Source organism: Meles meles, chromosome 9, assembly GCF_922984935.1.
Source record: "Meles meles chromosome 9, mMelMel3.1 paternal haplotype, whole genome shotgun sequence".
Taxonomy (NCBI): domain Eukaryota; kingdom Metazoa; phylum Chordata; class Mammalia; order Carnivora; family Mustelidae; genus Meles; species Meles meles.
Window position 1 is genome coordinate 55583541 of NC_060074.1, and position 1130067 is coordinate 56713607.

The 1130067-nt window shown below is 39.7% G+C and overlaps 4 protein-coding genes, 1 non-coding gene and 2 pseudogenes across 18 annotated transcripts; 3 read left to right on the top strand and 4 right to left on the bottom strand.

Annotated features, from left to right (window-relative positions):
- Positions 1-116813: 116813 nt before the first annotated feature.
- Positions 116814-246606, bottom strand: ACVR1 (activin A receptor type 1). 4 transcript variants are annotated; one of them, XM_046018563.1, is made up of 11 exons: positions 246065-246606; positions 194430-194610; positions 176729-176802; positions 158146-158409; positions 155713-155924; positions 151982-152081; positions 148209-148355; positions 141664-141939; positions 137281-137478; positions 118960-119090; positions 116814-118040 (listed from the first exon to the last, which is right to left on the bottom strand). In XM_046018563.1, exons 2-11 carry the CDS (start codon positions 194504-194506, stop codon positions 117906-117908), a joined length of 1614 nt encoding a protein of 537 aa, XP_045874519.1. In that variant the 5' UTR covers positions 194507-194610; positions 246065-246606; the 3' UTR covers positions 116814-117905. The 4 variants fall into 4 exon arrangements, with proteins under 4 accessions (XP_045874519.1, XP_045874521.1, XP_045874520.1 ...); XM_046018565.1 differs by lacking the exon at positions 246065-246606 and adding an exon at positions 231489-231507; XM_046018564.1 differs by lacking the exon at positions 246065-246606 and adding an exon at positions 206791-206879.
- An 86903-nt stretch (positions 246607-333509) lies between these two features.
- LOC123951257 lies at positions 333510-333617 on the bottom strand. The gene has a single exon (XR_006820404.1). It is a non-coding gene; the product is annotated as a U6 spliceosomal RNA (small nuclear RNA).
- A 152684-nt stretch (positions 333618-486301) lies between these two features.
- On the bottom strand, positions 486302-733571 carry CCDC148 (coiled-coil domain containing 148). The gene is made up of 15 exons (XM_046018376.1): positions 733443-733571; positions 658833-658895; positions 657745-657866; positions 649772-649875; positions 642128-642210; positions 641721-641872; positions 639990-640085; positions 639729-639910; positions 621213-621351; positions 618822-619028; positions 575715-575855; positions 547299-547417; positions 493144-493261; positions 490585-490725; positions 486302-486448 (listed from the first exon to the last, which is right to left on the bottom strand). The coding sequence occupies exons 1-15, from the start codon at positions 733465-733467 to the stop codon at positions 486302-486304; spliced, it is 1839 nt and encodes a 612-aa protein (XP_045874332.1). The 5' UTR covers positions 733468-733571.
- On the bottom strand, positions 525156-544987 carry LOC123950863 (annotated as a pseudogene).
- Positions 733572-734085: 514 nt separating the features above from the next.
- Positions 734086-974494, top strand: PKP4 (plakophilin 4). 8 transcript variants are annotated; one of them, XM_046018367.1, is made up of 22 exons: positions 734086-734222; positions 811278-811414; positions 870149-870261; positions 897597-897631; positions 915456-915587; positions 915697-915887; positions 919359-919911; positions 925155-925343; positions 927339-927558; positions 935299-935431; positions 936540-936753; positions 948596-948779; positions 951826-951943; positions 953470-953661; positions 953861-954034; positions 958052-958202; positions 961471-961666; positions 966344-966428; positions 966552-966669; positions 969583-969711; positions 971447-971520; positions 973484-974494. In XM_046018367.1, exons 2-22 carry the CDS (start codon positions 811283-811285, stop codon positions 973730-973732), a joined length of 3582 nt encoding a protein of 1193 aa, XP_045874323.1. In that variant the 5' UTR covers positions 734086-734222; positions 811278-811282; the 3' UTR covers positions 973733-974494. The 8 variants fall into 8 exon arrangements, with proteins under 8 accessions (XP_045874323.1, XP_045874325.1, XP_045874326.1 ...); XM_046018369.1 differs by having other exon boundaries at positions 927342-927558; XM_046018370.1 differs by having other exon boundaries at positions 915456-915581.
- A 113004-nt stretch (positions 974495-1087498) lies between these two features.
- Positions 1087499-1123382, top strand: DAPL1 (death associated protein like 1). 4 transcript variants are annotated; one of them, XR_006820220.1, is made up of 5 exons: positions 1087515-1087833; positions 1096550-1096637; positions 1099586-1099646; positions 1111443-1111658; positions 1123323-1123382. XR_006820220.1 is itself a non-coding variant. In XM_046018061.1 (4 exons), exons 1-4 carry the CDS (start codon positions 1087602-1087604, stop codon positions 1100395-1100397), a joined length of 399 nt encoding a protein of 132 aa, XP_045874017.1. In that variant the 5' UTR covers positions 1087499-1087601; the 3' UTR covers positions 1100398-1100604. The 4 variants fall into 4 exon arrangements, 3 of the variants coding, with proteins under 3 accessions (XP_045874017.1, XP_045874016.1, XP_045874015.1); XM_046018061.1 differs by lacking the exons at positions 1111443-1111658; positions 1123323-1123382 and adding an exon at positions 1100380-1100604 and having other exon boundaries at positions 1087499-1087833; XM_046018060.1 differs by lacking the exons at positions 1111443-1111658; positions 1123323-1123382 and adding an exon at positions 1100314-1100408 and having other exon boundaries at positions 1087499-1087833.
- Positions 1116784-1117993, top strand: LOC123950305 (annotated as a pseudogene).
- Positions 1123383-1130067: the final 6685 nt, after the last annotated feature.

Genomic DNA, 1130067 nt, shown 5'->3' on the forward strand with positions numbered 1-1130067 from the left:
CTACAGTAACATTGTTAGTGTATAGGAAAGCAACCGATTTCTGTTCATTGATGTTATATCCTGCCACATTACTAAATTGCTGGTATGAATTCTAGTAATTTGGGGGTGGAGTCTTTTGGGTTTTCCACATAAAAATTCATGTCATCTGTGAAGAGAGAGAGTTTGACTTCTTCTTTGGCAATTTGAATACATTTTATTTCTTTTTGTTGTCTGATTGCTGTTGCTAGGACTTCTTATGTTGAATAATAGTGGCGAAAGTGAGTGTCCTTGTCATGTTCCTGATCTTAAGGGGAATGCTCTCAGCTTTTTCCCATTGAGAATGATATTCACTGTGGGCTTTTCCTAGTTTTTTTAAATGAAATTGAGGAATATTCCCTCTATCCCCTACACTCTGAAGAGTTTTAATCAGGAAAAGATGATGTATTTTTGTCAAATGCTTTTTCTGCACCAGTTGAGAGGACCATATGGTTCTTGTCACTTCTCTTAATAATATATTCTATCACACTGATTGATTTGCGAATGCTGAAGCACCCTTGCATCCCAGGGATACATCCCACTTGTTCGTGATAGATAATCCTTTTAATGTACTGTTGGATCCTCTTAGCTAGGTTTTGTTTGAGAATTTTGTCATCCATATTCACCAGGGACATTGGGCTGTAATTCTCCTTTTTGATAGGGTTTTTGCCTGGTTTGGGGATCAAGGTAATGCTGGCCTCATAAATGAGTTTGGAAGTTTTCCTTCTGTTTCTATTTTTTTAAAGAGCTTCAGGAGAATAGCTATTATTTCTTCTTTGAATGTTTTGTAGAATTCCCCCAGGGGATCCATCAGGCTCTGGACTCTTTTTATTTCGGGAAGGGGGGGTGATCACTGCTTTAATCTCATTACAGGTGATTGGTCTATTCAGGTTATTAGTTTCTTCCTGTTTCAGTCTTGGTAGTTTATAGGTTTCCAGGAAAGCATCCATTTCTTCCAGGTTGCTTAATCTATTGGCATACAGTTGTTGATAATAATCTTTAATAATTATTTCTATTTCCTTAGCATTAGTCATGATTTCTCCCCTTTTATTCATAATTCTATTAATTTGGGTCCTTTCTTTTTTCTTTTAGATAAGTCTGGCCAGTGGTTTATCAATCTTATTCTTTCAAAGAAACAGCTTCCCGTTTCATTGATTTGCTCTACTTTATTTCTGGTTTCTAATTCATTGATTTCTGCTCTAATCTTAGTTATTTCTCTTCTCATGCATGGTTTAGGCTTTATTGGTTGTTCTTTCTTCAGTTCTTTAAGATACAAAATTAATTTGTTATATATTATATATTATGTAATATATTTTATATATACACATATATATGATATAAAGTTAATTTTTTTTGAGGCTAGGCTGACTATGTATTTCCCCCTTAGGGCCATCTTTGCTATATCCCATAGGTTTTGGACCATGTGTTTTCATTCTCATTGGTTTCCATGAATTGTCTAAGTTCTTTGACATTCTTAAGCAGGATGGTCTTCAGCTTCCAAGTGTTTGAATTTCTTCCAAAATTTTTCTTGTGATTGAGTTCCAGTTTCAAAGCGTTGTGGTCTGAAAACATGCAAGGAGTAATCTCAATATTTTGGTATCAGCTGAGACCTGATTTGTGATTCAGTATGTAATCTATTCTGGAGAGAGTTCCATGTGCGTTCAAGAAGACTGAGTGTTCTGTTGTTTTAGGGTGGAATGTTCTGTATATATCTATGAGGTCCATCTGGTCCAGTGTGTCATTCAAAGCTCTTGTGTCTTTGTTTATTTCCTGCTTAGATGACTTGTCTCTTGCTGAGAGTGGAGTGTTGAGGTCTCTTACTATTAAGGTCTTATTATCAATATGTCTCTTTATTTTGGTTAACAGTTGGCTTATGTAGTTGGCTGCTCCCGTGTTGGGGCACAGATATTTACAATTGTTAGACCCTCTTGTTGGATAGACCCTTTAAGAATGATATAGTGTCCTTCTATATCTGTAACTAGAGTCTTTAGCATAAAATCTGATTTGTCTGATAGGACCCTTAAGAATGATACAGTGTCCTTCTGTATCTCTAACTAGAGTCTTTAGCATAAAATCTAATTTGTCTGATATGAGAATTGCTACCCCAGCTTTCTTTTGAGGTCCACTGGTATGAAAATTGTTCTCCATCCCTTTACTTATCAGTCCAGATGTATCTTTAGGTTCAGAATGATCTCTCATAGACAGCATATGGATGGGTGATGTCTTTTTATCCAATCTGCAACTCAGTGTTATTTTATGGGAGCATATTGAAGTTATGATTTTATTGTCATCATGTTGCCTGTGAAGTCCTTGTTTCTACAGATTTTCTCTGTAAATTTCTCTGTAAATTTCTGTTCTATATCACTCTTGGGATCTTTCTCCTTTTATAGAAGCCCCCTTCTATTTCTTGCAGGGCTGGCTTGGTGGTCACATATTCTTTCAGTTTCTGCTGGTCTTGGAAAATGTCTTTCCATCCATTCTGATTGACAGCCTTGCTGGATAAAGTATCTTTGGCTGCATGTTCCTCTCGTTTAGTACCCTGAATATGTTTCGCGAGCCCTTTCTGGTTTGCCAGTTCTCTGTGGACAGGTCTGATGTTATTCTGATATTCCTCCTTCTGTACATAAGAAATCTCTTCCCCGGGGTGCCTGGGTGGCTCAGTGGGTTAAGCCTATGCCTTCAGCTCAGATCATGATCAGGGTCCTGGGATCTAGCCCTGCATCAGGCTCTCTGCTTGGCACCTCTCTCTCTCTGCCTGCCTCTCTGCCTACTTGTGATCTCTGTCATCAAATAAATAAGTAAATAAAATCCTAAAGAAAAAAAAAGAAAACTCTTCTCCCTCGCCACTTTCAAGATTGTTTCCTTGGATATAAGATTTGCAAGTTCTATTATTATGTCATGATATCAGTCTGTCCTCATCGATCTTGATCTTGAGAGGGTCCACTCTGCTTCTTGGATATGAATGCTTGTTTCCTTCCCCAGATTAGGGAAGTTGTCAGCTATGATTTGCTCAAATATATCTTCTAGACCTCTCACCCCCTCAGAGATCCCAATAATTCTGATATTAGAATGTTTCTTTTTTTTTTTTAAAGATTTTATTTATTTATTTGACAGAGAGAGAGATCACAAGTAGGCAGAGAGGCAGGCAGAGAGAGAGGAGGAAGCAGGCTCCCTGCCGAGCAGATAGCCCAATGCGGGGCTCAATCTCAGGACCCTGAGATCATGACCTGAGCCGAAGGCAGCGGCTTAATCCACTGAGCCACCCAGGCGCCCCTGATATTAGAATGTTTCATTGGGTCACTAATCTCTCTCAGTTTGATTCCTTGGGTTTTAATTTGTTTTTTCCATGTTGCTTCAGTTTCCTTCTTTTCTATCATCTTATCCTCTAGCTCACTATTCATTCTTTTGTCTTGCTTATTCTGGCAGTCAGAGTATCCAGTTTAGACTGCATTTCATTCATAGCATTTTTTAAGTTTGGCCTGATTAGGTCTCATTTCTGACCTTAGAGATTCTATATTGTCATTAATATTTTTCACAAACCTAGATTTTGCTTTGATAATTATTACTCCAAAGCCTATTTCTGACATCTTGGCTATTTTCATATCCATTTGTTCTGTGACAGAGGCCACATTCTCTGGTTCTTTCTTGTTGGGGGTTCTTCCTCTTAGTCATTCTGTTGAGGGGTGGTTGAGGAAATGTGCAGAGCCCAAATTATTGACCACAACCCAAGCAAGATGCACCTGTTTTATAGGGACCTTAGGGTTGTCAGCCTCTTGTTCTTCCAGCCTGTCTTCTGGGGGAGGATACTGCCATGCTGTTACTTAGGTAACCCTGTTTGGGCAGATTTGCCCTGCCCCCTGAGGGAGGGGGATGGGCTCAGTGAAAACCGGTTTTATGGGGGCTCTTTTCTCTGGCAGCTTTCTCTGGCAGCTTTCCACATCTCTTCCAAGGGTCAAAGCAGAAGTGGCCATATCCAAATTTCTGTCTCAAAACAGAGAGATCACAGTCTGCTCTTCACTGAGCTCTCCCGGCCACACTGCCTCCATTTCTGTCTGTGCTGCTAAAAACCACAGCATCCTGGGGTGTGTGCCTCACAGCAACACTCCCAGGGCCAGGCAGGTCTCTGCCCTTTGTGCTTCTAAAACCGCAAGCTGCCCCCAGTTCACACCTGCACCCCACTAGCTCCAGTGTTTAGTCTGGGGAGGCTGCCCTAAAGTCCTTTCCCCACCGCTACTGGTCTGCAATTCTGTGGCTGGTCTCTAGCCTGGGTAGTTTTTGCACTGACATGGGGCAGAATCCTGGAGACTTCCTCCCCCTTCTGTTAATCTTCCAATATCTGCCCTCAGTATCACAGCTCCCTACTTCATACCTCGAGACCAACTGTTGGAGATATTCTCTATTGAGATCCACTCCAAGACAAGATGATGGTTTCCTCTTCTGTACTCCTCTTCTGCTGGGGAACCACTCCTCCTCACCAGACCTGATAAGGTGGGCTCCCACTACCTAGGAATGCAACTCTCAGGTGTCTCCCAGCACAGACCTGGACAGTGCCTGGGTGCAGAGGACATGCTCAGAAGCTTCCCAAAGGCACACACATTGTTCAAGCCCTCGCAGCCAGCGGAGGGGCTTCAGGCCAAGCTCCCACCCCCTGCAGCCTGGCAGTGAGTGATGAGCTAGCATGGTGTGGACAGTGTGCAGGCTAGGATTCCCTGGGCCGAAGGTGTCCTCTGCCCCGACTTAGCAACGGTCCCCTGTGCATCCAGGAGAATGTCAAACTCTGCCCTGTGAGGGGATCCAGTATGTTATCTGGCTGGAGCCCCGCTCAGTGGGACAAACCTGTGGGGGCCCCCTGGGAACAGGGTCCAATCAAACTGTTTAAAATAACAAACTGGGTTCTCCTTCTGGCACTTCCACTAAGACTGTTATTTTGAGGGTAAATTACTTAATTTATTATGACAACTAACATTATTTAATCTTTGCAACATGATAAGAATTTTATCAAGCCCTGAAAGTAGGTTTTCTCATTGAACCAACGTATTATCCCTATAAGGTAGCTAATATTATTGGCCTCATCATATTCACATCAGAATCTGAAGCTTAGAATTTATATCTAAGTGCACATGGCTAGGAAGTGGCAGAGTGAGAATTTGAACCCAGACAGTCTGATTCTTGAAACCTCTTAGACGTAATTACATGAAAAACATATTGATAAGATAATTTCTAAGGGACTTTTATGCTTTAACATTTTTTTAACATCCGTATTTCCAGATACCTTGTCCTTAAACAAAATTCAGCAAGAAGTGTCTTCAATGCAAATATATATACTACAGGGCTATACATATAATACAAATGGCAAAGTTCAATTTAATAAATATTAATTGAGCACTGCAAATGTGCCATATGTAGTTTAGATATACAATTGATAATACTCTGTGAAATCACACATGTATGAGGATATTCAAGATGAGAAAGCTTCCAGTTTAGGGAGGAAATGGCAAATGTAAATGGATCTTTTCTTCTTTTCTTTCTTTTTTTTTAAAGATTTTATTTATTTATTTGACAGAGATCACAAGTAGGCAGAGAGGCAGGCAGAGAGAGAGGAAGGGAAGCAGGCTCCCCACTGAGCAGAGAGCCCAATGCGGTGCTCGACCCCAGGACCCTGAGATCATGACCTGAGCCGAAGGCAGAGGCTTTAACCCACTGAGCAACCCAGGTGCCCCAAAACTGATCATTTTAATAATATGAGGCACATACTATGATGGAGATAGTCTTAGGATGCTTTTAAGAAGAAGCACAAGTCACTTAATCCATTCTGAAATGAAAGAAGAGATTGAAAAAATCCACCTCTGGAAGGTAGATGTCCAAGCTGAGCCCTAAACAGAGAACAGGAGTCAGCCAGAAAGGGAAAGGTGGGTGAGGGAATCCACAAAACCAAAGCCACAGGGAAGTAAAAGTATGTTGCTGGAACCTCACGTAAGAGGCAGGATATAGTGCATGATGAAACTAGAGAAGAAGGTGGGGTCACATCATGGAGGAATTTAAATATTTTAGAAACCATAACTCCTACCCCATGGGTCATGGTTAGCAAAGAAATTGCACATGTTCTCATTTCCCTCCCCTGTGCCCAAAGGAGGCATCACTAAAAGATCACCCATCCTTTCCCATGGCACCTGGACATAATGTGGTAGTCCTCCTCCAATCCCTGCCCTAAACCGTGGACCATTAAGGGATTGGATTTGCATTCAATATGGATCCCATCTGTCATTCCAGTTATAGCTGATGAGCCACTAGTCAGAAGGTCTTACTGGGCTAGCTGTCTACAGTAGACAAGGGAGATTGTTAAAAACTAGTTTCAAATCTGGTACACTGAGTGAGGCCTGCTATCTGTATTTTTTTGTAACTTCCACAGGTAATCCTTACACACTGCCTTGTTTGGAAACCGGTGATGAAACACATTCAGAACACGGAACAACATATATCCAAAATGGCAGAGCGGCAGCCCATAAGCTAAATTTGGCTTTCATATGTCTTATGGCTAAATGATTTTTATATGTTATGTCTTATATTTCTATTTTTTACTTCTCAATATTTAAAAATTGGTAAAAATCACATATCATTAGGATTTTTTTTTTTTTTTTTTTTGCTTCTCTTTGACAATAAGAACATCTGAAGCTCTGAATTTCTATTCCAACACGGTAACTACCAGTGGGAGCCGAATGGAGCTTCCCCCCTGGGATGGGGCACACATACACTTACTATTCCGTCCCAGCCCTCCTCTTGCCTTGACACTTCCTGCCGCTGCAGAGAAACACCACTGTTTACCGCCGTGTTTTCATTTTTATTTTGCTTCTACGCCTAGTGTGAACAGAGAAGAGGAAAGTGAAATATTTTTTGGACTCCAGTCTTAGTGAAAAGCAGGAAAACAAAGGACAGACCAAAGAGGTCAGTCTTAGAGGCAGAACACTGAGGGATATTAGGGCATCAATCTCTTTCTCATGAAATTTCAAGAAAGATTAACGACGTCCTTGTGCAACGACTTTGCCAAACAACGGGTTGAAGTCCGTTTCACAATTTTAATAATACCAGGGAAGTTTCATTCTGCACTGTTTTTCTCATATGTTAAGGAGCAAAAGTTCAGTAGAGCGCAGCAGAGAAGAAAGGTCCATCTCAGAGTATCACACTCCTTGCTGCAGTATGACATTCAGTGTGACAGGGCTGGACGTGGTGTGTCCGCAAAACCACCTCGACCCAACCGGCTCCTGCTCTAATGAGGCCCTTGGCATTAACTTAAAATATGTACTATGCCGCAGCCAGTCCTGAATTTAGTGCTTTATGAATCACCCTGCTACACGTCCCGATTATTTGTGATCTTGTATTTGAATTTCCAATTGTATTGTGAAAATATAAATTACCTTGGGTGAAATTTTGGAAGTACTCATTCCAGTAAACTTCATAGCAAGCAGGACTGTCTAAGGATAACATTGATGTGGGGTGTTTTGTTTTGTTTTGTTTTTGTTTTTGTTTTAGTTATACAAGTACACGTGAATATATTCTAGTCATAACCCATTTAAATAGAGAAGGGGGCTCCTGGGTGGCTGAGTCCGCTGAGCACCTGATTCTTGGTTTCTGCTGGGGTTGTAATCTCCTGAGGTGGTAGAATCCAGCCTACCATATGGGGCTCTGTGCTCAGTGGGGAGTCCACTGGAGGATTCTTTCCCTCTGCCCCTCCCCCAACTCGTGCAGTTCTCTCTCTGAAATAAATAAATAAATCTTAAAAAAAAAATAATAAACAAGAGAGAGAGGTGTAGAGAATAAAAGTGTAACTCTCTCTTACTTTCTGCTGCTCCCCCCACCATGGACCCTACTCTCATTATCAGAAGCACTCCATTTCCATTTTAGGTGTGCTTTTTTTCCAGACATTTTTCTATATAGTTAGATATATGATATATACTTTTGTCTGAAGGATTTCTTATCATTTATGGAATCACACTTGGAATTCTGCAACTTGCTTATAATATTGTTAAATATATATTATTATTGTATAATAACATGTTTGAGAAACCTTTCATCGGGACTTAACCACATGATTTTTAACCATTCTATAATGCTCCATATCAACCATTCTTCTATCAATAGATATTTAGATTTTTTCTACTTTTTCTTTCTGATGTGGTCTTATTAATTATTAATTAGTCTTAGTGCACACCTATGTATGTGAAAAAGATATCCGGAAGTGGCATTTGTCTGTTCAAAGTGTATGTACAGTATAATTTTTTTGGTACTCCCAAATTACATTTCTACGTGGAATGTACCCATCCTCTTGACTTATAAATATTCTAAGGGTTTGTCTTCTGAAAGGCAAAAATATGGCTCCGTTTGAATTTGCATTTGAACATTTTTAACATGTTTATTAACCACTTATACTTTATAAGATTTGTATTAGGTTGTTTTTTTCCTTCTTAATTTGCATGAAACCTTAGATACCAAGGCTGTTATCTTTTTGTGTATACATGTAGCAAAAATTTTTGTCAGGTTGACAATTGTTTTTTAACTCTGTTTTTGATGTCTATTGAACACAAATTCTCCACTTTTAAATATATAAATCAGTTGATGAATTCCTTCCTAATTTATGAATTTTGTGAATCCCCAGGAAGGTTTTACCCTCTGGAGGGTCATAAATATACTCTCCTTTATTTTCCTGTATGTGTTACTCACCAGGCCTACTGACCTGGGTTTGAATCTCATAATTAGGGAAATGTGGCAAGACACTGAGCATAAGCAAGACTCTTCAGGGCGCAGGTGGCAATGTGCAATAGAAACAGGCCCTTTCCCTCCCTTTTAACATAATCCAGCACCAAAATATTGTAACTTTGGGAGCATGGCGTGTCCACAGACAGCCTCTGCGATAATGCCATTCCCACTCTATACACCTTTGTCATCACTCAGGCTCCTTTCCAGACCAGCAAGGGCAGCTATCTCAATGGAACTGTGCCTACCAAACTGATTTTAATGGTCATAATATTAATAACAACAAAATCATTAATTATTAATAGCTATGTCAATAGTGATGATGATGATTTTCATGGTTAACATTGCCAAGCACTTACGGTGTAGCAGGCATGACATTTGTCATCTCATTTAACACTCTCAGAGACCTTATGATGTAGGCATTACTGCTACTATGACCATTAGCATTACTCACATTTTCTGAAAGTGCCACAACTAGTAACTATAAGAGCCAGAATTTAAATGAATCTGCCTGACTCCAGAAGCTCTGATAATAGCCAAGGAATTATCTCGCCTCATACTTAAGATGATTCATGAAATGAGCCCTTAAGTATATCCAAAAGACAACTGAGGGAGACTAATGAAGTTGCTGAGGTCCTCAAACCTAGTAAGTAGGGATTTGTGTCATCTAAGTTGAGTGTTTAATCTATAAAAGTGGAATGAAGAGTTGATAGAGAAAAAGAAATAGAATAATTTCCAGATGGAAAGACCTAAATGTGATAAAAAATTAATTCATAGAATTAAATAATTCATAGAATACTAAAAAAGATCAAGTGATTTTTCAAATAATTTGGAAGAGGAAATAAACGTTCTAAATATCAAACAAAACTCAGAAACCACTAAAAATACATGTTAGATTCTCCTACGTAAAAATAAGACTTTCTGCGTTGCAAAAATGACCAAAACTCAAATGACAAATGATAACTTTGGGGAAAGAGGGGGTAGGAATTTGCAACCAATGTCACTAATAAAAGAACAAAAGCCTTGAACTTATGTAACTCAGTAAGAAAAGTCCAAGAACCAAATTGAAAAAAACAGAAGTCAAACATTAATAGAAAATATTTTTTAAAAATTGGTTCTTAGACACACGAACTATTGTTTGGCTTCACTGATAATTTTTAAAAAATAGTAAACAGAATTATGATGAGGTTTCATTTCCATTTACCAGTTTGGCCATGATAAGAGAGAGAGAGAGAAAAAAATGGGTGGGGGGATTATGTTTGGCAGAATTGAAGGGAAAATGCATTAGGTAAAATAAATTATGAAAATGGGTATTTCTTACACATTGTTGGTTGAAAACCATATTAGCATATCACTCTACAGAAGAAGCTTAAAACTTTTAATTTTTCAAAAATAAAATTGCACATACTCTTTGATCCAACAATTCCACACTTACGTATGGTGCTACAGATACATGAACACCTATGAAAATGGTATGCATATAAAGATATTCACTATATTGTAATAGCAAAGATGGAAAACAACTTAATAACAGACTATTTAATATTTAATAGGATGAATAAATTGTGCTATCTCCATATAAGGAAATTCTTCAGAATCAGTAAAAAGAAATAACCAGATTAAACAGACAACTCTATTATTAAATTAAAAACCAAAATACACAGGAGTATATAGATTATGGTAATATTTGTGGGGGGAAATTTTGTATACATTTCCCCCTTCCCTGACACACACACACATAAACACACACACACACACACAAACACACACACACACACACACACAGAAAATCTCTGAAAGGATTCAGAGGAACGGGAAGAAAACTGAATGCTTGGGAAATAGAGGAGCTAGAGTGAAAATTCTTTTTCACCATATGCTCGTGTGCATCTTTTGAATTTTGAATCAAGTATAAATGAAACCTATTAAGATTGAAATGATGAATGTTATTGGGAAATTCACAAGGACGTCTTCATCAGGAAGCATTTCTTACAGAAAAAAAGGTATCAAAGATGACCTTGATATCTAACAACAAGAAAATAATTTTATAAGTGGTAATGGAATAGTGTGCAGCTGTGAAAACATTAATTTATTCTTTATAAATGTTCACTTTTAATATTAGAAAAACACATACAATCAGTGTAATCTGATCCCAATATTTATAAGACAAAAACCAGACATATGTATGTGTATGCACACATCTAGGTGTGTTTGTGAAAGAGGGTCTAGGCTTTTACATTTTTTAAATACTGGGAAAATAAGGGGTGGCAGTGGGTAATTGCTCTAATTTTTTATTCACTTCTGTGTTGTTTGAATTGTACAAAGCTATGTGTTCCATTTATTGTTAAATATAGAGAGTCTTACAAATCAATTCATTGAGAGCTTATTTGTAAAAGGAGGATAGAGAAGTCAAGGACCTGATGGTTATATGATACTAAGTTATTTTATTATTTTCCTCTGAGTTTCCCAGACACATATAGTTTCTACTTTATCTACTCGATATACTCAAATATTGAGAAATATATATAAATGAGAAATATGTACTTGTTTACAATATGTTAAGATTTATATGCTGAAATTAACCTATAGTCAACATCTGAGAGCTCAAAAAAAAGATGTGTTTGGTATTGTGTAAGACTGAAGAATCACAGACCTGTGCCCCAATACAAATAATATATTATGTGTTAATTTAAAAAAAGAAGTATTTGATAAAAAGCTAGAAAGGTACTTGATTGGGTTAAAAAAAAAAAACCAGAAAGTGAGGTTTCAAATTAAGTAAAGAAAACAACCTCAATTTAACTCTGAATTTCTTATTATGTATTTATTCTTTTGAAGCCCTGTGTCAGGCCAATTTACAGATGGTCTGGTAAGCCACAGGAAAATAACCTCACTTAGCTCATGAATCATAAGCAGTTACTCTAAATAGTTATTAATTCAACTTCTCAAGGCATCTGCCTTACCTCAAGGGAACGTTTTACCCATAAGTTTGAATCTTGCTCAAAGTAAAATGGGTAGATTGATGCCCTGCTTATAAGTGAAGCTACCTCCTAATGAAGTCCTTTGGGTACTTTATAATCTAAATTTCCCATCACAAAGAAGGATTAAAATGAGTTCAATTTCATACAGAAGTTCTGTTCTGTAATTAACAAAGTTTATAAGAAGGCCCATGTTCAACAGATTTCACAATTAAAACCACTGGCACTCTAAAACGCTGGAATACGCTCCCTTTCAGATTTTTTTAGAATGCCAGCTATTAATGCACAGAAAGCACGTTTTCCACGTGTTCTTTAGTGTACTTGAATCTTTAACTGTATTTAACAGATATTAACCAACAATGAGTTTTCCATTTTCAAAAAAAGTCACTTATCTTCCATACGCCTAAAGAACTAGTCCTGGCTGGGAATTAAACCCTCCAAGGACTCAACGAGGCAAATCAAGTTCTGTCCAGAGTTTCTCAAGTACTGTTCCACTTTGTTCCAGGGATGTGGATATTTAACTTTATTGTTTTAGATAGGAAGAATGCATACTATATATGTTTTTGCAACATAACTCAACATGACTCATTTACAAATGACAGCAAAGAAAATGGGTGTAGGGGCGCCTTGGTGGCTCAGCCAGTTAAGCAAACAACTTTTGGTTTCAGCTCAGGTCATGATCTCAGGTTTGTGAGATGAGCCCCATGTCAGTCTCCATGCTCAACACAGAGTCTGCTTGAGGTTCTCTCCCTCCCTTTCCCTCTGCCCCTCCTCCCTCCATTGTCTCTCTCTCTCTCTGTCTCTCATTTTTTTTCTCTCTCTCAAATAAACAAATAAATCTTTAAAAGAGAGAGAGAGAGAATGGGTTTAAGAATACTGAGCTACTACCCTGCATTATTAAGTACATTGGTGACAAAAAGGCTTTCCTAAGAGACAAAAAGATCAATGATATTCTATGCCATACATGAAATATCCAGGACTTCATTGTAAGCAATGAATGTAAAAATACTCCCAGAACTCTGTTTTGATCAACAGCCTGAGTCTCCATCTCTAGCAAATATTTTGTTGATAGAAGAATGGAGAGTTTCAGTTTCTTTCTCTTTATCCTATGAAATGGACATTCTGGTGAAGATTATACCACCTAGAAAACAGGAGAAAATTATAATATTAGAAAGAGCACAGTACTAGAAATCAGGGAATGTGAGTTCTAGTCAAATCTCTCTCAAGAACAGGCTGAGCACCAAAGGAAAGTCAGTTCTTCTCTATGGTCCTTAGTTTCCTCATTTCGCAAAATAAAGGGTTAACATTAAACTTTCCTTAAGGTCTCACCAGGTCTAAGGCAATATAGAATAATGTTTAAAAGACTGCCCTCAGTGATATGTATGGGTTGTGTAAGTCTGAGCAAATTATTAACTTTTTGTGTTTCAGTTCCTTATCCGGAAAACAAGGATAATAATGTACACCGCATTGGATTATTGGTAGTTATCCATGAGTTAATATGTGTCAAGAACCAAACCCGCTCCCAATAATCATGATGGCAAAGATTAAGATGAGAATGATGGTGTTGCTGCTGGTGATGATGATGATTTATGGACTGAGCATTAAGAGAGAAGGTAAGGTACAAATATTTGGGTCAGCTACAAGTTTTATAAAATCCCAGAAAATACAATATATGATGATATACATTAGTCAAAGGAGAAATTCAGTTGAGAAACTTTGTTATATGAATATCACATATATTCATCATTTTTTAAGGCAACTTGTGCCTTAGATACTTAATCATTGGGTAGATAAATCCCCGATTCTACTAATTTCTTCAAATACCAAACTACATTAAACCTAAATATTTGATTTCAAGTATAGAGACTCAAAAACAGTCAAATGTAAGTTTCCTATTAGACATAGAGACTCACTGAGAGTGAGCCAAGTCTATTATTCCTTGTCTTGTTTTCATCCAGTGGTATCCATCAGACCATGCTTGTCTCACCATCCTTGCCAACAGATGTTTGTTTCTCAGTCATCTGGTCATGAGATGTTAATCTGTGCAGAAGGGCCAACTCATCCAAATGAGTTAGAAAAACATGAGACTAGCATGCAGAACATATGCATGCAAAACAAGAGATCAACAGTGTCTTTCTTGTTCTTTCCATTTTGTCTTGCTCTGTCAAGATTCTAAATTGTTCAGTGTCCACAGATGACATTCTTAAAAGTTATAAGAACACAAAACATCCTTTTTCTACATCATTCAAAGAAAAACAAGAATTTATACCTGGTATTTCATCTTGCGATTCTAAGATCCACTTTTTCTTAGGTAACTAACATACTAGAGTTCTTTGAAATGTGAAAATGAAGTGTTCCTGGTACCCTTTTCCATTTCCTTTTTTTTCTCTCTTAAGAACAGAGTCACCATTCCAAGCCACCAGCCGTTTATAAAGCACTCTCAGAAACATTTAGTCCCATGCTGCTATAGAAAAAGACTCTTGACACGTGAATAAATTAATCCTTGTACCACCTGGAATTGGAAATTCTTAATACCTAAATCCATAATCCTTCTGCCCGGATGGCTAGCAGTTTCACTCCTGAATTTAGCTGGTCCATTGTTCTCTTCTGATTCATGGGCTCATTTCTCATCAGTGCAGCCATAGCCTGGAGAAGCCTCGTCTAGTGACTGACAACATGCGGCCCCTTAGGCAGGCCTCCAGGAAGTTCCGCTTTGCCAAAAGATGGTGAAACTAGCTTGATGTTTTCTACCTCCAGTCCATGTCCCTGTGAAACTGGGGGTGAGGCAGGGCTTGTAAGGTTGAAAACTATTCTCTTTTGGTTTACAGAAACACTGTAGTTAGCACCTGACTGGAGCTATTAGCAATGTTCTAGAGCCATGTCAGTGGCCCCCAACCAGTGAGAGATGATAGATGGAGCAACACGGTTAAGGATGCAGTTATTTTCAAGAAAAACTACAGTGGTTTTAAAAACAAACTGTTAAAGTCAATCACACTCAGTGGGAAAGTCCAACCAAGTGTGTTTGTGTTGTTTAAATACATTTTCTATAGTATCTCCCAGTGCAGGGGGACAAAGTCAGCCCTCAGCAAAATTATAATAAGTTTTTTGGGGGTAATCTAATCTCTTCTTTTGTCCTTCCAATGCCCAAGGATACACAAGTTCCTTTTTAAATTTACTGTAAACTGCAAACATATCCAATCATGTTAAAATTTTGTACAAGATTAGAGGAAATTGGCTCAAAGTGAGGGCCTGAATTGTTTTCCCGCAAATAAAGTACATGAGCTTAGTAAATAGACTCAGTGACTTCTATTTTGGGTACTTAGAAGTTCATTTTTACTTACTGATGGATGTTATTTTTCTAAATTTGAGATTCTTAGATTAGTGAGCTGGTGTCCCTAATGAGCACATGTATCATTGCCTTAGAGTCACTTAGTCATCTCCGTGTCGATTATTTCTGTCATGAAGTAGAAACACTGAAAGAGCAAAGGCTCTGCCGAAGCCACTCCACACAGGTCTTACTAGGCATGGGCCATATAGCAAGTACAGTCCTAATGCCAAGTAAAAGCAACAAAAAGAGATTTAAAAAACAACAGCAACTCAAACTGGTAATGAAAAATAAAATCCTTATCTTCCAGCTTGGCATGGAGCCTTATAGGGCAAAAATAGTGACTCGTTTACCTTTTTACCCCCGACACTGAGTACAGTGTCTGGCATGTTATATAGTAGTTGCCTTAATCATTACTTGTTCGTAATGAATGGATAAAGGAGGTCTTTTTAACCGACACATAACACAATGCAACACGGTGTAATGTTTAGAATATCTACCCATCGTGAGTCTCTTTTCTCATCTGTAAATTGAGTCTTATAATATAATCAAGAGGGTAATTGCAGGACCCATGCTGACACAGGACCTGGCCTAGAGCAGGTACTATTTGCTGAACTGGAATCTTAGATACTTTAAAATAAGTTAATAGGCAAAGAGAGAGGATCATTCACCCATTAAGAGAGTTCGTTTAGATCAGAACAACTTGTTACAAAAAGGGGAGGTGGACTTTCCCTCAATGTGGGGAACATTTGTAGGTAGTCTCCATTCCCTATTTATGGACACTGTATTTAGTGACAGCAAAGGATTTGGTAAGAACAACTTGCAACAGACCAGAATCCTAAGTCTGTATAATTGTTCCCTGAGCTACGGGGCATAGCGTCATCAGAAGTACTAAGGGCACAATTGAAATTTCGATCTGTAAGCCCCCTTGGGCAAGCAACCCCAACCCAGCTCAGCTAAGAGATGACTTTGATGAATCTGTACAACCAGTTTCATTTTTAAGGGCTTAAATATCCATTTCAGAGTATTCATGTCTCTCTTGTTTCTCTTTTTTTCTATTAGGCACAATTTTGATTTTAACTGACTCATTTGCAACTGCATCAAGAAAATAGTAAGGTTAGATAAAGAAAATTATATCAAAATCCATCACACTTATTATTTAATAGCTATAGTAATGGGTTTAGTGTGGGCAGGGAAAGGAGACATCAAAACAGTGGTTTCTAAAGCAAGTCTGTCCCCTATTATGGTGGTGAATTGAAAGTGGCTAGGACTACTTTATTCAGGTTTCACAAAAGTCAAAGTATGTTTTTATCCAATTAATAAACCAATAAATTTAGAGTGTATAAAGTGTTCCTCCTTTATAAAGGACTCTAGCCCAAGGTGAGTGAAATAAACATCTTAGCGTAGGAGCAGCAACAAAAACAGAGAAACTAACTTTTTATATGTTTCTCACTGTGACAAAAGGTTACAGTGATAGATTGAATTTCCCAGGATGACACACTGGAGCCACTCATTTACCACAACAAGAGAGCACTCTGTGTCCTCCAGACTTTATTTTGGACTGTTGGGGAGGGTAAACACCTCTTCTGCCCTAAAGAGGAACACCATGTGCTGTTGGAGACATTCATTGTTTCCCTACCTAAATAATTTCGAAAATACTCTACAGGTCTTACTGGTATCCACATAGAAGCACTCTTTGATAGTAATCAACTGTTTTGTGTGTTGGAACAGTCTCTATCATGCTGTCGCACTGTTCAGTATAATTCTTGCAGGGTTCCAGGAATTGTGCCCAGTGTGATGTCTCAAGAGCAATAGAAAAATAGTCTTGTTTTACATGACTCTTTTTTTCCATTTTATGGCCACTGAAACAAATAAGTACTTTTTTTTTTTTTTTAATTTACCAAACGTCTCTCCATCAAAGCTATTAGAACCAACTGCAGTCATGGCGGGAAATAAATCAGAAAGGGTGAGGAGGACAAAGAGAGACTGGGTATTTTTGTCATTGCAACCAATGAACCACTGAGGCATGTAATAAAGCAGCAACTGCTTTTGACCAGAATCACTAATCCCTCATAGCTACTCTCAGATTCAAAACCTACTCAGGGTTGGCCTCCTCCTTGACAGTCAAACTATGTAGCTGCCTAATGGTATCATTTGAGGAGTACTTGGAGTCTCTCTGGCCCCTAAATACTTACCTTGTTAATTTCTTTAGTCCTTAGATTCCATTGTTAAGGTTTTATTCCTTGGGGTTAAGACCTTTTGTTTGTTAGCATAGTAATACTCTTGAAACCCATAAAAAGTAGCTCACCAACCAAACTTTCTGTACACTTCAGAGGCAATGCCTTCTCAAGAATGACTTCCTTTGGGGTTCTCCTCACTCTCCCAAGGCAACTAGATCACTGAACTCCAACTTTAATGAATACACAAATTACCTTGAGATCTTATAATAAGTTTCTGATTCTGTAGGTCTAGGGTTGGGCCCAGGATTTTCTGTATTTATAATACATCCCTGGACACAGTTACTGCTGACCTGTAGACCCCACTTGGAGTAGCAAGTTCCTAGACTTTTCTCAAGGTCTCCTAGATTGGGACATAAGAGCAGGGGTCAGCAATACTTTATTGTAAAGGGACTGATAGTAAATATTTTAGGTTCTGTGAACTACAGGCTCTTCACAGCAACCATTCAACTTGGCCATTACAACAAGAAAGTATCCATAACCTGTATGTAAGTAAGTAGGCACGGCTATTAATAAAGTATTTGAAAAACACCTTATTTACAAAAACAGACAGCAGGACAGATTTGGCCCACAGGCCATGGTTTGTGGACCCCTACTCTACTCATGCCTAATTAAGGCAAAGAAAAATAATTTAGAATGAGAACAAGAGAGCAACCAGGAAGCAAAACCGTGTGTTTTAATATCCTCATAGAAAACTTGGAATCACCTTCAGAAGCCTAGCCTAGTGCTCTAAACAGACAGGACATGAGAAATGGAGATACAAGTGTACCAAACCACTTACCACTTCACAAGTTAATGTGTAACTTGCTTCATGCTCATTTTGGGTTTTCCCTAGCAGAATAAGAGGACCTAAGAGTAGGAAAGAGACAAAGTAATCTTATACCCTGTGAGCTCATACTCCTACCACCAGCCTTTTGTTGATACAGGTAAAATCACATTTAAAAAAATCTTTTTTGGCAGCCAGGAGGAGAAAAGATATTGCCAATATGCTGTAAGTTCACTGTACAAGCAACACAGATGGCCTTCCTCTCTGTCTTGTTGACTCTTGTACTTACCCACTCCACACCTGAAGACCTAGATGTGTTGACACTCTAGTAGGCATGGTCATATGCCCAAATTCATTCACTCTTCAAACATTAACAGAGCATCAATTTTGTAACTCGGATAATCAGTAATCCTGAAGAAAACATGGACAAGGAAGACCTAACCCTTACCCTCAGTGTTAATGGTGTAGTGGTAGCTTCAGACAAATATATATGTAATTAAGCTTCACTGTGATAAGAACTAAGAGGGCAGGAATTCTGGTGCTGTGAGCAATAATAGGACAGACATATAGTTAAACTGTGACCTGAAGAATGAGCAGCTGTTAGCAAGAGTTGAAAGAAGATGCAAGGAGGCTCAGGAGGAGAGTAATGTATGGAAGCAAAAGAAGCCATGTATGTCAGAAGAAATGAAAGGCATTTAGTAAGACAAACAGAGTATAAATAGGAGTTAGTGAGAGACAAGATGAAAAAGTATGCAAAACCCAAATAATAAAAAGTCTTATAAGTAGGGTGACCTTATAATCTATCAATCAAAGCAGAACACATTTGTGAGTGAAAGGAAGGACTGTGAATTATGTTGAAATAACAAGCATAAACTGAGACTATTCCAGGAAAGTGGATATCTGGTCAGCTTACTTATCAACCATATGAAGGAAAAAATAAAATAAATATTAATAAACCATATGAAGGAGATAGGTTTGTATCCAAGTGCAATAGGAAATTGTTAAATATTTAGAACAAATGGGGATATGGCCATATTGGTGTCTCAAAAGAATTATTCCAGCCACATTATACCAAAATTGGAAGCAGGACAATCATGAGGCAACTACTACAATATCCATGTGAGGGATAATGATATCCTCAACTAGAGTCATGACATCAGAAAGAAGTGAATGGAGGGAAGAGCTACTGGGGACTGAGAATCTGCAGGACTCAGAATTGATTAGTTTGGCCACTGGGGGGAGGTAGCAAGAAGAAAGAGGAAAGGGAGAGTAAAGGATGAACTCTTGGTCTCCACTGTATGCAAATATATTCATAGTAGTAACATTCAACATTAGGAAGCATAGAAGTCATTATAGACCTGTGGGGTAATTATTTTTTTTTAAAGATTCTATTTATTTATTTGACAGAGAGATAGAGAGAGCAGAAGTAGGCAGAACAGCAGGCAAAAGGAGAGGGAGAAGCAGACTCCCCACTGAGCAGGGAGCCGGACACAGGTCTTGGTCTCAGGACTCTGGGATCATGACCTGAGCCAAAGGCGTCTGTTTAACTGACTGAGCCACACAGGCGCCCCTGGTGGGATAATTATGAATGAAGTTTTTGTATATACTAAGCTTGAGAGGTTGTGGACTATCCTAATGGAAATGTCCAGTAGACAATTGGCTACATATTTGGGTATGAAACACATGAGAAAAGATCAGGCTGGAGATATGATTGGATGGTCATCACCTTTAAGTAGTAACTGAAATAATAAATTTCCATGTAGAATTTGCAGTATGAGAAAAGAAAGGCCTAAGACTGAGCAGATACGAATTTTATAGGCCCCAGATTAAAGCATGAAAAAATATTAACTTCCTTTATTTTGGGAAACATTGTATTACATTTTATTCCCACTGAGATAAGCGACCTTGGTTGAGTAAATTCCTTTATAAATAGTTGCCATTTATTAAGTGCATGTTCTATAAAACGCACTGGCCTACCCCCACACTTAGCAGTCTTCTTACTATATCTCATACCAGCAGACACCAGATCAAGTATGATTCTTCGCAATGGACCCAACCACACTTAACCTAGAACTTCTACTAACAGAGATAGTGATAAAATGGTCATTTTTACAGAAATGAGACAAAGAGTGTGACCTCTGAGATTGTCAGGACAAAATCAGGAATTTTTCTCCCTCTTAACAGTCTGTATTGGAGATCCCCCTCTTATCCGTTTCCAGAACACAAATGTAATTCCATACCAGCACTTGCCACTCTGTACCGTATCATCTATTTCCTTGCCATCTTCCCCATGAACTGAAAATCTTCAATGGCAGGAACTGCAACTCATTCACTGCTGTGGCCCAAGGCCAAGTATAGTGCCAGATAGGTAATAAGATTTCTTCAATATTTGTTGCACAAAGGGAGAATGGGTGAACAGAAGGATGTTTATGTTACCTTCTTCTTTATTGTTCTTCCTGCTATGTTTTTGCTAACCTTGTCCTTGTACTTGTAGGAAAGAACAAAAGTTAAAGAAGCCTTTGGTTTCAGAGCGTTGTGCCAATTCCTGGCATACATCATAGCATATGGTATCAGGATGGACATCCTATGATTGGATAGAAAAAAAAACCAACTATGTAGAAGAGAAACCCAGTGGACACTAAATATTACATGCTGCTGAGAAAAATACACCTCAAACAACAAAATTGTCCCTGTGAATCTCATAAGCAGGGACTTGCAGGCTCATTTCTAGCTTGTGACCTTGACAAGCTGAATATCATATCAGTGTTTCAATTTCCTTAATTATAAAATGAGGGATGGGGAAAAAAGAGAGAGAGGGAAGCATAACCATAACACATTCTCAACTATAGAGAACAAAGTCAAGGATTGATAGAGGGAGGTAGACGGGATGGGCTAAATGGGTGATGGGGATTAAGGAGAGCACTTGTTGTGAGGAGCACTGGGTATTATATGTAAATGATGAATCACAAATTCTACACCTGAAACCAATTTTACCATACATGTTAACTAACAAGAATTTAAGTTAAAAAAACTGAAATAAAAAATTAAAAATATCTTCAAGCTGAACATTTAAGAGCTGTGCATTTTGCTATATGTTAATTAGACCTCAATTTTTTTAGAAAAAGAATTGTTCTTGGTTGTCAGAGAAAGCATTTGGTGGGAGAAATAAAAAGTTTAAATTACATTTTATTGACAAGATAAGCAAATCTCATCACCCGTGATACCTCATGTGCCCCTACCCCCCACCCCACACACACTCATGTCTCATACCTGATTAACCAGAAGCCTAAAGTTACAAGAATCTGGAAATTTATCACATCTGAAAAAAATAAAGTCTGAATAATGATATTAATACAGTTTAGTTCTTGGTCCTCAAAAAAATAATAGTGCTAGTTAACATTTACTGAGTGCTTACCATGTGGTGAGGAATACAGGACTTAGCATGCATTAAGTCATTTAATCTTTACAATAACCCTGGAATATAGGTACTATTATTATTCCATATTACAGATGAAAAAAGTTGAGACACAGGACCTTGTCTAAGGTATAGTCTATCTAGGTAGATTGGCTCGAGCACTGTGCTTTTTACCACTTTACTACATAGTCTCTCAACAAAAACGTCCATTTCCAAAGAAATCCAAATTTACTTAAGAAATATAATATTATCTTTTTATTGAAAAACATTGGATTTACTTCTTCCACACTCAGGTCTTCATTTGGTTTCCAGATTGTAGTTCCTAAATATGCAGTCAGTATTTGGCAATTTAACTAAAGCACACACAGGACATGACACCAAAAGCACAAGCAACAAAAGCAAAAATAGACAAGTGGGACTACATCAAACTGAAAAACTTCTGTACAGCAAAGGAAATAGTCAGCAGAGTGAAAGATAACATACAGAATGGGAGAAAATATTTGCAAATCGTATTTTGGATAAGGAATTAATGTCCAAAATATATAAGGCGGTCCTAAAACTCAATAGCAAAAGAACAACTGCAACAACAACAAAAATATCCCAATAAAAAAATGGGCAAAGGACTTGAATAGACATTTCTCCAAAGAAGACATACATATGACTAACAGGAATATGAAAAGATACTCAGCATTACTAATCAATGGGGAAATGCAAATAAGAACCACAAGAAGATATCACCACACACTTACTAGGATTGTTATTATTAAAAAAAATTAATAAGTATTGGTGATGATGTGGAGAAATTGAAAGCCTTGCACACATTGGTGGGAAAGGAAAATAGCTCAGCTGCTAAGGAAAACAGTATGAAGGTTTCTCAAGTTAAAAATAGAACTATTATACAACCCAGCAGGTCCATTTCTGGATATATATTTAAAAGAATTGAATTCTGCACTTCCATGTTCATTGTACAATTATTCACAATATCCAGGCTACAGAAACAACTTAAATGTTTATTGATGAATGAATAGATAAAGAAAATGTGGTATATCCATACAATAGAATACTATCCAGCCTATAAAAAGAAGGCAATCCTGCCATATGCAATAGCATGGATGAACCTAGAGGATATTATGCTAAGTGAAATAAGTCAGTCACCAAAAGACAGCTATTGCATGATTCCATTTATATGAGGTATCTAAAATAGTAAAACCCTTTGAACCAGAGAGTAGAATAATGTTGTCAGGATCTGCAGGGAATGGGAAAGGAAGAGTTGCCATACGGATAAAGGTTGAGTTACTCAAAATGAGTAATTTCTAGAGATCTGCTGTACAACTTTGTGTTTATAGTTTACAAAGTGTGTATTGTGCACTTAAAATGTGTTAAGAGAATAGATTTCATGTTCAGTGTTCTTACCACAATAGTAAAAAAAGAGAAAGAAGCTGTCATCACACAACATATAATTAGATAATTCCATTTACTCAAAGCTTTGTCTCATCCTTTGATGTTCAGTAATCTGCTAAACTACAATAAGCAAATTCTTTTTTATCTCATTATTCCTTTGTTTAACTCCTCATCATACTTTATCTATAAAGAAGCTCAGAATTAAAGCAATTATGAAAAAATAATGTTAAAGCCCACAGGTGAATTGGGAGAAATTATGGAACCAACAGCATTTAGTCAATCCTTAAAAGCCTGTCTCAAAAAAAAAAAAAAAAAAAAAAAAAAAAAAAAGCCTGTCTCAAATGTCACTTCCTTTACAAAGTATTCCCTAAATCCCAAAGCTGGATGGATCTCTGCTTCCTCTGTTCTTACAGTTCTGTGGTTATGAGTTATGTCAGCATTTATTACACTGAAATATTATATTTCTAAGCCTACATAAGGGGAAATGCGTCATAACTAGCCTTGTATCCTGTAGCTTAGCATACCTGGCATACAGTGGGTGCTAAATTCATATTTGATTGCTGAAGGAATAAAAACACTTTTAGAGGTGCTTGGAAATTTTGTGTTATTTTGTATATAAAGTAGCATCCTTAAGTTGATTGTGTAGAAACTGAAATTGACAAGTACATCAAGATTAGGCAATGGCTGGTTGCTAAGAAGCAGTCTGCTATAACAGCCCTTGCATTTGTCTGGTTACCAGGCACAAATTCTTTTAGAAAAACAAGTGATTTTTTAAGTCATTGACATAATTTTTTCAATATAATCCTCCATAGGTTCTTGCAAACCCCAGTCCCATCAATAATCTTGTGGAAACTATTAGTATGTCTCTCATTTTAATTTCTACAGTACTTGACAGATTAAAATATTTTATAATTCTGATTTCCTATTCCATGCAGCAATCCAAATATTTGTGTTTAGCGCTTTTTAAAAGTTTGTTTTTTAAATTCTAACATAATCACCCTACAGTGTCATATTTGTTTCAGGTGTACAATGTGGTGATTCAACAATTCTATCCATTACTCAGTGCTCATCACAATAAGTGTGCTCTTAATCCCTTCCATAGATTTCACCCATCACTCCATCCACCTCCCCTCTAGTAATCACCATTTTCTTCTCCATATTTAAGAGTCTGTTTTGTTGTTGTTGTTGTTTGTCCCTATTTTTCTTTGTCCATTTGTTTCTTAAATTCCACACATGAGGGAAATCATATGGTATTTGTCTTTCTCTGACTGACTTATTTCACTTAACGTTATACCCTGTAGGTCCATCCATGTTGTTGCAAATGGCAAGGTTTCATTCTTTTATGACTAATGTGCCATTGTATATATACCACATCTTCTTTATCCGTTCATCTATGGATGGACACGGTCACTTCCATATCTTGTCTATTGTAAATAACATTGTAATTTGAGTTCTAGATGTTTCCTTAGACCATTCTACCAAATGTCTTTGAGGAAATTCTTAGGGCTATACGTCTCCTACTATACTCAGCCCCTGGCAGATCTTTTTGAACTAATTATAGCTCTCTTCCTTGCACCTTCTGAGACTTCAACACATTCTCAAGACAGTTGTTACTAAATAACCAGATGAGCCTAAGCAGCATTTATTTTTTTTTAAGATTTTATTTATTTATTTGAGAGAGAGACAGAGTGAGAGAGAGCATGAGATGGTAGGTCAGAGGGAGAAGCCGACTCCCCAGGCAGTCACTTCACCAACTGAGCCACCCAGGCACCCCCTAAGCAGCATTTCTAATGATCAAGATTTAATTGGCCGTACCATTGGTCTGCCTTCCAAGCTGTTTTCCCAGTCATTGCCCCACTCACTCATACAAACCTGAACCACCTAATGAATCTGAATCTGAAAAGCTACAATAGTTGTGAAGGTCTTCCTTGGCCCCAGGCCTTGAAGTTTCCCCTGTGCTTTGAGTTCTTGTATGTCTCAAAGTCTTTTCTCTAGTCTGAACTCTGAGCCTCTTGAATTCCTCTCTTCATGAGTATTTTTTCTTCTCATGACATGGTATTCAGAATATTTGATTCTTCACCTCAAGCTACCAAGGTCTTACCACTGCACTTCAGTATCTTCAGGCAAAAAAAAAAAAAAAAAAAAAAAAGAGTCTAAATGCTCGTGCCGTGAAGCATGAACAAAAAAAATCCCAGAAAGAATTCTGAGTTTCTACTGAATTACTGAATTTACTGTTCACCCTTTTCATTACCATTTTATCCTTGTGAGTGCCAAATTTTCTAATGGTCACGGTAGGGGCTGAGTCCCAAAGGAATAACATATCTCAAGAGTGGGTTCTTTGATGATGGTAAATACCTAAAAGATGTGATAATTCATATCTAAGATGCATACTATCCCCAACTGCAACGTCCATTCTTTCACTCATGTCTAGTAGTGCAAATCTAAAACTTATTATACACAACCTGAAATTCAAGAAACAGCCATATTTGTTTATTGGCATAAATTAATACCAAATGAGTCATTTCAGGTCTGTAACAACACTTCTTGACTCTTCCTTCCCAGGGCACCTTTTCACTAAAAAACTGTTCTTCCTTTAGCCCATGTAATTAAAAGTGAGATTCTCTAAATGGTCAAGTGGTCTAAGGCACCAGACTCAAGCCCTGCTTCCCCGTGTGATTAAGACTCAGCCAGTCACCGTCTGTTCATCATGACTGGTCCACAAATTAAGAACATGGAGTCCTTCCCAGACACATCTTATGTCTAGGTACTAATAATGAAATTTCTCTAATCTGAAATAGAAAGCTGTGCCAGCCACATGAGACCCAAGTTAATGACTATAACTCCTACAGAAAGAAACAAACGCCTGATGACATTATCTGAGCTTTCTAAATCCATGCATACCTGATCCATTCTATCCCTGACATTGTCAGTCACATTAGTCAATAGAATATTGTTGGGTTTTTTTGCTTAAAATAGTTTCAGATGGATCTTTGTGACCAGAAAGAACCTATTATATACAACATATATTTAATATATATTATTTATATGGCCTATGATCTCCTTAAAATTTGAGAAGCTCAAATTTTATACATTAAAATATATATTATATTTTATTGAAATATATTTCACAAAAATTATTTATATAAAAATGTTTCTGTAAATATAAATATATCATATATCATATAAATATATAAAATATATATTATATAAATATAAGAAATATTTATATAAAATTATTTTATATAAATATATTAAAATATGCTCATTGGAGCCGCCACTATCTTCCAACTTGCTGTATCTAAACTACTCGCCTGGGTTCCTACTACCTAAGACCTAATATAAGCTAAGAAACAAAAAAGCAAGAACCATCTTAATTAATTCCTCCTCTGGTCTGGTGTCTTCACCTACCTCTTGAATGAAGTTTTCCTATCTCTGTTATATTACCCCTGAAGCCACTAACATCGCTATCATTACATGGCATGTAGTCTCCTACTTCACATTTGTATATAATGTCTTTCTCTTTGACTAAATTGTAAGATTCTTAAGGACAAGGACTCTGTTTCACACTACTTTGAGTCCCCCAGAGAACCTCAGGGATGAAGGTCTGTCTCAAAATTGTTTTCTTGGGATTTTTAAAATTGTCATATAAAGTATTAATTTTCCATAGAAAATTGCTTTAGTTATTTATTGTGATTCTGGAAGTTTCATTAGAAGCAGCAATTGCAAAGTGATTACTAAAACAGAATCTGAGTGAAAAATAGTTTGGTGCTATTGATGTGGGCTCAAGCTTACAATTCTGTAGACTCAGCTTCTTCCAACTAAGAACACTCCTTAGTTAAATATTCTGGACAATTGTCCATTTATTTTCTTCTGTGCCATAAAGCTAGAATAACTTTGCAGAATCAAACATTCCGATGAATGACTTACAGTCAGCCTGAAATCTCTTCATGCTCCACTCTCATCATTAAAAGCTTTTCTGAACTGTCTAAAGGTTCCACCTTATAAAGATAGAACATAATTTTTATCTGAAAGAAAATACTATGATGTCTTAAGGTTATCACTTGGAACATCAATTCTCTTTGTCATTTAGAAAAAAAAAAGTGTAGAGTGTGGGCCCATTCTCTATAAGAATGTTTATTTTTATTTTAACTAAATTTCTGATAGGGTTGTTATATTTGACTTTGTTTCTCTCACCTAGAAGTTAAGTGTAGAGCAAAACAATCAAATCGATGGAAGGATTTGGAGATCTAATATACTCTGGATGGAGTACAAATTCATGAATGAGGTCTCATTTCATATACTGTACTAAGTGTACAACCTCTTATAATGACTCAGTAAGCCAGAGTTGATACATGAAACACAAATTCTATTGTGCTACAAATACGTTGTGAAGACATAAATTTTCCAAGATATAATGAACAGTAAAATTACCTCTAGACTTAATTTGGACAAAGTTTCTATTTGTCATGGTGGGAGGAAGAGTAGACTTTCAGGGGTACATTTACTTTCCTTGAGAAAGAGATTTGGAAAAGAATACCACAAAGATAACAGGAGAGGAGAGTCCACCCACAAATTTGTAGAAGGTGGAAAACAGGTGGATGACCTAGTGGGCCCAAGATGCTAAGTCTTAAACTGGTAGTGAGGAGAGCAGAGAAGTAACTTGTTTCAAACTGCAGCATCCCCAAAGACTCGGGGACTTCCCACTGGGTACCTCTAGAGATAGTGTGCAGGTGGGGTTAAAATCAGAATGGTTGGTTCCTGTTCTGTTCAAGAAATAATTTACTTCCAAGATCCCCTCTCCCTCTTGTCAGAAGATAAGAGTTTATTCTCTGGAGAAGGTTAAAGAGGAAGTCTAGATAGGGGACTCTGGACACAGTTGAAAATGGGTGTCTTAACCTGAAAAAGGAAAAAAACAGATGTGTAAAAGATTGCATATTAAATGTTGTGACTCTTAGCCTTTTGTACCATTTGGATTCCCGAGTATTGGCAGCCTGTCATACCCCCTCCAGGTCAAAGATTATAAGAGTTTTCTCTAAGGAATCTGACCAGCCAGAAAGAAAAGTCATCAAGATAATGACATTGGGAGCTGTTTAATTAAATGGTTCACCCCCTACACAGAGAAGTTTCAATTGGTTTCTCAGAATTCCACTCTTACATATAATCAGCAAACACCTGGAAAACTATTCTAATATGAATATAGAGGTCAAAACTAACAAGAAAAAGTAAAACATAGAGGAAACAAGGGATTCATTTTCATGAAAAGAAAACAATACATGAGCTATAGTTAATATCCAGAGAATTCAAAGACAAATGCTGCGACCATTGAATATGACTGGGAGCATGTGTGTGCACATGTGTGTATATGTGTATGTGCATATACATATACATACATATATTCAGAAACAACGATTCAAGTTCTTTGGAAATTTAAATGACAGAAGAAATTAAAAAGTTCAAAGAGTCAAAAGGTAGAGTTGAGAAATTTTCTCCAAAAGTCAAGCAATATGACATAATATGGAAATAGGGAGAAAACAAGATTTCAGGGAGAAGCCAGATGGTCCAAAATCTGATTAACAGGTGTTCCAGAAAGGGAATACAAAACAAACAAGCCATAAAAAAAGAGAAGAGATAGCTATGAAAAAATAATTTGAGGAACATTTCCAAAACTGAACAACATAATTTTCCAGACTAAATGGGCTCATGAAAAACTCAGCATGATGGAAGCAAAAAGACCTACACTCTATCAGACATCTCTTAGGTAATACATCAAATCTTCCTGGTCTCCCTTGTCTCTTATTTCAGTCACTGCTATAACAACCAGATTCTGCCAGGCCCCCACAAGCTTCACATATGTTTCACCTCAAGCCAGCACTGTATGCTTCTTGACTCCTGCCCTGAGGCTTTCCACTGGCATTAAAGAGTGAGATGCCCCAAACTCTATCTGACATGCACGCATATACTTATTTTGAAGCTCAGAGCAAGATTTTCACCAGTAAAAAATGGGACCTCATGGAAAATTTCTTTCCTTTCCCTTACCTGAAATGGATGATCCTGAGATGCATTCAATCCAAGAGGATAGTTCCATGATATTAAACCATTAGTAGTTCATTTTCATATTGGCCATATTTCTTTTCTCCTTCACTCCTCTTGTCTCTCACCATGATTTCTAGACTTGTAATACCAGTAAAATAACTGCAAATAAGCATTTGCTTCAAGTTCACATTCTGGGAAACCAATATAAAACATACTAAGATATATCATCATGAAATTTTAAAACCCTAGAAATAAAAAAAGTCCTAAAGACTTCTGGAAAGAAAAAAAAATAGGTCATATGCAAAGGATCAATATAACAACAAAAAACAGAAGAAAGCTAGAAGAGAGGCAAAGCTTTCCAAGTTCTGAGAAAATAATTTTCCAATATTTAAATCTATAAACAGAGCCCAAAATTCATTTGATTAAATTCAACATCCATTTATGAAAAAAAACTTAGCAAACAAGGAAAAGAGGAAATATTATTAACCAAATAAAAATATTTATAAAAATAGGGGCACTTGGGTGGCTCAATCAGTTAAGCATCTGCCTTCAGCTTAGGTCATGATCCCAGGGTCCTGAAATTCAGCCCCACATCTGCCTCTCTCTCTCTGCCCCTGCTTGTGCTCTCTCTCTCTCTCTCTCATTCACTTTCTCTCAAACAAATAAGATATATTAAAAATATATTTATAAAAATATAATATAATTATAATATATAAATACATATGATATAAAATATAATTTTCAAAACTATCAATCAAAGACAAACAACTTTACAAAAAGCAAGTAAATAATAAAACAAGACTACCTCTCGTGTATCCTTTCTCAGGTAATTACAAGAGAATTTGCTCCACCAAAAAATGAAATGGTAAACGAAGAAAAAAGAAAACATGGGATGCAGGAAACAGGGAACCTAATCTAAGAGACAGGTAAAGGTAACCCTAAGATGATGATTAAAGAGGAAGAAGGTTGCACGCAGACCTCAGATGGTAACAAAACCAGATTAGATCCTCTAGGCTCTAGAAACTTCTTCAATAAGATGGTAGAGATAGAACACCTCAAGTGCTCAAACATAACAAAAAGAGAAATACTTAACTAGAGGTTATTTTGGAGATGAAAAAAAAAAGGCAAGGTAGTTGTGAACTCCAAGAAAACTAAAAAAATGCATGCAATAAATAATAATAGCATATTATATGGTGCAGCAAAAAATATTAACATACTCGGATATTATTGAATATTTACTCAATGAAAATTACGGTATGATGATATTGGAAAGATGGAATATGGGAAAATTTTATGCATAGAGTAAGGGTTGAGAATAAATAGAAAGCCAAATTGCTGTACTCTCTCATGCAAAGTCAATGTTTAAAATATAAAGACTTGGGAAATAGCAAAATAAGCAAAATAGAAGTAAATATGAACAATTAACAGCAAGATCGAAAGTAATTTCCTTTGGAAGCAAACAACTGGGTCAAGAACAGGGAACTGGCATTGCTTTGTTTTGCTTTATAAAAGCACGGGAACATTTTTTGGCTTTTTCAACTGTGCATGTATAACTGTGGGTAAAAATTAAAATGCAGATTTCTGCTCCCATACATAAGGAATAAACAAAGTTTAGACTTACTGTCAGTTCATAATCAACTAGAAAACTGTGAAAAATATATAAAACAACAATCTCAGACACTGAACAAAAGGTAGCACAGGCCTGTGAGGGCTGAGTGATAGGGAACTAATAAGGTGTATCCTGTGAGTGCCTAGGAGTTATGCCTAGAGGTAATTTCCAAAACTCAGTGCAAAAGAAGGAACCCCTCATTCTCATCGGGTAACGGAAACAGAGTTCTGAGTTCAAGGAGGCTGAGGGAGTTAGCATGTGCAGGAAAGAGTAACAAAGAGAAAGAAAGAGCATCAGAAATATTCAGAGGGTCCCCTTTAGTATTTTGCTAAATATCAGTCTGGACAAGCATAGGGTGAAATTCTACAAGTCTGTGCAAAGAACCGCTTCTAAGAGGAGAATAATAGCCAGAGAGCTGCAAACAGTTCCAGAGTTTACACATAACTGGGAATATTTTGAGTTCACAATAGAAAATGAAAAGAAAAAGATAGTGGACTTAAAGACAATGCAATATGAATTTGCCAAAATGAAGTATGAAGAGAATGAAAATTAAAGGAGGAGGAGGAAGAAGATCCTCAGTGACATATAGAATAACATCAAGGAATCTAACATGACATATATGTGACTGGAATTCCAGGAAGAAAAAAGAAACAAAAGAGAGGGAGGGAAGACTTATGAAAATACAGTGGCCAACAATTTTTCCAGAATTAAAAAGACTATAAATCATATTCCTGGGTGGCTCAGTCAGTTAAGTGTCTGACCCTTGATTTTGGCTCAGGTCATAATCTCAGTGTCATGAGATTGAGCCCCATGTCATCAGACTCTGTAGTGGGTGTGGAGCCTGCTCAAGATTCTCTCTGTCTCCCTCTCCCTCTGGCCCTCCCACTTTCCAATCACTTTCTTTCTCTATCTCTAAACCAAGACTCAAGAAGCTTAATAATCCTCAAGCAGACAAGCATAAGGAAAACCACAACACATCATAATAAAAGTGTTTAAAAAATAGTGATAAAGTTGAAAATATTATAGGCAGCCAGAGGAAAAGGAAAGACAATTATAAAAAAATGGAACAAAGAAAAATTACAGCAAGTTTCTCATCAAAAACCATGAAATCCAGAAGTTAATATAATACTATATTTAAGGGGGCACCTGGGTGGCTCAGTGGGTTAAGCCTCTGCCTTTGGCTCAGGTCATGGTCTCAGGGTCCTGGGATCAAGCCCCGAATCAAGCTCTCTGCTCAGCGGGGAGCGGGGAGCCTGTCTCTTTCACTCCGCCTGTTTCTCTCTCTGCCTGCCTCTCTGCCTACTTATGATCTCTCTCTCTCTGTGTCAATAAATAAATAAAATCTTAAAAAAATATATATTTAAGTTCTGGGGGAAATTTTCAATCTAAACTTTTATAACCAGAAAAATTTATCTTTCAAAAATGAAAGCACTTACATATAAGTGAAAGCTGTGTGAATGCATTGCCAACAGAACAAAAAAATTACACAGAAGACAACTTAAATAAATAGAACTAGAAATGGTAAATGAGTAGATAAATAGAAAACATATTGTTTTCTCATTAAAATTTTTTCAACAGCTATTTAAAATAATAATGAAAACAATGTATTTGGAGTCTTATGATATATGTAGAAGTAAAAATGTATGACAATGATGCCACAAATGAGAAGAGAGGAAATGAGTTATACCATTGTGAAGTCATTAATTATATGTGACGGCTTTTTTTTTAAGAGTTATTTATTTATTTTAGAGAGAAAGAAAGATAAAGCATGCACACATGAGCTGGGGAAGGGGCAGAGAAAGAGGGAGAGAAAGAGAATCCTCAAGCAGAATCCCTGCTGAGCACAGAGTCCAACTCAGGGCTTGATCCCAGGACTCTGAGATCAGGATCTGAACCCGCCACTCAACTGACTGAGCCACCCAGGTATCCCACATTATCTGTGAAGTTTTGTTGTGTAATTTGAAGACAGACTGTATTAAGTTTAAAATGTATACTGTAAAGCTTAGAAAACACTTTAAAAGATGAAGCAGAAATACAGCTAATAAGTCACTAGTGAAAATAAAATGGAAGAACAAGAATAACGAATTCTAAAAGAAGACAGGAAAAGAAACAACAGGATAGAAAAAAACAAGTTAAGTTGCAAATTGTTAGATTTAACTTCAAATTTATCATTAAATACACTAAGTATAGATATTTTAAACTCTACAGTTAAAAGTCAGAGATTGTTGGACTGGATAAAAAGGCAAGATTCAATGATAAGCTATCTTCAGCAAATTTCCCCTTCATATAAAGACACTACTAGGTTAAATGCTATTAAATTAGAACTCAATAATAAAAACACCCAAATTTGGAAATTACACAATACATTTATAAGTAGCCTATGAATTTAAGAAGAAATCACAGAGAAATTAGAAAATACTTTGAACTAAATGAAAATGAAAATATTTATCAACATCTGTGAGATATGGTGATGTATAGAGATGTGCTGTCCAATACAGTGGCCACCAGCCACATGTAACTATTTACATTTTAATTTTAACTATTTAGAATTAATCAAAAATTCATTTCCTGAATTACAATAGCCATATTTTTAAAACTCAATAACCTTTTGAGGCTAATGGCCACCTTATTGAACAGTACATAGAACATTTCTGTCATCACAAAAAGATCTATTGCCCAGCACTGTCTTAAAGGAAATGATCAATCATTAAATAATTATTTTGGAGAACAAAATGTCCAAAATCAATTATCTGAAAGTATTCTTTAAGAAACTAGGAAAAACCCCAGCAAATTAATCCCAAACTAAGTTGAAGAAAGGAAATAATAAAAGTTAAAGCAGAAATCAATGAACTAGGAAACAAGGAAAAGTCAATGAAACCAAAAGCTGGTCATTTAAAATGATCTAGTAAATTGATAAACTCCTAGATAAACCAAACAAGTAAAAAGAGAGCAGATACAACTTACCAACATCAGAAATGAAAGGGGACTTTATTATAGATCATGCAGACATTAAAAGAATAATAAGGGAATATTATGAAAAACATATGCCAATAGATTTGATAAACTTGTGGAAATTAAGAGGTTTTTTTTTTTTTTAGATTTTATTTATGAATCTGACAGATAGAGATCCAAGTAGGCAGAGAGGCAGGCAGAGAGAGAGAGGAGGAAGCAGTCTCCCTGCCGAGCAGAGAGCCCAATGTGGGGCTCGATCCCAGGACCCTGGGATCATGACCTGAGCCGAAGGCAGAGGCTTTAACCCACTGAGCCACCCAGGCACCCCAACTTGTGGAAATTAAGAAAAATCCTTGAGGGGCACCTGTGGTTCAGTCAGTTAAGAATCTGACTCTTGACTTTGGCTCAGATTGTGATCTCAGGGTCCTAAGATTGAGCCTGTGTGCAACTCTGTGCTGGGCATGGAACCTGCTGAAGATTCTTTCTCTCTCAGAGTCAAATATCATATGGTTTCACTTATTTATGGAGCATAACAAAGAACATGGAGGACATGGGGAGATGGAGAGGAGAAGGGAGTTGAGGGAAAGTGGAAGGGGAGATGAACCATGAGAGACTATGGGACTCTGAAAAACAACCTGAGGGTTTTGAAGGGGTGGGGGGTGGGAGGTTGGGGAACCAGGTGTTGGGTAATAGGGAGGGCATGTGTTGCATGGAGCACTGAGTGTGGTGCAAAAACAATGAATACTGTTACACTGAAAATAAATAAATTAAAAAAAAAAAAGATTCTTTCTCTCCTTCTCCATTTTTCCCTTCCCTCTCCCGTTCTAATAAATAAATAATAAAATGTTTTAAAAATTTTTTAAAACTTTCTTGAAAGGCACAAATTACCAAAACCAACTCAAGAAGAAATTTTTAAAAACTAGCCTTGTATCAGTTAAAAAATTGAATTCAAATTTAAAACCTCTCTAAACAGAAAATATTATTAAATTGAACCAAGCAATATGTAAACAGGATAATGCACCATGACTGAGTGGTATTATTACACAAATTTACTTCAAAAATGCAGAACATTTGACACAAGTAACTGTATTAATAGAATAAAGTAAACAAACATACAATCTTGTCACTAGATATGAAAACAAACATTTGATAAATCTTAATAACCATTCACAGTAAAAAATCAGCAATCTAAAATAGAAAAGAGTTTTTGAGCTAAATAAAAGGCATTTGCAAACAATCTACAGCTAACTTAATGTTAATATCATTCTTACCAATTCTGCTCAATTATTACACTAGAGGTCCTAGCCAGTGCAGTAAGGCAAGAAAAATAAATAAAAGCATATGTATTAGAAAAGAAAAAGTAAAACTGTCTTTATTTGCACACGATAGTATTATCTATGTATATATTAAAAGAATGGTAATAAAAATCTCCCGCATGTAATAAATAAATTTAGCAACATCTCAGGAAACATTATTAATGCACAAAAGTCAATTATATTTCTATATTCCAGCAATAAACAATTAGGATGTAAAATCCCTTAAAAAAATATCATCTAAAACATTTAGGAGAAAATTTTTCAGGAGTTATGCATGATATCTATACTAAAAACTCAATTATATCTCTAAAAGAAATTAATAAGATCCAGATAAATGAAGAGATATAGCATGCTTAGGTAGAAAGATTCAATATTTTTAAGATGCCAATTTTCCCCAAATAGATTCAATGTAATCCCAATGAAAATCACAGCAGGCATTTTTTGTTTTTAGAAATTGGCAAGCAGATTGTAAAATTCATATGGAAATGCAATGGACCTAAAGTAGCCAGAAGACTATATTGGGGGAAAAAAACCAAAAAGTTTGAAGGCTGACATACACCTGACTTTAAGACTTACTATAAAGCCACAATAATCAAGAGAGTTTGCTATTGGTGTAAGAGTTTGCTATTGGATAATGGAATAGAGATAGAACACACATATATATGGTCAGATGATTTTTGACCAAGGTGCTAAAGTAATTCAGTGGAGAGAAAGAAAGACTTTTCGACAGATGGTACTAGAACTGGGTATCTCTATGGATAAAAATGAGACTTGCACCACACATCACGTGAAAAAATTAATTTGAAATGGACTATAGGCCTAAATGCAAAAACTAAAAGTATACTACTTCTTAGGAAAAATATATGAGAATCTTTGTAATATTGGAGTAGGCAAGGATTTCTTAGATAGGACACAAAGAGCATGATAAAAGAAAAAGTAATAAATTAATCTTCATAAATATTTAAAACTTCTCCTTGAAAAATGAACTAAAGAAAATATAAAGCAAGCCACAAATTGGGAGAAAATTCACATATCTAAGAAAGACATTACATCCAAAATACATACCAAACTTACTCAACTCTGTAATAAGAAAACAAAGTGGGCAAAATATTTTAACAAAATCCATAGGGAAAAAATACACAAAAGGTCCTTAAAGCATGAAACAATGTTAACATCATTAGTCATCAAGGAAATGCAAATTAAATCACAATGAAATACTTTCATTTCACACCTACTAGGATAGCTAAAATAAAAGACTGACAATGCAGAGTGTTGGAAAGAATGTGGGCAACTGAAACTTGCATACTTTTTAGATGGAATACAATGTGCTATTCGCATGTTCTTATGAAGTTAAACATAAACTTAACATTTGACTCAACAATTCTACTGCAGCAGAAATAAAGACATATATCCACATAAAGACTTGTACATAAATGTTCATAGCAGACTGATTTATAATAGCCCAAATTTGGAAACAACCAGATGTCTAACAAGTGGTAAATGGATAAAGAATTTGTAATACATTCATGCAATAAGATATTGCATAGCAATAAAAAGGAAAAACCTACTGGTGCTCACAACAACACGGACAATCTCAAGAAACAAATACACTAGGATTACATTCACATGAAGCTTTAGAAAAGACAAATCCAATCTATGGGAATAGAAAACAGTTCAATGGCTTGGATTGCAGGTCAGGATTGACTGGAAAAAGGTACAAGGCTATTTTTTGTGATTATGGAAATGCTCTATATTGTGAATGTGGTGTGAATTCACATGTGTATGCATATTTCAAAACTCATCACTTCCATAGTTAACATGTGTGTATTTTATTGTATGTAAATTATACCTCAACATTGTTTATAAGACTAAACTAACATTTTAAAAGGGTGACAAATGGAGAGACAGAAAAGAAGAGGAAAAGAAACGTGTGAAATAAGAGGCAAAAAAGTTATGACCAAGTTAGGGAAAAGAAAATTGAAGAAAACAAGAGAGTAACATGGAGGGTGCTTCAAATTAACTCTTACAGGACTCACTGCTATGGGCTTGGTACCTTTCTATTTCCTTGAATTCTTTTTTTTTTTAAGATTTTATTTATTTATTTGACAGACAGAGATCACGAGTAGGCAGAGAGACAGGCAGAGAGAGAGCACTCCCATACTGAGCAGGGAGCTTGATGCAGGGCTCGATTCTAGGACCCTGAGACCATGACCTGAGTGAAGGCAGAGGCTCAACCCACTAAGCCACCCATTCACCCCTATTTCCTTGAATTCTTGTGACATTCTGCAAGTTACAGTTAACTACCTTCATTTTTTTTGATATGGAAACTGAGAGAGATATGGAAATCTTGAGAGATTATGTGCTTTTCCAATTTTTCATGTGTTGTTAGTGCTCCTAAACTCTATCATAGGTTACTAACATCTTTCAGAAATCAGTTTTTGTAGGGTTAGCTCTCCAGCTGCTGATTTGGAGTTTATGTGCAGAGTAGTTATTGAGGATCAATTTCTGTGGGAGAGAGAAAAAGTAGGATTAGGCAGAATGAGAAGTCAAACTAGAACGCAGGTCCAACAATGTCTCTGCTAATGCTGGGCCCCGGGCAGGAGCAGAGCTGAAGAGTGTATGGATCCTCAGAGTGTCCCATGTGGCATCTGCTGTCCTGCAAGTCTTGGGGGGAGGGGGGCAGTCCTCTCCTAGAGATCACTCACCTTTACTGAAGTGATTTCAAAACAATAAAGGAAGGGAAAAGGAATGTTATCAATAACTATAGTAACAAAAACACTTGATATTATGTTTTATGTGCACCATACATGTTTTAATTTCATTTAAAATTCAAAACAGCCCTTTAAGGTAGATACCACTTTTTTCCTTTTATTTATTTTTTTATTATGTTCCATTAGCCAGCATAGAGTACATAATTAGTTTTTTTTTGTTTTTTTTTTTTTAAGATTTATTTATTTATTAGACAGAGATCACAAGTAGTTAGAGAGGCAGGCAGAGAGAGGAGGAAGCAGGCTCCCTGCTGAGCAGAGAGCCCAAATGCGGGGCTCAATCCCAGGACCCTGGGATCATGACCTGAGCCGAAGGCAGAGGCTTTAACCCACTGAGCCACCCAGGCGCCCCCATAATTAGTTTTTGATATAGTGCTCAGTGATTCATTGGTTGTGTATAACACTCAATGCTCATCACAACACGTGCCCTCCTTAATACCTGTCACCCTGTTACCCCATCTCCTCATCTCCCTCCCCTCTGAAACCCTAGTTTGTTTCCTGGGGTCCATAGTCTCTCATGGTTTGTCTCCCTCTCTGATTTCTCCCCCTTCAGTTTTCCCTCCTTTCTCCTTTGGTCCTCCATGCTATTGCTTATGTTCCACATATGAGTCAAATCATATGATAATTGTCTTTCTCTGCTTGACTCACCTCACCTAGCATAATCCCCTCCAGTTCCTCCACGTCAGTGCAAATGGTGGGTATTCATCCTTTCTGATGGCTGAATAATATTCCATTGTGTGTATGAACCACATCTTCTTCATTCATTCTTCTGCTGAAGGGCATCTCAACTCCTACAGTTTGGCTATTGTGGACAATTGCACTGCTGGGTGTTTACCCCAAAGATACAGATGTAGTGAAAAGAAGGAGCACACGCACCCCAATGGAAACTGAGGCAGATAGCAATTTAACTTCTGGCCTAAGGCCGCATAGCTAGTAACTGGAAATAGTAGGACAGGATCCCACAGTCTGGCTCCAGGCTGTGCTTCCCCAGCTTCAAAAAGACTGCTAGCCCTTTTTAGTGGCATACTGTAGATATACTTGATCAAGTGCCACCTGGAGTCTCATAGCTCCTTCTCAAAAAGAAGCCACCCACTGAATCTTCAGGTTGCTCTTCCATTTAAAACAAGAACTGTCTGTTGAATATATCTTTCTCCTTAGGCAATTGGTTCTGACATACTTGGCCTCGAAGCCAATAGCTTTGCATTTAGAAGCTTTAAATGGTAGCTCTAAGCTATGAGGAAAAAAGTTTAAGCAAAGAACCACCTTGAGGGAAACTAGAGTGAATTTACTTTGAATTTGAAAAAAAAGGAGGGGGGGTTGGGTGCTAATACCCTGCCTCCACCAAATTCAGATTGGTCTGTAACACAATCTGACTCTTGAATACTTAAAAATAGAGATAATTGAACACCCCACGCTGTGATGTGGGGCCTTGAAACTCAGTTGAATTCGGTGGTGGGAGTGCTGATTTGCATTAACTTAGTCATGCCCACCTCATCAACTTAGATAACTGATGTTAGGTCCCTAGAGTTTCCTAGGAACCTAAGTGTTCCTAGGAACACATTAAACTAGGAATCAGACTGGGATTTTTTTTTTTAAGATTTTTATTTATTTATTTGACAGAGAGAGATCACAAATAGGCAGAGAGGCAGGCAGAGAGAGAGAGGGGGAAGCAGGCTCCCTGCTGAGCAGAGATCCCAGGACCCTGAGATCATGACCTGAGCCGAAGGCAGAGGTTTAACCCACTGAGCCACCCAGGTGCCCCCAGACCGGGATTTTATTCCGTGTTCTGCATTTAACTAGTTCATCAACATTAGACAATTTACCCAGTTTCTCTGGGCTTCAGCGCCTTCCTTGGTAGGCTTTGGAGCTTGGATCAGCTAAGGTCCTTTAAACAGCTAATTCTGCCACTCAAAATAAGCAAAAAATATAATATATCAGATGATGATAGGTGCCAGAAGGCTAGAATAACTAGGAAAGATTCTTTGTTAAGGTGAATTTTGAACAGAGATAGAAGTAAAGGAGGGAGTCAGCTATAAGAAGGAAGAGTGTTCCAAATAAGAGGAACAGAAAAAAGCAAAGATCCCAAGATGAGAACATGCTTAGAATATTCATAGGACAGCAGAGAAACCTGTGTACTTGGAGTCAAATCAGCAAGAGGAAGAGTAGAACCTGGGATTAGATCTTAGAAGGAGCAGGTTATAGGGTTTTGAAGCTAAAGTAAAGATTTTGACTTTGACTCTGAATGGGATGGTAAGACCCTGGATCATAAAAATAAGGTGACCTGACTTACATTTTAGAAAGATCACCTCTGTATGCTCTGTGGACATAGACTGTAAGAGAGGGTAAGGGTGGAAAGAGAGAGAACAGTTGGGAATCTGTAGTAATAACCCAGGTAAAAAGTGATGGTGACTTGGATGAGGGTGGTAGTGAACTGGCAAGAACTGGTCAGATTCTGGATACATTTCAAAGCTAGAAACTGCATGATGCCTAGATGAATTGGATAAAAGGGGATAGAGAAAGAGAAAGAGTCAAGGAGACTCCAAGGCCCTGACCTGAACCACAGGTTGGATGAAGTTGCCATTCGCTGAACAAGAGGAGGCCACTAAAGTAGTTTAATTTGAGGAGGAGAGGCGAGCATGATCACATTTGTTTGTCCAAAAGATCACTCTGTCTGCAATATAGAGAATAGGTTGGAGATGGACTAGGGGGGTATTAGGTGCCTAGTTAGTAAACTAAGTAAGTAGTCCAGACAAGAGATCCATTAGTGGATCATCCAGGAACTTTTTTCAATTTAAACAGCTTTGTTTAGTTACTATACATTTATATTAATAAATAATATTAGAAAAAATAAAACACCAACCCTCTGACTTCAGGAAAGTGTTTAGGAAGCAAGGTAATGTGGTACCTTAAATTTGATGTAAGAAATATAGTTGGGAAATAATGAGATATTTGGAACTCAGAAATGGGGAAAAATGTGATGATGGTACATAGATATTAAAGTTTGGAGAAGGTACTCTACTATACTGCCTCTTTGATCCTTTGAGTAAGTCATATTTTCGGGTATACCCCCAGTCCACAAGCTAAATTATCACTCTCTATTCTAGGAAACTTCCTTTACTTGAACTGTTGCCGTGTCTGTCTGACGTGACCCAGGCACTGGGCATGGCAAATGGGACAGGCAGAAACAAATCAGACACTCTTTTCTGGAACTGAGATTTTGGACAGTGGCAGCAAACTAACTTGTATGGATGGACTGAATGATAGTCCATAAACGCAGGAGCTGGGGGTGGTCTTTGTCTGTTCTGTGGTTTGGAGAAACAGGAAGCTGGCTGCCGTGAGAGAGCAGAAAGAAGCAGATACGTGGGGAGGTGCCAGATAACACAGAGGACAGACAGCTTATCAGCATCTAGTTCTGGTTCTTTCCTGAGATCCAGTGGCCTTTCTGCGTTGGATCCTAAGACATTCTTCTACAGTGATAATAAATACAACTTTTTAATTTAGCTCTTTCAATAGCTTTTCCTACTTGCTAAAAAAGGGTCATACCTAATGGCTACTTGAAAAGCTTAACTGCTATTTTAAAAGATTAAAAGCTGTATTTTTCTTTATGACTATCTGAGGGACTTTTAAACTTTCTATATCCAAACTCATCACTGCACAAAAAAAAATCTAAATTGTCTAGTTTGGGGACAGAGGGTTCATATGGCTTTAGACTAGCTCACAGAAGCAGTGAAAAGAGGGATTCTAATGGATGAAAGTAAGCCAACATTGGTTGAGAGAAAAATTAACAGAAGATGCAAGAATGAGAGACCCCCTAGAAAGAAATCAATGATAAGGAATTATTTTAAATGAGAAACTTGGTCAAAGTATGTTTTATAATTAATTTAAAAATCAGAAGACTTCACATAACCATCAGTATTTGAATTTCCACATTGTATGAAAGTAAGGGACATCGCATCAAATTGGGAAATCTATTTTCACGGAAAGCAGTGTTTTGATGTTTTTACTTTTAAAAAGTTGGCTAATCAAATTTAAATTAAAAAAATCATAGGTATGGTGTACTAGATTCCTTCACCTCATCCCTGATCCTACCTACCCCCCTTAGCCTTGATGATTTTCTTTCTTCTACCATACAAATCTCAGAGGGAAAAAATATTTAACTGACAGAAATATTACAATATGTGAATCTGCTCACAGTTTGTGAAATGTAAAACAGTAATCTATTTCTCTACTATAGATAAAACATATGATTTTCTTTTGTTTGTTTGTTTAGTAAGATGAAACAATGGAATGAGGGAGAAACAATGAGCCACGTTGCTTGATTGACATAAGGGGATTTAACAGATTATGCAGAATTTTTAAGTTTTTCTACTTTTTAAAATAACCCATTTGAGAAATACTAACCAAAACAAAATTTCAGTCAAATATACTTTCTAACCTAAATTGAACTTTGGGAGAGATTCACAACTGTATCCAGTTTTACAAGCAATTTTGGAAATTTGTATATTTATGAAGTATCTTTCCATTTTAAAATATTACTGAACCTGGGTGGTTCAGTCAGTTAAGCATTGGACTCTTGTTTCAGCTCAGGTCATGGTCTCAGGGTTGTGAGATCGAGCCCTGCATTGGGTTCACACTGGGCATGGAGCCTTCTTAAGATTCTCTTTCTCCCATTCCCTGTGCCCTTCCCCCACCATTCACACACATGCATTCTCTCTCTCTCTCCAAAACATGTATACACACACACACACACACACACACACACACATACATATATACATGCATATATACATACATACATATATATCATGTTGCATATATGATATATATTACATATATTATATGTGTGTGTGTATATATACATATATATATACTACGACTCACTTTTTAAATGCTGACAACCATCTAAAACACATCTGTGAACCACCAGCCTGTGTCCGTCAGGTGGCCATTCTTCCCTGAAGTGCAATAAAGAAGTCTACATCAGAAACTCTATGATATTTCAGCAGGCCTACCATGGTTCCATTTCTAGAAATGCTGGTGTAGAAGTCAAATTGTAGATTTCCAAGGTCCAATCTGGCTTCATCGATTTTACATTTACCAAGTACTCACTGCACACAAAGCTCTGAGCTAGGCACTGCGAAAAGGGTGGATATACAAATGGGACAAAACCACACTCCTGCCTTTGAGGAGGTGACAATCAACCACATCTTTGATGTTAGTGACAAATGAGTAGAGTTTGTGTTCAGCTACCTTGTTTCCCAATTCCAATATTGTCTTTTCTCTTACGGAGCCTCCCAAATATTCCAGCATTCTTTTAATTTTCTTACTCAGGTGCTCTTCTCCTAATGCTTTGCTCCTACTTCTATTTCTTCTTCTTCTTCTCCTACCCCTCCCCCTTCCTCATCTTCCTATTCTCCTTCTTCTTCTTCTCCTCTTCCCCTTTCCCTCCTCCTCCTCCTCCTTCTTCTCCTCTTTCTTCTTCTTCCCTTCTTCCCTTTCTCCCTCTTCCTCTATTACTACTACTACAACCACCACTATTAGTGTAAGAAATATGTATTTGGGCTTTATCATCATTCCTGGAACAATGCTCCTAAGATCCTCAGAATTTCCTATAATGAGAGGAATAAAAGTGACTTTTAGAAAGCATCTAAGGAGAGGGCTTGTTGGCAGAAGAGCCAACCACATGATTAGAGGGTTAGAACTCTCAGTCCCAGTCTCAGGTAGAACTGCCACCCTCATACACACACCTCTCAGGAGCTGAGAGGGGCCTGGAAGTCTTGATCACTAACAGCCAATAATTTAGTCAATGTGCCTATGTAATACAAACTCAGAAGTACCGATTCAGAGAGCTTCTTGTTTAGAGAACATGTAGAGATGCAGGAGTGGAACCTCAGAGGAGGTGTGGAAGCTCTATGCTTCTTTTCTTTCTGACTGTTCTGTTTTATATTCTTTTATAATAAACCAGTAATCTAGGAAGTGAAATATTTCTTTATTCTGTGAGCCACTCCAGCAAGTTAATCAATGCCAAGAGGGGATTGTTGGAACCACCCATCTATGGTTGGTAGGTCAGAAGCTCAGGTGCATCTGAAGTGGGTGGAGGGTACTCTTATAGGACTGAGCCCTTAATCTGTGGGATCTGATGACATCTCAGGAAGCTGGTGTCAAAATTTAGTTGAATTATAGGACACCTAGCTGGCATTGGAAAGTTAGCTTGGTGGTGGGGAAAAAGCTTCACACATCAGAATTTAATTGATGAACACATACTGTAGTTAGTAATTAGCAAAAATGAGACTGAAATGCAAAACCATTGGAAACTTTACATGATGCTGCTTTAGATAACATCTACTGTCCTACCAAAACTTTCCATCTCATGGCCCATTCACTTAGGATCAACCTGCCCTTTGGGTTATAAACAAATCAATTAGGTTTATTTGGTAGAATGTTACAAACTAATTCTTGTTATTATTTTTCCCTAAATAATGTTTTAAATAAGACCTTTCATGTCTTAATTTCCAAAAGTGATTAAGGAAAGGAATTCTAGTCATTCCTGTTTTGTGGTATTGTTTTGCATCTGTAACACTTCTAAGTCATGCCAAGTTTGTGGTTATATACACTACTGGCATCAGAATTAATCTGTTGGTAGGTGGAACATGGAATCTGGAGGTGGGGTCAGCAGATTTTTTTTCTGTAAAGGACCAGATTTTTCTCTGAAGTGTGGAGCTTTTGTATTGGCTTTGTGGACCATACAGTCCTTGTCAAAATTTTTCTGTCATAATTAATCAACTGCTGTTGTAAGGTGACAATAACCACAGACAAAAGTATACAATTTGGAGTAGCTGTGTTCCAATAAAACTTTATATACAGTGAGCCATATTTGGCCTGAAGTCTATATTGTGCCCTTATCTAAGTTTGGCCTCATACCAGCTCTGTCACCATGGCGGAGGGAGTCACCTGAACTTTATTAACCCTGCTTTCTTCATCAGCAAATATGATGATACTACCATTTCAGCTAACTTGAAAATATGAAAAGGAGGAATCAACTTCGATAAATTAGATAATTTATATAAAATCACCTTGTAAACTCCCTAGTGCCAGAGTTATTGTTTAATAATTAATACACAAACATTGAGGCTTACCCAACTAATAGTGGACCTCCTGACAAACTATCACCTTTTGTTTCTATCTCCCCACCCAGTTGCCTACTTTTGTCACTGTTCATAGTCCCTCCTACACACACACACACACACACACACACACACACACACGTGCCTGTGCAAACCATGTCGCTAGAACTGTATTCCAACCTACTCCGGCTGTACCCCAGAGCCCTCTTTTCCCGTCCATACCCATCAGGCTTGATTTTTGAATGCTCTCTCTCAGCTGTCCCTTTTCAGATTAAGCCACTAAGGGAGAACAAAGATCATAACTGAGCCAACACACTTTCTAAAAGGAATGGTTTATAGATAAATGACTTGTTCCAAGATGCCCTTGGAGCATCTCGCAAGAAATGTCTAGAAATTCAAGTGGAGGGTCTGATTCTTTGTAGAGTACATTTAATTACTTCTGAGAAACTCATTCATTGCCCAAAAGAGTAACTCAGCTCTAGGAAACTGGAAGTTCAGGGCTAAAGGATGCATGTGAAGCAACTTGCACACACAGAGTCGCGTTTACAGACTGGGAGCTGCTGGCAGCGTGCAAAGACAGGTGGATGAGGGGAAAGGGCTGAATCTGGACCCAGCATACCACCTACCAGTTGCCGAAATGAACAAATTAAAAGAAACAGTGGATTCGTGGCACTTACATGCTGGTAAACTGGGAAAGCAGGAAAGCAGGCCAGCTCTGTTTGTAGCATTTAATCAATTTCCGTGATGTAAATACTCCCACCACAGATGGTATCGAGCTACCAGTGATTTAAGAACTAGCTCACAAAATTGCTGAGTATTTCACCATAACTTGTTCCTGCCAGCTCTGGCATATCACTGGCTCCATGGCTTAACTATTGAGCAGGCAAGATAAATAGTTTAGCTCGAATACTCCCTAGAAGAGTGAAAGTCCCACAATTTTCTGACACAAACCAGTTCAGTTCAGAGGCAAAGCTTTTTGTCCATTTCTTGATCTTTGATCCCAAGAAAATATGTAGATAAGCTCTTTTTCTAAATGACGTGGCACAACTAGTTAATGAACTATTTCATTTACAGAGACACACACATCCCTTCGTATTTTCTTCATGGCTACTTTCTCCCCTAAATTATGTACTCCATGTGTTCCTTTGTACATGTTAGGATAATTTTTGCCAGAAATCCCACTTGTTGCTCTTCAGAGTGTGGTCCTCAGATAAGCACACCACATTACCTGTAGGTATATTAGAAAGCAGAATTTCAGATGGCATCCTAATGAAGCAAAATCTGCATTTTAACCAGATTTGTATATGCATAGTTTGGAAAATTCTGCTGTATGCCCCATTCAATTTACACCTAGAAACAGATAAAAACGCTGATGAAATTTGCTGTTTATCATACAACAAAAACAAATAATCAGCCTTGCCCTTTTGTAGTGATGATTTGAAAGATGCTGTATATACATTTTTTTCACTCAGATATAAAAATATTCCAGAATTAATCTGATGTAAAAGCATGAAAGCAAACTGCCCTTTGCAGAGTCAAAACTCTTAGGTAACCACCAAAAAATAAGGCAAATTAGAGAGATGTTCTTGTCTTGGTTCCAACCTTCCTCTTCAACCTTACGTCCAACATTTAATTACATGTTGATAGAAAGAATAGTACCCCTCCCCCAGATGGCCACATTCTAATCCCCAAAACCTGTGAAATGTAACCTCCTATGGCAAAAGGGACTTTACAGGTGGAATTAATTGAGGATTTTGCGACGAGAAGGAGAGTCTCCAGGTACGCCCGATATAATCACAAGCTTCTAAAAGGGGGAGGAGGAGAAAGCAGGAGAGTCAGGGGTGTGATCATGGAAGCAGCGGGAGGAGCGTGACAGAAGTGCAAACCACAAACAGGTCACTAGAAGCTGAAAAATGGTAAAGCACTTCCCTCCTCCAGCCTCCAAAAAGAACATGATCCTGCCAACACCTCGATTTCAGTGCGGTGAAACCCACTTTAGACTTCTGACCTCCAGAGCTGTAAGGTATCAAATTTGTGTTGTTTTAAGCCCTAGGTATACGGTAACTTGTTACAGAAGCCATAGGAAACTAATACAAAGAAATGCCTTTCTCCTCAATTAGACTGTGAGCGTTTCAAGGGCATGACTATATGCTCTGTATTTTGACTACAGAGTCTAACCAGACGGTTCTTCGTACAGGTTTGGAGAAGAAATGAGTAAATGCGAGAGTAATGCATTCTCATACATTCCAGCTAAATCTGACCTCATTCTCTCCCTACTTAAAACAAACCAGTGGTTTTCCATTAATCTGAAACCCTTGTCCTGATCACAAGGGCTGCATGCCAGACCTGTCCCCTTTGGCCGAGCCTTGCCTCCAGCACTCCCAGCTGTCAGCTATTTTTGTTTGAATATCTCCCCTCCTCTTCCAGCCCCTCTCTATTTGGTTAACTTCCATTTCTTTCTTCACATCTCTCTCAGGCATTACTTCCTGTGGAGAGCTCATCCTTCTTTGCTTAACAGATTTCTTTTATAGCACTTTCTTTTATAGCACTCACTTGCATTTGTAAATATAAAAAGTTCTCTCTCTAAACTGGATTCTAGCTCTGTGGGATCAGAGGCCATGTCCATAGTGTATTCCAGAACCTGGCATAAAGCAGGGACCCCGTAGGTGTTTGTTGAATGAAAAATAATTGTTGAATAAAAAGTATAAAGAGCATGTATAAAAGAGAAAGTGCTTTAGTGATTTGAGCCTCTAACTCATAAAGAATTATGTGTTAGAAAAACAATTTTAAAAAAAGAATTTTGCAAGTCTCTGTAGTACACAGTATTGTTTTTACATTTGTGTTGCTGACCCCAATTTAGAATCCTCTACACTGAGCTACTGCACGTGTTTAATGAGAGATAATATATGTCTGTGAAGAAGCTGTTAAGTGACTCTCCAAATTGGTTAGGGTCCTTTACTCAACACTCCCTTCTAGGGTTGTTCATGGAGCTAGTCATGTGCTAGAGTCACTTGTATGTGTTTCTTCCTCATTTTGTGTTCAGTTATTTTTACTTTGGGAGCCTGAAATCTGCCTTGGTGACCATATTTATTCACACCACAGAAATGAGCGAGTTCTGCAGATTGCGACTCTTTTGATCTCTTCTCTCTGCCCTCCACCTCCCCCCACCTCACCACCACCGGTTGTTAAGTGTGTGCCTAGATACCACTTGCCTGGGGTCTTTTCTTTCAGAGGCTTATCATGGTGCAGAGCCTGACGTATGAAGCCTTGAGATATTATGGGGAAATTCTACTATGGGGCACCAACTCTGAATTAACTCTCAGGTCAGGCACGGAGAAAAGTCCTCTTCCCTCACACCTCATTCTACCAAGGAACTCCAGCCTTTCCATAGTCAAAGTCAGCTGTGTTTGTGTGGCCTTTGGTTCCCCTTAATAGTAAGTGTTCTTCAAATTCGAATATAGCACTTTTCCTTGATGAAACTGGGTGTCAGGTCCTCCTGGGCTGTGTCAGGAGGAAGAAAGGAAATAACAAATCCCAAAGACTTACTTTACATTCACAATTTGTATATTTCCATCATTGAATATTACAGGAATGCATGAATATGAACTCAGAGGATTTAGAACATATAATAAAAACTGTGCTTAAGTATCCCAGCCCATATCTCTTAATGCCTTCTGGTATTGGTCAAGCAAAAACCAAGTAATTGGCCTGTCCCATAAAGGTCTTGCACGCTCACAGGGATGTAGACAGGACCCCCACATTAACAACCAGCTATGCCATAGCTTTAAATAGTTACCTTCTCTTAAGGTGAGAAGGCTCATGTAAGTGGTTTCCAAGGCTTTAGTTTACTAAAGATTCTGATGTCATTTAGTAAATGTTTAATAGGGTAATAAAGTGTACAGTTTCTTTAAAGCCTAACAGTATTCTACACATAGTAGGGTTTTACTAAATGATGGAGAGTGGTCTGTAACAAATTTCTTATATGTATATTAGTATCCATTAATATAATTATAACTACAGTTTTTTTTTTTTGTTGTGTTTTACAATTCCTACCTGGTTGAAAAACTTACTCTTCTAGCCAAGATATTTTGAATAGGAGCTGCTTTAGCTCTTAGCAATGGTTTAGATATAGAAAAGAGAATTTCATTGTGAATGAATTCAGTGCATGGTGAGAACATTGCATTAGTATGCATTAGTATGAAGTTAATCAGTAAAGATAGGTTATAAAGATGTCTTTTTTTTAAAAGATTTTATTTATTTGAGAGAATGAGTGAGAGAGCATGAGAGAGGTGAAGGTCAGAGGGAGAAGCAGACTCCCCAGGGAGCTGGGAGCCCGATGTGGTACTCGATCCTGGAAGTCTGGGATCATGACCTGAGCCGAAGGCAGTCACTCAACCAACTGAGTCACTCAGCGCCCAAGATGTGTTCTTTTATCTTTAGAAAAGAAACCATATGGATAAAATTAAAATAAAAAAACGTCACTAGTCTCACACTTGAGTTAATTCCACCACTTAAAAAGTGGAAACCCAGATATTTCTAAATAGTTAGAACAAGAAATGATGTATAAATAATACCTACAAATCATATATTCAGTGTTCCAAGACTGGGATCTTGAACTTGAAGCTACAAAGAAGCTGTTGGGGGCGCCTGGGTTAAAGCCTCTGCCTTTGGCTCAGGTCATGGTCTCAGGGTCCTGGGATCGAGCCCCACATCAGGCTCTCTGCTCAGCAGGGAAACTGCTTCCTCCTCTCTCTCTCTGCCTGCCTCTCTGACTACTTGTAATCTCTGTCTATCAAATAAATAAATAAAATCTTAAAAAAAAAAAAAGAAAGAAAGAAGCTGTTGATGTGGCTCCTTAGTTTTCCCTAACTAACCTAGCTATAAACAAAGGAGAGCTTTCTCAAAGTAAGTTGAGCAACAGAAAGAGAAAAAATGAACTTGCTTATGCATCATTCTATTTTAAAGTAACTTTTTAAAAATGCTTTTGATAAATGTGTACTTGGCAAGATATTGAGGGGCTATTTGTTAGTAAATATTAGAATTTAAAATTTCATTTCTAAAAATTCTGAATTACAGTAATATATAAAAATATGTAGATGTGTTCTAAAACCTTGTAATTATAAAACATGAATGGCTTAACTGTCCATTAATCGGAAATCTGTTAAGTAAACGATAGTGTCATCATCAGCTATTTGAAGAGATATTGACTGGTAATATCCATGTTACATTATGCTGTGATAAAGGCAGTTGTGTAACAATTTTTATTGTTTTATATAATGCTTAATTATGCATCGAAAAGTCCAGGATGATGTGACATACTATTAATACTGAATATATCAAAAGAATAGGATGGGAAAAAGAGGCAATATTTTTGACTTTCTATTTTATATACTTCTTTATCCTTCAGGTTTTATTTTTAATTTTTTAATGTAAAAGTCTCTTACTCTATTTGTGTGTGGGCATAGGTTTTCATTTCTTTGGGGGAAAATACCTAAGAGTGAAATCAGTTGGTTGATACAATCCCATCAGCAATAATCAAGTCTGATAATATTTGATGCCATTGTTCATGGTATTGTTTCTTAATTTCCATTTCTAGTTGTTTCCAGCTGCTATGTAGCAATGCAATTGATTATTGTAAATTGATCTTGCTAGCCTCATAAATTTTAGTTGCTGTTTAGTCCTATTCCTTGGAATTTCATATCTACATTTATTTCAAAACAACATGATCATGTATTTTTTTTAAGGCAAACATTTCAAAATTCTTTAACTTTTTGTTTAAATTCCACTTAGTTGATATACAGCGCTAATACTGGTTTCAGGTGTACAACACAGTGATTCAACACTTCCGTACAACACCCAGTGCTCATCACCTATTTCACCCATCCCCCCACCCACCTCCCCTCTGGTAACCATCAATGTGTTCTCTGTAGTCTTGGTTTGCCTCCTTTTTTTCTCCCTCTGCTCATGTGCTTCTTAAAGTCCACATATACATGAAATCATATGGTATTTGTTTCTAACTGACTTATTTGCTTAGCATAATACTCTCTATCTCCATCCATGTCCTTGCAAATGACAAGATTTCATTCCTTTTATGGCTGAGTAATAGTCCATTCTATATATATACACAATATATATATATTGTGAGAGACTGATAAGTGTATTGTGTGTATATATAGAGACTGATGAGTGCTATTTTTTATATTTTTATATATATAAAATATAAAATTACCACTCATCAGTCCATAGACATAGGCTGTCTCCATAGTTTAGAGGAGTTGTAGACAATACTGCTATAAACATCAGGAAGCATGCATTTCTTTGAATTAGTATTTTGTATTCTTTGGGAAATTGCCAGTCGTGCAATTGCTGGATTGTAGGTAGTTCTATGTTTAACTTTTTGAGGAGCCTCCATACTGCCTTCCAGAGTAGCTGTATCACTTTGCATTTCCACTAACAGTGCAAGAGGGTTCCCCTTTCTCCACATCCTCACTCACACTTGTTTCTTGTGGTACTGATTTTTAGCCATTCTGTCAGGTATGAGGGGATATCTCACTGTAGTTTTAATTTGTGTTTCCCTGATGAGTGATGTTGAGCAAGTTTTCATGTGTCTGTTGGTCTCCTTCATGTCTTCTTTGGAAAAATGTCTATTCTTCTCATTTTTAATTGGATTATTCATTGTTGGGGTATTGAGTTTTTATAAGTTCTTTATGTATTTTGTGTACTAACCCTTTATTGAACAGGTCATTTGCAAATCTCTTCCACTAATTCATAGGTGGCCTTTTAGATTTGTTGATTGTTTCCTTTGTGCAGAAGTTTTTATTTTGATGAAGTACCATTATTCTTGCTTTTATTTCCCTTGCCTCAGGAGACCTCTCTAGAAAAAAATTGCTAGGGCTAATATCAAAAATGTTACTGCTGTGCTCTCCTCTAGGATTCTGATGGTTTCAGGTCTCAGATTTAGGTCTTTAATCCATTTTGAATTTATTGTATTTGCTGTAAGAATGTGGCCCAGTTTCATTCTTTTGCATGTTGCTGTCCGGTTTTTCCAATACCATTTGTTGAAGAGACCCTTTTTCCTATTGAATATTTTTTCATTTTTGTCAAAGATTAATTGAGCATATATTTCTGGTTCATTTCTGGGTTTTCTATTCTGTTCCATTGACCTGTGCATCTATTTGTGTGCCAGTACCATACTGTTTTGATCACACAGCTTTGTAATATAACTTGAAATCTGGAATTATGACGCCTCTAGCTTTGGTTTTCTTTTTCAATATTACTTTGGCTATTTGAGATCTTCTGTGGTTCCATAAAAATCTCAGGATGGAGATAGCTTTGTAATACAGTTTGAAATCAAGAAGTATAATGCCCCCAGCTTTTTTCTTTTTTCAAGAAAACTTTGTGAGATTAAGAGTCATTTATGGTTTGTCTCCCTCCCAATCCCATCTTGTTTCATTTATTCTTCTCCTATCCCCCTAACCCCCCATGTTGCTTCTCCATGTCCTCATATCAGGGAGATCATATGATAGTTGTCTTTCTCCGATTGACTTATTTCACTAAGCATGATACGTTCTAGTTCCATCCACGTTGTCGCAAATGGCAAGATTTCATTTCTTTTGATGGCTGCATAGTATTCCATTGTGTATATATACCACATCTTCTTTATCCATTCATCTGTTGATGGACATCTAGGGGGTTGCTGGGGGGAGGTGGGATTGGGAGAGGGGGAGGGGGCTATGGACATTGGGGAGGGGAGGCGAACCATAAGAGACTATGGACTCTGAAAATCAAACTGAGGGTTTTGAAGGGTCAGGGGTGGGAGGTTGGGGCAACCTGAGGGTTTTGATGGGTCAGGGGTGGGAGGTTGGGTGAACAGGTGGTGGGTAATGGGGAGGGCACGTTTTGCATGGAGCACTGGGTGTTGTGCAAAAAGAATGAATACTGTTACGCTGAAAAAATAAATAAAATGGGGAAAAAGAAAAAGAAAACTTTGGCTATTCAAGATCTTCTATAAGTCCATAAAATTTTAAAATTCTTTATTCTATTTCTGTGAGAAATGCCATTGATAATCTGAGATAAACCTGTGGACTGGGGCGCCTGGGTGGCTCAGTGGGTTAAAGTCTCTGCCTTCGGCTCAGGTCATGATCCCAGGGTCCTGGGATAGAGCCCAGCATCGGGCTCTCTGCTCGGCAAGGAGCCTGCTTCCTTCTCTCTCTCTGCCTGCCTCTCTGCCTAGTTGTGATTTCTCTCTGTCAAATAAATAAAGTATTAAAAAAAAACCCTGTAGATTGCTTTGGGCAGTATGGATATTTTAATAATAGTCTTTCAATCCATTAATTTGTCTCCTTTGTTAAATTTATTAAGTATTCTTTTTTTTGCCATTGTAAATGGATTGTTTCCTTAATTTCTGAGTTTCATTGTTAGTGTATAAAAATGCAACTTATGTTTTTGTACATTGATTTTTGGATTCCACATCTTAAGTGAATTCATTGATTAGTTCTCTTTTGTTCATGTGTGTGCAAATTCTCTAGGGTTTCTTATATGTAATATCCTATCATTTGCCAATAGTGGTGGTTTTACTTCTTCCTCTCCGAACTGGATGTCAACCATAAAGTTTGGGTTCCCAGATAGTACCCCACTTTTTATATATGGCTGGTTTTAATTCTTGGATCTATTTCCATGAGGAAATTTTTGTTTATGTTGCTAATGTTTTTGATTATGATATCAGAATAATTTAGCCTTATAAACTATATGGACAGTATTTTTTAAAGAGTTATCGTAGAATTGGCATTAATTCTTTAAATATTTGATAACTTCACCATTGATAACATATGGACCTGAATTTTCTTCATAGTAATGATTCAAAATATACATTCAATTTATCTAATTCATATAAGGTTCACTAGGTTTTATATTACTTAAATCAACTCATAATTTGTGTTTCAAGAAATTTGTCTATGTTGATTGTCAAATTTATTGGCATAAATGTGTTCATCTTTCTTATCCTTTATGTCTGGAGAATCTCTAGTGTTATTCTATGTTCTTATTCTGAAAATTTGTGTCTTTTATGTTTTAACCTTTTGACCAATTTTTATACATTTTCTTATGCTTTTTAAAAGACATAGATTTTTCACTTATTTATTCACTTTTGATTTTACATATTTCTCTTTCATATTTCTCATCTTTTTATTTTGAATTTAACTGCTTTTCTTAACTTCTTAAGGAAGCTTAGATCATTTGAGTTATTTTTTCCTCAAATAAGCTTTTAATGCCATGATTTTTTCTCTAACCACTATTTCAGCTCTCACAAATCTTGATACTTTATTTGTATTCTCTTCGAAGTATTTTTTTAATTATCTTATGATCTCTTCTTTGATCCATTGGTTACTTCAGTCTCTAATTCCTAATTTGGGAAATACTCTAATTTTCTTTAAATCTGTGGATGGGCACAAAAAAATATAATCTATATTCCCTCAGTTATTTTTTTTCTCTCAGTTATTTTTTAATCTACTGAGACTTCTTTTGTGACCCAGCATATAGTCTCTTTTGATGAATGTTCTATGTGCACTTCAAAGGAATGCATATTTTACTGATGAGTAAAGAGTTCTATATATGAAAGTTGGGTCAAGTTTGTTTATTAAAATTATTTAAATCTTCACTTATTTTTGCAGCTACTAAGAATATTGAACTCTCCAGCTACAATCATAAATCTGTGATGTTTGAGTTTTTCAACTTCTGTTAAGTCCACACATACTTATATTTTCCTTTTTTAAATATTTGCTATCTTTTTAATCTCCTTTTCCTCTTTAACTCTGGATATAGTCTTCCTGATCACTTTGATGTTGATAAAGTAATACCAGATATCTTCTAATTGGGATTTGGATCATATCTATGCTTTTATTATTTTTATTTAATCTGATCTTTATATTTAAAGTGGGTTTCTTATAAGCAGAATGGAATTGGGTAATAAGGATTAGTGCAGCAATCAATGATCTAGAAATCAAAAAAAATAGAAGAGAACAACAAAACTAGGAGTTGTTCTTTGAAAGAATTACTAAGATTGATAAACCCCTAGACAGACTTATCAAAAAGAAAAGAAAAAAAGACCCAAATCATGAATGAGATAGGAGATCATAACCAAAACCACAGAAATACAAATAATCATAAGAGAATATTATGAACAATTTTATGCCAACAAATTAGGCAATCTGGAAGAAGTGGATAAATTCCTAGAAACATATAAACTACAAAAACTGAAACAGGGAGAAAGAGAAAACTGAAGGGACTCATAACCAGCAAAGAAATTGAATCAGTATTCAAAAATCTCCCCCCAAAAATGAGAGTCCAGAGCTGGTTGGTGTCTCAGGGGAATCCTGCCAAACATTTAAAGAATTAATATATATTCTTCTGAAGCAATTCTGAAAAATAGAAATAGATGAAAATTTCCAAACTCATTCTATGAGGCCATCATCACCTTGATCATAAAACCAGCCAAAGACCCCACTAAAAAGGAGAATTACAGACAAAAACCCCTGATTCTCAGTAAGATACTAGCAAATCAAATGCAACCTTAAAATGATTTTTCACCATGATCAAGTGGAATTTATTCCTGAGATGCAGGGGTGGTTCAACATCCACAAATCAATGTGATATACTATGTGATCCAAGGCCAAGAACCATATGAACCTCTCAACAGACCCAGAAAAAGCATTTGACAAAATACAGCATCCCTTCCTGATAAAGATCCCCCACCATATAGAGACAGAGGGACATGCCTCAATGTCACAAAAGCCATTTATGAAAGACCCACAGCAAATATCATCCTCAATGGGGAAAAACAGAGAACTTTTCCCCCAAGGTCAGGAACATGACGGGGATGTCCACTTTTACCACTGGTGTTCAATATAGTATTAGAAGCCCTAGCCTCAACAATCAGATTTTAAAAAAAGAAATAAAGACATCCAAATCTGCAAGGAAATATCAAGCTTTCACTCTCTGCAGACAATATGATACTCTATGTAGAAAACCAAAAAGGTTCTGACAAAAAGGTGCTGAATTCCTCTATCAGTTCTAGCAACGTCGCAGAATATAAAATCAATGCGTAGTATTCAGTTGCATTTCTTTACACCAATAATGAAGCAGAAGTGAGAGAAATCAAGGAATCAATCCCATTTATAATGCACCGCAAACCATAAGATATCTAGGAATAAACCTAACCAAAGAGGTAGAGGATCCATATGCTGAAAACTATAGAACACTTATGAAAGAAATTGAGAAAGACACAAAGAAATAGAAAAACATTCCATGCTCATGGACTGGAAGAAAAAATATTGTTAAAATGTCTGTACTATGCAAAGCAGTCTACATATTCTGTTCAATCCCTATCAAACTACCATCAGCATTTTTTACAGAGCTATAAAAAACAAGCCTAAAATTTGTATGGAATCAGAAAAGACTCCAAATAGCCAAAGTAATGTTGAAAAAGAAAACTAAAGCTGGAGGCATCACAATTCTAGACTTCAAGCTGTGTTACAAAGCTATAATCATCAAGGCAGTGTGGTACTGGCACAAAAAGACACATAGATCAGTGAAATAGAATACAGAACCTAGAAATGGACCCTCAACTCTGTGGCCAACTAATCTTTGACAAAGCGGGAAAGAATACCAATGGAAAAAAAGACCACCTCTTCAACAAACGGATTGGAAAAACTGGACCACTTTCTTACACCATACATAAAAAATAAATTCAAAATGGATTAAAGATCTAAATGTGAGACAGGAATCCAACAAAATCCTAGAAAAAGCAGGAAGCAACCTCTTTGACCTTGGCACAGGAACTTCTTACTAGACATTTCTCCAAAGACAAGGGAAACAAAAGCAAAAATAAACTATTGGGACTTCATCAGGATAAAAAGCTTTTGCACAGCAAAGGAAACAATCAACAAAGGCAGCCTATGGAATGGCAGAAGATATTCAAAATGACCTATCAGATAAAGGGTTAGTATCCAAAGGTCTACAAAGAATTTATTGAACTCAACAGCCACCTTAAAAAAAAAAAAAAAAAATCCAGTCAAGAAATGGGCAGAAGACAAACAAATGGGTGGAACTAGAGGGTATTATGTTAAGCAAAATAAGTCGGTCAAAGAAACACAAATACTATATGATTTCACTCATGGAATTTAAGAAACAAAGTGGATGAACATAAGGGAAGGGAAGGAAAAATGAGATGAAAACAGGGAAGCAAACCATAAAATTCTCTTAAATATAGGAAACAAACTGAGGTTAGCTGGTGGGCAGGTGAAAGGGTGAAGGGGTAATTGGGTGATGGACACTAAGAAGGGCATCTGATATAATTAGCCCTGGGTGTTATATGCGACTGATGAATCACTAAATTCTACCCATGAAATGAATAATACTCTATGTGTTAACTAAACTGAACTTAAATAAAATATTGAAAAATAGTTTCCTGAATTATAAAAAAAAAAATCTTTCAGTTTTTGTTTCTTAAAAAGCTTTATTCAACTTCATTTTTGAAGGACATTTTCACCAGCTTCTGATTCTAGATTAACATAAATTTGCAACACTTTAGAAGTGTCATTCCAGTGACTTCCAACTTGCATAGCTTTTAATGAAAAGTTTACAAGTTGTTTCTCTGTACATATTGTGGACTTTCTTAAAATCCACACTACTATATTTTTCACTGATTTTTAGCAATTTGATTCTGCCACATTTTGGTGTCATTTTTGTAGTTTTTCCTAAGTTTGGGGCTTATTTGGTATCTTTTGTGGGATTTCACTCATCTCTTTAGATCTGTGTAGGTAGCATTCATCATATTTGGTAAATTTTTAGACATCATTCCTTCAAATATTTTCTATCTCTTCACTTTCTGAGACTTCAATACATATATGTTAGACCTCTTGATATTGTCCCCAAATAACTGAAGCACTTTTTTTTCCATTTCCCTTTGTTAATTTTTATTTCTATGTCTTCCAAGTTTGCTTTTTTTTCCTTTCAAGACTGTATTTAAATTCAAGTTAGTTAATATACAGTGTGGTATTAGTTTCAGAGATAGAATTTAGTGATTGAGCACTAGTATATAACACCCTGTGCTCATTACAACAAGCTTACTGACCTTTTAATCTTTTTTGTCTCATCTGCTGGTATCCTAGCAGCAGATTTCCATTTCCAAAAACATTTCCATTTTGTTTATTGTCATTTTCTCCTCTAGTATTTCAATTTGGTGGGTTCATATTTTAAGTCTGACCATATTAACCATATTTAGCTGTTTTAAATATCTTTGCTTCCATTTCTATCACCTAGATCTGTATTGTCTTTTGTTGTTTTTGTTTAGTTTGTTATGTATGTATTACATTTTCCTTCTTTGTATGTGCAATAATTGCATGCCAGATTTGTGCATTTTCATTGTTGAACAAATTTAGATTTCTTTAAAGAGTTTTGGACTTTGATCTGGAAAGTATTTAAATAATTTGTGAATGAGTTTGAAAATTATAATTGATGGGGTTTTTTGTTTGAATTTTGTTTTTTAATAGGCCTGTGAGAGATATTATTCTAAGGTTAATCTGACGCTGCTACTAAGGCATAGCCTTTCTGAAGTCTCTACAGAATATTTTATGTATTCAACAAGGATTCTTTACTCTGGTTATTGTGAACAATTTCTATCCCAATTTAAGCTTGGGGAATTTTTAACTCTGAGGCTCTCCTATGATTATTTATTCCTTAGGGTAGATCATGAAGCTAGATGATAAAAACTTCTAAGCATGTACAAATTGTTACTCAACCAGAGATTTGAGCACGCCCCCATAAATATTCTTAATGTTCTTTTTCTGTGGGACAGAGTAGTGGAGAAGAGGGAGTTATACAAATTCCAGCCACCTTGGTTTCTCCAATCTGCTCAACCTGGTAATATTGCAAGGCTTATTTCTTGTTCTTGCTCCCCCATCTCTACATCCTCTCTTCCTCATTTTTAGGACTTACCTCATTTGGCTTTCAGCTCTTTGCAGCTGAAATCAAGTATCATTATAAAGCTTACCTCAATTGTCTTCCATCTCCTGGTTGTCACAGTCCAGTGTTGTCCATTGTGCTGCCTCATGAAGATGTTTTATGTATTGTATCCAGTTTTCTAATTATTTATGCTAAAAAGGTATTACTGCATATTACCTTTCTTGTACTCCGAGTCACAAGTGGAAGTCTGGACTATGTTTTAAGTAAATTTTTAAAAAATATTTAAAACATTTAAAAACAAGGGGTGCCTGGCTGGCTCATTTGGAAGAGCATACAACTTGATCTCGGGGTCATGAGTTCAAGCCCTACATTGGGTGTATAAGTTAAATTTTTTAATGATTTTAAATCTATTTTAAGCTTATAACTCATTCATATTAAAGTGTATTAGTTTCCTAGTTCCTGCCATAACAAATTATTACAAACTCATCGGCTCAAAACAACACAAATATATTATTTTACAGTTCTATAAGTCAGAAAAGCAAGACTGGTCTCATTGGGCAAAAAAATAGTTTTTCATAGGATTGCAATTCTTCCTGAAAGATGTTTTCTTGTCTTTGCAGTATCTAGTATCTAGTGGCCCCTTCCTTCATCTTCAAAACCAGCAGCATTGCATCTGTTAGACCATTTTTCCAGTCACATCTCCCCTAACTCCTCTCTTCTTCCAACGTCTTCTACATTTGAAAACCTCTGTGATTACATTAGGTTCACCTGAATAATCCAGAACAATCTCCCTCTTTTAAGTACACCTGCTTAGTAAACTTAATTCCATCTATACCCTTATTTCCCCTTTTCTATGTAACCTATTTATAACTCTAGGGATTAGGAGAACATCCTTACAGTACTGTTAATCTACCTACAACAAGGACAAATACACAATCCATCATAGCATCTTTCCAATTTTAATACTGGATTTGGCTTAAGACCTAAATCTAAAAATGTAATTTCTTATATAACATTAAACCCTACTGTTTATGGTCTTAAGAATACCATTGGCAACAGGATTTTAAAAGCATAAAGTTAATTTCCATTTATATTTTTGTAAACTAGAATGTAAATGAGAAAATGAAAAATTCTGATTTATAGATTTCTAAATAGTTACTTTTTTTCCTTTTAAGTTGTAACTTGCACAAGTTATAAATAGATGTAGATAGGGAGTTACAGAGGTACATCTCATTTATAGTAGTTGCAAATTTTACTATCAAGCCATGTGCTTATATGAATAAACAGCTCCTTTTCTAAGATGTGGGATCTTCAAGATTTTCTTCTCCAGTTATATTCAATACAACTGATATACAGTGCTCATATGTTTAAGGTGATATGACTTGACTTAGTGATTTGACTTCTATTATGAAATGATTACCAAAATAACTTTGTTAACATCCACCAACTCCTGCAGATACAAAAAGGACAAAGAATTTTTCTTTTTACTTTGTGGTGAGAACACTTGGGATTTGGTCTCTTAACAACTTTTAAATCAACCATACAACAGGGTCAACTATAGGGATATGTTGCACATCATATCCCGAATACATATTTATCTTATAAATAGCAGTTTATACCTTTTTAACCACCTTCTTCTACCTTAATTTTATGTCCTCTACTGACACATAAATTCCCCCTCCACCAATGTGCCTCTGGTAACCACAAATCTGCTCTTTTACTATAAGCTTGGGAGAGTGGTGGTGGTCTTGTTTTTTGTTTTTAGATTTCCACATGTGAGATCACACTACATTTGTCTTTTTTGTCTGACTTATTTTACCTAGTATGATGCCTTCAAGTTCCATCCATATTGTCACAAATGGCAGAATTTCCTTCTTAATGATTGAATAATATTCCACATATATGTGTATATGCAACATGTATGTACAAATAACGTATATATGGTGATGTCTGTGGTTTGCATACATGCATACATATGTATCCATATACATGAACACATGCATGCACCCATTTCTTTATTCATTTTCTGTCTATGGAAACCTACTTTGTCTCCATGTTTTGGCTATGGTAAATGATGTTGCTAAGAACATGGGGGTGCATTTTGACATGGTAATTTTGTTTTCCTCAGATACATTCCCAAAAGTAGAATTGCTAGATCATATGGCAATTCTACTTTTAATTTTTTGAAAAACCTAATATTTTTTCCATAATAGCTGTACCAGTTTGCACTGCATTTCTACCATTCCTTTTTTTCCACATTTTCAGCAGCACTTTTCCTCATTCATTCATTAATTCACTCATTCATTCATTCTAGAGAGGGGGGAGGAGAGGCAGAGGCAGAAAGGGAAAGAGAAAATCTTAAGCAGACTCCATACTCAGCATGAAGCCCAACGTGAGTCTTGATCTCACAACCCTGATATCATGACCTGAGCTGAAATCAAGAGTTTGACACTTGACTGAGTCACCGAGGCACCCTACTTTTCTTTTTTTTATGACAACCATTCTAATAGATGGGAGATAATATATCATTATTGTTTAGAATACAGAATCTATGAACATGGGTACCTTTCCATTTATTTGTGTCCTCTTCAATTTCTTTCATCAATATCTTCTAGTTATCAGTATAGAGCTCTTTTACCTCCTTGGTTAAATTAATCTGTAAGTGTTTTATTGTTGATGCTTTTGTAAATGGGACTACTTTCTTGATTTCTATTTCAGATAAACCATTGTTAGTGTATAGAAATGCCACTGGTTTTTGTTTGTCTTGTTTTTTTTTTTTAATTTAAATTCAAGTTACTTAACATATGGTGTATAATTAGGCTTAGGGTAGAGTTTAGTGATGTATCAGTTGCATATAACACTCAATGCTCATTACATCAAGTGCCTACCTTAATGCCCATCACCCAATTACCCCATTCCCCTACCCACTCTCCCTCCATCAACCCTCTCACTTCATTCCAAATAGTTAAGAGTCTCTTGGGGTGCCTGGGTGGCTCAGTCATTAAGCATCTGGCTTCAGCTCAGGTCATGATCCTGGGGTCCTGGAATCAAGCCCCGCAATGGGCTCCCAGCTCAGAGGGAAGCCTGCTTCTTCCTCCCCCTGCTTGTGTTCCCTCTCTCACTGTGTCTCTCTGTCAAATAAATAAATAAATATCTTTTTTTTTTAAAAGTCTCTTATGGTTTGCCTCTCTTTCTGTTTTTATCTTATTTTTTCCTTCTCTTCCTATATATCCATCTGTTTGGTTTCTTAAATCCCACATTTGAGTGAAATCATATGCTATTTGTCTTCTTCTGACTAATTTATTTTGCTTAACCTAATATCCTCTAGTTCCATCCATGTCCTTGCAAATAGCAAAATATCATTTTTTGTTGGCTGAGTAATATTCTACTTTATGTAATACCACCACATCTTTATCCATTCATCCACGGATGAACATTTGAGTTCTTTCCGTATTTTGGCAATTGTGGGAATTGCTGCTATAAACATGATGGTGCATGTCCCTCTTCAAATCACTATTTTTGTATCCTTTGAATAAATACCTAGATGCAATTTCTGGGTCATTGGGTAGTTTCATTTTTAACTTTGTGAGGAACCTCCATAGTGTTTTCCAGAGTGGCTGCCCTAGTTTGCATTCTCACCAACAGTGTAAGAGGGTTTCCTTTTCTCTGCATCCTTACCAACATCTGTTGTTTCCTGAATTGTTCATTTGAGCCATTCTGACAGGTATGAGATGGTATCTCATTGTGGTTTTGATTTGTATTTCCCTGATGCCAGTTTTGTATCCTGCACCTTCATTAAAATCATTTACTACACCTAAAAATTGTTTGGTGGAGTCTTTAGGAATTTCTATAAAATTATTTCATTGGCAGATAAAGAAAATTTTGCTTCTTCCTTTCTAATTCTGATGTTTTTATTTCTTTTTCTTACCTGATTGCTCTGGCTAAGACTTCCAGTACCAATCTGAATAGAAATGAGAGTGGGCATCCTTGTCTTGTTCCTGAACTTAAAGAAAAAGCTTTCACTTTTTCAACACTGACTAAGATGGTAGCTGTAGACTTGTCATATATGGTCTTTATCATGTTGGGGAATGTTCCTCCTTTAGCTCATTTAAGAGTTTTTCTTATGAACAGATGTTGAATTTTGTCAAATACTTTTTCTGCACCTATTAAGGTTACCAAATGTTTTTTATCTCATTCTACTAATGTGATATACTGTTTGAGTATGTTGAAACATCCTTACTACATCCCAAGGATAAAGCCCACCTGATCATGGTGAATGGATCCTTCTAATGTGCTGTCAAGTTCAGTTGACTAGTATTGTATTGGGAATTGTTGTCTCTATATTCATCAGGATAATGACTGTGGGTTTCTCAGGTCCTTTTCTGGGCTTTAGAATCAAGATACTGCTGATCTTGTAAAATAAGTTTGGTACTGTTCCCTTTTTGTATTGGGTCATGGGCAAGGAGAAAGAGTTTAGGGAATATTAGTATTAGTTTTCCTTTAAATTTTGGGTAAAATTTATCAGTGAAGCCATCAAGTACTGGGCGTTTGTTTTGGGGAGTTAGTTCATTACTGATTCAGTCTCCTTACTAGTGATTTGTCTGTCCAGATTTTCATTCTGATTTCATCTTGACAATTTGTACTAATAAGTTACTAGGTCTTCCAGTTTGTTGGTATATAATTGCTCATAGTATTGTCCTATGATCTTCATATCTCTGGAATATCAGTTCTAATATCACTTTTTTGATATATAATGTTATGGGTCCTCTTTATCCTTGCTTAGAATAGTAGAAGATTTTCAGTTTTGTATTTGCCTTTTCAAAGAAAAACTCTTAGTTTGGTTAATCTTTTCTCTTGTTTTCTTGTTATTTCATTTACTTCTGCTTCAGTCTTTATTTCCTTCCTTTTAAGGTAATTTTGAGCTTCATCTGTTCCTTTTTTAGCTCCTTGCTCCTAGGTTGTTTGAGAGCTATTATTTAGATATTCAATGCTATAAACTTCTCTCTTAGGACTGTTTTTGCTCTGTACCATAAGCTTTATGTTGTATTTTCATGTTCATTTGTTTCAGATTTTTTTTAAATTTCCCCTTAACTTCTTTTTTTCATGGACTATTCAGAAGAGTGTTTTCAGTTTCCATGTATTCATGAGCTTTTCAGTTTACCTTCTGCTATTGATTCCTAGTTATATATCACTGTGGTCAAAGAAGATATTTGGCATGACCAACTTTCTCAAATTTTCTAAGACTTGTTTTGTGGCCTAACATATGGTCTATCATAGAAAATATTCCATGTGTGCTTAAGAATGTATATTCTGTTGTCAAAGACAATGTTATGTATATATCTGTTAGATCTATTTGGTCTATATTGTTCAAATTGGTTTTCCCTAATTCATTTGTCTGGATGATCTATCTGTTCTTGAGAGAAAAGTATTAAATCCCCTAATTATTATTGTATTAATGTTTCTATTTCCTTTAACTATTTGGGCGTTCTGATGTTTTGTGCATAAATATTTACAATTGTTATATCTTCTTGATGAATTGACAACTTCCTTATATTAAAACTTTATTTTTATTATTTTTAGATTAAATTCTATTGTCTGTATAAATATAGCTACCTGTGGTTTATTTTTATTACAATTTGATTGAAATATATTTTCCTTTCCCTTCATCCTCAGTCTATGTGTCTTTAAGGCTAAAGTGAGTTTTACAGACAGCACTTCATGAGATCCTGTTTTATTTTGTTATTGTTGTTTTTTAACCCATTCAGCCAGACCATGTCTTTTGATTGGAGAATTTAGTTCATTAACACTTAAAGCAATTATTGATTGGTAAAGACTTACTACTGCCACTTTGTTCATTGTTTCTGGCTGTTTGTAGAGCCATTTTTCCTTATTTCTTATCCTGTAGTGTTTTGTTATGTTTTGATATCAAATGGTATCAGTATGGCTACAACTTTATCATGTATTTTTTGTATAATTTCTTTTTTTTAACTATTTAAAATTTTTATATAACTTCCACAGTTTTTTTCTTTATGGTTACCATGAGGCTTACATGATAATTTCTAACACCCTATTTTCAACAGATACAAATTAACTTCAATAGTATTCCTAAACTTTACACTTTTACTTTCTCCCCTCACAGTTTAGTTTATTGAGTTTATTGAGGTTACAGTTTACATATTTCATATTGTTTATTCAGTAACAGTCTATTATGGTTTTTTTTATCCTGTTTCAACTTTTATACAACTAGAGTTGTAAATGAATTACACACTATTATATCACAGACTCTACCTCTGACTATATATTTACCATTGTCAGTGAGTTCTTTTCTAATTATGTTTTATAATAATTCACATCCTTTTATTCCCACTCAAGGAACTTCCTTTAGCATTTTTTATAAGTCAAGTCTGATGGTGTTTCTTTGGGAAAGAGTTTATTTCTCCAACTCTGAAGGACAATTTTGCCTGATATAGGCTTCTTGGTTGACAATCTTTTCTTACCATATTTTGAATATATGCACCCATTCTCTCCTGGCCTGAAATGTTTGTTGAGAAATATTCTGATAGTTTTACAGAGGGTTTCTTATATATAACTTCCTGCTTTCTTGGTGTATTAAAAAAATTTTGTCTTTGATTGTTGACAATTTAATTATAATATGTTTGTGCAAGCCTGTTTGGTTTCAATCTATTTGGAGTCATTTGGGGCCTCATGGATCTAGATATCCCATTCTCCAAGTCTGAGAGGTTTATCCTTTTTGCTTAAAATATATTTTCTATCTCTGGTTTTTTTTCTTTTGATTGTGTCTTATAAATCCCATAGGCTTTACTCTACTCACTTTCTTTCATTGTTTTTTTTTTTTTCTTTATGATGCTCTAACAGGATAATTTCAAATATCTTCTCTTTTAGGTCATTGATTGCCATCCCAAACCTCCCCCCACAACACACACACACACCTTTTCCTGCTTGGTCAACTTACTTTTGAAAGTCTACAATGTTCTTCAGCTTGGTTATATTTTTCAGCTCTAGGAGTTCCGTTTGTTTTTTTGATGGTTTCTATTTCTTTGAACTTCTCTTCGTATTTTTTTTCACACATTGTTCTCCTACTTTGATTTAGTTGTCTCTGTGTTCTTGTTCACTAAACTTAAGAGAATTACACTGAACTCTCTGGAGTTCATAGATCTCTGTTTCTTTAGTTATTGAAGGTTTATTCATTTCCTTTGGTGTCATGTTTACATGATTTTTTTCATGATCCTTGATTTCTTACACTGGTATTCACACATTTGATTGCATGATCTTCTCTTCCAGTACTTAGCTTTACTTTTCAGAAAGCATTCTTTAGCAGTCAGTTCAGGTTGGAAACATGTCCACTGTTAACATCCCAGGGTGGATGGTATTTGCTATTAGGGTCTCTTTTGGGCAAAGCCACTGCCTGAGCTCAGAACTTGGGAGAATTGGATTGGCTCAGTTTCCTGCCCAGGTGAGGCTGTAAGTAGAGCTCCATGGTTTCCTAGGCTTTCTACTCAGGTTTACTAGATGGTCAGGATGAGGTGCTATACTCAGTAGTTGGTGGCTATGAATTAGCTTCCCTTCCCTGGTGGGACAGCAAGACAGATCCCAAGGCCTGCATGGCTTATTGTTTGGGGACCTGAATTTAAGCAAAACTGTGCACTGAATTCCCTGGCCAGCAAGTTACACGTTTTTGCTCTACAGATGGGTAAAATCACAACCTATGCTTTCTGTCCAGTAGCCCTTATAAACAGGGCCATTGGATGGTCATTTTCACTGGGTTTCCTAATCAGGCAAACTAAAGGTGGTATTCAGTAATGAATGGGGCTCTGAATTCATTTCCTAGCTTGTCTAGAGCAGTAGAACCAGCTGCAAGTCCAACAAGGCCTTTTTCTTATTATTTGTTGTTCTGACATGAGCTAACCAATGTTCTCTAGACAAATAGGGCCAACTGTCCTTTCTCTGTGAATTATCAGTTCTGCCTACTGTAGTCAGCTCAAGCATTGCTGGGCTATGCAGCTTCTAGGTATTCCGGCCAGCTTTTCTGGTTACATGGGGCAAAAAGCTATTCACAGCAGTGAAATGGGCTTATAACTAAGATCCCCAGCCTTAGTAGGGGCAGAGTAGGCTCCAGGGATGGCAAAACTTTGTTTGAAGACCCAAATCAGGAAGACCTAATCTTGCCAAATTCCCTGATCAGACTGTACTACCAATTTGATTCTGCAGATGAGCCAAGCCACTGCCTAGGACTAATACTTGGTCATTGCAGATAGAAATATGGTCTGCCAAAATTTGAGTGCTGGTTATTGCAGTTCTCTCCCCATTCAGCAACATAATCAGATTCCCAGTAATAGAGCTCATAGATTTCCGTGTAATTCCTGTGGGGTGAGACATGCTCTAGGAGACATGCTCTAGGAGCTGGATGTTCACCCTATGCTCTCTTTTCCCACGGGAGGAACCATGGGCTCAAGGGAGACCTCTAGCTACGGTCCTACCCTTGCCTGAACGAGGTGCAATGCAATCAGCATATATCCATTTTTCTTAGCCTATCTTGGTTTCTGTAGAACAAAGAGGTTCTTCAACCTCATTCCTGTGTTCTAGGATTTTCTCAATGGTGTCTTGTCCAAGAACAGTTTTTAGTTGTTCTTGTTGTGAAGAAAGATAGGAATTAGGAGCTATGTCACTATCTTGCTGATGTCACTCTAGCTTTTATTTGGTTATTTATAATAATTCATCTTTTACATAGGTCAACTTCTAATCTTCTGATCTTTGGCACAATATTCACTTCAGAACACATTCTGAGGTTTATGTTCTTCAGAGGCCATCTTAAGTTTTTGCAGTAATTGGCAGAAGCTAATAATGCCTAGACCTAGTTGAGCCTTTCTTTTAAAGAAGAAAAGAAATCTGACTTTGTTTTTGCAATATTAGATTGCAAGAGTACAAAAGAAAATAATAAGCCTTTCTGTGTGAGGAGATATTGGCAGAGCAACTCTCAGTCAAAAGTCAGAATGCTTTTTAACTTCTCTGATATCTCTCCCCTCTTTCTTCATATTTTGCAACTTCCCTATACATACTCCTCTATGGCTGGCTCAGTTTTTTTCCCAAGCCAATGATAATTTTCTGAAAATATAGACATGACAGCTTTTACTTCATGTTACCTATTTTTCCTCAGTGAATGTTGCTTATAACCACTCCTGGTACACAAAGGTATTGAAGAAACATTCATAAAAGTTAACAAATGCTTCTCAATCCCCTGAAGATGGTGCCATCTTCCAAGAAATTCTTAACACATTCCATGTGAACTTAGGGTATTCTCAAAATTGTGTGTGTGTGTGTGCTCGCTTCGGCAGCACAGATACTAAAAAGTGTGTGTGTGTGTGTGTGTGTGTGTGTGTGTGTGTGTGTGTGTGTGTGAAAAGTATCTTTTTAGACCTTGTGTTATGGGTCTTGCTCAAAACAAACAATGATTATGAGTATGATTGCAGTCAAAGGGAGTTTCCAGGAAACACTTCCACAAATCAGCAGGTTCCCCAGCAAGCAACCCAACAAAAACATTCCCCTGAACTCCAAAAAACAAAGCAAGTTCCATCCTGTCACATTGATGCTATAATGATAAATCATCACAACTTCTTAGCTATATCCTATGAACTGCCACGTCCTTGAGAGAACAGAGTTTTTAAAAGCTCTATTTAGTCCAGTGATTAGCTTTTCTCCACTTCCCCTTTACCCTAGTGTTGTTCTCATTAGTCTTTATTTTTCTTCACCTTTGTTCTCTCTTTTTGAAATCCTTGTCTCCTCTACTAGCTTAATGATGGCTTCATTTGATCTGGCTCTGTTATGGATATCCTCATAAACTACAATTTTTCGGTGCTCATATGTGTGTCTGTGTCTCTGCATGCTAACCAAATCATCTAAAAATTTTCAAGTTTTTATAAAAGTAAAACATATAGAACTCAAAAATTTTGAACCTCAGATTTTCTTGCTATGGCAGCTTTGTTCTTTAGTGGCAAATTTTATATAACAATATAAATTTCTGACTTATCTTGAAAAACTGAAAAATCTGGCATCATGGGGTTATCATTCTTGTATGGCAGAAAATGACTGAAAGTAAATAACAGTTGCCTCCATTGATTAAACCCGTACTTTCTAGTATGTCTCAGTCCCTACCACTCCTTTTTCTATTACCTTTAGCCCACCTGATCTTTTTTAAATGTGAGAGCCTTAGGCTAGACAGAACTGCCAGGTAAGACAAGTACTGTAGGAAGGTACAGGAGGATTTATGACACCTCCAGTATCTACAATAAAGGGAAGAAAAAAATCTTATGTATCAGGTATGTGCCAAGTGATCCTTGCTAGTAAATAGCTTACATTCTATTAGGAAAGAAAGCCAAATAAACAACCCAGGTATAATAAGACACCAAGACCCAGGTAAGAAGCAGCTTCTTTCTTGTTTGTGATCAGCATTCCTCTAGGCAGGCACTGACAGAGTAATTTCAGCAGCAACTATAAACTCAGACATTGGAATCTGCATTTAGGACAGAATTCCAAAACCTAAAGGAGACTGTCAATGCAAGGCAGGAATGAGGATTATCTAAGTTATCCATACATCAGTTTCCGCTTCTATAAATGGAGATAATATCTTCTCCTTAGATTGTAGAAGTTAAATGAGTTGACATAGTAGATGAGCTAATGTTAAGCCATTAGAGTGACTTAGAACAAACTAATTTATAAATACTAATTTTAATAAAACCTTTATAATAAATTTTAAGACAGGCTTCTAAGGTAGGAACTTGATTATGGTGACAGTGGTGAGGGGAAGGAGTGTGCGGACGAGAAACCAGGACAGACTTGATTATAGGGAATATGTGGAGAGCTCAGAAACTATACCTAAACAAAAGATACTATAAGGACCTTGCAGCAATAAAGAGCTTCTGGCTCAAGATTCCCATTACTATGAGAGTACACATTGCATTTTTGCACACCTTTCTTCTTCGAAGGCAAGATAGAACTTCTTGTTTGTTTCCTAGTACCTGCTACAAGCTTGCCTCTTTAGTAGGTCATTGATAAAAGTTTATCAAAACAAGCATATGAAAGAAGTATATTATCAATTCAAGTCCTCAATTGTTATCAGAGCTTTAGGAATGACAGGGCTAAGGCTAGAGGTGAGTAAAGGAGCCCCATCTGGGGAACTGAAGGCCTCTATGGGCAAAGAATGTGATAACAATTTAAACAATTCCTGAGTGCTCAAATTTTGTGGGTGATTGTATCAACTGTGTATATTATCCTGCCATTTGCAAAAATCAGTTCTCAGATTAGGGTCTATTTAAGAAGAGGCTGATTATTTAAATATGAATAAATTTTCCCTTTGGCAAAGAAGAGATAAAACACTTCCAGAAACCAAGAGAGCAGTCACTTTTGTCTCCTCTTTTGTCCCTTGTCCCATTCTTGACTAGCAGAGAGGGGGGACGCATTATGTGGCTAAGAGAGACAATAAGAAGCTAGAGCAAGGCCTTCAGGACAAACAAATCTGCCCGTCTGGGAATCTGACCCACTGCTGTTGAAAGCCTATTTTTTCTCAAGATAAATGCTTTTTGCCCAACATTGTTGCAACTCCTTTTCAATGCATGCTGCCCTGTGGCATGAACTCTCCCCCTTTTTTAAATGCTGCCAACTTCCTCTCTGGAGCCAATAGCCTGTTTACCCAACATGACATTAGGGATCAAGAAATCCCAAAAGCTGGGGCTATGGTCCCTGAGCATGGTCCCTTAGCTCATTGGCCTTGAAAGCCTTATGTGCATAATAGGATTAGTAACCACCAGCTCCCAACTCTGTACAACCTTCTCATTTCCTAAACTCCCTCGGCTTTCAGGAAAGAGAAAATTTGGAAAGAGTATTCCTAATCAAGAAACTTTCCAAGAAGAAAGACTGTTTCCTACTTCGAATATTCTCTACAGCTTGAGTAACCTCTGTCATACTCAATTCTCTGACTGATTAGAACAAACCTGTATGCAGATGAGTTTGGTACCTGCCTGATTCTGAGGACTCAAGGGCACTGGAAATGTTCCCTAGGATTCCTTCCCTATATAAACTTTTTTTTATTTTAACTTTGGCATGTATCAGAATTATCTGCAGGGCTTGTTAAAACACAGATTGCTGGCTCTATACGATGCCTCCCCATCCAGTTTCTAAGTCTACTGTAGGTCTGAGGGACAGCCTAACTTACATTTCTAATAAGTTGCCAGGTGATGCTAATACCATTGATTTAAGAACCACACTTAGCCACTGTCCTAAGGTATCAACTCAAAACCCAAACTTAATTTTTAAGGATTAGAGAAAACCCATGCTATGTATTATATGTGTGAAAGAGTAAAAAGATTTCAAATGAGGTCATCTGGAGGTAAAGGCCCATGTTGTATGAAGAATATTCAGGCGGTTACTGATAGTGTGTAAGAAACAACCCAAAGCTGGAGAAAGAGTAACCTGAACGGATTAGAGGCAACTGTCTTTGGTTTCCACACATGACCAGGAATAATGTCTGTTTTTGCTTTTGTTTTAATAATGCCTATTTCTTTCTTTTTTTTTTTAAGATTTTATTTATTTATTTGACAGAGATCACAAGCAGGCAGAGAGGCAGGCAGAGAGAGGAGGAAGCAGACTCCCTGCTGAGCAGAGAGCCCAATGCGGGGCTCAATTCCAGAACCCTGGGATCATGACCGAGCCAAAGGCAGCGGCTTAACCCACTGAGCCACCCAGGAACCCCAATAATGCCTATTTCTACTAAGTTTGAAAAATTCATGATTTATGGGCATTGGGCAAAGTACATAGAAGAATCTTGCCTCAGTAGAGGGAATAACTGTCCCTAGTTTGAGCACTGCTCAGGCCCACTTAATAAATCTTAAGAGCAAGAACCAAAACAACTAAACTGCTTTTAAGTAGCTTGAACCAAGAACAAAATTTAGAAATATTTAAAAGAATGGGAAAATATCTGGCACTGAGTAAGGTAAAATTCACAATGTCTGACATCCAGTAAAAGACTAGCAGCATTGTAAAGAAGCAACAAAGTATGGCCTGTAATGAGAAGAAAAATCAATGAATTGAAACTGTCCCAGGATTGACATGGATGTTAAAATTAGAAGACATGCTCATGAATCAGTTATTAGAATTGTATCCCATATAGATAAAACTTTAGTGACATGAAAATATTTTTAAAACATATAGATTGAAAAAAAAAACACTCAGATTGAACTAGAATTCTAGAAGTAAAAAACTACAATAAGATGAAAAACACTTAGATAATATCAAATTGGACATTGCAGAAGAAAAGATTGATGAACTTAAAGACAGAGTAATAGAAACGCTAAAATAAAACCTAGAAAGAAAACTATTAAAAAAATAGCATCAGTGAACTATGTAACAACTTTAGGTGGCCTAATATACAATTAAAATCCCCAAAGGGTAGGAGAAGAGAATGGGGAACTGAAAAAAATATTATTTGAAGAGCTATATTTTCCAAACTTAATAAATGATATATTCAGATCCAAGGAACTCGAAAAATGCCAAGAAAAACAAAACACAATAAACAAAAAGAAACCACTATGGCACATCATATTTAAATGCTAAAAAAAAAATGATTAAAGACCTATTAAAAGCAATCAGTAGGGTAAAAAACTTTATAAATGAGAAAGGAAAAAGGAAAATGATACCAGAAGAATGTGTGGCTCTGTACAATAAAACAGCAGTGAAAACAGTAAGGACATGGGAAAGTATAAAACGTTTTTTCAGCTGTTGATTAAATTGTTGAATTCGGCAGCCAGGTTTATCTGGGTAACTAGGAATTGTCTAGATGAGTTGTTTTTCTTCAGTTTCTCCCACCAATCTGGAAAAAGTAAGTGAGAAATGAGAGCTTAGGGAAGATTCATGGGGAAGCAACATGAAGGCAAAATGTCGTAGTCTTCAAAATGAAACAGGAAAAATTTTAGAATAGAGTCTTAATTAACTGAATAAGCAAGAGTTATATTTAAGGAGATCGATCAATCATATGGTCAGTTTTTAACTTAAGTTTTAGGAAGCTACCCACTTTTAAGAAGACTTCAGTTTGCTTTGTTACTCATCTGGGGAAATTTTTTCTTTCTGCTCTGCTTTTTTTTTTTTTTTTTATTTGACAGAGCGATCACAAGTAGGCAGAGAGGCAGGCAGAGAGAGAGGGGGAAGCAGGCTCCCGCCCAGCAGAGAGATGATGCAGGGCTAGTCCCAGGACTCCAAGATCATAACCTGAGCTGAAGGCAGAAGTTTAACCCACTGAGCCACCCAGGCACCCCCTGCTCAGCTTCTTATCTTAGATTTATTATCATATCATCCTTAGGCATTCATATTTCAAAAAGCTGGTCTTTCCATCATCCACATCCAAATCTAATTTTATGAACAAAAATTATTAGCCTCTTGTAAAACAACAAACTACAGAAAATTTGAAATTCTTAAATGCAGGGTGTTTTCATGGAAAAGGAAAAATCCATGAGAATTCCTGAGGATTTCTTTGGGTATCCCCTTCCCCAGAAAAACCTGAATTGCATTAACCATTCATTATAATTAGGAATAATCCTAGTCTTCTGGATGCAAGGAATATCCTTCAGTCTAACTCCTGATTCTTTATAGCTCCCTTCAGACTTGCCCACCCTATCCTGAGTTCTACAAAATGACTACGGCAATCATCCTTTAATAGAGAGTAAACAGCATTTTTTTAAAGATTTTATGTATGTATGTATGTATGCATGTATGTATTTATTTGAAAGAGTGAGCATAAACAGGGGGAGCAGCAGGAAGAGGGAGAAACAGGCTCCCTGCTGAGCAAGGAGCCCAGTGAGGTATTCAATCCCAGGACTCTGGGATCATGATGTGAGCCAAAGGCTGAAGCTTAACTGACTGAGCCACCCTGGTGTCCCTAAAGTGCACAAGCTTTGAGGTCAAATGGATCCAAGTCATAACTATTACTGCTCTCCTGCCAAACAATAACCAACCTCCCAATTTTTGTATATGTATTCTTTATTTTGGGCCTAACCAAGGCCATACATGATCATATCTGGCAAGTCAGAATTTCAATACTTCTATATTATACCTCATAAGAGACACTGATACTATGCACCATTAAGAAAGCAACTTCAGAAAAAAAATTAAGAGTAGGTTAAATAATATGTATATTCTAAAAATACAGAGTATTGTTTATAGTGCCAAAATGTGGAGGGAACCCAAGTATACATCAATTCTACTGATGAATGTTTGTTTATTGATTATTACAACTTTGTAATATAACTTGAAGTCAGTAATTGTAATACTTCGAGTTTTGTTTTTTTCTTTCAAGATCACTTTGACTATTTGGGGTCTTCTGTGGTTCTATACAAGTTTTAGGATTGTTTGTCCTAGTTCTGTGAAAAATGTTGGTATTTTGTTAGGGACTGCATTAAATGTATAGACTACTTTGCATAATATAGATGTTTTAACAATGTTCATTCTTCATATCCGTGAGTATGGGATGTCTTTCCATCTCTTTGTGTCATTTTCAATTTCTTTCTTCAGTGTTTTATAGTTTAAAGAGTACAGGTCTTTAACCTCCTTGGGTAAGTTTAATTCCATGTATTTTATTTTTGGTGCAGTTGTAAATGGGATTATTTTCTTAATTTCTCTTTCTGCTGCTTCGTTATTAATGTGTAGAAATGCAACATATTTCTGTACATTGATTTTTGTATCCTCCAACTTTACTGAACTTATTTCACTCCTAATAAATTTTTAGTAGAGTCTTTAGGGTTTCTAAACATAGTATCATAGCATCTGCAACTGTGAATTTTACTTCTTCCTTACCAATTTAGAAGCCTTTCATTTCCTTTGTTGTCTGATTGCTGTGGTTAGGACTTCCAGTACTATGTTGAATAAAAGTGGTGAGAGAGGTCACCTTTGTCTTATTCCTGACCTTTGGAAAAAATTCTGTTTTTCCCATTGAGTATGCTGCTACCTATGGTGTTTTTCATATAAAGCCTTTTTATGTTGAGGTATGTTCCCTCCAAACCTACTTTTTGAGAATTTTTATCATGAATCAGGACCTTGTACTTTCTCATTTTATTTATTTATTTATTTGCATCTATTGAAATGACCTTATGGTTTTTATCCTCTCATTGATATGTATCATGTTGATTGATATGCAAAAACCGAACCACCCTTGCATCCTGGGAATAAATCCCACTTGATTGCTGTAAATGATCTTTATAATGTATTGTTGAATTTGGTTTGTTAATATTTTGTTAAGGATTTTTGCAGCTTTGTTTATCAGCAATATTGGCCTGTAGTTCTCTTTTATGTTATGGCTTTATCTGGTCTTGGTATCAGGGTAAGGGATGTCCTCATACAATGAATTTGGAAGTTTTCCTTCTTCTATTTTTTGGAAAAAGTTTAAGAATATATGTTAATTCTTCTTTAAATGTTTGGTAGAATTCACCTTTGAAGCCATCTCATCTTGGATTTTTGTTTGTTGGAACTTTTTTGTCATGGCCTGAAAACAGACACATAAATCAGTGGAAAAAAACAGAAAGTCCAGAAATAAGCCCACAATTATATGGTCAATCTTCAACAAAAGAGACAAGAATATGCAATGGGAAGAAGACAGTCTCTTCAACAAATGGTGTTGGAAAAACTGGACACCAACATGCAAAAGAATGAAACTGGACCACTTTCTTACACATATACAAACATAAATTCAAAATGGATTAAAGACCTAAATGTGATACCTGAAACCATAAAAATCCTAGAAAGCACAGGCAGCAATTTCTCTGACAGTGGTCATAGCAACATCCTTCTATATATGTCTCTTGAGGCAAAGGATACAAAAGCAGTAATAAACTATTGGGACTACTTCAAAATAAAATCTTCTGCATAGCAAATGGAATGACCAAAAAACTAAGAAAACATACTGAATGGAAGAAGATATTTGCAAATAACATATCCAAAAAAGGGTTAGTATCCAAAATAAATAAAAACTGATACAATTAAATATCAAAAAAATTAAATGATCCAATTAAAAAACAGTTCTCCAAAGAAACATACAGATTGCCAACAAATACATGAAAAGAAGCTCAACATCACTCCTCAGGAAAATGCAAATCAAAACTACAATGAGCTTCTACCTCACAGCCGTGAGAATGGCTAAAATCGGGGGTACCTGAGTGACTCAGTAGGTTAAGCATCTACCTTTGGCTCAGGTCATGATTGCAGGGTCCTGGGATCCAGCTCCGCATCAGGCTCTCTATGCGGCAGGAAGTCTGCTTCTCCCTTTCCCTTTCACCTGCTCATGCATTCCTTCTCTCTCTCTCTCTCTTTCTCTCTCAAATAAATTTTTAAAAAATTATTTAAAAAAAAAAAAGAGTGGCTAAAATCACACAAAAAATAACAGATGTTGGTTAGGCCATGGAGAAAGGAGAACCCTCTTGCACTGTTGCTGGGAATCCAAACTGACGCAGCCGCTGTGGAAAACAGCAGGGATGCTCCTTAAAAAATTAAAAATAGAACTACCCTATGACCCACTAATTGTACTACTAGGTATTTACCCAAATAATATGAAAACACTAGTTCTAAGGGATATATAAACACTTATGTTTATTGCAGCATTATTTAAAATAGCCACACTATGGGCAGCCCAAGTATCCATCAATAGATGAATAGATAAAGAAGGTGTGTGTTGTGTGTGTGTGTGTGTGTGTGTGTGTGTGTATACATACACACACAGTGGACTATTATTCAGCCATAAAATAGAATGAAATCTTGCCATTTGCAACAATAAGGATGGATCTAGAGAGTATAAAGCTATGCAAAATAGTCTGATAAAGACAAATACCATATGACTTCATGCATATGTGGAACTTAAGAAACAAATGAACAAAGGAAGAAAATGATACACGAAGAAACAGACACCTAACTACAGAGAACAAACAGATAGTCACCAGACAGAAGGTTGGTGGGAAGATGGGTGAAATAGGTTAAAGGTATTAAGAAATGCACTTGTGTTGCTGAGCACTGAATAATGTATGGAAATGTTGGATCTCTATATTGTACACCTAAAGCTAATATAGCACTGTTTGTTGTTACACCAGATTTAAAAATCTTAAAGACATTTTTTTAAATGTTTAAATGTGGTATGCTTTAAATACTGTCTTTAAGAGGAAGGAAATTGATTTAAGAAATTAGATCTCAGACACATGCATTTATTGATATAATATTTCTTAAAACTGCTTTTGCTGCAACCCACAAGACTTGGTATGTTGTATTTTCATATTTGTTTGAGGTAAAATGTTATTTGTTTTGATTTCTTCTTTGCCTCCTCTGTTGTTTAGAGGTACACAGTTTCCACATATTTGTAGATCTTCTCATTTGTTAATTTCTAGCTCCATATCACTGTGGTCAAAAGAGATAGTTGGTATGATTTCAATGTTCTTAAGTTTGCTAAGATTTGTGTTTTTGTACTATCATATGACCTATTCTGCAGAATATTCCATGTGCATTTGAAGAATATATATTCTGCTGCTATTAAATGTCCTGTATATGTCTATTGAATCCATTTATTCTAAGGCATATGGTTTTTTTTTTTTGTTTTGGCTTTTTGTTTTGTTTGTTTTTCTTTTTTATAATCTAAAGGAATTTTTAAAAAGATTTTATTTATTTGAGAGAAAGAGAGAGCGTGAGAAGGGGGAGGGTCAGAGGGAGAAGCAGACTCCTTGCTGATCAGGAAGTCTGATGCAGGAATTGATCCCAGGACTCCATCCTAGGACTCCAGGATCATGATCTGAGCCAAAGGCAATCACTTAACCAACTGAGCCACCCAGGTGCCCATATTCTAAGGTATAGTTTAATTTCAACATTCTGTTGTTGATTTTTCTGTCTGAATGATCTATTGTATTGTTGTCTTTTCTCCTTTAAGATCTGTTAGTATATTAAGCAAATACTCACTCGTGTGTTGAGAGCATATATATTTACATTTGTTGGATGATTTTGATGACTTGACTTCTTAATCATTGTGTAATGTCCTTCTTTGCCTCTTTTTACCATTTTGGCTTGAAGTCTATTTTTAAGTAGATTTGAAGATAAGCTTAGTTATGTTATACTCTTGGTTTCTTCTTCATCCCTTCACTTTGAACCTATGTGTACCTTTGGAGCTGAAATGAATCTTCTGTAAGCAACATATAGTTGGGTCTTATTTTAGTCCATCTAGGGGGAAAAAGCCAGAGGTATTATACTTTCTGGTTTTAAAGTATACTACAAAGCCATAATAATAAAAACAATATGGTACTTGCAAAAAAAAATGTCCTATTGCTCTATGTGTTTAGGATTCCAGAATTAACTGTCAGCATATATGGTTAATTCAAATTTGACAGCGTAGTTAAAAACACTAAATGGGAAAAGGCCTGACTCTTCCACAAATGGTGCTGGGAAAACACACCATGAGAAATACATGGGAAACAATGAAATTGACTTCTATCTCACACCACTTACAAAAATTAATTTGAAATAGATCAAGGCCTTAAACATATGACCTGTGCCATAAAAATCCTGAAAGAAAACATAAGAAACAAGATCCTCTACATTGGTCTTGGCAATGATTTTTTGGGCATGACACGAAAAGCACAAATAACACAAGCAAAAGTCAACAGCTGTGACCACATCAAACTCAAAAGCTCCTGCATAGCAAATGAAAAAATTGACAAAATAAACAAACTGGAAGAACAGCAAATCTGGAAAAATGTCTACTGTATGTAGACAAATGTCTACCTATTTTAAGTAGGAATTATAATGGCCAATACATACCTGAAAGGATGCTCAACATCACTAATCATCAGGGAAATGCAAATCACAACAGCAATGAATTGTCACCTCACATGTGGTAGAATGGCTGTTATCAAGAAGATAGACAAAAGGTGCTCGTGAGAATGTGGTGAAAAGGAAACCCTTGTATACTGTCAGTGGAAATATAAATTGCTCTAACCATTATGGAAAACAATGTGAATTTTCCTCAAAAAATTAAAAATAACACCACGTAATAAAGCCATTCCACTTCTGGTTATATACCTAAAGGAAATGAAAACAGGATTTTGAGATATAAGCACTCCCATCTTTATCACAGCATTCACAATAGCTAAGATACGGAAACAACCTAAATGTCCACCAGCAGATAAATGGATAAAAGATGTGGTATACATACACAATGGAATATTATTCAACCAAAAGAAAGGATATCCTGCCATGTGTGACAACACAGATGAATCTTGAGTACATTACCCTAAGTGAGGTAAGTCCAAGAAAGACAATTGTTGTATGTATCACCTACATGGAATTTAAGAGCACCAAACTCAAAAACAAACACACACATAGGTTTTGGACCAACGTATCTTCGTTCTCATTGGTTTCCATGAATTAAGTTCTTCTTTGATTTCCTGGTTGACTCAAACATTCTTAAGCAAGGTGGTCTTTAGCTTCCAAGTGTTTGAATTCCTTCCAAAGAGTTTCTTGTGGTTGAGTTCCAGTTTCAAAGCCTTGTGGTCTGAGAATACATAGGGAATAATCTCAATCTTTTGGTATTGGTTGAGCCCTGATTTGTGACCCAGTATGTGGTCTATTCTGGAGAAAGAATATGTACACTCAGGAAGAATGAGTATTTTGTTGTTTTAGGGTGAGTATTTAAATGAGTATTTTGTTGTTTGTTTAGGATGAGTACTTAAAATAAGTATTTTGCTGTTTTAGGGTGGAATGTTTTGTATATATCTATGAGGTCCATCTGGTCCAATGTGTCAATTCAATGTTCTTGTTTCTTTATTAATTTTCTGCTTGGATGACCTATTACTGAGGTTGGCATGTTAAGATCCCCTACTATTAATGTATTCATATCAGTATGACTCCTTATCTTGATTAACTGTTGTCTTATGTAGTTGGCTTCTCCTGTATTGGGGGCATAAATATTTACAGTTGGTAGATCTTATTGATGGATAGACCCTTTAAGAATGATGTCATGTCCTTCTTTATCTCTGACTACAGTCTTTAGTTTAAAATCTAATTTATCTGATATGAGAATCACTATCCCAGATTTCTTTTGAGGCCCACTGCCATGAAAAAAATGCTTCTTCATCCCTTCACTTTCAGTCTGGATGTATCCTTAGGTTCAAAATGGGTCTCTTGTAGACAACATATGGATGGGTCCTGTTGTTTAATCCAATTTGCAGCCCTATGCCATTTTATGGGAGCATTTAGGCTGTTCATGTTGAGAGTGATTATTGAAAAATATGTTTTTATTGACATCATGTTGCCTGTGAAGTCCCTGTTTCTATAGATTGTCTCTGTAAATTTCTGTTCTTAACACTCTTGGGTTCTTTCTTCTTTAATAGAACCCTCACCCCCTTAATATTTCTTGTAGTATTGCCTAGGTGGTCCCATACTCTTTGAAACCTTGCTGGGCTTGGAAGCTCTTTATCTCTCCATCCATTTTGAATGTCAGCCTTGCTGGATAAAGTATTCTTCACTGATGTTCTTCTCATTTTGTGCCCTGAATATTTTTTGCCAGCCCTTTCTGGCTTGCCAGCTTTCTTTGGACAGGTCTCACATTGTTCTGATGGACCTTCCTCTGTACATAAGGAATCTCTTCCCCCTAGCTGCTCTCAAGAGCTCCTGTCTAAAATTATGATTCATCAATTTCACAATGAGGTGTCTTGAGGTCTTTCTAGATTCTATGATCTTGGGGGGAGATCTTTCTGCCTCTAGGACACGAATGCTTGTTCCAATTTCCAGATTGGGAAAATTTTCATAGAGAATTTGTTCAACTATATCTTCTAGTCTTCTTTCTTTCTCCTCCCCCTCAGAGATCCCAATAATTCTAATGTCGGAATATTTCATGGTGTCATTAATTCCCTAAATCTGTTTTCATGGCTTCTAAGATGGAGAGGAGAAATGAGTTGGGGGAAATTGGAGGGAGAGACAAACCATGAGAGACTGTGGACTCTGAAAAACAAATTGAGGGTTTTGGAGGGAAGGGGTGAGGGTTGGGTGAGCTTGGTGGTGGGTATTATGGAGGGCATGTATTGCATGGAGCACTGGGTGTGGTGCATAAACAATGAATGCTGGAACACTGAAAAGAAGTAAACTAAAATAAAATGAAAAAAAAAATTAAAAAGCAGGTGATTTCATGAGTCCTAATATTCCTCAAAGAGTACATTTTCCTCTTTATACTGGCTAATAAAGAATATCTAATCAGACCAAATGGGTAGTTACAAAGATGTATTAGATCTGGTTTCATGATGGTTTGATTTTTCTTTTTTTTAATCTATGATTGAAAGGCATGACAATAGTTAAGGGTTCCTTAGACTTAAAATGTCCATATGTCAGAAAAAAGATGTCCATATGTCAGACTTATGTATTTTTACAGGCCCCCTCCTACACATGAAGCCTCAAAAATGGTTTTTGTGGAATCTAGCTGCCTCTTCTGCTGCATCAGGTTCCAAACCAAATTTAAAAGGTACTATATTAAAAAAAATACTGTATCAATACCCAGTTATATATGATTTTTCCCTGAAGTTCTTGAGCTTATTTTGAGTCATTAAGCATAAGCTCCCTGCCATTGATGATGGGGTTCTTGCTAACTCCACCTCATCTGCATTCTAAACTCACTGTAGCTATCCTTCTGTTTCTGTTCCTCTAATAAGCCTAATAAGATACCTCTATATGTATTTGTTTTTACCTCTGTTCTTTAGATTGTTCCATGAGGTAGTTCATTCAGGGTACCGTTCAAATGTCACTTCTTGTCCTGTCATTGTCAATGGATGCTTTTGTATTGAGATAAAAAAGAAACATTTGTTGATAGAGATTTTTTAAAATCTACCATTGGGTGATTAAAGATTGATGTCAGTAATTTCAATTTGGGTTCAATTCCTGACTAAATCAACACATTGGTTAACTCCTGAGGCTTATTTTCTCTGAACCTCAATTTTTAAGTTTCTATAAGGGGATCACTTGCTGCTTCAAACATCTTAAAATACAGAAATGTTAATGTCAATTTCTGAAGAATTTTCAACCCATTTGGGGGTGGGGGGAGACACTTCCTGCCCTGTGGGCGATTAATGGAATGTTAACACTGAGAAAGACTTTAAAGTAGATCATTTCTCATCCAACCTTTTCATTTTACTGAACAGAGACATGATAAGAAGTCAAGTGCCTTAGCCAGATAACTAGTGTGGAAGTGAGGTACTTGAACTTGGATGTCCTGACTCACTGTCCAGTACTATCTTCCTCTCAGTCACCCCAAAATGAACATTAATGGCAACTATCTCTGAATCACTAAGGTAATGTGAAAAATGACAAACTGCTGGGCTCTATTCAGAATGACCTATCAGGTCTTACAATCAAAGAATCAATACTTTTTGGTTCCTTACCACCAAAAAAGCCCTGTTATGAAGTTAAGTTTCCTATTACTGCCTCCTCCTAGCTGCCTGGGATCTGAGTTAGTTAGCTCAGTGATGAGAATGAGAAAAATTAATCTCCAAAAGAAGAGATTCAAGGCTCCATACATCACAGAGGTGTCTAGCATGATGCACTGGGGTGTGGGAAGAAATTTCATGTGTATATATACTCACATGACCTCTAGAGAAAAGATGTTAAGCGTTATGAGTAATAAACCAAGGGTGGCACTGGCAGCATTGCTGGTGTTACAAATCAGAGTGGAAAATGCCCGGTGTAGATGAGCCAACAGAGCACCCCTCCCCCAAGATTTTGTTTGCTTTCAATGTATTGAAATGAATTTTTTTAAACTCAAAGTTAGTTAACATATAGTGTAGCATTGATTTCAGAATTATAATTTAGTGATTCATCACTTACATATAATACCCACTGTTCATTTAAACAAATGCCCTTTTTAATACCCATCACCCACTGAGTCCAATACTCTACCACTTCCCCTCCAGTAACCCTCAGTTTGTTATCTTCACTACAGAGTCTCTTATGACTTGCCTTCCTCTCTGTTTTGATCTTACTTTTTTTCTTCCCTTCCTCTATTTTCATCTGTTTTATTTCTTAAATTCCACATATGAATCAAATCATATGGTATTTTTCTTTAATCTGACTTATTTCACTTAACATAATACACTCCAGTTCCATCCATGTTGTTGCAATGGCAAGATTTCATTCTTTCTGATGACCGAGTAATATTCCATTGTGTGTACATACCATCACTTCTTTATCCAGTCATCAGTCGATGAATGAACATTTGGGTTCTTTCCATAATCTGGCTATTGCTGATAGTGCTGTTATAAACATTGGGATTCATGTGCCCCTTCAAATCAACACTTCTGTATTCTTTGATAAATACCTAGTAGTGCAATTTCTTGGTTGTAGATAGTTCTATTTTTAACTTTTTGAGGAAACTCAATACTGTTTTCCAGAGTGGCTATACTAGTTTACATTCCCACCAACCAGGCAAAAGTGTTCCCCTTTCTCTATATCCTCACCAACATCTGTTGTTTTCTCAGTTATTAATTTTAGCCATTCTGAGAGGTGTGAGGTGGTATCTCATTGTGGTTTTGATTTGTATTTCACTGATGAGAGATGTTGCGCATTTTTTCATGTGTCTGTTAGCCATTTGTAAATCTTCTTTGGAGAAATGTCTGTTCATATCTCCTGCCCATTTCTTAACTGAATTATTTTTGGGGTGTTGATTTTGATAAGATCTTTATAGATTCTGGATAGTAGGCCTTTATCCAATATCTCATTAGCAAATATCCTCTCCCATTGGTTGCCTTTTAGTTTTGTTGATTGTTTACTTTGTTGTGCAGAATTTTATCTTGATGAGGTCCCAATAGTTTGTTTGCTTTTGTTTCCCTTGCCTTTGGAGACATGTCTAGTAAGAAGTTGCTGTGGCTGAGGTCAAAGAGATTGCTGCTCATGTTCTCCTCTAGGATTTAGATGGTTTCCTGTTTTACATATAACCCTTCATCCATTTTGAATTTATTTTTGTGTATGGTATTAGAAAGTGGTCCAGTTTTCCCAACACCATTTGTTGAAGAGACTGTCTTTGAAATGAGCTGTTCTTAAGGTTAAGTGAGCTTTTGAATTATGTATCTACTTCAAGCCAAACTAACTCCTAGAAAATGACAATTTAAAGGAAACTTCTGGTTAAATGTTATAATGAAACCAAAAGCAAACAACAACAACAACAAAAAACAGCAAATATTACTCATCTTATTCTTAATGTAGCTAATTCATAACTCATACCATCAGGTAAAAGCATGATTATCAATTAATGTTTTGACTGACTTGTTTAATCTTAAGAAGACTCAAATATGGATTCACACATACTATTGTTAATAATGAACAATAATAATTACAAAAATTGATATGATTAAAATAATAAACTTTCTTAATTGGATTTCTAATGTCTTACTCTTGAATATGAATAGCCAGCCAAGGATCTTCAGACAATTAGGGATTGCTCTAATGGAAAATGAAAAAACTTGAGTAAGAATTAGGAAGAAGCAGAAATGAGGGAGTTAAAGAAAACTTTATAACATTCTCCAAAGGATAGGAGAATTTTACCTCCTGAATGAAGAAGAGTCTTTAAAAAGGTGCTTTCACAACTTATGGAAATTAAAATATTGTGAACAAATGAAATATGGAATATGTCTTATGAAATCTATAATAAAAATATTAAGAAAAGAAAACTGAATAAATATTGGAAGGTAAAACTGCTAGGGCTGAAATATTAAGAAATATTAATAACTATTATTTGAGAGTTTACCTATAGCAGGCACTGTTCTAAGTACTTTCTAAGCCCTGTCCTAAGTACCATTTCTAAGTTACTGTTCTAAGTACTAACTCTTAATCTAGGCATTAATTTAACCCTCACAACAAGCCTGTAAGATAGGTACTACTATCTTCATTTTATAGATGAAGAAACTAACGCACCAAGAAATAAAGTGACTTGGTCAAAATTAGACAGCTACTAAATAATAGGACTAAGTAGGATTAAGGTTGAGGCAGATCTGCATAGAGTCATTTTTCATATCTTCATCCTAAAGCAAGTACAACAATCTGGAAAACAGAAAAGTATTTTTAATGAGAAGATTAGCTAAGAAGATCCAACATTCAAATAGCTTCAGATAGAAATGTACAGATAAAGATAAGATGCTAGAAATTCTGAGAAAAAAATTCTGATTACCATAGAGACTGGTAATCAATACATGAGACTTGCAACATCAACAGGAAAAGCTGGATGATGTCATAATACCCTTAAATTAAAAAAAAAAAAACATTGAATTCCATACCAAGGCAAAGTCTTAATTACGTGATGCAGTAGAATAGACATTTCCAGACCTGAAAACTCTCAAAACATTTGCTAAACACACTCTCAGAAATTTATTGAAAGATGTACTTCAACAGAACAAAGGAATGAGTGATGAAGATACTAAGAACCAAGATTCCTACAAAAGAAGAGCTAGAGGAAATTCATAAGGTAATTGCAATGGGAGATCCCAGGAGGACTGTTGTAGCAGATTTAGACAGCAAGCAGTTGGATTGGCACAGAGGGACAGAGGACTCCAGGGGGCTTATCTTTGAGAGAAAATATTATTTCATGTGAATGAACTGAGAGGATGTTAACACTGTGGTAGCATGTTTGGTCAGGAATTATAGTACATTGAAAACTAAGCAGAGGGCCATCAAAATCCATCTAGGTTGTCACAAATGGAAGAATTTCCTTTTAGTGACTGCATAATATTCTATTGTGTGATGTATGTATACAGCTATACATACATATGTAAATGTATACATATATATGTGTATGTATATAATTTTCTCCATTCATCTGTTCAGGGACATGTAGGTGGTTTCTTTCTCTTGGCTTTGTAAACAGTGCTGCTTTGAAATAGCAGTGCAACTCACTCTTTGACACAATGTTTATATGCAGAGATATTTGTTGAACTAGAATTGAAAAATTATATGGTATTCTACTCCTTTAATTTTTGGAGAAACTTCAATACTGCTTTTTTTTTTTTTTTTTAACAGACAAAGATCACAAGTAGGCAGAGAAGCAGGCAGAGACAGAGAGAAGGAAGCAGGCTCCCCACTAAGCAGAGAGCCTGATGTGGGGCTTGATCTCAGGACCCCAAGATCATGACCTGAGCTGAAGGCAGAGGCTTTATCCACTGAGCCACCCAGGCGCCCCATCAATACTGCTTTTTAAAGCAGTTGTACAACTTTGTTTCTACCAACAGTGCATAAGGCATTCTTTTTTCCACAGCTGCCCTGTATTTGTTATCTCTTCTCTCTTTAATACCAATGATTCTGTTAGTATAAGGTTGTATTTCATTGTGGTTTTGATTTGAATACCCCTAGTGATTAGCAATATTGAGCATCATTTCACATACCTATTAGCCATTCATGTATCTCCTTTATAAAAGTACATATCCAGGTCCTGTGCATAATTTTAAAATGAAACTATAGTTGATATATATATATCCACACATACACATATACACACACACATACATACACACACATATATGTATATATGTTCCTATATTACTTTTGGGTGTACTGTATAGTTATTTGAAAATTACATGTTATGCTCACCTAAAGTGTAGCTACAATCTAGCACAATACAAAATTATTTAAATACCATTGACTATACTACCTGTGTTGTACCTTTCATCCTCATGACACATTCATTCCATAACTGAAAGCCTCTATCACTCATTCTCCATCACTCATTATGCCCATCTCCTAAACCCTCAATGCTGGCAAATATTAGCTTGTTTTCTGTTTTTATGCATCTGTGCAGCTTTTTGTTTCTTAGTTTATTCATTTGATTGTGGAATTTTACATTTAAATGAAATAATATGATACTGGACATTTTCCTTCTAACCCATTTCACTTAGCATAATACCTTATCCATCCATTTTCTTGCAAATGACAAGATTCCATTCTTCATTTTATGGCTGAGAAATAATCCATTTGTGTGCATATCCCATTTTCTTATCCATTTGTCTATTGACGGACACTTGAGTTCCTTCCATATCTTGCTTGGCTCTTATAAAGAATGCTGCAATAAGCATGGGATGGCATTTATAGATTTTTTTGATTTTGTATATTTGCCTTCTTTGGGTATTGCCCAGTAGTGAAATTACAGGATCATATATTATTTCTATTTTTAATTTTTTAAAGAAACTCCATACAGTTTTCTACTGTGGTTGCACCAATATACATTCCCACCAATAGTTCAGGAGTGTTCCCTATTCTCCACATCCTTGCTAATACTTGTTATTTCTTGTCTTTTTTTGATACTCTCCATTCTGACTGGTGTGAGGTGATAGCTCATTTTGGTTTTGATTCACATCTTCCCAAGGATTAGTGAGTTTGAACATCTTTTCATGTGTCTGTTAGACTTCTGTATGACTGTTGGGGAAAAACTTCTCCTCTGGCCCTCCGCCTAATTTTTAACCAGATTATTCTTCCAGAATTGAGTTGTGCAAGTTCTTTAGGTGTCTTAAATATTAGCCCCTCAGCAGATATTTCATTTGCAAATAATGTCCCACATTCATTGAGTTGATGTTGTGTTTGGTTGATGGTTGCCCTTACCATGCAAAACTTTCAATTTTGGTGTAGCCACCATAGTTCATTTTTGCTTCTGATTCCCTTGCCTAAAGGGGCATATCCATAAATATGCTGCTAATGATGATGGCCAAGAGATTACTCCTTCTATTCCTTTTAGGAGTTTTACTGCTTCAGGTATCACATTAAGATCTTTAATCCACCTTGAGTTTATTTTTAGGTATGGCATAACAAAGAGGTCAAGTTTTGTTTCTTTTGCATGTAGCTCACCAGTTTTCTCAGTAGCATTTATTAGGAGGTAAAAAGTCTTTTTGCCATTGTATATTCTTGCCTTCTTTGTCATAGATTAATGGACTATGTAAGAGTAGGTTGATTTCTGGGCTCTCTATTCTGTTCCCCTGATCTATGTGTCTGTTTTTGTGCCAGTAGCATACTGTTTGACTATGACAGGTTTAAAGTATATCATGAAATTTGGGATTACAATACCTCCAGCTTTGTTCTTTCTGAATATTGATTTGGCTATTTGTGGTCTTTTGTGATTCCATTCAAATTTGAGAATGATATGATTTAGTTCTGTGAAAAATGCTATCAGTATTTTGATAGGGATTGTATTGATTCTGTAGATTGCTTTGGGAGGTAGACATATTAATGATTTTAATTCTTCTAACCCATGAGCATGGCATACTTTTCCATTTGCTTTTGGATGTCTTCAATATCTCTCATCAGTGTTTTATAGTTTTCAGAATATAGTTCTTTCACTTCCTGGTTAAGTTTATTCCTAGATATTTTATTCCTTTTTGGTACTACTGTAAATGGAGTTTTCTTAACTGCTCTTTCTACTACATTATTAGTGTATAGAAATGCAACTATTTTCCATATGTTAATTTTGTATCTTGCAACTTTACTGAATTCATCTATCTATTCTAATCATTTTTGAGTGTGTGCAGTGTCTTTAGGATTTCCTAGGTGTGTCATGCTGTCTGTAAATAGTGACAGTGCTCAGAGTGGACATCCTTGTCTTGTTCCTGATCTTAGAGGAGTAGCTGTCAGTTTTCACCAGTAAATATGATGATACCTGTGGGATTTTTCTATATGGCCTTCATTATCTTCAGGTAAATTCCCTTTAAACCCATCTTGTTGAGAGTTTTTATCATGAATGAACGTTGCTTTTGTCAAATACTTCTGTTATTGAGATAACCATATGGTTTTTATCCTTTCCCTTATTAATGTTATGTATCACATTGATTGATTTGCAAATATTGGATCATCCTTGCATCCCTGGAATAAATTTCACTTAATTACCATGAATGATTTTTCAAATATTGTTGAATTCAATTTGCTAATATTTAATTGGGGATTTTCACCTCTATGTTCATCAGAGATATTAGCCAGTAGTTCTCTTTTTTTGTACAGTCTATTTTTCTGGTTTTGGTATCAGGATAACTCTGGCCCCATAGAATGAATCTGGAAGGTTTCCTTCTTCTATTTTTTTGAATCATTTGAAAAGAATAGGTATTAATCTTTTTTTTTTTTTTTTAATGATTGGTAGAATTCACCTACAAAGCCATCTGGTCTTGGTTTTTTGTGGGGAATTTTTTGATTACTGGTTCAATTTCATTGTTACTAATTGCTCTCTTCAGACTTTCTATTTCTACCTGATTCAGTTTTAGAAGGTTATATGTTTCTAGGAATATGTTCAAATCTTCTAGGTTGTCCTATTGGTTGGCATTTAATATTCATAATGTTCTCTAATAATCCTTTGTGTTTCTGTGGTATCTGATTTTGTTTATCTAAGTGCTCTCCCTCTCTTCCCACCCACTCCTCTCTCCTTCCCTTTCCTTTTTTTTTCTTTGATGATTCTGGTTGAAGTTTTATCAATTTTGGTTATCCTTTCAAAGAACCATTGATCTCATTGATTTGAACTCATTGATTTCATTGATCTGTTCTATCATACTTTTAATCTCAATTTCATTTGTTTCTGCTCTAATTTTTATTTTCTTCCTTCTTCTGGATTGGGCTTTGCTTGTTCTTCTCTTTTTAGTTATTTATGTAAGGTTAGGATGTATATTTGAGATTTCTCTTGTTTTTGAGATAGGTCTGTATTGCTATAAACTTCCCTCTTGTAACTGCTCTTGCTGCTTTCCAGAGATTGGGGGGCCACTGTGTTTTCATTTTAACTTGTCTCCATGTATATACATTTTGATTTCTTTGTTGGCCCATTCGTTCTTTGGGAGCATGTTGTATAGTCTCCATGTATGTGTGTTCTCACCGTATCTATTCTTGCAATTGATTTCTAATTTCATACCATTGTTCTTGAACAAAAGATATTTGATACAATTTCAATCTTCTTAACTTTATTGAGACTTGTTGACTTGTTTCATGGCCTAACATATGACCTGTCCTGGAGAATGTTCCAGGTGCATTGGAAAAAGAATGTGTATTCTCTTGTTTTGGGCTGGAATGTTCTGCATATAGGTTAGGTTCACCTGTTCTAATATATTGCTCAAAGCCACTGTTGATTTTTCTACCTGGATGATCTATTCTCAATTGTAAGTGGGGTAGCTAAAGTCACCAGACATTGTATTACTTTCAATCTCTCCCCTTATGTCTGTTAATATTTGCTCTATGTATTTAGATGCTCCAGTTTGGGTGCATAGGTATTTATAATTGTTACATGCCCTTGTTGAATTGACCCCTTTCTCATTGTGTTATGTAGCACCCTTCTTTGTCTCCTGTTTCTGTCTTTGTTTTAAAGTCTGTTTTGTGTGATAAAAATATTGCTACCCCAGCTCATTTTACACTACAATTTGCCTGGAATATCTTTTTCCAGCCCTTTTCTTTAGCGTGGAATATCTTTAGGGTGGAAGTGAATCTCTTATAAACAGCATATAAATGGGACTTGCTTTTTCATCTATTTGATGACCCTATGTCTTTTGACTGAAATATTTAGACCATTTACATTTAAAGTGATTGTTGATAGGTGTGTACTCCCTTGTCATTTGTCATTTCATTCATTGTTTCTGGTCGTATTGTAGTTCTCTGTTCCTTTCTTTTTCTCTTGCTCTCTTTCCTTGTGACTGATGACATTTAGTGTTCTACTTGGCTTCCTTTTTATTTTGTATGTGTCCATTACAGGTTTTTGGTTTGTGGTTACCATGAGGCTCATATACAGCATCTTAAGTATACAGCAGTCTATTTTAAGTTGATGGTCACTTAAGTTCAAACACATTCTAAAAGAACTTCATAAAGAGCAAAATTCTCCTCCACATTTTCTGTGTAGGTATTACATCTTTATTTTGTGAGCCCCCATCACCAATCTTTTAGATATAACTGATTTTACTATTTTTGTCTATTTATCTTCATACTAGCTTTAGAATGATTATTTTATACCTCTACAGTGTGCTTGCTTTTCCTCATGACTTTTTTCCTTCCATAATTTTCTTCCTTGTAATTATGGTCTTTTTTTTTTTTTCATTAAAGAAGACATTTTAACATTTTTTGGAAGGTCAGTAGGGTGTCAGTGGACTCCTTAAACTTTTATTTTTCTAGGGAATGAATTATTTTTCCCCTCAATTCTGAATGACAGCCTTGCTGGGTAGAACATTTTTTTAATTAACATATAATGTACTATTAGCCCCAGGGGTACAGGTCTGTGAATCGCCAGGTTTATACACTTCACGGCACTCACCATAGCACATACCCTCCCCAATGTGGATAACCCCACCATGCTTGCCCTACCCACCCCCCCACCCCGGCAACCCTCAGTTTGTTTTGTGAGATTAAGAGTCTCTTATGGTTTGTCTCCCTCCTGATCCCATCTTGTTTCATTTATTCTTTTCCTACCCCCACATCCCCCACATTGCATCTCCCCTTCTTCACATCAGGGAGATCATATAATAGTTGTCTTTCTGCAGTTGACTTATTTCACTAAGCATAATACCCACTAGTTCCATCCATGTTGTCACAAATGGCAAGATTTAATTTCTTTGGGTGGATCCATAGTATTCCATTGTATATATATACAACATCTTCTTTATCCATTCATCTGTTGATGGACATCTAGGTTCTTTCCATAGTTTGGCTGTTGTTGACTTTGCTGCTGTAAACATTCAGGTGCACGTGCCCCTTCAGATCACTACATTTGCATCTTTAGGGTAAATACCCTAAAGGTATTGAGGGTTGCTGGGGGGAAGGGGGTAGGGAGAGCATGGTGGGGTTATCCATATTGGGGAGGGTATGTGCAATTCCTGGGTCATAGGGTAGCTCTATTTTCAACTTTCTGAGGAATCTCCATGCTTTTTTCCAGAGTGGTTTCACCAGCTTGCATTCCTACCAACGGTGTAGGAGGGTTCCCTTTTCTCTGCATCCTCACCAGCATGTCATTTCCTGACTTGTTAATTTTGGCCATTCTGACTGGTGTGAGGTGGTATCTCACTATGGTTTTGATTTGTATTTCCCTGATGCCAAGTGATGTGGAGCATTTTTTCATGTGTTTGTTGGCCATCTGGATGTCTTCTTTGCAGAAATATCTGTTCATGTCTTCTGCCCATTTCTTGATTAGATTATTTGTTCTTTGGGTATTGAGTTTGATAAGCTTTTTATAGATTTGGGATATGAGCCCTTTATCTGATATGCTGTTTGCAAATATCTTCTCCCATTCTGTCAGTTGTCTTTTGGTTTTGTTAACTGTTTCCTTTGCTGTGCAAAAGCTTTTGATCTTGATGAAGTTCCAATAGTTCATTTTTGCCCTTGCTTCCCTTGCATTTGGTGATGTTCCTAGGAAGAAGTTCCTGCAGCTGAGGTTGAAGAGGTTGTTGCCTGTGTTCTCCTCAAGGATTTTGATGGATTCCTTTCTCACATTGAAGTTCTTCATCCATTTTGACTCTATTTTCATGTGTGGTGTAAGGAAATGTTCCAGTTTCATTTCTCTGTATGTGGCTGTCAATTTTCCCAACACGATTTTTTGAAGAGACTCTCTTTTTTCCATTGGACATTCTTTCCTGCTTTGTCAAAGATTAGTTGACCATAGAGCTGAGGGTTTATTTCTGGGCTCTCTATTCTGTTCCATTGACCTATGTGTCTATTTTTGTGCCAGTACCATACTGTCTTGATGATGACAGCTTTGTAATAGAGCTTGAAGTCCGGAATTGTGATGCCACCAACTTTGGCTTTCTTTTTCAATATTCCTTTAGCTATTTGAGGTTTTTTTCTAGTTCCGTATAAATTTTAGGATTATTTGTTCCATTTCTTTGAAAAAAATGGATGGAACTTTGATAAGGATTGCATTAAATGTGTAGATTGCTTTAGGTAGCATAGACATTTTCACATTATTTGTTCTTCCAATCTAGGAGCATGGAACATTTTTCCATTTCTTTGTGTCTTCCCCAATTTCATTCATGAGTACTTTATAGTTTTCTGAGTTTAGATTCTCTGCCTCTTTGGTTAGGTTTGCTCCGAGGTATCTTATGGTTTTGGGTGCAATTGTAAATGGGATTGACTCCTTTCTCTTTCTTCTGTCTTGTTGTTGGTATAAAGAAATGCAACTGATTCCTGTGCATTGATTTTATATCCTGACACTTTACTGAATTCTTCTACAAGTTCTAGCAGATTCGGAGTGGAATCTTTTGGGTTTTCCACACAGAGTATCATATCATCTGTGAAGAGTGATAGCTTGACTTTTTTGCCAACTTGGATGCCTTTAATTTCTTTTTGTTGTCTGATTGCTGAGGCTAGGACTTCAAGTACTATGTTGAATAGCAGTGGTGATAATGGACATCCCTGCCATGTTCCTGAACTTAGCGGAAAAGTTCTCAGTTTTTCTCCATGGAGAATGATATGTGTGGTGGATTTTTCATAGGTTTTGATGATATTGAGGTATGTACCCTCTATCCCTACACTTTGAAGAGTTTTGATCAGGAAGGGGTGCTGTACTTTGTCAAATGCTTTTTCAGCCTCTATTAAGAGTATCATATGGTTCTTGTTCTTTCTTTTATTAATGTGTTGTATCACATTGATTGATTTACAGATGTTGAACCAACCTTGCAGCCCTGGAATAAATCCCACTTGGTCGTGGTGAATAATCCTTTTAATGTACTGTTGAATCCTATAGGCTAGTATTTTAGTGAGAATTTTCACATCTGTGTTCATCAAGGATATTGGTCTGTAGTTCTCTTTTTTGCTGGGGTCCTTGTCTGGTTTTGGGATCAGGGTGATGCTGGCCCCATAAAATGAGTTTGGAAGTTTTCCTTCCATTTCTATTTTCTGGAACAGTTTCAGGAGAATAGGAATTAGTTCTTCTTTAATGGACTGAGCCACCCAGGCGCCCCCAATTAGCTCTTCTTTAAATGTTTGGTAGAATTCCCCTGGGAAACCATCTGGCCCTGGGCTTTTGTTTGTTTGGAGATTTTTGATGACTGTTTCAATCTCCTTACTGGTTATGGATCTGTTCAGGTTTTCTATTTCTTTCTGGTTCAGTTGTGGTAGTTTATATGTCTCTAGGAATGCATCCATTTCTTCCAGATTGTCAAATTTGTTGGTGTAGAGTTGCTCATAGTATGTTCTTATAATTGTCTGTATTTCTTTGGTGTTAGTTGTGATCTCTCCTCTTTCATTCATGATTTTATTTATTTGGGTCCTTTCTCCTTTCTTTTTGATAAGTCTGGCCAGGGGGTTATCAATCTTATTAATTCTTTCAAAGAACCAGCTCCTAGTTTTGTTGATTTGTTCTATTGTTTTCTTGTTTGTTTGTTTGTATTTCATTGATTTGTGCTCTAATCTTTATGATTTCTCTTCTCCTGCTGGGTTTAGGCTTTCTTTCTTGTTCTTTCTCCAACTCCTTTAGGTTTAGGGTTAGGTTGTGTATTTGAGACCTTTCTTGTTTCTTGAGAAAGGTTTGTATCGCTATATATTTTCCTCTCAGGACTGCCTTTGCTGTGTCCCACAGATTCTGAGCCGTTGTGTTTTCATTATCATTTGTTTCCATGAATTTTTTCAATTCTTCTTTAATTTCCTGGGTGACCCATTCATTCTTTAGTAGGATGCTGTTTAGTCTCCATGTATTTGGGTTCTTTCCAAATTTCCTCTTGTGATTGAGTTCTAGCTTCAGAGCATTGTGATCTGAAGATATGCAGGCAGTGATCCCAATCTTTTGATACCAGTTGAGACCTGATTTATGACCCAGGATGTGATCTATTCTGGAGAATGTTCCATGTGCACTAGAGAAGAATGTGTATTCTGTTGCTTTGGGATGGAATGTTCTGTATATATCTGTGATGTCCATCTGGTCCAGTGTGTCATTTAAGGCCTTTATTTCCTTGTTGATCTTTTGCTTGGATGATCTGTCCATTTCAGTGAGGGGAGTGTTAAAGTCCCCTACTCTTATTGTATTATTGTCAATATGTTTCTTTGATTTTGTTATTAATTGGTTCATATAGTTGGCTGCTCCCATGTTAGGGGCATAGATATTTAAAATTGTTAGATCTTCTTGTTAGACCCTTTGAGCATGAAATAGTGTCCTTCCTCATCTCTTATTATAGTCTTTGGCTTAAATTCTAATTGATTTGATATAAGGATTGCCACCCCAGCTTTCTTTTGACATCCATTAGCATGGTAAATTGTTTCCCACCCCCTCACTTTAAATCTGGAGGTGTCTTTGGGTCTAAAATGAGTTTCTTGTAGACAGCATATTGATGGGGTTTGTTTTTTTATCCATTCTGATATCCTGTGTCTTTTGACTGGGGCATTTAGCCCATTTACATTCGGGTTAACTATTGAGAGATATGAACTTAATATCATTGTATTGCCTGTAAGGTGACTATTACTGTATATTGTCTCTGTTCCTTTCTGATCTACTACTTTAAGGCTCTCTCTTTGCTTAGAGGACCTCTTTCAATATTTCCTGTAGAGCTGGTTTGGTGTTTACAAATTCTTTTAGTTTTTGTTTGTCCTGGAAGCTTTTTATCTCTCCTATTTTCAGTGATAGCCTAGCTGGCTATAGTATTCTTGGTTGCATGTTTTTCTTGTTTAGTTTTTTCTTGTTTAGATTTATGAATATATCATACCAGTTCTTTCTGGCCTGCCAGGTCTCTGTGGATAAGTCTGCTGCCAATCTAATATTTTTACCATTGTATATTACAGACTTCTTATCCTGGGCAGCTTTCAGGATTTTCTCTTTGTCACTAAGACTTGTAAATTATTACTACTAGATGATGGGGTGTGGACCTATTCTTATTGATTTTGAGGGGGTTCTCTGCACCTCCTGGATTTTGGTACTTGTTCCTTTTGCCATATTAGGGAAATTCTTTACAATAATTCTCTCAAATATACCTTCTGCTCCCCTCTTTCTTTCTTCTTCTTCTGGAATGCCAATTATTCTAATATTGTTTCATCTTATGGTATCACTTATCTCTCAAATTCTCCCCTCGTGGTCCAGTAGTTGTTTGTCTCTCTTTTGCTCAGCTTCTTTATTCTCTGTCATTTGGTCTTCTATATCACTTTCTCTCTTCTGCCTCATTTATCCTAGCAGAAAGAGCCTCCATTTTTTATTGCACCTCATTAATAGTTTTTGTTTTTTTGTTTGTTTCAACTTAGTTAGATTTTAGTTCTTTTATTTCTCCAGAAAGGGCTTTTATTTCTCCAGACAGGGTTTCTCTAATATATTCTATGCCTTTTTCGAGCCCAGATAGCATCTTGAGAATTGTCATTCTGAACTCTAGATCTGACGTATTACCAATGTCCATATTGATTATGTCCCTAGTCTTCGGTGCTGCCTCTTGTTCTTTTTTTTTGTGGTGAGTCTTTCCGCCTTGTCATTTTATTCAGATAAGAATATATGAAGGAGTGAATAAAATACTAAAAGGCTGGAAACGACCCTGGGAAAATGTGCTTTAACCAAAACAGAAGAGACCCCATATTGTGGTGGGAAGAAAGGGGGTAAAAAGTTCAGAAAAAAAATTTAAATAAAGGAAATATATATATATATATATATATAAAATAAAAATATAAAAAATAAAATATATATATTAGATATATATAAAATATATATATTATATATTTTATATATATCTAATATATATTAATAATATATATAATAATATAATATATATTTTTTATATATATCTAATATATATATATTAGACTGGTGAATAGAACAGGGTCACCCACTTAATTTTGGGAGTATTTTGGTCTCTTAGAAAAAACCCCAACAATTCTAAAGAATGAAAAACATGTATAAGGGTGAACACAATGAACGGATGGAATAAAAAGATGAAAAAAAATTTTTTAATTTCTTTAAAGATGAAAAAAAATTTTTTTTAATTTCTAAAAACAGAGTTGATAAGCTGGTTTTGAGAATAAAAAAAGAAAGTGGAGAGAATTTGCTCAGGATGGAGACTAGAACAAAGCCCTGTGTTAGATTTAGGGTATATTTTTATCTATTAGAAGAAGTTGTATCCCAAATTTTTTTAGAAGAAAAAACCCTATGTGTATACAAAAAATAAAGTTAGATACAATGAAGGATAAAATATGACTATAATAATGAAGGTTCAAAAAAGATTTTTTTAATGAAAGATACTGTTAAGATAAACTAGTTTAAAATGTTATAGGAAAGGGTAAATGTTAAAAAAAATTTAGCAGAAGAAAAAAAATTTAAAAATAATTAATTAACTTTGCAAGACTAAAGAATCATGGCGAGAAAGCCATGAATTCCATGCTTTGCTTTCTCCTCCTCTGGAATTGTGCCGTTCTCCTTGGTAAATGAACTTAGTCTTGGCTGGATTTCTTGCTGATCTCCTGGGGGAGGGGCCTGTTGTAGTGATTCTCAAGTTTCTTTTCCAGAGGTGGAACTGCACCACCCTTACCAGGGGCCAGGCTAAGTAATCCGCTCAGGTTTGCTTTCGGGAGCTTTTGTTCCCTGAATGCTTTCCATAGAGTTCTAGAGGATGGGAATGAAAATGGCAGCCTCCCAGTCTCCGGCCTGGAGGAGTCAAGAGCTCAGGGCCCCACTCCTCAGTGAGCCCTTGGAGAAAAGCTCTCAATCACTCCCGTCTCCCTGGCCTCCGGCCACGCTCCAAGCTCCCAGCCTGTGACCAAGTGTCTCTGTCTCTGGTACACAGCCCTGCCTGGAGTCTCCAAACCCCACAGATCCTTGCACTCTTACAGGGGGAGGGTCTCTCCGGATCTTGTGGGGTCTCTTCTCACAGAGCAGTGGCCTGTGCCATGAATCATGGTTCAAGGTAACCCCGAGTTGAGAGCTCTCTCCTCAGCTCCATCTCTGTAGCCAGCTTCCCTGCTTTAATACCTGTGACCTCTGTGCACTCAGGCACCCCCGATCCTTCTGTGACCCCGTGGGACCTGAGGCCACGATGTCTTCGCATGGGCTTCACCCTGGCTTAGCCTCTGGAGCTATGTCTCCCAGTGGAGCAGACTTTTAAAAGTCCTGATTTTGTGCTCCGTTGCTCCGCCACTTGCCGGGAGCCTGCCCCTCCCCCCACAGTCTATCTTCCTGTCACATTGGATTCACTTTCCACCCGTCCTACTTTTCAGAAAGTGGCCGATTTTCTGTTTCTAGAATTGGTGCTCTTCTTCTCTTCGATCTCCTGTTCGATTTGTAGGTGTTTGGAATGGTCTGATTAGCTATCTAGTTGATTTCCTGCTACCTGATGTCGTCTCAGCCTGCTACTTCTCTGCCATCTTGACTCTCCTGGGTAGAACATTCTTGCTTATAGAATTCTTTTGGTTCAGCACTTTGAATATATCATGTCATATCTTTTTGACTTGCAAAATTTCCATTAAAAATTATTTGATAGCTTTTCTCTTGTATGTTACTTTTTTCTCATTGCTTATTAAATTCTGTCTATATGTTTAAAGTTTGTTGTTATCATAACATGGCTTGGTTTTCTTTTCAGCTCAAGTTGTTATCAGCTTTCTGTTCTTTCTCTCCCTGAATGTCTTTTTTCTCTGCAGATTATGGAAGTTTTCATCTGTTACTTCTTCATATAAGTTTTCTGTCCTTTTCTCTTTCTATTCTTTTTTAAGAATCCCTGTAATGCAAATGTTGTTATGGTTGTTGATGTTGCTGAGTTATTTTACCCTGTTCTTATTTTTTTATTATTCTTTTTTTATTTTCTCTTTTTAAGTTCTCATTGAGTTATCCATTCTTTTCTCAAGTCTAGAATATGTCTTTATGACCATTATTTTGAATTCTTATCAACCATATTTATCTCCTTTTCATTTTGCTCTTTTCCTCTGATTTTTTTCTTTGTCATTCATTTGGACATATTTCTTTGTTTCTTCACATGTCTAACTCTTTGTCTCTTAATATTTTAGAGATCAGTTATACAGGAGAGTGTTAATTTCCATGATTTCTTTTAGTTAGAAATCAAGCTATCGTTGATTTCCGGTTTTATACCATGGGGCTAATGAAGATGTGTAGTATGATTAACCTGTTTTTATTTGCTAAGACTTATTTTGCGGCCTAACATATGTCCCATTCTAGAATATGTTTCATGTGCACCTGAGAAGAATGTATATTTTGCCATTGTTGTATTGTGTGGATATGTTATTTTTGGATATTAGATTTATGTTCTGTATATGCCTGATTAAGTCTATTTGGTCTATAGCATTGATCAAATCTGCTGTTTCCTTGTTAATTGTTATATGCATTGTTAAGAGTAGAATTTAACATCCCCACTATTATTATATTGCTGTTTACTTCTCTTTTCTTTGTTAGTCTTTGCTTTAGATATTTGGTGCTCTGATGTTGACTGTATAAGTATTTATAATAGTTATATCTTTTTGATGGATTGGCCCCTTATATAAATGACATTTTTACCATTTTTTAAAGATATTTTTTATTTGAGAGAGAGAGCATGAGCAGGGGGAGGAACAGAGACAGAGGGGGAAGCAAATTCCTGCTGAGTGGGGAAACCAACTGAATCCCTGGCCAGACAAGGCCACTAATTTGCTGTACAAATGGGGAATGCCACAGGCTGTTTTCTGTTTAAGTGCCACTGTGAGCAGGACTGTTGAATGAGATATCAGCTTTCCGTGGCTCTGTTTAGCTTCCCTGGTTGGATAGGCTGAAAGATGTATTCAGCAATGGGCAAGGCTATGAGTAAGTTTCCATACTTGGATATAGTGGGAGAACCTGCTCCAAGGCCACTAAGGCTCTTTATTTGTGGTTTTGACTCAAGACAACACTCTCCCATCACCCAAACTCCTGGCTAAACAGACCCCTTTGCATTGCTCTTTAGATTATTAGCTCTGCCTGCATACTCTCTGCTTGAGAATATGGGCTGTGCAAGTTCCAGATGTTCTAGCCAGCCTTTCTGGTAAGGCAAGATCAAAGGCTACATTCAGCAATGGGCTAGATTATGACTCCACTCTCCTCTGATCGAGTCAGACTAGGCTCCAGCTACTTGCCAGCTACCCTCTTTGAGTACCTGAATCAGTCAGACTTGTAAATCACCACTTCTCTGGTTAGACTGTGTCACCAGCTTCATTCTGCAGATGATAAAAACCAATGGTAGGGACCATTACTTAGGCATTGCACGAAGGAATACAGTCTGCCATGATCCGAGTGCTGATTTTTTTTAAAGATTTATTTATTTGACAGATAGAGATCACAAGTAGGCAGAGAGGCAGGCAGAGAGAGAAGAGGAAGCAGACTCCCTGCAGAGCAGAGAGCCTGATGCAGGGCTCAATCCCAGGACCCTGGGACCATGACCCGAGCCAAAGGCAGAGGCTTTAACCCACTGAGCCATCCAGGCGCCCCTGAGTGCTGAGTGTTGCAAGACCTTCCCCATCTCGTCATAATTAGATTCCCAGTGATCAGGCCATAGATCTTCCTGAAATTTCCATGGGGTGAACCAAAGTGGGGACTCTAAAGAAAAGTAATCCATAATGCTGCAGGAGCTAGACACCCATGCTGAGCCCTCTTCTCCGCCAATGGAACGGTAGGTTCAGAGAAGACCTTTCTGTGTTGTGCTGTGCCAGCCGGAGGTGGGGGCAGTATAGTCATCATGTAGCCATTCCTCTTACCCTCTTAATTCACTCTGTCTTGGTATCTGTGGTGGAGGAAGTATTGCAGCCTCCCCTTTGTGTTCTAGAATTCTCTGAGAGGTGTCCAGTCCATGAATAGCTTTTAGTTGTTTTTATGAGGGAGAACATCAGGAACATCTATGGCATCATCTTGATGTTATTCCCAGTTGCTACTTTTTGTTATAAACCTTATAGAACCATTAACCTTTTTATATAATGACATGTATAACTTAGGAAAAAAATAAAATTATAAGTTCACTAAAATAATTATTAGTTACCCATTAAGTCTCATTAATTAGCAGACAAACCAGACTCCTCAAATCAACACAAAATTGTCATTTCTCTAACATTCTATAATACATTCTCATTATAGAAAGATGGAAAATATGAAAATAATGAAGAAATAAACTTAGAGTAGCATTGCTCAGAGGTAATAGCATTAAATATTTTTGTATAATCTGACTTTTTCCTAGGTATTCCTTCAAGAACTTAGTTCATACCTGCTTTGTAAATTTGTGTCCCATAGTCATTTCTAAAAACATTAGAACTAAACAAGAGGAAAAAATCATTTGGGGAGAAAAAAAAATGCCAACCTCTCACTACTCATAATATGGCAATTCAGTATGTATATTCAACTGAAAAGAAAATCAATGACGTCATTTTCACACCAAAAAGAAGACAGAAAAAATGAGTAATTTCTTCTAACAAGCAGCAGTACATAGTATATTAAGAGCACAAGTGTTGGCATCAGTTTGCCTGGGTTTAAATCCTGCTTTAGTGGTTTCTGGTTGTGGGATAGACACAGTCACCCTGCCCTGAGAATTAGTTTCTCTGTCAAGTAAAAATTAGAATAATGTCTGCCTGCTATTCTTGCTATGAGTACCTATAAAACAGCACAGCACCAAGCACCCAGTAGTGAATGCTCAGTAAATGTTAACTATTATTATTGAACTTATTATGAATAATAACAATCTAGAGGGTGAATCTCACAGTGCAATACAAACACACACACACACACACACACACACATGCCAAGCAGGATCAACAAAGAGCTATTACAAAAACACACACAACAGGTTCAGTGTGGGAGGAAGGGCAGGAGGGAAACCTCTGTTCCCTGGAGAGAGACATTGAGTAGACACTCAATGTTTATTTTTTAAATGAATTGTGGACACACTTTTTAAAAAGATCTTATTTATTTGACAGAGCAAGAGAAAGAGCACAAGCCAGGAAGCAGTAGGCAGAGGGAGAAGTAGGCTCCCCACTGAATAGGGACCCCGATGCAGGACACAATCCCTGGGATCCTGACCTGAGCCAAAGGCAGATGCTTAACCAAATGAGCCACCAAGGTGTCCCTTGTGGACACACTTTAAAGGCAAATCTTGGCACTTCCGGAGTGACTTGACAACATTATGACTTCAAGATTAAGAAAAGTTAACAGCTATTGAGGGTGAGTCAGCTGGAGGACACTATCAAAATCAGAATGCAGGAGTAAATTCAAAGTTTAAGGCTTGCATGGCAGCACATCTCCTGAAATATGTGAATTAATTCTGTTTTGAAAAACTGTGTATTGGGTGTCTGACAGAGGGAGAATATGAGGCAGGAGGTTTTGGAAAGAAAGCTTGGGAGTCATAGAAGTGTTTGGGAATCATAGAAGTAAGTGAGAAAATCATTAAAAGCATTCCAATTTAATTGGAGATATTGTCATTTATTGAGGAATAGGGGCAGAAACCAGAACAGCTCCTTTGTACAGAATGGAATATTCTATGGAGAAAAAAGAGACTAGGTTAAGACATGTGTCATTGAATCTTCCTATAGAATTCAAACACAGTGAGAAATAAAACTGCAAATACAAGGCCTAATGACCTTCCTTTTCTTAGTGTTTCTCCTTGGGAGAGATATAAACTGGGGGGGTAAGGGTAGGGATAGGCTTGAAGGAGTCACAAGGTAACAGAACTCTGGCCTCAAAATTTAAGAATCCAATTTTAGTTCTGCTACTAACTAGTTGAACAGTCACGCTTTACTTATTGCCTCAGTTTTCTGATCTATAAATTGAGGTTGTAACATCTCTACCTCAAAAACTTTCATTCGGTCAGGGGACAGAGACTATATCAGATTTATGTTCTTCAGTGGAGAGAATAATTAACTAGGTATAACAAATTATTAATGGGGTAACTAAAAAGGCCTAAAAGACACATTAAGATATGACCAAGAATAAAAGACCTCAACGTGAGACAGGAATCCATCAGAATCCTAGAGGAGAACATAGGCAGTAACCTCTTCGATATCAGCCACAGCAACTTCTTTCAAGATATGTCTCCAAAAGCAAAGGAAACAAAAGCGAAAATAAACTTCTGGGACTTCATCAAGATCAAAAGCTTCTGCACAGCAAAGGAAACAGTCAACAAAACAAAGAGGCAACCCACAGAATGGGAGAAGATATTTGCAAATTACAGTACAGACAAAAGGTTGATATCCAGGATCTATAAAGAACCCCTCAAACTCAACACACATGAAACAGATAATCATATCAAAAAATGGGCAGAAGATATGAACAGACACTTCTCCAACGAAGACATACAAATGGTTATCAGACACATGAAAAAATGTTCATCATCACTAGCCATCATCGAGATTCAAATTAAAACCACATTGAGATACCACCTTACACCAGTTAGAATGGCCAAAATTAGCAAGACAGGAAGCAACGTGTGTTGGAGAGGATGTGGAGAAAGGGGAACCCTCTTACACTGTTGGTGGGAATGCAAGTTGGTGCAGCCACTTTGGAGAACAGTGTGGAGATTCCTGAAGAAAGTAAAAATAGAGCTTCCCTATGACCCTGCAATTGCACTGCTGGGTATTTACCCCAAAGATACAGAAGTAGTGAAAAGAAGGGCCATCTGACCCCGATGTTTATAGCAGCAATGGCCACGGTCACCAAACTGTGGAAAGAACCAAGATGCCCTTCAACGGACGAATGGATAAGGAAGATGTGGTCCATATACACTATGGAGTATTATGCCTCCATCAGAAAAGATGAATACCCAACTTTTGTAGCAACATGGACGGGACTGGAAGAGATTATGCTGAGCAAAATAAGTCAAGCAGAGAGAGTCAAGTATCATATGGTTTCACTTATTTGTGGAGCATAACAAAGAACATGGAGGACATGGGGAGATGGAGAGGAGAAGGGAGTTGAGGGAAATTGGAAGGTGAGGTGAGCCATGAGAGACTATGGATGCTGAAAAACAACCTGAGGGTCTAGAAGGGGAGGGGGTGGAGGTTGGGGGAACAAGGTGGTGGGTATTAGTGAGGGCACGTGTTGCATGGAGCACTGGGTGTGGTGCAAAAACAATGAACATCGTTATGCTGAAAAGAAAAAAAATAGAGGCAGCATGTAAACCACTTAGGACAAAAAACGGAAGTTACAATGTCTCATTTAAATATCCCAAAAAATAAAAAAATAATAAAATGATACAAGTAGTGACAGGATGGTGAATTTGATCTGCACTCTTAGCCATCCTAGCAGTAAGTCATGAGATAATTTTTACAGGTAAATAACACAGACCATGTTATTCAGTGATACGGAGGTAACAGATTTGTGAGAAGCAGTACTGGGCTGGGCTAGGACTCTGGCTTTCAGTTATGATCCTCATTTTTTTGTCCATGCATATACCCGTTGTATATTAAATATATATATAAAAAAAAAGATATGGCCGAGAAAACAACTATCAGAGGAGCTACACCCCAAAGAGTAACAAAGGGAAGAGGGCAGAATTAGTAGAACTAATTAGCGGATGTAGCTAATTAGCGGAAGTAGCGGATGCTGGTGGTGTTACATTCAGAGGTGGGCCCCATGTGGCCGGGACTCTACTCTCTGAGAAGTGAACACTTGAGGGTTAGTACTCAGATCTCGAGGTGGGGGGTGCAGTGAAGCTACTTCTGCAGATACTAGAACCACGGCAAACCATTTTACTCGATTACTACTAGAAGGTCCTACGCCTGCTGGAGCGATGTTGACAGAGTAAGAAGCACGATGGAAGGGCCAAGTCCCCTCTTTCACCTCCTGCCTTTTCAGTCTCGCTCTGATGCCTCTCCTTCCCAGGAGCCAAGCCAGTGTGCTCAGAGCCCCCACCAGTTTTCAGCTGGGAGGTAACAGCTTCACATGATGTACAATGCCCATAAGAGAAAGAATAACACCTTCCTGTTATCTTTTCTTACAGGACTTTGGAATAGGACATCTCTGTGATATTAGAAGACAGTTGGGTAGGGGTACTTTAAGGAAGTGAGCAAGTCAAATATGCCTTCACCCAGAGCTTTCAATAATGGCTGTGCAGCTTGGAGAATGTGATTCCATGCCCATGAAGGTAGGAGAGTCTCCTTTGGAGGACTGCAGCATAGCCTGAGAAATTTTATGGTGGTCTTGGAGTCAAAAGTTCTACTCCTGACCCACCAGCAGAACTCTTTGGACCTCAGTTTACTTACTGGATACCCAGGTAGTATGAGTGTGTGTAAATCTGGCATTTTAGAGGATCTAGTGTGTTTTATTGTCTTCTTACTTCACCCATTCCCTGACCTCTTCACATACATAAATTTTTTTTTTTTTTAGATTTTATTTATTTATTTGACAGAGAGAGACCACAAGTAGATAGAGAGGCAGGCAGAGAGAGAGAGGGAAGCAGGCTCACCACTGAGCAGAAAGCCCGATGCGGGACTCGATCCCAGGATCCTGAGATCATGACCTGAGCTGAAGGCAGCGGCTTAACCCACTGAGCCACCCAGGTGCCCCCACATACATAAATTTTGAATTGTGATTAGGTTTCAAGACCAGCAAATAAGGGGAGAAGTCATATGTGGTCAAACTTGCTCAGAAATACACCATTTGGGGGCACCTGGGTGGTTCAGTCAGTTGTGTCTGCGTTCGGCTCAGGTCATGATCTCAGGGTCTTGGGATCGAGTCCCACATCGGGCTCCCTGCTCAGCAGAGTCTGCTTCTTCCTCTCCCTTTGCCCCTCCCCTGACTCTGTCTCTCTCTTTCTCTCAAATAAATAAATAAATAAAGTTTTTAAAAATATATGGCATCTTGAAACCCCCATATAACCCCTCATCTACACAGCCAGATTATCCTCCAGAGTGGGAACAACTTTTTCAAAAGATGAGTACCAGATGAAGTTGTTAGATTGTTAAAGGCTCATGTTGTGTAAAAAATAACATGGATCACAAAATGCTAGACTCCAAGTCCGCCAGCACGTGGGAACTGAAATCTATATATACATCTTAGAACTCGTTCTCACATGTGTTCTACAGTCACTGAGAATGGCAAGAGCTATTTAAACAGTAGCATTTACTCCACCCTTTCTTTTGTTTTGTTTTGTTTTTTGAAATACATGTACAACACCCATCAGAATGACTAAAATGAAAAAAAAAAATTAAGTACTACTAAAGTTTCAGGACATCCAGAACACTCAAACATGACTGGTAGGAACTTAAATTGAACAATCCCTTTTTGGAAAATGGTTTATGTTTACAAAACTTAAATCTGTCCCAAACCTTATGACCTTATGATCTAGTGATTCCCTCTTGCATACACACCTACCAGCATTCATACTGAATGATTTTAGAAGTTCAGTAAGTGACTATAATCTATGCTATTAGGAGTCAGGATAGTAGTTACTCCGTGGGGCTGATGAGGGAGACAGGAGCCAAAGGGAGGCTTCTAGGGTGCTGCTTACGTTTTGCTTTTTTAATTGACATATATTTGACATATACATTGAATAAATTTATTGTGAACATGTGATACTATTACATTTGTATAGTGTAATATGATTGCCACCTCTATCACATTACATGATTGATTATCTTTTTAGTGGTTGGAATAATTAAATTCTAGTCTCTTAGCAAGTTTGTTGCTTATAATGCAGTATGGTTGTCTATATTCATTATACTGTGCATTACATCTCCAGGGCTTATTTACTACTACTAAGTTTTCACCTTTAAACATCTGCCTTATCCCTCCATTCCTCATTCCTCATTCCTCATTCCTCCAGACAGACCATTTTACTCTGTCTTTATAAGTGTGGTTTTTCTTAGATTCTTTATAGAAGAGATATCATACAATACTTGTTTTTCTCTGACTTGTCTCACTGAGAATGCTTTGCTCAAGGATAATTCGTGTCAAAAATGGCAAAATGTCCTTTCTAGTGGCTGAATAATATTCATTGTGTATTCAGGAATTTATATACATAATCTTTTTTAGTCATTCATCTCTTGATGAGCACTTAGGTTGTGTCTACATCTTGTCTATTGTGAATAATGCTGAAATAAACATGGGAGTATCTCTTCAAAATCCTGTTTTCATTTGCTTTCAATATTACTTGCAAGTGAAACCGCTAGATCATATGGTGGACCTATCTTTAAATTTTTGAGGAGACCCCATATTGTTTTCCATAGTGGTTGAACCAATTTGTATTCCCAACAGCCTTATAGCATTCCCTTTTCTCCACATCCTGGCCAGCACTTGTTATCACTTTTCTTCTTGATACTAGTCATTCTAATAGGTGTGAGTATCTCATTGTGCTTTTCATTTGCATTTTCCTAATGATTAGAGATGCTGAGCATCTTTTCATGTACCTATTGGCCATTTGGCTGTGTTCTTTGGAGAAAAAAAAATGTCTATTTAGTTCTGCCCATTTTATAATTGGACCTTTTGTTGATATCAATTTGTATGTTTTTAAAATATATTTTGGATCACTATTAACCCATTGTCCAATATATGGCTTGCAAAAATGTTTTCTCATTCTATATGTTGCCTTTTCATTTTTTAAATTGTTCAGCCTGTACAGAAACTTTTTAAGTTTGATTTAGTCCCACTTAATTTTTACTTTTATTGTTTCTGCTTTTGTGTCATATCCAAAAAATCACTGCCAAGACTAATGTCAAGGAGTTTCTTCCCTATGTTTTCTTTTAGAAACTTTATAGGATCAGGTCTTATGATTAAGTCTTTGGTTCACTTTGAATTAATTTTAGTGAATAGTGTAGTATAGGGGTCCAATGTCATTGTCCTGCATGTTTTTCCTAACACCATTTGTTGAATAAACTATCCATTCCCCACTGAATATTCTTGGCTCTATTCTTGTCTAATGTAAGTTGACCAGATATGCAGAGGTTTAATTCTGAGTTATTTTTTTAAGATTTTATTTATTTATTTGACACACACACAGAGAGTGGGTGTGTGTGTGTGTGTGTGTGTGCACAAATGGGAGCTGCAGGCAGAGGCAGAGGGAAAAGCAGGACCCTTGCCGAGTGAGGAGCCCAATGCGGGACTTGATCCCAGGAACCTGGGATCATAACCTGAGCCAGAAGCAGAGGCTTAACTGAGCCATGCAGGCTTCCCTAATTCTGAACTATTTTATTCTGTTGGTCTATGTGTCTACTTTTTGCCAGTATCATACTGTTTTTATGATGATAGCTTTGTAGTATAGTTTGAAGAGATTAAGTGTGATACTTCCACATTCATTATTTTTCCTCAGAATTGCTTTAACTATTAGGGTCTTTTGTAGTTCCTTAAAAATTTTAGAATTTTTTTTTTTTTATTTCTGTAAAGAAAGTCATAGTTATTTGGTGGGGATTCTGTTAAATCTCTAAATGGCTTTTAGTATGGACACTTAAACAGTAATAATTCTTCTGGTCCATAAACATGGGATGACTTTCCATTTGTGTCATCTTTGATTCCTTTCAGCAAAGTCTTGTAGTTTTTATTGAATATATCTTTTACTTTCTTGGTTAAGTCTGTTCCTAAATACTTTATTGGTTTTTTTTTTTTTTTAAAGATTTTATTTATTTAATTGACAGAGAGAGAGATCACAAGTAGGCAGAGAGGCAGGCAGAGAGAGTGAGAGGGAGGCAGGCTCCCTGCCGAGCAGAGAGCCCGATGTGGGACTCAATCCAAGAACCCGGAGATCATGACCTGAGCCGAAGGCAGCAGCTTAAACCACTGAGCCACCCAGGTGCCCCAATACTTTATTGTTTTTGAAGCTATTGTAAATGGGATCATTTTCTTTAATGAGAGAACATCTGAAAAAGAAATAGTGTGTAGAAATGCAACTGGGGCATCTAGGTGGCTCAGTCAGTGAAATGTCTGTCTTTGGCTCAGGTCATAGTCCCATGGCCCTGGAATCAAGCCCTTGTATCAGGCTTCCTGATCAGTGGGGAGCCTGCTTCTCCCTCTCCCTCTGCCTGCCACTCCCTCTGCTTGTACTCTTTGTCAAATAAAAAGAAAGAAAGAAAGGAAGAAAGAAAGAAAGAAAGAAAGAAAGAAAGAAAGAAAGAAAGAAAGAAACTGATTTTTGTATGTTGATTTTGTTTCCTGCAGCTTTACTGAAATTGTTAATTAGTTCCAACAGTCTTTTGGTTGAGTCTTCAGATTTTCTGTATTTAAAATTACATCATCTGGAAATAGCATCAGTTTAACTTTTTCCTTCTAATTTGAATTCCTTTTATTTCTTTCTTGGTCTTGCCTAATTGCTGTTGCAAAGATTACCAGTGCTATACTGAATAAAAGTGGTGAGAGTGGGCACCCTTGAAAGGAAAAGCTTTCAGTTTTTCTCCATTGAGTATAATGTTACTTCAGGCTTGTTGTATGGCCTTTATTATGGTGAGCTATGTTCCATTCTGTTGAAAGTTTTTATCATGAGAGTATGTTATATTTTGTTGTATGCTTTTTCTGCCCCTATTCAGATGATCATGTATTTTTTATCTTCCATTTAAGTGGTGTATTGCATTTCTTGATTTGCCTATGTTGAACCATCCTTGTGTCTGAGGGATAAATCCTACTTGGTCATGATATATAAACCTTTTAACGTGTTCTTGAATTTGGTTTGCTAACATTTGGTTGAGAATTTCACATCTATATTTATTAGAAATAGTGATCTATAGTTTTCTTGTGGTGTCTTTATTTGGCTTTGGTATCAGGGTCACACTGGCTTAGAGTTAATTTAGAAGTATTCCCTTCTCAAATTTTTGGAGGTGTTGAGGAGGATTAATGTAAATTTTTCTTTAAATGTCTGGTAGAATTCACAAGCAAAGCTGTGAGGGCTGGGCTTTTCTGTGTTAAGGCTTTTTGAGTAATGATTCAATCTCTTTACTTCTTAGTTAATGATCTATTCAGATTTTCTGTTTCTTCATGGTTCATTAAGATTATTATTTCTTCAAGGTTACCTTTGTCGGCATATAATTTTTCAAATGTCTCTTGTGATCCTGTGTATTTCTGTAGTATCTGTTGTAATGTCTCCTCTTTCACTTCTAATTTTATTCATCTTATCTTTTTCTTTCTCTATTTCATTTATTTCTACTCTGATCCTTATTATTTTCTTCCTGCTAACTTTAGGCACAGTTTGTTCTCCCCTCCCCCAACAGTTGCTTGAAATATAAAGTTAGGTTGTTTGAAACATTTCTGATTTCTTCATATATGAACTTATCACTGTAAACTTTCTGCTCAGAACTGTTTTTACTGCATCACATTAAGATTGATATGTTGTATTTCCATTTTCATTTGTTTTGAATAACTTTTTATATTCCGTTTGGTTTCTTTCTGACCCACTGGTTGCTCAGTAGTGTGTTGTTTACAAATATGTTTCCCACATATTTGTAGATTTTCTTTCCTCTTTAGTGCTAGTTGATACCACTGAAATCATACCTACTATCTTTTCTGGCCACAATTTTCTTAAATTTATTAGGATTTGTTTTGTGTTTTATCATATGATTCACCATGGAGATCATTCTGTGCACATTTGAGAAGAAAGTATACTTGGCTGCTAATGGACAGAATGTTCTATAAATGTGTCTTAAGTTCCAACATTACCTTATTGATTTTCTGCCTGGGTGACCTATCCATTGCCAAAAGTGGCATATGGGACTGTACTTGAGAACAAATGAACTTGAATCTCCTATATTATTGTATTGTCATCTATTTCTCTTTTTAGATCTAAATTTGCTTTATATATTTTCATGCTCCAGTGTTGGGTGTGTGTATATTTCTGGTTACTATATATTCTTCATGTATTGACCCTATTATCATTATATAATGACTTTGTTACCATGAGTCTTACATAAAACATCTTGCAGATAAAATAGCTTTAAAAAAAAAAAACTTTTTTTTTAAGGTTTTATTATTTGAGAGAGGGTAAGTGAGAGAGAGAGAGAGAGAGAGAAAGAGAGAGAGAGCACAGGTTGGGAGAGAAGCAGAGGGAGAAGGAGAAGCAGGCTCCCGCTGAGCAGGGAGCCCAATGTGGGGCTTGATCCCAGGATTCTGGGATCATGAGTCAAAGGCAGACACTTAACTGACTGAGCCACCCAAGCATCCCAAAATAGCTCATTTTAAGCTGATAGTAACTTATCTTCATTCACCTATAAATTTTCCCACTTTTGTTTCTCCCCTTTTATATTTTTGATGTCACAATTATATAAAGGTCAAAAGAAGAAGGGTTAGTTAACAAATTCACAGCATAAAAAGAAGTAAATTAAGTGGTTAGCACATTAATGTAGTTTTCTAGTTCTAATTTTTACATTTACCAGGATATTATATATTTATTTTTTGTGTCACTAATTAGCATCCTTTCATTTTCTTCTTGCTAGGCAAGTCTAGTGGTGGTGAACTCCCCCAGCTTCTATTTATCTAGAAGAGTTGTCCTTGAGATATGAAGGAGGCTTTCCCAAAGTGTTCTTTGCTGGCACTTTATATCTTTCATCTCTTGGAATATTTCACTCCACTCTCTCCTGGCCTGTAGAGTTTCTGCTGAAAAATCTATGGATAACCTAAGAAGGAACATTTGTTAGTCTACTTCCCCACCCCCACCCCCTAAGACATCTTTTTGCATTGAGATAATAGGGTGTTCTACAAGTGTTGTGAGCCTGTATGTACAATTCCTTCCCCAGGTTTAGGAAGTTCTCAGCTATTCTTAAATAAACTCTGTCCCCCTTCTCTTTCTCTTCTCCTTAAGGTACAGCAGTTCCTCTTCTTTTCCTCTTCTTCTTTTTTGAAAAATAGCATTTTTATTTACAACTGTATTTAATTAATCATCTGAACTCCTACAACAGTTTTATTTCCCTATACTTTTTGGGTGTGTATTCTCTGACCATCTTTTCATATGACAACAATTTTACAATATTTTCCCTATAGAATGTAGGAATGATAATTCAGTTCTTTCTTTACAGGTCGGTTGAAACACATTAGTACTGTAATTTTATACTGTAATTTTGTTTTTTATATCTTCTAAGTTTTACTTTTATGTCAGTACTATACTGCTTCAATTGCTACAGCTTTGTAATATGACTTGAAGTCTGGAATTGTGATGTTTCCAGCTTTGCTTTTCTTTCTCAAGTTTGCTTTGGTTATTCAGGATCTTTTGTTCCATACAAGTTTTAGGACTATTTATTCTAGCTCCGTGAAAAGTGCTATTGATATTTTGATGGGGATTGCATTAAATGTATAGATTGCTTTCAGTAGTATAGACATTTTAATGATATCTGTTCTTCCAATCCATGAGCATGAAATGTTTTTCTATTTCTTTGTATCATCTTCAATTTCTTTAATCAGTGTTTTACCATTTCCATAGTACAGATCTTTCACATCTTTGGTTAGGTATTCCTAAGTACACTGTTTTTGGTTCAATTGTAAATGGGATTGAGTACTTAATTCTCTTTCTACTGCTTCATAATTGGTATATAGAAATGCAACAGATTTCTGTATGTTGATTTTATACCCTGCAACTTCACTGAATTTGTGTATCAGTTCTATTTTTTGGTGGAGTCATTTGGGTTTTCTATATAGAGTATTATGTCATCAGCAAATAGTGAAAGTTTGTCTTCTTCCTTGCCAATTTGGATGCCTTTTATTTCCTTTTGTTGTCTGATGCTGTGGCCAGGACTTCCAGTACTATATTAAATAACAGGGATGTCCATTCTCACCACTGTGTTGTTTCTGACTTTAGAGGAAAAGCAAAAGCTGTCTCTTTTCCTCCATTGATGATGATATCAGCATGGCCTTTATTATCTTGAGGTATGTTTCCTCTAAACCTACTTTAAGGGTTTTTATCATAAATGGATGTTATACTTTGTCAGATGCTTTCTCTGCATCTATCAAAATGATCATATGGTTCTATCCTTTTATTAATGTGGTGTATCACATTGATTCATGAATACTGAACCACCCTGGCAACCCAGGAATAAATCTCTTGATTGTGGTGAACGATTCTTTTAAAGCATTGTTGCTAGTTTATTGAGAATTTTTGCATCCATGTTCATCAGTGTATTGGCCTGTAGTTCTCTTTTTTAGTCACCTTTATCTGGTTTTGGTGTCAGGCTAATGCTGGCCTCATAGAATACATTTGGAAGTCTTCCTTCCTTTTCTATTTTTTTGGAGTAATTTCAGAATAACTGGTATTAACTCTTCTTTAAATGTTTGGTACAATTCACCTATGAAGCCATCTGGCCATGGACATTTGTTTGCTGGGAATTTTTTGACTACTAATTTAGTTTCTTTGCGGGTTATTGGTCTGTTCAAGTTTTCTAGTTCAAGTTTTCTATTTCTTCCTGTTTGTTTTAGCTGATTGTATGTTTCAAGGAATTTATCCATTTCTTCCAGGATGTCCAATTTGCTAGCATGTAGTTTTTCACAGTATTCTCTTATACTTGTATTTCTGTAGTGTGGGTTGTTATTTCTCCTCTCTCATTAGTGATTTTATTTGGGGGTCCTCTTTTCTTTTAAGTTTCACTAGAGGTTTGTCAATTTTATTGGTATGTTTCAAAGAACCAACTCTTGGTTTCATTGATTTGTTTTATTGTCCATTTTTTTTTTAAAGATTTTATTTATTTGACAGAGAGAGATCACAAGTAGACAGAGAGGCAGGCAGAGAGAGAGAGAGGGAAGCAGGCTCCCCGCTGAGCAGAGAGCCCGATGTGGGACTCGATCCCATGACCCTGAGATCATGACCTGAGCCGAAGGCAGCAGCTTAACCCACTGAGCCACCCAGGCGCCCCTATTGTCCATTTTTTTAAAGTTTCTATATCATTTATTTTTGCTCTAATCTTTATTTCCTTCCTTCTGCTGGCTTTAGGTTTTGTTTGTTCCTTATTTGAGATCTTTCTTGCTTCTTGATGTAGACCTGTATTGCTATATGCTTACCTTTTAGGACTACTTTTGCTGCATCCCAAAAGTTTTTGACCATTGTGTTTTCATTTTCATTTGTTTCCACGTATTTCTGTAATTTGATGGTTGACCTATTCATTCAGCATGTTGTTTAACCTCCATATATTTGTGGTCTTTCCAAATTTTTCTTGTGGATGACTTCTAGTTTCATAGCATTGTGGTCAGAAAAAAGTGCATGGTAGGATTTCAATTTATTTCTTGAGGCTTGTTTTTGTGACTTAATATGTGATCTATTCTGAAGAGTGTTCCATGTACGCTTGAAAAGAACGTGTATTCTGCTGTTTTAGGATGAAATCTAAAAATATCTGTTAAGTCCATTTGATTTTCCTTATTGAGTCTGATACCTCTCATGGGATTTCTCCACCCTCAAAAAATAGTTATTTCCAAGTCACTTGTTCTTTCTTTCATCTGGTCTATCCTGTTACCTACACTCTCTAATGCAGTCTTCATCCCATTCATTGAATTCTTCAGCTCCAGAATTTGTTTGAAATTCTAAAAAAAGAACTAATTTCTTTGATAATGATTTCTGTTTATTAAATTTATTCCCGAGTTCATTGAATTGCCTTTCTGAGTTTTCTTGTAGCTTGTTGAATTTCTTCATAATGGCTATTTTGAATTCTTTATCAGATCACAATATTCTATGTCTTTGAGTTTGGTTGCTGAAGAATCAGCATTTTTTGGTAATATCATATTTCCTTATTTTGTTGTTGTTTCATACTTCAAATGCAAAAGAAGAGGTACATATCCTTTCTTTAATGAAGAATTTGTTCACTCTGGTTGTTATAGTTCAAGACGCTGACAATTGGAAATCTTGTGTCCCAGAGGTAGTGCTATAATTCAAGTTTTTGGTTTCTTCTATCAGGGCTGGAGACTGCACTCAGCAACACATAGAAAGAGCTAGCAGAAGGGTCAGAGGAGGGATGGACTTAGCAGCTGGGGCTATGGAGGTGCCCATGACCGAGAGGGAGATTTTCCAGTGCGGGACTCCAAGAGGTCCATAGGTGGACCTCCTGCCAAGATCCAGAAACAGAAGGAAACACGTTTCTTCAATATGCTTTGGTATTCTTGTTGACCTCTTTTCCTTTTCTTTCTTTCATCTCAGTAATGGAGATCCCACCTCAGAAGTTTAGGGTTCTACTGGAGAGAAATGGATCACTTCAGCCACAACCCCTACAGGTGGGCAACCACATTTGCTTTCTATTTCCTCTAGCAGAGAGGTAGCCGCTGCTGCTGACAAAAACCCAGTATGTTGCCACATTGCTGGAGAGAGGTAGCATGGTGGGTTCCTGTGTAACTGCAACCCAGCAAACTCTAAGCCAAGGATGGATAATGGTCCTGGAAGAGCAAAGAAATGACCAGGAGATAGTGAGACAGAGGTTTATTGGAGGAACTTACAGGGAACCCAGGAAAGGCTGACTAGACAAAGCACCTACTGCTAGAATCTGCACAAAGCAAGTTTTTATAGTATAACAACTAGCCTAGGAACTACCTGTAGCCATTCCCCTCCTAGCACGGCCAGTGTTTTAAGGAGATCAAGGTCTGCCACCCAGGTATTCTTTCATTACAGAGATATTCCAGCTTAGCCATTCCCAGAGCCCCTGACCTTGAATGCTAAACAACACATTCTTCTATATCTTCTGCTTGATGGGAATATAGGAGGATGGGATCTGTATATTCTCAAGATAGTGATTAATGGGGATATTTGGGATGCTTGTATAAACCAAACATCCAGCATATATCATGCAGTTCCTCTCTCTCTGCCTCCAAACTCCTCCCTATCCCAATGGGATGACCTGCTAGGATCTTCCATCAGGTTGGCTTAGACCACTACAAATATGTCTCCTGTGCATGTCTACCCAGTTTTGTACTCTCCAGGTTCACCTTTTCCCCAATCATAGAAGGGGAGGGTGGGGCAGGCTCACTGACTTCCTTGGGTCCACAGTCTCTTCCAAGGTCCTATCCATCCACTTTCAGAGGCATAGGTGCATAGAAATTGCTTAGGTGTCCTGGTGTAATGTGCAAAGGCACTTTTGTTTGATTTACAACTAACCGGACATCAATAGCAAAGGGTAAGAGGAAAAAGGATTCATGCCACCATGATGCTAACTTCACTCTAGAGAATTCAATGTTGTGCTTCTTGATCTGGGTATTGTTTCCATGAAAATAACCAATTAATAAAAATTTGTAAACAACAAAAAATTTAAACATGCATCAAGCTATACAGTTGGATGCATATGTATATATATGCATACTTCAATATAAGTTAAATGTGATTCTATTCTTCTTTAGGGTATATAGCCAAAAGAAATGAAAGCAAGAAATCAGATACACACCCATGTGGATGGCAGCAACCCAATTCTCCATCAAGAGATGAACAGGTAAACAAAATGCTGTATATATGTAACACTGGAATATTATCAGCCATGAAAAGAAGGAAATTCTGGTACATGCTATAATAAGGGTGAATCTTAAGGACATTAGTTAAGTAAAATAAGCGAGTCTCGCAAATACTGTATAATCCCACTCATATGAGGTAGTTAGAGTAGTCAAATTGTAGAGAAGGAAAGTAAAATGATGGTTGCCAAGGACTGTGGGCAGTAAGGAATAGCAAACTATTGCTTAATAAGTAGAGCATTTCAGTTTTGTGACAGGAACCAAGTTCTGTGGATGGACAGTAGAGACATCAGCAAAACACTGTGAAATGTACTTAACCACTTGTAAATGGACAACAGTGGTATTAAGATGGTAAACAATTTTGTGTACTTTACCACAATTTTTTTAAGTTAATATATACCCGTCTAAGTAGATGCATCTTAATGATGTTATCAACTTACCTCTGGTGAACATCCCAAAAATTCACCCCTCATCTCTTATTTGGGTGATTTTAAACCTTACCTTTTCAATCCTGTTGAACACAAGAAGTGAAGAGAACCAGCAGCGGACTCTCTCCAAGCAGCAAGGTGAGAGATTTAAGACCACTTTCCACTCACACAGGACCGCATACTAAAAAAATGTTTGGATATCATCCCTCCTATTTATACTCACAACCCTCAAGCAAAGAAAACAGATCAAAAGGCTCTATCACCCTCACATCACAACTGGGAGCACAGACCAAGAAAAAATAATCACAACCAAAAAAAGAAAGAAAATTCAAATTTTCTGACATCACATTCAAGCTGGATGTCACCCTCATAAGACCCTCAAGATTGTCAAGAGACTTGAAAAGCAAATTTGATTTACAAATTCATTTTGTGCTTCTATTGTTCCTATAATAAAATGCATTCTAGAATATAGATCTTATATGGCAAAAAAAGTTCACTTTTTGACTTGAAAACCTTTTATTTAATTTATACAAATAACTACTAAATACAAAAAGTAGATTAAAACAAAATAGTTATTTTTTTTCTGGCAGAGTTTAAATGCACATAATGGATAATTCCGAAGAAAATGCATTTTCCCCACAGCGTTCAGGACTAAAATTCTACTGAAATCTTTGCTTCTAAATCGGTAATATATTCGGTGGTGTCACATGGGTAATGGCTAAATACATTTCTGCATATGAACTGAAAAAAGTTACAGTCTACACACATACAAATGTGAAGCACTTAAAATGTGAATTTAACTGATAATAAAAGAAAATGTCCATTTCAGAGTATAGTGTTAAAAACATTTCAGTAATAAAATCATAAGACCACATAAAAATAAGCTTTAACATATGCACGAAGCAGTTTTGTAAAAACTGCTAAGGGCACAAGTAATAAATAATTTGCAAAGTTGTGTATAAACAATTCCTAATGTTTCAGCATCATTGTAAACATCAGCACATGTGTAAAATGCAGCAAAATCTGACATTACATTTTGTTTTGCCAAATTGAATTCCTATTATCCAAAGACAGACCAGTGGAGTACGCAGCCAACGTTTTGGCAAGTTGGGTCTTTAAAATTAAGAGTAACAGTGCAAGTAAGGAATGCAAAGAATTCCTAGTGCAATAAAGAAGAGAAGCACAGGCAATATTGCTGATAAAAATTCACCACCTCCTTGAGTTTCCCATGGGGAGAGTCTAGGAGACCTGTGAAAGATATGCAAAGCCACTGTCTTAATGCCCAGATCTCTTTTAGGATTTCTCTGTGTTCCTCCAGTTCCCCTACCTTTGCAACAGTGTCTGTCCGACATGAGTCTCTGTGGTGTGAACAGTTTGTGAAATGCCCAGTTCACAGTCATTGAGCGAGGTTAGGGTGGTTTTGGTGTCTCCCCAACACATGGCTGGGTAGAATGTCTGCCTTGTCAAAGCAGCCACTTGTGGAGGGAGACAGCTGGATTCTGTTCTGACAACCAGTCAGGCCAGCATTAGGTCCCAGCTGGACAATGACAACGTCAACTCTTCCTTCTTGACACCATGAAAATGTCAACAGTCAGTTTTCAATTTGTCTAGGGAATTATCAATTTTGGTCAAAGTCTTTTTGATACGCAGGGCTGTGAGTCTTGCGGATGGATTTTGATACCAGCATTCTTTCATCAGCTTAGCCAGAGAGGTTAATGTCTGAGGAGAGAAAGAACAAATACCAGGGTGAAAAAGTGGCTTTTTCATGACCCAGAAAGTTGGCCAATGTTGTGTCAAGAGATTTTGCAGAACTCTGCAGGTCCTGGTAGGTCACAATGATGTTAATGCTGTCGTCTTTATCAAATAATCTAAGCCTTGACCCCTGATAAAAGAGTCCCTCTTGAGTTTTCATGAGTTCTGTCCTTTGGACTCCAAATGCTACCAGCTGACTTTATGAGGATCGGCTGGACCCCCTGATGTTTTATGCACGCTAAAAGAGATACTGCTACCCCAGAGTTAACAATGAAATCTGCAAATGGCATCTTATCTCGATGTTTCAGACTTGTTGCTATTGAAGAGAAGCAATAAGAATCTTCAGGGATGCCTGGGTGGCTCAGTGGGTTAGGCCTCTGCCTTCAGCTTAGGTCATGATCCCAGGGTTCTGGGATCCAGCCCCACATCAGGCCCTCTGCTTGGCGGGGAGCCTGCTTCCCTTCCTCTCTCTCTGCCTGCCTCTCTGCCCACTTGTAATCTCTGTCTGTCAAATAAATAAAATCCTTAAAAAAAAAAAAAAAAAAAAAAACTTCAGCTGAACAGCTCAGTTTGGAATTTCAGATATGCAGAGATGGAAAGAGGTTAGTCTCACGTTTTACTTGTGAGCGGTGGAGTAGTGAGTCTCCTAACTCCTGGAGCTAGTCAATAGTAGAAACTCCTGTCACTTACTAGCAAGATCAGAGAATTTCGCTCTTTCAATGATACCATTTTGTGAACTGACTAAACTAGGTCCAAGACCCTTCTACATAACATAGAGAGCAACAGACAGGGCGATCATTCAGGAACTATACTACTGGCTTACTCTTGAGTTTCACCTAGTAAAAAGGTGAAGGTTGTTCTAAAACTGAGAAACTGGCACTCTTACCGGATCTGAGAACCATCTATTGGGTATGTTTGGCCTCTGTTGATCCACACAGACCACCTTTCTCATATCTTCAAAACTTGGATCATTGGGAACCACGTCGTAAAATGGTGGCTTATAATCCTCCACGATACCTGCACACATGGACGAGAATGGTGTCAGTTAGCAAGAGGACGGAGGATCCCCCCCCAGGGATTTATTAATTGGTACCACAGGTTGTAACATGATCGGAGAAAAACTGAACATCTTCCTCACTTCAAGGTGATTCTGAAAGCTACAAAATAAGTGGAGAACAAGGTAATAATTCTTCCTCCATATTTCTGCAGGAATTACATTAGAAGAAAATGTGGCTACTACTCACGTAACTACATTTGTTGACAAATGAGGACAAAATTTCTTTCGTAATCACAAAGTGACAACATTCCAGTACCTGAACATCTCTCCGTCATGGATACCCCAAATCTACACCCACTTATACAGCCGTTCCTCCTGAAGATAGAACTGAGGGCTGAATGAACTGCTTCTGTACAACAAAAGACCACAGAGAGAATGGCAGAGAGATGGAGGCATGGAAATGAAGGGAGCCCATACCCCCAACACTGTGGCACTGTAGCAGGGAGAGCTAGTATCAGGGGACCATGGACAGGTTTATCTACCTGGGGCACAGAAAAAATGCTACAGTTTAAAACATCAACTAGAATATAAAAGAGCCATCCCTATAATTCCACCACATGCCAGGGAATCTGCTGGAACGCTCTCGGTCAGGCCCGGTGAACGCCACTGCTAGGTATCCCCCTCCCTGCCCTGCCCCCAGCCCTTAGCGCAGACAAGAGAAGGGTCTGCAAACCACAGCTGGCTGACTGTTTCAGTGAGCTCCAGGCCCACATCCCACATCAGCCCTAGCCATCCACCAAGGCAGCCAAGTGCAGCACACACTAAGACCCTCCTGGTCAGTGCTCACGATAGCTCCAGCCATCCTGTCAAGGTGACACGGGTACAAACTACCCAGGAACACTCCAGACCCCTAACACTTCAGTTCCAGACAGCCTGGCAAGGCACCACCTCTGTACACTGCACCTGCTTCAGCTCAGGCTAATCCAACAGGATCCCCCTTCATGGAGCACCTCCATTTACCCTGGCCTGTGCAACACTTCAGCTCCACTTGCCCTGCCAGGATTCCCTCCACACAGAGTACCCTGGGATAACCTGACCTGCAGCCACTTTGGCTGTCCTGCAAGGATGCCTTCTATGTAGACAGCCACAGATCCAGCCAGCCAAGCAAAGTCACCAGGCATTGTCTTACGGGGAAAGACTATAAAACAGACCATCCCTTCGCTATTCTGCCTAATCCACAGAAACACTGAAAGCCAGACAAAATGAAGAGACAGAGGAATATGCTCCAAAAGAAAGAACAAGACAACAGCTCAGGGAAGGAAGTAAATAAAATGGAAATAAGCAATCTACTTCATAATGAGTTCAAAGAGGTGGTCATAAAGATGCTACCAGACTGGAGAAGACAAGGGATAAACTCAGGAAGAATTTCAATTAATTAAAAAACAGAACCAATTGGAATTGAAGACACAATAACTGAAACGAAGTATTTACTAGAGGGAATCAACTGTAGATTAGAGGATGCAGGAGAATGGATCAATGATATATTGGTAAGCAATCTAAGGTAATGGAAAGCATTCAAAAACTTTAAAAATAAGGACACACTAAGGGATTGCTTCAACATAAACAAAAAAAGATCTGCATTCTATGGGTCTCAGAAGGAAGATAGAAAGGGGGTAAAAAAAACTTACTTGAAGAAATAATAGCTGAAAACTTTCCTAATCTGGCTGGGGGATGTGGGGGGTGGGACAGACTTCTAGGTACAGAAGCACCAAAAGTCCTGAACAAGGTGGAAACCAAGGAAGTCCACACCATGACACATAATAATTAAAATGTCAAAGAAAAGGATAAAAGCAAATAGTCAAATACAAGGGAAACCCCAAAAGGCTATCAGCTAATTATTCAGGAGAAACTTTGAATATATCATGTCATTCCTTTCTGTCCTACAAAATGCTGAAGGCAAAAAATAACAAAAACAAACAACCCCTAAGACCAAGAATATTTCCTTAAATTCTGAATGATAACTTTTCTGGGTAAAAGGTTCCCCTAATATGCAAAAGTTAAAGGAGTTCATCACCACTACTAAATAGATTTTATAAGAAATGTTAACAGCACTTCTTTAAGTAGAAAAGGAAAAGACCAAAAGTAGAAGAAAATGATGAAAGAAAATAAAATTCATGTGTTGAAAGCAAACGCAGTAAAGCAATCACTTATAAAGCAAATATGAAGATTAAAAGACAAAAGTAGTAAAATCAATTGTAGGTGACAGGTCTTCACAAAATAAAAATGTAAAATATGACAACAAATAAAACGAGGAAAATAAAGTTCTTTTAGAATAATATGTTCAAATTTAAATTACCATCAACTGAATACAGACTGCTGTATACTTAAGATGTTATAAATAAATCTCATGATAAACACAAAACAAAAACTTGTTGTTTGGGGGTGGGGGAAGCAAACTACCAGCTGAGCAAGGATCCCGATGTGGGACTTGATCCCGGAACCCTAGGATCATGACCTGAGCTGAAGGCACTTACCCAAAATGGAGCCACCCAAACATCCCAAGAGATTCACTTCTGACCCAAAGACATAGAGTGAAAGTAAAGGGATGGAAAGAGACATTACGTATAAATGAAAGCTGAAAAAAAGCTGGGGAAGCAATACTTAGATCAGACTAAATGGATTAAAGCAAAGACTGTCACAACAAAGAAGAGCATTACATAATGATACAGGGTTCAATCCAAAAAGAGTATTATAACAATAGTAGATATCTATGCACCCAACATTGGAGTATCTAAATACATAAAGCAAATATCAACAGACAGAAGGGAGAATTTGATGGTAATGCGCTAATAGTACAGGACTTAACATCCCACTACATCAACAGATCATCCAGGAAGAAATCAACAAGGAAACAGTGGCTTTGACACACTAGAGCAGACAGACTTAACAGGTATATACAGAATACTCCATCCAAACACAGCAGAGTACACATACTTTTCAAGTGCACATGGAACATTCTCCAGGATACAATGTCTGTCCACAAGTCTCAATAAATTTAAGTAGACTGAAATCCTACCAAGCATCTCTTCCGAACACAACAGGATAAAACTAAAAACCAATCACCAAAAACAAACAAACAAACCTGGAAAAGACAAAAACGACATATACTACTAAAGAACAAACAGACCAACAAAGACATGAAAGAGGAAATACAAAAAACACAGACAAATAAATATGAAAACACAAGGGTCCCATATCTTTGGGACGCAGCAAAAGCTGTTCCAGAGGGAAGTTTACAGCAATACAGGCCTACCTCAGGAAACAAGAAAAATCTCAATCTAACCATACACCTAAAGGAACTAGAAAAAGAATAAACCCAGACTTAGCGGAAAGAAGTAAATAGTGGCGATCAAGACAGAAACAGAAAATTGAAAACACAGAGAAGAAAAGAAAAAGAAAAGGTCAATAGAACCAAGAGCTGGTTCTTTGAAATATCAAAAAATTAATAACCCATTAGCCAGACTCATCAAGAAAAAGAAAAAAGCCCCCCAAAAGATCAGAAGTGAAAGTAGAGAAGTAAAAACCGAACACAGAAATAATCCCGTCCATTGGTAGAATGCAAATAATATGAAATAGTCATTTCTTCTTTCTGTGGGCAATGAGTAACCTCAGACTGCCAGACACAGTTGCTTGCTTGATGGCTCTATTATTTACTTTCAGACTGAAGGCATGAAATAAAATGTAGAGAGAGACGGTCATTTGGGAAGACAGAAGAATGGCTGAAAAGCATGAACTCGCTCCTTACCCCAAGCAAACATGAAAGAGGTTAATTTCAGCTGAGCATGGCTTCCAATGCCTTAGAAACCCTTTTTCCCCAGAAAAATTACTCTTCTTTGTGAAAGAAATTGATGTAATTCTACAAAGAGAGAAATTTTAAGCTTCATCACTTAGAATTAGAAAATTGATTTTTCTCCTTAAAGAGAAGAAACCAAGAAATTCATTTTTCTTCTACCATCAAAGGCTTCAGCAATGAGGCCAGGGGACTACTTGGTTGACTGTTCTCTTTTTCTTTCTCCATGTAACTTTCTTCTATTCCTAAATACCTAACAGGTTGTTTGGGGAAAAGAAAGAAAAATTGAATTTTAACTTTTATCACAGCCTTCTAATTCCTACGGGTCACCTGAAAAGCTTCAATCCCTTTGTCACTGATCAAAGAAATTAAGTTACTTAACTGCAAGAATCCATTTTACAAATCCTGTATAAATACACATCGTTTATGCAAAAGACCAGTCATAATAAGGAACGTGCTTAAGATCTATGCAATTTCTTTAACTTAATTGATTTGACTAATTTAATTGATAACTACATTTCATGTCTCCAGTAAGGAAAAAAGTTTCTAGTTGAGACGGTAAATAACTTACCCACATTGTATAACTGTAATCACAAAGGATATTAGTCAATGGATTAAACCTTTTCTGGCAAAACATAAACCACTGCTTTCAGAAGATTTGTGACCGCTCATCTCAAGGGCCTTATCTCCTCCTGTGAGGAGCCCATGAAACTTTTTTTTTTTTTAAGATTTTATTTATTTGACAGACAGCACAAGTAGGCAGGGAGGCGGGTAGAGAGAGAGGAGGAAGCAGGCTCCCTGCTGAGCAGAGAGCCCAATGTGGGGCTCAATCATCAGGACCTAAGCCAAAGGCAGAGGCTTTAACCCACTGAGCCACCCAGGCGCCCCCCATGAAACTTCTAAACAAAAATATTTCCTTCTAGTACTAAGACATACCACACAAAATATAACTAGACATGGATGCATAAGGCCATTTATACCTTATTTAAGGGCCACATGAATTTATAGGAAATATAGTGAGAGATGTGCCCTTCACTGTGTCTTAATTCCTCTAAAAGAGACGACATTTAGTAGCCTACTTAAAAAAAAAAAATTAAAGTTAGCATAATAGCATTGCCTGTTCACACTCACTTAGCCAGTGACTACCTGGGGAATAATCTGCCTGGGCGAAGTGGAGTTTTTATTACAAATATGCCAAAGAAGAGGGCATGGGTGGATTTTTAAAACACAAAATCTAGTGATCCCGAATAACACATTTCACTATAAAAATCTGGTTTTCCCTTGTGTTTATATTTCCCATACTTATTTTTTTTAAGGTTGTATTTATTTGACAGAGAGAGATCACAAGTAAGCAGAGAGGCAGGCGGAGAGGAAGGGGGAAGCAGGCTCCCCGCTGAGCAGAAAGCCCAATGTGGGGCTCAATCCCAGGACCCTGAGATCATGACCTGAGCCGAAGGCAGAGGCTTAACCCACTGAGCCACCCAGGTGCCCCTATATTTCCCATACTTTAATCTCATTATCTGCCCCATGTTTTAACAAAAGGAATCAAATTTAAAAAGAAAGACCATTTAATGGATTATGCCTGGGATTTAGTCACACTTCTCTTCCTTCAACTACTGGTCAGTTGCGGATCGTCTCCATCTTATTCTGGAGAAAACATGACCAGTGCCAAATAAATCTGGGATTAAACTCTTAACAGTCAGGTGGAACTCCCTCTGGCCAAAGAAAGCAGTGATTTTATTTCAGTCAATATAAAGTACATTATGTGTCTACGAGGTGTGGAGCACCATATTAAACCTTAAGGATGATGAAAGTGGAAGACATGCTCTTGTTTGTCAAAGTTCTGGAAATCTGTGGATGAGGACAAACCCTTCTTACTTTAGACAATGGAAATCTTATAAAAACAAAAGAACCTCAAAAATGGTTTTGACCCCACGACTATCTATCTTTGCCTTTCAAAATATATTTTTATGTGCTCGTTCCTAAATTGGCATACACAGTTTACGGGATCAGAATGGTTACTGAGTCAGAGGTTGTGTTTGGCACTGGGGATACAAGCATAAAAAGAGACGCAGTGCTGGCAATAAGACCCAGAACAAGAGGCAAAGGGAAACAGGACAAATTACAGATAGGCCTTAGAGGAAAGAGCAGGGAGAATGTGCAGGGATAGGACACTCTGCAAGTCTTAGAGAAAAAAACCAGCTGTGTGGTTTAAGTACCAGACATAACTGGGTGTCATGGAAGCCTAAGTAAGCTTTCTGGGAGCTAGGGCTTAGGAACACATAGAAAGATACGGAGTTTACAAGGCAGAGAAGAGGTTGGGGATGAGAAACAGCAAAAAGGGACATTTATGGGGGGAGGGGGGCCAAGGACAAAGACACGGGTTACAGATGACCCTCACTTGTTGTAAAGTGGGAGGAGAATGCCCTGTGGCTGAAACCGGGTGCACAAGAGGGCAGGGAGAGTGAGAGGTCAAGGACGATGGAAACAGTATGTTGTCAGGGTAGGAAGTTACTTCTAACTGTTCCTCATTTCTGCCAGAAATTGGGGGAGTCAGGCAAAAGAGCGAACTCTTACGTCCTCTGAAGACAGCACTCAATGAACAACTGCCAAATTATGAGCCAGCAGAGAAGACAGCAGGGAAAGTGACTAAAAATGCAAAGTACTTGGAGTGCCAGATGAGGGGTGCATACAGCAAAGGGTGTGGGAACGCAGGGGAGGCAGAGCCCTTACCCAGTAGTCGGGGAAGGACCGAGGGAGCCAGGCCCTGCTTTTCCATGAAAGGTGGCTGGCGTGACTCAAAGGGCACAAGAAAGGAATCAGAAATTATTCATAAGCTACTCCCCCACAACTCTTGGCATATGTATCTGATTTCTACAAAAATGTTTTTCCTGGGCATATGTCTGTTTGGACCTCTTCTATTCTCTGCTGCAAATACATCTTTACCAACCAGTATCCCTCCCCTGGATCTGCTGCACAGTCCTGAGTAAAGCCCTTAATTGCCAGGCCTTAGTTCCAACACCTTGAAGTTCATGCCACAAAGCGGATACACGGACCAAAAAGAATGCCCTCTACAATGTTCCAAAAAGCATGAGATGCCAGCCTAGTGTTTTAGACCACTCTCTGGAAAGGCAGTCTTCTTTGCAATCCTCCCCACCAAAGCCTTAGATCGGGGTACCACTTCTCCCTGCTGTGACAGCTGTGTCTGGGACCGACAGGTATGTCTGCTTCAAATCCCCTCCCCCACACTAGCCACTCACCATATCCCCACCCCCTTTTCACCTTTGGGAGAAAAACTGAGGAGAAAGCTCATTATGTCTGCATGGCCTCAGGCTCATTCCCCCCAGCACGCTGCCCCACATACCTGGGCATCAGCCACACTAGAGTGACTTGCGCTTCTAGACATAGGGCACCTGTATCACGCCCCACAGTGCTTCCTTTTGCCCAGGATACCAACTGTCATCCTCATCGGACTGTATTTCTCATTCCCATTTACATGTCTGCCCAGGCCAGTCCACCTGACTGGCTCCTTTCATCTCACGACTCAGTTCATGCTTTCTATCTCAAAGAAGAACCCTCCCCCTCCTTCCTCACTCCCACAATTCCCAAATTCCCTGGACAAAGTTCCATGTCCTCCCTACACTCTGTGACTCCCCCGTACACCTCAACCATAGTCGCTTCATCTAGTGAATATTAAAGAGATAAACTAGGATTTTTTTTTTGCTCAACTGCTTCCCATGGCCTAAAGGAATACCTAGTATATGCATATGTATTACTTGAGTGAATGTTGATTATATCTACGTCCACAATCCTTTATATAATACCCTTGAGGTTAGATGTGTTTGAGAAATTTGGAGGTTTTTTTACACTTTACAAAGGTAATAAGAGGCACATACCCTACTTATATGACACCCTCGCAGAGTCTGAGGGATACCCCACAACCAAACACATTTCTGTAGTGAAATGGATGAACAGTTCACTAAATGGGATAAATAAAAGCTATAAATAGACTTATGTCAATTCGGGTCAAGTCTGATTGCTCAATGAGTTCAGGTGTTCTGCCAAGTAAGTTATGAAAGACTTGGATTCTTTTTTTTTTTTTTTTTAACTTATTCGACAGAGAGAGAGATCACAAGTAGGCAGAGAGGCAGGCAGAGAGAGAGGGGGAAGCAGGCTCCTGGCTGAGCAGGGAGCCCGATGTGGGGCTCGATCCCAGGACCCTGAGATCATGACCTGAGCCGAAGGCAGAGGCTTAACCTACTGAGCCACCCAGGTGCCCCGAAAGGCTTGGATTCTAAAGTTGATGAATTTCTCAATCACAGATAAGAGACTATTAACCTGGTTATATTTTGAATAATCTGAAGGTAAGGTGAAGAGACATCATGGGATGTCAGAATCGTGTCCATTACATCGCAGTCTTCTTCCTTCGCAAGAAAAAAACTGAGGACTACACAGGAAAACTTACTTTGTCCAAGTTCCCAGGTAATTAACAGTAAAGCTAAACTAGCATCCAATGCCTTGTTTATATTCTAGAATTTTCCCCAACAAGCTGACAGTGACATAATGAATTACACTCCTCTCTGCATTAATCTCATGTCGCAAGCTGCTCACTTCACTGTCTCTCTCCACTGTCCTCCAACGTGGGCAGTCACCGTGATATCCAGGGAACAGGCGAGGGGAGAACATCATCCCTCACACCTACATCCACACCGAGAGCTGCTGTAAACTCCTAGAGAAATTCTGAAATCCTTCAGAGACTAGAACTTTCCAAGTAAAGCCATTTTAGTAAGAATTAGAACGATTTATGTTTGGCTTCTGAGAGAACTGGAAGATAAAACACTGTTTCCTTCAAGAGTAGCATATGAGAAAATCTGAAGTGGTCATGGACAAAACCCTTTCATCTTCACACACAATATCATACTCAATGGGAAAAAGCCGAGAGATTTTCCTCTAAGATCTGAAGTAAGACCAGGATGCACTCTTGCCACTTCTACTCATCATAGCACTGAAAGTTCTAGCCACAGCAGTCAGACAAAAACACGAGAAAAGAAATAAAAGGCACCCAAATAGCTAAGAGAGTAATAAAACTGTCGCTATTTTTAGGTGACCTACCACTATACATAGAAAGCACTAGACTCCACCAAAAAACTAGTTGACTGAAAGAATTCAGTACAGTTGCAGGATACAGAATTAATACACAGAAATCTGTTGCATTTCTATGCACGAATCATGAAGTAATAGCAAGAAATTAAGAAAACAATCCAATTTATAATCACATCAAAACAAATAAAATACCTAGGGATAAACTTACCCAAGGAGGTGAAAGATTTGTCCTCTGAAAACTATAAACACTGATGAAAGGAACTGAAGATGTCACAAGGAAACGGAAAGCCATACCACAGACTGGAAGAATTAATTCTGTGGAAATGTCCACATTACCCAAAGTGATCTACAGATTCCATATGATCCTCATCAAAGTAACAATGGCATTTTTCACAGAACTAGAACAAATAATCCTAAAACTTTTGTGGAACTACAAAAGACTCTAAAGAGCCAAAGTAATCGTGAGAAAGAAAAAGCTGAAGGTATCACAATCCCAGATTTCAAGACATATTACAAAGCTGTTATCATCCGGATGCCTAGGTGGCTCAGCTGGTTATGTGTCTGCCTTCAGCTCAGGTCATGATCCCAAGGTCCTGGGGTCGAGACCCTGTTGGGCTCCCTGCTGAGCGGGAGTCTGCTTCTCTCCCTCTTGCTCCCACTGTTTGTGTGTTCTCTCTTGACGGCTCTCTCAAATACATAAAATCTTAGGGGCACCTGGGTGGCTCAGTGGGTTAAGCCTCTGCCTTTGGCTCAGGTCATGATCTCAGGGTCCTGGGATCCAGCCCCGCATCGGGCTCTCTGCTCAACAGGGAGCCTGCTTCTGCTCCCCCCACCCCCGCCTGCCTCTCTGCCTACTTGTGATCTCTCTCTCTCTGTCACATAAATAAATAAAATCTTTTAAAAAAAATACATAAAATCTTAAAAAAAAAAGCTGTGATAACCAAAGCACTATGATATCAGCGTAAAGAGCAGACACATAGATACATGAAATGGAACAGAGAGCCAGAAAGAAAAACATACACTTACATGGTTAATTAACCAATGACAGAGGAGGCAAGGATATACCATAGGGAAAAGACATTCTCTTCAATAAATGGTGCTGGGAAATCTGGACCACTTTCTCACACCATAGACAAAAATAAACTCAAAATGGATTCACGATGTAAACATGGCACCCGAAATTATAGAACTCCTAGAATGTAATATCGGCAGTAATCTGGTCATCAACCATAAAAACATTTTTCTAGATACGTCATCAGGCAACAAAAACAAAAGGAAAAATAAACCATTGGGACTATTCCAAAATAAAAAGCTTTGCAGAGTGAAGAAAATCATCCATAAAATGAAAAGGGAACCCAATGAATGAGAGAAGATATCTGCAAATGATATATCCAGTAAGGGGTCAATATCCAAAATATAAAGAATTTAGACAACTGGACACCAAAAAATAAATAATCTGACTAAAAGTGGGCAGAAGATCTGAATAGACATTTCTCCAAAGAAGACATCCAGATGGCCAACAGACACATGACAAGATGCTCAATATAACTCATCATCAGGGAAATGCAAATCAAAACCACAACAAGGTATCACCTGACACCTGTCAGAATGGCTAGTATGAAAAGGACAAGAAACCAATGCTGGTGAGGATGTAAAGAAAAACCCTCATGTAGGAATATAAATTGGTAAAACCACTGTGGAAAACAGTAGGGATGGTCCTCAAAAAAATTTAAGAAAGAAATACCATCCAATACAGTAATTCCACTACTGGGTATTTACCCAAAGACAATGAAAATACTAGTTCAAAAAGATATATGCACACCTGCATTTATTGCAGCATTATTTACAATGGAAGCAATCCACATTCCCATCAATAGACGAATGGATAAAGACAATGTGGTGTGTGTATCTATACACATACACACATGCACGCACAAACATAGGTACCGAGTGGAATATTACTCGGCCATAAAAAAGAATAAGATTTCACCATTTGCCACAACAGGAATGGACTTAGAGGGTATCATGCTAAATGAAATAATTCCAACAGAAAAAGACAAACACCGTATCGATTTACTTACTACAGAATCTTAAAAAACAAAACAAATGGAAAAACAAAAAGCAGAACTGGACCCATCAATACAAAGAACAAACTGATGGTTACCAGAGGGAGGGGGTGGGGAGATGGGTAAAATGGGTGAAGGAGAAGTACAAGCTTCCAATTATGGAATGAGTAAGTCACAGGCATGAAAGGTACCAGCATAGGGAACAGAGTCAGTGGTACTATAATAATGAATGGTGACAGTCACTGCAATCGTGTGAAGACAGCATAACGTACAGACTTGTTGAATCACTCTGTCGTACACCTGAAACTAACGTAACATCATCAACTAGGCCTCGAAAAATGAAGTTCGAAAAAAGCCAAGTTAAAGAAAAAAATTAATAAAGGTACGAATTTGGATATGGGAAAAAATCGCAAAGGTAGTATGTGTATAAATGAATGCCTGCGAACTCTGTTCTTCAAGATCCATAAAGGTTATTTCCAATAGTTGTGTTATTTCATTTTTTTTTAAAGTTTTTTTTTTTTAAGATTTTATTTATTTATTTGACAGACAGATCACAAGGAGGCAGAGAGGCAGGCAGAGAGAGAGAAGGAAGCAGGCTCCCTACTGAGCAGAGAGCCCGATGCGGGGCTCGATCTCAGGACCCTGGGATCATGACCTGAGCCAAAGGCAGAGGCTTTAACCCCCTGAGCCACCCAGGTGCCCCTAGTTGTGTTATTTCGATTAACATTCCTAACAGGAAGCCTTCAGACATTTTTTGTGCTGTGTCCCACATCAAACATTGCTAATAGGTGAATGGATGAGGCTGCTCAGAGCAGAGCGGAAGACAGTGCAGGAGGTTCTGGGCCCCCTGGGTCCTGGCTCACTGCTGGAGATTTAAGAGAATCAGTATCTGGAGGCCTTTCTGTAATCTAACACAACACACTTGGCAGGAAGCCCTGCCTTACCCCATGGCAAATACTCCTTTCTGTAACAGGAAGGGAGCTGGAGGAGCAGCTCTGTCTGTCCCCTGCTAGGCAGAGAACACGCGTGGCATGTCCTCATACCTCTGCCCCTACTGAAATCCACAGGCATATGGAACCATGCCCATCACTCAAGCGAAAACTGACTCTGTTCTCAGACATCTGTGTCAAAATTACACAAGTAATTTCTATTATCGAGATTCTCATCAATGTAACATAGCAAATGGTTTACAGATCACTGTGTAGTCGGACCCTCCTAAAAAGTATACATTAATGTCACAGTTAGTTGTCAGAGGAGAGGACAAAAAGCCTAGGAGAGGTACACAGCCATGCTCTGAGTTAAGCTATGAACAAGATGTCTCAGATCTGGCCTAGGGTCAACACCTAGAGGGAGAGAGAGAGAGGCTCCATGAGAGTCCCAAACAGTTGGCAGCCTCCGGGGTCTCCCAGGATAGGGAGAATGTTTCACTGAATGTTGGGCTGTTACAAGGTTTAAGACCGTGATACCTGAACAGCACCCAGTAAAGTTCTGCCAGGCTCAGGTTATTTGGTCATGAGATCAGTTGATGGCCCTCCTCTGGTCTGGATCTCTAAATCAGGCACATAAGATTCTGGGAATCAGTGGGAAAGTATCCTTCTTTCCTCCCTCCACCTCCATACTCCTGTCTCCAGCCACTTAACGAAAGGCTCAATAAAACAAAACAAAACAAAAAGCACCTGAAAGAAATCTGTCTAATATTGAATATGAAAAACATTCCCTAACATGAGGATTCTTCCCTTTGTTCAAATCTTTAAAAAAAAAAAATATTTATTTATTTGACAGATAGAGAGAGAACAAGTAGGCAGAGCAGGGGAAGCAGGCTCTTGGCTAAGGAAAGAGACTGATTCGGGGCTCGATCCCAGGACCCTGAGATCATGACCCGAGCCGAAGGCAAAGGCTTAACCCACTGAGCCACCCAGGCGCCCCTCTTTGTTCAAATCTTGATATATACAAGTGGAAGAAAATCATGAGACATGGCGGATATTAAGTTGCCAAAGACAAGTTGTCATGGTTTCCATACACAAGCCCATCGAGCTTAGGAACAGATGTGCATGCAGGTCCCTGGCAAGCGCAGGTATTACTAAATCCATGTTCGACACACATGCCTGAAGAACCTATTCTAACAAATATTTCCTATTTCCTAGTCATCACCCCATAGCGGATGCAGCAAGGACTTTTCAACGAGACACATTTTAACATGAATCCATCACAAAATAAGCAGAGCCAGTAGCAGTGAAACAAGAGTGTGTCCACCCAGTCCTGGGGTGGGGCGTCAAGAGGGAAACACAGGTGGCGTCCGAGCGAAGGGCCAGCATAAGGAGAGGTGAAGGTCGGCCAGTGGAGAATCCCATGCATGGCCTCCGTCCTCATTTCCAGGGAACAGCAAATACCCATGGCCGGGTTACTGAACACTGACCACATGCCGGACACACATGGGGTGCTCTACACACACGAGCTCAGTCATCATCAGAACACGTTCAAGTAAATACTATTACCAGCAATATTTGCTGGACGATGACACTGATGTACGTGATCAAGGCAGAGTATGACTGAGAGCCTGACATGTTAAGGCTTACACTGTACCTCCTCAGAAGGGCCCGTGGGCCACAGCGCACAGCTGCACAGAGGACACCCTTCCCAGCAGCTTCCCTGCGCGGAGCTCTGGGCCTGAGGAAAGCCAAAGTGAGGGAAGAGAGAAACATGGCACAACAAGGTACTTAGCAACCAAACATAACGAAGGAACGGGATCTATCCCATCATCGAAATGTGCTTGCCTATACAATCTGGGCACACTGCCTTTTCAACATTCCAGTGCATTAATCCTGAAGTGTGCCTGTCACAGAAACAATAATGTTATATGACATGAAACTGCCATGAAATATACAGCTGACTAGGAGCTGCGTGGAGGTGAACAGAGGCTCAAGCTGCTCAGACCATGCTACTCAAAGATGTGCTGGAAGACGGATGATGAAGATTATCTTACTTGGTTTTTAAGTCCTTGAGCAGATGACCACAGTATTAGAACAACACACCTCCCGAGTTTTTGCATATAGAGATCCAAACAAAGTATGACACTGAAAGCTGAGGCTCCAGAGAAAGGGCTTCTCTCCTGGGGAGGGAACATACTACTGGGGATGCTTAGAAGGGTGACTCAAGGTCTTCTATCAGACCAAAGCTAAATGGCACAAGTCCACAGTAACGATGTATCTATTTACCTATGCAATCCCCATGTAAGGTTCTGTCCTCACAGGACACAGAACTCAGGTAACCAGACACAAATCTAGCCACAGAACTTTGTATCAAAGGAGGAAAAGAAGAATACTGTCAGACAAGTAGCAAAAACCTAGAAAGAAAGGCCACGGGCTAGATCCAAGACTCTTAAAGAAGAAATGAACCCCTCTTAAACTTGCAAGAGAGAGCAGGTGTCCCCTAAAGTATCAGAAACAAATCACAGGCATCCCGCTCGGAGAGACTGTCAGCATCCCGGACGCCGTCTATTTCCCAGCCTGGGAAGATGGATCCCGTATTAACGTGAGCTCTCAAGAGCATGGTCCCTGACCCAACAGTAGTGTGGGGATCACCTGCAGCCCTGTTAGAAAGGGAGATTCTCCATCCAAACCTCCGAAGTCAGAAACCCTGGGGCGGCAGGCCCAGCATTCTGTTTCTAGACAAATCTGACGCACACTCAGTTTAAGAACTATCAATCCAGGCAAACCCCTGCCTTAAGCGGACACCCAAAATTCACACAGGAAGGGTAAGAAACCATTTTCCTTCCCACCGACTGCAAATTCAGTGTCAGACGAAACATAATAAGTATAAAAGACACTAGTGAGAAGTTTTCAGATATGCACATGGACTTAATTCTCATTTCCTGTATAGAAACAGCATGAAGTTTATTATTAGCAGCAAATAAATGTAACATTCCAATGAAAATACAAAATGCAACATATTTTTATACTCATGGTTCACTTGAGGATCCTATTGCTCCAGGAGAACTATCTGGTCATCAATTTTTATCATGGACTCAGAAACTCAAAGGACGCATAATTATAACGACCTTCCTAAGATAAGACATTCATATATTCAAATGAGCTACATTTTATATGCAATAATTTCAAAAATATATATTCTTTTAATGACAGTTCCTAAAGCTAGTAAGAAAGTGAAATAGGTACATCACACCCTGGGGTGAGCGGGAGATTGGAAATTAGCACAACTCTTACGAAAAGCAATTTGGCAGTATGTGTCAAGCCATAAAACCTCCATACGTTTTGACCTATTAGGTCGACTCGTTTCCAGATTAAGAATTAATTCCCTGAATGAAAAAGTTATATGAACAAAAGGTACCTAATATAGGACCCAAATGGAGGAGACGGGATGGCTGCAACATGAACATGGCTAATAAAATATCACATGACCACATGAAATAAACACAGACTAACGTTAAAAGACACACTTGAATGAAAAAGATGATACAGAACTGTGTCTATATTACGACACTAACAAAGTCAAAAACATACAAGGGTGCATAGAGAAGTGGAAAGCACAGGATGTTAGAACCTAAGGGTAAATTTTTTCTTATTTTTCTTTCTACTCATCTTCGTTTTGGTATAGTAATAACTAAAATATTAATAATAAACCTAGAAGTGTTCAATCCCACATGCAAACCTATTTTGAGTCCAGATAAAGTGATTTCCATCTGTGCGCGTGCGCACGCCTGTGAACATTCATGGGAGGAGTGGGGGGGTACTAAAAAGAGAAGGGGAAAATATCAAATTAGTCACTGCCAAGGGACAGTAACTGATTTAAAAGGAGACACAACATACCCTTACCTCCCACTAAAAATCCAACCACACCACAGAAGAGAAGCTCAACCCACAGAATTTTAGGAACCAGAGAGCCACCTAAATGATGATGTAACAGGAAGTCAATCAATCAAACAACCAAAATAGTCTCTCTTCCTCTACTCTCCATGATCTTTTTCGGCAAAATAACATTAAACACAGAACAGATGATGCAAACTACCATTTGCTGAGCTCAGTTTTAAACTGACAACTCTAATTTCAAATGAACTCCTATTAAGAACAAGTGATCTTTAAGAGCCACTTGGGTTGATGCCGGTGACACAGGGAACACGTTTGCAACATGAATTCTTACAAAGCCCAAATCCCGCATTTCTGCCAAGCTCAGCTTTCATCATGCAGGCCTGCTTGGAGGTGCTCCAGCCCAGTGGCCGCTGGCCGGCTACCATCCTGGCCTCAGGATATTAGTTTCCTCTTCACTGGGGGCAAGTTCCCCAGTGCATGGTTTATTATGACGCCAATCCTTCTCTAAATTGTGTGCTAAAATAAACAAATTAAAATTAGATTTTCAGTTCCAAGATGCTCAAGGATTATTGGGGAGAGGGTGAGCAAATGAAGTCGATGTGTAATTCCAGGCAAAGTTCACAGCTTCATAAATCAGCAAAACAATCTCCCTGTGGCAGATAATTCTCAAGGCCCTTGATGGCCCAAAATGCTAGTCGGTAAACTCCCAACGATTGAGAAATAATTACCAAGAAGATGTTCATGACTCCATCAGAAGAAAGAAAAGAAAAAGAAAATTAAAAGAACGGTCAGGTAGCAATGCATGTACGTTTATGTTTAATCTGAAACACTGCTTTTAACAGACACTCTCAAGGGTCTCAAAGCCAGACACACTCTGCTGTTAAGAGAAAAAAAAAAGAAAAGAAAAAGCAGCAGCAGCAGCTACCTTGAAGGCATGCCAATTTGAATTACTGCACACGAAAGCTAGGGTAAATTACCCCAATGCCACTTTCCTCAAAGAACTTCCTATTCTCTGGTTATGTTGTTCAGGAAAATTATGATTGCCTCAAGAATCTCAGTCCTTCGGGTGCCTGGGTGGCTCAGTGGGTTAAAGCCTCTGCCTTTCACTCAGGTCATGATCCCAGGGTCCTGGGATCGAGCCCTGCATCAGGCTCTCTGCTTGGCAGGGAGCCTGCTTCCTCCTCTCTCTCTCTGCCTGCCTCTCTCCCTACTTGTGATCTCTATCTGTCAAATAAATAAATAAAATCTTTAAAGAATCTCAGTCCTTGAGAATTCACACATTATTTCCTTCATACTTCAAAACCAGGATTCCAAGGACTCCTAGGAGGGGAAAGTATCTTTTGAAAATAAATATTAATCTAAACAAATGGCATTTTCCTGTTTTTCTGGAACAATTTCAGACCTGTCCTCTGAAAGAAGACTTCCAGCTGAGAAGACAGAAGTTTATTTAGGTGACTCAAGAGAGTCTGCCATAGAAATCCACTTTCTGGGTAGCTGGGGCAGGTGCAATTTAAAACAGTCCACTTGGTCCTTTCAGAATACAGTGCACTTCCAGTAAAGTTCAACAATGTATTTGCGGTTGATTTGCATACAGGAAAGACCAGAATAAGCTAAGAGTTGATTGTAGGGGTCACAGGTTGAAAATGACTGACACATGCTTCTGTATCCACGAAGACGACACCATTTCACAAAACTTACTCATAAGAGGACCAGCATTCGCCACCTACTCAGGGCTTCCTGAATTTGAATTCCACGAATTCAGAACATACAGCCTGCTTCTTACAAGGAGGTGAATTCTGAGTGTACAACCTGAACCTTTTCTCAATAACCCACATTTAAGAAGTAAAAATACCTAAAACAGCAGAATTCACTTGTAGATTTACTGGAGCATTCTTCTCATGTTAAAATCCACTTGTGGGAAGAACAAAGGAGGAGAGTAGGTGGGAAGAAAGGCAGAATAGGAAGCTGGAGAAAGGAAGGAATGAAATATGGACCAAACAAAAGAAGAGCCAAAGACTAACTAGTCTTTTCCAGAGATATTCTTTTTTTTTTTTAAGAGTCAGGCAGTGTTTATTGGGGGCTTACACTCAACCACCAGGGAGGCAGCGCCAGGACCAGATGTCCCAGCCCGAAATATTCTTCTTTTTCAACCCTCATTTCCTCTTGTGTAGCTAAAATATAATGCCATTACATTCCACCTACTAGCCATAAATCAAATATAGATGCTGATAGCTTGATGTATGATTCAAAGAATAAGTATGATTCATGGAACAATGTGGACTTAAATATTTCCTTTGCCCTTTTATAGACAGCAGAATCAAGAGGACTCAGGGAAGGACATTACTACATTCGATCAGGTACTTACCATTGCTCACCATACGTCTGGCCACTTCCCACAAGACAAGTCCAAAGGCCCAAATATCAACTCTCTTGTAAGAATCGAAACAATCCACCTGGATGGTTTCATCTAGAACTTCAGGGGCCATGTAGCGTTTGGTGCCCACACGGGGGTTGTTCCCCACATCGAGCTGATTGGTACTCTGGGAATGCATGACTGCCAGACCTGAAGGGAAGAAAACAGGGTGGGTCAGTTTACTTCCTTTCTCCCAGAGGGCTGCTGAAGGATTTTCAAACAGACCCCCATCAGGAGCGCCCTCTGGTGGTACTCCTGGTCACTGTGGCACCATACCCAGGGTAATTAATCTCTGGAACATCCTGGAGAGGACTTCTGTGACAACAGAAAAAAGAAATGCCAGAAACAGTCGGAAGCTCTTAGGTTAACACCTGAACCTCTGAAACAAAAAGATCTGGATGAATAATAAACCAATGCACCAAACCAATAGGAGGCCAGTATTTCAAGTCCACAGGAAAATAGTTTCACAGGCTAAGTGGGAACCTCCAAGGGTCTTCGGAGAAGTAAAGCTCTCACGTTCCACCACAGCTCCCAATAGTGGGCAAACACAGAGGTGATGTATCACTACTTAAAGGGCAGGCTGCTGCAGGCACGGCTCCATCCCTTTCAGAAGAGCTGCTTGTCTGAGAAATAGTGACGCTGACCACAGGCCTTTCTCTACAGTCATGCCTACACCCAGCATCAAGCTAGAGCTCGATTCAAAGCTCAACTCTCATGCTAAATGGCTTTGAAGCACTTTCTCAAACCATGACTCATTTCAGAATTCTTCAATTAGAGAGCCCTGGCATTCCTCGCCGACCAGGAGGGTTCGGCAGATACATGCATGATTCATTTGAGAATGAAATTACTTTTTGAGGTAGATGCTGACCAACTCAAAATGATTCCTTTAACACTCAAAATAATGAGAAGCACCAAATTGGAACAAGCGGCCTCTGAAAACCTCTGCAGTCCAACGATCCCTTGGGGATCCCTCAAGCTTTCTGTGGAGAATGTTTCTCCCCGCAACTCCATGGCTTTGAATGTGTGGGATGAGGACTCCTTCTCATGCCAAGGAGATGGCACATGGTATCGCACCCTTAATAATTACAGAGAAATCAGCAACTGCATTCACTATACTAGATTGGTTCCTTTTCCTGATTCTTCTACTCAACCCCAAGATTCTGGGGCCGTGGTGAACGTCTCCCGAAACATATACACTTCTCTACCATTTCCAGAACCAAAGAGTCAAAATAATAGAATATGAAAAGGTGTAGTGTAAATAGATCACAGCAATACTAGCTGTGGTGGTTTAAAAATATGTCCTCAAGTTCTTTGAAACGTCTCCCTTCTGGAGGTGAAACTCAATTCCCCATGCCGAGTGTGGGCTGGACAGTCACGCAGACCACGGCAGAAGTGAGTGGAGATCTTCAAAATTAGGACATAAATGGCACCATGGCTTCCTCTCTGCTCTCTGCTCTCTCTCAGTTCTCTTGTGTTATGAGGACACTCATGCAGCCCTGTGGAGAGGTCCCTCAGACCAGGGACTGAAGCTTCCTGCCACCAGCCATGTGACTAGAACCATCCTGGGAGTTCCTTCAGCCCTAACGAAGCCTTCAGACGCTTGCAGCTCTAATCACCAGCTTGAGTGTATAACCCCTACAAGAGATCTGGAGCCAGAACCAGAGGGCATAGTCATCCCAAGATTACTGATCCTCAGATGACAACATAGGATAACAGATTTGTGTTAGTTTAAGCTGCTAAGTTTTAGAGGTAATGTGTTACCCAGTAATAGATAATTATCACACTACCTAAAGAGGTAAAACAACCAAATGCAATGTGTAAGCCTTGGCTGAATTCTTGTTTGAGAAAATCCTGAAAATGGACATTAAATGCTATTAAAGAATTATCAATAATTATCAATAATTGTAGGTGCTATAAACTGTGATTATGCAGAAGGCATATTTTGAAGTATTTAGGAGTAAAGTGTTGTGATGTCTGTAACTTATTTTCAAATGTATGAGTAAAGACAGATGTACGCCTACATATAAAGCAAATATAGCAAAATTTTAACAATTGTTGAATCTAGGTGTTGTGCATATGATCATTATACTTACTACTCTTCAGTCATTTTGTTTGAATTTTTTATAATAAAAAGTTAGAAAAATAAATAGAATACTGGTATTTCTGCAGTATCAATAACAGAACATGATTTCTAATGAGGGATCCTTAATTTCTGGGTATAAAGTGACACACAAATGATGTGTCATCGGAGCTGTCTTCGGTACCAAGAAACTACCCCCTGAATAGTACCACCTTAACACAGATTTTTGTATAAATCCATATGTCTAATTGGAAGGCTACAGGCCAAAAGAAAGAAAAATGAATAACTAATTAGTTGGACTTACTGAAAAACACCTCTGACTCCCTATCAAGTCCTACAACCAAAGCCAACAACTTTCTCAATTTTCCATCTCCCCTAGACCTCTCGACTATAATAGCAGTGACCATCTGATGCTTACTATTTGCCAAGCAAGTATAATAATTTCTGAATTTTACAGGAACCATGTGAGTTACATAATGATTGATTTTTGAGTAACATGAATAATATTTGGGCACGTTATGAACATTTGAAACAATACTTGAGTACACAGTGTCAAATGCTAAAGTGTTCCTTGCTAAGCCCCCAATCGAGTAGAAGCAGTCCTGCACTCTGGGCAGGTAAACAGATTAAAATATCTGCGGAGATATATGGGGTGATACCTGGGAAAGCCAGGATTCAAGTCCAAATCACCTTGCTCCAAAAGCCAGGGCATGGCCAGAAAAGTCCTCTACATCACAACTAAAACTACTCACAAAAAACTTTAGAGCCATACCCTTTCAATGCTATCCTAAATATTTTTCTCCTCACACTTGCAAAATACAATAAAATAATTCTCAGCATGAACGCAAAGACTTTAAAGAATTTCAAAAGAAATACATCTTCTAGATGTGTCAAATCGTTTGTCTAAAAAATAACAATAAATTTCATCATGTACATATAAGAACTAATACTGTCCAAATCTTTTCAGCCTCACAATAACTGCAATGATATGAATATAATATAAACCATGTTTTAATCAAATAGAGTGAGGACTCTCCATAGTCCACTGAAATGAATAACTAATATTACAATTCAGTTCTCATTAGTGTAATTATTCAGCCAATATCCAAGTTGACTATGGTTTTATATACAGTGTCACTATAAATGAAAATAATCTTATTTATAATGCAATTAAAGCTACACTGAGCATTACCCTCACACCATAGGAATGAGATATCCCAGCAGGGCAAACTGAATTTGTTCCAGAATATTTTTCCTCTTTCTTGACTGATAATTTTGCCATGGTTACAGAAAAACAACTTTAGAAGCCATTTTTAAGATGAACTCATTCCAGAGGGGTTTTGTTGGTTTTTTTTTTTTTTAAGATTTTATATATTTATTTATTTGGGAGGAGAGAGAAACTGGCGGGAGAGGGAGAGAGAATCTCAAGCAGGCTCCACACTGCCCATGGAGGGCTCAATCTCACGACCCTGAAATCATGACCTGAGCCAAAACCAAGAGTCGACACTTAAGCGACTGAGCCACCCAGAGGCCCCTCATTCTATAGGCTATTTAATTGTGTACCTACTTTGTGTAAATGCTACAGACTACTGGTTGCTGCTGAGGGTGGGCCGGTCAGGAACCGACTAAAGGAGCAATTTACTTGGAAGTGACTTTCCAAGATCATGCGAGAGTCTGAATTTCAAAAGAGATTTGGATTTTACAGCATTTGTCAGAACTCTGAGAATGTATTACTTCAGATTTGTTTATTTTGCATGAAATTGAAATTTTACCTAGAGGGAAAAAGTCAACAAACAGACTCCAGTGCACGACACCGTGGTATACCTGCTCAAGTCTTGAAAAGAAAGGGCTCTTTCCTCTGTCATTCACTTGGGGACGTATCAATGATTAAAGACGGATTGATGAATGGGGAGGCATGGATATGGGACAAAGCTTGAGTACAGTAAAATGCTGATGGGAGAATCTAGGTAGTGGGTATAACCACTGGGAAGTTCTTTCAATTTGCCTGCATGCTTGAAAGTCTTCATAACAGGATGTTAGGGGACTGAATGTGACCTAGCTAACCAACGGAATAACAACAAACATAAAAACTGTAATAAAAAAAATTTTTTTTAAATTTTACCCAAATCTGCTATGCAACACTGTCCATTCTTCTTAACCAGGATGTTTTTGCTGGCATGAATGTGACCTAGCTAACCAACGGAATAACAACAAACATAAAAACTGTAATAAAAAAAATATTTTTAAAATTTTACCCAAATCTGCTATGCAACACTGTCCATTCTTCTTAACCAGGATGTTTTTGCTCTTTAAATCTCGATGAGCAATGGCTGGCTTCCCTTGGGTCCCAAATATCTCTATGTGCAAATGCGCGAGACCACTAGCTATAGACAGCACTATTCGCAGGCAGCTAACAGTATCCAGAGTAGTGAGCTGAAGATAGTCGTACAACGATCCCATTTCATGATAATGTGTGATTAACCACAACTGGGTACTGGAGTGTCTTGATGTCATGTCTGAAGCAATAAAACCTGGAGAGAGCAAGAACAAAATTAGCAGACACGTAAGAATTTCACATAACTCTTAGTATAAGGAGATAGTGACCCACACAACAGATGCCACCTGTAACAAAAAATAACTAAACTAACCAACTGCCATGAAAGGTTTAGCGGCGTCAACAGAAAAACACAGTACTCTTCCTACTTCCATAAAAAGGTACTTCTAATGAGCAGGAAATGTCCATATTCATTTTCATTATAAATAATCCTTTAAAAAGATTTTACATTGTGTTATAATTCAGATAGGAATAATATCTTTGTGTTTATCTGTAATGATGGTATCAAACTCTTTATCATGTTCATTTTCCAAGGTCAGATTATTCATCAGCCACCCAAAAAGAATAAAAAACATAAAATCTAAAACCTGTGTTCCAGTATTGACTTTGCCTGTGATTTGCTGTATAATACTGGGCAACTTATTTAGGTTCTCTGGGTTATCTCTGTTCAGATGTAAGATAAAGGGATAAGTTCATATTACATGATTGACTACTCATCAAATAAAAAAGAAACCAAATATAATAAGCATCTGTGATGCTCTTTGTCAGTCACACAAGAAAACTGAGATGACAATGTCTGTTGGCGAGAAAAGAAGACAGATACAAAAAGCAAAAATTACAATATCATGTAATGAATACGATGAAAAGTACTGTTAGATCTGCAAAGGGCACCATGTGTCCAGAATAGGGAATCCTAATAATTCAGATGAGATGTTCCAACAGGCTTCCATCAAGAAGCGATAACTGAAGCGGTCTTGAAAAGAAGTGAGGTATGACAGATGCCAATAAGGAGGTAGGAAGAGATTTTTCTAGACATTCTGAGGGGACCCTTGAGCAAACTGAATGAACTTTAGAACTTCCCAACCCACGAAATAAACTGTGATGTATGTGCTTGCCTCTCCTGCTGCAGACATGCTTTCAACCTGCTCACTCGTGCATTCTCTCTCACTCTCTCTATGTATATATAGTATATGTTATGTGTATAATATACATTGTATATACTCTATGTTGATACATGTATATAAAATATACACACCTAATGGACATACTTACAAGTAGTGACATGTGGGACTTATAAATAAAAGAATATTTAAAAAAAAAAAAACAGACAGACACGGCTTGAGGCAGGATTAAAAGCCTTGTGTGAGGATCCAGGAAAACCGAAACAGGCAGAACATCCCTCACACTTGCACAGCGTGTGATATAAAGTTTGTGCTGCTCTCATATATATTTTCTCATAAGAATTTTCTCAATACACCAGGAATACAGGTATCATTATTCTCAGTTTATAAGTAATGAAAGTGCTGCTAGGAAATGCCAAATCACGTGTCTATTAAGTTGTCACTGATCCCAAGTTTGGTGCTAGCCATGTGGACACACCACAGCTCGTACAGGAAACTCTGGCAACAAAGAAGAGGTCCCCTATTTGACTGTCGTCATCAACAACAGAAGCAACTAGTACTTACTGGGACTAACAAAGTGCCAGGCACAATTCTTCTAGACACTCTGCATGTAATCCTCCAAAACTCACACGGGAAGGAAGCAGAGGACAGCACTGACATTAAGGCGAGTAATGGTCCCCGGCAGCCCAGCTCCAGAACCCATACTCTTAGCCACTATGCCATATCGCCCCCAACAGGGGGCTCTGACTTCTACTCAGAGAAAGACAATGTGACACCTGTATCCACTGGACATCTGTGAAGTGAACAAAGTAATGTTTCCACACCTTGATCCCTACTTCTCTCTTTCTTGCCCTCCAAGCCAGTTCTCACGGGCAGCCTCAGACTCGTGCTCCTTCCCTCTCTCCAATATGTCTCTGTGGCCCCACAGCGACTTCTCTTGGGGCCCTTTGCTGCCGTAACACGAATGATCAAAATGTGTACTCAGATATTAGTTATTCTTACTAGAAAAGATGGGTCTACTTTATCATTTTAAACCAAATGGTATTAATCATTAATGAGACTTTCAAAAATAAATATCCTAAACTCTAAGTACCACTCAAAAGAAATTAAATTACTGCTGTGTATTACGTAGCCTCTACTGATTTCTCTGCCCAAGGGAGAGCAGCCTCTGATTAAATAAATAGATAAATAACAAATAAATATTTATTCTCTCACCTTCCCTAAGCCCCTTAGGTCTTAGAGAAGGATTCTGTCTGTCCCGTTAATTACACTCTAGACCTTCCGGAAAAATGACTTTTTAATAGGCAGGACTTTTTTTTTTAACTGTTTATCTCCTAAGTGTGAATTACAGAACTACGTTTCTTTCAGAATGCGAGGGCATTTTTACGGAATTTTTGCATTTTCCATCAAAGCACTCTCCTGTTAGAGAAGGCTGAACAGGTACTCTACGTTGGAACACTGGCACAGCCACTGGATGTGATCACAATGGGGAGAGAAAGTGTTTAGAGTAAAACCTCTTACTTACAGCCCAGGTCATCCTCCCAGGCTCCTCAGGAAGGAAAATAAAACCCAAACTCGGCAGTGAGGTCATCCGTAGCCCTTGTGAGCCTCTCCGTGGCGACTCTCCCAGGAACCAGGCAGCTAGGACAGCTGAGGACTGAGGCCACCACAGTGGGGCATGGGGGCTGCAGAGCGCTGGGCCCCAGAGCTGGACCACTTGGTGCCAAGACGGGCTCCACCATTCCCGAGCTGGGTGATCTCACACAAGTCATATAAAATCTCCACCCTGGTTTCCTCATTTGTAAGATAAAGATAACGTCAGCAGCACCTCAAATGGGTACGGTGAGAACGGAAGAATTAATTATAGGTACAGCGCTTCATACGATGCCTAACACGGGACGTATCGAATAACTTTCTCTATTATGTTTCTCTATTACATTTCTAGAATAGCTCAGGGGTCGGTGAAAACCACAACAACCCTGCAACGTAATATCTTTTGCGGGTAACTTCCTTTACTTCCACTTGGTCTCAGGAAAGTCCGATTAAATGCTCAGGCACTATCTCTGCAGAGGACAGAGCAGTTCCAGAGATGGAGGGTGGCAGTGGCCGCACAGTTTGACTGTCCATGTATCACTGAACTCCATTTCATACGACCAAAACAGTAAGCTGCATTATTTTACAATCATTTCTTAAAAAGCATGCAAGATGAGACTTTGGAGTAAAATTCTCACATTAACTCGACTCCCTTGGTCTTAGTAATGAGGGAAAGAATGCTCAGAAACGTATAACTTTGGCCCAGAGTCACACAGCGGGCCTGTTGGAGGTGTTGAGAGTAGAAACCAGCGTCTCCAATCCCCTGACCACTGCTCCTGCCACAAACCAGCACAGCCTCCTGTTACCCCTTTGGCTGTTGACTTCTATACCAGACAGAGCAGAAGAGTTGAAAGCCAAGTCTAGTCATTTGAAAGATATTGTTGTAGGGGGATAAACAACGAGGGCCCAGAGTGTTCTATGTATGCATATTTGTATAAAGGTGTGTATGTGTGTCACTGATTGATTTTGAGGGGCTAGAGTTGGTAATACTCCAGGGTGGGAGGGAAATCATGATCCAATATTCGACATAAGATGCTCCTTTGATAGAAAAGGAAAAAGGTCACAAAAAACCTTAAAGTCGGGGCGCCTGGGTGGCTCAGTGGATTAAGCCGCTGCCTTCGGCTCAGGTCATGATCTCAGGGTCCTGGGATCGAGCCCCGCATCAGGCTCTCTGCTCTGCAGGGAGCCTGCTTCCTCCTCTCTCTCTGCCTGCCTCTCTGCCTACTTGTGACCTCTCTCTCTGTCAAATAAATAAATAAAATCTTTAAAAAAAAACAAAAACAAAAAACCTTAAAGTCTCTAAATACAGAAAACTGGCAAAGCAAGGAAAGAACTGTGACCAAGTTTAGTCCCCCCAAACCAAACCAATCAAAACAGACAAACAAAAAACTGGTGCATTTCTATGAGCTTTCTTAAAGTCAAAAGAACTACACAGTGAAATCAGTCCATACAGCTGGAAGTATGATGAGGGTAAAAAGACCTCAGAGATACAGAATTTCCTAGGATCATCAGTTAATAAGAAATGAACAGTGTTTTGCCCTAGGTGGTCTCACTAAGGGAACCTCACCTCTCACGTGAATCATGTTGTGAAGGTGACTTTTCAAATTTCTCTCATGATTAAATCCAATTTAATAAATATTTACTGAGCACCTAGCATGTGCAAGGTACTGTCCTCAGTACTGCATGTGGTGGCAAAAGCAATGGAAGTGATTCTTGTCCTCAGTGACAGTGGAAGGGTATCACGGTTCATTTAAGTCAAGGGCACTGATAAAGTGACTATTTGCACGGCCCTGTAGTATCTAGCATGTTTTGCTCAATGAAGCTGTGAGCCCATGAGAATAAGAAGGGGTGCCTGAACATGCCCTTCCTTTAATGAATCCCAGATCCCCCATACTTCTTCGAGTATGGGCACTTGCACAGTACGAGTCATTCCACTGTTTAATGAGAAGTACTCCCTGTACATCACGGCTTCGAGCGCAACTGACGCTTTCTCTGTGGCTCACCCTGCCTGTCCCAGGGTCAGAGGGAAAAGTGGGGCATTTGGGGTTAATTCTGACTCTGGACGAATGCTCACCTCGTGCTCTCATCATCGAATCCCAACTAGTTAACTACCACATAAAGTACAGAACTGTGGTTAAGAGACACAGTGCCCAGTGTGACTCTCAGCTCCATGGTGTGACCTGATGGGTTAACTCACCAGTTACAACCAGAAAAACAAGAGTACCTACGCCCTTATGGCTGCGAAGCTGAAAGGAGAAAACGCACATGACGCACTTGAAGCAGTGCTTACCGCACGGTAATGGTCACTGCTGTTCTACATGTGCATCTAGCTGTGACATAAGCTTGTGCGATCAGAGTCACAGCACAGCTGCAACCTGGGGGCTGGGGGGGGCAGAAAAGCACAAATAAATCCACTGGGAGAAACTGGAAGGGAACTGAGACTTTGTCATGGAGGGATGGGTGGCTGGAGTGTGGGGTGGGGATCATGCGTGATCAAAACCACGAACAAAGGCACAGACACCTTAATGTTCATGGCGATCCCAAGTAATGGCAGATATCCAAAGTGACTGCCATCTGGAGATATTCTTAGAGAAAATCTGAGACTCCCTGGGACCCCAACAAATAAGGAGTCAATGTCAGGCAATGGAGGAGTCGTCGAAAAGCACTTTGAGGAGTATCTTGGCTGTGCGCAGTGAAACATAACTCAGGGCAGCAAGATGGACTGGAGATGGGAGGCCAGCATGGACTGGAGATCGGAGACCACAGCAATGATAGGAGCAAGGAGGACTGGGGGACAGCTTGGCCCCCACAGGTAAGACAAGGGGAAAAGACAAGGGGAGAAGACAATAGCAGAAACACACAATTCAAAGATGGAACACATCACCACACTGTTAAAGAGAAACTTTAGACAACTGTCAAACCATTCTTGGCAGACAACCTGACTCAGGTTTAACACTAAATTGACAGTAACGGGATAGAAATAAATTCTGGCAATGGCCTTCTGATGAACCAAATCTCATCCAATAGCCATGAAGTGGCCAGCACTATCCTACAGAGTCAATTTCTCTGTAAACCTTCTATCCACTATTGAAGAGGCACTCTGGGCAGCATTCGCCATACATGTATTAGCACAAAAACCCTGAGAAAACGCTCCAAAACCAGAGAAGTCAAAGGGAACAAGGACACTCTCATCCCTTATACCTCCACAGCAGTATTGCAGCGGGCTCTTCACAGATTTCACAAATGGTTCTAAGCTTTAGTTTCCAAATTAAAATGGATGCTAAATCCCTCTGTAAATCTGGGCTTTGAAAACCATGCCTAGTTTGAGGGAACGTGCATTTAATTACGATGTCCCTGGGAGCTGTGAATCTCTAGGAAATCGTCCAAAGAGCTTTCTTAGTTTGATTCAATAAATATTCAAAAAGGGTGCGGTAAGTAGAACAACGGATGAAGCCTTGAAGTGAACAATATGGGGTAAATTCTTGTTGCTTAAATAACAACCTACAGAATAAGAATTAGCAATAATGATTTCATTTTCACCATCCAGAGAATCTTCAAACTCAGCTTCTTTGCAGATTTAAACAAGAAATTAGTGTTAAAAGAAAATTGAACATGATATAAATGCTGATGATTCCTATTATCACTTTTCAGGGGAGACTTGCAAATTCACACACACCAAATCGGAGAGGGCAAAGGTAGGCAATTATTTCTTTCTAGATAAAATTAATGAGGGGATTATCTTTGTACTTACCCAAAATATTTTCATGCCTCAGCATCACAGTGTTGTACAATTCTGTTTCCCTGAACCATGACTTCTCATCCCGGGAGGAGAAGATCTTCACGGCGACGTTCTCCCCTTGCCAGCTGCCCCTCCACACCTCACCATACCTGCCTTTCCCTGGGGAGAGCAACACAGAGGTGACACAGGAGGGAGCCAAAATGTTTCTTGCCCACAACTCTGGCCCCCTCCCTTTGTGTACTTGAAAAAACTTAATCTGGGGCTCTCAATCCCACAACCTTTCACCTGTGAAGACATACAAAAGTAAGGTGGAACCCGCCCCTCCAGCCACCCATTGTCACAGTAAATTCAACACCCTCAGTATCTACATTGTACAATAACCTGCTAATTAAAAGGTTTACAGCTAAATTCCTCTATTAAAAGGTATGAAACATGTATGGTTCTCAAAAGCACATGGTTAGTAAAACAAAATGGTACAGAGTATTAGATTCCAATGGGCTGAAAGCCAAAAAGGAAAAAAAAAAAAAAAAAAGCACACGTAGATAAACTGAGTAGCTGACTGGATTCTTTTCCTTCTACGAGATCAACACGGACATTTTCCTGCAAGTCCGAATTTGCAAATTTACATACACATTTGTGTTTTTCATAAGGGAGACAATTAAGTTGGAAATATGTATTCTGAAGGATCAAAAAAAATACACACACACACACACACAGACACACACACACAGACACAAAACAATGCTGTGGAGGAGACCAACAAGCAACCACTACCTTCCCTAAAGGATTTCTTGGCAGAGGATATATTTCAAAAGAGGATTTGCAGAGTTTTAAAGACATAATCCCAGAACAGTTCTGATTCCTGACATTGGTCATGGGTATTTGCTTGTTAGACAGCCCCTGGGATGCCAGAAGTGGGCCACACCGAAGGGGCCCCTTGGAGAAAGCATTTCCTAAAATGCAAGGACCCTAGTTTGTGATCCGCTCTGCAGGGTACGTGCCCCCTCCTGCACCAGCAACACGGCTGTCAGCCTGTCGGTGACATGCTCCCTCCTCCGTTCTTCTCTTTCGTTAAGGTAGGGGTGAGGAGGGAGGCTGGGAAGAGCAGGTAAGTACTGCGAGACCATGGGGGGGCTCAAAACGGGGTATAATGAGGGTAAAGACGCATGCGGCGCCTAGACAATGATGCAGCGGGAGACCCACCTCACAGGGCAGCAGGGCTCTCCCCCAGGCAAGGGGCTGCTGGGAGTCACGGCTTGTAATCAGCAGCTGTAGCAGCACCTGCACACCCAGGAATACAGCTCTTTGCTCCAAAGCGAAGCCATGAGAACCCAAACATGGAGAGAGAAAGCACGTCTATCCAGGGGATTAGGTCTTGACACAAAATCAAAGCCACTCAGTCTGGACTCCGTTCTGACAAACAATGTCCCTGTGAAATACCAATGACTAATGCAAAAGGAGGTTAAATGTGGCCAGTAAGTCATCACTGTGGGCTGCTGTCAGGTCGCAAAAATAGTATTTAGAGCAGGACTAATTTTAATACAGTCATAGCAAGTGCCTGGCATTTGTAGTTCAAGACGAAGGCCAGTGCTAAGACACTACAAAACAGGCTGCCGGAAAACAGTATGCTGATCTTTTCCTGCCTCTGGTTACATTCTGTCTCTTTATTTGCCCTTTGTCCTCACAGTCTCATTAGGAAGGAGAGAAAAAATATTCCAGAGAATTGTATACATTACTGTAAAGTTGCCTTAAATCTTTTTTTTTTTTTTTTTTTTAAGAAAACAGAGATGGATGTCAGGATAAGTAGACAGATTGAAAATAGAAACCTACTTCAATGGTTTTCAAATGCTTTTAAGTTGTCAAATGCTTTTTAGAAATGCAACCCTATTCAGGAGTTCCTAAAACCAGAAGCAGAACTGCCCAAACGTACAGGGCACGGAGCCCCCCCATGGGAATCCATACAGTATCTGAAACTTGGGGGGGTTCACGAATCACTATCTGGTAACAACTGGTCTAGTCCAATTTTGAACCCCAAATGCTAACACACTATCCAAGCAGTTCATCACACACATTTTTATTCAAGGCTACACCACATGAACACTAACTAGAAGCTACTGAAATGGCATTGCTTTGATGAAAGTCTTTAGCACTGAACCAACAAAATGCTATAATTGAATTTACACTATTTCCAAAAATGCTCAAGAATATCTACACTACCAGAAACAGTATGTGTTTTTAAAGGTACAACACTATTTTGCCCTTTGCACTCTGGGGTTGGGCTCTGAAAACTGATATGGAGATTGGCTGCCCTGTGAATGGCAAGTGGCCATGGGGGTGGGAGGGCAGGAGGGCAGGGGTAAGCAAGATAGGTAAACAGCCCGTCACTGCCTTCTCACTCCTACCCAAACACCCTTGTTCATAAGCAAACTGGATGTTAGGCAGTATAAGAGGACAACCCTGGCTGTATATGATGGGTACATTGGGGGCGTTTCCATGTGTGTTTGTTCCGCCCGCAGTCCACTGAGGAAGAGAAACGTGAGGTGTGGCTCAGAGGCCCAGGGGCCACAGACCCAGAGCAAAGGCAACAGGCTCCTGCGGGTAACCTGTGTGCCTACAGGTGACACCTGCTGCTCATGCTACACTGCCTAGCCCCCTTCCCACTGTCAGGTTTGGGGATGTCCTGATTTCCAAAAAATCAGAAAGAAAGGTGGGAGGACAGCAGCCCAGTGGTAAAGGCAGGTTATGACGTCCAGCTACCTCCCAAAAGCAAAAGAGGGAATGACTGGAGTTGCCCAAGAAAAGAAACCAGGAGAACCAGAAAGAGTGTAGAGACGCTGCCAACCTATCACCACCCCTCTGGCTGTCCCTATGTGTTGCCCAAAAAGAAATGAATGACAACTATCACATGACTTGAAAATACCCACCACATACAAGTAAAAACCAATAAAACTGAGGACCTCCCCCTCTGAAAAGGCATTCTGTACCCTCTTCCTAGAGGGCAATCAGCAATTTATAAACAAGCCATAAAAAGGTCACAAAGTTTGACCCAGGGACCCCAACGCCTGGGAATTTATTCTGAGTACTCAAAAGAAAGGTACAATACATGCAAAAGCTTTCTCGAGTAGTACTATTACATACAATTCAATGATCATTCAAAAGACCCTCGTTACACAATCTCTTAAAATATTTGTGATGTGTACAGATATATGGAAATGTCTGTGAGCTTAAAATGGAAAGAACGAACACAAATTGTACACCCATTATGATTGCATCTCTATATAAACATGTTCCTAGATGGGGAAAAGATGAGAGGCCATAGAGAAATGGATATTGCTCTTGTTTAACAAAGCAATTATGAAGGTAGCTTTGGTAAATTTATCTCATTATTTTTAAAGGCAGTGGGAGAGTGAGAGGGCTTGGAGAACTGCCATAGGCAAGTGCGTTGTCCAAACGCCTACTCCCCTCAGATCGCTCAATGCCTCCAGTCAGGAGCAGCCATGCTAATTCATTTCTCATGCCTTCCCGTCATCTCAAAAGGTCTACTTGCAACTAAAAGCTTTTGACTAGCCATTCATCATACTAACTAGCGACAGATTCCTTTGACGAGAATTCCAACAAGTTGAGGAGTTCTGACACAAGGCACGGAGACCAGATACAGAGCCGCACCATCTCCTGTCATTTCAGGAGCAACAGGCAACATGGGACAGATTTTCCAAGTTCTATGCTGCTTCTAGAGCCACAGTTAACATTGCATACAACCCACAAAGAAGAGAAAAAAGAATTACCGACACACTCCAACAGCGTGATCTGACGAGCCACTGTTCTTTGTACCAAAAAAGGGAGACCAGAGCCGCTTCCTGATGTGCATGAATGATCCAATAAATCCTGTGGTTCAAGACAAGGAGAAAAAGAAACTACTGAGAAACAGTTCCCAGCTTAAAGTACAAGCATGCATATCACTGTGACTCACATGGAGATGCCAATCCTGGACATGCGGCCCATGGGTGTGCATGGACCACTGGAGAAAGAATGGGTTTTCTTAGGAAAACCAGAAGTTGGTCCCTTTTATGATAGGTTTTCCTGAGGGGTAAGTAGTCTTTTCTTGCATCCAGAGTTTTAGAATTAAAAAATATATATTAAAAAAAAAAAAAAGCCTGAGTGGACAAGGTCAAAGATGCAAACTAGAAATTCCAGGAAGCAGGTCCGAACACAAGGGGAAACAGCGGAAAGAGGAGCACAGAGAGCAAAAAGAAGGGAAGGGCCTTCAAGTCCAAGGCCAGGGCATAACTAATCATGTTCTGCTCTGTTCATAGTTATCTGTGAAAGGATTCACTTTTATTGACGTGCCAACTAAGGAACTCTAACACAGAACAAACAAATCAGGAATAAGGTACAAATAACTCTAATGCTGTTTCTACTGCAAAAACTCCGTGGCCACGTGGTCCTCTGGCTGGTACACTGAAGCAGAGGGGTCACCTGGAAGCATTACCCTTTAGGCGGATGAGGAACAAAAACATCACAAAACTTAACCTTCAGTGTCATTTTTAGGTCTGAATTATCCACAGACCAGAGAGGGTGAAAAAACCCAGAACTTTCATTTAAAACATAAAACCATGCCCAAATCTACTTCTAAATATCAACATGTGAAAAAAATTTCCAATTAATTCATTCATAGGTTTTCCCTTTTGATTCTCAGTGCAAGCCAAGGAGTAGACGTCTCTTTGCATAAGGAATGGATTGTTTGGAATCCACGGTATTGTACCCATGGTGATGGTGGTAAGGTTATAACAGTGTTGAGCTTATATTCCCCAAAGTTCATTCTTTCCCAGACATCTTAGCTGGCCTGCTAAAGCAATACATTGATTTGTCTGAATTTCATCTTCTTTTACTTACTCTGAGCACCACTGTGAAGTACTGTTGATCAGCAAAATTACAAAATCTGAACATCCAAAGGAAGATATTTAGAATCCTTAAAAACCACAAAATGGATAATCAACAAGAAATTGAATGTTAGATGTAGTTTCACATCTCCCTAACCATCTCTTTTGCTGTTCTTTCTTCCCTTTATTCATTCAATTTTTTTGAGAGAATAATTCTGAAAATTAAACAAATGTGGGTTGTTGTTTTTTTTTCATAATATAGAATCATGGTTTTAAATCTAGCTCATAGACTTAAGGCAGGCGGTTGCCATCAGCCGAAGACTGACAAACATCTACTTCAACTCCTGGACCCAAGGCTTCTTTTTCAATGTAGGAGGCTGTTCAGTGAGATAGGCTTTGCTGAATAACATAAATAAGCATATCACTTAAATAAGCAAGTATACATACCAAAAATGACAACTTGTTTTAAACAGTGTTCTTTGCTATTATTGTTATCGCGATATACTGTCCTCTAACATGATTGAGTGGAGAAGACGATTTTGGTATACACTCCCATTCCTCCTCCAAACTTACAGAAGCTATTTAAAGAGTGATTGACACTAGATATTCCTATCATAGCCATGGAGATTAGCAGTTCTGGGGAAACGGAGTTCTGACTGATCAACTATAGAACCTCAAGATTCAGCCTCATATCTTGCTCTAACCCAATAAACTCATCAAATTTTCCTTAACATGGGAAGGAAACGTCTAAGTACATTTCAAATGGAAAAGCTGTATTTCTCGGGGTGCCTGGGTGGTTCAGTGGGTTAAAGCATCTGCCTTCAGCTCAGGTCATGATCTCAGGGTCCTGGGATGGAGCCCTGCATTGGGCTCTCTGCTCAGTGGGGAGCCTCCTTCCCTCTCTCTTTTTGCCTGCCTCTCTACCTACTTGTGATCTCTCTCTCTCTCTCTCTCTCTCTCTCTCTCTGTCAAATAAATAAATAAAATCTGGGGGGGGGGGGGAGGAGCTGTATTTCTCTACTTTGGGAAACAGAGCGTCCTCATTTCCTCTCTTCCCCAGTTCTGCCAAACCACGATCTAAATAGGTAGGTAAACGGGAAAAAAAACAAGGTTCCTTCCTGGTTTTTATAAAAAAATTTATGCTTGACTGGTGGCCCAAGGATAGGGAAGGCAGGAGGATGGGCTATTTCTCAGCCTGTATCAGCCACCACCAAATGTTTTAACAACTCGCCAAGATTGGTCCAAGAATAGCAACTGAGCTACAGAGATCGGCGAGGGTGAGCCTTCTCCAGTGGAGAAGAAGCTGGAAAGCAGGCTCACCTGCAGAACTTCCACATACTCATAACCTTGTCATCTAGCAGAACATGACTTAATAGGAGATGATCTTAGCTGATGCATGACCATGACATCAACTAATGCTGGATCCCATTAGAAAGTTATTACCTGGATGGTCCTCCATCAATATGACAAGGAGAGTCTTGACTGGGTATCAGCATGTCTTTAACACCTAACACTCCCTAATCTTCACCATTTTCAGAGGCGGCCTCAGACTCAGCCTAGGATAGTTTCAGAATGCTATTACCACTTCTCTCTTTTGCATATTATTGTAACTTTTATAGCAAGTGGTTCCCTTTTCTCACTTAAAGCTTAAGTTTCTTCCACATTAACACTTGACAATTTTTTAAAAGTTAAAAAAAGGAAGACACTTTTCCATGTGATTTCACCATTGAACAATAGGCAAAAGAATAACTTTAAAAAACATATAAATCCAATGATGTCTGACCCTGAGCTGTCCGTGAGGGTAGCTACTAGTCACGGGTTGACTTTTAGCAAGTGAAATGTGGTCAGTCTGAGCTGATACATGCTCCATATTTTAAAAACTTCGTTCAAAAAAAAAAAAAAAAGAAAAAGAATGTAAAATAGCACATTTACAATTCTTTCTGATTGATGATTACATGCTGAAATGGTAACTATATACATTAGGTCAAATATGTTGTTAAAATTAATATCACCTACAGTGGGGGTTTTTTTAAACTTTTTTTTAAGTGGCCACCAGGAAATTTAAAATTACAGATGTGGCACACCTATTTCTATTGGACAGCACCGATTTACCCAAATGACTACCTCCACAAGGGGGCAGCACAGGAGCGTGCAAAGTTTAATAGCAGCTTTTTTGGATGTCAAATTTTAAAGTCTTAAATTACAGGGTGTTAAAATAATCTAGAAGGGAAAGTGATTTTAATATTAAGCAAAGGTGCTTTTTTTGAAAGCACTTTTATTGCTAAAAATAGAGTAACTGAGTTACTCCAAGCCCCATCCCATCCCTCTGCCCCCCATGATTATAGGCAACCATTCTCTGCACCTTTTCCCTTACTCCCAAAAGAAAAACAACTACCAAGAATCTACTAAAAAAAAAATCCCCTCCCTCACTGAACATAAATGTCTGTCTAAAAAATGTTCTCACATATGGGAGACTAAACACGGGCCAACATAGGCTTGCCTAGGACACAAGTGACCAGTGGTACGTGTGCACACTGTCCAGTCCCTGCTACTGTTAGCATTTCACGATGGAAAGAAGAAAGCATGTTTCACCATCTTTGTTACGCTTGGGATATTCCCTGGGGTCTCAAACTCACTGCTAAAGTGCTGTCTCCAACATTGGTGGTGATGAGCCCTTCGATGGTGCCGTACTCCACATCTCTGGGATTGAGGCGTTCTTGGTTGCGCCTTTTAAATTTTCGGAGAGCGACTCCCAGGAGGCAAGCTAGAAGGCATACTGCAAATACTACGGACAGAATAATGAGGCCGACCTCCAAGTGGAAATTCTGTGTTCCAGGAAAGGATTTCCCTGGAGATGGGGGAGAAAAGGAATGCAATTGGCTGTAAGGATCATGGTTTACTTATTATTTAGCATAACTGATACCTAACAAGTAGCTCCTGGGCCTCACCACCCAGTCTCCTAAGTCACGAACTATTTAAAAACTAAAATATTTCCTAATACCCAGCCAACGGCCTGGTCATTTGAACCATTATTCATTCAGGCACAACCGGAGTTTGAAAAAATCTGCCGAGAACCAACCCTATTAGTGCACGTAGGTGGAAGTACGTTTATGACACGAAGTACTTCCCAAGTCCCTGGTACTACCCCTCTTAACACAGATCCAATGGTATGAATGTTTCATCCTGAGCCTTTACAGACAGAGATGATGCTATGATACTCCTATGAAAAAGTGCTGAGTTAAAAACGAATTACCCAATCTGTGGTCTCTCTCCTCAGTGTATCTTGGATGTCTACCACTGAATTCTCATTGATCTTTCCACATCACGATTTCTGCCTGGGAACCGATTCATTCATCTGTTCTTTACTCACTTATTCAATATTCACTTGCTCAAAACATTCATTCACTGATTCACTCGCTTGCCTAATCACTCATTCACCCCCTTGCTCGGCATTATCACGTTACCCATTCAAATATCCGTGCGTTCACTCCAACACTCACACACCACTCGGGCAAATACACACAAAGACTTTCTACTTGCCTAGGGAGTTAAACAAAAAAATTTCTTGGTTGGATAGTGATGGTCCATAATTAAAAGGTCCCCAACCAATAACCATCTCTGAGTGTCAGACTCCTTAAGACACGGTGTCACCAAAAGCCCCATCCTTCCCCACACAGGACTTTTCCACGTCTCTGCCGCCTTCCGCAATCCACAATCCTTCCAAAAGCCTGACAGCCTTTATACATTTCTTTTAACTTTCCAAATCCAAATTAATCAACGACTTGGCACAAAATACCCCATGGTACATGTCATTTGTACGATAAAGTGTAAAACTAATTATATACAACATTAAATTATAAATATGGTGCCTCCCTAATTGAATTAGAAATTCCTTAAGTCAAGAAAATAAATTTTCTCTTACAACTCCAAGTCCTGCAGAGCGTTCTACAGATTAGGAATTTTCCGTACTGTTGGTACAACTCCTGCGTCAGTGCAGATAATTCTTCACGGCCATCCACTCCATTAATTACAACTTAATTCACAAAGGTTAAGAGTAAAGTTTATTCCATCAAGTACCCTTTTAGTTTTAGCCATTTAAAATACTTAATCTCTCTTTTAAAAATCTTCTTGTATTATTCAACCCCATTTGCATATCAGAATCAACATTTTCTATATGCCTTCCGATCATCACCATAACTGAAATACTGCACAGCATAACCTTGTACCGGTTTTTTTATTTTTTCTGTCTCTTCCCCTGCTAGCTGACATTTCTGGCCATGGGTGATCCTAGGAACCTCTCCCAGTCCACTTTTTTGGTTTGTTTCTTCTTTTCTGAAGTACTTATGCCAATTAAAAATGTGCAATAGGTTAAGACAATCAACCGGCTTGGAATGAGTCTACAAAGTCTAAGGAACATTAATATTTGCAGGGACTTTGAGATGCCAAATTGGGGCTGATTTTATGGGGTAACCGTTCCAGAGCAAGACTGAATTTCCCTGGATAACGAATCCATATGAATACAACATAAAGAGTATGCCACATAAACTACAAGGTTCATGTGAAATCTGACCTGGCTTCAAGCCTCAGTGACGGTTCACTGGGAAATCAGATATGGGAGCAAAGGTTAGTGAGGCTTTGTCTCTTTCCTCGTAAAGAAGGAAACCTATTCCATTCAGCCACCAGAGTCTTATGTTCCATTTTCCTTCCTACATGCTTAACATAGAGACATTTACCAAGCCGAACTGTTTCAGAAATCATGACATCATGGCTCTGAAAAGAGAAAGGAGCCGTTCACCTGCACATGACGACCAAGAGAGATCCAGTCAGCCAAACCCTCCCCAAGATGGCCATTACCTTGCTCCCTTGCCCAAAGATATCTATACTCCCTTTAGATTCCAAAAGGCCATACCTTTCCCTTCCTCACCTAGAGCTACCTTTCTTGTCACTCACGGCCTCTAGTTTAAAGAGTAGGAGGAAAGCCTTGTGGCTACTTCCGTCTTTAACCCACATAGAATCAGAACAACACCAACGGAAACCCTTGATCTAGAAATAGAAAAGTCCATGGGAACCTTTAGTGGGCAGCTGGGCCGTGATGTTCCTGTTACACCAGTCCCCTTGGCAGCACTCCACAGCTTGGCCAGGTGATGGCGGAGTCTTACAGGTCATCTTCCCCTGCTCGTAGACTTGGAAGCAGCCTTTCTGGTAGACATGGAAGCCGTCATTTATGCTCAGTGAGGAAAAGCACTGCTGGCCTTCACAGTGGTCCTCACTCCCGCAGGAGAGGCCTTCACACACACACATGTAACGTTTGGGGTTCACCTTGGGCTTCTCATCTGCAAAGGAGCACGAACAAGGAAAAGAAAATCACTACACGGGCTTTATTCCCATTAGGCGAACAAGATCGTTTCTCCAAGACCATTACAACACATTTACCCACAGAGAGTTGAGCCAAGCATCATCGTTGGCCGTTATGTCCACATTCTGTTATCTTGTACCTCTCACTTGACCAACCACCAAAGAACAATCACCTCTCAATACGAGTGCATTTATCTGAGCTGGGTACTCTTTTAGATCATACCAGGCCGAAGAATGGTTATCATGTACCCGCAGGCTTCTGACAATGAACTTCCCCACTGTGACTTTCACGTTATCTTCGGCCTGATGGGCTCTCACATCCCAATTCTCTCGCATCAAAATAAAATGTTCTGGGGCACCTGGGTGGCTCAGTTGGTTAAGTGTCTGCCTTGGACTCAGGTCATGATCCCAGGGTCCCGGGATTGAACTCCATATGGGGCTCCCTGCTCAGTCAGGAGCCTGCTTCTCCCTCTGTCTGCTGCTCCCCCTGCTTGTGCTCTCTCTGACAAATATATAAGTAAATAAATATCTTTTAAAAATAAAAAAAAATAGTAAAATATTCTTCCAGAACATAATGCTTATCACCTTTATTTTATGTTTTAAAAAAAAAAGTCTCCTAAATATATGGCAATTATTAATATCAGTTTCTGGTAACTCTGTACTAATCCATCAACCAGTAATAGAAGGAATCCTGGTGTTCCCAACAACGTTATCTGTAATTTACCAGTATAATCGAGAGTTTCCAAGGATGCAGCCTCTAATTACAAATACCTCTTACCAATATTTGCAGCCAGATGCCTAGACTAATTTTTCAGTACTAGTAACACTGAAGTTTTCATGTTCATTACAATGGAAATTCATAGCTGCTTCCACATTTTGGACTGGCAGAAAAAAACTGGCACCGATTATTGAAGATGAGGGTGCGAGGAGTCGAGGGCACAGAACAATGTTTTAACAGTAAGGAAACAGGCGGGACCATAGGAGCAGTCCACACTGGTGGGTCCAAGGTGCGGTGGAAAGAGGCAACAATGTATCATCCATCAGTGAAGCACACCTGATCAGACCCCCTAATTATTTTCTTCAGGAAAACACTCATTTGCAGTCTCATTCTTCAGACCATTCTTTCTTTTCCCTTCCAGGTCAGTTCAGACTTGCTGGTCCCAACAGTTTGCACTAGTCAGGAAGGAAAGTGCGGACAGGATGTAAACAGCCAGACCTGCTGTTCTTCAGAACCTAGAGGTTCTGAAGCAGCGTTCATATAACGAAATGCAGCTTGCGGAAGCTCGCTCCAACGGCCTATGGCACAGATTGACTGCCTTCTAATTCTTGAACCCCCTGCAGCAGGTCTGGGAGATAACTGCTTCTTTCTTAAAATAACAGGTCGGGTGGCTGTGCTTTCAAGAGGAGACCTTAAGGTAAGGTCTTTGAAAATGTCAAGTTCATTTACCCAGATTTGTGTGGGTGTGTGTAGAGACGTGGGTTATCTCAAAAAGAGAAAAGTGTTCTTAATCTTTCTTCTTCCCTCTTCAAAGAAGTGAAAAATAGTTCACTACCCACTGTAATGTGGGTGCCTCATCCCACAGAGTAAGTGCATACAGACACACAGACACAAGCCTTCTATTTATAATTGACTTGCTAGTTCTTTTGAAAACCACAAGGGGCTCATCCAAGAGCAAAGACATGCCTGAAAGCAGAAAATCCAGAATAGCCACTGACAGCGTGTGTATGTCACCAGTCTCACCCCCGAGAATCAAGAGCCTCAGACATTTTTAATGAGAAAAAATTTTAATGAGCCAAAAGATAGCCGTTATTTTCCCTGCCTAGAGAAATTCCAGTACCAATCTATTTCTATGAGGATGAAAAACATATATATCTGTTGACATAATCCAGCAAAAAGTTTACACTTGCCAAAAGTGAGTTGAAAGATAATATTTCTAGGGAGTCTAGACATGCTTGCCACTCTTGAATGGCACAGAGCTGGGCTGAGGGCTGCCAACTATGCTGCCCAACAGGCGATGATACTTTGGAAGGAAATGGATAGGCAGGATAAGGGGGAGAGTTAATGGTGTCATGTTGATTTGTTTGTGATCTACAGCAGGGAATTGAAATACTGTATTTTAAAGCCATGCAATAATGCATTCATGAAAATTTGAAACACGAACACGTATTTTAAAATCCTAAATATTAAAACACTGAAGAGGTTGTGTCTTTTGACACTGGGATGGGACTGAAGGGTCAGCATTAGGACAAAGGGGTAAAAGGAAAAAAATGTAAGACAGTAGCTGTTCACGGATTCATAATGGACTAAGGAGTATGGGTTACTCAATTTGCTACACCTGTGATCCAGGAGGAGCAACCACGAACAGGTAATGCTAGACAACAGAGACCTCACTCACCATCCATCCTATGGAAATGGATGTTCAGGTACAAAACAATTAATGACATCTTGTGCTTATAATAAAAAATGTCAGATTTTTAAAAAATAGATAAAAATAACAATTTCTCTCACGAGCTCTCAGACTGAACTCTGCTTTTAAAATCAGAGCCCTTGGGGTGCCTGGCTGGCTCAGTTGGTGGACCATGCAACTCTTGATCTCAGGGTTGCGAGTTCAGGCCCCAAGCCCCCCCAAGTTGGAGGTAGCACCTACTTAAAAAATAAAATAAAATAAAATATAACTAAAATTAGAACCCAAACTGAATTCTAGCTCCAAAGACATAAGATGTGAACTGCCCTTCCAAGGTCCCTATCTTTTGACAGAATTTGGGGAATGATCTGACAGATGTCTGGACTGTAACCTAAAGAATTTTGCCAGAATTGAGGAGTCTCAGGTAAATCTTCAGTAAATTCAACTCACTATACCCAACTATGCAGTGAACACAGGCATCACGGGTTATCAACTGTAATCAGATCTTATCCTGTAGGGATCATAAACTAAGTCAAAGGGATTCATTCATTTATTAAACACTCTCCTTGAATCTTTATATCCCTCCACTAACTGTACACAAGTGGCCTGGGGTTAACTGCCTTTAAATAGGTCATTCTTCTTAAGGTGTCAAAAACTATAGAGTTTTCATTGCCTCACCTCCACAATCCAGAAAGAGAAAAAAGGGGAAGAAAGATGGTCGTTAATGATACGTGATAATTAACTTAATCTCTGCTAGGAAGAACCATGAGCTCAGTCCAGCAGTGAGCTAATGGGAAAAGTACAAAGCCTGCACCAGCTTCACTTCCAATTGTGCTTCTCACCAACATTTAATCTTCTTAATTTGTATATTTCCATATAACTAATTAGCAGAGCCCTTCCTGAATCTATTTTTTCTATACCACCCAGGATAAATGAAGACCCTGAATTCCTAAGTCTATAAGAATGGCCACAAGTTCCACCCACATGCCTGCACGCACACACACATTAGTTAAATGCTACTTTGGCAGTTTCATCCAACAGAGTGGATTAGTCGAAGAGATGCCAAAAAGCTTCCTGAGCTAGGATTACTGATTCAACAAAGAAGGTTAAAAACAAGGTAGTAGCATTTTCATATCTTAATATCCACAATTCTAAGAACACAGCAGGCCCCACAATGCCCATGAGTCACTGTTCAGTCTCGTCAAAATTTAGGAATAACCGTAACATGTGTGGACCTGTGATATTTCATTTGGAGTGGTTTGGGGGTGGGGGGTGGCACCTAGGATGCGAGAGTGATCACAAAATCCCTCGTAGGGCCACAAGCAAGAGTCTGTGGGCCTTACACATCGAGGCACACCAAGGCATGGACAGTCATCTTCTGTGACTGGTTTTCAACAGGACAGACAGGAAGCGCCACATCTAATATGAAGTATTTTACACTTGCCTGTGCAAATAACTAGGAAGTGCCCTGGCAGAAGGCAGCCAGTCTACTCCACCTAATTGACATTCATTTAAATAATTCAGTAATTTAAATGTCAAGCCAAAGGTATTCCCTGTCTGCGAAGCTCCCCCACATTGTTTGTTCAAAAAGGCTCCTCCCAGCATTACTCAGTGTTATGGCTGGCACCGTGTGCCCTTTGTATCACCAGAACAAGGTCCCTATGAACACACGTGCAGCCCAGCCCTGACTGGGGGCTGCAGCCGGTCATGGGAGGGTTGGGGGCCAGCTCCACAACTAGGGGCCCAGGCTCAGAATCCCAAATCTTTTCAAAGATCTTTTTTGCTCTGGGGCACCTGGGTGGCTCAGTGGGTTAGGGCCTCTGCCTTTGGCTCAGGTCATGGTCCCAGGGTCCTGGGATTGAGCCCCACATCGGGCTCCCTGCTCGGCAGGGAGCCTGCTTCCTCCTCTCTTTCTCCCTGCCTCTCTGCCTACTTGTGATCTCTGTCTGCCAAATAAATAAATAAATCTTTAAAAAAAAAAAAAAAAAAGATCTTTCTTGCTCTGGAAGATACTCAGCTCATCCTCTGGACACAGCTACTCTTGCAGCCTAACCATAGACTGTCACAGGAAGAGGCCGAGCAAAGAGCACTGTGGACTCTTTAAGACTGTCCACAGTTTGGCATAATCTTGTACCCCAGAGAAAAAGTATTCACATTTACATTTTATTTGTTTTTTTTTTTTTTTAAGATTTTATTTATTTATTTATTTATTTTGGACAGAGACAGAGAGCACCGAAGCTGACTCCCTGCTCAGCAGGGAGCCCGATGCGGAGCTTGATCCCAGGATCAGGACATGAGCCGAGGGCAGACAGACACTTAACTAACTGATCCACCCAGGCGCCCCTCGCGTTTATGTTTTAAGTGGGACTTGACAAATCGAAGCACAACACTACGGGCTTATCCTCAGTGTTCTCAGTCATGCACTCCCTAATACTTAAAGCATTTAAACTGATTATCATTCTAAATGATGCACAAAACCTCATCTTTCCCACTAAAGTCTGACACAAAAGACAAATGAGAAAAGGCTATAAGTAGACCAGCCTGCAGCTATGACCCCAGAGGTCAGCAAAAGAAACAGACTGAATTTCTTAGAGACTCACCTCAAAGTTGCACAAATAACAATGTGGTGATTAGACTATTCTCATAAAAGTCACATAGCTCAAAATTTTATAGGCTAAAAAAAGGAACCCCAAACATCCTGGATTCCTTCCAACAGCATAAATGATTCATTCATTTGAAATGACAGCTTATATTAAGCTTATAGATACGGGAGTCCTTCCATGGCCTCCTAATCCAAGAGTGCAGCTTGGCACTTCTCCAGAATCGGAAAGCATCTGAGATCTCTGGCATTAAACAAAGGCTCAGTGACGGATTTGGCAATGCCAGGTATCACTGCCAGAAGCCTGCTCTTAAGACAGAAACACAAAGGTCAGTCCGGAACGCCTTGTGAAGGGCAACTGATGGTCTGGCAAGAAGGCAAGCTATATGCTCGGGAATACAATGCATCAAGACCCTAAGTGCTCACATTATAAAAAACCCCCACTTAGGGAACCCAAATCACTTTTTTTTTTCCTGATCAGAGAAACCAATACTTGGCCAAGTTGTAAAGCCAAGAAGAAAACATATTCCAGGAGTTAAGAAAGATCAAATAGTTTCACGTATATATTAGAATAAAAACCAAAAATGATTTCAGGATTCCCAAGATTTTGAACTGACGATGGCTACAAATGTGCCCTTCCTCCAGCATTCTGGAACTGAACAAAGGGCATCCCCATTCAGATATAGTCCTCTCTGCCTGCCATGGCTGCTGAAATAGAGACAGGGTGGTTCATGTGGCCACAAGTCCTGGTGGAGCTCATCTCCACCTCTGTAGGCTCCCCTCCATTTCTGGAAGGCCTCTCTTGCTCTAGAACGTCAGGTCCTTTAGGTATGGAATTCCCCTTGAAGGTAAGACTTCATTCCCTCCCTTCCGACACCCCATTTTCCTAGTTAGCATCCGCCTTCCCTCCGGGGAAACCCTTGTTCATACCCTCAGATTTAAAGTAGGAACCACCTGCATACGCTCCCATGCACGTGTCTGTTTGGCGACTGAATGTGCAAGTCTTTCCTCTAGACTAGAAGCACCGTGAGGGTAGGAACCGAGCCTACTCTGCTCACTGTTTTATACCCCCACCTGCCTTGGTAACAGAAAGGAGTACACGCCTGATGAGTATTTGCTTCAGAATGAATTTTCTCCTCACAAACAGGATTTAGAGGGGGGAAGAGACATGATGCCGGTTTTCAGAGCAGACTGAGCCTATAAAGTCTTTAAATGTCAGCAGAGATCTTGAGGCAAGGCTTAGTCACTGAGCCAGCATGTCTGTGCAAACCACTTCTTCTCAGAGGAGCTCGTCGGCGCATCACATCTGTTCACCTACTCCAGCTTACAAGTGTAGAAAATGAATACTTGTGGTGAGGTCCGGTAGGTGTTCTGTTTGCCTGTTTGTCCGTTCAGAGAAGGAGGTAAAACACAAGTGTCCCTAAAACAAGGAATTATTTAGTACATTAACAGAACAGCAGGGCTCTTAATGATGCTCCTTCCCTGGATGGCTGACGTGAGGTCTTTGGGCTACTATGACGCGAAGGTGACCAGAAGGCATCCTAAGCACCCTGACTCCAGCCACGTGAAGGGCGTCTTGCAGGACTTGCCTGCTCTGCAGTGAGGAAGATGCCCCCTGGTATCTGCTGCCATTTTTCTCCTCTCAGTGAAAGTAATGGCGTTTTCAGCAGGGAGTGGGGAAGAGTGAATTACATCATTTTCCCCTTCTTGCTCTGCTGAAGGTGATAAGGATTCCCAAGTCATCCTGCATTTGAACTGCTGACGCCGAGAGTGGGGGGAAAAAAAAAGTGCCATCTGTTTATTTTGTGTCTGGGCTGACTCCTTGTCTCTGAAATAATCCCTATAAAATAAGCCTTATTGCAGCAGCCACACCTTCGATTTCAAAGCCAAAAACTTGGTCTGTGTTTAAGTGACTAACAAGAACATCGTGGGGTACTGACCTAAGACAATATTGGTCTGTCTTTTCCGTGCTTTTTATGATTCCCAGAATGTAGCAAAGACACAGCTTTCCGACTTGCACCATGTTGATGAAGCAACTCTTTAACGGGGGAAAATAATGACCCCTTTTGAAGTTTGCTTCAAACTTCTTGATTCTCCGCTTCAGAGAAATACATGATTACAAGGCCTAATGGAAACTACCTACTAAGGAATTCCTTTGAAGACCAGAAAATATCCCCACCATGTATATTGACAATGCCCAGGTCTGAGGGAAGCTCTACTTACAGGAAGAGTAAGAGAGAGGACCACAGCCTGAGGGTGAAGAGAAAAGGACCTGGTGAATTATAACAAACATTTCAGGGAAGCCATTCCTGGTTTAGGTTTGAAGAGAACCGGCGATGGAGTCCCGCCCCATCCAGTGTTGAGGCTAGAAGCTCTGTTCACAGTGTGGGAAGAGGTGTGCCTGACTCATGTGGGTTGTCTCTCAACACTCCACAGGCTAACAAGGCAGTGCATGGCTTGCTCCAGTGAGGGGTTCCTAGCCAGGTTCTGTATGGAAAATTCTGGTGTTAGGAAACTCCAAACAGGGGCTCTACATGGGATAGGACAGTGGAGAAGGAACTACAGGGCGGCTTCAGAGCAAGGCTCCCCCCTCTATCTGCCCCTCTGTACCCTACCAGTAATGGGGTCTTCAAGATTGCCCATCTTGGCTCTATTTACCAGCAGCAAACCACCATCACACCCCACAGCCTTTCTGGAAGCTTTCCAACCATAGAGATAAATCCTTCAGAAGACATGTAGGGCTACAATTTGTTGGACAACAGTCTTAGAATGCCAGCCTCTAGGCATTTGGCATCTTTGGCACTTTTTAGCCAAAGGTAAAAAAAATTTTTTTTTTTTTTAATGTCCAGAATTAGTTAAATACTCCTCTCTAGCTCCCTACTCTACCCCACTCCAGAAAAAAAGCACAGAGGGAACAAGGTGCTTTCTAGGCTATTTGCTCCCAGCCTGGATGAAGACCATGAGATTAAGATATCTAAGAATAAAAAACGAGGGCAATGATCAAGCCTCAGATACTGCTACTTCCCTATCCCCTAATTTCCTAGTTCATGTCCTAAGGCCCCACCAGGCCCAGAACACCAGACAAGGTTAATTATGAGAAGAATCCCATGCCTTCGATCCCATGAATATAGGCCTTGAGCATCTGTATTCCAGCCTTTAACTTGACCTCTGCTCTGTAAATCTTCTTTCCCCTATCAGTCTAATTAATATGGTCCACAAGAATTCACTAATTCCCAAATTCAACACTTAAGAAGACTGGCTTATTAGTCATAGACTAAAGGGTCCTACAGTCACCATGACACAGTTGAGTCTGGGTCATTTTGAGCTTATTCCTTTTTAACCCCTGAGCCCACAGAAAGGCTCCGGGTGCCTACACTCAAGGTAGAAACCAAAAGCATTTTTTGAGAGTGCTGTGAACCAGAACTGGCTTTTCTTTTTTTTTTTTTTTTTTTAAAGATTTATTTATTTGACAGATAGAGATTACAAGTAGGCAGAGAGGCAGGCAGAGAGAGAGAGAGGAGGAAGCAGGCTCCCCGCTAAGCAGAGAGCCCGATGCGGGGCTCGATCCCAGGACCCTGGGATCATGACCTGAGCTGAAGGCAGAGGCTTTAACCCGCTGAGCCACCCAGGCGCCCCCAGAACTGGCTTTTCAAACACTCGTTCCCTCTCCCACCCCACCCCAGTCTCTGTGGCACAGCACACCCTTCCCAGCTTCCACAATCATCTCGGACCTTGGCAGAAGAAAGGCAGCTAAATCTGAGATGTGTCACGAGGCCACTGGCTGGGGAGCGAGAATATCTAAACACCAACGAAGGCAAAAGCAACAGACCAGAGTTTCCACAGACTCCCACTGGCTCCCATAGCTGCAGAGCCGTGACAGCCTAAAGATAACCCAAATATCTACGAAGGGTCACTTTTAAATAGTAGCTTTAATACCACCAGTCATTTCAGGAAGCATTTCCTTCCAGAGCCCGCTTCCATCCACACTGGCATGCCAACCGTGCCCAACAATGGCAAGCCTGCTGAAGAGATGAAAGCCCAGAAGGCAGTGGAAGGAGCCCCAAAGGAGGACAGACAGCCCCTTCACCTGCTGGAATTCTATCCTATGCCCACATCTGGACTGCTGAGAAAGAAGAAGCTGGCAAGGAGACCCCTTGTAGAAGTGATCTACTGACAATCATGGGGGATTCGAGAACAGGTAAAAAAAAAAAAAAAAAAAAATCAAACAAAATAGTTTAAGCCAAATGCCTCCCCGTCCTAAAGGCATTTAGGACTCTACTGAGTCTACTGAGGCAGTAGAAACCATGGATGGCTACCTTCTGGGAGTTCTTCAGGGAAGCTGCTACCTCCAAGAGAAAACGTATACCCTCAGTCTACTGGACCACGGTCTGGCCGAGCAGAAAGAACTGTATGGAGTCTTCGGCACATACTGTTATGTACGCAGCCACCGTGACCACCTGCTAAGTCCCCAAGTGCCAAAGGGACCTGCTCCGAAGAGGCTGCCTTTTGATTGTCCATTTAAGCCAGGCCCAAAGGCTCCCAAGATCTTCCTAAGAACCAATAAAATCCAGCAGTCCCTCACCTATGCACCAAGCTGAGTCCCCACTGTCCTCAATGGCAGTCGGCCAGGGCTGGTGTACAAGGGACAGGTGCTCAGTGGGCTATTTTCAGTTGCTATCAGCTCTATCGGGAGCTGCACATGCTCAGTAGGCAGGCAAGTCTGGGTTGCATTTCAAACTCCAGGCAGCCAAGAGACCTACACCTTTCACGGCTGCCAGGGCCACCAGCTGCCCTGTGCTCCTCCCAAGACGGGAGCAATGAAAACAGTATAACCTGGCCAGCCAGCATGCCAGCGAGCAGGCTGCACCTCGCATGTCACTGCCTGGGTTATTCTGAGCCGGGTTATTGACACTCCATGGCAACACAGGAACAAAGGGCCGGCGAGAGGGATTTAAATGTCCTGCAAAAGTTGCTAGAAAAGTCAGCAGCTCAGGCTTCTGTTTTCATAATGAAAGTAGTGGAATATTATTATTAGCTTATTGTGTATCTCTCCGGTGACTGTTATTTGCAAATAGTAACAACAAAGTTCTCCTCTGTGAACTAAGGTTCTGTTTTTGTTTTGCTCGCCACCATGAAATTGTTATAGTTGGGATACCTCCCAAAATACAGCATGTGGGCCTGCCCCCGACCTCATCACCACGGGACTGGTTTTCCTCAACCATTTACCTCTCACGCCACCATACCCTGAGCCCCCCCCCCACTCCCTTCCACTCCCCCCCCCACCCCCGTAACCTTTCAACAGCTCTCACTGTCCTCCGGATAGGAGACAACCCACTCATGACCCCAGGCCCTGCCAGGCCAGTAGGACCTGTGCTCCCAAGCCAGATCCCTTCTCAGGACTGCCCTGGCCATTGTGGACTGGCCGTCCATTCCTCAGCCCCACAGTTCTCGGGGTGAGGCCCTTCCTGGGCAAGAAGTCCTTCTGCATCCTCCCTTTACTGCTCTAGGGCCTGTGGAGCCTGCCAAAGTCCAGCTCCCAGAACTGCTGTCTCCAATCCCAGCCCTGTGAGATACAGAGGCCCTTCCTGTGGCTATCCCCAGTGCTGGGCTGTAACCTTTGCCTTCTGCAACTAGACTGGACTCCTTGCCAGCAGCAACCACTTCTGCTTACGCTGACATCATCTGTGCCTACCGGCATACTCACACTGACTTATCAAAGCTTGTAAGATTGTGCTGTAACTGATTCTCTTTTCCCAAACTCAGAATAAATTCTTTGAAAGACATGCTCTTTCCATAGTCTGGCTATTGTAGACATTGCTGCTATAAACATTCGGGTACACGTGCCCCTTCGGATCACTATGTTTGTATCTTTAGGGTAAATACCCAGTAGTGCAATTGCTGGGTCATAGGGTAGTTCTATTTTCAACATTTTGAGGAACCTCCATGCTGTTTTCCAGAGTGGTTGGACCAGCTTGCATTCCCACCAACAGTGGAGGAGGGGAAAGAACCTAGATGTCCATCAACAGATGAATGGATCAAGAAGATGTGGTATATATACACAATGGAATACTATGCAGCCATCAAAAGAAATGAAATCTTGCCATTTGCGACGACGTGGATGGAACTAGAGCGTATCATGCTTAGTGAAATAAGTCAATCGGAGAAAGACAACTATCATATGATCTCCCTGATATGAGGACATGGAGAAGCAACATGGGGGGGGTAGGGGGATAGGAGAAGAATAAATGAAACAAGGTGGGATTGGGAGGGAGACAAACCATAAATGACTCTTAATCTCACAAAACAAACTGGGGGTTGCTGGGGGGAGGTGGGATTGGGGGAGGGGGAGCGGGCTATGGACATTGGGGAGGGGAGGCGAACCATAAGAGACTATGGACTCTGAAAAACAACCTGAGGGTTTTGAAGGGTCAGGGGTGGGAGGTTGGGGGAACAGGTGGTGGGTGATGGGGAGGGCACGTTTTGCATGGAGCACTGGGTGTTGTGCAAAAAGAATGAATACTGTTACGCTGAAAAAATAAATAAAAAGGGAAAAAAAAAAAAAGTTCAACAACTTGACCTCTAAAACTATAAAAAAAAAAAAAAAAAAAAAAAAGAAAGACATGCTCTTATAATCTCCTCGGCCCAGACCGGTCCCTCTTATATATTTTTATTTTTATATTATAATAACCATTATTATAGCCAACATGATTTATTCATTCATTTGTCAAATATTCATTGAGCATCAACTACATACCAGGTGCTGTTTGTTGTAGACACTGGGGGTAAAATGAATACCGCCAAGTCCAGGCAGGCCTCCTCCACTCCGGGCCTCACTTTGCGCGTTTTTCCCCACAAACTCACAACCACCCTATTGTTGTCTCCTTCGTGCAGCTGCAGGAACGGCCCCTGACAGATGAGGTAACACATGCACAAGGACACATGGGAAAGAGGACGAAGATGGCTCATGACAGCGTTTGCCTTTGTCTCTCTCCTGAGAAAAGCCTGATTCCAATGCATGGCCCAGAGGTTCCATTCAGAAGACACTCTTCAACTAGCAACATCATTTACTTACCAAAACTCTCCCCAACACTCTGCAAAACTGACACGGTGAAGCCTACAAAGTAGGACACGGTGTTAAAGAGAAGTCATGACCATGTGACTCCACCTGGCAACGGGCAGTATGATACATACGGCACAGGAGTCTGACTCCCTGCCGGACTGTGGGTATCTTTGTCCACCCCCACGCCCCGCCATTATTCTTTACAGCTTTCCTGAATGGATCCATCCAAACCGGCTTGGTGCAGGTACCGGCATTGAGAAGAGGAAATAAATGCAGCAAAATAAACAATAAATAAATAAATAAATAAGGCCACTCCCATTCCAAATCACCATTCCATTACAGGCAGAGGTGGGGATTCTGTCTGTTTTGTTCTATTTCAGGTGATTTTCACTACCTCCTTCACCAAGAGAGATTTCCTTCTTCCTCCTATTCCTTCTCGCCTTCCCATATCCTTCCCACATCCTCCCAGTGTCATATCCTCAGAACGTGCGGGCTCTGCTCTAACCCATAACAAGGAATTAGATGCCGCACTTCCGCGTGGATCTAGGAAAACCCGCGGTCTGCAGAGCTCGGATTCAGCTGATTAGAAGCAGGCAGCAGCTGTCCCGGTGTTGGGACTGAGGCTGAAGAGGCACAAATGTAAACTTCCCTCTTCCTGTCAAACCACTGGCTCAGGGAGAGAGGATGATCAGGCTTCGTGGACGTGTGAAAGAAAAAAAGGCCCCAGGCCGGCTCTGCTACAGAACACACACAGCACTTGTCAGAACATTCAGCAGCAGGGATTTCCGGGCAGTGAGCTCTTGGAAGCAGACTGGAGTCACCTTTCTTAAACCTTAGGTCAAGACCCGTTCCTGGATAGGGAAATCGATTGAGGGGTTCAAGATAAGGTCTCTTTCTTTCTTTTCAAATAAAATAGAGCCGAAGAGAATGGAAAAAAAGAAAAACGAGAAAGAAGAAATGAAAGTACATTAAACATAGTAAGAGTTACTGCTGTTTTCTTCATGAATTTTTTTGTTTCAGATGCATGTGGGTCCTACCCGAAAATGTTTCTAAATGTAGATGCATTGGGTCCAACTGTAAAATGTTTCTTACTGTGAGTCACAGTGAAGTTTGAAAGTCACTCCGCCCTGGGTCTTACAGAATCTTAGAACTGACATGAGTTCTGAGTAATTATGACTATCCCGTATAATCATTATCTGTGGAAGCTTGCCTGAGGTCATGCTGGACTGCAGAAGGAAGTTCCGAGGCTGGTTAATAGTGTCTGGGAAGTTACAAAGTAATTCTTTATTGTGTCTTGTTTTCCTCGGTGTTTATTTCTTTCCAAGAGCAAAAGTCACATATATAGCACACCTACAAATTGGCTTCACTAGCTTTTCCACAAAGAGGTGATAGCAATCATCTTCTCGTTCTTGAGACCTGTCTGCATAAAAGAGAAGCCTAGAAGCCATAGCACTGCCCTCTCACTGTTGACCACAAGGAAATCATTTAACAAGCTTGGGTCTTAGATTTGTTTTCACATCTATTCAATATTTAACTTAGACTGAATTTTTAGTCTCCTCCACACCCAACTGCTACTACCCTCCACTCATAACTGCACTGAATGTGAATGTTTTTAAATGTCCATTGGAAAAAAAATTGGATGGGGCTTTAGTTTAACTGCCCACAACCGAAACAAACATTTCCCAACAAGTAAAAGCTCAAAGGAAGCTTTGTCATAGTTCACCTTACATCCACTAAGACATCATCATTCTGTTAGATAAGAAAATCTGACAACAAAGAAGCAGTATCTTAATAGTGTGTAGCTCAATCAGACATTTACAGTTTAGGTCCTAGGAATGAGTGGCAAATAGCTCACTGTATCTCCTCTCTCTCCCCAAAAAAGTCTCTCATTTGATGATGAGTCTGTGAAAAAGATTTTATTCTCAACAAACATGATAAATTATAGTAATGAGAAAAGAGAGCAACAAATTTAATAGAAACATTTCTCGTACATTCATTCACCCCCTTCAAGAACTTCCTGAATCTTCAATAATGAGAAATTCAAAGAAAGGCTTATTCTATTCTTCTCCCACAGTGGCAAAGAGGGGCACCTTTGTGGACCCTAACAAAAAGTCTATTGACATTATCCCCTTCCTTCCCTCATTGGGTAATTGGGCTGGAAAGTCTGAGTGGTGATGGCTTTGGAAACAGTAAAATCAAGTCAGCCCACAAAATAATTTAGAACTTAGAAATCTTCTCTAGGACAGGCCAAAATCTCTTGCAACAAAACTCCGCAAAAGTCCAGCCCTTGTTGCTATAATAAAATCTAACTATGGCTCGCAAATTTGATAAAATGTGGGTCATCTTAGCTTAGAAATATTTCTGAAGCAATATTCCATTTTAAGTATTTGTGTCATGGACGTCACCTGCAAATGCTCTCAGGGACAAAGGGAAAGCCAAACATGGAGGTTCTGGAACAAAAATGGACTTATCCCCAGTGGCATAAGAGCAGTATTAGAGCATGATTAGTTTTATTAATGGGAAAGGAAAGGAAGGATATACGGATAATTAGGACTCAAGTGCTCTTCTCAGTAAGAGCAAATAAAACTCTTCCTGCAGCTAGAGTTGTATATATAATGAACATGAAAAATGAATATTGGAATGAGAAAGAAAGAACACAAACCCAGGTGAAGGAGCCTGATCATTCGCTCTTACTAGCTCTCATCTCGGCTCTCAAACAGGCTGGACTGAGCTGGATTCTAGCATGCACCAGATACAATGTGCATGTGGATGTAGCTAATTTAAGGGACCAAAAAAAAAAAAAAGGGCCAAAATCTGAAGAAGATGGATAATGACTGAAACTCTTGAACACCACTCCTTAAAGTACATTATACCTTTTGTTGGCTGTGTAACTTTAAGCAAGAGGTTTCAACAATTCAAAGGCACATCCCCCCAAAACCTATCTCATGAGGGTAATCATGAGGATTATGGGAAATAACACATATAAAGCAGGTCAACATTTGGCACATATTAGCCACGCAATAAATATTACCTAAAATCATCAAAGAGGTACTTATAGTAAGCAATATTTTCTTTTTTACCCTGGAGGATTTAAGATTCCATACAACTTGAGAAATGTTCTAAACCACACTCATACTAATCAAACCCTATCAAAATCAATGTTTGGGACCTATTATATGAAGTGCTAACATTATTTTTAACTAATATTTGAGACAACACTTAGGAATAATTTGGGAGACAAAGGGGAAGAATTTCTGCTTGGGTTTTTCCCCCCGCCTCAATGAAAAAGAGTACATTACCCAAAAAAAGATACTGGAACAAAATCTCTATAGTTTTCTTATTATGCCCTAGTAATGCCATCTAGCTTCACTGAAGCACAATCAATAAGGTGTTTGCAAACATCAAACATGGGTCTATTTCTTTTTAAACTTGGTCTAAAGGTCTGCACTGGACAATGTATGGGGCTAGTGTCAAGATTTTAGTTAACTGCCCTATTATTTACCTCTTTTGGTTAACTATTTTAAACTTAACATTTGTTTTATGACTAATGTTGAATATATTAGAGTGAATTACAATCAGGGGTTCTCAGTGTGTTTTTTCAATTCCTAGTAAATATACAAAAACAAAGAGTCTTTTCACAGAATATGCTATTGACAGTTAACGAGGAGTTGAGTCATGGAGGGAAGACGGAGACTAGGGCAACTGTTATTATGATTAGAGCACTCCAGGCTGTAGCACTCACTGGATATTGCCGGCTGAAGAGAAAAAAAGCTATTGCAACTAAAGGATGATGTGCCCTTTTCCTTCCTTGAAAACATCCTTGTGGCGGTGGTATATTAAATAGCTAAACTTTAGTGGCCATCCATTTCCACTTCAGCCAGACGGACCTGTTTCATTATGTATCTTTACTGTGACATGAGAGGGTCATTTGCTGGATTCTTTGGGCAGCTGAAGAGCTAAAAGCAGGAAAAAACAACCAATGCCCCAGTTGCTGATATTGATTCATAAACGCCCTCTTCCCCTTCTCTCTTCTCCATTCTTTTTTAACTTCTCCGTCTCTATTCACACATTGCCACCCCAATTTGTCTTCCACTCTCTTTCTTTTCAATCATGCCCACAACCAGAGTTCCATCCATGATATCAAATGAAACCAAAAGGAACTGCTTAACACCATGCAGAACTGATACTATACCTAGGGAAGGGAATGGAATTTGGAGGGACTTTATTCTACCACATTCTGTAGTTTTTTTCCCCCTAGTTATCATAGTATTTAGCAATTATACAGTGGAGGAAAAATCCTAGAAAATTGCCTGTTATGTCCCAGATACTGTCAAATACTCCTTGGGGAGGAACATAACCCCCAGGTAAGAGGCAGTAATCCATCAAATTTTTCCAACTCAATTCTTATTAATTCCTACAACTTAGGACCTCTCCTCTGGTTTAAACACTTCTACTTCTTTTAAACTTACCGCACAGAACCCTTATTTTATATCTTCCTGGATATAAAATATCTTCCTAAAGACTGAAGCATTTTGAAATGTTTTTAACATACTGCTTAGAGCAGAATCTAGACTGTAGATACCCAAGTTGGTCACAACAGCACTGTCCAATAAAAACTTAATGTAAGGCCCATTATGTAATATTACATCATATAATATTATTAGAGAGCATAGAAGAAAACCCAGATGACCTTGGGTACAGCAGTAAGCAACTTTTTAGATGTACAATCTGTGAGAGAAATAATTAATAAGCTGGACTTCATTAAAATTAAAAACTTCTGGGGAGCCTGGGTCGCTCAGTGGGTTAAGCCTCTGCCTTTGGCTCAGGTCGTGATCCCAGGATCCTGGGATCGAGCCCCACATCAGGCTCTCTGCTCAGCGGGGAGCCCGCTTCCTCTCTCTCTGCCTGGCTCTCTGCCTACTTGTGATCTCTCTCTCTGTCAAATAAATAAACAAAATCTTTAAAAAAAAAAATTAAAAACTTCTGCTCTTTGAAAGACAATGGGAGAGAATGCAAAGGCAAGTCACAGAATGGGAGAAAGTATGTGCAAAAGACTCATATGACAAAGGACTGTTATTCAAAGTACACAAAGAACTCTTAAAACTCAAAAATAAGCAAACGCAATGACCTGATTTAAAAAATGGGCCAAAGATCTTCACAGACACCTCACCAAAGAAGACACACAGCTGGCAAATAAGCCCATGAAAAGATGTTCCCCCATCAGATGTCATCAGGAGAATGCAAAATAAAACAACAAGGAGACACGACCACACATCTATTAGAGGGGCCAACACCCAGAACACCGACAACAGCACACACTGGTGAGGATGTAGAGCAACAGGAGTTCTCATTCACTGTTGGCGGGAACGCAAATGGTACAGCCGCTTTGGAAGACAACTGAGAGGCTTCTTTCAAAACTGAACATACTTCACCATAAAATCCAGTAATCACAAGTCTTAGTGTTTACCCAAAGGAGCTGAAAACTTACATCCACACACAACCTGCGCATGGATGTTTATAGCAATTTTATTCATCACTGCCAAAACCTGGAAGCATCCAGTATGTCCCGTCAGTAGGTCAATGCATAAATTGTGGTCCATCCAGACAATGAAGTATCATTCAGTGCTAAAAGAAATGAGCCATTAACCCATGAGAAGACATGGAGAAACCTTAAGTGCCTATTAAAGCCAATCCAAAAAGACTCCATACTGCGTGATTCCAACTACATGTCTTTTTAGGAAACACAAAACTATGGAGGCAATAGAAAGATCAGTGGTTGCTAGTGGTAAGGAAGATGGAGGAAAGGGAGGAACAGGTGGAGTACAGAGGATTTTTAGGACAAGAGATACTCTGTATGATACTATAAGGGTAGATACATGTCATTATACATCTGTCGAAACCAACAGAATGCATAAGATGAAGAGTGAACCCTTAAGCAAATTATGCACTCGGGTGATAATGATGTTGTCAGTGTAGGTCCAGCAATCTTAACAAATGCACCGCTTCGGTGGGGGATGTTGGTAATCAGTGTGGGGGCAAGGGGCATGAGAACTCTCTATCTCCTCCTCGCAATTTTGGCGTGAACCAGAAACACTGCTTTAAAAAATAAAGTCTTAACAAAGGGGGAGAACGGAGGAGTATTAAGTATGATAGGATTAAGAACAAACTAGTTTACAGAGAGCCAAATGATACCCGGAAACTTACCCTATTCCAAACAGCTGTGAGCCACTTACCTTCCATACTCGGGGAAGGGAAAGCAATCATCATTAGCACAGGAAGGATCATCACTCCATCTACCATTGTACAACTGTGGAGGAAAAATAAGAGATAAAAGTGAAACAAAAAATTTAACTGTAGGATGACAAATTAAATTAAGCATATATCTTCAAACTGCCATTCAAGGCCTTTCTTACAAATCCCCTCACATATGTCGCCTTATTTCTTGCTTAATTTAAACATATACCCTTTACGTAGATCTGAGCAAATCATCTTAAGGAGTTCATCAGATTTACCTCGTACTGGCGGCCACTCTAAGGTAACTACCCTCTTATAGAGAATTCAGTAGGGACAGGAAAAATTCTCAGCTATAAGGCTAACCATTCTCAAAGAATTTTATGTTCGAATTTTATCTTAGCCTATGAAATGCAAAAATGGCACTAAATTTAAAAACTCTGAGAAGCATGAATAAACTGTTATAACATGATGTTAAAGATTAAGTGACTGAATAATTCAAGCCAAATTACTCTGTTTGAACCTTACTCCTCCTTTGAAAGAATCGGATGTGGAGGACCACCACACACCCCAAAACAGGACCAACAATAACAACAACCACCAAAACCAAAACCAAAATACCTACAACTTATCCCTCATCTATCGCAAAGCAATGCATTCTTACACAAACTCCAAATTTAACAAAGAATACATATAACCAAGACAGGAAGAAATCTTCTAAGTTTATAATATATCAAATCATGCAAATGAGAGAAATTAAGTTACCTGATATAAATTTCAGGTTGATATTGCTGTGAAACTATATTAACAAAATTTCAATTCTTCTAAGTCAAAAGACTACAACAAAGAACTTATCCATTTAAATAATTCCTATAAAAATTTTAGGAAGGGGCGCCTGGGTGGCTCAGTGGGTTAAGACTCTGCCTTTGGCTCAGGTCATGGTCTCAGGGTCCTGGGATCAAGCCCCGCATCAGGCTCTCTGCTCAGCGGGGAGCCTGCTTCGCCCTCTCTCTCTGCCTGTCTCTCTACCTACTTGTGATCTCTCTCTCTGTGTGTCAAATAAATAAATTAAAAAATCTTTAAAAAAAATTTAAGAATATGATGAGTTTGGGTACACTAATTCTTTAGTAATACAAGAAATAATTTTAGTAAACAAGAAATAATTTATACAAATTAAAACTTTGATTAGCTGTGATTTTCTGGATGGTAAAGAAGAAAACTGGTAAAGTTCTTTAATGCACAGGTTCGTGTGCTATTTTACACCCATAGCTCAAAGTAAAAAACAAAAGCCAGTTGCTATCTAGTTTGTTTGGAGTGGACATCATTTTTGAGAGCACTGGGAGGGGCAGAGGAAAAGGGAGAAAGAGAGGATCTGAAGCAGGCACTGCACCTGCACCCAGCGCTGAGCACAACAAAGGGCTGATATCATGACCCTGAGATCATGACCTGAGCTGAAATCATGTCAGAAACTTAATTGACTGAGCCACCCCAGCTCCCCTGGAGTGGACACCTTCTGATTGATCTTAAAATCAAAATTTTTGGTTGGGGGTCAGACTGTTCATTCTCCACACCCCCGCCTTATCTTACCACCCTCATTTCAATTTAGCCACAATTAAGTTTCGGTCTATCCCTTTTCTAATAGCAACATGAAGAAGAGAGGTAAAGGACAGTTTTATGTACCTTCCTTTTATATTTTTTAAAGCATATGAAACTCAAGTGACCCCTTTTACAGTTGTTATTATATGACTATGTCCATGTTCACACAGATCTTTCTACAGCAGCCCCTGATCTGTGGCGTGCCAGGCCACCACAGCCAGACACTGACTCCTCCATCACCATCTTGTCTCCATGACTTCGAACATAAGCACACTGCTGGTTCCCTCTGCCTCAAATGCCCTAAGCCTCTTCTTCCACCCCTCTCCCACCCACTCCCCTCCTCCTGTCATTCATGACCTCCCCGAAGAGGCAAACACTTGGTGAAACAACTCCCAATCAGCAAGCCTTCATTTCAAGCCTGCAGCACTGGTCTGCCGCCACTTGACATCAATTACTTGTCAATGTGTCCTGAGCACTAGCCCACCTACCTCTAAAAGAGGTACAGGCACCCTAGCGTCATGCAAGAAAATTCACTGACTTACAGGATGAAAACACAAATCTTCCTCTACTTGTGATGGGGGTCACATCCTGATAAACCCATCATAAGTTGAAAATATCATATGTTGAAAATACATTTAATACACCTAACCTACCAAACGTCATAGCCCAGCCTAGCCTACCTTAAATGTGCTCAGAACATTTACATTAGCCTACAGCTGGGCAAAATCATCTAACCCAAAGACTATTTCATCATAAAGTGTTGAAAATCTCATGTTAATTGAATATTGTACTGAGAGTGAAACACAGAACGGCTGTCTGGGGAGAGAATGGTAGTCAGTGCATCAGCTGTTCACCCTCATGACCATGGCTGACTGGGAGACGCAGCTCGCTGCCACTGCCCAGTGTCATGAGAGAGAACCGTACCACATATTGCTAACCCAGGAAAGGATCCAAAGATCCAAAGATCAAAATCTGAAGTACAGTTTCTATTGAACATTTATCACTTGCACACCATGGTAAAGTCAAAAAAATCATTAAGTCGGACCACTGTAAGTCAGTGACTGTATGTACCGAAATTTGCATCTTACAAAAAAAGTTTTAAGCTAGTAGAGAGATAAATAACTTGAGCCTTCATTTGGTGTGTCTCAGTTCCGATGACAGTCTAGTTCAAGAATTCTTCCAGAAAGAGTAGGAGTTACTAAAAAGGGGTAGACATGGTTTGATTAGAGTACAGTCATGTACCATAATTTTGAGGGTCAATTTAAGAATGTTATGAAACAAGCCCTTCCCAAGTTGCAAGTGTTCTAAAACCATTAAAGAAACTACAGATCGAATATATTATTAATGAAAGCACCAGAAGGAATAAGAAAATGGTGAGGCTGGTATCTCTATTCCTAGTGGTTCTTTGTCAATCACCTTATTGGGAGCGGGGGGTGGGGGGTGGTTGGCGGCAGGGAAAGCAGTTAACATTTACTTCCATCTGACAGAACGCAGGGTCCCCAAACTCAAAATTGAAAAATACTTGAGGGGCACCTGACTGGCTGGTTGGCTGAAGAGCCAACTCGTGATTACAGCTCAGGTCATGATCTCGTGGGTTGTGGGATCAAGCCTCTCAATGGGTTCTGAGCTTGGCACAGAGTCTGCTAGAGAGTCTCTCTCTCCCTTTCCCTCTGCCCCTCCCCCGATCTCTCTCTCTGTCTCAAATATATAAGTAAATTTAAAAATAAAAATACTGGGGCGCCTGGGTGGCTCCATTGGTTAAATGTCTGCCTTCTGCTCAGGTCACGATCTCAAGGTGCTAGGATCAAGCCCCGCAGCAGGCTCCTTGCTCAGCGGGGAGTCAGCTTCTCTCTCTCCCTTTACCCCTCCCCTGCTCATGCTCTCTTATTCCCTCTCTCAAATAAATAAATAAAATCTTTTAAAAAAATGGAACTTAAAATAATAAAGATACACAAACACTGTGGTCCTTACTATCCTGGACCTTATCATAATTAATAATTACTCATACCTGTTGTGCTTTTGAACATGTGTCTCCTCAGTAGATTATAGATTCCATGCTAGCCAATTCTATAGTCTATTCGATTAATCATTACCAAGTAGATGCACATTTAATATTGTTAAATTCAGATTTCCCTGAATTAATCAGCTCAATTTAAGTTTAAATTCTAAATAAATTAGCAATTACTTCCACTCCCCAACACACAAAATATACACACCTGCAAAGAAACTGTAGGATTAAAATATTTATCATCTCTGTAACTTTAATCTCTACAATTTAGTTCAGGTACTAATAAAAGTCAGCAGTTAAGAAGCTTCAAGCTTTAAAACGAAGAATCCTTTCACTATTGGGGAAAAAAAAAAAAACCCTAAAAACTAAAAGACAATCACCACTGACATTTTTTCCTGTCACAAAGCCAATAAAAGCCCATGCCCCAAAAGACATTTTCACAGATTATCATGCAAGCAAAATTAAAACATTGATTTAGGCTCATAAATGGAAAACAGGAAAAGAAAAAAAAAGAGTTGGAAATTCAGTCCCCCCAAGTAGTCTGTTTATAGGATAACTCAAATCTGCCAAAAAAAAATCTTTGGAAAAATATGTCAGCATCACTACTGGTTGCCATTTTGTTCAGTTGGCAGACTCTCCGCTGACCAGTTAATTCAGCTATTAAAAATGGAACTTCCAAAAGGAAAGGGGAAAAAGAGCATAGAAAGGAGAATGTTCTGGAATAAAATTCCTGATCAGACTTTAATTATAAAAAGATCAAGATGCTAAAGTCCCAATTTGAAGCCCCAAGGATCTATTCCCAATTTTAAAATACACGAAAAAGAAAATACTGTTTTACATTTTCAACTGTTCTGCTCCCAAATATTTTTGGTTAAGAAGTTCCAGATACAGATTGGCAAAGAAAGAGGGACTGGTAGTGGCAAAAGAGAGTAGCAATAAATCAATAGTTCAGGGATCCCTTACTCCAGTGGTTTTCACACTTTTTGGTCTCAGAATAACTATACAGTCTTAAAAAGTACTGAGGACTCTAAGCAGGCTGTCAATGCGGGCCATATCTATCAATATTTACTCTATTACAAATTAAAACTGGAGAATTCTTTCATATTGCATTTATTTTAAAACAACAATAAACATACTACCCTGTGTTCTATAAATTAAAAAAAAAAAGATAATTTTCTCCAAAAAATGTAGTAAGAAAAGCGGCATTATTTCCCGTTTTTATAAACCTCTGTATGTTTAACTTAGTAGAAAGCAACTAAATTCTCATATATGATTCTGCTGACTTCTGTCACATTGTGTTGCACTGGTTAAAGTATATATGGAAAATACAGTCTCATACACACATGTCATTGGAAGAAGGACCTCGTGAACTGCTGAGAAAGTCACGGAGAGTCCACGGGATTCTGGATATTTTGAAAATTACTGCCTTATTCTTTAAATGATCACTCCTTCTATCATGCCATGCCAGATAACCAGAGGGCACCTGGTAGTTTAGGATACACATTTATACATGACAAAAATGTTACTGTTCCATGTGTTTAGAAATCTCATTAACTTCTCTAACACCAAAGAAGTCAACAAGTCTAATGGTCAAGTAAGAAGGCATAAGACATTTTGAATGTAGGAATAATACTTTATGTACACAACTAAATATTTCTTAAATGAAACATCAACCTATGATAAAAAGGTTCTCAACTGTTCATCCTACTTGAGGTTGAACCAAAATCCTTATGTAATGTTTTAAGGTCAAAATGCTTAACTGAAAAATCATAAGCTACTGGGGATTACAGTCTATTATCTGAAGGGCTCAGAGTCTAAATTCTTGCTCTCTCTCTCTATATATATATATACCTTCTCCTCTCTGGTCTTGGATAAGGACTTCTATCCCTAGTAATTGATCTGTCTTTCCTTCAGACACAAAGAAATCAGCTATTCAGAAAAAGGGGTTATGGACCTCCCATCTTATCTAAGGCACCCTCTTTAAATCAATACCATGTCTTATAATGTCTCAGGACTACTCTCTTGGGAGACTGAACAGTCCCATGATATTCTACTATAAAAAGGTATATCACCAGGGCAGAATGGAACTGCTTTCCAAATCCCATGGTACTTTTTAAACTCCATCTACAGACCACACTGACTTCCAGTTAAAGAGCTATGGTTTAGCTCAGTTTCTAACATGTGTGTGCTTGAGACCAAGTTTGACACTCATTTTGCTCATCACAATTTTACAGCTGAACAAAAACCATAGATACATTGTAATACATTACCCCCCCCAAACATCAGAAAACATTTTGATATTGGTCACAGAATAATCAAGAGTATAATATACTTCTATATTCAATTTTTGGAACTCCTATTAAACAATCTAGTTGATAATCCACAATTAGAATAAAGGATATTTCTAAAACCTAGACTTAAGAATAGATAACAACTTGTTATCTATACTGTTGGGGATAAAGGAAAAGTTGTAAGATGAATTAAGATTCTTTCCCATCAGAAAATTCTACAAAATGTTCATTGTCTAGAGAGCCTAAACTGATTTGCTTTATTTAGCTCAACACATAATTTACTGAGTACTTATTCCATAGAAATTTCCTTGATGCTCTCCTCAATTCAACTTCTGACAATCTCCAAGTTAGAAAGAATCATAAAAGACCAGGTTGGAGGCACCCAGGTGGCTCAGTCAGTTGAGCATCCAGCTCTTGATTTCATCTGAGGTCATGATCTCATGGTCCTGAGACTAAGGCCTGCATCGGACTCCACGCTCAGTAGGGAGTCTGCTTGGGATTCTCTCTCTCACTCTCCTTCTGCCCCTCCCCCTGCTCATGCACAGTCTCTAACATAAATAAATAAAACTTAAAAAAAAAAAAAAAACAGGTTGTACAGTCACCCCTCCCAATTTTAAATGATTTTTATACCATCTACATGTGGGCTGTCCCTACTTTTCCACAGTTTTCTTTATATCTCTATATGGTCTATGTTATGCCTTCTAGGAAAACAAATTCATTCTCTTTAATATAAAAGGTAAAGGCAAAGGAAGGAAAAGGATGGAGTAATTCTGTTCCTCTTAGTTTTCTGTCAACATGACATCATTATCACCCAGCAGTAACAGCACATACTAACCAGCCAGACATTGTGCTTAGAGATCATATGTGTCATCTCATTCAATCTCTCCCCAGAACACTCTAAATAATACTCACATTAATCCCATTTTACATAAAAGAAAATGGGCAGGTAGAAGTAACTTGCTGCTCAAGGACAGAAGGTGAATGAAGCTCAAGACCATCTGACCTCAGTTCAGGTGTTACTCAACCACCAATCACAACCTTTGTTAAACCAGCCAGCCACGGCTTAGCAACCCGCTTTTGTCATCCTTAACATTTTATCCAAGTGTCAGTGCATTCTGTACTTTAACCATCTTGATTTTCCTCTTAGAAAATAATCTTTACTCATGGTTATTTGAACCACCTTTCAACATGCCCTCTTTCCATCTTTGTAACCTCAAAACTAATTTCATATGCTCTGCAACCTCAGATTATCTCCCCCACCCCTGAAAAAAAGATCTTGATGTGAAAGGAAAACCAAGCCACTCTGATATTGTTCATCAAGTCGTTTCTACCTCCCAACCCCGATCCCACTCTCCAGTCCTCTTGTAGCTCATATTTTGAAATAAAAAGAGAAACTGGTGTGAGTCGGGCACATTTGGGACAAAGTTAGAACCAGTAAGACAAATTCTGACTTAAAACTTTGAGGGAAGGTATACTTAAAAAAACCACCTCCAAGTAGGAGAAAAATCATCCATTGTGTACCAACAATTCTGTCTCCTCTATGCTCACCTAGGCAGAGAGATAACCCAGGGGCAGCTTGCTCCAAACTACCTGGCCCTGTGGAAGAGCTGAAAAGAGACATGGGCTGTCAGTTACAGCTGGAAAAAAAAAAAAAAAAAAAAAAAAGCTAAACCGAAGCCATCATACCATGTAAGTCAGGGTCTTTTTCCCAGTTCACAAATGACCTGTGAAATATTTTTAACACCACACTGTGTCTGAACTGGCGGTGTGTAAGTTGCCAGGGTTTGGTTTTATATAGACTTCACTGCTGCTGAAGGGTTTCTGGTGGGGTGTTACTTTCAGGATATTAGCATGTAATTTGATCTTCCGCGATAGATGAATACAAATAGTTTCTTGGACAAGTCCTATAGAACTGAAACCCAGCCCCTGGATCAGTTCATCCTGTAGTTAGAGGAAATAATTACAGATTATTTCGGGAAAGAAAGGGTTTCGACTGAAAGAGTTACACTACAAACATTCCAGCTGTGACAGATGAACCCAAGATAAGGCTTGGAAAGGAGAGGAAAAGAACAATATAATCTGTGAGGGGTGGAAGTGGAGGGGAGATGAGGCTTAACTGAATGAAAACAAGTGAAAGGTTTAAGTTAGGCCCCACAAGTAAGAACCAAAGAGTCGCCAGTAAATTCATTTTAACTGCTGTATACAGGATGAAACTGACTGCCGCACCCCTGCTCGATCTACAGATGACAACCGAGCAAAGCTTCTGAGATTCTGGTGTGATCACCCGCTGTATGCCTTACTGGTATCTAAAGACACGGCTTTATTTTGACACGCTCGACTAGATGGAAACTGTCCCTCATTTTCCACTTCATTCCCTCTGTAGCAAATAGCGGTGGCTCTCCTGATTTGTTTCAACTGATAGGACCCCATCATCCCCCAGCTGTTTTGTTATATTCTCCTGGGCAGCGCCAGACTCATGCCTCTCCCTCCGGGTCACAAACTGTGACTAGAACAGGTTTTTTTTGTTGTTTGTTTTTTCACCTAGTGGTAGGAAGGACCCTGGTATTCCCCACCCCCACAACTCATGGATGCCCAACTATGGAGACCACCTAAAATCCACTTCCTCCCTAAGTCCTCAGTCAGATGCTGCCTTGGCCCCGTTTTCTCATTTCTAACTATGCCTGAAGCTTCCCCTTTCACCTAATAGTGCAGACCTTCCTACCCCCCGCCCCCAATACCAGAAAAAATGGTGTTTCAGGCACCTACCATCTGACAAAACTGTCCCAATTTTAAGACTAATATGATTACCCTATAATAATTTAAAGGCAGGTGGGTGGGCGGCGGGGGGGGGGGGGGGTTGTTAAATAAAATAGATGTCAGCACCAGGAAGGTATCTCTCTCTCCTTCTTCTTCTTCTTTTTTTTTAATAGGAGACACTACAGCATATTTCTGTGGAGGTATTAAAAACAAAAACAAAAATCACCCTTTATACACTAGCTTGACCAAAGCCTTCCTTTTCATCCACACTACCTACACACTCAAGCCCATTCCTGCCTCAGACCTTCCCACCCCCACCCCTACATTATATTACCCTGCCATTATCTTCTTGATAGCACATAACACTGTGAAATCTGCTGCTGATTTATTAGTTCATTGATTTTTATTATGTTTCTCCTCACCCCCCACTCCTTCCCCACACAGCAAAATGTAAGTAGCATGAGAGTAAAAATTCTACCTAGCTCATGGCTACATCGCCATTCCTGGCACATACAACGCATTCCATATAAATGAACACATTAACTTTAACTTTTTAGTCTATGCTACACTTGGATTTAGGTGGGGAGAGGGAAGTGAGGTTTAAGGAACTCTATACAGACTGGCAAAGAAATGACGGGGGGTGGAGAGTGTACCTTATCATCAATTTCATAAAGCAGCAACCAGATATTTGAGATAAATTAAAAGATATCATTTGTAACTTGGATTTCAGTTTTCAAGGGTGTCATCCAAGAGAAGTAGCCAAACCAAAAGATGGCTGGCAGACTCCGGGTATACCAGACAACTCCCTGGTGGACAATATCCCATTTGGAAAGGCTTGCATGGATCTCTAGTTGCAGACACCAGCTGATCTGCCCAGAGCCATCCCCAGTGACCTCTGAGACAGCTTCTGTAGCTTGGAAATACATCTTCTCAAGTCAGAAATTGACATATTATCTCCTCCTCCCACCCCCAGTCTTCTAACAGTTATTGATGCTATTTGGAAAGCCATGCTTCCATGCCTATTAATAACCTTCAGAAAGAACCCCAAGGAAGTGTCAAGAGAAAAACAGATCTGGCTGGTGGAAGCCAAAGACTCAATCAGAGTTACAATTAGCAATTAATATATTTGAACAAAAAGAAAGTTGTAACATCTTCTGTATCATATGTTATCTGTCCAGGAAGCTTAAAACAAAATACTTTGCCAATGGATTCAAGAAATGTTTAATCAAGAACACTGGTCTTTACAGAGAAGAACACTTTTAGAAGATCCCTTTATCTACTTAAATAGACCAGCACTAGCTACTAACTTTATCTACGCATCAGTGATGCCAAGGAATTTTGCCTTCAAGGCTAATATCCTTAAACCTTTATAGTTATTTACATCTTTATAAAGTTTCTTCAGGTGACACCTCCAACAGCAACTACCTCACTCTACTCTAAAATAATGGAATAACTCATTAACAATCTTTCAAAAGACTTTTCTTAGTGGTCAGTCTTTCTCTCCCCCCCCCCCAACTAGAATGTGATTAATGGAATTCTCTCACAACTTCGTTTGAAATAGGCTTTTGCCAGTCGAGCAGCTAATTGTGGTATGACTCAACAAATGCACAGCTGTTCATTTAAATATATCCATCAAAAGTATAAATACGATCATGAGAAAGAAAATGAACTGTGTACACAGGGTCAGTGTACAAGTGAATGGGTTAGCCCTGAAGTAACCACAACAGAAAACAAGCAGAAGGGGAGATGGGGCCGAGAGAGATTCTGCATACCAGCTAGAAAGAGATCAGAAAACTGATGTAACTGAAAAACCACCGGCCCAACCCAAACTCTCAACTGGTCTAAATAAGAAATTAATGGCAAGTTAAAAGTAAAAACAAATGTGCTCTACTATGCGGAGAACAAAAGGAAATCTGGGAAATTTTTAGCTGATGCCCCCAGTACTCTGAGGTAGAAAGCCTACGGGCCAGAAATGAGGAACCCAATCTGTTATTAAAAACAAAACACAGACCCTAAGGCAGAGGAAAACAGGAGGAACAGGATTCTTGCCTCGGTCCTCTCCCCACAACGTACCAAGACTGATTATGAAATCATGAAATGTAGGTCTCCCTCCAATCGTCCCAAAGCAAATGATTGAAAAATACCACACGATACCAGGCAACATTTGTAAGAGGCCCTATTGTACACGAGGGTGCCCCCTGAACACAAGGGAAAGGAAACCAAGAGAAGGAAAACAGAATGTGAAGAGGGGCCAAGGGAGTGCTGAATAAGAGAAAAAAGTGCCTAATCAGCCCCACAGACCCTATTCCTTCCTTGTTCCTTGGGGATGGCCTGGAGACCCGTGAGAAGATGAGAAGCAAAGGCACTGAAAAGACATGGGAGCCTCTTCTCTTTTAATATGTAATTGAAAATAATAACAAACAAAATGAGTATGTAATCCATGATGATTTCCAAGCTTTCCCTGAACTATCAATACCAAGTTCTTGCCAAAAAATTATCTCTCTGGTAGTGGGGGGCTCTCGCTTAGCCTGACCACTCAGTCATCTTGCCAGGAAACCATTCACGTTCTCCATATTTAGAGGCAAACCTCTCACATTATTATAAGTGACAGCTATTTCAACAACTACCACCAGCCGAACCCCTAGTCCTCCCACGTCTACCTTCTTCACCCTTCATAAAAAACTTCCTAGAAAAACCAATCTACACAGCTTTTTCCACATCTTCCCTCTCCTCTACCCAGTCCATCACCAAAGCAGCTCATTGGATCTATAATGGAGCTTCTTCAAAACGTGGACTCTCGAGCCTCAACCCAAGATTTTGAGTCGACTGACCTGAGATGGGGCCTAGGAACTCCCAAACCCACAGCGACTCAGGTGGTTCTGAGAATGCTGACGGTGGGCTCACTTGCCCATTCTGCAGCATCGCGGTGCTGATGGCCCTCTTCTGCCCCGGGTTCCTCCCTGGTTGGGAGTCAAAAGCTCCACTCTCTCTGGATCTTCGCTTTTATGGTTTGGACCTTCTCAGTTTCCTTGGAGTTTTCCTCTTATCCCTTAAATCTTAGCTTCCCACAGAGGCTCACATCTCAGCTCACTCTTCATTCGAGGTGGTACCCAATTCCCGAGCTTCAAGACCACTGTGCTGAGCCTGAACCACCTGGCAGAGCATGGAATCGCCTGTTCTTTACTCATATCCGCACCTCCCACCCCATCGAATCCTTTTGACTTTCTTCTCTACCATACGTCCTTGTTTTTTCACTGTTTATTAAATTAATTTTTAAAACCAGGGGCGCCTGGGTGGCTCAGTGGGTTAAAGCCTCTGCCTTCGACTCAGGTCATTATCCCAGGGTCCTGGGATCGAGCCCCGCATCGGACTCTCTGCTCAGCAGGGAGCCTGCTTCCCTTCCTCTCTCTGCCTGCCTCTCTGTCTACTTGTGATCTCTGTCTGTCAAATAAATAAATAAATATTAAAAAAAAAAAAAAGAAGAAGAAGTTCTTTTCAGTTACTGTAACGAGTGGCTCAGTGTTAGTATTGTGGCAGTATTGAGAATACTCTGTATATAATATGGCAGAAAGCTAACAAGTTACTGTGGCACATTTGAATTCTGTCATCTCCTGCTGGTTCAGAGAACCAGAATTCTCCATGTGAAATACAGGTAGTAACAGAGAAAGTTAAGTAAGAACCTTAGCACCTGATTTTTGAATTGGAAGTATCAGTATGAACTCACAAAATATTTTATGTGTCGCTGTCCTCTGTCCACTAAAAGGCCTAGAAACAATGACCTACCCAGTAGCAGTAAGCATGACTGGTGCCCAGAGAATGGTGTTAAAACACTACTTCCCACTAAAAAAACAAAAACAAACAAAAAAAAAAAAAACAAGTTGAATTGAACTATGAGGTTGCAATCACCAAATCCAGCCAGTAGGAAATTAGAGGTCAAATGGATGGATTCTTCAACAGACAGACTGTAAGGAAAGGGCCGCCAGGGGAATTTGATGTTTAAGAGACTTAATAAGACATTAAAAAAAACTAAAGTACAGTGGCTAAATATGCATACACAGGTGATAAAACCATAAAGAAAGGCAACAGAGCAATTACTACCCAAGTCAAGAAAGCAGTGACTAACTTCTGGAAGGGGAGAGGGGCCATGTCTGGCATGGGACACACCAGGGGAGGGGAGACTGCTAATATTCTGTCTCCTGATCTGTGTGGTGGTCACTAAAATACTCACCTTATAATAAATTAAAAAATAAAAAATAATAATAATATAAACAAATAAATATAAATAATAAATGAAAATACCTTATAATAATTAACTAAGCTATGTAGGTGTTGTATGGATGTCTGTGTCTTATTTTACAATAAAAAGATAAAAAGAAGATAAAAACAGAATGTGTGCTATTAAAAACAAAAGGTGCAGACTAACAGACACACATACACTGAGGAAGTAACAGCACTGTATATCATGTATACATAAAAATATGCCCAGATTTGTGTCATAAATAAGTTTTTGTAATAAACTTCTGAAATATCAACTATTTTTTTAAAGATTTATTTATTTATTTTTCAGAGAGCAAGAGAGAGCACATGCAGGGATAGCCGCAGGCAGAGCGAGAAGCAGGCTCCCCGCTGAGCAAGGAGCCTAATCCAGGACTCGATCCCAGGCCCCTGAGACCATGACCAGAGCCGAAGGCAGACGTTGAACTGACTGAGCCACCCAGGCATCCGATGAAATATCGACTATTTTTTATCTTCAAATAGGAAAACTGTTTTCTCAAGGTCCAAGTTTATTCATTTGTAATGAATACCTAGTCATAACCAGAAGTCAAGTATTAAATAAAATTAACACAATAGCTTATGATAAATTGGTCATTCCCCTCTCTTCCTTCATTTATACGCTTCATGGGTCGAGGATATAGAAAGACTGTAGATTCCAAATCAATGTTTCCCAAATACTGTGCAACAGTATCCTCCAACAAAAAAACCTGACATCAAAAAGATGTGAGCCCTTCGCAAAGTATCTATATGTATAACACAACCCCATTCATAGCATTAGCAGGTTTTCTTCTCAGAGGGGAGGAGTGGTGAATAGATAAGATTATTTTAAAGTTCTTTGTTTTTTAAAAAAAAACCTCACACATAAAAATAGACATGAATATTCTGTAAAATAGAACTTTAAAATTCTGTCAAAGGAAACTTAAAATAAATATGAAAATTTTGCAAAATGGAACAACCCCCATCACAAGGTAAAACACATCTAAGCTCCAAGAGTTCAAAAACTGTGATCCTGGTACACGTATGGGCAGAGAGATCAATGAAACTAAATGGATATCCCCAAAAGAGACCAAAGTGTACAGGAGAACGTATAATACAAAAGAAATAAAAGAGGAAAAGTTGGAACTATTCAGTAAAACTGGAAAAACTAACCACTGTGACAAAAACCACTGATTTTCCATTAAAATTCCTTCTTGGCTGCTTCTTGGGTCCATGCTGACCTAGAGAGACCACACTCCCCACTCTCCCATGCAGCTACGTGTGCCCCAAGACTAAGTTCTCACCAACGGAAATAGAAGTGGTGTGTGTCCAGCTTCTGATCACTTGCCCTGGACTTTCTCCTTTGTCCTTCACATGGAGGGAGCCCAGATATGGTGCAAGCCATCTATGAGCATGCACATAACTACAGTGACAACTGCACAGAAGGAACATGAGTCTCAATGATTACTGGCTATGGGAGGTTCTGCTGACCTGGTTTGCTCACACAGGACTGTTTAGTGAGAAAAAAATCAACTTCTGCATTGTTTGAACCATAGCATAGCCCTTGGTTACAGCAACTCAGCCTTAGCCTAAAATATAGAGCATCTAGAGAAAAATTCAGTTGGATTCATACCTAACATTCCAGATGTATCAAAGATTTAAACCTGAAAACGTAGCCACAACACAACATCCAAGGAACCATGAGATAGGTTTTTAGCCACAGAAAGTTTATCTGTTTAGCTCTACAAGTCACTGTGAACATCTGCTACTGATGTCTCTTCCACTACAATGTAAGTGCCATGGAACAAGAATTGGGATTGGTTTTCTTCAGTGTTCTATATACTGCTGCCTAGAACAAGTGCCTAATACCTACGAGGCATTCCATAAGCAGCTGTCAAATGAATAAATTGATAAATATAAGTGTACTAATTTTTAAATAATCTGCACAGCAAAATAATTCTTATTTTTGTACAAATGACAATATATAAATATCACTTACCACACGTTATTTTGTTAATGCACAGGAGTTCCTTTAAACTAATAATAGATCAGTAACCCAATGGAAAACAGACTAAGGACACAAACACGGGGGAACACAATAGGAAATACAAATGGTCTTTAAAATTACAAAAAGATGCTCAATATCAATGAAAATAAAAATACAAATTAAAATCACATTAAACTATCATTTTTCACCTATCCATTTGACAAAGTAAAATATCTTTGACAATCATACTGTGATCAGCAGAGTCTGAGGAAACACCCATTACTGCTGAAATCTAAAACTGGGGTGCCTGGGTGGCTCAGTCAGTTAAGTGTCTGCCTTCAGCACAGGTCATGTTCCCGGGGTCCTGGGATCAAGACCCATTTCAGGCTCTCTGCTCAGCAGGGAGACTGCTTCTCCCTCACCGCCCCCCACTCATGCTCTCTGTCTCGCTCTCCCTCTCTCAAATAAATAAATAAAATCTTTAAAAAAAAAAAAAAAAGAAGGAAATATAAAACTTCGCAAGCAAGCTCAATGAACAGAGTAACCTGGCAATAAATTTCTACCAAATTTAAAATGTTTGTAACTTTTGACACAGCAATTCTACTACTAGAAATGGATCCTACGGATATACTCATAAACATGTTTGAAATGCTACCTGTACAAGGTTATATTCCGTAGAGCCCTGTTCATATAATAAACAATAGACTAGAAGTCATCCAGGTGGCCATCGACATAGCACTGGTTAAATAAATTATAGCACATGTCCACAGTGGAATACTAGGCATCCATTAAAAAAGAATGCAGTATTAATATAGAAGATCTTCCAAGAAATATCATCACAGTAAAAAAGGGCACAAAACAGCATATATTGTTACCATCGGAGTTTAAACACACACACACACACACACACACACACACACACACACACACACACACACAGGGGCGCCTGGGTGGCTAAGTTCATTAAGCATCTGCCTTCAGCTCAGGTCATGATCCCAGGGTCCTTGGATGGAGCCCAGCCGCTCACAGGCTCCCTGCTCAGCAGGGAGTCTCTTTCTCCCTCTAACCCTTCCCTTGGTTGTATTCTCTTGCACTCTCTCTGTCAAATAAATAAATAAAATCTTTAAACACACACAAATAAAACCCTGCAATAATCTAAGGTTTATGTGCCAGTATATTATATATGCCTTGAAATCTCCAAAAGAATACACAAAGAATTGGTAACAATGACTGATTCTAGGAAGAACAACTGGACGCCTGGGAGATGGGGAGTGAAACTTGTATTTCTTCACTCTTTTGTGTCTTTTTAATCTTATAAACAGTGATTATATCACTTTCCTAAAAATAAGTGTTTCATAAAGAAACAAAAATAAAATATTCATCCCCAACCCCAGATAGCTGAAAACTTCTCTGGCGATTTTCACTGTCAAACACACTAGGGAACTACTGAGCTGAACCATCTTAACCCTGTTTCATAATTAAGAATCAAAGGGTTAGCAATTAACAAACCACCATCTCTTCCTCCGTCACATAAATGCATATATGAAATAAAGTCAATCTCTTAATTCCATCCCTGTTATTTATTACTTCCACTTAAAACTAATTCAACCTCACACCACCTTAAATGGGCATGAAAATCTCTCAAAATGCTCCAAGGATAGTAGCCAGAACCAACAACTATACAAATATATTAACGCAGACTAGTGCCAAAGTTCCTTCCAAGCATCCAGAAGATGAAAATCGGACATAACGGACACTTCAGCAACAGCCCAAAGCTGTGCATCACGGGCCTTGGGAAACAAAAACTCACATGAAAGACTAAAAAGTCTAATGTCAACAGCCACGGCTTTTGTTTTCTCCCTCATGTGAAAGGTCTCCCCCCCATCCCCCTTTAAATTACAGGCTAACCCCTCATTGGAGGACTGGTTATTATGTTACAGCCTTATAAGGAACACTAAGCAGTCATTTAGACTGAGATTCTGCTTAAAAGGGAAAATGTCCACAGCTTATGGAGTGGAAGGAAAAAGCAAGTTGTAAAACAAAATGTGGGGACATGTTCGTCAATTCTGAAACATAATTAATATGCAGATTTTATATGTAATACGGTAAGATTTGTGTGTGGAAAGTATGTGTTCCAAATTAGTGGCTATGGGTAAAAGAGGATGGCAGGGAGGAAATTTTACCTATGTATATATCTGTACTTAATACTGTTTTGTACTATTTGAAATTAAATAATCAAGGGGCGCCTGGGTGGTTCATTCGGTTCAGCGGTAGGCTTTGCCTAGGATGGTGATCTTGGGGTCCTGGGACTGAGCCCCATGGGGCTCTCTGCTCAGCAGGGAATCTGTTTCTCCCTCTGCCTCTGCCCATCCCCCTGCTCCTGCTCTCTGTCTCTCTCAAATAAATAAATAAACTCTTTGAAGAGCAGGGGAAAAAAAAAAAAAAAAAGAAAAGTGGCCCTCTAAGAGGAAAAGAATGGCAGAAGTATTTTATATTTACTGATAGTTTTTTAATAAAGCGGCCAATGGTAAAGAATAACTAAGCAGCTCCACCCAAAAAGGAAAAAAAGAGAGAGAGAGAAAGAGAAGCCCACCTTCCAGGCAATGCAAGAACTAAGAAGAGTTAGGCTAGAGCCCTACCCTTTTAATACCGGATTCATTTAAACCAACAAAATCATCACTGTGGCTAAGAATTTACCGTGTTAGATTTGATCTCTGCCAAAGAGCATTAAAAGAGGTGATTTGTTGAAATGGCTCTAGGGCTGGCTCTGGCAACGCTGCTCGGAGAGCTCCTGGGGAAGCTGACTCAGCTACCTTAGAGCCCGCGCCCCGTCATGTCTTCCCACAGTTCCGCAGGCGGTGTGCTCCGGCCCCGGGCTGGGCTCACTCATTCACCGTTCACCGGAGACTAAGGCAGCAGCACGTGCTCCTGGAGTCGTGAGAAGTTCTCTAGTAGTTCTGCTCTGGTGATGTGAGGATCCCAAGTGGCTCAGGGCTGCAGAGGGGAAGAAGGAAAACAAGCTGAGCAGAAGAAAATTCAGCAGTTGTGAATGTGCTGGCTGAAGGAAGTGCACACTTGACAAGCCTTTCCATGGGGACTGTGAAACTAAGGACAATTTACAACTGAAGCAAATAAGGAAAGGAGTTGAAAAACAATGACATGCAGTATGTCGAGGTCACAGATCCATGCTGGTCTTTAAATATTTTTCTAAATGACACAAAACTCAGTAAGATCCGCAGTTGGTAAATTTCAAAATCGAGTTCCTTTAAAGCCTTATACCATGGACTCTAGCCAATTACAAAAACAAACGGAAAGCAATGGCTTCGCATATATTAATTATATATACTTGGTTAAAAACAAGACATTTGAACAGTACACAAGTATAGAAGGAAAAGTCTCTCTCCAGAAGCCCGCTCCTCATAGAGACACCCCATTACACCAAAGGAACCAGTTTCTTATGTGTCCCACCCAGAAAGGATCTGGTTTGGGTTCACTTTCAACCACCATTCTCAGTTGTAGACAGAACTAGTTCAAAGGCTCAGAAAACAATGGTGGGGAGGGAGCACCAAGCGGAAGGGAAGGGGCTCTAGATAACTGAAAAACAAAAAGCCACCCAAGCTCCCCTTTCCTTTAGGAAGACTTTAAAAACATCAACATTTGCCAAAGGAAGAGGAAATTTTTATTAACCAAACTTTTCCATTCAAATAAGTCACACAAAACACTGAAGAATTTACTCCTTTCAAAAAACAGCACTTTTTTTTTAAACCTCGAGGAATATTTTGCCAAGAAAATGTTCATGTAAATAAATTTAAACGGAAAACAAACCCCAAATACAACATTCCTCAATAATTATTTAAAAGGAAAATCACAACCCTGAAATTAAAGGGAAATTTTTATAAGTAATATCAAACCTTTCCTTGCTTCAGTTTAAAGTAAGGCTCATAATCAATTTGAAAAGATAGTCTAGACATGTAAAAGGCACACGAAAAATAAGACAACAATAATATCCCCCCAAAATAGAAAGGTCAACCAGAAATTTCACATTTGCAGCTATCATTAAGTGAAGTTACAGAGTAAAAATCCGTTTCTAGAGTGGACACCCTTAAAAACAAACTCATTAACTAAGCAGAAGACACAACCTCCACTTTCAGAACACAAACTGCTAAAATCCTGGTATTTTCTGAGGGGGGGAGGGGGCAGAGAAATTTGGCGGACTGACACTGAGGTTGCTTTCCCCTGTGCCAAATCTATGTAGGGGGCCATTGCTAAACTGCCCTGCCTAGGGCTTACCAAGTTAAAGGTACAGTCTGGTGTGGGCCGGGGGCGGGGGGGGGGGGGGGGGGGGGCACTTTAGAGAGCAAGAAAATAAGGAAACACTGGTGCATATTTCTTCGATTCTTTAAAAAAAAAATCATCAGAAAAACTGTCAAAGTTTAACTTTTTAATTACAAAGGTGCTTCTATTTCCTTTCCAACTTCCAGCCCTACCTATTACCTTCATTGCATGGAATTCCTTCAAGACCATGCTCTCCCGCCTCTGTTCAGCCTTCTTTAATGATTCTTATATTTTCCAGATCTTTCCATTCTGACTCCTCTGGCATTTAGATTCTATATGACTCAACTTGGCACTTAATCCTCTGCCTTGAACTGGGTTTGTCTCAAAACCAATTTAAAACTAGGGAAGAATCACGTATTATCCTTCTACTATATTATTTCTTTCCCAATACCTAATAGATAGCTGGTGCTCAAGAGTTGCTAGATAAAACTCAAGTCTTCAAATTAAACATAATTTAATATTTGTTTTAGAATGCATCAGGTTCTCAAGTAACTGTGGACTGAAGTCAAAACTGTGGTGTATTGTAAGGAGGAACAGGTTGGTAAAAAGGGAGCCAAAGAATCTGGAGCAAATTCCAGGTATTTAACTCTTAAATGTTCTACACAGGCCCCATCTCCACACAAATACACTTCATGCCAAGAAGCAAGCTTGGCAGATCCTGAAAGGCAGTGGGAAGCAGTTATGTTCAAAACCCCAAGAATGGTTAATAAAAACAAAAACAAACCAAAACAAAAGAGATGTGCACCAATTAAAATCAGTGCTATAAAGTAAGTATCGATGTAGCGAACTCCAACAACTTGTCACAGAACTTCCACTGAGCCGAGTTTTTCCTAAAACCATAACCAACTCCTTTGTTTGGTTCACCGAGGTTTAACTATTGGCCGCTAATCACATTGTACGAAAATCTGACCCTTTATAAAGGTCAGAGGCACATTCCTCTCCAGTGGTGGAGAGTAAGGGGAAGGAAGGGGGAAAAAGAGAAGAAAAGTTCTTACTCCAAGTGTGGGTTTAACATAGCAGTTATTTTTCTTTAATGCAATTTAAAAGAACATGCATAGTTTCTTAAAAGTTATTGTATTATGATGGGACCTGAGTAACAGGAAAGCATAAAAGGTACTTAAAATCAAACAAGTTCTTGGCAGTCAACAAAGCAGCTAAGCAACAGGAAGAAAAAAAATTCAGGGCAGGTTTTCTCAGCTATTTAATTATAACTGCATCCTTGGCCTCTAGAAATTGTAGCTTCCAAATACTGCAGACTTCAAGACAGCACTCCTTGTGCGGCGATGGATGTTAATTACACTTATTATAGTGATCATTTTACAACATACACAAATATCAAATCATTGCGTTGTATACCTGAAACTAAGATATTGTTATTTAACAATTATACTTCAATTTTTAAGAAAAAAAATAAAAAGTCATCATCCCATATCTTCCCTGTTTATCCACCCAGCCACATAACCCAAATAAACCATGGTGGATCTTGCTGTCAAATTACTCTTAACTGCAATTACTTTAAGAAGCAGCATATGGTTGCAAGAACATGGACTAAGGAAAGAGCCAAACCCAGTTTTCCAACCTACTTAATGTGATCTTCCCCCAAATCACTGAACCTCTGTCAGTTTGTTTTCCTTCCCATGAAACAAAGTAAATGCCTTCCGTCTTTAACAGTTACTAATAATGCCAGCTATCATTTAATGAGCCCTTAGTTCCAGAATTTTGCCAACCACAACTTGCATCATCTGATTTAATCCTAACAGCCTAAAAATTGAGATGAAGGTATTAGTTTTCCCATTTGAAAGATAAAACAATGTTAGGTTAAGTAAAACAGACCAAGATCACACTTTTTAAAAAAAGATTTTATGTATGTATGTATGTATTTGAGAGAGAGCACGGGGAGGGGCAGAGGGAGAGCAGCAGGCTCCTTGTTAAGCAGGGAGCCCACTGTGATGCAGGGCCTCGATCCCACGACCCTGAGACCATGACCTGAGCTGAAGGCAGACCCTTAACAGACGGAGCCACGCAGGCACCCCATCACATTTTTGTAACAAGTGGAAAAAACCCAAGAATCAATTCAAGTTTAGCTGACTCCAAAATCTATCTATGTTCTTAATTGCCAATAAGTAAAACTACATCTTGACAGTTTGTAAGAACTGCACTCAATGCTCATAGTAAATACTCTTAGTCCCCTTTCCTGTTTTCTACTCCTTAGAATAACAGGAGTGTGAAAGCACGGTGGTAGGAAAAGCAAAAAGCACACCAATCCCAAACAATAACACAAATCATCTACAAATCACACGACAAATGTCCTCTTGTTCTGGCTCTAAAATAATATTGCTACCACCAAGCATATAGATGTCAAGTACCCTTGAAGAATTACCTATTCCAGACACTTTAATATGTGAGAAAGACAGGTATGATCACTTAGTAATTCTGGAGAAAGGCAATGGGGATATCAGCCGGTTCCCAAGATCCCCAGTCCCCCAGTGGAACAAAACTAGGCCACATGCCCAAGACAACTGACAAACTCAGGGGACACTGCGGAGCAGAGAGAACAGGGAAAGCCACAAGAAGCTGAGAAAAAGATAAACCGGCAACTGAATCAGGAAGTAGGGAGGAACATGGAGATACAGCAGATCCCCTTCTCCGGGGGTTTCCAAATTCTCAACAGATCTTCATCTTTGGGATTTAGGGATGAGAAATGTGCATTTCCAGGAATTTCTCCAGAAATACTCTCCCAATTATAGTTCTTCTTAAAATACTTCCAAATATTCTTCAGCCACTATTACAGATTATCTTTTAAAAAATGTCACGTAAGTAAGAAATAATGGTATTTACAAAAAACTGTAGCCTGTAACAAATACTCAGATGCTAGAAAATGCCAGTGAACATTATTGGGTAGTATTCCAAGAGCTGGCCAAATCCAGCCCGCAGTCTGTTTTGGTAAATAAATGTTTTATTGGAACACAGCCCCACTTGTTCATTTGACGTATAGTCCATGGCTGCTTTCATGCTCAAACAGCAGAGCTGATAGTTCTGACAGAGTCCATATGCCTTGCAAAGCCTAAAATATTTGCTATCTGGCCCTTCAGAGAAAAAGTTGCTTGACCCCCACAATGACCTGCAGTTTGAATCTATGCAGAAGGTTAACAGCATTGCACAGAATCACATGTTGAAATTGCCATTTTAAAGACTTCTTCTGCTTCAGAAATGTATTTCTTGGAATACCACGCACAGAATTTGTATACAATATGCTATGTATATAAACTTATTTTATTTGCAAGGATGACTCACCAGTAGCAGCAGACAGGGCCACAAACACATATTTATAACCTAACAACAGCTACACGCAATCACGACTGATTCTCTCCTCTGGGCTCCTACCCTGTCCTGGCTGTGAGAAACGTCAATCTTATCCTTCCCTCCCTCCGCAGGCTCGTGTTCAACTTGACATCAGCAGGTTCCTTCGATCTACCACTGCCTCTATGTTCATTGTTTAATTCTCACAAGAGAATTGCCACGCTTCTTCCCATCTACCTGATTTCTTAGCTGAGTGTTTGGGCCATCTGGAAAGACACAAACTTCCCAAGAAATCCTGCGAAGGAACTCTGCCATGGAAATAACAATTCTTTTCAGGTATATGGAGACTAAGTGGAGATCGAACCCCCTAGACTTGTAAGGGATAGAAGAAAAAGAGTTGAGCACAGGAGGCAGAAGGAGGAAAAACAAAGTTCAGGATGTTTTAAGGAAAAGACTGAGGTCTGTCCCAATGCCTAGAGAGAAGAGCAACCTAAGCAGAGAAAAGAAGATGAAATTTCCTCATGCTGTGGCCCCAGTGATAGATTTAAGACCCAAATATCACAGCATCTTTCTCCTTCTAGAATTTCAGTTATAATTTGGCTGAGAGGAAAGATATTCACTGTGAATTATGACAGAAGTAAGTGTCATTAAGCACAAAACTATTCCTGAAGATAACCTGCTTACAGTTCATAATCTCCAACACCTTCATCTAAAGTAGCTGGGGGTGGAAGGGGTCCACCAAAATCCCATTTACCCATCTGTCCAACCAAAGATGCATTTATTTGTGCCAGAAGTACAAAGCACAAGAACCAAGGGTGAAACACGAGGGAAAAAAGGCATTGGGATATAGCGGCACCAAACGGATTCCAGGCTTGAATCAAAGAGTCCCAGGCTAAATCCCAGCCCTGCCAATCATGTAATCTTGGGCCAACTATCTGGGCCTCAGTCTTTCCCAGGCAAAATGGGCATCATGACTTCCTCACAGAGTTGCCACATGTGAAGTCCACGGCCTACAGGGGGTTCTAATGAATGGTAGCTATTATTGTAAACACAGAATTTAAAGAGCAGGTGTAAGCAGGAGAGACTGACAGAGAATCACAAGGGTTGACATTACATTGAGTCATTTGAAAATGCTGTCATTTGACCATTCTGCCTCATAAAAATAAGCAATTTTAAAATATATATTATAAAGGGCTCTGTAGGGAAGCCTGAAAGGAGACAGCATGAAAGACTAATACCCCATCCTCATTCCCCAACTGGTGGCAGCTCAGAAGAAATCCAGACACCAGATGGGAAGGCTGCAGACTAAAATAGAATACCCCTTAGTCAACTCCTCACTAGAGAGGAGGTGTGACTTCAGGGAAGAGAAGATTCAACAAAAGACAGACAAACACACACACCTCACTCCTAGGTAGCCTACGTAACTTGCTCCTTCTCTCTTTCCTTTTCCATTCCTGTCCTGTCATTTCTTTTCGTTACTTCTGTCCCTAGGTAAAGCCCCATGGTGTCTTGTTAACCAGTTGGGGAAAGAAATAGCATTTCTGCTCAGCTGATGTTACCAATTGCCCAGCAAGCCTATGGTAGGCCTTGTAGCACAGCTGGTGGCTGGTAAAGAAATCCGGTGGGTCTGGGGTTGTCTGGCTGGCTCAGTCAGTTAAATGCCCAACTCTTGATCTTGCCTCAGGTCCTGATCGCACAGTCACAAAATCGAGCCCCATGCTGGGAACAGAGCCTACTTTAAAAAAAAAAAAAAAAAAAAAGGGAAAGAAGGAAGGAAGGAAAGGGAAAAGAAATCCAGTGGTTCCATTGCATTTTCCCTGTTATTTTTCTTCTTCCCTTCATACTGTAGGTGTTAATTTTTTCAAGTCCTCTTAGCCCTCCCCCAGCTAATGGGTCTGTGGTTGATTCATGGCGTCATGTCAGTTCCTAGATATGATCTGAGTTTCAAGACACCCCACTAGCCCAAACCCAACTAGCTCCATTCCAGCTATCTCTCATCTCAGAAAGGTTCTAAGTGAGAAATTACAACACCTTGTGTACAGAGGGATGAATTACAGGTAGAGGTAAGAATGGAGGAACACGTCAGTTCTTCCCTTCTCCCAACCCATAGTCTCAAAACAGAATTAGACTTCCCTAATTAGATTGCTCTCCTCAGTCTGTTGGGTCAGCTTTCACGAACGTAAATCCAATTTCTGCAGCACCACCGCAATCCCCATTACCGTGTTTCATCTGTTGTCTCAAAGTAATGTGGCAATCCTTGATGATTACCCTCACACACAAAACTATGGAGGCTTTCATCAGCTGATGATCTCAAAGCATTTTTATAAGAGTTCGCAGGGATGCCTCCCACGTGGGCCAGAACCAGACTTTCTGGTTTTCTGATGGGGTGTCTGGCGTTTTGTTTCTCCTAAGCTTTACTCTAGAGTTCTTGTGTTTATATCCTCACTAGATAGACGTTAGCAAAGCTTCAACAGGGAAGCTTCTTGGAAGTAAGGACTCTGTGTATCCAATATCCCGCTGTAACCTCCATAACCTGGTCTAGCATCACACCAGACCTACTTAAATATTTGTGGAATGAATGAAGCTTAAAATTATAGAAACATCCAAAGCATTAATAATTTCAATGTCATAAACTTGGTAACCTAAAGCTTCTCTATCACTAAATGGCTAAGCCTCTACCCTAGACTTAAATTTCAAAACAGTGCACAATGTACTAAAAACTCTTACTTGAGTGGGACAGGCTAACATAAAGGAACATGTTTAAAAATTGTAGAAAAAATTCTATTTCATAAAAGCAGTCCTTACTTTAGAATGGTAGTAAGTTTTCTTAATACATTTACTAATGAAACATCTCCAAAACGAGGTTTAGTTTTTCAAAATTGTATCTATAGAAATTTACGGAAACACTGATAGGGCTCCTGCAAAACAGGAGAAGAGAGAACTGAAGCTTTTAAAAAGCATTCTTCCAATCTCTTCTTGAAAATATTTATGTCATCTACCAAGCTAAATAAAATTTTCACTAGATCCCTCTCCCTAATTAAGGTTCACTGAGAATAAACTGAATAAAAGGCAATCAACATTCTTTTTCTAATTGTTTGGCTTAATGTATTATTTGCCCACAGGCACATAGACATTTCCAAGTCTAGGCGGGGCAACTGCTTGCCCCCCCCACCCCCTGCCATGCGGAGAGAACAAGGTAACAAACAAAAAATAAAGCCAGTAAAGTCAAAAAAAAAAAAAATTAAAATAAAAGTGGACGATATTTTGATGACTTTCTTTTCTTATTGTTACTGTTTTGTGTGCACGTGTATATATTACATATCCGTAATTATGTCAGACAAGCCATGCATTTTATAAGTAGTTGCCAGTCCTGCAATGAGTTATCTGAAAAAGTAACCTGCAACTTCTTAAGGAGAAAAACAGCCTCTTATATATCTTTAAGTTTTATAATAATTGGGGGCGCATCCCTTCCTTACTAGTCAACAAATACTTGCTGACTGATGAACAGTGAGATTAGTTTAAGATTAAAGTCGAGAATCCGGGTGAGTGGGTCTACCGGAGATTGAGCAGCCTTGAACATCACAGTTCTTCCAACTTTGCTCCATCATGTTGATGGGAGGAGTGCAGGGAGTCATCAAGGTATGGTGGAGAAAACACCAATATGAGGAGCTAGACGTGTCCCTACACCACCAGTTGTGTGACATGGGGAAGTCTCTTATCCTCTCCGGCATCCATTTTCCCTAATTATAAATTGAGAGTGGTGGCCCAAGTTGCTAAGTTTCCCTCCAGCTCAAAAATTCTGTTTATATATTTCTTTTACAATCACTAGAAGGAGTCCTCAAGAATTATGCCAACAAGAAAGGGTACGTCTTTAATAAAAATGGTTTTCCAGTCTACTCCTGTACTGAGATGGCATACAACCTACTCATTAAAAAAAAAAAAAGGTAAAAATAACACTTTTCATTTAATTCAGCCATTGAGTTCCTAACTCATAGAGGTTTGCTTTTAATTTAATTCGCTTACCAATAATCTGTTTGCCAACTAAAGGATGACTGAGTAAGAAACTGCACAAAAAGAAGTAGAACAGTGTTGGGGGGAGGGGAGGAGGTCATTCAAGAACAGTCTCTCAAGGGGCATGAGAAAATGCCCAGTTCCCAAGACAAAAAATCTAGATTAACAAAACTAAAGTCAGCATGTCCACATCAGTCACCACCCCAAATCTGCCAGTCTTCCTTTATGTCCTATCTCATGTAATGGAACCACCAGTGAACCATGACAAAGTTGGAAGCCAAGGGGTTCACCTTACAAACCCCCTCACTGCCTTTGTTTCAACTCGTATGGTCTCCCACCTGCAATATTCCCAACTGCCTCCTTGGTGAGCTCCTCCAGGTACCTGCCAACAGTGCAGTCAACACTCATGAGCCTCTCCTCTGCTTAACCATCAATAGCTCCCCTCAGCATGAGCAGATGCCTGATCTCCGTGACCAGGCCTGAGATCTCTCCAACCCCATCCAATTATCACCCTACAGGTGCTTTGATGCTAACTGCACCATACAGCACCCTGACACCACAATCTTATTCACCTCCTGCCTTTACCCTTGTCCCCCCAAGATGTCTTTTTCCCTCTGTCAAGTCCCTATGCTTCAAGATCAGCTCACAAATCACTCCCAGATAGAGGCTTTCCCTGCCCCCATGCCTGCACCCTGTCTGGGGTACACACAACCTCATCTGTTGTTCCCAAACTTAATGACCATGGCACCTCAAAGGTGTTTTGTTTTTGTTTTTTTTTTTTAATTTTACTGCCTTGTGAGTCTGTGATTCCTTGAAGATAAGGAGTATTTTTTCATCTCTGAAACATCAGGGAGACTCTTATAAATAATAGGTCCTTAATAAATGTTGATAGATGAATGGGTGAACCCTGATAATGGATTCAAAGCATAAGAGGGGTTCTCCAAAGGAAATATGAACAATAAAAATTGAGAAATAATTACGCTAATGGGGGAAAAAAAACAGAGGTAGGCCTACGAGCATCCACTTTTAGTGTTGTCATGGTTTTTAATTCAAGGCAAAAAAAAAAAAAAAGAAAAAAAAATCCCCAAATTCTAAATTATAGAAACTAAGAGAGAACTAAAGTGTTTCTTATTTCACACAAAAAGACAATGTGTAAACTAAATGTATACACTAAACCATAGTTTCCTACTGACTTGCATATATACACAGGGGAAGTATTCCCTACTCTAATACTTTAGAACATAATCTTTTTCTAAATTATATATATAGAAAAGTAACTTGAGAACAGCAGTTGAATACCACGCTAACACTGTAATATTACTGGAAACTAAGATGCTGTCAGTAAAATGTAAGAAGGAAGATGCCTCATTTTATAAGAAAAACATTCTTTTTTTTTTTTTCCCAGAAAATTATTTCCAAGACAGTCCCCTTAGAACCAGGCCCCCGTACAGTCCTCAAGGCTAGGCTCTCACTCCCTGGCCTCCTTGCAGATGCCTTCAGTCAAGCTGCTGGGGCCAGAGTGGGCAAAGGATGAGTCCTTCTCACCACGACCATGCTATCTTCTTAATGCTTATTCCCCGCCCCACCACCCATTTTCCCAGCCCCAACCTTTTTATACCACACAGCAGTAAGAAAAGAACACAGACACCAATTGTTATAAAATGTAACTGAGCTTAATTTAATAAGCATAAAGAAGGTAAGAGAAAGGAGGAAAGAGTCAAAGCTGAATATTAAGGAAAGGAGAAGGAAGATCCACGGAATAAACGTATCTGTAAGTAGTACTCACTGGCTGGGATCACTTTAAGTTTACACATGAAATTGCTTAATGCATGAGTCATTTTAAATCATGACTGTATTGATTCACTGAGTATGTTCAAGCAAACCTGCAATAAAGATGACCTAGAGTCTGGAGATGCAGATGATTCTCCAATCAAAAGAATGGGGGCGACAGATATATTTTAGAAAAATGAAAGGCATAAATAAGTATGTGTTTGGAAATAACATTTTTAAAATTTTTTATTTATTTATTTATTCATTTCAGAGAGAGGGAGAGCACGGGCTCGAGCAAGAGCAGGAGAGTGGGGGAGGGTCTGAGGCAGACAGAGCAGCAGACTCTCCTGAGCAGGGAGCCCCACGCAGGGCTCAGGGCTAGATCCCAGGGCTGGGTCATGACCCAGCACGAAGGCAGATGCTTAACCAACTGAACCACCCAGGCACCCCTGCAAAAACACTTAAATCCTGTCATTTTCTTATTGCAAATGGGCAGAAGAATGTGAGATAGTTTATAAAAATTGGGCACGGGTTTAAAAAAAAAATGGGTTTAGAATTTACTGTTCTGAAGGCTTCTGTGACACAGTCAACAAACACTGGTGCCCGACTTGGGGAACGGGTCCAGGAGCTTGGCTTCTACCCTCACCCAGTGCACGGGATGACTGGGAGGCTGACCTTCAGCTTCTACTTTAATGCTCTTAGCTCTAACATCAGTCTTACATGCTGATGGTTTCTTTTTGGGGTGATGAAATGGCCTAACATTGGATAAGTGACAGTTGCACAATGCTGTGGCTTTACTCAAAGCCATGGGCCGCACACCATGAAAGGGGGGATGTTACAGTATATGAACTAACTCGAGAAAATGGTCTTGAAAAGAAAAATCAGTCTGAAAGCTCTTCGGCCTTTTCCTGTACAGCTTCAGACCCTGAGTGTATGCTGTGCTGTTAATTACACAGGCATACTGGGTCTCCCATCTCATTTTTATTGAAAGAGCTGAAGCTTTGGAATCACACCATTCAGTCTGGGAACTGAACCTAGGTCTGTCATTTCCTAGGCTCTGGAATCTTGAGCATGCTACCGTCTGAGCCCCCGTCCCCACCTACCTATCAGATGAGCAGAACGAGTCTGCTCAGACTGATGGTAAACAGCAAAAAATTTAAAATGGAAGGGGCTCTCAGATAGGACATGCCATCTGGTGGGAGAAAACCAAAGGGAAGACGTGGAAGCAGGAGGACGGGGCAAGCGAGGATTAGGGACCGAGGCCAGCCCACCTAGAATCAGGGCAAATCTCTCTGGAACCCTCTTTTGGGTTCCAATGATGCGTTGAGGTCAGAGTGATGTGAGGTGGGAGGGTGCGGTAGGCCTGCTCCCAGAAGCCTGTACAATTAGCCGACTACATTATCTACGACACCTAAATTTCTGGGTTCCTTCCCCAAGTCATTTTATATGAGTAACCACAAAACAGAGACATTTTCTATACTTTTAATCACCTCAAGAGTCATTAAGCATTCAGTCCACTAATGAAATTACAGTCTCTTGACTTGGACTGCTATTAATTAGAACACATAGTTTTGCACCAGGATTCATTTTTTATGGATTAATTCTATATAATAAAACATGCCTGAAGTTGATTGTGTTAGCAGACTTTTCATCGCAAGCCTCAAGATTCCACACCTGTGATTTAATTTACATCAGCGCAAGTTGAAACATCAGCTTTTCGATCATTTGTGATATTGCAACTCTTAAGAAACAACCTACCTGACAATGAATCCAAACAATCTGTATTTACCATCAATAACCCAAACTCCCAGCTGGGTTAGAATAATTCTTCATAGTGGTTTTAAGAACACCATTCTCACTTAAAAAAAAAAAAAAAGAAATGTGTTCTAGTTGATCAAGTAACTGACCCCTTCAATATTATGTACTGTATATGTGTGTATTTATGTATGTGTATATCTATATACACAGACACACACACTTAAAAATTTATCAACTTCATGCCACACAGGTTTCTACCCCGTAAAAACAATTCAAGAAGAGCTAAAAAGACTAGCGAGTTGTCAGCTCTGCCCTCCCCCAGGTAGAAGCTACACTAGAGCCAACTCAATTCCCACAGTCAAAGATCCTTGAGAGACCAACAGGTTAACAAAGGAGCCTTCCTCCACTGCACATGAAAGCACCCGAGGATGGCTCTCTGGTGGAACTGGAGAGTTAGCTGAGTATCACCGAGCTGGGATTCTTTCAATGAGATGACAGGACCCCGAAAGCACAACACAGGATTAAAAAGAAACAAAACATGAGCAAATGCTTCTGTTTACCATTCGCACTGTCAACAATTCTGAGAAAAATCCTGCTGAGTTTCAGGTCACTAAACCCTCGTCCATTTTATAAATATTTTTCTCCCTGATTTTGCTTTCTTACTTTTTTAGATCCCAGAGGGAAATGATCATGTTATCTAAGTTTCAGGATGGCTAATTTTCTAAAATTGGCAGGAAGGAAAAAGCTAGCTTTGGCTAGCTCTAATTTTGAACGCATTAGGTCTTGAGGTAGGGAACTCTTAGGTAATAATTTTTTTTTTTTAATAAAATGTTAGTTGTTTCGTGAGCCGCATTTTTGTTGTTTCTACCAGCATTGTGGTGCAGTCCGGTTTATTTTAAGACAACACACTCTAGCATATATTCCACTAAGTCTCCCAGAACTTACAACCAAATTTAGACTGATTTAACAAAACCACGAGGTGTCCTTCTATCTTACTTGACTTTGGACAAATGAAGAGTAGGTCAAATACATGTTTAAAAGCTATTTTAAATATAATCTTGTATGACCTTTCCTAGCACGCACATGCACACACACACACACAATGCTTTCATTTCTACTTTAGGGTTATACTCAATTCCTAATGCCTTTGGCAAAGACAAGATCCAATATGTAAGGTAATTAAGGGAAAAACAGGCAAATAAATATGAATATTCCACAGAAGTAATATGCCAAGTGTGGAAAAGGCTTTCGAAACTTCTTATATGAATATGCTCTCTCTCAAGGGAGAGAATGGTTCTCAACTATATGGTTATTTTGTATATCAAACATCAAGCATGGTAAGAAAACCAAGTATTTCACACCCACATCTGTCATTTCTCAAATACAGAATGATTTATGGATACATATTGTATGACTATATATTTAATCCATATATATTAAAAATGCAACTACAACCTTTAATGCAGGCCCTAATTATGTCTCCTCGGAAATTACCAGCATGCCACACACTACCCCCGCCATATCTTCTTCCTCCCCTAAATGTAGCTAAAACTCAGAACCGAGTCCAGACAGCCTAAGTTAGAACCCAGGCCCTGCAAATTCACTGTCTTTTCAGCCTTGGAGGCATAACTTACGGGCCTCATTTCCCTGAGCTGCAGAATTAAGATTTAAAAAAAAAAAAAAAATTGCGCCTGCCTCACAGAGTTATTATAAGGGTTAAGACTGAATATACGTAAAGCACTCAGAACACAAACCTGACATATACGCACCACGGAAGGGTAATCCATTACTGCGGATGCTGGTGTTCCTATTACAACCATCATCTTAACTGGTGTGAGATTCATTTCCTTCCTTTTCCTTTTCTTAATAGCTCTTACCTTTTAACAACTGAAAACTAGTTACTTTGGCTTGTCTTTGAATTCCGTTCTTTTCTCACTCTGGAAGACATCACAGAAGGCATAGGGGAGTGTGGTACTGAATCAGCTCTAAAGTATGTCAAAACTTCCGTACCTCAATAATAAATAATAAATGACTTGTGATACAACAGACTGCCATCTAGCTCTGTCCCATGGTGGAACTAAAAAGCCTATGTGCAAGGATCCCTTAACCAGCAGGGTTTATTGATAGACTCAAGGGAAAACTTCACACTGATACCAACTTTGCAGATTCCATCCTTCAAGGGTTATCTAGGAGCAGAAAACTGAATGCAAGTCACCACCAATCAACCAGCCAACGACACCTCTAATTTAATATATGGTGCTATTCTTTGTCAAGAAGGATGCAAATAGGAATACCTATCAAAAACACAACGGAGCCATTTATGCTATAAATTCTAAAAATGAAAACTAAAGAGTCACATCTGGAACTCACCCAAGTCCTTTAAAGACGTAAAATTAACACAGTGCTCGTCTGACATTTAGAAAAAGACAAGGTGGGGGCGCCTGGGTGGCTCAGTGGATTAAGCTGCTGCCTTGGTCATGATCTCAGGGTCCTGGGATCGAGCCCCGCATTGGGCTCTCTGCTCTGCAGGGAGCCTGCTTCCTCCTCTCTCTCTGCCTGCCTCTCTGCTTACTTGTGACCTCTCTCTCTGTCAAATAAATAAATAAAACCTTTAAAAAAAAAAAAAAGAAAAAGACAAGGTGGCACAATAGTGTAAACATGCCACGTTCGAAGCCATTCTTTACCTCATATCAATCACTGAGGAATCCTATTTCCTCAGAAGAGTATCTCTAGTCTGCCATCTAAATAAAAATTGTACTAGGAAAGGCCATATACTTTTTTTAAAAAATGCCTATCATAAAGGTTTTATATAAAACAGTTTGCCCGGGGCGCCTGGGTGGCTCAGTGGGTTAAAGCCTCTGCCTTCGGCTCAGGTCATGATCCCAGGGTCCTGGGATCGAGCCCCACATTGGGCTCTCTGCTCTGCAGGAAGCCTGCTTCCTCCTCTCTCTCTGCCTGCCTCTCTGCCTACTTGTGATTTCTGTCTGTCAAGTAAATAAAATATTAAAAAAAAAAAAAAAGGAAGCATTTTAAAAATAAATAAATAAAATAAAACAGTTTGCCCACGAACCTTCCTTTGCCATCTTGAGTCATAAGAGAGAAGAGACCATGCTTGAGATAGCATGACCACCGGCCCATTGGTGTGGCCTGGAAGTGGCTGGGGAGGGAGACATGTGCAGCCAGGATCCTTGAGACCTATAACCCACATGGAGTTTCCAAAAGGGAAACACAGGTTGCGCCTAAAATCAGATCTGCCTCTCCTGGCCCTGGCATAGTGCCTGACACAGGGCAGCACTCAAGGGAGTGTGACTGTCTCTCCTCTGCCACAGAGCCTTCCGGGTACCCCCAGCCCCCGCACCACCATCACCAGCATTCTGGCGCGTCTGGCGGGTCTAGATAGAGAACGCCCCACACTCGAATATCTGTTGCCTCCATGTCACGTCACACACCAGAAATCAAAAAGTCAAAGTAACTTGGAATATAAAGTCACAGGAAACAGAGACCGTACTAGGTCATCGGATCACCTCTCTTTTGAATTCCCAGAACTACTTTTCTACATCACTCAAATAGCATTTCTTTCCTTCCCTTCTCTGGAGACCATCTGGGCTTATGGGGCCTCAAGCCTCGAGCTACTAAGTTCCTAAAGTGAGGTCTCCTGCATGCAGCCTCACCTGCCTGGCTGGTGCAGGAACAGGGGAGAGGCTTTACTCAGAGAATGGGCTCAGAAAGCACACAGAGAATGAATGTGACTAAACCAAGCCTCTGCCGCTCTCCAAAATGAGATATGTTGGGGGGAAGAAATAATTTTTTTGCCACTAATTTTAAGCATGGAAATGCAAAGCTGTTTGGGGGGAAACTACAGCATTACCTCAGTGACAAGTGACTATTCTCCTGGCTCCTCAGCAGAACTATCAAACTTTAAGGCTCGTAACCCTTGGATACACTTTATATAAATTAACAATTTCTCTTGTCAAAAACTTCAACTAACCCAGACAAACAGGCTTGGAAACTACCAGCCAACTTCATTCTGTGAGTAACCATTAAGTTTTAATCAGATGTGGTTCAGTTTCTGGAACAGCGAGCATTAAGAAGGGCTCATCAAGGAAAATGGGCAAAAGTGGGGGCAGAAGGAGGAGGAGGCGGCGGCGGGGGGAGGAGGAGGAGGAGGAGAACAAAAGAACCGCCCCTGAAGCCAGTCATGTAACACAGACTCTTGACGGAATACTTCTGCCCCTCTTTGCAGCTGTTGTCTCCTGCAGTTGGCACGAAGCACTGCCAGTCTGGGACCGGCTTCCAGTGAGGACAGCATTGTTTCACTGGCTACTTAGGCAGTGCACACACCATTAATGGAGTTTTTATCTCTCCATTTTCCTGTCAGTACAGAACCAGCCAGTCTGACTCTGTTATTATCATTAAGAAAGCTTTTTTCCTCCCCCCTCCCCACACACATCTTTAATCCAAACAACATCTGGGAACTTCAGCCTCTATCATATAAAAGGGAAACAGATTTAGAGGTGGGGGGTGGGGGGGGAGGGAGACAGTTCCATCCACACTGAACAACAACCAAATTCCAACAGCCAAACTGATCTAGAGCCACTCAATAGCTCTAAAATGCTGTATGCTTCAAAAAGGCAAGTTATTTCCTACTGTATTGCTTTAAACCTCCTCTGGACCTTTGCTATATGAAAATAATACCATTTTGACATGTAGCGTTTTCTTATTAAAAAAAAGGGGGGGATCTACTACTGCTTTCTTAGGTGGCAAGTTCCGTTGTAAAATCAGAGTCAAGTATACTATTTATAAGATGATTTTTAGAAGAATGTATTTTTTTTCCAAAAAGGAAAAAAATAAAGACCCATTACGACACCTAACAAGCAATACATCTCCAGTGTACAAACTAATAAGAAAAAAAAAAAATGGCGCCATTAAACCCAGAAAATATGTCCTCCCGTAACAGACAGCTGTCTCCTCTGTAGTTTAAATGTGCTTTTTGCTTAGATCACTCCGTGAGTCATGGAATCAATACAGGAAAACGCACAGAGCCAGCCACACTGCTGATTCCCACGGCAGAGCCACACAGTTCCTCCGTCCTCTGTCCCGTCTCTGTCTCCAACACATGCGGGGGGGGGGGGATGTGTAGTGGGGGATGTACACCCACTTTCTACTTCATGCTTGAACCTGCCTCACAGGGTCCTCACTGCCGGTCTTCTCATCAAATTCCTTCTCTACCAGTAGAAACTAAAAGTTACAGACCTCACATACGCAGTTGTCAAGCAATCCCTTATGCTCTGCACCCCTGTCCTTTCTGAGTTTTCTAGAAAGCACCAATAACAGCCATACTTAGGCACTTAGGTTAGACGGGATTTACTTCCCCAGAAATGCTCACCAAAGCGAAGACACAATCAGAACCGAACATTTCGGAAAAGCCAAAATCGGAGTCAGCAACGGTTAATAGTTTATTTTTAATTTATCTTTCCGTTCCATTCAGCAAAAATAGAGGGAAATCACTAACTGTCTGCACCGCGGGCTCCTGCTCCCCGGAAGCTCTGCCTTCCAGCCCCTCACAGTCTGTTGTTAATGACGGTCTCAGTAACCTGATCCTCCCCCAGTGGGAGACTTGAGTAAGCACTGGCCTCTCTCTGCTCTCGCCTTTCCATTGTCCCACCCCGCAGGGCCAGCTGTTTCTGACAGCCAAATTGCTGCGTGCTAAGCAATGAATGCTGTCAGAGAAGGAATTTTCATTTCTATAATGCATAGGCTTCCGTGGACAAATTATCCAGCTTATGGTGCTGGCTGCAGGATACTGCTCCAGGCTTGAAGTGCTGCCAAAATGCAGCCTTTCCTCCCCTCTCCCTAGCCCCTGGCTGACGAGACAGTCACTCAAAATGAATCTGAATGGCCAGAGAGAACAGAACACGTGCTTTCAGGGACAAACAAAACATATGTCAGGAATAGCTGTCCAGCTACAATCTTTGATGCAATGGCATAAGGAGCAAAAGCTAATTGAGCTGCTGTCACACCACAGAGCTACCTTGCATGGCATCCATTAAGACCTACCGTAATTTGATACCCTGCAGTGTGCATCCCTGGGGCATTAGCAAAATCATTGGCCCTTCGCTTCCAAGGGACACCAGACTTAGCTGAAAACACACACGAACTTACTGCTTCCTGAAAACCAAGGTGGTAACCACCAATCAACAATCCATGAGGTCCCGAAACATTACTCCTTCATGGTTAACTAAGGCTCCTGATACGTGATTTATAGAATTATTCTGTAGGAACTGTTTGCCTCTCCAACGCCACCCCCACTCCCAGCAACAACCCCTGACTTGGGTTGGGGCTATGCCCCTTCCTTTCCAGAGTGAATGTTAGGGGAAGAGGGACTAGGCCAATCAACACACAGCATTCACTGTGGGGTGGGATGTGACCTTGGCTGGTCCAATCAGAGTGACTCTTGGGATTTTGCTGGAACTGCGAGAAAAGAAAGTTTGATCTTCTCATTTTACTCAAATCTGGGAGAATATGCCACAGCCATTTTACTCTCACGAAGGAAGAACGTGACTGAGATTGGAGTGGCAAAGAAAGATGAATTAGGGGGAAAACAACAGGGTCCCAGGGACATCCCCTTGAGTCCTGGGTCAACCCAGATCTAAAACCTGCCCTACTCTAGACTCCCCAGTATAGTAACCATCAGATTCTCATCTTACTGAGGCCAGTCTGGGTTTTCTGTCACTTGCAAATGCAAATTAACAGATGAACCATCATTCCATCCTAAGAACACCCACCGGTTAACACAAACACATATGTTATACCTTACCATGTAAGTAAGAAAAAGGTTTTGTATTTTTGGTTGTTTCCTGTGAGAACTCACTCTTTCACTTGTCCCTTCCAGTTCTCATACCCTAACGGGAGTTAAAATACACAAAGCATCACCAGATTTTGCCCCTTCTGCAAGGTGTCTGAATCTCCAAACAGAGAAGAGGAAGCCAAAAATTCATGACCTGCATTTTCTTTTGGTGTCATAGATCTTAACACAACCCAGCCCGTGCGGCACAGAGAAAGTGGACTCTGGTTAGCAAGTAGTGGTCCATCAGCACTATGTCAATGAAGCCAATGGAGAGAAAGGCCAGGAAATCATCATAACCCTGACCAGGGGAGGGAGGGGGACACCTACTCTTCTGCTAGGGGTTCGGGTCGGCCAAAGCACAAGCACCTGCAGTCTGCAAGCTGCCAAGGCCATCACGCGCCCCACATCCTGCAGCTGCCCTCTTTATCATTAACTACTGTCTGGCCAACAAGGGCAAGGCTCCGTTCAAGAACACCGGGAACTTTAAGGCAGGAGGCATATCCAGAACCATGGTGGGCTCACAGCCACTCGCTACAACTATAAATATCCCTCTGGCCGCCAGCCCAATAACAACCACAATTCCTGCTCCCTGGTTGGTAAAAGAACTGCAGGTCTCTTTCCCCCAAGAAATTCAGCACTACCAGGGATGGCAAAAACCGGGAAGTGTGTGTATAGGTTTACTCAATCCCCAGGCAAGCCTCGTTTCCCACCCTCCTCTCATCCGTACCTGGCCTCTGAGCCCCAAAGACCAAAATGAGGAGACTTCAAAGTTGAAACTCAAATGAATACGATCTCAGTTTGGTGCTTAAGAAAAACTGGAGGACACAGGGTCAACATTTCGAAAGAAGGGAGAAAGGGAGGAAGGGAACAAGATCAACCCACTCTCAACGCCTCTGCATCGTGACGATCACTATTAGGTTTGGATCCCGGACCCAGAGAGTCATTCTTTTACTGGAAGAAATGAGGGAGCAGGGTGCCCTGACTCCTCACCTGCAGAGAGCAGAAAGCAGTACAGGAAGTCCACGAAAACAGCTTAGACAGGGAAATAAACGACACACTTGTTCAGCTGCCTCTCAAGGACAGTTTTAAAAAAAATCTCAAGACGGACTTCAGCTCAGTGGTTGAAGATCCACCTAAAACCTGAAGCAGAGTTCTCCTTAGTACTTTAGGAGGGTCATTTTAGGGAAATACCTTGTGTCACACCCACTGTGGAAACACAGAAGCCACAATAACCCCAAACACGGAGGAAGACCCTGGATAAGATCTTTTGTACCATTTCCTCTCCAGCACCCGGCACAACAGAGTGCCATGCCCCAGCATGGATGGATCTCTCTTCCAAACAACTTCCTGACCCTTAGGACAGGCCAGTCCAGAAAAAAAGAAAAAGAAGAAAAAAACAGCAGAGAGTACAGAGGGTATTGTGAACCCTACCAAGTTCACTGCCTTTCCTCCCTGTGGTCATTCATGCACTTGACCAATCAGTCCTGAGCACCGACGAGGAGCCAGGAACCATTTTAAACTCTGGAGGTGTACAAGCAAATGTGACCAAGTTCTTACCCTCGTGCCGGTTACCTTCAGGCAGAAAACCCCACATGGAAGTTCTTTCATGCATCTACCCATACCTTCTGCTCTAAGGACCTAAATCTGAGAGTTCCCTCCATTATAAGAATGCATGCTCTTATATATAAGGAATTCTTCAACTCACGAACCAGTTAACTCTGGAAAAAAGTCTTCCATATCCAGGCACAAAATCAAAGTTCAGCATGGATGATGGCCCAATTGACTCAATTTCTGCCACTTTGTGCCCCTTCCTTCTTTTTCCCCTGAAATGATCTGATATACAGAGGGACTTAAGGAAAATCATTTTAATCCAAAATGTTGCCTCTGGGCAAGGGTCTGTTTGAAGACTCATCTACAGTGGTTTCTTTTCTCAACCTGAAAACCGGGGAGGCAGCGTATGAATCGAAGCTTCCCTAGTACAAATAACAACGTATTTAATCACATCTCTATTATATAATAAGCCAGGTAATACAGAATAAAGCTCTCAGACTTTAACAGTCACAAAATTACTTCTAAAAATATGAGTTTAACACTCACTGAACCATACCCACAGCCTACCCTCCCATTGACTTTGGAGGCAGAGGCCTCGAACTAATGAGAAGTACAGCTTTACAAAGCTAGCACAATTCATGCGTCCACTCAGTAATAGTGTGTTTTTATTCCTGCCATTTTTCTCTCTCTCTACAAACCAAATAAATAACCGTACAGCCAGATTATAAGGATGGATATATTCAACACAGCATTACCCAACACACACCAGTCTGTTTCCTAAATCCGCCAAGATAGGATCTTACCGTGGGTGACTTAATATCACTAGGATCCCAGTTTCCCCTGCAAAGTGGGTAAGAAAAGCAGCCACAACTTTCTGAACATTTCTCAGACACCAGATAGGGCTATGAGATTTACACATACATTATCACACTTCATCGCTCCAACATGGATAATGAGGCAATAGGAATTATGATCTCCACTTTACAGATGACAAAATTGAAGCTCAAAGAGACTAAGTAACTTACCTAATGTCACAAAGCTGCAAAGTGGCAGAATGAAATTCAAACCCACACTTGTCTGAAACCATTCTTACCCATTCTGTTAAAATCTCTGCATCATGAAGGGCGCCTGAGTGGCTCAGTCAGTTAGGCAGCCGACCCTTGACTTCAGCTCAGGTCAGGAGATGGAACCCTGGCCGGGCTCCGTGCTCCGTGCTGGCCCTCCGCCCCTACCCCCCATGTCCACGCATGTGTGCACTCTCTGTCTCTCTCTCTTCTCTTTCTCCCTCAAATAAATAAGTAAATAAAACATTTTCTCAAAAGAAGTCTCTGCATCACGGGAGAGGATTAGCACATACCTTTCAGAGCAACCTTGTCACAGACTGCTGTCACCGTTAAGCTAAATGGTTACATGTCACAGACTCAACCAGTTATATGAGGGTTCATGGATATAATAAAACTCCAGATGAAGATATCATAACCTTGAAAATACCAAAAAGACTGAAAACTCAGTCACCCTCCCTATGTGTAGTACAAAAAAACCCACCAAGGTACCACTTGAACTTTAACAGGGTTAGACCGCCAGCATCCGTTCAAAGTAAGACTGAGACCAAAGAAGAAAAGGTATTATCAGATAACCTTGAAATTAAGCCAAATGAAGAAAAGAAAACAATTGGGAAGGCAGCTGTGCTTGCAGGGCAGGCCAAGAAGAGTGAGCCCAGAGGCTGGACGACTCGGTGAAACCAGCTGTACAGGGAAAGTATGTCTGGGGGCCGCCCTAGGCAGGTAGCTCCACTGTGCTGGGGAAGATCGAATGTGGGTGCCGATGACAACTGCCTTCTAACTTTGGAGAATCCACTGGAAAGGCTTCCAGTGACAACAGAGACCTCCAAGAGACCAGGTAAGACAAATTCCAGATGGTGGCGGATCTGCCAAGCTTGACCTGGCAGAGCTCCAAACCCATTGTCCCTGCCAGGTCTGCCTTGCCCTGTGGAGGCTTCTCTGCTCGTTCCAGAGCCGGCCCCTCCAAACCACTCCCTTAAAGTAAGGTTTCTGAGAAATAAAAGCTCCCCCCAAAAATAAGACCAGAAATTAATAAACAAAAAGCTTGCACTAAGAAAGATCACTTACTATATTTCAAAAGAGCACCCTGATAGTCACCATGCCACAATTTTTATGCCACCTTCTGTAAAAATCCTTACCTTTTCTTGAGTTCCCTGCCGGGAGCTAAGGGTTGCATAGCGAAAGAAAGCTTCTTGCCTTCAAGGGTCGGAAGTATCCATGAAAGCACAAAATAACGGACAGAGCTGAGGAGTTCTGAGTCTATAGTTATGCCACTAAGTCAAGAGATCAAAGAAAGAAATCATGACTGTGAGCTACAATGTCCAGTGGGTTGAATGGTGCCCCCCCCCAAAAAATACATTCACATCCTAATTCCTAGAACTTGTGAATGTGACTTCATTTGGAAAAAGGGTCTTTGCAGATATAACTGAACTAAGTATCCTGAGTGGGACTGTCCAGGATTACTCGGGTGGGTCCTAAATCCAGTGCCTAGTGTCCTTAGGAGAGGCAGAGAGAGTCACATAGAAAGAGGAGAAGGCCACGTGCAGACAGAGCAGAGGCTGGAGTTACTTCACTAGAGACCGAAGAAATGCCTGGAGCGCCCAAAAGCAGAAGCAGGGAAGGATCCCTTTCTACGGCCATCGGAGAAGCCCCGCCAGGCCTGACATCCTGACATTAGACTTCTGGTCTCCACAATTGTGTAGGAACAAAGTTCCAGAGCTTTAAGCCACCAACTTGGCGGCCATTTGTTATGGAAGCCCTGGGAAACTACCATGGAGGGTGAGGACAATGCTGCTCAGGGACCAGGCCTCACAGGCATGGTCCAGAGCTCTGCAGGAATGGGGGAGTGGGGGGGCAGGCCGTGCAAGCCAAGAGCCAGTGGTGGTGGGAGCACAGTGAGTAGGCGCAGGCCACTGACGTGGAGATCAGAGACCAAAGACAGAACGCAGAATGTGGGGGAGACCACAACTGCAGGGTCGATCTAGGTCAGGTGAATTGTTCTGGTTATAGGAGAGTCGCCAAAGACGTCTGAGTGAGGGAATCAAATGTGCAACGTAATGTTCAAGGAAAATTGATTTCATGTGAAAAAGGAGAATGAACTAAAAGCAAATATCCAACAGACCTTCCTGTTGTGAAGAAAGAGTCTTTAAAGAACAGAAAACAAGTATCCACGTCCTAATCCCCAGGATCTGTGACCATTACCTTATATGACAAAGGAACTCTGCAGATGTGATTAAACTAAAGATGTTGAGATGGGGAGATTATCCTGGATTATCTGGCGGGCCTTAAACATAATCCCAAGCGTCCCTTTAAGAGGAAATCCGGGGGACGCTCAACCGGAGAGAGACAGCAACGCGACAATGGAAACAGAATGAAGGGATGTGCTGTGAAGACAGAGGAAAGGAGCCACAAGCCAAAGGAAACAGATTCTCCTCTCAGAGCCTCCAGAAGCACAAGAGAACACATTCCTGTTGTTTCAAGATACTACATTTGTCATGATCTGTTACAGTGGCAACAGCAAACTATGGTTTATGTTTTCTCCTCTGAAATTCATATCTTACCCTGAACTCCTCCGGAAATGATTCGTCCCTGCTCCTCCCCCTGGCTCACCTATGCTGGTCCTGTTTCATTCTTCCAAAATTCACATTCAATACCCTCTGTGTTAACACTTTTTAACTCAGTTGCTTTAGACCTTTGTGCACTTCGAAATTCATTATTTCCTATATATGCCATATGACTCAGAGGTAGGAGAGAACCTCTAATTTACTCACCCATCCACCTCATTCCAAAAAGGATTTAAAAATAAACTCTTTCTGGACGCCTCGGTGGCACACTCGGTTGGACATCCAACTCTTGATTTCTTCAGCTCAGGTCATGCTCTCGGGGTCACGGGATCAAGCCCCAGGTCAGGCTCTTGCTCATCAAAGAGCCTGCTTGAGATTCTCAATCTCTCCCTCTGCCCCTCCTGGACTCCGCATGTACACATATTCTCTCTCTCTCTCTGAAATAAATAAATAAATCTAAAAAAAAAAAAAAAAAAAAAAAAGGAAAAAGCTCTTTCCTTCTGGAATGACGGAAATGTATTATATCCTCACCTGTGTGATGCCTTACTTGGTTGAAATCAGACATCAAAATTCATTGAGCTGTTTGCATAGGATTGTGTACATTTTACTGTATGCGTGCTATAACTCGATAAAAGCTAAAAGAGGAAAAAATCTGATTTCACCTCTTCTCCTCTTGAGGACAAGAGAGTAGGTTCCAAGTCTCCAAAAGAGAAGAGAGAAAGCAACATGTCAGAGTGAGAGAGTGAGGTTTATTATAAAAAGAGGCTGGACTGGGCACCTGGGTGGCTCAGTGAGTTGACCCTTTGCCTTCGGCTCGGGTCATGGTCTCGGGGTCCTGGGATCGAGCCCTGCATCAGGTTCTCTGCTGGGCAGGAAGCCTGCTTCCCCCTCTCTCTCTCTGCCTGCCTCTCTGCCTACTTGTGATCTCCATGTGTCAAATAAATAAACAAAATCTTTTAAAAAAAAAAAAAAAAGGAGGCTGGATGAGTGAAGAAAAGTTTAAGCATAAAGGATGGTGTATATATTGTCCTCAGAAGAGATCTGCAGATAAACTCTTAGGAAAAAAACATCAGGGGCTCCTAGGTGGCTCCGCCAGTTAAGCAACTCTTGATGTCAGCTCAGGTCATGATCTTAGGGTCCTGAGATAGAGCCAAACACCTCAGACTCTGTGCCCAGTGGGGAGTCTGCTTGCGATTCTCTTCTCCCTCTGTCCCTCCTCCAGCTCACGTGCTCATGTATACGCTTTCTCTCAGATAAATCTTTTTTTAAAAAAGATTATTAAAAAATACCAAAAACAATAAACCAAAAAAAGAAGGACGAAAAGGAGGGACGGAGGAAGAATAGAAGGAAGGAAGTAAACTAGAATAGCTTAGAGAGCAATTGATTAGATTGTCTTTCAAGCTTTTCATCCCCAACAGTAATTAAAAAAAAAAATCTTGTACTTCAACTCATTACATATACACATATGTAAAATTGAAACAAAAAATTTCATGAGGCAATTCTTACTCTTGCAATACATGAGTTTTTATTCAAACTTTCATTTTCTTTCATTTCTAATGCTGAGTGTGACTCACTAAATTGATCTAGTAATAGATCATGACCCACAGTTTATAAAAACAGTAAGACATGGGTAGCAGGGACTGAACTGGACCGGAAGAAGATATTATCAAAAAGGCACTCTCCTCTAATGGTATGCTTAGGGGAGAAAAGTTCAGAAGTTTTACTTTTCAACAGAAAGCCAGTTTAAAAAATATATATTTGAGACAATCTGTATTAAAAGGAAAGTTTTGAATTTTCTCATTAAAATTTTCTACTTAACCACCGCCAAATCCCAACCCATCTGGGTCCCAAATTTGAGACTCAGTTTGATACTCAATGTTCAATTCAAGGAATGTATCTGCTAGAAGATATGCAAAGGTAAACAAGATATGGTCCTTACCTTCAAAGAGTTTATAATCTACCAATAAAGAAAAAAATAATAAAGCACTACGGGATGGAGAACCTGATTTTAGCCGGAGAAGGGGATATGGCAAAGGCTGCATGGTAAAAGAAATGGCATTTAAAGTGGGGAGGGAAGAGAGAGAGGGATGGGGAGAGAGCAGCTGACAGAATTATACACAGTACAGAGGAAGCTGGCTAATAGTAGGCTGTGGTTGATTTAAAATGTGGCCCCAAAATTCACTGGCTCTCTTACCATCAAGGCACAGGATCTATATCCCCTGCCTTTGAATCTGGGCTAATGTGACTGACCAAGAGAATATGGTAGAAGTGACACTGTTAACAGTTTCCGGAAACAAGCCTGGAGAAACTAGAAGCTTCCATCTCCTGTTTCCTGTGACACCTGCTCTTAGAACTCAGCCACCATGTTCGGAGGGAGCTCAGAAAGACCACATGTATGGCCGCCAACCTTCAAATATTCTCAATTAAGGCCCCAGACACCATAAAACAGAGCCAAGCTGTCCTTGCTATGCACTTTTCAAATCCTGAGTCACTACACTATGACCACAAAAAAAATGGATGTAATTTTATGCCACTACTTTTGGGATGGTTTATCGTGCAGCAATAGACAGACTGGCATAGCACAGCCAGGAGTCTTAGAGGACATGGTAGAAGATAACCATGGCAAAGAGTCGGAAGGAAGATACCACATATCTTAAAGGTCAACCTAAGCAACTTAAAAATTCTTCTACATGCAATGGAGAGTAGTTGACCGGTCAAAGATCAAGGAAATTAAATGACTGCATTAGAAAGATTACATTAGCAGCAGCATATTGAAGGGATTTCCAGCAAGTTCAGAGGAACACTTGAGGTAGTTAACAACAATCCTGAGTGTAGATCTCCTAAGTATCTCCACTCTACAAATGAAGTTCTTGAGGGAAAGATAATCTAGAACACTTTAACATCTAATCTAGTAGTGAATCCCATTGGCTCTACCTTCAAAGCATATCCTGACTCCAATCAACCTCTTCCCATACTTCTAGGCCTGGTCCAAGGAAGCCATCACTATCTCTCATTTAGACCAGTGCCGATCCAACTGAATTTACCATCTGGAATGGATCAATACTGACGTAAAACACCCTGTCCAGTGACTTGGGTCTGCTGATCACATGTCAGTCACGGCAACATCAAATTGCCTTAACAGTTTCTAAACACTTAATCATAATTTCTGAAATTAACATAGTACAGATCAGAAACAAGTGGTTTTGGGAACAAGCACTTCAGATTGAGTCCAAATTCCCTACAGGCATCAATCTTTGGGATCTGAGAACAAGAAATTGGGATTCCTGGGAGTTTTTGAACTCACAAATTATTTTTAAAACATTTCCAGGGACACCTGGGTGGCTCCGTTTGTTAAGCGTCTGCCTTCGGCTCAGGTCATGATCCCAGGGTCCTGGAATCAAGTCCCACATCGGGCTCCTTGCTCAGCAGGGAGCTTCTTGCTTCTTGCTCTTGCTTCTTGCTTCTCCCTCTGCCTGCCCTTCCCCCTGCTTGTACTCCCACTTTTTCTCTGACAAATAAGAAATACAATCTTTAAAAAATAAAAATAAACCATTTCCAATATTCTTTTCTCTTTACTATTATGAATATCTTCTAAAAAATTGTTTAATAAGTAATGTTAAGTTTAGGAGTATTTACAAAAACCAAAGCATATAACGATACTCAAACACTGGGAAATGACAACAAACATATAGTATTTGAATAGGTTAGTAGCACTATGCAGAATCATATGTCAAAATTACCAATTTGAGGATTTATTTTGCTTCCAAAACTTATTATCACTACCCACAGAGTTTTACTTTAAAAAAAAAGAAAAAGAAAAAAAAAACACTCTACACAAAAATGTATTAATATCTATTTGCAAAATGATTCATTGTTAGCAACAGGCAGGCCACAAATATACCATACATGGATAACCTGGCAATAGCAATAGGCAAGTCTGACTGGTTAAATCCTGGCCACTTCTCTCCTTGGTGCTCTTCGTTTGATTCCCAGAATAGTCAACCTTAACCTTCTACTCCATGTGTCAGTGTTTCCTGCTCTGGCTTTTCAACTTGAAGTCAGGAGATTCCATAGAGCCAATAACTTCTCTATGTAAATTGTGGCTAGTGGGCACCTTATTGGACAATGCAAGTATCAAGAATCTTAGACAACAAATGAGCAAAGGGAAAAAGAAAGAGAGAAGACAAACTAAGAAACAGATCCTTAACTGCAGAGAACACACTCATGGTTCCCAGAGGGGAGGTGGGTGGGGAGACGGGTGAAACAGGGGATGGGGATTAAGGAGGGCACTTGTCATGAGGAGCACCAGGTGATGTACAGAAGTGTTGAATCACTATATTGCACACCTGAAACTATTATAACACTGTATGTTAACTAACTGGAGTTAAAATAATAACTTAAAAAAAAAACTTAGAAGATGAATATTAAAAGAGAAACAAACAATCCACCTCTGAAAATTCCAAAATTTGGGGGGAAAAGTACAAAGAAGCCAATAAAAAGCCAAGTGAGAAAGGATTAAGTAATCAATAAAAGCTCTGAAAAAATTTAAACAAGGAGGAAATGTTACCAGACTACAGACACAGACCAAAGTCCCAGGCAAGATTTAAGAATGGATTTTAAACACTTAGGTGATAATCCCTGGGGACCCCAACACTAAGAGCAGGTCGTACAAGATTAACCTAATTTCCTTTTTCAATAAGATTCTGAAACTGTGAGTTCAAGGAAACACACACTTCTAGGTTTTAGCAAGGCATCTGACAAAGGCTCTTATGAAATACCTGTGGTCAATATGGGCAAAAAGATAAGCAGATGTATCTGTAAGTTACCGCATTCAAAGTGTGCATTGGAAGAAACGGAATCCAAAATGTTCAAGATTATTGCTATGACTAGGAACTGACACACTGGAAATTAATCAAGGTAAAGCTAAGTTCTTATATTTAGTGAAGGGAATAAAAACCCAGCAGCACAAGCAGACACACAGAATTCGAGGGAAACAGGATCTAGCAGCAGCACCTACGACAGCAGATAGATATGATATAATAGGGGACATTTTGAGATTTCTGTTGGTAATGACCTCAGTAAAGTAGGACTGTGTGGTTCTCCGAATTATAGCAGTTTGGCTGCATACTACAAGCATGGAAGTCAAAAACATTAGAAGAGAGAAAATTCAGTCAGGTGCATTGCAATCCACTCTAAATACTGATTTTAAAGACTTTCAATCAAACAAAGATATGAGCAATGAGGTGGGCAAGACCAATGGAAGCGCCAGAGACATTCTGCTGAGAAAAAAAGATTATCAGGGATGAGTGACAGTTCTAATCATGTAAATACAGTATTACACTCTATTTCTTACAGCTGGAAAAAAAACAAACAAACTATGACCAACGGTTGCACTTATTATAGACAAAAACAAACAAACAATCCCTGACAATTAATACCATCTAAAGGCAGAGTGGGTCACAGTAGACACTGTGTCCCCTAACTGCAGAAATTCCACAAGGCCCGGGGGCTCACACACAGGGCACAATGCAGGGCTTGGGTGGTTGGACGAGATCCTCCGCACCTTGTGACTCTACCCCAAGGAAGAGCCCACTGAGGAAGCCACAAACCCCCCTGAGGCACTCGCATCTGATGCCCAACCTGGCACTTTGGAAACATTTAATGAATGGGAGTGACTTCAAAAGAATTAGGGGAAGGAAAAAAAGAGAGAATGTTATATCTCAAAGACAATGACAAGGGGCTTAAGAGTCAGCCATTAATGTACACTCAGGTTTTTGTTTTTGTTTTTTTGAAATGCTTCCTGAGGAAGTACTTACGAAAGTTACAGGGTTCAAAACATTTTGATTCATGATAGGGAAGACATAAACCTATTTCTAAGCTCAAGGCAAAAGCTAACAAAAAGGATAAACTAGAAGAGGTTGGGAGAAAAGGACAGAAAAATAGAACAAGACCTTGGGAAAGGAGACCAGACTCAACCTGAAAATATCTGGGACAGAGTAAGTGCTGGATAACATGTTTAAGATACATCCTCACATGTACAAACAAAAGTACTTAAAAATGGACGCCTGGGTGGCTCAGTGGGTTAAGCCTCTGCCTTCAGCTCAGCTCATGATCTCAGGGTCCTGGGATCGAGCCCCGCCATCGGGCTCTCTGCTCAAGCGGGGAGCCTGCTCCCCACCCCCGCCATCCTGCACACCTTCTTCTCTGCCTACTTGTGATCTCTGTGTCAAATAAATAAATAAAATCTTAAAAAAAAAAGGGGGGGGCACCTGGGTGGCTCAGTCGTTAGGCGCCTGCCTTTGTCTCCGGTCATGATCTCAGGGTTCTAGGGTCAAGTTCCACATCGGGCTCCCTGCTCAGCTGGGCGTCTGCTTCTCCTTCTACCCCTCTCCTCTCCCACTTTCTCTCTCTCAAGATAAATAAATGAAATCTTAAAAAAAAAAAAAAAGGTACTTAAAATCATTGTTTTACATAGTGATGCAAACACACACACTATAGGTACTACAGGTACCATGATCCTCTAATGGTATTAATTCCCAGTAAGCCTAGTTTCCTAATTATCCACATACATAAAATAGACTGTTAGTCCACCCAGAATGTCGTAACAAAATACTACAGTCTGGGTGGCTTAAACAACAGAAATTTATTTTCTCAGAGTTCTGGAGCCTGGGAAGTCCAAGATCAAGGTACCCACGAACTGAGTTCCTGAGGAGGACATCACAGACAGCTGCCTTCTCACTGTGTCCTCACACAGCAGACAGCAAGTCTCCCTGGTGTCTCCATATGAGGGCACCAGTCCCTTCCTGAGGGTCTCACCCTCATGACCTCATGTAAATCCAGTTATCGCCCAGAGACCCCATCTTCATTAAAAATATATATATTTTTTTATATTTTATTTATTTGACAGACAGAAATCACAACTAGGCAGAGAGGCAGGCAGAGAGAGAGGAGGAAGCAGGCTCCCCGCGGAGCAGAGAGCCTGATGCAGGGCTCAATCCCAGGACCCTGGGATCATGACCTGAGCTGAAGGCAGAGGCTTTAACCCACTGAGCTGCCCAGGCGCCCCCAAAGACCCCATCTTCAAATACAGATGGTCTCCCACTTCTGACAGCTCAACTTAGGAGTCTCTGACTTTACAAATGTGTTAAAGCAATAACGTGTTCAATAGAAACCAAACTTCAAATTCTGAATTTTGAACTTTTCCCAGGCTGGTGAAACAGAGAATGACACTCTCTCATGACATTGGGCAACACAGTTCCCAGTCAGTCACGCGATCATGAGGGTAAATAACCAATACCCTGACCACCACTCTGTACCCAGATACTCACTGTGTGTCTCACTTTCAGTACCGTATTCAGTAAGTTACATAAGATATTCAACAATTTATTATAAAATAGGCTTTGTGTTAGATGATTTTTCCCAGCTGTAGGCTAATGTAAGTGTTGTGGGCACATTTAAGGCAGGCTAGGCTAAGCTGTGATGTTTAGTAGGTTAGGTGTATTAAATACTTTTTGATTTAGGGTTACCATCAACTTATGATGAGTTTATCAGTATGTTACCTTAACCTAAGTTGAGAAAGAGCTGTACTATCACACTGAGGAGTTAGAATTTAAACATATGAAATTTGGGGGACACACACAATTCAGTGAATTGCATACATGAACAAATAAAATTATTAAAGATTATCTTCAAAACTGTTGCCTGGGGCGCCTGGGTGGCTCAGTGGGTTAAAGCCTCTGCCTTCGGCTCAGGTCATGATCTCAGGGTCCTGGGATCGAGCGAGCCCCCATCGGGCTCTCTGCTCAAGCGGGGAGCCTGCTTCCTCCTCTCTCTCTGCCTGCCTCTCTGCCTCCTTGTGATCTCTGTCAAATAAATAAATAAAAATCTTTAAAAAAAAAAAAAAAAAACTGCTGCCTGTGAATGTTCCAAAATCCAAATGAAATCAGACCCCTTTCCTACCTAAAATTCCCTAATAGCTAACACAGTTTGGGAGTAAGAGCTGAACTGCTGAGCACAGAATAAGGAGACCTCACAACGTGGTCCTCACCCACCTCTCCAGCCTTATGCCACATCAGTCCCCACACATACCACAAGCTATAACTAAATTCCCTGCAGTTCCCAGCAGGAATGATGATCTTCTCATGCCTTCTACCTTTTCCCTGAATGTTCACCATGTTAGGATACCTGCCCTACACTGTCAGGCTGATTTTTAAAGATTTTATTTATTTATTTGACAGAGAGAGAGAGCACAAGCAGGGGGAGCAGGAAAGGGAGAGGGAGAAGCAGACTCCCCACTGAACAGGGAGCCCAACGTGGGGCTCTATGCCAGGACCTTGGGATCATGATGGGAGCCAAAGGCAGACCCTTAACCAACTGAGCTGCCCAGGCACCCCTTCAGTGCACACTTTAAAAATAAGTAAAAATTAGGGGCCCCTGGGAGGGTGGTCAGTTAAGCGTCTGCCTTCAGCGTGGGTCATGATCCCAGGGTCCTGGGATGGAGCCCCACATGGGGCTCCCTACTCAGTAGGGAGTCTGCTTCTCCATTCCGCCACTGCTCATGCTCTGTCTCTCTCTCTCTGTCTCTCTCTCTCTTGAATAAATAAATAAAAACTTTTTTAAAAATTAAAATAAATTGGGGTGCCTGGGTGGCTCAGTCAGTTAAGCGACTGCCTTCGGCTCGGGTCATGATCCCAGGGTCCTGGGATCGAGCCCCGCATCGGGCTCCCTGCTCTGCGAGGAGCCTGCTTCCCCCTCTCTCTCTGCCTGCTTCTCTGCCTACTTATGATCTCTATCTCTCTGTCAAATAAATAAATAAAATCTTTAAAAAAAATTAAAATAAATTAAAAAATAAAAATAATAAAGTGTGCACTTAATACCTCCATGGGTCAGAAACTTCCCTACACCCTTCTGCCCAAGATGGGTTAGGTGTCCCTCCTCTGGACCTGCTGTTGTACCTTCCACACACTTCTGTGATGGACAGCACTTGCCCACCTGCCCTGTAACTGCGGATGCATGTGTCTCTCTGACTAAGCTGCGAATTCTCCTGAGGCCAGGAATATCACCTTTGCTACAAGCAGAGGGCCTACCATATCACCTGTATTGAATAAAATAATAATAATAATAATAATAATAATAATAAATAAGGAACAGAAAAAAGCATGAATCAAAACAAACCATAAATAGATCATGAATGTTTGAAGAAAGAAAGATGATGGAAGCATTTCTTTTTTTTATTATTCCTAACAATTCACATCCACCTTCATGGACATATTTCTAGTCAGGAAATTCACACAACATTTTGGAGATTATCTCAATCACCAGCAAAACGGAACACAAGATAGCAACCACTGGGAGATCAAGAGCAAAGACAAAGGAAAGAAGAATGGCGCTTGGCCGCAGAACTAGCAGACCCAAAATGCACAGTAGGGTGTGTATCCATAAAACACACTTTACACCCCTCCAATGAGTTGACTCGCTTTTCACGTTCCTCATGAAAGTCAGTGAGCAACGGATGGGCCCCTCACAAAAGAAAACTCTGTCCCAGTCAGCCTTGAAGACGGAGTAAACCTGCACTGCGGGTGGTCCTGGGGGAGAAGCTTTGGGGAGGTAGAGTCTGTACAAGTCTGAATTAGCCTTGTGGGTCAACGGTCCTTCAGCGGGAGGGGAGCTGAATTAAGTGCAGGGAAATGACTTTATGGTCTGACTCATATTTTGCCTTTTTCTCTTCTCAAAAGAAACAAGCTCCTAATGGCACATTTTCTGATGACCAAACATTAACTCATCTGCCTAAATTTGCCTCAGTGACTAAAAAGTTCCTCACTTCATACTGAAGCAATACCTTGAAATTTTAATGTAAATACAAAAAATGGACTCAAAATCTTATTCCTCTTCCTCAATCCGTAGCATTCTGAAAAATAATATATTTCAATGTAGTCTGATGTATGGCTTCTTAGACAGGACTATATAAAAAAAATTATACACTACCATCCCTTAGTAGAAGTAGGGAAAAAAGTGCTATCATGTGCTTTTGTCCTGTGGCTATAATTAAGGTTGAAAAGACCTTCAGTTTTCTCCTCTAAGACATCATCAGATTAGAATACTCCCGTCTCATCCTCACCGCCCCTCCATGGGCTCCTTTAAAAATGTCTGACATCCTTCCAGTTCCCCCTAAGCGACTCCTTCCTGCTTTCAACTTTTCATAGCTCACTCAAAACCTCTTGTCTCTCGTCCTAAAACTTGCTGATTCCATTTTCTCATTCTCTTTCATCATTCCCTTTCCCGAAATCATAACATCCTATCTTTAACGATTCACAGGGGGGAAAAGAAGGTCATTTAAAAAAATTGATAATGGTCCATTGTGATAAAATGGAGAATGTGCAATACAAAACAGCACCTCCCTTACTCAAAGGAACAAGTATTTACTGAGTGCCCATTTCGCGCCCTGCAGGGATTACAAAACAAGGTCAGCTTTCCTCAACTGTGAGCTTCGTCAGAGAGGCTGATGTACCCTCACACCCATCCACCAGCCCATCGAGGCATCCCATACGTAAAGGAGAGCCCCACTGAAGTCCAGACGGTCTGGGGCCTCTTCCACTGTAGATGACTTCTGGTCTTAAAATAAGAAATGCCAAAACAGAGTGACAAAAACTGTGTATGTATTAAATGTTTACAAACCATGCCAGGGGATATTATTGGGCTGGTCTCAAGATAATTGCGTGGCTCAGTAATGAGACACAAGTTCAAAGTTGTGTGACCCACGATGCCTTCTTTCAATCCTGTTGTTACAGTTCCCAGGCCCTGTCATTCAGAAGTAACGTCAAGACCCATGTGAGACACCTTGTGAGGGGGAAGCTTGGCCCAACAGGCCTCCTGCCCTCTGCCCTCAAAGAACTTACAAACTAATTGGGGGGGAAGTTGGGGGGTAGGGGAGCAGGGGACACACTTTACTCCCACCCATTCCTGAATCTGATGGAAGAAATACCATGCCGGGACACCAGGATCCCATCCTGGACCTGTCACTAAGTCATTAATCACAGGCAAGTCCTCCTCAATATATTAAACCTCAGAGCTTCTACTCTTTTTTCCCTGTGAAATGGAAGAATACTGTTCTCGGCCCTGCCTTCCGTACAAAGGTTACTCAGAGGCTCACATAAGACGGGGTGTTGCTTTGGCACACTCCAAAGCCGTCCACAAATGTGAACTACCTCAGAACAAAGGTGGCATACTGACTCACACACTGCCTTCTCGTCAGCGTTAAAAAAAAGGGGGGGAGGGGGTTTAATGACACTTATAAACATATAAATTCAGAATCTGACATTGTTGTGCCCGGGGAATAGGAAGAGAAGGAGAAAAAAGGTGAGTGGTATGATTTGAAAGTAAAGCAATTTTACAGAGCTCCAGAGAGCGCTGGCAATTTACTTGTGTATATCTGAATATTCGTTATAATCCTTGTTCCTTGTTGAAATAACTTCCATGAGTAACGAGAGGATGACTACTTCCCAAACAAACCCAGATTTATTCCCTAAGGTCCCATCCTATCCCAGGCTTTTTCTTCAGTGACCATGCTATCATCTTGTTTCCTCCCTCACGCTAAATTTACACAAATATGACTAATGATGTCCTAAATTACCAAAACAAACTGTTATCTGGTCCACAGGGCTACCTTCCTTGGGGTGAGCGGAGGAAGACACACTCTCCTTAGCATCACTCCTACTAGTTGGGCTGTTCCCAGACTCCTCCCTCAGGTCCTTCCCCTGCCCTCACCGTGAACCCCAGGTGCAAAGCACCCTCAAGCCTGCTCCCCAGCCAAGCCGATTCCCCACCTGGAACTTCGCTGCCCTCTGGACCTGAAGAGGCTCTCCTCTGTTTCCAGCCCAGCCCTTTTTAACTATGACTCTTTTCTTCTCAACGGTCCATTCATCACCTCCCCCTGGATGTCCCAAGGCTCTGAAACCTCCACCGTCTTCTCAAGCCACATTTGTCCCCAATGCATGGCCAGTCCGCTGTTCCCCCAGCCTCCCAACAAATGTTTCCCAAAGTGAGGAACATCCGCTACCCCTCATCTCCTAGCATGATGCTAGATCAAGTTCAACTTTTTTTCTTTATAATGATTAGTGCTTCTATTACAGTTAATTAAATGAAATTAAAATAAATTATAGGGGTGCCTGGGTGGCTCAGTGGGTTAAAGCCTCTGCCTTCGGCTCAGGTCATGATCCCAGGGTCCTGGGTTCGAGCCCCGCATCGGGCTCTCTGCTCAGCGGGGAGCCTGCTTCCTCCTCTCTCTCTGCCTGCCTCTCTGCCTACTTGTGATCACTGTCTGTACAAATAAATAAATAAAATCTTTAAATAAATAAATAAATTCTAAAGGTGCATCAATACTGCTTTTTCACAGTTCCAGTTATTTGGAACGAGTTTTCACACCCCTCATCTGGAGACCTATAAAAAATTCCACTGTCAGGGTACATCCAGACCAATTAAATCACAACCTGTAGGGTGGGAATGGGCATTGGGTTTGGAAACCTCTCCGGGTGCTTCCAACAAGCAAACACATTTGGGAATCACTCCATTAGAATGAGCCTGAAACAGGTATTTAAGGTCCAAGGTTGAGCCCATCTAAAGAAAATGAGGCAATCAGTCAAAAGCACAGTAAACAGGTAGGAACAGTACCAAACTCACTTTGCCTGTCCAGGACTTTAGCACGGCAAGTCCAGCAGCCTAGAATGGCCCATAGTCCCAGGCAATCCCAGACAGTTGGTCAACCTACTAATAAGCTAAGGCAATGTCTCAAGTGTGGGAATGAGTGCTAGCATTTCCCAAAACATGTTCTCCAAAATGCTCTCCACTCCCCCTGGAGTGTTAACAGCCAGGCAGCTACAAAGGGTTCCACTGAGGTATAACTTGAAAGACCAGGAATATCCGGGAATATCCCAGGGTAAGTGATTCAGATAAGGTGTTCCTCCATGCCGGCTTCTCTGAACTTCCAATGTGCTATGAAAATTTACACTGTCTGAGAGAAGAGTATAACGTCCTCCTTTTCTCACTTATTTGAGGACTTCTTTTGTGGTGTACTTTTTGATTCCGGTTTCAAGAAACATCGTGTAACAGGCTGCCTCGCTTGTACTTCCAGATGATTTGTGGAAAATACGAATCTGATAATGTTACTTCTTCATTATCTAGCCCACGTTTGAAAACTAAAGTCCAGACTCCTTGGCAGGCGGTCTACTTCCCCAGCTCTCCCATCCTTTACCTCCTCCTCGTGCTGCAGTCCAGGGTTTCTCAAACTTCTAGAAGCATTCAAATCACATAGGCATACTGTTGCAGCACTGACTCTCACTCAGCAGAATTGGGCGGCCCTGAGACTCCCCATCACCAGGGGGGCTCGCGCCCCAAACGGTGCCATTCCTGCTGAACCAACCACCACACTTCTGAGTAGCGGAGCACTGGTCACATTCGGCTCTGAAGGATGTCATTTTTCCTATAAGCCTCTGTACCAAAAGCCCTTTTTCCACCTGCTACCTTCCTCCTCAACCTTCAAGATGCTCAAGAATATCATTCCTCTGAAAAGATGACCTCAGATGCCCTCTCGAACAAAACTGCACATCCCATCTCTATGTTTAGAGTTCCATTCTGGTGCTTTGCTCGGCTGTGGCTTGGCGATTGATTCTTCTCCTTCTCTCAGGCTGAGCTCTCCGACAGCCTTTCTGTCTTTATATGCTCAGTGCCCGGCACATGGTAGCTACTCAACAAATCTACATAAAAGGAAGGAGTAGCCACACAAAGGAGATAATATATGAACTTGGTCTAAGGAGACCTTCTGAAAATGAGGTTGTTATGCAGAATCAAGTGTGTCGGTTTGGAGTTTCGCAGTTGGAGACCTTCAGCAAGAGAGATAAGTAGAAGCTCAGCTAACGTGGCAGAGAATCAATGATAAATGAATATCCTCACCTACTTTTTTTTACACTACACAAAAAAATTAAGTTCCCAGTTTTCTTGAAATGAAACTAAATCCAGATAATCTTCCGATTAACATTTAACAGACTAAAATCACCAGGCACAGTGGGAAATAAAACACCATTTGACCTCTAAATCTGTGTTCATCTACTCTTCAAAGAATCCTTCTGACAATTCTCAGTTTAAACAAACCTTTGTGCAAAGAGTGTTCCAGCAGGTTTAATGTAGTCAAAGCTGTCAAAATCATGGGCAATGTATCATACTTAAGAGAGCATTTGAAAATGCGTCAATAATTATAATTAGACACTTGTACCAGATCTAATATACTTTCACTACCCTTTAACTTCAACCAATGTAAAATTAAACCCAGTTTCTTAAAAGTGCAACTCTCAGATCATAATTTAATTCTAAAGCAGATATAAAACCTGTCACACTGCAGAGACCCAGTACATTTTACTCAAGAGGAGAAAAGGCCATGGTATTGTAATACATCATTTTAGGGAAGGTGACCACCTTTAATGCTGAAAGGGTAAAATACATTATGGAGGTGACATAATCTTCCAATATTTACTTCACCCATTTGTATTTAAAGATTTTCTCTTCAAAATTATGCACGACCCACAGCTCAAAGACAATAACTGTTAATAGTCCCCTTTATTTCCTACCAATCTTTTTTTTTTTTTTTCCCTATGTCCATATGTCTATAACTACAAGTCTGGAATTGTACTATGTCTTATGTTTACCTACATTTATGGAATTGTATATAATTTATGGGTTTGGAATTGTATGGTTTTTGTGTCCTGCTTTTTCTTTAAAAAAAAGAAAAAAGAATGTATTTATTTATTTGAAAGAGAGAATGAACAAGAAGTGAGAAGGGACAGAGGCAGAGGGAGAAGCAGACTCCCCACTAAGCAGGGAGCCCAAGGTGGAGCTTGATCCTAGGACCCTGGGACCATGACCGGAGCCAAGGGCAGACACTCAACCAACTGAACCACCCAGGCACACCATGTCCTGCTTTTTCTACTTAATATTGTTTTGTATACTCTTTGTGGCCTATTCTATTCATTCTAAAAATTTCTGCATGCCTACTATAGATACGGCAGTATATGAGTACAGGATACACAGGCACACTCAGAGTACCAAACACCGTCTCTGTGCTCAGTATTTACCCCAGAGATATGGGTACATAAGGTAGCATATGTAAGATACAGAAAAGAAGAGGGGTGCCTGTGTGGCTCAGGTTAAGTGTCTGCTCAGCTCAGGTCATTCAGCGGGGAGCCTGCTTCTCCATCTCTGCCCCTTCCCCCATTTGTGTGAGTGCTCTCTCCCTCTCTCAAATAAATAACTAAAATCTCTTAAAAAAAAAAAAAAAGATATGGAAAAGAAAGATCTAATTAGATGGAATACCCATGAAAACCTTCTTTTGAGAAGGTTACTTTGAAGGTGAGATCTGTCCCTGAAAATTCATCTCAGATAATACTTTTAGTGACTATATAATTTTCCATTTTTTTAAAATAAAAGTGTGTGTGCGTATATACATATGCATATATATGTAACATATATAAAGGTTACTTATGTAAGTTATTATAGAACATTTAAGTTGTTTCTTTTTTTTTTTTTTTGCTACTCTACAGCTAAGTGAATAAATTTGTATACTTAAAGAGCTTTAGTAAATAATTTTTTTTTTTTTTCATGAGTAACCAAGGGCTCAAAATCTTTTCCAGGAAAATTACATTTATACTAACAGCCCAAAATTTTTAAGTCTTTGAAATGAAAAATCTTAAGCATGTTGCTTAATTCTGGGGGAGCCAATTTCTAAAGAAGAAAATGCGACATGGGGAAAAAAAAAAAACCCATGAATTTTATATTAAATTTTATTTACTTGGGTTTGGATTTTTAAATGCATCTAATTTGGTAACTGCCAGGAAACACAACCATTTTATTAAACTATACCAACTAAATACCTCAAAATTTCCAATAATCCCCTATTGTATCTTTTTCCTATTATTAAAAACTTTGAAAGATCCAAAACAGTCCACTCTAGTATGCTCCAAAATCATAAATAAAATTGTGCTGTTTCTTAAAAACTGTCTATTATATACTTATTGCTTTTTTTAAAAGCTATTACAAAAATAAAATTTTTCCTTAAGTCTAAAAATCCATTGCCTCCATTCTTGATCAATAATAAAAAGCTGACTATATGAGTTTCTTGGTCACTAAATGCCTACTTACCACTCACCGTATTTTTTTTTTAAGATAATCAGCCATATAAGCTCTGCTTTTAACATAAAGCACAAACCAGACATAGTGCTTTAAAACAATCAAAGTAAACCTGTGGTTAGCAAGGCTTCCAAAGCCCACGGTTCCTCAGACTCAAACTTACACAAGGAAGGGGAAAAAAAAAAAAAAAATCATCAAGCTTCATTTACTGGAAGTACCAAACAGGAGGGAGACTGAAAGAATCAACAAATTATTAAACTTCTGAAATAGCTGAGTCTCTGCTTTTCCAAAGCAGACGAGGAAAGAAAGATACCACAAAGAGAAAAGTTAAGTGACTTTCCTGGGCCACAAAATTGGTTTACACCAGAGAGAACAGACTCCTGCTTCAGTCTCATGGGTTGCTTTGTCATTCCCACCATGCCACCTTGCTTCACCAACACAACTCAAGTATCAAATTCTTGTTACAACCTCTACTGTAATTTTAAATGTAAATACCTTAGATTCAGTAATTCCAGTCCTTGATATTTATACCTCCCCTCAATATACAGGAGACAGATCTCCATACACGTCTACATATAAATCAGTATGTAGGTCCATGGTAACTAGCATATGTAAAGACAGTCACTACAACATTATAACACATAATGTGACCTCAAATAAGTAAAAGACTAGTTAAATAAATAATGATATATCTATACTATGGAATTACCTTTCAAAATAATAAGGAAACTGTTCATCCTGATAGGAAATGATTTCTAAGATAAAAACTAAATGAAAACAGCCAGGTCCAGAACTGAAATATGTGCAATATATTATATTTATAAGAAAAACACATTAGTATATGTTTGTAAATATAAAAATGACCACTGGAAGGATGTACAATTCGTTTTAATGATGGTTTTTCTCTAGCAAGGGAGAGTAGAAGCCGGAGGACCAAAGTTACCTTTCCTATATACCCTTCCTATACTTCAAATCTTATCATAAGCACATATAATATCACATATCGTCTCTAAAACATAAACTATCATAAAAATATCAAAAATATTTGATTAAGAAAAGAATTATGGGAACCCATACTAATGTACTGTAATAAAATAAAGCCAGGAATTATAAATAAAAACACCAATTTGATTTTTTTTTTTTTTTTTTAAGAATCATGTGGCCCAAAAAGGAGACCATAATGTCTGAGACAAAAGTATAAGAATAATAGAACACGGTATGTTAACTATACTAGAATTAGAATTAAAAATTCACCAAAAGTCTGAGAACAAAAGAAATGCCCTCCTGGAAATATTTTCTTGCTCAATAGCCACATCTGGGAAAGATTCACTCCACCTGTGCCTAGATTGTCCTTAAAACAATACCTTCTGGGATCAAAAGGGAACCAATTGGGAGAAGGAGACCAGCGGAGGAGGACCTGGCTGGGAGGGAACCTAAACAAATAAGTCAAGATAAGAAGGAGAGAAAAAAAGAAAGAAAAAAGAAAAAAACCCTCATCTGTAATTTAAAAAGGACATTCCATTCTAAACCCGTTTTTTAACAGGTTGAATCTCTTTTGAGAATAAATCTCAAAACAAGAGAATAAATCTCAAAACAAGTCATTTGCTTCTGGCACTGTTTTCCCCGTCGCAGGGCTAGAACAACCACTTTTTCTGTCACCTGTGATACTTAAAAAAAAAAAAAAGTTCCAATTTCTTTCACCTAAATTAGACTCGGTGCAATAGGCATAAACATAAATTATAGGTGTCACCCATCAAACAGTGTATCTGCCTTTGATTCTATGAGCAGATGTTTATTAGGTCCCATGTTCAAAAGTTGACGACTGTTACAGTATTCCTTTATTAGGATAAATATTTGATTTATTTGCAAGATAAGGCATTTGACCCAAAAAAGTAAGAGACTTTAAGCTGTTTGTAGTTGGTTCATTTTATCATTCAGACCATAGTCCATTTCTTCCTATTTCCAAAAGGGACCTCTCTCCCCCAGATCCGAATCCCCCAGGATGGCATCCTCTCAACAGACCTAATCCCCACAGCTCCAAATCCTTATCTGCTGGTTCCACTGCTGTATTTCCAACTCCTCACGAGACTCAAGCAAGCCCTCTTCTATGTGCTTACTCCACCAGAACCTAAACCCCAATACCATGCCCTACTCCCAACCAGCTCCTCTTAACCTTTCATTTTCTTTTAGGATCAGCACCCTTCTCTCAGTCATCTGCGTTCCCTAAGTCACATCCTTCTGCCTCCCACTCACCCCTTCCTCTCTTCAAAAAAATGACTGCGCACCTTATGGCTTCTCCAGACCAAGGCCAAAACCTTAATTCCCCCTACTCTCATTTCCCTCACCTACTGGGCATCTGCCCTCACCGCTCATCTGTAGCAAAATAGAAGGCTATGGATCGGGGCCTCAAAGTCATATGCCATAGGGTCAATCAGTGAGCACGTCAGAGTGAGCCGGCTAGGAGAATCAAGAATAAAGAGTGAGTGATGCTGGGCCTCTGCGTCTGGGAGGAAACTGACTGAGCTGGGACTGCGGCAAACCCAAGCGCACATGTCCACTGAGAACCACACAGTAACAAGGAGCTCTGGCAGGTCCCTACAGGAATGTGGGCCTTGGGCTGCCAGGGCTTGCAGTCTTGCAGAAGAACGTGGAAAGCTGAATTTGTTCTGGGAAATATTCCCCTATTTAAATGATGGCAACTATTTCAAAAAGAAAAAAAAAAGTGTTACATAGGGTATCAAGTGGGACCTAAGTCTGAGGTGTGGTCAGCCTGGGGGCCGCCACTTTCCAAACTCTGCTTTAGAGCAAGTGACTTTGGAATGTACAGCCTGGGTTCAAGTTCAGATGTGTGACCTCAGGCATCTTCCAGCATCCCTCTGAGTCTCAGTTTCTCCTTCCATAAAATGGGGATAACAAACGGGAGTTCCTCCTAGCTTGGGCGTGAGCATTCAATGTGAGAATGCGAGCAAGGGGCCTGAGCAGGGCCTCCCTTCCAAATGTTATCTTACTGTTGCTATTTTAGAATCAGGTCTAAAAATCTTTCACCTGGCATCCAAAGTAAACCATAATTTGCCTCTAAATCCCCCTTTCTAAGCTTTCTTCTGCCGTGTTCCCCCTGATGTACTCCACATCAGTTGGAGTACAACTGGAGTACTCCAGTTGGAGTACAACAGTCACGTTACACAAGACTTCTAACTTCCAGGAGTTACCATATACGCGTGGCAAGAAAAGAATAAACATGCAGGAGGGTGGGCAACAGAACCACTGCCATAGCACCCGCCCCTCCGCTCAACTGCGGCTCTAGCATTAGTGCAAAACCAGAGACATGAACCTGCTCTTCCTTCCGATTATCGCAGGTCACGCTGCCTCGCTGAGAAGCTGCACCTCAAGGCACCGAGTCTGACTCCAGTGGTGACAAACAGGTGCAACTATGTTTTTCCACAACGTAGCCCTTAAACCAAAGCCAACTACCTCATAGTTCCTTGCCCCATCCCCTGGCAGGTTTCCTCCTCCACAACCTAGACACATACAGACATCTCTGAAAATGATAACATCGGAATGGTACCTCTTTCCAAGGCCAGCCAAACAGTCACTTCCTCAAAGGTGTTGTCTGATCCTTATCCCCCCCGTACCTCGTGACCAGGATACTTGGCCTTCTGCCGTTTACAGTTAGATGTGCAGTTCTTCAGGCCCTTACTCAAGTGCACCTTGAGCTCAACTTAATGTTTCTGTCCTTTCCATGCCCAGCCCGAGGTACAGGATCTTGATAAAAGCCCAACAGATGAAGGAAGAAGAAGAGGGGAAACAGATGAAGGAAGCAGCAAGGTGGGAACGATTTTGATGATAAGGACAATGACAGCAAGAATGACTGCAGCCACCAATTAAGCTCTTACTTACATCTTTGGATAGAAAAAGCTGGTCTCTACTAAACTTGTTTTGTGTTTCAGAACAATAACTGTATCAAGTCACCTTCCCTACCTCTCTCCTATCCTTCTGGGGCAGGGTACCTAAAGAGGGACTCCTGCTGTCCCCTTATTATACCGAGAGTCACCACCCCATTTCAAATATAACCTAAACAAACAGGGAGCTAAGTGGCTCCTGCCCCTAGTTTAAGTTATTTAGCCCCACCTTTGACGCTGATGAGGATCAAGATGATGCTGTACTTTGGGAGCTGGTCCAAAGCACATATTAGTCACTTTAATCTGATGTGGGGAAACAAGCAAAGACCCCCTACACAGAGAAAAGAACAATGGGTGGGGGAGTGGGGGGAGAGCAGAAGGGCATGGACCATCTGTAGAATAATTGAGACTCATACAAAAAGAAAAACAAAATTCTCATCCAGATTAGCAAATGTCCAATAAACAAATTAAGGCTGATTTCCACAATATCTAGAATAGTTGTTGTTTTTTTTTTTCTTCATACTGCTGGTTAGAACCCATTAGGAAGTTGTGAAATCAATGTAGTAAATAGAGACCAGGATATTTTTTTAAATTGACTAGAAATTAGGACGCACTGCTGTATTGTTTTGTAAAAATTATAATTCAGCTTTATTTTTAATATGCATGTGTGTATGTGTGTGTACTCCGTCATGATGTAAAATGTATTGCTGCGAGTAAAAAATGTTTTTAAAACACTGAAATAGAACATTTATGTTTATATAATCTCCGGGGACTGAGATTTTCCATTTTTTACTAGGCCATACTCACAAAGTAAGAGAATATTTGTTCGTGCCACCTGTTGTGCACAACAGTTCAGTTCTTCAAGTTCAAAAAACATTTTAAAAAAATATCACTTGGCACACTTGTCCCTTACCATTTTCCTTATTCTCTAAAGGAAGATAAAGATCACTCTAGACAACCACCTACACTTTTTCCTCCTACTGGTTGTTCCTATGTATATTTCTATCTTGTGTAAGTCCCTGACATCAAGTGGCAAGTCCAAAAGCTCCAGCTCTCTTAATACTGACAAGTATTAACCTATAACTTAAGAAGAGTGACCCATCAGGCACATGATGTTTTCACAGAGAGTACACCACCACTCATCAAGAGCTACAATAGCTATTGTAAGGTAAGGGTCCGAACTTGGCTTAAAATATCTCAACTCATCTCCTCTGCACCAGAATGCTCTTTCTCAAGTTCTTTCTCAGCATCCACTCTCTTCAAAGTCCAAGTACCACCATACATCTAATACCCAGCTCTGTCTAAGACCACTCCTATGTTCCTCTAGCCGCCCCCCCGTATATTTCCCATCAAGCTCAAGGTTATTTTTAGAAGTGCAATTGATAATTCTTCCAAAATTGCCTTAAAAAGAAAAATAAAAACTAGAGCAATCTTATTTTCTTTATGTCATAATTTTTTTTTTTAAGTAAGCTCTATACCCATGAACTCATGACCCCGAGGATCAAGAGTAGCATGCCCTACCAACTCAGCCAGCCAGGCACCCCAAAGCGATCTCATTTTCAACGTCATCCATGCTGCACGGAGGCTACCGAAGACCCCGTGCCTAACTTTCACAGATGAGCAAGGCACCCAACTATCAAGCACTCAAGCAGAAAAGGTCTACATGGCATGCCCACTCAAATCAGCCCTTAAAACCTATCAAAAGAAAATCTCACTCTGGATTCCATCCATTTTCCAAAGAGGTCATCCACATTCCATCTCTCCACAATGAGCACTGCCTACCATGCTGTTTCCACTGTCAACTATTTGTGAACATACGCAACAGGACAAAGTCAGTGTGAAGGAGTCAATTCACCAACTGAAAAAGTCCCAGCCATGCAATCAGGATCAATGCGCTGTAGGATATTAAATATACGTTGAGATATTCTTCCCAAAGAAGGTTTTCCCCTTAAACGGAAAAACAACAACAGGAAGCATAAACTGAAAAGAATACAATAAATGTTTGTTGAGTCCACTATGTTACAGTATCACGCATTAAAGGGGTATCAAAAAAAGTTCCTTCTACCTAGAATGTCTTTCATCCCTGCTTCCCAGACTCATCCTCAAGGACCTCTATGTCTAGTATCATCTGCTCTCAGGCTGCCTCCGATTCCCTAGAGTAGTGGACTTGTCTGCTTCTCCAATATGCAATCAGCCATTCATTCTCTCGACAATTAAAAAACCATTTGCTGACTGTGTGGTCTGGGCCAGGCATTGTGTTAGGTGCAAAACATATACAAAAGATGAATAAGACACAGTCCTTGCCCTCAAAGAGCTCAATGAGGGAATTTTGAAAGGCTGTGTATCGGTGAAGGAGAATGAATGGTGTCGAGCAAATAAATGGAGGAGTGAATAACCTGAAGTCCTTGCCCTCTTTTTTAAGATCAGTTAAGTCCCAGAAGGAGTAGTAAGGATGATAAATACTAGGAAAATGTCAAAAAGCAAAATCCAGGAAGCATTCCTGCACTGAGATTAATCTGAGCCTGAGGACTGGCTCTCCCCAAAAGTGGGGGGAAGGGCAAGGCAAAGGGACTGGCTCCAAGGCTCAGCCCCAAGATGAGAAAGAGCTGAACCTATCAGGACACCTGACAGAAGAAGCATCAGGACACCTATGCTCAAGGGGACCCTCTGAACTCGCCCCATTGTGCAAAAAACAAACCCCACCTAAGGCATGAACCTCCACAAAATATGGAAAAACTAAAACTCAGAGTCACTTTCCTGGTCACAGAAATAAAGGCCAAGTACCCAGAGCAAACAATGAAGCAACCCGAAGGGCAAAGTGGAATGTTGGTCAGAGACTGAAACCCAAAAATCAAACAAATGAGTAGTGGTGGCTCTGGGAAACAAAAGTCTCACGGATCACAGAAGATTCTTCAGACATATAAACAAGCTCCGATTTCCCGAAACACACGTAAGAGCATAGGAATATTATTCGACTGGCCAGTTGGTTTGAATACTGGGGACAGGGAAGTATCTGTTTTAACTTCACAAAGGAAGCTGCTGGATCTCGTTAGTTAATTTTGGGAGCCTAAGTTCAAACAAAACTACCTCCCATCCGAACCTAAGGCCATAATTTGCCAACCACATCATCTTCATGAAGCTCTTTCAGTATATGTGCTGCCGAAGCGAGCACCATGAAGCTCTTTCAAAAGGAGTCTTTTAAATGAATGCCCCTTCAACAGACAAATCCTGCTTTGGAACTTCTGATTCGTAAACCAGCATGGCAAGCAAGAGCAGTCTACAGCCAACTGCTAAAAAAGAAGAGGTAAACCTTCCACTTGGTTCTTCGGAGGTCTGGAACTAGCCACAGAAAGAAACACAAAGTTCTCACTCCAAGAGATCAAAGAAGGCATTTTGTACCAGGAAACCAAATTCAAATTCTCATTTCCAGGAATAAAGCCACAGGGCCCAATATTTGCTTGGGAAAATGAAACAGGAGACTATGTGGACTCCGGCTAAAATCTCGGATGGCTTCGTCTCCCAGCCTCGCCAGTTTCACGCTGTTAACATTTTGCCCATGCTTTGCTTTACCTTAAATACTGGTTTGCCAGTCTGAACGGTCACACTCACCCACCGGCAAGAATGAAAGCATTGTAACACTTCACGACAGCATTTCTTGCCCCATCCTGAGCACCAGATGCACGCGACAAGGTGCTGTTGACAACTACCAGCTTCGGCTCAGGCCCAGCCTCTGGAAACCACAGTCAGGAGAAACCATGCTGCAACCACTGCTATTATTTTGGTCACAACATTAAAATGAGAGTGGAAGCAGGAGAATACAGACAAGGGGCGATACCTCAATCTCATTCAGGTATGACAACAATCAGCTTGCTTTAAAATTGTCACCTGAGGTCTTATCAATCAGTCAACAGCATTTGCCAGCCTACATCGCACAGGCACCAAGCTCTCTATAGTCATAATAGTGCAATGAAATATCCCCCGAGTAGTCATTATGTTAATAGTCATGTGTTTAATTTTCCTTATCTTTTCACAAAAAAATATGTATCATGTATGTAGGTTACAAAGTCTAAAAACAAAATCAGCACCCCTGAACCCACCAATCAACCCAAAAACCCAGATCACCAATGCTAGATCATCGACCTACCTCCTCCACCCTGATCCCCAGGTCCCTGCAACACACACACACACACACACACACACACACACCCCAAGAAATCACTGTCCTGAATTTGGGGCTTTATTGTAAGTATAAATGTATCTTTATGATTACCTCCCATTACTAACAAGTGAATTGGCTTTCCAATTATGGCAGTGATATATTGTTTCCTCTTAAAAGATGACTTCTTTTTAGTTTTTTTAAGGTCAATCATTGCCTTACAGAAAAATACTAAATAATTAATAGACTGACACTTAGCCATGGTAAACTCATGAAGACAGTGTATGAGGGAATGAAGTATGGCAAACACTGACAAAAGAGGCTGAAAACATGGGTTCCAGAGTCTCACAAACTCCTAGCTCAAATCCCCGCTCCACCACTGACTAGCTCTACAACTAGAACAACTCCCTCAATTTCAGAAAGCCTCAATTTCTCATCATAAAACAGGAACATAATAACAAAACATATGATTGCTGTGAAAATGTCATGAAAAATGCATGTGAAGAGCTGAGCACGGTGCCTAGAACAAAGCCAATGTTCCCAACCCCCCACCCCCGCCACACTGGTCACCAAATTCATTCAAAACACATCAGAGGGTTTTGATACCATTAATAGCTTGCTTCTCCCCCGTTTCTCACAAGTTGTGCATTAGATCCCTTCACATAAAAATAAATCAGGATGCAGGGATCCAACAGCAGAACAAGCACAGAAGACGGTTCCCAGTCCCAGCTCTTCTTTGTCTAATGTACTTCTTGCATGTACACACACACACACATTGATTCCATCTTCACCTCATGACCTTGAATAACAGGATCATTTTTCAAATGCATTTCTGCCCTGTCCCCTCCTCCTCCAGAAGCCTGGACTACTTGATCCAACCTTACCTAGAAGTCTATCATGATGATCACAGTATTAGTTCTGTGTAATCTAGGGTAAGATAGAGGCAGAGTCTCTATTTACTGATTCAATCACTGTTAGCTGTTCAGTAGACAGATGCAGAAAATTTGGTAAATCACTACTCTGAAAAAAAGTCATTACAATGCTATTAATGGTATTAAGTCCCCACTTCTGAAATTAATGACGTTCCTGAATAAGGCAGACCCCTCCATCTCTATGCCGCATCCTTAATATTCTTTTAGATTACTTAGAGATAACAGGAAACTTATTCAGATGCAAATGATCACTCTCTTCCAAGGTACAAAAGTTGTAAAACTATGACCTAAATCAAGTCTTTACTTAAAACCCACTCTCCCTATTTCCATAAAAATTCACCCAGACCTCCGGGAAAGTAGGAACCCAATCTCTCCCTATCCCAGCCCTTGATTTTTGCCGTCTATCCAGAATTTACGGCAACATCATTCTCCACCTTTTGAGTATCATCTGCCACACAATTCCATGGATTTAAGACCTACACACTTCGGCTTCAAAAGACTTCCGTTTTGTTTTTTTGTTTTGTGTTTTGACTTCCAGGCCAACAAACAAAAAGGACTGCCTCACACAAAAAAGTGATTTGGTCTTAGAAGCCAGGTGATCCAAGTCCTGTCCAGGCCTAGGACAACCTCCTGACCCCTGTGTCCCTATCAGTGAAGAGGGTGAGGCCCATATTTCATACTTAAGCATATTGTAAAGCTGGATGGCGAGGCCAGTGTCTGAGGTCAGCACAAGTCTAGTGTCTGCTGGCTGCCCAAGCCTGGGCCCCCAGCCAGCCACCCACCTCCAGAGACAAGTGCCAAGACATACTATAGTGTTTCCATTTAAGGCCTGCCACTTGGATCAGCCCATCTCTGAAATTTCTTAACACCACCTTTCCAGGAAGAATTTTTTTGGGGGAAAAGGGAGGTGGTGTCTATTTTTTGCCACCGCCTTCCCTTGGGCTGTCAGAGCAGTCTGCATCTCTGGGACAGGATTCTTTAAAACCACTGGGTTCTATCTAAGTCTCAATTAGAGGGCCTCTTTTCAAAAATATACAAACTATGTATGAGATCAGTCCTTCTTCTCATAACCTAACTCCCATCACTCACACACCCTCTCTCTCACACACAACCCTCAAAAAAGAATCCCAACAAAATTAACAGATCCATTGATTACTTTGCTACCTCTCTCCAAAAGCCAAATGAAGCACAACTTTTTAACCAAGACTTTTCTTCTGCTACTAAGTGGAATGTTTTATTTCCTTAAGTAGCTTCCTCTACAGCTTTTCTCCCATGCAAGGAACGTTCAAAACTCCAGGGAAAGGAGGTTGGGGGAGGGGGAGAGACATATCTGGCGAAAACTGGACAGACGTAAGCCAGCCTAGAGACCAAAGGAAGTTAGTGAATGCAGCGGCCCCAGAGGCCCACATCTCTCCCCAGCGCGCCCCAGGTTCTAGCCTCGCTGTTTTGGTTACAGTGTTGAAGGAAGGGTTTTAAACTTGGCAAAGTACCGTGCAACATCTGTAACCACATTTGCCTTCTGGGGATCGGGAGATGAATCCCACATTCCTGGCTTTGAAGCTTTTTGAAACTGCAGCTAGGAAGAACGGAGGGCGGGAGGGAGTTGAGCAGAGTTTATTGGCTATCTCTCCAGCAGAAAATTCCTCTTGGAAGAGACGGATATTTTGAGGGTGGGGGTGATTAGCCCATCCCTTTACTCTGTACCAAGCTAAGCTGAGAAGGTGAGCCACGGGCGACCAGATCGATTTACAAGTCAGCGGCGCACACCCTGAAGGAGTTCACTACACACACACACACACACGCACACAAACACACACATGCTGCAACCCAGAGACACCCCCCCCCCCCCCGCCCCATGCCCCTGTCCTCTCCCATACCCCACCAGCAGTTCAGGCCCAGAGCAAGACAGTTTTGTTCCGCGGCTGCTTCCCCCACCTAGAGTGGATGAAGCCTGGGGGAGAAAGGAATGAAAGCGAGGGGGAGGCACCGCAGACGCCCACCTTCCCACCCCCAATCCCAGCCTCTTCTCCCGCCAGGCGCCCTCCTCCCTCGGTCCTCCCCGCCCCCGCGGCGCGGCGGGCGACCTGCCCTCACCTCTGGTCCCGCCGCTGCCGGGGCTGAGCCGGGGGAGGCGGAGTGCGAGCCAGCCGGGCGCTGCAGGTCGGCGCGGAGCGGCGCGGCGCAGCGCGGCGCGGGGCGGGGCGGGGCGGTGCAGCCGGCGAGAGAGCCCGGAACTCTGTGGGGCCGAGGGCCGGCGACCGGCCCCGAGCGGTGGCCGCGGCGACTGCAGCCGGGCGGTACGGGCGGCCAGGGGCTCTCCAGCCCTAGGGCCGGCGCGGCTGGCTGAGGAGCAGCCTGGAGGCGGCGGCGGCGACAGCCACCCGGGGGAAAGAGCCGGGGGAGGGAGGGGAGGCGGGGTGAAGAGGAGGAGGAGGAGGAAGGGGAGGAGGGCGGGCGGAATAAACTTCCCGAGGCGCAGCGGCTCGGGCTGGGAGGGCAGCCGCGGGCGGGGCGGGCGGCCCGTGGGGAGGCTCGCCCGAGGGGCGGCGGGGGAGACGGTCACAGAGAGTAGAAAAGTTCCCCCGGCGCGGAGGGGGAGGCTGCGGCGGCGGCGGCGGCTGCAAAGAGCAGGAGCCGGAGCGGGAGGAGCGGGAGGAGGAGGAGAAGGAAGTGGCTGCGGAGCGCTCGGCCAATGAGTGTCTGGAGCTGTGATTAACCAGGCAGCAACACATCATTTCCTCCCGGCGCGGATCCAGGGAGCCGGGAGGGAGAGGGAAGGCGGCGGGGCGGGGCCGTCCCCGCGCCCCCTGCAGGCGCCCGGCCGGGGGCGAGCCCGCCGAGCCCCGACGAGCCTGGCCAGGCCGCCCCCGGCGCGCCCGGCGCGGTCTGGCGGGCCCGGAGGAGCCTGCGAGCGCGCAGCCCGCGGGACTTCTCAGAGGCGGGGCGGCGGCAGGGCAGGCCCGAGTCAGGCTCCCGCGGCCGGGGTGGGAGGAGGAGAGGCCGCGCGGCGCGGGTGAGTGCCCAGGTAGGCGCGGGCGGGGCCGTCTGGACAGCTCCCGGGGGCGCGCAGGGCGGGCGGACTGCCTCCAGGTCCCCGCGACGGCGGGAGGCGCGCGGCTGGGGTCCTGCTGGTCAGCGAGAAGCCTCAGTGTTCTCATCTAGGCCATTTCTGACCTGCCTTCAAATCCTCTTCTACTTCGCTCATTTCCTTGCAAGGTCTGGGGTTATGCAAGAGCTTGCCATTTTCGCAGTCGGCCTCCTTGGCAATAAAAATAAGCGGGAGGGGTTGGGGGAAGAGGGGACGGGGGAGGGGGCTTCAGCAGTAATCTAGCCCTGTCCTAGGCGCCAGGGGAGCTTACTGTGGAAAGGAAGGAACATTCCCCGCCGCATAGAGGCTGACAACCTCGGTCCTTAGATACACAAAAACACTCCAGTGTGCTAATATTATCCAGAGCATCAAAAAGGCATGCAGGGATCAAATTTTGCATGGTGCCTGCTGAGTGTAAGGAAAGCACCAAGCCATTTCCTCGGCCCTCTAGAAGCTTATAATGTACGGTCCTATCACAAAGCAAAGTAAGAGCATGAAACCAATAAATGGGGATACCATAAAGTATTTTTATCTCTACAGGTTCATTCATGCCGCAGACATTTATTGGGTCACAGCAGTACTGCAAAAGGTTGCAAAGGAAATGGAAGATCTGGTCCCTGCAGGTCAGGAGTTTACAATCTAATTAGGAGCATAAGACACATATACATGAAACAGCTAGAAAAATCATCCCCAGGTGTGATGTAAGCAAGAGGACCGAGAAGGCTGGTGGCATTTTTTCGTAAGGGGAAAGCCTCTGTACCTGTGTGCTTGCTTGGAATCAGGAGAGGAAATTCCAGGTTGATCAAGCCAGAGGGCCTCTGTGTATCCTTGCTCTGTAAAACAGTAGAACAGGGACATGAGTGTCACTTGGCTGAAGCTCTGCCACTTATAGACTGTGTGACCTTGGGCATGCTTTTAACTTCTCTGAAGGGAGTAAAGCCTGTCTCCAGGTTTGTTGTATGGTTTAAGTGAGATTACACTTACATGACAGGTGCTGGAGCTGCAGTGTGATTGTTCCTCAGTCGGGTACATTTATGGAGTCCTCATTTTACTGACCTCTTCTTGATGATCTTTCTAGTCTTCCCTAGGCTGTAAGCTCCATGAGGGCAGGGACCGGGTTTGGGTGTGTTCACCATCTACCCACAACATGCCTAGCAGTGTGGCACATGCCACCGATAAAGGTTTGCAGAATAAGTGAATAAATAAACTGTTTCCTGTTATGCTTTTAACTGTTCATTGTACCTGTTCCTGCAGTAATGGTCTCATGTGACTGGCTCAATGCAAAACCCTCTAACTCAACCTTCCTGGGACTAACTCGTATTCCAGGAGACTCTGGGAGGATTCTAGGTAGTTCTTATGGCCTTGTAGTATAAATTGATGATTATTCATGCATGGGTGTATGTGTAAGGCAGGAGGATACACAAGGATACAGCCTGTCACACAAGCCCAATCCATACAAGGATACAGCCCAGATACAGTCCTTTGGCTTGGATACCTTAATCCAGGGTTGTTCAACCTCCACACAATTGACGTTTTTGGCTGGATAATTTCTATGAGGTGTATCCTGTACACTGTAAGATATTTTTGCAGCATCCTTCCTTGACCTCTATCCATTAGATGCAAATAGGATGCCTTCTCTCCACAGTTGTGACGTTTAAAAATGTCTCCAAACATGGTTGAATGTCCCTGGGGGGGCAAAATTGTCCACTATTGAGAACCCGTGCCTTATCCCAACATCTCATCCACTGATTTAACTATGGTGGAGAAATCACACAAGTAAAGTAACTTGAAAGAAATACATCTTCTGTTATTCCAAGATTCTTAGATCTTTTCCATCATATGTTTCCAGGAGCACGACTCTTGTTAATTAATTGCCTGCTGCATTGTGAATTGGCATCTCTTCTGTTTTCTGCCTATCCTCCTCCTTTACACCCAGATCAACATGTTCATTTCTAAAAGTCAACAGCTTTCAACAACTATTAGGAAATAGAGTCTTGAGCAACCTAAGAGTCCTGTATAATATTCTCCTATAAAATATGGAGAATTCATTCCATAAAATTTTGCAGAAATCTTCCCTCTCATAATTAAGCCCTTACTTTCCACCACCTCTCTGCACTTAGATTGTAAGTAATACAGAATATAAATTGTACTTTTTAGAAATTACCGCATTTAAAATATTTAAGGAGCTACTTTGAGTGATTTTCTTTCATCTTGAAGCCATTTCTTTTTGGTTCAAGAAAGAGTTTCCCTTTCCTAGTGGCATAGAGAACATGGCTTATTAAAACCTATAAAGCAAAAAATCAGCTTAGTTATACATACCAAATTCCAGCAGCAAGTTGTTTAGAAGAATAGCAAGATGTTTTAGAGCTGGTAATCTTGATGAAAATCCTGATGGATTGATGTGCTTTGGTTCAATTACTAAAGATTTCTTGAAGAAAAATAAAGATTAATCGTTGAAGGAATGAACTGATTCTGATAAGTCTGTTCACTCAGTCTGGGCACATAAACCAACCTAAAACTCTGCTCCCAGCAGGCAACAGCTCTATGTTTACAAGGTGAGCAGACATTTTTGTTCAGCAACACTGTCATCTGTCTCTTTAAATAAAGTTATTTGAAGCATTGCTTTTATACTTTTGTTCATATTTCTTTTGGGTCTTACAGTTGTGTAATGGTTACAGGCATATGGAAATTAATTTACATCTAGTATAGTGATTATTCACACTTAGGTTGAGTGTACAAGGTAGGCATCCAAACTGCTTAGAAAAAGGGCAAATTTTGAGGGTTGGATGTGGTGTATGGGGAAGCAATTTCTGTTCTGTTAGACTGGAAATAGGACACATACTCCAGGGATCCCCAAGTTCTCTATGAAACTCAGGAAATTTGTGTTTTTGTTTCTGTTAGAATATTTTTTTAAAAAATTAATATCGTATTAAATATGCATATTCTGGATCATATGAATATCATGTAGCCGTGATCCCACTACCCTTTTTTGCTCTGGAGCTGTAAGAATATGCGGTTTATTTAAATGGTATTTTAATAAGAATAAGGCATCACTGAAGTCTGTAGAATTGTTTTCCTTTTAAAGGTGTCTATACATTACTCAAATGTGAGAAATACTGACCCAGCTACATCGTAACTGTTCTTGGAGAATGATGAATTTATTGAATGATAATAACCTGGAATTTATTCCTAATCCTGAGGCCATAAGAAACCATTATTATAGTCCAAAGACGGAAGTGACTGGATCAGAGTAGTAGGGGGTGGAAGAGACAATCATAACCTGTAAGGGTCACTTAAAATCCTATCATGCCTGGCACCCTTGCCCCAAAAGGCAAACATTTAACCAGTCAGGACAGACATTTGTTTACCTTCCAGTTAAACTTTCCCAGGTGTACAAATGACTCATTAATTGTTCATTTCATACGAGACCTTGGCCATCCACCATATTCAGGGAACTGTGGGAGCCACTCAGGAGTCCTCAAACTGCCTACAGTTACTCCCCACTGGGTTAATCCAGCCACTCAGCCCAGCAGGTTACACGCAAACCAGTGTGCAACAATCGGCCAGCCATGTGATAAAAGAGGCATTACAAAACCATTGCAGAAAGCAAAGATTATTCATTAAACAGGTTGAGGCACTTGGAGAAAAATCCTGTTAGTGCTCCCTTTCACACCATTCCTGAAAATAGTTCTGAAAGGAATAAGAGTTAAATATTTTTAATTATAAATTAACTCAAAGAAAATGTGAGTAGATAATTATCTTTGGATGGAAAAAGACTTTGTAAGGAAAAGCTGTGGGAAAATAAGTGCAATTGGTTGACTTGACTATGTAAAAAAATTTTCCCTAATTCTTTTTTTTTTTTTTTTTTAGGAAACAAATATAAGGAGGGGAGAAGCCAGGTAGTGAGGGTACTTACAATCCATACTCAAAGGGTTAAAAATCCTTAACATATCAAAAAAATTTTATGAATCAACAAAATGCACCCTTTAATAGAAAGTTGGTCAGATGTTATGAATAGACAAAAATAAAATTATCACACATGAACATTAGGGAAAAAATTACTCTGAAATTCAAGAAGAAGGAATTCAAACAAAACTCAGATAAAATATTTTAGACAATGTGTCAACAAATGAACATATTCTCTCTTGGTAAGATTGACTTTATAAAGGACACTCAGTTGCTGTGGAGAGTATAAATGAGAAAACAATTTCTTGAAGATAATTAGGTGACAATGTATCAAACCCCTTAAAAATATGTATACCCTTTGACACATTAATCCCATTTCAGGAATTTATGCTATGAAAATAGTCATCAATCACCTGAAGATTTGTATAAATTGATAATCATCTAAATTTTGGAAATGCCAGCAATAAAGCATAAGCTAAAAAAATAGAAAAATAGATTATAAAGGTAATATTGTAATTCAGTAGCCCTTATAAACCCATGAATCCCTCATGTTCACATACACCTATGATAAAAAAAACTGGAAGAAAATATTCCAGGATGTACAGCAATTATCTTTGGATCATGGATATGTTTGACTTTTCTTTTTTACACAGGTCTCTGTGTTCCAACTTCTCGGTAACATATTACTTTTAGAAGCAGAAATAAAAAACATAAAAAGCAGAAAGGCAAGGCACCTGCTGGCTCAGTCAGTAGAGGAGGCTTCTTGATCTCAGTTCAAGCCCCCCTTGGGCCTAGAGCTTACTTAAAAATCAATCAATTAATTAATTAATTAATATGAAAGTAGAAATGCACAGATTTTAAAAGGGTCTGACAATCACGGAACAAAACCTAACCAGTAAGGATTGCGTATGAATGTATATTTGTGAAGTAGGTGGTAGGGTGTAGAAAAAGAAATTCAAATGTAACGTTTTTGTGCTCTTGAAGGTATGTCCATTTCTTTCAGATAATCATTTCCCAGAAGGTTCACAGCCATATGTTTTGCCTGCATCTCAGTCTGTGACACGTTTCCTTAAAACCTTGAGGGTTCGATGCTCATCAGGACTGTCCGTGGTCTTGCTCACATTCTGAAGCTGCTTGAATTTCTAATTTACTTAACTATGGTTAATTTAGCTACATTGTGGAGATGTGGATTTAAAAAGCTAGTCCTGTGGATGAATGCCCTCAGGACTATCAAATTAATTTCATCCTCAAATTAAACAAATATATTTCAAATATAATTGTGTGGTTCTTGGTAGAATCCAACATCACAGAGGCTTTTTATTTTTAGGGAACATTCTTTTGCTGATTGGTCCCTCAGAGTATTGGCATCATGAAGACATTTTCATGGATAAGAAATCAAATTAATTTTCCAAGTCCTAGCACAGCCTCACTCTACCAATATCTAAAATCTGAAGGCTTCCTTTTTATTAACCTACTTTTGCTTAATGAAACTCCAGAGATCAGCTGCTAAGGTTAATTACATATAGCAGAGAACAGCTGTGTGACCTTAGGCAGGTAACTTCAGACTGTAGAGCCTAGCTTCTCAGGTGTAATAAAGGGGTGGGTTGCATCTTGGAGGTCTCTTCATTTTGAAATTCCATGGCTTGAATTAGAATTCCTAAAGAAGCTTATTATCTAGCATTGCCAATGCTGCTTTTGACATTTCTGGGGGTGGAGAGCTTAAGACTTCTAGGAACTAATGGCCAAGGTGATGGGAATAAAAGCACCATGTGGAGAAATGGCCATAGAGAGGACTGAGATAGCCTCTTCTGATCGTGCAAGTCTCAGAAGTGTGCGAGGGAAGTGATTAAAAAGGTTTAGCAAGGGAGGGAATGAAAAGTGTGCTTAATATCACTTATCCTTACACCAAGACATCTATATCCCCTCACCAACAAGATTTTCCCCTGATGATGATTTTGTCTAAAAAAGAGATACAAATATATAAGTGCAAACGGATATATTGTAGAGTGAAAAGTAAATTCCAGAACTACCAGCTTCCCAGCCACCCCCTTCTCTCTCCTTAATGTCAGATTCTCTATATCCTTACAGAAATGCAGTAGACATAGGAAACCATATCCATATTCCATTTTGCCTTAACTGACCGAGCCATCCAGATGCCCCTGATTATACTTTCTGATTATAGAGTTATACATGTTGTAATTAAAAATACTTTTCAAATGGGGACACTTGGGTAGCTCAGTCAGATAAGCCTCCCACTCTTGATCTTGGCTCAGGTCTCGATCTCATGGGCATGAGTTCAAGCCTGCATTGGGCTCCACACTGGGCATGGAGCCTACTTAATTAATTAGCTAGTTAATTAATTAATCATTTATTTTGGGGGCACCTGAGTGACTTAATCGATTAAGTGTCTGACTCTTGATTTTGGCTCAGGTCTTGATCTCAGGGGCATAAGATTGAGCCCCAAATCAGACTCCATGCTGGGCCTACTGTTTAAGATTCTCTCTCTACTCTGACCCTCCCATCCCCTCTCTCCCTCTCTAAAAAAAATAAATAAATAAACAAATACTTCCAAATGGCACAGATGGTATGATCTGATTTTTATTCTTAAAGCAAGTATGTATGACGCACAGAAATGAGTTTTTAAGACAATGGACCAAGATACTGGCATTAGAAGTCTTGGGATGGTAGCAATGCAGGTAATCTTTTTGGTTTTTACAGCAATTTTTGAGATATAATTCACATACCACACAATTCACCCATTTAAAGTGTACAATTCAATGGTTTTTAGTATATTCACAGAGCTGTGCAAACATCACTACAATCAGTTTTAAAACTCATTCCCAAAATAAACCCTATCCATACCACCATATTTATATTGTTTATTCTTTTCTTTTTCAAGATTTTATTTATTTGAGAGAGAGAGAGAGAAACAGCATGGGAGCAGGGTGAGGGGCAGAGGAAGGGCAGAGGGAGAAGCAGGCTTCCTGCTGAGCAGGGATCCCAACATGGGGCTCAATCCCAGGACTCCAGGATCATAACCTGAGCCAAAGGCAGATGTTCAACTGACTAAGCTACCCAGACACCCTTATACTTTTTATTTTTGTGCTGTATTTCCAAAACATTCTGCAGTGCTTGTTACTTTTATAACAAAAACAAGCAAATCTATTAGAGAAAAATTAAAATAATGTAATATTCACTATAAAAACTACAGAGGAAATACAGAAAAGTATTTCAAAGAAAGTAAAAATCACTTAATTTTACCATTTCCAATATATATAGGTACAATATTTTGGATAATTTTCTCTTGGTCTTTTCTGTGTATATTCATATATTTTATGTAAATATACATCATTTTCTTTTACTCTTCTTAGTTATATTATGAGCATTTTTCTAGGTCATTAGATATTTTCTGGGAGTATGATTTTTTTGACTGATTTAAACCCCTGAATTTACCACAACTTTGAGAGCATCTCATTGTTTCCTTAGGATAGATTCCTACAAGTAAGAATCTAGGTCATATTTCCAACGACTAGGTGGTTTGAACTCTTTCCAGTCGCTTGTCCAACCCCCTGCACCCTTTTACCATCGCTATTAGCACCCTCCTTATCATCCTTGACAATTTGGAAATTTAAAAAATTCTGTTTTAATTTCCACTTATTTGATTGCTAATAAGTTAGTACCTTGCTCATAAATATATCAACTGTTTGTAGTTTCCTAATCTTTTTGGTTAATGCCCTTTACCTATTGTTCCATTGGAATGTTAGTGTTATTTTTATTGATAAGAATATAAAGAGCTTTCTTTTTTCTTTCCTGCTAGCACTGAGCAGGTAGAAATTCCAATCTATAAACAACTTTTAAAGATTAACTTGGTTTCCAGTCATTGTTTCCCACATCTTTGTAATGGAACTGGCTGCTTTTCTTTAGGGGGAATCTTCATTTCTACTGTACTGACGAAATTGCTGGGGATGAAGTAGGGACCAGTCTGTGAAGTTCCTAATATTTTGATAAAATGGTTGCTTGCCAATTTCATTTTGAAGCTCCCCAAAATAGGGGCACCTGGGTGGCTCAGTCGGTTGAGTGTCTGACTTCAGCGGGTTCATGATCTTGGGGTCCTAGGATGGAGCTCCCCCTACCTGCCCCTCCCCTGGCCTGTGCTCGCATGCTCTCTCCCTCTCTCTTTCTCCCTTGCATATGGATAAGTAAAATCTTTTAAAATAAAATCTTTTAAAATAAAAAAGTAAAGCTTCTAAAAATATATTGCTTTTACTACCAATATTATAAAAACTGCCTTAATTAGCTTTGATTTTCCCAAACAGCCACATAGGCATTCAACCAAGTTCATCCATTCCTATAAAGGATAACATCAATGCTGGGTCAAACAGCACCAGGATGTATAAGATACACCCAAGTCTCACTTCACTTTTCTATCTGACAAGCATGAGTGTTTACACCAATGAACAGTCTGAAATTTAACTCTGACCCCGTTCCTCCTAGTGTTACACCGCAGAGCACAAAAGTTGTCAGACCCTCCAGCTTCTAACAGAGATCCCATCTGGAAAAACGGAAAAAATCATATCACTCTCTAAACAGCTAAAGATGTCTACTGATCACATCTAAGGTACTGGAGTTTCAAAATGTCAACTATGAAAACATTTGAATCTCTTCATAATGGAAAGGACCTTGGAAAATAAGAGAAATTCACAAAGAGCAAGGAAAAGGTGTTAATGACAGTGATTATTCCTAGATGGAAAATGGCCATGTAACATAGTTGAGGAAAAAGGCAGTTTGCTGATGTGGGTGAACATGCAGCAACCTCATATAGAGCTGAGATGAGCTTTTGATTCAGACAGGCTTACTCTATTGCTGGTAAAGTTCGGGATTCCCTGTTGACAAATCAAGTGTAGATTTCTTGACAAATCTGTTCTGTTCATCAGAAGTTCTTCAACTGTGAATTGTCTGCTTCTATTTGATTTGCAGTTATGTATTAAACATGGGTAAAATTTGATAACCAGAACACAGCCTTATTTCGATATTATTTTATTTTAAAAATCAAAACAAAAATGGCTTTATATCTTTACAGCCATCACTCTTCAGCCTTTCAAGTAGAATGATGGGATTTTTTTTTTTAAGAAAATTTATTTATTTATTTATTTTAAAGATTTTATTTATTCATTTGACAGAAAGAGAGAAAGAGCACAATCAGGGGGAGCAGAAGGCAGAGGGAGAAGCAGACTCCCAGCCAAGCAGGGAGCCCGATGTAGGGCTCGATCCCAGGACCCTGAGATCATGATCCGAGCCCCAGACAGATGCCCAACTGATAGAGCCACACCCAGGCTTCCCCCTTGAAGAAAATTTAGAAATAATTTAATACAGCTTCCACTTTGTTTTTCCTTTCCTTTCTTTTCTTTTTTTTTTTTTTTTAAGATTCTATTTATTTATTTTAAAGAGAGAGAGAGAGAGAGACAGTGCCTGCTCATGTGGTTGAACCAGTAGAGGGTCAAAGGGGGAGGGAGAGGAAAAATCCAAAGCAGACTCTGTGCTGATTACAGAGTACTACTTGAGGCCCAGTCTGGCAATCCTGTGATCATTACTGGAGTAGAATCCAGGAGTCAGATGCTTAACCCACTGAGCCACCCAAGTACCACATATTAGTGTTTCTTTTTAATGATGTCTCAAACATAAGCAAAAAGAGGAAAAAATATATTAATGGATCCCATGTGCAAATGAGCTGGTTGAGCAATGATCAAGATTAGCCTGGACATGAGACCCCCACCCACCCCCTGGTCTTTGAAAATTATTTAAAAATAAACTGGAGCCATCATGTCATTGCATTTCTACGCATTTCAGCTCACATCTCTAAAACATAAGGACATTTTCTTATCCAGCCAAAATGCCGTTATCAAACCTAACAAAATTAATGATTACTCAGTACATTCAATTCCCAGTTCAGATTCTAATTGCATAGATTTTTTCTCAAGAAGTCTTTTATCAAATCTGAACCCAGACAATGACTATATACATATATATATATCATTTGGGTTTTTGGCCTTTTATGAAGTCTCCTTTAATTTCGAGATCAATTATTCCTCCCAGCTCCCCCCAACTTCACTCAATTTTGTTGTTGGTGGTGATGATGCCATTGATTTGTTGAAACCAACTCAATGGGCTTTACCTCTGTTTTACTTTCTTTTTTTTTTTTTTAAGATTTTTTTTATTTGTTTGACAGAGAGATCACGAGTAGGCAGAGAGGCCCGCAGAGAGAGAGGAGGAAGCAGGCTTCCTGCTGAGCAGAGAGCCCGATGTAGGACTTGATCCCAGGACACTGAGATCATGACCTGAGCCAAAGGCAGAGGCTTAACGCACTGAGCTACCCAGGCACCCCACCTCCATTGTATTTTCTAACTTTTGAAGAATACAGGCTTGGGTAACTTGAGTGAGTTCCCCTCAAAGAAGTGGTTAATCAACATAGAGTAGAATCTCCTAATCCTATTCTATCACACCTTTCCCATATGTCATGTTACCATGCCATAGTTTTACAACATCTCTGACGTTAGCATTCTGGTGACTCAGAAAACATCAGGAACATTTTAAACTCAATGTATTCCATGTTTGTTTACATTTAAAATTCCCGGTCATCTTCTAAAAATTAGTCAGGATTTAGGTTGCAGCTTGCTTTTCCCCAATACCTGGCCTGTTGAAGTTACTTCATAAATGTTATTTTCTGAAAATATGCCAAAACTAATTCAGAAACTCAAGTTTTCCAAAAAGAAAAACAAACAGAACAAAATTCCTCATAGCAGACTGCTTTCACTGAGAATGGGAAGCAAAACTAATCCAACATCAATTATCATATGGTTTCACTTACTTGTGGAGCATAAGGAATAACATGGAGGACATTAGGTGAAGGAAAGGAAAAGTTAATTGAGGGAAATCGGAGGGGAAGATGAACCATGAGAGACTGTGGACTCTGAGAAACAAACTGAGGGTTTTGGAGGGTAGGGTGGGGGGTTGGGTGAGCCTGGTGGTGGGTATTACGGAGGCCACGTATTCAATGGAGCACTGGGTGTGGTGCCTAAACAATGAATCTTGGAACACTGAAAAAATAAAATTAAATTAAAAAAAAAAAAAACTGGGGCGCCTGGGTGGCTCAGTGGGTTAAGCCGCTGCCTTCCGCTCAGGTCATGATCTCAGGGTCCTGGGATCGAGTCCCACATCGGGCTCTCTGCTCGGCAGGGAGCCTGCTTCCCTCTCTCTCTCTCTCTCTGCCTGCCTCTCTGCCTACCTGTGATCTCTCTCTCTCGCTATCAAATAAATAAATAAATAAATAAAATCTTTAAAAAAAAAACAAACTAATCCAACAAAACTGTGTAGACACATATGCCAAAAATTAGAATCAGGGATCAAAAAATTTAGAAAACCTCAAAGACAAAATCAACTTACCATAACCTCTTTTAGTTAAGCAGGGCTTATATTTTTCTATCAGGGATACAATTAGTACATGAAATAAAGTGTAGTCATGGGTACTTTATATGTTCCCAGGAAGCATGAAGGTAGAGAGGACACTGGGGAATTGAGGGCAAAGAACACATCTTTCCTCATCCATTTCTTATAGCCTCCAGAGAAGATGGAGAGAAGAAACAAAAACTTAAATCCCTTTCAGTGAATCTGGCTTTGTCTTTTTTAACAAGTCAACAAACAAATCATTTATTTAAAATCGGTTTTAGCTATTAGGGACTCTCATTTGAGTGTGCTCCATGCATTCTTCCTGTGTTCTAGAATTCTGATTAGGAATTGTTGCTTTCAACCACCACAAACTCCTCACATAAAAATGAAAAATTCGTGGCTACATTTTCTTCTCGGTCCTTATTAGCCTGCTAAAACAGGGGTCACCTACCACTTTACCACTTTCCAGAATTTGTTTATTTCAGCCCTTAAATACATCGGAAGAGATTTTAAAATATTACTTCTTACAGTGGAATGGATTCTGCCTGGTTGCTGCTGAGTCCTTTTTTTTTTTTAGAAAGAAGGAGAAAAAAACACATTGTTTTGAAAAAACATGTTTTTAAAATAATTTTATAGATTGCAGATTTTGCAAATGATCATGTTAATTGTTGGGAGGGGGTTCCCAACCTTGTTAATGTCCCCTTAGCATTAGGCTTTTGTTCCCCAGCGTTGAATATGTCATTTTCTCCCACAGACTGCATTTCTAGGGGTATAATTGCTGTCTCCATGTAAAAGACAACTCATGTGCATAAATTTCCACTCACTGAAACAAGACTCTGCCTCCCCTAATTTTTATGCAGATGTGATCCAGGGGGTAGAGTTACACTTACTTCCCCAAGCAAAATGAAACAGATTACACATTAAATATTGTCTTTGGAACCAGGTGCACAGAAACAACCAATTACCTAGACAGCTCATCAAGTCCTGATATGTTTACCACATTGTTTTTTGTTTTCTCTTTAAACATTTGGTGAATTATTCTGAGGCTTTCATTTCTCTATAATGAACAGAATATGCTTATTAATAAAGGCCCCTTTTGTGTGATTCACTAACAGTTGACTCACAAAAGCCTTTAAAACCATGTCTGAAAGTTTCTGAACTCAACTTGCGTTCCCGTGAAGACAAAACCTTATTACTACAAAGAGGCTATACTGCTTCTGGTTCCTCTTCTTGGCTAAATAATGGATAACCAAAAAAGACTTACAAGCGAAGGGGCATGAAACTGTAAAAAAGAGAGATGGAGGAGGGTGCTCCTGTCCCCTCTTTAGATATTTTGAGTTGTTCATACTTAAATAACGATATCCATATTACCTGGTTTTGGTCACTGCTCATTATAGCCTCTCGAATTTTTGTGTGTATCATTACTTCTTTGGGGTTTTTAATTAATCGCAAATGCTGATGAATTCAAGGGCTCTTTCAAGACTTGTTCCTGTTATTCCAAGAGATTTTTACCACTTCCTGAGGAGGGGCTGGTTTAGATTTCCACAGAGTCATTAACCTCCCAAAGAATGCGGGGAATAAATAGAATGGGACAGACAGCCGCAAAGATGTAATGGGTACAAACTCTTAGGAAAGTCGGAGACTGAGGTCTCTGAGGGGGACATGCCTGAAGGCCAACTGAGGGGAGGGAGGGATGGGGAGAGGGAGGAGGAAAAGGTTTTTGGAAACCTTATGGAAAGCCTTAGTGGTGAATGGCCAGGAGATTACCCGAGTGGTTAAGCAGGACTGACTAGCTGAAAGGATCTCATCTTTGAAAGTGCATCCTCTGAGCTTCCCTTGGAAGTTAGGGGGAGCTCTAAGCAAAGGAGGTGAAAATGCACAGCAGAAAAGAAATCTCTATGTGTGTGTATGTGACCGGGTTGCAGAAACTGAGTGTAAATATTATGGTTTTTCTTTTTAATAAAACAATTTGAGACATTTTAGAGAAGATGAAACTTGCAGGTGTGGAAATTGGAAAAAAAAACTTGAAATATGGAGAACACTGCAAGTTACTCTCATGCAGTATGGTCAAATTGGAAGTGGTTACAAGGTCTGTGGAAGGCAGTTTGACATTACATTGCAAAATTACACAAATGCAGGCACCCTATGACCTTGCAATTCCATTCTAGGTATATTTCCTGCACATATCCTCACCCAGCTGTAAAATGGTGTATGTACAAAGTTTTCATTGCAGCACTATATGCAAAAATAAGAGGCTGAAAACAACCTAAATGTCATCGATAGGACACTGAGTCCCTAAATTATGATGCATTCTTATAATGGAACACTAAGAGTTTTTAACAAAATAACGAATTTCTTAATACATTGATTTGCTTGAGATCCTTAATGTAGCAGTAAGTTGGGGAAAATAGACAAGTTCAGGAAATTGAATTATAGGCTATCATTTGAGTTAAAAAAGAAGAGATATACATCTATATCAGCTAATATGATTGGACAAAAATTCTTAGAGACAGTGAGGGGGCTGAGTGGGAATGGAAACAACAGGAAGGCAAGGGTAAGATGTTTCACTACTATGAACTGGAAAAAGTTCAAAATGTAGATGAAAAAAATTACTAAGTCTGGAGTGAGGCAGTCCTAGTTCTACATAGGAGTTCTAGCACTTTCTGACTCTGTAAACTTGGGTTCTTTATCAGCAAAGTAGAGAAGATAACACTACCTGTCTCGTGAAGCAGCTGAAGGTAGTAAATAGGGGTACACATATACATATAACACGGAGTGGGGGTAGTCTAGTTCCCCGGATATGTTTGGTAAGTGTTAGGTGTTTCCATTACTCTTCTTAATATCGCCAGCACCTTTCTCATAAATCCCTGGGTATTTGAGGGAAAGAGTGGAAAATGACAATGGAAGTTATGGAAATGATTACTAAAACAGAACATTTTCAGCTCCAAAGGGGTCTGCTGAAGGAGTCCATATCATCAAAACCATTTGTAGACCGCCCCCTCTGTATTTGGCATTCTTCTCCGCACAACTAACCAAGAAGAACCCTCTCCTGAGTTTCCTACCATATACATCTCTCTCCAAGTTCCATCAGAAACTTCTGTGTCTGCCTTGGGGCAGCTGCCTCTCTCTGGGCCAGTCACTCACAGGAACCACACTGTTGGACTGGGGAAGGCCAAAACCCAAGGGAAGAGGGAGGGAGTAGGCAAAAAACAAGAGATCTCAACTACAGATGTTTTCATAGTATTTCTGATTTTAAAGGTTGGGAGAGGCAGGGGTGGTGGGGAGAGGGAAGAGAGTGGATATTTTCTATATACCTACGTGAGTGCGGGTCGCAGCCTGGGTGCTTTTGCCCTGGGCAGGCAGTGAAGGAAGACGGTGTTCCTTACAGAAAAACAGGTGTGGCTTAGAGGCTCAAATGCTGACCTATGAAGTTAAGGAAGCAACGGAGAACGTTGCCAAGCAAATGGACACAACCTTTAATTTAAGAACTTGAAATCTCCAGGAGTCCATGTATAAACTCCAAGTGGCCTGGAGAACACACAGATTATAAGCAGGAGTTTGTTTGTATATGAGAATATACATTTTTCTGGGAAGTCCATAACATCACCAGATTCTCAAAGAGGGCTGTGATCTCAAAATGATGACAGCCCCCACTAGACAAATGATGAGTGCGTTGTGACCCAAGGAGTGTGATTCATCCAACATGGGGAACCTGAGTCTCGTAATATACAGCTTTCCCAAAAAACCATAAAGAAAGAATAAAGGAGCCACAGCTCTGCTATTGTTGCTTTCTAAGGCACCATTCCTATACTTCTGCTTTTGTTCTACCATATTTGCTTTTATTAGAAGAATAAAGAATATTCTTCTTTAAACATGCACTTTTTAAACTTAAATGCCTAGCTTAGGCTCATCCTATGGGAAAAAAAAATCTGGGAAATCGTGGGCATACTGTGCCATTTGCAAATTTTCCCCCAATGTATATTAGAAGAAATTGATTACATAAAGATCATCATAAATTGATTATGTAAAGATGTTTATATCATTCCCAAATCATTCACTGCATGCACAGAGGTGGACTTATGGCATTTTGGAAAGCCCGCTCTCTAAGTATGCTCAAATTCACAACACATATCCCACATTATAGCGAAGGACCCTGAGGCATGAGGCAATTAACATAACTTATTAGAGATTCTAAGCGAAGTATGGAAAAACTTGAAGTCAGGTCCTGGGCAATACGGTATCTGCTAATGACTTGGCCACTCTGTCTATCTCACTGCTATGCAGACAGTTTAAAGGGATTTTTAAATGCTCTCACATTTCCCCACTACCACATGAAGAGGACCAACTAGGCTAGAGTACAAACTTGCTTGATTTAATACTCTGGTAATGATCCCAGTAACTGAGGAGGTGGGGGGAAAGCCAGTGAGTTTCTTTCTGCTGAAATTCCATCTCATTTTTATTTCTCTTAATGTTGTTTTTTGAATCCCAAGTTCCAAAACCTGTCCCCTATTATGCAGTGCAAACGAGAACAGATGGGGAAAAGTTATGTTGGAAAGGGCTTTGGAGGGCCACCGAGAAGGGAAATATGACTACTCAATGTGTCACACACCAACTTGCAGCTGCCACCAGTCCTTCCACACGAGGCACCGCGTATGGAACCAGCCCGTGGTGCTCAGAAGGCGCAGGCTGACTGCAGGAAGGGAGCGCAATTAGGGAACAGTCGCTTTATTTGTGTTTCCTTGAAAATATGAATAAAGAGCATAGCCGCAGCACAGCCAGCAAAAGAGAAATCAATCCAAAGGCCAGCCTAGAAAATGGTTAGCTAGACCCCCAAGTTTCCCAAATGCTAACCAGTAATTGGCGCTATCCCTGCCTTTTTATAGCAACGAGTTGTCTCAGCATTTCTCCAAGTCATCATTCGGGTCTCCTCTCTGTCTAGGAATTACCCTTCTGGAAAGGTCATCGGCGCTTACGTGCATTATGTGGCTTCCAATGAGTAATTTTCAGTACTCACACGGTGCTTCTGAGTCCACGAAATATTTCAAGGATGAGGCAGCTGATCGGTTTCAGATGGCAGGTCTGCCAGTGACTAGCTGTGAGGCCTCTGGCAAGTCAGCTAACTTCTCTGAGCCTGGGGTCCATCACCTATAAAACAGAGAAAATATGACTTACTTTTGAAGGTTTCTGTATTTGAAGTAATATATATATATATATAAAATATATAGAATATATATATTCCTGGTTTGTTCAATCTACAGCAACTATGGTTGCTGTGATTACTGGAAAGCAGAGAAAATGTATATCCCTGAACACCCATGTTGAAAGTAATCAGGGAAACATGGTTTACATTATTTTATTCCTATGGTGGTTCAGGTCATACAGATGGTATCTGTGAACACATCTTCATGTTGTAAACAGTTATGTTAGGTCCTGCAGGGACTTCCTCTGAAATTGGGTCTGTCTTTGTGGAGTTAGTATGTAAGGACTTTATGTCATAGAACATGCTTTTCCTTCCTGGGACAGTTCATAAATTACCTAGATCAAAATATCTATGGGAGAGTGTTCAAATGCAGTTTTCTGAGCCCACCCTACATTATATTTTCAGCATCTTTAAGGTATGGAGTTCAGGGATCCTCATTTTGAATAAAAATGATGGGGACCCTTAAGTGTACTGAAGTTTGAGAACCACCTCCTGAAGAAATAGAGACAATGATCATTCTTTTTTTTTTTTTAAAGATTTTATTTATTTATTTGACAGACAGAGATCACAAGTAGGCAGAGAGGCAGGCAGAGAGAGAGGAGGAAACAGGCTCCCCGCAGAGCAGAGAGCCTGATGCGGGGCTCGATCCCAGGACCCTGGGATCATGACCTGAGCCGAAGGCAGAGGCTTTAACCCACTGAGCCACCCAGGCGCCCCGACAATGATCATTCTAATTGCAAGTCATTTCCAGCTGCCGTTCCTCTCTCACCACACACAGCCAGGCCCAGAAATGCAGCAACTATTTGTGAGACAGAGGTCTGGGTCTGGTCATTCTAGTTTCTGTTCTCTTGTTTTGTACTGTGTTTAGTTAAGGTGGGTCTATTCATACCCTTTCAGTCCAAAGGAAACATTAGCTTGGTTAGAGCTTGTCCTAAGAGGGGACCATGCATTCCAGTTTGCCCAGGGCAGCCCTCAGTGTCCCAGCACAGTTATTAATATCACTTCTTTTCATTATCAAAAGTGTCCCAGTTTGTATGATTAATTATATCATTCATTACCTGAGGTTTAGAGGAACTTTGATTAGCACATGTAGGACATGAATGAGGGCTGGCAAAATGTGTAACACATGGCGATTCACTAATGTAGAAGAGAGACATGTAAATACTGTCAGCAACAATGAGGAGGTACACTGGGCTGAAGTGACCCAAGAAGGATTCAAGAAAATAGCACTTTTTCAAGTTATTCCATAAAGTGGCATCAAGAAAGGAAAGATACGCAACAACGGAAAATTCTAGACTGGTTAATATCTTCCCTCTCATCCAAGTGGGTGAGTAAGAATTGAGTCTTGGCACCATATGGAGTTGGATATTTTCTACCTTTCTGTTTACTGGCTGTGACCTTGGGCAAGTTATTGAATATCCCTGAACCTCACTTTATTCATGTGTAAAGAAGATAATAAAGCTTACTTTGGTTGTGAGGATTTCATAAAACAGGTGTATAAAACACCTGGCACTATGGTTAGGTGCTCCATAATGGTGGTTCCACCATTATTCTTTCCATTAGGTCCACTGTAATATCGTTCCACCAAAGAAACATGACTTTTAAAATAGTAAGTCCTTTCAAGAGGAGTCAAGAGGGTGCTGTAGAAATGGGGATAGATCTAGGGTATAAAAACTTTTTCTTTCTTCTTTTTTTCTGTGTGTGTGTGTGTGTGTGTGTGTGTGTGTCAAACTCAAAGTCACATTCTTTTGGATGGAAAAAAAAAAAGTAAAAGGCTAGGGGTGCCCAGGTGGCTCCGTTGTGTAAGTGACTAACTTGTGATTTCGTCCCCGATCAAGATGTCAGGGTTGTGGGACTGAGTCCTGCATTGAGCCCCATGTCAGCCTCCATGCTCAGTGGGGAGTCTGCTTGGGATTCTCTCTCCTTCTCCCTCTGTCCTTTCCTCCACTTACACGCCCTCTATCTCTAGAATAAATACATCTTAAAAAAACAAAAAAGTGAAAGGCAAAGACAAAAAGTGTTTGAAGATGGATCAAGAGAAGCATAATTATAATCCCAGGTGAGGAAGGAAGGAAGGAATAGAGAGGAAAACAGAGGTGATGGGATGCTATCTCTAGCCAGCAAAACCCAAGTAGAATTTGACTGAGAACTTCCATAAGAAATGCTGCTAGGTTTTTCTGGGGGGTTGGGGGAGTAGGGGCATAGTCCATCCTATGGAAATGATGCTACTGTTCATCTAACCATTGCCTTGCAGCCCTCCAGACTGCTGTTTGGGTGGGCGGGATGGAGAAATACTATTCTGTTAAAACTAAGAGCTTTGAAGTGGAGACAAACACAATCTGGTAGTATTACAGAGGCATTATTCACCCTGATGACTCACTCTCGCTGGCTCCCACACAGCAGAAGCAAGAAGTAACATCAGTGACCTTGAAGATGTTGGCCAAGTATAGATCCAGCCCAAAGGCTTGGTTTTTCAAATGAACACATGGGTGTGTGTGTGTGTGTGTGTGTGTGTGTGTGTGTCTGTCTGTGTGTGTGTGTGTGTAGAGAGGAGGGAGAGGGACAGAGAGAGAGAGAGAGAGAAAGAAAGAAAGAGGGAGAGGATGAGGAATTCATGTTTAAGAGTAAGAATGTATGGAGAACAAATCTAAAAACCCAGTATAAAAACTTTTAATGCTTAGACCGCAAACTCAACTAAATAACAAGCACTTACTTACAAGAAAGTAACCCCATGAGCAGGTCTCAGCTCAATACTTTGAAAAGGTAGCTCAGTGTGGGAACATTTTAAAAAAAGCATTCTAACCTCACAGTTGAGTATGAATCCAGTCCCTATTCCTGGGCTCAGATCTCCCTCATTATTTCCATTCATCATGACTCCATGAATCCAGTTTGCTTAGAGTAATGTTTTCTATGTTCCAAGCCACACACTGCTCTGTGCTCAGAGCCTATGAACAAAACTCAAACAGATGCAGTCCCCAGGTCTCTGACAACATGCAGAGGAAAGCAGACAACAATAGAAGGGTGCATTGGGACATACATACAGGCAGCTGCATAAATGACAAACAGAGTCATGGCCTCAGACCAGAAGGTCCTTATGGTCCTGTAAAAAAAAAAAAAAATTACCTACATGAAACTCAGCAATGGCTTCAAGTTGGTAGAGATAGTTCTTAATTGCACATTTAAACCTCAAAGAAAAATAAAAGCAAAACCATGAAGTTATGTGAAGCTAGTGAAAAAGGGAGAACTGCAGATGAAGCACTGAGCAGCTAGAATAGAAAGGGTTTCTAGTTGTGTCGTGGGCCACATGGCGAGACCATGGGGTGGTAGGGAAGCATGGCCTTATAAACCTTGAAGAATCTCTGACGTAGATCACCATGTCTGTATGGACAAATGGAGGACTGGCTTGGAAAGGCTGTAAACGATGGTTTACAAATAGACTTGAGACAACTGACCTCGCATAGCTTGTTTTCAGTGTAAGTTTCCAAAGGTATGCGATATGTTTTGAGTTATGATTTTCCCTCAGTGTTTCTACTTTACATAAAGTTTTTACTTTTCATGCATGCATGTAAGTTATAGGAAGGTTCAGTCTGATCAGAATGTATAGCTATAATCAAACCAAAAAAGCCCAACTCAACATAGCCTAAGGACAAAGAAGACTTTGTTATAAGAAAATTCATGTGTTTCCCAGACCCAAGAACTGGAATACAGGCGGGTCTCTTAACCCACACTTAAATACCATGATCATTCTCTATCTTTGGTCTTTGTTTCTCCTCCATCTGCTTCATTCCCACCCCTTGGTGTCTGTTAACCTTTTCATGGTGCTCGTGAGTACACACAGGAAACACACTGCCCTGAGGCCGTAAGTTCACATTTCTTCCATTTCAAAAAGCAGCAAGATGAATCTTGACTCTCTTAGTCTAATTCCAAATTCCTGGAAAAAGGCTAAGTTTGGGTCAGGTAGTTATTCCTGAATAACTATGGCCATAAGGTATCGTTATGTATTACTTTGTTCCTATCATATCCGTGTTTGTTTAGGTGGGAGGAGATAGTTCTTAGAAGAGGATGGTGCTATCTAGACACAAGGTATCTGAGTATCAAGATGATTTTGGCTATAAGTAAGAGGCTAGTTGTCTTTTGGTTTTGTTTGCAAACGACATATCAGATAAAGGGCTAGTATCCAAAATCTATAAGGAACTTAGCAAACTCAACACCCAAAGAACAAACAATCCAATCAAGAAATGGGCAGAGGACATGAACAGACATTTCTGCAAAGAAGACATCCAGATGGCCAACAGACACATGAAAAAGTGCTCCACGTCACTCGGCATCAGGGAAATACAAATCAAAACCACAATGAGATATCACCTCACACCAGTCAGAATGGCTAAAATGAACAAGTCAGGAAATGACAGATGCTGGAGAGGATGTGGAGAAAGGGGAACCCTCCTCCACTGTTGGTGGGAATGCAAGCTGGTGCAACCACTCTGGAAAACAGCATGGAGGTTCCTCAAAATGTTGAAAATAGAACTACCCTATGACCCAGCAATTGCACTACTGGGTATTTACCCTAAAGATACAAACATAGTGATCCGAAGGGGCACGTGTACCCGAATGTTTATAGCAGCAATGTCTACAATAGCCAGACTATGGAAAGAACCTAGATGTCCATCAACAGATGAATGGATCAAGAAGATGTGGTATATATACACAATGGAATACTATGCAGCCATCAAAAGAAATGAAATCTTGCCATTTGCGACGACGTGGATGGAACTAGAGCGTATCATGCTTAGTGAAATAAGTCAATCGGAGAAAGACAACTATCATATGATCTCCCTGATATGAGGACATGGAGAAGCAACATGGGGGGGTAGGAGATAGGAGAAGAATAAATGAAACCAGATGGGATTGGGAGGGAGACAAACCATAAATGACTCTTAATCTCACAAAACAAACTGGGGGTTGCTGCGGGGAGGTGGGATTGGGGGAGGGGGAGCGGGCTATGGACATTGGGGAGGGGAAGCGAACCATAAGAGACTATGGACTCTGAAAAACAATCTGAGGGTTTTGAAGGGTCAGGGGTGGGAGGATGGGGCAACCTGAGGGTTTTGAAGGGTCAGGGGTGGGAGGTTGGGGGAACAGGTGGTGGGTAATGGGGAGGGCACGTTTTGCATGGAGCACTGGGTGTTGTGCAAAAAGAATGAATACTGTTACGCTGAAAAAATAAATAAAATGAGAAAAAAAAAAAAATAAGTAAGAGGCTATTTCTTATCTCATACAGCAAAAACTCTTGTCTAAAATTTGTTGAATCTAAGATTTAAGACAATGCAAGTCAACCAATATTTATCGAGCACTTACTATGGGCCAGGCACTGTTTAAGGGGCTGGAGATATTTGACTCAATAAAGCAGACCAAAGTCTCTGTATTCAGGGAGCTTGGAGCTTATGTTCTATGGTTGGTTAGTTCAGTGACTCAATAGCATTAACAAGTTTCCAGGGGTTCTTGTTATTTTACACTCTGCCAAACCCAGCATGCCAACTCTAAACATTTCTGACAAGAAGAATCAAACTAAGACACCCAAAGGTTTTATAATTTACCTACGGTCCCACAACTGCAAAATGAAGGAGTTAATGAGGCCAGATTCTTACCCCTCTACAGTGCTGCTTCTTGCCTGGGGGACAGAGAGGAGACCAGCTTCGCTGAAGCACAGGGCTGCCTGACCCTTGTACAAAATTGGGGTCTAGGATCCAGGAATAGATGGGGGATGGCTTCTGGAGAGGGAGCGATGGTGATTTCTACAGCCTGCTGCATTGAGACTTCTTGGGTCAAATGCATCTCTAAATCCCAGGATCGAGCACTTTACTTTTAATCCGGTCAGAAGCCCTCTCAAGGTCATGGTTAACAGATCCCAAGGTAGAACATGGTTAACAGAACCCAAGGCAGCTCATGCAGAATCAAGGTGCCCGTGGGTCAAGGTTTCTTCTTTGCAAAGGCAATGATCAGCACAGAAAGGATGGGGCTGGTCAACAAGCAGTTTTCCTCAGCTGCAGAGTAGGCAGTTTGACAGGCAGAAAGCATACAAAGGCTGGACTGTGGAGGCTCTGGACATTAGTCTCTACCATGGAATGGTCAGAAAGTTCTTACGGAGTGTTGGGCATCATTTTGGCAGAGGCTGATGAAAATTGCCATCACCTGACTTTAAGCAAGACAGGTGCTTTTCCATCTCAAGTTCCCAACATGGGAGTAGGTGGGAACTCAGAAATTCTGGGGGGAGGGGGAGAAAGAAGCATACGTTTAAACAGAATTTGGAGAAACTTTAATAACGCAGAAGGAAGAGGAAGGGGAATAATAGATAAGTACTTCTATGAAATACAAACTGGAGACATAACATCCTATAAAAAGTAAACAATAATAAGCCTTCATATTAAGAAACAAGGAAATCATCAGAAATGCTGATTAATATGCAGAGCGCAGTTCAACTGTATTGCCAGTGTTTTATTTTATACACTGAGAGGTGGGTACATGGATACACGTTACATAAATCTTTACGCTTTCCTTTTTTTTTCTGAATTATTTCATTAAAAAGTAAGTTTGATATCATTTTGCTTTTTTGGCCTCTGTCATTTATGATTTCATGAGTTGTCATTAGTGAGGGGGGTGGGGAAAAGAATCTGCATTCGGAAGTCTTCTTCCATCCCCAAAGAAGGACAAGACCTTGAGTTCCTGATTTTAGAACACCCGCAACAGTCCTCATATCTTTGCAAGTCACGCTGTTGCCTTCCCCTCCTGGTCCCCTGCCCCTTGCAATCTTTCCCTTTGTGTTTGGGAACTCAGTTGCATCCTAAAATTTGCCACTGCCCCAATTGTACCAAGGAGTGGGTGTAGTAGAAATTCAATATCCACCGCTATGTGTCATTGTTCCTGAGTCAACTTTGCTTTTCAAAAACACAATATGTTATTAAACAAAATCTTTCCTCCACACTGAACAACAGACTAGCAGTTGGGTTTTTTAATATAGATTTAAGAAAATAGTATACATGTTTAGTCCACTCAAAGGCTAATCACTTGCCAGGGCGTACTGAAAGTTGCTAGGGTGGTGCCCCCCACCCCCAATACCAGTTTTTGAGTCACATAATGGCAACATTTTGCTATAAAAATGCTAACTTCTCTTCTGTTGTGCTTCTGCTGTTATTCAAAAACAGCCAAATGGATGTTATTGAAATCCGGTCCCAAAAAAGGTTGAAATTGCTCCCCAGCTGGGCCTGAGACCCTGTGTGCCAAATTTCAGCCTAAAGAGAATTCTTATATTTGAGTCACTGTGAGCAGCTGAAAATATGAGGTTTGGGGTGGAAATGCTAACAGACTCTTAACTATCATTTTGCAAACCATGTGATTATAACACAATGCAAACCTCCTCTGGAGCAAGTCTCTGGCAAAAGCAACAGAAACAAGATGTCTGGGCCCTGAAGTTCTGCCTTTACAAGCTTCTGCTGGGCCAGCAGGAAGCAGGGAAGGCTGGCGATGACATTGCCCACATTTCTGTTCTTGCTGAGGTTAAGAGATGGGACCCCGTTGGTGAATTTCTGTTAAAGAACAGAAGTGTGTGCAGCTCATTCCTTTACAGGGCTCCTTGGAACACGGGTTTATGGTCACCCTTGCTTGTTCTGGAAGTGTTATCGCCAACACAGTGCTTGGTTCCAACCAGACACGAATTGTTTGCCACCTCTAGTCCCATTGGCTTAGTCACACTTGCTCCCATTCCAAGTTGGCAAAAATGCCTGCACTGCTTGGCCACTTGCTTCTATCATCTGGCATTTAAATGTGGGCTGAATCTCTCCTCGGTAACGTCCAGGGCCACAAAGATGCTTCAGTTCCAGCCTTCAAACACATGTTCCCGGCGGCGAGGGCCCAAATGTAGGTAGAGTTTCCATAGGCCAGTCCACTCATGGACCCTTCAAATGATAAGAGGCGATCAGAGCTTCTGGAGGGCGCCCCCCCCAGAGCACTGTTTCTAGAAGAGTCCTCATCACACTTCGTGCAACACTCAGCCCTCTCTGGGGGCTGAGAGATAGCTTTGTTCCCAAAAGCCCAGTCAGAATGTGGCTAATCTGTTTCTGCCACTTACCGGCCAGTCTACTCTGGGCAAGACACTTACCTATACTGAGCCTCAGTTCCTTCATCTATAAAATAGGGACAGGACCTGCCTTCTATCCACTTGTAAGGATCATAGAATGCGAGAGTGTTTCCTAAATTGCAATGCACTATACACATTTTTGGCAGTGTTATTATCTCCAGAATCTCATTATAGCTGCAGAATTCTAATCTGAGTTAAAACTATGGTTGAAGCCAATAGGAATGGATTTAAAAGATCTGCTCCTATTAGAAATAGCAGGCCACAGGGGTGCCTGGCTGGCTCAGTTGGTGGAGCGTCTAACTCTTGATCTTGGGGCTGGGGGTTCGAGCCCCTTGTTAGGTATAGAGATTACTTGAAAATAAAATCTTAAAAAGAAGAACGAAAGAAAGAAAGCAAGCCAGCCAGCCATAGGCTCTTTTTTTTTTTTTTTAAAGATTTTCTATATTTATTTGAGAGAGAGAAAATGAGAGAGACCATTAGCTGGGGATGGGGTGGAGGTGGAGCACAGGGAGTGGGGAGAGGAGGGTACAACATACTCCCCTGATGAGCAGAGAGCCTGACACTGGGCTCCATCCCATGACCGTGAGATCATGACCTGAGCCGAAGGCAGATGCCCAGCGGAATGAGCCACCCAGGCACCCCGAACCACCCAGGTGCTCCAGTAGGCCATGGGTTCTAAGCATGAGTATGTGTTTATCAGATATCTCCCATAGTTCAGTTCTCTGTGAGGAGTTCCAAAGGATACACAGAAAGGGAACACTTGATTCTTAACTTTAAGAACAATATCACTTAGCATGAAACAAAATATTTGATAACAAAGTGATAAATAGTTACAGTATCAATTTAGAAGTGGAGAGAAGCCACGAAGGTTAGAGAAACAGAGGTGGTTTCATGGACCAGGTGCTGTGATAGGTGCTGTTGTTTGTGTTTATCAAGATCCCTTCTTCAGGGGATCTGATCTTTCACCCTCCCTGTGGTTTTGCTGGGTTTGCCAGGCACAATATCACGTGATTATAATACAGTGCAAACCTCCTCTACAGCAATTATCTGGCTATATGTGGTCATATGCCCCAGGCTTGGCTACCGCACTATCCCATCCTTCTAGCCAGAATGATTGAACAAGGGATGGCACTTGATCCAAATGAGGTCAATGAAAAATCCATGCCCCCCCCAAGATATTATAAATGAGAGAGAAAAGTTCTTTCTTGTGGGTTATGCATAAGGGGGATGATGTAACTTTGGAATTTTCTGTGGCCCCGTGTCAGCCTCTTCAGTCTAGATGAACATGTGTAGAAGGAGAGATTAAGTCCAAGGCAGAGTGAAATGGAGACCAGGCATCACAAGAGGGACCTAGCAGCACTGTTTGGGTCCCTGGCATCCTGGAGACAGGTTCTTCTGTTCTTCTGAAGCCAGACTTCCATCTTGTGGCCACAAGTTTTTGTTTGGTTTGGATTTTCTTCCATTCGAACCAAGAGTCCTAACTCTTAAGAGAGTGGGATTTGAATAATGTAATTAAAAGTGGGTAGGATTTGGATATCCTTTGGGAAGAAGGCAGAGTATTCTGGACAAGGTCCAGAGTTGAGAATGAGCATGGTATGTTTGGGGAACCTGAGAAAATCAGCCTGTCTGGAGCAAAGGGAGTAACCAGGGAGGAAGTAAATAGGTGATTATTAAGGGAGAGGCCAGTTTGGGAGTTTTTCCAAATTAGATAAAAGTTGAGGTTTGATTAGGAGGAAATGGTTTCTAAAAATAAAACAAAGGGGTACCTGGGTGGCTCAGTCCTTAGGCATCTCCCTTTGGCTCTGGTCAGGATTCAAGGGTCCTAGGATGAATGCCCGCATCGTGCTAGGCAGGGCATCTGCTTGTCCCTCTGCCTCTCCCCTGGTTTTTGTTTTCCCTTTCTCACTCACTCTATCTCTCTCAAATAAATAAATAAACTCTTAAAAAAATAAAAATAAAACAAAGAAAAACTGAACCTGTTTTAAGGCAAAAATTAAAGTCTGCTGCAGCCTGGGCTGCCATAACAAAATAACAGAGACTAGGTGGTTTACACTGCAGACATTTACTTTCTCACAGTTGTGTCAGCTAAACGTCCATGATCAAGGTGCCAGTGAATCTGGTTTCCGGTGAGCGCTCTCTGGCTTGTAGATGGCCATCTTCTTGCTGTGTTTCTGCCAGGCTTTTCCTCTGTGCACGAGTGGAGAGATACCACTCTGGCGTCTCTTCCTCTTCTTATAAGAACACCGGCTTATCAGATTAGGGCCTCATCCTCATGATCTCATTTGACCTTAATTTTTTTCTTAAAGGCTCTATCTCCAAATATCATCACATTGGGGATTGGGGTTTCACATATGACTTGAGGGGGATCCAAGTCAGTCCATAACATCTGTCAATACTATGAGTAGGAGAAGAGGGGCCTGATGAGATTCCGATTGGTGGCGGAGTTAATCTAAGGAGAAAAATCAGGTAAAATCTACTCATGTTGAAACACACATAACCAAGACCCAGAAATTCTATTTCTTAGATTTGGAGTCTTGTATGGTGTACCATGAAACACACTCAGAAATGATTCTTACAGCTTTGTTTTTAAGGGTCAAAAATGGAAGCAACCTAAACATCTGTCAAAAGGGACCATCAATTTTAGGGCATTTATACAATCATCAACCCTCTATGGCACTAGAGGTGGAAAGTCCTAGAAATATACATATCGACAAGGGTAAATCTCAAATATAACAATGATGAGGGAAGAAAGATCATCATGGATGATGATGCTGGACCTATAGAGCAGTATAATGAAACAGTGGCATGTTGGAGCTGGCTCACACCTATTGGGCTCATCTCTTCCCAACTCCTTGTTCACCGACATCAGGTGGGAGCTTGAAATTGGTGGGAATATTTACACTGTTGTAACTGACGGCTGCTTTAAATCAGGTCTCTTATTTTTAATTTCTTTCCCCTCTTGGGAGATCTAGTTGTCTGTTGAGCATTTACCAGGATACCATTGAAATAACATTTTTATAAATAGTAAAATATTTAAAACAACACAAAGTACCAGGGTAACCATACAAAGACCATGTTGGGCGTGATAAACACCACTTTTAGGATAGTGATTACTTCTCAAGAAGAAGGGTCAGAATGTGATGGGGGAGTGCTACACAAAGGCTTCAGCTGATCTTGAAATGTTTCAGTTCTTAAACTGAGAAGTAGGTATATGAGTGTTAGTTAATTTATATTTTATGCTTTGTGTTTTTTGGAAACATTTAGGAAATCAGTGAGATAATGGAAGCCAGTCTTTTCATACAGCAGCCTTACATGGGCGAGATGGGGGAGGTAGCAGACTTAGTTTCTATCCTTGTGCCGTTTTGCTGGTTCAACAGTGATGGTGATGGGAGATCTGTGGCTCTCAGATTTGGCCACTGGGGTGGGGGGTGAGCAACGAGGGTCCAAATGAATCTGTAGGATCTCTGGGGGTACACACAGGTACCAGTCTTGATTCTGAAGTTCTAAAGATAGAATTAATGCCAACACAAGGGAGAGGTGAGATAATCTGAGGGAAATCTTCAGGAGGTGAGCAGGTCAGCACGATCATTCCCAGATGACCGTCCAACTCTGTCTAAATGGACCCCCGCAAGCCGCCCAACACCAGGGCAGTATCTTTAGATTATGTGCAACAAACAGAGCTTATTTTGCATGGGTGCTTGTTCCTAGTGAACTTGACTCATAAAGGAACTCAGATTCTCCTAGAAAGGGGCATATGTAGGAAATGTTAGGGCAGATTTATAACGAGCATAAGTCAGGAGATGCTAGGAGGGGATGACGTTGTTGCTAGGGGAAAGACCTCGTAGCCTTTCTATCTGGATTTCTGGCATGTTTTCATTCCTAGGTGAGCTGGACTAACCTGCTGTATTTTATTGACATCCCCTTTCCTCTTGAAAGCAAGTTAATAAAGCACTTAGAGACAGGTCTGGATTTTGTACCTCTCCCTGACCTCTCCCCTCCCCTTCACATGTAGCAATACTTACAGTTTGCTAAACACACCGTGTTGTTCTCTCTGCCTGGAATCCACTACCCACCCACAGTCCTTCTCTTTCTTTAAGCTCCTCCTGTGTGAAGACTTTCCTCCCACACACCCACAGGAGCAGAGTTTCTCTGTCTCCTGTGTGCCCTCCTCCTCCTAAAACATGGTTTCATCAGTTCTCTTTACACACAGTATGGTAGTTACTGCTCATGTACCCACGTCCTCTGCTGCAGTGTTGAGCTCCTTCCTGGCAAGGACCCTGTGCTATTCAGCTTTCTACTCCCAGGGCCTAGCATCCTCTCTTTTCTCTTTAAAATGATCTACCAACACCCATACGGAATTCAGTTGAAGGCAGAGAAGCAAGGCAAGAGAGGTGAGGTATACCCACAACAAGGAACAGACACTAGCTGGCACAAAAGGCATGGTTCCATTTGTTTCTGGAACTTCAACTGACTTTGTGTAGTTGGTGAAAAATAAAATACACAAAGGCTTGAGGTGCATCGGAAATTGGGTCAGGGATGGTGAAGCTCCTGGTACCTCTTCCTTCCTTCACCGGTGACCCTCTTCTGCAGGTCTGGAATCTCCAGAATTGTTGTCAACAGCTAGTTATTCCATGCGTGTTATGCCCTGAATCCTGTTCTGAATACAACGCTAGTAGGTTCCACTAATTAATTAAATTGTACTTCATAGACTTGGAGTCAGGGCTCTTGAATACAAGATGCAAATTTATGCAACATATGCAAATCACTCATGTTCTCAAATTCCATGAACAAAATCTGGTAGCCTTGAGATAAAAAAGCCCCTGCCAAGCATCATCTCTTCTAATTATTTCTTAATTCTCCCCCCACCCCCACCCTTAGCACTCAACTAACACTTTCAGGCTTGGCAGAAACTGGTAGAAATACAAGGACAGTTGGTTATAAACAGGAAGTTCCTTAAGGGCAAAGACCCTCTAATCTACTTTATGTTCTCTTGTGGTTCCTAATATACTGTTGAGCACACACAGTCTTGCCCGGGGCACACCATCCCAAAACTACTAAATTATGGATAATTTGGGATGAACAAAAGTTGAGAGCCCTGTTTGTAAAACATGACCTTTAAGTCTAGGAACATGGAAATGATGACCTGTACAGTCTAATACACGTGGTTATATAAATTTAAGTTAATTAAAAGTAAAGGAAACTGAAAAATCCAGTTTTCAGAATAGCCATGTTTCAAGGGTCTGATTGCTACACGTGGCTAGTGATTTTCTTGTTGGACAACACAGATATAGAACATTTTTACTATGATGGAGAGTTGTATTGGACTGTGCTGATCTAGACTCTGCTACTTAAAGCCTGGCCTTTAGGCCTACAGTATGGCATCATATGGGACCTTTTGGAAATGCAGAATCTCATGCCCAACCCAGATCCAAAGCATCAGAATCTGCATTTTAAAAAAATCCCCCAATTCATTCACATGTGTATCAGAGTGAAAGGTGCTGGTCTAGAGCTAAAATAGAAAGCGGTGATTCTCAGATTTTAGCACACATCAGAATCATCTGGGGGAAATTATTAAACAGAGATCGCTAGGCATCAATATGAGAGTTTCTGGTTCAGTAGGTAGACTCACTTCCTGGGGCTGCCATAACAAATTATCACAAGCTGGGTGGCTTAAGACAAGAGAAATCTATTGTCTCTCAATTCTGGAGGCTAGATGTCTGAAACCAAGGTGTTGGCAAGGCCATGCTCCCTCTGACATTTTCCTTAGGTAAAGAAGAAATCCTTCCTTGCCTCTTCCCAGCTTCTGGTGATTTGCTGGGAATCTTTGGTGATTCCTGGCTTGAAGCTGCATGCCTCCAACCACGGCCTCCATCATCATATGGCATTCACTGCTCATATCTGTGTCTCTGGGTTTGTCTCTTCTTCTTAAAAGGATACCAGTCATATTACATTAAGGGTCCACTCTACTCTAATATAACTTCATCTCAACTTAGCTAATTGCATCTCTAATGACCTTGTTTCACATTCTGGTGTACGAGGTGTTAAAACTTCAACATATCTTTTTTTTTGGGGGGGGGCACAATTCAATCCATAACAGGAGTTCTAGAGTGGGACCCGATAACCTGCATTTGTCACAACTTCCCAGGTGGTGCTGATACTGATGCTGCTCCAGGGACCACACTTTGAAGACCAGAGGTCTGAAATATCTACAGAACAGGACTACATAGAACTACAAGTTGGATTATACTATAGAAATCACTGTGTTCAAGAATTCTATTTTAAAGCATACTTGAAAGATTGTCATCCAGTCTGTGCGTGAATACTTCCAATGACAGGGTTCTCATTACCAGCAGAGCAGACTTCTCCACAGTTATGCCTGTGAAAATTCACACCCTTTGAACTTTCTAAATATCTGATATATCTAGATATATCTAGATATCTGATGGCAGCAGAATGTCTCAATATTGTACTCGATCTACATTTTCTCTGTGTGACAGAATTCTCAGAATCCTCAAGATTCTGGCTTGCTTCTGAAGGCACACTTGTTAAGGTTCATGGGGTGATAATCATGCCTCCCGCTGATTACAAATTAGAAAGAGACACTGGAATCCAACAGATGAAGATCAAAAGGTCAGTTTGATTTCCAGTAAATATATAATGGAGAGTAGAACTTGGACCATGAGTGCAGTCCGCCTTCCTCATAACCCCTACCTAGTTTGACTTACCTGACATAGATACAGAGAAGCAGGACAGTTGAATCTATTCCATTGTGCAAGGTATTGAAGGTAAGAGTTACAGCTATTACTACATGAAGAACGGCTTCACCACTAGGAGAAGACAAGTTTTCCCTAAAGGGAAAGGAAAACTACCTCACTTCTTTTCTCCCAAACCCACTCATCTAATAAGACAGCCTTCTCCTCTGGTTGCCAATCTACCAGCCACTCCTTTCTCCCCTTCAAACATAACCCCAATGTTATTTATAAAAGCCCCCCTCTCCCACATTGCCCAAATGTCTCAGGACGTTGACCTTATTCTCAACTCAAGCCAATCATAGTACCTCTAATTCCATTGTAAGTGATTGGTTCCAAAGTTCGGGCTTCAGCCAATCATTGCACGGTATTATTCTAGAGCCTACTGTTGGACCAGAGATGGGCACATGACACAAACTAGTTTAACTAGACTGAAGGAGAACTTTTGTCCAACGGTTGGAAAATAGATTTTCTAATGAGGAAGCATTTTGTTCCAGGACTGATGGTAGCCATCTTCTAACCAAAAGAAGAGTCGGTCTGAGAAAAAGTGTCCACTCAGAGGCTGGAAGAGTTCAGAGAAGAGCAGAGAAATAGAGCTCCACGTCCATTGATGTCTTGTTGGCTCTTTTTTTGTTTTGTTTTGTTTTTCGTTCTTGTTTTTTGTTTTTAATTATAAAAGAAACTAAATTTCCTTATTGTTTAAACTAGGCATACCATTGTTTCTGTAATTTCCAGGTAAAATGACTCTTACCAATAAAATACTCAAATATTGTTCCCATGGGTTAGTGGAAGTTGCCTCATGGAAACAAAGACATAGAATGAAATCTCTACCCACCAGTGCTCTGCTTTAATTCATTAATGCTGCTCTTAAAGGATATGCTCTTTACTGGACAGATTACTCTGGACACTGTGCAACTGCCAACTCCCAGGACTCACCATGGTACCTTCCACAGAATTCCCTCTATGCAATTATTTATTCAACAAATGCAGGTGGAGACCACATTAACATTTTCAGCAAACATATAACACTTCTCATATTAAGCTCAGATAAACTAAAACCCCTAGAACATTTCTTATATAAATTGATGTCAAAGTTGCCTGTCTCCACACTGTATCTGAGCCATTGCATGTGTATGGTTAACGTTTTTACCCAAAGGCCTTGAGGTTTATTGCTATTCAGTCATACCTAGGAGGTTCCAGCTTTGTTGACTGCAGCTCAGTTGAGATAATTTTTAGTTGTGGTTTCATCATTTGTCACGTCAGCTATTCTTCCTATTGTGGTATCAACTTCCGAAAAGGTAGACATTCCTTCTCTATCTTCCTATGAATCAAATAGCAAAGCATTTACTGAAATAGCAGCCATAAGAAAAGACAGTTCACTGGAGTGTTTGCCAAGAGTAGCCACTCTATCCCTCTCTGTGCATTCCTGACTTGACAGGTAAATTAAAAATTCCTGCCTTTTCAGAAAAGGCTGGTTCATAACTTCTGCCACTTCTAGTCCACTCTCTCTACTTCTACCCATGATTGGTGATTAGTGAATTGTGGAGAAGGCCCTAAAAATCCTGCCGGAGTCCTCTCTGAGTTCTTTGAAGTTGCCTCTGCTCTAGGAAACTCTTCTCCACCAAACACCAAGTTGTCTCCCCAGGGGAGGCCCGCAGTGGCCCAGCCATGACTGGATAGGGTTGCAATATTGGGAATTTTTAGTGGACAGTGGTGTTCTTATATCAGTATTACCCAAAACAAGGCCCTAGGGTTTTTTTTCTCTGTTGGGTTGATACCTACATGCATTTATCCATTGCTTCTGAATCTAGATAGGTAAGAACAATTTGTTATTAACTGCCTGTTCCCAAACAAAGGTCAATTAAAGGTTTTCTTGTTTGTTTGTTTGTCTGTTTGTTTGTATATTTTACTTTTTAAGTAATCTCTACACCCAATGTGGGGCTTGAACTCACAACCTTGAGATTAAGAGTTTCATGCTCTACCAACTGAGCCAGGCAGGTGCCCAAAACAAAGCTCAGTATTAAACAACATTCTACACTTGATTGTTAAAGGGCACTAATTCCATCATGATGGCTATACCTTCATGACCTAATTACCACCCAAAGGCCCTATATCTTAAGACTATTGCGTGGGGATTAGGGTTTCAACATATGAATTTTGGAGAGTACACACTCAGTCCATAGCAATTATTATTTTCTTTTAAAAATCATGAATTATCTGCTGTTTAGTAAAATCTAGATGCATATTAAAATGAATTAGCCTTCAAGTAAAACACATATTTTCCATGATTTCCACTTTTCTCCCTTTCTAATAATCAAACTACTTATCTTCTCTTTTGAAGCCACTCCCATGAACCACAATTCCTTTAAGATTTCTGTAGCTGTCAAAGGGCACTTGGATTTCTTTCAGTCCCTTGGAACATAATTCCCAAGGTCCAGAGTCTTGAATTAATAAAAACCAAATAAATGAACTTCTACCAGATATTCTTTCTTGAGAAAATTAAACAAACCATAGCAATTGTCACTCCAAGTTGCCAACTGTCTATGAGAGACTCAGAGATCCATGGTTGGTAACAATTTGGTATTTTGTTGGCCATCTGGCTCTAGCCCACTCTCATAATGGTAAGTGGCATTAGTTTGCCTAGTTGGTGACAGCCTAGTCATCTGCCCAAATCCCCATCTCAACTGTGTGTTCTGCATATACTCTTTTATCTCTTCATGATGACTACAACTGTTCTGTCTTTATGAAAAGGGTGCTGAAAAAAAGTGATTTCCTGTTGTTATGATGGAAGTAAGAAAGGACTAAAGAAAAGATGGCGCTCTTGAGTTTAAAAGTTTATAGAGGTCTTCACTCAAATGTCCCATGAGAGCCAGTGAACTCATGTACTTTGGTGGTGTGATAGCTTATTGAAATATTGATTCGTATTGTACTCTCAGTATTTTCTTCTCTCTTCATTTCAAGAAGATAGGTCATTGGTTGGCGGAATAGGAAGCTGGTTTTGGAATAACTTTATTTCCTATCTTCTGGGAAAAACTGAACATGTTGAAAAGGTTATGCTAAGAATTTGAGAGAAAGATTAGAGAGGAAAGAGAAAGAGATATTCCCCAGACAGAGAAGGGTTAGGATTTGATGGGGTTGTGATGCCCTTTACTATGAGAAGTAGCAAGACCTCAAGACTTTCTAGCCTCACTGAATTCTGCTGGAAAAGAGAGAACTCTGGCTTCTGTGGATCATATGGGGGGTAAACAGAAAGAACAACAGAAAAAATCACATGGCCTGATAATTGGATATTTTGGTAGAGATTGCTAAATATCATCAATATCTATTTCACCTGTCCTTCCTGGGTACACAAGTCAATTCTACTTCTCTGCCAGTCCCTTTGCATTTATTTAAGCAGAGCCAAGTGCCTAAGTTGGCTGAAGTAACAGGCACTACTTTTAGGCCCAGCCCTTAAAGATGTCTTCATAATCTCTCCATTACCACCTTAAATCACTTTCTGGTCTGAGTGGCAGAAGCAAAGGATTGCAAATCCCCAAGGATGATTGGAAGAATCCCATGAGAGAAGGATTCCCGAGCTACCATTTAATACGAGCTGCCCAGCATGGCTTCCTGACTGGGAATATCCATGTTGGACTTCACGTGACTAAGAGACAAACTTCTTAAGACACTGTGATCTGGAGTTCTTTTACACAATAACCGGCTTTAATTGCCTTGCCTAATTTAGATGTCTAGTCCCTCTTTCCCATGCAACACATGCCTCCCAGATCCTTACCCTTGGAATAGAGTGGGACACCCAAGTAATAGCTGAGATAGAGCTGTTCACTGGCTCAGTGGGCTCCCAAGAGCTGCATTTTGTTTGATTTAAAGATAATACATTACTTTGAAATAAGACTTGACATTGTAGACCAAGAGTTTTATCTCATTTCTCCATTTGAATTCCTTTTTCTTTCGGGAAAAGACATAAATTGAGGAATCTGGACTCCTGACAGACAAGATTCCCCAGCACACTCCTAAGAGTGGGGCTCCCTGCCAAAGTAGGCATCAGCTTTCTGGTCTCCCACCCCATCCTTTTATTTTCAGCCCTTTGTGCTCCTTTGAGGGTACGGGCGTGAACCTTAGAGGTCTAGACAGCAAAGAGTTATGCCTTTCTTTCAGGTCTTTTTCTTCTTCAATCAACTAATTAGATCAACATTTCAACTCGAGGCTGCTCTGCTGGTCTCTAGCTCACACCATCACCTGAAATACAGCCCGCCACACACACACTTTTGACAGCAAGAGCTGCTCAAAAGCCTCTCCATGCCTCTATTCCAGGAATAATCCAAGGAAAGGGGTGGTACCTGTGAAAGCCCTGAGTGCTGAAGGCCTCTCTGTTGATCTGCTTCAAAAGAACAACTACCCTCAGTCTGCCTTTATTTTGCATTATAGCTCTTCTTTTTCAATGAAAAGTCCCTGCTCTCTATTCATTATAAAGAATAAAGAGCTTTTCAAGTGTGAGTTGCTCAACCCAGAAGGGAACAGAGCTATTTTTAAGAGGGTTTCATCTCTGAGCTGTTACACAGGCCAGCCTGCCAGCAGCAGAGGTCTTCCAGGGAGGCCCAAGGCAATCGCAGCCTCTCCTCAGGAGGGAACATTCAGGAAGGAAGCTCCTGGGGCAGAAACGTTCTAGTTCTCTGGCCCACGGATAGCCCTGGTGCCTTCACACCTGGCTCCTCTAGGCAGAACCTCACAAGGGGGTCGGGGGAGTATTTTTTATTCTCACCCATTTGAGGTTTGCCTGCTGCCTTAGGTTTCTCACATCTACTTCCTCCAAATAGGAAACAATCTGCTTGATTCTCATCCAGGAGCACTGAGAGGAGGGGGGGCCGCCTTTATGTCCTCTCCTATCTTCGTCAAACCATATGCAACTGGCAGCCACCACACTTCTCTCTGTGGGAAGAGGATAATCAGAGCTGGATTCCTGAATGAAAGGAGGAACATGCAGAGTCGCCTGCCTCCTGTCCAATGGTAGTGGAATCTTTGTGGCCTGACTCAGTCCGGAGCTCATCTGAAGTCCGTGTCTTTGAGAGATTGGGATGGGCTGTGAGATTCAGAGTTAGAAGGACCTGGGTTCAAGTCTCACCTCTTGGACCTCTGTTCTTTCAGGGTAAAGGAGGATGACAGTACCGTCCTCTCGGAGGTGCTGTAGGGAGGATTACCCATCCCACAGTGTCACATATATGTTCATCAGTGATCTGAGGGCTGGCAAGATATACTCTCTAGTTTCTTTCAAGAGCCAAAAATGGTGCCGCTGGATGACAGAAGAGATATTGACAATTTGATGGAACTAACGATTCAGGAGGCTTGAGATGACCTTCTATTCTCCCATTCCTTTAGGCATCTCCAACAGAGAGAAGGGGTGGGGAATTAAAACTATTCCATTGTTCTGGTAGCTTTAGGGAGTAAAAGAAATGTGTGTATACTAAATGGTGGGAGGGGACCAAAATGTCAACTAATTTCATACAAAGAACAGCTAAAAGAAATAAAGAAACTTTTTTCATTATAATATACCTTGCACCATGAAGGTACAGAGCTTACAGAGGTACATTTCAGTGATTTTTAAAAGGAAATATAATAGCCAGAAAAATACAGGCTGATTGGACGAAAAGGTAAAGATAGTGTAAATATATACATATGGTAAGTTTGTACTGTTACAAAGATGGGGCAACCACTTAGGCACTGAGCTTCCAGTAAGCCAAAGCAGAAAGGGAAATATTATGTTACCAAATGTATATCTTTCATGAGGAACCCCCTACTGCTACCAGTTCCTCATCCTTTTTTATCATGAGATTCATAAGCATGGATAATTATCTTCAGGAAGAGAATACTTAGGGAGTTTCACTACGGCCTCTTTCAAGTGTTTGATGGGCTGCCAAGTACAAAAAGGAAAGATTGCTTTGGGTAATTCCAAACCACAAAACTAGAATCAATGAGTGTAAGTTAAAGGGAACAGATTTTGGTTAAAAATAAAGAACTTTCTAACAATTAGAGTTGTCCATAAATGGAATGAGCTGTCTGGCAAAGAAGTGAGCTCCCTGTTACTGGAAGTGATCAAACAGAGGCTGGCTAACCATCTGTTAAGGATAAAAAGGATTTGTACATAATGAGAGAATTATGCAACAACATAATACAAGGCTCTTCATGACAGTTTTATTTATAATAGTGGGAAAGAAAATAGAATCAACCTAAATGTCCAACAATAGGGGATTAGATTATTATGGTACTCTCCTATGAGTTTTTTTTAACAGATTTTACAGATGTTAAAAATCAATAAAATGATGATATGGGAAATGCTTATAATCTATTACTAAGTGGAAAAAAACAGGCTACTGCAGCATATATTGTGTGATGCCATTTTGTAAAAAAATATTTGTGTATGGAAGAATAACACTAAAAAGGACATAGGTGAAAACATTAATAGTGATTACCATTGGTGTTTGAATTATGTGTGATTTTCCTCCTCTGGGTTCCTCAGGATTTTCCAAGTTTTCTATGTTGAGCACCTACCACTTATGTAACCAGGAAAAAAAGTAAGAAGAAAAAACCTCAAAGAGCCTCTTATTAACTAGTAGCTTCAATTAGATGATCCTTATAGTTTTTCAAACCTAAGATTCTATGATTTTTATTTTAAACTTAGGTTGATTGTTTTTCTCATATAATAACTTATCTTTTAAAACGGTTTTAATCAAATATAAACACACTCCTACCAAAAAAAATTTGGCTTAAATTATAAAGTTTTTGGTAAAATAGAATGCATTTCTGATTGCTATGGCCATTTTCATCTGAAGTCTCTCTTGAAGATACATGGGATATCAATGGAAAAGTCTGACCAGTAGAATAGAAAGAGCTTACGATTTGGAATCAAACACCACTGGGTCTCAAATCAGCTCCACTATTAACCAGACTTAGTTTCCTTACCTTGACTATAAGGTAATAATAATAATACTGATAGCTAAGATCTGCGGAAGATTCATTATGTGCCAGACACTGGTTCAGTGCTTTAGATGCAATGGAATCTTCAATAAAATCCTCTGAGGTGAATTCTATTCTCCTTATTTTTCAGATGATAAAACTAAAGCACAGAGAATTTCCATATCTTGCCAAGATCAGACAGCTCTAAGTGATGGAGCACAAATTCAACCTCAGGCAATCTAACCTTGGGAACCATAGTGTTAACCACTGTACTATACCAACTTGTAGAGTTGTGGAAGAATTAATTAAATTAACATACATAAAGCACCTACCAGAAAAATAGGCAGTCAGGGTGTTAAGTTTTTCCCTAAACTTTTCCATAGCTATTTGGCCCCAGAAAGACTTTTGATTATCTTCTCCAAGAATGCATTCAATGAACACACTGGAGAAATGCGTCTCTGTGGTAGGTAGTCTTACAACAAGTTCATTATCAATGGCATTCATGTCAAACTCAGAGATATTAGAAATCATGTCCCACAGGATTCCATTCTGGGACTGATTCTTTAATATTTCATCAATGATTTACATGGATAGAACAGAAAATAAGCTCCTAGAGCTGACAGATGATACATGCTGTTAGCAGATGACACCCATCGTCAGTTAGGAGGGCTAGCATCCAGGACAGGATTAGAATTCCAAATGGTCTGGCAAGATGGAGAAGAGGTGGAGGCAAAAAGAATGAACTTCATTAGCAACTAGCACAGAGTAATACATTTATTAAGAGGGAAAACATTATATCGGCATAGCAAGGGCAGTGACTAGCAGTAAGTAATCGTTGCTGGAAAGAGTTAATGGTTAAAGTTGCTCATAAGCTGGAAATGAGACAGAGAATCACGTACGATTTTGGAAATGTACTGAAAAAATAAGACTATGTTGGAGTAAATCAATTTTCCCCCGTTATATACCATATTTTAAACACTCTTGAGTTCTGTGTTTTTTCCTTCTATATTGTTCCGGACACCTTGGAAAAGGTATACAAAAAGCAAAAGACATTTTTACCATTACAAAACACAACCTGGGGAAATAGTGAAGGAGCTGAGATCTTTTAGTTGAAGAAGACAAGTCAATTGCTGACAATTGATTTAAAAATTGCTTACTGAGCAGCATCTATGTCCCAGCCTTTGTGCTGGGTCCTGGGAGACAGAGAGAATCGAGATCTGGTTTCTGCCCTTGAGAAGCTCAGAGACAAGAAGACAATCAGTCTTAAGTTATAAACATGGTTATTTAGAACTCTGATATTTGGGTCGTTCCTGGCTAACTCCTATGCATCTCTTTCTTTTATTTCCTCTTCTTTTCTTTTTTTCCTTCCCTTCCCTCGATGTTAGATCTGTGACTGGAGCCCACTCGCATGGCAGGTTAGCTAGGTATATTCGATAGGGTCTCATCTAAGACTTGGCCAGAATACTAATCCCTTTTCTTCATATGTTTCAAAATATTTCTATAAATGTATCTTTCATCCTCCACACACTTCCAATACAATTGCAGGCAATGAAGCAAGGCTGGGAGAGAGAAAAAAAAGTAGGTCCCCAGATGCAAAATAGATCAGTTTGGCTGGAGAGAATGCTAGAGTAGATATATTATGAATTTTATAATATTAAGGAATTTGAACATTCTCTTACTGATGACAGAAAGTCAATGAAAGTTTGTGGAAAAGGGGGTGACAAGATCAGCTTGTGTTTTAGAAAGAGTAACTTCTTGCAGTAGACAGAATGGGTTGTAAGGGGACTGGCTGGAGGAGGGGTCTTGTTAGAAGGTATTATTAACCAATAAAAAATAACTAGAATTAGACAATAGAATTAAAAGAGATAGAAGATTTGCGGGTATGAGAGACACTATACAAGAAAAATAATTAAGATTTGATGCCTAGGTAAATATGAGCATCAAGGGAGGTAGAGAATTTGAAAACAACTCTTAGATAGTAGATAAGGAGTTTGGGAAGTGAAAATGTACCAAAATGGGGCAGTGGGAAAGTGAAATGGTTTGTGGCAAGGGACTCGTGATGGGTTCGGAGCCAGATATGTTGTCTTTTTGTTGGTGGAATATATAAATAAAAACCATATATCCAACAGGGAGCTAGGAATAGATTTTCTAGAAGATCATCGTCACAGAGGTAATAGTGTGTTTTGGACACCTCCCCCTGTGTATCCCACTGACACATCACACTGCATGCCCCAGACTAAACTCTACTGTCATTCACAAACACAAAACTTAATTTGTGTTTCTCCTCCAGGTTAATTATGCTTTCAAATATCCAGGCTACCAAAATCAGAGTCATCTCTGGCACCTTCGTCTCCCATCCTTCCTGGTCCCATAAGCAACTTGCCACTAAAACAATTAATTCTAAAAGCAAAATATGTTGTATATTAATTCCTAGTGACACAGTTAATGCTCGCATGATTTGTTCCCTTAACTAGAACACAGTTTATAGCAGGTTTTCTTGCCACACGAGTCTGTATTTTTCCACTGGCTACAGAATGAAATTCAAAGTCTTCCAGGAATGAACATACCTGACCAGGCTAATCACTAAGAATATTTATACATACCCAACATGAAAACCCCATCAGTTTCCTTGCCTTACTTTAATGATGTCAGACATTTCTATGCCTGATGTACCTTTATGGATGATGTTCCATTATTTTGGTATATTTTTTTCTACTTAAGGAGAATAGCTTTCAAGTTCTGAGTTCCATGCTAGTCCCAATGTGAAGGTTTCTCTAATCTCCCATTGCTTGTCTCTCTTCACTCAGGTTGCTTTTTTTGAAAGCAAGAGCCTAACCAGGGAGGTGAAAGTAGACATGGGAATAAGCAAAAAATATAATAAAAGTCTAACCAAAGGACTGATGGACACAGAGAAGGGAAAATTTCAAGGTGAAATGACAGTCTTGGCTAGTCCTGGTTCGCTGGAGAGAATTACTGTGTCAAAGGAAGGAAAGGAAAAAGAAAAATATTAATTTGGCTTTGAGCATATTTGAGTTGAGAGACTGGCACTGAACCCAAGTCAAGCTGATAATTGAAAAGCCTTACAGAAATGAAAAGGGTCGTTGAGGCTAGAGAAAACCATTTGGAAGTTATATGCACAGAGATGATACCCAATGTGTGGGAATAAATAGATAGAGGAGTCCATTGGGGGAAATGTCGTTCTGAGGATAGAGTTCTAAACATGTTACCAGAGTTCCAGCCAGGATGACAACGTAGGAAGACCCTGAATTCACTTCCTCCAAGGATACACCAAATCTACACCTGTTTACAGAGCAGTTCCTCCTGAAGAAGATAGACGAAAAAGAGAGCAAAGAGAGAATGAATGGCAAGAGAGACAGAGACAGGGTAAAAAAGGGAAACTCCGCCTGCCCACATGGTGAACTGTAGTCAGGAGAGATAGTACTGAGGGACCATGAGCAGATTCATCTGTGCTGGAGCTCAGAAAAAAATAAAACAAACAACAATAATAAAAAAAAAAAAACAAAACCCATGGTTTAAAAGGGCGACTGGAATATAAAGGATCCATCTGGTGAGTGCCACAGTTTACATTTGTCCTGTACCTTGATAGTTCAGAGAGGAGCAGGGGTTCAGGGTCCAAAGCCAGCCTGCCACCTCAGCAGGCCCTAGCCCCCCTGGCCCACACCAGCTTCAAATGCTATACAGCACAGGAAAAAAGATGTACTTTAAAAGAGCAACTAGAACATAGAAGAACTAACCCTAGAGCCCTGCCAAATGGTAAGGGGCTGCTGGGATTCTCTCTGGGCCAGAGGGGCTGGCAAGCATCATAGTTTACATTCCTCCTCCATCTGGAGATGGGAGCAGGTTGCCAGATGTGAGAGCCAGGCTACCATATCAGTGACACCCTGGTCCCTAGCCTACACCAGTCCCAGCTGTCCCACCAAGGCAGCCCCAGCTTACTGGGACATCCTTGGTCAGCCAGCACTATGACTCTGGCCATCTTGCCAAGGTGACACACATACCAAGTACATCCAGAATACTCTAGGTCAGCACCATTTCAACCCTAGATGACTTGCTGGGGCACCCCTCAAAACAGAGCACCTCAGGATCCCATGGCCATGTTTGTCTCAGCTCTAGCTCCCCTGTCAGGGTGCCCCCTGCACAGAGTGCCTCAGGATCCCCTGGCCCATATCCCATCTTGGCTCCAGTCTTTCTGCTAGGGAGCCCCCGTGTGGAGTACCCTGGGGTACCCTGGCCCACACATACCTCAGATTCAACTGCCCTGCCAGTCACCCCTGCATGAAGCACCCCAGGACAGCCCCATTTGTACCCACATGAGCTTCCACTGTCATTCCAGGGTGCCCTCGACACAGAGAGCCTCAACCTGTTCCCACTGGAGCTCCAGTCATCCCACCTAGGCAGCCCGAGCACAGCATGCCCCAGGACCCTGAGCCATGCCAGCCACAGCTCCAGCCAGCCAAAGTCACCTGGCACACGTAGTTTACAAAGGGGTTGATCATACACAAGATCATTTTTTCAAGTTTAGGAGAAGTAGCTGTTCCATTCATAGAAACAAACAGAAAGTTGAGCAAGATGAGGAGAAGAATATGCTCTAAATGAAAGAACAAGACAGAACCTCAGAATAAGAACTAAATGAGAGAGTAATAAGCAATCTACCTGATAAATAGTTCAAAGTAATGGCCATGTAGATGCTCATTAGACTAGAGAGAAAAGCGGATGAACTCCCTGAGAACTTCAACAAAGAGATAGAAAGTATAAGAAAGAGCCAATCAAAGTTGAAGAACATAATAATTGAAATGAAAAATATACTAGAGGGAATCAACAGTAGATAAGAGGATACAGAAGAGCAGACCACAATCTGGAAGATAGGGTAATGGAAAGCCCCCAAGCTGAACAGGAAACAGAAAAAAGAATTTTAAAAAAGAGGATAGGTTAAGGGATGTCTTGGACAACATCTAGTGCATCAAACTGTTGCATTATAGGGATCCCATAATCCCTACGAAGGAGAAGAGAATAAGGGGGCAGAAAATTTATTTGAAGAAACAATACCTGAAAACTTCCCTAATCTGAGGAAGGAAGTAGACATCCAGGTTCAGGAAGCACAGAGAGTTCCAAACAAGATGAACCCAAGGGGGTCGACACTGTGACACATAATAATTAAAATGTCAAAGTTTCAAAATAAAAATGTCAATTCCTCACCTAGAAATATAAAATTAAAAGCTCTGAGAGTAGGCATCAAAATCTGCATTAAACAACAAGCCCTCTGTGTGACCTTACGCTTACTAAAGTTTTTAAAGAGCTACTTGATATTAGAATGACATTTTACATTCCTTAAGGTTGCTTAATGTGTGTGCCAATATAATGAAGTATGTGTCTGGATGGTGGGGTAGGGAGTGATGGATGGAGTAAAGAAGCGTGCTGAAAGTTCGACAGACATAGCAGTCTGGGAATTGGTTATGAAAACAAGAGTCTTTTTGAGGGTGGAGAGTGTGGTGATCAGCTAGGATGACAGGGAAGTTACTGGCGACTGAGATGTCTTACATGAATGTGTGCTTGATGGCTGTGGTCCACGACACACGTCTCTCTGTAAAATAAACCCTGTTATGGTGATAGCCTTCAAAGACTATTATGAGAAATAAACTAGATAGGCAAACATAGAATGTAAAACATGTATTTACATTTGACCAGTTCCTAAAAGATAAAAGTTGACAGTTTTAGGAAAATTGTATCATTTTAAAACTCAAATAGTGCTTGACTCATTCTTTTGGATAATCTTTATCACTACTGATCCTTCTCAAACCAAATATATAACTTTAACTTAACAAGCTATAACTACTAAGTTAAATTATTTTATCTTATTTTATTTTATTTTTTTCTAAGATTTTATTTATTTATTTGAGAGAGAGAGAATGAGAAAGAGAGAGAGCATGAGAAGGGGGAGGGTCAGAGGGAGAAGCAGACTCCCTGCTGAACAGGGACCCTGATGCGGGACTCGATCCCAGGACTCCAGGATCATGACCCAAGCTGAAGGCAGTCGCCTAATCAACTGAACCACCCAGGCACCCACAAGTTAAGCAATTTCAATAACTAGCAGTTTATCTAGTTTCTTGAATTTCTTAGCCTCAGTACACATTAGTCTTAGGAATTCTCTCTTTAGAAATATAAATAAGCTTTACATATAGACAATATATAGTAAAAACTTTCTACTCTATAAAAATAGTTGACACCAATTGTAAGTTTATCTATTAAAGACAATGTTTAGGGGCGCCTGGGTGGCTCAGTGGTTTAGGCCTCTGCCTTCAGCTCAGGTCATGGTCTCAGGGTCCTGGGATCGAGCCCCACATCGGGCTCTCTGCTCCGTGGGGAGCCTGCTTCCTCCTCTCTCTCTGCCTGCCTCTCTGCCTAGTTGTGACCTCTCTCTCTGTCAAATAAATAAATAAAATATTAAAAAAAAGACAATGTTTATGAGGAAAAAAGAAAAATAATAAACATGTCTGTCACCCTTAAATATTTCTTCATGTGCTTTGTGACTCCCTCCCTCTCATCCCTCTTCACCTTCTACTTGGTTGCAGGTGATCACAGACTCTGCTGTGGTCATTGTAGATCACCTTGCATCTTCTGGAATTTTATATAAATGCAATCAAACAGTATGTATGTGCTCTTGTTTTTGTCTGACTTCTTTCACTCAGCATATTATTTTGAGATTTATGCAGACTGTAGTGTTTGTAAATAATTCATCCATTTTTATTGTTGAGTTGTATTCCTTTGTGTGACCATACATTTATGTTAACCCATTCACCTATTGATGGACTTGTTAACTCTTTCCAGTTTGGGGCTATTACAAAGAAAGCTGCTATGAACATTAAGACACACACACACACACACACACACACACACACACACACACTACTCATTTCTTATCTATATTTTTAAAGATTTTATTTATTTGTCAGAGAGAGAGAGAGAGAGAGAGAGGATGCACACAAGCAGGGAGAGTGAGAGTGGCAGAGGGAGAAGCAGGCTCCCTGCAGAGTGGGGAGGCCAATGTGGGACTGGATCCTAGGACCCTGGAAGCATGACCTGAGCTGAAGGCAGATGCTTAATGGACTGAGTCACCACATCCCACGATGCTTGTTCCAAGATGAGAGGAGAAATTCTGAGTATCAAAAGAACTAGACAAAGATTGGCCACTGAGATGAACTTACATATTTTAGTTTTCCTAAAAGGTGATTTTTTTGGTCTTTAACCTTTTATGGGAAACTTCCAATTTCTGAGATGCTGTACTTGTGATTTGAGGAAACTGCTTGATTTGGTCCCTTTTGATTCTAAGTTTTGAAATTTAGTCACTTTTCTTTCAAAAGAGGTATTCCATTCCTATACAAGGGTATCTAACCAAAAAACAACCACCAAATATCAGGACATAGAATTTAAAGAGAAGTGAATTAGTAAGGTCTATTTCATGTGATCTATTAACATCTTGGGGTGGGATGAGGGGATGGAATAAATTGTGTTAAAATGGATTCAATTTGACCAAATTACAGATTTTGAAAGAACTTTCCTTTAGCACAGCCATTCTTTGTCGTTTTTAGAGGAATTTACTGAAATAAAAATATTGTAAAAATGCATACTTGTTGGACACCTGGGTGGCTCAGTCCAGTTAAGTATGTGTCTTTGGCTCAGATCATGATCCCAAGGTCCTGGGACAGAGTCCCATGTCGGGCTCCTTGCTCAGCAGGGACCTTGCCTCTCCCTCTGTCTGTTGCTACTCCCGCTGCTTGTGCTCAATCTCTCTCTGCCCCTGAAATATAAATAAATAAACCTTAAAAAATACATGCTTGTTGTAAAAATAATCCAAACAACCCATCAATATAGAAGTAAAGACAAAACCCCTGTCATAATAAGCAAGTTGGCCTGTACCCTTATAGACTTTTCAGAATATATACGTAATCATATACACATATACATTTTTCTGCATGTCACTTGTCCAACTTCCACTATCTCATTCCCCCTAAAACCAACAAGCTACAGCAATTAACAATTACATTAATAAAGGTTACATTTTTACAGGACACCCACACACATTGCATCTCACATGTATTATATCCTGATCCTTATTCCAATGAGGAAAAATAGGCAAGGAGGAGATCAGTAGTGTCATTTTATAGGCAATGTCTCCTTTACGCAAATTCTCAAGGCTACTTGTTCTGAACAAGTTGTAACTGGACTTGGGTCCTCTGTACCAAACAACATGTTTCTTTTCTACATCACACTGTTCCCCACAGTGGGATTTCCACATCTGAGTCTTCCCAACCTCAGTTACAGTGTCCTCCAGAGTATGTCAACTCAAAAGTTGGACTAGATATGATTTTGAACATCACCATGTATTTGTCTAGTAGTTTCCTTTAGATAGGAAAAGAGTGGCCTTCCAAGTTTGATCTACCAAATATCTCGATTACATCTCGAAGTGATGCCAATGGGGGGTACAAGGAAAACTCTACAGGACCCCGCACTGATGTCTCTGCGTGTAATCCATCTTCATCGGTCAGTATATCCGGCAACGGCACATCTGCTGTCAAACAATGTCAAAACAAGATAACAAGCCCAAAGTGGAGTCGCTTATGCTAAGTGCCACATCACCAAACGGAGACTTAATTCTAGTTTCAGCTGTTCCAGAAATGATATCTTAAACCAGTCAATCAGGAACTGCCTGGTCAACACTAGTTAGGGTAATCCTGCCTGGTAGAGCCCCAGCCCTTAAAGAAAAGTAACCTTGCAATAACCAACCCACCTTTTTGCCTGGTGAAAAAGGCAAAGAAGACCTGCTTCCCTCAGGCTGTAAAAGGCTATCATTTCGTATAGCTCCTGGGAGCTCCATTCTGTCTGCTAGACTGGATGCTGCCTGATTTGAATTTATTTTTGCCCAAATAAGCTCTTAAAATTTTTCCTATGCCTAAGTTGATCTCTTAACAGCTCTGGCAAAGGGAAGCTTGGGAGTGAGAGACAGGAGGTAGTACAGAATAGAGGAAAGAGCTGATGTATTTCATTTCTGAGAAACATTGTTTCCCCCCACGTCTTAATACTTAGTAAGAGGCAATCATCTTACAAATCCATGGATCTTTGATTTGGTAAACAGCGCTAAATGAGGATTCACTGAGACTAGATTCTTTTTTTTTTTTCTTTAAAGATTGTATTTATTTACTTGACAGAGAGAGAGCGAGAGAGACTGCAAGTAGGCAGAGAGGGAGGCAGAGAGAGAGTGGGAAGCAGGCTCCCTGCTAAGCAGAGAACCCCCACCCCGCCACACCCAATGCGGGGGTAGATCCCAGGACCTTGAGATCATGGCCTGAGGAAAAGGCAGAGGCTTAACCCACTGAGCCACCCAGGCGCCCCCTGAAACTAGATTCTTGATGAAATTCTGGTACTTCCCCATTTGGGGAAGGTCATTTAACTCCCCAGTGTTGTGAGCAAGAGGGGACAGATGTAAAGCTCACTACGGGCTACACAGGAGTTGCTTTTAATACTGACTAACATTTGTGGAGGGTTACCCTATGCCAGTTACTGTTCTTAGCACAGTGAGAGGATTTTCTCATTTAATCCTCATAGCAAACCTCTTAGGAAAGTCCTATAAATATCCCAGTTTTAGAGATGAGCAAAGTGAGATTTCGAAAGTTCAAATGAATCTAGCTATAGGTTAAAACTGGTACGTGGCAGAGCTGGGAGTTGAACAAGGAAGTATGAGGCCAGAGGCTCCCCCACTAACCCCAATACTATTGACCTACTTGCTAGCTATGAGTTCACATCCTTGTCCTTTTATTTTCCTTCTTCCTATTCTATTCCTCCACAGGTTTTCTAGCGGATCTTGATTTATTATAAACTCAGATGCCTTCAGGATTATAAACATAGAACTGGTGAAGGATGGTAAATGTTAGGAATGGTAAACAATATGATTCTGAGCCTGCGTGCGTGTGTGTGTGTGCGCCTGCACACACACACACATATACACACACATAACACACACACTGTGTACCACGTACCACGTTGACTTTTGGATTACCTTTTGCACACACACACACACACATTAAACAACACATCAAATGAAACTGAAAATAAAATAAAACAAAACAACCTTGGACTGACTTTTTCAAAACTAGTACAAATTAAATTTAGTAGGCCTCTTGGAGGGTCCAAAAAAAAAAAAAGTGTTGATTTCAGCTTGCTAGTCTGAGAACTTCCATTAAGTCTGCAAGTAACAGTATCTATTCCGGATGGATTATAGCAACACCGGCAATAACTTCAATAAAGCTAAAGGAGATGCTGAAGTGGAGGAGAAAGTAACCCAGAGTGGATCTACAATTTCCTAAAGAGAAGGTCTCCAAAATGGCATTTTTATTGAGCCCTTCCTATCAAAAAACAGGGACTTCCTTTTGTTTCATGCATCTTTACGTTATACTATTTCTAAGAAGGACTAGAGGTCCTATTGTAGGATTACCCAATTAAAGCTCTAGGGTGTGAGTATAACTTGCCTAAGTCTTTTCCAGTACTCTAGCTAGCTGGGGTCAGAGGGCGGATGTATCCTGAAGCCGATGAAGATCCTCAGTTTTTTCCCAAAGCCCTCAATCTGATTTTATTCATAGTTTTATGTTCTTTTACTTAAAGAGAGCCCTCCCAGCTGCTTAAACATCAGACCCCCAAAACATAGATCCATACTGTAGGGGAGTCAAGGGCTGTGCTAACCGCTATCTTGAGCAAGGTGCCCTCTGACTCCAGCTCCCTCCCAGGTGAGGAAAGAGCCTCGAACCCCACGTTCTCTGGCCAACTCCAGTAATGTGCATTTGATATATCCTGGAGTTCTCCCGGGGAGAAGCATCTACCTTTCCTCCAATGGTTCACCAAGCGGAGACATCATTGACGCTATTTTGGCCGGCAGCTGTGGTTTTTCTAGTAATTGCGAGGTTGCCCCTAGCCGGCAGGAAATGAGCCCCTAGCTGGCAGGAAATGAGATGCCAAAAGGAAGGGGGAGTGGATCTCTTCCAGACCTTTACAGCTCTCAGATTCTACTGAACCAGTAGCCAAAACCCTCTTTAGCATCTGAAAGGGAAAGCAATTGTATGGCTAAGCCTCTCTCTACCACCTCCAGACTTTTCTCTGCCTGAGAACAAAGGGAGAAAAGCAAACAGCACTTCACACTCTTATTCATGGGAGGTTAAAAGAGACCTCCCACTATACAAAAGTCCTTCTAAAGGTCAGTTTGGGAGTGTATTGAGGAGGGCGCTGGCCAGGGAATGAAATGTTTACCATCTCTCTCCAGCCCGCAGCTGACTCCGTTTTTCTCTCAGCACGTGCACGGGGTACATCTGTCAGAATTGGACATTTTCATTCCCAGTTCCCTTGCTGGTGGTCAAATTATACTTCCTTGGCCCTCCTCAATCTTTTTCGGATTCTGAATTCCCGTGGAACTAAGGAGGCAGGGTTACCCTGGGCCTGGACACCCCCCTGGGGATGGTTATTTGTTCATTCATTCATTCATAGTCATTGAGTCTACAGCGACTGGCTGAGTATGTGACCTGTATCCAGCACTGTGCTAGGTGCCAGAAGGACGCGGGGATGTGGGAGCTGATGTGCTGCCGTTCCATGGGGGAAGCCTGCCATTACACAATAAAACACACGCTCCGTTTTTTAAGTGCGACTGTGATAAATGACTGAAGAAGCACAGCTTGCAAAGGGAGGTTAACGTGAGAGTGGCTGACCTCCTGTGGGCTGTCCCGGTGGGTGGGGCGGGGGGCTTCCTTGAGGAAGTGAGAGGAGGACTCAATTATGTGCCAGGGCGATTGAGATCATGCTGGCTGTAGGCAAAAAGTCCCTGACTTGGAAAAAATCGGGCTGGGCACAGGAATTGGACGACTACATGTGGCTGGAGGCCAGAGGGCAAGCCAGAATGGAGCTGGAGATTTGGCAGGAGGGGAACTTCCGTTGGGCTTTGTGTTCCATAAGCTTTGCCTTTTATCTCCAAAACAATTGGGGAAGGTGGGGGGACAGTTACAGGATTTGATAAGGGAAGTGACTTAGGAGGTTTGTAGTGTCAAGAAAGTGTTTTAGGGGCCAAGAGATTAATTCAGGGAGACCAATTAATAAGCTCTATCAAAAGTCAAGATAAGAAGTTCTCATATTTTAATAAATTGTCTGGGAATCCTGTTAAAATGCAGATTCAGATCCAGAAGGTCTGGAGTGGAGCCTGAGGCCACATTTATAACCCAGGTGCTCAGGTGCTGGTCTATACCAGAAACATTCTACGAGGAGTTTTAGATTAAGGCTCTTGTCCTGCAGATGAAGAAAAGCAGACAAACTTGAGAGGGATTGTGTGGGAAGTGTCACAGGTCTCTGACTTGGGCGACTCTAGTGGGAGTTGCATTCATGGAGACAGGATGCACCAGATAAGAATGAACAAGTTTGGGTGGCAGGTGAAAAGCTCAGTTCTGGACGTGCTGAGTTTGATGTCTTAGGAATCTGTAACGAGGCTATGTTACATATAAATCTGAAGCTCAAGAAAGAAGAGGAAGCTGGAGATACAAATTTAGGAGTTATCAATATGTAAATGGCAAATGAAACTATGAAAGTGGATGCTATCAGCATAGGCAGAGGGAATGCAGCAGGTGGCACAAACTTAAATTTGACCTGCTGTCCATCTGTTAGTCTTCTCCTAAGTGTCTTGGGAAGAGAAGAGGCCCAAGGTGAAGCAAGTATTTAATGACTGAGTGGGAAGGAGAAGCCAGCAAAACAATCTGAGATGAAAATGTCAAAGATAAAAGAAAAACCAAATTGTTATCCAACAACTTGGGGAATTCTTTTCTCGCTGAAAGAACAGCATTGAGACTGGGGGATGGCTTGAGATTACAAAGGTAAACCCTCTCTGTAGCCCCAGCAGCTGAGTCGTGGTTGACCTAAAACAGACATAATCTCACTCACTCTACCTGAAGATTGGACCCGTAGTGGGCTCTGACCCATGAAAAAAAGGGCATGGGGGGACACTGAGTGGGGAATTCAAGGAAGGCATTTTGCTTTCCTATGAAAAAAGGACAAGAACAGGAAGAGCTTCACAGTGCCGCTACGCAAATCCCCCTTCTCTGCTGGGAGCTCAGACATGGTGTCACAGCAGAGTCAGGCATCCTAGGACTGAGGGGGTGAAATGAGGTGGATAACAGCTCAGCATAGCAGAATTAAAAACGAAAAAGCGTCTATGTTGCGGATGACACAACTGAGCTGCTTAGCTGCCCTGGAACCACTTTCTTCTACTGGTTTTGTTAAGTGAGATGATAAATACTTGTACTCCTTAAGCCACAGTTGGGGCATTCTGTCACTTGGAGCTTAACCCCCCTCCAGCCATTAATTAGTGTATATTGTGTAGTGTAGACCCGGAGTTTAGGTAGATGTGGTTCAGATAGACACAGCGCTTCACTTCGGACATTTTGTGTGTTTCCTCATCTGCAAAACGGAGATAATAATGGAATCTCCCCCAAGAACTCTCCTATACTGTTGGTGTGAGTGCAAATTAGCAAAACTACTTTGTAATTTGGCAGGATTTGCTAAAACTGAAAATGCATGAAGCGTAAGGCCCAGGCATTCTACTTCTAGGTAAATCTTAGATTCTCGCCCAGTGCATTGAGCGACATATACGAGGTTATTGGTTTGAAGCCCTTTCTGTAGTAGGGAAGAATTAACAACAGTCTAGATATACGTCAGGGGGAAATACATAGGTAAACGATTGTATATCAATATGATAGTATACCACGGAACAGTTTAAACAGATGAACTAGCTCTCCCTATATATATCAGCATGGATGGATCTCAGAAACATAATGCTGAATAAAAAAAGCAAATTGCAGAGTTAGACATGCAGTATGATCCATTTATATATATTTTAAAAGCAGACACTACACTACATATTTTTGTGGATCTGTAAGTCTATGGAGAATAGATTGGAACCACATACATTAGATACACTCGGGAATGAGGGATAAAGAAGATAAGAAAAAATAGGGGTCATGTCTAGACAGATGATTATATCACGCCAGTCAAGGGAAAGAATGACTGACTGGATCAATTCAGTTCTGTGCATCTGCAGTTCAACCTTAGAAACAAAATAAACCAAAACATAATAGTATCACTCTTCTAGGATGAATGACATTATAGCTCAGGGGCTCAGAGGAAGGTCTTAACAAATGGTGGTCATCACCATTATTATTATGCCCACTTGCTGTGCTCTGCCTTTTTGCTTTCCATAGGCTCTTTCTATTAGATCAATCTTAGAAATTTGGGGAATTTGGTTGGGTGCTACTCTCTGCACCTAAATTTCCAATTCCCATTTACTGGTTTGAGAGTCATAACAGCAAAAGTCTTGGTTTGGGCCAGGGCTTGATGTGCATGAAAGCTACTCTAATGGGTTAAAAAAAAAAAAAAAAAAAAGTGCCATAAACCGCACCCAGCAGCAGCTCCAACCTCCCAACATCCCAAATCATCCCAGAGAGGGGAACACCTTGCTCTTGGGAATCTTTGCATTTTGCATACATACCTCACTTAATCACAGCTAGATTGAGCAAAACAAGACATTTGCTGGGTATGTGAAAATTGGGAATTTCAAGAGAAAGACCTGGCTTCAACTTTTTCAACTAAATTGGGGTATTTTCACTGCCTGATACCTACCTGCAGCTGCCATCGCCAAAGCTGAGGTTCCTGCGGCGTGCAGGGCTCACCTCCAGGTACAGTTTTGAACCGGTCGTGCAAGCAGCTGGAAGAAGCTCTGGTTTACTGAGGTGGAAGAAGGAAGGCAGCAGAAGCATACATTATACTTAAATTAAAGGAAATACTGTGAGCCAGGTCTTGGGAAGAAAGGAAAAGAGGAAGCTACAAGATCTTACTAAGGAATATATGTGTTTCTTTAGTCATGCCATGGGAATAGAACATTCCACCCACCTAGAGTCTCTGTCATTCTCCCTGAAGAATCTGACTGGATTAGTTTGGGCCATATGCAGTGCCTTGTGATCAACAGTCCTTTTAAGACTCCATAGAGGGGCGCCTGGGTGACTCAGTGGGTTAAAGCCTCTGCCTTCAGCTCAGGTCATGATCTCAGGGTCCTGGGATCCAGCCCCACATCAGGCTCTCTGCTCAGCAGGGAGCCTGCTTCCTCCTCTCTCTTTGCCTGCCTCTCTGCCTACTTGTGATCTCTGTCTGTCAAATAAATAAATAAAATCTTAAAAAAAAAAAAAAGACTCCATAGAATTGGGAAGCAGTAGTCTCCTCTCTTCAAAGACAAGCTGTTTCCAATACAAGGGGAAGGATGCCGGCATAGCAAAAACAGCAAATGTCCGCTACACTGTTAAATGTAGTCTGCATCTAATTAGGAATTCCAAAGGTCACAGATAGAAAGATAACCTCATCATCAGCTTGTATAGTGACCTGGGGAGCTTAACTTCACAATTCTCTCTTCCATACTGGCAAAGTGGTGTTCATGACAGTGTACTCCTTTCTTCTGTCACCAAAGGAAGTCTCAATAAATTAACAATAACCCTGAGCTGGAAAGGGTCTCAGATGTCTTAAGGGAGTGATTCTCAATCTTGTCTTGGCTGCACATTAAAATCACCAGGGACACTATTTTAAAACGCACACACTCAGAGATCCTGATTTAATTGGTTTGGGACAGAAGGTTTGGGCAGCAATACCCTTTTTTTTTTTTTTTTTGAACCAGAATACTTGAAAAGCTCCTCAGGTGGGGTGCCTGGGTAGCTGAGTTGGTAAAGTGTCAGAGTCTTGATTTCAGCTCAGATCGTGACCTCAGGGTCCTGAGATGGAGGCCTGTGTCTGGCTCCATGTTGTGCTGGGCGTAGAGCCTGCTTAACATTCTCTCCCTCCCTCTCTGCCCCTCCCCATTCACACTCTCATTCTTTAAAATAAATAGATAAAATTTTTAAAAAGTAAATAAATAAGTAAATAGTTCCCTGGGTCCTTCTAATATGCAGCCAAGGTTGAGAAGCCCTGGGATAAACTTAGAGAGATACTTTGCACTCATTCCACTGTCCTCTTATGGAAAGTCCCTCTGTATCTCTGAAAGGGGACTGTCAGATTGTTTTAGTGATTCTAGTGAGGGAAGTATCTTAGTGTGCTCAGGCTGTGATGACAAAACACTACAGGCTAGGTGGCTTAGCAGAAACTTATTTTCTCACAGTTCTGGGAACTGGGAAGTCCAAGATCAAGGTTCTAGCATGGATCAGTTCCTGGTGAGAGCTCTCTTTCTGACTTGCTGATGGCTTCCTCTTCACTGTCCCTTCCATGCAAAGTGGGAGCAAGCTCTCTGGCGCCTCTTCTTATAAGGATACTATCCTATTGGATCAAGCTCTGCCTTAAAACCTCACTTAACCTTAATTACTTCAATAAAGGCCCTATCTGCAAACATAGTCACATGGGGGTTTGAGGTTTCAACATATGAATTTTGATGGGGGACACATTCAATCCTTATCAACGAGGTCTCAACTCATCAGGTGGTAGGGTGACTCAGGTTATTAAAGAGCTCTTCATATTAAGCCAAAGCTTTTCTCTTCCTAAATTCTTCCTGTCTCTTGGGTCTTAATTCTGCAGAAAGGTTTAAATGGGAGCCAACTAACACAAGAACGATGATTTTGCAAGCATTATAATCTCTGGAATTTCAGGAGAATACTGAGCAGGATATCATTACCCCAGTTTACAGATCAGAAGACTGATACCAGAGAGGATGAAACATCTGCCTAAATCCATAAAGCTGATAGGTGCTGAATGAGAATTCAGACTCAAGTCTTTCTGCCTTCTAAGCCCATCACCTCTTCTACACAAAAACCCCTTGGATATAAAAGGTTGACTGACTCCTGAGAACATGCCTTGTCCATCCAAATGCTACTTGTGTTATTGCTTGTTTTTGATTTTCTATCTCTCCCGTTTCCCCCTTTATTTCATCCTGCTACTATCTACTCTTCATCGTACCTCTGATTTACTCCTTTCACCTCATAATCTTATTTTTCCTCAGTGTCTTTCCTGGAATTCCTTTCATTTTATCAACTGTAACATGGACCAAACTTTAGCATGTGTAAGAATCATACAGAGATATTCTGATTTGCTAGGTAAGGTGGGCCCCAAGGATGTACACCAGGGTTTGTTTATAATGTGTTTGTAATGTTTTTTCTACCTGCTTCCTTTCCCCCTTTTTTCTGCAACAGCATTTCTCTTTCATTTTTGGGAAGTGTTTTTAGCCCACTCTGTGTGATCCTGGTGGGTCTGCCAGTCATGTGGTCCCATGTAATCCACTGTAGGAATGGACACAGGAAGCACAACAGCATGTCAGAATGTGAACACCATTTCCCTGGACACAGCGATTGGTCTAGCTTGTCACTCAGCAGCTGATCCATGAAGGGCCAGTCAGAATCCTTTTACAGAATTGTCATGGATGCAGGGAGAAAAAGAGTTCTTTTCCTTGCTGTTGCTGCGTGTTGGTGATGCTGCCAGCCATCTTGTCTTCTCTTGGAGGGAGTCTGCCTGAGAGTGAAATGACCACTGAGGGAAGGAGAGCCTGAAGAGGAAGAGTGAGAGGAACCAGTCCCCATGGTACCGCATCTAGATTTGCTGAAGGCTGTTTCACCCTTAGGTTGCCATTCCCTTGAGTCAGCAAATATTGTTTGGTATAAGCTTATTAGAGTTGAGTTTTGCTCCCTGCAACCACACTTAAGCTATAAAATGTTTTCATTTTGTCCAATGCTGCACTCAATACTTGCTCATGAAATATGCAGCAAATTAGTGAACAGAGAGCATTCTCTGTTTCAGAGAGCATTGTACATTTACTTTCCTGGGCTTCAGAATTGGCTGAAATAAGACAATTCTTGATGGAACTTCATACAGAAACTAGTTCAGAATCTGTCTTTGACTCCTGGGCTGCAACAGACACTGGAATGGGAAGGGTGGTTAAGAATCCAGGATTTGGGGGCCCCTAGGTGACACAGTCAGTTAAGAGATGACTCTTGGTTTAGGCTCAGGTCATGATCTTGGAGTTGTAAGACTGTGTCCTGCTTTGGACTCTGTGCTGAGTGCAGAGTCTGCTTGGGATTCTCTCTCTCCCTTTCCTGCTGCTCCTCCCCCCTCCCTTGTGTTCACTCTCTCTCTAAAATAAATAAATCTTAAAAAAAAAAAAGAATTCAGGGTTTGGGTTGGGTAGAATTGCATTCAAATTTGGCTTTACAACTTGCTACAAAGCTGTACCCTCTCTGAGGCTCAATATTTTCCCATTTGTAAAATGAGGTAAGACGATCTATGAAGCAACTATCACTTTGGTCTGCTTCATTCCTCTTGCTCACTCTTTCTTCCCCCCATAACTGAACATACTCCTCTGGCCCAAGGGGCGCATTTGTCTCAAGCAGGGCCAACAAGAGTGCCTTTATTTCAGCAAAGTCAAATTAAACTCTGCCTGGAATTCAAATTATCAGTGAAAACCCACAGAGAGGGGAAACAATTTAGGTAGGGTCATTTGATGATGATAGTGCCACAGAATGAGAAAAGAACCCAGAGCGGTGACTAAGTCCCTCAGAGCGGTTGTGCTTTCTGTCTTTCCCAGCCCAGTTTGTGCAGCTGTTCTGATTCACGAGCCAGTCTGGAGGTCTTCTTCAGATAAGCCCTTTTTTGTTTATGTAGGATATAACCAAAGAGCTTTAGTGAAGGAATCCACCTCAAAAGTTCGCTCTGAGAATTAAATAACAGAATACATACAAGGTAATGCATAATCAATGCTTAATACATGTTAACTAGTACTCCAATTTGACTTCCTGATTTGTGAATCCTACATGGTTAAACAAGAAAACCCCTGCTTATTACCCAGAAGTCAGCTCTGTGGAGTTTCCCATACGAGAAGCGGATTGTGAACACCGGCATCTACTCTTATGCCTTCAGTGAGGGTAAGAATCAGATGGGAAGATTCTGATTCAGTAGCTCAGTGGTAGGAATGTTAAATAGGGAGCCACCAATTATCTTCTCTATCCATGGTGTCTTGAGCCACATGGTGGTTTTCTTCTGATTGGCAGATACACGAAACTCCCATTGTTTTTCAGTATCAGGTCTAGAAGCAGTTTGGTTTTTGAGAAGATGAAGCCTCCCCAAACTGATTTCATACATATTACACACGTGACATCAGTCCCTCTGTAGTAGGCTGAATAATAGGCCTCAAAGATGCCAGGTCCTAATTCCTGGACCAAAGATGTTAACTTATAAGGAAAAAAGGGTGTTTGCAGATGGGATCCAAGTTAAGGATCTTGAGATGGAGAGATTATTCTGGATTATCTGGGTAGGCCTTACATGCCGCCACAATGCCGTTACGAGAGAGGCCGAGGGAGATTACACATACGCACAGCGCAGAGGGCCATGTGAAGACAGGCAGAATTGGAGTGATGTGGCCACAAGCCAAGACAAACTGACAGCCACCCAAAACCATAAGAGTCAAGGAATGAATTCTCCGCTAGAGCCTCCAGAGGGAGTGGGCCCTGCCGATGCCTTGATTTCTGCTTAGTGAAACTGACTTTGGATTTCTGGCCTGCAGAACTGTAAGAAAATAAATTTCTGTTGTTTGAAGCCATCAGATTTGTGATAATTTGTTACAGCAGTTTCAGGAAATGAATACATCACCTATATACATTTGTTAAATGTATTGAAAATCTGTCTAACCAAAAGCTGTAAGGGACAGAAACTTTATTCTATTTATCTAAATTATTTGACCCTTTCCTTTCTACTAACTTGCCAAAAAGCTGAGAAATGTTGTGCTTTTATTTATTTTTTTTTTTTAAAGTAAGCTCTGCACCCAACATGGGGCTTGAACCTACAACCCCAAGATCAAGAGACGCATGCATTACCAACTGAGCCAGCCAGGCACCCCCAAGAAAACTTGTTAATGCAAAGATTCAACTCCTCCTGTAGTATCATGTACAGACTGCCTCCAACTGAATCACCTTTCTTGAACAGGCACACAGGTTGCTTGGCTTCTGGTGCAGTTTCCACTGGCCGTGGATCTCAGCTGCAAAGCCCTTTGGCGCCTTCTGAGGAGGAATGAAAGAGTAGGGCTGACGACAGATAAGAAGCCCTTTTCTCTCACTTCTCCAGGAGCAAGAGACTGGTTCATTGCATAGTGACCTTCAGACATCCCTTCTTTCCCCATGGGATGGGGTCAAGTGAAGTCAAACCTCTTGGAAGGAAAATCAAGAACATCGCTAAAGACTTCTTTCATTTCTCTCCCTCTATGGCAAGGATCATTTTCATTTTTCTAGTATTTTAAAATATTGTACAATTGTTTGTAGAAAGAAATCAGACACCATGGAAGAATGTATGGCAAATAGTGCAAGTTCCTCTCACTACATCTTCCCACTTTACTCCTCTCCATATATGCAACCACCACTAAAAGTTTGATGTTTCCAGGGCACCTGGGTGGCTCAGTTGGTTGGACCACAGCCTTCAGCTTGGATCGTGGTCTCAGGGTCCTGGGATCAAGCCCCATATCAGGCTCCTTGCTCAGCAGGGAGTCTGCCCTCTGCTGTTTCCCTGACTTGTGCTCTCTCTCTGAAATACATGATCAAAATCTTTTTTTAAAAAAAAGCTTGATGTTTTCTTCCAGAAATTTATTTAAATGCTTGTGTACTCCATTGGCATGTGCTTGCCTGTATGTGTACTTGTACACATACAGACACAGAGGACTTAGTGGGGTGTTTTTGTTTTAAATTGTATCAATAATGGAAAAGGGTTAAATACTAAATCAAAGCAACTCTGTTATGCCAAGATCAGGGCCATGGTTAAAAAAAAAAAAAAAAGTAGAACACTGACACTCAAACTGGGGACATTTGGGTAGATACTATTTAAGATGATGAACCCTTGACTTCTTTGAATCCTCCTGGCTTACAGAAGTAACCATCCATCTCCATTAAAAGCTAGCACTCTTTCCTTGCTTGAAGATGATCCAGAGGTCTTTCCCTGCAGGGCAGAATATGCCTTCCTCATAATCGGACCCCATTTTTTTTTCTGGTCATTGGGCCTATAACTAGGGGTTAAGTTTCAACATAACATTGCTAGGGACATGGTGGGCCTGATAAGGAAGGAAAGAGACTCTTACCTAAAGGAGTTATAAGACCTAATTAGAATGTACTGGCAGCAGCTGACGGAACATTAGAGGGACTGGATTTGGAGACTGTTCTATCAAGCAGGCTGGAACAATGTACTAGAGAGAGGAGAGTTTATTGATTTGTGGACACTTCCTAAAATATAAAATTTAACAGTCTGTCAAGGATCTGAGCAGACAATATGAAATCTACTAGTATGGGTCCTAGAAGCAAGGAAAAAATGATGGCTCATGCTAAATGAAGGGGAAATGCCAAAATTGCTATCATAGACAGTGTAGAAAGGGATGAAATGCCCGGGGAAATGGCCATGCTTAAATGGAAATGTATGTAAGGCTGAAAGAGACCCCAGATGATTATGTACTCTGGAAAGGACTATTGGATACACCATCGCCAAGGTCATAAGTAATACACTCATGAGAGCAGTAATAGCATTATTAAAAAGTTCAGTGAGGAAGCTCTTTTATAAGACAGGGTTAACGGTAGGAAAGGCCAATACAGAATTAGGCTCAATAATAGCAGTGGGGATGATAGGACTCCAAAACCAGAGAGAGTGGGTAGTGCCACTTAACAGCCAGAAGGAAGATGGATGTAATTTTCTTAATGAGTGGCAGAGTCATAGGGTATCTAAGGGGACCTGATCTGCAGAGAGTAATAGAGATGTTTAATGGAACACAGTATGCCTAGGAGCAAAAGAGACGGGCACCCAATAAGGGTACAACTCAGCTTGTTCCATCAGAAGAAATAAAAGATAGATGACTGCTAGATTGAGGGCAATGAAACGTTTAGATTTCTTGCTCTGCTTCTGGACCTGAATTGGTTTTTGGATACAGACCCATTGACTGAATAGTCACTTATAGTTAGGTATCCCAAACATTCTGGGGACTGTGGGAAACAAAGATCTGTGTTAATATAGATATTCAGAGACCCAAAGTATCATTATGGTCTTCCTGTTAGAATGGAGGTTTATGGGGGCACCTGGGTGGCTCAGTCGTTAAGGTTTGCCTTCAGCTCAGGTCATGATCCCAGTGTTGCAGGATTGAGGCCCGCATTGGTCTCCCTGCTCAGCTCCCTGGTTCTCCCTCTCCCACTCCCCCTGCTTGTGTTCCCTCTCTTGCTGTGACTCTCTCTATCAAATAAATAGAATCTTAAAAAAAAAAAAGAAAAGAATGGAGGTTTATGGAGTCTTGACCAAGGTCCTTCTTACTAGATCTATTGGTCCACCCAGCAGTTATTTTCATGATTTCAGAATATATAATTGAGATTGACCTATGCAGTAGTCTGTACAACTCCAACCTTGAGTTCTTGGCCTTTGGTGTATAGGCTCTTATAGCAGGGAAGTCCAAGTAGAAGCTTCTGAAAATATTTTATCCTCTCTCCAGTCCCATCCAAAAACCAAAACCAATATCATGACCCCAGGTTGGGAGAAGGCAAAACTAGGGATACAAAAGACATAGGACTGGGGGACTCTACTGTATCTTCATTTAATGTGCCAGTCTGTCTCCAGAAGAAGATGGGTCTTGGAAAATGATAGTTTATTGCAAACTTGAATCATCTGCCTGCCTGATTGCACTCACAGTACTAGATATGATTAACATATTTGCTAGAGCAAATTAAGATGGTTTCAGGTACATGATACATGGTGACTGACTTGACAAATGTATTATTTTATATTCTGATAAAAAATATAGCATCAGGAACAGTTTGCATTTACATAGAGTAGATAATAATATATATTTACAGCTTTTCCCCAAAGCTATGTTAATTCTATGCTTTCTATAAGAATATAGGCCAAAACAATCTGGACCATCTGGATGTCTCATAGAACCTCACATTGATCCATTACATCAATGATTTATGCTAACTGGGGCTAATGAATAAGAATGGTTAACATACTAGAGGACTGAGTAAGACGCATACACTCTGTGTGAGAAAAGCCCTACAAAGAATAAGAATCCTGACACATAAATAAAATTTTGCAGCCTTGTAGCCAGTGGTGCGCCAGGGGGTAGCTTCCGAAGTCAAAGACAGATCATTGTCTTGACTTCCCGCTGTAGAGTGGAACTCCTATCCCTGAGAGGTTGCTGTCAGTTCTAGAGATGGCGTATTCCACACCAGAGAATACTTACCTAGCTCAGATGCCAGGTGAGAGGAGATGATGGCAGCTTTCAGTAGGTGCTGGCACAAAAAAGTGTTCTTCCGCAAATACAAGTTGCAGAGCGAGCAGCCTGACTGCTTGAGCCCTACAGGCCTGCGGGCCCTATGGTATTCGAGACACGCGGCAGGAAAAGGTGCAACACAACCACAGGGCTTATAGCAAAGCCCAGTGGGAGAATAACAGTGCAGACCCCTGAGATTCTGGCACAAGGAGCATTATATACTTAAAACACACACGCGCACGTGCGCGCGCGCACACACACACACACATTCTGGCACGCTAATGGACATTGGGAGCGATGGAATGGCTGCCCATGTGACACTAAAGGACCACGCTTCCATGAGCTGCCCATCAAGAGCTGGGTTCACGTAAGCTTCCTTGAATCCTGCAGCCCTTTGTTGTAAGAGGAGCACGAGCTCAAGCGTGGGAAGGACTAGACAGAGAGCACAAACAAGCTGCGTGAGCAAGAGCCCATGACCTTCACCACTGGGCACCAGCTTCTCTCCCTCACTGTGCTGTGATGGTCCTAGGGATCTCTTATCCTCAGCTGACGGAAGAGCAAGATCTACAAGCTTGGTTTACAAATAGAACAGCTTAGTCTGCCGGTGCTTAAATATGGAAGCAGCTGCACAACAGCCTTATTTGGAAGTGGCTTTGAAAGACACTAGCGAGGGAGAATCCTCCTAAGGGGCAGAGGTTGGGGTGCTGCACCTGTTTATCCACTTTGTGTGAAGGAAGTGGCCTGAGGTTACAATATACCCAGATTCACGGCAGGCACACGTGACGGAATAAGATGTAAAGGATGGAACAAGGAGGCGGATGAGCATAACGGGAAGAGGAACAAAGCGTGAAAATCTTTGTATTATATGTTAATGCCCACCTGAGAGCACCAACCACGGAGAAAGATCTAAACAGCCAAATAGACATGATGACTCCGTCAGTCTCGCTCACCAGCTACTTGGGTGCTGGCTCAGTGGGTCCATGAATGCAGTGGCCATGTGGGAGAGATGGATGCTAGACATGGGTTCAACAGCATGGCTTCCCGCGCACCAAGGCAGATTTCACTGTTGCTGTCATCACATGCCCAACGTGCCATCAGGAGATACCAATGCTGAGCCCCCGGTACAGTGCTATTCCTCAAGGAGACCACTGGTGACAAGTTAACTACATCGAGTCCCTTCTATCCTGGAAAGGCCAGAGGCTTCTTCTAACAAGAATAAACACATATTCTGGGAGTGGATTTGCTTTCCTGCCTGCAAGGCCTCAGTACTGGAACTATCTAAGAATTTATGGACTCTTCTATACCCGAGAAAGGATCCTGTATAACACTGTGTCAGAGCAGGGAGCCTATTTCATTTTACAGCATGGTATGGGAGGGCTTTCTGATTGGTTCAGTTGGTAGAGCGTGTGACTCTTGATCTCAGGGTCATGAGATCAAGCTTCACATTGGGCATCGAGATGACTTAATAAAGTAACTTTTTTTTTTTTTTTTTTTTTTAAAGAGGAGGTATGGACGTGGGCCTACGGCAAATGGATCCACTGGTCATACGACACACCATACCAATCAGAAGCCACCTGTCTGATAGAACATTAAAGTGACCTGCTGAGGACACAGTTGAGATGCTGGCTTAGAAACAACCCTCTGTAAGAAAAGGCATCCATCCTCTGGAAGACTGAATCCGAAAAAAATTGTGTGACACTATATCCCCAAGTAAGATTAATTCATAGATCCAGTAACTAAGGGATGGAAGTAGGAGTGATCTCAGTTACTCTGCTCCCCGTGACCCACTGAAGACTTTGTCTTTTTTGACCCCATAATTCTAGACTCTGTAAGGTTTAGAGTTTCTGGTTTCCAAAGGGGCACACTTTTGCTAGGGGACCTAGCAAGTGTCCCATTGATATAAAGACTACAATTGCCATTATGAGTGCTGCTAGGCACTTCAGTTTCCTTGTGTCCAGGGACTGGCAAACAAGGAGAGGAGTTACCACCCTGGAAGGGGTAGTGAGATCTTGATCTTCAGGGGGCAGTAGAGTTGCCTTTACACAGGGATAAATATGTACGGCCCCAGATAATATACTTGAGTATGTTTTTGTACTCCTTTGCTCAATGGTGATGGTAAGAGGACATGTCAGCAGTCCTGGCCTCCAGGTGTCCAGGGATGAATCATTACCCTCAGGTGTGGGAGTACGGGTACCACCATTAGATAATTCACCAAAATCAGCAGAAGTAGCACTGAGGTAAGAGGAATCTAGAATGGGTATTGGAGGAGAAAGACGATGACTATCATGGTCTTAAGACCAGTTCTACTGGTAGGGTCTACAATTTGTCCCACTAACCCTTTACTTCTACGCTTCTTTTGGAAAGAGGGGGACATTAGAATCCTAGAATAATAACTCTCCAAATATATATGTATGTACCTGAAGAAATGGTTCCGAGTGACACTGAGGGGGGACTGGAATGGATATGGACGTGAGCTACAACAATCCCCTTCATGGAAAGACTTGCTGTTCCATCTGTCAGCTCCTTCAGAATCTGTCTCAGCTACCTTGCTCAAGAACACACCCTTTCCAGGGGATCCTATATCCGATGACTTGTCGTGTGAAGGTACAAAGGCCTGGCCACTTGAGGTTACTGTGGAACAATTCTGATTAACTGGGTATACATTCCAGAGTTCCCAGTGCAGATGGTTTAAACTTTGCTAGAACCACATTATAGTTCATCTTCTCCCTCTGCTCAATCATTCTTCCTTCCCTTTCTTTCCATGAATACTGATTTTTTAAAAAAGATTTTATTTATTTATTTGAAAGAGAGAGAGACAGCTGGAGAGGGAACACAAGCAGGGGGAGTGAAAGAGAGAGAAGCAGGCTGACCGCTGAGCAGAGAGCCCGATGTGGGGCTCCGTCCCAGGACCCTGGGATCATGACCTGAGCGGAAGGCAGACCCTTAATGACTGAGCCACCTAGGTGCCCAGTGAATGCTGATTTTTAACAGCAATCCTTCGCATTAAATTTGACCTCAGAGTTTGCTTCAGTGGCGCTTAGCCTATAGTGCCATCCTTAACCCCTATTCTGAAGCTGTGAGGAGGGTATCCTCAAAGCGGCACCATTGTGGAATGGGATGTAAGAACTGATCGGGGTGAGGAAAGCAGATATGTGGAAGCAAGAATGACAGCACAATTCAGAGATGTACACAAGGGACTTAGTCAAGCAAGTACATGTTAATTAATTCATTAATGTAAATAAAAGAAGAAGGGTTTTTAAAAATATTTCTAGGTCAGAGAATTTTCCAGGTCAGGAAGAGAGGTTTCAAGGGAAGACAACGGAGGACAACATTCTTGCTTCAAGATCTTGGACAAAGCCACCTAACTTGAAGATGGTGTCATCTGCTTCTGGAGCCTGAGTAGGTTCTGGAAATCCTCAGTTTGTGGTCACTCATGGGGATGGCCCTCTAACGGTCATAGAGGTGACAACCTAGATCTAGCTTGGTGTGTCTCATGTGAATCCAGGATTTTTTATTTTGGGGACAGTGCAGATGGTTAGCAGTACTTCCTAAGGCCTCTCCCTGTGAGGTGATGATGTGTTTGCTTCCAAAAGCTGTGACATACACTCCATCTCCTGCTTGTAGAACTCAGGCCGCTGCAGCACTGCACACCCCGGGAGACAAACTCCAGGGCGGGGCTCTGGCAGCCTCAGGCAACCTGCTACAAGCAGCTGTAGCTGAGCCCGTAAGGGAGCAAGTTCAAGGTTGTTCCGGAGCCTGGTTCTGCCAGCGGGGAAGCCTTGCCCCGGCTCCCTGTGCCGTCTGTGCTTAGCACGCTGCCACCGGATCCGCTTGCTGCCTGGCCTGGGACTGTGGACGGTTGCCCTAGCTCTCAGGCCTGGCCGCAGGGAGCAGCAGAGCTCCGGCGGCAAAGCTCAAGGAGACGCCAAACTAGTCAATATTTAAAATAGAGTGGAAGCCAGTGTTCTTACTGTTGGAAAGGGTAAGTATAAACACAGGAAAGGAGAAAATCAGAATACATGCTTGATCTTGGATTAGAGGACGCACTAATGTGAACTCTTTGGTTTTTAACATATAGATATAGAAATACAGAATACAGATGCAACTGTGTGTGTGTGTGCGTGCGCGTGTGCGTGTACGTGCGTGTGTGCGCACGCATGCCTTTGTAGTTAGCTGTGTCTACTGAGAGGGACTGGGAGCGGTGACATGCTAATACTAAGGAGAATATTGAACACTCAAATGTGGTTTTTATTATTTTTTATTTTAAGATTTTATTTATTTATTTGACAGACAGAGATCACAAGTAGGCAGAGAAGCAGGCAGAGAGAGAAGGAGGGGAAGCAGGCTCCCCTCGGAGCAGAAAGCCGGATGTGGGCTCCATCCTAGGACCAGGATCATGGAAGATACTATTTTCCACTCTGGGAACTAAGACTCACGGGAGAAGCGGCTGCCTCCAAAGCTGGGGCAGGAAAAGAACAAGATGATCATAACACCGTGTTGTCCTAGAGAGCACGTTTGTTAGCAATCCTGAAGCGTCAGAGAGTTTATGCTGTTTGCAAATGAAGACGCTAGTCTGCCACAGTTTCCCCACTGCTCACAGAAGCCAGGGAACTCCTGGGTCCGGCATAGAGAAGAACACACTTGAAGAAGTTCCCGCATTGCAAGCAGCCGGAGCGTCATGTCCGCATCAGTTGTCCTGTCTCTCAGCCCTGGTGGGGTGGACACAGAGGGGGAGCTGTGCATGCAGAGAGTGTGTCACAGCTGAGAAGCCCCAAGCTTAGGGAACCTGTATGCTGTCTAGAATTCCTTTCCACTTGTCTTGATTTGACTAATAAGGACTCACCTTCAAGACTCAGCTGACTTTTTTTTTTTTTTTTTTTTTTAGGAAGCCAGCTCTAAATCCCCAGTTCAGCGTAACTACTTGTCTTCCAAATGCCCTTCACACTGTGCATTGCCTCTATCCAAGTACTTAGTTATTTAGAGAGATGCATTCCTGTTAGACTGTAAGCTATTTGATTCCAGAGACGGTATTTTACTAATCTTTGTACTCCTTGTGTTAAGTCTGATACCTGCAACATAGTCATTACTCATTCCGTGTTTTTTTGAGTGTGTGCATTTGAATTGAACTGAACCAATAAAGGATTCACAGTTGGTATGAACTTGACTTGCCTGGCTCATCTAGTTATCAAGACCAGGGACAAGGAGTGTCCAAGTTGGGGAGGTTTAAGAAGGGAATGTTAACATAAATGCCCACCAGTTAGGGAGTAACTACATAAACAATGACACATTCATACTATGGAATAGCCCACAGTCACTTAAAAAAGAGAGAGAGAGAGAGAGAGAGAGAGAGAGAGATGGCTCTGTATATACTGAAGCAGAAACAAAAATCTACAAAACATACTAAGATTTTTTAGAAGAATATTGAGATTGAGGGTGATATATAAAATATCACTATACCGATATTTGCAAGTCTGTGCATGTGTATACTTACGTGGGCGTACGTAAATGTGTGTGTGTGTGTGTTTTCATTTACATGACAGACTGATGTTGGCTCACCTATTGGTCTTTCTACCTTCTTTCATGCAATCATATGTCTAATCCCAGGGCATGAATTATATATTATTGGTTTAAACCATCCTGACTATCCCATTTTTCTTTGACTATAATTGGTTTAGAGGCATGTCACCAAGTTCTGCTCTGTTGAGAACTTTAGGAAAAGACTATCCTCTTAGATAGGAGAAAACCATAAAAGGAAAGTCTTTTGCCCACTCTTACCCCTTTCCTGTTTAGATATTGCTCAAAGCCGATGCGTGAGACTAGTATGCTTGGAGTCCAGCAGCCACTCTAGGACCACAATGGGAGACTCGGCTAATATGCTGAGGATGGCCCAGAAGAAAGATGGGAAAAGCCTAGACCCTTGACTTCACCATGGGCTTCCAGACCAGTTAGGGACCACCTACTTCCATCTCTCTCTCAATTGAGGAAGGACTGTCCTAATGGTTGTCACCATCGGTTGAGTTTTTTGTCCTGTACAGCCAGAATTATCCCATTTGCTGGGTGCTGCTATTATTTCACAGCAATGCCATTTGAGCATTCCCCTTTGCATTCTTTTCTTTTTTTTAAATACATTTTTAAAAATATTTTATTTATTTGACAGAAAGTAATCACAAGTAGGCAGAGAGGCAGGCAGAGAGAGAGGAGGAAGCAGGCTCCCCGCGGAGCAGAGAGTCCGACGTGGGGCTCGATCCCAGGACCCTGGGATCATGACCTGAGCCGAAGGCAGAGGCTTTAACTCACTGAGCCACCCAGGTGCCCCACCCCTTTGCATATTTAATTACAAAGTGTATAATACCTAATTCTTGTTCTCTTCAGCTTCCTACCTCTTGCCTTGTCTTTCACCTGTACATCCTCCGCAACTCTTCATACTTTAGCTTTCAACCACCTCTCCAAGCACAACAAGAAAGAGTCCACATTGCCAAAGCTCTATTGGATTCCCCATAAAAACCAGACCTGTTTCTGTTTCCCTTTAGCCTCCACCTAAAATTCTGGATAACTTTATTGGGTTCAATTACTACCTGGGATTTTATAACCCTCTTGTGGATATTTATAGGGTACAAATAATCAGAGATAGAAAGCTATGGTGAACTGAAGTATGGTGTCTTTCAGACATTTACCCAAGACTTAGGGTAGTCCAGGAGTCACATTGTATTTGAAATTTCTCATCTGATTCTGATAATTTGCTTAAATAAAATTTGTCTAGTAGTTCTAGATGGAAAGATCTCCATATAAGGGAAGAAACCTTCACATACCAAGTACAAGAGATGAAGGGATAAAAGAGTGGGGATGATGACAAAGTCATAGGAAACCAAGTGTAATGGGCTAATGAGGAATGAGTCTGTTATAATAAGAGGTGGGAGTGCCTGGATGGCTCAGTCAGTTAAGCATCTGACTCTTGATTTTAGCTCAGTTCATGATCTCAGGATCCTAAGACTGAGCCCTGCATCAAGCTCTGCACTCAGCAGGGAGTCTGCTTGAGACTCTCTCTCCCTCTGCCCCTCCCTATTGCTTGCTCCCTCTCCCCTCTCTCTCTAGTATAAATAAATAAGTCTTTAAAGCCATAATAAGAGGTGAACATGGACTCTATTCATAAATATTTTACTGTATTAAAGAAGTTTGGCTTGAACATCAGGGAGCTGAGTCCCCACCTTGTCAATATTTTTGTGACTTTTGAAATTTTCCTTCCTTCCTTCTTCTCACTTATAAAGTGGGATAATGGGACTGCTGTGAGGCTCAAAAGAAATCATGCATGTGAAATTACTTGAAAAAGAAGATTCAACGGTAAGTGTAAGCCACTTTTTTTTTTTTAAAGCTATTAAGCTCAAAGAAAGAGAGAGGTCTTTCTGGCCGTATACAGATATTCACATCTCCCCTCCCTTTTTTCCCAGCATATAAAACATACATGAGTGGATTAAAACTTATTTGGCCTCAGGAGTCAGAAAATTTGGATTTGCATTTTGGCTGTTAACGCTTGCTCAGTTTTGCATGATCTTAGACAAGTCACACTTCTGTCAATCGTTTGCTATCTGTAAGTCAGAAAGTCCTCCTTACTTGTTTTCTTCCCTTCAAAGGAAAGATGTCACACTTTAGTAGAAAGAAATCCAAACTCTTGGAAAGATTGTTTCACAACCCTCCCCAGGAGACACCAGGAATGGGGCTATCTGGTAGAGGGTCAGGAACTTCTAAGTGATCGGAATCAAATGGCCACAGATCATAAACCCAGATACTTAAAATCTACTGGCGGGGACTTCTGGTTGGCTCAGTTGGTTAAGCATCTGACTCTTGATTTCAGCTCACATCATGATTTCAGGGTTGTAAGATTGAGCCCTGAGTGCCCCCAAGTGGAGACCCATGTTGGGTTCTCTGTTCAGTGGCGAGTCTGCTTGAGATTTTCTCTCTGTCCTTCTGCCCCTCCCCCTCCTCTAAAATAAATAAATAAATAAATCTTAAAATCTACTGGCAGAGAATCCTTGGTGAGGGTCAAGTTTTCCAAAAAACCAGGAATTTCCTTTATCTTCAGACATTTTATATTCATCTTAGTAAAAAATGTTAAATGCCATTTAACAATTTCTTATACATATGGGATTATTAAAACCAGTAATTCTTTCTTTTAAGAGTATAATACAGTGATTCAACAATTGTATACATTAGTGTTTATCACTCTAAGTGTACTCTTCATCCCCTCCTCCTGTTTCACTCATCCCCCCCCAGCAGCCACTAATTTGTCCTCTATATTTAGAGTGTAATTTTGTCTTTTTTCTTTTTTTCCTAAATTCTACATATAAATGAAATCATATGGTATTTGTCTTTCTCTCACTTACTTAACCTAGCATTATGTTCTCTAGATCCATTTATGTTGTCTCAAATGGCATGATCTCATCCCTTTTTATGGATGAGTGATATTCCATCATATATATGATATATATCATATATTCTTTATCCATTCGTCTACGGATGAACACCTGGGTTGCTTCTATATCTTGGCTATTATAAATAATACCACAATAAACAGAGGGGTGCATATACCTTTCTAAATTGGTGCTTTCATTTTCTTTGGGTAAATATCCAGTGGTGGAGTTATTGGATCATATGGTATTTCCATTTTTAATTAGCCATCTGTATGTCTTTTTTGGAAAAATGTCTACTCCTGTCCTCTGTCCATTTTTAAATTGGATTTTTTTTTTTTGGTATTGAGTTGCGTAAGTTCTTTATACATTATGGATATTAGCCCCTTGTTAGATATATCATTTGCAAATATCTTCTATTTATTAGGTTCCTTCTTTGTTTTACTGATGGTTTCCTTTGCTATGCAAAAGCTTTTTACTTTGGTGTAGTCCCAATAGTTTAATTTTGCTTTTGTTTCACCTGCCAGAGAAGAATTTTCTTGCAGTGTTTTTATCTGGTTTTAGTATCAGAGTAATGCGGGTCTTATAGAATGAATTTGGAATCTTCCCTTCTATTTTTCAGAATAGTTGGAGAAGAAAAGGTATCAACCCTTCTTTAAATATCTGGTAGAATTCACCTATGCAGCCATCTGGGTTTGGACTTTGGGGTTTTTTGATTACTGATTAAACATCATTGCTAGTAATCAGTCTGTTCAAATTTTCTATTTCTTCTTTATTCAGGAATATAACTATATATAAACAGACATTTCTCCAAAGAAGACATCCAGATGGCCAATAGATACATGAAGAGATGCTCAACATCACTCATCATCAGGAAATAAATATCAAAACCACAATGAGATATCACCTTACATCTGTCAGAATGACTAAAATCAAAAACAGAGAAAACAGCAAGTATTGGTAAGGATGTAGAGGAAAAAAGGAATCCTCTTGCACTATTGGTAGGAATGCAAACTAGTGCAGCCACTGTGGAAAACTGTCAGAGGTTCTTCAAAAAAGTTAAAAACAGAACTACCTAGAGTCTCTGGGGCCCTTCAGTTAAGTGTCCGGCTCTTAGTTTTGGCTCAGGTCATGATTTCACAGTCTTGAGATTGAGCCCAGCATTTGGCTCCAAGCTCAGTGAGATGTCTACTGGAGTTTCTCTCTCTCTCTCTCTCTGCCCCTCTGCCTCTCCCAACACACACACACACACACTCTCTCTCTCAAATAAATAAATAAATCTAAAAAAAAAAAAAAAAAAAGAACAACTCTACCATCTAGTAATCACACTACTGGGTATTTACCCCCAAAATATAAAACACTATTCAAAGGGATACATGCACCCCATGTTTATTATTGTAGCATTATTTACAATAGCCAAATTATGGAAGCAGTTCAAATGTCCATCAACAGATGAATGAATAAAGATGTGGTATATATGCATAATGAAATGTTATTCAGCCATAAAAAAAGAATGAAATCTTGCCACATTTGCCACAGCATGGAAGGATCTTAAGAGCATAGTGGTAAGCAGCATAAGTCAGAGAAAGACAAATACATATGATTTCACTCTTTTGTGGCTTTTAAGAAACAAAATAAATGAACAAAGGGAAAAAAGGAAAGACACCAAGAAACAGATTCTTAACTATAGAGAACAAACAGGATTACCAGAGGGGAGGTGGTGGGGGGATGGGAGAAATAGGTGATGTGGATTAAGGAGGGCACTTGTGATGAGCACTGGGTGATGTGTGGACTTACTGAATCGCTATCATGTACACCTGAAACTAATATAACACTGTATGTTAACTATACTGGAATAAAAGTTTTAAGAATAAAAATAAATTTAAAAAGAGGAATATAAAAAAAAAAAAAGAGGAATATAACCATAAAATAACAACCTAACAATTATAAGTATTTATGTACCCAACATGGGAGCACCCAAATATATAAAGTAACTATTAACAGATATAGGAAGAAACTAATAATATAATAATAGTAGAGGATTTTAACATCCCACTTACAATGGATAGATCACCCAGACAGAAAATCAACAAGAAAACAATGATTTCATTTTTTTTAAAAATTATTTTAATTTAATTTAATTTTAATTTTAATTTTTTGAGAGAGAGAGAGAGAGTACAAGCTGGGACTGATGAGAGGAAGAAAAGGAGACAGAATCTCAAGCAGGCTCCATGCTCAGTGGAGGGTCTGACTCAGGGCTCGGTCTCACAACTCCAAGATCATGACCTGAGCCAAAATCCAAAGTCAGACACTTAACTGACTGAGCCACCCAGGAACCCTGGAAACAGTGACTTTGAATGACACATTGGACCAGTGACTTTGAATGACACTTTGGACCAGAGGAATCTAACAGATATATTCAGAAAATTCCATCCCAAAACAGTGGGATACACATTCTTTTCAAGTGCATATGGAACATTCTCTAGAGTAGATCATATGTTAGGCCATGATACAAATCTCAACAAATTCAAAAAGATTGAAATCATATCATGCATCTTTTCTGGTCACAATTGTATGAAAATAGAAATCAATCACACACACACACAAAAATCTGGAAAGAGCACAAATACATGAGGCTAAATAACATGCTACTTCACAATTAATGAGTCAACCAAGAAGTCAAAGAGGAAATTTAAAAAGTACATGAGACGAATGAAAATGAAAATGCATTGGTTCAAAATCTTTGGGATGCAGCAAAAGCTGTTCCAAGAGGGAAGATTAATACAAAAAGGCCTGCCTCCCGAAGCAAAAACGATCTCAAATAAACAACCTAGCCTTACACCTAAAGGAGTTGGAAAAAGAACAAACAAAACCCAAAGTCAGTGGAAGAAAGGAAATAATAAAGACAAGTGCAGAAGTAAATGAAATAGAAACTAAAAAAACCCAGTAGAACAGATCAATGAAACTAGGAGCAGGCTCTTTGGAAAGATCAACAAAATTGGTGACCTTTTAGCCAGAGTTATCATAGAGAGAGAGAAAGAGACAGAGAAGACTCAAATAAAACCAGAAATGGAGGAGAAATAGCTGACATCACAGGAATATGAAGGATTATAAGAGAATATTATAGAAAATTATAGGTCAACAAATTGGACAAACTAGAAAAAAATGGAGACATTCCTAGAAACAAATAACCTTCAAAAACTGAATCAGGAAGAAAACCAGTAACTTAATTCTATCAAAGTCAACTCTCTTTTTTATGGTAGATTATTTCATGAACTGCTTATAATTCTTTCATTTAAAGCATAGATTAAACAAACATTTAAATAAACATAACCTATATATGTATATAATTTCAAAAAAAAAGCAACACAGGCCTAATTGTAAATATAAAAGGTTGCTTATATTACTACAATATGCAAATGTCCAGGTATGATGAGTGAACATAATAACATTGTCAGAGGTTCGCATCTATATTTAGAGTCACTGTAATAAGACTGTTATAAATGTAGACTGACAGAAGTGTGCTGTACTAGAGACTCAAAAACTATGTCCAGCATTGCTACTCATTGTGATATTCCTAAATGTTGAATAATTTATGGTAAATTTCTAACAAAATATTCCTAGAAAATTGAAGTCTTTTAAACATGTACAGGAAATACTTGGCACTTATTTGTAGAATTGAGTTAGGTTCTAAGTTCAGATAATTAAAAACCCACTTTCACCTAAATATATGTCTTGGTGGATGTCAGAAAGTATGCAGGATATGAGACAACCCTTACTCCATGGGACTATGCCAGGCACTTTAAGAAATGTTGGTACTGGCTTTAAAAATGCCAGTACCAACCCACTAAATACTAGTAGCTCCCAGTTATTTTGATATTATAAAAACCTTGCAACAAATGTTTATAATGCCCTCAGATGGTGATATCATGCTTATTGAGAAATTCTGCTATAAGCACTATCTGGCATCAGTATGTGTTTAATTCCTATTTATTGATGGGATGGATGAATGAATGTATAATGTTGTATTTCTAAAAATAGCTAAATTTTTAAAAATTGTTTAATTTATTTTTTATTTTTTTATAAACATATAATGTATTTATATCCCCAGGGCTACAGGTCTATGAATTGCCAGATTTACATGCTTCACAACACTCACCATAGCCCATACCCTCCCCAATGTCCATAACCCTACCCCCCTCTCCTGACACCCCTCCCCCCAGCAACCCTCAGTTTGTTTTGTGAGATTAAGAGTCACTTATGATTTGTCTCCCTCCCAATCCCATCTTGTTTCATTTATTCTTCTCCTATCCCCCTAACCCCCCATGTTGCATCTTCACGTCTTCATATCAGGGAGATCATATGATAGTTGTCTTTCTCCGATTGACTTATTTCACTAAGCATGATACCCTCTAGTTCCATCCATGTTGTCACAAATGGCAAGATTTCATTTCTTTTGATGGCTGCATAGTATTCCATTCGGTATATATACCACATCTTCTTTATCCATTCATCTGTTGATGGACATCTAGGTTCTTTCCATAGTTTGGCTTTTGTAAACATTGCTGCTATAAACATTCGGGTGCATGTGCCCCTTTTGATCACTATGTTTTGTATCTTTAGGGTAAATACCCAGTAGTGCTATTGCTGGGTCATAGGGTAGTTCTGTTTTCAACTTTTTGAGGAACCTCCATGCTGTTTTCCAGAGTGGCTGCACCAGCTTGCATTCCCACCAACAGTGGAGGAGGGTTCCCCTTTCTCCGCATCCTCGCCAGCATCTGTCATTTCCTGACTTGTTAATTTTAGCCATTCTGACTGGTGTGAGGTGATATCTCATTGTGGTTTTGATTTGTATTTCCCTGATGCCGAGTGATGTGGAGCCTTTTTCATGTGTCTGTTGGACATCTGGATGTCTTCTTTGCAGAAATGTCTGTTCATGTCTTCTGCCTATTTCTTGATTGGATTATTTGTTCCTTGGGTGTTTAGTTTGCTAAGTTCCTTGTAGATTTTGGATACTAGCCCTTTATCTGATATGTCATTTGCAAATATCTTCTGTCAAATACCATTCTGTCAGTTGTCTTTTGGTTTTGTTAACTTGTTAACTGTTTCCTTTGCTGTGCAAAAGCTTTTGATCTTGATGAAATCCCAATAGTTCATTTTTGCCCTTGCTTCCCTTGCCTTTGGCGATGTTCCTAGGAAGAAGTTCCTGCAGCTGAGGTTGAAGAGGTTGTTGCCTGTGTTCTCCTCAAGGATTTTGATGGATTCCTTTCTCACATTGAAGTCCTTCATCCATTTTGAGTCTATTTTCATGTGTGGTGTAAGGAAATGGTCCAATTTCATTTTTCTGCATGTGGCCATCCAATTTCCCAACATCATTTATTGAAGAGGCTCTCTTTTTTCCATTGGACATTCTTTCCTGCTTTGTCGAAGATTAGTTGACCATAGAGTTGAGGGTCTATTTCTGGGCTCTCTATTCTGTTCCATTGATCTATGTGTCTGTTTTTGTGCCAGTACCATGCTGTCTTGATGATGACAGCTTTGTAATAGAGCTTGAAGTCCGGAATTGTGATGCCACCAACTTTGGCTTTCTTTTTCAAAATTCCTTTGGCTATTCGAGGTCTTTCCTGGTTCCATATAAATTTTAGGATTATTTGTTCCATTTCTTTGAAAAAAATGGGTGGAATTTTGATAGGGATTGCATTAAATGTGTAGATTTCTTTAGGTAGCATAGACATTTTCACAATATTTTTTCTTCCAATCCAGGAGCATGGAACATTTTTCCATTTCTTTGTGTCTTCCTCAATTTCATTCATGAGTACTTTATAGTTTTCTGAGTTTAGATTCTTTGCCTCTTTGGTTAGGTTTGCTCCGACGTATCTTATGGTTTTGGGTGCAATTGTAAATGGGATTGACTCCTTAATTTCTCTTTCTTCTGTCTTGTTGTTGGTGTACAGAAATGCAACTGAGTTCTGTGCGTTGATTTTATATCCTGACACTTTACTAAATTCCTGTACAAGTTCTAGCAGTTTTGGAGTGGAGTCTTTTGGGTTTTACACATATAGTATCATATCATCTGCGAAGAGTGATAGTTTGACTTCTTCTTTGCCAATTTGGATGCCTTTAATTTCTTTTTGTTGTCTGATTGCTGAGGCTAGGATTTCTAGTACTATATTGAATAGCAGTGGTGATAATGGACATCCCTGTCGTGTTCCTGACCTTAGCAGAAAAGCTTTCAGTTTTTCTCCATTGAGAATGATACTTGTGGTGGGTTTTTCATAGATGGCTTTGATAATATTGAGGTATGTGCCCCTATCCCTACACTTTGAAGAGTTTTGATCAGGAAGGGATGCTGTACCTTGTCAAATGCTTTTTCAGCATCTATTGAGAGTATCATAGGGTTCATGTTCTTTCTTTTATTAATGTGTTCTATCACATTGATTGATTTGCAGATGTTGAACCAACCTTGCAGCCTTGGAATAAATCCCACTTGATCGTGGTGAATAACCCTTTTAATGTGCTGTTGAATCCTATTGGCTAGTATTTTGGTGAGAATTTTCACATCTGTGTTCATCAAGGATATTGGTCTGTAGTTCTCTTTTTTGATGGGATCCTTGTCTGGTTTTTGGGATCAAGGTGATGCTGGCCTCATAAAATGAGTTTGGAAGTTTTCCTTCCATTTCTATTTTTTGTAACAGTTACAGGAGAATAGGAATAAGTTCTTTAGATGTCTGATAGAATTCCCCTGGGAAGCCGTCTGGCCCTGGGCTTTTGTTTGTTTGGAAATTTTTGATGACTGTTTCAATCTCCTTACTGGTTATGGGTCTGTTCAGGTTTTCTATTTCTTCCTGGTTCAGTTGTGGTAGTTTATATGTCTCTAGGAATAAAAAATAGCTAAATTTGATGGCAAGTAACAAAAAATTGCAGCTAAGTCTAGTTTAGACAAACTTTTTTTTTTTTTTTAACTAAAAAGTTTAGAGTTAGGCCACCCAGGTTTGGTGCCACAGCTCACAATGTTGTCGTTGTCTATGGTTCCTATTTTCCTTCCATTTTGCCATTTGGCAAATCTGTTTTTTTTTTTTTAATCACTTCATAAATTAAAGATTACCACAGCACCTCTGGGTTTTATATATGTATTCAAAGCAGAAAAGGGGAAGGAAGAGGAAAGGATCATGACTAGTAGACTTCCTTTTCTGCCCTATTGGCCAGAACTATTTCCCATGGCTAGTGCTGGTTACAAAGGACGCTATGATCCTCTCACTGAAAGTAATAATACTGTCATGCAAAATGTAAAACACAAAGAATGAAAGAAACAAAATCTTCCACATACATCACTGAGCTGCCAAGAAGTAAAAATTCCAAGAAGCTAACAAGTGAAGTGAACATAGATCTCCTACAAGGTGAGGAAGTACTAGGCATGGCTTTTCCTTGGACATATGTGCCAAGCCCTGATGGTTTTTCAATGGTTTTCACTTTCAATGGTTTCACAGGAAGTGGGGATTGGGGACAGATGGTAATATTTAAGGCCTGCCCAATGTATGAAGTCTAATAGAGTCAGACTCAAAGTTGGAACATGAAAAGGCAAGTTACAGGCTGGTAGAAAATATTCATAAGTCTTTGTATTCAGAATATTAAAAAACTACAAATCAGCATCAAAAGAAATATAATTTAACTTTTCAAATGGACGAAGCTCTTGAAAAGACCCTTTAGAAAAGACAATACACTTGTAGCCAATAAGCACATATAAAGGCACTCAACATCATTAGTCATCAGAGAAATGCAAATTTAAACCATGAGATCCTATTACACATCCATTAGAGGAGTTCACATTTTTAAGGATTAACCAAACCATGTTGGTGAGATAGAACTTACATACATTGCTAATTGGAATGTAAAATATACAAATACTTTGGAAACTGTTTGGCAGTGTCTTGCAATCTTAAACACACACTTAATATAAATCCAAGAGAAATGAAAACACATAACTGTACAAAAACTTGTGCTTGCCAGGTGCCTTGATAGAGCAGTTGTTAAGCGATCACCTCCTGGTTTCAGCTCAGATCACGATCTCAGAGATGTGAGATTGAGCCCTGCGTTGGCTCCACACTTAGTGCGGACTCTGCTTAGGACTCTTTCTTCCTCTACCCCTCCCCCACATACTCCCTCTCTCTCTAAAATAAATAAATAAAGCTTTTTTAAAAAGGTGTACTTGAATGTTCATAGCCACATTACTAATAATAACCAAGATGTAGAAACAACTAAAATGCCCATCAGTTGATGGATGGTGTACCACAGAAGGTGGTATAGCCATACCATGGAATATTATTCAGCCATGAAAAAGGTGCTGATACATGCTACAACATGGATGAAATTTGAAAACATTATGCTAGGTGAAAAGAAGCCAGACACAAAAGCCACATACCATATGATACTATTGTATGGTATATGTCCAGAATAAACAAACCCATACAAACAGAAAGTAGATGAGTGGTTGTCCAGGGCTGGGAGAGGGAAAAGTAATGTGACTTCCAATAGGTATTAGGTTTATTTTAGGAATGATGAAAATGTTCTGGAAAGGGATAGTGGCGACGCCTAAATAAGTATACTAAAAACCACTGAATTGTACAGTTTAAATTGGTAAAGTGTAAGGTATGTGAATTATATGCAGTTATGTCATTATAAAAAAACAAAAAAAAAATATATAGGAAGGTCACTGACATTGCCACCATCCCAAGATTACCACCGCCATCATCTTGGTGCATAGATTTCCAAACTCATTTCTGTGCATCATATGTACTTTTTTAAAGAATAAAAACTGGGGGGATGCCTGGGTGGCTCATTCAAGTGTCTGCCTTTGGCTCAGCCATGATTCCAGTGTCCTGAGATAGAGTCCCACATCGGGTTCTCTGCTCGGTGGGGAGCCTGTTTCTCCCTCTGCCTGCCACTCACCCTGCTTGTACACTCTCTTTCTCTGACAAATAAATAAATAAAATCTTTAAAAAAAAAAAAAAGAATAAAAATTGGAGCGCCTGGATGCCTCAGTCAGTTAGCATCTGTCTTTAGGTTAGCTCATGGTCCCAGGATCCTCGGATCAAGCATGAGGCTCCCTGCACAGTGGAGAGTCTGGTTCTCTCTCTCTCCCTGCTGCCCACTCATGCTCTCTCTCTTTCTTTCTTTCTCTCATATAAATAATACATAAAATCTTAACAACAACAACAAAAGAATAAAAATTGGGTCAGACCATACAAAAGATATTTTTAACTGCAATACATAATTTTAGAATTATAAAGTAATGTCAGACTGGAGGGTGATTGTTTTCTTCCTGGCACTTTGCTGGAGAAACTTTCACCCATTCATCCTCAAGTATGATGTTAGCTGTGTGGAGTTTTTGTAGATGCCTTTTATTAAATTGAGAAAGTTCCATTCCATTCCTAATTTCCTAAGTGTGTTTTATCATGAAAAGATGCTGGATTTTATAAAATGCTTTTTCTGCATTTGTGGAGATGATCACATAAGATTTTTTCCCTTTATTCTATTCTTATTATTCTATAATATATTACATTATACAGATTGATTTTCATATGTTGAAATAATGTACTCCCACAATAAATCTCACTCGGTAAGGTACAAAATCTTTTTATACGTTTTGCCAAATTTAGTTTACTACTATCTGGTTAAGGAGTTTTGATTTTGTATCTATAAGGAGACTGATCTGAAGTTTTCTTTTCTTCTGATGTCTTTGTCTTGCTTTAATATTAGGCAAATTCTGGCCTCAAAATACAGGCCTCTCTTATTATCTGCAAAAGCTTATTGATAATAGTATTAATTCTCTAAATATTTGATAGAATTTACCAGTGAGGCCATGAAATCCTGGACTTTTCTTTGCTGGGAGTTTGTTGCTTACTAACTTAAGCTATTTATTTACTACCTGTCTTTTCAAATTCTCTATTTCTTCATCAATCAACTTGGTTTCCAAACTGAGGGTTTTAGAGGGGAGAGGGGTGGAGGGATGAGTGAACCTGGTAGAGGGTATTAATTAAGGAGGGCACATATTGCATAGAGCAGTATGTAGAGCATAAACAATGAATCTTGGAACACTGAAAAAATAAAACAAATAAATAAAAATATAATCATTAAAAGCCCCCCCAACTTTGTTTGTTTCTATGTTTCTAGGAATTTGTCTATTTCATTTAGGTTATCTACTTTGTTGGCCTATAATTGTTCACTGTATGCATTATGTCTTAGGCATCTCAGGCTGCCATGATGAAATACTGTGTATGGGGCTGGTTTAAACAGCAGAAATTTATTTCACAGTTTCAAGGCTGTAAAGTCCAAGGTGCTGGTTGATTTGGCTCCTGGTAAGAGCTCTCTTCCTGGTGTATAGACAGCCACCTTCCCATTATGTTGTCACATGGTCTTTCTTCAGTGCATGCACATGTGGAGAGACAGACAGACAGAGATATCTAACTCTCTTCCTCTTCTTCTATGGTGTTTAATCCCTTCATGAGAGTCCCATCCTCATCTTTTTTTAAGATTTTGTTTATTTATTTAATTGACAGAGAGAGAGCGCACAAGAGAGGGAACACAAGCAGGGGGAGTGGGAAAGGGAGAAGAGGGTTCTCCTTTGAGCAGGCAGCCTGATGCGGGGCTCCATCCCAGGACCCTGGGATCATGACCTGAGCCGAAGGCAGATGCTTGACTGAGCCATCCAGGTGCTTCCCATCCTCACGTCTTAATCTAATCCTAATTACCTTCCAAAGGCCCCATCTCCATATACTATCACACAGATGATATTTTGGAAGGGGGAACACAAACATTTAGTCCATAATATTCCACTCTGGGCACCATCAAATTCATGTTTTTCTCACAGACAAAATATATTTTATGTATCCCAACAACCCTAAACATCTTAACTTACTCCAGCATCAACTCTAAAGGCCAAAGTCTCATTTAAACGTCTAAATCAGATAGAGTGAAACTCAAGGTATGATTCATCCTGAGACAAATCCTCTCCAGCTATAAACCCGTGAAAGCAGACAAATTATGTGCTTCCAAAATACAGTAGTGGGACAGGCACAGGAGAGAAATCCCTGTTCCAAAGGCAAGAAATAGGAAATAAGGGAAGGGTAATGGGTCCCAAGGAAATCTAAAACATAGAGGTGAGTTCCATTAAGTCTTGAGAGGACTATCTTTGGTTCGATGCCCAGCCTTTAGGACCACTGAGCAGAGATCTTGCCTCTGAGCCTTTGTTGGACAGGGATTGGGCCCCAAAGATTGCCATTTAGAGGTCTTGCCCCCAAGACATTTCAGGGTAGCCCTGGCCCAGAGCTCTGCGTGATGATTCCAGTCCCAAGGCCTTGGTCAGAGGCCATCTGGTCTGTTGAAACCAAGGCAATGGTTCTGATGATCTCTGAATCACCTTTAGGTCATTTTTTTTTTCTTAAAGAATACCATAGTTTCTAACCAAATAGCACTATCATCCAGTCCTGTTAATTTCATAAAGTCTCACAGCCTTTCCTCATTTTGTCTCACCTCCATTCCCTTCAGTTCAAACTGGCAGTACTTCTGCTTACATAATCCCACAAACCCCTTATCAAGAGATAGTCCAGCCAGAACCCATGGTGTTCTCTTTAATAAATGTGTTCTAATTTTTTGTAATATGAATGGGGGAGAATTTTTCAAATCTCCAAATTTGGATTCCTTTTTGCTCAATAATTTCTTCTTCAATTCATCTCTCTCTTGTATTTTAATATGAGCAGTCAGGAGGAAGCACAACCCTCCTTCAAAACTTTGCTTAGAAATCTTTTCAGCTCATTCCAGATTTCAAGATATACTACAAAGTTGTAGAAATCAAAACAGTGTGATACTTGCACAAAAATAGACACATAAATTAATGAAACAGAATAGAGAGTTCAGAAATAAACCCACAATTATATGGCCAATTAATCTGTGACAAAAGAGGTAAGAATATGCAGAAAAGACAGTCTCTTCCATAAATGGTGTTGGGAAAATTGGAAAGCTACATGTACAAGAATGAAACTGGACCACTTTCTCATACCATATACAAAAATAAACTCAAAATGGATCAAAGACCTACATGTGAGACAAGAAACCATAAAAATCCTAGAAGAAAACATGGGCAGTAATTTCCTTGACATTGGCCTTAGCAACATTTTTCTAGACATGTCTCCTCAGGCAAGAGAAACAAAAACAAAAATTAACTATTGGGACTACACCAAAATAAAAAGCTTTCATATGGCAAAGAAAACCATCAACGAAACAAAAAGGCTACCTACTGAATAGGAGAAGATATTTGCAAATGATATATCTGATAAAGGGTTATTTTTATCTAAAATGTATAAAGAACATATATAACACAACACCAAAAAAAAAAAAAAAAAAAAAAAAGATCCCAAATAATCTAGCTGAAAATGGGCAGAGGATTTGAATAGACATTTTTTCCAGAGAACATCAGATGGCCAGCCAATACGTGAAGAGTTACTCACCATCACTTATCATCAAGGAAATGCAAATCAAAACCACGATGAGATATCACCACCTGACACCTGTCAGAATGCCTAAAACGAAAAAAGACAAGAAATAACAAGTGTTGGGGCGCCTGGGTGGCTCAGCTGGTTAAGCCACTGCCTTCAGCTCAGGTCATGATCTCGGAGTCCCGGAATCGAGTTTGGCATCAGGCTCCCAGCTCCATAAGGAGTCTGCTTCTCCCTCTGACCTTCTCCCCTCTCATTCTCTCTCTCACTTTCTCTCTCTCAAATGAATAAATAAAATCTTTAAAAAATAAAATAAAATCATGAGATGTTTCATATGTACACAGAAATTTAAAAAAAAAAGAAATAACAAGTGTTGACAAGGATGTGGAGGAAAAGGGACACTCTTGTACTTCTGGGAATGCAAACTGCTGTAACCACTGTGGAAAACAGTATGGAGGGTCCTCAAAAATGGAAATACCATTTGATCCAGTAACTCTATCACTGGGTATTTACCCAAAGAAACTAAAAACACCAATTAAAAAAGATATATGCATCCTTATTTTACTGTAGCATTCTTTACAATAGCCAAAATATGGAAGCAACCCAGGTGCCCACCCATAGATGAATGGATAAAGAAGTGGTATATTTAAATAATGGAATATTATCCAGCCATAAAAAAGAATGAGATCTTGCCATTTGCAACAACATGGATGGATCTAGAGGTTATTATGCTAACTGAAATAAGTCAGAGAAAGGCAAATACATTTGATTTCACTTGTACATGGAATCTACAAAAAAAAAAAAAGAATAAACAAACAAAAAGCAGAAATGCAGCCATAAATACAGAGAACAGACTGATGGTTGCCAGAGGGGAGAAAGATGGGTGATGGGCAAAATGAATGAAGGAGAGTGGGAATACAGGCTTTCACTTATGGAATGAATAAGTCATGAGGATGAAAGGCACAGCATAGAGACTATAGTCAATGATACTGTAATAGCATTGTATGTTGATAGATGGTAGTTACATTTGTAAAAAGCACTGCATAACATATAGACTTGTCCAATCACTGCTGTACATTTGAAACTAATATAATGCTGTGTATCAAAATTTTATTTTGAAGAAAAATAAAATGTATTAAAAATCATTTTTTAAAAGATTTTATTTGTTTATTTGACACAGAGAGAGATCACAAGTAGGCAGAGAGTCAGGCAGAGAGAGGAGGAAGCAGGCTCCCCACCGAGCAGAGAGCCCTATGTGGGTCTCAATCCCAGGACTCTGAGACCACGATCTGAGCCAAAGGCAGAGGTTTAACCCACTGAGCCACCCTTCTAAACTAAATATCCAATTTTTTAAATCGCAAGTTCTACTTTCCACAAAACACTAGAAAACAAACAATTCAGCCAAGTTCTTTGCCATTTTATAACAAGGATCTCTTTTCCTCCAGTTTCCAATAATATGTTTCTCATTTCCATCTGAGATTTCACCAGTGGCCTTTAATGCCCATATTCCTACCAATATTCTATTCATGATCCTTTAGGTCTTTTTCAAGAAGATGGTGCTTTCTCTTCAGCCCTCCTCTTCCTTCTGAGCCCTTACCAGAATCTCCCTTAATATCCATATGTCTGGCATGGACCTCCAAACTCTTTCAACCTCTATCGCCATCTAGTTCCAAAAGCTACTTCATGGGTTTAGGTATTTGTTATAGCAGTACTTATCAAAACCTGTCTTAGTTAACTCAGGTGGCCATATTAAAATGCTACAGACTGAGTGGCTTAAACAATAGAAATTTATTTTTCATAGTTCTGGAGGTTGGGAAGTCCAAGATCAAAGTACCAACTAATTTGGCTCCCCATGAGAGCTCTCTTTCTGGTTTACAGAGAGCCACCTTCTCATTGTTCTCACTTGGTGATTCTTTAGTTTAGGCACCTGGAATGGGGAGGGGGTGGGGAAGAAGGTTAGGGAACAGTTCGAGAGGAGAATCTTTCTCTTCTTCTAACTTCACTAATCTCCTTATGAGAACCCCACCCTTGTGATTTAACCTAGCCTGAAATACCTCCCTAAGGCGCCATTTTTAAACATCATCCATTGTGCGTTAGGACTTCAGTAAATTAATTTTAAGGGATGTATTCAGTCTACAACTCTTTATAATCCCCCCAACCCCATAAGGTTGGTAGTTATGTCTTTTTGTTGGTGATTTTAGTAATTTTAGTCTTCTCTTTTTATTTGCTTGATGAGGTTAGCTAAAGATTTGTTGAATTTGTTGATCTTTTCAATGAAGCAACTTTTGATTTTGTTGATTTTCTCTATTGTTTCTCAATTCTTTATTTCATTTATTTCCCTCCTGCTTGCTTTGAATTTAGTTTACTCTTGTTTTATCTCATTCCTTAAGATGGAATGTTAGGTTATTGATTTGAGATTTTTTTTTTTTCTTCTTTTTCAATATGGGCAATTACATCTATAAAGTTCCTTCTAGGCACTATTTTCACTGTGTCCTTAAGATTTGGCATGTTGTGCTTTCATGTTCATTCATCTCAAGTATATTCTTATTTCTTTTGTGATTTGTTTCTTGACCCTGTGATTATTTATGATTGTGTTTAATTTCCATTTGTAAATTTGTCTCATTTTCTTCCGTCTTAATTCCTAATATCATTCGCTGTGGTTAGAGAGTATACTTCACATGATTTTAATCTTTTGAAATTTATTGACACTGATTTTATGGCCTAACATATTTCCTATCCTGGTAAATGTTTCACAAGCACTTGAGAAGAATGTGTACTCTGTAGGTGTTGAATAGAGAGTTCTTTAGGTCCTTGTTAGTTGAATTATAGTGTTGTTCAAGTTCTCTATATGCTTGATGACTTTTTGTTTAGTTCTATCATTTTGGAAAGTGAGATATTGAAATCTCCAACTATTATTGTTGAATTGACTACTTTTCTCTTCAATTTTTTTTTTGTTTCATGAATTTGTTATATATATGCTTATAGTTATATCTTTTGGTAAATTAACTCTATTATTTTCAAGTGTCCTTCTTAGTCTATAGTAATAATTTTTGTCCTAAGGTCTACTTTGTCTGATATTAGAGTAGCCATTCTAGGTCTCCTCTGGTTATTGTTTACCTAGTATATCTTTTCCCATACTTTTACTTTTGACTTCTTTGTACCTTTGAATCTAAAGTGTTTCTTATAGACAGCATATAATTAGGTTTGGAGTTTGGAGTTTTGCTTTGTTTTGTTTTAATCTGTTCTGAAAATTTCTGCCCTTCCATTCAATCCTTTTTCATATAATGGAATTACTATTAAGGTCATGTTTACATTTGCCATTTTCCTATTTGTTTTCTACATGTCTTTTTCTTCTTCTTTTTTTTTTTTTGCTCATTTCTCCATTATTATTTTTGTTTTAAAGGATATTTTCTAGTGAACTATTTTAATTTCCTTGTTATTTCTCTTAATATATATTTTTAAAGATTTATTTATTTATTTTAGAGAGGAGGGAGAGCAAGATGGAGAGAATCTTCAAGCAGACCCCCCACTGAGCATGGAGCCCAACTCAGGCTCGATTTCACCACCCATGAGATCATGACATGAGTTGAAACCACGAGTTGGTGCTTTAACAGACTGAGCCACCCAGGAGCCTTTCTTACTATATTTTTTGAATCATTTTCTTAGTGGTTGCTATGAGGGTTCAATTAACATCTTAATTCATAACAATCTAGTTCAAATTAATACCAATTTAATTGTAATAGTATGCAAAATCTTTGTTCCTCTATGACTCCTCTCCCCTCATTTGTGCTGTTATTATAATGCAAATTACATCTCTATAGATTGCATGCCCATCTACACAGAAAATACAAAGAATGCTTTTCACATTTATAAGTTATCCTTGCACAGGGGCCATGCTAGTCTTTTTTTGTATTGTTCCAACTTTAATACACATGCTGCCAAATTGAGAACAACATGATCTAATATTGACATTAAAAACTACTCTGGTTTCCAGTGTGAAAAACAAATTAAGGAGGAGGCCAGTCTGGAGGTGAGAAGACTAGATAGAAATGCTGAAATATATCAGGTAAAAGACGATAGTAGAAGGTAGACCTAGAGTTCAGTACTAGAACACTGGAGAAGAGATGTAGGCAATGTATTTGAAAGATATTAAGGAGATAATATTAACTAGCCTTGGCAACTGGATGTATAGTTGAGCAAAAGGAAAGAGTCAAAATGACATTCTCTGTATCATGCAACTGAGAGAATTATGGTGCTATTCACAGAGAAAGATAACATTGAAATAGAAGCTTTGCAAAAAAATACAATGAGCTCGATTTTAGACTTTTTAAATTTATGATGCTTGTAGGATATTTAAATGAAAATGGAGATGTTCAGTAAAGATGGGATACGTAAGTTTGAAACTTAAGTGAGCAACAGGGCCTGTGGATAAAGATTTGAGAGTGATTAATATGTAGATAGCAATGAAAGTCTTGAGAGTTTATTAGAATGTCCAATAAGTATATATAAGTGGTAATAGAACCAAGGATGGAATCTTAAGGAATAGTAATATTTTGAGTTTAAGGAAATGAAAACAATTCATCATAAAAAAGTGAGAATAACTCTGGAAGTATCAGGAAAACCAGAAGACTGTGTTGTCACAGAAGTTGAAAAAAGAGAATATTTTAAGAATTGAGATGTAAAAAAAAAAAAAATAAAAACAAGGAATAAATTAAAAAAAATAAAATAAAGAATGCATTCTTTTCATTGGATTTAGCAATAAGGAAAACCATCAATTACGGCAGTATGTTAAAGTATGTTAAAGATAGCTTTGAGTTCTTTGCTATTTCTCCCATCAAGAAATAAAATCAATTTCCCTCCTCTTGAAGCCCTATGGGGCTTGATTTGATCAATAAAACGTGGGAGTGGCCTGATTGTTTAACTTCTGAGACTGGACAAATTCTACTTTCACAAACTTAAAACACTCCCTCTTAAAACTCAACTTTCATGCTGTGGGAAGCCCACATATGGAGGAGCCATGAGAAGAAGGACTCATTTCCAGTTAAGCTCCCAGTCAAGAGCCAATACCACCTGCCAGCCATGTGAATGAGCCATAGTGGATGCTCTAGTCCAATCAAGCCTCCAGATGAGCACAGCTCCAGCCAATGTCATGCAGAAGAAAAATTATCTACTCAAGCCTAGTCAACCCACAGAATCATGAAAGATACTAAATGGTGACTGCTGTTTCAAATGACCACATTTTAGTGGCAAATTGTTACTTAGCAATCAATAATCTATTTTATTACTATTTTGTAACATTTATAAAAGACGATGTCCTGTCGAGGTATTGTAGGTATAAATTGTTATGGGTTCAAGAGTATCTTGATGAATAGGAACTGGAGACAACTATTTTAGTAAGTTGATTATGAAAGAGGGGCCCCTGGTTGGCTTAGTCGGTGGAGCATCTGCCTTTGGTTCAGGTCATTATCTCTGGATCCTGGGATTGAGTCCTGCACCAGGATCTCTACAGAGCAGGCAGTCTGCCTCTCCTTCCCCCCACCAATAAATAAATACATAAAATCTTTTTTATAAAAAAAAAATCTTTTTTATTATTATTATTTTTTAAAGACTTATTTATTTACTTATTTATTTGACAGAAATAGAAAGAGATAACAAGTAGGCAGGCAGAGAGAGGGGGGGAAGCAGGCTCCCCACTGAGCAGAGAGCCCTACATGGGGCTTTATCCCAGGACCCTGAGATCATGACTTGAGCCGAAGGCAGAGGTTTAACCCATTGAGCCACCAAGGAACACCAATAAATAAAATCTTTATAAATGAAAGAGAAAAGCTATTTAGAGTAGTATATATAAGAAAGTCTGAATTTAACAAAGGTATTGTTAGGTTTTAATATGAAAAATTTATTTTTTATCTTTATTTTTTTTTTTTGAGAGAGAAGGAAAGCTCGTACATGCATACACTCATGTGAGTTGGGTGGATAGGGGCAGAAGGAGAGGGAGAGAGAGAGGATCTCCAGCAGACTCCCCATTGAGTACAGAGCCTGATACAGGGCTTGCTCTCACCACCCTGAGATCATGGCCTGAGCCAAAATCAAGAGTTGGACACTTAACCCTACTGAGCCACCCAAGTGCCCCTTTAATATGAAAAACTTAAATGGTATTTAAGAAGGTGCATCCCTGTTCTACAGCAGCAATACTAATATACTTATAAGAAAAAAGAAAATACTTATAGCTATGGTTCCCCAGTGACCCTGTAAAGAGGTCCTTTCCACAGAAAACATTGAAGATACAGAAGAGAGATGGGTTAACTGGTAGAGAAAGGCTCCTGAGGAGATGAGAGAAAATGTTACCTTTTTCAGACTTTCCCAGAAAGGATTTTATTAGTCTCCTTAGACATGATCCATTATAAAGTCCCTAACATATGGACTCTCACATCCTGACTCCTTGGCATTCATTGTTTGCATAGCTGCTTTTAGCTCAAGCACTAATCCTTCACTTTTTTTTAAACTAAAGATTTTATTTATTTGACAGAGAAACAGTAAGAGCAGGAACACAAGCAGGGGGAGTAGGAGAGGGAGAAGCAGGCTTCTTACTGGGCAGGGAGCCCGATGTGGGGCTCGATCCCAGGACCCTGGGATCACGACCTGAGCTGAAAGCAGATGCTGAACGACTGAGCCACCCAGGTGCCCTGCACTATTCCTTTTCTAATCATCGATGGCTAGTGTCTTAGGTTGTATTAGTTAGGATATTATGTTTTGGGCCAGAAGTAACAGAACATATATTTCAAAGAGGCTGAAATACAAATCTGAAGTTTGAGGTTTGGGTAATTCAACCGCTCAACAGCATCATCAAGGTCCTAGGTTCTTTCTATAATTTCCTCTGTCATCCTCATACTTTCATCTTATTCTCTTAGGTTGGCTCCTGTAATTGTCTCAGGATGACTGCTGCAGTCCCAGGGGTTATATTCAGATGTCACAGGACAGAAATAGGTTTCTCCTTGCGTATTCCTTTCCTGTAAGTCACATAGCAGATTTCTCTTCTAATGGGCAGAGTCTCATAATATGCCCCGTCAATTGCAAGGGTGATTTTAGGTAGGCTATTTATACTTTCTGAGCTTCAGTTTTCACATCTGTAAAGTGGGTAGCATAGTACCTATCTTAAAATTATTGTAAGGAATAAAAGAGAGGGCTCTATTAAGTGCATAGTGCATTGCTTTGTTCACAGAGCCGCCTTTCTCCTATTACATCCTCCATACTGTGTTTAGAGTTTATTTTCTAAGAAGCAAACTTGAGACTCTCCTCCCATTTAAAAGACCATAATAAACTTGATTTGTTTCCTGTGGTGCCAGGGTCTACTTTTCCAAAAGCACTCAGAAGAGAGAACAAATTAATGGAGTGTGGATTAGAAAGGAAAATGGTTAATGGGCAAGTAATAGTATCTGCCACACAGGACTAACAATGTACAAGAAATTGTTCTGGTTGCTTTGACTCGGGGGTGGGGGTGGGAATTCCCATGGGCTGGGTAGAAACGGAGATGTCAGAATTTCCTTTTTGGGGTAAAGGGTGAGGATCCAGAGCACAGATGGAGTACAGGTTCTGATATATGTGTTTGGGTGATAAAGTGGGTGAACATTCAGCATGATTTATTCTTATCCCAACTCTATCCCTCATAGCTTGGCCCTGGGCTCGACCACAGCCCTGCATCTGAGCCAGAATAATAAATCATGAAGTTCCTTAGGCTCCAAAGAGGGTGCTAACATGAATACTGAATAGTATTCCTGTTATCATGTTACTAAATTAAAAAAAAATGCATTCTTACATGCAGTGTGCTTTCTCTAGAAACAATTAGATTTCCCATCTAGACTCTCCTTTTGCTTATCTCAATAGACACAGTGCCATCTACTGAAAATAAAGCACCAATAGCCATGATACCCCAAGGGATTCCCAGGAGGGCCCCCCTTTCTGTGGGCTCCCTGTCTCACCCACCTCCCAGATGGACTGGAGGGAGTAGGCGGAATCCACAGGCTGTTCTCCTGTCACAAACTGTAATGCATCTGTTCCCTGGTGCTTTCTCTGAGCAGCAAGAGTAAGACGTTCCTGTAGGGACCTAAGGAGCTCGGCCAGAAACTTAAAGTGTCTGTGAAAGCCCTTTTAGGTTATCCTCTTGCCTTCGTTTGACCAGGTATAAAATTAAGCTATCCTATCCAGAGGAGGCATGCTTTTCTACCGAAGCATAACAAGGATTACTGACACGTTTTCCTTTGGGTAATTACGATAGGTTTCTTTCCATGTAATAACGTAGCAATGTATTAAAGTCTTTGGATTTTTCAGTGAAATTTGTAGTGGGTCGAATAGATAAGAGATTAAGAAAAGAATCCTGGAACATTATCGGGACTGCTGTGTCTTTGGGGTTTGGGGGTAACCTAGGTTGCTATGAAAATTCATTTATGCCAAGTTCCACATTCTGGTTAATTGTGTTCTCTCCAGATTGCAGTGTCTCTTGGTTTCATAAATGGAGAAATGGAGAAACAAAAGGAAGATTGTTGCTTACATTGAGCCGCCCCAGTCAGGAATAAAATAGAAAATGGAAGCTCTTTAAAATGCACAGCCTTCTGTAGGACACATTCAACTCTTGTCCTCTGTGCCCCTCACTCCACCGTTCTTCCTCCCCAGGAATCTTGGCTCCATCTGGTTGTAGCCCTTCAATGACAATCTATAATTTAAAACACTGGTTTGAATTGATTCTGATTTGGCTTTTGGTAGTCAGAGCTGGCATTCCTTCTATTCGCCCCTCCAAATCTGGCCCCATTTTCTCTCCTTCACTTGCTGCTCATTCTTTCTGCTTTCCTCTTCTTAGATTCTCCACAGCAAAACTTCCCACAGTTAAGTTTGTGGTCTGGTAATTTATCATGAATATTCTTAAAATTGCCTCATTAAAAGGGGCATTTGAAGCTGAAACTTAAGTGTCTGTTACCACGGTAACCAACAACTCTTTAGAACTGCCTGCCTAAGCCATAGAGGTAAGGATTGTTGTTGGCAGAAGTTTGAAGGTAGGCAACTAAAGACTAGTGGGCAGGAAAGACAGACAAGGAAGGAAGGAAGAGGCCTGTAGGCCCTGATGTGGAATTCTCAACCCCAAGTCGGGTATCCTTCTATCCAACGAGACAAATCAAGTTGGTACTATGGTTCCATTCTGGACATCACACAGTTCAGGAAATTGGGGATTGGAAGTCCTTTTTACCATCAGGTTTCTTGGGGTGGGGGGAGGGTTTCAAAGTTTATAACCTGAAACTTATGTAATCATGTTACCTATTCTTGAGTCCGTCATTTACCTCTCTGTGCCTCAAGTTATCATTTTTTTTTAAATGGGCAAAATACTCTCTATGTCACCAAGTTATATGAATATCAGCGAGGCAATAAAAGGGAAGCCTTTTTGTAAACAAGGTGCTGCATCCATCCAGGCTAAAACCCATGTTTTGAGTCTACAACTGTTCTCTGGAAGCTCTTCTGGGTTACCATCAGTCAACTTCTCTCAAAGAAAAGACAATTTCTCCAATAGTAGATAGTGTCAAACTAACCTTATTGATTGCTTTTTCCACGCCAAGATTCTTTCTCTAGGCTTTCCATTATTCACTGAGCCTGTACAAGAATGAACACTGGCTGTTAGGAATGTCTCGAACTGTTACAAAAGTTGTTATGAAAAAAGTACATTTGATAAATAATGAAGGTTACAAAAAGGACAAATTACATTTTTTAAAAAGATTTCATTTATTTATTTGACAGAGAGAGAGCATGAGCAGCAGAGGGAGAGGGAGAAGCAGACTCCCCGAGGAGCAAGGAGCCAATATGGGACTTGATCCCAGAACCCTGGGATCATGACATAAGTCAAAGGCAGACGCTTAAACAACTGAGCCACCCAGGCATCCCATACAAGTGAATTCTTTCATCTTTTATTTTCTTTGCCTTTCCAATTGCAATTTTGGGTAAAATGTTAAAGACACAATCAAGAATGGCAAGCATTGTAGGGACATTATAAGGACAAATGTCGGGTCAGGGAATGGATATGGGAAATGTAGGAAGATTTACATTTAAAAAGTAGTTAAATGCTTGGGAGTCTTTAATATGTATTGCTTTCTTGGTAGAAATACAATGTGTTGAATCAATAGGATTAGAAAAATAAGACAAAGGGAAAAATACATCTTGATGAGCAACATATGGAGGGACACAGACATGTGAAGAAGAAAATACTGTGCAGTGTTGACATTCTTAGGACCACAAGAGAGAGGGGACACTTGGGTGGGGTCTTGGTAAATTCTTATGGAACATAATAACTAGAAACATATGGAGAAGAGTTGGGTTATGAATATAAACGAATACTTTAAAACCACCAGATCTAGTACTTCATGGCACTGCCCACTTTTGTTGTTTCTCTTATTAGCACAACTGCTATCAGCATAAATAATTGAAATATTAGTGAATTTTTGATGACTCATTGGTGTGCCAGCATAAAGGATCCGGGATAGGCAAATCTCATTCTTCAGGTGTTCATCAATTGGCAATCTGCTACTTCAGATATTTTCATTTCCTTCCTCTTACCAAGTGAGTAGGAAAGCAAACCTTTGCAGAGATGGGTAGGATGTGGAGTTCCTCAAATGTTGAAAACAGTCAGGTGTTCAAATCAGAATGGGTTCACCATCAAGGGCTCCCGGGTGGCTCCATTGGTTGAGTGCCTGACTCTTGCTTTTGGCCCCACTCTTAATCTCTGAGTCATGAGATTGAGCCCCACGTCGGGCAGCGGGAATCTGCTGAAGATTTTCTCCTTCTCTATTTGCCCCACCCCCAGCCCGTGCGTGCCTGTGTGTGTGTGTGTGTGTGTGTGCGCGTGTGCACGCGCGTTTGTACGCCCGTGCTCTCTACCTCTAAAATAAATCAATAAATCTAAAAAAAAAAAAGAATGGGTTCACTATCAGATATGTCTTGCATGCATTTTGAGAATAGACAAAACAATTCCACACAAAATCGCTAGTTTTATGGCTAATGAGAAATGTCCAAAAACATACTTCTTACTGTTTATGTTTCAGACCTTATAAATCATGAAATGTAGTTTCAAATTGTAGTGTAAGACCTATAGAGTAACACGGGTATTGCTGTTAGCTGTAAATACAGTTCTGTATTATGGTTACAGCTTGCTCTTCCTAAAATAAAACTCAGCATTTGCTGAATTTAAGTTTAGCTTGGCTTACTTCTCTGCCAAACAGAATATAAGTATACCGGATACAATATTACGTTAGCTTTCTTTTCAACATCAACCTCAAATCTGAATGTTCTTATTGTTCATTATTAAGCTTTCATGCAAGAAGAAAAAAGAGAAAATTTAAGGGTAAAATCTTTGGCAGATTGACTTAGTTCAGATCTTGGTTGATTGCTACTCCTCACTTTATCTTTAAAAATTGGGTGACAAAAATGCCTATCTCTTATGGTAATTATGACGTTTAAAAGAGCTAATCGATGTAGATTGTACTGGGGTATGTGTATAGCTTTAGTAAATAATACTCATTCTCCCCACCCAAGTTCTGAACCAATTAAGAAATCGACAAAACTAGGGCAACAGGAGATAATTGTCACCGAAAAAGCTGACATTGGTAAGTGTGGGCTTCCTAACACTGAACACCAGAAATAAACAGACTCACCACCTGGTCAGCAGCTGTGCAACACGTCTTCCACTGGGAAAAAGTATTTGCTACTAAGCTTAACGCATGCCTGAGATCAATTGAGAACACATGCTCCCTGTGAGATTTGCTACAGTGAAAGGAAGAGGTTGGATTATAAATACCCAGCTTTTTCCAAGCTCCCTAATGAGTTAAATCACTCCTCCCATGGGGGAGAGTGGAAGGTATGCAGGTGTGTTACAGCTGAAGGAGCTCCCTCTCACCGGAAGAAACATCAGGAGTGGAGAATTAGTGTTCCTGGCAACCGCATGTTTAACACAGATTCTGGCACAAAGAAACACTTATTATATGTGTTATAAGATAAACTGCGGCATGTTAAAAATTTTAAGAGTTAATTTGAGCAAAAACTGATTCACATCGGACAGCATCCTGGCTAGCAGATATATAGGAGATCCGAGGAACGGTACAAAATGAAAGACTTATTGTCAGAGGAGAGCAGGAACAAGGAAGTTATATGAGGCAAAAAAGAGGGTTGGTTATTATAAGGTCAGTTTCTGTTAAGGGGTGGCAGGGTCTATCAGGCAGATCACCCAACTAGTGCTGATCAGGCAAATCCTGATTGACTGGTTCAAGATTCCATTTCTGAGAGAGCTGAGCCTAATTAAGTCTCAGCTTCGTGGTGTAAGGTTTAGCATACGCCTTTGGGACCGATGTCTTGTTTTTAACATATGTCATTTATGCCTTTTATAATTATTGATCCTTAAGGAAAAGTGAACATACAAATTATATTTTAGATCTTGATACATGTGAGAGAGTGATAGGTGGCATGTCTAGAGAAGTGGAGAAAATCTGGTAGGAAAGATCTTCATCTGCCATCATGTGCATTTTTATTTTGTTTTGTAGACAGTGGGTAACCAAAAATAATTTTAAGTTGGGGAGAGATCCTCAAGCTTTCATTTTAGCATACGAATTCTCCCTGCACTCTATGGGAGGGAGAAGACACAGTCTTCACAAGCGGGGCACGATACTATGCACTCGGCATAGGAACAATGTTATATATTTATAATGGTCTCTCTTAATTGTCACAATAATCTTGAGAATGATGCTGTATTCTCATTACTCTGATTTTACAGACGAGAAAGGAAAAACTTTAATAGTTTAAGTAATGTCCTCAAACGACTCACTTAGTGTTTAACTGAGAAACCTAGAATTTGATCTCATGTCGACCTGACTCTAAGACTCAGAGCTCACGTGCATTCACACTGGGCTCCTTGCTTAGAAGGCCCCATTCTTGCTTTAATGCTCTGCTCTCACCAACTCGAAGTTCTTAATAATTTTCGAATAACAGGCTCCAGATTTTCATTTTGCACTGGGTCCCTTCAATTATGAAGCTAGTCCTGCCAAGACATCTTTCTTTTCCACTACCCTGGTCACCACTTTCATCAAATCTGGAGATTCTACACAAATAAAGCTCCTCTTTGAATCAAAGAAACGTGGAAAACTAACAACTGTAGGTGGAATGTAAATGTGTGGACGATTATATATGGCTGTTTTAGTGTTTATACATGTAAATATCCACAATTCAGAGCCACATCTCCTTCACCAAACAATCCTTTCTCAGAATTCCTTTGGTTCCTGAGCCTCCGCAGGGCTGCAAGTGGGAGCCAGGCCAAGAAGTGGTGAGGACAAGGTCTGAGACTTAGTGGGGGGTAAATACATTCATGTCTAAACACATGTGTCTGGTCATATTTCAAGTCCAAGTCTAAGTTAATTTAAGGTTATCTTTTTGATGTTTTCCGTATTTCAGCTACCATCAGTTGGCGCAAATAATTAAGGAGGATGGAATACATACCGGCCCAATTTTGCAACTTTTTTTTGAAGTTATAGGCCCACTGAAGGGTAGGTAGCTCTTATTGAAGATAGAGAAGGGTATTTTAGAAAAGCATGCTATGTGAGCAGCACTATATGGGTGCCTTCTTTTCTTCCTTCCTTCCTTCCTTTCTTTCTTTAAAGATTTCTATTTATTTATTTGAGAGAGTGAGCAAGTGAGAAAGAGAGCACAAGCCGGGGGATGGGGGTGGGTGCAGGGAGGAGGAGCAGAGGGAGAGGGAGGAGCAGACTTTCTGCTGAGCAGGGAGCCGGAGGGAGGAGGGAGGATGCTTGATCCCTGGACTCTAGGATCATGCCCTGAGGCAAAGGCAGACACTTAACCTAAGCCACCCAGGCACCCCTGAGTGCCTAATTTTCAATCACCTTATTAAATCATGAGTTTACAATACTCTTTGAGGTGGTTGGCTCTTCTTAATATCTTTCTTAAGAAAGAACTTTTTTTTTTAAATTAGAGAAAAATAAGAAAGTACAAAAGGAAAGACTCTGGAAAAATTATTCTAAGTCCTTCCATATTTTTTCATATGCACACACACATACACACATGCAGTTACAAAGTGGAAAATAATGGGTACATGGTTTGTAACCTGGATTTTTTTCTACTTAGTGTACCAGGCATTAATAATTTGGGGGAAAAAATTCAATGGTTTTCTTGGGCATTTTAATTATTTCCCTTATTTTTATTTTCATTTTTTGCCATAAAGATCCAAGGTGCATCCTGTGACCCTTAGGGGAGCCGAAGATGCTTGGCCACACTATACCACATCCATTGTACCCCCACATGATTGTAGAGATGGTAAATTCTCTCTCCTTTGGACAGAAGAGCTTTTTTTCATGATTTTACTATAACTTTGGCTATGCCTTTATTTACCACGGCTCTGGTTAGGAGATATGACAAGTCCCTAAACATACTTTCTCTCTTTTTTTAAAGCTGGGTTCTATTTCTCTCTGAACTTTTCTTTTCTTGTTAAATGATTTTATGATTAATTGATTTTCTCACATGTTGCCCTAGAGCTTGTTTACCTCCTATCAAATAAGTGGAAGATTTCCAATCTGAAGTCAGAGTTAGTCCTGTTGCTGCATATTGTTGCCTAATTTGAGCTCTTAAAAATGAATTTTAATGAGTACTATATCCAAAAAAAAAAAATTCTTCCAATTAATTCTAAACCTTTGATAGTCATTTTGATGCTTGAGTTGTGTTTTTGAGGGTTTTCATGGCTATTAAGTCCTTCTAGAACTTTCTAGAATTTAGCGAAGAAGCAGCAGCCTGAAAACCAATATTTTGGGTAAGCTCAGATATTACTTGTATGGGCTTAAGACACTTTTCCAAATCCTAGGTTGGCTTTACTGGAGGCCATCCTGATCAGGGCTCATATCAATGAGAAGTTTAGTAGGGAATTGCTAAAAGGAAAGCCTCTTCAGGGGCACCTGGAGAGCCATTCCAGTCCTCTTCCCAGCCATTTCTGAGAAATGGGTCTGTGGTAAGACCATGTAATTCCATGAGTATTAGTCCATTTTTGTTACTGCTTTAGTGGGGGAAAACCTGTGATAACCTCACCTGGGGCATTTCTTCATTCTCCCCAAGACTTACCACAACCATGCTCCCATGGACCTATGGATTAAGTCAGATCTCAGCATGTTCCAAGGAGATGGGTATACCCTATGATCCAAGAGGAACTAATTCATAGCCTAAAAGAATTTCAAGATCTTGCTAAAATATACATCAGTAGAAACCTGGGAAATATCTGTGCATTCCAAGGGCATTTATCCAAAGAAGATGTAACAGTAGATTGGATTGAATTGTTGACAGAAGTGCACCTCCTAGGGATTCTGGATTTAATATGTCAGTTCATGAAGATGGAGGTGGTTCTAACATCTTTTTTTTTTAAGATTTTATTTATTAATTTGACAGACAGAGACCACAAGTAGGCAGAGAAGCAGCCAGAGAGAGAGGGGGAAGCAGGCTCCCTGCTGAGCAGAGAGCCCCATGCAGGGCTCCATCCCAAGACACTGGGATCATGACCTGAGCCAAAGGCAGAGGCTTTAACCCGCTGAGCCACGCAGGCACCCTCTAACATCTTTCTTGGTTGATCAATTAGAACTTGGACTTAGTGGTGACCTACATTTAATGAGATGACATGTCAAAGCTTCTTTGGCATAATGTAGAAAAGGAAATGCACAGGCTTAGAGAGATAAGAATGTTGGACTGGACTTATCACATGCAACTTACATACCATCCCCACACTTTTGTTCCACTAGAAGGCCCCTGCATTAAGCCATTGAGAAGAGGGGATAGCTGCATCTTTGAAACACGATGGTTGCTCTCATTTGAAGGCCAGGTATGAATTGTCGGGGATGCTGTCATTGATTACGAAGTGCTATTGGTATGGATTCTTCGTGTGTGTGTGTGTCTTTGTGTCTGTGTGTGTTTTAATTAGGGTTTATTAAGTTTCTTGGATCTGGATATTTATGTTTTTCCACAAATTTGGAATAAATTCTGTCATTTTTTCAAACATTTTTTCTGTCTCCTATTCTCTCTCTCTTCCTTTGGGGACTGCAATTACATGGGTAGTAGATCACTTGAGGTTGTCCCACAGTTCATTCACACTCTGTTGATTCTTTTTCCAGTCATTTTTCTATGTTTCATTTTGAATGTTTCTATTGTTTTTGAATTCACTAATGCTTAATTCTATAGTGCCTAATCTGCTTTTAATCCTATCCAGTATACTTTTTATCTCAGGCATTGTATGTTTCAACTCTAGAAGTTTGATTTGGGTCTTTTCTTTTTTATAAGATTTTATTTATTTATTTGAGAAATACAGAGAGAGAGAGAGAGAGAGAGAGAGAGAGAGAAGGGAAAGAGCAGAGAGTCAGGGAGAATCCCAAGCAGCCTCCCTGCTGAGCACAGAACCGGATGCTGGCTCAGTCCCATGACCCCGTGACATGACCTGAGATGAAATCAAGCTTTGGACACCTAACCAAAGGAGCCACCCAGACACCTCTCGATTTGGGTCTTTTTTATACCACCTTGCATTTCTTTCCCTAATACACTTATGGTTTTCTCTACTTTATTATACATGAGCATTATAATTATTATGCCCATGACTTGATTTCTAATATCTGTGTCATTCCAGGTCAGTTCTTATTTTATCTTACTTTGTTTTGTTTTGTTTTAATTACAGTGTAGTTAACATACAGTGTTGTATTAGTTACAGGTATGCATTACAGTGATTCAACAATTCCATACATCACCCAGTGCTCATCACAAATGTCCTCCTTAATCCCTATCATCTATTTCACCCATTCCCCCCACCAGACCCCCCTCTGGAAACTATTAGTTTGTTCTCTTATAGTTAATCTGTTTTTCTTGGTCTCTCTCTTTTCTTTTTTTCCCCCTTTGCTCATTTGTTTTGTTTATTAAATCTCACATGAGAGTGAAATCATATATTTGTCCTTCTCTGACTGACTTACTCACTTAACATTATACTTTCTAACTCCAAGGCACCTGGCTGGCTCGGTTAGTAGAGCATGCCACTCTTGATCTTGAGGTTGTGAGTTCAAGTCTCATATTAGTTGTAGAGAGTACTTAAAAGTAAAATCCTTTTTTAAAAAAGATTTTATTTATTTATTTGAAGAGATCACAAGTAGGCAGAAAGGTAGGCAGAGAAAGAGGGGGAAGCAGGCTCCCTGCTGAGCAGAGAGCCTGATGTGGGGCTCAATCCCAGGACCCTGAGACCATGATCTGAGCTGAAAGCAGAGGCTTAACCCACTGAGCCACCCAGGCACCCCTTAAAAATAAAATCTTAAAAAATATATCCTCTCTAGCTCCATCCATGTTGCTGCAAATGGCAAGATTTAGTTCTTTTATGGCTGAATAATATTCCATTGTGTTTGTGTGTGCATGTGTATATCGCATCTTCTTTATCCATTCATCTATTGATGGACAAAGGGTCACTTCCATAGTTTGGTTGTTGTACAGAGTGCTGATATAGCCATAGGGGTGTATATATCCCTTTCAATTAGTGTTTTTGTATATTTTTTAAAATTTTACTTATTTATTTGACAGACAAAGATCACAAGTAGGCAGAGAGGCAGGCAGAGAGAGAGAAAGGGAGGAGCCGGCTCCCCACTGAGCAGAGAGCCCGATGAGGGGCTCGATCCCAGGACCCTGAGATCATGACCTGAGCTGAAGGCAGAGGCTTAACCCACTGAGCCACCCAGGTGCCCCAGTGTTTTTGTATTTTGACTATAAATACCCGTTGGTGATTACTGGATCTTAGGGTAATTCTATTTTTAACTTTTTGACGAATCTCCATACTGTTTTCCAGAGTGGCTGCACCAGTTTGCATTCCCACCAATAGTGCACTAGGGTTCCTTTGTCTCCACATCCTTGACAATGCTTATTGTTTCTTGTATTTTTATTTTAGCCATTCTGACAGGTGTGAAGTGATAACTCGTTATGGTCCCTGATGATGAGTGATGTTGAGCATCTTTTCATGTGTCTGTCAGGCATCTCTATGTCTTCTTTGGAGAAATATCTGTTCATGTCTTCTGTCTGTTTCTAGTCAGATTGTTTGGGTTTGTTTGGTTTTTTTTTGTTTTGTTTTTTGTTTTGCTTTGTTTTGGTGTGTGTGTGTGTGTGTGTGTGTGTGTGTGTGTGTGTGTGTGTTGAGTTGTCTAAGTTCCTTACATATTTTGGATACTAACCCCTTATCAGCTATGTCATTTGCAAATATCTTCTCCCATTTATTGGGTTGTCTTTTAGTTCTGTTGGTTGTTTCCTTTGCTGTGCAGAATTTTAAAATTTTGATGTAGTCCCAATAGTTTATTTTTGCTTTTTTCCCCCTTGGCTCTGGGGACATGTCTACAAAGATGTTGTTATGGCCAGTGTCAGAGAAATTACTCCCTGTGCTCTCTTGTATCTTACAAGATACTTATGGTTTCAGGTCTCACGTTTATGTCCTTAATTTATTTTGAGTTTATTTTTGCATTCATTCTTTTGCATGTAGCTATCCCAACAGCATTTGTTGAAAAGACTGTCTTTTTCCCATTGTCTATTCTTGCCTATTAATTGACCATATAATTGCGAGTTTATTTCTGGGCTCTCTATTCTGTTCTATTGAGCTATATGTCTGTTTTTGTGTCGATACCATACTGTTTCGATTTTTACAGTTTTATAATATAGCTTGAAGTCTGGATTTGTGATACTTCCAGTTTTGTTTTTCTTTTTCACGATCCTTTTGGCTATTCAGGGTCTTTTGTGATTCCATACAAAGTTTAAAATTGTTTTTCCTAGTTCTGTGAAAAAAGGTGTTATTGTTTTGAGAGGGATATTCTGGGCAGTTTTAATTGATTTTTCTTTATCATTATGGGTTTTTTTTCCCCTTTTTTGCATGCTTACTAATTTTTGATTGGATGCTAGTAACTGTAACTTTTTATTTTTAGATGCTGTATGTTCTTGTATTTCTATGTGTACTATTGAGTTTAGCTCTAGAATATAGTTAATTTAGTTGGAAATAGTTTGATATTTTTAAGGTTTGCAATTTTTTAAACTGATGCTTTCCCCTTACAAATCATGTAATTTATTTCTGAGCACACTACCTGGTGTCCCATGTATCACAAGATATTTTTCATTCTGCCTTGTGGGATCGCCAGCTCTTCCTGGATCTATGTGAGCTCTGAAAATTGTCTCACCTGCTTCTTCTGAGTGTCTTTCCTCAACCTTGGATAGTTTCCTCACATGCTTGTGTTCATCACTGTCCAGCTGAAAAATTTCTTACTTAGAAATTTTATTTATAGGGTATCATTATATAAATATTATATTTATGGTATATTTCAATGACAAGCAATGGAAACTCAACTTAGATGAAGTAAAAAAGATGACAATAACTAAGATTAAGATTTCAAAAAAGCATTGATTCACCCATAGGAAATATCTAGGGATAAAACCCCCTTGAAGACAGTGGATGCAGGAGCAAATGAGGTCTTTTATCTTGTGCTCACTTTTGCTCTTTCTCCAGCTATCTTTTGCCTCTGATTCTCTTTGCACAGTATTGTATGATTTCTTATCAGAGAGAGCTTCTTCCAAGCAGATGGAAAGATGGTCCTAAGCAGTAGCAGCTTACATAATCATCCTGTTAATTCTTTCCCTAAGTCCATGTATCAAATCTCAAGGAAGACTTATTGGCCTCTTTGGGTAACATGCCCATCACTGAACCATATATTGTCCCTGGGAGGTGGATTATTCTGACTGGCAAAACCAGAGTTAGCTCTACGGAAAACATGTAAAATGAGGTCCCTAGAGGAAGGAACGGTTTTGATATTAGAAGATATCGAGAGAGGGATATTGGGTAGACAAACCAGCGGTGATCCCCAGCATCCAGTTTCCCCATCTGTAAAATCATCTAAAATGTGATAATGTATTAAGAGTGTGGCAGTGTCTGGACTGTAATAAAGGCACAGTACATCTTACTGTCACTAATCTGAGCTTGGTATCTCTAGATGTCTGTAAATTTATTTGCTTCTCTGCATCACAAATTCTGGTAAAGAAGTTTCTGGGTTGTCTCTCTGGGTCAAGAGTGACTTAAATTCTGACATGGGGGCCTCAGTTTCCAGGTAACTGGGTTTCTGGTCCATTGTAATTTTTCAGATGCACCTGTTTCTGCCTTGCTTATGCAGAGACCTTGTGTAAGTGTCCAATTAGCAGCAGGAAGCAGGCAGTCCACTCAAATCGGGTAATTTTTTTTAAAGATTTTATTTTTTTCTTTATTTGACAGAGAGAGAGAAAAAGAGAGAGCAAGAGAGATCGCACAAGCAGGGGGAATGAGAGAGGGAAAAGCAGGTTCTCCACTGAGCAGGGAGCCCAACACAGGGCTCTATCCCAGGACCTTGGGATCATAACCTGAGTTGAAGGCAGATGCTTAACTGACTGAGCCACCCAGACATCCCTTGAATTGGTAATTTGAAGAGAGTCTAATAAAACAAATTATTAACAAATGTGTTGGCAGTTTATAGGGAAATCAGGAGGGGTATTCCAGGAACTTGGGCTAGTCAAAGGCTTGATGGGAAAAAAAGGACAATGGTAATTGAACCAGGCGGCAGTGGTGGGGCAGTACCTGTCAGGACTGGGGATATTCAGACGGCCTGTAATGACCCCATGGAGAGGGACCCAGTGAATAGATTACCTGATGTCTCCCTCTCCCTGATCTCCAGCTCTGCCCACGAGGTGAGACCAACAGGAAGCCATAGGACAAGGAGATTGTTGTTATAGTCCAATAAGCCAGCCTCCTGCCGATCGATGGCACAGGGAACAGCGGCAAAGAGTAAAGAGTAGACTAGAAACATGCAGCATACCCTACAAGCCCAGTGCTCTAACCCCTGAGCTATGGAGCCTACCCGCAGGCAGCATGTCCTAGATCTCAGACCTAGTTCGGATGTCTTACCTAGCTATGAGCCTCACACCTATCTTCGTCCTGTTGGTTGATTTCCCAGTCTATTTGGGTTCAGAGTTTTGTCCCTCTTCTCAGAACATCCTATTCCTGATCATATTCACAAAACCCTTGTAGGTTCAGGATTTCTCTGGTCCTGAAGTGGGGACCCCTGAACTTCTGCAACCCCGAATGGGGAACCAGATTGCAAGCCACAGTCTGGGATTTAAGAAAACGAGATGCCAGTGGCAAGCGCCTGACATGTGCACCCTCATAACAGGAGGTTTTGTTCTTCAGCTGTGAGCAAAATCAGGACATGTTTTGGAAGGGGTGATTATACTGGTTGCCTGGAGAGACTTTGCATCAAGCAAGGAGGACTGTTACCTTCTGTGGACTCACTGAGGTTGGCTCTCAAGGCCACCTTCCACAGACACAAAACTCCCCTCATTTTTCAGTGTCTTTAGAGAGGAAGCCACCAGTGCAGGGCACGGGGAATAAAAATTCATAATGATAATAAAAGAGAGGGCGATGAGGTCAAAAGAAGCTGCTGGAAAATACACCGATAAAAGTGAAGTCAAGGCGCCGGGTGCAGTCATAACGAAACAGAAAGCGAGAACTACTGAACGGAGACTTTCAGCTTGGGACCCGCAGGCGGTCCTGCAAGGAGACGGAAGAGCAGGCCTCACTCCAGCTTTGGTCGTGACAGAGAAAGCTGGGGCCAAGCAGCTGCCCATTAATGCAGTTAGACGAAAATGCAGGTCTGGCCTTGGAGTCTTCTCTTTATTTTCAATCTGGCCTTTTGCTTTCAGAAATGCCTCAGAAGCAAGGCTGTCAAGGCAAGTGAGGAGAAGAGAAAACGTGGCCGTCTGGCGGGCCGGCACCAAACAAGAGCTTCGGTGAGCAATTTGAGATGGTGGGTGATTTCAAGCTGGTCCCTGAGGAGATGGTCCCAGTGGTGGGTGGAACATTCTGGATCTATTACCTAATATCTCAAAAGAACACTCACAACCCGAGTGCCCCCTGGCTCCAGTGCATGTTTATTTTCACAGCTTTTGTCTTTCAGAGATCAGCACTCTGTTGCTGGGTTGCTATTGTAAGGATGGAAAAAATAGAACCATTTTAATGTTGTGCTGTTTGCATTTTCCAACAGTTAAGAAGCAGCCCGTTATTAGCTGGTAACACTGTTGTGACATCAGTGGTGACTTCGCTGCTTGAGATGCAGCTCATGAAATATTTTCCTTCCTGGTGCAATTATTTTTCTTTTTCTTTTCCTTTTTTTTTCCGTCTTTCACCTTTCACGTTTCATCTTCATGCAAATGAGTGGCTGAATGGCCATCCCTGCTGCCAGTGTTTTCAAGAATTGATGACCAAAGAGGCTAACTAACATGTGAGGCTTGACCCAATTGCAAAACATTAGACCCCCAGACACGACTCTCTGATGGCCGTTCCTTACATGGGCCGGGGAGCTGTCCCTGCCGTGCTAGAATGAGCTGCGGGGGTAGAGCAGGGAGAGTGGGGCACAGAGGAAGGAGGTTGCCTGTGCCCTGCGCTGCCATGGGTGCCAGAGCCTGAGTGGGGGAAGAAGTTGTTCCATGACGGGGTAGGAAGGGGTGTGGGAGTGGCTGACCTGACCTTGGAGACTTGATCGGATGAGAAAGAGACCCCTGCCAGGGGTGGGGACAGGGGTGGGGGGTGGGGGCAACAAGAGATTGGTCATACGCGGGGGGATGGATTCAATGAAAAATATATTGAAGACAGTTGGAGTCAGGCTTCTTATTATTGGAGAAGAGAAATACACACAAAAAGAGAAAAATAGGGAAGCCTGGCTGACTCAGTCAGAAGAGCACGTGACTCTTGATCTCAGGGTCCTGAGTTGGAGCCCCGTATTGGGCATAAAGATGACTATAAATAAATAAATAAACGTTTAAAAAGGAGAGAAAAACAAAACTCTGTGATATAAGAATTAAATGATCGATGTTCATACGGTCTCATGGTTTCCAACGTAGGGAGATCCAGAAGTAAATATAGATGTAAAATATGCATGTATGTGTGTGCTGTCCATGTTGCAACCCTTCTCCCATGTGAGATTGTTTCAAAATAAAAACTAAAATCTGTTAATGTGGGAGAGTAGTACTGTGTAAAATAGAGATATAATGCTAACAAGATTTGACTGTTAAAAGAATCGAGTGCTGTAATTCATGTACCGGGTATGAGATAGTGCCTGGCACATAGGAAGCCCTCAGTAACTATTATTATAATCCCCGGGATAAAAGCATGTCACGAAGACTGCTCTGCATCTCGTTTTTGTTTTCACTAAAAATGTATCTTGGAAATCTTCTCATAACAAGACATACCTGTTTTTTAAAATTCATAAATCTAGCTTGTGCTCTTTACTGTATTACTTTTATAATTAGAAAACAAAAACAAAACCCCAATAATCGTGGGGCATAATCTGCCTTAGTATGTCATCTGCCGATGACTCATAATTTAATTAATTCTTGTTGCTAATGGAAACCTCTGGTTGAACAAGGCGTAGTTGTATTTTAATAGCAGTTCTTTAGCAGAAAGAATAAGAAAAACATACCCAACACCAAATCTATGAACACATGGATATTTACTCTAATTTTTCCTACGATTGCACAGCTCTGACTCAAAAGCCTTGGGTGATTAAAGCACCTGTCATAATTCATTTCTTTATTCATTTTTCAATCTATGGACAAGTCCCTACTTTCCAATTGCTCTGACCAGGTACCACCCCTACTAGGGAGACAGCAGTGAACCCCACTCCCGCCCCCATGGGCTCTCTTATTCTAGTGGTGGAGAGACAGATAATGAACAAACAGCAGTCTTTTATGATGTATCAGTCGGTGATAAATTAAACATTTGCTCAGTCCCTTTCCTTCATGAAGAAAGGTAACTTGGTGGTTTTTTTAAAAAAAGATTTTATTTATTTATTTGAAAGAGAGACCAACAGGGAGAGAGGGAACACAAGCAGAGGGAGTGGGAGAGGGAGAAAGACTTCCCGCCAAGCAGAGAACCTGATGCGGAGCTCTATCCCAGAACCCTGGGATCATGACCTGAGCCAAAGGCAGACGCTTAATGACTCAGCCACCCAGGTGCCCCTAATTTGGTAATTTTTAAAAGTTTATGCCTTACTAATCATTTGACTTTTAATAACCTTTGGAGCTTCCGTTTCCATATACCAAATATAAAGATAATAATAATTATCTTATAAGGTGGTTGTAATCAAATATGTTAAGTGGCTGGCATAAAGCCAGCCCCTTAGCAGGTACTTGATAAACAGAAGTCATTATTATATGTAGTTGCATAATTCGGGGTCCTTGCCTTTGTGACAAAGATAAAGAGGGTTGCTTTGATTTACGGGGAAGCTGTTTCCTTCCCTGGGTTGCTTGTGTCACCGATACATCCCCAGACCTTACCAACCTGTTCCTACCTGGTTAGTTACCTTTCCTTTACTGTCTTTTCACACTCGTCCCTCACAGCAACAGGAAGTCCGTAGTTCTATTGGGTTACCTTCCAGGAGGAATCCCAAGCAATGTGTCATGGTTTCTTGTCACTTACCCAGGAGTCCACACTTTGGACGGTCACTTGGGGACTGTCCTGTAATTGGGTTTTCCTGGTGTCTCTTCCCAGAGGCCCAGGCTTGCGCTCGAGTCTGCAAAGCACATCAAGTTTACACTTGGCCTTGCAGAGTATGCCAAATACATGGGTCTATATCCCAAGAACACTGAGAAACGGGAAAGGTTTTTAGGAAGAGAATGGCTTGACTTCACTTGTGTTTTAAGACAAATCCCCAGGTTGTTCTGGAAAGAATGGAGCAGAAGAGCCAGGAGAAGAAGCAGGGAGAGTGGGGCTGTGCTGTAACCCATGTTACATGTAACCCATGTGGAAGCTGGACTGGGGTAGGAACCAGGTCAGGGAAGAAGCATGGGCTTGGCATTTGGTCTGTCTGGAACCAGGACTGACAGCACTTGCTGATGGGTTTTATGTAAGAGTGGGGAGGAATAGGGAAGTTTGTAGTTTAAACATTTGGGTAATTTATTTTTTAGTTTTATTTATTTGAGAGAGAGGGAGAGAGTGTGTGTGCACGCACGTGTGCAAGGCAGGGGAGAGTCAGAGGGTGAGAGAGAATCTCAAGCAGACTCCCCACTGAACAGGGGGTCTATCATCATGGAGCTCAATTTCCTGACCCTGAGATCATGACCTGAGTCAAAATCAAGAGTCAGACACTTAACCTCCTGAGCCACCTAAAATGTGACACCAGGTGCCCTAAAACATTTAGGTAAATTTATAAGGCTGTGCTAGTCATTAAAAATGGGGAAAATCCATAGCATTTAATAAAAACTCCCCCAAGTGCCAAGGGAATCTCAAGTTGAGTGTTTGACACTGCCTGGACCCATGGGTACAACTTGGAGTTCACAGCTGGCCTGAAACAAACCTCAGAGTCCCAGCCTAGCCCCTGGAGCCCACTGCATGGCCAGGACCAGTCCAAGCCCCACCTGCAAAATGTCCAGACTTCTGTAAGCATCAGACCCATGCCTAACCCATCAATCCAATCAATTTGGAGCTAAGCACTTTCCTCTTCTATTCTGATGCTTTTTATCTTCTACGTCAAGATAATTAAGGGCAGGCAATGTTCTCAGCTTCACCAGCAAGCCAAGGCAATCAGCAAAATACCCCAAAGTACATTTCCCAAAGTCTGGACTCTTGAGTAAGTACAGTAAGTGGGGGGAGAATCCAGTTTACAAAACTCGATGGCCGTAAAAAAATCCATTGAATTCTTTCAGAGCACAATCCAGTTAGAGGTGTCCACAACTCCCATTATGAAGTACAACATTTCACACGTTGTAGACTGTAGCATCTGTACTCAGATGTCTGGAAACCTAACCAGCTTCTCCAAGAACGAGAGAGAGAGAGATGCTTGCTTCACAGTTTTGGAAACAAGCGGGCCATTCACAGAAAAAAAAAAAAAAAAGCAATTTCCAAGAATCAGTTGTTTTGGCAAACAAACTGAAAAGCAATCTCCAGGGGATGCCCTACCGTGTGTACCTGAGGGACGCTTTCTCATTTCCATTCCTCCTTTTTCTTCTTTTTTCAAGATTTTACTTATTTATTTGAGAGAGAGCAGGAGGAGGATCAGAGGAAGAGGGACAAGCAGACTCTGCACTAAGTGCCGAGGTGACGCAGGCAGGGCTCGTCATGACCTGAGATCATGACCTGAGCTGAAACCAAGGGTCGGTCACTTAACCAACTGAGCCACCTAGGCGCCGCCATTTCCATTCTTACTTAATAAATGCACTTGTAAGATAAGTGGGTCTTGATCAGACGTGACGCTAGGTTTTGCTTCCAGGGCAGCGACGGCAAATGACTGGATTTCACTGTATCTTTAAGACAGGGTGGAGATAGGTGGACAGTCCTCGTGGGAAGATCAAAGTGTACAAGTTTTTTTGTGACCAAAAAGTCATCAGCTCAACTCAAAGAGTGATTGGGAGAGCCCTCACCCTCCTGGCTTCCTTTGCCTTGCTTCCTTCGTCCCCCAGACTTGGTCTTCTCTGAGGCACCCATTCAATTCCCTCTCTGAGGCTAGCACTCAGCTCCACTGTGCCAGCCTCTCTGGCAGCAGCAGCAGTAAATTATAATAGCTCACAACATTTGTTAAGCCCTTTCTGTATACGGTTGGGCAATGTGCCAAGCACTTTCCATGCGTCATCTTACAACCTTGTAACAATTCTGCAAGGTGATAATATAATATTATTATGCCCATTTTACATATGAAAAGCACCAAGCCTGAGAGATTGAGTCCTTTGCCTGAGGAGACACAGTTGGTAAAGTGTCAGAAGTCAGGTTTTTGTGACTTCAAAGCCCAAGGTCTTTCTTCTTTGCATTCAGCCCTTTCTTGTTCCCTCTCCTTGTTTCTCCTGGCTCATGCTTCCTGTTACCAGCCTCTCTATTCAGCTAACTTCCTCGCAACAGATTGATCTTGCCCAGTGCCCGGGTGTCCTGAGTGTTCCCTGGCAACCACCCGGTCTTGAGGTCCTCAGCTTACCAGTGTCGTTGCGAAGTGCTCTCTGCCGCCCCCGCCTGGCAAGCCTTCACACTGACTCGCATGCCTTGGGCAACACATTTGCTAAGAGCGGGACTTTCTTACATACTTCTGTTTTCATTAATCAGATGTGTATGTGTTACTTTTTAAATCAAAATCAATTGTCAAGATTAGGATCTAAGAATACATTTAAGGTCTCAAAAATGGATTAAAAAGACTAAATTTAACTTTAACTGGATACACGGGTCCTCAAAAAAAAGTTAATGGGAAATAGGGACATTTCAAATTCAAAATTCTTTGAGGCTTTTCCTAGAAATGAGAAATTGTAATTAAAAAAAACAGCGTGTCTCTTTAACGTGATTTCTTGCTTATAAATATGTTTGCTCGTGAAATTTGCTGGAGTGTTTCAGGAATGCCATTCAAAAGTGTAAATTCACATGTTATGAGGTCATTGCTTCTTCAGCTCATTAGAAACAAGCCCATGGGAGATCAGCAATGATCTCTCGGAGCACTACATTGCTTGTGGATCCTGTTGTGTGCCAGGTATGCAGTAGGTGTTCAGCAAATGTTTAATGAATTATAAAGAGTATCTAAATAGCTTTTGTAAGTTACAGAGGGGTGGAGAAGAATGCTATTTAACTTGGGTTAACACTAAAATTTTCCCCGACTACACAGTTGTTTGGAGAGCTTATTCAATAAAATACTGTATGAGTACAACGAAATGGGTAGGTACCCTGTTCTTCCCAAGCTAATGACTTTCTCAAGCATTTGGCTTTCTTACTATACTCTTAGCACCATTATTTCTAGGCCAATCAATAGGCACAATTCCAAGATTAAGAGCAATTTGGATCATTATTCTCCTTTCATCACATATTCATTATTTTCTGTTTGAATAAGACCTGTAATCAGTGTTATTTACCAATCTTTACAGTGAAACTTTAAACCACTGATTGTTTCTGTCTTTGCAGGTATTAAATGCCATTTCAAATATCCTTTCAATAATTTTGTAATAGCTAATGAAGTCCATTTTTCCAGATTTTTCAGTCCACTAAAGGAGCATGGAACCCCCCAGGAGTCTTTAAAAAGTATGTGTTGTTTAATTGGCGGCAGCTGTTCTTTAGAAAGTAACACAAGTATATAAAAGTGTTTTTTTCCCCCTGCTTAATAGCTTTTTTTTTTTTAAATCAGGATTAAAGTTATCCTTGAAATATATATGGAATACATATGAAGGTCCCCTGAAGTTCTTTGATATTGAAATTTTCAGATATTAATTTCAACATATGCAAAGCATTATAAGACAGTACCCTTTAATTTTGGATTTAATTACGACAACTTAAAAAACATATATTCTCTTGGTGCCCTGGATAGCTTTCTTCAAGACAAGTTAGTAGTTTATTGTGGTTAATTCTAAAACGTGTACATTCTGTGTTACTTGACTGCAACATTTTTCCTGCCTTGTCCTTGAATTCTTTCCAAAAATCATTAAGCATTGGATACGTACAGCAATAGCAGATTTGCTTAAATGTCACTATTAATCCAGTTTATAACCTCCAACATTTTGTATGAAGAATTTTGGAAAGAAACCCCTTACATAGACATCTAATGTCCAGAATAACCAGAGCCAAATATCCTGATTTTACAGTGGAAGGATAGCCAAGATGCACATTTTCTGAGTGTGGTTTTACTGAGAGGCTGGGTGCAGAGGAAATATAGCTTTTAAGAACATAATCTTCATGGAAAATGTCTTTCTTGTCATAGCACTGGGCTGACTTTCAAGCTGAGGTCAAAGTACTTTCTGCGGGCCTATTTTTAGGTTTTCCATTTCTCAACGGGAGGTACCCAGTTCTGAGTTCTGCAACACAGACTGCATAGTGCTAGAGAGGAGGGTGGAGGCCTGGTCTCTGCGGTTCCCAGGCTTCTGTCCAGAGACTCCCAGCTTCATGCATCTCCCAGGTCTGGGATGGACTGGCATCTCCAGCTCGTCCCCCCGTGTGGCCACCTGGCCCCACTGATCGGTGTGTCCTCTCTGAAAGGGAAAGGCATATTGGGGCCCTCCCTTTTTTCACTCTTTTGGATTTTCTGAGAGAGTGGCGACCTGACATTATCATTATTAACCAAGAGCTGTCTAGATCTTCAAACTATAACCCTGAAGGGAACAGAAGCAGGGAGGTCAAAGTGATTTCATTTAGATGGAAGTGGAAGAAAGCACAAAACAAGAGCATGTTGATAGAAAATGTCAAATGCCATTCATTTGTTTTCAAAATTGAATACAAGGCCCTAGACAAGTCTGTAACAAAAAAAAAAGAAAGAAAGAAAAAGAAAAAAAAGAAAAGAAAAAATCAATCAATACGATTCCGTTTTATATTATGGCTTTTCACTGAAAGAGACAAAGGAATGAAGATGAAAGGAAAGGACCAGGGGAAAAACCAGCAAGCAACCTCGCTGTAGGCAGAGCCTCTAAAAGGAAAATATCTGATGTCATAATCGTATATTTTCTCCCCACCAAGAAATCGGTAGGTTGTCTTTTTTTAAGGAGTACTCCCTTAATTTGTTACAAGCAGCACCTTGATTTTATAGGAAGTTTAGAAGCGTATACATTCACAATATATTTTATTTCTTCTTTTTTAGTGAGGAAAGATTTAAATACTCTGTTCTGGGTGTTGGAGACTATTGCTTCCTGTTCTGGGTGTTGGAGACTATTGCTTCCACTCCTCCCGCCCCACCCCCCCAATTTTACTTTCATTGCCTAACAGCCCCATCTTGTGGTTATTTGCAAACTTTCCATTAAATAGATGTTGCATTTTCACAGTTATGGGCATAAGTGGGATCTTCTCTTTTACTGTTCCCTGTAGGCTGGGTGAAATTAAACAGGAAAGAAGAACGAGCAAACATCAATTCGGTTTCCATGTCCGCAGACTGGAGAGGAGAATACATGGTCGGTGTTCAGTAAACACTCACTGAATTAACGCTGAGTGAAGGGAGAGTGGTGCTAAAAGTAAAAAGGAAATGCAATAAGGTCCCCCACCCCAACACTGCACAGGGCGCACTTTCAGCTCCCTCATTATCTTGCCAAATCATTTCCCCTGGTACCTACCTGCTTCACTAGCCCTAGGAGGATCTCTTATTCGCTTAGGGCTTATCCGTCTCAGTATCCCTACCACTGAACACACAGCTTTGCAAGGCTAGGCGCCTGCATGGGGGAGAACTCTGGTTTCGCGTGGCAGAAGCACAGCTGGATCTCAGAAGAACAGGAAGGTAATGGCTCCTGTAACCAAACAGCCAGAGGAACAGAGCAAGTGGTTAACTAGGGAGATCTGAAACAGGGACTTGAATGGCAGCGAGTCTCTTTTTCCAACTTGTGTGTCTCTGTATCCGCTTCCTGCCCCCTTTTCTACTCTGCTTCTCTGCTGGCTCTTTGTAGCTTCCAAACTCACACTTTCACAGCTCTCTAAATGGAGGGAAGAAGATGGCTTTTCCCGGACAAGTTTTGGAAAAAGCCAGGGAAGAAGTCGGATTGGCCTGTTTGGGGCCACACTTTGACTAATTGCAATAGCCAAGGGAGTGAGATACATTGATTGGCTAAGCTTGGGTAATTGGCCATTGTTCAGCCAGTCACTGTGGGAAAGGACATAGGGTCCGGCAAATGATAGAACGTGTCCTGAGGGAGGGAGAGAAGGAGCAGTTTCTCTACGGAAGGAGGGGAACAGGTAGCTCAACACACTTAAAACAGATTCCCTCCTTTCCTGTCTTGTTGATGTCTGTTACCTCACCCAATAAATACTTGCTCAACGAATGGCAGATTTTCTAGATGAGTAGAAGATCCCAGGGGAGGCTTAAGTGGTACCAGCATAGGGTTAGAGGTGTGTTGGCTATCTTCTGGAGAGGGAGAAACCGCAGGTTTCCTTCCCTTACTAAACCTTTCAGCCTTTCTCCATCCCTGGCTATGGTCATGTATGTTCTTTCTTTGGTGGAACTTAAACCAAGAATCCTGGTTTTTTTTTTCTCTACCCGACTCAGTGAATGTCTTCTTTCTCCTTTGCATATTTTCTCCTTAGTGCTGACTTTCAGGTCACCTTTACTTTCCTGAGCACCCCTGTAGTCCTTGCCACATGGAAAGAATAATAAAAAATAACAAATATGAGGAAATTTCCAAGCTTCAATGATCATACCAAATTGTTTCTCCTTTCAAGATATCTGAAAGCTGTGCACAATCAAAAGGTACTTTTCCCCCCATGATGATGGCTTGGTTTTATTCAAATACTAAAGCGAGTTAGGTTGCTAAAATAATTTAAGTTCACTTTTGCTTATTTCTGTAACATTTTGCTTTGGACGTTTTGTTTTCTTTGGATCTTTATAATATTTTATTGTATTTTTTCCATAACTGTGTAACTATTACTTTGTTCTTGGAATTTTAGGTATTTGCAATTTTCATTTTTCTATATAACACTGTGATGAATTCCCTTGCAATCTTTAACCACATGTTTGATTTTCCTTAAAAAAGATTCCTGAAAATGGGATTATTAAACTATATGAATATTTTCATCAAAAATGTATTTTATTTTTCCTTTGTTACAACATTTTTGAAAAATGCTAAGAATACGTACAAGAAAATAAGCATCACTCTTAATAAACTCACTGCCTAGAGATAGCAACTATTACAAGTTTATTGTAATAAATATATATATTTTTAATGGCCCATTGTTATTCTATTATATGGGTGGATACTGTAATCAACCAAAATGCCTCATTGTTGGACATTTGTATTGTTTCCAGTTCATGCTACTTTAATTCTTACACATAAATCTTGGTGAATATATCTGATGCAGGCATGAGGTGTCCCTATTTAGAGATATGTTGAAACTTTAAAATGTTTAGGCCTAAGTTACCTGGGGGGAGGGGTCCTGTTGCACTCTTGCCTGGGCCCCACAGATGTTAGGGGTGGGTCTGGCTGGCAAGAGTCAGATATTTAGCTCCAGATGGGGGAAAGGCCCGGAGTGGAGGGGGTTGATAATGGGAGAAGGTGGGACACGGTTTTTTACTCCCTCTCATTTTGGTGGGATGAAAATAGAAGCATAACCATGCATTGAATGCCCGGTGGTATGATTTGGGGCCACTCACTTAGAATAGATGTGTTTGGTGAGGAAGAGATAAGATTCTGGGTGCAGAGTCTTAAGCCTGGCAAGAGGCACCCAATAATATTCGTTCTTTTTCCTGAGAAGGAGAGGGTCCTTATCCGCGAACCTTCTAGGTATCTCTGTATATCTGGACAAAAACACCCTTCCACAGCAATAACCCTAAAGGGAAAACAGCGAACCTGCCTGCGAATGTGGAGGGAGTTTTGTACTGCTCGTTTGAGAAACAGCCCGGGTTTTGCTTTATATTGTTGATGGAGGAAAATCACAGACTGGGGCTTCTGGACAGACTCTCTTCTGGAGCCTCTGTCTGCCCCTGACAGTTGTGGGTGCAGCCCCTCACTCCCACAGCCGGCAGAAGGCAGGAGCCTGCTTCTGCAGGGTCCCCGATGGGGAGCCACTGAGCTGTTTAGCAATGAACTGCCCACCTACTGTTAAGTAATGTTCTGTCTCTAATACAGTCTTTCCACTTCGGAAAATGCGCTGTGCACGTGGCTGGGGCCTTCAACACGCATCTGTTTGACAAGCCTGGAGCTGCAGCTCGGAGGCCCAACCTGGCACCGGCAAGAGGGCTCTGAAGGCCTTGCCATCATGAGGAGCCAGGCTACCGACGGGATGGATGAGAGTAGCAACTTGTCCGCTAGGATGGTCTGGCACAATCCGTTAGGCAAGTTAAGCAGGGGAGCCCAGCAATGGATGATTGCCTCGCCTAGAACCACCCCATCCAGCAGTACTCCCTGGGGTTCTGCAAACAGTGGTGGGATCTGCAAACAGCGGTGGGCTCTGCAGAATGGGCTTTGCTGTGGCATGAAGCTGCAAGGTAGCGATGTTTTGTCCTGGGCTTCCCAGGATCCGCGCTCAAGCCACGGTTTCCTTAGTGTTCCAATTGCACTCCATCTCTTAGTAGAAGTACAGTTAGTCGGGGCTTTCTCCTCTTAATGTCAGAAAAGAAGTGCGTTTCTGATAATAAACCTTCCCTTTGCTGCATGGCTCTATGTCAGCAAGACTGTGGTCCGCAAACGGTTGCCGCGCAGCCTCGAACCGAGAGACGCAGCATAACACGTGGGCCTTGTATCTATCTTTGCCCTGGACAGATCCGGCTGTTGTCTACCATCAAAAACACGAAGGCAGCTCCCCAGAAAGAATCACAGCAAATTCTACCACATCTCCCATCCTCAAATACCCGAACTGTTGGGTTGCCCAGGGAAATCTGGTTGCCAGCTAAGGGGTGGGTCACAAATTCTTTGGAGAATAATGCTTACTTCCAAAAGGACCCTCGGGCTCTGTGGTGATACAGTTTCAAAAGGAAACTTGATTTGTAGGAAGCAGAAAACATGCGTGCGCTAGCAACAAGAGGGATAATAAAAGTCCCTGCATTCCTATCCTGAGCATCATTTAATTCATCTTGATTATGGTCATAAATGAAAAAAAAATTAGATGACAGATCTCTTTTCTTTTCATGTTAGTTGAGAAAAGATGTTTAATCAGCCTTTTCCATGAAGACCTTCTTTCAGTGTTTTTTGCATTTATTGAGTACCTTGGAGGGATCAAGTTTTCTCTTAAAGGCTTTCACCTTGTTCCGAAGGGTATGGGCAAATTATGTCAGCAAAAAATATTCTTGTGAACCAGATAGTCCTGTGAGTTCTATACCACTGGTGTATTTCTGCTATTTTTGTTTTTAAAAACTAAGTTCAATAAACAAATGCTGTAGGTCTAAGTCTGGATGACCCAAGCCCATCTCTTCTTTCCTGTGGCATTTGAACTTGAGACTAGCTCAGGCGACTTTGACAATTGCTAGCCCTCATCTCTAACCCTGGAGGGAGCCAAAGGATTTCTCAGTCATTAAGTGTTGAGAGGGACCCCTTCCTTCCTCACCTCACAAGCTGAATCAAGTAGGTGATGGTTCGGGCATGAGTCCAATCCTCTTCAGTTCTACCCTCTGCGAAAGAAGGAGAGCCAAAGAAGAATGAGTGACTAGACTTTGTAACTGCTCATTATGGGGCCATTCATTACACTTTTCAGTATGCAGTATGTTAATAAGCCTCGATATTATGGCACAGGGTCCATAACTAATCTACTGTAATAAATAGGAGTAATGGCTCTGGTACCAGTATATTCTCTGGATATAATGTGCTGCTGGCAAAGTGTGACATTTTAAATAAACTTTATTCTTGCGGTATTTAAAAAAACATAAAGGCAGTAATGAAATATAGAGCACAACATTAGTTGACACAGCAATTCCTGACTCCCAAGACCCTGCTAAATAACCAGAGTTTAAATCTTCATCTTGAAATACACAGCTCGTCTATGATTTTAAGTGAGTTGTAAAACTTTTATGGCGTGCGCCCTAACTTTATTTAAAAACATTTCTCCCCTTTTATGGTAAAGGTGACCCAGAACTACCTCGTGAATAATAGAACAACATATTTAAGCTATTAAATTCACCTCTCTAGACAATACATGAGACTTTGTGGTGCTTCTATCTCTCCTGGAAGGACGTGAGAAGAGGGGAGAATCTTGAATTAATGATTTACCCCAAACACACTGACTTGAACTCCAGAAGTGATGGAGTTGGACCTCAAATGGGCAAACTTCAAACTCCTGCCACCAGGTTGAAAAGAGGATTCAAAAGCCAAGACCACTTGTTATAGAAACCCAGAGAAAGTCAAATATTTGTATACCTGAGTGTTGAAATTGCAAAAAGTTCATACCCTCCACACCTGGTTTAGAGTTGCTGTTTTTGGACTTTCAAAAGCTGGCTTGGGCCCGTGGGATGAGTTCATTCCCATATATGGAGAACTAATTTTAAGTCCAAAAACTAACTAAGGTACCTGAGAGGTTTTTGTTTGTTTGTTTGTTTTGTTTTGTTTTTTTATTGCCAGTTTCATCAATGAGTGGCAACTCCCCGATCACAGGAAGCTCCTGTACATATCTCTGTAAAGGAAAAAACCATTCCTTTTCTACCTTTTTCTCTCTCTCTCTTTTTTTCTTGTTAGGCTTCCATTCTTTGAAAATAGCTGCTGTCTATTAAATATACATATTACATATCTGTGCATATATACACCATACACACAGGACTGTCTCCAGCCCAACCCAGTACGTGCTGTTCCATGTGGACATAGCAGGGATGTACCAACACGAGACAGCAATGATCCATCCATGTGTTTCTTCTCTTTTTCACTGAATCACATACAATAACTAAATTGCGTCATAACCAATAAAAACATTTAGCAAATAGTTTCTCTTATGTGGCGCCATAGTGAGCATTATTCAAAAGCCACTAGTTTTCATCTCTGAAAGGAAGTTAGGCTTTCTGCAAACTCCATAAAGTATCCACTTCCAAAAATATTTGCCAGAAGGCAATTATTCTAGGAATTCATGAGTCTTGTTAAGGCTCTTTGGATGATGCGAATACTGTCTCAGGATTTCTCGAGAATACTGTCTGTTTCAGGATTTCTTGAGGGCAGGGGATGGGGCACTGAGGGTTTTTTCTCCAGAGGAATCCACTGTGTGAGCCTTAGCTGTCTTTTGATCAGTACTCAGGGCCCCTCTCTTTCTTCTGTCTCCACTTCAGCCTCGATGTCGAAGGGAAGAAGCCAAGGAGAGACTCGGCAAGGCTGGGAGGCTTGGGTCTGGCTATTACCCCCGTGTCTTCGGGGTAAGTGTGCTGCTTAGCCTGGCTGTCTGGAGAGCCCATGGGCAGTGTGGACCGATGTCGTTTTATTTCAGGGAAGGTTAGGTAAACTGTTAGTCTGTACTGGGGCAAGTTTTAGTGGGAGGGAAAAAGGAAATCCTTTCCCTTTTGTCAGTAGACTCTTCCGTTCCTTTCATACTTGTCAGAGGAGCAAGAGAGAGAGTCAAGGAGCGGCAAGAAGGTAGAGAAGAGGCCAGCATGTGGGATTTTAAAGGAGGGAGGCACAAGGGGAAGAGGGGAAGAGGCTGGAGAGATGCCAGGAGCTGATGCTGGGAATGGGGCAGGGTTTGGAGGAGAGAATGAAGGTCCCACGGTGGGGGTGGGGGGGGGCGGGAGCACAGAGGCCTCCTTCCTGAGAGGCTCCCTTCCTCAGGCACCAGCCCGCTGTTCACCGTACTGCTCTAAACCAGTCTGAAACCAATCAAACCAACATTTTGCTTTCAAAAATTATGGAGGGACCTGTGTGGATTCTTTCTCAATAATTTTTATATCCTCCAAAGTGGAAGGGAATCAAATCCTCCGAAACACACACAAAATGCATACTTTGTTTTACAACTATCCCCATAGCTTTCACTTGATGTGGACACCAGTGTAATTATTTTGAAAATCACTTCAAAGGGCTAGCATTAAGGAGATTTTTGGGATGATGGATCGGTATCCTGAGGGTTGTTACACAAATCTATATACATGTTAAAATTCATAGAACTGTATACCAAAAGGAAAAAAAGTCACTGATTTAAAAAGTGAAATAAAATTAGTATTTTACTGCCACAAAAGAAAGAAAGAAAGAAAGAAAGAAAGAAAGAAAGAAAAAGAAAAGCCCAGTTCTGTTGTAAGATCCAAGGTCTCTGTCTGTTGGTCTGTTTGTCTTTCCTTAATTAGCATTAAGGCTAATGTGCCTGTTGAAAGGAGACTAGATTTACTTGAAAGGTCCAGACCTGCTCTATACAAATATAAAGGCATCCAGCTGAACACCACTTAGGAAACCCTTGTTGTGGAATTCCCAAAAAGTCACTCTCCTTGAGGAGCAGGTGTCAGTTTCCCAACCACGCCTCCCGCCCTCAGATGTTTGAATAGACTAAAATGCAGGCCGTTTATGCTCTCCTTCTGACTTTGCAACGAACTTTTCTTGAACTTGACTGGTCCTTCTCTACCAAGTGGACTTGATTCCTTCGCTTTCCTCAGGAAGGTGGGTGTGAGGAAGTGAGTCCAGGGAGAGCTGTGCAAACTGCTCTGACAACACATGTCTGGGCATTCTTAGGACCAGCTCCATGTACACTCACATCCAAAGCCTGGACAGCAGGCTTGAGGTAGCCTCTCTGCTCCTTTCCTAAAAAGGAGCAACAGAAAAGGAGTTGGTTTTCCCTGTTCCCCAGGATATTCTAAATGTTAACATTCATAAGCATGTGCTAGAGGGTACCCCCATGCCTCACTATTCCAGGGAGGAGGGAGTAGTGTCCGAGGAGCTGGAGAAGCCCGTAAGGGCAGTAATGAGAAGGCTCCAGGCACAGGGCTGAAGGTCGGACCGCATGCCCCTGAGTTGTCTGTTTCCCGTTGGCGTCCTTATTGGTCAGTGGCCATGCTCCACTGATGTTCTCTGATGCCCAACATAAGACGGAGGACAGAGACCACTGGGGCAGCATAAACAAGTGGGGTAACTTAGTGTAGGAATTTTGAGGCCCTCTTGGTTTGATCCCCCCCCCCATCTTTTGAAAGAGTCATGAATACAGGGAAATACTTCAGACACTGGGAAAAGCATCACGGCAGTGGAATGTGCAAATGGACGCATGGCCTCAGAGCAAGTAAAGACTGATCAAAACTATGGCCAATTATGGGTCAAAGGGACAGCGGCCGGTTGGCGATAGACCCGGGGTTCTTAACCTTTATGGGGCTCTGGGCCCCTATGGCAGTCAGGGCAAAACCTCTAGATCCCATCTCAGGATGAAGTTTTTAAATGAAATAAAATACACAAGATTACAAAGGAAACAATTATTTCAAAACACAGGGATCCCATAGGTCAAGATTAAAAGCAATTATCCCTGTGTAGAGATGGGTGGTGTAATGCCAAATATTTTGATTTTTTAAGAGAAACCAGTGCCAAATTTTTAAATGAAAATTTCTGAGTTTTAAGTGTCAACATGATATTTTTCAAACACTAAGCCAGGCTACCTCCAGGAGCATGTCTCGGTTGGGTTGGCTGATGGCCACCATTTCAAAACCTCCATGTTAGTTGTTGTAGGAGACTCTTCGTACAAAAGCAATGGTGACAGTCCCACATGATGTCGACAGATAAGACTGGGAACAGTATCAGAGCCAAACCAGGGAAAGCCTCACACTTGGTCATTTGTCTGATGGAAGAGTACAAAATATGGCAGAAAAGATGCATGTGTCCCATGGGCTTAGATTCAAGTCCATAACAAGGTCAGTCATTATTTTCCTTCCTTTGTTATTTTAATTTTAGCATCCCACCTTCCACTGTGATTTCCCACTGGGATACTTAGATAGATTTTAGGTTGGGCTTTGGAATTTAAGGTTTTTAATTTGCTTTCATCACTTCTTTCCACTAACTCTTAGAAAATGGATTTTTTTTTTTTTTACCCTGATGGAAAAGAAGTGAGAGTTAGTTTCATGCTGTCAGCACAGAAAAGGTATACAGGGGTAAACACTAAAGTAAAAACAGAGGGGAAGGCCCTTATTTCAATGAAAATTTCTTACAATAATAATATCTAGCAAGGAGTTTACCTGTCCTGAACTTAACTGAAATTAGGAAAGATCAAATCATTATATTTTCATATATTTAGAAAATATATTGATCCCTCTTAAGACTTATGGAATCCATATACATTTGCTTATAAATGTGTCCCCACATTCCAATAAATCTGCCATACCATAAGGCCAGTCATTTTTTTCAAATGGAGTCAATGAAGTATATAGGGATGACCTTTCCTAAATCAGTGGCTTCCAAATTTTTTGACCATCATATGTAGAAGAGAAGTATATTTTACATCACCGTATGTGTGTGTGATTACGTATATACATACATTTATAAAAACAAAAGTTCCATGAAACAATACTTGCTCTTGCCAAGAGACACGCTTTCTAATTCCGTTCTGTTCTATTCCATTTTAAAATGTTGGTCTGAGCCCCCTGAATTGATCTCACAACCCTCTAGTGGTCTGTGACTTGCCCTTTGAGAAGCAATGTTATAATACGTCACCATGTTTCTTTGACTCTTGGCACAGTCCCCCATTCCCAGATTCCCCCCCCAGAATACTCAGGGCCCTTTGAGTCAGGACCCAGTCCTTCTTCCTTCACCTGTGCTTGTTGACGACGAGGTGTGCGGGTTCTGTATCACCCACCCTCTTCATTTTCTAGTGTATTCATTGACTCATTTTTTCACTCTTAGTTTCATTTATTCAAGAAAATATTTCTTGAGTATTCACTATGTGATCGACACAGGTTTTACATCCAGGACAATAGGCATGTAAATTGATTATCATGTCACGTATTAAGAACTAAGCCAGGTATGTCCAGATAGTCATGGGATCACAGAGAAGTGGCATCTGGTGGTGGTGAGTCTGAAAGGATAGGGATGGGCCAGATGTCTGACTAGACCTCTAAAATAAGCCCTAAGGTTGGAAGTGAGTCAAGATCTGAGGGCTAGGGGGTTGGGGTGGGCATGGGAAGGGAGTCTGTGATGACAGGGTGGGCTGAAGTCTCTGACTTATAGTGAGAAGACGGGAGAAGTGATGACATCATGGGGTTGTGGGAAAATGTGGAGGTCTCCCAGCCCCGTGTTAAGTTTTTGTCCCACAGAGAGTTGACATCGTAAAAACGTGTTATTTTCATGTTGACAAAGGATCTCATCTTTCACTGTGACACTCCCTAAGAATGGATTCCTGCAAACAACAAAGACTAGTCCTGAGCTGGAAATGAACAAGAACTCTCAAGATCACGCCTCGTGAAGAACCCCTTCTTCCTCTGGAAATTCAAAATTACAAGATCCCGTTAGAGCTGGAAAAAAATTCAGTAACTGTCCTCCAGCCACTTCCATCTTATAGAGGAGGACAACTGAAGCCAGTGACCTACCCAAGTCTACACAGCTAGCCAGTGGGAGAGTCAGCCCTGGAAGCTGATCTTCTGCCTCGTGTCCCAGGCTGGGTGCCATGGGATGCCGTGAGGGGAGCTTCTGGAGGGTTGGACACAGGGAGCATTGTAGCCTCTCCTTTGTTTCATTGCCTTTTGCTGCTGCTTATTCAAGCCAAGGGAGACACCTACACAAGTGGGTCACTCTTTTGGTAGATGATGGCTTCTTGTTTAGAGGGTGCCGCTGAAGTGACAGGTCACTGCAGTATTTAACATTATTTAGTCTTCTTTGTTCGAACAGCAAACATCTGGGCTGGCAGGAGCTTTGGAAACTTACCCCATTGAGGTTTTGAGCTCTCTTCAGCTCTAAATTCCCTCCTTCCTGGTGCATTAGGGAGGCTCCTCAGGGTTAAACACATTCGTTAGGCCTCTGTCTAATTTCATCTTTGCATTAATGAAATGCAGCATTGTTAATAAACTTAATGTGTATAAAAATCCCCTAAGGAACTTGTTAAAAATGCTAATCCCAGAAGCTATCCCCAGACATTCCAATTCTTAGGTCTTGGTGTAAGTGAGCCCAGAAACCTGCCTCTTAAATGTCTCCTTCAGGATGGTGATACATGTATCCCCTTAGGGCACCTTTAGGAAAAAAATACAGGAGTAAGAGCATAAAGCGTTTGAAGAAAATGGAGAGTTGGCTCCCTGGAAGTTGTTTCCTCTCCTGACTGAAACAAAGTTAAAGGACCAACACGACTTCCTTCAGCTAAAACACTGAGGTTACTTAGAATAGCCTCCTTTCCCCAAATAGCCAAGAAATCTCCACAAGTTGACACGCCAAGAAGCAGGATTGGGATGTGAACTGCTTGGAAAAAAATCACATTAGTAGTCCTATAATGTGGGGCGTCTGGGTGGCTCAGTGGGTTGAGCCTCTGCCTTCAGCTCAGGTCATGATCTCAGGGTCTTGGGATTGAACACCGCATCGAGCTCTCTGCTCAGCAGGCAGCGTGCTTCCCCCTCCCTCTCTGCCTACTTGTGATCTCTCTCTCTGTCAAATAAATAAATAAAATCTTAAAAAAAAAAAAGTCCTATAATGTAATTAGCGGTGGGGTCCCAAACCCCTGGATAAAGCAGTACCGGTCGAAGTAACAGATACCACAGTGGCCACAAGGTGGCGATCTTCCGCATCTATTTGAAACGCTCTGCGTTTTCTCATCAGGTTTAGCTTATTTTCAATATTAAACGCATCATTAGTTTTAGAAGTATGCATTCATTTTAAAAGGATGCAAAGAGAAATGGTTTAACAGGCAAAGCTTCAAACTCGTATTTCAATCAAATACTGACATACTCTAGATGGAAGAATTTAGTGAGATTTCCACATCAAACCCCAGAAAAAAGATAAAAATCTGTTTGAGAAAAGGCTGTAGTCTTTGCAAAATGAAAAATGTCACTCAAAGAAAGTGTCTTAAAAGCTTTCTGAGAAGTTGGGGTTTTTCTGGTGTGTGTGTGTGTGTGTGTGTGTGTTGAGAACTAGTAGGTACAATCTGGTCATCAAAAAAATTTTAAAAGCGTCATGTGGTAAAATTTCCTTTTTATTGGTCTGTAGTCAGGATCAGAAAATGAAAAAGAGAGAGAGAGAAAGAGAAACAAGCTCTGGATAAACATAATACCAGGACAGTTCTGAACCAGGAGTGGCAGGGAGCTCGGCTTGGCCTGTGTGGACCTGGGTTTCTCCCAGCAACTCCGCTGGGCCTCCTGGAGGTGCAGCAGCAGAAGAGGAAGACAGTGGGCCGAGAGCAAAGAGATGAAGATGTGAGGGCTCACCACAGTGCAATGTCAGGCCAAGCAGCACAGCCTCAGACTACTGGGAGGCCAAGCCTTTGACATGGTCTCTGTGGGCCTGGGACCTCAGGCACAGAGAGGCCCGTAGTTGGGTTTACAGGGAGACCAAGTCAACTTTCCACAGGGATGGGCCGCAAAAGACAGCAAAGGCCTCAGGTCGGTGGAGAGTGCAGGAGACAATGTTGTTGGTCACCTAGTGGGCTTTGCGCCAAAGCTGTCCACATCTGTGCACACTTAACAGGGAGCAGCCCTTGGCCACACAGTAGGTCTCACAGTAGGAACAATGTGTCTAGGAAGCTCAGTAAGAGGAGGATGCAGAGGGAAAGAAATCAGTCCTCAGTTTTCAAGAGCACATGGGAAAGTTGACCTCATATCTTACCCTCTCATTTCAGCTTCCCCTGGAAGAAGAAACACTGGAAGGCAAGAGGACAGCACTGAAAGAAGTACAAAGGGCCGTCAGGACTAAAGGGGGGCAAGGAGATAAAGCAGGCCTCCATAGCTGGGCGTTCCTCACTTTTACTTTTCCTGGTTTCTCCCATTGTGCTCTTGGTCCGGGTAAGAAACGGTGGGAAGGGGAAAACTCTTGTGAAGAAGAAAGGCTGAGGGCACTGTTCTCTGAGAAATTTGGAGGGTTCAGTTTTCTTTTCTTTTTTAAAGATTTTATTTATTTGTTTGGGAGAGAGCAAGAGAGAGCAGTGAAGGACAGAGGGAGAAGTAGACTTTCTGCTAAGCACTGAGCCTGAAGCGGGGCTCCACTCTAGGGCCCTGGGATCATGACCTGAGCTGAAGGCAGATGCTTAACCAACTGAGCAACCAAGGCACCCCTCTTTTTTTCTCTTTTCTTTACAGCATGGGGCTGGTGCAAAGGCCCTGAGGTCCTGGTTGTTTTAAGGGACAGCTATCCTTTGGCTATTCTCTCTGTTCAGGCCCACTCACCACAAGGACAATCAGATGAGAGCTTTGGCAGAGAGGTTAGACATTCTCCCTTCAAAGCCAGTGTGTCAGCAGGACAGTGTCCCATGAGAACCTTCCCTGGGCTGCTAGGCAGCTGAGGGAGATGCTTATAGAGCTGAGGAGAAGGGATATCTAAGAGACATTCCCCTTGGGAAGATTGTTTTCCCACTGCATTATCCATGGGTCTAGGGAGATGGACTGCCCAAAGCTGGATACACAGAATGAGTTCAAATCTTGCCAACTGTCATGAGACCCTGGGCCATGAGTAATGTCAGATACAGTAGGTGATTTAAGGGTAAGCAGTCTTATTTAATGGCCTTCCAAATGAAAATCATATCCTCCATCCAGTGTGCTAGGTGCCTTAACTCTGGGATACATGTTTCGCTGACCTGCACTGATTTACTTACATACAGGCAATCAACTCTTAGAAGCAGGAATGGAGAAACATAGAAGTGTGTTCTAAGAAGCAAGTTTTTGAGTTTGTTGTTGTTGTTGTTGTTGGTTGTTGTTGTTGTTGTTGCAGGCAATCAACTCTTAGAAGCAGGAATGGAGAAACATAGAAGTGTGTTCTAAGAAGCAAGTTTTTGAGTTTGTTGTTGTTGGTGGTGGTGGTGGTGGTTGTTGTTGTTGTTGCATGGCGGATTTCATATGTGAAGATGAAGTTTCTGATCTACAATGAGGGGTGTTGGTGCTCAGGGTGATTTTCCAATGAATAGGGGTGGATTTGCACAGATTTGTCCTCTACGGTCTCTGCATAACCGTCAGCATTGCACAGGCAGTCAGCCCAGCTCACAGAGAGTGAGGAAAGCTTGCGGGCTTGTGCAGGGGCTGGACTTCTGGTGTGAGTCTCATGGACCCAGAGCTCGAGGCTGCTGCTCCACTAGCTTCCACACCCCTCACTACATGTCACACACTCACAACTGGAAATGAATTTTGTCTTCATTGAGACATCTTTGCAAGTATGAATGGTTACATCATAAAATAAGAAATACAGACAATTTCCCCCCAGAGATTTAGAAATATTAAATGAATAATAAACGAAGTGTACTGTTTTCAGATCAAGGCAGCTCTTTTTTAACTAATTGAGAGAGTTTCTTGTAATTAGATTTCTTTTAAAGATTTATTTTAAAAAAACAATGTTTCCTTTGGAAGCAGATGCTGTGTTGACTCGTAGTCAAATTACCAGAATCTTAGACATTTTAATATCACTTTAGATAATTAGCTACATTGCTTTAATTTCCAACTACTGTGCCTTTGAGTTCTGTCTGGCAGCCATTTGGGTATTAGCCGCACAGGAAACTTGCTGAATGGCCACATTGAATGTTTTGTTGAATGTTTTGGCAAGGCCACAGAATTATGATATATAGTATGCTCTTTGCTGTTAGTGGAAGACTATGTAACTTATTGTCCAAACTGGGATACTTTTGAGAATAAAAGGAGGCACAATTAATAATCACTCCAAGAAAACAGTTATAAACTGGGACTTCCTTGACTATAAGGCAAGGTCTTTCCTTCAAAGTTATTCTGCAGAAAGATGGAAGATGCAGATATAGTTATAAATGTTACTCAGGTTCTCATGAAGTTACTCATATTCCAGGTCAAGCTCCTTTTCTGTTTGTTTTCTTGTTACCTAGAGTATACTCTTTAGGCGAGACATCCTAAAATGATTCAACCACTGCTAGTTTTGCATTTTTGTAGAGATCAACTAATGGAAAACAGATTTGAAAAGGAGGGGTAGAAATTTGACCCAGAATTAGAAATTATTCCTGGGGGTCATCCCTCAAAATTTCAGTTGCTGGATTTTGCAATTATAAAAGCAAAAAGTTAAAGTGGGTGAGCTGTCAACCGATAGGATAAATGGAAATTCCTATTTTTATGAAAGCTTATGGTTTAAAAGAGAATTTTCAGCGACATCATGATTCCTGATTTAAAAGTATTACCCGTCAGGAGCACCTGGGTGGCTCAGTGGATTAAGCCGCTGCCTTTGGCTCAGGTCATGATCTCAGGGTCCTGGGATCAAGCCCCGCATCTGGCTCTCTGCTCCGCAGGGAGCCTGCTTCCTCCTCTCTCTGTCTGCCTCTCTCTCTACCTACTTGTGATCTCTCTCTCTGTCAAATAAATAAATAAAATCTTTAAAAATAAATAAATAAAAGTATTACCTGTCAAACAACGAAGAGCAAGGTGTGGGTTCTTGTAATGAAGGAGACAATGAAGACAGAACATGCATGTGGACATTGAATGTAAGAGTGGGCAAAATGCAAAATTAAGTATTATTTTATGTAATACCTGATTTTAATATCAATATATAATTTTTTAAAAGATTTTTATTTATTTATTTGACAGACAGAGATCTCAAGCAGGCAGAGACGCAGGCAGAGAGAGAGGAGGAAGAAGGCTCCCCGCTGAGCAGAGAGCCCAATGCGGGGCTCGATCCCAGGAGCCCGGGATCATGACCTGAGCCGAAGGCAGAGGCTTTAGCCCACTGAGCCACCCAGGCGCCCCTCAATATATAATTTTTTTAAAGATTTTATTTATTTGACAAAGATCACAAGTAGGCAGAGAGGCAGGCAGCGAGAGAGGAAGGGAAGCAGGCTCCCTGCCGAGCAGAGAGCCCGATGTGGGGCTCAATCCCAGGACCCTGGGATCATGACCTGAGCCAAAGGCAGAGGCTTTAACCCACTGAGCCACCCAGGCAACCCAATATCAATATATAATTTAATTAACAAATTAAAGATTATGATTAGACACTTGAGTATTTTATTCATATTCTGAGAAGTTTATGTATTCAAATTGGCCGAAAACTTTCCTTTGGATCTTCTTATGGGCAATCACCTTGTATCTGGGGCAGCTTATATCCAGGCATATGTTGTCATCACCACATGGGTTTCTGTTCTGTGTAGGTTTTTAGCAATAGGCAGAGTGGATAAGGGGGTTGCCCTGACTTTCCAGTCTGGGCAGAAAATTTGTCACAACTCCAGGTGATAGAGCAAAACATCGAGCCTGTGAGCTATGTCTTTTTTTGTCCTAAGTCCAGCTGCTGTCTTTCAAAATACCACCAGGCAGGGGGGAAGGGATTATGAGTATGAGCAGGTCCTGAAGATTAATAGATAACCAGTAGGGTCTTGCCAAGCAAAGTCTCTCAGGGCTACACTGAATGGCTCAGGGGCCGTTCCTTTCCATCCCAGCCTCTAAGAAGCCTCCATCATGGACCCAAGCCCTAGCTTCATTTGGTGTTAAGGTGGCCCAGGGTACATTTATCAAAGACCAGCCGCTGTATGCATCTGGAAAGAATGTGTCATCCTGGTCTCTTCTGGCCTCCTGGGAGCTTAGAGTCTAGCCAGGGGGCGGATAAGATTTACTCGTGGACTAACCAGCTCTGTAACTTCAGGCAAATCCCTTAAACTTTCTGAGGGGACTGGAGGGGTTTTCTTCCAGAGCTATTTATTTTATCTATGAAAATAGAAGCAAAAGGACAGTGAGATGTTAACATAAATGGTACAGAAAATGAACACTTCAGAAGTAAAAAGAAACGAGGTCAGTGTGCTGGAGTGATTGGGGAAATCCTCTGGTTTCTTAGGCTTTTGTGAAAAAAAAAAAAAAATGTACTCCGCTACTGTGGACTAAGTGTAACAGATTTTGGAGTAGAAGTACACTGAGGGTCAGGGAGGAGAATTCACTTCGTTAGGCCTATATCTATGCATAAAAGGCCCTTAAGAACCAGAGAAAATGGCCTAGCCTCACAAACCCTAAAGTAAGGTATTACTTGATATGCTGAGTGCCTTGGAGAAAAGGAAATCATCTGATCCTTGTGGCCTTCCTCTTAAAGTTGAGGACCCCATTCTCTTGATTTGGCCCTGTGAAGGAACTTCAGAGATTTCGAGGCCCTAAGAGCAGGCTTAGGGATGGGAGAGGTGTGTAGAGATGGAGAGCTGCGGCGCTGGAACACCTCCCGGACTGCTGGTGTACTTGGTTGATCTGGCTGTTTTAAGGAATTTATTTATTTGTTTGAGAGGGAGAGAGAGAGAGAGAGAGAGAGAGAGAGCAAGCACAAGTAGGGGGAGCAGCAGGCCAAGGGAGAAGCAGGCTCCCCATTGAGCAAGAAGCCCCATGTAGGACTCTATCCTAGGAACCTGGGATCATGATGAGCCAAAGCCAGATGCTTAACTGCCTGAGCCACCCAGGCGCCCTCTCTGGCTATTTTCTAAGGAAAATCTGGAGAGTCAGCCAGCGTCAGTTTAGAAGTTTTATAGCTTTGATGCTCTTCATTTTCCAACTTGCTTTAGTTGCCTTTTTGGTTGGCAACGCATTGCTACATGGTCTTCTCTGTAGAACTCATACAGACCACAGCTATACCATCAAAAGGCTGTGAGATAAAACTGAGACGATAGATTGCATGTCTGTTGCAATCCAGGTGGTTCTAATGCCTACACTTTTGGTTTTCCTTTTTTTTTTTTTTTTTAAGATTTTATTTATTTGACAGACAGAAATCACAAGTAGGCAGAGAGGCAGGCACAGAGAGAGGGGGAGGCAGGCTCCCTGCCGAGCAGAGAGCCCGATGCGGGCCTCGATCCCAGGACCCTGGGATCATGACCTGAGCTGAAGGCAAAGGCTTTAACCCACTGAGTCACCCAGGCGCCCCTGGAGAAGGGAATCTTAACCTAAAAATTGAGAGCTGGTGGCTGCCCGTTCAGGCAGAAATAGGACCAGATATTGCTCATTTTGGCTTTGTAAAAGGAGGAACTTAATAGAACATGGGGCCTCACCACCTTTGGAATGCGCTGGGGTGAAGTCATAAAGTCATGAGAAATGTTCTCGGAGAGATAAGGTGGGCCTCTTTCAGGGATGCCAAATCCAGACGCATCCCAGGTAGCTTGCGGCGAAAGTCTGAGTTTAAGCTGGGTATACAAATAGATGTATGGCGAAGTGCCCACTGTCTTCCAGAAGAAATGATGATCACTGATCAGTGATCACTGATCAGTCTCAAGCCTGCCCTGGGTTGGGAAGTTTTCCTATCTTTAAGCTCATTTGTTTCCTAAAATCTCAGATTCATTCTCACCTCAGAGAGTCAACCAGTCTTTAAGCGGACATAGAGGATGGAAATGTAAGTAAAAATATAAGTTAACAGTGTAGGAAGTGTATGCCCCATACTAGGGGACATACTGAGGGCTGCAGGTTGGAACGTGGCTGAGACTCAGAGAAGTGATTGGGGAGATTCTTGGGGTGCAGCTAGGGCTACAGGGAAAACTGGGGGAAAAGGGCTGTGTTGGGACCATGAGGATGCGTAGCAGAGAGGAGGGTCTGTGAGGGGAGCCCTTGTAGGGATGGGGGATAGCTGGGAAGGCCGCATTCTGGAACTCTTTGAACTCTAGTTTGTTGGAGTAAATTCTCTACTGGTATCTGAATTACTAAATAGCAATGTCTTTCATACTTGACAGGCAGTGTTGGCTTCCTTGTGCGGTGCCTCAGAAAGGACAAATGTTAGTGTAGAAAGCAAATAACATCATGGCATTTTCCTGACCTCTTTCATCAGTGGAGTTTCTAGCCTTAACAGGCTTTTAGGGGAAATAGTACATTCTTTTGGCATTTGCTGGTATTAGCCTACCCACCCCTAAACCCTCAAAGCCCACTCTATAATTTCCCCCAGGAGGCCAGAGGTCATTTAGAACAGCAAGTGTAGGCAACACCCAGCTATTAGAACTCAAATTTCAGAGCTCTCCCTAAATTCCGGCCTGGAGCATTTTGGAGATGGCAGGGGGCCCCAGAGGTCGGGAGCCTTTGAGGTTGGTATTTCCTGCCTGCAATGAAAGCGTGCGGTTTCTGAGGCTGGCATGGGCAGGCTGGTCTCCTTTAGGGAGAGGTGCAACTCCCTTCCAGGGAGGCTCTCTCTCCTCAGCACTGGCTGCAGGCCTTACTCTTGGCCCCTCTGCTTCCTTAGAAGCATCTACTTTCCTCTTCTCCCTCTTCCTGCATTTAGCAGAACTTCTAGGGTGGGAAGCTCAGAGGAGTCTCAGAGCTGCTCCAGCGCTCTGCTACCCCAGACGGGAGGGGTGGTGCAAAGAGAGAGTGCTGAAAGGCAGCTGTTCCAGAAGGATCTTCCAGTGAGTCTCGGGCAGCCACCCAGCTAGCCAGGGCCTCTGTGGTTTCCTGAGAGAAGGAGAAGCTGGAAAGCGTGCGATGCAGTAGCTGGTCTGATTGCTTGGCCAAGATGGCGGCAACAACCCTACGCCTCTGCAGGGGAGGTGTGCGCAGATAACAGCCCCACATGTTCTCACTGAGGGGTCCAGAAGCCCCTCAACACCCTTCACATTGGCCTAGTCTGAGGTTTAAAAGGCTACCCTTAATTTGGATTCACCGGATTTTTGTAAATATCCCACTGTGGTTCTCTTTAAAAATGCAATTTCACCTGATACAAAAAATTAGTCTATTGGGTCATTCCTCCCTCGTAAGAGGGGTGCGTTGGCCTGGAAGCATCAGAATTGGAGAAGGTAGCCAAAGACAGCTGAATATTTTGAATTGAGAGATCAGAGCATACTGAGGGCCACGTTTACTTCCTTTAGGATTTGCCGTAGGCGGACACAGACCCAGTCAAGCAGCATCTCCCAGCTCTGGGGTCCCAGAGCCCAGGGTCGGGCTCTATGCTCTAAAACAGATGCAGCTGAAGCCCTGTTTTAGGTTCACTTTCTCCAGCAGCAAAACACACAGGAAACCAGAGTTTTACCACGATCACCAATTCCACCCTTCCAACCCTGAGCTGCTCTTTTTGGCGCTCTTGCATTCATTTGTACCATCAGGGTCTTGCCTTTGAATTTGGCTGGAGCCGCTCAAGTCTGTTTTCTGTGGGAAGAAGGCTCGTTCTCACGGATCAGACACAGCAGTCATGAGGGCGGGGCAAGTTCTCTACTCCTATCCCAGTCCAGAAGCCAATGTCCTGGGACCATCCCATGTAGAGCAAAAACTTCTGCTCAGATGCTTTCCAGAGAGAACCGTCCAGCAGGTGTCAGTAAGTTCTAAGATGTGCAGGGAGTCTGGCTTGGTGATAAGTGTGGTCTTTCCCAAACCGGCTTAGCTTTCAAGGACTTCCTAGGGGGATGTGACTGACTGAAGGGCCATGAGTCATGGAGTTCCCAAAGAATAGAGCAAGGAGGGGAAGTAGAAGTCCCTTTCCTTGCAGAGGAGAACTGAGATTTATCATGCATCTGAGGATTCTAGGAAGTCTGTGCTCTAGAGCCCAAGCTGAGAAACGCACGGTGACTGACCAGGCAGAGATCGCAAGGCACCAGACAACAGCTCAGTCTTTCTTTTCACCGCCTTGTGGCACAGTCTGGTCTGGCCTTATGGAGAGGCAGCCTGTTCCAACCAGCCTCAGGTTTCTCATTCAACTTGAATGAGCCCTGACCTGGGGTAATTGTGAAGAGCCCAGGCACTGTCAGTCCAGCCCAGGGCACACCACTCTACACGAAGGTGACCCTTCACCACATATAATTGTGCAAACTGAAAGCACTAGAACCACCATAGCTTGGCTTAGGGCCCTGTTTCTGGCTTAGCATCAGACCAGATTCGAGGAGAGGGGAGGCAGAGGTGTGGAGAAGAGTCTTTACCTCTCTTTGTCTTTTTAATTTGATCACCATGTATTGAAGACTGCTATTTTCAGGGGTAATGCTAGAAACTATGAAGGGTACAGGGAGATAGAATGTTGGGTGCCTGAGGTTAAGGGATCAGGGTCTTCAAGTGAGAAGGGATTCAAGGTCATTGTCGATCAGCTTCTATCCTGTCCTTACTGCGCTTGCTTCCACGTGGAGGAGCTCCTCCCCCAGTTTAGAGGATCTTGAATGAGTGGTCAACCAGGCATCATACCTTACAACCACGGGGTGAGATTGTGACCGAACCTGGCTAATCAGTCTGCTGACATCTCTATATGTTTGTTCCTTATTTCTTACAGCTAAAGGAAATGAAACTAATCTGTAGGTTGACAACGTTTGATCTGCCAAACTGTTTAACACTATATGAACACCAGCCTAAGTTTCCCAGAGAAAGGATTGACTGATGCAGAGATGTTCTTGTTGTATGTGCGATGCAGTTGTTCAAGTACACAGGTATTGAAATTGGTTTTCCTCTGATAATCAGCACTAGCCTTATAAACTGGTGGGATAGGGGATGTCTAAGAAGTTGATTTTCTCATTAAACTTAGATTAATGAGTTCTGAAGGGCAAGGATTGTGTCAAATGTTGGCCAATGGTTTTTGAGGCTTTGGAGAGGCTCTGATATCTGACACTTGGCCATAAGGAGAAGGATCCTGACCATCGACTTTGAAAGAAACTAGGCTTAGAAGTTTGAGGAGTGAAAGTGCCCATTTAAAAAAAGGTAAAACACCAGCTTCACTTCTTTATTCTGATATTAGATACACTACCATCAGAGAATGGCCAGGAAAAGTGCTTGCTAAGTTTCCTAAGCCATTCTCCAAAATTCATAGTGTCACACATTCTATTATTAAAGTGATATTTCGTGTTTTGCAGTTTTCTTTATCAAAGTCTAACCTAAAGTCTTTCTACTTGAGCCTGAAATGTGGGGGGTGGCAAAGAGTCCTTTCACCACTGTTTATAGCCCCAGGTGCTGAGCAGAAACATCGCGTGTTCCTGCCAAGTCCAGAGGTAGTCTTATAATTGACCTTTGTACTTATAGGTGACCTTGGCATTCATTACCAGTCCTTTAGTGTTGGTCTACTGTATGTCACACAAGATGAAAGCTACTTTCCAGCATGAACTGTAATCAGTGATACATGTTTATGAGACCCTGAGCAGAAATTTTGCTGGCTCTTATCTGTTCATAGGCTGGTGTAAGGCTCAGAGAAAGACACAACTTCAAAATCAATCAAGTATAGATTGTGACAATGATGCTGTGAATATAAATGTTTATGGAAAGGCAAATGAAGATAAGACCAGTTACTTCTAAGTACTCAACATGTCAGTTTCCTGTCCCTGTGAGCAGAAGATAAATATTCATTGAATGAAGCAAAGAATGGCAATCAGTTGAAAAGGGTGCAAGGTTTCACATTTCCAGAGTGTTTTGCTTCACACTGACAGGTCCTAGATGGTCAAGGAGACCCAAGGTCATCTGTATATGCTTAAAAAAGAGAGAGAGAGAGAGAGAGATCTCTTCAAAAAAACACTGGTCAGTCTCAAGCCTGCCCTGGGTTCGGAAATTTTCCTATCTTTAAGCTCATTTGTTTCCTAAAATCTCAGATTCATTCTCACCTCAGAGAGTCAACCAGTCTTTAACCTGACATAGAGGATGGAAATGTTAGAATCCCCATAAGGGGGATATATTAGTTTCCTAGAGCAATGATATGGTAATAAAGTACTATGAACTGGGTGGCTTAAAGCAATAGAAATTTATTCTCTTACAGTTCTGCAGGCTAGAATTTCAAGATCCAGGCGTCAGCAGGGTTAGTTCCTTTTCAGGGCCTTGAGAGACCATTTGTCCACTGCCTTTCTCCCAGCTTCTAGTGACATCCAGGGAGTAAGGACTGGCAATCCCTGGCATTCCTTAACTTGTAGATACATCTCTCCAATTCTCATGTTCATCTTCACACTGGTGTTCGTTCTCTGTCTTCACGTGGCCATCTCTTTATAAAGACACCAGGAATACTGGATTAGGGGCTCACCCTACTCCAGGATGACCTCGTATTATCATCTTAGTTAATTAAATATGCAACAACCCTATTTCCAAATAGGGTCACATTCTGATATTCTACATGTTAGGGCATTGACATTATCTATCTATCTAACTGAGACAGAGAGAGAGAGAGAGAGATTTGTGGGGGGTGGAGGGGAAACAATCCAATCCATATTAGAGAATGAGGAATTATCTGACCCTGTCAATAATGAATGTTGCCAAAGCATAGAAGGTAAATCTTAGATAAGCTTGATTTGTGGTGGCAAGTCCATGGGGCCTTTGAAACTAAGACATCCAATAATGTATCCCCAATGGATAAAAGTGTTTCTGTGTCATTGTTTTTCCATCTCAGTTTTGATTAGAATGTCAACTGTCACCTAAAAGAGAAACTTCTATATTCCATCACCAATTTTCAGATTCATCTTATTTTTGGTTTCCTGCATTTGAAGATGCCAGGAACACATTTTTCGGTATTCGTATCAGTAATAATGAGCTTTCTGTATTTGTTTGGGTGGCTTCTCTCCCCAGAGTTTTCTACCTACCTAGGTTTTTGACATGGCTTCAATACATGTAAAAACAGAAAAACTATCCCATAGAGGCTAAAGTAATACGGGGTTGATTTGTTAGAAAAGGTGTGTCTTTAGGATAAGTGGATACTTGAATAGTTGATGTCAAAGAACTAGATAACTCCCTTTTGACTGCACTAATAATGAGAACAACCAAAGTGATGATAGTTTGTAGCGTGCATTTGCTACTTGTTTATAACTTCTCACTGGGCAGATGCTGGAATGATTTATTTTGTATTATGCAGCAACACTAGACAGACAGCTAATATTTTTTCCAGTTCAGTTATTCATATCTCAGCAGTGCTATAGAAAGAAGTCATCTCTTTCCTTTTACTGCAGAAAAAGGAGTTTGTGCTGCTCTTCACCATTGAGTTGGAAAAGACTGTGGTTAATGCAAAACCACATTGGGAGAGAATTTTTTATTCTTACTCTCTGCTTTCTGACCTCCCCAAAGTCATCACTGTCAAGTGTGGACATTAAAAACTCTTTTGAGAGTTTTTATAAAGATGGTAGGGATAAAGAGAGGGTTGTATGTGTCTAACACTTGGACTAGATCAGACAGGTCAGCAAGACTAGTGTATGCCTGGTCTAGACCACAGGCACCACTGGGGCATCTGTAATTTTCCCCAGGGAGGAAATGCCTTCCCTTGAGAGCTGCGGGGTTCTGCCTACTGCACTAAGGAGATCTAATCCATGTTGGCTGATTACAGTAAGATACTCTCTGTTCCCAATTAAATCAATTATCTGGGTAATCTTTATAATGAATGGCAGAAGACTTGATTGTCAGGACTGGCCATAGCAAAAATATCTGGGCATGTAGGTTAGGCCACAGTTGTTCTGTGAGTGTCTGAGGCTAGGGCAGGAAAGTGGGCTGCGAGCACTCTGAGGCCAGCTTTCTCAGTTACCACTGGGCTCTAAGCAAACAGCAGAAAGAACTTTTGCCTAGAAATCAGGAGATAGTACTCTTGCTCCCTCTCTGGCACATTAACCAAGTTTCTTCCCTCAGAATGACTTACCTTTACATCTGCAAAATGAAGGAAGGAAGCCAGATGGCTTTAGTTAGTCTTCACAGAGCAAATGCTGACTGTCAGGCATGGTAATAAGCATTATTTTATTTAATCCTTATAACCAAACTTTTATGAGAAACAAGGCACAGAGGGGATAAGGAACTTGCCCAGCATCATACAGCTAGTAATTTTCAAAGACCAGAGGATCTCTAAGCTCCTTTCTGACTCTAATTTTAATGAGTAATCCTGTGGAAGTCAAGTGGAAGATCCTGTGTCCCAACTAAGGCTTAGGTTAACTTAGATTCTTACTCCTTGGTGGAATCCGTGGACAGTCACACAGGCATCACCTGCAATCTTTTTGGAACTCTTGAATCTCAGATCCCACGCAGAATCAGAACTTGCATTTTTAACCAGATAACAAGGTGATTGCTGTGCCTATTAAAGCTTGAAGGGGCACTGATCTAAGGCTGACCTAAGGCCACATTGGAACGACTGCAAGGGGTTTCTGTTTTCTGTCCTCTGTGGTGAGTCTTGAAGGCGCTTGACTAAGGGGCCAGGAGAGGGGTGAGATCCCGTCCTTCCTGCAGTTCCAAGCCATGGGCCCTGAGCAAGGATCTGTGTTTCTTCTAAGATTTCTTACCCAAGTCATATGCTCCCGACTCTCAGTTCCACTTCCAAAAGAAAGTTTCCAGTAGCCAGAAGAGACCTTTGTATCTTTGTGGGCTGACCACAGTGGGGAGGCCATCATGAACAGATTAATGGACTTCAGGGTTAAATTCTCCCATGTCCTTTTGCAGGCAGGAGAAATTGCTGTTCTCACTTTCGCATAGGCTTCCCTCCTTTATTTAACAATGACTCTACACAAAAGCTTTCTATGGAAATATAATTGGATTTCTAACTCTATTTGTTCAAAACTCACTTAACATTATAATGCCCCTAGTTGTATTGTTTGTATCAACTCATCAGTAGTAAAGTATCAATTTCTGGATAAATATGTAGATTTTTGCATATAAGTGTAACATTTTCGAGATTTCTAGCCAGAAATAGATATCCATAAATAAAAACAGATACCAGATACCTTGCTGCACTAGGCTTAAACTTGCTGGGTAAGTTTAGATTTTCAACATCTGAGTACTATTTTTATCTTAGCTATGTATGGATTTGCTTAGTGTCTAATCACTGTGGAACTTCTGGCAAACTGGTCACGGAAGAAGAATATAGGCTGCTGTACTCACCACTGAAGAGCCAATTAAACTCAATCTAAAATGAATTAAACATATACTTTAATCTAATAGTGATTATCTCTCCCTCAGCATGGGGGTTACAACTGAACCTGGTTTCCTGAATATTGTAGAGGTTTCCCTCAGACATCTTTCAAGGCAAATGTAGAATGTGTGTATGTGTGTGTGTGTGTGTGTGTGTGTATTTCTAGGGATTTCCGTGTTTTCATTATGTATGTTGGATAGAGATTTCTTTTTCACCTTTACAAATATATGAAAGAAGCCCCTTTTCCTAAGATTTTATTATTTGACAGAGAGAGAGAAAGAGTGCCGTGCATTAGTAGGGGCTGCGGCGGCGGGGGGTGGGGGAGGGGGGGGGAAGCAGGCTCCCCGCTGAGCAGGGAGTAGGACCTGGGACTGGGTCCCAGCAAGCCAAGATCATGAACTGAGTGGAAGGCAGATGCTTCACCCACTGAGCCACCCAGATGCCCTAGAAACAAGGTCTTTTTTCCATGCTTTTTTCCTCCTCTGCTCTTTCCCCTGGACAAGGAAGAGGCTACCATTCAAATAAAGGAAACAGAGCAAAATGTATTATTCGCTAAACTGATAACAGCCAAGTTGGTAAAACACAATCCTTCAGAAGGAAGCAGATGGTTTCTCTTATATAGGGTGGGGAAGCTCGGGGCTCAGAGACTGGTGGCCTCTCAGAATCAGCGGTGGTGGTCAGGGATTGGCTGTGGAAAGAAGGACTCAAGTGTGTCTGCTGCGGATTTGCTGGCTTTCAGAAGCCTGCTTACCAATTCAGAGTTGTCCTTAATTGATTGGGAAGGGTTTGAAATGGAATCTGGTGGTTAGTTTTTACTGTGATCAAAGAGCATCCAGTCTTTCCTTCTTGAATTTGGAGTATGGACACTCTTTGTTACCCTCTGTCCCCATCTGCCACCTCAGGAAGCCTGTGTACTCACTATGGTATGAAATATTAAGGAATTTAATCTTTTTTTTTTTTTAAGATTTTATTTGACAGAGACACAGTGAGAGAGGGAATACAAGCTGGGGGAGTGGGAGGAAGAGGCAGGCTTCCAGCGAGCAGAGAACCCAATACGGGCTCAATTCCAGGACCCTAGGATCATGACCTGAGCTGAAGGCAGACACTTAATGACTGAGCCACCCAGGTGCCCCAGGAATTTAACCTCATGAGTCTGCTGAATGGTAAAGTGCCACACCTGGGCACGCTCCTCTAGGGTAAATAGGAAACACATGGCCCATGTGTGGGCCAGTCCCCTTCCAGGCTTACTCAAAGCTCACACCCCTCTTTGCCATGGAGCATAGATTAAGACTGGCCACATTCTAGCAGCCTCTGCTCATTAGGTGTGATTGCCAACTGATGGAAGACGATTGTCATCTTCCATGGAGGAAGGCTGTTTGCCATCCTGCTCTTGAACAGCTTTGTCAAATTTAACTATCCGGTGCCCCATTCTTTTAGCTTCTCCCTTCCAGTAAACCAGCTGAGGAGAGTTCCAGGCAGTTTTCCTCTGAAAATGTATCGCATTATACGACGCATGGTTGTCCTATAACTGTTCTGGGCCAAGATCCTGAGCTTCACTTTGTGGAATAGATCTATTCCTGAAAAGGGGCACAGTAGTGTGTCAATTAAGAGCACCAAGACAGGTAAACATGTGGGTTCTAATTCAGGCTGAAACCTCATTTACCAGCTGTGGGACATTGGGCAATTTCCTTACCTCTCTGAGCCTTAGTTTCCTCTCTTGCAAAATAGAGATAAAGCACAAAGGATTACTGAGCAGATTAGATGAGAGGAACACATAAGACACTTAGGAGGGTACCTGGTAGACTTAAAATGTTGGTTACAGCATAATTTGGTATTTTTATCTGTGAGGAAATCCCAGACCTGGGAGTCAGAAGGTCTGAGTTAGAGTATAGCTGATATCCCTAGCTGTGTGGCCAACAGTCACCAAAATAAGAATACTTGCACTGCCTGCATTGTGTACTAACTTTGTGGTACTGTTCAAATCATCCTAACAGGGCCTCGGTTTTCTTCCCTGTGCAATGGGTGCTAATAGCTACTCAGTCTAGCAGATCAGGTGGCTGTGAGTATTAAATAACATACATGAACTGATAAAGAACCAGAGGTGGTCCTCATTTCTTGAGGATAATCAAGATTTTTAAAAAATAATAAAGGGAAAATTGGGGATCCTGGGTGGCTCAGTTGGTTAAGCAGCTGCCTTGAGCTCAGGTCATGATCCTGGGGTTCTGGGATGGAGCCCCATATCGGGTTCCCTGCTCGGCAGCCGGGAGCCTGCTTCTCCTTCTCCTTCTGCCTGCCACTCCCCCTGCTTGTACTCTTTCTCTATCAAATAAATAAATAAAATTTAAAAATTAAGGGGAAATCAGGGGCGCCTGGGTGGCTCAGTGGTTTAGGCCACTGCCTTCGGCTCAGGTCATGATCTCAGGGTCCTGGGATGGAGTCCCGCATCGGGCTCTCTGCTCGGCAGGGAGCCTGCTTCCCTCTCACTCTCTCTGCTTGCCTCTCTGCCTACTTGTGATCTCTCTCTGTCAAATAAATAAATAAAATCTTTAAAAAAAATTTAAGGGGAAATCACTTAAAACAGGAACCAAAATTTTACCATAAATGGTATTTTTAATATACTGATTGAATTTTATTTTGAAAAATGACACGTACAGGGGCACCTGGATGGCATAGTCGGTTGAGCAACCTACTCTTGTTTTCTGCTCAGGGCATGATCTCAGGGTCCTGGGATCGAGCCCCACAGCAGGCTCCTTGTCCAGCATGGAATCTGCTTCAGATTTTCTTTCCCTCTCCTTCTGCCCCTCTCCCCTAATCTCTCTTTCTCTCTCTCAAATAAATCTTTTTTTAAAAAAATGAAATGTATAAAAACAAGTTAGCTTAGCTTATATTTTCCAGAATTTTATGGTTGTAATTATTTGCTAATTTTTAGAATCATAAAAATGAAGTGTTCGTTTTTTGTCTTAACATGACAGGCAAAACGTTAAAACCTCCTTTTCTTCACATTTGACTCTTGCTACACACTTATTGAAAAGGTCATTTTTTTGCAAAAATATTAAAGGACTTCACTCATTCTCCCAAGGGTCTCTTTTAATTCTCTGATATTTAAATGACTCTCTTTTGAAGCTTAAACTGTGTCCTCATCCAAGTCAGATGAAAACCCATGTCTTTTGCAGGATATGCAATTTCACTTCGTCGCAATCAATCTGCATTTGATTTGCATTGTATTATTGACCACATGGGAGTGTCCAGCCAAGATCTTGATACCATATGTGAGAGTAGATACCAGCATAATGGGAAGTTATGATTAAATGGGAACTAATTGTAAAAGTGGTCAGTTAATTAGTGAATCTTTTTCCTTTCTGACAACTTTTGCTTCCTCACCGAATCTTGGCACTGACTAGATGTAGTTAATGAGTCTCCTGCTCCCATTAAGACTGCGTATGATCTGTTTCCCGAGAATTTGATTTGGGATCAAATTCTTAAGAATCAGACTGTATTTCAAATGCCCTCAGATGGGAGATACTATTTTAAGGCCTGCTTTGATGTTTCTCAAGTAAAATGAAAAACCTACGTAATCCCTGACTTAATCTTACTTTTCACAAATCTGGATATCCAGGAATCACATTTTCTTCAAGCAGCATGTATCTATCTTGCTTCAGTGAGTTGGGGGGTGTCAAATGATGTTGCCTCACTTTTCTCTCTGGAGGGATGGGGCTAGGCCCAAGATCATTTTGAAGTAGGTGCAGGAGGGCCAAGTATAGAAGTAAATTTCCCACTTGCAGGGTAAGAGTGAATTCCTATGTGGAGCACCTCTCCCCTTCCCTGCTTGTCCGGTGGGGCAAGAGCTCCTCTCAGCCCTCTGCAAGCAAGAAGGGTCAATGATTGAAGACATAAGCAGGCCCCATCTTTCCTGAGCACCTCCCAATACTGGAACAACCCCTGCCATGTCTGGAGGGGGAAGTGTCTGAGGTTTGTCACGATCACAAAAGCCACCCTCCCCCCATCTTGAACCAAACGGCATTCTCCTGTCCTGTGGGATAAGCAATAACTATGGCGGACATTGAACAGGATTTCATGGTGCTTTTGTTTAATTTCCTAAACCAGGCAGCTGTGGGCAAAAATTTAAACAAACAACAGGCCTTTTAGGGGGATCTTGAAATGCCCCTGTCATTGTTGACTGTGTTGCCCCCAGGCGGCAGTCTGATCATAGTATGACAAGAAGCTTGTACTCTGAAGAACTGGGGAGACACTTTTGAATGTTCTTTGTTCTTTCTTTCTTCCTAAGGAGGGCAGTGAGTGGGTAAAGGAAAAAGACAGAGAGAAAGAGACAAGAGAGAAGTTGGAGGGCAGGGGTGAGGCAGAGGCTCTGGAGAGAATGCTATGGTACCTGGAGAAGGGAGACACCATACTCCTTGTGGGGAGGACGCCTTGCCAGGGTATGAATGATTTCCAGCCCCCACCCCCAACCCTGCTAAGTTCTCTTACAACAAAGTGGCCGCAGCTGAAATTTCTCTTGCCAGACCTAGGTCTGTGAAGTTCCCGCACACCATCCACAAAGACCCAAGCCAAATGTTGACAGTCTCAAAGCCTCACTTCACTACATCTTAAGGCGTCCTAAATGCTTGGTAGCTTCTCATTTAGGAGAGGGAAGAGAAACCCCCTTGGGAAAACTCCCTTTGAAGTCCTAAGCTCTGATGTTTAAAATCTGTTAGCAAACCACGCATTTCTCCACTCTCTCTGAGGCAGCTGGTTACTCTCCAAATAAAGCAGAGGGCCGTTGAGCATTCTAACATGAGATCTTTGGGGTCTCCTTTAAACATTGCTCAAAAGGCCCAGCTGCAGGGCGGTTTGCCTGAGACCACCTCATACAGGCTTCAATCCTGTTTATAAAATCCTTTGGGACTGGTGTCTGGAAGGTGGGTTTAGGAATGTTGTGTAACCCTGAAGTTGCCAAAGGGCATCAGGTGGTGGCCAAGGTCCTGGGACATCAGTGTCAGGTCTGGAAGATGGGCGGAGGGAAAGTGAAGGCCTCTAATGAGGGCATTAGATGAAATGATGAACCAGCCATCAGGGGTGGGTACCTTAGGTGCACAGCAGCTCACAGAACTTCCGTGGAAAAAAGGAGAAATGCGTCACCTGACCTCGTAGAGTCTGAGTAAACCTTGAATGTAAAGGTCATGTTGCTTGTATCTGAACCATGATGACGCAACAGGAAAGGACAGTTGGGGGAGATAAGTATCACTCAAAGGGCTATTATGTCCTTTTGTAGGAGGACCCAGAGAGCACAGAAGTCACGATCCATTCACACAGATGCTTACGGTCTAGTTGGAAGATGGATGAAGACAGCTGAGGTCCAAAGGGGTAGTTCTCTGGGGACGATGCGCCATACCAACTGAAGGGTTAGCCTCTGGAGTCCAGTTTCTTACCACGAATCCGGCCTGCATCAGCTCACCCCCGGTATAACCTTAGGCAAGCTTTTGCATTGCTGAGAATTGCTTTTGTCATCTTCAGACACGCATATCTTAGCGCCCACCTCACATTTCAAATGACCTATCTCTGTGAAGCACTTAGCCCATAAAAGGTGCTCAATAAATATTAGCTATTGATATTATCCATTTTTCAAAGATGGAATATAATGAAGCTGTAAAGCAGTGTGGCATGGCAGAATGTAACCCACAGTTCAGCGAAACAGAAAATGAGTTGATTTGATGTGGGCTTGGAAAAATGGGCATTATTTAAATTCCCAGTGGAGAGGGGCAGGAATCAGTTCAGGACATGCAAAAAAACATGAGAGGAGTCCCAGTCAGCCGTGTTCCTAGTCATGCACCAGACTGGAGGAATGGGGAGCAAAGAAAGCATTTGGATTCGTTTATAAGGGCAGAGACAACAACCAGACTGGGACAAATTCAGAGACAGAGAGGAAGAAGTAGTCTAAAACCTCTAAACAGCAGTGGATGTCAGGGAGGTGGAGTTTCAGGGTGACTAAAGGGACACGAATCACAAGATAACAGAAAACCCAGAGCCTGGAGCCCGGCTGGCCAGCTGGGGTGATGTGGTGGTAATTAGCGGGGCGCGGGGTGGGGAGGTGTGTGTGATGACTGGGATCTGGGGTAGGGGGGAGGGATGGATATGAAAGACCTTTCCAGGAAACACGAAATGAGACTTGGGGACACTCACCTGTATGGGGTACGCATTGTGGAATACGAAAGCCTTAACGGAAAGCTTTTGTTCATTCAGATATTTTGGCTTTAAGGAACAGAAATGCACTCAAGTTAAATGAAGTAATTAAAAATGTGTACACAAGCATAGGGACTCAGGAAAAGCTAAACAAACAAACTAACCAAAAGAGTCCTCCGGGAAATGGTAAGTGGAGAGTCTTCTAGAACCTAAACGGTTCTAGTAAAGTGTTTGTGGGTTTCGTTTCAGTGCTCTACCCATAACAGACTTAATTTTGTTCCAAGCGTGTGCATCTCCATCTCTCACTTCTGACCACCTTCCTCACCCTTCATGATTATATTTTCCAGTCTCTATAGCATAACAGCGATATTATTTGCAAAACATTGAACTAATGTTCTATTTCCCCTCTTAAATCATATTCTTTGTAGCTCTCCACCTTGGAGGCTCAGCCACGAAATCTTCTGTCCTATGAGAACAGAGTAGTTTTGGAAACTCGGCCTGGATGAGAAAGATTTTCTAAACGCCTACAGAATGTCAGCAACTAAACCTGTTCGAGTCAGATCCCAGAAGTCCTCTCAGGGAATGGCAATACCTTTTCCATCTAACCTAGCCAGGTCCAAGGCATGACTAGATCTGGTGGGAGGATGCTAGAGTACAGTGAAGAGAGGAAAACCCCACTCTTCCTGGCCTGCTGGACTGGGGAGAAGGGTGGGAGAAGGGAAAGAGGCAGAGGTGGAGGAAAGGAGATTTCAGACACCGGTTTTGCCCTTCCTTTTACCTGCCACCGTTGCCTCCAGGCCACCCTTGAAAGGCCATGGATTAGGAACACATGGATAACTTGGAGTGTTCAGTAGCGCGAGGATTCTGCTCCACTGCTACCTGGGACCCCAGAAGGCAATTGCCTCCCACGCCACCTCTGGGATAGCTTCATCAAAGTCAGGCTGGTGGTGCTGTGTGGCGGGAGAGATGGACTTCCTCTTGCTTTGGTGTTTTTGGTCTGCTTTTGGTACTCCCGTGGTGTGGATTCAGCACAGAGGAAACTGAAACTTTGGGGAGCTCTATTTCTGAACAAGATTGTTTTGATTCTGTGGCAGATGAATGGGAGTCACTGGTCTTTCACATCGGCAGGAGCAGAGGGAGGCCTCATGAGAGAGGCCTCCACCAGCTACAGGGTAAGCCGCAAGAGCCTGGATCACAGGTAAAACCACCTGTAATGAGGTCACTTAATCCCCATTTGCCCCATACACCCAGATGTCACACTGAAATAGAGCAAGGAAGGAAATAAAATTCTAACACACTGAGTAATGCCCAAAGAAATGTCAAAATTATTCAAGTCAAGAATTGGGCTAAGGTATTTTATTTTGCTTTGTCCCTTTTGTTACCCAGTCAGTGGGGGCTCCTGAAGAAGATTAAAGGAGCTGTAAGTCAAATGAGGAAGCTACATTTTCTCTATGCTCTGGAATTAGAGTCTAAATAAATTTATAACCTACCACGAGGGTGTCTGCCGGCTCATAGTTTCCACATGAATATGGTCCATCATGACTTCCCAGCCAGCTTTCCGATTGTGCTCTAAATCATGATTTACAATTTCATTTCTCACCAAGTATCTCATCTGCCCGCTATTTGTTAGTTTAAGGACTCCCCAGTCAGAGAAGCTGCTTTGGACTAGATCGTCCCTTTGAGCCACGTTGTGCATTGAGATCTGACCTTTGCATCAGAAATGGGAGCCAGCGCCATATATATGGGAAGTTCCAGGAGGGCATCTGAAGAGAGAAAGTAAAAGCATAGTCAATTCCTTACTCTTTCACCCGTGCTTCAAGTCATGACCAAAGGGAAACTTGGAAAAGTATCCTGTAAAGGCATAAAAATCTTCCATCTCAAAGACACGTTCCTTCCTCTGTGTCTTGTCAGTAGACTTCTGTGATCTCCACCAGCAGAAATAGGCTCAGGGTGTCCTGTGAATTTCACCTTCTTCTCCCATACAGGGAGCCAGGGATCAGTCAATTCTTTTTATGCAGAAATATATATATATATTCCAGTTGCTCACATATTACTGTTAATAGAATTTTGCCATTACATATTCTAAGCAGAATATGGTTTTTCAAAGAATTCAAATATATTTGAATAGATCAACTAAAATCACTTATCCCATGCCCAAACACACTATTCTTGTTTAAGAGTCTGAAGATAATTCAGTATTTGGCAATCTCTCTGGTTGTAATTATAAAAATCAGGTATCATTGTTCTTTATATGTGCACTGAGAGAGTTTGGCTCTCTGTTTAAGTCACTTTGTCATTCTTTCTCATGTTGGTATTTGTTCCAAATTTCATTCTATCCAAAAGCAACTTCGAGGTGTCCTGCAGTGTATTTCCTCCCTCATGAACATCTTTGTCAGGAACCACACATGTCCACACAGCAGGGATGCGGAGGATCATTTAAGGAGAGCCAATCGTAAAGCCCATTCCAGGTGATCCACACTTCAGCATAGACTCAGGCCTGGAGAACCTATGAGAAAGCCACAGGGTGACCTGAAAGGGGTTTGGATATACAGACGACCATTGGTGTACTCATTTGCCTAACATCAGCATCAGTTTAAACCTGCTCTTTTCTCAAATTTGTATGTCAGTGTCAAGAGCAATCTGCCAATATGAGGATTTGTTAGTTGACATCAGTTTTGTTTTAGTTGATGTTAGTTTTAAGCCTGGGTATTATCACCCATTCAAAGGCATGAGACCAGTGGAAATGGGAAAACACAGAACGTCTCTTTAATTTTTTTAAATCAATGCCACTCCATAGTGTCATATGTGAAAATAACATTCACTTCAATATCAGCAGTAATTGTTGAAACATAGGTTAAGATAGAGCCAAAGTGTAAATGAATGTACCTTCCATTATACTTGTAGGTAGGGAACAGCTGATCAACATTATCCCATGACCTTGTGGCTCATCCATTATTTTTTTTAAAAGAGTTTGTTTATTTATTTATTTGACAGGCAGAGATCACAAGCAGGCAGAGAGGCAGGCAAAGAGAGAGAAGGAAGCAGGCTCCCTGCTGAGCAGAGAGCCCGATGCGGGGCTCGATCTCAGGACCCTGGGATCATGACCTGAGCCGAAGGCAGAGGCTTTAACCCACGGAGCCACCCAGTCGCCCCATTAATTTATTTTTATTCAGCAATTTTTTAAAATAAATTGCTGAGGCACAGATCTCCTTAGCTAGCTGTCTTCCCACCTCAGCCCTGGTTTATTAGGACATTTGCTTGTTTTGTGGATGTCCCCTCCCAAGTTAGCTCAAAATCTGAAAAGAGAAATACGTAGGGTGAACAGGCTTGAGCAGCATTTAGTTGAGGGTAGGTGACAGGGAGAGGGTCTGAGAATCCACAGCCAACTCTTCAAACAGAGATGGACTAAAGGGTGAGGTTGGCTGGGCTCTGTCCCCAACCACCTAATCGAGAAGGGGCACTCAGCATTACAGGACATTGACTAAGAAAGAACACGGGTTTTTGCAAGAACCGTACTCAGAGGTTGTATTTATTTCTCATTTGGAAGGAATACTTGGACAAGAGGGGTGGGCCGGTCAGGGGCACTGCGCAGACTTTGGAGATAGTGAATGTTAAAGAGAATTTTTTTTTTTTTAAGAGAGAGACAGACAGACAGACGTGGGTGTGGGGTAGAGGGAGAGGGAATCTTAGGCAGACTCCACTCAGCATGGAGTCTGATGAGGGGCTCGATCCCTCAACCCTGAGATCATGACCTGAACTGAAATTGAGAGTCGGAGGTTTAACACAGACTGAGCCACCCAGGCACCCTAAGAGTATTTCTGTATTGCTGAGTAGTGGGTGTGGGCTTAGCCAGAGCTAAAATGTTGTAAATGGAAATGTGAATGTGAATGTAAAGACACTGAGGGAGGTGCCTGGGTGGCTCAATTGGCTAAGAGTCCATCTCTCTCTCTCTTTTTTAAAAGTAACTAAAATATTTATTAACATATAATGTATTATTTGCTCCAGGTTAGTCCATCTCTTGATTTCAGGTTGGGTTATGATCTCAGGGTCATGGGCTTGAGCCTGTGTAGGGCTCTGCACTCCACAGGGAGTCTGCTTGAGATTCTTTCCCCTTCTCCCTTTGTTCCTTCCTCTGCTCTCGCGCTCTCTAAAATAAAATAAGTAAATCTTAAAGCAAAAAAAGACACTGAGGACCCCCCCCCCCCCATATGTCTTCCCTCTTAGTTTGTCCTGGTGTAACACGTAGTCTGTTCTCTAAGTCAGGCAAGTACTTGAAGAATGTGGGTTTAAAGGGGTGCCCATTGTTAGCTATCCAAATTCCTGGCCGTGTTTAACCTTATTCTTCTAGTTTCTCTAGGAACTAACCCATCTGAGTGGCTTGAAAAGGACATCGGAAAGCAGCATGAGGACCTGAAGTGTGTTTGGAAATAGAGGTGAACCCCCACCCAGTTTCAACCCCTGCCCTTCTCCCAGCTAAGCAGAACGGGCTCTTTAAAGATGCGACGTGAGTGAATATGTCCTCCACCATCACTTTTTCCCACTGTAGCACCTTCCCCCCATTCAGACACCAGTGCTCTTAGAGTGAGCCCTGACAATTTAGGGCTCCCCCGTGTGGCTTCAGACATTCTGCTTGCCCACCCCCATCACAACTCAATTGTTATGTGTTTGATGCCCTTAGAGCTTCACTAGTGACTTTTACCAAAGTATCATATTCTAAAATAAAGGTTGATTATGGCTCTGTGTCGGACTTCTTCCCCAGAAGAAGACATAGAGGTTAAAAATAAAGCATGAGAGATAGCTTGTTTAATTATTTAATTATTAATTTAATTATTATTAATTGAATTAAGTATTTAATAGATAGCTTATTTCAGAGGAAGGCATCCAGCGTGGTAGGCTGTGGGACAGATAGTGATCTGGAGGCTCGTGCCATCTGACCGTGTACCCTGGAAACCACAGCTCCTGGGGGATAGAAGCTTCCCCACCCCGGCTGAGCCCCTGCTCTCTTTTCTTCATCAGATAAGTTCCATGTTGTTTTTAGGTGCCATGCAAACCATTTTCCCTCATTTTCCTTTCTAAATTTCCTCATCCGTTTGTGGCCCAGCATTTCTTTGGAGCAGAGAAGGGTTTTTCAGCCTCTTTTCATTTTACAGCATGACACAGTAGTGAGTATTTTCCCTAATGGGAACAAGTGCCTAGAAATTGTAGTTGGAGAGAACGGGCTGGAGCAATCAGACTCCACAGGAAGTAGGAGCACCGAGTACTTTAACCGACTCATGGATTTGGGATCTAAAACTATTTCAAAAATCAGTCATCAGCTTTCGTTTGAAATTCTAAGTGAATTGGGTAGTATTACCTGGAGAGAAGAAGTTTGTAAATGTTTTCCATTTGTTTGTTATGATTGTATATTAGAATTCACATGTATTTGTTTAAGGCCTAAATCCTGTGGACAGTTTTCACTTGGAAGAGACTTGAGTGAAAAGGCTCTTACGTGGTATTGTTTATTTGAAACAAAAATCCCCTTCACTCCAGAGTTCTTCCTTCACAGTGCTGATTTCTTTCTTTTTTATTCCTAATAGTCAATAACCTTAATTTCCTTTTTCTTTTTTTTTCCTAAGTGGAAAAGTGGAAATATTAAGAATTAGAGGCAATAATGGAGAGTACAGGGTTTTATGCTTTGTTCCTGACAAAGAAATGTAGCAAAGGGATGTGGTTGGAAAGATTCACGAGGAATAAATACCTTCACGCACTGAGGCTCTCCGTGGGCACATTCTGACATAGACCATCTCCTGCAGGGAGGGAACTTATTATTTTCTCAAGTCTGCATTTTGAAGAACTTGTGAGAACTGTTAGCAACTATTTGCTAAAAGCCTAGAGGCAAAGACTGTAAGTGAAAACTAGGAGGTGAACAGTTTCCCTCCTATTTGTTTATGTGGATTACATGGCTAAGTTGTTCCCCTCCCCCCTTCATGCTGCTTTGTCCTGTCCTTTTTTCTGATAAAGTAGCAGATGAACACGGCATTGACTCCAACTATAAAATTTAGTCTCTAAAACAGATCCTAGAATAAGAAGGATCTGGCATTTACTGAGTGAAGAAAGAGAACAAAAATTCTATTATTTAAGAAATTTTTTAAAATGATTTTGTATTTGCTGCTATCAGATGTGATTATGGAATTTGGAAAAGGTTGGCAGGCAGAGCAGATGATATTACGGGTCATGAACTATTAAAATTCATAGCAGGACACTCTAAGGAACAGATCTATGCAATATCCTTCATCTTATAGCAACCTAAGTTGGTTCCTTAATTTTTTTTTTCCTATGGAATTTATAAACCAGGGAGGATTTTGTATACTTACTATTTAAATCAACTTTAATGGTCACTGAAATTCTTCAGTTAGATGTTGGAAAAGAAGGAGCTTGGGGACAGAATCCAGTTGGGCTGTGCGGAAGGCATATTGAGGAATCTGAACTATCAGAGGGAATGACTAAAATGAATTAACAAATGGTACTTGGAGAGAAAACAATTACTACTCTTTACCAAGCACAGTGCTACTCACATACAACATTTTATTGAGTCTTCACTAAACCCTGCTCGAAGGACACTGCTATTCCCATTTCATGGGCAGGAAATACAGGTACACTGAGATGTAAGTAGGTTGCCCAGTTGTCCTGGCTCATACTTCTTCTAACAAGAAACCATGTGTTCTTTTCTCTAACCCACAAGGCCTTCCATGTAAATGTCCTGCCACTCTGCCGTGGATAATTCATCATCCAGCTGCAAAAATATAGGAATGGGATTAAGGTTGCCAAATGGAGCGAATATAAACATAGGACATCTTGGGTGTGCCCCAGATATTGTATGGGACAGTTTTTTCTCATTAGAAATGACGTTAGGGGCACCTGGGTGGCTCAGTGGGTTAAAGCCTCTGCCTTTGGCTCAGGCCGTGATCTCAGGGTCCTGGGATTGAGCCCCGCATCGGGCTCTCTGCTCAGCCGGATGCCTGCTTCCAACCCCTGCCCCCGCCTGCCTCTGCCCCCGCCTGCGTCTGCCTACTTGTCTGTCTGTCAAATCAATAAATAAAATCTTCAAAAAAATGACTTTAATTGTGATAAATACATGTCGCATAAAATTTACCATACTAAAAAATTGTTGTCTATCTGAAATTCAAATATAACTGATGTCCTTATTTTATTGGCGATCCCATGTGGGGGATCATTTACTGAAAGGGAAGAACCTGAAGGAAGAAGCAGGCAAAGGAACCCAACAATGAGCCTAGGGTCCCATGAACAGCAGGGAATTTTCCTAAGGGGGCGTGGTGGGTGGGAGATGTACCTTACTTAGTCCGTCTGCATGTGAAGCTATGGGAGAAAGCATGATGATAGGGTAAACTTGGAAAAAGTGTCCTTGTGGTAACCATTCAATAAACAGTGACAGAATTAAGGGCTGCTATCATCTAGTATGGACTCAGTTTATTATCTAGAATAATATATAGCATAATATCCTTAATGGCTAATGCTCTGGATACCAATAGCACCCACTCATTGTGGAGGTATGGAGCTACTATGTAAAGGGCACAAACTCTGGAGGGAGAGTAGCTGTCATGTACGATTAGCTCTCTCTGATCAGGTTGTATAATGTCTGTGGGCTTCAATGCTTTTATTTGTGTAATAGAGTTGATATCACTTCCTTTAAGAGGTTTTTTTTACTCGCTGAATGGCAGAAGTGGCCTTTCTTCATCACCATCAACACCATCATCATCATCTAGAATGGGAATTGATAAATATTTTTTGTAAAGCCTCAGATATAAATATTTTAGGTTTGATGGGTCATAATGTCCCTGCCAATGACTCATCTTGGCTATTGTAGTGAGAAAGCAGCCACAAACAATACGCAGAGGGAGGGCTGGGACTGTGTTCCAATGAAACTTCATTTACAAAAACAGGTATTGGGTCAGATTTGGCCTGTGGGCTATGGTATGTCAACTACTGATTTAAAGCAGGGATCCCCAGTCTCCTCCCAAATCTCATTATCATGGGGAAGGAAGGAAAGAGAGTTTCGGGGACTGCTGGCTAAGTAGGAATTTATCTTTGTCAGGGCTTCAGCTGTGTTTGGTGAATGGCAACTGCTTTATGTATATATATATATATATGATTTTATTTTTTTACAGCAATTTTAGGTTCACAGCAAAAATGAGGGGAAGGTACAGAGATTTCCCATATACTCTCTGCATCCACACATGTATAACCTCCCCCTGACCAGCATCCACCACCAGACTGGCACGTTTGTTATAACTGATGAACCAACTGACTCCATTATAATAGCCTAATAACCCAAAGTTCATAGTTTGCATTAGGGTTCACTCTTGGTATCATACATTCTATGGGTTTGGACCCATATACATTATAGTGTATAATGACATGTATCCATCATTATCGTATCATACAGAGTATTTTCATTTCCCTACAAAGTCTCTGTGCTATATCTGTTCACCCTGCCCCAAACACCCAACCCCTGGAAACTGATCTCTTTACCCTCTCTATAGTTTTGCCTTTTCCAGAATGTCATTTAGTTAGAATCATATAGTGTATGTACCCTTTTCAAATTACCTTCTTTTGCTTAGTAATATGTATTTAAGTTTTCTCTATGTCTTTCTATGGCTTGATAGCTCATTTATTTTTAGTACTAAATAATATTCCATTGTTTGGATATACCACAATTAATTTATCCATTCACCTACTAAAGGGCCTTTTGGTTGCTTCCAAATTTTGGCAATTATGAATAAAGCTACTATAAACATCCATTTGCTGCTTTTTGTGTGGACATAAGTTTTCAACTCCTTCGGGTAAACACCAAGGAGTATGATTGCCAGATTGTATAGTAAGAGTATGTTTAGTTTTGTAAGGAACTTCCCAGCTGTCTTCCAAGGAAGTCGTACCATTTTGCATTCCCACCAGCGACGAATGAGAGTTCCTGTTTCTTCATATGCTCACAGCATTTGGAGTTGTCAGTACTCTGGATGTTGGCCGTTCTAATCAGTGTGTCGAGAATCTCATTGTTGTTTTGTTTTGCCTTCCCCTATAACATATGACGTGGAACATCTTTACATTTGCTTATTTGCCATCTATATATCTTCTTTGGTGAGGTGTCAAGGTTTCTGGCTCATTTCTTAACAAGATTGTTTTGTTATTGTTGAATATTGTTTCTTTGATATTTTGAATAAGAGTCACAGATATGTCTTTTGCAAATATTTATTCCCAGTACCCCTGCCTTTTGAGAAGCCCTGACCTAGAGAACTAAGTAAGGAACATGTAGGCTCTCTCCCTTCTTAAGGAAGAATTGAATTTTCTGTACTTTTATCACAATATGTAACAGGTACTAGATGCTTCCTCTGTGCTGGAAACTGTCATTAGCATGTTATATATCTTATTTAGTACAGCTCAAACTCTAAAAGAACTAGTAGTACAACTATCTCTGCTTTGCAGATGAGGAACCGAGATTTAGAAGGATTCACATGATCCCACAGTCAGCCAGAGTTCAAATTCAAGCAATCCAACTCCAGTGTCTGGATGCTTGACTCCCATACCATATCACTAGTGCCTTGTACTGGGCCTGGCTCAGAACCATTCTATAATCATTTGTAGAAGGAGCAAATGAGTGAATGGGTATATTATGCTATAGACCATATTCTTCCAGGGAATTTGAAGCATTTTACCCACAAGTTGTTGAAATCATTGCCATCACTTTTGAAGGCTGAGGAACTTACCTTCTTTAAGGCAAATGTGGAGAGCTGGGCATAGATTAAGGTCTTCTTAACCAGAGGTAAAAATAAGTAGTGAAGAAAATAAGAGAGTGTTATTCCCAGGAAGGTGTTTGTTTGCTAGATTTGATGGGACAGAGTATCTGCTGTAAGCATTTGCACAATTTCACTGTGACTTTCAGCAAAATATTAGTAGCTGTGTTGAGTAAGTATTTGTGCATGTAGGAAAGTAACAAAAGGGGGAAAATGCAGGTTTGCAAATGATTAATAAGGCCCTACTTTATTTTTCATGGTTTTCTTTGTTTGTTTTGTTTTCTTGAAGAAGGAAATTCTTACATTGTATGGAAAGGAAACTCAACATTGTATTTCTGTGACTGCTTTGGAGAGTTGTGGGTTTTGCCTATCGAAGATCATTTCTCCCTGATAACATGAGACTGTGCTGAATTGCTGTATTGGGACATAGAAAAGAGTGAGGCAATCAAAAATGTGAAAACCATCCCAAACCTAGTGACTTGTGGGAGTCTAATGTGTGTTAGGGAGGCTCTGGGGACAAGCTCTGCAGCTTTATCACAGCCTTCTCCAGACACATCATCATTCGTATTTCCATTGCCTTCTTTCATCCCCATAAGCAGACCATGAATTTCACATTAGAGTGGGATAATAATTATTTTAATTGTAAAATCCATGTAACATAAAATTTACCATATAATAATTTTTTTTAAATTTTATTTTAGAGAGAAAGAGACAGAGAGCAGGAGTTAGGGGAGGGACAATGGGGGAGGGAAAGAGGAAGGAAAGAATGCCAAGCAAACTCAGCACTGAGCATGGAGTCTAATGCAGGGCTCAGTCTCACAACCCTGAGGTCATGACATGAGCTGAAACCAAGAGCTGGTTAACCAACTGAGCCACCAGGCACCCCCCATCTTAATAATTTTTAAGTGTTCAGTGTCATTAAGAACATTCACAGTATTGTACAACTCTCACCACCATCTACCTCCAGAACATTTTTCATCTTGCAAAATGAAAATTCTGTGCTTACTGAACAACTCCCCATTCCCACCCCCTCTCATTCCCCGGCAACCACCATTCTGCTTTCTCTTTCTTTCTTTTTTTTTTTTTTTAACTTAATACACAGAAATTGAGTTTGAGTTTCTTTTATTTATTTATTTATTTATTTATTTATTTTTATTTGTTTATTTACAGCATAACAGTGTTCATTGTTTTGGCATCACACCCAGTGCTCCATGCAGTATGTGCCCTCCCTATTACCCACCACCTGGTTCCTCAACCTCCCACCCCCCACCCCCCCCGCCGCCCCTTCATAACCCTCTGGTTGTTTTTCAGAGTCCATAGTCTCTCATGGTTCATCTCCCCTTCCAGTTTCCCTCAACTCCCTCTCCTCTCCATCTCCCCATGTCCTCCATGTTATTTGTTATGCTCCACAAATAAGTGAGACCATATGATAATTGACTCTCTCTGCTTGACTTATTTCGCTCAGCATAATTTCTTCCGGTCCCGTCCATGTTGTTACAAAAGTTGGGTATTCGTCCTTTCTGATGGAGGCATAATACTCCATTGTGTATATGGACCACATCTTCCTTATCCATTCATCCGTTGAAGGGCATCTTGGTTCTTTCCACAGTTTGGTGACTGTAGCCATTGCTGCAATAAACATTGGGGTACAAATGGCCCTTCTTTTCACTACATCTGTATCTTTGGGGTAAATACCCATCAGTGCAATTGCAGGGTCATAGGGAAGCTCTATTCTTAATTTCTTCAGGAATCTCCACACTGTTCTCCAAAGTGGCTGCACTAACTTGCATTCCCACCAACAGTGTAAGAGGGTTCCCCTTTCTCCACATCCTCTCCAACACACGTTGTTTCCTGTCTTGCTAATTTTGGCCATTCTAACTGGTGTTAGGTGGTATCTCAATGTTGTTTTAATTTGAATCTCCCTGATGGCTAGTGATGATGAACATTTTTTCATGTGTCTGATGGCCATTTGTATGTCTTCGTTGGAGAAGTGTCTGTTCATATCTTCTGCCCATTTTTTGATATGATTATCTGTTTTGTGTGTGTTGAGTTTGAGAAGTTCTTTATAGATCCTGGATATCAGCCTTTTGTCTGTACTGTCATTTGCAAATATCTTCTCCCATTCCGTGGGTTGCCTCTTTGTTTTGTTGACTGTTTCCTTTGCTGTGCAGAAGCTTTTGATCTTGATGAAGTCCCAAAAGTTCATTTTTGCTTTTGTTTCCTTTGCCTTTGGAGACATATCTTGAAAGAAGTTGCTGTGGCTGATATCGAAGAGGTTACTGCCTATGTTCTCCTCTAGGATTCTGATAGATTCCTGTCTCACGTTGAGGTCTTTTATCCATTTTGAATTTATCTTTGTGTACGGTGTAAGAGAATGGTCAAATTTCATTCTTCTACATATCGCTGTCCAGTTTTCCCAGCACCATTTATTGAAGAGACTGTCTTTTTTCCATTGAATATTTTTTCCTGTTTTGTCGAAGATTATTTGACCATAGAGTTGAGGGTCCATATCTGGGCTCTCCACTCTGTTCCACTGGTCTATGTGTCTGTTTTTATGCCAGTACCATGCTGTCTTGGTGATCACAGCTTTGTAGTAAAGCTTGAAATCGGGTAACGTGATGCCGCCAGTTTTGTTTTTGTTTTTCAACATTTCCTTAGCAATTCGGGGTCTCTTCTGACTCGATACAAATTTTAGGATTATTTGCTCCAGCTCTTTGAAAAATATCGGTGGAATTTTGATCGGAATGGCATTAAAAGTATAGATTGCTCTAGGCAGTATAGACATTTTAACAATGTTTATTCTTCCAATCCAAGAGCATGGAACAGTCTTCCATCTTTTTGTGTCTTCTTCAATTTCTTTCATGAATGTTCTGTAGTTCCTGCTTTCTCTTTCTATGCATGTGACTACTTTAAGTACCTCATATAACTGGAATTATACCGTAGTGGTCTTCTTGTGTCTGGCTAGTTTTATTTAGCCTCATGTGCTCAAGTTTCATCCATGTTGTCGCGTGAGTCAGAAGGTAGTTCCTTTTTTTTTTTTTGTTAAGATTTTATTTTTTTATTTGACAGACAGAGATCACAAGTAGGCAGAGAGGCAGGCAGAGAGAGAGGAGGAAGCAGGCTCCCTGCTGACCAGAAAGCCCGACGAGGGGCTCGATCCCAGGACCCTGGGATCATGACCTGAGCTGAAGGCAGAGGCTTTGACCCACTGAGCCACCCAGGCGCCCCAGGTCGTTCCCTTTTAAGGCTGAATAATAGTCCACTGTATGTATATACCACATTTTGCTTATCTATTTATCTATAAAGGTACATATGGGTGGCTCTGTCTTCTGGCTATTGTGAATAAGCTGCTATGGACATGAGTTGAGCTAAAGATTTCTTAACTTTTTTTTTAAATTTGAGTATAGTTGACATGCAATGTTACGTTAGTTTCAGGTGTGCAATATAGTGAATGAACTTCTCTATGTGCTCTGCTGTGCTCACCACAGTGCAGCTACCATCTGTCACCATACAACATGATTACAATATCACTGACTACAATCCCTATGCTGTGCCTTTTATTCCCGTGACTTCATTTCATAGTTGAAAGCCTGTATCTCCCACTCTCCATCCATTTTCCTACTCCCCTTCCCTCTGGCAACCATTATGGACTAAAATTTTACATAACACTGTGTTAAGCTCTGTACAGGGGAAACACAGAGGCATCCCTATAGGGGTTTCTGTTTTATTTTTTATTTTTCATTTTTAGTTTTTTTAAGTAGGCTCCAGGCCCAGTGTGGGGCCCAACATGGGTGCCAAACTCATGACCCTGAGTTGAAGACCTGGGCTGAGATCAACAGTTGGATGTTTAACTGACTGAGTCACCCAGGCACCCCGGGAGTTTCTGTTTTAAAGTAACATCACATTTCGCCAGCAAATATACTATCCAATTCTTAATTCCTTCATTTATTTGACATTTATTGAGAGCTTACTATGCATTCTTGTTTACTAAAGAATTTGGCATTGTCCAAGAGAAGTTCTAGCCTCTGCCTTTGACTTCTGGGAGGAAATCTCTGAGGCTTTGGAAATTTAGGCCTGCTATGAGAGTCTTTGTTTGCTAGGGGCCTTTGGGTCATACTGGATGTCTAGCAATGTATTCAGTTTAACAGTGTATTTATGGTGGGGGCTGCCTGAATTCATCTAAGTCTTAGGATGGGGCTGGCCAAGCCAGAAAGATTAACAGTGTGGCCTAGGGTCAAGAAGTGAGGGCAATCTTGGGGACTGTATCCTCTAACTTTGTACTTGTTCTAATTCCTTATACCTAGGTGTTGTGTTAATCACTGAATGTATGCTATTAGGTACAACATAGCTTCCTCATAGCAAGGGAAAGGAGAAGTTAGATTTCCAAGTGCTAAGGAGAGGATGCTGGAAGTCCTGAGGCATGAAATTGTATGGTGCATTTCAGAAATGGCAAGAAGTTTGGCATAGGTGGTCTTATTTTGCTTTCCTATATTTTTCCTGTATTTTGAAACTGATATAACACTATGTTAACTATACTGGAATTAAAATTAAAAAAAAATAAAGTCAAAAAAATAAAAAATAAAAGTGAGAAATTGAGATATAAAAAAGAAAGGTAACTATGTGGGGGGAAATGAGATAGTACATTTGTAGCATCTTCAGTACAGTATCTGGCACACAGAGATCTGGAGAGGGCACATCCCGCTTTCTGTACCCATCTCCCTAACATGGCTTCTCTTTCTCCTCTATCCTTTTTCCTCCCCTCAAACATTTATGCCTTTGTCTGATGTCCTAGTTGTTCATGGCTCCTAAATTCAGCCTTCTATCCAGGCCTCTCATTCCTTAAATGCCCCACACCAAAATAACTTCTTGCTTGTCATGACTCATCAAAGTTCCCATTTCCTGAAATTCTGATCTCAGCCAGATGTTAAGAAAAAGCACTTCAATTAGTTTGTTAAAGTAGTCCATTACAAAGTGTAAATAGCTTACAAGCATTAATACATTAATTAGTACATGTCATTAGTACATGTTATTTTGTTGAAGCACATCTCTGTGTGTGTGTGTGTGTGTGTGTGTGTGTGTAGGGACGCTCCCCATGACTGTGTCCAATCTGAGGCTGTAGAGCATAGGTGATTAGGAGAGCAGGTGCTAGAATTCGTCTGCTGATGAATCACATCCAAACCCAGTCTCATATTAGCTATGTGACCTTATGCAAGTTACTGAGTGAGGCTATCACATATCATACACTGTAATATACTGAATATACACTGTAATACACTGAAATAATTAATACACTGTACTTTAAAGAGTGCCTGGTGCACAGTAAGTTCCCCAGTAAATGTTATCTATCATGATAGTTGATCGTCAGGGCAGTCACACCCCCCATCATCCCACCTCTGCTTTGAATCTCAGAGAAGGTAGGACTCAATCTGATACTTCTTGCTCAAAAGTTTCCTAGAGATGAGAAGAGCATTTCCTTTTGTTTTGTCCATGACGAGAGAGCAAAATTCCAGGAACACGGCATCCAAGCATAAGGTAATTTCAAGGTTTGTGCAATGGACTGAATGATGTACCCTTCTTCCCCAATTCATATATGGAAGCCCTAATCTCCATTGTGATTAGGCCTGTGGGGATAATTAGGTAGAGATGAGGTCAAGAAGAGACATGAGAGATCACACTCTCTTTCTCTTTCTGCCGTGTGAGGGCATGGCAAAAAGGTGCCATCTGCAACAAAGAGGAGGGCCCTCACCTGGAACTGCCCATTCTGGCACCCTGATCTCGGACTTCCAGCCACCAGAAATGTAAGAAGATACATGTCTGGGTGCCTGGGCGACTGCCTTTGGCTCAGGTCATGATCGCGGACTTCAAGGATTGAGTCCTGCATCAGGCTCCCAGCTCCAGGGGGAGTCTGCTTCTCTCTCTGACTTTCTCCTCTCTCATTCTCTCTCACTCATTCTCTCTCAAATAAATAAATAAATAAAATCTTAAAAAAAAAAAAAAGAAGAAGATACATGTCTGTTGTATAAGGACCCAGTCTGTGGTATTTTGTTATGGCAGCTCGACCAGACTAATACGCTTTGAGTGATAAGATCATCTTATAACCATTCAAGTATAAAATGTCAGAACTTTTCAGTGACCTGGCAGAAACTTACTAATAAAGCTAAGACTTTATTCATTGACATGTGATCTGGTTCACTACATTAATTATAGTCACAGGCTAAAACTCCAGTCAGATGTCTTCTACATGAATCACAAAATTGTTGTCTGAGCTGGATAAGAACTTAGGAGTCATTGATTTACCTTCTCATGCAGCAGATGAGGTCACTGAGGCCTAGAGTGGTTAAGAATGTCAGCAGCATCCACACACCAGAGTCCAGTTCTCTCCCTCTGAAGCCAGCGTCCTCCCCGCACAAGGCTTTGTGCACATCGTCAGTCACAGGGAGGCCCCACTGAGGCTGTAGAGATGAATTAGCTCAAACCAGACCTCCCAGGGAGGGCAAAGATTTCCTTTTCTGCTCTCCCTGTGCCCGTGAGAAAACACTGCGCAGCAGTATTAACCTTTTATGTGTGCTCTAACTCAGCGATGACAAGAGACTGGGGTTTGTTTTCTCTAACGGGTCTAAACTTGCTCCTGAGCCCCACCACAGCCCCTCAGTGTGGGAAGTGGGGAGAGAGGGAGTGGTGGGTATGGGACTGTGGGTGGTGACATCAATATTTGCCATCAAACAGCATCCTGTCTCTTCCACTTAATCTCTTTTAGATCATTTGGCTTATCTGGCTTTATTATTACAGGTTTTTTTTCCACTCCCCCTGCCCCTTCTCAAAATGGAGCACACCTTGAGTTGGTGTGTGCAAGTGTGTGTGCTGTTCTGCAGCACTAAGTCTGGTCTCTGGCTGGTGTCTGCTGAGTTACCCTTGGACCTGCATCACCACTGGGTGCAAGGTCAGGTAAGCTGGCCCTACCCCAGGGCTCCACAAGTCTGCCAGTTCTTTCTGTGGCTCCTGTTCCTTCCCTGAAGCACATGGGAGCTTTGGTTCCTCTAGACCAGGGATGGGCATGCTATGGCTCTCTGGCCAAAGCCCATTTTTGTAAATAAATTTGTATTGGAACATGATCATGTTCATTCATTTACACATGGACTATGGCTGCTTTCATGCCAATATTGAGTAGTCTTGAATAACACTATATGGTTTGCAATGCCAAAATGTTGCTATCTGGCTCTTTAGAGAAAAAGCTTGCTGGCCACTGGTCTAGACCAATGCTGTCCAACAGAACTTTCTGCAATGTTGGAAATGTTTCTTATCTGTGTTTTTCAATGCAGTGGCCAACAGCTACATATAGTTATTGAGCACTTGAAGTGTGGTAGTAAAACCAAGGAATTATATTCAAATTTTGTTTAATTTTGATCACTTAAAACTTTTTAAAAAGATTTTTATTTATTTGAGGGAAAGAGAGAGAAAGACAGAGGGAGAGGGAGCACCAGCAGGGGGAGGGGCAGAGGGACAAGCAGACTCTGGGCTGAGCAGGGAGCCTGATGAGAGACTCAATCCCAGGACCCTGACTGAGATCATGACCTGAGCTGAAGGTAGACACTTAACCAACAAAGTCACCCAGGCACCCTTTTTGATAACTTAAAATTTTAATTTAAATAGTCTTATGTATCTAGAGGCTACTCTATTGGCCAATGCAGGTAGAGACACACTGAACAGGCCTCGGAGAGCTAGGATTTCTGCCTCAGGATCTTACCTGGCCACTTCCCTTGGCTTCTGGGGCATGTGTTTACGCTCAAGGTTTTTAGCTAGGGGTATGCAGCCTTCCTCAGGGAGTGAGGAAGAATAGGCTATTAGTCCCCAGTGTTCCAGATTCTTCCACTTCTATCATATATTTCCTATCTAGTACTACCCACATGTGCTCTACGTTTTGCCCCAGAGAAAGGCTGCAAAGAACAAACTCTTAACTTTCCATGGCCCCCTGGGTCTGGGAGGGCAGTTGTTTTCTCCTTTCTGCTATGGCTTAGACTTCCTTTACTGCTCTATCTTCCTCTTCCCTGAGATCACATTTGTTCTCCTCTCCTCCCAGGGCCATCAGATGGATGAGGTACAGAGAAAGAAACCAGCTTAACTATAATGGAGGATCATCATGCTGGCATGTGAAAATACTGTTCTTAAAGGAGCGCTACATTAACTTGATTTATGTAAGGTTAGAAGCTTGACTGTGCTCAGATCTAACACACATTTGTTGAGTACCTAATGTTTCAAGTCCTCAACCCATTGCTAGAAAAAAAATCCTATCTGGTTTCCTCCTTTGTCTTTTCCTCTTCAACACTCCTAGACTGACAAATATAGTTTCACCATCATCTCTCTGAATCTGCTTCAACAGTTTTAGAGGAAATAGTTGCAAAACAAGCATAGTCTCTTCTTGAATAATTTGAACAATCGACTTCTCTGGAAGGACCTTCCTAATCCCATCCCTGAGGGTCTCCTCACTCTCCCACCTGTGGCAGCGCCCCCATCCTTTCCCTGCTTTGTTATTCTCCATAGCGCTCATCAGCACCTGCCAAACTCTATGATTACCTGCTTCACTAACTTCCTGTCCCCCCACTTAGCATATAGCTACATTCTCTGGTTCACAACTGTATTCCTAGAATACAGAATACTGCCCGAGAGAAGGTAGGTACTCAAATATTTTTTAAAAATTTTCATTCCAGTATAGTTACATTTTTTTCTGGTGTACATTCAACAATTCTATCCATTACTCAGTGCTCATCACAACAAGTGTACCGCTTAATCCCTATAATGCCCATAAACTATTTCACTCATCCCTCCACCCACCTCTTTTCTGGTAATCATCAGTGTGTTCTAGTTAAAAGTCTGTTTTTTGGTTCGTCTCTTTTTCTCTTTGTTAATTTGTTTCTTAAGTTCCACATGAGTGAAATCAAATGGTATTTGCCTTTCTCTGACTTATTTTGCTTAGCATTATACTCTCTAGCTCCATTCATGTTGTTGCAAAAAGCAAGATTTCATTCTTTTTTATGGTTGAATAATATACGTGTGTGTGTGTGTGTGTGTGTGTGTGTGTGTGTGTGTGTACACACCACATCTTCTTTACCCATTCATCTATTGATGGACGTGTGGGCTACTTCCATAATTTGGCTGTTGCAAATAATGCCACAATAAACATAGGGCTTCATGTATCCCTTCGAATCAGTATTTTTGTATTTGGGGGGGTAAATACCCAGTAGAGCTATTTTCGGAATGTAGGGTGTTCTATTTTTAACTTTTGAAGAATCACCATTCTGTTTTCCACAGTTGGGCTATACCAGTTTGCATTCCCACCAACTGTGCTGGAGTGTTCCTTTCTTTCCACATCATCACCAACACTTCTTGTTTCTTGATTTTTGATTGTAGCCATTCTGATGGGTGTGAGGTGATATCTCATTATAGTTTTTACTTACATTTCCCTGATGATGAATGATGCTGAGCATCTTATCATGCGTCTGTTGGCCATCTGTATGTCTTCTTTGGAGAATTGACTGTTCATATCTTCTGCCCATTTCTTAATTGAATTACTTTGTGTTTGTTTGTTTTGAGTTGTATAAGGTCTTTATGTATTTTGGATACTAGCCTTTTGTTAGATATATCATTTGCAAATATCTTCTCTCATTCAATAGGTTGTATTTTAGTTTTGTTAATTGTTTCTTTTGCTGTGCAGAAGACTTTTTATTTTGATGTATTCCCAATAGTTTGCTTTTGCCTTTGTTTCCCTTGCCCCAGGAGACATAACTAGAAAAATGTTGCTATAGTCCATGTCAGAGACATTACTGTCTATGCTCTCTTCTAGGATTTTTCTGGTTTCTGGTCTCACATTTAGGTTCTCAGTCCGTTTTGAGTTTATTTTTGTGTTTGGTGTGAGAAAGCCATTCAGTTTGATTCTTTGCATGTAGCTGTCCATTTTCCCAACCTCATTTGTTGAAGAGATTATCCTTTTCTCATTGCATATTCTTGTCTCCTTTGTCAGCAATTAATTGACCCTATAATTGTAAGTTTATTTCTGGGCTCTCTATTCTATTCCTTTGGCCTATGTGTTTATTTTGTGCCTTGATTAATTTTGAATAAAAAAAACCTTGAGATTATATCTCATATTATGACCTTGGTATTTTAAAATGAGCAAAACTGCTTCCCTTCTGGGGTTGAAGATAGAAAAAGCCAAAGGAGGAGCAAAATTTATAAAAGAACATGGAATCACACTCACATCATGGATTAAAAATACAAAACTTTGACAAGTTAAATGATAACCCATTTAGCAGAGAAGATGTATAATCCCACATGTCCTGTTTCCAAAATTTTATGTTTCATCCATCGTTCTTTACTTGATTATAAATATGAAACCCAGATTAATTTCTGAAATTCCTTTATTTACCTAAATTTCAATAATTACCAACTTCTGGAGGTGTCTTTCTTTTATAATAAAATAATTAGGTTGTGGATATTACTTCAGTTTCTATTTGGAACTAACTAGAATGTTTTCTGAATTATGTTTCACCCAGTATCTTTAAGCTTCAGCGTGTCTTAAAATAGGCTTCTTTCTTAGAAAACAAAAAGGTACTGGCAAATAAAATATCTGAAGGTTTATCTTAAATTAAATAATGCATGTAAAAGCATATCATCAACCATTAAGTATTCTGCAATAGTAAGGCATTTCTACTATCATCATTATCTGCAATCCCAAGAAAACTTTGTAATACAGTTTTCTTTCTCACCTTGCTGAGAGTGTGAAATTATTTAAGATTTGGACATCGCCTAACACTTAGTTACTTAATGGAAATAGCTTAGATTTCCCATTCTGGTGAAGTGATAGGAATCTGTACAACCTCATGACATGAGGGTGGTAGCTTGAAAACACAGGAAAACAGGAAAAAGGAGAATCAATGGAATTGTTTTCGAGTAATAATCATAGATTGTGAAGTGCTGATCTGGTTGTCGGAGACTTTGGATGAGACTTTACACGAGGGGCACTTAAAATCAGGGTAGTTAACACCCCAAAAAACAAGTCTTGATATGCTCTGGAATATTTTCTCACCATAAAGGATCACCTGAACACATTTCTTCCAGCAATCTCCTGGTTTTATGTAAATGAGCAAAATCTATGCAACTCAAACAGCCCAAATCTAGTGCAAATGTTTGTGACAAATCAATATTTAAGACAGGTTTATTTGTTACTTCCGCTGGGTCTTTTGTTTGACTATGACAGAGATGGGAACAAGAGGGAGGAGTAGCTAGTGGAAGCAGATTGTTTCATTTCTCTGAGCCTTGGTTTTCTCACTTAGTAAATGAAGCAGCTAGGTGGCCAAGGATCACAGATGATGAGGGGAACCTGGTATACACTGGGTGAAGACTACCTGCTGCAGGTTAGACTAGGGAGTTATTGAGAATTTGGTAAGCCTGACGGCCTTCCTTAAAGCATTCACATTCGTGGAGATGGCAAGTAGTGGGCAACAGAACAATATTGGAATGGTGGTAATACGAGGAAGTAGTATCATCATATTAGAAGCCTTGGAACGAGTATAAACAATGGATGTGTTCATCAGAAGAATCAACTGCTTCCACATGTCCCTTCTCCATAGTTCCTGTTTTACTACAATATAAAAATCAGGTTGTGTGCATTTTCATATTGAACTTTTTTGTTAAATAAACTTTTATAATAGCCAAAAAAAAAAAAGCATTCACATTCAAAAATTTTAAATTATTTCCTATTGTGGTTTGGTGAGCAGGCCCTGGGCTGGCTGCCTCTGGAGTGAATGAATGATCGTTAAGGTACAAGAAGTCATATTGCTTCAACCTATATCTTTCCTTTTAGGAAACAGCTTTTGATGTCCACCTGTGCAAGTTGTCATTGCATCTCAGGTTTAAATGTGCCTTTTTGCTTGCTCTGTGAAAACGAAGATGGGCCCTTTATCTTTTAATTTTTTTTTAAAGATTCATTTATTTATGTTAGAGAGAGTGAGAGAAAGAGCATGAGGAAGAGGAAAGATAGAGGAAGAGTGAGTGCCTCTCAAGCAGACTCCCTGCTGAGTGCAGAGCCGGATGCAGGGCTCAATCCACCACCCTGAGATCAGCACCCAGGCCAAAACCAAGAGTTGGATGCTTGACCAACTGAGCCACCCAGGTGCCCCCAAGTTGGGCCTTTAGATGGTTTTCTTCTCTCAGGTGGCACAGGGTTAAGCTATATTGGTGGGTGACAACTGGAGAAAGAGTGCAGGAGAAAGAAGTTTACTTCCTGATTCTCATGAGCTCTCTCTGTGCGGTCAGCTTCACCTGTGTCCGGCTTCTGCAGGTGCCTGGCTTTTCTGGCACCTGCTCTTGCAGCACAGGTCACTCCTCCAGCATTGGACTCCTGCACTGCATGCAGCTACGCTAGTGCCAATGCAGCGACTTCTTCAGTGCCCACTTCTGCATTGAGAGTGATTTCTCAAATCTGGAATTGACACCATGACGCTTTCCCCAGTGTCCTGTTCCTACAAGGTGTGAAGCTTCTCCAGCACCCAGCTTCTCCAGCATGGGTAACTTCTTGAGCATCTGTCTACTCTAGTGCATATAACTTCTCTACTGTCTGGCTCCTGGAAACCTTTGGGCAATTTTGTAGCAGAATACTTCTGGCAAGACACCTCCCTGTTAACAGCTTTTTCCAACACCCTGGAGGGAGGATTTCCAGCAAGTTCCACTGGTTTGGCACAACAGTGATTTTTCTGGCAATCTGTGAGCCATAGTCATGCCCTCCAACAAGATCTGGATCTTAGCCTTAGGTGGAAGAGCTCTTTCTTGGGTGCTCTATCTCAGCCCTAAGTGTAGTGCCTCATCCTTATTGCTACTATTTCTTTATTTGTTAGCGTTCTCTTCATTTCTCAGTAGCTGATCTCTTGTTACTCTCATCTATGCTTAGATTTAACAATTCTTTATAGTAAATTGTCCCTTGTTTAAATTGTGTGGTTTCTTTCTTTTTCATTTTCCTTTTTTTTTTTTTTTTTTTTTTTACTGTGTGGTTTCTGTCTCATGAGTGGACCCAAACTGAACTACCCTGGAGGCCTCAGTAGCTCTCCCATTTATGTTGGTGTCACTCCAATAGGACGTCCCTACCCATTCCAGGTAAGACATCTCTACTATCTCTATCTAGAATTAGACATGTCTTACAATAAATGCTTGAGTCTCTTGCCTCGAGTGAAGACTCCAAACTCAAAATAGGTAAGATCCCTGAGAAAAAGGAAAATTACATGATTTCCTTATGATCACAAAGCTAGTTAATTAAGGACTTGGGACCAGAACCCTCGTAGCCTGACTCACAATCTGGTGCTCCTTCCTCTCTACCACAGTGACATTATTCACCAAAAATATTAATTAAGCAACTATTTGCATATGGCCAAATTTATAAGTTTAAATTAAAATTTGAAAAAATGATCTAAAATATGCTTCTGAGGTAGAAGGGGTTGGGGAAAGTGTGGAATTTAGTATCAGAGACACAGGGGCTATTCACCGCTTAAGGGAAGTAGGGCAAATGGATGAACATTGTTGTAAAAAGGAAAGATCTACATTACAGGTTTGTCATGAAGAAACAAGATCATATGCACGGATCACTTGTCATCACTAGACACATTTAGGGAAACCAGACAACTGAAAGAGCCCTTAAATCATGCTGAATCGATTTTGTATCACACAATTATTTTTCGTGCTTGCTCATTTCTTTCATGTATATTTTACTTTATTTTTGTTAAGGTTATGAAAGGTCATGATTTCACTTATAATGACATAGGTGTATGATTTTACACTAAGATAAAACTAAAGATACTAAACATGTCTTCAAGAAAGAGGGTGCTTTTGGTACAAGTATATGTTATAAAGCTTCCTTCTCCCCCTCACCCTCCAGCTTTACTGAGGTAAAACTGACAAAAATTGTATATATTCATGGTGTTCAAACTGATGTTCTGATAGAAGTATGCATTGTAAAAAATCATCATAATCAAACTAATTAACACGTTTATTGCCTCACAGAATTCTCACTTTCTTTTGTTCTCTCTTGTTTTATGTGTGGTGAAAACACATAGGATTTACCTTCTTAGGAAATGTCACCTATACAATATAGGACTATTAACTATAATGACATTGCTGCACATGGGTCTTCAAAACTTATTCATTTGGCATAATTAAGACTTTGTACCCCTTGACCAGACCAACATTTTCCCATTTCTCTCTCCCTCCAGCCCCTGGCAACTACCATTCTACTCTCTGCATCTAGGAGTCTATTTTATATTCCACCTGTAGGTGAGATCCTGTCCTATTTATCTTCCTGTGCCTGGCTTATCTCACTCAGCATAATGTCCTTCAGGTTCATCCAGGTTGACATAAGTGGCAGGATTACTTCATTTTTAAGGCTTAACAGTGTTCCAGTGCATATATCTACCACGTTTTCCTCATGTATTCATCTGTTGACAGTGAGGTTGTTTCCATATCTTGGCTATTGAGAATAAAGCTGCCATGAACATGGGAGTGCAAATATCTCTTCCAGGTCCTGATTGTATTTCCTTTGGATATATACCCAGAATTCCATGCATATTTTAAGAAAAATTGTTTTTTTTCCAAAAGGCTTTTCCATTTTTTTTCTCCTTTACTTGCAACTCTTTCTGCCCTCACATGATAAGTGTGCATCTAGCAAAGAAAGGTCGAATGAGTTAGAATGAGTCACAGTCATTGGAGAAGGGTGAGCTACGTGCTGGATGATTCATTGCTCCTTCACGGAATCAAGGTGGGTAAGTGTAAAATTAACTGCATTTGGACAATGTATCACAGGAATCACTTTCCTGTCTGTCAGGCACTATTTGCACTGAAACGTCTGGGTCATTCAGTGTCATGACTATCTGTGTTTGAAGTCTGATTCTTTGGGGCCAGAGTCATGCTTATGTACAAGAGACCTACATCAACATGCCTGGCATTAGCCCCATGGCTGTTCCAGAATCTCCTTTCTGCAGCATTCTTATTTGACAGAGATTCAGATTCCATGAACCACATATCATTTCACATTTCTCTATTTAAATGTTCCACAATTTTTTTAAAAGGATACCATAAGATAATAAGGTAATGGATAGTATTAAGTAGTAATTGCCATCCTTTATTATGTGCTTATTATAAACCAGATATTTAATACATGATGATATTTAATATATAGATATTTAATACATTTTGATATATTAATTAATTAAAATATAATGTATATATTAATTTTAATACAATATATAATGATACTTAGTACATTTTCAAACTGAAGTTTGAAAAGATGATGACCTTGCCCAACAATACTTGGATCCACTTGACATAAAAAGAATGATCTTTTCTGTACACCCTATTGCCTTGGTAGGTGCAATTTGTTAGTCTACCATTATGAAACAAAACGACATTCATATACTGTGATAGAATTGTGCTTACTTTTTCCTCCTGCTTCCAGAGCCAAGAATATGACTTTTCTCTGAATACAATGACTTTCCATTTATCCACACATTGATTACACAAAAGGACAATGCATCATCTGGTATGTTGTCGGTCTAGTCTTACAAATCTTGGTGTTCTACTCTCTTCAAGCTTATTAAAGCCACAGTTCTCTTTCCTAGCTAGCTTGACTCAAGTCAAAACTTGTCAAACTTTGCAAATGCTTTTTTTTCCTGCTTTGAAAAAGAATTGTGGCACTTTTACCAAAATCCCAGCCTCTACATTTTGTTTTCCAGACTATGTCCTCATTAGTGTGTGAATGAAGAAGGGATTAAGGCAAAGAAGTAGGGGATTTGAGTCAGGGTGGACCATCTTTCTGGTCCTGTTCCCCTACCCCTTCTCTCACCCAAGAATGGAGAAAGAGCCAGGCTCTGACAAGAAGAGAGGGAAGATGTTCATGAACATCATGAATGTGGGTTATTTGTTAGGAAACCCCATGTTGTAGCATTTTGAAAGTATTCAATTAAAGGCATGTGTTTAAAATTTTTTCAAGTAAAATTTAGTATTAAAAATAGTGAGCCATGCTTTTGTCCTATTTTGATTTGTCCAAATGTTGATTTGCAGTGTTGTTACACCTTCAATGAGTTAGAGACATAAGAATCAAATATTACCAGGAAAATAAAGGAATAGATACATCCTCATAAAGTAAATCATAGAATATAGCGGAATTCTGTGAAATGTTGATATTGGGAAAAGAAGAATATAAGTCCAAAAACTGCTTAGGTCAATTCTTTAGTGCTTAACAGAGAGAGGGCTATTTTTAGTGCTTAACAAAAATCAAACTTATCTTAAGAAAAACTTGTGCCCTGAACTATATAGTATGTTCTGAGCCATGTTTTTCTTTCACCTGAGGACTGAGCCAGCTTAAAAATTCTCCAGTTTTTATACTATTATCTTTGCTTATTGAACAGAGCATGTGCAAGCAACATGGGAAACTGAGCCACATGGACATGTCCCTTAAACAAGAGGAGTATGGTATAAATGTTAATGGGTGAACTTTAAGGAATGAAAGGGCTAATGCTAAGCTATAGAAATGAAGACCATCAACACATGAGCTGATGCTATCCTTGCACAGTGAGCATCAATCCTGGAAGAGACCCTCATGCCACGGTACAAGGGTTTTGCAGGACGCACACACGTGGTCCCGGCCTGCCAGAGGCTGACCTTGGACCTGAAACCCCTTCATTAAGCTGGGACCTTGGAAATTCTGTACCTTCAGTAAAAAAGAATTAAATATGCCCATGACCTGTCTTAAAATGCAAAGGAATTTTTTTGTCGCCAGTGTGGATAGAAACACAGTTTTTAGTGAGAAGCTGAAACAAAGCATGATGTGCGGTTGCAAAACGACAAATCATGCCAGCGACGTGGTGCTGAAATCCTTGGATAGGAAATTTATATAAACCAGGTTTCAGTCTAGGGATACCCATGGTGTTCCCGGCAGGAGCAGATACAAAACCACTGCCTAGTGACACTTTCATAAACCAATGTATATTGGACACTCACAGAAAATGGGCTCAAAAATAAAACTTAGGTATAAAACTTGGAAACAATCAGTTATGAGAGAAATGAACAGACACAAAAAGGCAGGAAAATCAGCACCCCCAAGAACTTGAAAGAATTAAACAGTCTGAAAGGAGCTATAAAATAGTTCTGCTTAAAATTGTCAAGGAGACAAAAGGTGGAATAGAAATATATGGAAACAACAGGACACAATTTAAAAAGAATAGGCAAAGTTGAAGAATTATAATTACAGTATCTACCCATGAGAAAACCGGTCCTGGGAAGAGAGACCTCAGAGGATGGTGTAAGTGTTATCCACAGCGGTCATAACGCCGTGGCCTAGGACTCGAGTGAGTCACAACAACTATATACTTCTCAGGAGCTTGGGGTCAGCTGGGGCTGGGGAGGTGACTCTGCTATCCTTGGTTTGCTCCCTTTTCAGGCATCAGCTGACTGTTGGCTGATCAAGGCTGGCTTCAGCTGACGTTCCTGGGGTGACTGGTCTCTGATTTACGCATTTCTCATCCTCTAGCAGACTCGCCTGTGCATGTCCTTATGACAATGAGAGAGGTGCAACAGGAACAACTGGCACACTGCCTCACGTTCTCAATCAAAATAGCGGCACAGCCAAGCCCAGTCGACGGGCAGGACAGGTCACTCCATTGGTGGTGAGAGGGCGTGGGACTGCACAGTCATGGAAGAGGGTAGCGATTCGGGCAACAGGAGTGGAGAAGTTGCTACAGTAGATGGCGATTGAGTGAAAAAGCTGGCTTAAGCACACCTACAGAGAGAATCAGTGGGGAGCGACCTGAGGAAATTTCTCAGTCCATAGCAAAGAAGCAAAGAGATAGACTATGTGAACAAATTAAGACTTTTAGACAGACTGAGATGGCCCAACACGTATCTAATTGGAGTGCTGTTGTACATATTAACACACACACACACACACACACACACGATCGGGTTTAAGGTACAGACATACATATAATTTGTTCATGCAGTTATAAGTACACATTTGTAAGTAAAAGTTTTAAAATGTGCCATAGGAGGATGTCCACCAACTTCAGGGGAGTGGCTGTCTCTGGAAAGAAAGCAGAAGGAATGTAAAGGTAAGGAAGGAAATTGCTTTGATGGATTCTTTAAAAAAAGAGTATTAAATATGGAAAAATAATAGCAATTGGTAAATGTGTCTGGCAACTACACAGTCATCTGTTATAGTTGCACGTTTTTACAATGTTCAAAATTGTTCATAATTAAAAATTCAAAGAGTATTGGCTAACAGAAAATACTGAAAGAAAAACCGACAATCATCACAATAGAGAAGGCAATGCTGAGCCAAGGTGAAGTGTTCCAAATAATCACTTTAGAAAAGTGATGACATTCCTAAGGATGGCATTAATAGAAATGTGAATGTGACCATAATGATGTACTCGAGATTTTCAACGACTTTAGAAAAAATGTAAGTTTAACTCAATGTATTGCACTTAGTAGGTTAGGAGACTACCCATAAAACACACTGTTCTCTGTCACTCGGCTAAACCCAAATTAGAATCAGTCAGCTTTGACATTTCATGACTTTCTGAAATTCATCACCTTCACAATGTATTAGCATTATTTTCCCATTTGAGGTTTCTTGGGCAGCAGCAGTAATAACCTCGGTTTTTGTTAGAGGTTAGGACTGCACCTTCGTTGAGTTCCAAGAAAAATTGCTCCCTCTCTCATTTCAGGGTAACATCTGTCAGACTCACAGAGCTACTTTCCAACTGAGAGTCTGATTTCTTTGTGTACTCCCTTTGCCAGGTGGGACTTTTTTTTTTCCCTTAAAATAATCTCTACACCCAATATGGGCCTTGAACTCACAACTCTGAAATCAAGGTACATGCTCTACCATCTGACCCAGCCAGACATTCCCCAGGTGGCACATTTTCATCTGGTGTTGAAAAACAAACACGGGGCTTTAATCTTCAAGGCCTTGCATCTCCATGATGGGCCAGCCACGGGGAGTGAAGAGCCTCTCAGCCCTGCGCCTTTTCATCCCTTTTATAGAAACCACTCAGGAGCAGACAGAACTGGCTACAAGCAGGGTGGTAATTTGGACCAAATCTGGGGGAAAAATTCTTAGGGAAACAGTAAGCCTGAGATAATGACAGTGGGATATAAAGTGGGCTTGAGGCCCCTTTTAAAGGTCAGTTTCGATTTTGACAATGAGATGATTTTTTAAAAATATTTTATTTATTTATTTGACAGAGAGAGAGATCACAAGTAGGCAGAGAGGCAGGCAGAGAGAGAGAGGAGGAAGCAGGCTCCCCGCTGAACAGAGAGCCCGATGCAGGGCTCGATCCCAGGACCCTGAGATCATGACCTGAGCCGAAGGCAGAGGCTTTAACCCACTGAGCCACCCAGGCATCCCACCAACGAGATGATTTTAAAAGCAGCATCACTATTGGACTGTCATTCTAAGGAGCTATTTTCTTCAGCAGCATCCTCATAACACACACCCACCATGGCTTGGCCATGCTTTCCTACCAACAGTGAAGTCTACAGTGTTTACCACCAGCAGGACAACGTGATAAAGAGAGATGCTCCCCTCATCCCAATCCTACCTCATCTTTATGACCCATGTCAAGTTCCCGTCTCTTGTTGATGCCATTCTCCATGGACTCTTCTCTTCTTTAAAGGACTCTGACATGTAAAAACAGTGGTGAATTAGAGAGTCCTCATAGCTCTGTAGCTGGACAGACCTAGCTCTGAATCCCAGCCTTGGATTATTCATTGCAGGATCTCAGGCACCTCATTTAACCTCCCTGGACTTCTGTTTCCTCATCTGAAAGTTGGGGAAATACTAACACATATTTCAGAGGGCTGATGTGAGGACTGACTGAGACAACCTGCAGTCTGGCCTGTGAACTCATCACAACTATTGCTGCCTTTTCTTCTTTTTCCTGGTCATTCAATCACTTTCCCCTTGTTCTTCAGATTTCCCTTCTGGGTTGAGAGTGATTATTTTGAATTTGGAGAAGAACTTTTAAATTTTATTCCTGACCACTGTTGATTTAAAAATATCATGCTTTATCCCCATAAAATATCTTTTCTTGAAATTTTGTTTGATAGTCTGCCTCACATTTCCTTTTCGCAAACATTCTTAAGAACAGAAACATTTAAAAGATTGAAGTCAAGTGTATTCAGAAACCACGTGGTTTCAGTCTTAAGTGTCTCTGCTGACCTTCGCTGGCATCTCAGTGTGGTCGACTGACTAAGTGAGGCACTGGTGTTAGTATTTAAGGTCCGCCAATGGGGAACAGGAAGTTTAAGCTTTGGTCACACTGTGGGAGTCATGTTCCCAGTAAGAAAGTCCACCAAAGTAGCCAGGGCATTTGTAAGTTAACTTCTTTTCATTTGGAGCTTGCCAGAAGAATGAATCTGAGCACAAGGAACATTCTGTTATGTCTCTTGTACAACCTCAAGCAGGAACAAACTTAGCATAGAGTAGGTGCTGAGTAATCACTGAGATGTATGTATGACACCTCCTGTAGAGATTCACCTTGAAACAGAATGTTACAGAATAATGTGTCTTCGCCAAGTTCATATGTTGAAATCCTAACCTCCAAGGTGATGGTATTAGGAAGTAGAGGGCTTTGAGGAGTGACTAGCTCATGAGGGTGGAGCCCTCATGAAAGGGTTTAGGGCTCTTATAAAAAAGACCCCAGAGAGCTTTCTTGCTCGTTTTCTGCTATGTGAGGACAGAGGGACAAGATAGTGGTCTGTGAACCAGGAAGCAGTTTCTCACTGGACATCTGATCTGGTGGCACCTTGATTTTGGGCTTCCCAGCCCCTAGAACTGTGAGAAATAAATGTTTATTGTTTAAGCCAGTCAGTCTGTGGTATTTTGTTATAGCAGCCTGGACAGGCTGAGCAGGTCCTATCTATCTAGAATGATTGACAACAGTCAAGTCCTTCTCATACCTCAACAAAGCCCCATAAATAAATGTCTGCACAGGTTGAAATATGTTCCTTTACTTATTATTCTAAGTCATTGTCCAAAGAGAAATTTCTGGGTTTTTATACTTTAAATATTAGGCAATATAATTCTGAAAGGAAAAAAAGACCAGTGAAATTTTGTAAATCAAGAGGAGTTATTTTCTTTAAACATTTTTTAAAAAAGTTCTCATTCCAGTGTAATTAACATACAGTGTTATATTTATTTCAGGTGTACAATATAGTGATTCCACAATCCCATATATTACTCAGTGCATCCCGCCATAAGTATGCTCTTAATCCCATCCACGTATTTCACCCATCCGCAACCCTCCCCTCTAGTCACCCTCAGTTTGTTCTCTATAGTTAAAACTCTCTTGTTGTTGTTTATTTCTCTCTCTCTTTTGTCCCCTTTGCTCATTTGTTTTCTTTTTCAAATTCTTCATTTCAGGGGCACCTGGGTGGTTCAGTGGGTTAAGCCTCTGCCTTCCACTCAGGTCATGATCTCAGGATCCTGGAATCGAGCCCTGCATCCGGCTCTCTGCTCAGCGGGGAGCCTACTTCCCTCTCTCTCTCTCTCTCTGCCTGCCTCTCTGCCTACTTGTGATCTCTCTCTGTCAAATAAATAAATAAAATTAAAAAAATAAATTCTACATTTCAGTGAAATCATATGGTATTTGTCTTTCTCTGACTGATTTATTTCACATAGTTTTATACTCTCTAGATCCATCCATGTTGTAGAAATGGCAAGATTCCCTTCTTTTTATGGCTGAATAATATCCCATTGCATATACACCACATCTTCCTTATCCATTCTACTGTTGATGGACACTAGGGCTGCTTCCATAATTTGGTTATTGTAAATGAAGCAAACATAGGGATGAAGGTATTCCTTTGAATTAGTGTTTTTCTGTTTTGGGCTAAATACCCAGTGGAGTGATTATTAGATCATAGGGTAATTCTATTTTTAATTTTTTGAGGCACTCCATACTTTTTTTCAGAGTGTCTTCATCAGTTTGCATTCCCATCAACAATGCAAGAGGGTTCCTTTTTCTCCACATCTTTGCAACGTTTGTGGTTTCTTAAGTTTTTTATTTTAGCCGTTCTGACAAGTGTGAGGTGCTATCTCCTTATGGTTTTGATTTGCATTTCCCTGATGATGAGTGATGTTGAGCATCTTTTCATGTGTTTCTTGGCCATCTGGATGTCTTCTTTGGAGAAATGTCTGTTCACATCTTTCTGCCCATTTTTAATTGGATTATTTGGTGGGGGGGTTGAAGTTATGTCAGTTCTTTACATATTTTGGATACTAACTCTTTATCAAACATATTATTTGCAAATATCTTCTCTCATTCAGTAGGTTGTCTTCTAGTTTTGTTAATTGTTTCCTTTGCTGTGCAGAACCCTTTTATTCTGATGTAGTCCCAATAGTTTATTTTTGCTTTTGTTTCCCTTGCCTCAGGAAGCATATCTAGAAATATGGACAATATCAGAGAAGTTACTGCCTATGCTCTCTTCTAGGATTTTTATGCTTTCATGTCTCACATCCTGATTCATTTTGAGTTTATTTTTGTGTATGGTGTAAAAAAAAGTAGTCCAGTTTCAACTCTCATGTAGCTATCCAGTTTCTTCAACACCATTTGTTAAAGAGACTGTCTTCTTCCCATTGCATATTCTTGTCTCCTTTGTCAAAGATTAATTGACCATACAGTCATGGGTTTATTTCTGGGCTCTCTATTGTGTTTCAAGGAGCAGTTATTTCCTTAAAGCAAATTTCAACTTTATGGAGATTCCAGATGTCAGTGCTCTGTGGGTCCTGGAAAATATGTCATTTTGGAGGTATTTTTAATCTTATACACAATTACAGAACTTTTAAAACCTAACCAGAGTAACTCTAGCATCCCATGGCACTGAACATAGAGGCTTCAGTTCTCTGCAAGAATTGGGGGATGCTGGCATCCTCTCCACATTCTCAGCTTGGGTCAGCCTCAACTAGAGTCCCCTTCAAGTGACCCCGCTCATGGCACAGGCTTCATCCACTGCCCCTCTGCATGCCTCTGTCTAGAGGAGTGTCATATAGTTCAAGTGCAGAATTCTAACAGAACTGTGGAGGGAGAAGTACTCCAGAGCACAATAAAAACACGGGTACTCCTAGCCTTTGTGCTAGAGCTTCAATTCTTATTGCTTCAAAGTGTTCATGGAGAGAGTAGTTTTGAAACACATTGCCAAGCTCTTCTTTCCTTTCTCTGCACGTGGCCATTTTCATAATCCATATTCCTATTTACCTGCTGGAGAATGGGAAATCACTTAGGGAATTAAGACTCATAACAGAAGTCTGAGTCCCTAGGGAGGCAGTGTGAGGAACAATAAGATTTTTAAAAAATGTTTGTTTTCATTAACATAGTAGAAGGTAGGTCCAGTGAACTTGAACCCAGAGATGGCCAGATTCCAGGGAGAATCCAGTATATAAGGATATTTCACTTGGGTCAGGTAGAAAAGGTACAAAGAGGACCTCACCTCCCTGTGATGAGGGTTGTGAGGTTGGGAGCGAGGAGAAGTAGGGCAAGAAGTTCAGACAGGGTCCCTGGTCACCATCTCCCCCTGAGGATAAAATTCCTCAAGGGCAAAAGTGCCATATAACTATCCAACTAGGCATAGGTCAATCTGACATCACTGGAGCCAGAAATGTGCCTCCTTCCACGTAACCTAGGAGAGGCGGCAAGTCTGTAGGAGAGTCTCTGCCTAGCATGGTATGGGTCAGCAGTGCGCCAATAGTGGGCAGAGAAGAATTGGGAGAGACAGCTCAAGACAAGGCCAAAGCTTATGTCTGGATGCAGAGTGCTCTCACAAGGGAACAGAAGTTCTCAGATACTAGTGGGTTGCCAGGAGCCTGAGGACTAAACAAAGAGGTTACAAGAGAAGGGACTGGAGACAAAGAGACAAACAGGCCAAAGACTTCAGAGGTGGGTGCCAGCATCATGTCCCATTAGTGCCGGATGGGCCCAGCTACATCTCAGTCACCCCATTCATAGACCAACTCAAGTAGCTACAGATTCCTCACAAGAACACAGTGGACAGCGCCTGACCTGCCACCTCCCAGTGGAGCCAAAAGATGGGGACCTAACCACATGGATCCCAGAGCCCTCCTCTTCCTTACTGTCAAGAACCCAAGTAAGCTTCTCCCCACCCATCCCAAGCAGTATGTGTCATCTCACGTGGGACAGGTGGGCAGAGGGAGGAAAACATGAGCTTGGAAGAGAACAAGATATCTAAATGAGACTGTCTAAAGCAAAGACATACAGATGTTCTTGACTGGCAAGTTTAAATTCACCACCCCTCACCCCAACTTCCAGGGTGGTGGGCATAGTGGGAAAGATCAGATGGCTAATAGAAAATAAGGTACATTTTCTTTGAACATATGTGTAAAAACATTAAGCTGCAACATATTTATACCATAAAAGAAACAATTACATGTTTTAAATACATCCCCTCTTCCAAAAAGGATTTGATGCAGCTATAATCTATGAATTGAAAAGTAAACACTTAAAGGAAAGATCCTAAGAGTCCATGAGTTTTAGTTAGCAGGTATGAAGAATAGAATGTAACACTGTGTGTTAACTGTGCTGGAGCCTAAAAAATATGAAAATACAATGATAAAGATACATTTAATATGTGTGATTTGACATGTAGAAGGTTAGCATGAGAAGTGAGGTAGGTTTTATCTTTTCCATTTATGGAATGCCAATAATTTTGTGGAATAAATCAGAGAAGCAAGCACTGTCTTCGTCATACCTGTATCTCCAGCACTTCCAACACTTCCTGGAGCACCGTGCATGCTCAGTAAATATTTGTTCAATGAATAAATGAAAAAGTAAACCGCTTAGCATCAGAATGATAACTTAGGACACTGTTGAGCTCTTTCAAGCCATTGATGTACCATGGGCCACATAGCAGAGTAGGGGGAACTAGGGTGGCAGGAGCTAGGAGGGGTTACCCCAAAGAGTTATCCCATCCTCACCATTAGACACCTGCTTCAGAAAGAGGGGACAAAAGAAAGGATGGAGGTGGGGACTTCACTGTGCATTGCCACCCCATCTCTCGCAGGGTGTGTGTGTGTGTGTGTGTGTGTGTGTGTGTGTGTGTGTGTGTGTGTGTGTTTGCCCATGTGTGATTGTTTCCTGGGCAAGAGTGCTTGTTGCAAGCCTTAGGTGAACTATAGGACCTTCTGTAGGTGCCTCATGGAGAGGTGCTCTCAGAGCAGAGACTCTGGGCCCAGGGCAGAAGGGGTTGGTCTTGGGAGAAAGGCAAAGAGCACCAAGCATGGCCTCAGGAAGGCAGGCCTGGCCTAGTGGGCCTGAAGGTGGGAGAGTATTTGGTCTAGAATGAGACTTGCTCTTTTTAAACTGTGTTCTATTAAACTTACAGTGTGGGATGAATTAAGAAATATTTTTATAAGCCCTGCATTGTCTTGTGGCACAATTTAACTGTGATTCTTTATTAAAAGAGTTATTAAGATGCCAACTTGGTAAGTGTAAATTTTTTTAAAAATATTTTATTTATTTATTTGAGAGGGAGAGAGAGATAATGAGAGAGGGCATAAGCAGGGAGGAGAGGGAGAAGCAGCCTCCCAATGCGGGGCTCAATCCCAGGACCCTGGGATCATGACCTGAGTTGAAGACATGCTTCACCAACTGAGACATTTAGGTGCCCCCATTAAGTGCAAACTTTTAAAGTAGGACTAGGATAACCCCATTTGGGCCTTTCTTGATTTTTAAAAAAATGTCATAATTTTAAAACCAGAAAACCGCCATGGCCCTCTCTGAGATGTTCTGGTGCACACACGTGCGTGGAATTAAAAGCACGTACTGCTACTAATCGTTCCCTAAATGAAACCCTTTCTCTATCACCTCTCTGCATTTTACACACTGTTCCCTGGGCCAGGAGCACAGGCCTCTCCTATTCATGCCCACCCCCAGTGATATTTTGGGGGACTACATCTTTCTTCAAGACACAGCTAAGGCATCACATCATGTCCTCCCAGAGGCCCCTGCATTCTCTCCCCAGCCCATCCCTCACCGCTGGGTCAGGGCCTCACTGAGTTTTCATAACACCTGTCATATTCTTTTTTTTTTTTTTTTTTTTTGAAAGACAGAAATCACAAGTAGGCGGAGAGGCAGGCAGAGAGAGAGAGGAGGAAGCAGGTTCCCTACTGAGCAGAGAGCCTGATGCAGGGCTTGATCCCAGGACCCTGGGATCATGACCTGAGCCGAAGGCAGAGGATTTAACCCACTGAGCCACACAGGTGCCCACACCTGTCATATTCTTTACAGCTCATCTCTCTCCCCCACTTGAGTGTCAATGCCTTTAGGGCAGACGCCATCCATCTCACCCTCTTTGTGTTCTCAGAATTGAGCACAGGGCCTGGCATGAGGCAGATGCCCAGCCCTTACAGCAAGGTTCTGGGAGCCAGCCTTCCTAGCCCTGCCCCTCCCCAGAGTGAGAGGAGCACTGTTTTTGGGAATGGGTATGGTTCTATGTCTACACGGGTATATCCCACAGGGTAAGCAGAAAGTGTGCCAAATGCAGAGTGACCCAGATGTTATCCTGTCGTACACCAGGACTCTGATTTCTTTTCTCCAGCATTAAAGGTGCAGAGACAGTGTGGTCATAGGAGTGAGAATATGAAAATGCTGGCACTGTGGAGAAAGACAGTGGGAAGGAAGGGGTTTTGTCTGAGCATGGATCTGGCAGAGCTGAGGCAGGGCTGACCTTAAGGCCGGGCTGAGTCACCCAGTGCTGCCTGGCACACGGCCTTTGTTTGTACAACACCCAGGGACGGCCTGTGTTTGCCTCATGCACTCTGTATACATGCTTCCTAAAAGTGAAAGCTTTTTAATTCTTTGCCATTAAGGTGACTGGCCTTTTGCAATACACTTAAAAAACAAAAAAATCCAGAAACACCCTAACTTAAGAGTAGGATCGAGTCTGAAAGGATTGAAATCTAGGGTAAATAATTGAAGACAAGCCAGAAGACATTCATCAGTACTCTGCTTTCATAGATTCTATAAAACTATTCTGCAATTCACCCAAATGATGACCACTTGCCTTAATGTCCCAGGGACTTGTTGTATGGGGTCCATCAATCCTTGCTGGCATTCACTGGTACAGTTCGTGATCGAGAGCATTGGCCGACAGAATTTGCACTGGAAACAGACTTGTTAATTAGTCTAATGAATTCACAGGAGTCATTAATTATCTAACACTTATCTAATTAGCTAACAGTTTCACCTGTCAGAGCCAGAGGTAAATGCCAGACTGGAATTCGGTGGTCCTCCTCATTATACCCTAAAAATAAATGGAGACATGAGCACAGAATATCAAGTAGAATTGTGGAGACTTCATGGTGCTAAGTGGGCATGCCATGGCTCCGAACGACCAGTGGTGGTTGGAAAGGGACAGCAGGTGGAGCCGTTGGAAGTGGGTCATGACGTAAGAGACGCAGGTATCACTGTAAACTACAAGCAGCTACTACTGTCCCAAGTCACAGACACAACACAGTATTCAGGGCTATTTTGCCTCCAAGTTGTCATTACCTGCACTGAGATCAGTTTCTTCAGGGATTTTTTAATCTTTGGGCAAAGTTACAAACATCTATTTGGTAGTAACAGCAGAAAGATGTAGGCTGCTACGATGGTTCTCTAGTCTCTTTCTGTCTCATTCTATAAACTTTGTTCCCTGGCCAAGACAGACCTAAGGAGGACAGCATGGAGTTCGAGGAATTTGTCCAGACTGACGATCACCACGAAGAGGAGAATCTTCTGACATGGAGATCCCAGGTAGGATATGGACACTTGATTATTTACTGTCATGCACATTCTTACAAGGGAAATCCATTCACATTATGCAAAGCCTTGTATTTGTTGTTGTTTGGGCACTTATGAACATTTTGAGCTCTGGTTTGTTTGAAAATGGTGAGACTAATGTTCTTGAAGCTCTTATAAGCATGGGACTTTAGCTGAGTGCCATGAGAGCTGGCAAAACAGGATCAAGATTTAGTTCCTCTGAAGTTTTTTAGATTTTCCATCCCAAAAGCATAAAGTGAGAAGCAGTAGAAAAGTAGAGAATTCATGGATTTTTTTTTTAAGAGAGAGAGCATGTGAGTTGGTGGGGGGAGGGCTGTGGGAGGGGAAGAGATAGAGGGAAAGAGAGATGCAGACTCCACCCCCAGTATGGAGTCTGATGCAGGGCTCGAACTCACTACCCTAAGCTCATGACCTGAGATGAAATCAAGAGTCGAACACTTGGGGCACCTGGGTGGCTCAGTGGGTTAAAGCCTCTGCCTTTGGCTCAGGTCATGATCTCAGGGTCCTGGGATCAAGTTCTGCATCTGACTCTCTGCTCAGCAAGGAGCCTGCTTCCCTTCCTCTCTCTTTGCCTGCCTCTCTGCCTACTTGTGATCTCTGTCTGTCAAATAAATACATAAAATCTTAAAAAAAAGAGTCGAACGACCCATTGAGTCACCCAGGAGCCCAGGAATTCATGGATTTCTTTTTTTTTTCTTCTTTTCAGTGTAACAATATTCATTGTTTTTGCACCACACCCAGTGCTCCATGCAATACGTGCCCTCCCTAATACCCACCACCTGGCTCCCCCAACCTCCCACCCCCGTCCCCTTCAAAACCCTCAGGTTGTTTTTCAGAGTCCATAGTCTCTCATGCTTCACCTCCCCTTCCAATTTCCCTCAACTCCCTTCTCCTCTCCATCTCCCCATGTCCTCCATGTTATTTGTTATGCTCCACAAATAAGTGAAACCATATGACAATTGACTCTCTCTGCTTGACTTATTTCACTCAGCATAATCTCTTCCAGTCCCGTCCATGTTGCTACAAAAGTTGGGTAGTCATCCTTTCTGATGGAGGCATAATACTCCATAGTGTATATGGACCACATCTTCCTTATCCATTCGTCCATTGAAGGGCATCTTGGTACTTTCCACAGTTTAGGGACTGTGACCATTGCTGCTATAAACATTGGGGCAGAGATGGCCCTTCTTTTTTTTTTTTTTTTTTTTAAAGATTATTTATTTATTTATTTGACAGAGAGAGATCACAAGTAGGCAGAGAGGCAGGCAGAGAGAGTGAGAGGGAAGCAGGCTCCCTGCCAAGCAGAGAGCCCGATGTGGGACTCGATCCCAGGACCCTGAGATTATGACCTGAGCCGAAGGCAGCGGCCTAAACCACTGAGCCACCCAGGCGCCCCACAGATTGCCCTTCTTTTCACTACATCTGTATCTTTGGGGTAAATATCCAGCAGTGCAATTGCAGGGTCATAGGGAAGCTCTATTTTTAATTTCTTGAGGAATCTCCATACTGTTCTCTAAAGTGGCTGCACCAACTTGCATTCCCACCAACAGTGTAAGAGGGTTCCCCTTTCTCCACATCCTCTCCAACACATGTTGTTTCCTGTCTTGCTAATTTTGGCCATTCTAACTGGTGTAAGGTGCTATCTCAGTGTGGTTTTAATTTGAATCTCCCTAATGGCTAGTGATGATGAACATTTTTTCATGTGTCTGATAGCCATTTGTATGTCTTCATTGGAGAAGTGTCTGTTCCTATCTGCTGCCCATTTTTTGATATGATTATCTGTTTTGTGTGTGTCGAGTTTGAGGAGTTCTTTATAGATCCTGGATATCAACCTTTTGTCTGTACTGTCATTTGCAAATATCTTCTCCCATTCCGTGGGTTGCCTCTTTGTTTTGTTGACTGTTTCCTTTGCTGTGCAGAAGCTTTTGATCTTGATGAAGTCCCAAAAGTTCATTTTTGCTTTTGTTTCCTTTGCCTTTGGAGACATATCTTGAAAGAAGTTGCTGTGGCTGATATCGAAGAGGTTACTGCCTATGTTCTCCTCTAGGATTCTGATAGATTCCTGTCTCACGTTGAGGTCTTTTATCCATTTCGAGTTTATCTTTGTGTATGGTGTAAGAGAATGGTCGAGTTTCATTCTTCTATATATAGCTATCCAATTTTCCCAGCACCATTTATTGAAGAGACTGTCTTTTTTTCCACTGTATATTTTTTCCTGCTTTGTCGAAGATTATTTGACCATAGAGTTGAGGGTCCATATCTGGGCTCTCTACTCTGTTCCACTGGTCTATGTGTCTGTTTTTATGCCAGTACATGCTGTCTTGGTGATCACAGTTTTGTAGTAAAGCTTGAAATCAGATAATGTGATGCTGCCAGTTTTATTTTTGTTTTTCAACATCTCCTTAGAAATTCAGGGTCTCTTCTGATTCCATACAAATCTTAGGATTATTTGCCCCAACTCTTTGAAAAATACCAGTGGAATTTTGACCGGAATGGCATTAAAAGTATAGATTGCTCTAGGCAGTATAGACATTTTAACAATGTTTATTCTCCCAATAATTCATGGATTTCTTAACAGAAACTCTGTTTTCTAAAAATATTGGACTGCAGTTCTTTTTTTTTTTTTTTAAGATTTTATGCAGTTCATTTTTCTACCTAGATTGGCCTCTGACAATTGGATTTTGGGTTAGGTTTAACTACATGAAGAAACCCTGGTAAACAGATTATATTTAATTATCAGAACTTCTGTATGATTTTGAATGAGCAAAGTCCAGATGAAGGGGTTCTGAGGTCCAGACTTTGGATGTTTTCCTCACTTTTGATCGCAAAGAATGAGACCGAGTTGGTGAGAGGTAGAGTTGGGGTAAGAAAATGAAATGTTTGGAAAGTGGGACATTTTTGGGACACTTTTTTTGAGATAACCCAGCAGAGTTGTTATGGAAATCAATGGAAGACTCACATCCACGTACAGTTGTCTCAAAATAAATGTCAGTGTGCTACCCCAGACCCACACTGGACCAAGGCCAGATGTGAGAGAAAGGTTCACTGATCAACAGTTAACAAACTAACCAGCCTGGTCAAAAAGATAAGATGCCACACCTTCAAAGAGAGCCCATCTTCTTGGGGAAGTGCTTCTGAGAACTGGGTTGGAGTATAAAAGGCCATGTCAAGGAGGATATTTTTGAATTGATAAGGGATTTTAGAATGCTCAGGAAAAATTTCCACTGGCAATTTTAGAAGAAAACATAGGTTTTAAAGGAGGGTATCATTCTAACTTAGAGCTGAACTGCTGTGATTTGATATATAATTTAAGAGCAAATCACAATATTTTTCTTTCCTGACATGAACTTATGAATGACTATCCATGTAGTAAAAAGTATGGCTTTAAATTTACCTGCTCCCAATAAATCCACAAGATCTGACAGGAACACATATGTTGGGTGAGTAATTTTGATTTTTTTATTTGTTCTATGAGATGGATATTCTTTGGATTTTATATTAAATATTCATAAGATGGACTTCTGCAGTTATGTAAGTTTCTCAAGTTTAGAAACAATACAGTCAGAACACAGTTCATAATACAAAACAAAATTAAAACAATGCACATTTTCTTCCCAGTGGCATTTTCATTTCTTGGTTCTTGGTGGCATTTGGCTCATCTAAGAAAGTGGAGGAATGTATCAATTAGATTTCAATTAAAAAAAAAAAGAAAAGAAAAGAAAATGGGGCCAAAAAAGAAAAGTCACAAAAAACATGCAAAAGGTTAACCAACTTGCATGAGTGAACAAACTCAAAGTTCAGACTGGGATTCAGCCTTTAATTCCAGGACCATGGGCTGTAGCTAAGAAATAATTAAAGGAGCTTCCCAGGGCCTAAGGGAGATTTAACTGTGTTACAGCCTATTATGAAGTGATTTCATGTGCTTTGTGATGGACTTTACACAGAATTCACTTCTAAAATTCCGTGTATGTTATTCATCTCAGGGGTAGACATAAATCTGCCAAAGCTGTCTGCAAATTTAGCTCCAATTCTTGCCCCAGGTTCACAGAACATAATAGAGCATTAATCTTCATGAGGCTTAAGGAATTCTTGTGAGTTCCCTCTGATTTGCTGAGAGTTGTGTGAAACCTATTGCTTAGAGCCTTTATCATGTCAGCATTTCCAAAAATGCTCCGCTCACCCACCCTAAACAGAGGTAGCCTCTTATGTGTTCATTTCTTCAGGGAAGCCAAGGAGAGGGTAAGGAAAAACTATGAAGATGAAGGTAAGGGTAAAATGAAAGACTTCTCAACAAGCACTTTCCTTTGGTTACCAATATATACTATTGACCATTCTGCATAACTTCTCATGGTTTGCTGAAAGACTTTATCCTTCATCCTACCTTTGACCTGTGCTTTTGGAAAAGAAAACATACAAAGCAAGCTTGAGGAGGAAATAGTAAAAGATACTCTATTCAGTAAAAATATATTTCAGAAAGATCAAAGTATTGCAATGGTCAGATTCATACTGGGTTGAGTTTGATGTGATGACCAAACTGGTTTTTCCTTTGGTCATTGAAAAGTGATCATCTTAGAAATGCTTCTTGATAAGCTCAATGGGATTTACATCTTCCATTGACATGCCCGCCAATTTCTTGACCAAAGGATTATCAAGCATTGGGGAAGACATCAAGGAAGACTAAAGAATAAAACTAGTGATTGTTCTAGCTTGAGAATTTCTTCTTGAAAGAGGAAATGTGGAGTAGATCAGTGATTTTAAAAATATTAAGGTCCATATCTCCTTGACCCACAGATTCAGAATTTCTATGGGTGAGAGACTAGGTATCGATACCTTTTAAAGCACCCTAGGTGATCTGAAATGTTGATTGAGTTTAGAATCATTAGAGAAGATGAATGGCACTTTTTTTAATAGAATAATGATTTATAGATTCCATGGAGGAAATCTCCAGATTTTCCAAAGGCAAATCTTCAGAGAGCAAAAGCAGTTTTGTAGAGTAAAACAGAAAGTGTAAAAGAAGTTGGAAGAGAAAGTGGACGGCAATGTTTCCTCAAACTTTAATGTGCACAGGAATGGCATTAGAGTTACTTAAAATCAGATTTTGATTCAGGAGGTCTGGGGTAGGGACTGTGATTTTATGTTTCTGACATGCTTCCTAGGCAATGCGGCTGCTGTTGCTGGTCCACTGACTACACTTTGTCTAAAAGGGACTATGAGTCAATGTCCTCTTACCCTTCACCAAGAGAAGAAAGGGGGTGTCCTTTTGTCTGGAGGCTTTGAGGCTTGTTCTGAAGTAGGAGAGCATACTAACATCATGGAATGCTTTATTTTTGAAACCAGCCATGATCCACTAACTAATTAAGAATCTGTTACCCTAAATGTTTTTGAGGAGGAAGTTAATAGTACTTCTGTTCCACTTCCTGAACAGTTAAATTTAATTCAACAAATAGAATTTGTTAAGCCTAAGGGATTAAAAAAAGATGTATGAGACAGCTTGCATGAGGGAATTCACCATCTTTCTGGGGAAACAGAAAATTAACATGTAAAATGCTAAACCAATGCTCTAGAAGCTCAGTGTGGGGAATCCATATTGATTGACCAGCAAGAAAAGATTCCTGGAAAAGCCTTCATGGAGGAGGTGATATTTGAATATGAAGTTGAAGACCAAGTAGGATTCTAATACATGAAAAATGGAAGAGAAGGGAAAGGATGGTTCAAGAACAAAGGCCTAAAACAGGGGTTCCTAACTTTGGCTGCACATCAGACCATCTGGGAAGATTTAAAAAGTACTTTCAGAGTCTAAATTAATTGGGGCCTGAAAATCAGTATTTTTTTGAAATGCTTCCTGGTGATTTTAATGGGCAATTAGGTTGAGGATCACTGGAGATATATAAAGACACCAGGTTTTTGTTAAGATTTTTTGAGGTATTTGGAGGGAAATGGGAAGAATGCAGAGCAAAAAAAGTCCCAGATGGTTCTTGGTAAAGACGGCTTGACCCACTGTGGTGTGGGGAAGAAAACTCATTATCACTAATAATTAAAATAGTATATAATTATTACTGAAATAACCGAAGGCTGTGGATGATGGGCTTCATAAAAATGGACTAGATTGTTTTAAGGTCATTCCTATAGTAGCAGTCATCTCACAGTCTTGCATACATGGCTGGCATTGTTTTGCTGAGAGAAGGGAAGGTTGGTGGTCTAGCTAGCACTACTCTGCTGGAGGCCTGGGCTGGGGCAGTGGCCACCTGGAAGGAAAGGAGATAGATTTAGCACAGGTGGTGGAGTTAGTCCTCAATGGAAGTGCTCCTTAAGGCATGTTGTTTGGAGCAGCAAAATTGGCACCAATGAGGGGCTTATCAGAAATGCACATTCTGACACATACATCCCCAACCTATTGAATCAGAATTTCTGGCAGAGAGCCCATGAAGTGTCCATTGATTTTTATGGCAGCCAAACTTTGAGAAACTCTGGTCTACAGAGCTGAAAGAGGCTACAGGGCTCATAGATTACATGCGCACATACATTCAGACATAGACATACACAGGACCCCATGAAGTCAAGAAGGAGGCAAAGAAGTGCGCTGAGATGGAGAGACAGGAGAGTGGGGCATATGGAAAGATCGCCATGGGAACCTTGGGCTGCTGGTTCAGGATGCAATGTTCATGTATTGGTGGAAGGGGCTAGAGGACTGGGAGCCATAGCATGCCTAGGATGGATGGCGTGGCCAGGGTGTGCTGGGATGTCACACCCAGAATGAGTGGGAGTGAACAGTAACCACTGAATCACATTGGGTGATGGAGTGATGGGCTGGTACCATAAATGGCTACAGAGCCTTTTGGCTATAGTCCTTTCTTTCTGGCAAGTCTGTCTTCCTTTGGCTCCTTAGCAATTTTTCTACATTCTCTCTAGGGAATCTGGTGGAAGAATGCTGCTGGACAGTTTCTATATTAATATGTCCTCCTTCTTCTCTCACCTTCTGTTTTTCAGTTTAACTTATTACAATAATTTTGTATTGTGCTGTCACATGTTTTGCTAAAATGAGGTTTTTGAACATCTCACTCCCCCCTTCTCCAAGCTCTTAGCCTCATGTCTTCTTCATGCTTTTATTGAGCATTCCTTTTCTTGATAAGTTCTAAATCTGGTTTCTCCAGAACTATATGCCCATTCATTCTTTCTTTACCCCTACCACAACCAAACCCAGGCTTTCAGGTTCCTACGCAGCTCTGTGCTTCCACCCTCCATTTCATTTATTTCTCCCTTAAATCTAATGGGACAAAGTTCATTTCCAAGTATGCTGACAAAATTAAAAACCTCTTATTGGTCAGGTAGGCTAATGCTGTTTAAATTATCAGTGGCTTCAGGGGCACCTGGGTGGCTCAGTTGGTTAGGCACCTCACTCTTGATTTTTGGCTCAGGTTGTGACTTCTGGACCATAGGATAGAGCCCCATATTGGGCTCTGTGCTCAACATGGAGTCTGCTTGAGATTCTCACTCCCTCTGCCCTTCTTTCTGCTTGCTGGCTCGCTCTCTCTCAAGTAAATAAAATTAAAAAAAAATACATTGGTGGCTTCTTGCTCAATCTAAAATAGTGATAAAGTAAAGGGAGGTGTCTACTCTGCAGGCATTCGAGATCCATGGCCTTCCATCTCCTGCATTTGACCAGAAGGCAAGGGATTGAGTGAGATACTGGCTTTTAGGAGCCACACCTAGGAGTAGGTGTGTCATTTCCACCCACATTCCATTGGCCAGAACTCAGTCAAATGACCTCAACTTACTGCAAAGAACTTGGAAATATGGTCTAGCAATGCCCCCAAGAGGAAAAAGATAGGGTTTAATGAATACACTTTGCCACACACTATTTTCCATGTCGGTCTCTCTAAAGCTGGTATCTTTCAGATTCTCCATGTTGGGAGGCATAATAATGAGAGTTCATTAGTCTCTGTTTCTTGTACCTCAGGCGTGTCACACACATTATATCAGGCTTTAGGTCAATCTTGCAAGTTATTATTTTCACTCTACCTATTTTACAGATGAGGAAACTAAAGAACCAAGATAAAGTAACTTATGCCAGAACCCAGGCAGTCTGACTCCACAGTCCAGTAGCTTATATTGCACAGTCCTGTGCAAAGAAACAAAATGACCACGAGGGCCAAACAAAACTGGAGAAATAACTGTTCTGTAATCTACTGGTTGTATAATCTTGCAGAAGTTTCTCAACTACTCTAAGCCTTGGCCTTATTTGTAAGTTGGATTATTAGTATTACTTAATAGAATGGCTATGCAATTAAAATGCAACCTACCAGCAATACTTGGATGTAAAAGTATTTCTAACTTTAAGAAAAACAATTGAATTTTCTCTGCTACTGTTTCTTATTTTTCTAATATAAAGTTTATTCCTTCAGCTAGAAAAATGTCAGAGATTCCAGTAGGAACCCAAGCTATGTTCATACTCTAAAACTATTTAGAATGTACACACCATGAACAATTGTTTCCACCCTAACAAAACATAAAGTGTCCCAAACTAAATTAAATACAAGCATGATTATTTGGCTGCTCTGGTCCCTAGAGATAAATACAATTTTATTGACAAAACTGCTAAATGTTCAGAATTCATTACAATTCAGTTCACTGTTTAACATCTACATTCATAGATGAACCTCACTAGTTCTCATTAAATCAAAAAATAACTCAACAAAACTAACAATACTATCTTATTCCACTTCTGAAAAGTGACCATTATCCAATATTTCATATTATTAAGATGTGTTATTTCATAAGAAATATGAAATTGTTTATGGAATACTGTTAGGAAAATTGTACGTCTGTATTTATTTTATCATATATATATTTTTTAATTATAAAAGCAACTCATATTCACTATTTGAAATTGGAGAAAATTTAAAAATACACCTTAAAAAACCCCTACTATCAAAACACAGACACCATCAATTAATTTTTTCTTCCAATCCTTTTTAATAAATAGATTTTAAATAAATAGCTGGAATTATATAATTTGTATTCTCCCTTTTTTTACTTAACTTTATGTCATTAATATTTCCCCATATTATGACATTTTCTTTGAAACACGTTGTGTATGGTTGTCAAGTGGCTGTGCCATCAGTTCTCTTGACTATTGTTGGCTTTTATGTGAAGTATTTTCTATTATAAACAGTGCCCAAATGGATATTTTTATACCTAAAGATTTTTCACATTACTTATGATGATTCACAGAAATGGTCAAGGGAATAAACTTTTTAAAGAACTTCTGTTTTCCAAAAGGTCTGCCCTATTCATGGTCCCGTGAGTTGTAAGATTTTCTTTTCTTCTTTTCTATTATTATTTATTTATTTATTTATTTATCGTTGATTGAAGTGTAGTTGACACAGTGTACACTCATTTCAAGTGTAGTGCAACATCAGGTTTCAACAAGTCTATAGGTTGTGCTGTGCTCACACACGTGAGAATTGTGTGAGAACTGTGAGAATCTGTGAACTATCTGTGCAGTGGTCACCTGACTTTTATTCACTTCTTTAGCAGTGAAAGAGCAAAAGTCAAAGTTCTTACATTCACTGCTTTGCTAAATTTTCACATTAACTCTTGTAGGTGAATTTAGCAGATATTAATCTCCTCCACAAAACAAGGTAATTGTTCTGAAAGGTTAAAGGAGGTAAATAAGTTATACCATATAGGGGCAAAGCTAGAACTTGGACCAAGTTTCTCCAAGTCCCATTTCCAGGCTTCTTGCCCACAACACTAGATATACTCTTGGAGTCATAGTAACTGAGAATAGTCCATTAAATGGGAGGAGTATTGAATAAAAGGAGGAAGAGGAAGAGCTTAGCTAGAGGAAGAGAAAGAAGGAGAAGAAAGGAAGATGAAGGAAGAAGAAGGGAGGGAGAGTAGAAAAATAAATCTGCAATGTTCATTAATCATTGGTGCTAAATTGCTTCCCATCTCTCCAAGGGCATCTGTAATAGGCATAACACAGCTGGTTAAGGAAAAAGGTGGGATTAAAACTTAAGTTTCTCTGAAGAAAAAAGTAATGGCGCTTTCTCTATTTGAAAGAAAAAAATACTACCCTTTGGTATTCGGAAGGTTAGTTTCTGGGAAATCATTGGGATAGAAAGCTTTGTCTTAGACATGAAAATTATGACACTACAACTCTCTCTCTCTCACACTCACACCTGTCTGTCTGTCTCTCTCTCTCTCTCCCTTTCTCTCTCTCACACACACATACACACACAGTTGTCTCATCCTTTTTTACAATCCCAGGAATCAGGCCTTTACCTTTTTACCCAAATAGATTTTCATTTGCACTTACTCTCACACTCTGTCTGTCATAACCACTATCCAACCTTATAAACTCACATCTACTTGGTTATGGACCTCTTCTGTAGATTCTCTTTTGGATAAATAAATAAATGTATGCTCTGGTTTAGAACCTATGTGTTTCCACCAGAGAGCAACTCTTATTGGTTGGGCCATTTTGATGGATAGAAGGCAAAATTCTGTATGTATGTGTCTGTGTCTTTGTGTGGTGCGTGGATTAGGGAGCAGATAATGTAGTTCCACATGATCAGAACTCACTGTTGAACCTATAGCAGGATCCTTTAGAGGCAGCTGGCAAAGTATGTTTTATACACCGTGAAGATTTTCTTGAAACTTGTCTTCTTCCAGCCACATTTTTATCTTTGAATGAGAGCATGCTAGGTTCAATCTCTTGACTCCCTCAAATCCCAGGGCAGCAATTCTAGCTAAGAAGAGAGCAAAAATCCATCAGTACCTGAAAACTCGGCCTTGTCTTCATAGAGTTGAGAATCATTATTAGTAGTATTATCTACAAAGGAAAAGGAGAACTCTGGTTGTATAAAATTTAAGCCTTAAAGATTATAATAATCCTTCTTATTCCCTTCATTTCCTTGCTTACTAGATTTTAAAAGGGTTTGCTAGCTGGTGCTGAAAAATATTAGTTGCTTAACACAATGTGAGTTTGTTTCTTATTCACATTGACTACAAAGTGAATGTTCCTGGTGGCTTTCCTCCAACTGGTGATTCAGGGACCCAGGCTCCTTTCATCTTGTTGTTCTATCACCTTCAAGGAGTGGCTTATGAAGTTTCTCTGGGTGTCAACACCCATCCAGCAGACAGAAGAAGAGCATCAGTGGAAGATTTCCATAGGCTGGGACTGGAAGTGGCATCCATCAAATTTGTTCACATTCTGGTTGCTGAAACTTCAAGCATATAGCTTCATCCAGCTGGAAAGGAGGCTGGAAAGTTGAATTGAGTTGTGTGCCTGGAAAGAAGGGAAATAGCTGTGGTGATCAGCTAATCAGTCTTTATCAAATGGACTAGAAATCAGACCAGATTAATGCAACTTGGACAACATGGCAAAGTTAAGTCCTTTAAGACATGGGATATATTCAAAGGTGAGTTCATTCTGGCAGTCATTACTTAAAAGTCCATAATATATTTTTATAGTTCTTCAGAAGAATTCCTTCCCAATACATTTCTATCTTCTTTGATAAAACCAGGAGAAATGAAAATTTTGTGTAGGATATAAATCATAGAAAGTGCCGCTTAAGGTCAACGTTGGTGGTCTTCCACCATATTTTACTTCTCATTAAAGCAGCCAGACTGAGAATTGTGTCTAGAGGTGATACTCAGTAAGTCTGAGTTAGGAGTAAGTCCTCAAGAATTAAAATGTTTCTGTCTATACATATTATCTTTGTGTCTCCAGCAACATTCACAAATTCCTGTTATTACAGCAGTATCTATAGTTCAAAGAAGAATTCAAACCGCAAGCTATTCTAACATCTGTTTTGGTTTTATGGTCAATCTGAATAGTTGTAATTTACATTTGCTGGCACTACACAGTGAAGTTATTTTCAAACTACTGTATTTTGTAAAAAGAAAACAACAACAAAAATGAACTCTTTGTACTTAGATGTTGAGCCCAGCCCTAACTACCCATACCAACAGAGGGAAAAAATGTCATGAATTATCAATAATAACTTAAGAACTCACCTTAGACCATAGTCTTACCCTCTTTGCTACCCAGCTTTTATGGCTAACTTGCATTGCAGTTCATTACCAACCTTAGGCCCATCAGAGAAACCCAAAAGAGGGCACAGAAAAGAGAGTAATGAGGGTGGAAGAGAAGCAGAGACCCTGGATAAAAGGATAATTACATCCTATAGTTGAAAATGAGTGTGGAACAGGAATTATTGTTAAATGGAAACAGAACGCATCATGTAATCAGACCACCCAATAGTCATAGTAAATCATTTGTGAATGAGGGCGCCTAGTCTATAACTTCAGTGCTGGGTACTTCCTTGGACATGTATTCTTCATTGCTGGGAGGAAGCTCACCGGCAATCCTTCTGATCCTCTGCCTAATGCTGCCCACATCATTTAGGCACCACCAACTGCCTTTTCCTTACTGGATTTGAAGAGCTTCTTTTGTACTAAGTTCTGCAAATACAGAAACAATGAGCAAGTTCAAAAGCAAGGCCAGGGAATTGTTACATGATGTGAAAAATAGTAGTTGCCATTTGTTGAACACTCAGAAGTCACCTGGCTTTGTGCAAAGTCCTCTGCCATATCTGACCTCATTTTGCCCTTACCAAGCCCTCCGAAGGATGGTTCTGCATTTTTTCTATCTTGGAGACGATGATCTGAGGCATGTAGAGACTATGTGTGTAACACTAACCAAGTCACTTAATCAGCAATAGGGTGGGGCAGGTCCTTAAACGCTATGTTTGGTGCCTTATCTCTCCGACTTGGACCTTCCTCAGACTCTGTGCACCCCACCACTTAGCTTAGATTTCCAAATGGCTTTTCTCCTGGTGCTCTTCTATGAGCTGTACTTCTTGGGTCTCTGACGTCACACTGGTGCTCACCAGGCTGTCCATGCTGTTAGGCGGCTGCCATCCTCTCTCTGGTCTCCAGCTCACCCATCCCCAAGGCTGGTGCACCCCTGATAGGCTTTTGCACAAGCTGAAAAAACTCCCAGACAGTTTTATCACGATGTTTTATTCGATTAGACACCCTTGACTGCAACACCTGTGAAAATGTCAGAGATGTTAAAATGGGAACAAAACAAAAACAAAAAGAAATCACTAGAATTGGTGAAATAGCATGGCGAGATTTCCAGTCTACATGATAAGGCTTATTGCATGAGAATTTCTTCTGAAGGAGAAGTTGGAAAGTCTTGGTTTGATTTCTTTAAAGTTTTAAGTTAACGTAGCACATTTTACAATGAAAACTACTGTTTGGGAATATGGAATGAGAAGACATATCTAAAACTCACAGTTCTTTTTTTCCTCCTGTTACTTATATTCCATGGCCATGATAAGCATATGGCCTGCTAAGGCACTCAAATGAGCTGTCTGTATCAACTTCAGAGGCTGGTTGATGTTCACTATAAACAGCAACACCAGGAAACACCTACTTGAACTAAATCAACACCTACTTTGATTTTGTGATTACCTTTTCCTTTACTAATTAAGTACATCAAACTTGGCATCTGGTTGCCTTATTTACAGGTCAATGTTGTAAATTAGCTTACTCATGAACATAACCCATAGTGTCTATACATACCCTTACATAAATTATTGAAAAAATAAAATTAAAACATTAAAGTTGAAAGCCGACCCTTGGTTCTTATCTTGGTTACAAGGCAGGTTTTGTTTATGTTTATTAAGAATCTGCATTCGGAGGAGCCCCAACACAGTGAGACAGTTTGCAGCGTGAAGTGCATGTGAAGGAGCTGGTAGAGGAAAGTCGAGAGGACGTAAAGGATGTCTGAGCTGGGATGGACGGATATTGCATGCACAAAAGTCATCCTGTGTCCTCCATTGGTCTAAGTACTCAATGGCATTCAGTGCCACTTTAGTTTAGTTTATTAGCTACCACTTAGCTATTCAAGTGGGGGGGACCCTCAAAGCACACCTCCTCTCTTTACTTTAGAACTGATTAGGCCTCCAGCAATTTTCTCTCCTCTACCCCTTATCCAGCTTTGGGAATGTTGAGCTTTTCGTACACAGGGGGCCAATTTTCCAGATTGTCAAAACATGCTGTTTAACACTATGATCAGCTTGCCGAAAAGCTGCTAATGCATTTCCACAAGCTCTTGTGACCTGCTCCCTGGATCTGGACTAAGTTAACAGCTCTGGACACACATGGTGTCCTAAGACAAAATGAAAGCAGACTGATTTACCATTTTAGAGAACACATAGACCATTTCCCTCTTGGACTCCAGGGAGCATCCCCACAAGGAGAGTGTCTACATGTGAGCACCCAGATGGTCTTTTTGTCTCTCTGCCACAGGTCTATATTCCAAAACAATTGCTCTCTGTCTGTCATGTGTCTGAACACTGCAGCCCTCCTAAGAGGCCCAGCCAGGTGTGCCAGAGGACCGGGCAGGAGTCCACTGCACATGTGTGACACTTCTAAGGAGCTGAATTACCTGCAGCTCCCACCCCAGAGGACAGCCCTCGTCCGTCAATCACCAGATAGTACCTGGTGATGGAAGGACAGATCATCGTGGCTGGAAGCCTCAAGTAGAGAAGCAAAGACGATGAAGGCCAGCTGGGCAGCTAAGTTGATTTGGACCAAGAAGGCCTCATACCTGCTTGTGAGGCTCAGATGGGGGAACCCATTCATTTAGCCATTTGTTCATTCAACAATTGTAGAATGTCTACATTAGAAGGAAGCTGAGTATTCTCCAGTTTTGGCAAATTTTGTTTTATTCATCTTCACTTGACTTTTAGACTACCACCGTTTGTCCTTTTTTGCACAGTAAATGGGTTACTGCAAAAAAGGTAATGTTTATATAAATATGAAACTATCATAAACAAGCAGTAAAACTTCAGAGTTAGAAATAAAAACAGCACTAGACAGATCCTGCTGTCCCGTCTGGGAAAAAGACCTGAAATATATATCATGTCCAGAGGTCAGCCAATTAAGAGCAGTCCTCACTAGGCAGGCAGAGATTTCTAATTTGGACTCCTTCTTTAAAAATTCTTTCTCTCCAGCAGCCGCTGAAGGAGTGTGTGTGTGCTCGTGCGTGCATGTACTTGTGTGTGACAGAGAGAGAGAGAAAAAGAGAGGGAGAGAGAGACAGACTTTAGCAGGAATATATAAACCCATTTGTCATTTTATCATGTTGCATAATAAGTGATAATCATAAACCTATCAAATATCTGATTTAGAAGGAACCCAATAGATCAAATAACAGTTCATTCTCTTAATTTATAGTCAAGGAAAATGAGATTTAGAGACTCTACTCATTAATGGTAGAGCCAGTGCCAAAGCCCAGACTTGTTAATCTTGGACCTACAAATTAATACAGCTTTGATTCATGTCTCCAGGAGGTTTACAGTGCCTTTGGAAGTCAGGACATGTTCAGTGGGAACCAAAAATGGGGAAGCCAGAGGTTCAGACTTTTCCTAGTTTAATATTCTTGATGGCAAAAGGGAGAGAACTCAGCTGAGCACATCGTGGTTATGGTTACAATGGGTTTCCAGATTTAGTGAGAGAATTGGTGGCAGGCATCACGTAATTGCCAAGATGCCCCTGGTGCTTGCCCAATGCAAAGTCTTTGTACGCAAGAGGAGAACATGTTGAAGAACACATTTGACCCTCTAATATTATGTTAAGAATGAAATAGCCACTGATTCAAAACTCAGTTCCAGCTACTACAAATTCCAGCATAGAGGGTCTTTCTGGAGAGTTATTAGAACATATTATAACTACCAGGAGTTACTAGATCCTCTAACCTATTCTGGTGATAATGATTTTACTGCAGCAAATGCTGAGGAAAATAGGGTATGTTCCTGAGTATAGCAACAAAACCTCAGCTATGTTCTGAATGGTGAGGTGTAAATGTAACCCATACCTCTTCCCTCATACCTTTCAGAGTTCTCCCCGAATTAGCAGAGAATGAACAAGGCCACCATGAGCGCAATGAAATGGATTTACTCTTTCATTTAGTACCGTGGAAGAGGACTAAATTACAAGGCAGCCAAATTTATATTTTCTCAGAATCAAGTCAATCTTGCAAAAAGCTCTTTTTCAAAGGCTCACTGAAAAGAGCCTTGAGGGGCGATGAGAAATGGCCATGCCTGGACACACCCGTACACCATGCCATCCCCACCTTCTGCTCTTGACAATGAGGGCTGAACTCAGCGTAACTGGCAGGGAGATGTCTCTGTCTGATCCTCGCAGATGGACACATCTATCAGCATGTCAGGTAGGCGTCAGTTAGAGCTGACTTACGTTTTCATCAGCTTTGGCAAAGTCATAATGATTATGTAAATTAATCTGAGGGCTGTTAACTTGTAATGAAGGAAGAAAATATGTCCTGTGCATGTACCAGTTTGCAAGATGTATAATGACTTTCTCTTTTCTCTCAACAGCATGGCACTGGCATTCCCTCCGTTTCGATTATGCTTATGCTTCACAAGCTCATCAAATTACTGCACCGTGTCTGGTGCTGTGATGTTACCATTATCAGAATTGGTACATCAGGGAGAATAGGTGAGATGGGTTGATTTCTATTATTAAATCCAAGTGACTTTTCCCTACAGGGTAGCTGCCAAAATAGAGCAACATACTCAGAGCCCAGCAGATACCCAGATGGGCTAGAAAGTGTCAGGAGGCTGGGCTTGAGGAAATTTAAAGACATTTAAACTTAAAAAAAAAATTAAAGAAATACTTCCTTTTTATCTTCCTCTTTATTCCTCCCTGGAAATCTGGCATGAGAGATCACACTGCCTATTGCCCAGATGGACTTAGGTATTCTTAAGGGGAAGAACGGAAGAATTGTTGACAAATATGTATGAGGATAAGGGTAAGTTTTGAGTAGAAGTATGAGTAAATTTTGAGGCTGAGGAATTTTATAAGTGACAGAAATAAGTGCTTAGAGGGAAAAGTTAATCACTAAGATTTGCCTCGTTTGTCAGCTAAGGAAGCAGACTTCGGAGCCCTAGGAAAGCTCTGTTTTTAGCTCATGTCAGTGACTACACCCCTTTACTTGGTGGCTATTTTCCTCGTCACTGCACCAGAAGAGATCAGGCTGGGTTTTTAGAGAAGGGCCAGGTGATGTTTCCTAAAGTTTGGCCAGGGCCCCCTCCCCCTTCCCTTTTTCCTCTGGTTCAGGGCTGTGCCTCTGCTTCCACACTGGGTTGACACCAAGTTCTGAGGAAACCTCCTTTCTTTTCCGATCTTTTTTTCCAGGAGCAGGCGTTGCAAGGAGGTGATTTTACCATGTCACCAAATGCAAATACAGACAGGACATTGTAGCCAAGAAGGTCTGGTTGACAGTGTGACAGGACTGCATGGGCATTGTCAAAAGGGCTGTGACTTTGCTTTCAGAATAACACAGTTCTGGAATAAGTGTGACCTTGGAAACCTTGGACAAAGAATTAGAGAAGTGACTTGTCCAGTCGCACAGAACCGCAGGTTGCGGAGCGATGCTTCTCTAGAAACAGACATGTTCACAAGGATTATGCCCTTTCTACCATTTGACCTTGTATAGGGTCAAGTCCAGCCATGGCCCTCACAGGTGGCATAAAGAACATCTGTGGATGCCCATCCAGAAAGAGAGGGAGAATAATGGCCATCATTGTTAAATCAGGGTTCCTTCTGGATTGTTGTTCATCCAGTGTTAGCCCCAAATAATCAGTAGTAGATAACAGTGCATTTGGGGGTGAAATGCATAAAATTGTTATTAATATTGCTTATAATTTGGGGTTGTGGGTTCTAAGGATCTGTCTTCATTGCCCATGCCCATGCGGTGGGCTGTGTCTGCCACATGATATGAACAAGGGTCTAGCATGTGCAAGGCACTCTGCTGACCATCCAGCTCATGGTCATGGATCCTAGTTCTTTCATTTTGTGGCAACACAATGCATCCAGCCCATAGGCTGCCCCAGTATCACGATGAAAGTCTATGAATGGTGGGAAATGAAACCACTGTGCTGTTGTGGAGACCTTCATTTTGAAGTTTTGTCCTCATTAGGAACCTTAGCTTATTGATAGGATGAGAATATTTGTTTTGTTTTAAGCAGCATTACATTCAGAGATGAAGGAGGTAAAACTCATTCCTTTGTTGATGTTCCCACTTCTTAGATGAGCCCACAAATCGAGGATATAATACCTGATTAAATGGTACTTTGACCTTTGAGAGATTTTAACCAAGATAATAATGTTCGAAAATATCTAAATCTTAGGATGGTAGGGGAATAATATCACTTTTGATGCCCACATTTTCAAATCCCTTCTCAATCACTTTCCTGTTCTTAGGACATTGTGAATAATTCAAGGAGCCACATATTTGACTTATTTTTTTACTTATTTTAAAAGTGTCTCACCCACCAAGGCTCTTTCATCATGGGTCTCTCCCTGGACCTTCTAAATTAATCTCATGTTGATCAATATTAGAATTTATAAAAACCCAGATGATTATGGCTATTCTCTGTGTCAGGAGTTGATAAACTTCTTCTGTAAAGGGTCAGATAGTAAATATTTTAGGCTTTGCAGATCATATGATTTCTGTTGGAACTTCTCAACTCTACCGTTGTAGCGTGTAAGCATCCAGAGATAATATGTAAATGAATGAATGTGGCTGTGTTGCAATAAAACTTTATTTATAAAGACAGATTGAATTTGGCCCATGGATTATAGTTTGCAGATCTCTGCCCTATGGCATCTCTATGGAAGCATTCACTCATTCAACAAATTTTTATTGAGTACCTATAATGTAATAGGCATAATGCTAGGCTTGCAGGACAAGAGTAAACAGACATTGCTCTTACCTTTATAGAGCTCGTATGTTATCCCAGCAATGGACAAACAGTGAGTAATTACAAAGTATAATAAATGTTAAGACACAGAGAGTCTAGGGCACTATCAATATATGTCCCCTTATCCCGGCTGTAAACAGAAACCAGAATGGATCAAAAACCAGATCAAAAAAAAAACCAGATCCCCAGCTGGGCTGGGGAAATTTAATGTAACTTATCCATATTGCTTTTTATTTTTTCCCCCTCCATGATTCAGTTTTGAAAGAACTGACTTATGTGCATACCTGAAGAATGAGTTGGAGATAGTTTGATGTAAGTGTGTGGGGGAGGACAAGACAGCATTGTAGGCAGAGAGAATGGGAGTTGGCAGTAAATGGTTTCTCAGGTCCCTGAGACTTGAGTTCCTGAGTTCCCTAAACAAGCCAGGCTTTGCAGCAATGAGAGGTCAGCCAAGAGGCCTAATTTACATGGGATTGGAGTGGGGGAGGATGGATGTGACAAGAATCAGAAGGGAGAAAGGATAGAGATGCAAAGAAATTACAGTAATCAAGGAGTTGCAGAGAAGATTAAATATCAAGTAGTCACATCATTTTATGAAAGCTACTTGCTGGCAGCCTCATTTACTTTATTCCTGACCTAATTTACTCAAATTTGAGCCTGAAGGCCAGTACTAATTTGCATGTCCAAGAGTCATGTTTGTCTTGAAATCTAAACCTGATCACGTTGTAAATGTGAATCTGGAAAGACAGCAAATGTAAATGCCTGTTCTGAATGTTCTTATTTAATTGCATTTGCAAAAGAAAATAATTTAAAAGATGAAAATAGGGAGAATCATTAGCAACCAGTATTAATTAATGTTGGCAGAATGGATTACATACTACATGTCAAAAGTAAACTCTAAGTGACATTTTCTGTAACCACTCTTTTAATCCCACATTGCAATACTGCCCTGGGGTCTGGGGTAAATAGCAGAGCCGCCACAGACTCCTTCCTTGAGCCCTGGCTTGAAGAGGTAATCTTGGACGACATCACCACCTGAAGTACTAAACTTGACAAGGAACTGCACCAGCAGCTCCCCAGCTCTAGCAAGGGAATTCCCCGCCCCCTTATAGTCCTTATCAGACATGTGATATATACCTGGGATTTTTATGAAGGTGACAAGAAGTTCTAAACTGGGAAAGCAACAGAAAATTGTCAGCAACTCTCTGTTATTCAAAGCCATATTTTACATTAAAAACTCTGCCTTAGAAAATTAAATAGTTGGGGATTTAAAAAAGGAACTGAAACACCCTTTTTGACTTACTAGAGCGTAAGAATGTAAGGACATAATAAGCAGCAGACAAACATCCATAATGAATTTATATTGAGAGTAGGTTTAATCCTCCAAGAACAAATCAAATACTAAAATACAATTAGCAATGTAGCCAAATCTTATCTCTGTTTATGCCTTTAATTTAAATTGGTGACTCTGGGAAAAGAGGAAATGCCAATTCTATGTTTTTGCCATTTTGAGGTACATTCAACCATACCCAGGGAAGAGTGGGGACCAGGAAATAGGGAGACATATTTGGGGAGGAAGTCTAATGGGATGGGTGGTCTCAGAATGGCACTTTTATCTTTCGACCATGAGGGGTCCTGAAATCAGGTGATTTGCCAAGTAGTAGCTCTTGCTAAAAGGGGTGGGGGAGGGGCCAGGAGAAAACACCTTCAAGGGCAGACCCTGCTCATTCCCGAAGACAGAACCTAAGCAGGATTGTTACCATTCCCTAAGTGGCCTTCTAGAAATCTTGTAGCATTGTTGTGTTCATGTACGTGCATCAAATTTGGTATTATCTCATCTTAAATTGTGTTTCTTTTCTTTTCCCTTGGATCAGACTTAGGGTATTATATTGAATTTTTTAAAAATTATGTATGGAAACAGGTTATGTTATCTTCAAATGTTACTTCCGTCATAGGCCACAGGCCCCTTCACTGGGAGGGTCATCGATAGGTTTTAGCCAGAGCTTGCAAATGGCAGCCCGTTGGAGTCAATGTTTTCTTTGGCCTGCAGAGTATTTTTTAAAATGTAATTAGTTTGCCAACATTGAAAATTTCTGGAGGTTTCGCAAGAAAGTCCAGATTTTTGGCTTCTTGAGATAAAATAACATAAAAAATATAAAATAGTATAAGCATGGCAGGCCTGGCAAGCCCCAGCTCACATCCAGGCTACGTTTGCTGAAGGTAAGGCCAGGCTGTTCTTCCCTTCAGACCAGGCAGACCTCACTGATGTTACATGCTCAGCTTCTGGGACATGGGAGTTTGAACTGACTTAGATAACACTGTATTAGAGGTGTTGGCAGGCAGCACTGAGGAGGAGGGAACAAGGAGAAGCAGACAGCCAGGGTGGAAGGACCGTGTAAGAGAAAAGGGAGAAAAAGAGTGGAAAGGGAGCCAAAGTGGGGACTGTGCAAATAATGGTTGGTGACAGGGTGTATCAGCCTTCCTGCTTCAACACTCCTCACTCAAGAGGGAGCTGCGCGGGCACAGTGGGGGAGGCAAAATAGCATCAGGCTTTTCTCCACTTCCTTCTGGCTTCACTAGCTGACACAGGTGATAAATGAACCCTGAGAGCAGACTAGAAGGAAAAAAGCAATCACAAAAGGGTGGCATGCAGCCCGAGACATGTGTGGCAGGAAAGAAGGGAGACAAGTTGATTGCCTGAATGTGACTAGCACTGTCCTCATGGGGATGGAGAACTGCAACGTCCCAACTACCATCTTGATCCTTAATAGCTTCTAGAGGCTTGAAGCAGCTTCTTCTCCATCAGCACCTGTTCCTTAGCCATCCCCCAGTCACGGAAGCAATCTGAGATTTTCCTCAAAGGGCAGATCACCCGGCAGCCCTCTAGGTCTTGCTGTCCCAGTACAGTGCTAGCTGCTGTGGCCTCTCAAGGATTACTTGTCCCAGAGCTGGGGTGTTCAACACTGTGGAGACTCCTCTCTACGAGGGACTCTTAAGCCAGACATGGCCGTGCTTCAGGTGCCTTGAGGGGGGAATTCAGATGGCTGGATATGTCCTACCAGGAGTGCAGACCCAAGCATTAGAGTTAGCCATCGAGCACTTGGGTCCCCAGCAAGCCCCTTAGTGATGCTGCTGCCACGCTGGTAGGACATCAGGTTGCTAAGAGTTCTCCACTCTCTTTCAGTCTGGGGTCAACCAGGTGGAATACCGGGGTCCTTTTCCAGAGAAGCAAAGTTACATTGCTTGAAGGCAGCATAAAAAGTCAGAGTCAGAAATACTGAAATGGAATCAGCAGTGTTTGTTGCTCTGTGTAGATTTTGTGGTCTAAAAGGTAAGCTATTCACAAAAGTCCAGTTCTCCTTTTTCATGAAGTTATTTTCACTTCACAGGAGAAGAAAAAGGGATCCAACTATATATTACTTGGGGTTGAACCATGCCTTGTAATTGTTTATAATATCATCATAATTTCTTATGGGAGGCAGGACATTATTTCATTATGCAGATGAGGAAACCAAGTCTCAAGGGTCAAAAGTGAATTGCCCAAAGTCATGAAGGTTATATAGTCAGGACCTGACAGCAAGTTCCACTTTCTTGATCCTGGTAGTGGCTGCTATTTTCTGTTGCAATTAAATGTATCAAGACATGATACAATTGAGATATTCATAAAATAGCTCATCAAAGGACAAAACATCAGTGGAGTGGTATGTTTTCAAAATTACTTTACATGCAATTTTGTTTTTTCCAAATTTTTATTTTGAAAACTTTTCATAATTCAGAAAAAAATTTAAAAATAATAAAAATCTATGTACACTTTACCAAGATTAATTTTTAATATTTTGCCATATTTATGAATGTTCTCTAAATATTTATATATGCATATAGATGTATATGTATGTAAATAGGTGTGTTAAATATAAGTACACATACACCTGTTTGCTTTTCTCCTGATTCATTTGTAAATGAATTGCAAACATCATGCCACTTAGCTCTTGTGCCTCAGCATTATTTCCTAAGAATAAAGATATTCTCCTAATAACCAAAATCCCATTATCAAACAAAAAAAAAACCCGAAAAACAAAAAAAAAAACTAAGGGAAGTAAAAAGAGCTTCATAACATCATTTACTATCCACCCATATTTAAATTTCCCTAGTTTTCCTAAAATATCTTTTATAGATTTTTTTTCTTACTCAACATCAAGATAATTTCATATAATATTTACTTGGTTATTATATCTCTGTATTTTTTATGTCTAGAATAGTCCCCCACTCTTCCTTTTCTTCCTATGACAATGGATTTTTTAAAGAGTCAAGGCTGTTAACTTGTTGAATAGACCATGTTCTAGATTTGTCTATGTGCTTCATCAGAGTTTCACTTTTTGATCTTACTGTGCATTTCCTGTAAGTGGAAATAAAGTCTCATGGCCTCACTAGATTCACCTTTACGGCAAGAACACTTCATGGCAATGTAAACTTCCAGTTGCACCACCTCAGGGAGATGTAATGTGACGATGTCTCACTATTAGTAATTTCAAATTGGATCACTTGTTCAAGGGGGTAACTGTCATTGCTTTCCACTGAAAAGTTAAACCTTTCTCTTTTGTTGGAACAAGTAATCTCTGCAGTGACAATTTAGCAGCTGCGGGAACACCTTGTAACCCAACCATCTTTTACCAATGATTTTAGCATAGGCTGCAAAATGACGATCTTTAATGCAATCATTCCCCCTACATTTAATAGCTGGCATTCTGCTTTAAGTTTTTCTCTCTCACACTCCTTTCGTTCTGTCTGGTGGCGGAGGGGGGTGGGGTTAGTTAATACTGCTTGTGGATCTAGTTCGAATCAATATGTTGTAAATGGTTTCTGTCATTGTTTTTGATACTCAAATTCTCCCAAATTTGGCCAGGAAGAACCCCTTCTAGCACACTCTTTTGTCCTTTTGACATAATCCTCTTAGCTCTTGAGAATTTTCTTGCTTTCAAACACAACAGGATTCTCAGGCACAACTTGCACTTTCCTTGCCTCAGGTCTGGAATGAGCCATTTCTCCAGGAAGCTCTGGTGCCTTTTGGTGGAGAATGGTAATAAGAAACCAAACATGAGTGTGTCATGCATTTTAGTTTTTGGTGAAATTATTCCAGTAGAAGCACCAACCTTTGGCTACCACCAAAAAGAACCTGATGAAGTAAAATACAGTTTTCATGAGCACTCATCAGAATAACTATTCTTTATGATTTTCAATTATTTTCATAGTTATCCTCTAGGTTTTAAAAATCGTAAATTTTATTGATGGTAGAGAATAAAGCTATAAAGCAGCTATAAAATGAATAAAATATTATTTTTGAATAAAATATTCTTCATTAAATTGATTAAGAAAGCCTTAGACCTAAAGCAGAGTAACACCATCTAAAATACTGTTTTTAGTGGAAAGCAGTCTCCAAATATTGACAGTGATATCCAAGAAAACATTGGAGCAATTTTTTTCAGAATGATGGTTTTGCATTTCACACAGCACTTGCCTTTTTTCCCCCCAAATTAAAGAAAAATGGGACATAAAATATCTCATCATCTCAAATGTGTTTTATGGTGTGCTTACTGAATACATGATACAATACTAAAAAACCTAGTTTTCAAGTCAAATCTTTGGTTGGTAAGATTTATCTCAATTATTACCTTCTTAAAGAAAGGACTTTCTTTTAAAAAAAATTATTTATTTATTTTAGAGAGAGAGAGAGCCCACCCATGAGAGGGTGGAGGGGCAGAGGGAGAGAGAGAGAATCCCTAAGCAGACTCCTAGCTGAGTATGGAGCCCAACTCTGGGCTGGATCCCTGGATCCTGAAATCATGATCTGAGCCAATGCCAAGAGTCAGACACTCAACCAACTGAGTTACCCAGGAACCTTAAGAAAGACTTTCTTCTGTCCATCAGCCTAGTGGCCTGAGTGCCCAGGCACTGGGGATTTAGCAGAGGACAACAGAGACAGCCTCTTCCCCATGGTGTCTAGTGAGGGAGACAAACAACAGCAAAGAGTGATGTATAATAACAGTTATATGTTAGATGCTGAAGAGTGCTATGGCAAAAATTTGGATAGGGGAAGGGAACAGAGACAAAACAGAGTAGGGTGGGAAACCAAAATTTTAAATCACATGGTCAGGGAAGAGTACATGGAGAAGGTACTATTTAGGAAAATGGCACATGGATATCTACAGAAGAGTCTGGGACATGCAAATCAAAGTCTCCCAGGCAGGAGCATGCAAAGTGTGTTGTAGGAACAAGGAGACCAATGTGACTGGAGGAGGGAGAGCAGTGCAGAGTGGGAGAAAATGGGGGGGGGGGGGCGGTACAGACTGTCTGGTCACAGTGAGAACCATGAATTTCACTCTGAGGGAAATGGGAAGCCACTATAAGGCTCTGAATAAAGAAGTGACCACACCTGACTTGCATTTTAACAGGAGCCCACTGGCTGCTGAGTTGGGGAGAGCCTACTGGGGCGGGGGGCCACAGTCAGAGGTAGGGAGGGGAGTAAGAGGGTAGATGGTGGTCCAGGGAGAGATGATGGACCAGGGTGATAGTAGTGGAGGTAGTGAGAAGTAGTCAGATTCAAGGTTCATTTTGAAGACAGATGTGACAAGATTTGTTGGCAATTTGATATGGATTTTGAGAGAAAGACAAAAGTTGAGAACAACTTTTCAGTTTTGGTCCTGAACAACTGGAAGGATGAAGTTAACATGACTGGACTGGAGAAAATTAGAAGTAATAGACATCAAATGGAGGCTAAGTAAGCAGGTGGATTTGTGAATCTGGAGTTGAGATGAGAAGTTTGGGCTGGAGAAGTAAAATGTAAGTTGACAGCATAAATTTAGCATTTAAAGCCACACAGCAGATGAGATAACAAAGCAAATGAGTCTAGAAACAGAGGAGAAAACGTCTTCTGTTAGATGTGAAAAATTAGGGGAGGTAAGTGTGAGCCAACAAAGACCAAGGAGGGGGCGCCTGGGTGGCTCAGTGGGTTAAGCCGCTGCTTTCGGCTCAGGTCATGATCTCGGGGTCCTGGGATCGAGTCCCGCATCGGGCTCTCTGCTCAGCAGGGAGCCTGCTTCCCTCTCTCTCTCTCTCTCTGTGCCTGCCTCTCTGTCTACTTGTGATCTCTCTCTGTCAAATAAATAAATAAAAAAAATCTTTAAAAAAAAAAAAAAAGACCAAGGAGGAGCGGCCAGTGGAATTGGCAGTACACCTGGAGAGTCTAGTGTCCCATCTCCCAGAGAAGAAACCTCCAAAGAAGACGTCAAGAATTAAAACATGTTAATGTGTCTTTTAATCACAGGTAGAATTTTAATTCCAATATTTGTCCTTATAGTTGATCAATTACAATATATAAAACTGCAAAGAAAATATATGCGGTAACATTTCTGAAAATACATTTCAGAAAGAAGTTACAGCTCATACGAAGAGATTACTCGTAGGACCACCATGTCTCTCAGAATACACATACATGTAGATCCTTGTAATATATGGGTGAAGAATTCAAATGCATCCTTATCCTCTTTAGAAGGTCATCATTAACACCCTTCCCCCCCACCCAAGTTAGTGAGAGTGAAAGCTGCAGGTGGTGGCGGCTTGACCTTGCCCTGAGCAACGGGCCAATCAGCACACCATCTGTAGGAACACCTGGATTTAGACATGCCTGCCTTAGGAAATGGCTCCTCACATTTCTTTATTATAGAAACAACAAGTAGTCACTTGAACCACAGCTTCACATAATATGCAAGTGGAGGATTGATAACCAGTTTAGTTAGACAAAAACTTCCTCCTTCCGAACAGTGCTGCCTTGGTTATAAGTTTGGTGATGACCATCGGTTCTTTCCTAAGAGGCACTGATGGGCAACCAGGAAGAATTCTAGGCTTGTGAATGCTGGACCCTGATCCATCTCTCTTTAAGGGTGTTGCCAAAACCCCAGAGAGGGGTTATGAGGGAACTTTCTGTTCTTGCTGCACTTCCTTGTGACCTTGCTCTCCCCGCCCCCTGCGGGAGCCCTACTAGACTCTTTTCTCTCCTACTTCCTGTAGCTCTGGGAGCCCTGCAGACCTTTCCTTCCCCTGCGGGTGTGGACCCATAGGTGGCTGATCCCAGCCTTTCAGCACCTAGCTTCCGAGCCTCTGCTGCAGCTCTCGCCCTGAGCCGATCTCTTCTGGACTGCGAACATTCACACTACAGGTTGCATCTGTAGCTCTCATCCTGTAGTTCTCGGAGTATTTCTGTCTGAATTTCTCTGTGATGATGGGGACTCTTATCTCCCTCAGATGACACCGTTTTCAAGGTGAATTCCTGATACAGTGCCCCCGGCAGATTGACCAGCAGGTCAAATCTCCATGCATACAATGCCACCATGTCCCCATCTTTAATCACCACTTTATAACATCCTTCCCCCCACAGCAGTGAAGCTCGGAAAAGCTCTGTGTGAGCTCAAAAAGCTTGCTGTGGGGAACTGAGAGAGCCTTCACAAGAGGTTGCTTTAACATGGAGGAACTTAGGGAGAAGACACCGGTGGTTAAGTACCACTGGACAATGTATTTCACTTGATAGCAATGGCTCAGGGCCCACAGGCTGTGGCTGGCCTCCCAGGCCTATTCCCCTGCTCCCCCAGACCTCGCCATTCTGCTCCTACTGTTGGTAATGGCCACCCCCACCCTGTCTGTCCAGACCACCTTCTCTAATGGCCTTTTCTGTCCTTTGAATATCACCAGATGACTAGATAACCACTCTGACTTCATACAAAGGTGGTGATGGCTAATGGTTTCAACTCATAAACAGCTTGTTACTTAAATAAGGGTCTTCTAGAAGCCATTGTTCTAACTCGGAGGAGTCACTTGCTGAATTTGGATTGATGCAAAACTGGATCTTTCTTCATCCCCCAGGGAGAAGAAGGTCTTGTGTCCAAGTGGATTACCACTTCTTATCTTATGATTCATATCAGCTCTCACCACAAATCTCACTTCATCAGCAAGCCTTCCTTGTATGATGACCTCAACTCAACTCACTCACCCATTGTACTCCATTTCTCTGCATCACATTTTCCACTATAAATTATATTCTGGTTTCTCTATATATTAACTTATATACTATTTTACATATATTAATGAGTTAAAGATGCATACTTAGCATCTCTCTCCATAAGAAATATAAGCACCATGAGAACATGGGACTTTGTTTGTAGTTTTCTTGCTATATCCCCAGTACTTAGGATAATATCTGCCATCTGGTCATTCAATAAGTATTTGCTACATGAATGAACAAATGAATGGAAGGAATGGCCATTAATTCTCATTCACCATGAAAAATGACTATGGCAAATTCATCTGGTTCCTTCATTCTCTGACCATACTGATGGCTTGGAATTGCTAATGGACCTCAGCAGATCTCTGAACTGTCCAAACAGGAAGAGGCAAAGCCTTAGAGTTAAGCCTTCCTTTGCTGTAAGATTCATTCCCTCCCGCTGCTGGAGCTCTAGCCCTTGGATCCTTTGATGTCTGATAGGTGTACAAACTGCTTTAAAGGTAGCCACGGACACCTATAAGTCACTGCTGTTATCCTGATCTTGTTATCCTGAAAAGGAACAGAGGAAATCCAGTGTTGCTTTAACAAAGATTAGGGTGAATGGAAATGGTGGCATTCACAGAATTATTCCCCACTGAAAGGCTAAACCTTCAGAATAATGTAAACCCACTGTACAATGCTGCATAAATGAATTCATCTATGATTCTATAATATGCATACATCTGTCTCTCCCTTCAAGCAAAATCCAATTAAAACCCTAACACTCTGATTAAAGATGATAATCCTTTTGAACTGTGAACTTGTGATATGTATGTTCAATTTGTACCCATTTTTAAAAGACAGTTCTACCTTTTGACATATGCTTGCTTGCATGGCAGTAGGTGAAACTTAATATTTATCTAAGATTAAGTTCTGCTTAAATCCTCTTCTTTGTCTTTGTTTCTGTTATTTGCAGCACTCACTGTGGTTTTTTGTTTTGTTTTGTTTTGGTTTTGATTTTGGTTTTGGTTTTTGGTAAAAGAAGAATCCAGTGTTATTTCTTTTGATAGATACTGGTAACTTTGGGGATATAGTCAGTCTTTATAATATTACTTTATTACAATTCAATGAAAGGGAGCAGAATCTTGATTTTAACTCAATTTTATATTCTTCTGCTGGTTCCAGCAATGAAGGATAGTGGGCTCTGGGAACTGCATGGCAATCACTGGTAAAGAAGATATTACAACAAGGATTAAAGATTACATTCAATCTGGAGTTAGAGCATTTCTTAACTGCAAAATAGAAAAAAATCAGGGTTTTAAAATATTATTACACAAGGGTAAGAAGCAACTAAATGCCACTCTCTTCACCCTCCCAAGAGACAAACTGTGGCTCGCAGAGGTTCAATAACTAACCCTCAAGTCCCCCAGTTAACATACAGTTGAGCTGGGACTGGAGCCCAGCTCTGTCTGATTTGAGGCCTCTTTGCACCATGCCCTGCTGTGTCATCCCAGCAGCTCCCCATGGATACACAAGGTTCACAGTCTATTCAGAAGAGCAACAACAACAAAAGTGCAGATTTTTTTTAAGATTTTTTAATTTATTTGACAGAGAGAGAGATTACAAGTAGGCAGAGAGGCAGGCAGAGAGGGAAAAAGACTCCCTGCTGAGCAGAGAGCCCAATGTGGAGCTTGATCCTAGGACCCTGAGATCATGACTTGAGCCAAAGGCAGAGGCTTAACACACTGAGCCACCCAGGTGCTCCCAGATTTCTTTATTTTAAAAGTTGTGAGCAGATAGTCATTCTACCTCAGCCAGCAAACCCTAAGGGCTCAGCATATACCAAGATGGTTAGAGTTGGAATCAAATAAAGCATTAATTTGACACTTATGCAGTAGGATGCATCACCATTATTTTGCCAAGAAAATTAGTGTATCTGGGAAATCAGGCATAAATGGTAGGTAATTCATTTATTACTTTTACAAAAACAAGATTTAAAAAAATCTTTCTTCTTTGTTGATTTTTATATATTTTTAGTCAAGGTAAGCCTCTATAGTTTTATTTATTCCATTTGTCCTCTCCTACCCTCTATCCAACTCCTCCCTTCCACCATACCAATACACTCACATATTAGAGGAACATTTAGGGTCACTGACTCAACCCTTTGTCTGGTTGGCATTGCTTGTGACCCTTTTGGCCCTCACTGTGACCCCATTGAGGCTTCCTGGGTGCCCATCCTGGAGTCTCCCACCCCCAGCACGTCAGGTTCCATCCTCTGCCAATCCTGACGCACCTCCTGTTGGGGGTCCAGCACTCAGCAGATGCTGAAGGACTAAAGGCTACAGCTGGACTTCCTGGAGAAGACAGCATGCTCCTCACACCAACAAGATAATGGGAAGCACATAAGCTGAGAGTATGGACCAAGGAGAGACCTCTGAGATCCAACTTGCCCCTCTCTCAAAGGGTGAAATGAAGCAACCTGCCCAAGGAAACCCAGCTAGGCAGAGAAAGATAGATGGATGAGAACCGAGATTTCCTGTCTCCTGATCTCCACTCTCTCCAGTAATCCATAGGTGTAAAAGAGTAACACATTTATCTACTGACAGATTACTTGTATTCTCTGTTTTCCCTGATCTTCTTTTTGAATGGGCATTGGCAGCAGCTTTCAATAAAGGAAGAAAGTTTAATATAATTTAAGCAAAGGTAAAGAGAATATATATATTATTTATATATATTAAATACATATATATATATGTATTTAAGGGAGTGGGTGGGGAGTTTTCAGTATGAAAGAGGCCACCTGGGAGTATAGTACTAAAGCTAAATACTTAGATTAAATTCTGAGTTTCCTGGAGGCCAAGTTGAAAATGGAAACAATTTGAGTTACATAACATCCATTATCTAACAAAAGAAAGCATTTGAGACTTCATCCAAATGTTCATCCGAATGTTAATCTCGAGTGAAATTGTCACCTATATTATAATAGATGATGTCTTCAATAATTCTTTTATAAAAGATTTGGGGCAATTCTTGATAGAGTTCACGCTAAATCTTGGTTCTGTCTAAAATCAGCATTTCTTTGGGAACCTAAAGCACTGGGGTTCAGGTATGTAGTTGTATCTTGATTTGATTCAGGATGAAGTTTAAAGTTTTTAAAGCAATTGTTCTCAGATATTAATGTGAAAATAATTTACAGGTAAGGTTTTCTTTTCTATGTAGATTTACTGCCCTCCCTCACCCTCATCCCTCATTCCATACGTCCAGGATAGAGCCTAAGAATCAGCATTATTAACAAGCCGTGGGGACAACTCAGTGGCTCAGTTGGTTAAGCCTCTGACTCTTGGTTTTGGCTCAGGTAATGATCTCTGGGTCGTGAGACAGCCCTACATGGGGCTCTGCAATCATCTTCAAGTCTGCTTGAGATTCTCTGCCTCTCTCTCTCCCTCTGCCCCAACTCCTGCTCTCTCTCTCTCTCTCTCTCAAATAAATAAAATCTTAAACACACACACACACAATACAAGCTCTGGTTCTGATCCAGGGGACCAGTGGGACACATTCAAAGAAATACCAGTCTAGAAGGAAAACTTCCAGACTCTTTTTATGAAGCCAGCATTACCCTGATTCCCAAACCAGGCAAAGACCCTACCAAAAAGGAGAATTTCAGACCAATATCACTGATGAATATGGATGCAAGGATTCTCAACAAGATCCTAGCAAACAGGATCCAGCAGCACATTAAAAAGATTACCCACCATGGGGCGCCTGGGAGGCTCAGTGGTTTAAGCCACTGTCTTCGGCTCAGGTCATGATCTCAGGGTCCTGGGATCGAGTCCCACGTCGGGCTCTCTGCACTGAAGGGAGCCTGCTTCCCTCTCACTCTCTCTGCCTGCCTCTCTGCCTACTTGTGATCTCTCTCTGTCAAAATTAATAAATAAAATCTTTAAAAAAAAAAAAAAGATTACCCACCATGACCAGGTGGGATTCATCCCTGGGTTGCAAGGTTGGTTCAACATTTGCAAATCAATCAATGTGATAGAACAAATCAATAAGAGAAGAGAGAAGAACCACATGGTCCTCTCAATTGATGCAGAAAAAGCATTTGACAAAATCCAGCATCCATTCCTGATGAAAACGCTTCAAAGTATAGGGATAGAGGGAACATTCCTGAACTTCATAAAATCTATCTATGAAAGACCCACAGCAAATATCATCCTCAATGGGAAAAAGCTTGCAGCCTTCCCGTCAAGATCAGGAACACGACAAGGATGCCCACTCTCACCACTCTTGTTCAACATAGTATTAGAAGTTCTAGCAACGGCAATCAGACAACAAAGAGAAATAAAAGGTATCCAAATTGGCAAGGAAGAAGTCAAACTCTCTCTCTTCGCAGATGACATGATTCTTTATATGGAAAACCCCAAAGACTCCACCCCCAAACTACTAGAACTCATACAGCAATTCAGTAACGTGGCAGGATACAAAGTCAATGTACAGAAATCAGTGGCTTTCTTATACACTAACAATGAAAATACAGAAAGGGAAATTAGAGAATTGATTCCATTTACTATAGCACCAAGAACCATAAGATACCTGGGAATAAACCTAACCAAAGAGGTAAAGGACCTGTACTCGAGGAACTACAGAACACTCATGAAAGAAACTGAAGAAGACACAAAAAGATGGAAGACCGTTCCATGCTCTTGGATTGGAAGAATAAACATTGTTAAAATGTCTATACTGCCTAGAGCAATCTATACTTTTAATGCCATTCCGATCAAAATTCCACCAGTATTTTTCAAAGAGCTGGAGCAAATAATCCTAAAATTTGTATGGAATCAGAAGAGACCCAGAATTGCTAAGGAAATGTTGAAAAACAAAAACAAAACTGGCGGCATCACGTTACCCAATTTCAAGCTTTACTACAAAGCTGTGATCACCAAGACAGCGTGGTACTGGCATAAAAACAGACACATAGACCAGTGGAATAGAGTGGAGAGCCAGATATGGACCCTCAACTCTATGGTGAAATAATCTTCGACAAAACAGGAAAAAATATACAATGGAAAAAAGACAGTCTCTTCAATAAATGGTGCTGGGAAAACTGGACAGCAATATGTAGAAGAATGAAATTTGACCATTCTCTTACACCGTACACAAAGATAAACTCGAAATGGATAAAAGACCTCAACGTGAGACAGGAATCTATCAGAATCCTAGAGGAGAACATAGGCAATAACCTCTTCAATATCAGCCACATCAACTTCTTTCAAGATATGTCTCCAAAGGCCAAGGAAACAAAAGCAAAAATGAACTTTTGGGACTTCATCAAGATCAAAAGTTTCTGCACAGCAAAGGAAACAGTCAACAAAACAAAAAGGCAACCCACGGAATGGGAGAAGATATTTGCAAATGACAGTACAGACAAAAGGTTGATATCCAGGATCTATAAAGAACTTCTCAAACTCAACACACACAAAACAGATAATCATATCGAAAAATGGGCAGAAGATATGAACAGACACTTCTCCAATGAAGATATACGAATGGCTATCAGACACATGAAAAAATGTTCATCATCACTAGCCATCAGGGAGATTCAAATTAAAACAACATTGAGATACCACCTGACACCAGTTAGAATGTCCAAAATTAGCAAGACAGGAAACAACGTGTGTTGGAGAGGATGTGGAGAAAGGGGAACCCTCTTATACTGTTGGTGGGAATGCAAGTTAGTGCAGCCACTTTGGAGAACAGTGTGGAGACTCCTGAAGAAATTAAGAATAGAGCTTCCCTATGACCCTGCAATTGCACTGCTGGGTATTTACCCCAAAGATACAGATGTAGTGAAAAGAAGGGCCATCTGTACCCCAATGTTTATTGCAGCAATGGCTACGGTCGCCAAACTGTGGAAAGAACCAAGATGCCCTTCAACGGATGAATGGATAAGGAAGATGTGGTCCATATACACAATGGAGTATTATGCCTCCATCAGAAAGGATGAATACCCAACTTTTGTAGCAACATGGACGGGACTGGAAGAAATTATGCTGAGCGAAATAAGTCAAGCAGAGAGAGTCAAGTATCATATGGTCTCACTTATTTGTGGAGCACAACAAATAACATGGAGGACATGGGGAGATGGAGAGGAGAGGCAGTTGAGGGAAACTGGAAGGGGAGATGAACCATGAGAGACTATGGACTCTGAAAAACAACCAGAGGGTTTTGAAGGGGCGGGGGGGGGGGGGGGGTGTGGGAGGTTGAGGAACCAGGTGGTGGGTAATAGGGAGGGCACGTACTGCATGGAGCACTGGGTGTGATGCCAAAACAATGAACACTGTTATGCTGTAAATAAACAAATAAACGAATAAAAAAAAAAAGAAAAACTACTAAAACAATAAAAGCTGAAAATGTGAATTAAAAAAAAAAAAGAAATACCAGTCTAGAAGAACAAATTATTCCTATGCTCCTTAGCTTTGATCCACGCCTTTGAATATAAATTTTCTCCACTTGGTTTTGACAAGCAGCCAATAGCCTGAAATTGAAGATTCAGGGAAGACAGGATATGCATAGGCTCTGGATTGTTGAGATTTCTGTGTTTTATATTCCATACATATACCCAGTAAAGATGGGGAGTGTAGGGGGCCATGAAAAAGGCTGGAGGTAAGTGGAAGAGGAGCGGTCATAAGGGCCAGCCTGGAAATGCCAAAGCTAACCTTTGCTGCTTCGCCATTTTCTTAGGCCCAGCCTTATTTGGGTTCTGCAGTGAACAGGGCAATTTGTGCCTTGCCTTCCTGTCTTTGCCTACATTTTATGCAAATACCTTCCTGGAAGTCCATCTGAATCAGAGAGGGAGGGCTGAAGTGGGGGGTCCATTGGGATCTGTGGATTCCTAAGGTTTTCATGGTGGATTTCAGGGGCCCTGAATTCCCTGGAATGATACATGAATATTTTGTGTGTATATGTGTATGTGTATTTCTGTGAAATGAAGTTCCAGTGACAACTTTCATCAGATGCTCAAAGGGACAATAAATGATCCCAAAGAATGCAGAATCACTAAGAATTCCTGGTGCTGCTGAGGTACATCAAGCTCCCTGTTCATGTTGGTGTGTTCCCTCCCATGGCAGCCTAAAGTCAGTTAGTTAACAACTTCCTTGATGACAGCTAGGTCACTAAGTATCTCTCCATAGGAGCCACTCTCCCTGCCCAATATGAGGATTACAGTAGCAAAGCTGTCAGGCTTAATTTTGACAAATTGTTTTGGGTAATTAGTCCCTTTTAATTGCTCATGGAAATAGTAATTTTAGGTGACAAGATTATTATATGCTACTTGTTAATGGGTCCTCCAGGGTCGAGAAAACACCAATGGGGTTGCTATGACCTGTTCTTTACCATCTTTGGCATTCCCCTTGAAATCACCAGAAAAGACATTTAGTAAAGCCAGCTTCCACTCTGTGAAAAGTACAGAGCATGAGTTTCCTTTTAGCCTTTTGCCAAGTGAAGGATTAGAGAAGGACTTTCAACTTTTCCCTGCTACTGCCAACCCAAGTCAGGCTTCACAGACTTGCTGATCATTAACTCAAAGAGCTGAGGAAGTTTCTAGCCCTTCCCTTTGCTTATTTACCTGTTCAACCAAGTTGCTTTACAAGTGAGTGAGTTTTGAATACATAGGGTCCTAGGTGATAAAATATTTGACTCAGCTCAAGTTGAATATTTTCATTGCTTTTCAATTCACTGAACAGGAGAATCAGATTGACCAGGAGTTCAGGGCAGGTCTGGGTAATGGTTCACCATGTGCCTGCTCAGGGGAGCAGTAGATGGAAGGCAGAGAACTCTTCTCAGCTCTTCAGGAGGCTGGGAATTGACTGGCTATTTACTAACTGTGTCATTCTGGGCCATTTGTTTGACCTCCTTAAGCCCTCATTTCATCATCTGTCAAAGGGGATAAAAATAATAGCTAGCTCATAGTATGGCTGTAAGAACTAAATGATACTGTAAATAGTCGGCATATAACAAGAACTGAACCGATCAAAAAGGATAGCATCTCATATCATTACAGTCCATTTTTCCTTCCCAAATTGAGGTCTTATTAAACAGTCTGAATTAGTGTGGAGGTCAAAAAAATAAACATTACATCCATACCCAGCTTGATCTCCATGCCTTACAAGCTTGTTAATGTAAGCACATCTAATCCTATGTATACCAAAATGTATAACTATCTAAAATGTTGCAGATGAGGGGCACTGAGTGGCTTAGTCAGTGAGCATGTGACTTTTGATCTTGGGGTCATGAGTTCAAGCCACACATTGGTTGTAGAGCTTACTTAAAAAAAATTAATAAAATAAAATAAAATGGTACAGCTGAAGATAGAAATTACTACATTGCTCTCTATTTAAAGTAGTTAACATTGATTTCAGCTGTGTAACCATGTTCCTTGAAATCAAAGATTTCATGTGAAATTGACAATAAAGAATTTGTAGGGGACCCAATTTTTCTCTCTGGTTCTTCTTGGTGGAAGAAACCAAAGACACTACCTTCATGTACCTTCATTGTGACTTTTCAAAACTGAGAGATTCTTTTGTTTTGTAATTTTTTTAAAGAAAAAGATATTTGTACTTCTCCCCTGGTTTCATATCTATTTTAAAATTTTTATTCTTTAGAAACTAAATTCTAAAAAATTTGCTCCCTCATGGTGCTGGCTCTTAGGTTTATGCATTTCTTTTCATATTTTCCTTCTCAAATTTCACAAGGGTCAGGGATCCCATTTATTGGTATTTCCTGAGGTTTGCTTTCACTCCTCTTCTCTATTTACTTTACTCTTCAGCAGGGGCTGAAGCAGGCAAACTCAAACATCGCACTACAGAGTAAAATGTCATCTCAGGAGTAATGGCTCGTTCTCTGGTAATACCCTCAAGCAAGAAGATCCTTCTTTAAGAATTGGCAATAGAATAAAAAGCTGGAAGCTTTGTGTGTCTAGGATGGCAAAGATCTCTCCGCATTCTTGTCCTGAACACAAAGCTTTCCTGAGCCTTAAAAAGGAGGAGAATGCTTAAGATTATCCCAGTTAACTTACTTAGATGCAGTGTTTGATGGAGTCCACAGAAATATGAATTATATGAAAAGCTAGAGGGTTCAGGAAGTTGTATCTATGTCATGGGAGATAACACAAAGTACATATGCTAGGGAGATCGGGATATTTGTCTGGTTTCTGTACAAAGATAAACCCATTTGTTCAGTAATGATGTCACCTGCTCTTCTAGCTCCTGAGTTCCATGTGACGCATCTTGTCGGACTTAAATGTGACCAGATCAGCTTACCCCATGAGCAATAGCCTCAGCCCCTAATCTCCGACTTCATCAAACAGCAGCTTGGATTTCATGACCAGATGTCATAACCATGCAGCCCAATCCTTCCCTGCAAGTTTGTAGTTAGAGTTGTAGTGCTGAAGTCATGTATTATTTGTGACTTTTTTTTTTGTACCTTTTTCATTTTATTTATTTTTTCAGTGTAACAGTATTCATTCTTTTTGCACAACACCCAGTGCTCCATGCAAAACGTGCCCTCCCCATTACCCACCACCTGTTCCCCCAACCTCCCACCCCTGACCCTTCAAAACCCTCAGGTTGCCCCAACCTCCCACCCCTGACCCTTCAAAACCCTCAGGTTGTTTTTCAGAGTACATAGTTTTTTTTCTTTCTTTTTTATATTTTTTATTTGTTTTATTTTTTAAATTTTTTTCTTTCTTTTTTTTTTTTTTCTTTTTTTTTCAGAAGCTGTTTTCATCCCCTTTCTCTCCCCCCACAATTTGGGGTCTCTTCTGATTTGGTTATTTGTGACTTTTTATGTAGTTCTTATCCATGTGCTACAATCATTACAGAGTGGTTTTATAAAACCCCTTTCTCTTAAAAGATGAATTTATTGTAAAGGAATTTAATGCTTAATATTAAATTAAATTAAAATTTCATCTTAGAATAACTAAGTTAGTCTAATAATTAAAATTTTAAAACTCCTGGATTGTAACATTTGGAGTTTCATATGTAGCATTAATTAAGCTCACATCAAAATAGATTAGCCACTTGTAGATACAGTTTCCAGACACTCTGTTTCTGAAACCAGTCCAGAAATGTTGGAACATTGTCAGGCCCTTACTAGGTGTTGGACAAGTGACAGAAATTGATGATGCACATTTAGAACAGCTACACAAAAAAAGTGTAAGTGTGATGTAGGTCTATATGAGAAAGTCACCCTTCAGGAAATTTGACCATTCTTCTTTTCTACCCCCTGTGCGATTTCAGTGCACCATGGACTAGGATTGGAGGCTTATGTTTGCCTATATTTCTGATTTTATCATGGAGTATAACGATTCTAGGCCACACATTTATATTCAGATGAAAACCCTAGGTAATGCAAAGAATAATCCTGATTTTTTCCCAGAACTCACAAATGACTAAATTGCCTTCTAGCAGTTTTCTTGTCTTTTGAGGAAATGTTTCAAGGAAGCCATATTTCTGAATCTCATTTCAGTATTAACCAAATAGGGTGAGGAATTAGTAACAACTGAGTTTAGACTTGAGTTCAGTATGAGAAAGTCGTACTTTCCTGTGACTGTGCTCCATGGGAGCTGCTGCCCTCTGGAGGGGTTTCTGAAGCCCGAGCAGTTGGGAAGCATGGATGGGGGATGGGTGGAGGATGGATGACCCGCGTGTATAGTGTATAATGTTGTGGACAGATATTTATATGGTCATGACTCAAATAAAGCTTAACACCAACCATAATAAAAATTATCTGCCTCGTGAGTGACAGAGTGGAGGCACAGGGCGGGGTTCCCTGTTGGTGGTCAACATGGTCTGGCCTGCTGGAGTGTGCAGGAGCCTGCTTCTGCTCAGAAAAGGATTTTCTCTCTTAGTTAGTGCCAATAAACAACCCTCCTGAGAGGTGCCTCAGTTTGAGGACTTCTTTTGGCAGTAGATATGTTTGGAGTGCAACTTCTAGGGTGCCCCAATAATCGATCATCAGATAGAAAGATCAGAGCTGAGAGTAATAACACTGCAGTCACTAGTGAGGTTTTCCCGTTGCTTTGTATCTTTGTAGACCATGTGGAATACTTTGTAGGCCTCTCCATTGGCCTTCAGGTTGAACTTTTACCTGTCAGGTCCTGGAAAATCTCCTTTATTTTCCTCGTTATTGGGAGAAGAGGAAGTTATGAAAGAGAGAGAAGAAGAATTACGGTAATCGTCATCTCAGCTCCTGACTAGGAGTGTACGTGTGCGCGTGCGCGCGCCTGCCTACATGAATACATAAGTTTGTGTATGTATGTGTGTTTTCCCCACTAGTTATTTCCCATCTCAGGAAATGGTATCAGCAGAACAAGCCAGGGACCTGGCTATGATACGACCTCTTCTATGATTCTGTTCCTTCCCAGTCAGTTGCCCAATCCTATTAACTGATTCTCCTAAATATTCCTCCAATCTGTCCATCACTTTCCTGGTCCTCAACCCAGAGTCCTCCTAGCCAGCCTTGCCCACAGCTACCCACAGTGCCTCTACAGCCTCCTCAAAGTACTCACCACAGCTTGCAATTATGTTGTGATTTGGGTGATTACTTAAGGTCTAGTAGACTATAAGGTTTGCAAGGGCAAAGTCTGTACCTGTTTTATTTACTGATGTATCCCAAGAACCTAAAACAGTTCCTGTCACATACTAAGTGTTCAATAAATATTTGTTAAATGAAGAATGAATCCTCTTGTTAGCATTTCCTGTATAAACTCTCACAAAATGCCCAAAATCTTTGCAAGACTCATTCTTCCTTTAGTCAGTCCCATGTCAGCACGGCTCCCCTGACTGTCCTTTCCATCTCACTTTTTGGAGGAGGAAAAGTCTCTATACATTAGTGTAGAGTTGTGGCAATGTCTAGAACCTGGTTTTCTCCTATAGCACATGGCTTTCCCCACTGTCACAACCAAACCCAGATTCCCCACCTTCAGGAAGGTCTCTAAGCATAATTCCCCCTCACCCCATCATGACTTCCCTTCTTGTTCCCTTCGAACTAGGGTTACACTAGGAGATACCAATTTGTTCTTAGTCCGATATTGTGTTGAGAACATTCATCCTTTTTCATGAACTTGGCTTATGACTGCCCAGCTTGTCCTCATTTGAAAGGCCCGTGTCTCCCTTCTACCGTTAGACTGCCACGGAGTAGCCCCCTGTAGGTATTTTCTGACTGCTCACCTGTGCTGCCCTATGTCTGGACACTGGCTTTTCACTTCACTGCTAATTTCATCTTCACCACTCATTTCATCTTGCCCTTCTTGAACACTCTTCAAGAAACAGATAGGCTTGCAAAAACTCTCTTCTGGTTATTCTATGTAAGGGGGTTTGTGTGCATTTTTTGATACGTTTGTTTCTTTGTTCATTCATTCATTATCATACATATCCCTCCTTCTTCCCTAAAATAATTAGAAACAGTTTACAAGAATAATAAAAGCACATCCAGATAGTACAAATTAGAATAAATGAGGAAGAAAAGGGAAACCTGAAGGGAAGGGGCTTCACCGGCACAGAGCCTGGAGCTGATACCAAGATGCATAGACGTGTTCTGTACAGTCTAGTCATTGGCAGATGGCAGGCCATAAATTGGCTTTGGGTTAGCTAGCGTTGCTTCATAAAGAGAAAATTTTACAATGTCACTAAGATAAAATGTGAACTAATAATTAGGAGAAGAACAACTAGTCCTGATTCTAAGAGGTCACAGTATAGTGCAGTGAGAAGTGTGGGCCCTGGAGCAGATGGCCCAGATGTGGGAGGTGGGGTGGGTGGTGGTCAACGCATCTACTCCAGGTGGTTCTCAACACTGGTACACATTACAATCACCAGGGAAGTCTTTAAAAAAACACCATTTGGAGCCCTCCTCAGGCCAACTAAATAAAAATCTCTGGGAATGGGGCAGGGAAGCCTTATTTTTAAAATTCCCCCTGGTGATTTGCTGCCAGGGTCAAGAGCCAATGATTTAGAAGAATGGATGTCCTGTGAATAGGGCAGGGTATTCCTCTAAGTGGATTTCTACAAGTCTTTATCTATTTTTTTTTAAGATTTTATTTATTTATTTGACAGAGATCACAAGTAGTCAGAGAGGCAGGTGGAGAGAGAGGGGGAAGCAGGCTCCCCGCCGAGCAGAGAGCCTGATGCGGGGCTTGATCCCAGGACCCTGAGACCATGACCGGAGCTGAAGGCAGAGGCCCAACCCACTGAGCCACCCAGGCACCCCGACTTCTACAAGTCTTTAGATGGTGTGTCCCCTGGAGTAGTTATATAAAGATCAGACTCTTTCACTTGACTCTTATTCCTCAATGTGTGTGTATACACACACACATATATATTTAACTGAGATATAATTGACAAATAAAATTGTATATATTTAAAGTGTACAATGCGATAATCTGATATACACATATATCGTGAAATGATTACCACAGTCAAGTGAACTGACACCACCCGCTACCTCACATAGTTACTTAGAATAGTCAAGAGAGGGAAAAGACACTAAGTGTTGATCAATGAAAGAATAAAGAGAATGTGGCATTTGCACACAATAGACTATTATTCAGTCATAAAAAGGAGGAAATTCTGCCATTTGTAACAGCAGGGATGAAACTGAAGGGCATTATGCTAAGTAAAATAAACCAAAGAAAGACCAATACTGCATAGTAATACTTACATATGAAATAGTTAAACGAAAAACAAGTCAAACTCCTAGACACAGAATAGAATGGCAATTACTAGGAGCTGGGGGTCAGGGAACTGGGGAGTTGCTGGTGAAATTGGTTAAAGGATATAAGCTTTTAGTTACAAGAGGAATACATTCTGGGGATCACAGCATGGTGATTATATTCAATGCTATATTGTATACTTAAGGTTTACTCTTCTGGTAAATTTCAAGTGTCCTTACCGCAGAATAAATTTTTTTAAGAAGGAATTTTTTATTTCCTCCAAAATGTATATGTTGAACTTCTGATCCCAGTGTGGCTATATTTGGAGATGGGACCAGTAAGAAATTATTAAGGTAAAGGAGATCATGGGGTAAGTCCCTGACTGGATAAGATTAGGGTACTTATAAGAAGGGACACCAAAGAGCTCACTCTTTCTCTCTGTGTACACACTCATGGAGAAAGGGCCATGTGAGGACACATGAGAAGGTGGCCATCTTCTCACCAGATATGGAACAGGGTATAATTTTGATCTGGGACCTCTAGCCTCCAGAATTGGGAGAAAGAAATTTTCTGTTGCTTAAGCCACCTAATATTTTGTCAGCTTGAGCTGATTAAGACATATATTTTGGGGCGCCTGGGTGGCTCAGTGGGTTAAGCCACTGCCTTCGGCTCAGGTCATGATCTCAGGGTCCTGGGATCAAGTCCCACATCGGGCTCTCTGCTCAGCGGGGAGCCTGCTTCCCTCTCTCTCTCCCTGCCTGCCTCTCTGTCTACTTGTGATCTCTCTCTGTCAAATAAATGAATAAAATCTTTAAAAAAAAAAGACATATATTTTGTAAGTATATAATATATATATATGAATTATATATGTACGTATATACGTAATGAATTTACGTGTATAAGTCATTCACTCTTACAATGTACCAAGCACAGTACTAGTGTGTGTGTGTGTGTGTGTAGTATATAATGATATACATACAAAAATAAACAAAACCAACAAACAAAGCCACCGTAAATAGGATAGATAGACAGATATAAGTAAATATATAGCTAACTGCCTGTCAACTTAATTTTGCCCAAATGATATTCTTAACCAACCTTTCAGGGTAATATGTGTATATTATTCAGTGTAATTTGTTGTGTGAACTCATTAACAACCATGACCAGCTCTTTAGACCCACGTTTCACTTCTAAGCACCAACAAACTAAGTAACTGACACACTTAACAGTTGCTTAAAAAAACTGAATCTTTGGTCCAAAGTACACTAAAAAACTTCTCCTGGCTTATTTGTATCTAGTTATAGAATGTTATTTAGTGCTTTGTACCTTGTAGATCCTTAACAAGGGCTATAAACCACCAAGCTCAGGAATATAACAAAGTCAGTTTGAATTTTATTTCCATCTCTTAAAAATATCGCTCTTAACATTTGGGACTCCTTTTGGAGACTGTTGATAAAATCTATGGGCCCGCACTGCAGGAAGAGGCACAGTCACACATATATCCCCAAATCTGCATAAAACTTCATGGGTCCAGACACCAGCCTCAAGCTGTGCATGGCAGGATAACTTGTGTCCCCTACCTACCAATGTCCAGACCTCCTATTGGTGGGCCTTGCCATATTGCTTTCCTCTCCAGGTTCTGGTAATTTCTCTCCCTACCCCCTCAGATCAGGGCTAAAAACAGCTGTTCCCAGCTGCGCTATCCTTTGTTGTTCGATCTGTCCTGACTCCTCCCCCTTTGTAAACAGTCCTTTCATTAACTCTCTCAGTACCTTGGTTTAATTGTACCATATGATCCCTGCTGTGACCTCGTAATACAGCCTCCAAATTACATCTGGGGACCCAAAACCGTTTTGAAAAGCACTAACTTAAGAAACTCCATTCTATGTGAAGATCTTTTGATTACAATTTTTTTACTGCAAAACAGAAGTTAGTATTTTTCTTTTAACTGGTAGAATACTTTAAAAATGATAATCTTCTAATACAAGAATGTTTATTTTTACACATAAAAGTTCTCATGGAATTCTCCAGGGCTTGAAGCTTGAGAAACATGGTGCTTGACTTATTTTCCTAGAGGGCTGCTGGGCATCACGTGTATGAAAGAATTGAAAGCTTGAGTAAAAGACAGATAAATGGCCTCTGTTGCTTGCCTCCAAGCTACATGTCCCGTCATCCTGTCATGGAAGGAAATTAAAATTGTCTGACACATACTGAGTTTCATAAAGCCACACTGTTCCTCTACAGGATCCTGGGCACCTGGAGAAGTCAGTACCACAAGTAGGTTTTTTGAGGATTTGATCTATAATCTTCATTTTGGAATTAAAGCTAAGTAAATTAATATTTAGTTATTGGGGTCTCTTTTTGTCCCTTTTTAAAAAAGATTTTATTTATTTATTTGACAGACAAATCACAAGTAGGCAGAGAGGAGAAAGCAGGCTCCCCGCTGAGTGGAGAGCGGGGCTTGATCCCAGGACCCTGGGATCATGACCTGAGCCGGAGGCAGAGGCTAAACCCACTGAGCCACCCAAGCACCCCTCTCTTTGTCCCTTTTAAAAAATAAATAAACTCAGGGCGCCTGGGTGGCTCAGTGGGTTAAAGCCTCTGCCTTTGGCTCAGGTCATGATCTCAGGGTTCTGGGATCAAGTCCTGCATCAGGCTCTCTGCTCGGCAGGGAGCCTGCTTCCCTCTCACTCTCTCTGCCTGCCTCTCTGCCTACTTGTGATCTCTCTCTGTCGAATAAATAAATAAAATCTTAAAAAAAAATAGATGAACTCTATAACTTTTCTTTCCTCAGTCCTTCAGGACTTCTTCTGTCTTCAAAGAATCCTAAAACAATAGCCAGTGGCTCTGCCATCCAGTGTCTCCTCAGATGAATACCTGAGATGTTCTACTTATTCTCAGCAATGGAAACCAGTCCACTACTCAGATTTGAGGCACTAAGACAAATGTGTTATAATTTAAAAGATAATCTTATAGACTCCAAAAGAGAGGTAGAAATAAAAATGTTTGGGGGAGTCCACAGGGAGAATGATCATATGAAGCTAGGATTTGAAAACATTTCTTAGACAAGGTGGATATTTGAGACAAGCTTTATTTAAGGACTGTAATTTTGAAAGATACTTTGGGGAAGGCATTTTCCTTGAAAACAAAAGCATGAAATAAGACAAAGAAGGAAAATAGGACATCACTATTCTAGTCATGTACTGTTTGGCTGAATCTGCAAAAGTAAAATGGGGTTCTATTATGTGGGACCCTACAAGTCAGGTTAAGGAGATGGGGCCTTGAGCCTAGGCAAAGGGAAGTGGCATATGGGACTCTGTAGGATCGAAATAAGCTACCAAAGAAGGAAAGAAACTGATGTGAAGTGGGAGAATCTGATAAGAAAAAAATGAAAGGAAATACTGAGAGGTCAGGAAGACTGGCAAGAAAGGAAGGCAGTTGTAAAATCATGTTATGTGAAGGAAGAAGTCTACTGGGGTTCTGTAAGATGGAGAGCTAACATATCTCCAAAGCACTGGAAACATCTGCAAAAGCTGTATGAAACAGTTTTGGAAGGGAATTAAAATATGCTTTAAAAAAGAAAATTTAGGAGCGCCTGGGTGGCTCGGTGGGTTAAAGCCTCTGCCTTCAGCTCAGGTCATGATCCCAGAGTCCTGGGATCGAGTCCCGCATCGGGCTCTCTGCTCTGTGGAGAGCCTGCTTCCTCCTCTCTCTCTGCCTGCCTCTCTGCCTACTTGTGATCTCTGTCTGTCAAATAAATAAATAAAATCTTAAAAAAAAAAAAAGAAAAAGAAAATTTAAAGTCAGAGTGGTGACCTGAATGGATACCTGATAACCTGGAGGCTTGGGTTTAAAGCTCATTTAGACATGAGACCTCATTTTGAGGGAGGCAAGGTGTTGGAACTAAGACCTCAAAAACCTAAGCCCTCAAATCCAAAAAACATATATTTCCCTAAGAAATCCAAACTCCATGCTTGATACTCGGACTTGGCATTTAACTTGTGTTATATTTCATGAAATCTCACTTAAAATATAAGCAGAAATTTGGTTAGGAAAGAGAGATACCCCCTGGCACAAGAAATTGCAAAACCCACACTGGGGAACATAGACACACCTATGTGGCAAGGGTGTGACAGGCTCACTGCAGATGAGCCCATGATAAGAAGTCAAAGAATAAGCAAGTAACAATTTTTGCGTGAGGTATAGGCAATGGACACAAGATACAAAAAGATTAGACCCAATAATGGGAGTTATCAGAATGGAACTTAGAAAGTGACTACTAAAGAAAAGATCTTTAAAATTATTAAAACTGTAACAGAAGTAATTAAAACACAGGAATGAGAAATGCAAAAAGACAAGCCACTGTGAATAATGTTGGTGCTGCTGATGATAATAGTAAGCACTGGCCACTTGCTAGGCCCTTTTCTAAATGCTTTGCAAATATTAACTCATTTTGCAAATATTAACTCATTTGGGGGCACCTGGCTTGTTCAGTCGGTTAAGCTCAGGTCATGATCCCAGAATCCAGGGATTGAGCCCTGCTTTAGGCTCCCTGCTCAACGGGGAGCCTGCTTCTCCCCTCCCAGTTCTTGAGCTCTCACTTGCACACTGTCTCTCTCTCTCACTCTCCCTCTCAAATAAATATTTTTTAAAAAATAGTAACTCATTTAATCCTCACAGCAGCATTGTATTATGAGGTATTAGTATTTTCCCATTTTAAAGAAGAGAAAACTGGGACAGAAAGGCTGAATAACTTCCTCTAGATCCCCAAAAAAGTGGCAGAGTTGAAATTTGTACAAGGACATTATTTATACAAATGTCTTAGTCCATTTAGGCTGCTATAACAAAATAGCATAGACTGGGGGGTTTATAAACAACAGAAATTGGTTTCTTCCAGTTCAGTTCAGGAGGCTGGGAAGACCAAGATCTAGGTGCTGACAGATTCAGTGTCTGGTGAGGCTGGTTTCCTGGTTCATGGACTGCAATCTTCTTAGCACAACCTTACGTGGTGGAAGGGGCAAGGGAACTGCCTGGAGCCTCTTTTACAAGGGTACTTATTGCATTCCTGTGGGCTCTACCTCCATGACCTCATCACCTCCCCGAAGCCCCTTGTGCTAATACCAACACTGGGGGGTAGGATTTTAATAGAGGATTTTGCAGGGAGTGGGGGTGGTGACAGTACACTTTCAATCCATTTACCAGAATATAGGGTCTTAATCACTACACTAGACCAAAGAGCAAAGTTTATTTTCAAACGAAATGCCAAATTTCAAAACCTTTCAAGATTTGAAAATTACAAAAATTTAAAAACTTATAATTTTGACAAAAACTCAGTAAATGAATTAAATAGCAGATTAAGCACAACTGAAGAAAGAATAAGTGCAAAATAGAACTGAAAGAAATCTGAAAATATAGCCCAGAAAGAAAAATAGATGGGAAATATAAAAGCAAGAATAAGAAATATAGAAAAGATCCAACATATTTCTAATAGAAGCTTGTAGCAGGAGAGAACAGGAAGAACAATAAAGAGGCAATATTTAAAAATGTAGTGGCAGAAATTTCCAGAATTGGTGAAAGACATAAGTATTAAAGAAGTGCAGTATAAGTAAAGTTAAATCACACATGGAAATTTTGTAGTGAAACTAAGAAAATTAAGAGAAAATATCAAAAGCAAGCAAAAAATGAGCCAGATTCACTATAAATTAGATTAATAGCGCATATCTCAAGAGCAGCCATAAATTCTAAAAGATTCTAGATTATCTAGAAGATAATATCTCCAGAGTCCTGAGGAAAAATATCATAAATGTGGAGTTTTATACCCAGATAGGATATTATTCAGGCACGAGGACAAAGTAAAAATCCTACACTTAGATTCTTGCTGAAAGAACAGCTAATTGAAGAATCTAGTTCAGGGGGAAAAAAAATTCGGAAGAATGTATAGAATCCAAGAAGTACTGGTAAGCAAAGACACTGGTAAACATGACTGAGAAATCAATTTGGGGGATTAAAAAACAGTACCAGGTCACATTAAAAATAGAAAACTAAAGTGTGATCAGTTCAGTCTGTGCATGATGAGGAAGATTACAAAGAGACTCCTTCAAGAGAGTCAGACTATTGAAAGGAGTGTCTTCTCTGTAAAAGGATGAGTTGAAGGAATATCTAACTGTTTGCAAAGGGTACAAGTAAGGAAACTTCGTGACCCTGCTCTAGATGGGAGTTACTCTGAAACTGGCAGCATTGCTTAGATTCAGTGCTGCTCATATGCCCACCACACAAGCAGCCTGCCCGCTCCGAGGTCCATTTCTGCAGGCACTTTCTCTCCATCAGCTAGCTGTATTCCAAAGGAGGTGGTGCCAGCATTTTCTCTCCATTGTTTTTGCGCATTTTTTCATTCCCTGTGGAAGACCAAGTAGTCTCAAGGGAATAATTTCATCCCTTGGAGCCTGACAGAGTTGGAGCCCAGCTGCAGGCAGAAGAGACACTTGGGTTCTCCCTTGGATGCAGGCCACTACAACATCATGGCAAGCCACGCCAAGGAGAATGGGACAGACTCCTGTGGAAGGGTTGGCCTGGGATCACATCTCAAATATTAGTCCTTTACTTCTTTGGTCATAATCCCCTTTAAGTCTTTAAGACTTCAATAAATCTTGTGAATTGCCACAGGCTGATCATAGCTATTAGTGTGTGGAATTAAGGAAATTCCCTGTTTTCATATTTGGAGCCAAGCTTAGAGAGAGAACAGCAACTGTCTATGGGAGGCCAAATACGAGATGGCAGAAGATGGTCTTCAGAGCCTAGCACTGTGGCTGGAGTCACAGGACTGGCTAAGATGACAAGCTGCACCCACGACAAGTTTGTATGACATGAGGGCATTTCCAGAAATGTGGAGAGGAGTAGCAGGTAAAAATAAAAGCTGATGGTTATGGCAAAACTACTGATAACATAAAAAGGAAGTGAAATTTTATTGTCACTAGTTGGGAAGTCATTTGGTGCTTGAACAGAAAGTTCTGTAGAATAGACCTTGGAAACAATGGCTCAAAGTAGTAGCCCTCCTAGAGGATTCACATTTTCATAAATGCTTCTACTGGAAGGAATCTGGGCTCTCTGTGTGGCCTATCTCCCAGCAGGGTGGTCAGACTTCTCCCATGGTTAAGTTTCTCCCGAGAACACAAAAGCAGAAGCTGCCAGGCTTTTCCTAACCCTCAGGTCCAGAGCTGGCACAGGCTCACTTCTGCCCATTATACTGAGCAAAGAAGTCACAAGGTCATCCAGATTCAGTGTGGAGGGAAGGGACTACAGAAGGGCATAGCCACTAGGAGGCATGGTTCACTGGGTATGGTCTAAAGGAATTTTGTAGAAGGGAAAGGAATGAATGAGTTCAGAATTCTTTTTTCTCCATCATTTGATAAGGATCAGACTCCACTGTCCCCCACTTTCACATCACCTCACACCTGATTTATTCTAAGTAATCATAAACGGCTCCTTCCAGTCCCAGTCTTCTCCCCACTTTCACCCAACTTGTACCAACTCTCACGTTAGCCTTCCAGAAACACTGTCTTTGTTTCTATGCCCAGGAAAGCTTAACTATGTAGTACTCTCTACATGATAAAGTTTGAAAACTTTAGGCTGTTACTCAAGGGTCCACATGCTTGTGCCTGAGAAGAGGGGTTAGGTTGGAGAATGACAGAAGTGAAACTCACATGCCAAGAACTACTATCTTCCAGCTTTATCAAGCCCAACAGGTGCACAGACAGCACAAAGGAAACATCTGAATGATGCATCCCTTTTTTTTTCACCATAGAAACAGACCATAGAGGTAACAATGGTCAGCAACTTGAAGGGATGGAAAAAACCTGCCAGATATGACCAAAAGGGCACCCAGAAATTCATTCTTTCCTACTGGAAGGATCCCATTATCACCCAGAAGAAAACTTCTGCTACCTTGTAAAGCCACTCAGCAAGCCATGCCACTTAAGATAATCATCTATGCCCAGTGTTTGAGCTCTGGGTCCCAATAATCTTGCTGCATAATATTCTACTATTTTCCTGTGTCTGCACTATAACTTATGCAGCTGCCCTTATATATACCTGTGTAGGAGATTAGGGGATTTCACATTTCTCCAGGAAGGCAGTTTGGGTCATGGCCAACCACAGAGGTCCTCTGCAATGGTATCCCAATTTCATGTTTTAACTTCAGACTTACCTGTGTGCCACACAGTGTTTACCATAACTCTCCTTTTACCCCTTGATGCAAACCTTTGCACCCATTAATTTTGGTCTATCCTCTCGGTTTCCTCACTGCCTCGTCCTTTCTCATCACTCTGCAAAAGATAGGAAGGAATAGAGAAGACACAAGCTGTTCTGATGTCCCAAGAAGCTGAGGAGTTGCAACACAAGCCATGAGGGTAACAAGAAGGACAAGAATGCCTTGTTATATAGTCCTCTCATACCTACCACCTTTTACTTGTATTTTGTCTTAAATATATGAGATGTTCTATCTCCACAGCCATATGCTGAGCATGCTTTAGGAAAAGAATGGATGCATTTTATTTATTTTTTTAAAAAGATTTATTTATTTATCTTAGAGGAGGGAGGGGCAGCAGGGGAGGGCAATGAAAGAATCTTAAGCAGACTCCACGCTGAACGTGGAGACTGACATGTGCCCAACCCTCCAACCCTGAGATCATGATCCTGAGCTGAAATCAAGAACCGGATGCTTAACCAACTATGCCACCCAGGCACCCTAAAAAGGGATTTATTTTAAACAGTGTCTTTCTACTCTATATATTTATACTTATTCAGAGCAGCAATAGATAATTGTTAGTTGGTTACCCCATAAAATGACAAAATTCTTACAGTTCACCTGTCCATCCATCAGTCCATTTTGTCATTGAGTCAATCATCATTTACAGACTGTTTTCCACCACAAACCTCTGCTGGGCAGTCCCATCACTGGGCAGTGTGTGTGGGTTCTGGTATTATTAGATTGTTCAGCATCTGATACATGGCACCAAATAAAATATTCAGCTTTAAAATTATAAAAAGAGATACAGTTATGAAAATAATACAAGCTCATCACAAACATGAACACAACATAGAAGGGTATAAAGGGAAAAGTAAGACTTCCTGGTTGTCACGCCACACAAACTTCCCATTCCAGCAGTCCAAAAGTAATAGTTAAAGGTTTCTTATCTATCTTTCAGAAATTAGTATTCTAGTTTTTTACAAAAATATCATTCTATATGTGTTTTTCTCTTGTTGGCCCCACCTCTCATCTATACAATATATCTTGGTTTTCTTTTCATATAAGGCCATGTAACTCTCCTTGTTCTTTTTTTAAGAGAAAAAAAAAAAACAGTTTTATTGAGGAGGGGTGCCTGGGTGGCTCAACTGGTTAAGCATCTGATATTGGCTCAGGTCATGATCTCAGGGTCCTGGGACCAAGCCCTGCCTTGGGCTCCCTGCTCAGGATGGAATCTGCTTGTCCCTCTCCCTCTGCCCCTCCTCCCCACCCAGGCTCTCCTTCTCTCTCTCTCTCAAATAAATAAAAAAGATCTTCAAAAAAAAAAAAAAGGCGATTTTATCAAGGGGCACCTGGGTGGCTCAGTCAGTTAAGCATCTGACTCTTGATTTCAGCTCAGGTCATGATCAGGATCAAGCAATCAAGCCTGTGTCATTGGGGTCTGTACTAGGCAAGAACCCTGCTCAAGATTTTCTCTCTCCGTCTCCCCTCTTTGCTCCCACTTGTGTACTCTCTCTCTCGCTCAAAACAACAAAAAAAAGTCTTATTGAGATATAAGTCACATACCACGCAATCACTTATTTAAAGTATACCCAGGGGCGCCCGGGGAACTCATTTGGTTAAGCATTGGACTCTTGGTCTCGGCTCAGGTCATGATCTTGATCTTGAGGTCCTGGGATGGACCCCCAGTCTGGGCCCATGTGGGCTCCGGGCTCATCAGTGAGTCTGCTTGAGGATTCTCTCTCTCCTCCCCTCCCCCCACTCACACGCACTCTCTCTAAACTAAATAAATAAATCTTTTTAAAAAATAGTGTATCATTCCATGGTTTTTAGATTATTCAGAGCTGTGCTGCCACCACCACAATCCTCATTCATTATTTTTAATGGTTGCAGAGATTTTGTTTTATCTTATGCCATGAGATCAGTAAATACTTGTTGAATTGGTTTAAACTATTGATTTGGATTGAGAAAGTGGAGAAAAAAAAGAAAGTTGTCTAGAAACATAAAAACAAAAAAGCTCCAAGGCTTCTGCTGGTCCTTTAAGCCAGTTTTAAGCAACTATGTTATACTGATATAATAATATAGATGACAATATATTCTTTTCATTTTATCTAGATCTTTTCTTTCCAGATAGCAGAGTCCTAATCCACATGGACACAAATTCATGTTGCATTGTGCTGGATTTCCTTTAGCAAGTCAATTATTTTTGCTTTCAAGGAATGCTTTATTTCATTTGGGTAAGTTTAAAAATATATACTACTTTTAATAATCTTCCCAAATCAAGTTAGTTTGTAATATTTCAACAGTAACAGGACAATTTTTGCAGCAGTTGTTTTAAATATACTGTGAAGGTAAGCATTTCAGATTAATACAATATTTATAAAATGTCTAAGGCAATGTAAGCAAATTGTTTTTGAAATTATTTATAAATATTAGGAACTGTAAGCATATGTGGTGCTAAGTAATACTGACATGTCTGGGAAAATGTGCAAAACAGAGGGAGATAATGCAACTACTCTTTCCCCGCACTTATAGTCCCACATACAAAATAATACATTCTCCAAGGGGGAAAAAGGCACTTGGTAAATTAGTAAGTCCTACAGTGACATTAAAACATGTACTTAAATACAAACCTGAATCAGGCTAAGCAGTGGAAAATGTAGACTCAACTGCTATTGAAGATAGGAAAGGAAGCACGGGCACTCGTTTGTGTAAAAAGAGGAAATGCTATGGTTGGAAAACATCTTTCTGGAGATTTTAAAAATATGACAAGAACAGGACGGATTTGATGCCACATTCCTCTCTCAGGATCGAGACTTGATCCCATGAGAGCATACTGCTCGTGGGTTCTATTATTATAATCCAGTCCCACGCTGAGCTTCGAAGTACAATATTCACTCTTCCTCAATGATTAGTGTCTAAGTTCCTGAGAACTTTCCCCCTCAGGATGGCTCTGGTTCTCAGCAGTAACCATCAAGTGCTCTAAATGCATCAGGAAGCATGTACCATTTTCCCAAAACAAATTGATCAGATGTCAGAAACAGAATTCTTAGATCTTTTTCTCTCCTCAGGTCAAACTCCATCATTCCTGGGATTTGACTGAGATCTGAAAAATTCTGTATTTTAGATTCTCCAGCCAAATAGTCATGATCTGGAGCACTGGGTGTGGTGCATAAACAATGAATTCTGTTACACTGAAAAGAAATTAATTAAAAAGAGAGAGAGAGAAAGAGAGAGATAGATAGATACTGGAGAACATACACACACACACACACAAAGTTTCTAATTTCCCCAAGTTTCCTTAAAAATGTATTTTACCTTCTAAATGACTTTATACTTTACCTCTGTGTCCTGGACTTAAAATCTAGCACAGCTAAGGAGATGATGGAGCTGTTTTAATGAAGGTAAAAGAAAACCCAAGAAAATATGGGTTCCATAAAAATTAAGCAAATATATGCCAGATATAGGAAGCTTCAGCCTCTTTGTGCTTTTTAAAAATGCCATATGGAACTCTGGATATGGGGAAACGGGATAAACTCTTTGAGGAGAGAGAAAGTAATTTCTAGTTGGCCCATCCTTAGAGTGAAAATCATTGCTGTGAAAAACAGTACTCAGCAATTAAGGTGACCAAAAAAAAAAAAAAAAAAAAAGCCTAAACTGTTTTCTTCTTCCTGCTTTCTGAAGAGAGGGGAGATGTTAATTAAGAGGACGGATTATATTTGCGACGACGTAGATGGAACTAGAGGGTATCATGCTTAGTGAAATAAGTCAATCGGAGAAAGACAACTATCATATGATCTCCCTGACATGAGGACGTGGAGATGCAACATGGGGGGTTAGGGGGATAGGAGAAGAATAAATGAAACAAGATGGGATTGGGAGGGAGACAAACCATAAGTGACTCTTAATCTCACAAAACAAACTGGGGGTTGCTGGGGGGAGGGGGGGTTGGGGGGGAGGGGGTATGGACACTGGGGAGGGTATGTGCTATGGTGAGTGCTGTGAAATGTGTAAACCTGGCGATTCACAGACCTGTACCCCTGGGGATAAAAATACATTATATGTTTATAAAAAAAAATAAGAAATAAATAAAAAAATTTTTAAAAAAGAGGATGGATTATAAAGACAAATCATCAGTGGAGCACATGCGACTATGCTTGGTGCATAACAGGAACTGCAGAAAGATCAGTGTATTCCTGCCACCACAGTAACAAACCGACTTCAGCTAGTTTACATAGAAAAGCAATTTATTAAAGAGCGCTAGGTGTTTCTGCAAGACCAGAGAGTCTCTGTTTGAGATGATCCTACTGGGAAGATGATCAGCGCTTACCAGGAAACTGCTTCGTGAGACCCACGGCTGCTCTGGTAGTCCCGCGGCTGCTCTGGTAGTCCCGCACACCTCTACGGGCATCACCTACCCGGACTGCTAGATACTACCAGCTACACAACGTTTACCCCCCAAAGCTTGAAAGCCTCCATGGCTAGCCTTGCCAGAAAATGGATTCTTGGGCTTTCACAGAGCTCTCTCATAATGAAATCTCAAATAGGTGCATTGGATTGCCATTGACTATATACCATGAGAATTGGGAAAATGGAGTAGCTAGCTTCCACTCTGGGAGATGGGTACATAATGGAAGACGATTCCCAAATGTGAGAATGGTGTGGCTGGGTAGCCACAAGGCACGGCACACATTTTCCATGGAAAGAATGGCTCCATTATAGACGTCGGAAAGTTAGCAGGTCTTGACAGATTAGATATTACAAGTGAGGAAGAGAGGGCAGCACAAGTGACTCTCGGATTTCCCATTTGCATCTGTGGTGGATGGCGGTGCCATTACTGAGATGGGAGGGGCTTGTTTAGTGCAACAAAAGCCACTGGGATCAAGAATTCAGTTTGGGGGGATTCTGGGAAGATGACAGCAAAAGTGGCATAATTTGTTAATCTCCTCAAAGCACCTATAAAAGAAACAAAAAATAGCACAATAAAGCCAAACAGTAGTCTTCAACAGTAGGTGAGAAGGAATTCCCATATGCTACAAAATATGAGTGGGTAAGGAGTAACCACGGACAGCTTTAAGACCTGCTTGTACCAACACCTGTGCAGGACAGAGGGAAGCAAGGGACATCAGACAGACTGGAGAACCCCAAAGAGCCAAGAAGTACTCACTAGAAACTTCAGAAGACTGACAGGGGTTTTATACTCTAATAATGAAGGAGCATAAAGAGCTTGCAGTGAGCTCTGAAGGGGGACAGAAGTCTGGGTCCCATGAAGTCCCACACTAAGTAGTCAAAACTTACTTCCAGGACAAAGTTCCATCACTGCGGGAAATGCTGCAAGGAGAATGCAAATTGAGCACCACAGGAGTGGCAAAGTCCAAGGAAATAGCAGGTCCAGTTAAAAGTAGGGGAGGACATAGCTACAAAAAGTAAGCGACACAAATAGAACAAAAGAGAGAACTATAGAGCTGTGAAGTTAGAAGGATTATCGGGAGCTACAGTTATTTCTAAAACTTAAGGAAAACAAATTTTAAATATAAATGAACAAAGAAAAGAATCAGATCTTCATGTTAACATGGAAAAAAAAAAAAACAGATTAAGAGGCAGAATGAACATCCCTACAGATAAGGAAGGAACACTAGAGAGACATTACCACAACATGTCTTGCCACAGAGAGAGGATGTGCTCTGACATGAAAGTAGGGCTTTCATGGCTTATGGTCTGAAGCTTTGTGTCAAGTAAATTGAGGGCCCATGAAGGAGCACTGTGACTGTGGGAGACAGTCTCAAGAGAGATGCCAATGCTCACAGCCCTGAGTCTTGTTAAGGATTCCTTTTCTTTTTCTTATAAGAAGATGTGATGATGCAAAAGGCTGCACTGGGAGGGCATTATAATGAATTGTGGATAGAGATAAGGGATTTTGCCAATAGACTTTTCAATGAAGGTTTATTCTAATCAGCTGGGTTTGCTACATTATTTATTCCCATCATGTTGGAATACTCATGAAGCCAGACATTCCACCGGTCAGACTGGTCCTTCTCTTTTTTTACGTTATTCCAGTAACTGCAACCCCAGAGCTAGAGTTGCCTAGGAAATGGCAGGGAGTTGCAATGGAGAGGAAAAGAGCTTGAAGCGGGGGGAGGAAGTCTTCCTAACAGTAATAATGGCAACTTCCAACAACACCAACTTGCTATTCTGATTAAATAATCAATTTTTTTAAATAGTAAGAAATATATGCTTAAGGTTTTTTTTTTTTTTAAGATTTTATTTATTTGAGAGAGAAAGAAAAAGAATGCATAGGTGGGGAGGGATTAGGAGGAGCAGAGAGAGAGGGAGAAACCTACTCCCCACTGAGCAGGGAGCCCAACCTGGGGCTCAATTCAGGACCTCGAGATCATGACCTAGGCTGAAGGCAGATGCTTAACCAACTGAGCCACCCCGGCACCCCATCCTTGAGTTTTATTTGAAATGTTTCCTATCTGGGGCACCTGGGCAGCTCAGTCAGTTGATTGGCTGACTCTTTTTTTTCTTTTTTTTTGAATTTTAATACTTTCATTTAACCCAGTATATCCAAAATATTTTAATTCTGACATGTAAGCATTTAGTTATTAATGATATTTTACATTATTCTTTTTAAATTTTAATTTAATTTCAGTGTTCCAAAATTCATTGTTAATGCACCACACCTAGTGCTCCATGCAATATGTGCCCTCCATAATACCCATCACCAGGCTCACCCAACCCCCCACCCCCAAAACCCTCAGTTTGTTTCTCAGAGTTCATAGTCTCCCATGGTTTATCTCCTCCTCCGATTTCCTCCAACTCACTTCCCCTCTCTATCTCTCAGTATCTTCTGTGTTATTCCTTATGCTCCACAAGTAAGTGAAACCATATCATAATTGACTCTGTCTGCTTGACTTATTTCACTCAGCATAATCTCTTAATTTAGGCTCACATTATGATCTGAGGGTTGTGGGATCAAGCCTTGCAGTGGGCTCTGTTCTCAGTGGAGAGTCTGCTTGAGATTCTCTCTCTAAAAATAAATAAATCTTTTTTAAAAAAATGCTCCTTATCTATAATACTATGTAGATCTTACATAGATAATTTGGAATTTTTGATAGCATTTAAATTATAAATTTTAAAATACTCCTTCTAAACAACCACACAAATACATTTTTTCCCAAGCCAAAACAGATATTCCCATGCTTGAAATGCTGTTTCTAATTTCTAACTCATTTTTACAGGCTAATTTGCAAAATGAAATTGGATGATTGGTTTGCAATAAACATGGTATACCAAATTGGTTTCTAAATTTAGAGAAAGGTTGAGTCTCCTTTTATAATAATCAAGAAATAATAGAAGTATTAATGATAATGGAGCTTCCATAATTAAAAAGTCAAATTCTGAAATAAAAGCAGAAATGAACGTTAGCAGATAGTAGCAACATAAATTATAATTCTTGCAAATGGTTATTTTGAGCTTTTTTCATGGGACAATGCAATCTCCAATATGCAATTTACTAAATGATAAAACATGTATCATATGTGTCATAATTATTTCATAATCTTGTTGAATTTAGTACTATTAGACATAACAAAGATATGAGAAATAGTGCATGAAATTCTGAGTCATAAAAGACAAAGTTGTTTTAATTAATGCTTTGATTTCTATGTCTGATATTTAAAAATTTTTACAAAGTAGTAATTGTTATCCATATAAAGGTTTTCAAAGAAAAATCTTGTTTACATATAATAGGATTTGCAGATGAACTAGATTTTAAATACAGTAGACTCCATGTCCTTTCTTGGAGGTTTTTGAGGACTGATTTTTGGTAATATCTCTTTGGCATAAAATGTTTTATGAAGTCCAGCTTCTCGAAGCGCTAACTCAAAACGGAGTCTAGGGTCAGAAATTATCTGTAGAAATAAAATACATTTAAATAAGTAGCAATTCATTGAACTAAATTACATTTTATTATTTTGTTTCATATTTCCTCAAGCTGTTTAACTTGTTTTTTTTTCTGGATACATGACTATAAACTTGGTATTTACAGTGACTATATTCTATTGGATTTTGTTTGTTTTTTACTGGAAATGTCCAGGGGCACCTGAGTTGTTTGGTTGGTTAAGTGGCCAACTCTTGATTTTGGCTCAGGTCATGATCTCAGTGTCTTGGGATAGAGCTCCGAGTTGGGGAGTCTGCTGTGGATTCTCTCTCTCCCTCTCCCTCTGCCCCTCTCCCTGCTTGGGCTCATTCATGCTCTCTCTCTCTCTCTCTCAAATAAATAAATAAATATTTTTAAAAAAAGAAAGGTAACACACACAAATTAAATTTAAAAAAAAGAAAAAGAGAAGAAAAGGAAATGTCCAAATCTTCTTGGCATTATTATTTTCCAGTGTATCCCTGGTTTCCAATGTAAGGTATAGGGAATATCATGCCAAATTCGTCCAAAAAAAAAAAAAAACTCACTGAAATTATTTAAAAATGGGGTAAAAAAAACTTACTTTCAGTACTAGTCACTGATCAATTATTGATTGCTAGAATTAGAAAATAAAGACAATCATTGTTTAAAATAAATCTAAACCACAACCTTATACACTGGTCTTCAAACATCAATTTCTCCATCATTCAGCAATATGTAAATTATGTTTAAACACATGGCCCCTACTTTAAAAACAACAACAACAACAAAATCAATCAAACTCTCCATCCAAGGCTGGATTTCTATTTCAAGCAGGATTAGAAAATGTTTCCACCAATGTGATTCTAAGTGGGAATTGAAATATGAGTAGCTCAATTTCTATTTTCATTTATAGCTGATTGGGCCTTTTTCCTCTTCGCCTTCTTCTATGAATATTAAATGTCAACAGACACTGCTTGCTATGATAAGGTAACCACATATGGATTTTAGTTAATGAGGCATTTTACATGGACTTGAAGTTCCCCTAGAGGATGGGATAATAAGCTGTTGAAAGCAGCCCCTCCTTTAAGAAGCTCTTAAGCTAACAGGGGTAATAAGAATGTGTACAGATAACTACAGCTCATGTGGCCCATGTGACTGATGTTCCAAGAATAGAAGAACACAGAGGTGCATTTCCCCATGCAGGTGAGACTAGGATGACCTCAGGTAAGCAACAGCACTTGAGCTAACTGTGATGTCCACCCTATTCTTCTACAAAGCAGAGTGGGGAGGAAAACAGAGCAGGAAAGGAAGGCACATGCAAATTCAGAGGTGAAATAGGTCAATTTGGGACCAGGGCGGTTCGGGTAGAACAATGGAGTAGCAGTCTACTACAGTGGTCTACCCATGAAGTAATAAGTGCCTAAACTTGGCTGGCAGCAAGGAAGAAAGAACTGTCAAAAACACGATGAAGGGAAGAATCAAGAGACTCTGGCAACTAAAGGGGACAGAAATGAGAGACAATGAAGCATGCAAGTCAAAAATACAGAGATTTGTGTCTGAGAAGCAACGTAGTTGATCCTTCCACCCGGTGTCTCTTCTGGATACAGTCTCCGTGGCCACCCTCATCCACGTCCAAGAATTCAGGCTCCACCTGTGTGCTTCCTAATTATCTCCTGAATTCACCTGTCTTCTCAGCTTCTGGTTTGTGAAGTTTAAAATGTCTCATTATTTTATTTTATTTTTTTAAATATTTTATTTATTTATTTGACAGAGAAAGAGTTAACAAGTAGGCAGAGAAGCAGGCAGAGAGAGGGGAAAGCAGGCTCCCTGCTAAGCAGAGAGTCTGATGTGGGGCTCGATCCCAGGATCGTGAGATATTGACCTGAGCCAAAGGCAGAGGCTTAACCCACTGAGCCACTCAGGTGCCCCTCATTATTTTATTTTTAAAACAGATGAAGTGAAATGGAGATCTCTCTCGAAAGCTGACCTTCATTTCCCCAATTCGCCTCCCCAGAAGCAGCCAATCAGTTTCTCGTAAATGTGTTCTAGACATCTTCACCCTAAACATGACAGGAATAAAACAAATTCTCTTTCTCCCTAAGTCTGTTTTTACTTCTGTATTCTTATATGGTTAATGGCAGCCACAACTAATGATTATAATTTACTGAATTACTTCTAGGTGCCAGGCAATATCCTAGGCAATTGACATTTATTATCCTAATCCTCATAAGAACTTTACAAATTATTATTTTACAGATGAAGTAAACAAGACATAAAGATGTTAATAGCTTACACAAGTTCACATAGCCAGTAAATAGCGGATGTGGATTTGAATCCAAAATGCAGGCTCTCCTCAGTATCACTTGCTGCCTAGCTTGGTATCGTTACTTCCTCCTCTCAGACAAAGCCATTCATGCCCCTCCGTCCTCTGCCACCTGAAAAGGGTCTGACCCCCAAACCCACCAATTTTCTATCCAGGACATGTTGCTAACACATATCTGATTATATAATTCACCTGCTTCTGAGTCTCGCCTGTGCTCAAAAGATAAAGTCTTAGCAATCTAGAGCTTCTGTACTTTTCATTCTGACCCTAATCTAGGTTTCCAGTCTCATCTCCCAGCACCCACCCCTGCCGCTCACTTTACAGTGAAGACATGCCAGTAAGGGCCCCTTTCTGCCCTCCTCTGCTTGGTGAAACCCTTAATTGCCTCAGCCCAAGTACCTGAAAGTTTTCCAGTTTCTGACCAATTCTTTGCCAACCCCAGCTGCCCTCCCTGCTTTGGCTTCTGGAGACACACTTATATCCTTATAAGGAATCCCTTTCCTTTTACCCTACCCCTCCTCCCAACCTATTTTTGTTTTTAGTTTAAATCACCTAGAGTAAATTTTGTTACTGCTGCTGAGAATCCTCACCTAAGAGGTAGATTAGTTTCTTCTTTGACACTTTGACTTACCTAGTCAGCGTTTCCATGGGTTCCCTTCTGCTTACCAGCGCAGCCCTTAGACCTCCACCAGGGAGGTAGTCTCACCCCAGGGGCATTATTGCCAGACAGGCTACTTTCCCTCCCAACCCAGCTACCCTGCTCACTTCCTCCAAGAGAATAAGTCCATCCTATTTGGAATGCAGCTCTGGCAACTCCACAATGCCAGAGACACTGTATGTTTCCATAAATATTTGTCCAATTAATAAATGAATTGTTCACAAAGAGGCACACTCAATTTGTCAGTGGGTGAATGGATGCAGTTTCTTACTTTTTAAATAATTAAATATTGAGCTGCACTCTTTAGATTTGTAAAATTAATAAACTAGGGGGAATTACTTTCTCCCTTAATTTCAGTGATATCCATTCATTCATCTGCCTTCCCTCCTGCCTTCCATCCATCCATCCAAAAAGACTTTTTAAGATCCTTTCTCGGTAACAGACTAAAAGGAGTCAGAAGTTCCTGGAAATGGTTAAATACACCTTAATACTTTTCCACAGAAAATGATTTCTTTTATCACTAGCTCTGATGTATTATCTTCATTTTAATTTCTGAACGCTCCCCTTGCTTTATCATCAGTTGTTACTTTAATAGGACTTATATTGTGATTTTAAACAAATTCCAAATGATAGAGAAACATTTAAACAAAATACAATATTAATACAACTTTAAAGTTTACAAGCTTTAAAAATAATTTTTAACATAAAAATGTAAATTAAAAAAATAATTTTTGGGATGCCTGGGTGGCTCAGTCGGTTAAATGGCTGCCTTCAGCTCGGGTCCCAGGGTCCCAGGATTGAGTCCCACATTGGGCTCCTTGCTCTGTGGGGAGCCTGCTTCTTCCTCTGCCTCTACCTGCCACTCTCCCTGCCTGTACTCTCTCTATCTCTCTGACAAATAAATAAATAAAATATTTTTTAAAATAAAAAATAATTTTCAGTGACAGATTCATATGTTCAGATAAACTATTCCACAGTCACCTATCAACTATTTTATAACATTACGAATTGGGCAGTGATTGTGTGCTATCATTTAGCAGTAAAAATTATGTTAATCCATGTGGCATTCAAGTGTAAATATTGAAAATAATCTGAAACCCAAAACACACAATTCCATAAATCTTATCGTCATGGCTCTTGCATCAACCATGCTAATTCCCATAATTACCTGGTATTCATTGTATGTATTCAATGTAAAGAGTGGCTTTTGAAGAATAAATTCTTCTTCAATTCCAATACCCATCCTTGCTTTCGATGCTGTTGTATCTGACATCATTCTAACAGGGTCAAACTGAGCGACAATAGCAACCTAAAATAAGAAAAAGCACAGCTACTTGGATTAAGATACAAGCTAACTACTTCTGGGGAACACTATTAATGTTTAATGTCTAATAAAATTTCCTGACTTTAAGGAAGATAAAACCTAAGAAGGAAGGGCAGACAGAATATTAAACCAGGCCAGTCCTAGAAATCCATGAAGGAGTTAATGGTTTTAAAAAATATATATGTTAAAAGGCCATGACATATATTGTTTGCTACTGATTGAATAATTAGTTACGATTAAATTTAGATAAAAATTTATATTTCTGGTACTAAGAGGAAATCTGACCTAGAAAACCTACATATTAAACTACCCTAAAAGTAACCAAAAGTAAAAAACATTGACTTTTAACCACTAGCAACATATGACCATGGTAACAATCCCGTGAACTTTCTAGGAAGTTTAATCTGATCAAGCTCAATCTAGAATATATTATTAAGGGGTTAAGTTGAGTTGTGTTGGCATCATTGGGCAAGATGGGTGAATGCCATTGTGTAAATAACTAGAGTTCCAGTGATTGTTGTAAACCATTGTTTTCCCTTCTACTGAAAAACTGTATAGTCATTTTAACATAAATGCCCTTGTCCTTTATGGTAATTGAAATCATTCAAACCTGTATCCTAATGAAAAGAAGCCACTAATTTTGTGAATTATATGCACCATTAGTAACACCTGCCTGTTAATTCTTAAAGTCAAGAATTAGCATTAAGAAAATGGCATTTTTAATGCTATTTAGAAACCGTAATGACATAACTGAGTTGAACGTACTTTAATTATTATAGGTTTCCTAGCCAAAATGTCTAATACTATAGTTCTAAACACTGATTACAGGTAATGGGCACAGATATTTCCTCTTTCAAAGAGTTCACAGATGGGAAGAATTCTAATTAGATGGACTCCCTAGTTATCGAAGTTATATTGTGAACAAGAATGTGTTTAGAAATAGTGACATTAAAGTTTTGTCCCCAGGAATAATTATTTGCTAATGATAGAGTAATTTAACCTTTGTTGAATCTAGGATGACAGGTCTTAGGTTCCTATGCTTTGAATTTATTTCTGTCAACTATTTTATCAAGGAAGATGATATAATAGTTATATGCATTAACACTTCCCCTAAACGATGCCATTTAACTAGACCTCCTCAGTTTGAATCCAGTCTGACAGTTACTAGCTATGTGACTTTGGGGAACCTATGCCTCCTCAGTTTCCTCTTCTATAAAACAGGAATATTGCTATAAAATAGAAATAATACATACATCATGGAGTTGCTGTAGAGAGTAAGTGAGATAAAGCCTAAGAACATTTAGAAAAGGGCTTTATACTTAGTATTAATTTTAAAATATGAACACAAATTGGGCACCTGGGTAGCTCAGTGGGTTAAGCCTCTGTCTTCAGCTCAGGTCATGATCTCAGGGTCCAGGGATCGAGTCCTACATTGGGCTTTCTGCTCATCAGGGAGCCTGCTTCCCCCTCTCTCTCTCTGCCTGCCTCTCTGCCTGCTTGTGATCTCTCTCTGTGTGTCAAATAAATAAATAAAATCTTTAAAAGAAAATATGAACACACATTACTGCAAACCTATGGGGCAGGTACTATCATTAGTCCCATCTTTCAGAGGAGGAAAGGAAGCTTAGGGAAGTTAGGTAAAAAATCCAAGCTTCCTCTGCCAATAAGGACCGAGCCAGGTTGTACCAGGTTTGAGGGACACTGGAGGCCAAGTTCTTATTCAAGATTCCATGTTTCCTCCACAGACATGGAAGGGAAATGAGATAGTCATTTTCCTCTCAGCCAGGAAATGGTGTCAATGGACTTTGGAGATTATGATTTGAGCTAATTATTTTCAGATTAAAACCCCTGAAAAATTACCAAGTAAAACTATTTTATCACATTTCTCAAATTCTTAAATTCCTGCTTTTGCCGTCTCCTCTCTAAAAACTTTTGCCTATTTTCACTAGGCAAAGCAATGGGAGACTTTAATTAGCTCACAGAAGTTTTAAAAAGTGGTTTTTTGCATGTTTGCTAACTATAGGGTATTTCCAAACAGAGGTTCCTACTGCAAAGAAGATTACCTTGCTCTGGCTCCCCCAGGTTTTTTGAGAGCATAAAATCCTTCTGGTAGATGTAGAGTTTCACTTCTGTAAATGGATACTCTTCAGCCATTAAACTAGAGGTAATACAGATGCATTTAAATCTTGGGAGAGCTTTTTGAAAGATGCTGATGAAGTTATTTTAATACACTAAGAAACTGGAAATCGTTCAACATAAACCTAATTGCTCCCAGGAGTGAATATCAGTGTCCCAATTTGGAAAAGTTACATTTTATATCACAGAATTTGTGATCTAAGCCTACTAATAATGTTATGAAGGACACTCAGAAACCACCCATGAAAATTTCCAAATTAAAAACACCTGTTTCCTAAGGGCTTCTAGACGCCTCTCTCTCTCCTCTTCTTCATGAGCGTCTCGAAGGGCCACTTCTTTTTTCTCCATCAAACGCTTTTCCAGTAATTCTTGTCTATATTTAACCCTTTAAAAATAAGGCAGAAGGATGTTAGGAAAATATCATAATGATTGTGGAAATTATATGGATAGGAGCATAGGGGCAGGAGGCATGTCCGAGGTGACATCGTGGCCAGAATTTGTTCTAACTTGCTTCTGGTTGATTTCTCACAGCCACACAATCAAATACATGGGCATAAAATGCAGGCTACAGCAATTCTAGGAACCAGAGCACTGCAGATCAGGGGCTAGGAAAACGTAGGGTAAAATCCAATCCATCTCTTTCATCGCTGAAATCATTGTATTGACTCTCGAACTGTCCGTCGCCTGCCACAGCTGCAGCTAATCTGACCCAGCAGATGACAGTCTCACTGCTGAGTGATTATTCCAGCCGTTTTCTGAAGAGCAGTTCTACCACAGTTTGAGATGTTAAAAAGGCTCTGTTACTAGTTAAACATCATACTTTTAGAAAGAGTAGTAAATAAAATGCTGTAATAACATGCCAAATTACTGAAACTTAAACCAGACTTTGTCTATATTATCACTCATTCTGTCAAGAATGCCCTTTTTGGATGTGTGTGTGTGTGTGTGTGTGTGTGTGTGTGTGTGTTAAGTTTAAAAATTGCACTTTGACTGTAGATGGCAGCAAAAACATGATTTTTCCCTTAGCATTGTTTCTATTCTCCTTAAAATCAGCAGATACTAACCCAGAGAACATTTCAATACCTCCAAGCTCATCTGACCCTCTTTTGCTGCCTTTTTTAGACAGCCTCCTTCCCATCTTCTTGCCCAAGCCACTCTTCTATTGAATTTTAGGAATGAGATTTGTCTTTTCTAAAAAAGTAGACACTTGGGTTCTCAAGGGAGTATGAGGTCATTGCCTCTGTCTTCCATTATTGATGGTTTAGATTTAACTTTAAGACATCAGTCACAAATGTGCTTTGCCTTGAGTGTGTATACCTGCATTTTCCACAGATGAACCCTCACTAGACCTATTTAATTCTGGCTCTTGAGGTTTACTGAGGTAGCTGTTCACTACGCATCAACTCTGTTGCTAAGTGCTCTGTGTGTCTTAGCTCAGACTTCACCGCAACCTGATGTTGGGGTACCAGTGTTGATCCCGTTTTAAAGACAAAGAAATGGAGGTATAGACTGGTGATGTAACCTGCCCATGTTCTCACACCCAGCAAGTGGCAGATCCAGAGATCAAACCCAGGCAGACCGGCCCCAGACCTCCCGCTGGCCCTGACCCTCCCACCCCCCTGCTATTAGCCACACTGCTCTTCTCTCTTCTCCCCTTGATTGTTCCACTCCCCTCACTGTCACGAATACCTGCTGTGTGCTTCCCCTGTGCTAGATATTATAAGCACATCAAGAAAAAGACAGCTCTTAGACACTTGTAGTTTAATATAGAGACAAAAAGACAGGCCTAAGAAGTAGTCAAGGTAGTGCCTTCAGAGAGGTACAAAAAAGGTCCACTGGGATTTGCAAGGTTGTGGGAAGGAGTGGGAGGCTTCAGCAAGAGCTTTAGGGAGGAGGTAGCATCTGAGCTGGGTCTCAAGGATTAGCATTTGGAGAGACATGGTAGTGGAGGGCAGGCTGGCCTTCCTGGCAGACAGAGCCAGGACAAGGGTGAGCCAAGAAGGGCGCTCACACTCAGGCCCACGCAAACACTGGGTTGGCATCTGAGAGTAGGTAACTTTTAAGTTTTGCCCCCTGGGCGCCTTGCTTGCCTTACTGGTCACAGTCCTTTGAAAGGAAGAGTTCAAGGTGGCTAGAACAGAGTGAGGCATCTGAAGCTGTGTCGTTTGAGGCGGGTGAGTGAATGAAAGAGGAGCCCAGGGAAGTACTGGCAGGCTGAGCCTGGCAGTCCCTTGGTTCCTTCAGGAAGATTTGCTCCTGGGGAGGAAAAATTCTTTAAAATCAGGCTGCTCCTGAGGCTGATATTAAAGCAGCAGCAGCATAGGAGAGGAGAGGAGGGAAGCATGCAGTAGACACATGCAGAGTACAAAACCCACAGTGGGATTTAGAAGGTAGATCCTAAACTCCTCTGACGGCCATGGCTGTCCTCCTCATCTCCCATATCAGGAGTCGGTGGTCAGATACACAGATTAAAGGAGCTACGAACCATATTGCTCCCTTTCTCCAAGGCCTCCACGTCATGGGAAGCTCTTGCTCATTCTCCCCATTTTCACTAAAGGCATGATACAACCTCCCTAATGAGGTTCTACTCAATTTATGTACTGAGTACAAGCTAAGGGAACTACTGTGAAGGTTCGATTAAAAGATACCCTGGGATTTGATAATTACCATATGCTAATCCTCAGAACCTTTGAAAAGTTTCTCTTCCTCTGGGATATATAGGTTGCTTTGTCTGCATCAGAGTTTTGTCTGCTGTGAAAAAGTAATAGTTGTTCCAGTGAGGGGAGCTTGACTAGTGAGGAAGAAGTTGCAAATGAGAATCAGGCATTTGGACTTGTGTCTGAAGAGGCCTGGCTCACGGTTGACTCTGAGGCTCACTCGCTCATTCAATAAATGTTTACTGAGCACCTGTTCTGCATCAGCCACTGTGCCAGGTACTGGAGATATAATTTCAACATGGGAGGCATGCTCTGTCCTCACAGAACTGACAACCTAGTGAGAATACAAAGACCCAGGCAATTTTGATAAGGGGGCGGGGGGTAGTTCTGGAGAGGCCATGTGTCATAGGCCTTGGGAGAGGCACCTTGGCAGAGTGGGGGCATTCAAGGGAGACCCAAGAGGAAGTTCTCTGAATTTCAGACCTGAAAAAGGAGCAGAGGGGGAGAGAATAGAATGTTCCAGGCAGGGGAAAACAACATATGAAGGCCCCAGAGGATGACCAAAAGTGAACGATGCAAAGTGCGGAGTGCCAAGAGCCGAGGCTGGAGGGGCAGAAGAGGCCAATCTCGGGCTTTGCAAGCATGAGGGCCTTGATTAGGGAAATGGGGTGATCAGAAAAACCTCTCCTGTAATATGGACATGGATTGTAAAGAGCCAAGACCAGAGAGCAGTATCCACAGGCAAGCTGATAGTTTCCTAACCTAGGGAATGGTAGGAGATAGATATTGAGGAGATACTGAAGAAGAAGACATGGACTTAAAATTTATGTAGGAAATCGAATAAATTGGAATGTTTATTTTATGGGAAAGCAGAAGAGATAGAGAGAGAAAGGAGTTAACCTTTCTTTCTTGCACAATGAGCAATGGTGTCCCTCAGTACATCTGGGAACTTAGAAAAACAGGGAAGAGAAGGAAAATAGGTTCAGTTGGAACATAGAGCAGCCTCCACAGATCTGGGCTGAAGACAGAGATGGGGGAACTTAATCAGCAGCATGGAATCCAAGCCATGGAGCAGATGGTATCAATCAGGAAGAGAGTGTGGGGCAGTAAGAAAAGTAGGTCTAGGAGTGATTGCCAAGGAAACATTTAGGAAAGGGACAGAGGAGGAAACTGTCTAGGAGAAGGGGAGAAATGGTGCCAAAGCAGTGAAGGAAAATGACATTAACACTGTCAAATGATACAGCAAGTTCTGATGTAACACCAAATGGTCGCTGGACGAAATAGGAGGGAGTCATTGGTGATCTTGGCAAGAGAAGTCAGAAGAGAGGTGGCTGAAGAATTAGCGGAGCCCATGAGGTGGAGGTGGGTGAGGGACTAGAGACAACCCCTTCAGAAGACTGGTGCTGCCATGGGGAGGAGAGGGATGAGGGAAGCTGCTGGGAGCTCGCAGCCCATCACACCTGTGTTGCCTCCGAAGGGATGATCAAGATTACTCTGACCACCTTGAGGATTTGCCAGGGAAAATTTAAGCAAACAGGCAACATACCGAAATTCTTCATTTATACAGATGCTATGGTTTAAACTCAAATAATAATTCCCTTGAAAAGGGGAAACTCTTGGTGCCTCTTTCTTCTCCCAGTCTGGATAGAAACTTTTCTTTGCCTAAAGAGAAGTGATGCAGAAAAACTCCTGGGAGGAAGCCAAATACTCACATATTCATGGGGAAAGAAAATAGCAACACAGTAAAGTCAATCATTTGGAAAATTTTCCACATAAATACCTTTAGCTATTTGAGGTGGCAGGTTTTCTCCAAATTAAACTGTTGCTATGAAAGTCAATGTCAGGAAGTGGCTAAACTCAATAGTCTTTAAGTTGTGCACAGAATTCCCGAACAGGAGTCTTGAGTCCATCCCTCAGTCCGTTTTATGCTCTCTGAGTCTGCAGAGGTTGGAAGTGTAGCAAAATGGGCATTTTCAGCTTCTTGTCCAGGAGGAGAGGCATCCTATTGTTCAAAAGCAACAGCTGCTACAGAATCAGGCCCGGCATTAACAATAATCTGGGAAGGATTTTCTTTAAGCCTCCAGGCCTGAGTAGTTGAAGGGACAGGAAGCTTTCATGTGGAAAGGGAGAGCTGAGGAAGGTTAGGAGACTCTGTATCTGTGTACTGCTCTCGAACAGATGAATGGACAAATGCAAATGGCTTGGAAACACCTTGAACCTTAGTAGCAGCATCCCTTTACTTCAGTTAAAACTTCAGTGAAAACTGGGCAAAATATTATTTACTAAACCTTGACCTCCCTCCTGTCTGGAGCCCAGGTGATTTCAGTCTAAACAAACCTGTAGCGACCGAGGGGGTTGGTAGCCTATAGTGGCAGGATCTACAATAAAAAAAGACAAAAGTTTAGGCTGTAAACAAAACAACCTTAAGACACGTCTTAATCAGGGTACTGGAACCAGTATTGAATTCTCCCTGAAATTTTTTCAGGGAAGTAATTTGCCCTACTGAATTGAAGGCAGTTTATGCGCAAACTTGCTACTTAGTGTTGAGGTCACGTGGCTCACTCACTATTGAACAAGAACGCTTTGAACAGACACCTGCCAGGGTGCTGCTCCCAGAGGCCTTGGAGCAATAGCGTGCTGAACCTCTTCCTGCCTGTTGGGAAAGCCATCTTTGGCTCAGACCCACTCAGAAAGTCATTCTGCCCATCAAGGGGAGAGAAACTCTTCTCTTAGCCATAGGGTACCCCAACAGAGAAGAATCCATGGATCGAAACACAGGCAGGCCAGGTGGCATCATCTGTCAAGAGATAGACGGTGGGCGGGGAGGGTTGAGGGAGAAGGAGGAGAAGCCAGCCCAGAGAAGAGAAGGAAAATAATATAACTGGATGCTCATTAGAGGCCCCTGGATGCTTCTAATGATACGGGCAATGAGACTCCACTCTGGGCATTCTGTCTAGGGGCAAAAGCAGAGACCAATTTCTGCCAATAGAATGTGAATCGTGATACGGGGAAGTGACATCCTGGTACAGAGAGGCATGGGGAAAGAACAAAGAGGATTCACAGAGTATCCACAGACCCAAGAGATGATCCTACGCCAGCCCCAAATAGAGACTATTCTTCCAGCTCAGAGCGCTTACTGGTTCCTTTGTGAGGTATAAAGACAAGTTGTTACTGGAACTCTATTCTTTAACTGATTGATTCAGTTAGTCAACATGTGGTTATTTCAGCACCTACTGTGTACCAAGCCCTGTCCCCAGATCTAGGATACAACAGGGAAAAATTAAAACTCGGCCAAGAAGATCCCTGCCCTCTCAAGTCTTACAGTATTTGTGTTTTTTTTTTTAATAAGCAGGCCTAATTTAACATTCTAATAAAATATATAAGATTGTTCTTAATAAATTATTTATCACAAAGTCTTAAATTAGTCCCTTCTTATATTGCTATAGAGTGATGGTCTTCAACTATGACAGTCATTAGAACCACTGAAACTTATAAAAAGTTCTGATGCCAAGTCCCAAGTCAAACTAATTACATCAGAATCTGGTGTTGTGTCGGTGGGGCTCAAGCATCGGTATTTTATAAAAAGTTCCCCCCAGGTGATTCTAGTGTACAGTCAGTCCTGAGAGCCACCCCCCCGGCCCACTGGTTCCCTAGCTCGAGCTATCAGAATCGCTTGGAGGGCTTGTTAAAGCCCAGACCACTGGACCGCCTCCAGAGTTTCTGATTCAGTAGTAATGATGTGGGGTCTGAAATTTTACATTTATAAGATATTTCCAGGTGACACTGATTCTGGTGGCCTGAGGACTACATTTTGAGAATTAGAGTATGAATATTCAGATTAGGGGGCGCCTGGTGGTTCAGTGGGTTAAGCCTCTGCCTTCGGCTCAGGTCATGGTCTCGGGGTCCTGGGACCGAGCCCCGCATCGGGGTCTCTGCTCCGCGGGGAGCCTGCTTCCTCCTCTCTCTCTGCCTGCCTCTCCGCCCACTTGTGATCTCTGTCTGTCAAATAAATAAATTTAAAAAAAATATTCAGATTAGAGGGATTCTGCATGACTATTGTTATCAAGACCAAACCAGGTACAGCTTACTACCCAGACAGGGCTGATTTCGGTTTGCATGTGTCAAATAGCACAGTTATATGCCTCAGGACTGATCCAAACTAGAAATTCCTGCTTTGGTGCTACTGACTTTCAAGAGCAGAATCCTTCAACTTCTCCTCCCCCTCCATGACCCTACACACACAAATGACAGGTTTCCCCACCCCCAGTGGCCCTCTCAGCCTTGGGCCAGTGTCAGTGACAAGCAGTTGCGAGAACGGCTGCTACTGAGCCAATTCCTTTCTTCCCAATAGACAAAGCACTGGTTATCCTATGACAGTTGAAACATCAGGCTATTGGAGATACTTAAAGGGTACACTCAGTAAACTCAAAGAAGGAAGAAAATACTTGAAAGCATTTGAGTCAAAAAGGAGGTATGATGGGGCACCTGGGTGGCTCAGTTGGTTGAGCGACTGCCTTGAGTCCTGCATTGGGCTCCCAGATCCATGGAGAGTCTGCTTCTCCCTCTGACCTTCTCCCCTTTCATGCTCTCTCTCTCTCTCTCTCTCTTCTCTCATATAAATAAATAAAATCGGGGGTGGGGGGTATGAGCCACTTCCTTTGGAAATAACTCTTGTAGCTCCAAAGGGGTGGATATTTCTCACACTGGAAGTGAAAACCCACAAAAGAGAGTGAAGTACGTTTTTCCTGGTTGCTGTGATCAATTTCAACCTTGATGTCTGACTTCACTTGAGTTAGAAGTACGGTCTTATAAACAGCAGTGAAACAAGGACTGAAGCCTAGAATCCAGAGTTGAATACATGATAAGATGTAGGGAGAGGGTTACTGAAAGTATGTCACAAATATATTAGTTCTTTCCCCCATAGTAGTGCAGAAAGAAATTTTTTTCTTTTCCTTTTTTTTTTTTTTTTAAGATTGTACTTATTCATTTGACACAGAGAGAGAGAACAAGCAGGAGGAGTGGCAGGCAGAGAGAGAGAGTGAGAAGCAGACTCCCCACAGTGCAGGGGGAGGCTGACTCGGGACTTAATCCCATAACCCCAGGATCATGACCTGAGCCAAAGGCAGTAGCTTAACCAACTGAGCCACCCAGGTGCCCCGGAAAGACATTTCTACAATAATTTATTTGCCCTCCTCTTGTTGACCCTTTCCTAACCCTTCTAGATTTCAGTAATCCTTTCATACCCTTAAAATTTGCCTAGCACACTCCTTTCTAATCACATTTCAAGAGGTGCACCTTCTATAAAGAATTAAAAACAAGAATAAAAGTCATTTTTTTGATCACACACTGGCAAGTCTAAACAAAGTGAGTGATGAAATATTCCCTTCACTGGAGCATATAACCCCATCTCACATCACTCTTGGTTGCTTCTTTTAATAGTTTTTCTTAATTGAAAACCAGTGCTTCCCAGGTGACACTACTCCCATTGCTTCCCTACCAAAATCTTAAAGGATTTTTTAAAAAGATTTTCTTTATTTATTTGACAGACAGTGCAAAAACACAGGCAGGGGAAGTGAGAGAGGAAGAAGCAGACTTCCCACTGTGCAGGGAGCCCAATGTGGAACTTGATCCCAGAATCCGGGATCATGACCTGATCCGAAGGCAGACGCTTAACGACTGAGCCACCCAGGGCCCCAGAACTTTTTTTTATTTATATTTTGACCGAGAGAGAGAGTGAGCACACAAGCAGACAGAGCACCAGGCAGAAGGAGAGGGAGAAGCAGGCTCTTCGCTGAGCAGGGAGCCTTATGTGGATCTTCATTCTGGGACCCCCAGATCATGACTGGAGCTGAAGGCAGTCACCTAATCAACTGAGCCACTCAGGTGCCCCTCCTGCCAAAATCTGAAACTGAGGGATTCTGTTCTGACTCTGATATCAGGGCCACCATATATACTGATAAAGCCTGCACAACTTCAGGGGTGGGTTGCCTGCTAACTAACTGCCTACCTTTCTTATGCTCTCATCATCTATCCTTACTCAACCACGTACTCTAGCCCATCAGGCTCTCCATTTTTCAATGATCTATTTAAACTATGTTCTATGTGCCAGACAATGGGACTAGATCATGAAATTTATTGTTCTACTTCTTTCCCCCCTGCCCCCAGGTTATGAGACACAGCCAGATTTTATTTACTTCATTCTCTTTTCAGCTGTGTATCCCTGGGTCTATGTTTGTAAGGGTATTATGACTAGTAACCTCTACTTGTTTTCTTTTCTTTCTACATATGCCCTGCCAACTCCCAGCCCCAATCCTTTGCTGAATTTATTATGTATTTATGAGGTCAAACTTTACCTGAACACTCCACACTCATTCCTCCAAATTGTATTTTCACCAGCTGCTTAACATTCTCCCTCTTAGCAGAGAACCTCCCTTCCTACTTTACTGGAAGGGCGATAAGCACTCATTTCCCTGACATGCTTTGCCCACTTCCAATTTTGTTAAGACTCGTTCTTATTCAAGTCCTTTGCTTCTTAAACCTGGACTTTTATCTCATAAGCCTAGTTGTTTCTAGGACCTTGCTTCCGAAATGAATTTCTTCCTTTCCTATTTCTTCAGTCTCTTTCTTGATCCCCCTACATGGATCTTTTCCCTCTATAGACAAACTTCTTCAAATGGGGGAAAATATGTCTCCCAACTCTGAATCTCTTTCCAACTGCCATCCTCTTCTTCATTTTCCCATCACTGCAAAATTTTTTAAAAGAAAAAGCCATACTTTCTGTCAGTTCTTCACTTCTCATTTAACCCAAAACCCATGCAGTCTGCCTCCTCCACTTCCTGGAAACCATTCTCCCCAATATCACCAGGAACTCCCAAATGTAAACCTAGCTTCTTTTAGAGCTCCTCTGATTTAACCTGTCCACGATGCCTGCTACTAATGATCCCTTCATGAAATGCACATCCTACCCCTCTGCTTTCCTCTCCTTTTCTTTTACAGGTTCCTCCTCAACTGTCCACCCAAGATCTTTTCAACATGAAAAATCTTCTTAATTTAAAAACATCTTCTGGAAAGTCTGACTCCTGCTATAATCCAGGCATCAGTATCGGTAGCCTCCACCTCCTTCAAACCCTCAAATACGTGGATCTTTTATTTTTTTCTTTATGCAATATCACAAAATTGGTTTCAGACAAATCTCTCAAGTATAACTGCTTCATATTGATAGTTAAATACAGAACATCTGCTTTAATGGGCATCTGAGTTTGGCATAGTTTTTTTCACACACAAAAAATCTTAGTAACAAACCTAATGACACATGCCTATGAGAAGTCTGGAATGCCACCCCATATCCTCTTAAGAGTTGAGAGGGCCAAGATTCCACCGAGTCTGGTTTTTTTTTTTAATATATAATTTTATTTTTATACTTGACAGAGGGAGAGCACAAGCAGGGGCAGAGGGAGAAGCAGGCTCCCCACTGAGCAGGAAGCCTGATGTGGGGCTTGATTCCAGGACCCTGGGATCATGACCTGAGCAGAAGTCACCTGTGTGACTGAGACACACAGGTGCCCCTCTACCTAGTCTGTTATTTTAGGTTTGCTCTAATCCAAAGGCAGAGAATTAAGTTCCTATTGCTTAATACCTTATAATACGTCTGCAATGATTTTAACCTGAAATATTTATAGCAGGGTTAATCATTTCAAGTATTTAAAAATCATAGAATATATAACTTTGAAAAATACAACTTCTTGGAGCTAAGAAAATCTTTTATATACTTAAACCTGTCTGAGGTCACAGTATTTGGGATTATTAGCTATAAACCATTTTATAAATTAGAAGAGGTATTCTAAAAAATAATGACTTTAATATTAGAAAAGTTGTCTTTTTAAAACTTTTATCCCTGATTTTTGGCAGTAATTAGGCACTAGGGCTAACTACCTATTACAGCCAAATCTAGATTTTAATAATTAGACCACATTGTGGTAGACATTTGTCTGGTTTATCCTCTATCATCAACCTAGTAACATCAATCCCTTTCAAACTGCCTTTCCTCATTCCTTCTAGATCTGTTGAAACATTTAATCAGAGAATACCCCCCCCCCCAACATTCCTGGTGACCAGATACGGTTAATAATACTATACTGCAATTATGACCACAGTGATAAGTGTGAGCTTCAGTTAAGTCAATCAGAATCTTTCCTGGGGATTTTTATGGCTTTTGAAGAAGAAAAGTTTTCTTTTCTTTCCAAGGTCACTAAGTTAAAATAATGTAAATAAGCCTGAGCTATTCAAGAATAGTCTCCTTTCTCCCCAGTCTCCCCAGCCCAGACAAATGAGAAAGTCCAGACCAAAGCACAAACAGGTAAGAGTACAGAAGTAGAAAGTGAGAGAAGAACCTAAAGATGCCATTTGAGTCCCTGAGGCAAGATCCACTCTTGGATTTCCAGTTGTGTGACTCAATCTATTCTCCTGTCTGCCTAAGCTAGTTTGAGTTAGGTTTCTCTCCGTTGCTTCTGAGGAGTCCTGACCAATCAACATATCATCTATGTATAAGGGAATACTTATCTTTTCATCCTCTATAACAGGAGGGCATGTACCCAGCTGTCCCAAACGATAATCGGCTCATTTCCAAAATTGATGGCCCATGGAATGTTAATATCCCACAGGATGTTAAGATGTGTGCTATGGATAATGTGTTTGGCTATTCAAGTAAGCTTGAGAAAGACAAAGTGAAATGGGTTTCTTTATAGTAGAATCTCTCAGAATATTTATTAGAATATGGTGGTATGCATTATGAATTTTCAATAAGAAGACTAGTTATGTTAATTTCCCTGAATTATCTGATAATAGCTTTTTCTAATAGAATCCAGTTTGGGAAATATTACTTGTCTTTCCATTGAACAAGCAGAGATATTCAAGTAAGCAAAGTAATAGGCATAAACACATATACACTTATTCATTTGCACTACAGTGATTTGTTTCCATGTGTTGTTTTTGTTAGACTACATTTCCTGAGTACATTGGCTGTGTCTTAATTGCCTTTGTATCTCTAACAACTAGCATAGTGCCTAAAACAGAAGGCAATATTCATTATTCATCAAAAAAATGAAAGAATAAGTGACGAACAAAATTTTAAAAGTAGTGGCAAAAATTCAATTAAATTTTCTAAATTGTAGGTAAATAACAAGAGTCGACAGAATAAAAAATAAAGAATAAGTTGAATACACACCCTTCTGTTAAGCCTGTCTAATCAACGGGTATTCCTTGAAAGATATGTAATCATTTGAGGAGGTGACAGAGGAGTAAAAGAAGTTGAAACACTGGAGAACAAATCAGGTGCTTAGATCCTTTGGACAATCTGGAACCATGGATGCTAAAGCCATGACATCCATGACACGGAATTGCCAGTCCTGTGGTTTTGGAGGGGCAGCAGAGGCAGGAATGACTTGGCTTTCAGCAATGATTTATGATGATCTGGAATGTAATAGGCTACCCCAATACAGTAGCACTTATTTGCCTAATTGCCTTCATTATTTCATTTGTTCAACATATTTTTATTAAGGGCCACATATATGAATATGTAAAAATCATAATCCTATGATTTTTATGATAAGCCCAGAGCAATTAGAAACACCTATCAAGTAAACAAACACATATTTTTTAATCCACCCAGAAGCTTGCCACTTGCCATCATAGGAATTCACTAAGAAGAGACATCTGTCATTCGACACTAATTGGGTAATTTGCACTGGGACTCTTAAACTCACAAATGATTCACAGTAGATAAAGTTTAGTGTTACAGCTAATATGTATTGCATTTTAAAAAATCTTCAAGAATCTATCGAATCATTTTATCTGTTATATAAGAAGGGAACTCATGTTGAGGGTTTACCTCACAATATTAGCTTTCTTTAAATTTTCGCACTTCGGTTTGTAAAGAAAAAGTAATTTAAAGGTAAGAAGGTGACAAGCATGGGTGTTTTGTTTTACTGGATTTTTTTCTGAGGAATTCTTATAAGAGATGTATAATTTCTAATGACCCTAATTTCAAGAAGAGTGTTTTCAGAATAATCAAAACTGAAAAAAGCATCATGTTAGAATGAAATTTTAAAAAGCCATGCTAATGGGGTGTCTGAGTGGCTCAGTGGGTTAAAGCCTCTGCCTTCGGCTCAGGTCATGCTCCCAAGGTCCTGGGATCAAGCCCCACATCCGGCTCTCTGCTCAGCGGGGAGCATGTTTCCCTTCTCTCTCTGCATGCCTCTCTGCCTACTTGTCATCTCTGTCCATCAAGTAAATAAATCAAATCTTTAAAAAAAATAAAAAGCCATACTAATACACCACTGGGTTATCAAATTATAACATTTCAGTTTTTTTTTTTCCTATTTTCAACTTCTGACTTTAACTGGTCCCTTATTTCCAGAGATAGACATTTGTGTCATTTTGATGGAACTGGTTTCTCTTCTTCAGGAATCCCGATGGGATGGCATTGAGAACAAAAGAAACCGCAGTCCTCTCCCTCAAACAAATGATTTAAGTAAATAGGATTAATAAAACTTGTCTTCTCTAATACTGTTTGAAAATCCCCCTTACATTCTCTTTCTTCCTTCCCAGGTCTCTTAGAACTTCTGTAGACAGCAAACATCAAAAGGACCAAAGATTTTTATAGTGATTCAGCTGCCCACAGCAATGAAGTAAACCCTGATTTTCTTTCAGCCTAGGAAATGATCAGCGAAGAGCCTTCACAAACAGCCTCTTTAACATTTGAAGTTTAAAAAAAAAAAATCAATGTAGCAGAATGGTTACTTTCATAAACACCTTTGGGGGCTTTTTTTTTCTCTCCTTTCTTTCTTTCTTTTTTTTTTTTTAAGTAACCCTGCTAATCCTCCCTCTACAAACATTATAGAATATTTTCTTTACCATGAAAATATTTTCTTTTTGGTTAGACATTTTAAGTATGTTTTCTTAAAAAAACAAGAGATGAAATATATTTTGTTTTGGGCATGATTTTCCTCATACTTTTTTCCTTGGCTCCCATAAATGCTGATAGACTCTCGTCGCCCCTGGAGTTTCTGCCTCCAAGTTTCGGCTCGCCTCTCCAGTGACTTCCTGCCCAGTCACGCCTCTCTTAGCAATCTCCTTTCGGTCTCAGAATTCAGCCTTAGGGACTGAACTCTGAAATCACTGCATGTTTTCTTTCTTTAGAGGCAGATTCAGTGCACCCTACAGTCTGGCCAAATGAACAGTAATGTTTGGATCTCAGGGGAGAGCGCCCATCCTTAGGGCCAGCTCCATGAGCTCTAATGGCAGTACTGCAATTTTTCCAGGTGAGAGGATGAAACCGATGTTCGAGAAAGGCTATTACTTGAAGCTAAGAGAGAGATGTGTGGCTTCCTCCACAGCTCAAGCAGATAAACAAAATTGGAAATAGTACTATAGACTGAAGTGACAGGAAACCAAATTTACCAGAAAAGAGAAAATAATAAACAGGGCAGAGATCCAGATAAATTTAAAGGTAATACCTACAGGGGCAGCTGGGTGGCTCAGTCGGTTAAGCATCCGCCTTCGACTCAGGTCATGATCCCAGGGTCCTAGGATTGAGCCCCATGTTTGGAATTCAGCTCAGCGGGAAGCCTGCTTCTCCCTCTGCTCCTCCCGCCCTGCTCGTATTTTTTCTCTCTCAAATATATAAGTAAACTCTTTAAAAATAATAATACATCACTGACCTTCAGCTCCCTTTTAAAGGATATATATTATTTTCTCAACAGCACTGTTTAGTTACAGGCAGAAATAAATTTCAAAAAATACTGTATTTTCCTTTCCTACATTAAGCTAGAGATATCCACACCCATGTTCCTTGGAACCTCTCTTTGAATGGAGAAATTCCTAGAGGAGAGTCATGGATCAGAGAAGTACAGTAAAGTAGGTGAACAAAAACACACAATTTGTACAATTTAATAGAATATCAGAATTATGGTTTAATCCCAAGCTTGGGGAGCAGCTGGGGAAAGGGCAGACAGTCTAGAAGAGAAGTAGGGCACAGCTTCCTAAGTAAGTTGCTGGTGTAAACAAAACAGGTAATTAAATTTCATGGAATTTTGCTTAATAAAAGTTACATTTAAAAAAGAGTTACAGGGGCGCCTGGGTGGTTCAGTGGGTTAAGCCTCTGTCTTCAGCTCAGGTCATGATCTCCTGGTCCTGGGATCGAGTCCCACATCCGGATCTCTGCTCAGCGGAGAGCCTGCTTCCCCCCCTCTCTCTCTGCCTGCCTCTCTGCCTACTTGTGATCTCTGTCGTATAAACAAATAAAATCTTAAAAAAAAAAAAAGAGTTACATTAGCCAGATGTTGGCCTCTCTAGACAGCTAACAACAACACCAGGAGATGGGTTGTCTCTGTTCACACTTTGCACAGAGTGTAAAGCAACAGCACGAGAGTTTCCTTAGAAAGAATAGCTCTTGGGGCGCCTGGGTGGCTCAGTGGGTTAAAGCCTCTGCCTTTCGCTCAGGTCATGATCCCAGGGTCCTGGGATCGAGCCCCGCATCGGGCTCTCTGCTTGGCAGGGAGCCTGCTTCCTCCTCTCTCTCTATCTGCCTGCCTCTCTCCCTGCTTGTGATCTCTGTCTGTCAAATAAATAAATAAAATAAAATCTTAAAAAAAAAAAAAAAAGAAAGAATAGCTCTTTCCAGTCTTAAGACCTTCTTAGTTATCAACCTCAGAAAAGAAACAAGCCTGGCTCTCCCAGGAGCCCTAATCATGACCCCCAAAGAGTAAGCCAACAGGAAAATCCACTTAGTTTAAATTAAACTAACGAAAGGTCTAGATTATTTACCCTAATTCAAGTTACTGTGTGATCCAATGGCCTGGATAGCAGAAGAAAGTGATTTTTTTTTCCTTTAAAAGCTATAACCTGAAGGTGGACACAATTTTAATTTCTTTTTTTTACCATAAGAAATTACCTTACTTATTAAAATAATCAAAATTGATAAAACTGGAAAAAGTTTTGAAACAAAAATTAAATATGGCTGCCCCAAATGACTAACACAATGGGCAATAAATTCTCTTCAATTAACACTACATGTACACATTCTTCATCCTTACTTTTTTTTAAATTGAAGTATAGTTGACACACAATGTTACATTCCTTTCAGGTGTGGAACACAGTGATTTGACAAGACCATATGTTATGCTGTGCTCATCACAAGTGCAGCTACCAATTGTCACCACACAACACTATAACCGTACTGCTGATTGTATTTCCTATGTTGTACCTTTTACCCCTGTGGCTTAGTCTACAAATGGAGGCCTGTGTCTCCCATACAGCTTCACCCATCCATCTTGCCCATTCCCCCACTCCCCTCCCTTCTGGCAACCATTAGTTTGTTCTCTGTATTTACACATAGTTCTAATTTCTTAAAGATACAGCCAACCTTGTCACATATATGAAAGGCAACTCACATTTTCTCTCCAGGTAACTCTAAATTTTCATCTTTATTGTCCTCTCCCAGATGTCACAACTCCTCCTGCCAGATTCCCCATTATTTCAAGAGACAAGAATATTCCCTAAGGCCTCCTTTTGAATATACATCTTTCTGAGATCATGTTTCTGGTTTCCCTGAAGACTGTCACATCAATAAATCTATCTTCTGTCTGGATCCTCGGTTTTGAAAATAATTTTATCACCTTAGCCAGGCATAGCCAGCATTTCTCTCTTACAGGTATTTGTCAATCCAAGCAGAAATGTCTTCTTTGAACTGCTTAATTTGAATGCATAAAAACATTTTATGTAGATCTTGGCATAATTACAGATGGACATGAGTCTTTCTCCAAATAGGCCAATTGTCAAACAGACCATAGGAAGACCCTATCTGGACCTGGTCCAACATAAAATCAGTTATGTCCACTATGTGGAAGTCTTAGGAAGTTATAGTTTGTGGAGCATTAGTCCGAGACATCATAAGGATTAACTTGCACCAAAAGCTCCCAAGTATTTAAAAAAAAAAAAAGTATCAAAAGCTTTGCTCTTCTAGAAACGTTTAGAGGTTTCAAGCCCACACACATTCAGAGAGTACTGATAATCCTCTCTCTGTTTGTAGGATTTGGAAGAGCTACAAAGAAGAAAGAGCCACAATATTTGGACAAAGTGAATGTATTCTTCTCTTTAGGCATATCTGATGAAAAATATGGGCTTTCCCCTTCAATTAATAAAATATCATAAGTACAAGAAGCTTTGAGTATATAAAGACTTTCTAGGGATATAATAAATACACATACTTATTTGGTAGATTTAAAGTATGGATATTTTAAATATCACCTAGTTGCATAAAACTCCAGTTTTCAAGGTACTCTCATATACATTACCATGAAAGATTCAGCATAGCACATTTTATTATTCAACTAATATCTAAACAGCATTACTTACTTTTTCCACTTCTGATTACATGAGAGAGGCCATCAGCAATTAATTTTAAATTTAATTAGGATGTTTATCCTACCTATTTCCAAACAAGATTTAAAACGATGCGTAATATTAAACCCAAGGCAAAATGGCAATATTAAAAATCAAAGAAGATACAAAACCAAGTAAAAGGAGTAGATGTTTCCAAGCAACTGCAACAAATTGAGATAGCTGGGCCATGAACTTGCCTCTCACAGGAGTTAGCATTTGCTCACCAGGTGGAAATGTGGAAACTTTGGGCTATTTAACAGAACCATCTCATCATCAGGGCCTCTGGATTAATGATACTTCTGTATTTCTCAGAAAGTGGTTGGTGAACTAACTGAAATGGGATTTTCAGTGTGTTTATTTTTAGAATGCAAATTCCTGGGCTTAACCTAAAATCACCAGGATTCTGGGATTATATTTTCACATACGCGTTAGGTTATATTTTTGCTCTGTAAATTTGGACACCACTGCTTCTCTGGATTAGTGCTTGTTACATGGGAACAACTGAAAACCCAGCACCAAGAAAGTAGAAAATAAGGGGTGCCTGGGTGGTTCAAGTGGGATAAGTGTCCAACTCTTGATTTTAGCTCAGGTCGTGACCTCTGGGTTGTAAGATAGAGTCCCACCCCCACCCCACCCCCACCATCAGGCTCCATACTGGGCGGAGAGCCTGCTTGGGATTCTCTCTCGCCCTCTTCCTCTGCCTCCTTCCTGACCCTCTCTCCCTCTCTTAAAAAAAAAAAAAAAAGTAGAAAATTGTTTTGGTAATCAATCTCTTGGATACTGCTTTTTGCCTCCCTATTTCTGGTCTGTGTTCATACTACTTCCAATGACTTGTCCATTGATCACTTAATATCTTACTTTGAATATTCCCCCACACTTGGCATTTTCTGACTGTAATATTCTCCTTCCAGCATCCCATCCCCTTCCTGCTTATCAGCTTGTTTTTGATTCCTGCCACAGGCTCCTGATATTTGTGTATGTTCCATCACCTGCTGGTAATTCCAGGCTCACTTTTATAGCCCTGCACATGCTGTAATCTCTACTTGTCTCGCTTGGGGATAATGTACTCCACTGCTGTTTGTGGGAACATGTGAGATCCTCCCTCCCTGGCTTCTGGCCATCCATGCCCAAATGTGAACCTATGTAGGAGGAATTATCTATTCTCTACCCTTTAATGTTATTTCCAGTTAATGGACCTTATTGGGTTATTCTCTATATTTGAAGTACATATCTCATATTTTCCCACTCTCCAAATGCTCTCAGACAGAATCTACTGCTCTTGTTATTTTCCACTTTCCCCAATATATTCATTGGCTTATACTGTTGTCTCCTGTGTTTCATCATTCACTTGAAGGTATGTCTAACATCCTAATTAAATTTAAAGCTCATGGTCCTAATTTCTGCACTATAATTATCAATCTTCCAGTCATATTTTGGGAATTCATCATCATTCAACAACCATGTAGCCCCAAGGTTTTGCTGCTCTTGTTCCCTGTGAATTTTTGCCTTTTCTCTTAAAATTTACAGTAATCCTCTGCCCCACCCCTGACTTTTAATAGGACTGTGAAGCCTTCTGCCAAAAATATTTTCTCCATCTTAAGAAGTACCCTTGTTCCTAGCTCAGACCTTCTCTTTCTGGTCATAGACCACCTTGGAAACTATTTTTTAAAGGTCATATATGGCACAACCTGAGAATTACCTATGTGTGACTCTGCTTCCTAAACTACCAGTGTTAGTAAGCACACCAGATGAAAATATTCCCTGTATCCAGCTCCTTCAGTCTTCCACTCAAGACTTCCACGTTTCTGGAAAACCTACTTTTCTTCAAACTGACCAGACAGAATAAGTGAAGGGTGTCCAGTAGGTGCATGAGATTTAGGACCTCACTTCTAAACTTTGGGAGAATTCACAGAGAGGCAGGACAGTTAATATGGCACAGCAGGTATGCAAACAGGCAATTCCATAGCAAGCCACAGGGAATCACAATTATCTCTTCATGGGACTTAAGTCCTATGATTGCTTTCATCTGCTGGGGTAACTGTGAGCCTTAGTCAAGTGCCAGAGCTGTCATACCAGCTGGAAAGAGCCAATTGCTAATCTTTCAGGACCTTTGCAAGCTAGTTCTTTAATACAGCCATTAATAAACATTATATTAACTTACAATGAAACAAGTTGTATTTAAAAACAAAGGTAACATAGCTAACAGATATGGGAAAAGATGCTCAACATCACTCATCATCAGGGAAATGCAAATCAAAACTATGTCAGAATGTCAGTCAGAATGGCTGAAATCAAAAACACGAGAGAAAACAAGTGCTGGCGAGAATGTGGAGAACACAAAGGGGAACACTCATGCACTGTTGATGGGAATGCAAACTGACGCAGCTACTATGGAAAACAATATGGAGGTTCCTCAAAGAAGTTTAAAATAGAACTACCCCACATTCCAGTAACTGTACTACTGGGTGGTTACTCAAAAAATACAAAAACACTAATTCAAAGGGAAATAAGCACCCCCGTGTTTATTGCAGGATTATTTACAATAGCCAAATTGTGGAAGTAGCCCAAGTGTCCATCAATAGATGAATGGATAAGGAAGATGTGGTATATATGCAATGGAATATTATTCAGCCATGAAAAAGATGAAACCTTGCCATTTGCATCAACATGGAAGGCAGCTATGCTCACCACTATACCACCAATGCGATTTGCATCAACATGGATAGAGCTAGAAAGTATAACGCTACGTGAAATAAGTCAGAGAAAACAAATACCATATAAATTCATATATGGAACTTAAACAAAACAAATGAGTGAAGGAAAAAAAGAGAGGCAAACCAAGAAACAGACTCTTAACTATAGAGAACAAATGGATGGTTCCCAGTGGGGATGTCTTGGAGGGATGGGTGAAATAGGTGATGGCGATTAAGGAGGGCACTTGTGATGAGAAGCACTGAGTAATGTATAGAATCATTGAATCACTGTATTGTACACCTGAAACTGATATAGCACTATATGTTAACTACACTGGAATTAAAGTGAAAACTTAATACAACACTAAAAAAATAAAAACAAAGGTAATAAATAATCAAAATTCATCATTTCCTAATTATTTTACTTTTATCTATGCTCTTGGGTTTATTTATATCTGTTGTGTCTGTACAGTAGGAATACTATATAATGGCACATAACTGCACATTTTCTCCAGATTTGGTGTTAGGTGACATCAGGTTGGTTGTTTGAAGTAAGCCATGGTGAAAGTATGTATACCACAGAAATTAGCAAATACTATAAATCAGGGCTTATCCCATCCCCTTCCCCAACCCCCAGCAAGTCATTAAATATTTACTAGTACATTATTGCTGTGAATCCCCTTAGTAGTAAAATGGAAAAACACAAAGAATATAGTTATGTGAAATTTCTCAACTTTAATTCACTTCCCCACTTCCTCCAACCTGCTTTCCTTTCAAAGTGGTCTGACTTCTCCCAAGTCAAAACATGTGGAACCATAACCTATACCAAACAACTGACCTGAATAATGTTCATATTGAGTTATTACTTTATTAATTGGCTGTCCTAAGGCAAAGTCAGAAATTCCTTTATATAAACTTTATATCTGATTTTTTTCTGTTCAAAATCACTGCTCCTTTGTCTACATTGTCCCCTAGACCCGATTCTGCACATGTGTGTTTGTACGTGTGTTTGTGTCAGTGTTTGTGCATATCCATGTGCTCTGGACAGTAGTTGTATACTTCCTTCTTATTAGCTAACTTGAATCTCAAATAACTAAAATTTAAGCCCAACTCTATCTACTAAGACACTAGAAAGGGAGATCATTAAATGTCTCAGAATCAATACTTGAATTCTTAAGAGGGAATTCAGAAGGAGGTCAGCAAATGTTATTAAAGGATCAGGAACTGACTCAAGAAAGTATAAAGAAAGTAAGACTCCTTATATAGCAATGATAAGGCTAATGGGAAACTGAAAGTGATCTTGGAGAATGACTAGGAATTTTATACAGAGGAATCATTGTTCTCTGTTTCCACTTGGGATGAGCTAAGAGAGATTCAACTTACAGCACTTCATAGAAAGAACTTGAGAAGAATTCAGTAAGAGAAAATTATCTTAAGGGTTTTTTTCCCCTAAAGTTGTTTTTAATCAGCCATTTTAATCAATGATTCCATAGAAGCTTGATGTGGAGGTAGAGAGTCTTATTGCTAAAAAGTCACTCAAAAATGCAATCAATGGAAGATGAGATGTCTGGATTTTCTCCAAAAGTAGATAGGGACTTTAGCTTTCTAAATATTCTCTGACGTTCTAAGCTCACCGAAGAGCATATTTACTGAGGCTACCTCAAATAGATGGGTATGTATACATAAGGGATAAGGATATAAATACCCAGGACACATAATACCAGATCAGACCAAAAGAACTGCTCTGTCTGAGACTCAGTTTCTGATCATGCTGTCCCTTTCTGGGATGGTGTGGGATGGCCTTAAATAAACAAGTTCCCTTAACAACCTACCATTTGTGTGTTTAATCCCATTTTGAAGCCATTTATGCATTAATAAGTACAACCCACCCATGGTAATAACTTCCCTAGTTCTTTTTTCTTCTAGTATTCTAGAATTTGTTAAATCTCTATGCATATATTAAAATCCTTTTGGAAATAGAAAAAGTATAAGCTACTAAATGTATTAATTATTTAATTCAATTAATTATAATTAATAAATTAAAAGTCAGCATTTACCCAACTCAAACACTATAAGATGTAAGGTTTCTACTGACTTTCCATAATTTGGCTTCTACTTATCTATTTAATCTTTTCTTTCACCACAACTTTTCCCTAGCCCACTCCAAATCATATGCTTCTACTATACCAAATCACTGTCAGTTCCTTTAAATGGCCATGGGTATTTGGCAGAAAGATATTTCCCATTTCTGGAAGATGTTTCCTTCAACTATGAAGACTTCCTGACTCCCCCTGCCACCTCCTACCTGGTTTAGGTGCCGCTTCCATATGTTCCCCTTGTATTTGTGCTTGCCTTCACCAAGAATACCTGAATTCCTCATTAGACTGTCAGGTCCTTGAAAACAGGGACGGTCCTTTTTGTTCATCACTCTATGCCAACATAGTAGGCATTCAGTTATAATTATTAAACTTATAAATTAAATAGGTTAATAGATTTAAATTATAATATCACCACTATATTTCATACTCAGGGTTCCGTCCATCAACTCTGGCAACTTATAAGAATGACTTGATTTCATGGTCATTATAGGCATCATTTTCTGAATCACATTAGGAGTAATTCAGTCTCCCAAATACAAATTTATGATGATTTTGTACACATGTCAAGTCATGTTTTTGCTTTCTTTCCTAGTGGTGTCTGGGATTTCCATTGAACTTTCTGGCTAATGTCTTCAGGCAATACTTGTAGTGGCCTCAAGATCTATTTTACAGGTTGGAAAAGAGACTTTAAAACTATCATCCTATAAGAATGGTCTGTAGAATAAAAAAGGCAGAAACAGTGAACTGTGTTTAAATTTGTCTTGTTTGATTTTGTATGTTATTGGTAGCACATGCTTCAGCCCTTTGTTAAACAAAATTGAAAAGCCACTGTGAAGTTCAAAAACATCTCCTCCCCTAAGTAACAAAAGCAGGAGAAACTTTCATTGTGATGAGGGAAATTAAGCCTTGATTTTGAAACAGCTTTGTCCTCACAAAGATGACTTATTAAGACAGGAAACCAAAATGAGAGTGGAAAAATAAAGGCAGGGATGATCAGACTAGTGAAGATTAGTTGAACGTAAAGATACTTGCTCTAAAGTCATGTATAGGCTTTACCAGGAGAACAGAAGACCGTCATGGCAGTGAGGTGTGAATTGGGGGGAAAAATATTGATCTATAAGAAATCTTACTTGGTTTTATTAGTTTGCTCAAAAGCATATGATACCAATGATGTACTTAATGGTGACTATCATAGCATAATAAAATTAAATTAAATTTAAAAATATGGTAACTTAAGCTTGGAAAATAACTGTCTTTTAAATATTTTCAATTAAAAAGATGCATTGATGTTAATTTAAAATCAGATTTGAGCTGGTAAGTTATTTTGAAGTTATTTCCCTGTAACAGAACTTAGGAGTTTTAAATGGCCTTTTGTGAAATAAATTGAGATTTTTTAAAAATTTATTTATTTATTTTTTCAGCGTAACAGTATTCATTGTTTTTGCACAACACCCAGTGCTCCATGCAATACGTGCCCACCCTATTACCCACCACCTGGTTCCCCCAACCTCCCACCCCCATCCCTTCAAAACCCTCAGGTTGTTTTTCAGAGTCCATAGTCTCTTATGGTTCGCCTCCCCTTCCAATTTCCCTCAACTTCCTTCTCCTCTCCATCTCTCAATGTCCTCCATGTCATTTGTTATGCTCCACAAATAAGTGAAACCAAATGATACTTGACTCTCTCTCCTTGACTTATTTCACTCAGCATAATCACTTCCAGTCCCGTCCATGTTGCTACAAAAGTTGGGTATTCATCCTTTCTTTTTCTTTTTTTTTTATAAACATATAATGTATTTTTATCCCCTGGGGTACAGGTCTGTGAATCACCAGGTTTACACACTTCACAGTACTCATGATAGCACATACCCTCCCCAATGTCCATAACCCCCTCCCCCTCTCCCAACCCCACCTCCCCTCAGCAACCCCCAGTTTGTTTTGTGAGATTAAGAGTCATTTATGGTTTGTCTCCCTCCCAATCCGATCTTGTTTCATTTATTCTTCTCCTATCCCCCAACCCCCCATGTTGCATCTCCACGTCCTCATATCAGGGAGATCATATGATAGTTGTCTTTCTCCGATGACATATTTCATTAAGCATGATACCCTCTAGTTCCATCCACGTCGTCGCAAATGGCAAGATTTCATTCTTTTGATGGCTGCATAGTAGTCCATTGTGTATATATACCACCTCTTCTTTATCCATTCATCTGTTGATGGACATCTAGGTTCTTTCCATAGTTTGGCTATTGTAGACATTGCTGCTATAAACATTCAGTTACACGTGCCCCTTCGGATCACAACGTTTGTATCTTTAGGGTAAATACCCAGTAGTGCAATTGCTGGGTCATAGGGTAGTTCTATTTTCAACATTTTGAGGAACCTCCATGCTGTTTTCCAGAGTGGTTGCACCAGCTTGCATTCCCACCAACAGTGGAGGAGGGTTCCCCTTTCTCCACATCCTCGCCAGCATCTGTCATTTCCTGACTTGTTAATTTTAGCCATTCTGACTGGTGTGAGGTGATAGCTCATTGTGGTTTTTAGTTGTATTTCCCTGATGCCGAGTGACGTGGAGCACTTTTTCATGTGTCTGTTGGCCATCTGGATGTCTTCTTTGCAGAAATGTCTGTTCATGTCCTCTGCCCATTTCTTGATTGGATTGTTTGTTCTTTGGGTGTTGAGTTTGCTAAATTCCTTATAGATTTTGGACACTAGCCCTTTATCTGATGTGTTGTTTGCAAATATCTTCTCCCATTCTGTCAGTTGTCTTTTGGTTTTGTTAACTGTTTCCTTTGTTGTGCAAAAGCTTTTGATCTTGATGAAATCCCAATAGTTCATTTTTGCCCTTGCTTCCCTTGCCTTTGCCGATGTTCCTAGGAAGATGTTGCTGCGGCTGAGGTCGAAGAGGTTGCTGCCTGCGTTCTCCTCAAGGATTTTGATGGATTCCTTTCTCACATTGAGGTCCTTCATCCCTTTTGAGTCTATTTTCGTGTGTGGTGTAAGGAAATGGTCCAATTTCATTTTTCTGCATGTGGCTGTCCAATTTTCCCAGCACCATTTATTGAAGAGGCTGTCTTTTTTCCATTGGACATTCTTTCCTGCTTTGTCAAAGATTAGTTGACCATAGAGTTGAGGGTCGATTTCTGGGCTCTCTATTCTGTTCCACTGATCTATGTGTCTGTTTTTGTGCCAGTACCATGCTGTCTTGATGATGACAGCTTTGTAATAGAGCTTAAAGTCCGGAATTGTGATCCCACCAACGTTGGCTTTCTTTTTCAAAATTCCTTTGGCTATTCGAGGTCTTTTCTGGTTCCATATAAATTTGAGGATTATTTGTTCCATTTCTTTGAAAAAAATGGATGGTATTTTGATAGGGATTGCATTAAATGTGTAGATTGCTTTAGGTAGCATAGGCATTTTCAAAATATTTATTCTTCCAATCCAGGAGCATGGAACATTTTTCCATTTCTTTGTGTCTTCCTCAATTGCTTTCATGAATACTTTATAGTTTTCTGCATATAGATTCTTAGTCTCTTTGGTTAGGTTTATTCCTAGGTATCTTATAGTTTTGGGTGTAATTGTAAATGGGATTGACTCCTTAATTTCTCTTTCTTCTGTCTTGTTGTTGGTGTACAGAAATGCAACTGATTTCTGTGCATTGATTTTATATCCTGACACTTTACTGAATTCCTGTACAAGTTCTAGCAGTTTTGGAGTGGAGTCTTTTGGGTTTTCCACATATAGTATCATATCATCTGCGAGGAGTGATAGTTTGACTTCTTCTTTGCCGATTTGGATGCCTTTAATTTCTTTTTGTTGTCTGATTGCTGAGGCTAGGACTTCTAGTACTATGTTGAATAGCAGTGGTGATAATGGATGACCCTGCCGTGTTCCTGACCTTAACAGAAAAGCTCTCAGTTTTTCTCCATTGAGAATGATATTTGCGGTGGGTTTTTCATAGATGGCTTTGATAATATTGAGGTATGTGCCCTCTATCCCTACACTTTGAAGAGTTTTGATCAGGAAGGGATGCTGTACTTTGTCAAATGCTTTTTCAGCATCTATGGAGAGTATCATATTGTTCTTGTTCTTTCTTTTATTAATGTGTTCTATCACATTGATTGATTTGTGGATGTTGAACCAACCCTGCAGCCCTGGAATAAATCCCACTTGATCATGGTGAATAATCCTTTTAATGTACTGTTGCATCCTATTGGCTAGTATTTTGGTGAGAATTTTCGCATCTGTGTTCATCAAGGATATTGGTCTGTAGTTCTCTTTTTTGGTGGGATCCCTGTCTGGTTTTTGGGATCAAGGTGATGCTGGCCTCATAAAATGAGTTTGGAAGTTTTCCTTCCATTGCTATATTTTGGGAACAGTTTCAGGAGAATAGGAATTAGTTCTTCTTTAAATGTTTGGTAGAATTCCCCTGGGAAGCCATCTGGCCCTGGGCTCTTGTTTGTTTGGAGATTTTTGATGACTCTTTAATCTCCTTACTGGTTATGGGCCTGTTCAGGTTTTCTATTTCTTCCTGGTTCAGTTGTGGTAGTTTATATGTCTCTAGGAATGCATCCATTTCTTCCAGATTGTCAAATTTGTTGGCGTAGAGTTGCTCATAGTATGTTCTTATAATTGTCTGTATTTCTTTGGTATTAGTGATCTCTCCTCTTTCATTCATGATTTTATTTGGGTCATTTCTCTTTTCTTTTTGATAAGTCTGGCCAGGGGTTTATCAATCTTATTGATTCTTTCAAAGAACCAGCTCAGAGTTTCATTGATTATTTCTATTGTTTTTTTGGTTTCTGTTTCATTGATTTCTGCTCTGATCTTCATGATTTCTCTTCTCTTGCTGGGTTTAGGGTTTCTTTCTTGTTCTTTCTCCAGCTCCTTTCGGTGTAGGGCTAGGTTCTGTACTTGAGACCTTTCTTGTTTCTTGAGAAAGACTTGTACCGCTGTATATTTTCCTCTCAGGACTGCCTTTGCTGTGTCCCACAGATTTTGAAACTTTGCGTTTTCATTATCATTTGTTTCCATGAATTTTTTCAGTTCTTCTTTAATTTCCTGGTTTACCCATTCATTCTTTAGAAAGATGCTGTTTACTCTCCATGTATTTGGGTTCTTTCCAGCTTTCCTCTTGTGTTTGAGTTCTAGCTTCAGAGCGTTGTGGTCTGAAAATATGCAGGGAATAATACTAATCTTTTGATACCGGTTGAGACCTGATTTGTGACCCAGGATGTGATCTATTCTGGAGAAGGTTCCATGTGCACTAGAGAAGAATGTGTATTCTGTTGCTTTGGGATGAAATGTTCTGAATATATCTGTGATGTCCATCTGGTCCAGTGTGTCATTTAAGGCTTTATTTCCTTGTTGATCTTTTGCCTGGATGATCTGTCCATTTCAGTGAGGGGAGTGTTAAAGTCCCCTACTATTATTGTATTATTATTGATGTATTTCTTTGATTTTGTTATTAATTGGTTTATATAGTTGGCTGCTCCCATGTTAGGGGCATAGATATTTAAAATTGTTAGATCTTCTTATTGGACAGACCCTTTGAGTATGATATAGTGTCCTTCCTCATCTCTTATTATAGTCTTTGGCTTAAAATCTAATTGATCTGATATAAGGATTGCCACCCCGGCTTTCTTCTGATGCCCATTAGCATGGTAAATTGTTTTCCACCCCCTCACTTTAAATCTGGAGGTGTCTTTGCGTCTAAAATGAGTTTCTTGTAGGCAACATATTGATGGGTTTTGTATTTTTATCCATTCTGATACCCTGTGTCTTTTGATTGGGGCATTTAGCCCATTAACATTCAGGGTAACTATTGAGAGATATGAATTTAGTGCCATTATTAGCCTGTAAGGTGACTGTTACTGTATATTGTCTCTGTTCCTTTCTGATCTACTACTTTTAGGCTCTCTCTTTGCTTAGAGGACCCCTTTCAATATTTCCTGTAGAGCTGGTTTGGTGTTTGCAAATTCTTTCAGTTTTTGTTTGTCCTGGAAGCTTTTGATCTCTCCTTCTATTTTCAATGATAGCCTAGCTGGATAGAGTATTCTTGGCTGCATGTTTTTCTCGTTTAGTGCTCTGCATATATCATGCCAGCTCTTTCTGGCCTGCCAGGTCTCTGTGGATAAGTCTGCTGCCAATCTAATTTTTTACCATTGTATGTTACAGACTTCTTTTCCCAGGCTGCTTTCAGGATTTTCTCTTTGTCACTAAGACTTGTAAATTTTACTATTAGGTGACGGAGTGTGGACCTATTCTTGTTGACTTTGAAGGGGGTTCTCTGCACCTCCTGGATTTTGATGCTTGTTCCCTTTGCCATATTAGGAAAATTCTCTTCAATAATTCTCTCCAATAGATCTTCTGCTCCCCTCTCTCTTTCTTCTTCTTCTGGAATCCCAATTATTCTAATGTTCTTTCGTCTTATGGTGTCACTTATCTCTTGAATTCTCCCCTCATGGTACAGTAGCTGTTTGTCCCTCTTTTGCTCGGCTTCTTTATTCTCTGTCATTTGGTCTTCTAGATCACTAATTCTTTCTTCTGCCTCATTGATCCTAGCAGTGAGAGCCTCCATTTTTGATTGCACCTCATTAATAGCTTTTTTGATTTCAACTTGGTTAGATTTTAGTTCTTTAATTTCTCCAGAAAGGGCTTTTATATCTCCAGAGAGGGTTTCTCTAATATCTTCCATGCCTTTTTCGAGCCCGGCTAGAACGTTCAGAATCGTCATTCTGAACTCTTGATCTGACATATTACCAATGTCTGTGTTGATTAGGTCCCTAGCCTTCGGTACTGCCTCTTGTTCTTTTGTTTGTGGTGATTTTTTCCGCCTTGTCATTTTGTTCAGATAAGCGAATATGAAGGATCCAATAAAATACTAAAAGGGTGGCAAAGACCCCAGAAAAATGTGCTGTAACCAAATCAGAAGAGACCCCAAATTATGGGGGGCGAGAAAGGGGATAAAAAGAGGTTCCGGAAAAAAAAAAGAAAAAAATTTAAAAAATAAAACAAAAAAAGAAAAAGTGTAAAAAAGAAAGAAAAAAAAAATATATTTTAGATATACTAGTCAAAAAACGTTAAAAAAGAAAAGGGTAAAAGTTTTAAAAAATTTAGCAGAAGAAGAAAAAGGAAAGAAAAAAAATTGAAAAAAAATTTTGAATTAACCGCAAGACTAAAGAATCATGGGGAGAAAGCCATGAGTTCTGTGCTTTGCTTTCTCCTCCTCTGGAATTCCGCTGCTGTCTTAGGTATTGAACCTGCTTTACTTGATAGATGAACTTCGTCCTGGCTGGATATTTTGTTGATCTTCTGGGGGAGGGGCCTGTTGTAGTGACTCTCAAGTGTCTTTGCCCGAGGCGGAACTGCACCGCCCTTACTGGGGGCCGGACTAAGTAATCCACTCGGATTCGCTTTCGGGAGCTTCTGTTCCCTGAACGCTTTCTGCAGAGTTCCGGAGAACGGGAATGAAAATGGCGACCTCCTAGTCTCCGGCCCAAAGGAGCCGAGAGCCCGGGGCCCCACTCCTCAGTGCGCCCGCAGAGGACAGCACCCAAACACTCCCATATCCCCAACCTCCAGCCATGCTCTGAGCTTACCCAGCCCATGACCAGTTCAAGGTAACCCCGAGCTGAGAGTTCAGTCCTTGGCTCTGTCTCTGTAGCCAGCTTCTCCATTCTAACACCTGCGAGCTCTGCGACACTCCGACACCCCCGATCCTTCTGTGACCCTGCGGGACCTGGGGCCACACTGACCCCGTGTGGGCTTCACCCCAGTTTAGCCTCTCAAGCAATGTCCCTCAGTGGAACAGACTTTTAAAGGTTCTGATTTTGTGCTCCATTGCTCTGCCGCTTGCCAGGAGCCAGCCCCTCCCCCTGTGGTCTATCTTCCCGTCATTTTGGATTCACTTCTCCACCAGTCCTACCTTCCAGAAAGTGGTTGATTTTCTGTTTCTAGAATTGCTGTTCTTCTTCTCTTCGATCTCCCGTTGGATTTGTAGGTATTTGCAATGTTTAGATAAGCTATCGAGCTGATCTCCTGCTACCTGATATAGTCTCAGCCTGCTACTTCTCCGCCATCTTGACTCCTCCCTCATAAATTGAGATTTTATTTCCAAGTCATGTCTCATAGGAAAATGGCAGGTGAATAAGGAAGGTCACCTTATTATAATTATTAGTAAAAATACAGTTATCTACTTAGATTGTTATTAGGAACAAGCAAATTTTTCTTTACCTTTGGGAATAAAAGGGCCAAATGATACAAACCTCCGACTTGTGACAGACAATAATTAAAGATTGGTAATTAAAGCATAGGCGGGTTTTTTTTTTTCTGCCTCCCTCGCTCTTCATAAACTTGCTTTCTTAATGATTTTAATCAAAAGTTTAGAGAAAAATAGGATTGATTTTATATCACAAGACTCTGAAAAGCAACCCAGAAGTGTTGAGACACTCTCAAACAAGTCATTCTGGTAGTGATTGCAAATCATTCTAATGGAAGAGAGAGGATAACCAGATGATTCTGCACATTGGTCCAAAAAATCACCTGCACAAGAACAGGGATGTGGAGACAGGATTTAGTGGCACTGTGTATAAAATGATGATTGCTAGATCTATCTAGATCCACACACACAAACTGATTCTTATGCCTCACTAGTTTATTTTAGTCTGAGCAGTCAACAGTTCCATCACTTTTACCCATGACACTGACTTTTTTGAAGCATTTAAAGTTGTTTTGTAGCATATCCATCATTTTATATTTGTCTGATTATTTCCTTTTGGTATCAAAACCTTTCCTGTCATTCCTCTTCCCCTCTGACTTCCCTTTAAGTTAGGTCTCAAACAAGGGTTGATCAACTGTATAACTCATGGGCCAAATCCAATCCCCCACTTTATTTTTGTAAATAAGGGTTTATTGGAACACAGCCATAGTCATCAGTTTACATATTGTCCATAACTGCTTTCCTGGGGCAGGTTTGAGCAGTGGTGATAAGAGACCACATGGCCAACAAAGCCTAAAATAATCATAGTCTGTCTCTTTCTAAAAAATCTTTGCCAATTCCTATACCAGAAAATTTATTAGATTGGGATAAAGTATTTTTGGCACAAAGATGATGTACTTCATATTGATCATTCCAGGAGATTATTAGTTCGCCACTAGTGATGCTGTTTGTGTACTTAATTAAAGTGACAATAGCCCAGATCTCCTCATTGTACAGGCATGTTTCCCTCTCTTTTCATTTAGTAAGTAATTAATGGAGTGATACTTGGGCTCTGTGTAAATATCCTATTAACCATCTAAAACTCTTCCATCTAAAGATTTTACTATCTATTGATGGCCTTCACCTGGAATAATTATCACATTGGAGATTGAAAAGTGCCAGTTTCTAAATCTATCATGTCTTCAACATTTATGAGATGACAAAATAAAACAGCCTAAGTTCATTTTCTTAGCTATCATAATGGTATTGTGGTTACATCGGTGATTGTCCTTATTCTTAGCTAAGCCATGCCAAAATATTTAGTGGAGAGATTTCATGGTGTCTGCAACTTTCTTTTTTTTTTTTTTTTTTCTTTTTTTTAAGAAAACCTAAATTTGTTAAACTATTACAAAGACAAGACAATTATCAACCAAAGTACTCTGAGGACTTCATCCCAATTTCACTGTTGTTATGGAAACCAACCTAAGAGGTTAGAAATTAAAGAATATAACCTAACAGGTTATATAATATATATATATAATATATAATATAACAAAACAGACTGGTGACACATGGCAAAAGGAGTAAAAGCTAGTCAGAAGCACTTGTGTTAGTGGTAGTATATGTGGTTAGGATGTTTCCCAAAAGGCTCCCTGAAGATGCCTGAGTGAATTAACCAGGGTCCCCAGTTAGTGAGAAGACCCTTACCACTGTGAAGAATGAGCAGAGGCCAGGATTTCTCTGAGATCTTTTTGTCTTTCTTTCTAAGGTGTGAGGGAATGCTTAGGCTGTACAGGGGTATAGCTTGGACTCAGCCTCCCTTCTTCCCATCCAGTCTACCTACACCTTCAAACGCCTGTGCATTCTCAACGTGCAGACCTGTGAGGTTATAGAAGATCCCTAGAGTGAAGGCAGGAAGTATAGGCCTACTCAAAGGGGACCTATACACAGAAAGTTTCGTGGTAGATGATAAACTACAAATACCTTCTTGGTTAATTCACCTTTGTTAATAAAGATCATAGTTTCTTCTGCTGGCAACAAGTTTTTGTCTCAGTATAGTCTTTCTCAAAAAAGAATTGGTTCAGATAAATTTTGGAGAAGCAAAAAGACTTTAGTCAGCACCGACTCCACATTAAGAGGCACCCAGTTCTTTCCTACAGTGAGGAGTAGAATCTCACAGCTGCATAAATCATTCTCAGCGATCACCATCTGCATCCTCGAACTGTCCAGCAACTGTTAGTGTAGTAGCTACCTCCACCCCATCTTCATAGTCCCTCACTGAATCTTGTCCAGACTCTAGCCATGTTATACAGGCTGCGCAAAGACTGAGAAAACATTCGTTCTGATCTCTTCAATGCGTCTTGGCCTTCTGCTGTTAAATGGGATAATCCTTCTTCATAGGTGTAAAATGAAGGGATGTCACCCTGCTCTTGTTCCTGAGCTTCCATATCCTCTTCTTCTCCATCACAATCATCTGAATCATCATCCTCGGGATCTGGATGCAAAGCCTGGCATTCACACAGTGCAGTGAACATTGCTGATTTATCACCAGGCACAAATCTAAATTCAGCAAGAGGTTCAACATTATCATCACTATCTTCTCTTCAGCAACAGATTCTTTTGATTCTTCCCCAGATTTGGCATTCCCCATAACATACAAATACTCTCGTGGATAGGCATTTAGGTCCCTGGACACTACTGGTGGGGTATTCCTGTGAGAGTCCTAATCCAGAGCCATCTAACCAAGACAGACGGCTCTCAGCAAGGTAAGGGGTGCTGGGATGCCTTGCTGTGCAGCACAGAGCCCCTCAGCTGGGTCTGGCAGCAAGAAACTTTTAAGAAAGATCATTGCAGCAGGGAGCCTGGAGACACAGGGCTGGGGAGGGAATTGAAGCACAGCAACTCCAGCTGCTTGCCTGCAACTTTCTTCTAATCGTATGGCAGACTGCAGTGTGAGGGGTGGGCTGGAGGGAAAGAGAGAGAGCAAGAGTACAAGTGATGAAGCAAATCGGGCAAAATACTAAAAGTTCATAAATCTGGGTAGAAATTCCTTTGTACCATTTTTGCAACTTGTCCTTAAATTTGAAATCCTATCAAAAAGTTAGAGGTGGAGAAAAAAGAGAAAGAGGATCATGAATTTAATATAGATTTTTAAAAGAGATCCACATACACATGCAAAAATACTTTGTCACCTTGGGCAAGATTAATTAAGATGTTTGTGCTGGAAAGAAGTTTTAATTGTGCTCTGCTTTGGCAGAGGGGCAGAGTGTACCTAGAGCTCTAAGTGCTTTAATGTGAAAGGGAATAGACAAAAAAGAATGTACTCAGAGGAAAGGATGGTGCTTTGGATTGAGTAGAATGTCAGCTTTTCCTAGCTTTCCTTCATTCCAATTCAATTTATCTAGATGCTAGTTAAGGATAGAACCCAAATACATAAGGATACTTTGCAAAAAACAACAGCATTAATGCCCTTCCCTTCTACAATCCCACTAGACCTGGGATCAGCAAACTTTTCTTAAAGAGTGAGAGAATAAATATTTCAAGCCTATTGTTCATATAGTCACTGTATGTCATTATCACTGTGGGCCATACAGTTGTTATATGTGTCATTGTGGCATACAAAAGCATCCATAGACAGATGAATGAACACGGTTGTGCTCAAATAAAACATTGCTTTATGGACACAGAAACTGAAATTTCATATAGTTTTCACACAACATGATCTTTTTTCCCTAGCCATTTAAAAATGTAAAAAATATTCTTTGCTTACAGACAATACAAAAAGTAGAGAGAAGGGTAGATGTGGTTCAACCCAGAAAACAAAAGGGAAAAACTTACAATTGTGCCTTTGTGTTGGCTGCCTTTTAGCTGCCTCACTTAGCTCTGGTAAAGGAAAGGGGCTCCTTTGAATGGGATGACAGGGCTCAGCAGCTTTGTGCTTTTAAACCATCAAACAGATAGTAAATCTCTTCCCAGACCTCCAAGATTCAAGAAGTCCATCAGCTCCTCTAAATAGGAAGGCTTGTTCTAAGTTAGGAATCAGTGTAATTAGGAGAAGTCATAATGTAGGTAATAACAACTAGAATCTTGGTCTATCAGCCCAGGATCCACCTGGAACTAGATGATTTCTCATTTATTTCCTTCTGCAAGTGAAGTCACCTCATCCACTGTCTACTCTGGCCATGGCAGATTTTTGTCATGTTAACACCTCTGTGCAATCAAATTAGTTTGCCTGTAGACGTAAACTTGTCTTATTTAAATAAATGTATTTTAGATACTTACACAAATAACTTCCTAAGTAATAACTTTTACTTACAATAATTTCTATCCTTTGATAATATTTCCATAGTGACCCTGAGCCATGACATGTGCTTAAACATGGTGGGTCCCTTTGGCCAGTGAGGTTTTCCCCTAATCCCCTCCTTCCCTGCAAATGACAAATGAGTTGAAAACCTACCTCTCCAAGAAGAGCTTATGAAAAGGAAGGGCTTATAAGGATGGAGATGGAGATAGGGAAGGAGAAATACATAACTTTCCTTAGTATTTAAATGGTTGTCAAGGGAAAGAAGTTTCAGACTTTTTCACTTGCTCTCAAGCAATAGAAGGAGAATTAATGTATGGAAGCTGAGACAGAGCTGGGCTTACTACCAAAAACTAAAGAAATAACAAGAGGGAAAGAAAAAAATTCAATAGCTGTCCAAAGATGAAACGGACTGCTCTAGAAGATAGCAAGTTCAGTATCTGGAGATACACACATACCTAGGGTGTATGACGCTTAGTGGACACAAGACTCAAAAATTGAAATCATTGAACTAGGTAATTTTTAAGATTTATGACACTTAACACTTAGCCCTGACACTTTGAAACGGTACTCTTCTTAAGAAAAAAGAGGCAAAGATAAATAATTATAAGAGTGAGGCAATTCCAATTCCTCTAGTTTAACCACAACAAAGACCAGTGTGGCTCATTCACCTACAGTAAATTGAGGCCCTATCATTCCCTGAATAGTGCTTTATGCTAGTTATATGCATTCTCCCATTTAATGACTATTTATTGAGACTGTGTGTTATCTACATCTACAATGTGCCAAATATGAGGATATTATGGTATAGACACAGATTCTTTTCTCATGGAAATTATAATTTGTTGGAAAAGATAAAAATCTAATTAGAAAAGAAAAATCTAATCAGTAATTACAATTAAAATATGGGTGTTGGATATAGGGCATTGTGATGGTCTTTGAACATGATGACGGGGGTGCCTTGGTGACTCAGTCAGTTAAGTGTCTGCCTTCAGCTCAGGCCATGATCTCAGGGTCCTGGGATCCAACCCCATACCCAAGTTGGCTCCCTGCTCAGCAGAGAGTCTGCTTCTCCCTTTTCCTGTACCCTTCCACCCACTTGTGTGTGCTTTCTCTCTCATTAAATGAAATCTCTTAAAAAAATAAACATGATGACAAATTATATGATACTCCCTCTGTTGAGAGTTTGGGGCTAAATTCCCTTCATTTGAATCTGGTTGGGCTTATAACTACTTTGACCAATAGATAAAATAGAAATAACACTATGTGATTTCTAGGTCCTGTGGCTTCTGCCTTGTATGTTGAAAGATGAGTTTCTGGAGCCCTGAGGTACCCTGTAGGAAGTCCAGCTACTCTGAGCCCAGTGTGCTTTGAAGAAGTCAAGCTTCAGAAAGAGACCAGGCAGAGCTCCAGCTGATAGTTTCCTGCTACTCCCAGCTTTCTAGTCATCCTGGCCCAAATGAAAGAGGAATTCACCAGAGTATTCCAGCTCCAGGCATTCAAGTCACTCCCAGCCATTCATGCCTTCTAGGCTGATAGTCCAGACATCATGGAGCAGAGACAAGCCATCCTCTCTGGGATGTGTCCAAACTTCTGACCCAATGAATCCATAAGCATAATAATAACATCATTGTTAGCCCATGCCAGTAAGTTACGGGGTGGTTGAACATCAGTTCATCACAACAGGCCCATGAGAACATGTATTAAGAAGGCATAACCAGGGCACCTGGGTCGCTTAGTGGGTTAAAGCCTCTGCCTTCGGCTTGGGTCCTGGTCCCAGGGTCCTGGGATCGAGCCCCACATCTGGCTCTCTGCTCAGTGGGGAGCCTACTTTCCCCTCTCTCTCTGCCTGCCTCTCTGCCTACTTGTGATCTCTGTATGTTAAATAAATAAATAAAATCTTAAAAAAAAAAGAAGGCATAACCTTGTTTAGGGGCCAGAGAAGTCCTCTGAGGAAATCACATTTGAGCCAAGACATGAAGGAATAAAAATTAGCTACAAGAGTGTTCTCAGAAGAAACAGTTTGAAGAGCCAGTGGAGGCAAAAGAAATACCTGGGTCCTTCAGGAACTGATAGAGTGTAGTAGTCCAAAAAGGAGTAGGACGCACAGGAGTCAGGTGGGACGTAAAAGATGAAGTAGTCTGACCATGGTCATCTCATAAGCCATATCATGGCATCTGAGCTTCGTCAAGAGTGTGAAGATAAACCGCTGAAGAGGTTTTGGTAGCAGAATCACGTGACTGGATGTGTTTGCATTGCAGGCAAGGATGAAATAGTGAGAAGTTAGAGCCCTAATTCTGGTGAGAGATAATAGTAGGCTGATCAGGATAGCCATAGGGATCAATATTCAAAAGGTAAATTCATGGGACTTACTAAGTCTTTGGCTATGAGAACGTGAAGTGTGAGAGAGGGAGGAGTCACCTAGGCAGTGGAGTGAGTAGTGGTATCCTTTACCGGAAAGGAAACAGTGGAGGAAGAACAGATTAGAAGGGGTGATGAACAGCTTGATCTGGGGCATGGAGAATTTGAAGTGCCAGAGAGACATCCATGTGGCAAAGCCAGGCAACATCTGGTTAAACATTATCAGTATGGAGCAGAGTGTGGAGGGGAACTAATATTACCAAGTGAGTATTTTAATCCAGGTACTGTTATTTCCCTTGATCTGATAACAACCATGTGGGGTGTTCAGAGAGGTAAATAACCAGCTTAAGATCAGAGAGACAGGAAGTATAGGGCAGACATTTCAATACAGATCTTCTTAATTCTAGTTCAAAGTAAAAGACACGTGGTACTACTTTCCACTTCAAAAAAAAAAAAAAGTTGTAATGCTGGGTGATACTCTTTGGATTTACAAAGCAGCAAAATCAGCATTTGAGAATGCCTCTCTAGTCAGTTTAGTGGGTGACCTGAAAAGCTACAGTTCTGAAAAGGGGCCAAATAAAAAGAAAACTGTCCCGCTGATCTAAGCCACAGTGCAGACAGCAATGCCACTTGGCTCCATGACACCATGGATTCACTGAAGTATTTTGGATGATCAGAATGTTCGATGGAGCTTGGCTAGTGAGATCTTCAGGATTCAACAGCATACTCAGGGCTTCTTTGAAAGTTGTGATTTTTCTTTGAAGAACTAGCTCTTGGTTTACTGAGGGACCATGATAATTACTGTAACTACCATTTGTCAAGCAGGCACAATGTGGTAGGCATCTTGTAACGGCTTCCAAGTTTTAACTTTTTAATTTCTCATAAAAATCCAAATGAGATAGGTATTATTTTTTAATCTACCTTTTCTAGACGAGGATGAGTATCAACTGGACTTTTGACTTTAAGACAGCGGGTGACAATGAGATTCCAGCTACTCATAATGAGCTGGATGCTATCTGAGACACCCGGCCATAAAGCTGAACGTGACTGGCAGCACAGACTAATGAAACAAAAGTGGGTTGAGCTTGAGCATGAGCATGACCAGAAGACAGATAATTTGTACGAACAGGTGTGTCACTGTCCACGCTGACACCCCTCCCTCAACACACACATCTGGCCCAAGGGGCATTCCCAACAACTAGTTGACTGGAGAAGGGGAAATGAGCCAGTTATATAGCCAGGTCTACACAAATACTGGCCCCAAACAAAATTAGACAGCTATGGTGGATAGCACTGCTCTGAAATCTCCCTAAAACAAGCTAAAAAAGTGAAATCTTCCATGTGGGTATAATTTCAAGAGGACTGTCTCAGTGTACACTTCAACTCAGGTTAAGGACTAGTGACTGCCACACATTAGGTACTCAAATATTTTTAAGTAAATGAATAAATAATTAATAATTTGTAGACACTAGTGAATGGTTTGGTCAGCTGGTTAGGGATATTGAAGGAATATGATTGGAGGATTTGTGATAGGAAGATTCAGAGAGATTATGTGGATGGACCTAATGGAACTGGTTCAAATTGTGGGAATAATTTATGAGTGGTTTTAAAGAATTAGGTAGAAGAGATGATCTGCTGTAAGTGTGTTAGTTTTCTTCCCTGGCAAATGGGTACTTGTTCAATGGACTCATAATAAAATTCTCCCAGAGGTGGGAACAAAACATACATTGCTCAGGTACATGAATTTATCCTTATCAAGACTGATCTGGCTGCTGTCAGTATGAGCCCTTGACAGGGTAAAATACACCAGGGGAATTAGACAGTGTTAGCTGGTTATAACATTGTATCACACTCATTCTGTAATGGGAAAGGCAAGAAGAATTTGGATTTTCTTTCCCTATATACCATGTGAGCACTGTTGGTGCACTCCTAGTACATCCCACTAGATGATGCTTCTTCCTAAGGAACTCCCTTAACTGTGTAAGAAGTAAGGCAGTGGGCTGAAGCCCATATGCTGCTGTTCTTATTGAACAAAGAAATGGCTTCTTGAAGACTCAGATACATCATAGCTGTGAGACAGTATTTCGTGAGCTTGGGTGCTATTTTACAGGAGGTAGTTTTGATCTAAAGTAGTGGCCAATATATTGTGCTGTTTCTCAACACAGCCAGATCACATACAGAGGGAATGGTGCTTTTCATTATTGGCCCTAAAGGCCCATTTCCAAAATCTCTTTTTCCCATCCCTGAAACCCTAATCTCTCCTGGTTTTAACTTTGAATACTGTCACCAGGAGGATAACAATGGTTACATTGAATTGGAAGCTGATGCAAATATTTGCCTTTGGGATTTATCATACCACTAAGTAAGCAGGTAGAAAAGGAAGTTACAGTGGTGGAACAGTTGGCATCCGAGGGAAATAGGAATGCTGTTTTTTTAATAGAGGCAAGAAGGAGATGGAATCGAGGGAGCTCCTAGGATACCTTCCAGTATTGCATGGCCAGTGGTAAAAGTTATCATATACAAGCCCGTGTAAATCAACCCACTGGGTAAAGAACCTCACCCAAGATGCTGGCTGAAAGCAAAGAGCAAATGTAATGAATGCTTAGTAGAAAAGAAAAATCGCAAATTTGAATTATCATCTTGACTGTTTACTGAAGGTGTTCGTCATCTGCCACATACACACACATATATATACATACATATAAATACAGATCTTCCTTGACTTACAATGGGGTTACATCTCAACAAACCCATCATATGTTGAAAATATTATCATTTGAAAATGCATCTAATGCACCTAACCTACGAAACATCATAGCTTAGCCTCACCTACCTTAAATGTGCTCAAAATAATTGCATTAGACTACAGTTGAGCAAAATTGTCTTACACAAAGCCCATTTTCTAAAAAGGTGTAGGAATAACTCATGTAATTTATTAAATGCTGTACTAAAAGTGAAAAAAGGAATGGTTGTATGAGTATAAGTGTATCTATCAGTCGTTTACCCTTGCGTGGCTGACTGGAAGCTGCAGCTCACCACCACTGCCCAGCATCAGGAGAGAGGATCACACTGCAGATCACTAGCCCAAGAAAAGATCCCAAATCCTGAATTCATTTTGTATATATACGAGTTTTCTATCTGCTTTCTTCACCTCTCTTTTCCTTATAATTTTACTTAAGACATATTTACTGGTAGTAAACTAAAATTTATTCCATAGGTCATGGAATATTTGGATGGATCATAAGAAAACCAGAGGACAATAAGGCAAAAAGATATCTCTTAGAGTTATATCTATGAATCACAGTGTCAGGTGGAAGGAAATTTTTTTGGCAGTGTAGTATAAAAAGAAAAGGCTGTTGATTTTGCCAACTACAGTTATGGATAGTAAGATACCTTCTTTTTTTTTTTTTACTTTTCTTTTCTCAGCTTCTGAATCTCCCTCCTTCCTTTGAAGAAATCTATAAAATGATGTCAGATACTTGCTTTCCCACCTTTGCAGCTAGCTCGTGAGCATTTGACCCGAGTTCAGCCCAGAGGTGCTTCACTTGGAAGCCGGTGATACAAAGAGACAGGGCCTGTGTAGATGTCCATTGGCAGATGAATGGATAAAGATGTGGTGTATATATTTATACCGTGGAATATTATGCAACCATCAAAAATGGAAATCTTGCCACTTGCAATGATGTGGATGGAACTAGAGGGTATTAGGTTAAGCAAAATAAGTCAATCAAAGAAAGACAAGTATCCTACGATCTCACTGATATGTGGAATTTGAGCAACAAGGCAGAGGATAACAGGGGAAGAGAGGAAAAAATGAAACAAGATGAAATCAGAGATGGAGACAAACCATAAGAGACTCTAAATCTCATGAAACAAACTGAGAGTTGCTGGAGGGGAGGAGAGTAGACGGGATAGGGTGGCTGGGGGATGGACATCTGGGATGGTATGTGTTATGGTGAGTGTTGTGAATTGTGTAAGAATGACGATTCACAGACCTGTACCCCTGAAACAAATAATACATTACATATAAATAATTTTTTTTTAAAGCAGGGCCTGTGGAGACACTGTGAAGGCTCCTGGCAGAGCAGCAAGGCAGGGGTATGATTAAAAGCAGCACTGCCAGCTAGGATGTCCAGAATCCAGATATGGCAGAGGAGGAGGCGCAAGCCATGGCATCTGATGGTCAGTGGCTGGACTTGCTGGGATGATTCTGTGCTGGGAGCTGGAGGACAGCCTTGACTCTTCTTATCTTCCCAGCCTCAGTTATTCCCAAGCATTTTCTAAGCTCAGGTCTGCAACTGATTCTGTAAGCTATCTTAATATGAAATATTTTTATTGCAAAATTCAAGCAGAAATGGTTTCTTATGTTTGCAAACTAGAACCCTAGTTAATACAAGAAGGCTGGGCTAGGTACTTTCCAAGATTCCGCCCAGCTCTAAAATTACAAGACTCTGTAAAACTCCTATTAAATACATAAAATAAGAACACAACCTAGATTGTAAACATGTTCCTTTCACTAAGTAATTACTATTTAATATCATCTGATAGCTGTGTGCATGCCTTACAGGAGTAGTTCCAAGCAAAGGAAGGAAGGATAAACAAGTGCTTGAAGCTATATTGTATCCACTACAGTGGTGTTATTTTGTGAAAGCTACCATTACATTTCTCCTAGCCCATGGTTTTATACATCCTTCATTTAACCATGCTTGCTAAGTTTCTGCCTACCTAGCCCCATAGCTTTAGAAAATCTTCCTAGAGTTTATGCCTAATAGGTCAGTATTTCATTACCTGAAAGTCCTTAGTAAAACTCCCTAACTAAGGAGTTAGCAATAAAAACGTCAGTAACCTAAAGAGTGATTGTCCCCTCACTCAAAAATACTGTGTGGGGCATCAGAGGACCTGCATCTCTTTGCTGTAGAAAAGACATGGAAAATCATTTGCCTCTACATATTGGTACAAATGTTGAATGGGAGAAAGGCAATGCAGTTTCAAAACAACCCAATCCCCACTAAGAAATTTTTTAATATCTGTAGCATTCATTAATAATTACAATTAATTAAGTAATAATTAATAAGGCAAGATAAAAGTCTGTGTTCCTGCGGAGAGAATATGAGATAAGTGATTCTTGAGAAAACCACAGCATCTAGCTACTCTATTTGAAATGGTAGCATCTGTGGTCACTTCATTGATACATACATACGAAGGACAAATAATGCTGAAAGGGTACTAAAAGGAAGCAATAATGCACATTTTGTATAAAAAATGTATTATCAGGGGTTCTGAACATTGCCAGCCCTCTACCAAACACATACCTGCTGACATTCCACTTTATGTCCTAAGCATGTAACTGTGACAGACAGATAAACGTGGCATATGGTAGAAATCCTGTAGTTTTTTAATGAGCAAAGATTTCTAAAATCAAAAATCAAAGTTGTAAACAATAAATTAAAGCAACCCAAAGTACTAAACAAAAGATGATCTCTGATTGTTGTGGTTTGGTAAGGATCATAAATCTAAAGCTGGACTTGATGATCAGGAGATAAATCGTCATCCAAGACCTCTACAATGACCCTTAGCTGAGCCATCTCTGCCCAGCTGGTGTTCCGTCTGCCCACTGGCACAAGCTTGCTTGTTTATTTTCACATTAAAATTACTGTACATTGCTTTGTTCATAAACTTCTTAGCCTCCCTCTTATGCTTGCTTAGCTAAGATTCATTCAAGGACCATTACAATTAAGTCCAAATAATCTGTGTATTCATGTTCCAATGTATGAAAACACACACACACACATACATGTCATAATTCATTATGTTATACTGATGAGCAGGTTCTCAATATTATTATTTTTAGACAGAATTACCTCTATGAGTTGGAAAATAGCATGTTGGCTACCAGTGGGTTCTATTTCAGTCTTTTAAATTTCTAATTTGTGAAACATTTCTAATATCCTTTAAAAGACAAAAAAGACAGTCTTACTAAGAACTCTATTTGTTTAATGCCTCACGGTGATCCTTGGTCAGCATCATTTGGCACATCTACTTGGAATGGAGATTTGGTTGACAGAGATTTAATGAACAAGAGCATTCCACTAATTTGGGGAAATCTCTTGCTGAGAAGCAAAAACATAACAAATGTTTGTAAAGTTTCTGTTGAAGTCACCCTAATAAACATACTCTTTAAAAATCACAGATTAGACTGTGAACCCACTTTAAATGTCCTTAATGTCTTCCAATACAACATGCTGAATTTTGCATATTGTTAAGAAAAGACACGGAAAATAGAAACATCTGGTTTTACTACTTAGAAAATGCAATAATTGTCAATTCCCTGCTGTTGGCAAGCACCCCCAAACACACACTAGATTAACAAAGCCAATTTAGTGTTAGGAAGGCAGCTGGCTCTAGTTTCTTCCTTCCTAAATGGTCATCACCATCTTAAACTTCAAATACGTACTGTTTTTTTTTTTAAGATTTTATTTTATTTATTTGACAGATAGAGATCACAAGTAGGGAGAGAGGCAGGCAGAGAGAGAGAGAGGAGGAAGCAGGCTCCCCGCCAAGCAGAGAGCCCGATGCGGGGCTCGATCCCAGGACCCTGGGATCATGACCTGAGCAAAAGGCAGAGGCTTTAACCCACTGAGCCACCCAGGTGCCCCAAAAGCATTCTTTTTTTTTTTTTTAAGATTTTATTTATTTATTTGACATAGAGAGAGAGATCACAAGTACGCAGAGAGAGAAGAGGAAGCAGGCTCCCTGCGGAGCAGAGAGCCCGATGTGGGGCTCGATCCAGGACCTTGAGATCATGACCTGAGCCGAAGGCAGCGGCTTAATCCACTGAGCCACCCAGGAACCCCCAAATATGTACTGTTTTGCAACATAGAAAAAGTCCTTTCTTTTGGAAACAATAACTAAATAACTAAACAACTAAATAACTAATAATTTCTCCACTAAACACATACCCATGCACATGTATGCAACACATACACATCTGCTTAGACAGAAACATGCAAGATTTTTGCTTGCAGAGGATTCTTGAATTGATAAACTCCTCCATGAATATGTTTCATTTCCATGACTTCCCTGGACTACTCTAATGAGGGAATAGGATCAGAAGAAAAAAATTCAGGGGTAGGTCTACAAAAAGTGGGGTCTTCTCAAGAATCCAATAGAAGATTTGGGTCCATACTTCAAAAAGTATAAAAAGAGGTCTAGTATAATAGTCCTCAAACCTCACTGCATTTTAGAATCCCCTGAAGATTTTCATAAACTGTTGGGACCAAAATCCCATTGCCACAGGTTCTGATTTAATTGGTTTGGGGCCTGGTCTAGGCATCAGGACTTTCAGGACGTCCCAGGTGATTCTGTTCTAGCAAAGAATGCAACTGGGGCTCTAGTGTTACACTAGCATTGACCAATGAAGTTCTTACATCCTTACCTTCCATCTGTTGGTCATGCAAGCTTCATTCAGTCTTCTGGTTAAGAAATGTTATCCAGAGGAGCTACTTAGCCAAGGAAGTCTATTTTAGAAATCTTTAAATTCTCCTCCAGAGCATATAGTTAAAAATTAAAATATGTTAAAGTTACTACAAAGGAGGTAAGTGGGAAAGGCAGGCTTTTTCATTAAATTGCAAGGAACAACAATGATTATAAATTAGTGAAAGGTCAGATTTACATCCATCCTTGCAAAAATAATAATTGGCAAATATGGAAGGAGAATATATGTTAGCTGCCCTTCAGAGAGTGAACTTCAGAGAAGTTAGAAACTTCTTTCTAACATTTTAATAAGTGGTCACAAAATGTCATAATGATAAGAGGAGAGAGGGTCCCGTGCATTAAAGGATGATCTAATTTCTGCTTATTTACTCCACAACCTTCAACGGTAATGGGAAGCAATGATGTTTTCTTCTCCTCCCTGTGCATATCTCACATAAAGAATGCTCTGTAAAGGGGCACATGGCTGGCTCAGTCAGAAGAGCATGCAAGTCTGGATCTCGAGGTTTTGAGTTCGAGCACCACCTTGGATGTACAAATTACTTAAAAATAAAATCATAGGGGTGCCTGGGTGACTCAGTTGGTTAAGTGCCTGGCTCTTGATTTCAGCTTAGGTCATGATCTCAGGATTGTGAGATCACATCCCCTTTGAGATCTGTGCTGCTAGATGTGGAGCCTGCTTAAGATTCTCCCTCTTCCTCTGCCTCTCCCCATGCTTGCTCATGTGCTCTCTTGCTCTAGCTCTCTCTCTAAAATATATAAATATGTCTTTAAAAAAAAAAGCCAATTCCACCTGTCACTTTTTACATCCTTAAGTGTGGCTATGAGAAAATTTTAAATTATATGTGTGATTAGCATATATTTCTACTGGATAGTACTTCCTTGTCCCCTGAGGAGATAGAAGGATGGGATGAAATTGCATAGGGGAATGAGGACCCTGAAGGGTGTCAGAACCTATAGGCTAACTATGCATTACATCCTTCCATTGAAGGAGGCTACCTGACCAGTCTGGAGTTGGTATTTTACCCCACTAAATGGGTAGAGATAATCTAAAATGAGATAATTTTGAAATGAAAGTGCTTGAGATGACTTTTAATTGAAAAGTTTTCATCTTTCTTCACCGCCCTGCAGGAAGTGGTCTCATAAAGAAGTTGCAATCAGTTATTATTCTTCACACATTTGGGAGTGGTATAAGTAAATACTTGACCTCAGTACAAAGTAAAGTCTTTTACAGAATTCATATCATACTTTTATATAAATCTTGATCCCTACTTGGTTAATCATCCTGCATACATTAATCTCTCACCAACAGGAAAAAATATATATTGCCCTAGCAAAACAGATTTAAAAAGTAATGCTGAGGGGCGCCTGGGTGGCTCAGTTAAAGCCTTTGCCTTCGGCTCAGGTCATGATCTCAGGGTCCTGGGATCGAGCCCGCATTGGGCTCTCTGCTCAGCGGGGAGCCTGCTTCCCTTCCTCTCTCTGCCTGTCTCTCTGCCTACTTGTGATCTCTGTCAAATAAATTTAAAAAATTCTAAAAAGTAATGCTGAAATGGAATACTATTTGGAAATAAAAGGAAAAAAAAAACAATACATGGTATAACATGAGTGAGCCTCAAAAACATTATGCTAAGAACCCAGATGCATTACATTTATATGAGATAGCCAGAAAAGGCAAATCTATTGAGACAGAAAGAGATTAGTGGTCATTTCAGGCTGGGGGTAGGATCAGGAATTAATGGAAACGGGCATAAGAGATCTTCCTGGGATGTTGTAAAACATTTACATCATGATGTAAAACTAGACTATAGCAAGGGTTGTACACCTATACAAATTTACTAAAAATCATTTAATTGTACACTGAAAACAAGGGAGTTTGTAATATATAAGTTGTTCTTCAATAAAGAGGTATTATTTCTTTAATGTTAAAAATAGCAAGATCGGGGATGCCTGGGTGGCTCAGCGGGTTAAAGCCTCTGCCTTCAGCTCAGGCCATGATCTCAGGGTCCTGGGACCGAGCCCCGCATCGGGCTCTCTGCTCAGTAGGGAGACTGCTTCCCCCACACTTCTCTCTGCCTGCCTTTCTGCCTACTTGTGATCTCTCTCTGTCAAATAAATAAATAAAATCTTTTTTTAAAAGGTAGCAAGGTCAGTAGCTTCCCATAAACCATTCTAAATTTTTGCACATAGTTATGGAAAGATGTGGAACATAGACACGTCGAAAAAATTGAAAACTATCAGTCACCCTGCCTTTGGCAAACACTTCAGTATCATCCAATTTATTGTTAGGACATCAAAAATGAAATGTAAGTTATTTAGAAATTAGATAATGAAACCCGATTTCAAAACTTGTAGAATGCAGCCAAAGATACACAGAAAAAAGGAACCCATAGCCAAATAAATTTATTAGAAAATAAAAGAGACTGAAAACTGACTAAAGCTTTCAACCTAAGAGGATAGAAATAGCACAATAATATTCAGAACCATGCTTCTTTCTCTGTTCTTCCCTCAAACTCCACTCCCAATGACACAAGTTATCACATTTCACCTAATCTAAATACTTGATGAACATCTGTCACCTCGGCATCCCCACTACCACTTCCTAGTTCATACACTTTTCCTCACACAGCTACTAAAGAAGTTTAGAATCAGCTTCTTGGTCATCAATTTCTACTTATTCCAAAATAATTTCCAAGTCTTCACCAGAAAGCAAACAAACAAACTATGAAATCTTTTGCAGAAGTAAGAGAAGACTTGAACTGGAGAGCTATTCCAGAAAGATGATCCTAGATTGGAGATTAAATTTGGTATGTATGTCAGCATTCTCTAACAAAATCGCAATGCAAACAATCAAACAGGATTTTTTAAAATGAAATTAGACATAAGATTAAGATATTTTTGAAAAGAATAATGAGTGAACACTTGCTCTATCAGATAGCAAAACAGATTAACTAAAACAGCACAGTATCAATGTAGAAATATAAATATAGATCAGTTTTATTTAAACTACTCCAGAGTCCATATGGATATGAAAGTATAATTAGAAGTATACTATATAATAAAGGTGGCATTTCAACTCAGTGGGTTAGGATGAATCATTAAATAATTGGTGTTGACAGGGTTTGCTATCAATTTAGACCAAAAAATGAAATCAGACTCTTAAGTCATATCATTCTTGGAAATAAGTTCCAGATGGCTAAATTTTAGAAGAAATGTGGATAATACATACTATTTTAAAAAAATAAGTACATCTATTTGCAGGGGTGCAAAATATATCATTTTGAAGTTTGTGCTTTGCCAAGGTGATGCTGGCCCAGGAGTATGAATAGGGAATGGCATCCAGCTTTGTCACTGCTTGTCAAGCTGCCTGCCATGGTTCTCCCATCTTCTCCTAATTTGTCTATTCAGGTAGGGAATCTATGCATTTTGCCACCAGAACAGAGTACCTTTTCTAACTGGCACAAAAACCTTATCTGCTAGTGTAACCAATAAATAGTAGTTAATAGTAATAGGTAATTTGTAGATACATAGATGCTTTTTAAAACCCAAATGGTTTTTATAAACTGAATGTGTCCCTCTAAAATTCATATGTTGAAGTACTATGCCTACCCCTCGATGTGATAGTGCTTGGAGATGAGGCCCTAGCTAATAATTAAGTTTGGATGAGGTCATGAGGGTAGGTCCTCTGGATGGGATTAGTGTCCTTAAGAAGAGACATCTTAGCTACTGTCTCTCTCCCCACCTATGGGCACAAAGCAAGAAACCACTTGTCTATAAGCCAGAAAGCATTCTTCCCAGAAACTCACCATGCTGGTAACTTGATCTTGGAATTCTAGTCTCCAGAACTATAAGAAAATAAATTTATATGGTTTAAGCCACCAGTCTATGGTACTTTGTTATGGCAGTTGGAGCTAATACAATAGTAGTATATTATAAAATATATTGGGTTTTGTTTTTGTTTTTGGTCTTAAACTCATTTTTTTAATATAGGTATATAGAGATAGTATGTATGCATATCTATCAATAGACAACTGATAACAGAAAGGACTTCTAGAGAAGACATTGTATGAGAGTAGTGATCAAGGGACACTTTTGCTTTAACCTCATGTTTTTTATTTTTAATAGAAGTGTCCTCATTATTACATGTTTTAACTAAAATATTAAAATGGGTATTAAGGAGGGCATGCATTGCATGGAGCACTGGGCGTTATATGCAAAAATTGAATTGTGGAACACTACATCAAAAATTAATGTTGTACTGTATGGAGACTAACATAAAATAATAAAAGAAAAAAGAAAATATTAAAATGCTTAAATATTTTTTTAAAGATTTTATTTATTTATTTGACAGAGAGAGAGAGAGATCACAAGTAGGCAGGGAGGCAGACAGAGACAGAGGAGGAAGCAGGCTCCCTGCTGAGCAGAGAGCCCAATGCGGGGGCTCAATCCCAGGACCCTGAGACCATGACCTGAGCCAAAGGCAGAGGCTTTAACCCACTGAACTACCCAGGTGCCCCGCTTAAATATTTTTTTAAAGATTTTATTTATTTGAGAGAGAGAGAAAGCACAGAGGAAGAGTGGGAGAAGCAGACTCCCCACCGAGTAGGAAGCCTGATGCAGGGTTTGATCCCAGGACCCTGAGATCATGATCTGAGCTGAAGGCAGATACTTAACTGACTGAGCCACCCAGGTGCCCCAAAATGTTTAAATATTTTGAGAAATTATTGTTAGAAGGTATCTCATGTTTTAAAAATTCAGTTTACAGTAAACACTTATATTTAATATGTGCCCCATTCACTACCTCTTTAATCCTTCCAACACTCCTAAGAAGTAGACGCTAGATATGTCTTTATCGTACAAAGAAATTTAAGCACAGAGAAGTTGAATAACTGACCCAAAAGTCACATCGCTATAAAGAATAGAGCCAGGGGTCGCCTGGGTGGCTCAGTGGATTAAGCCACTGCCCTCGGCTTAGGTTATGATCTCGGGGTCCTGGAATCGAGCCCCGAATCGGGCTCTCTGCTTAGCGGGGAGCCTGCTTCCCCACCCCCGCCTGCCTCTCTGCCTACTTGTGATCTCTCTCTCTCTCTCTCTCTGTCAAATAAATAAATAAAATCTTAAAAAAAAGAAAAAAAAAAGATTGCCTTTAAAAAAAAAAAAAAAAAAAAGAATAGAGCCAGGAGGGGCGCCTGGGTGGCTCAGTGGGTTAAACCCTCTGCCTTCGGCTCAGGTCATGATCTCAGGGTCCCGGGATCGAGCCCCGCATCATGCCCTTTGCTCGGCAGGGAGCCTGCTTCCCCCTCTCTCTCTGCCTACCTCTCTGCCTACTTATGATCTCTGTCAAATAAATCAATAAAATCTTAAAAAAAAAAAAAAAAAAGAATAGAGCCAGGATTCTAATGTCAACAACTTGATTAAAGAACCTTTCCTCTTAACTTCTCCAGCATGTTCAGAAAGAAAATAGGGAAATGAGGAGGTTAGTGGAAACTTTGGCAAAAACAATTTCAATAAAATAAGATAACTCTTAACTATAGGAAACAAACTGAGGGTTGTTAGAGGGGAAGTGATGGGCATTAAGGAGGGCACTTGATGGAATGAGCACTGGGTGTTATATGCAATGGATGAATCACTAAATTCTACCTCTGAAACAAATAATACACTTATATGTTGATTAAATTTAATTTAAATAAAACACTTTAAAAATGAGGGCAAAATACAGAACATAACTGAGAAGGGAAACAATTAATAAATAAAATGAATCACTGTATCTTTTTATGTTGAACCACATGAAACTGCCAATACTTAACCATTTCTGACCTGAAGAAGAGGAATTTTCTTCTGGTTAGACCTAATCAATCTGCTAATTTATGAATATTGTTTTCAAGATACTTAGAATTAAAACATAGAAGAAGAAAATAAACAGAAAATTTTAAACCCTCAAGGCCATGTGTGTGTTTTTAACAGATCTGGAAACTGTTTTAAGCTTTTATTCTGATATTAAGAAAAAAATGTGCCTCCGGTTAAAAAATTAAACATGAGATTTGTTAACTGTATTTCAGTAATAGAGAAAAAGCAATTATCCAAATTTCTTAGTGTCAGGGTGGTTACAAAAGAACACAACTTCTGGTTCTTGCCAGAAGCAAAAGCAACCAACAGTTTTTATATGTTGGAACTTCATCTCCCTAAGTCACAGAATGAGGACAATACTTTCATCTACATTATCGAAAACTTTCTGGGGACTGTGTCTTGTTATATCATATTATCCTGATATTTTAGTGACCTTCCTTACTGATTTTTCCATTGGCATGCAAGTACTGGACTCATAACAATCCATATCTACAACATTTCACATGAGTTGAACATATAGATCATAGACCCCTAAAAGTTCATAGCTCACTTAGCCCTCAGAAGCTATCCAGTTCAATTTTACAAAGAACAAAGCAGAGCCTCACAGAGGTTAAATGAATGGTTTTAGCCAAGTCATACACTATTCCAAGAAGATTTAAGACTAAAACCCTGGTCCCCTGGTTCCTAGTCCTTAGTACTCTTTCTGCTATGTGTGATATGCCTATTTTTTCCTGTTATGTAATGCAGATTAATCTGATTTTCCTTTTCTTCTTTTCAATTGGAGTTCTGAGTCAGCTAATCTTGATAATTATTGAAACAGGAAGCAAAAGACTGAAATGGCTCTCTAATCAAAGAAACTCCCTGGCAATGAGAGGAGATTCTATTAGAAGCAAGTCTGCTAGATGCTGGGACCTCATATCTCTTCATTTTCCCCACCCCCGTTAACTCCTGTGGCTCTCTCCATTCCCCAGCATAGCTTCAGACTATCCAACAAGCCTTTGACCTCCACCATTGTCTTGCTCTTTAGTGGGATTTTTGTCTCTGACCCATGGCATGACCTACCTTCTGGTATCCACTTTTATCTTGGTTTGTGCTTTTTGGCTGGTTTCTCATTGGCTGTTTCACCTCTTAGCCTAGAGACTTGGCTTTGCTGAATTCTCATTTGTCTCCATAATAGATTAAACTGAACTCTAAAATCCTGAGATACCTAGAAAATTATGTAAGTTTCATCCGGAAAATCCTTAGGAATTGCCCGGCATCTATGTGGAACTCCAGATTTACTCTGCAAGTTTGCTGGCTAGAGTTTGAGATAACTGTCCCACGCCTCACAAAGGAAGCTTCCTTGATAAAAGCGAAACTTGTTCTATAAAATGGTTATGTCTTCCAAGGTTATGTATAAGTCTAAGGGGTAATTTTTTGTATTTATTTATTTACAATAAATAAATATTTATTTAGAGAGAGAGAGAGAGGAACGGTCAGAGGGAGAAAGTATATCCAAGCAAATTCCTGCTGAGTGCGGATCCCAACTCGATCTCACAAACCATGAGATCAGGACCTGAACCAAAACCAAGAGTTGGAGGCTTAACTGACTGAGCCACCCAGGCACCCCTAAGGGGTAATTTTTAAATAGACTTTACTTTTAGCAAAATTGAGTAGAAAGTACAGAGTTCCAGGCAACGTTTTTTACACTGACTAACAGTAAACTTATTGTGATTTCTGTTATGAAACAAAAGAGCTATTCTTAATTTATCTCTTGTGAAAATCTACTCAGAAGCTAGCTAACTAGATAACTATGCCAGTTACCCATTTATTGTCTGGCACAATGTTAAGCTATGTTAGAAATGGGTTCTGGAAAGATGCTGAAGAAGGAAGAGGCTTTCTTTTCTGGTTCCAGTGTTTACCCCTTCTTACTCCTACCATATGGCTGCCTGCTGCATGTGTGGGGAACTTACTATGGCCCCTGTGCCCATGGAGTTCCAATGGCAGCCGGTGGTCAGTTTCCCATCAAATTTTAGAGGCACTCCCATGGTCAGATTCCCACTGAGTTTTGCAAGCATCCCAATGGTTGACTTCCAGCTTTGGCCTCCTACACTCAAGCAGGGCGTTTCCTGCTTGCCCAGTGACTATGAACAAGTTCTGGTTGAGCCCATTTAAAACCTTTCCACCATGCATTGAGCTACAACCTTGCTTTCAACAATGAGGTCTGAGTCTTAACCATGGGGGTGGGGGTGGCTTCCATTTTCATTTCTTTTTTTTTTTTTTTTAAGATTTTATTTATTTGACAGACAGAGATCACAAGTAGGCAGAGAGGCAGGCACAGAGAGAGAGAGGAGGAAGCAGGCTCCCTGGGATCATGACCCTAGCGAGGCAGAGACTTTAACCCACTGAGCCACCCGGGCGCCCCAATCCATATTCGTTTCTTCTATGGGAAACTTTCTTCAGCCCAGGGGTCTTCTTTAAAGTGCCCTTTATCTCTTTATATAACACAGGTTTTCTATTAGAATTAGTGATTCTTTATCTTAAACTTTCCCTATTCAAATTACTGTGTTGTCTCTGGCTCCTTGCTGACACTGATTGATACTGTAAAGTGATTTTAATTTCTCAGGGTACTCATTCACAAAATGAGGACACTGGGTTAGTTGATCTCAAATGTCCTCTTCAGCTCTAAAATTACACTATTCCAAGAAATCCTCTGTGTTTTCCTACATAGGGTGCATTCTAAGTATACTAGAATTAATTGCATACACAGTATAATTGTGCATTGTCTTCCCCAGCCATAGTCACAATAAATGGGTCTCCCTTCTTTTCTGAATAATGGTTTCCTCCTTCTAGGTCACCATATTAAGTCATAGCAGCAGCCAGTATCATTTCATGCACGCAGTGGGCAAATACTATGAAATCATCTGTGAGGGTTTTAACTTGGAAGCTATCTAAGTAACTAAATGACAAACTAGACCATCTGGATGTCTTCTTTGCAGAAATGTCTGTTCATCCTCTGCCCATTTCTTGATTGGATTGTTTGTTCTTTGGGTGTTGAGTTTGCTATGTTCCTTATAGATTTTGGATACTAGCCCTTTATCTGATATGTCGTTTGCAAATATCTTCTCCCATTCTGTCAGTTGTCTTTTGGTTTTGTTAACTGTTTCCTTTGCTGTGCAAAAGCTTTTGATCTTGATGAAATCCCAATAGTTCATTTTTGCCCTTGCTTTCCTTGCCTTTGCCGTTGTTCCTAGGAAGATGTTGCTACGGCTGAGGTCGAAGAGGTTGCTGCCTGCATTCTCCTCAAGGATTTTGATGGATTCCTTTCTCACATTGAGGTCCTTCATCCATTTGGAGTCTATTTTCGTGTGTGGTGTAAGGAAGTGGTCCAATTTCATTTTTCTGCATGTGGCTGTCCAATTTTCCCAGCACCATTTATTGAAGAGGCTGTCTTTTTTCCATTGGACATTCTTTCCTGCTTTGTCGAAGATTAGTTGACCATAGAGTTGAGGGTCGATTTCTGGGCTCTCTATTCTGTTCCATTGATCTATGTGTCTGTTTTTGTGCCAGTACCATGCTGTCTTGATGATGACAGCTTTGTAATAGAGCTTGAAGTCCGGAATTGTGATGCCACCAACTTTGGCTTTCTTTTTCAATATTCCTTTGGCTATTCGAGGTCTTTTCTGATTCCATATAAATTTGAGGATTATTTGTTCCATTTCTTTGAAAAAAATGGATGGTATTTTGATAGGGATTGCATTAAATGTGTAGATTGCTTTAGGTAGCATGGACATTGTCACAATATTTATTCTTCCAATCCAGGAGCATGGAACATTTTTCCATTTCTTTGTGTCTTCCTCAATTTCTTTCATGAGTACTTTATAGTTTTCTGCGTATAGATTCTTAGCCTCTTTGGTTAGGTTTATTCCTAGGTATCTTATAGTTTTGGGTGTAATTGTAAATGGGATTGACTCCTTAATTTCTCTTTCTTCTGTCTTGTTGTTGGTGTACAGAAATGCAACTGATTTCTGTGCATTGATTTTATATCCTGACACTTTACTGAATTCCTGTACAAGTTCTAGCAGTTTTGGAGTGGAGTCTTTTGGGTTTTCCACATATAGTATCATATCATCTGTGAAGAGTGATAGTTTGACTTCTTCTTTACCAATTTGGATGCCTTTAATTTCTTTTTGTTGTCTGAGATTTGTGTATGAATATGAGAGACTGAAATACATTATAAGTATGATTTTATCTATTTGTGAATATAAATATTGTAAGAATACATTAAGTATAGAAAAATACTCTCTCTGTTTACTCTGACCACCTCCATTACTATGCAATTTAGGATTTTTCCTTTACCTTTTTCTGTCTTTCACTGACTGTTCAGCCATTAATTTCTTCAGTTCTTCCAGACGCTGAAGATCTCTTATTTCCATTTCTTGCCATTTCTGTTCTTTTTTAGCCCAGTATTTTCTTATCTATAGTATAAATGATACATAAAATTTAAATTAACAATAGATAAGTCAAAATGAAGAGAAAAGTTATAACAACATATCTCCTGGTTCATATAGCTAATATTAAATTTAATGGCATGTTATCTTTTTTCATTTCTTAGATCTGCCTACAGTATATTGAAAACAAATAAAAATGAAAACATGAAGGTACATGTCTTGAGAAACTGCATGGTTTAACAACTTCTAAAGTGGAAATGTAACTTATGCTGAGATCTGAAGTTCAAATCTATGGTTAAAATAATCGACTTTCAGAGAACCACAATAGAAGCATGTTATTGTCTCTAAAATCTATGATCTGCCTGTTACTCAAGAATATTTTTATCCTCTTACGATAATGCAATCTTTAACAAATATAGCATTAAACCTATTTTTACTTTAAAAGCAAGAGTTTATTTATGCTAATGGACAGCAGGATGTTGAAAGCTTTATGTGTCTGGGGAAGTGGCAGGAGATAGGTGGGAGGAAGGAGGAGAAGAAAAAATTAGCAGTGTTGTGATATACAGTAGTTCTGACTTATGTGGTAAAATAAAGGACAAATTTATCAAGCTCAGAAAGGTGAGAGCTTTGTTCTCACTTCCCTTCTCTGAAAATGGAGGCAGACTCAGAAAAGTGAAAGCACTCATATGGATTTTCAGGAGGATGAAACCATTATTCAGGGTTCCCCTGGTTCCGCAGGTGGGACAATTGAAGTTAATGCTTATTTGACAGAGGCCCCTTCAACCACTCTGGCGTGTCATGTTGTGTGTGACTCAAGAGACTGGATCTTGCAGGAAAAAGCAGAGTACCTCAATGGTGAATGATAGTGAGTAACTTCCAGCAGAAGGTCTGTTGTGGAAGACACTAATTAATATGCTTGTTTCTCCCCCGCTAGACTTCAGAAAATGTGATTTATTTTGGTACTCCCAACATTAATTAGAGGGTTTAGACCATAGTATATACCAAAAAAAAAAAAAAAATTGATTGACGAATGAATTACGTGAAACTTTTCCTACAAAATTTTCTACAAAATTTTTTTCTACAAAATTTCTACAAATTTATGGCTTCAACTCAATCTTCATTAATAACCAGCATTCCTTTTATGAATTCCTGGTTAATGCCTCTTAATTTCTCATGGCTATATCCAAAACCTGTTCACTATGTTAAGATCTATAACTACCACTTTCTTCACTTTTACCAGGAAAAATGGAGGCTCTAAATGATACCTTTCTTGATGCCTTGCCCCTCAGAAGAAGAGATGTCATTCATTTGTACAATATGGGTTCCAGATTCTACTCCCCATTTCCATCTTATCCATAACCTTACTCCATCATCTACCTCTCTTCCTTTTGTACCTTCAATCTCTTGGTCTGTGCTGCTTCCTTCTCCTCACATGGAAATACGTACAAATCTCACCCATTTACAAAATTTAAAATAATTTTCTTCAGATTCCCCAAGACTGTCCCTTCATTGTTCCTTTTTCAGTCAAGCATCTTAGAATACTTACTGTTCTTGAATTTCACATCTTCTATTTTTATTTTTCATCCATGACTTTCCCACCTCTGCCTTCCCACCAAATTCACTAGTCTCACCAGTGACATCCAAATGAGCAAACTAAATGATCCTTCTCAATCCTATTTTACATAATGTCTCTGTGTATTTAATTATGCCAACCATTATCTCCAGTCTTAAGATATTACTGACTTTGGTACTCATTTGTTCAGCAAATATTTATTGAACACATGCTTTAAGCCACGTACTGTGCTATGTACTTGGGATATGATGCTTAAAGAGAAATAAGGCCTCATAGAGCTGGGACTTCTAGAGAGAGAGAGACAAAGAGAATAAACACATAAATGAATGAACAGAATATTACATGTGAAGTTCCAAGAAGGAAATAAGTATAGTAATGATTTAGAAAATTTTAGAAGGCATATTTTTGTAATGACATTTGAATCAAAACTTGATGATTGTGAGACAATGAGAATGATCACCACAGAAGTGGGAGCTCCAGGTACAACAGCACTGAGTAGGGAAAGACCTTGTGCATTTTCGGGACTGGGAAGAAGCCATGTGGTGTGAGTTAAACATGAAAGTGAGACTGAGACGCTAGCTGGGAGCCAAGTGATTAGGTGAGGATTTAAGGTCTAGAAACAAGGAAAAGCTACAGAAGAATTTAAAGCAGGGAGTAACATTATCTGACTAATATTTTTAAAAGGTAGTTCTGGATATTGGGTGAAGAATGGATAGTAAAGTAGCAAAGGAGAAACAAGGAGACCAGGTAGAAGAATAAGGCAAAAATGATCACTTAGACCAGGAGATGAAGGGAAATGTGCAGATTGAGATGGCTTTTGAGTGGAGCCGGACTGCTCACTGGGGGATTGGATATGAAGTTTGAAGAAAAAGGGAATCTAGATTTTTGCTAGAGCAACCAGTTTAATGATTAAACCAATAACTGAGATGGAAGATTGGAAGAATAACAGGTTTGGGAAAGAAAGACAATCAGGAGCTCAGTATTGAACATTGAACAATTGACATGACTGTAAGACCTTGAAGTGAAGATTCCAAATAAACAAATGGCGGGTGCAGATGGCTGGCTCAAGGGTTGATTCAAGGATGGAGATCTGAATTAAGGAAATATCCACTTAAAATGGTATTTGATGACACAGGACTAGAAGAGATCTCTAGGGTGAGAGCATAAATAGAAGAAGATGACCATGTACTTTCTTTCTTATCTGCCTTTTGCAAAATTTCTTAACTAGGATGACATCCTTTCCCAATTCCACCTGTCAGTTTTACTCTATCCTTACTATTAGAACAAATGTCATCTCCTCCTTGAATCACCCTCTGAACCCTTCCAGGAAAATATCTTAGCTCCATCCTTGACACACCAACGACCCCTGGTGAAGGTTTATATTCTCCATTTTGTCCTGCCTTGAGTTCCTTGATTCTGCCACTGGATTGTTACTGATATATTTAGGCATTTACTACATGCCCAGCATGGTCTTCCCTGCCTGTAGCCTGCTAAGTCCCTCCTATCCATTCTTTAAGACTCAGTTTTAGCGTTGTTTCTCAGCCTTCCTCCTTCTCCCTCTCCTCCAGGCATAGGTGTACCTTCTAAGGCACTATTTGTGTATCTTTAGCATAGCACTTTCCATATTGGTCTGCATTATTCATCTTTGTATTATAGTATCTTGTATCATGTCTGACACAGGCCTTAACTGATCATCATTAGGTTAGTGGAAGCTTCTTCTGGTCTCTGGTCCAAGAATAACAAAGTTGTGGATGGGAACAAGGCCAGCAGTTTTAGTTGCAGGATGGTAAAGTCTGAACAAAGGACTTCCCTAAGGACAGTTCCATTCACTTTTTGACAATTAATAAGAGCAGGAATTGTGTGTCAAGAATTATTGACTTTGAAAGCCTCAAACTAAAGTTAAGGCTAAGGAAATTCAGCTAGTTCTTTGGGACATTTGTTGAGACACAGATTTCAAACACGCGGTTTTTTACTTTTTGAGTGATCCTTATGACATTCTAGTGATAGGGAAATCAGAAAGTAAGTTCAAATAATAAGAGTTGAATTTAAAGTTTCTTCCTTGACTTTCACAGATGACATTTTTAGGAAAAGCTTGCTTTTTTGAAAAAACAAAACAGGACTTCATTCCCCTCCATCGCCTCGTATTATCTCAGATTCATATTGGATGTTCCCCTTTCACAGTCCTACAGTTTGCTCATTTTGGTGAAGTTAAGCCAGTAAAGGTGTAAATAGACCAAAGAAACTATTCTGTAAAATAATGCTATGCTAACTTTTCAAAGAGTTTGAGATCTTTTTTTAAAAAAGATTTTATTTATTTATTTGACAGAGAAAGATCACAAGTAGGCAGAGAGAGAGGAGGAAGCAGGCTCCCCACTGAGCAGAGAGCCCGATGCGGGGCTCAACCCAGAACCCTGGGATCATGACCTAGGCCGAAGGAAGAGGCTTTAACCCACTGAGCCACCCAGGTGCCCCTGAGATCATTTTTACATCCCATCTTACCTTTCTAATCTTCCAAACATGTTTCCTGTTAAAAAAAAATTCCACTAGGACACAATGTTTACAGCATTAGAGTACCTCAAAGTTTAATTCTAAGAAACTTGGACTAATACTACACAACCATTAAATTATATTTTTTCACGCCTTCAGCCCAAGAATTATTATAATTCAGCATAAAATAAGAATTTCTTGTTTACACATAGAAACCAAAATGTTAGGACTAAAGCATTGTAGAAGGAAGACAGTTTGGTTTCCGATTTCAAGCAATCTGTATGATGTTGAATCTTCGAACAAATAAACTTCTATACTTTGTTCCCAGGTCATTATTTCAAGGGCTTCATAGACTTATTCAGAAGGAGGTCATAATTCTTAACTAGATACTTAAAATATATGAAATAGGAAGTCCAAAATATCCAATTCCATTACTCATAAGCCACCGAGATAATGGACTTTTAGTCCATTTTCTAGATTCTAATTTACTTAGCTAATTCTTTGCATCTTACAGATCTTTCTACTCTTGGTATGGAATATGCACCCTCACAAAATAGTGATATTGTTACATGTAAAAGCAGCAGGTCCTTTTAAAAGAAAATTATTGTGCTTTTTTTTTACTTTAACTTTTTTCCCATTTGCTCCATTTAGATCAGCCTGTATCCCATAAAATCGCCACCAATTGAAGTATAACTATTCTTTCCCTACAATCGATTCGATAAGCATCTATATTTCATCACATAATCTTTCACACATTTGTGTGAATTTCTGAAGGGTAAGGAACATGCTTACACTGTAATACGTATTTGTTATCTAGTACTGCATCTTGCAAATGAGAAATACATGATATACCTCTGCTAAACAAATCCAGCGACAAACAATATGGAAAAGCAACACTGCACAAAAGTCTTCTTATTTCAGGGGCGCCTGGGTGGCTCAGTGGATTAAGCCGCTGCCTTCGGCTCAGGTCATGATCTCAGGGTTCTGGGATCGAGCCCCGCATCGGGCTCTCTGCTCCGCAGGGAGCCTGCTTCCTCCTCTCTCTCTGCCTGCCTCTCTGCCTACTTGTGATCTCTCTCTCTGTCAAATAAATAAATAAAATCTTTTAAAAAATAAAAAGTCTTCTTATTTCAACTTATATAAAACCAAAACTACTAAAAAAGTATTCAATTAGACAATAACAACAGACAACAAACAATCAGTGGTTCACTCCACTAACTCCTGTGTGGGGTAGAAGTGCATTTAATCTCAAAAAAGCCTGGGGTATGGTATTTCTCAAGGTAGGTTGTCTATGAGGGTCAGATTAAAGATTTTTTTCTTCTTCTAGAGAGGGACACTCTGTCACTCTATCCTCAAAACCTTTCAGCCAACATCATCTCTTCTATAGTTTATGGTATAGAGAGCTCTGTGGGCTTCAACCCAGGACTTGGTGAAGATTCTCAATAAAAATTTGGTCCCAAAAGAATTACTTTGCATTGCATTCTTTATGCAAACATTTGAACACTCTTTATATGGGTAAGAAATCAAAATAGAAAGTCAAATTTGCAAACTTTCTGCCTGGTTATTTGAATAGATCTCCTTTCAGTCTACAATTCAGACTATTTGTATTTCAGCTTTACCAGTATCCTAAACTTGAACAGTTTTGCCACCAATCTCCAACCTGATAAACAAGTACATCTACCACTGGTAAGAGGGTAGACTGACACACTCTTTCTAAAGGATAAGTAAGAAAATCACTAGCAAAAAGCCTCAAGGATTAAGAAACAAAGTTTAGAATTAGTAAGCAGGGACATATGCAAAGACTTAGGTACCAGTATATTCATTACAGCCTTAAAATGGTGAAAGGCTGGAAATAATTTAATACTCCAAAATAAGAAAGTGGTTAAATGCAATATTTCACATGATGAAACACTATGTAAACACTAAAAAAATGTGGTAGGAAAATGGGAAATATATAAGATTTATTGATAAATTTTTTAAATAGGTTAAAAATAATATCTGCAGTATGATTCTAGTTAAGTTAAATCCCCCATGTATGTAGAAAAAGGAATATAAGAACACTTAATAATTTTCTTTTGGTTCTGGTTTAGGAATTGGGGTGACTTTTATTGTAGTCTGTGTGCTTGTTTGTATTTTCCAAACTATCTACAATAGACATAAATACAATTACAAAAGTATGTTTTTCGAAAGTCTGGCCAACAAAAAAAATCGATGTTTAGAAGGAACGTCTAAGGGACTTGACTATTATTCATTCCAGAAGTTTCCAAACTCTATTTCTATACCAAGTCAGATGACAAGAACATTGTATATTCTTGTATGTAACATTTTCTCTTTTTATCACTCTTGCATGCAGCATCACTTTCACTTTCTAGAGAAAGTTTCACAGGACTATAGTTTAGTTTTATATCCTAGGCCTTATAAAGGTTGATGCAATATCATATGAGGATTGATTTAGATTCTTCTGTAAAGCAGTTCTACTAAAAATGCTATCCACTGGGTGGTTTGCTTCCCTCCCCCCAGTACATGCTGTCAGCTCCTGATGTGCTAGGATGTTGTCTATTATTAGCAAATAAGAGCTAAAAGCTTCCTTTTAACTTTAACCATGTTCAATTACAGCACCCCTTTTTAGTCCTGGTTTGCTGACATAACTATATTCCCATCCTCTTATTTTTTTGTCTTACATTCTCTTACTAATTTTCTATTTTAATGATTCTTAATAGGAAACAGATGGCATGCTCAAAATTAGAATAAATGAAGAAGAATATAATAAGGGGACAATTGACAAAGGAGGGTTGGAATTCAGGGCAATCATAAGACATCATGCAAGAGCTGAGCTCCTTCATCACCAATACCAGAGTCAGAGAAAGCTGTGTGAGGAGGGCCACCAGACAGGAGGGGCTGAGAACTTTGGTGGAGGACACAGCTGGTCATCACAAGTCTGCAGAGCTAGGAGATAGGGAAACAACTCCCCCACCGTCAGTCTCCTTTCTCATCACCATCTCTAGTGTTCATTTTGACTGAATCCGACCAGAAGCCAGAGGGAAGGGAGTTGTACAAGACAACTAAAAAGAACGGAGATGTCTTTCTCCGATTGACTTATTTCACTAAGCATGATACGCTCTACTTCCATCCACGTCGTCGCAAATGGCATGATTTCATTTCTTTTGATGGCTGCATAGTATTCCATTGTGTATATATACCACAGACAACTATCATATGATCTCCCTGATATGAGGACATGGAGAAGCAACATGGGGGGGTAGGGGGATAGGAGAAGAGTAAATGAAACAAGATGGGATTGGGAGGGAGACAAACCATAAATGACTCTTAATCTCACAAAACAAACTGGGGGTTGCTGGGGGGAGGTGGGATTGGGAGAGGGGGAGCGGGCTATGGACATTGGGGAGGGGAGGCGAACCATAAGAGACTATGTACTCTGAAAAACAACCTGAGGGTTTTGAAGTGTCAGGGGTGGGAGGTTGGGGGAACAGGTGGTGGGTAATGGGGAGGGCACGTTTTGCATGGAGCACTGGGTGTTGTGCAAAAAGAATGAATACTGTTACACTGAAAAAAATAAATAAAATGAAAATAAAAAAAAAAAAAAAAAAAAAAAGAACAGAGAGTAGGTATGACCAAAGGGGAGGATGTTCAGCACAGTAGTATTAATGCCTCTTATTATAATTTGCATGGAAGTAAGTGATGTCTATATGCATAGATAAATTTTATTAATCTCTTTTAGGTGGTGTTCACTTTGGTCATTTATGAGAGCATTTTTCCACAGCAGAGCTGTCTACTTGAATTGGCAATAGCTGTTTTGTGCTGTGATGTAGTCTTATGCCCTTAGAACAATGATGAGCCAAGAAAGTGTTTTGGGGTAAACACATTAGTTATCTCCCTCTTAATTGAAATGCCAGGTGGATTAAAAAATTACTGCCATGTCTTCTTTAGAAGTAAAGTCTATTTTCAGTATGGGCATTGAAATATTACATAATGATCATGTCATATGTTGATATTGCTAAAATGAATTTGTCTGTAATCTTGTTTAATTTCTCTCTTTTCACTGTTCATTAGGAAGGGAGTATATATACTGAGGATGTTGTATTTTACAACCTGAGGTGTCATGGAGACTGAAAAGTGAAAAGTAATCAAACCTCAGAGTCATTCAATCATAACTTCTTAGAGCTGAGGTGATTTTAGCAATCATTTAATCCAAACACCTCATTTTACAATTGAGGAGGCAAAATCCTACAGAGCTGTGTAACTTGCCCAAGGTCACCCACCTTTTTTTTTAAAATATTTTATTTATTTATTTGACAGAGAAAGACACCAAGAATAGGAACACAAGCAAGAGGAATGGGGGAGGGGAAACAGGCTTCCTGCTGAGCAGAGAGCCTAATGTGGGGCTTGAGCCCAGGACTCTGGGATCAAGACCTGAGCCAGAGGCAGATACTTAACGACTGAGCTAGGCACCCCCCAAGGTCACCCACCTTGTTAGGTCCTCCTAGTTTAGCATATTTTCCTCTATAGCTCAGCATTAAAGTGCAGCTGCATACTGCTCATTCATTATATTCATTCATTCAACCAATATTTGTCGAGTGCCTTGTGTCAGGCACTGGAGATAAAACAACAAAAATAGAAAAAAAAAAAACCTTCTTTTTTATTGTAGAAGAGAAAGAGAAAACAGTCAATAGATAAATAAATGGGTGTCAGGTGGGATGATAAGTGCTAAGAAAAAATAAAAGTAGGACAAATGAACAGAGTGACAGAAAAAGAGGGTGCTATTTTAAGTTTGGTAATTGAGGATGAAGTTTGTCTCTGATAACACGATATTGGAGTGGGACCCTGGATAAAGTGAGAGTGAGTTATGCAGACATCTGGAAGGGTAGTATTCCAGGCAGCAGAACTGTCACTGCAGAAGCCTAAGACGACATGTGCCAGGGTGTTGGAAGAGGAGGAAGTAGACTGGTATGGCTGGCACAAGATGAGTTAGGGGGAAAGTGGCAGGATATAAGATCCAAGAGATATAGAATGTAATGCAGGAAGTGACATAATCTGACATGAACTTTAAAAACATGCCTTTGCTGTGTGGAAAATAGCCTGTAGAAGGAGAATGGGAATGGGAAAGGAGGAGGCAGAGAAATTAAGAGATTAAGAAGTTATTATAATAGTTCCGATTTAAAAGGTAGAGCCTTTGTTTATGACAATAGATGAAGGCATCGGTAGGAGGTGCAAGGGGAAAAGTAAGAGTCAAAGATAATACCAAAGCTTTTGGTCAGAGCACTAGGAGAACAGTTTCCATTTGTTGAGAAAAAGAAAACTGGGGAAGGGGTAGGTCTGCAGGGAAAAATAAGAATACATTTTGGGCGTACTATATTTGAGGCACTAGGATGCATGAATTTGGTGTTCAGGAGAGAAGCCTAGATCAGAGATGTTAATTACTATTGTCAGCATATAAATGACATCTAAATAATACTGCCTTGATTGAGATCACCTAGGAAGTACAGATACTTAGAGCCCTCAGGGCACTCCAAGGCCCAGAAGTTAGAATGATGTGGAGGATCCATCCAAGTTTATTGAGAAGGAGAAACCAGTGAGGTAAAAGAGTAAGGTGAGATAAAAGCAGAGAGAATGTCTTCCCGCGAGCCAAGTATCAAGTTTTCCAAGGAGGAGGTGGTGATCACTTCTGTCTCAATAGTTCAAATAAAGTGAGGCCTGAGAACTGATTACTGGAATAAGCAATATGGGATCAATGATGACCTTGGTAACCACAGCTTTGCTGAAGTGGTAGGACAAAATAGCCCATGAGAGAGTGAATGGAAAGTTGGAGACAGTGTGTAGGCTACAGAATGGTACAATTTCTAAGGGAGGAGGTATGGGGTCAAGGAAGAGTAGTTTTTTAAATAGAAGTCATAATAGCATATTTGTAGGTTAATAGAAAAGATCTAGAAGAGAAGAGAGAAATGGTGGTGGGAGAGAGATTGGGATGACCTTGAATAGGAGAGAGAGGATAGGGTGTAGTACCTGAAGGGGCTGGCTTTAGGAACACAGATACTTCCTGCATTGTAAAAGGGAAGGTGGGTAATGGGTACAAATTCTGATCAGTTGGTAGATGTGATACTGGAAGCCTTGATACTGGAGATTGTCTTCTTGTTAAATAAGATACCACAAGGTAAAAAAAAAAAAAATCACATCAAAATCATTATTTTCTTTGGTCTACTTAACAAAAGAAGAGTACCAAAGAAGCAATGAAAGTGGTTTTTAAAATCCATTCATAACATGTCTTACACTTGACACTTCAATTGTGATCAGACTATAATGGTGTATGTAAGTGATGAATCACCACATTCTACACCTGAAATTAATATTGTACTATCTGTTAGCTAGCTGGAGTTTAAATAAAAACTTGGGGGAAAAAAACCTATAATTGTGCGGTTTCTTATAAATTGTTTAGTCACAGTGGTTCATTAGCCCAAGGAGAGAAATCCTGAGGAAATATTAAGAGGAAAAAGGAGACAGACACAGTGAAACTGTTTGCACATATAGAATAACAAATAACTCCTAGTAAGCAGACGACTAAAGAGTTTTAAAATTATCAGTTTCCTACCTATTTAGAAATTCTGAGTAATCTAGGACAGGACCAACGCCATGAAAATGACCCTAAAGCAAATAGTTTCAAACTGAGTTTTCTCAAAATTTATTAATCACAAAACTAATAGCAAACAGCAATCACAATGGTGCACAGCATAGCGCAGTGTTTAGAATCACGAACTGTGGAGTTAGTCCTGCTGAGTTCAAATTCTGAACCTTTTTATGGTTGTACGACTTTGGGAAAATTATGTACTTTCTCTGTGTCTCAGTTTTTTCTTTTAGAAAATGAAGATCACATTAGTACCTTGCCCTTAGGGTTGTCAAGAAGATTAAATGAACATAGAACAAGGCCTTGCGTGAAGCAAGCATTGTATAGATGTCTATTAATTAAATCAAATCACCATGAATAACCAAGACCTAGACAGAAGATATACCCAAAAATTGATACCTCGGGTTAATTTAAAAAAATTTTTAAACTGCCTATTGAAAAATCTCTTCCAAAGAAACATACATCTGGCTTTTGACTAATCCAGGCTGCTTTTTTTCCCCTTTCCATCTGACTTTTTCTTTTTTTTTTTTTTGATATGTAATTTCTTTAAATTCCATCTGACTTTTTCTTAAAACTGTGTTCTGACAAAGAGTAGGAAGATCCTATCATCACGTTTTTGTTTTAGTTTTACTTTTCAAAGAGAAATTCTAGTAGAAAATTTCATTTTTTTTCAGTTTTATTGAGAAATAATTGGCATACATCCTTGTATAAGTTTAAGGTGTGTAGTATGATGGTATGATTTACATATTGTAAGATGATTACCATAATAGGTTCAACTAACATCCGATTTCTCATATGGATACAATAAAAGGAGAAGAAAGAAGAAAAGAATAAAGGGAAAATATTATTTTCTCCTTGTGATGAGAACTCTTATGATTTACTCTTTTACAGATTTTTAATTATTTATTTATTTGTCAGAAAGAGAGAGAGCACAAGCAGGCAGAATGGCAGGCAGAGGCAGAGAGAGAAGCAGACTCCCCACCGAGCAAGGACCCTGATGCAGGACTTGATCCCAGGATGCTGGGATTTTAACCCCAGCCAAAGGCAGCGGCTCAACCAACTGAGCCACCCAGGTGTCCCAAGATTTACTCTCTTAACAACTTTGTATACACCAGTGTTAGCTATGGACACCAGGTTGTACATTAAATATCTGTAATGTGTTTTTCTTATAACTGGAATTTTGTACCTTCTGACAATCTTCCACTAATGTCCCCTCCTGCCACCCCTCCTTGTGATCATAAGTCTGATCTCTTTATCAGAGTTTTTCTTTAAGATTCCACACAAGTGAGATCATATAGTATTTACCTTTCTCTGACTTCATTTAGCATAATTACTTTCTCTGACTACACTTAGCATTATGATTTCACTTTCTCTGTCTTACTTCATTTAGCATAAAGCTTTCTATGTCCATCTAAGTCATTGCTAATGGTTTATTTCCCCATTTTTAATGGCTGAAACTATTCCATTGTGTGTGTGTACACACACACACACACACACACACACACCATGACTTTATTCATTCATCCATTGATGGATACTGAGGTTGTTTCCATATCTTGACTATTGTAAATAATGGTGCTTTGAATATGAGGGTGTAGATATCTTTTTGAGTTAGTGTTTTTAAAAGTATTTTATTTAGGGTGCCTGGGTGGCTCAGTTGGTTAAGTGACTGCCTTCAGCTCAGGCCATGATCCTGGAGTCCCGGGATTGAGTCCTGCATGGGGCTCCCTGCCCAACGAGGAGTTTGCTTCTCTCTCTGACCTTCTCCCCTCTCATGCTCTCTCTCACTCTCGCAAATAAATAAATATCTTTTAAAAAATAATAAAGATTTTATTTATTTATTTATTTGAGAGAGAGGGAGGGAGAGAGAGAATGATATGAGGGAAGGGTTAAAGGGAGAAGCAGACTCTCTGCAGAGCAGGGAGCCCAATGCAGGGCTTGATCCTGGGACTCCAGGATCATGACCTGAGCTGCAGGCAATCACTTAACCAATGGAGCCACCCAGGTGTCCCTGAGTTCGTTTTTGATACCTTTGAATATAGCCTCGAAAGTGGAATTTCTGGTTTATATGATAGTTCTATTTTTAAATTTTTTTGGATCTTCCATATTGTTTTCCATAGTGGCTGTACCAATTCACATAATCTCACCACCAGTGCACAAGTGTTCCCTTTTCTCCACATCCATGCCAGTGTTTGTTACTTCTTGTCTTTTTGATGATGGCCATTCTAAAGAGCATTAGGCAATATCTCATTGTGATTTTAATTTGCATTTCCCTAATGACTAGTGATGTTGAGCATCTTTTCATGTACCTCTGGCCTTTTATATGTCTTCCTTGTAGAAATGTCTATTTAGATCCTTTTAAAATGCCTAATTTTTTAATTGGGTTATTTTGTTTTTGCTGTTAAGTTGCATGAGTTTTATATATATATATATATTGGATATTAACTCTTTATCAGATATAGGGTTTGCAAATACTTTTTCTCATCCCATAGGTTGTTGTCTCGCTTTGTTGGCAGTTTCTTTTGACTGAGAAGCTTTTAGTTTGATGTAGTCCCACTTGTTTATCTTTTGTTGCTTGTGCTTCAGGTTTCATACTGAAAAATCATTACTAAGACCCATGTCAAGGAGATTTATTCCTGTTTCCTTCTAGGAGTTTCACAGATTCAGATTTTATATTTAAGCCTTTAATCCATTTTGAGTTAATTTTTGTGAGTGGTATAATATATGGTTCCAGTTTCATTCTTTTACTTGTGAATATCCAATTACCCCAGCTACATTTATTAAAGAGACTATCTTTTCTCCAGTGAGTATTCTTGGCTCTCTTATCAAGTGTTAGCTGACCATATAGGGTTTAATTTATTTCTGGCCTTTCTATTTCATTTCATTACTCTATTTGCTTATTTTTATGCCAGTACCACAATGTTTTGATGACTATAGCTTTATAGCATAGCTTGAAATCAAGAAGTATGATACCTCCTGCTTTGTTCTTTCTCAGGATTTCCCTGGCTATTCAGGGTCTTCTGTGTTTCCATATATATTTCAGGAGAGTTTTTTCTACTTATAAAAAAATGCCATTAGACTTTTGATAGTGGTTGCACTGAATTTATAGATGGCTTTCTGTAGTACTGACATATTAATAATATTACTTCTTCCAGTCCATAAACACGAGATACTTTCCATTTATTTGTGTCTTCTTCAATTTCTTTCATCAGTGTCTTGTAGTTTTTAGCATGAACACATTTCACTCCTTAGTTAAATTTGTTAAGTATTTTATTGTTTTTGATGCTTTTTAAAAAAAATTAATTTATTTTTTCAGCATAACAGTATTCATTGTTTTTGCACAACACTCAGTGCTCCATGCAATAAGTGCCCTCCCTATTACCCACCACCTGGTTCCCCCAACCTCTCACTCCCGCCCCTTCAAAACCCTCAGGTTGTTTTTCAGAGTCCATAGTCTCTTATGGTTCACCTCCCCTTCCAATTTCCCTCAACTTCCTTCTCCTCTCCATCTCCCAATGTCCTCCATGTCATTGGTTATGCTCCACAAATAAGTGAAACCATATGATACTGGACTCTCTCTGCTTGACTTATTTCACTCAACTTTTGTAGCAACATGGACAGGACTGGAAGTTTTTGATGCTTTTGATGCTACTTGTAAATGGGATTGATTTGTTTGTAAATATTTCATTTTTACTCTATAGAAATGTTACTGATTTTTGTATGTTGATTTTGTATCCTACAACTTTACTAAATTCACTGATTTGATTTATCAGTTTTTGGTTGAGACTAGAATTTTTTATATATAAAATTATGTTATCTGCAAATAGAGACAATTTTATTTCTTCCTTTCTGATCCTGAAGCCCTTCCCTTCCACCCTTTCTTCCTTTTCTGTCATTGCCTGATTGCTCTAACTAGGACCTCCAGTACTATTTGAATAAAAGTACAAGAATGAGAATCCTGTGTTGTTCCTGATGTTAGAGGAAAAGCTTTTAGTCCTTTCACCTTTGAGGATGATGTCAGCTGTGGGTTTGTCTTATATGGCTTTTATTGTGTTGAGATATCATGAATGGATGTTGAATTTTGCTGAATAATTTTTGTGCATCTACTGAGATGATCATATAATCCTTTTCTTTCATTCTATTACTGTGATGTATCACATTGGTTGATTTGTGCATATTGAAACATCTTTGCATCCCAGAGATAAATCTCACTTGATTATGGTGAATGATACTTTTAATGTACTTCTAAATTTAGTTTGCTAGTATTTTATTGAGAATTTTGGCATCTCATTCATCAAGATATTGACCTATAGTGTTTTGTTTTGTTTTTTTCTAGTGTCCTTTTCTGATTTTGGTATCAGGATAATGATGGCCTCAAAAAATGAGTTTGGGAATGTTCTCTTCTCATCAAATTTTTGGGACGAGTTTGAGAAGGATTGGTGTTAACTGTTCTTTAAATGTTTACTAAAATTGAACAGTGAAGCCACCTGGTCCTAGGCTTTTCTTCATTGGGAGACATTTTATTCCTGATTTAATCTTCTTAGTAGTAACTGGCCTATTCAGATTTACTATTTCTTCCTGATTCGGTCTTGGTAATCTGTATGTTTCTAAGAATTTTCCCATTTCTCCTAGGTTGTCCAGTTTATTTGTTTGTTTGTTTGTTTGTTTGACATATACATGTTCATAGTAGCCTATGATGGTTCTTTCCTTGTCTGTGGTATCAGTTGTAATGTTTCCTTACTCATTTAAATTTTGTTGATTTGGGTCTTCTCTCTTTTTTTCCTTAGTCTACCTAAGGGTTTGTTAATTTTGTTTATTTTTTCAAGAACTGACTCTTAGTTTGGTTAATTTTTCAATTGTTTTTCTGTTCTCTATTTATTTCTGCTCTAATCTCTATTATTTCCTTTCTACTAATTTAGGCTGATTTTGTTTTTCTTTTTCCTTAAGGTGTAGAGTTAGGTTGTTTACTTGGGATATTTCTTGCATCTTAATGTAGGCACTTATGCTATGAACTTCCCGTTAAGAACTGCTTTTGCTATGTCCCATAAGTTCTGGTATGGTGAATTTCTATTTTCATTTGTCTCAAGAAACTTTATTTCTTAATTTCTTCTTTGATTCATTGGTTATTCAAAAGAGTATTATTTAATTTCCATGTGTTTGTGAATTTTCCAGTCTTCCTCTTGTTATTAATTTCTAATTTCATGCCATTGTGGTCAGAGAAGATACTTGGTACAATTTTAACCTTGTATTTGCTAAGACTTGTTTTGTGGCCTAACATAAGGTATGTCCTAGGCAATGTTCCACGTGCACTTAAGAAGAATGCATATTTTGTTGTTGCATAGACCATTTTGTATATGTCTGTTACTTCCATTTGATCTACAATATTTTTTCCATTTTATTTTATTTCTTCTCAGTGTTCCAAAATTCATTGTTTATGCATCACACCAAGTGCTCCATGCAATATGTGCCCTCCATAATACCTACCACCAGGCTCACCCAACCCCCTACCCCCCTCTCCTCCAAAACCCTCAATTTGTTCCTCAGAGTCCGCAGTCTCTCATGGTTAGTTTTCCCCTCCGATTCCCCCCCTCTTACTTCTCCTCTTCATCTCTCAATGTCCTCTCTATTATTCCTTATGCTCCACAAGTAAATGAAACCATATGATACCTGACACTCTCTGCTTGACTTATTTCACTCAGCATAATCTCTTCCAGTCCCGTCCATGTTGATAAAAAGTTGGGTATTCGTCCTTTCTGGTGGAGGCACAATATTCCTTTGTATATATGGACCATATCTTCTTTATCCATTCGTCCATTGAAGGGCATCTTGGTTCTTTCCACAGTTGGCAACTGTGGCCATTGCTGCTATGAACATTGGGGTACAGGTGGCCCTTCTTTTCACTACATCTGTATCTTTGGGGTAAATACCCAGTAGTGCAATTGCAGGGTCATAGGGTAGCTCTATTTTTAGTTTCTTAAGCAATCTCCACACTGTTTTCCAAAGTGGCTGCACCAACTTGCATTCCCACCAACAGTGTAGGAGGGTTCCCCTTTCTCCACATCCTCTTTAACACTTGTTGTTTACTGTCTTGTTAATTTTAGCCATTCTAACTGGTGTAAGGTGATAACTCAATGTGGTTTTGATTTGAATCTCCCTGATTGCTAATGATGAAGAACATTGTTTCATGTGTCTGTTAGCTGTTTGTAAATCTTCTTTGGAGAAGTGTCTGTTCACGTCTTCTGCCCATTTTTTGATGTGATTATCTGTTTTGTGTGTGTTGAGTTTGAGGAGTTCTTTATAGATCTTGATATCAGCCCTTTATCTGTAGTGTCATTTGTGAATATCTTCTCCCATTCCCTGAGTTGCCTCTTTGTTTTGTTGACTGTTTCCTTTGCTGTGCAGAAGCTTTGATCTTGATGAAGTCCCAAAAGTTCCTTTTTGCTTTTGTTTCCTTTGCCTTTGGAGACATATCATGAAAGAAGTTCCTGTGGCTGATGCCAAAGAGTTTAAAGCTTATGTTCTCCTCTAGGATTTTGATAGATTCCTGCCTCACGTTGAGGTCTTTTATCCATTTCAGGTTTATCTTTGTGTATGGTGTAAGAGAATGGTGGAATTTCATTCCTCTACACATAGCTGTCCAATTTTCTCACCACCATTTATTGAAGAGACTTTTTTCCACTGTATATTTTTTCCTGCTTTGTCGAAGATTATTTGACCACAGAGTTGAGGGTCCATATCTGGGCTCTCTACTCTGTTCCACTGGTCTATGTGTCTGTTTTAGTGCCAGTACCATGCTGTCTTGGTGATCATAGCTTTGTAGTAAAGCTTAAAATCAGTAACATGATGTTCCCAGTTTTGTTTTTCTTTTTCACCATTTCCTTAGCAATTCGGGGTCTCTTCTGGTTCCATACAAATTTTAGGATTTTTTGTTTCAGCTCTTTGAAAAATGCCAGTGGAATTTTGATTGGGATGGCAATGAAAGTATGGATTGCTCTAGGCAGTATAGGCACTTTAACAATGTTTATTCTTCCCATTCATGAGCATGGAATGGTCTTCCATCTTTTTGTGTCTTCTTCAATTTCTTTCATGAGTGTTCTGTAGTTCCTCAAGTACAGATCCTTTAACTCTTTGGTTAGGTTTATTCCCAGGTATCTTATGGTTCTTGGTGCTACAGTACATGGAATCGATTCTCTCATTTCCCTTTCTATATTTTCATTGTTAGTGTATAAGAAAGCAACTGATTTCTGTACATTGATTTTGTATCCTGCTACATTACTGAGTTGCTGTATGAGTTCTAGTAGTTTAGGGGTGGAGTCTTTTGGGTTTTCCATATAAAGGATGCCCACTCTCACCACTCTTGTTTGACATAGTACTAGAAGTCCTAGCAACCGCAATCAGACAACAAAAAGAAATAAAAGGTATTCAAATTGGCAATGAAGAAGTCAAACTCTGTCTCTTTGCAGATGGCATGATCTACAGTATTGTTCAGATCCACTGCTTCTTTATTGGTTCTCTGTAAATCTATTGTTGTTTAAAGTAGACTATTAAAGTATCTATTACTGTATTAGTATTTATTTCCCCTTTTAGCTTTGGTAGTTTGTGCTTTACATATTTAGGTGTTCCAATGTTAGGTGCATAAATATTTACAGTTATACCATCTTGATGTCTTAAACACTTTATCATTATATACTGACTTTCTTTGTCATTTTTACCATTTTAAGTTTAAAGTCTATTTTATCTGCTGTAAGTATAGTTACTTTTGGAGTTTTATTTGTTTTGTTTAGTTTTTTGTTGTTTGGTTGGTTGGCTTTAATTACCATTTGCTTGAAATGTCTCTATCCATCCCTTCACTCTCAGTTTATGTGTATCTTTAAAGCTAAAAAGAGTCTCTTGTAGGCAGCATGTTGTTGGGTATGGGCTTTTATTTTTTTATTAAATCCATTCAGCCATTATATGTCTTTTGATTGGGGAATTTAATCTGTTTACATTTAAAGTAATTTTTGATAGCTAAGAACTTACTATTGTCATTTTGTTAATTGTTTTCTGGTTATTTTGTAGATCCACTGTTCTTTGTTTTTTATCTTTTTTTTTTTTTTAGTTTTGATGTCTTGGTAATAATATGCTTTGACTTCTTTATCATGTTCTTTTGTATAATTATTCTAAGATTTCCCTTTGTGGTTATCATGAGGCTTATATAAAATATATTGAATTTATTTATTTATTATTTCATTTTTTTAAAGATTTTATTTATTTATTTGTCAGAGGCAGAGAGAGAGCAAGCACAAGCAGGGTGAGTGGCCTACAGAGAGAGAAGCAGGCTCTCTGCTGGGCAGAGAGCCTGATGCAGGACTTGATTCCAGGACACTGGGAACATGACCTGAGCCAAAGGCAGATGCTTAACCAACTGAGTCCCCCAGGCATCCCTATTAAATTTATATTGAACCTATTTTAAACTGATAACAGCTTAACTTCAATAGAATTAATATATTTTACACATTTATGTCTTTCCTCCCCCATATTTTAGGTAATTGCTATTAAAATTTACAGGTGTTTTCTTTTCATTGTGTAACTAATAACAGATCATTGTATTGATGCTTTTTACCATATTCTTTTTTTAACTTTTAAGCTAGACTTTTGAGTTATGTACCACTATTACCATATTGCAGAATCTAACAATGACTATATATTTACCAGTACCAGTGAGGTTTATGCTATTTTTGTGTGTTTTTATTATGTTAATTAGCATTCTTTTACTTCCACTCAAGAACACTTTAGTATCTCTTATAAGGCAGGTCTCGCAGTAATGAACTCCCTCGGCTTTTGCTGTTTGGAAGTCTTTTTTCCTCCATTTCTGAAGGACAGCATCGACAATTACTGTCTTTCAATTTTTTTTTGAGTGTCATTCCATTGTCTCCTGGCCTGAAATGTTTGTGTTGAGGAATCTACCTATGGTCTTATCAGGGTTCCCTTATATGTAAGTTCTCTCTTTTTTCTTGCTGCTCTTAATATTCATTCTTTGTCTTTGAATTTTGACAACTTACTTATCATGTGTCTCAGTGTAGCCCTATTTCATCCTACCTTTATGTCACCTGTTCATTAATATACTGATAGCTGAGCTTCCCTATGACCCTGCAATTGCACTACTGGGCATTTACCCCAAAGATACAGATGTAGTGAAAAGAAGGGCCATCTGTGCCCCAATGTTTATAGCAGCAATGGCCACAGTCGCCAAACTGGAAAGAACCAAGATGCCCTTCAACGGACGAATGGATAAGGAAGATGTGGTCCATATACACTATGGAATATTATGCCTCCATCAGAAAGGATGACTACCCAACTTTTGTAGCAACATGGATGGGACTGGAAGAGATTATGCTGAGTGAAATAAGTCAAGCAAAGAGAGTCAATTATCATATGGTTTCACTTATTTGTGGAGCATAACAAATAACATGGAGGACATGGGGAGATGGAGAGGAGAAGGGAGTTGAGGGAAATTGGAAGGGGAGGTGAAGCATGAGAGACTATGGACTCTGAAAAACAACCTGAGGGTTTTGAAGGGGCAGAGGGTGGGAGGTTGGGGGAACCAGGTGGTGGGTAACAGGGAGGGCATGTATTGCATGGAGCACTGGGTGTGGTGCCAAAACAATGAATACTGTTACCCTGAAAAGAAATTAAAAACATATATATATATATATATATATATACACACACATATATATATATATATATATATATATATATATATACTGATAGCTGGCTCTACATTCAGTCTCATATTAGAGTGTTAGAATCAGTTAATAAGCTTATGTTAATGTTCATTTCCAAATTTTAATAACAAAATAAGGAACATTATGAACATTTTAAAATTCCATGATCTTTGATTTCTTTTGAATAATTAAACTTCCCATATTACATTAATTTCTTTATTTAAATAATATTCAGAGGACTAATATTAAAAATTCAGAAAATAAACTCTGAACGCCAGCTTTTTGGGAGTCAGTTTTACATAAAATATATATTAACTATGTCCTCCTTCTGATGATTATAATATCCTGATAGTTATTTTACTCACTAGGTTTTATAGCTCCCTAGTTGGGATATTTCATCAGATTCCCAAATAAAAAGACCAATAATTAAAGACAAACACCTCCTCAAATGTTTATTGCAACTTCACACTTTTAGGAATTAGTAATTGAGAGAATCACAAAACTGAGGATGGGAAATAGTTCAACAGATTGGACCTCAGCCAGATGGAAACACTTTGCCTTTAGTAGCAGGTGGTTCCTTTAAAAAGAGGATGTTTGCAAGTGAGAAGTTTAGGTGGGTGTATGTTAGAGCAGACATCATACTGGAGTTCAGAGAGTTTCAAAGACATATTTTCAAGGTCCAAGTCATCAATCAGAGTTTTTATATTGCATATTCTCCATTTATGAAAATGTGAAAAAGTGCTTTAAGCAGATTTAGATCACCTGAAAGTCACTGCATTACTGTGTTGCTGAGTGCTGCCATAGTGCTTTTGTAAGTTCACAGTTCCGTTGGTCCTCAGTGATATATTACAAAATTTACAGTATTTATATCTTAAGTCATTTTAGTCTAAGTGGGATCGAGTTAGATCACTAGCTCTCTTTTGCACACACACACTCCTTTAATCAGTCAGGGGATGTTTTCCAGGCAGTGCTCTTATCTTAAACGTCCTTTTTCCCACTACCTTAGTCCTTAAATCTATATCCCCCGCCCTCTGGAATAGCAAAGCTTTCACTGGAAGTTAAAGGTAATCAGCCATAGGCATTTGAAGGAAATTGCACAGGACAGTTCTATATTCTGCAGCTCCTGCAGTGCACAAATGCATACGGCAGCAATTAAAAGCCTAAACAAAAAGAAAAATTAATAGAGACTTGATGAACCTTACTGGAGTCGGTCAGGGCAAAATGTTCACATGCTAAGGCCTGAACTTTGATCAATGGTAGCAAAACTAATAACTTTTATTGGCATAAGAGGATTCATACTAGGAAGTATGGACCACCATGTGAGGACAGATACCCAAAGTATGGTTTGCTGATACAGAACCAGGAAATAAGAGAAGAGGAGGTCTAGGCATAAAAGAAGGCGAAGTCACTATCCTAAACTCCCTAAACAATCAGTATCCAGTGAGGGAGGCATGAAAGTCACACTGTACTTATGTGTGTGTGTGTATGTACCTATACAAATATACCCATTTGTAAATACTGTGTATATATACATATACATTTAATTTACTATACATAGTCATGCTTAATTTAACAATTGCAAACTCTATATAGTTCACTCCATTTTGTATTTTTAATTTTTCTGTTAACCCTTTTGCTTACTCATAAAGTTTAAAGACAAAAGAAACCCTTCTGTATTATTAGTTAGAGCTTCTACTAACCTATCCAAGAATTGTGTATTATCTTTGTGATGGAGCAGGTAAACACATTCCTTTAAAAAGATACCAAAGTGGGGCGCCTGGGTGGCTCAGCGGGTTAAAGCCTCTGCCTTCGGCTCAGGTCATGATCCCAGGGTCCTGGGATCGAGCCCCGCATTGGGCTCTCTGCTTGGCTGGGAGCCTGCTTCCTCCTCTCTCTCTGCCTGCCTCTCTGCCTACTTGTAATCTCTATCTGTCAAATAAATAAATCTTGAAAAAAAAAAAAGATACCAAAGTGGTGGCTGGGTGGCCCAGTTGGTTAACTGTCCAACTCTTGATCTCAGCTCCAGTCTTCATCTTAGGGTCATGATTTCAAACCTAACATTGGGCTCCACACTGGGTGTGGAGCCTATTTAAAATAAATGATAGATAGATGATAGATAGATAGATAGATAGATAGATAGATGATAGATAGATAAGACAGATAGATAGATATCAGAAAAGGGGCAACTTCTGTTTGAGTAGGGTGACCTCTTACAATTTCATGAAGGACTGGGTATAAAGTGTGTCACATTAAAGACACTTGGCACATACTTAATGAATAAATGAATACATACATGGATGAATGATAATCCTAAATAGGGCTTTTAGTGACCCCTTTGGGTTTATATACAATCTACTGTCAGTATATCTTACTGGAAGGTGATGCAATCGTTCTATGTATAAGGTGGTGAAAAGTAAAGCAAAGATTTTCCTGAGCCTGGATAGGTGGGTTGGTCCAGTGGTAGAAGTATTAGGAATGCCAACTTCCTAAGTAGTTTTATCAGCCTGCTTCCTGCCAAGAGAATTTTGGGAGGTCCAGGAGCCTCCTTTCATTTCATACTCGCTCTGTCCCTTTCAGTCAAGCTGGCAGTGTTTCTGAAAAATTGTCGCAAGAACCAAGTGAGCCTTTGCAGATTTTATGAGGATTCACTCCATTAGACAAAAGCCACACACCCACAGGTCTTTTTGAGATAATCCTTTCTTTCTCTCTTGGTTTTCTATTGAGATGGCTGAGAGAAATTGCCCTTAAACTTCCCAGAGGCTTTCTAGTTTGAGATCTAAGGGAAACATCCTTAATCTCCTAGAAGGGTCTTTTATATGACTGAATACTCTGACCCTGTGATCTTTTCAAGGCTGTAACAGGATTGTATATTCACACTTTCAGCCTTTTCTCTCTGGCATGATGGTGGCAATAATCTCTTAACTCTGGAGTCTTTTGCCATTTACATAGATTGAGAATTTTCCCAAAGCATCAAATCTCTCCTTGTTACTGTAAGCAGCAAAAAATCCTAGTGACACTTGCAACATTTCAGAAATCTTCTTTGCTCATCACATATGAAGTTCATTACTCAGGAATGTTTTCCACCTAACTGTAGTGCAGAATTAATTCCTTAGACTTCTTGTCACCACATAACAGTGATCCTTTCTTCAGTTTTGAAGAATATGTTCGTCACTTCCTTCTGAGACTCAGAAGCCACGTCTTTACTAAATCAGTTCAAGGCATTCTAGACTTTTTTCTATCATGTTCCTAAAATTCTTCCTACTTCTTCCCACTTCCTAATTCCATTCCACATTTTCAGGTATTTGTTACAGCAACAATTCACTTCCAGATACCAAAAACTGTACTCGTTTTTTAACTGCTGTGTAACATTTACCACAAATTTCACAGCTTAGACCAAACTTACTTATGAACTCAGACTCTTTTAAGTCAGAAATCTAGCATGGTGTCCTTGAACTCTTTGCCCATGATATCAATGAAATCAAGGTGCTGAGAAAACTGAGTTCTCACCTGGAAGCTTCAGAGGAAAATATGCTTCCAAGCTTATTCTTGGTTTGGCAGATCAGTTCCTCACAGTTGTAGGACTATAGGTTACAGGTTCCCATTTCCCTTCTGGCTGTCAGCCAGGGCCACTCTCAGCTGCTAGAGTTTACCCACATTCCTTGCCATGTGACCTCCTCAATCTTCAAGCCAAAATATTTAGCCATGTCCTTTTCATGCTTTAAATCTCTGATGACTCCTCTTGTGACAAGCCAAAGAAAACTCTGTACTTATAAAGAGCTCATGTGACTAGGTCAAGTCCTTCCGGGTAATGTCCCTTTCCCAAGGTTGTCTGTGTCATATAATATAACCTAACCGATGGAAGTTATAATCCTGGTGATTATATAGGATATGTATGCCAGGAGGGCAGGAAATCTTGGAGCCTATCTTAGAAGCCAACTTATCACAGGTGTGATTCATTGGCCCCTTTCAGTCCTGAAGTAGAGTTTATAGTCTGGGAATTTATTTTTTATCATTCTTCAGTGTCTATCTACCCACCCCCCTACTCTTAGCTCTTTAGATCAGTATATTAATAGATTAAGAAACAATGGGAATGGAATTTCATGATAAATTGTCCTCATAAGAATGCACAGATTCCCACAATGAGAGAATAGCTTTGATTTGAATTGAGAAGACACCCTCCAAAGAGCAGAACTTCTTAAATCTTCTAGGAAGCAGTACTGGCCTAGCCCTCTAGCCTGCATGCTGTTTATGATAACCTACCCTCTTTTATTTTAGACTGTTTTTGCTGTCTCCTGGTTATCTGTAGGATGAATGTAATTCTGAGTATTTGCCCAATCACCTGAGGTCAAGGGGGACCAGGTAAGTGCCAACGTTCTACTGATGCCTGGGTCTATTGATATTTACAGATATGATGTCCCTTGAGGCTGAGAGATCACAAAATGATAGATTTCTCCCCCAGAAACATCTCAGAGGTAAGGCTGAAGGCCACATGGCTGGTGGACCATGGCTGTTGAAGGTATTCTGACTTTCCTGATAATGCTTTCCATCCTTCAGCCGTACAATATGGGGGCTTCAGTGCTGGATTAGGAACCAGTAAAATTGGGAGAGAAATGTAACATGCTAGAGCAAGGAAGGAATCTGTCTCCTTTTAATATGAGCCTTGCTTTAAATCTCTATTTTTGCAGTGAGGCTGAAACTATCCTTGCTTTGATTCCATAGAACTCCAGGCATGAAACAGTAAAAAACCTCCTAAAACGCTGTGATGCAGAGTAGTTTTTATGTTATTCAAGCCATCCAAAATGCTACATCTAGTGAAAGGTGGTACTGGGACCAATATTAGATATCAGGCATTTTAAGGTTCACCTAGCATAGTAATTTTGTTTCTTACAGTAGCTCCTAGGGATAGTTTATGGAAAGACATTATTCTTTGATTTTTATCATGACAATAATTTCAAAAGTGAAGAGATGTTTCTGAAATATTACCATTATCACCTAACAGCCTAGGAATAACAACTTACTTTGAGTCTTGAGATAAAACTATGAAAACTTGGCATGTTATGTTCAACTCAAGTTTTAAAGCACAGAAGAAAAGGTAATCTAATAATATAAAGGTCAATTTGAAAAGAGTTGGGCATCTAGCAGGGTAAACTTTGGAATACAAATTAAAAATGTTATTCCAGCAAAAAGACAGTGTCATTCCCTAAAAGACAAGTTGCTGAGAAGAAGAATTAGGAAAAAGACGATCTGTTATTCAGAAATCCTCAGGTGGGGTATTATACATGGAATAGTTTTTCTACCTCTATGGCTGCTCGCTTATGAGAAGAGAAATCCAGGCAGGTGAAACAGTAGATGAGGAAAACCAGAGCACTAGCTAACAAAGCAATCAGTCTCAAGTCAGGGAGAGCTTCTGATTTGAGAAACTATAGGAGGGTTTCTGCCAAAACAGTAAAGAACTAAAATTTGTCTCTAGCATAGAAAATAGAACAAAGAGAGTCTGGATTCATAGTGTATAAAAGGCAGCCAGAACTTTGGTCAGTTTGTCTGAGTGGACATAGAAATCTCCTTTCCTACTTTAAATACATAGAAATTTTGGATAAACTATAACACAACTGCACACAAACACACACAAATGCCCCAGTGCTGAAGATAAAGATGGATCTCAAAGTCAGAGCAGTAAGAGAGGGCCAGAGTCAAAGGGCTTTTGTACAGAACTGGGCCTGAGACAGGCCTGAGGAGCTGGTGGGTGGGTCTTTAACAGTAGCAGTGGGAATTGTGTGCGTCGGAGCTGGAATCATGCCACTTAAGAAGAGCAAGAAGTCCTGTAGGACTTGTCCATGCACACCATGAGACTCAGACCCACGAAGACCACTCTCCAGAAAAGTGATAAGAGGGATAACTTTCTGGTTAGGACCAGACAAGGAGAAGGGTCATCAGAGGAAGCCAGGCTGGTGCTGTGTATGAGTGCTAAGTTAGCGCTGTCTGCAATCTCACAGCACAGGTCCTAAATCTCACACAATACACACTAGTCCTGGGCCAGTAAAATGTACAGGGTCCTAAGCAGAAGTGATCAAGAACTCTAAAGATGCTCTCACGATCAGGTCATGGTTCATAAAGGAAAGCACAGTTTGCAGAGGAGAAAAGTTTAATAACTTTGATTACTTGATCATTTTAAATTTCCATTGAACCGTAGACACTATGGACCAAATTTAAAGGCAGATGACCAATGAAAGAAAATATAACTGACAAAAAGAAATAGTATCCAGAATTTATAAATAACTTCTACAGATTAATAAAGAAAAACAGACAAACAAAAAGTACTAATAAGCAATTTACAGAGGAAGAAAATGGCCCAATAAACATGAGGAGATTTTCAATTTCACTTGTGAAGACTGAAGGAGAACCTGATTAAAAACACTGAATACTGTTCACATTCATCCAATTGGCAAAAGTCAAAAAGAAGATTTATATTATCTTATAAACTAAAAAAAAATTTTATAAAATTAAAAGCATACAGATCCTACCACACAATAATTCTCCTCCTTGGTGTACCGTAGAGAGAGCTGTGCACACACAACCCAGTCAACATGCACAAGGTGGCTATGCCAGCACGGCTGCAAGAACAAAACTTCAGAACCATAAAGGTCAACCACTAAGAGAAGGGATGAAAGGCAGCTTTGTTCTTGTTGAACCAGTATATCACAGTGGAAAGGGGTGAACTCCATCTCTGTTTATTAATAAAGCTGTATCTCAGAAGTTAAGGTTAAATGAAAAAGTGCATGCCACAGAATGATACAGTCCGAAAGTATTCAGGAAAAAAATTTAGAAGTCACAAATTACATATTAAAAGATGTTAAAAGCAGGGTTCCTGGGTGGCTCAGTCAGTAAAGTGTCTGCCTTCTGCTCAGGTCATGATCCCAGCCCCACATTAGGCTTCCTGCTCAGCAGGGAGCCTGCTTTTCCCTCTCCCTCTGTCACTCCTCCTGCTTGTGCTCTCTCGCTCTGTCAAGTCAATATATAAAATCTTTAAAAAAAAATGTTAAAAGCAATTGATGGCCTGTAAAGATAGGAATAAAATTTATGATGGAGACTGACTTTGAGGAGGTAAGAAGGAAAATGGTACTGAGTACATCCTCAAGAGAGGACTTCAACTTTACCTGTAAAATAAAATAAATCTATAAAAGAATAAAAAAACCTTAACAGTTTCAATGCTAGGTGATGAGTACTAATGTGTTTGTTTACACCACAAAAATTGATAAAATAAACAAAACCATGTAAATAAATATCCCAGATTCATGTTTAAAATCGCATCTCAAATTCACTTTTTTCCTTTCATGGAAAGGAAATCATATCAGCAATCATTTTGAAGCTGTTAATAAGTGTTGTGATTAATTTTTTGAAAACTGGGAAGCAAATGTTTGCTCAAAAATAGAATGATGAATTCGTGTCAGCAAATGAAAAACAAACAATCTAACAAATAATAAGTCAGGAAGTAAATTCTTAAAAGGGCCTTCTGGTGTGCCATGAGCTGCTCTGACCTTGGTACAATGTATTTTACCAGCAAAGACCTCTTTTGACGGTTGGCTGCTACACTGCAGTCAACCAAAATGTTACCCTGGTATTCTCTTGTCTTTGCATGTCCCTACTTAGAACAAGACTTAACAAGTCATAAACCCTGACTTTTCTTTCCCTACGGCATTTCTTCTAATCACAAGTACCTGTGCTCATGCAGGTTAATAAAGTGAATTCTCCTCCATATCCACAAATTTTGAAGCTTAAATGAACTGAAGCAAGACTCCACTAGAACCTTATGAATCTTTCTAAGAACTGCCTATGATGATTCCATGTCAAACACCAAGATCAATCAAAACTCAGACAACTAAACATTCATTCACGCATTCGCAAAAATAGCAGATTTCATACTTTCTTTTTTTTCTCTGCTCTTTGTAACAATTCCTTCTCCTTCCAAAGCTTCTCTTTCTCCTTCTCCTTTTCTCTTCTTCTGGCAGAAATTTCCATCTCCAATCTTGCTACCTCTTCCTGATGGGCTCGCCATTGAAGAACCTGAAATAAATGGAAATTCATTCCAATAACTATACCCAGTCAAGTGATTTTACAGAGGTTTTATAGGACTATGTTCTATGTCAAGCAGGTGTCAAAGCTTTTCCAAATACAGATTAAAATTCTGTGTGTGACGTGTGCATGATGTGTATGTAAGATGTGTGTGTGTGTGTGTGTGTGTGTAAGTGTTAAAAAGAGAAAGCAACTTTAAAATCATCTCATTCAGGGATTCTTCACTTAGATTCATGGACTGAGATCCTAAAGATTCTGTGAGTTGACTTCAAAGAATCTATGAATTCTCAAAAATAGTACGTACAAATTTCTCTATTTTTGCACAGGTTTGTTTTCCTGAAACGACAGTTCAAGTTTCTAATCAGTTTTCAAAAATTCTCAAATGATCCTACGATCCTAAAAGTTTAAGAACCACTGATAGATTTCATCCTTATTTTATAAATGAGGAAAATGAGCCTGATTGAAGATGAAAAAAATTTTTAAGACATTTAAAAGAACTTTCTGGGTATTGATTGATATTATTGGTAGAAGCATAATTGGTACTGCACTTCTAAAGGACATTTTTTACATAAACAAATATAAATAAATAAATAAATAAATTTTTTACATAAATAAATACATAAATAAATAAATTACATAAATAAATAAATAAATAAATAAATGTTTTACATACATAAATATTTATGTAAATAAATATGTATCACAATATAAAATATGCATAGCCTTTGACCCACAACCACATTTTGGGGAAGTTATTCAAAGAAGACAATCAGTTGGATAAGTGCACAAAATGTATCCACAGGAATGTTCCCTGTGGTGCTGCTTAAGCAGAAAAATTAGAAAGAGTCTAATTGATTCTATGTCCAACACCAAGATCAATCAAAACTCAGACAACTAAACATTCATTCACACCTTCACAGAAACAGGATGTCTGGCAACAGTAGATTTCTTAAATTAATCCTGATACATCATGCAATGACCGCCATTGAAAAAGAATGGTCTATGTCTATTCATTGACATAAAAATGTCCACAACATATTATTAGATGCAAAAAAGCAGGTGCAAAACTACATTAATAGTATGATCTCAACATAAAATATCATCTATGTATTGCTATATACTTTACTCTTAGGGCTGCCTTTGCTGCATCCCAAAGATTTTGAACAGTAGTTTTCATTTTTGTTTGTTTCCATGAATTTTTTAAATTCTTCTTTAAATAAATAAATAAATAAATTCTTCTTTAATTTCCTGGTTGGCCCATTCATTCTTTAGTAGGATGCTCTTTAGCCTCCATGCATTTGAGTTCCTTCCAACTTTCTCTTGTAGTTGAGTTCTAGTTTCAAAGCACTGTGGTCTGAAATATGCAGGGAATGATCCCAATCTTTGGTACTGGTTGAGACCTGACTTGTGACCCAGGAGAATCTGAAGAATGTTCCATGTGCACTAGAGAATAATGTGTATTCTGTTGTTTGGGATGGAATGTTCTGAATATATCTGTGATGTCCATCTGGTCCATTATGTCATGTAAAGTCTTTATTCCTTGTTGATCCTTTGCTTAGATGATCTGTCCATTTCAGTGAGGAGGGTGTTAAAGTCCCCTATATTATTATATTACTGTTGATGTGTTTCTTTGATTTTGTTATTAATTGGTTTATATAATTAGTTGCTCCCATGTTAGGGGTATAGATATTTACAATTGTTTGATCTTTTTGTTGTACAGATCCTTTAACTAGGATATAGTGTCCTTCCTCATCTCTTTTTATAATCTTTGGTTTAAAAATCTAATTTATCTGATATAAGGATAGCCACCCCCAGCTTTCTTTTGATGTCCATTATCATGGTAAATGATTTTCTAGCCCCTCACTATAAATCTGGAGGTGTCTTTGGGTCTAAAATCAGTCTCTTGTAGACAGCATATCGATGGGTCTTCTTTTTTCAATCCATTCTGATACCCTGTGTCTTTTGATTGGGGAATTTAGCCCATTTACATTCAGGGTAACCACTGAAAGATATGGATTTAGTGCCATTGTATTGCCTGTAAGGTGAATATTACTGTATATTGTCTCTGTTCCTTTCTGGTATATGTTACCTTTAGGCTCTGTCTTTGCTTAGAAGGACCCCTTTTGTTATTTCCTGTAGGGCTGGTTTGATGTATCCAAATTCTTTTAGTTTTTGTTTGTCCTGGAAGCTTTTTATCTCTCCTTCTATTTTCAATGACAGCCTAGCTGGATATAGTATTCTTGGTTGCATATTTTTCTCACTTAGTGCTCTGAATATATCATGCCAGTCCTTTCTGGCCTGCCAGGTCTCTGTGGATAGGTCTCCTACCAATCTAATATTTCTGCAGTTGTGAGTTACAGACCTTTGTCCCAAGCTACTTTCAGGATTTTCTCTTTGTCTCTGAGACTTGTAAGTTTTACAATTAGATGACAGGGTGTAGACTTATTTTTATTGATTTTGAGGGGGGTTCTCTGTGCCCCTTGGATTTTGATGCCTGTTTCCTTTCCCAAATTAGGGAAGTTCTCCACTATAATCTGCTACACTATACCTTATGCCCCCCTCTCTCTTCTTCTTCTGGGATCCCAATTATTCTAATATTGTTTCAGGTTATGGTATCACTTATCTCTCAAATTCTCCCCTCATGACCCAGCAGTTGTTTATCTCTCTTTTTTTCAGCTTCTTTATTCTCCATCATTTGGTCTTCTGTATCACTAACTCTCTCTTCTGCTTCATTTATTCGAGCAGTAACAATTCTTGATTGCATCTCATTAACAGCTTTTTTTTATTTCAACTTGGTTAGATTTTAGCTCTTTCATTTCTCCAGAAAGGGATTCTCTAGCATCTTCTATGCTTTTTCAAGCCCTGCTAGCATCTTTATAATCATCATTCTGATCTCTAGTTCTGATAGCTTCCTAATGTCTGTATTGCTTATGTCCCTAGTCATCAGTCTTGCCTCTTGTTCTTTTTTTGAGGTGAGTTTTTCTGCTTTGTCATTTTGTCCAGAGCAAAATAGATGAATGAGAGAATAAAACACTAAAAGGGTAACAAAGATCCCAGAAAAATATACACTAAACAAATAAGAAGAGACCCAAAGCCAGGAGGAAAAGAAAGAAAAAAAAAAAAAAATATATATATATATATATATGACCAGGCTGGCAAATAGAATAGAGCCATGCACTTGATTTGGGGTGTATTTTGGTCTATTAGAAGAAACTGCCTCCCAAAATTTTAAAGAAAGAAAAACATATATATATATATATATATATATATATATATATATATATATATACAAAAATAAGGGTAAATTTGATGAAGTGATAGAATAAGTCTATAAAAATGAAAATTTAAAAAGATTTTTAAAAAGAAATTGATAAGATAATAAGTTGGTTGAAAAAAGAAAGAAAAAAATTTAACAAAAAAAGAAAAAAAGGAGAGAATGTGATCAGACGGGAGACTAAAACAAAGCCATACACTAGATTTAGGGTATATTTTGGTCTATTAGAAGAAACTATCCCCAAAATTTTAAAGAAAGAAAAGCTTATATATACAAAAAATAAGGTTAAATACAATGAAGGGATAGAATATGACTATAAAAATAAAAATTAAAATAGATTTTTAAAAAGGTATTGATAAGATGTTGGTTAAAATAGCAAAGAGAAGGGCGCATGGGTGGCTCAGTTGGTAAGTGACTGCTTTTGGCTCAGGTCATGATCCTGGAGTCCCAAGATCGAGCCCTGCATGAGGCTCCCTGCTTGGCAGGGTCTGCTTCTCCCTCTGACCTCTCCCCTCTCATAATGTCTGCCTGTCTCTCTCTCTCAAATAAATAAATAAATAAAATCTTTTTAAAAATATAGCAAAGTGGAAAAGATTTTAAAAATAGAAAAAATCATAAAGAAAATTTTAAAAATTTAACTTTGAAAGACTAAAGAATCATGGGGGGAAAGCCATGAATTCTATGTGCTGTACTCCTCTAGTACTGGGAGTTCTGCAGTTCTGATTGGTAAGTAAACTTGGTCCTGGCTAGATGTTCTTGCTGATCTTCTGGGGGAGGGCATGTTGCAGTGATTCTCAAATGTCTTTGCCCAAGGTAGAATTGAACCACACTTGACAGGGGCCAGGCTAACTAATCTGCTCGGTTTTGGTCTCAGTAGCTTTTGTTCCCTGAATGCTTTCCATATAGCTTTGGAGGACGAGAATGAAGAAGGTGGCCTCCCAATCTTTGATCCCAGAGGAGCTGAGAGTTCAGGGCCCCTCTTCAGTCAGTCCTCAGAGAAAAGCAGTCAATCATGCCTATCTCTCTGGTCTTGGGCTGCACTCTGAACTCACCTGGCCTGTGACCAAGCGTTTCTATCTCTGGACATGGCCCATTTGGAATCTCCAAACCTAGCAGATTCTTACAGCATGCTCCTGTGCCACTCCAGAGCTGCTGCTTGTTGGCCCATTTGGAATCTCCAAACCTAGCAGATTCTTACAGCATGCTCCTGTGCCACTCCAGAGCTGCTGCTTGTTGGGTCTCTGCTTGAAGAGTAGTAGCCAACTGTCCCGGAGACAGTTTATGGCAACCCTGAGCTGAAAGCCCACTCCTCAAAACAAACCTTTTTAGACGAAACCTAATAAATGATGAAGAAATAAATGTATTAGAATGTACCATTTGGGGGGCACCTGGGTGGCTCAGTAGGTTAAAGCCTCTACCTTCGGCTCAGGTCATGATCCCAGGGTCCTGGGATCGAGCCCCACATAGGGCTCTCTGCTCAGCAAGGAGCCTGCTTCCTCTTCTCTCTCTCTGCCTGCCTCTTTGCCTACTTGTAATCTCTGTCTGTCAAATAAATAAATAAAATCTTTAAAAAAAAAGAATATACCACTTTGTAACAGCTAATGAAATCATAAATCCTTGTTATGATCATCAATGACTAATAAATACGTCATGTTAATAGCAGATGGGAAACTTTATAATAGAAGAATCAGGCTGGTAACAACTGAACACACTGAACAATGTTAACATCACAGAGAAACAAGCAGATACTTTGGTCTCCTGATGGAAATATACAACATACCTGTCAAGTATTTTTGCCAAAAAATAAAAATGAATATCATCAACTTGCTAGACCTATCTATTATGTTATGGGAAATTCAACTAATGGAGAAATAGTTACATGGGGATGTCATCAACAAAACTGAAATTTGAAAAACATTAAAGGACTTTAACAAATCATAAGAAAAAAGGAAAGAGAACTACTGATAAAGGGATTTAAGAAATATAGTAATCGAATGCAATGTATAGATATTTGGTTTTGATTTGAATAAACTACATGTAAAAATTATAAAACAAAAATATTTGGATATTGATTAGTTGATACTATTAAGGAAATATTGTTGAAGCTTTTAGGCATGATTATAACATAGTTCTGGTTTTTAATTTTAACTTTTTTTTAAAGATTTATCCATTTATTTTAGAGAGAGAGAGAGAGAGAGAAGGGAGAGGAGTAAAGGGAGACGGCAAAGAAAAGAAGCAGACTCCTTGCTGGGCAAAGAGTCTGAAGGGGGGCCCAGCCCCACAACCCCAAGATCATGACCTAAACTGAAATCAAGAGTCAGACACTCAACTGACTGAGCATCCCTAGCTATGCTTTTTTAAAGAGTCTTTTTAATTTTAGAGATATATACTGAAATACTAACAGATCTAATGGTATGATGTCTGGGGATTTGCTCACTATTACCCAATGCTCATGGGTATCAGTATAGATAAGACCAATTTGACTAATGATTTGATAATTGTTGCCATTGAGTGATAATAGACTTGTATATGTTTAAATTTTTCCAAAATTTAAAATTCTAAAAATTCTGTAAAAATAAAGAAACCATAAAATATAATGTAGGTCCAAAGAGCTTCATATAATAAAATACTGTAGTCTCAAGGTTCTCAGATAGTAGAAAGGGAGATTTGAGGCACATTGAACTAATAAAAAGAAAAGTAGCATAAATTTAGCTACTAAGACTACTAGTTTTATAAATTTCAATAGAAAGAAGCTTGTGTTTTAGAACTACTCTTCTCACCTTTTAAACTAACACAGGAATAGGGGCGCCTGGGTGGCTCAGTGGTTTAAGGCCTCTGCTTTTGGTCAGAGTCCCAGGTCATGATCCCAGCGTACTGGGCTCTCTGTTCAGCAGGGAGCCTGCTTCTCTCTCTCTCTCTCTCTCTCTCTCTTTCTGCCTACCTCTCTGCTTACTTGCAATCTCCGTCAAATAAATAAATAAAATCTTTTTTAAAAAAAGACTAACACAGGAATTATAATGTGATTATATGTGATGCATAAGACTTAAAGAAGCCAACGTATAAGCAAATATCTATAATTGGAGAAGATGTCTGTTTCCAAAGGCAAGTGCGGCAAAATAATAATAACAACAACAACAACCAGACCAATAAAACTGGAGCAACACACTTCATTCACCAATTTAGCCAATTTACCCCTCTTTGTATTTGCAAGTCTAAATGATGTTTCTCCTGTTCTCCAGAGAAGAAAAGATTATGGTAGTTTGTTATTTTTTTAAGTTTTCTTAGCTGATTAAGTTTATATTAAATCCACATAAGTAAAAACTGTTTGAGAGGCTATGGTAGGTGTTGAACTGGGACAAACACACTGAAAAATCATGAAACAAACTGAAGTTCAGCAATCAAAAGCCAATGGGTTAAGATGTCAAATAACACACATATACATGAAATTCTGGGGAAAAGACTCTTAAGCAAGTCAACATCAACCTTTAGAAACTAAATTGCTGCACCTAATACTGGAATTGTGAGAATGGTTAGGGACCCTTAAAGGTCCGCTTGAAATCAATAACTTACAATATCATCTGTAATTATAACCATACTCAAAAAAAAAAAAGGTAAAGAATAAAGGAGAGAAGGTTATTGAAGGTAGCATTATATCCTAAGTAGTTAGAGTTGTGAGACCTTGACAAGAAACAGGCTCTGCAGTAATCGGTTTCCAGGCAGTAAGGTAAACAGGACTTTTCAGAATGCACAATGGACACGGTGAAGAATCTGGTGGCAAACAGGTGCCATTGAAAAAAAAAATCCTTATCCAATGGGTTCCCAGAGGCAGGCAAGGGATTTGGATGGTTCCCATGTGGAGAGAATGACAACCAATTATGGTGTTTTTCAGACGCCCAAGAATAAGAAAGCTGGCAGGTGGGCAAAGGAATCAATATTATTACAACAAGCTAAAATACAGAAGACTCTTGTGTGAGCGTGAGTAAAAGGAAGAATAGCCCAGAAGAACATTTCAGTGGTTTGCTAATTATACAGTTTTAAACAGAGCATGTGAGCATAACTGTGCAACAATAATAACCACGAAAGAACATTACCACCGTGGCAGTCAGGGGCATGTTGGAAGGAGAGCATTATTTAGATTATTTTCCCAGGTCTTTAGTTAAGACTTCAATATTCCTGCAAAGGTACAGTCTGAATGAACCTTAACCCAACAAAGAACAAATGGAGTTTAAAATATGTTCATCTACTGCAAATAATAAATTAAGGGTTTAAAATGAAAATGGTTAGTAGCATTATATATATTCCTTGTTCTTAATGTAAAAGTAAAATTGTTCAAGTGAAATTAATAAATACACATATTCTCAGAGTAAATAAAGTACTAGAAAGGATGAATGGATAAAGAAGATATGGTCCATATATACAATGGAGTATTATGCCTCCATCAGAAAGAATGAATACCCAACTTTTGTATCAACTTGGACGGGACTGGAAGAGATTATGCTGAGTGAAGTAAGTCAAGCAGAGAGAGTCAATTATTCTATGGTTTCACTGACTTGTGGAGCATAAGGAATAACATGGAGGACATTGGGAGATGGAGAGGAGAAAGGAGTTGGAAATTGGAGGGGGAGACAAACCATGAGAGACTGTAGACTCTGAGAAACAAACTGAGGGTTTTGGAGGGGAGGGGGATGGGAGGTTGGGTGAGCTTGTTGGTGGGTATTATGGAGGGCACGTATTGCATGGAGCACTGGGTGTGGTGCATAAACAATGAATTCTGGAATACTGAAAAGAAATTTAAAAAAATAAATTTTTTTTTTTTTAAAAAGCACATCAAAACTTCAAAGGTAATAGTGGAAATTAATATCAAGGTAAAAACACTAACACAATTTTACGGCAAAGTTGAAGACCTTGAAAAAATTCTAAAGTGGCAATGTGGTATGAAGGAAACAAATAATGAACTGTTGGTCAGAACATCTGCTTTTTTGTCTTATCTCTGCCACTAGCCAATAATATTGTTACTTTGAGCAAATGGCTAACTCAGTCTTCTTGTGTGTTAAAGGGGAGGACTGGATCAGATGACTTCCATGATTTCTTTAAGTTATATTATCCTGATTCTATTTTACATTTTCGTTATATGGAGAGATAGCAATATATGACACCTGCAATTTTCTTCTGCAAGCAAAATGAACTGCAATGAAAAACATCGGTATTTTATAGGCCTGTTAAATAATAATAGACAAATATTAATATAGAATTCTATCATTCATATTTATGGAAACATTGTGTCATGTGTGTTGTCTTATACAGGAAAAGTTCTGTCTGACCACTACCTATAACCAGCAACAATAAAATATTAAAAACTGCCATTTATGAGGGCCTATTGTGTGTCAGGCCCATGCTTTATAAAGGCACTGAACTCATGGCATGATGTAATCTTTGAAACAAGCAACTTATCTTCTTCACACTTCATCTGGCTAACTTCTGCTTACCCTTATTCATGTCTGAGCTTAGAGATCATTTGCTCCAGGGAGCTTTCCCTAACTTACCATGTCCATGCTAGGTGTCTCTTCTCCATTTCCCTTGCACATTGTCCCACTCTTCTATTACAACATGCATTAAACCATTTACCTGTACTTCCAACCTGGCTATAAACTTTTTTTTTTTTTAAGATTTTATTTATTTATTTGACAGAGAGAGATCACAAGTAGACAGAGAGGCAGGCAGAGAGAGAGAGAGAGGGAAGCAGGCTCCCTGCTGAGCAGAGAGCCCGATGAGGGACTCCATCCCAGGACCCTGGGATCATGACCTGAGCCGAAGGCAGCGGCTTTACCCACTGAGCCACCCAGGCGCCCCTGGCTATAAACTTCTTAAGGACAGGGACCAAATTTGCTTTATCTATAACCTCTCTACAGAGCCTATCATGGCATCTGGTACTTAAAAAGAGTTCAAGACATACTTGGGGGGCGCCTGGGTGGCTCAGTGGGTTAAAGCCTCTGCCTTCAGCTCAGGTTGTGATCCCAGGGTCCTGGGATTGAGCCCCACATCGGGCTCTCTGCTCAGCAGGGAGCCTGCTTCCTTTCCTCTCTCTCTCTCTGCCTGCCTCTCTGCCTACTTGTGATCTTTGTCTGTCAAACAAATAAATAAAATCTTTAAAAAAAAAAAAAGACATACTTGGGATATGCACAGATATGGCTCTGAGACAATGCTTGGCAGTTAAATTGACAACATTTCCCCTTCCCCACACTGGACTGATCTTTAGAAAGAAAAGGTAACCATGCTCAACTACACACACACACACACACACACACACACACACCTGCCCACCACACATGCTACCATTTTCTGACTCCCCCACAGGAGACTTTCAATTCTTGATTTCTCCAGTCCTAGTTGTTTCCATGCCTCCAAAGCTCCATCTCTGCTTGCCTGACAGAGAAAATATCCAGAAAACCTTGTCAGGATTTTCAATGACTAATTCACATTTCTAGCAATGAGAAGACATGTGTAAAAAACTGGTAAGCTCTCTGTCTTCTCCTTCAATATTCCTATAAGTTTCTAGATTCAGTTCAGCTGAGTAAACTTCAAATTTTCATTTTATTAAATCTTAATCTAATAGTTTCATTAAGTTCTTTCCAATTGTCCCACTATTTTTCAAGATTACCCAAGCTTTTTAATCTCATGGGTTCCATTTGTGTTTAAATTTACTCATGATATATAGTACCTATGATTTTGCCTATGTTATTAAAGCCTTCCATTCTCTCCTTGGCATTTTTACTTAGCAGAAAGATTTGTTTTTTTCTTTTGGTTTCACAACTGCCCCCTTGGTTTCTTGGGTTTTTTCATAAGTGTATTTTTAATCACCTCACTTTGATAACCACTTTCCATTTTCCATGGCTTTTTATCAGTCTTTTGCAGAATCTCAAAGATTATTCACCATTATCTTGACTGTTTCATGTCCTTTACTTTTCAAATAAAGTCTTGCAAAGTTTCATTTAATTGGGTCCTACAGGGTCTTAATTTTAGTGTAAAACAAAACTTGTGGAGAAGGAAACAAACTAAATGTCAATAAGCAGAAAAGTATAAGTCAGTTTTATGTATGAAGCTGACAAAGCCAAACTGTATATTATTGTCAGAAAATGGGGCTAACAGTCAGGAAATCACTTGCCTGCTGGCCATGAGATCCAGGGAAATCACTTCCAATTTCTGGGCCTCAAATCCTCATTGAAAAAAGGAAGAAGGCTAGTTCACTTTTTCAAAATAGTACCACAACTCATTAGTAGATAATAAAATTCATTTTGTGGATGGGAACTAGTGTTTTCTTACAAAAGAAAACAGAATAGAAAATATCACAGTGCATCTCATATTATTATAGTAACTGTTTCAAGAAATTTTTGTTTCCATTTGTGTGTGTGTGTGTGTGTGTTTGTAATGTAAAATAATTTCTCATTGTCAAAGAATTTTTGACAATTCTTTGGTCAAAGAAGCTTGAAAAATAGAGAACGAAGCTCTCTATAATCCCTTCCAGTGCTAAAATTCTATGACTCTGTCATATAAAGACAAGAGCTATTGTGTTGCCATCTTCAGCCACAGCCCTTAGTCCTTCTGCAATCAACCCAGAAGCATAACATAGATGAGAAAACCTAGGTTTTGCAATAATAAACCAGAGCTTGAGTCCTATTAATTTATTAATGGCATTCTCTGGGGTCCATTGCTTAACCACCTAGAACTAATGTAAAAATGGGACAGCAGTGATGCATGCCTTACAGGGTTTCTGTGTAAACACCATCAACCTGTACAAGCCAGAAACTCAAGAATCATTCTGCTTGTCCCTGGCACTCCATTTATAATCAATGGCTAAGTCCTGATGACTATACTTTTGACTATCTCTTAGACCCCATTCGCTTCTCTCCATCTTCACAGCCCCCATCCTAATGCTACAAGCATGTATCTGCCATCCACTCTTATTTCACTCCATGCCCACATCCCCATCTCACTGCTTACATTTTCAATGGTTTCCATTGCTTCCAACAACGGACCATAAGGCCTCCAGGGTATGGCTCTGCCTGTGTCTGCCGCCCCAACTCACAACCCCATACCACTCATAGACTCACCCTCTGTGCTCCAGGTGCACTTGCCCATCTTACAAATCCCTGAAAAGGCCACATTTCCTCAGCTATGTGGATATTGTACATGCTATTTCCTTTGCTTGGAATGCTCTTCCCTCCTTGCTCCCCCACACCTTTTCCTAATCAATACTTACTCAGTTCCAAATTTCAGCTCCAGTGCTGGCAGTGAAGCCTTATCCACCCACCCTACATGAGGTAAAGCTCGCTCCTTCCCAGTTGCACATTCCCATAACAATTTACTTTGCCTTCAAGATACTTCTCATAGTTTAAAATGAAATATTCAGTCTTATGATTACATGACTAGTGTCTGCTTCCCCACCAGACTGTGATCTCCACAAGGATAGGGACTGTACCTGATTGGCTCATCATTATATCCTCAGCACCTTACACACCATCTGACACCTAATAGATGCTCAATAAATAAGTCTGAATGGATAATAAATGAGATAAGAAAACGTAAGTGCTGCACAAATGTTAACTATGTTCTTGGACTGCTGCAATTATTTCCCAGTTGACTTTTCCTGACTTCAGTGTCACTTTGATTCAACCTATTCTGTATATATTTTTCTATTAGATTATTGCTTACATATTTTTGCTCAAGATTTAATAGTAGGGGCTTTGCAATGGTTATCATTTCAAGTGGCTTTTATAACTATTTATTTGGACACGACTTTATTCAAAAGGAGGATTCAATCTTTAAAGGCACATTTGGACTTCAACCCATACATAACGACCATATCTCCTATTTTTCTCCAGGGCAGACGGTCCACACCTTCTTCTTCCTCCTTTGCCTCTTTATCTTCTCTCCACTCCTACACACTCATACTTATCTCTGTCCCAGGCCTTTGCCTAGAAATCCCTCATTCCACTCACCTGTCCTTCAGGGTCATTCAGAGCCTCCTCCTAATTATTTTATCCAACATTTGCTATCCCATCTCTGGTCTGTATTCATGAATAGTGTCTAAAATAGACACTATCCAGTCACTCTCTAGTCTGTCTAGTTTATTTTCATTTCATTTATCACTTATAAAAGTATATTACCCTAAGAGTTTTCATCACAAGGAGAATTTTTTTTCCTTTCTTTTTATTGTTAGATACATTTAGATACACTGTAGACCATGAGATGATGGATATTGATTAAACCTATTGTAGCTATCATTTCACAATATATGTAAATCAAATTATCATCCTGTATGCCTTAAACTTATATAGTGATATATTAATTATTTCTTAATAAAACTGAAAAAAATGTTATTAATTGATTTTATTTTCTTGTCTGTCTTTCTCATTAAACTTTAAGCTCTGGAGTAACAAGGACTTGACTTTTTTTTTACTGCTCTAACCCCACTCCTGGAACAGCCTCACCCAAAGTAGTTTCTCTATGAATAATTCTTAGATAGATGAATGAGCGTCCAAAACTCAGATTATAAACTGTATATTTTTATTTATTTTTTAAAAGATTTTTTTATTTATTTGAGAGAGAATGAGTGAGAGAGAGCATGAGAGAGGAGAAGGTCAGAGGGAGAAGCGGACGCCCCAAGGAGCTGGGAGCCCGATGCGGGACGAGATCCTGGAAGTCCAGGATCATGACCTGAGCCGAAGGCAGTCACTCAACCAACTGAGCCACGCAGGTGCCCAAACTGTATATTTTTAAAAGATTTTATTTATTTATTTGACAGAGAGAGACACAGCGAATGAGGGAACACAAGCAGGGGGAGTGGGAGAGAGAAAAGCAGGCCTCCCACTGAGCAGGGAGCCCGATGTGGGGCTCGATTTCAGGACCCCGGGATCATGACCTGAGCCAAAGGCGGCTGCTTAATACCCGAGCCACCCAGGAACCCCATAAACTGTGTATTTGCTTAGGCTATAAACCTCACAAAAGTAAATGAAAAAAAAAAAAAAGCAAAAATAAACAAGTGGGACTATGTCAAACTAAAGTTTCTGCACAGCAAAGGAAACCATCAACAAAACAAAAAGGCAATCTACCAAACGGGAGAAAATAGCTATAAATTATATATCTGATAAGAGGTTAATATCCAAAACATACAAAGAACTTATACAACTCAATAGAAAAAGAAAACAGTGTGAAAATGGGCAGGATCCTAAATAGATATTTTTCCAAAGAAGACCTACAAATGGTAAACAGGTATATGAAAAAATGATGTTCAACATCACTAATCATCAGGAAAATGCAAATCAAAACCACGATGAGATCTCACCTCACACCTGTTATATCAAAAAGACAAGAAATAACAAGTGTTTGCAAGGATATAGAGAAAAGGCGAATCCTTGTGTACTATTGATGGAATGTAAATTGGTGCAGCCACTATGAAAACAATATAAAATATTAAAAATAGAAATACCATATGATCCAGAAATTCCACCTCTGGGTATTTATTTAACAGAAATGAAATCACTATTTTGAAAATAGTGGATCTGCAACCATGTTCACAGTAGCATTATTTATAATACCCAAGACTTGGGGAAAATCTAATTGTCCATCAATGGATGAATGGATAAAGGAAATGTGTCTCATACACATACATGTGTATTTGTATATGTATATAATATATATGTATATATCAAATATATTATTCAGCCATAAAAAAAGAAGAAAAGACCTTGAGGGCATTGTGCTAAGCAAAATAAGATTCCACTTATATGTGGAATCTAAAACAAACAAAATGAACTCATAGACACAAAGAATAGATTGGTGGTTGCTAGAGGTGGAGAGTTTGAGGTAAAGCAGATGAAGGGAGTCAAAAGTTACAAAGTTCCCACAATAAGATAAGTAAGTCCTGGGTATGTAATGGGCAAAATGGTGACTATGGTTGACAATAATGTATTGTATATTTGAAAGTTACTGAGAGAGTTAGTCTTAAAAGTTGGCACCACAAGAAAAAATAAGTAATAATTATGTGTGGTGATGGATGTTAATTAAACTTATTGTGGTAATCATTCCATGCAATATACACCTAAAACTAATACAATGTTATATGTCAATTACATCTCATTTTTTAAAAGATAAAAGAGGTTTTGTTTATTAATCATTTCACATGCACATCCTACTTTCCAACTAGATTATATACCACTTATATTCTAGATCAAGGTTTATGCAGTTTTTGTAATCCATAAAATCCACAACAATGCAAACTCAGAGGAGATACTCTAAGAAATTTTATAAAGATATCTGTGATCTTTTTAAAAAAGATTTATTTATTTATTTATTTCTGAAAGAGTGAGAGAGAGCACTCATGTTTGTGAATGAGAGGAGGGCCAAAGGAAAATGTTCAAGCAGACTCCACACTGAGCATGGAGGCTGATATAGCTCAATCCCAAGACCCACGAGATTGTGACCTGAGCCAAAACCAGAATCAGATGCTTAATCCACTGAGCTACCCAGGTGCCCACAAGATATCTAAGATCTTACAAACATCCTATAAAAGGCTGAGACAACTCTCAGCTTGGCAGTTAATTGTAGTTTTATATCAGAGATTTTCTATAAAGACACCAATCCCAGAATGGCTTCACTTTTTTTTTTTTTTAAGATTTTATTTATTTGACAGACAGAGATCACAAGTAGGCAGAGAGGCAGGCAGAGAGAGAGAGAGAGAGAGAGGAGGAAGCAGGCTCCCTGCTGAGCAGAGAGCCCGATGCGGGACTCGATCCCAGGACCCTGGGATCATGACCTGAGCCGATGGCAGAGGCTTTAACCCCCTGAGCCACCCAGGCGCCCTGGCTTCACTTTTTATTCTGCAATTCTGAGCTTTCTTACCTCGGGCTAAGGTTAAAAATAAAATACAAATAAAATTTGCCTAACAAGGCATTTGCTTAATTAATACAAGTTAAAGGGATTACTGAGAAGAGGAGTTATCTAGAATCCTTTCCTGTATTCAAGATGGTATGATATCTAGAGGGAGAAAGTGGAAGATGTGTATTACATCATGTAAATAAGCATTAGTAAGCTATTCTTAAATGCACAAGTTTACATAACATAGCTTATACCTTACAGCTCTGATATTTCCCTTAGAGTTATTATTTTAATGAACAGAACCTCAAGAGAAATGCTCATAGATCAGTAACCACTGGAACAGTTTTTTTTTTTTATGAGAATAAGATGATTTTGGAAGTATGAAATGGAGACCACTGCTGAGAACAAAAATTAAGGAAAATGATTATAGAGTGTGATAAAAGTGATTACAGTTTATGGATTTCCTAACTCTTAGGACCCAAATAAGGAGCCTACAAGGAGAACATTGTTCTCCCCCATCAGCTCAGTTCTTTTTAGATATAGCAGAGAATCAACAACAGATAATTTACAGAACTTGGCAGTACTTTTAATCTCTTCACACAAACTCATTATATCTTACCTATACGGGGGCCAAGAAGATAAGTCAAGCAGAGATCACAAAAAGATTAACTGGGAAAAATCATAAAGGAAAGTGACTTCCATTATCATCAGCAGAACCCCCTTCACTCAGGATGTTATTCGGCAATAAATATTTCAAACTAGATATAGTGCATATTGATATATGCATATTGCCTGAGTGCTTCCTGCAGAAAGTACAGTCAGAACATATTAGAGGGGAAAAAGCCCTATCTTCTTATGGTGGAAAAAAAGCAAAAGGAAAAAAAGGGGAGCTGAGGAAGATAAAAGTTAAAATGAAAATTAAGGTGCTATTGTATCTATGCACAGGGACCTCACCCAGATTATCCTCCAAAATGTTAATGGATGTTACACACAATAATTCCTCAAGCATTCTACAAGATGATAAATCCTGTCATCTTGAACTTTTTCCAAATAGATACTAAGGAAGAAACAGGATGCTAACTGATGTTACAATATGTTCATGGAAATGGGAAATCTTATTCCTTTCCATAAAGTCTTAGTAAACCTCTGAAATGAATGTTCTGAGCAGATAAACACTAGAACAATGTGCATTATTTTAATTCATTTATTTTATGTTCAAGATTTAACCAATTTTACTTCTAAATGACAACTCCACTGAATCTCATTTCTATATTCCCCTACCTTCCCCAAACTTCTAATTACTTATTCTGCATATTTTTCTCACAGGAATAGCTATGACCCTTTACATAAAATTCTTATACTACTCAGCCAAGGAGACATTTCTGTCCTAATCCATAAAAATGTATTAAATAGAACATATAAAGCATGATGGTGTGAATCTAATTGGCACTTAAGCTACAAGATTTAGAAATTTGAATTTGGTCTTTCAAGTCTACATTCTATTGCAAATTTCCTGCTTGCAGATAATTGCTCCCAGCTAGAACAAAAAAGATCCTATCTGCTACAACAGGGCTAAAGTTACTGACCGATAATTCTGTACATCATTATTTGCAAACACCTTGGGCATTTTTTACATTTAAAACAAATATGTATTTTCAGAGGAGTAAGACAAGTTATGGCAACCCAGGTTTCTCATATGTGTGAGTCCTCTATGTCATGTGAATTCCATGAATCACATAGAAAGAGGCTCTAATCCTTGAATAATATTACATTAGTGTTTAAGATATTCTGTGACATTAACAAGAAAGTGTGTCTAACTTACAAGTGAATAAAAGCATGCTTTAAAGAGCTAGTAACATGTCAGAATTAATAATGCCAATTGTACATCTTCATTGGCTACTTGAACCCACCTCCTGTATGTTCCCTCTGTGTTCCCAGGGTCTCCTTTTGCTTCTTTCCTTTTGACTCAACCCAAAGGAACGTGCTCATAGCTCCCATACTCATGACTCCAGATCCATATACACGACTGCCTGAAGGGTAACCCACAGCGCTCTAAAAGTAATGCATTCAAAAAAAGAAGCACTATTCTTCCCTCAGAACCTATATTCCCTATCTAGGTTGATGGCATCATAGATAATCCAGTTGTCCAAGCCAAGAGCCACTCCAGCCTCTTTTCTCTCCTCACCCCTCCCATCCTGTCATCAAATCCTTCTTAATATATCTAGACTCTTTTATCTCATCTCCAGCACCAAAACTATTATGTTCAGTCAAACCTTCATCATCTTTTTCTTACATCATGAAAATTATTTCCTAACTGGGCTCCCCACTTTCAGATTTATCCCATGTCAATCCATCCTTCACATCATGTCTGACTAATCCTTTTATAATGAAAAATCTGACCATATTACTCCACTGCCTCAAGGCTTTTAATGGTTCCCTACTGTCTCTAGCAGAGGCACAAGTTCAAACATCTGTCGGGGCCAGGTGAGTATCCAGTTATTAAAGGGGGGTGGATATAAGATAACCGGTGGTGGCTGGGGCTGTACCCAGACAGATAGGCACATGCTCTACCTAAGGCACTTAAGGGAGGTAGATGCTTCTGACTAGCTAGTTGTTGTCACATAGAAACATAAGTTCTGGGCCACCAGATGTTCCAACTTTTCAAGAGAAGCTGGAAGCCTGGTTTGTATGGGCATTTTCCAAAATTATAATGTTGAAAATAGACCTACATTCTTAAAAACAAGCATATGAAGACCTAATTTAATATTTAGGCTATCATTTTCAACCTCTCCTCTCTAGATACAATTCAGCTCCTGGCGTGACATACCAGATACCCCATTATCTGTCAAAGAACGTTTCTTTCTTCAGCCTCCGTGTTCCACTCATAACAAATGACACGCCATGCTCCTTTAGGCCTTCATGACTTTGAGCAGCTTTTCTACTTCTGGCACACCCCGCTAACCCTACTCACCTCTTATTTTAATAGAAAACTGTTATTTACTCTTCCAGACTCAAATCAAGCATCTCTTTCTCTGTAAAACCTTCCCAGATCCAGTCACAGTAAGACAATTACTTTGTCCTTGTGACCACTAATCTAAAACATGCACTTATTACAGAATTAATCACAGTTTGAAATTATTTATTTTAAACTTGTCTATCCTATCATAGAATGGAGCTCTTTTAAGGCAAGGACTTATTCAGCCTTTTACATCTATTCACAGCCCATAGCCTGTCATATATACTACTACTGGAGAAAAATAAGACCTAAGTGACTATGCCATTTTCCCCAGTTTATAATAAAGTATTATCAGTAGGAAAACAGATAGAGACCTTCACTCATGTCTGAATGAATTTAACTTTGCTTTCATATAAATAAAACAACTTTAGCTTTAATTGAAAAATGCTGACAATCTGTCTCTTCTTCCAGGCTGGTCAGTCCTTTAGTCATATGCAGTGACTTCAGCCCTGTTTCCTGACTCTCTAATTTTGCCTTTTCCAGAATGTTATAAAAAAGGAATTACACAGCATGTAGTTTGGGAGTCTGGCTTCTTTCAGTTAGCATAATGCATTTGAGATTTCTCCATGTTGGTGCATGTATCAGAAGCCAATTCCTTTGTATCGCTGAGTATTCCATTGTATGGATGCACCACAGATTGTTTATCTACTCACTAGATCCAGGACATTTGGATTGCTTCCAGTTTTTGGTGGTTATAATTAAGCTGCTATAAACATTTGCTGAAGGTTTTTGTATAAACATAAGTTTCATTTCACTTGGATAAACACCCAGTAGGATCAGTGAGTCATATGGTAAGTGTATGTTTAACTTTATCAGAAATTGCCAAACTGTTTTTCCAAATTGGCTGTCCCCATCTGCATTTCCATAAGCAGTGTAAAAGAGTTCCAGTTGCTTCACAACCTCTCCAGGTCACGATGTTGTCAGATTTGGAGATGGTGAATTTTTTGAGGGGAGGAATGATTAGAACCACTCCAACAGAAGCGTTGTGGTATCTCATTTTGGTTTCAATTCACCTGACTTCCTACAAATCATTTTATCTTTATTCTTCCTTACTAGCTGACATCCTTATATATCAGACGTCTCTGCCTTATACATCAGATATCTCTGTGTTCTACCTCACATCCTCTTGGCCAACGTTTTAACTGCACCATTGTTGTGGACCCAGCTGTTCACAGGGATGACCTGAAAGCAAGTCAGCTTCACCTCACGTGTACCACGTATCTCTCCTTTCTGCCCGCAGCATCTCTGTCCCCATGCCCCACATGAAATATATGCAAAAAACCTTCTCATTCTGATGCATGTGTAAACCTAGAAATGTAAGAACATTTATACTCTATTGGGCAACTTTTAATCGATGGTGGATGGAAGCTAGTGAATACATACTCCTTCCCTTGGAAGAATGGCTCCATCCCTTAGAAGAAGAGTTCAAAGGCACGTCCTTGATAGCTCCTCAGAGGATCCCAAGTGAGAATGAGTACAGACTAAATGCTGTGTTGCCCACAGTGGTGATCAGCAAAATAATATATCTCAGCAAAGACTTTCCCTTCTCCTTTGTTTAACTCTTTCAAAGCCCCTACTTTTTTTCCTTGAGGTTACTTTCCAAAATAAATTATCTGTACACAAGCCCTTGTCTTGGGCTCTGCTTTAGGTGATATCCAGGCTAAGTCCACTTTTAGAAAGTATTTCAGCTCAAAGAGGAAGTAAATAATAGAACCAAGCAGTACCTATGCTAATACTCTCTGTAAGAAACACAAGAACTACATTTTTTTTTCTCTTTGGTGGGTACTATTTTTAGGCAGGCCTTCAAGTCTAAATCAAGCATAAGATCACTAAGGTATAGGACTAAATTATTGGATTTTTAATACTTAAATATGTCTCTTGAATTAGCATCTCAAGGAGATATGTTAAGACAGCATTTTAGATTTACTGAAAACAATATTAATGTCAACTTGCTAAACATTAATATCTAACTTTTATTCTACACTAATTTGTAAATTTGCATTGTTTTATTTTATTTGCATGTTTTGTGACAGAGCCTCATGGGAATAATGAAAAACAATGGGGGTGGCTTACTTAAATGTGGTTTCTTATGGAAGGGGAGTGTTACTGGGTACAGAGGTTCACATTAGTTCTGAAAAGAGGACATGAGTGACAGTGACCCTTGTGTCATTTAGGACAGAAGCAAATAGCAAAGGAAAAGCTTACTTTATATCATATGAGGAACACAGTCTTTGATCCTGATAAGTCTGACCACCAAAACCATACTCAAGTGGCTCAGATAAATCTTATGCTTTTAAGTGTCTATATCGGAAATAATTTATAGATAAACCTGGGATCTTACAAAGGTTTGTATTATTATCATTGCTTTTAACAACAGATACTACTTTTCTGGTTGTCCATACGAAAGTAGCTTTCGTTAGCTTTTGTTAGGCAAGAGAAAGCTAGTCTATTCATAAGGCTAGATCTCTAAATTTTCTTGATGACAATACAAGTATAACTCAACACTTTTTGGCACATATCTTTCTGGAACATATACATTATTTATATACATGTGCGTTGATTGTATCTACAGGCACTCTTTCTGTGGGAGTTCTTTCCTATTGCAGAAAGCATTCTTAGTATCTTTGTAAGAGGTAGAAGCTACATATTGGTAGACAGAAGCCAAATATGTGTACGCTATTAGAAGATAGCTCCTGAATTTCATTCACAGTTTTTAGGCTTCACAGATGAATCCTGGAAGAAAAGCTCCTAGGAAAAATGAACAATTTAGGTGTGATGTGATTCTAGATAAAAAAAAATGCATAAGAGAGGGATGCCTGGGTGGCTCTATCGGTTAAGCATCTGCCTTTGGCTCAGGTCATGATCCCAGAGCCCTGGGATTGAATACCGCATCCAGTTCCCTGCTTGGATGGAAGGGAGCCTGCTTCTCCCTCTGTTTGCTTCTCCCTCTGCATGCCACTCCCCCTGCCTGGGCTCTCTCTCTCTCTCTCTGACAAATAAATGAACAAAATCTTTAATAATAATAATAAAAATGGAAAAAATTAAAATACCTAAGAGAAAATTATACAAATAACTTACTATTTATAGTAATCAAGCATTGTAAATATTTACAACATATTGTCTTGTGAAACTATTTCTCTTTCATCAACTAATGGAGTTAATGATGCAGATTTTTATAGTTAATAAGCTACTTGAAGATTTTATGTGTACTCTTCTAAACTTTTTGATAATAATTCACCAGTACATGAGTAGCTTGCAACATATCTATTTTATTAAACTGAATTCAGAGAAAATCTTGACTGCTGATTATTTTTATTTAGGAGTACAACTATCATTTAAACAATATGCCTATAACCAAACTTAGTGATTTTGGCACAAAAGTAATTTCTCTTCTCTTTTCTCTGTTATTCTAGACGCTTCAGATTAGGAATTTTAGGACTCTTACATCTTTGTCTCCCTATAGTAAGTTATATTAATTCATCCCTCGTTTTATTCAATTCTTTTTTTCTTTCTTTTTCCCTCCTTTCCAAGTCCAAAAGACTAGACTGGTGCTCTATTACTATCAGTACCAATTATAAGTGAGCTCTGAGAAGACATGAAAATTACCTGACAAGCTTAAATATGGCATTCCAAGAGGTTTTCATAAGATTTATAGCAGGAATTTTTATGGTGGGAACGCACGAAGAGCTGTAGCTCAACTTTAGACTTATGAATGATTGTGGAATAAGTCTCAGGGACAAGTAAAGCATGTGCTAGAGGTGGAGACAAACATATGGGTCCTAAATCCAAGTTAGTCCCTTGATGAAGGAGGAGGCTTTCATAACTCCTACTATATCTCTGGTTTATGGAAGGTGAAGTACAGTTCTTGGACGAATGGAATAAAGTATCCTTGACCAAAAGTCAAGAAGAAAAAGAGCACAACTACTTCAATGCTTTGGCAATTCTTATCTTTGACACGGAGAAGAAAAAGAGGAAACTCTATAATGCCTAACTCTCCATCAAGTATGAAACTCTCCCCAAGCAGAGAAGATGCAGACCTTCTGATGTAGCTGCAGAAGCCTCTCCCAGAGAACAGGACACCAGTACTGCACGGGCCTGGATGTGTGGGTCTTACTGCAGAAGACAAGACACTGGATGCAAATCTGTTGTGGGGAATCAATCTTCCTGGGGTACTCAGTCAGGGCTCAAGAAGAGCTTGCCTAGAATCAAACATACCAAACCCAACATCTCTGTTTATTCATTGGGAAAGAATTGAAATAATGAAACCCAGAATATAGATATCTCTGGGGCCTGAAAAAAAACTTGTCTCACAAATTAAAGCCCTGGAGACACAAGAAGTAGATTAATTTTTCTTCAAATTGGAGATTGTGCATTTGGAAGAAGCTAGAGAATGTGAGAAGTTAATGGCTGGCTCTGAACAAAGAGTCAAGAAAAGATTTGCTTTCTATACCACAAAGTAGATTCTGGATCACCAAACCCCTACATGAGCATTTTATAAAGATCAAAAAGAAAATATAGGTGAGAGTCATATAGATCTGATATAAAAGATGTCAAACTATAAGGAAATGAAGATGGGTAAAAAGTGTACATTATGGTGATAACAGGCATGATATATAGAGAACAACAGTAAAGAAGGTATTTGATGATTATCAGTAATAAATAAGAATATATCCAATCTCCAGTAGTAAATAACAAGGTCCCCAGACTTCAACTTGTGACTACAAATAGTCACATTAGCATTTGTGGACAAATTTTACTGCCTCCTTATGCTTACCCTCTCCCATGGGATTTCAGCCCACTGTAAAATGCTCCCAAATTATTTCTAGAAATTAACAGAGAGTATACTAACAAATGTTTACATGCCAGTTGGGCATTTGCCTCTTTCTTAGACATCGGGGGAGGATCTGCCATCTCTCCTCTGATCCACTAAGTCTGTAGCTCTTACAAGGGATTTCCTTGCAAGCTATCTCCTGGTGCTAGCAAAGCCACCAAATGCTACAGGTGCTAGCTAGCCCTGCATTCCCTCCAGTCTTTCTGTACCATAGCAATTCTAGGTTCCTTACAGTAATGCATCATGCTCATTATTCCCTGTTTCAAAGGATTCAGATTCCATGCCATCCCCCCATCATAATCTCTCATCCACTTGTCTAAGGCACCTGAATACCTGAATAGATACATGGCATGAAATTATAGAATCGGTTTAGGTTTGGCAGGGTCTATCTTGCTCCTCTGTACTACCTAAAAAAATACTACAGTCCCTTGGAGAGGACTCCAGCCTTAGCCACTGACTCTTTCTCTGAGAAGGGGACAGTGTTCTTTCTGTAGTTTCCTGACCTCCATGGCTAAGTTTCATAATAGCAGTTACTATAATACTCAGATGACCCCCATACTAGAATTCATAAAGTCTTGCATGGAACTTCAAATTTTTACTGGAATATCCCTAGATGTTATTAACCTCTGCATACAAATGAAATCCCCCCAGTCTAGGCTCTGACTATTCAACATGTAGTCCATGGACCTACAGTATAGGCTCACCTGGGGCTCATTAGAAAAGCACAATTTCAAACTCCATCCTAGAATGTGCAGTTTGTGGAGATCTCCAGGTGATTCGTGTTTACATTCAAGTATGAAAAGACAGTGTTACAGACTATATCACTAAATTTTATCATTTTATTTATGTGTTTATTTTTAAGATTTCATTTATTTGACAGAGATAGAGAGTGCGTGACAGTGACTGTGCACATGAACCAGGGGAGGGGCAAAGAAGCAGGTTTCCTGCTGAGCAGGGAGCCCCACATGGGACTCCATCCCAAGACTCTGGGATCATGACCTGAGCCAAAGGCAGGTGCTTAAATGACTAAGCCACCCAGGCACCCTGTAAATTTTACCATTTTAGAAAATTACATCACTGACACCAACACTGCTCATGGATTTGAGTCATGAATACATACATCTGTACCCATCTGTATCTGCAGCCTTCACCGTCTCTGTGATCCTGAAGACAGGCACAAGTATCTGACCATTGTGTCTTCTGGTGGTGTCACACCCACACATTTACATACTTAAGTCCATATTCTTTTATACTAAGTTATTTTCTTTTACTTCCCTTTTACATTATTCTTGGGGCATTTTATTGATTTCATTTTCAAGGTATGTGTATAGGCTGACTGTATTTTCTATGTGTTTCATTTTAGGAGAGTAGGGAGATTTTATAGAACACTGTTACAAATAAAAGGCATTTGGTCTGAGGGCATTGACAAACACTGACAAGGACCATGGGAAGCCATTCCAAGTTTTAAGCAGGGAAGTAACATGGCTAGATATTTTGTTTCAGCCAGACTCTTCTGGCAGGTGTTTGGAGAATAGATTTAAGTCCATAAGACTGATGTTGGAGGAACCAATGTGGGAGACTATTACTGCAGTCTAAGAGAGTCTGGAGTGGCCATAGACTCAAAGAAAAATTTGGACAAGGAGGATTCTCAGAAGCAAGGATCAGAGAATTCAAGAAGGAAGAGGCAAGTAAATAGAGCCAAATGGATTTATACGAATTTATTTAAGTTGGCAGCCAGATGACCACAAAATGTGGCCCATCCCCATACACCTAGGAATATCAAGACCAACTCACTTTGCTGTGGCATGAGTATTGAGGGAAAGGACACAGAAAAGGAGAAAGAGGAAGGAACACTTCCTTGCTTTTCTCAGAGCAGCATTTTCCCATTTATTCCTCTGTCCCTGTAAGTGATCCTGTAGGCTTTAGAAAATGGCAGCGGTAAGACTCTGCAGAATGAATTCCAGTCCCAAATCAAATGCCAAATACGTCACTTCTGACAGGCCTATTTTCTTTGACTCAGTGTCCTTATCTGGGGCTTAGGGGTAATAATTTGTCTTCTCTCTTAAGATAGCTTTGGTGAAAGAAACATATAAGTCAAAGTATTTTTGAAGAATTAAGGAAGATAACTAAATTGTGACTTGTATTGTTTAGATTTCGACAATATATTAGGTTTCCATTCAGAGCATCAGTATGCATGAGTGGGAACCACACCACTCACTTCTAGGTAGTAATTAGGTTTTTCCTTTCTCAAAAAAGAAAGAACTTTCTGATATTAGCACTTCTCTATGGCTTCATACTAGGGAATTTATGTGAACAAAGGGGCCTAACAGTTCTGTGCCTTTTTGGGTCTCTTTTTCTTTCCTCAAGTCCCTGTCAATCTAGTTTTATAATCAAAGTACATTCTTTGGAGACCTTTGGTGACAGCTGGAAGTCAGAGTTGCTGTTCGATATATTTATTCAAAGTATTTTGTAAAAGATTCTTGATGGGGAAATTTTAAATTGAAAAAAGTCTGGAGAAATTATTATTACTTTGGAAAAGTAACAGTAGTCATGATGACTTTGAAATGGTCCATATTATGGTAAGCTATTTTCCTGCAATGTAAGTTCCAGACAGAATCACCCATGCACATCATCAGCAGTATTTGTTAGTATCCAAAGAAGTCTATGGCTTGAGCATATATGCATTTTAAAATCAAAGTATTACTAGTACACCTATAAATTTCTGACAAGCTTTCTTTTTTTAGAGAAAGAAAAAGATGCCTAAATTCTCCAAAAAAATTAAATTTATTTTAATTAACTATAAAATGAGGATATTTAGTTATAAATTATTTATAAAAGTTAAATTTTTTCAAGAGTCTTATCAGACCAGTATGAGGCATTAGAAGTTTACTGGGTTGGTATTCAAAATTACCTAATTGTACCATTGAGCCAACTTTAAGTATGAAGTATTATATTAGGTGCACTGCAATTCCAGTCACACACACAAAATGGCATTTCCATTATCATTGATGAGGAGTTTTTTCAGCCATATGAAATACTGTGAACTAAGTAGGCATCTAAAATGGTCATTTACACATGGATAATCATGCTTCTGGACCAGACTTTGAAAAAGTCTCTTGGATCAGACTAAACCCCATTATTTTAAATGCCACACATTTGTTCTAGAACACAGATGCTCTGTTAATATGACAAATGGAAAAAGTATGATGCTATGATGCTTCCTACTAATTATCAGCCTATAAACAGAAATTTCAACCTATGCAGCTAATACTAGAAATTGATTCAAAGACACAAGTTCACAGCAGAGATACTAAAATCACATGTTACATGCAAATCTTAGAGTTTTAGAACTGGAGATAATTTAGTCCAACTCTTGTCTCTGACAAGGAAATAGAAGCCTGAAAATACTAGGTCATATCTCCTCCAGACTACTTATGAGCTTGTTAAACTTGAACAAGTTACTTAACCCCTCTAAGCTCCTGTTTCCTCATTTTATAAAACAGAGAAAATTAAAGACCTAACTTACTGTGTTATAGCAAGTATTAAATGAGGCCATGCATTTAAATCATATGGCATAGTCCCTAAAATGCAGTAAACATTTCATAAATGTTAGGCATTACTTTCCTTGTTTGTGAATCAGAGAGAAATATGATAACATTAGCCTAATTTGGAACGTTTGGTAGGTATGAACTGTTAAGTATCAAGAATGACCATCATGATCTCAAAGAAGTGTAGGGTGTGTTAGAGCAGCTCTTCAACTCTTCAAAAGGATTTTTTGCATGAAATAGTCAATCCTGCTGTGACTAGTCATTCAGCCCGTGCACTGCCCAACTTTAAGTTCTGCAAATGTCACCATCCCTTGAGCTATGTTCTTTTTCACTTTGCACAGCTAACATGTAGCAGCCCTGGGAATAGTTTTCAGTAATGATACAATCTTAATACATTCACAATATTTATTTGTGATCCATAACTGGACTTACGGTATCTGTTGTAATTGATCCTAACAATTTTTTTTATTTTTTTTTATTTTTTTTCCATTTTATTTATTTTTTTCAGCGTAACAGTATTCATTCTTTTTGCACAAGAGAATTTTTTTTAATTCTAGTTTTGGCCCTGCAGGTAGAGAAAGATATTTTACACAAAATAAAAGAGCATTCACCATCAAAGAGAAAGGTTGATAAGTTCATTACTTAAAAATTAAAAACTCCCCTATGCAGAAAGTTAGTACTCAGACAATGAAAATGAGATGTACAGAGTGGGGAAACATATCTGAAACACATAAAATCCACAAAGAGTTTATATCCAAAATACTTAGTGAACAAGTATAAACTGATAAGAAAAACACAGACTGCCCAATAGGAAAAAAAAAATGAGCAAAAGAATTGAATAGGCAATTTTACAAAGAAATCCAAATAGCCATTAAACATGCTAAAAGACCCTCAAGATCATCAGAAATAGAGAACTGCAAGTGAAAGTCACAACAAAATACCAATTCACACCCACCAGTTTGGTTAAAATGAAAACATCTGAGAATACAAACATTAGCAAGAATGTGGAATGGGAACTTGTATGCGCTGCTGCTCTAAGAGTCAACTGGTACAAACCCTTTGGGAAAAAAGTATAGTAGCAAGTAGTACCTTGCAAAGTTGTAAATATGTATATGCTATGACCCAGCATTCAACTCTTAGGTATTCTCCACAGAAATGTGGTACCAGGGAATATGTATAAAAATGTTCATAGCAACATAGTCCCTTAAAAAACTCTAAACATGCAAATATCATCATTAGCAAAATGGGTCAGTTAGTTGTAGTATACTAAAGTCACACACAACAACAAAACATAGAGGAAAAGATGCCATGCACAATGAAATAACATACTATTTGAGTCTATTCACAAAAGTTCAAACACAGGCAAAACTAATTTGTACTGTTCAGGAATGCATATCCAGTGGTAAAAGCAGAGAAATGATTATCGCAAAAATTTGCTTATACTATTCAAAGGCTATGGGTTGGTTTTAGGGTGGAGCCTGAGAGGGAAACCTGGTAGAGGCTGAAGGAAAGGGACTAAGAGAAGCACACAGCCAAGGGACTGGGGTGGGGCAGAAGTCTTGGAGAGGAGGAGGCAAAGAACTACATCGTGTGTGACAGACCTGGAGGGACAAGTAAGATGCAGATATGGAAGTTGAGGTGAGTCACACGGGAAAGGGAGCTGAGGCACAGCAGCAGGCTAAGGAGGTGGGGTCACCACAGCAAGCTAACGGAGAAGGAGGCTACCAGTGGGCAAGAGCTGGGCACAGGGCATGCTCTGCCAGGCAGTCAGGTTATTGTTACATACTAACATTCCATACTATCATCTCTAGCCTGGCTAACTGCAAAAGCCTCCAAATGGGTCAGCCAGCTTCTTCCCTTGCCTCTCTAGTCTATTCTCAAACCAACAGTTAGAGGGATCCTGTTAAACTGTTGATGTCAGATCATGTCATTCCTTACTCACTATAGCCACAATATCCTCACTTCTGTTCCTCAAGTACAATAGGCAGTGTCTTTGCACTTGCTATGCTCTTTACCTAGATTTGCCTGTTACATTTCCCCTCGATACATAGCTTGCACTGTCATCTCTTTCAGGTTTTTACTCACCTGTCGTCTTCTCTCTAAGGCCTTTCAATGACAGGCTATCTAAATATTCAACAGCACACCCCCCAGTTTGCCTCTTTCTTTTTTCAAATATTTTTCTTACTAATACTACTCTCCTGCATTATATGTTTTACTTATTTACCTTGCTAAGCATCCTAACTTCTATTAGAATTTAAGTACTCATATACATACAAGGGTTGGGATTTAGGGGTCTTTTTCATATTTGACTTCTCGGTATTTACAAGAATGCCAGTATATACTCAGCATTCACTTAAAATTTGTTGAATTAATCAACAAACCCACCCATCCAGTAATGAAAGCTAGAAAGCTGGGCACTTTTTGCTCTTTCTTCTCTGTCACCCAGTCTGTCTATTTAATTTTCTAAGTATCCTTCTACCCCTTCCTCTTCATCTCTATTTCCATCACTCTAGCTCAGACCACTATCTTTCACCCAGAATATGACCATAGATATCTGACTTCTGTCCTCTCCTCTAGTCTATACCCCATAAAATCCATCCACCCTGAAACTATTAGATTGATCTTAAAACAGGTCAATCTCCTAAAACCATTCAATGGCTTCTCATCACGCATGGTGATTACAATTCCAGTTCCTTGATATTGCACATCCCTGCAAGATCTAGCACACACTTACCTCTCTAGCCCTTCTCTCATTACTCTGGACCACAATTTACAATCAGGAAACACCAAACTGCTATTGTTTGTTTGTTTAAATTTTTATTTATTTTTTAAATTTCTTTTCAGTGTTCTAGAATTCACTGTTTATGCACCACACCCAGTGCTCCATGCATCTCATGCCCTCCACAATACCCACCACCAGGCTCACCCAACCCTCCACCCTTCTCCCCTCCAAAATCCTCAGTTAGTTCCTCAGAGTCAATAGTCTCTCATGGTTCGCCTCCCCCTCCAATTTGTATGCTAACATGTTTCTGATCTGTGGGAGACTGACTCATATGTCCTGTGTTAAGAATGTATTCCCACTTCTCATTTTACCATGCTAATAAATACCATTCTTTAGGATTTAGTTCAAATGTTTGCCTCTACCAGGGTTTACTATTGCTGCCTGCCCCATTTGCTATGTACCCTCCTCCATACTCCCATAATTTTCATACACACTGTCCTGTGACACTTACTATACTCTGCCATAACTATATTTATACACTGTTCTCTTCTATTGGAATCTAAGATCTTTGTGTGTGTTTTAGTCATCTCGGTATGCCTAGTGCCTCTATCAGTGCCTGACATAGGCAGGTGCTCAAAAATATTTGACTGAGTAAATAACTGAGTTATGCTATACACAAAGGAAAGGAATTTTTGTAACAATCACTAAGGAAATTGGTAACAAGCAACTTGTGTCACTTGCAAATACTCAAGCATTCAACATATGTCTTTTACAAATTCCATCTTTTGTGAAAGTAAAGAAATAGGCACAGAGCCCAGAAGAATCACTTTTAACATGTCTCTTATGGTTCTTTCATGCCCAGAAATTTGCTTCTCTTTATTGTAAATGCCTCAGGCACCAACAGATCATTTTCTCATTTTTTTGTTCAACTTTATCCCTTCACGACTCTGCCTCCTTCACCTACAAAAAAAAAACTTTCAGGGAACCACCATAACCAAATGTAACATTTATTATAATGAGAGATATAGGAGAAACTCATATACATTATTTTTGACATTTGCAAAATGGGGATTTTCTCAAATAGTCTACAGTGAAAATAGGCTAATGGGAATTCACTGGGTAAGAATCAGCTTGGTGACAAGAGACAAGCAGTCATTGTGTTCAGAGAAGTAAGTGTTCCACTTAGTAGAAATATATACTATAGATAATACAACAGAGATTTCCTTTTAATAACTAATATATTTAATTGCTCCATTATTACCCAGAGAGGTCTATAAAGATACATCTCACATTAAAAAGACACCTTCATCTGTCCATTTATTAACTGTTAATCCTAAACTTGAAATTCTTTTGTTAAAAGACTTCTTGTTCCATCTGGAGCTAAAAGCAAGGAATCGGGACTAGGTTTTTCTACCCAATTATCCTCTCATTCACTGCCTAAAGTTTTCCCAATCAAACAATGCCAGAGTAAAAGGGCAAACCATAAAAAGCAGACAGATCTGCCCTCTGAGTTTCTAGTTGGAGAAAAGTATATATAGAAACCAGAATGAGCTCTGGTGTCATGAAAACTATGGGGATTGTCTTAAAAAGACTTAGATGAATTAATGCCATAATACCATACCATACTATTTGATTTTAAAATGCAAAAAAGTCTTTAACATTAAAAAAACATAAAAACCAGATGTGAACAATATGAAATGCAGGCAGATTGTCAGAGAACATAAATGGGTATACAAGATTCTTCACATAGCACTTTTTAAAAATTAAAGGTTGATTTTATACAAATACAACTTATTCAAGGGTATATGAAATCAATATGGGCTTTTTGAGTACCTATTATGGATTATAACTGGCAATAGGCATTAGGGATAAAAAGATCAATGAAAAATGTATCTTTCTCTTCATGTGTTTAGAGTTCAGCCACAGACATACAAACATTAGCATCAGATATAATAAATGGAATGTGGGAGGTGAACATAGGGAAGACAATGTGGGGGGGGAGGAAGAACATATTTATCTATTGCAATCCATATAAAAATTAGATTTCTAGAGAAAGTTGCACTGTTAATATACCATTATGTATAATGTAAAAGGAGCCAGCATACCTTATATTTATCTATATATTAGGCTGGGCTTGCCATAGTATAGTATTAATATTTAGCCATTTCTGATCAACAAAAACAGGAATTTGACACCATTTATCCTATGGGTTTCAAAACAAAGTTTCATTTATTTATTCTACAAATATTTGGTCATCATATAGCAAGGGCAGGTGGATGAGGCATGGAGAGAAGAGTAAATGGCACCAAAGGGGATAAGAGAAGCTAAAGACTATAGTTACCCTTTGGCTGAATCTATTTTTTTCCTGAGATTTCTCCTAAAAAATACCATAGACTCAGCCCTCAAAGAAAACAGTGTGTCTCTATGGGCCCTGTGTTTGTCCTAACAGATAATAAGCTTTTGTGAGATTGCCTGCAGTAAAAGGAGAGTATTGGGGAGGCAGGTACCCCAAATCCTTTGCTGATAGTTCATAGCCAGAGTTTGCTGGTTATCCCTCTTACTAACTCTCCCCTTTTTTCCTAACTTGAGTGGGACATTAACCACCTAAAACAGACCACCTTGTTCACCTTGCAGTCATGTAAGGCAGGTGTGAGGTAAGTGCTGGTTCATGAGAAGCCAAGTGGAATCAGAGTTCAATTTCTGGAAGTTAACTTGGAGATAAGTGGCCTTCTCCTTTTCCTCTGCCTGCTGATAATGGAAGTCCCTCCTTCCCCAGTTCTTATAACTCTTTCTTTGCAAGAAGATCATATAACTGAAATCACATAGTATGCAGCCTTTTCCATCTGGCATTTTTCACTTGTAATACCTTTGAGATTTGTCCATGTTGTTGCATGTTTTCGTATTCATTACTTTTCTTGCTAAGTAAAATGCTCCCATTGTATGGAATTATCATAGTTTGTTATCCCTCCTCCAGTTGAGGACATTGGGGTATTGGGGTTGCTTTTGGTTTTAGCAATTGACAAAATTGCTGTACATGGTCACTTATAGATTTCTGTGTGAATATAGGTTTTCATTTTAAATAAGAAAACACCTAAGAGTAGGACTACTGGGGATTGTGGTAAGTGTATGTTTAAGAGCATGAAGAACTGCACAAATGTTTTACAAAGTGATTATATCATTTTGCATCTCATTGCATCATATACACATCATTGCATACTTCTGCAGCAATGTATGAGATTCAAGTTGTTCAAGCTGTTCCACATCTTTGTCAATATTTGGCATGGTCAGGTTTTTTGTTTTTTTTTTTAGACTTTTTAATAGATCTATAGGAATATCCCATTGTTGTTTTGATTTGCATCTGTCTAGTGACTAATGACATTGAGCATCTTTTCTTTGGCAAAAGATATTTGCCAAATATCTTTTTTTAAAAAAGATTTTATATATTTATTTGACACAGAGAGAGAGATCACAAGTAGGCAGAGAGACAGGCAGAGGGAGAGGGGGAAGCAGGCTCCCCGCTGAGCAGAGAGCCTGATGCAGGGCTCAATCCCAGGACCCTGGAATCGTGACCTGAGCCAAAGGCAGAGGCTTAACCCACTGAACCACCCAGATGCCCCATTCTCCCCAAATATCTTTTTTGTGAAGTGACTTTTCTTTTTTATTGACTTGTTTGTTTACTTATTATTAAGCTTTGAAAATTCTTCATTAACTCTGATATGAGCCCTTTATCAGATATGTGATTTGCAAATGTTTTTTCCTAGTGGGAGGCCTGCCTTTTTATTGTCTTCACAGTGTCTTTTGATGAGCAGAAGTTCTTAATTTTTTTAAAGAATTTATTTTTTTAAAGATTTTATTTATTTATTTGACAGAGATCACAAGTAGGCAGAGAGGCAGGCAGAGAGAGAGGAAGGGAAACAGGCTCCCTGCTGAACAGAGAGCCTGATGTGGGGCTCGATCCCAGGACCCTGGGATCATGACCTGAGCCAAAGGCAGACACTTTAACCCACTGAGCCACCCAGGTGCCCCTTTTTTATTTATTTTAAAGAGAAAGAGAGAGAATGTGCTAGCAGAGGAAGGGGCAAAGGGAGAGGGAGATAGAGAGTCCCTCTGAGCGTAGAGCCCCACACAGGGCTCATCTCACTACCCTGAGATCATGACATGCACTGAAACCAAGAGTCAGAAGCCCAACCCACTGAGCCATCCAGGCTCCCCAGATTTCCTAATTTTGAGAAAGTCCAGTTTATCAACTTTTTCATTTGGTGTTGTGTTTAAGAAACTTTGCCCAACCCAAGGTCATAAAGATTTTCTCTTTTATTGTCTTTTCCTGTGTTTTTTAGTTTTCAGTTTTACGTTTAGATCAATGATCCATTTTCAGTTAATTTTTGCATAAAGCACATGTTATGTATCAAGGCTCATTTCTTTTTTCATCTGGATAGTCAATGGTTCCCACACCATTTGTTGTTAATACTACTCTTTTCCCATTGAACTTACTTTGTATCTTTGTTGAAAATCAACTGAGCATAGATGTATGGGTCTATTTCTGGATTCTCCATTCTGTTAAGTGAGACATGTTTAAAGTTTTTTCTAGTAAATATATATTTATTTTTAATAGGAATTTTAAAAATGCTAGCTTTCCAACCTCAAGTTGTGGCTTCTTCTCTTAAATTACCTAGTCCTTGTGATTATGTTTGCCTAAAGTTATATTGCATAAACTCACTCTAAATGCAAACATACAATATATGTTACAACAAGTATCCTCATTTGTAAAACATCTTATGAGATGTTTTTATGACTTGCCATTGAAATATAAGGCATTCATTTTAAAGAACATTAAAAAGTACAGTTTCTTTTAGACTTCATTAAATAGACCTCAATGCAGACAAATATGCTTTTTAAAACTAAGACATTTTAAGAGTAGGGCTAGTCCAACTATTTTACTTGGAACTAATACATAGATTCAACAAGTCCACAAGCCCTGTGGAATTTCAATTAGCTACCTGCCAAGAGCCACAGATAGCATAATATAGCTGTATAGAGGAAATACCATCTGCCTCTGTGAACAAAAATCACTCTAGTATCGATGCCTATGGTTCCTCAGAGCTCTCTTGATATTGCCAATATTATACCCATGGTTAACCACAGTGAACTTCTCTGAATGTCACCAACTGCAGAGACTATAGGGAAGCCAACAACCCAAAGATTCACCGATAACACTGATTATGCTGAGGATGCATAGCACAGTTGACCACACGAAGACATACATAAATAAATTCCCTAAATTGGCAGAAACTACTGAATTCTTGCCAGTTCCTGTGATAAACTAGACATCTAAGTTTTTCCAATTACTTTGTTTCTTCTTCTTTTCTAATCAAGGAAGCATGTCATACGAGCATTGTTAATGCCAAGAAGAAACTTCTTATATCTCCTATTACCAAGGAAAAACCCCCAGAGGTGATATCAGATATATAAATAGAAATGAATTACAACTATGGAGATTGAGAGATTGTTATCATGTGATGAAAATATCCTTTCTCTTTGGCATCTAGTCACTCAAGCCATGTGACTTATGGGTAAGTTTTATGTGGCCACCTCTTCGTTTAACATGGTCCTCTATAGAGTCCTGTATGTCTGTCTATAGGATCAATTCCAGCTTGAAACAGGTGAGTGATGGGCCATTATTGATTCTGACTCCTGCTCATCTTAACTTGCAGTCAGCAAGCCAGCAAGTTAGAATAGCATAGCAGAACGCATACATCACCTGGGTTTGAGTTATTAGTTGCACATCAGAATCTACCCTAGTAAGTTTAAGAAGGAAAGCATTGGGGCGCCTGGGTGGCTCAGTGGGTTAAGCCGCTGCCTTCGGCTCAGGTCATGATCTCGGGGTCCTGGGATCGAGTCCTGCATCGGGCTATCTGCTCAGCAGGGGCCTGCTTCCCTCTCTCTCTCTCTGCCTGCCTATCTACTTGTGATCTCTCTCTGTCAAATAAATAAAATCTTTAAAAAAAAAAAAAAAAAAAAAAGAAGGAAAGCATTAATTGCAGGATTTTAAAAAGTTCCCAAAGTCTTTGTAAGGGTCAGAGAAGCAAGCTCTATACTAAGCTTCCAGGAAAAACATCCAGAACCACATATCACAGACTTGGTCACGTCATACTGACTCTGGCACAACTGGGAAGTTGCTACTATCACCACTGGCCCAGCACATGCTGCTTTTGCTCTTGATTGCACCAATAGGATGGATCTTCATGTTGTATCTGTCTCTTCACATAACTCTTTAACTTTTGTTTCAGTAGCTTGATTATCATGCGTCTCAGTATTATTTTCTTTGTATATATCCATCTCAGGGTTTGCTAAGCTTCTTGGAAATTCACATGGATATTGCTTGTCAAATTTGTGAAGTTCTTGGATGTGATTTCTTCAATATTGCCTCTATTTCATTCTCTCACTCCTCCTGAGGCTTTAATTACATATATATTAAAACTGTTTGCTATGTTCCGTATTTCTCTTATGTTCTCTAGTCTGCTCTTCATCTTATTATTTTCTCTTTATATGTTTCAGTTCGAATATTTTCTCTTAACCTGACTTCAAGTTCATTAATTCTGTCTCCTGCTATGTCTAATCTGCTCTAAAAGCTCATCCAATGAGTTCTTAATTTCAGGTAATATATTTTACATTCATTTCTAGAATGTCTTTTTTGGGGGTCTTTTAACTATAATATCTATATCATTTCTGAGTTTGTTTTATTCCTTGATTATCTGTCAGTTACTTTTTCCTGTTTCTTTGAACACTTGACCATTTTAATTGTGGGAATGCAGGGCTCAATTTCACAGCTTTTCTTATTTCAAGAATTTTATCTGTGTACTTTTTGTCCAATGCCTGCAAACAATATTTTAAAAAATATTTTGTTCAGTTTTTATAGATGTCTACCATATCAACTATTCATTATCACTGAAATTGGACCTCAAAAAACTCTCTATTTTAAATTAAAGTATCATTTCCCATCAGATTTGTGAAACCTAAGTCCAAGTTTGTTCTCCATTGGGAAAGGAACCTGAAATCTATGGAGAAGGGAGATTGTGAAAGGAGTTGATGCTCTAAGAAATTATCAAAATGTGAAAAGGGTGTCCATATGGTATTTATTCAAAAAGTGTCTTCTACTCCATCACTATCTGATTCTTTAACTACTATGGTTTCTTGATTACATTAGCCCATCAGCTAGAGATGGGGCAAGAAGCACAAAAGTAAGATGAAGTGGAGAAGAGTGGAAAAGTGCCTGGTCATTTTTTGTTCATGCCTAAAATGTACCTCAGTTTTATAGGTCACCAGGTTTTATTTTTAAAACCACATTTGAGTACATGTGTCCTGATGTTTATAGTAGCCTTATCAACAAGAGCCAAACTATGGAGAGAGCTCAAATGTCCACCAATTGATGAATGAATAAAGGAGATATGGTGTGTGTGTGTGTGTGTGTGTGTGTGTGTGTGTGTACATATATACACACAATGCAATATTACTCAGTCAATCAAAAAGAATGAAATCTTGCCATTTGCAATGATAAGGATGGAGCTAGAGTATATTATGATAACTGAAATAAGTCAGTCAAAGAAAGATAAATATCTATGATCTCACTCATATGTGAAATTTAAGGGGAAAAATGTGAACATATGGGAGGGGCGTGAGGGAGAGAGGGAATAAGAGACTCTTAATGATAGAGAAAAAACTGAGGGTTGATGGAGGAAGGTGGGTGGGGAGATGGGATAGATGGGTGAAAGACATTAAGGAGGCACTTTTTGTGATAAGCACCAGTATTGTCTATAAGTGACAAATCACTGAATTCTACCCCAGAAACCAATACTGTACTGTATGTTAACTAAACAAAATTTAAATAAAATAACATAAAATAAATTAAAATAAATAAAATAAAACCACATTTGAGATTTTAGCATATTCAATATTGACAATTAAGACTTAGACTTCACTTCTTAATGCTTTGCACATCCATATACTTGTTTCTACAGCTAGCTTTCTCAGGTAGAAAGAAGATAGTGAAAATAGTACTATATCAGAAGGTACTAAGAGGGAAAAAGAAGAAGAGGGAAAAAATGCCCAAGGCTTATTAAATACATCACTTCAACAAAAGTTACTGAGTACCTACTATGTTCCAAGCACTAAAAAATCTGCAACAGTTGCAGGTAGTGGTGGGTTCAAATGGAAAGTGAAGGTATAACGGAGTTGGGAGGGATGTATGTTATACCAAGATGAATAAGATGGAGTTCCTGCTTGCATTTGTGAGGCGACATAGATTTCCCAGTGTGCCATAATCATTGTCAAGTCAGGGTTATGTACAAGGGGTAAGGGAGAACCAAGAATGGATTGAATCTGACCAAGGACCAAGGAAGACCAAGAAAGTCTTCCTGTAGCAGACATTTAAGCTGAATCTTGAAGATGAGTGAGACTTAGCCAGACAAAGGAAGCAGAGGCATTCTGGACAAAATCAACAATAGCAGGAGCAACGGCACAGTCAGGAAACAAAAGGTTGTACAGTGCAATGGCAGAGGTAGAGGGAAGTTGTGTAGGGCCAAAGCTGTGTAGGGCCAAGATAATATTGAATTTCAAGTCAAATGAGCTGGCATGAACCTTAGGCAAGTCACTTTATCTTTCAGGACTTCAGCTTGTAGACTTGTAAAATGAAGAATGGGGATAAATCTCCAAGTTTCCTTCCAGGTTAAAAAAAAAGAGAGAGAGAGCATAATTCAGTATTTTAAATTACTATAGAATTGATAGGATTACTTCTTTTCCTTTATGATATACTTTGTTTCTAGCTACAACTTATTGAGACTCAGTCCCTGACCAGGAACACAAACTCCAATGATAATACCATCTCTATGGGAAATAGAACATATTTTGCATCACAATTTAGTTTATGTTCCACCATTCTCTGCTCATATTTACTCTTTGGAGGCTTCATCTCCAAAAGTTCAGAGACATTTGTTCACCATCTTGTGACCATGGGTCTCTGAGGAGACGCCAATTGCTTCCAGAAACCAAGCCCCTGATTTCTGTGGGTGGGTACTCCATAGCAACCCCATACATCTTGTATTTGTCGCTGAAGATAATATGATAAAATTCTAATAGAATGACTGAGATGCAGGAACACTTCACAGAGTATACCCAATACACTGAACAGCAAGATACATGGGAATTAATCAAAACACAGCATTATTCTTGTCCCCCATTTAGATATTTCACCTGCCACTAGATGAAAACTAAGCAGAACCCATGGTTCACCCTTGGGTTACAAAGGGTCTTACAGTCACTTTAAGTTACAAAATATAGTTAATTCAAAATCAAATTGCCCAGTTCCAAGAGATTAATCAACTCTTTCCTCTTTATTCAGACGATGACCTCTTGTTTCATCCCTTAGATGTTTAGACCATCAGAGTCCATGGGTAGGAGGGAGAGGGGACAATATGTATAGGAGAGGCCAGCAGAGTTGTCATTAGCCTGGTGACCGACAATGTCCCCCAGTAAACCTGGCAGGTGGTTAATGCTGACTCTTGCCCTCCTATAAGTTTTGTTGTCTTGATTGCCAGCTGGGAAACATTCCTGGAAACATTCCCCTGATGTGGGTCGTTTACATTTTCCTTCGTCTAGCTGCTTCTCTTCCACCTATCATGTTACCAATTTGGGCTCTTCTACCCCACTTTTGGGGGGGGTCCCCCTCCCCATTAGCAGAAGTCCTATTGGGAAGAAAAATCTTAGGCAGGCTGCCTTTGAAAACGACCCTGTGCTACTAAGCAATGATTTCTTAAGCAGAGCACATACAAGACTGATAAATAGTATTTCATGAGGACCTTCCAGATTCCATTTAGAATGTAAGAAGCTGGAAAGAATGCCATCTCCCACTTTAAGCACAAGGAAAAGCTATATCCGAACTTTTCTCAAATCCATCAGAGGACTGAGGTCGCAGGGCAAATAAGCCTGAGATTTAAAGAACGGCAGATGTTTCGAAGGAATGAGGCAATACAGAAACTGACTTATTTGAGACAGAGCACTTCAAAAAGTCAAGGCCACTGTATAAGTGGGTAAGAAGATTGAAGCTAATACTCTGTAATGAGTCAACAGTTAAATTTTTTATAATTTGCTGTTGTCATAAAGCAGGGAGTATAGAACCCATGGAAGTTACAGACAGGGGAATTTACACCCCCTTACAGGCTTTTCTCCACAGAAAGCTCAAAAAAATAGATCAGGGTCAAGGGAGGTGAGCAGAGAAAGATTCTTAAGTTAATTTAGGTCCAAGAAATAAGAAAAAAAGCCCTACATAAGTGGCCAACTCTTGGTTTTGGCTCAGGTAATGATCTCAAGGTCATGAGATAGAACCCTCCACCCTATCTGGGCTCTGTACTCAGTGGGGAGTCTGGTTGAGATTCTCTCTCTTTGCCTTTCGTCCCCCCTCTGTGTCTCTGTCTCTCTCTAAAAATAAATAAAATCTTAAAAAGAAGAAGAAGAATGAAGCCCTATAGAACAAAAGTCACTGGGGGTGGGGAGGGATGTAGAGCAGGGAACCCACCAGGGTACAACTGTACACCTATTGCAACTGGGAGAAAAGACAAGAAACAAAGATACCCTCCTCTCTTGGGGTAATGGGGGAAGCTCTCTCCCACACAAGAACCACCAAGACACAGGGCAGAGTTTGTCTGCCATGGAGAGGAGGCCAAGATCACTGAGTAGGTTCTGGTCCCAAGACCAAGTGAAAAAAACCTGCCTGAGGCTACGGCTGAATCAAGAAGGCAGAATGCCTCTCACTTATCAGACACAGTCCAGCAAGTGTCTAATAAGAATCTACTGCCAAGCAAGGAAAACCAGTGGCAAGTCTCTCTGAGGTACAGGCTCACAGGGAAAGCCTAAAGCCTACTCCACCCTAACCAAATAACACTAATTGCCAAAAACTGAAAATAGCTGGTGAATGGATAAACAGTGATTAAACCACAGACTACTACTCAGCAATAAAAAGGAACTAACTATTGATACACATAACAAAATGGCAGATCTCAAATGCATTATGCTAAGTGCAAAAAGCCAAACCCAGATTTCCACATACTATACGGTTACATTTATATGACATTCTAGAACAGCCAAGTACAGGGACAGAGATCAGTAGTTGCTAAAGGCTGAAGGTAGATGTGGGGTGGAGTACAAAGGGCAGGAAGAATTTCTGAAGGGTGATGAAGCAGTCTGTATGTTGCTTGTGGTGGTAGTTACACGTCATGCATTTGTTAAAACTCATGGAACTATACACTAACTAAAACAGGTGATTTTATTGCATATAATTTATATCTCAGACATTTAAGTTAAAACAAAGAATTTCATTGAAACTAAGAACTTTTGTTTATCAAAAGACATCATTAAAGAATGAAAAATCAAAGAAAGAAAGGAAATAGAATTTGCATATGGAATATATAAAGAACACACAAATGAATAAGAAAAAAACAGACAACCGAAATAGAAAAATGGGCAAAAGCCTTGAGGGGACATTTCACAGGAGCGGGATACCCTAAAGCTCAATATGCATGTGAAAAGACACCCATCATCTGTTCTGAAGGTAGATGAAAACCTTGTTGAAGGACCACTACACATACAGGAGACTAGCTAAATGTAAAGATTGGCAATATCAATGTTGGTGAGGATGTGGAGCAACTGAAACCAGCAGCAAATTTGTATAACCACTTTGGAAAACTATTTGGCAGTATTTACTAAAGCTAAATCCCCCTGACTGGCAATCCCACTCCCAAGTATAAATCCTATAGAAATGAGTGCATATGTCCACCATAAGACATGTTCAAGAGTGTTCACAGGCCCATTATCATAATAGCAAAAACCTGGAAACAACATGAATTTCTATTAACATGATAACCTATAAATAAATTGTGGTATATGTCTACAATGAAATACTACCCAGCAATAAAGAAAACCTAATAATTGCAACATGCAACAAGAATGAAACTCACAGATACGATGAGCGAAAGAAGTACAAAAGAGATATAGGTACGATTTGAGTTACATGAAATTCATGAGTAAGAAAAACTAATTTATAGTGATGAATTTAGAATAGTGGTTATGGGTGTGGGTAGTATATGCGAGGAAGAGACCTGAGGGAACCTGAGCTGCAGGAAATGTTCTCTTTTCAGCTCAGTGGTTTTTACATGCGGCAGTATAAATTTGCAAAATTTCATTCAATCACCCACTTCCCTTCTCTGTTCTTTACTGCGTGTTTACCTCAATGCAATACAATAAATAGAAAATATTCCCCCACAGCACAGCTAAAAGGCTAATGATACTGTGCACAAAATGAATATAAACAAGATTCTGGAGTATATAGAGACTTGTCCTTGTCCCTGACCCATGTGTGTTTCTTATCAGCTGCAGATGGAGAAGAAATGTGCATTAGCTCTATAGTCCATGGTAGGCAGTTCAGGCTTGATGCAGCTTCTGTTCCTTCTAGGCCCCAAGCTTATGCAATGCCCAATATAGTATCTTTTTGTTTAAAAAAAAATACAGAGTAGGCATTTCTCCTCTAATGTTTTAAAAGAGACATTTCTTTTTACATGCTGTTAATTGCTGTGGTATAACTATTAATTGCAGGTTATTTATTTTTTTTCTACCAATAGAATAAAACTTCTTGTGCCATCATTCTCCTACCATGACATTTATCAATAAATAAAGATTTGCAGGGGTGCCTGGGTAGCTCAGTTGGTTAAGCATCTGCCGTTGGCTCAGGTCAAGATCTCAGGCTCCTAGGATCAAGTCCCGAATCAGGCTCCCTGCTCAGTGGGGAGCCTGCTTCTCCCTCTGCCTGCTGCTCTCCCTGCTTGTGATCTCTCTCTCTCTTTCTCTCTCTGTCAACTAAATAAATAATTTTTTTAATAATAAAAATATATAAAGATTTGTGTACTTTACTGTAGATATACTGTACCTCAACACAATTTGTTTAATAGTCCTGCCAAGGAAGGCTATATCCACCTCGGGCTTTCAGGACTCATGCACAGTGAGCAGTCTGAGGAATGAAATTATTCCCAACACAGCAGCCATCTTTGTTTTCAATTCTGCCATGGATGCAGCTCCTCTGGCTTCCTGTGACCATAAAACACTAATCCTCAAGCTCCAACTGCAGGGGTTCCCCACTAACCTCTCCAAGCCATCCCGGAGACCCCCTCACTGGGTCTGAGGAAGAAGAATGCCCCAGCCACTCCACCTTTCACTTTGCACATCAAGCTCCCCCCAACATATCTCTTCACAAATCTTCTCTCCTCTTCATAATTTTACCTTTATTGACATCTTTATGTGAATGAGAGGTCCAAGAGTGAGCTCCAGCTCAGACTCTACTCTATAGTTACTTTCTGCATTTTCATCCAGCACCTCTCACGTAGCATTTGTAGTTCGTGTTGGATATCACTCAATCCAAATTTGAATATTGACCTGTCACGCTAACTTCCACTTGAACCATAAGAAATTGTTGATTGTTGACTACTGTTGATCTAAAACAATTGCAATTTCATATGGTTCCAACTAACAATTTTATTCAAAATAAAATTTGTAGAGAAACTGAACTTCAGGTTGGGTTTGAGCAAACAGGACAGTGGGTTCTTAAATGAATGCCAGGACAAATCCCTAAACACCATCAGCAGAGCATCTCACCTTGGCTTTCAGATGAGCACACAGTTCCTGCTGCTTTCTCCTGTCCTTAGCCAACGTGTCCTCCATCGCGTGTGCTGCACAGGCCTCAGTGAGGGTCAGCACAGCCTTTTGGATAAAGTCTCTCCTGTTCTTATTCCAGTTTGATATCAGGATCCTTCGCTGCTCCCTGGCAAAGCGATATTGATCACAATATTTCTCATGTTCCACCTGAAAAGAAAACAGATGGCAAACACTTACAATACTGAGACTATGCTTTATGTCATTGCTACAAAAAAATGAATAAAGTGAATTATAACCAGTAATTTTGAAAAATTGGAGAAACATTTTTTTTTTTTTTTTTTGAGAAACATCTTAATAGTGAATGCAACAACCAGGACCAGGTACAATTCACCCAAGTTCTGTGCCTGTGGCTGACTGGTGACTAAGGACCAGTTGTTTAATGTTTGTAAGTCCTTAGTTTCCTTGTATGGGATGGAGTCTGATTAGGCTGCCATAAAACATCTTCCATGTCTACATGGCAGTGAATTTATTCACAGAAAGTATTACTTCCCTTGTGTATAATTTCAAAAATATTCCATCTTTAAATTAGTTTGGGTATTTTAACAATTACTTCAAGTGCTTCACTTAGACACATGCTAATAAACATAAATTGCTACCATAATCCCCAAAACTCAGTTTGCCCTTGATTACTGATATATTCCGATTTTAGGATGTCTGAACTTAAAGGAATTACAGCAGTGATATTAGTTCTTCCCATCCTGCAGTCCTGATGGACATGAGATTCTCACAGGGGTACTGGTAGTTCCCGTTGGCAGTTGAGTCCCAACCATGAGAGATCTCAGAGTCTTGAGGGAAAGTCTTGAGGGGAAGAACAAGAACGGAGATTGCCTGAGTCATTGTAGGTGATTCTGAAATGTTCTTTATATGAAGTTGTGTCTTCTGAAATTGAGAGCCACTGACCCTCATAATTCTTCATCTTGCCAGTATAGACCACATCTCTGAATTTATACATTATTTAACGCCTAAGTGGTGTGAGAAAAGAATCTAGCAAGAAGGATAAGGTTGTTCTAAGATAATAATCCAGGTATGGTTAATTAGGTACATGATGAAACAGGCTATGGATTCAATTAAACCAAATATCAGCTGCTAAAATATGTTGTGGAAACTTCTGAGCTTTGTTCCCAAAAGTCAAAAATATACTAAAAATCTGTCAAACACTAAGAAAGGAAGTATACACCATGCAGAAATGCATACGAAATCAACCCAATGTAATAAGTGAATATAAAAATCTTTATCATGTTAATAAGGAAATGCAAAAAATTAAAAATCATAACTGGTCACAGAAACAAAAAGAATCAACAGGGAATAAAAAGAAAGATCTAATTTAATAAATTAAAACTTCAGAAAAGCTAGGGTGTATTATTTATTATATAACATGTTTTTTATATAATAGGTATCTGCTATAAAATAAAGACCAAAATTAAAACAAATAATCATTTGGTGAGGGGATAGGAGAGGATGGTCATACTAGATGTGTGACCTTTGCTTCAGTTTCTTTATCTGTAAAATACAATAAAAATAGTACTCTTTCATCCACTTCTGTGTGTTATAGAAGTTTACTCATGACTGAAATAAGGTAAATTCTATACACATGTCAGTACTATTGTTACCTGTTTATTTAAAACAATTACAAAATGCAGAGTATGTGATAATATTTTATAGCATGGCCCATTTAAAAGTTTGCATGTGTTTGTTTACATATATGTTTTAAGATGAGTCATTGTAAAGTTAATTGGTGACATGGTAACTTCTGTTTTCTTGTCTTTGTGGTCTTGTGAACTAAAGGCCCTTCTCGGGGAAATTTCAGTCATGACTCTGAGTTCTAATTTGAGGCATTTGTGTTTCAGACCCATCTAGGGTGATCAAGTGGAGATGTTGTTGTGGGGATGATATAAGTAAGCACCAGCCCCCAGGGCAAGTGCTGCCTTCCCCATGACTAGAAGGGCTGGGATGTGGCAGGCTCTGCAGATAAATAGGCAGCAGGCACCCCACTTTCAGGCAAGAGCCAGAGATTGCAGAACCTCTGAGGGCGGGCAGGTGAATGCACAGACACCTAGAGGTCAATTACGGGCAGAGCAACCCAGGAAGTCACAGTAAAGACCTCTTGGGCAGGTAAGCATAGAAGAATGAATGTTGCCCGAAGGGTTCTCTACCTTCTTATGGACCATACGACTTGAAAAATGGGAGACTTTTAACATATAACTCTATTATTTGCTAGAGTGTAGGAAAAAAAATTTTTTTAGAGCACCATTCTAAAAATATAAATTTTGCCTAGTAATTATTGATCACTAAAGCAATTTAACTTGCTCTTATATGGGGTCCTGTACTCACCAAATCATGCCTAGATCTGTGAGGAAAATATCTTTGTAACATGTTCAGATACAGAGTTCTTCTGTTACAGAGCTCTCCAGGATACTGATCCAAAACAACCTGGTAAATCCAGTGGTCTTCTTCACTTAACTGGAAGTTTCTAGAAGCAACAAAAATATCACAACACATTGTTAAGCAATCACCGAGTTTGAGGGAACTCAAACTGCTCAAGCTATTAACAAATGGTACTGATTATATAAAATGAAGTCTGGGGTTGGTTTTTAAAAATACATTATAGCTAAACTATATGTCTGCTATAGAAAAGGTTCTAAATCCTAATATGATGGGTTCTTCAATCCTTTATTGGTCTCCACAAGTTCCAGGCATAATTTTAAGAAGTTTGCAAAGTGACATAATATTTTTAAAATATTTATTCTATCTTCCCTATAAGAATATTTAAAAAATCACAATCAATGAGTGAAATAAATGAACATTGGGAAATAAAACATACAGACTAAAATGAAATTTTTATTCCTGGAGGAAAACACAACTGTAGACAGTTAAATGAACAATTTTACAAAGGAAATTAAGGCCTGAGGAAAGCACTTTTTTAAGGTTTCACTTTAAAACAAGTCTAAAATTATCATTAATTTACTCTCTCAACTTCTCATGTGGTGGGATTAAGACTAGATAATGTTAGTGAGAAGATTACCAATGGCATTAGATTTCAGATCACTGAAGAAATCATTTGTAAATAGGACCTCTTCAAGGCCCTACCTAGTAACATGTCCACCGTGGTCCAAAATGCCTTTTTCATTTCAGGGCACTCCTAGGCACTGGCCTGGTTTTGTGTTTTACACAAGGTATTAGCAAAGCCCTATGCAGAGTGGAAAGGGTGCGATATCAGCTTAAACTCTAAACTGAATTAATGCCTTTTTACTATTCTGGGTTTATTTGCATATTGTTATTCCTGTTTAATAAATTGGAATAATGAAATACAGATGCAATCAGAGTGAATATTATTAGCAACAAGTATTTCTTTGATCCAAGATGGAGACTTGCTATTGTTTATTTCTACTATATCAATGATCTTCTACTTTAAAGTTAATAGTGCAATTCAAAGAATTCATAATATATCTTCTATGCCCTTGAAAAATACTTGACAATTTCAAATGAATAAAAACCTCTTTAAATCAGTGATACTAATGGGAATTCCACTGTCCTTATATCATACAAAGTTACCTGGTTTTTGTAAAGTGTTTCACTATTCTGGTAAGTAGCAAGAAAAAAAAACTCCCTTTCAAAAAAGATAATCTTCACTAACAGCTCTATAATGGGAAGAAAAAGAGGCACGGAGGTATTTTACCACAAGAAGCATACTCCACAGTTCTTCTGTATGATATAATGATCTATTGCAGAGAAATAATTTAAGATGAGTTCATTCATTGAACACAATGAGTGTATTGCTTCTGTCTGAATCAGGTATGAATGTATAGACATTCAAACAAAGCATTTCATATAGGGGTATTAAGCCTGTGGAAACACTTGCCTAAGTGTACTTGGCATTTAGAACACCCTCAAGACTTCATGGATAATACCTAAGGTCCTCTCTCGAACTCATTTTGTTCACAATAACAAAAATGCATTTTAATAGCAAAGTCAGCCATATAAATTCTCTATTACTAAACCACAAGTAACAACAACAACAACAAAAATAGACCTGCGGTCCATGTCTTCATCTATGCTTTTAAACTATTTCTCTAATCACAGGGACTTGAACATGGTTTGACTTTCCACCTTTATTTAATTACAAATGTGGATGTATGTGGCAGGGTACGCTGAGGAGGGGAAAATAACAGATTTGAAGTCAATAAATTGTCCATTCGTTTTAAGTTCTCATCCATCTATTCAGTAGAGGCTGTTGGTGCCATGCTAGATCTCCCTTATTAGCTAGAAGTCCCATCACCAAGATGCTGATAATTCACAGATGCACCTGCCTTCTCTGCAGAATTGCCCCAGACCAAATGGGAAATGCCTCACCTAGGAGGCTTCTCTCCCACCCATTTTTGAGGGCAGCTGCAACCAATGTTTGGCTGATATGGGGGAACAGAAGGTCAACCCACTAGCCTCATGATGGAACCAACTCTGTGATACCATTCATGCTCTAGAATTTCACTGTGGAAGCAAACTGCAGGCTGTTTCCACTGAGCTCACCTCCATGCAGAGCCGTTTTCCCCTCCTCTTTCTTTCTTTCCTTACCATCCTTCTCTTGAGAGCATTGCCCAACAAATCACTTGTTCTTACAATTCCTGTCTCAGCTTTGCTTCTATAGAACCTGACCTAAGATAGTATCTAAGCCATCTTACCCATAATTTTCAAAAAATAGTTTTAATCCTTTGGTAAATGGAGAAGTACTTCTAAGCTAATTGCTTTGATGATCTCTCATATTGAATGGTGGTGCAAGATTTCGGCTACACTCAAAGAGAAAGTGCAAATGGCAAACATTTACAAAAATGCTTTTCAAATAAAAGCACACATTAAGCAGTGTGCAGTGCTATAAATAAATATAGCAGCAGGAGAATCTGTGGCACTGAGTGCATTTTTACGTATTGTGTGAATGTATTAATTACGTGCCATTATAGCGACAACATTAAAACCACTTAAACATATGAAATGATAATATAACATCAAAACTATTTCAAACCAAGTATGCCACAAAAGATCACATCCATTTTTTTCTTATTGATTTTAGAAACCTCACATTTCAACAACTTTTTCCAATTACCACAATTATGCAAACTGTAAGTCATTTTTCTAGCATACATAGAATAAAAACAAAAAAACATACTTTAAAATGATACATAAATACATTATTATTTTAGAGTATTTATAGCAGTTTTTAGAGCCAAAGGCTTAAATTTTGAGGCAAATATTCATACTGGCAATAGTAATAGCACAGTCATACATCTCCATTAGGATGCTGTTTGTGAGAGAGAAAACCCCCACCATTATATATACTGAGTCTTCTGGATAGTAAAAATCTAAGAGGAATATTCAAATATAATGGCCTCTTCAGAATAAAAAAAATAGCTGTTTTCTATTTAGCCTCTAAAATAAAATCAAATTTAATAAATCTGAATTTCTAAATTCCAATCTGGACATTTATCTTTCCCAATCAAACATCTTTTCATTGTACAGAAAAACCTATGTAAAATAGCTAAGCTATATAAAATAACTAAGGTTAGCTTTTTTTTTTTTTTTAGTTTTTTTTTTTTTATTTATTTGACAGACAGAGCACAAGCAGGCAGAGTAGCAGGCAGAGGGAGCAGGAGAAGCAGGCTCCCCACTGAGCAAATAGCTTGACCCTGGGCTCAATTCTAGGACCCTGGGATCCTGACCTGAGCCAAAGGCAGTTGCTTAACCAACTGAGCCACTCAGGTGCCGCTAAGTTTAGATTTTACCTTCAAAGTTCCTGTTTTATTTAATTGCTTTGCTGGTGATTCCAATGACAGAAGTAGCTAAGTTATACAGCTATTAAAAGCTCTTCTGATCATTTACCTACTCTCTGAATTTGAAAAGTGACTCCATAATTTTAAAAAATTTAAAGAAGGCTTTAAAATTATCCTAAACTTTTGCAATTTTTAAATTATCTTTAGAGAAAAAAATCTTCAGCAGGTCTGTGCAATTTCTATTCTTTTTGTCCATCCAAATTTTCTAATTTAAAATGTTTCATAGTTTTCATCTTTATAATAGCATACCAAGAATTTACAGTTTCTAGGCTTACGGGGCACTTCTAATACTTCAGGAAATTCCAGACTGCAGAAGTGTAAAATATCTACAATTCAGTCTCCACCTACCATCCCCGCCCCATAATGAAGTCTCATGATATAATTTTATTATGATATCCCAGGATGTGAGACAAAATGGGTAATTCAGGAAAGAATGACAGCTATAAGAATCTAACTACACCAAGGCTGACTGTCTCCCTAATTCTACCTGTTTGAATCATTCCAAAAATTCTAAACTGACTCACAATTAACCTAGCCACCAATTTTCTTCTTCATCATGCTTAAGTTACTTCCTTAAGGTTTCGGTTCCATGACATCAACACACATTTGTGGTGGGGGGAGAAGCAGAGAGACAACCAATGGTGGCAAACAAGGTGACAAGTACTTTAACAGCAGAGACAAGTTTATGAAATTAACCACTGTGTTCACGAATGGCTGAAAGTTGTTTTATAACTTTCTCAGAGTGAAGGGAGATTTCCAGCAAAATGGTTGTACCTCCTGAAGCTGCCTGCTACATCTAATAGCTAGCTCAAGATTGGCAACTGGCCACAGAGAATCTGGCCTGGAGAAAAACTCTTAACTCGTCAGTGGGTTAGAGCCTCTGCCTTCAGCTCGGGTCATGATCCCGGAATCCTGGGATCGAGCCCCGCATCGGGCTCTCTGCTCAGCAGGGAACCTGCTTCCTCCTCTCTCTCTGCCTGCCTCTCTGCCTACTTATGATCTGTCTGTCAAATAAATAAATAAAATCTTTTTAAAAATAAATAAATAAATAAAATTAATGACTCCAGAATTTCTTCCAGAAGGGTTTAGGGGCATGAATCTGGCCAGAAGAGGAGGTTATGTGATTTATTTGGAAGCTGCAATTGCTATTGATGTGGTAAGCACACTGTTTTTTCTTAGATTTTTTTGAGGAGGAGTAGTTGTCATAGAAAGCTCAATTTTTTACTTAGAATGTATATTTTTTAGAAGTGGAGTAACTGGGATGATGGCAAGACTCCTAAACCATCCTTTGTCCCTACATCCATCTACACAGTTTTAAGAGGCAATATAATTCCTAGTGGAAGTTTTGAGATTGTATGATCAAGATAAAACAGCCTGTTAAAGTAACACATAATGGCTCAACCACTCCACATGCTATGTTTTAAGTAATTATATTCATCATAAGTGTAAGGAAAAGGTAATTGCAGCAAACATTGCCCCTACTCCTGCTTCTACTCATCAGAATCCTAATTTTATTCAAGATCTACCTTTCTCCATAGGGCCTCCACCCCAGGGAAGGTGAGCACCATCCCCAGCCCTGAAAGAGAATCTTGATTGATTTTAAGCCCTTTACAGACATCCATTCACAAGCTTCCTGTTCTTCTGGCCAGTGTTTGGTATAAGTATGGACAAAACACCCAATTCTGGCCAATGAAATGTAAGAACTAGTCTTCTAAGGCAAAGGTTTCCTAGCTTATGAGGAGGAAAAGTTCCTTTTCTGCCTCTAAGCTTTATGGTGGGAATTGCTGCAGGAAGTCATCTACCATGCAGGAAAGCAGGGCAAGAGAATGCAGAAAACCAGATTTCACTGTACTTGGACTACTTCTGCATTTTATGGGAAATAAGACATCACTGTTGTTTAAGTGACGTTGACTTGTGTTGAGATTCTCTTACTTACAGCGAAAGATACCCTATTTGATAGCTAATTGAAGGAAAGAAAAATGACTTTTTAAATGTGTCCAGAGACCACCATCTACACTAACATTCCTCCGATGATGGGTAACTGACAAGTATTCAACATCAAGGACCATTTTAAAGGCAAAGACCCAGAACTAAACAAAACCAGTTCAAACTCGAATGTATACAATCAGTAAAAGATCACCTACAAACACACAATATGCTCTATTTTTTTAATCCTACTGAGCCAGAACTTGCCTCCATATACCAGTTTATTTTTCATTTTGGGGAAACAAGAACATTTTTAACTGCAATAAAGGTGAAGTGAATAAAGTTACTTATATAGACATTACGACTCAGTTTTCCAGATTCAAAAACAAGAATAATAAAACTGGCCTATTACTTTGGGATGGCATGAGGAAACATTTAATTAACCATTGAGGGCTTTTGACATTTTGTTTATTTATCTATTTATTTATTTATTTAGCTCCACACCCAAAGTGGGGCTCGAACTCATAACCTTAAGTTCAAGAGTTGCATGCTCGGGGGCACCTGGGTGGCTCAGTGGGTTAAGCCGCTGCCTTCGGCTCAGGTCATGATCCCAGGGTCCTGGGATCGAGTCCCACATCGGGCTCTCTGCTCAGCGGGAGCCTGCTTCCCTCTCTCTCTGCCTGCCTCTCTGCCTGCTTGTGATCTCTCTCTGTCAAATAAATAAAATCTTTAAAAAAAAAAAAAAAAAAAAAAAAAAAAAAAAAGAGTTGCATGCTCTAATGACTGAGCAGGGCAGGTGCATCAGGCTTTTGAAATTTTAAATGCCACATAAAAATGCTGTAATATCACCTCAAACCAACTATCAGTAGTCATTAAGAGTAGATTAGAGGACTGATGATTCTCTTTCCCAGAGAAGTTTATTATTTTTTAGACATTATCAATATTCAACTTTATATTCTTATATAAGCACTAAGATGGCAGATAAAATAAGCCTGAGCATGGTGATTATAATTTCTTATGTTACTGGTTCTCCACAGTCTCAGTTCTAATGATACAGTTTCCTCAAAGGATTGGACCTCAAGGTACAAGGACTAAGAAAATCTTGTTATGAAAAATTGATTTGATATATAAAATAGGCATTATAATTCCTCTCTTGTCAAAATTTGGCAATCCTGTCCATAGTAATTTTAATCTTGTCTTTGTTTATAGCTACACATATTTTATTATGTTAATAATAAACTCTATCTTTATTATCCAGGTTAAAAAATAACGTATGTCAATTGTCCTGGACACAAATCTCTCAAGCTGCTGTGTTTTCATTTTCTCCAATCTGATTTACTCAAGATTAATGATTTCATATCCATCAAAGAACAGAAACCTCTCATAAATGACTCTCACTCCTTCATCCTATATAAAGCAGATTTTTCAGTCTCCAAAAGTATTAAAAAATGTAGCCACAAACACCACTATACTGTGTAGTTTCTAGCTGAAACAATTATATCAAGAAGGTTGTGTGGGCTACAGTCATACTAACAATAAGGACAGTTGAACCTAGAAACTTACAGTTACTATTTCTAGATTTATCCTCACAGATACATTTAAACAAACATAATATCCAGGTAAATATACAAGCTGAATTATTAATCAAGCAAGGCAAACTCTAAGACCAGCCTTTCGGGTATTCTACAGAAAATGCATCTATTTTTCTCCCTTGATAAAATGCATTACACTATAGCCAAAAGAACTTAAAATATACTTTATTCCCACAACAAGCCTGAAGTAGGTTAAACAGTTGTCAAATATGGCTTTTAGTTCAAGAGTCATAACGTAATTAAGTATTTTCAATGATGTATTTATTTTAAGAGAAAGTTATTAAATATATATGACAAAAAATAAATCATAGTCTACAATTATGACCTCCCTCTAAAAAATATAAATTGCAAAATCAGGTTGGACAAACCATGTTGGAAAACGTCAAGAGAAAATGAGAGTTGCAGTTACCTGGGTGTTGCTCGAGTAGGTCATGTAACCAATGTAACTAAGTGAACATGCCAATGTTCAAATAAACATGTTCCTAATTCTGAGCACTTTTCCACTTACTAACTACCCTTGACATACAACCAGCCCAGACCAGAAATGTAGAACTTGAAACTGGACATCCCTAGGCATGGAAATTTTTCAAAATTTCTGAGACTACATTCTCTAAAAAGAATCCCATCTGGTAACTAAGGTCCCATTGTTTTAACTTGTAACGTCATCAAGTAAGCAAGTATCAGTTATTCCATCCCTTTTCTTCTCTTTCTTCTATCTTGCATTCATCAAGCAATATCCTCATATGTAAATATTTGTTTATTAAAAATACTTTAGGGGCGCCTGGGTGGCTCAGTAGGTTAAAGCCTCTGCCTTCGGCTCAGGTCATGATCTCAGGGTCCTGGGATGGAGCCCCCTGTCAGGCTCTCTGCTCAGCGGGGAGCCTCTTCCCTTCCTCTCTCTCTCTGCCTGCCTCTCTGCCTACTTGTGATCTCTGTCAAATAAATAAAAAATCTTTTAAAAAAATACTTAAGGGGTGCCTGGGTAATTCAGTGGGTTAAGCCTCTGCCTTCAGCCCAGGTCATGCTCTCAGGGTCCTGAGATCGAGCCCCACATCAGGCTCTTTGCTCAGCAGGGAGCCTGCTCCCCCCCTCTCTCTGCCTGCTGCTCTGCCTACTTGTGATCTCTCTCTCTGTCAAATAAATAAATAAAATCTTTAAAATATGTATATTTTAAAGAAAATTACATGAAGTCACTCCTTGTTTCCTGAGTGCTGAGTTTCTGATGCTGGCTTTTATCTTTTTCATCTTTTTGCCAATTCTGTTGGCAAAACTTTCACATAGAGACAGTGACAGAGCTATGCTATGTAAATAAGTACTGAAAAAGAGAGAGAAAGAGAATATGAACAAGACACTGGTGATATTCACACAGGATTATAAAATCCAATGAAATCCAAAAGATGAACCAAACAATGGAAAGTCTGTTGGTCAATGTATAAAGTGTTTCTACTTTTCTAGAGAGCAATATAGCCATACTCTCAAAAGTATTATAATTTTTCAATCCCTTTGACTCAGCAATTCCATCTCTAGAAATTCGTGTTAAGGGAATAATCATGGGATTACTCAAAATATATCAACAGAGTTATTTGTCCCAAGGTTTTTAACCAAATACCAAAATGTATACTAAGTAATTGTCGAAAGCCAGAAGATGGGTTGAATTTATCTGGTACAACCACATATTGTAATATCATGTGTATAATAAAAAATATGTTGTAAAGGAATATTTAATACAGTGATCTAAGACATAGGTTAGTAAACAGTGTTTAGAAAAATGAATAATATTAGATTTGATTCATAAACAAGAAAAATCATGAGTAGGTGTAGAGTATGTTTTCATTTTTACAAACATACATTTTTAATGTATATGCATCATTTTATTTTTTATTTTATAAGCATTTTATTTTTATAAACATACATATAATTTAAATATATAAATTGTTACCAGAGACTGTCTCTTGGTGTTGGGAACTAAAGACTAACTTTTACTTCCTTCTCTTTGCTTGCCTTGGTTTTTTAAACATTTTCTGAAATGAATGTAATTATTTCTGTATTAAAAGAAAAAAATACATATATAAGGAAACATATATAATGCTACTAGTTATCTTGAAACTTACTAGTTAGTAATTTACTCGACCTGTTACTTGAAAGTTACTAACTAGTAACTAGTTACTAGTAAAAGTTACTAGTTAGTAACTTTCAAGTAAGAAGTTACTAGTTACTATTTAGTAACTTTCAAATAACAAGCCAAGTAAATTGAAATAATTTAGTTGAAAAAATATGAAACTATAGGCCTTGGCAATGTACACATAGAGGGACAAAACTGTTACAATCATTGTAGATTTTAAATAGTATTCAGATTCTGATTTCATAAAATAACAGGATAATAATTATGAATAAATATTTAAAATTTAATATGCCTATCAGACAATAAAGCAGAAATTACTCGTTATCACTCTATAGCTTTGCTGTATATTGGCTTCAGATCTGACATAGCTAAATGGAGCATCAGACAATTATGTCTCATCTATACGATTAATTCAACCAAATGTTAGGAAATTAGAGCCACAATCTCATCTGAGTCTAAAACAAGCAATTAAACTTGACTTTGTGTTACTAATGAAATACAGCTTAAAAAAAATCTAAATAGCTTCACACATATTGAATAAAGTGATAGGTTCAATGCTGTCAGATTTAAAGAAAAAAAAAATATGCTAGAGTAAAAGACAACATCCTTTAAAGCTGTGTTGTCCAAGACAGTAGCCACAAGCCACTATGTCGTTATTCAGGACTTAACATGTAGCTAGCACACCAATTAAGGTGTGCTGCAAGTGTAATACCCAGACCAGATTTCAAAGACCTCATATGAAAAATGGGATGTATCTAATAATTTTGAAATACTGATTGTATGTTGAAATGCTAATATTTTGAACTATTGAGTTAAATGAAATATACTATTAAATTTCATCCTTTAAAAAATATTTTAGCATGGCTACTTAGAAACTTCAAATTCTATATGCTGTTCACATCTGTGGCTTGCACCGTACTTCTGTTCAATAGCACTGCAATTTACCAACACAACTGATACATGTAAATGCTTGAATTGGAGCAGTGTGAGGGAAAACTTTCAATTCAGATGAGCAGAAGAAACTCCTTCATGTTCAGCTATCTGCTATCTCAGAAACTTTGGAGAGATTGTTCACTTTCCCCTTAGATGCAGTTTCTTCATTTGTAAAGTCGTTTTTTAAATGGGTTGTATTGACAGTTAAAATGGCATGTACCTGTCATGTCATTTAACAGGTACTCATTAAATATCAATAGTATCCCCTACACTCTTTACTTTAGATTTTTAAAAGTCTGTGTTTTGCTTTACAAATAGAAAAAAGCAGGTATGCCAAACTTATTTATAATTTTACTTCCTGGGGATAACTATTGTTATTGCTGGTTTGGATAAACTTCCAGTTTTTTCTGTAGCTTTATAGATGTAACACTTTCAGAGGGAAAAGGAAAAAAAAGAGAGAGAGAGAAAGAGACTCCACTATTTTGTGGCCTAATTTCTAATTGCACAGCAACTTATTGCAATTATTTGTATCATTAAAAATTATTTAATATAATTACTAATGACAGTGTGGTATTCCATTACATGGGTATATCATAATTGATGAAGGTAATCCTCTAATTGTTGGCTATTTTGTCATTTTGAAGATTTTGCCATCACTAAAGAAAGGAAAAAAACAATGTTGACTATCCTTGAAGCCAACTATTTATTTCACTTCCATGATTATTTCCTTTAAGATTATTCTAAACAATGATTGCTCACATTTATAGATTCTTGATGACATAGTTTCCTTTAAAAGGAAAGGGTCAAAATTACCTTCTTCATAGCCACAAGCAGCCTGATTATAATGCATCCCCCAGAAAAACAAAAGAGCAAAAACAAAAAACTCTCTCCTTCTTATTTGATGAACTCTAAAATCTCCTTAACAAGGTTGGGATGGGGAAGGGAGGGAGGATGTTTATTTTACAATTAGAGACTTCAACTAAGTGCACGGCTGAGTTAACATTTCATGTGACTGAGTTTCAATTAAAGTGTAATTAATTAATCAATCAGCACATATAAAAGATACATTATTAACTTTCCGCCAGCTTTAATGCAAGGTGGTATGGAATAAAGGAAGGCAGAGAGGCAGAGAGAGAAGGGGATCTTAGAAGACCAAAAAGTGTCTGCCTACAAGGAACACCTGACCATTCCCATAGAGATGTAAGAAAAAATGGGTAAGGAAAGAGTCAGACATCACCAAGGACTGCCTCTCCAAGTAAGACAAGTAGAAGGTGGGTTTGGAGACTCCAAACAGGGCCATGTACCAGAGATAGAAATGCTCCATCACAGGCTGGGTGAGCTCAGAGTGCAGCCCGAGACCAGGGAGCAAGAGTGATTAACGGCTTTTCTCTGAGGCCGCACTGAGCAGTGGGGGCCCTGAGCTCTCATCTCCTCTGGGCTGGAGAGGAGGCTGGTATTTTTATTCCTGGCCTCCAAACCTATACAGAAAGCATTCAGGGAACAAAAGCTCCCAAGAGCGAACTCAAGCAGATTACTTAGCCTGGTCCCTGGCAAGGCTAGTGCAATTCTGCCTCAGGCAAAGACATTTGAGAATCACAGCAATGGGTCCCTCCCCCAGATCTCAAGAACACCCAGCCAAGACCAAATTCACCAATCAATGAGAACTACAGAACTCCAGAGCTAGGGGAATGCAACATATAGAATTAATGGCTCTTTTCCCATGATTCTTTAGTCTTTCAAGGTTAATTTTTTTTTAAAGATTTTATTTATTTATTTGACAGAGAGAGAGAGAGATCACAAGTAGGCAGAGCAGCAGGCAGAGAGAGAGGGGGAAGCAGGTTCCCCACTGAGCAGAAAGCCCGATGCAGGGCTCAATGCTGGGACCCCGAGATCATGACCTGAGCTGAAGGCAGAGGCTTAACCCACTGAGCCACCCAGGAACCCCTCAAAGTTAAATTTTTTTCTAATTTTATTTTTTTCTTATTCTATTTTTTAAAATTTTTCCTCTTTCCTATTTTAACATTTTTAAACTATTTTATCAATACCTTTCTAAAAATCTTTTAAAATTTTTATTCTTATAGTCATATTTTATCCCTTCATTGTATTTAACCTTATTTCTTGTATACATATAGGTTTTTCTTTCTTTAAAATTTTGGGATACAATTTCTTCTAACAGATCAAAATATATCCTAAATTAACTGCATAGCTTTGTTCTAGTCTCCAGCCTGATCACATTCTTTTCTTTTTTCCTTTTTTCAACCAACTTCTTATCAATTCCTTTCTTAGAATCTTTTTAAATTTTCATCTTTACAGTCATATTCCATCCCTTCATTGTGTTTATCTTTATTTTTGTATATGTATGTAAGTTTTTCTGTCTTTAAAATTTGGGGAGGTAGTTTCTTCTAAAAGACAAAATACATGCAAATCAAGCATGTAGATCTGTTCTATTCACCAGCCTAATATATATATATATTTTTTTTTTCTTTTTTCTCCCCATCCTTCTCCCCCCTGTTTCAGGTCTCTTCTGATTTGGTAAGTATATATTTTTCTGGGATTGTTGCTATGCTTTTAGTACTTTGTTCTCTTGCTCATCTTTTCTTACCTGGATAAAATGACAAGGTGGAAAAACTCACCACAAAAAAAAAAAAAAAAAAAGAACAAGAGGCACTACCAAAGGCTAGGGACCTAATCAATACGAACAGTAGTAATATGTCAGAACTAGAGTTCAAAATGATGATTCTCAAGGTGCTAGCCAGCCTCAAAAATGCATGGAAGATGTTATAGAATCCCTTTCTGGGGAAATAAACTCCCTTTCTGGAGAAATAAAAGAACTAAAATCTAACCAAGTTGAAATCAAAAAAGCTATTAATGAGGTGCAATCAAAAATGGAGGCTCTTACTGCCAGGATATATGAGGCAGAAGAGAGAATTAGTGATAAAAAAGACTAAATGATAGAGAATAAAGAAACTGAGCAAAAGAGAGACAAACAACTACTGGACTACGAGGGCAGAATTCAAGAGATAAGTGAAACAATATTAGAATAATTGGGATTCCAGAAGAAGAAGAAAGGGGGGGGAGGGGGTAGAAGGTATATTGGAGCCAATTATAGCAGAGAATTTCCCTAATCTGGTGAAGGAAACAAGCATCAAAATCCAGGAGGCACAGAGAATCTCCCTCAAAAATCAATAAAAATAGGTCCATAATAAAATAGGTCCATCATCTAATAGTAAAGTCTCAGAGACAAAGAGAAAATCCTGAAAACAGCTCTGGACAAGAGGTGTGTAACATACAATGGTAGACATATTAGATTGGCAAAAGACCTATACAGAGAGACCCGGCAGGCCAGAAAGGACTGGCATAACATATTTAGAGCATTAAATGAGAGAAATATGCAGCCAAGAATGTTATATCCAGCTAGGCTGTCATTGAAAATAGAAGGAGAGATAAAAAGCTTCCAGGACAAACAAAAATTAAAAGAATTTACAAACACCAAACCACCCTACAGGAAATATTAAAAGGGGTCCTCTAAGCAAAGACAGAAGCTAAAAGTAACAGACCAGAAAGGAACAAAGACAATATACCGTAACAGTCACCTTACAGGCAATACAATGGCACTAAATTCATATCTTTCAATAGTTACCCTGAATGTAAATGGGCTAAATGCCCCAATCAAAAGACACAGGATATTAGAATGGATTTAAAACAAAACAAAACAAACAAACAAACAAACAAAACCAAGACCCATTGATATGCTGTCTACAAGAGACTCATTTTATACCCAAAGACACCTCCAGATTTAAAGTGAGAGGGTGGAAAACAATTTACCATGCTAACAGACATCAAAAGAAACCTGGGGTGGCAATCCTTATTTCAGATAAATTAGATTTTAAGCCAAAGACTATAAAGAGAGATGAGGAAAGACACTATATCACACTTAAAGGGTCTGTCCAACAAGAAGATCTAACAATTTTAAATATTTATGCCCCTAACATTGGAGCAGCCAATTATATAAACCAATTAATAACAAAATCAAAGAAACACACCGACAATCGTAGTAGTAGGGATCTTTAACAAGCCCCTTACTGAAATGAATAGAACATCTAAGCAAAAGATCAATGAGGAAATAAAGGCTTTAAATGACACACTGGACCAGATGGACATCACAGAAATATTCAGAACATTCCATCCCAAACAACAGAATACACATTCCTCTCTAGTGCACATGGAACATTCTCCAGAATAGATCACATCCTGGGTCACAAATCAAGTCTCAACCAGTATCAAAAGACTGGGGTCATTCCCTGCATATTTTTAGACCACAATGCTCCGAAATTAGAACTCAATCACAGGAGGAAAATTGGAAAGAACTCAAATACATGGAGGCTAAAGGGCATACTACTAAAGAATGATCCACCAAGAAATTCGAGTGGATTGGATGATCCACCAAGAAATTAGAGAAGAATTTTAAAAATTCATGGAAACTAATGAAAATGAAAACACAACTATTCAAAATCATCGGGACATAGAAAAAGTGGTCCTGAGAGGAAAGTATATAGCAATATAAGCCTTTCTCAAGAAACAAGAAAGGTCTCAAGTACACAACCTAACCCTACACCTAAAGGAGCTGGAGAAGGAAGAGCAAGGAAAGCCTAAACCCAGGAGGAGAAGAAAAATAATAAAGATCATAGCAGAAATCAATGAAACAAACCAAAAGAACAGTAGAACAGATTAATGAAACTAGGAGCTGGTTCTTTGAAAGAATTATTAAGATTGATAAACTTCTGGCCAGGCTTATCAAAAAGAAGAGTGAAAGGACCCAAATAAATAAAATCATGAATGAAAAAGGAGAGATCACAACCAACACCAAAAAAATACAAACAATTATAAGAGCATATTATGAGCAACTATACACCAGCAAATTTGACAACCTGGAAGAAATGGATGCATTCCTAGAGACATATAAACTACCATAACTGAACTAGGAAGAAATAGAAAACAGGAACAGACCCATAACCACAAAGGATATTGAAGCAGTCATCAAAAATCTTCCAACAAACAAGAGCCCAGGGCCAGATGGCTTCCCAGGGGAATTCTACCAAACATTTAAAGAAGAATAAATACCTATTCTTCTGAAACTGTTCCAAAAAATAGAAATGGAAGGAAAACTTCCAAACTCATTTTATGAGACCAGCATTACCTTGATCCCAAAACCAGACAAAGGCCCCACCAAAAAGGAGAATTACAGACCAATATCCTTGATGAACATGGATGCAAAAATTCTCACCAAAATACTAGCCAATAGGATCCAACAGTACATTAAAAGGATTATTCACCATGACCAAGTGGGATTTATTCCTGGGCTGCAAGGTTGGTTCAATATCCACAAATCAATCAAAGAGATACAATACATTAATAAAAGAAAGAACAAGAACCATACGATACTCTCAATAGATGCTGAAAAAGCATTGGACAAAGTACAGCATCCTTTTTTGATGAAAGTTTTTCAGTGTAGGCATAGAGGGTACATACCTCAATATCATCAAAGCCATCTATGAAAAACCCACAGTGAATATCATTCTTAATGGGGAAAAACTGAGAGCTATTCCCCTAAGGTCAGGAACTTGGCAGGGCTCTCCACAATCACCACTGCTATTCAACATAGTACTAGAAGTCCTAGCCTCAGCAATCAGACAACAAAATGAAATTAAAGGCATCCAAATTGGCAAAGAAGAAGTCAAACTATCACTCTTTGCAGATGATATGATACTTTATGTGGAAAACCTAAAAGACTCCACTCCAAAACTGCTAGAACTCATACAGGAATTTGGTAAAGTGTCAAGATATAAAATCAATGCACAGAAATCAGTTGCATTTCTAGACACCAACAGCAAGACAGAAGAAAAAGAAATTAAGGAGTCGATCCCATTTATACCCCAAACCAGAAGATACCTAGGAATAAACCTAACCAAAGAGGTAAAGAATCTGTACTCAGAAAGCTATAAAGTACTCATGAAAGAAATTAAGGAAGACACAAAAAATGGTAAAACCTTCCATGCTTATGGATTGGAAGAACAAATAATGTGAAAATGTCTGTGCTACCTAAAGCAATTTACACATTTAACACAATCCCTATCAAAGCACCATCAATTTTTTAAGAAAATGTAACAAATAATCCTAAAATTTATATGGAACTGGAAAAGACCCCAAATAACTAGAGGAATGTTGAAAAAGAAAACCAAAGTGGCACCATGACAATTCCAGACTTCAAGCTCTATTACAAAGCTGTAATCATCAAGAGAGTATGGTATTGACACAAAAAGAAACTCATAGATCAATGGAACAGAATAGAGAACCCAGAAATAGACCCTCAACTCTATGGTCAACTAATCTTTGACAAAGCAGGAAAGAATGTCCAATGGAAAAAAGACAATCTCTTCAACAAATGGTGTTGGGAAAATTGGACAGCCACATGCAGAAGAATGAAACTGGACCATTTCCTTACACCACACATAAAAATAAACTCAAAATGGATGAAAGACCTCAATGTGAGACAGGAATCCATCAAAATCCTTGAGGAGAACATAGGCAGCAACTTCTTCAACCTCAGTCACAGTAACTTCTTCCTAGAAACATCACCAAAGGCAAGGGAGCAAGGGCAAAAATGAACTATTGGGACTTCATCAAGATCAAAAGCTTTTGCACAACAAAGGAAACAGTCAACAAAACCAAAAGACAACTGACAGAATGGGAGAAGATATTCACAAATGACATCTCAGATAAAGGGCTCATATCCAAAATCTATAAAGAACTTAGCAAACTCAACACCCAAAGAACAAATAATCTAATCAAGAAGTGGGCAGAAGACATGAACAGACATTTCTGCCAAGAAGACATTCACATGGCCAACAGACACATGAAAAAGTGCTCAACATCACTCGGCATCAGGGGAATACAAATCAAAACCACAATGAGATATCACCTCACACCAGTCAGAATGGCTAAAATTAATAAGTCAGGAAATGACAGATGCTGGCAAGGGTGTGGAGAAAGGGAAACCCTCCTACACTGTTGGTGGGAATGCAAGCTGGTGCAGCCACCCGGGAAAACAGTATGAAGGTTCCTCAAAAAGTTTGAAATAAAGCTACCCCAACAACCTAGCAATCACACTACTGGGTATTTACTCTAACGGTACAAATATAGTGATCCGAAGGGGGCACGTGCACCTGAATGCTTACAGTAGAAATGTCCACAATAGCCAAACTATGGAAGGAACCTAGATGTCCATCAACAGATGAATGGATAAAGAAGATGTGACATATATATACAATGGAATACTAAGCAGTCATCAAAAGAAACGAAATCTTGACATTTGCAACAACATGGATGGAACTAGAGGGTATTATGCTAAGCAAAATAAATCAATCAGAGAAAGACAACTATCATATGATCTCCTTGATATGAGGAATTTGAGAGGCAGGGCAGGGGGTCTTGGGGGTAGAGAGGGAAAAAATGAAACAAAATGGGATCAGGAGGGAGACAAAACTCTTAATCTCATGAAACAAACTGCGGGTTGCTATGGGGTGGGAGGTAGGGATAGAGTTATGGACCTTGGGGAGGGCATGTGCTATGGTGAGTGCTGTGAAATGTATAAGCCTGGTGATTCACAGACCTTTACTTCTGGAGCAAAAAATACATTATATGTTAATAAAAAAAAAATAATAAATCCCCTAATGTTGTATTTGTCGTTCAGAAGAGGATTTGTCATTCTCAGGATACATCCAGAAGTCCCATTTTCTAAAAAAAATTAACATGTTTTTAAAAATTTATAAAACATACTTTGTGTTTACTGTAGAACAAAACCACAGCAGATTACAAGTAATATAATTCCATGGATACATTTTCTATTGCAATCAATTATTATTGGTATTGATTCATAAATTTCCACTGAAGAGGAAATATAAAAATTCATAGTTACTGAAAACTCATGCTTGAAAACTGTTTCTTAATTATTCTGTAAAGAGCTCGGTGAGGTGGTATTTTCATCACATTTCAACCTTATAAAAATTTTTTTTTTTAATTTGACAGAGAGAAATCACAACTAGACAGAGAGGCAGGCAGAGAGAGAGGAGGAAGCAGGCTCCCCGTGGAGCAGAGAGCCCGATGTGGGGCTAGATCCCAGGAGCCTGGGATCATGACCTGAGCCGAAGGCAGAGGCTTTAACCCACTGAGCCACCCAGGCACCCCCCTTATAAAAATTTTTAAAGCCATTGTTCAGGAAAATTATCTTGGAGGAAAAAGAACCCTTATTCAACAAATGGTCAATCTAAACATTTGCTGATTGACTATGTTCCAACCACATAATAACTATGAAAACAATAAATCAGAAGTATAATAACCCCTAATAAAAATAAAATTGTAGTGGCAGAAATCTACATAATTCAAGTAGTGTTATCACCTGGATATGTCTTCTAACTGCAGATCAACGTCTTTAAGTTTCTTTTGATAATTCTCTGTAAAGTTGCAGAACTCATGAAGAATTGAAGATTTCAAATCAGGGTATGGGCATTCCAAAGTTTCTAATTCCATGGGCAGTTCACTAAGCAGGTTACTTCTTTCTTCTGAAGAATAATCCAGTATCTGAAAAAAATTTATATGATTGTTGTATTTAACATAAGTGACAAATTGATAAACAAATTACTATACACATCACACTTACCTTCATACACCAGTCTGAAAGATGATTTTCTATTTTCTGTTGCTCCAGACTAAGACTTTCAAAGACAGCTTTCAATTGTTTCTTCACAAAGTCAATCTAGAGGGTATAGATAAGAGAAGGTCTCTTTGAGGACCTGTGGAAAAGGGTTCAAGAGATGCCATAGCCAGATAGTGCCTATCAGAGTGGACCTCTAGACATATATCCTAAAAATGGGCCTAGGAAGTACAGTGGGGTCATAGCTACTCTGCATTCTCATTTGGATCTTGTTTGTGTTAAGACAGAAAGCTTACCAGATTGTCTCTGGTTTAATCACCCCCTTCCTCCCTTTGCATCCTTGCCTCCAATCCCCAGCTGGACATGCATTTTTTTTTTAAGATTTTATTTATTTATTTATTTATTTATTTATTTATTTATTTATCAGAGAGAGAGAAAGCATAAATATGACCTGAGCCAAAGGCAGACGCTTAATCGATTGAGCCACCCAGGCTCCCCTTATCTATTATTTTATTAGTTTATTGACTACCTCCCCTGAGCGCATAAGCTCCACAGTCATAATGGCACTAGATGTATGCTTTTAGATGATTTTTCTTACCATTTTTCAATTATTCTGTAGTGTTGTTATTTTGCTTTCATAAATAATATATATTTTTAAAGACATTGAAAATCCCATGCCTAGGGACTCCTGGAAGGTTCAGTGGGTTAAGCATCTGCCTTCAGCTCAGTTCACGGGATGGAGTCCTATATCAGGCTCCTTGCTCAGCAGGAAGGCTGCTTCTCCCTCTCCCTCTGCTCCTCCCTGCCCCGCTCATGCGCTCTCACTAGCTCTCTCTTTCTCTCTCACTTTTAAATAAATAAGTAAAATCTTTTTTAAAAAAATAGATAAGATGATTATCAAGAGCTGGTAAGTGACATAAAAACAGGGTAACATAATAGAGAATGGCTGTAGCTTCTCTCATGTGGATGATCAGGACAGGCCCCTCAGGGGAAAGACACTTAAGCTAAGACCTAAGTGTGACAAAAAGTGGCATCAGTGGGACAGAGAAAACAGGTGATACAAAGGCTTTGAGATGAGGAGTCTGGCACCTCTGAGGAATAGATGGGAGGTCAGCCTCAGTGTGACAAGGTCTAGGAAAAAGGGGAGTGTCAGTCAAGGGATGAGGTTTAAGAAGAGAGAAGGCAGGATGTATCAGGAGGAATTCCGGGCCTTGAGGGGCTCCATCAGGGGGATGACTTGATCTCCCTCCACCTAAGGTAGAATCCCAAAGTGTACTGTGAAGAGTGGCAAGAATGAGTTCAGGGAGACTTGTCACGAGGTCATTGTAACTTTTCAGGACAGAAATAAGCATGCTTGGACAGATTCAGGGATATGTTTAAGATACTGAAGAGACACAATTTGCTATACCTTATATTTATTTTTTTATTTTTATTTTTTAAAAGATTTTATTTATTTATTTGAGAGAGAGAGAGAGACAGCAAGAGAGGGGATACAAGCAAAGGGACTGGGAGAGGGAGAAGCAGGCTTCCCGCAGAGCAGGGAGCCTGATGTGGGACTTGATCCCAGGACCCTGGGATCATGACCTGAGCTGAAGGTAGAGGCTTAAGGACTGAGCCACCCAGGCGCCCCTACCTTCTATTTAAATACAAGGCACATGTTTGTTTCCTATGTCAAACTGTTCTAGTTGGAACAAAAATGAAATACTACATTATTAGAAGTAATGGTAATATACTGACCTCTTCCAGTACTTTCACCGAGTTAAGCTCAATATGTGAGCATGAATGCTGTGAAATGTGATGCTGTCTGTATTTTAGATCTGCTCTCAATTGCTGAATAGGACTTATCACATTCTTAAGATATGTGTACCATTGTTCTGATAACTCTTGTTCTATGAAGAAACAAAATTACATCCAGGTAACCCCTTATTATTTTAAGTTCCTTCAAGAACCGGTCATTAAAATAAATAAATAAACTCTTTAAAAAAAAAAAAAAAGAACCGGTCATTAGAATGAAGACTTAGCTTTGGATTCCTTCAGAAAAAAACAAGCAGTTAAAAGGAAGAGAACCTAAGGTGAGTGGCCCACTTTCGTCTTCAAAATGAAACTCCCCTTTAAACATAGGATCAAAAAGGAAAACAACTCACCAAAATTTAGAAGGTCAGAAAGACATTCATTTCCAATGTTTTCTTCACTGAGAAAGGATTTTATTTCAGATTCCACTTTACATCTGAAATAGACATTATCTCCATCAGTTTTTTAAATAATCATAAACCACATAGATTTTAAAATTCACCTGTTCATTTATTCAGACCATACAGTAAATTCCTAGCATGGGTTGGACACTTGCCAGACATGGAGATAGAAAGAAGCGTAAGTGAACACCCCAGGTAGAAGTAACAGCATGAGCATAAAGGCAAGCGCATGGCACATCCTAGCATTGCTTTGTGTGGAAAGAGCTTAGGGCAGTAGGGAGCCACTGAGGGATATTCAGCTGACCTCACCTGCCAAGCAGATCTGTGTTTCAGAAAGATTCCCAAGGCAGCAAAATGGGGTGTGGGCTGGGAGGAGGAGTGGTCAATAAAAACAGAAAATGAAGAGGGAGGGTATCAGGTAAACCTGGACGAACATGGAGGTTATTTCAAAAGTTAAGAGATCATGAGGTCCTGAAATAGGGAAATGGGAGTACAAGTAGGATTTAATTACTAATAAAAGTAATACATCTTAATGACTTTTTATATTATTTAAATATAGTCATTTTTAGAATAAAACCATAACCAGCTCTAAATGGGCATCCAAAAACATTGTAGTCTATCCCATGCTTATGGCAGATTTAATGAAATCATAGAAGAGAATTTTTGTTTGTTTGTTTGTTTAAGATTTTATTTATTTATTTGACAGAAGGATAGAGATCACAAGTAGGCAGAGAGGCAGGCAGAGAGAGAGGCAAGGAAGCAGGCTCCCTGCTGAGCAGGGACTCCAATGTGGGGCTCGATCCCAGGACCCTGAGATCATGACCTAGGCCAAAGGCAGAGGCTTAACCCACTGAGCCACCCAGCCGCCCCGAAAAGAGTTTTGATTATCATTTATCAACATCAGAAATGATATAAAATAAGAAAATAGCATCAATTACTTTAATACAATGATTATTTTTATTTTTGCATATAAGTTTCTAGTCCCTGTCTACATGCATATATATTTTAAATAACTATACTTATGGCATATTTACCATTTTATATTGGGATTTTTCAATAACATTTTAAGATAGTTCTAGGGGCACCTAGGTGGCTCAGTCCTTAAGCATCTGGCTTCCGCTCAATCATGATCTCAGTGGCCTAGGATTGAGGCCCACATCAGGCTCTCTGCTCAGCCAGAGGCCTGCTTCTCCCTCTCCCACCCCCGCCCCGCTTGTGTTCCCTCTCTTGCTGTCCCTCTCTCTCTCTCTCTCTGTGTCAAATAAATAAATAAAATCTTTCTAAAAAGATACTTCTAAGTAATTCTCACAATTGCCATTTATTTTAATGGCCTCATAGTATTCTATTTTATATATGTGCCATCATCTTCTAAGCCAACTTACTTATATGGACAGAGGTTTTATTTGTACCTATAATGGAGGGATATGGGGTACCTGGGTGGCTCAGTGGGTTAAGGCTCTGCCTTCAGCCCAGGTCATGATCTCGGGGTCCTGGGATCAAGCCCCACATCGGGCTCTCTGCTCAGCAGGGGGCCTGCTTCCCCCTCCCCCTCTGCCTGCCTCTCTGCCTACTTGTGACCTCACTCTCTCTCTATATCAAATGAATAAATAAATGAAATCTAAAAAAAAATTAGTGATTAAAAATATATATGTAATGGAGGGATACTATTGTAGATGATACTTCATTGTCTACTTTTTTAACATGTAGTTTTTGCCAGAAATATATTTGAAACTGTTACATGAAGGATGGTTGCATAATTGTGGAATAAAAACAGAAATTATTTCATAGTGGATTTGTTTAAACAAAAATATAGCACTTATCAACCATCTAGTTCAACTCCCTTAAATTTTCAGCACCCAGAAAATCATAGTAAAACATACAAGCCAATAAGAGAATTGGCTTTGTTCATCCAGGAGACCAACCTGCTACTTACATGAAATAATTCTAGTAAGTTCTATCTTGGTTACCTAGGTTAACAACCTAACCCATCTGCCAAGATCAGGCTTTTTCTCTGATAGTCCCGATTGCCCAACAAAATTCAAAAGCATTTTTTTATGACCTCAAGAACTATGAGACTCTGAAACTAGTTTGTGAATATAAGTTAACATTTCCCGAATTGTGTTCTACAAAACAATACTGTCAATGAGATGCTGGGATTGGGGGGAATGGAAAATAGTAAACTAAACAAAATTTGATATGTTTCAGTTTATCATATGTTTCAGCACAGGATTTCTCAAAAACTTGATTATGCTAAAGTGCATTGAGGTGATTTTCTTGAGGTGTTGAGAAATAGATTTTCTAATTTGTAGGAACATGAAATTCATTATTCTCAATGGAGTATCTCAAAGAATATATCTGTTTTGTGGAATTTGACTTAGTAAATATAAAAATTGTGGTTGGGGGCTCCTGGATGGTTCAGCCGATAAAGCATCTGACTCTTTAGCCTTAGGTCATAATCTTAGGGTTGTGGGACTGAGACCTGCATAGGGCTCCATGCTCAGTGTAGAGTCTGCTTAAGACTCTCCCTCTCTACTTCTCGCCCTCCCCAACCCCAACTAAAATCAATCAATCTATCTATCAATCTATCTTTAAAAAAAAAATCTAGTGGATTCAAGAGCATTAAAAATCGTAACTCTGGCTTTTCTGCCCGTGGACGCCGCCAAGTAAGCACCGTTAAAGTCTCCCCTCCCACCGCCGTCATGTCAGAGTCTCCCAAAGAGCCTGAACAGCTGCGGAAGCTCTTCATCGGAGGTCTGAGCTTTGAAACAACTGATGAGAGTCTGAGGAGCCATTTTGAGCAACGGGGAACACTTACGGACTGTGTGGTAATGAGAGATCCAAACACCAAGTGCTCCAGAGGCTTTGAGTTTGTCCCATATGCCACTGTGGAGGAGGTGGATGCAGCCATGAATGCAAGGCCACACAAGGTGGATGGAAGAGTTGTGGAACCAAAGAGGGCTGTCTCAAGAGAAGATTCTCAAAGACCTGGTGCCCACTTAACTGTGAAAAAGATTTTTGTTGGTGGCATTAAAGAAGACACTGAAGAACATCATCTAAGAGATTATTTCGAACAGTATGGGAAAATCAAAGTGATTGAGATCATGACTGACGGAGGCAGTGGCAAAAAGAGGGGTTTTGCTTTTGTAACATTTGATGACCATGATTCTGTAGACAAGATTGTCATTCAAAAATACCATACTGTGGGGGCGCCTGGGTGGCTCAGTGGGTTAAGCCGCTGCCTTCGGCTCAGGTCATGATCTCAGGGTCCTGGGATCGAGTCCCGCATCGGGCTCTCTGCTCAGCAGCGAGCCTGCTTCCTTCTCTCTCTGTCTGCCTGCCTCTCTGTCTACTTGTGATCTCTCTCTGTCAAATAAATAAATAAAATCTTAAAAAAAAAAAAATACCATACTGTGAATGGCCTCAACTGTGAAGTAAGGAAAGCGCTCTCTAAGCAAGAGATGGCTAGTGCTTCATCCAGCCAAAGAGGTTGAAGGGGTTCGGGAAACTTTGGTAGTGGTCGTGGAGGTGGTTTTGGTGGGAATGACAACTTTGGTCACGGAGGAAACTTCAGTGGTCGAGGTGGCTTTGGTGGCAGTCGAGGCGGTGGTGGATATGGTGGCAGTGGGGATGGCTAGAACGGATTTGGTAATGATGGAAGCAACTTTGCAGGTGGCAGAAGCTATAATGATTTTGGCAATTACAACAATCAATCCTCAAATTTTGGACCCATGAAAGGAGGCAATTTTGGAGGCAGAAGCTCTGGCCCTTATGGTGGTGGAAGCCAATACTTCACCAAACCACGAAACCAAGGTGGCTATGGTGGTTCCAGCAGCAGCAGTAGCTACGGCAGTGGCAAAAGGTTTTAATTACCACCAGGAAACAAAACTTAGCAGGAGAGGAGAGCCAGAGAGGGAAGCTACAGGTTACAACAGATTTGTGAACTCAGTCAAGCACAGTGGTGACAGGGCCTAGCTGCTACAAAGAAGACATGTTTTAGACAATACTCATGTGTATGGGCAAAAAAAACTCGAGGACTGTATTTGTGACTAATTGTATAACAGGTTATTTTAGTTTCTGTTCTGTGGAAAGTGTAAAGCATTCCAACAAAGGGTTTTAATGTAGATTTTTTTTTTGCACCCATGCTGTTGATTGCTAAATGTAATAGTCTGATCATGACGCTGAATAAATGTGTCTTTAAAAAAAAAAAAAAACTTTTAACTCTGGAGAAGAGAACCCTGCCCTATTCATCACTGACTTGCTAGATAGGTCTAGCAAGGTTTTCCAAGGTGGAACTCTGCAGCACATACAATGTCTTCCCCTCTGAAGAGTGAACAAATGTAAGGCAGCTTTCTGTGCCCAGATCTGCCAATTTAAGTACCTCCTAATGCTATTTGGCCTATCCTCTGTTACCAGTGAATCTGACCGTACTACAAAAAAAGTCTCCTGAGTTTTTGCCTAGATGATATGTTCATCTACTTCCTAGATCTGCCTAGTTGCAGTGCAACCACCTGCAAGGTAAACCAGCCTGGTGATGGGTGTTATTGCACTCTCGGGCAATGGAACTGCCATACAGGTCCTCATCCTTCTAGGATGGTGCCAAAGTTCTAGGTATAAAATCAGTCTCTTCAGAACATCAAAAATCGCCAGAGCTTCCTGAGATTTCTAGGGTAATCACTTGGTTACCAATTTGGGTAGAACAAACAAAACATGGGGTACAAGAATGGTAGATACAGAAGCCATAAACAAACAATAAGCAAGGGACACAGATCATGAAAGGCAGAGCAAGAAAATATGATAAAGTCTCATTAATGAAACTAACAGCCAGGAGACCTGCAGAAAATTAGGGTACCAGAGCAGGCTGAAGGTCAAAGCTCTGTCCCTCCCACAGGGAAGAAACTTAGCAGGTCAAGCAGCTTGGTTCCTTACACTCAGCTATTTGATCCACTTCTCACCTGAGTTTGTCCCAAGTGAGCATACCACAGAGGCAGAGAAGGGAGTCTCACAACCAGTGGCTAGGGAAGGCACTCAGGAGCTGGGATTAGAGAGTTCTTTGAGGCTCTGAGTTGCACAGTATGAATAATACTGGAGTCAATTTTCTCTTTAAAGGTATATTTATAGACATTTAACTGTTGTTAGTAAAACCCCATGATATCCTCTGTAAAAAGGAGATATTTTTAAAATAATATTTTAAGATTAAAACTGTAAAAAAAGAAGAAAGAAAATAAAACTAAAACTGTGAGCAAAAGACTACATGTATTTCTAAGGGATTTGGTTATAAAACATCTCTTGTAGGAATTATCATACAAGTAGTAAAGTGCACAAATGAACCCTCCGAATTTTACGATTCAACAATTCTGACTAAAACAAAAATTGTAATTCTTTATCACATGGTCAATATAAATAACTCCCTCCTTAACTCTAAACCAGTCATTCTGAAACAAGGAAGCAAGTGCCTCTGAGAAAGTATATCGAGGTCTCCAAGAGGTATAGTTTGGGAAAGCACATTAAATGCTAAATGTAATTTTATAGGTTTAAATGTGAAATTTTATCAATTTAAATTTTACATATTTTAAATATTATATTAAAAAACTATATATTTAGAAATTTTGTATGTCTAGTTTCCTTAGGACAGATTTCAAAGAATTAAAATTTGGCAAAAAAAATTTTTTGGCTAGCAAGATTAGACCAATTCGATCCTCAGGTGATACGAATGGAACCCTGTGGGGGAGAGAAGCCTCTGAACTCCAAGTTCCTGGAGCACAGGAGTTAAAGGCAAGGGCTCCAATGCCATCTTCACATAAACAAGCTGATGTGCTTTCTGTGAAAAACTTTGATCCTCTATAAAGTGGGGACGCAATGATACCTACTCTGCAGGGTGGTCCTAAGGACTTAATTAAATAAAGCATATAAATTATTTACCATATTACCTGGCACATACTAAATAGCCCAACAAAAGTTCAATGTCATTGTAGTCTCCTACCTTCTGTGGGCCTGAGAGTCTCAAATGGACTCTCCTCTCGTGAGGCATAAAAATATTTTACTTTTAATCTTTTGTTAAAAAGGAGTATAGGTTTTTAAAGGTTGGAGCTCACACTCCTGACTTTCTGGTGGTCCCTAAATTGCCCACAAATCAAGCCACTTCTCTAACTTTCCTCCTTTCACTCTTAGTTTTTATTTCACTGAAAACATATTGAAATGAGTCTGCTTTCTAGAATAACACAGAAAATTATCTTAGAATTCTTTTTGTTCTACTTTTAGCACTTACAAGTTTCAACACATTAAGGCTATTTCTTGAATGCTCCTCCCTTCCATTGCCTTTGCATCATTCCAGGTCAACCAAAAGAACCATTTTCCATAATGATGTGTATATGCCTCTTCTATCTAGCTCTAGAACAGCTAATGCACACATTTAGAAGCATGTGGAACAGCCAAGATAAAAACTTTCACCAGTGTCTTCCTTTACCTTTGAGCTTGCATCAGTGAGCGCTGTAATAAAAATTTTCTAATGGCCTTTCTTTCTACCAAGTTATGCAAATTAAAAAAAAATTTTTCTAATGGGCTCAAACATTCTCTCCATAAAAGGTGACTTTTTGAGACATATAATGGGACTGATTTGTTTTTATGTCAGCAGTATGGTGATGGAGTCTATATAATTTTGTTTTTGTATATTTTAAGTTATACAATGTTGTAAAACCATTTCCAATCATGAGCCTTTTAGTTCAGTTCAGAATCTCTTGCCAGAATAAGAAACTCCTACTAATTTGAAAAGTACCTACAAAAGTACCTATCAAAAGTAAAGTTAATGACCTTTGGATTTGACTTAGAATAAGACCATAAAACAATCTATTTTAATATAAAATATATGATTAAAAATATACATTTTAAAAAGCATACTTTATAAATACCACCATCATTAAAACTAGTATACATGCTTCGTAGGGAGGAGAAACATATCTGCCTCCTCCTTCTGCTCTGACCTTTGAAAGAAATGTATTTTTCAAGGATACAATTAAGAACAAGGATAGAATCGTTATTTTGTTGCTTCATCTTGAAACAAGTGCTAGAAATACTAACAAAAGTAAAAAATGCAAACTGACTACGTTAGTCACGATGCAGCTACATCTAGAAATCAGTGAACAACTTGAACCCCTCAGTTCATTTTTTATTCATTTATTGAAATCTTGTCTCTATCTCCTTCTATGAATCCTCCAAAGAAAAGATAAAACTGATGGGATGTTTACCCTTGTTTGGCACTTCATTGGGAAGACAAACATGTAAACAAGATATTATAATTCAATGTGCTAAGGGCAATATGAGTAATTACAAGTATGAGAGGGAGTGTAGAAGAATAAATGATCAGCAGATATAAAGATGATCTTTTTTCCCTGAAGGAAAGCAAAAACCATATTAATGTATTCACTGGATTTCAAATTAAATTGAGGAAATGAAGGAATTTTAATTTGACTCACAATCAAACTGTAACTTTAACTCTTTTTGATGGTTCAATTAACATAACATGAGAAGTTATGGAACTTCTAACTAAGTGCAACTCTTAGCAAGTCTCACATGTTCTTGTAGATTTCCCTCAGTTCTTACCTGACATCAGTTAGCCGTTGGTGTTCCTGCCACCACACTTGCTTGTGTTGTTTTAGTAGTGTTTGTTCCTTAGATATCTTTGAAGTCTGTACTGCTTTCCTGATCTAGATTTAGAAGAACAAAAAAGGAGCAATTCCAATGTTTTCTAAGTGTGTTTTCCACAAGGAAATTGTTTAATTTGTTATTTCTAAGTTAAATATTTCTTTTTCAATCCTATTAGTGCATTTTCTAACACAAAATCCACCTTAAAATAAGTAATTCATTAAACAAAATGCAGGAAGGTGGAAGAGAAAATGGTTTGGGATACTGTCCAGGTCAAGAATTGTCTTTAAAGTAGTTATGAAGAGAAAGGTGATGTAATTCTATTTTCCTTACATACAATGAAAAACACCTTAATTCACATAGTGTCAGTAAATTTTTCAAGAACTTTCCATATATTTCTTCTCTTTTTGATATCTCTTCCCTGCCGAGCATTGTGGCCATCATTATCCCCATTTGACTTATGAGGACACTGAAGTTCAGAGAGGTTAAAAAAACTTGTCAAGATAATAAAGCTCATAAACATCAGAAACACATAGAACCTTGGTGTTCAGACTGGCTTTTACATGCTCCTTCAGCAGAGGATTGGGAAAAGTCAATTGGATAAGTTGTTAGAAAGTCTGGCTTTAGTTTCAGCTTCAGCACCTACTAGAAATATGACTTTGAAATCCAATTTTAATCTTTCAACTCCATGACTTCATAAGTAAAGTTTTAAAAATTTAGACAAATATTTATTTGAAGGAACTTAAAGAAATTGTGAAAAATCATGTAACACTAAAGCCCACATTTGTAATTAAATTTAAATTTTCCTCAAATTTTATGACTTTTTGAAAATGTAGCTCATAATTAGAGCTTTGGAGTTTGTTGACAAGTTGTTTCAGGCCTGGATCTGTTTGCCTTAACATCCATCCTTGGCCATCTCCCTGATCTGCTCCATACCACAGAGCAGCCCATTTCCCAGACAACCCTATTAATAGGCTTCCAGCTGGTTTCAGCCAAAGGGAGAAACTGGTTTCAGAGACTGAACAGAGGGAGAAAAGCAGAAGCCAAAGGATTACTCTGCCTGCCTTTTCTACTCTCAGAGTGGTCTCCAGAAGCATCTGCATCTTCTCCATTGCTCTAACTTTTCTTGACCATTCTACTATGGCTCCAACAATTTCTGGGTAAACTCAGCTCACACTATGTGGTACAGACTTGCTTTTTCTAATGTCCCTCTGATCCAAGCATGGCAGTGACTTTTGCTGTTGTTAACCCCTGTATTCCTTCATGGCCCCATTTGGCTTCTCAGCCTGTGTAACCACTACTCTAAATCCTCAATGTCTGGGTGCCTGGGTGGCTGAGGGTCATGATCCTGGAGTAAGAGGATCCAGTCCTGAGTCGAGTTCCCAGCTCCAAAGGGAGTCTGCTTCTCCCTCTGACCTTCTCCTCTCTCTTGCTCTCTCTCTCACAAATAAATGAATAAACTCTTTAAATCTTCAATGTCCGTTTCCTTGTTAGACTGATATTCATGTGTTCACTGAATTCACATATCCAATATTAGTACTTCTAAACATCTACAAAAGTACTACTCTCATATCAGAAATTTGATGAAATATGCATATTTTATGTTTTCTGCATTACTAGACTACTTAGTAGCCTGAAAGCTTTAACAGATCAATGCTGAAGATAAAAAAAAAACTTCAGAAGACAAGTCTTAAAAAGAGACTCTTTATAATGCATGCTATTTCTAGCTGTCATTCACTGATTGCTTTAACCTTGAGTTTATCTTTCCACTGTTCCAGTTACTGATTCAAAATTAGGGGTGTAGGAAAACAAAAACATGAAGTCAAAGTCAAAATCTTTTCCTCAGGAGGTCTTAAGAGCACTTAAGAGTGCTACAATTTAAATAAGAACAGGAGGGGCACCTGGATGGCTCAGTGGGGAAAGATTTTGCCTTCCACTCAGGTTGTGATCCCAGGGTCCCGGGATCAGCCTGCATCAGACTCCCTGCTTAGCGGGGAGTCTGCTTCTCCCTCAGCCTCTCCCTCTGGCAGCTGCACCCTTTCTCTCTCTCTCTCTCTCTCTCTCATTCTCTCTCTCTCGTTCACTCTATCTCTCTCTCTCAAATAAATAAATAAAATCTTAAAAAAAAAAAAGAACAGGACACTGCAGAAAAACACTCAGCAATCCTTATTCCACCTACTAAAAACATAAAAGTACATAGTGTTTCTAAAATCTGACACTCTAGTATTTGCTTTAAGAATGCCTAAAACCCCTTCCAATTATTTGCCACCTATAGCCTCTAAAGTTTGTTGCAGCAGACACAATTTTTAAAATTAGATTTCTTTGACATATTTGGTCCATGTTGTAAAAAAAAAAAATAAAACACATTGGTGAAAGATGTAGACACATTTTTATAGCTTAAAAAAATCAATGTTGTAGCCTTTGAGCCCAGGGTAAGACCAAGTAAGTGGACTATAAAGGTGAAAATAAAGCTACTATTTTTCACTAGACACTTCCAATATTTTAAAGAACATCCTGATTTTTTGTAAGTTCACTCATTGACTCCACTTCTATCCTCAGGCCAAAAATGAAGGAAAAATAAAGTCTTAAAAGAACAAAAAGATTTGGGAGATGGAGAGGAGAAGGAAGTTGAGGGAAATTGGAAGGGGAGGCGAACCATAAGAGACTATGGACTCTGAAAAACAACCTGAGGGTTTTGAAGGGGCGGGGGGGAGGTTGGGGGAACCAGGTGGTGGGTTATAGGGAGGGCACGTATTGCATGGAGCACTGGGTGTTGCGCAAAAACAAGGAATACTGTTATGCTGAAAAAATAAATTAATTAATTTAAAAAAAACAAAAAGATTTAAAGTTGTATCTTTTTCATTAGAGAGATTTCTAGGTGATTCTAATGTGTTTTGCTGGGCAGTAAGCCATACGAAATCAATATTTAAGGTGGATGATGATTTATGCAGAATGCTAATGAATTAAAAATAGCAAAAATAATAAATTCATTAAGGAATAAGAAACTAGAGGTTTCCTATATGGTCTACTGTGATGATCTAAGATAATAAGCCTCTAAATAGGCACCTTGAAATGCATGAAAACCCTTTGGGCAGATGGCCCATCTTTAAATATAAGTAACAATAAGTAGTGGACAACTTAAATGTTGTTACATATGTATATACTTTTGTCAGAATTCATTGAGATGTACATAAGATCTGTGTACTTATTATACCTCATCAAAGGTAAAAGAACAGTTAAGTGTATAAGGAACTGTTAACATAAATAAAAAGAAAAAAACCCATCTACACTAAGGTGCAATTCCTCATCTATCAAGCTAGCAAAACCTCAGATGTGTCACAAAACACCCTGTGAGGCTATAGGGAAACATATTCTTTCCTGTTGCTGGTGGGAATGCAAAATGGTGTAGCCTCCCACAGAAGGGAATCTGGAGGTGTATAGTGAAATTTCTAATGGAATTTACCCCCTGACCTAGAAAATTTGCTTACAGAAATCTATCTGAAGACTATAGTGACAAAGGTATAAAAAGACAAATGAACAACAAACTATTCACTGCAGCACTATTTGTGATTGAAAAAGATTGCAGTACGAGAATTCTATCAATAAGTGATAAGCCAAAATAAATTGAACCGGCATCTCATCAAATCTGCAGATGTAACTTCCAATTTACTGGAAATACAAGAGACAGAAAAACATGTTAAGTGACACCACCAGGATGTAATCAGCAAAATCCAAACTGTAAGAAAATATAAAAGACAAACGATATAATTTCTTCAAAAAATAAATTATAAAAATACAAGAGGATAGAGGAGGAGACCTAAAAAATAAAAATCACCTGTAATATAGAGATTTTACTTAGATACTGATTTGAACAAACTCTAAGTAAAAAGAATTGATGACAATCATGGAAATTTAACACTGGATATTTGAAATTAAGAAATTATTAGTATCCTAATGGTAATGGTATTATACAGTTTGGGGTGGGGCTGTTTAGCCCTCATCTTTTAGAGATACATGCTGAAATATTTATGGTTAAATATTATGATGCCTGAGATTTACTTCAAAACGACCAGGCAGAGGGGAAAGTTGTAGTAAGGACTACAGAGAAAACAATAGCCAAGAGTTGATCATAGTTGAAGCTGGATAAATTACAAAGAGATTATTAATCATTCACTCTAATTTTACATGTGCTTACAATTTCTGATAATGTTTTTTAAAAAAGAATTAGTAGACAAATACTTAGATAATAAGAAATATTTAGGGGCGCCTGGGTGGCTCAGTGGGTTAAAGCCTCTGCCTTCGGCTCGGGTCGTGATCCCGGGGTTCCGGGATCGAGCCCCGCATCGGGCTCTCCGCTCAGCGGGGAGCCTGCTTCCTCCTCTCTCTCTGCCTACTTGTCATTCATCTCTCTGTCAAATAAATAAATAAAATCTTTAAAAAAAAATAAGAAATATTTATTCTTGCTAAGCAAAACTATTCAAATAAAAATAATTGTAGAGATCTTTTATACTTAACCTAAATTATATGTGAACAGTTAACATATAATATACCAAAAATTGGTCTCCACTTCCAGCCCAAATCTACTTTTTGACTTCAGGTTCAATCTTAGCATGTAAAAGACTAGATCACTCTATGTTCACATCAGTGTCTTATCTGGCAGTCCAAAACTTGTGCATGATCAATGACATAAACACATTTGATCAATATACCAATACCAGTAACAGAAACAAGGCAAGTCTTCTGAATTTACTGCTAATTAACAATAATTATCAAATATAACTAAGGACTCTAGATCCAACTGAATGCAAATACATCCTTTATATGTTTTAGTGTTAACATTCTATCCTTCAGTTTAAGTATATTTACATTTAATATGGCCAGAGTAATTAACAATGATTGTTAAAGCTGTTAATTTCATGTGCAAGGAAAGAACATATTTAATTAGGTAAAAAGTAGGAAATGAACAGATATTTAACAAAAATATTGAAAGAATGTGTTAACTATGTAATATGAGGAAGAAAAATATTATTCTTGAGCCAAGGCATATTTTATATAAATGTAAATAACAATATAAGAAAGAGTAACAGAGATAACATTATATAATAATCCAAGTTGGTATAGACTGGTATGTATACATATTAGCATTTGTAACATTAAACAAAATAAACTTTAAGAATTATACTTAATTTCTAGTTATCTAATTCCATTTAAGCCATGAATCTTTCAAGGAAAAGTCTTATTTAGGAATTGTTCACATTTTGTAAGAGTCAATTAAAAGCAAAATATCAGCTTGTTATCTCTAAATTAAAAGAGAAGGAAAGACCAAAAATCACATGAAACAACATTTTCAGTACATCTTTCTTAATCCAGCTGTACTAAAAAATGAAAACTATAAAAGGAAAGAAGAAAGTATTAGAAAATGATGAGGTATCTAGGATACACTTTTTTCTCACTAACTGAAATTCAAAACAACAGATACTATAAAAATGCTTTAACAGGACAATTCCTTATCATTATGAATCTATGGAGACTAAAAATGGAAGCAAGAAGCTTATCAAAATGATTGCTACAGATTGGGGACCACTTTCAGTAGTTGAAGACAAGGGATTTTTGAGATTTGCCAAGCTATAAATCCCAGGTACAGTTTTTCCAGAAAATATGTAACTAAAAAGCTTCTTCCTGAATTATATTCTATGAACAAAAAGGTTATTGATGTTATTTAAAAGGTTAGTTGAAAGTGATCATCTGTTTAATCTCACAAATATGTAACACAGTGACCAGAGAAGCAATCTAACAGCTGGCAGGGCTGAGAAATTACTGCCCTTGCACTTAATATCAAAAACTGAAAGCCACATCAATGATTAAAATTTTTAAGCATGTTTATTCTTTGATAGTGATTCTATTACCAAAGGGAAATTCCCCATGGCCAAGCACTGAGTTCTGACACTCAACCATTCTACATTCAGCCAAAAAAAAAAATTTTGGAACATGATGGATGGACAAACAGAGACAAACAGATATATAGATAATATTTGAGATGTATGTGTGTATATATATGAATATATATGTACATATTCCAATACTGGAAGGGTGTAGAGGAAGTACCTTTGGTGGTATCTTTATTAGAACAACACTTTGGAAAAGAACTTTTTAAAAAATACACAAATTTTTTTGACCTGAACACTCCAATCATGGGAATTTATCCTATGAGGGTGAAAGATTCTAAAACATGAAAAGTGTCTCTGCATGAAGATATTTACCAAAATATGATTTCTAATATTGTAAAATTGGATACAATCCAAATATCCAAAAATCGAGATGTGATAAGGCATATTATCTTTTTCTATTTGAATTACTCATCACTCCTGTTTTGGCTTAGTTTTTATTGATCTTGACATCCCAATTCCAATGTCATTGCCTCAAAAAAGCCTTCCCACTGAACTACAATCAAGTCCTGTTAGTATACACCAGACAGCATGTTTTTTTTTATTTTTTATTTTTTTTTTTTTATGTATTTATTTGACAGAGAGAGAGATCACAAGTAGGCAGAGAGGCAGGCAGAGAGAGAGGAGGAAGCAGGCTCCCTGCAGAGCAGAGAGCCCGATGCGGGGCTCGATCCCAGAACCCTGAGATCATGACCTGAGCCGAAGGCAGCGGCTTAATCCACTGAGCCACCCAGGCGCCCCCAGACAGCATGTTTTTATTATTTGAAAACACTCACTTTCCTCCTCCTCTCCTATAAACAGTGCATGCCATGAGGGTAAGGGATGTATTTTGTTCATTACTGTATTATTGAGCCACATAATAAATATTTATTTATGAGAGCAATTAAATATTCTATAATAAATATTAAAAAGATTATGTGGCAAAGTGTTAGGGGGAAAATGTACAGGATTTCATGTCTATGTTTATCATGGGAGAAAATAAAATGTATATGTATATGTTTATGTCTATATATGTATGCTTATATGTGATGTATATACAATGGGTCAGAATAGATGTCAGAAATATGAAAACAGTTTTATTAGGATGATGGTTATATAAGTGATTTTCCCATAAAATTTCTTCCAATGTCCTGAGAACATCAAATTCTTTTAAAGTTACAGCTGAACTGAGCATATCAAGGCCTTTTCTAAGAAGTCTGCTTAGTTTGAGGGGATATATCTCATGGGTAGATAGTCATTTCTTTAAAATAGGTACGAAAAGTGCTTTGGAATCATAATGTTTGCCATTTAAAAAAGACATTAACCATAAAAAGCCATGTAAAACTAATGTAACACAAAAAATATTAAATGCAAATGGAAACTTTTAATGACTTAATATGTCACTTTGCCAAATCAGATTTTTAATGCAAGAAAGCAATGAAAATGTTGCTTGTAATGTACTTTATTATTTGCACAAGAGAGAAACATACTGTAAGAGTAATCCTAAACCACATTTGGTCCTAGAATACTGTACAATCATTTGTACATAAAGCTTTTGAAAAATCTAGTCCAGGTTCACCTTTTCTGAGATGAGGGCAAAAAAGGGAATTGTAGAAAAGAGAGGCACCTGAGGGCATATTTGTATCATGCTGCAAAAGGAGCCTTAAATCTGATGGTAATCCATGGCTGGCACTTATTTGCAGTTCTTATTTTTCAGAGTAAGTTAGAAATTGTCAAAAGCTAATAAAATAGCTAGCTTTCTAAAAATAAAGACCTCAGGGTTGTTATGAACATTAACTGAGGAATGCATGTAAACTACATAGCAAAGTGTCTGAGAGCATTCAATAAATGTCAGCTGCTCTTCACTATTATTAATAGTTGGAAGATTCTAAAAACTATTTAGAATGTCATTAATTTTCACATTTACATTATAAATATCATTTTACTTCCAGAAAACTCAATTTTCCAAAACTAGAAAACACACATACACACATACACACTTCTAACCTTTAGCTCTGTAGAGGCAGAAGCTAATTTTTTTGCTTCCGTTAATGCATGCAACTGTTGATAGTCTACTGGTTTATACTTGATGTTTCTCATCCCATTTTTCATATGGAACAGCAGATTATCTGTTTTTCATTAAAACAGAAAATGACAAAGAAATAATATCACATTATTGGAAGTCTCAAAATAGCTATGGCAAAATGTTGACTGTTGTCATCTTATTTTTAAATATTTTTAAGCAAAAACAAGAAATTATATTATAACATTCATAGTATAGTTGAACCTCTATCTTTAGAAACTTTAAAAATAATTACCACTATATACTTTGCATAAAATTACTTCTAAAAGAACATAAAGGGAATATTTCCATTTAAGTAAACTTATTGAGAATTTTAGAAAATTGTCAAAGTGTAACAAGTCTTTTTATTTTAAAAAGTTTTAAGCATCAACTGTGAATATTTAAGTATCATCTTATTATAAATAAAATTGAGTAGATTTTTAAAGTCATAGCTGCATTTCTAACAGAAAAAAATTGAAATAATTTCATGTAAATTTGAAAAAAGGTTGAAACTTAAAGCCAAAAAATTTAGTGGGCCAAATAAGAATAAAATGATGTAAAATGGTCAGATAGGTATTCTCCATCCAAATACATAAAATATCCTAGTTTAGTATGATATTAGCTTTTCTGATAAAGTAAAACATAAGTAGAAGGTACTCAAAGGCCACGTAGCATAAAGTATAATAATCTGAGTAATTCAAGGGAAAAAATGCATTTCTGCCCCAATTATATAAATAATTAATCTGTACCATACAAAGTAATTGAGATTGAGATTAAGTGTATCATGAGTCACATGACTTTTAAGTAGACTCCAAATGATTTAAGAACATAGTAAAGGAAATTATTGTTATCTTGACCACTGTTGAAGATTAAAGTATACATTGTAGAGTATGCATTGTAAGAGAACTGGAGAAACCTTCAGTATGACCAAACAATGAGCTTTCCATTAAAATTTTGAAAATCAACATTCCAACTTCACATCATCCATAATCCACTATAAATCATAGAACAGATCTGGAAGCAGAAAAAATACCTGAGCTCTCGTTTTTCTGAATTGTCATGAATGGTTGATCTCTTTTATTCAAGTCCTCCATATCTGTGGAAGAAACAAGAGACAGCTAAGATTTCACAATGTTATTTCCCAAGTGTTTTTAAGGATGCATTAATCGAGTTTTCTTTCTTTCTTTTTTTCTTTTTTAAAAACAAGGCCCATGGCTGGATGCCATAACTCTTTGTATTTACTAAAATTTTCTTCTCCAAGTTCTAGAGTTTTCTTTCTTCCATTAGTTTTTTCCCCTCTATGCCTTTCCTGTTTTTGGTGTCTCCTTCCAACCTCTGATGTTTTAATCCACCTCTCTTGGATTGTCTTAGTGACTGATAAATATTTTGTGATAAAAATTGTGTAAACTTTATCCTGAGTCCCCAGGAGGAAAAAACTACATAAATTTAAAAAAAAAAAAAAAAAAAAAAAGCAGCAGGGGAACCTGGGTAGCTCAGTTGGTTAAGTGACTGCCTTCAGCTCAGGTCATGATCCCAGGGTCCTGGGGTCAAGCCCCACATCCGGCTCCCTGCTCAGTGGGGAGCCTGCATCTCCCTCTACCTCTGCTGCTCTGCCTGCTTGTGGTCTCTCACTCTTTCTGTCAAATAAATAAATAAAATCTTTAAATATATGTATATGTGTATATATATATATAAATAAAAAATAAAAAAATAAATAAAGCAGCAGGCCAAGTGACTCACTACTACCATTAAGCCAATAAGCCTTTGTAGCTGATGCTCAGATGTGCCATCCACTTCTAGAAAGCATTCAATGCCCAGCTGTCCCTTCCTTCCGAGAGCTGGACTCAGTTTCAGAGAGTAACCTCGTCCAAAGACATACCAATTCTGGGGCATCCTACACCCAAAGACTGATCAAAGCAGGATTATAAAGTCTGACCAGTTTGAACCCAATGTGAGTCATCCTGATGAGCAATATTTCATCCAGAGCTCCCTGCAGGGCTGACCCACACTTGGCTGGACCTGCAGGGAAACTGACTTTTTCATCTGTCCAATCCTGCTTCCTCCTTCTTCCTTTCACAGATATGGATCCTTAATGAATATCTAGCACCCAAGCTCTGCCTCAGCACCTCCTTCCTGAGAACTCAACCTGCGGTAGCACCAAACTAAACTGGCATCATTTTAGGGCACCTCCAGGGCAACAGACTAGTCAAATGGTGTAACAGTACCATTTTTCATAAATTTTTATTCCATATCCACTAGGCTCAACTACTCATGTCTGGTGGCTTTTGAGGTAACCTAAGTCTTCTTAAATGAAAGAGAAAGTAGCACAAGTACATGACTTTTGGACTCTTCCAAGTTACTAAGAATCATGGTGATTGCCCACCAGCTTTCAGAATATAGCAATAAACTCCAGTGTGTAGGTCAGGGGATTCTTGTTTTAAGCCTTCAGTAACACTGACATTCCTCCCTATAGTCTGGTTTCTACTCACTTCTACATCCTATCCATTAGGATTCTTCTTTTGCGGGGAAGATTTTCACCTGTCAGTCTGCACTGCCTTAAGCCACCATCACCTCCTGACTGATGAAAGCAGCAGTTCTACTTTGTACCCTTGGAGTCCATTCTTCACAGGGTAGCCCAAGCAACCTCTTTAAAAACTCTAGTCCGACCTTGCTGAATCCCTTCAACAGCTTCCATTATCCTTTACAATAGTGCCCTAAATGGCCCATAAAGCCCTGCATAACCTTGCCCTTGTTCATCTCCCCATTCTGATCTCATTCACACGTTCCAACCACACTCTCTTTCTGCTTCTCAAATATACCAAGTTCATTTTGCCTTAAGGCCTTCCCACATGCTGTCCTCTCTACCTTAAAGATATTTCCTTCCTCCTTTTTTTTTTTTTTTAATTTATTTGACAGAGAGAGAGCACAAGTACAGCAGCAGGCAGAGGCAGAGGGAGAAGCATTCCCTGCTTAGCAGGAAGCCTGATGCAGGGCTCGATCCCCAGACCCTGGGATCATGATCTAAGCGGAAGGCAGCTGCTTAACCAGCTAAGCCACCCAGGCACCCCTATTTCCTTCCTCTTTTTACCTGGCTGGTTCCTACTCAGCTTTCAGCTAAACCTCAGAGACTTAACCAGACTTCTCCATCTAAATAAGGGAGAACACTTTTTTTTCTCTCTCATCCCATTCCTTCTTTTCCATGATAATTTGTATAGTCTTCGCAACCCCATGTTTATTGATTCAGCATCTTCTTCCTCCATAGACTTGTGGCCTATGTGTGTCTTCTGATTGCATCCCCAGTGCCCAGCACAGGTAGTAAATGCTCAACAAATACTATTCGAGAAGATGAGTATAAGGTAGCTGGTGGTAGCTCGATGTCTTCTAACCCCCGGAAGGGCTACAATACCAATTCCTTAGTCCATACTATAGCCTCCCTCTCCAACAATAAATTTTCACTTTTCAAAAGTCTGCCTTAATAGTGTAGCCTAAAGGCAGAAATGGCACATTTACATGTCTTCAGAGGCCATCACATCAATGAGAGAGTGACAAAGTACACAACCACAGGGAGTACAGAAAACATAGAACAGTACAGAGCATCCCGTGCCCAAAGATAATCAAATACATTTTTTCTTTTAACTGACAAAGGTATGCCACAAATAAAGATAGTATCCAAAACAAAAGGATGCTGCATTTAGCAAGCAGTCTGTGAACTCTAGCTGACTGAATCTCACCTTTTGTTTTCTCGGTCTCCCACCAGGAACTTGACATGAGCTTGCTATCTCCATCTTGGAGAGATCTCATCAACCAGTTTTCTAATTGATTAGCTTTAGGTTTTTCCTCAGTGGGGAGCCCAGCCCCCTCAGATTTAGGACTCATTTTGGGGGGATTTAGATTGCATGACTGAGGCCCTGAAACAAAGTGGGATTTTGCAGACTCCCTTTAGGTTACCTTGGTTGAACATTGCTTAGATTTTCAGGTTTCCAAAGGAAAGTCATGAAGTTCACAGAACATTTCCTACCATTTCTGCATGGTGCAAATATTATTTGTGACTGAAAGATACTTACAGTAGAATACATTCTGAAAATCAAAATTGCAAACAAAAACTACTCTGTCTTCATGAACCTGAAATCTAGTTTGGTTGCAACTATACAGAAGACCTTGCAAGCAAAAACACTTCTTGAACTACATTCTTTAATATTTATATATAAAGCATAAATAGTTACCACTTACATTCCAGGGATATTGAGGATCTCTGAACTAAATAATTGTTAAACTGAAATAATATAAGAATGATATTTGTAGTGTTTCTTATATCAGAGAATTAAATAGACATTATATTTAGAATCTGGAAAGTTCACATATAATTCACTTAGTCTAACTTCTCATTTTAGCATATGAGATGATTGCAGCCCAGAAAAATGACCAAGATCACAGAGAACTTCAAGTCCAAAATCTCATTTTCATAATATGAAAATCTCTGAAAATGAAGGTGTATATCATAATCAAGATGGTGTCCAAATCCAATCTGAGCTGAAATCACTTAGTGGCAACCTTGACCCAAACCAAAGTTTATTTTATTTAATGTGAACATTCATACATTTGTCTAAAAGTGTTAATGTGCTTTATTATAGGGCACTGCCAGATACCATCAGTTTTAAGTAATTTAGGGCATATGCTCTATATTACATTTGCTCTATAGTACATTTCTAAAAATCTGAAAAATCAAAACTACATCTGGCACCACAGACTTCAGATAAGAGAGTATGAAACTGTACTAAAACAAACAGTCCTTGATTCCCAAACAAGCATATGTCATCTAGGCCATTTCAATTTTATGCTTACCAGTGAAATTCAAAGTGGCTACTTCAGCCTGCAGTTAAAATGCTTTTGACTGAGTAACAGCTACTTGAACAGAATTTTCCATGTTAAACAATTTTAAAGCACATAGTTTTAGAAATGAATTCCAAGTTCACATTTTGTGATATTTTAGAAATTGCTTATGAGTATTATCAAAATGTTAAATCTTTTAGATTTACTCAATTACTGAAAATATTTTAAAATAATATATTTTTATGAGAAGTTTCTTATAGGAAGAGGGTTATAATATATAATGTAATGATAGCTTCACAGTAGCTAGAGGATTGAATAAAGATTTTAATATAAAGTTAATTTTTACAGATTTGATAGAGAATCTAAACTTAAAAAGCTACATGACCTCAACTGGTCTCTATGGGGTAGGTGAGCAAGAAGGACTTCTCTAGAGATGAGAAAAAAATAGCAAAGAGATCATTTATATAACAAGGCAATCTTTTTACAGTATTAAAATTTGTATTCTTCTCTTTCCTAAGAAAATTTCTTTTAATACTCCAAGGAAGAAAATCACAGTTGTACTTAGGCTTAAAATTGTACAATGCATGGGCTTAAAATTGTACAATGCATGGATAGTCTGTTAACTCTAAACTGCCTAACTATATAGATATGTAGATTAGCCAATCACCCCATGAAGGTAAGTTTTCAAAAGTGGTAGGGATTCTGCCAGGCCAAATAGTGTGAGAACAATGCAAATATGAAAAAAATACCTTGGATGTAGCATCATATTATAGCCTTTTTTCATATGAAAGATCTCATTTCAAATGTGAGTTCAAATACTATGGCCAAAGTCTGGTTTAAGCAATATTTTTCTAACATGCAAAATTCTCTTTTAAATTACAAGCAGAACAGTGCATATTACTTCCATTATGAAACATTATACATTGTAGTCAGCATAAGATAAAAATATTGTCCTGGAAAATTAATGGAAGCAAAAGTGAAACTATTAAAGTTAACAAAAATAGTTAAATAAAGTGTTCAGTTACATAATAAATAATAATTTCAAACATAATGCAGAAGGCTCTCAGTCAAAGGAACAACTAGAACAGAACAAACAAAAACAAAATATCTAGGAATAAACTATACAAGAATTGTAAAAAAACCACAAAAGTTTATTAAAGGAAACAAAACTTAATTCTGATTCTGTGGGTCAAATACTTAATAGTGGCAATTTAGGGATAGTAGGGTTATAGTTGATTTTGATTTCTTTTTGTTTGAGCAGAATTTCAAAAATATTTACAGGAAGAAAAAAATACACTTTAAAAAAATACTAAGCAAAGACAATAGCTATTTCACTATAAATTAGGGGAAATGATACCACAGTTTCCATATTTTACCAGTCAGAAAAGAAACTGGATTTTATGACACCAAGAAATCTTTAAGATGTGAACTTGTATATACAATATAATTTTCCACACTAATATTGAACAGAAATATTTTTCACTAGTCCTCTTCTCTTAAAAAAACAGGGTAGGTAAATACATTGGTAGCATTTTTTAGAACCTGAAAATGTTAGCATTAAAATATTCACAAGGTCACTTTTTAATGTTGTATGAGGAAAAAATATATCAAACTATCCTTTCAATTATAAAAGTACTGGTTAAATAATATGAAACTGTACAGAAAAATATAAGGTAAAAATTAAAGTTTCCAGCCCTACTTAGCCGTAATACTCCAGATGTATTTAGTCCTGGCAGTCATTTTCAATGTTTTATTGTATATTCTTTCAAAGATTTTCTGTGCACATAAACAGACACATGCATATCCAATTTTTGCACAAATGCAATCATGATACATGTACAATTCTACAAGTTGCTTCTCATTTAATAATTCATCTTTCTGCATCATTCTATTTGTGTGTCTATGCATATATGGATATATCTTTAATGGCTGCTAAATAACTAATTCACAAAATCACCATTTATTAACCAGTACAAGAATCCAAGAATGAAATTCTTCAAAAAATATTTTACCCTTTTGTGCAAAATAAAATTCATAAGTAGACAAAGGTAATTCTATAAAACCTCTGCCCTTTTCATAATTCATATAAATTCACTTATGAAGCAAATTCTACATATAGCCACTCTTTATGAATATCCCTTTTTCACGTCTAGAATAGCTCAAAGAGGAGACTCTAAACCAACCTCACTAATGAAAATGATTCAAATAAAAATCTATTTATCCCATACGCTTTTCCAATAAAAGTCTGGGGAGCAAAATCAAGTAGAAAGAACAGAATTAATTAAGGCAAGGAACTTAGAAGTTTCTGACAGATTTCAGACTTCCAGAGAGTAGAAATAACTTCTGTAGAACCTCCCATGCCCTTATTCCTCCTACATCCTCAAAGCTTTTTTAATCATTTCAAAAATACAAGAGAAATTGCATGTGTACCTAGTTTAAATTTAAAGTAGTATATAGTAAAAACAAAGGTTGGAGGAAGGAGGGAAATTGAATCTATCTATTCCCTCTTCTCCCTGAGAAATTCACGTCGATTGCCTCAGAAATTCCAACCAGAAGACATGACTGGCAGTTTTAAGCTCTGTCAAAACAACTTGGGGAGATTAAATAGTTATTTATGATGAAATATTACTTTGTCCTAAATTTTCTCCCTAAATGTGCAACCCATAAAAGAAGAGTATTAGAAGTGATCCTCTGTTGTGAGAACACTCATCACTTGTCCTTCTTCACTTGCCATTTTGGACATGCTTGAACTGGAGACTTCATCAGCCTTCTGATACAATCTGGGAATCCAGTTCCTCATCCTATATAACTAGACTTGAAGTTAGAGGCTTATCTGCTTCCCCCACTCATTTGATTTCTAACCTCTCCATCAGTAGAGGAGCATCATGTAATTCATCCCTTCCAAATCTTTTATGTAGATTTTTGCAGTAGCAATAGGAAATTGACAGTACTCTTTTATACCTCCCTACTCTTGCATATGCTGTTACCTGTACTTGGAATGTCCTTCTCAATCACTGCCTCTCTGGCCAATGACTACATACTTTAGGTCTCGTTTTAAGCATCCTACTGAAGCTTCTCTTAATCCAGGTATAGATTATTTATCTTCTCTCTTGTGCTACTATTATATTTCTGTGTATCCCTGCTGATGCCATTATTCATTTATTCAGTGTTTATTGAACATCTATCGTAGACTAGACTAAGGGATATAGATTTATTCAGGATCTGCAGAGAGACCTGCCTTGGGCATCTCATCTAAAGTAGCCCCCTTCACCTTCAATTACTCTTTATCCCCTTAATCTAATTATTTCCCTTCATAGCTCTTCTCAATATGTGGCATTATACTATATATTCATTCATTTGTTGATCTGCTTATTGTTCACTTCTACAACCAAGGATATATACTCTATAAAAGCAAGGCCTTTAGCTGATTACCTCTATTTCTCCAGAATTCCTAAAATAGTGTATGTCATATACTAGACACTCAATGAATATTTGCTTAAAAAAGCATCAAGTGATTGTATTACAGATCATGGTCCTCTCCCTAGGGCATGATACTATAAGAGACAAACACATAGTTGCCCTTCCTCTTTTTCAATGTTTAAAATCTAAGCTCACTTGTATGAGATGAAAATTTTTATAAAAACAAACTCCAAATCTAAATGGCCAGTGTACTAAGGCACATGTCAAGAAATAAGAAAGGAGAAATACTCCTACTTTATCTTGGTGAGTTTCAGCTCTGACTATAAAATCATGTTAATGACATTTGAAGGTGCCCCTTGACCAGCTATTCAGCTGCCAATCACAACACATAGCACATCTGTGTCATCTTACCTCTTCAAGAGTTTGAGGGTAAGAAGATCATTCTTTGCATGGTACACACAGATTATTTGGTTTTATCTTCAACATGTATTGTTCAATGAAAAAAGCAAGTTGCACCAACATACATATCATGTGATACCATTACATAAACATACAAAGACACCAAAAAATGGTATGCATATTACACACACACACTCCCACACATGCATTCTACAAAGGGTTGCACATGTAGGGAGAAAAGTCTAAAGGATATATAAACAGACCAAACTGGAAAGGATATTGAAACTGGAGGTTAGTTTCAAAGGGTACTCTAAAACTATCTGTAATGAAATCTTTGCATTTCTACAAAGAGAATGTATATCCGTGTGTGTGTATATATTTATTTATATATATTTATATACTTAAGAGTAATAAACACTACTCCTCAAAGATCTTATTTCTAAGTAATTATACTATCTATTGTATAGTTAATACAATTACATTTGAGTTTATAAGGGATTATCCAGTAGGTTCTATCAGTGCAACTCCAGGGCCTAACAACCCAATTGCACCCATTTTGGAACCTGTTAAACTTGGTCTACTTCCAAAAGAACTTGACCCTCCCAGGACTGACAACCCGTAAAGCCCAGCCTGAAATATCCAGTTAACTTTAGATTTAACTTTGAATATAATTAAATTTGGGGGTGGGATGGTGGAGGGAGAGAGTGCACATGTGCTAGCAGCAGACAGGGAGGGACAGAGGGAGGGAGAGGGAGAGAGAGAATCTTTTTCTTTTTTTTTTAGATTTGTATTTATTTGACAGACAGAGATCACAGGTAGACAGAGAAGCAGGCAGAGAGAGAGGAGGAAGCAGGCTCCCTGCTGAGCAGAGAGCCCGATGCGGGGCTTGATCCCAGGACCCTGGGATCATGACCTGAGCTGAAGGCAGAGGCTCTACCCCACTGAACCACCAAGGCGCGCCAGAGAGAGAGAATCTTAAGCAGGCTCCATGTCCAGTGCAGAGCCCGAGGCCAGGCTCCATCTCACAACCCTTACTGAGATAATGACCTGAGCTGAAACCAAGAGTTGGATGCGTAACTGACAGAGCCACGCAGGCACAACTAATCAAATAATTTTTATACAAATTTGTTGTGCCTTATACTAGAAATTTCTTCTGACATCTTCTTTGACAAAATGATTCAAAACACAGTATTTTTAAATTTTACTTAATGGTCACAAAAGCACTGCTCATTCTTTTGATTGCAAGTTTGTTCATTAAAAGAGAACTATTGAAGAGGAGTCAAGATGGCGGAGAAGTAGCAGGCTGAGCCTACATCAGGTAGCAGGAGATCAGCTAGATAGCTTATCTAAACATTGCAAACACCTACAAATCCAACGGGAGATCAAAGAGAAGAAGAACAGCAATTCTAGAAACAGAAAATCAGCCACTTTCTGAAAGGTAGGACTGGCGGAGAAGTGAATCCAAAGCAACGGGAAGATAGACCGTGGGGAGAGGGGCCGGCTCCCAGCAAGCAATGGAGCACAAAATCAGGATTTTTAAAAGTCTCTTCCACTGAGAGATTGCTCCAGAGGCTAAACCGGGATGAAGCCCACGCGGGGTCACCGTGGCCCCAGGTCCCGCAGGGTCACAGAAGGATCGGGGGTGTCGGAGTGTCGCAGAGCTCGCAGGTGTTAGAACGGAGAAGCCGGCTACAGAGACAGAGCCGAGGACTGAACTCTCAGCTTGGGGTTACCTTGAACTGGTCGCAGCTGGGTGAGCTCGGAGGGCAGCTGGAGACTGGGGATAAGGGAGTGATTGGGTGCTGTCCTCTGCGGGCGCACTGAGGAGTGGGGCCCCGGGCTCTCGGCTCCTCCGGGCCAGAGACTAGGAGGCCGCCATTTTCATTCCTGTACTCTGGAACTCTATGGAAAGCGTTCAGGGAACAAAAGCTCCCAAAAGCGAACCCGAGTGGATTACTTAGTCCGGCCCCTGGTAAGGGCGGTGCAATTCTGCCTCGGGCAAAGACACTTGAGAATCACTACAACAGGCCCCTGCCCCAGAAGATCAACAAAATATCCAGCCAGGATGAAGTTCATCTATCAAGGAAAACAGGTTCAGTACCTAAGACAGCAGCGGAATTCCAGAGGAGGAGAAAGCAAAGCACGGAACTCATGGCTTTCTCCCCAGGATTCTTTAGTCTTGCAGTTTATTCAATTTTTTTTTCTTCCTTTTTTATTCTTCTGCTAAATTTTTTAAAACTTCGACCCTTTCCTTTTTTAAGTTTTTTGACTAGTTTATCTAAAATATATTTTTTTCTTTCTTTTTTATATTTTTTCTTTATTTGTTTTATTTTTTAAATTTTTTTCTTTTTTTTTTTTTTGAGCCTCTTTTTATCCCATTTCTCCCCCCCACCCCCACAATTTGGGGTCTCTTCTGATTTGGTTACAGCGCATTTTTCTAGGGTCTTTGCCACCATTTAATATTTTATTTGATCCTTCATATTCGCTTATCTGGACAAAATGACAAGGCAGAAAAAATCATCACAAAAAAAAGAACAAGAGGGTACTGAAGGCTAGGGACCTAATCAATACAGACATTGGTAATATGTCAGATCAAGAGTTCAGAATGACGATTCTGAAGGTTCTAGCCGGGCTCGAAAAAGGCATGAAAGATATTAGAGAAACCCTCTCTGGAGATATAAAAGCCCTTTCTGGAGAAATTAAAGAACTAAAATCTAACCAAGTTGAAATCAAAAAAGCTATTAATGAGGTGCAATCAAAAATGGAGGCTCTCACTGCTAGGTTAAATGAGGCAGAAGAAAGAATTAGTGATAGAGAAGACCAAATGACAGAGAATAAAGAAGCCAAGCAAAAGAGGGACAAATATCTACTGGACCACGAGGGGAGAATTCGAGAGATAAGTGACACCATAAGACAAAATAACATTAGAATAACTGGGATTCCAGAAGAAGAAGAAAGAGAGAGGGGAGCAGAAGGTCTATAGGAGGGACTTATTGGATAGAATTTCCCTAATATGGCAAAGGGAACAAGCATCAAAATACAGGAGATGCAGAGAACCCCCCTCAAAGTCAACAAGAATAGGTCCACACCCCGTCACCTAATAGTAAAATTTACAAGTCTTAGTGACAAAGAGAAAATCCTGAAAGCAGCCCGGGAAAAGAAGTCTGTAACATACAATGGTAAAAATATTAGATTGGCAGCAGACTTATCCACAGAGACCTGGCAGGCCAGGAAGAGCTGGCATGATATATTCAGAGCACTAAACGAGAAAAATATGCAGCCAAGAATACTCTATCCAGCGAGGCTATCATTGAAAATGGAGAGATAAAAAGCTTCCAGGACAAACAAAAACGGAAAGAATTTGCAAACACCAAACCAGCTCTACAGGAAATATTGAAAGGGGTCCTCTAAGCAAAGAGAGAGCCTAAAAGTAGTAGATCAGAAAGGAACAGAGACAATATACAGTAACAGTCACCTTACAGGCTAATAATGGCACTAAATTCATATCTCTCAATAGTTATCCTGAATGTTAATGGGTTACTGCCCCAATCAAAAGACACAGGGTATCAGAATGGATAAAAAAACAAAACCCATCAATATGTTGCCTACAAGAAACTCATTTTAGACGCGAAGACACCTCCAGATTTAAAGTGAGGGGGTGGAAAACAATTTACCATGCTAATGGGCACCAGAAGAAAGCTGGGGTGGCAATCCTTATATCAGATCAATTAGATTTTAAGCCAAAGACTATAATAAGAGATGAGGAAGGACACTATATCATACTCAAAGGGTCTGTCCAACAAGAAGATTTAACAATTTTAAATATCTATGCCCCTAACGTGGGAGTAGCCAACTATAGAAACCAATTAATAACGAAATCAAAGAAACACATCAATAATAATACAATAATAGTAGGGGACTTTAACACTCACTGAAATGGACAGATCATCCAAGCAAAAGATCAACGAGGAAATAAAGGCCTTAAATGACACACTGGACCAGATGGACATCACAGATATATTCAGAACATTTCATCCCAAAGCAGCAGAATACACATTCTTCTCTAGTGAACATAGAACATTCTCCAGAATAGATCATATCCTGGGTCACAAATCAGGTCTCAACCGGTATCAAAAGATTAGGATCATTCCCTGCATATTTTCAGACCACAACGCTCTGAAACTAGAACTCAATCACAAGAGGAAAGCTGGAAAGAACCCAAATACATGGAGAGTAAACAGCATCCTTCTAAAGAATGAATGGGTCAACCAGGAAATTAAAGAAGAGCTGAAAAAATTCATGGAAACAAATGATAATGAAAATGCAAAGTTTCAAAATCTGTGGGACACAGCAATGGCAGTCCTGAGAGGAAAATATATAGCGGTACAAGCCTTTCTCAAGAAACAAGAAAGGTCTCAAGTACAGAACCTAGCCCTACACCGAAAGGAGCTGGAGAAAGAACAAGAAAGAAACCCTAAACCCAGCAAGAGAAGAGAAATCATAAAGATCAGAGCAGAAATCAATGAAATAGAAACCAAAAAAGCAAAAGAAAAAATCAACGAAACTCGGAGCAGGTTCTTTGAAAGAATCAATAAGATTGATAAACCCCTGGCCAGACTTATCAAAAAGAAAAGAGAAAGGACCCAAATCAATAAAATCATGAATGAAAGAGGAGAGATCACAACTAACACCAAAGAAATACAGACAATTATAAGAACATACTATGAGCAACTCTACGCCAACAAATTCGACAATGTGGAAGAAATGGATGCATTCCTAGAGACATAGAAACTACCACAACTGACCCAGGAAGAAATAGAAAACCTGAACAGGCCCATAACCAGTAAGGAGTTTGAAACAGTCATCAAAAATCTCCAAACAAACAAAAGCCCAGGGCCAGACAGCTTCCCAGGGGAATTCTATCAAACATTTAAGAAGAACTAATTCCTATTCTCCTGAAACTGTTCCAAAAAAATATAAATGGAAGGAAAACTTCCAAACTCATTTTATGAGGCCAGCATCACCTTGATCCCAAAAACCAGACAAGGATCCCACCAAAAAAGAGAACTACAGACCAACATCCTTGATGAACACAGATGTAAAAATTCTCACCAAAATACTAGCCAATAGGATTCAACAGTACATTAAAAGGATTATTCACCACGACTAAGTGGGATTTATTCCAGGGTTGCAGGGTTGGTTCAACATCCGCAAATCAGTCAGTGTGATAGAACACATTAATAAAAGAAAGAACATAAACCATATGATACTCCAATAGATGCTGAAAAAGCATTTGACAAAGTACAGCATCCCTTCCTGATAAAACTCTTCAAAATGTAGGGATAGAGGGCACATACCTCAATATTATCAAAGCCATCTATGAAAAACACACCACAAATATCATTCTCAATGGAGAAAAACTGAAAGCTTTTCTGTTAAGGTCAGGAACGTGGCAAGGATGTCCATTATCACCACTGCTATTCAACCTAGTACTAGAAGTCCTAGCCTCAGCAATCAGACAACAAAAAGAAATTAAAGGCATCCAAATTGGCAAAGAAGAAGTCAAACTATCACTCTTCGCAGATGATATGATACTATAAGTGGAAAACCCAAAGGACTCCACTCCCAAACTGCTAGAATTTGTGCAGGAATTCAGTAAAGTGTCAGGATATAAAATCAACACACAGAAATCAGTTGCATTTCTCTACACCAACAACAAGACAGAAGAAAGAGAAATTAAGGAGTCAATCCCATTTAGAGTTACACCCAAAACTATAAGATACCTAGGAATAAACCTAACCAAAGAGGCTAAGAATCTATATGCAGAAAACTATAAAGTACTCATGAAAGAAATTGAGGAAGACACAAAGAAATGGAAAAATGTTCCATGCTCCTGGATTGGAAGAATAAATTTTGTGAAAATGTCTGCGCTACCTAAAGCAATCTACACATTTAATGCAATCCCTATCAAAATACTATCCATTTTTTGCAACGAAATGGAACAAATAATCCGAAAATTTATATGGAACCAGAAAAGACCTCGAATAGCCAAAGGAATATTGAAAAAGAAAGCCAAAGTTGGTGGCATCACAATTCCGGACTTCAAGCTCTATTACAAAGCTGTCGTCATCAAGACAGCACAGTATTGGGGCGCCTGGGTGGCTCAGTTGGTTAAAGCCTCTGCCTTTGCCTCACGTCATGATCCCAGGGTCCTGGGATCGAGCCCCACATTGGGCTCTCTGCTCTGCAGGGAGCCTGCTTCCTCCTCTCTCTAAGTCTGCCTCTCTTCCCAGTTGTGATTTCTCTCTGTCAAATAAATAAAATATTTAAAAAAAAATAGACAGCATGGTACTGGCACAAAAACAGACACATAGATCAATGGAACAGAATAGAGAGCCCAGAAATAGACCCTCAACTCTATGGTCAACTAATCTTTGACAAAGCAGGAAAGAATGTCCAATGGAAAAAAGACAGCCTCTTCAATAAATAGGTGCTGGGAAAATTGGACAGCCACATGCAGAAAAATGAAATTGGACCATTTCCTTACACCATACATGAAAATACACTCAAAATGGATGAAGGACCTCAATGTGAAAAAGGAATCCATCAAAATCCTCGAGGAGAACACAGGCAGGAACCTCTTCGACCTCAGCCGCAGCAACATCTTCTTAGGAACATCGCCAAAGGCAAGGGAAGCAAGGGCAAAAATGAACTATTGGGATTTCATCAAGATCAAAAGCTTTTGCACAGCAAAGGAAACAGTTAACAAAACCAAAAGACAACTGACAGAATGGGGGAAGATATTTGCAAACGACGTATCAGATAAAGGGCTAGTGTCCAAAATCTATAAGGAACTTAGCAAATTCAACACCCAAAGAACAAAGAATCCAATCAAGAAATGGGCAGAGGACATGAACAGACATTTCTGCAAAGAAGACATCCAGATGGCCAACAGACACATGAAAAAGGGTTCCATATCACTCGGTATCAGGGAAATACAAATCAAAACCACAATGAGTTATCACCTCACACCAGTCAGAATGGCTAAAATTAACAAGTCAGGAAATGACAGATGCTGGCGAAGATTCAGAGAAAGGGGAACCCTCCTACACTTTTGGTGGGAATGCAAGCTGGTGCAACCACTCTGGAAAACAGCATGGAGGTTCCTCAAAATGTTGCAAATAGAACTACTCTATGACCCAGCAATTGCACTACTGGGTATTTACCCTAAAGATACAAACGTAGTGATCCGAAGGGGCACGTGCACCCGAATGTTTATAGTGGCAATGTCTACAATAGTCAAACTATGGAAAGAACCTAGATATCCATCAACAGATTAATGGATTAAGAAGAAGCGGTATATATACACAATGGAATACTATGTAGCCATTAAAAGAAATGAAATCTTGCCATTTGAAATGACATGGATGGAACTAGAGGGTATCATGCTTAGCGAAATAAGTCAATCGGAGAAAGATAGCTATCATATTATCGCCCTGATATGAGGATGTGGAGATGCAACATGGGGGGTTAGGGGTGTAGTAGAAGAATAAATGAAACAAGAGGGGATTGGGAGGGAGACAAACCATAAGTGACTCTTTTTTTTTTTAATTTATTTGACAGAGATCACAAGTAGAGAGGCAGGCAGAGAGAGAGAGAGAGGGAAGCAGGCTCCCCGCCGAGCAGAGAGCCCGATGCGGGACTCGATCCCAGGACCCTGAGACCAGCGGCCCAACCCACTGAGCCACCCAGGCGCCCCCATAAGTGACTCTTAATCTCACAAAACAAACTGAGGGTTGCTGGGGGGGGGGGGGGTTGGGAGAGGGGGAGTGGAGTTATGGACATTGGGGAGGATATGTGCTATGGTGATTCCTGTGAAGTGTGTAAACCTGGCGATTCACAGACCTGTACCCCTGGGGATAAAAATAATTATATGTTTATAAAAAATAAATAAATAAAATAAAATGCATTAATAGCAAAAAAAGAAAATAAAATATTATAATTGAAAAAAAAGAGAACTATTAATATCAAGGCCACAACATTATATAGTTTAACAATTAAATGAAATTTTCCATTATTTCACCATTACTGCTGAGAAAATTATACCATTCTCCCTTTTTCCCTTCCTAGTATAACCCAGTTTTATTCAGGATAAAAGACTGGCCAGCTTTGATATCCCTTAGATTCTAAGTGACCATGTGACATGGTTCCAGCCAATGAGATATAAGCAGAGGTCTGCTGGGAATTGGGGTACAGGACTTGCTTCTTCATATGAGTACTATCCCTTCCCTGTCCTCCTCCTTTCTTCTTGCCTGGAAATGTGAACGTGAAACTGGATATGAAGAAGCCATCTGTGACTATGTAGTGAGTATTAAGATAAAAGATATATACTAAGTATCCCAGAGAAGAAAACCAAAGGGAGCCTGGGACACTGATGATATCAAGAATCTGCTACACCATCTGTACACTACTTCTCTCTGGACTTGTTATGAGAGAAATAAATCCCAACCTTCTGTAAGCAGGTTCTGTAAGTTTCAGTCTAACAAAATTCCCAGCTGACACAGAATGGGAAAATCTGAAGCATCCAAGAAGTATTGATGACCTTCCATATAAAGCAGTACAAAAATTCTTCTAGAAAACACCCATCAATACAGCATAGGAAAAAATACTAGAAAATATTACTATGATTGCTTTTCAACAGTAGTTTGAGAAAATCACAGCTAGAAAAATTTCCTATTTGAAAACTCCAATAGAGTTTCATTTGCAGTTCAACATCACTGCAAGAGAGTAGGTAAAGAGTGTAGGTGGTTCTGGAAGGGGAAAGAAGAAAAATCTTCAGAAACTTAGTTTCACTATCAAAAAATAACGCAGAAGAATGTATCTGTGGGTTTTCAGTACTCCAGAATAAATAATTTTCCACAAAGGATTAACTATTTGAAGAGGAATTTTCTCTTAAAATGCTACAGAATTTTTAAAATTTTTAAATAAAAAATGGCAATTGACCACTCTTTAATAATAAGGACTATAAGAATCTATTGAACAATAGTGCTTGGAACACAGTAGTACTAACACATTTGAATGCATGAAATAATTATAATGGGTAGGAAATATTAACTCATTTTTGTATAAGGGAAAGATCTCTAAGGTGAAGGCATGAAGAAATGAAAGGAAAATGTTAAAGAAATTAAGGTAGTTTAAAGGAGGGAAAGAAAGAATGAAGAAAAAGAAAATTAAAAAGAACAAGGGAAGAAAAAAATTGTATTCATTTCTTATTTCTACTTTCTAGTTCCCTTAAGTTTGGTCAAAGAAGAAGGCATCCTCCTCCCTATAAAGGCAAACTCACAGTTTAGATCAGCTTCACTGAAGTGGTTAGAAGTCTTACTGCAGAGGATGTAGAGCAGGTAAATTTCAAACACAAAGGTGGGCCCTAACTAAGGCAGATGTGGTGGGATTCTCACTGGTAGCAGGCAACTAACTCAGGATGAGCAGCTCCACTCTGAAGAAGAAAAAGGGAATATCTATTTGGTGTGACCAGATGGGATGAATGCAGAAGATATAATGAGATGTCAGTCTTTTCCTGTTTCGATTTTTGTTTCAACATAATTCTTCACACAGAAAAGGAGAAAGGAATCTTCCACTCTCCTCTATTTCATGTTCTCCTTCCACAGGGATCCATATTCTCTGAATAAAGTTAGAAGTCCTTGTATGGAAAAATCTCAATAATATCTTATGAAAGCTGGGGGAGATAGAAGAAAAGTAGATTTCTCTCCTTTAACAAAAAGAGTGAAAGGGGCACCTGGGTGGCTCAGTCATTAAGCATCTGCCTTCGGCTCAGGTCATGATCCCAGGGTCCTGGGATGGAGCCCCTGGTCTGGCTCAGCAGGAAGCCTGCCTGCTTTTCCTTCTCCCGCTCCCTCTGCTTGTGCTCCCTCTCTCGCTGTCTCTCTCTATATATCAAATAAATAAATAAAATCTTAAAAAAAAAAAAGTGTGAAAGAAGAGTTCTTTCTGCCTGGGGTGGTGCAAGAGGAGAGTAAGGGGGAGGGGAATGAGAGGGCAAAATGTCATATAACACAAGGACAAACAGTAAGAATTTGGCTGCACAAGATTTTCCACTTGGCTTTAAAAACACCATTGAAGTAATTTGGTCCAAAATATAATGGTCTATAATACATAAAATGAACATTAACATACGACTACTACTTGTCAGTGGTAATTGAAGACACCAGATTCATGAGCTATCCATGCAATGGGAGATTTTAAAAAATTGCCCCTGTAGAAAACATTGCCAACAATATGGGTTCATTTAAAATTTAATTGATATGAAAACACACATTCTCAAAACTAAGATACACCTGAACTCTGGAGAAGTGTTGGGCTTTAGAATGAGACTACAGAAGAGTGAATTCCAACTCAACACTTTTAAATTATGGAACTCTCAGCAAATTACTTAGATGATAGAAAAGACTGAATACTGTGAACACGTCAATTCTTCCAAATTAATTTATATATTTCAATTGAAATCCTAGAAGATTTTTTGGCAAAAATTGGCAAGCTGATTTAAAATGTGTATAGAAATGCAAAAGACAAAGGACAGCCAAGGAAATCTTCAAGAAGAGAACAAAGCTGGAGTGTTTATAGTACCATATATCAAGGTCCATTATGAAACTGTAGTAATTAAGACAATGTGTTATTGGCACAGGGATGTACAAATAGGCCAATGAACAGTACAGAGAAGCAAGAAATAGATCCATATATATACGTGTATATATATATATAGTCACCTGATTTATGACAGAGGTGAGTCACACTGCAGTGTGCAAAGAACAGCCTTCAATAAATGGTCCTTGGATAGCTGGATGTCCATACGGAAAAAATGAATCTTGACACCCTACTTCCCAACATTCACAAAAATCAATTCCAGATGTATTAGAGATCCAAATGTGAAAGATTAAAAAAAATGAAGCTTTTAGATGATTACATAGGAGAACATATTCGTGACCTTGGAGTTGGCAAATATCTCTTAAACAGTTCACCAAAAAAAAGCTAATCATAAATGGAAAATGTAATAAGTTGGGGAATCCTAAAATTAAGAACTTCTGTTCATCCAAATACACCGTTAAGGTAGTAAAAAGGCAACTTTTTCCCACTATAAATAGTGGGAAAATATATTTGCAATAATATATTCAACAAAAGGCTTGTATCCAGAATATAGATATATTTAATATAATATATTTAAATACCTACAAATTAATAAGGAAAAGTCAAGAGAGCCCAATAGAAAATGAGGCAGAACACCTGAATAAACATTCCACACAAAAAGGAAACCAAATGGTCAATGAACATATTAAAAGGGTTCAACTTTATTCATTAGGAAAAATCCCATTTATTTTTAAAGGATTTTATTTATTTGAGAAAGAGTGTGTGTGCGCCTGAGTAGGGGAGGAGCAGAGGGAGAGGGACAAGTAGACTCTGTGCTGAGTGTGAAACCCTCACAGGGCTCAATCCCACATCCCTGAGATCATGACCTGAGCCAAAATCAAGTCAGACACTTCATCAACTGAGTCACCCAGGCACCGCAGGCAAATCAATTTAAAACCAGAATTCAGTACATATAAAAACATACTAGAGTGGCTAAAATAACAAAGAAAATATCAAATGTTGCAAAGAAGGTGGAGCAACCAGAACATTCAAACATTGCTGGTGGAAGTATAAGTTGGTACAACTACTTTAGAAAATTCACTGCCAGTTCAGCTACTATGACCCAATGAATCTACTCCTACATGTAGCCAACAGAAATGTATACATACATTCATCAGAAGGTATGTATAAGAATGTTCATAGAAGCACTATTCCTAGTAGCCCCAAATCATAAACTAGTCAAATTCTATCAGTGGTTGAATCAATAAACTGTGGTATATTCATAGATTTACTATTTGACTTTAGTCGTTGGGAACAAGGCTATGACAAGTTTGTAGTAAAATATTCATCAGTAATAGTGCCTTTTTGGGTCAAGAAGACGACTTGCCTCAAGAAGACAAGACAATAACTTCCGGCTTTTTCCAAGGGGAAGTATTCATAAGAAAAAGGATACATTAATATCAGGCATTATTCTTCTTTAATATTTGCATAACTTACTTGTTCAAGATATCTTTTTCTTTATAATTGCTAGCTGATGTTAATTTGCCATGGTGACAGAGATGACCAACTTGATGAGAGGCACTCAAATGTGATAAAATGAAATCTGAACATTTCAAGCAATAACATAATATATTTCACATGCAAAAAAAAAAAGTCACCATAAAAATTAATATTGTAGGAGCACCTGGGTGGCTCAGTCAGTTAAACGTCTGACTCTTGGTTTCAGCTTGGTCATAATCTTGTGGTCATGGGATCGACCCAAGTAGGGCTCTATGCTCAGTGCAAAATCTGCCTCAGATTCTCTCTCCCTCCCTCCACTCTCTCTCATTCTCTCTCTCAAATAAATAAAATATTTTTTAAAAATTAATATTGTAGAAGACTATTTAATGAGATATAGATTACATATAAATACAAAAATCTTAAAGCAAGATACAAAATAGGAAAAATTTTAATTTTATAAAAAAAGTGTGTATGTATATGTGCCTACATGAATATTTAATAAATGATTGAGAACTGTATACCACAGTATAATAAAAACTATGAATAGATTTTTAATTTCTTTTTGTTTTGTATTTGCAAATTTGTAAGTGATTAAAGAAAAATTATTTTCTTTTTTAAAATTTAATAATTTATTAAAAATTTCAAACAATCACAGACTTACAGAAAATCTGCAAGAACAGCATAAATTTATGTTTCTGAAGGAAGACTCCATTTCAGAGGAGGTTGCTGCCCTAATTCCCCATCACTCCTAAAAACATAAGGATGTCTTTCCTATTAACAAGGACATTCTCTTGTATAACTGCAAGATAATTATTAATAAGAAATTAACATTGATAAACACTACTATCAACTAATCCTCAGACCCCACTCAAGTTTTGCCCATTGTTCCAATTATGTTCTTTATAGTAAATAATGTTCCTTATAGTAAACAACTTCAGTTCAGAATTAAGCATTACATGTAATTGTCATGTCTCTTCAGTCTGAAATCGCTATTCAGTCTTCTTTGACTTTCATGATCTTCATAACTTTGAAGATCATAGAACAGTTATTTTGTAGAATGCTCCTCAGTTTGGGTTTCTCTGATGTTTCTTCACAGTTAGACTCAGGTTATACGTCTTTGACAGGAATGTCACAGAAGTGATTTGTGTGCTTCTCATTGCATCCTATCACCTGATTTCCATTTGTCCATTACTGATGATGTTCATTTTGAACACTTAATCAAGGTAGCATCTGCCACTTTTTTCCACTTCTAATTAATAAATATTTTGTACAGATTTACTTTGAAATGCTGTTAAGTATCCCAAATTAAACATTTAATTTGTATATTTATTTGCCTATATCTGTATAGATTGATTTTATTCAGTGGGCTATCATCTGTTACTATAATTATGTTTTCTTAAGATTTAATTTTTAAGGGTGTCCAGGTGGCTTAGGTGATTAAGCATCTGCCTTTGGCTAGGTCATGGTCCCAGGGTCCTGGGATCAAGCCCCACATCCAATTCCCTGCTCACTAGGGAGCCTGCTTCTCCCTCTCCCTCTGTCCATCCCCTCCCACCCCGCCTGCTCCTGCTCTCTCTCTCTCTTAAATAAATAAATATAATCTTTTAAAAAAGATTTTATTCTTAAGTAATCTCTATAACCAATATGAAGCTCAAACTTACAACCCTGAGATCAAGAGTCTTAAGCTCTACTGACTGAACCAGCCAGGTACCCTGTTATTGTAATTATTTTGACGCTCAAATTACCTTCAGTTTAGCCAGGAGATAGCAGGTTGGCTCCTGTGTCCTATGTGTTTTTTAAAATAATACCCATTTATTAGCTCATAGTTCCATAGGTCAAACATCTGGTATGGCATGGCTGGGTTCTTTGCTCAGGATATGACAAAGTTGAAATCAAGGTATCAGCCAGGTTCAGTTTTTCTGCAGGTGCTCTGGACAATATCCACTTGCAATTGATAGGATAGAGGGCCCCTTTTCCTTGCTTGCTTTCAGTCAGTGGCCACTCTCTGCAACTAGAGATAGCATTCCTTGCCAAGTAGCTCCCTCCGACTTCAAGACCACCATGGATAATCACTCCCATGTTAAATCTCTCTCGTGCTTTGAAACTGACTTCCTCTGTTTCTGACCATTAAACCTTGATTTAAAGGACTCAAGTGACAAAAGCAGCCCACTTAATAACCTGTCTATCATAAGGTCAACTGATCTGGGACCTTAATTACCTATGCAAAATCCTTTTGCCATATAAAATAACAAAATCACAGGAGTAATATCTCTGCATATTCATACTCCTGGGGATTACACAAAGCACACACACTAGGGAACAGGAAGTCTTGGAGGCCATCTTAGCATTCTGTCTCCTATTGCTTATTATGTAAAGCTCTAGAACAGTGCTTGGCACATTGTAAGCACTATACATGCATTAGCTATTATTATTATTCATTATCTCACAGATTCACAGAAATTTTAAAAATAGCAATGATACAGTAATGACAAAGGTGTAGTAAAATAATACTTCAATGTAACATCAAAGAAATATAAATTGTTAGACATTTCTGGAGATCACTTGGCAATGTGTATTGAAACCCTCATATTTTCACTTCTAGGAATTCATCCTAGAACAGAGGTACACACAAAGATATAGGAAAGAAGATTTTAATTATAGTATGTTTATAATAATAAATACTTTAAAAGAAATTTAAAAATCTCTTTTTTAGGGGTTTGGTTAAATAATACAGTATAGGTTTTCAATGGAATACTATGAAGCCTTAAAACAACAACAAACACAAAAATACATGACATGAAAAATATTGAATAAGGAAGGACCATACTCATGTTAGAAGTGAAGGAACTACAGGTTACAAAATTGCTCTTTGGGGGCGCCTGGGTGGCTCAGTGGGTTAAAGCTTCTGCCTTCAGCTCAGGTCATGATCCCAGGGTCCTGGGTTCGAGCCCCGCATCTGGCTCTCTGCTCAGCGGGGAACCTGCTTCCTCCTCTCTCTCTGCCTGCCTCTCTGCCTACTTGTGGTCTCTGTCTGTCAAATTTAAAAAAAAAAAAAAATTGCTCTTTGTAGTCTTACCCAATTTTAGTCAAACACCAAATGGATTCCTGCTTTTCTTTCTCTCTCCTGAGCTGTTATAGTTAAATGCCTATGTTATGGAAATATAGGTATTAGCCTCCTCACATTGCTGTAGGTCAAATAAGGTTTCTGGCAACTGCTAAGGGAGACCTGGCATGTTTCCGGGAGTGGGAAGTGGTCCTTGGGCAATACAAGGTAACATGAAAAGAGGGAGAACATTCCCTGGCACGACCTCTCTGGTCATGCCCTTTTGCCAAAGCAACAGAAGCATCCTGAAGACCAAGACTGCACCTCTCCCCTGCTTTACTGTACTGCTGCCTTAACCAAGGCCTTAAATTGCAAAAAAGTATGGTCTTGCTTCTCATTTCTAATGTATAACTTTATACTAAATTGGTTAAATTATACTTTCAGCTTAGATTCTAGAGTATAATTTTTGTTTAGGGGCATCTGAGAGTAAGAAATATGTTCGGTAAATTAATTGGGTAAAGGGAGAACAGAAGTTTCCCTTTATTGAGAGAGCACCTATAACCCTTTTAATACTATAAAATAGCTACTAGTAGTCCCATTTTACAGGTTTGAAAACTGAGGCTCAGAGGGGTTAAATAACTTGTTCAAGGACATGCTTTTAGGAAATGGTAAAAATAGGCTTCGAAGCCACTGGCTTCTTCTCCCTTTTACCACTCCAGTGATTCCTGGTGATTTCTGATAGATATATATATAGATATAGATAGATAGATATTTATTATATTATATTATTAAAAAGGGGAAATAAAAAATATACATATATAAATAAAGTATATAAATATCTATATATAGGTATAAATAGATATAAATATCTATATATAGATATTTATATGTGTATATTTTTTATTTATATATTTTAAAAGCTCCCTACGAAATGTCAATGATTAGCCAAGGTTAAGACCTACTATGTACACATCTCTGCTTCACTAAACCTGAAAGCAAATTAACCATATGCAATGTGATTAATTTTTTTCTCCTAAGCTTTTTTCAGCTCCCCTCTCAGACTTTTACTCTCAAATTAGGAAATACTCTTTTAACTGGGGCATCCAGATATCACCACAAATTCAGATTGAAACAATTTTTCCCCTTGCTCTCTCAGCCCAAAGACAGATACTCCAAACTCCAGGTTCAGAACTAGCATCCTTCCATAGACCTAAAAACTGAGGATAATTTCTTCTACCTCTTTCTATGACAAATTCTTTTTTTTTCTTTTGCTTTAAAATAACTTTTATTTTTTAAATAGGGTTATTTATATACAATGTTGATTTCTGTACTCTCAACTGATGAAATGTTTTCTCCATTAATAAAAATTACAGTGAATAAGTATTTATAAATACTGTTAAGTTAATAAATACATATAAATCAATTTTTAATTCAGTTAATTAACATATAGCATATTATTAGTTCCAAGGTAGAGGTCATTGATTGATCAGTCTTATATGATACCCAGTGCTCATTCCATCACATGCCCTCCTTAATGTACATCACTCAGTTACCCCCACCCCTATTCCCTCCAGCAATCCTCAGTTTGTTTCCTATGATTAAGAGTTTCTTATGGTCTGTCTCCCTCTCTGATTTCTCTTGTTTTATATTTTCCTCTCTTCCCCTATGATCCTCTGTTTTGTTTCTTAAATTACACATATAAGTGAGATCATATGATAATTGTCTTTGGACTGACTTATTTTGCTTAGCATAATACCCTCCAGTTTCATCCATGTCACTGTAAACGGCAAGATTTCTCTTTTTTTTTTTTTTTTTTTTGGTGGCTGAATAATAATCCATTGTGTATATGTACCACTTCTTTATCCATTCATCTGTCAGTGAACATCTGGGCTCTTTCCATAGTTTGGCTGTGTGGACATTGAAGCTATGAATATTGGGGTGCACGTGCCCCTTCAGATCACTACATTTGTATAATTGGAGTAAATATCTGGAAGTGTGATTGCTGGATCATAGGGTAGCTCTATTTACTTTTTGAGGAACCTCCATACTCTTCCAGAGTGGCTGCCCCACCTTGCATTCCTATCAATAGTGTAAGAGGGTTCCCCTTTCTCCACATCCTTGCCAACATCTGTCATTTCCTAAGTGGTTAATTTTAGTCATTCGGACAGGTGTGAGGTGGCTTCTCATCATGGTTTTGATTTGTATTTGCCTGATGCCAAGTTACGTTGAGCATTTTTTCATGAGTATATTGGCCATTTGGATGTCTTCCTTGGAGAAGTGTCTGTTCATGTCTTCTGCCCGTTTCTTGATTAAATTATTTGTTCTTTGGGTGTTGAGTTTGATAAGTTCTTTATAGATTCTGGATGTTAGCCTTTATCTGATATGTCATTTGCAAATATCTTCTCCCATTCTGCCGGTTGTCTTTTGGTTCTGTCAAATGTTTCCTTTGCTTTGCAAAAGTTTGTTTATCTTGTTGATGTCCCAATAGTTCATTTTTGCCTCTGTTTTCCTTGCCTTTGGCAATGCATCTAGCAAGAAGCTGCTGTGGCTGAGGACACAGAGGTTGTTGCCTCTATTCTCTCCTAGGATTTTAATGGATTTCTGCTTCACATTTACATCATTCATCCATTTTGAGTCTATTTCTGTGTATGGTATAAGAAAATGGTCCACTTTCATTCTTCTGCATGTGGTTGTCCAATTTTTCCAGCACCATTTGTTAAAGAGACTGTCTTTTTTCCATTGGATATTCTTTACCACTTGGTCGAAGATTAGTGGACCATAGAGTTAAGGGTCTATTTCTAGGTTCTCTATTCTATTCCACTGATCTATATAACTGTTTTTGTGCCAGTACCATAGTACCTTCAAGATTACAGCTTTGTAATAGAGCTTGAAGTCTGGGATTGTGATACCCCCAACTTTGGTTTTCTTTTTGAACATTCCTTTGGCTATTCAGGGTCTTTTCCAGTTCCATACAAATTTTAGGATTATTTGTTCCAGCTCTGTGAAAAAAAAAGTTTATGGTATTTTGATAAGGATTATAATGAATGTAAAGATTGCTGTAGGTAGCATAGACATTTTAACAATATTTGTTCTTTCGATCCGTGAGCATGGAACACTTTTCCATTTCTTTGTATCCACCTCCACTTCTTTCATGAGTGTTCTATAATTTTCTGAGTACAGATCCTATGCCTCCTTGGTTAGGTTATTTCTAGGTATCTTATGGTTTTTGGTGCAATTGTAAATGGGATTAACTCCTCAATTTCTCTTTCTTCAATCTCATTGTTAGTATATAGAAATGTAACTGATTAATGTGCATTGATTTTATATCCTGCCACTTTGCTGAATTGCTATATGAGTTCTAGCAATTTGGGGGGGTGGGGTCTTTTGACATAGAGTATCATGTCATCTGCAAAGAATGAGAGTTTGACTTCTTCTTTGACGATTCAGATGACTTTTATTTCGTTTTTTGTCTGATTGCTGAGGTTAAGACTTCTACTACTTTGTTGAACACTGGGTTTAGGCTTTATTTGCTGTTCTTTCTCCAGCTCCTTTAGGTGTAAGGTTGTATATTTGAGACATTTCTTGTTCCTTAAGAAAGGCTTGTAGTGCTATATAGTCCTCTCCTAGGACTGCTTTTGCTGCATCCCAAAGGTTTTGAACAGTTGTGTTTTCATTTTCATTTGTTTCCAGGATTTTTTAAAAATTCTTTGATTTCCTGGTTGACCCATTCTTTTTTTAGTAGGATGCTCTTTAATCTCCATGTTTGAGTTCTTTCCAACTTTCCTCTTGTGACTGAGCTCCATTTTCAAAACACTGTGGTCTGAAAATATACAGGGAATGATCCCAGTCTTTTGATCCCAGTTGAGACCTGATTTGTGACCCAGGATATGATCTATTCTGGAAAATGTTCCATGTGCACTAGAAAAGAATGTGTATTCTGATGCTTTGGGATGAAATGTTCTGAATACATCTGTGAAGTCCATCTGGTCCAGTGTGTCATTCAAAGCCCTTATTTCCTTCTTTTTTTTTTTTTTAAAGATTTTATTTATTTGACAGATAGAGATCACAAGTAGGAGAGAGAGAGAGAGAGAGAGAGAGGAGGAAGCAGGCTCCCTGCCAAGCAGAGAGCCCAACGTGGGGCTCGATCCCAGGACCCTGGGATCATGACCCGAGCGAAAGGCAGAGGCTTTAACCCACTGAGCCACCCAGGCGCCCCTCTTATTTCCTTCTTGATCATCTGCTTAGGTGAACTGTCCATTGCAGTGAGGGGGTTGTTAAAGTCTCCTACTATTATTGCATTATTTTTTATATGATGATGATAATAGATAGATAGAGAGAGAGAGACCACCTTGTACAGTGATATGTCCAACTGCAATACAACAGTATGAAGTTCATTCTCAATTTGTCCTTTTCTACTTTTGTAACTTATTCTAATAGTGAGATACCTCCCCCCCATTACCCTTTATATATTTTTATTTCATCAACACTCTATATATAACCAACCTCTCATCTCTGATTCCATTCCTCCTCTACACGAACTCCCTCTTCAACCCATTTGGGTTCCAACAATCCAGAGCAGGTACCTCACTACTACCATATAAGCACCAATATTCCATGGCAGACTAGAATCTTCTAAATAGACTTCTTTCTCACTTTGACTCCCCATGTGTCTTTGCAGCCCACTGCATGGACATGGCTGCCCCTATGGTAGAGTTTCAAAACCTCATGTCAGACTGCCCTCCATATTTATATATTCACACTCTACTCACCCTACTTGAGCTCTAACACACTACACTAGATCACCCCCATTCGTAGGTTCTCCCCCCCAAGCTACACTTGAGTTCTGGCACCTATATGAGGCTGCCCCTCCACATGGATGTAGTTCTTATCTTGGTTGGTCAGCCCTCCCAAATGAATCCCCTCCTCTCCTATTTTGGGCTGAAATGCCATGCCCTGAGCCACTGCAGTTCCCTCCTCCTCTAGTGCAGAGACCAGTCTTGTTCTGCTCCTTCAAATGGCTTCAGAACTGATTGTTCAGGAAAGGAAGAGAAAGAAGAGGAACTTGTGTAGAGAAAACATTGTTGCCTTCCTAAATAAGTAATATACTTCAACAGAAATCTCTACTTTATTCCTACTATAATTTGACAGTTTGCTATTGATAACTCTAAAAATATATTCTATATAAATTAATTAATCCAATAAACTGTCATACTCTTAAAATAAGGACCAGTGAGTGCCACACTGGGTCGTTTAGTTGATTAAGCATCTGACTCTTGATTTTGGATCAGGTCGTGATCTCAGGGTTGTGAGACTAAGCCCTGCTTTGGGTTCCAACTCAGCTCTCAGCGTGGAGTCTACTTGTCCCCCTCTTTCTGCTCCTCCCACAACTTGCTCTCTCTCTCTCAAATAAATACACGAATAAGCTCTTCTAAAAAAATAGTGACCAGTCAACATTTTCTGAAGTCCTTTTATTCTAAGAAATTAAAATTTATAATCATTAACAAAAGTAATTAATTTTTAGTGATCATAATTATAGGTGACCAATGACAAAGAAAGGGAATAGTATCCATTTTTCCATTTAGAGAGGGAAAATATCATACTACTCAAAAGTGCGAGCTCTGGAGCTAGAATATTAGATTCAAAACTCAACTCTGAGGCCTTTGGCAAGTTCCTTAACTTTTTTGTGCCTCAATTTTCCCATCTGTAGAAAGAAGGTAACAATGATGCTTCTTAGAGTCATGAGGATTATGGCAGATAATATATGAAAATTTCTTAGAAGAGCATGTGGCATCAAAAATATTATAAAATATTATTTATTGATGTTATTATAAGAATACTCCCAAATACTAGAAAATGTGTCCATAGACTCTATGATTCTTAGACCCTGATATGAACAATATATTAAAATGTAGACTCTGGCACTTAGGCAATCACTTGGCACTTGCGTATCATAAATCCATGAGCACAAAGATAGGCACCAAAAAGACTACATATTTATCTTCTTCCCTTAAAGATTGTGTTTGAAATAAAAACATGAAATAGTTAAATTCTCACAGGGAACTTCTAAATCTCCTAGCATATGTTGGTGAGCTCTAGTGTGACAATAACTTCTTAGAACAGAATAATACATTTTCATTTTCTCTATAACTTGAAGTAATATAAAAAAAGATTAAATAGCCTTTTAATGAATTTTATTTTAGTTTAAATTGTCAGGGCTTCTTTCAATTATTCTAAATAAGAATCACCTGAAACAAACAAACAAAGAGAGAGACAAAGTTTATATATGATGAAATTCATGCTAATCAACTGCAGAACATGAGAAGATTATGATGAACTTAATTGAGCTGATCCTAAATCATCTCCAATTTTCAACCCACATTCTCTTATGGGCAAGATCATTACTGCTTCAAAAGCACTTATCCATATCCTGATAAACTTATTAATGTACGACTTCATTTTTCTTCATTTAAAAACGATTTTACCAGAGAGATCAGTGTAGAATGCTCCATAGGATTACTCCCTTACCCACTTAGATTCTGACTCTATTAGTAATTATTTTCTCAAGATTTAAAATGTTTTTCCAGGACAAGTCTCTCACATTTTCTGAATTCAGTTCAAAAGTTTAAGTGGAATAGTGAAGGTGAAATATCCTACTCTAAAAATGGGCTGGCAACTCCTTGGTCATAGCCAAATAATGTCACTGTCAAACATTGACTGAAGTTAGGCTCTGCTATGGCTCACAAAAAAGGAACCTTAATTGTCCAGGAACAGAAAGGAAAGACTGTATTGTTCATTCTCATGCTTCAATATGCATGTACCTCTTTACCAATCAAGGTCATTTCTGAGTACTTGTTTCAGAGAAAATTCTAGTTGTCTGAGGATTGAAGGTGTCCCACTTTACAAAAGAAGTTATTTTAAGAACTTCTACCCTATTTACATGCTTCTTGGGAGTACAGTGGATATAAAATAACTGCCTTTGTCCTTAAATGAAAACCTTTTAAAAGCAGCAGGAAGATTTAATACAGTTATGGCATGTGTACTCTTGAAAGTTGCACATTATATGCTCAGTTCCTCCCAGACAGAAAGCTGGAAGGGGATTCCCTGGGCAGGGAGTCTTCACTCCAGATAAGAAGACAGAAGGACTCAAAGGCATATGGAGCCCGAGGAACAGGAAATCTCAAAGCCAAACATGCCAGGGGGGAGAGTTAAGAAAGGGGAAAGACAAGGCAGGGACATCCAAGTTCACAAAGAGGAAAATGATGCTGAGGGAAAGCAGATGGGGATAAAATCAGGAGAATAAGAAAAGAGGAGTGGGATTGCAAATTAATTGCGTAGAGCAAAAATTTTTCAGACCATTTTCAATAGCCAAACTCTTTGGTAAACAAAATTCCTTTTACAAGATTTTAAACTTAAGGCCAAAGAAAGCCTGAATTCGGTCTTTATCCGTGACTAAAGTTCTAAAACATAAAGCTTAACAGCTGTCACAAGCTATGTTTCCTACTAACAGAAACCAGTCTACAGTGAGCATATACGAAGCCAACATCTTGAGAGATGGAGGTGGTGAGTTTTTCTGAGGCAAATACTGAATCTTGCCCTTTCGTTGGCTTCATTTGTTCTACCTTTGTTGGTATTCCTGAGCAAATGTTTTTGTTTTTGTTTTGCTTAAGCCATATTCCATTGTAATTAAGAATCCTGACAAATATACTTGGGCCATGTAAATGTTTGGCAGAAAGTAATTTACAAATTGCAGAATCCCTCAGCATCTCCACAGAACATCAATGTTCCGCATCAATGTCCCTGCCCTAGTAGCTATTATTTGAGACTGTTTTTCTAGACAGAAATAGGTATAATGTGTGGTTGGTGTCAGGGATGAACCTACACATATTGCATTATCATTCAACATATATCTATTGGATTTCTGTTAAGTGCTAGCCATTGTACTACACATATAGTCCACTACAGTAGACAAAAGAGATATGCTCCCTGCTTTCATGGTACTTACTAATGGCCTGGTGTGATCATGGGCAATGAATTACAGAAGGCAAGCTTTCCTCACTATTGATGGTTGCTACTCTTGCATAATAATGCAATGAAAAATATTAGTGCTCAAATGAATATTCTTTTTTTAAAAAATATTTTATTTATTTGACAGAGAGAAATCACAACTAGGCAGAGAGGCAGGCAGAGAGAGAGGAGGAAGCAGGCTCCCTGCAGAGCAGAGAGCCCGATGTGGGGCTCGATCCCAGGACCCTGGGATCATGACCTGAGCCGAAGGCAGAGGCTTTAACCACTGAGCCACCCAGGCACCCCATGAATATTCTATAATTATCATGAACATGATAAAAACATGATTAAAAGATCAATATTATTTGTGAAATGCCTATATTACCAGATTTAAGACATACTAGCTCAGTTTATAACTACCTTAAAATCTCATAGAACATTTAATCAAGGTGACAGAGATGAATTAAACATTTGCCACAGAGTAATGAGCCTTATTTTATATTAGTTATTGAAACCATTTTGTTCTTTTAAAATATTGAGAAAATATCTTTCTTTACTTCTGAAAACAGGTAATTGCTAGCCCATATTACTTTCCTTAGCACTTAAAATGATTACTTATGCATAGAAATGATTAAAGAATTCCTCTATTACAAACCAAGATCTTCTAAGGATAACTAATCCTTAAATAGTAAAACAATTAAGTCCTCAGGTGAGATTTTTGGTGTAGTACCATGACATGAATTTGAAAGATTTTTGCCACTATATTGAAGGACAAGCCTGGGCTTGCAGGATTATGTAAGTATAGTTGTAATCATTTATCATAAAATACTTTTTGGGACTGTTACCACACTAGAGACAAATAAAATCATTCAGGAGTGCAGGTGAGTATTTCAAAGTTCCATAAGTCTCTACAGTAACAGAGGCACAAGTGGAAGGTGTGAGAGGACAAGACCTGGATTTGAATCTGAGCAATGAGGTTCAATTTTAAGACAAAATCACAAGGAGAATGATCCCAAATTCCTAACTTTGACTGGCAGTCTCTCTTTCCCCATGAGACAGGAAGTGCTGACCTCACCAGACATATTCGCATTACAGGATCATAATTTCACTGCATGTACTCAGACATAAATCTACTTCCTTCATCTGAGTCATCTGATTTTTTCGTCTTGGTTTCTCACCTCTAGATTGAGGTTGTACCAGTACCAGTTTAAAAATAGAAGAAAAGGGGCACCTGGGTGGCTCAGTGGGTTAAAGCCTCTGCCTTCAGCTCAGGTCATGATCCCAGGGTCCTGGGATCGAGCCCCGCATTGGGCTCTCTGCTCCATGGGGAGCCTGCTTCCTCCTCTCTCTCTCTCTGCCTGCCTCTCTGCCTACTTGTGATCTCTGTCTGTCAAATAAATAAATAAAATCTTATAAAAAAATAAAATAGAAGAAAAGATTTGGGTTTCTCTGCAGAGCATTCACCTTCCTGCATTGATTCTACCATTGGTTTATTCCTCACTTATTTTCTGAGCATATACTATGCTCCAGTCACTGTGCCAGGTGCTGGAGCTACAAAGATGAGGAAGACACAGTCTCTATCCTCTAACAGCTTTGAGCATTTGGTCTCTAAGCTCATGATAGTGCTCTCTCAACTTTTCTAATCCAAACTCTTAATAAAATTTTTATTATATCCTGCCAATAATGGATATTTACTATTTGTAAATTATCACAACTATAATAGGTTATTACTGTTATTGTATTCCTTTCATCTAATATCTCAGGGCAAAATAAACCCTTAGGATTATGTTCCTAGATAGAAATAGTCAATGTAAATCTATTGATTCTTTTAATTTAAATTTTTTTTCTTTTTAAAGATTTTATTTATTTATTTATTTACTTATGTGAGAGAGAGAGAGAGAGAGAGAGACTGTGCCAGAAAGAGAGTAGGAGCAGTGGGGGAGGGCAGAGGGAGAAGAAGAAGCGGACTCCCCACCAAGCAGGGAGCCTGACACAGGACTCAATCCCAGGACCCTGGCATCATGAGCCCAAGGCAGATGCTTAACCAACTAAGTCACCCAGGCATCCCCATTTTTTTTCCTTAGATTTATTTATTTGAGAGAGAGAGAGAACAGAAGTGGGGGGAGGGGTAGAGGCAGAGGGAAGGAGAATCCTGAAGTGCAGACCTTGAGTGCAGAGCCAGGACACCGGGCTCAATCCCAGGACCCTGAGCTCACAACCTGAGCTGAAATCAAAAGCTGGCCACTTAGCTAACCGAGGCACCCAGGCACCCCAACGTAAATCTGTATTTTAAATGATCTTCATAATTTAAGTCTTCTTCAAAATGTAATCAGGCTGCTACTCTTACTGTTTTTACTTCTAGCAGGTCTGACAGCCAGGCCACTGCATATTATTGTGTACAGCCACAAGCCGTACTGCTGCCCAGGAAGTCCTCATAGACATAAAGAAGAGTCCGCTCTGATAGCTTCTTGTTACTTATTGTACCTACATTAAAAATATCATTAAGAATCCAGGGGTTTTGAAGGAATACACTTAAGGCATTTGCCCATTTTATAAAGGTTAATTTTATTTTAAAAAATAAAACAAGTTAACATCGCTAAGTTCACTTAAAACCATATGAAAGTAATTTATAACACTTCAAAATATGCTGAATATGAGGAAATGAGTGAGAGTAAACTTGGTATAATGGGGGAACTGAGTGAAAGTACCAGGATGTATCCATGCATTAAAGATATCTATTAAAGATAAGAAAAGTTTACTTTATTTCCTTAGATTTAAAATAAATATAAAAAGAGATTACTATTGCCTCCCTATACTTTCCAGCATGGGGTCAACTTGTCCTCCACCTGGGAGAACACTGGCCTGCAGAGTGAGACAAAGATCCTGACATCCAAGACACTGGAGCATAAAGGACAGACAGCTTCATTTCACTTGAGGTGGAAGGCCAACGTGGAGACAGGTAGGGCTGGGGATGTGTAAGGTGACTCCTAAAGAACAGTAAGGTGGTTTCATCACGTACAGGAAGAGAGAAGACCTTAGAAGACACAGTTTTTGAAATCAGGGAGCACAAGGGCAGGACATGTTTGGAGGAGTACCAGCAAGCAATTCTGCATGCCTACAGGTGAGGGGGCCAAGTGGGCAGCCTTAGATATAGACAGAAATAATGGATGAGAGGAGACTGACAGAAATCTGCTGGTGCCAAGAACACTGATGGCTTCAATTTAGAAAAGGGCAGCCAAAATTAAATAGATGAGCTGATGAGAGAGCAGATCACAGAGGTGGATGGATTTTTAAAGAGCAATCACTGAGGAAAATGTCATATTAAAAGACACAGCTGTAGAGTTGCTTTCTTGGTAACCAAATAAATCAGTCCTATCTCCTGGAATATCACAGAGAGTAGAGCAGTTATCCATAAAAGACTTTCCTCGTACCAGTTATTTGTGGGTTAGACAAATGGAATAATTACATAATAAATTTGATTTTAAAGGATCTAATGATCACTTTGCCTTTAAGGGCCAAAGAGCTTCCTGAATTCTAGCCCCAGATATTCCTCTTTGTAGCCTTGTTACTCTTCAAGAGCTTACTTTGTAGCTCTTGTTACTCTTCAAAACCTCTAAGGGACTCTGGGGATTGACCAATGAGAGATGTCTAGTTTCAAATAGCTGAACAAGTCCTTATCACTGAATTGTACCCTATCACTGTCTACCAGTTTTGAATTTATTTACAGAAAGTAAAGCTTAGCTATTCATTAATCTATGCATACATTTAAACACCACTCTTATTATGTGAAATTATCATATCATACCTTAAATGTCTTATAATTTTGTCAATTGTGTCTCAGCAAAGCTGGAAAAAAATATTACGATTCTATGTTTAGAAAATGCAAACTTATGAAGAAAGACAATATACTATAGTTAAGCCAAAGCAAAAAATGCCACTAACAAATAACCAGGAAATTCAGCGGAGGACCCCAGGTTGCATTTGAATCACAATAAAAGAATAATGTTTTATAACTGGTTTCCCAAAGGAAAGAAAATAGAACTATTCTGGGATAGTCAGAAAAGAAGAAAAGAGATTCATGTTGCAAGGAAGCATGAGAAAATTCTACGTTAAGGGGATGTTTTGGGCAAAGCTGTCTAATAAATAGCAGTCCTAAGGCTTAGCAGATGTCAGGGAACTCTTAGCATCGAATCACCCTGAATTCTTCCAACTCTTCTCACTTTTGCTTGTAGAAGGAAAAAAGATCTGGGGAAACCCACACTCCATAAGGCTCTAGGAGTGGGGAGAAAGAGAGAGAAAAACTTTGAAATTCAGCTTTTCTGTTGCTCCCTTTCATGTGTCCTACACCCTTACCAAGGCCCCTCTCATTTAAGATAATTCCAGATTTAGCTCATAAGCAGTAAAACTTGACCACCTTATTCTTACCACACCTTGACAACTAAGAATTTTTTCACTATGCTTCAATAACATAATTCTGTTGTTTGTTCTTCTTCTAAAATGAGTTATCTTATTATAAAAAATTCAAATAATACATAAAACGTCCATCAAAATCCTATCCCTTAGAAACAGCCACTTTGTGATTATTTCTTCAGCTTTGTTTTCTCTTTCATTACTCACTGGGTTACTTAATCCAAACAATAACAAAAAACCCCCATTTTTTTAAAGATTATATTTTTTATTTTAGAAGTATAAAAGATGTTCAAAATCTATTCAAAGCAAAAATGCCACATTCTCTCTCTCTCTCTTTTTTTTTAAGTTTTAGTTGAGTATAGTTGACACAGAATATTACATCAGTTTCAGGTGTACAACAGAGTGATTCAACTTGTCTATACATTATGCTATGCTCACCACGAGTATAAAAGTGTTGCATTCTTGTAGCATGAATGTAATGGAATAAAAACCACCAAGCAATAATATGGTCTCATCTATTTGAAGGGATAGCTCTAGGCAAAAAGTGAAGTAGCTAACAAACTTGCATGTCTGCTTTCCTGCTTCTGAGGCAGCCAGAAGCATAACCCTGAGACTAGGAGCATATCCCAAGTTACTCCAAGCAGTTCCTCCACCTGAACAGTGACCCATACCTGAGAACAGCCTGTTTTTCTCCCTTGTTGTCCTAGGAAAATCCCAAGATCTCAGCTAGTTGTTTGAAGAATATTTTCTGATTAATTTCACGTTAACACGGTTGAAACAATGGTTACTTTAGCAGAGACCTTCTAAGGAGCATGCTTGTTAACACAAAAGAATCTCTAAAGGCTAGAATTTCAAGGTGCATGATAAAGTGAAATGGAAGAACTTCCAGTAGTGTGCAGATAATTTTGATTCGAGGAACTAACCCCAGTGAAACTGAAAATCACATGGAAACACTGTTCCACATGCTTTGAGTTCCAGTATAATGCTCATCCAGTTGGGATATAACACTAGAAAAGCAGGAGAGCTGAGCAGCAAGATGAAGGGCTTTGGACAAAGGTCCATGTGGATTCAAACCCACACTGCACCTAGCTGGAGGAATGCCTTGGGCACAACACTGTTGCTATTACTGTTGAGATTTCCAGACCTCTTTCATCACCTGTGATGCAGGATTGCTTTGGGGAGTAAAAGGAATAAAAGAGCATATAGAGAGTGTTTATTGGAACACAGTAGGTACACAAAAACAGGAGCTACGATTCTTTGTGCTATTCTTTTGGTGTCTATACAACATGTGATAAACTGGGGTTTTCCCAGTCTTCTGTTAAGCAATAGTTGATGGAGTGGCCAAGGAAATCTAACTACTAGCCAAGGGGGAACAAAATATCTCTTATTGTACCATGTCACAGCTCTTTGAAATGGTTAGAATGTTGCAAAATTCTTCTCCTGAGAGAGGTTACAAACCAGGCCAAATTTGGTCCCCAGACCTAATTACTTTAACCTTCACAGAGCTGTGTTTAGGTTTTTTATCTGTGTTCGTTGCCAGCATTTAATAATCAGGAAATATGACATAAAATCTATATTTCCATCATTTTTTCAGTGTCTGAGTTTTGGCTTTGGCTCAGGTCCTGATCTCTGAGCAGGGTCATGCAATCAAGCCCTGTATTGGGCTCCCTACTCAGTGGGGAATCTGCTTGAGATTCTCTCCTTCTGTCCCTCCCTCCACTGGTGTGTTCTCTCTCTCTCTCTCAAAAACATAAATAAATCTTCTAAAAAAATCATGTTTCAAAGCTTATTCCCTAGGAAAACAACTGCTGGAGTAAGCAGCAGTTAGCTTTTTTAGGTAGAACATATGTTCTCCAGGTAGCCACGGTCCTTGTCATGCTTTATAGCACCCCAACATGGTGGAAGAATGTCAGTTGCCATTTGTCATCCGACTTGCACTGTTGCCTTGCTAACGTCAGGCTTTCCCCACTAATTTTCAGTTCTGGCCTAGTTCCTATGGACATTTGAGTTAGTGACCTCTGCCTTAAGAGATAATGAGCATATTTCACAGTATGCAGTAGGGTATTCAGGTTCTGAAACCTGATAATCTGGGTTGAATACTGATTCTCCAGATTACTAGTTTTGTGACCTTGGGCCAGTTACTTTACCTCTCAGAGTCTCAGTTTCCTCAACTGTGCAAGAGAAAGAGTAACTGGCTCATCTCACAGGACCACTGTGATGTTTAAGTAATATAATGCATAAGAAGAGCTTTTCCTCACACCTGGCTGTAAAAAGGGGCAAAATGTTAACTACCACAGTGACAACAATGCTGAGGACAATGCTTTGACAGCTACTACTGTGACTCTCACCATTACTGCTAGTAGCAGGCCCATGACAACTACTATACTAGTGTTTGTCAAGAAGGATAAACACACTTCTGGGCTTACTTCATTCACACTTCTGTTTTCACAGGCTAAAAACTGAAATTGTTTGGAAAGCCCTAGGGAACATGGAACTTTTCAAAAGTGGGAAAGAGCCGTTTCTGTCTAATGCTGTGCAAGAGCACTATGAATTGGGCCATGGGATGAAGGAAGAGAGCTTCTAATCTTAAAGGCAGTGAGACCACCAGCAAGCCAGACTCATGATCAAGCCCAGGTAAGGAAAGGCAAGAATCTGTCACAAAATCCCCATTCCTGTAAGAAATGTTTTAGATAAGATAATCCAGCAGACCAAACCAGAATGGGGAGAAGGACCTCTAAAGACATGGGGCTAGAAAGCTCCAGAGGGGTGAGGGAGGTACCCACAAGTTGGTACTGACCCAGGGAAGACAAGCCTTTCTCTCTGGGGAGGAGGTACTGAGGCAGAACAATGGAGGAGTGGGAGAGTGCAGCTAGAGAACCAAAGACAAGACTAGAAGAGAAGGGAGATCATGTAGATGGTGTGAATTTCATTTCGCCATGTGTGATAGCACACAATCAGAAATTACTTCTCCTCAGGGCTTCCACCAAGTGGAGAAAAACAACTAGGCTGTGTACCTAATATACCTAACAGCCCCAAGGCAGGACTTTCATCACCAACACAACAACTAACATCCATCTTGTACAGAGTACTTTCATGTTTATCATTTGATTCCAGACTAGCTATAGGATATAGTATCCTCTTATTTTACAGATGAATAGTGAAGAAGAGATTAAATCAATTGCTTAAAGGCACAAAATCAGTAAATGGTGAAGACTGCTAGAGCTTAATTCTTCTGAAACCAATTACTTTGCACTGCTTGCTGCACCGTCTTCAGAAATTCCATTTTGATCACCAAGTGGTTTCCAGGTTTGTTTTTTCCTTTATAGTTTTCTTAATTTGCCTAAGGAAGTTTGTGTTATTGTTTGTTTGTTTGTTTGTTTATTTGTTTGTCTGAATGCAGATAGATATGCCTTGGTTGAATATGGAAGAGAAAGGTCAAGAAAAAGACCTGTCAAAGCCTGGGCCAGCATAACTAAGATCAGTTTCTCTAGAGTGTCAGACATGGGGTCACCAACAGTTCCAGCTACAGATCAAAGTAACCCGATTTCCCTACCACCACCCACCCCAGACCAATGGAGTTGGAGATTACAATGTAATAACATTTCCATACAGGATTTATAGTAACTTCACCCAAAATATCTTTATCCTTCCAATGGATAGGTTAATCTTGTATTATTCTTGTCAGAATGAAGGATTACAGTCAAGAAGAGACTTTAAAAAGTTGTAGGAAAATGTAACTCAAAGGAATATTCTCTGCCAGGATTTGGAACTTGCCTGTTTAGATAGTATAAGTTTGCCAAGGACTTTCCAGTTAATACTATGCTTTCAACAATGATTAGAAAGTAAAATTTATTATCTCAAACTGGAGTAATATTATTTTTTGTAGGTCATGTGATTCTGCTTTAAAAGATTTTTCCAGAGCTGAGAATAGATCATGTCTCTAAGGCGCCCAGTCCAGTGAACTAAACAATGTGGTTTCTTCACTCTTAAATGGTCTGTTTTGAAATGAGCAAATCTTAACACTTCATCAAGCTAAGAAAAGAAACAAAAGGAAAGAAATAGTCTCTTAGGCCAGGAAAAGCTGAGCTCGGTTTGAAGATGCAGAAGCTGAAGTTACCTGTAAGGCTGCCAAACGAAACTGAATCAATTGATTCAATTTTTTTTTAATCAAACAAAACTCAACACAAACCTATTTTTCATTTTTTCTGACCCAAAGTCTGCCTTTCAAAATTAGGTGAAATGTCTATGAAATCCAATGATACACAATAGATTGGCAGATGTTGATATTTCATAAGATAGGGATTTAAGAATCCGGCGTGTAAGTTTGTAAGACGGGGCTTGCAAACAAGGTGTACATGTACACACAGACACACAGCCACACATATTCACATGCCACACATGCATGCATCTTCTCTCCAGAAGGCACAAATGTACTCATTTCAATCACTGAGGGAAAGCACCTGCAACACATATAAAATATCTATTACATCACCCATTAAAGTGTATATTTTTAGAGCTACTGACCTTTATGTGAACTAAACAATAAGCTGTTCACAAACCTGACAGAGAGCAGCTTTTCCAAAGTAAAAGAGTGAACCATTGTCCCTAATGCACCCATCAAATTGAACAATTAAATGGCACCTAACACAAAATTTAATAATCCATTGTAACAAAACATTGCCCAGATTATTGGTCTTGTCTCAAAAAAAAAAAAAAATCATTATTTTTCTCTGGCAATTATTTAAAAAAGAAAAAGAAAAAGAACTAATTTATTTATTTATCCAATGAATGGCCTGAATAAATTTAAGCCCCAGGAATTCAAGCTGCCAAACTAACTTGCACACTGGTGGCCACAGGCTGATCCTAAAAACACTCTTAATATCAAATAGTTATTGGACTGATGAATTCAAGTCCTAATTCCTGGGTTATTAGTTGCATGAACTTGAGTAAATTAGTCAACCTCTTAGCTTCCATTGTGTTTTGTTAACATAAGTATCATAATACTAGTTGCCTATTGGAAGTTATACTATATGCAGTTATAAATGAAATCATATGTGAAGAGTTTAGCACAGTGCCTGGTATAGAGGAGATGTCCATTAAAATTTAGCCATTATTAGAGTTGAGAAATCTCATAGGGTGATCATATAATTTCTCATCCAAGCCAAGACACTTTTGAAGTTGAAAGGGAGCTCTATTAGCCATATGGTGGCAGGGGTGGAAAGTTAATCTAATCATTGTACAACACAGTTTAGTAGCATAGAATACTGTAACTGTAGACTAGGAGCAAGATTTTAGTGATGAGCCACATGAAATATAAAATTGCATTAGTAAAGAAAAATGCCTAATTACCTAGCTATGCAAAGGAAAGACTCAGGTTAATGAAAAATTTCCAGTTTTGTACAACAAAATGGATGAAGCTAGAGAATATAATACTAAGGAAAATAAGCCAGAGAAAGACAAACATTGTACAATTTTACTGATCTGGAATTTAAGAAACAAAACAAGCAAAGAAGAAAAAAAGAAAGAGAGAGAGAAACCAAGAAACAGAATAAACTATAGAGGACTAACTGGTAGTTACCAGAGGGGAGGTAGGTGGAGAGATGGGTGAAAGAGGTGATGGGAATTAAGGAGTATACTTGTTGTGATGGGCACCAGGTGATGCATGGAACTACAGAATCACTATATTGTATGCCTGAAACTAATATAACACTGCATGTTAATAATACTGGTAATAAAATGAAAAACTTAATAAAAAATAAATAAAAATAAAAATTTCAAGTTTTGTAATCAGCGGATGGTATGATTATACCAGAGACAACTGTCAGTATCAAAATTTTTTCTGGCATTCTAATTTAAACAGGTCAAACTTTTTTGCAACATCACTTTACACAACACTTTGAAATTAAGGGTTTTTAATATTTGCATTTATCATAAAACATCCTTAACCATTCCTGAGGTCCATATATATCTTCCCATGTGGTGTTTTTAGGCATAGCTTTTATGCTAAAAATTAAACTAATGTTTAAATTAGGGAAGAAATAGCACAGCAGTTATCCAAATAATCAAACCAGGAAGGCAGTAATCTGGATAGTGCACCAAAACATTTCAGTCACTAGAGAGGACCAGCTTCCTCTCTGACATCCTTAACTCAAATATTGTGTTTATAGTAAATTAGCTAATCCATTCAGAAATTTATAGGAGTGCAATCAATAAATGTTTACCTAAATTCATCTCGTTAATTTTGATAATTTTATGGAGATCTTGTGAATGTGTATATAGAGGATTTCATTAGCTCTCTTTGCAAAGAAAAGGTGAATTACCAACTGACAAATGAATTAGTAGCAATACTAAAAGGACGTTATGGGAATTTGTATGGAACCACCAAAAGAACCTGAATAGCAAAAGCAATCTTGAGAAAGAAGAACAAAACTGGAGGTATCATAATCCCAGGTTTCAAGATATACTACAAAGCTATAGCAATCAAAACAGTATGGCACTGCCACAAAAACAGACACACAGATCAATGGAACACAATAGAAAGCCCAGAAGTAAACCCATGCTTATAAAATCAGTTAATTTATGACAAAAGAGGCAAGAATATATAATGGGGGAAAGACAGTCTTTTCATTAAATAGTGTTGGGAAAACTACACAACTACATGCAAAAGAATGAAACTGGACCACTTTCTTACACCATGCACAAAAATAAACTCAAAATGGATTAAAGACCTAAATGTGAGACTCAAACCCATAAAAATCCTAGAAGAGAACACAGGCAGTAATTTCCTTGACATCAGCCTTAGTAATATTTTTCTAGATGTCTCCTGAAGCAAGGGAAACAAAAGCAAAAATAAACTACTGGGACTACCCAAAAATAAAAGGCTTTTGCACAGCAAAGAAACCATCAGTGATCTACTGAATAGGAGAAGATATTTGCAAATGATATATCCAATAAGGGGTTAGTATGCAAAATGCATAGAGAACTTTTACAACATAGCACCAAAAGAACAAATAATCCAATTTTTAAAAATGGGCAGAGCACCTGAATAGACATTTTTCCACAGAAGACATCCAGATGGCCAACAGACATGTGAAAAGATGCTCAACATCACTCATTGTTAGGGAAATGCAGATCAAAACCACAATCAGTTACCACCTTACACCAGTTAGAATGGCTAACATCAAATTGGCAAGAAGTAACAAATGTTGGCGAGGATATGGAGAAAAAAGAACTCTCATGTGTTGTGGTGGGAATGTAAACTAGAACATCTACTGTAGAAAACAATATGGAGGTTCCTCAAAAAATTAGAACTAGAAATACCACATGATGCAGGAATTCCACTCCTGAGTTTTTACACAAAGGAAATGAAAACACTAATTCATAAAGATTTATGCACATCTATGCTTATTGAAGCATTATTTATAATAGCCAAGATACGGAAGCAACCCGAGTGTCCATCAAAAGATGAATGGATAAAGCAGATTTTATATATAGACATATATATAAAATCTCATATATATATCTATATATAAAATCTCATATATATATACATATATGTGTGTGTATATATATGTATACACATACAAACACATATATATGAGATACACACAGACATATACACTGGAATACTCAACCATATAAAAGGATGAGATCTTGCCATTTGCAACAACATGGATGGACCCAGAGGGTATTATGCTAAGTGAAATAAGTCAGAGTGAGAAAGACAAATACCATATAATTTCACTTATATGTGGCATCTAAAAAACAAAACAGGGACACCTGACTGGCTCAGTTAGCAGAATATTCGACTCTTGATCTCAGGGTTGAGTTTGAGCCCCACATTGGATGTAGATATTATTTTAAAAAGGAAAATACAATCTTTTAAAAATTGCATAATGGCTGCTGGGAAATGGGAAGGGAAAAATGGATGAAGTGGAACAGGAGACATAGGCTTCCAGTTCTGAAATGAATAAGTCATGGGACTAAAAGGTACAGGATGGAGAATATAGTCTGGTTTTGTAATAGTGTTGGATGGTGGTAGAGGGTAGCTATACTTGGAATGAGCTGACGAGTCACTATGCTGTAACACTGTGTGTTACAATAATTTTTTTCAATAAAAAAAAAAAGAAAAAAGAAAAAAATGTGTGAGGTGTCAGGGTGCCTGGGTGGCTCAGTGGGTTAAAGTCTCTGCCTTCGGCTTGGGTCGTGGTCCTGGGATCCTGGGATGGAGCCCCCCGTCAGGCTCTCTGATCGGCGGGGAACCTGCTTTCCCCTCTCTTTCTCTGCCTGCTTCTCTGCCTACTTGTGGTCTCTGTCTGCCAAATAAATAAAAATCTTTTTAAGAATGTGTGAGGTGTTTTCAAATTTAATAATTTGATTGGACAAGCTAGTAGTATAAGATATATCAGTATTTTGAGGACACTTGACTAATTCCGTCAGTACAGCATGAGACGCTTGATCTCAGGGTCATGAGTCCAAGCCCCGTGGGGGGGGGGGTAGAGTTTACTTAAAACAATAAATAAAATTTGTTTTTGTTTTTTTAATTAAAGATTTTATTTATTTATTTGACAGACAGAGATCACAAGTAGGCAGAGAGGCAGACAGAGAGAGAGGAGGAAGCAGTCTCCCCGCTGAGTAGAGAGCCCGACGTGGGGCTCGATCCCAGGATCCTGGGATCATGATCTAAGCCAAGGGCAGAGGCCTCAACCCACTGAGCCACCCAGGCGCCCCATAAATAAATTTTTTTAATTTAAATTCTTAAATTTTAATTAATTAATATAAATATTCTGAGTAAGTAATATAAATGTAACTTTCCTTCTTAGAGAAAATAAACGAACACATTTTTTAAAAATTGAAAAAAGGAACATTATGGGAAGAGTTTTAAAATTTTGCCTGTTTTTGAAAGAATACGAGAAAAACAAGAATGCATATTTGGGTTTTCTTGTGTATTCATTAAGGAACACAGAAAAGATTAAGAAACTACTAAAAATGATTATGTATGAGGCAAGAGGAACATGGGACCCCGAATGGAATAATGGTCGGATTTCTCCACACATACATGCTGGCATCATTTTAATTTTTGAACTATATCAAGTTTTCAATATTAAAAAAAATTAAAAGAATTTTAGGGCACCAGGGTGGCTCAGTTAGTCAAGAGTCTGCTTTCAGCTCAGGCCATGATCCCAGGGTCAAGTCTTGAGTCGGGAATCTTTGCTCTGTGGGGAGTCTGCTTCTCCTTCCTCTGTTCTTCCCCCCTACCCCCCACTCATGTTCTCTCTCTCACTCACTCTATCCCAAATAAATAAATCTTTTTAAAAACTAAAAGAATTTTAAAATTGTTGGTTTTAAAAACTAAAAAGTCTTTGTTTTTTTAAGTAAAAAGTCTTAAAGAGACTGTTTTGATCTACAAACAATGAAACAATTTAAACATAGAGGAAGAAAAAGTACCTCCCTACCTCTTACAACTATAAACTTTACCGGTCACGACAGATGATGATGAGCAAGTCTAAATGAGAAAAACAGGCCAGCCTTATAAGGATAATCCATATAAAGACAATAAAACATACAGACACAATTCACATTTGATCAGCAATCTCTTATTACCCATATTTTCAGTGAATTTGCAAATGGAGATAGAAGCAGAGGAAAAACTGAAGAAAATATTGGAAATATGAGCAAAATATTTTAAACTTAATCATTTACATGAATAAAACGTATTAGAGGTTTAGTTAATTAGCATTAAACATTAAATTAACAGTTCAGTGAGACTGAATCGTGTTTTTTTAAAGTTTCCCAGGCAAGTTAATGACTTCCTTATTTACATATTTCATATTTTGCTGTAGTAGACACAGTAGGAATTATTTACAATAATTGCATTTATTGGATAGTATATTTTTGGATATTGTAATAGTTTAAAGTAAATCACATGGAAGAATGGCTAGGATTCATAAATATATGTATATACAAAGCATGTATATGAATTGTGTATGTGTATGTGCATGCTTTATAATTTATATATATATGCATGTTATGACTTCTGAAACTATTTCAATGATTATTTGTAAAAACATGAAAATTCTAACTACTTTCTGACTGTGAGAGCAATCTGGCTGAAACATCTGCCTCTGGATTGATTGCCAGGGGTTCTGTATGATGGGGCAAGCTGGACCAGCGCTTCCTCCTTGATTTCTTGTTGTAATCTCCCCCAAACCAACTTGATCTGTGACCTTGCTACCTTGAATCACACTTCCTCAGATAGTTGGAACCCTAGAAACAAATCACAATGCTGTAGAAGCTCTGGCTGAGGTCTGAAATGTCTTTACACAGTTATGAAGGCTCTCCTTGTCCTCTCGACGGCCCAAAGCCTAAGGAGAAATTCAATTCTTTGTAACATGGCTGACACAGAGGGCTGGACAGGGAGTTCATTACCCAAGTGGTTCTGGCAATGAAGAGAAATGGTGGCTGACGTCTTGACTGTGCTTGCTTGCTAAACCACATGCCATGGCGTGGGGCTGCATCTGTCTGATTTACACAAGTGTCCTGTGGGCTGTGAGCCCCGAGTCATTATCTGACATAAAGGTGAGACACTGGCCCTTTTGTATTCTCTGATACTCTTCCTCTCACAGTGAGACATAAAACACTACAATGTACACTCTTAGAAAGTCATTTTCAAGTACACGCTTGAGGTTATAGCCGGGTCGGGAGATTACATTTCCAGTGTATCAGTGAGCCTGGTTTTTGTCCAGTTTAAAGTAAGTGTGGCTTCTTCCCTGAACTTCTCTGACTGTCTGCTTTTCTCCCTGTCCCACTTCCCTCTCTCTCCCTTCTCCTCCCCGTCTCTTCCCCACTCACTATTTCTCCCTCTCACTCTCTCTCTCTCTCTCTCTCTCTCTCTCCCCCTCAACTTCATCCCTAAAACCTTGAAGAAAACAAGATTCTTTCTGCCTGAGTTTTTGATACAATGCTCAAATTCAGGTTGAAACAGTTCTCTCGGAAGCCATCTGCCACCCAAGCTGTTTGCATCCCTCAGTGAATACTCATTTCTAAAACTAGGGAGGAATCGAGGGCCTATCCTCTTAGCTTCCTCTGAATTCACCCCATTTACTCCAGTCGGCCTATGGTTTTCATTGCTGGTTTCTGATTACCCCAGCTTTCCCCACCAGGCATCTTCTTTTTGATCACATGGTCTGTCAGGAGTCACGCAATCTCAAAGTATCTATCCCTCTATCATTCCTCCATCAAACTGTTGACTTCTTGTTCTTTACATAAATAGCATCCTCCAAATCCACAGCTGTATCAAAACACATGAATTTTTTTAAAAAGGACATGGTAAGCAAAAGAAGTACAATGACAGTTTTTGTCCTATTTAACTGTAAAGAGAGATGCATACAATCAGGATACCAATGCAATTATGAAAGTTTGGCTGTATGACATCTGATAGAAAAAAAAATTAAGCTTAAAGACTTCTAGAGGTAGAGCAAAATTTAAAATAAGGGGGGGGGGGGGCAACAAAAACCAGGCCTTAAATTGGCCCATGGATGGAGTCCATTATTGTATGTCAGGGTTAGTAATTAGATGCAAAATTTTTGTGTGTTAATTTTCCTGGGGAGAGATTACACAGATTTCATCAACTTCTCAGAGGGAATCTGTGACCCAAATAAGCTTAAAATATTGAAGGAGTGTCAGTGACTGAAACATCAAAAGAACTTTACTCTAAGTAATTGGTGAAATTAACTAGTATTTAACCTATTTTAAGTGCAAATATTAAATTCTATGTGTTAATATTAAAATGGTCTCATTATTGATGGGAGTATGGTTTAGGTCCAGGTAAGCTTTTCAAGCCCATATTACTTCATCCATGTTCAAGAAAAATGTGAAGGAATTCTTTAAAGTAGCATTTCCTAAAATTCTGTGATTATGTGAATCACTTGGGTTGCTTAAAATTAGAAAACAAGAAGTCTAGGGCTCCACATTACAAATACTGATTCAGTTGCAAAGAAGTTGAAAGGGGCCTAGGATTTTTTATTCCTTTTTTTAAAGATTTTATTTTTTCATGAATAGTATTAGGTTCACAGCAAAATTAAAAGAAAGGTACAGAGATTTCCCATACATTCCCTGCCTCCCAAACATGGAAACAAGCCATTATCAACAGCTACCATTATCAATATCCCCAACCAGAGTGGTGCATTTATTATAATTGATGAACCTACATTCATATGATATATCATTAGCATTCAAAGCCCATAGTTCTAAGTTCACTCCTGGTGTTGTACATTCTAAAGGCTTGAACAAATGTAAGACAGAATAATTTCGCTGCCCCACAAAATCCTCTCTGCTCTGCCTATTCATCCCTTTCCCCTGGAAATATTTTTGAAGTGATGATTCTTATCAACAGGAAGAATTTTATGGAAATTTTTGAAAGCTCCTATTAATTAATGTCCTTGTTAGTTACACAAAACCAAATGGACTGAGAAAATAAAATCATAGAAGCCTATGCCCAGTTTTTAAAAAAGTATCATCTATTTAAAGTTAGATTACTTTCTTTGTGAAATTTTGAATACAAATGATTAATCAATTGTAATAGCTTAGAACATTTTTACCTTTATAGTAATATAACAAGTATTAATTTTGTAATTCATCTGTAACCAGATTCAAAGGCTTTTTCTACCCAATTTTTCCAAACCAAGTACTATAATACACTTACTGAAATATTTAGAGAGCTTCATTCATGTGAGTCTAGGAATTTGATGAATTATCATGCCTACAGTATTAAGAAATTATAAAAGGAATCTTAGTACAAAAAGCAAAAGTTGAAAGAAGCACCAGGGGATCAAGTATTCTCTCTCAAACATATTATTTCATTAAACTAATAGTTTATTCACAAAAGGAACATTTTTCTAATGTATTACAAATCACCCCAGGAAAATTATTTTAATGGTCACTCTATTGTACAAGCCCAGCTAGTTTATTCTATAGTGCCAGCTTTAATAAAAAACATACTGGGAGGCAATTTCTTTTTAAGTATTTAATTTTTTAAATTAATACAATCAGTTCAAGTTCACAAATATTTGTTTAGTATCTACTACAAACCTGGCTCTAGGCTAGCTACTAAGGATAAAATGACGAATAAGGCACAGTCCCTACCCTCAAGAAGTTATCCTGTTCTAGATATATTTTTTATGTTTATTCTGCTTTTCAAAATTTTGGGTAAACTAAATCAGAGGTTGGCAAACTTTTCCTGTAAGAGATCAGATAATAAATATTTTATGCTTTGTGGTCTACAGTGTCTATTACAACTATTCAGTTCCATTGTGTGGCATGAAAGCAGCCAATATGTAATCTAAAAATCATCATTCCAATAAAACTTTATTTACACAAACAGACTGCTGGCCAGATTTGGCCCTTGGGCTTTTGTTTGCCAACCACTGGACTAAATAATTTGTGAATGCTTACTTAACCTTTCAAATACCCATTTAACCTTTTATCATATCCACTCTACTAAAAATGCTTATGCCAGGAATAGTAAAAGGCAGCTATACCAAGGAGATAGGTAATTAAAGAATTACAGAAAAAAATAGGCTGAGGGAATTCAGGAAGTTGCTAAAGGAGGAAAGGCAGTGTCACCTAAATAGAAAATGATTCATCAAGGAAGGTAAAGATCTATAGTGCAAGTACGAAAACTTGGAAAACATCTGTGCAATAATGGCAATAATAATAATATTATACTATGGAATAATCCCCTTCTACGCAAAATCACCTTTATGGTTTAAATTTCTTTAAAATGCAGATGTGTTAAAGAACTGGGCATAAAATTATAAAAATGTAATGCATATTCACTTTCTAAATTAAAAATCCAAATAAGTACACAAACAGAATGTAGTATCTCCTCAAATACTAAAACTCAGAGATAGTACTTTTCAACTGAATAATTTTCAAATGTTTTACAAGAGCTCACTCTTCAAAGGTTCCTTCCGCAGCTTAAGAATCAGTGCTTCATGTATTCATTCACTCCCTAAGTTCACGTTTTGGAGATTGCTGAATCTGCTCAAGCAGGCATACTGCAGTGCTCAACCCCCAAGGGCCTATCACCATAGGGATAGTGTGTGCCAGGCATTGTATGAGGAGGTTTCTGGAGATCACCTCACTGCATCCGCCCCACAATCCGAGGAGGCATGTCCATGTTAGAAACGAGCAATCTGAAGCACAGAGAAGTAATTTACCCATGGTCAAGTATCTAATTAGTGACAGAACCACATAATGCACCCAGAAGTTTTGTCTCCAACATCCATGTTCTGAATCGTTAGTGCTTCCCCTAAGGAAAAATAGGCTCGTACACACCATATCTTATAGCCTTGCCATCATATTCTGACACTAGTTGCTTTGATTGTGATAAACATATATAGAAAAAGTATGTCTTGTCACTCATGAAGAAATAATGGGAACGAGGCCAATTTTCAGTGGTTTGATAACTCCTGCTTATTGACTTTTAGTAATAAATTTGAGTCCATACTTTGGTTGCCGAGGGCCACATTTATTATTTTGTAATTTTTAGTTCCAATGTAGTTAATATACAGTATTATAGTAGTTTTAAGTATACAGTATGTTTCAATAATTCCATATATTATTCACCTCTCATCAAGATAAGTATACTCTTAATCCCATCACCTATTTCACTCATCTCCCTACCCACCTCTCATCTGGTAACCATCAGTTCTCTATAGTTAAGAGTCTGGGTTTTTTGGTTTGTCTCTTTTCCCCCCTTTTTTCATTTATTTTCCATTTTAAATTCTACATGAGTGAAATCACATGGTATTTGTCTTTCTATGACTGGCTTATTTCATTAAGTTTTATACTCTCTAGGTCCATCCACATTGTTGTAAATGGCAAAATTCCATGCCTTTTTTATGGCTGAGTAATATTATGCTGTACATATGCCTGATCTTCTTTATCCTTTCATCTATCAATAGACACAGGCTGCTTCCATAATTTGGCTATTGTAAATAATGTTGCAATAAGCATAGGGGTGCATATATTCCTTTGATTTCGTATTTTCATTTTCGTTGGGTAAATATCCAGTAGTAAAATTACTTGATCATATAGTACTTCTTTTTTTTTTTTTTTTTTTTTTTTTTTTTTTTAGGGAAACCTCCATACTGTTCTCCACAGTGGCCACACCAATTTGCATTCTTTGAGGGTCACAACTCAATCAGGTGGGTGTCAGAACAGTCAGTGGTTCCAAAGATTTGGGTGAACACACCCTCTTAGCAAAAATGACAAGACTTGCCACTGATGCTTTCCCCAAAGGAACACACATAAGCATAGCAAGATGGTGCTGGAAATTGACCACTTAATCTCTTCCAGAGAACTGCTGCCAGGGGCAGAGTTGATAGACAGCCCCAGCTGTTGCCCCCTTGGATCCACGATAGTGTTCACAGCAAAACCACACTTCCCCTGGGGATGCTTAGAGCCAATAACTGAGCATAGCAGGACACTAGTGCCAGTGCCTTTCTGCTGGACACAAGATACCTCAACTCAGCAGCTTTTCCATAGGGATTCCCCATCAGCCTGGCTGACACTTTCTTGGAACAGTACTGACATTTGAGACTTTCTACCCAATTCTTCCTTCCCTTTTTCCCTTCACAGATGTCAGACCTATCTTGTGCTCTCACTGTTACCTATTCCTACTCCCTCTCCTTTATCCTCAGTAGGTAGGCATTTTCCTATAAATTGTCTAAATCTTTTTTGATGTCTGTTTCTTGGAGGAGCTGAAATGATACTCATCAGCATGTACGATGTGCAACTTTCCAGAGGGTTAATAGAACATTGAAGCCCATTTGTGCATCCCTTGGAGTGTAAGAACACCAGGTTAAAAACCTCTACAGATGGTACAATGAAAGTCAAATGAAAGACAGACACTAATCCAACATCTGAATTATTCTGTTCTTGTAAGAATGTGGCCAGGGTGCCTGGGTGGCTCAGTCAGTTAAATGTCTGTCTTCGGCTCACCTCATAATCCCAGGGTCCTGAGATGGAGCCCTGAAAGGGGCTCTCTGCTCAAAAGGGAGTTTGCTTCTCCCTTTCCCTCTGTCACTCATCCTGCCTGTGCTCTCTCTCTCTCTCTGAAATAAATAAATAAAATCTGAAAACAAAACTAGAAAAAAATAAGAATGTGGTCAATGATTTTTAAAAACCATGTGCAATCCTACATCAAAAATGTTCCTATATACTGGTTAAGTTATGATAATTTACTATTTTAAAAAAATTTCAGTGGAAAACAAAGAGCCATAGAAATGCCATAAATTTGAAAAACTTGGAAAGTTTCGTTTGAATGTTTTCTTAAAAACTGATTTTTTGGGGTGCCTGGGGGCTCAGTTGTTGAGTGTCTACCTTCAGCTCAGGTCATGATCCCAGGGTCATTGGGTTCCCTGCTCAGCAGGAGGTCTGCTTCTCCCTCTCCCACTCCACTTGCTCGTGTTCCCCCTCTCATTGTTTCTCTCTCTGTCAAGTAAATAAATAAAATCTTTAAATAAACAAAAAAACTGGTTTCTGGAAAGAGCACTGGACTCTGCAATACTGAATCCTGAGCCCATATTCTAGCCTGCCTGGGTTTGCTGCATTTTCTCCTGTAAGTCAACGTTTCTGGACTAACATTGCCTTATCTCTAAAATAAGAGGTTGGCTGGGGGGTGCCTGGGTGGCTCTGTTGGTTAAGCGACTGCCTTCGGCTCAGGTCATGATCCCAGGAGTTTGGGATCGAGCCCCACATCGGGCTCTCTGCTCATTGGGGAGCCTGATTCTCCCTCTCCCTCTGCTGCTCTGCCTGCTTGTGCTGTCTCACTCTGTCCAATAAATAAATGAAATATTTTTTAAAAATAAAATAAAATAAGAGGTTGGACTACATAATTCCTAAAGAACTTGTCAATTTGAAATATTATGATATGTTTCAATTGATGAATTGTTTCAGAGAGATAATGTTAACTTTAAGGCAAATATAATAATATCAAAAATGTTATTTGTGAAGAAACTGATGTTAACTTTAGGTTTATTTGACATCCTCATGATCTGGCCCCTGACTCTTTTTCCAGCACTAGAATCTCTGTTCTAGCAACACCTTCTTTCTGTTCCCAGTGCCTCCCAAGATCATTCCTCCCTCTAGGTCTCTTGCTCTGTTTGGAAAGTAGTTCTTGCAGCTTTCTAAAGGGGTGGCTCCTTCTTATAGTTAGTTCAGGTCTCGGTTCAAATGTTACCTCCCCCAAAAAAGGCTTTATATGATTTTCCTGTCCAAAATAAATCTTCCATATCCTCCCCAAGCCTCATTATCAGAATAGCCTGCATATTGGGGCGCCTGGGTGGTTCAGTGGGTTAAGGCCTCTACCTTCGGCTCAGGTCATGATCCCAGGGTCCTGGGATCGAGCCCCACATTGGGCTCTCTGCTCTGCAGGGAGCCTGCTTCCTCCCCTCTCTCTCTGCCTACTTGTGATCTCTCTCTCTGTCAAATAAATAAATAAAATCTTTAAAACAAAACAAAAAAAAGAATAGCCTACATATTTTCTGAATAGCAGTTCTCATTACTTGTTGTTTGGTTGTCCATTTCTCTCCACTAGAATAGAACCTCTATGGGAAAAACATTTTGTCTGTCTTCTTCATCATTATATCTCCTAGAATGATGCCTGGCAGGTAAGAAGCACTCAATAAATGTCACATGAATGAATGAGTTAGCAACTGAATAGATGCACCCTAACAGAAAACATACATTTTAACTTTCAAGAGAATGAAAGGAATTATAAAAATCATAGCTCATTCCATTTTTTTCCAGGGTCATATCAAAGTAGAATATAAACTTGGCTCGGTGTGTTGTTTTTCACGGCTAGAGTAGATAATACCCCAAATGTGAGCCAGAAGTAGCATTAGTGTTAGCTTTCAGCTAGGTTTTTCTCTAGAAGGTCAATAGAATTTTATGCTGATTAATATCAAGATCATGTTCTAACTAATTGAGCAAAAAGGCTTAAATTACTTAGTTTTTAATATTTGGAAACACGTAAGTATCAAAATAATTCCATTGATTTCTAAAGAATTGAAAATCACGATGCCTATTAGGCATGAAATAACTCTATGAAAATTTAATCATTATAGAAAGGTCACATTAAGAATGAGTCATAGAAATTTAAAGAAAACATTTTTACAAGATAATTCTTTAAATGAATTTGATATCATAAAATACAAAGGGCAAAAAAATTTGAAGTCAATTCTCAACTTTCCATGATATAATCAAGCATTGGCTCATGAGGAAGTAGCAGAAACAGTATAGGTTTTGGAGCGTTGTAGATCCTGGCCCTGGCACTTACTAATTATAGCTCTAAATAATTCACTTAATTTTTAGTTTGTAAAATAGTACTACTAATGCATGCTGCATTATTAGAATACTTGTTTTGAAGATTCATGATACTGAACACAGGATTAGCAACATATGAGATGGTAGCTAAGCTGAACAATGAAAATGCATTGCAGTGTAAGTCCATGGTGCTCAAGAGTATGTGTTTGTGAGAGGGGAGAGATATTAGAACTACCTCGATAAGCCCATTTCCCTCACTAGAAACTAGATACTATTGCCTTCTTTGTGAAAATGCATAATACGTACAGTTGAAAACTGACTGAAATATTTTGAAAGTAGGCCTTGTTTCCCTCACTGCCAGAAATACAAATGGCAAACAGCAACCAGGGGGTGAACTTTTCAACCATATTTTTAGAAAGAAAAAAAAAAATCTTGCCCTCATAATGAAAGTTTACTTGAAATTAAATTCTTCTATGCTATTATTTTCAATGAGATATGAACCTCATTTTTTAGAGGCTATACATAAACTGTCACTCAGAATATATGAAATGATGCATATTGGGTAATAATTCATAAAGTGGTCATAAATAAATTTGTTGAATGAACAAGTCAATGATTGCCTTTTTATTTTCATTTAGGATCTATCATGCTCATGATCCTTTAAAAATAAAAAGGCAATCATTGACTTGTTCATTCAACAAATATTTATGTGGTGCTTACTGTTGAAGACATGAAGCTTTTTTCCACTGGGGACAAAGTGGTGGTGACATAATTAGTTTTATTTAAGTAAACACAAAGTACATGTTTAAAGGTAAAGAAGGCTTTCACAAAATGCATGTTTAAAAGTAAAGGAAGGATTTCTTGAAGAGGTGATAGGAGCTAAAATCTATAGATAAATAAGAATTAACCCAGAGGAGGGTATGATTTGAAGGTGAAAGATAATTGCAAATGTTGAGATCTTATGGCAAGAAGGAATGTGACATCTCCTAAGAACGGAAAGAAATTCAGTATGGCTGGAACACAGAGTGAGAAGTCTTATGGTGAAAAAAAAAAAAAAAAGAGAGAGGTAGACAAAGACCTTTTAGGTCTTGTTTAAGACTTGGGTCTTTATCTAAAATTAATGAGACTCCACCGAGGAGATTCAAGAAAGAAGGTGACGTGTAGATCTGCATTTTGGAAGATCACTTTAGCCTGAAGTATTGGATGAATAGTTAGAGGTAATATACAGAGGTCAGTTAAGGAATTGTTATTGTAGTTAAGGTGAGAGACAATATTTAGCTTGTGCTAACTCGGTGACAGTGGTTAAAAATGGATGGAGTCAAAACAACTTAAGAGGTAAAACTGGTAAGATCTGTTGATGAAGAGACTACAGAGGCACAGCTGGGGATAGCAGAAGAATAAGGGAAAGGAAGCTGTCTAAGATCCCTCCCTGGTTTCTGACCAGCACAACTGGACATGGTGGAGGTATATGAAACACTGGAAGTGCGTCAGGTTTGGGGGCAAGGGTCAGGGTGGTTGAGAAGATCAAAGGCCAACTGATCAAAAACCAGAAAGATACAAGTTATCAAATTATCAATATCAGAAATGAAAGAAGGGCCATCACTACAGACAATACATACACCTTGAAAGCATAATAAGAGAATATATTATAAACAAATTTACACCAAGAAATTCAACAACATAGATGGAATGTATAAATTCCTGAAGGATGTAAATCATCAAAGGTCACTGAAGAATAGAAAACCTGAATAGCCTGATATCTATCAAATTAATTACATTAATTGTTTTTTAAAAAAATTCCCAATCCTCTTGAAGGAATAAATTCCAGGGCCAGACCATTCTACTGCTAAATTCTATTAATATTTTTAAAAAGATTTTATTTATTATTTGACAGAGTTCACAAGTAGGCAGAGAAGCAGGCAGAGAGTGAGGAAGAAGGAGGCTCCCCACCGAGCAGCCAGCCCGATGCGGGGCTCGATCCCAGGACCCCGGAATCATGACCTGAGCCGAAGGCAGAGGCTTCAACCCACTGAGCCACCCAGGCGCCCCTAAATTCTATTAATATTTTAAGGAATAAATAATGCTAATCCTAACCAAACTCCTTCAGACATTAAAGGAGAAGGGAACATAGCCCAAATTTTTTTTAATTTTTTTTATTTTTTATTAACATATAATGTATTATTAGCCCCAGGGGTACAGGTCTGTGAATCGCCAGGTTTACACACTTCACAGCACTCACCATAGCACATACCTTCCCCAATGTCCATAACCCACCACCCTCTCCCTCCCCCCTCCCCCCAGCAACCCTTAGTTTGTTTTCTGAGATTAAGAGTCTCATGTGGTTTGTCTCCCTCTCGATCCCATCTTATTTCATTTATTCTTTTCCTAAACCCCAAAACCCCCACATTGCCTCTCCACTTCCTCATATGAGGGAGATCATATGATAATTGTCTTTCTGTGATTGACTTATTTCGCTAAGCATAATACCCTCTAGTTCCATCCATTTCATCGCAAATGGCAAGATTTCATTTTTTGATGGCTGCATAGTATTCCATTAGTGTGTGTGTGTGTGTGTGTGTGTGTGTGTGTGTGTGTGTGTACACCACCTCTTCTTTATCCATTCATCTGTTGATGGACATCTAGGTTCTTTCCACAGTTTCATAGCCCAAATTTTTTAAAAGCTTGGCATTACCCTAATACCAGAACCAAAAATGAAATTACAGGGAAAGAAAACTAAAGACCAATATTCCTCAGGAGCAAAAACAGACAACTCCTTTTTAAAGGAGCATATTGAATCTAAAAGCATAGTACACTTAACCCATAGTATACCTGGTGTTTATCCTAGGAATGTAGTATCATTTAACATTTGAATATCAATTAAATTAAGGATATTAACAAAATAAAGCAGAAAAACTCTTTGATCATCTTCAGATGCAAATATATTTGACTACATTTAACATTACCTCATGACTGGAAATTTTAAGAAACTTTGATACAAACTTCTTTAACTTGATAAAGGGCATTAGTAAGAAATTTTCAATTATAACAATACTGTATGGTAAAAGAGGGAGTGCTTTTCATTCTCAATCAGAAACAAGGCAATGATGTATACTTTGGCAACTCCTAGTCAATACTGTTCTCATCTTCACAAGTACACATAAAGAAAGAAAAATGACATAAAACGCAAGACTTTGGAAAGAGGAACCAACCATCTCTATTCAAAGACAGCATACTGATCTCTCTAATAAGAATTTGAGATGCAGGGCTGGGGGTCATAGGGGGTGGGGGGGGGGGAATGAAACAAGATGGGATCCAGAGGGAGACAAACCATAGGAGACTCTTAATCTCAGGAAACAAATTGAAGGTTGCTGGACGGTAGGGGAGTAGGGATAGGGTGGCTGGGTTATGGACATTGGGGAGGTTATGTGCTATGGTGAATGCTGAGAAATGTGTAAGCCTGATGATTTCAGACCTGTACCCCTGTGGCAAATAATACATATATATTAATTAAAAAAAAAAACACCAAAGACAGCATACTGTGCCTATAGAAAATACAATATACAAAACAAACAAACAAACAAAACAAACAAACAAACACCCACCAAAACTAATGCAAGTTTAGCTAAGTCACAGGATATAAGAATAATATACAATATTCAATGTATTTCTACATGTTGGCGATGTACAGTTGGAAAATGATATTTAAAATACCATTTAAAATAGTGTCAAAACTATGAACTACTTAGGAAGATATAGCAACATACATTCAAGACCTCTACCTTAAAAACTGTAATATAGTCCCAAGAGACATTAACGAAAATCTAAATTAAGAAAGAGATAGGGGCGCCTGGGTGGCTCAGTGGGTTAAAGCCTCTGACTTCAGCTCCGGTCATGATCTCAGGGATCTAGCCCCGAGTCTGGCTCTCTGCTCGGTGGGGAACCTGTTTCCTTCTCTCTCTCTGCCTGCCTCTCTGCCTACTTGTGAGCTCTGTCTGTCAAATAAATAAATAAAATCTTTTTTTTTTAAAAGAAAGAGATATACTATATTCACGGATCTAAAACTGATATTATCATCAGTTCTACCCATAGTAATATAAAAAGTAATGCCATCCCAATAAACTTCCCAGTTGTCTTCTTTAAAAAATAGAACTTGATAATCTGATTTTGAAAATTTATCCAGGAAAGCAAAAGACTTAGAACAGCCAAAATAATTTTGGGAAGGAACAACAAAGTTGGAGAACTTTTACTATCTCATCTTAAGACTACATTAAAAAGTACAAATAACAAGATATTATAGTTTTGGCATAAGGATAAACATGTAAAACAATGAAAGAGAAGAAAGTCTAAAATCAACAAATATGGTCAGTTGATTTTTTAAATGGTGGTAAGATAAAAATATCATAAAATTTACTATTTTTGAGTGTATAGTTCAGTGGCACTAAGTACATTCCCATTGTTGTGCAACTATCACCACCATCCATCTCCATAATTTTCTCACTTCCCCAAATTGTAACTCCATATTCATTTAACACTGGCTCCCCACTGTTGTCCTCTCTGGCCCCTAGAAATCACCATTCTACTTCCTGTCTCTATAAATTTGACTTCTAGAAGAAAACAAACATAAACCTTCATCACTTTGGAGTAGAAAATGAATTCTCAGATAAGACAGCAATGCCCAAACCATAAATTAAAAAATAGAAACAGTGGACTTAACCAAAATTAAAAAACTTTTGCTCTTCAAATGACACTGTTCAGGAACTTAAATTGCAAACAAAACACTAGGAGATATATGTAACTGGTACACATATCTCATGTATGATAAATGTGTATGTATCTGTGATACATATAGCTGACAACCTGAACCCAGAATATATAAATACCTTATAATTTATAATTGTAAGACAAAGCAATTTAAAAAGGTAAATTATTTGTACAGATACTTCCCAAGAGAAGATCTCCACGTGTCTGATAAACACAAGAAAGGATGTTCAACATCTTTAGTCATCAGGGAAATGCAAATTTAAGCCACAATACATTGGATACCATTACATACATTAGAATAGCTAAAATTTAAAATATTGACAACTAAGTGTTGACCAGAATATAAAGCAACTGGAACTTCATACATTGCTGATGGGTGTATAAAATGGTATAGCTACTTTGGAAACTTTCGCAGTTTCTTAAATAGTTAATCATAAACTTATCATAAGACCCAGCAATTCCATGAGAAATCTAAATATATGCCCACACAAAAACTTGTACACAAATGTCCATAGCAGCTTATTTATAATAACCACTGAAATAATTCAAGAGTCCATCAATAGGTAGATGACTAAACAAATTGTAGCATATACATATAATACAGTACTACTCACCAATAAAAAGGAATGAACTAATGATATACACAATATGGCTGCATCTCAAATTGCTATGCTAAGTGAAAGAAGTCAGAAACAAAAGAGTACATGTTGTATGATTCCATTTAATGAAATAAATAATTCCATTAAATGAAATAAATCTAACATATAATGAGAAAAGGCAGACCAATTGTTGCCTGGCAAGGCCCAGTAAGGAAAATTTTTGAAGTGATAGAAATGATTCTATTGGTGCTTATGTGGATGAATGGTTTATCAATACTCATCAAACCATGCTCTTAAAATGAGTATATTTTGTTTTATGTAAATTATATCTTATTAAAGTTGATTTAAAAATTAAATGACTCATCTCCATCCTAATGGTCAATATTGATAGAGAGGAGAAATATGAAACAGGAAAAAAATAAAGATGTTATCAGGAAATTAGATGATTTGGAAATTAGAAACTCAACTCTAAGTCTTCCATGTAATACAGGGCATAAAAGGCAAGACTCCAGAACTAGACTCAAGCTGGCTCAAATTCCAGCCTATGCTATTTAGAAGCTGAGTGATTTTGGACAAGTGAAGTAACGTATCTGTGCCATAATTTAATACCAAGTGAAGATAATAATAGTATACCTACCTCATATAGTTCTTACAGAGATAAAAGAAATAATATACATGAAGTGCTTAGAACTGTTTCAGGCATACAGTAAATGCTATATAAATGTTAGATATTATGGTGCAAATAAAAATGACTGCAAATCTACTTCACACTGCTCATATCTGAATGGTTTTATCTGACGGATGTTCAGTAGTCTAGTAAAAAGTAAATGCAATATGCTCAACAATGAGAACCACCTCCTATGTGTTATATAAGCAGACTGTCCAAAGATTTCATGGAATGAAAACTTGGAACAAAATCTGAAGTATTATTATAATCCTGAGGTGAGTGAATTAGCATACAACACCAAGTTTGGACAAACTAAGGAGATGTTAAACATCTCTTACACAGGTCCTATTAAAAATGAGATTTTGCTTTCCAGAGCTATCAATTGGCCAAATTAAACTGTGAAAACTCTAAATGTACAATATATAAGAAGCAAAACGAAGAGATTATCAGAACTAATTATATTAACCATAACATTTCTGAACCAAATATCATACAAAAAATTAAAATAAATCAGAAACATCTAATTAGAAGGTTGCAAAATAATCACAGAATTTAGTTACCTTATATATCCTGGAACATCTATTGACTTCCTTATTTTTTTTTATGTAATTGTAGCTTCTTTTTATTCATAGCAGTGATAACAACAAAAATTTTTATTGTGATAAAAAATATAAAATTTACCATTTAACCATTTTTTAATTGACATACAACATTCTGTTAGTTTTAGGTTTATAACATGATGATTTGATATATGTATATACTGTGAAATGATTATCACTATTAGTTTAGTTAACATCTACTACCTCACACAGTTAGAAATTTTGTGTGTTTGTATGACAACTTTCAGGATTTAATCTCTTAGCAACTTTCAAGTACACAATGCAGTATTTTAAACTTTAGTCACCATTTTGTTTACATCCTGGACTTATTTATCTATAACTGAAAGTTTGTACCTTTTGAAATGTACCCATTTCACCCTTGCTTCTGCCAACTCCCAATCTGTTCAATGCATCTGTTGATTGTGGCTTTTTAGATTCTACATCTAAAAGAAGAGAATCATACAGTATTTATCTTTTACTGTCTGTCTTATTTCACTCAGCATTAATGCCCTCAAGGTCCATCCACGTGGCAGGATTTCCTTCCTTTTTATGGCTGAATAATAGTTCAGCGTGTGTGTGTGTGTGTGTGTGTGTGTGTGTGTGTGTGTGTGTGTGTGTGTTACAACATCTTTATCCATTCAGTCCTTGATGGATGCTTAGGTTGTTTCCATATCTTGATTGTTGTAAATAATGCTGCAATGACCTGTTATAATAAAGGCTTGCAGATATCTTTTCGAGATAATTATTTTTTCACTTCAGATAGATACCAAAATTGGAATTGCTGAATTGCATGGTAATTCTACTTTCAATTTTTTGAGGAACCTCCATGCTGTTTTTCATGTTATACCAATTTATATTCCCACCCAATGCAAAAGGGTTCTCTTTTTCTCCACATTCTCATCAATGCTTGTCTTTATGATGATACCATTCTGACAGGTGTCAGGTGATATCTCTTTGTGGTTTTGATTTATATTTTAATAATGATTAGTGATATTGAGCACCTTTTCGTGTATGTGCTGGCCATTTGTATATCTTCTTGGAAAAATGTCTATTTAGTTCTTCTGCTCATTTTTAATCTGTTTGTTGTTGTTGTTGCTGTTGTTACTGACTTATATATCAATTTCTTGAAATGATCATGTGATATGTGACTTTTTCTCTACTTTTAGTATTTGAAATAAAAATTTGCTAAAGATGTTCTATTAAAAAGCATATTTTTTGCCAAGTGACATCCTTTGATTCCCAAATGATTGGGAATTCTAATTTCTACTTTTGTTCATATATTTCTTTTTGAGATTCAAAAATATTTATAACCTGGGGCGCCTGGGTGGCTCAGTGGGTTAAGGCCTCTGCCTTCAGTTCAGATCATGATCTCAGGGTCCTGGGATCGAGCCCTGCATCGGGCTCTCTGCTCTGCGGGAAGCCTGCTTCCTCCTCTCTGCCTGCCTCTCTGCCTACTTGTGATCTCTGTCTGTCAAATAAATAAAATCTTTAAAAATATATATATATTTATAACCTGATAAGTACATGTACTAACATTTCCCTTCTTTCCTAGAAAACCATGAGGAAAAGTAAAATGCTCATTGATTGAACCAGATTCAGTATCTTCCATGCTCATCAAGTATGTACAGTACTATAATTTTCTAAACACTATAAAATTTAGATTCTCACCAGTCAAAATTATCTCTTGTACTTTTTTTTACATGACATTTGTTATGCTAGCTCTACAGAATATTAGGCATATGGACTCCTTAATCAAAATGAATAAGACCTTCCCCATTTAAAAAGCTCACATAGTTGAATATTAAGGTGGAAATTATGTTTTGTACCCAAATGACAATCTTGTTATTAGATTATTAGATTATTAGATTATTAGATTTGGCTGCCTTTTTATTATTAAAAGAACAGTCATATTTTTTAAACCTGCTTTTATAGAGAATAGAAAGAGAGCTCCATTATCAAAAACAAAGACTTGTTAAAGGTAGTATTGAAAATAAATAATTGGCTTTTGTTCATGAATGGCTAAATCTATTTTGTGGTTTAAAGAGCTAAGAACAGATTGCTTCCCTTAGATTGTTAGCAAAGAAATGTTTTCATCAATTAACATTCTTTGCTAAGAACAGTTTTTTCCAGTGCTATTTCTCAAATGGAGCATTACATAAATAGAGCTGCCCAAAGGACAATTCTTGGGCTTTTTTTCTTTAATGTTTTAGAGTATAATAATTATGGCATACCAGTTCAAAAGGCTGGCAGAAAACGAAACAAAACAAAATCAAGTTTCAAACAGATAATCTACTTGGAGGAAAAAGTTGCCATTAGGTAGCCATTCCTGCAAATTAAATAAAAGGTACATCACCCACAAATTGTGCCAGTCTTCCTCTTCATTGTGCTTTTGCCCAACATTTACATCCAAGTAGGATGAAAAGTAAAGGATAAGGTGTAGGAAATACAGAATGTTGTCACAAAAAGCATCAAACTGTAGGAACACATCATTCAATTTACCCAGAGTTATTCCATTGCCTCAGCTTTATCCTTTCCACTTCTAGCTTGTTCTGAAGTGATTACCACCATATGAGGGTCCAAAGAGCGGATTCAATAATCGTGGACATTTACTGATCAAGTTCTTATAAGACAGGCACTATACTAAAAGCTTTACCTATTTTGATTGAGTTAAGATTCACAGTGATATTTGGGTAACACTGTTCTTCCTATTTTGCAGAATAGGAAACTGAGGTAAAGATCATACAACTAGTGGGTGGTAGGAACCAGATACACAACCAGACTCAAGAGCCCATGCACCTAACCTCTCTATTCTCCCTGTCAGTGAAGGGAGACAACTCACAGGCAGTGTTCCTCAACATGCAGAGAAATGGACCTCTGTCACAATTTTTTTAGTAGAGAGCTGTTCCGTAAGGAGAAAGGGAAGGTCCTAGAGGGAGAGAAAAAAAGGAAAGGTACAACTGGGAGTTAAGGGGAGAGACAGATAATGAACCAAGAAAAAGAAAGCAGTGTATTTAAAGGCAGTTTATGAGAACATGAGAACAAAGAGGGCAGTGGAAATAGACTTAAGGGCAAAGGGATAAACATTTGTGGTAAATTTCCTTCAAGAAAATAAAGGAAACAAAGCCAAGATTTAGAATGAGGTCATGCATTTCATTTTAGACACAAATTAACCTAAACCCAGAAAAGATTTGAGTGTGACTGATACATTCTACAGATCAATAGACACAGGACCAGAGAGATTAAATGACTTGTCTCGGACATGAGGAAGCAGGTAGCATAGGTGAGGCTAGAACCCAAGCAGATCTCCTGACTTTTGAGCTCAAAGCTTTTCCAACAGCTATAGCAAACACATTTTGTCAGCTTTTAAAACAGAGGTGGTGGTCAATAGGTTTTGACTCAATTTAAGGACCACCACCTCTGTGTTCAACATGCTGAAGATTAAACACAAAATACCTTAAAGTTCTTAAAGTTATCATCTTCTCAATAGTCAAATAGTATTGTAGAGGAGCAAGGAAGATAAAGTAGTCCCTTATAAATGCAAGGAAGCAAGTTCTTGGCATAGATGCATACTTTTTTTTTTAAATCTCTAATGTTTTATCCCTACACAAATTTTTAAACTGAAATTATTTGAGCTTTGAAAAATTTAGTCACACATGTATGTATGGTCAAGAGTGAAATGTCTAAATCATACTAATTTGTTCTTTACTGGAGAGATTGAAAAGGTTAGATGGTGAGAGTTATATATCCAGTGTTAATGCTGGTTTGTAATCTCTAATTTTCTTCCCAGCTTGAAAATTCTATAATTTTAGAAAACTGGTAATTAGATGTAATTAGATAAAATATTTTTATAATTTAAGTATATTTGACCCAATGAGATTACAATACACCACCTAAGTCTATGAGAAAATTCCTTATAGTGACTTCAAAAAGGGGAGATTTATAAGTTAATAAAGTGCTGATGGTTGTTATCTATGGCATTTCAGACTATGGTAATTGATTAAAAAATTTTTTTAACTTGTTGAAAAATAGAAGGAAGAAAGCAAAAAGGAAAGCTGAAGTAAAGTAGAAAGGAGATCTTTTCTCATATAATCTCTTAGATACCAAGGACCCCTGTATTTGTGATAGGTACAGTAGTATACTCACACTAGAAGTTCAGAAGTTTACATATTTCCCTTTTTTAAAGTTTAAAAGTTAATGAATAGTGTTTGTGAGAAAGGAGAAGTATCTTATGCCTCATTTTCATTAATGTGGGGGCAGTCAGTGGAAAAATAAATGAGTTTTCTAAAACCAAATAGTAAGTCATTGAAAGCCTAGAGTTTTGAAATCAGGTTTTCTATTGACCATAGAAATGAATTAATTCTGTGTGGGTGGAATTTTTTTCTTATCTCAAATTCCCTATTTTATGGCAATTTCCTTAACCTTCTTTCTTCTGTATTTGTGTTATGTCTCACTTCCACATCATTTGGCTGTGTCAAAAGAATAATCTTCTCAATACCACTTGAGACTTCACCTCTCTCAAGATGGATCACAGTTATGATTAGTGACTCTAATGATGTTAGAAATTCAAATGTGACTTCTTAGAGGTAAATGATCTAACTGATCTTCAAGACAAAGAAAACACCAAAAAATTAGAATGCAGTTTTCCAGAGACTGATATCACCTGCGGTAGACAGAGGAAAAAAAACTAAAAAACCAACAGAAACAAAGCAAACAAGAGGGAAAGAATGAACATTTTATCTAAAGATGTTCTATTAAAAATGGGGTCTATAAACATTCTCAATCACATACCTCTATTACTAAACATAATTATAAATTATTTAAATATAATGTGCTAACATATAAAACACAAAAACAACATATAAAACAGGTACAAAAAAAAGATGTACTGAAATATATATTGGTGATTTTTTAAAAAAGATTTATTTATTTGAGGGAGGGAGGGGCAGGAGAGAGGAAATCCTAAGCAGATGCCTTGCTGAGCACAGAGCCCAACGTGAGGCTTGATCTCATGACTCTGAGATCATGACCCCCACTGAAATCAAGAGCTAGATGCCCAACCAACTGGCCATCTGGGTGCCCCTATAGTATTGATAATTTAAATAAATTTTAGTGAGAGTTTTTTGATGGAAAATGTTGCATTACCTTGAAAATCATGGTTTAATACCTGGTCATAGAAAGATTCAAATTTAAGATCAGTTTATTCCCATACTTGGCTGTAAGGGCTATAAAAGCTAAATAAATAAAAGCTAAAAATAGATACCACAAAAAGATATGGAAAAAATACAAAGTTGTCTTCATGTACTCAATTATGACACTCAAATCTCAACTCCAACCAACAGTTTTACTAAGGTTGTAATTTGGGCTTTCTCTCTAACAATTTTCTGACTTCCCTATCAATCTGTTTTCCCTGCAAGTTTTTTTTTCTTTAACGTTTAACAAACGGCCTCTCAATCCACTGAAATGATATTTGGAAGATTTTCGATCATGTTAGAAGATGATGTTAGTAAGATGATATGCTTACATCATTTTTTAAAGTTTTGTTTGTAATAGCTTTATTGAGACATAATTTATATTCCATGAAAATATAGCCATTATAAGCATACGATGTGATTATTTTTAATAAATGTGTAATTGTGCAATCATTACCACCCTTCAGTTCTAGAATATTTCCATCATCTGAAAATGTTCTATCATATCCACTTACATTCAATCTTCCCATCCCAGCTCAATGCAATCACTAATTTGCTTTTTGTTTATTTTTTTGTTTTTTGAAAGTGTCATACAAATGGTATTATATAACATGTGCCCTTGGGACACCTGGGTGGCTCAATCAGTTAAGCATCCCACTCTCAGTTTTGGCTCAGGTCATGATCTCAGGGTCGTGAGTTCAAGCCCCTCATCAAGCTGGGTACACAACAAGTGGAGTCTGCTTGAGATTCTTTCGCCTCCTCCATCTCCCTGCGTTCTTCCCTCCACTCAGCCTCTGTCTCTAAAATAAGTAAATAATTTTTACCATTTTATTTAATAATTACTTGATAGACATTTTGATTATTTTGTTTTTTCCAAATATGAATAATACTGATATTATTGATATAAACATCTTTGTGTGGACATGTGTTTTTATTTCTTGCTGAGTCATATGGTAAGTTTATACTGATATTTTAAAGAAACTGTCCAGTGGTTTTCCAGAGGAAACCAGCAACTTATGATAGTTCCAGTTTTCCACATCCTCATCATTACTTGGTATTATTAATCTTTTGCCTATACACATGGTAGTGGTTATATAGTTGTATCGTGGTTTTAATGTCCATTTCCTTTATGATTAATCATGTCGATTATCTTCTTCTATCATGATTAACCATTTTAGTGAAATGTCTATCCAAATATTTTGCACATGGGCACATACTGCATGGAGCACTGGGTATGGTGCATAAACAATGAATTTTGGAACACAGAAAAAATAAAATAAAATAAAATTTATTTTGCACATTTTTAAATTGAGTTGCTTGCCTTCTTACTTTTCATGTTTAGAAATTCAATATATATTCTCTATGTAAGTCCTTTATCAGACTATGATTAGAAAATATTTTCCCCGAGACACCTGGCTGTCTCAGCTGGAAGATGTAAGACTCCTGTTCTCAGGGTCAAGAGTCTGAGGCCTACATTGGGCATAGAGATTACTAAAAAAAAAAAAAAAAAAAAAAAAAAAACTTAAAGAAAATATTCTTTCCCAATCTATGGCTTATATTCTCATTTTCTTGTGTTTTGAAAGACAAAAGTTTTATTTTAAAAAATTAATTTTTATTAATTTCTTCTTTTATGGATGATATGTTATCATATCCAAGATATCTTTGCCTAAAGCAAAGTCACAGAAATCTTGTACTATGTTTTCTTCCAGAAGTCTAATAATTTTATTTTTTTAAGATTTTATTTTTAGATAATCTCTACACCCAACATGGGGTTTGAACCCATGACTCAGATATCAAGAGTTGCAGCCCTTCCAAATGAGCTAGCCAGGTGCCCCCTAAGTCTTATAATTTTAGTTCTTAGGTCTATGATGCAAACTGAGTTAATTTTTCTGTGTCCTGTAAGGTAAGAGCAAAAGCTCATGATTTTGCATATGTATAGTCATTGCACTTCGTGAAGAGACACCCCTTTCCCCACTGAACCACCTTGGCATCTCTGTTGGAATTCAGTTGACCATAAATGTAAGGACTTATTTCTGCACTCTCTATTCAATGTCACTGATCTACATGGCTATCATTATGCCAATACTATATTCTGTTACTGCAACTTTTTAATAAATTTTTAAATTGGATATTGCAATTCTTCCTACTCTGTTGGGTTTCATTGGAGAGCGCTGTTATTCTTGTTTCCATGTATGTGCATTTTTTAAAGGATTTTATTTATTTATTTCAGAGAGAGAGCACAAGCAGGGGGAGTAGCAGAGGGAGAGGAAGAAGCAGACTATCCGCTGAGCAGAGAGCCCATGCAGAGCTGGATCCCAGGACTCTGGGATCATGACCTGAGCTGAAGGCAGACACTTAACCCACTGAGCCATCCAGGTACCCCTATATGTGCATTTTAACACTGGCTTATCAATTTCTATATAAAGCATTTGCTGGGATTTTGATAGGGATCATATTGAATCTATAGGTCAGAGATCTTATACTTTTCTAAAATATATTCCTCAGTATATATTTGTTTTTATGTTATTATAAATGGAATTGTTTCCTTAAGTTTACTTTCAAATTGCTAATTCCTAGCACATGAAAATACAACTGTTTTTTATGTACTGATCGTATATATCTTGTGACCTTGTTAAATTCATTTATTACTTCTAGTGTTACTTTTATTGAATTTTCTTCAGAATTTTCTATGTATATGATCATGTTATCTGTAACTAAAGATAGCTTTAAATTTCCCATTCCAATTTATATGCCCTTAATTTATTTTTCTTTCCTTATTACAATGGCTAAAGCCTTTAGAACAATGTTGAATAAAAATTATTAGAGTGGATATCATTTCATTCTCAATCTTAAGGGAAAATATTCAGTCTTTTACCACAAACATGATGACAGCTATAGGTGTTTCATAGATGCACTCTATCACATCAAGGAAGTGCCCTTCTGTTGCTAGTTTGTTGGACATTTGTATCATGAATTGGTTGTTCTATCTTGTCAATTGCCTTTTCTTTATCTATTTTCATCATTTTTTCCTTATTTTTAAAAGCTATTAAATGACAGAGAAATTTGGCATTTCTTGCCTTGTGGTTCCTGACAAGATAATGTCCCAGCAGGTGCTGTTGTTGACTTATGGCCCTAGTCCAACTTGAGATGCACAGAAGTTGTAACCAGCTGTGTGGAACCCCTGTGATAAGAGTTAGCTGACCTGGTGTGTAAAGGAAACAGGGGTCCAAGAATGAGAAGGGCTGGGTGCCATGGTTGGAAGATAGGATACAAGGGGAACTCTTGTATGTGATTTATATTCTCTCCCCTACTGTTCTAATCAGCTCATTGCCATCTTTATGAAGCAAGTAGATAGTTCTGGAGTTAAGAAACTAATGAAGTCATATTTTCACAGAATTTATATAAGGAAAATAACTTCAAATCTATACCTTATACAACAGTTTGGTGTGGTGATCATTTGATATCCCAGGGCTGGAACAGAGTCTAGAATGGAACAAATGGAAATTGTTGATTTTTCCAAGTGCCCCGCATCTGTCCAACAGCCTTATTTTGCTTTAGGCTTCACTCTAAGCTAGAAACTAAATGGATTCCATCAGTAATTAGTACACTTCCAACATAGATCCATTTATGAAGACTGTCATCTTAATTTTTGACAGATCATTTTTGCTTGATATGGAATTCTTGATCTATAGGTTTTTTCTTTTTCTTTCAGAACTTCAAATCTATTCTTCCATTGCTCTCTGGCTTCTTCTGTTTCTGATGATAAGTCAGCTATTAATTTTACTGTGGTTTCCTTGAACATAACGAGTTGTTATTTTCTTGTTGCTTCAGAATTTTCTTGTCTTTGTTTTTTAGCAATCTGATGAGGATATATCTATTTTGATTCTTATGTTTAGTCTACTCAGGATTTGCTGGGTTTCATTGATCTGTAGATTAATTTTTTTATAAAATTTGGGAAGTTTTTGGTTGCTGCTTCTTGAAATATTTTTTATATACTCTTCTATCTCTCCTTTCTTTCTTGTACTCCCAGATGCTCCACAAAGTTTCTGAAACTCTGTTCATTTTCCTTCAAACTTGTTTTCTCTCTGTTACTCAGAGTGTGTAGTTTCCATTTCTTTTTTATACTTTCTGTTTCTTTATTGAGAGTCCCTATTTGTTGAGTCATTTTACCTTTAAGTTTTCAAATGTATTTATAGTTGCTCGTTTGGATTAGTTGCTTACAAAATCCAACAAGTGGGCTCCTCAGCATGTTCACTGGCTACCTATTTTTCTGAATTTGGGTTATTCTTCCCTGTTTTGTTTTGTTCTTTGCATGTTTCAAAATTTCTTATTGAAAACTCTATTATTTTAGCTAAATATTATAGCAATATTGGATCAATTCTGGTTTTCCTCTTGAAAGATTTTCTTTAAATTGCTGGAAATTAGATCTCAGAATCTGTTTCCACTGAGCTGTGTGGTCACTGATACCTCTGGCAAATTTTCCTATCTCATTTTTATTTTTTAGCCCTGTTTCTAAAAAATTAGTACACATGTATAAAATAAATATAAATTCTAATTTTTTCTTTCTACATTAGTAGCACGGCAAATGATTCTACTTTAAAAAACCAATCATATTGCTAATCTTCTCAAAGATCTTCTCTTGTTCCCAATTTCACGGGAGGAGAACCAAGTTGAAGAATATAAGGCTTTGAGGTTGAGGAGTGGGGAGTAATAGACACCACACTAAATAAAGTTCTTTTAACTGAGACTGGCGATATTTGGAACTAAAAAACTAGGTCATTTTTTATAGTTTGTTTGTTAGACAGTTTTAGACTGTTATTCTTCATAGTACAATAAGACGGTCATAATACATGTTCTGATTTGTTGTCAGATATTTGCACAATATTGTAATGAAATCTTTTTTGAGACTCACTAAATGCAAACCAGGAAAAGAAAGTATTGGGGTGACTATGAGAAACAGAAAGTTCATGGAATACTAAAAAATGAAGTGTGTTCTGGCTTCGTGGGGAGAATAGGAGCCCTGAAAACATCAGGGCCAATGCAGCAGTTCTCTCTAGCTCACTTGTTCTCTCAATTCCAAAATTTCCAGGAAATGAATCTGATTGCCATTGTTACAGGTTATGGCCAACAGTCTGCAATGAACTGGTTACATTTGAATCAGGTCTCTCTGGCTGATACCATGGCCAGATGCTAGGTTAGGAAGCTTGCAGGGCTGCATACTTCAGTGGCTGTGGATATAGGTACTTAGAAACATGTCTATTACACTTACCAGGTGTTTAATGCCTTTATGATTTTTATAAAGTTGTTACATTCTCACGACTCTACTGTGTTCCAAAAAACAGAGCAACCTGGATACTTTGGATGAAAAAAGATGTAGGTAACTCTTATTTAATCTGCTTGACAAAGCTGAGTTTCAATGCTTTTCCCACTACATAGAATTTTAGCTCTCAATGTGGTAACTTCATCCCAAAGCACATGCAGCCAAGGCCTTCTCACATAGTCCCTCCCTCAGAGAGGGGCAGAGATAGGTCCTCTTAGTGATAAGATTTAAAGCTTTTCTCCCTTGGGAGGCTCCACTGCAGAAACCTCCCCTCTGCTCTGTAATATGTTATCTCACCTCTCTACATTGAACCTCTAGTCCCATCTTTTTGTAAGTACCTCCCTACATTACTGATTCTACGTTTTCATTGTTCAAAGTCAAATTCTTCCAAGGACTGAAAAAAAGGATTAATGAATGTTGGCTTTTCTTGGTGTGGGAGACACTTTAGTAGTCCAAGGCACTATGGAGGATACAGTCATAACTATTACATGTATCCTATCTTCTAGGAGAGAAGGCTAACACATAAATAACTATACCATGGGGTAGAGAGTGACACAATAAAATACTAAGGCAGAAATCACCTTCTCCAGAGGTGTGAGTAAGGTAGGGAAATTTTCAGAAAGGCTTTGGAGGTACCAGTTGGGCTGGGCCTCTACAGGCAGGGGAGGATTTGCATAGTCAGAGAATAGTCTGGAGGTGGGACACAGTCAATTCTGAAATCCTGAGCAGAACTATTATTAAGCTTTAGCAGCCATTCTCAGGCCCAGTTTATTTCACTGCTCTCCTTCCTTCACTTACCACCTGCCTCTGTTTTAACATTCCTTTTAAAAACAAACAAAAAAAGCAACTATCAATTAGTGTGTTTTTTGGAATTCTTGTATTTACTTCTCCCACCTTCTCCATAGGCTTCCAAGAATGAGAAAGGAGCCAGTGTTTCTGCTCTCCCCCTTTCCCTTGCTGCCTCTGCTATTATTTTTCAGGAATACTAATCATGATGAGCTAATATGAAAATAACAAATACTGGAAAGTTACAAAGTTTTCATAATCATGAAAGGTTCTGATTGACTTCCTGAGATGGTAGCTGAAAAAAAAAAAAAAAATCCTTTTGATTTCTGCAATTTACTTTTTTTCTCGAAGGTGGTGCTCACCAAACCTCTTCAGTCTTTGGAAATTTGCCCTAGGTCCCACATTCTGGCTCAGCAGAGTCCCCCCTTCCCACATTTCTTCCCAGTAGTTAGACCCACCTACCTAGGTGGTTTGGCCAGCAGGTTAAATGCTTCCTCTTCTCAAGTTGTTCATTTGCATTAATATAGAGCCTCTGAGTGGGAGACAATGGTTTCTACCCTTCACTGCAAATCTGGAATTAAGGAACTGCAACTTGCAAGTAAAAGCCCCTTTTGTAGGAGAGAACTTTACTGACAAAATGAGTTAGGATTTTGAGAAGAAAGTGCAAAACCTTAGGAATCTTTTCAGTTGTGTTCATGGGCCAGGATATTGAAGGTTAAAAAATAAAAGCCTTAAGAAATTCCCTTCAGAGGCGCCTGGGTGGCTCAGTGAGTGGGTTAAAGCCTCTGCTTTGGACTTAGGTCATGATCCCAGGGTCCTGGGATCAAGCCCAGCTTTGGGTTCTCCACTCAGCGGGAAGCCTGCTTCCTCCTATCTCTCTCTGCCTGCCTCTCTGCCTACTTATGATCTCTGTCAAATTAATAAATAAAATCTTAAAAAAAAAAAACAACGAAAGAAAGAAATTCCCTTCAGACTGTTTTTTTCTGGTGAGAAGAAAAGCCAAAAGATGGAGAGGGAGGTAGGCTGAAAAAGGGTGGTTTCACAAATGGTCAGGTATGTTGTAAGGTGTAGGGAAGAAAAAATTTTGGAGGGGAAAATAACACATGATCTAAGGGAGAAATTATAATCAATGGAGAATAATCCTGGGGAAACAAGATGGCCCCATGTTTGGGAGTAGAAATGGATAATGAGTCTAGAACAGAAAAGTGGCACTCCTTCTCTGTAAGGACTAAAGTAAGTGATCAGGTGTAAAAATTGAGACGGGGTTTAGGAGAGTTAAAGAGAGAAACCTCATGATGGATCCTCAGTTTATAGAACTGGAAGAAGACAAAGTACAGTGGGGACTTGAGGAGAGCAGAAATGGGACAGGTTGGGAGAAGTGCCTTGGATCATGTCCCTGCTTAAGTGTTCTGTTTAATCAGCCTCCTGATGAGGAAAGGAATTTAGAGAATTGGTGAAGACCCAGCCAAGTCTGGATAGCATAGACTTTCACTGGAATAAAGTGATTTCTTAGCCTTATCCAGCAAATCATGGTAGTACAGGAACAAGTTCAAAAGAAAATTTTCAACTGCGAATAAGAATTACAAAAAATAACTAATAATAATAATAATGTCAAATGGCAACATTTTAAGGGACTTTATTCACAGATTTTAGTGACATTTTAATCACTGCAAACATGGAATACAATATCAAAATACTCATCACATGTGATCTGAGAAAAATACAAAAAGAAAAGATTACTGGAGTAAAAAAAAGTAATTCTTGTTTTCTTCTTTCTACGCTAGCCTAAGGCAAAAATAAAGGAAACATCAGTGTAATTCTTTCCATTAGACACATCTTCTATTCATTATTATTAGATATTTTTAAAAACCAAATCATTGGTATCTTCTTAGTACATTTAAAATGAGTCATACAATTTGCATTTTATTTTTTCTATTCTCCAAAAACAAACACACATACAAAAGCCAGAAATGAAAAGCATGATGTGCAAACTTCCACGATGGCAAGGCATGAGACTAGCACACACTATGGTCCCTGCTGATTCCTTCTCCATTTTAGAAATATTTAGGGGGAACATTCATATGTTCAACTGTTTTGTTTCACTGATCAACCCTGCATAGGATTACCAACTAGGTTTAAATTTTACTACAAATTGTAAGAGATGTTTCTCCAATCAAGGCACCACATTAAGTCTTATCTATTTATGTAATTTTCCAATTATAGTGAAATAAAAACTAATAGCAAAGCATATTATTCAACTTAAAATTCCGTACAGTAGTTAGACCTATGTAGCTTGCACACACATTCATCTGTTTCTCTCAATAGATATTTGTAATTTCCAAAATCCTATCAGCTTTTTCACAAAATATGGTCCCTCTAGGGTGGTAACATAAACATTGCTTTCTTACGTCTTACTAACATGGCAAAATCACCAAAAGAATATCAGTGGCTACATGATAGAGCTATAAAATGCTTAAAAGCGTAATATTTTCATGAAGACCCACCTGAATAGCCAGTATCTAAATATCAAAGTTATTTACAAAAAACAGTTGGTATTGACAAACAAGCACAAAGTGACTAAAGGAAAGCAGGAAAGCAAAGAACTTGTTATTAAAGCTCAAGATTTTTCTGTGTACTAACTGCATGTCTCAGTTCATTTCTTCATCAAATTTGAGGTAAACTGGAAAAAGACCAGAAAACAACACCTCTCAACTGTAATCTATTCTCTTTACTCTGTGAGATCATGAGAATCGACTTTGCCACCTGTCTTTCCTCACTCTGAAAACTCTTAAGGGAAAGAGCGTGCACCTGCCAAGCTCACAGTGCATAATGTACACACAGGTGGGTCTTTAATAAAAATCCTTCAATGGCGAGATTAGAGGTTTGCTTGGAGAACCAGAGAACACATCATATGATGTGATGACTCAATGACAACCAACAGCCTGTTTCCTTACCAAAATATCATTCAAAGGAAATATTCTTTGAGTCTCCTTTAGGTAAGTCTGTTAAGTTTTTAGACCCAACATTATGAGGCAAGATCCGCCCCAGGCAAAGGGGAGTGGTTGAACGAAAAACAAGTAGAATTCAGGTGGATCAGCGACGTCAGGAAGCAGCGAATGAATTAAGGGATGGCGTGCAAACTCACCTGGAGTAGCAGAAGCTGCACACATGTCAAAGGTCAAAGGGCACAGTCTCAGGGGCTCCCCGTCGCAGGAAAAGCGAAATGCCCACTCTTAGACTCTCATGGATTCGAGGTGAGATGAGGGACAAACTCTACATGCACAGCTGGGGTTGGCAGGAAGCCAAAGCACAAGCTGCCTCAGGTTTCAGAGCCAGCATGCAGGAATCCCCATGTACCTCTTCCCTACAGCCCCTCCCGCTCCCAAAGCCCGAGACACCTTCAGCCTCACTCCCCACCTTCTTCAGGCCCTCTCGCTCTTAACAGCATCGGTCTCTATGGCGACCTGAAACCGCAGTTCGCATTGGCCGGTTCAATATGAGGGCCGGGCCAATGGGGAGGGCCAGCCTTCTCCTTCCGACCAATGGGGTTGGCGGGGAGCAGGTCCGGAGACGGCGGCGTGCTGACGTTCCCGGGAGCCCGGGGCTGGCTGGGCAGGCGGGCTGGCGGCTGGGCGGGCGGCGGCGGCGGCCTCTGGGCAGTAGAGGGGGCTCCGGGGCTGAGTCCGTGTCGACGCCGGCCGCGGAGGCGGCACCATGGGCACCGGGTAGAGGGGCAAGTTGGCCACCGCCGCCGTCGGGGGTGGTGGGAGAGCCGCTTCGGGGGTGGGGGCGGGTGGGGGAGGGAGGGGCGGGCAGCCGCTTGGCCGCGGCACTTTTTTAATTTTTTCGGGTGCCGCAGCGGCGACCCTTCGGCGCAGATGTCCCTGATTCTCCGAGCGACGACGGGCGCAGCCTAACCTGGAAAGTAAGTGTGCGAGCTCGCGGGAGGGCACAAGGACTCCTGCCCCCGAGACCCCCGGCCCTCGCCCCCTCGTGCCCGAGTCCGGACCTGCCCGTGAGGGGCGCGCGGGGGGGACGGGCGCCTCCCTCCCGTTACTCAGTCCCCACCGCCTCGCGGCCGCCTCGGCTTTCCTGCCCCGCCTCGTGTTCCTGCCCGCACTCGCCTGCCTGCTCCCCTCCCCCCGGCAGGCGCACAAGTTTCACCCTCCATTTGCTTTTCCCGGCTATTACTCTCCCGGGTCTCCCCTGCACGCCGCGCAGGACCCTCCCCACGTTGGCATTTTCGGATCCAGAGCCCCCGGCCCCGAACTCTTCAGCGCCACGCCGAACCCTCCCGGACGTCTGCCCCGAGGCTCTTGTCCGCCTGGCACGCCGCCCCGCGCACCCAGCACCGTGGGGCTCCCGCCTTCCCCAGACCTCGGGGCGGTCTGTCCGTCCCTCCAGCCCCAGATCCTGCATCCTGGCCCTCTTCTTTACACCCACGCCCCGGCTCCCTGCATGGTCTCGCGTTTGCCCTCGGAGTCCCGCGCTCCTGCAGGTCCTGCCCACCCCGCTCTGGCCAGCGCGCCCCTCGCTCTTCACGGCGTATCCTCACGCTCCACCCCTCCCAGTTCCCAAGCCTGGAGCTTCCCCGGCTGCCCTCCTCCGCCGCCGCTTTCCCCTCACCCTGCCAGGAGTTGAAGCGGAGCTGCGGCACCCCCCCTCCCCCCGCCACCCCCAAGCGGTTCTGGTGTCTCTGCCCACCGCTCGGGCTGCCTGGCCCTCTTTCTTTTACCCCTACCCGGGAAGCAAGGGGTTGAGCGGCGGGGCCGGGATTTGGCTGCGTGTTGGCTGAGTGCGACAAACAGCGAGCGCGGGCAGTGGAGGCGGCGCGGCGGCCGTGGCCACTCGGGGCGCAGCAGTAGGCAGGTGTGTGTGTCCAGGGGGGGAAAGCGCGCCGCGGGCTCCTCGGCTGGCGACTGATTGTGCAGGAATGCGAGGAATGCACCAGGGGCATAGTCCACACGGCCCGTCGCGGCTGCACTAGCGCCTTCCCGGCCCAGCTCTCGCCACGCAGCCAGAGGTCACCGGAGCATCTTCGGAGCTGGTGAGCCTAGCTCCACTCCTCTTCTCCCCTTAACCTCTCTCCTGCGGCAGAGAGGGCGCAGAGGGGAAGCGCGGCAGTTCTCTTGGGCTTTAGCTAGTCGTTAGCCTGGGTTTTGCTGCATTGGTCTCAGGGACCGTGAATTTGAGGCGGATGGTGGTGGAGCCAAGGTTATTGATCATTGCACAAGGTTCTTGGCAAGTTTGGTTTGCAAGGTTTGAATAGTGCCTGGTTTTTACGAGGGTTTTCTGAAAACCTGCAGGAAAGGTGCCCAAGATTCTTAGAGTAATGAGCTTGCAGCCAACGCATTTTAGCTGTATCAAAAATGTCTGTTAATGCTCACGGATAGGGATGTACTGCAAGAGAGAACTTGAATGCATCACTTTGCTGTCATAAGAATTGTAATTTTTTTCTCGTCATGCTGGGTTGTGTTTAGACCTCTTATAATACATAATGAATAGAAACAGAGAAGCAGTGTTTGGTCAGCGATGGGACAGATAGAACTGTCTGGTACAGTTAAATTCGGGGCGTGTCAGTTACCACTGGAAGTAACACAGGGACAACGCAATCATGTATATTTCGAGATGCAATTTATTAGTTGGAGTCGCAGTTCTTTTTGTTACCAAGTTTGACTGAAAAAAATAAATACAGCCTTCCAACTTTTAAAGAATAGTAATTATACAATCAGTAATGATTCATATACATTTTGGGTCAAATTTTATTTTCTTTAATGCAGAAAAACAAATTTTTGGTAGACGGTTCTTTTCTAGAATTGGGCTTAGATTATTTTATTTTAAAAGGGGAAGTAGAAGACTGCTTTTCTTTTTGATACAATATATTGCTATAGAAGTATCTTCTTTTCTGGTAACTGTGAAGCACTTATGGAAATGGTAACGTGAAAATGAGAACAACTGATGTCCAAAATAAGGTTTCTGGATGTTGAAAAGCATACTGTGTGTGCCTTTGTTCGACACTTTGTTTGGAGGTTGAGTTTACTATATGTCTCTCCACATTTGGTTATTTTTGTATCAGATTCAGGAAAATAATAAGCTGATGGTCTCAGCTATCTTCCAATACCTACTTTGTATGGATCAAATGCATAGAAAAGTATAAGATGAGAACCTTTCAGTTAAGGACTCAGCAGAAAGGAAAAATGGAAGAAAAAAACAAAACAAAAAAATCTGCACTGGGAAAGGTTGTGTCTTCTGCCTGCTACATTGTTTTTCAGGTATATCCTTGATCTTTGGATATTATAATTTACAGGTTTAACTCTAAATTAGAGTTAGTAACACAGTATAGGATACTAGGAGGTGTTTATAGATGCCAACAGGAAACTTGTTATGTAACAATATCACATTACAGCAGAGTTTAACACCTGCTTATTTGATTTGATGTGAAGATTAGAAAGTAAAAGCACATTCAGTTTCTCTGCTACATTAGAAATTGAAATAACTGGTTCAAGTGTATAAATAATGTATATAAATGTGCAGATAATTTTACCTGCTTCAAGTAAAGGTAGGCTTTCACTTAGAAATATACTCTAGTTGTTATAGATATTTGAGGAGAAGTTTCAAAACTAGGAATCATTCCCAACCAATAACTTAAACTGTGTTTTGACCAAAGTATATTCCCTCACCAGCCCCCACTATTATGTAAGGAGAAGGTGCAGCATTTCATGTATTGTATGTTATACTGAAGATCCTAAATTGTGGATCTAGGTGTCCAGTTATCTTAATTTTTACCTATGCTGTTTTTGAAGGGAGGTAGTGACATGGGGAAAATGATGGAAAGCATAAGAGAAGGGAAGCAGAAAGTAGGAGCAGTTGGTGTTCATGGGGGGGGGTGTTAATGCTGCATTTATAAGCTGAATAAGCCAAATCTACTTCTGTCATTCTGATATATTAAGACTTAAAAAAAACTACTCTCAAACTCAGTTTAATAAAAACTTTAGCAATTGTATGACCTTGAGTATTTGAATTAAGTCTATATTAAGTCAGAACTGCAGTTTTTTTTTCTTTTCTATACAAACTGGGAAAATAAATTTAAAACTTTTACATTCACTTAATTAAAAAATCCAGTTATTGCCAATTTTAAAATTGAATTATTTCCTTGTTCTTGGCCAAGAATTGATTTAAATAGAGAATTTTTGTATCCTAGATGATGCGAATCATTTGAGAAGTCCAGTCTCACTGGACTGATTCGAAATATTAAGATATTTTGAGAGTACTCTCTAATATTCTTTTCCTGTTATAACCAAGAGGTAAACCCCTAATATGCTTATTTGTAAAATGGAATCATAATAATGAAGTACTATTTTCTTTTTTTTTTTTTAAGATTTTATTCATTTATTCGGCAGAGAGATCACAAGTAGGCAGAGAGGCAGGCAGAGAGAGAGAGAGGGAAGCAGGCTCCCTGCTGAGCAGAGAGCCCGATGTGGGGCTCGATCCCAGGACCCTGAGATCGTGACCTGAGCCGAAGGCAGCGGCTTAACCCACTGAACCACCCAGGCGCCCCCTATTTTATTAACAGAAGATAAAATAGAGGTTATTCTAGGGTTATTCTAGGGTATAAACATTCATGGAATTGTGTGTCACTTTGGGAAGTTGCCTTCACGCCTTCAGTGTCCTGGGAGATAATGACTTCTTCAATGTGTTAAATGGTTTTGTAGTGCCTTTCCTGCACTGAAGGGGGAAGAAGAATCTGATGCAGAGCACCAGTGGACTGATTGTGTTTGGAATATTAGGTAACTATTTCATGCCCATACTGTAACTACAAATAGCTCCAGAGTGAGAGTGAGGAGGTAAAACTAAGCATAACTGGATGTAAGGCTTCATAAACTGCCAGTACTCAGGAGGTCAGTTTGATGGCCAGCTATAAAAAATGACAGGTTTCTTTTAGGATAAGAGGAAAGGCCCTAGGTCACAAAGAGCAATCATTCATGTGCTTGCTGGTTTCATTTGAGAAGTTGTATGACTTTCAAATTTTGTTTACATTACCACTTTGGTAATTCAGTGGAATTATCTTCATCTTTTGGGGGCTCTGTTATCATAACTAAATTGAGGATTTTATATGATGTTGCTTTTCAGTTTGCTGCAGACATTCCATTTGTCATTGATCTGAGGTTTTTTTTTTTTTAAGATTATTTATTTATTTATTTGACAGAGATCACAAGTAGGCAGAGAGGCAGGCAGAGAGAGAGAGGAGGAAGCAGGCTCCCCACTGAGCAGAGAGCCCGATGAGGGGCTCAATCCCAGGACCCTGGGATCAGGACCCGAGCCAGGACCCTGGGACCATGACCTGAGCCGAAGGCAGAGGCTTTAACCCACTGAGCCACCCAGGTGCCCCTAATTTGTTTTCTTTTTATAATTTAGATTTACTTTTATTTGGTACGCTAATGTTAGCTACAGTCCTGATCATTTTATTATTCATAGTCTTGGTGATATTATTGTTTATTTGACTAATACATAATGATTCACTGCAGATGATAACATGTCATTAGAGATTGATTGTAAATTTTTACTACTATAAAATATATAAATTAAAATATGGAAGTGTCTGAATTATTTTAAGTCACATCATTTTGAAACATTTTTCTTGAACTGAATAATGCCTGCCGATTGGGTAGATGCCAATCCTTGTAGGCAAATATTATATCATGTAGCCCTCATAAAGTCCAGAACTCGCAAATGAAGGGCTGGGAGGGATGGGGCAAGCGAATCAATAACCTTCTTCTTTCAACAGCTAAGGCATATTTGGCTTCTATAATTACTGTCTGTGTTACATATAAATTTAGTGAGTTGTAAATAAATTTAAATTTTGTAAATTTAGTGAGTTGTAAAGGGAGTTTATTCTATTCTTCCCTAATCTAGATCCCCTCCCTTAACTCCCTCCCCTCCAGCACACTACACACCATCACCCAATGCATGTGTCTGCTTGGAAAGGCAGAAAAAGCCCCTTTTCAGGGACCACTTGATATAGAAGTTGGTGCTTTGTGTTCCAAGTTCAATTTAGAGTGGATGTGAGTTTTTGTCATAAAAATGGCACATATATGAAACTTGAGTAAAATTTGTAGTTGAAGAGGGTTTATCAAAGTATTGTGAAGGCTTTGGGGGCCTGGTCTGAACTTGGAATACTGTTTTTCATATACACCCACAACTGACTTAACAAATTGACTTAAAACACTGGGTAAGTGGTGTTTGAAATTCTGGTCCATTGTAAGCTCTCTCTTAAATTGCAGACATGAGGGGGAGATGAAAAGCACCCTATTCCAGAAATTAGGAGATCTAAATCTCCTAATTCATAAATGATGACAAACCATTTAAAACATTTGGGTTTATAGCTTTCTTCTTTTGAAAATGCAGGGTTTGGATTGCATTGATCTAAGATACATTTCAGCTCAAGGTTTCCAAAGCCCCCAGTGTTTTTTGTTGTTGTTGTTGTTTTTCTTTTTTGTTTTTTTAAGAAAAGGTTTCCTAAGCATTCGTTTATGTAATGAGTCCTGTTTCTCCTCCTCCTACAAATCATAGCAACAAGATAGTTGGGGTTCTCTTTTGAGACTTTTGAATCTAATGTTCATCTTAAATTGTTTTTCCTTTTTTAACAATGTCATTTTGGGAAGCGAGGGGAGGGATTAAAATATACAGTGTTTTCAGGGTCTTGATTGTCTACCCCCACCCCTCATCCAGGATTAACCATGGTAGTTTAGGCCAGAAAAAGTCCTTGGGCTTTCACCTTGACACTGAGTGAATTCCATAAAAAGTGTCATTAAGGCAGTGAGTGAGGTGTGTGGTTAGTAGCCAGACTGTCATAGTTCAGTTCTGTTTATTTGCTAAGTATGTGACTTGGTAAACTATATAATCCTGTGGATCCCATTTTAAAAAAGAGATCTCATTTATTCATTTGTAAAACAATGATTAAAAATATCATTTTTATCAGGATTAAATGAGTTAATACATGTGAAGCATTTCAAGCTCTGGGGCAGCTTTTAATACATTTAAGTCATTATTCTTCCATTGTGGTACTTAATAATACTTTTTTTAAAAGCTGTATTTATTTATTAGAGAGTGGCAAGTGGGGTAGGGGTGAGGGAGAGGGAGAGAGAGGAACTCAAGCAGACTTCCAATAAGCACAGAGCCTAAGGTGGGGCTCCATCCCAGGACCCTAAGATCATGACCTAGGCCTAAAGGAAGAGTCAACACTCCACTCTGAGCCACCAAGGTGCCCCCTTAATGATACTTTCTGTAGCTTCTACTGTATATCAGGCAAATTATTGCCTTGCTGTCTTAGATCTTAGTCAACAAGACTATGAATCTAAACATAGTATTTCAGGGAAGAAATAAACTCCTAAAGAGAAATTATGATCTTGATAGTTTGTAAGAGATTGTCCATAAGGAAGAAAATCCAGCAAAATAAATCAAAGGATCTTTTTAAAATAGGGAAGTTAATACTTTTTTCTTTTTTTTTTTTTTTTTAGGTAGGCAATACGTAGAGACATGTAAAACACTGCTAAACCAACACATGTAAGAGATTTGGTTCAACATTCCTTAGTAAACTTATGTTTAAAAGGTAAAGACTGGGGCACCTGGTGGCTCAGTCATTAAGTGTCTGCCTTTGACTCAGGTCATGGTCCCGGGGTCCAGGGATCCAGCCCTGCATCAAGCTCCCTGCTCAGTGGGAAACCTGCTTCTCCCTCTCCCACTCTCCCTGCTTTTATTCCCTCTCTTGTGGTCTCTGTGTCAAATAAATAAACAAAATCTTTAAAAAGTAAAAAAAACATAAAGACTGATAATATTATATTGCTGGGGTCAGAGTGGAAACCTTGCAAAATGTAAAACATACCTTTTAAATAAATAACTCTTGCATTTGTAATTCTAAGTAGGAGTCATTTTATACAATGCCCTTGCTAGTCAGTACCTGAAGAATGTGCTAGTGTTAATCATTTATGGACTCATGCACCTAAAGCTTGTAAACTAACTTTTTAAGCTGGCTTTTCTGTCCAGAATTGATCACACTTGAAATTGGCAGGAAACTGCCAAACCAAGAAGGACTAGAAGAGACCTTTGGAAGATATTTGATGTAATAAGCCAACAGACAGTGGTTTAAGAGATATAAAGAGTATCTAGTTCTAGACCTGGCTGTACTAATAAGTTGTCTGTATCTCATGAGTGAGTCATTTAACTCTTGGGCTCTAGTGTTCTCGTGTATAAAATGAGGGAGTTGGACTAGATGCTCTCTAGAACTCTGGTACTTACATTTATTTTACTGTTCTTAGAACATTATGCATTCTCATTCCATTTCATTTTTCCCTCAGCAAAAATGAAGACTGTCTTCTCAAGAATGTCTTATAATTTACTCTTTGGGATAAGAGGAGAAACTTGAAGATGTATACCTGAAATGCTCAGTTCATACAGATGTGTATTGTAGCTCATAAAAATGTATGACCCCATACTGGTTGAATTAGTAGCCAGCTTCTTGGATTCATTTGTTAAGTTGGTCTCCTGAGCACTTTTGGGTCCTAACCCCTAATTGAGACTAAATTTTCTGGAAGTTGGATAGAAACAGAAAGGGATTTAGATAGTGGTTAAAGGGGACTAGTCTGTTAAATTGAGAAAAACCCACTTACCATTTGCTTTGATTTGTTCTCAAAGAAATTAACTGAGGCAAAGTTGTTCCTCTGAAAGCATCTTGCTTTTCCAAGAATATTTTATGTGCCTAGGAACTCCCTAATTCATATCTTATTAAAGAATATAGGTAACTTTCATTTAGTTCTAATCTTTAAATATGGACAACATACCAGTGTTCAGAAGCTAGTGGATTTCAACAGAATACTGTATTTGAATTTGTGCTCTTGTGTTTGTATTGTTTTGGTTTTTTGTTTTGTTTTGTTTTTAAACAAAAACTCGATTAAGGAGAGCTGCTTCTAGATCCTGCCCCTTACAAAAATAGTAGTTTAAAAATACTGAGATTGACTGTTTTCCTTTGCTAATGCATTAGTACATTACTTTCAAAAGGAGAGTCAGTTATACTACTAATGCATGCAATAGTAAATGAATTTTCAATGTCATGATCAAAGTAAACACTTGAATAGGATTTCTAGTTTCCATACCTTCACAAGAATTAGAAACACTCATGTAAAATAGAAACCAGTAATAAACACTTTGAAGTGAAGTACACCATATTTTCTGACACCTATACCCTGCATTGACTGGGGAAAAAAGACTGATCTAGTTGGAAGTAACTTCTTTTTTTTTTTTTATTTAAAGATTTTATTTATTTATTCGACAGAGAGAGATTACAAGTAGGCAGAGGCAGGCAGAGAGAGAGGAGGAAGCAGGCTCCCCGCTGCACAGAGAGCCCGATGTGGGGCTCGATCCCAGGACCCTGAGATCATGACCTGAGCTGAAGGCAGAGGCTTTAACCCACTGAGCCACCCAGGTGCCCCTAGTTGGAAGTAACTTCTAATTCCTAGTACCAACAGGGATCCAAACAAGGGGACTGAACACGATTAGTGCTTCATATATTTACTGGAACCCTACTGTGTGTGAAGTATTATGTTCCGTTTTGAATACCTCTTACTTAAAAAGATACAGGATTCATTTTAGCTCCCTTCAAGCAATATTTATCAGTTCCCTGCTCTGTATCAGACTGTGCTAGGTCTCATGGCCAAGTAATGATTTCCCCCAAGAGTTTTATAGTCTATGTTGGATTCAGTATTGAAAGTCTCCATCTTTAAGGAATCTGTGATTAATTTTACAATGTAGCTGGGAAAGATAAGACACATGAACTGGAAAAAAAGTCCTAGAAAACTTTGGTATATAAACAAACATGCAAAATTTTTCTTTAAGTGTTAAGAATGAGCCATAAATGACTTTATATTAACTAGGCTTTAGCTAAATCTACTTTTTAGGTATGTGTTACTTGATACATTGCCAGAATCTGGATAGACAGCTGCTGCATTAACCACTGTCAGTGGCTTTCATTGGAAAAAAACCTTTTCATTGGAAAAAGTGCTCCCTTACCGATAATTAGATATTTCAGAAAAGGTTTTAATCATGAACTTGATTATTTTGGTTATAGTTCTTGGAATACTTTACCACATAGCCTATATGTAATAATTGATCATGGTGAAAATGAAATAATTTGTGAAAAACCATAATTTATTTTTCAAGACTTGCCATTTTAAGGATGTTCTTATTTTCATACAGCAGTACTTTGCTTTATTGTGTTTTGTGCTTTTCTTTATTCTTTATGCAATTTGTGTGTCTTTTTAAGTCCAAACTTATTACCTGTTATTGAAAATATTCTCTTTCGTTGTTATGAATAAACACAAGAATGCTTTGAAAATCTCTTGTGACATCTGCTAGAATAAATACTCTCATTGAATCTTACCTTGCATCTCAGACTGATGCACTGATGGGAATTTTCCACTTATTGTCAATTTGTCAATGACTGAATAAGCAGAAAAGCCAGCTTTTTTAAGGCACTGAAAAAGGAATCAGAAAACCCAGTTGAACTTGCACAAGAACTGTTATTATTTTGGAATCTGACAACTCAGCTGTTAAATGTCTAATTCAGACTGTTGGCAGATGAAAAATATGTGTTGGTCTGAAATCTTTGTACAGTATATTGGCAGGTGTCAGTCTTCAAAAATATTGTTGTGGGTCATTTGATTGGAGCTCTGAACACAATTTTCCATAGAAGCAACATAAATCCAGAAATTCACTATCCTAAGATGTAACGAATATATTGGTTCTAGGATTCCCATCCTTCACCAAGGTACGCAACAGTAGGGACTTTGTCTTTTTATGTGACTTACTCTTGACCTCTAGTCTTTCTAGATACTTTGTATGAATAAGTTTGTTTTTTAAAAAACATTTTTTAAAATATTTATTTGACAGAGAGAGAGAAATCACAAGTAGGCAGAGAGAGAGGGGGAAGCAGGCTCCCTGCTAAGCAGAGAGCCCAATGAAGGGCTTGATCCTAGGACCCTGAGAGCATGACCTGAGCTGAAGGCAGAGGCTTAACCCACTGAGCCACCCAGGCACCCCAACATTTTTTATTTGAGTATAGTTGACACACAATATTACGTTAGTTTCAGGTGTACCACATAGTGATACAACTTGACTATATGTTGTATGATGCTCACCCCAAATGTAATTATCTGTCCCCATGCTGTGCTTTTATTCCTTATGCTATGTCTTTTATTCCCATGACTTATTCATTCCATAACTGGGAGCTTGTATCTCCCACTCCCTTTACTCGTTTTGCCCATCACCTCTCCCTTCCAGCAACCATCAGTGTGTTCTCTGTATTTATAGGTCTGATTCTGATCTTTGTGTCTTTTTTTGTTTTTGTATTTGTTTTTTTAGAATTCATATATAAGTGCAGTCATGATCTTTGTCTTTCTCTGACTTATTTCACTTAGCTTAATACCCTCTAGATACATCTATGTTTTCTCAAATGGAAATATCTCATCCTTTTTTATGACTGTGTAATATTCCACTGTATATATGCTACATAGCTTTATCTATTCATTTATTGATAGACACTTGGGTTGCTTCCATATCTTGGCTATTGTAAATAATGCTTCAGTAAACATAGAGATGCATGTATCTTTGTGAATTAGTGTTTGCATTTCCTTTGTGTAAATACCCAGTGGTGGAATTTCTGGATCATGTGGTATTTTTATTCTTAATTTTTTAAGGAACCTCCATACTGTTTTCCACAGTAGCTGTAGCAGTTTACATTACCACTAACAATGCATCCTCACCAACACTTGTCATTTCTTGTCATTTTGATGTTAGCCATTCTAACTGGTATAAGGTGATAACTCATTGTGGTATTCATTTCATTTCCCTGATGACCAGTGACGTTGAACATCTTTTCATATATGTGTTGGCTCTCTGGATGTCTTCTTTGGAAAAGATCTATTCAGATCCTCTTCCCATTTTTTAATAATCAGATAAAGTTTTTTGGTGTTGAGTTGTGTATGTTGTTTATATATTTTAGATACTAACCCCTTAGAAGATGTATCTTTTGCAAATGTCTTCATTTTGCAATCAATGCAAATGAATGAGTTGTAAATTACAATTTTGGAATACCTTCTACTACTCTTAGAGGAACTTCTGTCTGCAACCTTCTTTCCTTCTATAAACTACTTTCATAAACTGTTTGGTTTTGGACCCTCAAAACTGTTTATCATGTATGTTTCAGAGGAAAAACTGCATTTGCCTTTTTAAAGAGATTACTTTTGTAATACAGCTTTCTAGATTAATAATTCATTATATCGAATTCTTTACTAAAAATTATCAATTATGGAGCATCTGGGTGACTCAGTGGGTTAAAGCCTCTGCCTTCGGCTCAGGTCATGATCTCTGCTAGGCAGGGAGCCTGCTTCCCTCTCTCTGTGCCTGCCTCTATGCCTACTTGTGATCTCTCTCTCTGTCAAATAAATAAATAAAATCTTTTTAAAAAATCATCAATTAGAAGATTTAAAACAGATTGATTCATGTTTATATTAATTTTAATTGCCTGGATTATAACTGTGGTGCCATGAATTTACATAGTGCTCTTTCTCAGATATCCATATGCAGCCATCAAGTACCAAGACCAGCTTGGTCAGGCTTTGACAGTATGACTTTGAGCAAACTTTCTGTGTCCTTGTCTTTTGTGAATTAGTAATAGCTTTTATATACTCAACTGACGAATTGAGGTCTAAAGTAGGTGTAATTTTAAACATGTGAAGTTTTTCAAAGGAAAAAAGTTACTGAAATGGTATAATTCATACTATAAAAGTACATAAACATTAGAAGTACTATTAACTTCCATCATTACAAGCATCCCCCATCTTGCCTTTTTACAGCCACACCCTCACTTCTCTTTCAATATCTAGCAACTAATATCAATATCTAGCAACTAAGTGTCCTCCATTTCTATGATTTTCTCATTTTAAGAATGTTATGTAAATAGGATCATATAGTATGTATCTTTGGAGGTTTTTTTGCTTATTTTTTGTTTTTACTCAGCATAATTCTTTAGAGATTCATTCAGGTTGTTACATGAATAAGTATCTCTTCTTTTTTATTGCTTTGTAATACATAATATGAATTACCAGTTTGTTTAATCATTCGTCTGTGGAGGACATCTCAGTCATTTTTAATTTATAATAATTTTCAATTTATAAATATAACTGCTATAAATGTCTGTGTACAGCTTTCTGTGTTATCAAGCTTTAGATTTCTTTGAGGGAAATGCCCAGGAATGCAATTGGTGGATTGAATTATATATATTTTAAAGATTTTATTTTTAAGTAATCTCTACACCCAACATGAGGCTCAAATTCACATGCTTCTCCACCTGAGCGAGTGAGGTACCCCTGAATTATAAATTTTTTGAAGCTTTCTTTTGATAATTATACATTGAATCACATGAGACCTCAGTAATTTAAAAGTTAGGTAAATTATAAAAACCTGTCTATAAAGTCTATAAACATCTTGTCTACAAATATATATACATAAAGTTTCTTATTTTTGTTACTGATTTTATAAATACTATCTACTATGAGTTTACCTCATTTTTAGCAAAACTCCATCATTCATTTTAAGTGGAAATCATGCAGTTGCTTTGTAGCAATTTCAGTGTTTGTGTTCTTCTATTTTGTTTTGGACAGCAGGTATATTCAATTTCTCGTAACAATACTGTATTTTTAAATGCAATTTTTAACATTAGGTTTTGTTCTGAATTTCATCTGTGTTGGATGTAAGTAATCATAGGTAATGTTCTTCCAAAAAAGATGTTTATTGTGTACCATGCTAACAGGCAAAGTGGGGATATACAGTAAAGACAACAGTATCCTTGTAGGTAACTGGAATTGATGCAGTTGTCAGGTGGAAGACAACAAGCATACCTGATATTTTTAAAGGCAAGGATTCTTTCTTTCCTAGAAAAGAAGACATTTTTTTAAAGCACAGTTTTCTCACTTTCTCCATTTCTCCCACCACCACCTGCTTTTTGCATGACTATATACAGTTTCTGCCAGAGAAAAATGTTGAAATTGTGTCTGGCCTAAATAAAGTCTTTACTATTGATAATTTGATTTTTTGAATTAATGTCCTTTCTACCTAGAATGTCAAATATGTTTCTCTTCATAGTTTAAAATACCACCAAATCATTTAGTTTTATATCATGTTCTGTATTATATTTTTAGTCTTATATTTTTATCAGTGCATTTAGAATTCATAGTCTTCCAGAATCATAGCTGAGAAGACAATTGATGGCCATAAGCAATCCTGAAATATAGTTTATACAGTAACATTCTTTTTTAACACTGTGCTTTTAAAGATTTGATCCTTTCTTTATATTTGAGTGATATATCCTCAGTGCCCTTTAATTTCCCAGCAGTATGATCCTTCCCAACAACTTGTATATTTCCTGAAGGTTTTTCTCTAGATAACTAGTATTCCTTCTCTGCCTGGTGAGCCCATGGTTTTCTTTTTTTTTTTTTCTTCTTTGAGGTCTAACTCGGTGACCCTGTCATAGTGAAGCCTCCTTTGGCCCTTCTTTTCTTAACACTTTGCACATAAATGTGCTGTGCTGTGAACATGTGTCACATTGTTTTTGAATTGTTTCTGTGTCTCTTTTCCTGGCTGTGTTGTAAACCCTGGTCAGGTTAGAGCTGTGTCGCAGCCATCATTATAGCTCTCACATAGCAATGTGCCTGCCATATATTATGTACCAGTTGCCTGGTCCAGCTCCATGGAGAGTCTGCTTCTCCTTCTGACCTTCTCCTCGCTCATGCTCTCTCTCACTGTCTGTCTCAAATAAATAAATAAAATCTTTAAAAAAAAAAATTTAGTTTCTTATCCTCACTGGCCACATTTTAACTGCTGGATGACTACATGTGGCAAGTAGCTATTACAACAGGCAGATACAGAATGTTTCTGTCATTACAGAGAATTCTGTTGGAACTGGTATAGAGAGTAGCTGGGACCAGCTATAAAGAAAGATGAAAATTATAGGTGCTTTTAGAGTAGCAAAGCAAAATAGCATAGCTTTACAGTCTTTAAAGCATTTATATTAATATTCATTTAATCTTTTTAATAATTATAAAATAGGTGATCCTCTACCTTCATTTCACATGCAAGGAAATTGTGACCATCACGGTGGGGAATAAAAAGAGTAACTCTTAAAGGGCATTAAAATATACTGTAAGCTTGTGGTTCAGTTCTTCATACTGAATACAGTTGTTATTTAATAGTAAATAAATATTTGATTAATGAATTATGGAATGTGTTTGATGTACATGAATGTGTGTTATTTTTGCTTTCACTTAAAATTTCACCAAGTTAAAAAAAAACTCAATTCATTACCTTTTGAAATTTTCAAGAGAGCTCAGTGAATCTTAGTCAATAACTATTTTTTTCTGAGGCCCTGTGGTAGGCATAAGGAGGGATGTGGAAATGATGCAGAAAAGGCCCAATTTTTTGTTAATGTCCTACACTAAGGATATTTGCTCTGCAAGTGATACTCAAGTAGCAGTTGAACCTCAGATATCCCGGAAATGTCACTATTGATTACAGAAAAGCTTGATTGTCTTCACATATGTAGCAACTTCAAGCCCACCAGAGCCCAGAGCCTTTTACTCTCCTCTATTCCATCTACATGCTGAGACCTACAGGGACAGCAAAAGTATAAAAGGCAAAGAACTTGTCCTCGGGAAGCTTGTATTAAAACTTTTTACATAATTCTGGGGACAAAAGAAGGAAAATAGTTGTGCTGAACAGCTTCCATTCGTAGTTTTGCTTTGAAAATTTTAAAATTAGGGGTGCCTGGATGACTCAGTCTGTTAAGCATCTGCCTTCAGCTCAGGTCATGGTCTCAGGGTCCTGGGATCAAGCCCTGTATCTTGCTCTCTGTTCAGCCAGGGCCTTCCTCCCTCTTTCCCTCTGCCACTCTCCCTGTTTGTGCACTCTCTTCACCCCCTTACTCTATCAAATAAATTAAAACTTTTTTTTAAAAAGAAAATTTTAAAATTAAAAACTGCCTGGAACACATAGATATATGGGTATATGGAATATGTTAACCCACATGCACAATATTAATTCATTTAGTATATAGACTGTTCCCCTTGCTTCATAGTCATAGGGAAGTTAAAGCAGAGTCCTTCCCCTTCTCTTGTTTTTTTCCTTTAATGCTGACTTAAGACCCAGACATATCTTTTTTTTTAATTTTTTAGTTAAATTTTTTTACTTAAATTCAATTAATATATAGTGTAGTATTAATTTCAGAGATAGATGTCAGTGATTCATCAGTCTTATATAATATTCAGTTCTCATTATATCATGTGCCCTCCTTAATGTCCATCACCCAGTTACCACTTCCCCAACCCCCAAGACCCAGACATATGATTTTAAACATCCATAATTTAACTTCAAAACAAAAATGCTGATGTACAATTTGAGTTGCTTTAAATTGATATATCTCAACATTTCTTGTTTTAAATATTTAACATGTAACAGATCTATGCAACATAGGCTATGGTTTTATTTCTCACTGCTTTTAAGAAACTGGGTGATTCACTCTCTTCACGTGAACATGTAGGCTGTAACTTGTACAGGCCACTTCCCAGCTCTGACTCAGTTTGATTGTAAAGACAAGAGAACTGATAGAGTCTGTCTGAAGATAGGTTTTCATTCACCTTTTTTGGATTCATTTTAACTTTCAGTTTTGTACTATGCCTCTTAAAGCTTTTTGGAGCAGAGAACAGAGCTGAGGAAGAATGCATTTTTATTCTGTGTCTTTTAGAAACCATTTGATAAGCTATATTTAAGTTTTGGCTATCTTGTAGAATGAGTCTGAATAGTTTAAGACTGTTTAATTTTTCAATAATCAAAAGTGTTTAAATGCTTTTGTTAGGTGTAATGTGGTAACTTAAATGGAATTACTTTTCAATGACTAGTACTGTTTTTCTTTGAAATAATGCTTAGTTTGATAAATGGCAGTTAATAGAAGGAAATTATCCTGATTTTGTAACTATGAATAAGATTGGAGAAATATTAAAATAGGCATTCATTGATATTTAGGTTGGATGCTACTGCTTATGTCAAATCAACTAGATGAAGAGACAAATCTTACTTCCAGTGTGTCTCCTCTCATATGTGTGATGAGCTTCTGTTACTGCAGTGATGTGCACAATTTGAAATAAAGCAAAGTTCTTTGTGTCAGCACTTGAAGGCTTTTTTTGACAACAAGCAAAATGTTAGACATTTTGGCGTGAATAGCTCTCATGATCCAGAAAATACGAGCAGACAGTTTAATTGTTCTTGACTGTAAAAATTAAATCTGATACTAAATTTAATCCAGGAATCTATTCATGTAGGATTTTCCCTTATTTTAAACAAAAATTAAACTTGCATGTCTAAGCAACTATATTGATAAAACAATCAGAAGAAAATTCATGCCAAGTGATTTAGAACCCATCTTTACTCACCAATTATTATTAATCCTATTCTTTGACTTCCTCACTCCATCCATAGCCATGCTCACACCACTTTAGAACTTTTCTTCTACTAAACCCTCTCTTGGGCCCTGATTATTTCTTCTTGACCTCTTAAGATCTTGAAAGATTCTGTTGTCCTGGGTGGCTCTAGTAGTGTTTGTTGAAAGGGACTTGGACTGTCAACCTGGGACTTAGGGTAGGACCAGGGTCTTGAAGCTGTGTTTATAACAAGCATGGTATTTTTAACTTAGACTCTTCATGAAATAGGGTGACTTAGCTTTACTGACAGGAGTTCCCCAATGCAGTGGGCTTTCACCGGTGTCCTAAGAACGACAGGCTTTTTGCCCTGCCCTCAGCAGTTTGAGGCTTTGTCCCATAGTAGAGATTGGAGAGGAGAATCAAGGCAAGATTTTGTGCCTTTCCTACAGCAGCTGCTGTTCTGGTGCACCTGGCTTGCACCTAGTGGGAGGTTCTTTAAGGACAACCTGAGTATGGATTCACCTCTTGACTGCGGATTCTGTGTTCTCTTGCTTGCCCACATTCATACTTTTCCGATTTGCAAAAAATTCTAACTCATTTCTTACTGGCATTCAGCAGCATCTGCCCAAGTAAGTCGGTCTGTTCTTGGAGGTGCCTCTCATGCTTTAATTCCAGGTTAGTTGGTTATACTGAGGTTTCAGCTTTTTGGTGGGTTGGAGAAAATTGTAAATTAGCAGATTGTGTGGTGGTTTTTGTTGGTGCCATCAGAGTGAGGTCTCTGCTTTTCCTTCCTATCTCCTTGAAGAAATGTTACAAGTACTTTTTATAGCTGCTTTGAAGAATATAATCTTTCTACTTGAAATGCCAAGAATCCATGGCCCCACTCTTTAAATCCTTTTATTGGAGCTTTTTAAATTTTTTGATAGCTTATGATCCATATCCCCACTAAGTTGTGGACTAAATGTCATGAAACTGACTTTATTCTTATTCTTTTTTTTTTTTTTTACCTTATTCTTTTATTAATCTTTAGCACCCAGCAGATTACCTGACACAGAGTAGGCACTCTGTGTTTATAGACATTGTAGTAACATTTTAACTTAAGTGAGGGCATTTTTTCTTACTGTATTTAATGATGGCAGCATATTCTGTCCTGCCCACATCCCATGGCACTCACCATTGTCTTCTGACCCAGCAGCTTCCTCCCGCAGGCCCCTGGGACTTTTATCCTGAAGACTTTCTCTGCCTCCAGCCAGCATTAGCTCAGGTGAGAAGTGCTAGGAGGTTATCACCTATAGGAACCTTAGCAGCCCTCAACCATTAACAAACAGGAACTGGACCAGTAGCCTCTTTACCCCAACCAAGTATCTCTATGGCCTGCCCTCTGTAGACTTCAGATGTCCCCAGCAAGCATGAGATCTACTTGATCATAGCAGTAACCTGCTCACTAATGCACGCTGTATTGATGTCCTTCTCTGGCCTATCCCACTTGTCCAGCTCTCAAGTCAGTTGTTTGTACTCAAATCCTTGGGATCTCATTCTGGGGAAGTTCAAATCAGTGTGGAGACTTTAAATTTACATAAATATTTAGACACTTGAAGTAGTTCTATATATTAGAAACAGTCTGCAGAATTAAGGAGGCTTGAATATAGGCAAACATACGTACGTACGTACATACATTTACTTATTTATTTATTTATTTGTCAGAGAGAGAGAGGCAGAGAGAGAAGCAGGCTCCTGCTGAGCAAGGAGCCTGATGTGGGACTTGATCCCAGAACCCTGGGATCATGACCTGAGCCGAAGGCAGCAGCTTAACCGACTGAGCCACCCACATCCCTTAACAGATTTTTAAATCTTTGTTTCTCCTTTCCCCAAAGAGTTAGGATAATTGCAATAAATAAAAAGAAATATCCTTTTTTCTCTAGCTTAAGAATTTAGAGTAACTCCCTTTTAAAAAAGACTGGTACACTGATTCTATTTAGATGTGATGAAATCATTGGGGCATTGTAGGTACACATGTGATCAGATCTCAGTAACTGGATTTTTTAAAAATATGATTTCAGGTTACATTTATGTTACTGGTTATCTCCACATGGCACAGCAGAAATGTGTCACATTTTACAGTTTTCTTTCCTATGCTTTTGAATTGGGGCTCATCCTCGGAAGTTTTAACTGAAGTAAAATAGTGTTAGTCTTGGAATAGAGAACTTCTATTTTAAATATAGGAAAATTCACTATACTATTCACTATTCACTATACGATCATAAATGTGATGCATACTTTTGTAGAAAAATCTTTAAATGCAGAGAAGCACAAAAGAAGAAAGTAAAATCTACCTATATTTACTTGCACCCAAAGGTGACCACTGTTGCCGTTTTGTTGTAAATAATCAAATTCGTTTTTAGATTTATGGTAATGTTAAAGTTAAGCCACAGATACTGTGATCTATACTCACTGGAGGATAGCACTGCTGTCAAGGTCAATGCTTACAGAATCAAAGACCTTCAGACCAGGGAAGGTCGTCAGAAATCACCACATGCAATCCCTTCCTTTTCCAAGTAAATGACCGGAGTTCTGGGGCAGTGGTTACTCAAGTTCATTTGTGTGCCCGAATCAGGAAGTATAGGTGCTCTCCTCAAGTAGTTGTGTCTGTGTGTATCTGCAGCCTTGTCATCCTTTGGAGGAACAGTCTGCAGGCTGGGCCTCACAGGCTTATGACTGAGTCCTTCCCGAGATGGATACCAGATTATTCTCTGCATGCCATATCCCTCTTTTACTTCTTCAGGTGGTCAGTTTGCCGCTTCAGTGGTCACTTTGCCTTAGGTCACTGTGGAGGAATTATTCACGAGACTAGACTCTAGGTTGAGTTTCAGGAAGCAGTGACAGGTGTGTGGCATCTTTGGAATCTTTGTTACTGATATCTTTGTCATCCAGTCTCCCAGACAGTCCTAAATCATAAAGCTAAAAAAGGATGGAGACCTAAGCCTTAGTTGGAAGCTAAGCCAGATACCATGTTAGTAACCCAAAATTATTAACCGGGTTGTAATATGTTGAATTTACTGAGAGTTAATATCTCTTCCTTTCACTTCATGAATTAATTTCATGGATTTAATTTCGATTTTATGTTTTAGTTTATAGGAGTTCCTTTTTTGGCTCTTTATAGTGATTACTGTATTATGCTGTTAAATTTTAAGAAATACTGAAGGAAAAAAAATACATGCAAGTGGTATGGAATACACATGTAGCCCCAGATTTGATATTCAAATGTTTTCAAAAAGTAGAATCAAGCTATTATGCATATTCAAAATATGTTTTTTTCTAAGAAGTAAATACAAGGTATACAGTTTCCAGGATAACTCAGATGTTCAGTGTAAGATGAATCAAGTAGTTGATCCCTAGATCGTTCATTCTCACTGTGTTATCAAAACATTCAAGGGTCCCCTCTATCTGTTCCTGGGCTTATCTTGATGAAGTAGCCTAGCCAAGACCATCTTTCTGCTTCATGTTAAATGGCTGGCTGCAGTACTTACAGCCATGGTACATTGTGATGATACTATTTACTATATGTTCGTAAGATACGATTGAACTAAATCCTGGGTCCTAGACTTTACATAAAAGAAGTCAGTGAGGTGGCAGGGAATGACGTCCTGAAGATATTTGCATTAGGATTTGTCTTCTACTTGTGTAGTTCAGTTGGTTTGTTGCTTCAAGTATCCTATCTTATGGTCATTTTATTTAAATCTAAGAATAAGCTCAGTGTGGGGGAGGCCTATCCATGCTGTCTAGCTAGCTAGGCAATTTATTTTTTTAAAAGATTTTATCGATTTCTTTGAGAGTGTGAGAGCATAAGCAGAGAGAGCAGCAGGCCGAGGAGGAGGAAGAAACAGGCTTTCCTACTGAGCAGGGAGCCCCAGCAGGGCTCCATCCCAGGACTTTGGGATCATGACCAGAGCTGAAGGCAGATGCTTAATACACTGTGCCACCTAGGCACCCCTTTAGCTAGCCAAGTTAAAAACAATCTCTTAAGTGGCACAGTCAAACCCTGCCATAATTGTATTAATGGGATACAAAATATTCAGTCCTGTGAAATGTGGAGTTGGATCAGTACAAGGTTAATGAGGTCACCAAAGTAAGTCTGCCTCTGAAGCTAGCAAGCACAAATCCTGGGAGTTTGAGGGGTGGCTCAGTGGTTTAAGCCGCTGCCTTCGGCTCAGGTCGTGATCTCAGGGTCCTGGGATCGAGTCCCGCATCGGGCTCTCTGCTCGGCAGGGAGCCTGCTTCCCTCTCACTCTCTCTGCCTGCCTCTCTGCCTATTTGTGATCTCTCTCTGTCATAAATAAATAAAATCTTAAAAAAAAAAAAAAAATCTTCAATTGTAATATAAACTTTTTTTTAAGATTTTATTTTATTTATTTGACAGATGGAGATCACAAGTAGGCAGAGAGGCAGGTAGAGAGAGAGAAGGAAGCAGGCTCCCTGCTGAGCAGAGAGCCTGATGCAGGGCTCGATCCCAGGACTCTGGGATCATGACCTGAGCTGAAGGCAGAGGCTTTAACCCACTGAGTGCCCTATAAATTTTTTTTTATACCACCCAGGTATAAACCTGGGTATAGGACACCCAGGTGCCCTATAAATTTTTTATATGTGAATTTATATTGTACTAATTTGTATAGTTGTGAGGCACTTATCATAAGATCTTGCTGTGACTTGTTCATTACAGAAAGTCTTTCCTTCCTAAGCTCCAGACTTGTTCCTATCCTGCATTTGTTAGTGACCAGGAAGAAATTTGGTATAGGGTATCTTTGGTATCTGTTAGTCATTATATCAAAGTAAAGCAGTAAACCAGCATCAATAATTACAGAAATGATAAGTGCTTGGTTAGGTATTTCTTATTTTGAACACTGGCAATGGCCAAATATTTAGGTCTAGAGTATGAACCTGATCTCTTGGTTTGGCCAGAATTGTCTCAAACCTTCAAACAAGGAATTGGAAGAAAATCATGCCAGAGTGAATGAACTACTTGAGTGCAGCAGAAATATCTTATACCATTGAAATATTAATTATGGCCTGATTTCTTTGGAGGCCAAGCAGCAAAGGACAGACACTGTAAAGAAAAGTGAAATATCAGTTTTATAGCAAGTATCCATAAAATTCTATTGTCATATTGATCACATGGGATTAGACTGAGTTTCAATTTCCTTATAATAGTTTCCTGATTAAAAAAAAAAAAATGGTAAACCTCCATGCAGGCTAAGCCATAGGGACTAGCTTCTGAGATATGCAAATAAATAATCTGATAGCTGTAATAATGCTTGATGTATGTAACGAATAAGTCAGGAACAAAGTTTATTCTCTCGGCTATTTTGTTCTAGAATGAAATTTCTAGTTCAGGCTAAAAACATTTCCAAGTATTCTAAAATAGACTAGCAAAGCTTAGAGATTTTAAATTTGCAGTTTTGTTTCTGAAAGGGTGTGGTTTGAAATTTAACTCATGTTAGCTACAATATATGAGGTTGTTGAATAAAGAGGAATTTTAACTTTATCCTGGATTATAAAGACAATCATTAGAGTATTTTGAGTTTTTTTATTTTTTAAGATTATATTTATTTGACAGAGATCACAAATAGGCAGAGGCAGGCAAAGAGAGATAGGGGAAGCAGGCTCCCTGCTGAGCAGAGAGCCGATATGGGGCTCGATCCCAAGACCCTGAGATCATTACATGAGCCAAAGGCAGAGTCTTAACCCACTGAGCCACCCAGGCGCCCCTTTGAGTTTTTTTAAATTAGAGAAGTATTTTAAAAAATTCTGTACCTTAAAAGTAATCACATTATGTTTTATACTTTGTTTCTCCATTCAGTGAGTTAGAATATTGTAAGATGACATGCTCACAAGCTGATAACTTGTTATGAGTTTGACTTTCAAAGTTTAATGAACACTTTGGATTGTGCTGACAGTGTAATGTGGCCTTTAGTCACATGTGTTACAAGTATTGTACTAGGGGCGCCTGGGTGGCTCAGTGGGTTAAAGCCTCTGCCTTCAGCTCAGGTCATGATCTCAGGGTTCTGGGACCGAGCCCCACATCGGGCTCTCTGCTCAGCAGGGAGCCTGCTTCCCTTCCCCTCTCTCTGCCTGCCTCTCTGCCTACTTGTGAGCTCTGTCAAATGAATAAATAAAATCTTAAAAAAAAAAAAAAAGAAGTATTGTACTAACTCCCATACTAGTCAAGATAAATGGAATCGTCAACAAGTGTGTGTCATCTGCCTGCTGTCCACCTCTCTTCCTTGGCAGTATCTCATCTTTTTCTGTTAAACAGCTTTGTAATATTTCTGATTGAATTACCTAAGTTATTAGTAATGGCTTAAATCTCTCAATCAACATGGTGAAACACAAAATATGAATTATTTACATAATATTTTGGTAGTTGTCCAAAAATGTAATTTGAATTGAATGGGTAAAGGGGGTCAACAAGGTACAAATTTTCTAGTCATATAAATAAGTCATGGGGATGTCGTGTACAGGATGTTGATGATACTATATTGCGTATTTGAAAGTTGCTAAGAGAGTAGATCTTAAAAGTTCTTACCACAAGAAAAATAATTTTGTGACTATGGTGATGAGTGTTAACTACACTTACTGTGGTGATCATTTCCCAATACATACAAATATCAAGTCCTTACATTACACACCTGAAACTAATAATAATGTTAAATGTCAATTGCACCTCAAAAGAAGATCCCATAATTTTGGCTTTTGGGGTAAATGAAACTGGCAATCACTAATGGGTAATGAGACTTTTTTGTTAAAGGTTTTTATGGAATATTTCAAATACAGAACCCATGAAACTCATTCAAGCTTAACTTATCTTGTTTTGCCAATTTTGCTTAAGGTTTCTGAAGTTGGTGTTTGTCCTTTTCATCACGTTTTTATTTTTACTATGACATTTTTATAAATATGGGCAGACTTTTAGCTGAAAACCTTTGTTATGGCTATATGATTTCCTGTTCCTTTTTCTCTGGTATTAGTTAGTAAATTTAACCTATAAGCACTTCGATGGAGGTACTCCCATTCCTTGCCTAGGCTGGACTACTAAGCCAGCCCACTCTGTTTCTGTTATTTCTCTTTTTCTATTAGTAGGAATTACTTAAGCAGCATTACTTTTTTTTTTTCAACATTTTCAGCTCTCCAGCAATTTAGATGTTAACTATTACCTAACTTTTAAATGTAGCATAATTTTTAAAATGTAATTTTTCCTTGATATATTTATTTTTAAGCTTCTATAAGCAGTTTGACATTTTTGCACTTAAAAGGAGAATCTTAATACATCTATCAATTTAGAAAAGAATTCAACTAATAGCAACCATAGTCACAGGAAAAAACTTCATTAACCCATAACAGGTGGTAATTTGATTAAGATGATAGCTGAATAAGACTTTATAGGTAGTAATTGCTCTGTGATTTATTATTTAGTCTCTGACTTATTATATGACCCAGGCAGGTAATCCTTTTCCAGGCTATGAAATAAAATGCATTTTTAAAGCATTTGTGCTTTCTCTTTTGGATCTGTGCAAATTTTGTACTTCTGTGTTCTTTTTGCCTTTTTGTTCACCACAATTTCTCTTTGTATCTTCAAAGAGAAATTTCAGCCCATTACTTATGTTTCCTTGGCTTAATGTTGAAATCCAGGGCTTGCCCATGTGACTTAAATCTTAACCTCTCAGATTCCCTCCTTTATCACCTGAGGAGAATGTCAGAAAGAGGGGGACTCAGTCTTTCTTCCCAGACTTTAGCTCAGACCTGCTGCTGCCTCTCGATGAGAGCCTTTATTACAGACTTATCCTGATCTCTAGGTTAAGGGTGTACACCTGTCCTTTTCTACTCAGAAGTCAGTGCCAACTCAGAGGTTTTCCTGATTTCTGTTTAATGTTTCCTGTCTTAATTTTAAGTAACTACTGGGGCACCTGGTTGCCTCAGTCAGCTGAGCATCTTATTCAGTTTCTACTCTTGATTTCGGATCGGATCATGATCTCAGTCCTGAGATCAGGCCCTGCATAGATATCCCCCCTCAGTAAGAGTCTACTTGAGATTCTCCTGCTCTCCCTAAGCCCCTCTTCCCTTTCTAAAAGAAATAGGGATGCCTGGGTGGCTCATTTGGTTAAGCCTCTGCCTTTGGCTCGGGTCATGGTTCCAGGATCCTGGGATCTAGTTCCGCATGGGGCTCCTTGCGCAGCGGGGAGCCTGCTTGTCCCTCTGCCTGCCAGTCTCCCTGCATGTATGCTCTCTCTGACAAATAAAATCTTTTAAAAAAATAAAAATAAAAAAATCTTTAAAGAATATATTTTTAAGTAACTAGCAACCTTTAAAATTTGCCTCCTATATAGAACTTTAGTTTTCAGATCTCTCTTCTTACACAAAACCACTTATTGAAATGATCAGTATTTCTTCAAAGAAAAAATAAACACCCCCAGGATAGATAAAGAAAAATTACATAAGCAGAAATTTATAAATTTAAAACCAGGGCAACTGGGTGGCTCAGTTGTTAAGCATCTGCCTTCAGCTCAGGTCATGATCTCAGGGTACTGGGATCGAGTCCCACATCGGCTCCTTGCTCAGCGGGGAGCCTGCTTCTCCCTCTGCCCCTTACCCCACTGCTTGTGCACCCTCTTTCTCTTTGTCAAATAAGTAAATCTTAAAAAAAAAAAAAAAACAGATTGAAGTGCTTTTTTAACTTGAGATATAGCTCCCATACCATAAAATTTGCTCTTTTATTTAAAGTGTAGAATTCAGTGTTGTTTTTTTTTTTTAAGATTTTATTTATTTGACAGACATCACAAGTAGGCAGAGAGGCAGGCAGACAGAGAGGGGGAAGCAGGCTCCCTGAGCAGAGAGACGTATGTGGGGCCCGATCCCGGGACCCTGGGATCACCACTTGAGCCAGAGGCTTTAATCCACTGAGCCACCCAGGCACCCCTTCAGTGATTTTTAGTACATTCACAGAGTTGCATGGTCATCATCAGTCTTACTCCAGAACATTTTCATCATCCCCAAAATAAACCTGGTCCTGTTAATCAATGGTGTTAAGGCGTCATTCCCTGTTTCCCTTTCCCTCTAACCCCTGGAAACAACTAATTTACTTTGTGGATATGCCTATTCTGGAGATTTCACATAAATAGAATCATACAATATGTGGACTTTTGTCCACCTCTTACACTTGGCATAATATTTTCAAGATTCATCCATGTTGTAGCATGAATTAGTACCTAATCCCTTTTTATAATTGAATAATATTCTTTTGGATGCATATACGAACCACCTTTTGCTTATCCATTTATCAGCTGATGCACATGTTGGTTGTTTTCCTTTCTTTGGCTGTTAGCAAAATGCTACTGTGAACATTTGTGTGTTTTTGTGTATATAAGTTTTCAGTTCTTCTGGGTGTATACTTAGGAGTGGAATTGCTGGGTCATATGGTAACTCTGTATTCAACTTTCTGAGAAACGGTCAAAGTGTTTCTAAAGCAGCTGTACTTTTTTCCTTTGCCACTTTCCCACTGCTGATACCTGAGTGCACCCAGTCCTCTACATTCTCACCAACACTTGGTATTTTTTTTTAAGATTTTATTTATTTATTTGACAGGCAGAGATCACAAGTAGGCAGAGAGGCAGGCAGAGAGAGAGAGGAAGCAGGCCCCCTGCTGAGAAGAGAGCCCAACGTGGGGCTTGATCTCAGGATCCTGCGATCATGACCTGAGCTGAACCAGAGGCTTTAACCCACTGAGCCACCCAGGTGCCCCTCAACACTTGGTATTATCCATATTTGATAATAGCTTTCCTAATGAGTGTAAAGTGATATCTCATTGTCGTTTTGATTTGTATTTTCTTATAACTAATAACTTAATGATATTAACTTAACTATATTTGAGCATATTATGTTTATTGGCCATTTGTATGTCTTCTTTGGAAAAATGTCTTTCACATTTTTTGGGGGAGAATTATTTATTTGGGGAGAAAGAATTATTTGGGGAGATTATTTGGGGAAAAAGAAATATTTGTAAGAATGAATGATAATGAGTAAAATACATGTGGAGAAATGAATGCCACACAACATAGAAAAATAGAGCAAAACTGGTTATATGGTGAACTTTACCCCCCACCATGTATTCTTAAAATGGTGCCAATTTTGTTTATAAGTTTAGTGTCCGATTTTAAAACATTGTTACTGCTAGTGATATCTTACTGTATTCTACTTAAGAGTAATATCAGTAAAGTTTGCATGTTTGTTAGGTGTGGTCCTGTCTTAATTATCTGTACTGTTTAGTACACTAGCCACATTTGGCTGTATACCTTAACATTAATTAAAATGAAAAACTCAGCTCTTTGGTCACACTAGCCACATTTTGAATGCCTACCATGTAAGACAATACAAATATTTCCATCATCACAGAAAATTCAGTTGGAGAGTGCTAGTCTAGATTTATTTTACTCTGAAGTTTCTTCCCTAGGCATGTTATCACTGGAATGTAAAAAAATATTTTTTTAATTATTTTTTATTCATTTATTTGTTTATTTACAGCATAACAGTGTTCATTGTTTTGGCATCACACCCAGTGCTCCATGCAGTACGTGCCCTCCCTATTACCCACCACCTGGTTCCTCAACCTCCCACCCCACCCCCCCGCCCCTTCAAAACCCTCTGGTTGTTTTTCAGAGTCCGTAGTCTCTCATGGTTCATCTCCCCTTCCAGTTTCCCTCAACTCCCTCTCCTCTCCATCTCCCCATGTCCTCCATGTTATTTGTTGTGCTCCACAAATAAGTGAGACCATATGATACTTGACTCTCTCTGCTTGACTTATTTCGCTCAGCATAATTTCTTCCAGTCCCGTCCATGTTGCTACAAAAGTTGGGTATTCATCCTTTCTGATGGAGGCATAATACTCCATTGTGTATATGGACCACATCTTCCTTATCCATTCATCCGTTGAAGGGCATCTTGGTTCTTTCCACAGTTTGGCAACCGTAGCCATTGCTGCAATAAACATTGGGGTACAGATGGCCCTTCTTTTCACTACATCTGTATCTTTGGGGTAAATACCCAGCAGTGCAATTGCAGGGTCATAGGGAAGCTCTATTCTTAATTTCTTCAGGAATCTCCACACTGTTCTCCAAAGTGACTGCACTAACTTGCATTCCCACCAACAGTGTAAGAGGGTTCCCCTTTCTCCACATCCTCTCCAACACATGTTGTTTCCTGTCTTGCTAATTTTGGCCATTCTAACTGGTGTCAGGTAGTATCTCAATGTGGTTTTAATTTGAATCTCCCTGATGGCTAGTGATGATGAACATTTTTTCATGTGTCTGATAGCCATTTGTATGTCTTCGTTGGAGAAGTGTCTGTTCATATCTTCTGCCCATTTTTTGATATGATTATCTGTTTCATGTGTGTTGAGTTTGAGAAGTTCTTTATAGATCCTGGATATCAACCTTTTGTCTGTAATGTCATTTGCGAATATCTTCTCCCATTCCATGGGTTGCCTTTTTGTTTTGTTGACTGTTTCCTTTGCTGTGCAGAAACTTTTGATCTTGATGAAGTCCCAAAAGTTCATTTTTGCTTTTGTTTCCTTGGCCTTTGGAGACATATCTTGAAAGAAGTTGCTGTGGCTGATATCGAAGAGGTTACTGCCTATGTTCTCCTCTAGGATTCTGATAGATTCCTGTCTCACGTTGAGGTCTTTTATCCATTTCGAGTTTATCTTTGTGTACGGTGTAAGAGAATGGTCCAGTTTCATTCTTCTACATATCGCTGTCCAGTTTTCCCAGCACCATTTATTGAAGAGACTGTCTTTTTTCCATTGAATATTTTTTCCTGTTTTGTCGAAGATTATTTCACCATAGAGTTGAGGGTCCATATCTGGGCTCTCCACTCTGTTCCACTGGTCTATGTGTCTGTTTTTATGCCAGTACCATGCTGTCTTGTTGATCACAGCTTTGTAGTAAAGCTTGAAATCGGGTAACGTGATGCCGCCAGTTTTGTTTTTGTTTTTCAACATTTCCTTAGCAATTTGGGGTCTCTTCTGATTCCATACAAATTTTAGGATTATTTGCTCCAGCTCTTTGAAAAGTACTGGTGGAATTTTGATCGGAATGGAAAATCGGAATTAAAAGTATAGATTCAAAGTATAGGGATTGAGGGAACATTCCTGAACTTCATAAAATCTATCTATGAAAGACCCACAGCAAATATCATCCTCAATGGGAAAAAGCTTGCAGCCTTCCCGTTGAGATCAGGAACACGACAAGGATGCCCACTCTCACCACTCTTGTTCAACATAGTATTAGAAGTCCTGGCAACGGCAATCAGGCAACAAAGAGAAATAAAAGGTCTCCAAATTGGCGAGGAGGAAGTCAAACTCTCTCTCTTCGCAGATGACATGATTCTTTATATGGAAAACCCCAAAGACTCCACCCCCAAACTACTAGAAATCATACAGCAATTCAGTAACGTGGCAGGATACAAAGTCAATGTACAGAAATCAGTGGCTTTCTTATACACTAACAATGAAAATACAGAAAGGGAAATTAGAGAATCGATTCCATTTACTATAGCACCAAGAACCATAAGATACCTGGGAATAAACCTAACCAAAGAGGTAAAGGACCTGTACTCGAGGAACTACAGAACACTCATGAAAGAAATTGAAGAAGACACAAAAAGATGGAAGACTGTTCCATGCTCTTGGATTGGAAGAATAAACATTGTTAAAATGTCTATACTGCCTAGAGCAATCTATACTTTTAATGCCATTCCGATCAAAAAATATTTTTTTTACCAGAGTTCTCTTAGAGACTTATCATTTAATACAGAAACGTTAGCAAAGGTACAGATCACTGTAGTGGATGGTAATTATAACTATTTATATTATTCCTGTTAACACTGTCCTTCACTCCTATGAATTTCATGTGTCTTTGCTATTTGTAGCAATCTTCTTAAGATCTCTAAGGTCATTTGCTGTGTAAAGTTTTTGTTCTTGTTTTCCCCAGAGGGGTCAGATTGACTTCTCTCTTAACCTCTTGACTCTTCTGAAATTCTTGAAATTTTACTTGCATATATAACAGTGTGAAAGAATTGAATTTTGAAGGTTTAGAGTGTACTGATTTTTACCTGTACATAGGCCAAGTGATTATTTAAAGTGACTTTTCCCAGGGCACCTGGGTGGCTTGGTTGGTTAAGCGTTCAACTCTTGATTTAGGCTCATGTCATGATCTCAAGGTCCTGAAATCCAGCCCTGTGTCAGGCTCCTTGCTTGGTTTAGAGTCTGCTTAAGATTCTCTATCTCCCTGTCCCTCTTCACTCCTCTACCCAGTGCATGCCTATGTACACATTCTCTCTCTTAAAATAAATAAATAATTAAAACTAAAGTAGCTTTCCCCCTCCCGTTGTGAGAATAGTAAATATTCATAGGTAGGTCCTGAAACTTAGACATTAAAAGTCATCTTTTGGCCCACTTCTAAATCACCAGTGAAGCTGTCTCCTCCTAGTATATGCTGAGGAAAATCAGTATTTTTGATTTGGAGAAGTTGGTATCTTTTGAAAAGTTGAGGTTAAGTGTTAGGGACCTAATCATAGGTTTTGTCCAGTTCTCATGGTGGAGTTAGTTTTTGACCTCAGCCACCTGTTCTGTTCTTTGTTAATACGTTTTTCTTAAAGCCTCACTAATTTCTAGTGCCATTCTGAGAACTCTTGATCCTTTCTCTCCTCTTTTCTTTCTGTGTTACAAAGAGTTTGTTCTTCTTTCGTGTGTTTTTGTTTTTGTCATTTTCCTCTCATGCTGTCCTTAAATTGTTGAGGTTTGTATCTTCTACTTGCAACCTGATCTCTATCATTTCATATAAATTTTTTGAGTCAGTAGAGCCACCTGGAGATTAATTAGCTCTGGCTGGACATTGTGACATAATATGTAATACAAACTGTTAATGTAGCAGGTTGGAAAAAAGGTAATGTTTTGTGCATTGAGATGGTGTTTGGGGAACCTACAATCTAGAAGAGTAATTTTTGCTTATTTAATTGTTGATTATGTTGGTTGTATTTTCAACATTTTAAAAGTCCTTAACATGAAAAATAACTGATAGTTTTTATTAAAGTTAATTATTGCTTTTAGCTCTTGAATTTATTAATGTCTTATTAAAACCAACTGAATTTGGAATTAGGTTGTACTCTAATAATATGTATAAATTAGAGGAGAAGTTAACAGATAATCTGAAAGGTGTTACTTTTCTGCAAAGTATTTTAAAGCTAGTAAAATGTATTGTCTGCTAATTTGGGTTTTATTTTCTCATCTTTTGCCAGTCTGTCTAATGAGTCTGTACAAGTGTATGTGAACATTAAAAAGTTAGGCATAGCAGCATTAATAGATACACATTTTTCCCCAGATCTTTTGATTCTGGGCTAACTGCATCAGTTCTGCTACTTGACTCTGAGAACTGAGGCATCAAGGTTCTGCTGTTTGAACTACCCATTGCTTTCCTGGATTTAGTAAATGTGTTAGAGATGTTTCTAGTTCAAGGTTAGTGTTCCTTGCCCTCTTACACTGTTGGTGGGAATGCAAGTTGGTGCAGCCACTTTGGAGAACAGTGTGGAGATTCCTCAAGAAATTAAAAATAGAGCTTCCCTATGACCCTGCAATTGCACTGCTGGGTATTTACCCCAAAGATACAGATGTAGTGAAAAGAAGAGCCATCTGTACCCCAATGTTTATAGCAGCAATGGCCACGGTCGCCAAACTGTGGAAAGAACCAAGATGCCCTTCAACGGACGAATGGATAAGGAAGATGTAGTCCATATACATGATGGAGTATTATGCCTCCATCAGAAAGGATGAATACCCAACTTTTGTAGCAACATGGACAGGACTGGAGGAGATTATGCTGAGTGAAATAAGTCAAGCAGAGAGAGTCAAATATCATATGGTCTCACTTATTTGTGGAGCATAACAAAGAACATGGAGGACATGGGGAGATAGAGAGGAGAAAGGAGTTGAGGGAAATTGGAAGGGGAGATGAAGCATGAGAGACTATGGACTCTAAAAACAACCTGAGGGTTTTGAAGGGGTGGGGGGTGGGAGGTTGGGGAACCAGGTGGTGGGTAATAGGGAGGGCACGTATTGCATGGAGCACTGGGTGTGGTGCAAAAACAATGAATACTGTTACCCTGAAAATAAATTAAAAAAAAAAAAAAAAGGTTAGTGTTCCTTAATATGTATGTTGTCTGTTCTTAGGAAGAATGCCTTCCTTTGCACACTCATATACACATAAATGCCTTTCCCAAGGGAAGACTTTACCTAATGAGGACTCTGGTGCATTTCCTGTGATGATGATGATCACAATTGAACTTTATTCCAAATAGCATTTTAGAAAGTTGTAATAGATGGACTTTTTTCCTTTAAGTAGGTTGTTATCCATGAACCTATTTGGGTTTTTTTGTTTTGTTTTTTTAAAAGATTTTTTAAAAGATTTTTGTATTTTTTAAAAGATTTGTTTATTTATTTTAGAGAGAGAGTGAGTGAGCTGGGGAAGGGGCAGAGGGAGAGTGAGAATCCCAAGCAGACGACCTGCTGCATGCAGAGCCCTTCCTGGGGCTCTCTCTGATGACCCTGAGATCATGACCTAAGCCGAAACCAGGAGTCAGACACTTCATTGACTGCGGTTCTGTAAACACTGCTAATAAGTGGGGTGCCAGCAGAGCCACATGCGAACTTCTTAGAAGGGAGTGCTTACAGTAGGAAAGTTCTGTAGTAGCAATCAGAATGAAAGATACTAAGATATTGTTACTAAACCATTCCCCTTAGAATCCTGATATCTCACCTCAGTGTGCCTCACTTGTTGTCCCCAAGTGCCAGATCTCTAAAAAAGAAGGGAAAAAACTGCCATTTGATTAGGTCACTTAAGACTGAAAGCCTGACTGTAACCTACAAGGCCTTGTGTGACCTGCCTTCCCCAATGAGCAGAGATTCCAAACAAGTCCAGATTTCCAGCTTCTCTTCAAATAACAGTCGTTGCTTATTGAGTGCTGACTATATGACAGGAACTATTCTAAGTGTTTTATGTGAATTAATTCATTTAATTCTTACAAACACCCTTTAAGCCAGGTATTATTAGCTCTGTTTCACAGAAGAGAACATAGAAATGCAAACAGTGAAATATGTCATCTAGACATACACAGCTGGGAGGTGACACAGCGGGAATTTTTGTCCACACCACTTTATCCTAAAAGCCATGCTCATAACCACTTGCTGTGCTGAGTAGGCCTTCAGTGTAACCCATATCGCCGCTGTTCATAACTTCACTTGACTGAAGTCTGTTTTTCCTACAAGACTGTAAGTTCCATGAAGGAGGAATTATGTCTTTTCTCCCTTTACCATTGTCTTTAGAGCTCTTTACAAGCATTGTACTAGGTGGTCCATGTATATTTGTCAAATGAATAAATGAAAGTGACTTGACATGACCCATTACTGAGCTTGAACATGAGACTTGGCCCTTTTGTAAGCAAAATTATTTAATTCTTTAGTTCATTATCATCTGTAAAATCTTAAAATGATACTGAAATTTCTGTAAAGCATGTTGAATTCTAATACAAAAACTGTGTAACTTCATAATGGCCAGAGATTTGTGTTTGTTGTTTTGGGTTTTTTTCTGTTGTTTTTTTTTAGAAAAAAGATTACTTATTTGAGAGAGAGAAAGAGAGAGAGCATGAACAGGGAGGAGGGGCAGAGGGAAGAGAGATAAGCAGACTCCCTTCTGAGCAGGGAACCTGATGCTGGGGTCCGATGGTGGGGCCCAATCCCTGGATTTCAGGATCATGACCTGAGCCAAAGGCAGATGCTTAGCTTACTTAGCCACCCAGGCCCCCCTGTAGTTTTGTTTTGATCACAAGTATAAGAATAGGTATTAGCTTATGTTCAGTTATGTCCATCAGTAATGTCAATAATTAAAATATGCTGGCATATGTAATCTAAGGTTATGTTTAGAGTAAGTTATTTTAATCTATTTAAAACCTAATAGCACTTATATTTTGTTACAGAAAGAAAATGTACATTTTTACTTGAGTCCCATTGAGTTTTTTATTTCTAATTGAATCTATAATCACTAATAGTAGAGTTCAAACTAAAAGAATTACAAAAATGGAATTTGCTAAGGAAAATTGTATTTTGTAACATTTTATTTATAATTATGGTAAAATTATTTTGGAGATGGTTGGCAGCTCAATTTCTCAATTCTTTTGTGATAGGCCATAATTAAACTAGTTTCTTCCTATTTGAATATGTAGGTATGATAAAAGAAGAAAGTGTAAAAAAAAAAAAAAGAAGAAAATGTTAAGTTGTATGAAGTATGGGGAAAATACTGTATCATAAAATGTAGGATTTTTTCCTTTGAGGTTATTATTAAAGTAATAAATGATGAAGTTGAGAAACTTAAGCAAAATATGGCTGAATCTTCCATTGTATCAAATCTTACAGTTTTTTGAAAAGCCAATACTTTAACGGCAATGTCAAACTGAGTTTTAGATGAAATGGAAGAATTAAAGGACAAAGTTTTAAATGAGATTCATAAGCCCTGCAGATCTCCAGCAGCTTTCTGAGCAGTGTTTCCATTTACTAAAAGTAGTGTAGGATCAAATAAAATGTGGAATTTAGAACCAAGTGGCCCATATTCTAATCCAACTCTTCTTGGCTAAATCATAAAATAGATAATTTACTAAATAAAGCATAATAAACTAGTACCTGCCACATGGCAAGATGAATTTGGGAAGTGGTCTGTATAAACACTTGAAAGATGCACCCTGAGTATCACCAGCAACACATCATTGTCATGAAGTATAGAGTAACAGTGATTGAAAGTCAGTCTTTTTTCTTGGGATGGTCCCTCTTGAGCATGAACAACTCAAGGCTGGATTAGAGACAGTAAAATGTGTGACTCCAATGACATTCTTTGTAGGTTGAATAAGACTTTGGGGGACTGGTCATTTTAGTCATGGCTGTGCATGTGAAGAATGGTTTTTGTCTGAATTAAAGTTAACATTTTAAACTCAAAGAAAAGTATTTTCTTTGTAATTTGTATGTAACTCCTATGCTTCATCTTCATGTACTTGCTTCCAGCGCTAAGATATATTCTTTATGAATGTTATGTCAACCTTATACCTTATATAAGATATAACTATAAACAAGTGTGGGATAGAGAAGTGGCCAGAGCATGGAGTTTATCACAAAATAATTGAACCTTTGGTGATATCAGCACTAGCCTCTCAACTTTGTGTGTTAGTTAAAAACAGTTGCAAGTAACATAGTGGAGCCTTAAGGGCATATGTAAATAGGATGTTTTCAAATGGCACAAAGCCCTTTTAAAAATGCATTTTTGGTGCACCTACTTGGCTCTGTTGGTTAAGCTTCTGACTCTTGGTTTCAGCTCAAGTCATGATCCCAGGGTTATGGGACTTGGCCCCACATTGGGCTCCAACTTCATTGTGGAGTTTGCTTCATATCCTCTCTTGTCGCCCCCCTGCTCCTCCCCCTGTGCACTTGTTCATGCTCTCTCTCTCTCCCAAATAAATAAATAAAACTTAAAAAAAAAACCCGCCAAATTGTTTTGTATAAACCATACAGTGCTTTTGTATATTTTCTAATTTACCAGTTGTATTTTCTAATTTACCAGTTGTCTTAACTATAATCTTTGGAAATGTGTAATAATAATATCATACATGTCTTAAACACCAGGAAGCAGACTAAGAAAGATCTCTGACTTGCTTAGGATCTTGCAACTAGTAAGTAATAAACTCAATACAAACCTTAGTTTTCTGTTACTAAAAATAAAAAGCCTCTGTAACCATGCTGTTCCTCTGAGTTAATGTGGGCTATGTCATATGTAGAAAGAACCCATTGTTCAAGTTACATTTTAATAGACTTGTGCTGAAAGAACTTAAATGTTAGAATAGTTTCTGCGGGAGTGCCAGAGTACCTCGGTGGCTTGTCATTTGAATGACCAGCTTTTGGTTTCAGCTCAGGTCGTGATCTCAGGGTCCTGGGCTTGAGCCCTGTTTCTGGCTCTGCACTCACTGTGGAGTCTGCTTGAGATTCTCTCTCTCCCTCACCCTCTGCGCCTCCCCCCCATTCATGCTCACACTCTTTATAAAATAAATAATAAAATAAATAATTTAGTTTCTACAACTATTCTTTTTATTCCATCCTTTTTTCTTTTTTAATTTTTTTTTTAAGATTTATTTATTTATTAGGAAAGCAGCGGGCAGAGAGGAAGAATCTTCAATCAGAGTCCCTGCTGACACTGAGCCCGATGGAGGTCTCATCTCAGGACCCATGAGAGCATGACCTGAGCAAGAGTCTGATGCTTAACTGACTGAGCCAACCAGGCTCCCCAGACACTTTTTTCTTTATATCATTTTGCCGAATAAGGACATTGTATTGTACCACTGCCGTACACAGCCCTGGTTCAAAGATCTTAAGTCTTTATCTGGCAGATGTTTGTGTCTTGTAAGAATAGCTCTTTTGGGAATAAATATGATGAAATATGCAAAATAAGTTAAGTAGAGAATTCCTGCTAGGTGCCTAAATCATTACAGGAAATGTTAATTTGTTTCTTCAGTTATAGAATGATTCACTTCTGAATTCTCCTGTTGGATATGACCATAATCTAGGTTAGACCCTCCACTTTTTTCAGTTTCTTCCCTATATACGCACAACTTTATCACTGCCACCTATTAAATTATTTCTAACCATTGTCTGGGTGATCCTACAGATTTCTGTACACATGTGCTCCAAATCAAATTTTATATTCTAATGAAACCAAGTTATAAAAGTCTAAAAATTTGGTGAGGGAAGGTTATAAGATGCAAATAGAGTATAAACTTTAAAAATGTAAAAAATCTAAATTTAACAAATATTTGTTGTGCTGGGAGCATCCTCTTCCTTAACACTCACTAGCACATGCTATCCCTACTAAAATTCCATTGCTTTTTATTCATTCCCCACAGAGATGAATCTTCATTTGGTCTTACTCTGATTACTGAGGCTTTTCCAAAAATGATGCCTTGCTGAATTCACTTAATCTACTGTGTGTTCTTTCCTTTTTTCCCATATCACTTATATTGTTTCACCACTTATAAAGAAGTTGAGGAAGCATTCACAAAGAAAAAGGGGTCGTCCCTAGCGCTGTCTTGACTCTGGTACTTAGTTACCTCACTTTATATGCAGTTATCCCGTATATGGTAATATATGGTAGACAGTTCTTAAGATAGCCTCCAGTGATATGGAATGCATGCCTCTGTATAATCCCCCTTGCTCATGGCCTGAATTTATTATTCAGTTCTTATGAATAGAATATTCCTTAGCATGATGGAATTTCACTTTGAAGAACTGCAGTGTTATCAATATTGTGATCTTGATACCTTTGGTGAAAAAACTTCCAATCCACTCCTGAGTCAGAGAAAGTACAAGGCCCATGACTGCTTAAAAAGAGCTATCCAAGAGTTATCTGGAAATAGATAGGAGCAGGTGAGTGAGGCACTAGGCCTTCAAAAATAGGCTTGTCTTCATTTCTCTTGACTACCTTCGTGGTCTGGGAGAAAGTGTTACATCTCTCTGAGCCACTATTTTTCCTCTCTTCAGTAGGAGGGAGTTAAACTTGAGAGTTTTGATAAATCTCTCCAGTTCATATTCTGTACATAAAGAAATCTGACATTTTTCTTTTTGATAAGGAGGTTTCATTTAAAACAAAAAGTATCACCAGGTAGAGTGAAATTTTTTCCTTCAGAAACCTTATTGTCCTTAGGAAATTTATTAAAACTTCTGATATTATTTCACTGGATATTAGCATATCTGAGCATTTTGTTTTTAGTTACTATTTATAGTAACTTCTTACAGTTATACCATTTATAGTTATGAAGGCAGTTTTAATGTGGTCATACTATCTTAATCTTTTTGAGTTTGTGTCCTTGACTAATAAGTTTCTGAAACTAAAAATTACTTGGCTAAGGGAAAATGATGTGTCCCTCTGTCTATGCTGCTTGTATTTTCTTCCTCTTGTGGAATTGGTATGGCATGCCTGAAATCATCTTCTGTCCTCTCAGATGTTCCTGGTCTCCAGTGATGGCCCTCAGAATTCCGATATGGAGTTCCCTATCCCTTTGGCTTCCTGCCTCAGGTGAATGCTGGCAGATGGTTTTTTGCCAAGAGCCCTCTTCTTTCAGAGTCTCTTCCCATTCAGGCCTAAGGTTTATTAACCTTTTCCAGAATATAAGAAACTAAATTCTACTCTCTGCATTTAAGCCTGTGTTAGCCATGTAATTTACAAAATTTTCTTGCCAGTTGGAATCTGTGGAAATAATTTTTAAAGCTATGTCTATCTAAGCAAACAGAAGTATATATGTTAAAAATATAATTGTGTCCAGCAAAACTTTAACAAGATAAGGGCATTGAGGTGAGTGGAGTCTGGCTTTCTCAGGTCTAGCTTGTGCTGGCGAGCTCTAAAACTCTCCTTACAGTCCTACCACCTCCCCAGAGAAAGCAACTAGGAGTATAAATCGTTTTTTTTTTAACTACTGGTCATTAAGGATTAACAGGGGGAAATCTAATTCTCAAATTGTGTTTTTAAATGGACACTTTAAGTGATACTAGATCAAACAGTTGGATTTACTTCAAATATGGTCAGTTTAAGAGTATGTAAATCATTAATGCCAGATGGCATCTACCTAGGATATTTGAGGGGATCTAGGACATTAGTTGTTCACCTTTCTTTCTGTCTAGGCTTCTGGTACCTTTGTGATGATAGACATGGTTACCAAATCAAATTTAAAAAACTCTGGAGGGAAAGCAAATGTGAAAGGACAAGGAAAAACATGGGGTGCCTGGGTGGCTTAGTTGGTTAACGGGCTACTTTCAGCTCAGGTCATGGTCCCAGGATCCTGGGGTGAAGAACAGTGGGCTCCCTGCTCAGCAGGGAGTCTGCCTCCCCTCCATGCTCTCTTGCTCACTTGCTCTCTCTCAAATAAATTAATAAAATCTTAAAAAAAAAAAAAAGGAAAACTATTAGAGTTTTTTGAGGGGGCTAAAACATACATTAGTAAAGTGTATGCATTTTTGATAAATTTTCAAAAACCTATACAAATACCTGTCTTTTTTTAAGTAGGCCCCATACCCAGTGTGGAGTTTGACCTCATGACCGTGAGATCAAGAGTTGCATGCTCTACCCACTGAGCCAAGCAGGTGCCCCCAAATTTCTGCCTTTAATGGCTGTTTATAAAAATTGCTATTAGGCTTTAAAGGATGATAATAGCTTATTTTCCTCGATGATTGAAATTTGGAAATGGGAAATAACAGGTTGGAATACTGAGGCATTTTTCCTGGAGAAAGAAGTACGAATAGCAGTGTTCCCTAGGAGGAACGTGGAACTTCTATTTGTTATCCGTACTTCATTTGCATTGCTAATTTTTATTTTGTATTTATTTGTTTTGTATTTGTATTTATTTTATTTGTAATTTATTTTGTATACAATTTATTTGTATAAAGTGGACTGAAATGAGAGTTGAGTTGTTCATACATTTCAGTTGATGACAATTTGTCATCTTTGGTCTGGGCCAAGTCAATGTTTTATTTATTCCCTGTTAACTATCTCCTACATATACCCCCCACTCTACAACCGCTTGTTCTAATGTGTTTAGTGTGCAGCTTTTTGTTTGTTATGTACTCTTGGTGTAATGTATATTTTATATTATGTAAATTGTTACATAAATGGTATTATTTTCATTTAGTGAATGTTTCACTCAGCATTTTCATCTAAAGAGCTGTCCCTGGGCCTATGTGAATATTAGCTTATTGGTTCTACAGTTGAATATTTCATGATATACGTTCATCTGGTTTTACCTCTCTACTACTTCAGTGTATGTAAATTGCTTCCACCTCCCCTATGATCACGAAGTGAGATTCATGTTCCATGGAATTTGTATGACAATTTCTTTTGGAGCTATGCAGATCACTTTGTCATGAACTATAAGTACTTTTTTTTTTTTTTAAGATTTTATTTATTTGACAGACAGAGATTACAAGTAGGCAGAGAGGCAGGCATCGAGAGAGAGAGAGAGGAGGAAGCAGGCTCTCTGCAGAGAAGAGAGGCTGATGTGGGGCTCGATCCCAGGACTCTGGGATCATGACCTGAGCCGAAGGCAGAGGCTTTAACCCACTGAGCCACCCAGGCACCCCAACTATAAGTACTTTTTAATCTGCATTGGCAGGCCTGATGGTCTCCAGGATGGCTGCGTCTGCCTATATATCCCCACACCCCACCTACACTTGGTGAGGTACAGCTTTCTAATTTCTGCTAGTCTATCAGATATATAATAACCTCATTCTTAGTTTGAATTTCTCTGACTACTTGTGAACTTCATCTTCTGTTCGTCTGCTTATTGTCTTTTTTAATATCCTCTTATATAATTTTTTAATTTATAGATTTTGCTCACTTTTCTGTTGGGATTCCTATCTTCTTATGTTGATTTGAGGGACATTGTCATATTCTGGATATTAGTCCCTTATCAGGGCATTGCGAAAATCTTCTAATCTCACATCTGCCTGTAAACTTTATCCGTTGAAAAGAAATAATTAAAATATGCTATCAAAATTGGGGGGTGTCCCCTCATTTTTTTTCTTTTTTTGCTTTATGGCAGGTAGGTACTAAATCCTTCCCTGCCCCTAGGTTTCAAGATGTTCTCCAACATTTTCTGCTATTATTGTTTTACATTTCATAATTTGGCTTTCCCTCATCTGGAGTTTGCATCATGTCATGGCCCTGATTAAAAGCCTTCAAGTGGTCTAAGTTGCCTATCTAGTTAAACCAGAACACTCAGAGGGCATATGAAAGCCCCTCAACATTAGTCTCATGTCTTTTCTCCCATTAAGATGTGCCTATACTGCCTCTTATTCACCCTTGTATTACAAGTACGCAAAATCTGATGTTTTCGAAAATGTTCTGTAATGGAAAAGTGAGCATTGTGACATAATTCAAAAAATATTTTCCCTATTTAATCATTTGAGGGGTGCCTGAGTGGCTCAGTTGGTTAAGCATCTGCCTTTGGCTCAGGTCATAATCTCAAGGTCCTGGGATCGAGCCCCATGTTGGGCTCCTTACTCAATGGGGAGCCTGCTTCTCCCTGTCTTTCTGCCCCTCCCCACCACTCATGAGCACTTGTGTGCTCCCTCTCTCTGTCTCAAATAAATATATAAAAAATTTTTTAAAAATCATTTTAAAGTTGTAGAAGGAGGTGCTTATTTTGTTAATTTTTTAACAGAAATACTTCTTTTTAAGTTAGACAAGGTAGTGCATTCTTATTATTTCAGGAGTCAAACAATATAGAATAGTGCAGAGTAGTAAATGAAAAATTCTGAACACCAATCCTTTCAACAAACTCTTCTCTTTATATACAGTCATGGAGGGTAGAGGGCCAGGGAGGGATGTCAGAAGTTCTAACGCCCAGGCAATGTTCCAGACCAAATAAACCAGAACTGCTCGGGGTGCGACCCGGGTGTTGGTATTTTTAATAGATCATAGAGTCATAGAATGACTCTAATATGTAGCCAGTGTTAGATATACAACACTTCTTACAACACAATTCTTATAACACTTAAAAAATCAAAATGGGTCATACCAAACATACTATTCAGCACCCTGTTTTTTTGTTTTTTGGTGTGTTTTTTTTTTTTTTTCAGAAGAACTTGCTAAGTGAGATTTATTTATTTATTTTTTTTTTTTAAAGATTTTATTTATTTATTTGACAGAGAGAAATCACAAGTAGGCAGAGAGGTAGGCAGAGAGAGTGAGAAGGAAGCAGGCTCCCTGCCAAGCAGAGAGCCCGATGCGGGACTCGATCCCAGGATCCCGAGATCATGACCTGAGCCGAAGGCCGCAGCTTAAACCACTGAGCCACCCAGGCGCCCGCTAAGTGAGATTTAAAACCCTACCTTCAGTTTAAAATTTGAACCATAATGAAAAACTATTTTGAACATGTTATCAAGTATGCCAGCCCTGTTAACAACTTGAATAGCATTATAGAGTAATTATTTTAAAGTGGTTAAGTAAGTATTTTTGTGAATAATGGTAACTTTTGACTTACACAGTAGTAGTAATAGTAGGCTCCTCCCTTTTTACATTAGAATTCAGAGACTGTCAACACCCATAATGAATGGCCAGATTTCTTTTGGGTTCTTTGTTTTTATTGTGCCAAATGGCAGAATATAATCAGTCACTGAGTAGGAACCAAGATTTATAAAAATTAAAAGTCCCCCCCCCCAAAAAAAATTTTACTCAGTCTTGTCTTGTTTTTTGGTTTTTGTTTTTGTTTTGTTTTGTTTTTACCTGGGATACCATCTTTTATCTTATCCTCAGTCACTTCTTTCCACTTCTTTCCACTGTCTTGCTTTAAACGTCTCTCCCCAGCTCTCCTCCTGAGAGCTGGCCTGGGCTTCCTGTTAATTTTCACAGCCGCGTGCTTGATGCTGTCCCCTCTTCCTCCATCTCTTTTCTCTGCTCAGCTCCTGCAGCTCCGCTCCAGCGTTGCTTCCAGTTTGCTCAAGAAGATTCTGGGATCTCCTAACTGAGGTTTTTAATGCTTCATCTTGCGCAGCAGCATTTGGTTCTATTGACTTCCCACTCCCTGGTGACATTTCTTATCTTCCTTGCCTGTTAGGATACTTTCTTATTTTCCTGTGTCTTCTTTTATCTTTCCAACTCCTATTTATTTATTTGCTTATTTATGTATTTATTTATTGAAGATTTTTATTTATTTGAGAGAGAAAGAGTGTGGGAGGGAGGTGGGGGACAGAGGGAGAGGAAGAGAGAATCCTAAGCAGGCTCCCTGCTGAGCCTGGAGCCTGACTCAGGGTTCCATCCCAGGAGCCTGAAATCATGGCCTGAGCCAGAATCAAGAGTCTGCTGCTTAACCAACTGGGCCACCCTCCAACTCCTGTTTCTTAGAAGGTTCCATTTATTGTTGACTACTTTTCTCCCACTTGTTTCTTGTTACCTTTTTTTTTCTTTTTAAAAAAGTGTTCCACATGTTTATAGTAAAAATTATGGAAAATTCTTAAAAGATAGACTAACAAATATAAGACCATTTAAAAATAACATTTTGGTTTTGGTTATTTATGAAAAATAGGATCATGTTGCATATGCAGTTTTTATACATAACCTTTATTTCCTCCCTACCTAGTAATATATATTTACCAACCTGTTTGTTTTTAATGTTGGATACAGTTTCAACTTTTTTTTTTAAGATTTTACTTATTTGTCAGAGCAAGCGACAGAGAGAGAGAACTCGCACGTGCACATGCTGGGGGAGCTGCAAGCAGAGGGAGAAGCAGGCTCCTCACTGAACAGGGAGTCTGATGCGGGGCTCCATCCCAGGACCCTGGGATCATGACCTGAGCTGAAGGCAGATACTTAACCGACTGAGCCACGCAGACACCCCAGTGTTTGAACTTTTAAAAATTCTTTTAAATTAATAATAATTCTGAAAAGCATGTAATAGATTAATCCTCTTGCCTTATTCTTTTCCCCAGAGGCATACTTTCAATTATTTTAGCTACTTTTCCTGATACTTATCTCTTAGTTTCTAAATAATGTGGTTACTATTTCTTGAATCATTAATATTAGACATTATCTATTTACTTATTTTTTTCAAGATTTTATTTTTATCCATTTGAGAGAGAGAGAGCACACGCGAGGTGAGGGACAGAGAGAGAAGCAGACTCCTGCTGAGCAGGGAACCTGATGTGGGGCTTGATCCAGGACTGCAGGATTATGACCTGAGCCTGAGGCAGACACTTAACAGACTGAGCCACTCAGGCATCCCTATTTACCTATTTTTATGTAAGTGAAAATTTCTGCCTCACACCTCATTTCCCTCTTTACATTTTTCTAATACTGATAAATCACAAGTTTTTAAAAATTAAATCACTACACTGTTTGCATTTTTTACACTATGTAAATATCATTCATCAATAAGCCATGTAGTCTTTTGTCTTTTGTTCTGTACCGGTATCTATCCTCCAGTGGAAATGCTTCCCTCATTTTCCATTTCCTTAATTTTGTTTTGGTTTATGGCTGAATCTTCCCATACCCTTCTTCAGCCCCTTAGTACCATTTCCCCTGTGGTATCAATCTAGCAGTGATGTGAACTTCATTGTTTTCTTTTGACCCACCCTCTTGGGACCAGCCCTGTCTTCCTGCACCAGACTGGGTTGGTTGCCCTCTAAGTCTGCTTCACAGCTGAATGTTACTGCACCTGAGTAACCCTCATCAAGGGAGCAAACAGATCCCTGGCACTCCATGTCAGGGATAAATTCAGTGATACAATGATGTTAGCAAATTTGGTAATTTGAGGAGGTCTCATAAAGTCTCTAGGCCCTCTAGGTGTCAAGCACTTGATGCTGAAAGTGAATGGTGGTTCACCTGACCTTACGATTTGTGTGTGCCCACTCGTTTGTCAGCACACTTCTTGATGTTTAAAAGAATGCTAGTCAAGGTCTCACCATTGATTTTCTTTCCCTTTCCCCTTTCTTTGCCCCATTGAGATCCCTTCTCTTAATCTTCTTCCATTCTCCCCTGTGATTATTGATTGTACTGCTAACATTTTTTGGTGCTTTGGAAAGAAGGGAATGGAATCCAGGGGTGCAAGATTTAAAAAAAAAAAAATAAGTCTGATACGGGCACCTGGGTGGCTCAGTGGGTTAAGCCGCTGCCTTCGGCTCAAGTCATGATCTCAGGGTCCTGGGATCGAGCCCCGCATCGGGCTCTCTGCTCAGCAGGGAGCCTGTTTCCTCCTCTCTCTGCCTGCCTCTCTGCCTACTTGTGATTTCTGTCTGTCAAATAAAATCTTTTTAAAAAATTAAAAAAAAAAAGTCTGATATCTTCAGACTTCAGGAAGTAGACAGACAATTGCCATTAAAAAAAAATGGATCATTTTCTTTTTAAAATTTAGGAACTTCAAACAATTACTGTTGAAGAGGGAAAAGCTGTTTGCACTCTGCATATTTCTCATTGTGCTTCAACTCAAGATACTTATCTCTTATACTACTTTAGGCATTTGCTCTGTTTTCAGCACTCTAGGACAAGAGGTTCTATATTTTCATTATGTGCATCCTGAAAAATCATTTCACATCAGCACTAAAGTTGTGTTTATAGATTGTGGAGGGGCAATTGAGTTCTGTTTAAAACAAAAAAGACTTCTTAGTAGCAAAAATTGTAACCTTTATACAGTTTAACCTAAAGTTCAGTTACAGTATCAACTGTGCCAAAATATACTGTGAACTAGAAAGTTCCTTGCAATAGTTTGAATGGGTAACTTAAAATATACCTTACAGACCGCCTGGGTGGCTTAGTTGGTTAAGTGGCCAGCTCTGGATTTCAGTTCAGGTCATGATCTCAAGGTTCTGGGATCAAGCAAACCTGAGTAGGGCTCTGTGCTCAGCGAGGAGACTGCTTGAGGATTCCCTCTCCCTCTGCTCTTCCACATGCTCACACACTCTCTCAAACCCTAAGGTAAATAAATAAATAAATAAATAAATAAATAAATAAATAAATCTTTAAAAAAATTAAAAATAGGGGCACGTGGGGGGCTCACATGGTTAAGTGTCTGCCTTTGGCTCAGGTTATGATCTCTAGGTCCTGGGATTAAGCCCCACAGGAGTCAGCGTCTCCCTCTTCCTCTCCCCGCTGCTCATGCTTTTTCTCTCTCTCTCTCTCCCCATCCCTCTGTCTCTCTCCCTAATGAATAAATAAAATCTTTAAAAAGTTTCTTTTAAATACGTATACCTTAGTTATTTGAAATGAGATGAAATTATGAACCTGATAAGTCTGAAGTGATGATTAATAACATTAAGGATGATTTGTTTTAGAATAAAATATTTGAACTAGGCAATCACAGATGGTAAAAACACTTTAAAATATCTTGGCAGATTACTTTCATTACTCTATTTTTTTAATTTAGACTCTTAATTGAAATTTTCTAGACCAACTGCAAAGAGTTTCTTGAGGTACTAAATATTCTCATTATAGAAAAAATGCATTTAATATTTCTTTCAATTTTTAAGTAAACAGTTATGATTTTTTGGAATCAGTAGGAATTTTAGTTTTGCTGTTTGCTTGTCCATTAAATTTGAGCAAATGTTTTAATCACTTTGAACCTGTTTCCTTATCAGTGAAGTCAGAATAATTCCTAACTTTAGGGTTTTTGTGGGTTTTTTTTAACTGAATGAGGTGAAATAAATGGTTGTGTTTCTATCTTTTTAAAGTTCTCCATTTTAGTAGTAACTATTAAAACAAAAACAAAGACTGGAAAGAATAATTAAACCTTGTACAGATGAGGCTCAGTGAGTTGAGCTCCCGTTACTGCCACTCTTTTAGAAAGGAAGTTGGCATTAGACATCAACAGCCTTAAAAAAATCCAAAAAGTGGGGCGCCTGAGTGGCTCAGTGGTTAAAGCCTCTGCCTTCAGCTCTGGTCATGATCCCAGGGTCCTGGGATCAAGCCCCACATCGGGCTCTCTGCTCAGCGGGGAGCCTGCTTCCTCCTCTCTCTCTGCCTGCCTCTCTGCCTACTTGTGATCTCTGTCTGTCAAAAAAATAAATAAAATCTTAAAAAAAAAAAATCCAAAAAGTACATTTGGTCCATGACTTCTAACGTAATGAAAGGCAATAATCACTCAAGTGGACAAATTGTTTTCTGCTGAGTTGTTTTAGAGTATTAAAAACTGTTAATCTATTAAGTTAATACATCATATAATAGACTTCTGTCTATATATAATAGACATATGTGTCATATGTTTTAAAAAAACACGCTTGCATTTTTAGCCTTTCATTATGGTAAATGGATATCAGCTTAAACATATTTTTTAAATGACTTACACGACTGACCAACTTTTGCTGTTCTATGTTAGCCTACCTTCGCATTTTTGCATTTTTGAATGACCGTCCTTTTTCCCTTGGCTCTTTGCCTAGTTTAAAGTTCCAAGTGTCCTCCCCTTGTGTCTGCTTTTTCTACTCCTCTTTAGTTTCTTTGCTTTTGCTTGCCCAGTGCTAGATACACATCACATGCAGAAAATAAATGCTGGTTGAGAAGTTACTTTCTCTTAAAAAAAAAAATCCGATTCTTTAATGTGTGACTTTAGAAATAGGTCTTTAAGTTTTACTGGAAACTTACAGAATGAGCTTAGGAGACAGGTAGACCTGGGCTTGAATCCAGACTGTGTTATTTGCTATTTATGTGACCTTAGGCAAGTTATTTAATTACTCTGCCTTCTGTATTTTCAACAGTCATCAACCAGGGATAACGTGTGACTCAATTTTGTCCTGAAGATTAAATAATACAGTGTTTATAAAGTGCTCAGTAGTATTTGACTTATGGGAAGTATTCAATAGATTGTTGCTGATGTTGCTATTATAACATTAACTTTTCAGAGATGGAGGCCAGACATCTTCTTTCAAATGCTGTGTCAAGTGTTTAAAATGCCAGTAAACATTGCCTATTCAGTGTGTAGTCAAAAACCCCAAAAAACAAATCAACAGAAGTGGGGGGTAGAACTCAAAATTCATCTGATGTTTTACATACAAATATGGTATAAACTTAGATGTGGAGTGTGGCAGGGAAGGAGAAAGAGGGAGGAGAAAAAACAAGTCTTAGTTCTCACCTGGCTTAAAAAAAAAATGATGAATGGATGACTGCCTTGAGGCAATGTGAGAATGGGCAAATGGGGAGAGCAAGAAGACTAAATTGTACAGCTTTTCACACATTTTTAAATGAATGTGAATGTAAAATTAGGTTTAGGTGATTTGAAATGGACAAAAAAACCTATTCAGGTATAAAAAACATTTTTACATTCTTCACTACATTCTCATAATGGATTCCGTATTTTGGTACTTTGTTTCAGAATTTTATTAGTTAATGTTATTAGTTTTAGCTAGTGTTCCAGAAATGTTCATTGTGTTGTGAAAAGTAATTTTGTTTCTTGGAATACATTTTTCTCTTAAGCATTCATTTAATGGTAAAAATCATTGGGAATGTAGTTTATTATGCTGATGTTGACCATTTAGCCATCATCTCCAGGATATTTCTTTAATATCTGGGGATACTACAGTGTTTAACCATGGAAATAAGTTGGTAGGGCAGTCTTAGGCTGTTCTAGAACTTATTCTGCTCTGCTTTTCTCTTAAATGTAGACCGCTCCTTTTGTTCAGATAATGCGATTTCTCTTTTGCCCCAGTGGGAGGGTTATAAATGGATTTTTCTTCACAGGTAGGAGAGTTGGGGGGATCCAGTTGTTCTTTCTCTCCTGACCTTGGGACTTTTCACAGCACAGCTGGTGATGGTGACATCATAGCCTGTGGCTACAGAAAAGAGCAGAGCTTCCTGCCCACGGATTGAGCCCATGGGACTAGTGCATTACTTCAGCGCTCCTGAATCCAAAATAAGTATGAGGCATGTGCAATAAGAACAGTAAAATACCTTACCTGAAAGAGGCTGTGTAAGGGTACCTTCAGGGGTCCAAAATAATAATTACTTTAGATTCTCTGCATGTTTGAGCGGTTGATAATGGTGGTTAAGAGAGAAGCCTTTGGAAACTTCATTTTAAATGCATAAAACTGAATGACACATTGGGCTTTTTTTTTTTTTTTTAATTAGAAAATGGGCCCCTTTTACATCAGCACTCTAGACATGTATGCTGCCTGAGGATGCATCACCGCCAACCCAAGTAGGCATTGTTCCAGGGGTGGGAGGCCACCTTGAACACAGAGCCAGCCCAACAGCCTTCCTGCTGAGCAACTCTCCCCATCTTCTACCTTCTGTCAGTGAAATATGCTGTTGACCCACCTTGCTCAGTTTCTGACCTTATTCTTGGGAGAAGTGAGTTTTTTGTGACCCAATTGTGTCTCTAGCTGTAGAGAAATCGTAACACCACTGAGTTTTGGCTGGATACTTTTTTTGAAGATTTCTTTATTTATTTGAGGGGGGAGAGAGAGAGAAACTTCAGTTGACTCTCCTCAGAGCTCAGAGCCTGATTTGGGGCTCAGCCTCACAACCCTGAGATCATGACCTGACCCGAAACCAAGAGTCAGATGCTTAATTGACTCTGTCACCCGGGTACCCCGGTCAGATAATATTTAACCCATGTCTTCATTTATGTTAGAATAGCAGAGGTTGGTGTTCTGCTAATTCTAAAGTATGATTAGTCATGTGTCCACTGGCCTAAAGGAAAATTCATATTTGTGTGGGTGGTAGAGCACCACTGACATACTTTGGTTGAAAGCTTAGTGGCCTGACTTCATGGCAGTGTGTTCTAACTCATGCCATTGTCTTAGTACTTGTTCTTCAACCACTTAGTTAGAAATTAGGTCAATTATTTCTGGAAAAAAAATTTTGGTAATACTTGGACCAGGTTAAAATATGTCCCTGCCCATAGATTTGTCTAATTTTCTTGAATAAAATGAAGAATAGCTGAACATGAAGAGTATAGATATTCAGAGTTTAAAGTGCAGGATGTATGAATTGATCAAAGTCTCACCTCTCCAGACTTGAATTCACAATTTATGATTCGATTATTATGCACAGTAACTGTATCAGAAAGTGAGATGCCAATATTCCATAAATGTTAGTACAAATTATTGTATTAATGCTAGAGAAAGTAGTCATGAAAGTCCTTTTCTATAGTAAGTTGTTGGCATTTGTAGGGATGTATATAAGGTAATTTAGCATGTTTTATATTCATGAATAATCAAGGCAGACTACTTTTGCATGTTTGTTTCCTAATTATTCTATTTTTAGCACTGCCATCATTTCTCTTTTTACTGCAAGAAGCTGGAACATCCTAACTGCAGTACAGTGCACGCACCCACAGCACAGTGGCAAACATGAGGCCTTAGTAAGCTCTTTTGCTTCTGTAGAGAAAGCGGTCATCCTGATAACTGCCAGTAATGACAACCTTTGATTATACCAGTCAAGGTCTATTATTTTTTTTTTTTTTTAAAGATTTTATTTGAAAGAGAGACAGTGAGAGCATGAGAGGGGAGAAAGTCAGAGGGAGAAGCAGACTCTCCAAGGAGCAGGGAGCCCAATGCGGACTCGATCCCAGGACTCTGGGATCATGACCTGAGCTGAAGGCAGTCGCTTAACCAACTGAGCCACCCAGGCGCCCCCAGTCAAGGTCTATTATGAAGCATGCAGAAAATTTTATTTTGCAGTATGTTTGATAAACATGCATAATAACAAAAAATAAAGATGACCTTTTCTTACTTAAACCTGAGTTCATAAAGAAAAGGCACAAAAGTCTTCCCTGTTTCCCTGTTTGTAGATATTTTGTTTCCTGAGCAACAGAAAATGCAGTCCATATTTAACTTAGCAACAATACCGTGGAAAAATACAATCCTACAAGTGGTAATGGCCTCCATTTTTCCCCCACAGATGTACCTCCAAGTCATGATCCGTGGCTTACTTCAGCTGTGGAGGCCATGATAGCATGCACGAGATTGAGTCAGCTCTCCTGTGTTGTTGGCCTAGGGTCCCCCCGGGCTGTGGAGCTACTCTTGTAGAGTTGGCCCGCTTGGGCCTTGAGCCTAGCTGGTGAAAAGCAACCTGTAGCTGACAAAGCTGTGGTTCTACACTAGGTCCCTTCTGGTTTCTGCTGGCCTTCTCCCTCATAGTGACCCACCAGGTGTACAAATCTGATGTGTCCAAACTGAGAGTCCTTATCATTGGCTCCTCCTTTCGTTTTCTCTGGTTTCATTAATGGTACCAGATAAAACCGTAGCTCATTCTTGAGTTGTCTCTTTTGCTTCCCCCCATGTCCAGTCAGCTGTCTTGTTTGATTGACTTATTTGTATAATATTTCTCAAACCGGTAGTCTCAGCTCAATTCCTGCTTTTACTTTTCTTCCTACCTAAACTATTAGGATAAGCTCCCAACAAGCCCTTTTGTCCCCTCTTCTTCTCAGCCAGTCTAACTTGGTAGCCAGAGTGGTCTTCCCAAAACATGAAAGTGATGCTTTCATTCTCCTGCTTGAATATTTCTGTGGAAGCCCTGCCATCCATCCCACAGGATCAGACTTCTTAGCCTCATCTGCAAGAGCAGCTGCTATCCTTTTGTTTCCCAGGACTTACCACTGCCTGCCTTCAGGGACCCTGTCATTCAGCTGCACCAGAGTGATCAGCAGATCTATACACATCCTACAGTAGGTTGCCCCCATTCTTTCTGACCGTGTGCTTCACTCCATTGAATTTTCTTTTTCCCATTTTTTCCTCACTATCCAAGGGCTTCGAACCCTTCAAGGCCCTGCTCAGATATTTCTTCCACAAAGGTGTTCTGTTCACTAGTACCCTCCTTCCTCTTGCCTACATGTGTGTGTACATACCACTGCCCCTTTATTTATACCACTTTTAATTACCTCAGATACTTTTTGACAATGTGTTTATAGCCATATGTCTTATTTACTTCTGAACTTAATTTCTTTGAGGTTAGAATTTGTTTCTTATTCACTGTTCTGTTCTCCATGGTACCAGGCATGGTGCCATATGCATCAATAAATGGATCCACAGATCTTCATTTTTTAAGATTCCTGCTTATCTTTTTTGTGCTCTCCACAAAGTACCTTTGATATAGGAAGTAACATTAAGAAAACTAATTCTTGACCATTTATCAGAAAAATTAACATTCCTTTGTTTTTTTAACCAATTTTATAAGGATTTTGTGGTAACATTTATTATGCTCTATTTATAACTGGGGAAAGACAGGCTTATAATAGAATGAGGATGGAGACATCTCCTGTTATACTTTGGAGTAAAAATCTCTCAGTCAACTTGGTAAGAGGTAAATGCATTTTTTAGTATATCTAATAGGCCATAGGAGTTTGTATATTGGTGAAGAAGTCATAAGGGTTGACTACCATGGGAAATGACTTCCATTCTTCCATTCCATTCTTCCATTAAATGACATTTAATTTTTCCATTCTTCATTAATTAGAAAAGGTTTCCCAGGGGCACCTGCGTGGCTCAATGGGTCAAGCCTCTGCCTTCAGCTCAGGTCATGGTTTCAGGGTCCTGGGATCGAACCCCGAATCTGGCTCTCTGCTCAGCAGGGAGGCTACTTGCCCCCCTCTCTTTCTGCCTGCCTCTCTCCCTACTTGTGATCTCTCTCTCTGTCAAATAAGTAAAGAAAATCTTAAAAAAAAAGGGGGGGGGAGGGTTCCTGTCAGAACCTTTTAGACTCTCTAATATTAGAGGGAAAGAAATTCAGAGAGATAAAGATATCTGGAAGAAGACATGGACTAGTGTAAAGGTATTTATATTCTGAGCTACTATGACAACTGTGCCTTCAGGAGCTATCTGATCAGCAGCTCTGGGCCAGGCAGAATGGATACCAGAGAGCTATGACAGATTCCAAATCACAGTGCCCAGCCTCCTCACTTTTACTGGGCTACTTGAGGCTGCCTCTAACTGGAGCCATTTTGTAGAACCGTTGCTTTGTCTGAGACCTCAGAAACCTGGGAAAATGTAACATGGCTGGTAGACCTGGGCACAGATGGGTTTTAGATTGAACTTGGCAAAGACAACAAGCATCTTCAAAACTACCTAGGGAAGGGTCCAGGCTCAGCAGCAATCTGCAAACACTGTACTCCCTGGGGGTAGGCTTCCCCACTCTGCTGCACCAGATCACAGTGCTTCATGGGCTATAGCCTGAGGTGGGCTATTTGACTTCTGAGATGTGGTATTAAAAAGGCTAACATTAATGTCTCACTTAATAAAGCAAAACAACAAACCCACTGTTTGTTATTGCCTTGAAACTCTGCCTTTTTGGCCTTTCTAGGTATCCACCGATGTCACTTAAAATGAACCATTTTATTTCTAATTGGTACATGCCAGTTTGGTTTATGTGCTTCTGTTTCTCAGCGTTCCACAGATGCCACATTACTCAAAGCTGTGCTTTAGTGCATCTTCACAGATTTCTCCCTCCCTGCCCTGCACAGCCTCCCTACTTGGTGTTCTTATGTGGCAGCTGCTTGCATACCCTGCTGATATCCTTCCACAGCACATGTCCAGCCAACTGAGCTAAACTGGAGTGAGCATGGCTTCCGTACTGGTGACCTGGCTATGCTCCAGGACTTTGCCACTCTGTCTCTGTCTTGCCATCTGATACTGTTTTGTTAAAGAGGCAGATTTAAATACCTGAGTGAGGGTAGAACTAAGTTGATAGCTCTGTGAAAGGTACATGATGGTCATTTAAGTCTCTCCTAAAATGTGTGGTTTTGGATTCATTTTCATACTGGCTTCTTAGCATATGCACAGTATCACCATGCAGATATAAGACTTTCTCGCCTAAAATAGGGTGTGACCTTGATCTGCCCACAAACTTTTCAGTCCTTAGTATCTTTAAGACTACAGAATATCTTGATGTCGGTTTCTGGAAGTAAGGGACAGGACATAGGTCCATTAGAATCCAGATTCATGCCTTGTAGCTTAGGGTCCGTCTGAACTCTGGTTCTATTTTTCTGAGGTTGGTCTCTTCCTGTTGCTAGTGTGGGAGCTCCCCCAGAAGGCTTTCAGAGCAGCTAGAGCCCAAGCTAGTGTCCTCGGTTGGAAACCTTCGTTTGAATTATCTCTCAAATCCCTTTGAACTTTAAAATTCTATGACAGAATGCCTCCCCTTCAGTTCCTACTTGTGCACTTTGCCTGCTATCTTACTTGTCTCCAAGTCCCATCTGGTCTGCAGCTGCGGTGTCTTCCCTTTACCCCTCACCTTCAGCACTATCCTTTCTCCCTGCTGGATCACTGCAGTCATTTCTAGCAGACTTCTTTCCACTCCCTCAGCCCATCTAGTCTCAGGGCAAACAAAAAGCATTTCCAAGGCACCACTACCCTTTGGAGAAGTACTCAAATGCACTTGGTAGTAGTTGGAGACAAACAGTACTTCCCAAAGTTGTGTCAAGTCACATGCTAACAGGTGCTGATGGTGATACAGAATGTTTACTTGCGCTGCGGTGCCTACGGTGTGTTAGGAATCGTTTTTGTAAGAATAAAACTAGACATTCATAAAAGCAAAGAATAGTAAGCTCTCCCTGTTTTAAAATAAACTTTTGGCACAAATCCTTGAGGCTTTCTGCTCCATGGTCTGCTATTTATATATTTAAGAATGCTGTGGGAATTCTTGGTAAGAAGTGTTAAAGAGTTTAGGCCTATCTTCCACCTCTCTTAGCTTTGCTATCCACATCTGTTTTGCATAAATCCAGCTAGAACCTCCCCTCATAGGAATTCTTTAGCCTAATTAAAACTTTTGAGCTGTAACACATGTGAAGGAATTGGAAGAGGTCCTGGAAGTGACATTTGTCAGATGATACAAGCAACATCCGGATTGTTAACAGTACTTGCTGTGCTTCAGAGAGTTCTTAGGTGTGTGTCGCCTCATGTAGAAGATATGTTAAGAGGAATTTCACTGAGGCTCTGTCTTTAATTTGTTTCATGTTCAATTTAATTGGTAGCCATCTCTAACACTTCAGCTTCCCATGCTCTTGATTCTCCTTTAACCCTTAGTTGCCTCCTGCTGTGATTCAAAAGTGCTGTGATAACTTATAAACAAATGATTCAATGGCTTGACTAAGAGGATTTGCTACAAAAAATAAATTTCATAAGTAATTTCATTGAGTAATTTCTGTAAAATGAAATTATATTTTCATATATAAACACTTTATCAAATATTTTCTGAGTGGGGATGCACAAGTTTTTTAAATTGTGGTTTTAAGATCTTATATTACTGAAATTTTATGTTAAAATTTTGGACATTCCCAAGCATTTTAAACACCTCTCCCCTCCCCCCTTTTTTAGATTTATTTATTTATTTGACAGAGGGGAGAGAGAGAGAGCACAGGCAAGGGAAGTGGCAAACAGAGTGAGAGGGAGAAGTAGGCTCCCCACTGAGCAGAGAGCCCGATGCAGGGCTCCATTCTAGGACCTTGGGATCATGACCTGAGTCAAAATCAAGGACATTTAACTAACTGAGTCACCAGGCACCCCCTAAACACCTGTTTTTTAATTGAAAATTTAAGCAGCTTGGGGCACCTGGGTCGCTCAGTTGGTAAAACGTCCTTCATTTTGGCACAGGTCATGACTTCATCCTGAGATGAAGGGCCCTGTAGTCGGTGTAGAGCCTGCTTAAGATTCTCTGTCCTTCTCCCTCTGCCCCCCCACTCACAATTGCATGCTCCCTCTTTGGAAAAAAAAAAAAATTGCAGCTGGGCAAAGTTTATGCCATTCCTTTACTTAGAACAATTTTTAATTCCAAGCCCAATAAATAATTTTTGAATTAATTAGTGAGTATCTGAAAGTTCAGCATTGATCCTACAGTTAAGACGAAATTGTGCTCCTTAATATTTTTATTATAAAACTTTCTATAAATATAAACCCAAACTGTATTTTCATCTTTATGTATAGAATTATGAAAACACTCTGTTTTATTATGTTACCTCTGATTTGTTGTTTTGGCATAGTGATTTTCAGTCTTTGATGTGTGTAAGAATTACCTGGAGCCATTGTCAGAAACAGTGCTGTGCTCTCCTTCCAGAGGGTCTGATTCACTAGGTCTGGGGCATTGCTCATCCTGCTGGACTATTCTTTTAGAGTCACTGGCTAGGAATTCTAGTAAATAGTGATCTTTATGATTTTCAAATATAGTGAGTGTGAAACACAAGAGAATATAAGAAAGTAAGAAAGATTTAGCATAGATTTCACAGTTTGTTAAGTTATATTTAAGTTGCTTTTGCAGGGGTGGGGGGAGGGGGGCAGGGAGCAGTGGAGAGAGAAAATCTCCAACACAGGACTCAATCTTACAACCCTGAGATCATGACCTGAGCTGAAATCAGGAGTCAGTTGTTTAACTGACTAAGCCACCCAGGCATCCCTAAGATGCTTTTAAACTATATTCCCTTTCTGGGGCACCTGGGTGGCTCAGTGGTTTGAGCCTCTGCCTTTGGCTCAGGTCATGATCTCAGGGTCCTGGGATCGAGCCCCGCGTCGGGCTCTCTGCTCAGTGGGGAGCCTGTTTCTCTCTCTCTCTCTCTGCCTGCCTCTCTGCCTACTTGTGACCTCTCTCTGTCAAATAAATAAATAAATCTTTAAAAAAAAAAAAACAAACTATATTCCCTTTCTTGCTGTTCCTAGGATACTGCATTCCACTTATTTGGATTTAAATGTATATAGTGCTGACAGTATGACTGCTATTACTTGGTAAATTACCAAATGTACATTTGCTAGTTTTATTTGAGAGGTGGCGATTGCAGCATTGCAGTGACTTTTATGCTGTTTACATCACATCAGTATTAGAAAGTCAATATAAATAGGTTTTTCTAAAGCACGTGGCCCAGCACCTGATGTGCAGTGGATGCTCAGTAAATGTTGGAATGAGCAGTGAGTGCACGAGCAGCCCGTTTTCTTCCACCATAACACAGTTACTCCTTAAAAACTTGGCTGGTCCAATTCTGAATATCTGAGAGTTATCTGGTGTGTTGACTACCATTTTTGCCGTCTTTGCTTCTTATGCCTGTATTCCTGAGGGATGATAATCTCACTGATAATTTAGCCCTTCTAATCGCAGGAGTGAGAGACTAATTAAACATGAAGTTAAGCCCTCCCATTTCTCTTACTTGTTTGTAATACTTATTCAGTGAAATAGGTGGTGTTAAGTTAAAATTCCTTTGGGGATGATTTCCGTTCATTATTTAAGCTGGCCTTGATGATCTTTTAAACATATATTTGTAAAAACTTTATTAACTGATCTGGAATGTAAGTGATACAAAGTTGGGTATTATTTTTTTCTTTCTTACAAATACACAGGAATTTCCAGTTCTTTATTATATTCTACCTGTTTACTATGATAGTTCCCAAATATTGAATGCATTGAACATCTAACGTTATATTTTCTAATAATTTCAGTGCAATTACAGTGATGTTTTAGCTTTGTTTTTTGATGGCTGTCCTGTTCATTATAGCAGATTAAGAGTCACTGTAGACTGCTAAACTGCCTGCTTATACCTGTTCACAAAGATGCTTCTTACACATGAGGAAATGGACAGAAGAGCTTAACAGTGTTTTCAGGTGGAAATTAAGAGAAAGCTCCATTCCTGTCCTGGCTCTGATGCCATAATTTCATGGACTCTAGCTCATAAAACATTTCCTTTTTTTTTTTTTTTAAGATTTTATTTATTTATTTGACACCAAGAGAGAGATCACAAGTAGGCAGAGATAGAGGGGGAAGCAAGCTCCCTGCTGAGCAGAGAGCCGGAGGCGGGGCTTGATCCCAGGACCCTGAGATCATGACCTGAGCCGGAGACAGAGGCTTTAACCCACCGAGCCACCCAGGTGCCCCAACATTTCCTTTTTTAAAACTAGATTTTTAAATTTATTTTAAAGAGAAAGAGAGAGAGAGCACGTGCACATGCAACTGGGAGGGGGTGGTTGGGGGGTATGGGAAGGACAGAGGGAGAGAGAGAATCTCAAGCTGACTCAGTACTGGGCAAGGAACCTGATGCGGGCCTTGATTCCAGGAGCCTGAGATCATGATCTGAGCTGAAATAAAGACAGTGCCCCTCATAAGACATTTCTGTACTGCTCCTCCTTAGTTCATGAGATATTGTAAGAGTGAATTAAATAACTATTTTGAATGGCTTAAGATGCTGGTAAGAAAGGTACTCCATAAGCCATACAGATTTAGGAAAACAATGAATTCAGCTGTGGACATGCTCAATTTGAGTGTCTGGAAGGAAACACCTGTTTTTTTTTACAAAAATCGAAAATCGAAACTGAGCTCAGGGCTCCAGAATTATATTTTTAGAGGTTAGCCTAGCAGCGCTCATCAGAGCCTCAGGATTCCACCCCATCCCAGAAGTAGGTCTACCAAGAAAACCAGACAAACTCTTGGGAACTGCTGGAGTTTAGGAGGAATCAGAAAACTGAACCACAGTCCTTCTACCAGGACTTCACCGAAACTAGGTTCTTCCTCCTGCACCATGTTGCCTATTGACAGTTGTGCTTTTGATAAACTGATGAGCCAAGTCTCTACTACACACATGGAGCTTATATTTGGGAGGAAAGAGGAGACCAACCAGGTGATAATAAGTGCTAAGAAGAAAAAGCAGAGTGAGTTGAGGGAAGGGAGTGAGGGCCATGAGATGACTGGGAGGGGAAGGGTCAAGGTCAGGAAGGTCTCAGCTGAAGCAAGTGACTCAGCGGTATGAAGTAAGGGACAAAGAGCTAGAACGGGAGCATGCCAGGGCCTGGAACAGCAAGGACAGAATCAGTTTGAGGGGTAGAGAGTGTTGCTGACCCAGAAGTACAGGTGCAGGGCTGAGGGGCATGTGATATAGCTGCCAGCCTCTGTGCCGGCCTTACTACCCGGGAGACCTCTGAAATACTCGGGAGGCACACCCTTCAACCCTGATTCTGAATGGTCCTCATTAAGCATCAAAACATTTGGAAAACAGTAAATCCCAACTTTTCCTCTCAAAGCTCTACTGTAAATTTTGAAATTTAAAAAGGCTATAGCATTAAGAAAGTACTTTCGAGTTGGATGGTAACACACTCATGTTCCTTTTAGGATTGCATTGCTTTGGTTGCACCCTGCCACTGAAAGAACCCTGCCTTGAGAACGGCAGATCCATTAGCCAGACGTCAGGCAGGCGGCTCCTGCTCAGAGCCTCCAGTCATCTCTCTAAAGTGCTATCCTTGATCTCTTCTTAGGGAAGCTGCCTGACCCAGTGGTGGCTGAGGAGGTGAAGAAGGCCCGGGAAGAGCAGCTCCTGCTTTTGCTTTTTTATGTATTGGTATTACTCTCAAGTTTATTTAGAGAAAGGGGTTAAGATAAGGAATTTGGGGGCACCTGGGTGACTCAGTCATTAAGTGTCTGCCTTCTGCTCAGGTCATGGTCCCAGGATACCTGCTCCATGGGAAGCCTGCTTCTCCCTCTCCAGCTCCTCCTCCCCCTGCTTGTATTCCCTCTCTCACTGTTTCTCTCTGTCAAATAAATAAATAAATAAAATCTTTATAAATAAATAAGAAACTTGGAAAACCACCCAAGTAGATGATCTTCAAGGTCCTTCATCTTTCTAGAGTTCTGTGAAACTGTTTTTATTAGTCCTCAAGTATATGTTGCTACCACATAATTTAGCCACAACAGTGTTTGGTATCTGTTGGTGATCTCAGGCATTTCTGACAGAAGTGCTTCTTGACTAATCTTGTATTTGGTTAAAGGGCTTCCTTAGTGTTAGTTTCTACTATGTTTAATACTATTTGTTTTGTGATTATTTTTGAAATCTGATCAAGAATTGACACATTTATTTCTTGAAAATTTATACTTATGTCTATTTTTTCACCTATTAGTAAATTCTATTAATTAGAATATTATAATTCTCTGAAGAGAATAAGAAAGAAACATGAGAGTGGAACTTTTCCCTATTCCCTCTGACTTAAAATGCTTTTATGAACTGTTGCCAAGAAGTTCCTGTAGATAAAATTTTGTCTTGTATACTCTTAGGATGGGTGGCCAGCCAACTGCTGGTAAAAATATTTTGACTGGGGAAGATAAATCAAAAGTGGTTAATAAAAAAATGTCCGAGTGTTTCTAAAAGTACCATATTTAGTTAATGGTTATTCTTTGTGGTTGCACTCAACTTTTGAAGACATGGTCTTGCCAGGTGTTGCTGCTATTTTGTCTCCCTTGAATGACGATATGGAATTATAGAAAGTCAAAGGTGAGAAATGGTCAAGTGATTCCCCTGGTCAACATAAAGTCTGTTACATCCAGCCTTAGGCTGTTCTGTACTTTGTTTTGCTTTGAAGGCTGAGATGACACGCCTGTCACTTGCATGTTTTCATATTTTGCACATTTATCATGATACATGTATTTTGCAGTGGTGCAGTTATATTGATCTATAAAGAATTGGTATCACATACTGAATCAGAATACATGAATTGAAGTCTAGAGAGAGAGAGACCTGTGTATTTTTCAATGTTTCCGTGTGACTCACCACTGTGAGGGTACGAAGATGACTGTGCTGTTAATGTAGTGGCTTTGTTGTGATGTAATTTCAGTCGCAGCTCATGGCAGCTGTTAGTCGAAGGTGAATTGAAAGCCAGCTGGTTTAGGTATCACAGAGTCCTGTGAACCTGGGACTCAGTTATGGCAACATGAGACTATCCCAACTGATTCTCAGATGTTTTCATCTGACACTTTCCCAGCTCCATCTCTAGCCTACCTATTCCGTTTGAAAAACTCCACTTTCTTCAAGGATGAATTATAAGTCTTGATAGAACAGACTTTGGGGGGCACCTGGGTGGCTTAGTGGGTTAAAGCCTCTGCCTTCGGCTCAGGTCATGATCCCAGGGTCCTGGGATCAAGCCCCACATTGGGCTCTCTGCTGAGCAGGGAGCCTGTTCCCCAACCCCCGCAGCCTTTTCTGCCTCTGTTCTGCCCGCTTGTGATCTCTGTCAAATAAATAAATACAATCTTTAAAAAAAAACAACAACAACAGACTTTGGACTTCTTGATGAGTTTACTGTCTTTCAGTTATTTTGTGACCTTCAGATTATTAATGTTGATGTCTTGCTCAAACTTCTTTTATTTCTTTCACAGATATCAAAAGAGCAGAGTAAATATACTATATTAAGCAGTTGATAAGAAAGTGACGTTTAGGACCATGGAATTTCTTAGAACACTACTAGACAAAGCTCTCTAAATCTTCATTGCCATTTAAACGTAGGATAATGTGAACCCGGTGCTCTCCGTGGTGAGTTTTTTTGTTCATGATTGAAAAATTCCTGGATCCATCCCCAGTAGCAGATTCTCTCCACCTCCGTTACTGTGACTCTGCCACGAGGTGGCTGCTGCCTCTCTCCTTTCGTAGTACATGAATTTCCCCACCCAAAGAGTACTTTATCCCTTGGACATTCTGTCTAAAACATTGAAAACAGAAATAAAGATGCCAGCGAGGGAAAGTTAGAAACCATTTCAAATCCTAGGCCCTTCCTAATTCCCACTGACAATGCTTGCGTGTGTTTTGTAATAGTTTACCATTGGTGTATCGGTAGAAAATTGATAGTGAGAGATCCATTTGCTCTCAGAGCAGTAGTAGTGACTCAGAAAGAAGAGAGAATCGTTGGGCTAGAAAGTGAGCAGATTGCCTTTTCAGTGTCTTTTTTTACTCCATCAAAGTGGCAACTTGCTCCATCTTCATCAAACATTAAATTAAATGCCTAATTTATCATAGTACCTATGTTCAAATTTATATATGTTGCGGGGCACCTGGGTGGCTCAGTGGGTTAAAGCCTCTGCCTTCCGCTCGGGTCATGATCCCAGGGTCCTGGGATCGAGCCCCACATCGGGCTCTCTGCTCCGCAGGGAGCCTGCTTCCTCCTCTCTCTCTGCCTGCCTCTCTGCCTAGTTGTGATTTCTCTGTCAAATAAATAAAATAAAATAAAAAAATTTATATATGTTGCTGTATTCTTACAAGTTGTGAGGGTATGTACTTCCATTTGGACAGATGGTACTTTCGACACAGCCACAGTAATCCTTCCAGGCTGATTGGACATCAAAATTTTATATTTACACTATTACCTTAATTGTAGAGAGATTCTGGGGTGACTCTGGAAAGTCATCTAACATGTGTTCTTTTTTGCACTGCCAAGGTTCTAAATATTTATCAATCATTACTTATTTATACTCTGTAATGCCATACTTTACTGGTGAATGTTCCACTTCTCAGAGGGCATTAGGTAGGTTCTCTGCAGTATCTAAGAGAAATATGAGCAATCCCTGTCAACCTGTCAGTGAACTTCAAATCACAGTTTATGATCTTCAGATTAATAAAAGCAAGTTTCCTCCTACCCCCGAAATGAAAATGACAGGAACATGCACCTAGGGCACAATATTTTAAACTCAAAATACTTATTTTTTGAGACTTGGTTATATCACGTTCATTTAGATTCTGAATTTGTGATCAGTTTGATATCCTGAAGTTACCTTTACATTCTGAATAAATGAAATATTAAGCCAAAAAAAAAAAAGTAAAATTTTAAGAGATTTAGATGTAGCTCAACTTTGTAGTTCATCTTTAAGGTATTCTGTCACACTGTTTTAGAATCACTAAATGCTGCTTTGGATCCATTCATTAAATTGGGGCATCGGTACCTGTTTTTTTTTTTTTTTTTTTTTTAAAGATTTTATTTATTTGGTATATAGAGAGAGATCACAAGTAGATAGAGAGGCAAGTAGAGAGAGAAGGGGAAGCAGGCTCCCTGCTGAGCAGAGAGCCCCACGTGGGGCTCGATCCCAGGACCCTGAGATCATGACCTGAGCCGAAGGCAGAGGCTTAACCCACTGAGCCACCCAGGCGCCCCCCGGTACCTGTTTTTAATGGCAGCAATAAAAAAAAATGTTTTTATAATGCAGAATAATCCAGTCTTTTCATTTTCCTGCCCATTTAATCTGAACAGTTAATGTTTCAGTATACTGAGACACAATCAAGACTTTGATAACAGCTTTCTAGATTATTGTGAGATTCATAGCTCTGATTTATAGGTTCTCACTAAAAGTACACTTTAGTGGGACGTCTGGGTGGCTCAGTCGGTTGAGCCTTTGCCTTCAGCTCAGGTCATGATACCAGGGTTCTTGGATCAAGTCCCACATCGGCTCTCTGCTCAGCAGGGAGCCTGCTTCTCTCTCCGCCTCTGCCTGCCATTCTGCCTCCTTGTATGCTCTCTTTCTCTCTCTCTGACAAATAAATAAAATCTTTGAAAAAATAATAATAAATAAATAAAAGTACACTTTAGTTATACACCAAGATCTGTAACAGAGAATTTAGAAATACCAGAGTGAGCACATCTTGACATGGGGTAGATGATCTCCTACTAATGGAATGTAGCTTCCTTGAGTGTGGTTATTTTTCCCAAATTCTTCCTTTAAGGAAGTCAAAACCCTCACCTAAAAAGAAACAAGTTACCTAACCAGGAAGAGAGAAAATGAAATCTGATTCTTTTCGACATTTTTAGTGCCAACTACTGAACAAAAGACTTCTTTAAGTAAGTTCTTTGTTCAGGGGTTCTTTGCCTTTGAATAGGAGCCAACCAATATATTAAACATTTTTCAGCAAGCTCAGAAGGGTAGCGCCAGTTTCTGTTTTCAGCCCCTCACATAGTAAAACCAGTTCCATCAGCAGGCATTGTATGAAATGCTCCAGCACACGTACTCGGTATCCGAGAAAATAAAGACATAGGAGACAGGATCCTTGTCTCAATACACTTAACTCTAAATAGGTGAAGGGAGCATTTTAAGAACAGATACAAGTGGGTGAAAATGAGCACTGTGTGTGGTTAAGGCTCTAACTAGATTAGTTGGACTAGAGGGATGAGTCATCAGAAAAAAAGGCAATTCCAGAGCACATTGAGGAATGCCTTCTTAAGGGTGAGGCACAGAGTCTGTGTGTAGAAGGAGGAGATGGTGGGGTGAAGCGGAGGCAGGGAGTTTGGCTTACACTTGCAGAGGTGGAGGGGCTGTGCTCCAGAAGCAGCAGGAAGCACAGGGCTGGAGCTCTGGGGGGCTGAGTTGAAGGTCGGAAAATAGCACACCAGAGAGGGGCTGTGTTGAGAAGGAGCTGCTGCTAGCAAGGATGCCCAAGGTTTGCGGACAAGCAGACACAGAGGGGCCCCTTCCAAATTTCTACTAACTTTGGCCTCTGATTTTTCTAGTGGTTTGCATAAACATTTCTAGCCCCATTGTTCTCTTACAGTTCTTTATTCTTCAAGGTCCAGCTTAATTCCTTTTGTCCCTAAGGAGCACCTTGTGTTCAGGCAAGAGCTATAAGCGTGTGAGCCTCAGTGAGTTGAGGGAGAGCCGCAGAGAAATGTAAGGGAGAAGGAACATACAGAGGTCTTTAAAACCCATGTTAGAGCCCTACTATGTTACCCTGCCATAGAACGTTTCCTCAAATCCTTTAAATTTAATTTAAATCACATCCTTTAAATTTAAATTTGATTTTTATATAATGTCTGTACATATATATATAAAATTGTAGGTTGAACAAAAGTATGTTTTTCAGTTAATTTGAATTACACAATTTGATTTAAATGCTAAAACTTACCAGTACCTCCAAACAAACAAATGTTTGGAAGAAATTAGCAAGTTGGAGAATTTGCTGTAACTTTGAACAATTTAATGTATTACTTATCTGATGAATAACATTTGCTTAGTTAAGTATGTCACCTGATTGAATTTCCTTCTGGAAATCAGAGAGTGGGAGTGAGGGTGAGGGAGACAGACAGACACACTGAAAACAGTTAGGAAGACATTTGCAAAGTGAAACTTCCACTGTGAAATTTTTTGTTTAGGTTTTCAAACAGAAAACACTTCTTTACCTTTCCTGTGACTGAGACACGCCATTTTAATTTTATACATGAAATAGGAGAATATGTAAATACAAGCTAAGCATAATAGATACCTACTCTGAATCAGTCCCATTGGGTGTTTTAAAAAATCCTGAATAAAGCATATTTAGTCATAAAAATGGGTAGGGTTAAAGCCAACAGAAATGGTATGATATGAATTATAACACACACAGCACTGTGAATTTTAAAGATTGGCTTTATTTAAAAATGTATAAAATAGACATAATTGCCTAGGTGCTTTCTGGATATCATGTTTGGAATACTGAACCATGTTATCGTGGCTCTTGGTTTAAAATTGCCCTTCAAATAATGAAATGCATTTTTTTTTTAAGATTTTATTTATTTATTTATTTGAGAGAATGAGTGAGAGAGAGAGAAGGACAGGGCAAAGGGAGCGAGAGAAGCAGACCTCTCGCTAAACAGGGAGCCCCTGCTGCAAGACTCAATCCCAGGACCCTGGTATCATGACCTAAACCAAAGGCAGATGCTCAACCGACAGAGCCACCTGGGTGCCCCATGCTTTTTTTTTTTTTAAAGCAAAATTTTGAAATGGATTATTAGACATAAATAGTATCTCAAGTAAGGTATGGTTCTGCAAAAGTTGATCTAAACTAGTGAATGCTGTAAGAATCTAGTTTAATTAACATGTATATTTTGGCAGTGCATAGCACAGACATTGCAAATACACAGCACAGTAGAGATTTGTAGAACAGTTGGCATGGACAGTGTTCCTAGGCAGCTCTGTTAAGTATAGATGTTTTCATCCTGTTCTAGAATGACTAACAGATATATGTTACTCATGGTGACTAACCTTTCTTAAATTTCTAAATTAGAATGAGTGACCAGTCAGCTAGGTTGGTGTCTGGGGAGGACAAATAGTGATAGAAATGAGGTTTCCCCCAAAATCACACCACAGAGCTTTGAAGTTACTGCAGTCCTGAGCCCGTCCTCAGTGTTTGGGTTCTGAGAATGAGGACTAATATATAAACCAGAGTGCTGGTTTGTTAATGCATAATTATCAAAATGTCCGTGTTGGCCAGACAGGGTTCTCTCTCTCCCTTCTGGCTGTCAGGGTAGCTGTAGGAATTGTGAACCTAGAGTCCTATCAAAGGTGAAGAGAGAGTTTCAAGAGAGAATTCATTTCAGGATTGTCTCTGTCCCTTTCAGAGAAGAACTCGTATTTTTTTACTTCCCTAGACAGAGCCAGAAGTGAGGTTTTCCTTTCCTGGGATTCATACCGACTCTTCCCTTCTCCAATTCTGATGATAATCACACATGCTGGATCATAATCACATTCTGATTCTGGGCTGGATGTTAAGATCTTTTCCTTGACTTTTTTTTATAAAGTCCTTTAGAAAAACACATTTACTGATTCTTAGCTTATTTCTGCCCATATATAATCTTACCCTTATTTTATCGATTTTTTCTAAATTTCTTCTTCTGGGAGCAGTTCTTCATTCCCTCTGGATTTTGAGGAGCAGCTCCCTGTTGCGTCCAAGTGTGCCCTATGAGAATAGTGATATATGAGGACTTCCTTGTAGTCTCCGTGAACTGACCACCTGGATAATGAAGGACAAGGTTTCTTAGGATTATGTTTATCATTGTGTCTCCAGGGACTTAGCACCTTAAGGAAGGAAGAGTCGTCTTTTCTTAACAGGCTCTGCGTGGCATGTTCTTGAAGTTGTCTTAGGTGAAGTTGCTTCGTTCCCCTCAGTTGCTTTCTAGCTCTTCACTGGACCTTTCAGATGTTTTACTGTTCTCCCAAGTTGACACCATCTAGTTTTTTTTTTTTTTTTTTTTAAAGATTTTATTTTTATTTATTTATTTGACGGAGAGAGAGATCACAAGCAGGCAGAGAGAGAGGAGGAAGCAGGCTCCCTGTGGAGCAGAGAGCCCGATGCGGGGCTGGATCCCAGGACCCTGAGATCATGACCTGAGCCGAAGGCAGCGGCTTAATCCACTGAGCCACCCAGGCGCCCCGACACCATCTAGTTTTTATCCTCTTCTGCTCCTCCTTATCCATGGTGTCGAGCTCCAGGTCACATTCCCACCTTCGCGGGGGCAGACACCTGACTCAGTCAAACTGTTAACTTTCACCATCATGTGAGGCAATCCATCTCTTCCCTGCCATCATGGTTCCTTCATCTTCTCATCTCCAGAGCTTTCTCCCTCTTTTTTCCACCTCCTCCCTCCCACCCCAAGGTTAGAACATTAGCATTCTCTTCTACCTCTTTGTCTTTGTGGTAACTCATCTTCCCTGATGACCCTCCTACTATGGTATGTTTTATGTGTCTTTACTGTTGGGTTTGTCACACTGTTTTTATTCCTTTCTTTCCTTAGACTTTGAGCTGCTTTAGCATCTTGTTGGTTCTGAAACCTGACACTACCTTCCATGTAATTGTTACTTCAGTGGGAATACAGTATACTGCCATTCTCTCCCTCAATTTGTTTCATTCTTTCCTGAACAAACCCTGTTGAATACCTACTGTGTTTCAGGCATTTTTATTGCCGCTGAAAATACAGTGGGAGATACAGATGAAGATAGTCCCTGCTCTCACTGAACCTAGACTGTATGGTTGAGGGATACAGAACACTGAATTGGAAATTACAGTATGGTTCACTGATGCGCCATCTGTAATCAACAAAATTCTAGGAACTTTGTGATGGTTGGTATTTTTTCTTGTGCTTTCTTCAGAAAGCTGTTTGAAGATGTTAGGTGTGAAAATATGTTTGTCTTCTTGGAAATAAAATACAGCATTAAACATACAGAATCTAAACTGAATAAATGAGACTGAACGACAACTATCAGGTCTCTAACTTAAACTTGCTGAAGACAGGGACAGAAAGAAAGGATTCTTAGTACATTTATTAATCTCCTGTGCTTTATTTTTGATGCCTAAAATTTTCCCTTGTACTCTAAAGAACTATTATGAAATTGGAAATCATTAGATCCATCATTGCTTAAATCAGCATTTTTTTTTTTTAAGATTTTATTTGAGATAGAGACAGTGAGAGAGCACAAGTGAGGGCGTGTGGCAGAGAGAGAAGGAGAATCAGACTTCCTGCTGTGGGGATCCATCCTGGACTCTGGGATCCTGACCTACATCAAAGGCAGATGCTTAACCAATTGAGCCACCCAGGCCCCCCTAAATCAGCATTATTAAAAGTTAATATTTTTATTTATATATTATATATTTATATTATATTTATATGTATTTTATATATCTATATTTATATTTTAGCATAATTTAAATATGTATAAAATCAGTATTTTTGATGGTACTCTTACTCAAAACTGTCAGCTTTTCTTTTTCACTTGTACTTTCAGTAAGACATCTTACAGATAAATACCTGCCCCAAACTTCACACCTTTTAAACCAGTTGTTATATCCCAGATGGGGAGTTGATCTCTCCAACCAAAGCACCAATAGTTACTATATACAATCCTAGTCTTTTTCCACATAAGTGTTCGTGAGGCGAGCATGAAAAATATAATTAAAACTCACACCTGGCCTGGAGCAGGCTGGGTTCTTTTTCTGGAAAATCATTTATTCCTTCATTTAGAAATTAAGTTTTCCAAGAAATTGGTACCCAACTTACAGCCAAAACACAATTTCATGCTTAATTTTGTTGGCAGGAATCTTTTTTGAAAAGAGCTTCAATTTTTCTTTCCCATTTTCTTAAAAGTACTTAATTAATGTTTTTCTTTTAATAAACTGACATCACTGGAAAAGCTGGGGAGAACCCAATTTTACTACTAAAGGATGGAGCAATGCCTTTTTCTAGCTACATTTGCTCATTAATAATACGGATTGTTATATTGTGGAAGTTCTCAAAGTACGTTTCTCAAAGTGTTACAAGGTGACCCTCAAAAACCATAGGGGCCAACAAATATGCAGTGCTGAGTAAGATGTGATTAAACAGGTTCATTTGCTGTAAGATTTCTCAAAGTTTTTAAAATGCTCTATACTGCTGTTTCTTAAACTTGAAGGTGTGTACAATAGGGATCTTATTCACATGAAGATTCTGATTCAGTAGGTCTTGGGTGAGGCCTGAAATTCTGCCTTTTGTTATAAGCTCTAAGGTGCTGCCAGTGTAACTGGTCCACAGATCATCCGTTAGAAAGTAAGGTTTGGGGGATCTTCAAGAGGAAACAGGCTCTGTAGTATTTCCCATATATGCTAATTCCAGGAACCTTGTTTGGAAGTCATTTATGGACCATACTTTAAATTTTAAATTTTAAATGGAATTTTTCAAATTACAAGTGAATGTATAATTTAAATAGAAGCCTAATGCAGAACTTCTAAGAAATTTAATACAGAAGTAGGTTTTTATCAGCTAGACAGCTTAGTAGAAATCCCAGGACACTGAAAAATCATTTAGCTACTCCATGTAAAAAGGAAAATCAATATAATGAACTAAAAAGACAACCACTGCATAAGATAGAGGGTTGTTTCTATAGTTGTATACTTTTTATTTTTAATAGTCCTTATAAATATTATTAAATGCCCAAGTTCTTAATTAAACAATTTTACATTATTTTTATTGCCTCTAGTAATTCACATATAAATTACCATATTTCAAAATCCCCAAATGTGCTGTGTTAGTGATTTCATTAGTTTTTAATCTTTGTTAACACTAGCATTTGATATGAAAAACTAATGATAAAAAACAAATCTTTTATTTAAACAGCTTGAGATTTGATACGGCTTAGAAATTCTTAATTGCAAGTGATATGAAACAATAGTCTAGGGAGGTTTTTGAGAAATCTATTGAATCTAAAGCAAAATTTTAAATGTAAAATCTTAATAAAATTAATTAATACATTATAGATGGGCTTTCCCCCACCTGGGTCCTTCTGGTGCACCTGGAATAGCATCCGCATTTATTCATGCCTTTTGAAACCCCTCTTTGAGCACCTGCCTTCTGTGTTTGAGCTCTTAGTGCCCTGTTCATCTCAAGCTGCATTTTAATTGTAGTTGCTTTTTTATTTGTCGTCCCTTTTAGACTGTAAATTGGATTGAAGGCCAGGGTCTTATTTATCATTAAACTCTCAGTAACATCTAGTTTATAGTGTAATACATAAGTGGAAGATCAATAATGCTTTAAAGAAACAATATCTTTATAATTCAGCATGAAAAATTTAATTTTTTAATCTTATGATTCTTAAAAATAATATAATTTTTGCCCTATCCTCATTAATGGTTATATTAGTTTCACTTGCCTGTCATGTAACAAGTCCTTTTAAATCTCAGTGACTCAAACAGTGGTTTTTAAATTTCACACAAGTCTTGGTTGGCAAGGAAACAAAATAAGCTTTCCTTGCTTGCTTGCTTTGTTTCTTTCTTTGTTTCTTTCTTTCTTTATTTGGGAGGGGTGCGGTGTAGCAGGAGAGGGAGTGAGAGAATCTTAAGCAGTCAAGGGCTAAGTAAAGCTTCCTTCAAGGTTATGTCTACATTCTTCACTTTTCCTGTTTAGGGAATTTGTCCCTTCTGGGTATCAGTAGCTGACTGAGGCTCTGCTCTGTCTGGATCAACTCCTCCTTTGCCTGTGGAGGAGCATGTCCAGAACAAGGGCAGACCACCATCCTGTTTGAGCATGTCCAGAACAAGGGCAGACCACCTTACTGCATTAGCTCTACCCTTCATCATCTTATCTTAACCCTGACCTAAGAAGCTAGTATCTGTTACCTGAGTAGCCTGAGTGTGCAGCCTGCTCTCCACCCTACCCCAGCCTGCTCCAAAGCAGTCCCTCTTCTGTTCGGTGCTGTGGTTCCCTCTGGTATTTTGCTGTAGGTTCATACTCATTATTTTTCTGACTTTTTAGAACATTGGCGGCATTTTAAAAATTTCTAAGCTAATTTTCTTATCTTAAAAAAGAAAAATACCTTTTCTGTCATTTCATGGTGTTTCCAGTTGGAAAAGAGGAAATGTGTGCTCATCATGCCTTTTGATCCAGTAATCACCCCTCAGCTTTAAATACATTCTTAGCCTTTTGATCATCCCCATCCTATCTTCTTATCAGCCCTTAATATTCCATGCTTCTCCTCCTTTTTCCTCATCTGTGTAACAGATCCCAAATCCTACAAGGTGAGCCTGTAGCATTTTCCAAAAAGAGATTTCCATTTTTCCTTCTTTGCTGTCCATAACAAATAAGATACCTTTTGGTTTTACTAACAGTTTTTCAATGTTTACCTGTGTTACAGGAACCGTGTCCATACTCTGCACACTCCAGGGAGTATCATTCATATAGAACACAATGTGAACTGCTGCCTGGAGGTGTGAGCACTGTTGATCCTGATGTTATAGATTAACTATGTGTTTTATTTTCAGAAATTATTACTGAATGATATATGGGGTTGCAGACATTCTTTAGTGTAAGCCTCCTTTTTTCTTGAAGTAAATACCTTCATGACATTTATGAGTTATAAAATTTAGTGAAGCTTTTTTTAGTGTAGTTTTATAACCAGAAGTAGATCGGTTCTCCTTTAAAAGGATGGCCTTTAGTATTTAAGCTGTTAAACACTATTGCATTCTATTTATAAATACTCTAAATTTTTCTATTTACAGATCACATATAATAAGAATTTATCATGTAAGTTTGTTTTGCCAAATTATTTTTCCTTTTTCGTGAAAAAGCTATGGAAAAGCAGCTCGACTCTGTAGATCCCAAATGTATTCCCAAGTGTTGGCTCCTTTCCCCCCCAGTCAGCAGCCTGCTGCATCTTCACCAGAGTTTGATATTGATTAATGTTTTGTCATTCTGGGGATTGTTTATTGATATCTCATTGTAGTATGAATTTGCATTTTTCTAGTTACTAATGAGGTTCAGCACCTCATTTTTGGCCACCTAGATATTTCCTCTCCTCTGAAAGGTCTGTTTACACCTTTTGCCTTTTTAAAAATATCAGGTTATCTTGCACTGATCTTTTGATTGTAAAATCTATAAGCCAAACCACTTAACTGCTATATATAGTTTATTCTCTGGAATTACTGTGCTGTTTGGCATATAACTCCCTTCTAAACAAATTCTTGCCAAGAAGTTTCAATTTTTTGGATGAACTGTCTGATTAGAAGTTTAGTATGTAACTATCTGTAAGCTTCCTAAAGAGTTGCAGATTTTAGAAATGCTTCTTACTTCTAGGATATTTTAAAACCCTAACTGTGAAAAGTTCATCTAGTACTCCTTTTAGAATTCTAGAATAGATTCCATATGGTCCTGAAGGTGTTTAACTTCTGAGGCATATTCCTGATTTCCTAGTACCTCCATTCTTCTGTAGTTGCACTTTCATTATAAGTAAAACAAAGAAACTTGTCTTTACTACATAGGATACTCAGTGATTTTTTTCTGTTTTTACTGTTACAGTATTTTGTTCACCGAATGCTTATTCCAGAATCTTTATTATCCTATATTTTAGTTTGAATAAGATTTAAATAATCATGCTTATTTTCTGTTCTGTAATTTTTCTTAACTTGTTCTTAGACTTCATAATTTTGTCCTGTCACTTTTGAAATGGTTGTTGTCATCCATCATAGCATTTTCTGAGTGTTCAAAAATGAAGTCGTGAGATATGTTATAGTCCAAAATACTAATGCAAGAGAGGAGAGAAAAATATATAGACACCAGTTTATATCACTGGATAAGATGAAGCAAAGTATACTTACTATACTTTTGTCAAAAATTATCAGTATGGGGAGTAGAAATGAGTAAATAGAGGATGATACAGTATGTAGTTGATCTTCTATCCCAGAAAGATTTAGCGCAGAGATAATTTTGTGGATTAGTATCTGTGGTAAAAGTGATTATAGATATTGAGTCATAGGTTTTGCCTATATATATTACATGCATAGCTGTACGTTACATCCATACCCTGCATTTATTACATCCATATCAAGATTCAGTACTCACTTTTGAATGTATCTAACCTGCAAGCTTGGGCAGGAAAATTTCCCATTAGTCAATGATAGTTCACTGCAAGATTGAGATACACACATGTACACAAATACTAATAGTAGCACATAAAATCTTCTTTGTCTTCAATAAAGATACTGAAAGTACATATTCTGCCTTCCAAAAAGTGTTTTTACAAGGTGTAAAACAATGCAGTTCAACAAAATGATAAAAATAGACCTGGACGAGAGGAAATTTAGTAAGGTAAAACCTGGGATAAAATAAGACACTTGTGAGAGTTGGTCACAAACTCATCTCAGCTTTGTATAGCCAAACAGAGAAACAGCATGAAGATTTCCAGTGTCCATCATGCCTTCAGGAAAAGTACAGCTTCCTGCCCTCCAGGTGCCTTTTAACAGATAGCTGTGATAGGATAGGCAACATTCTGAAAACTGAGGAACACTCACATCAATTCGGAATGCAGAAGTTGTCTTAACTTAGTGTCTGCCTCAGACACTTGAATGTTTGCTTCAAAAGGAAAGAATTTGCTGTACTTCCTCTCCTGGCTCAACCTTTTATTTTGATTAAAAATAATATAACCATTAGCCAAATTTGATTAAAAGTATAAAGACAGTAATAAAATAAAGGCAAATGCAAGTTTGTTACAAAACCATTAGTTTTTAATCTAACTCTCAGGATCATAGCCTAAAATGTCTAACCTCGTTTGTCAGTGGCAGTCCTTCAGAGGTTTATAGACGTCTGCTTGTCTGCACAGTCCTCTTCTTGAGATCAGACTTACTCTTCTTGTTCCATTAACTGCCCTTTCTGTGTGCCGCCCTCCCCCCACACTGTTAAGGTCTGAGCTCCTAAGGAGCAGGAGCTATCATTCATTTTGTCCCTATTCCTATGACTGGTAGGAATGTCTGGATACCTTCACCATCTTACTCATCCTCTCCTGAATGGATACATTTGTGTCTGTTTCTACAAATGTGCCATCTGTAACTGTACCTGAACATGTCCCAAGGAGCCTGAAGGAGAGGTGTACACTCATATGTCCCCCTCTTCCTGTCATCTTAAATACTGATGTCAATACAGTATAAAATCACCTTGTCTTTGGAGCACTTTTGTCTCATGCATGGTTCACTCATTCTGCTCTTGAACCTGAACTGCCTAAATCTTTTCCCCAGTGTGCTGCTAAGCTAACTTCAGTATAAGACCCCAGATTTATTCCTCTTGTTTTTATCCCATAGAGACAGCTCATTACTGCTGTAGAGTGATGTTTTCTATATTTTTATTTTATTATATGAATTAATTCAGTATTCATAGTCATTGAAGAATTTGAGCATGCCTGTGTATTATTTACACTATAGCTAAACTTTTTGGTTAGGATTGAGTCAAGATCAGAGTTCTCCAGCATTACATTAGAAACCTTTATAGGATAGTATGTTTCCTTCAGCCATTAAAAGACTGTGAGAGTCAGCAGTTGCCCTGTGCCAGCCCCAGTTCTCTGCTGATTATAATATCATTGGGGGACTTCTAATATACATGCCTCACTAGAGTCTAGACACACTACATTTCCATGGTTACGCTGCCAGAGACAGAAATTAGAACAGCTTAACATGACTTTTCTTTGGTGTGCCCCTTTCTGGTTCTCACAGATCATCTCTTGGATAAAATCCTTTTAAGAATCTCACCTAAGATCCATGTCTAGCTCTCTAGTTTATGATGTAAAGAGAGTCTGCTTTCTTTTCTTCAAAAACAGCAGTGACATTTTCCTGCTGCCAGTTTTCTGGCACCTCTGCCATTCCCTGTGATTCTCCAGAGAGCCCCCAGAATGCTTCAGTTTTCTCAGGTCCCTAGAATGTGTTTGTCCAGATCAGGCAAGTTGAAGTCATGGAAGGAAGCACTAGGCTTTATTTCTCACAGTCCCTTTGCTATAGAAGCAAAGAACACCAAAAGTTCTTTTGATATTGTTGTTTTTTTTTTCCTTTGCTAATGGGGAGAAGTAATAATCTCACTCTGTGATTCTAATCATAGCTTGATTCCTGTAACTCCTTAAATTGTTATGAGAACTACAGGGAACTGGATAGAAGACCTTAGAACTTGTCAGTCCTGTGGCATCCCTCCACTGCCCAGTGTTGGGTTCTGTTATTTGGGGACTGTTGCGGAAATGAGGAGCAGTGAAGTGTCTTTTAGGTATGCATAGGCACCATGGTCATTCTTCAGCCCGGCAGCGTTCGAGAGTACCTGCAATACCTTTCAGTCTTGGAGAAATTGGAGAATAAAAAATATTATCCCTGCCTGTGAAAATCCCCTCTCCTGCCTTGTACTGGTTTCTTTTATAAATTCCTAAGTACTTCACAGCCTCTAACCATCAACTTTGGTGGTGTTAATCCATCGCTTCCATCTTGCCATACTTAGCCTTGATTTAATCATATTTTGCTGCCTCAGCTAGGTGATGAAGCACTAGTGGTCAGTGGTCAGTGACCCTGTCTTATGCCTGAACCCCCTATCCCCTGCACATGTGGGCAGAGTGGTATTTGGAAAATGCTCTTCTGATATTGGTCCTGTACAGTCAGAATCATCAAAGTAAATATGGTGAAATAAGTGTGGTATACTTATAGTGATATAATTAGAATAATACAATTATATGTTTCAGTAAAGTTCTTCCTATTTATGTAAATAATTAATTATTACTTCCCCAGTGATGCTTCTGTTTTCTCCTTTTCTCAAATTTTCTTTGTTCACTGAATTTGTTTCTCTTTTCCTTACACATTGGTATTTCGTGATATTATACTCTTGACATTTAAAAATTTTGATTCTTGGCATTATTTGTTTCACTGTTGCATAGTAACATTTTTGTTCTTTGCAACCATCTGCTTATTTTAAGGTGTATAGTTTTTCAATGGCATAGACTACTTTCATATCTTTACTTGCCTTAAATGTTAATCTAAGATCTTTATATGTGACATTTTTTTCTTTATAGACTTCATATCTTGTTTCTGTTGAGTACCCGGTAAATACAGAAACGGGCTATTTTATTCAATTGGTGATATTGTAAGTATATTTTATATCTCAGGACTACCATGTATACTAAAAAATAAAGATTCCCATAAAATCCTTCCATTCTGCTGTAGAAAGAATTAGTAAATCCTTTTTAAAGGATGAAAATGGGGCTCTACAATGGCAACTTGTCCAAGGGCACTTGGGTTTTGATCCTAGACCCAGTTATCCCAAGACTGAATGAAGTTCCTCCTCTACTCATACTTAAGGAGATCCTTCTCCTTGAAGGTAAGGCTGTGCCTAAGCTTGGGCACCATAGAAATGAAAGACAGAATTCACCTGCTAGAGCAGGAATACGGACTCTTCATGAAGCTGGCATTAGGGAAAATGCACAGACTCATCACATTCACTGCCCATTTCTGCCTATTAATATGGCAAGAATAAAGCCACTACTATTAGAAGCTTGGAACCCAAACTCATCTTCACTAATGTGTAAGTCAGAAGACTGAGGATGAGAGATGGAGAGAGGTCAGGTGGTATGCGTATATCTTCCCTTCTCTTACAGATGATGATTTTAGAAAAAGCAAACTGATACTAAAATTTGAGGGAACGGGGAAAAATCCCCAGATCATACTATGGAATTGAACATTGTGAAAATTGATTTAAAGAAAATAAAAATATAACAATAGAGTAATTTTTATGAGAAAACTATGAAGAATGTTGAGAATAGTATTTATGGTCTGACAATCCATATATGAGTTTACAGAGGAACACATTAAACAAATAAGATCTCATGAGTACCACACACTTGGTGAGATTTGCCTGATGACTCCAATGAGACATGGAAAAGATGGTCAGTCCTTCATTTATATATTAATTTATTCAACAAACATGTATTGAATACCTATTACATATGCCAGGCACTAGACTAGTCTCATGGTATGATAGGCTGTGCTCTCAAGGAAGCAGACTGCTGTGCAAACAAGTTACTAAAATTTTCACAGCATTTTAGGTGGGAGTCTTTCTCCAGTCTTCTGCATTCATGAAAAATCCTTATCAGGTCAGTGGTCTGGCAAGCACATCACTCTTGGTGTGTTGAGGCACTCCATCGCTTTAGAACTCATCCTTTCATAATCTGTGGGTCTGAAAAATAGACCCCCCTTAAATACCATCTCCATTGCCATTCTCGTTTTTGGATAATCAGATTCCTTTTTTTTTTTTTTTAAGATTTTATTTATTTATTTGACAGAGATCACAAGTAGGCAGAGAGGCAGGCAGAGAGAGGGAGAAATAGTCTCCCTGCTGAGCAGAGAGCCCCATCTGGGGGCTCCATCCCAGGACCCTGAGATTCATGACCTGAGCTGAAGGAAGAGGTTTAACCCTCTGAGCCACCCAGGCATCACTGGTAATCAGATTCTTCTAAGGAAACCACATTAGCTATAATAGTCCACCAAAGATATCCTTGTTCTAGTTATTAATGATTTCCGTTTCTTTTGAATACAGGAGACTTTTGTTTATTTTCAAGCCCAGGTTTAAAACCTTTTTTTTTTTAATTGCATAATCCTCTTCTGTAACTGGTAAAGCATTTGTGTATTTGTAGACATCTTCTGGTATGGGGACTTTACAAACTGGCCCCTGTAGCAATCTAGAAGATTTATTATTATTTGTTTCATGATATAATCATATTTACTTACTGGTTATCTGATTAGAAAAATCAGTGATTCAGCAAGCTTCTAACAGTTTTATTGTCCTTAGTACATTTTTAACTAAGAGCCCTCTTCCCCAACACTTTAGTCATTTTTTTTTGCTATGATGTTGTTTATACATTTTCTTAGTATGTATTATTACTGCTACAACTACTATTATTATTTTAGTATTCAGTCGTAGTATCTATACTTTTGGCCCTAGATGTTGCTTTTAAAAATCAAATAGCTGTAAGGAGTTGTGATCTTTGTGCATAGAAGTCCATAGTATATCCTAGGAACCATCTGCAAATCCTCAGTCCCTGCCTGTTCTTCCACAGGAGCGCATGAACAAGTGTTAACTCTTTGCTTGTTTGCAGGAGGAATGCCCGCTCCTGAGCAGGCCTCACTGGTGGAGGAGGGGCAACCACAGACCCGCCAGGAAGCTGCCTCCACTGGCCCAGGCATGGAACCCGAGACCACAGCCACCACTATTCTAGCTTCCGTGAAGGAGCAGGTATAGCCTCTTATTGGAATTTGCAATCAATTATTTCTTCAATGCCTTTAAAAATTAATCTTTGAATGTGTTTTAAACTTGTCTAACGTCCTTGATGCCTTCACGTTTTTTAATTATAAGGTGTTTACATCCCTGAGTACATTGGGATGACTGGCACGTAGAGCCGCTCCAGGTGCCAGTCAGAATCGGAACATGCAGGATACTTGTGCGTCTGCAAGTAAGGACAATATCGATGGTGCTTGGTGTCTCTGTCTCTCCCACATTGCAGAGTGTGTGCATGCACGCCAAGCCTTGTGAAGCATATTTTACACTGCTGACTTTTCTGTCAGGACTCTGGCAACTTGAGGCCTGTAATATCTTTAGATGTGTTGAACCATTTAACATTTTAATATAGGTATTATATAGGCTGTCTTTGTGATTTTTGGATAAAGGCTATATTTGTTGTGTTTGTCTGAATCAAAGTATATCCATTTTGTGAGCTAGTGTTCTAAAACTTGTCAAACTGTGCCAGTTTGCTTCAATGTCATGTTTATGTTGACTTTTTATTTTAAGGTACTTAATGCTATTTATCCTTCAAATACAAGTAGCTTTCTAAATTATTGTGCTTAGAGAAATTGGAATTCCTGAATTTAATTTCTTCAGATTTAGAAGCTTAATAAGGTGAATGTAAATTTAAAGCTCCAGGGATAGTTGTTTTTTTTTTTTTTTCTCTACTCCCTCCCTCAAAAACAGAACAAAACAAACGTATTTGCCTTCTCTGAGGGTTTTTCTGTTGGAAATAATTTCATATTACAGCTTTTTAAGCCTTATGATTAAACCTCTTCTCAGGAGTTATAAACTTAGGTGTATATTTGATGGAATGTTCTTTCAAAAACCAGTATCAGCAATTCAGATGACTAATGATGGCAGAGTAAAGGAATATTTAATACCTCATTATTTTACTGTTTGCTGTAACTTACAAACTAGCTATGTAGAGTGAAAGAACACTCCAGAATATTTGACATTAGAACTGTGTTTTCAAGAAAAGTTATTTCATAGCTTATTCGAGTAGCAAGACATCAAATTACTCTCCATTCCCCCACTGAAATTTGAAGTTTTCAAAACATTCCACAAACTAAGAATTTGAGAAGGCATAAAAAAAAATTGTAGTCAGTACTGTTTCCATTTTGCACTAAACTATAGATTATCAAGCTTCTCTCACCTTTATGGAGGAAAAAAGGACTCTTTTCTTATTGCACTTCATAGCTGTTGAGATTTGACCCAAGGAGCTGTAAAATGAGAAGACTCTGATTTATTTTGAGCTGTGAGTGTATTCCCCATTTTGGTGAAACATAATGGTAAATTTATCAAAATGCTCAGAACTGACTTAAAGCTAGAAACTGTGTTCAGTAAATATAGCTACAGGAACTTTGCATTTGTACCTTGAGACTGGATGATACCCTGCATGTTGAAGAAAATTGGAAACCTATCATGATTTTGGCACTAGAATTCCTTGGCAGCCTCAGATGACGTCAACATTCTGTCTTTTGGTGATAAATAGTGTTCTGAATGAATTTATTTTGTGGGAGATAGCTTGAAGCGTCCCCGTTTCTGACGATAGCCAAAAGAATACAAGTATTTGCTATTTATGAGAAGAATTACCATATATATCTCAGATTATTTAGTTAGTGGGAGGCTATACTCTTCTATTCCTGTTCTAAGAATTTGAATCCACTAACATATATTTGCAATTTTCATGCTTAATTTCTTTTAAAATTGTTTATCAGTGCTCAGTACTCAGCATTTCATTCAACCCAAGACCATAGCCATCTCTTGTTCCAGGATATTCACCTGATTTTAAATAGCCAACTCAGGCTTCCAGGCAAGATCCTCTAATTTCTTTATAGTTGAGGTAGAAACTTCTTACGACTTTTCTCAAATGTCAGTCCCTATGATCTGCCCAGTGAGACAGAGTACAGAACAATTAGTCATTAAAAAGCTAGTTACTGGGGCGCCTGGGTGGCTCAGTGGGTTAGGCCTCTGCCTTCAGCTCAGGTCGTGGTCACAGGGTCCTGGGATTGAGCCCCGCATCGGGCTCTCTGCTCGGCGGGGAGCCTGCTTTCCCCTCTCTCTCTATCTCTCTGCCTACTTGTGATCTCTCTTTGTCAAGTAAATAAATAAAATCTTAAAAAAAAAAAAAGCTACTTACTATGCACCTTATATATTTGATTTGAAAATAGTCAGAATGTGACATTCTTAATTGTGTTAGGCCCAAATGAAATAGTTAATGTCCTTGATAATATTTTATATCAAAAGAATAATATTCTTGGATAGGATGTATTACTTTTTAAAAAAAAATCTCACTACAATGTAATGTTCACAGCCATGGAGGGAAAACATGAGCTGCTCTGAGATAAAAAAAAAAAAAGACCTTGAGTGGCAGCCATGTGTCAGGAAGAATGTTTCATTGGGTACAGAAGGAAGAGACCCTTTCAAAGCAATTGAGTAGATAGCCTGGGTTCCTGTCCTGCACCCACTGCTTTCTGTGTCATCTTGGAAAGATTTCTTAACCTCTCTGCCTCAGTTTTTCCTCTAAAAATTGGTGACAATGATAGTTATTGAGAACATTAAATTAACCATTGTAAAATCCTTACAGTGGTGTCCAGCACTTAGTAAGTGCTCACAGTAGGGGCTAATATTACTATTTAAATTGGCATTTCTACCTAAGAAGAAAAGGCACCTCTTCGGAGGAACTGGTGGTTCTATTTTTAAGTATGTGTATATGCATCTATATGCATACACACACACACACACCCCAGGGAGCCTTCTTTGGACAGTGATATGAAGATAAAACAACTTTGTGTATATTGAGCTATATTTATGCTATGACAGTATTTTACTTCTATATGGCATTAGACTTTGAAAACTTCACCATGCTAATCTCACAAATTAGAAAAGCCTTATATATGTATTATAAGAAATAGAACATGTAAAAATAAATTTTACCAACATGCTGATTTTGTGCAACTCAAACATAATGTCAAGGCACTTGGTTAAAAAATGGGAAGATATTTTATTTTATTTTTTAAAAGATTTTATTGATTTATTTGACAGAGACATAGGGAGAGAGGGAACACAAGCAGGGGGAGTGGGAGAGGGAGAAGCAGGCTTCCCGCCAAGCAGGGAACCTGATGCAGGCTCGATCTCAAGACCCTGGTATCATGACCTGAGCCAAAGGCAGATACTGAAAGACTGAGCCAGCCAAACACCAGAGAGTATTATCTTTTAACACACACCTGAATTTTGAGATAGGAAGTCTGGGTTCTTCTTGAGTAAAAGTACGTCCAAGCCACTAAAAATACCTCACGTGTACTCCCCCTGGGCCATTCACAGTTAGCAGTAGGGAAGGGAATAGCAAGCAACCAAAGTGGTCTTGTTAACAAAGCATTAGTCTGTTAATATCTGAAATTGGATTTTGGGTGTAAAACCACAATTAAATCTTTCTCTGCTGGGCCATACTTTCCCTAGGATCCCAAAGACAGAAGCTGCAAAATGTTGAGATTCACATTCTCTCCCTTTTGTAATGTGATAACATTTTACATTGATGTCAGTCACTTAGATGCATACCTGTGCAGTCATAGAAAAAGTCCTTGCTCTTTGGCAGAAAGAACGAAGTAGCCTGCTTTTGTTCAAGTGCTGTCTCTTTTGGGACACCATTTGCACCCCAGCTGAAGTCAGATCCCTCTCCTCTTTAGCAGTTTATACCACTGCTTTGACTCTTACTGTATGCTCCCTTACCTTATATAACCAGCTCCCTAACAACAGAGCCATGTTTTATACATTGTTTCACACACATTTTATAGGCTCCCCGTCCCCCATTGCCTTTAATGATACTAGATTTGCAAGAAATGATTGCTTAGAAAGGGAGTGGGTGAATAATACTGGCTCTCAGATTACTTTGTCACCGATTAACTATTTTGTGAAGATAATGGGACCTATAGCCACATTCATAGAGCATTACTGAACATGAGAATCTCACAGACAGCACTGAGAAATGTGGCTATTCAGTGATTTATTTTTATCCTTTACACAATTTGAATTGAATGTATCCATATTGATGTAGGAATTAAATCTGATCTCTGCATGGAGCAAACTAAAATTTTATTTCCTATTAGTGGTCAAAAAGTAACATAGGTGTTATGAATTTCTCTTCCCATCTATCCAACCTAACTGAAAATTAAGTGAATGGAAAAGAGGATGTGGTTTATCTTGGTAATGTCACAAAATATCTACACAAAATATCATGTATACCAAGTGATAGAGCTAACCCCTGAAGAAATCATGCTTTAAGAGAAGTGAAAGGCATCCTGTGAGAATAACAAAATAATGTGATCCTTGAACTCAAATCCAGAATTACATGAAGTGCCAGTTAAATGGAAGCCACCAGTTGTCTGTAATCAGGATCAGCATTGGACAGTTTCTCCTGTTCAGCTCAACTCCTTAATAAGGATCCAGGAGTCCATGATGAATACAGATATTAGAAACAAAGAATTTTTTTTTTTTTTTGGTATCCTGGTAGTTTTCAAGTATCTGGCAAATTTAAGAATGGCCTGTGCCTAGCTTATTATCTTACACCTAGTACAATAAAGAAATATGGCCAGATGTGGTACTCTCAAAAGGGCCCTGCCTCTTCCTGTAAAAACCTTAGGTTTAAATGATTGATTTCTCCTTGAAGTGGTTGGTAAATATTTGGATATAGAAGAATTGGAATTTGATAACACACTGGCTGCTCATCCAAAGCTTTGCCACTACCCCCGCCACATAGATGTGTCATTGTGGCACAATGGAAACAGTGAGTCAAGGGCCGTGTATAGGCCATTATTATCAGCTGGGAGAGTATATTGTAGTTTTTATAACTGATAGGATGTGATCTGGATTATAGAAACTCTTTAAAAAGACCATATGGCCAATCATAGGGTTAACAAGCATATTTCTTGGCTCCATATAGGATGCAAGTTGATTTGCATTCTGTAGAATCACACATAATTTTTATTACACTCTCTTATTTTCTGTCATTAAATTGCTTGCATAATTGAGATCTTTATTTGAACTTGGCCATACTCAGGCACTTTAACTTCCATTCTGCTCTTCCCTTACAAACTGCACTCTTTTATTTTTGGCTTCCGATTTAAGACGTTTGGAAACCACATTTAAGGCTGAGGCCAATCCAGATAGCATGAAATCATAAGCACAGAATAGATTTGGTGAAACATGCTCATTTTACATGTACTTTCTTACTCTGGTGAAGTCCTAAATTATGTACTGTATATACTTCTTTTGTTATCTTTGATGAGTGAAAATTACAATGTACTTTACTTGTGAGGCTCTTAGAGAGAAGCCTCAAAACATTTTCTGACTTCAGTGAAAGTTTCAATTCTCCCTTCAGTGTGGCCATGTTAACTTAAATGAAATCTTAATATCAAAGAGTGAAATGTGAGTCATTAAAGATCCTTAATTTTTGAAGATAGAGTAAGGAACTTTGGAGCCAACTGTGCCCTACTGATACTACTTCATTTTTACATGGATATGTTAGCTTCAGTAATTACACACCCTTCCTGTATGGCAGAATGCCCAGAACTGAATAAATTCCAGTACAATTATTTACTTTATTCCTCTGAAACTGAAACAACTCAACTGTTGTGCACCTGCCTTAGCAGCTTCCTTTTATTTGGCCCCCAAGTTTATTTACAATGAAATCATTCTCTGACACACCTCAACCACATGCAGAAGACGGAATTTTAATTTCAACCGTAAACAAGCATAGTTTTTTGCTTAGCTAAAAGCAGTGTAAGTACGATGCCTAAAACTTCGCATTTTTCCTATTAGTAACTTAGTCATTTTTCACACTGGTAACTAACTTATCCTGGCAATTGTAATTATGTATGATGGAAGTCTTCCGTGCTTGAACTGCATCATCAAACACAAGGTAAGATCTTTTCCTAGTGATTTCTGTGGGATCATCAAATTTTACAGCTTTACCTCCTTAATATTCTGGAAATGTGGTTCAGCATGAGGTCAAGTGGCAGAGCTCTTGTGACACTGTTTGGTCTGGATTCAAAAATTCTGAGCCCTGCCAGTCGGTTTTCCGATCAGCCCTCTTCAATTGTGTGTGCTGTGGTCAGAACATAATGTTTCTCTTCTGTGTGTTCATGGTGTAGGGTATCCTCCATTTCAGGTATCTCTGTGGTTAAGGAATACAACAGAGTATCGCCATCAGGTTTATTCAGTATGTGAGTGTATGCAAAAAACTTGTCCTCAGCAACATAAAAAATGAGACTGCCAGGTTAGCAACAAGTATATACATTTTGTGATAACCCGATAAATGATGAGCTGGACCTGTTAGCAAAGTTGCCCAGTATTAGAGGTCCCAGAGGTACATCCCGAATAGCTGCGTATTTGTTCTATTTGATCCAGTTGGAGACATCTTTTTATGTTTATTCAGACTCTAGGTTTTGTTTGTTTTGTTTTGGTGTGTTTTGTTTTGTTTTGAAGAGCTCTTCAATTCCAGAAATTTGAACAGACTCCATCTGGCTTTTCACGCATAGCTAGATCACATGTGCAGACATGAAATACATAGTAGGTGCCCAAAAATATTTATTGGGCTAATGAACTGAGAATGTAAAAATGTTTACAGTTCTGCTGTAGTTAGCTTTAGTGCTTGCTTTCATCTAAATAAAAAATATTGCTTGAAAGCCTACTCTGATCATAGCACTCTATCCAGGAAAAGGAGGAGAGGGATGGTAAGGAGGCCTACAAAGATGAATCTCTTACATACAGTTTCTACCCTCAGAAGAATGCAGAGGGACAAACCATATTTTATACTTCTATGTGAAGTAATTGGCACAGTATGAATATTCATTAATGGAACCACAAAATCTAAGAATGTGTACTTGTGCCCCACTTTTTATTTAAGCAGGCTATAGATATGTCTTGTATCCTATCGGTTTTATATAAATTTGCTAACTTGGCATTTTTAACTTCAATTTTTGCTGTTGAATGAGCATTACCTTCTGTTTACATTTGAAAGTAATAGAGTTTTTTTCCTTTATTAACACTTTAAGCCTCACTTGGTATGTTTAAAATGATAATTTCCTTTTTAGTTGAATAACCATTCCTGTTCAGAGTTAAATTATGAATATATGATATAATTTTTCCCCTGTACATGCAAACTTTATCCTATTAAAGTGGAAATGACTGACTGCTGAGTCGGTGAGATTAAATGGGTGACAGGATTGTTCAGCACTGAATTCCCTGCACTGTGTGATCATTTTTCTTTTTAGAATCATTTCTGAAGAGAAAAATATTTTAGAAACATTCTTTTTCCCTCAGGTCTAACCCTGCAGTTACTTTATAGCTATAGCAGAACAGCCTGTCTTTATGTGGAAGTGCTCTCAATTTCTCAGTTACCATTTTTGTTACTTTTGCAGAAATGGGTCCATATGGCCTTACTGTATCTGTTTATATATTATGAATGTATTGTTTCCAAAGTGATTGGATCTGCTTGTACTTCAGCAAAGTAATTTAGGTTATGGTTATTTCATTTCAGACATTCCTAAGTTTTGGGGTTTTTTTTTTCTTCAAGTAGTTTGAAGACAAATCTCTGTCTTAGCTTATAGAGTCTTAGGAGTTTTTTTATACTCAGACCTTAATTCAGGGGTTACATTATTAGAAACAGTCTGCAAGCACGTTGAAAGAGCACATTATTGAAACTTGAAAATAAATGCATGTTATGCAATTAAACTCTATATAAATCGTATTTCAGATATGAATGTGACTGTCATGAATTGAAAGATAGTTTTCTTAGAATTGAAGTCTCTTGGCTCTTGAAAGAAAATATAATTTTCCTTTAAAAATTGGAGCTCAAGCTCTTTATATTTTAATTTAGAGACTTTTACATATAAAAATTCCTGTAGAGCAGCATGACACCAGAAAAGTATTCATCATGTGGTATCATCCTCTGTAATGGAAATATATCTGATTTGCAAGTTTTCCTAAATAAAGCTAAAAATCAAGGTGAAGGTCCTTAGTCACTGCATAAGACCTTCTATTAACACTATTTTGGCAGAATTAAGTCTTACTGTTTCCTTCAGATTGAGCATTTCTGCATTCTGTTATTCCTTTAGAAAATTCTTTCCCATCATAAAGTTGATGTAAACTCTCAGTTCTCCCCTTTGCAAGTATTTTTATAAATTGTTTTATTAAAAAAAATAAAGAATAAGCCTACCTTGCCCAAGCTCAGAGTAATTGGCACCTCCTTTTTTTCCCTCATGACCTTAGCTGCTTTATGTGTTTCTTGCTTTAAAGCTATAACTTTTGTAAGGGGAGAAGCTTGCTGGAGTTTCCCATTGCCCCATTTTCTCATTTGTTTCTTAATAAGGTGAATATTGTTTTCTTTATATAATGTAAGCGCTTCACAGCAGGGGCTTGTTTTTCTCTTATTCAGTTAGCAAAGTATAATGAAAAAGTGGATTCTTATTAAATTATTTTGCAGAGAAATGTATCTTAGTAATTGGTGCTGTTGGCATTATTTTAAGCTGATGAGAAGACTTGATGGTCTGTAGGTAAGAATAGGAAACTTCCATTTGTATAACTATGTGTACTATTACAGGTAGCTTATTTGATTTGCACCACAGAGTAAGGAGAACTTATTCTACTGGTGTGTAACTATTTTATTTGGTTGAATTTTTAAAAATTTCTGAACCCTTGATAAAACTTAATTTGATTCCCCATTAAAAACTATGAGGACATTCACCCAATTGTCAGAGTTGGAGAGTTGTCCTATTGTAAAGCCAGTAGAACAGGATGAAGAACAATGGCCAATGGGTTATCTATGCCAGGTCTGCCTCTGTGATCACAAAGACTGACCCCCCATTGTTTTACTGGGTTTGCTGCCTCTTAGTACAGCCAGGCTGCTGTTTTCTTCTCTCCCTGCCATCATCACTGCTACCACCAGTACTATTGGAAACATTATTAATTTGGAAAAGATTTTTTCATAAGGATAGGATATAAGAATCAATGAACTCTATGGAATAGAAATCTATTATGAATTACTAATATACTAATATAGCATACTTTAGTATATTAGTGTATATATAGAATATACTAATAGCTGAAATTATTACTTATCATGTGCCAGACATTGTGCTAGGTGCTTTACATGGAGGATCTCTGGTGTTCTTTATCACAACTTTATGAGTTAATGCTTTGAAAATCTCCATTTTTTTTGGCCACTGAACATCTGATCCAAATTTCTTTATTCCATGCATTTTCCCACCTTAGTAGACTTGGTGGGAAAATATGTAGTCTTAAGTGATATAGGTAAATTTTTTCTCTAAGTTGTTTTTAATCCTAAATTAGCCATGGCATTTTCTGTTGCTTTTAACAAAAAACCCTGAATTATTCAGATAGTTGTTATTATTGCCCCTACTTACAGGGAAACTGAAACTCAGGAAAGTTGATTAACTTGCCCAAACTTACCCAGTGAATTAGGAAGGAATCTGGGATCCATATCCAGGAAGTTAGGTTACAGAGATGCTTACTAGACAATTAAAATCTGCTATGGAGCCAATAAAGAGAAGAATGGATATAGAAGAAAGGTGAATCATTGGCAGTCACAAGAGCAGTTGAGAAGTTATCTTGGAATAGGAAGGAAAAGAACAAAAACTATATGATAGATGTTACTAGACATGGAATCTACAGAAAATAAATCTAACATAAGCATTGCAAATGTTCTCAAGAGTTTATAGTAGCTAGAACAGAAGCAATACTTTAATATAATTTTAAAACATTTTTTCTAAGCAGAAAGTAAAGCTGTGAATATACAGATTTGAAGGGGTAATCACATTCTAGGCATCACTATGGAAAAGAGACCAGTCTAGGAATAACTTTGACAAAATTTTATATTTACAAAGATACAGGAGAAAAAAAACTACAAGAATCCAGAGAAAAGACATGATTTATCTGCAAAAGATAAAATCAGACTGAGATCTAGCTTTGCTGAAACAGTAGATATAAAGAGAGCATAGAGCAGTGTGTTTAGAGTGATGAAGGAAAAATGCTTGTACTCTAAGAGTTTTACATCCAGCTAAATCGTCTGATGTGTGAAGGATTAAAAGGATATTCTCAGACATTCAGAATCTCATGAGATATATTCACCCTTGCACCCTGGTATCCTTTTTGATAATTGAAGATGTGGTTTTTTCAGAGAGTAACCAAATTTAAGACTCACAAATAAGAAATTCATGTTATGGGGCTCCTGGGTGGCTCAGTCAGTTAAGTGACTGCCTTCGGCTCAGGTCATGATCCCAGGTTCCTGGGATCGCATTGGGCTCCCTGCTCACTGGAGAGCCTGCTTCTTCCTCTGCCTCTGCCTGCCGCTCTACTTATTTGTGCTATCTCTCTATCAAATAAATTTTTAAAAATCTCAAAAAAAAAAAGAAAAAGAAATCCATGTTATAAAATAACTAGTGCATCTTCTTTACTCAATTAAGACTCCAAACCAAGAATTAACGATTACTACATGTTATCAGTTAGATTTTGCAGTTATTCTCTTGTGCTTTCCAGCTTCCTCTTGTCCATGAGCTGCACATACTCCTTGGATGGATGAATATGTTATTCTGGTGACTGCCACTATTGGCCATTGTTACTGTTCTGATTCACTTTTGATAATAGTAGCTAAGTTGTAGACAGTCCACAGGGAGAATACCCCATCAGTACAGAGTTTGAGGAATTCAGTGGCATTTTTCATTGTCTCAGCATATATGATATTTCACAACCTGTAAACTTATATTGAATAACTTAAGTCATGGTTTGTTGGCTTATTGAATTTGTAAAGACCCCCCCCCCCACCCCAAAATCTGCAATTTGAGCTGGGAACAAATTTCTATCTTTCTTGGACCTCTGAGTATTATTTTGATTGTGCTTAAAATGTCAGCATCGGTAATACAATCTTCTTAAGATATATACTTACACAGAAAATGTCTTGTAAGGAAATTCCCAAAGGTGTTCTGGACTGCAAAAAATAGGATTTGTATCTTTAGCACCAGACAAGATAAGCAGCGGTAGTTTAGCATATACCTGTTGGATGAGTAAATAAAATGATTGTAATCTGTGTAGAGTAATTACAAATGAGTAAGGAGAAAGAGGGTATTTGACAACAGAAGGAATATAAAGGACCAACATGCACATGAAGTAATTTTCTTAACTCACTAGTATCACAGAAATATGAATTAAAATAATGGGAATATATCTGCATTATGCTGGCAACTATTAAATCAAAGGTAAAACAGCATGAGTGTTGTGATGTTGGCAATTTCACGTAGTACTGGTGAGAGTAAAATTGGTACAACCATTTTGGAAAGCACTTGAATGATCTGTAGTCAAGGCCTTAAAAATGGTGTGTCTTTAGTTCAGTAATTCTAATTCTAGGGATCCAGTCTAAGGAAATATTTAGTTAACACAAAGATATTGATCACAGTGATGTTTCTAATATCTGAAAATTAGCAACAACCTAATTGCCCAATATGAGTAAAAAGATTACATAATAGTATATGTATTTGATGGGGTTTGTGCAGCCATTAAAAATCACATTTTTAAAGAATTTTTAATGACATGCGGGTGTTCACAATACAAATGAAAACAAGTTATCTAATTATATGTGTAGGATCTTCTATAGAAATACATATTTATGTATATACACACATGCACTCGATAATACAGGAGATACTTTCAAGGAGGTATGCTTTTCCCTGTGTATTTTCTAAATTTCTCATAAAACACATGTAGTGCTTAGTAAAAATTCTAAAAAATTCTAAAGCCACAAAATAAGATGACCTAGGAAGGAAAAAAGCCTTTATAAAAATTACAATAAAATGTTACTATAGCAGGGCACCTGGGTGGCTCAGTGGGTTGGGCCGCTGCCTTTGGCTCGGGTCGTGATCTCAGGGTCCTGGGATCAAGTCCCACGTCGGGCTCTCTGCTCGGCGGGGAGCCTGCTTCCCTCTCTCTCTCTCTTTCTCTGTGCCTGCCTCTCTATCTGCTTGTGATCTCTCTCTGTCAAATAAATAAATAAAATCTTTAAAAAAAAAAAATGTTACTACAGACTTTGGTTGACAGAGAAGGAAAGAACAGACCCTTATACAGGTTGTAAGGTATTGAAAACTTGTCAGTGAACCATAGTTGAATTGGAAAATTTTGCATGACTATCAGTCTTCAGATCCAGAAGGGTATCATGGCAGTGGTTAAGATCAGGAGCTCCCACTTCTACCCCTGGCTATGCTATGTGACTTTGAACTTTGGGTGAAGGCTCCTATGTCCTCATAATGGTTCCAATCTTACTAAAATAGGTACTCAGTAAACATGCACTACAGTTGTTATCCTTGAGATGATAGAACAGTTGTGGAAGCAACATATTCCAACCCTGGACCAACTTAGGGGGACCTGGATCCAGAAAGAGGAATACTCAGAGGGGTGGGCCCAGGCTAAGACTTGGCTCATGAAAAGGGTGTCGACAAAGGACCAGGCAAAGGTCACATGCCCAAGGGCCCTTATATCATCATGATGAGGAAGCTAATGGGAGAGGCCAATGTCTGTCTGGATCCATGGAGATATGGGTTGTGTTATCTTAAAATAATTTTGCAAATTCAACTCTTTGCAACTATCTTTAGAGTATATTTAGGAATCTCATCATATCTTTACCAGTTGCCTTGGAGGGAATTCTACCACATATCATTAAGTAAAAGAAGGAAGATGGAGAGAAGTGTGATAAATACTCATTTTTTTTGGACTGCCCCTCTCCAGGATATAAATTCCAATGATGCTTTCCACAGTATTCCGGAGCTTAGCGTAGTATCTGGTACTAATCAGCTTTCAGTACTTGCAGATTTTGAAAATGAGTGTTCATGGAAAAGAAATAGGGAACAAAACACAAATATACTAGTGTACATCAGACTCACATTAATTACCTAGGAAAGGTGAGAGAGTACATAAGAGCCCCTCCCCCAAAAACAGTGTAGGAAGGGCATATCCACTGTAAGTAGTTTCTTCATGACATTTATGATAGATACCTGGTTATTTTTTCTTGCTATTAGAAAAATCAGTTCTGCAGAAAATCAGTAGTGAAAAGAGATTGTTCAGAAATGGATGTTTGTTTTCTAAAGTGTAATGGTGGTCTTTGCATCTTAACCAGAATCACATAACACTGTGGCTGCTTCTGTGTATATAGATAGGTATCAGTCTGTCCAACCCAACAGCCTAGTAACAACAGACGGACTACATCTTAAAATGATGTCACACATTTTTGTGGGGAGTGGGGATCATCTGTACTGACATGACTATATTTTCTAGCTTTTAAATCCTTCCAGCTATATTTCATTGAAAATATAGCTTTAGTGAATCATGTCTAAACCTGAAGAAATATTGTGCTTTTGTGAAGAAGTTGAAAATTTGTCACTGCTGTGATGGTACATACCCCTAGTCTATTCTCGCCTTCCATAATCTGAATGCAGTCCAAAGTCACTTGTAATCACTTGGACTGATTTATTTGATCTGGCAGAATTCACATTGGTGTACTCTAAGTGTTCCTTTATGATACATTCCTACACAAAAAGGTAAATGTAGTAATTAGGACTGTCTTATGAATAGAACTATGCAAAAAATATGGAGCCATATCCAATGTAGTTCTTGTCTCTGAAAAATAACAACCCAGTTTCAGAGTCCTTGATCCCAGGAAGCCTAGAAATGCACAAAAAATTGAGTAGATTGACCACAAAATATTGCAAAGCAAAGATACAGTTTGCTATTCTGTGGCTGTTTTAGGTAACATTTTGACTGCCCTAACTAGGTTTTTAAATGTTTTGAGGAAACCATGTTCATTATTACAAGCACCTTGACAACTCCAAAAAAAAAACGTGAAATGGCCCCATGAGAGCTCGGGACCAGGGAGTGGGTAGGGGATGCCAGCAAGGAGGACTGAGCTAAGAAGACACAGGTCCCTCCCATTACCTTCAGTTGGATCTTTTGGAATGTGCTCCTGGGTGGGCTGATCATGATCAGCCCATCAGCCAGGGCAACCTCCCAGCTGGCCAGCCTGCCAACCCACTCCTAGAATCCTCTAGAAGAGGCACACAGAGCCCTGGGAGCTTCATTTTGTCCTGAGGATACCACTGTACCATAGTGATTATGGTATGAGGTTACCCTCAGTATTATTTACAAGTAAAATCTGATAATCCTAACTCATCAGTGAACTCTTAATAGAATTTAACTGTACTCTTCTAGTAGTTCTAAAATTCCTCCTGGTATGGCAGAAAGAATGGAGGCATTGGTGTCCAACTAACCTGGCTTCAAATACAGACTCCCACATATAACTTTATTATATTGGCAGGCCCTTCAACCTCTCCTATCCTGTTTCCTCCTCTGTAAAATTACAATAATAATGTATAGTTTGTTGGTCGTATACTTGAAATGCTGATAATGCTTGGTACTTAGTAGATGGTCAAGTCTCTTTAGAAGCAGAGCTATCTCAGGTGTTTCATGAATAATGATGCTTTCTCCTTTGGGGGGTTTTTAGTTTTAAAGCTTCATTCAAATCTAATTGCTCTTGAAATTGTTATAGCGAAATGAAGCCACCCACCCAGTGTGGAGTATTGTTTACTCTGTTGCTCTTTATTTCCTGCAGAGCATTAAATTTATTTTCCGTCTTTATCTACCAGAAATCTCTAACTCCCAATCTTCCAGTTTTGTTTGGTGAGTTGAGAAAAAGCCCCATTTTTTTCTCTGTTAGAACCTGCCTTAGGTCTCCTCTTACCTGATATGCATTTGAACATTTTGTTGTCTAGACTGATGTAATACAGTTATTCCACAAGAGCTCTCTGTTGGACCTAAGAAGCCACTGATTGTTTTGAGAATATGAGCTGTGGACAGAAGCAGTAGGTTCTGATTCCCAGTGCAGGATGGTGTGTTCAGGATATCTAGTGTGCTCAAGGGATTAAAGTCATCACGTGGGATGGGTCATGTTCTGTTTTGAACCCCTTAAAGAAGATTCCCAACCTCTCCTATTGAAAAGAATCCAGAGGAATTATTTCTCTGAAGTGTTTAATATTTTCAATTTTTAATATTGGATCACAAGTGCTCTGTGACATAGTACATTCAAGAAGTCTTTGTAGGAGTTGAGGCAGATAGTCAGCTCTGTCATAAATATGTGCTCACTGGGCTTCCGGTTCAGCTGCTGTGATGAGACAGCATGATAGTATGGCCTAAACAAGAGGGAAATATATCTCTTCTCATGAAACATTCTGGAAAGTGGTGGTCCAGAGTTAGCCAAGGCAAGAGTGCCACACGGCTGCCTTCTTTGGGTCTGAGGTAGCTGCCAGTTGTCATTAGGACTTGGCCGGCAGTAGGGGTGAAGAACCAGGGAAACGCACACACCTTTCTTTTGGAGAACACAGTCTAGATGAGGCTTGTTCTTCAGAGCGAGAAGCCCCCAAAGCTTGGGAATGCATGCTTCAGTTGAGCGACAATGAGATCATTGAAAATTATTATTTTTTAAGGATTTTATATATTTATTTGACAGAGAGAGAGAGAGATCACAAGAAGGCAGAGAGGCAGGCAGAGAGAGAGAAGGGGAAGCAGGCTCCTGCTGAGCAGAGAGCCTGATATAGGGCTCAATCCCAGGACCCTAAGACCATGACCGGAGCCGAAGGCAGAGACTTAATCCACTGAGCCACCCAGGCACCCCTCGAAAATGATTATTAACAACCATCAGTCTACTTGAAAAGAGAGTGGGTGCCCTGGCACCTGGGCCTTGTGTTGCTCCTCAGCTCTTTTCAACCTGCCTTACTGTACCCTCCTTTAGGTTATCACTGGACTGGGCTGTGCTATACTGAATGTTTCATGGTAGGTCTGTAAATGACACACTGATTTATATATTTCTTGGAAGATGATTCTGGTTTTCTATCTACCATTTGTAACGATGAGGTGCTATAAAGAATAGAGTAACATTTGGTCCCCTTGTGTTCTCAATATGTTTTTATTTTAAAAATGCTTCTTCATGTTTGTCTCTCCTGTAAATACTGCTTAAATTTTAAAAAATCCTCATATTGAACTTCTCATGATATTGCCATCTGTAAAATGATAATGGAAATGAAATTTTTAAAAAGCATTCTCATATTGAGCTTTTCACATGTAGGGGAGGAAAAAGTTTTCCCTCTTTTTTTGGTCAAGGCTCTTCCAGCTGGCTTAGGAATTAAATTGACATGAGACAGATTAATAGGAGAAAACCCCAAAATTTTATTACGTGAGCATGGAGGCCCAGTAATGAAATTGAGACCCAAAGGAGTAACCAAGGCAGGCAGTTTTTATACATTTTAGACAAAGAGACATTAAGTAGTGAAGAACTGGCAGAATAAAGAAGGCAGATGCTTGGGAGCTTTAATTAGTAAGGAATTCTAAGTGGAATTTGGGCTGAGGTAGTAGATTAGTGAAAAAATGTAACAAGGTATCTTTCTATAGCTTTCACAACTTTAAAGTCCCTCTCTCTGATCATTTTACTTCTTAGTTACAAAGGTGGTACTTTTTATATGGAAGACTTGTTTCCTGCTTTCAGGGGGCAGAGAAGAGTTTGAGTTTGAGTATCCTTACACTGTTTCCCAAGTAGCTTCAATTCAGAATGATCAATATACCATTGTGGCACATTTTGAGGTGGCCTGCTCTGGGACCCCATACATGCTATTACCATTTTGAATATAATAGTGATGTAAATTCCTGAATATACCCAGTATGAAAATTAATGTTGCTATGACATCCTAAATGTTTTGTTTCTATTTCTTTACTTCTCATTCCTTATATTTGGGGAAAAAAATCAGTGTATTACCGCAGCATCTTAAGTTTAAGTATTTTTTTTATAAATACCAGGTTTCTCTCCAGAGAATTCAGAGTGTCAAGTTATATTTGTAAGCATGTTGAATCCTGATAATCCCCCATTATTTGAAAACTTTTTCCTTTACAATTTATAATTGGAAATGAGTAGATTTCAAAGTATAATCTCAATTAAAGCAATTTGCTTTTAAGAAAACAAAAGTCAGGACACCTGGGTGGCTCAGTCAGTTAAGCATCTGTCTTCGGCTCAGGTCATAATCCCAGAGTCCTGGGATTGAGCCCTACATTGGGCTCCTTACTCAGTGAGGAGCCTGCTTCTCCCTCTGCCTGCCGCTCCCCTTGCTTGTGCTCTCTCTGTCTGACAAATAAAATCTTTAAAAGAAAAGAAAAAAAAAACATATTGTTGAGTTCAAACATTTTAATCCATGAGAATAGGAAAAATATCTATTTATTCAGCTTTTTATTCCTGGCACCTAGAATAGTGCCCTGGCCCATGTTAAGTATAATACTCAAATATTTGTTGACTAAATCATATTTAACTTTTTTAATTAAAAAAGTTTACAATTTTTAATGTACTCAAAACTGTAAAATAGAATACTTAAAATATTTTGAATAGCAGCTACCCTCCAAATACCCAGTACATCCACATACGGCATGCACACACATACACACACATGCCACTTATGTGTACACTCGTGTTTATTTGGATCTCGGGCTATTGGCAACTTCAGCCCTTTGAAACATACTAAAAATTGCAATGAAAAAAAATTGCAATGAAAATGTCTCTGAATAACTACATGGATCCTATACTTTGCTCTTTGGGCCCTCACCTTCAACGTTGTTCATTCTAATTTAAAATACATAATTTGGTTATCTTTATATTTTTGTAGGTTATGTTTTAAATGTGCAAATTTGTCTACGGGATGGGAAAGGGGTAGTGAGGAGAGGGTCCCAATGTTAGGAACAAGAAAGAGTGGAGATCAAAATTAGAAGGGGAAGAGTGGTAGCTCCAGCAGACATTCCAAAGTCAAGAAAGGAGACAGAACAGCTTATGGGCATGACCAGAGATTAATGATGTGTTCATCTGGTTGTGAGTTGTTCATAGTAATGCACTCAATCATCAAGAAAAGTGTGTGTCTTCTGTATATTCTATTTAACAAGTTAGGAAGAAGTGTGATACCTTAGGAATATTTGAAATTAGAAAACAAATTGACATTTGAAGGATATGCTTGAGATATCCAGAAGTTTTGTTTGTTTGTTTTTGTTTTGTTTTTTTCAAATGTTCATTCGACAGAGAGAGATCACAAGCAGGCAGAGAGGCCGGCAGAGAGAGAGGAAAGCAGGCTGCTCGCTGAGCAGAGAGCCCGATGCGGGGCTCGATCCCAGGACCCTGGGATCATGACCTGAGCTGAAGACAGAGGCTTTAACCCACTGAGCCACCCAGGTGCCCCGATATCCAGAAGTTTTAATCCTTCCTGTCAACAGCTTTTTAGTGAAAGATGACAGAGAAATGAGAAATGATTACCTAGAACAAAGGATCCAACTAACCAGTTGGAAAAAGGAATGCATTAGAAGGCCATAACTAGGGAAAACATCACTGAGGGACTAGTTCTACCCATCTAGTTATCTTCACCAATAGGCAGGGTAGGATTTTATTGCTAGACATACAATTATTGCTTACTAAGCATTTTTTTTTTTTTTAAGATTTATTTATTTGACAGAGAGAGATCACGAGTAAGCAGAGAGGCAGGCAGAGAGAGAGGAGGAAGCAGGCTCCCTGCTGAGCAGAGAGCCCGATGTGGGGCTCGATCCCAGGACCCTGAGATCATGACCTGAGCTGAAGGCAGAGGCTTAACCCACTGAGCCACCCAGGTGCCCCTTACTAAGCATTTCTTATGGGTCAGGTACTGTCCAAGTGTGTGCCTCACTTAATACCCCATGGCCCTGTAATTTAGGCATTACAGGGGTTTTTTTTTGTTTTTTGTTTTTTTTTTTTTCATTTTAAATAAGAGGGAACTGGGGTGTAAATGGGTTGAATTACTGCTCATGGTCACACAATTCATAAGCAGTTAGCAGGAAGCTTCTTTCTTGCCCCTCCACCCCCAGTTGCTGAGCTTATGCGCTTGGCCAGTGTTCAGGAGAGCCACACTTAGTTGAAGCAAAATCAGTTTCTAGTTGTGTAACTCTAGCCAGGCCATGTAGTGTTTTCAAGCCTCAGTCTGTCTGTTGGATGATGGGGTTAAGAGTGATTAGTTGACTGCCTACTACATGAGGGCATTATGAGACTCATGAGAGTAAAAGTATGTAGAAATCCTCTTAAGTTGTAAAAATTATTGTTCTAAAGCATTGTTATGATATTGTTATATCATACAACAAAATAATAAAGTTATTTCCATTTAAGAAGTAGTATAATATAGCATTGTGGACTAAGAAATAATGGTTAATTTAAGCCTCAAATATTTTCAAGTTAGAAATCTTAATTTGCTTATCCCTGCCATAAATACTGTCTTTTTCTACTCTCACCACCCGCCCCCAGCTTAATAAAAAAAGCGTCCTGGTTATGTTGTGTTTGTTTCATTCCATTGATATGTAGGCTGCATAAAGGAGGCAGTGACAGCAGTGGAGAATTTGTTTTGATTGGTGATTCCTTTTGCTGTGATTAGTGAATGTGGTTTGAATTGAACATACCACTAGAAGCCAAAAGGTTCTGTATTCACATGCAGTCATCCATCCAACTCAGTATATACACATCTATTTTCCATATATAACTAAATGTCAGGCAAGTTCTCATTCATCATCTGTTGGAGCTTTAGGACAGCAGAAAGCATGTCAAGAGAAGGCCCTCTTTAGCTGCAAATGGAAACAGGGAATGGTAACAGTGAAGAGATGTTTAAGGAAGCTGGAACTTAATGAAGCTCGCCTGTCCTGCTCAGTGCCTTCTACCGTCAAGGCTTTTCGTTCAAAAGACCAGGATCTAGTTCTGTCCTCTGCACATGAGTACACAGTATTATTGGGCAGTCAGAGTTCTAGCATTTGTAGTCTTCAGTTCAGAGCGTGAAAGAGAGCAGGTAGGACCATGTTTATTTGGGGGCCACAGGGTGGAAGACAGTGGAGAATTACTTCGGATCAGCTTTTGTTTCCTCTCAAGGAAGTCCTTCTCTCTTTGGAGGCTTGGCTTCCTCACCAAGCACCTCCTCACTCTCCCTCTGATTTCCTTAATTTAACAGCTGTTTCCTTTTCCTGCTTCCATAGCTCTGTCGTTGTTGCTCTTCCTACAACCCTACCAGCAGCATTGTTTCCTACTGTTTGTTCAAAGAAAGGGAGATGGAGAAGAGTTTTTAAAATTTGAGGTATGGGTGAGTGTTCTTTTTAAGTTGTAAACCAATGGTGGACGAGTGCCCTTGTTACACATTGCAGAGCACTGATAAAATCTCCTGAGTTTCACTGCTTTTTATAGTAACAACACAACTATTATGGGGTCTAAGGATATGCAGAAGTTAGGATTTCCCTAATTATACCTGCATTCAGTTTATAGTCTTCATATTTATTTAAACCCACTTCTAGTAGTTCATCATCATATCCATGAGCAATTATCGCTATCCATTTATATATATTTATGTATGTGTATGTGTGTGCGGCATGTACAAATTTACTAGCCTGGGTAGTTTAATTCAAACCTGGTATTGTAGTTTTCCTGTCTTTAACTGCTGATGAAACTTTATAACTGCATTGCATGATTTAGTTAATGTTTATAAAAATTCTTTGAAGGTAAAATCTCTTCATAAATGCCAAGGATTATGATCGCTTTCTTCATGTAATTCCCAGGCCTCGATTTCTCCTGCATAGAATTTCTTACATGATCAGTCAAGAGAGGTTTATATGTAATACCTTGGACAGTATTTCACCTTAGAAGCATATTTTTGGTTGAGGTGGATACTGGATTATTCTTGCTGGTTTTAATCTGGAACAAAATTAACTGTAAACTCAGATTAAATTGATAACTTCCTCAGCCATTTATACCTGGAATGCCTTTTGACTTTTGGAAGCTACCCATCAGCCTTGCTGCATTAGACTGTCAGATTGTTTATTAGATGTATACTGAATTTGTGCCACTATTCTGGGATTTATTTGAACTGAATTTGTTTAAGTAGAGAATTCTGTGATACACGCCAAGTGGTCTTAAAATGAATAATAAGATTTCAAGTACCAGTCTTTTTAGATTTCCTTTGCTATATGAAGTTCTTTGCCAGTTTTTAATTTTTTGTTTATGTTTTGTTTAGTTTGCTTTTTGAGGAGGGAGCAAAGGGAGAAAGAGAATCGTAAGCAGGCTCCATGCTCAAGCACAGAGCCCAATGCGTGGGGCTGTATCTCAGGACTCTGAGACCATGACCTGAGCTGAAATCAAGACTCAGACACTCAACTGACTGAACCACCAAGGCATCCCCTGCCCCCAGTTTACTTTTTGATACGGTTTTGTTGAAAATGTTGTTTTTTCTCCAGATTTTTGATGTATTCTTCTTGAAAGATTATTAAGAACTGTCTCTTATTACTGTGTTCAGAGAAGCCTGCAAATAGGAAACACTTAGATAAAGTAGATTAGATGGAAACGGTAGGTACTGCGTATTTAAACCTGATTGGAATCTTTATTATGTAGTCACAAAATATTTGGAATTTTGTTGACCTCAGTATACAGGAAAGAAAACTGAAATTTTTATTGGTACAGATAGCTGCATAAATAGGGCATGAGCCCCAAAATACAGCATTAGGCAGCCTAAGTGAGGTATAAAATTTAGCCTAATTTCACTTTTGAAAAAAGATTTCCTCTTAGGCAGTGCAGTTTGGTGGATAGAAGATAGGCATAGAAAAACGGCATGGAGAACATTGAGGAAGATACAAATTATAAATAAAAAGCAATGGGGTATAATTTATGGATAGACAGTATAAGAAAAAATAGGCCTGAGCAGAAATGGAGAAATGCAATAATGGCTGAAAAATCAGAATACTGGTAGTTAAACGTAAGAAATAAGTTGGAATCAAGGCGCCTGGGTGGCTCAGTGGGTTAAAGCCTCTGCCTTCGGCTCCGGTCATGATCTGAGGGTCCTGGATCGAGTCCAGCATCTGGCTCTCTGCTCAGCAGGGAGCCTGCTTCCTCCTCTTTCTGCTTGTCTCTCTGTCTGCTTTTGATCTCTGTCTGTCAAATAAATAAATAAAATCTTAAAAAAAAAAAAGGGAAGTAAGGTGGAATCACAAAGCACAAGGCTAGAGTAAGTCATGGACTGCTTTTATTTATTTATTTACTTATTAATGTTCATTCTAGCACTGTACACTGAATGATTTCAGAAGAGACACGAGACTTCTTAGCATTCCAGCTTCGCTACTGACAAGGTAACCTATGGCATGGCAGTTCAGAGAATAGCCTTTGGAGTTTGGCCAGTCTTGAACTTTGAATTCATTTTAGAATGACAAGAATTAAATCAGGGTAGTAACTTATATGTAGCAAGTATGTTTCTAGAATTTGATCCAGAAAACTGCTTGTGAAGTGCAATTTTGTATTTCTTTGCATATTTTAAAGAAGAAAAACAGATTAACAGTTAAGAAGAACTTCGAATATATCTTAACTTATATAGTCTGTGCAACATTACACTTAGAGCAAAATCAACAAGCATTACAAGAAAACTACAAATCACTATCTTGCATAATCATAAATGCAAAATGCTTTTACAAAATATTATAAAATCCAGTCCAACAATATATAAAAAGTTAATTCATTATGACCAAGTGTGGTTTATCCCAAGAATGCAAGGTTGGATTGGGATTTGAAAATTAAGCAGTGTAATTCACCACATTGATAGAAGGATGGAGAAAACCTCTATTATTATCTCAATAAAGAAAAAAATATTTGATAAATATCAACACCAGTTATAATGAAGTCTTCCAACAAATTAAGATAAAGTCTATCTATGGAAAACCTAAAGCTAGTAAATTTAATGATGAAACACTAATGACTTTCCCTTTTAAGATTTTGGCCATGTAGTAGGGCAAGAAAAAGAAGTAAGAGGCACACAGATAAGAAAGCAAAAGTAAAGCTGTCTTGATTCATAGGAGTCATGATTTTATATGTATAAATTCCAAAATAGGAGTCAGCAAACTATAGCCAATTTGGTCTTTCACCTATTTTGCATGACCTGTGTTTAAGGTGGATATTATACTTTTTTGCTGGTGTAGGTGTAAAATGGGTATGACCATGTTAGAAAAGAGCTTGGCAGTTTCTTATGAAATTACTTACATGCTTATTGTATGACCCAGCAATTCTCCTGGATATGACCCAGAAATGAATGAAATATGTCTACACAAATACTTGTGTATGAATATTCATGGAACCATTATTTACAGTACCTCCAAATCAAAATTTTATCAGATGAATAAATAAGCAAAGTATCTTACGTTCATACTGCTTAACAACAACAAAAAAGAAAAAACTGATACAACATGGTCTCAAAAATATACTGAGTTAAAGAAGTCAGACATTAAAAAGTACATAGTGCATTTATTCCATTTACATAAAATTTTAGAGCAGACAAAATTCATCTATACTGACAGCAAATCACCGTTGCTAAGGAGCAGGGGGAGGAGCCATACTACAAAGGAGTTAAGGCAGTGTTCAGAGGGTGAGATGAGAAATTAAATGTAATTTGAGTTGTGGTTCATTGTTATGTACATGTAGTAAAACCCATCAAGCTACACCTTTAAAATGGCTGTGTTTTATGGTATGTAAGTTATATTTCAACAGCATTGGCTTTAAAGGTAAAAAATATAAACTTATTTTTTTTTAAATTCCGTATGACTTAGCTGAGACACCAAACTTCAGTAAAGCACAGATCTTTGATAGACTTTCTTTTCTTTCTTTTTTTTTTTTTTTTTAACCTCCAGCATGCAGCTTGGTACCAGGCACCCAATAAATATTAGGTGAACGACAGGAGCAAGGTGACATTATAGGCTAGGAGTAGAAGAACAGAGTTCCCTGGAAGGGTCAGCCAGCAAGGCTCCAGGGCCAGAGTTCCAGTCTAGCAGAGGGTACATGAAGCTGTTGGATATAAAATTTTTGTTTTAGTTTTGTTCATCCTAACATGTATTTTTCTGTTGGGAAGGAATGTGTGCAATGTAATCTGCCACGGGTGGAATTACAGATAAAGTCTTTTGGATGGCAGACCGGGATTCAGACAATTAACTGTGGAGTACTTTATATAGGAAACGATTTTATTGAAATAACATAAAGAAGCCTGTGTTGGTAGTTTTAATAAAATCAAACCTGACTCATCTATTTGAGGGCCAAGATTATGGAAATAACATCTTATGCTTCAGGAGTATTTTAAGATTGAAATAGTTATATTCATATTTACTTGGGAAAAAACAGAATGGGTGGACAAGTAGAACTTTAACCCTGTGGAAAAATTTAATATTTGTATTTGGCTTCTCTTTGTTAACGCTGGAGAAATTGCTTTAGGTTATACAGCTCCATAAATGTTACGTTTCCAGTATTACCAGAAGGGTACTTTTACAGGGGATGATCATGTTTTATTTCACTTCTGAAAAATAAACTTGAGTCAGTGTAGTCTGCTTTTTAGTCCTTTAAAATTTTATTGCAATACTTTTCAAGGGTTTGGGGGAAAATTCTCAGTGCCCCCACACCTACATTCTTGTAAGAGATGAGTGCTTTGTTTGAAGTCATCCATATTTCAGTCTACTTTTTTTTACCATAATAATTTATTGGGCTCATCTTTGCCTGTTACAAAGAGTTCATTTATTTGGTTTCATGGGCTTGTTTGGATCAACAAATGTGGTTAATCCAAGGAATGCATCGTGTTCTACTTACACACACCTCTTAAAACTGAATATAGATATGTCCTTGGAGAGAGAAGAAAATTAACCCCAGCCCCATTTATTTACCTGTAATTTCCTATGAAATGTTTTGCAGTCACTTGGTACTTAATACATACCAGACCTGGTATTGTGACAAATGGGACTGTTTCCTTCTGGTGGAGGTTCTTAGTGGGGTTGGTCCAGCCTTCCTCTGGCAGCCTTACTTTCAGGTAGTAAAAACCAGATCCGGATTTCTTGGAGTGTGGTTGATAGACCGTCTTCCTCAGAGTCATCCATTATGTCTGCTTGTGAAAATGGAAGAATGGGGGTGGGGACTGCACAGTTGGCAATTACTACAGTAGTAATTTTTTCAGGCAAGGATCACCAGTGGGTGCTAAAACTAGGATGTAAGTATGAGAAACAGGATCTGTTTACATGATCTGCTTAGTCTCATATTATCATATTATCATAGTCTCAAATTATCTCCCCACAATATATTATTAATTACCAAGGAAAATAAGAGCTGAACAGCGAGAAAACCTGGCACAGACCATCTAAACCAAGGGATTTAAGTCCAAACTAACATTAATGGGACAAATCAGATGTGCCTTGTCCTACTTTCCCCTCCCCCTTAGTTTAACATACATAGATGAATCTGAATAAGCTAAAATTTAGGTCTACTTTTCTTCCCTCTGATATTTTCGGTGTATAAAATGTCCTAGCCAGTGTCTCTGGACCATAATTTCCAATATGGAGCAAAAATTTTGGCTTTCCTTCAGACTATGCTATATGCCATAGTATTTTAACACTCTGATGTATTTTTGTACCTTGAAAGCATACAGATAAACTAGCTAAGTGATTTGCTTAGGTGCTTGCCTCTCTGTACAAATACCTGTTGTAAAGTTTTGAGCAGTATTATTTTTGGTTTGCAGATGGAGCTGTTAGAAGGGATAAGGCCCACAGATATCCATAGAGACCTATATTGGATTTTTTAAGGCTAATTGGCAGTGTATTCCTGTATCGCTGTAGGACCTCCGTGTCTCCCAAGTTATATTATTCATCACCAATGCTTGATCCATTTCCTTGATGAACTTACTTTGCAAACATCAGTGCTTTCATTGGTCTAGTGGTCGGTGTGAGATTCTGCAATCAACATTTGTTAGCTCTCTGTTCCTAGAAGGGTGGAAGCCAGCATCCTCTCCCCTCTGTGAGTGGCCCTGAATATAAGATTTGACAGAATCACCAGAGACTAGCTCAAACACCTTCTAGCTTTTAACAGGTGGAAAACAGCTTTTATCCTCCTCTAAAATTTGTTTTACACAGGCAAATTAGGAATTGAATACAAGCAACTTTATTTCTTCTTTTAATGTATTAATAAACAGTGGAAGAAGGCAGAAATTGATTCAGCTACATAGCCCAATATTTTATTTTATTTTATTTTGTATTGTTTTTTTTTTATTTAAATTCAGTTAGCCAACACATAGTATACTATTAGTTTCAGATGTAGTGTTCAGCAATTCATCAGTTGCATGTAACACCCAGTGCTCATCACATCATGTGCCCTCCTTAATGTCCTTCACCCAGTTACCCATCCCCCCACACACCTCCCCTTCAGCAACCCTCAGTTTGTTTCCCATAGTTAAGAGTCTCTCATGGTTTTTCTCCCTCTCTGATTTCTTCCCATTTAGTTTTCCCTCCCTTCCCTTACGGTCCTCTGCACTGTTCTTTATTCCACCTATGAGTGAAACCATATGATAATTGTCTTTCTTGGATTGACTTATCTCACTTAGCATAATACCCTCCCGTTCCATCCATGTTGATGCAAATGTATTTATTCATCCTTTCTAATAGCTGCATAATATTCCATTGGGTAGATGGATGGATAGACCGACAGACCACATCTTTATCCATTCATCTGTTGAAGGACATCTCGGCTCCTTCTACAGTTTGGCTATTGGGGACATTGATGCTGTGAACATCGGGGTGCAGGTGCCCCTTAATTTCACTTCATCTGTATCTTTGGGGTAAATACCCGGTAGTGCAATTGCTGGGTCAAAGGGTAACTCTATTGTTAACTTCTTGAGGAACCTCCATACTCTTTATTCTAGAGTGGCTATACCAGCTTGCATTCCCACCAGCAGTGTAAGAAGGTTCCCCTTTCTCCACATCCTTGCCAACAGTTGTTTCCTGACTTGTTAATTTTAGTCATCCTAACTGGTATAAGGTGGTTTCTCATTGTGTTTTTGATTTATGGTTCCCTGATGGTGAATGATGTGGAGCATTTTTTCATGTGTCTGTTGGCCATCTGTATGTCTTCTTTAGAAAGATTACTGTTCATGTTTTTCTGCCCATTTCTTAAATGGATTATTTGATTTTGGGGTGTTGACTTTGATAAGTTCTTTATAGATCTTGGATACTAGCCCTTTATCTGATATGTCATTTGTAAACATTCTCTCCTATTCTGTAGGTTGCCTTTTAGTTTTATTGACTGTTTCCTTTGCTGTGCAAAAGCTTTTTGTCTTGGTGAAATCCCAAAAGTTCATTTTTGCTTTTGTCTCTCTTGCATTTGAGCATGTGTCTAGCAAGAAGTGTCTGTGGCTGAGGCCAAAGAGGTTGCTGCCTATGTTCTCCTCTGAGATTTTGATGTATTTCTATCTCACATTTAGATTATTCATCCATTTTGAGTTTATCTTTGGGTATGGTAGAAGACAATGGTCAAGATTCATTCTTCTGCATGTGGCTGTCCAATTTTCCCAACACCATTGATTGAAGAGACTGTTATTTTTCCACTGGATATTTTTTCCTGCTTTGTCAAAGATTAGTTGACCATAGCATTGAGGGTCCATTTCTGAATTCTCTATTCTATTCCATTGATCTATGTGTCTGTTTTTGTGCCAGTACTGTGCTGTCTTGATGATCACAGATTTGTAATATAGCTTGAAGTTGGGCGCTGTGATGCACCCAGCTTTGGTTTTCTTTTTCAATATTCCTTTGGCTATTCAGGGTCTTTTTTCTGGTTCCATACAAATTTTAGGATTATTTATTCCAGCTCTGTGAAAAATGTTGATGGTATTTTGATAGGGATTGCATTGAAATATGTTGATTGCTCTGGGTAGCATAGACATTTTAACAATATTTATTCTTCCAGTCCATGAGAATGGAATGTTCTTCCATCTCTTTCTATCTTCCTCAATTTTTTTTATAAGTGTTCTGTAGTTTTTAGAGTACAGATCCTTTACCTCTTTGATTAGGTTTATTCCTGAGTATCTTATGGGTTTTCATGCAGTTGTAAATGGGATCGATTCCTTAATTTCTCTTTCTTCAGTCTCATTGTTAGGATATAGAAATGCAAGTGATTTCTGTGTATTGATTTTATATCCTGCCTCGTTGCTGAATTGCTCTGAGTTCTAGCAGTTTTGAGGTAGGGTCTTTTGGGTTTTCCACATAAAGTATCACATCCTCTGCAAAGACTGAGAGTTTGACTCCTTCTTTGCCAATTTGAATGCCTTTTATTTCTTTTTGTTATCTGATTGTTGGTGCTAGGACCCCCAGCACTGTGTTGAACAACAGTGGTAAGAGTGGGGATCCCTGTCGTGTTCCTGACCCTAGGGGAAAAGCTCTCACTTTTTCTCCATTGAGAATGATATTCACTTTATAGTGCAGTATTTTCATATTTAGTGTTAATCAGTTTGGAAAGTGTTAATATTCCAATGCCCATATTTGCATTTTTTAACAAAATTTAGAACTAGAAAGTTTTATCAATTTAATTACAAACTATTTTATAGAAGATCTAGTAGCTATTTTGATAAAACTTATTTTCTTTCAATCATTACTTTAAAAAATTGTATGAGTTTACAGAAACAGAATATCTAGTTGTGAAAAGTACTTATGAGCATGACTAATATAAATGGTTATGGTTTTTTAAAGGGTTCTAAAATGATTCAAGCTAATGTAAGTAGTACTTTACTTTAGAGCAGCATAGCTAATGGTAGTTAGTATCATTCCAACATCTTGGAGGAGAAGACACCAGAAGGGTCAGGCTCACGTAGAGGACCAAAATCTCACTTTCCGGAGGCCCTTTCTGTGGCTCAGTTCCAAAGTTCTGTTTATAGATCTCTCAAGAAAAAATTATTGTTTCCCAGGAGAAGTTAAATTGAACAATCTATTAATGAGGGGAGATGTTGCCTAAAACATAATGTGCATCAAGGTGGATTAGTGAGTGAACCTACAGCGGTATTGCCAGAAACACGAGAAAGGCACCTGTACGTTAGAATGCCGTACCTTCATAAAAAGAGAATAGAGAGGTGTGTGTTAATGTTCTTAACGCAAGTTTATTGAGGTATTATCTATGCAATGAAATGTACCCTCTCAGTGAGTAGTTCTATGAGTTTTGACCAATGAAAACAGCCATGGAACCACAGTCAAAATATAGAACGTTGCCATCACCCCAGAAGATGTTCTGTAGAAAGGTTTCCAAAAGGTAGTTGGAATGTTTGAAATCTTTGGACACACACAGTGTGACCCAACAAGCACTTGCCAACTGCCGCTGTGACCCTAATGGGGTGATCTCCAGTCCTTCTCTTTGCACTGTCTGTAAGCGTGGCAGCTTAGCTTCTGTGTAAGACCTTTGCAGTTAGGGTCACGGAGTCTGTCTGCTTCTCAGTCAGACCCAATGGAGAATTTCCGGCACTCTGTGTTTCAGTGAAAAGCAGTGTTTGAAACTGCTCTTACCACTAGTGTCCTCCACCTGTGGATTTTTATTTACGTTTGTGCGGGACTGGGCATTTGTATTTTAAGTATTGAACATTTATTGTTGTTTTGTTTGTTTAAGTTTACAAAATAAGTACTTTATGAGAAAGCGTGTAAGTTTCTGGGAAACAAATGGCATGCCCTACTGGGGATCTCTGGGGCTAACCAACCTGGGAATAGTGGAGAAAACAGATTAGGTTGCTTTGCTGCTTATATATGCTTCTTTACATCAAAAATACAACTCTATACTCAAATGATTTGCTTGAATCACTATGTTTTAGAATAGCATTTTACAAATGCAGTTACTTGGTGAACTTTATTCCTTTTACTAAACAAATAGTAATGGTCATTCTCTAATGTAACTCTGGTTTGCTTTCTAGGCTTAAATGAAAAAGAACCATATCCTTTCTTGGTATTCAGATTTGCACCAGGCTTGTGACCTTTGGGTTAACTTTACCAAAACATTTAAAACTATTGATAAGGACACAGTTTTCATTTAGAGTTAACAGCTCTAGACGGAAAATTGCAAATTGCTTGCTTCTAGGTTAAAGAGAAAGCATTAATTTGTTTAACACTACCAGTACTTCTCTGAGTCTTCCCTTCTCTCTGATAGCAGCAAACAACTGGGAAACTAATTTCTTGGCTGTGAAGCCACTCCTACAGTAACTGATCAAATTGGCAAGGACTGGCTGCCTGCTGCCCTACCAGAACTATCCCAGCCATTGTTCACCCATCGGTATTTAATCACCCGTGGTCATTCTTTATCCCAAAGAATCAAAATATAACCTGAATAAGTTTTAAAAGAGAGATGTCGGCCACTTACTTAGCCACTCCTAAAGGAAGAAAATATTTTCCTGAAGAGTAGTTTCCTGAAATAAAAGCATATCTGTTCCTAAAGTCTTTTGACTTTCTGCAGAAGTTTTTTTTAATCTTTGCAACTATTTATATTTGCTAATTTACCAGTGCTTACTGTATTTAGCTGTACTGTCAGCTTCATTTTAAAATTATGTTTGCAAAGTTAATTACACTTATCTGTAAAAGGAAAAATCAGAAGAAGTGTTTCACATTAATGTAATAGCATTAGAAAAGTAATTTTTGCAGCTTTTTATTGCAGTATTAAGTAACAAATGGTCACTTTGAAAGAGCCAAATTCAATTTTAACACTTCTTTATAGACATAATAGAGTTACGGTAAATTAATATGCTGTGCCTCTATAGTGTGAGTATGGTGGGCAAAATAATGATCCCCCTCTCCAAAGATGTGAGTCCCAGTACTTGTTGCCAAAAGGTTATTTGGAGAAGAGATCCTGATGGATGTAATTAAAGGCCTTGAGGGTAGGAGATTATCGTGGATTATTCAGGTCAGCTCTAAATGCCTTCAGACTGCCTATGGAAGAGAGAGACAGAGGGCGATTTGACAATGTACAGAGGAGAAGGCAATGTAAAGGTGGAGATAGAAATTGCAGCGTTGTGGCCACAAGCCTGGTATGCCAGTAGCCCCCAGAAGCTGTAAGGGCCCAAGAACATATTCTTCCCTTCAACTTCTGGAATGAGTATATCCCAGTTTACAACCATGATGTCAGCCAAAGCCAAGTGAAACTAATTTCAAGTTTCTGGTCTCCAGAACTGTGGCAGTATAAATTTCTGTTGTTACCATCTACCCCATCTCTGATGGTTTGTTACAGCAGGCCTAGGACAGGTTTTGATACTATGAGGTGGAATGCTGATGTAACAAATACCTAAAAATGTGAAAGTGACTTTGGAATCGGACAGTGGGTAGAGGCCAGAAGAAATTTGAGGCATATCCTAGAAAAGGCCTAGATTGCCTTAAACACACTCTTGGTAGAATGAGGGACTTTGAAGGTGCTTCTGGTGACAGCTCAGAAGGAAATGAGGAAGATACAGTTGGAGACTAGAGGAAAGGTGACCCTTGTTATATAGTGGGAGAAAACTTAGCTAAATTGGCTGCCAGAGTTGTGTGGAAAGCATGTAAGCAATGAACTTGGATATTTAGCTGAAAAGACTTCCAGCCAAAATGCTATAGGTACAGCCTTGTTTCTTCTTGCTGATCATGGTGAAATGTGAGAGGAAAGATAGAAATTGAGGGGAAAACTCTCAGGGCAAAAATGAGCTACAGCTTGATGATCTGGAAAATTTCCAGTCTATCCAGATTGCAAAGACACTAAAATTAGGAGATTTATTGTTCGGAAAGTGTGCTCTGGAGAGAAGGCCAAAGGTGTAACTAGACAGTCTTTAGTGCTGACAGAATTAGGTGTGTGACTCATGGATCCCCTCAACCATCTCAATAGGAAACAGGAACAGAGATGGGATTTTCCAGGAAAGATCTGTAGTGGCCTCTCATGTTTAATGGCATAAATACACAGGAGATCCACATGGTTTTTCAGACTGTTAAATCAGCAGAAACAATGCCAACTTGACTTTTGAAAGGCACAGAGACAGGATGAAATGTAAGAAGGCTGTTAGACTAGGCAGAAAACAGCCTTATAAAACAACTCAGCTGCAAATATGTGCTACCCCTTAAGAAAAAGGAAGAATGACTCCAAGGGTAGAGCCTCAAGCCATGGAATATTACTTACAGGCCTTGAAACCTTGCCCCACTGGATTGTGAAATTACTTGGACTGCATGACTTCTGTTTTCTACCTTGTAGAGTGGAGGATGTCATAGCTGTTATTTTATGCCTGCCTCACCATCTTATTTTGGAAGCAGATAACTTGCCTTCTAGTTTCACATATCAACAGATGGAGAAGAATTGTGCCCCAGGATGGATCATACCCAGAATTTCACCCATACCTGATTTAAATGTTTAGATGATGAGATTTAGGACTTTGAGCAGATGAGGTTTACTTGTGAGATTTGGTTCTTCTGGATTGGTTATAGATTGATGTTATCTATATAAGTTGAGATTTAGGATTATGTTGGGTGGGGTCCACATATTTTGCTCATGGGACAGACACAAATCTTTGACTGCCCAAGGATGGACTGTGGTAAGCATAATAATGCTGTGTCATATCTCCCACCAGCCCCTGACCCCCACCTCTGAAGATATCACATCCTCATTCCTGGACCTGTAAATGTTACCTTATTTGGAAAATGTCTTTACAAATGTGATTAAAGGTCTTGAGATGGGAAAATTATCCTAGATTATCCAGGTGAGACCCAATACCATTACAAGTGTCCTTGTAAGAGAGAGGTGGAGAGGGGGTTAACACACAGATGGCAGTAGGAAGGTGAAGGCAGATATTGGAGTGATGAGACCACAGACGAGGGAACATTCAACAACCAGAAGCATGAGAGGCAAGGAATGGATTCTCCTCTAGAGACCCCCACAGGTAGCATGGCCCTGTGGGCACCTTGATTTTGGCCTACTGAAATTGATCTTTAAGTTCTGGACTTTAGAACTGTGATAAAGGGCGCCTGGGTGGCTCAGTGGTTTAAGCCTCTGCCTTCGGCTCAGGTCATGATCTCAGGGTCCTTGGATCGAGTCCCGCATCAGGCTCTCTGCTCAGCAGGGAGCCTGCTTCCCTCTCACTCTCTTCTGCCTGCCTCTCTGCCTACTTGTGATCTCTCTCTGTCAAATAAATGAATAAAATCTTGGAGAAAAAAAAAAAAAAGCTTCTTTAAAAAAAAAAAAATAGAACTGTGATAAAAAGTTTGGATGTTTTAAGATATCAGGTTTATGGCAATTTGTTAAAGCAGACAGAAGAAACTAATACAATGACCCTTATACGTTTAGCCATTAGTAAATGTTTGCTTTATTTTCCATTTCAATTTGATCTATCCCAGGTCATTACTAAGAATCATCTAACATTTGAGAAAATACTTCTTTTTTTTTTTTTTTAAGGTTTTATTTAGATAGAGAGCACCTGTGTACATGAGTTAGGGAGGGGCAGGGGGGAGGGAGAGAGAGAAAGACTCTCAAGCAGACTCCTTGCTGAGCACAGAGCCCTACTCAGGGCTTGATCCGGTCCACCCGACTGAGCCACTGGGCACCCCTTGAGGAAATACTTGATTGTACTTTTAGATATTTTTTTTCCTTTTTGTCAAAAAAGACTTTAGTAATTTCTTGACTCTTGATTTTTTAAAAATGTGATGCTTGGTTTTCATATATTTGTATTGCTTTATCTAAGAATCTGTATTCCTTTTTGTAGGAATTCTTCCTGTTATTTTTCTTAAGTCTTGGGTAGAAGTAATTTTTAACAATGTTACCTTGATTTATATTTATCTTATGAGTATTCCAGATACATATGACAAAAGAACTCTAAAAGACTGTAATTATTTTGGCTGTTTTAATCAGAGGTGAACTTCACTTGTTAAAACTTAACATAGTTGTAGTTAAATGGCAGTGTTAGGCAATACTTTGCAGTTAAAAAGTATATTGACAAATAATTATACATTTATTCCTTCAACATATGCTTGGTAGAATGAATACTGGTAAGAATATGGTGATGAAGAAAAATTTAAAATGCATGGTCCCTATCCTCATGTAACTCAGATTCAGCAATTCTAATCATTAAAATTTATCCTGTTATTTAATGATGGTTCCCTTCCCACCTCTCTTTTCATGGTTTTTGATCATACTGGGCTTATAATCAATTTCATGGGGGAAGTCACACATAAAAAAATATATGTATAGATAGATATATGAATTGATTTTGAGAAGTGCTCTAAATGAAAAGAACAGATATTACAGGAGAATATCTTGGGGGACCTCCTTTAAATGAATGTTCAGATAAGGCCTTTTTAAAGAGGTGGCGTTGAAGCTGAAACCTGAGAAATGAATGTTCTTTTCCTCATGTTTCCTTCCCACTGCTTCCTCCATACTAGTTAGGAAAGTTCCTTGAACTACAAGAAGACCCATGGGCTTCTATCACCAAAATATGTCCAGAAGCCAGCTACTGTCTCTCTCTACTGCCCAACTGCTCCATGGTCCACACACCACCCTCGTCAAACTGCAGCCTGGCTCGGGGAAGCCTCCTGACTGGACCTCCTGTTTCTACCCTTCATTATCTTGTCTAGTCTCAGCAGAGGGATGATATTAAAAGAGATTCTGTCACCTTTTTCTCCAAAATTTTTCCAGCAACTTTCCATTCTCAGCGTAGAAGCCAGATGTCTTTACAAGGGCCTCCAAAGACCTCCCTGATCAGACCTGTGGTTTCTCCTTTTTGTCACTTGCTGCTTCAGATATCCAGGTTTCCTCAGTGAACCCACACGAAGTACATTTCATGGCCTTTGCACTTGTCCTTCCCTCTGCTTGGAACACTCTTCTTTCATTTCTGCCTGCCTTGATTTTTTTCACTTCTCGTTGTGATACATTTGGTAATCTCTGCAGGATAGTGTCTAGGTATGTCAGCAAAACTTGGAAACAGAAGTTGCTGGTTGGAGCTGCCATGTAAGAATATTTAGAGGGGGGTTTTCTTTTGGCTACATAGTCCAGTAATCTGCAGACATGACTTGATTGTGCTGTCGATCAGGACCTCCTTAACCCTCGGGCTGTGATGCCAGGTATAAGGTCTGTGACACCAGGGAGAGGTGACTGCAAATTCTTCCCCCTGAGGCCTGTGACCCTCTAAAACCCGGAGTACCTACCATCCCTGTACCTGAAGCTCAATAAGACAGCTGTACTCAGCTCTTTCCTTCCCTTTCTGCCAACAATCCACAATTTCCTGCGGTGTACTTGTAGAGGCATTAAGGACTTCATCTCTGACACTTCACTTTGTCTTTATTTCATTCAACACCAGAAGTCCACTCCTGTCTGGTTATCCTGTCAGCTGCCAATTTTCCATCCCCATCTTTCTGTTTATTCTCTTGCCCAATCTAACCCCCATTTTCCCCTATGCTCCCTCCCAAACTCCCAGAGACAAACTGTTCTCTGGAACCTCTGTTCTATGGTCAGCCACTAACACCACATTCTCAACCTCCTCAAATCTTTCCTTCCCCACTTCTTACCCTTAATAGCCGTCTATCTGTCTCCTAAGGGGGACTCCATATGCCCTAAAGTTGACTCTAGGGACATCTGATTATTCTGTTAACCTCTGAGTTTCTCAAATTCGAGGAGTAGGATCATTTTTCTCCTCAATTCCCAATCATTTACTTATAGGCACCCTGCACAAGTCCCTGCTCCTTTGAGACTTCCACACCTGGAAGTCGTGGAATATAACCCTTTCCTTCTCATTACTATTACTCAGCAGCCTTCTGGTTATTCGGCCTCATTCACTGAAAACTCAACTTAGAGATGCTGTGCATCTCTAAGTGACTTCGGTGTCCACCCAGACAGCCTGTCCAATCTGTGATAGAGCAGTCCCTTGGCATCCTCGCCTTGAGTGGCCTTTTCCTTTAAATTTTGTATTCTTAGACCAAAACCACTGTCCTTTAGCTCACTTTCAGAAATAATCCTTCATCTTCATTAGAAGTTCCTATTCATCAGTCTTGCCTTAACCAACCCTGTTGTTAACATACCAAATTCACATGGTCCAAGCATAGGGAAGGTAGGGAACATCAGAATGCCATATCTACAAGAATGGTAAAAAGATGCTAAGTGGCAAATCACAGGGGTCCACTATGTAATACTTGCAACACTGCATGTTTCCATTGTATTTTGGTTTATTTTTTATCTTGCTTGAGATAAATAGTCCTGAATATTCTAATTATATGATTAGATTCTAAGAAAATTGTTGCTTCAAAACCACGTCTAATCAGTTAAATATCAGTACATGTTTATTTAGTGAAATGATAATTTCTAGTTGTGCTCTAGGTGTTTAAGGTACTTCCCCGTCTTCTAAGAAGGTCAAATGCAACATCAGCAAAAATGGAAGAAAAGAAACAAGTAACTTAAACCAATCTTATGTAAACTTTAAGTGCTCCTAAAGTAATTACGGTTTAAGATTGTTCGACCACCTCTTTTTTCTCTAGAACCTGTCTGGCGTATTTGTAATTGTGAGCCAGCTGTCCTCCTGCCCAGCAGGCTTCTGGGACAACCACCTTTCCCAAACAGCAGGTGTTTATTAAGGACATGTAAACTGATTTTACCAAGAGAGCAAAATGCAATTAGAAAGGCAAGTCTGCTACAGAAATATTATACCATGCATTGCAAAACCAAATGTACATAATTTGGATTAGACACACACCATTGGGTATCTCTAGTAGCATAAGTAACAGAATTGGTTGTATAAAAATAACTCATCACGAATGCACTTCAGTCCTTTGATTTGAATGTTTGTAAAATATTTTATTCTGTCTCTAGCGCCCTTTGTATAGTTACCGTGGGAAAAGTTAGTTAAATGTGTTCTATCCAGACATGAAGATGGAGGGTAATAATTCAGTCTCATCTAGATTTGCTTTGAGATGATTTTCTGGTGGTTATGAGGGGTCTTGCCCATGCCATCTGTATCTTCATCTCGTCTTACTTTGGATCTTGACATTATTTGTAGGGTGGCTGACATTCTGTGATAAAACACAGACAATAAACTACCTTTTTCTCTGCAGCCTTTTTTTTGGGGGGGGGGTTATCAGTGTTATTATCCCAGCTAAGCCATAGGCTCAGTAAAATCTGTGAGACTGACGTTGTTTTAATGTCAGATTATTTTTTCTATAATTATTTTGGCCAAGGTACTTTAATACTCCTGAAGAAATTCTAAGAACAGTAATTTCTGTTCTGTCATAATAACAATGAAACATTAAACAAATATTTATAAACTATCAATATTTACCTGTGATAGAGGGTAATGCCTTATTTATCACATTACGACACTGTGACATTGGCAAGTTCTGAAATAGTTTAAAGATGTCTCTCTTGTTTTCCAAATAAAAGAGAAGTAGGCTGCATGCAATTAAACACGTATCAGTGTGAATGTATGTGTGAAAAATATCTTTACACGGAGTCGTTTATTTTTTAAAGTTCCTTCAATACACTAATGACATACAATTTAGTTTAACAGCTCGGTGTGTTGTAATCAAGAGTGTGAATAGGCAATCAAATACTTCTGTGAAATTCTCCCAGAAGAATTCATAGCGAGCCTGTTGCTATGGTGCATTCTCACCTGGGACTTGTTTAGCTTCTTTCTCAATCAGATATATTGACAATAATGAGCTAAAAAAACAAAAATCTTCATAGAAAATTCAGAATGGAGAAATCCAGATAGATAAATGAAGCAAGGTGGCTCTCCCTTCTTGTTCTACTTGCACTTAAGAGTTTTTATTTATGATCCCAAGATCCACTGAAGGCATTACTGTCTCACTGTAGAGTGTGCTGGATATCACAGAAGGCACCGTTCATCAGATGGAAACCATGGAGAAGATCATCTCTGAGAACTGCAAACTAGATTTCCTCCATCCGCAGCTTCTTCCCTGCAACTTTAGAAACTGTGTTCGTTGTTTGAGACCATCAAACTATTCAGACCATTCAGTAGTGCCATCTTCTTTAGATAATGCCAAAGAAGAGCTTATGAGTTGCGGTTATTAAATTGAAGGAGATGATCACATCCAAGTTAAGTAACAAGCTGGGCAGTGAAACCTTTGATGGATTACCTAGGCTTGTATTATTTTTCAGAGATTATTATCTTCCCTTCTTCACCTTGAAATCAATTTCATTGCTACACTCTGTAGGTCATGGTATTAGGCTAAAAGACAGTAATAAAGAGCACTGACTCTGGAATCATACCTCTTAACTTCATATCGCTTCTCTGCCACCTACCAGGTGTGTGACCTTAGACATTTATGACCTGCATCTCAAAAATAAGAGTAATAATAATAGGGCTGTTGTAGAAATTGAATAAATGCTTAGCACATAGAGACCATTCATTGGATATTGGTTGTATTTATCATTTATAATATGCAGAGAAAGCATTAGTACAGTATCTAGTTCATGGTAAAGACCTAATAAATAATAGCCAATTATCCTAATGTCATTATAACTCTTTAAAATGAATCTGTGCCAGATATAGTCTTTAAAAACGTAGGGCAAAATATAAGGGAATGGTTAAAATTTGATGTAATTCTGTAATAAAGAGTTTTCGCTGTGAAATGTGTAATCCTGATGATTCACAGACCTGTACCCCTGGGGCAAATAATGCATTATATGTTATGAAAAATAATTTTTAAAAAATCTTCACCAAGTGACTGAGATGGGATAGGGAGCCAGAAGACATCCAAGCCCTTCTGTATACTGTCCTAGAGTTGCAAGCTGCTGGGTCTAGAGTCATCAGCCTGCAGCCTTTGCAATGAAAATGTCGCCTTTCATAAGTAAAATCTATCCAGCTAAGTATGTTCTGTTCTGAAACACTGTGTTGTTCAAACCAACTTAGTGTGTACTACTGAGAAAATGCTGATTTGCCAAATCATATATTTTTACCTCCTGTTTTATACTCTCTACATTCATTACCCAGTGCTATTATGTTTCATCTTAATTCTACATACAGTATTTTAAAATATATATGTCACAGATGTTGATTTAAACTGATTATTTAGATTTAGATTCAAGGAGAGCAAAGAATAGCTAGAGCCTGCCTGTGGTGATCTTCTCCACAGCCCTTTTATTCACTCTGCTGGTAGATTTAGGTTTCCTGTAGCAAACTGTGTTAACCTTTCTGTCCTGTGGGACCCAGTCTCTATGTCCTTGCTCAGATCCTTGCAGGCAGGCATGGTCCCAGCTCCAAAGGTTGAGGGCACCTCTGAGGCAGGTGCAGACCCGCTTACCTGTGCCTAAGGCCCTGGACTGAACCTAATAGTCTACTGACCATTTGCACCAACCATTTACTTTAGAAGAAGCGTCTTCTTGCCACATCCATCAGCTTCTTGCTTTTGGAAGGAGAGAAGACAGTTAAAGAACTCAGCTTGGTATTTTCCTATCTGTCCATTAGATGTATGAGCTTTGGGCATGGAAATTACTAGCTGAGGGGCCCCTGGGTGGCTCCCAGTCTGGCTCCGTGCTCAGCAGGGAGGCTGTTTCCCCCTCCTTCTGTCCCTCCCCCTGCTCAAGCTCTTGCATGCTCTCTCCCTCTAAAATAAATGAATCTTTAAAAAAGAAAAGAAAAGAAAATTACTGGCCAAGATATCCTTGGAAAACAAAGAAAACTGCTGTTTTTATGTTCCTAAAATAGACATAAGGAAGGTATTCCTTTTTGAAAAGTTAGAGATTTAATTGACATATAACATTTTATTAATTTCAGATGTACAGCGTAGTGATTCAGTATATGTCTATATTGCTAAATGATCACCATAGTAAGTGTAGTTAAGGAATTTCTTAATGGGGTAAGATGATAGAAGATACTGAATAAAGGCTTTGAGCCTTAACTCAGTATCTGAATATTAAAGAACTTAATATATTTACCCACCATCTCCATACTGTTTTTTGGCATTGCTATTTTGATATCTTCAAGCTGGCTATATAAAGAATTTATGCATTTTAATTTTGTGAGAGTCATGAGAGCCCCTGAATTTGCTGAGATTGCTTGTTCTGAAACTTAAGAAATCGAAAATAGAGCATATGATAGTAGCAGGAAACAACTGCTCTCTTTGTCATTTGTTATGAAAGGTACTTCAGCCACTGCTTTCTTCTTACGATTTTATATATAAAATTGGATCCTCTTAAATGAAGATTAAGAGAGACAAAAAATGACAAAGCAGAGCTATTGAGAACAGAATATTATCAGATGATGAAAGATAAATTATTAACTGAGTGGTATTATAACATCGTACAATGCTAACAGCCTAGGAAAAATGAAATCCAAGACATCTTATCTTTGCTCCAAATTACTTCATTTTTCCTCTTAGGAACTGAAAATAAATTCCCAATTTTGGGGTAAGTAATCCTCAGAGGAAGATATGGTGCATTTTTGTGATGTATATTTTTACTTTATAATGCCTAACAGCTTGACAGTTTACACAACATTTAGCATCTGTTCATACTCTCACACTAGCTCCTATATATGATGTGGGTATTATACCCATTAACAGATGATTAAACTGGGGTTTTTAAATGTTAAAGTGATTTGTCCAGTATCACTTGGACAAATGATATTTGTCCAATATCAAATATATTTGATATTTGGTATCTAGGCTCTAGATACCAAGTGATAGAGCTGAGATTCAGATCTAGGTTGGACTCCAAATCCCCTAATCGTTCCATCATTGTTTCTCAAGGATAGGCCTGTAAAGAAGCTTTATAAGCTTTTAAACTCTGGGGTTTGGGATGGCCAATCTGGCCCTCTACCTGTTTTGGTGTTTTTTTTATTGTTTTATAGCCTACAAGCAGAGGTTTGTTTTTTGTTTTTTGTTTGTTTTTTTGTCTGATTTTTACATTTTTTAGCAGTTTAAAAATCAGAAGAATATTTCATGACATTTGAAAAATTAGATGAAATTCAAGTTTCAGTGTCCATAAATAAAAACAACCACACTCATTTTATGTTACTTTTCTATGGCTGCTGTCATACTACCAGGACAGTGGTGGCTAATTGTGACAGAAACCTAGCTTACTGTCAACAAAGCCTAACATATTACTATCTGGCCATTTTTTATTAAGGATTTATTTGAGAGAGAGCGAGAGAGCAGGGCAGGATGGGGGTGTGCGACAACAGAGGGAGAGAAAGAATCCTGAAGCAGATTCCCCACTGAGTGCAGAGCCCAATGTAGAGCTTCATCCCAGAACCGTGAGATCATGACCTCATCTGACCAACTGACTGACTGACCAACTGACTCAACCAGTTGAGCCCCCCAAGTGCCCCCGTCCGGCCCTTTATAGAAATGTTTGCCAACTCCTGCTCTAGGATATCAGTACCAAAATCTGCAATTAGAAGTTTTTTGTGGAACATGAAAATTCATGAAAGCTTTCACACACACACACCTTAGGTCTTTTGATGGTCCCAACAGCTAGAAAGGCAGATGGTGTTTGCCTTCTTATACCAGGCAACCAGGAAATGGATGCCAAACCACGTGGTCTCATCAGCACCACACAGCTTTTAATGTTCACTAGCTTTCTAGGTACTTAATTTTATTTGGCATCTTTAAGTGGGTGTTTATTTTGACATTTCAGCTTGAATGTTGTAATCCAATTTCTCATTGTCATGGAGAGAAACGTCATGTCAGAGTTTGTCCTCTCTGCTCCTGGGACTCCCCCCCACCTCCTGCTCAAAGACCTCATGAGGCTAGTTTTGAAACCCATGCACTCAGACTGTCTCTGTCTCTCTCCTTCCCCCTTCTCCTTCCTCTCTCTCACTTCCTTTCGCCCACCATAGTGGCTGTCACTTAGTAGGCACTCAAAGTTTGAACAAATGAATATTTAACCAAGTTAGTCTTTTTTTTTTTTTTATTTGACAGAGAGAGATCACAAGTAGATAGGCAGGCAGAGAGAGAGAGAGAGGGAAGCAGGCTCCCCGCCGAGCAGAGAGCCCGACGCGGGGCTCGATCCCAGGACCCCAAGATCATGACCTGAGCCGAAGGCAGCGACTTAACCCACTGAGCCACCCAGGAGCCCCAGCCAAGTTAGTCTTTTAAATTACCAAAGGAAAAGCTGTAATACTGGTTTTATCCTTGTAGATAAAGCCTTTCACTACTGAATTTTGTCAAAATTAATGGTGTTTTGGACAGAAGAAACTAGTATTTAAAAAATATGCATTTCAAGATACCTTTGTAGCAGAAGTTGGCCTAAATTTGTTGTAGAATTTTGGGTTTTTAAAAATACATAGAAGTAGCCCAGGTATCCATCAACAATGAATGTATAAACAAAAGGTGTCATAAACATACAATAGAACATTATTCAGTCTTAAATAGAAAGGAAATTCTGATGACTGCTGCAACATAGATGAAACTTGAAAACAAACATTGTATTAAATGATATAAGGCAGTCACAAAAGGACAAATATTGTATGATTCCACTTAAGTGGGTTACCTAGAGTAGTCCATGTCGTAGAGACAGAAAATGTAGTGTTGGTTGTCAGGAGCTGGTTGGAGGGAAGAATTAGGAATTATTATTTAATGGGCACAGAGTTTCTGTTTGGGAAGGCAAAAAAGTTCTGGATATGAACAGAGGTGATAGTTGCCCAGAAGTGTTTATGTACTTCATGCCACTGAACTACACACATTAAAATTGTTAAAATGATGAAGTTTTATGTATCTATATATTTTTTAAAGATTTTATTTTTTTATTTGAGAGAGAGAGAGAGAGCTTGAGAGGAGAGATGTCAGCAGGAGAAGCAAACTCCCTGCTGAGCAGGGAGCCCGATGCGGGACTCGATCCTGGGACTCTAGGATCATGACCTGAGCCAAAGGCAGTTGCTTAACCAACTGAGCCACCCAGGCACCCTGTATCTATATTTTATCACAATAAAAAGACTAGATATATAACTAATGAGCTATTTTTAAAAAATCTTACTTAGAATACCTATCAATTATATAATACAATAAAATTACTACTCTGTCAACTATTAATACCTTTAGTTTATCAAATGAAAAATTTACTGTTTGGTATATAGTACCTGAGTGATTTGGCCCTGAAATTATTTTAAGTGTAAGGTTAAGTGTAACATTCTCTTTCATGTTTAATTCCAAAATGTATGTTGACATAGAGAATTTATGAGAAAAACTGCATAAATTTGATTTTATGGTTACACTGAGCATAAGTTGATCTTTTCTTCCTTATTAACAATTTATGGAAGAAAATTAATTAAAACCATAGAGCAAGCTGAGAAGCTCCTTTCTAAAGGTACCAATGCTTTATTAAAGAGTCCTGCAGAGTCTCAAGAGAAATATATATACAGTGGAATCTATTAGATCAGTCAATTCATTATACATCAGATATTTTCAAACAAGATCATTACTACCATTGTCATGTATTTCATGCCCTTCATGAAAACTAATTCTTAAAACATTGCCTTCTTTAATAGGTCAAAATTAGAACATTTATCTAATTGTAAAAATTAGCATCTTGGTGTGGTTTTTCATGAATATACAACTCTTTTTCTATTTTACTTATACAAGTAATAACAAATGCGAGCCCAAGCTAAAAGAGATAAAATTATTCAAAAAAGTATAAAATTAAAAGTAAGCCATCCTACAAATGTAGGGGTCTCTTACCCTACCATTAACACTTTTCCCAAAATTAAGTTTCTCGAGTATGTGTCAAAAAATTTTCTGCATACTCTAGCAAAAAATAAGTCTTTAGAAAAATAAGTGCCTGGCTCTCCTTTCCTGAATAATCTTTCTTGGAGATTATTCCACAGTAATGCATGTGGATTCACTTAAATCCTTTCTAGGATTGCATGCAGCCCTATTAATATATGTATGTAATGTATGTAATCAATTCCTCATTGATGGATCTTAGATTGCTGCCAGTTTTATTTGATGGATGGTTTTGTGTCCTTTTCCAAGTGTATCCAGAGTTTCAGCCTTTGAACTGGTAGGCCAGTGGGTAGCTACATTTTAAAATTTTTTTTAGATATTGTTAAATTACCCTCCAAGAGTTTCACTAACTGACATTCTCACAGCACATTTTCTCCACACCCTTCCCAGTGCTGCACACTGTGAAATCTTCTAAGTCCTATCTCATTGTTAGAATGAATCTTTACAGGTCATTAGAATATTATTGAGCCCCTTAGAGTACTTTAATAGCTTCAAAAAAGCAAAAATAACAGTTCTTCTCAATCAGAATACCGTTTTCCAGGAATTAGACTGTTTCTTAAACAGGATCTGTTTATTCAAACAATTCCTTCTTTCTTTCTTAAGATTTATTTATTTATTTCTTTATTTATTTTAGAGAGAGAGAGTAAGCAGGGGGCGGGGCAGGGGGAGAGGAAGATAATGAATTTTAAGCACACTCATGCTGAGTGTGGAACCTGACACAGGGCTCAATCCCATAACCCTGAGATCATGACTTGAGCCAAAATCAAGAGCGGAACGCTCAACTGACTGAGCCACCCAGGAGCCCCAGTAATACTTCACTTCTTTAGCACTCTTTTCTTTCTTCATTTTCTGAATTAGATTTTAATTAAAGAAGCCCTGTGCTAGTTACAAAAAGTGAAATAATATAGCCGTAAGATAAAGATGTAAATAGTATCTCAGTCCCTTTCTCAATCCTACCCTCCTGAAGTTACCAAGCATACTGACCTGCTACATTTCTATCACAGTTTTCTCCATGGTCAGACAAACTCATGAAGTATTTTTTATTTTATTATTTTTGTGTGTTTTACTCAGTTTTCCAACTGTTTTTTTCACTTAATCCCATATAGTGGTTTTTCTGAGGCAGCGGATGAAAGTTCAGCTTATTCTTTCTAATAACTAATTTTAGTCATTACATGTAGTGCGGAGATTCCATAGTTTGTTAAAATATTGCCATGTCGGTAGACATTCAAATTGTTTCTAATAGTGCTGTACTTAATATTTCATATATATGATTGCCTTTATTTCTATAGAGTAGATATCCAGAAGTAAAACTGCAAGGTCATGGGAAATACGTATTTGTAATTTTAATAGATGTTACCCGGATGTTTTCCAAAAGGGTTGTAGCAAATCACACTAACATGAGTAGTAGGTTCAAGTACGTTTTTACCTGGCTCCTCCCCAGCTCTGGATGTTACCATTTTTTTTTTTTAAAGATTTTATTTATTTATTTGACAGAGAGAGGTCACAAGTAGGCAGAGGTGCAGGCAGCTAGAAAGGGGGAAGCAGGCTCCCCGCTGAGCAGAGAGCCCGATGCGGAGCTCGATCCCAGGACCCTGAGATCATGACCTGAGCCAAAGACAGAGATTTAACCCACCTAACCACCCAGGTGCCCTGGATGTTACCACTTTTTTTTTTTTTTAAGATTTTATTTACTTATTAGAGAGATAGAAAGAGACCACAAGTAGGCAGAGCAGCAGGCAGAGGAAAAGGGAGACGCAGGCTCTCCGTTGAGCAGGGAGCCCGATGTGGGCTCGATCCCAGGACTCTGGGATCATGATCTGAGCCAAAGGCAGCCGCTTAACCAACTGAGCTGCTTAACCAACTGTGCCCTGGTTGTTACCACTTTTAAAATGTTTGCTTATATGGGGACACCTGGGTGGCTCAATGGGTTGGCCTCCAACTCTTGGTTTTGACTTGGGTCATGATCTCATGCATGCTCAGCGTGGAATCTGCTTGAAGATTCTCTCCCTGTGCCCCCTTTCCTCTCCTCAGACAGTGAGCGCTGTCTTACTCTCTCAAACCAATATATAAATCATTTTAAAACTGTTTGCTAATATGGTGAAAATAACATCTCATTGTTATTTGATTTTCTTTCTCCTTATGAATGAAATTTAGCAGCTTTTTCTAATAACTTTAATTAGCATTTACATTTCATCCCCAGCCACTTTTTTTAATACCGTTTGCCTCTTTATACTGTGTTTTTGTAAAATTTGTTTATATGAGGTTTTAAATGTCTGTTGTTTATTATAAATATTACTTCTCTCATTTCTGGTCATTTGACTTTATTTGCACGATTTTTTGGCATATGAAGTTTTATTTTTATGAAGTTAAATATTCCTATCTTACCCCATATGATTTTGGGGTTGCTTGTCTTCTTATGGAGGTTTCTGTCATCCCAAGATTATAAACATATTCTTGTAGTTTATCTTTACATAATTGGGGTTTTTCTACATTGATTATAGGACATGTGTGGTGTGTGTATATGTATGTGCACAAGCAGTTTGAGATAGTAATCTAATTTTGTTTTCTCTAATTATACCAGCAGTTCTTTTCTCATTGAATGAAATTCTACCTTTGTCATAATTAGGAAGTTCCCATATATACTAGCATCTGGCTCTTTAATTCTTATTGCATTTCAGGACTTTATTTGATTTGGGAAGAAAGTTTTGAAACAGGAAAATCTATTACAGTTCTAAATATAACCTTCAGGAATAGAAAATGAGACAACCTCAATTTTTTCAGCTACCTGTAATAGAAGGAGCAAGAATATAGAATTCCATTCCTGTTCTTCACTCATTAATTATGTAACCTTGAGCAAGTCATTTATTTTGCCTCTCCCACCATCAGATTGCTCAACTCAGTACTGTTCTGTACTTCTGTAAGGATTAGAGAAAATGTATGTAACGTGCCTGACCCACAGTTGACATTCATTCAGTGGTACCTAGTATTATTATTAGTGCTATGACTTAACAAGAAATAGGAAGTAAGAGGTTTAGTATCAAATTGTACCTGTTTGAAACAAAAGCAGATGTATTTCTTCATAAGTGTATATTATATACAAGAGAAAAAAATTCTAATTGTGGTAATTTAATGATTCTTTCAGATAAATATATTAATCTGAACAATAAGAATAACATATTCAAATCTGGCCTTTTTTTTCCCCTAAAAACATGTCTCTCTTTTATCTTTTTTCCTAATGAGAGCCATATAGACCTAACACAAGTAGAAAAGCAACAGCATGTAACTTTGCTTTTTAGGTAAGTGGGGGAAATACAGCTATTAAATAAGGGTAACAAAGAGTAAATGAAAATTGCTTTTATATAGTAACCAGTGGAAGGAGCAGGGTATCAGAGAATAAAGCAGAAGAGGCAGAGAAGGAGAGACCTTGAGTGTAGAATGACAAAGGGCACACTGCGAACCTGAAGACTGCAGTGGGCATGAGTCTCGACCTTTAACTAGACATGCCCCAGTTCTATCCTAAGGCTTTAGCGCTCTTTGTAGGTTAGATATATCCTATGGCTATCAATAATGTATTGATTTTTTTAACCTGATTTCTCACAAATCCCAGGACACGTTCTAGAAGTTTAGAAAGGCAAGATAATGTTATAGAGCCATACAGATAAAATGTAAAATTAAAAAGTTCATAAGACAAAAATAAGTTCAACACCTCTTATACCTCTTGAGCCAGATAACAGGCCTTTACAGTGAACCATTTAATTGGCTGGGCCCAACCATTAAATGTACATTCTAATTCTACTAATTCCCCACACACTTTAGCCACAAAATATCTGCAAAACTTAAAGAACAGCTACACTAAGCTTAGTAATTAAAAAAGTATCATCATAAGAAAAGATCTACCTGTGCTGGTTAGTATTTGTTTCCTTTTCCCGTTACATTTCATTAAGTTAATAACCAAATCTTAAATTAATCATTTTTTAAATTAGCCTTATTCTCTAGTGCTACTTATTAGACCTACCAAAGAAAGGAAGATTTAATTTAGCCTTGGTTTCTTTTACCATTTTTATGGGTTTTGCTGTGCTTGCTATAACCAGTCCACATGGAGGAAGTGGAAAATTGCTCATTTATTTTTCTCAGTTTTCTGTTTCAGCAAGTAATGATTTATTTGCATTATTATCATCTACTGTGCAGTCAATTAACTCTCAAATAAGCATCTAACATTACGTGATATGCCTCATTGATCTTACTAATTTTGAAATATGTATGTACTATAAAACCAGATAAATTGTTAATGTTGTCATTATTATTTTTCATAATTTCTTAATGAACTTTGAAGTAATTGCTAATAAAATTTTCAAGATATTACATTTTAAAGAAAAATTTCCTTGTGTTTTGACATTAATTCTACCAAATAACTTATCTTGTTGGAAGAATGACAACAGCAGTTATTGTCACCTGCAACTGACACTGGCTTTAGGTATCCATTTTCCATGTTGTCACCCTTCCTCAATATTTATTTTAGTGCTAGGATTCCTCCAAGTATACATAATTTTAAGCAGCAGTAAAACCTCAACTAATAAAAGACAACTAGAATTATATTTACATGTACACACACACATATATATTCTGCTTTTTAGGAGAGAAAATAAATGGAAATAAAACAAGGCATTGCTAGTTCAACAACTTAAAATGTTGGTCACTTGGGGGGCAGGTTTTCAAAAATGGTGTGCCACCCCTGGGAAACTCCTCATTTTCTCTGAGCCAGGGTATGAAGCCCAAGAGATCAGAGAATTCAACAGGTAGAAGTAGATATAAGCAGTTGTGGGGTGGGGAGAGGTAAGCAGTGGCATGAGATAAGTCATATTAATGGCAATAGATCACAGTGTCACTGAAATTATGTGTACATTATTTATTTTAAAAAAATAAAACCTTAATTTGCCCATGTTACCATGAATAATAGGAAATTCCTGATAGAGCTAACTTGTTGGGACACCTGGGTGGCTCAGTCAGTTAAGCATCTGCCTTCCACTCAGGTCGTGACCCCGGCATCCTGGGCTCCTTGCTCAGCAGGGAGCCTGCTTCTCCCTCTGCCTACTGCTTCCCCTGCTTGTGCTCGCTCTCATTCTCTCTTTCTCCCTCTGGCAAATAAATAAATAAAATCTTGAAAAAAAAAATAATTTGTTAAAAGAGCAGTCTACAAAATTATGGGAAACCCAGGTTCTAGTCCCAGCTCTGCCCCCACGTAGCCCTATGACTTTGAATAAAAGTAGAACATTATTTTGTACCATTAATTACCTGCATTGTAAGGATATGATTATTATCATATCCAAAATGCTTTAAGAGCCTAAAATAGGATCAGCCGTAATATATTATGCCTATCTCTGGTATAAATGCTCGGGAATCAGTTAGTTTAAAAATTTATGCAATCAATTATAAATATAAATAAAATGTGCTATATAAAATTCACCCTGAATGAATTAGTAGGGTTTTCTTGTTTTGCTTTTGCAGGGAGCTGGAAGAATACTAAGACAATGAAATGGATTCCACTCTTCTTGAAGGAGAATCCAGCTTGGTATTGAGCACATGTATTGGCAAGCACTTTGCCCAAAGGCTAGATAAAAGGGTGTAGACATTCATGGGAGGGTAATACTTCAGGGTTATAGAAAAACATGAGAAAAAGCTTTGAGTGGTAGGTATAGAAAATCGTAAATAGTTCAGTCTAGGTGCATGAGGGAGAGTGACAGCAAACCAAGAAAAAGTATTTGTTTGAGGTAAGGAGTGGAAGGGTACACCACCTTGGGTCTTAAAATACAGCTGACTTGACTTCATAAGTTATATTATGGGCGGGGTAGGAAGGTTATGGTGCACAATAGTTAACACTATGGAATTAGGAGTCAGGGTCATTTGATTTCACCTGATTTTGAATGACCTGAGGCAAGTCAGCCCTCCATGGAATGAGGGTAACCCTGACTACTTTGCTGGCTAAATGGGAAGTTAACCAAGTAGTGCATTTAGCAGAGATCCTGGAGCCCAGACAGCTCTCAGTATAGAATAGAGATTATTGGTGATTGGATTTGTGCTTTCAACAGATATAGCCAGAAAAAATGTGAGAAACAGAGGCAAAGCCTTTTACCACCATGGTGGGTGAAGACAAGAGAGAAGAATTACTGCAATAGTCCAAGGTTAATGGGAGCCTGAATTAGGAATGGCAGGAATGGTGGGGAAGGGAATGGATTCAACCCATGTTAGAGAGGGAGAGTCACACGATTTAGGAAAACATTTACCTTGAGAAGCAGGGGGAGTAAAAAAAAAAAGGAAGGAAATAGTGGAAAAAACTTGTGGTTTGAGCCTGTGTGAGAAGAGAAGGCTGTTCCATTAGCACACTGGTCCTTGACGTTCTGCTTGCATGAGATCTCCTGGAAGACTTGTCCAAGCACAGGTGGCTGGACCCTACCCCTTCTGATTCAAAGAAGCTTCCAGGTAGTGTTGATGCTAATGCTGCTGGTTCAGGGCACACACTTGGAGAGTCACTGCAGTAGAGCAAGAGCACAGGAGGCAGGAGAGGTACCGCAGAGTGGAGGACATCTTCAGGTACAGCCACTTAGCCAAACATTGAACCTGACCAGAGATCGTGAACTTGTGGGTCACCAGTGTGTATGGACCTGTGTGATGGTCAGATTGCCAGGGGAGAGATTGAAGAACCAACAGCAATGAGTTAGCATTAAGGCGATACTTTTTTTAAAGCCATCAGTGGTGCTATAAAAAATGCTCAGACTTCACCTCTTTACCTCGATGTTCTCATCTGCACCTGGTTCTAGGCAGAAAGCTTTCCTTGCAGGTTTTAATGTAAACCTCTCTTCCTTTATTTTGACTTCTGATAAAGGAGCTTTGGTGACAGTGTTACAGATATGAACCTGAGCTTTAGAATAAACATTTAGAGCATCTGGTAAACTTCGCTGTTCTCTGCTTCATTAGAACTGAAGGATAAGAGGGGCACCTGGGTGGCCCAGTCATTACTTGTCTGCCTTCAGCTCAGGTCATGATCCCAGGATCTAGGGATCGAGCCCTGCTTCAGACTCTCTGCTCAGTGGGAAGCCTGCTTCCCCCCTCTCCTACTCCCCCTGCTTGTGTTCCCTTTCTCTCTGTGTCTCTGTCAAATAAATAAACAAAATCTAAAAAAAAAAAAAAAAAAAAAAAAAATTCAGGATAAGGTATCAAAGCTAGAACCTAGTATAATCTTGTGTGGTTTGGTAGGATAAAACAATAAAGATTTTATTGTTGCTCATCCTTATTGGAATGTTAGCTAGTATAACTAAAAAATCAGACAGTAATTTATTATCTTGTATTTTTCTTTTATCTTAAACAAGATCTAAATGTAAGAGCAATGGGCATAGTATAGGCCATAGTCCAGCAGAGGTGTGCTAATCAGATGTACCCTTCATATCTTCAGAGTGGGATGAGGTAAGCAGTTTCCATTTGAAGGTTAACCCTTTGTGGTACCCTGCCTTTTGTGAATATTCTGTCTAAACAAAAGTAATTAAAATTTTGTTTCCTAGTGTATAAAATATATAACTTCAACCATCCCTAATTACAATAAATGAGCTTTATTTTTCAGTATTGCCTAAGTTGTGTTCTGCAAGACAGTATTGTTTTCTTGAGATGTTAATAGTTGTTCTTTGCAGATGAAAGTGTGCTTAGTAAGCTGATTTCCTATTGATAGAACTTCTCAGAACTTTTAATATCCTAGTGTTGCCATGAATCTCCAAGATTTGGAATTTTCTGGGCAGCATTTCCCAAACCGTGTTGACCTGGAAACCCCTTCCTTTCAGGGCATATTTTATGGGACACCAATGTTCTCAGAGCACAGTTAGAGAAAGGCAGTGTTAGTTGTTTAAGTCTTTTTAATTTTGAATTTCCTTTTAACAAAGGGAACTAGCCAGTACAAGAGAGATGGACATGATATGCCTAGCGTTTCTACAATTAATTATGTACAAATTAAAGACTGCCAAGTAGACCTTCTGATGATTTGTCAGTTATTAAAATGTGATAGAAAGTCAGGACATTTAATCTCTTCTACATTACTGACTGGTTATTTGGAGGCTGAGAAGTTCAAGGACTCTTTGAAAATGTGGTTTCTTTGTTTTTGTACCAGCCTAAATTAAAGAACAGTGCTTATTTGCTCTTAAATAATCATTTTTAAAATAGTTCCCTAGACCTGGCTCAAGACCCTCAAAGATATGATCATGACCATAATTTACTCATATTTTGAACATGAGAAAGAAAAAAAATGCTATAGTATATCCTAAGAGCAGGACCTATCAGCACAAACCTATATACTTAAAAAAATCTAACATTTTGTTTGGTGATAATCTCTTAGTGATACAAAACTTTTTTTCCCCCCCCAGCATACTAGGGCAAGAAAGTAAATTACTTTTTGGAAGATTTTTGAGCAAAAGTGATTGAAATAAAAATGCTTTCTTCTTTGACCACTGATTGCACCATATAATGATCATGTCTGTTTTCAAACCAGTACTCAGTATTTCCTGCTGAGATTTATAGTCATAGAAAGGCATGTTGACCCGTGGTGTGTGGTACATGTTCTGCTGTGTGAAATGATTTTTAGCACACAGATGAAGCCCTTTAAAAATTATCACATATTTTAATTTATATTAAGAAAATTATAAAAAGCTTTGGAAACCGGAATTTTAATTATTTTAATACCTGAGACACTGCATTTTCAAAACGAGTCAATTTAAAGAAAAATATTTGGCAAAAGATAGTATAGGTCAAAGGGGAGGGAAGCAGAGATTGAGGAGTCCTGAGATCAAGAAGATGCTTTCTTAAATCTTTTTTTTTTTTTAAGATTTATTTTTTTTGACAGATAGAGGATGCTTTCTGATGAGAAAGATTTGAGCCTTAAACTGAGAGGAAACACTGAAGAGTCAGGAAAAAGAAGCAAAATCCTGGAGGAGGCCAGAGGGTGTGGAAAGGCTAGCTGTAGACAGGAAGGGACCACTCCCTCCACTGTGTCTGGAAGAAAATTGAAGATTAGTTGAACGTGGAAACAGGAAGGAAGTTGGGGTATCATCGCTCATGGCCTGCTGTGATACCCACTGCTCGCTCTCAATTGTCATTATCACGGCAATAATAACTATTATATCTACTCCTGAAGCAGTAAATCGGAATAATTAGAAGAAAATAGATAATAGTGATGCAAGTGAGCAACCGTAGTTAGACTGCATGAGCCTCAAAGCACAATGAGCTTTTGCACGTATTTGGAAGAATAATGGTTTTTATCAATGAAGGAAAAAAGCACAACCTACTAATATCAGGAATGTAAGAAGAAATGTTATTCCAGGTCTTAACTGGCATGACGACAATGAGAAATATTATAAACAACTTTATGCTAAGAAGTAGAGATAGTGAGGAGCCAGGACTTTGGGGTACTTCAGGTCTGGGCTGTGAAGAATGTATAGTCTTCACCAGAGAGCATGGCGCAGATACAGCGCTATTTTCAGGAAAGAGCCATATTTCACTTAAAAACCTGTCGAGGCTTCTTAGTAACCCAGTGATGGGGAATATTCTGAGCAAATAATGAAGAGTTTATAAGGAGAGAATTTGCAAACTGGAATGAGGCTTCCAGAAGGCACAGTTGGAAAGAGTCAGGAGATAACGTCACTGCTGGCCATTAGGACATACGAAGGGTAAGACAGAGACTAGGAGGCCAAGGAAAGTAAGGTATGCCCTGTTTTCAGTGCTAGGAGCAGAGTACTTGAAGCTAAGGTGGAGTTCTTCCTGCTTATTAAAGAAGGTGAGAGGGGAAGTACATAATGCTAAAAGCTTCCTGGAGCTTCTGGAAACCAGAAGAAGTAGACAATAGCCTCGTGACTAGATATGCAGGGTCCATAGTGCTTGTTTGAAAAGAACCCTGAATTACCAATGCAAGGCCTCATTTAGGACTGAGGTAGGTGCCTGGGAGTTTGAGTAAAGAAAGGTAAACCTAAATAAGAGAGGAAGATAGAAATTCCACTGCCAATGAGCAGTTGGAACAGGTCACTACATATGATAAAGAACTAACTAGAATTCTCAGAAATGGAAAATATGGAAATGGAAAACAAGGAGAATCGATGAGATAAAACCTTAGCAGAGCACATAGAGAAGTACTGAGTTGAAAGTAATACTGAGAAACTTCCCCGAAATATAGCTCAGAGAAACTAGGAGAAAATATGAAAAATCTGGTAAGATTCTCATTTCTGACATACCCTAGCCAGTCCTTTCCCTGAAGGAAACTAAGTATGCTGAGCAAAATCTTTTGCATTGTTGTTGTTATTTTTTTTTAAAGCAGAGCTAAGCTGGAAAGAAAGTATTCACAGAAACCAAAACTGAAATGAGAGTGGGAATCTTTAACTAAGTAAGCAATAAGTAAACCTGGCTTTCACCTTGAAGGTACCTGCCAAACCTAGGTTATCTTGAGAAGGCCGTTTGACAGCTACATCCTACTTAGGAGGGCTTCCCAAGGTGGGGAATCTTAGCAGGAAATCCCTTACCCAAAGCTAAAATTTTACAAAACTACATTAGTGTAAGGGTAATAAGAAACCTGCCCCATAGAGGAAGACAAGCCTGGGTGCTAGAAGTAGGGAACATTCTCATACATGCGAGAATTTGATACCTATGATTTACAAAAATCTAAGTGGCCAGTAAACATATGAAAAGATGTCAGTTATCGGGGAGATAAAAATTTTTAAAAATGCATGGTAGCTTCCCATGTTTATCAGATTTACCATAAAGGGAAGTGGGGGGGTGGGTACCTGGGTGGCTCAGTAGGTTAAGCCTCTGCTTTCCGCTAGGGTCGTGGTCTCAGGGTGCTGGGATCGAGCCCCACATGGGGAATCTCTGCTCAGCAGGGAGCCTGCTTCCCCCCCCCCTCTCTCTGCCTGCCTCTCTCCTACTTGTGATCTCTGGCTGTCAAATAAATAAATAAAATCTTAAATTAAAAAAAAAAAGGAAGTGGGTATTTAAGCCCTCAAACACAAATTGACGTCCAGGATAATGTGGAGAAACAAACTCTGTCCTCTACTGCTGACTGGAATATAAATTGGTACAAATACTTGAGAAAATAGTTGTGATGGTCATCATCCCATAAAGATATGCATTACCTTCAGCCCAGTAATTCCATTTCTAGGTTTCTGCTATGGAAAAGTCAGGCACACGTGCACAAGTACAAGGATGCTTATGTGGCAGCAGGCTTAGAATTGCACACAATTGGAAACAACCCAAAGATTCATCATGTTGAGAACATAAATACATCGCACTCTAGCTGTGCAATAGAATACTGCTGAGCAAGGAAAATAAATGAGTTCTGTGTCTACAGATATTGATGTGGAGGAGAGGGGAAGGAAAAGCAGAATTGGGTAGAGGAAAAGTTCAAATACTCTGCAGGCTGGCCCAGCCCATGGGGAGCTCTGGAGCAATGGACCCCGCCTTTCCACCTCAGTCAGTGGCTGGCTGCAGCCTGCCCAGAGGGCATGCCCTTGAGCTAGCTCTTCTCTGCTGCTGAGGCACCCCTGAGGGCCTGAGAGCTGGGGCAGCAAGTGCTTCCCTGGGCTTCCTGCCCAGCTCTGTCCACCATACAAAGCATGAAAACGAAGCTTTGTTTTCTCCGATTCCTTTGGCTCACTGTGAGAGTTATTTATCAGTGTATTTACCTGAGAGAGATGAGGTGAACATAAAAAAAAGTTTTCAAACACATGTGAACACACTCCATTTTATAGCATATTAGTAGCCTTGACTTTCTTTCTAAGTTTGTTTATGGTCTTGTGTGCCAGAAGTTAAGAGGAAATTGTCATATGCTAAATCATTGGCAAATGCTTTTTTTTTTTTTTTTAAGATTTTATTGATTTATTTGATAGACAGAGATTGCAACTAATCAGAGAGGCAGGCAGGGAGAGAGAGGAGGAAGCAGGCTCCCTGCTGAGCAGAGAGCCCGATGTGGGGCTCCATCCCAGGACCCTGGGATCATGACCTGAGCTGAAGGCAGAGGCTTTAACCCACTGAGCCACACAGGCGCCCCTGGCAAATGTTTTTAATGTTGTTTTCGTTGTCTTCTCAAAGGAGAACAAATACAGGGTCCCCTTATAATTCAGATGCACAGTTTTGGATACTGTTTTAAAGATTAGCCTTTACAATGTAAGTTTAATAAACCACAGTGTATGGTAAAATACAAATTTTACATTTATAGGTGGTATCTCTGTGTAATCATCATAATGATTGTTAACTTTAGAAATGATTAGGTGTGTTTTTGTCTGACTGTGTAATACTATCTTCTTCATCAAGCAGTCTAAGAAGCTGGTAGAGACAGAATAGTCAAATTTTTATATCCTGCTCATCCGTCTTGGTGTGAGTCCCATATAGGTGTTCAATTTATATTTTGTGGGTGTAATATTAATGATTTTACAACAAAGCATACATATATTTTCCTTGTAAATATTCACAGGTATTAGGTAACCTTTACAAATTTCATTCCTTATATCTTCCTGATACTCTGCTTTCAGGGCTTTAATGACATCCTGCTTATGAGAAGCAGGAGTAAACAATGAGCAGAATGATTTTGATAAAAGGAGCTTGTGATGTTCAATATTCTGGGTCCGTGTCTAGTAGTGATATAATGCAGACTTTACTCAGGCTGTATGAACGTTGAAGGAATTACCCAACTTTTAAATGAAAAATGTCGGTATATCATGGGTACATAGATTCTTGTAGCAACTCGACTACTGTAAATGGTTTCTATAGGTGATTCAGTCAAGATTTCTAGTTGCAAGAAAGAGACTGACATAGCTAGTTATGCAGAAAAAGGCATTTATTAAGCAAATATTTGTGATTTCCCACATTTGTTGCAAGGGCTGGAGAACAAGCTCTGAGATTTAACTTCCAGAAACAGTGTCTAAATCTGTGGCACAAAATTGGGTAGATAAAGAAACCACCAGTGCTGCCACCAGGCATCAACATAGCAGTTTGTGGAGGTGATTTCTGCAATAGGAACTTGACTTGACACGTGTTGCAGGGCAGCAAGAAGGTGAAAGAGAAAATAAGCTTCTGATGTGTTTTCTGTGTCTTCTGATGTCAGAGTTTTAGTTTTAGTGCCTGAGTCACAGTCTGACATCTTGGCAGAGCCAAAGTCACTGTATCTCTGCTTCTGAGGGAAGGAATTATGAGACAGTCAGCTCCAACTTCTGCCTTCAAGTGGGAAATTTCCCAACCGTTTCCTTGAAAGGATGCTCAAAAGGTCATAGACAGCCATGAACATGACAGAAATCTGCTGAAATGGAGTTTTTTTGCATGAATGAAATTTTTTTCCTGTTCTAATTTGAAATATACTTTAATCCTACCATGGTAATTTTGGGCCATCCCCAGATGAAGAAAACACAGCAGCCCTCCATCCCTAGTAGCCACTGAACTCAGAACATAAAGATAATGTGATGGTTCTGAGAATATTTTTGGATTCACAGGTGGTCCATTTTTGGCCCAGCTTGATACACGCAACCAGTCTTCTGGGGTAAGAGTAGGTAGCAAACAGCTAAGTAAAATAATTGAAAGAATGGAAGTGTGTCACAAGAAATATGATGCTGTTTAAGGGCAAAGAAAGACCCAAATGTGAGATAAGCATAAGACTCTTTGCCCTTAAAATCAATTATCTTAGCCTGATACTGAATGTTGTAAAGTTATTATCTATCTAGTCTTCTGTTGCTAAACATTATTAAGAACAGAGGTCTAGGAAATGTTAAGCAGAGATAGGAAGCGTCCCACTTTGATCATATTGTACAACATTATTGAGCCAAATATTATTCATTCAGGCCATGCCCTATATACCCACACCAGCTGGGCTCATTAAAAAAGTATTCTCAGTATCAGAAAGCAGTTAAGGAGTTCAGGGACTGTATCTTAGAAGTCATTCTAAGAATAGTTTGAAGAATTTACAAAGCCAGTGCTGTCAGTAATAGCGTGATTCTACAGGGAGCTAATACACGTCAGTTAAAATGTTTTAATTTTTTGGATGACAAACAAATATGTATATGTTGTCATAAGCAGTTTTTAAGGTAGTTTTATTTCTGATTAGTTTCTAGGTTTAGGGTTCACATACCTGGTATTTTGAACTAGCAGTCATTGTCCAATTAAACTACTTAAAGTTCGGCATTTGCCTTGAGTAGACTTGTAAGAAGATAATATGGTACGGGGAGCTTGAGGTGTTACTGAAGGTGTTATTTGTGACTTAAATCCTTTGGAGTATACTTGATTTGATCTATAGATGTTTTATAGCATAGCATTCTTCCTGTTTATTAAAAACTTGTCAAGGTAACAATGAGATAAGTACAAATAAAGCTTCTTTTCCTATGATAGAACTTACTTGCCTTCATAATGCAGCACAGAATGAATAACATCGTTTCTTTAAACAATCTTCCCAGCTTTTTAAATTCTATATTGTGGCTCCGACTTTATTTTTCCTTCACTCACACAGTGACACATGAACAATGAACATGTTATTTCATAACAATAGAAAAGTTTTATTGCTTCTATTGAAGATAAATATAGCAAGATTTTTTTCTGGAGGTTTGGAAGGATTTTTTTTCCTTAACAATTAAAAGGCTCTGTATCAAACATGATAAAGTGATTCTCATCATGGGAATTTACATGTTTTCAGTACAGTGCAGGATTTTAAAAAGTAGCTCTTGAGGCTGTAGAGCTTACATTGGTTGGTGGGCCCCTGATGCAGACACATTAAGGACTCTGCAGATCTTAACATTGAGTAGAGAGCACTGTTTGCAAACCTCAATTAGAAGAACAGACAGAAAAGCAAATAAATATCTGTGTTTCCCATCCCAAACAAAACTTAATATTCTAGTGCCTTTCAGTTTGAAAAAAACACAAATTGGTAGGTTATCTAGACCTGCAATTCCACCCAAACTATTTTATTTCACGAAGCCACACTAGATATAGTGCTATGTTATGGGCATGTTCCTGCTTCCTGTGACGTGCATTCACATATATGTCTGTCTTGGCACCTTATATGCCTTTTATTTCCTTGAATCACAGGAGCTTCAGTTTCAACGACTCACCCGAGAACTGGAAGTGGAAAGGCAGATCGTTGCCAGTCAACTAGAGAGATGTAGGCTTGGAGCAGAATCCCCCAGTATCGCCAGCACCAGGTACAGGGCCAACGGCTCTTTTTATATGCCTTCAAGTTCCATGCCTTATTAAGTTGTCCTGCATGTAGCAAATGATTCTCTTAGTTTTGTCACTGTTAACTTGCCTTTCTGAATTGGACACCAAAACTGTCAATTTATCCTAATTTGAGAAGCCTCTTGCAATATTGGTTGTCCTTCAGTCCTGTGCTTAAAGTGTTTTATATGGCATTGGTAAGTTTCTGTATGCTACTTTTAGAAGTTTGATTTCTCATATGTAGACACAGTTAATGGATGTTTTTCACAGTAATTACTAATTATTTGGCAAGGCTAATTGACTTTGAAAACCTGGTTTTGATTTTTTTTAACAAAGAAATATTTCTAAGTGATAACATTTAAGTAGCTTTTAAAAATGTCTTCAGTTGACTTTGAGTTTTGCTAGAACTCTGTAAAACTGCCATACAAAATAATTACTAGATGAAATAATTTAGTGTATTCACATAATAAATTGAAAACCAGTATATTACTGAAAAAATCCATGTTTAATCAGAATTATTGTTTTGTTTTAAATGCCTTAGAAGCTATTTTAAAACATCATTATTATAAAAAATTACTGCCATAAGCACCAAATGGTGAAATCACTGCTTATCCTATTTGTGGATTTCTTTCTTGTTAATTACATATTCTAGTAAGGCCTACCATAAAATAACTTCTGTTGCTTACATTTTTAAGCTTGGTTTCTTTATTCCTATGTAGGTATGTACCAACAGTAACTTGTCTCTTAGTTATTTCTAACATCATTATTGTTCTACTTGTCAGTATCATCTATTATTCTTAGCCAAGAAAACCTTCTTAGTGAATAGAGTGCTGTTGTAGTTCCTCTGTTCTGTCTAATTCTATTGCTATAGATCTAAGAATATTAGGCTGATAAGTTGTGTTCTCATGAATTTTTTTCATCTCTGACCCTTAAGAGTGTGCATATTGGTATGTTTAGTAAGGCATAAAGTAAACAAATAAGATTAATAAAACTTTTAAAACAAATATTAAATTATGTGATCATTTTTTAGTTATCCAGGCAGTTTTGTGGGGTTTTTTTAGGAAGGGAAATTACAAGCAATGAGTAAAATTGTAAATCAAATATTTCTAATTCTGGCTTTGTAGTTGCTCAATGAAATAATTTATCAAGGAAGTTAATATTATTAAAATTAATTTTAATTCTGTTCATTATTTTTATTCAATATTTTTTAAAAGCTATCTGGATGTTTAACACCAAAAAGAACAATTCACAAACTCAATAATATGGTATTGTATATATTTCCAAAGACAAAGAACCACAGATTTAAAAATACATAATTTTATACATAGAAAATTTAATTCAACATTTAACAAATTCAGTTAGGACTTTTTTTTTTTTTTTAAAGATTTTATTTATTTATTTGACAGAGAGAGATCACAATAGACAGAGAGGCAGGCAGAGAGAGAGAGAGAGAGAGAGAGAGGGAAGCAGGCTCCCTGCCGAGCAGAGAGCCCGACGCGGGACTCGATCCCAGGACCCCGAGATCATGACCTGAGCCGAAGGCAGCGGCTTAACCCACTGAGCCACCCAGGCGCCCCTCAGTTAGGACTTTTATTCTGGTTAATTTAGCTAATTAAACTAACATAGATTGATAAACCCCCAGAAATACTTGGTATATCAATGAAGCAAGTCAGTACTTAGAGAAAATGACAAACTAGAAAGGAAAATTCCCAGATACTAGAAATAGGAGAGAAACTGAAAGCTAGACCCAGAAGCATTTGAGCTGCCTCTACAGGAAACTTAGGGACAGTCAACCCCTCCCCTCCAAAAGCACTGGAATCTTATATTTAATATCCATGCAGTGACCCAAGAATAAGGCCTTGTATATATTCAAGATGGTACATGTGTACTTAAGATTGCTGTATTAAGCTGTGGCCCTCAAAGGGCTGCACCCGTGGTAAACTCCCAACCTTGTACCAAATGTGGATTTGGAGCCCGGGATATGATTCTTCACATTGTTCAGAATCCCCAGCTGAGAAACTGGCATCACTAAAGATGAGCTCACAATCAGGTATTATAAAACTTGAGTCATGAGTCTCAGCTAGCAGAAGACTACGATTTAAAACTTGAAGAACATGCTATCTTTGGAGAAATTCTGATAGGTGTGCACAGTACGACAGGTACAAAGGTGTTCATTACAGCATTATTTACAAAAGTAAGATAAGAGAAAGAACATGATTATCCATCAGGATGGAAATGGGAAATACACTGGATAAGTGGACCCAAGAATAGTTAAAATGAAGTAATTCAATTACATGTATGAATATAAACATCTTTGCAAAACAGACTTCTTGAGTGAAAACCACAAACTGTAAAAGAAAAGATATAGGAGGATATCATTATGAACATTCTAAAAATATATACAGCAGCAGTGTATAATACTTAACCAGTGTTTGGCATTGTTCAGGAATGTATGTATGCATAGTAAAAGTATAAAAAATAGTTGGAATGATACCAATTTAAGATAGTGTTTCCTCTAGGAAGGAAGGGAGGAGGAAGCTATCAGAAATTAGGCATTAGCCAAATCTGTAACATGTTAGTTAAAATTTGACATCTAGAGCAGACATGACACAATATTAACATTTATTTAAATGAGGAGGGTGGTTGATATGTGCATGGCTCTTAGATTAAGTTTTAAAATATTAAACCTTAAGTTTTAAAATATTAAATAATCCTAATGTTACATAGTTGAATTAGCTAATATCTTAGGTTTGTTTAAAATGTTACTAAAAATAAATGTTAAAGTATTTACTCTGAGTGATTTTGGTGTTTTGTCTCTGGATCTCAGTGCCTAGTGTGGTGTGTGACATGTCACTGGGCTCCGTCAGTGACTTTTGGGTGAATGAATGGATTTTTCTGAAGGGGAAGCTGAGTTGGCCAGAGAAAGAGGGAAAGCCGGCAGAGAGGTAATATAGGATTCCCCACTGTGTTTGTATTGGAGCACTAAGAGGTTCAGGTACCTAGGATGTATCCTAAAAGAACCTAACGGTTTATGAGTTTGGAAGGGTAAAGCTGGCATCTGATTAGAGAACTGGGAGCTAAGGTGAAGATAAGTAACCTTCATTAGGTCTTAAAGGAGACCTATTGAAAGTTGTTTTTGGTGGCACCTGGGTGACCAAGTTGTTAAATGTCTGCCTTCGGCTTGGGCCATGGTCTGGGGGTCCTGGGATCAAGCCCCACATCGAGCTCCCCATTCGGCAGGAAGCCTACTTCTCCCTCTCCCATTCCCCCCACTTGTTTTCCATCTCTCTCTCTCTCTGACAAATAAATAAATCTTTATAAAAAGAAAGAAAGAAAAAAGAAAGTTCTTATTTGGAGGTAGTAGTCCTGGTAGTGTAGTGCATAGGTCAGAATGAAAAGAGACCAGGCAGCAGGCCAGGAATTTACTGTGGAATCTTAGGGTTATGAGAAAAGGCTGGTTTTGTCATTCAGTGAATTAGAATCATTAAGTGTTCCATTTTGAATGTCATACTCACATCTCACATTGGATTCTCCTATATTCTTGATATCCCCAACATAATGCTAACCCTTCCTTACAGCCTTTCCCAAGTTTCTCTGGGAAGGTCATCTCTCTTCATCTGAACTCATAGCTGTTTGTGCCTTTGTCAATTCTCCTGTGAGATGGTAAGACCCACCCCACCCCCACAGCCCCAGCACAGTGCCTGCTGCTCAGCAGGCAGGCTCCCAGACAAATGCTCATTGAATGAATAAAGAACCTCAACAAAGCCCTGTGTGTTTTAAGCTCATCAAGTAAGTGTGCTTCACTGGGAGGTTATCCGCTTGGCATCTTTGGGTTTCTGTCTACCCTTTCTCCTACCTGCTCTCTCTTTCAGTGTGCTTCTCGGTGGACCTCAAAAAGACTATTGACAGAGTTACTTTGCTCTGTGACCACCAGGTTTCCACACTAGCAAGGAGCCCATTAGAAAGCAATGTTAGTGAAGGGAGCATAGGTTTTTGTCACTTGGGAGACCCCTCTGTGTCTTCCAGTCCCCACCAACTGTCACTCTCAGAACAAGATTCTATAAAGATACAGAAAAACAGAAATTAGCTCTCAGACCCAGGGTCTCTTCCTTGTCAGCCACTTCTGATTTGCTCAAAGGAAGTTAAAAGTGCGACCACTGCTTATGGCCATGAAGTCTCCTTGGATTCAGGTCGTTCTTATGTGAATTCAGTGTAGTCAGCAGAACAGGGGACTTGATAACTAGTTATCTTTCATATTGTTTTATTGAGATCTGTGGCAGAGTTGGTAAGGTGACCTGTAAGATTTTCTTAGGTTTCCTAGTCCAAAGATGATGTTATAATAACCCAAAGGGAAATGAAAAGCATATTTTTATTAACTTTTTCTGTTGTTCAAAGCATTTGCTATTATTGCCCTTACCCTGTGAATAAGAAGGCAGAGGCAGTAGCATGAGAGCCTGTTTAATAAAGGATTCTTACATTGTGCTAAATGATATGCCACGGAGCCCACTCCCAAAGGAGTAGCTCTAAAACTGAACAGTTTTGTTCCCTCACATTTGTAGTACCAACGATGACTTTTTAACCCATGCCATGAGATGTTCTCATTTTCTAGGCAGAGAAACTGAGACTCTGCTTATATTTATTTAAAACAGTGTCCTAAAAAGTAAACTGCCTTTGGCAGTTTATTTGCAGTATGCCTTTTTGCAAACTTAAAAAACAAAAGTCATTTAAAATCTTAATGATTAAAGTAATCACTTAGTTTCTCTGTTAATGCCTCTTTGGAAATCTGGTTCTAAACAGGGTTAATAAAAACCCCATCTCTGGTTTGATTTCTCATTTGCTTTATTTACTACAAAAAAACACTAATAACCCAAGCAACATCAACATAGAATGATCCTTAATCTGGAATTGATGGTGCTTATATCCTAAGATGATGTGTTAGGTCAAAAATAATCGTGACTTTGAAAAGCCTGAAAATGAGTTAGGAAGTTAGTTACTAGAGAAGTTACAGCCTGTCTGCTTTGTGCCAAGTGCACTATAGTTACCTATGTATTTATTATTTCACCTCATTGAAGGTAGGCTATGGAAATACTTAATAAGGAAGTTATGACTTTTCTCCATTTGTACTGCCTGCAGTATAGTTCTTTATATATGTAATATTCATTTCATTTAAAGTGGGCTGTGGGATCAGTTAATAGAGAAGACACCACTTTTCTTCCCTTGTTTCGAGTATACTGTGGTTATCTATGTATTTAATATTTTGCCTCATTCCAAAAGTTTTTGAAACATCTCTTAAAAATAGAAAACCCAAAAATGAAGTGAGGAAATGAGAGCAAATGGAAGATTATGATTAGAAAAATAAGATGAAACCAATGTTAAAGTAGTTTAAAACTGTATGTTGCTAACATTCCATGCATTTGCTAGAAGTAGGGAGCCACTCTGGCTCTGAGTGACCTAGTACCCATTCTAAAGAGAGAAACATGAATGAATTATATTGAAAATATGTGTAAAATAAAAACAAACCAGGTTGCTCAGGACAATCTACCTTTCCAAGGGCGAAGATTTGAGTGGTTTCTCCTGGGAGCCGCCACTGAGAGACCTCTTCATGATGTGGCAGACAGCATCGTTGGTAGTCTCTCGCTGTACGAAATCAGGCTCATAGGTCTCTTTCTTACACTGCTAAATGGAATATAAATGGATAGAAAAGCACCTGGAAGTAATTCCCCAGGAGGCCAGTTCTGACACTGTAGTTTGGATCAAAGATGATATTTAGCATATGTAGATGGATGGGTTAATTTTAGGTCCTCCAAGCAGGCAGCATGCCACAATGACTACTGCTGTCTGCCACGCTTTGTACGGTCATGGTAGCATTGAGTGCCGCCATGTGAAGTGCCCTGTGTTCCAGGTCACTGTGTAGCTACCTGGTGTGCATGCCTTAACAAGGGACATGTCCCTCATGGGATGTGAGGTCTGTACAGCTCATCTCAGGAGAATCTCATCATGGTTAACTCAGAAGAAAGTTTGCTCCTTCATCCTCTTGCCTCCCATGTGCTAACAACAGCCTTCAAATTCAGACTTTGATGAGCATGGAATTTATTCTTTTTCTCCTTGCAGCATTATCTGACAATAGTCCAGGTTAGATTTCACTGGATAGAGTGACATTAAAAGGTCCCAGTAGCCCAGAGTGAGGGGCCTACCTCCCCACCCCACTATTTCCCCTGTCCACCTCCATTTGCTCCTGAGGGCAAATGGAGGGAGGGGTGGCTAGAGCAGTATTCTTCCTCTGTTTTGGGTTTTGGTTTTATTTTGTTTGTTTACTGACTGTGAAGTTAAATAATGGTCATTTCAGACAACTGGTAAAATTCAAAAAAGTATATAAAGAGTAAAACCCTAATTCTACCATTCAGAGACAGCCATTTTATTTTCAAGTCACGCTTATTGAAGTGTAATTTACTTACAGTAAAATTCACCCTTTGTAACATGCAGTTTTATGGTTTTTTAGATTTTTGGCATGTCATTGTATAACCACCACCACATAGAACATTTCCACTAACCCCAAAAAAGAGACAGCCACTTTAAAATGTTTTTGCTACACTTCATTGTCTTCAGTTTATTTTTTTATGTTTGAGGCCATTCCCCCTGGCTAACCTTGTGTCTTGTCCCTAAAGTCCCACTTTGACATGCCAGGCCAAACTTTAATGGCTCCCATTTGCCTGAGGAATTCCCAATGAGACAAAGAGCTTGAGGCTGAACCAGTGACCTAGGGTGGCTAATTCAGCAGTGCTTAGAGATTATTACAGCCTTCCAGTGGCAGTGGGAGGAAGACTTAGCCAGGGGAAATACTCCAGGGCAGATTCAGCCTACAAGGATACAAGGTGTGGCCTATGCTTCATGTTTCATGTAAGCAGAGAAATTACATGAGTGGTTCAACTTGTTGGATAACAGCTGTGCAAGAAGAAAATGGAATTGGAAATGAAAAGTCAGTAAATGAAAATATGACCAGCTTTGACTTTAAGAAACTATTTCTGAGCTTTTATTTGTACAGAATTTCAAAACTATTCCTGATTGCAGACTTGGAATCTTGCCATTCATTGTCCAGAAACAAAGTTACTTCTCAACAAGCTGAAAGAAAAAGTTTATTTCTTTAGGGTACATAAATTGGTTCCATGAATTTTATCTTATAAATTATAGTTTGTCTACTTACTAAGATGAAATAGTAAGTTTTCATTTATTTTGAAGTTAAAAAAATACAAGAAAATGGACCTTTTAATAATTGTAGAAAATATTAATCTCAGCATTGGGAATCAAAGTACAGCTTTAAGTTTTCATTTTGATTTTTGTACATTGTCTTGAACTTTGATGACCCCGTTCGGAAACGGTCCCTTCACATTGTCTATCCTTTAACTGGCTACTACTGATGTTAGGAAGTTACCCTAGACTGAGAAAAATCCCGTCCATATCAACTGAGTGAGGGGGAAAATGGGTGGCAATATTGAAATTAAATAACTTCACACTCTTCCCAAGATTATCTCTCCTTTCAAGTTAGTTTAAAGCCCTGATAAAATAGAATTCTTTATGGTTTTGGAAAGGTCATACAATCTTGACAAATAGTCTTCTTATCGCCACTTAAGCAAAGAACTGTTATTTTTTAATGAAAAGATTTGATTCCCCACTGCCATTCAGATATTTTTTTTTACACTTTATGGGGTCATCTGCTAGTGCCTATCAGGCTTCCATTGATACTATTAAAAATTCTAAAAATGTTTTAGGCTAACAGTAGCAGAAAAGGCTTTTTCATGGTTCAGGTCTTTTCTTCAGCAAATATTTTTAAATCATTGCAAAGTAAACCTCCTCAGGTGATACTTTTTTTTTTTTTAATTTTTATTTATTTGACAGAAATCACACCAGGCAGAGAGGCAGGCAGAGAGAGAGGAGGAAGCGGGCTCCCTGCGGAGCAGAGAGCCCGATGCAGGGCTCGATCCCAGGACCCTGGGATCATGACCTGAGCTGAAGGCAGAGGCTTTAACAATGAAGAGTCTTTGAAAAGATTGAATGTTTGTGCCTTGACAGTTTATTGCTTATTTAATATACCACTTCAGGAAGATGCTTGATAAAGTTCTGTCCCTTTGACCTCCAGAGCTCTCACCAGCAAAACCTGAGCTTTTTAAATAATAGTTTTATTAAGATATATTTCACATACCATAAAATGCATACTTTTAAAGTGTACAGTTCAGTATTTTTAGTGTATTCACAGAGTTTGTTCAACCCTTACCATTGTTCCATTTTAGGGTGTTGTTATCACCCTGTAAAGAAGCCTTCTACATATTAGCACCCCTTTCGCATTCTCCCCTCCCCATGGCCCCCGAGAGCTATGCATCTACTTTCTGTCTCTGTGGCTTTGCCCATTGGACATTTCCTGTGTACAGTATCAGGCAATATATGGCCTTTTGTGAGTTGGCTTCTTTCACTGAGCATGATATTTTCAAGGTTTACCCATGCTGTAAGCATGTATCAGTACGTCATCCTTTTTTGTTTCCAAATAATTATTCCACTGTATGGATATATACCACATTTTTTTAATTCATTCACCAGCTAATAGACATTAGGGTTATTTCTACTTTTTGACTATTGTAAATAATACTACTAAGCCTCAAGTGTTGAAAGGGGTTTGCTTTAGGCATTCTTAGTTGGGGGTCAGGGAGTGATACAAGTTTTCCTGAGCCTCTCCAACCCATCCTTCTCCTCCCTCACAAGAACTTGCCTTTTTTCCTTTCCCCTCTGCTTTCTGTTACTGTAAATCTCTGCAATACTGCTGAGCTAGTTGTCTTTGTTGAGTTACTTTAGCACTGTTCAGAGTGTAGCTCAACCAATTTCCATTCCTAAGTATTGTCTTTGGTCACCAGTGCCTCTCTTAATGGTCAAACAAATAAAAGTTCTCTGATTTCATTTCTAATTCAGACCAAATGAGGAATAAACTATTTGATATTTGAATGTAATTATCAGAAACTCTCTGGGGGATCTGTGCAGCGAATACTTATTAAATGGCTGCTCTTATGAGCAAATTTAGTAACACTGAATTTTTAAGATGTAACTCCTATTGTAAACACAGTAAAGAGTACCACATCTGAAAGATATATAAATGAGTCTGTGGCTGACCTGCAGCTCTACAGAAGTCATTTATCTTGAACAGTTTACTTAAGCACAGTTCTTCCAGAAGGCATTTTAATTGCTGCTTCTCATTGCCATTCCAGTCACAAGCCAATTTCATCTGGGACATACAAATCCAAGTGGCAACTATCTCTGCTGATTTGAATTAAACTTGTATAAACTAGGTCTTCTGCAGGGCATATGAGCCCAAGGTAATTCAACCAAAATTCCATTAAGCTAACCTATTTTAACCTAAGAATGTTACCATGTAGAATGTGGATTTTAAGCCAGGTAGTTTTCATAAGTAATAGCTTTTTATGGACCTAGAACATTATACAACAAAATATTTTAATCACAGTAAATAAATATTTCAAAATGAATTACATTTTTCTTAGACATGTTTAAAAATGTTAAGTGGGTGATAAGGTTAGAAGGAACCACAAAAAGAAATCAAGTTTATAGTTTGCATCAAAGTTCCACATTATCTTAAGACTATTTTAATGTATCTGGTTAAATATAGAGGCAGCCCAACTATATTAATTTTCTAATTAATGAAGAGGAAAATACTTCTTAAAATTTAGAGGCCCATGCTTCTAAAATATATGTATCGTGCCATTATTTAATTCTTTTAAAGCACCATTTTAATTAAAATAATATTATTTCATTTTCTGTAATTTTTCACATTCTATAGTTCACATTCTATAATTACTATTCTCAAAATATGTAACAGTGATAAATTATTTAGTCAATACAGTAGTTATATTACCAGCCCCCACTCTTAGTCATTAGGCTTTTTAAACTATGTGTATATATTGGTAAATCATAAAGTAATTTAAATAAGCCACAGAGTATATTTCAAGTTGCTTCCTGAAAAAAAGTTTACCTTTATTGCTTCATAGTAATTAATAATTACTTTAATCATGTATCTTGTATCTACTGTCATTCTGGGTTTTATCTGCATTTTTTAAATCTTTATCTTAAGAAATGTTAGAAGTACTAAGAAGCACAGAGAATAATATAACAAAAGCTCAAGTACTCACATCCCAGAACTGAAAATTGTTGACAGTTCTTCATATTGGCTTTTTATTTAAAATTTATTTACAATTCAAGCCTTCTTTGCCCCCTCTCTCTCTTCCCAATAACTAACCACAAGTAGTCTTCCAGTTTACTTTGTTTGCCTTTATATCATTATACATCCTGGGCCAATACGTGTTTCCTTTGTAGCCTACACCATATGGTATAGTGTTTATCATTGTGCACTAAGTATTTTTCTACTCAGTATCTCTAATCTTTCCATGTTGATATGTGTAGATCTAGTTTATGTTTTTAACTGCTGTTATATAGATATTTCATATAGTGATCAACTGTTTGGCCATTTCCTTATTGAAGAACATTTTCCTTCCACTTTTCAATACTGTAAATAATGTAACACTGAACATTTTTGAACCTATCTCTTGGTTTATACCTGTAAGATTATGGAAAATACATCATGATAACTAGACTATTTGGGTTGTAATAAATGTACCATACCAATTTTTCTAGATCTTCCTTAATAGCTTTCTGAAATATCTCAACAGTTGTACCTTCTCAAGCAGTATGTGTTAAAGTTCCAGGGTGCGTGTGTGTGTGTGTGTGTGTGTGTGTGTGTGTGTGTCTCTTCTCTTTGTCTTTGTTTCTCTCTCTCTCTCTTTTTTTTTTTTTTTTTTTTTTTTTGCCAACATTTAAGATTAGGCAGGCTCTTTAAATTTTACCAATCTAATGTTATCTCATTTTACTCTACATTTCCTTGATGACTAATGGGATTGAGTATTTTCTTGTCTTTATGATCCATTTGAGTTTCCTCTTCTATTCATATTCTTTGCCCACTTTTTTTTTTTTTTAAGATTTTATTTATTTGTTTGAGAGAGAGCAGGGAGAAGAGCAAAAGGGAGAGAGGGACAAGCAGACTCCACGCTGAGCATGCAGCTTAGTGGGGGGCTCAATCAGATCTCAAACTCTGAGATCATGACCTGGGCCAAAATCAAGAGTTTGACGCTTAAGCAACTGAGCTACCCAGGCTCCCCTCTTTGCCTGCCCTTTTTTTTTTTTTTTAAGATTTTATTTATTTATTTGACAGACAGAGATCACAAGTAGGCAGAGAGGCAGGCAGAGAGAGGAAGGGAAGTAGGCTTCCCGCTGAGCAGAGAGCCCAACTCGGGGCTCCATTCCAGGACCCTCGGATTACAACCTGAGCCGAAGGCAGAGGCTTTAACCCACTGAGCCACCCAGGTGCCCCAAACAAAAAAAAAATTTTTAAGATTTTTTATTTATTTGTTTGACAGAGATCATGAGTAGGCAGAGAGAGAGAGAAGGGGAAGCAAGCTCCCTGCTGAGCAGAGAAACCGATGTGGGGCTCCATCCCAGGACTCTGGGATCATGACCTGAGCCGAAGGCTCCTGGGATTGAGTCCCACATCAGGCTCCCTGCTCAGCGGAGAGCCTGCTTCTCCCACTCCTACTCTCGCTGCTTGTGTTCCCTCTCTCTGTATCAGATAAATAAATAAATCTTAAAAAACAAAAAAAAGAAAGAAAAAAGACTAAGAATCCCACTTGCATCTACTCTGCCACTCCAAATAGACACAGCCTATATAAAATGGTGCGCAGCATACAAAAGACAATTATAAAACCGCTAGCCACCACCCCCATCTCTACTACTACTGTTTTGTCCCTCCCTTATGCAAACTGTTGTGGTTACCATTTATATTCTTGGTTGATCACAGACATATTAAAAGAAGTCATGTAGATATTAATTTAAAGATTCTAGAAAACAATCTTGAAAAACATATTCCCATTAATGTACTTTCTAAAGTTTCATTATTTTAGGGGGAAAAGTTTACCATTTCTTCATCTAATCATTTTAATCTCCTTGATGAAATAAAAGGAGGTTAGTATTAAGTTCATATTCTCATTACCATCTGGCAGTTGAAGGACCATGGAGTAGAAAGACTGATGAAGGTAATGATATGTTTCTTTAACCCTTCCGAGAACTACTATATCTAGGTCTAAACCAGCGTAGGAAAAGGAAATAGAAAATGTGATTAGCTGCCTAAAAGTGAGTACCATCCATTTTAGTGCATTTCAGCAGTTAATCAGCTTGTCCTAAAACTGAACATGGCATGTCTGCCAGGGTGGGGAGGGGAGGCAGCCAACAAGTTTGCCAGACTTTGTAGTTACTGAATTGTTATTATGGTTTTCCTCCCGGAGGCTTCACAATCTATTTAATAATAAATCAGTCTAATCTATTTGTTGCATGGATTTGTCTATTCTCCTGTCATGTTACTCCACTATTAAATAGGGGGGAAACACTCTAAAACTGAAGAGGAAAAAAGCCTGTAGGCTACAGATTTTCACAGCCAAAAAAATTTTATATTAAATAATTACACATTTTATCCACTGTCACATAGTTTAGATATAACGTTTAGTTTGCATTAATAGACTCTTAAAATCCAAGGAGGAATGTCTTTAGGGTATATGTGTGTGTTTCTTTTAGCTTTTTTTTTTTTTAATTGGAAAAGAACAAGTAACAGCCAGTAATTCTAGGATCCTGTGATGTATCGTTTCTGCTTCAGAGCAGTCAGTTAAAGGTTGATCTACCCCCACCTTTAGTTACAATATCAGTAATGGGGCTATTTGAGTCACAGAGAAAATTCAAGTGAAACTATCTACCATGATGCAAGAACCTAGGTGCTTAGGAAGGACAGAGAACAGATCTATATCTATTTTCTCAGTGGCATTAGTAAAATACTTCCCAGTAGAAACGTATTTGAAAATAGTGAGTAAAACAGTATTGTATTTCTGTGAACATAAATACAAAGGCAGAAGTTATATTATTGACCGAAGTAGTACATAAGTCTAGAAGTTAAAACTTGGGAGAACTTTGCAACCACTAACAAAATAATTAATATATCTAGATCAGTAATTATCGACAGCATCTGAACCCATTGATCTATCTTATGTAAATATTGCAAAAATGGGAGACAGTTTGAAATTTTAGTATCCTGATGTAACCCAGTGCGAGGACATGACGTCACTTGTGACATATTGCCCCCAAATTGCTAGTCATCTAAATATAAATACCTAGTCATAGGAAATACGAAGCCAAGGGAACATGTTAAAGGACAGTGTGCTGATGCCATCAGTCAGATCCAGCCTGTTGGACAAATGAAATAATTTCAAATGGGGAAAAAAATTAAGAGAGGGAGAATGAAACTAGGCATTAGAGATGTTTAGAGACCTAGCAACCAAATATAACTAGTGGAACTTGATTTGGTTAGTTTCAAACAAACTGTTTTTAAAAATCAAAACAGGAAATTTGAATACTGACTAGTATTGGGGATTCCTTGGGGTTCCTGGGGTGGCTCAGTTATTAAGCTTTTGCCTTCAGCTCAGGTCATGATCCCATGGTCCTGGGATCCAGCCCCACACTGGGCTCCCTGCACAGCGGGAAACCTTCTTTTCCCTCTCCCACTCTCCCTGCTTGTATTCCCTCTCACTGTCTCTGTCAAATAAAATCTTAAAAAACATAAAAAAGAATTTTACTTTTCGGGTAGCCTGGGTGGCCCCATCAGTTAAGTGTCTGTCTTCAGCTCAGGTCAAGATCCCAGGGTCCTTGGATCAACCCCCTCCTCAGGCTCCCTGCACAGCAGGAAGCCTGCTTCTCCCTTTTCCACTCTCCCTGCTTGCATTCTCTCTCTCACTGTCTGTCTATCTCTCTCTCTGTCAAATAAATAAATAAAATCTTTAAAAAAAATTTTACTTTTAGGGGAGCCTGGGTGGCCTACTGGTTAAGTGTCTGCCTTCAGTTCAGGTCGTGATCCCAAGGTGTTGGGATTGAGCCCCACGTCAGGCACCCTGCACACTGGGAAGCCTGACTCCCTCCCCCTCTCTCTCTCTCTCAAATAAATAATAAACTCTTTTTTAAAAAGCATTTTATTTTTAATATTTTAGGTGTGATAATGTTGTGAATATGGTCTTTTTAAAATATCTATTTTGGGGTACATCTCAAGTATTTATTAGTGAAGTGATAGATGTCTGAGACGTGCTTCAAAATAATTCAGAGAAAATAGTAGGTGAGGGTCGAGATGAAGTGAATGTGACATGTTCCTTTTTTTGTTGAAGCTGGGTAATGAATACATAAGGGATTTATTATACTGTTTTCTATTTTATTATATATGTGTGTTTTAAATATTGTATAACAAAGTTTTTAAATGCTAAGTGATTCAGCTCCTTATTTTCTGACTGAAATTATGGATAAAATTTATTTGTTTCACTTTTATAAAATTAGGATGGTTCTGTTTCTTAAAATCTGCTTGGTAGATGTTCTCTTTAATAGTTTAAAGACTAAATTGCGTAGACTATGAATCTGTAAGGAGTGCTCCACACAGTTCATGCTGCCTTTTCCTTCAATAATGTTGGCTTGTTATGGCAGTGAATGGGAGGGGGAAGTAAAAGGGATAAAGAAAGATAAAGCTGAACAACCCTTTCTTTTGTCATGTTGTAAACCATTGTTGTTCTTTTCATTCATATCTCTCAAAAGAAAACTGCTGCCCATTAAAGCTAGGAATTTAACACAGTCTTGCCCAAATACTTTGCCATGTCTGTTTGCCATGGAATGTACCTGTTAAACTACGGAACAGTGCTTATGGGTCACCCATTCTGTATCCAGAATGATGTTTTAGAGAGAATTTACCCTGACCATCCATCATCATGATTGTTATTCCTTTTCCTTTGTTCTAATAGGCTTTTTTCTTTTTCATTCCTCCATTTGGTAGAGTGAAATCCTTCACACTTGTCTGTGGGGGATAAACAGACGAGGAAGAAAACAAGGTTAGGATAAGGGATGTGTGACAAATTAGGGATCCACAAGAGCTTTCAGAAGATGTTAAAGCATTCTAGAACTACGCTTTCCTAAGTTCCATAGGTCTTACTACATAGACACATAACATATGCTATGCCAAATGTTGACTGTATCCTTGTGTCCATTTTTTTTTTCCAGAACAGTTACTGGTGATCCTGGCTCTGTACTCTCTCTCACGTGTGAATTCATTCCTCCTTCAGCACTAAAACAGCTATTTATGGTCCTTGTCCGTGAATTAAGAACTGAAAATGCTGTAACAGTGAGAAACATCATTTTTTTTTCCAAAAAGCAAAGCAGAAACTTAAGAAATATGTTCTTTCTTTTCACATTTAAAATGAAAATAAACATTTTTTTCAGAAATTAAAGAAACTTTACTGTTCCTAAAAATTAAAAAATAAATGTTTACATTGGGTCGTCAGTGGAAAGAAAGTGAATAGTATTCTTTAGACATGCCAAATTTGGAAGTGTCTTTATGTAGAGAGTATAAAGAATTGTATGTAAATAAATCATCATTTTGAATGTCCAAATAGGATAAATAATCAAGGGGAATATATGTTCAATAAAAAATTGGGGCTTATGATAATTTAAAAGTCCTTTTAAGTAAATTTTTAGATAGACTTTTCAAAACAATTCAAATCCTAAAGTAAAATAATGAAATTACATGCATCATAAACAAAGCTATTTATAATGGCAAGTTTTAAGGGGTTTGGATGCCAGCCAGCGTGTCTTACTACAGATCTACCATTTAGTCCGTGGTCACTCTGCTCAGTCTCATGCAGAGCAAGTAGAAAAACAGGACCCTTTCCCTGCTCCCTACAAGTGCCAGCTCTTTTTATATATCTTACATATCTTACACACACACACACACACATATATGTAAGATTTAGGGGAGCCTTGGTGGCTCAGTCAAATGTCTGCCTTCTGCCCAGGTCATGATCCCAGGGTCCTGGGATCAAGCCCCACATTGGGCAACCTGTTCAGCAGGGATCCTGCTTCGCCCTCTCCTTCTGCCTCTTCCCCCCAGCTCGTGTTCTCATTTACTCTGTTCTCTCTCTCTTTCTCAAATAAATAAATAAATAAATATCTAAAAATATATATAAGATTTAAACTGTTTTACACATTTCTAAGAGTGTATTTGTGTGGGCTTTTCTTTTTTTATTTAAATCTTTAAAAAATTTTTTTTTGTTTTTTTTTTTTTTTAACCTCTAAAGGGTATTTGGAAGAATGGAAGTAAGGGAAACAATAGCAGTTATTAGACCATGGATGCAAACAATTTGCAGTAGCCCATCTATTCCAAGGCTGACCCTTGGCCTAAGTAGCACCCTAAGTTATGGCAAAATACTTAGGAAAGAGAGCCTAGTGTTGTATTTAACCATTTTACTATTTTCATTTCACTTGCTTTCACTCTTTCAAATGTCAACTGAAATCTATTCTGATTTCTACCTTTACTGGTTGGAACACCTGTTCTGGGCTGGGCTTAAACAGAAATCATGCTTCCTGTATAATTTATGGGGATACCAGAGGGAACTGTTTGTTTCATTTTTGTCTACTACATCCTTTTTGATCTTCCCCTTCCCATATGGTCTTCTGGATCTTTTATTCATAGATTCAAAGCACTAACACAAGATGCTTTTGTCAAAGAATATTTAACATCTTCTAAAATGTGTTTACATCCAGTCCCTATGAAAGTTGCTTGACTTTTGAAAGGACTAGTATTTCCTGTTCCTTTAATGTTTTGGCTCTGCATTAAATACATAATTTTCTCTTTAGGAGACTGGTTGGAATATTATTTATTTGTATCTTACCTTTTCCTGGAATTCATTTTACACAGCCATTATAAGAGCCCCAAAATATGATAGAGTAGCATGGGGAAAAGTGGAATGAAGAATTAAGAAAACAAGGGTGAGAATGAATAGAGCCAGTAATGAGACCAAAATGTTCATGACAGTGGCTGGTTATATATTCTACTTTAAACTTGCTAACAGCCAATGAAAACCAAGACTTTGCTGTCCCTGTTACTCAATGATATTTTAAAGACTTAAATTATAAAGCACATTCTGAGAGTATGGCCATTTTTTTTTTCAGGTAAAATTTCACAGAGGGAATGTATGGGTCAGACTGTAAGCTTTAGATCTTTCCCACATTCCATGAGCTATCAGCCCTGCACATCTATGGCCTTCTTGTTTGAACCTTCTATTGGTCATACAGGCAATTGGGTATTGATTGTGGATGGGTCAGCCCAAATCCATCCGCACTCAAGAAAATGACTCTGGGCTCGTGTCGTGGCGCTGATGGGTCAGAAGCAACTGCATCCTACATGAAGGACATCATTTTTCAATCGAGTGCCCTTTCTTTTCTCTAACCTCAGATCATATAAACAATTGTGAAGAGAGATCCTTTGGCCTGTCTTCACTCTTTATGCCTTGCTTAGTCCAAATTATAGGTATATACCATTTCAGGGGCATTTTAGAGCCATAACATACAAAAAAATGGTAATAAACATCATTACAGGCATGTTGTCTGGTTTCCCTTTTCCTGACTCCTGAGCAAATAGTCTTCTCTTAGGAAGCAGGAATCAGTTTCCATCCAATAAAGAATTGTCCAGGGTCTGATACCATGATAAAAATACAGAAAGGAACTTTGGTCCTAGAAAAAAATCATAAATTTAAAGGAAGAGTTTTTGTTTTTCTTGAGATTGATCGTGAACAGACAATAAATAAATTCAGAAGAACTCTTAAAAAGGATTGCTTTCTGAGTATTATTGCGAAGATATCCTTATTGTCTATAGGCTAGTGATTTCTCAAACTAGGGTCCTCAGAGCCCTGTTAGGACAATAATGGAGTCGATGGGGATAGCTGTTTTCCTTCTGGCTCCCCACCTCTGCCTCAGCCAGGGAAAGCAGTTCACTTTCATTATCTGTTCTACATATTGGCCTTTCTACTTTTGACTTACTGAAATAGCCTAAGGGAAGAATGAAGAGCTATCCACATCTGTCCTGGGCAGAACAATCATAATATTTGTTTAATTTTGTCTAACTGCTCTAGTTGTTCTGGTGGTAGGATATAGAGTCTCTTTAATGTAAAGGATCTATTTCCTTTGTTTGTTTGTTTGTTTGTTTGTTTAGAGAGGGGGGGGTGAGGGAGAGAAAGGCTTTTAAGCAGGCTCCATGCCCAGCCCAAAGATCATGACCTGAACTGAAATCAGGTGTCAGACACTTAACCTATTGAGCTACCCAGGTACCCCTATTTCCTAGTTATTATCTAACTAAAAAACACGAGGTATTTATTTCCCAAACATAGGAAAAATGAAACTAGTTATAAATATCAGTTACCTGTTGGTAGGTGCTGTAAGTTCTTGGAACATCAGACACTGACTTATAGCATTAAGTTCTTGGTACCATCTCAGTCTTCTAGACCCCACTTTTCACCCTGCTAATTGTGAGTATAAAATAAACTCAAGGCCATTCTTGTTGAGGGGGTGAGAGAAATTTGACCCACTTGCATGGTGAATGTTTTTAAGACCTTGGGACTACCAGGTGCATGGGTGGCTCTGTCAATTAAGCATCTGCCTTCAACTCAGGTCATAATCCCAGGGCCCTGTGTCAGGCTTCTTGCTCATCAGGGAGTCCACCTCTCCCTCTGTCCCTTCCCCTGCTCGGCTCTCTCTCTCTCTTGCTCACTCTCAAATAAAAAAATAAATAAAATCTTTTAAAAAAGAGAGAGAGAGACTTGGAAAAGACTTGGGGCTTCCACAGACATTATATTCAAGAAGTAACATTCTTAGGAATTCAAGAGCGCTCAAGATAGCTAAAGCACAGAATGAGCTCTATCTACCTAGCCAAGAACTCACAAGATACCAGTAGAATATTTTGTAAATGCATTAAGAGAAATAGTGCAAAATTTTAACTATGCTGATTAAAAGGGATGCCCAAGTAATACTAAGTAGAAATAAAAAAGATTTAAAGTATGTTACAATATCTAGATGGCTTAGTCAGGTTAAGTGGCCAACTCTTGATTTTGGCTCAGGTCATGCTCAGGATTCTAAGATGAGCCCTGTGATGGGCTTTGCACTCACCAGGGAATTTGCCTGAGATGGTCTCTTTCCCTCCCACCCCACCCCGATCCCGCCCCCACCACTCACACACATTCACGTGTGCACATGCACACACCCTCTCTCTCTCTCTCTCTCTCAAATAAATATTTATTTAAAAGTATGCTATAATATTATCTCCATATCATAATTGAAGATTTAATTAAAATTAATGAAGACATAGAAATTTGTGTTCAACAGAATGGTCACTCATTTAAGGGAGTTTTAAATTTATCTTGTAACACTCCCAAGTAGAGACTAAAACTTAACAATCATTAGTAGTTATTTTGCCAGATTCCTGGGGTAGAAAATCCTAGGTGCATAATAGGAAATATGGAATGACCTGGGAACTCTGGAGCCCAGAGTCCATATCTAAGAAGATTATGATGCATTTCATTAAAAAGCAATTTGTAATGCCTAGAGGGATAACAAGGTGCTAAGTAATTGCAATGTGAATTCATTGCCAAATAATAAAAACCCAAACAAACCATTTTTCTTTTTAACTGAAAAATGGACCTTGGAATCAGTTAACAAGTAGACTTATAAATATTAGAGCAGTGGATCATAAAGGAAATTATAGCAAACTAATAGAGAGTCACTGGAAGTTTTCACAATGGATTTAGAATCCGAAAGATCTATATACTTGCTAATGGAATAACTCCAACTAATAATAAAGCCCACCCAATAACAAGTGAAAATGTTGAAAGGTAATTTTTAAAATAAGCAGATCACAAACTGGAAATAAGATAGTAAGGAGTTGGTAGAAAAAGACAAATGCAATTTGGAATTTATTTTAGCTACTAGGATTTTATCTGTAAACATGTGGTAGTTCTTGAAGAGTTAAGATGTGCAGGAGAAATACAGAACTTTTTGTATGGAGCTCAGAACTTCCAGTCAGAACTCAAAAGAGTAAAAATAATAGTAAAAATAGTTAATGAACATATGATTAATGAGTGTTAATTACCTCTGTTCAGTAAAGGAAGATCAACTAAGAATTGTTTTAAAAACATTGTGAAAGAATATGTTATAATAGTGAAATAAATAGATCAGGTAATGCTCCTAAATTGGGATGGTTTAAACAACCACATGAAGACATTGTCATAACACAAAGGGGAGAGATTTTCGTTTTACTTGGATATGTCGAGTATTATGTTGGTGGTCTCCCAGACTGGCTGATTGCCAGCCCTTCACGATTCTTGAGCTGTGAGAATTGAAGCAAACTCTAGAATATGGCAATACATTTCATACTTCTTCATATGTCTCCCACTAGGGCCTTCAGATTCAAATTTCTACCTGAGCGGTCCCAATACTAACTTACTGCCTCTTGATAGGTGAGTTAGGAAAAGAGCTAGATCTTGTTTTTTGTTTTAAGACAAATGTTTCACACTTTGGGTTGTCACAGATATGTGAGTGCTGCTTCTGTCAAACACTGCTGTGCTCATCAGAGTCCTCTCTTAAGGTTTCTGGCTTTAAGAACAGCCTCCCCAAAGTCTCTTGACTCCTTCTTGGCTTTGGGCATGTGATCCAGTGTGGGGTGTCACACAAGTGCTGTCATGAGTATTTATGAGATAGTTGTAAGCACTGGAAGACACGGAGTTTGTGTCTTTTCACTATTACAGCCCGACATCCAGTAATGTCTGGCACTCAGTAGATAATCAGCAAGTATTAATTGGATTCATGTTATATGTACAATGAACATCTTTTCTATAAGACATAGAAAGAGCCAAATCAAGGAGGGAGGGGGCTCTGACTCCTTCATAGACTAGAACAGTTTCTAAAATTTACATAAGAATCACCTTGAAAAGATTAAAGAGTTAAGATTAAGATCAGCTATCAGTTATTTAGCATCCTATTCAATGCTAGTTGATAAACACAGAATTAAGACACAATCTTTATACTCAAGAAGATGGTCATAGTTTGGTGACTATGCTTAATATTTAAACTATTAAGGAGGGTTCTATATATACACATATGTGTACATGTGCTTATAAAATTTCTTGATGTAGTGATTTTCTTTTTTTTTTTCTTCTTCTTTATTCCCCTTCTCCCATTTTGCCCATCCCTCACTGCCCTCCCATCTGGCAACCATCAGTTTGTTCTTCAGAATTATGGGTCTGTTTCTTTTTTGTTTATTTGTTTCTTGTTTTGGTGTTTTTTGGGTGTTTTTTTTTTTTAGATTCCACATGTAAGTGAAATCATATAGTATTTGTCTTTCTCAGACTTATTTCACTTAGCATAATACCTTCTAGGTCCATCCATGTTGTCACAAATGTGAAACTCGCTCTCTTCTTTTTTTCTTATGGCTCAATAATATTCCTTTGTATATATACACCACATTTTCTTTATCCATTCGTCTCTCAATGGGTACTTGGGCTGCTTTCATAATTTGACTATTGTAAATCATGCTGCAATAAATATAGGAGTACATATATGTTTCCAAATTAGTGTTTTCATTTTCTTTGGGTAAATATCCAGGAGTGGAATTACGAGTCGTATGTTAGTTCTGTTAATTTTTTGAGGAACCTCCATCATGTTTTCCACAATGGCTGTACCAATTTACATTCCCAGCAGCAGCGCACAAGGGTTACTTCTCTACATCTTCACCAACACTTGTTATTTCTTGTCTTTTTTAATTCTAGCCATTCCGACAGGTGGAGGGTAGTATTTCATTGTGGTTTTATTTTGCATTTCCTTGATGACTAGTGATGTTGAACATCTTTTCACATGTCTGTTAGCCATCTATATGTCTTCTTTGGAAAAATGTCTTTTCAGGTTCTCTGCCCATTTTTAATCAGATTATTTGGGAGGTTTTTTTGGTGTTGAGTTGAGTGTATTCTCTCTATATTTGCATATTAACTCCTTAGCAGATAGATATCACTGGCAGATATCTCCTTCCTTTCAGTAGGCTTTGTTGATGCTTCTCTTCACTGTTAATATGGAGATTTTTTTTTTTTTTTAACTTAACAGTTAAGTTTTACAGTTTGACTATATTCTAGTCTCAGGCTGTGGCCTGGTTTTCTTTCCAACAGAGAAATAACTCTTGGGTTCTGTTCCATTGAGTGTGTCTTGTAGGAGAGTAATGGTAGTAGCCTGAGCCTACTGCTAATAGGAAGAACCCCATCTAGACCCAGGAGAAAGAGGGGAAGGACAAAGTAACATTACTATGTGGCATCATCAAACTCTCCCCTGCCCCCTCCGCTCCTGCTTACCAATAGTGTCCACTAATACAGGCTAGCCCACATCAGACACAATAGAAGGAAACTGGGGACAGACTTAAGTAGACCATTTTTCAAAATTATTCCTAAGTGATACAGTGTAAATAAACTTTTTATTAGAATATTCAATTTCATGGGTATATAACATGCATAGTGTAACAAGGTACCTGCCATTCTAGAATTTGTATAATTCTGAAAGAATTTCCAAACTGTTTCTACACATTCTATCCCCAAAATAGCATTGCAAGCCTGAAGCAACATGGTATGTGTGGGAACTGCAAGTAATTAGAAGTGCCTGGACTGTAGGCTTGTGTGGAAAAGGGGTGATGAGAAGGAACCGGGTGGCAGAGGACTGCCTAGGGCATACTGAGATGTTTAAATTGTATCCTCTGTGGGTCTGTTACCCATCAGCATCACAAGAATGGTGTCGGCCCCAGAGGTTTGCAAAATCACTATAGCAGCATCATGGAAGAGAGCCTGAAAGGGTGAGAAACCAGAGCCAGGAAAACAAGTTAGGAGAGTTGAAAGGATGATCCAGCCAAAAGACACTGAGAAGATGAAGAGCCTGAATGTGATAGTAGGGACGAATTCAGAAGGTTTATGTTTTAAATGACTGCCACGGGCCAGAAACTGCCTTAGCGTCTAGAAGTCCAGCTGTGAATGAGGCTGACTTTGCTGCCTTCATGGAGCATTCCACACTGGAGGGTGGAACACAATAAAATGATTCCATGTTCTTCAGTTTGAGTGACTAGGTGGTCATGATTATGTAGGAGTTGGTTTGTGCGGGGTGGGGCGGGTGGCGGGAAGAGTTTCAATATGTTGAACACAAAGTGTTATATCCGGTATCCACTTGGAAGTTCAGCTTTAGAGTTAAAGAATGAGATTTGGCCTCTTTTCAGAGGGCCTGTTTGTATTTGTTTTCAGTTGTAATACTTCCTTTTACGGTAACATCAGTCAAGGGTTTTGGTTGCAAATGGAAGCCTCTCTGACTTGTACCACAGGAACTTACGAAAAGCTTTTTGGTGTCGTCTTGGTGAAATCTCTAGGAAGGCCAGAGAACCTGATTCTGAGGGAGGATGTCTAGAAACAGTGCCCACTGCCACTGCTGGGTCCACTGCAGATGCCCCGAGCTGTACCACTGCCACCCCCTCACATGGCTTCCTACAGACTCTCAATCGCTGGGCGCCCCCTCCCCGCAGAGGAGTACGAGCAAGCATGGTCTCTGCCATGTGGGACAGTCCAAAATAAGCAGGGTTTTGAAGCCACTGCACAGCCATATATATTTAGCAAACATATTTTTGCCTCTATTTATGTCTGTGAAATGAAAAATCAAACATTTAATTTCTGAAGTGTGTAGAGTTTTACAGTGGGTTACTACAGATTTTTATGTAACATTGTGATGACACCATTGGTATGGTGTCTTCCTTAAAATTAATATTGTTCGCATTAATATATATTAATTTGCTGGTGAACTTGCTTTTAATTGTTATTCATTGTGTGACTAGCCAGTCCCAAACTTATGAATGGATTTCTTTCTAGAAGGTTGTTGATAATTAAGTCATTAGAAATTGTGAATGCATCTTTCCACTGAAACAAAGTTATTGTGGATGATTCAGTTCTTGTATTTTAAAATGTGTTTTACATTCCAGCGGAAGCTCCTAGAACACAAGCTACTTGGCGTCTTCAGATAAGAAGTGAAAGGGAGTGGGATGGAATCATTTGTGGGCACAGTGCCTATAGACACAGTGTAGACAGTCAATAAAAGTTGGGGAAGTGTTTCTAGGATTAGATGGTTGGAAAGAGGAAGGGAAGAAGGCAAGTATAAGCCTGTTTCTAATACGAAGCTGCCTCTAATTGTTCTAATAAAAGCAGGTTACATTCAGTGACTTATAACAGCATTTTAAAATTGCACATATTTATTATCTAATCCCCAAATCCCAGAGTAGTGTGAACAATTTAAGAATCTTTTAAAATGAGTGTTTCAAAAGAAAATAGACTATTCTGAAAAACATAACCAGTTATAACACAGAATTTGTAAGATTAGTGTGAAGTAATTGGGCTGAATATACAGTCTTCAAAAAATACCATGGAACTTTTTGCTCATTTTTAATCCTAATACTAGTTTATTTTCCTAATGATTTTTATCTTTTACTTAAAATAGAGAAGAATATTAACTGAGGCTTCTGTTACCTTCATCTAGGAATGGTTATTTGTATTTTTTAATTTAAATCCAAATAATTAACATATAATCTATTACTAGTTTCAGAGGTAGAGGTCAGTGATTCATCAATCTTATATAACACCCAGTGCTCATTACATCACATGTGCTCCTTAATGTCCATCACCCAGCTACCCACTCCCCTCCAGCACCCCTCAGTGTGTTTCCTATGATTAAGAGTCTCTTATGGTTTGTCTTCCTCTCTGATTTTGTCTTGTTTTGTTTTTTCCTCTCTTCCCCTGTGATCCTCTGTTTTGTTTCTTAAATTCCACATATGAGTGAGATCATATGTATTTCGATGACCCTGAAGGCCTTTTCAGCAGTAAAAATGCTGTTTACCTAATTGAGGCTACAGGAATTTCCTACCTAGAGTGGAGGAGAATAAGTTGATCTGGTTGAGCAAAGTAAACTGTTACTTTATATATACCTGATCATTCAGAACAATTAAGAACTCTATTATGGGTGCTTGGGTGGCTCAGTTAAGTGTCTGCCTTCAGCTCGGGTCTTGATCTCCACATCCTGAGATGGAGCCCTGCTTGTCCCCCTTCCTCTGCCCCTCTATCCTGCTCTTGCGTGCGCACGCTCGCTCGCTCTCTCTCTTCTCTCTCTCAAGTAAAAATAATAAAATTTTTAAAATCTTTTAAAAACAGAACAAAACTCGGTATTACTTCCACCCAGTTTGTTGCAACAACATACATTAAGCATCTGCTATGTGTGAGGCAGTATGGCAGGCACTCAACATGAAAAGATGAGCAAAATAGCCACAACATTTTCCCAGTTTGGGCAATTAACATGAATTATATTCTGTGATCTATAATTATGGGAATAAAAAAATCTTGTAAAGGTATTTCATTAAAGTTTATGTAAGTTTGAAACTCAGAAGATAATTTTCATAGTATTCCCATGAAACTTGAGGTATAGTAAACATTTCTGGATGGCAGTTTAATTTATCACATATTTTAATATTGGCAGACCAGATAAACATTTTGATAGGAACACAGTTGGGTAATATCAACCTCAGTATTTAGAAAACTAATTTAGACAATAGAATGAAATAAAAAAGCAGATTCAAGAGAAGTTGATTCCATGTAGGGAACCACTTTTGGTGTCAGAGAATGGGATAACCCATCCTCAAGAGAAAGACGACAAATGTGCCCTTACTGATATTTGACCAAGTCAGCATCTTTTCCTGTCCCATCAGTCCCTTCTGAAATCAGGAGTGCACCAGATAAAGGACTGTCAGCCCAGTGCTTAAGACTTGGATTAACTGATCGATTCCATTCACTGGGAGTCTGTCCCCTCCCTCCCACCCCCCAGCTTGCAGCTAGTTCAAGGTCCCCAGTAGAAACTGCTTTGCCTCTGACAAAGTAAAGGCAATTCACACACAAAACTGAAGTTTAGGGAATTCTTAACTGAATCTGGAGTTTCATTAACCACTTAATGAACTGGGGACATATCAGGGGGTTAACAAGAGCTTAAAATCTTAGAACTATAGCACTCAAAGCATTTTTCCCTTCTTCTGTTCCAAATCCTTTGTTTTATAGTGTTTCCTTAAACCCAAAGTCACATACCTTTTACTTAAATTTAATACACTCCAAAAATCTGTCAATATATGCTTTTTTCTGATTTCAAAAAAGTACAAATGTTAAAGAAGAAAGAGAAAAAACCTTTAGTTGTACTCCACAGAAATAACTGTTAACACTGGTTTTTATTTTTCCAGACTTCTTCTAGGCATATTGTATGTGCATATCTGTACGTGTTTAATGCAAAAATGGGATCAGAAGCCCTTCTGCCGTATATAGTAGTGAGAATCCCTGACTTTGGAATCAGGCCATCCTGGGTTTAAATCTCAGCAGTTATGGTTAATAGCAAAGATTTTGGCCAGTTTGTTTTCCTGTAAAATAAGGATGATAATGTATCTATTCATAAGGTTGTTGTGAATAATATAAAGGAGATAACTGAAAGGAAGTACTTCATTAAGCAAATGTTTGGTAATCCAGCCTCTTGTTCTCTTGTTCCTGTGTTCTACCACACTGTCCGTTAACACCCTGCTTTCCTGTATTTGGGGGGTGGGGAGTGTGAGGCAGAGGGGCAGGGAAGCACAGATAATGTTTGCACAAATTTATTAAAATTTAAATTTATTAAACTCTGTTAAGAGACATGATGGCTAAAATATTCTCCTGGATTTTCAAACCTTACATTTTTTATATAAAGATTTATTATATGACTTAAGTTTTATAAGGTAGCATTCAGTTCAAACTAAACCCATTAACTTTTGTGTATTACAGTTCCTAGGGCTTCTTTTGAAAATAACTAAAATGAATGAAGTTCTTAACAGCCTTTCGGGTCCTTTTTGATGTGTGTATACATATAGTAGTACTTTGTGTATAATGTAGATGTTCTTTTTAATGTGTATACAGTTTACATAGTGTCACAAAAAGCAACATAATATGTCATAAGTACCATGAATATCATATATAGTAATGCTATTTTATTTGTCTTATCCAAGGGGAATCTATGTCACTTTATAATTTGCCTTAATTTTCTAGTAGAAATACAGTTTTGCCCCCAAATTGATGTGGAAGGTTAAATAGTGTCTAAAAATTAACTTAGTTAGAAGCATAGCTTTAAATTTTGTTTGAGATTTTTACTCTTTTATGTAATAAAATGTGAAAATTAAATGTTTATGTGCAAAATAGGCCCACAGTTAAGTTTTATGACAAAGGAAGTAAATGTTCCATTTTTTTCCCCTTTTCTCTAGCTCAACTGAGAAGTCATTTCCTTGGAGATCAACAGGTATGAGTTTTTATCATATACAAAAATCTTTCTTATGTCTGAAAAACACAATAAGAATAGTTGCATAGCATGCTTTCTCAATTTACTGCCTATTGGTGAAATAAGCCAAACAAAGCCTTTACCAGTGACAATACTGAGCTACCTTGCTTTGAAGTAGTTCTTAGTTTACTTGATTTTTTGAACATTATAAAGTAGGTTTGTATATGTTGGCTATAAAGAAGGTTCAAGCATTGGACATCAACATATCAATGTTATAATCACTGGACACTTTTTTTTTTTTTTTTTTTTTTTTTTTTTTTTTTAAGATTTTATTTATTTGACAGAGAGAGATCACAAGTAGGCAGAGAGGCAGGCGCAGAGAGAGAGAGAGAGGGAAGCAGGCTCCCCGCCGAGGAGAGAGCCCGATGCGGGACTCGATCCCAGGACCCTGAGACCATGACCTGAGCTGAAGGCAGCGGCTCAACCCACTGAGCCACCCAGGTGCCCCAATCACTGGACACTTTTAATATCAACATATATTACCTAAATATTTTCTTTTCTGTAACCAACTTGCTTTCCTGAAAAGACTATTATTCCTCCCTCCCTTTAGGTATGTAACATTGATTCTCTTGTACTTCCGCATTTGACATCATCATATATATTTCCTTCTAGCTACAAAATACTAAAACTTCCTATACATCGTCCTTTTCTTTTGAGTGGTAGTGTTTGATAGGCGAGAGCTCTTTGGAGCCTAAGGTTGATAGCTGTCATCAGTCAGGCAGGGAAAACCCAGCCCATGCCAGGTGGTTCCATATGAGGGATTTGATTTGGGAGGTTATGGTTCAGGTGCGGGTTGCAAGGTCTGGGAGAACTGAACAGCCTGCCGAAACACCCAAGAGACTGATCATACCTGCAGCTGCTACCATTTCTAGGACTGAGAGGGCAGTGGGTTAAGTGGGGCCAGAGGCAATTTCCAGCATTAGCTGGAACCAGGAAGGAGATAAAGCCCAGCCAGAAGTGCTGCCTAGAGCAGAGCAGGAGAACGTCTGGCTGAGCTGAGCTGCAACAGGCAAGTGGTGGTTTCTCACTACCTGAAGCCAGCCAGGCGCAGGGAATAATTGTGTTGATTTACATACAGAGAATGAACTGAGATCAGGAAGGACACATAACAGAGAATGAAATATCTGGGCCCTTGATGTCCTTTCTACTTCCCCTTCCTTCCCCTCTGGTACTTTTACTCAGTTTCAGTCATTTGACCACCACCCTCGTGATTTACTCATGAGTTAAACATAGATATAATATTATTTATGTGTGTGTGTGTGTGTTTTGTCCAAGTAGCTCCCTAAATACCTTAGCATTGAGGAAATACAGCTCCAGTAATTCATCTGTCTTCAAGACAGCTACATTTGTAAATCACACCTAATAACTGTGTTTCATCTCTTAGTTTTGTTAGAAAACACTCTTACCCAAACTCCTGTTCAGAGCTGGCAGGTGTTACATTTACTTGCCCTTTTTTCTCTTGGGGGAAGAGGAGTGTATTAATCTTCAACCACTGCCATCACAACTACTATTTATTCCACTTTCTATTATTTAAACTGTATTGACATTACTTGTGTGTTTTCTCAAATTTGCCTACTTTTCAGCCATACTTAGGACATTTAAGTTGTAACTCTGGCAATAAGCTACAAAGATAAGGGTAGAAAATTGAAATTTGATTGTATGCATAAAAGTAAATCTGATTTGTTTCATGTTTATTTTCCTGAGTACTTAGAGATGTCTTTAGAAGTTTGAGTATAAGTAAATAATGGCATGAAATGGAAGTTTTGCTGCTACTTTCCTTTATAGGAAAGCTATCTTCTCTTTACCACACTGCATGCAGAGATACTAAACGTAGTAGAAAAATCATCTCATTTTTAGAATTTGGCTGTCCTGGACAGAATAAGGGGCAGGGGTGGCTTAAAAGTAAAAATATATACATATTTAAAAGGTCTTGGGTCCAGTCCATGTTTAGCTAGATCTTTTTTTTTTTTTTTAAGATTTTATTTACTTATTTGACAAAGAGAGAGACAGTGAGAAAGGAACACAAGCATGGGGAGTGAGAGAGGGAGAAGCAGACTCCCCTCTGAGCAGGGACCCTGATGCTGGGCTCAATCCCAGGACCCTGGGATCATGACCTGAGCCGAAGGCAGACGCTTAAGGACTGAGCCACCCAGGCACCCTGGTTAGCTAGATCTTGACAAAAGTAACATATTTATTCAATTTTCTTGGTTTCTTAAATAAGAAAGGATTACATGAAAAGATTTAGGATTGAAAGTTCCCCATTTTTCTTTAATATTTTGAATGCTTTCCTGTAGACAATTTCTCTACCTTTATATATATATATATAAATTAAAAATATGTTACAAATATTACAATTTATAAATCTATTACAAATATTACATATATTATATATAATATATATTACAAACATTACAAATATAAATATATATATATATGTGTATATATATATAACAAATTTGACTTGAAAAGCTGGCATTTTAAAAGCTTTTTAGCAGTCAGGTGAATTGTTAGAGGAGCAGTGGTTTGATCAGTACCTGGGAGAGATCCTTACCTGTTCAGGTATTGTCAGGATGATACATTCTGTTGAAATGCCAGAAACGGAGAACAGTTGCTGAATTTTGTTTTTAAATAGCTAACTTACTGCAGAGTCATTTTCTAAGGAAGAGCTCAGGATGCCCTAGGTAGAAAAGATTTCCATTGCTTGTGATTCAGTTCAGCAGAATCCCTTTGCTCATTTGCTTGAGTTTGTTTGGTCAGTCATTTGGTTGGTTTTTGTATGAGGGTTGGTTGGCTAAAAGTAAAAAAACAAAGCTTTTTAAGCTTGGTGCTCAAAGAGATGACTTCCCAAAGCATGAGGAAGAACTGTCCACTCTACAGAACATTTCTGTGTCTTCAGGCTGGTTGGGAAGGAATCTTAAGGAGAAGCTTCCGCAGAAGGAATAAAGTTGTCTTGAAGCATTTATGCTTTATTGTTATCTTGCTTTACTGTTCCTCCTTTCTTCATTGTTCTGTATTTTCTAGCTTACCAGCATTACACATCTACTGTCTGAAAACATAAAATGCACATCTTTTTGTCTTTTGTGGAGAGAGTTTATCATTTTCTGTTTTGGCTCAGTCTTTTCCCTAGCCTTGCATTTCTTATAACCTTGCATTTTTGTGTTTTTTATATGTATGTTCTGCTAAAAATGAGTGAGGAAGGAATGTTGTCTTAGTGTTCCTTCCTGTTTTCTCTTTTATTAGCATTCCATTTTCCACCAATCACATCTTCATATCTCTTAAAAATTTATGCATTTGTACAATCTCTTATGTTCTGCCAGACTTTGAGGTAGCTTTTGAGAACACAGACAATAAAATAGAAGATAAACACCATAATCATGAAAATATATAATAAAGTCATAGGTAAAACCCTGAGGAAAGTGAGATGCATATACATTCACATGTAATTATAATGCTTCATGATGGAAAATATTATACAGAGTAGCTTTTAAAGAAAAGGAAAAAAAGACCTCAGGCTTACTTCTCTTTTAAAAAAAGCACACCAATTTACACACACACACACAAACACCACCATACATAGTGTGTGTTACCTACCAGACAGAAGCTGTTGAAACCGTAAATTGAGTCCTTTTGTTAAACTGTTCATTGGTTGTTACTTAAATCCTCCAGCCATATCCTGTAAAGTGAATTGTGCCACACGTCACAGCTTCACAGTTTTTCTGTTCCAGGGAAAAAAATTACTAGAGTCTAGGCAGTTTCCAGTTTTAGTACTTATGTGTAAAATGAGGGGCGGGGAGCAACATGGCATCAGCAGGAGAATCCTAGCCTTCCCTCCTCACCACCTCGCCATCCCATCCCCCCACTCCCCAACACACCCCCCCACCCCACCTTCCCAGCAGATTAAGAGAAGGAGCCTCCTTCCAAACCCAAGCGCTGTCGGTTCCCACAGGCCAAAGAATTAGGCTCAGTTGCACTTGAGAAGTAGTCGTAAGAGCAGATATTAATGTATGTTAAATAACTGATTGGGAATTACCACTCCTAAGAAAGTAAAGAAGCCAAAAGATGAGAGTCTTTCTGAAAGCAATGAGTTTAGCAAAAGATGCAGGCAAATGAAAGTAAGGGGAATTTCTGGTTGACCTAGAAGTCATTAAGGGTAAAGAGACTTGATTGAGTCTTTTACAATAAGTAATAAGTAGGAAAGAAAATATTAATGACTTCAGTTGAGATAGTTGATATTTGGTAATAAACACGAAAGAGAACGAAAAAGATTGTGATAAAATAGGAATTTTAAACTGATAAGATGATTTAACTTCACAGTGCCACATCCCTGAGGAATGTGTACTGGAGGGCCAGAGTTTTCACACACTGTCCATTTAAATCGTTGTTGTGTGGTACGTACTGACAGTAGTAGTTCATGTACACCACGAAATTTAGACTTTATTGGGATTAGGTTTTGCATTTTGTTTATATATTTAAATTTTGTTCCAAAACAAATGGACACAAGTTTCTTCCACTGTGGTGGGTTAAAACAAACAAAAACATAAATAGGGAAGATTAAAGAGGAATGAAAGACTAGCCATTAATCAATTTATCTTCCTTTTCCCCTCCATCTGAAGCGAGTAATTTGCAACACAAAAAAGCATCAGCATATCAGGAGATAAGACACAGACTTAAATGGGAACACTTTCTGCCTCAGTAGAAATGTACCCGGTTTATGAAGGTGATAGAATAGGAAGCTATATTATACATGTTCATAAATAGGATATTAGATTAGCAATCATGTATAAAGGACCGTTATTTTATTGGATTTTGGATGTTATGATTTAGTGTGCTTATAAATTATACTAATGACAAAATTTCATCATATAGTCTTTCCTTCCTATTTCTCTTCTAAATAACAGGAGGATATGAATTTCTGTGAAAAGCGGCCAAGTTTTTCCACCCTTATTATTTCAGGCCTTTTGAGCCACACAGTCTTGATAATCTTCTTACCACAACTACAGCACTGTAGCTTCCTGAATCACCAGTATGAAGTTTCTCTTACGTTTTAATGTTTCATTACTAAAGGCCTTCTTATATTTTACAAAAATTGAGTCTGGAAGAACTTGGAGTAAAGGTAAACATTGCCTTCTTCCCCACATCTTTCCAGACGGTGGCCATCGCCCCACACACCTACACACACACACACCCTTTGGGTTTGTTTTATTTTTAATTCAATGAGGATATATTATACATTGTCGTATGATTGGTTTTTTCTTAACAGTATAGGAAAAACCAAATGTGTTTCTGTATCAGTATGTCAAGATCGGCCTCTTTTTTAAAAAATTATTTTTATTAACATATAATGTATTATTTGCCCCAGGGTACAGGTCTGTGAATCATCAGGCTTACACATTTGACAGCACTCACCATAGCACATACCCTCCCCAATGTCCATAAATGGCTGAATAGACCTGGTTTAGAAAATTTATGTAAGTAGCCCCTTACTGGTAAATATTTTGTTTTTTTCCAAATTTTTCCTTTGGCAAACAGTGGTAAAAGTTTTCTACACATCTATCTGAGTATCTTTGTCAATTACATTTTTTTAAATGGAACTACCTGGGCAAAGGTATATATGGGGGCTTTTGGGGCAAATATTGTCGAATTGCCCACCAAAAATGCATAACAATATGTGGGAGAGGGTGAGTCTTTTCCTCTGCCTTCTTAGGTTAAGTGACTGGGGATGGCCAGTGATTTAATTGACAATAGAAGAATAATCTCCAAATATTCGTGTACACATAGGAGCTCACAAAAGTATTTTATCTAAAATACTTATTTTAGGTAAATATTAAATAATAATAATAAAAAATATATTTAAATTATAAATTTAATAGTAGATAAAATATTAAAATATTTTATCTACCTAACTTAATGGAGTAGAGGAAGTGGGCAGAAAAGGCTTCTGTGGGGAAAAACAAATGGATTTCTAGGGGAACAGACAGGTATAAGAAATCTTGTGATATTTGTTTACGCAGGTGCAAGTGGTCCTCCCATTTGTTTCTTCATGTCATAAATCTCCCCAGAGAGGACCCATGACAGCCTCACTCCCAGAAGTTTCTGCTTTTGGTGAAATAAGGGATGCTCCATGAAGGTTTCTTTCTATATCTGTTGAATCGCAAATGTCTTTAATTTAAAATAACCTTTATGCCAACTCTCAGAGTCTGCGAGGGTCCCTGCAAATACCCATTGCCACCTCTACCAATTGTTATGTCTGTCAGTGCTTACTGTGTTGCCAGAGTATAGGAGTGTAAATTTTCATGAATATATAAAATTTTAATAAGTTATTAGACTTTAAAAAAGCCATTTACTTCCAGTTCCCCTATATCATAAGCTTTATTATGGACAGATTAAATAGTAAAATCACTTAAATGATTCTTAAATATTTGTTAAGTCAGAACATCACATGAAGACCAGCATACCACTGACCATTCTTCCATTTGATTAGTTCTTATGGAAGTTAGGAATCAACCCGATCTTGGAATTTCATAAAATTATCGTGTTTCCTGTCTTTCTTTTCTTTTCATATCTGGTTCAAAATGATCACATACATTTTTCTATCAGCAAAAATGCAACAACCACTATCAGAACAAGCGAAAAACAAACTTTTCACCGTGGAGGTAAGCCGAGTACCAACACCTCATTCCAGAAGTCCCCAGCTTTGCTATACATTCACGTCACCTGCAGAGCTTGTAAGTCTGGGCCCCGAACCAGGCATCAACAGTCTTTGAAGATCTCCCCCGTGATCCCACACTGCAGTCTAAGAATACTGCCTTACTCATAAGTAAATTAATCTAATTACTGGTAATTAAAGAAAAGAATTAAAAGTTTATCCTGCCAGTCCTATACAGATTATATTTTAGGATAACCAAATAACCCTGGCCATTAATAGATTTAAAGATATCTAAAATATACCAAAGGAATTTCTGCTGATAAATGTAGAAAGGACAATAAAATTAGAAAAATCACCAATTTGCACTGTCTAATGAAATAATTGATTCAAGCAAAGTTTGTTAGTGTATGCAGACACCTCTGTATTCTCGATCCTGGCTGCACATTAGAACCACCTTGGGAGTTTTTAAACTCCTAATATTCAGACCACAGCTTAGGCTGATTGAATTGGAATCCCTGGGCGTGGGACTCAGCAATAGTTTCCAAGCTCTACACCCACCCCTATTCCAGGCCATTATAGTACACAAGCAAGGTTGGGAATCATTACATTAGGAGAGAGGTTGATGGTGAACTTGAAAATATGGAAAGATCAGACTACCACCTCTTGAATTGGCTGACTGATCTTAACAACTGTAAAAGTTACAATACGACAGGACATAAGGTACACAACACCATCCATAAAGTATTCTAACCACAAAAGTTTGGCGTGAAAGCTTCTAGCTCTAACTTTCTACTTAAAAGACATACAGAGGTTAGAGGATATGTACCTGAGAAACCCACACACTAATTCAGAATATAGAGCATCCTGAGTTTATTGCTGTGGTTCCCTCAGTGAGCCAAGAAAATGAAAATGAGGGTCTGAGAGCCTTTTTTAGACTTAAGGTACTAATTAACAATCATAGTCCAACACTATCTGTAAGTCTTATTTCAGCCTGACTGGTACAAGCCAACTGAAGAAAAATTTTTGAGACATTGGGAAAATGTGACTGTGAACTCTTTATGTGGTGTGATGGAATAAATGTCGTTTTTTGAAGTCCGTATTTTACAGAGCTACATATGGAAGTATTTAGAGTCAAAATGATCTTATGTGAGGGATCTGTTTTAAAATTCTTAACAGAAGAAAGGAAAAAGCAATAAATGGAGCATTAAAAAGTATGGCATAATGTTGTAACTATTAAATTGGGAGGGTTGCTAAATAAATAAAAATCTTAAAAAAAAAGGGGTGGGGGCACCTGGGTGGCTCAGTGGTTTAAGCCGCTGCCTTCGGCTCAGGTCATGATCTCAGGGTCCTGGGATCGAGTCCCGCATCGGGCTCTCTGCTCAGCAGGGAGCCTGCTTCCCTTTCACTCTCTCTGCCTGCCTCTCTGCCTACTTGTGATCTCTCTCTGTCAAATAAATAAATAAAAATCTTTAAAAAAAAAAATTGGGAGGGTTGCTAAATTATACTTCTGTTTGTTTGGGGGTTTTTTTGGTTAAAGATTTATTTATTTAGGGAGAGAGAGCCCCAAGCGGACTCTATGCTAAGCATGGAGCCTGACACGGGACTTGATCTCATGACCCTGTGTGACCTGAGCTGAAATCAAGAGTCTGGCGCTTATCCGACTGAGCCACCCAGGTGCCCCTTCTCTCTCTACTTTTATGTTTGAAAACTTTAATTCTAAAATACTTAAATATAAATTCTTTAAACAAAGGGTTCAGCATATTGGGGGTTAAAACAGTACATCACAGTGACACTTGTTAAGTCCAGCCAGCTGTTGGCCATACTGCCAGTGTCAGCCATGACACAGATGAATCCAGTATGAGATGACAGTTTCCAGCCAGTAGACATGATTTAATGTCTCTTTTCCACAATGGTGGGGTTTTGTTAAATGAATCCTAATTTAAGCCGAGTTACCTGTGCTGTGCTGGACATCAGCCTCTCTGCTAGTTTAGAACTCTGCACTTACCGTTGTGTTTGTGCAGGTTCTGGCAGCTTCACTGTACACATCATAGCCACAGATACTTTCGCAGCATAACTAGTTAGCCATAAGGCAGTTGTGCTGTAAAAGATAAAATCACGAAAAATAAAAGGGAGATTCATTCAAAAGACATAATGAAATAAGAAAAATGAGTAGCAAAATGTAGAAGACTATTGCAAAGGGCAAAATATTTGAGCATGTTCAAAACGTGTAATTTAGAGTCCTAGCAATACTGCTTCTATTTTTGCAGATTGGACCCCAGCATTTATCTTCAAATCTCTGGTTGATAGCATTATACACTTTAGCTTGCTGATGTGTCTCCTTGTTTGGAATCACATTTTCTCTGTTTTCTTCATTAGAAGAGGCATAAGGTTTCAAATACTAGGATACATCTTTGAACTTGAATTTTGTGTTGTGCTGTGATAAGCCTTCTACGCTATTGTTTGTTCTTGGCATACTGTCACATGTCCATTGATAGATGTCCTAAAGTTCTGTGCGTAATGTGGGCTCAGAACTCTGCACCACTATATAGACCATTATGAGGGCTTAAGATTTAAGTAAAATAAATAATAAGAGTACTACATCAATGAAGAAAAGAAAACAAATTGTCAACCAGTTTTGTTTTGTTTTTTATTATCTTGTATGGCAAACTTGGCTCACAGCCAGTTAGTGACACAGCAAAAGTGTGTTGAAATTGCTTATGGTAAAATAATCTATAGCAAAGATGCTTATAGTGAAAAGACTGGACAGAGTATGTGCATGGGTAGCAAGCAACAAAAAAGAATGTTAGCATTTTGCTTTAGCAAATATGTATCTGAATGTTCCTACACCATTTACTCATACTTTATGGGGATGTATGTAACACATCCCCATAAGACTTAAATACACTGAATTAGGGCTTTTTTTAGAGAAAGAGAGTACAGGCACGGGTTGAGGGGCAGGAAGATGGAGGGGGAGAATCAAGTAGGCTCACTGCTCAACACAGAGCCCAACACAGGGCTTGATCTCACAACCGTTAGATCATGACCATTAGATCATGAAATTAGGAGCCAGGTGCTTTGCTTTACCAACTGAGCCACCCAGGTGCCTGGTGAGGTAGGACTTTGTATTAAAATTGCATATCCGGGACACCTGGGTGGCTCAGTCGGTTAGGCATCTGCCTTCAGCTCGGGTCATGGTCTCAGGGTCCTGGGATCGAGTTCCACATTGGGCTCCCTGCTCACTGGGGAGCCTGCTTCTCCCTCTCCCTCTGCTGCTCCACCTGCTTGTGTGCTCACTCTCTCTCTCAGACATATAAATACATAAAATCTTAAAAAAAATAAAATCAAATCACATATCCAGTGTTAGCCTCTAACATTTTATGTTTAATATAAACATGTTAAACAAATATTTAAGTGTTTTTTCTCTCTTAGTGATATGTGAACAAATATTCTATTAACTGCCTAAAATAAAATAGAAAGTATCAAGTGTAAAAGCTCCTTTTCCCATTACCACCTCCTCAACACACAGAGCCACACACTTCCTCAGTTTACAGCTGTTGCTTTGGGAAATGTCAGAAAGGCTACCATCTGTAACCCCACATTTCATTCCTAAACCAGAGTTAGTCTGCATTTAGCTCTATCTTTATAATCTATACCAAAAAAGATAGCCCAATAGAAAAATCACAGTAAAACCTAGTTTCAGAAGACCTTTTCTATTCTTTTTGATAGGAATATCATCCTACCCTCACAGATTTCTATGGGTTTTGTTTTGTTTTAAAGAAGTTTTCTTGGGGCACCTAGGTTGTTCAGTTGGCTAAGTACCTGCCCTCGGCTTAGGTGACCCAGTCCTGAGCCAGGCTCTCTGCTCAGGCAGAAATCTTCTTGTCCCTCTCTCGCCGCCCTCTACCACTTCTTCTCCCCCTCCTCCCTTACTCTCTGCTCCCCACCCCTACCCCACCCCCACCCACGCCTGCTGCTAATGCTCTCTCTTGGATAAATAAATAAAATCTTTAAAAAAAAAAAAAAGTTTTTCTTGGCTTTTGTTTTGGGTTTTTTTTGTTTGTTTGTTTAGTTTTAGCAGAGGATATCTGTCTTATATTACCTACTCTCAAATACACCCTTTTCTATATTTGGTAACATTTTTTTTGCCCTAAAAGGAATAAAGTGTGTCTTTGAATTTGAATGATTTTTGAGCATTTATATTCCATAGATCACTGATTTTTTTTTTACATCACAGAAAATCCTTTATTCTTTTTTAGCTTTCTCTGTAGGAAGCAAGAGGCCTATGGCCTCTTATGATCACCTACTTGTAAACTCAGTGTTGGAAACTTGACATGTGTGATCTATTTCTTTTCATCTTTATAGTTCTAAACTCCTTATTTTTCTAGTTTTCCTCTTACATGTATAAATGCTTTATGGTAAGTGTAACACCTGTATTTTAATTCATGCCTGGACTCAAAATACTCAAAATTGATAAATATTCATTTTAATATTACTATTTCCAGAAAGACCTTTTTTTCTAATGATTATTTTTTAATCATTTTGTATTCCTGAATGGAATTCAGGAATTTTTAAATATTATGAAGAAGAGATCCCCCTGGTGACATATAAAACTATAAAATACTTTTTAGATTTGCATTATAGAAATTAAATAAAGTGCTTTATACCAGCTTATGCAGAAACTAAGTTTGCTTAAGCCACACAATTGAATTCAGGCTGATAAGCTTTTACAGTGGATTTTAAGGCAGGCTAAGTGATGTTTAGAGCAAAGTTTAAAGTGAACCAGAAGATACTTCATTAATGATTTCCATTTTCCAAGGCTTTCCACTCAACATTTTCTAGATGAGTAAAATTTTTAGAGCCACTGCCTCAGTATTTTAAAAGATAGCATAAGTGTGTATAAGATCCAAGAATCTAGATACACTCAAGAGAACCAGACAAGAAATAGTTCAGTAAACAAGAGCTTTTGCCCATTCCTGGAGGTTTTAACTTATTTTAAAGCCCATCTTTTAGAGGATATCATATGTATATAGTAATTCATATTTTGAGTCCATACACCCCACATATCTATGATCTTATGTTATTAGTCAATGTCTATCTCTGTCTTCTGTGAATCAGAGAATGTTTTTATGGTTCATGTTTCCATCACCCTATTCACATTTCCACTCAGCAACAGTATTTCCCAATCATCTCATTTCCTCTGGTAATAGGGTTACCTGCTGTAGAAGTGATTCTTGTACATTGAAGAAGTTACTGAAGAGGAGAAGTCTTCAAGGTCATTATCCATGTTCTCTTCCAGAATTTGTAGTAGAGCTTCGCTTCTTAGCCATAGAAGGCACTGGAATATTGTTGTAGCTCTGTGGAATGTAGACTCCCTCCTGAACCTGTCGCCCTACAAGAAGCCAGAATACCAGAGCCAAACAGGAAGTTGAGTCCCCATAAGACAAAATTTTTAAAAAAGACAAAATTTTCTACTCATATTTTCATAAAGTGTTGCCACTCAGAGTATGAAAGCCTAACCTCAACCCACAGGCCAAATTTGGAAGAAAAGAGAGCTACTAAATTCCCTTAACTGTCAAAGACAGCATCATCTGCCTTAACACTGCATTCTATTACCATCCCAGGAGTCCTGCCAAAACTCACATTGCACTATCTTTTATGTAAGGGCAAACCTTTAAACACCATAGCAACTCGGAACAGGCACAAACAAGAAGAATCTAGCAAAAAGTTGTAATATGCTGGACTGTGAAAGACTAATTACAGAGTTGTATATACTTACAATCTCCTTACTGATCTCTAGGTTCCTGTTTCCATGGTGATTTAACACGTAGCACAGACCTCCATTTCATATACCATAAACAGTAAGACACAGATTAACAAAGCAGAGCAATTTCAGTAATTTCAGGTTATTTAGAGAGACCTTGGTCTGTTTCCTGAGCCTATTTTCAAATGCACACTTGGTGTATATTTGGGAGATAAATCATAATACACTTTGTGTTTTATCTTTCAGTGTGAGCTTAATGGTGGATAATGCATGAGATTTGTGTAGCCCTACAGCATTAGTGTCCCTCACCCCCTAGTATTTTCTTAGCTGCAGCCTTCTGCTTTTTCTAATTAATTGCCCTTGTTTAAGTGATTTGGGGGCACTCAGATGAAATGTAGCAGGCAAGAAGGACCCTGGTTCCAATAATCTCCCATTCACAAAACACAAATGGAGATTATTTCATTCCTCCTTGAAGTTTGTTAAAGTTCCATATTCTTAGACATGCATTTTCATAGAAGATGCTAATTTGATGTTTGAAAATGCCCCATAAAATATTTCTGATGTTCCACAAAACATGTTTGTGGAAAAAGTAACATATTCTTCAGTACACAGATGAAAGAAGTAGCATAGACATTGTGTTTGCCAATTTTTTTAAACTTTATTTTTTCAGTGTTCCAAGATTCATTGTTTATGCATCACACCCAGTGTCTGCTCCATGCAATACGTGCCCTCCTTAGTACCACTACCAGGTTCACCAAACCCCCCACTCCCCTCCCCTCCAAAACCTTCAGTTTGTTTCTCAGAGTCCACAGTCTCTCATGGTTCGTCTCCCCCTCTGATTTCCCCCATCTCACTCCTCTCCATCTCCCCACGTCCTCTGTGATATTCCTTATGCTCCACGAGTAAGTGAAACCATATGACAACTGACTCTGCTTGACTTATTTCACTCACCATAATCTCTTCCACTCCCATCCATGTTGATCAAAAGTTCGATATTCATCCTTTCTGATGGAGGCATAATACTCCATAGTGTATATGGACCATATTTTCTTTATCCATTTGTCTGTTGAAGGGCATCTTGGCTCTTTCTACAGTTTGGTGACTGTGGCCATTGCTGCTATGAACATTGGGGTACAGGGCGCCTGGGTGGCTCAGTTGTTAAGTGTCTGCCTTTGGTTCGGATCATGATCCCAGGGTCCTGGGTTCGAGTCCCACATTGGGCTCCCTGCTCAACAGGAAGCCTGCTTTTCCCTCTCCCACTCCCCCTGCTTGTGTTTCCTCTCTCACTATGTATCTCTCTGTCAAATAAGTAATAAAATCTTAAAAAAATAATAAAGTGAACATTGGGGTACAGAAGGCCCTTCTTTTCACTACATCTTTATCTATGGGGTAAATACCCAGTAGTGCAATTGCAGGGTCATAGGGAAGCTCTATTTTTAATTTCTTAAGGAATCTCCACACTTTTCCAGAGTGGCTGCACCAACTTGCATTCCCACCAACAGTGTAAGAGGGTTCCCCTTTCTCCACACATCCCCTCTAACACACGTTGTTTACTATCTTGTTGATTTTGGCCTTTCTACCTGGTGGTAGGTGGTATCTCAATGTGCTTTTGATTTGAATCTCCCTGATGGCTAATGATTATGAACATTTTTTCATATGTCTGTTAGCCATTTGTATGTCTTCCTTGGAAAAGTGTCTGTTCTCCGTTTGCCATTTTTGTTCATCAGAACATCTCTCAGTTTCATGTTCTCATTGTGCTAAATCACAACATGCCAGCTATTTAACTCTAGTTTACAGCAGTGATCTTGAAGTGATCCCATCTTGTAAGACTGGTTTCTCTGGTAAATTTGACTAGTGTCTTCTTTTATTCCTCATAGTACCTATTTTTAAAAGACATTAATTTTAAAGTAAGACTACATAAATAATACATAGTTAATAATTTTGAACCTTACCCTACTACAATAAGAATACCTTCTACAATGATGGGGAACTGGGTCTTCTTACTAATAGCAACTATGTGTGTATATATTTGTGTGTAATTTGGGAATTACAAGTTGTCAAGAAAATAGTAAATAATAGTAAAACAGTGTGAAAATGATTTAACTTTCTTTTAGTGATTGAGAAGAGATACCAATATCTTTTTGTCTTTGCAGATATATATTACCATTGGGCTTCGTTATAGAAGTAGAAAAATGACCAAAGAACCCCTTGATAGTTTAGAATTGGTTGCTTTGTAGCTGATTAATATGATAATATATCATAATAGTTATAATATGGTAAATACATATTTATCAACTTTTTTAAAACTTTAACTTCAGTGTTTACTTAAAGATAAAAATAGGGGTGCCTGGGTGGCTTGGTCAGTGAAATGGCAGCTTGTGATCTTGGGATTGTGGGCTTAAGCCCCACACTGGGTGTAGAGATTACTTAAAAATAAAAAAAATCTTTAAAAAGAAATAAAATTTAGACCCTGTTCTCTAAATAACTCAGATATTTAAATCATCAAATTAGATTTAGAGGACATGGGAATTTAGTATTTTAGTGTTCTAGTTACCATCTCACTGTCCTTTTCCATATTCTATTTTTTTTGAGGTCTTACATTTAAAAGTATAAGAAATGGGTCCCTGGGTGACTTGATTAAGCATCCAACTATGGATTGTGGCTCAGGTCATGATCTCACATAGGACTGTGCATCCAGCAGGGAGTCTAAGATTCTCTCTCCCCCTCTCCCTCTCCTCTCACTCTCTCCCTCTCTTTCTTTCCCTCTGCTCCTCTCTTTCTCTCAAATACATAAATCTTTAAAAGTATAAGAAACGGATACTAATATTTAAAGAGGGTACATGGTTGTGTTACTTTCAGGGCAATTTTGTTTATTTTGTTTGTTTTTGTATTTTTTGAGATAATAATTCTGTTAATTAGGGTGACCAGGGTAGAATCCTGTACCTCACAATTTGTGCTTGCTCTGTTTAAGATTATTTATTTTAAATAGCTTCTCTTAAAGAAGAGTTTAAATGAGCACAGTTGTTTGTCACACGATTTGTGAAGAACTGTTCCACTGGATGAGGAGACACAATTGCTGAGGTACAGATCTTTTAGGGGCCTCTTTCTCTTTTCCTATTTAAATACTAGTTCCTAATAGTTAAAAAGAGAGAAAAGAGGCATACATGGACTCTAATGGATTTTGGTTTCCATGGTGATAAGTTTTCAGCTCCTGACACTGCATGCCACCAGGTGTTTCCAAGCCAAAAGCTTTGATGTATTGGTGTCCCATGTTTTAATCTTGTACTAAAGCTGAAGCTAAGAACTATCTAAACCTCTTTTTCTTTTAAAAAATGATACATTTTCCACGTAGGAGAAGTCCTGGAGCTCCCACAGGGGTGCTTCCGTATCTCCAGAGGGTTGCTGTTCTGCATTCGATGTGTCAGAGCTCCATTTTGGATGAAGTCACAGTAGACTGGGACACAGCCCTGCTGTCCGGCCGTCCCACGTGTCGCTATTCCCCGGCACACCAACTCCACATAATACTCTAGTAGCCTAGCAAACTACGTATTTTCCTTAGTCCTTCATAGCATTCCAGTCAGAAGTGCTACATAATAGGTAGAACCCGAGAAACTCGTAACAGGAGACTTACGAATGAAGCAGATCACTCCCCAGGATCATCAGCCTGACAGAGCCTCAGATCAGGTTTCAGTGTGTACCAGGGAAACCATATACAATCTGTGATCTTTATGGAAATTCCAAACTTCAGAATTCAGAACTGTCACAGAACTCTACCACCTAGAAGTGTACTGTCAAATAATAAATCAGGAGACAGGTTGTTAAAAACCTATATTAAGAATGTCAGTGAATCTTTCTGGAGGCTAGGGAACAAAACCTTGGATTGAATTCAGTGTCAGGCTTAAAGGTTTAGAATGCAGCGGGGCTCCCGGCTCTCCTATAAAACTTGTATTTGCTTTCCAAACTAGCTTGATCAGCAATGCCTACAAGTTTTACTTTGCTTTGCATAGATAAACTTTATTGAACATAATAAAGCCACAGCACAGTGCCAGGTGTGAATCCATACTCAATAAAGAGAAGCTGCTCTTCTTAACTGGGAATTTATTGGACAAATACTTACCAGTCACCTACAGAGTACAACGTACCTATCACAGACACTGAGGACATAACAAACAGACCAGACAAAAGTCCTTGCTGGTGCTGAGCTTACACACTAATGGCGAGAGTTTACATGTGCTAAAGAAGGGGAAAGTTTTACTTCCTAAAGGAAATTTTTCCTAAGCTCCTTTCCCTCAAATGCTCCCTGTGTCTCCCACACACACCTATCTTTTCCCATAGCTGCATCATTCTTAGAGCCTTAATAAGTAGTTAAAGGAAGAAAGAAAGGAAAGACAAATGAAAACATTGAAATCCTCAGGGGACTCAAAATGTGATACAGACTTTGTGTAAATCTTCGAAGAGATCGTGAAGCAGCATTCCTGAAAAAAATGTTTGTTTGTTAGTAACCTGAGGGTTAAGTTTGAGGAAGAGACTTCTGAAGATAATCAGAAGATGGGCAAATATATTTTGAAGAAGTAGAGAAAAGAGGTTACATTTGAATGGAAATGGGGAAAGGTAGTGTGATTTACACCACCCCAATTTACAGCATACAAAACAGATGTCAGAGATAGGGAAGGGGATAAATAGTTTTGTTTTTAAGATCAAGATGGCAAAATGACACAGTTGAAAGTAAAATAAGATAGTGGGAGAGACAGATTCGGTGGGAGGAAACAAGAATCAGGCTTAGATATGTCTATATTGATTCAGAAAAAGACTAAAAAGAGTAAGGTAAGCAAATAGATTAAAAAAAAATTTGAAATTTCCATCATTTGTAACTCTGAGAACACCATACAGAGTTCCATTGATTTTAGATAACATGAAATAAAACATAAAACCCTAGCTCTGCCTTCAGAGGTTTCATTACCAAGCTCAATAATATAAACACCATGCAAGTTTTTATTTCAAACATTTGGAGGTATGGAGGATCTTTTATTAAACACTTGGCCACCATTCCTACCCTGAGTCTTCCTCTTGGAGGAAGTCACTTGAGAGTTGAGTTTTTCAAGGAGAAACAAGGTCAGCTTTCAGATTTTAATTTCCTATAATATATAAGTTAACTTGGGGTGGTAATCAGGATGAAAAATTGCCATAAAATTTAGACAAACATTAATAAAATGAGTATATGAAACACTTTCATATAAAGAGTCTAAATGATTGTGCAGTTTACAATGAAAATGGTATAGAATGTAGATTATAAGAAGTTACAAATATCTGAACCTTTGTAGCAAGTTTTGATGTAATACTGTCATTAGATTTAGCTGATTAAACTTTTCTTCTTACAGATGTGCCAAATACTGGTGTAAACAAACCTAGAGTTTCTGACGCTGTCCACCCCAACAACTATCTCATCAGGACAGAGCCAGAACAGGGGACCCTCTATTCACCAGAACAGACATCTCTTCATGAAAGTGAGGGTCTGTTGTATTATCTTTTAAGTATCGATCTGCTTTTAATTTGTGCTATTTGAAAATGAGCATCAGAAGTGTAAAATAAACATATTTCCTGCTGGTTTCATTCCTTCAGGATCATTGGGTAACTCAAGAAGTTCAACACAAATGAATTCTTATTCTGACAGTGGATACCAGGAAGCAGGGAGTTTCCACAACAGCCAGAATTTGAGTAAAGCAGAAAATAGACCTCAGCATTCATTCATAGGATCAACTAATAACCATTTGGTGAGGAATTCAAGAGCTGAAGGACAAACACTGGTTCAGGTAAGCCAAGCACATCAAGAGCCTTGTGAAGAAATAGCCTCCTAACTGAATATCTATTGTAAGTATTCTGTATTAGATGTAAAAATCAGTTCATACAGTTCTGATCTTACAGAATGGACAAAGTAGTAAAATCATTTTAGCACTATTCAGGTCTGTGATATTTTAAAAAAAATCTTGTAGGAATTATTTATTAGCTCATATTAATGAATTCTGACAAATTCTAGATACGGGAGAATAATTGTTTTTAGAAGAAGCAAGTTTGGCGTGGAAGGGAGAGTCCAGGGCAGGAGTATGAGAAAACTGGGTGAACTGTTGTAGTCCCTCTAGGGATCATGCATTCCTGAAAGTACTAGAGCTACAATATGTTCTAGAGAATCCTAGAGGGCAGAGCACTATTCTCACACCTGAATAAAATGGGACTGGCCTGTTCCAACCAAAGTTTTTTGCCTTCACCTTTGGAATTGTTCCCTGAAATCACAATTCTTTGTTAGAATGTAGTTACTCTTGGGTGCCTGGGAGGCTCAGTGGGTTAAGCCTCTGCCTTTGGCTCAGGTCATGATCTCAGGGTCCTGGGATCGAGCCCCACATCCAGCTCTCTGCTCAGCGGGGAGCCTGTTTCCTCATCTCTCTCTGCCTCCCTCTCTGCCTACTTGTGATCTGTCTCTCTGTCAAATAAATAAATAAAATTTTTAAAAAAGAAAAAGATTGTAGATACTCTTGCCTGTGGAAGGTTATCATATACAAGTGTAGCTATTCTGTTAAGTTAGGATTTTCTAACTTGTTGGTCAAAAAATAAGATGGCCTGTGTATATGTCTACAAAAACTCCTTAGCTCCTCCCACACTGCCACTTTATTCACATCAGTCCACTAGCATGGACCAGAATTAATGGAAGCAGCAGGATCCTGAGTGAGAGTAACCAGTGAGGATAACAATCTGTCCAAGTACCCCAGTGATTTCTGTGGAGCTGAAAAATGGCAAGATCATCCAAGAAGTTAGGCAGCCACTAATCTTCTGATGATGTAATAGAGGGAGCCCTACAGGTAACACCACAGTGGACCAGGCTTTCTGCGCCGAAGGAGAAACACGAGAGGGCTTTGGCACTTTGGCTCAACAATTTAGAAGAAATTTTTTTTTTAATGGATTTCTTTTTTTTTTTTTTTTTTTTAAGATTTCATTTATTTTTTTGAGAGAGAATGAGAGGGGAGAGGTCAGAGGGAGAAGCAGACTTCCTGCCAAGCAGCGAGTCCAATGTGGGACTAATCCCGAGACTCCAGGATCATGACCCAAGCCAAAGGCAGTTGCTTAACCAACTGAGCCACCCAGGCGCCCAGAAATTTTTAAGTAATGAGAAACATTTCTGTATTAAAACTAAAAAAAATTACTGCTCATGAGGTTTTTTTCTTGTCCAATCATCATGTTCCTATTGCATGCAGTTTTAAGCCAAGCCGCACCCCCAGTCCTTAGAGTATACATTTATTCTTTTGCCAATAGGGATGCTCTGATGGGAACGTTTGAGCAGCTTTGGACTAAGTGCTTACAGAAGTTTATCTGCTTAGGTGAATTTTTACGTTGGCTGGTTTGGTCACACTTTAGAATAGTAATGATCTTAACTACAAAAATTTGTTGTCCCCCCCCTGCAAAAGTGGGCATGTTACCTCTTTTTTCCTCAACTTACAGTAAGCTGATTTTGTTCCTAGAGCTTAAGAATTAGGTTGCAAGGGGGTCTCTGAAATCTCTTGATTTGCATGTAGTCTGGGCAACACATTTCTAGCTCTTAGACCAAGTATTCCATTTTGGTAGGAAGTCGCTCATATGTGAGATCTTCTTAACTTATTTTTAACACTATTTCTAAATGCTGGGCACAGATTTTAACTTTCCAACTGTCTACTCATTTGCAAACTCCCTCTTTCTTGCCTTGTTGTTTTATTTACCATCGCTTTCCCACCCCAGATCTTCTCTCCATGGCTGTTGCCCTCCCAGAGTTGTTGAGTTTGAGCATGCATAGGTCTACTTGCTTGTCTTCATAAGACAAAGCATTCTTCCTCTTAATGACGTCTAAGAGTGTACAGAGTCCTTGCCTTATTCCAGTTTGTCCTCTTAGTGTCCTAAATAAAAGTGAGGGGGGGTTGGTGGGAACTGTACTCCAGTAGCCTAGTCCTGGGCTTGCAGCTCAGCACCCTGCTGTCAGATCCTAGGCCGGTTCCCTCTCAGGCCAGTGCCCCAGTCCAGCCACCATCCTTCAATGTGCTGCATCAAGAAAGGCCTCTGAGACCTAGTGTTTGCAGGAGTCTACAGATTCATAGTAGGACCATCCATAGCAGAAATGTTCTTCATTTCCCATTCTGGTCTTTTCCAGCTGGCTAGCCAAGAACCCACCAGAGACTTTGAGCATTCCTCCTGCTGCAGCAGATTTTGGGGTACTTTTTTGCATCTTTTTAAATCCACCAGCTAAAGTTAAGAGCTCATACATCAAAGGAGGTAGAAAGAAATGCCCAAAATGACCAGGAGCCACACCTGAGCCAAAAGAAGAGAAATTTGGCTAGAGCACCTGTGCAACCAAGCTGTCCCTTGGGAGTAGATAAACAGAGGAGAGCTTTGGACCCCAGGTCCTATGCAAACATTCATTTATTCCACATTGAGAGAACATTCCTTTTGTTAATGGGGCCAGTCCATAATGATGAATAAATTATAGACAGTCCTCTAGCTACATTTAGATTGATGCATTCAAATTTTGTTTTGTTTTACATAAATGCATTGCCTTGGCCAAAGTTTGACTCACAGGGCACAAAATAAAGTAGATTGTTCCAATGACCCTTTACACTTGCAGTACAGCATTTTTTTTTTATTATAGTATAATTAACATACAGTGTTATATTAGTTTTGGATGTACCATATAGCAATTCAACAATTCTATGTATTGCTCAGTGCTCATCACTATGAGTGTTTTCTTAATTCCCTTTATCTGATAATTTCACCCATCCCCCCACCTGCCTCCCCTCTGGGAACCACCAGTTTGTTCTCTGTATTAGAAGTCTGTTTTTAATTCCGTTGTCTTTTTTCCTTTGTTCCTTCATTTGTTTCTTCAGTTCCGTGTGAGTGAAATCATACGGTATTTGTCTTTCTGTCTTATTTCACTTAGCATTGAATACAACATCTTACCAGTTGTGAAAAATGCATAGGCAAGAGGGTAAAATATATAAAGACGAAAGAAAAAGGAATATTAAGTATTCTTCAGATCTCTCTTTACTAGTTGGTTTTAGTATTCTGAAGGGGAAAAGATAGAGGTTAAACTACCAAGAAAAGGTAGACCAAGTAAAGCACAATAAGGACAAATACCCAGTTCTAAAGCATAAAAAGGAAAAAACAGTGAATTCACGTTCTTTAATGAGCTATGTGCATTTTGTTTCTGTAATGACAGTGGACACAAAACCCTGGATAAACCCGTTCTCTTTTCTTCCCCCTTTCATCAGCCATCAGTAGCCAATCGGGCCATGAGAAGAGTTAGTTCAGTTCCATCTAGAGCACAGTCTCCTTCTTATGTTATCAGCACAGGCGTGTCTCCTTCAAGGGGGTCACTGAGAACTTCTCTGGGTAGTGGATTTGGCTCTCCATCAGTGACCGACTCCCGACCACTGAACCCCAGTGCATACTCTTCCACCACGTTACCTGCTCAGCGGGCAGCCTCTCCATACGCCACACAGAGACCCGCCTCCCCAACAGCTGTTCGTCGGATTGGGTCAGTCACCTCCCGGCAGACCTCCAATCCCAACGGACCAACCCCTCAGTACCAAACTACCGCCAGAGTAGGGTCCCCGCTGACCCTGATGGATGCACAGACTCGAGTAGCTTCCCCATCCCAAGGCCAGGTGGGGTCGTCGTCCCCCAAACGCTCAGGGATGACCGCCGTACCACAACATCTGGGACCTTCACTGCAAAGGACTGTTCATGACATGGAACAATTTGGACAGCAGCAGTATGAAATTTATGAAAGAATGGTTCCACCTCGGCCAGACAGCCTGACAGGTGAGTGCAAGGTGACAGCACTACATAAAGCCCAGGGAGGAAGCCTTGTGCGCAGTTGTGCAGTCGGAGCTGAAACAGAGCACGATGAAGTGGTTTCGAAAAGCTCATGTTTTTCTCTCAAAGTTTACATTGCTGACGTCAGGCTGACTTCTTTCAAGCTCTAATTCTTAATGCATGAAACTGTATACATTTCTATCAACCAGAAATCGTTTTTCACAAGGAATACATTCTTCCCTCTCCCAATATTAGGATATGAAAAGTACCTTTTTGCACTGTAGAAGCACTGGTTGGAATTCTAAGCTGTTTGTTGGGTTTGGGTTTTGTTTTTTAGTGTATGTGCTGCCGAAGCGAGCACTGGGTTTTGTTTTTTAATGAAAGAGTTTTCACCAGCTAAGCTTACTCGTCTCCAAACCCCTAAGTTATGTTAAAAGATGGAATCAGAATATCTCTTGAAATATTGAGCTTTTTTTTTTTTTTTTTAAGAAATGCTTTAATGGTATACTATATGGATTTTTCTCACCAACTGCCTTGATTTTAGCTTCACGACAGGAAATTCACAAAGCTCTTATGATTACCTTCAAATGCCACTCGGATTAAATCAGAAAGACACCAGGAAGGTGCCTGATATTACAGCCATTTCCTTCTGGGTATTTTCATGGAGGGTTTCCCACTTAATGTATAGACATTATTCTTTTTATCAAAATGAAGCTTATCTTTAGTTAGTGTTTTAAGTTACATGTTTAAAGTAACATATAAACAATGGGGAAAAAGTTAAAACTCTATAAGAAAATATGAAATGCAAAGTGAAAATCTCAAGCTCCTCTACCCTCCCCCAGTCCCACCCACCAGTGTGTGTGTCCGTGTTCACATGTGTAAGTATATATATATATTTTACATACACATGTGAACACATTGTTTTTTATACTGATGGGAATTCTACTATATATTTATATACCTTATACATCTAGAAATGTATACCTTATACTATATATTTATATACCTTATACATCTAGAAATATGTGTAATATACATATCTTCTTTTTTAATATGTCTGAGAGCTCCATTCTGTCAGTAGATGCCTAGAACCCCAATTTTTATAGATATAATTTATTTAATCTCTTCCTTATTAATGGACATTTAGGTGGTTTTTTCATTTTTAGGTATTAGAGACAATGCAGTATATATTGTTAGCTCTTATTCTGGCATGTTTTGCACATAGATATTAAGATAACTATGAGATCCATTTCTTAAAGTAGAATTGCTGAGTCAAAAAATGTCCTTATGTGTTCTTAAAGAAATAACTGTCCTACCTCCTGCATTTCAGGAAAGCTGCACAGATTCCTATTTCCACCAATAGTTTTGAGTATATCTGTCCTCCTCATCTTCACTAGCACTGCGTATTGCCAGTGCTGCATCTTGGCCAATGGGATAGGTTAAAAGCTGCATCTCATGGTTTCCAATGCCCTTCATTGAGCTATGACTGAGATTGAGGATCGTACGTGTTTATCAGCCATTTTAGGTCTTTTCTACAAACCACAAGTTTAGGATTTTTGTCTGTATAACTTGTAAAAGCTTTTTATACTTGAAGTAAAATAGTTTCTTGTAATATGCTTCTCAAGTATTTTTTCCATTTTGTAACCTGTCTTTTGACTTTGTTTTTGATATTTCTTATCTAAGTTTTTAAATATTTGGTGTGGTAAAATCAGTATCTTTTCCTTATGGCTTTTGAGAAAGGTAAAGCCTTTTTCAGATTTTCTAATTGAATAATTTTGCATGAAGAATTAATATTGAACTAGAATTTAAGCTCAGAGAAAGTCCAAGTGGAGAAACCACCTCTTACTCATTCAGTCATCAGAGGAGAGTGCTTGGCTTAGATATTTTCTAGCATGCCTCTGAAAGTCTGCAGCAAAGTGAGGTAGGAATCATTTATGAAATACTGCCTCCCAAGGAAACCTTGAAAGATAAATAGTTCTGAGGATTTCTATACTCCCCCCTGTGAATGTATAGAAAAGCTATGGAGAAATCTATGTTTGCAATAGAGTGAAGTAGAAACCCAGAAAGGAAGTGAGTACATAAATTACAGTCTGTATTTAACTGTGAGATGGATGATCTCCTTTGGTTTAAAAAGCTTGCCTTCTGACATTGCAGGTGAAATTAGACGTTGTTTCAGGGGGGAAAAGGCAGACCTAGCCTATCACAGATATTTTTTTCCTAATATTTCCTTGTATAAAGGGTATAGAGAAGCTTTGCTTCTCATCTGCCTGCCTACTTATTCTGAATGTGGATCCTGTTTCGTGAATTCCTTTCTTTTATTCTTACTTCAGAAAGTGTTTTACTTGTCACGATATTTACTATGGTTCTTGATTTCAAAGGATTAATAACCTTCTAACTGATAAGCCTGAAGCAATATTTTGAAATAGATTCAGACACTTGGATATTTGGTTATCATAAGTTCAATGATGATACAATATGTGTATAAATTACGTCCTACAACAGAAAAATGTGCCTGCCCTAAAATACTACTTTTGGTATAATCATAGCATGTCAAGAAAAGTTTGGGGAATGCAAGGAATACTATTTGGAAGATAAATTTGTATTTATTTCTAGTATCTTAAATATAAAGATTTTAAATCACAGGGAATATGTCATTGTAATAGCTAAACTAGTATGTGGAACTGCAAATAGAAACTATCGTATAAGTAAATAATACTGTGGAAGATCAGTGTTTTCCATTAGTTTGAGGGGGAGAGAAGACTATTAAAAATTAATTTGTGTGAATACTTCTGGAAAAATTATTTCTAATAACAATTATAGAAGATAATTTGTCTTCCAATTTAAAAGATACTTAGTTTTGGTGGACTTTCCACACATAATCATTTTACTTATTCTATAGAGGCTATGTTATTTTTTTATTTTTTTAAATGTAAATCTATAGAACTGTGTTTTATTTGCTTGCATGAATAGATGAACAAAAGGAGTAACTATCACTGTTATGTTATTCACAAAGATTCTAAAATCAAAAAGTAGTATATTTCACTCTAGTTCTGGAGCTTTTGTTTCACATTATAGTCTGTCACATATAGTAATTTCATCTCACTATTGTAACAAGTGAATATTTACTGGATGCTTTTTAGAATTATCAACAAGCTCATTTTGTTACCTTTACCATAAAATTATAGTAAGTATGTACAAATATTTGTGAATCCAATCATACTGCATGGTTTCCAGTGAAGAATCTAGCCAGATCCTTGCAGAGCAACACTGTAACATTCTGAGAATGCTGCAGAATGCTTTAGTCTTATTTCACGAACTGTGGAGAATGGTGGGAGCGTGGCGGCTCAGATGACTTCAGGAGCATCTAGCGCTGGTGCCCAAGTGTTGAGTGATCTACAGAATCCCACAGCAAATCACAAGAATTTGTGGCTCCACTGAGTGTTAAAATAACACCTTGTGTTGAAAAGATTACCAAGGACCGGGTCTGTTTACCTGCCTACTTTATATCACCATTGACAAATACAGTGCCTGCACCTTCATTCAAAATACTCATGGGATCCATAAAGAAACGGAGGGTTCCTCTACTAAGAGGAATGTGAAATCTGCAAGTGAATAAGAAACTGAAATCCCCAAATGAGAACTTTACAGTAAGGATCACAATATCATCTTTAGAGTTATATTGACTCCCATGTCCCCCTGGTGGGCTGACCTGGCCCTTTAATTCATGGAGGGCTCTGCTGAGTTCAAGATTGCTCACACCATGTCTCCTTGAGCCTTGAGGGTTTGCTGTGTCCAGTGTTGGGAATTTTCTCTCAACCCTATCAGGAAGCAGTTCTGTGATGGGGATGAATCAGACTTCTTTTTGGGCTCTCAGTTTCCTTGGTTTCAAAATGAGGTTTGGCCAGACCATCTCCCAATTGTATGATTGTTTAATCCTATGATCTTCATTTTAGCAAGTAGAGAGCCAGTAGCTAAAACCCACATTGGTTCATTTAGATTCTTTCCATGTCTCATTGCTGTCCAGGGTAGGTAATAATAATCATTCATCTCAGAAGCTCTGCATATTCGAAACTTTCTTGCCACTCCTCAGTAAGCAGCAGTATCACTCATGTTCAGGCCCATTTGCTTTTAGTTCTGATATGATTAACAGAGCTAATAGGAGGTGAATGATCCTATCTTTTTGTAATTAGTTATTGTGTCAATTATTTGCAGTCTTTTAAAAAAACAAGTGCTGACTTCAGATATGTTTATGCTTTCTCTTGCTCATATTTGGAATGTAACCTTAGTATTCTTACTAAGTGATAGACTTTACTTCCTAATATTGACAAATCATAAACTTCAGAGCATCATAATATTGAATGTACTAATTTACTTTCTCTAAGAAAATAAAATGTTTGGGTTTGAACTGTACTTTTTTTTTAATCACAAGTCCCATTTTAAAAATGTTGACCTTTTAGTTATTAGCAATTTAAATGAAAAAATATTTCAAATGATTTGGTATTGATGTACTAACTTTGTACTTTTCCTTTGCACTAGAAGGAAGGTAAACAAGAAGCTGGCATGTGGGTTCCTGCAAAAACAGCTATGTTTGTTAAAAAAAAAAAAGGAAAAATACAGTAATGACAAATAGTAATATAATACCTCATAATATTTAACAAACGTTATTAGTTCACTGATAATATTCTGAATTTTGTAACATAAAATTTCATGTTTCCCTGTAAAACTCATGGGTGAATTGAGAGACATATTCAAAAGTGTTCTTGAACATCAGCCTTTATCAAGCACTATTATGTAGACATTGTCTTAGATGTTGAGATTTAAGAGGTGTGGGACATGGGGGGCCCTGCCCCCAAAGAGCTGGTAGTCCAGTTCTGTGGAGCAGCAAAGAGAACAGCGTGAACCATTTTCTTATGTTTTAACAATGAAAATTGTGTAACAGTAGAAGAGGACATTGTCTTTTTGGTCACCATGATAAAATAGTTTACATTTGTAGGATGGATTTCAGAGTAGCAAACCATCTAATAATTTCCTATTTTTTCTTACAAAATTTACCTTTATCTGGCTGCCAGAGAAAGTTTGCCTCTAAGAATATATATGGTGTCTTTCATATCTGGCATCCTCCTTTTTGTAAAGGAGGTTTGGTGTTTAGACTTAACATTTGGTCCTCTTGGTAAGGTCCTATTAATTGAGGCTTTTAACCTCAGCACAGTTTTCTCAATTTCTTAATGACGTTATTTTCCTGCCTGCAGGCTTACGGAGTTCCTACGCTAGTCAGCACAGCCAGCTTGGGCAAGACCTTCGTTCAGCTGTGTCTCCTGACTTGCACATCACTCCTATATATGAGGGGAGGACCTATTACAGCCCAGTGTACCGCAGCCCAAACCACGGGACCGTGGAGCTCCAAGGATCTCAGACAGCACTGTACCGCACAGGCTCAGGTGGGCCTCGGCGCAGTTCAGCTTGATTCCCAAACGTATATGCACAAGAGCAGAAGACTTTTATTGAGATTGGGTGCCCTGTTAGTACGAAATCATGTTGCCCATTTGACTGTCAGATAAGCAGCTGTGACAGCTGATCGATAAACAGTAAAATAGAAGTTCGTGTTGTACCTATTTATAGGCGATATTTTTTTTAACCGTAGTTTTATCTAATCGGTGAACATGGTGATTATACTATTAATTCACAAATAAGTTTATAGAGCTCTAAATCTGACTCCCCTCGGGTTTAAAACATACCAGATCTAGAAAGGAAAACCTTTGTTGGAATATTCCTTTGTGATTTTTGTTGCCTGGAACGTGTATTTAGAGAAGATCCCTTTATGAGTTATTTGCCTGTCTTCAATTTAGCTTGTATGCAGCCCAAGTGTATTTCGTATTACTCCTTTTTTAAGATACTAGATGTCCTCTGAATGTCTAAGTGTAGAGTGAAATAAATATTCTTTGTGATGGACCCTATCTGGGACAAAATAGAATAACAGCATTTATAAAAATAAGGAGCTAATGCCTCACACCCAGGCACCCCCACTCTCACATATATCCCACACCATAGTGGCTGATAGAGCAGAAGCTATACCCATGGCCATGTGAGCTGCCAGATTGTGCTGCAGGTCTGGCTCATGGAATCCCAAGACTCGCCGACCCTTCCTTCCTTCTTTCTTTCTTTCTCTTTTTTTCTTTTTGAAAAGAGCTAGTACAGGGATGCCTGGTCGACTCAGTTTTTTTTACCATCCCACTCTTGGTTTCAGCTCAGGTCATGATTTCAGGATTGTGGGATTGAGCCCTTTGTCAGGCTCCACACTCAGCAGAGTCTGCTGGAGATTATCTCCCTCTGCTCCTCCCCCTGCTCACGCTCCATCTATCTCTCTCTTTATTCTCTAAAATAGATAAATAAAATCTTTAAAAGCAAAAGAGATAGGACAGATTTATTAACATGCCCACAGTGATAACCCCATAAAGGCATAACTCTAGGAGGCATACCTCCAGAACACCAGGAGAGAGGAGACTGTATCTGAACTGATTCTTTGCCAAACACTGACAGTTTGGTCTGTTGCAGGATTTTTCTTCTAATAAAATGTACCAATTTTTAATAGTTATTAATGAAGAAATATTGTACTTGTTGTGTTCTATAAATTGAGGGATTTTTTAAAGGATCTAATTGGCTTTATTTAATGATTGGTAATTCAGCATCCTATCAAGCAAGTAGAAGGGAACTCCCAAGGAATTTCTTTCATAGGATTAAGAAATAAATAATGTTATTAAAATCATTTAATTGCGGGAAGAATACATCTACAATCACTGGAGAGATACCTTTTCCAATAATTAAGAAAGAACTATTACATACAGTATGCAGTACCCTTATACATAGCATTATGCAAAAATGTAGGGGAGTAGCTATAGAAGAATTTGCTGTATCAGTCTTCTTATGAAGTAAATTTTCCAGTATTATTAAAATCCTAAGGTCTATAAATAAAATGTATATCAAAATAAGTAACTTGTTTATGCTTCATGTTCGAAGTTTGACCTCAATTATCTACAGACTTGAATAATTGTTTTTTCTTACTAAAATGAAATTATGACATTTTGTCATTTATTTCTCAAATTAGTTTAATTCTTTTCCTGTATTTCCCTTGCGCTTTTGTTACTAAATCTTAATAAACATAGTAAGCTCAATCATGTAAGCAGATTTATCATTTTATTTTTATTCTTTTCTGCTAATGAAATTGGCATATTGTTTGTGTATATTAAAAACCTAAGTAAGTTCCTTTTTAGCACTAATGAGCTAAATTGGTAAAATCTGAATTGGTAATATTGATGAAATCTATAAAGCATTGTTAAATTGTTAAAAACTGTAATCCTTCTTAAAAATAGTTTTACTTTGGAAAGTATCACCTCATGGAGAATATACTAATCATTTTAAAAATACTGGCTTTCTAGTAGGTGTTGGAAATCTGCAAAGGACATCCAGCCAACGAAGCACCCTTACATACCAAAGAAATAATTATGCTCTGAACACAACAGCTACCTATGCGGAGCCCTACAGGCCAATACAATACCGAGTGCAAGAGTGCAATTATAACAGGCTTCAGCACGCAGCACCGGCTGACGATGGCACCACGAGATCACCATCAATAGACAGCATTCAGAAAGACCCCAGGCAAGTACTGGTTAGGAGTCTGCAGAATACTACAGTATCATGGGCATTAATGGTTCCTTCCTTCTGGCTTTTTTTCAAGTTGCTGAGTCTATTATAGTATCAGTTAACTCGTTATCGCTAGTATTTCCAGTTGTATTTTAACACTGTCGGTCATTGAGTTTAATTTCATTTTAAAGATCGATTCCTTCTTTCAATACCTTAATAGTAAGTTGGAGAATACACAGGTCTGCATGAATATCTGCAGCATTCATCACTGACATACTTCAGCGAGACAACTCCCTGGGATAACCTCTTGGTCCGAATTATATGAAAGATTTTAAAGGATCATTTTACCCCTTTTCCTTTATCCTGACTTGTTAGATGAGGGCTTCAGAAAAAAACGTATGGTGTTTTTTTGTTGTTTTTTGTTTTTGGGTTTTTTTTTAAATTTTTATTTATTTATTTGACAGATCACAAGTAGGCAGAGAGGCAGGCGGGGTGGGGAGACGCAGGCTCCCTGCTGAGCAGAGAGCACGAAGCGGGGCTGGATCCCAGGACCCTGAGATCATGACCCCAGCCGAAGGCAGAGGCTTAACCCACTGAGCCACCCAGGCGCCCCACGTATGGTGTTTTAAACTGGAAAAGACCAGTGTTGCGTACATTTTGAATCGTACTAGTCAATGCTGTGTTGTGTTTTTATTAACTATTAACTTCTGCCATTTAGGAGAAAATAGTTGACAAGAAATTCTTATATTTTAAAAGCAAAAAATGGCCAGTGGTACATGTTTCCTCCTTTTAATTTTATTTGGCCATGTAGAAAGCCTGTTTATTAAGATAAGTATGAGTCATTTGGTACTTGATTGATTTTGAAAAATAGCCTCATCTGTAATGAGAGCCATTTAAAATATTCAGGAAATAAAAAAGATATTTAGAAACTGAAAGAGAATTTTAATTTCTGAAAGAGTGGAATTATTGCTAAATTTTAAGCAGCTTGAGTATTATATGAAGGCATATATTAGCAAGATTTCATTCACTCTGCCTACAAATTGTTGTTTTACTGGAAAATTGTTATAATTATCAATTCATTTTCAGCAACCTACCAACTTATTCTAATAATTCTAATTTGTGAATTAAATACATGAGTGAGATTTTGCTCATTAAAACAAAATAAAAGTACTTTTGAGTTGAATGGGAAACCCACTGCTTCACTAAAACTGTTCCACCTGATCACTCTTTTTCCTAAAGTTCTTTATAGTTCATACATTCATTTGGTTCTGCTAGTCCGTGTTCTTGCCGTTTTAAGGGTTTTTAAATAATTTGTCTTATAGTACCTCCAATATAATTAAGTCAAAAATACCTTTGTATGATTTCATTTTTTAAACCCTCAAAATGACAAAATACTTAGGGACCCTAATAGATGCAAAAATTCCCAAAAGTGTTTTAAATTATAGGCAATTTAGACCATACGTCAGCTGAACCTACAGAGAAAAGAATAGCTATCCAGAAGGACAGTGAAGTGTGATTAGAGTTCTGAGTTTAATATGTGTCCCTGAAGACTTTAGTTTTGACCTCTGATATAAGTTGATTCACTATAAATAAGGATTTTGTGTATGATAATATACTTCAGTTATTCATAGTATGATAATTTTGTAGTCTAATGCATAAAACTGTTATGGCTAGCTTTGATTGTGTGAAACTTCACTGATAATGCATTTGGTAAGATGAATAAATGATTATTTTATAATAATTGTGTTTATACTAGATGAAACTAGAATCCAGGTGAATCTGAAATTTAAATATTCAAACCAAAAAAGCTCATGACAGCTTTTAATTTTTAGTTTTGAAAATAGCAAACTTGAAGTAATATCTTTAGTCATTTCTAAGCCCATGTTCTTTACCATTAATGCTGCATTATAATTAACCTGAAAATTTCTTATAAGACTAAAGGAGTTATTGATGTTTTCTATATAAGTGGAAATCTGTGTTGTCTAGGATAGAAGCAAAATTGATTAGTAGTATAAGTGACACATCTAGAAGGAGTAACCAAAGTACTTCCTATGGAAAGTGATAGTGACATAAAGAATAATAGCATTCATGGTGGTTTCTTTTGAGCAGGGCCTGATCTGTGGAAAATAATTCCATTCACTGTCCCTTTGACCTTTATATTGTCAAATATTTTACATCTACGTCCATAATAATACTCATAGCCTTATTATTTTTTGCTCTAAATATTCAATTCTCTTTTAAGGAAATTAAGAGAAGTAAGAAATAGTGATCTTGATATTTACTTCATATTTACCACGTATAGTTCTCTCTCCAAGCAGGTTAAATGTAAAAAAAAAAAAACAACCCACATAACTAGGCCTGTCAGAGTAAAATTGCTGAAAGTCAAAGATAAAGAGAAAGACAGCCAATGAGAAGGTATATTACATAGTAAGAATGATGATTTCTCATCAGGAACTGATGGAGGTCTGAAGACAATGAATGGCATTTTTTAAAGAACTGAAAGGGAAAACCCACACCTGTCAATCCTGAAATTTATATCTAGTAAAAATATCCTTTAAAAATGAATTAAAAAAAACATTTTCAGATAAATTAAAGCTAAGAGAATTTGTTGTTGGCAGTCACACAACAAGAAAGGCTAAAGGAAGGGTTAGGCTGAGGGAAATGGGTTGAGATGGAAACCTGAGGTTACTATGTAATATACCTTCTCATTGGCTGTCTTTCTCTTTATCTTTGACTTTCAGCAATTTTACTCTGACAGGCCTAGTTATGTGGGTTGTTTTTTTTTTTTTACATTTAACCTGCTTGGGTTTCACTGAGATTTTTTTGAATGTAGGTTGATAATTTTTACCAAAACTGGAACATCTTTAACCATTATTGCTTTTTCTGCCCCAAAGTCATTCTCCCCTGGAATAAGCTGACATTATCCTATAGGTTACTAAGGCTCTGTTTATATTTTAAAGTCTTTTTTCTCTATATTCTTCATATTGGTATTTTTTATTGATCTGTCTTCATAATTTACTGTCTTTTCTTCTATAGTCTCCACAATCTGTGCTTAAGCCCATGTAGTGAATTTTTTATTTCAGATATTTGAATTTGGTTGGTTTTTTTTTATAGTTTCCATGTGTCAGAAGACATTCATCTGTTCATTCCCTACATGTATGTTTTCCTTTTTTTTTTTTTTTTTTTTTTTGGTATTGTTTTGTTGGGTTTTGTTTTTTGTTTTTTGAGCACATCTATAATGACCATTAGAGTCCTCCTCTGATAATTCCAACATCTGGGTTTTCTCTGGGTCTGTTTCTGTTATTTGGGTGTTTTGTTTTCTTTTGTTTTTACATCTTTGTGGGTTACATTTTCCTATTTTTTTTAAGATTTTATTTATTTATTTGACAGAGAGAGATTACAAGTAGTCAGAGAGGCAGGCAGAGAGAGGGGAGGAAGCAGGTTCCCTGGCAGGCAGAGAGCCTGATGTGGGGCTCGATCCAGGACCCCGGGATCACAACCCAAGCCAAAGGCAGAGGCTTTAACCCACTGAGCCCCCAGGTGCCTCTCCTATTTTCCTTTTATGTGGAGAAGTTTTAAATCATTTGCTAATTATTGGTGCATGATAACATTGTAGGGACTCTGGATTCTGTTGTCTCCTATTAGGGTTCTGAGTTTGGTTGCAGCAGATAAGTAGATTACTGACAGATGCTTTTGATCCTGTCAAGACTGGTTTTGTTCTTCTAGGATGGGTCCGTTCCAGGTTTGTTTTACTCCAAGTGTATTCTTCTACTCTGTGGCATAGTTCTTTGTGGAGACTAAATCTTGGAGTGCTCCATGAGGTTTGCTCTGACTGGGCTGGAGGTCCAGCATCACATGGCATATGCTCGGCTCTGTCCTCCAACAGCTACTCCACCAACCTGTACATGTGTCATGGACATGTACAGCCCAGCACTCAACTAAAGACTTGTGAGTAACCCTCCTGTAGGCCCAGAGAATCTCCTCTGCATTATTCCCTCCTCTCCTGTACCCTGCCCCACAAATCTGAACCACTTTGGCATCCCCAAATTCTAGTCTCTCCCTGTCAATTCGTTAAGTCCATTGCTTTATTTCATGGACTCAGCTTCCTGTGTCATGATTCAAAAAAATGTCCTCGGGCAGAAAGCCAGGGAATATGGGGCTGCTGTGGTGATTCCCTTTTCTCAAGAATTAAATTTTTGTGTCACCCATTGTCCAGGACCTAAAAACAGTTCCTTCCTACATTTAGTGGAAGGGCAAAGTGCAGTACCAGTTACTCTATCATGGCTGAAAACAGAAGTCTTGGCTTAGGTGGGATATTTTTGTTGTCTTTTTGTTTTTTAATTAATTTTTTTTTAATGTTCAGTTAGCCAGCATATAGTACATCATTAGTTTTTGCTGTAGTGTTCAATGATTCATTAGTTGCATATAACACCCAGTGCTCATCACCGCACGTGCTGGGCTTAGGTTTTAATGATGCAAAGCCTGCCATCCAGCCAGCCCATGAATTGATAGCAGTCTTTCCAGGGTAAATTTCTGCTGAAAACCAGGGTTGGAATTGATGTCAGCCAAGCCTAATTGCCCATCTCCAGCTGGAGCCCACCTTTTGTATTGTCTGGCCCTCATACTACCCAAGGATACCAGGAAGTCTTGACCACATCTATGCCATTTAAAGAGAAGAAAAATGTGTAATCGTTTAATGACTGTGAGTCATCAAGGAAAGATGAAGTCACACTCCTTGCACTCTGTTAACAGTTACAGCATAGTTTTACAAAATAGGCTTTAGACAGATTTTGACCAGAAATAGTTAACATAGTTAACAGTGCATAGAAGGGAATTTATTTATAATAGCGAATGACCCTATTTAGAATAGTTTCTTTTTTAGGGCTGATGAATATTAATAAAACATCCATCAATATTATTTCAAAGTATATAAAATATTCTAATATACATCATCACAATTTAATCATCACAGCCAACCTAAGAGGAAGGTAGAGATGATAGTTTTATTGTTCCTGTTACACAGGTAAGGAAAATAACACTCCAAATAATTAAGTAGTTTTCAAAATCACAAAGTAAATAAAAGACCTGGAACTTGAACATGGGCAATCTAACTCCAAATTCTGTGTTAGCCTGCCTCTCTTGGCATTTGTGGTATTCTTCTTGTTTATTAATGATATTCTCACCCAATCTGTCCCTCAAACCAGAAATCTCCATCTCACCCTTGCTTCACTTTTCTGAAAATGATCTGGCTGCTGTGCAAAGAGTAGATGGCTTGGGGGTGGGGGTGTTGTTTGAAGCAGAGAGAGCATATAGAAGACAGTTAGATGGGCCATTTAAGATGGAGAGAATGGGTGGGTTGGGTTTATACGAAATATTATAGAGATAGTCAACAAAGCTTGCTGATAGGTTGGATAAGAAGGATTTAGGAAAGAGAAGTCAAGAATGGCTCTATTTTGTTTTGAGCAAATAGTGGATAGTCTTCTTGTCCCCAGTATTTTCAGGTTTGTATTTTCTGATTCTAGTACATTCTCTACTTGGCCACCAGAGTTATCTTCCTTCTAAATGTGACCTTTTAAATGTTGCCTTCTCTCACTCTTCTGCCTCAAAACCTCTGCCTTCTGTTGCTTATGTGTAGGGGAAACATATAGACTACCTGGGTTTCACCCACTCGCTTCACTTAATTACTAATCCCAGTTCCTTGTCTCTATTAAATATTATTTAATAGTGCCTACCTCATGGGACAAGTCAAGGTAAATGAGGTAATGCATATAAACTTTATGCCATCAATAAATAATAACCATCAATAAATAATAACTCCTGTTACTGATATTAAGACTAAATTTTTAGTTGGGCATATAAGACTCTGTATCTGAAACGAATGCTTGTATCTTTCTAGCGCCTGCTATGGCACCTGCAGCACAGAAAGAATGCACTGTTCATTAGAATGGGTATGTCTGGGGCACCTGGGTGGCTCAGTGGGCTAGGCCGCTGCCTTCGGCTCAGGTCATGATCTCAGGGTCCTGGGATCGAGTCCCGCATCGGGCTCTCTGCTCAGCGGGGAGCCTGCTTCCCTCTCTCTCTCTCTCTGCCTGCTTGTGGTCTCTCTCCGTCAAATAAATAAATAAAATCTTTAAAAAAAAAAAAAAAAAAAAGAATGGGTATGTCTGTTTGTGCAGGGGTGGATTACCCCTTTGCAGTAGACAAGCAAGTGAATGCATGGAGCCTTCCCAGACCAAGAGAGACTCTAGGCCTTTATAAACTGCACAATAGAAGTATCACTGGGTTGCTAATTTAAAGGTTTAATGTTTATTCAGTATCCATTTTTTGGTTATAGTTCATTCTGTAGTCAAAGTCTGCAAATTTTTTGTTTTGTGAACCATTTCTAAGAAGTTGGTCTTCATATGATATAAGCATATATTCATATTTAACAAGGATCCCAAACAGTGAGCCAGTCCACTGACATTGGAAAATTCTAACAACGTGATATTACCTGAAAAGGCAGAGTATAAGAGTATATGAGCTTAGTATGATTGTATACTCGTTATACAAGAAGTTGGGGTAGCATAAGGGTTGCTAACACAAACTCTAAAAGCAGATTTCTGTGCTGTTGACAAGTTGAGTAACTTAAGACAAGTTGCTTAGCCTCTCTGTCTCAACCTCCATAGCTAAGTGGTTACAATAAGAATCAATGAATTAATACACATAAAGTGCCCAGAATAAGTACTCATGAACTAAGTGCTATTTAATTATTGAAAAATTATTGAAAATTAATTAATTTTAAATTATTAAAATTTTCAATTATTCAAAAATTATTTCAATTATATATTTCAGTTAAATATTTCAATAAAAATATTTCAATTATTCAGAAATTAATTATTGAAAAAAGTTCTGTAGACCCACACGCACATTTGCACACATGATAGAAAGAAAAAAAAAAAAAGACCAGCAGGAAATGTCAACAGTATTTTTTTTCTGGGTATAGAATTATTGATTAAATCTTTAAAATAATTTTCTATGCTTCTATCTTAGAATCAAGAGCAACATAAATATTAAGTTTCTTAAGAACCCTCAGGTGCAGGGCGCCTGGGTGGCTCAGTGGTTAAGCCTCTGCCTTCGGCTCAGGTCGTGATATCAGGGTCCTGGGATCGAGCCCCACATGGGGCTTTCTGCTCAGCAGGGAGCCTGCTTCCCCCCTCCCACTCTGCCTGCCTCTCTGCCTACTTGTGATCGCTCTCTCTCTCTGTCAAATAAATAAAATTTAAAATCTTAAAAAAAAAAGAAAAAAGAACCCTCGGGTGCATGTTATTTGCAGATTCCAGGCTGACACCAGACCTGCCCTGTTCCCACCAGCCTTTCTCTCTCTCTGCTCAGGCACGACTTCTCACCTGACTAAAGAGCGCCTGTTCACCTGAGCCTCGCACCGGCAAATTTCTGACACAGGAAGAAAGGCATAAAATTAGAATCGCAGAGGAAAAGGAGAATGGAGAAGTTTCTCATATTAAGAACTTCCTTTGTTCTCTTGAATCTCTTTCTGTGCATCCATTTATCATGATTTCTTTAAGGTCAGAAGCATCTGGGCCTCCGCACGTGTTGATCGGGGTGAGGGGGGGAGGGTTACTTACACTTCTATTTTAGGAGTCCTGTAACTTCCAGTTCTGGCCTCAGCCAAGCTTTTTTTCTCCTGACAAGTGCTTCCTCGAGTGCCTCGTTAAGGCATGGTCCTTCCTTTTTTGAAGCCGTGTTTTTCTTGCACAGGGAGTTTGCCTGGCGTGACCCCGAGTTGCCCGAAGTCATCCACATGCTGCAGCACCAGTTCCCGTCAGTGCAGGCGAATGCGGCCGCCTATCTGCAGCACCTGTGCTTCGGCGACAACAAAGTGAAAATGGAGGTACAGCCCCCGCGCCAGGCAGGCCCCCCTTCCGTGGAGCAGTCACATGCTTGTGTGCTTTAGAAATGACCAGATGCAGTTCAGAGGCCCTTTCCAAGGGATATTTTGGTATCAGCTACCCTGTTACTTCTTCGCCATGCACTGCAGTATTTCAGGAGAAACCAGGATGAGTATACTATACTCTTGGAGTGCTGTTAGCATTTTCAAATCATGTGTCCACCATTAGCTTATTTACAAAACATAAAGCAAAAATCAACTTAACCTGCATTTTTAGAGTAGTTTCCAAAAATCTACTAGATGAAAATTATGTGTGAAACTAGTGAGCTCATGTACTTGGCGAGGTTCTGGTCAAGATCTGTTCCAACATACAATTAAGTCATTACAGAGAATTTATAACCATTTCTAATACTGAGCCTATGTGCGTATTTTATTTGAGATTTTAAAGTTTTTTGGCATTTATAGAAATACAGTGAGTCATTGGTTATCAACTAGTGTCCTATGACATACAGATTCTTTCTTTTAACATCTTAGCATTTTCCCCCTGCACTGGCATATGGAACCTAAGTGTTTTTCATCAACCAACTATGCAAAACAACATACCAGTTACTGAGCTAAAGGTGGATAAAGGAAATAGAGCCCAGAAATATTTATGTAATGTACTAATTAATTATAAAATGGAAGATTAGGGAGCGTAGTCTAGAGAAAGCATTGTGTAAACCAAGTGACTTCAGTCAAAAATCCTTTCCTATATGTTACCTCAGATCCTATTCAACAACTTTGTTATGTTTGTGTATTTGCTCATTGCCCTCAGAAGTGTATGCATAATCCCTCTGTGTGTTTAGGAGGTTGGAGTAGGATTGTCCTAGCTACACATGGCCATTAATACACCTAGTTCTCCATTCCTTTCTTTAAGCCAAACCTAGAAAAACAGCTTCATCTTGGAGAGTGTCCTTAATGTTTATAAAAGATGTGTTACTTAGAATGAAAAGCAACCTTTTGAAATGATCTGGAGTTGTCCATTTCCCGTAATCTTTCCATAACATACTTTGTTTGATCACTGATTAATCATATGTCACTTAGTCCTGGTACCTGGTATTTTTCATTCTAGGTGTGTAAGTTAGGGGGAATCAAGCATCTGGTTGACCTTTTGGACCACAGAGTTTTGGAAGTTCAGAAGAATGCTTGTGGTGCCCTCCGAAACCTTGTTTTTGGCAAGTCTACAGATGAAAATAAAATAGCAATGAAGAATGTTGGTGGGATACCTGCCTTGTTGCGACTGTTGAGAAAATCTATTGATGCAGAAGTAAGGGAGCTTGTTACAGGTGGGTAAACAATGTGATCTTGTCCTGAAGGAAATGTTGCAAACTGTCTAGACGAGTATGGTGGCACTGGGAGGAAGTTGGGGGTTCTCAGTAGGAGATGATTGGAGGTGACTATAGGGCATGGCATGGCCGGTTGGGGCCTTTAAGTGTGTTCTTCCAGCAGACCCACAGTGCGGGATTGATTTGAAGTAGATGCACCTGACATCTGGGAGGGCTGTAGCCTGGAGGTAATCCTTGAACTGCATCGGTGATAGAAAGAAGGGGTGGCCAGTTGAAGAGGGAACAGTGAGAGAGACATTTCACCGCGAGGGCATGGTGGTCCAGGGTGGGGAGTGAGAGAACAGGAGGAAGCTTTGTCTTGAGAGACTGGAGTGTTGCAGCACTGTCAGCTGGGTTCAAAGGTTCTTGAGGTCCAGACGAAAGAACAGTTGTACAGCAAGGCAAATTAATGACAGCATTATTTATAATAGAGAGGGGGAAATGCTGAGTATTCGCTGATAGGAAAATTGTTCAATAAAGGACAGCACATTCACAGCAAAACTACAGACAAGGGTTAAAACATGCATTTGAGCTATCTGTGGCAACACAGATAAACACCCAGAAACACTGGCAGAATGATACACACAGCATGATACTGTTGGTGTAAAGTCTCTAATATGCATGTTGAGTCTATACATTAGTTTTTGGTATATACACATGCAGTACAGTTAAAATTTTTCACTGGAAGGACAGAAGCTAGGTTAAGGATAGTAGCTGCCTCTAGGGGTTGCAGGTAGAGAAAATGGGGTTGAGGGGTATCATCCAGCTCTGTTTCTTTAAAAAGAAAAACCTGAAACAAATAAGACAAAATATTATTTAACAAAACTAGATAGTAGTTACCTGGGTGTTTTATATTTGCAATGCTATTGTTCATGCTCGAGATACTTAATTTAAAATTTTCTAACAATGTTTTTTAAAAAAATGAATCCCATTCTCCACTTGCTTCCACTATGAAATTAGAGCTATAGGTTCTGTCAGATGTAACTCAGTAACACTTGGGAAGGTAGCAAACCATCATGAATCTAATATTTAAGGGGGATCAACTTTCTTATAAGGTATTAAAATGTGTAAAACACAGTACCCTGTGCTCCCAATAATATTGGTATGAAATTTACATAATAAAAGTAGAATACACTTTATGTATAATCCTAAATTCTGGAATGGACTGCCTGCGTTAATGTAGTTTGAATATTATTGTTTCAACACATCTAAATTACATATTGATTTATTGGTACGTTTTCTTTTTCAAATGTTTTGGGTGCATCAAACCCTCTCACACCAAAAAATAAATTATTTACACTTACATGTGTATGGCATATGTGTATAAAATGAAAATTAAGACAAACTAAATAGAATTAAGGGAAAGGAAGAATATAGACATAACCATTCTAGAAGTCAACACAATCACTGTGATTATGCCCCAAAATTAGCATTAAGTTCTCTGTTAGGGAGGTTTAGAGGAGGCAGCGTGTTTGAAGCATATGAGTGCTTTCTTCTCCATCACTTCGACCTTCCTGGGAACTTATCTAGATACTTTCTCCCTGTAATACCTGGGCAGCCAGTGAGCCGGCAGACTGACCTATGTGGACTCCCTGCGAGATCAGTGGTGATCCGCGGATATCCTGATGTTAGAAGCACAAGATTTGGTTCTCTTTTGATTAACTAGTCACGACAAATACACAGATTTTTTTCTCTTCTGTCATAATTTGTCACAGGAGGAATAAGTATTTGCTGGGTTTTTGTTTCTGAGGCTTTATCCTTGGGTGAAATGGTTACAGTACCTATCCTGAGCCAAGCTCAAGGAATTTGTAGGATTTAGTGATAAACAAGAAGCAAGTACATGAAAGTTTGGTGATTTCTTTTTCATTTGAGAGTAAATCCGATTTGTTTGAAGTAGAGAGCCAGACTTTACTACTAAGAGCTTTTAGATACTAATTCACCTGGCGCGTACTCTAGCTCTAAGTACTACTTTAGGCTTCCCTCCATGTTCCACTATTTCTGTGTGGGTGCAGTATTAGCTGCTGAGAACACAAGATGTTTTCATACATGGGCCCTAGCCTTGAAAGGAGGATATGAGTGTTTATTAATTCAAAAAGGTCTATTTCACCAGTAGATTATATTGATTTCAATGTAAAACTAGCAACAACCTCTGAATTTTTTTTTTTTTTTTAAACAACTGCCAGTTGGCTTTAGGCTTTAAGAAATATTTTTTGTCCATACTGTAGGAGAGGGAAAATTAGGAATTGCCTTTAAACTCTGTACTTTTACTCCTCATAATTTATACTGATAGAAGAGCTGATTGCTTACAAAAGATTCTCTTCAAAAGTTGTCTTTGCTTTGGAATGGGAGAGGCCAGTTTGTGAACACTTGACTCAGTTGACTATATATAAAGGAGTTGGACCAGAGGACTTCAGAAGTGAATTTCCAGCTCCAAAATGCTAAATATCAGCCTGAGTTTGATTTGTATATAAACATTATCCAGCTAATATGAAACTACAAAGTATAAATATAAATCTAGGATAGTTATGTGTGTGTGTGTGTGTGTGTGTGTGTGTTGCATGCACGCATGTATTTATAGACCCAAGATTTATGAAGACAAGAAAAATTATATGTTCACATTTTTCAGTTCCAGAATTTAGTGGTACCACCTTTAAATGCTGTTAGGTAATTTTAAAAAAAATAAGTAGTCCCTGAAGTGTTTGAGAGCATGACAATATCAAGACACCCTTGCACTCTTTCATTAACTCTTTCCTCAAGTGAAATACTCATAAGCCATCTTTGAACCACAGAATCACAGGGTTGGAGGGGACCTCAAAATAAATTCTGTCCCTTCAGCTATCCAATGCATGTATCCCTTGCACAGCTTCCAAGTAAAGTAGCTACCCATGATGGGCTTGGGCCCAAAGGGACAGAGAACCCACCACTCTGTGGGGTTAAGACTGAGTAGCATGTTATCCAAAGAGCAACAAGAAGACATTAAGTATGGCTTGAGAAGGCAAGAAAGGTGGGCCCTCAGGAGCTCATCTGAGCTAGGAACAGCCCTAGCAGAGAAGACCAGTAGGCCCTAAATCCAGCATCCCAGATCTCTCCTAACCCGGAAAGTGTGTCTCACTCCAGACCATTCTCATTAAAGCATGTCTGCTCCAAACATGGGCAGCTGGGCGCTATGTGACCACATCACTTGGCAGGCCATATGAGCTGCCCATCTCCTGTGAAATCTTCTTTGAAAACAGAACGTTATTCTTCCAAACGTCAATATTCTGCAGTGTGTCCACAAATCACTCTGGCCCTGGCCAGCCTTAACAATGCTTGCCCTTCACAGGTGTGGTTTAAGAGTTCCTTAGTTGGGGTTATAGTCAGTTTAGGATCGTGCATTGTTAAAGCACAATGAACTGCTGTATGTTCAAAATATTGTGTTTTCTGAAAATTACTATCCCCTTTGAAACTAATTGGGTATTTTATTCTTAGTAGTAAGTAATTCCACCTAGTTATTAATCCAAAGACATGTTTTTTTTCTGGTCCCCTTTGTTTCAGTTTGGCATTTTAATGTATGTAAATGAAGAAATTTTAGCTGTATTTTAGCTGTTATTTTAAAAAGATGCCTCACCTTTGCTTGGAATGTAATAAATGCCCAGCACCTGCATTTTGGACCACATCTTTATTGGCAAGGAAAAATGCTTTTTCCGAGGTGTATTTTCTCAAGACAGTATGGCTGTCATTGTTAATTAAAATGGTCCTCTAATAATGTAACAGGATTCTTGTGTTTTTTTAATTGTGTTGAATATTTTCCAGGTTGAAACCTGATGAGCTTTTTTTTTAGTAATTGCTAATCTATATGGGTGCTTGGAGTGGGTCTTTTGGTTTTGGGTTGTTTTGTTTTGTTTTTTAAATATATATATAATCACAAAGACAATTTTTGCCTTTATTGTGCTTAAACTTGAAAGCTGCATGAAGTATGGTTGTTCCCAGTCGGGTTATAAAATGAATGTCTTCTAGGCCACACACTATGGGTGGAAAGTGGGAACATCTTGTCACTAGAAAAGATATGTGGAACTCATTTGCTCAAGATAATTAAATAGTGTTTCTAAGCCAGGAAATATGAGTTTCGAGTTATTGAGCATCCTAAAAGCATCACTTTTTAGAAGCTATCGAAACTGATAGTGCACAGAATCCAGAGGCCTATGTTTTAACATACCAGATGTCCTAAAACTACCACACTTCTATTATCCCTATTAACACTAGTGTTAAATATCAAAAAGTAGCCTTTGTTCTTGAATAATAATTGAGTTTGTTTAAATGACTGCTATATTCACATTCTTTCCAATTTAGCAAGTGATTATTCATCCATATGGCTAAGTAAAATATTTCCACACTGTTTATTTAAAAATTTTTGGATGCTAGCAGTGGATTTCAGAAACTATGCAGAACATGAAATTAGGTTTACTCCCTTACCGATCATTAGCGCCATGTTTCTAATTAGGTAATAAATTAAGAGGAAAATGATAGCCCTGCACTAAGGAAGGGTAGATGGGCCAGGCTAAAGTTGAGCAAACAGTAGGATGTTCTATAAAGAGCAGGAGCTTAGTGGACATGCATTCAGCCATTTGGACTGTTAAGTGCCATTACGGGATGAAATAATTTACTAAACATGTCCCCTTGGTCTAATTATTATGCCTTCAAAAAAGTCATTTCTTCTTTGGTCCAGAGAGGAGTTAGCCTATTTCTCTCCTGCTTTTCAGGGACCACTAGAGCCAGCAGGTGTTACATGGGGAATTTCCAGAAATCCAGCACTACCTCTTTCCAATTCCCAGCCAACGTCAGTGGGATCCTTAACTACTTGCCCCACTTTATAAAATAGGAACAACAGAATCCTGTGCTTTCTTATTTACTGAACATTTCAAACCATAAAAATTGGTAATAAATAAAATGACAAAGAAGTTTAATTGGTAACAAGACAAAATGGTGTCTTATAAATGGGACAGCTCCTGATGCAGAGTCATAGAACTTTGAACTGGAAAGGGCCTTAAAGAAATCTTCTATTCTTCCCCCCTATATTGCAGATGAGAAACTGGGGTCCAGAACGATTGAGTCATGGCTGGGTTCTTGGCATGTAGGCCGGAGCATGTCCTTCCCTGCCTCTTCCTCTGCCTCCTCCCTGTCCCTTCTCTGGGCCACTGAAAAGCGCTGAGCAGGGGCAGAATCTGGGGGTGTACCAGCCCATTTTCAAGTGTCATCTCCCTTAATTCTTTCACATTACCACCAAAAAGGAAAGGAAAAAACACCTTTTACTTACCTTTACTTTTACTTTACTTTCGCCTGAGAATGTAGAGAAATGTGTTTGAATTTGGCCACTAGCACGGTCACATCAAACCACTGAGTGGGTATAATCAGAGAGTGTCAGGTTGCTTAGAAAACATGAAATGTGATTTTAGTCTTGTGAATATTTCAAGATTTATAGTATGACAGATTTAAGTATGAAAAGATTCAACCTTGTAAGTAGAATATAACCTTCCTATTTTATGTGTAGGCTTCTAAATGCCAAGGAAAATGAGGCAGTCAAGTGGGGGGGGGGGTCTCAGAGGTCCCTACAGAACCCAGGTGGTCAGCTGTTGGTCAAAACAGAATTTCTAAGCACAAGAGAGGCCCCACAGTGACACACTCCCTCGGGAGATCAGACTGCCAGTATATCTGAGAAAGATGAAGGCATATGACAAAAATCTAAAAAGAAGACGCCCAAGAGATGCCAGCCAGGTCTCTCGAGTACTTCGCAGTTTCTGAGTCTGTAGAACTTCTCATGGCTTAGTACTGGAGGTACATTTGCCTCTAGGCTTCTGCTGGCGCCAGACAGCTAGGTCGGCGATTTTGTGCCCATGAAGAAGCACATTCCTGGAACCCTTCAAAGTTAGCTATGGAACACGTAACTTCAGTGACTTTTTCTCAGGTACATCTCTAGGGTAGTAAATGACCTAATTCTGTGCCAGAGGCTGAAGTAACCTGAAGAACAACCAGGGTGGCCAGGTCGCTGCCCTCCCTGCCAGCTCGGCATCACTGTGATTCTCTCAGGAGTATTTCCCTGTGTGTGACCCCATTCGCTTTTACAAACTCCCCCGACGGAAAGAGCCATCTTTTACATCCCTTACGGGCATTTACATCCCTTACAGTCAGCAATTCTGAATTGCTGATTTATTTTCAGCAGAAATGCCTTTCCAGGGTCTGGAGGACTCCATAACTACATTATGTAGTTAATCCTTTCAACCCACCCATGAAGTTGCAAAATGACCTGAAATAAGAGTATGTTAAAATGTAAATGTGAGTCTGTAAATGGATCTCTAGAAATTGACAGATCTTTTCAAAGATGCTGTGATCTACCTTTGTATCTGAAAAATCACAGAAACACGGGCTAACCCTTCTGTTCTTTAAAGATTCTAAAGATCTATTACTCGTGTCCTTCAGCAGGGGAAAACTTAAACAGCAGGAGCAATCTCCTTCAGATTGAATATGTAGTCTAGAGCCCCACTGTGTGCAGCCTCTGCTGCTAGCCCAGGCCATGGGCTCCACACTGCCCCCTCCAGGGAAGATTCCTTCCACATCACTGAAGCGCCTTCTCACTCTTGCTGCTGAAACCAGATGTGGTGACCACTATGCTCATAGCTGGGCCCAACGGAACTTTTCCATGCCTGACAGGGAGTAGGCCATAGCTGTGTGCGGGAAACCGCAGGGAGCATGCAGGCATCCAAGGCCAGGCCTCCCTGTGGAACCCAGCCCTCAGGGCAGTTGTGCCAGCCTGCAGGGAGGACAGCAAGCAGGCCTAGCCTGGCAGCAGGGCAGGAAGAAGGAAGCCATGAGAATCCATGACGACATGTTCTACCAGGAGTCACTGCACACAGTTCAGCCAACCCTGCTGAGATGGGAGCATCAGAGGAACCCTGGGAGCGATTAGACACCACCAGGAGTATTGTGTCCTCAGCATTTAGCCAGAGAAAGAAAGACTTTTCTATGATTAAAGACAGTACTTCTGTTCCACTCTCATAATAATTGCTTTCTCATTATTTCAGTTCCATTCGTTTTATAATTTGTTCACAGCATTCCAGTCCTGGTGGAAAGCTTGAGTGATTTGCCTGAAGCCACAAATGGTAGGCATTTTTCACTGTAGTGATCTCTTCCTGCTGCCCCTTGATTTCCTCCTTCCCATTACAGTTCCAGATCCTCACACAGATGCCAAGCTGGGGCTCAGCTTGGAGGCTACCCTCACCTTGCATCAGGCCCCAAACTGTCAACACAGGCATTCACCCTTCCTCTTTGCCTTCCCATCTCATCCTCCTCACATTCCCTCCTAAACTCCTTCCTGGAACATAGGCTCTGCCCTTCCTGGTCCATGAGCACCCCCATCACCCCTGGGATCAAACCTGTCCCTCCCTTCTACACCTCTCCAGTTTGCTGTTCATGTCTGCAGTCCCTGTCCTTCCCTTCTAGGCCAGCCCAAGCCTCATAGCTCCCCAACTCCTGCATCTCCCCCAAGGCTGCAGCCCACCTGAAAGGGTTCCCTCCACCCCAATGCTTCTCCCTGGCCTTGGCGCTTCACACTCCATCTCAGGTGTGGTGGTGCCCAATCCTACAAGACAAGTTCCTACGTGCAGAAGAACATCCAAGGAGAAGCAGCATACTGTTGGGAGTGACTGAGCTTTGGGATGAGATTGACTTGTTTCCTCCCAGCTCTGTGGCCTCAGGCAAATCACCCCTGCCAGTACCAGCTCTCCCAGTGATAAGCCCAGCACCTGTTGCTTGGCATGACGATGGGTGTGGAATGCCTAGCACAGATGACATGCGAGCTGTGCTTGTTGCTCCTCCGGCTCTTGCATGCTTTATGATGGCTGCTGTGGGTTGTAACTGCTTGTGGCAAGGCCTCTGAGAGCGGCAAGGCCTCTGAGAGCAGGGGGCTCACCTACAGGTCTCGCTTAGATGCTGGCATGAAGTGAACAAGTATCTCTCCCAGCACTTCCCAATAGACGTATAATGTAGGGCACATGTAATTCTGAACTTCCTAGTAGCCACATGAAAAAGGAAAGAGGAACAGGTATTATTTACTTTAAAAATGTAGTTTATTTAACCCAATTCTTCTAAAATAATTTATAAGCAATATAAAATTATTAATATGAGGTTTTACATGCATCTCATATGAAGTCTTCATGCTCCACTATATGGACGTTTCTAGCCTGTCTCAATTTGGACTAGCCACATCTGGCCCATAGTTCCTCTGTTGGGCGGCAAAGATCTATGCCATGCTTGGGTATTAGTAACATGCATGCGGAAGGCCTGAACTGTATAGCCTTCATGGACAGGGACATAGGAGGCCATATTGGGACCAGATTTAGTAGCCATAGAATCTTGACATTACTGTCTTCCCAACAGAAAGCCTCAGAGGTTGATTAAAAAAAACAACAAGAAACCCTAAGAGGTTAGGGGAGAGCTTCAGGGGCAGCTTCAGTGAGCAGAAATGGAGAGGTGTATTTGCTAGATCATGAGTGTTTCAGCAAAAGATTGTCTAGGGGGATAATAATGGAAGCACACGCTCAGAACAGACAGCGGCCCTAGCTTCAGAAGCCCACATTCCTGCCTTGTTATCCACAGACTGAGTTTGCAAGATGCACACACACTTGGACCTTCATATGCAATCGGAAGCCTTGAGGTTTTATATTTTCACTGTAAGCTTAATATTTGTATCCCGACTTAACCAAGAGTATTTGCAGGGTGGGTATCCCAAATCCATTGTGTTCCAAGGAGCACACACAGATGGCAGGGCGGGGGGGCAGGGGATGAGCGTGTATCTCAGAGCTGAAGCAGAGATATGAGAGTGATCTGTCATGACGCTCACTCTGTGCCAGAATAGTGGGACCTCATCCTCTGTTCTCTGATCTAATACTCTCCTCCCCACTAAGGCTTGGGTAGTTCTTTTTACCTCATGGACATCTTGTGAAAGAGCAGGACTGACAGAATAAGGCTTACTCGTGGAAGAAAATGCAGGAACATGTCCGGAAGTACACCAGTTCTTTTGGATTTTGGGGGGGGGGGTAGGGGCTTTTTATAATTAGGAAACTGGACACGAATTGAATGTTGTGTAAAAATTCATGCTTTTAGATTTCTTTCATAACAGAAAGCAATTGTGTAAGCTGTTACATATTTCTGCTACCAGAGAAATAATATTTTCCAAATATTGTTTGGTTGGTTTTTAATGTCTGTTAAGAAACACATTTTTCAAATAGTGCTATTACTTTAATTAATCAGTAAGATCAGCTTCTAATTTGACTATAAAATTATCAGTTAGTTGTTAGAATAGCTATAAGCTATTTTTAAATACAAGCTCTTTCAAAATTCTGCAGTGTAGGATTTATGTGAAGTAGTCTTTTAACTACTTTATTCATTCTTTGTGGGGGAAATGAACTTTCATCTTTCATGGGAGTATTTCATTGCAATTATTGGTTACTCATAACTGCATGTACTTTTTCCTGCAGTAGAGAAGAAACAGCTTTTTCTAGAATAATATGCATGAAATGCTCTAATATTTTCTGATTTAGTTTGTATGTGTATATTCTTAGTCCTCACAACAAATAGCTAATTGCCTTAAATTAAATAAAAACCTCAAGCTTCCTAAACCAAATTATGGTTTATTTGTAACTTTCTCTTTAGAAACCGGGGGATAATGGAGTATGCTGCTAAATATTTTTGAAGCAAACTTTGCATGAGGATGTAGCCACTGGAGGTTATCATGTTATTAAGGACGCTAGTCCTATGGCTCTCTGTTTTCTCAACAGTCTCGCCATATCTGAGAGTTGGTGCATTTACAGTTCATTACTTACTGCTCTAGCAACATTCTTCCTGACCCATTAAATGAAGGCCTAGACAGACTAAGTGGGGAGAACATTGTTTTATTACTACTGTGGTGAGGTAGAGTATACAAAGGTATTATTAGCTGGTCTTAAGAATGGTGCTTTTTACTTTGAATAGATCAGCCAAATTAATCATTCCATAGCTAAAGCTTTTAAGTTTAATTGAACCTTCTTCATCCAATATTGGTTGATCAGAACTGGTTGTTTAGGCTTTCCATAATCTTTTTTTGAAATAGAAGGTGGGGAAGAGAAAAATCAATGTCTCTGGTATTTGATGTGGCTATTTAAATCCACACCCAGTGCTGTAGCTCTTTGTGTTACATGGTGAAGTGCAGGATTAGAGGGATAATGTAACTCAGTGCAAATCATCACGCTGCCTTGGTATGAGTTCTTTGAATGCTGCAGACTTAGCAAAAATAGAATCATTCCCTTTTTTGTGGTCAAGAATAATTTTGAACATTTTTTTGAGGTTACAGAAAGCCTGTAGTAGACTTTTATATAGTAGACTGGCTTTACGATCAGTAAGTCATCTCACCTGACCAAAAGATAACACAGTCACCTTGTGTACTGAAGGGTTACATATTTTCAAACAATTTAACATTTTATAATTGGGCAACACCAATCTTTTTCTATATTGCACTTTTGAGGGGTTAGGATTCTGGCCTACTACTGTAACTCTTAACTTCTGGAAATGTTCTAGAGATGCAGTTTCTCCAGGCCTCAGAAAGGCTGAGCGGACAGTCTGCTGTTACCGGGCACTAGAGCAGCAGTTCTCCCTACACTCTTGATGGGTCATGTTCACAAGCCTCACACGCTGTCACGGAAATGAGCAGATTTGCCAGCTCCTTCCCCTCCACAGGGCCTCAAGCGTTTCTGTGTGTTGATAATTCTAAAAGCACTGTACAGGCTTTTAAGCGTCTTGTCAGGGATCCACCAGGAGTGCGGGGCTCAGAAGGAACCTCTGCATCAAATGCGCCGCCACCTCTCCTAGCCCCTCCTTTTCCTTGGGGAAATGCAGTAATGTGAAAATGACGTAGAGTAGGTATACTCTTGAGTTTGCTCTAATTTCTAAAAGGATAATTCCTAGAAAATATGTGTGCTGTAACAATAATTTAACCCGCCTCATCATTGACACAGAAATGAAGATGCTCTGATATGCTTACAATTTAAATACCCCTCTAATAAGCTACGTTTAAGGACTGTCGTCCGGGCAATCCTGATGCAAATTACAATATGAGGGACTTAATGTTTTGTTAGTCTCACCTGTATCCAAAAAAGAATAGCAGTAACTTGCACATGGTACTAAAACGCTTAATGTGGAAATAAAAGTGTTTAAACCTTATATTAATGAGGGAGACGAAGCAAACGGAACTGCAGTGTACGTTATGTATGTTACTGCAAGCATATTTAAGCTTGAGCTTCCCAGGAGCAAAAGCAGAAAAAGGAAGCATGATACAGAGAAATATGTCGGCCTTTTGAAAAAGAGAAATTGTTTCCAAGTACGAAATTCTAAAAATGGTTTGTCACACAGAACATTGATTGTAACGGATGATGCATGACAGCTTTATGACAATCACAGGTGCATTAAATTCATGACCCTTGATTGGATTGTGCCCCTCCCCCTCCACGAGTAGCTCTAATTTGCTTTGCAGAAGCCACAGTCATCTTGTTTGGTAGACACATAGGCTCTAAAACGTAAGAGAAGGACTGTTAGCGCTTTGTAATACGCTGCCAGAAGCTCACATGTGTTCACTCAACGTTTATTAGAGGCCCATCCCCTGCCTGGTTGCAAATTCAGGCCATAGATTAGATTTGGAACAGACTGACTTCACATCACTTAGGGCTAATATGTTTGTTTTATTCCTGAACCTGCAGGATCTCTAACTGATGGTTTGATTTTTTTTAATCTCATTTTTTAGGAGTTCTTTGGAATTTATCTTCATGTGATGCTGTAAAGATGACAATCATTCGAGATGCTCTCTCAACCTTAACAAACACTGTGATCGTTCCACATTCTGGATGGAATAACTCTTCTTTTGATGATGATCATAAAATTAAATTTCAGACATCACTCGTTCTACGTAATACAACAGGTTGCCTGAGGTAAATTCTTTATTTCTTCTTTCCAATTAATTCTTTGATTAAATAACATGTGTCGTGGGTGAGTTGATTTTAGAAGGATTTTTTTCATCTTAGAAACACTTACCTACCTTTCTAAGTTTGCTTCAAAATTTAGGCCACTGGACTCTTACCCTGTGAGGAAAACACCATGAGCACAGACTAGTGGCCTGAAAGACATTATCTGATAAATGACTCTTCTGTGGATTAGTAAAAAGGGCCCTTTCAGTCTGAAATTACTGCCAAAATTCCAGTGTTTTCTACTTAACAGCATTTTCCTGGTTATCACATCCTGACTGCTAATGTGTTTGCAGCCTGGTTTTTGTTTAAATTCAAAATGTGATGGTTAAAGACTTTCCTGCTTTTTAAAAGCTGCAAAAAAAGGTGTGTGGTTTAAACAAATACTGGGTTTGAGTTTATAAATAAATGAAAATGAGCCCAAATACTATTTTAAGTCATTATCTTTAGCACGTGAAACTCATGAGGGCTCCTTTAAGTGTAGACAGGCGTGCTTAATTGTTTACCGTTAATACTCATCAGCTCAGCTTCTACCCAGTGTCCCAAGCGTGCAGTGCTCTGGGAACTTGAAGCAGAAGCCTTGGGACAGAGTGGCATGGTGACACTGAGAGACAGCCTGGCTTCCTGCCCCACTCTGAGCCTCAGTCTCCTCATCTTTAGAATAGGGATTAAAATACCATCTCACATTTGTGAAGAATCAGCTCATATAAAGTGCTTAGTGTAGTGGTTGACACACAGTGGGCACTAACATTTAAGCATCCCTGTAACAGCTTGAAAGATGGGGAGGGAGCTTGGGTTGCTGCTCTGAGGCAGCACTATTATGACAAGGGACTGTCAGCCGCCTTGCTGTGGGTGGATGACAAGAGTCAGGATCCTGGGAAACAGGCCAGCTCCCTAACTCAGATGCCTGCATCAGAGGGCAGATTATATTACCTCCCGATGGTCTGTGGAAGGAACATCTCATCCTTTCTCTGCTCCTGGATCCAGGGAAGCTATGATCACTCTTGGACCCTGCCGGCTTCCCAGAGACAGGACACAGCAGTCCAGCTCCCACAGTGGCTCCGGGCTATAACCATTTTTGGTGCACGCCCCCTGTGTGAAATCAGTGATGAAAAAGACAGGTCCCTGCTTTGAGAGAACCATATTCTATTGAAAACAAACAAGAAAATAACAGTAGGTACCATGGTGATGTAAGAGTCATTAGGAGATTATTTTCATGGTCAGGTGGCCCCTCACAAAGTCTAGATCGGAAATACCACCAGGAGCTGCTCATTGGAGGATGGGGTGGGGTCAGAAGGACGCGTGTTCTTAGCAAAGGGAACAGGTAATGGAATGACTCGGAGGCAAAAATGGGCTCAAGGCTGGAGCTTAATGGGTGAGGCACAGAGTGGTACCAGATTATGTAAGATTTTTGAAGTCAGAGGAAGGAGTTTATAGTTTATTCCGGATGTCTCGGGAAACTGTCAGAGGGTTTTAATCTCGGGAGTAGTGGGACTGGATCCTGGCTTCAGTGTGAAGACTAAACAAGGGCAGCAGTAGAAGAGATAGGAGGCTGAGCCTGTTGCAGCAGTCCAGGCAGACCACGACAGTGGCCTAGACCAGGTGCTGGAGCAAGACAGGAAAGAGGGGATATTTTTGTGGAGGGAGAGCTAATACCTAAATCTTTGGCCGGATCAACTGGGAGCACAGGAAGAAGAAAGGGTGGAGGGATGAGCAGTTGAGAGTTTTGACCATGTCCATCTGAGATGTCTAATTGGCTCCCCACGTGATGATGCCAGGAAAGCAGTTGGATAAAGAAGCCTGGAGTTTTAGAGAGCGGTCAGCCTAAAGGTAGATGTTTGGGAGTCTTGCCTGGGCCTGCAGGTTGACATAAAGCCAAGGGACAAAAGGAGAACACCCATGAGAATGTAAAGTTAAGACAAGAAGGGACCAAGGTAGTCCTGGGCACTTCAGAGGGACCCACCAGCAAAAGAGACTGAGAAGAAAAGGCAGCAAGATGGGAGGAAAACTAAAGAGGTAAAGAGTGCTGGGGGCTTGTGAAAGAATGTAAGACGGCAGCTGTTGAGTGCTGCTGAGAAATGACACGAGAAGAGCAGAGGAGGGACCATGTGTGACACTATCTGGCCTCAGAAAAATGAAAATGAAAAGAAAAATCATTCCAAAACCCCCTTATTTGGCCTAAGTTTTTACAAAATCTCAGACTTGGCCTTATTAATAAGATATAAAATTGATTCCTTAAGATTTGGTATCAATTCATGAAGGCAAACTGGTATCAAAAGTTTCAGTATGGGGGCCCCTGGCTGGCTCAGTCGGTACAGCATGCAACCCTGGATCTCAGGATTGGGAGTTCATTCCTACACTGGGTGTAGAGATTATTTTAAAAATAAAATCTTTAAAAAGAAAAAAGTTTCAATATGGATGAGACCTAAAACAATTTTCAGGGCTTTTTATATTTGGGGAAAAATGAGGAAAATTGTACCATAAGCAAATGTCCATATTTAACATGAATGGATATACAAGAAATGACATTTCATCTGTTCATTCAGGAAGTATTTATGACCACCTACCACGGGCAAAACATTATAATAGAGGCAGGGACTGCCAGTCGTGGTAGCCCGGGGGGGAGCAGAGCATGTCTAGAAATAACCGTGGTTAACAGACAGTGCAGGCCCTTTGCTAGTTCTTTTATAAGGAGCGTTGCTTCCTCACACGACCCTGTGAGGTGATCAGTATTATTCTCCCCTTTTTACATATGAGGAAACTGAGGAGGATGGACCTCAAAACCATTTTTAGGAGGTTAAAAGTGGTTTGTCAATAGGAGGGATACAGAGTTCATATGGCCCTGCTCCCTTCTGCTTGAGTGGATAATGAGGGGTTAGTCACTGGGAGTTCTCAGGGTCTCCTCACACGGGATCTACATGGCTGCTGTCTATCGTCCAGGCTCTCAGACGGTCAGGTAAGGCTCCACGGCTAAGGAGTGAGTTGTTCATCTCCATGTGTCTTGCCCATTCAGGAACCTCAGCTCCGCAGGGGAGGAAGCCAGAAAGCAAATGCGCTCCTGTGAGGGGCTGGTGGACTCGCTGCTGTATGTGATCCACACATGTGTGAACACATCTGATTACGACAGCAAGGTCAGTGCAGGCTGGTCACGCGAGGGGCGCGATGGCAGGTGACAATAGCTGCCTGACGCTGCTCTTGCATGCCACTGGTTCTTTCGGGAATTCTTGAGCCTTTCGTACTCATTACACTACACTCCAGATTAAGGGGGGGGGGTCTCTCTTAAAATTACAAATTAACAGGGACATGACAATTTAAGAAAATAGCCCTTAAAAACTATGAAAACTGAATAACTCCGTGTGACCAAGGACTAAGCATAGGGTGGCAGGGTCCCAACTTTCTTTATGGTTTTCTTGGGCTAATTGTCACTGTGATTGCCCCTGCTGCTGTTGCCTCCAGTCATGTGCCCTATGGCTAGAATCCGATCCATCTGTATTTGAGTATCTACTGAATAAACATTCCTAGTTGAGGCACTATAACCCACCAGCCTCTCTGCCTTTCTAGCCCCAGTGCAGGCCATAGCCCCCCACCCCACACCCACTTGGATACCCTTCTCTACATCCCCAGTCATACCCTTTCACCCCTCCCTCTGTTGCCATGCTGGTTAGTTTGTTCCCAGTAGGTGCCCCTTCTGTTCCCCTCCTATTTTCCCAATCCTTGCCCCAGCACAGAGCTTTCTACTCATCATTTTTTTAGCTGTGACAACCACCTAGGATCTGCCCCAGGAACAGGGGCTGAGAAAGGTGGCAGGAAACAGGAAGGAGGGACTAAAGGTGTCAGGATTTCCAAGGTAGGCCAGATATTTGCTTTTCAGGACAGGCTAGATGAGAGGCCATAAGTAAGCCTTGTGTCATAAATGTGCCTCTGAGAGAGAAAAGAATGATGAGTGGTAGGCTCAGGGAGAAGACAGGGGAAGAGTTCAAAGAGATGGCCAGGTTTTTGTGTGAACCTCATTGAACCAGAAGATCTGTAGATGAAGTTGAGAGGAGTAAGCAAGTGGAAGGAGAGCTTCCTGGGAGAAGGGTGAGCTTGGCTTTAGGTGCTCTCAATGAAGTGACAGTCCCCAGTCAGAGGTGTGATACAGACCTTAAGAAGCAAGACCACATACAGAAGGCAGAATGGCACAAAGAGATCATGGAACTTTCCAAAGAGGAAGGGGAGAGTTCAGAGATGGATGGAAAGGCCAAAGATGAGACTTGGGGGAGGCCCTTCTCCAGAGATAGGGTTGCTTATACCTCTTGTCATGGGGAAGACTTCTAGTGGCAAGAAGGAGTGAGGTTCTGGCAACTTAGGTGCCTCTGTGCCCCTGCAGCAACCCTGAAGTGGAAACGATGGGCATTTTCTCTTCCAGAGCCTTGCACATTTTAATCAGCATGAAATCAGATCCTCAGATGTACTAGGGACAGCTCTGCACTCTGTCATTTGGGTACCCCACAAAAATTCTAGAATCATCATTTTCCCTAGATTGTTTCAGGTTCCCATAAGTAAAAAAGCAGTCTTCTCAGATTCTACATTTACTTAAGCTCACTGCTGCTCAGTACAGAAGCGTTTGCAGTAATGTGCTACGATGGTTTTAATTATACGCTGTGTTGATTTGCAGACTGTGGAGAACTGCGTGTGCACCCTGAGGAACCTGTCCTATCGGCTGGAACTGGAGGTCCCGCAGGCCCGGCTGCTGGGGCTGAGTGAGCTGGATGACTTACTAGGAAAAGAGTCTCCCAGCAAGGACTCAGAGTCAAGCTGCTGGGGGAAGAAAAAGAAAAAGAAAAAGAGAACGCCACAAGAGGATCAAGTTAGCATTTTATTTGACATGAAACTCTAAAGTTTCATTTTTCTAGGAGTAAGAAATCACATATTTGGCAAGAAAAGAAATTTTCTCATTATACAGTTTTTCTACCTAACTGTAGCTGAATCCAGCAGAGAGGAATGTTTTCAAGTATTGGAGATTATGTTCATTTGCTTCCATTTCATGTGTGCTCTTTGTCTTTCAGTGGGATGGAGTTGGTCCTATCCCAGGACTGTCCAAGTCCCCCAAAGGGGTTGAGATGCTGTGGCATCCATCAGTGGTAAAACCGTATCTAACTCTTCTAGCAGAAAGTTCCAACCCAGCCACCTTGGAAGGCTCTGCTGGATCTCTCCAGAACCTCTCTGCCGGAAACTGGAAGGTATGATGTCCTCCAGGGGTCCCCACTTCTTTCTATCTGTGCAGCCAGACCAACAATGACAGTGAAAGGGACACAGTTATTAGGGCAAAAATGGGAGAGGGTGACAGCAGTTGGCTCTAGGCTCAAAAGATGAATGTGACATAGCCCTCCCTGTACAAACTAAAAGCTAGCAGGAAGAATGTACCAATCAGGTTGATACAGTGTCTTAAAAAAGGACATCTAACCCAGCCTGGCAGGTGAGAGAAAGGCAAAGAGGGGAGCCTAGAAGTAGAGAAGATTTCCTGGAGAGATGGTGCTGCCCCAGTGGAATCTTTCAAAATGAACAGCAGAGTCTGAGGTTGGGGGTGTAGAGACAGTGATCCAGAGAAAGGGACAAGAGAAGAAAGGCCTTGAGGTGAGAAAAGGACAGCATGGTGGAGACTGCAAGATGGGTGCTGGGCATCAAGGACAGCACAGGCGTGGCCCAGGTTGGACGCAGGCATTGGAGATAGGCCTGGCGGCCAAGCATCAAGAGTTGGGATTTGACCTGTAAAACAGAACGGCCACTAAAAGGATTCAAGCAGATAGGTGATGCAGATGTGGATACTGTTGGGTCCCTTCTGTCACAGTACAGAAGGTGAATTCAAAGAAGAGGAAAGTAGAGACTAGGATTCGGTGCTGAACTGAGTTAAGCACCGAGTTCTAAGTTAGAACTGAGCTAGGGCAGCGCTTGCAGGGGAGAGGGACCCCTCTTCCTCTCCCACACGCTTACAGAACATATGTGGCAAAAGTTACCATGGCTCCTTAAAGATGTGTAACTTCTTTATGAAAACTGAAAGTGGTTTCCTACTGTTACCTCTCTCAGAGGTTCTCAAAACTTTCTATACATCATCTACCAATTTCCCAGACAATCCTTTTCTGAAATATTTTCAGCCTCTAAACATTTCTTGACAAGTGTAATTTTTTTGTTTCCAGATTTTATTTAAATTTTAGTTAACACATAGTGTAATATTGGTTTCAGGAGTAGAATTTAGTGATTCATCACTCACCTCCAGCACCCAGTAATCATCCCAACAGGTGTTGATCTTAATGTCCTTCACCCATTTAGCCCATCCCTCCACCTCCCCTCCAGCAACCCTCAGTTTGTTCTTTATAGTTGAGAGTCTCTTATGGTTTGCCTACCTCTCTTTATTTTCATCCTTCCCCAATGTTCACCTGTTTTTTTTTTGATTCCACATGTGACTGAAATCATATGGTATTTGTCTTTCACTGACTGACTTATTTCACTTAGCATAATGTATTCTAACTCTATCCACATCATTGCAAATGGTAAGATTTCACTCCTTCTTATGGCTGAGTAATATTCCATTGTGATATGTGTGTATGTATATATGTATGTATAGATACACATCTATATATACACCACAGCTTTTTAATCTAGTCATCAGTCGATGGACATTTGGGCTCTCTTCATAGTTTGGCTATGTTGATAATGCTGCTATAGATATCGGGGTGCATATGCCCCTTTGAGTCACTATTTTATGTCCTTTGGGTAAACACCTAGTAGTATAATTGCTATCATAGGGTAGCTCTATTTTAAACTTTTTGAGGAACCTTCATACTGTTGTTCAGAGTGGCTGCACCAGTTTGCATTCCCACCAACAGTGTAGGAGGGTTCCCCTTTCTCCGCATCCTCGCCAATATCTATTGTTTCCCGTGTTGTTAATTTTAGCCATTCTGACAGGTGTGAGGTGGTATCTCATCATGGTTTTGATTTGTATTTCCCTAATGATGAGTGAGGTTACGCATCTTTTCATATGTCTGTTGGCCATTTGTATGTCTCCTTTGGAAAAATGTCTATTCATGTCCTCTGCCCATTCTTAACTGGATTGTTTGTTTTTTGGGGTGTTGAGTTTGATGAGTTGTTTATAGATTTTAGATACTGATCCTTTATCAGAGACATCATTTGCAAATATCTTCTCCCATTCCGTAGGTTGCCTCTGAGTTTTCTGACGAGTATTTTAGTAGAGTTTTTATAATGCTTGTTTTTGGCTTCTTTCTTCACCACCACCTCCCAAAGGGGGAATATTTTGGCCACTGTATTATCCATGAGAGTGAAAAGTATTGGTCAGGCTAGGTGTGGTTTGTTTCATGCAGTCACCTGCTATAATGAATGTATACAAGTATTTATGGCCTGGTGCTAAGCCAGCATGGTCGTTTTGTTATTGTTGCTCTTAAGTAACATGCTAATAGCTCAGCATCCTAGTGCTGGCTCTGGAGTCAGACACCTTGGTTTTAAATCCTGGCCCTTCCACTTAATAGCTAGGGGCCTTGGATCTTTCCATCCTCAATTTCTTCATCTGTAAAATGGAGATAATACCATGAGGTGGTATACTTCATGAGGTGGTTGCGAGAGTTAAATGAGATAATAAATGTGAAGGACCTAGGACAGTGTGTGGCACATAAGTATTTATAAATATTTATGTTGGTGACCCAGTGTTCACATCCAGTTTCTTGTAATCCAAGAGATACATTTGATGACAATAAAAAAGACAGTAATTGAAAGAGATGAGATTTGAGTTGTGTTTAATTTCCCCTCTTGAGTCATTTAGTGAATGAAAGTTAGATGGCAAGCTCATTTAAAATATAAATACTATATTAAAATCATTTTAAAAGTATCTAAAATAATAAATCAAAATATTAGAGCCTCATTAAGAAAACAAGATAATCATAGCCACAGATGTTATCAAGTCAGAAGCTATCTTGGGAGTGATGAAAACTAGTGTCCCCAGAGGGAAACACTCTGGACTGGGCTGGGCTGGGCTGGGCTGGGCTAGGCTAGGTGGTCTCTGGATGAGAAAGGTGTTGGCTCTGTCCTTGGAGATTTCAGAGAGAGGCTGAGAAAGCTGCCTGGGTGCTTTACTCTAGAGTGAGTCATGTATTCCATTTCCTTCCCTCACCCCTCCACCATGGATTTCATTTGATTTAGAAAATAGAAGTATTTTTTTCATATGAAGAATGTTAATAGGATCTTTGAAATGCATTTTTCCTCTTACTTGTATTATTAAAGTAATCTATTCTGTTGGTATTCAAGAAACTGAGTGGTCAACCGAATATTTTAATGTTCAAAATAGTACAAAAGACTGGCCGATCTTTGTCCTCCTATCTTGACCATAGCAGGAAAGTATTAGATGTTTTATGAGCAACATTTTTCAATTATCCTAAATTTTGAAAAACAGTATGCATTGGTAAAAAATGTCAATAAAAACTCAAAACAAGATTAAAGACCCAATTTTCAAATGCTACTTTTTTTTATTTCCCTGATGACTTAGCTAGCATTCATTTCCAATTCAAATGGTACACACGTTGACTCGCTGAACAGACTTGCCTCATAGCCACAAAAAGAATTTCTTGACTATGAATTTAAAAAAGCAACAAACTAATCTTGCATAAGAAAGCATTTTGCACACAAATATACTTTTTCACCAGTCTGTATGAATTATGATGCTCGGTGTTTCTGGAGAATTCTTTTCGTCTGAGGCAAGGGCTTTTTTTCAGTCAATCTCTTTGAAAGGTTACTGAACTCTAAATATTGTTGCAGAGAATACAGGAAAAGAATATACTGGTGGAGACAGGTTCTCCTGTCATGTGCACTGATCAGCTACCATCTCTGCCATCCTATTTATAGCCTCTGGACCTGGCATGGGGCCAATTGCAGAGAAGACCCAAGAGCCTTCCTTAATCATGTTTATGTATCTGAGATAGAAAGCAATCACTGCCTTCTCTTTCTGCACAAAAATATATGGCAGATGGTGGTTTGAGATTTTTAGGCTTCAGGATTTCTTTTTAAATCAGTCATCCTTGCCTGTCTTTATCTCTAACTATAGCTTTTTCTTTACTGACACCACAGATTTAATCTCTGAAAAGAAAACATTTAATCTATTAGTTTATCTTCTGGAAACATCTTTTTTAGGTGACAGTAACATCTGAGAGTTGAACTGTGTTTTATACTACTGTTGGCTTGTTTTTACTCATTAGTTTGCAGCATACATACGGGCAGCTGTCCGCAAAGAAAAAGGGCTCCCCATCCTTGTAGAACTGCTGAGAATGGATAATGATAGAGTTGTTTCTTCGGTGGCAACTGCCTTGAGGAATATGGCGCTAGATGTTCGCAACAAGGAGCTCATAGGTATGTTCTGGTAACAAGGTAAGTTATAAAGAAAAAGTAACTACATTTATAAAACTACCAGTGCCTGGGTGGCTCAGTCAGCTAATCATCTGACTCTTGATCTCAGCTCAGGACTTGACCTTAGGGTCATGAGTTCAAGTCCCATGTTGGGCTCCACACTGCATGTGGAGCCTACTTAAAAAATAACAATAACAAAAAAAACTCTTTTCTTTTGATTTATAAAAATATAACATTTTAAATGATCAGTAACTGAGTTCTGCTCTGTGATTTCCTGGCATATTTGTGTACCCTTTGTGCTGTCTATCCTTTGTGACCATTCCTTTTCAGCAGGAGGCAAGCTCATTAATTAAACATTGATCAGGGAAGGAAAATTTTCAAAAAAGATGGCAATTTCAGTTACACGTTACAACATTGCTTGATTTGGTATCTCTATTTCCCAAGAGAGATTCATTTCCTGAGCAACAAAAGAAGTTAATTCTCACTTCTGATTTTTGAGACTTTTATCTGCTAATTTACCAACACTACCATGTTCTAAATTTAAAAAATAATAACATAAATGGTTTGTAGCTTTTCCCTCTCAGATTTGTATAAGTGTTCATGCTAAGGCAGAACCACTGTCCCAAGGCCATTTCCACACCAGAGCAGGGTCAGGACTAGGCTAAAGCAAGGGAGGCACATAGAGTATAAAATGGTAGGAGGCACCCATCCTCAGAGCTGTCCAAATGTAGGGTTGGCACTTGCATGAACCTGACACTGAGCATGTCTTCAAGTTGGACACCCTCGGCAGCTTAGCATGCTTGCCTCCAAGGCCATTGCAGGTCAGAGACTCTCTAGTTGACCTCAAGTTAAACCCCAGATCTGCTTCTCACTGGCTGTGTACCTGGGGTGTCCTGTGGTGAGCCCACCCAGCTTCAAGTCTTTCATCTAAATTTTGAAAACTCTTCCTTAACTCTGTGTCTGAAAGGGAGCTGACCACCTTGCTGTCCTTACCACGGGTTTACTGTGCAACTCAAACAAGAGAATGAAGCAGCTCCTTAGAAAACGCTCCCCGCCAGCCCCGCAGCTGATGACAGGCCAGGAGAGAGGAGGGGAGGGATTTGACAGGATCTTATGTGGAACAGTGAATAGGTATTGAACTCGTTAAAATATGCCTGCCCTGTGTGGGGGGCAGGGGGAGACAAAGAACAAGGGCAGTAATATTTACCTTAAAGAGGATTCACTGTGGCACCTTATATGAAAGCACCCAGGGCCTGGCAGAATTGCTATTTTAAATTACCACCTAGATTAACCTGCTCTTAACTCACCATTCCTTTGAGCCAAATTGTTCCCCATGGAGAGAAAAGCAGCCTCTTCCACACCCTTCATACAGTCCAGCTGGTGCCTGTTGCCAGTTCACATTATAACTCTTAGTTCCCACACTTCCTCGAGAGAAATCCTTTAGGTCCCTAAAGAGATTTTTTTTGTTGTTCTTTAAGTTATTTAAAAATCTATAGTGTTTGAATTTCTTATAAGCAGCACATATAGATAGGGAATTCCTGATGCTAAAAAAGAAAAGGTTGACAACATGTGATGACATGTGGCCTATCATTCCACAGCTGGAAGGGGACACAGAGGTGCAGAAATATGGGCCTGTACCACTGAGTGCCAGGACCTCTGGGAAGGACGAAAGTGTATGAGAGTCCTGGCTTCTCTCAGTGCATCCCTGTGTTTTCTGTGAAGGTCCTGACCCTCTTGTAAACTTTCACGAGCATTTTCTCTCGCCAGCTATGAGCATATTTTTTACCCAACTGGAGCACACTTAAATGGTTTCATGAATGACTTTCTTGTTTCTCTATAAAGTTCCTTTCTTTCCTGAGGTCTAAGCCCCTCCCAGATTCAGTATTCGACTCTAATTCACTCAGTATTTCTGTTCCTAAGAACCATCCCCTTCTTGGTCCCTTTCACTCTCTGCTCATGTCCATCACCAGCACTAGCAATGGACTTTCTCTTCAGAACCATTTTTCACAAGGAAACAAAGTTTTGTCACTCTACAAAAATTCCTGCATATACTCAACTGAGTTGGACCAACTAGCTATCCAGAGCTACAGGCTCCAAGGGGACCACCGGGCTCACTTGCAGACAGAGTGAGCTGCCTTACCCCAATCTCAGGGGGCAGTTTAAAGTTGTGCCTTAGCAAAATGACGCATTGTGTGTCATGGACATTTTGGGTTTTCTTGAGTATTCAAAATCACCAATGCTAACTTCCATCTGTTCTGAAAACCACATTTATCTTCTGGCTTATATTGTCAACATTGTTTTTCTGCTATTCACAACAGTGTTCACTGTGAGTAAGCCAGAGCCTTCCCTTTGAAATGCTGTAAATTATGCAGTGTGTAGTCAGGGGCTGTCTTCTACTGCTTACCATTGTAATATAAATAGGACTTTAATAAAACACCATTTTGTATCCACTCAATTATTAGCATAGAAAAAAAAACTAAGAAAATATTTACTTGAGTTTAGTTCATTTCTTGTGTGTGTGGTGCAATTATTCTAGTTAGACAGTAATTGACATTGAACAAGCTAGAGATATTTTGGTTTTGGATAGGAGAGAAACTGAGTTTCTGTAAAGAAATGCTTCAATGGCTAGGGGGCTCCCTGGCCTTGTCCTGTCAAGAATTCTGTTATCATTGCATCACTCCTACCAGATAATGTAGCCATCGTTTTAATTCCAAATGTCACTTGTGTCTCGTTAAAAGAAACGATCAGCTGGTATTTACCTTCAACTTGATAAAAATGTGTAATGGTACCCAGTTCACACCTTAAGGCCCAGAGAGATATAATGAAAAGTATTATGTGGGAGCTTTACTTGGTCCAGCTTTAAAACTTATTCAAAGATAACTCTTCAAAAGCTTTAAGAAGAAGTTAAGGTATTTTTGATACATAGGAATTCAACTGAGAATAAAACTATTATCATTTATTTCTGTTAATGAAAATAGAGCAACTTGATTGGCATACCCAGTTTTATACACTGATTTACATTTTCTTGCAGTGGCTTGCTGTAATGTTTTATACACCAAAATCATTTCATCGAGTGGCACTGTAGTAAACATTAACTTCCCCCCTTCGGTTATGGTATTTGTCACTTTCTGTTTTGCCATGTTATTGTCTTCTGAGGTTCTGTTTTTAAGAGAGAAATCACTGTCAGGATCTTTCAATAGCAACAATAACAAAAACCTAGCAAAAGTGGAAGGAAATCTGAAAGTGGAATGAAATCTTTTGCATTTGGCAGGTAAATATGCCATGCGAGACCTGGTCAACCGGCTTCCTGGTGGCACCGGCCCCAGTGTGCTGTCTGATGAGACCATGGCGGCCATCTGCTGTGCTCTACACGAGGTCACCAGCAAAAACATGGAGAACGCCAAAGCCCTGGCCGACTCAGGGGGAATAGAGAAGCTGGTGAACATAACCAAGGGAAGAGGAGACAGGCAAGTGCAAGGAGATATGGAGCACGAGGCTCTCTTACTAAGATTGTCCTGTGATAAGGGCCTTTGAGAAGGAAATTTCTATTGGAAAGGATTTATTCCTGCATTTCTTACACAGTCTCCACCAATGAAAACCTGTTTTGTAGAGAAGGGGCATTTGCAGCCATGTGGCCCCTTTTCTGATATTTACTTGGTTCTAACATCCCTACATTCATTTTGTCTCTAAAGCCATGTTTGCCTTTGCTGACCCTGGAAGAATCAGAAGTGCTATGATGAGGAATATCTAAGGGCACCTTCCCTCTCACCTTTGACTACTTGGGCTCTAGGGCCTGTTGTGCAAGAACATCTTATTGAATCCTCAGTTCTGGGACTGAGGTGCCAGTCACCTGACACTCCAAGGTGCCCAAAAAGGATTAAAATTACTGCTCTGCAGCAGGGCCTGCTGTGTGGCCTCAGGATGTGCCCTGGGCTGGGATCATACATTTCTCTTTGCTTCTGGGTGACACCTAATTGATGAAGCAGCAGAAGTAGGGGTTAGGGAATTGGTGGCAAAAATAGAAGGTTTTGGTTTTTGGTTTGTTTGTCCGTTTTTTGGTTTTTGGTGGGTTTGTTTTTTTTTTTTGGTCACAGAGCTATAGCAGTTGACTATAAATCTGCCTTAGTATCAGATCAAAGAATCCTTCAAGGAAGTGGGAAATAGGGCTGTTCAGAGCCTTCTCAATACGCAGGACAACAGCCTCCTGATCCATAAAATGGCACCTGTCTCCCTACTTTCCACCCCCTTCCCCTTTCACAGCACTGATGAACCCCTGATATGTTATTTAGTGTTTTCTCTAAAGGCCTCTGACTCCCCCAGTAGCAGGGACTTTTCTTTTCTTCACTGCTGTACCCTCTACATGTAGAACAAAACCTGAGAGATGCTTGGTCAGTATTTATTACTTGGCTGAGTGACAGTGCTGAAACTCACATTATTTCTTGTCTAATCTTTTAGTTTATACTTTTGTAGGAATTTCTAAAATAGAAGAATAATGTAGCAAAGCGTGTTCTCGTTCCCCAGAAGTCACACCTATCAACATTAACCATATTTCCTTTCAGTTCTTTTTTCTTCTGTATCTTTTTAATCTCATTAGTAATAAATGCACACACACCTTTTTATTTCAGAGGAAATGAAATGTTACAGATAAAGCTAAGGTAATCACAATCACTTCTTGTGCTCTTAAAATTTCATTAAAGGGCCTTCATTTGTGAAAGACGTAAGAAGAAGCTAGAGAGATTCTGAACCAGTGCCAGAACCTTTGTATATAAAAAAAAAAAAAAAAAAAAAAAAAAAAATCTCATCCAGCGTAATCTCTTTTCAAAACAAGAGACTCAGAAATTCCTGGATCAGCTCATGTTGGCCTCTGAACACACGCTGATCTTCGCTTAGGAGTCATTCACCAAGTTCACTGCCCACCTGCTATGTACTACAGCAGCAAGCAGATCACACTACAACCCCTACCCCATGGTAGCTTACGTTCCTGGGCGACATAGATGAAGTACCAGTGAGTAAGCCACCTGTCAGATGCAGATGGAGCAAATAATAAAATCAGGAAAGGTGATAAGAAGGAAGTGAAGGACCTCACGTGTGGTGGACAGTGGAAAGCTAGTGGGAACAGAGCAAGTCAGGAGGAGCTGGGGGGAGGAAATGTAACCAGAAATGTAGGACCCTGTGGGTGAGTGTAAGGACTTAGATTTACTCTGTGGAAAACTGAAAGCCAGTGGAGACTGTTCAGCAGTGGAGGGACATGATCTGACTTCCCTTAAAGGGGTCACTGTGACTTGACAAACCTTCCCTTCCACCAAGTAGAGACTAATGATGGCAACAAATGTAGCATTGAAGAAGTGGTTGATTCTGACATGGTTGAAAGAGTCCGTGGAATTTGCTGAGGGATCAGATGAGCAGCAAGAGAGGAGGAAAATGTCAAAGACCCCAAGGTCTTTGGCAAAAAAGACAATGGGATGAAACTGCTGTCACCAAAGTGAAGAAGGCTGCGGAAGCAGGTTTTTTAGAGAAGACCAGGTGTTTGTTTTGGACAGGTGACATTTGAGACCTCTATTAGATATCCATGTGCAGTGTATGGTCAGCAGTAGAATATACTTGAGTTCAGGATAGATGTCCAAGCTATATATATAAATTTGGGAGTCAGTGTATAAATGGCATATTTAGCAGAGTGAAATAGGCTAAGATGAATAAGGAAGAAAATGTAGATGGATAATCAAAGAGGCTTCAGAGCTCATAGCTAGAGGCCAAGGAGCCAGCAAAAGAGCTCAAGAATGAGGAACCAGAGCATACAGAAGAGGACGTGCTAGAAGCCTAGGGAGGAGGTGTGTCAAGGGTGAGCACATGTCAGGTGTTCCTGCTCAGCCAGGGAGGATGAGGACTGAGACTTGTCCAGTTGAACACTACGGATGTCACACATTTCCGAGAAGATGAAAAAGTGGAGGAGCAAAATTAGAGTTATGAAAATATGTAACTCTTCAAAGAAGTTGTGCTATAGAGGGGAGCACAGAAACTTCCTTGCTTTTCTCAAGAGTTGGTTTTCTACTAATAGAACTCGTCTCTGCAGACACCCAACCTAGCTGTTTGTATCTTGGTATATAGCTGGCATGCTTGGTCTAGTGTCTCATCATAGTTCTTGGAGCCAGTGTCTTCTTCTATCCCTCGCACTGACAGACAGGGAGATGAACACCAGCAGCACGGCCAGGACCCAGCTGAGAAGGGCATGGCTGTGAGGTGTGAAGACCCTGCAAGGCCATCCCAGGTGTCAGAAATTTATTTCATCTCTGTTCTTTTTTCTTTTTTTTTCTTTTTTTCTTTTTTTGAGGTATCTCCTTGCTCTCTGGTCCATTTTGAAAATACAAAATGTAGGGGTGCCTAGGTGGCTCAGTGGGTTAAGCCTCTGCCTTCAGCTCGGATCATGGTCTCAGGGTCCTGGGATCGATCCCTGCATCAGGCTCTCTGTTCAGCAGGGAGCCTGCTTCCCCCTCCCCGCCTGCCTCTCTGCCTACTTGTGATCTCTGTCTGTCAAATAAATAAATAAAATCTTTAAAAAAAAAAATAGAAAATTTAGAATAGCTTTGAGTGGGTTGGTCTGACCTGGTTCTAGCCTTGACTCACGAGGAACACTGATAAGGAGTCTTGGATGGGTGCCTGGGTGGCTCAGTGGGTTAAAGTCTCTGTCTTCAGCTCAGATCATGGTCTCAGAGTCCTGGGATCGATCCCTGCATCAGGCTCTCTGTTCAGCAGGGAGCCTACTTCCCCCCTCTCTCTCTGCCTGCCTCTCTGCCTACTTGTGATCTCTGTCTGTCAAATAAATAAATAAATAAAATCTTTTTTAAAAAATAGAAAATTTAGAATAGATTTGAGTGGGTTGGTCTGACCTGGTTCTAGCCTTGACTCATGAGGAACGCTGATAAGAAGGAGTCTTGGAGGGGTGCCTGGGTGGCTCAGTGGGTTAAAGCCTCTGCCTTCGGCTCAAGTCATGATCCCAGGGTCCTGGGATTGAGCCCCGCATCAGGCTCTCTGCTCAGCGGGGAGCCTGATTCCTCTCTCTCTCTCTCTCTCTCTCTCTCTCTCTGCCTGCCTCACTGCCTACTTGTAATCTCTGTCAAATAAATAAATAAAATCTTAAAAAAAAAAAAGAAAAGGGAGTCTTGGATGGGAGGTGGTAGTGGAGATGGATACAGAAATGCCCAACCTCTAGGAACAGACTGTGCCACCCCTGAACTTGGCAATACTCTGTCCTTGCTGAAGCCCTTGGAATCACTGCAACCCATATCCTGTTGTTTGGAGCAGAGAGCATACTTCCGGTCTGCTCACCTTGCTACTCCTCCCTTTCATGAGAGTTTAACTGAGAAGATAAGGAGAGGAAATCAGATTTTAGATCCTGTGATACACACTTGAAGTCAAATTTTTAGTGCGGAAATGAATTCTCAAGAAGTATTCCATTATCCTTCCGGCTGACTCCCCAAGCACTGATCCACCCCCTGGTGTGGTGTCTGGAGGCCTGTGCTGAGGCAGGAAGCTACACTTCCCGCTGAGGCCACTGAGTTAGGGGAGCAGCTCCTGAGGTGAAAAGCAGTGACTCATGGCCAGCAGTGCTTGAACAAAAGGCCAATATTCAGCAAATGTCTTCAGAAAGGAGAATTTACAACCAACCCTGTTTTCCACATTGAACATTAGGGCACAGATGTACATTTGTTTATGTAGAGGCATAAATGATAAGGCAATGCAGGTGTTCATATAAAGCCCTATTAATGGGAAAACAGATTAACTCAGAGGGTCCTGTGACCCTCGGATGCGCGGTTGTGGTTGCTTTCATCCCAGAGCACCAGCAAGGTCAGCCCCTTGGGAGATACGGGGGGAGGGTAGGGGCTGACACCTGAAAGAGAGTCACAGCCTCTCACCACAGACTTGACTGCCTGAGAGCCTCACTTCAGTCCTTGCCACCCTGGCCAGCCCTGAACTTGCCCAACTCCCAGGTACAGCAGATCCCTTGGTTATGTTTTCCAGCAGCGGCCCCTGTACCCTCTGGTCCTTGGAGAGATGGCCTCTTGGCCGCTGGTTTGCAGCCTGAATCTCTGCAAGTGAGCCTGAGGCTGTGCCGCCCATGTTCATTAACATCTTCGCTGTCTCCCTAGATCATCTCTGAAAGTGGTGAAGGCAGCAGCCCAGGTCTTGAATACATTATGGCAATATCGGGACCTCCGGAGCATTTATAAAAAGGTAACTTACAAGAATAGCTCTGGCATAATTAGCATTCATCAGAGCACACATTCATAGTCATTTATTGTAATGAAATGTCATTATTCATTTTGAGAGGTTTCTTTTTCTCTTTTAACTCCACAGGATGGGTGGAATCAGAACCATTTTATTACACCTGTGTCAACGTTAGAGAGAGACCGATTCAAATCACATCCTTCCTTGTCTACCACCAACCAACAGATGTCACCCATCATTCAGTCAGGTCAGTGGGCAAACTCCACTCCTTCGTGGTAACATTTGTGTGACAGATGTCATTTTTCAGCCAAAGAAGCCTGAATGTAGACTATTAAGCCTGTCACCTCCAAACACTTAGGAGGTGTATTTGCTTTTCAATCCAAGAGCCTTCTTTGGGAATTACATGCCACTGGAAACCACAGACCCACTTTCCTTCTTCCGTTTTAAGTTTATGCAAGTTTACACGTAAATGTATCCCAAGGCCCTCAACCCCATCTCCCCTAAGGTTCTGCTTCACTAGGTTTGAGAAGGGGCTGGGGACTCCATGTTTGACAGGCTGGCCAAGTGATGTGGATGCTGGAGTGGAGGAGCAGACTTCGAGAACCACTAGTTACACTTGAAAACAGCTGCCCTGCCTGCCAACTGGCCACTTTGGAATCTCCTCCTAAGTGATCTTTTAGTTTTCTTGGTGAGAACTCTTAGAAACAGGGTCCTTTAGAAATTATCTTAATACCAGCATTTGGGGGAGCCACAATCTTATGCACCTTCCTCCTTCCCAGTTAAACCTCCATCCCCTGGCTGTATTCCAGGACTGCCCCACCCACCCACCCCCAGGTCCAGGGCTGATGGCAACAGGCCCTACAGGTGGGTTTGCAGGAATTCCCTTTGATGTGTAAATTGGGAATCTTGGCAACCACACTACCTACTTCTTAGTGCCTAATTTAGTAGAAAGAATGTTCTGAGACTCAGACTGGGGGCGGGGGGGTTGTTATTTTTTTTTTAAGATTTGAGAGAGAGAGAGAAAGCTTGGGGTGGGGGAGTCAGAGGGAGAACTGGGACTCCATCCCCAGGACTCTAAGATCATGACCTGAGCCAAAGGCAGAGGCTTAACCACCCAGGAGCCCTCAGACTGTTTTTTGTATGTAAGGGTAGAATATTACTACCAAGCCAAGTTCTATAAATTTAATTCCTAACTAAATGAAATAGGAAAAGTAATAAATACCTTTTTTATTTGGCTTTAAATCCCCCATTCTGACATATAAATATTATCTGTTGTATTCAACTGTGCTACTGCTGGCAGTCTTATTTCTCATGTGGACAAATGTGACCAAAAAGACAAATATAGGACTGGCGGTTCTTGCCACATAATTGGACGTCTCCACTTGTATGAGGAATTTTTTTTTTTTTAATTTTCTGTGCCTGCTGCGTATGGTGTATATTTTTATCTTAGTTTTTAAATTTTGAGTTGTTTTCTTCAAAGAGACTTACACTTGGTTTTTAACATCCTTGCTGAGCTCCCAGGTGTAGCCTGAGGCTGTCTTCTTTTACAAAAAAGCTCAGAGTCCTTTAGGGACTCAGAAATAGGGGTGTCAGGGGAAACAAGAGATTTGGCTGCTTAACAAAAGGCATATGTAGTATAGGCAAAAGAATAATTTCAGACTGAGGAGGGCGTAGTTACTAAGCAATGAACCTATTTTGAGGACCTCATATGTACACACTGGACAATGCTGATGAGCCCATCCAAGTTCCTAGGTACCTTTTTGGATTCTGTTTCAGAGGTAAGATATAATTCATACTTGTTGCTCCAGTTATTCTAAGGGCTAATCCTCCCATCTCTCAGTGCTAACCTGATGCCTTGCTAATGTACTTGTGGGAGGTAGGTTGGCACGTTCTTTGTCCTCTTACCTTCCAGCAAGTAAGCAAGGTGAGTAGCACACAGACACTGCCTGTGCACGCCCACCTTTGTTGAACACACAGTAACCCTGTGTCAGTGAAGGGACCTTTTAGGGAAAATATTTCAGTATCAGTCTGCCTCTGAAAGCATCAAGGCCTGCAGAACCCCTGGCTGCAAGGCTTGGGGGTGGGGGGCATCTGCTTTCCAGTGGGTCAAGTGAACAAGTGACCACTTTTATTTAGAATTTACTTTCGTGCAAGCAAGAGGACTTTTTAATGAGAAAAAAAGAATGTGATGCTTTCCTTCTGTGCAGAAATGTTCAAAAGGAGACCTATGGGTAGATACTTATTATTAAATGTTTGGCTCTAACTGGGATAAAAAAAAATTGTCTGGGGTTTTGCGAGGCTCGGCTTGTTAGCACTGTGAACTTCTTTTTTTTTTTTTTTTTTAAAGATTTTATTTATTTATTTGACAGAGAGAGATCACAAGTAGGCAGAGAGGCAAGCAGAGAGAGTGAGAGGGAAGCAGGCTCCCTGCCGAGCAGAGAGCCCGATGCGGGACTCGATCCCAGGACCCTGAGATCATGACCTGAGCCGAAGGCAGTGGCCCAAACCACTGAGCCACCCAGGCGCCCCAGCACTGTGAACTTCTTGAGGAGCTAGTCTTACTGAGTTTACAAAATTTCCCTGACAGCTGATCACCATAAAAAGAACTATAAATTTTATGGGCTGGGCACTTATACTCAAACGCATTTCGAGATGCAGAAATTTTTGAAATAACTAAAAAAATCAAAATATGCCATAAAACACCTATTTACTGAAGAGCTGTCCATAAAGGATAATAGATGTTTTATAAGCAGCGGAACTGAGATCATAAAATAGCAAATGGAACTCTTACATGGCTAATACGTTATTCCACAATTGTAAAGACCCACTGGAGTCTTGGAGGCCCACCACTGAGAAGGCTGCACGGCTTGGGCCCTGCGCCCCTAACCAGGCAGCCTGCACCTCAGCGCTCGAGGCAGCTCTGGGAGGGCCATGCTGGTTCCGGGTCTCTCAGCAGCAGGCCTGGGGGTCGCCTTCCCAGGCTTTAGCGCTGGCTGCTCTTCAACTCACAGTATCTCTGAGAGCCGATTTTTAGCACCAGCTGCGTGGCATTTCTAATTGCTGACCTTTATTTTTCAGAGAGGATTTTGCAGAGACACTGACAGTCTGCTTTCTCTTTCTTCTCCTTTCTCTCTCCCTCCTCCTCTGCCTCTCCCTTCAGTCGGCAGCACCTCCTCCTCACCAGCACTGTTAGGAATCAGAGACCCTCGCTCTGAATACGATAGGACCCAGCCACCTATGCAGTATTACAATAGCCAAGGGGATGCCACACATAAAGGCCTATACCCTGGTAAGACACCAGCCGGGTGTGTGATAGAGTATCTCGAAAAGCCACTCTTTTCCAGGCACCCCGCCAGCGGCCTGGGAAGTAGCCCTTGCCTGTATTGAGACGGTCCCCCAGCAGCTGACCCCATTCCAGTATCTCATTTCCTGCTTCTGCGGTTGTTGCCTTTTCCGCTTGTTTTAAGGAAAGCAAGCTAAGGTAGTGGCCTACTGACCACAAATAAATAAAAAGAGCACTGCTTCCAAGAGAGATGGTTTCTGGCTGTCCCCCAGTGTAGTCCCGTTGCTCTGCTCCTGCCCTGTCCCTGCAGTGTCTCCCTGTGTTTCCCCTGTGTCAGAACTCTACGTTCCAGAATGCTTTGCAAGGCCACATCTCCTAGACTGGCTCATCTCTTAAATTCAACTCTGAGAATGGAGATCAATTTCATTTACATTTTCATGGAAAAGAGTTTGAATGAATAACAAAATGTATAATGTGATTCTTGCCACAGTGATTATATTTTAAGAATAACAAAAATAATGTTGCATAGTATTTATATTTTTATGTCATTCAGAAAGCTGGGCATCTAATTTATGTAAAGGATGCCAGCCCGAAGACTTACCAAGATTTTATATTGTCCCCATTCTCAACTCTCTGGCAAATTATAACTACTCTAGAGCTTTCAAATATGGGTGTGACTGAGCTACCACAAAAGAATACTCTTTCCTCAAAAAATAAATAAATAATAAAAACCCTATTTATTAAAAAGAAATGAAAGCTGGTGGCAACTTAACAACTGCTGGGGGAGCCGTCTCAGTTGTGCTGTTGTCTTTGAAACTGTGATTTCACAGGACTGTTTACTAATCGACTGTTGTTACTATGGCAATTAATAGCTCAGAAAATTGCAGATGCTACATCTCAAACACCAAGCTCTTTGCAAAGGAAATGCACAAACTGAAGTGCATTGTTGCTTCAGATTTGCAGCAGCCTGCTTTATTTTAAAGATCGCCTCTTTAGCCTGCATGCCCTTCTGTATCTTCTTTGCTTGCTTCAATAAACTAATTTGCCTCAAGTATGTTTCATTTTTCTCATTAAAAAAAAAAATCTTTGCTAGCCCTAACAGTACTAGAACGGTAGCCAGTGACATCATCGGGAGTCTGCTGTGGACTCTTGAACAAGACAGCCATCTGATTATCAGATTCTTCTTGTTTTAAAATGTACTTAAAGATGGCAGACACAAGACTGTGCCCCCATGTGGCCAGACCGCTTAGAACACGCCTGTGCCTGCTCCTTCCGAGACCCAGGACTTTGGATCCAACCTATTCTGAAGGCAGGGAGCTTGTTCTAATATGTTTCCTTCCCCCTGCTGACCCAGTGCTCTAGCTCAGAGCCCTGGAAAAGCAATGTCCATCGGCTCAAGGAGCAAGGCCTGGTTCAGAGGTAGCCAGGGAAACCTTCACAGGTATGCACAGCTCCACGCAGTGACCAAAGGTTGAGAAGGCAACCTTTTTGGATTGGTATTGCTTTTTGGTGAAACACACGTGACTTATCTTTGCCATATCCATTATCCCCTAACAGCCCTGAGGTGAGCAGCTGCCAAGCTAGATCCAGGGAACTGACAGCGCCTGTCTCGGTCTCCGCTGGTACTGGGAAAGGCAGGCCCTGTCAGGGACTGCACCAGCCCTAGTCCAGGGAGCCCACACAGCCTAATGGCCCGGAGTAATGAGCACTAGTTTTAATTTCATAAAATATTTTCTTACAGGCTCCAGCAAACCTTCACCAATTTACATCAGTTCCTATTCCTCACCAGCAAGAGAACAAAATAGACGGCTCCAGGTGAATTTGCAATATCATTTTTACAGAAGGCCGATTAGCAGGGATCAACACCGTAAGGGGTCCGCGCCGGTTGACCTACCAGAGCTGGCCCAACACAGCAGGGGCCGAGGAGCTTTCCCTGGGGATCTCTGCTCCTCAGAAGCTCATCTGTGGTTTAAGCAAAGCACTTCCACAGTAGCCTCATGTGCTTGAGTACTCAAATCCATGCTGCTGAGACCACCATTGCCACTGATGGGAACCACCTGAGAAGTCTCTAATGCATATTCTTTGTCCAACAATCTCCTTTTCCCACTCCTTTTTTTCTGTTAACCTCAAAATTTTCTTCCATCCTCTGGGTGGAAAAAGGTGGTAAGCACACTTAATTCTCTCATCTCACTGTTCTTTTTTGTACATCTCATTTCCCATCTTCATGACTCCCTCCACATCCAAGCATTTATGGTTTGAAAACACTTGAGTCGGTGACCAGGTCTCCATTAATCTCAGAAGTCCAAGGGGATTCAGCCCTACTGGGGTGGACCCCATTCTCCATCAGAGTGGGAACTAATGGTTGTGGCATCCCAAGCTCTGCTTTCACGGGGCCTAAAATATATATCGGTCCTTTTTTTTTTTTTTTTAAAGATTTTATTTATTTATTTGACAGAGATCACAAGTAGGCAGAGAGATAGAGGTGGAAGCAGGCTTCCTGCTGAGCATAGAGCCTGATGCGGGGATCAATCCCAGGACCCTGAGATCATAACCTGAGCCAAAGGCAGAGGCTTTAACCACTGAGCCATCCAGGTGCCCCTATATCAGTCCTTCTTGATGCCATGCTCACATAGGTTATCTGATCTCTCCTTTTACCTTCCAATAATACAAGACCAGCTAGGGTTTTCCAAACAACCCTGCATTCTGAACTTCAGATAAGGATACTCATAAGACCTCCCTCCATTTCATCATCTTTTCTCTGTAGATGGAAAAAAAAAAAAAGAACTGCCCAAATTATTCATAATTTATCCTATAGTTTTTAAGTCAGGAGAAAAAAATCTTAAAATCATAACTAACTTAAAAAGGGAATTTAGCTCTGAAATGCTTATAATGTTAGAATGAATTTAGTTTCAGAACATGATGTATATATGTACATGGTGAATTTGTTACATCTTACTAAGTGGGGGGTTTTGGGCATGATCAAGAGGGAAAACAGACATTAAGAGCCATGACAGTTTTTCTCCAAACATATTTGAAGAAATTAATGTGAGGTCAGAGATGAGATAAGGTAACACAAAAGGAAATTAGGGGAAGGTACCCTGAGGTGGATGCCCACATGGATTTCACCTTGCTTTCTTAGAAATCTATTAGTCCTGACATGGGGAAGGTGTTTCTTTTAGAACTATTTGCTCACGTGTCTCTTCCAATTTTATTATCCTGCTGCCCAGAGATTGCTTACTCCTTTAACAATACCTCACATTTCTTTTAGAACTGAGGGATGGACTCAATCTTCATCTCTGAGGTAAATGTTTTAAAGGATGGTTCTGTACATACACAACTATCTGAAGCATGAATACCCAATCTCCAGTCAAATTCATGATGTACTATTCATGGTTCCCTGTGTCAAAGCAAAAATCAAGGCCATCCTTTCATTGGGCATGCCCAGGTAACAGGCCCCTCCACAGCAGAGCACAAAACTGGACCTCTAAGGGGGAAAGAGGTACCAAGGGGCCATCTTGGGCTCTCCAGAGACACCAACTTCTAGAGGCCCTAGAACAGGACTTGAGCAAACTCTACCAGCCCACTTGTAAACATAGTTTAAAATCCTTACACTCTAATAGTAAATACACAGCGTGTACCAGAAACAACTCTGAATCATATATGCACAAATATTAAATACTGCTTTAAAAATATGAAGCAGGAAACCCACATTAATTTCCCTTAAACACATATTTCCAAAAATTGCTTTCATTTATTTGCTTTTTTATTTCATCAACAGCATCAACAGCTGTATTATAGTCAAGATGACTCCAACAGAAAGAACTTTGACGCATACAGATTGTATTTGCAGTCTCCTCATAGCTATGAAGATCCTTATTTTGATGACCGAGTTCACTTTCCAGCTTCTTCTGATTATTCAACACAGTATGGACTGAAATCGACCACAAATTATGTAGACTTTTATTCCACAAAACGACCTTCTTATAGGGCAGAACAGTACCCAGGGTCCCCAGACTCGTGGGTGTAGCATCAAGATGCTCGATAGAGGAACTCTTCTTTCTAACCTTGTTTGGATTGAGATGAAAATTCCGTCTTGCTGATTTGCTGATGAAATGTGAAAGTGAAATGGAAGGACTGAGTGAAGAGCATATTTTTTTTTCTTTTTTGAGGAATTATCAGGGAAGTAAGGAAACCTTTGGGAGAGAGGACTTTCTAAGCTCTATTTAGATGTTAGATCTAATTACTTGTAGATTCTGTAGTCGGGTGAAGGTGTGGGCGATGTGATGAGAGGTTTGAGAAATGGGTGAAATGAGTTGGGGGATGTGTAGGTCAAATCAAATTAAAGATGATTTTTTTAATGTGAATAAAGTTATGTTCTGATAGTTTGTACAGAAAAAAAATAATAAAATGGATGCCCTTCATGTTTTATTGCTATTACTAAATGTCAAGATTGTATGCTATTATGTCTTGTAAATTTCTTTTGTTGGTGTAAATATGGAAATGCCACATTGGTTAAGTGCCATCATTTGTAATGCAGTGTGTCATTTGAAAAGAGATTTGAAGAAAACTGACAGCTTAAAAAACAAATGGGAAACCCAAGGAGTTGTTAGCAATTAAAAACAAACTATAACATCCTTTGTTTTCAAAATGAATAGTGTACCTTTGAAGCACAAAGTCCAGTCTGGTATAGAAGCGCCATGCCCATTCCCTGCCTTTTTCATAGGACACTTCACTGCCATTTTCTATGCACATGAAAGAAAAATAAATGTGGAAATTTCATCCTTGGAAATTTGTTCCCTGTTCTTTTTTTATTTTCTGTGTGTAATACGGAAAAACACATTCTATAAATGTGAACCTTGGAAATAACTTAAATATATCTGAGTATTACGGACTTTTCTAGTTTTATACACTTTATGAGAGGGCCCATACCAAAGAATGAAACTATGAAATTTCCTTATCTTTATCTACCTTAGTATTTTTATTTGGAGGAATCTGTTTTGAATCTAATGTATTTGTCTTTTTTTTTTTTTTTTTTTTTGGTCTTCAGACTGCTGTATGTATTTAACACAGCTTTTCACCTGAATGAAGTTACATCTGGTAAGACAAGCCCTAACTAAACTGACAATGACTCCTTTTGGCAGTTTTGGGTTTTTTTTTTAAGAACTCAACAACTAGGTAAAAATAACGGTTGGGCACTTACTAGCTGACACCAATGTAGGAAACTAAAACAAATTCCAAATAGTTATTTTGCTGAATGATCCCATGAGACAATAATCCCTGGATTAGAGACAGAGTGGAGGAAGCCCCACATCCATGAAAGGGGTTCCAGTAACCAAGAAGCATTACTTGTAAGCTTTTTCTCCATTTGTAGAGACAAGGGGCACAAGCCCCAGGAGGCCTCCTAAGTTGTACAGTTTCTACCCTGGATCTTACATGGCAAACAGCCCATGTGACAAGTCAAACCCAGAGCTGTTGACTGACCTCAGTATATCCTGCAAATGAGGTATAAATCATAGATTAGAATGTGTGCTTATATTTGTGAGTGTATGGAAGGAGAAAAATGCTTCTCTTGTTGATGGACTGCAGCCCAAGATTAGCATCCAAAGTGAAATGGAAATCCAAATACAAATAGAAGTACTCCTAAAGTCTGTCAGTGGGGGACTTTCTGATGTGCATGCCTTCCAAAATGACCCACAGTAAGATTGTGCAGCTGCCCCAGGCCTCCCATACCCTGGCAGATTTCAGCAAACAGCCCTCTAGATGGCAGACACTGCCAGACTTCCCCAAGGAAATGGCATTAAAACTTTTGAGATATCTGGAAGCCATCTGTGCTTTGAATCACTGACTTCCTTGAACCGGACATCTTCATGTCTGGGTTGAAGGCCCTCTCTCGAGGAGTCAGGAGTACAACAGAATCTATAGTTGGCATGAGCTAAGTGACAGTAACTGACTGTTGCTTTTAGTGACCTCATATGTCTTTGGGTAACTTAGTGGACCCAGGTCCCTAACTCTGACAGGCAGCATTTCAGAAAACATCCAAATTTGAGTTACAAATAACTCCTCACTTGGGCATCCACCTGGACCTCCTAATGGGCCAGAAAGAGGCCTGTGGGTAAGGAATGGGCAGATCAGATGCCCTGTAATGCTCCTTCCTTGTAACTAGAGATAAGAAGCTATGGACAGAGCCTGAAAGATACACTGATCAAAAAGCTAATCCCACTCTCCCTTCCAAAGTATAAGAATGAACATGCTCTGCTATAACCAAGTTGACTTCTTTTTTAAAGATTGTATTTATTTTACAGAGAGAGACAGAGCATGAGCATGAGCAGGGGGGAGGAGGCAGAGGGAGAGGGAGAAGCAGACTCCCCACTGAGCAGGGGACCTAACACAGGGCTCGCTCCCAGAACCTGAGATCATGACTCAAGCCAAAGACAGACACTTGGCGAACTGAGCCACTCAGGTGCCCCCAAAGTTGACTTTGCATTGCTGCCCTTCCATTACAAGATAGCATGCAGAATTCAGCCCCCAGGAAGAGGTCTGTGGTTCTGCTCAGTGCAGTTTCACTTGCATTCCTCAAGGTCAGAGCTGAACTGAGCCAATGTTGGTGAGCTAGACCAGTGTGTCTTTACCCTGACTGCACTTTAGAACTGCTTGGGCAGCTTTCACAACTAGGAGGGCCTTATCCTGACTAATTTAAAGCACAAGAAATGGGGTCCAGGCACCAGTATTTTTGAAAAGTTCCCTGGATGACTGTGATGTGCGGTCAACGTGAAAGCCACTTGGCCCACACACCGTTACCCTCTACCTTCCTGCCCTGTGACCTGACATTTTGGTTGTCGGAATTTCAGGTGTGGAGTTTGCCTGGAAGAGTGACAGAGATGTGGAGTATCATAACTGAGATTTTAAACGTGAAATGTGAGAGGTGAGGTTTTCTTTCTTGCCAGAGTATATTATCTTTTGCTTATGTGCTATTTAAAGTTATGTCTTTTCAAGCCCAAGGAGGTTTTATGAGTATCAGAAGTGTTGATCTTACCGACCCATTAATTAATCCAATAATTAATCCCTGGCCAATATTTGGTTGTCCACATGACTAATTATTGTAGTGAAATACCAATAGTTCACTGCCCCGAGCACACACCGTGTGCTCTAAGTACCACATATATTATCATTTATCTCTTATAGTGACTATATGAAATCTGTACTAATATCCCATTTTACAGATCCTAAAGCACCCATGGAGCAACTTGCTGAAGATGACACAGTCTGTAAGTGGCCAAGGCCAGATTAGTACCATGGTCTATCAACTGAGCTATTATTTAATGAAAAATGTTCGTATTTGTCTTTAATTTTCCAAAGGAAACTCTATCCCTGAAGGAAAAACCATCACCTGCCATAACTAAAAAGTCACCATAAAAATGAACACTTAACTACTAAACACACAAATTTCCAGGGACCACCAGAATTCACTGCCCACCACAACTGGTATTACATGTACCATGTTTTGGGAAACTTGGATCCTGATCAGTCTTGTTGTGTATGACAGTTTAGATAGGCTGAGAACTCTCCTTAGGACGTTCTGAGTCATGCCTCTGAATATAGGCCCATTGAAATAAAATCCTCCACAAGATAACCCTTTTGTTGGGGGGCCTCAGTAATATGTTTAAAGCATCACAGATCTAAATCCACTGGATAGTGATGTTATTTCTATGATCAAATCGGATTATAAGGAAAAAAAAAACTTGTAAACTTGGCCGCTGCTGTTCACTTCATTCGATTTTTAAAAAGTTGTTTATAACAGCATTATTCATAATAGGCAAAACCGAAACAACCCAAATCTCCAACAGGAGAATGGATAATGGTACATTTATGTAATAGAATACTAGTCAGAACTAAAAAAGAATAGCCACAGATACTTACAAGAATGGATGATCCTATTTCAATACCAGGTAAAACTTATCTACGCTGGTAGAAGTCAGAACCATTATTGCCTCTGGGGGTGGATACTGACTACAGAACTTTTGGAGATGATGGAAATGTTCTATATCTTGATGGGGGGTGCTCTCTCATGGGTATATACATTTATCAAAAGTCATGAAAACGTTCACCTAAGATCTGTGCATTTTATCACATACAAGGTTTATTCCAATTTAAAAAGTTATTAACATTTGTCTTAACAGGCACTAAGGAAATATGTGATGACATTGTCTGAGATTTAGTTTTATGACTTAGAATCAAAGTGATTACAGAGTTGAGAAAAATCTGATTTATAAATTTTAAACCTTCCAAACCATCTACTTAAGATGTGCTGTTAGAGGTGGTCAGGGAGAGGATGTGAACACCGACTTGAGAGCTGGACCTAGGCAATCAGAGGCCCCCGATCCCCTTCCCCATCCTTAGAATAAACATTCTGCTTGCCTTCACCACCCTAGAAGCTGCTGCAAGGACACAGCCTTGAAATGGTAATGTGGCACTGAGGCCATCTGGATGGCATATGCTACTAAACCCAGTTAAGACTTCTATATACACTTTAAAGATTCTGGTGGGCAGGTGCAGAGATCTGCTCATCTTGTGGCCACCCAAGACAAGCCTCATAAATTCTCTTGCTTATTAAATCTGTCACCTACATATCTGGATGGTCTGCCTCTTCAGTCTCTCCTGGCCCTCCTCTACAGGGGACCATTTGCAGACCAACAAGCCGTTTCTCAAACAAAAGATTGTAGTACAAAATTCTTTGTAGTTATATACACAAAGTCTATTTAAAAGCTGACAGCTTACCAAAGTTAAATTTAAACAGAATTCTAGAAAATACATATTTGAAAAGCACTATATGGGAATGTCTTTTGAATGAGCTATGCTTATCCAGATTTACGTGTGTGTTGACAAGAAAGTAAGTTGAGAAGTAAAACAGGCTCATATTTAAACATGTTGCCGAGAGAGAAGTGTATCACCCCTTTTACCTAATGATCCAAAGAGAAGTGTAAATAAATACCTCACCCACCTCAGTGCCACCCAAGGCAGAGGGAAGGAGTGTGGGGAGAAAGTCCTTTCAGCAAGGTACTAGAGAGGTGTTAGCAGCAAAACAAACAGGTCAGTGAAATCAGAGGCAGAGCAGCTAATGGGACTTTGAACTCTACAAATGCAGAGCAGACTTTGAATCAAAAAGGATCTTTGCTGTAGGTCAAGGAAATCCTTGCTAGAGAAGTAGAGAACAGTCTTACTCTTAATTAGAATGCCTCTGGGGAGGGAGCTGGAAGAGAACAAAGGATGCAAACCATGTTTGGAATTCTCTAGCCAATTTCCATCCTGATGGACAGCTGCCCTTTGCTGGCCTGTGCCAACGAATGGACTCAGCCTCAGAGAACTATGTGCAGCCCTGAACGACCATCCATACACAGTAACAATTCTCCCCTGGTACTTGTCAATTCTGCCTCACTTTAGAAGACCATGACTTTTGTCTCCAGCTTCACTCACCCTTGTGATGGCAGTTTGCTGTTATTCATCTGCCTGATGGCTTGACTTGACTTGCTGTCTTGATGAATGCACTTATTCAGGACAATCCTTCAAGGCTGTAGACACAAAAAGGAAATTATTAGCAAGAAAATTATGACTTGAATTGTATCTGTTTTAGTGCCATTCCCTGTTTTATGTCAGCAGCTTTGCTGGAAGCAGCTGGCATGTCCCATAAGTGGCTGTTTGTGCCTATTGCTGTTGCCTAATTCTAACTCAGAATCACTAAAAAGCATTTTGTGCTATCGTAATTGTCTGTATGAGCCATAACTAGCTCTTTCATTATTAAAGCCCATCCAGTGGTTGGGGGAATTTTGATAAAGACTTCATAATACAATGGACTATTTAACCCTCCATTCACAACCCAGTGATTCCAGAGCTGACCAATGCACTACCTTGTAAAATACAACTAAACACAACTTGTGCTGGGTCAAAGGTGTAATTCTGAGCTCAATGGGAAAATATCCAATTCTTCCCTCAGAAATCCCCTATAACTGTTCATTTGCTCCCCCAGAGGAAACACCTCTGAAATTTGCCTTCATTTGCTGGCAATAAAATGTAACATGTTGAGCTTTGGCCTTGATGAGCTGCCATCCACTGAGTACTAATCTAATAAAATGACTTCAGGGAGGATGACATCCCTCTAGCATGTCTCTTCAGAGTTCTTCAGAGACAGTGGCTGTCCCAGCCCAATACAAGGAACTCTCTTTCCTTCCCAGGTATGAGAATGAGTTGAATGAGGTATGCCCAGCTTCCTGAGAACTAGAGGAAAAAATTCAATCCAGATGGGCTCCAGGTTGGAAATGCCATCATAGGAGGAGATCTGGCCATTATAGAGACGGCTGTACTGTGAAGAATGTATTTCAAGATTTTACTAAACTATTTTCTGAAGACAAACCAGGAAGCACATTCTATAGCTAAGTGATTAAAATATTTACACATCCACCAACATCACTGCAATTATGTCTAGACTTAGTAACCTGTAGGCTCATTCTTGTCTGTAAACTGTGGTCAAAAGATAATGGTGTGTTTATTCAGTTTGCAAATAATTAGGTGCCCCCCTTTTCATTTTTCTCTCATGTGCCATACTTTTTGTTTCTTTGATAATTAACTCTTCTATAAAGAAAAACTATCAACAGAAATGTGAGGTGGTATTGAAACTCTTCAAGCCTATAATTGTAGAACATCTTAATTGGAGAAAAGCTGGTCCAATACCACTTGAAATTACTAATATTGTCCTCCAAGGCCACATCACTGAGTCATAGTGGTGATGTATCATCACTAAGGAATTATACTTGACTGGTAATAACAAAGTGTCCAAAATTGTGGCTTCAACAAGATGAGTTATAGGTTTTGGGTTTTCTCTCCTTCACATATTGAAATTAACATAGAAAAACAGACCAATACTAGGATGGTGGCTCTATAATGTCCTCTTGGACCCAGATTCCATCGTATTCTCTGGGCATGGGCCTCATCTTTATGGCTTCCCAGCTGACGCCTGAATCTCCAGCCATCACATCTTCATTCTTCAACAAGGAGAAAGGAGTAGGAAAGTAGAACCTGCCAACTAAATCATTCTTTTAAAAGACCTTTCCTCACCCTTACATCTTATTTTTATCTGGGCCCATTGCCATCTCTACTCATGTAGGGGTTCTGTTGATAAGGAAAATGAGGAGATGGATAAGGGAAGGTCACAATCAGTCTCTGTGTAGGATTCAGATGATTCTATGAGATGATGCCTACCCTTCCTTTACTTTGGTTCCTATGAATGTAAGCTCCATGCCAGAGACCTGTGTTGTATTAATTCCATGCTTGGGGAGAAGCCATAGTACCCATCCCTCCCTAGACTTGAAAGATAACCAAAAGTGGACAAAATTTCTCAAGTTCAGGTTGTCCCCAGCAGGTCAGGTTCAATTTACTATTCCATCTCATAGCTTAGAAGTTAACCATCAAAAGCCAGTTACCATCAGTAATCTGTGGTCAGAAACCCCGCCCACATTATGACTTCTAGTCTCCAAGGGGCAAAGCCATGGGTGTCCACAAAAGCACCTAGGAGTCAATGGAGAAGGACTATGAACCCATCTCCCCACTGTATCAATAGCAGCCCACCATGAGCAGTTTCTATACCGTATGTCCATGTAAGATTATATTAACAAAATTTCTACAGTAAAACCAAACAAAGTAGGAATAGCCATTGCACGGTCCATGACTGACCTTAGGCAGCTGGCTGGAGACCTATAGCTCTGTGTGCTCCTGACTGAAGCCTGGTAGACTCAGAACAGCAGCCGCCTTTTTCAGGTGAGTCACTTTAACTCATTATGAGTCTGTGGAGTATTCCCCTACAATGACCTAGGCATCTTGAAAAAACTTGGAGGCTTATGAGGCTGCCATTACCTCAAGAACTTGAGCCTCACTGAACCCATCGAGTCTGAGTTGAGCTGTCAAGGTAAGCCTCAGAGAGCAAAAGGGACTCAAGCTGAACTTCAGATTAATTCTAAGCAAAGGTGCCAGTAAATAAATAGGAGTGGCAAGGGGTTAAGGAGAAAATCGGCTGAACCCAGGACAAGAAGGTCAAGCAAAAGAAAAAGAAACAACAGTGAGTTTCTCTCTTTGTTTTTGGGTAAAAACAAACCTAAGAACAACCCTTTGCTGAGTGTTTACTGGTGTCAAAGACTGTGCTAGTGCCTTATCCACATTATCCCATTTAATCTTTTTTTAAAAGATTTTATTTATTTATTTGACAGACAGAAATCACAAGTAGGCAGAGAGGCAGGCAGAGAAAGAGGGGGAGGCAGGCTCTCTGCTGAGCGGAGAGCCTGATGATGCGGGGCTCGGCTCCATCCCAGGACCCTGGGATCATGACCTGAGCCGAAGACAGAGACTTTAACCCACTGAGCCACCCGGGTGCCCCTATCCCATTTAATCTTTACAACAGTTCTAAAACGGACTACAAGAGAAAAAAACTGTCCTAAGAAATGGAGAGTAAGTGTTCCAAGCTCACATCAATCGAAGACTGTAACTTAGATCTGTTGGATTTTGGAGCCCCATTAGCCGTTTGGGTCTCTGCAGAGACCAGAAGGCTCCAACCTTCACATACTCTATGTTTATGCTAAAGTAAACCCTTTGTGACAATCTCTCTCAGAATCAGGAACATCCTTCCCCGTCCTACCAGCTCCTGGGCCAAATTAGGCTCAAAGAATGCAAACTAGTTTTAATGTTTGCCTGGGCATACATAACTAGGAAAATACCTTATTTGCTCAAATCAAAGTTGATGTTTTTAAAACTACAGAAAACTACAAAGTGGCCTGTTCACAAACTATGCTCTGAGTCTCCGCAGATGGGCAGCAAAAGACCTCCCAGATAAAGGAACCCAAGAGAGCACCCCGTCCTCCCCCAGCTCTTCCCCTACCTGGGCCAGCCCATTGCCTCCCGCTCAGCCTGAATAGGCAACTCAGCTGGAGCTGAGGCCTGGGCTGGAGGTGGGGGTCAGGCCAGCAGTTACGCCTGGGTAAAGTTTAGGAGGCTCAAAGGGAGCCTAACTTTGTGGAAAAAGACCTTCCTGAACAGCGGTCACTCACAGTCCTGCAAGTCTAAAAAGGGAACTATGGACATTCTGGAAAACCCTGAAGCAAACTTTTGTTTCCCTTCGCGCTCCACTCACTTTTTACTCCTCACTCCTCTTCAAGGGCAGGGGAGGGGCCATGTGATGAGAGGACGAAAAGGTCAGCTTAGGGCGCCTCGTGGTTCCAGGTGAGGGCCAGAGCCTCCTGCACTGTGGGAACCGGACGGTGGGATCTGCACAGTGGAATCACCAGGCCCGCTCTGCCCTCGGGGAGGCCTGAAATCCTGCTTTGGGGAGTTCAGGGTGAGTTCGGTTCATCCAGTTATCCACAGAACACTCTTTTGCTCAGGTTCAAGCGATCAGTCCCACCTCGCAAACGAAAACGCTCATCTGGCGTTTTAACACACATAACTCCAGTGCCTGCTCCCCTGAGAGAAGAGGACTATGCGCGGAACACCCCAACCTGCAAAATGCCTCACAGGTTCCCAAGCTGTGAGACAACGACCTCCCTGAGAAGAGATAAGAGAGTCTGTCTTCCGGGCGGAAGTCCCGCCTCACAAGCCCGGACTGCACCGGAACCCAGGAACCAGCTTGCGGGGAGCTCTTTCCGCTGCGCGTGGGTGGACCTGATTGTGGAAGTCAGATTTCGCTCTTTTCTTTTCGCCTCCCTACATTGACAGTCAAGTCCACAGTGCAGGTCTCAGCAGAACTTCCCTCCCGTCAGAGGTCGGAAGGGAAACTAGAGAAAGGCTGCATTGCAGGAGTCCTGGCAGGGAAAGAACGTCTGAGCATTGTAGAGGCTGGGCCGCACCTTTAGCCCAGTGCTCCTCGCACCCCCCACCCCGGGGTGAAATGTGGCACAAGAAATTACGCCACAATGGATTATTTTACTCAGAGGTTATGAGGCAGGTGCCACTGTGGACTCCATTTTATAGATGAGGAAGCCCAGTAGAGGGAGGTTAAGAAAGTCACCCCAGGTGACAATGGCAAAGATCTGCTCTCAGAGCCACCTCCCTAAATGAGTATCAGTCTCTCGCCTATCGCCTGTCGGATTAATAACTGCTCCTCTACTGGAGAGAGCAGGGAAGAAGGGGCAGGAGCTCCTCTGGGCAGCCATGGCACTCTGGGGGTTAGTGCGGATGTCTTATCTTTTGTGGACCAAGGTGGATTCTCCATTCCAGCTTCCTGCCTGTGGCCAGGTGAGTAGGGTGGGTCAGACCTGCCATAGGTTTCCCTCACTCTGTCACTGCCCATTCCGGGGCGTTCTCTCTCCTCCCCAGTATTACATGTTCTCCTCTAGCTCTAGAAAGCCTCCACTTCTGCTGTTCTGACCTGGGCTTCCAAATCACCTCTCTATCCCCCTGACTCATTAATCACTTTGATTTGGGTGTACACTTCCCAGCCCGTACCACCCCCAGCCAGACACTCCTGCATACCTCTGAGTGAGGGTGCAGGCTTCCCTAACTTACCTTCCTGAAGCAAGCAGGTGGATTTCCCTGTTCTAAGCAGCTCTCAGCACACAGAAGACCGCTTTATCCTTTTGCCAAGTGGAGAAGTTTCCCATGTTCCTTGGAAGATGAGTTCTACAAAATTAATTGTCCCTAAGAGGAGTTTTATGGTCAGATGAGTCTGGAAAATGCAGCATAGTGTGTCTCAGAGATTCACAATATCTTTAATGCTTATATTGAAGGCTCTAAGAACTTTGTGGTAAACACTGGATTCAGAAGTCCAGTATTTCTCAAGTTTATTAGCCCAGAAAACCTTTTCTTTGGGGTAGGGGGACCTATTTTAGAAACAGTACTCAGCAGAACTCTGTGCAATGTGAAAGTAGATAAAAGGTTTTTTTTTCCCCCTCACTCATAGGTGAGGCTTCTTTTTTACTTATATATTCTGTACTTTTATAATTAAAATTTATCTTCTTAGACTCTAAGATCCCCTTAAATATAAGATGGCCTAATTAAAATCTAACCCCATTTATTTATTCTGTAGCTGTAGGGAATAGGCATATAATATGACCCTAGGTACTGATTCTGAATGATGTAGGGATGTTCTGTATACTCATAGCTTCAGTAGTTATCGAACTTTCTGGTCTCAGGATCTCTTTATGTTCTTAAAACATATTGAGACTACCCAGAGTATTCTTGTATATGTGGGCTATATCTATTGATATTTATGATATTAGAAATTATAAGCTCAGAAAACTTGTAAATATTTAATAATTTATTTTTGAAAAAAATCCATTACATGCTAACATAAACTACACATTTTAGGAAAAGTAACTATCATTTTACAAAACAAAATAAATCAGTAAGAAGAATGGCATTGCTTTACATTTTTGAAAATCTCCTTAATGCCTGGCTTAATAGAATATAGGTATATCCTCATACCTAGTTCCGGCTTCAGTCTGTTCTGACATCACACATCATATGGTCTTCAAAATGTGCCAGTGTATGCTGATGAGAGAATAAGTGTGAAAAAGGAAAATGACATATTAATATTATGAAAATAATAATTTTGATCTTGTGAACCCCCTGAGAAGATCTGTAGGGCCCCAGGGTCACAGTAACATGTTTGGAGAACTGCTACTTTAGATGATCAGCCCAGTTCCTTCTTACTCTGCATATACCTGAGAGGGGTGGAGGGTTGGATGGGTCTCCCTGCTCCTGGGAGTAACACGTCTATGATCACAAGGATCCACTTCTCAGGGATCCCCAGTCCTCTGGCCTGGCTGATACCCATTCCTCTCCACTCCTGTCGCTTCTCACTGTGGTTACTGGAGCCCAGAGGAGTAGAGATCAGTTTGCATGTTCTTGACTCAGAAGTTTTTAAAGACCTTTGATGTATAGAATTTCATTAAAGCCATAAGGGCCCCAAGGTAGCCATTGTGCAAACACAGATATTGCCTTCATTTTTAAGCCTCCTAATTCCTTCAAAAATGGATTTAAGCTTTATCTATAATCCATGTCCTGTTCTCCTGCAGGGTTTGAGTAGGTCCATGATGTGAATGAGCCAAGAAGAGCTATTTTTTTATTTTTCTTCATACATGGGAGGAGAATGAAACAGTCTTTTATCTTGGCCCTGGTGAGGTTTGAAGTTCAGACAAAAAGGAGAACAGAGGGAAAGACAGACACCAGCTCTGGTAGATCTGAGCATAAAGGTGACATGCTGCACCTGTGCCAGAGATGCTCCCTTGGTCAGCCTCCTAGGACCGAGCAAGAGATGGTTCTAGATAAGTAGGACCCAGGTGGGTCCTGGTTCTGTAGAGTCCCCAGGTGAACAATCAGACAGAGCTAACAACTTTTCTGCCTTGGGCTAAAATGAGAGAAAATGAAACCCTGAGGATCTTGCTATGTACCATGGCAGTAGCTACTACCAGCTTCCTGTGCAAGAACTTGTGTTGATGAGGTGTGGGTTAGAAGTTCTGATTTTGGGTTTGGGTGGATAGGACAGAGTCCACCCTCACCCACTAACTAGCAGGGTGACCTCCAGCAAAGCACATGGCCCACTGAGATTTAGGTTCCTCGCCTATGGAATGAGTTACTGTGGGATTTGCTGAGATAGTGCATGTAAGCACTTTGCATAGTGCCTGGCCTACAGTTAGCACTCAGTAAGTGCTTGCCGTTGGTTTGCTTTCCTTCTAACATGACTAGAGGCACAAAAGCATAGGGCTACACTTAACATTGATAGTACACAGGGAGATACAAACAGAGGCCCACATATCGTTTAAATATATAGACATTTAAGATCTAAATCTGCTAATATTGTTATATGAAATGTTTAATATATTTATCTCAACAAGAGATATTCTTCATAACAACAAAAACTTTAAACCATGCCTATAGGTATGGTTTTTATATGACTGAAAGTTTATAAAATATCAGATATGACTGATTTTAGTTATTGCACATATCTTGAGGGCAGCATTATTTGGAAGGATAATAAACATAATTCATTATTGTAAATTTTTTTTCATATAATACCTTCTTGACTTCATTTTGGCAAAATCATTAATGATGTGATTATGACCAGTACTTTTACATAATGTGCTTTCTAGTCATATTAAAAATTACTTAATAAAATGTAATTTTCTTTTTTTTTTTAAGATTTTATTTATTTATTTGACAGACAGAGAGAGATCACAAGTAGGCAGAGAGGCAGGCAGAGAGAGGAGGAAGCAGGCTCCCTGCCGAGCAGAGAGCTCAATGTGGGGCTCGATCCCAGGACCCTGGGATCATGACCTGAGCGGAAAGCAGAGGCTTTAACCCACTGAGCCACCCAGGTGCCCCTAAAATGTAATTTTCTTAAAAGGGCAGTATATTCAAAGTGTAGGTATATATTTTTACCAAAATGCAAACTAAAGTGCATGTAAAGATCAAAAATATAAATTACTTTTCATGTTTCCAAAATATCTTCCTCTTAATATATTCAAAATTATAGAAGGCAAAGTATAAATTCTAATTAATAAATAGAAAAATTTTAATCTAAGAATTTAAAGCTGACATCAATTTCACTTTTGAAATTTGATTAAACCTTACTACCTATTTCAATAAAAATGAAACTTTCAATTCTAGATGCTTGTGCACCTAATAATAAGTATTATTTTATTTATTAATTATAAATAATAAGATTATTTTGGTGCATAAGCAATTTGCTTATGCACCAAAATAATCATTTTCATGCTTTATGCATATTACCTATAAATCATCATATGGACAAATTTAAAGTAACATAGATCAATACTGCAAAGTTCCCCAGTCACTATGTGCAACTATTGTGAATACACTGCAGCCTACTGACTATTGTTAAGAACCCCATATCAGAACTTAAGGAGAAATAACAACAGCAAATCAAATAACCCAATTAAAAAATGGGCAAAAGCCTTGAAGCGACACTTCTCCAAAGATGATAAACAAATGGCCAACAAGCATATGAAAAAATGCTCACCATCACTAGTAATGAGAGAAATGTAAATTAAAACCACAATGAGATATCAGCTCACACCCATTAGGATGGTTACTACCAAAAAACAAAGGGGGCCTGGCTGACTCAGTCAGGAGAGCCTGTGACCCTTGATCTCAGGGTTGTGAATTCAAGCCCTATGTTGGGTACAGAGATTTCTTAAAAAATTTTTTTTGAAATAAAATCTTTTAAAAACTAAACAATTTAGAAAAGACAAATGTTGGCAAGGGTGTGGAGAAATTGGAACCCTTGTACACTATTTGTAGGATTGTAAATTGGTGTAGCTACCATGGAAAACAGTATGGAGCATGCTCAAAAAATAAAAATAAAACTTTCAGGTGACCCAGCAACCACATTTCTGGGTATATACCCAAGAAAATTGAAAGCGAGCCCTTGAAGAGATATTTGCACACTCATGTTCATAACAGCACTATTTACAATAGCCAAGAGATGGAAACAATCCAAATGTCTATTGATGGATGAACTGGTAAACAAAACGTGGTCTGTACATATGATGGAATATTACTGAGCCTTTGAAAAAAAGAAATCCTGTCATATGCTACAAAATGGATGAGTCTGAAGGACGTTATGCTAAGTGAAATAAGCCAGTCACTAAAAAAGAAAGAAAGAAAGAAAAGGAAGGAAGGAAGAAATATTGCATGAATCCACTTGTATGATGTAGCTAAAGTAGTCTAATATATAGAAATTTATTCTTAAAGATTTTATTTATTTATTTGACAGAGAGAGAGAGATCACAAGTAGGCAGAGAGAGGGAGGGAAGCAGGCTCCCCGCTGAGCAGAGAGCCCGATGCGGGGCTCAATCCCAGGACCCCGAGATCATGACCTGAGCTGAAGGCAGAGGCTTAACCCACTGGGCCACCCAGGTGTCCCTAATATATAGAAATTTAAAGTAGAATGGTGGTTACCAGGGGTTAGAAGGAGGAAGAAAGGAAAAGTTGTTGTTTAATAGGCATAGAGTTTCAGTACAAGATGAGAAAATTCTGGAAATCTGTTTCACAAAAATGTGAATATATTTAACACTATAACAATATATTAGCTACATATGCAATGCTAATATATATTAATAATATGCTAGTAACATATTGAATCATACACTTAAAAATTGTCAAGATAGTAAATTTCAAGTTACAGTTTTTTACAACAGTAAAGAAAGTGTGTCTGTGTGTGTGTGTGTGTGTGTGTGTGTGTATAATTTAAATATTCGTGATCAGTGAGTAGTCAGCCCTTTGGGATTTGAAATAAACACTGTTTGGGGCACCTGGGTGGCTCAGTGGGTTAAGCCGCTGCCTTCGGCTCAGGTCATGATCCCGGGGTCTTGGGATCGAGTCCCGCGTCGGGCTCTCTGCTCAGCAGGGAGCCTGCTTCCCTCTCTCTCTCTCTCTGCCTGCCTCTCTACTTGTGATCTCTCTCTGTCAAATAAATAAATAAAATCTTTAAAAAATAAAAAAATAAAAATAAAATGAAATAAACACTGTTTATCTGGCTAGAGAGATATTTGAGGATTGTAAAAACAAAATTATCTCAGCAAACTAGGAATAGAGGGGAACTTCCTCAAACTGATAAGAAACATCTACCAAAAATCCTATAGCTTACTCGATAGTGAGAAACCTGAAGATTTCCCTCTGACATCATGAACAAGGCAAAGATATCCCTTTCACAACTTCTTTTTAACATCATACTGGAAGTCCTAGCTAATGAAATACACAGGAAATGGAAATAAAATGTAGGCAGACTGGAAAGGAAGAAGTAAAACTCTTTGTTTTAAAATGACATTTTGTATATGCAGAAAATCTGAATCAATGACAAAAAATCTGGAACTTATAAATGATTGTAGCAATGTTGCAGGATACAAAGTTAATAAAATCATTTGCTTTCCTTTATATTAGTAATAAACAAGTAGAATTTGAAATTAAAAACACATGGCCATTTACATTGGGATCCCAAAAAAATGAAATACTTAAGTGTAAATTGAACAAAATGTGCAAAAAAATCTTTATGAGGAAAACTGCAAAACTCTGTTGAAAGCAAAGAGGAACTAAATAAATGGAGGGAAATTCCATCTTCATGGTTAGGAATACTCAATATTGTCAAATGCCAGTTCTTCCCAACTTGATCTACAAATTCAGTGCAATCCTATTCAGAATCCCAGCCAGTCATTTTGTGGATATCAATAAACTAAAGTTTTTATGGAGAGGCAGAAGAACCAGAATAGTGAACTAACATTTTTTAAAGATGTATTTATTTATTTGATACAGAGAGCATGGGGGGGGGTGGCAGGAGGGGAGTAGAAATAGAGGGAGAGGGGCGCCTGGATGGCTCAGTGGATTAAGCCGCTGCCTTCGGCTCAATCATGATCTCAGGGTCCTGGGATTGAGCCCCGCGTCGGGCTCTCTGCTCCGCAGGGAGCCTGCTTCCTCCTCTCTCTGCCTACCTCTCTGCCTACTTGTGATCTCTCTCTCTGTCAAATAAATAAAATTAAAAATTAAAAAAAAAAAAAAAGAAATAGAGGGAGAGGGAGAAAGAGAATCCCAGGCAGACTCCCCATCAGGTGTGGAGCCTGACAAGGGACTTAATCCCGTGACCCTGAGATGAGGAGCTGAGCTGAAATCAAGAGTCAAATACTCAACTGACTGAACCATCCAGGCATCCCAGCCAACTTAATATTGAAAGAGAAGAATAAAGTCAGAAAACTGACACTACCCAACTTCAAGACTTACTGTAAAGCTACAGTAATCAAGACAGTTGTAATACTCAAGAAGAAACAGACAAATAGATTCATGGAATGGAACAGAGAGCTTTCCCAGAAATAAACCCACATAAATGGAGTCAGCTGATCTTTGACAAAGGAGAAAGGGCAATACAATGGAGCAAAAATAGTCTTTCCACAAATGGTGCTAGAATGTCAGCGTATCCACATTCAAAAAAAAATGAATCTAGACACAGAATTTATACTCTCCACAATAATTAATTCAAAATAGATTATATAATATTATTAAATTACATAATGCACAAGGAAATAAGCCACCCTGAATAAGAGTCAGCAGAAACTACAAATAAGAAAAACAGGTGTAAAAATGCATCAAATGTTGACATCATCAGAGAAAATAATGCTAAATATATATTTAATATCATTAAAGAAATAACATTTAAATGTCCACAGAGCAAGATGCTTTAAAAAAAGATGGCTTATATTTTTTAAAGACCCAAGTAGATTTCCTAGAAATGAAAAGTAATGTAATTTAAATGAACAATATCAATCAAAAGGTTAAGTAGCTTACTGGACCTGAGGTATGAATTACTGATCTAGACAGTAGTTCTAAACAAATTACCCAAAATGCAGCCCAGAGAAGCAAAAAGGAGGAAAACTATAAATGAATAGTTCAAGAGACTAGACAATAATTCAGAAGAAAATTAAGCATAGGGTTTGCCATAGACTGAGTATTTGTATTTCCTCCAAAATTATTGGAACCTAATCCCCAATGTGAGGATATCAGGAGGGGGAATTGGGAGGTGGTAAGGTCCTGAATATTGAGTCCTCACAAATGAAATTCCTGCCCATGTGAAAAAGATACCAGAGAATTCCCTTACCCCTTCTGCCATATAAACATACAACAAAAAGATGGCCGTCTAAGAACCAGGAAATGGGCCCTCACCAGTCACTGAATCTGTCAATACTTTAATCTTAGACTTCCCAGCCTCAGAACTGAGAAATAAGTTTGTTTATAAGCCAGCCAGTCTATGGTATTTTGTTATAGCAGCCCAAACAGACTACACGGGGCTAGATCTAAACTTCAGGCCACCTGTCCTTCTATATAATGTGTACAACCAGATTTGCAGACTCAACTTCTGCCCCCTCAAACAATTTTGCTTCATTACCACTTTTCAGAACCACATTGTGCTAGACTCCAACGATCTTTCCGGAATAAAGTGCAGACCCCCAAGGTGACGGGAGAACTTGAGAAACAAATTTAATTGGGTGCCTGCCACAAGTGGGATATGATACTTTGTGATAGGGCAGTCTACAGCATTCATACTACCTGAGGATGAAGATTTGACACACTGTTTTATAACTTCTTTTTCTTAAGCATTTTCACTACTGAAATTCTTCCTGCATTCTAAAACAAGATCTGTCTCTGGTCTAGGCCACTGTTCTACATAAAATTTCCTGGCCTTCTGTAACAGTGTTAGGTTGTAAGTTCATATTGCAAGAGGTATGGAGAAGCTTCTCTGTGGCTCCTAAGCGGTACTGATATCGATAGCAGTTGTTGATGAGACCCAGTTGGGTCTAAGCCTTCTCAGCAAAGCACCAGGTCCTGAGTGACCGAGGGCTGTGTGTGTTATGTACCAAGCCTAGAACAGAAACCCCTTTTGTCCATGTATAAGGGCAGGGCCGCAAAGGGCCTTGGTGAGTTCTCCTACCAAATATGGGACAGTTGGTATCTTATTGTCTGCTGGACACCAGAAACCTAAGAAAGGGCAGAGATGCCCCAAATATTGCCGGAAGCCAGGTGATGAGCTGACTGTGGATTCAGTTTTATGCATGGCTTTCCCACTCAAAGAACCAAGGCAGGAAAAAAAAAATCAAGAAATCAAGACAAATAGCTGTTTTCAGGTTATTCTTGTGAATCACCCAGATGTCTTGCTTCCCCTCCTTGTGGTTTGTCTTTGGGCATTTCTTGTCTCCCTGGCCCCCACTGAAATGTTAAAGCCCTGGTGAGGGACTCCAATGAAGGCAGGGATGATCTGTGGTTCCCATTAGGTACACAGAAATTAGGGATTATTGTCACTGCAAATTTAAAAAGCAGTTACACCTCAACAATTACTGAGCTGACTCTTCAGCAATGAAAACAAACAATGTCAAGATTAAAGGGGAAAAAAATTAATAGATGTTTAAGTCTGGTTTTAACCAGATGTCTTCTTCTGAAGGGGAATTGGGCCTCCAAGGAATTGAGCTATACCTACATTCAACATTCCTTTCCCCCGTCCCTCATAGTTATTCCCCCAAAAGCCAAATTAGGTTCAGGTGTGTGACTCCCCTTTCCCCCCCACAGAAAGTCTGGCCCCAGGGGGAACTAATTTCTAATATGGCCTCCTAGGACGGCTCCACCCAAGGCCAGGTAAGGCCATGTTTGGTTTAACAACCACCTGTTTTCTCTCTCTCACCAGGCAGCCTTGAGAGAAGATGAGCTATAGAATGTTCCACAGCAGAAAGAGAGAAATTATCAGAAGAAACAACCAAGAGCAACAAATCATCAAATCAATTTTATTACCTGTCTCTTACCAGCCTGTAGTACAACCCAAAAGGTAAAAACCTAAATGTTTGTTCCTGATTTTTCAGAGCAGTTGTCTCCAGGGTCACATACTTCTCTGTCTACTGCAGTGGTTCTCAACCAGGGAGCTGTTTTGCCTCCAGGGAACATTTGCCAAAGCAACACAAATTTTTGGTTGTGACACTAGGAATGGAAATTGCCCTCAGAGCAAAACTTTTGTGGGAACCATTGCTGGGTAGGAAAACCTCATCTGTAGTCAATGAATTGGTGGAAGCTCAATAATTCATCAGTCTCAACTTTAACAGTTCAGAACTCCAGGGGACTCCAGTCTTAGTGGAGGAGGGGGGACACATTTTTTTAAGCCCTCCCAGGTTCTCACAGTGAATATCTCCTCATGCTTCTGGGAAGAGGGGAAAGAGTGTCATTTTAAAACACACGAGAATAATCTTTTCTTAACAAGGCCTGCCCTCAAGGGAAACTATTTTATCAGAGCCCTATGTACCGAGGTCCTAACAGAGCCTAACGAGCCTGAGAGAAGACAGATACAACTTAACTCCACACCCCTTGACTTCCTGTCCCACCTAAATTGGGGGTAACTGAGGAACACGTGGAAGGTTACAGCCCAGGAGCACAGGATCACTAACAGACTGAGATCTAGTCTTAAGACACTATAAAATATCCTCCTCCTTCCATACTTCACCCCTACAGCACTAATACCCATTTACCTAAGTTCTTTTTCCCAGTACATTTTGTCTGGCTTTCAACAAAAAACTACAAGACATACTAAAAGCCAGAAAATACAATTTGAAGAGACAGCAAGAGTCAGAATCAGATGCAGGTATGCCAGCGATGTTAATATCAGGTGTTGAAAGAGAGGGGTTGTGAGGTCTCCCGTGATAATCACAGATTTCTCTGTTTCTCCTTTCTCTTCTGTTCATTTTTGCTGCACATATTTTGCAGCTGTTTGGTGGGTGCACATTGAGTGTTGCTAAATTGTTTTCTTGGTGAATTGCTCCTTTTTATCATGACGTAATGTCCCTCTCTGTCTCTGCTCAATTTTTTTGTTGTTCTGACATGTACTTTATCTAATATTAATATGGTCATTCCTGCTTTCTTTTGATTAATGTTTATATGATATATCCTTTTCTGTGCTTTGACATTTTTATTTTTTATAATTCTAACCATTTGTAAGTGAACAATTCAGTGGCATTAAGTGCGTTCACATGGTTGTGCAACCATCACCACATCCAGAACATTTTTTTGTGTTCCCAAACTGAAATTCCTATATGATGAAACCACAACTCCCCATTTTCCTATCCCCACTAGTCGCTAAAAACCACCATTCTACTTTCTACCTCTTTAAATCTGACTATGTACCTCATATAAGTGGACTCACACTGTATATGTCCCTTTGTGACTGGCTTCTTTCACTTAGTATAATGTCTTCAAGGTTCATCCATGTGTTAGCCTGTGTCAGGATTTCCTTCCTTTTCAAGGCTAAATAACATTCCATTATATGTATATACTGCATTGATTTATCTGTTCATCCTTCAGTGGACACTTGGGCTGCTTCCTCCTTTTGGCTTTTGTAAATGGTGCTTCTATAAATATAGATGTCCAAATAGCTATTGCAGTCCCCACTTTCATTTCCTTTAGGTTCATACCTGGAAGTGGAATTGCTGGACCAAATGAAGAGTAATTCTATGTTAAATTTTTTGAGGAACCACCATATTATTTTCCATAGTGGCTGCAGCAGTTCACATTCTCATCAGCAATGCAGAAAGGGTCCAGTTCCTGCATACCTTCTCCAACACTTGTTCCTTTCTTTTGGTTTTTGTTTTAATAGCCATAATAATGGATATGAAGTGATTCTATCCTTTTACTTTTGACCCACCTTCATCGTCATATTTGAAGTGAGTTTCTTATAGACAGCATAGAATTGGGTCATGTTTTTTTGACCCACTTTGCCATTCTCTGCTTTTTAATTTATGTTTTTAGACTCTATACAGTTAAAGCAATTGTTAACATGTTAAGGCTGAAGCCTGCCATTTTTTTTAATGTTCGTTCTCTCTGTTTTTAATCTATCTTTTTCATTTTTCTGATTTCCAATGGCTTGCTTAAACATTATATAGAATTCCATTTGGATTTACCTATAATTTTTTAGTGTATCTTTTTGTATAGCTTTTTAGTGGTTGCTCTAGGCATTACATTATACATACATAATTTATAACAGTATACTGGTATTGTCATTTTACCAGCTTGAGGGAAGTATAGAAACTTTACTTTACCTCCTTTTATATCCTTTATCTTCCTCTGTTTACAATATAACTACCTTAAGTATTTCCTCTACATACATTAAGAACCACGATAGACATATTGTAATTTTTGCATATTGTAATTTAGAAAACTCAAAGGCGATGTAAGGACTATTGTAATTATCAGTATTTTTGCTTACCATATTCTTTCTTCTTTTCTGAAGAAAAGAAGAATTCCAAAATTCCTTCTTTTGTTCATTTCCTTTCTATTTAAAGAACTTCCTTTAGCCATTCTTTTAGGGTAGGTCTGCTTGCAATAATTCCTTTTGGTTTCCCTTCACCTCAGAATATCTTGATTTCCCTTTCATTTCTGAAGAATATTTTTACTGGCTTTAGAACACTAACCTTAATGCTAATTATTTTCTTTCAGAACTTTAAAACAGTCATGCTGATTCCTTCTGGCCTCCATTGTTTCTGATGAGAGATGCACTGTCATTCAAATAAGTTTTTTCCTATAGATATGGTATTGTTTTTCTCTGGTTGCTTTCAAGATTATTTTGTTTGTCTTCGGTTTTTAGAAATTTGATTATTATGTGTCTTTTTTTTTTTTAAGATTTTATTTATTTGACAGACAGAGATCACAAGCAGGCAGAGAGGCAGGCAGAGAGAGAGGAAGGGAAGCAGGCTCCCCGCTGAGCAGAGAGCCTGATGTGGGGCTCGATCCCAGGACCCCGGGATCACAACCTGAGCGGAAGGCAGAGGCTTTAACCCACTGAGCCACCCAGGCGCCCCTGATTATTATGTGTCTTGATGTGGATTTGAGTTTATCTCATTTGTATTTCCCTCAGCTTCTTAAATCCGTAGTTTTATATTTCTTGCTCTTTCTTCTATTGCTTTTGTTCTGCTGTTGAGCCCATATATTGAGGTTTTTTTATTTTAGTTATTGTATTTTTCAGTTCTGAATTTCCTTTTGATTCTTTATTTATATTGTATTATATTATTAATTATATAATTCTTATATTGCATTTCTGATACTTTCTGGTTTTTTTGCTGGGACTTTCTCTTTTTTCATTTGTTTCAAGCATGTTCATAATGTCTTCATAAAGCATTTTGATTGTGATTGCATTAAAATCATCATCAGGGGCACCTAGCTGGCTTAGTGACTCTTGATATCAGGGTCATGACTTTGAGCCCACATTTGGTATAGAGATTACTAAAGAACAAAATAAAATAATCATCAGATAATTCCAACATCTCTGTTATTTTAGTGTTGCATTTGTCAATTGTCTTTTTGCATTCAGTGCGAGAGCTTTTTGGTTTTTTGGTATGATGAGTGATTTCTAATTGAAACTTGGACATTTTTATATTGTTTTCTGTTTTAGCTAGTTCCCTTTGACACTTCACAAGCAGGGGAAGGGGGGACTCAAGCTGCATTATTATGGCCATGTGGCAGTACTATTCCAGGTTTCTTATCCAGCCTCCCTTGATAGTGGGGGTGATGGGGCTCATTATTATTGCCAGGTGGTCTCCATTGACATCATTGTTGGGGATGGTCTTTTTGCCACTGGACAGTGGTGAAAATCCTGACTCTCCATTAGGCCTCCTGTGATGCTACCCAGCCAGGGATGGGGGAGGGAGCAGGAGATACATTATTACTCTTAGATCAGGGTAGAACTCCAGGCTCCCTATGTGGTCTCCACTAACACTGTGGGAGAGGAGGGTGCAACATTACCAGCCAGCAGGGTTAAAAGTTCTGCCTCCCTACTTGGCTTTCTCCAGTATCACTTTGGTAGGGGTGTTGGGGCTCCTCATTATAGCTTCATGAGGGTGGAAATCTAGGCTTGCCACTTGGCCTTTACTACTAAATGTGGAGGAGGGGACACAATATGTTTCTCTGTTATTGGAGTAGAGTTGTTACTATCTAAAAGTCTTTTGTCTTAGGGGTGCCTGGGTGGCTCATTGATTGAGAGTCCAAAGCTTGGTTTCATCTCAGGTCATGATCTCAGGGTCCTGGGATCAGTGGGAGTCTGTTTGAGGATTCTCTCTCTCTCTCCTCTGCCCTTCCCCCTGCTCTCTCTCTCAAACAAATAAACAAATATATTAAAAATAAAAAATAAAAATTTTCTGGCTTAGAAGGCCCCATTTCAGGTCCTTTGGCTAGAGAAAACAAACTTGTGCAGGAACTTCTTTTGTCTGTGCTTATTGCTGTTTTAAATTCCTACAGCTCCAAATCTTGGATATTTGAGGCCAAAAGAAAACTCAGAGAACTCATCATTGTGTCTTTCCTCAAGTCCTAAGTTTTCTAGCCTTTCTGCCTTCTTTTCTTTTCTTTTTTTTAAAGATTTTATTTATTTATTTGACAGAGAGAGAGATCACAAGTAGGCAGAGAGACAGACAGAGAGAGATGAGGAGAAGAAGGCTCCCCGCTGAGCAGAGAGCCCGATGCGGAGCTGGATCCCAGGGCCCTGGGATCATGACCTGAGCCGAAGGCAGAGGCTTAACCCACTGAGCCACCCAGGCGCCCAACTGCCTTCTTTTCTTTGCCTTTCAAAGTCTTTTTATGTTTGCTTTGTATGCAAATCTATGTTTTCATTTGTAGTTAGCAGAAGGAATAGGGAAAATTACATCCATCTCCCCAGAAGTAGAAGTTTGAGAGAATGAATTTTAGCCATGTTTTTAAAATGAAGTTGATATCAAGAACAGCATTATCTTATTTTGTCAAAATCAATAAAGACTATAGAAATTTTGTATAGCCAAAGGCCTAAGAATGAACATCAGCATTTACCATTCTGTTCTGAGACCCATTAATAGTTGTGCCACGAGAATAATATTCTTTTATGATCAAAAACATCTGGGAAAGTCTTCATTTTATGTCCTTCCCTTTGGGACTCTCAATGCAATTAGCATACTAAAGGCTCTGAGAAAATCTGCAGTAATGAATATGCTTAATTTTTAATCCAGTGTTTCCCAAATTAATTTGAGCATAAAACATGTTTTCCCAGAATATCTAGTAATATCTTCTAATAGCATCCACTTTGGAAATACTGAGCCCCACACAAAACCCAGGGGTTTATCTCGGGACCCAGGTTCTACAAGGAAGGGACTGGCATCTTACTTTACGAGCTGTCCTCCCTGGTCTCCAGAAGGGTGGACATTCTGTCTCGACAGAACACATATGGTAGAGTGGTAGAGGGAGCTTGGTAATCTTTTGTATTTTCCCAACACTAGTAACCTTTGCTTTTACTCTCTTTTATTTACCAATTTAATTATTTTTATCTGTATACTACCTCTGCAAGGTAAGAGGGGAAAGTGTTACTATCCCTATTTCTTAGGTGACAGAGACCCAAAGAAATATAAGTGTGTTCCTAGAAGAACCAGATTTAGATCTGTAGCCTTTGGATTACAAAGGTCCTTCATAATCACAGAGTACCTGCAATTTCTGACTGGAGCCCTGTCCTGCTAGATATGGGTGCAGTCTACCTCCTGGGATGGCCCTTTGGCATCCTATGCCCTGAATCCTAGCTGGGCCTCCCTCAGGCCCCCCCTAGCAGAAGCACACCAATGAAGCATCTAGAATCTTGCTCCCTGCTCTTGGCTCCACACAGGGCTCTGCCAGGATGGCCTTCCTGCTTTCCAGAAACCTTTGTTCTGTGGAAAACAAGTGCTGTTTTCCAGAAGAAAACCTCTGGGGAGGTGAGGGGAAGCTAGAATCCTAAATACAGGATGAGGATCAAAATTGCTCCCTGACCCTCACTTCCTCTTTGGCCACCACAACCCACTGTGCGACTCAAGACAGGAAGTGGCCTGGGCTTCAGAAGGCATTTACAGAGAAGAAACGTTCCCAGGAAACATAACATCCAAGCAGCATGCCCTGTGACCCCAGAACAACACAATAGTGATTTGTCTGCCACGTTGCCTTCAGGGAATCAGGAGGAGGAAATGACCACTCTCTTATTTTGAAGAAAGTTCAGCACAAGGGCAAAATCTTCGAAAAAAGTGAGACACTGGATGATGTTATAAAAACTAAACATTTGTCCCAGAAAAGAGCTCCTGTCTGAAGGCCTTGATATTTGTTTTCTCCATGGTGACGTCATAGCCCCCCTTTTCTCTGCAAATGGTCAGAGAAGAGATTAGTTCTTTAGTGGGGGAAGAGAAGAGAAAGGACAAGGGACTTTGGGGTTGACATCGCTTGTCTCTGCTGGCCTTGCCTTGGAATTTACCGTTGCCCGCAATTAGTTCTTCTTTCTACTTTGCAATTCTTCTTGCTGCTAGGGACATTAACTGAGGCATTACATTCTTAAATAGATTCTTCACTCACCAAGCCTGGCAGCTGCAATGGCTCTAAAAGTCCTTTGCTTCAAGTCATTGAGGACTGCTGTTAAAATTCAGCTATAAAATGTGAGGGGGGAGGGGGGAATAGTGTCAGTCATTAACTCTTTAACTTGAATTCATTTTTCCAGCTTGACCAGATAGGCTCAAGGAAGCAGATGTGGACATGAGGCAGATTTGATTGGGAGGGACATCAGGAAAATATGGAACACGTCTGAACAGTAGGCCCAAATAGGGCCCAGAACAGCCACTGTGGTCAGCCTGGAGCCAGCATGAGGGCCCCAAGTACTTGAATGAGGGAGGGATATACTTCATTTTTTTATTGAAATATATCTGATACAAAACATTGTATAAATTTAGGGTGTACAATGTTTGATTTGCTACATTTGTCTAATATGATTGTCATTGTAACAATAATTAGCACCTCTCTCATGTCACATAATTACTTCTTTTTTGTAGTGGGAATAGTTAATACCTAGTGCCTTAGTGAGTTTGATGATTCTAACATGTGACTATTTATATTCACTATACTCTGCATTAGATCTCCAGGATGCATTTGTCTAATAGTTGCCAGTCTGTACCCTGTACACCTCCCAAACCTGGATAACCACTATTTTCTTCTCTGTGTTTACAAGTTTAGCTTTTTCAGATGCCACATATAAGTGACACTGTGCAGTATTTGTCTTTCTCTGCCTTACATTTGTTAGAATGGCTATCCTTGAGAAGATAAGAGATAACAAGTATTGGCAATGATATGGAGAAAAGGGAATTTGTGCAGTTGTGGGAATGTAAATTGCTTCAGGTACCATGGAAAACAATATGGAAGGTCCTCAAAAAACTAAAAATAGAACTACACTGTGATCCAGCAGTCCTACTTCTGTGTATATATCCAAAGGAAATGAAAACGGAATATCAAAGAGATGTCTGTACCCCCATGTTCACTGCTGCATTATTCATAGTAGCCAAGATATGGAAGAAACCTAAGGGTTCATCAACATGAATAGATAAAAGATGTCGCATATGTGTGCAATGGAATATCGTTTCACCACCAGAAAGAAGGAAGTCCTGCCGTTTGTGACAACATGAGTGGACCCTGAGGATATTATGCTAAGTGAGGAAGGTGAAGTGAAAGAGCAGGCAGGGCAAGTTCACCTCAGACCACAGCGCCACCCTCAGGGGACCCTGGCCTAAATACTGTCCTGTAGGTAGAGTTAAAAGGAAGAAACAAACACCTAAGACAGCCAGGTTCTCCTCTATCTGTCGTCAGCGCCTAACTGTATGCCCTGGGGCAATTGCTTCAACTTCAAGACAGTTTCCTCTTTGGGGGGCACCTGGGTGACACAGTCAGTTAACCGTCAGACTCTTGGTTTCAACTCAGGTCATGATCTCAGCGTCCTCAGTGGGGAGTCTGCTTAAGACCCGTAAGACCCTTTCTCCCTCTTGCTCTGTCCCCCCAACAGAGAGCTTGTGCTCTCTCTCTCTCAAATAAATAAATAAATAAATAATATATATTTTTTAAAAAAGACAATTCCAGAACTCTTTGGGCTAGATCATCTCCAAGGTCACTTCCACTGCATGATTTTTCAAAAATATTTTGGGGGGCGCCTGGGTGGCTCAGTGGGTTAAAGCCTCTGCCTTCGGCTCAGGTCATGATCCCAAGGTCCTGGGATCGAGCCCCGCATCAGGCTTTCTGCTCAGCAGGGAGCCTGCTTCCCTTCCTCTCTCTCTGGCTGCCTCTCTGCCTATCTGTGATCTCTGTCTGTCAAATAAACAAATAAAAAAAAAAATTGCTGATCCTCTCATTTAAAAAAAAAAAAAAAAAAAAATATTTTGGGATTTTTTTTTTATTCTTTTTCCTCAGATTTGCATGTTTATTACATATTCACCTCAACCAATTACAGAAGTGTATAAAGTAAAAAATGAAAGATCCCTACCCACCTCCCCAGACCCACTACTCCCAGAACATTGCCCTTGGGATTTCATTTCCACCCAATTGGAGCAGAGTTTAAGACCATGGACTTCAGAACCACATGGCCTGGTTTAAATCCATTTCCTGCTCCTTCCCAGCTCCAGGGCCTTGAACATAGCTGTTTTCCTCTGTTGTTTTTTTTTTTTTTTCCCTCTACTGTAAAACTAGGAAAATAATTGTATATTTGTTACTACAAATTTACACAGCAGTGCCTGGTACAAAGTTTTCAATACACATTAGCTATATATTTACTGCAGCAGACCTCCACTATAAATAAATATAGCAGACCTGAGTGCTACCTGCAAAGAGTCCACCCAGGCAAATGTCAGGAACCACTCTGTGTCTGTTCTTGCCCCTCTGTATGGCTCCTTTACAGAAAGGAGGAAATGCTAGTTAGAGCAGAGAGTAGATAAGGAGCCTCCCAGGACTGGCATATCACACACAGCGACAGTGTGCAATCCCTTCAGCCAAAGGAGTCCAAAAGGAAGCTGGGCAATGCATTTAAAAACAAGCATCTGAAAATAGCATTCCAGAAAAGGCAACAGAGGAAAAAAATGACTTTCCTATCAATAATAATGTGTTTTTAAAAATCCATTCAAGGGGTGCCTGGGTGGCTCAGTGGGTTAAAGCCTCTGCCTTCGGCTCAGGTCATGATCCCAGGGTTCCGGGATCGAACCCTGCATCCGGCTCTCTGCTCAGCGGGGAGCCTGCTTCCTCCTCTCTCTCTCTGCCTGCCTCTCTGCCTACTTGTAATCTCTGTCTGTCAAATAAATAAATATTAAAAATAATAATAATAATAAAAATCCATTCAATGCACTAATTCCCGATCAGGTATTATTTGGTATTGAATACTGCATTCTGTAGTAGAGGAATGCAGAAATGCTTTCTGATGAAGAGAGCAAACAAACTCTCTCCTGTCCCCATGCACCACTGCCTTCCCCACATTATGTCCTGCCTTCTTAGCCTATGGAAATGAGCTGAAGACATTTCCAGGCTCCTCAGCAGGCCCCCAGTCCAAATGCATGCTATCAGATTTCTCCAGGTCATCATTACAACAGCTCACCCTAGGCTGATTCAGTGGCCTGTGAACTCGGGCTCCCAGTCTCCTCCAATAGCCTGATCCCAGCAAGATTTTGCCTCTTTCCCCCAAGCACCAGCTGCCCCTTTGTCCGATTCTTTAAGATTTATCCATGTTGTAGAGGGGCATTGGAGCTGTCAAGAAAATCATGGGCTTTGGAGTTAGGACCTGACTTAACTTCTGTAAATCTCAGTATTCTTATCTTTAAAATGGGTTAATAATAGTGTCAGCTTCAGAGGCTTTTGGCAAAGACTAGTGAGATGATAATGTAGTATAAAATGCCTACCGTCAGACTTAGCATATAGATGGTACTCAATAAATATTTGTCCCCTTCTCATTTCGTATCACAAATATATGTCAGCCTATCTGCCCTACCGGGCTGTGAGCTCCTCAAAGGACTCTGTTTTTTTTGTTGTTTTTTTTTTTTTTTAAAGATTTTATTTATTTATTTGACAGAGATCACAAGTAGGCAGAGAAACAGTCAGAGAGAGAGAGGAGGAAGCAGGCTCCCTGCCAAGCAGAGAGCCAGATGCGGGACTCGATCCCAGGACCCTGAGATCATGACCTGAGCCGAAGGCAGAGGCTTAACCCACTGAGCCACCCAGGTGCCCCTCAAAGGACTCTATTTTACTCATATCTCTGTCTCTCATTCCGTGTGGCTCCAGACTCCAGACTCCTAGTGTACAGTAGGTACCCAGTGTATTGGCTATTTATTGCCATAACAATTCTGCATAGCAAACCAAACTTAAAACAATCCTTATTTAGTTCATGATTCAGCAATTAAGCAGTTTAAACTAGACTCAGTTGGGTGGTTTTTCTAGCACGGGCTGAGCCTAGCTGCAGGTCATATAGGCTCTGACCTGAGGATAGGGATGGTGGGACAGGGTGATGGACATGTCTTTCATCAAGCAGCAGCTGAGCCTGAGTCTGTTCACATGGCTGTTGGAAGGGTTCTCAGTGGAAACTCTTCCACTGAGGAAACCCTCAGTGGCACAACGTCCCTTCTACCACATTCTGTCAGCCAAAGCAAGTCACAAAGCGAGCTCAGACTCAAAGGGAAGCAAAAGAGGCTCCATCATTCCAGCTTTCAACGGGAGGAGTACAGTCACATTTTAAAAGGCATAGATTCAGAGAGGAGTGGCAAGTTACCACCATTTTTTCAATTTACCACACCCAGTTTTTGAATGAAAGAGGTTAGTTAGGGAGAGAAAAATGAACTGAAAAGGCAATAAGAAGAAAAGTCCAGTTTATGTCCTTATGGTTGTGGGCAAGGACACTTAAATTCTAGGTTGCTCAATACAAGCAAGATGAAGATTGACCTCTCAAACCATTAAGTAGTTGAGCATGCTCTAAGGTACGGTAAAGAGAATATGTGCCAATTGGGGGATAAATCAAGACACTCCTCTGCCAGTGTCTTGGGAAGGCAGATGAGCCTGGATTTATCGAGGACACTCAGCCTTCTGACAGCAGTATAATTACCGACTCCAGCATCATTAATCAGCAATCACTGACGACCAAGGGAGTCTATAAACCTCTAACTCTCTGTTCCAAAATTGATTTGACTTAAAAACAATTATTTAAATTCCACATACTTGAGCATTTGGCCTAGGAGAACGAAGGAAAAAAATATCCAAAAGAGAAGTTTGTATTTTTATTACTCTCTGTCTCCAGAATACCTTTTATCAGCCCTCCAGTAATTTGATGGATCTTCTGTTTTACATACACACAAACACAGCTTCTGTCAGAGAGACTCACTAATACCAAATTAAATGGAATAGGAAACCCTCCATTTCACCTACTGCAGAAAATCTGGCATTCCCTAAACTGTGTGTGAATTTCCAGGAGTAGGGGCTCACATTCTTCTGGCCACTCCTTGCTACCAGCTGCTTCCTCACTGTCACCCCAACTCCTTCCGTTCCCACCTCTCCTTTCTTAAGATGTCATGGCATAGCTCAAAACCTCTTGTCCTCCTTTCCTGAAAAGTTCTTTGTACACAACTTCATGCAAGTTTTTACTGAAGGTTTTGTGGCCACAGAGGGTAATTATAGCACAAAGTAGGAAGTAAATTTGATAAGGGAAATCTGTGTTCTAAGGCGGCTACCAATCCAGAAGGGAAATCCCTGTCCCGGCCCCAGGGCCATTCTGGGTTCTTCCTCCTGCCCCACCCACTGTGGCCCCAAAAAGTGCCACCAATATGGAAGTAAAAGTGTATAAACTACCCCCTTTGTTTGTGCTTAGGCCTTAGGCCTTGGGAAATTACTCTCCTCTGAGCCCGCCAGCATTAAACAAACCTCCTATCTTCCAAGGTCTCCAAGTACCGCTTGTTTTTTTGGCCAGGATCCAGTCCAGGGTCCATAACAAATTCATTCTCAGACAGACATCACTTTTCTTAATTTTGGTGGCTTCTGCTCACCAGCAAGGCTTTCCTTCCTGGTTCTGTCTCTCATGTGCTGTAGCCTTGTGCCATGACACTGTGCCCCATGCTTTCCTAAGAGCTCCCTCTAGACCACTGGGCTGTCTCGGGCAAGTCTGTTCTTCTGTCCTCTCATCTCTTTCCCCTCCTGAGTGCTAACAAAACTTCAATATTTCTTGTTGAATATATATATATTTTTTTAAGATTTTTATTTATTGATTTGACAGAGATCACCAGTAGGAGAGAGGCAGGCAGAGAGAGAGGGAGAAGCAGGCTCCCCACCAAGCAGAGAGCCTGACTCGGGTCTCGATCCCAGGACCCTGAGATCATGACCCGAGCCGAAGGCAGAGGCTCTAACCCATTGAGCCACCAAGGTGCCCCTTCTTGTTGAATTTATACAAGAGCTTTTTAGCCTCCTTTAGGCTAAAAAGTTTAGTTTCATCCTTCCCCATCCAGCTCAGGCCCAGCGATCTTATCTCTCTTATCTCTTAGCGCTAGGGAGGCTAGGCTCCTGTAGTTGTGAGAAACAACAAAAAGGAAGTTCTTCTCACTGAAAACAATTCTTCCTCCCAGACCAAAAAAAGAAAATATGCATTCAACTTCTGACATAACAGGTGTTTTCTCCATCTGTCCATTTCTACCTGCCATGTGATTTTACACTTCAGAGAGGTGCTTCTCACCTCTATGCCTGACATCCCCACCAGAAAGTTCATTCCTTCAGATTAAGGGATTATATCCAGAAGACACATATAATCAAACATTGTATTGGAAGAAGTGACCCATTAAGACGGTTTTCAAGCACAGTGTATACAAAAATCCTCGGGGGTACATGAGTGTCTCAGTCGGTTAAGCCTTCACTCTTGATTTTGGCCTAGGTCCAGATCTCAGGGTCATGAGATTGAGCCCTGCATCTGGCTCCACTCTGGTCACAGAGTTTGCGTGGCATTCTCATTCTCTCCCTCTCCCTCTGCCCTTCCCCACCCATCCCCCACTCACACACATACTCTCTCTAAAAAATAAATAAATAAATAAAAATCTTCTGATACACAGGTTAAAAATACAGCTTCTCTGGTCCTATCCTATCAGAGTCTGATTCTGAGGATATGAGGTAGAACCTAGGAATCTGTATGTTTTTTAAAAAACTGTCTCATCTCTATCTTTCCTCTAGGTGATTCTGATACAGGGGATCAGCTGTCCATACCTTAAGAAACACCACTTTATTGTTTGACCTATAGAGAGGAAAATGAGAATGCCAGAGATCAAATTACCAATGTATTAGTTTCATATGGCTGCTATAACAAATTACTACTGACTTGGTGACTTAAAACAACAGAAGTTTGCAGCATTATTTACAGTTATCAAAAGGTAGAAATAACACTAGTGTCCACTGATGGATGAATGGATAAATAAAATGTATATACATACAATTGAATATTATTCAGCCTTAGAAAGGGAGAAAATTCTGATACATGCTGTGATATGGGTGAAACTTGAGGGCATTATACTAAGTAAAATAAACCAGACACAAAAGAATATTGTATGACTTCACTTATATGAGGTATCCAAAGTAGTCAAATTCACAGAGGCAGAAAGCAGAAGGTTGTTTGCCAGGGGCTGTGGGACAGGAGGAGGGGGAGTTCCTGTTTAATTGGTGTGGGCTTTCAGTTTAGAATGATTAAATAGTCTAGAGATGAATAAATGTGATGATAGCACAGCGATGTGAATGTCCTTAATGCCATAGACTGTATACTTCAAAGTGGTTAAAATAATGAATTTCATGTTATGTATATTTTAACAGAATTTTAAGAAACTAAAAAAATAAAACCCAGATATTTATTCTCTCACAAATCTGGAGGCTGGATTTGAAAATCAGTATCACTGGGTCTCACTCAGAGTGTCAGCAAGGCCACACTCTCTCCAGAGGTTCTAGGCAGAATCTGTTCCTTGATTCTTCCAGCTGCAAGATGCTGCCAGCATTGCTGGCTTATGGCCACATCCCGTCAATTTCTGCCTGCCTCTTCATGCTGCCTTCTCTTCCTTCTGTGTGTGAAATCTCCCTCTGTGTCTCTTATAAGGACTCTTGAAATCGTATTTAAGACCTACTCAGATAATCTCCCCATCTCCAGATCCTTAATCACATCTGTAAAGTCCTTCTTTTTGCCGTACAAGATAACATTCACAGATTCCAGGATTAGGATGTGGATATCTTTGGGGGACCATTTTTTAGCCTACTACATAATCTATCAGGGTTCCGGAGAATGGGGTCATGGTGAAAGGAGGAGAAGAAAAAGAGATCAAGGTTGAGGATTCCAGCCAGAGGAAGAGCGAGTCTAGGGAAAGGACGGCCATCTTGGAAAGGTGGGAACACTGCTTTGTAGCTTCCGAGTATTGGGGACACTGTGCCAACCCAGCAGGAAGTACTGGCTTAAGATGTCCATTTGTCAGGGAAGAGTGGTGAGGAGGCAGTCAGGGGCCACGGTCACTGTGCCGCCTCACAGATCCTCCATGGCTGACCTGAAGGGCACCCAAGCACTCCTGGTACATGCTCTGGGGCCGAAAGGCAAGCAGGAAGTGACCACAACCTCTCTCATGCCCATCTTGGACTCTATTGAAAGTACTCCATGTCCAAAGGAAGGATAAAGAATCAAATTTAATTCCTACTGTGTGCCAAGTGCAGAGCTGGGCTCTGTTATCTAATTCCCAGGCAGGGAATATATTAGCTCCCCTTTACAGATGAGAAACTTGCAGCTCAGAAAGAAGCAATTTGCTCACGGGAACACAGTTTGTCCATCTGCTGACTCCCATCAAGGCAAAGAGCTCCAATTTAAGTTGGACAGACCTGGGTTCATATCCTGACCATGTACTTACTGGCCATGTAGTGTTGGACAGAGCCTGTCTGCACCTGCTCCCTCATCTCTAACCTTGGGGGTACTGCTGCAGGAAGCATCTGTCTCCTGGGGTCAATTGCTATGAAGATAAGCATGGTGCTGGGCATGGCATTTGGCACAGACATGCCCAGATAACCAATATGTGTGTTCCCAGCTGTGCCCAGGTGCAGAGAGTAGAGCCCAGGCTGGCCTCCTTCCTCCCCTGCCCAGCCAGAGAGCCTGAGGCAGGCATGCAGCTGGCTGAGCTGGCCTACTTGGGAAGAGGGTTTCAATACAGAGGAACACCTGGGCTTATAGCAACTGGGCCCTTCTGGCTTCTGCTTTCCTGCCTCCCCAAGGAGTCCATTATTAACCCTCAGTAGAGCACAAGGAAGCCTCAAGACAATTCCCCATTTGTTCTCCACTACCAATGCCAACGTGGACCCCAGTGGTCTTCAAGGACAGTATTGTTCAGCCTGCTCAGGGTCCTCAACAGGCCTAGCCTCACCCCAGTGACAGCTGCAGCCACAGAGCTGGCAGCCAGACTGGGAAAGGCAGGGAATGACCACACCCCCTGCCCCAGGCCTTCTGGGGGGTTTGCCTGCACAAGAAGCCCTTTCAGAGCCATGAATACAGTGTGCGACAGGCCCGTGATTGTACAAATTGTTTTAAAGAGCTTTAGCAAACACAACTGGCCCAACATTGACTCTGGAGGTCACTAAGCCCGGGGTGCCCGCAGGCAAACCACTGTGGCACTGCCTGAGTAAACAGGCACCTGGCGGTAGGTGGACAGTGGGAGGGAATCTGCCCTTTATTGAGCACCATTTTATGCCACCTCTGGCCTTCCCATCATAGGTGAGTGGCCAGGGCCCTATAAAAATGCCATATGGCTCTGCCCCAAGGCTTCAGTGAGTTATTCCCAAATGAACCTCCTGCCCTCAGTTCGAGACCTACCTGCTTCTCCTCGGTATCTCTAGTTGCTGCTCTGAATCCCCAGAACTGGCCTGTACCCCAGCCCCTCAGAGAGGGTGGTGCAACAGATCCGCTCCCCACCCCGCTTGCTCAGCATCTTGACTGTTCATTGCCAACCCCATCCCTATTTGTCATGAGTCTTACCCCGATGTAAACAGCCAGTGCCTGCTGGCTCCAGGGCTCAGGTCCAGCCCTCATGGCAGCATGCCCTCTCTCTTTTCATTGAAATTTAACAAGTCTCAAAGTTCATCCTTTAAAATAAAAAGTGCTGCAGGTATAGCATATGGACTGACTGTGCTTATCTATGACCTCATTAACCAAAAAAATAAAAGCTCCCCTAAAAGGTGAAGGAGCAAACTTCCTTCATTGTTTTTTTCCTAAAGATTTTGTTTATTTATTTGAGAGAGCACACGAGTGGGGAGGGTCAGGGAGAAGCAGGCTCCCCGCTGAGCCTGGACTCCATCCAGGCTCCATCCTGGGACTCTGGGATCATGACATGAGTGGAAGGCAGACTTAACTGACTGAGCCACCCAGGCACCTGTCCTTTTTAATTTTATTTTATTTTTATTACAACTTTAACTTAGCATCTGCAGACTATGGAGCTGCAAAAGGCCTTCAAGAGCATGAAGTTCATAAAGGGTATCATGCAAAGTGAAATAAGTCAATCAGAGAAAGACAATTATCATATGATCTCTCTGATATGAGGAATTTGAAAGGCAGGGCCAGGGGTCTTAGGGGGTAGGGAGGGAAGAAATGAAACGATGAGATCAGGAGGGAGAGAGACTGCAAGAGACTCTTAATCTCAGGAAACAAACTGAGGGTTGCTGGGAGTGGGGGGGAGGGATAGGGTGGCTGGGTTATGGACATTGGGGAGGGTATGTGCTATGGTGAGTGTTGGGAAATGTGTAAGATTGATCCACAGACCTGTACCCCTGGGGCAAAAATACATTATATGTTAAAAAAAAAAAAAATGCGTGAAGTTTAGCCCTTAGGTTTATAAACTAGGAACCTGGAGCAAGGATGCCCTCCAAAACACACAACTGGGACTGGAGTTTTAAATTGTGTGACCACACCCCACGCCCTAATACATTAATATTCCTGCTGGCAGGATGACAACATGGATGACACAGTTGGTAACTGGAGTCCCACCATACTCTCCCCAAACAAGAATCCTGAGCCACAGTCCTGGACAAGTGTGAGCTTGCAGGAAAGACTTCGGGGCCCTGCGAGGGCAAAAGTGATCCATGAGAGAGTTAGGAGGCAAAACTGAAGTCACTAACAGACACAGACTGATGAAAGTGTCTTCGGGAAGTGGAGCAGACAGAGGGAATACAGGCACTTGACCTCAGCGTCAGGATGGCTTCTGGGCTGGGAGGGGGGCTTCTGAGGAGTCCCTCCATCCCTGCACAGTCCCACAGTGACTGGATGGTCAAGTGGTACTCGGCTCTTGCTTCCCTGTTCTTATAAAACTGGCTGGATGCCTACATTGCTCAACTCTACCAAGCTCAGAATCTGCTTATTTTCCTGTTAACATGGAATAGAAACTTATTAACTGACTCAAGATTAATCAGTTTCAGAATCAGCATAAACAGCTCAATTTTTGTAAGTACTTACCAGTATGAACAAGATCCCACAGAACCACCTCTCCCACCTCCCAGCCTAGAGCTCTTCCCACCAGACCAAGAAACCTGTTGCTCATACAGAACCTGACTTCACTGAAAAAAAAAAAAATTTTTTTTTTACCTGCCTATATTTTTATCCTTCTGTCATGGCCTATGTGAATGGAGTAAGAAACTGAAGACGTAGCTAGTTTTTAAAGTCCATCTAGCTCCCTAGCGAGCAGAGGTCCTCCTGTGGGGACAGGGAGGTCAGCCATCAGTCCTCAAGACAATTCACAGATGGAACTACTACTCTGGGCTTCAGTTTCTCCAGTTATAAAAATTTACGCAGAAGTCAGAGAGCAGGCCTCCCTACTAAAGGGTGCTTTTCAGGGGCCTCAAACCTGCACAAGCACTTTTCAAGGCTTATAAGTAGTACATTTATAATTTTGTGGGTTTTTTTAAGGGGGGGCCCCAGATTATACGTGCCTAATATTCTGTAAAAACTCACTCATCCCCAGATGGGGTCATGTAGCTAATTCAGAGGCACTAAAGATGCACATTTTGAAGAAGGAACCCAAATTCCTTGAAAGACTAGAAATCATACAATTTTTTATCTCTACTTTTGCCAACTCCTCCTGTTTTTCCCACGGCTAAAGTGTTGAAGATGCTGGCATCAGCAACAAGCTAACATCAGATATTCATCAGATATTCATGGTTTTACTTGAAAAGCTGCAGAGCTTTGGGTTATAATGGTATCTCCTATTAATGAGGAGGTAAGGAGCTTCTGCTGTGAAAACTAAGCTCATACACAATTCAACTTGACTAATTTGACTTGAAATTGCAAAGGTTGTTTGAGGTTGCAAAGCAGGAGGAAGCCAGGAAGAGGAGAAGAAAGAAAATCAGAAAGGGTATGAGGCAGAGGAGGGCTGGAAGACCAGTCAACAGGACAGGAAAAAGCCAGCCCCTTTGCTAGGGCTACAGCACAGAGAAAAACATCACCAAGCCTCTGCTCATGTTCTAAGTAGGCACTGAGATCACAGTCTGGAAGAGACCCCCTCCTGTGCTTAAAGACTGATTACAGGGTATAATATGAAGGGATCCAGTCATTCATTGTCTGTTCAACAAATGCTTTAAGTATTTGTTACTAGATGCTGGGGACATAGTGATGTGCAAAACAGATGTGGCCCCTCATCCCAGTCTGGAGGGGAATACAGAAAAGCACAGAGATGATTGCAACTCAGTGTGATTATGAGCTTTGGTAGCAGGGGTAGCAGGACGTTCAGGGGCCCCAAAGAGGGCCTCTGATCCAGATTTAGGGAGTCGGAGGAGACTTCTCCAGGGAAGTGAGAAACCATCCGAGACCTGCAAGATGAACAGTCATACATCAGAGAAAAGGACTGGGAAACATGTTTTAGGCAGAATGAAGAGGGATGCAGTTTGGTGTTCCTGAACCAGGAATGTGTGGGGTTGTAGGAGGATGCTGGGGGGAAACAGGAGATAAACAGGTGCTGATCCTATAGGTTTTGAAAGCCTTCGTAAGATGTGTGGACTGTACCTTAAAGGTAATGGGAATGCCTTTCTGAAATCACTCAGATTATGTGGGGAGTGGACTAAAGCAAGGGAAGGAGACCATTTAGGAGGCCATGGCAAAGACAAGAGTGGTCTCAATGGAAGGAAGATGCAGCCGTGAGATACAAAGATATGTACAGACTCAAAAAAAAAAAAAAGAGGCACACATGTGCTTTGATAATTGGTTAGAAATGAATTGTGAGATGGCCAAGGAATCTAGGATGACCTCAGGTACGTCTGGCTTGAGCAGTTGGGCAGCCAGATGGTAGAGCCATTTGGACAGACAGTGGCTCCAGAAGGAGCATGTTTAGTGTTTCTGAACTGAGTCACCCATTAGGATAAAGAGAGGCTTCAGAATTCACAGCAGAAATCCAGGTTGAAAAGCCCGACAAAGATGGAATTATGAAAGCTATGGAGGTCAGGACAGAAGAGGAAAAGGCAAGAGGTCAAGAAGGTCAAGTGAAAGGATGTTTATGGGAGAAAAACAGGCTACAAAAATGTCCATACAAGAAAACACACGTGCACAGAACAGATACAAGGAAAAGATGGCTGGCCTGTCTTCAGGAACACACTAGCAGCAGTTACTGCCTCCTAGTGAGGTGACTGGTGATTAGCATTTTCTTCACTCTGCTTGGCTGTATTTGCGAGGCTAACGATTGTATAATAAGTGTGGGGCTTTTTCGGAATAACAAAAAGCTATTTTTGAAGATTGGCTGTGTAGGTGAGGGAAGATTATTAGAGGGGTTGTAATTTAAAGTGGAGAACTTAACTGGAAGGGGAAAAACTGCACAAACTTGCTGCCTCACAAACTTGACTGCCTATTGAGATCACCGGCGAGATTTTAAAAAATATTGACACTGGATCCCTCCAGAGATTCCTCCAGAGAGTCTGATTTAATCGGCAGGAGGCGTGGCCTGAACGCTAGAGACTTTTTTTTTTTTTTTAAAGATTTTATTTATTTATTTGACAGGGAGAGATCACAAGTAGATAGAGAGGCAGGCAGAGAGAGGGAGAGAGGAGGAAGCAGGCTCCCCGCTGAGCAGAGAGCCCGATGTGGGACTCGATCCCAGGACCCTGAGATCATGACCTGAGCCGAAGGCAGCGGCTTAACCCACTGAGCCACCCAGGCGCCCCCGCTAGAGACTTTTTCCATGCTCTTCAGGTGACTGTAACATCAGCAAAGATGGAGAACCACTAACATAATTAGCAAAAGGTAAGGGAGCTCACTTTTCAGAACAGCATTCTGAGTTCATTAGAAAGGAGCAGGAATCTCCTGGAGAAGGTTCTTGCAGTGAATCCATGAAGCAGGCTCAAAGGTTAGCAGTGAGCGCCCCCAGGGTCGGCATGGGGTCAGTCACACGGTGTGCTTGCAAATGATAGCCAGGTGTGAAGTGAGCTGAACGCCATCTAAAAGGAAGTTTCACGGAACTCTACAAGACATGGAGGCATGTTACACAGAAAGTAAATCTGAGGTCCAGGAGGCCCTAGCGCAGTGAGGAACAGGTAGCAGCTTCTGCACCAGAGGCAAGGGCTTTTGTGGTCTAAGCCATTGCTGTTCAGCCAAGAGCACCGTTGGGCCAGCAACTCAGCTGCAGGCCTTCACGGCCACAGAAGACAGTGTCTGAATTACTCACTGACTCTGGGGAATGAATTTCGAACAGTCCGCCATTGGAGGCTGGCTGTGGTTGCGGTGCAGCCCTGGTGACCGCCAACAATGCACTTGGCGGGACTCCATTTCCCAAGCCTTGGGCTCAGAGGCGCTGCTGTGATGCTGTCCTTCTAGTCCTGGTGCCCCCGCTGCTGGTACTTGTCTTCTCTGGTGAGTTCCTTCGCGCCTCTGACCTCATTCTCCTCACTGGCAAAGGAGGGGATAATGGTAGCTGTTCAGTAGGTTTCTCAGGATTAAATAAGATAACATTATGAAAACAGCCAATAGGCTTTTCACATGTTTTGTGATTGCCATTGTTTGAAAGAGGAAAAGAGGGTACAATAGCTATTAGGGTCAGCCTGGACCAACATCTTTCCACCTCATTTCTATCTGTCATGAGATGTTTTCTTCATTCTTCTCTAACTCTCTAGGTTCTAAAATATGGTGGCTAGAGGAGACAAAATTTTTTTTTCTTAGTAAGAGATTAATGGCACAGAATTGGTGGACTTTAAAAAAAAAAAAGTAAAAATAGAAAAAGCAGAGTAGATCTCAAAATTTCATTTTTATGTATAATAACTTGATGTTAGGAATTATCAGAGTTGAAACAATGGTTACTGAAGTTTAAATTAAGAAGAAAAGGCAAGGTGGTGAAGTGTGTGGGACTTTTACTTGCATTTCTTTAAATCTGAGATGCCTTTGGTTGTAAGATTCCCTGTCACTTTCTGTATCATTAAGAACAAAGAATGTTCCTAATTAAACTATGACGCGATGCTTTCTTTCCTCATAATTTTTTTCTCTCATTGAAAGAGCTCTTTTGGATTAATTTAAACATCTGTTGTTACCACAAATCACTCTCATACATATCTAAAAAGGGAGACAGTGAAATAAATTGGTTAAGTTGTTCCGCAAGATTTGTTCACATTCAGTTGAACTTTTCCCAATCACTTTTTTTTTTTTTTTGACAGAGAGAAATCACAACTAGGCAGAGAGGCAGGCAGAGAGAGAGAAGGAAGCAGGCTCCCCGCTGAGCAGAGAGCCCAATGCGGGGCTCGATCCCAGGACCCTGGGATCATGACCTGAGCCGAAGGCAGAGGCTTTAACCCACTGAGCCACCCAGGCGCCCCATTCCCAATCACTTTTAAGTCACCCATGGCCATAGTCTTTCCTACAATCATGTCCTCCAGGCTTGCAAGTGAATTGATGATATGTTTCCTTATTACCCATATTCTTTTCTCTAAGTCACTGTCATCTCTTTTTGTAGGCTTTTTTGCCTAGTGTGTGATAGGCAATCCTTCTGTACTTATCTTGGTAACTAAACATAACTCAGCTTTATCTACTGGCAGATATATTCCTTTCTTGAGTCCTATAAAGCTATACTTCTCAAACTTTCATGTACATACAAATCACCTGAGGATGCTGTTTTAAAGCAGATATAAAATAGGTGTGGGCTAGAGCCTGCGATGCTCTAGTTCTCATATGCTCCCATAGAGACGGTACTGCAGTTCAAATAGCAAAGCTACCACGCGGTTGGTTGTCTCTGCTTTGCAAGAAAGTTTAGAGGTATCGTTATTCCTCCAGTAGATGTTTGTTTCACTAATATCAAATTTAGTCCTTGCTGTGCAGTTTTCATGCCCTTCTGTATACACAATTTTTCATTTAACACCAGATTATAGCACAATATTTTTTAAAAGATTTTATTTTTTTGACAGAGATCACAAGCATCACAAGCAGGCAGAGACGCAGGCAGAGAGAAAGGGGGAAGCAGGCTCCCCGCTGAGCAGAGAGCCCAATGCAGGGCTTGATCCCAGGACCCTGAGATCATGACCTGAGCCGCAGGCAGTGGCTTAACCCACTGAGCCACCCAGATGCCCCTAGCATAATCTTTTAAAAATTATTTAAATGGGGCACCTGGGTGGCTCAGTGGGTTAAAGCCTCTGCCTTCAGCTCAGGTCATGATCTCAGGGTCCTGGGATCGAGCCCCGCATTGGGCTCTCTACTCAGCGGGGAGCCTGCTTCACTCTCTCTCTCTGCCTGCCTCTCTGCCTACTTGTGATCTCTGTCTGTCAAATAAATAAATAAATAAAATCTTTAAAAAAATTATTTAAATGGCAGTGAAATTCAACTTGCGTAGCCCCAGGAACACACATCATTCATTGGTGTAGATGATGGCAGAGTGAGGAGCTAGGAATAAGTCAGCATACATAGTCAGGGCTGTGCCCCAAATGTGGATAGTAAGGGGCACCCCAACATCAGAGATGCTAAAAAGTGCAAAAACATGCAGCTTCAGCTCAAGGAAATATGGAGAATCTGTTGCAAATCTCTGTACTGTTTTTACCGCCATTTTTGCAGGGGGGTTTTTTGTTTGTTTTTTGTCTTACTTAAGAAAATGCTGACCTCAGCCTTAGGAAATATGATAGAGAACAGTAATAACCCCAGTGTGGTTCTCAGTGTCTCTGTTCTTAACATTTTGGCTTCACCAATGTAAGTGGAATGCTAGGAGGGAAGGTCAGTGTGTGAGCCTTGGTGTTATGTGTGCTTACAGCTAACTTCTCAGGGCTCTGTCTCCTGAGTATTTGTTGAAAAATGCCTAACTCTGAGTCCCCCCAACCTACTGAAGCAGCATCTCTGGGGGGCTGATCCGGGGGAAACCCTGTCACCAAGTCCCCCACGAGAGCCTAACACCACTCAAGCTTGAAAACCATTGGTTTAGTGTCTTCACACCTTGCTGCAGGACTTAGTCTCTCAGTTTCTAGGTAAGGGGCACCTCCCAGGTACCAGAATGAGGAACACGGAGTCATCTGGCACAGTATCTCTCCCTGTGCTTCCAGAGCCTACCCTCCAAATAGGTTAGCAGAGAAAACACTGGCTCCAGGCATTTGGGAAGGGAGTGGAAGAGGAGGAAGGAGATTGCTTCCAGTGGATACGAGGATAAAAGAACTTTCTGGAAAGGCAGGAAATGTGCCGGATCTTGAAAGACGGATGAACTTTGGATAGGACAGGAGAAGAGGACATTGTAGGCAGGTGGTTCAGCATAAGTAAAAACGAGGCAGGAGGGCACTAGTCACGCTCCACAAAGAGCAGGCTGGGTGTTCTAAGGAGACGGATCTTGTCACAGAATCCTATATGTTCACAGAGCTTGACAGAAGTAAGGCCATGCCCCAGGAGAACTTGCTCTCTTAAAGCTGGTCTCTCCAATTAGAGTTTGAAATTTTGTTTACTCTTCTTTTTCTTCTTTCTTCTTCTCTTCCATTCTACTCTCTTTTCAAGTTAAGAGAGAAGACACCCAGAGCCTGGATTTTTTTTTTTTTTTTTTAAACCAGTGCTTCAGGCCATGTTGCTCCTTCCCTTCATGCTGGCTTCCCCTGCCACTCAGCTTGTTCCTGCAGACTCCTCTGCCTTACTCCCACTGCTGTCAGCTGGTGCATGAGGAGAAATGCAAGCTCATTGCAATATTAATCTCTGCAAAACATAACCAGAGAGGAAATTTTGCTGCTCTGTTGCAAATAGCATATGGTACCTCCCCAAAGCCAAAAGAAATGATTTTTTAATCATCTGCTGTTCAGGATTATCCATGCTCCCTTTCCTCAGTGTGGATAATTGAGGGTTGGCTGTATTTGGATTTCAAAGCAGTTTGGACTTTATTGAAATCCAAGACTCCCAGTTTGTACCCTGCACTCAGTGGGCATTCGTGCCTATAATTAAATTGATCTGTGAGAGCAGGGCCACAGAGGTACCTCTGATATGAGTGGCTGCCAGAGAAAGACAACTGGCATTTTTATGTTGCTCACGTGGGACCAAAATAATAGCAACTGCTTTCCTGCAGGAGAGATATTTTTTGTGCCTTTGTGCTCCAGGTCTGGGTGCCATTTCCTCCAGACATTTCAGTGTGCTTCCTGGAGTTGTGGGTTGTGTGTATGTCGGGGGGGCGGGGGGACAGGAGCCTTTGGTAAATTTATCACCTTTTAAGATGGCTTTACTTTGGTGCCTGCTGGGTTTCTGTGATGCAAGAGAGATATTAGATATGATTTGTGTTTTTTTTTGTGGGGGGGTGGTTATTGTTGTTTTAAGATTTTATTTATTTATTTGACAGACAGAGATCACAAGTAGGCAGAGAGGCAGGCAGAGAGAGAGAGAGAAGCAGGCTCCCTGCTGAGCAGAGAGCCCGATGCGGGGCTCGATCCCAGGACCCTGATATCATGACCTGAGCCGAAGGCAAAGGCTTTAACCCATTGAGCCACCCAGGCACCCCTGAGATGATTTGTTTTTAAGGTGGGCAGAAGTGGGCCAACATGTGTATGTATAAGGGCACACATGCACGTGCACACCCCCCCACACATATGCTCACACACATGTATACACACACATACATCCTGAGAGCTGAAATTTTGTGTAAAGGGGAAGCTGAAATCAGCATAGCTAGAAAAATATGTCTGTTGTCTGCATGTGTGCATTTTGTAAGGACAGATGGCAGCCTCTTCTAGGACACATGGGCTCAAAGAGCAAGAAGTGTGTTGCCTCAGAGTGTTCCCTGGCCACAGGGAACAGGAGAGGAAAAGTGAGGACACAGGAGCTAGTCCCTCCACTAGCTGTGTTTGCCACCGCGAGAAGTGAGGAAATGTTAGAGATGGAAACGTGTGTGTTCCTACACACATAGAAGCCATCCGGGAGGATGTCCTCACCAGCCACAGAGGATCCACGTAGTACTGGGCTAAGGGCTGAGAGGAGGAGGCCCAGGAGCCAGGCTGTTGCTTGCTGGGCAGGGGTCTGGGGAGGGGGCCAAGCGCCCCGGGAAACTGGGCTATTGGGCAGAATGACAGAGAAAGATCAGAGCAGGATTGCACCCCTTCCTGGTGGACATCTTTGGAGGCTGAAGCCCCCTGGGCACCTTCAGTAACTCCCTCTCTTTGTTGATGGGTGCGTTCTCCCTGGTGCCAGCACCCATGGAGAGCATTATGCGGGAACCAGCTGCCTTCACCCAAGCACAGGGCAGCCCCTGCACCCTCCTGTTTAAGGTCAGGAGCAGGAAGAGGTGTGTGTGTGGTGTGTGTGTGTGTGTTGCCCCACCCTTCTTTGTTAAAGTCAGAATTAAGGAGTTGGGGTAATTGGGCCAAATCACATACTGCGAGCCTCTCCTCACCCCTCTCCCCTGCTGCACCCCTGCTCCAGTGCAACATCCCTCCTTGTTTGGCTGGCGGGCATCTGATGGCCCATAAGAAACTTTGATCAGTGCTCAAGGTCAGCAGCCTGTCCTGAGGTCAGACCTCCCCACCTCGTGTATCCTGAGCTCCTGTCCCTACTTCTCTGCTTCCCACCAGAGAGGCTGTGTGCACTTTTTGCCCATTTCTTCCATCAAGACTTCCCGCACTCTCAGAGAGCTCATTACCACTATTTATGCATCCTTCCTGCACCCTCAGCACCACACAGACACAGAGAGACAGCAGCCCTGCACTGCCAGCTGCCTCCCCACTGCAAGGAGGGTGAGGAAAGACAGCCACCCATAGCATCACTTCCCTGCCCTCCTCAGAGAGGACAGCCCAGCCATTTTCATGATTAAACTCGCTAACCATACCTCCAGACCTCTGCGATGGCTTCTCCTGACCACAGTGGTTACTGATTAACAAGAAGCTGGAGTATTTTTTTTAGAAGAGAATTAAAGCCAGGGAATGGGTGGTGAGGAGAGAAAGAGTAAGAGAGAGCCCCTGGCTGCAATGACCTTGGGTGAACCACAGATTACTCAGTCCATCTCCACTCTCGTGACACCCAGCATCCCCGTCACCCCGGAGGCAGGCCAGAGGGCGGTGGGTATCTTGGGGGAGCCACTCTGGCCCTGCTCTCACCAAGCATGTAGCAACAACTCCTGAACACCATGCGTTGTGCTGGGTCCCAAGCAAAAGCTAAGTGTCCCCAGCTCCCCCCCCCCCCAGAGGAGGCTGGCCAGTGCTGAGCATCTGCAGGAGGACTTCTGGCAGTCCCTCTCCGGCTGTTCCATCCTGCAAAGCTGTCCATGCATCTTGCTTTATAGACTGTAGAACTACAGCTCTGCTCAAAAGCTAACATGTATCCTTCTGGCTTGGGAGCAATGAACTGTCCACTGGCAGCTCTCCCAGCAGGAATGGAAATCCTATGCCTCAGATGAAGTTTCAGCTACAAAATAATAATAATAATAATAATAATAATAATAATAATAATAATAATAATATAAATAAGGAACTACCCTGGTGTTTCCCATCTGTGTGCCTGCCTTTTATGGCCTGGACTCTTGACTCTCATTGGAGTTGCTGATGAAAAGCTACTGACAGAGCCCGGGGGTGTCTCGAGGATTTCTATACGAGGGGCCTTAGGTGGCATTGTGGTCAAGGGGGGCCCTGTTCATTGAGCACACTGGTTATTTGGGAGATGCTGATGGATCCTGCAGGAGGGTTAAACCCCCTTCTATCATCCCCATCGTCCTTGGCAGCACCTCTCAAGTTGAGCCTGTGTTTGTGAATGAAGCCAGCACAGGGGGTAAGGAGAGCCGCATCCTGGGTCCAGCTCTAATCAGCAGAGGGACTTGGCACCATCGCCAGGATTCTCATCCACAAAGAGATTGGGGCTGACCACTTCTTCTCTAAAACCCTTCACAGTAATTCTAGGCCTCAGAGAAAGGAAACAAGACTGGAGATACATCCCCAACCCAAAAGTGAGTGAGAATATACCTCCAAAAGGCAAAGCTGCATGAAACTACAAATGGTCAAAGCATGGAGAGCTCATGCTTCTCATCACCAGCATCTAATCTCACCACTTCTGGTGACAGCCCCTAATTTCCATGTGGGAAGGTCACAAGGTTCTGCTTCCAGGGATGGAACCCATAACTTAAAATACTCAAGTCTAGCCACTTCTCTTGGGTTCCACACCACCCTCCTTGTCCCAGCCACTGTTGTCTGTCCCTGCTTCCCCCAGCCCTCTCCACACAGCAGCAAAGGCCTCGTTTTGTTATGACCTGTTTTACATGTGTGTCTTTTTAAAGTTGTGACAGAATTAAAACACGTTGGTTTGATACATTTACATACTGCGATCGTGACTGCAGTGGCCTTAGTGAACACCCTCGTCGTGTCACGCATTTATTATTTCTTTTTTGTGCTGAGAGGGGTTCAGAGCTAGTCTCTTAGTAACTTTGAAGTTAATAATCAGTCTTGTTGACCATAATCACTAGGTTGTACATTAGATCTCCAGAACTTATTTACCTATTAGTTGTATATTTGGACCCTTAGAAAACATCTCTCTAATTCCCCCATCCCCCAGTCCCTGGTAATCACCATTCTAGTCCATTTTTTTTTAATTTTTTTTTTTTAGATTTTTATTTATTTATTTATTTGACAGAAAGAGATCACAAGTAGACAGAGAGGCAGGCAGAGAGAGAAGCAGGCTCCCTGCTGAGCAGAGAGCCCGATGTGGGACTCGATCCCAGGACCCTGAGATCATCACCTGAGCTGAAGGCAGTGGCTTAACCCACTGAGCCACCCAGGCGCCCCTCTAGTCCATTTTTTTTTACAAGTTCAGATTTTTAAAAATTTCACCGTGAGTTCATGCAGTATACCTTTCTCTCACTGACTTATCTCACTCAGCATAATGCCTTTAAGCTCCATCCATGTTACTGCAAATGGCAGCATTTCCTTCTTTCTCATAGTTGAGTAATATTCAGTTATATACATACCATGTTTTTTTATTCATGCATCCATTGACAGGCCTTCAGATAGTGTCCATATCTCGGCTATCATGAATAATACTGCAGTGAATATGGGGAGGGCACACGAATCCCTTCAAGATACTGATTTTACTTACATACCCAGAAGTGGAATTGCTGGATCATATGGTAGTTCAATTTTTAACTTTCTGAAGAACCTCCAAACTATTTTCCATCATAGCTGCAACAATTTACATTCCCACTGACCATGCACAAGGGTTCCCTTTTCTCCACTTCTTTGCCAACAACATTATCTCTTTGTGATGATAGTCATTCCGACAGGTGTGGATTTGGTTTGCATTTCTGTGATGCTCAGTAATGTTGAGCACCTTTTCATATACCTGTTGGCCATTTGTATGTGGACATATTTTTCCAACATAACTCATGTTGTATCTCTTCCCTTCTGGAAAGAATCCAGACTCCCCATCATGGTCAGAATAAATAAATAAAATTCTGTCTCCTTCCCTCAGCCTGCAGAGCCCAGTATAGCATGGCTCTGCCCCTTCTCCCCTCGTCTCCCACTGTGCTCGCTCACTCTCCATGCTGCTCTGGCCGCACCAGCCTTTGTGGCTGTTCCTTAATAAGCCTGGCTTAATCTGCCTCAGAGCCTTTGCACCTCCTCCCTCTGCCCAGCATGTTCTGTACCCAGATCTTCCTCGCACAGTCTCTATTCTCATTTCATCCAGATCTCTGTTCAAATGCCACCGCCTAACAGAGGCATTCCCTGACCATCTTATCTAAAGCAGCACTACACCCTGACCCGCATCACTCTCTACCCTCTTAATCTGCTTTGGTTTGTTGGTTTGTTGGTTTGTTTTTTAATAGCTCTCATCATTTCCAGTTTTGTGTCCTTTTATACAATGTATTTGTTTTCTGTCTCTCTTACTGGGAAGAAAGTCCCAACAAGGTAGGGGTCTGATCTGTCTCATCCCTACTAAGTCCCCAGAATATACAATAGTGCTGGCACATAGTGGTTGTTCAGTCAACACTTGGTGAATAGGTGAGAAAGCCAGTGAAGCTGGTCCATGCATTCAGTGTCCTGGCCACAGTGGTTGGTTCGGGAATGGACAGGTGACTTAACCTGGTCTGGGCAGACTGAATCTCCAAGTGGATGCCAGGATGCCAAGCCGGAGGCACACGTTTTTCTCTGCTGCCCTAAGTGTTGCCATGGTGAGAGGCTACAGCCAGAGCTGCGAGATGTATCCAGGGACAGGGTCTACCCAGGGGAAGAAAGACCAAGGGGCAAACCTGCTGGTAGCCTTAGAGCTCTGAAGGCCGCTGCCTGAAACCAGGACTTTCTAAGGACTTTCCAGCCATCAGCCAATATATTTCTGGCGCAGTGTGTAGCTAATCCTCACACAACACCAAAGTAGCTCTGTTTCCCCACATTTCCCAGATGTCAGAATCAGGAAAAAGCTTGAGTGACTTAGCCAAGGTCACACAGTCAGATTAGGGCTTAGCTTCAGATCTTCTGACCAGGATGCAACGTTAGGTGTTCTCCCCTTTACCTCAGAGGGCCCTTCTCGATGGAAGGCACAACCCTACTAACATGACAGAGCCTAAACAGGGATGGGGGGGGGGTTAGCCTCAATGTGGAACATCCTGCTGTTGGCTCATTCTGTTTATACAGCGCTTTTCTTCAAAGCACTCCACCTGCTTTTGCAAATAACTATTACAAAGCTTTTCTGCAGCAAGTCTAGAGGAGAGAAGTCAAACAGTGGCAACAGCAGTTCTCCAGCCTTAGAAACCAATGAGTGCCCACCCTTATCCGCTGACAGGGTACGGGATTAACAGCACAGGCCTCCGTGATTTGTCTGGTAAAGTAACACAGCACCTCACAGATGTTTAATCCTCATTATCAGCCCCACCAACAGCGTATGAGATTACAAAACTCTTTATGTTAAAGAGAGGCAAATGCCTGGCCCTCAGCCCCTGCAGGCTCCTCTCCCATGAAATCCACGGAGGAGGGCTTTGCTGGGCTCTTCTCACAGTCTTCGGCGCCTGGCTGGCCCTGCCCCAGGAAGAGCTTCATTTCTCAGAGCTGGACTCACACTATGTGAATCCCAAGCCCATCTACCTCCCAGGCCTGGGGTCTGTCCAGAAGCTGCCTGCTGACTGCCAGAATGGCTGTCCTTAGGAAGGAGCCTGCCGGGAAATCTCTCAGCCGTGTGCTCTCATGTATGCCAAAGGCTGCTAAATAGTGTCCAGTGAGGTGTGTGCTGGAGATGGTGCCTGGGCTCCCCCACCAAGCCCCCAGCTTCTTAGTAAGGGGTAGGATCCATGGAAGATGTTTCCATTCATCCATGGTAGCCTGTTTGTTGCCCACCAGGAACCTCTCTGCAGCCTGGGTTAATGAGCTACTATGGCTCCCACTTTTCCTCCCATTGAGGCCAGTGTGTTCCTTCTCATGCACCTTGCTCCGCCACTCAGACCAGGGCACACCTCAACACAGATATTTAAGGAACCCTCACCTAGGTGATGGCACCCATCCCAGCATATGATCCTGCGGAAGGAAGGCTGGGAAACTTTGCAGTGTGGAGTCCAAATTCAGCTAGTAAAAATAAGATCATTTTCATCTGGACCCAACTATTGACTTACTGAGGCAGTTCTCAGAAAACTAGAATCAGGACAGAAAAATACCAGTTTTTGTCTGTCTTTGGACAAAACCTGCTAAGCTTATACTAAATGACCATCTGGCTCCAGACCCCTCAGGGTCCGATGATTCCCATAAACCTTTAGTTTTCCAGCAGAGAAGTGCACAGGAATCAGGGAGAGGATTGAGCTCTATCCTCAGAGATTTGGGTTCAAGATGTCTGGGACAGGATCATTACACATGGTTCCCCACTCCCATACCCCAAAGCCTTAAATTTCAGAGACATAAAGAAAAGATAGAGGGAAACTTGAGAGGCAATCTCCATGGGTAGGACAGTGTCACCTGGCAGTGGACCCTCAGTGAGCAGGTTTTAGCTAAAGATCAGCAGATGTCCCATGCTCAGTGCCAAATGGAGCAAGGAACTGGCACCTCTCCCACCTTCTTTATTCTCTCCTTCACTGGAAAGACATCACTAGACATCAGGAATCACTAGACACAAATTCTTCCTAACTTGTCTCTAAGACAGGTTCTTGCCATCTGGGGAACGAAGGCAACGCCTGCTTTCCATCGGGTACAACTCAAGGCCAGGAAGCCAGGCATCTGCCCCAGGCCAGGACCTCAGCAGGAGCCTGGCAAGTAGCGCCATCCCAAAGCCCGAGGGACTCAACTCTCCTAAAGGGATGCTTCTCTTGATCCTGATGGGGACAGGGGCAAAGTGGATGTCTTTAGGAATAACCTGGCCGTAGTTCAGCAGGAAGCAGGCCATGTATTTATTCATGGCGAAGATCACATTTCACTGTTGGCTTAGCTGGTCTCCAAGCAAGCGGTGGCTGTCGCCACTCTGGAAGGTGGTTTGTGGTAGCTTTCTCTGCAGCTGTACTAGGACGTGTGTTGCCGTAATGCTGTGTCTACCATCAACAAGAGCAGCAAGCACTTTCCAAGTCCTATTCTAAACACATCATGTTATTAATTTATTAATCCTCATTATAACTTTGTTAGGTGGGTACTAAAATCATCCCACTTACTTTTTTCTTTTTTTTTAAGATTTTATTTATTTATCTGACAGACTGCGAGAGAGGGAACACAAGCAGGGGTAGTGGGAGAGGGAGAAGCAAGCTTCCCGCAGAGCAGGGAGCCCAATGCAGGCTCCATCCCAGGAGCGTGGGATCATGACCTGAGCTGAAGACAGACACTTAACAACTGAGCCACCCAGGCACCCCAGACTCACCCCACTTTATAGATAACTAAAGCACAGATAGGTCACGTAGCTTGTCTGAGATATGTGGCAAATGGGTGGAGGAGCTGGGAAGTGAACGCAGGGGTTCTGAACTTAAGAGTTCCCCATTGTTTGGGTGTGAAGATGGGTACCAAGTAGGTCTGCAATTCTGTATGTCCAACATTCAGGGACCCTTCCTATCCAGAGGGAACTGGTGACAAAGGTACCATCTGCCCAGTAGGATGATGGAGTTGGTGTAGTCCGAGCACTTAGGACCAAGGTTTTTGTAACTAATGTCACAGATAAGTGATTGAATGGCATAAAACACCATCAGAGTGTTCCAGATAGGTGTGTCTGGTGAAGCAAAGAAGGGGAACCAGACATCAGTCATGGACACCTAAAGGGCTAGGGGAACCCCAGCTTCTGCTTTCCCCAAACACAATTTCCAATATCAGCAAAGTCAAATCAGAACCACGCTCCAAAGAGCATGCCTTGGCCCACCAGCTTCAGACCCTATCCAGGGTGGATGTTGAGATCCTAGAGGATCCATGGTTCCTTCCATCCTCCCTCCTCAGCCAGGCATCAGAACCACAGAGGAGAAACCAGACAGAGCCTGCCTCCTATAGCCGTAGCTGGCGTTGTCTATGTGTAATTCATAAGCCACCTACCTTCTCTTCCTGTGTATCTGCCCATGAGATCCCTCCCCTGCAAACCTTAGTAAGGGGAATTAACTGGATGCATTGTTAGGAGTCCTTACTCCTGCCTTATCCTGTGGGTGAGTGGGAGATACTGAATGGTTTTGCTGGAACAAAAGAGCAAAGACTTGTGGGTGGAGCAGAGGATAGCTAGAAGCAGAGAAAGCAGGGAGCCAGAGTTCAGATTGTCCAGAATGGGGGCAGAGCCTGAGCGGATGGGGGCACAGCTTCTCCCTTGGGTGATTACGGGGCAGGTGGTAAGAGTGCAGCTTGGTCCGTGGGGTGCTGCAGAGTGGAGGTAAGAGAATAGGAACTTCTTGGGAACCAGAGCAAGAAGCACTTGAGATGGAACTAGGAATCCATAACCTGAGGACAGAACTCCCAAAGTTCTAGACAGAACTCCTAGACTAGACAAAGCCATAGACCAGCAAGCCCTGTGACTTTAACTGTGAATCCCCATGGCGAACACACACCCCAACAGAGGAAGAATGAGGAAGAATACATGAAAGAAAAATGGAAGGCAACCTTTCTGAGACCCCCATCTCAAATGGAGGTACCCTTGGGATGCTCCCATAACCTGGAATAGGAATTGGAAGACCATCCAGAGGCTGGGAGATGCAACACGTCTGAGCCTTCGTTTCCTCCCATTAATTTGCTTTTAGTGAATTGCCACCTTTGCAAGTGGCTTCATACTGTTCCTCTAGGTGCCCCAAATGCCCCAGTACTGTCCAGGGAATTGTTTCTGCAATGATAGAAATGTGGTTTGTTTGTGTGTGCTGTCCAATAAGTAGCCACTGGTCAGAAGTGATTATTGAGCACTTAAAATGTGGCTCGTACCACTTAAGAATTGAATTTTCCATTTTAGTTCTTCTAATTTTAACTTAAACAGCCACATGTGGCTGGTGGCTATCATAATAGATAACACAGCTCTACACTGTAGCTTCATAGAGGCCGAGACAGAAGTTTCTGCTTCTGCCTCATATTGCCACAGCCTGGAGTCAAGCGTGGGGCCCTTGGCAGACCCTTTGTAAATGAGGCTGACCGAGTGCCTGAGTGATCCCAGTTTGCAGAGAATCATGAATAGACCCGTTCAGCAAAGGTGACATAACTGACCCCTCACTGCTGTGCAGTATAATGGAGAAAAATGGAATTAATCTGGGCACTGAGAGTGAAGTGCTGCTCGCTCCGTTCTCTGCAGCAATGGATTGCTTCATTATCCAGCTCATTATCAAGTCTGTCCCTGCCTGGGTTTGCATGTGTGCCTGTTAATTGTGTAAATAAGAATGGCCCTGGAAGGGTGAAGGAGCCGCCTCCTCATCTTCCTGGCTCCTGCCCCTTCCTTCTGCATCTCTTGTCCTGGTCTCCTGCTCATTGGGGCACCTGCTGAGAGCAAGAGGGCTTGAAAGGGGCGGGGGTGGGGGGAACCCACTAGAGGAACTCAGCAGACCGAATACATTCTTGCTTGACAGGTGAGAGAATCACCCCTTCTACCATTGTGTTCAGGAAACACCACCACTGATACTCTCTTGGGAATAACAATAGCCCCGGTGAATGAGGCCCTTTTTCCTCAGAGCTGAACATTTCCATGGGCGCACATTACCTCTCTCTCTCTCTCTCTCTCTCTCTCTCTCCTCTAGGAAAAGCCAGAGTTGACGGCTCCATGGGCCTCTAGTAGATTCCATCCCTTTCTTCTTATTGTCTTCAAGATGATCAAAGCTCTACCATCTTTAAATTGGACCCGAGGGCTTAGATTTAGGAGTTATCTTTCAGCTGGGGTGGGAGAGCTTGTTTACAGAATCTCCCCCACTTCAGCTCTGAGCCTTGAAGCTTCATTTGCAAGTGAAAGCTCTCCTCGGGGGTCTTTATTACGGTGTGTGCGCCACCTAGAGGCCACTGTCTTAAATTCAGCCTCACTTCCGGCCACCAACCTGTTGTTACTTTTTCCTTTCTCATTTTTTCACATGGAGCAAAAAAACCTTAGAACACCTCTCTTTGCTGAGTAGACCCCATTCTGCTTCTACCACCTCAAAATTGGCTTTCTGTGATCCCAAACCCTCCCCTTACAGTGCCCTCGGCCTGAGGGAGGCCCACACAATCAAGGAGACTTTCCAATACTTTCTAGCCTCTGTCAAAAGAAGAGAACTTTTCAGGCTGTCTTAAGACTTAAGGAAGATGCTTGAGAGAGACCAGGGGAGACTTCTTGCCTATGTCCCAAACATACAGGCACTGTCTCGGTGCTGCAGTGTGGCTGGGTTCTTCCGGGCGGTGCGGGGGAGGAGGGGGCGGGTCGTGCAGTGGCCAGAACCGAAGATCCAGTCCATCTTGTCCTTCCTCCCCTGACTGCATCAGTGCCACACAACCACACGTGGGTGTCCCTGGGGACGGACACCATGTTAGGGGAACCGATACCACATATTTTATTGGTGCCATTGTGGTTTGCTTTATTGTGGTAAATTATGCATAACGCAAGATTTGTCTTTTTAACCATGTTGAAGTATATGGTGCAGGACATACATGCACAATACTCTACAACTGTCACCACGATTTATTTCCAGAGCTTTTTTTGTCATGGCCAACAAAAAACTCCATCCGGTTAAATAGCAACTCCCCATTCCTGCTTCTAGCCCCTGGTCACCTCAATCCTACTTTCCGTCTGTATTATAATTTGCCTATTCTGGTTCATGGAATCATATAATTTTTGTCCTTTTGTGTCTGCTGAGCCAAATATTTTTAGCTGTGGCTGTTTGACTTGGGCTAGAGAAGCCTGTCTTTCTTTTCTGTTTTCTCTCGAGTAGAAATGGGAAAGAAGTCAGCAAAATGAACTTAAACCTTGCCCTTGAGCCACTGCCAACCCTGGCGGAGCTCTCCGGCTGGGTGTGCCCCTGAAAAGTGCTATGGAATTGAGGAAAGGAGGAGTCCCTGGCTCAGATCTCTCCAAACAAACAAGGAAGGGGCCATTGTTTGGGGGCTTAGAAGAATTAGGCCTTGGCTAGCGTTTCCTGGCCTGGTTTGAAAGGGATCCTGAGCAGGCTGTTACCGTGAAGTCTGACAAAAGGGGTTGCCACTGCAGACAATCTGACCCCAGAGGTTTGGGCCAGGCAGGCAAGAGGCAGCGTCCACACATGTGTGAGGGGTGGTTTCCAGGTTTCTGCTTGGGGATAGCCTGAGGTTTGGAGGGGATGCTATCCGCACTTCTTCCTCTGTTCTGTAGAGCACGGGTTGTGTACTTTACGCTCACCTTCTTATTGCATGAACAGAGTGGGCCCTCTTACAGCAATGGCTATTGCTGTATGTGTAGGTTTCTGTTATTTTTCTATTATGAGACTATAATTCTGAAAAGTTCACTTTTCAGGGAGAGGGGGATCGCAGCACCAGAGTGAGTCATCAGAATAGTAACAACTAACATTTATATAGCATTTAATGGTTTATAAAGCTCTTTTCACAGACATGATCTCATTCCTCATCTCAGGAACATAAGAAGGTAGGGAGAGTTTGTAAGTAGCACCAGGAAGGGATGCCTCATGTCTTAGTTTCAAGAAAGTGGTGATGATCTCAGATCTATAAATGGGCTTCAAGCCTAAGATATCTCCTTGGCTGAAAACAGAGACTGTGTACGAGATCCCCCTCAGGAATAAGAAAACTATATCAGAAAAACACATGTTTGGCTAGGAATTTTAGGAAATTTGAGATGTATAGGATACAAGCTCCTAAAGCTGACCTCTAAGTCAAGGTTTTTTAGTCAATAAGTGGGAAATGTTGAGTTAAAGAACATTAATTTAGTTTTTTGCAGGACTTTTCAGAGCCTTTATGTTATGTGACCTCCCCAAAGGAGGGCTAGAGTATATGTTTCTCACATGAATTTGGTAATGGAATAGTTATGATAGCTTGAGACTAATATCCTTAAGATACAGTTTCTGAAAATGAAACTAGGTGAAACTAGGACCAGCAAAAGATAGAAACAAAGTGTTTTCCAGAGAGATGGAAGAGGCTGAAGATTTAAGCAGAATGGCCTAAAGCCCAGAGATGGAGAAAAGAATGGGAGGGACTGACTTCTGGAGTGAGTACAGATTAGGTGTGAGGGCAGAACGTCTATAGAACTTCCCATGGCTGTCTGGCCCATTTGAGTGTGGTCAGTGCAGCATCTGCCCTTCTGTCCCTACCAGGCTGGCAGCAGTGGGATGAGGGAAATCCCACATCCCCTCAGGTCATGAGGAGTCCCTCACACTGGTCCAACCCCCTTCACATGGGAATTCAGGGATACCTCACAACATTTACTCCTATGGGGACTGCACTCAAAAGGAGCCATCAACACAGGCTTGGAACCCTCAGTCATGCTCTTTGGATGGCACATGTATTTGCGTGGAGTTTAATTTTGATCGCACATAAACATAGAGGTGGTTGAAATTTTGCTTTCCTGGTCTCTTAAATCAGAGTCATAATAATATCTGCAACTTGGGGCCCTTTTATGTGTCAAACACTGCGCTGAGCTTTCATTCTCCATCACAGTTTTTACCTGACGCTCACAAAAATTCTCTGGGAGAGGTTTGATTACTTTCTTCATTTCACAGATGAGGAAACTGTGTCTTAGAAATGTTGGGTGTCTTCTTGATCCGTTGATCATACAGCCTGTAGGTTATAGAGCCCGGATGTTAACCCAGGTAACCTCAAGGCTCCATGTTTACCCATAAAGTTTTACTGCCTCCTCATGTGTAGATAAGGTTGTTCTTTGCTCCACCCTGCTATTCGTTCTCCCTGTCTCCCTTTTCTGAAGAATCTATTTTTGTCTAGAAAGCTAAAACTACATTCCCCAGCTCCCTTTCATCCTGGTATGTTCAATGAGATAGAAGAAAAGTTGTGTGGTGTAGCTTCTGGAAAGGCTACTTAAAAGGCTACACTGTGGCAAGACATACTCTGTTCTACTCTTGAGGCTTCCTCTTGCCTAAAACTTGCAGGTGATAAGTGGAGTTACAGCAGCCATTTTGGACCATAAGTTTGCCAGGGATGGACATCACTTGCTTAGGATAATGAGGCAGGAAGGCAGAAGCTCCTACTCATCATGGGGCGGAATCAACACACCTACTATGAGCTGCATAAATAAATTAGCCCCTGTTGTATTTAAACTACTCTTATTTGGGTTTTCTGCTCTTTGAAGATGAAACTAATCCTAACAGATACAGCAAACTGTATTTCAAATTGTGCTTCCTGGTATTAATTTCTAACTGCTTGCCCCATCAATGAACAATTTCCTCCATTAAGCCATGTTTCCCTTCCACACCCCATTCCCCAGAGAAGCGTGTTCCCTCCCTGTCTGAATCAAGTCCTAACTCCCAGTGACCTTTTCCATATCCACCCAGCCTCTCCCTTTCTAAATCTAGCAATTAATACTGTAATCACACATCTGGGCCTTGTATTCTTTTCAGAACCAATGAAAATAGTATTAGCAATATTTTATACTAACAACTGTTTGGGGAGAAGCATGGTTTGGTGTAAAAAGCACTGACCTGGTAGAAAAATAAGGGGGTGGCTCTGCCCTTTGCAAGCTGCAAGGTTGTAAGGAGAGAACTGGTAGGTGATCACTTCCTCGACATGAGCTGAGACCCCCTGACTCAGCCAGTAATGACTTTTCCAGTTTATGGGAAGCAGATGGGATTTTAATGGACTGTGACGGTTGTCTATTTTCTTTAAGCAACATACACTGAGATCTATGCGCCCCTTCCAGGAGATAGCATGCATAGTCACAAAAAGGAAGGTAACATTTGCAAGTTCCTACTTAAACCTTTTCCTTTAGAAATCATGCTCCTTTGCTTTTTTATTGCCTCCAAAAAAAAAAAAAAAAAAAAAAAAAAAAAAAAGAGAGAGAGAGACCCAGCCTTTCTGTTTTGAGGTAAGGGTTGTGATTGGCTAGCAACACAATGCCACTTTTTTTTTTTTTTTGACAGAGCGGTGGAGGACTCCTGGATGGCTGGCAACTTTCTCCCTTCCAGTGAAAGTGCTTATTATGAGTTTTCATGTCATAATTTGTAAAAGCTACATATTTGTTTTATGTGATTTTCTGTATTTGTGTTACATTTAACATAAAAGGATAAAAAGGGGGAGGGAGGACAGGGCACACTTTCCCACTGGAACTATTTCCTAGCTGTGTTCATCTGTAGACAGCTGCAGGATTATCTCCCCTCATTGCTTAGGAAGCAGTGCCAGCCCCAGAAAATGGAAGAACCCTTTTTTTCTGCAGAGAGATCTAATGATTGCTCACATTTCCCCTTTCACAATTCCAACTAATTCCAGTTGAAAGACTGTTATATGTATTTCCTCTCCTAGTCCTTAAAGTAACCCCGTGAGACCAATACTTTGATTACCGCCTTCTCACAGATGAGGATACTGAGGCACAGAGGTTGAGGAATTTGAAGTTATAAGTGCCCGGGTCAGAATTTGAATGTCGGTACTCTGAATTTTCCTTACCACCTACTTAGGGACAGTGGGGAGGGGTGGGGAGCAAAACCATCATGGCTACTCTCTATCTCTGGGTATCTTACATTTCCATTTCATTAATAAAATGTGGTCTTGCCAGAGAGGGAAGGCAGTCCTTATCTCGGCAGGCCCTTCAACAGTTGGCTTGAGCCAGTTTGGTTGTGCCAACAAGTAGGCACAAGCTCCTTTCCCTTCTGAGTGTGACGTGCTCTAGTGACTGACCATCCCAGTGTGCCCCAGACCAAGAGGTTTCTTACGTATGGGAATTTTGATGCTAAAACTTGGAAAGTTTCAGGCAAACTGGGAGAGTTGGTCACCTTTAATGGGCCCCTGCGTTCAGATCATGCTGGAACAATCTCCCTCAAAGCCCAGGTCAGGTGATAGCTGGGGCATTACGATGTATCTGTGAGCCACAGACTCCCATCAGGGAGCACACAGAGAAACAAAGAGATCCGAACACTCAGAGCCTGGGCAGGCCAGGGGCTACCCAGGATTGAGTCAACTTCCTATTGCAGAAGGCTGAATTAATCCTGACAGCTAGAGAAAACAAATATCAGTGATAGCATAGGAATGGTTTGAATGAGAAAAATATTTACATATTTATATATTGGGCCATAAATCCCTCCTTGGACTCACCATCAGTCTAGACCATGTTTAATTCTGTCAGTCACTCTGAGGTAGCACTGTATTCTTACAGACAAGGATTCAGGCACACTGCTATAATCCTTTGCTGTGGACTGGGGCTCAGGGCAGCCACAAATGTCACACACGCCTCTGAAGCTGACTTAGAGTCGTTAATAGTGTTTGGCTTATTGTCAAAAAGGATGTGAGTCAGTAGAGGCCACACGACTTGCCACCAGCATCCTTTTCCTCTGGCCGCATAATGATCAGGAGAGGCAGATGCGGAATTGTAGAGTCTCAGAGGTGGAAGGAACATGGAAGAGATGTGTGCCCAGCAGCCTGTGGGGAGCGGGGTGGTGCTCAATGGGTAGTGGGGGCAGGCAGCGGGCATGGGGGGTGGCAAGCGCGAACATTAAAAATGACCACCATGTGACTTAGTCTCATTCATATTCCTTACTATATTTCCTTCAATATTCCTTCAACAAATAGTCATGAAGCTGAGTATTTATTCTTGGGATTGAGGACCAGTAGTATCATAGACAAAATCTGTGTCTTTGTGGAGTTACGTTCTGGTGGGGAGCTAACCTTCTGGAGGAGCCTACATTCTAATACATGGGTCTCACGGTAGTGCTGCCTTTATTGATGTTGATTATAAACTTTATACCCAGAATATCAGTGTGTTACCTTTTTTTTTCATGATTTTATTTATTTATTTGATAGACAGAGATCACAAGTAGGCAGAGAGGCAGGCAGAGAGAGAGGAAGGGAAGCAGGCTTCCTGCTGAGCAAAGAGCCCAATTCGGGGCTCTATCCCAGGACCCTGAGATCATGACCTGAGCTGAAGGCAGAGGCTTTAACCCACTGAGCTACCCAGGCGCCCCTCAGTGTGTTACCTTTAAGGATCTGTTGGAAAGGAACCATTTTGAAGAATGTGCTTAAGAAGAGGGACTGGTATGGCTATTTCCTTCCTGTCTTCCTACTTCTTGCTCATTGAATCCTACAGCCAACAAGGACAGCTGTACAGGTTGTACACTGAACAATGTCCTAGGGCACTATACAATTAGATTACAACAGGTCCCCCTGGACTTGCACAACCACCACCTACCCAATGTAGATATCCTACCATCACACCCTGCCAAAGAATGAAGCCTTTAAACTCATCCACAAAAGAGAGTTTACCTTCTTGAGTTCTCGTCCTGAAATCTTGACCTGTTTCATAATTTTTTCTAAAGTGCAAACTGGTCCTATTACTTCATTCAAACCCCTTTAAGGCAGTGACATTCAAATTTTGGAGAAATACATCTTAAATTATGACGCAGCCCTCATACACACATATACACATACATATAACTAAAACCTTACCCTCAACTACTTAACACTGCCTTCTCTTTTCTGTTGAGGAAAGAACAGTGGTTGAGAGGATGACTGTGGAGCCAGACTTTTCCATTTTTATTAAATTCCCCACTTACTAGCCATGTGACCATATCAGGTGGCTCTGGCTACCATAACAAAGCACAACCAACTAGGTGGCTTAGAACAACAGAAATGTATTCTATTATAGTTCTGAAGGCTAGGAGTCCGGCAGCAAGTTGTGGCCAGGGTGGGTCCCTTGGGAGAGTTGTGAGGGAAAATCTGTTCTGGGCCTCCTTCCCAGCTTCCGATGACAGCCTACAGTCCCTGGCACTACTGGGCTTGTGGATATCTCACTCTGAGCTCTACCTCCATCTTGCCATGGTGCTCTTCCTGGGTCTCCGTCTTCATGTGGCCATCTTCTTATAATGATACCAGTCGTATCAGAGAAAGGGGACCACCCTACTCCAGTACAACCTTCATCTTAACCAATGGCATCTGCAACCACCCTACTTCCAAATAAGGTTGCATTCTGAGGTCATGAGGGTTAGCACTTCAGCATGTCTATTTTTGGAGAAACACAATTCAACCCAAAACAGACCTTAGGCATGTGCTTCAGGTTCCTCATCAGCAAAATGGGAAAAACAGCAGTACCAGCCTCAACTTGTCATGGAATTAATAGTGAATACAAAAACTCTCAGAACAACGCCTTGAATGTCATCATTACCATTTAAGAATTTACCATTACTACTTTATTTTTATACAGTCATTATAAACCACTGTATTGATTTCATACCCACATTTTGAAGATCATTGCTGTAAATGTATCTGATCCGTTGCTGTCAGAAAAGAATTTCAACTCTCCCAGCCTCCCCCCAACCAAGCACACATGGCTTCCAAGACCTTCACGATGGGTCCCTGCTAACCACTCAGCTTCCTCCATCCCAGTCTCCCTTCCCATGATGAACTTCTTTCCGTTACCTGAGCATATCATAACCACTCTTGCTCCCAGGGCTTCACACAAGCTCTCATTCTATTCCTATGCCTAATCATCTGGAAAACTGCTTTATCTCTCAGCTCTCCATCAAAGAGATCTTCTCTAGGAAGTCTGCCCGACCACCAGTTATGGTGGTTCTCCCACACAGCACTTACACATTATATTGTCAGTGCCAGTTTACCTGAACTAATAACAAGCTCCCCTGGAATGGCATTGGACTTAATTAACTTCTGTATGCTCAACATTAACTACAGTGCCTGGAGAACCCTTGGTGGCCCGCCAATAGTCATTTCTTCTTTTTTTAAGATTTTTTATTTATTTGTCTGAGAGAGAGAGAGAGAGAGCACAAGCAGGGGAAGCAGCAGGCAGAGAAGGCAGAGCAGGCAGAGGGAGAAGCAGGCTCCCCACTGAGCAAGGAGCCTGATGTGGGACTCAATCCCAGGATCCTGGGATCATGACCTGAGCCAAAGACAGACGTTTAACTGACTGAGCCACCCAGGTGTCCCCCAATAGTCATTTCTTACTTACCTCCCTCCCCTATTTTATTCTGATATCAGTGACTCCAACAGACTAAGGGAACTCTTTGCATGAATCATGACTGATCTGTCCCAAGGATGGAAACCCGTTCATCGTGGCAGGAACTGATTTAGGGACAGACAAAGGACACTTCTGGTCCATGAGACATGAAGGCAGGTCTGCTCCCTGAGAAACAGGTCCAAGAAGATTCTGAAGAGTTGTGTGAGAAGAAGGAGCCCATGCCTGTCTCTAGGTGACTGGAGTGGCAGCCATCCCGCAGCCATGACAAGAGAGACAACAGGACAATGTGAATCTGCTGAGGATGGCAGAGCCAAATGGTAGATGGAATCCATCTGAGTCCTTGGTGATTTTGCTAAGACTCTGCATTAACCATTCTACCTCTGGACTTCCTGAATGAGATCATACCTTTTCCTTATTATTTACTGCCATTTAGGTGAGGTTTTCTGTCACTTGCTGCTGAAAGCAACCTGACAGATACAGGTCCTCAGTAAGTATTCTTGAATGAATAAATGATTACAAGCTACACATGCTAAAGAGGGAGAAGAGAGAAAACAACTAGCAAGTGGCCCATCCAGCAAAAGCAGGCAGGAGAGGGCTCACTTAAGTACATTACATTACTTATTCTTCACAGCGGACCATAACTATGGTAGCCTTGCTTGTGTTAAAGATAAAAAACTGAAGCTGAGAAAAAACATGTATCTTACGCAAGGTTCTGAGTTAGTAAGTGCTGGAGCTGGGAATTAATTACTGTTTTATGAGGACTTAGTTCAGCATCTTGAGAACTTTTCATTTATAATATAGGACTTTTTTTTTCCTTAAATTTTATTTATTTATTTATTTATTTGACAGGGAAAGAGAGATCATAAGTAGGCAGAGGCAGGCGGGGGTGGGGTGGGGGAAGCAGGCTCCCCGCCAAGCAGAGAGCCCGATGCGGAGCTCGATCCTAGGACCCTGAGATCACTACCTGAGCCCAAGGGAGAGGCCAACCTGCTGAGCCACCCAGGTGCCCCAACATAGGAATTCTTAAGTTCCTTTTTTTTTTTTTTTTTCATTTTCACTTCCATTGAATTTTTGCTGTTAGTTTAGAAGTTAAGTTTTTTAGGAGCGCCTGGGTGACTCAGTCAGTTAAACACTGACTCTTGATTTCAGCTCAGGTCATGATTTCAGGGTTTTGAGATCAACCCCCGCCTTGGGCTCCTCAGTCAGCCTGGAGTCTTGAGGATTTTCTCTCTCCCTCTGCCTCTCCCCCTGCCTGCCCTCTCTGTCTCACAAACATAATAATGCATAAATTTAAAAAAAAAAAGTATTCTAATTTTGACCTTATCCTGGTCACTCCTAACTTTTGACTCAAACTCATGATCTTATTTACTCCTACTAACTTCTGAAGCCCATCACTATCTCTGTCTCACCCCATCCCTAGCAAGTAGGGTACATCTCCCCTCCTCTGAGAGACAGGTCCAAGGGGCTTTCCAAGGGGCTTTCCAAGGGACACTCCCATGTCACTTGGTCTCCGTAACTCCTCTCCTACCTCCCATCAAGTTAGTACTGGAGTTTCTCCAGGGTTGCCAGCAGCCCACACTAGTTTGCCATCTTGGCAGGAAGCCCAGGTGTGGGAAGTGAATCCCTTATATGCCCAGTTCCAAAACACATTATTTTCACTGTCCTGTGAGGCCTGCATAGATACATGTAGCCTACAGGTAGATTCTCCTAGTAACCTTAGAAACAGCAAAACTCGTTCATTCAGCTATCTGCAGCCCTCTTCTCCTCCCCTTGGTGGGAATGAGTGACAGGAACAGAGGATGCATTCTTTCCTCCACCCACCAGAATGTGTGCCTCTTGCAGCCAGCATTTCACAGATGAATGCCGTAGAAAATGCCTTAGCTGCATCCAGGGAATTTCAAGTGCTTTCCTCCTGTTTCTGAGGGAAAACAAACATACAAACAAACAAACAAAAACTGTCCTTTCTGCAGCAAAAGCCGCCCGAATTGGCTGTGGCGAGTTCGTGTGAGCTGGAAACCATGTGCCCTCTAGTGGTCATCTGTAGGAAGTCCTGCCAGATGGTCATTTCCTCAGAAAAGCAGCAGGGAGTGTGGGAGACAAAAGGCAGACAGAGCACTTAAGTGATAACCCTTAATGGTGGAGAGCCACTTGGTTTAGAATTTTACTTAAAATACCAAATACAAGTATGGGAGTTAAAAATGGACATCCAAGCTGTGCACAAGTCCTGGCAGGTTCAAAGGAAGCTGCCCTGGCATTGGCCTCCTAACCCTGAGCCCCCATAGGCTTGGATGGCTTCCCAAAGCATGGTTGCTGAGCTGGAAGAAATCCACTCACCAGAATTCCTCCTGGGAAGGGAAGGCTGTTTCCAGTGGGAAATATTTGCTCAGAAGCTGAGACCTGTGTGGACAGAATGGTACTGAGGAGACCTGGGAGGATTGGCTTTTTTTTAATACAGCAGATGAAAGGCAGATGAAAAGGACAATGGAAAAGCTAGAAACCCAGATGAGGGAAGGCTGCCCTCCCCCCACCATGTGTGAGCTCTCCCAGGGCCCGCTCCACCACAGCCCTCACCAAGGCTTGCAGTGGGGCTCTGCTGCCCACTAATGTGTTGGGGGGGAGGGTTGGGGGCATCTCAAAGGGCAGCTGAGTTCTGCATAGGAGTTGGTGCAAAAGGGAGGATGGCAAGTGAGCACAAGAAGTGAGGCAGATGCGCAGGGGTGGGGGCAGGGGGTGGCGGCTAGAGAAGCACAAGGAAGTAAGTCCCAGGAATTCAGATCTCTGAGCAGGAAGGAGAACCCTCCCTGCCTTGTTAAGCTGGACAGGCATAAGTGGTTAAAGTAGATGTTTAGGCTTCGATTTTCAGAGACAACTTCCAAACTTACCTGCAACCCATGCCAATACATACTAATAAGAACAACAGTAAGACACCATCATAATGGTTCTTGCCTATTCAGAAATGAAAAATGTGACATTGGGGTTCAGGAAGAAAACCTATGATCTTAAAACAATGTAATAAGCTGCTGAAATTTCTTTGGCTTTAGTTTTTTTGTTGCCAAGGTGGCTGAGGGATAACAACCCAAACCCAGATGAGCAACTCAAGTTCCCCCAGGCCTATATTAGTTGGAATATGACACATGCATAGCAGATCTAGGATTCAAACCCAAGTCTTTAATCAAAAATCCCATGTTCTTCTCATATCCTATGTTGCCTGTTCCACACAGAGAGTCTGTTTTTATTATTTTTTTATAGTGAAATAACTTCTGTTGAGAAAAGCACATAGTCAAATCCTTCTCTCTGACCTAATCTACTGCTTTCTTTTTGGTACTAGAAAATCAGTGTTATAACAGCCCTACAACTGCCAACCCATGTGAGAAATATTTAGCCCTTCATCTGAGGATGGGACCCCATTGACCACATAAAACCAAAGTAAAGCACATGTAACTGCTCTTTCCCAAATCTTTCATGTATGCCTGGAAACAAATTTTAGATTCCTTTCCAATGAGATTTCTTTCCTCCAAAATAATCAAGGGATCTGGCTTCTTAACATATACCGTCTTACACATGGACACATTGAGAGCAGGGTGAGATCTTACTCATCTTTGCTTCCTGGGGCCTAGCACCTTTTGGGCACCTTTCAGTAAATGGGCAGTGGGGAAATGCTCAGAAGTGGGCAGCAAGAGGAGGAAGTATACTCCTCCAATTTTTCGGCAGGAGACAACAAATGAAAAGAAAGGGCTAAGTCAGGCCAGGGAACACATTCACCTCATCATTAGTCTAGAACACTGCATGTCAGAGTCAGAGTTTCCCCAGAGTCTTATGGTAATTGCATAGTGATTCATTCAATAGCCCCCAAACGCAGTTTTCATCCCCTGGACTGACTTGTGCAGGCAGGATAAAGAGAAGACAATTTGAAGTCATTTGCTTTGTTGCCCCAATAAAAGAAAGACTTGGATTTACACAGCCTCTCTTCTCCAAGAGCTCAGCATGCCTGCCCATCTGGTGTCTCATTTGTCTTCGTTTCATCCTTGTGAAAATCAGCAAAGGGTGTAGTGCTGGTGGTAGGTAGGACCAGGTCAGGTGAGACAGTAGGTAGGCTCATTCCTGCTCACCACAAGGAGGAGCCCACGAGCCCCCTAGTTACACATTTCTTGTCAGAGTTGCCTATTGCCTATTTAAGTGGCCAGCATTGTGCTGTGGGCACCAGAACATCTCCACCCACAAGCAATCTCAGCCTGCCAAGGCTAACAATGGAGAGAGACAAGTGAAGGCAGAATTGCAATATAGAATTATGATATCGTGTGATAAGAGCAAGGCTGGAGGGATGGATTAGGTATGCATGTGGGGAGTCTGGGATGGGCACAAAATGGAGGGAGGGAGTTATTGAATGGTTTAAAAAGTAAAGTTTGTAAGTGAAATAACTGAAAAGACACTATTAAATTCTTTTTAATTAAGTTAATTAAATCAGAATTTCCATTCACCAAAGTGACTGTTGCTTATATGTTTTCTATGCTTGATTGACAAGTTTGGCTCAAAGGACTAGGCATGGAGCACAGGGTGTGGTGCATAAACAATGAATCTTGGAACACTGAAAAAAAATAAAAATTTTTTAAAAAGGAAAGAAAAGCTAGACATGAAAGGTAATTTACTGTATATAATTCCATTTACACAAAATATCCAGGATATGCAAATCCATACAGACAGAATGCAGATGGGTCATTGTCCAGGGCTGGAGACAGTATTGAATGGGGAGTGACTGCTTAATGAATATATATTATTTTGAAATAATAGAAATGTTTTGGAGCTAGACAAAGGTGACAGTTGCTTAACACCATGAGTGTACTAGGTGATATGAAATTATTTATAATGGTTTATGTTATCTAAATTTCACCTCAATAAATCTGTTTTTATTTGTTTTTAAAGATTTTATTTATTTATTTGACAGACAGAGATCACAAGTAGGCAGAGAGGCAGGCGGGGGCGGGGGGTAAGCAGTTTCCCCACTAAGCAGAGAGTCAGATGCGGGGCTTGATCCCAGGACTCTGGGATCATGGCCCAAGTGGAAGGCAGAGGCTTTGACCCACTGAGCCACCCAGGCACCCTAGTATATTTGTTTTTAAAAAGTAAGTCTTGGGCGCCTGGGTGGTTCAGTCCTTAGGTGTCTGCCTTCGGCTCGGGTCATGATCCTGGGGTCCTGGGATTGGGCTCCCTGCTTGGCAGGAAGCCTGCTTCTCCCTCTCTCACTCCCCCAGCTTGTGTTCCCTCTCTCACTGTCTCTGTCAAATAAATAAAATAAAATCTTTAAAAAAAAAAAAAATTAGGGCGCCTGGGTGGCTCAGTGGGTTGGGCCGCTGCCTTCGGCTCAGGTCATGATCTCAGGGTCCTGGGATCGAGTCCCGCATCGGGCTCTCTGCTCAGCAGCAAGCCTGCTTTCCTCTCTCTCTCTGCCTGCCTCTCTGTCTACTTGTGCTCTCTCTCTGTCAAATAAATAAATAAAATCTTAAAAAAAAAAAAAGGACTATAATCATAATGTCTTTAAAAAAAAAAAAATTAAACCTTGAGAGGTGCCTGGGTGGCTCAGTTGGTTAAGAGTCTGCCTTCGGCTCAGGTCATGATTCTGGCATCCTGAAATTGAGTTCCGAGTTGTGTTCTCTGCTCAGCAGTGAGTCTGCTTCTCCCTATGCTTCTGTGCTCCCTCTCCCTCTGTGCTCTCTTGCTCACTCTCTCTCCCTCTCTCTCCCTCTCTTGCTTTGTCTCAAGTAAATAAATAAAATCTTAAAAAATAGTAATAATAAATCTTGAGTTGACTGGGAACGGGAGGACAGAGGGATCCTGACAGATGGCCTGGAGGAGAGCATGGAAGCCACGTGGAACATTGTGTTCAAGAGGAAAAACAGCACGGGCAATATGTCTGGAGCGGCCAGAGTCATCCCCTGTGAGGTACACAGGGGGAGTTGGTTTTGAAGAGGGCTCTACCAGGGAGCAGGGAAGTAGACAGCAAATAGTTCAGAGATAAGTTTCCTTAAGTCTCTGTGTCCTGTCACAGAGTCCTGTTATATTTCCAAATACTAAGACAACTGACCAAGTGAGGTAGGAGCTGGGCCAACCAGGGGCCATCACAGCACCAGACAGAGCAGAACAGGGCTCACCTGAGGCCAAGACCAAGATTTGTCCCAGAAGCTATCACTTCTAGGTCTCCATCCAACCATCCCTTGAACAAATGCATGATCAACACCCTAGACATGTACTCCATACCACAGTCCCCTCCGCTGGGGCTTTCTCACACTGCTAAGTTACCCTCTGGGGCAGAGGCTCTTAACCTTTATTGTTCTATGGCCCTCTCTGTGCTTCCTTGTTAACAGAAATTGAGAACATAATCTACTGATGACTAGTAATTACACTGTCAGGATGAGCATACACGGTATTCTGAGATACCTACAATGAGTCTAACGTGACATAAAAATATCTGTGATTTTGGGTGCCTGGGTGGCTCAGTGGGTTAGAGCCTCTGCCTTCGGCTCAGGTCATGATCTCGGTCCTGGGATCGAGCCCCACATCGGGCTCTCTGCTTAGCGGGGAGCCTGCTTCCTCCTCTCTCTCTCTGCCTGCCTCTCTGCCTACTTGTGATCTCTGTCTGTCAAATAAATAAAATAAAATCTTTTAAAAAAAAAATCTGTGATTTCTCCTGTTGAAGGAGTCACTATGCTAACACTGTGGTTGTTGCTTCTACTCATGACTGAAAGGAATACTAAATTTCAGTTAGATGCTAATGAAAATAAAGCTTACGAACCCCCAAGTGACAACCCAGAATGTAAGAGGCAGAAGTTAAAACTCTCATTCCTCAAAGCGACTGGTTATCATTGGGGTTTAACAAAAAGAACTGAAAAATTGTGCATGGCCAAACTGGCTGAAGTTGGTCCTCTCAGCTGGGTTGGAGACAGCAGGCGAAGCAGATGGGCCGAGCTGAAGGAGTGCAGTGGCAGGGCCCCGGGGGACAGGGAGACAGTAAAGGGCACAGTCAGCAGGAGGGAGACATCTAGGTGGCACTTAGGTTTCCTACCTGCTCAGCTGGCTGGGAATGTGATGGTGTCTGCAGTTTTTTCTCTGGAGAACTGGCCAAGCAAGTCCTGTTCAGTAAGGTGTGTGAACCACCAACAAAGCAGAGTGTTAGGAATGACGTTTTTGCTCAGGCAACTGTGTGTGTGTGTAGGGATGGAACATATATAGAAAAAATCTCTCCAGAAATTGCTCTTACCAAGCACATCATAAAGCAAGGAGAAAACCCAACTCAGAGCCGTATGCTTCTTTTTTTTTTTAATTTAGATTTATTTATTTATTTGACAGATAGAGATCACAAGTAGGCAGAGAGGCAGGCAGAGAGAGAGGAAGGGAAGCAGGCTCCCTGCTGAGCAGAGAGCCTGATGTGGGGCTCGATTCCAGGACCCTGGGATCATGACCTGAGCCGAAGGCAGAGGCTTTAACACCGAGCCACCCAGGCACCCCAGAGCCGTATGCTTCTTAATAATACAAACCATAATGCAAACTCACCCCCTATTTTACAAAGCCTCATTCCCTTTAGTGACTGTGAGGGGTGCCTGGATGGAATGGCCATTGAATGTGTGTGCACCCCCGTCCCCCGTTCTCCCCTCTGACCCTTCCATACTCTGTGCCAAAATGCCATCCCTCTTCAGCTTGGCCACCAAGGCCCAATATGAGCTGCCTCTGATGACCTCCCCCCATAGCCTCTTCATTAGTTATTTCTGCCACCCTCCCTTGACACCCAGCAAGGCTGGGCCACCCACTTCTCAGTTTCCCTGATCGGCCAGGCTCCCTCACCTCCAGACCCTTCTCCACCACTCTGGCCACTCAAGGATCCGTCTCCATCACCAGGCAAGGATGGGTACCATGTCTTGTTTCCATCAGTGGAGCCTCAGCACCAGGACAGAGCTAGGGCACATTTGTTGAGTAAATTGACATTTAGGTGTCAAATTAATACCAAATACAACAGTAGGTAGCTGTTTGGGTCTTACGTCTGTCTGTTCAGGCTGCTATAACAAAATGTCCTAGACTCTGTGACTTCAACAAACAGAACTTACTTTCTCACTATTCTGGAGGCTAAAAGTCCAAGATCAAGGTGTCAGCTGGTTTGGTTTCTCCAGAGGCTTCTCTTCTTGGCTTACCGATGGCTGCCTCCCACTCTGTCCTCATACGGCCTATCCTCTGTGTATGCATAACCCTGATATTGCTTCCTCTTTTTTTTTTTTTTTTTTTTTTTGGACAAGGAGAGAGAGAGCTAGGCATTGAGCCTGACACAGGGCTCCATCTCATGACCCTGAGACCATGACCTGAGCCAAAATCAAAAGTCGGATATTTAACCGAATGAGCCACCCAGATGCCCTTTTCCCTCTTCTTACAAAGGCACCAGTCCTGATGGGTTAAGGCCCCACACTAACATCCTCATTTGAACTTATTCACCTTTTAAAGATCTTTCCTCCTAATACAGTGACATTCTGAGGGGAGACACAGTTCAGCCCATTAGCAGGTCTGGAACAATTCATTGCACAGGGTAGATGGCGCCCTGCGGCAATGAATGGGTTCGCACCCCACTGCTGCCTCTTCTCTCTGGGCTGCCATTTAAATATCTTAATGAATATAAAGCCCGGTGAATTGAGACTGAGCCCACAAGAGCACAGGCCGTTTTTCTAGGGTAGTAACTTTCTTCGCAAACTTCTCCAGAGCAGGGCTGGAGCTAAAGGGGTACTTAGAAAACATTCCATAATCACACTTTCTCAGAATTGAATAAAGCCTTTTATAAAACTTTCAGATCCATTTCAAAATAACCAAACAACTAATAATCACCAAATTAGAGACACTTTTGTCTTAATATTTACTGGAGACCTCCTCAGAGAGCAATATCCAAAGAATCTTAGAGTATCAACCAGAGGGTTTGGTCCTTCCAGATCCCCAGAACATGGGTTCTGTGCTCTGAGCTGCACTGCGGCCGCTGACCCACCTCCAGCTAATTTCCCCAGGGGCTGCTGCTCAGGCAGACACTGCTCGTGCTGCAGGACACATTCAACTCCACATTCTGGTTTCTGTTGTTTTGCTGTTGTTTTAAAGATTTTATTTATTTATTAGAGAGCGAGAGGGATAGTGAGAGAGAGAGCGCGCACATGAGTGGGAAGGAGGGGGAGAAGCAGGCTCCCCACTGAGCAAGGAGCCTAATGTGGGACTTGATTCTAGGACCTTGGGATCATGACCTGAGCCAAAGGCAGATCCTTAACCAAATGAAAGACCAAGGCATCCCCAGTATAAACTTACTAGTAGTTTGAAGTAGAAACAGATTATTTTTTAAAGATTTATTTATTTATTTGTTTGTTTGAGAGGGAGGGAGAAAGAGAGCATGCATGAGGGGAGAAGGAGAAGCAGGCTTCCTGCTGAGCAGGGAGCCCAGGACCCCGGGATCATGACCTGAGCTGAAGGAAGATGCTCAACCAACTGAGCCATGAGGCCCCTTCAACTGTACATTTTGTTTGGACTGAATTCTGTCCCTTACCTCCAAAACTCAAATGTTGAAGCCCTAATCCCCTGCCCCTCCCCCTTGCCCAAGACTATATTTGGAGATAAAAACCTTTAAAGAGGTAATTACGGTTAAGTGAAATTATAAGGGCAGGGTCCTAATCCAACAGGACTGATATCCTTATTTTTAAAAAAGAAGAAGAGACACCAGAGCTCTTGCTTCCTCCATGTACGCACAGAGGAAAGGCCATGGGAGGACACAGGGAAAAGGCTCCATTTGCAAGCCAGCAAAGAAGTCCTCACCAGAAAGCAACCATGGGCTTGGATTTCTAGGTTCCAGAACTGTAAGAAAAAATTTCTGTTGTTTATGTCACCCACTCTATGGTATTTTACGGCAGCCCAAGCAGACTAATACAAGCTTGTAAGAAATGCAGAATCCCAGGTCCCACCCCAGACCAACTAATGAGAACCTGGATTTTATTTATTTATTTATTTATCTATTTATTTTTTAAGATTTTATTTATTTGTTTGACAGAGAGAGTGAGAGAGCACAAGCAGGCAGAGCAGCAGAAGGAGAGAGAGAAGCAGGCTCCCCGCTGAGCAGAAAGCCCAATGTGGGGTTTGAGCCCAGGACCCCAAGACCATGACCTGAGCTGAAGGCAGTCACTTAATGACTGAGCCACCCAGGGACCCCAGAACCTGGGGTTTAAAAAGGTTCATTCCTGTTCACATTTTTGCAGTTTGAGCTGCACTGCCTTAGAACACCTACTGTGTTAAAGCTCTGTTCTGCTTTTCATGCAGTGGGCCCTTCATGAACCTCAGCTATACTGAGAGCTAACAGACAAATTAGATGAAACTTTTTTTTTTTTAATGACAAACACGTGCAACTGGCGTGGACATCTGATGCCTTTGTCTGCCTAGCACTCCTCTTCCTGCTGGAGAATTTGTCACATAGTTCCCACAGGGATATAACCAAACAGGTCCAAGCAGACTTCCTTAAGATTTGCTGTGTGGATGCTGCAAGAGAGAAGATTTCTTTTGGATCATAAACTGTAAGGACATAGGTATAAAGCTGCCAGGCTTCAGCAGAAAAAAATAAAACCAACCTGCAGAGAAAACCAGAGATGAGAGTTGGTGAGTTAGAGCCCTGACGGCACTGTGTGGGCTCCCCAAATCCAGCTGGACCCTTGGCTTAACTAATTCTATAAACCAATTTATGCTTACAGGGAGATGGGTTTCTGTCACGTGCAACCAATATATTTAGGTATTAGCACACTTCTCACAAACCTTATTTGTAATATTCAGTCCAGAGGTGAACCAATCTGGTACCCACATAGTAAGTATTATATGCCAGGCATCAAGCCAGGTGCCAGGGATACTAACATGAAGGTGTAGCCCCTGAATTCAAGTTGCTGACAGGCTGGGAGCTGGGGCTAGTGCATTGTCAGAGGTGTGAGCAAATCATGCAGTAAAGATGATAAGTGCCGTCACAGAGCTATGAGCAAAGCCTTATGGGAAGATAGAGGAGGGAAGGAGAATCTTGAGAGGACAGGGAACAAGCAAAGGCTTAACAAAGGAGTTAGCATTGAACAGAATCGTAAAGTGGGACTTTCCCAGTAATCTGGTCTGGGGGATGATGTTCCCCAGAACAGCTGAGGAACTGGCATGTGCAGGAACAAGAATCTGTGGAACATACAATGTGGGGTGGGGGTGGGGTGCTGGGATGAGCCCACAAAGGGCGTGGTTGAGGGAGGGAGGTCCAGCTGAGCAGTTGGGTTAAATCTGTAGGCGGCAAGGAGCAAATGGGGGGTTTTTTAACAGAGAAGAGTTATGGGCAGATTTGTAATTTAGCAAGATCCCTCTGGAGGTTAAATGGGATCATTCAACAATGAGCCCCTGGATGGCAGAAACACCATGGTACATAGTAATATTTTTTTTAATCATTTTTTTTATTTTGGGGGCACTGGGGTGGCTCAGTGGGTTAAGGGGTCTGCCTTCGGCTTGGGTCGTGCTCCCAGGGTCCTGGGATCGAGCCCCACATCGGGCTTTCTGCTCAGCGGGGAGCCTGCTTCCTCCTCTCTCTCTCTGCCTGCCTCTCTGCCTACTTGTGATCTCTGTCTGTCAAATAAGTAAATAAAATATTTTTTTAAAAAAAGAAAAATAATATTTAAAAAAAATTTTTTATTAACATATAATGTATTATTAGCCCCAGGGGTACAGATCTGTGAATTGCCAAGTTTACACACTTCACAGCACTCACCATAGCACATACCCTCCCCAATGTCCATAACCCCACCACCACCCTCTCCCTACCCCCCTCCCCGGAAACCCTCAATTTGTTTTGTGAGATTAAGAGTCTCTTATGGTTTGTCTCCCTCCCAATCCCATCTTGTTTCATTTATTCTTTTCCTACCCCTCAAACCCCCACGTTGCATCTCCACTTCCTCATATCAGGGAGATCATATGATAGTTGTCTTTCTCCGATTGACTTATTTCACTAAGCATAATACCCTCTAGTTCCATCCACGTCATCCCAAGTGGCAAGATTTCCTTTCTTTTGATGGCTTCATAGTATTCCATTGTATATATACAGGTACGTGGTAATATTTAATAGTATTTATTGAATTGGGAGACAGTATTGGTCTTAGTGGAGGCAGTAGCAGTGGGACTAGGAAAAAGGGAGCAATGTTGAGAGATGTTGAGCTAGACTCTGTAGGACTTATCAATACAATTAGGAAAGAATTACAAATAATTTAGCAGTTTCTCTCTTGGACGACTAGATAGGTAGAAATAAGAAATAGGTATATATAAATATATATATATTTTTTCAGGTAAAGATAATAACCTCAATTTGAGCATATTAGATGTGAGTGGCCTAGGAATCCAGGGTGAACTTTCTGGAAGAGAGGTGGCCCAACAGACTAGGAGCTCAAGGAGTTCACAGCAAAGGACGGAAGGGCCTAGAAGTCATCATCACAGAGATGCGGTTCAGAAGAGAGGGTGTTAGTTGAGAAAATTAACCTCTGAATTGCCAAAAATCACTTAAATTATGACTCTCCAAAGGAATGTGACATACTCCAATTTCTTTCATAATTGTCACATGCAATGACAAACCTCCCACATCCCCACACTCCCAAATTCCTCCGCAGTACAGGTAGGAATAAAACAACCAGGATTCTAGCGATTTGACTCCCTTGGCATGTCTGGACCACTAATTGTCCATAAGCTTCTGGAGATTCTGGCTGGCAGCTGATGTGGGACCATTTGTAAAGAGAAATGGTACTAGCATCCACTGAATCAGACACTGTTTGAAGCTCTTCTGCCAACCCCAGGAAAACCATGGAACCGGGAGTTCTTCTAGTCTTTTCTTTTTCCTGCCAAACTTGCCATGTGCTCAGTCTCCCTCTCCAGGAGTCCCTGCCTACCCCTCCATAAGCACCTAACAAGATGCCAGCATCCTTGTGGTGGGCGCATACATGAGTGATGGCGGCTGGCGGTCATGGCCAAGGGGCCAACAGCCCAGGGCCTGCGATTCTCAGCTAAGTGGTCTGAACCTATGAGAAAGCTGATTACTTTTCTTATTACAACTTTTTCTTTAAAAACAAAAGAAAGAAAAGCTAATTAACATAGATATTTCTGCTATAAAAAGCACATCATATAACAGTATTATAGTATGACCTTTTGAGTATTTTTTTAAAGCACATGCATGTGTTTGTGTTTAGAATATACCCAAAAGGATCACACCCAACACTGGGAAGATAGGATAAGGAGATGAGGAAGGGGGAATTGGGAGCTTTTATTTTTTAACCCTTCTATACCCTTCTGTACATTTAAACCCTTCTGGTTTAAATGTAAAACCTTGTTAATTTCCAAATAAAACTTTCCTCAAAAATCAGTGAACATTTTAATCAATCATAGAGGGACAACCAAAAGGTAATAGATTTCCCAGGTCTGTTCAGGGACATGCATCACTGAACACCGTAGTTTCAAGCAGATGTTCTTAACCAAGTCAGTACAAGTCTCTGATGACTGCCTGAACAAGAAGGTGGCCTCCTGTCTCTAAAGTCCCTCCCTCCCCCCTTTCATCCCTCCTAGGTCAGGTAAGAACTTGTCTGGAGAATGTGTGTAGGAGAAGGGAGTTACCACCGTGGTAAATAGGGAGTCACTGGCTACAAAGACTCCGCGAAATAAGGCCAGGCACAGGATTACATGCTGCAAATTCATGGGGAACTTGAGACTCTGCCCAGACTAACCCAAGTTTATCATACTCGATCTAAGTTAACAGGAAATCCATTTGAGGTCAATGGTCAAGTCTAAAGCTGGCTTGTCCCTGGGTTGAAGGCAGGTGGAAACATGTCCTGAGCTGACTTCTTTCCCTCAGCAAGAGCTGGATTGCTGACTGGTTGAGGTTCACCTCCCTGTCACCCTAGGGAAAGGCCATGAGGAGCATAAATCATGAGAGCCTCCTCAGAATAATTAGAAGAAACCATGAAGAATCAGGATTAACTGGTTCAGAAAACATTTCATAAGGGCAGAGATGAAGAATTCCCATTTGGGGAATTTAATTAAGAAGTTAAATAAAATGAAAGATAAAAATCAATTTGGAAAATGATAGATCCTCGATTACATTTCTGACACTTTTTAAATATTAGGAAATTGAAAATGCCAACATCAATGATCAGAAGCCCAAACAGGAAAGGTGGTTCCTTTAACATCCTATAACATGACCAATAACTCCTCTGTGGGCACGGGGCCTGTCCTAGGAGGAGGAGACTGGGAGGGAGGAAGCCTGCTGAGCTTCCTGTCCACCCACCCACTTCCCCATTACCTCCACCCTCCACCACCCCCATCAAAGGACAAGTCTGACCACTCCTACCACTACTACCCTACAGGTCTTCATCCTCCACTTTTTGTAAACTGCCTTATTTTTGTGTTCATATTTGCTTAAAATCAGCAAATTCCTAGGCCAGGTTTAGGTAACAGAAGGGCTTTATAAGTAGTTTATGTTGTCTAGACCTTAGGTCTGCTGCAAGCACAGTCTGAAGCAAAGTAGAAAACAACATTTTCCTCAAGAGGGTTTAGAAATTCTAACCCAGTGATGCTTTTTTCTCTGGGAGCAGGGCTGAGTTATATGTGGCCCTGAGGCCACCAGTCACAGGTTATTGCCAAGAAAAGATAGAGAGACTAACTACCAAAAACTAGACCAACCAATCCACAGTACAGATATCACAATTCAAATCACCTGCACTTAAACTTATAAAATCTTTGTAAGATAAATGTGCCATCAAAAGTAAGATCACCGCCCTTGGTTAGCCAGCTGCTGGCCCTACTAACTCATGTCATGTAGTGATTCAGATATTTGTACACCCAAGTTCACAGCAGCATCATCCTGTAATAGCGGAAAGGTAAACACAATCTAAGTTGTCCACCAATGGTTGAATGAGTAAACAAAATACACACACACACACACACACACACACACACACACACAGGAATATTATTCAGCCTTTAAAAAGGAAGAGAATTCTGACCCATGCTATGATATGGACGACCCCTGAAGACATACTAAGTGAAACAAATCAGTCACAAAAGGATATTTATTTATGATTCTACTTAGGTACCTAAGGTAGTCAAAGGCACATAGGCAGAAAGGAGAATTGTGGTTACCAGGGCCTAGAGGGTGGAGGGAATGGGGAGATAGTGTTAAGTGGTTATAGGGTTTTCATCTGAGAAGACGAACTAGTTCTGGAGATGGATGGTGGTGACAGTCATACAGTTAGGAAGCACTTAATGCCATTTAATGTACATTTAAAAATGGCTAACATGATAAATTTTATGTTATGTATATTTTTACCAGAATAATTTTTTAAAGGCTGTCACTAGGCCACAGAGAGACTTTGCATTAATTCCAATATATGTAGATCTGTGTTCAAGTGGATCCTTTTCTACTTCTGGAAGTTGGTTGATTTTTCTGGTTGTGATTTCAAAAGTTGTTGGTATCATCAGCCTGATAGTCTCATCTGGCTCACAATTTTCCATCCTGAGCCTTATACTCTCCTTCTCTCAGCATCTGGTCCCTCCCTGGTCTCCCTCAGTCCCAACCAGTACCTATGGCAGTTTCTACTCAATTAGCCCAAGCACAGCCATCTTTGGCTGACCTTGTCCCTCCATGTTTTAACCCTACAGGTCGAGCCTGACTTCTTGTTCTACAACACCCAACACTATCATCATCTAAAACCCCTTCAGAGTACCAACATGCTCTGTACAGAACAAATAAAGGGCACAGTTCCTTTGTCCCAGCAGATAGCATTCTAAGGATGACAATGAGCTTAAGAGGGTAGAATTTATCCCCCAACTTGTGCTTTTAAAAAATCCTTGGTGGGGGCACCTGGGTGGCTCAGTGGGGTAAAGCCTCTGCCAGGGTTCTGGGATCGAGCCCTGCATTGGGCTCTCTGCTAGGCAGGGAGTCTGCTTCCTCCCCTCTCTCTGCCTGCCTCTCTGCCTACTTGTGATCTCTGTCTGTCAAGTAAAATAAAATAAAATAAAATCTTTAAAAATCCTTGGTGGAAGTGGTGCCTGGGTGGCTTAGTTCATTGGGTGTCCAACTCTTGATTTCAGCTCTGTGTATGATCTCAGGGTCATAGGATTGAGCCCCATATTAGGCTCCATGATGAACATGGAACCTGCTTGGGATTCTCTCTCTCCCTCTCTTTCTTCCCCTCCCACCACTCACTCACTTACTCATGATTGTGTGCTTGTGTACTCTCTCTCTCTCTCAAAAAAAGGAAAATCTTAGTGAAAGGAATCTGGCCCATATAGTTGAGAGATAATCATTTCTTCTCATTGTATCTCTTCTCTCTCTTCAATCTATTTCTTCCTTTCTTCTAAACACACACACCCAAGATGAAACACAACTCAACTCATCCCAAGTGGAGTTTCTTTCCTTTCCCTGAAACATTAGAGTCTGGAATTTCAGCTGCTACCCCAAGAAAGCTTATCAGAAAATTCTTTTCAAACAGGTATTCATTCTAAATATATTTTGGTGAATAAAATAATTTTGATCTAGTTATACATATGTGTATGTGCCTCCTACATTTTAGTTTTTAGAGTTGACCATGCACTTTCATGAGCATGATCAGATTTGATCTTGCCAAGAACCTTGGGAGGTTGGTAGGTTCATTAAGCCACCATGTAATAAACGAGAAAATTGAGGCCCAGAGAGGTTGTGTGTAGCCCAAAATTATAAGTGATCAATCAAGAAAACCAAGATTTACTCCGAAATATCTTCAAGTCCATTGCTTGTACTACTACATTGTGTGGGTCAAAGCAATTAGCCAAACACCATTGGTAACCACCATTTTTGGCTTTCTACTGCATCCGAAATCTAGAGTGCCAAAACGGAGTCCCTTTCCTCAACAGATGGTTCAGTGAAAAAAGAAGAATTTTTTCAATAGGAAGTGGCTATGCCAATTGCCAAATACACCCAATAGGCAATAAATGCTTCAGATGCCATGTACTGCAACTCCTGGCACAGGAGCAGGCAGGACCTACATGGGATAAGACTAACACCCTGGCAGGACCAGTGAAAAGAGTTTGAAAGACCAAGACCCCCTAGAAAAGATGAGCTCCTATGAGTAGTCTGAACTCCTCCCTGCTTCTAGGCACTGACTGCAATGGTCTGTCCTTTGTTTTGTCTGGCACAGCTGCCCTTGGGTCTTCTCTACCCTTTTCTGCAGTAGACCCCATCAATGACTCACCTTTTCTTCCAAATCTTTCCACAAGCTCAGGTGTGCTGACAAAACTGGCCTAGAGCCACAGACATCCTTGCTGTGGATCCTGCCCACTAGGCCACATGCCCAGCCTGCCATCCATGATTGCTCTTCTTCCTCTGGAGCTATTGCTCACTCTTTCCTGGAATAATAGTGCCCCACCTGTCCCTGATATTTCAGAGAGTAAAATCCTTAGACAAAGATAATTCAAAAACTACATTATTCAATAAGCATTTATTAAGCACCTAGTAGGTGCAAAACACTTAGGATCTTGAGTTTGAGCTATCAGTAACCATCAATCACATTAATAATTAACTAAACAGACATTTATGTCTGTGATTTACCCTATTGTAGGTGGAGTAGGTGGCCAGTGGAAACTGCCTAAGGCTCACCCAAGTTATCTTTCTGTCAGACTGCCCAATTTAGAACTTGCAGGGAAATCTGGGAAGCCAGACACACCCAGCTGCTGCCACTAAAGAGACTCCTGTTGACTCAGTATTTCTGGATCCATTAGCATTATTGAGATATTAGCTGAAGGAAGGTCTCAGAGAGACACTCAAATGGTACATGGGGCAGAGATAAAAGAAACCGAAGCATAAAGCATTGACCAAAGAAAGCTGGCATAGGGAGCAAACGATTCTGAGTGACCTTGGGCAACCAAAGGTTTAAATGGAGACCATCAGGGGAGGAGGTATCTAAAGCAAAAGAGGGTAGGAGAGGCACCAGACCCGGAGCAGACTTCCCCACGCTTTGGCCCTGAGCCAGCCCTGAGCATAGCTAATGGAAGTCTTTGGAAACAGGGACACCACCCCTCAGTGCCTCCCAACCTAGCCTCAGGCTGGAAGAGAACAAATAGAGTGCCAACACTGAAATGCTAGTATGCTCTCCATTTTGTGTGACTTCCCAAAACTACTGAGGCCTCTTCTTTGGAGGCTTTCAATCTAATGGTCCTCTTAGGTCTTTACCCTGTAAAGAGGACAAGGTTGTCACATTCGAGATTCACAGCCCCTTGGAATCTTCTGAATAGAATGGGATCCTGCTCTGGTTTTCCAATCCATCCAATTCACTGGCCAAATTATTTTGTGCATAACATTAGATCTGTGACCAGCCTTTGGTGGTCTGCCATATTGTCAATGTGCCAGAAAACAGTAGAGATTAAAGCTTAATGGAGCTAAGGGAAATAATCTGTAATGAGCATTAATAAGCACTAAGTGTGAAACTATTAGTGGGATTGTTACTGGGACAAATCGCCATTTTAAATGGTGTGAGATGCTTTGTGGTCCACAGAGTACAGCACTCTGTTCTTGATACTCTGTCAAACCCAGGAAAGCATTCAGTGTTTCAACTCACCGGGACATTTTCCCCCTGTAACTACTGGAAATCAAAACCATAACTATAATGGGAGTTTTAAGGGCAAAATTTTATAGCTGTTCCACACTTTAAAAATATAAATATCACATGATATTTTGTAGCTATTTAATTTTCTATGATTTTTCTCGTTTTTATACTTATAAGAAATGGGTGGACTGGGACTCATTTGAAAGTTTCTTGAAATGTACAAAGTATGATTTCCCCCTTTTTTGACAATTTATTTTGAGGATGTGTACTGTGTCAATGTGGTTTAGTTGGAACTGTGTTTTCCAGATCCCCCTTATGGTTCTGAGATAGAGTTGGCCAAAAGAGGCATTTGGGCAAGGTTTGGAAGGCAGAACTATACCAGTATCCATTATTCTCTGGAGGAGAAAGACACAGCAGTGCGGACAAGTTCCAGCCTATCCTCCACTCTCTCCTATCTGTGTCCAGCTCTTCTCAACAGCCAACACTACTGACCACCCACTCCCCAGGGTCCCTACTAGGAGCTTAGCTGCAGACCTTCAGAATCCATAGTTGCACACAGATGACCTCATTCATGGTCCTGTTCTGGCAACCACATGTATCTGGTTTCCCACATAGATGCCCCTGCAATTTGCCCACCATGTCCACCATCGAGGGGGCAGATAAGTGACTTTTCTCCAGTGCCTCCTTTCAGGATCTTACTTCACCAGCCTCTCCCACCATTGTACACTGAATTCCTTCCTCCATAGTTCTGCATCCCTGCTTAAACCCTCACTGAGTCCCTTGCCTCACCGTGTTGGAAGCAGTCAACCAGCCAAAGAGATTTCACACCAGAGTGAAGAGTTGGCTCCATGCTCCTCATTCCTGCAGAAAGATGTACAATACTAAACTTAATATATCTATTAATAATTCTCACTAGAAATTAAGATGAACCCTGTAAGGCAATATGCTATGTATACCTTCTTTCTTGAGCTCTAAAACGAGAGCCTGGCTTTGTAAAAGGGCTAAGAAGTTACTACTTTTTAAAGATATTTATTTATTTATTTATGAGAGAGTGCCAGCACGAGCGAGCATGAGTGGGGGAGAGGCAGAAGGAGCAGCAGACTCCTTGCTGAGCAGGGAGCCCCATGCCAGGCTCCATGTGGGGCTCAATCACAGGACCTTGGGATCATGAATTGAGCCAAAGGCAGCCACTTAACTGATGGAGCTTCCTGGACACCCCCAGAAGTTATTAATTGTCCTTTTGGATTTCAAAGATAGTTAAATAGGATGGGTATCAGTTTTCAGCAAATGTTGATGCCCCAGTTTTACCTGCTAGTTCTCAGCAGTGCACAAAGAAAAAGGAAATTAGAAGTCATGGGATTAGGCTCTGTTTAAATGGTAAGTAGTCCCATCTTTAGTCTTGAGCTGTGCAGAGCAACAGAGCCATCATAAATATTTTTCCACCTTCTGAAAGTATATTACTCAAGAGATCTCCCAAACACGAAGACTTCCTTTATTATTCACATATTTCTTCCTTTTACATACCCCCAAGGGTCTCATCTCCACCTCTGCCAAATGCGGCTTCTCCTGATTATCTCGTGAATTCCTCCATGAACTGCTGGCAATTCTTGTCTGCCTCCTTGCTTTCTCCACACTTCCTTAGGGGCCCAAGAGACAGTCCTAAGCCCCAAATCCCTCATCTGTTATAACCTGAGAATATTCTACCATGTGGCAGTAAGTGTGGCAAGAGGACTCATACGCAGCATTACATACATTACCAGGATGTCACACACAAAGGAAAATGGCAATTTAAGGAAACCTGGTATGTCACCAGAGAGGCATCTGCCCATGGTAGAGCTATGTATGCTGTTCAGTGGACGAGATAAAGAGCTAGAAGAAAAAAGATACCGGACAAGCAACAGGAAATCTGGGAGAACTGGGTTTTATGTAGTCCTGACTCTGCAGTCACTTGCTGGGTGGCTGTGGGCAAATCACACACATCTGTTGGGGGGGAAAGTACTAATTACCCCAATATACATTTGTAATTGCATATAATTGGCAATGGCAAATGTATCTGAGCGTGTGACAGCCAGGGATAAAGACTGCATTTCCCAGCCTTCTTTGCAGCTAGATGTAGCCCTGTGATTAAGTTCTAGCCAGTAGGGTATGAGGCAAGACTACACAGAAGTTTCCAGAAATTTCCTTACAAGACAACAGAGGGATGCCTGGGTGGTTCAGTCAGTTAAGTGTCTGCCTTCAGCTCAGGTCATGATCCCAGGGTCCTGGGATGGAGCCCTGCATCAGGCTCCCTCCCTACCTGGGATGCCTAATAAATAAAAGCTTAAAAAAAAAAAAAAAAGGGGGGCGCCTGGGTGGCTCAGTGGATTAAGCCGCTGCCTTCGGCTCAGGTCATGATCTCAGGGTCCTGGGATCGAGCCCCGCATCAGGCTCTCTGCTCTGCGGGGAGCCTGCTTCCTCCTCTCTCTCTGCCTGCCTCTCTGCCTACTTGTGATCTCTCTCTCTGTCAAATAAATAAATAAAATCTTTAAAAAAAAAAAAAAAAAGACAACAGAGACATGTGCCCTTTGCTTTTTCCCCTATAGAATCCTAAATTGGGCCACAATGTCAAGAGCCACACCCTAGTGACTGTGTAATTGAAAGCTAAAGGTACCCTCAGTTGCCAATGACTGAGGAGCCCCCACACTAGACTTTTATGTGATAGAAAAATAAATATCTCTAGTGTTTAAGTGCCTGTTTTTCAGGTCTGTTACAGTTACATCTAATCCTAACCAATATATGTGTTACTGTTTTCTCAATCGTATTTAGACACCATTAAAATTAAATTAAGATTAATTAATAAGATAAATGTCCAATTGAAAGATATATTACATTAGCAATATTTTGAAAATATGTATTTTTTTATCAGTCAAAAAAAAAGCTGCTATTGCAGCTTTTCTGGAGATGTTTTATTTAAAAAAATCTTTATTCAAGGGGTGCCTGAAAAAAAAGGAAGAAAAAAAAAGGGATGCCTGGGTGGCTCAGTTGGTTAAGCATCAGCCTTCAGCTCAGGTCATGATCCCGGGGTCCTAGGATCAAGCCCCGCATTGGGGTCCTTGCTCAGTGGGAATCCTGCTTCTCCCTCTCCCTCTGAAGCTGCCCCCCTGCTTGTGTTCTCTCTCTCTGTTAAATAAATAAATAAAATATTCAAAAAATAATAAATAAGTAGATAAATACGTCTTTTTTCTCAAAAATATTGAGACACTTTGGGAGTTGGGCAGAAGTTGGAAGTGAATAGAGGAAAGTAGGAAGCAGGAGTAAAAAATAAGTCACAAGCTTGCCTTTTTCCACTTCACATTTCCACCTGGTTTATCTCTTGGCATAATGGGAGAAAGAATAATAAAAGCAACTGGCGGAAAATAGCCCAAGGTTCCACCAAAGTTCAGCATCAACAATACTGCTGAGATCTGTCAGCAGGTGCCCCAAGTGGCTGGCTTAGCTGGGCCTCTTAACCACGTTTCTCTAGGACTCCTGGCGTGAGCTGTTCATGTCTTCAGTGATGCAGGGGTATCTGTGTTACCTGCCCTTTCCCTCATCATCCTTTGTCACTCTATGCCTGCACTTGAGCTAGAACCTTGACAGGGCTCACAGCCCAGATTCTCTCTAGAACACTGGCCCTTTTTGTCTTCCCTGCTGTTTGTCCTCATTTCATCAATTTCAGCTCTCCCAGCCTGAAGGTGCCCTTTCTCCCACCAATCCTGGCTCTCTGGGAAGATGCAAAATTGTAGGGGCCTACTTAGCCAGAGCAACTCCATCTTGGTTAAACAGCCATTTTGTTGTTTATGCAGTAAAACTTAAACTGCCCCTGACCCCCACCCCCAGGGGAACTTACTTTTATTAAAAGCAAGTCTGGGAAACCAGTAAAATATGGTCCACCAGTCCCTGATAACAGAGCCCAAATACAAGGACGGGTCAGGTCAGGTGGAGATAACAGAGCCTATAGAATGCAAGGACGAGTCAGGCCAGGTGGAGACATCCAGTCAGTAAAGCACACATAGATCTCCCTAACAACCAAAGAATGTAAACCCTGCCTTTTGGGCTCCAGACTAGGATGCCAATTCTGACCAGAGTGATAGGCTAGTTCAAACAGCTACTATAGGGTAAAATGTAATTCAGTTGGCCACCCATGTGTGACCTAGCATGACTATGCAACTTTCTCTGTGTATTACAATCTCATTGGCCAGGCTCAACCACATGGCCTTTGCTCTATAAAAGCTAGTCTGTGAGGCTGGGGGTGGTCGCTCTCTCCATAAGAGACGGTCCTGGCCAGTCAGTTTGATTCTCAGTGCTGGCACGAAATAAAGCTTTGCTTGAGCTTCTCTTTGTATCAGTCTCGCTCCTTTGATCACGGACCCCATCAAAATAAGAGGCACTGCTCAGCCATCTCTTCAGGTGTATGTCAGTATGTCCCATGTCAGCTGAGAGGCAGAACGCAGATCATTCACCGATTATCACAGGAACCCCATTACTCCAAGTTCTTTAACTTTGTTTCTCTGGTCTTTCCTGATCCTCTGTAGGTCACACAGAGAGGTGTGCTGTGAAGCAGCACATGAGATACTTCTATTCTCCAGGAGGCTCTCTCTGGCCTTCCCCGCCACCCCCCCCCCCAACATTGTTATCAGAGAAGTTTTCTTTTCAAGAGGTTCCTAGATAGCTCCCAGCCCCTATGCCTTCCCACCTTCATTCTCCCTCCCTAATTCCTACGCCATTTTCTGTGCAGAGCATTTGAGCTTTGCTCAGCTTTGAACCCATTTTTGCAGAATCCGTCTCTGCAGATTCAAATTCTCCAAGGTGCTCAGCCAAAGGCCTGGCAATTGACAGAAACCTTCTTTGGAAGCCAATGTATCCATTCTCTCTTGTTGGCTGACTTCGCCCCTTGGGGCCTCACCCTTCCCTCCCAGTTTATCATATGTATTACTTCCAAACAAAAAACAATTCCCCTCAAGAAGAAATCTATCAGCAGCTAAGAGAATAAAATGTCTCTTTCTGCCTTATGGATCTCCCTGTAACCACTAACCTTATCTCAAGTATATTTTCAATCACTTGTTCATTTCCTGGTTTGTTAATTTCATGAGTTGATTGAAAAGAATGTAGGGCTTATCCCTTTGCTTTTTTGTTTTCTTAAAATTAGTGTTTGTGATGAGCATGATCTAGAATGTTTCTGCATTTATACTTAAGGACAGGTAGGCATTGTCCCTCTAGGAAAGTACTTGCTCTTGGGTTTTAATATTTGCTGGTAAAGAAACTAAATGGACTTTTAGCAGAATGGACATTACAGACTTTATTCTGGGAAATTGAAAATAGAATCAAGTGAGTCTGACCCTTAGCTCTGGGTCTTAAATCACACCTATTGTTTCCAGCTGATCCCATTAGCCCCTATAGCATAAGGAAAAAGGCATAATTTTTTTAGTAGGGCATGTAGGTAGGAAGACCATTTCTTTGTCCAGGACAGTCCTAGCATAATTATAAATAGAAGTTCTTTCCATTCTTGGGACACCTGGGTGACTCAGTGGGTTAATCATCTGCTCAGGTCATGAACCCAGGGTCCTGGGATGGAGGCCCACATCAGGCTCCCTGCTCAGCAGGGAACCTGCTTCTCCCATTACCTGCCACTCCCCCTGCTTATGCTCTCTCTATCTCTGACAAATAAAAGCTTAAATAAAACGAAAGAGTCAGTGTTTAAAAAAAAAAAAGTTGTTTCCATTCTCAAAAAATGTCCCATTTTGGGCAATACTAGATATGGTCACCTGTGTGAGGCATTTACAGTCTGGTACTAACACAATGACTGGCCTGTAGTTAGAGGTGGTGCCTGTAGGGCTTAAGAATATGGGCTCTTTGGTCCAACTGTCTGGATTCAAATTCTGGTTTCCCCTCCAGAGTGCTCAAATCAGTTCGGATCCTCAGATACAAATGGTAGAAACTGGCTTTGGCTGATTTAAGCAGAAAAAAAATTATGATAACGAGGCAGGTGGCTCATCCAGAAATTTCCAGGAAGGCTGGAGAACCGTGCTCAGAGGTGAGACATTTGGGGGCACTACCCAAAAATCACATTGCAGAAGATGTCTGGTGATGGAAGCGAGTGCTATGCCCTTGAGGTCTACTGTGCCTCCCTCTCCCAGCCCCTATAGGGCAACCCCGCAGGCCTAGGACCAGACCCCCCCTCCAGCCGGCACTAGCGGCCCGAGTGTGCTCTCCATGGCCCCTGCTTCTTCCCATTGCAGGAGACTTACGAAGTAGAGCTCAGGGCTGACCCTTTCACCAGGTCATTTTCTCACATCTCCTACATTTTTCACTCTTACAATGCTTTTCTGAAGCCTCTTCTACCATCCATACTGGAGCTCCCAGGTCCCTGATTTTACCACCCAGGAATATTCTATTCCAATATTTGTAAAAACATACAAGTTAATGAGCAAAAAACAGGCTCTTTGGTGAGGCTCAAAACTATCACCATAGACAAAGAAGAAAAAGGCAGTGTAACAATCCTGTTTAATCTAAAAACATTAGAAAGATGTGCTCAGACTTTATATAAAAAGGCAGTATATGCTGACAAAAAATCATTAATCTACACCTAAATATATCCCCACAGTGGACTCTGATATACCTTGTTTTTTTTATGCCTTATATTGAGCAATTTTTTACAGACCTTGTCCAGCATCTCAGAATAATGCTCAACCAGGGATTTACACACAAGCCACTGACCATGCTAAATCAGCAGGTCATTATCTGAGTCCTGGGCCTTTGAGCTCTCTGGAGAAGTCATGGGCAGGGAAATACAGTCTCTGGGCCCATTCAAATTTACCCTACTGGTTTGGCAGAGATGCCCAGGCAGATGAATCCATGGCAAGACCCTGCACGGAGTCAGCATTAAATGGAGAGGCAGATGCTATTCAGGCTGGTCTCCCCAAAGCTGGCATTCCCATCCCCAGTGAGCAACCGAGATACTGTCCGTGCTTGCCAAATTCCAGAATTAGAAAGCTGGGCCCAGGCTATTGTTGTCCAATGAATTTAATGGACAATGACAAGATTTGAAGGTGATTCAAATGTGTTCAGCTCTCGATCATGTTCTTGGGAGAGGTTCCAACTGTGGTAGATGGAATTTTCTCTGTTAATTACAAGCCACTAGTGAACTAGATTTGAAATTTTGCAAATAATAAGCAAGTCCAGATCTCAATTTTCATTCCACAATTGGATACTGTGGGAAAATGGTGGCAATAATTGTTCCTTCCAGATTTTTGTGTGTTGAGCCTATGAGAAGCTTTGGAAATCAGAATGGAAGGGGTGGCAGGAAGCGAGGCAAAGTCTCTGATCTGGATTTTATTTCATCTGATACATAATATAGGTTTGTTGGGCTTCCTTCCTCTGGATGTTGAAATTTTACAGAGAATATATATATATTTTTTAAGATTTTATTTATTTATTTGACAGACAGAGATCACAAATAGCCAGGCAGAGAGATAGGAGGAGGCAGGCTCCCCGCTGAGCAGAGAGCCCAATGTGGGCTCGATCCCAGAACCCTGGGATCATGACCCGAGCCGAAGGCAGAGGCTTTAACCCACTGAGCCACCCAGGTGCCCCTACAGAGAATATATTTTGCATTGGCTATGAAAATGATGACAATGAGGCTATTTCTGCTAAATGAAAGACTAAGCCCATTTTATTTTTTAATTTATTTTTATTTTATTTTTTAAAGATTTATTTATTTATTTATTTGACAGATTGAGAGAAAGAGAGCACAAGTAGGCAGAGCGGCAGATAGAGGGAGAGGGAGAAGCAGGCCCTCCACTGAGCAGGGAGCCCCATGTGGAGCTCAATCCCAGGACCCTGGGACCACGACCCGAGCTGAAGGCTGCTGCCCAACCAACTGAGTCACCCAAGTGCCCCAATTTTTTTTTTATTTTTTAAAGTAATTTATGTATTTGTCGAGAGAGAGAGAGAGAGCACAAGCAGGGGGAGCAGCAGGCAGAGGGAGAAGCAGTCTCCCCGCTGAGCATGGAGCCCGATGCGGGACTACATCCCAGGACCCTGGAAGCACGACCTGAGCCGAAGACAGACACTTAACTCACTGAGCCATCCAGGCGTTCCTAAGCCCATTTTAAATAACAAAACAGACTACATAGTTTATACATGAAGGCAAGTGCAAAACGAATTGTGGGAAAATCTCTTTATATAGCTAATGTCCATGAATAAATCAGAAGCGACCCCATGAGACTTTAGTTGGCTTATAGGGAAACTTGTACAGGTTAGAAAAAGCCAGGCCTTTTTGAGTTACCGAACCGTGGGGGAACATGGCTGTGCATTATGGCAAAACAAAAAAACATGAACCAGGGTAAGGGTCCTGGTTGGACTTTAGTGCTCACCACCCCTGAGCTGGATGCCTGGGTTCACCTCATGGCCTGCACTGAAAGCAGAGAATGGAGATATAAAGGCAATGGGACTAAATGAATTGAATTATTTCCCTCCAAAAGATGTACCTGTAAATGTGAATTTATTTGAAAAAAAAAAGGGGGGGGGTCTTTGCCAAAAATCAAGTTAATATGAGGTCATGCTGGTGAGCCCTAATCCAATATGACCATCCTCACAAAAAGGCAGAATTTGGATGTGGAGACAGACACACATAGAGAGAAGCCAGTGTGAAGACAAACTAAAAAGATGGTCATCAACTAGCCAAGAATGTCTGAGGCCACCAGAAGCCAGGAGTGAGGCCTGGAGCAGATCATTCTCTCTTACCTTCAGAGAGAGCATGGCCCTACTGACATTGACTTTGAACTTCTGGCCACCGGAATTGTGAGACAAGAAATGTCTGTTGTTTAACCAGTTAAGTCTGATACTTTGTTATGGCAGCACTAGCAAACTAATACAGGGAAAACAGTAGGGCTGCAACAGAATGCAAAGCCTGGGAGTATGACCTGGACCAGAAAGTCAGAATTCCACAGAGGCCACAACTCACCCCAATTTCTCTCTCAGTGCTATAGAAGCCACACAACAGAAGCAAAAATATGGTGTCCAGGAAGTGCTGAAAGCTGAAAACTTATGGGGGAGGGATGGAGGCCAGCTCTGGAAGAAGGCAGAAGGTACACAGAGGCCCAGTCAGAGTCATGGGGGTACCATCTCTTGGCCTGTGGGGACAACTGCCAGCAGACATCTTGCCAATAGCACAAGAGTAAGACAAAATGTAGGGCCTTGGGCCTGGAGAATAAGGGGGACAAGGTCCAAAGGGGAGGCTTTGGGGCTAAAGAAATCACATTCAGAGCGAAGAAGCTTGACCCATTCAAAAACAGAGAAAGACGTTCCTAATTCAAATCAAAGTAACTGGGCAAAAGGAAAACAGGAAGAAACAGTTCTTCAAAAATAAGATTATGTTCACAGTATGTCCATTTACCTTCATAAAAATAAATAAGGTAAAAAACAGAAACATTAAAAAATCCCCAAAATGTATATTAGTGCTCATTACTGGTGGGTCTAGTTTCCTTACTATGTACAGAAACCAACAGAACATTTGAGACTATTGGAGAATTTTCAACTCTGGCCAGAGAGGGATACCCCATGCCTGTATGACTCCATCACACTAAGAATTTAATTGGCTCCTTTAGGCAAAATGTCTGAATATTTTCTATTTCCTACAGATAAACATCGAACCATAACTTGCATTTTTGATCCAAGGGAAATACCAAGGCAGTTGTCAGTTCAGAAAAGATAAAGTCTGATGGCCTAGGAATGAATTTACTGATTCTCACGTTACATTTGCAAAACAACCAGAACTGAACTGAGCCTGCAAATAAAATGGAAATAGTGTTTCAGAACAAAAATAGAATAATGCATGAACTCTCTCCGCTCTTGATCACATCTGAGTAGAGGCAGAGGCACTGGGTTTTCATTTCTGTTTGGCATTCTTGTCTTACCCACACAAAAATGAATAGCTAACTGAGGTATAATCATAGTGCCCCAAATGGATCCATTTTCCTAGACAGTTTCAAATCATCTCATAACCACATTCAGTTGAAATATGCTTTCCTTGTAACCCATGAAAGGAATGTTACATTCCTCTGTCACACAAAATATGAACATTATCCACATTTCCAAACGAGCACAAGACTGCCCAGATGTTTGTTATTCTGAACCCTACAAAAAAAAGAAAACACACACACACACACACAAACAGCAAAATAGGAGTTTTTTTTTTTTCTTGTAAAGAAAACTGGCTCTGATTCTTATAAGAAAGGACCATAAATATATATTCAAAACAAAAAATATCTATAAAATCTTTGGAAATACAAATCATGATGGAAATGTTCTTTTTTTTCCCCCAGCTTTGTTTACCAGAGCAGCTGGGATTAACAGGTGTATCTGTGACATTTACTTCATGTGATAGAAGTGAAATGCTTCCACATGATGCCAAGTCAAGAATCTCTGAAGACTGGGGCGCCTGGGCGGCTCAGTGGGTTAAAGCCTCTGCCTTCAGCTCAGGTCATGATCCCAGGGTCCTGGGATCGAGCCCCACATCGGGCTCTCTGCTCGGCAGAGAGCCTGCTTCCTCCTCTCTCTCTGCCTACTTGTGATCTCTGTCTGTCAAATAAATAAATCAAATCTTTAAAAAAAAAAAAAAGTCAGCCCTATGATACCACCAAGCTGAGTTTGGAAAAAAAAAAAAAGAATCTCTGAAGACTGTTGCCTGGAACTTTAATCTTATTATCTCTTAGAGATCTTAAGGGAAGAGATCAAAGTCGATTTGTTAAATACCACCAGACATTGTTTTGCTAGGTTAAAAAGACCTTTACAAAACATGTAATAACTAAATAGGGTCATGGAATCATCCAGTTGATACTGGATACTAATAATTTTAATTAGTAACTAGACTCAACCATCAATCAGTTTGATCTTGGTAACAAAATGGTAACAAAAATGGTAACAAAAATGATCAAAAATATATAATTGAGCATTTTTCCATCTGCTGTGTTCTATTGTGTGAAGACCCGGAGAGGAAGATATGCACAACCCAACCAAAGAAGTGATTATATTAGAACACTTATACCAAACAAGAATTATAGTAATAAAATGGCAACTGTCTGTTGAGAACCTGTTATATCCTGGGCGTGGTGCTTGGGCTTTAATGCGCACCATTTCCTTTATCTTCACAACTCTTTGAAGCAGATGTTATCATCTCCATTTTACAGTTAAGAAAACTAAGGTGAAGGGTGGTACTCACCAAACATCTCACTGTCAAGAACTGAAGGGTCTGAGATTTTACCCTACTTGTAAGTTAATGAACTAGCCTGCCAATTTCATGTATGCTGGCAGAAGACATGAAACTCCTGGGTCGGAGACTGAAAAATGTCATTTTCCTAGGGTGCCTGGGTGGCTCAGTTGGTTAAGCAGCCAACTCTTGATTTCAGCTCAGTTCATGATCTCAGAGTCATGAGACTGAGCCCCAGGTTGAAGTCCACACTCAGCGAACAGTCTGCTTGACATTCTCTCTCTCCCTCTCCCCCTCCCCACTAAAATAAATAAATCTTTTTTAAAAAATCATTTTCCTGGAGTAACAGACACCCTGAGCTTTGCATACACATCAGTTTCCCACTTAGAGTGACCATCCATCCCACTTGCCCAGGACTGTTTCAGTTTCTGCATTGAAAGTACCAGGTGGGGCGCCTGGGTGTCTCAATTGGTTAAGCATCTGCCTTTGGCTCAAGTCATGATCTCAGGGTCCTGGGATGGAGCCCCATGTTGAGCTCCTGCGGGGGGAGGCTGCTTCTCCTTCTCCCTCTGCTCCTACCTGCCCCCCTTCCCTTGGGCTTGCTTTCTCACTCTCTCTGTCTCTCTCAAGTAAATAAATAAAATTTAGAGAAAGATTAAAAGCTTAAAAAAAAAAAAAAAAAAAGAAGTTCCAGGCAAACCAGGGCAGAGGATCATTCCAGTTCCCTTGCCCCCAAATCCTACAAAGACAATGGGGAGCAGCCCAGGTGTGATGCTCTTACACTCACAACTGAGGACCCCCCAAACTCAGGAACATCCCAATCTTGTAAGATAGTGGTTAGTAAACTTGCCCATGTTCTCCCCCTAGAAGTGACATTATTTGTATTATCTTGGGTAACAACAAATGGGACCAGTGCCCTGGAGGGAGACGCTTTATCTTCTAAGGCTGTTTACTATACAAACACCCTTGGAAAGATGATCTGATACGAAAACTATGGCACGTGCAGAAATGTGAGACTCAGAGAGAGCTATCTCCCAACTTTCATAGCTGATAAGTGGTGAGACTAGTATTCAAATCCAGATTCTTCAGATGTCAAAATCCCTGTGCTCTCCTGCCAGATAAATTATTCTTCTCAGATCTGCAGAGTTAAGGTCAAAAGAGGGTGAGGTTTTCTTTTAGCTGAAGCTTTGAATCCTTAGTCATATTAAGAAAACATGGTATTTTCCATCTTGAATGGACTTACGGAATAGAAATTTGGAAGTACTGCAGAAATGATATTGTAATCCAAAAGAAAGTACAAGGAGTCTGTTAAGCTGATTTCTAAGGGTTCTTCCTGGCCTGAGAAGCTGGCATTCTCCAACCACATTATTACCACCTGCTGTTTCTTTTCCTTTTGAAGGCCTTCCACAGAGTTCTATTCTTCTGCCTCATTTTGAATCCAGGCAGAATTTCAGCAGCAAAGCTGGGGTATGTATTTTGATACCAATGTAATTTAACAACAAATTACATTATAAAGAGAAAACTAAGATTATACCAGAGAAACTCACTTTTTCTTTTTTAAGTAATCTCTGCACCCAAAGTGGGACTTGAACTCATGAACTCAAGATCAAGAGTTACATGCTCTGTGGACTAGACCAGCCAGGCGCCCCTCACCTTTTTTTCTTTTTTAAAGAAATCTTCATTAATTGTACAATGGTAATCACAGCATCAAATAGATATGACTTTTTTGGGCAAAGCTTAAAGTGTATTTTTGTCTCTGATACTGAGATCAAGTTTCCTTTTTTTTTAGCCAAGATTCTAGGAGGGGAGGATATTACTCTATGTTTTAAAAGGTTATTTTACATTCCTTTCTGCACAGAGCTGGTTTTTCTCTCTATTGCTCTCTAAAGATCAAAGAACGATGAAAAGATGAAAAGAAGAACCAAATAAACAAACAGAGAACAAAGGACCTGTGATAAGAGAGTTTCTATATTGCCTTAGTAATCATTTGCTGGAAGGAAATTGTGGCCAAATGGGGCCAACAAAAGTTAAGCAAAAATGAAAAAGTTAATAAATAATAACCCATCTTTCAAAGAGGTAGCTGATGATTAAGAGACCCTCAGGACAGGGGCGCCTGGGTGGCTCAGTGGGTTAGGGCCTCTGCCTTTGGCTCGGGTCAGGATCCCGGGGTCCTGGGATCGAGCCCCGCGTGGGGCTCTCTGTCCGGCGGGGGGCCTGCTTCCTCCTCTCTCTCTGCCTGTCTCTCTGCCTACTTGTGTTCTCTGTCTGTCAAATAAATAAATAAAATCTTTAAAAAAAAAAAAAAAGAAGAGACCCTCAGGACATGATTGCATCACCCCCAACCACATGGATTCCCTTGTAGAAATAATTACAGTCCCCATTCTGGGATGCCCAGGCTGCTCCGAGACTATAAAGATGAGCACTCATGATCCGGATCTATTTTCAATGCGGCAAAATTATCCACTCTCCAGCAGGGGCCTCCAAGAGCCAGACCATCCAACCAGTGTATGAAGCAGAAGGAATACCATGGGGGGTGATGTCAATTCTGACAGACTAAAGAGCACTCATCCCACCTAAAGGTGTTCAAATTCAGTTTAAACAAAACTGCCCAAATAAACTTTGAGCCACTCCAGTCGGGGGGCAAAATGGCGCCCCTGCCTCCCAGGCTAGCTCAGCCAGTTTGCTGAGACTTCAGCAGCAGTGAAGAAATGCCCAACCAAAGCTTTTGTGAAGACAGGAGAAATAGGTCGTGCTTATCAAATGCCTTTTGGCTGACAAAATTCAGAACATGGCATCCATGGGATAAAAGACAATGAAAGGGGTGTTGAGAGCTTTTTTTCTCTCCAAATGAATTGAGATCTGGCACGCGAGGAAAAGAACCAGAGTGCATTTGGCTTGTGTGAGAAAATTTAATGAAAGTTGATTTTCAGTAAGCTTATTTTTAGAAGAAATACTCTTTTGAGGGCTCCATATTCTATTTCCCTATACAAAGCATGAGGATGCCCCTGGGTTGGAAGGACAGGCACACCGGCCTTATTGACATTTCTACGTGGAAACTGAATGGGCTTCAGCAAATGATATTGCTGCTTTTCCGAAGCATTTCCTGCTGGCTTCAAAATACAGACCCTCTGGTATTTCAGTAGGGCCCCGTTATCTAGATGGCTTGAGAAACCAGCCCCCCCCCATCTCCACCCAACTTGCATCCTTTACAATGTATTCTTTGCATCTTTCTTACTTTCGACTCACTCTCCTGTCCAGTTTTTAACATTTCCATTCACTGCCTGCTACCACAGCTATTTTCTGACCTTTTCCATAGTTCACATGCTTAAGATGCTTTTCTTGTCATTTCTGTTTTCATGGGATACACACTGGTCACAGAGGAGAAACGTTGAAATTACTGTTTATCCCAAGTGATTGGCATTTTGTCTGCCAAGTGCATCAGTAAGATTCGTAGGTGACCTGAATTGGAACAGCTCTCCCTTTCTGAAGTGAGATTCTGGAAGTTGGAGAAGCCAGCTTCCTGGGTGACTCTTCCTAATACCGCACAATAGAGATCAAAACCCCTCTCACCACTGTCCTTCCTAGTATTCTCAGCACCAATAACACGCATTATTTTGTGCCGACCACGTGCTATGTGATCTGAATAACAAGTGGATTCCACTCTCCAAACCCCCCGCCGTTATAAGCCCATGCAAAGAGAAAAAGGCAGATGTTGCAAATTAGCCTGCGTTATAATCCATCCAGGAGCTGAAGAGACCCAAATCCAGAGTCAAGGTTCTTGTCTTGACTTGCTGCATTTTAAAATCTGTGACTTTCTCCACACCCACACACAGAACACAGGATTTCTTTTTTTTTTTTCCATTTTATTTATTTTTTTCAGCGTAACAGTATTCATTGTTTTTGCACAACACCCAGTGCTCCATGCAAAACGTGCCCTCCCTATTACCCACCACCTGTTCCCCCAACCTCCCACCCCTGACCCTTCAAAGCCCTCAGGTTGTTTTTCAGAGTCCATAGTCTCTTATGAGAACACAGGATTTCAAATAGCATGTAATTCAAGCAAAGCAAATAGAATGAAGGGACTATTTTTTTTTATTTTTTTAGAAGATTTTATTTATTTATTTACTTGACAGAGAGAGATCACAAGTAGGCAGAGAGGCAGGCAGAGAGAGAGGAGGAAGCAGGCTCCCTGCCAAGCAGAGAGCCCGATGTGGGACTCGATCCCAAGACCCTGAGATCATGACCTGAGCCAAAGACAGAGGCTTAACCCACTGAGCCACCCAGGCACCCAGGGACTATTTTTTTAAATCCATATTTAGTTTTGGTCTTATAAGAAAAGAGGAATTTTTTTCCCTTTTCAGTAGTTTTTTTTTTTTTATTTATTTATTTTCTGCGTGACAGTACTCATTGTTTTTGCACCACACCAGTGCTCCATGCAATACGTGCCCTCTCTATTACCCTCCACCTGGTTCCCCAACCTCCCACCCCCCGCCCCTTCAAAACCCTCAGGTTGTTTTTCAGAGTCCATAGTCTCTCATGCTTCATCTCCCCTTCCAATTTCCCACAACTCCCTTCTCCTTTCCATCTCCCAATGTCCTCCATGGTCTTTGTTATGCTCCACAAATAAGTGAAACCATATGATACTTGACTCTCTCTGCTTGACTTATTTCGCTCAGCATAATCTCTTCCAGTCCCGTCCATGTTGCTACAAAAGTTGGGTATTCATCCTTTCTGATGGAGGCATAATACTCCATTGTATATATGGACCACATCTTCCTTATCCATTCATCCGCTGAAGGGCATCTTGGTTCTTTCCACAGTTTGGCGACCGTGGCCATTGCTGCTATAAACATTGGGGTACAGATGGCTCTTCTTTTCACTACATCTGTATCTTTGGGGTAAATACCCAGCAGTGCAATTGCAGGGTCATAGGGAAGCTCTATTTTTAATTTCTTGAGGAATCTCCACACTGTTCTCTAAAGTGGCTGCACCAACTTGCATTCCCACCAACAGTGTAAGAGGGTTCCCCTTTCTCCACAACCTCTCCAACACACATTGTTTCCTGTCTTGCTAATTTTGGCCATTCTAACTGGTGTCAGGTGACATCTCAATGTGGTTTTAATTTGAATCTCCCTGATGGCTAGTGACGATGAGCATTTTTGCATGTGTCTGATAGCCATTTGTATGTCTTCATTGGAGAAGTGTCTGTTCATATCTTCTGCCCATTTTTTGATATGATTATCTGTTTCGTGTGTGTTGAGTTTGAGGAGTTCTTTATAGATCCTGGATATCAACCTTTTGTCTGTACTGTCGTTTGCAAATATCTTCCCCCATTCCGTGGGTTGCCTTTTTGTTTTGTTGACTGTTTCCTTTGCTGTGCAGAAGCTTTTGATCTTGATGAAGTCCCAAAAGTTCATTTTCGCTTTTGTTTCCTTGGCCTTTGGAGACATATCTTGAAAGAAGTTGCTGTGGCTGATATCGAAGAGGTTACTGCCTATGTTCTCCTCTAGGATTCTGATGGATTCCTTTCTCACGTTGAGGTCTTTTATCCATTTCGAGTTTATCTTTGTGTATGGTGTAAGAGAATGGTCGAGTTTCATTCTTCTACATATCGCTGTCCAGTTTTCCCAGCACCATTTATTGAAGAGACTGTCTTTTTTCCATTCTATATTTTTTCCTGTTTTGTTGAAGATTATTTGACTGTAGAGTTGAGGGTCCATATCTGGGCTCTCCACTCTGTTCCACTGGTCTATGTGTCTGTTTTTATGCCAGTACCACGCTGTCTTGGTGATCACAGCTTTTTAGTAAAGCTTGAAATCGGGTAACGTGATGCCGCCAGTTTTGTTTTTGTTTTTCAACATTTCCTTAGCAATTCGGGGTCTCTTCTGATTCCATACAAATTTTAGGATTATTTGCTCCAGCTCTTTGAAAAATACCGGTGGAATTTTGATTGGATGGCATTAAAAGTATAGATTGCTCTAGGCAGTATAGACATTTTAACAATGTTTATTCTTCCAATCCAAGAGCATGGAACAGTCTTCCATCTTTTTGTGTCTTCTTCAGTCTCTTTCATGAGTGTTCTGTAGTTCCTCGAGTACAGATCCTTTACCTCTTTGGTTAGGTTTATGCCCAGGTATCTTATGGTTCTTGGTGCTATAGTAAATGGATTCTCTAATTTCCCTTTCTGTATTTTCATTGTTAGTTTATAAGAAAGCCACTGATTTCTGTACATTGACTTTGTATCCTGCCACGTTGCTGAATTGCTGTATGAGTTCTAGTAGTTTGGGGTGGAGTCTTTGGGGTTTTCCATATAAAGAATCATGTCATCTGCGAAGAGAGAGAGTTTGACTTCTTCATTGCCAATTTGGATACCTTTTATTTCTCTTTGTTGTCTGATTGCTGTTGCTAGGACTTCTAATACTATGTTGAACAAGAGTGGTGAGAGTGGGCATCCTTGTCGTGTTCCTGATCTCAACAGGAAGGCTGCAAGCTTTTTCCCATTGAGGATGATATTTGCTGTGGGTCTTTCATAGATAGATTTTATGAAGTTCAGGAATGTTCCCTCTATCCCTATACTTTGAAGCATTTTCGTCAGGAACGGATGCTGGATTTTGTCAAATGCTTTTTCTGCATCAATTGAGAGGACCATGTGGTTCTTCTCTCTTCTCTTATTGATTCGTTCTATCACATTGATTGATGTGTGAATGTTGAACCATCCTTGCAACCCTGGTCATGGTGGATAATCTTTTTAATGTGCTGCTGGATCCTGTTTGCTAGGATCTTGTTGAGAATCTTTGCATCCATATTCATCAGTGATATTGGTCTGAAATTCTCCTTTTTGGTAGGGTCTTTGCCTGGTTTGGGGATCAGGGTAATGCTGGCTTCATAAAAAGAGTCTGGAAGTTTTCCTTCTGCTTCAATTTTTTGGAACAGCTTCAGGAGAATTGGTGTTATTTCTTCTTTGAAAGTTTGGTAGAATTCCCCAGGGAATCCATCAGGTCCTAGGCTCTTGTTTTTTGGGAGGTTTTTGATCACTGGTTCAATCTCGTTACTAGATTTCGGTCTATTCAGGTTGTCAATTTCTTCCTGGTTCAATTTTGGGAGTTTGTAGTTTTCCAGGAATGCATCCATTTCATCTAGGTTGCTTAGCTTATTGTCATATAACTGTTGGTAATAATTTCTGATGATTGTTTCTATTTCCTTGGTGTTAGTTGTGATCTCTCCCTTTTCATTCATAATTTTATTAATTTGGGCTTTCTCTCCTTTCTTTTGGATTAGTGTGGCCAATGGTTTATTGATCTTATTGATTCTTTCAGAAAACCAGCTTCTAGTTTCATTGATACGTTCTACTGTATCTCTGGTATCTACCTCATTGATCTCTGCTCTAATCTTGATTATTTCCCTTCTTGCATGTGGAGTTGGTTTGATCTATTGTTGATTCTCCAGTTCTTTAAGGTGTAGAGACAGCTGGTGTATTCTGGATTTTTCCATTTTTTTGAGGGAGGCTTGGATGGCTATGTATTTCCCCCTTAGAACCGCCTTTGCTGTATCCTATAGGTTTTGGATTGGTTTCCATGAATTGTTTAAGTTCATCTTTGATCTCCTGGTTGATCCAAGCATTCTTAAGCAAGGTGATCTTTAGCTTCCAGGTGTTTGAGTTCCTTCTGAACTTCTCCTTGTGATTGAGCTCCAGTTTCAAAGCATTGTGATCTGAGAATATGCAGGAAATAATGTCCGTCTTTTGGTATCAGTTGAGTCCTGCTTTGTGACTGAGTATGTGGTCTATCCTGGAGAAGGTTCCATGTGCACTTGAGAAGAATGAGTATTCTGTTGTTTTAGGGTAGAATGTTCTGTATATGTCTATGAGGTCCATCTGGTCCAATGTTTCATTCAATGCTCTTATTTATTAATTTTCTGCTTCAATGATCTGTCTAATACTGAGAGAGGCATATTAAGATCTCCTACTATCAATGTATTCATATCAATATGACTTTTTATCTTGATTAATAGTTTTCTTATGTAACTGGCTGCTCCCATATTGGGGGCATAGATATTTTCAATTGTTAGATCATCTTGGTAGACAGTCCCTTTAAGAATTATGTAGTGTCCTTCTGTATCTCTGACTACAGTCTTTAGTTTAAAATCTAATTTATCTGATATGAGAATCGCTACCCCGGCCTTCTTTTGGGGCCCATTGGCATGAAAGATGCTTCTCCATCCCTTCACTTTCAGTCTGTGTGTATCCTTAGGTTCAAAATTGGTCTCTTGTAGACATCATATGGATGGATCCTGTCGTTTTATCCAATCTGCAACCCTGTGTCATTTTATGGGCATGTTTAGGCCGTTTCATTGAGAGTGATTATTGATAGATAGATTTTGATTGACATCGTGTTACCTTTGAAGTCTGTCTGTAGATTGTCTCTATATTTCTGTTCAATGATATTCTTAGGATTTTTTCTCATTTATAGGACCCCCCCTTAATATTTCCTGCAGTGTCGGCTTGGTGGTTGCATAGTCTTTTAAGCCTTGCCGGTCTTGGAAACTCTTTATCTCTCCATCCATTTTGAATGTCAGTCTTGCTGGATAAAGTATTCTTGTCTGCATGTTCTTCTCATTTAGTACACTGAATATATTTTGCCAGCCCTTCCTGGCTTGCCAGGTCTCTGTGGACAGGTCTGACGTCATTCTAATGGGCTTTCCTCTGTATGTAAGGAGCTTCTTTGTCCTAGCTGCTTTTAAGAGGGTCTGTCTAGAAGCTTAATTCTTCATTCTAACTATCAGGTGTCGTGAGGACTTTCGAGAATCTATAATCTTGGGGGGGAACCGCTCTGCCTCTAGTACATGAACGTTGTTTCCATTCGTGAGATTGGGAAATTTTTCATAGACAACTTGTTCCACTATATCTTCTAGACTTCTTTCTTTTTTCTCCCCTTCAGGGATTCCAATAATTCTGACGTTGGAATGTTTCATGGCATCATTTATTTCCCTGATTCTGTTTTCGTGGCTTCTGAGCTGTTTGTTCCAGGCTTCCTCCTGATCCTTTCTCTCTATCTGTTTGTCCTCCAGATCACTAATTCTATCTTCTGTCTCAGTTACCCTAGCTTTTAGAGAATTTAGATTAGATTGGAATTCATTGAGAGCATTTTGAACATCATCCCTGGTGGCTTTCAGTTCTGCCCTAACATTGTGAACATCATCCCTGGTGGCTTTCAGTTCTGCCCTAATCAATTCCATTTGGTCATCCATGGCTTTCTCCAACCTAGCTATTGCCTAGATAATTGTTAGCCAGAATTCCCTTTCCGACATATTGTCTATGTCGATAGCCATTAGCTCTGTTGCAGAAGGTCCATCCTCTGTATTCTTCTTCTGTTGGGTATTCCTCCTCCTAGTCATTTTGGTAAGAGATAACTGAACAGATGCAGCTGGATGTAGTGATTGTGGTGCAGTCAAGGTGCACCCTGGAACGCTTCTGTGCATTCAGGATTCCCCACCCAAATGAGAGAAAAAAGAAAAGAAAAAGAAATAGAGAAGAAAGAGGGAAAAAAAAAGAAAAAAAAAAGAGAGAGAGAGAGACAGGAAAAAAAGGGAAGATAAAAGAGAAGGCTCAGCCCAAATGGGCCCCAAGGTAAGATTTATGAAGTATACAAACAAAAACAGACAAACAAAAAGACTGATAAAAGTATATGACAAGAGAAAATATATATATATATATATATATATATATATATATATATATATAAAAGCAAAAAAAAAGGAAGAACCTCATCAGAAAGAACCCCAAGTATAAGATTTATATACTATCAGGACAAACACAAATACACAGAAACACTGGTGGAAGGAAAAGATGGGAGAGTGGTTATAAATTCTCAGTGTGGGCGAGGAAGGTTATTTTTGATTCTTCCTGGATGTATCTTGATGTTTTTGTTGAGGGACTCAACTTTCCTAAGATAAAGGGAGATTAAAAATTGGTTTGCCTATAGGGGTAGCATTGATTGGGGAAAGGGGATTACCTTGAAGTTTAACTCTATATGTATATTAGAAAATAAAAATTAAAAAAGAATAAACTAGACTAAACTAAATTAAAATTTAAAAAAAATTAAAAAAATAGAAAATCAAAAGAAAAACACGGGTGTATGTATTAAAAAGTTCAGGTTAGAAGGTTATTAAGGAATTTGATGTATTGGACATCTCACTGTGATGGTAAATAGGTTAAAAAATTATCTATATGTATTAAAAAAAAAAGAACCAGAATAGTGGTAAAGAGTTAAAAATAAAAGTTGTATTTATGGGGGCACCTGGGTGGCTCAGTGGGTTAAAGCCTCTGCCTTCAGCTCAGGTCACGGTCCCAGGGTCCTGGAATCGAGCCCCCGCATCGGGCTGTCTGCTCAGCAGGGAGCCTGTTTCCTCCTCTCTCTCTGCCTGCCTCTCTGCCTACTCGTGATCTCTGTCTGTCAAATAAATAAAATCTTTTAAAACAAAAAGTTGTATTTATGAAGTAGTGGTGGTTGTTCTCTTGTCATCTTTTTTTTTTTTTTTTTCTTCCTTCCTGGTTGGTTTTCTGGGGGAGGGGCCTGCCTTGTGGGTTTTTAGTCAATGATGTTCCCTGAGTTAGGTCCTCCTGCCTCCCTCAAGGGGATGGGCCCTGAGGAAACCATTTTTTTCAGGCTTTTGTTCTCTGGAGGTTTTCATGTTCTTTCATCTGTTTTCTCTCGTCTTGACAGCTTTTGATGGTTTTTGGAGGTTTAGAGGAGAGCAAACTGTACCCAGACCTCCCTCTCAGAGCGAAGCCTCAGAATGCTCTGCAGAGCTGCTGGAAGAGTAGGTTCTGAGTCACAATCCCTGGGGATGCAGGATCTCCTCCTTGTACCCAATACCAAGGCAGCGGCAGCTGTCGGGGCAGCTCCAGACCGCCAGAGAGGTTCCAAGAAGCGATTGCACACTGAGATTTTCCCGCTGGCCCAAGCTGGGAATGCCTAGTTTTTCAGGATGCCAGAGCTCCAGGCTAGCACCTGTGCGCACCTCTCCCAGGGGAGGGTGTGGGACGTGAGCGTTTCGGGAATGCCATCTGGCCAGGCTCCCAGCCCCTCACGGGAGCCGGAACCCACACGTTCTTAGGTGCGCTGGTGGCTCAGGGACCAAGACCTGGTTTCTCCGCCGCACTCTCTCTGGCTCAGCACCGGGGAGGCTGTCCTGGGTCCGGGGACTTAAGCCCCTGTCCCTAACTGCCCGATTCCCACAATATTCCCCCTGGATCCTTTGCTCTTTTTTTTTTTTTTTTTTTTTTTTTGAGTGCTTTCAACCAGACTCTAAGCTAATGCTGGTCCCCAGACACAGGGCACTCTCGTATTGGGGTATTACTTTCCAATCGGTTGCCTCTGGTGGCTCCCTCCCCCTTTTTGTTTATCTTCCGATATCAGTCCGATGTTCCCACTCTGCTTTACCTGCCACTGGCGTCTTCTGCTCCTGTAGAGATCCAGACATATATAATTCTGATCTCAGGCTGATTTCATGGGTGATTGGAGTTCTTTGGTAGGTAATCAGCTCACTTTAGGGTACAGGTTGAAACGGCACCTCCTCCTACTTCCCCGCCATCTTGACTCCCCCCGGTGAGATGGGGAGGAATTATTTTTTATCACTATCTACCTTGAACAGGTTATTTATTCAGTAATCACACTATTGGGTAACATAACACCCAAAATGTATTAGTGACATAATATAAAATGTTAACATGTATGTTTATCTTATTTTTTTTAACCACCAACCAATGCTATTAAAGAGCATATTATTTTAGGACAGTGGGCATTTTCTCACTACTTCTCTTCAACCACAGTTGAAATCAGATTCTACAAGGCCAATCAGATTCTGTCAGTATCTTCAGATTCTCATTTATTTTTCAATTTCTAAAGTCCCTCAATCACCACACACACCAACAGCAGAGTCTCCAAGAGAGAAAGGTGCCTCCTTTCCAAGTACTTCCACTCCTCAACCCACAGCAGCACACATCTTCAACTTGAAGACAGATTATTGTCTTTTCTTTCAGATCCACTGGAAAGAGGAGGCCCAGAGTAGGGACATACGTGGAAAGTTTTCAAAGAAGAGACTTTGTTTGCAGTTGTGTCATTTATTACTTCATGTTTCATAACAGGATTATCATGAGTTATGTTTAGGAAAGTCATTCTTTATGGTTAAAGTAGGATTAACTAACAGGATTGAGAGAATTTTCAAACCATTCAGAAAATAAGATTATTCACAGTTGTGTTTCTGCTTACATAAATAATAGGGAATGTTCTCTTACCAAAGATGACCATGAAGTTCACATCACCTAAATGTGTAAGCACAAGAAACATTGCAGACATTGTAGCATGGCTTTAGAAAAAGTCATTTTCCATTGAGAAACCATGTCGGCTACTTGTCTTTGAAGAAATACAGTTTTAATGTAGTAAAAAGCAAAGACACTTGATTGCCTTTCAACACGTATTTTTTGAGGACCCATAGGTTGGTCCAAAACCGAGATACCATGACACCTCATTTATCAGCTGTACAAAGAATTATAACTAGGGAGATGTGGGTGATGGGAGAAGCATCTCACAGATGGTGGGGTCACAAAAGGCTGGGCATCAGCCAGAGCGGGGCAGTGCAGAGAGAAGAGGGAAGGGAAAGCTCAGAGACCCAAAGACACATAGAAACTGAGAGGCGGCATGGCCCCAGCTGAGACGCAGTATCAGGAGCTCCTGGAAAGACAAGTTCCAAGCTCCTAGATTTTCACTGGAGTTTTAGAGACAGCTGGCAGAAGCATTTTTAAAACTGAGATGTAATAAGCAAGTTGAAGAAATCCTTATTCAAAATCAAATGAAAAGGACAAGAAGGTATAAATATGCCTGAAATACAAATACATTTTGACACAGCAAGCCAGCATATACTTCCCACAAATACCTGACCTTAAGTCTAAAAGAACCTGGGGTCACCTGGGTAGCTCAGTCAGTTAAGCGTCCGCCTTCTGCTCAGGTCATGATCTCAGGGTCCTAGGATCGAGTCCCACATCAGGCTCAGTGGGGAGTCTGCCTCTCCCTCTCCCTCTGCCTCTCTCCTGGAGGCTTGTGCGCACACACTCTCTCCCCTTCTCTGCTCAAATAAATAAATAAAATCTTAAAGAGAGACACTAAAAGGAATCTGAACCAAAAGAACACAGTGTTGTTCTGAGACTTATACTGTGTCCAGTATGAAAGCCAGCTCCCCACATTGCATACTCTTTCCACCCAAAATGAACTTGGGAGGGGTTTCCCCTCTAGCACTTCATTTTCTATAGAGACAAGTTTTGTTTTCCGTGTCTAATAGTGTTCTTCAAAACCAGAATGTCAGCTAAAATGCCCGATCAATCTCCCCAGAATACCCAGAGAGACAACCAAATTCGATGTGTCTCTTGACATAATTCAGCAGGAAGTGCACACTAACATCCCCGAAGTCTACTTGCCCCCCCCCCAAAAAAATCAAACTTGAATCAGATCGACCTTCTAGTTCTAAACACCAATTTGCAGGAAATACAGGACAACAGGAGAACATGTTTAAAAGCAATATGACAAGTCTAACAAAATCTAGAATGTGGCAAGTTCTCCAGGACTACAGACCCACCTTCTTAAATAACTGTAAGAAAAAAAATAAGGGAGCAGAACCTATAGATTTAAAAGATTTAACAGATCTATCAACCCAATGCAAAGTGTACACTGTAAGGTTTTACAGGCGAGATAAACATGACACCAGGCAAGGTAGGCACAAGGCAAGATTTATTAAAGGTACTCTCTGATGAAGTTTCAGGGCTCAGGAGAAGGAGAGCCAGGAAAGTCCCGCGGGGAGGAGGTGGGCACCCTTGGGTAGGTGAGGTTCCACGACTCCAGAAAGGGGAGTTGGGGAAGTCGCACTGGGAGGGGGTCAGTGGGTCTTTTATCTGGGTTAAGACAGGGAATAGGTTCACAGCCATATAAGTCATGGTATTCGGGGATTGGAGGGTTGGGGGAGTCCTGATGTTCCGGTTTCTTGCATAGGTATCGGGTTACTTGTGGAGACGTGACCTGGGCATACATCCTTATGGTGAGAGAGTCAAGAGTTAGGAAATGGGGGGCGCCTGGAAGATGGCGGCCCGTCAGTCATTTCTGTTGTTTCTCCTGCATTCCCGGAGCTGCCGACCCAACATACATTGGGTTGGATTCTGGTGTGAACAAATCACCTACAACAAAAATCTTAGGAGACAATCAGGCAAATTTGAATACTGATGAAATATTTGATGATATTAAAGAATGACAGTGAATTTCGCATAGAAGACATAGAAGTGATATTTTTAAATGATAGGAATCATTATGGCAAAATTATAGAATGCCAGGGATTTTGCATCTGAACGTCCAAGAGACAGGAGAAATTTTGTGGGAGGGTGGGGGTTATAGAAAGAGGTTATAGATGAACTAAGACTGGCCACGTGCTGATGATTGCTGGAGCTGGGTACAGGATGCGTGGAAATTTGCTATGCTGTTTGCTTTACTTCTGTGTATGTTTGAAAACACAATAACGAAAGGTTTTAGTTGAGGATACCTGGGTGGTTCAGTCAGTTAAGCATCTGCCTTCAGCTCAGGTCATGATCTCAGGGTTCTAGTCCAGCATCAGGCACAGAGTCTGCTTCTCCCTCTCCCTCTGCCTCCCCCCACCCCCGCCATGCTCTCACTCTCTCTTGCTCTCTCTCTCAAATAAATAAAATCTTTAAAAATTTTTTTAAATTTTTTTAAAAAGAAAGGTTTTTGTTAAATGAATATGTAACAGCAATAAAAATTACAAAATTTCCTCCAGAAGAGATTTTTGACATAGGCATCAATAATTTATACATGCTTTCTAATTTACACAAAAGAGATAAAAGTGTTGCTTGTTACTCTAACAGTATGTGAAGAGTTTCGAAAAAGCAATAATAAAAATGACCAAACACCAAAAAAAATAAGAGAATCAACATAATTTATAAGCAATTCACAATAAAAAATATAAATGTGTCTTAAACATTAAAATTTTTTCAACTCCTCTTCATAGTAAGAGAAATGTAAAGTTAAAAATAACTACTATTTTTCACCTGTCAGCGTGACAAAGATCAAAAATTGGCATATTGGCAAGACAATGAGGGAAAAGGTATTCATATATTTCTGGTGGGAATTGCCCTCCAAATTTATGGAAGGCAACTTGGCAGAGTCAGTCTCACAAATACACCTGCGTGTTAATACACCACCCTACTTCTAGGAATTCATCTTACAGATAAGCTGACACACACAGACAAAGTTGCTTTTGTACAAGATTATTCACTGCAACATTTTTTGAAATAGTAAATGGTTAGAAACAACTTAAATCTTTATAGAAAGACACTGGTAAAATAAATTCTAATCCATCCATAAAATGAAAATCACTGAATAATGGTAAAGCTTTTATGTCTGATTAGGAAACTATTTTCAAGAGATACTGTAACTAGAAAACATTAGGTACATAATAATGTATGTGTGTATTACCATATGTGTTATAAGAAGGAAAAAACATTTATGTATGAATTTCTTCTTAATGTCTAAAATACCTTAGGAAACTGATTACTTCAGTTCCCTGGAAAGGGGACCTAGAGGTTCCTGGGAAGGCCATCAGAGGAAGAAGGGCACACAGATTCACTATATACCTTTTTGTATCTTTTGAGTTTTGAATTAATATGTTAACTATTGAATAAATTAAAATGTAACAAACTTCAGAGATGTTTAATTGACTAATCCGTAGGAGCCTTAGGACAGGGTGCTGTCGATACAGGCATTCACAGTAAGTCCTTAAAGGGGAGGATTTTCCCAATACTAGGATGGGACTTAACAGAGGAAAAGGCAATCACATGACTATAGGGTTCAGGATCCATGTAAAGAGATTCCCAGGCTCAAAAAAATCCACTCCCATATCCTGTGTGGCACTGCAAGGAGGCCCCCTCCCCCAACAGGCAAATAGGTCTTTGCTTTTTAAAGACCAAACAATCAGTTTCTTTGTAAATGTACCCCACACTCTACACCCCACCTAGAGCACATGTAATAGGGAAACAGCAGAGAAAATGATGAAATCAAAGGGGAAAACAAAGCACTAAAATAAACTGATATAGACTAAAGAAAAAATTATAGCAAAAATGTCTACTATGAATTTCCAGCTCTAGTTTCTCCTCCAACAGGAAAGACAAAGGAGGGCCTTGGGCAGGAGGGGCGGGAAACCATCAGCAGAGCAGGTCCAGTCCAACACTGAGCCACAAAATGCTGGTGGTTGTTGACCTGGCAGGACCTCCCTTTCCCATGGCCAGTCTGGCTACAGCTGGAACTCCTTTCAGAATCTTTGGTACTTGAACCTTTCTAGCACAGGGAAAAGGTGCCCCTCCCAGTGACAGGTATGACCGGTGATTGGCACCTGCTGCTCTGAGTGTGCTGGTCTTGGGCTGTTTTCTTGTCAGTGAGAGATACAGATCCCCCATGTGACTCAGATGCTGCATGGGTCCAACTCCCAGACAATATCAAAGATCGGGCCACCGGTGGATCAATAGCCACTTCCAATCATTTCTCTGCCATTTTACAATGTGTAACAATTCATTTGCCTCTCTTTATCTCCTTTCGTGGCCTTTTCCCACCTTTAAAATGGGGTCAATACATTTTTACTTTATAGGATGCAGGGAAGGTAGGGATTTGCAGAAATTAGTGTTTTCAGTAATCTGCTCAAGTATACTTCTATAAACAGGTGACTATTATTGTCTTCTAATGAAGACTCTTTGTCTCTTTGCTGTGACACCCACCAGTAGGTCTCTAAGGCCCCAGGCAAGAGAAAGTATTCTCCACTGTTTACCTTGTTATCAAGATCAACTAATATCAAAGCTATGCGTATATGCCATCCCATGTGGAGATTCCAGACTTGTTTTGTTGCTGGGGTAGCCCCGTATCTGCAAAGGTGTCTGCGGGTATGGTAACTGAGGAGAGATCCCTACATACACCTCTGAGGTAGTAATGGATTCTTTGTTTTGGGTCTGGCAAGTGGGGAAGGCAGCACAAAGCTTATTGCTGAAGAATATCAGGAATTTAGGGGCACCTGGATGGCTCAGTCAGTTAAACATCCAACTCTTGATTTCTGCTGAGAGTCATGAGATCGAGCCCCAAGTGGGGCTCCAAGCTGCGCTCGGTGTCTGCTTAAGATTCTCTCTCTCTCCCTCTGCTCCTCCCCCTGTCTCCCAGAAAAAAAAAAAAAAAAAAAAAGCCCCTGGAGGAAAGAAAAATCCCAGGGTTTTGGAGAAAGACGGGAAGGAAGGGCATACTACATCTTAAAAACAAACAGAGGAAGCTGGTAAACCCAGGCAGGCACTGAAAACTCAGATGCATCTTACAAAACAGGGACGGGGCCTCTTGAAGGGGGCTTCCCTCAAAACCACCCCACCCTTTCCTCCCTCTCCGCCAACCCCAACAGGAGAGTCAGGACCTTCTTGGTTAGCTTTCTTGCACATGACAGTGTGACAGTGTGTCACACTGATACTTTCAAAACTGGGCATTAAATACTGTGTATAACTAATGTTAAGAGGAAAAAAAACAAGGGACATCTGGGTGGCTCAGTCGTTAAGCATCTGCCTTTGGCTCAGGTCATGATCCCAGAGTCCTGGGATTGAGCCCAACATTAGTCTCCCTGCTCAGGGGGAGTCTGCTTCTCTCTTGCCCTCTGGCCCCTCCCCTGCTACTGCCACCGCTCATGCTCTCTTTTGCTCACTGTCTCTCAAATAAATAAATAAAATCTTAAAAAAAAAAAAAGCCAAATATAAAAATGAACTGCCCACTGCAAACTTGTGATCATATGAAAAAGCTAATGATAGCTCCACACACACAAATTAAAAGAAGAAAGTACTACGATGAAAGTGTTGTATAATTTTAAAATATTATTAATGTCTTTAATGTTATATTGTCCTTTCACTTACAAGACAAAAAGCTATCTGGCAACTTCACTGTCATGAGAAGCCATTTTACTAGGCTGTTAGCATTACTAAGCACAATTTCAAATACTTTGGTCCTAGCAGAACTACTCTCCCATTATAATTACCTAGACCAATAATCCTCTTAAAATGAGGTTTATAAGCCTATTTAAAGGGTAATAACAGGTTGCCTTTTTTTGGATGAGACTTTCATCCTGCTGGAGGCTGTAGTCCATCCCCAAAGAAATCCAGGCTATCCTCACCTCACAGCCTGCAAAATAGGCGTGGGCTTTTAATGACTTCCTTAAGATCCAGCAAGGGAGGACCCCACCCCCCCCAGGGTGCCGCCCCACAGTGGTGCACCTGCACCAAGGGAGTCGGATTTGGGACTCCAGACCTCCTGTTCCCATGGAAGCAGAGATGGTGGCAGGGTGGGAAGGAACAAGCTGGAAGAGGCCTGGGGGGAAAAACACATGGGCCTCATTTTCGCTTTTCCCTTCTTCCTCTCATGTTTCCACAGTAAAGCAGGTCTACCGTCTCTTTGTAGGTTATGCCACTCCTTACAAAACCCCGTTTACAGTCCTATTAATAACTTGTGGTTACTTTCTATTTGGGGCAGAAGTCAACAAGACAAAAATTAACACATTACATATTCGTCTGGGAGGCTCATGTGAAATGCATCGGGTTAGGAAGGATAGGAGAGAGAGGGGAGGCCGGCTGACTCGACTTACGCCCTTCCCCTCACCTCGGTTCTTCCTCCTTCACCATCAGCTCCTGGACACCATCACTCCTGTTATCTCAGATCGCAGTGGTCCTTCTTGGATGTCAAGGGCACAGAGCCTAAGGGTTTTTATTTAGGGCTGTGAGAACACTGGTTTCCATCTTGAAAATGTTGCCAACTAACTCACTCTCCAGAAAGTCAAAGCACACATCCACTGTCAAAAGCCTTGCCCGTGAATGAGGTGAAAGGAATTCGATTTATTGTAACTTCATGGTAAAGCAAGCATTTGCTCAGAAGCAGCCTTCCTTGCCCAGACACGCATTTTGTTCTGATCCAGTTGGGCTGCCCTCTGCGCGGCTTCTCAGAACGGTGACTGCTCTTTGATGCCTTCCCTGCCTTCTGACCCTTGCAGAAATCGAGGCTGATCAGTGAATTCTGGGCAACAAACAATCATGCATTAGGTTTTATGCTGCAGACCTGTGCTATCCAAAATGGTAGCCACAAGCCACAGGTAGCTATTTATATGGATATTTAAATTTTAATTTAAATTGTGTAATTACTTAATTTTCATCAAATTGAAGATTTGATTTCTCTGTTCCATCAGCCACATTTCAAGTGCCCATATCAAATGGGGCCGTGGCTCCCCTCTTGGTCTGAGCAGATACAGAACATTTCTGTCATCACTGGCTTGTCGTCATTTCCTTAATAGAAATGACATTTTTATTGTCAGCCACAGAGGGAATCCTCTTCACCTTCTTCTCATGTCATCATCTACATCCTCCATGAGACTGGGAGATTCTTTGAAAGCCGGGGCGCGGTTTTGTCAGCGGGGTCTAGGACTCTAGTCTAGGTCCTAGTCTAGGACCTAGCTCCTAGTCTAGGACTCTAAAGGGAAGGCACTTACAAATGTTTACTAGATAGAGACAATCCTTTCTCTTGGTTCCCACAGCAGGCACCTACCTTGGTCACAACATTTCAACACCCTTTTCCCCCAAAAAAGTTTTTATTGAGTTTTATTGCTTTTACAGTAATACAGAAACAGGGTGCCTGGGTGGCTCAGTCGGCTAAGCATCTGACTCTTGATCTCAGCTCAGGTCTTGATCTCAGGTTCGTGAGTTCAAGACCTTTGTTGGGCTTAATAAATAAAATAAATTTAAAAAATAAAATTAAATTAAAAAATAGAAGCTTAATAAATAAATAAATAAATAAAAGTAATACAGAAGATAATAAAGTCAACACATAATTGTCCCACCTATAGACAACTACTCTTAACATTCTGGGATATTTTCATTCATTTATTTAACAAATAGATATTTTTGTTGTTTACTGAGGTATAATTTGCATACAGTAAAATTCACCACTTTTATGTGATATGTATATGATGTGTGATGAATGTAATCGCCACTACATTCTCCTGAACATTTCTAACAGCCTCAAAATCCCCTCCTGCCCCTTTGTGATTAGACCCCCACCCCCTCCTATGGCAATCAAATCTGATTTCTTGTCCAGTAGTTTTGGCTTTTCATGAATGTCATACAAATGGAGTTGTACAGTAAGCGGCTTTTTAAAATGTACTTCTTTAGCATTTAGCATAATGCTTTTGAGATTCATCTGTGTTGTTGCGTGTAAATATCTGTTTGTTATTATTGCTGAGTAATTTTTTTTCTTTAAAGAGAGAGAGAGCACAGGGGTTGGGGAGGGGCAGAGAGAGAGGGAGAGAGACAGTCTTAAGTAAGCTCCATGCTCAGTGTGGAACCCAACATGGAGCTCGATCTCATGACCCTGAGATCATGACCTGGAGCTGAAATCAAGAGTCAGACGTTTAACTGACTGAGCCACCCAGGAGCCCCTTGCTGAGTAATATCCTATTGTATGGCTATGCCCAATTCATACAGATTTTTGTGTGTACATGTGTTTTTATTTCTCTTGGGAAAATTCCTAGAAATTGGATTGTTATTCATACAGTAAGCATGTGACTAATGTTATAAGAAATTTGACAAGAAACTGTCATACCAGCTTCCAAAATGGCTTTACCAGTTTGCATTCTCACCAGCCAAGGATGAGAGTTTCAGTCACCCCACATCTTCATTAGGATGCTGTGTTTTCCATTTTGGGGGGGGGTAAGCCATTCTAATACATATGTAATATATTTCATTGTGGTTTTGATTTTCGTTTTCCTGATAATGAATGACGTTGAACATCTTTTTATGCACTTGTCAGTATCTCTACTTTGTGAAATTTTTGTTTTATAATCTTTTGCCCATTTTTAAAAATTGGGTCATTTGTTTTCTTATTACTGAGTTGTTTCTTTATGTATTCTAGATGCCAGTACTTACTGGAATGTGTTCTACACATTTTTTTATCTTCCCCTTAGCTTGTGGCTGGTCTTCATTTCCTTAACAATACTTTCTGAAGAGAAAAAGTTTTTTTTTTTCTTTTTGAAGAACAGAAGTTTTTAATTGTATTGAAGAACAAAGAAATATGTCTTAGTAACTGCCATACACCCAACTTTGATCAGCACGGGAGATACAATAAAACTGAAATTTGGACTTTTTCTTTTTAGCAAAATAGGCATCCATTGGCTTCTAGCCTATTTTTTCACTATCTGACCATGAAAGTTTTCACATCATTAAATATTATCTGAGAATATGATACGTTATATGTACAGAGTATTCTCGTGGTTATATCTTAACGATCCCTCTCTAATTTGGGATGTTGTATTGATACCAGTCAATCTAAAAAAATAACAAAAAGAAAGAGGAATGCATGATTGCCATCCTTGTACAGAAGTCTCTGCGCACATCCCCACTTCCTTTCTTAGCGTGAATGCTTACGGTTGCAAAGGCTGGGGCAAAGACATCGTCTTTGTTTTCTAGTCGCCTCTTCAGCAAGCCTACAGATGTCTTGAAACAAAAATCTTGACCTCCTTGTCGTTTCTGTCACATTGTAGGTGCACCATATATACTTGATGGAGGGATAGTTAGAAAGAAAAAGGGTTGCCCTGAACTTCATCCTCTCCCCTTCCTCTGGCAAAAGAAAATGGGAGTTTCCTTCAGCTGTCTACCTTGCCTTCTGAGATAAAGGGACCAAGAAGAAAGTTTTCTTTGAAGAGAAAACTTGCCAAGGAGATGTGGGTTCCCACAAAGCTCGGTGACAAGCCCTGTTGCTGCTCAGCAATGCCCTTAAGGGGCCCCGCCCCCTGCCCATATAAAGCCAGGCTGCACTGGGGCGGCAGCAGCTGGCACACAGCCTCCAGCCTCCGGAGCACCATCGTGGCCTTGGCACTGGCACTGGCACAAGCTATGGCAAATGAAGTGCAAGTCCTGCTCTCCCCGCTGAAAGGGGGGCATCCTCCTGCAGGTAGGCTGCCCACCTGCCCTCTGCCATCCTGCAGAGCGCACCGGTCTCCCTGCTGCTCCTCTTCCCATCAGTGCCTGCAACAGGGGCTCCCCAGCAGAGCCGAGGTTCTCAGAGTTCCCTTGTCACTTTAGCGTCACACGACCTCATTGCCTCCTACATCTTAGCACTCTCCGGGCTTGTGTATACACCGCCTGAGGATTGGTCAAGCCCCAGCTGAATTAAAACCTCATTAGAGATGAAGGGATAAGGGATTCAGAGCTTGTGAAAGGGGAGAGCTAAGGTTGGACCTTCCATCCTGGGCTGTAGGTTAGCAGCGAGGCGTCCACAGGAAGGCAATTTACTGCCATGGCAACCTTCTTCCCAAGAGGAGCCAGCTCTAAGTCTCAGTCGCCCCAAAATGACTGTGCATCCTCTGACTTCGGACCCAGGCAAGTCAGCTTCCACACAGAGGACAGCAACTTTATTTTTCTCTCTCTTCTCAGGCTTTGGGGTTGGGCAGTGTTATCCAGAATGTAGTTTGCCTTGTCTTCAAGCTGAGGAGCACTTTTTAATGCAGACCCAAGCACTGGAGGGGGCTGACTGGGGAAGGTAGCAATCAAAGTATTTGGCAAAGTAGCCATAGTTTTCTCTCACTCTTTATTCTTCTTTTTCTTAACGTAGACTCTCTGTAATATGGAAGTTAGCTTTATTGTACTTATTGTTCATACAGATTGGCTGAGGTGAGCAGGTCTATTTTTAGCCAGTTTTATGTTCTTTCATCTGTCTTCCTTCTTTTTTACCTTAAGAAACATCTCAAAATCTTGACCACTTTGTTCTTGCCTTTCTCCATTGACAAAATTTGTTTATTGGCATAATGCTTTGGCACCTCTAAGCCAAGGTTATTTCAGTCATCTTTGCTGCAGGGGATGCTGGCAGGAATCACCTTCGGAAAGCTTCGAAAATGGACACAGAGGTTCGACCGCTCATCTGAAAAGAGTCTGAATTTTACTACTAATTCTGAGCTTTAAGTTCTAGGCACTGTGTCCCGGTTTCCTGTGGCAGACTCCTGACCTTTTATACTTGTAATTGGATTTGGCATAGTTAACATTATCTGTATTTAAAGTTAATGATGCTGGGGCACCTGGGTGGCTCAGTCAGTTGAGCATCACACTCTTGATTTCGGCTCAGGTCATGATCTCAGGGTTGTGAGATCAAGCCCCATATCAGGCTCGGAACTGGGTGTGGAGCCTGCTTGGGCTGCTCTCTCCCTCTGCCCCTCCCCACCTCTCTTAAAATAAATAAACAAAATAAAATAAACAAAGTAAAGTTGATGCTAACTAATGGTCAGGAACTATACATGCAAATTATTAGAAGAAACATTCATTACAGAGAGGGAAAAAAAGAATACATTCTTTCCTCACCTCTTCCACCCCAATCCTTCATGAAACGGAGAAGCTAAAACCAGATTCACTAAATTACATTTATGCACAAAGAACACAGAGATAAACTTAACCAAATGAAAGTTTGAATGAAACCACCAGGAACTTTCTGTCCCACCGCTAATGATTGCTAATTACTCTGTGTACATAGCACACCATGACTCCATCAAGCATGTCACAATGCCCCTGGCATGACAATTAATTATTGTGAACTGTGACACTACAGATAAGAGGTTTGGGGTAATTAGGATGGAGATGAAGGCAGACTTTTGCCTCCCCACTGAGAGCAAAGAAACAAAGAAACCTCATCCTTCAGCTTGTCTTGCTACATATTTTAAATCTGAACCAGTTTGCTGTGGTGCAAAATGTTATTGATGGAACAATAATTCATTGCCAAAACGCCGCTAAATCTTCACCTGATTTTTATAAGCAAAATAGAGATCCCTGAAAGTGGGCAGCAGGTGCGATATGGCGGGAAGGGTCTGACACCACCTTTGGAATCGGGCAGAGTCTCGGCTTACCCTCTGCCTTCATTCCATACCCCTGGCTGCAGAATCCTCATCTTTTTTTTTTTTTTTTAAGATTTTATTTATTTATTTGTCAGACAAAGATAACAAGTAGGCAGAAAGGCAGGCAGAGAGAGGGGGGCAGGCAGGCTCCTGCTGAGCAGAGAGCCCAAATGCGTGGCTCGATCCCAAGACCCTGAGATCATGACCTGAGCCGAAGGCAGAGGCTTTTACCCACTGAGCCACCCAGGTGCCCCAGAATCCTCATCTTTAAAGCAGCAGCTAATAAATAGCATCGATACTATTAGGTTGTTATGATAATTAAAGGAGAAAACCCATGTAAAGCAGCTGACACGTGAATGTTAGTCTCCTTAAAATGCAGGCCTCAGTGAAACACACCTCTGGCAGAAGGAATGATCCTTCCCTATCGCTCGCAAGGGGTTCTGATGTTCACGGCTGCACGAGGCACGACCGCGGCAGTCAGAACAGAAGGAAACTGAAGGAAATGGACAAGATAAATGTGCTTGCCTCCTCATAGTTGAAAATGAAACCTCTCAGAAATCAACCAGCTGTCATTCTTTCCCACCTCCATGTGGAGTGCTTAGTCATGTTTCTTTTTTGTATATTAATATAATATACATCTCATTTTGGTTAGCCCTGGTTATCAGTTTGTGCTGGGAAGCAAGACTACATTAAGCTTGAGGTGGTCTAGGTGCTATTCAGCTTAGCTTTGGATTTTCTGTTTTTTTGCGGTGCTCTCAGTTTTAGAGGAAACCCATCACGTGAATGGCCAAAAATCTGTGAGCAGAAGGTGATAGAAGGAAGCGAAGTACACAATGAACTAGAAAGAGCAGGTGTTCCGAGGTTTTCTGTATTTCTTGCACGTTGTAACTGGGTTTAAGTCAAATGAATCAGAGCCTTCAGAGGGGTCACTTTGAAACCCCCAGAGAGAATCAGTTTTCTGGCTCACTAATGAGAGAGGGAAGTTTGGAGACATGTGCAAGTGTGAATCTAATACAGAAAATGAGGGGGAAGCCATAGCTACAAAAGGGCCCAGATCATTTAAAATAGAATAAACACCACAGGCTTCCTTTTCTCAACTCCCGTCTGCTCAAGTCAATGTATGGGGGTTGATCTGTGAGGCTCGAGGAGAGGTTGTAAGACCCAGTACCCCAGACATTGACTGCAAGACCAGCTGCTTTCCTAGACACGGCCGCAGCCCTGCAGACTGGCGATGCACTGTCATCCTTGTTTCACAGAGGAGCAAACTAAATGTCAGCAAGGTTGAGGGACTAGCCGGAAGCCATGCAGCTAGTGCGGGCAGTGGGGCTGAGATCTGAAAATAAAGGGGGCCCCATGCTCCCCTGCTCTAGAACCCTCTCTCTTTACTTCACCACCTTTTCCTGACTTTCCTTTTGGGTCTCGATTGACATCTTAAAATGGGCTGACAAACTGACTCTAAATGCAAAGTGAAAATAAAATCACTTTTATTCATCTCAACTTTTAGTTAAAATCCTCAAATATAACAGCTCAGTCACAAGGCAGCATGTTCACAAACCTTTCTGTTACTCAGCCTTTTCCTGTCCATTTTCCACTGATTCGTGAAAGAGAAAAGCTTCTTTTGCAGGCAGATGTGTCTTTCTTTATCTTGACTATCCTCTACCAGAAACTGTTGTCTGGAAAATCTTAGCTGGAAGAGTATCATATAGCATCCTAAACTCAAGTGCCTATTTTTGCAAAGTTATAAACTATAAAAGCAGCCAGAAGAGTATAATGCTTGCTCAGCAAAGGTTCATTTTCCCCACATAAATTTAGATTTTCTAATGAAATTATCCAGAAGGGCATCTCTCTCTTTTACATTTTTTAAATCTCTAGTTCATTTTGAATAAAGTCTTATCTTATGTATTTGTACTCAACTGTTAAAATGTTAAAATCAGTTCATATTTTACCTTGCCCAATTCCAATTATTCCTTCTATAGAAGTTCAAAAGGCATTATAGTCCCAAACATGGAATTGTGTAAATTACTACAACTTTAAGTAAACTAAGTTAGATACAGTGAAACTTCAAGAGTTCTCATGAGTTGGACCTACCTGGTCTATCGAATATGGGCAGTATCTGATTGTGTCGGATTGTATATATTTATTTACAGTGGTTTATCTCAATTCTGGGAGACCTGTGTGACTAGTGTTCCCAGCAGAGCTTTGATGATGACCCTCCCACAAACTGGTTCCATCCAGTTCAGTCACCCTAAGTAGTACGAGGAGCCTTAATCTATATCTTAGTATGTCCATGTAGAGTATGGGGATATTATCTTCTGTGTCTTTCTGCTGTATGTGGCTGACCAAGCAAATTACCTACCAGAACAAGTTTGATACAAGAACTGTGCTCTGGAAATCCAAGATGTGTGTGGTTTACTTATGCCTCCTAAATCACCGAGTTAGAGCATAGAGCCCCATCACAGAGAGGATCCAAAGACTCCTGGATGAAAGTAGGAATCTTCTGGGAGGATTTTTAATTTCCCCTCAAATCTTTCTGTCTTTTTATTCTTAAGAATACATTCTTCAATTTCTTCTGGTATTTACTTCTCTGTTAAGTGCCATATATATATGAAAGTGATTTTATTTTGGAGGCAAAGACTTAATGATAAAGATCACCTACTTCAACTTCTGTCAAATTCCCCCAGGTCCTCCTAAGATGTTCATGGCAGGGCACTTCTTTTCTTGAACGCACTGAGAGCCAAGGGACTTACTGTTGTACTAGGCACCCTTTGAATAATACAAACTAGCCAGGCTAGTAGCCAGGCTCTACCTTTCTGGAACATTTATCCTTTGGTCTTCAGTCTCTCCTCTGGAAAAACATCAAGTAAATACAAGTAATAACAATTACCATAAACCGGGTGCTCATGTCATCTCTATTGTCTAGAGTTACCTGAACAATTATTCTTATTGAAGGATGCAGAAACTGAGTCTTAGAGGGATTTAAGTGTCTTGCTCAAGGTCCCAGAGCTCAGTAGGGGTAGAACTATCTGACCCGACATAAAATCTCCTCACCAGCATGGGTGTCTGGGTGGCTGAGTTGGTTTAGCATTTGACTCTTTTTTTGTTGTTGTTAAGATTTTATTTATTTATTTATTTGACAGACAGAGATCACGAGTAGGCAGAGAGGCAGGCAGAGAGAGAGATGCAGGGAAGAAGACTCACTGCTGAACAGAGAGCCCGATGCAGGGCTCGATTCCAGGACCCTGGGATCATGACCTGAGCCAAAGGCAGAGGCTTTAACCCACTGAGCCACCCAAGCGCCCCTGCATTTGACTCTTGATCTCAGTTCAGGTCTTAATTTCAGGGTCTTGATCTCAGGGTGGTGAGTTTGAACCCTACATTGGGCCCCACACCTGGAATCTACTTAAAAAAAAAAAAAAAATTCCTCACCAGAAAACCATTCTTCCTCCACATGATAGCCCCTCAGATCTTTGAAGATGCCACCTACATTCTCTTGAGTCTGTCTTTTTCGGAAGTGACGTTTCCATACTCCCTAGTTCCTCCTGTGATGTGGCTCCATTCCTCACACTGGCCCCTCTCCTCTTGACTTGTAGGTTGTCAAGGTTTTTGCAAATAAGTAGCACAAAACTCAACATTCCAAAGGGCATCTCATTTTTGACTATTGCTTATTTTAACTATTAACAAGTTTGCTTCTATAGTTGGTGATAATAATCAGTCTAGGTAGAATAAATACATAGAAACAACAGCATCAGGGAAAACACAAGGAATGTTAATAAGAAAATAATTACAGCACTCCATATTTCAAAAGCACCTCTCACAGGGAGAAAGAAAAACACAGTTGGGAGGGGTACGGAAGGCCCAACCTTTAGACCTCCTGTTTGGCTCCTCTCAGCACAAGAGTCAGGGGCTGTGAACACCAGCCCCTTCACACAGAGGCACTCCCTCCTCCGTCTTCCTGGGAAAGCCATCCCTTGGTTTATTTCACATCTACATTCTGTATCTGTTCAGATGTTTTCTCATCATTTGATTTCTGTTGCTGATTACTCTGCATGCCTTTTTCTCATATAATATGTGTCTCTCTCTGGGTGTGCAGGAATTTAAAGCAGACCATGTGTAAAAATAGCATTCTTTTCCTAGACTGACTCTAATACTGCAAAATTCTCATGAGAAGCTTTTATAGTCAATGAAAAAACAATTTGATAATTCAAAATGACCAAGTGGAGTTTATTCCATGAATGCAAGAATGGTTTGATAGTAAGACAACCATTAATCTATCTGTATAGATTAATATCTGTTAATATAAGTAACCACATGAAGGATAAAAATCATGGATCATATCCATGAATGTTAAATAGGCATTTGTAATTTTCAAGCCCAACGAAATAGTAATAGAAGAACATTTCCCTAATTTGAAAAAAATATATATATATTACATATACATATATATTTTTGTGTATATGTGTGTGTATCCACCTAAGTACACATCATATGTAATGAAAAAAATTAAAAGCAATCCCTTAAAAATTATTATAATGAAGATATCAACCATCATGACTATTTAACATTATTCTACAGGAAGTAGTACTATAATTCTTTACAGGTTATATAATGTTTTTTTACCTTAAAAACCCAAGGGAATCAACAACAAAAAAATTATAAACAGTAAGAACTCAATAAGTTCTGGGTATAAAGTCAGTGGTACAAGAACAACAATCTGTCAGAGTTATAATTGAAGAATTGACCCCCTTTACAAAGCAGCAACCAAGGTAAAATGCTTAAGGAATAAACTTGGCAAAAAAAGATTTATGCGAACCAGTTACTGAGGGATGTGAACAATGTGAACAATGAAAATGCATACCATGTTCTTGAATAGAGTCACCACAAATATAAACACGTGAATTTTCCCTTTTAAAAAAAATCTTTAAATTTAAAGCAATACCATTAAAAAAATAGACAAAAATTTGAACAGCTCATAAAGAGAAAATAGAAATGGCTTCAAAACACAGAAATAAGCTCAACCTTTAGTAAAATAGAAGAAATGCAAATTAAAACACGTTATCTTTCTTTTTTAACTTCCTGGTCGACAAAACCAAATATTTTGCAGCTCCCATTGCTGCTAAAGTAAGAGGAAAAAATCCCTGTCATCTTCGTTCCTGAGGCTGTAACTGGTACAGCCTCTGGGAAAGGCAATTTGGCAAGTTGTAACAAAATTTTGAAAGCACATACCCTTCAGAACTAACAAGATCACGTGTAGGAATTTATCCCACGGGTATACTTGCACTTGTGCAAAATTATGCATATAAAAGGATATTTGTTTTAGCATTGTTTGTGACATCAATGAATTAGAAACATCTGAAACGTCTAATATTTGGGAATTGGTTAAGTAAATACAGGACGTTCACATAATGAAAATTTAAAGCAGATGTTAAAAAGAACGACGCATTTCTCTCTATATAGATAGATAGAGAATTTACTCCAAAATATATGATTGAATGAAAAATATAAACAAACAAGATGTAGAACAGTGTGTATCTTATGCTGCCATTTAAACAAGAGTAATAATATGTGCAGTATCTGGGATGAACACATAGGACATGTCTAACATGAGCAGTATCTAGGAGATGAACTAGGGGCTAGAAATAATGGTGGGAGAGAGAATGCAGACTCTTTCACACTTTTTGAGTTATGTGCCTTATGCATATTTCACAAAATCAGCAATATATGTAATAATTTTTAAAGAACAGTGATAAAATCAAATTTCTAAGTGCATTGAGAAATAGAATAGGTTTTCCTTACTTTTCATTTTATTAGACCGAGCTTTGGAATTTGCCAATTTGACATTTCCATAAAAAGAATTAACAGGTTCAAACAAATCAATGTCCATTTAGCTTTTGCTCATTTGAGCTTGTCAGATTTTAGATGTGCAAATTTCCTGGGAACAGAAAGAAGTATTTGCTTTGACTAGCAATCTGAAATGGGTTGTTCCTTTTCAAAAGTTGATTTCATCTGACATTGTTAAACACTTGAATTGCTGTTAGGTCATCTGTAGCCTAATTAACACTAATTGATCTCCTGAATGGCAGGATTTTTAATGTAGTTTAATTACTCATTAGAACATCTGAGCTTGGCCAATGTCCGGAGGTTTAGGGTCTGGGATGGAAGGTGGGGTTCCAGTGGGATCAGAGGCATCTCTCTTGAATTAAATGGCTGTTACCATCACATGCCCTGACTTTTGGCTCATCTCTCAGAATCTGTGCTTTTGAATGCTTCAGTTGAAAAGAAAAAAAAAAAGTGCAAGCCTTGCACAAACTTTAATCTTGTGGGAAAACAAGAGGGTCATATTGTAATTGTCTGTGGCTATCATAAAAAGCATAATTGATTTGATAACAAGAAAAAAATGTTTTTCAGTGAAATGCCCAAGGTAGTATGTTGCTGTTCTCCTCCCCAAACCAAAGGTGTAAACCTCTGCTACTTTTCTTAGCCTCAGTTCCTGCTCTCTGAACATAAACAAGCAGACCTCAGCCCTTCTCCGCTTCCCCACCTTTTCTGCCTAACACAACATTTTTTCTTCTATTCAGTTCAAGGTAACGTTTTATTGTGTCATTTTAGATAAAAGTTTAGATCTTCAAAAAGTAAGTTCTAAAGTTCTTTTCAAATCTTAATTCATACCTTGAATAAGAAAAGCAAGCCTACTGTTTTTATTCTAATCACAACTCCTGTGTTGATGCTTGTTTGTTTATTTGTTTTGGGTTTTTTTGTTTGTTTGTTTGTTTGATGCTTGTTTGTTTATAGTAAAGGCTGGAGGAATGCGAATTTCCAAAAAACAAGAAATTGGCGTCCTGGAGAGACATACCAAAAAAACAGGATTAGAGAAAACAAGGTAGGGATTACTTAATTTCTTCTCCTTCATCACTTCAAGGAGTTTTGAGTGACTGCTTACAGAAGTCAGAGACCTCCCTGAATTTTACGATAAACCAAGGCTCCCAGGCCTTTACTGAACAGGGTTAGAGCCAGCCAGCTGAGGAGTGGGGACAGGGGCTAAAGATGAAAGGCACATTCAGGTGAAAGGTTGCTACCTTCTAGAAAACTCTCTCTGGGCCCACTCATGACCCACATCCTCCTCCTCTCTGCAGCCCGCCCAGCTCCCTTGTACTTACAAAGCACAATCCTGAGTGCATCCAAACCTGACTCATGTTCCTTGATCCTATTTTCAAATTAGCCTTTAAAATAATGTCCCTAGGCTGGCCCTGTATTCATAATATGCTTTCTGCTGTAGCAAATCTTCTGAATTAAAAATAAATGGTTTTTTGGGGGGGGGTTGTTTTAAATCCATCACTCAATTATTTAGAAAATAATGGCCGCTATATTCGGCATAGCCCGAAGGCATACAGATACTGAAGCTGGTCTCTCCCTGCTCCTTCTGCTGTGACCTTGACAAAAGGCACAGCTCAGCAGAGAGCTGTGGGCTGCGGAGGTGCACAAATGGCCCAAGCACGGGACTGTGGTTAAGGAAAATGACTGTGTTGAAAAAGAAAGAAACGTCCAAAACTCCAAGGAGGTGATGGGGACACTTTAGAGACAATTTCAACATGGTTTCCACAGATGAGTTGAAGAGTGATTCAAACAGAGTCAGTCAGAGGACGTTCAGGGATGGGCAGGGAAGTATAGTAGTCTCAGAAAAGGAATGCAGCGGGAAATAGACTGGGGAATTTCTCTGGCTCTTTCATATAAAATTATTTTGAAATCATTTTTAAAGTTTTCTTCCCAGTTTCTGGGAAGAGAATTTTCTGAGGGTTTGTTCCACTTTTAAAATGAAATGCGCATTGGCCCCATTACCAGTTAAGTTTTTTGTTTCTTCTGATATCAGAAAATAATTGCCACACAGTGAAAGCCAAGGCTGTAAATTCTCAGCGGCTGACCCGGCCTCTAGGACAGTTCTTAAAACAGAGAAAGCCCTTGAAACGACACCAGACTGTTGTTGAACTGCAAGCTGGTTTGATTCTGTTACTAAAACCTGATCAAGCCCTGTTTATGGTGACCCTGGTTACCATGCCTGGGCCAGGGGCTCGGGAGCTAAAAAGTCATGGCTTGGAAATGACATCTAGTTGGCAGCCAGTAGACGAGGCATTCGTTCCTCTGCATCTCAGGAAATGGGGACTCAACTGTGAATTCTGGCATCAGCCGAACGCTGTGGGAAGAGCTGACCAGAGGTAAAAAAGTGGAGATTGGAACCCTCTTTAAAAATTCAGTTGTTGTCTTATAGTCATTCAAAAATGAGAATGGGGGGAGGGGTGGCACCTGGGTGGCTCAGTTGGTTAAGCGACTGCCTTCAGCTCAGGTCATGATCCTGGAGTCCCAGGATGGAGTCCCACATCTGGCTCCCTGCTCAGCAGGGAGTCTGCTTCTCCCTCTACCCTCCTACCCCTCCCATGCTCGCTCTCTCTCTCTCTCTGTCTCTCTCCCCCAAATAAATAAATAAAATCTTTTTTAAAAAGGAGAACGGGACCACTGAAGAACATAAACAGCAGGAAATAGCTCCACTTCTCTATTGCCCTATTCATTAGCATCAGTGATAGGTATGGGGGCCTGATATGTATAGGATTTGGGGGCCACTTTATTTATTTATTTGTTTGTTTTTAAGATTTTATTTATTTGACAGAGAGATCACAAGTAGGCAGAGAGGCAGGCAGAGAGAGAGGGGGAAGCAGGCTTCCTGCTGAGCAGAGAGCCCGATGTGGGACTCGATCCCAGGACCCTGAGATCATGACCTGAGCCGAAGGCAGAGGCTTAACCCACTGAGCCACCCAGGCGCCCCTATTTATTTTTTTTTAAGATTTTTATTTTATTTATTTGACAGACAGAGATCACAAGTAGGCAGAGAGGCAGGCAGAGAGAGAGGGGGAAGCAGTCTCCCCACTGAGCAGAGAGCCCGATGTGGGGCTTGATCCCAGGACTCTGGGATCATGACCTGAGCCAAAGGCAGAGGCTTTAACCCACTGAGCCACCCAGGTGCCCCTGGGGGCCACTTTAAAGAGAAGTAATGAAACATCATGGATATGAAAGAGCTGGGCACTGGCCTGACCGGAAGGAGGAAGGAGCCAGTGCAAGGCGAGGCTCTGAAGCTGAAGCTTCATTCTCTCCACCCTCAATCCCCCTCGGCCGTTGACATTGCTGTGCTTCCGGAGTGCATGCAGGAAATATGAGGACCTCATTTTCATGGACAAACATCCTTCCCTACATCTTCTTGGAGGATGGCTTTTGCAAAATGTATCAGAGAAGATAAATTTCTAAGTATCATCAATCTATGTCCATGTCCTAATAACTTCCCCTCACCAATGCCAAACATCCAGAAAAAAAAAAAAAAGTGCCAAATGCAAAGTTTCCATCAAGAAGCTGTACAAGCAGGCTCAACCCTGATTGACGCTCTCCTACAAAATAAATTGGCCTGAGAAAAAGAAGCCAGATGCAAAAGAGTCCATGCTGTGTGATTCTTTTTATGAAGTACAGAAACAGTCAAAACTAATCCACGGGGCTCTAAGTCAGGGGAGTGTTTATCCCTGGGGGCGGCTGGTTTGGCTAGTTGTGAAGAGTCACCAAGCTATATACGCCCACGGAAAGATGAAATAAAAATAGACCAGTAATTCTAACTTGGCCTACAAAGATTTTTACAGCACATGGACACACAAAGCAGATTTTTTTTTTTTCTTCTGGATACTGCCAAGCAGAGTAAAATCTTAAAGGCCAAGTAGACAGTCGCTGTATCAATCATTTAGCCTCCTTAGTAGAAGGTTTTTGGGTCCTATGTGAAATTTTGTTTCATCTTTACAGTGCCATTGCAAGTGTTGCCAAACTCCAGGCCATGGATGCTCTGAATGACACGCTGGAGAAGGTGAGGCGGGGGTGTGGGTGAGGCCCCTCACGGGACGCTCCCGGTCAGGATTTATCCAACACTCAGGTTGAATGAGGGAACAAAGTTGAGCGCTGAGCTTTTATCCAACTCAGAGATTTGCCCTTCTTGTGGAGGACTCCACTCGCAGTCCAAGGAACACAAAGAGGTTTTGGTGAGAAGACCTGTTTCTCCCAAGTTCCTAGTGTCTATTTAATAAATCATGTCAAAAATAAGACAGAAGCAAGGCAAGAATCATGACGCCGGAGTGGCAGAGTTGTACTGTGCCATCCCGAATATTTCTCAGAACCATCGGCATGTTTTTATAAAAAGGCAGCCTGTGGATGGGTACTTGAGCAGTGCAGGACCTTGCGACCCATCACTTCCTACCCGCAAGGCAATATTTGATTTGAGGTGAAAGTGGGTGGTGGACGGTTGCACAGGTTAGGGCTGGAGGAACGCTCAGCACTGGCTAGGTTTATCCAGGAATATCTGTTCCTGCAGGTAGTTGGCCATTGCTAAATTTATTTCTGTATCTTGTATTTCTTCTAAGTAGCTCCAGAAACTCGGAAAACTCTTACCAGATTAACAGTGGTTTGGTTTTGGATTTACTAGTTTGTTTTTGAATTTTGTAGGTAAACTAAGTGAAGGTCCTTATTCTATCCCTCAGGGGCAGATAATTTGCATTGAAAGCAAGGAATAACCATTGTTTCTACTGTTCTCCTGTTAATGGAAGGGACAGGACTGTGCATAATTTAGAGAAGGAAGACTGTCACTGCCAAAATCAGGGCTCTGGAAAAGATGGAAGCAGAAACTGAGCAGCTAGTCCTCTAGGGGCCTCCACTCTAGCCGCTTCTCCACTTTATTGGTATGACCTTGAGCAAATTACTCATACTGTGCCTTAGATAAATTATTTGTAACATGGAGATAAGGAAGGGCACCTGGGTGGCTCAGTCAGTTGAGTGTCTGACTCTTTTTTTGTTTGTTTGTTTGTTTACAGCATAACAGTGTTCATTGTTTTGGCATCACACCCAGTGCTCCATGCAGTACATGCCCTCTCTATTACCCACCACCTGGTTCCTCAACCTCCCACCCCCCACCCCCCACCCCTTCAAAACCCTCTGGTTGTTTTCCAGAGTCCATAGTCTCTCATGGTTCATCTCCCCTTCCAGTTTCCCTCAACTCCCTCTCCTCTCCATCTCCCCATGTCCTCCATGTTCTCTGTTATGCTCCACAAATAAGTGAGACCATATGATACTTGACTCTCTCTGCTTGACTTATTTCGCTCAGCATAATCTCTTCCAGTCCCGTCCATGTTGCTACAAAAGTTGGGTATTCATCCTTTCTGATGGAGGCATAATACTCCATTGTATATATGGACCACATCTTCCTTATCCATTCATCCGCTGAAGGACATCTTGGTTCTTTCCACAGTTTGGCGACCGTAGCCATTGCTGCAATAAACATTGGGGTACAGATGGCCCTTCTTTTCACTACATCTGTATCTTTGGGGTAAATACCCAGCAGTGCAATTGCAGGGTCATAGGGAAGCTCTATTCTTAATTTCTTCAGGAATCTCCACACTGTTCTCCAAAGTGGCTGCACTAACTTGCATTCCCACCAACAGTGTAAGAGGGTTCCCCTTTCTCCACATCCTCTCCAACACACGTTGTTTCCTGTCTTGCTAATTTTGGCCATTCTAACTGGTGTCAGGTGGTATCTCAATGTTGTTTTAATTTGAATCTCCCTGATGGCTAGTGATGATGAACATTTTTTCATGTGTCTGATAGCCATTTGTATGTCTTCGTTGGAGAAGTATCTGTTCATATCTTCTGCCCATTTTTTGATATGATTATCTGTTTTGTGTGTGTTGAGTTTGAGAAGTTCTTTATAGATCCTGGATATCAACCTTTTGTCTGTACTGTCGTTTGCAAATATCTTCTCCCATTCCGTGGGTTGCCTTTTTGTTTTGTTGACTGTTTCCTTTGCTGTGCAGAAGCTTTTGATCTTGATGAAGTCCCAAAAGTTCATTTTCGCTTTTGTTTCCTTGGCCTTTGGAGACATATCTTGAAAGAAGTTGCTGTGGCTGATATCGAAGAGGTTACTGCCTATGTTCTCCTCTAGGATTCTGATAGATTCCTGTCTCACGTTGAGGTCTTTTATCCATTCCGAGTTTATCTTTGTGTATGGTGTAAGAGAATGGTCGAGTTTCATTCTTCTACATATCGCTGTCCAGTTTTCCCAGCACCATTTATTGAAGAGACTGTCTTTTTTCCATTCTATATTTTTTCCTGTTTTGTTGAAGATTATTTGACTGTAGAGTTGAGGGTCCATATCTGGGCTCTCCACTCTGTTCCACTGGTCTATGTGTCTGTTTTTATGCCAGTACCACGCTGTCTTGGTGATCACAGCTTTTTAGTAAAGCTTGAAATCGGGTAACGTGATGCCGCCAGTTTTGTTTTTGTTTTTCAACATTTCCTTAGCAATTCGGGGTCTCTTCTGATTCCATACAAATTTTAGGATTATTTGCTCCAGCTCTTTGAAAAATACCGGTGGAATTTTGATTGGATGGCATTAAAAGTATAGATTGCTCTAGGCAGTATAGACATTTTAACAATGTTTATTCTTCCAATCCAAGAGCATGGAACAGTCTTCCATCTTTTTGTGTCTTCTTCAATTTCTTTCATGAGTGTTCTGTAGTTCCTCGAGTACAGGTCCAAGCCTCCCGCAAAAAAATTGAAAAATCCAGAATACACCAGCTGTCTCTACACCTTAAAGAACTGGAGAATCAACAACAAATCAAACCAACTCCACATGCAAGAAGGGAAATAATCAAGATTAGAGCAGAGATCAATGAGGTAGAAACGAGAGATACAGTAGAACGTATCAATGAAACTAGAAGCTGGTTTTTTGAAAGAATCAATAAGATCGATAAACCATTGGCCACACTAATCCAAAAGAAAGGAGAGAAAGCCCAAATTAATAAAATTATGAATGAAAAGGGAGAGATCACAACTAACACCAAGGAAATAGAAACAATCATCAAAAATTATTACCAACAGTTATATGCCAATAAGCTAAGCAACCTAGATGAAATGGATGCATTCCTGGAAAACTACAAACTCCCAAAATTGAACCAGGAAGAAATTGACAACCTGAATAGACCGAAATCTAGTAACGAGATTGAACCAGTGATCAAAAACCTCCCAAAAAACAAGAGCCCAGGATCTGATGGGATTCCCTGGGGAATTCTACCAAACTTTCAAAGAAGAAATAACACCAATTCTCCTGAAGCTGTTCCAAAAAATTGAAGCAGAAGGAAAACTTCCAGACTCTTTTTATGAAGCCAGCATTACCCTGATCCCCAAACCAGGCAAAGACCCTACCAGAAAGGAGAATTTCAGACCAATATCACTGATGAATATGGATGCAAAGATTCTCAACAAGATCCTAGCAAACAGGATCCAGCAGCACATTAAAAAGATTATCCACCATGACCAGGTGGGATTCATCCCTGGGTTGCAAGGATGGTTCAACATTCGCAAATCAATCAGTGTGATACAACACATCAATAAGAGAAGAGAGAAGAACCACATGGTCCTCTCAATTGATGCAGAAAAAGCATTTGACAAAATCCAGCATCCATTCCTGATTAAAACGCTTCAAAGTATAGGGATAGAGGGAACATTCCTGACCTTCATAAAATCTATCTATGAAAGACCCACAGCAAATATCATCCTCAATGGGAAAAAGCTTGCAGCCTTCCCATTGAGATCAGGAACACGACAAGGATGCCCACTCTCACCACTCTTGTTCAACATAGTATTAGAAGTCCTAGCAACGGCAATCAGACAACAAAGAGAAATAAAAGGTATCCAAATTGGCAATGAAGAAGTCAAACTCTCTCTCTTCGCAGATGACATGATTCTTTATATGGAGAACCCCAAAGACTCCACCCCCAAACTACTAGAACTCATACAGCAATTCAGTAACGTGGCAGGATACAAAGTCCATGTACAGAAATCAGTGGCTTTCTTATACACTAACAATGAAAATACAGAAAGGGAAATTAGAGAATCGATTGCATTTACTATAGCACCAAGAACCATAAGATACCTGGGAATAAACCTAACCAAAGAGGTAAAGGACCTGTACTCAAGTGTCTGACTCTTGATCTCCGCTCAGGTGTTGATCTCATGGTCTTGATCTCAGGGTCACAAGTCCAAGGCCTGTGTTGGGCTCCATGCTGGGCATGGAGTCTACAACAAAAACAAAACAACAACAACAAAAAGGTGATAAAGAAGAGTATATCCTTCACAGGGTTGTTGTATGGAATGAATGAGTTTGTACATGTGATGCTTTTAAAACAGTGCCTGGCACATTGTAACCTGTTTGCACTCTGGTTAGTAGTACTGGTTCTGTGACAGCAAAATAAACAGATGTGTCTGAAGTCCACGGGATGTAACAAGGCAGATGGTACTAAGCAGATTTTTTTTTTAAGTCCTCTCCATCCCCAACATCAGCTGAAACTCACAACCTCGAAATTAAGAGTGGCATGCTTTACTGGCTGAGCCAGCCAGGTGTCCCAGTACAAGGCGAGATCTTGATTATAGGCTACAGCTACAAAGCCTTCTAATGTGAGGGGCTTGGTTCTCCCACAAATAGATTTGAGGTGATGTCATAAACAGTTCTCTGCCTCCCTGGCTTTAGAAGAGGGGCTGGGATGAAGGTGCCAGAGCAACACAGGCTGCCGGCTTCTGCATCCCACATCCTCTTGCACCTGCCCACCAAACGCCTCTTCCTCGGGGGCCACGGACTGGGTGCACTCGTAAATGCAACCGGAGGGATTAGACACAGTCCTCTAGAATATATGTTAACCCAAAATAAAATGTTTAAAGGGGGTGGTCAGTAGAAGTTGATTATGCTATACATTTTTTTTAAAGATTTTATTTATTTATTTGACAGTGAGAGAGGGAAAACAAGCAGAAAGAGTGGGAGAGGGAGAAGCATGCCTCTCGCCAAGCAGGGAGCCCAATGCAGAGCTCGATCCCGGGACACTGGGATCATGACCTGAGCCAAAGGCAGACGCTTAACAGCTGAGCCACCCAGGCCCCCCATGCTATACATGAGTTACGGTGCCAGAGTCTATATTGTTGTTGTTTTTTTTTAAGATTTTATTTATTTATTTGGCAGAGACACAGCGAGAGAGGGAACACAGCAGAGGGAGTAGGAGAGGGAGAAGCAGGCCTCCTATGGAGCAGGGAGCCCGATATGGGGCTCGATCACAGGACCCCGGGATCATGACCTGAGCTGAAGGCAGACGCTTAATGACTGAGCCACCCAGGCGCCCCGAGTCTATATTGTTTTTGATAGACATATATGCTTATGTCTTGACATAGAGGAGTTCTTTCCCTTTCAGTTAAAAATATCACTTCCGTATTTCACAGATTAAAAGAAAAATCAACAACAATAACAACAAGTTGTATTTGTAAACCACAGGAAAACACTGAGATAGTGTGTTGTTACAAGTATTTTTAACAGCAACTGTGCCTATTAAAAAAATAAAACAAAACAATTTTAACTCTTAGTTCAATGTTCACTGCCATAGGGTTGTGACTAAGAGTACAGAGTTTACTGGTTAGAACAGGGCTGACATCAGACATCAAATATGTCTCCTGATGGCTCTATCACTCAGATTTCCTCCCTTTCCTATGCCTCTGGTTCCTCATCTGTAAATGGGAATGTGGTTAATAGTATTCACTTCACAGAAATGTTGTGAAAATGAAACAACCTTATGTAATATACACAAAGTACTTAGCAGAACCAAGTGCAGTTAGCCCTCATAAATGTTAACTTCTATTCCTGGGCAAGCATGCTACAGGACCTCACTTGGAATCCTAGGCAAAGGATAAAAGGCCAGCAACAAAATCAAGTTCCAAGATCACCATATATGACTGTCTTGAGTATGGTAATTGGTGGGATCCATGTGTTCTCTTACCACTAAAAAATCCCTCGTGAGTCCGTAGTTCAACCTGAAGCATAATAAGATTTTTGTTTTTTTTAAGAGAGCGGGAGAGAACACAAAGTGTGGGAGGCAAGGAGGGAGGTACAGAAGGAAAGAGAATCTTAAGCAGATTCTGCACTATGCTAGGGCTCCGTCTCTTGACCCCGAAATCAAGAATCCAAGGCTTAACCCACTGGGGCACCTAGGAGCCTCTTAAGATTTTATAGTAAAGGTCAACTTGGGTTGGAAAGACATTTTAAAAATAGATCTGTTGAGATCTGTGGTTGTCAGGAGCTAGGGGTGAGAAGAGGGTTTGACCAAAAAGAGACAGGAGGAAATTTGAGGGTTGAGGGTTCTGCCTCTTAATTTTGGCCACAGACTGTATGTACTTGTGAAAACTCATAGAACTGTACACTAAAAGGGTATATTTTACTGTAAATAAATTATACCTTAATTTTAAAATGAAAAAATGCATAAACTATATACTGCCTCATACAAAAAAAGATATATAATAGATAGAGAAATGTAAGTATAGATATCCACTGATGGATTTTCACTAGCATTACCATTCCCCCACAGTATATTTGTCATGAAGACCTAACAATATATAATTGGCCAGAAGAAATACAGTAACAGAAATGAGGGTCATATCCTCTGCATTTAAAAACATTCATGCCCTCAGCTAGAGTTATGTCTGGTCCCAAGAACCCATATTAATTCTCATACCAATGCAAGAATGTAAGAGTCTAAGGCAGTGGGGCACCTGGGTTGCTCAGTGGGTTAAGTGTCCGACTCTTGATTTCAGCTCAGGTCATAATCTCAAGGTTGTGAGATCAAGACTCACATTACTTCCACGCTGAGCATGGACCCCACTTGGGAGCGTCTGTCTCCGTCTCCCTCTGCCCTGTCCTTCACGCACATGTGCATTCTGTCTCTCTCTCTCTCTCTCTCTAAAAAAAAAAAAAAACGAGTCTAAGGCAGTAAGAGGACAGTCTTATTCATAGGATCTCATCTACCATTTAAACATGGCAAGACATTTCTATCCCTATGTCACTCATCCCTGGATACCGTGCTTTAAAACCAACGTAGGGGTTGAGATGTGGGTGATTGAAAAATAATCCCCCAAAGCCTGTAATTGTATGAATCTAAGTGGGAAGCAGCCTGAAATTTTCCCCTCCCACTATTTCCCCCAACTCTTCTCTGCACAGAACTCTCTCTCTCCCACTACCTTTCTCCTTGCCTCCTTCCCTCTCCAGATAGCCCTTCCTGCCTCTTCCAGCCCTACTTAATGAGAAAACTCATGTTGCCTGGTGACAGGCCATATAACCTGGTATTCCTGCAGAAAAGGCCTTAGGTAACCCCCAAATTCTCTCAGCTGAAAATCTGGAAGAATCAATCTCAGACCAAGTTCCACCAACTCCTTCAAGGCTGTTTGACTTTTTAGAAGACACATAGCTCCTCTGAGATTTACGATCGTTCATTTAATCTTTTTTTTTTTTAAGGCAGGGAGTGAAAGACAATGATACTGCCAAATATAATTCTGTAGACAGCTATGGAAATAAAATTTGGCAGTCATTGTGAAGCTACTCTGAACATGAAAGTATCCAGTTGAAGCATTAGTAACAGGGTTGGGTTGTGGTATGGCGCGGGGTGGACTGTTGAAGCCTAGTTAAAGTTGGGGCCACTGTTCAAGTTGCCAAATGTGTCACCACTGCCAGAGTTAGTGAGATGTATGTGAAATGGGATCCTGAGGGAGCGGAAACTCTCAAAGGCATCTGCAAATCTAAAAGGTGTCTCTTGTTCTGTAGATGAACATCACCGTAGGAGTATCCTTGAATTTCATTGACTGAATGTTTTGTTTTAAGCGTCTTGCTTAACAGGGTGTGGAAATCTAAGTGCTAACATTCAGGCTGGAAGTTAACACCCTGGAAAGATGAATAGAAGAACTGCCAGTCTGTGAATACTACTTAACTTCGGGCTCTAAAACAAAACCTGCCACTCATTTTCTTGCATCTAGAATTTCTTTCACAGCTCCAATCATAAAGACTCTTATTATGCTTCTTTTGCTTTTTTCCTCGGAAATGAAAACTATAGATTCTGAGGTCACAGCTACCCAAGATGAAGGTAGATTCTGCATGTGCGAGTTTCTATTGATCTGCTTTCCAAGTTCAGTATGTTGCCCCTTATGTGATGGAGTCTCAGCAAGACCAAAATCCTTGTACACACACTGGCCTTGAATTCTTTCCCTCACGGGGTTACCCGAGATTCTCTATCCTAATGAATCGACAAGAAACACCTTTCTTTAAAAAAAAAAAAAAAAAAAAAAAACCACTGCCATTCTATAAAGACTAATGATGAAAAATCCAAAGCTTCCCCAAGGTTCAGATGCCAGACTGAAGCCTGGCTGGAAAGCTATTCCTACTTATTTCTGGTTCCTGCTTGAAAATACAATCGTCCTATTGACATTGATAGAAAAGCTACAGCAAATATTTAGTCTATTTTGAGGTTAACCATTTTACTAACAGTTTCAATTCTGATAGAAGACTCTTTGCAGACTCTCCACCTGCAACCCGCAAGTCCTTCTACATTCAGGTGTTCTCCACTGAGGGACTGGAGCATATGAGAAAGAGAACTTGATTCTCTTGTTGGATATTCAAGAGTTGCTGGACAGCCCTGCTCCAGGCTCCTTAAGACCTGTACATTTGTAATTTAATAATTATGGGCAGTTTCCCTAAGGCTGTTATCTTTGCCAGAATTATTTCCATTTCTTTCTCAATCCTGTTGATTCCCCCCCCTTAAACTTTCCCAGATCAGTTCACAGATGGCCAGCAGGCCCCAGGGACAGCCTCCCATTAATTCTGATCTGCAGCATTGCCCTCCTGAAAAGCAGTTGAGCAGAACTTTGAGGACCTCCGTTAAATGCCTTAGTAAAAATGTAGCCCCTAACCCTTGTGCATTACTGGTGGGAATGGAAAATCTTACAGCCACTATAAAAAAAAAAAAGCCACAATATGGCAGTTCCTCAAAAAATTAAACATATGGGGCGCCTGGGTGGCTCAGTGGATTAAGCCGCTGCCTTCGGCTCAGGTCATGATCTCAGGGTCCTGGGATCGAGCCCCACATCGGGCTCTCTGCTCCGCAGGGAGCCTGCTTCCTCCTCTCTCTCTGCCTGCCTGTCTGTCTCCTTGTGATCTCTCTCTGTGTCAAATAAATAAATAAAATCTTTAAAAAAAAAAAAAAATTAAACATAGACATCTGTCATTCAGCAGTTCCACTTCTGGGTATATACCCAAAAGAATGGAAAGCAGGGATTTGAACAGATGTTTATACACCAGTGTTTATAGCAACATTATTCACAATAGTCAAAAGGTAGAAGCAACCAAAATGTCCATCGTCATATCATCATCACACATCCATATGAACGGATAAACAAAATGCGGTATACACACAGTCAGTGGGATACTGTTCAGCCTTAAAAAGGAAGGGAATTCTGACACATATCACAACTGGGTAAGCCTTGAAACGAAAGAAGCCAGACACAAAAGGACAAATCCCGCATGAGTCCACTTACACGTGATACCCGGAGTAGTCAGCAGTCATAAGACAGAAGGTAGAGTGTGGTTGCCAGAGGCTGGAAGGTGGGAGAAGGGAGTGAGGAGTTGTTGTTTAAAGGATACAGAGCTTCAGTCTGATGTGACGTAGAAGTTCTGGAGATGAATGGCAGAGATGGTTGCACAACAGTGTCAATGCATTTAATGCCGGCAAACTGTACGCTTGAAAGTGGGTGAAATGGTAAATTTTGTCCTGCGGATTTTACCACAAATTTTTAAGAGATTAAAAAAAAAAAATTACAGCCTCTAAAGTGTGCAGATAAGCCTAGAGACAGTAAGGTCATGATGCCTCCCCTCCCCCGCCATGGTCACTGTCACAGCGCCTCTGCGGCTTTGTCTCCTCGGCATCGACTTGTCATCTTGCCCTGTCGCACCTTGGCTACTTGCCTACATTTCTTTTATGTCAGAATTACTTGTTGTTTCCTTTCCCACCCCCTTCATCTTGTGCTTGACTTCATGTAACCCGGCAGGCGTTCCTCCCACCTGTAATCTCTTGTATGTGGTTTAGAGCCAACCTGAAACAATCCATCTGCTCTAGTTGACACTGAAGACACCCAGTCTGGAAGAAAATTACTGAAGTTAGTGGCCTCTTAAGTTTCCTTTTGGTTCTAATGTTAAAACAAAAACAAAACACTCTGCCCTTACCACACTCTAAAATATCTTGTGGCCCAATGGTAATTGATCTGGCAAAAAAAAAAAAAAAAAGTCACTCGCTCTTTTTTTAGATTATAAAGCAACATTTATGACTAATACCTCGATTATGTTTCTTTCTTCCTGCTAGAATGCCCGCAGAGACCATACGTGGGTTTCATTATGATATTACTTCTGCCTGCTCATGGTGAAAGAAAAACTGTAGAAAAATACTCACAGGCAAAGTAAAGACGAAGATGGGGAATTGCTCACAATTCCTCAGAGATAAGCATTGTTAACACTTCAGTGTATACTCCTCCGGGGTGTTTAATTGTTTAAGACCAAGAAGAAAGGACTTTCCAGAGTCAAGTAGCACATGAAAGGGAACGCTGTGTACCTAGAGCTCAGGGACATTTGAGAAGAGATATAAGACACGTATGTTTTCCCTGGCTTAGAAGAGGCCAAACAAACCATAAACAATGTGATGCTTGGGGTCATGGGTAGTTTATCTCCCCCTTTATTTAACTTGAGTGTGAGGGCAAGGGCATGTAAGTTCTGCAGTGATGTTAATTTCCTCATGAGCTGAGGCATCCCTTCCTTGCTGGCTGAGGTAGATGTCCTTAGGTATCTTTCTGTTGTATTGATCGGCTTAGACCCCAAGAACTGGAATGGACCCAAAAGGTCACTGGATCCAAATTCTTCTCCTAGGAGAACTGCATGTGAATTGTTTACAGTACTGGGCCCCTTTTCTATCTGAAGCTGTCCTTAGTGTGAATTCCATAAGGTCGCTCGGTTCCATATGAAATTCCTCTTACTGTCAAAACTCTCAGTCTGTGTTCACTTGAGCCATTTTCACTTGTTCATTGGAGCCCTTTTCCTCACAGATATCTTCTGTGGGATGACTAATAAGAACTTTTGTTACCTAGAGCTACTAACCACTCCTCAGCTTTCTTTTTATGAGGCTGTGGAGACTGAACCATAAGAAATTGCCAATATTGGACCATTTTTTACCTACAGAAACAGCCATTTCAAGCTTCAACACACTAACTGGCCCTGACTCTCCCTAGCTTCTTTCAGAGGTTCCTGATTTCTGATCTTTGGACAATGGAAGTGTTCCTCCCCAGTGGGACCTTCTCTGGTGTCCCTACAGCCTCCTTAGAATATATATATTCTATATATATTGATCTATATATACTGATCTATATATGCACCAAAATACTTGTTAATCTTGGAGGACTGATGAGATATAATTAAGCATCCCTACCTTTAAAAGTGTCACCTCAAAACATACATATAAATGCATATGTGTATCCTGTACATTATCTTATATATAATATAGCTGATGTTTTCAAAATCAAGAACAAGCTAATGAGAGAAACCGGATGAATGCATGTGGTGAGTCCAGAGCTGGAGGTGGTATGGGAAAAAGACGTATGAAAGAAGTAACCAGAACTGTGAAGGTTCCCTGACCAACCATTTGGCTCTCTGCTACTGTAACACTTCATGAACAAAGAGATCCAATGCGCTTATTTTTTCTTTCCTTCTCACCTTTAGCTCAGCCATAAATTTCCAGCAGTAATGCACATGGCACATCAAAAACCCAGACCTGCCCTGGAGAAGGTCACTCCACTGAAAAGGATCTACATTATTCAGCAGCCTCGAAAATGTTAAGCTGGAACGTAAAACACAGGCGTCTGGCCAACTGCCGCGAACATCTGAGAGCTTAGCGAAAAGGACCAAAATTTTCCATAGGCCTAGTGCACTTGCTTGGTAAATAAAACAGCTTTTGTATCTTCTCTTTTGACTTTAGATAACAAAGCATCCAAATTTATAAATCCAGTGCCTTCTTGGGCCTCATTTTGGTCTGGGTCAGGACCCCACGGATGATTACATAGGTAATCCAGTGGAAAACTGGAGAATCCAGAATACTTGGGTATTCCACTCCACCTCCCAGGTTAGGCCCTTTCCTTCTTGATGCTGACCCTGAGCTCTTCCACCCACAGTGAGTTCGCTCTCAAGGACGGAGGGGAGACAGGAACACTCCGAGCTGAGCAGAGGCCAATTCTCTATGCAAGTGTGAGGCATGATTCTTCTCAGTATGTTTGTCCTAAGATGCTCCAGCTTTCACTTGAGGTGAAATGTCGTTTCCGGCTCCCCACATAAATATGGAAGTTCGTGTCGAAGGTTTGGTGAGGGAAAACGAAAGCCTTAGGTTTGTTACAAACCTATTGTCTTCTGTAAAGCTATCAAGGATGAAAGGTAGAATTACAGTTTCAGCAGAAGATTTGTTCAGGGCTTCCCACAAAGTTCATGCTCTTGAACCTGGGGGTGGGAGGTCATGATGCTGTAGGGCATTGTGATTAAGGTATAGATGTTGGTTTTATTTTTTAAAAAAGATTTTATTTATTTGACAGAGGGAGAGAGATCACGAGTAGGCAGAGCAGCAGGCAGAGAGAGGAGGGGAAGCAGGCTCCCTGCTGAGGCAGAGACCCCAATGTGGGGCTCGATCCCAGGACCCTGAGCTCATGACCCGAGCTGGAGGCAGAGGCTTAACCCACGGGGCCACCCAGGCACCCTGGTTTTATTATTTTAATAAAGATTTTATTCATTTATTTGTCAGAGAGAGAGAGAGCGCTCAAGCAGGGGGAGTGGCGGGCAGAGGGAGAGGGAGAAGTAGGCTCCCCACTGAGCAAGGAGCCTGATGTGGGGCTCAATCCCAGGACCCTGGGATCATGACCTGAGCCAAAGGCAGATGCTTAACCAACTGAGTCACCCAGGCACCCCTGATCTTCACTAGTTCTTTAACGTTAAATAAGCTACTTAGCCTTTCTGATTCTTGTGAAATGGGCATAATGACACCAGACCTTCCCACTCCCAGTTTAACTGCCCAGTGGCACACTAGGAAGAAGACAAAAGGGACACTGAGATGTGTAATAAGCCATTTCAAGAGTAGTGAGAGCATGGTAGTACCAGGATGACGGTTCCTGAAGCCGCCAGAGCTATAGTAGCAGGAGAACGATTAGAGATGGTATAACATGAGTCTAGAATTAAGGGAAAAGCTGAAGATTGGGGCCAGGTGGAAGTGGGGAGTAACGGGAGAGGATGATAAGGGAAATGAGAAGCTGGGATGGTGGCACTGATAGATTTGCCTCTCGTGGGGGCGGCAGGAGGGCCAACCACCCACAGAAAAGAAGAAGAGGAGAAGGATGCCATTCTCTCTCTCTAAGTTGGAAGGTGTATTGCAAGGGAAGAGAGACTGCTCTAAGGGAAACAGCCGTGCAGTCAGGAGCCCAGCATGGATTTTGGTCCACAGTTGCAGTCACTCAAACTGCCACATTGTAGAAAGTAAGAAGTTTGATGAGAACTTCAGATCCGAAAGGAATTGAAATTATCTCAAAGGATGTATAATAGGAGAGGCACCTGGGTGGCTCAGTCATTAAGCGTCTGCCTTCGGCTCAGGTCATGATCCCAGGGTGCTGGGATGGAGCCCCACATCAGGATTCCTGCTTGGTGGGAGGCCTGCTTCACCCTCTCCCACTCCCCCTGCTTGTGTTCCCTCTCTTGTTGTGTCCCTCTCTGTCAGATAAATAAAATCTTTAAAAAAAAAAAAAGTGTATAAGAGAAAAAGGACCAGACCAATAAAAGCGCTTTGTGGTGATATGCTGCCCGTGTAGAAAGCCAAAGGGGCTATTCCCAGTCCCTCCCTCTCAAGCCCTGCATGGATGTGCTGCAGCTCCACTCAATTTGAAGCTCCTGGGATACGTCAAAAGTCCAGCAAAAGCCATGACAGTGACGGAAACCTGTGTCAGGAGGTGCGAGGCTGGGGATTGGCGGGCAGACACTTTTCTTCGGCTCTTTTCAATTCAGTTCAAGCCACTCTGTGTTAGGCACTGGGACACAAAGATGAGTAAGAAGTTGCCCCTGCCTTCCACGAGATTCTAGACCAAAGGAAAAGAGGCATGTCAACAAATCCACAGGGAAAGAGAGCTTAGAAATGGCTTGGCGGGGGGCATGCTGGGAAGGAGGTCACGTACAGTTAAAAAAAAAAAATGTGTTGGCTATGGAGATCGCTAACCCACCTACAGATCTTTAATAAACAGGCTTTAGTTAAGGATTTTATTATGGAGATTGTCAAACATGCAAAAGTTGAGTGACTATTATACTGAACCCTCATGTACTTGTCACAGAGCTTCAACAATGTGGCCAGTCTTGTTGAATCTAGAGCATCCAGCCCTCAACTTTTCCCTCTCCCCTTCTCCTTCTGGATTGTTTTAGAGCAAATCCCAAGCATAATTTCATGTAGAAATACTTAAGTATTGGGCGCCTGGGTGGCTCAGTGGTTTAAGCTGCTGCCTTCGGCTCAGGTCATGATCTCGGGATCCTGGGATCGAGTCCCGCATCAGGCTCTCTGCTTGGCAGGGAGCCTGCTTCCTTCTCACTCTCTCTGCCTACCTCTCTGCCTACTTGTGATTTCTCTCTGTCAAATAAATAAATAAATAAAATCTTTAAAAAAAAAAAAAAAGAAATACTTAAGTATTTTACCTCCAAGAGATTAACACTCATGTGTACACACACGCTCTCTCTTTCTCTGTAAACTAAATTTTACAAATATTGTGACACCAAAAGGAGTTTTATATAAACAATCCAAGAATCTTTCACCATAAAAGCAAGACTGGCATTGTTATGCTCAGAGCCACAAGAGCCAGAAACAAGTACACACACGTGTGCGCACACACACACATATGCACATGCAGCTGGGCCAGTAGTGCCCACAGAAACAACTGCTGTGAAGTTGGAGAAGGTGGTGAGGGATGGAACTTCAGAAAGGGAGGTAGACAATGCAGATCGTTTTCAGGTTGAAGAAAAGAAATGGGTAAACAAAGTTGGTGGGAGCAAACAAGTAAATAAGAGGCACAGGCAGAAACCACCATGGAAAATTAGTCCTCGATGAGGAAAAGAATATAGAAAAATAGCTATTTCTGAAGTTACTCAGAGGAATAATGGGGTGACAGGCTTGCATTAGATGGAACCCAAGTCCGAGGAGGATATGACTGGCTTTGGGTGCCTATTATGTTTTCAAGTGAATGTCTGGATGTTACTGGAGTGACCATCCCCTTCAAACAGGGGATGAGTTCAAACCCCCATCCTCCCCCACATGGATGCTCAAAGCCCTGCCACAATGTCTGTGAATCTCCAGGGAGTTTATTATGATCACCTCTGATTTCCAGTGAATTTGCTGTCTCTGAGTCCCGCCATCCTGATCTCATCTTGGGATTCAGCCCTTTTCATAATTTTCCCAAAAGCCTACTGCAGAGGGTGATTAGCTTACCAAAGATTTAACAGAGTTTATATCACAGGAACCAGACAACCTGCAGTAGAATATTAGATTTCCCAGACTTTATGTGTATGACCTTCTATTTCTTCCCACTCCCTCCAACCCACGATTTTGTTCACTGTTCATCATACCCCTGGCAGGCTTCTATTCCTCCTGCCATCTTGCTGATGGCTTCCCCTCTCCCACCCCCCTTTCCTTTCCTCACTTTCTACTCTTCCCTTCCTTCTGATTTCTGTTCAGTTCCACATCGATAATTAGTACTTCTCATGTTGCCTTGACTCCTGGAAAACACATCCTTTGGGAGTCACCTTTTTTTTTTTTTTAATTTTTTTTAGATTTATTTATTTATTTATTTATTTATTTGACAGAGAGAGATCACAAGCAGACAGAGAGGCAGTCAGAGAGAGAAGCAGGCTCCTTGCTGAGCAGAGAGCCCGATGCGAGACTCGATCCCAGGACCCTGAGACCACGACCCGAGCCGAAGGCAGCGGCTCAACCCACTGAGCCACCCAGGCGCCCCTGGGAGTCACCTTATCCCCAAATAATCGCCCTGCTCCCACCAAGTCTGACAGCAACTGTCAGGATGTCAACGTTTTCATCCAAATATGAAGGAATGGCTAAGTAATTGATTGATTAATTAATTCATTAGAAAGACTGAAGTGACTGAGAACTTGAGCCAAGAAAAATGAGCCAAAGGAAAAAGTGGAGAACTTCCAAAGGAAATGTTGAAGGACTGAGAGAAAAATACATGAAGTTAGGGTGAACAGAGCTTCAGCTAAAAATATAGAATCCACATAGAATTTCGAACCTGCTTTTGCATACAGTATTTCATGAACTCTTCACAAGAATCACGAAATGGTAGCTGTCATTATCCCATTTTGCAGATGACAAACATGAGCCTCAGGGAAGTTAAGAGATTCCAAGGTTTTGTAGTTTAAGTGAAAGAATTTCTCTGGGAATCTCTTAATCACAAACTACAGCTGTCTCTGTGACCCCATGAGAACACAGGCTGGAACTAAAGCTTAGGAGTCTCCAAACAGAGTGGATCTGGATGTAATTTTGACTTTAAAAATAGAGCTGCATTTGGAGAGAGAAATCTTGTGAACAGACTGGTTTAGGACTAATCAAATCCCTCAATAGGGATGAGCCATTCAAGTTCAGATTTTCAGGTTTTTGTTTAAAAGACACAATATGGAAGTTTGAAAGAGCATAGAAGCAAACCAGGTTGGGGGAAAATAAATAATTTATAGATATGAACCACCAAAAGACAAAAAGAAAACCAAAAAAAAAAGAGAGAGAGAGAGAGAGATTGAGAGAGAAAATGTCCACAGTCTTTAGTTAAGGACTGGACACCTCCCTTGTACACAGTGAAGGCATGAGGTTAGAAGAGATGCCCACAATACATCTTGGGCAAGGAGCCAGGGCAGTGGATAAACAACAGGGAGACACGTAACAGAGATGTGAATGTTTTCTACAAGGGCTTTCCAAATCAAGCTAAATAATTGCAAGAGCAGTGGCCTGAGCCTGAGTCCTGGCCTCTCGTCTTACTCCGTGAACAGCATGAGCTTCACCACCCACTCCCCCTTCTCCTCCAACAATCAGTCCCTGGGTTCCATGCAGTCACCCAGCCACCAGGTCTGGCTGGCCAGCGTCTATGCAGGCGCCCAAGGGCTCAAGCTCCCAGATCTCTCCATATCCCTCTCCACCAGCTTCTAGGGGCCTGGTCACCAGGATAGGTGGAGGTCTGGCAGGCATAGGGGGCATCCAGGTGAGAAGGAAATCATGCAAGACCTGAATGACTGCCTGGCCTCCTACTTGGAGATAATGAGGAGCCTAGAGGCTGATAATCAGAGACAAGAGATCAAAATCTGGAAACACTTAGAGAAGGTCAGAGACTGGGGGCATTACTTCAAGACCATCAAGAGTTAAGGGCTCAGATCTTTGCAAATTCTGTGGCCAATGCCCATCTTACTGCTGACAGTGACGACTTCAGAGTCAACTATGAGATGGAGCTGACCATTCACAGTCTGTGAACGACATCCATAGACTCCACAAGGTCACTGATGACACCAATGTCACTCGGCTGCAGCTGGAGACAGAGTTCGAGACCCTCAAGGAGGAGCTGCTCTTCATGTAGAACCATGAGGAGGAAGTAAAGGGTCTACAAAACCAAACTGCTAACTCTGGGTTGATGGTGGAGTTGGATGCCCAATGTCTGCTGGACCTCAAGATCACAGCAGACATTGGGCCCGGTATGATGAGCTGCCTCAGAAGAAGCAAGAGGAGCTGGACAAGTACTGGTCCTGGCAGACTGAAGACGGCACCACAGTGGTCACCTCGAAGACTGCTGAGATAGGAGCAGCTGAGATGACCCTCACGGAGCTGAAACATACGGCCCAGTCAACCTGGACTTGATGAGAAAACTGAAGGCCAGCTTGGAGAACAGCCTACGGGAGTTGGGGGCCCTCTACACGATGTAGATGGAGCAGCTCAATGGGTCCTACTGCACATGGAGTCAGAGCTGTCCCAGACCCGGGAACAGGCACAGTGCCAGACCCAGGAGTACCAGGCCCTGCTGAAAATCAAGGTCAGGCTGGACACTGAGATCACCACCCAACATTGCTGGCTGGCAGAGGGGGAGGATTTCTGTCTTGGTGTTACTCTGGATAGCAACAACATCTTGCAAACCATCCAGAAGGCCAGCACCTGCAGGATTGAGGACAGTGATGTGGTATCTGAGACCAATGACACTAAAATTCTGAGACATTGAGGCAGCAGAAACAGGGTACTCTTTGGGAAGCAGGAAGTCAATAAAAAATTCAGAGGTAGATAAATAGATAAATAGATAGATGCAAAATCATGTTTTGAACAAACTGTAGGCCCACTTCAGGAACAGGCATACCACAGGCCTCAGGCCCACATTTGCTCTGGTAGTTTTCAGCCCTGCTGGGCTCAATCATACCACTGTTATAATTACCAAAGACCTGTGAGAAAAGAAAAGAGGAAGATGGCACATAAATGTTGCTCACGAACAAAAGTTTCAGATAGTTTGGGGAAAAAATGCAAGTGATTTGAGTCACCATAAGGTTGCTAAAATCAAGAGACTGTCCAAATTAGTCAGAACCATATCTATTAAAACAGCAATTTATTATAAATAAAATTATCAGGTTAGTGATACAGGTCCAGAAAACTTTTTTTTTTTTTTAAGGGTCCATCAATTACTCAAGTTTAAGTGTCATTACATTAGAGAGAAGGATATTTGCTGCCGATGCTAGCCATTTGAATTTAGTAGAACTGAGAGTCTTATAAGCAAAAATGCCAGAGATTGGGGTACCTAGGTGGCTCAGTCGGTTAAGTGTTTGCCTTCAGCTTGGGTCATGATCCCAGGGTCCTGGGATTGAGCCCCACATCGGCCTCCCTGCTCAGCGGGGAGCCTGCTTCTCCATTTCCCTCTGCCTACCACTCCCCCTCTGTGCACGCACTCTCTCTCTCTCTGTCAAATAAATAAAATCTTCTTAAAAATGCCAGAGATCAGGGGCGCCTGGGTAGCTCAGTGGGTTAAGCCTCTGCCTTCAGCTCAGATCATGATCTCAAGGTCCTGGGATCAAGCCCCGCATCGGGCTCTCTGCTCAGCAGGGAGCCTGCTTCCCCCCCTCTCTCTGTACCTGCCTCTCTGCCTATTTGTGATCTCTGTCTGTCAAATCAATAAATAAAATCTTTAAAAAAATTGCCAGAGATCATAAAACGCAGAGTGAAAAATTTTATTACTTCTATTCATGCGATGTCAGAGACTGAAATTAATTTCTTAAAATGTAGGGAATTAGGTAAAGGAGTGAAGAACTGAAGTTATGCTCCCCTTTAAAGATTTCAGAATGATGGAACTTTTTTCAATGACATAGAGAGGGCTGTCTAAAGGAATATAGCTAAAGGCCTCCAAGAATAAAATAGATCTTACCTCAGAAGCATTCAAGGGAGAGCACAGACAGATAAAAACCAAGGTGAAGACACCGGGGCCGAAACAGTGACATCAAAGAACAGATGAAGCAGAACGGGGGTGTTAGGAGCAGAACCAGGTCATAAAAGAACAAAAACACTCCCTTCAAAAATCAAAGGTCTATGAAAAGAGAGGATTGTTGCGAGTTGAAAATGGGCAGAATACGGTAACCAAAGAGATCCTGAGATAATAGAAGGGTTTAACCAGACGGATCAAGTGCAAGGAAAGATTGAGCCATGCACTTGGCCATGGCTGGCAAAGAAACGAGTAGCCCCACAGCGGACATGGTGGGTCAAGTTGTTCTCAGTGAGCAGGATCTGGAAGCATGGAAGTCCTCCCGGCTCAGGACACGCGGTCCAGCTCCCCCACGTTTAAGAACTAAGCAAAGTGCTATTTTCAGTGGCAGACACTTAAAGGGAAGGTGAAGTAAGCCCGACAGGGAAACAAGGAGCTTGTGGTACTTTACAAAGAAAAGAGGACATTGAGGACAAGTTGCCACTATCTTTAGAAGCGCGGAGCAGGGGACTTTTGTAGGAAATTTTCCACACCGTAACAGAATGCTCAACAAAGTGGAAAAAGAAAGTCTAGACTGGTGCAAAATCACAAAACATGCCAGGGGGCTTAGAGGGGATAAATGACAATGGGGAAGAAGCAGGAGAGGAGAGATGGTGCTGGGGTCACAGCAGACTTGGGCAGATGATGGATGGTCTCTGCTATGTCTCCAGGATTGAGGGATATGAGAGCAGGGCCTGCAGTGTGGGTGCAGGGACAGGAGTCAGCAACCTGGAGAAGTCAGCTGGAGCTCGGATGCGAGGATGAGGAACAGCTCACTCTGGGCAGGGCCTGGCTTCAGTTTCCGCAGGCAGTAGCAGTCTGGCAGTTACAGAAGCTTATGTCAGGACTGACAAAATAAAATAGGAGGTCATAAAAAAGAAAAACCAGGAAAATCTGATACTATTGACAGGATGGACTGATGAAGAGGCTAGGACTATGAGGATTTTTACTTCCAGGTTTGGCAGGTGTAGAATAGTAGCTATCATGTTTTTTGTTTTTTGTTTTTTAAAGATTTATTTATCTGACAGATAGAGATTACAAGTAGGCAGAGAGGCAGGCAGAGAGAGAGAGAGGAGGAAGCAGGCTCCCCGCTAAGCAGAGAGCCCGATGCGGGGCTTGATCCCAGGACCCTGGGATCATGACCTGAGCTAAAGACAGAGGCTTTAACCCGCTGAGCCACCCAGGCGCCCCGTAGCTATGGTGTTTTGAGAATTTACTCGTACCAAGGACTTTCTGGTTGTTGTTTTTTTTTTAATATATATATAATTTTTTAAAAAGATTTTAGTTATTTATTTGACAGAGATCACAAGTAGGCAGAGAGGCAGACAAGGGAGGGGGGTGTAGCAGGCTCCCTGCTGAGCAGGGAATGAGTGAACAAGATGTAGTATATCTATACACGGGGATATTATTTGTCAAATGAGGTATGGGAGCCTCCTATAGCATGGACAGATCCTGAGAACTTCGTGCTATGGGAAAAGAAGCCAGTCACAAAGGACCAAATATGGTAAAACTCCATTTATATGAAAAGTCCAGAATAGGCAAATCTATAGACACAAAAGGTAGATTAGGGGTCGCCTGGGGCTGGGGGAAAGGCGGAAGCAGAAGTTTGATGGTGGCAGCTAAAGGTTATGGGGTTTCTTTTTGGAGTGATGAAGATACTCCAAAATTGATTGCACTGTTGCTTGCACACCTCTGAAAATACTAAATGCCCACGTTAAAGGTAAAGACCCTGAGATCATGACTTGAACCGAAGGCAGAGGTTTTAACCCACTGAGCCACCCAGATGCCCCAAGGACCTTCTGTTCTATCTATTCACTAATCTTTACAACAACCCATTTTATAGAGCCAAATTCATTGTTCAGAGAGGTTAAGCCCCAAACACCCCTGGATCTATATTCTTTACCTTTAACGTGGACATTTTTCCCTCGTCTTTTTCCAAGGTATACATTACAACATTATTCATATTAAAAAATAACGAATGTCCAAGTAATTCCACTTTTAGGTATCTACCCAAGAAATAAACACGTGTCCACACAAAAAGTTGCATACAAATGTTCATAGCAGCATTATCTCTAATCACAAAAAATTGAAAATAACCCAAATGGCTACCAATGGATGAATGAGTGAACAAGATGTAGTATATCTATACACGGGGATATTATTTGTCAAATGAGGTATGGGAGCCTCCTATAGCATGGACAGATCCTGAGAACTTCGTGCTATGGGAAAGAAGCCAGTCACAAAGGACCAAATATGGTAAAACTCCATTTATATGAAAAGTCCAGAATAGGCAAATCTATAGACACAAAAGGTAGATTAGGGGTCGCCTGGGGCTGGGGGAAAGGCGGAAGCAGAAGTTTGATGGTGGCAGCTAAAGGTTATGGGGTTTCTTTTTGGAGTGATGAAGATACTCCAAAATTGATTGCACTGTTGCTTGCACACCTCTGAAAATACTAAATGCCATTGAATTATACACTTAAGTAGGTGAATTCTATGATATATACATTACCTCTAAAAAAAACTGTTCCTAGGGCACCTGGGTGACTGCACTGGTTAAGCATCCGACTCTTGGTTTTGGCTCAAGTCATTATCTTGGGGTCATGAGATAGAGCCCTGTGTTGGGCTCCTTGCTCAGCCTGGAGTCTGCTTGAGATTCTCTCTCCCCTCAGCCCCTCCCACTTGTGCGCGCTCTCTCTCTCACTCTCTCTCTCTAAAATAAATAAATAAATCTTAAAAAAAAAAAAAAACTATTACCAAAAAAACCCCAAAACAAAACCAGAAAACTTGGTTTTGAATCCTCAGTCATGTGTCATGACACACCTAAAGAAAGTAATAGAGGTGGCACATTCTAGCTCCCTGCCGTGGCCCCATCCTCAGGCTCACTGTCCACAGTGCTGGTGCCTGGCTCTGGCCCCAGCCTCAGACTAGGCAAGGCAGCTGAAAGGCTATTCTTGGGGCTTGGACAGGAGCTAGAAGAAGTAACAGGTGCCAGTATCTCATGTGAGAAGGGTGTTATTATCATTCCCTTGAAGGGAAAAGGAAATATTTAGTAAGATTGTATCATTTACAAAAGAGTGCTAGTATGTTGCAGAAGTAGGATGTGAACCCAGACAGTCTGATGTCTCCACAGGGACTGTGAACTGCAAGCTTCCAGAGACCAGGTGGGTCCTAAGAGTAGGACGCCACATTCTTGTTCACACTGTTAGTGGGACTGTAAATTGTAGCACACTTTCAGGGGGACAATTTGGCAGGAGGCATTAAACATCAAAAATAGAGGCACACTTTTTGATCCAGCAACCCCACGTTCAGAAATTTATGCTACAGAAACCATCAAACAGGGGTACCTGGGTGTCTCAGTGGGTTTAAGCCTCAGTCTTCAGCTCAGGTCGTGATCTCAGGGTCCTGGGATCCAGCCCCGCATCCGGCTCTCTGCTCAGCATGGAACCTGCTTCCCCCTCCCTTCTGTCTGGCCCTCTACCTACTCGTGATCTCTCTCTCTCTCTCTGTCAAATAAATAAATAAAATCTTAAAAATAAAAAAGAAATCATCAAACAAATTAACAGAGATATATACTAACAGAAGGATTTTCATCAAGGTGTTGTATATACCAGTAATAGGCAAAAAAAAAAATTTTTTTAAGATTTTATTCATTTATTTGACAGAGAGAGAGAGATCACAAGTAGGCAGAGAGGCAGGCAGAGAGCGAGGGAGGGAAGTAGGCTCCCTGCTGAGCGGAGAGCCTGATGAGGGGCTCAATCCCAAGACCCTGAGATCATGACCTGAGCCGAAGGCAAAGGCTCTAACCCACTGAGCTACCCAGGCACCAACCCCCAAAAAAAATTTTTTTAAGAAAAATCCATGTTTCCATCCACAAAGGATGGAAACAAACAAAACCTAGATCTTGGGTTGCAAAATATTATTTCTAAATAGTCTGAAATAGCTGTAGGGACTCTAGGTCTTCAACTTAGGCCTGGGGGGCAAGGCTAGTCTGCCTTCCTTCGTTGGACCTCTCGGGCTTACCTGCCCATCCATATTTCTCCTTCTCCAACAGGAGCAAGCTCAGTAACAAAGTCAGAGACAAAAAATGCAAGCCCAGAACCTGACCACATTTACCACTGTTGCAGAAGGAAACAAACAACTGGATTCGAAATAGGTAATATTTATATTTTTAAAATTCCTTTTGGGGCACCTGGGTGGCTCAGTGGGTTAAAGCCTCTGCCTTCAGTGCAGGTCATGATCCCAGGATCCTGAGATCAAGCCCCTTGGGCTCTCTGTTCTCTGTTCTCTCTGCCTGCCTCTATGCCTACTTGAGATCTCTGTCTGTCGATAAATAAATAAAATCTTCAAAAAAAAATTCCTTTTAAACAATGTAAAATTGAGGAATCTTCTTCCAAGCCTGTTACTGAGCTATAATGAGAGCATGTAGAATTTTTAAAATTTGGGACACTGGGGAAGCTTCAGGCTTTTAGAAATGAATGGCTTGATTTATACCAACAAGAGAAGGAAAAATTGATCTTTTGAGACTGACTGGGAACCTATGGGAAGTGTTTGATGAGCTCCTCACCTGTAACAGTAGATGGCCTGAAGTCCACTTTGTACAATGTGAAAGTTAAGATGGGTCTTAGGTTTAGGAGACATCTGTTTCCACAAGAAGACTCTCTGGTTCACATCATATCATTGCCAGTTCAGGAACCTGGTCACTGTACTATGCTTAGAGTCTATAGAAATACATGTGGAGGGGCGCCTGGGTGGCTCAGTGGGTTAAGCCTCTGCCTTCGGCTCAGGTCATGATCCCAGGGTTCTGGGATCAAGCCTTGCATTGGGCTCTCTGCTCAGCAGGGAGCCTGCTTCCCCCCTTTCTCTGCCTGCCTCTCTGCCTACTTGTGATCTCTGTCAAATAAATAAATAAAATCTTAAAAAAAAAAGTGTGGAAATATTTAGAAGTAGAAGATCATGAACTTCAGATGGTTCAGACACAAAATGAGAAGTAGATCATAGCTAGAGTATATTCATATGGGATTCAATGCTAATAAGAAATTTATCTGGTAAAGGACACACAGATCTTCCTTGTGCTCTTTTTATTTTTGTAATTTTTTAAAAATCTGATATTATTTCTAAATCCAGTGTTAAAAGTAAAAGAAGACTTTAGGCCAGGAACTAAAAATACACTATTGCTTCTCAAACAGTAACATATCATCTTGGCAATATTACTTAATATTTTTACAATTATTTTAAATAGATTATATGTTTATATGATTGAAAAATCTGACCACTGGGGCGCCTGGGTGGCTTAATCAATTGGGCATCTGCCTCTGGCTCAGGTCATGGTCTTGGGGCCTTGGGATGGAGCCCCACATCAGCACCCCATCCAGTGGGAAGGCTGCTTCTCCCTCTCTGGGCTGCTCTCCCCACAGTCCTACTCTCTCTCTCAAATAAATAAATAAAATCTTTTTAAAAAAATCTGAACAGGGCGCCTGGGTGGCTCAGTGGGTTAAGCTGCTGCCTTCGGCTCAGGTCATGATCTCAGGGTCCTGGGATCGAGTCCCACATCAGGCTCTCTGCTTGGCGGGGAGCCTGCTTCCCTCTCTCTCTGCCTGCCTCTCTGCCTACTTGTGATCTCTCTCTCTCTCTCTCGCTGTCAAATAAATAAATAAATAAAATCTTTAAAAAAAAAAATCTGAACACTATGAGAAGGTAGAGACTGAGAAGTGTCACTCCTACCCCATCCCCATCCACTTAGCTACCTCACATCTGCAGATAACTACATTTATTAGCTTCTGATTTATCTTTCCAGTGATTATTTATGCTGAAATATATTATTCCTCCCTTCCTTGCAGAAAATGGGCTGTGCTGTCCACAACATTCTGTGCTTTGCTTTCGTCACCCAGCAGTATATCATGTAGATCTCTCCATTCTATCGCTGTAGGATATTATCTTTGTTTATAAAGAAAAAGCTATAATAGCTGCTTCATTTATTTACACAGAATGTGTGCCCAACCCTAGGACTTGGCTGTGGGTTAAAGCGTATGTGCTTTGCATTTACCTTTCACAGCTGACTCAGAAAGTCAGCTTTTGGGCTTGTCAAAGGTCAAATCCAAAGTACCAAGACATTTTCTTAAATATTCTGACCAGTTTTGAACATCAAGGAACAATAAAATTTCAAATATGTTTCTTGAAAGAACACTGAAAAGATGGGCTGACCACAGAGTGTACTTATATTTTCCTTGTTCCTTTTTTAAATACCTCACTCTGGGAATTTTCAGACAATGTTAGTTTTGTGTTCCTGCTTTTTGCTCTATGTGGCTATAGCCCAGAACTGTCAGAAGAGATTAAGCTTTTATAAAAGAGAACTTTCTAAAGTTTTGAAATATTATGAGCAAATGAAATACTTTTTTTCTGCCCATAGTGCAATTCTGCTCAGTTCAACAGACATTTACTACGCCTTGTACAAACTACCGAGCTTTATTGAAAAGATGGATAAGACACTGGTCCTGGCTTCAAGATGCATAGAAAGAATGTCCCCTTCATGTGGACACTGCTGTGCTGTAGCAGACACACACAAAATGCTGCAGGAGAACAGAGGAAGGACACTGAGCCCTGCCTCATTAGAGAAAATGAGCTCAATTATAAAGACAGGTTAATGCTGAGCAGAGAAAGAGGGCTGGGGCAGCAGAGGGGCAGGTCATTAAGCTTCATGAAGACACAAAAGTAGCTAGTACAGATGGGGAAATGGCAAACGGCTCAATGTCACTAGAGTTCAAGGTGTTAACAGATGTGGCTAGAAAACGGAGGGCCGTGTATGGTCTGTGCCAGAGCTGGGGCTTGATGCTGGGCAGTTGTTAAAGGATGGAGGTTGGGCAGATTTGCCTTTTAGAAAGCTCATCTTAGCTTTGGTCTGGAAGGTGGATTTGAGGAGGGGATCAATCCAATCTATAGGGATGGAGAGGAGGGGGCATATTTGAAAGAAACACTACAGGACTTGCTGACTGATGGATGTAGGGGAAAGAAGGCCAGGAAGACCGCTGGGTTCTGACTTGTGTGACTTGGGGAATAGCGGTTCCCTTAAATGAAACAGGGAAAGGTAGGTGGAGGAGGGACCTGTTTAGGTCAAGTTGAATTTGAAGGTAACAGCCAGATGCAGCTATGACCCTGAAAATCATAAGAGAGTTCTGGCATTAGAGATATAAATTTGGGCATTGTGTTCATTTCCTGAGGCTGCTGTAACAAATTACCACCAACTTAGTGTTTTAAAACAATATAGATTTATTCTCTCACAGTTCTGAAGGTGGAAGGTCTAAAATCCATCTCACTAGGCTAAAGGTCAAGGTGTCAGCAGGGCTAGTTCCTTCTGGAGGCTCTAGGGAGAACTTTCCCTACTGTTTTCTGCTTCTAGAAGCCAACTACATTCCTTGGCTTGTGGCTCTTCATTTATCTTCAAAGCCAGCACTGTAGAATCTCGCTTGTATCTTCTATTGTCAAGTCTCCCTCTGTGTCCCTTTTGTAAGGATACTTGTGATTACAATCTCCCCATCTTAAGAACCTTAACTTATTTGCAACTGCAAAGTCCCTTCTGTCACATAAGGTGACATTCATTGGCTCCAAAGATCAGGACTTGGATATAGCTAAGGGATATTATTCAGCCTACATGTGTGGTTGGCATTAAGTTAATGAGAGTACATACATAGAGTCAGTGGGGTAGGGGTGTGGATGGAAAGAAGAGCATTGGATCAAGAACAGGAAAGTGGGAACACCAAAGTTAAGGGAGTGAGCCTTGGTAGAAGGAACCCAAAGGAGATGGAGAAAGAAGGTGAGTACCAGGAAAGAGCTGGTGTCATGGAAGCAGAAACGGACAACTAAGAGGGAGGAGGGAGTGGTCAATAGATGAAATTGAGAAGACCACCAGGAGGTCCCAAGGTGTCTTTTCCACAGCAGCTTCAGTGGAGTACAAGGGGTGGAAAAAAGACGGCAATGGACAGTATGAATGGATGATGAGGAAGGGTGGACCACCTAGTCAACAATTTGGCTAAGAAGAAAAGAGATATGAAAAGTAGAAAAAAAAATGCAGACTCAAGAGAAGTGATTTTGTTTTATTTTGCTTTGTTTCTAGGAACGTGTGAGTCTAGAGCATACTTGTAGGTTGAAAGGAAAGAGCTCATAGATTGAGAGACACCAAAGATTTATGGAAGAGCGGGAATACCTCATAGAACAAGGTCCCCAAATAGTCTGATGATGTGGCTTCCAGGAGCTCAGATAAATAAAATTTGACATAAGCCTAACCTTTGTCCAGCTTCTAGAAATTTATCTTGAAAAAGAAATCTTACCAAAAAACATAAAAATGCTCACATAGAAGGAAAAAATATACAAGATTGCAAGATTCTTCAAAGGCAGAGAGATACGTACAAGGGTGTTCAAGACAGTATTGCTTATAATGGGGAAAATTTGAAACAATTTACATGTCTCTCAGCAAAAGATTAGTAAACTCTGGAGTTGAGAATAGCTTTGAAATCTTGGGGTGCATTTTTAGTCTCGGACTTTGTTATTGAGCTTGCTCCTGTTGGAGAAAGGAGAAATATGATGCACAGGTAAGCCCCAGAGGTCCAACGAAGGAAGGCAGGCTAGCCTTGCCCCCCAGGCCTAAGTTGAAGACCTAGAGTCCCTACAGCTATTTCAGACTATTTAGAAATAATATTTTGCAAACCAAGATCTAGGTTTTGTTTGTTTCCATCCTTTGTGGATGAAAACATGGATTTTTCTTAAAAAAATTTTTTTGGGGGCACCTGGGTAGCTCAGTGGGTTAAGCCTCTGCCTTTGGCTCAGGTCATGATCTCAGGGTCCTGGGATGGAGCCCGCATCGGGCTCTCTGCTCAGCAGGGAGCCTGCTTCCCACCCCACCCCCACCTGCCTTTCTGCTTACTTGTGATCTCTGTCAAATAAATAAATAAAATCTTAAAAAAAAAATCTTGGGGTGGAAAGATTTCCCTATATATGATATGATCCAGGAATCATACAGAAAGATGTTACATAATTGATAATAAAATGAACAGTTTCTATAGACCCTATAAACAAGCAGACTAGAAAAAAACCATTTCAGTCTACCTAATATATAAAGAACCCTTCAAATTCTCTCTCTCTCTCTTTTTTTTTTTTTAGCAAGAAAAGTGAGCAAGGAGGGGGTGGGGAGGGTCAGAGGGAGAGGTAGACAGAGAATCTTACACAGGCTGCATGCCCAGCACAAAGCCTACACAGAGCTCGATCTCACAATCCTAAAATCATGACAGGAGCTGAAATCAAGAGTCAGACACTTAACGGATTGAGCCATCCAGGCACCCCGTTTCAGTTAGGCATCAGACTCTTGGTTTTGACTCAAGTCATGATCTCAGGGTTGTGAGATGGAGCCCTGTGTTGGGTTCCACACTGACTCCCTCTCCCCCTTTGTCCCTCCCGCCACTTGCTCTCTCTCTCTAAAAAATAAATAAATCTTTTTAATAAATAAATAAAATAAGAATGACAATATAATAGAAAAATGGACAAAAGCAATTACCTGGCATTTCGTAGAAGATAAAAGTTAAATAGTTATTAAATGTATATTTAATGATCTATCTCATTAGGGATGAGAGAGATGCAGTAATACCATCATTTTGCCAATAAGATCAACAAAAATTCGAAGGATTAATATCTGTTGTTGGTGAGGTTTTGGGGGAAAAGATACTCACAAACAGGGTTTATGGAATTTAAATATATACAATCATTTGAGGGAGCACTTTGGAAGTATCTATTAAAATTTTAAATGTACCTGAATTTTGACTTAGCATTTCCACTTCCAAAAATCTATCTTACAGAAATACCTCTATATATACACAAGAAATTATGAGTAAGTATGTGTTTTACTGGTACCTATTTTTATACTTCCCTGAAATGGTGAAAAATTGGATGTGACCTGAATGTCCACTGAGAGAAGAACAGTGAAATCGATTATGTAGCAAATATATGATGGAATTACTGGGAAGCTATGAGACAGGAAGAATTAGATCTAGATTTAATAAATTATGTGAAGTTGGGTTATAATATTTAGGCAAAACAAACAAAAACATTTATACATTTATGTTTTTATATATATATACATTATACATATACATTTATGTTTATATCTATTATCTGTTGTATATTATATTTATAATATAAATGCATTATATTTCTAATATAAAATATTATATATAATATATATATAAGTTCTAGGTATAGCATGCTCTATTTTGGAAACAAAACCTCTTTCCACGTACTAGACAAAATAACGATTCAGTAACATACAAACATGGACAAATCTCCTATGCATTATGCTGAGTGAAAGAAGCCACACTTAAAAGGCTGCAGGCAGTGTAATTCCATCCATATGACCCTCTTGAAAAAAGCAAAACTATAGGAACAGAAAACAGATCAGTGGTTGCCAGGGCTGGAGGTCGGGAAGGAGGTCACCTGAAAGGGACACAAGAGAAATGTTTGTTGTGATGGAAACATTCCTTAACTCAATTGTGGTATCAGTTCCACAACTGCACGCATTTATACATCACAGAGGGTAAAGTTTACTGCATATGAATTACACTTCAATACATCTGATTTTTTAAAAAGTTTGTAAAGGTTCCCAGTAAACTGCTAATAATAATTACCACAGGGAGAATGGGTGTGGAGGAGTATGGGACGGGAAGAATCTTGCACCATTTATACTTCTGTATAATCTGGATTATTTTTAGTACGCATACACTGCTTCTGTAATTTTTGGTAAGGTTCTAATAAGTACG

Excerpts from the sequence above, each read along its gene's own strand:
- ACVR1 (XM_046018563.1), bottom strand. The coding sequence starts at position 194,506 with ATGAGTGAGCCCAGCCCGGGGCCGGAGCACACCGCCTGCGGAACTGTG. Across the intron at positions 148,356-151,981 it reads CACGCTGTTGGAGTGTGTCG|GGAAAGGCAGGTATGGTGAG; the intron begins GTAATTCTTTTT and ends TGCTCTCCCCAG. Across the intron at positions 118,041-118,959 it reads ATAGATGGTTCTCAGATCCG|ACATTAACCTCTCTGGCTAA; the intron begins GTAAGAGTGCCA and ends TTCTCTCCTCAG.
- CCDC148 (XM_046018376.1), bottom strand. The coding sequence starts at position 733,467 with ATGTGTGCAGCTTCTGCTACTCCAG. Across the intron at positions 658,896-733,442 it reads TGCAGCTTCTGCTACTCCAG|ATATGGAGGACTTGAATAAA; the intron begins GTGAGTTTGCAC and ends TTTCTTCCACAG. Across the intron at positions 619,029-621,212 it reads ACAGATCTAGGCATGATTTG|GTGGAACATGAGAAATATTG; the intron begins GTGAGTACAGGA and ends TTTTCTTTTCAG.
- PKP4 (XM_046018367.1), top strand. The coding sequence starts at position 811,283 with ATGCCCGCTCCTGAGCAGGCCTCACTGGTGGAGGAGGGGCAACCACAG. Across the intron at positions 961,667-966,343 it reads ACCAAGGGAAGAGGAGACAG|ATCATCTCTGAAAGTGGTGA; the intron begins GCAAGTGCAAGG and ends CTGTCTCCCTAG. Across the intron at positions 966,670-969,582 it reads GTCACCCATCATTCAGTCAG|TCGGCAGCACCTCCTCCTCA; the intron begins GTCAGTGGGCAA and ends CTCTCCCTTCAG.
- DAPL1 (XM_046018059.1), top strand. The coding sequence starts at position 1,087,602 with ATGTGGGTTCCCACAAAGCTCGGTGACAAGCCCTGTTGCTGCTCAGCA. Across the intron at positions 1,087,834-1,096,549 it reads AGGGGGGCATCCTCCTGCAG|TAAAGGCTGGAGGAATGCGA; the intron begins GTAGGCTGCCCA and ends GTTTGTTTATAG. Across the intron at positions 1,099,647-1,111,442 it reads TGAATGACACGCTGGAGAAG|CTCAGCCATAAATTTCCAGC; the intron begins GTGAGGCGGGGG and ends TCTCACCTTTAG.